This window comes from Orcinus orca, chromosome 12 (genome assembly GCF_937001465.1).
Source record: "Orcinus orca chromosome 12, mOrcOrc1.1, whole genome shotgun sequence".
In the NCBI taxonomy this organism is placed as follows: Eukaryota; Metazoa; Chordata; class Mammalia; order Artiodactyla; family Delphinidae; genus Orcinus; species Orcinus orca.
The window spans coordinates 3,040,992-4,194,424 of NC_064570.1; the positions used below are offsets into that span (position 1 = coordinate 3,040,992).

Sequence of the window (1,153,433 nt, forward strand, 5' to 3'; positions counted from 1 at the left end):
CCGCTCCAGACTGCTGCTGCTGCTGACGTCTTTGCTCCCTGATTTGCATTCATAGCTGGTGTTCTGTTTTGTGTCAATAACACACCCACACAAAATAAGCCGGGTAGGAGAAGCTACCGACTCTGCACCAACAGCTCCCACCGACACGACGTTTAGCAGCGGTTTGGACTAGTGGTCGGTGGGTCTGAGCCCCCCATTTGCCTGCAAATCCTGTTTTTACTCTGTTCTTGTGTGTGTGGTACACGCAGGACCCACAGCCCTGCAAAGGCTCTTCCACTGATGGCGAGGGCCGGCTCCACCGCGGTCCCTGGCACCCCAGCCGTGCTGGGTGCAGAGCTGCGGTCCTCACCACGCACAGATGAAATATTTAAAGCTTTTTCTATAAAGGAGGAAAGGCAGCTCCGCCCCTCTTTGCGCGGGGGGCGGAGGAGGGGCGCTAAGCACGTGCCAGGCGTGATGGTCCCAGCGGTTTGATTTATGAGTCTGATAATAAAAATCCCATTAGGCTCCTCTCATTGAGAAAAAGGAGCAGGAGAAAAAAAAGCTGTGTGTGTCACCAAGCGGCATTGACGCAGGCAGCTTTGACGGCAGCAGCCGCGAGCGGGGGACGCGGGGATGGGGGCTCAGGGGGCCCGCGAGGGGCGCGCGAGGGCCGGCTTCCTGGGCGCCGCGGCCCGGCTGCCCCGGGTCCGCGGCCGACCCCCCCTGGCGCTCCCCCGTGCGCCGCTGCTCCCCCGCGTCCCCTGCAGCACGCCCCCGCCTTCTCTGCTGCGCCTCCCCTTATGTAGACCTGCATCTCCTGCGGGCCCTTCCCCTCTGTGCCCCCCGCGCCCGCCTCTGCCGCACCACCCCGAGATCTGCCAACCGCCCCATATCCGCACCTGCTCTGCAGCCCCCCAAGCCACGCTGCCGACCCCCGAGCCTCCCCAGCGCCGTCCCCCCTTGCCTGGGAGAGTGCTGGATGGAGAGGGAGGGGTACGGGCCTGGAGGCCGCAGGTCGCAGCCCTCAGGGGAAGGGAGCTAAGGTTGGAGACAGGGAGGCACCGCATTTCCCATGTGATCCAACGGGATGCCTAAGCCCGGGGGTTCCTGCCGCCGGAAGCCCCTGCAGACCCGCACACCCCCAGACATCGCCTCCAGCCCCTCTCCGGCAAGCCCATTGGGCATGGCCTGAAACCTACTGGGGTCAGGGTTATTTATTTTTTTTAACCTCTTTATTGGAGTATAATTGCTTTACAATGGTGTGTTAATTTCTACTGTATAACAAAGTGAATCAGCTATACATATACATATATCCCCATATCCCCTCCCTCTTGCGTCTCCCTCCTACCCTCCCTATCCCACCCCTCTAGATGGACACAAAGCACTGAGCTGATCTCCCTGTGCTATGAGTCAGGGTTATTTTTATGTTAAAAAAAATTCTTCAGGATAAGAAAAAAGATGAGTGATGCTGTGCTCTGAGTGTGCCTGTTGGATCCAGGGCCCTGCTATCATTCAGGCGTGTTTCTTGTGCAAAGCTCTGGGGCCGAGCCTCCTCTGCTGGGGCCACGTGGGGACAGCCCAGAAGAAGGGTGTTGGTAGGGAAGGGTCAGATGCAGCCGTTGTGGCCTGCAGGTAAACATCGCTTCTCTATTACAAGGAGCAAAGTTCTGACTGAAGGGAAACATCTAAATTTCCAAATCAATGGGTTTCCGTACACTCTCCACAACAGAATGGCTGGCCAGGTTTACCCTTCTCACAGTGTGCTAGAAAGTCCATCATCTACGACTGACCTCGGCAGCTACAAGTTAGCCTCAGCCGTAAATTCTGACATCTCTCCTCTCATATCCGTTTGGTGTGGTAGATATATTACTCGTGATGTCCTCGTGGCATGGAACTTTCCAACTCAACTGTAGCAGGCAGTAGCCTCGCTGGTGGAGAGAGATTCTGAGAAGCCCTCTTGTTAGAATTCCCTTCTCATCCCCAGCAAATCCTAAGTTATACCTTAGAATTCAATACACGAAAGTCTGATACTTGTACACCAATATTCAAAGCAGTGTTATACACAACAGCCAAAGGGTGGAAACAGCCCAAATGTTCATCTGTTGATGAACTGAAAAACAAAATGTGGCCTGTCCGTGCAGTGGAATGTCATTCAGCCATAAAAAGGAACAAATTTCCAACACGTGCTACAACATGGATGAACTTGAGGACAATATGGTTAAGTGAAGTAAGCCAGGCATAAAAGGACAAATACTGTATACGTCCACTTATATGAGGTCCCTAGAGTAGGCGGATTCATGGAGACAGAAAGTAGAAGGGTGGGTGCCAAGGGCTGGGAAGCGGGGGATGGGGACTTATTGTCTAATGGGGACAGAGCTGCTGCTTGGGAGGATGAAAAAGTTGGGATAATGGTGACGGTTGCACAACATTGTGAAAGTGACCAATGTCACCCAACTGTGCACTTACAGACTGCTATGTTATGTACATATTTCACCATAATAAACAAACAAGCAAACACCAGCGTCTTCTAGAGATGCTACTTCCCCCGGGTTTCCTCCTCAAACTGTCGATTCTAAGGACGGCACCCCTCAGGCAGGGCACCCGAGTTGCAAACACCGGCTTTAAATGTAACTTCTGTTGCCTTAGAACCCACATGAGGTAAGACACTAAAAGTCACTAAGGGCTTTCTAGACCTTTTATATCGATTTGAGAATGTTCCAGAGTGGACTAAATCCTTACACCCTCTGGATCTTCCCTGTGATAGTGCCCCGCCCCCAAGGCTACTGCAGACATACATTAACGGAATGCATCCGGGGGAAGAAAAGTAATTTCCACTTTTTTGGTTACTGCTAACCTAAGTGCACTAGTGTCATACGGCTACGGTAAGATTACTGCTAACCTAAGTGCACTAGTGTCATACGGCTACGGTAAGATGGACTCAAATCTGGTGGCTTAAAGCAACATAAATTGACCATCTTCCGATACTGGAGGCCAGAAATCCAACCCCGGTCTCACTGGGCTAAATCAAGGTGTGGGCAGGGCTGCGTTCTTCCTGGAGCTTCCAGGGCAGAATCCGGTCCTTGCCTCCCCCGCATTCCTCTGCTCCTGGCCCCTTGCGCTGTCTTCACTGGCAGCAACGCTCCATTTGCTCCATCCCCCTCTGCCCACGGCTGCGAAAGGTGATGAAATTGAGCTGGGACCACCTGGGTGATCTGTTATTCTCCCCGTCTCAAGGTCCACGCCCCAATCACACAGCAGAGTCTTCTTTGCCATGTCAGGTGCCACAGTCCCAGGTTCTGGGATCTAGGGTATGGACGTCTTTGGGGCCGTGGTTCTGCCCGACACACCAAGGCTCCTGTGAGGGCTCCTGATTCTATATTAAGGAATATTGCTCTAGGTGAACTCAGCAGCACCAAGCAGTTTGCTCAATACTCAGGAGAGAAATTAAGTGAAGCTCTCCTGCGTGCTTCATTTTTCAGTGGCTTTGTTCCTGTTTTAGAGCCCTGGGAGTCCTCCTGGCGCAATTGTGGTACCCTGGAATGAGTGGTAGGTGTTGACTGGGAGCTCATCTTTGCAGCTGAGACCCCAGGCGACAGTCACCCACCCTGTGTTCAGCTTGCTGGGGGGTTGGGCAACACAGGTCCCCAGGCGTGGACTCCGTGGAGAGGGAAGGTGGATGCAGGGCACCACCGGTGACTTGCGTCTCAAGTCACCGAGGGTCTTGCATCGGTGGGGCTCAGGCTTGTTTATTACTGGCCTGTCACCTTCTTAAAGCTCTTAGTGTTTTTGAACAAGAATCCCCGCATCTTCATTTTGCGCGGGGCCCAGCAAATTGTGTAGCCAGCAGTGGGTGGCTGGGACACGCTGCCCGCTGGGGGTCCCACGGCCGGTCCTTCTAGCTGAGCCCCGCTCGTCACCCTGAGCACTGCGCTGCCCTTGCTGCCCTGAGCGCAGTCGTGCCTGGATATTGACGAGGCTGGCTGTCCGGTTCCTGCCGTGGGTGCCGCATGGGGTCCAGGATGGGGCAGGCCTGCTGCCCTTCGGCACTTAGTAGTCAGAGAGAAGCGCTCTGTTGCTGTAACGGGTGACCTGACCATGAAGCCACTCGAGGCTGAGACGAGGGTCAGGGTCCTGAGGCTGGCAGCTCGTGGCCTCCAAGGTTGCGCAGATATTCGGGCCACAAGGAAAGGAAAGCCCGGAGCAGACACGCCCACCGGGTCCCTCCTGGGCTTCCGCTTGGACGGGCGGCACCTCGGCTTCTACCCCAACTACTCAACAGAACTCAGCGCGGCGGCCTCATTGAAGGGCAGGCGAGGACTGGGAAATATGTCGCCCCGTGTTGGGCTGTATTTCTGTTCCTGGGGCAGCAGGGGAGGGTGGGGTTTGCGGGGGGTTTCAGCTACGCCCTCTGCTTCCCCGTTGGTCCCCCACTGCTGCTCTGGGCCTGCACTTTTGGACCGAACCCCACGGTCGGTCCTGCCCTGCGTTTCCCATCTCCCCTGTTGGCTTTGCTTCTCGGAGGATGCTGACAGTCTCTGCCTCTGAGTGCAGCCATAATTAAATTATTTTTAAAAAAATTCATCTTCTAGCTTTTGGTGCAAGGCAGGGAGACTCTAATGCATTTTGTTTGCTCTCTAAAAACTTTGCAGAGATCATCTTGCATGGTTACATGGGTAAGAGGGAGGGGAAACAGCTGGACCTTGGAGAAAAGAAAGCTCATCTGAGCCTGTCACCTTACTGAAAACACTTGATGCCCACCTGTTGCCTTAGGATAAACCTAATTCTGAATACTCTTTCCTTTCCAGCTTCTCTTTACTTTCCTCCTGCTGGATGAGGGATTTCTTTTTTTTAAAATTAATTTATTTTATTTTTTGGCTGCATTGGGTCTTCGTTGCTGCACGTGGGCTTTCTCTAGTTGCAGCAAGGGGTAGCTACTCTTTGTTTCGGTGCACGGGCTTCTCATTGCAGTGGCTTCTCTTGTTGCAGAGCACGGGCTATAGGTGAGCAGGCTTCAGTAGTTATGGTGCGGGCTCAGTAGTTGTGGCTCATGGGCTCTAGAGCACAGGCTCAGTAGTTGTGGCACACGGACTTAGTTGCTCCACAGCAAGTGGGATCTTCCCGGACCAGGGCTTGAACCCACGTGTCCCCTGCATTGGCAGGCGGATTCTTTCTTTCTTTTTTATTTTTTTTACAGTCTTCCTTTGTTAGCCAACTAAGCTCAAAATAATTATCCTAGACCTTAGGGAAAGACAAGGGATAAGAACCTAAGTACTTTCCACTGGATCAAAGGTGGCTGGTCCTGCACTTTCTGGTAGAAAAATGATCTTAGACCTTCAGGAACTGTATCGGCCTCTTTGTTAAAAGTTCCATTTCAAATAACTTATTTCTTGGTGAAGATCTTTAAAGAGGGGGCGTGGCATTCTTCTCAAGCCTCTGGGTCCTCTCACTGCTGGCTTAACACAGCCTCCTTGAGGAATCTGCATGCTTTGGGACCGGAAAGAATATTACAGGCGAAGAGGTCAACCCTTTTATTGTATAAAGATGGAAGATACAGTCCGGAAAGATGGAATAGCATTTCTAGATTCAAACGGTGTGTTAACTGCAGTGGGGATGAAAATGAACAAAAAATGCAAATTTCTTAAATTTCAGTTAAATGTTCTTTCCCCTCATTCTCTTAGAAGTGAGACGTTTCAAAGACTGTGGACGTATAGAAACGATAGATAGATAAACAGATGGCACTTTGTCATTTATGTCTATAAATGACACACACATTTGATCCTTAAACCAAACTATTATGTAGTCGGGGAACATATTGTTTTATCCCCATTTTACAGATAAGGAAATAGAGTCTTAGTGACATCAAGTGACTTCCCCAAATTCACAGAGCAAGAACTTGACAGAATTGAGAACACAAATCATGCCTGGTTTCAAGTGATTTTTTCCAGTATATTTGTTACATAATATAGAGGGATACAAGGTTCAAAATGTATGTGCTCCTAACAATGAAATATCAGAAAGAGAAATTAAGGAAACAATCCCATTTACCATTGCATTGAAAAGAATAAAATACTTAGGAATAAATCTACCTAGGGCAGCAGAAGACTTGTACTCCAAACACTATAAGACACTGATGAAAAAAATTGAAGATGACACAAACAGATGGAAAACTATACCATGTTCTTGGATTGGAAGAATCAAAAAATATTGTTAAAATGACCGTATTACCCAAGGAAGTCTACACATTCAAGGCAATCCCTATCAAATTACCAATAGCAGTTTTCACAGAACTAGAACAAAAAATTTTTAAATTTGCATGGAAACACAAAAGACCTGGAATAGCCAGAACAATTTTGAGAAAGAAGAATGGAGCTGGGGGAATCATGCTCCCTAACTTCAGACTATGCCACAAAGCTATAGTAATCAAAACAGTGTGGTACTGGCACAAAAACAGAAATATATATCAATAGAACAGGATAGAAATACCAGAAATAAACCCACACACTATAGTCAATTAATCTATGACAAAGGAGGAAAGAATATACAATGGAGAAAAGGCAGTCTCTTCAATAAGTTGTGCTAGGAAAACTGGACAGCTACATGTAAAAGAATGAAATTAGAACATTCTCTAACACCATATACAAAAATAAACTCAAAATGGATTAAAGACCTAAGTGTAAGACAGGATACTATAAAGCTCCTGGAGGAAAACATAGGCAGAATACTTTTTTTTTTTTTTCAGTACGCAGTCCTCTCACTGTTGTGGCCTCTCCCATTGTGGAGCACAGGCTCCGGACACGCAGGCTCAGCGGCCATGGCTCATGGGCCCAGCCACTCCGTGGCATGTGGGATCTTCCCGGACCGGGGCACGAACCCGTGTCCCCTGCATCAGCAGGTGGACTCTCAACCACTGCGCCACCAGAGAAGCCCAGCAGAATACTTTTTGACATACATCGCAGCAATATTTTTTGAATCCATCTCCTAGAATAATAGAAATAAAAACAAAAAATAAACAACTAGAACCTAATCAAACTTAAAAGTTTTTGCACAGCAAAGGAAAACCATAAACAAAACAAAAATACAACTTATGGAATGGGAGAAAATATTTGCAATTGATGCTACTGACAAGGGATTAATTTCCAAAATATACAAACAGCTCATACAGCTTAAAAAACAAACAAAAAAACCACAACTCAATCAAAAAATGGGCAGACCTAAATAGACATTTCTCCAAAGAAGACATACAGAGTGTCAGCAAGCACATGAAAAGACGCCCAACATGGCTAGTTATTAGAGAAACGCAAATCAGAAATACCATGATGTGTCACCTCACACCAGTCAGAATGGCCATCATTAAGAAGTCTATAAATAATAAATGCTAGAGAGGGTGTGGAGAAAAGGGGACCCTCCTGCACTGTTGGTGGGAATGTAAATTGGTGCAGCCACTATGGAGAACACTATGGATGTTCCTTAAAAACATAAAAATAGAGTTACCATATGATCCATCAATCCCACTCCTGGGCATATATCCATAGAAAACTCTAATTCAAAAAGATACATGAGACCCAATATTCATAGCAGCACTATATACAATAGCCAAGACATGGAAGCAACCTAAATGTCCATCAACAGGTGAATGGATAAAGATGTGGTACATATATTCAATGGAATATTACTCAGCCATAAAAAAGAATGAAATAATGCCATTTGCAGCAACATGGAAGGACCTAGAGATTATCATACTAAGTGAAGTAAGTCAGTTAGAGAAAGACAAATGTCACATATCACTAATATGTGGAATCTAAAAAAATGATACAAAAGAACTTATTTACAAAACAGAAATAGATTCACAGACATAGAAAACAAACTTATGGTTACCAATGGGGAAAGCAGGGGGTGGTGGAGACAAATTAGGAGTTTGGGATTAACATATACACACTACTATATATAAAGCAGATAAACGACAAAGACGTCCTGTATAACTCAGGGAACCCAATATCTTGTAATAACCTATATGGGAAAAGAATCTGAAAAAGAATATATATATGTGTATAACTGAATCACTCTGCTGTACACCTGAAACTAACACAACATTGTAAATTAACTATACTTCAATTTAAAAAATGGTTAAAAATGTATGTGCTCAGTTTAGTAGACGAGTCATAGAAAAATATGTTTATATTATATCCTGATAAGTTCATCACACCCCAAGTTGCCTGAGGATAAAGCAGTCCCTAGACCCTAATCTTTCCAGTTCAGTGAACAAAATTACTTCCTTAAAACATTTTTTTTCATTAATATAGATCTGTTTACACTTGGGAAATTTTATTTGTTTTTCTTTTAAAAAGAATATAACTGGTGGATTGTAAACTGATGTAAACCCTTTGAAGAGAGTTCGACAATATCTAACAAGACTATGTATTTCTTTTTCTTTAATTAATTAATTTTATTTTTGGCTGCGTTGGGTCTTCGTTGCTGCGCATGGGTTTTCTCTAGTTGCAGCAAGTTGGGGCTACTCTTCTTTGCGGTGCATGGGCTTCTCATTGCAGTGGTTTCTCTTGTTGCAGAGCAAAGGCTCTAGGCATGCAGGCTTCAGTAGTTGTGGCACGTGGGCTCAGTAGTTGTGGCTCATGGGCTCTAGAGTGCAAGCTCAGTAGTTGCAGCGCACTGGCTTAGCTGCTCCGCAGCACGTGGGCTCTTCCTGGACCAGGGCTCAAACCCATGTCCCCTGCATTGGCAGGCGGATTCTTAACCACTGCACCACCAGGGAAGCCCCTAACAAGACTATGTTTAAATTTACTTTGCAGCCCAGCAATTCCACTTCAAGGAATTTACCCTGAAGTTATACCTTCCATAGTATGAAAATGTAAAAACAGAAAGTAATTTATTGCACTTATTTGTAATTGTAAAGTATTGGAGATTGCCTAATTGTCCAAGCATAGGACATGCACACAGTAGAGCTGCTGTTAAAAACTGAGGAAGATACTGAAAAACAATAGGGAGTGATTTCCAGGAGATGTTACTAATCCCAAAGAGGAAATTGCAAAAGAGCATATAGAGTATAAGTTCTGTGGAGAAAATAAGAAAACAAACACATCTGCCACCTTTACAAAAGGAAACAGAGTTGAGACAAACCAGAAAACAGTGAAATTGGTTTCTAGTCAGGCCTGGGGGTGGTGAGGGGAGATGGAATGGAAAGAATTTAGAAGGAGGGGCCTCTCTCTGTGCATTTAAAGTAGAGTTTTGACTTTCAGAAGCATATTCAAAAATGCATGCTCAGAGAATAAAATTAAATTGATACGAACAGGAAGGGGAAACCCCTGAACCTGAAAGGGCAACACAACAAAGGAATCCTGTCATCCTTCAAAGGAAAGGAAACGGAAAGTAAATACAGAAGACAGAACAAACTGAGAACTGGGCAAAGTGTAGTTTATAGATCACCTGGATTTTGTACGATGTGGTGAGAGGTGCTGGGGCGAGAATGCAAAACTAATCTTGACCTCCTTTAGTTGTTTTTGTTGCAGGGGTGAGGGCAAAGCAATTATGAAACTTTCAGACACATTATGGCATTGAGCAAGTAACGAAATATGTTGATGTGGTTAGAGTGGGGTCAGGAGGGCTCTCACTGTGCTAAAGGGACATACACAGCTGCCATGAGAAGGCAAGAAAGACTCCTGAAATATGTAAATGCATGTATATGTGCACACATATGTTTGTCTATGTATGTGTGCATGTGCATATATTTGTGTGTGTGTGTGTGTGTGTGTGCGCTCACTAATTGCCTAGATCTGTCTGTTGCAAGGGTCAAGAAGAAAGGACACCCCACTAGCAGTGAGCAACCTTGGTACCCAGATCTTGGTCTCTAATACCACTACAAGGACCAGCGTTCCTTGGAGGAATGGCTGATTCCAGGCTGGGGCAAGGAAGGTACAAGATGGGTCTGTAACATTTTACTGTGCCAAAAGCAGGGAAAAGCTCAGAAAATGACAGGGCATTTCGTGTGGGCAGGAGCCAGCTTACGGGGCTCTCACTGGTCCTTTTTTTTTTTTTTTTTTTGCGATACGCGGGCCTCTCACTGTTGCGGCCTCTCCCGTTGCGCAGCACAGGCTCTGGACGCTTAGGCTCAGCGGCCATGGCTCACGGGCCCAGCCGCTCCGCGGCACGTGGGATCCTCCCGGACGGGGGCACGAACCCGTGTCCCCTGCATCGGCAGGCGGACTCTCAACCACTGCGCCACCAGGGAAGCCCTCACTGGTCCTTTTATGGACCAAATATGAGGAAACTAAGTGCATGCAAAGATGAATTATAAATCATCAGGCCTAGGACTCTGTGTCCTGAACACTTTAATACTTGCAACATCACTAATACGCAGATACATAAAGTAGTGAATGAGGGAAGAGGGAGGGTTCTTTCCCACCCCACGGCTGATGAGTGAAAGTGGAGGGTGGGCTGGGTTCCAACGCTAAAGAAGCAGGAGTGGACCAAGTTGAAATCCTCAGCTGAAGCCGATTTGGGGCGGAGTATTAGCCAGATCTTCACGTGTCTCTGCACAGACTACTTATTAGTTGCAAGTGAAACAAAAAGAGTGATTACACAGTGGAGACATCAAACAAAAACCTCATCAGGATTCAGACACCCAGTGAGAACTGGGTGGACGTCAGAGCCTCCGACATGCTATTCTGAAAAAGACACAGCCTCCTCTCTGTAGTGTTCCAGCTGAGAACGCATAATCTGAATCCAGTCCTGATGAAACATCTAACTGACCCACACTGAGAAATGGTTTATTCAGAAATGGGGGGAGGGGATATCTATAGTCTTCCAAAATGTCTGTGTCATAAAAGACAAAGAACGGTTCAGGAAAGTTCCAGATTGAGAGCATCTGAGAATAGAGCAATTAAATGAAATCCTTGCCCCTAGACTGCATTCTGCTCTGAAGGGGAGGACGTGTCTAAAAGACATTGGATCAATGGAAAAAACTGGAATATGGATGGAGATGAGATAAAAGTACTTTATCAGTAATGTTCATTGACTGAAGTTGACTACAGTGCTGTGTTTATATAAGAAAATATTCTTATTTTTAGGAAATACACACTGAAGTATTTGGGTGGTAAAGGACCAAGAGGTACAACTCACTCTTAACAGATTAGAAAAGTAGAGAGCATGCAAGTGACAAGGAACGTGGAGGTAAGAGTTCACAGGAGGAGAGTCTAAGTAACAGGTGCATGGAGGTGCCTTGTACCATTTTTATTCTTGCACGTTTTCTGTAAATTTGAAGTTATTTCCAAGTAAAAGTCTAAAAAACGTGAATGATGAAATTTAAATAGTTGAAATATTTAGGATGATTAAGTCACGCTACTTATGGAACAGATATGACATAACTAAAATTTCTGCATTTATATGCTCGGTTTCAACATCTGAACACAATCCACAGCTATACTGTCCTTCCTTTAAAAAAAAAGAGCCTACTCAGAGCTCCACTACTATCTGGCTGTGTTACATTATTTACCCTCATTTTCCTCATTTACAGCACAGCATTTTGGGGCTAGGGGATTAGTCTCATTAGTTAATTGAACGTTCCTTCCAGCTCTGCAAATCAGTGATTAGACTCTATTTAACCCATTCACAGTGTTAAATAAGCTACTTTCAGACTTTCTACATCTGCAATACCCGTTTGAAAATCATTTCCAACAACTTAGAAATTCTTCCAGGCACAGAGATGCTTGTGGTCAGCTGGTTGGTCCAGAGATCCCACCCGTGTGTGCCAAGCAGGCCACTTTGTCAGGAAGCCTACTCTGATTTTGCTTGTCTTCCCCAGACTGTCCTTGGAGGTGGTGAGAAATAACGCTCCATTATCCAAAGATCTCACTTCTTCTCAGAATGAGAAGAACCTGGAAATGCTCTTCCAAGAACCAGGGGAATGGAAAGTCTCCGTGGGACGCAGCTCCACTTGCAAGCTGAGCCTCACAGGGGTCAGGAGAAGCCCCAGGCTCCCTCAGAGCCTTTTATTCTCATGGCTCTCCTCAAGGTTTCCGGAGGAGAACAGTCATTTTGGAAGCAGAAATGTGGAGGGCGCCCCGAGGAAGCCAGGTCACCGTTGGGACGTCCTGACGGCAGTCTCGACGGGACTCCCCCTCAGAGCCCATGTGACTTTCGCTGGCCGGCACCACCGGTTCATCACCCCTTTCCACAGCTTAGACGAAGTGGCCTTGAAGCCCATAGAGTGTCCTGTAATCTGATGTGTTCGTGGGAAGGGGTGGCCGGGGTAAAGGAAGAGGGAAGCCCAGACCTCACAGACTCACCTCCCTGGGATGAACGAGGTGGCCTGGCTTATACACCCGTGTCCCGTGAGTCTTCACCCGAGAGCCTCCAACCCCCATCTGCTCCGGCTGGCAGGTAACGTGGAGTTTCCAGGTGTGCAAGGTGGGTGACAGATGTTAAAGGGAACTTATCTGTAGCATCCAGTGGAGCCAACCTGTCTGCCCCTTGCCGTTGATCTCCCTGGACTCCTCAGCACAGTTGGGCTGAATTTTCAGATCCTACTTCAGGAGATGGGCCACCACGTATGCATCCTAGAACCACTTCCGTCTTCCTCACCTCCTACATCCTCTCACGCACGCTGCCAGCTCTGCCCACTCCTTCAACTCCGGATCTGTGAAACAGCCTCTCAGCTTCTCTCCCTGTCTCTGGTCCCAGCCCCTCTCCACCGCTCCCCAGTTGTCTTCCTGACACAAATAGGACTTTATTTCATTCCTTTCTGAAAACCCATCCAGGCCTTCAGAATACACCTCCAGCTCCTCAGCGGGGCCTGAGCCTGGGGCACTGGACCTTCTGAACCACCGCTGGCTCCTGCCTCTGGCCCCCGCCGGCCTCCTGGGTGGGGCTCCGCCTGCAAGGGCACCTCCTGCACAGCACACAGCCCGGGGCCCCTTCTGCGCCCCTTCCCCTCCCCCATCAGAGAGCCTGCGGGGAGATCTGGGCCTTCAAGCTTTGGCCCCTAGAGCTCACTGGCTGCTGAATGAATATGATGTTTGGCACATAGAGTGGATGTTCTACAGTTTCAGGATATTTACTTGCTGGACGAGAAGGGGTGTGAACACTAAAACAGGGCTGAAGGGGCTTCCCTGGTGGCGCAGTGGTTGAGAGTCGATGCAGGGGGCACGGGTTCGTGCCCCGGTCCGGGAGGATCCCACATGCCGCGAAGCGGCTGGGCCCGTGAGCCATGGCCGCTGAGCCTGAGCGTCGGGAGCCTGTGCTCCGCAATGGGAGAGGCCACAACAGTGAGAGGCCCGCGTACCGCAAACAAACAAACAAACAAAAAACAACAACAAAAAAACAGGGCTGAAGGGAAGGATTGTGGTCTCTGAGGACCCAGGGCAGCTCAGCTCCCCTTTACCTCCTTGTGGCCCATGGCAGGCTTAAGGCTTGGACAGGAAAGAAAAGGCCAACAGGGAGAAAAAAAAAGAGAAAGAAGCAATGGAATAAGAAAGTGAGTGGGGAGAGAATGGAGTCACCCAGAGGTCTAACAGTGGCCTCGGGCAGGGCTCCCACACTCTCAGGTGGAGAGTTTACTTGGGGACCACTGTGGTGGAGAAATGCCCCCGGACAGTCTCTACGCTCACCTGCTTCTATTTGTCACCAAACAAATCCAGCATCTCCTGAATGTGTGGTGAGGTGAGGAACTTCGTGACGCTAAGTCTAGTTTTTAATGCAATTCTAAGCCAAAGCGAAACTCCGTGTCCTCGTGAAGCTAGCATTTCAGTGGGGAGATAGAATAAACAAGGCAAACGAGTAAGCCAGAAGGAACACCAAGAGGAAAGTGAAGCAAGGATGCGGGACAGGAAGAGAGTTGAAGCTTTAAGTGAGGTGTCCTCTGGAGGCTTCTCCGAGGAGGCCCCAGAGTAAGTGTGAGAAAGAGGAAGAGAGCTAGTCCTGTGTATCTTTAGCAGAAGAAGGTCTGGAGAGGATCCGCGGACGCAGAGTTCTGAACGGGTTCTATAAACGGCCAGTGGGGCTGGGGACCAGGGAGTGGGGCTGAAATGTCTGTTGACAGAGGTGGGAAAAGCTGTGGGCAGAGCAGGTTTGGGGTGAGGGTAAAATCAAGAACCCACTTTGCCCTTCTGAGTTTCGGATGCTTTCTAGACACCCAGGTGGAGGTGCTAGTGAGACATGAGTAACATTTAGGGGAGAGGTCTGAGCTGAATATATAAATGCAAAGTCTTCAGCGCTGAGACAGGACTTAAAACCAGGAGGCAGAGTGAGACCACCAAGGGGGCAGGTGGTGAGAGAAGATAAGGGGGCCGTGGGCCACTCCAACGTCAAGAAGTTGGGGGGATGCAGATTCATCAAAGGTAACCCAGAGGGAATGGCCAGAAAGGTAGGATGGAAACCAGGGAGTGTGCTGTCTTGAAAGCCAAGTGAAGGGTGTGTCCCTTGGAGGAGGGAACCGTAGACTCTGACCCACTTGGCTGGGAAGTCAGGCGAGGGGAAGGCTAAGAACTGACCTTTGCACTGAGCAGCCGGGGGTGGCCGCTGACCTGGGGGAGCTGAGTCGCTGAGCCAGAACATCTAAGAACATCTAAGACGGTCTTGTAGGCCTAGGTTCAAGAGCCAATGAGACGAGAGAAACCAGAGACAAGAGTCTAGGGCAACTGCTGGGAGCTGTTTGTTGTAAAGGGGAGAGAAAGCGGTGGGAACAGCAGAGGAGATGTGGTCACCTCTAGCAGCGAGAGGGGCTGCGGCCAGGGCCCAGGTGGGGGGGGTGGCCTTTACGGGGGTGGGGTGCAGGCGCACGGGGAGAAGGCCCCCTGAGCGGCAGCTTCTCAAACAGCCTGGGCCAAACCGGGCTCTGAAGGGCTCTGCGGGTCGGTCTCCACACTCCTGGGCTTCTGCTGTCACCCAGACCGCGCGCGCGGGTCCTGGGGTAGCAAAGGCGCTCTCGGATTCCCTCGGCCACACTGTGCTCTGGGTCCCATGGAAGCTTTCGTGCGCGTCCATCAAGCTCCAGCGGGGAGCAGGGCGCCTCAGAACTCCATCCTGCGGGATCCTGAGCGAGAAACGGGGGCAGCGCCCAAACGGGGGCGCCGCGTCCCGCTCCGGGCCGGCGCGGGCCTCGCCATCCCTCAGCTCCCAGCAGCAGCACGCGGGAGACGCGCGCCCACGACCCCTGCGAGCGGGGCTCTGGTGGGGCACCCGCCCTGCGATATTCCGCAACCCCACGCCGCGCCATGGGGTTCGGGAGCGGAGAGCGCGCCGGCTTGTGCAGCCAAGGGTGCGCACAGCGAGGTGACACCCTCGGCCCCAGCCACTGCCCTGCGCCACATGGCCGCTCCCCGGGACCGCCGCCGCGTGGCCCAGGCTGCGTCCGCGTCCCGGCTCTCCATGGTGCTGGGGCCGAGCGCAGCTCGATTCTGCGGTTTGCGTTCCAGCAGGGGCAGAAAAGAACTCCGGGGCTGGAGGAGCCAGAGGGGGCAGGCCCTGGGTCTCTTAAGGATGGTCGTTTGGGGTCCTCCCACCCGCCCCTAGGCGAGGGAGCAAGTTCCCGCGTGGGAGGAGCGCCTCCCGCGAGGGCGACACCCTGCCCACCCAGTGGTCCCCGCGCGCGGTCGTCCATCCATTCACTGCGGCTCCTGGAGCCGAGCGGCGGCCCCAAGACTCAAACCGAATCTATGAATGGGAAGAGGGAAGAGAAGCAACGTCCGTTTCCACTCCCTGCTTCCCCGCCCCCTCTGCGCCTCCCTCCCGACCGAGCGAGTCCAGCGCGAAGTGACAGGGGCAGGGACGGGGGCACCGCGGGGGCTGCAGCGGAGGGGTCGAGTCTGGCTGGAGACAGCGCTATTTATAAACTCTGGAGCTCCAGGATAAAGAGGGCAGAGCGGAGTCCCCTCCTCCTCGAGCCCCGGAGCCTCGCCGGGCCCCTCCCCAGCGACTTTGATTTCATTACTCCCCCTCCTCCCCCCGCGGGCTGGCTGGCAGGTGCGGGGGTGGGAGCCGTCTCCGCCCGAGCAGCTTTGCCAAAGGTCCGGCTGCTGACGTCGGAGCGCCCGCTCCTGTCAATGAACGGCAGCGGCAGCCTGGGGACTGTCTGGCAACGAGGCTACAGACGTCATCGCCTCCTGTTGGACGCGGGAGGGGGGGAGGGGGGGTGTCCGAGCAGCAGCTCCGGCTTAAAGGAAAACTCTCCAAGTTCCAGGCAGCCAGGGAGAGTCGTTCCCGAGAGCACATGCGCCCCAAAGCCCGGTGCGCGCGGGCAGACAGGCTGGCACACTCACGCGCACACACTCAAACACACACGCACACTCGCACTTAGGTTCTCTGTAGGTGTGTGGGTCCAAAGTTGCGGCCGCGGGAGGATGAGCTGAAATGGACCGGTCTTCCTTGGCGCCTAGAGCGCTCAGCGCGGCTTTCCCGGAGACCCTCAGATGGACAAGAGGGATAGAGGAATGCCACACACCGCTTAGAGTTGTCTGCTCCTTTTCAGGGGAGATCAGCGCGAAAGGCAGACTGCCCCACGCCTCTGGAATATGCCTGCCCAGTGGAGCAGAAGCGAGTGTTCTTGGAGAGGTCATGAACTTGGGCCACCTGGGCTCACTGGCAACTTGTTGTGCGCAGTTCTCAATGGAGCCCTGGACTCACGGGGCTCCGGGCCCGCCCGCTTTTTTTTTTTCCTCTTTGCTTTTTCTCTCTTTTTCCAGTGTGTGAACTTGAAGCGGAAAGCAGACAGGCGCTTCGCATACTTCGGCGGTGAGTGGACTGTTCCTTGTACCTGTTATTTAACCCTTGAGAGTCCAGAAAGACTCCAATCCAACCATTTAAAAAGTTACCATCGTTTCCCTCCATCCTTTTCGGCAATAAGAAAGTGTGTGTGTGTGTGTGTGTGTGTGTGTGTGTGTGTGTGTGTGTGTGTGTGTTGTTTGGGGACATGACTGTTTTGGAAGAGGGGTGATGAGTGGAGGTGAGAAAAAAGAGACCTGAGTGGATAAAACCAGAAGACTCAGGGGTGGCAGAGGAGGTGAGAGGGAGGGCAGCCGAGCCCAGCGCCTGAGCGATTGCCTCCGGCTACTGCTTCTTGGACCGAGTTTCCAGCTCCAAGTTCCCTGCAAGGCTGCCCTCCAGCTGCAAACGGCCGCCTCCGCAAGGCTAGACCCAAGGGGGCCTTGGGAGGAGGCCGCCACCCTCCTGCCTCCTTTCTGGGCCTCCTTCCTCAGTTCTGAATGGGGACAAGACCCCTCCCCCTCCCCTTTCTGCCTCGGGCCTCTGTTGCCTCTCTCCTTGGTCCTCCCTGCACCTCCCCCAACCCCTTTTGCAAAAGCTCAAATGATGTCACAGAGGAGGAGGGGGTCCTGTGCCCCTAGCACCTGAAGGCATCACTATATTGCATCCTGCAGCATTTTGTTTTCTTCATTCTACCCAATTTTCCTTGTAATCCACTGAAAATATTCCCTTCCAAACACCATTAACACCCTCCCCCCTCCCAACACCTCCCTTCCCAGGACACCAGTCCTTTACAGACAGGGCTAGAAGTCCCCATACCCAGCACCCACGCTATCCCCCTCCTAAATTAGAAAGAAATCAGCTGAGCACCCAAAGAGCCTCTCCTCCCTGGTGTTTTGGTCTCTTTTTCCCTCTGGGCTTACCCTTCTAGTGGAAGGAAAAAGAGGAAGGAGGAAGGAGAGAGGGAGAGAGAGAGAGCAGAGAGCCCCCTAGACGGAGGACTGCTGCTGAACTGATTGTAGGCTCTCTGCGCCGCCTGCCCGCCTGGTTCCTGCTTCCCCAAAGTGCCTTCCCTCCTTCAGCAGCAATTCCTCTCCAGCCATCTCCCTCCCCGGCCTCTCCTCCCCACCTCTTTTGCCCGTCTCTCTCCCCTCCACCTAACCCCACCTTCACTCTCCTCTCCGAGGGGGGAGGCTGGGGGTGCGGAAAGAACACCCCAAAGCCCCAGCCCCGGCAGAGATGTCGAAGAAACGCAAAGCCCTGGAGGGTGGAGGACAGTCGGGGCTCCCAGAGGAGGAGCCCACTGCCTGCTTTGAGGGCGGCAGCCAGGAGGAAGGTAGGGAGAGCCGGGCTGGAGGAAAGGAAAGGAGCCTGCAGGGAAGGTCTGGGAGTTGAGATGCTCTGCAGGAATGCTCCAGCCGGTGCTCGGCAGCTCCCTGTGTCAAGGCAACTTGAGTAGACTTTTCTCCCCACAAATGGGATTTTACATGTGCCTCCAGGAAATGGGGGGCGGGGGAGTGGGAATGTGCTGATTAGGCTGGCATTGAAGACCCAAATTTGGGTGAACTTGAAACTCTGTGTGGAGAAGGGGAGGGTGGGGTGGAGTGGGAGAGGAGGCTGGAAGAGGCTGGGTATGGATTGGGGATGGCTGGCCATTTCCCATCCTCTGCCTTGCTGTCACATACATGGGGGTGTCGAGCTGTCCTGTGGTTCTGTGGCCTGTACTGACGTGTGTGCAGGACGCCTGGGTCTGCAGAGTGGGTGCTGGTGCTGTCCCCTCATGTGTGTTGCTGGCAAGGGGCGTCAGGAGGGCTGCTGCTTCTCCCAGGCTTCTCCAGTCCAGGGATGCTCAGGGTTGCGTCATGTTGAATCCCCATCTGCTCAGGCAGCCCTTTGCATCCTCCCGAAGTTGGAGGTGAGGCTTGAGGCAGATCTAATGGTGGACTGATCTCGAGGGGAGATGCTGTGCTGCAAGCATCTGGGGACTCCTTTCCCTAGAATCAAACCAACGAAAAAGTGAAGATGGGAAATTTCCTATGGAAGCAAAAGTAATTCTTGGATATCTGATTGCCACATAAGAGCAACCCAGTCAGACACCTTTTATTTCACTTACAGTATTCTGAATTTGGTTGAAAGTAGGCCCCAATGGACTAGTCAAGTTCTTTTCTGGACTGTAGTTTAAACACAAAGGAAATATGAACCAGATGCAAATGTTTTGTTATCGGTTAAGCTGTGGAAGGGGAGGTGAAAGGGCCTGTGGGGGAAAGGTCTGAACCCAGGCAGGGAGAGGAGCTGTGTTTTGGGGTTGCTCTTCTTTTCAGAGGGGAGCCGTGTGGCCTGGTCGGTGGCAGGGGCTGGTCGGAGCACCAGGGGATTGGGCGTGTACCTCCAAAATGGAGTCCATGGCTTTTCTCCTTTGACGTCATAAGAAATACGAAGTCACCAAAGTCCTTCCTGCTCATAAGACATGAATCTCTGTGTCCCCTTGCAACCCTTTGCATGGCTTGTGTGCGTTTTAAAGCAAAGGGTCTGGTTTTGGTTCTCCCTGGTCAGTGGGATTTAATAGAAGCAGGTGAGAGCAATGTCTCCCACTCACCTCAGAAGCGGTTGTATTTCAGTGTCTGCCCATGTTTGGACTTTCTTTGCTCAGTTGTGATCTTAGAGCAAAAGTTAGTACAGCTCTTCAATTAATTTTACTGAAAAAAAATGGCATTTGGTAAGACATTCAAATATGGCAATGATTCTATCTGAATGGTATTTTGGTATTTTTCCATCTTTGGGGAGAATAATTCGGTATCACCATGGGTGTCTGACAAATTCATCGGCTCTATACTCAGCATTCAGTTTTGACCCGAGGTTACTCTCAAAGGTGCATACTATCTATGTTCTTTTGGTTAAGCAACTAGTGAAGTCTACGGGAACTGACATGATTATCCTGGTATATAACAGCCTGGATACATTTTATGCCATTTTCTAATAATTAGTGAATGCATGGCTGGCATTTATAAAAGCAATAAGAATTGTATTTTAACAAACATTTATCGTCCTTTTGGTGGAAATGTGTGGTATTAGAATTTAAAAAGCTATGTTCTGGAGGTCCTGTACTAACAGTAGTAGCAAAATTCCCACATTCCCTAGTGTGATAGGACCCGGCCGAGAATATTTTGTAAGTCATAACAGGCCATATTAAGTATTTGTATCTATGTTATTCAGAGATTATCATAATTTTGAAGTGACTTATGGTACAGATTGGTTTTGTTAGAGCTGAAAAATGTCTACTGATTTTACTGTATCCTTTGCATTTGGCAAATAAAAATGCTACTAGATAATTGCCTATGAATATGTAACTGTAGAAACGATTAAGTGTGTGAATACTCAAGTACCATAGGATTGTGAATGCATTTCCTTGAGAAATGGTAGTCATGGCACTCACCAGACGTGATGGAAACACATCTCTACATATGTGGGAAGGTGTATGGCTGTGGGTACTTTGACCATGGAAGATGGGGAGGCCAGGTGTAAACCAGTGTTTGAGTGACGGGTGGTGATGCACCTGCAACAAAATATACAAGGACACTTACACGTGGTTAAGGACCTGGATCTTATCACCTCTCCAACTCAAGGCTGTGTCTTTCCTTTGAGTCTCTCAGCCAAACTTTACAATATGCACACACTGAACAGGAGAGAAAAGCATTTACATCAGTCTCGCTGACCTTGTATATCAGAAGGGGTTTCTTTTGAGCTCCAGCAACTTGGAAGGCCGACGTGTTTGTTCATTTCAACCACTGAAAGCACATTATAGCATCTATTAGATCAAGGCAATTGGAAATTAAGTTTCATTGGGAGTCATTGATTTTAAGACCGTCTGTCAGCAGGTTGTCTTGGTCTAAAGTTTTAAACAGCCAGTAAGCATGCAGGCTGCCTGGAGGGAGTGGAGTGGGAACTTTGAACAGAAGAACGGAAACCATTGCCCCTATTCATGCCCTCACTCGCCACCAATCTGTGCCCCAGTCACGAGGGTAGGTGTCCACTCAGGCCCTAGGTGGCTATTTCCTGTAACGGCTCCTGTCCTGTTAATCATTTCTCTTTAGGAGATTCCTTATGAGATGAAGGTAAGACGGTGAACGGTTGTTGTGAACACACACGGATGGTTCCTTTTTCTCCCTGACTTATTTGCTCAGCTGTGGCAAGGGGACAGTGAAGTGTCCTGTCCTACAGCGGACGTTTATTTGAAGGGTCCGCTGAAGTTATCTGACGTGTGTGCGTATGTGTAAAGTCACGATCGGGACCAGGATATGGTCCTTTTGTGGGCCCCAGCTGGCTCTGTGTCCACCGTGTGTTCAGACTCTACTGATGGGAGATATTTGCATAAAATGTTAAACATACAAAGATTTTGTCTTTACAACTTAGAGAGATCTGGTGTGCAAACGGACAATGCCGGCCACAATTTTCGCTTTGCTTTGCATCTACTGTCTTTCATGGCTTTGAACTTAGACATGAGAGTGTGTTACAGCATTCATCTGGCTGTGAAGGTGATGGGTATGTATGTCGAAGACCATGTGGGAAGAGGCTCTGATGGAAACACTGAATAATTATAATTATTGATCTTATCCCATAGGAAGATACTTCTATTTTTTCATTCTCTTCACATTCCCTTCATATTGGTCCCTTTTCAAGGAATTGTTATCTACTTAGATACTTTGGTCTAATCACATGATGTTGCATTAGTTACTCTACACTGAAATATAACATTAAAGCCTATTTTCCAACACTTACCCTCTAGTTAGAAACCTGTTCTCTCAGCCCCTGTGGGCTCTTCCTAGGCTCTCGGAAACCCATTTCTGTTCTCCCCCTTCCCCACCCACACCCTAACAGTTCTGTATTGTTTTGTCTTCTGACTTTAATTCTCATTTCTTTTAAGATGATTTTTGGATATAAAATGATGTCAAATGTTTATTATTACATTCAGTTAATCTCATGAGTGTTTTAAAAGTAAGTAGTTTCTATCTTTGATGAGCTTGGTTAAGATCCTATCCAGCCCAGTCTTCTGGTTTCCTGTCACTCTGGGGTGTAAAGTCACCCGAAGGGGGCCTCTGCAGTGAAGGAGTTCAGGGGAGGTTTGAACAGAACGCATGACCTACTCATGTTTTATGCTCCTCAGGTTTCCTGAGCCACAGTGAGACTGTCTATGGGTAGCTATTCCTTCATCTGACGAGGTAATGACTGAAGTAAACATTGGTTTCTTAAAATTGTGTTCCTGTTTGATGTCACACTGGCTTTTGGGTTTTGTGGCTTCCCTGTATTATCCACAGGCCATTGGCTTTGGGGGCATCCGGAAACAGGGGCAGGGGAAGTCTTAGCAACTCCGTACCTCTAAAACCAGTTAAAGCTGAACATCTAGATTGTTGACTGCCCTACGTCTACATGACCCCCTAAAACCAGTTGAAATGATTTTTTCCGAACAGATTAATTGTTTTAGAATAGTTGATCAGATTTTTAATTATTATAAGAAAAATCTCTTAAAGGGTTATTTATAATCATTAATATGAAAGAGTGGGCTTGACCCCTGGAAGAAAATCTTGACCCCTGAAGAAAATCTCACAAGCGCACGTTCCATAGAAGCTTGATGGCGAAGAGCGTTGCAGTTCAGATGTTCTTCAGTTCTCACCTTAGTTTCTCTGGCTCCCACCAGGAAGGCCATTTTGCCCTCCAGTGTGCCAAAGCTGGTTGGCGGGGAGAGGAGAGTTTCGGGGAAAAGAAGCACAAAAATACAGAGTAGCATCCGGGGGTGAGTCCTCACATGTGGACCAGAAAGGAAGTCCCATTAGTCTAAAAAGACATGCCTGTTGCCGGGTTCCTCATCTGTAACATCAGAAGGTTGAATCAGATGACCTGGATGGTGACGTTTTTAAGACTTTGAATAGGATTGTGTGAAGAAGCAGGTAAACCATAACCGACTCCAAACGAAATGGTAACTCGCAAAGGAAGTAGATAAGCAGCAGTTCTTGCTGACGTGAAAGGCTGGGGAAGTCACTTAACATCTGCACAATTTGGACAGGCTGGTGGCTGGGGCAATGCTTTCTCTCCATTCTTTCCAGAACTACCAGACACTCTGAGCATGGTGGGGTGTTAACTGAGGGTACCTTCTGATCTATGGTTTAGAAGCAACTTTTTAGGTTGAAAGCAGTTTTGTTTATACTCTGATTTGCTAGCCCCTTCCCTGCCCCCCCCGCCACAAACACCCACCTTCCCCCTTCCCACCAGTGCAGAAACAGGATTGCAAATAAACAGAGGTAAGAGCTCTGTGGAGATGTTTCCTTCAAGTGCTTCCGTGACGGAACTTAACCGTGCAAATGGAATCTTGTCTTCTTAGGTAAGCTGAAGTTATCTTCACTGTCTTGGCTGGAGGAGCAACATTGTTTAGTATAAGAACGGCTCAACTGGGATATGAGATTCTTGTTAAAAGCTCTTTAACTTTCTGTCCTCTTCCTTGATGAATACAATGTGGCAATCACAATGATCAACATCATCATATTATATATATATACACACACACACATATATTATACACATACACGCACATATACACACATGCACATGGTAAAAAGTGTAAATATCACGGCAGGACTTACAGAAAAGATGCAAAATATGTCCCCCTCCAACCCCATTCACCTTTCCCAAAGGTCACCCACGTTACAAGGTTCTTATGACACCAACCAGAAATGTTCTGTGTGTATACAGTCGTCCCTCAAAATCCTCAAGGGATTGGTTCCAGGACCCACTGTGGATACAAAAACCCAAGGATTCTCAAGTCCCATGGTCAGCCCTCCCTATCTTTGGTTCCACATATGCAGATTCACCCAACTGTGGATCGTGTAGCACTATATGTATTTATTGAAAAAAAATCTGTGTAGAAGTGAACTTGTGCGGTCGCACAAGGGTCACCTGTGCAGGAGTGCATACGTGATATCCCTTTCTTACACAAACACGAGCATCCTCCACCTACTTTTCTGCTGCACCTTTCTTTATTCACTTACTTATGTATTGGAAATTTACCAGCATATATAGATCTACTTGATTTTTATTGTCTGTATAGTATTCCACGGCACAATGTAACATAACTGATAATTCTTATGGAATTAATCTTTTTATACATAGTGCTATAATAAGCAACCACGCAGTAGTTTTTTGAGCACGTGTATAAATCTATCTGTTGGTGAATTTCCAGATACAGAAGTTGAATCAAAAAAGATGACAACAATCGAAACTCCACCAAAGGCCTATTTGCCCACACCTGCCCCAATTTTCTTTTGCAGTGATCTACTAGCCCTATGGACACTACACTTTGGGGACCTAAAAATGGAGTGATTAGCAAATGTAAGCAAACTCCTCAAATCAGTGGGATAGCATATTTGAAGTCTCAGAAGTACTAGATGTAGGGCAACCGTAGCACCATGCACTTTAGGATTTATGGGACAGTTTTTCTTCTCCAACTCTCTGTTTAGAGCAGATGTGGATACGATATTGCATTCTGTCCACGTCAGTTACTATAAATAGGCACAGGTTTGTGATTTTGCTATAAATTTATGTAATAACAGGGAAAGAATTATGTTATTTAACATATGCATTATTATAAAATAGGATACGAATACACCTTCTGGGGAGCCCATGAAAATTATGATTGGTATAAGTATGACTCTTAAATTCTCACGTAACTGTAATGGTATGTCTGGGTTGTGTGACTTTTATACATTTTATATACTTAGATTCTTAAATATTGACAGAATATAAACTCACAAAGGGCAGAGGGGAATGTCTTAACTGGTGTGTTAAGACACTGAGCTTCATCTAGAACTGATAATTCCTGTCTTAGTCTGTTTCATCCCTGTTTTATCTGTTTTATCCCTGCCCCTAATACAATGCCTGTACATATTCTGCGCTCAATAATTTCTTCTTGAGTGAAATGACCAATGTTTCTGTAACTAAGACATCTTAAAGTATTGAGTATTCCATTTAATAGTGACCATAATAATTATACTTGTAAATGGATAGAGATAAGAAGGAATATTTATATTGAGCCGTAAAAATCTTTCATTTGTGAAAGAACACTGGCTTTGAGATTAAGCGTGCACAGATGATTAAAACATAGCATCACGTATTTACAAAAATAGTTTTCCTTAGGACTAAATAGATTTTAAGGTATTAGTGCCTGGTACTCATGTGAGAGGACAGTAGGCTCATCTTCCCTCCTCCCACTTTTTATTTTGAAAAGTATTCCATCTACAGAAAAGCTACAGGATGTGTACAGTGCGTGCTGAGGTCCTCTTCACCTAAATCGCCAATGTGACAATGTGATACAGAATCTGACTCCATTTCTGATGGTGGGCTGCTGACAGCTTTCAGATCCCACCACCCAGCTTCCTGTCTGCTCCAAACCTGGGCAGGCTGATGCGACAGCCCACGTGGTCCTTCCATTGGTGCCAGTGGGAACTCAGTCCACGTGAGCCCTGACTCCTACGTGAGAATCTCCCAGAACCACCTGTAACCACAGTGAAACCTGCACCTGTTGGCTCTCAAGCCATTTCCAGACATGCTTGGGAGTCTGCACTTCTCCCCTAGCAAAGCCTCGTTATGAAGCAATAAACTTTCCCACACCCTCTTGGTGCATGTGTGGGACCACCAGTCTCGACATTCGAACCAAATTTTGGGTTGAGGTGGGTCCATCTCACTCCAAGTGATGGGGACAAACGTTTGGCTACGTTTTCTCCTCTTCCTCCCCCTCCTCCTCCTCTTCTTTCTCTCACAACAATTATTATTTTTGGCTGAACCACTTGAGAGTTATCTGTAGACATTATGATGATCTAAGAGTTCAGATTTATTTTCTAAGAGCAAGACGTTCTCCTAAAGGACCACAGTCCAGCAACCACACCAAGAACACTTAATGTTGATATAATATTATCTAGTGGGAGCACATGTTCACATTTCCCCAGTAATAGCCCGTTTTTTCCCCCTCAATCTAGGATCCAATCAAGAACCACACATGGCATTTAGTTGTCACATTTCCTTTAATCTAGAAATGCTCCCTGATGTTGACATGTTTGAAGGGTCCAGGTCAATAATCTTTTAGAAATTCCCTGTTTGGATTCATCTGATGTTCCCGAATGATCAGATTCAGGTTAAACATTTTGGACAAGGATACTATCCAGGTGACATTGGGTCACATCAGAGGACACATGATGTCATTAGCGATGTTAAGCTTCATCACTTGGTTAAGGTTGTGTCTGCCAGACTTCTTGCTCTATTGCAAAGACAGGTAGATTCTCATGGCGGTGGCTTCTCTGGTTGCAGAGCATGGGCTCCAGGCCCGCAAGCTCAGTAGTTGCGGCACGCGGCCTTCAGCAGTTGTGGCTCGCGGGCTCCAGAGCGCAGGCTCAGTAGTTGTGGCACACGGGCTTAGTTGCTCCGCGGCATGTGGACCAGGACCAGGGCTCGAACCCGTGTCCCCTGCATAGGCAGGCGGATTCTTAACCACTGTGCCACCAGGGACGCCCTGATTCTTGTTCATTTAAGAAGTATATTGTGCTTGCTTTGCTGGCTCTGAAGGAGGAGGTATTGAGAAGGAAGATGAAATATCCACCAGGTATAGAATCTTGAGGTGAAGTTGCTCATAAGGAAGATCCTTTTACTTCTGTTTGGGAAAAGCTTACCCAACTTAGGAATCTCTGCCTAGGAAGGTCCATAACTTCGTTTCAAGAAGGGAAGTATAATCAGGAGGCTTAGCTTTCTTTTCCGGACTATCCTTGAGCGCTGCCATGATGTTGATTTTTTTCCTCTTTCTATTTTTCTACATCAAGACAGTCACTTGCCTGTCTTATCTGGGGCTTCCCTGGGCTAACTGTGAAGGAGAAGGAAAAAGGGACAGATGTGACTTTATGCCACCCCCTGACCTGCAATAATAAAACCCATGTTTACATAACAGGTGCTGTAGCTGGTGGAGGACTTGCAATCATCCTAACATTTAGCTCCAGAATATCTCTCAGGAAGGGAACGATCTTGGTTTGGAAAAATGCTTTGGTGCACACCAACTGTAGAAGGTGAGACCCTGGGGCCTCAGGGGCAAGGGCTTTGGTTGCTCCAGCAAAAGGGAGAGTCCCTGAGTGTAAAGAAAAAGAGAATGTGAGAGAGAACAGAAAGGAGGAGCTGTGGGGGCCAACTCAGAGGAGGACCCCTACTAGTGGTGCGGTTGACAGGGAATCAGAACCCAGGAGTGACGGATGGTGACTGCACGTTAATTTGGTAGGTGGTGCAGGCTGTGCTCCTCTGTGTGTCCTGAATTCTTTGATAAGCCTACCAACTTCTTCAACATCTCATTTGTAAGTGGAAACCAGTGCAAGGCCTGAGTCTCATGTCTGGGTTGACGTGGAGCAGACCTGAGTGTGTGGAAGTAGCAGCCAGACACAGGTGAGCCCATGGGGTCTTAAGTCCTAGAATATTTTTAGGGCTGTTGGTAGGGCTTTGAGTATCTCCAGGCTATAACACGCTATTCAGGGCAAATCTCTCAATCCCAAGCCCTGACTTTGAGCTGTATTTGGCCACATGTTCCCTCTAACTTGAAGTTAATTGGAACATTTTGGTTGTTGTTACAGCTTAGTCTCCTGTTCTTAATACAGTATCACCTCTGGCTTGACATCCAGCAAAAGATTGCACGGCATTGTTAAAACCCTGGTTTCACTTAGACCCAGTGGATTTTGATGACCCAGTTTAAAATCACTGGGATTGGATAAAACCCAGCTGCCTATTGTAAGTGATTAAAAGGATAACTAACACATACAAATAACAATAACTTGTAGAGCAGTAGGAGTTTCATTTAACTTCGTTATGAATGTCCAAAGTAAATATAGGGAAAAATAATTTGTTGTAACATACAAGAAAAATCCATTATCAACTGATAGCATGTTAATTTAATCCATCCCTCTCTCTACCTAATATTAAGCTCTTTTCCTGCCCATTCCCTTTAGTTTTTGTTGTTCAGTCTCTCTGATTGTCAGATTTGAGGTCATTGTCATTTGACGGTCTCAAGTGCAAAAGGATCGCAAAGTGGAACTGAAATGCTGCAGTGACAGGATTTTGTGAAATCCGTGAGAGTGATGTTGGGAACAGCTCCATTTCTGTGCTAAGTCATTGAACATGAGTTAGACTTTCATCTGAAGAAAGAAAACCGGCAAGGATTACTCAGTGTCCCCACTACAATATATTTCTATCCCATTCTGTTTTCTTTCATCAAACATCTTCTGGGTAAGCGCTTGACCTGTGCTCTCTGCTGGCCACACAGGGTCCTGGAACCTTGGGTCACTGTGGGGATGTGATGTTTCACTCGTAGGACAAAAATGTTATCTGAGATTTTCTTATTGTGCTTACTTTTTTATAGTCTGCCTCTCCCTGTGAGAATGTGTTCTCCATAAAGACAGAAACCTCTTTGGCCATTTTTTTCCAGTTAGAGTAAAGCCTGGCAAATATTAAGTGCTCTGTAAATATTGTTGAATAAATGTATGAATGAACAATGGAATTCCCTTTTTAGTAGAACTTTTCTGTAGACTTAGGATGCCCAGAAGGTAGTGTAGAAAAGGGCTAAGGGGGACTTTTAGAAGAGCCTCCTAGAGGGACTCTCTGCCCCCAGCTCTCCTGCTTCAGCCCATCCGTGCCGAGGTCCCTGTCAGTTACAAGCGGCAAAATCCAAAGAGAACAAATCTCAGTGGAAGCCAGTTTTCAGGGAGTCCCTGGGGGGGAGTCAAAGGTGGAGCAGTGGGACCTCCAGGGCTCCTTTGCCTGCATGCCCACCCCCAAGGTAACAAGGCAAATGGCAGCTCCAGGTCAGACCTTAGGACCCCAGAGCAGAGAGGAAAGAAAACCTTGACCCTGCTGGCCTGGCCCAAGTATCTCAAAGACAGAATTTCTCGTTCTGACAGACGGGGCAGAGTCCACTTCTCAAAGAAAGTATGTGCATCAGACACAGCAACGCTACCCCTCCAACAAGTGCAGGCAGCCTATCACTGGCCCTTCTCCTACAGGGAAGTCTCCAGCTCTCCTTTTATGCTCTTGTAAAGTACTAACGCTCTCCTTGGGCGTAAGGGTCTGTCGCACTGTAGTCCTGAAGAGATGGCACTGAGATAATGGATGTGCCAATGCGTGGTCAACTAAAAGTAGCCACACAAAGGGAAAGCCCTAACATCTTGTGTGCTTCTCCCACCCCTCCCCTTACAGGACCCTCCCGTTCAGCTAAACTGATACTTACTTTCTAGGAGCGCTTATGAAGTTTCCTCTTCCCAGGACTCTGCTCACCACTCAGTCTCTCTTCGTAGAACCCTTCTGCATCCTTGGAGGCCCCTCGGGACGTCTACCCTCTCCGTGAGGCCGTGGTCATCTCCACGAGAAGGATGGGGGTGTCTTTCCTCCTGGGTCTGGGGCTCTGGGTGGCCTTAGGCGCTCACCACATTCTGTGTGGCATGAGGGTCATTTCCATAGTTCTGGGATCCCCGTTGGCCTGAAAGATTCTAGAGAAAAGGGGCTGTTTCATATGCATTCGTGTAGTCATTCCAATAAAAGTTATTACTCCATGCGTAAAAGTAGAGGGAAGAGATGAAGAAAGAAAACCACATATATTGGCCTTGATAAGCTCTGCATTAATTACTAGTGATAGTCTATATATGGTGTGGGAAAGCAATTTTTAAATTACTACAAACTTTTTTTTTAACATCTTTATTGGAGTATAATTGCTTTACAATGGTGTGTTAGTTTCTGCTTTATAACAAAGTGAATCAGCTATACGTGCACATATATCCCCATATCTCCTCCCTCTTGCGTTTCCCTCCCACCCTCCCTATCCCACCCCTCTAGGTGGTCACAAAGCACTGAGCTGATCTCCCTGTGCTATGCAGCTGCTTCCCACTAGCTATCTATTTTACGATTGGTAGTGTATATATGTCCATGCCACTCTCTCACTTTGTGCCAGCTTACCCTTCCCCCTCCCTGTGTCCTCAAGTCCATTCTCTACGTTTGCATCTTTATTCCTGTCCTGCCCCTAGGTTCTTCAGAACCATTTATTTTAGATTCCATATATATGTGTTAGCATATGGTATTTGTTTTTCTCTTTCTGACTTACTTCACTCTGTATGACAGACACGCACATATAGTCACCTTATCTTTGATAAAGGAGGCAAGAATATACAGTGGAGAAAAGACAGCCTCTTCAGTAAGTGGTGCTGGGAAAACTGGACAGCTACATGTAAAAGAATGAAATTAGAACACTCCCTTACATCATACACAAAAGTAAACTCAAAATGGATTAAAGACCTAAATGTAAGGCCAGACACTATCAAACTCTTAGAGCAAAACATAGGCAGGACACTCCATGACATAAATCACAGCAAGATCCTTTCTGACCCACCTCCTAGAGAAATGGAAATAAAAACAAAAATAAACAAATGGGACCTAATGAAACTTAAAAGCTTTTGCACAGCAAAGGAAACCATAAACAAGACGAAAAGACAACCCTCAGAATGGGAGAAAATATTTGCAAATGAAGCAACTGACAAAGGATTAATCTCCAAAGTATACAAGCAGCTCATGCAGCTCAATATCAAAATAACAAACGACCCAATCCAAACATGGGTGGGAGACCTAAATAGACATTTCTCCAAAGAAGATATAAAATTACTACAAACTTTTGTAGCATTATTCAATAATGTAGTGGACTGATTCAAGTGGTATTTTTCAGACAGTAGAAAGTCTAAGGGTAAAACTTCTTTGCTCCAGTGACTTTGCTCCAATGACTGGGTGGCTAATTTCATAAGCAAAAATGCTTAAGTTTTGACAAGAAATTCTGTCATGTTATTGAAGAAGGAAATTGCCCAGATATCCAAGAAGCTTAATTGTGATAAAGAAAAATAAAAAGAAACTTACCTGGAGAACGGTTACTCTATTTATAAATTAAGACTCGTAATGCCCAGTCATTCCACATTTATTTCGATATTTTTGTAAAGGTCCTGCCTTCACCCATCCTTGGATGGTGGTCTCGACAAGCTAATGATGTTGTTAGTTCATCTTTATCTTCCAAGGGCACCTTACTGTACCACGTACATCTTTATTTATTTATTTATTTTTGCGGTACGCGGGCCTCTCACTATTGTGGCCTCTCCCGTTGCGGAGCACAGGCTCCGGACGCGCAGGCTCAGTGGCCATGGCTCACGGGCCCAGCCGCTCTGCGGCATGTGGGATCTTCCCGGACCGGGGCACGAACCTGTGTCCCCCGCATCGGCAGGCGGACTCTCAACCACTGCGCCACCAGGGAAGACCCCACGTACATCTTTAGACTGCCAAGGACTGTTGGATGTTTCTTCAGTACGTTTGTTTTTTAAAAAGACTTCAAGCTTTTGTTAACATAATGCCCTTCTTAGTCAGCTTCAACTAACCTCAATAAACCCTCCTCGTATCTTTTACTCACAAACCATAGGCGGGGATCCTCAGAGCCCTAGATTCCATAACATTTTGGAATGGTCTCAACCAGTGCTTTTTGGATTGTGGGTAGCAACCTCTTTGTGAGTCATGAAATCTATTTTTAGTAAACCCAAATTGTATTTCTAAAAACTGAATAGAATGGGGGAAAGGGGGAAGGGGATGGGAGAAGGGCGGAGGGGAAAGGATGGGGGAAGAGAGGGGAGGAAAAGGGAGGGGGGAGGGAAGGGGATAAGGGGGAAGACAAGGGGTGGAGAGCGTGAGGGTGAGTCCCACAAGCGGCAATTATTATTTAGTGACTTGTGTGTGTGCTCATTTGGTCCTATTGTAAAAATAAATTTCATATTGTGAGTTGAAAAAGTAACAAAACCCTGGTCTAGACCACATTTGACAGATATCTTCATGACAACGGACAGCCCACAACACCAGAATTTTTATGGCCCCTTGGTGAAAAATAATAAATACTTTAAATGAATTCATGCAAATTTCTTTGGATTCAGGACCATCTGAAGAGGGCTCTGAACTGCCTGTGTTAACTGGAAGTGAAACCCATTAACATAGTGGCACCTACGGGGTGCCCAGGTGGTTTATCACATCCCTGCTGTGGTAGCTGCAGTCCTGTCTCTGCTTTACTGTCAGCTAACACTCCTGTGTGAGCCTTGCCTCCCCAGCTAGATTGGAGACATTGTCAAGTCATGATCAACTCTTCATTCCAGTTCTTCTTCCAGTAATGAACACGGAGTAGCTGTTCAACAAATGATTTTATGTTAATGACTGAGAACCTGGAACACACCTGAGAAGTGTGTCCCCACGAAGAGGCGGAAGGTGAGAGGGAAGGAGAACAGGAGGACAGGGGAGAAGGTCCATATTTGGGTGCTCCTGTCGGGGCAGATAAGAGGGCAGAGCAGGGAGCCTGGGACCAGCTTGGAGGAAACAATGCGAACCCCTCCGGGTCTTTGCTTTGTGGGGTGGCAATCCCCACCAGGAACTCGAATCCTTGTTTCCCAGTGACTCCACCTAGTGGGTAGAACAAAATGTGCTCCACCTTCCACGATAGAATGAAAGGCACACTTTCCTTTCTAAAATCATTTTCCCGTTCTTGAAAACTTTTCATGCCTAATTCGCCATCTTTATGTGCTTGGGAGTAGTTATCTGCCTGTGCTTTTTAAAGTTACGTTCTTCTAGGCTTGTTTGATAGAACGTACCTTTTCACCTCACGCCCTCACAGGGGGTGGACTTAGCCTCTGTTATTTATGCCTTGACTGCTACTTTGTCTAGTCTCACTTGTTATTTTATACTTTAAAATGTTTAAAGTTACATCAGAGTCAACGTGATGGGTACATATACTTCTTTAGTTTTCTTCTTTCAGTGTGAAATCTTTCTACTCTAGATTTGATAGGTAAAGAGGTAAAATAATGAGATAAATAAATAAAAGCTCTGTGGCTGCCTACATGCCAATTTGCAAAAATTAATGCCAAATTGTCTCTGGAAACGTCTGGAGCAGCTGTGGTTGTCAGTATTGCTTCACCCCCCCAGGTCTGATGATTTAAACTTTCCATTTCTCTTTGTAAAAATTAGAGAAAATAACTGACTATAGTTTTACTCCCCTTCCTCCCATCATCAGTAAAATATATGTAAAACTTGGTTCTTAATTGGTGAAACACCATTTACAGTTTGGGTCTGAGTTGGGGTCAAGGGAGAAAGAAAAGAAAAGGAAAACTTCACAGTCACACAATCACATGTTTACGATGTGCAAAGCAGCGGAGAATTGCAATGAGCGATGGATCAGAGTTTATTTTCTCAGCCCTAAGGAATTTTCAATCTTTATGGAAGACAAGCCTGTGTTACAAGAGCCATTAAGTGAGCGACTTCATGGAAGTCATTCAAAGGGTTACAGAGGTTTCTGAGAGGGAGTGATCCATTTCTCCCAGCCTTGGGTGAGTTGAATCATGGACGGCCTTGATGTGCTCATTGGGTAGTGAGGAACCATTCCTCGTGTTTAAGCACATTGGATCTTACAACCAGAGTCTATTTCTGTGCAATTTCTTTCTTTATTTAAAAGCGATTTCTTTTTTAACAGCTTGCAGTAGATTCAGTAAGGGGTCAATGCATGTTTTCCTCAATGCATTGTCTTTGCTGTAAATTTCATTCACTTATTCTTGAATAAAAACAAATGCATTGGTAAAAATTCAAAAGGTACAAAAGCCGTATAATGAAAAATGTCTTTTCTGTGTTACTTAGTCCTGCTTCAAAGTTTTCTTCATATAGATATTGCCAATTCCTCTAAGTTCATTCTTAGGTATGTTTATCCTTTGTTCTGAATTGCCCTTATAAATGTAATCATTTCTTGCACTAAATATTTTGGAGTAGTTCCTTATATATGGTGAATGCTATGGATATTTTTATAAACTGATTTTTAAATTTTGAAATAAACTTACAGAAAAGTTTCAAGCCCAATAGGAAGATCTTTTATTCCCTGAACCATTACCCTGTGCAAGTTCTACAAACTAGGACATTGTCTTACATGAACACTGATACATCTCTACCTTCTAATCTTCCACTCCTTCATGTTTTGTCAGTTGTTCTAATAACGTCCTTAATTATGAAAGGATCGGGTCCAGAGCCACACATGGCATTTGTCACTTTGGTCTCCTTCAGTCTGGAGCAATTTCTCAGTCTTTCATGGACTTTCATGACCTTTGTGGTTTTGAAAATTATGAGCAAGTTATTTCGTAGCAAGTATCTTGGGGGCGGGGGAGAATGTCTTAGAAATGATGCTGTGCTCTTCTTATGCAACTTAACAGGTGGCCCACGAATTGAATTTGTCCCATTAGTGAAGATGTCCACTTTGACCACTCAATGAACTGATTATGGGAGTGTCCTCCAATTTTCTCCATTGTAAGTTACATTTTTCCCCCTCGTGAGTTAGTAAGGAATTTGTGGGAAGGTACTTTGATCCATGTAAATGTTCTTTTCCTTTTCAAACTTTCAGTTATTAATTTGCTGATTTACATAAGTTTGTTTTTTTACTAATAAGTTGTATGAGCTGTTTGTGTATTTTGGAAATTAAGCCCTTGTCAGTCGCATCATTTGCAAATATTTTCTCACAGTCTGTAGGTTGTCTTTTTGTTTTGTTGATGGTTTCCTTTGCTGTGCAAAAGCTTATAAGTTTGAGTAAGTTCCATTTGTTTATTTTTGCTTTTATTTCTATTCCCTTGGGAGACTGACCTAAGAAAACAGGTACAATTTGTGGATTTACATGAGTTTGGACTCTTGCTTTCCTGTTTTATTCAGTGGGTTACAATACATTACTACCACTGTTCGTTTTGAAGCTCAAGTAGTCCCAGATTTGGCCGGTGGGAGCCCCTTCAAGGTGGCTTCTGTATCTTTTGACATATTTATCTCTACCTCAGTCTTGATCTCTATATCTATCTATGCTGAGAGACCAAGGGATGCACACATATATAAACGCACTTACATCTGTACTTTTTCTATACTTGTCTATATTCAAAATATGGAGTTCATGCCAACATCTTCATTCCAATCCAGTGTCACAAGGTTCATTCTAAGTTTGCTCCTTTTCCATATTTGCATCTTTCTTCTCTGATAAAGGGAAGGAACCTGGCTATATCTGCACCTGTAGCCAGTGCCCCATAACTGTGGCTGCCCCTCCCCTGTGTGGCACTCCCCTCATCCATCCAGCCCTGACTCCCAGATCTTGGCGCCACAACTTCTGCCCACCCTTGGCCTTGGCGAGGCTGCTTGTCTTGTTGGCCCCTGTCTCATAGCTTTGGGACTGAATTGTTCAGGAAAGTATAGGGTAGAGGAAGCAGAAGAGAAAGAGGAGGAGGGGTGAAGGACATTTGAATGCTGTCTTTGTACTCATCTACTTTACTGACTCTTACGTCCTTTATATTTGTCCTTCAGATTAGTTTTCCAAGTACCTCAGGTGGTCAGTTACAAGAAACGGTAATTTTACTTCCCCTTTCCAAACTGTGTACCTCCTTCTTCTCAGCTGATTGTACGGCTTAACACTTCCAGGATGTCATTAACATGAACGATGATAAAGACGCTATGGGAATGCTTCTTTCATTTCCCCACTTATCATAGTACTTACTGGCTTTTGGGTAGAGACAGGTAAATCCATCAGGGTGATCTTTCTTAAATGCAAACCTGATCACATCACACCCCTGTATCAAACCTTCAGACACATTGACAGATGAATAAAGAAGATGTGGTACATATATGCAATGGAATATTACTGAGCCATGAAGAGAATGAAATAATGCCATTTGCAGCAACATGGATGGACCTGGGCATTGTACTAAGTGAAGTAAGTCAGACAGAGAAAGACACATGTCATATGGTAGCACTTGTATGTGGAGTCTAAAAACAAATGATACAAATGAACTTATTTACAAAGCAGAGATAGACTCAAAGAGGTAGAAAACAAGCTTATGGTTACCAAACGGGAAGGGGGAGGGATAAATTAGGAGTTTGGGATTAACATATACATTCTAATGTACACAAAATAGATAACCAACAAGGTCCTACTGTACAGCACAGGGAACTATACTCAATATCTTGTAATAACCTATAAGGGAAAAGAACCTAAAAAAGAATATATATATATGAATCATTTTGATGTACATCTGAAACTAACACAACATTGTTATTCAACTATATTTCAATAAACATTTTAAAAGACAAACAAAAAACTATTTAGACAGATTCCCATTGATCTTAAAACTCCCAATGAGGTCAGATGCGCTGCGTCTCCAGCCTTGCCTCTGGTCTTTTATTTTCCTGTTAAGATATTTATTTATTTATTTATTTTTGGCTGTGTCGGGTCTTACTTGTTGCATGCGGGATCTTTTGTTGTGGTGCGCGGGTTCCCGACCAGGGATCAAACTCGTGTTCCCTGCATTGGAAGGTGGATTCTTAACCACTGGACCACTAGGGAAATCCCCCGTCTTTTATCAATAGCTTTCTTTTTAGTAACTTTCTTTTTAAAAGAGTGGACATTGAATATAGAATTTTTTTATCAAACTACTTTCTAGCTCCTATAGGGATAATCATATGTTTTTTCACTTTTGATCTATTAATTATTTTCAGAACATTTTAAACTCCTCATTCATAAGAAAACTCCCGATTAGATACAACTGAGGTTTCCCATGTCATTTGGTCAGGATAGGTGACAAAGAATGCCATGGGACTGAGTATATTTCCTTCTCCTCCCTTCTCTCTCTCTGTCTCTCTCTGTCTCTCTCTCAGTCGTGACAACTCACCATGGTTAACATCTTAGAGGCATGCCCGATTCTGCTCCTTCTTGACTAAAACATAATCAATGTCTTATGTCTTTGGCCCATTTTCTAGAAATGCATTTGGGTACGGGACTCCCATGGTGACAGTGGGTCACCGTGATGGGCCTTACTGAGTGGTTTGGCATGTTGCTAAGGCTTTCTGCTTGTGCTTCACCAGTGTGGATGACCCCACACCGCACAGCCCAATAGGCTTGGATCCGGGTGCCGTACAAAATACAACCATGGCTGTGCATTTGTTGTATTGAAACCTGACTTTATGCAGGTGCACCCTGTACCCCCCACTAATATCGAGCTTCTTGGTGAGTCATCTTCGCTCGCCTTCTTCTCCGATACCTTCCTCAGAGCTGACACCCACTGTCCCTCCTCCATCGTTTCCACTGGGACAAGGACATTGCTGCAGATCAACTCCCTGGATTTCAACCTTTTGTGTCACTTTCCTATAATTTTTGAATGACTATCAACATCTTTTACCTGCATTGTCTCCTAATCTTGGATTTCTCTGTTGGATGCTGTAGCTGATATCCGCCTGCACCGGGATTCCTGTATGTATATTTAATATTGACATCTACATTCCGTGTTTGAGAAAGGTTAGCAAGAGTATAATTTTGAGGAACACTGTTGTGAAACCTAGGAGGAGACGGAGTTTGTGGGGAAAACAGCTACCCACCTACTCACACATTTAATGAAGCAGGGGAATCACACCATCTCTGTACAAACGCATAAAAAAAAGATTAGAGCCTGGGAAGATAATACCTGAGCAATCGCTGGGCTGTCTCTCAGGCAAAGTTGGAATTCAGTCCGAGAATTAAAGATAGACATGTAGGGGACTTCTCTGGTGGAGCAGTGGTTAAGAACTCGCCTGCCAATGCAGGGGACATGGGTTCGAGCCCTGGTCCGGGAAGATTCCACATGCCGCGGAGCAACTAAGCCCATGCACCACAACTACTGAGCCTGCACTCTAGAGCCTGCGAGTCACAACTACTAAGCCCGCGCGCCACAACTACTGAGCCCGTGCGCCTAGAGCCCGTGCTCCGCAACGAGAAGCCACCGCAATGAGGAGACCGTGCAGCGCAACAAAGAGTAACCCCCGCTTGCCGCCACTAGAGAAACCCCGTGCGCAGCAGTGAAGACCCAACACAGCCAAAAATAAGTAAATTAAATTAATTAATTAAAAGAAAAAAGATAGACATGTTACATCCAGGAAAATGCCCCGGACATTTCTTTCTTCTGCCCTCCGTCTCATGTACAGATGTCATTTCTTAATTTAAATGACCTTTTTCCTCATATTTGTTTTAAACATTTTTTCAATCATTCAGGAAAGAAGATTAGTAGTGATGGAGTTCAAAACTTATGGCAGCAAAATAATTTCTTTTTGTCTGTTTGAGTCAACATTCCTTTTCTCTCCATCCTGCAGCTTGTGACACAGCCATCGGAGTGAGATTCGAAGTCCAGAGCGTCTCTGAGCCTCAGCCAGGCCCTCAGTGATTAGTGAGCCCTTTATGATCCTGACTGTGTCCCTCTGCTCGTTCAGTTCTAGGAACCATGGGCCCATTTCTTATCTCCTCTGAAGACTATACAGGGTTTTACGGCGACTCTTTAGTGCACGGGCCTCACCGCCTTTCTCCTCTTCTCCTTCCTCCTCATTCTCTGCCGTTCCGTCTTTCTCATCTATTTATTTTATTTTATTTTGCTCTGGTGGTTGGGTGTATATTTGTAAGCTGTGTGAAATCCCTTTTGGCATAAAATCAGGAGAACGTGAGTAACTATAATGAAACAAATAGATACATTCTTATGTAGCACCTGGCACACACTTTACCTAATTCCTGCACCGTGAGGCCAGGGACATGACTGTTATCCTCCCATCTTCCCCTGGCTACAGTGCCTTGCGAAATCGTACCAAAGACTTAATAAATGTCTGGTAAGTTGTAGAGAATTGTTTCTGAGTCCATGTGGCAAAGCAGGGGACTTCCTGCCGCGTGACGGCAGAAAAAGTGAGTGGGATTCCAATACCAGTTACGTTTGAGCATCTTCGGTGTGCTGGCCTGTGTGTGCGTGTGGTGGGGGGGCAGTGTGCCAGCCCCCGGGGGCCCAAAGCCCCGTGGTGTCCCAGACACAGGGAAGTATGCAGACGGCAACGGGAAACACAGCGAGGGCACAAAATGCAAAGGAGACGATGGCCGGGGCAGGTGATGTTAACTCCCACGGGTCTCCCGCCTCCGTCTGAATGCCGTCTCCGTGAAAAACACAGGAAACCAGGGTCCACAGCCGAGTGAATATAACCCACAGCGACGCCGACTTTCTCAAGCCTCCACGTTGCAGCACACAGAAGAGGGAACTCTTCGGCTCTTCCTGCGGATGGTGTAATTCCCCATCCCCTACCTCTTCCCCACCGGACACACATCTGGTTCTGAGAAGTGAGGTGTCATAGAAGTTCAAATGTCTTAGATCTCTTGGAAGATAAAGACCCATCTTTGTAGCTCTCTGGTCTGATGGACTAAGCCGTGACGTCAGTGTTCAACCATGTTTTCGGAGGACCTCTATCTCCCTAAACTCACATATCCGATGGCATGAAGCAGGGTTGGTGAGTCGTAACAGATAATATGGTTTCCTGAACATTTGGTGTAGTTAAGGCCAAACCCCAGGGACTCAGGGGCCACGGCAGCATCCTCTTCCTCGGCCCGTCCTGAGCGGCTTAGGCGGCTTCTCGGCCCCGACACTGACCCCACCGCCTTCCGAGGGAGCCCCAGCTGCACGCTGGACTGTGGACCACATCACAGAGTCAGCCCGGGGCTCCAGACTAGAGTCCAAGGCCAAGCTCAGACTGGCCCTGGCCCAGACACTTCTCTGTGGAGACGCACACCTGGGAGTCAAGAGCACAAACACTAGTCCGCACCAGGTTCTATTTTCTAAGCGGCATGACGTGCAGCCGTGTGTTAAGTGACGGAGAAATAGGCAGGTGAGGCCTTGCTAGCGAAGTCCTGGGTGGGAGCGCAGTGTCCCGGTGGTCACACCCCAGGGAAAGGTTAGGGTCTAGACTGCAAAACCCTCCTGTCCTTTTCGGACAGGGCTGTGGGTTCTGCCTCCAGAGCTCCTCGCGCCCCATAGTCCCAAGTACAATGCCATGCTGCGTCCATACCTGGGTTTACACTCCAGACTCAGGCGAAGTCTGGTTTATCTTGTGTGTGCTCAGATCAGCTTTTCCTACCGAGCTCTCCACGAGGGCACGGCCACACCCTTCACCGTGTCACCCACCAAAAACCTGGGCCGTCCCTTTCCTTGACAGTTGTGTGGGCCCTGCCCCTATATCATCTCTCTCCTCTGGGTGCTGACATCTTCCCCGTGCCCGGGCCCCAGCTCGGTCCCTCACCGTGTCACTCGGAAGGCTGGTTTCCCAGCTCAGGCTCACGTGCTTCCCATACCATCTCTGCGCTTCTGCTAGAGAGCTTTCTAAAATAGAACACGTCCACAGGATGCCCTGCTAAACACCAGTGGGGGGTCTTCGGGGTCAAGTTTGGCAAAGGGGTCCTTCATTTGCACTCCCCCCACTCCACCCTCTTGGGCCCACTCGTGCTTCCCACCTCTGGGCCCTGGTGCCACCCTCCCCTGCACTTTCCATCTCCTCATCTGCGCGGTGAGCTCTTCTTAGTAACCGCGGTGGCTTCTCCTTGTGAAGTGCTCCCTGATTTTCTCGCAGAGCTGCCTCACCCTTTTCACCATCATCACTATACCTGACACTCTTCTAATGATTGCCTGCGTTGACCTGTGTGCCCAGAACAAAGTGTTTAAGAAGTACTTTAGCTGTTACTGCGTTCACACATCTACCTAGTAATTACTTGTTTCCATGGCTGTGTCCCCTTCAAGTCTGGGCACTGCTCGGTAACAGGGGCTGGGCCTTACAAAGTTGGATATCCCGTGGGCCTTGTGCCGCAGCCGGCGTGTCGCCAGGGCTCTGTACATTTTTGATGATGACGGGAGAGGAATCACAACTAGTCTCGTGGTAAGTTCCATTAGCGTCACTCAACTGAAATTGGTTGGGTGTTTTTAAAAATTACGAATATTTCAGAGGTATTATGTCCAGATCTTCTCTCTGCCTTTCAAAGAGGAAAGTGGTAAACTGGTAACGATACAAAAAGAATAGAAAAACCAGTGATTAGAGGCTAGAGAATTTTGGTCCCACGAGAAAAGAAAGAAGTAGCTCAGCTGTGTGTTCCTTGCCCTCCTGGACTTTACCTCTTTTCTCTCTGAAACAAGGAGTTGTGTGCTGTCTGGGCCACTCCCAGGTCGGAGGGACCCTGATTCTAAGCGCAGCCGGCGGCTTCCGGAGGACAGGACACAGGAGTTTCTGTGGGTGAACTTGGACAGGTTGCTCCCTGTCGCTGCAGGTCTGATAATGAGGAAGTGGGTTACATTTACAGGGAGGGTTTATAGATAAAAGGAAGCATTTCTTGGCAATAACAGAGAGAAAATAATGAGATAGCTTTGCCTGTAGATTTCAAAGAGGTGACTTCCTTGGATTGCTTGGGTTTTCACCTGCTGGGAACCCAAGTAACTACAGTGTGGCCGACACCTTGGCTGTCCCTGCTCTGCCTTCCTTCCAACTCGGTGACCTGCTGTGACCCAGGGGTTCGAATCCAGAGTTAAACGCACAGCACCTGCCCTCAGAGTGCAGCCTGTGAGGTGCCCGCACGGCCCTTGCTGAGAGAGGGCAGAGGGGCTTTACTGTGGCCCTGGTGGGCGAGGAGGTGAAGTCTGGACTGGGTGAGGAAGTGCAGGGCAGTCACCACGTTTGGAAAATGAGGAAGGGATATCTAGACCGAGAGGGAAGCCTGGAAGCAGGAGAGCAGGTTGGACGCGCCTTCCAGCGAGGCGGAGGGACATCTCTGCGCTTGTCACCCAGGGCTCTGGCTCCGTCACTGATGCTCCCTGGGCCGCTTTCTTTCTCGGTAAAACCACTAGTCCGTTTTCATGCTGGATGCTTTCAATGAAACGTTCACCACAGTCGCTGGGGCTGGATTTATCCTCCCATTTTAGACGAGGAAATTGTGACCCAGAGATGTTAGGTCATAGTGAGAGGTCACACAGCAAAGAGGACGTAGAGCCGGGCTTTGAACCCGGAACCGTTTGGCTCTTGCTATTTTTTAAAGCACTGACTCGTCCTCCGTGAACATGATGACCATACACACTAGGCCTGCGTGTGTACCAAGGAGAGGTTGTCTGGGGAAGTATCTGGAAACCTGTGAGGCACTTTTCAAATGTAAGGTCTTAGGAACGGAGGCAGATTTACTTTACAGCCAGAGATTTTGTGCTGCCCTGGACTCTAGTATTAAGAATACTTTCCCTCTTTCCTTGTGTGAGTGTGTATGTCAGCATGTGTGTGAGTTCGTGTGTGTGTGTGTGTGTGTGTGTGTGAAAGAGAGAGAGGGAGGGGGAGTAGGAAACCACGCAAATCTTGATCAATTACTTCAGAACGTTCATTTAAAAGGCGGAAAGGTTGGTTGCATTCTTGTCAGCAGCTGAAAAATTTCCATTCCTGGCGCTTCTCTGTATTTGTCAGATCGGGTGGCTGGAGTAGCAATCACAGCTTGGTTGTATGTGTGTGTGTATGTGCGTGCACGGGGCCACATATGCTTATTTTATATTTTAACTCACGAAATAATCAGGTTCAATGTACAGAACCAGCAATGCTACGGGGCACAGTGGGCAGCTATTGCTGGTCACACACGTGCCTCTGGTACACGTGCAAAGGCTTGTCCACAAGCAGATGGACTTTGTTCCCCCAGGGAGGGTGACTGTGGTGCCGATAGTCAGTGACTGGGGCATCTTGCTCTAGTCTCATGACCCTGAATTCATACAGATGATAACGAAGACAGTTGATCTTTTGCCTTTACTGGCTAGTGTAGGACTAGTTGTGATAGCACCCACTGCCCATCTGGGAGCCCACGCTCTGACCGTTGTCTTCCAGACACTTTGCAAACCACTTGCGGCTGACATCCCGTAGCAGGTGGCCAGAGTCGGGAACAACTTGGACCTCATCACATCTTGCTTTAGGGCCCAATGGAAAACATCTTCCTTCGTGATGTTGTTGGACTGTTCCTTCCCACCTGAATTGTAGGGCGCAGCAAAGCCGAACGTAGCCAAGCAATGAAGAGTGAGTCGGGGTGGGCGTCCACGCTCCCGCCTGCGGATGTGACGAGCGGGAACGCAGCCCGGATGCCCGGGAGCCTCTCGCCTGTTGGTGGCCCCTGTCCGAGCAGACGCCCGGCTGGCCGGTGGTGTGGCTCCTGACATCTTTCATCGCAGGTTAAAGGTCTTCCCCGAGGGATACACCAACTCCTGATCAGTTTTCCTTGTGATGGTTGGCGTTGGCACAGGTGGTCTTGCCCAGTGGACAGGCTGGGGGTGAATGAACTGGGTTCAGATCTCCAGTGCCTCCCATCCACTATGAAACCTCGGGCAACATAAGTTCTGAGCCTCGGTTTCCTCCTGTTTCTGTATCTCCAGGGCTGTTGTGGGAACGATCCTGGAGCACGGGGTCATTGTAAGGATTTGCAATCACATGTGTGAAATGCCTCGGGTAGGGCTTGGTAGCGGCAGTCAGATGACATAAAGTGACAGTACGGTAATGTCCAAGGGTCCAGGCATGAATGTTGGCTGACATCTTGGGCCAACGTCCTTCCTTCACTGCCCACAAACGACCTGTTCACCACAGATAGAGAAGGTGCAGGGGGATTTCTGGAAAGGGCCTCGTGGGACTCTGTGCTCTGCAGGAGGGCACGTCTTGCTTGAGGACCTGCTGAAACCTTGGGTTTGGTGGAACCTGAGCCCAAGCCTTGCCATCCGGGCCAAGGAGCCTGTGCAGAGCCCGGGAAGCCCACTGGAGCGAGGGCTCTTGTGGACAGACTGCCTTCTAGCAGCTCCCAGGCAGGTCCAAGGGCCTCTCCAACCAGACCCGGGGGAGTGGAGGGCTGTTGACCAGGCCCTGGCATCCGCCCAGCCCGCAGGTAAGGCTCTGATACCGTGGGAAGCCAGCCACGTCCTGCCCGCCTTGCCCCGTTTGTTCGTTGTGATGAGGTGCCCCCTCATGTTCGTGTAGCCCGTTGGGGTGTGCACAGCTTTCTCCTGACTCTGCAAGGTGGGCCTCGCCCCTTGTCAACCAGGGCGGGAGCCCATCTTACAAAGAAGGCAGGCAGCAGGCCGGCCTGCAGTCACCCGGCTTGTGACCTGGTGCTCAGGACCCAGGGCGGGGCCGCCTCCATGCCCAGCTTAGCGCTCTCTCCGGGCACTCACGTTCCGTGGGTGTCAATGTTTGAATGAGAACTTTTTTTTTTTTGGCCGAACTGCAAGGCTTGTAGGATCTTAGTTCCCCAATCAGGGATCGAACCCGGGCCCTCAGCAGTGAAAGCGTGGAGTCCTAACCACAGGACTGCCAGGGAATTCCCAGTGATAACTTTTAGATGAGTAAACTTTGGTGGCTCTCAGCAAATGCGTCCACACGGATCTCCGCTGCCCCTAGCCTGGACCCCCCCACCCCGCCCCGTCCCCAGACACTGGCCCCCGGCTGGCACTGGCTCTGGCCCAGCCCAGCTCTTCCGTTGCCACCCCCTGGCAGTGCCTCTTCTGTCTTCCTCCTTCTACCCCACAGACACATTGAAAGCAAGGGGGCAAATTCCAAAGACTCATACCTCATGCCCGCCCGTCTTCACGCTGAGCCTTCCCCTCCTGGGGCATCAGACATGAGCTTCTGTCTCGTCTTCTGCTGTCACTGTGTCCTCCTTCTTCCCTCCCTGCCTGGACTCCACCTGTCCTCTGCACGCACCTCTGCCTTCCCAGCATCCAGGGGCCACTGGTTGCTCCTTTTCACTCAGATCTTCATTTTCACCTCATCTGCTGACTCACTCCCCCTCGTGTAGAAAGCTGCTGGATCGTCACCTTGTTCTGAACAGCCTCACTGGATTTCCAGCTACTCCCCACCTCTCCTTTCATGACAACTAGCTTCTCTTGGTCCTTAATGTTCTGGAATTGAGTGACGGCATGTCTCGGTGTGGGCTTAACATTTGATCCGGGATGCAATTCAGTGGAAAATAACCTTCGAATTCGAGGGCTTTCCTTTCTCAGCTCTAGACGGTGTATCGCTATTTGTTTGCACGCTGTGTCTCTCCCATTCTCTGTCTTCTCCTCCTGGAACTCCTTCCTGCTGGTCCTCTGCATCCCTCACGTGTATGTATTCTTCCCATTTCTTTATGGTGTGTTTTTGGAACACATTGCACTTTGCTCTGGGAGAGCTGCTTTGCAATAACTCCCACCACATTATTTCGGGCTTTGTATGCTATTAAGCCCCTATGAATTTTTGTCATCTGAAGAACTCTATTTTCCTCTCCCAGAGTCTTCGTGGATTCCTGTTTCTTTCACCTGTCCTCGTTCGATTACCCCTTTTCGTGGCTTTGGAGGCGCAGTCCTTGCCCTCTAAGCATTCATGCTTACAGAGCAGCCCGGTTTTAGCTTTGGGTGGTGTTCACTCTACCCTGTGTGTTGGGCTCGTTGCCGCTCTCTCATCTCAAGGGCTGTGCTTTCTTGCTAGACTGTCCCTTGCTTCTGTACATGGCAGGCTGACTGCTGGGGGGTGGGCTGAGGTAGCAGGAGTGACCTCACGAACATATACCCTTGCTGATTTCAGGAGCTCTGCTGCCTTGTAGGGAACCTTGGCTGCCAAACTTTTGGGGTCACTGCTTCCGGTTGTCCCCTTGGTTGTCCATCCCTGGGCCTGGCCTGTCTTCCAGGAGGCCGACAGCTGGGGAGGGAGGGAGCTGGGGAGAAGGGGCCCCCCGAGCAGCACGAGTTACTTCCAGGGAGTCCTCTTCTCTCACAGCTTTCATTACCCTCTTCGTGTTCTTTTCTCTAAAAAATAGAGGATCTGGATGAAATATTACCCAGGGAATCAATTTTCTAGGCTGATTGCCATAAATCTTCCAAAGATAGCCAGTCTCGCAATGTGAATGAGGAAACTAGACATAAATTATCGTGTTTCTTTCTAGAATGGTATGTAATATGTTTCATAGGGACGGCAGTGGATAAATGGCTCATTACATTTTTATGGCAAAACACTGTTTTTTCTTCACAAAATTATTAGAGACAGAGGGCAAAGCCAAGCACTTTGAAATGGCCCCTCTCCCATCCTCCCATCCGCACTCCTCCCCGCTCGAGGGAAGACGGTTTCTTGCTCGGCAATACGGAAACCATTGGTTGGAGGAACATTTTTTAGGAATGTCCTCACCTTGGCTTCCCACCCCACGGAGCATACTGCAAATTTACACTCTGTTCTCCACGGGCCATGCCTGCCAAGAGCAGCCTGCTAGAGGTGTTGAGCTTGAAGCTCTGCGATGCTTCCAGAAGTAACTCTGACACGTCACCACTCCACATGTGGCCCGACCCGGCTGCTGGTCTAACTCGCCGAGCCTGGTCCAAGAGTGCCTGTGGCTGAAGACTGCGTTTCTACCTTTTCCTTTCAGCCCTCCCGTGAATGCTATCACCTCTCATTTCTCCAGAAAAAGTGACGAGAGAGGCATCAGGAAACAAAGCCCTATTAATATGTGTAGGGAGCTGAAACTTTTTCAATCATAGGCCAAAGGGATAATTATCGGTCAATATTTCTTTCCGCAGAACAAAAGTTTCTTTCGGCTTTTCCCGTTCACTCTGGGCCACTTTGTCCTTCGCTTGTGTGCACGTGAATGTCCAGCCCTTCCGCTCTGGGCAGGTCCTGCTGTCTTTGGTGACGTGAGGCCGAGGGATGAGATGCTGGGAGATCCTGGCTTGAAGACGCACATGCAGCCTATGGTCCTGGGGGGGCCGGGTCTCTGTTCATTAAACCAGCGAATCCTCCTTTTTGCTTCTCTTGCAAGTGAGAAACTCTCCATGTGAGTTCTGATCTGGGAAGGGTCAGAAATACAAGTTTCAATGCTTTTCTACTGAGCTGCCCCAAAGCTGACTCTAGGCTAACATGAGCTGAGTCGGGCCTGTGGTGCCAGACTTGGACTCCGGTCCCCTGCCTGGCCCTGAGCACTGCAGTGCCTCCAGGGTGATGTGGGCCTGGACTCCTTCAAACAAAACTATTTCAAACCAAGATAGAACCAATCTGTTTAAAAGACGGTTCCTGCTTTTGTGTTATTATCTGTGTCTGAACATGTTTTCCTCCTTCAAAAGCCTTTAAGCTCTGGGCCGGGGGCTGTATCTTGCGCACGTTCCTCATTTTATCCTCCCAAAGCCCAAGCACAGCGCCCTGGGCACCGGAAGCCCTTAACTAATAGGGGGTCCTAGACCCCACTGGGCTCTGGAGTCCAATTGCCTGAACGTCATTCATGTGAAGAGCTTAGCACAGTGACGGCCAGAGGGGGCACCTGGAAAATGTTAGTTTCCATTATTAGTAGGGACGGATGTTCCTTGAATGAGTCCTTAAGCAGTTTTTCAGGGAAAGGTGTTAGAGAGAACGCTCCCACCCCCGACATCTGACAGCCTCCTGAGTGCATCCTGCCCACTGCACGATGTCTGCACCTCGAGCTGTTTTGGCAAATGCCCCCCTCCTGCACGGCAGGGCTGGGCAGCTGTGGGACTTGCTCCCGGTCCAGCCGCATGGCTGATGCTGGCTTATCATCAACCTCCGGGCTGCCCATCACTCCATCAAATGCTCCGAGAGGGCAGAGGTTGAATCATGACGTAGGCAGTTAATCCCTCTTGAGGAAAAGATACGTTTGAAAACGCACCACCCTATGTCTACGGCAGAATCTTAAGATCCCTCTCACCCTTTGATTCTATGACACGGTTGAATTCTGAACCACAGCAGACATGACTTCTCTTGTGCTCAGTGGACAGAGAACGATGTAAAGAGAAAATCCTATAATTCACTGCTTTCTTGTACGAACAGTTATGTTTTGAAAATCAAGTGAGAACCGCGAGAAGATGTGGAATCTGGTGAACTGGGCCACGGTTTAAATAGAAAGTTTTAAAATATTCCTCACATGTGGATGAAGGGTTAGTTTCTCCACTCACAGAAACAAAAAGGATCCTGCAAGTGAGCATCATAGGATTTGCAGTTCTGCACATGCTGACACTCCACAAAAACTGCTTTTCTTGTACGACTTTCATCATTCTTGTTAGGTTTGTAGAGACATCAGTAAAATTTGGAGCTGGGTAGAACCACTTGACAGAATTAAATCACAGGAAACCACAGAATTAAGTCACCCAAACAGAGGTTTTAGAAAAGGACTAAGTGAAATGGAAAGAAGCTGCCAGGGGTATTGAGTCCTTCTCTTGACTCTTAAAAACAAATGTGGAGAGGGCTTCCCTGGTGGCGCAGTGGTTGGGAGTCCGCCTGCTGACGCAGGGGATGCGGGTTCGTGCCCTGGTCCGGGAAGATCACACATGCTGCGGAGCGGCTGGGCCCGTGAGCCATGGCCGCTGAGCCTGCGTGTCTGGAGCCTGTGCTCCGCAACGGGAGAGTCCACAACAGGGAGAGGCCCATGTACCGCCAAAAAAAAAAAAAAAGTGGAGAAACAATAGCAATTTAGGTATTTCTCATGCTAATGCAGTATTGCTCCCTCCAGACTAGATTACCTGTGTATTAGTCCTGTGCTTACACAACTTAAGGAGAGATTGCTGGAAATAAGAGGCTACTATTGTGAAACAATTAAATAAATACCTAATAGTATTGGACATTTTAAAGCTGGAAAGACCTCCGACAATTTTTTTAAGTCTCTCTCCCTATCTTCTGTTCAGTTTATGAATATGCCCATTTTATAAATGTGACAGTTGAGGCCCAAAAGATTAAGGAATATGCTCAGAAATCGTAACAAAGGAGTATAAACAATACGCACTTGTCTATGTAGCTTTAAAATTTTTCATATGAATGAACGCGTGTACTGTTATGTAAGCTACCAACATACAGCTCAGGGATTGGCAGCTTCCATCTTTATTTGTTGTCGTACCTTGTTTGCACTACACGTTATTACTCTACCAGGTTATTGAGGTTTTTTAAGGATACAGAGTCTTTAAATTCTCTGGTCTTCTGTAGTTCTTTTTCCTTGTCCATATTTTAAAAACACGTCTATACTGAGAAATGACTCTTGAACTCACATTTAAAATGCTTTAATATGTGTCTTATATTAGAGTTTTCTAATGTGGATTAGTGTTTGGTTTTCTATGCTTTGTGCATTGAAATCCTGGATTTTTATGAGAAGAAGAACACAGTACAGGCAGAGGGAACAGCATGAGTGGAGACTCAGGGGCAGGGCGCGTAGCCAGACTGGGGATGGAGAGATGGAGACAGATTGTAAAGATGCTGGACGTCAGGCCAGGGCATCAGGACTGCACCTAGCAGGCGGTGGGGAGGCAGCAAAGGTGTGTGAGCAGGTGAGGGACCGATTTGTTTTGTTTCAGGAAAGCTCTGCTCGAAACCCTGGGAGAAATGAATTGAATGTGGGGGGACTGGCAGAGGGAGACAATTCTGAAGTCATCACAAAGATCTAAGGGAGGGATAACGACGCCTAAATCAAAGCAATGGAAGCAGCAAATAAATGAGAAATGCCATGAAAGTGAACTTTTTGCCTCTTCTATGCTCTCTGTGCTTCCAGCCCTACGTTCAGAGACTGATCTTCAACATCAGAAGGTGGGAAACTTGGGTCTTGTACACGCCAAGCGACTAGTCAAACAGGAGGTTGGTTTGTCCTGGCATGTTCAGTGCACGTATTGCTGAGCAGTGATGGAAAACGGGACTGTGGTAGCCACCAGGAGATGTCATGGAGCACGGCAGCCCGTCTGAGCATCTCTTTCCAACCAGGTCTCCCCACGAGCATCAGGGAGATCCTTGGGGGCTGCGAGGTGCTTAGACGGAGCCCAGCTGGAGCTGTGTTGAGTGTGTTTGCAGCTGTTGTTGGCTATTTATTCACCTGTGGGGTTAGCCAATCTGATAACCAGTCCCCTTGTCCTTCCCCCTGATCTCCTCTACCACAGAGCTGTGAAGAACTGAATGCTTGCCTCGGAGCCTCCCCTGGGTCCAAAAGTGGCCATGGGACGCTGCCTGGCCAGTGAGATGCAAACCAAAGAAACCCACGTAGAAGCTGCAGGGACACCGAGTGCTTCCTTGTAAAGGCCATGCTGGCGCCGCCCCTTCCTGTCTGCCCAGCTTGAATGCTGCCGCACCCACCCCGCAACCATGAGCTGACAGGGACGAAGGTGGCAGAGATGGTGTCAACACTGACGGTGGGAGGGAGGATATGGGGAGACCAGGGGTCTGAGGACAGCACCGGCGGCTGCCGCCCTCCCCTCCTCTTATCTCAGAGAAACAAAGCCCCGTTGTGCAGGCTCTGAGAGCTGGGTTTTCTGTTGCTTCAGAGTGTGCTCCTACCTGATGCACAGTGGCTTTTCTCCTTCCTTGGGAGCCAAAGGCTTCCTAACAGGTAGATGTTAAGCCCTGAATATCTAGAAGCAAATCAAGGGTCCCTGTGGATGTGGACGTTCTATAAAATATGCTTCAACTGTTAAATTACCACTGCTTTTGGCTCCAGGTTTGCCAACACAATCTTAATAACATCAGTAATCACAATAGTAGTAATGTCAGACGCGGCATCTGCTGTAATACTTTTATTTTTAAAAATTTAACTCAAAAATTTCCTTCTCTCCATACAAAAACCTGCACATGGGTGTTTTTAGTGGTTTTATTTACAACAGCCAGAAACACTACAGAAGCAACCGGGATGTCCTTCAGTAGGGGATGGATAAATAAACTGTGTTGCATCCAGACAGTAGAATATTATTCAGCACTAAAAATAGATGAGCCCTCAAGTCAGGAGAAGACGTGGAGGAACATTAAATGCATATGACTCAGTGAAAGAAGCCAAGACGAAAAGACTACATACTGTATGCCATCAACCGTATGACACTGCGGAAAAGGCGAAACTATGGAGGCAGCACAAAGATCAGTGGTTGCCAGGGGTTAAGAGGGAGGGAGGGATGGACAGAGGGAACATAGGATTTTGAGGGCAGTAAAACCACTCTGTAAGTGGTTTTACTATATATGATACTGTAATGGTGGATACGTGACATACGCATTGGATAAAGCCCATAGAATGTTCAACGCCAAGAGTGACCCCCAATGGACCTAAGTTAATAATAATATATTAATATTGGTTCAGCAACTGTAACACATGTGCCACATCAATGCCAAGTGTTAATAATAGGGAACCCAAGTCCAGGGCAGGAGGGGATGTATGGGAACTCTCTGCACTTCCTGCCCAATCTTCTGTAAACCTAAAACTGCTCCGAAAAAAGTGTATTAATTTAAGAAAATAATAAACTGCTAACAAAGAAACAAATTTCCTTTTCCTACCTCTTGAAGAAGTATTTTAGAAATTAATATTTCATCATTGAAAGTTGTAAGGGATAAGTTGGGAGAGCTATGAAGTAAGTGGTTTAAAAGCACTTCTGTGAGAACAGAGAGAAGAAAGGCTCAAAGTCACAGAGCAAAGCCATGGAGTCAAGCCTAGCATGTAAAGTTCAGTTAGACGGCTTCCCTGGTGGCACAGTGGTTCGGAGTCTGCCTGCCGATGCAGGGGACGCGGGTTCGTGCCCTGGTCCGGGAGGATCTCGCGTACCGCGGAGCGGCTTGGCCGGTGAGCCATGGCCACTGAGCCTGCGTGTCTGGAGCCTGTGCTCCGCAACGGGAGAGGCCACAACAATGAGAGGCCGGCGTACTGAAAAAAAAAAAAAAAGTTCAGTTAGAAAGTTTCAGTGAACGGCAAAATGGTAGCTCAGCAGCAACTTCAAAAAAATAGATTTTTCATTTTTCAGGTCTCTCTGTTTCGGTTCATAATTTCCCCTAATGCTGGATTTGAAATGTAATATTGAGGCGGCCAGGAGAGAGGCTGCTCGGCTGTTTCAAAGTTAGGAGAGGTGTTGGGAAACACACAACTCTGGGTTAGGAATGTGGCCACTTTTTGCTCTTATAAAAATAAGTGGCCAAGGAAACACACAGAAAAGTTTTCCTTAGCAAAGCGAGTGGAGCCGCGTTTTCGGGCCTCGTGGCCTTGGGAGACCCGGGTGAGATAGTTCAAGGCAGCCGCAGACCCAAGTGCACACTGCGCTGTCCTGCTGGGGTGGGGTTAGAGGGGTGTGGCTTCCTGCCGCTCCCAAAGCCCTTAGGCTTCCGGTGACTTTTCCGTATTTCTTTAAGAAGACAGAATGAAAATCTAAGGCAAAAATGTCGCAGGTTTTATTGTCATAATAATATTGAAGGACAAGCTCGATGGAGGTGGCAAGTTTCAGGGGAGGTGGGAAGTGTAGGTGAAACTGAGGAGCTGTATGATTTCCCAGTGTTTTCCCCACATACTATAAAACATAAGCAGTTCATGTCATACACTTATTACCATGATTCCAACATGGAATTCCCGCAAAATCTCATCATGATTGGGTGAACCCGGCTGCCCTAGATGCTGTGCTGTTGTGCTCATTGAGAGACACGGAATTTATTAAAGTTGGGGAGACAGGATATGCACAAGCGAAACACTAAAAATGGTGCCAGGAAGCCCATGGCAGGGGCAGTGATGGCCAAGTGGGGAGAGACCAAGCGGGATAGTGGCTGAGAGGGGGGTTCCGGAGCCGGAAAGCCAACTGTGAATCCCGGCTGGGAAAATCATTCAATTTCTCTGAGCCTCACTGCTTCGTCTAAGAAATGGAGGATACCAGTCCTCACTTCAGAAGGTTACTGGGAAAAGGAAATAATACACGTCGGGAAGTACTTGACACACTGCTGGGAGCAGTACATTGCTGATGAAGGTTAACTCTTTATTATAAATTATTAGAGCAAGTGTGTGATAAAATGCCAATTGAGGAGTTTTGACTCTCTGGCTAGAACAGTGCCTGGCACATTGTAGCTCTGCGATAAAAGTTTGTTGAATGAGTAAATGGATCAAGCATCCTTTATTAAAGGAAAGCAAGGTCCCCACTTGCATGGAGAAGGCAATGGCTTGATCTGGATCTGAAAGACTCAGAGTTGTGGAGAGCTGGAAATTAAACCAGAAGAAATAGCAGGTGGAGGACACTGCTGAAGGGGGTGATCAGACCTCTGTAAATGGAAGAAGTGGTGTTGGGAGGAGACCAAACCAAAAAGAAGGATCGGAGCCATTGAAGAGGACCTTGAACCTGAGGGTGAGGAGTTGGAATTTCACATCATGCACATGTGGGTGAGGTTCCAGGAAGAGTAATCTAGCATCGCTCATGGAACCAACTGGAAGGGCAGCCAACTGCTGGTGGGAACCAAGCAAGCAGAGGTACTTCAGCGGTGAGATACCGAAGATGTGAACCAGGGCGGCAGCCAATAGCTCAGAGAGTGTCCTGAGGAGGGGGTCTCAGTCTGGACAGGACCAAGTTTGATCTAGCTATTCATCCTAAATTGAAGTTCTGCGAAGCCTCAAAGGGAAAAAGAGTACAAAGGTAATACCCTACTAGAAGACATAAAATAAATTCAGAAACAGAGTCGGCATATTGACGTTTGTTCCGTTGCTTGTGATCTAATTTGTTACTTTACAGAGCTGGTGAGTCTAGTATGATTCTGTGTCAGTTCAGAAGTGGTTTTTCAGACCCTTCGCCAGCTGATGGGACACCACGAAACAGTGAGTGTCGCTTATGTCGGTCTCAAGAAAGGCCTGTAGGGCTTTGGTCCCTCCCCTAAACTGACCTTTAGAGCTTGAAGGCATATACAATGATGTGACATGTTCGAGCCAGAGATAACCCACATCTTACATCATTCGAACTTATGTGAGCAAATAATGTACAAAGAAATCAGTAACTTTCCAAAAAGGACACAAATACTTTCTCAAATCTGGATAAGAGACCAGATCTCCCAACTTGTACTCCAGTTTTACATTATTTCATTGAATTTTTGCCATTGGTTTCGTTTACTGTGTGGTCTGCTTCACGTCTGAGGATTTAACTAGATCAGGCTGTGAATCACCCTTTAATACGGATTTCCCGTTTTGCAGTGCTTTGGACTTCCCAGGTTCAGCTGAAGACTGGTACGGTTTAAATTTGTTCTCATGACCACTTCCAGGCTGGCTGCCGTCTTCCTGACTCAAAAGGCCCCTTTTTGCATTCCAGATGGATCTGCTCTTCCTAGGTATTGGGAGTCTTCATGAATGCCCACTTGCAGAAAGAGCTCTCTCTGCGTGCAAAAAAAGAAGGCGCTAAGCAGAAGGAACCACCCATGGGAAGGCTTTGAAGAACCACAGCTTTTGCCAGGATGTCCTTTCTAGGGCAGTAACAAATGCAAAACAGGTAGGCGATGCTCCCACCTTAAGACAAAATTGCCAGAAAGCAAGCTCATCTCTCCTCCTCTCGACAGAAAGCATAAGATAAAGGCTGCAGAAGCGCTCGCTGTGCAAACTGAAAATGGTAAAAAGACTATAAACCACGTGACTGTGAGTGAATCATGTTGGATTAAAAACTTAACATCAAACCACATAAGCCTGTTAAAACAGTTAGCGAAGATTGGACTTTTGTGTACGTAAGGATAACTGTTGAAGCATTCTCTGGGCTCTCCTACTCAGATCATAGAGCACGTTTTAAATTCTGGAAATTGGCCATATTTTATAAGTCAGTCTAACTTCACTTTTTAGGGGAGATAATATAACAATAAGGAAGTCCAGCTTAACAGCGATAAAGGAAAAACAAGAGATTGGACTAGATTCATGCAAAATAATATTTTTTAAAGAAATCTCTTACACCAACATTCTTATTCTTCCTCATATTTTAGCCCTTATTATTATTCTATGATTATATAATATTTTATATTTTTATTTTCCCATTTTTTTCCCCTAAGTCATTTTTACTTCCTATCAACAACAAAAAAACAGCCAGAATGATGTTGGAACTCAACAGATAACTACAAAAAAGAGAAATTTTATAACATCCGACTTTCTCAGCATTCATATAGGGTTATTTTGGTAAAAATAGTTTTTTTATCAATTTTCTTAAGGACTGGACTGTTCATCATACTTTGATATTCAAATCATGTTGTTTGAGGACCCTACCCCATCGTCGTCCTTGTTGATTCTCTCTTCCCCCATCTGGTCTGACTGTCAGCTTCCACCCTGTCCATGGAGCGTATGGTTAGGGCACATCTCTCACATGACTCACAGGCTTCCTGAAATCTTCCAGCTCTTGAAAGAATTGCAGTTTCGTTTTGCAGTCCATTGGCATTGAATTCTGTCTTAACGTATCCATTAGCAAAAGTAGCAAAGACTGACAAGCAAAGGTATTGATGAGATGGTCTGGGATACACGTTCCTGTGGAGTGGGGAAGGCTTGAGTGAGGACTCAATTCCTTAGGTATTCAATTCCTTCGGGAAAATGTGTTACAAGGACTTCTGCTTTCCTACCCAACCTTGTAACTAGGGGATCAGATACCAATTTATTTTCACAACAATACTTCAAGCAAGGTATTATTATCCCCACTCTACAGATGAAAAAACTTGAAGCTGGGAAAGTTCATTGACCTGCACGAGGTCCCGCAGCTCATAAGCTGGTGGCCTGTGGAGCGTGGATGTGGATCCAAACGGAGATGACTCCCAGGCCAGCTCGCCAAGGCCAGGGAGAAGGGGAGGAGCACTGCTCCCTATCCGGGAGCAGAGGAGTGCGGCCCAGTCTTCGCAGGCGGTGAATCCATCAGTGTAGACACCACAGACGGGGCTTCCACTGGGCCTTCCTCAATTCCTCTCACCCTGTGAGGGTAGAAGGAGGGCAGGGGCGGTGTGGCTCCCAGCTCCCGCAAAGGAGAGGCACAGGGGGGTCTGACCCTCAGGCAGTGGTCCTCGAAGTCTGCCCCAGCAGCATCAGTGTCGCCTGGGAATGATAGAGATGTAAATTCTGAGTCCCACGCCCCAAACACACTCCCACTGGTGGGTTTCAGTTACCACTGGGACGTCACTAATGCAGAGTTGGGGAGAGATATACACACACAACCAGCTCTTCCAAGGGGAGTGGGCAGTTACTTCTGCTATCACGTGATGTCTGCATTCCTCAGATGCAACCCATTGGCAAAATTGTGCATTAAAAACCACGGGACTTAGAGTAAAATGCAGTCAGGGCCACAACACTCAAGAATCTGTAGTGACACTTAATAGAAAGATAGTAACTCAATAAAAATGGCAGCACAGTTTGCCCATGCTAACTGGTTAAGAAATGTGTGGAGACTGATAAATGTGTCACTTCGGAAAGGTCACCTTGATAAAGTCTGAAGTTTGCTTGTGGAAGTGAGTGCTTACAGTGCTGGGGCCGCCATGCCCAGCACCCTGTCTGCAAGGGGAAGAGAATAAGAGAGGGGGAGAGAGAAAAAAGATCCCAAGAGCAAAAGAACAGGAAACAGAGGGAAAAATACAAAATAGGGGAGAGTACAGGGGAAATTGAGAACAGGGAGGACCGAGGGGGAAGGAGTGCGGCTGATGTTACACAGAAGTAACATCAGGAGGGTCTTCTGAAACCAGACAGAAAGGGTCCCACCAGCTGCGGTGGGGGTGGCTCGTCGTCCTGGTGACCCGAGCGCGTGTGCCATTTGTGTGCTCCTGCTTTTGTCACCTGGGTTCTCAGGGATGAAACGCACGTGAGCAAACTGAAATTCACGTTTCGCTCAAGTTGTTTCCTAATATATCAATCATGCTGGGACAAATCCTCAAGCGTCAGAGCAAGCACCCGAGCAGAACTGGCTGCATTTACACCCTGGAAATGGGCAAATCCTTCAAGTCAGGGCTGCCCCCCCCACGCCTGCCCCACCCCGTGCACCTGTTAAATCCTTACCAGCACACTGCTGGTTGTAAAACACTGAATGGAATAGTTGGTATGTACTAAGTGCCTAATAAGTGCCTAAGAATGAATGTACTTTTCCCCAGGTGGAAGGCAAGTGGGATTCACGAAACAAACTGAAACTAGAAAGTAGACAAGGCAAAGCAGGAGCCCCAGAACTGGAGCAGAGCAGCCAGCACAGATGTGTGGGGTCCCACTGCAGACAGAGAGGAAAATAGTAACTTCCAGAACACATCTACTCTACCATCCCCTGCGGATGCAAAGAGACACTAAAGAAAATGTGTCACAAATTTTTAGCATCTTTTGTAATTATTTTCAAGGTGGAAACAAAACAGGGAATGATAATAAGCTCCAGTGAGACTTTAATTATTTTGTGAAGATTTTTTTTATCATAAATTGGCATTTTAAACTCTCCTGCCAACTCCCAGTGCATACATGGTTTACTACGCTTGCTTGTTGGCAAGCCCAAGTGGGATATTTAATAAATGACTCAGCAGCATACATTTATCGAACAAGATTTTATGAGGAAAAACAAAATGTACGTGTTTTTAGGGTGCTTGCCATCAAGCATGAGCAGTAACATCTAACTCATAAATCATCGTGCAAACAGCATGGCAAGATGAATGCTACATGGATGCAGAAGAGAACAAAGACCACGTAAGTTGGAAGAGAATCCCTCTGCCTGGCGTCTCCAAGAAGTCATCACATATGGTGCGGTATTTGAGTCTGGCCTCGAGAAGAGGGGAAATTGCAGGTGGAAGACAGACCCTGTGTGGAAGGGCAGCAAAGCCTGGAGCGTTTTCAAAGGACTGGAATAAGTTTGGTTTGGGTAGACAGTTTATGAAGGGGTATCTCTGTACCTCTTGCAAGACAGTACCTTCATGGCTGTAGAAATGGAGAGACTTCTGTTGGTTTCAGGCAGACTTGTCACACTTTCCTTATTACAGGTTTACTGTTAATGAATTATTAATAGCTCTCATTTACCGATCATCATTCTGAGTGATCATTTTCTCACTCAATCTTTACAACAGCCCTATGAAGTCAGTAATATTACTATCCCTCTTTTAGATGAGGAAACTGAGGCAGGAAGAGTTTAAGTAACTTGCCAGAAATCACACAGCTACTGAGTTTCAGATTTGGGTGCAAATCCCAGTCGGGGCTCCTAACCTTCCCACTCTACTGCCTGCAGGCAGTCCTCAAGTTGATGTTGGATGATGTTTCTTGAAAAGACACTATGAAGATGAAGCAATTTAAGTTCTGTGCTTTTCATAGAACACATGTTTTCATAGAAAAAAACGAGCTATTATTGCATCAAAATTTGGAGAAAATTAGCTTTATTCCTTCATTTCATCAATGACAAAGGTTATGGAATTGTGCACATCGTTAGCTCATTCCCAGTAACTAATCACGTTTCACTTCATTCAAGAACTTTTAAAAAATGGAAGCTATGGGCTGAGGGTGGAATGGCTCAGAGCTCTAGGGAGAACCCGCAGGGAGGCACAGGCCAGAGAAGGGTCCTCAAGAAAGAGGATCAGAGCCTGGAAAGGAATGCTCTGTGGGCCATGTCTGCAGAAAGTGACGAAGTGAATCCTGGAACCATACACCCAAATGTATCAGTGCTGTAAGTGAGAGTGGGACCACCAGTCCTGCAGATTCATCACGATGGAAAACTGCACCAGAGCCTCACATGAACTTTCCAAGAGCAAATGTATAAGAGGCAGGGCTGCTCTTTCCAGTTGGTTCCACCTTCCAATAGGAAATGGATTTGGTCACTTTTCCCTGATTATGCTTTCTCCTTGGCCTGGTTGTAGGCAAGCAGCTGCCAGTACGTCTGTGTGCTCCCTGGATTAGCTTCCACTGCATGTGTTTTAATACAGTCTTCCTTTTTCCACATTGATTCAGGCCAACCCTGTCTGCAAAGACTCAGTCTAATAAAAGCTTGAGTCTGGGTGCTACAGACTGGAAATGTGCTAAAGATGCCATAATATATGGCTGAAAGAGCCTTTATTCTGAATGTGAAGGAGACACCTGGTAAATCCTCTTGAATAAAATAACAGCTGGCGCCCATGTGCTCAGCTTCAGGGGTCTCCAGCTTAAAGGTGGGTTGTCATCGCTGTGAGGTTTACCAGTTGCCTCCACTGTGCAGATGTGGGATTGTTGAGAGCTGAGGATCCTATGACCTCCTCACTCCCAGGGCCTCAGTCCCAGGGCCCAAGAACTGGAGGTGGTTGGTACTTGGAGTAATCAACATATTCAGTGGCAAAGGATGCTTCCATTGTTGGAGCTGATTCTGTCTGATTCTCCATGGAGGTCTTATGGCTCCTGTGAGGAGTAAAGAGGGTTTTGGAGCTAGGCAGACTTGGGCTACCATCCGGTCCTGAGTTATGTGAGCTTAAGCAAGTGACTTAACTTCAAGGAGGACCATTTTTCTCACCTAGTCTCCCTCTGAAGATTATTATGAAGACAAGATAATACGTGTAATATTTCAAACATTATCTACACAAAGTATAGATAGAATTTATTTTACAGGAATGAAATACCAGAAGAAAACAAATGATAAAATCTAAACAATTCATCTGTTTCATTTCTTCTTTTTAAAAATTGAACATAGAAATTTATTATATGTATTTACACAGATATTTTTATACATGCAAAAATATGGGATCTCGGGCTTCCCTGGTGGCGCAGTGATTCAGAGTCCGCCTGCCGATGCAGGGGAAACGGGTTCGTGTCCCGGTCCAGGAAGATCCCACATGCTTGGGTACTGCAAAAAAAAAAAAAAAAAAAAAAGGGATTACATAATGCTGTTTGTTGATTTATAGATGTAAATATATACACATATACATGTACAGGTATCCTTCACTATATGAAATCTCATTATCTGAACTTGTTATCTGAACTCAAGAAGAGGATTTGGAAAGAAAGGGATATTCGTGTACAGTACACACAGCTTTTAGGTTATACATGTTTTGTATGCCTTGGCTCAAGTGACAGTACTTCCTAGAAATATCACTAAGTAAACTGATATACTCTAATTAATTCTTCATACTGGCTGCATAATACTCTGTAGATGTACTATATTCTATTCATTTTCCTATCAATGGTCATTTACTTTGCTTCCAGTTATCTGAGGCTGTATGCAATGCTGCAATTAATATTCTTGTATATACATCCAATGTGCTGAAGATTTTACTTCTCCAAATAAAATTTCATTTCCAATCTCTAAACAGAATTTTCTCTCCCATTTTATCCAATGTGCCCTTCCACACACATGCAGATCAGTTAACCTGTTATTGTTATACCCTGATTACTTCCAGACTTTATTTCTTGAGTACATGCTTTCAAGGGATTCAGAGACAAGTGTTTTGGAAAACATCAGGGCTCCCCACCCTGAAGAAAGCCCCGGGCAGGTTCCCTGAACTGAAATAGTAGCCCAGGGAGGAGGGCTCCATTATCCCATGAGCACTAGGGCCCAGGCTGTCCTCACCTCAAACTCTTCCAAGCTTAGTAACATTTTAGCCTAAAGTCATCTTTCTGGCATGGTTTCATTCAAAAATATATAGCATTTCAATAAAATAGCTAAATTATATACAGAATAGCTATTTTAATGAAAACAGCAAGAGATATGAGTTGATGTCCTCTCTGTTGGAGTTGAAGACTTAACCATATTTCTGCAATTTATTCAGGGGTGCCCATAACTGCTAATAAATTCTATACTATAGTTTTATGAAACCGTGTTAGCTTTTGATGACCAGCTGTTCTGGTTATGGCATCAGGTTGTTCTGATTTTGAGCTGGTTTCATCTGGGTGTTTTACCTCGAGTTACCGACGTGTTCATGGTTGTGCTTCAAGGGTGCCAAAGCTCTTGACTCAGTTTGCAAATCTTCTTGACTTACTGGGGAGGCGAGAATGCGGTATATTTAGACTTTTGATATTTATAGACCAGTGTTTGACTTCTAAAGTCTTTATGGAGAGAGACTAAGAGGGAAAGAATGACTTGTGATCCATCTATGGCATAGGATTTGTGCATATGTCTGGATTTTTAAACATTTATTATCTGACGTCATACAGCAGAAGCTGGTTTACAGGGTCCTGAATTTAAGACTTGAGAGGTAAGAATCTCTGAAATTGTCAAGACTATTGTTATTAGCACTTATGAAAAGGCCAGTTTGGCTTAGTGCAAGTAAATTATTAGTTATATCCTGTTTAGACAACTTGGGTAATTTTATGTTTAAATTGTGAATTGCTGCTCTTGACGACAAGCTTTGTGTAACTGACAGCAGCTTATTCTCAGCTGGTTTTTACCTGTTTGTCAAAATGACTATTCACTATTCTTTCACTGAATAATTACTGTTGACTCTCCGTTCATTCAACAAATATTTATCGAATCCTACTATGTGCCAAGCACTGTAGAACCTGTAACAACGTCTTAACATATACTCTTCCAATAAATAAACTCTTCCAATAGATAAATAAATAAATTCCAATAGATATTTCTTTCATAAGTTGTAAAGAATTGCTCAAAACTAAATGTATTACCTTCTCTTCCCAATTCCTCCTCTTCACTCCCTGCCCCATCTGCTTTTTTTTTCTTCTTAAAATTATTACCATCCTCCAAAATTTATGAGCTGAAAACCTCAAATCTTTCCTGATTTCTTTCACTCACTACCTATATCCAAATAATTACGAGACCCTCTATTTTTCCGCCCTAGAAAGATCTCTCAAAAATATCCCCTATAGTAAAAATTTTTAAATCTTCCTAAAAATTAAAAAAATATATATCCCTTCTCCTCAAGTTCCATGATCCTTGCCTTAGTTTAGACCAGAATCATATCCTGCCTGGGCTTTCTTGCCAACAATCTCCTCCCTCAGAAGTCCATCTCCTCTTGGGACTTCCCTGGTGGTCCAGTGATAAAGAATCTGCTTTCCAATACAGGGAACACGGGTTTGATCCCTGGTCGGGGAACTAAGATCCTACATGCCGCAGAGCAACTAAGCCTGCGTGGCACAACTACAGAGCCCACGTGTCCTGGAGCCTGCGTGTCACAACTAGAGAGAGAAAACCCGCACACCACAACTAGAGAGAAGCCCAAGTGCTGCAACGAAGAGACTGCGTGCCGTAACGAAAGATCCCTGTGCCACAACTAAGAACCGACACAGCCAAAAAAATAAGGAAAATAAGTAAATATTAAAAAAAAAGAAGTTCATCTCCTCTCTACTGTCAAAATAGTTCCAAATTCAAATTTGATCCTGTCTTTCTCCTGGTTAAAACCAACAGTGGCTGCCCATTGGCTGTAAGATAAAGTCAGATCTCCTCTGGGTGCACGCGATGGCCTTTGTCGCCTAGCCCCGCTTTTCCAGAAACCTTCTACATCCTTCACACGCACACATACCTTCAGTGCTTTGGTGTCTCTGGAACTTTGCCCACACTTCTTCTTCCTTTGGAACCACTTCCTCCCATCCTTCCCCTCTTCCCTGCTCTACCTATAATCTTCTCATTCTTCAAGGAAGCAACCCAAACGTGGCTTCACTGGCCAAGTCTTCCCTGCCCTCTCTTGCTGGTGGTGGGCTTCTCCTTTCTGGAGTGACCACCTTCGTATCTCTGGGGCCCTTTTCACGTGTTGGTTTACACCTCTGCATCCACCACCAGATCGTGTACTTCTTCAGGGAAGGAGCGACATCTTATCCATGTTTGTAGCTTCATGGAAGCAGTGTCTCACACATAGGAATCTTTCTGGGCCCTGAATTTGCCACCTTCTGCATGCTTTACGTTGGGGAAGTCACTTGGTTACATGTTTTCCCCTTTAATGTAATGGAAGTATACTGCCTGTTATATATCACATGGGGTTATATGAAACGTGATAAATGCAATAATTTGTATAAAAGTGTTGCTCAAACTGAAGTTTTTATCCAAAAGCAAGGTATTATTATTATTGCTGTTGTTGGCGTTTTATCCTATTTACGGTTTTGTTACTGAAAGTCGGGTCCAGCTGCTGGCCACTCGAAAACCAATACTTGAGAGGCAAGATTGGGAAGTTTGCTTTATTCCGGAGGCTGGCAGCTGGGGCAGAGGGTGGACTCGTGTCCAAAGGCTGACTCCCCACTGACCATCAGTGGGCAAGAGCTTTTAAAGGGAAATTTGAGGGGTGTATAGGAGGGGGGAGGGGGCTCCATGCAGAAACAGCACAGTCAGCTCTGACAGTCATTTTGAAATTGTCATGCTCATCTTGATTGTATTAAGTACAGTTAGTCTTCAGTTCCAGGATTGGTTTTTTCCCATTTCTTTGAGGCCGGTTCTCAGAATTGTGGCAGTTTTTGTCATGGCTACCGTCTGCTCATCATGTAGTTAACTTCTTCCACCTGGTGGGGGTTTCAATATCTGTAAGACAGCTCACAGGATGGGGCTCAGAATATTATCTATAGCCCTCGAGGAGGAGCTCAAGGTCCTTGACTTTGCTTAATGACTCAACTATTATTATTTTGTGTTCTTTGACTGCTTTACTTTGCTTCTGTATTTTCCCACTTCTCTGATTAAACTTATTCTTTGACTAGAGTTTTTCTACAGACAAAAGGCGGGTGGAGGACATGGGGGGAGAAGTACCATAAGGTTCTGCTCCTTTCAATATTTTTTCATGATTTTCTTTAAAAACTTTTCTATTTTATTTTTTATTGAAGTATAGTTTATTTACAATGTGTTAATTTCTGCTGTACAGCAAAGTGATTCAGTTATATATATATTCTTTTTTCATATTTTTTTCCATTATGGTTTATCCCAGGATATTGAATATAGTTCCCTGTGCTGTACAGTAGGACCTTGTTGTTTATCCATCATGATTTTCTAATAGCAAACTCAAGGCATGCGCCCACCTCCCTGCTTACAGGAGGGCTGCTACATTGAGGGCGTGTCAAGGTCACTCCTATTGGAATGCTTCTGATGGTACCTCACAGGAATGTCCTCACAGGAATGTTCCACAAGAAATGTGGAACTTATCCCGAATAGCAGGGCAAGTGCAATAGTATTCCCTGGATCAATACCAACTCTGCCCTTCCCAGAAACAAGCAAACGTGAGGTGGGAGGAGGCATTTGCCCCATCCTTCATCCTTCCTGGTTTCCACGCACTTTCCAGCCACCATGCAATGTAATCTACAGATGAGGAAGCTTTACAAACGTCTCATTTTCTTTCATTTTGTTCCCTACACCAATCCCTACACTAATAGTCAGTTATTGGATGCCTACAAACAGCAAGGCTGTGGCTGGAATTAATTTCTTGGTGAGCAACTACTGTGTGCATGGACTTAATGCACAGGGTTTAAGGCCATCCTCCCAACAGCCCTAAGGAGGGAGGGATTATTTCCCTGGTAGGCAAGAAATCAGGAGCTCAAAGAGGCAGTCCCTTGCGGAAGGACACAGCTCTCATGGGAGAAGTTTGGCAGCACGTAGAGCTCTGTGGCTTCCCGTGCCCTCTCCCCACTGTTTAATTCCTCTTCTGTCATCGCAGCAGACAGGAGGGAAGCTTCTCAGTCACAAGGTCCAAAGCTCTCACTTTTCCAACCCCCAATACCGCTTTTGGGCGTTTGGTGTTCAGCGTCTGAGTACTTGCTTATCCCTCTTTTTAAAAAACAAAACAAAATTGAAGTGTAGTTGATTTACAATGTCACATTAGTTTCAGGTGTACAGCACAGTGATTCAGTTATATGTGTATATATATATATATATTTTTTTTCAAATTATTTTCCCTTATAGGTTATTACAAAACATTGGCTCTAGTTCTCTGTGCTGTATAGTAAGTAGGCCATTGTTGGTTAGAAAACAGTTATGGTTCCCAAAGGGGAAAGGGGGGTGGGATAAATTAGGATGTTGGGATTAACATATACACACATACGCATTCCTCTTTGAGGTCACAGCATCTACCATAGTCCCTAACACTTAGAAGAAGGTGCCCGACAAATGTCTGTTACTGCGAATGTAGGGGAGCCAGCGACACCGGGACCTCAAGGCCAACCCTGGGTGCCGGCACCACTAGCTTTCAAAGATGAAGACAGCTCGCCTCCTTTCCCTGCAGAGTGAGTGCCCAGCAAGAGATTTCCCCCTTGGCTCCATCATTGTCACTCTTAAGACACTTCTTTCCTTTAGTTCTAGCAAGGCTTAAGGGCCCCTCTAGATCAAGAGTGAGGGGTTGAGCAGTCCACGGCCCTGTGCTCTGCAGTTAGATGGAGGGTGTCCGAGCACTTGCTGGCCTGACTGCTCGCTAATTCTGCAGAGGCTTCCAGAAGGTTCTGTGGCAACCACATACAAGCCCACTCTTCTCGTGGGCTCTGTTTGGTTCCTCAAACCCTATTTTAGTCTCATCCTTCAATAAATCTGCTCATAGGGTAAATAAAAATGATTCTCCTGCAGAGAACTTTGAGATCTCATTTCTGACTCAGATGAAGACCCTTGAACATGTGTCTGTGAGATGCCCACAAAGGTCCAGTGCTTTTCCCCTTTTCTACCTAAGTCTGAGCCTTAATATACTTACTTTCGATATATAATGTATACAATATATATAATTATGTATTAATATTATATATAAATATTAACTATATAGTGTACCTTTTAAATATTACATATAATTTGTGTATATATATATTTATTACTTAAAATACAATTAATTTATATTGTTCTCCTTAATAATATGAATGAAAGAAAAGTCAGAAAATACAGACATAACTAATAGAAGATGCAAGGCCTCTTGAATTCCACCCACAGACCAACACATAGAATAACTGTGTACATTCTTCGAACTTTTTACATATAGTCATTTACACATTTATATTTTTTCCAAAAATAATGTTTTATTGTGGTTACTATTTATAAACTGCCTTTAAAAAACTTACTGTATTATAATTATCTTTCCATATCACTAACATATTTTTATGTTATCATTTTAATATATACATGTGAATAATTTAACCAATCTTCTGTTGTTGGCTTTTAGGCCATTTGTAACAATAATTGTCATAGCCCAATCTTTAACTGCATCCTTAATTACTTTCTTTGGCTGAATTACTGGTAGTTTAAGAGCTGGCCTAAACTTTTTGAAGGATCTTAGTATCCTTCCAATAAGTTTGTTCTATAGCTATAGTAGCTGGAGGAAAATCCAGCAACCTTTCTCCCTCCCTGAGCAGGCCCTGGTGTGCAACTGCAAAATCTGTAGAAGTGCGACCTATTTCTATTAGAAAATTAAATCCTTTTTGACGTGAAGTAGAATATCCTTATTGGGAAAACAATGATTTGCAGTAGCTCTGAGGTTTAAAGAGTTCGCAGTGACCTGTGAAGTCATCTGAGGATAAGGACAGCCGAGTCTGCCTGAGGGTCCTGGATGTTTGGCGCTAGGTGGGCTGACGTGTAACGTCTGACCCTCCTCGGGTGGGACGCTGTGCTCTAATGATCCAGGGCTGGAAGCCTGGCTTGTTTTGTCTCTCCTGTTGTCCAGTGCAGGGACCTGCAGGGGGAGTGTGAACACAGGTGTGTCCAATCTCACAATCAGGATTGCTCAGTTAACTGCAAGCTGGGATTTTTAAACGTCAACTGAATGTTTTTGACTTTTCCATTTAAACTGGAACATTTGCGTTGGAGAAGAATTTAGACATTGATACAAACACTATGAAAGAAATCAAAATAGCAGTGCTTTCTCAATACTAAAGGACACAAGCACATTTAATTCTAGGTGAATGTGGTTAAAGGGTGTCTTTTGCTAGATTAGAAGGGATGGATTTAGTGCCAAGCAAGAACTACATGACTTCTAAGCATAACTGGCTCTGTCAAAACCTCTGGTCTTGCCTTGCCCTCGAGCCTCACCTGCATGTGAAATCAAGGACCACACGTCAGCAAGTGTAGCTGATCCTTCACTCCCCTCACTCTGCGGGGGGCGCTTCAGGTGGAAACCTCAGGCAGAATGCATCTGCGAAACTAATGTCCCGGGATCGTCTCTGCACACTGGCCAAGAAATCATATTTTTAAAACCTTTTATTTCGAGATAAATGTGGATTTTCATGCATTTGTAAAAATTAATACAGAGAGGTCCCCTATACCCCTTATCCAGTCTTTCCAGTGGTAGAAATTTGCATAACTGTGGAACAGTATCACAGCAGAAATCAACATTGTATAAGCAAACCATCTTACTCAGCTTTCACAGGTTTTACTTTCACTTGTTTGCGTATTTAGTTCCATGCGATTTTAACCTATGAGTAGAATTGTTTGACCACCATCATAATCAGTGTGCACAGCAGCTCCGTCACAAGGATCTCCCCCTTTAAGAGAGACAGCTCCCTCCCTTTCTCGCTCTGACAACTGCTAATCTGTTCTCTATCTCTATAGCTTCGTCATTTCGAGAGCGTTATATAAATGGAATCTTATCCTACACAGTCTTCTGAAACTAGCTCTTTTCGCTCAGCACAGTATCTGGAGACTCATCCACGTGTGTCTGTTGCTGCGTAGTGTCCGTGGCAGGGAGGGACCACAGTTTGTCTCACCCACTGGAGGACATCTGAGTTCTTTCCAGTATTTTTATTGGACATCTGAGCACAGGTTTTTGTATGAACATAAGTCTTTGTTTTGTTGGGATAAATATTCAGGAGCAACATTGCTGGGTCATATGATAAATGAATGTTTAGCTTTGAAAGAAACCGCCGAACTATTTTCTAGAGTGGCTGCACCGTTTTGCATTCCCACCAGCAATGTAACAATGATTAGTTTCTCTGCATCCATGCCAGCATGGATTGGTGTTATCACTAGTTTCTAAGATCTTACTCATCTGATAGGTGTGTCATGATAGCTCGTGGTGGTTTTCATTTGCATTTCCCTCATCGTTAATGATGCTGACGATCTTTTCATGGGATTATAAACTCCATTATCAGCACACATTGCACTTTCGTGCAATGCTTCTTTCCCAGCAATATAAAAAGAAGCAGCTAGTTTGTGGCGTCATAATTAGGGTAGAAGCAGTTTTTGCTCGTGTAATTCGTGTCTGCTACCACCTCCCCAAGCCTTGAGGTAACATCCTGTTTTTTTTTTTTCTCCTTTTTGGGGAGATGTTCCCTGTTTCAGTGGGTTAGGGTATTTTCACATTTTGCTCCCTGTGAATTGTCTGCTGTACCTGTGTAGACATGAGGGCTTGTGCATAAAGTCCGGCCCCAGAGTTTGCACTACAGGCCTCTGGGATGCTGGTTTCCCGCCTGGGGCTGTGAGACGTGACTCGTGGGGGAGGGAGGCTGGTTCTGATGTCCTCCAGGCGAAGGCCTCCACTCTTGGCACAGAACCAGTGACTCAACCTTTTGCTACCCATTCACAAGACTGGACCCAACGTTTCCAAGGTGGAGAACACTTCTGTGGACCCATCTACCTCCCCCTTGGCAATGCCGCGTCGGCACACTTACCTTCCTGACTCTGAATCAATGCGGGGCTCACGGGAGGGGTCAGAGTCGGTTCAGCTTAACCCTCACATTCTCATAAACTCTCCCGTGCTTTTTCACAAGGCCACCCGAGGGGGTTTGGCTATTCTTGAAAATTGGTGTCATTGCTTGATCAGTTGGAGAGCACGTATATTGTCCTAGTTTAAAAAAAAGAGAGAAAAATGGGTCACTCCCAATCTGCATATCTAACTATCAAATATTGAAGACACCCTTCCTTTACTGTTTTACTTTTTAATTTTAAGACACGCAGACTCAGCTGAGTAGCCCTGGCGGGACTCATGTACTCTGCCCCTCACCTGTGTTTGCACCACGTGGTTTAAGAGGGGCTGGTGACAAGGGAAGGTCTGACCACTCATCAGCCATCGGGAGGCTGGATCACATTGTTCCTGCTGCTTTGGAATCAGGATGGAGATTTCCTAACGGTAGAAAGTCTGTTTCTGCGATAACACTGATTTCATCTTCCATGTGTATGTTTTTTCTGGTTGGCAATCAGGCTTTTGCCCTCACAAGAGTAGGATTAGAACATAGCATTTGCTTTCATTGTTACAAAGGTGATGTCATAGAAAATTGAGAAATGATAGTTTCATTATCTGTATCTTCGTGGGTTTATATATTCCAAGGGCAGAAAGTAAATATCAGTGATATTTTTGTGTAGATGATGTGACTCTCACCTCAGACAAATTGAGGGCATAAACACTCCAAGGTTTAATTCTTCTTTCTATACGTGTAAATATACAAATGGAAAATAATACAGTTGTTCCAACTTCATGGCATCAAACGCTTAGCACAATTAAGCAAAATTCTCCACCATTTTGAAAGAAATTCTTTTAACAGCAACTTTTCTCACCCTGGCTCCCTCTTTCTAGCTACCCCAACTCCAACAGCCCAGTTCCCGGCACCACTGTTGCTTGTGCTGACTCCACACTGCTACTCACCAGCTCAGATCCCCGTGTCCATCACTGTGTCACGCCCTCACTCGCACCCTTGACCTCCCTGCCCCCCTCCTGCCTCACTTTAGCAGGACATTGAGCGTGTTGAAGTCCATCTCTCTGTCTCCACCCGAACAGCTGAAGGTGGCTGGAGAAAACACACACACACGCACCACACAACTACACACACCACACACACCACACAGCCACACACACACCCAACACACAATCACACACACACAACAGACACACAAGCACACTACACACACAACACACACCTGCACTCTACACACACCCAACACACAATCACACCACACACATAACACACACACCACACACAATACACACACAACCCACACTCTACACACACCCAACACACAATCACACCACACACATAACACACACACAACACACAACATACAATCGCACAGCACATCATGCACACAACTCCTGGGGCAGAGGAGGAGCCAGCAAGGAGCCTGAGGAGACCACTGAGTTTGCAGAAAACCCAGCAGAGTGTGGTGCCCTGGGACCAGGGGAAGAAAACATCCTGCGACGGGAAGGAGGACCGAGGGCTGGTCAGCTGGCACATGCGCCGGTGGACCAGGGAGTCTGAGGACCGGGAATTCACCACCAGGGCCAGCAACACAGGGTCGGTGCTGCCTCTGACAGAGCCGGTCCATGAGGAGGTGGGCTGAGCGTCTGATGGGAGCGGAGCCCGAGAGGGAAGCGATGGGGAGAGACTCAGGCACAGACAAGTCATCAAAGGAGTTTGCGTAAGAAGAGAATAGACGGTCCGGGGGCATGGGGATCTTACCCAGACTCCTGGCATTCCGTTATGTCTGCTACCAACAATGGCCAGAATCATGTCTCTAGTCCTGACTTCTCTGTCCCAATGTCCAGACTGTCCACCTGCCCGATGTCTCCACCTGGATGTCCAGCAGAGACCTCAGACCTAAGTCCGAGCCCCTGATGCCTCCCCAGACTCCCTTACCCTTCTGCCTCTCTTATTTCAGCAATTCCGTGCTTTCTCTTGCTCAGGCCCAAACCCTTGACATTATCTTCGATTCCTTTCTTTGTCTCACATCCCACACCCGATCCCCTCAGAAAATCCTGGGGACTCAGCCTTCAGAAGCATCTGGAATCCTGCCCCTCCCTACTCACTGCTGCTTCCCGCCCCGCCCACTGCCTCTGGTACCTGACCTGCTGCCCCTAAGGCTGCCTCTCTTCTTCCACCTTGCTTCTCTACTATCTAATCTCAAGCCTGTGCCAACCTACGTCTGTCTCAGGCCTCAGCTCCAAGCTTGCCAATCCTCCCAATCGCACTTAAAGTAGAAGCCCAAGTCCTCGGAAAGGCCAACAAGGCCGGCCTTGGCCTGGCCTGGCCTCCCCTCTCTGAACTAACCCCCGGCTCACTCTGTTACGGCCAACTGGTCTGCAAGCTGACCTTTGGGCACACCGAGCCCTCTCTTGTCTTAGGGCCATTGCACTGGATATTCCCTCCGCCTGGAGCATTCTTTCCCCAGGAATCCCAAGTATCGTTCCCTCGCCCCCTTCAGACCTGTGCTCAAACGTTACCTTTCTTTATGAGACTTAGGCCAACCGCACTGTTCATATTTCAGCTGAGCCGCAGCCCCCTGGTCTTCCTCACCGGCTCTTCCATCCACAGCACTGTCACCTTCTAACACAGCCAGTGAGGTTTAAATTTACTGTGTTATTCCTGTCATCTGACCTCACCCTCAGCTTCTAGAATGTAAGCTCCCTGAGGGCAGGGATCACGTGGTCTCTGTTCCTTGGTTTATCCCTATGTGCTTAGTAAATGAACCACCCCCAGGGCCAGGTAGCTCTCTCTCTGCTCTGTAAATGGACCATTTAAAGAGCAACATGCATCCAGCTTTAAGTCTGTTTTCACGCACAGCCCGTTGGCAGCTTAGACCTGCTTACCTTGGCTCTTACCTCTCAGCTGTTGGCGATGTTCCAGAATGGTAGCGAGGTGTATGGGCAGGAGCTGGGGAAGCCTACCTGGGGACCCGTGATCCCAAGAATGCGATCTCCGTCCTTGTGGAGAGATGGCTGCCCAGGCAGCACCCCTTAGCACCAACAGGCCCCCACTTGCCCCCTGCCCGCGGGAGCTGGTTTCCAGTGCCTGACAGCCCACGTCAGAAGGTACAGACCTTCGCTCAAGGCCAAGGGTGGTGACAAAACGAGCCTTCGGGTTATTCTGTGAGCATATATATACGGGTTCTTTCTCCAAGCAGACTTGGCTCACATAGAGGTTGGAGAAGATGCTGTGGTGTCTTGAAAATGAATTTATTTTACTAATATTGGTTGAGCACGGACTGGCACTCCCCAAATGATGGGGATGCGGTAGTGTAAGGTAGAACCCCTGACCCGTGGGATGGAACATTCTAGTGGGTTATGCCATGTGAAACAAGTCAACAAACACAATAATAACCTTTTAGAAAATGAGAGAGAGGGAGGCGAGGGAGCGCCCAGGGGTTACGGGCACAGAAAGAAAGGCTGGAAACATCCAAAACAGGTTTTCAGTCAGTTTCAAAAGATAACAAAGGCTGATCGTGCCCACTGCTGGCTTTGATTTTTGTCCTGGGATTTATAGTAAGCAGGTATAGGAGAGTGTGTGTGCGTGTGTGTGCGTGTGTGTGTGTGTGTGTGAGAGAGAGAGAGAGGGAGAGGGAGAGGGAGAGCCTACACTTAGAAGATAAGCATTCGATAGTCAATCAGTCTAATTACACCAGGGTTAGAAGACCAGTGGCGTTGTTCTTAAAGATCAGAGTCCTTGTACAATCTCCCTCCAGATCCACAGAGTGCCGTGCGCATAGAAGGTTGTCAGTAAGAATTTGGAAGGAAGGAATAGGTGCAAGAATGCATGGGGGCAGGTAGGTAACAAAGCATTTACTGCGGAGCAGAAAGTAGATGTATGAATGTGCTTGAGCTGCTTTAGTGTAGATCAGGAAACTTTCTCTGTAAAAGGCCAGCAGTCAATATTTTAGGTTTTATGGGCCATATGGTCTCCATTGCAGCTACTCAACTCTGCCGTTGTAGCCTGAAAGCCGCCGCAGACAACTGTAACCAGTGAGTGTGGCTGCGCCCCTGAAAAACTGTTCACCGAACAGGCAGAGTGCGAGCAGCAGTGTGTTTAGATTACTGTCGTTTTCTAGGGTGATTAAAGCGTATCTAATGATGCGTGATGTTAGAAGCCAGACCTGTAGAGACTCAGAGACTCCAAGGCATGCAGAGAACGGGTCCAGAGAAGTATCTTTTCTACCACGAGCTTTCTGAAAGTTACCAATAGCTGGGTTTCTGCCTTGGTCAGACTTTGATTGGAGCATTGGATTTGCTTTCATCTGCACAATAAAGTGCAAGGACCAGATTGAAGAGCCACTGAGTGATCAGAGTTGTAAAAATAGGATTGTAAGGATAGCTTTGGATGGGTGACCTGGGCTAGCAAACTGCAGTCGGTGGTCAGCCAATCCAGCCAGTGGCCTGTTTCTGTCGAGCCCCCAAACGAAGAACGGCTTCTACATTCTCAAAGGGTTGTAAATCGGAGGAGAAAGAGAAAGACGAGGAAGGGGTGGGGGAGGACGAGGAATAAGAGGAAGAGAACACGGAGTGAGAGACTCTCGGTGTCGCTGGAAGCCTAAACTTGCTCTTTGGCCCTTGCAGAGGAAGCTGGCCACCCTCTGACTAGAGAGTAGGAAGACCATGTTGGCAGAAGACACTTGGTCTGTGGAAGGACCAAGCACCGTCTGTTAACAGGAAATGCCAAGGGGTGCCTGGGTGGGCAGGGCTCTGAGCAGCTTCACCCCTATCGGAGCACGTGCCCCCGAGATGCCTGCACTCCCCATGCCCGGGTATAGCATCCAGTGCGGCTGCCCGGCTGCCCTGCCCGAGGGATGGTGCGTGTTCACATGCTGGGTGGACAGACGTCACTGTTGGAAAGGGAACGGGCACAGGGACAAAACTCTGGCTCTGATTTCCTCTCTAAAGAACTTGGTCAATCAGAGATGGCAGGCGTCAGGTCTCTGTGCTTCCTGACAGAGCATAAGGAAGAGAAAGTTTTCAGCATTAAGATGGGCTTCTAGGGAGGGAACTCCCTTATTTTCCCATGTTTATTCAAGAATAGAGTCAGGTTTTTAAACCTCGACAATTTGCCATGTCTGTGGGTACAAAGCACTTCCCAGAAGAATGCGGTTTACATTCATGCTTCTGCTGTTTGGTAGGAGCCAGAGCTTCTGTCATCTGTCGTTGAAAACAGCTCTCTGTAACTTATCACGAGGTTGCAAACACGTCCCTGGAGAGAATTTGAGTCCGTGTCACTTGTATTATTCCTTCCCAGGTGCCCTCACTGCCACCCCTGAGGGAGGCTTCGCGTGGGAAAGCCTGGGAGGAGGCGTGGTCTTGGCTCAGGGGTGCCTCTGGAAACAAGAGCGTAGCCAACTAGGTTTGAAAAGTGTACGCTAACATGCTTTATTGTAGGTAACATATTCAAATGGGATATTTAAATCCATTTTCAAATGCAGGTAGTTCAAGTGCAAAAATCAGTTTGTCACTCAAGCAATTCTGTGAGGAGAAGTTGTACATCTCAGCTGAACTGTTGGCAAGTGAAATAGTTATTGTTTGGAAAGAAGAATTTCTGGCCTTCCTTCTGGAGTCGGGTAATGGGGTTTACAATCAGTTAAGTATCAGTGACATTAAACCTCAATTCAACAGAGGTTGACTGTGGTCCGAGGTCTATTTCTGAATGAAAACAAGCCAAAGCATTCGATTCACTTGTTTTAAACCTGGAAATGCATATGGCATTTTAATTATCCATGTTTTCCAACACTATTTGTAACTTGAGAGGATACAGCCCATGGGCAGGGGCAGGGCGTATGTGGGAACTCTGTACTTCTTGCTCAAGTTTTCTGTGAACTTAAATCTCTCATTTAAAAAAGTTTACTGAAGAAAAACTACATACGTGTTTGATCCCACCTTCAAAGAGTTCTGTATGAGACCATCGTGGTTAAAAATTCCTACAGCTTCTAGTATGTGGAATTCAAATTTACTTTATTCAGTCTATATTTTCTTACATCACCCTGGGATTGTTGGATTACAAAGTTATTTTCCTTTTTGGAGCATTAAGTGAATTAATTTCAGTGGGCTTTCTGTATTTACTGAGCATTTATTGGGGGATGGTGAGAATGAGGCCCAACCCCCAGAGGGATAGGGAGCCGGGTCCCTCACTCGGAAGCAGATGGTTGGGTGCCTCAGTGAGAAAACACAAGCTGGAAGGCACAGCGTACTAAGATACAGATCACAGACTTCAGACCATGTAGTTTCCCCTTCAGGTGGAAATTAAATGTACACATAGATTTATAACAGTGGAAGCCAAAATCTTATTCCTAAATTTGCTCCGATTCTGCCTTAGAACTAAGCGTTAGATTTCAGCATCTCCCAGGTACGGAGATTGTGCCAGGATGTGTAGCAGACACTCTTTGCAGCCATTCTCTCTCCCTACTTCTTTGCGGCTGGCAGAATCTCCCTTTGTCCCTGTTTTTACCTCCCGAGTGTCCTGGGATTGTGGCCGCCTCCTAGTCCAGGGCTGAATTGTAATTGACTTAAGACAATCATGGTAATTCAGTTACCCCTGTTAGTGGTAGTTTAGCATGGGCCATGTAACCCAGTCCTACCCTCTGTGGCAGGAGATAGTTGCCGGGAAAATGGTTTTTTCCTAGAATAAAATGAAGTTTGGGGTGCGAGCCACGACCCTCTTCTTCCCTGGGATGAGTGCAGGGATGGGAGTTACTGCTGCCATCTTGCTGCAGTGGAAGGAAATCCAAACAGATTTCAACAAAGCTTTGACTTTGAGCTGCTGAGTTAGCCAACCTCGGAACCACCCAACCCTGAGACTTATGTGAAATACTAAATTCCAACTATTTAAACTATTTTTCATGCAATATTCTGCTCCCTGTAACTGAGAATATCTTATCAACACCAAACTTGGACAAGAGAGATGACTCTTTGAAGATCCCCATATGGTAAAGACAGAAGTGGTGGTGTCAGTTAACAGAGGACATTGTTTTAATTTATTATAACGACAGTACGGTTGGTCCACATCCCACAGAGCAAGTTAATATTTAATTTGTCTGACAACCACTCAGAAGAGACAGAATTGTTAATAATTGAAGACCAAAAGGAATCCATTTTTTGTTTTGTTTTCTTGTTTCTACAATCTTTTTACCCAGAGCCACACAGCGTCACTCTCAATATAGACGAGTTTAGTGCACATACAGATCTAACACAAAGCAGGAGAAAGAGGCAGCAGAAGGAAAGCACTGGTGTCTTGTTTTCTTTTCTCTTTGTCATTAGCTTTGGCTGTTCTGTTGTCTTGTAAGATGAAGCCAACAAGAAGGCTTGGCCTTAAATTCCAGTTTTGAATCTGAGTACTTACTGACCCAGTTATAGCAAAAAAAACATGTGGAAATCAAACTTGGAATTAGGTCATGGAGCCTCATGACGCTTGACAGATATTTTATGTTTTTGTTACTGGCAGATTTTGCAGAAACATGTTTAGATCAACAGATTGCAAAGTAGAAACTGGCATTAATTCCCACAATTGCTGACAATATATTTTTAAAGAATATTTAAAGCAGAATCATTATACATTCCCAAATTAATGTTCCCATAGCAATGCCACCTTGTGCAAAAGTCATTACGCATTGATTGTTATAGTTTACATCTTAAACTGGACTAAGCATTACCTTCACACCAAAATGTCTTTTACTTGTGGACTCATACATTTTAATTCCAGGATCGTCTCAGACTTTGGATTGTTTCAGAAGTACAATAAAAAAATAGGAACTAAAAACAACGGTCATCAGCATGTCAAAGGTGCTCCGATCTTTGAGCCGCGGTGTTTGAGCAGACTGAGTGATGTACTGAAGAAACAAGCTGGAGAAGCTTTGAAGTATGTGCGTGGCCATGACCTAGGCTTGTAGCAATAATCTTGGCTTTTAGGAAAGCAAAATCAGAGCACATTGGACCATGGGGTCCACTGATGCAGCATTGTGCTATCTGATTTGATGTGCAATGCCCTGGGGCCTCACCGTGCAGGAGCCTTTGAGGGCTGGCCAGGTCACTGGAAACAGGAATCGCCAAAGACGTAGCAGTGCTCTGTCGTAGGCAGGGGAAGTGTCTTATACCTTCCTCGGTTCTGTTGTCTTGCTGCTTCTCTGCTGTAGAGAAAACATGGCCTGAAGTGTGACAAGCTGCAGCTGGGGCGGGAAGGCCTACCCTCCTTCTTTAGCCTGCTGTGATCTGTAACTCTTCACTCTAGCCTTCACATGGAATATATGGTCTATATCAGGTTTTAGGATTTCATTATATTTTCTTGTCTTATTCTCAAGTTATTTCTCATTCTATTTTATAATTTTCTTAAAATTCACTGTTTTTTTTTTTTCTTCTAATCATTACAATTTGAGAGAAGAGACCCTGTCTTCTCTCTCAGCCTCAGCCTTACACTTGTCAAACCTAATGTTTGGCTGGCCTGAGAGGCTGGGCCTCATCCTCTAAGCCTGGTTCTCACACTTCTGGTTGAACATGAGCAGTTAGAGCACACATTTTCCTTTTGCAAAAGAAAGTTGGCTTTGGACGTACTCTGCAATTGTACATTTTCAACTTAGAGCTCCATGCTGATGGTTAAAAGCCCCCTTTGGGTGAATTATAAAGTGCTGAAATTATATTTGATTATTTTGGAAGAAGAATATGCAACAGGACAGTGTTTCTGTGCCTTGAAATCAGGACTGACATTCTGTTCTCTAAATTTCACTTTTTCTCTAGAAGCATCCTGACCACATCTGTCATTCAAACAAACCAGTTGTGAGACGAATTGGAAAAGAACATGGAATCCTTTTCCAAGTCTAGGTTTCTGGTCCTAAATGCACTTTGAAATACTCCCCACTCGTATAACTATCTCTTCCACACATGTGCGTGTAGGATAACTTCCTGTATGAGATTACATACTCATGGAACTATTAATAGAATGAAACCAAGATGGGTGTATCTTCCTACATGTTGGCTAATATCACTTGGTTTGAGAAAGGAGAAACTGGCCTTGGGTGGTTCACGTATCTCATCAACTTTTTCCAGAGTGGCTCCTACTGCCTGAGTTGGTGACAGTATCACTGGACATCTTCCATTTCACCCTCTCCCTTATGCCTTTGTGCAGCTGCAGCATATTCCCCCAAGATGCTGTGCCTTCATTCTGGCATCTGTTCTGCAGCTGGGAGAAATCTCCATGGGATAACATGAAGGACAACTTGCTTAGTGTTGTAAACCCCTTGAAGATGAAAGATGCTTTAACAGGTCAAATCCTGGAATCATGTTTATGAAATTGTCCTCATAACTCTTCACGAAGCTGCACTTGGTACGTTGACCGTCTAAGGCTTGGAGGCAACTTTGAGATGTGGGGACACTCAGGAGGAAATGTCTGTTTGTTTTCCAAGTTAGTTTAGCTCACTGGTGACATCATAAGATCACTGTCACCTAGGCAATGGAACATGTTGCTATGGGAACCTCAAAACTGATAACACTGCTTTAAAATGTTGACAGTTGGAAAAGCCTCCTTTTTTTTCTATGCTCACGTCAATAGAGATGCATGTATTGGGGGGGTGTTTTGTTTAAAACATTAACATTTAAAGTTTGTTAATATAAACTATTTGGAGACAAATAATTTGTGACACTTAAAATATTTAGAATATTGAAAATTTGAGAAAAGTATTATCATCTAGCTGCATTAAAAGTAGCTCTTGTGGGCTTCCCTGGTGGCGCAGTGGTTGAGAGTCCGCCTGCCGATGCAGGGGACACGGGTTCGTGACCCGGTCCGGGAAGATCCCACATGCCGCGGAGCGGCTGGGCCCGTGAGCCGTGGCCACTGGGCCTGCGCGTCCAGAGCCTGTGCTCCGCAACGGGAGAGGCCGCAGCAGTGAGAGGCCCGCGTACCGCAAAAATCAAACAAACGAACACACAAAAAAGAAGCTCTTGTGTGCTGGAACTGTCACAGGCTTGATGAAGTTAGAGTTGTTATAAGGAAGATATAAAATCTCCCTGCAAAGCTAAGAGAAACACAGACATGGTACTTCTCACTCACGTCTTACCCTGGATTTGGGCCACCAATGAGTGATTTATGCACAGACTCCTGATGCATTTCTTTTAGATTTCACTTCCCATCTCCTGAGATTTCCAGGTTTCACAATATAGTTTATTGAATCATGACAGTCTCCTTTCATGAAACCATGGCCATGCATGCCATATCTTCCCATGCATGTTTATGTAGTCACATGTACATGCATATGTGCATATCTATGTATGAGTGCATGTATATGTACATACATACAGTCAATTCTCCTTGTCATGGTAGGTCTGTTCTGTAGTCACCACAAACATGGAAGCAGTGAACACTGAGCCATTGCTCCCAGGGGAAATACAGGTTTAGGTTCCTGCCAGCCTCTGGTCACACATTTATGTTCACTTATAAATACAAAACCTTATTTCATGTGTGTTTTTGTTTAAAGACACCTTATTTAATATACACTGCTGTTTCGTTGACACTGAACTCATAGTCAAATGCAGTGTAACTCATGCCTGAACAGTTTATCTAACAAATGTATTTTCCCCATAAATCACTACACAGCACTTCAGCATTGGACTTGGGAGCCGTTCTAAACAGTGAAATTGCACACACACACACAAAACACAAAAATATGGAAAATGTGGCACTAAACAGACTCCAGAAGGGGTACTTATTTACAGTACGAGCTGAAACAAGAAGGCAGAGTGTGGCCTCGTTCAACCTCAGCTGGGAAAGCATGCATCAATCAGGAGACTCAAATTTCTCTCCTCTCTGCATGTGTCCACAAATGAGCAAAAGCACCACAAGTGCTGACTTGGGTAACAAATAAATTCTAGCGAGTAGGTGAATTCACTCGCAGATATGGAATCCGTGACTGATGAGGACCGACTGTGTGTGAATAGATATAACGTCTTCACACCCGCTGGAAGATCCAGTGGTGAACCATGTGGAAGCAAGGGCAGACCTCTCCCAGAGAGAAGATACTGCTCACTTCCTGTCCCTTGAGAGCTTCCTCTAAGCACCTGGAAATGATCCCCGCTCCCCCCGCCCCGGGCTCTTCAAACACTGGCTTTTACCCTCCTCACGTGGCCCTGACCATGCACGTTGGTGTGATGCTTTCTCCAGGTGTGTGACCTGCCATCCCTTCTAGGCTGTGCAGATTTGGAGGGTGAGCCAGGGTCCCATGTCCCATGCAGTTCCCTGCTCCTGGTGGAGAACGTTTGCAATAGAGGAATGCTGGTGCCAGGGCACCAGAGGTGGGCGAGGCCTCATTTGAAAGGATGTTATAGGCCTGGACTCTCCTTTCCATGGTTTATTCATCTCTTTACTGGCTGCCCCGGTCACAGTGCCGATGACAGCGTCATGACTTAGTCCGGAGACTATGCCAGGTCTTGCTTGTACAAGCAGATGGGAGCTGGTCTTCAAGTCCTCATCTGTAGAACAAGATCATTTGTTTAGGGAAAGTCTATGATTCTAAAGTCCTTTTTGGGGAAAAAACCCTTAAATTATGTAATTTTGAGAAACTCAGAGTTATGTAACAAGGTCCTTGCATGCCATTTTAGGAGCCCTGTTCTTTGCGAAAGTGTTCAGGGAATAATGCAACAGGTACCTTTTATGTTTTCCATGAGTAAGTTGACTCATTTGAATAAAAAAGACGGATTTGTTGATGGCTTTTGTTGATGTTTTGGGTTTCTAGAGTTATGAGAATTTTTGAGTTGTAATAGCATCACAATTCTTAAAAATCCTTTAATAGCATCAAGATGAGATAGGCTGTTCTGTTTTGTTTTTTAGTGATTGACTGGTAGCACCACTCTGGAGCATGTGCTGCACGCAGGGCTCTCTGACGGTTACTGTAATTATACCGGTTCTAGTCCTTACAGTAGGCCTGCAAGGTGCACATCAGGATTCCCATTTTTCAGATGATGAAACCAAGGCTCTGAATAGCTAGGATGTCTTATCAGCAATTCAAATCCAAGTGTCCTTATCCCAAAATCTACATTCTTTTTCTTGGGCTTTCCAAAGTGTAACACTGTAAATGCATGTTAGGTTTTATTTGCAAAATTTGGAAATTATTTTTTGCAATTTTTAACTGCAGTGTAGTTATAGGATCTTCTAGTATATGCGAATAAAGAAATTGAGGAAGTAAATTCATTTTACTAGGAACTAAAGCTTTATCTCTTTTGAAGAACCAAACTAGACTTTTTAAAAAACCCAAGATGTTATTAAAAGAAAATTTCAAATACAGTTTTAATTCTGGCAGTATTGTCTTAAGCTGGTAGACACTACGTACGTCAGTTGCTTTGTGAATCTTCCAAATAGAAAGCACTGTACTTAGCAAATTTGTCAGCAATTTATTTAGATGCCATCTGACTATCTGATGAGCAATCAAAATATTCCCATCTGTTCGTCCGGGAGAGTCTGAATGTAAACATGTCATCCCTTCAGCTCCCGGGCACTGTCTCTGACTTCCTGAGTCTTCTGCCCAAGTAGATTACCTTGTCACCAACACCCCACTCATTAAAGGTTCAGCACATCCTTGAGTAATGCCCACTCTTGGTCACCTTGGATTGGGTCTCAATCCAAGATGGGATTGTCCTATCACGTCACATCACATCACATCACATCACTTCATATCACATCACATCATATCATATCACTCCACATCACATCACACTGCATCACTTCACATCACATCACATCTTTCACTCAACATGTGTTTGTGGAGCATCTAGCCCATGCCAGACACTATTCAAGACACTGGGGACACAATAAAGAGAAAACTAGAGTAAAATCCCTGCCTGAGGCTTACATTCTAGTGGAGAAAAGAGAAAATAAACAAGTACATTTTTAAAACAGTGATCAGTACCAAGAAAAAAATAAAGCAGGGAAAGGAGCTATTAAGTGCATGTGTCTGGGGTAGTATGGGGGAGCAAGTGTTCAAAGTTGGGTCTGGCGGGAGCAAGCTGTGTGGACCCCTAGCCGAGGAATGCTGCAGCGGGGAGCAGCCAGTGAGGGGAGAGTCCTGAGAGGTGAGCTGGGGACGCCTGGAAGGCTTCTGTGAGGCTCCTGACTCTGTGGAGGTGACGCCTCCCTCAGAGCAGCAACGGCCGTGGTGGGGGGGTGTCTGGGGCACTGGGCACACCGTGAAGCCATCAGGCACCAGGACTGCAGGGGGCTCGTGTGGTGGTGAGAGGGGGCGGGTCAGGAGGACTCCGGGATTGAAGTCCTGGGCAACGAGGAGAAAGGATCTCCCATTGACAACATGGGAAGCCTGGAGGAAGTGTGTCAGGGGTGCAGGTTTGAGCACAGCTGGGCTTGCAGTGGGATGTCTGGGTCTGGGGTTCAGGGTTGAGGCTCAGGTGGAAAATTAAACATGGAGTCACCGGCACCGATGCTATTTGAAGCCAGGGGACAGGGAGGGGTCAAGACAGGAAAGGGAAGCGGTTCCAGGGTCAGGGCCCTGAGTTTACGAGCTCTGATGACAGGGGGGCAGCAGGAAGGGATTAGGACAGGGGTGGACGCAGGGGAGAAGGAATAACAGGAGAGCAGCCCGTCCCGGACTTCGAGTGAGCAAAGCCCTTCAACCGCGTGTGCTGAGCTGTGCCCACTGCTGCTGGACCCTGGTGGGATGGGGACCGGGTGTCCATGGTGGACCTGGCAGTGTGGGGACGTGGGAGGGACTAGAGGGAAGAGAGGATGCCTGAGAGGCCGAGGCCCTGAGGGCACAGGAAGCCCGGCGACCAGTGAGGGAGGCCACGCACGCTGGAGGGAGGAGAGGACGGGATGGAGGAGGTCTGGAGGAGGGCAGAAGTGTGGGGCGCTGTGAGCAGTGGGAGCCCCCCTCCCCCTGGGGCTGGTGACCCACAGTGAGGCCCGTCCAGCAGCACCACACATAAGCCGTGACCACTGAGAGCAGAGCCAGGGATGGGCCCGGGGAGCTGGACACGGGCGGCTGCCAGCCGTGGTCAGTCACAGGGACCGGGTGGAAGTGTCGCGTTACCTGACACTTTCCAGTCAGGCCCCAACCAGGGTCCTCCTGCCTGGCGTCGCTTGCGCCAATGGGAGATGGAGTCCGGTTCCGAAGGAAAGGAGAGCTTTAACCTTTGATCAAACAAGAGAGAGGCACCAGCTCTAGAGCACAGGCTTCCCGCTTCCCGACAGGCCCGGGGCAGGGCCGCTTTATAGGGACCCAGTCAGCGGGGAGGGGCGGGGCGGGGCTCTCGAGGGGCGGGGCCGCCGCCCGCCCCCAGATCCAGTGCGCAGCCTCTCTGCACACTGCCCGCCGCCATCTTGAGTTGCCGTGTTGGCCGCCTCTGCGCGCCCTTCGGGGCTGAGGGGCGGCGTCCCGGGAGGAGCTCACGTCTGAAGGGCCCGGAGAGAGGCCTCTCACAGTGCGCGGTGCCCTGTGAGCAAGTGACAGAAGACTAAGCACAAAGGAAAAAAAAAAAAAAAGGTTAGATTCTATTTTATTATCCAGATTCTGGTTTTATTTCCCGGGACGTGTTAATGGGCTTCTCCGGGGACGGTTGGGCGGCTGAGGAGAGGAACGCAGCCCGAGGTGGACAGAGGAGACCCTGGTGTCGGGAGCGCGGCGGGCAGGGGGTGGCGCCGGCGGGAGTCGGGGCGGGGGGACCGGCGGTGAGGTGTTGCGGACGGCGGGGGGCGGGGGGGGATGGTCGTGAGGGCCGCAAGGCGGCGGGAGGAGAAGGCGCGGACTGAGCAGCCCTCGCTGAGAGGCCCGTCGTCACAGCGCAGGGATCTGGACAGGGGTCGTGTTTGAAGGAGGAAACCCTTCAGGAGCGCGGGGGGACTACCTGGGGGTCGTTGGGAGAGACCTAGCGTTGGCTTGAAGAAGGGGGTCGGCGCTGCTATGTATAAAGGAGGTAAACGGCAGGGACCTGCTGAATGGCGCAGGGAGCTCAGTGTCCTGTAGGGACCGGTGTTGGGGGAGAATCTGAAGAAGAATATGTATGTGTATCGCTGAATCCCTTTGCGGTGCACCTGGAACTAACACAGCATGGCAGATCAAGTAGAGTCCAATTAAAAAAAAAAGTTATTCAGGGGAGGACAGGAGCGGAGCGATCCGTGCATTGACCGTGCTGTGGTGACAGTCGCCGACTTCCAGCTCCCTGTGCGCTGGGCTCTGCTTTCCTCCCGTCCATGACGTGAATGCATCTGACCCTCCACCCCGAGGTGACTGGTCGATGCTACAGTGCGCAGATGCAAGAGGCTGTGACTCCCTTTAACCGGGAGTCTCCCCGCGCGGGGTCCCCAGGGTCTCAGCCCTGGGATGCCAAGAGCAGCCAGCCACGGGGGGACCGACTCTCCCAGAAGCCCTGGCGTGAGAGGAGCTGGGGCATCCAACCCCTTCCTGACTCCCCCGGGGCGGGGCGGAACCCCAGGTGGATGGTGGGGCCCCCCAGATGGGAGTTTCATCCCAAGGTCCAGCAGCAGAGGAGAGAGAGGAGACACAGGGGGGCTTCTAAGAGGAGGCACTCGGGGCTGTGCCCGCTGGAGGGTTCCCTCTGCCTGGAGCACCACCACCTGCACCCACTTGCACTTCATAGAGCAGGTGGGACCCCCGTCCTGGAGAATGCTGGTCGGGGGCAAAGCATCGGCGTCTTCCTTTGGCCTCTTCCCATTAACCTTGGGGGGCTTGTTGGCCAGCCTGTGGCCAGGTGTGGGCTTGGCTGGCCTTCTCAAGTGAGGTCTTGGAATGGCAGGAGAGTTGCACCACGAGCTCCTGGGTGGATTCCATCCTTCAGGACCAAGGCCCAGCCTTGGGAGCCTGGTGCAGGCCCAGAGGAGCAATTGGTGGGCTTCTCGGGTTGGCCTGCACCAGCTTCCACCTGGAACCAAGGAGGTGGCCAGGTATAGATGCCTTTTCAATGTTGCTCCCGACACCTCTGTAAAGTATCAAGCCACCGCTTCAGTTAATTTTATCTTGAAGCCATTTTCTGTTTTATTTCCTATTTGCCCGAAGGGATGGTATCCTTGCCCAGCAGACAGCAGCCGACAAGGTGAGCAATCGTAAAAATTTATTATAACTTTGTAAAATTTCTCATTCAACTGCCTCCCATCGTCAACTCAAGACCTATTCACGGAGTAATTAAAATCCTACAATAACTGAAAAGCATCTTTCCTCCTGTCCTCTTTCTCTCTGTGTGGCTGGTCCTGACCAGAGGGCCTTAGTGAGAGTGCCTTCTGGTAAAGTCAGGACCTTCTTCAGAACCTGCAACAAAATTCGTTTTCCCTGAAACAGATGTGGATCCTTCTGCTGCTTCCAAATTCCAACACAACTCTGTGACTTTTGTGTTCCATTTTCTTGACACTCCAATGAATTATCGAGATAAAGCTTTGTATCAAGATAGAGAAGCCAGCTTTCTCCAGACCCTCATTTCTGCATGGAAACCACGACCCCAAATCCCAAATGCATCTATTTGGTCAGCTTACAATCCAAACAGCTATTGTCCTAAGGAAGTGCAGAGTTTGCAGGATCTGGTAACTCTCCTACAGTTTACACCTGCTCTGTTGTCACCAGTTACAGATTACAGCAGATGGCCTGTGGTATGTAGAGGAAGGTGGTAGAGGGGGAATCAGAAGAGAGAAAAGAGCAGCGTTCTGGTTCAGTTTCACCAAGCTGCTGTTAAAAGCGTACAGTTTATCAAGACTCTAGCTTGGAAAATCCCTGCTCAATTCAAAGCCATCTCCTGTCAGTAGATTGTGACACTGGAGTTTCCAGGTACTCGGATAACATCTTCTGTCTACCCTTAGGCAGACTGCCTTTCACCGTGAAAAATTGCATCTTAAACCCCACTGTCAGCTAACAAATGTGTAACGTGCATTGGCAGCACCTCCAAGTTTCACTGGAATTTCTCATCTGTTTATCATGTGCAGGCTGTGCGTCAAAACTTCCTAATTCCCCTTGCCTGTTTGCAAGGGTTTCTGGACCCCAGCTGGCAATGGAATCCACATTTGTAATAAGCAATTCCCAAGGAAAATTAAGCGCTCTGCTTTCCTTATGATCATTGCTCTTTTCCCTGTATTTCTTCAAAATGGCCCAAGACATTTTAAGTCTGCCATGTGGCTGCTGTCTTTGACTTCTGCTCAGAAAACAGTGCCTCCTGGTTTCCTCATCTGCTGCAAATGGAGAATCTACCTTTTCCCCTCCCAGTTCTTAACCCGAGCTGTGAAGCTGTTGCTAACAGTGATTTGTTAGTCCGTGCTCTCTGGGGTCCAGGGAGAGCCCTGCAGGTGCTAAATGCTCCACCTGAGAAAGGCCAAACCAAACCAAACACCATGGCTTTACCCAGTTTTTCAAGTCCGGTGGCAGAATAGCTCCCACAGGAAACAGAACCTCCCATCAACAGCGTCAGTCTATCCGCCTTGTCTTCTCCCAGTAATTTTCATGAAGATTGCCTGGGCCTGCAAACATCATCTTACTTTTCACATGGTTCTTGTTCCTCCTCTCCCAGGTATTTAAGAGGCTTCCTCCTCTTGTTAGAACAAAACTTGTGGGAAAGTTGACCCTAGTCTTCTGAGGGTTCCTCGTGCTGTCCCCAAACCTGACAGGTACTTTTGTTAGTTTGTTAGTTTAAGTGGCAGAACTGAAGACTTTCCTCTAACCAGCCGACTGGTTTTCCCTCTGCCTCTGAGCGAGCTTCATTCTGGAGTCCGAGATTTCCAGGCACAGCCTGGTAGTTCACTAACCTCTTGATTTAGAACCCTTCACCAGGCTTTTCCTTCACCTCCGCCAGAAGATGAGCCTTAGCCGTGGATGAGGACGTCTGCGCCTCGCTGGTAGCACCACTGTTTTCCTGGGCTGGAGCCTCCATCCTGGACCCATGACCGCGCTTACTGTCCAGGCTTAATAGCAAACGTGTGTTACTGGTTGAGAAACGGGATGAAGAAGAAGGAAAGAAGCGGAGGTAAGGAACCGAGTCTCACTGACAATCCGTAAGCCACAACGTCAGAGCTGTGTGGTGGAAGTTTAGTAGAACAAATATTTGGATGGTTGGCTGAGGAATCATAAAATACCTCTGGTGCATCAGGACTTTACCAGCACTAGTTTCCAGACCCTTCTTTGCTAAATAAAGTAAATGTGTTTACTTGCACTCTAAGCTACTGTGTGACTTGGTCAAATCACTTCACCTCTTCCAGCCATAGTTTCTTCACTGTAAACTGAGAGGATGGGGGTACCCGAGTGGTTCCTGGAGCATCCTGGTCCTGAGGGAGGAAATCTAATATTTGTGGAGCATAAATACTCTTCTTTACCAATCACGGAGCATGTTTGCAGGGGCTGCAAGACAGTGTTGCTGCCTTTCAGGACCCTCTTGTCTGATGGGAAATGTGTGATGGGCTCTTTCTGAACCCCCTGACCAACCCCTCCCCGTGATTAAATAAATTCCAAAACTATTTTAAGAGATCTCAAAAAGACTGAGATGAAAGTATTTGTACTTTAGATGTCCCCAAAATGATTCATTTATTGGTTGATGAATTAAAAAAATGTGTGACTGGATTTATTCTGAGATCACAATTCCTTTCTTATGAAATGTTTGCGCAGCTAGAACCCATCTCTTCATTATCCTCTGGGACTTGGGTAAGAATCTCATTTGGAAGTCATTGCCAGTGCGGTGTGTGCCTGGGTCTAAGGATTGCAGACAATGGGGATTGTTCCGGGTGCATGTGGCCTGAGCTTGGCCAAGTGTCTGAGTCCTTCTGGTCCTGGTTCATACAACTCAACTTGATTACCCACCGTCACATAGTCTACTGAAATGTTTCACCTACATACAGTGTGTCGGCAGCAGTCCAGTGGGGCCTGGGACAGCTCACGACGGAGTGGGGAGGGGTGGGAGAGGAGGCGGAGGGGTCCAGAACAGGCCTCTTTAGGGGAGCACAAGGAAGGTATCTCTCTCACCACTGACCACCTCACAGCACTGTCGGACTTTTTGAGGGAGGGAGGGGGTGGTATGGAAAAATAGCAAACTCAGGATGTGATATACACGTTTATGTTTTAGACTTTTTACACGTATAGCCATGACATTGACAATTGATAAAATGTGTTAATAAAATTAATAAGTATTGGCAAGATTCATATGTTTCTTAAAGAGAGATTAACACATGTAACTGTTAAGGACTGAGTTGCTTGGGAATAACAATTTAATTCTGTCTAGTACTTAAAACAGCCTCTCTGTGTAGATTTTATAGACATGAGTACAAAGTAATATCATTTCTTTACAAATATTCTAAAATTTAGTCTTTTCAACATTTCAAATGATTCTCCTCTATTGGTTGAAATTAGTAAGGTTTTATTATGAAATTATTATTACTCTCGAAAAGTAAAAGAATTTTGTAGTGAAAACATTCAGCTTTGGGTAAAAGGCACAACATTCCTCACAAACATCAACATCATGGTAGTTTGGAAATTGGGTGGTGGTGGCGTTTCCTTTTATACAGTAAGTAGACACATTCTATTACACAAAAGCTCATAAGGATGGTGAATAAAATAATGAAAGATGTGAAACATTTGTATCTAAAGAGGATGAAAGAATTTAGCCACATATGTGAAAGAAGAGCTAAAATAGCATACAAAACCACAAACCCATTAATTAATTAGTGACATAAATTATTCTATGGTGGTCATCATTCCGTGGAAGTCTTTGAATGGGACAGATTTCGTGCTGATGGAAAAGGGGGAAAAGATAGTACATGACTCGTGGGGTTAAATTCTTTTGGGGTGAGATTCCATGGTTATGCACAAATGAAGTACTAAGTGAAAAAAAGTAAGTGAAATTAATGGAAATTTAAACACTCTTATTTAGAGAAAAGGTAAAGTAAAAAAATAACACCTCTTTTACTTACATTTACATTTGTTTGTTTAATAATCTAGAGTATAGGAGGTCCTTGCCATCCAAGGAAACTTGGAACCTGAGAAAGTCCCCTTAGAGAGATTCTCCAAAATCAGGGACCAAAATGATGTCATAAATAGGTAAAAATATTGAGTGGAATTATATTTTGAAAAATTAAAGCAAGTCATTATATCTTACATCATTAGGTATTAATTTCAATTATGAGTTACTTCTTAGTTTTCCTTACTCTTGGCCAGTGACCTCCCTTCATAGTTTACTGCAAAAATAGAATCCACCTTAGAGACTTCCTTATCTTTTTCCTGACTTGCGTACATCCACACCCGTAGAGGTCCCTTTGTTCCCTTCTGTTAAGACAGGTGAGATCCCCTTGCCCCTCCTCTGGTGTTCAGGACCCCACCCCCCTCTCTCTTCTCAAGACTTTGTCTTGCAATTCCTCTCTTCTTTACCACCAGTGATTCCCTGGACTTGATCATTGCCTTCAGCATAGAACATGCTCTTGTATCTTTCATCTTTAATAAAACAACCCTCCTGAATCCCATAATCACCTCCAGCTACTTACTTCCTCCTTTTCTGCTCCCCCTTGGAAGCAGATGTTTCCGTCCCCACTTTCTCAGCCTGGATTGTCTCCTAGCCTGTTACATCAGCTTTCATCTCTGGACTCCGAGGAGACTGTCCTTATTAAGCTCCCTAGTGACTGCATCTTCTAAGTCCAGGGCTCACACCTCTGTCCTCTTGACTCCTCAACAGCATTTCAACATCGTTGACCACTTCCTCTTCTTTGAAGTGTGCTCTTCTCTTGGCTTCTGTGACATCTCACCTCCTATTTTCTAGCTGTTGTTCTCAGTCTTCTCTCTTTGCCAGGTGTTGGAGTACCCAGCCTTTATCTGTATCTACACTCTCTCCCTAAGTGATCTCATCCAAAACGACGGTTTTAAATATTATCTTTATGAAAGTAATTTCCAAAATTTTACCTGCACCTTTCATCTTTTCAGTGAGTATCAGACTATAACATGCAAAGTTTTCTGGGCCTCTCCACGTGGATGTCTAATTGAAATCTCACACTTAACATGTCCAAAGGAGAATTCTCACTTTGTACTCCAATTGCTTTTTTCTCTTCCAGGCTTATACATCTCAATAAATGTCATGAACCTCCAACCAAAGCTAGTAGCCATCTTTGATCTCTCTCCTTCCTTTACCTGTGACATTCAAACCTTAAAGAAGTCCTAATGTCTTTACTGCCAGAATCAATCCTAAATCCACCCACTTCTCCCCAGCTCCACTACTAAAAGCCTTGTCCAACTTCTGTCTGAAGTAGCCTTCCTTCTGGTTTCTGTCCTTTTCTCTTGTCCTACCACAGTGTAGTCAGAGCAGTCAATTTTTGGAAACGGAAACCATATAAAACTCAATTGATTAATATTCTCCAATGGGATCCCAATGCACAAGAATGAATATTCAAACTCTTTACCTTACTACTTCTTATAAAATTCTATAAAAGCTAGACCCCATCTAGTTCATCAACATCCTATGACTCTCCTTCACCCTACCTCAATTTTACTTAGGAAGTAAAGCAGCAGGACTTGGTAATGAATTAAATATAGGACATGAGGAAAGAGTGTCAAAATGACCTATGTTTCTGCTTTGCTCAATTCGATAGGGTACTAGTGACCTTGACACTTGTTGCTGTAAGAAATAGGCCACCAAAAAAAGGCTGAAATACAAAAGAATTTTATTTCTCGTTCACATGACAGTGTGTTCCTGATACAGGCAGGTTTCTGCCACTCAGAGATTCAGGGACCTAGGCCCCCTTCATCCCAGCCTGCCACCCCCAGGAACCCATATATCTGCACTCAGACTGTGTAAGGAGAAAAAGTGTGGAGAAAGCACATCTGTTTGTACGTTTTGGTCCAGAAAGGACACTTGGTGCTTCCACTCACCTGCCATTGGCAAGGACCGTCCGTGAGGCCGTCTCTGGATGCAGAGTAAGGCTGGGAAATATCCCTGGTGGGAAGCCACTTTCTAGAACTCTCTTCTGTGGATGGAGGACACAAATTCCAGTGGTCATGTAGCCAACTCTGCCACAGATAACTGTCTCTGACAGGGAACACAGACCACCGCAGAGAGCAAGTTCTGTGAGGGAGCATCACGCTTTCACATGATATCAAGCAAAGTACAAGAAAAAGAACATACTTCAAGGTGAGCTATCTATGCATATGATGCCAAAACCCACCAATCAGTTTGGATAAAAATCAGTTAGTCAACTGATAGTTTGAGACTTTGAAGCCAGAAACACAAATCTAAGGAAAATATTCATTTCCCAGAAGCTGTTTTACTTCTTACGTATTTCAGCATCACATACGTTCAGCCACTGAAGCCCAGATTCAAATCATGACATACATTCTGTGGATCTCTGATGAGATGGGGTGGGTTTCCCTGAACAAAGATTCTGGAAAGACCATGAGCTTATGAGACAGAAGTGTAACCTGCATATGTGGCCAATGCACTTACTGAAAAAAAAAAAGACTCATCTTTGTTTTATTCAATTTGGAAATAAATATTGACGACTGTTTTCTACAGCTCACACAAATGATGTAAGAAGAAGGATGACCGATTGTTAATAACAGACTGAGACTGTTTGGAAAGCAACTTTGACTACAGAATGTACAAATATCTGTAAATACTCAGACTTCAACAATGAATATCAGATCAGCTAAACCTTTGCACAATTTTTTTTTTTTTTTCGGTACGCGGGCCTCTCACTGTTGTGGCCTCTCCCGTTGCGGAGCACAGGCTCCAGATGCGCAGACTCAGTGGCCATGGCTCACGGGCCCAGCCGCTCCGCGGCATGTGGGATCCTCCCGGACCGGGGCACGAACCTGTGTCCCCTGCATCGGCAGGTGGACTCTCAACCACTGCGCCACCAGGGAAGCCCCCTTTGCACAATTTTATGTGACAGGACTGTGCTTGGCCTTGGGAACAAAGAAACAAGAGAAACACGTCCCCTCTGGGGAGTCACACCATATGGCAGAGAGGTAGCAAGAAAAGTTGATTATCTTAATGCCCTCTGATTATTTCTAAGGCTGAGTAGGAAAACTCGAGCAGGGCACCACAGTGCAGAAAGGGGAGGACCCCTGGCAGAGGGGGTTTCTAGGTTGAGTCTTAAAGGAACAGCTGAGAGAGTCAGGAGGCCGTTCAAGCAGAGAAGAGAGCCAAAATCAGGACACAGCTGCACAAATCAGTGTGCAGGGCCATTCTGCACTGGTGGAGGGTGGACAGCAAAGGGTGTGGTGTGGGGAGGGGTGAGGGGGGTGGAGGTAGGCTGTGCAGGCCCGTAGTTTTGCTGAGGACCTTGGGCTTTTACTCTGTGTGCATGGGAGCCACTGGATGTCGTACAACAGAGGAGGATATGATCATTTATTATATTTTAGATGAATTGCTCTGCAAAGTGAATTTGAAGAGATACCTGGTATGGAGTCAGGAATAACAGGAAAGAAAGCCCGTCCTTTCCTGTTTGGTGTGGAGGTCCATTCGTTCATGCATGCATCAGTGCATCCAACTAGTATTTAGGGAACATCAGTGTCATGATGGGCACCTGGCTAGGTGCTGGAGATGTGACAGAAAATGATAACAGGTCCCCATCCCTATGTAGAAGGTGCTTCCAACTGGGCGAATGTTTCCCTTGTGGAATCACCAAAACCTGTCCATCATGAATTAGATTGACAGTTCAGTATGTGTGCAGGTGTGGACCACACTGGGGCTTTAACCCTCTAGATCTCACACTCCCACTCTGGGCTTCCCACTGTGTTGTCAACCACGCCCAATGACAGTGATCTGAAACACGATCTCTCTGCCAAGTAAGAGAGGGCCTGTGTCTGGCTTTAATCATTAGCTTGCTCAAAACTTTAACCAGACTCTGTTGCCAATATTGTGGTTAGTCCAGGGAATATCGAATATTTATTCCATGTAATATTTGCTGTGCTATCTGGTAACCAACTGTGTGTATGAAAAGTGCTGAAGAAAGGTGAAGTTTGCAGTTTTGCTTTGCAGATCAGTGACTGAATTGGCCTTGAGAATGGAGTTTGGAAGGAGGGTTAAACTTTTTCACTCATTTGTCCTGTACTCTTTTTTCTGTTACTAATCAGTTCTCACCGGGCTTGTAAGGTCTTCAGCTTCAGTCCCTCGTCCTTTCCTATTAGGTGTGTGTGTGCAGGAGAGAGAGGTGACTTCATGCTCCGTGGTTGGATGTCTTTACTCTTGAGTGCTACCTGGAAAGACCCCCATGTGCCTCTGAAAACCTCCCTGTGGCTCCCTCCAGCCTGAGGCTGGGGTGGCAGGCCCCCGGGTTTGGCCCAGGTGGTCAGTCGGCATCTGCAGCAGGCCTGTAGGAGTCCTGCTTCCCTCCCTCATGGCATCACAGTCCCCTTTGCTCTCGCCAGCATGACTCATCAGATTGTTCTGACCAATCAGCCCTTCCAGATTAATTACCCAAGGGGCCAATGAAAAATTAGTGTATGGGGAGATTCAAAAAGAAATAGGAAAAAACCAGGTTGCTGAGCAACCCGACTCCGTAAGCAGAGGGAGATGCTATTTTTACACGGAGAAGGTGGCTGCAGTTGATTTTGTAGCAAACTCCTGGACTCAGCCAGTAGATCGACCTCCTGAAGACCTTGGAATGAGCTGCACAGCCTGGCAAACATGCACTGGTGTCCTCCTGTAGGTCTCTGTTGAAGTGGGGCCTCTTCAGAAAGGTCTCCACGTTAATTACATCCCTCAGAGTGCCCTGTGCCTTTTCTGCGTGGCACGTGTCGAAATTTGTAACCACAAAGGTATTTTTCTGTTTTTATAAAACATCTCTCTATGCACTGGACTGGAAGCTGGCCCAGGGCAGGTGCAGGGCCTACTTCTGTTTCACACTGTTTATCTCCAGCACATATTACATCGGCTGGTTCACAGTGGGTCTCAATCTTTGTAGAATGAACTAATGGACAAGTGAAAATTAAACTGATATTAGTGTATTGGATCTGATCACCATTAAATGTCATCTCTAGTCAAAAAGTGGGGGAGGATCAAGACCTCAGAGGTTTTTTTCAAGTTGCTAACAGAAGTATTTTTCAGCAATAAAATACCGAAATTCTGGCAGCTGAGTGCTGCCCCCTAAGTTAGCCAGCATGCTTGCACTCATGGCACAGATCTGTGGGTCCCCGTGCTACGTGACCGTGCCTGCAGGCCGCCCGCACAGAACAGCAGGGCAGTGACGGCCCAGGGGTGCCCACCACTGCGGGGGAGTAGCAGTGTGGGCCAGGGAGCCCTCTGGATCAGTTGACTTCAGAGAGGAGACCTAAGAAGTGATGGAGTGCTGGGTGTGGCAGACACAGCCAACCACGCTCGCCTCCTGGATCTCCTTCTCCTTTCCCAGCACCAAATGCTGCAAGGCCCCCTCCCAGCCCTGTCCTCTCGTGGATCTTTTCTCTCTCCGCCTCTCTTCACACACCTGTCTCTCCAGGTGGTTTCACTCAGGCTCACGTTTTTAAATCCGATCCACACACAAATATCTCCCAAATGTATATCATCCTCTGGAACTCTCCTCAGAACTTTGGCTTATAAATTCAACTGCCAGAAGCCCTGACCAAACATTAACTCTTTCTGCCTTATGCTTCCAAACCCAGAGGGCTCATCCTTTCTCTAGGCGGTTTGTTTAATTCTTGGACACTCGGGGTTGCGAGGAGGTTCATTTTGCTTCTCTGAGTTCCTTTCAGTTCTGGAACCACAAAAATAAAAAAATGCCCACATTCGTGCCCAACTGATGGTTAAACATCTCAAGGTAGCTATTATGTGTCTTTTTCGTCGTCTCCTCTGTACACATTCTCGTATGTTTCCAGGTTTTTAATAAATATTTGCTACATGTGTGTTATGTGTAAAGCACGGTACCGGGTGCTTTGGTTACTGAAACGATGGTCATGGAGTCCGTCCTCTGCATCTCACGGTTCTGTAGGGACAACTGGGTGTGTCCTATATCAGCTAGGACATGGCGAGTGTGCTGCAGCAGAGACCCCAAATGCAAGGGCTCCGATCTGATGAGGTGCTGCTTTTGGGGGGTCTGGGCGGTGGTGTCTGTGTGGCTTTATGGAGGAAGCACATGGGAGCAGGAGTGTGGAAGGTCAGCAGGACTCAGACACGTGGGGCTGGGGAGGCTGAGAGACCGTGTGGGCGAAGCCAGGAGGGACTGGCAGGACCTGTGCAGGGGCCAGGAGGAGCTCGCTTTTGTGGGGTGAGGACCCTACACAGAGGGGTGTCTTAGTTCCCTGGCCGCTGTAATGAAGTGTCACAAACCGGGCAGCGTAAACAACAGAATTTTATTGTCTCACAGCCCTGGAAGCCAGAAGTCTTAAGATTCAGGTGTGGGCAGAGCCCTGCTGCCTCTGAAGACTCTCGGGGAGGATCCTTCCTCACCTCTTGCAGCTGCCAGTGGTTCCAGGCGTCCCTGGGCTCCTGGCAGCATCACTCTGATCCCTGCCTCTGTCTTCACACAGCCACCTTCCCTCTGTGCTTGTGTGTCTCTGTTTTCTCCTCTTCTAAGGACACCAGTCATGTTGGATTGGGCCCGCCCTAGTGGAGAATGACCTTATTTTAACTTGATTGCATCTGCGAAGACCCTATTTCCAAATGAAGTCGCATTCATCCATGGGAACTGAGGGGTAGGATAGGACTCCAACATGTCTTTTAGGAGGACACAGTTCAACCCACAACAAGTGGAGAGTGGAAGTTAGGTAGGAGGGTGGTCTCGAACCTATACTTCTCTGAAATCCAAGCTAAGGAGTTCAGACTTTATTCCTTAGGTCAGTGACTCTAAGTCCGAGCTATTCATCAGAAACAGCTGGAAATCTTTTTAACATGCAGATGTCTAGATTCTGCGTCAGAATCCCCCAGATATGAAACTTTTAAAGCTCCCCGGGTGTTTTTGATACTTAACCAGGCTTAGAGCCACTCATCTGGCTGATGAGGACCAGTTGAAGGGTTTTTCCTTCTTACGATGTCGGTTTTAGGACACTTCAAAGTCTGGAACAGCCACGTATAAGTGTTTTCTAGTGTTTCCATCTTAAAATGTGGCCCTCCAAATTGAACATAATCCTCCCGCTGTTGTGTGGCCAGCCTGAGCACAGTGGAACCATCACTTATTTTGTTCTGTTTATTCTTCCTCTGGATGTGGTACTGATGGTGGTCCCTTTCACAGTAGACCGATCTGCACTTGGCTGCATGTAGAGTTTGTGGTCTGTTGAGACTCTTCCCATGTCTTTTCCACATGAACAGCTATAAATCTAGGTTTTCCCTATCCAGTACTTGTGCAATTGATTTTTGGATCCTAGATGCAGGCCTTGACATGTATCTCTGTTTAATTTCATCTTGTGGTTTCAGTCAAGTGTTCTAGCCTGTTGGGGTCTTTGTAGTTCGAGTCTGTCATTTATCATGTGAGCCACATCTCATAAGTCTGTCATCTGCAGATTTGATAAACATGTCTTTTCTGGCCTGGCCCAAATTGCTACAAAACAGGTTAAACATGTCACAGAGAGAGAGACATATGATATTCCTCCAGAGACGGACCTCCACTGGCAAATACCCTTTCGGTACATAGTTCCTAAATCAGCTGTCGTATTGAACCAACTCTTAGTTAGTCAAGTCATATTTTATTCTCAGAGAATTCTTTGAAACTTCTGTCATCCAGGAGGTGCTGCAAATGTATAATTAGTCCCTGAAGTACAAGTCAAGAAGACGAAAGAGTGGCAGGCAAGGTTGACCAGGGCCATGCATACATCAGTTGGGCTCCACCGAGAAAACTCAAGCCACAAAGAATTTTTATTGTCACCTTTGAACCGAAAGCAATCAATGAGTCAACCAAGCACCAAGTGGCTATATGCTGAGAAACAAATTCAGAGTCCATATAGCACAACTTTTTTTTTTTTTTTTTTTTTTTTTTTTGCGGTACGCAGGCCTCTCACTGTTGTGGCCTCTCCCGTTGCGGAGCACAGGCTCCGGACGCGCAGGCTCAGCTGCCACGGCTCATGGGCCCAGCCGCTCCGCGCCATGTGGGATCTTCCCGGACCGGGGCACGAACCCGTGTCCCCTGCATCGGCAGGCGGACTCTCAACCACTGCGCCACCAGGAAAGCCCTAGCACAACTTTTGAAGCTAGAAGCTAGAGCATGGTATTCAGGTTGCTGCAATTCCAAACCCTATTTAAGTTAGAAAAAAATACTTGGATTGTGCAACTGCACGTGGAGATCCTTTACTGAACTCCTACTGTACAGTTGTTACGGTGCTGCATGCTCTGGAGTATATTAACATGTGGATTCCTGGGACAAGAGAAAGACATGAAGGAAGGCGGGATGGGGCTGTTACCTGTGATCTGGCTGCCCAGCTGTATGGACACATAAAGTGAGGAGTTCAGGCTCCTGAGAAGGATGGATCTGGTTCAAACACTAGCACCGCAGTTGATTGCTGTGTGACCTCTGTCAAGATCTTTAACTTCTCTGAGTCTCATTCTGGCCATCAGTTAAGTGTTGACCATAACAGAAGCCAAACTAACAAGATTGTGAAGATGAAATGAGATGTGTGGAAAGAGTCTGACTTAGGAGCAGGCCCAGCACTTAGTGGTCAAAAACGTCGACTTCTATGAAGGCTTGACAAGTAAAGGTAATACGTGATCCTGAGCCGGTAAAAGGACATTAGTGGGGGGAACTGGCAAATTTTGAATAGTGACTCAGGAGTTAAGGTAGTTGTATCAGTGTTGACTTCCTGATCTTGATCATTGTACTGTGGCTGTGTAAGATTTGGGGAGGCGGAAGGACTTTATGTTCTTTCTGCAACCCTTTGCAAGTGAGTGGCTATTTCAAAATGAAGTTAAAGAAATGTAAACGTCAACCCTTTTAACATGTGTGTCTCCTCTACTCTATAAGCGTCTTCTACTTAAGTGGAGAGACTGGTATAAAATGAGACCATTATAGAACAACACATGGTTGTTACAGATGATTCATTGCAGGTAAAAAAGAGAGTATAACTCACAAGCAAGAGCCCTGTGTTGTGTGTCTGGAGATTCTTCCCAAGTTCATGGTCAGCCTTCCCTTGGACAGAATCATTGCCCTGCAGTGGGGACAGGTCTTCAGTTTGGACAGGGTGGAGACACAGTGCAATTCCCCTGGATTATTTCTGGGAAGGGTGAGGCTGGACACTCACAAAAGGGTGCCCTGTGAGCGGCTAGAGGTGCCGGGCAGGGCTGCACCTCTCAAAGGCCTCACCTCCTGACACCATCAGGGGGACACAGAGCTGAGTGACGACAAACACCTGCATCCTTTGATGCCTTTGAGCCCCCAGATCCATCCACACCTGAAGCTCTGATATGAACTTATCATTGACATGAGCCTGTACATCTCAAAAGAGGTACAAAGACAGAACATAGAAAAAGAAAACTACTTTAAATGTTGAACTGCCATAATGTAATGCTACTCTCATATTGTTTGCAAGAGTCCTTCCAAACATTCTTAAAATGAGACAGAAAATCAAAACCCATTACGGAACACAATGGATGACACATTTTCAGAACATTAAAAGGGGCTGAAAATACTATCCATGGCTGTCAGCCACTAGTCTTAGAACATGTTCAAGGTTTGCTACTTTAAAAAACCAATCTACTAGAAAGAAAATGGTGGTGGAGGGGAGGAGAGTTTCCTGTTTTCTTCTAAAATTCAAAGGGGTTAAGATAGTCTGGGACAGGGGATGGTGAATAAAACTGAAACATTGTTTAGACCTGCCTGCTGGTACCAGATGCAGATCCCTTCAGAAATATACAAATTAGTTCCCTTGTTTCTTTCTCAATTTGAAAATAAGGACAGCTCTTAAGCTTTTTTTTTTAAATAAATTTATTTTATTTATTTATTTTTGGCTGCATTGGGTCTTCGTTGTTGCCTGTGGGCTTTCTCTAGTTGTGGTGAGCGGGGACTACTCTTCGTTGTGGTGCGTGGGCTTCTCATTGCGGTGGCTTCCTCTTGTTGTGGACCACGGGCTCTAGGTGCGTGGGCTTCAGTAGTTGTGGCTCGTGGGCTCTAGAGCACAGGCTCAGCAGTTGTGGCACATGGGCTTAGTTGCTCCGCAGCATGTGAGATCTTCCTGGATCAGGGCTCGAACCCATGTCCCCTGCATTGGCAGGTGGATTCTTAACCACTGCACCACCAGGGGAGCCCAGCTCTTCAACTTTAGATGGCGTTATTTCTAAAATAACAGGGATCTAATGTCATTACGTCATGACTCACACCCCATGTATCCTTTTACTGTCTCACGGGTAGGGGGAGGGGTGCTATCTCATCCTCTGACTTTCTAGCTGCTTCTCAGAGCATGGCAGGAAGGTTCCCTCTACACCCAGGGACACTCTGGAGACCATGGCAGTATATATAGAGGAAAAGGAGTAACCTGTTATTGTGTTTGTTCTTAAAGCAATTCATAAGCTTGTTTTTGAGGGCAGTTTCAGGTTCACAGCAAAACTGAGCAGAAGGTAGAGAGTTCCCGTTGAACCCACACACACACAGCCTCCTCCACTGCCTGTTGTATTTGGTACAATCAGTGAACATGCACGACACGTCATTAATGGTGGTTTTAATGTTTTTGTATAAGGAGAGTGAAGAAAAGTGGTTCCTGACAAAACTCATTAACTTCTCATGAGGTCTAAACATAGTACAGTCAAAAATTGAGGATTTAAAACATGACTTAGATAGCTGAAGCCATCATCACGAGGCCATTGATCTGTTATTGGTCATTTCTCACTCCCTCCCCCATCTGTCTATCTACAGTTTTCCTGCCTGAAAAGTAAGTGTCATCGACAAGCAGCCAGGCCACCTTCCTGTCTTATTTTCCTGAGGGGTCATGTTTTCCAGGGTTTGCTGCCGTCCACTGGAAACAAGAAATAGCAATCTCTGTACTCTGCTGGGTTAAAAGTCCGTGAGATGATTTTTTATTTGCAAAATAACACAGAGCCCCTCTTGTTTCCTTGTAAATGATTCCTTAAATTACATTTAGCTAAGGTCACTGCGAGACCGTGGTTTGAACTTGCCGTCTGAAGGAGTCATCACCCTGCGTTGGGCTGGCCACCATCTCTTAGGGTATCCATGGTCCCCAGCACCCAGTGATCTCAGAGAGACAGCAGTGAGCGGTCCTGAAGAAAGATCTCAGTTCCCTGCCCAGGAATTGGACCTGGGTAGCCTGGATGAAAACCAGGAATCCTAGCTGCTAGACCACCAGGGGCTAGAGGCTAGAGGCAAAGTTTCCCTGGCTCTTGCTCTGTTTGAAAGGAAGAATGTTTCAAGGAGGCAAAAACTGTAAAAACAAGTACAGAGTTTATTATTAGAGACACAGTGCAACGTATGGGAGAGCACACAGAGAAGCAGTTTATTGATTTAAGTCAGAAGCTAGCCAGAAATACACAACCAGAGAGAAAGGGTGTGGGCATCCTCTCTAATGAGGAGCACAGTGAAGAGGTGATTGAAATCACTTATGTAGGACGGTCCTTCCGGGCTTTGTTTACCTTTGGCCAATTATCTTGTTTCATTTTTCACACCTGATTGGTCCAAGGACCCTCCCCAAGATGTGTGTGCAACTTTTTGCTAAGATGGATCCCACTGCAGAGGCCTTTGGGGTGCATGTCCACACTGATTATGGGGTGGTGCCCCATCCGTTTTTGACCCCCAAGGAGCCTTCCTGCACATGTGCAGATGGGGAAGTTTTCCTTGACCTCAGGAGTGGTCATCTTATCTCTTTACTTCAGCACAGCTCAGCTTCTGCCACTAGCTTTGTCTTTGGAGTGTCTGAGTGAGAATGAAGCTTCAATTTTAGTCCACTTGACAAACACCAGCTGTCCAGCCCAAGGGCCCATCTATCTCCTACCTCATCAGCACACAGCAAGTGCTCAGGAAATGCTGGTAGGGGCCCATCTCTTAGGGTGTCCTTGGATTCTCAGCACCCAGCACAGAGCCAGCGCTTGGGAGTGCCTGTGGGGAGGGAGAGAATGATTAAATGAGTGAAAGAAATCATAAGCCTCCGGGTCCCCTGTGAGGAAAGGTTCCTGGGCCATTGGTCTGGGTGGTCCGTAGAGTTTCTCGATACCAGATAGTGTTCTGATTGGAGGACGCTGAGTGGGGAAAGCAAGAGAATTTCTGAGATCCTCTCCTGCACTGAGAACAGGAGAAGCCCAGGGAAGTGCCGGTTTTATCCGGGTCTCCTAGTGTGTGCCTTGATGGGTTAGCAACTCAAAAGGTACCTCGTGAACTAGGCCTCTCCCTCCAGGCTTGCTGGCCCCCCAGTCCCCACAGAAGAGGCAAACCAGGGTATCCACAACTGTTTGTTTTTCTTCTGTGGCGACCAGTATATTAATATTTTACCAAGAAATGGGAATGTCCCTGCTCAGGGATGTGCTGCACATGACCGAACACATTAAGAGACAACTACCAAGAGTGTGCTTTTGGATAAATAGCAGTTTGTGCAAACAATTAATTATCTGGGACTTCTCTCTGGTCCCTGTAACCCGTACTTCTCAGTAAGCAGTGTTGCCCAGTGACATGCATCATGGATCATGCGTTCTCTGCAGGGGTGATGTCAATCCCAAAGGGACAAGAGCTACTAGATATTACCATGGCTTGTGGAACCCTTCCCCACAAAATCTCATTCCTTACCATTTCACCTCTCTTGTTGGGTTTTCTTGGGTATCACACAGGCAGCATTGACTCTGACTTCATGGAAGATACATAAAATGTATGCAAGGTCAGGGTTCTGAAACTGTGGTAAGACGAGTTGTCTGTGATGGGAGGACTTTGCTTTATTGCTTGATCTCTGCCATGTTTATACTGTGGATGTTGTAATCATATATTCTACCTGAGGTTTTTTGTATTTCCTAAACCTGAGGATTGATGCCTTTCAAGTACTCAACTAGTTTGTCTTTACATAGTGTTCCTCTCCTTCGGGAACTCCAATTAAATGTATGTTAGCGCTTGCTTTCTATCCTGCACAACTTTATTTTCCATATTGCAGTCCTTTTAATTACCTTATCTGTAATATAATTCATAGGTGACTGTGCAGAGATCAAGGCACCTTCAAAGAGAAGGAGAAACTTGCTTGAAACTTCATATGAAACTTGCTCTTTTGAATCGGTCCAGGACTCCATTGAAGCCTTGTGATAATTTCATATAAATCCTGGTGTTCCATATCTGTATCTTTGAACCTGTATGTACCATTAACACACTACATTTCAGAGACATCAGAGGCTCATCTAATTTGTATCACCGAATTATAATCATCAGCAGCGCATCATACTGATTTTTAAAAATTCCAATGGAAGCTTGTCATAAAGACATTCACAGAGTTCTCATGTAGTCATCTCAAAAGGGCTATGATGGGGGCAAAAAACCACATTCCTGAGTTAAAACCTTCTGGTTTCTTGCAGTCAGATCCCGCTATGGATATTTAGGTTTTGAAACTGCCTTTTGGCAGGATTCGGCAGTCTTGTAGCGTCTTGAGTTGCCCTACCATGGACATTAACAATCACAGCTCGTCACCGTTTGAAGAGCCAATGTATTTGTTTACAGATTCTCCTTTGTTTAATTTGGGCAAATAAAATAGTTCTACAAATTTTGATTTCATAAATATTACTATTCTTCTCATTGGTACAGTCATGGGCTTTCCTAGTCATTCATTCACTACTGTTGTGTTTGGTGCTGTAAAAAGTGAGCCAGAGGGGCCTTTATCCTCACACTGCTTCTAAGAGAGGAAATTGTGATGTGGTTAGAGAGAGGATTAATACAGCCGTGAAGGAGACACACAGCCTCCCATTCCTGTGAGATTAACTGTGGTCATGCCCACGTGGGGGCTACAGACTCTAGTCTTCTTCTGACTGGCTTGGAGGTTGCGCGGGGTTGAAAGTCAGGAACTAGTAACTCTTTCTTGATGTGTGGGTGCCCTGGGGCATCTGTAACAAAGCACCACAACTTGGTAACTTACAAATCAGACGTTTATGCACTCACAGCCCTGGAGGCCACAAGTCCAAAATCAAGGTGTCATAGGGCCACACTCCCTCCGAAGGCTGCAGGGGATGATCCTTCCTGCCTCTTCCAGGTCCTGGTGGCGCCGGGTGTTCCTGGGCTTGTGGCTGCATCCCTCCACTCTCTTCCTCCGTCCTCACACAGCCCCCTTTCCTGTGTGTCTGACACTCAGGTCCCCCTCCATAACTTTGAAGTTGCCTTGTAATGGTCTTCAGCTGATTGTTGGTGCTACCAATCTGGCAATGCTTTAAAACAATTTTCTTTTTATTGGAGTGTAGTTGCTTTACAATGTTGTGTTAGTTTCTGCTGTACAATGAAGTGAATCAGTTATATGTATACATATATCCCCTCGTTTTGTGTCTCCCTCCCACCCCCCCATCCCACCCATCTAGGTCATCACGGAGCATCGAGCTGAGTTCCCTGTGCTATGCCGCAGGTTCCCCCTCGCTATCTGTTTTACACGTGGTAGTGTATTTATGTCAAACCTAATTTCCCAATTCATGCCACCCTCCCCTTACCCTGCTGTGTCCACATGTCCATTCTCTATGTCTACGTCTCTCTTCTTGCCCTGAAACTAGGTTCATCTGTACCATTTTTCTAGATTCCACATACATGCATTAATATACAATATTTGTAAAACAATTTTCTTGTTTAGCTTGTGCTCATAGCGTAAATTTGAACCCCACACCAGGTCAGCCCATGATTACAGAGTTTCACTGGATGCGTATCTTCCCCTCAAGGAACCGAGGCCACCACGAAGTGTTCCCATTTGTGATCATTTGCGGGTCTGATTTTCATCTTGTTCAGCCTCACTGAGCATCTTCTGGGCTCTGGGTTTATGTGGGGGCCTCGTACCTCCACTCACTTCGCATGGGTGAGCCCAAGGCCTGTCTCCGGACTTCCTGGGCGGTCACTAAACCCTCAGCAGTAGCAGACACCGTTAGGGCTGCTCCAGCTCCGGGGCTCCAGGGGCAGCTGGGGTCCACACTCCCGCCTAGGATTTCACTCGTGAACTCAGCTATGCACATACAAGGATTTTAAAAACATTTTATCTAACACTTTTAGTTTGTGACAAGAGTGTTTTCAGGCTGTCTACACTATAATTCTTGACAGAGATGAACGCGATTTTATTGTCTTTACAGTTTCCTTGGCACAGTGTATATAGCTCATCATAGGCTTCCAATAAATATGTGAGGAGATGATTAAACACACACGTAAAGTTACATGAAATACATAAAATCTCGTAGTTAAACTTAGTAATTTCTATCATTCCTCTATATAGGTACAGATACATTTGTGCCCCCTTATCCGTGGTTTCACTTTTTGAGGTTTCAGTTACCCATGGTCAACCTTGATGCAGACATATTAAATGGAAAATTCCAGAAATAAACGATTCATAAGTTTTGAATCATCTCTTCTGAGGAGCCTGATGAAACGTTTTCTCTCCATACCCCTCGGGACGTGACTCATCCCTTCGTCTGGCGCGTCCTGCCTGTTAGTCACTCAGCAGCCCTCAGTCATCAGGTGGACTGTTGAGATATCACAGTGCTGGTGTTCAGGTGACCCTGTTTACTTAATAATGGCCCCAAAGTGCCAGAGGAGTGATGCTGGCAATTCAGAAGTAAAGTGCTTCCTTTAAAAAGCGTAAAGGTAAAAAGTTCTTCACTTCATAAGGAAAGAAAAATAATCATATGTGGAGGTTGCTAAGATCTATTGTAAAAATGAATCTTCTATCTGTGAAATTGTGAAGAAGGGAAAAGAAATCTGTACCAGTTTTGCTGTCACACCTCAAACTGCAAAAGTTATGGTGACAGTCCATGATAAGTGCTTAGTTAAGATGAAAAAGGCATTAAATTTGTATAGCAAGATATTTTGAAAGAGAGACCACATTCACGTAACTTTCATTACAGCATATTGTAATAGTTGTTCTATTTTATTATTAGTTGTTGTTAATCTCTTACTGTGCCTAATTTATAAATTAGATAGGTATGTATGTACAGGAAAAGACCTTGTATATATGGGGTCCGGTACTACCTTGGGTTTCAAGGATCCACTGGGGTCTTGGAACGTATCTGTATAGATGTAGATGTAGACGTAGAAACAGGTAGACATCAGACCAAAGGACATGATAGGTTAGTTTGCTTAGTCCTTCTGTCCTCCCTCTCAGCACACACACGCATCCGTGTATCTGCATACGCAGCACACGCCAGGGCTAAGAGCTCAGCAGAACACAACCACTCATCTGGCATTTCCCTGGGCTGCAGGCACACGATGTGAGAGAAGGGCGAATTGGAACAACCCAAGGAGGCTGTCACCAACCACCCCATGCGACCCACGGATCCTACCTCCACAATTTGAAGCTAGTCTCCAGTCCCTCCAAGGGGCTTCCAGGCGATTCCGAGAGGCCACCCTCCCCCAAAGCCCACCGTCAAAACCACCACACACACAGGTTTGCACCTGTTATTTGTGGGCCCCGGTTCTTAATAACCAGACTGAGATCTTTACCTTTCTTTGCTGCAGCTCCCACCTTATGTTCACCTACGTTCACCTATGGATTTTTAAAAGAGATATTAACATGCAATTTGGAATCTTAGTAAGTCTGGAAAATCACAACATACACACCTAAAACTTCCAGTTCTCAGGCTGGCTTGGCTTCTTTATTTGGTATACACTTCCATCTAGTGGTGAGCCATTGCGTAGACGTGCAGCTTACAGCCCCTGTTGTGTAGTCCCCGCAGAGCTGTGTGATTATACCCCACACAACGGCATGTATATACCTTGTAATTTCGACGCCGTATCTGGCACCGTCTTCCCTCCCTCTGTGTGTGTATCCTTCTCCTGTGTTCTTCGCTGTGTTCTTTCCAGTTATCCCCAGAGACCCCACCGCTGAACACGTTTGCAGTAATTTTCTTAAACAAAACCTTGCACGTTGTCTTGTTCAGTTAATCTGATCCGTTAATGTGGTTGTGATCAGAGGGAGACCAGCCACGCTTGATGGGGGTTAATTCCTCTGCTCCTCTCAGCTGTGTGAAAGGGCATTTTACATGAAATCCATTACAGCAACATTAAGACTAAGTAGTTTGTATCAACTTTAGGTTTCTTTGTGAGATTCAGACAAACCCGTGTGATTCAAATTGAGTTAGGTGTGTGGTGTATTTTCAAAAAATAGTATAGTTGAAAATTTCAGAGACATCATGTGAAAGGTGGAAAATGAAGGATGCCTGGCTCTGGGCTCTAACTGTGCCGCCAGCCAACTCTGTGCTGAGCAGACCACTTAGACTGCGGGGTCTCTCAAACAGGTTGTGACTGAATGGTCCCCAGAACCCAGACCTCATTCCTGTGGTCCCCCGAGTGGTGACTAAGTGGGAGTCAAATTTGGGAGTCAAAAATTTGATGAAAGAGGCTTTTTTCAATCAAAGTTTTTTGAAACTTTGGGGAAGAAACACAATTTTTAAATGCACACCCCCAAGTCCTTCTCCCCCCACCCCGCTCCCCCAGAAGGCGGATGCCCTGGTGCAGTGCAGCACAGTTGCCTGTTCTGGGGAAAGCACTGTCTCTGCGTGGGCGCCTCCATGATCTCCAGCAGCCTCAGCGCCGATGCCAGGTCTGCAGGTCGTGTTTGCACACTGCTCCCTTCCCTCCTCTCACCTGCGGGACCACTGTGTTTGGGGGGAAGGAGGGATTCGTTCAGGCACACAGATGCTCTGGGTTCTGGTTACCTTTCTCTCCGCGGTCTATACTGCTAGTTTATCTTGCAGCCTCCCCTCGGGACTAAGAAGTTCAGTCAGGGAGACCCGGGATTGGAGCGGGTCCGGCAACGCAGGGGGCGCGGCCTCTCTTTGGGGTCTGGACCGTTCAGCCCGCGTCACACATCCTGAGTGTGGATCGGGGATGAAGCGCCAGGTCTGCTATTTAACTTCCCACCTAGATTAACCCTTGCCACGTGCTGAACGCACTGAACACTGCACTCACCTGCCCCACGTTCCACCAGGGCCCCCAGAGGGTCGATGGCAACACGGAACGTTCCAAACCACAGCCCCGTGGCTCTAGGTCCCACCCACCTTTCCTTCCTCTCGGCCAGTTGACCTCTGGGTGAGGGAGGTGGAGGCTCCCAGCAGCCCCTCCCAAGCCGCCTGGCCCTGCGTTGGTCTCCGCTGTTACCCAAACCTAAATGGACTCGCGGGTGGACTCAGCAGTGGGACTTGCTAGGCACGAGCACTTGACATGTGCCTGTCCCAGGCCCGAATGCTCTTCACTTCGACCTACTAGTAGCTACCTGGATGCTTGGTTCTGCAGTTCACCTGGCATTCGTGATTGATGTCACGGGCTCGTTCAACCAAGACTAACGTTGTGCTGTTATATGCTGCATATGGTGGGGGCACCTGGTCGGGGTGAGGGGCACGGATGTACCTTAGCACAGCCGTAGTCTAGCGGACGAGTCAGACACGTCCGCAAATACGCGTAATAAAACCGGAGACGCTCTGTGAGAGATCTCTCAGGGGACCATTGGAATCAGGGTTCCTTCTCTGACACGGTCAGCGATATAGCAGGGGCAGAAGTCGGCCACGTATGCCAGTTTATTCAGTGCTGGAGTCGTGTCGCCAAGATCAGTGGTGTTTTGGCCGAAGAGCTTGTTCCTACCTGAGGGGTCTCAGGAATCAGGGGACGAGATGGAGCCAAGAGGTGAGTGTGGGAACGGGTGCTGGGGGCGTGGCCCTGCTGCAGATCCACCGCAAGCCGTGCGGCAGCCCTTCTGCCCGGGAGCTGTATTTTGCATGTGGTACAGATAATATCACTGGGCAGCATTTTTCCACATGACTTGTATTTTTGCAACAATGAGGAAAATTGTGAAGATGTGTGATGGAGTCGGGGGCAGTTGAATAGTCAGGGAGAGAAAAAAGAATAATTCACTACGGCTGTTTGGACTAATATGATCGTTTTTTCCCCCACGATGTATATTTAGTCAGGTGCATTTCCCCAAACCTGGAAATTGCTTGTTGCCCTGTCCTCAGCTAGGAAACTATTTCTAAAAGGTGCGATTTGTTTGTATTTAGAGAGTGTTTTACCGTCTTGCCGGATGGAGTTTAGATGTTATTTATTTAAACATTTCTGGTTTGGAAGTGTTGATTTTTTTTGAAATTAGTTGCGATTTTTCCATTCCTAGTAGCCAGAGCATTGCTCAACATTCTGGTTGAGAAGTGAAGAAGGTACAGTGCCCTGGACAAGCCTAGAAGCCATCCAGGCATCTTGGCATTTTCTTAATGTACAACCGATTTTAAGTCTTTTAAAACTCTGGTTGTTTGCTCTTTTTCTTTTTTGTTTAAAAAAATGTGGCTTACATGGTTTAAAGAACAAAAAGAAAGGCTTATGAAACTACACAGAAGGCTTTTTGAACCTCAAAAGCTCTTACGAAATGACAAAATGATGAGTTAAGTGTGAATGGATGAGGAACACACGGATTAAATTTCCCTTGAGATGCACATGGATTTAAGAATTAGAAGGAAAAATTTCCTGGCAAAAAGTGCTTGGCCCAGAAAGTTCGATAAATGACTTGTAGTATTTTGCTGAACCTACCCACCTGCTAGCTGAGCCTGTTCCCAATGAAAAGTCTTCACGTGGTATGATTTTATGATTGGAAACTGAAACACTTAATACCAGAGAAAGATGGCATCACTACCCATCAGCAGGCCTTGGCCCAGCTGCGACAGAGAAGCTTGAGGTAGGAGCAGAGGAACATAGGAGACTTTCAGAAATGTCAGAGGACTCAATGGGTAGAAATACGCGTGGTCAGGAAAACGTTAGGAATCTTGTTGGAAATGGAGGTGTCCAGGATGAGCTGAGAAGACAGTTCTCTGCATCCAGCAGAGACCCCAACACCTTCTCATTTTGAACTCTAAAAAACAGATACATCCTTCCAGGAGCAGGGGCATCTGTCCACATAGACTAAAACCCCACTTCTGGTACCAGTTCTGTATCAGTCTGGGTCTAATCAGGCAAGAGAAACCACACAGTAGATTGAGCAGGGGAAATTTAGGCCAGAGCAACACTTTCAAAGATCTAATTCAGTTCATTGTTGAGCTGGAACTGTGAAGAAAATACATTGTATTGATCCTACACTTACTTCCAAAGGAGGAGTCCCAGGGGTTTAGTGGCCCAAGGATGCCGTATGGCATACGGTGCTTAGGGGCTGCCCCCACAGTCATCAGTCACTAGAATAAGGCCTTTGGATGTTACCTCCCTTCTGTCTGAGTGTAAAATGGGACTAATGATCATACCCCCTTGACTGCAGTGTTGTGACAGTGTATTTGAAGTGCTCAGAAGGGTGCCTGGTACCGTAACTGCTTAGTAAATGTCACTACTACTACTTTTTCTCAGTTTCTAGCATGTTTCTGACTGAACCAGGAACCTGCCTCCTTGAGGATGGGACCAGCCAGGGCTGACTTTATCTGCACACAGGGTCCCTGCTTCCCGCCTTATATAACCTGCGATGACAGAAGGATTTAAAAGTGTTTTCCCCACCCTCCTGCCCACCATTAAAATTTCTTTACTCTTTACTTTTAAGTCTTGCCTTTTTCACTGTGTTTTTCAGAGGCAAATACTAAAAATATTTTAAAAATAGAAATGATTTTATTCTTTAAAATGAAAATAAAATGCAAACACCCTTCTGGGGAGCACACCTCGAGTTACTTGTTCCACACTTACTCCTCGGTGTGGATTATTATGTTTGAAAGCCTTCCACTGCATTGTGAAGCAAAACATGGGCTCAGACATTTGTGTGGAGAGGGTGGTGGTGGAGGAGGGGGCTTATAAAGACAGGTATGGAGGATACGCACGAGTAGTAATATATATATATATTTTTTTAAATTTTTATTTATTTAATTTTATTTTTGACTGTGTTGGGTCTTCGTTTCTGTGCGAGGGCTTTCTCTAGTTGCGGCGAGCAGGGTCCACTCTTCATCGTGGTACGCGGGCCTCTCACTGTCGCGGCCTCTCTTGTTGCGGAGCACAAGCTCCAGACGCGCTGGCTCAGTAGTTGTGGCTCACGGGCTCTAGAGCACAGGCTCAGTAGTTGTGGCGCACGGGCTTAGTTGCTCCGCGGCATGTGGGATCCTCCCAGACCAGGGCTCGAACCTGTGTCCCCTGCATTGGCAGGCAGATTCTCAACCACTGCGCCACCAGGGAAGCCCCATGAGTAGTAATATTAATTCACAGTTTTGTTAAGGATTGGCTCTGGGAAAGCCGCTCAAGCGATGATAATATTGTTTAGCTGTTTGAGTGGAGAAGGCACACAGAGTATGTCAGCATTTTACTTTGTTTCCTCAAATAATATCACTAGGAAAGGTAAAGAATTCCGAAGATTCAGCACTATTGTTATTTTCAAAAGAACAATTGAAAAAAAAAACCAATAACTATCTACAGCAAAGGACGTGACTTGGGTTTTGTCCTTACTGCCTGTTCACATGGGCGTGAGTCTGAATGAATCAATATGGTGCCCAAACTGACCTGCGAAGGGCCCAGAGAAGACCTCAGACTGGACACCAAACTGGAAGCAGCCTCAGATTTGAACATTGAACTTGGTTTGGGAAATTACTGATCATGACAGATTTCCTGTAGAACTGAGGCACATTTACATGGAACACATGGAGTTTCTTTGCCTGAGGTTTTTGGGGTTTTAAACAATTCTGCCCTTCTGTGTAGGATTCATTTTATATATAATTCAGGTATTACTTAGATTTCTCTGCCTATTGAGTTCAGAACCCAAGTGAAGGTCCTGACCTACCCTCCCGTTTCCTTCACCCTCCCCACAGTGATCGCCCCCACCCCCCATTCTTGGGTCTTTGCAAAAACTGGGCTGGTAATGCTGCAGCCACATGCACACCTGGCTCTCACCTGCCACTTTCTGTAGAAATCCAGTCACACGTGCATCTCCAAATAGACCACCTTCCACCTGCTGGAAAGGCAACCACAGCTCCATCCACATGGCCCCTCAGGAGGTGAGTCCAGCCCCCTCCCCTTCTTGGTGTAAAGCAACCCCACCGGCCCCTCCTCCCCACCCAGTCTTGCATGTTGGAAACCTTGTGAACCAAACTGTCTTCACCTCATATACACATAATCCATAAGTTTGGAAGTAAAACTAGCTATAGTATCAGATCACATCAGTTAATGTAAACCAAGGATAAGCAGTGCAGTGAATATTTTCAAACATGATTTCTTCCCATCCTTTTCCCCAGAGAAGGGAGAAGGAAACCATGCAGAGTGTCACATGACTTAAAGAAAAACGGATAGACGTTTATTCGAACTCTGGCTTCACCTCCTGCAACCTCTTAGCCTGGGCCTGGGTTACTTAAGCCTGAATTACTTAACTTGTCTGACCTTAAATTTTCTCATCTGTAAATGGGGGACACATTTCTACCTCATAAGTTTATTGTTAGGATTAAACAATATGCTATGTGCCACGTATTCAGCTCATAAGTCAAAACACCATAGATAACAGTAGAAATACTAGTATCCTTTTTGCCTGAGGGATTTCTCCAAAGATGACTCTTGATCCAGCTGTTTTTGTAAAGATCTGTTCCTTCCTGTGGTCAGGCCTCACAGGAACCCACAGTGTGTGCCAAAAGCCGTCTAGGAGACGAGGATGCCAACAGGCTGAGACCCGCCCATACACTGGGCGGGGCTGCGTCCCCTGCCTTCTCAGGGACAGCTGAAAACAACAGCTCTAATGTTGCACTGGGTCTGCTCTGCCTCTGAGAGGCATCTGGGAGAGTTTGGGAGGTTTGCTTGACGTTTCAGAAACACACACTGTGGGTCCAGCGTGTGGCCAAGTGGCCTCCTGCTGCAGTGTCCATGCAGCTGCTCCACTCAGCCCCTAAGGCCTCCTGATTCTCACCTGGTTTGATACTTACAACCTCCATGGTGTGGGGAAAATATTGGTCTATGTTTCCTACACCTGCCATAACCAAAGACCGCTCATTGGGTGGCGTAAAACAACAGAAATCTGTTCTCCCCAAGTTCTGGAGGCTGGAAGTCTGAAATCAAAGTGTGGGCCGGGCCATGCTCCCTCTGAAGGGGAGGGTCTTTCCTCGTCCTTCTACCTTCTGGGGTTGCTGGCAGGCCTTTAGCTTGCAGCTGCATCACTCCGATCTCTGCCTCTGTCTTCACGTGGCCTTCCTGTAAGGACACTAGTTATCGTGGGATGTAGGACTCATTCGAATCCAATATGACCTCAGTTTAATTATATATGTAAAGTCTCTATTTCCAAATAAGGTCCCATTCACAGGTTCTGGGTGGACGTGAATTTTGAGGGGACTCTATCCAGCCCAGTCCGGTTGGGAAATACATCACAGCACGATTATCTCTGTTATGATCCACGAATCCCATAAGTATCAACAGATGGAGAAAGAAAGTATTACTTTCTGGAAAAATGAAAATAGTTCCACTGTATGATCCAACAGTCCCACTTCTGGGTATTTATCCAAAAGAATTAAAATCAGTATCTCAAGGAGGTATCTGCACTCCTATGTTCACTGCAGCATCATCCACAACAGTGAAGGAAAGAACCCAAGTGTCCACTGACAGATGAATGGATAAAGTGTGGTATATACATACAGTGGGATATTATTCAGCCCTAAACAAGAAGGCAGTTCTGCCATTTGCAGCAACATGTATGGACCTAGAGGACGTTATGTTAAGTGAATAAGCACAGAGTGAAATAAGTCACTAAAGACAAATACTGCATGATTCCACTTATATAAAGTATCTAAAACAGTCAAACTCATGGAAGCAGAGAGCAGAATGGTGGGTGCTGGTGGCTGGGGGAGGGGATGTGGAGAGTTGTGGTCCAGTGGGTATAAATTTCAGTTATGCCAGATGGAAGATTTCTAGAGATCTGCTGTGCAGCAAAGTGCCTATAGTTAAAGTACTGTGCTGTACACTTCAGAATGTGTTGGGGGTAGATCTAATGTCGTGTTCCTACCACACACACCCCCACACACACACAACAACAGAGACACAAGGAAACTCTGGGAGGTATTGGTTCTGTTACCTTGGTTGTAAGGATGGTATCACAGGTGTTTGCATTTGTCCAAATTATACTTATTAAAAATGTGTAGTTCTTGGCATATCAGTTACACCTCAATAAAGCAGTTTTTTTAAAAAAAGAAAAGCTCCAGAATTAGGAATGATTTCTAGAAGTTTCCGTAGGAGGATTTCCTTCCTTTTCCTCGTGGGAGGAGGATGGCCCAGGACTTTTGCTGCCAGGGGTGATGTGCCCCCTGCAAGGCATGGATGCTGTGAGCTGTGTGGGACTTGAAACAACTCCAGTGAATCAACAAATACGGCTCAGGGATGTGTGAATCCCAAGTCCTGTTAACGCTTGAAAACTTTTTAGACCTTCCACCTAAAAATCACATTCATAATTAAAAATAAATTGCTCAACCCAAATAGACCCAAGGTTCATCTCTCAGTCTCTAAGTTGTCAAATAATCTGACAAAGATAGGCAGAGATGGTTCCTAAAGTTGACAAAAGGATTAGGACGAAGGATGGATGAGCTTCATCACCCTGTTATTTAATTCCAAGCCTTCCAGGGTTAAGCAGAAACTTACCCACTTAGAAAACCCTCGGTATCTGAAATACTTGAGCTGACAAGGGGGTCCATCCCAGTGAGCTACTGTGCATCTTGGCCAGAGTTTTGACCAGGACTTGAACCCCAGAATGACCAGCACTCCTTACAGCAAACATGACCTTTCAGCCACCTGCCCAGCCAGCCAACGTTTCATTAAGGTTTCCATTCCTCCCACAATCCCCGGACTCTCCTAAGGGGGCAGGGAGGAGAAGAATACCTCTTGTGAGGCTTTTAACTATTGCACAACCTTTCGTTCCAGCCTTGTCTCCCTGAGCGCATACCAAGTGCAGGGAAAGGTGAGTCCTTTTCTAGTAACTGGTCCCCACCGTGAAAGCTGCATCCCATGGAGTCTGTGGAGGGGACCCTAGTGGGGAGGGGAAGTGATCAAAGGGCCACTGACGACAAGGAACCCTGAGAGGAAATTGCTTATTTGCAGCCCCATTCTTGCCTGTGCAGTGTGGTTTCAACAGCTTTGCGTGCGTGTGTGTGTGTGTGTGTGTGTGTGTGTGTGTGTGAAGAATGATCGTGTTTCTCAGAGCAACAAAACCAGATTAGGACAATCCATTCTGCGGACCTCTTGCCAAGTTGGAGAGGGTCAGTCTGTGTCACTGGAGTGGGGTCTGAGGCGCCGCCTGCTTTGTGCCTGAAAAGACAAGCGCATGGCAGGTCTGTAAGGTGGGTGGGGCCGACAGCCCCACAACTTCCACAGATGCTGCTTTTTCGAGCTGCATTTCTCCTGTATACACACAAACCTATTTGTACTGTTTTTTGGAAGCAGGGATGGAGAAAGAAAATAGAATGGAAGGCATCTTTGTCGTAAGCCTCTTGCTCAATATTTTAAAAATGTCTATGAATACTGTTGTGTAATTGAGGTGCTGTGGCTTTGAAATTAGTAAGGCACAATGCAGCCTTCTCATGCTCAGGATGCTAGACTTGGGGGCCTTTAAACATTTTGGTAAATTATACATAATAAAAATTTACCATTAATAACACACATCACTGTGCAGCCATCGCCACCATCCATCTCCAGGACTGGATTTGGCCTAGACTTTGATGGTAGAGGTTCCAGACTTCCCAGCAATAGGAACTCCGAGTGTATTCTCTCTGGATGGATATTCCATAGACAGGTGAGAGAAGAATTCACATATGAAAGGACTGAAAGGGAAGCTCGGTTGCTGGCAGCTGCCTTCCTTCCACCTGTGATTCCTGCCCTTCTTAGTGGAGACACTTCGCTTTCCCAGGAGGCTCCTGAAGTTCGCAGTGATGCCCCTCGGTCTATGCGGCCAAGTCTCCCGGTGGCAGCCACTATGGTGAAAGCAAAAGGCCTGCTGGTTACTGCTCCAGTTCTCGAGTTCTTGCGAAAGGAGGCATGTGTGATAACTGAATAGAGAGAGTTACCAAATAAACATGCTGTTTTTATGAGCTTAGACACATGATTTCACATTAGTAAAACATTGCCTGCACTGCAGTGGTCCCCAGCCTTTTTGGCACCAGGGATGGGTTTCATGGAAGACAGTTCTTCCACGGGCAGGGTTGGGGCTCATGGTTCAGGCGGTGATGCGAGCGATGGGGAAGCAGCAGGTGAAGCTTTGCTCGCTCGCCGCTCACCTCCTGCCGTAAGGCCCGGTCCCTAAAAGGCTGCAGACCGATGCTGGTCCTCGGCGTGGGGGTCAGGGACCCCTGGCCTACAGTATTTAAAAACGGTCCCTCGATTTCCCTCCACTTCCCTTGTAAGTTTTAAGTGTTGAAACAGCTCAAACTCACAGGCAGCATAAACCGGGGGAGGACCCCTGGATGCGCCCATTCAAGGTGGAGAGAGGAAGGCTTTAGCAATCTTGGTAAGGCTGGTTCTTACTGGATCTGCAGTCCAAACTGAGGACTGGCTTACAGGTTAGGGATCTGTGGATGCCCCCCTGCATTACCAGATAAACATGGATGGCCACTCCACCACCCCTAACAAACCAAAGGGTGACGATGAAGTTTAAGCCACAGCAGTTTATAATGAGGAAGCCAGGAGTATGGTGAGCAAAAAAGCCTGCTGAACTCACGACAACACCAAGGAATGCACTGATGACAAAGTGTCCTGCTAGAAAATGCGCAGGTGCTGCTTCCCGTGTGCACAGAGCGCTGGCTCCAGGAATCCTGAATCAGCCTCAACAAATTCAGTCGCACACACAACTTAATTCACAAATCCCACATTTTCATAACCCCTTAATAATGGCTAAAATGCTTTTAGCAGCATGCAAACGGAAACCCCATGACTTGCGTGCCAGGGGGTCATAACAGACTGAGTTTGGGAGCCGTTTGTGTCCCCTCCAGAGGAGCTGCGGGCCTCACTTTGAGGAGTCTTGCTCCAGGGGTCCAGGGTCTTTGCTGCGTCTGTTGTCTTTTGGGTTTTCATGACTTAGCTTTCATCAGAGGACAACACTCAGAAGCTTACCCTGAGTTTGCTCACAGCAGTGGAGCACACGCTTTATTGCTCAGGAAGCCTGATGGCTCAGTGAAGCCCAGTGAAAATTTACTTTGGGGGCAAAACACTAGAAAACAGGCTTCAGGTCCCTGGGACGAAGGGGCACTGAGTCCCTTTGGACAATATATAAACCAGATAAATGCCTCCATCTACCTGTTAACATTGGCACAAAGCTCAGAGCTTAACCTGAGGTGAAATACACCAGCTGCCTGATGTGACACAATTTAGCACATTTATTTCCTTTCTCTTCTTGTCTTGGCATTTTCTTATTTATAGTTCCTCTGCTGCTGACTTCTAAATTTTTAAATATTTATATTTTACAATTACTTCATTGTATGGGAGTTAGTCATAAATCACCCAACCACCATTAATAAATAAAATGAACACATATATACTATAGTAGCTCTGAAAACAAAATACAGGGACTTCCCTGGTGGCGCAGTGGGTAAGAATCTGCCTGCCAATGCAGGGGACACGGGTTCGAGCCCTGGTCCAGGAAGATCCCACATGCCGCGGAGCAACCAAGCCCGTGTGCCACAACTACTGAGCCTGCGCTCTAGAGCCCGGGAGCCACAACTACTGAAGCCTGCGCACCTAGAGCCCGTGCTCAGCAACAAGAGAAGCCACCGTAATGAGAAGCCTGCGCACCGCAACAAAGAGTAGCCCCCGCTCACCACAACTAGAGAAAGCCCGCACGCAGCTATGAAGACCCAATGCAGCCAAAAAAAAAAAAAAAAAAAAAAAAAACCTGCTTAAAAAACAAAATACGGATACCAACACGCTATAAATATGCAGTAGTTTAGGGAAAGGTACTTCCAGAGTCCAGAAATAAAGGGAACCTTTGTGAATGCAGTTACTGAAGATACACTTGAAGTGTGAATGAAGAGGTGACCTAAGGACCCCAACCAAGAGGTCAGGACGTGAGCGGACTGGACGTATGGTTGTGTGAGGCTACAGAGGGTCATGAAGCAAGGATGCTGCGTGTCTGAAGGGAAGCGTTTCCACCAGGGGCTGGGCTGTGGGCAGGCAGAGGGCTGGGTGCCCACTCTGTTGCCATAAAGTGGCCTGTCACTGTGGACCCCAAACTACACCTTCACTTCTCCAAACCATCCCCTGCACAGCAGCTGGAGTGACCCTTTGCAGAAGAAAACCTAATCTTGGGCACCTGCTTCAAAGACTTCAAAGACTTCCTCTTGCCCTTAAGGTTTGTCATCAGAAGTTGCGAAAGACTTTGACAGAATCACATGCTATTGTATTATACAAGGGAAAATCCTCAACAGAATTAAAAGGCGAAGAACCAACTAGGGAAATGTGTTCACTATAAACAGAACAAAGGGTTTATGTGGAAGAGCTCTTACACTGTGATCTCTCCACCCCCTCCCCTCAGGAATGGACAAAGGACAGGAACAGAGCCAGGAGATGAAATATTGACTAAAACAACCAATAAGGGTTCAGCATCATTAGTCAAGGACTGAAACGTGAAAGAACCAGCTTTCCCACCCAGCAAATTAGTGATTCAGACTGAGATGTGAACTTTCTTATGCTGCTGGTGGGGATAAAACTTTCACCTTCCTTGGCAAGTATCGAGAGCCTTAAGGATATTTATTCATTTCAATCCACTAATTCTATTTCTGGGAATCTAGCCAAAAAATAGGAATGTGGACAAATATTTAAGTCTAAATTTGTTCATGCAGTATTATATTATAATAGCAAAAAATTAAACATCCAAAAACTGGGAAATAAAGTATGATAGAATATTATGTGACCATAAAATGCCAAATGAAGGAATCTCAGTAAAAGAAAAATGTTCATAAAAGAATGTTGTGCGGAGGAAAAAAACTCAGCCCACACCACCATCTGTACAGCATGGTCCAAGTAAAACCGTTAATGGGGATCATCTAGCAGTTGTGACATAGATTTATCATTTTACTTTTAAACTATATGTTGGTATGTTTTTAGTGTTCTTTAACATGTGTGCTTTGCTTTTTAAACTGGAACAAAAATCAGTAAAAGCTGCAAATATTTTGAACGTAAAAGGATGCTGTGGGGATGTAGATAGCAGTGCCCTGAGTGGTGCTGAGGCAGCAGAGCTGACATTGCCTGGTCACGTGAACATAGGGAGATGAGAGGGTCGGTGTCAGGTGGAGAGAAACTCAAGCTCCTCACATGGCTGATTGGGTGACACCAACAACCCAGAGAAACAACCATTCAGCAGATGTCTTGAGGGGACTGAATAGAGTAAGATCAGTTTGGGAAATGCTGGATTTGAGGCCCCCAGTGAGGCATGGGCAGGTGGTGGCAGGTGTGAACGCATCTCCCAGGTATGACGCACACCTGGAAGAGAACGCAGAGGCGTGGGGTGACGAGGACCCAGGGCTGCAGCCCCTAGAGAAGGCTGCCTGGAGGGAGTGGAATTTGATCCTAGTTGCAGGCTGGAGAAAGGGGAGCCTTCCAGGGAGGAATGAGGGACATAGTCAAAGGAGGAGATCAAGGTGTTTCCACAAAATATCAAGGTCGGGTGAAGGTCTCATTAGAGAGTAGAAAATATGGAAAATTCACCTGCGTCAAGATTTCAGAGGGCTCGAATATCAGAAGTGACTGACAGCCTGGCACTCATTAGGAGCTCTGTTCAGTGCCGTGCACTCCTGCCCTTGCAAAGTCTCGACAGGGCAGCCACAAAGCAGGCTAGATGATGCCCTTATGAAGTGACTTAGTGCATGCTTCTGCTCGTGCTATTATTCCCTTATCAGTCTTATACCTGAAACATGTACATTTGTAATAGTCTATTTTCATTTATGTCTAATGAATGAAAGCAAATAAAACATCTTTTTCCATTTTTAAAACTATTAACTAGAAAACCTATTGAGAAGTCCTGCTTTCATTAACTTTGCAGCAAGGAGACCCCTCTCCTTTACATGCTGGAAGGGTTTGGACCTGGATTGATGTGTCACCGTGGGGTTTTGCAGGGTATCGGTGCCGCAAGCTTCACTGAGCGTATAGTAAGGGCCAGGGACCTGCGCTGCCTGCCTCTTCTGCGTGATCCCCGCCTCCCTCCTAGAGAGGACCCGCCTTTCCCGCCTGCACAGTGAGGGCTGACACTGCTCTCACCTGGGCTCCAGGAGTGAGCCCCTCCCCCCTTATCTAAAGCCCACCAGTGCCCTTCATTTCTTTGACCACAGCGATTGGCTCAGGTGGGCGGGAAAGTCACCGAGATGGGAGGGAACGATGAGGGACGACTGTGTTTTCCTTCACAACAAGCGGGGGTACTTTAGGTGATGTGCGAGACGTCACTAGGATAAGAGGAATGCATTTAAACCCACACAGGTTCAGTAGTGGCCTCCAGTGGGACAAAGGCTGTCCTCAGACCACACAGCCAAGGGGACCAGGGACCATCACCACTGCTCACAGAGCTGGAACCCAAACCCCGGGCGTTCAGTCGAGACGGGGCCGGGAGCCAGACCTCTGCCCTGGGTCTGGGTCTCAGCATCAAAGGAGAAATTGCGTTTGCTGAGGGAAACTCCCAGTGCAGGAAGCAAATGAGGTCAAATCCTTCGTAGGCTGGAAAATGGAGAGTTTTCCACCATTACTGGGCAAGGTTGCTCCTTGGCCTTAGGCCTGCCTGAGGGGGAAGCAGAGGCCCTTGGGGGAGGGGGAGTGTCCTCCAGGGATGCCCGCGGGGGTGTTTCTGCCTTCAGATTAAGGCCTCACTTTGAACTGCATGCTCAGGAAAGATTACATCAAAATGATCTCTTTTGCTTGAAGTCTCTTCAACGACCAATTCTTTGAACTCCTTAAATGGTGAGTTCTCAACACATCCCCAAACAAGAATAATATTCCTGGAGTGTTTCTGGGAATGAGAAGAAAGCCCTGACAGCAGAGAGGAGGCTTGGGCTAGCTTGCTTTCTGGCTCGCACCGTCACTTGCTCTCCAGGGAGGGTCAGTTAACCTCTGTCTCTGTTCTGTTGAACATCTGCAAAATGGTGATAATTTATCGCTTCGTATTATAAATTCAGAGCTTGAAAGGCAGTAGTTTTCTTAAATTCATCCCTCCCCTCAAGAGAGAGCAAACATCTGCTGATCTCATTTTTAAAACACAATTGTTTTAACAGCTAGCGTTTACTTTAGGTTTTAAAAGAACTTTCCTTAACTTAGAAAACCCCCCACCAATTTGGGATTAAACTAATGAATATTCTTGCTATCAAGAGACCATCTTGATAGTTGTATGTTTAGAGGAGATGTGATGGATGTGTTTTAAAACTTAGATGCAAAAATAACTGTCCCCCTTAATTTGGATGATGAAAATAAGGTGGGCTTTTCTCTTTTTATTTTGCTCATCAATCCACTGAAACATATACTATGAAGTGAAAGGGTAAATACCTAAAAATAATCCAGTATTCTTCACTACTGGATTTTTCTTTTTAAAAATGATCATTTAAGAATTCAAAGTGTGTGCGTGTTTTGACTGTTAAGTATTATGATGAAAATTCTGCTTCCATAAATGGAAAACATAATACAAATATAGGTTCCTATTATTACCAGCCTTCCCCAAGGGACTGAGGCTGAAACTTTGTTCTCTGAGCCCCAGCAAACAGCATTTTGTGAGAAAATGAGGCATAAATGGTATCATTGCAACAGCAAACTGGTCAGAAAATATAAACAGCCGGAGCTGCTCACTGGGCAGGGGACAGTGGGGAGGATTACTAAAAGATTGATAAAAATTGCAGCAATAATCATACCTCACATATAAGACTTCAGATTTTATAGCTCACATAGTGTTGGCATTTTCTCATTTTGTCTTCATCCCAACCCTGAGTTACAAATGCGGAGAATGAGATTCAAAGTTGGGAGCTATAGCTAATGAACCTACTTGCTTTTGGGGAAACTGCACAGTCTTTTCCTTGGTAGCAAACTTACCCACATAGTGAAAGAATTTATTTTGCATTAGGAAAAGTGACCAGGGTGCCTTACCTTGGTTCTCAGATCTGAGGTTCAATTCCTGAGACACTCTAACTATGGTGTGAATTTGTTCTGTGAATTCATTTCTTCTTTTGTGCAAGATAAGGAAGATGTTATTACTAGGTTTGTTCAAATTAATGTTATCAATGGTCATTCGCTGACTACAAAATAATTTTTTTTTTTTTTTTTTGCGGTACGTGGGCCTCTCACTGTTGTGGCCTCTCCCGTTGCGGAGCACAGGCTCCGGACACGCAGGCTCAGTGGCCATGGCTCACGGACCCAGCCGCTCCGCGGCATGTGGGATCTTCCCAGACCGGGACACGAACCCGTGTCCCCTGCATCGGCAGGTGGACTCTCAACCACTGCGCCACCAAGGAAGCCCACAAAATAATTTTAAAATCAATGTACTTTATGTGAATTATGGTGCCGAATGTTTAAAAGCATGTGTATTTATGTGTTCTCTTAATATTATTTTGCAAAAGTCTGCACAATTCACAGTATTAGCAATTGAAATTAGGAAGTAGAGGGAAAACTTAAAACATATCTCCAATCCACTAAAAAAATTCCATCAGACTCTCAGCGGTGTATCTGTGGGTCAGTATGACGCACTTCGTCCCCACTGGGACATTCAAACTTCTTCCCAGTAGCAGACCCCAAATTCCCAAAGGCAACTTATAACCCTGTTTGCTTCCTCACCTCCCCAGAGCTCAAAAGTAGATAAGTAATTTAGCCCAAGAAAGGACACTGGTCAGGGTCAGTAGGGACATTGGTTATTATTAAACTGGTAATCAGTTTCCTAGAGAGGAACAGGAAGTGGAAAAAAATGTATTTGAAACAAAGAACTGTGCACAGTTTTTAAGAGTAATACAAAAAGACAAGCGATGCAATCATTAAGAAATGCTTAGGGGACCGACAGTTGGTGTAGGTTGGGATCGGCTGCCATGGGTCCAGACCTCACACTTTATTTAGTAGATAAATCAGTATCTTCTCTAATTCTTCCAAAATGATTGGTTTCTGACATCCTCGTGTATGGATCTCAGTATTATGAGGGTAACGTTAGGAGAAGAGGTAGTTACCCTCTGTCTTTTCTCCCTGGGTCAATGGCAGAGTTACAACAATTGGACTACAGTACAAGCAACCAGCTTGTTTAACTAAAGCCTGTAATAACTGAGAACACCACATGGGTTACAGTTCTCTGTCATCTGTCACGACCAGTTCTGTTGGGTGGTAGACTTAATGCCTGGTATACAGTAGGTGTCCAGTAGTTTATATTATTGCTCAGCTTCATGCAGGGATATTTGGTAGCCATTAGGGGTGATCTAAGTACTTCACAGGGCTGATTTAAGTACTCATGGGGGTGATTTAAGTACTTCACCTTACTAGCCTCCAAAGAATTAAAATCGTAAATACCCGTTGATCAACACAGGCTGAAGCCATTTACATTAGAAGTTTACTCAGGAAAACACTCAAGTCCTAGAAACTGGCACAAACCCTAATTTTCAGTCCTTCCTGAGAATACACATTTTGTTCTTTTCTTCTGTCATCACTAGAACCAAGATAATTCCCTGTGATTTGGCAGGGGGTTGATTTCTGATGTTTTCTTCTGCTGTTTTCTTTTGTTTTAACTCAGAGATATTTAAGCCTACCAAATGTTTTATAACTGCTCAGACTGCTTCCTTTATTGGCTTTTAAGAGCAGGGTTTGGACTTCGGAGAAATTAAGTGACTGGTTTACGGTCAAATAGCTGTAAAGGGCAGGGCGGGAATTGGAACAGGATATTCCTGATAACTAGCCCCGGACTCTTTCTACAACAACATACTTGCATAAAGTGGCTTTTGAAGAAGCTTTTATGGATAACGTGAGATGGGCCTTTGGGTTTGGCAGCCACAGTCAGAATTTTAAATGACTCTCATATATTTGAAAGTTGTTGAGGAACTCTTGAGGTAATTAATGCCACAAACATTTATTATGTGTCTGATACATGCTGAGCACTAACTAGGAGATGCACTGGGGCTTCCAGGCAAACTAAACACAGCGCCTCCCCCAGGGTCAGGAGACCAGCACACAGAGGGGCAGGGAGGGGGTCTGCCTAGGAATAAATACGTATGTTCAATAAAAAGGCAAAAACAACCTGTGATGAACCCACTAGCTCATCGTAGATATTGTCAAATGAGGAAGGAAAGGAATATCTAAACATTACTTATTTCAGATGCTGGTATGTTTAAAATAAGCGAGCATGTCATTCTCATTTGAAGACTAGTTCATCTCTATTTATTAAACGAAAACCTAATGTAATGAATTAAGCACTTAAACTAAAACTTCAAACGGGCCAACTCTTAGGCACTTGAGAAGACAAACAAAAATGGGGGAAAGAGTTTTTGGAATGTCTTTTCATTCTGACTAATTCTATCTGAAAACTGAAAAACACAGAAATTGGGATAGCAAAGTAAGTGAAGCTGTCGTTCCCAAATATTTCCTGTTAGATTTTTTCTCTCCCCAAAGTTACAGCCACCTCTGCACGAGATACTACTTATTTGGGATCCTCAATAGTTAAGAACCAACCGCCTCCCAGTTCTAAGAGCGGCTGCCAAACCTCTGTGCGTCACGGAGCAGAAAGGCTGCGAATGATCATAACGTCCCAGGGAGAAGAGTTCGGAGACTCAACTCAGAGCTGCGATCTCTCTGCCGGCCTTGCAGAATTCAGTTTGAGTTTGCTTTGCTGTGAGGTTCGGCTGCAGTCCCAGGCCAGGAAGAGGGCCAAGGGGGCACAGTTGTAAGAAAGAAGAGAATTCTAAAACTCCCCATCCGCGCACTCTCTGACCAGTGCACGCTGACCGTCAATTTGGCGTATATAATCTAATCCTGCCGATTTGACATTTAGAGTTGAAGTACCAGCATTTAGAGTGAGGGTGGCCTGGATTCTCTAGTAAGCACGCCTGATGTTTTCAGTTCAAGGAAAATAATTTTTAAGTGATTACTTTCATTTCTTCCTCAAGGCACTCTGCTTTCAAAATGAATAACTGTTCTGACCTACACGTGGCTCTTAAAATCTAGGACTGGTTGACAAGCCCCGTCGTTTAGGCTCCTTTCAGAAACGATGCGTTTCTGCCTGATCTGCTTTTGCCCTCACTGTGAATTCCAGGACCTGTTCGCTGAGGGTGCCCCCACCTTCCCTCACTCCCCAGTCCCTCTGAGCGTGGCGGCTGCGGTCACATATTCTCTCAGTCGGCCTCCTCCAGGCCTTGGTACACCACGCCCTACTCGTGCGGTCACTCTTGCAGATTAGTGACCAGGCCCAGAGGCTACTTCGCCATCAGTTGCCCCTGCAGTCCTCTTCTCACCTCCAAATTATCCTAATGTGATTCTTTAAAGAAAATCACTTTTGAAATTAGAATCCTTTCAATGAAAGGATTGAAAGTTCTATCCACCCTGTCTTTTCACACTAAGATTAATAAAGTTAACTATAATAATATTTCACACAACATTGTAAATCAACTTAACAATAAAAAAATAATATTTCACATTCTCCGAGAGTTTTCTGTTTGCCAGGCACTGAGCTAAATCCTTCACACAGGATCACGTTTGGTCTTCACACAGCAACCTTCTGTGGAAGGCAGGGTTATCATCCCTATTTCATGGAAGCAGGGCAGCTAAAGCTCAGAGAAACCAAATCATTTGCCTGAAAGCACACACTTAGTAAGTGGTAGAGCCAGGCTTCAGAACTCTTTCCACAGAAAAGGTTCTACTGCACCTTCTCTTGCACAGAGGGAACCTGGTTGATAACGGGAAGATGCCATCAGTTACTGTTCCCCTGTTTACTGCACAATAAACCTGCTAAATGTTTTAGAATGAGAGTAGAAACCAAACCAGAGATGCCCCCATTCAGACGTGTACAGCAGGAATCCACAGCCTAGTGTCTGTCTTTGGTGAGATTTTCCTGCTGTGATCACCGGACTTCAGGAGTCATCCGTGGTCATAAAGCCACGTTCAATGGAAGAGTCAGATCATCCGAAAGCAAGCTATTGCCAAGGGATTTTTTTGGGGAAACTGCTATTGGTAAGGTCAGCAAATAAGCAAAGCCAATTCAGGAGCAGCAGCCACTTCCTGTCACCCAGTTGGTCACCCCATCGCTCAGGATGACATTCCTAAAATACTGAGGTGCTTCCAGGGTAAAGGACAAGGAACACATGTAACATATTCAGAAATCTTGAATAAATGGTGAGACTTGTTTTTTCCTAGTTTAAAAACATGTTGCGGTAGACAGAGTAATGGCTTCCCAAGACATTCTCGTCCTAATCCCCTGAACCTGTGCATGTGGTACCTTACACGGCAACAGGGAGGCTGCAGACGTGGTCCTAGATGATCCACGTGGGTCCAGTGTAGTCACAAGGGACCTTGTAAGAGGGAGGAGGGCCAGAGTCGCAGAAGGCAATGTGATGACAGAGACAGAGGTTGGAGTCACATGCTTTGAAGATGGAGAAAGGGGCCGTGGGCCAAGGAGTGAGGGCGCCTCCAGAAGGTGGAAAAGGCCTGGAAACAGATTCTCCCCTAGAGACTCCAGAGGGAATGCAGGCCGGCAACACGTTGATTTTAGACCCCCTACTACACAGTTTGAATTTCTCACCTCCAGAACTATGAAGATAATAAATGTGTGTTGTTTTAAGCTACCAGTAATCTGTTAGAGCAGCAGTAGGAAGCTCATATGACGTCAGCTTGTAATTTAGGGGTGAGATCGACCTGGGCACCACGCCTCTCAGTCGTGTACAGGTGTGGAGGCACCTGGGTAATCAGGAACATAGAAGTGCATTGTATACAATTAGACTCAGACATACGGTTATCATGCTAGGTACTTAAAGGTATTATTTATTCATCCAAGGTTACAAATGTATTAATTTAATTTTATCTTTAAAATGGCGAATTTTTTGAAAATTGCTAATGGAGCACAAGCCGCCGAAGTTTCAAGCCTTAGCTTCGCTGTGGTTGGAGCAGCCCTGGAGGGTCAGCAAGACCCCTGGCGGCAGAGGAAGCCTCCACCCCAGGGTGGGACCGAGGGTCCCGGCTGGCTGTCCACCCAAGCCCAGCTCGGGCTCCAGACGTGTCCCGGGCATGCTGGGGGCTCCCCAGGCCCCTTCAGCAGCTGGGACTCCCCGCGGCCCTGCTGGTCTAAGCCCACCTCAGTCTCTCTGTTGGCCGGATTTCCATTGAATGCTGGGGCGTCTCAGGGCCTTCAAGACACCTGCCTTCCTACCCTCTTTCTCACCACAATCTTACCTCCCCTTCAAGGCCCAGGTCAAGCGCTACCACCTCCCGAAAGCTCTCCGGACCCTCCAGTGAGGCGGGGGGTCCCAGCCACCCACGATGTCTCCTTTGGCCCCTCTTTCTTCTAGTTCGTTGTTTTATACTCGACTTGCCCTGCCCACTGGTGGCAGAGCCCTGGCGGCCAGTGGGCCTGTCCCCTTACCTTCGTTTCCCCCGGTGCACGCGGCCTCCCACGAGACACCTGAAGAAGGTGTTTGACGGAGGGACTCGCAGCTCCTGAAGTGGCTGCAGGAAGCCTGGCGCGCAGGTCGCACACGACAGGCGCCACACCGTGAGATGTACGCCTGACGCCGCCTCGCCGTGCACTTACCTTCAAGTCCGCGTCCCGCAGACGGGCTGCCCCCTGGCACGCACAAGCCCCCAGAGGAGCCTGCACCCGAGGGCAAGGGGCCAGCAGAGGGGCGCCCAGTGGTGCTTTGCCGGGGCTTCCCGCAGTAACTTGTGCGATGCCCCCTTTTCATGGCTTCTCCTCCTTCCCTTTTCCGCACGTCCCGATCCACACCCCTGCTCCCTGGGCTCTCTTTCCAAGTAAACAAGCAGCACCAAGTCGCCGGGTCGGGCACTCCTGTCATCTGAGGCCAAACCGAGGCAGTCCTCCGCACGACTTCAGCTGGACCTCCAGGCAGGTGGCAGGTTCTCAGCCCAGTCTTCCTGCCTGCGTCCCTGCCGCCCACTCACCGGTTGCCCCGGTGACCCTGACTCCACGGCACACAGAGCGAAGTGCTGCAGTCCTCAGGCTGGGAAGGACCTCACAGCTCTGAGGGCATTCGGACCTCTGCGCGTCCATCTGCACGTCTGCCCTCCACACAATCTGTCTCCTTATTCACGGCTTCTTCTTGCTCAGCCTCAAGACCTAGACTCGCCTCGGGCCCCAGCTTGTCCTGAGAGCGTGTTTCCAAATTAGCGCTTCCTGAGTGTGGGGTCTGTGAGTCATTTGCGGTCTCTGGCCTTCTTCCAAGTGGCTCGGTGGTTTCAGAACACAGGTAGTAAAGCTTCCGGGGTCACAGACATTTTACAATTTGAAATGTAAGGCTGATTATCTTATTCACAGGAATCCAGTTACATTCTGAATTATTGTTGCATTTCTAAAGTTATAGGAGTGCAACAAGAATTACATTCATTGGTTTGATAAAACATGGCTGACAAAGTGAAGTTTTTTACATCATTTCTTTTCTATGTTCTATCACTTATTATGTCATTGGCATTGCTCTTTCTTTGTACATTGCTAATTCACAAAAAATGAATTATGGCACAAACTTGATATGTTGCCACAATGTAAGCAGTCTTAACATCTATGTGAACACTGCAGTTCCAAGTAATTTCCTGAGTGGAAATAATGGAGTGAGTATGACTCCAATGTGAAAATGGACGGAATCTGCACACAGGATGGTTTTGGACAAGTAGGTAAAAACAGACATGTTTGGAGAGCAAATATAATAGTAAATTTCCGAACTTGGGCTTTCTTCATGACTCATTAATTCCTAGTCCTTAATATATTTCTATCATGAAATTTTATCAGCTCTGTGACACCATCAAACACTTTATGTCATTTTCATCCAAACACGGTGCTTCTTCAGATAAAGTAAATGAGCACTCAGAGAACGATGCTTTGTGAAATGATCATTTTTACACTAGAGGAAAAGAAGTTGCTAGAACTACAGAGGTGTCACTCAGAGTCATACTAGGCAGGGGCTACAGGTGGCAGTACTGCAGACGACTTAGTGACAGCAGCCGCCACCGTAATGACAGGGCTATATTCAGAGGAGAAGCAAAACAAGCTACTGGAAGAAATCTTTGTCAGACGGCACCGTGGGTGTCGCACAACATCAAGGGCAGGGAAAGTGGAAAAGGAGGTGTCGTCGTGGGGCGTCTGGTGGAGTCACTGATGTGCAGAGAATAAGCCGGCTCACACCCAAGGACAGTGTGCGCCGCCACCCCTGTTCTTTTGTAGTTGCATGCCTGCGTCTCAGGAAAAAAGGTTTTGAAGTTAATTCATGAGCCGCGAGCTGTGCTGTAACGTGGAAAAAGTGCATGACCAAAGGCCCAGCTCTGGTGCAGAGAGGATTTGCCACAGAATCAGCAGCTGCACCTGCATCCCCCCGCCTACTTCGCACAGAGCAGGGTTGGGGGGCAGGGGGAATAGCTGGAGTTCATCCAGGTGATTCCCTCCCTGGCCAGCCTGCAGAGGGAACAAGCACAGATGTCAGACGTGGTCAGGTAATAGCCCGGAGAGGGCACCTCCTCAGCACTGTCGGTGAGGAAGGGCGGCCAGGCTCCCCACACTGATGTGTGCAGACCGTCAGTGGGAGGCAGAGCCTAGGAGCACTTTAAAGGGGAAGAGGTTTAAATATTGTTTTCATGACACAGGTAATGTGCACTTCTGTGATTTCAAGTGGTTTATCTCAGTAATATATTCAGTATCTTGAGTGGCTTAAACCTGCTAAGGATGAAACAACATGGCTTTTCACGTTGGGGCCCAGGCATCAGAGCTTTTTAAGAAGGCCAGCCACCAGAGAGGAGGTGATTTCCTTCCTCATCAAAACAGGGCAAAGTGAGTATCTTTTTTTTTTCTTTTTTTGCGGTACGCGGGCCTCTCACTGTTGTGGCCTCTCCCGTTGCGGAGCACAGGCTCCGGATGCGCAGGCCCAGCGGCCATGGCTCACGGGCCCAGCCGCTCCGCGGCATGTGGGATCCTCCCAGACCGGGGCACGAACCCACGTCCCCTGCATCGGCAGGCGGACTCTCAACCACTGCGCCACCAGGGAAGCCCAAAGTGAGTATCTTTTTAAACCATATCCACATGCTGTAATAAGCTGCAGGTACACTCTGCAAAGTCAGATGAGGAATCACTTGGCCAGTTTCCGAGCTGAATCACCCAACTTCCAGTTCTCAGTCATGATCTGCTCCTTTAGCACAAGAAGATGCATAGTCCTGGTCCAAGCTCGCCATCTGCAACCATCCTAGAGCACTTTCCAGCACTGCTGCCACTACCAGACCACTACCAGTGAGGCCTGACTTTCCATTTCAGTAGAAGTCGGGGAAGAGAAAAGGGGTCATGGTGAGGACTGGTCTGCGGCTGGCGTCACCCACCGCCGGGCTGCCTGTGGACGCTCTGGGGAAATGTCTCATCATTACTTTTATCAGTAGGAAACCACTATTCCTCAAGTGGGGTTATAGATGTATTTTAAATGTGAGGCTTTATTATTCTTGTTTCCAGAATACAATCAGAACATCTCTGATTTAAGGCTTTTGTTCATGTGATTTGTCAAAGTGGAATACACCAGCCTCCCATCTGTGCCTGATAGAATCACAACAATTCCGTGAAGCCAACTCAGATTCTGCCTCCTGACTGATAATGCCCCCGACCCTCAGCACCCAGAGGGTCCACAACGGCCCGCCTAGTGCTGGCACTGCTGGGCATTACTGGGCTGTGAAGTTCCAGCAGGGCTGGAAATGCACCTTATTAACCTTTGACCTTTCCCAAAGGCTGGCACAGTGTCCAGCACATCGCAAGTGCTCAGTTAACGTATGACATAAGTCCATTTATAAGAGTATATGGTGGGTAACTGATCAGGAATGGCCAGCGAGCCTTTATCAAGTGGGCAGAACCCCTGGGGGACATTCAGAACCATACATCTGACGGAACCAAGCTGATTCTTGCTAAATAAAAAATAGTTCAGTTGCTTTTCTCTGTTTTGTGACGGATTGTCAATGTAAATTTATCCCAAATCTGAATAACGCTTAGAAGAGTTTTAATACTCACAAGGCATGATCATAACCCCCCTTGAATGTGTGATAATGGTAATTATTAGGGTAAAGATATAGGTAGAAAACTGTCTTTTATGTGTAAATTGAAAGTTTTCTTTCCATAGTCTGTTTTCTCTTACTTGAATCTACCTGTTCACTTTCTTTCTCTCCCTTTACACACATACACACACACACACACACACAGCTCCCAAGAGCCGTAGACTGACTAATCAAAATATTTGCTTAATCCAAATCACAATGGCTCACGAAGATAAACAAGTAGACGACTTTTGGTTTATGCTTACAAGTTACCTAATGAGGTGCCTGGATGTCACCAAATATTTTTAATCATTTGAATTCTGACATCATAACCTTGACCTAATAAACATTTTAATTATTGAAAAGTAAATTATTAAAAGTAAATAAAGTATGTAGTTGATAAAACTTGAATACCTTGAACCTGCTGCTTACTTGACAGAAGGAGCCTGGACCATTAGAGAACTGCTAGGTCAGTCATTTCCCAGGCTGACCAGCAGAGGGCACCCACCCCCAGGCGCCGGCGTTTCCAGGCTCCACCAAACCCAACGAAGAGGAGAACTGATTCCACTATGAGTCAGTTTTATTTTGAGAACACATCGTATTTACAGGAAGAATACAACTAAAGTTAATTGATTTTACTATGGTTTTACAGTATGTGAGGCGTATAACAGACTTCTCAGCTATTAACGATAAGAAACTGACTAATTCCTGGGGACTAAGAGGCATATTCTGCTCTGCAGATGTGACCCATGGACTACCCACCCACCCCCCGCCGGGGGTCCCAACACACTTTCGGGGGCGGAGGTCAACGTCTTCTCCTGACAATGCGAAGACATTATTCGACCTTTTAGTAGGTTGACATTTGCTCTGATAGGTGGATGGAGCTGCTGCTGCCCGGCATGAATCAGGGTCTTCACCACTCTGCTCTCATTGTAAAAAATAGAAAACCGAAAGCTTCACTTAAGAATACCCTTGAGGGGCTTCCCTGGTGGTGCAGTGGTTGGGAGTCCGCCTGCCGATGCAGGAGACACGGGTTCGTGCCCCGGTCCGGGAGGATCCCACATGCCGCGGAGCGGCTGGGCCCGTGGGCCATGGCCGCTGGGCCTGTGCGTCTGGAGCCTGTGCTCCGCAGCGGGAGAGGCCACAACAGTGAGAGGCCAGCGTACCGCAAAAAAAAAAAAAAAAAAAAAAAAAAGAATGCCCTTGAGGAAGCAGAAAAAATAATTAGTTTTGTTAAACTTTGATGCTTACTGAGGACTCCAGAGAACTTTTGTGTGAATTTTATCTATTGATACTAATGTATAACCACAGTCGAAATTAATGCTGTGAAAACCATATACGAACTTATTTAAAAGAACAGAATAAACCCATTATATGTAGTATAAACAACAACATATTGCCATGAAAAACAACTGTTTTCAAAAACAGAAAAAAATTAGAGTGGCATTGGTTTACACTTTGCAAATCTCTTTAATGGCTGGCTTAATAGAAGACAGTGGATCTTCAGAAATGCCTCTGCATTCAGTCTGCTGAGATGCTGCTTGGATTGAGGTATATATGAAAGAGGTCCCAAACCAGAGAGCCTGAGAACAGCTGGTGTGGACCACAGTAAGGCGGGTGGAGTGGAAGGAGAGGATGGCCCGCTCTACCTGAAGACACAGGAAAGCTGGGACTCGAGAGATGATGTGAGCTTGTTACTGGGTGTTGGCACCAAAGGGAGTGAGTGGATGGGAATCCCGAGTCAGAACTGAAACAAACGATGGAAATCCAGACCCCCAAACCCCACAGGGGCTGGGAGAAGAACAAGCCTAGCTAGGAAGCTGAGCAGGTAGGGGCCACAGGGGTCAACCACCAACAGGGAAACAAGGCCTGCAGCAGTTTGCTGGGGTCATGACAAAATACTACTGACGGGGCTTAAGCAGCATGGATTCATTCTCTCACAGTCTGGAGACTGGAAGTTCGAGATCCAGGTGTCGGCCCAGGTGGTTCCTTCTGGGGCTGTGAGAACCTTTCCCAGGTGCTCTCCCGGCCTCTGGTGGCTGCTGGTAATACTGGGTGTTGTTGGCTCCTAGAAACATCACCACCATCTCTGCCGTCATCTTCACATGGCATTCTTTCTGTGTGTGTGCTGTGTCCAAATTTCAGTTTTTTATAAGGACAGAAGTGACATTGCATTAGGGTCCACTCACCTCGAGTTAGACCTCATCTTAACTAATTACACCTGCAATGACTCCTTTTCAAATAAGGCCACATTCTAGGAACTGGGAGTCAGAACTTCAGTATATGGATGTGGGAACACAGTTCACCGCACCACAAGGCCTGAAGGAGTCTTCTGACCCGAGTTGTTGCCTAATTCCGTGTGCTTGGCCATTGGTGTGGATGTGCAAGGAGCAGTTGGAGAGACTTAACCGGAGCAAAATCGAGGAAGGAATCATTTCCGAGGTCTCCACACAGCACGCGGCAGAGGCGTCCCACCCCTTCGTCCACCACTCCTGCCCTCACGTGATGCACTGGACCGTCCACGACCTTCACCTAGAAGTGCGTTCGGCAGGTCTGAGCAGAGGGCGTGGCTGCGTGGGAGCTGGGAGAACCCGGCGGACGCAGGTGGACGCTGCCGCTGGTTTTCTTTCCTCGTCAGAGAAAAGTCCCGCCGCTGAAGTAGTGGGGAGTGATGTTCCCATCAGACCACTGCCACACCTGGGCACATCTGGCCCAATCACTCGGGGCTGAGCAGTTTTAAAACCCAGGTGACTCTTGAACAGGGAGGGGTTAGGGGCGCCCACCTTCCTCGCAACTGAAAATCCAGGCATAACTCATGTGGCCCCTGCCTCCGTATGCGCGGTTCTGCATCCGCAGATGCAACAACCGGGCCCACGTAGGACTGCAGCAGTTACACTGAAAAAGCCCATGTATGAGTGGACTGGAGAAGTTCAAACGCGGCTTACTCAAGGGTCAACTGTATTTTAATTAGTTGTCAGTAGTTCCAAGCCAAGAGGTTTTATGTAAGTATCTAGACTTCCTGACTGAAAAATCGGGAGCTCTGGCTGCAACTAGCTTGACTCATCCAGAGGTTGGGGGCCCCTGACTCTCACAGCCCCCCTTCTTCTTGGTTCTCTGGCTCTAAGGTCGTGTGAGGTGGCTTCTCCCACAGTGGAATGTGAAAGACCTGGTGTTGGGTTGGGCGGGGGTGGACGGGGCATGTTTGTGTCAAAATTGGAAAATGCTGGGCCGGGAGGCTCACGGGTTCGAGAACAGGGAGAGAACAGGTCTCTGTGAAGGAACTGTTACCTTGGGGTGGCTCCTGACCTGCTCCCCTCGTCCTCAGGGGAAAAGCCAAGGTCCTACAGAGGCCCTCGCGGTGGATCCCACCCCCCCTGCATCCCTCTGGGCTCATCTCCTGCCCCCTCCAGCACCCAGCCTGCTTGCTGTCCCTGGGCACACCACCTGCTTCTTGGCAGCCCCACCCCGAGTCCTTAGGGTCTCTGTTCATAGGTCACCTTCTCTAGAAGACCTTCCCCCATGACCCAATTTCACGTTCTCCTCCTCAGCCCACAGACAGGCCTGATGTCCTAACACCCCCGGGGGACACACCCTCCCAGTTATCCCACATGGAAGCTGGTCAGGAACAGGGCATGTGGCCCAAGTTGTTGGCTGTCATAGTGCCAAAGCACGAACCGTTCCGGCAGGTAGGAGGTGCTCAGTAAATACACATCAAACGAATCAGTCTGGGCAGGAGTGAGCTGTCCTGCAGGTTGCTTTGTCTCTGTGGTGCATTTATGTCCCAAACTTGCACTTGAGAAAGAAGGAATAAAATGTCATACGGACATTTAATCAGCAGGTCTGGATGACACTCAAGAGGCAATGTGTTGTTGACTGGTGGAATAAACAAAAATCAAGAGAAATGCTTCAGTAACTGGTACCTCATCTCTTCTGAAAGGTCCACAAGACTTTAACAAACTTGACCTACACCACTGAAAAACAAATTTGGATTGAATATAATTTGTCACCAGAAGACCCAGGGAAATGAAATGAAGATTGAGATTCAGGCAAGTTAGTTTAGGTTCAGAGAAATATGACAATTCACACCTCAATGCTTCAGGTTTAAGTTAACTTTGTTCTCTCGATAAATGAAAAAAATCATCTTTTCTCCCTTAACTGCTGCCAGCTGACCCCCCGCCCCCGCCCAAACTAAACCAAAAACCCGTGGGCTTACAGTATGGGAGTCAGCTTGCTTCAAAGCAAGACTCTCTATCAGAAGTGTTGTCAAGGCAGGTCTGTGTTTCTGAAGAAGTCAGCTAATTTGCATTTGAGTGTTCTCAAACTTTTAAGATTCCTGCCCCTTTGTTTGGTCGCAATTTATCTTCTTACTGATTTTTCATATGCCTTACTAACTTGTTCATGATCTTCCATCAGATTGTTTTTATATAAGGCAGGGACTTTGCCATACTTTTGTGCTGTCCTAAGTGGTGTTTGTATTGTGTATTGTAACGATGCCAGAGAAACGTTCTTAACGGTGATAAAAATCTAGCTAATAAATCAGAAGCCATCGACCTCTGATAATTTATAGCCACTTGCGTCAGCTTAATTACACCTACTGTGTCAGTGTAAAGAACAGCTATGCTGGGCTTCCCTGGTGGCGCAGTAGTTGAGAGTCCGCCTGCCGATGCAGGGGACGCGGGTTCGTGCCCCGGTCCGGGAAGATCTTACATGCTGCGGAGCGGCTGGACCCGTGAGCCATGGCCGCTGAGCCTGCGCATACGGAGCCTGTGCTGCGCGGCGGGAGGGGCCACAGCAGTGAGAGGCCCGGGTACCGCAAAAAAAAAAAAAAAAGAACAACTATGTTCTCATATAGTGATCCCAACTATCACTGCATGTACTGAGGGCTTCAGCAGTGGGGTGCGGCGTTTCTCGAGTTCCTTGCTCATGCGTTGCCGTTGTGTTTTGTGTAAATCCTAAAGGGCAGGAAGTTGAATGTTAGCATATCTGGCTTTACCTGCAGTGATTAGATTTATATGTAGAATAAGAAACTAATTACTTATTTGGGAAGATGCTGTCAAAACAAGGAGTACTGCCATTGGATGCACCTATTCCAAATGCCATGGTATGTCCAACCCGTACCTGGTTGGGAAAGTCATTCAGAAAGAGCAACACCACTACTAACTGGAGGAGCCGCAGGCCTGCTCTCGAAGCCTAAGTACTAGTTTTTAATAGGACAGAGTGTTCAGGCTGCAGGATTTTCTTCCCAGGGACAGGAAGAAAGGAAGGAATGCATAGTTTTGCTTTACTCCCGCAGGGCTTGTGGCATTCACTTCTCATCCAATTTTGCTTTTATTTGGTTTCCAAATTGTCCATCTAGATTGCTCGTTTCCTCCTTCCACAAACTGCTTAAAGGAGAAACAGCTCTCTTTTTTGGAGTTCCTCAGGGAACTGTCTGTCCCTAGGGTTTGAACTGAAACTAGGCTCAGCCCTAGTTGGGGCTTGACAGTGGATTGACAGAGATGGTGAGAGGCGCGGGGGAGGGGGCACCAGGAAGGAGGAGCCCCTGGCGCCTGAAGGAATGAAGCAGTTATTGACATCCACCTTGTCCCCTGGGCCGCTTCGCACCTGCCCTGACGCCAGGTGATGGGTTGTCAGAGCCGTCTGGGTAATTTGCCACTCGGGAGGATTTGTAACTGCATCAGTCCTCAGTGCTTCAGACAGAGGCGGATGGAATGATAGTTCTGGGCTTCTGTCAAAATTTGGTCGAGCTTCCTAATCTACAAACCGTGGGGCATGGCTCTGGACCCTAGTTCCGCAGGGCACGGCTCTCCCTGAGCTTCTGCAGCGATGATAGCATTTACTGTAAGTCCCATCTGCTCGGGGCACCAACAGCTCATGGCCAGAAAGGCACAAAGTGCCCATTCTCTGTTAGATGCCGAAAGATGACAAAGATTGACTACGAGCTAGCATGTGTTCTGGAAATTGCCCTGAAGGATCTACCCTCCCCCAGATTTACTTTCCCAATTCAGACACCTCTTTGTGTTTCTTTACTCACTGTTAGAATCACTGCATTCTACAGACAGCCATAGTAGGGAATTTTTTTTTTTTGCATTGAGATATTCCTGTTTAACTAATTAATGAAAGTCTGGCGTTCTCATACCTAGTCTTTGGTCAGATTTACTGTCTTCTTATCAAACACACCAAAGAGAATAAAATAAATCACTTACATATTTAGCAGACGTTGGCAGATTCATGCACCTTCGGAAGTTGTATGTCAAACGGTACAATTTAATCTTGTTTCGTATGTTTGGTTGATTCCAGAGAGCTTTAAAATTTCCCTTATGAGGTTTAAGAGCACATAAATAATGACCACCAGCAGGCTTTAAGTTTTAGAGAGAAACACACCCCTTGTTGAACTGACCATAGTTGTCTGAACCTACTTATTAGATCCTGACCGTTCTGATCAGCTCTAGCAGTATTTTTCCAAATAAGTGGGTTAAATGTTTTGTTCCAGCAATGATGTGCATGAGCCCGGTAAGAGATACGTCATTCCTGATACGTGTCTCTGCTTTCTTCATGGGTAAGGTCAACCACACGGGTGTCGGGGGGATGGTTCCGATGCCTGGTGTTAAACACCGACTTCCCACATTTCATCGCCCTTGGTTTTCAGTATCTCAACTTTATTTCTTCCCAATCCTTTCTCATGGTCACTCAAATTTTCTCTTTTCTTTTTTCATGAGTCTGTGGTTTGCCAAGGTCCCTCCCATAAGGTGCCCTCTTTTAGAATTCCATTAATATAGCCATCATAACCTTGACTTTTGTCATTTTGGTATAATTTGTAGAAAAACATATAAAATGCTATCTTTTCTGTCAGTTTAGACTGGACTGCCTTCTGTGATAAATTTCAAATATAAAAAAAAATTGTTACTAAGTCTACATCACATCAGGTATTTAAGTTTGTACCTCCAGCTTTTGTATCTCAAGTTCACTGGAACCTTTGAATCAGACCCTGTGATATTTAAACCATTTCTCGTCACATGCTTTATCTCAGAAGGTTTGTTTGCAGCATCACACAGTGACTCTCAGTACAGCCCACCAACTGGGTTACAAGAATGCTTTAAATCGGCAGAAGTTGTTAGGTTCAGCATGATATTGTCTGTTCATGTTTCATTAACTCTTAAGCTGTTCCGATATAAAAAAAAAACATAACAGTTGATACTTCCATAAATGTTAAGGTAAGAAAATACAGCACACTGTCCAAAAAGTGCATCCAGGGTGAATTGATGAGAATCACCTCTTGTGTTTTTTTTGTTTTGATAAAGAAGTGTGTTGGCCACAATCCAGGCACATCCCCTGGGGAGTGGGACCCACGAGTCCTCATTTTAACAAGATCCTAGGCAGTTTTCATAGTGTCGTTTCAGGCTCCCTACTCTACCCAATGACGCTGGTCTTATTATACTGTTATTGCTTTAATATAATTCTTTCAACCTCCTTAAATTATGACTAAAGAGTAAAAACAAGAATTGGGCATATTCCTGGAAGATAGAATGAAATTTATTAGGTCAAATGAACAGGGTTTAAAAGCTATCTCTATCCTGCCCTATGGTTTTTAAACATATTGAACTTTTAAGTTAACTTTTATGTAAAGAACTTCAAATTCTAGCCTTATGATAACTCATAAGACATTTCCAAGCTCAGGTTCAATTAGAGGGTGTTAGATATCACAGGTTCATTTTAGAAAATGGATAACGGAGTGACTTGGAGCACCTTAGTTGCTCCCTGTTAAATCTCACTGGGGAGCAATTTGCATATTATGCAACACGCTCCTCTGAGAGTCTTCACGATGAGCTTTTCACAAGAGAGGCTGTGCCTAGAGCTGCTCACAGAACCTCAGTCTGGACCCAGGACGCGTCAGCTTTCCTCCATCCTCCCCGCTGTGCTTTCTGTGTTCTGAGGCCCTTTGACCTCGGTATGAATGACCTTCAACTCCACAGCTCGAACTCGGCCCCTCCCACGTTCCAGGCCCTGGTACATATGACTATTTTCCGCAGGAATGACCTAGTTGGTGAAAATCAAAGTCACACTAAAACGAAGCTCTGCTCTTGTCCCCTCCTGTGCTGTGACCCCCACAAGCCTCCCCTCCTGACCTGACGCTCCCGTTTCAGGACCTTCTAGGCAGCTCGCCCTGGAGGCCTGGGGGCGTCCGCTTGTGGTGTTCAGAGCTGCCTCTGACCCGCATCCTCTGCCCTCCGAGGGTGGGGCAGGCCCCCATCTCTCCTATCTCTCTCTTTGGTGTCTCTTTATGGATTTAGCTCAGTGCTGCCAGGACAGGTCTCTTTAAGCGGTTTGACCGTCCACTCTCCTCCTAAGACTGTCAGTGAGCACCCTGCCCTGCAGGGATAAAGCTCAGGTGTTTATTCTGCTCCCTCCCCCCGCCCCCCGCCCCCCCCACGCCTGCCACACTGGCATCCCCATCCCTGAAGAGAATCCTCTCCGTGCGTCGCTTTGCCTTCTCTGGATGCCAGTCTTGGCACTTACACCTCGGGCAGATGCTACCCTGGGCTGGGCTTCCATCCTGTCCGGGATCTTCTCCATCTTCCCAGGGCCTCCTCTTGTGCCCACAGTGGTCTCTTCGTGCCACAAATTCCTTTAGCTTATCCTGTCCACCTGCCTCATTTAGCACGGGTTTTTTTTAAAAGTCTGTGCGGGAGCCTGTCTTTTCACCCGAGCTCAAAGGGGTGCTTCTACGGGGTGGGCCCTGACCCATCTTGTCTCCCACACAGGTCAGGTGCAGTGGGGACTTATGTTTTTGTGTGTGTGTGTACACGTGCCACGCCTTATCCCACGCCATATATCCACATGTTAAAGGCACTGCAGAGTGCCTTGCGTGGGACGGAGCAGTAAACAGTAAACAGCTCTGAATAAATGAGTGACTTAGCTCTCCCAGGCTGGTAACCAGCCACTTCATCTTAGTGTTTCAGTGGCCATAGCAGAGCAGGGCTTCAGTTCACGTTTGTCGAGGGAAGACGAACACGTCTCTGCTTTCAAAGATCTCACCCATCTTCACAGCAACCTTTCAGGTAGACAAGCAGACGTGACCCAGCTTCACTGGGGAAGCAGCCCAGCGTCAGAGAAGTGGAATGAACTGTGGGAGGTTAGCCAGTGGCCAATAAATGTCACAGTGAGAACGAGAGAAGGTGGGCATTCTAACTGCGTGATATCATGTCCGACCTCGGAGGCTGAATCTTGCCTCTTCCACCGCTAGCTTGCTGTGCGACCCTGGTTACTTCACCTCTCTGTGCTGTGTGAGAGAATGATGAGGATAAAAAGAAATGATCCTGCAGGGTGCTTTGTGTAGGCCTTGGTGCCCAGTACATGCTGGATGCAGTTGAGTTAACCTCAGTAAAGTTAAAATCAAAATCATCAACTGTCCCATATCGTCTACCAGGAGAAGGCCTTGATGAATTTCCAAAGTAAACTTGCATTCACTCTGTTGTTCATTTTAACTCACTTGGAGAGTTAAAGTAGGTGGAGGCAAGGGAGTTGGATTTAAATATGAATGCCTACGTTTCTTCAGCATGTGCAAAGATTTAACCACCAAGCTCCTCGCAGTAGTAATTACAGAACTGTGGAGGGATTCTAATGGGTACATTTGTGGCACTAAGTGGCTCATTTAATGGAAGTCATGCAGTTACATCACCAGGCTGGGTGAAAATAGAGAGATCAACGTTGTCATCTCTGCCTCTGAATTACCCGGCTTTGTCTGGCTGATTGATTGTGACAATCTTAACATTTTTTAAAATGTGTAACGTTATCTTTCAAGTTTTTAATATGTCAAAGGCAAGCACATTAAGATTTTGGTTAGATTAAGTTATCAAGTGCATATCATTTCAAGAGGAATAGGGCCATTGTTATACTGCGGTGGCCAAAAAGTTCGTTTGGGTTTTTTTGGTAACATCTTACTTTTTAAAGCACATCTATAAAATCTTTTGCAAATTGTTCATATATTTTTTTCTTTCTTTCCCCCTGTCCTATCACTTTTTCTAATGTATCTACATGAAAGTGAGAAATACTGTGAAGCTGCAATAGAATCGTGTAGCAATTCAGGTTGAGCAAAAGTCACAGCAAAGATGCAGGACTCTGGGCATAACTTACATCATATTCATAATTAAAATATTTTTTGTTTTCCATTCCAGTTACTTTCACATTAAAGTAAGCAAGGATGTAGTTACCTCTTCCTTCGACAAATATGAACTGAAGCCCTGCTCTGCTGTGGCCACTGAAACACTAAGATGAAGCGGTTGGTTATCGGCCTGTGAGAGCTAAGTCACTCGTTTATTCACAGCTCTTTACTGTTTACTGCTCCGTCCCATGCAAGGCACTCTGCAGATGTCTCTCTCCCTCTGGGCCATTCTCCCTCTGCACCAGAGGGAGGAGGACCCCAGCAAGTGCCCAGCAACCACAGGGACAGCTCAGATCACCGGGTGCCCAGAGTGGAGGTGTAGGCCTACTCACCGCACTGTCGTGTGGTTCAAAGGGCAGGTAGCTGGGGTCACCTTCTGCAGTGAATACTCTAGTACATTCTGCTCGGAAGCAGCAAAGAGATGTCCACATGCTCAGGCTGGGCTGAGGTCCACCAAGGACTCTCAGAAGTCAGCAGTAACAATAACCAGCCCTGGCCAGCATTGGCCGAGCCCTCTGGGGCAGTGGGTGAGGACGGTTGAGCATCAGGGGCTCTTTGGAGGGTCTGCCTTGTTCCCTGCTCTGCACTTAGTCAATGTAGAGGTTTTCACTAGAGAGCCAGAAAACAAAGGGAGACTGGGTCTTGCAGTGGTGACAAGCTAAAAGGAAATTGAGATCCAAAAGTAAATGAGAGAAACGGCTATTCAAAATCCTGAAATTAATTGCTGGACACCTACTGTTTGCAAAATACCAAGCTGAGATGCTAAGTCTACAAATGCGAATAAAACCTGGTGGTTTTAAATACAGTCAAATATAACTGAATTTTGAATACCCTGGTGAGGAAGAGTATAGACAGAGATTATCCAAATTAAGTTCTAGAAAGGCGGTCTCTCAAATAGGGTGCTCTTGTTGAATTTTGTATTTTAGTGTATACTTTATAATGCACATGGTATGTTAGTGTATTGATCCTTTCCTCTGTGTATAATTTGGTAAAAAGTAGACCAGAAATAGGAGTGTATTAAACTTCTTTTGCTGATAGGAATGGGCAATCAAAGTCATTAGAGTACTCTGCCTTAGAATATACTAGAAACACAAATGGGCACCCTTAAGACTCACAGACCCTCCTTTGTGTCTTCCCACATCCATCTCCTGCAGTTTCAGTAACTTGTGAGAATGTGTAATTAATGAAGTGAGCCAGCACCTTCATCTGGCTCAGTCGTGCTCAACTGCTGTACTTCTGTGGACATCTGCTTTTCTGATATGTTAATGACTACAAGTGATTGTTGAGGGAAGGGTAAGCAAATAGTATTTCAGGGAAAGAAGGATCAGCTCTAGAATGGTGCCAAAGGAAATTCCTGCTAAGTAAGATAAAAAAAACCATGCCTTTCAATGCTCCTTTGTTGCTGAAAGGTGGTTCTTAGGCTACAGACAACACAACCAAGGATGCCCAGTCTGACTGGAGGCATCTGTGAGAGGTTGCTGGGAGATGAGGATGGAGATGAGGGAGGAGATGAGGAGGGAGAGGAGGATGAAGGAGAGAAAGGAAAGAATGGAGAGGAGGATGGAGAGAAGGATGAAGGTGAGGATGGAGAGAATGGAGAGGAGGGTGGAGAGGAGGATGGATAGGAAAAGGGAGAAGCTTGGAGAAGCAGAGGCTGAGAGCCCATATGGATCTGCACTGTGGACTTAGCAGGGAGGACCTTCTCAACTTTGCAGAATCGTTCAACCCTATGAATTGGAGATTGGAAGTACCCCGGAGTCATAGAGATCTTGCGTTGTTAGTCGACCTATTGAGAACAGGGCTGGAATAAAAGAAATCTAATTTACATTTTTATGTAAGTTTCTCTCTCTCTCTTTTTTTTTTTTGCAGTTTCTTATACTCAAAAAGTCTTGACCACTTCTTGAAGGGAAAATTGGCAATTGTAGTCGATTTCTCATTAAAAGTTTGAGATAAATATGATAGTTCTTAAAAAACCTCTTTAGAATTTATTGCACAGCTATGGTGATTATAATTCTTTGAGATCCTCTGCTGAAAGGCACTATTTAAAGCATAAAGTACTTTTGAATATTAACTCATTAATCCTAACGACACCCTTGTGGGGAAGGTAGGTGGCAAAATGACTCACCAATAAGTCAGTGGTAGAGTTTGGCATGTGGAAGAAGAGTTTCTAGACTTTTTAGAAGGGCTTTTTTTCACCAAATTAGTCCTGTCAACTCAGAAGGAGTTCGCAGGTGGGAAACCCGCGGACAGCCCCGGATGTCACATATTTTCATTCAGTCCGCGTACTAGTCAGGGCTCTCGTTTGCACAAACCAGCTCAGAATCAGGGAAGGAACCTATTGGAAGGACATCCCCTGGCTCAGAGTATCATGAGGCGTCTCAGGAACCAGGCCCAGGTCATGGACAGAGGCAGGACCAGTCTGGACCATGGGCACCTTGGATGGTGTGCAGTAAATCCCAGACCCTTGGCTTTTCTGCATCAGTCATCCAAAGTCCTAGAAGAAACATCCAATTGACTGAGTTTACATAATACTGGGTTCTGGATAACAAAAAAGCAAAGCAACAAAAGATATTTGAAAAGGGTTAACCACCCCCCATGTGCTGGGAGAAGATCAGAGCCTGTGGTTACAAGGTCCATAACAGGAGTGAGAGACAGAATGCTGGGTTGGGAGGGGTCAAGGTGGGCTTCCTGGAGGAGGTGAGATCTTACATGGATCTTGAAGGACACGTGACCATTTACCATGCAGGAGAGGAGGGAGATGCTGAAGGAATTCCTTCAGGCCCAAGAAATGGCAAGGTCAATGGCACAGATATAAAGGAGAACAGGTGAGCTTTGCTTTGTGACTGATTTGTGATTCATAGAATAGGTGGCAGGAGAAGGTGGAAGAGGCGAGCTGTGCTGGAGACCTTGGACTTTTCCTGGGAATTAACGGAGTATGGCAGTAAGAATTTGATGGCATTTCTTAATGAGGACCACATGGGGAAGCCTGGGGTACTGGTCGACCACTGCTTCTTCAGGTTCATCATGTTCTGGCTGGGTTTTGAGCCTTTGCATGTGCTGTTCCTTCCTGCTGAGACACCCTTCCCTCATTGTGCCTGGCTTCTCTACAACTGCTCTGCAGGAGGGGAGGGGATAGAGCAGCCTTATGGCTAGACATCAAGCCATGAGTTTGGAAGCTGTGGACAAGAATGTACATCTTCCTTCTGCCCAGTATAATGCTGAGCTACTAGCACAAACTTAATGAATGTTCTTCAAATGAAGGAATGAATATTCCCACAATATGATGTTGAAAGAAAGAGGAGAACCATCATTTTAAGAGCAAATTCACAGTCTCTTTACTGAACTTAATAACTGAATTTTGAACGCCGGCGGCTCTTTTCTTTAACCTTGACTTGAGCAAAATATCAACATTAAATCTCAAGTGTTTTGTCAACTAAATATTCAACCCTGCAGTGACTTGCATTCCCTGCTTTGGGGTACATAACCGGAAGCGAAATTACTGGTTCATGTCGTAATTTTATGTTTAATTTCTTAAGGAACCACCATACTATTTTCCACTGTGGCTGCACCAGTTTACATTCCCACCAGCTACACACAGAGGTTCCAATTTCTCCATGTTCTCAGCAACACGGTTTTCTTTTCTTTTTTTAAAAAAACAGTGGCCCTCCTAATGGGTGTGAAGTGTTATCTCATTGTGTTGTTTAACCTCCTAAATGCTTCTCAGCTCCATCCCGTCTCTCCATTCTCCTCCGCGTCATCTGGTTCACTTGGATTGTTACAGCTGTTCCCTGCAGGATACTTTGCCTGCAGTCTTATCCCCTCCCCAGCGCTGACGTCTGCACAGTGGCGGGATGCTGGCCCTGGGGATGGGGTGGGGCGTGCACAACCTGCCGGCCTCTGCTGCCCTGCCCCCCACGCTGCAGCCTCCAAGCCTCAGCTGCCCATAGCAGTCTGGGCTCGCCTGGATCCTTACACCGACCAAGTCACCATCTTAACGATCGCTTGTCAGTGACTCATGGGCCACAGAGGTGTGAGGCAACAAATAGGTTTTGTCACTTTTCTGTCCCCCGAGGCTCACACAGTCCCAGGCACTAAGTAAATGCTTCGCAGGTGTTTGTTGATTCACCGAGAGAAAGAGTGAGTTCACTGCTCTTCCTGACTCCATAAAGCGCGTCCCTGTCGTCGCTGGTCCCCTCTCATAGAAGGCTCTCCTCTCTCATCCCTTTGACTTTCTCTCAAGCTGCACCTCCTCCCCAGAGCCTGGCCTTCTCTGCTCCAAGTTCATCTCCTCCTCCTTTGAAGAGCATCGAATCCACTCTACAGTTCACAGAGAAGAGCACAGAGGCCAGAGCACTTGTGTGAAAGGCCCATGTCCACTCACTGGCGCCATCTGGTCTGGCACCAAGTCCGCCAGCCCAGAGCTGGTCCTCAGCATCTCCCCTGCCCCGTTCTCCTCCTGCCTTGGAATTTCACCGCCTGGAACCTGGCCCTAGCACTGTTCTGCCCAATGCCGGCGGAGGTCTTTGTCATATGCTAATGCTCCAGCCCCAATCTGGGCAGCTGGTAGTTTGGTATCTGATGGATTTACACAGCACTTATTTAGTGGAGTCGGGGAGATGCTGATTCTCTATAAATAAATACAGTGTATCCCTTTATTCAGATCGAATTTTGAGCTTCACTCCATGGAAGTATGTTTCATGAGCATTTTTCTGTCACTCATGATAGGACAGTGTTAAATCACTTATATTCATTTACTCATTCCTTGGACAGACCATTACGGAGCACTTCTACGCCATGTCCCACCCATGCAGGAGCTTGGGTTCCTCTGCGCGCAAAAGCAACCGCAGCTCCTGCCTGTGGGGCAGGGGGAAGGGTGCAAATAAGCATCTCACCAGTGAGTGTGCAGAGGGGGCTGACGCGAGGTCAGGGAAGGCTTCCCTGAGGAGGGGCGCCCAAGTGAGCCCTGGCGGTGGTGGTGGTGTGGCTCGTGTGGCAGCTGACGGGGCCGGGGCGGCCGGGGCACAGGTGGGGGACCGTGGGACGAGACCTCAGGCCTCGGCACTTAGGACATTAATCCTGAGCAGAAAAGCCAAGGGGAACCCTGGACAGCATTTTCAGCCCGGGGGGCCGTGACAGGGCCAGGTCTCCCTTCCAGCTGCAGCTCAGAGAGCAGCTTGGAGGGAATTAGTGGCCCTGGAGACGTCTGGAAAAGAGGTGACAGTGATTGGACCAGGCTAGTGCCGGGGGTCAGAAGGATCTGAGACATTTATGGGGTGGAACCAATAGAAGTCAGCGTGGGGGGCCGGGTGACACAGAGAAGGTCCAGCTTGTCCAAGTGGACGGTGGCCCGTGGGAGAGGGGACATTGGAGGGTGCGCGGTGGGCACTGGGCTTGGTCTCCTTGAACCTGAGGCGCCTTTGGGACGTCCTGGGGAGACACCAGGTGCACATGAGGTGAGGGATGGCCTTCAGAGGAGGGGTCTGGACTCCGCCGGAATGAGGCTGGGAGGAGCTGGGACTGAGCGCAGAGGTGACCCAGCGGCCCTGGGAAGAGGATGGAGAACAGGCGACCTGGGAGTAGCGGCGGGGGGGGGGGTGTTCACGAGGCTGCGGGGGGTCACCTGAGAGGCCTGCTGAGAGGAGGACTTGACATGTCCCTTACATTTAGGAGCAAGAGCTGAGTCCGTGGAGGGAGGGGGCAGAGCCAGACGACTGTGGGTCAGATCATGCGTGGGGAGTGGGGGAGTGGCCAGTGGCTGGGACACATCTCTGTGGACTCAGGGTGACAGGGAAGAGCGACTAGGGGGCAGGCTGGAGGGAGAGCCAGGTTCCAGGAGGCTCCCGCTGGCGTGTACGAAAGAGCTTGAACAAATCCAGAGCTCTCATCAGGAAGAGCCACTGCAGAAGGCGCTGTCTGTAGGTCAGAGGCAGGGCAACTGCTGGGGTCGGGTTCGGGGCAGGTAAGAAGCAGGAGGGCCAGGCCACAGAGATTAGCCTGAAATAAGACAAACGCTCTATCCTCTAATTTAATAGAAGGGAGGAAAAAAGATGGGGATAGACATGCAAGGTGGCATGACCTAGTAGACCGAGAGGGAAGATGTGAGAAGGATGGAGAAAGTTGGATTTGCAGACAGTGAACCAGCAGGCCAGAAACTGCAGTTAAATGCCAGGTGGTTTGCGGGCCTGTTTGAAGTCGTGATCGTAAGTAAGGGCTGACACCAGGGTCCCATTGTGTGTCTTGAAATCAGCCCCAAGCAGCCCCCCATGATGATCCAGAGAAAGAAGATATTGGGCTTTTTTTTTGAGTAGAGGTTTTTCCAGATGATGTGCAGAAATGGGGAGGGGTGGAGTTGAATGTCCCCGTCATGGATCCAACCTGAGTAAGAAGGAACGTAAGGAAGAGGGAGGGTCTATGGAGTATGACAAAGTGAGAAAATAGACCAACTCCCATGGTTCCTGGGGAGATGACACTGCACAGGGGCTGGTGTTGGGGCCAGAGTCTTAGCTGACCAACCCCTGATGACAGAGCTCAAGCAACACTTCTCCACAGCTACCTCAGTTCTTCTGCGCAGACCTGTCCCAGGCTTTGCTGACCAAATGGCTGCAGAAGCTCCAGCCCTCACAGCCACTAGTGCAGAGTCTGGTGCCCATCATCAAACCAAGTCCAGAGCCCAGGACGCTGTCATGTTCCTCCTAATACAGCTGCCCCCCAGGAAGCAGCCCCCCACCAGTGTGCACAGCCCCGCGGGGTCCTGTCTCACAGGAGGTGGCTTTCCCTGGAGGACAGGGGCACGTTGTGAGTATCTACTGTGCGCCGGGGCCTGTGGCACAGCTGGCATTGTGGCCCACTTGACTAGCAGTATGATCCCTGATGTGCAGATGAGGAGACAGAGGACAGAGTCAGGAGACCTGCCTGACCTCACACAGGTGGCAGAAACATCACTGGAATCAGGACTCAGCCCTTCTAAAGCCATCGAGTGCACACTCCTGGTGCCACATGTCACCCAAAGCAGCCACAGATTCCTGAGAAACACTGACTGGATGAAAACCAACTGCCCAGGGCTGGGGGAGGAGAAACTGGGGAGTGACGGCAGCTGGGCTTGGGGTTTCTTTGGGGCTGATGGAAGCATGCTGCAATCAGTGGTGACAGTTGCACAATCTCGTGACTATCCTAAAACCACGGAATTGTACACTTTAAAGTGGTGAATTCTTGGTGTGTGAATTATATCTCAATAAAAAAGTGGAAAAGTACTATGTCAAAAATTATCTTACATAAAGAATAGAAAGGTCAAAAAACATCTTAGAAAACCCTTGTTTATATCCATGATTTCATGGCTTAGCTTCCCTTCATCCAATAGGCATTCCATTAATGTGGGCTTTTTAGTAACTATAGAAAACGATGAATGGGAAGGTATGGTTTTAAAGTTATTCCCCCAAAGGGTTTCAGCGAGGTCATAAATCATGGGAAGGGAACAGAATGGTTTTATGGTGTTTCTCGAACCCCACGATTACAGGAGGGTGAGGTCATCCACTCACTCCTGCAGTCCTCGGGCACAGGAAGGCACCTCAGCTTCCACTCAGAGCTCCTGGCTCTGCTAAGCTTTTACAAATGAAGAGGTGTAAGCCACACCCAAATCAGCAGATTTCTTAGGGGGACCTCAGGACTCCTTGAGTTAAACATTATTCACGACCGGTGAGGTAACTGGGTGGGTCTGTTTTCTAAAATAACCTCTGGCAGCAAATGTTTACTTACATTTTCAAAGGAAAAACTTGAGCAAAAGATGAAACATGGAACCCACATAGTAGGAAGTAGGGAAAATAATAAAAAGGGAAAAGATTACCAGGTAAGAAAACAGACCACCACTTTAACTCTGTGGCCGTACGTGACTCTGCAGATAACAGCGTTTCAGAATTGCAGCGTGAAGTGTGTTGGTTATATTCTTAGTAAGCATTAAAATCTCATCCGTCCGTCCAGTATTTCATTTCTCCAGGCCTTCAGATTCCTTGTTTGGAGCTTTCATTACTCTGAAGCTCTGGGAGGATGAGTTTCCATGCTCCTCTCTGGCCTTCCCAAGCCCCACTCTCTAGACGCTCCCAGGAGGCAGTGGCTTCCTAAGGATCCAGCAACTCTGAAGACCCCACTTTTCCTCTTAGGCCTGGGCTATGGATGACGGTAGACAGTCACCATCCTGTGGCATGATTCTCTCAATGACCCATCTGGAAATAAACCTAGTCCGAAGGGTGCTGTCCGCACGGGATCCACTTTAAACTGATACAAAGAATGACCAGCAGCAGAAAGACACCGTTGCAGAAGCGCAACAACGTAGCGTGAGCATCTGTCCGCAGTCATAGAGATCGAAGGGCTGATTGTATATTTCCAGCAGCTATGAAAGACCCTGGAGAGGCGATAAACCAACCTCACGACTGGTCAGAACTTTATGAAATGAATACAGTGGGTGTGAGATGCTTGACATTTGGAAGACAGCGCTCTAAAGTTCCTCAGAAACTAGTGAGACCTGGAGTGGGGATACGGTCTAGTGGGATCCTGGTTAATCCACTGCAGTATGACCCCCGGCTCAGAATCGGAAGGCCTGGGCAGGCAGCAAAGAGGGGAAGACATTTAGACTGGGCAAATGGTTTGAGCGATGTCACAGAGCTGATGCTTTCCCTGATAGGGACAAGATCACGATTCAGAAGAGAAAAATTTTGGGGTGTGAGAGTCACTTGTCCAGACCCTGGGGATGGCACGGCCTTAGGCTGAACCACATGGAATCACTAATATTTGACTATTTTTTGACCTACAAAAATGGCAATTTCATATTCAGTTCAAATGATTATGTCCAACGGGCCAAAGAGTTGGGTTTTATTTATTTATTTGTTTTCTTTCGGTGAGGAGGGAGCTATTGAAGGTTTTCATTCTTTGGAGTCATCAAGGAGTTTTTGCCCTTGGGAAGTTACCTTAGGAAAATCTCTCTCTACCTGGTCTACCCTTCCTTCTTCCTGTTCATTCCTGCTCTTACCTGCGGACACTCTCCTCCTCCTTCTCTTCCCCTTCCCCTCCTGTACACACCTGCCTGCTGCCATTCTCCTCCTGAGCAGACAGGTGTCTCCCCAGGTGCTCTCTGCTCCAGGTGCATGGGCTGATGCACCCAGGTGGCTGCAGCCTTGCAGAGACCTCTCACACTGGTTCAGTAAGCTGAGAGCAAAGAAGTCCTCACTGGAAGCCTGGTGGGAGGCCAGCCCCAGATTCCTTACCTAGTAAGGCTTCTCCAAGGCTCTACGGTGTCCAAGCGCTTAGACCAGCGGGGGAAGAAGAAAGGTGATCTCAGTGGAATCCCAGCTACCCTGTCTTTGCCTTTGCTGCAGGAGCGGATGTGCCTTTGAGGCACAATGTCTTAGAGAGAAAGGAGATCAGGATACAAAGGGAAATTGCCGGATGGTGACCGGTGGAGTGGGACCAGGGCATCCTAGACTAGGCACATCTGCAAGGCTCTGTCCTTATAAAGGGATATCCTGGGGCATCCGGGAAAGGAAGCACAGAGAAAAATGAGAGTCAAAAAATAGTTTCAGCCGCATGATTTGCTAAAATATAGCTTGAGGTCTCGGGATGGCGGTGGAGTCATCTACCAGCCCGTTACGTTGAAACGACCTGCTTAACTGCTGACACATGCTAGAAGCTTTGAGGCTGAGGACATTCCTCCCCGACCCTGGGGCTCACTCCATTTCCTGCCTACCCACCCCTGCCCCCTGGAATTCTGTCTGCAGCCCATACGTATGGTTCTGGCATCCGTGTGCCCTCTTGGCTCGTGTGCTTTGAGCCCTGGATCCACCGTCATAGCCCTGACCTTGCACGTGGGTTCAAAAGGGACCGAAGTATTAGTGCTTCCTGCCTCCCGGGCACTGGGTTGGAGTTTGCACTGGTCAGGGTCAGACCCCACTCCAGGCGACGCTTCCCTGCCGGGAGGGAGCCTGGCTGGCAGGGCTCCTCTCCACACTCCGTGGACCTCGACACACCCACCCTCTCTGCACACGAGTCCTGGGGGACAGCAGCTGGATTTCTCTCCCCTGCAGCCTCCAGGGCAGGGCCAGGGTCAGGCCAGGCGGTGTTCAGGGAGTAAGGGGTGCTGTGCTCTCAGGAGCGGTTCTGAGGCTCAGCGGGGAGCCACCTGCCCATGGCGGCGGCGTAGTTTGTGGAAAGTAGCAGAGCTGGACTCGGGATGTGTGACGGCGAGGTCCCTGCCCACCGAGAGGCTCCCTCTCCACCGTTCTCGCGTTTGTTCCCTGAACTGGCCAGATGGGGCTCTGACTGCAGCGGCAGCCGGGAAGGATGACGAGGCACCCGACCCACCCAGGCACTCGACCACCAGGCAGTGGGGCTTCCAGAGCTGCGGGACTTTGGCGCATCTTCTGCAGCGCATCTTCTGCAGCGCCTGGGGCCGCTGGGAGCTGCTCGGGGAGGAGCCGTAACCCTCGGTTAGGAGGTCTGGCCTCCGCCCTGGCGGGGAACCGAGAGCTGCGCGTTTGTTGAGCTTCTCCCCGTGTCTGGGCAGGAGCTCCCACCCCACCGGCGACAGGGCCTGGGTTTCACCTGCGTGCCAGGCCCACGCTGCTGCTGTGGCCCCGCAGGTCAGGTGCTCTGTGGAGTCACACGGGGGCTCACACGGGCATCCGGAGCCCCTGGAAAGTGGGCCCACTGCCTACGGTGCTCTGCATCCAGTGGTGTGTTTCCTGCTCTCTCTCCAGCCACTCCGGGGCAAAACTGCCCGCTCTGATCCCTCTCCAGACTGGGCCCCTGGTGCTTGCAGGACGTGTGTCTCTACAGGTTGTCTGCCCCTTAGGTTGCACTAAACAGCATGATCTTGGCAGGACAGCCTCAGCATCTTACGTCCAGTTTAAGCCCTTGGGCTAATTGCGCACCCATCTGTGAGCCCTCAGCTCCCAGTTGGGGGCCCCGCCTGTGTCTACATCTTTCCTGGGATAATGAACTGTTAGCTTGGCTCCCTGGGATCTGACACCTGACCTTCACCGGCTCTTACCTGGAATGGAAATCAGAACCTCCACAGGGCTGGCCTTTTTGTCCATTGCCAGTTGATACCTGTGCCATGAAAGGAGATGAAGAATGCTTCTAGGACTCTGGCCGGCACAGGTCAACAGCCAGGGCAGCTGTTCCCTTGGCACCTCTGCCCCCCACATGCCAGGTGACCAAGTCGACACATGAGGCAGAGCGCTGCCTGCCCTCTAGCCTAGGGGTCCCCGCAGTTGGGCAGCTCTGCTTGTCTTGGGCAAACCTCATCAAGTGAAAGCCCCTCAGGTCCCAGTAGGAAGTAGCAGTGGGGCAGCTCCCGCCCTTCCTGCAGCCCCTCCTCCTGGCTCCCGCCCCCTCCTCTCTGTCCAACGGAAGGAACGTGTGATTATCTGTGACAGGAACCAAGGATTTCCCATTTGGCTTAAGAAATACATGTACATCTCTTTTAAAAGAAAATCATACACTTTCCTAGTGTGGAAGTTGAAGGTCCTCGAAAACACCTTCACTTTCTTAAAGTTCCATGGTTTTCCATCATAAAACAAAACAAGCATGGTTCTGTGATGTGTCTTCTGATGTCCTGTTGGCCTGGCATTAGATGTCTTTGTGTGTTTTTTTAATTGTTTCCTAGCTTTTTTCTTTAAGCAAAAAACAACAACAACAACAACAACAACAAAAAAACCCAGAACAAAACAATGTGGTATCTTGACAAGTGGAAGAGATAGAGAAATTTGTGAGGTACAAAAGAAGCACAGAGTACAAAGTGCCAATAAGTATCTTAGAAACCAGTAAAAAAAAAAACAAAGATTTTTAGTAAAAAAAAAGATTCCTGCAATTTTTAAATACACAGAAACTTATAAAATAGTAAAGGTAAATTTAAGTTAGAATTCCTATCCTGGGCAATTGTTTCTTACCAGAAGGGACTGACTTCTCGCTTGAGAGATATGAATCTGTTTTTAAAAAGTTACATAGGCTATTTATGTAGATAAAATGTCGTCTGGTTGCCAGTTAGGATCAGTGAGTGGACATTCTCAGAGAAAAGGAAAGGTGCTTTTCTATGACTCCTTCTCGAAGTTCAGAGTTGGTTATTTAGGTTTGAATAGAAAAGTGGATGTTAAAGATCTGACAGCTTCATCCTGCTAAGAATGAACACTTTAAAGTTAGCGTCTGGATTTCGTGAGGATCAGCCATTTGTATCAGTTTGGCCCTGTAGGAATGGGTATATTATTGGCACAAGGAACGGAGAACTGAAGTTTTATCAGCTCTTCATTTGCTTTAATGGTCTCAGCTGCTCAGACCATGCTTCACAGAGGGGACTGGACGTCTCTGTTTTATCGTCCGCACAGAAGGATGGGTCATTAGAAGCTGGTCTGACTCCCTAGGACACTGAGTTCCAGTATCACAGGGACAATTCGTGGGCTGCACAGAGGGAGGCCCCCTTCCACTCCTGAGCATGTGGAGAAGCCACATGTGACGGTTACATGGCTTACCATGGCTTCGTAACGTGGTGTGTGGAGAGATCTGTGCTGACGTCCACCTGAATTATTTTTGGAAAGGACCAGAAGGCTGGCTTTTGAGTGTGTTCTAGATGAGGGCTTTGCTCATTATTTACTGTGGAGGGCTGTTACTATTTTTGCTTGTTTTTCCAATGTTTAGGTAGCATGGCTCCCACTCCAGGGAGAGGGGTGGGTGGCAGGGTGAGATTCTGTCTGGAGACCAAGTTAGAGCCGGAGGAGCCTTCACAGAGGAGTCCCCAAAGCATTTCCTACCGAAAACAGTACAAGCAAGGCGACAAAGTGATGATTCTGTTTTCATTATAACTTGTCAGTAAATTGTACTTCTAGACCTCCAGTTTGAAAAAGCATTTCTGACCCACAAAATGCTCACCAGTTTTCCAGCTCTATGCAAGATACTGAATCTCCGTGTCTCATCAACTTAGCTGTTAAGTAAGATTTCCAGAATATTTGCAGGGGTGGGGTCTGGAGTTTCAGCTTACTACCAGGTCTGCCAGGGAAGCAGACCCTACATTTAAATTTTTGTGTTTCCCTTCACCTCTGCAGAATTTCTTCCATGAGCGTAGTTACCTGTTAATGGAGCAAGGATTGCTTTTTGCTTTTTTTTTAATGCTGTTGCCCTGAGCCCTGGGACGAAGAGTAAGGGTTTCTGCTCACTCTGGCTGAGAGGTTGCAGCACCCACAAAGGCCCAATGAGGGTGACCTTTCTTTTGCTGGAGAAAAAGGAAACACCTCCTACATGGTAGATACCAACATAAAAAGGGATCAGGTCTGCCAACAAAGGCAGCATTTGGGAAAAATAAATGTTCAGAAGCCTTACAGTAGGATCTCTCTCCATCAGATGAAACTCATAGTTCAGCTTTGATTTTGATCACAATCCTGACTGGGGAAGAAAAGTGAATATTCTGCTCTCACAGAGTAAGCAAGCCGGGCTGCTTTGTGAGTTCTGGAGCTGATTGCAGGGATCAAATTTCACACTCCGTGTTTCTGACAGTGAAAACACGCCCCTGCCTGGGACAGTAGGACTCTTAGGAAATCATCACAGAAGGGAGCCTGTGAGTGTTTCAAGCAGGAAGGACAAGACAGGCAGCCAAGGTTGGAACCAATTAACGCCCACTCGAGGATATCATTTCACTTAGAGAGTAAATGCAGCCTAGGAGCGCCTAACTTTGCACGCTGGAGCATAGTACTCGCTTTTACAGCGGGACTGCCTGTCTGACAAAACCACCAGCCCCTCAAGGGGGCTTGACTGGGAGAGCAGTGATACCAGGGGGCCGCTGTGCCCTGTGAGCGGGCTCTTGACGGCGCCGCAGAGCTTCCACGGGCCTGTCCCAGCCACAAGGACGGTGGGCTTGCCTCAGCATCCTGGGAATGACAGGACGCTTTTCCTGCCCCATTTCTCCTTCTGGCCTTTTCTCTTCAGGTGAGGGCCTCACCACTTCATCTTCCTTCCTTCCTCATCCCTGGCCCCCCGCCCAGACCAGTGCTAACCCAGTTAAAATCCATCAGAGGCAGGGTCTTCAGTATCTGCTGTTTTTACAATACCTCCTAGACTGGCTAACTTGAACTCATTAACATTGATGCGTTGCCCTAAATAAGCCTTTGCCTCCTTAAGAGTGAAAGCATTTTTCTTTGTTAAACAAATGTCAGGTATTACTAAGTAAGGAGATGCTTGTGGGAGGGAGCTGGACTCCTTACCCAGCCCTGAATAGGAAACTGACCCAGCGTTAAGGCTGTGGGCACTCCCTGCCCCCACCGCCAGCCTCCTTCCCTTAGGACATTGGTTGTTGCTGCTGAAGGGTTAGTTCCAGCTTTGACAAGTCTGGTTAAAAGATGCAGCTCTAAGGAACAGACAAAACTGCATTCAGATTCTCAAACTGAAGTATTTCTGGCTGTGCAATCTTGTACATTTTACCTCAGAGCTTCAATCTCTTTATAAAATGGGAGTATTAACATTATATATAATTATAATTATATATGTAATTATGTGTGCACATACTTATAAATGTCAGATACATATATATATATATATATTTTTTTACCTGTTTCACATTTTTTTAAACCTTCCTTAATAGTCCCCAGATAGCATACTTATTTTTCAGACCTAACTTGCTCTCACGTTCGTATGGAATGATTTTCATGCCCTAGGCTTTGAAATTCTTCCCCACAAGTTTACCTGTTTATATTCCATACCTACTGCAGAGTCCAGCCCATAATAGTAGGTATTCAATAAATTAAATAATGATGCTGCTTCTAATTACATTTCTAAGGAAGGAGTATGCCTTAGAACAAATCATTTTCTCTAGATAGAATTGTTTCTTTCTTGTTAGAGTTCCACTTCTTAAGCCTGATTTTGATCTTTTCTCTTCTGCAGAAGGTTGGTTCCAGCAGGCTCTGAGTCACTGGGGGAGTTTTCTGGCATTGAAATAAGATCTGTATCTTCCTGTGTTAGTCTGGACCAGATTCCTTACTTTTGGGAGTTAATGGGCAATCATTTTTTCTCATTAACCTTTAAAATGCATTAGAAAGAAAAATAGGCTTAAAGCCATGTATCAAAATAAGTAATGTGTGTTTAATAATATCATCTCAATTTTTAGCAACCACTGAAATACTGTTGTAATTTGGATCCACTTAGTGACGGAAAATCCGTTCCTAAATTTAAATGTTCCTGTGGGTTGTTGGCTTAAGTGGTCGTTGCGTCTTGGGGGAGGTGGCATGGGAAGCGCGGCCGAGCGTTTCCGTGGGTTGGAGAGAAATGTTCACCGTTCGCGTGGAGCGTGGGGTGCAGGTCCGACGTCACTAGCAAAGCCCCCGCCGCTGCTCTGTGTGTTTTGACTGCCTGACGAGTGCGGGGCTGAGACATGGGCGCGGCCATTGCCGTCATTCCTGCGTTTGTCCTGGCCGGTCCGGCCTGGCGCGGGGACGCGGTGACCTTGGCCGCGGTGGAACGTGCGCGCCCAGCCTGCCCTGCGCCTGTGGGACGCGCCGGTCCGGTCTGGACGCACGCAGTCCCTGCGCCCTCCCGGGCCGGGCCGCCTAGGGCTCTGTCCGGCCCGGCCGTCGGGCCACCTCCTGGGCAGGCAGACGACCCGGAGGCAGGTGGCGCCGCCCCAGGCGGGACGGGCGGCCCCCTCCCGGCCCCTCCGACGCCCAGACTCCCCCCCCCCCCCCCCCCCCGTCCTTCCCCACTCTGTGTCCTCTCTGTCCGCGCTCCCTGCCTTTCCCCTCCCAGTCACTTCCCGCTGCGCGCCCCCTCGGTGCCCCCGACCCCCACCTCCCCGACAGGGTTTACTCGCGACCTTCGCTCCCTGCGGAGCCCACTCAGCACGTGACGTCGCGCCGGCGCTCACCCCGCAGGCCGGTGCGCTGGACCGAGGAGCACCATCCGTCCTGCGCCTGCGTGCAGCTCTGGGCTTGGTACCTGGGGGTCTACAGCAGCGTGTTTGTTTTGGAAGAAGAGAGAAGGCCAGGACATTTCATCAGCTCTGTGAATAAAGAAATCCAATTTCGGGAAAACACTGGGAGGAAGACCTGAAACTTCAAAGGCTGACACAAAGGAAAACCATTCTTTTGTAATTTTGTGATAATAGGGAGTTAGGTGTGTGGGGTTCATTTCTAAGAAGCTTGAGAATTCTTTTTCTTTTGAAACTGCATTTTGATCAAAATTATGGCTGTAATATTTTAGAATTTCTGAGGAAACAGGGAGTTTCTTGATACTAATTTTTAAGGCCTGGCCTCATGAGAAAATCATGAAGGCGGTGAGGTATGATAAAAAGAGGGTTGGAGTGGCTGGGGCTGCCGTCTCTCGGGGTTTGAGGTTTAACTCGGGCGATTGGCCCCCCAGCCCCAGAGTCAGGGCAGCCACTCCTGCGGGGTCCTGAGAGCAGGCACCGTCGTGGAGGCTTCCCAGGCACGGGGACCACGGGCCAGAGATCCCAGCTGGAGGCCAGCTAACCAGCGGGAGGTCGACCAGGGCAGATCCCGGGTCTTGCTGTTTTCCTTGTGGGCCTCGGCCGGCTTTCCGGCAGTTTGTGTTTTTCTGTCTTGACTCTGTGGCCGACCAGAGGGCCTGAGGAACCCAGGTGGAATCTTCTTTAGACTGCATGTAAGGGCTGGGCTCCAGAGTCCCCGGCTTCAGGTGTTCCTTCCTCAAGTGTCAGGGAGCTGCAGTGTGGCTGGACTGTTCTCAGTTGGCCTCAGTTGGGGTTTGGGGACCCCACAGCTTGAGGCCCATGGCATGATGGGCGGTGGCCCATGCCCGCAGATCACTTGTCCTCCTTGTGTTGCTAAGAACCACTTCGCCTGAGACAGGGGAAAGGGCTCCTAGGTCTCCAGGGATCTGTCTCCGTGCTGGCCATCCATGCCCCCCACGGCAGTGACGGGGAAGTCAGTTCACACGCTGCGACAGCGGTTCTACCTGGGGTGGGGTCGCCCATCTCCCACCACCTGGTGGAGCCACCTCGGGCTAGTGACTCCAGGCTGACCCTGGTTTCAGGCGAACAAGTGGGTGTCTGACACCTGCTGGCGCACAGGGCCTGTGCTGGGTTCCTTCTTCCTCCTATGCCCAGTAGCCACGCCACTGGGGCAGACGGGCGTCAGGACACGGCCCAGCTATCTGCTGTGCGGCCCTGGGACGATGGCGGGCAACCGGAGCTGCCCTGAGTCGCCCCCAAACGGGCCTGGCCTCCCAGTGTCGGTGGGCGCGAATCCGGAGCTCTGTGAATTGACGAGAGCAGGCGTCGATAAGAAGGCTGCTTCAGCGTCCTCGCCGATACTGTTTCACTCAGTACGGTCAAGAGGAACGTTTCTCCATCGGGCCCAGCTGCCTTCCTAAGACGTCAGAAACTTAAGGAGAAGCTTCCGCGTCTGATTGGCTGACCCAGCTGCCCGCACACAGGCGCTGAGCCCTGCTCTGTGAACACGTGGGGTTTTAGGGGTGCGGCGATAAACACAGGAAACAAGGCCCCTGCTCTCCGGAGCTCACAGCGAGGGAGACAAGCAGTAGAACTCAGAACAAGTAACTACGTGGTGTACTGTCAGTGCTAATCGGTGTTGACAGAAACCAGGAGTGAAGGGCGGGGGAGGGATGGGGTGTGTGTGTGAGCTGGGGTTGTTTGTGAGGAGTGTTTTCGGTAGGGGACCCTGGAACAGAGATCTGCACAGTCCTGGCACCGCCTGGAGGAAGACTGTCGGGGCAGAAGGAACAGCAAATACAAAGGCTCCGAGCCGGAAGCAAGGACGCCACTGTGTCCGAGTGTCGCGGGGTCAGGAGGCCTGGGCTGCCTGTTGGGCTGAGGCGGGTAGAGCAGGGAGGAGCCCCTGCAGCGGTCTGGACTGGAGGAGGTGGGCCTGGCCCAGGCTGGGGGGACGTGATGAGAGTTGCTCAGACTGGAGCCGTGTTTTTAAAGTGGTTTTAGTTTGTCACAGGAACGTGCATGTTAGCACATAGACACCGTCTCCAGGCATCGACATGCACCTTCTGGCAGTGACGTGAACAGCTGAGAGCTGGAATGGTATTACTTTGCCTTTGTAAAGAGTGGAGCTGCCGCATAAAAATGTGACCTGCCCAGGTCTCCATGGTTTTCCCTCCTCGTACAAGGCTCTCTCATTTCCGTGAGCCTGACAGATTGACCCAGATATGTCATTGTTCTGAGAGCATCCATCGAGGGGTGAATTTGAAGGAATGTCTAAATAATGCAGTAAACAACTCTGTGATTCAATAGATTTAAGATAAATAGTTTAAGACAAATGAATGCAACTGTTCAAACAATTCAGTGGGTGAGAATGAAATGGAAATCAATTTTTTGCAAGAAATAAAAGATAATAGATTGTCCTGAAAAAAAAATCAAGACATAAAGCTGCTGAAAAACTCCTTCCAAGAAACATAAAGAAGGCACCAAATACTTTGTGATGTTGACGTGTTAAAAAAGGTCTTTTAACCAGGTTATGATCTGCAAATACAAATAGCAGTACGTCCTTTGTTCTGAGGTGAGGATTGAGGTAAAGTGACTTGCATGAAGTCGGGAGCCTAGGTATTTGGTAAATAAGATGAATAAGCCCTTGCAAGATCCGGACAAGAAGATTATGATGAGATAAACATAGATTGTGAGGAAAGTGCATTTTCAATGGTTGTCCATATGAATTACATAACAATTATGTAATTTTGCCCAAAGCAAAAGCTTCTCAAATCCATATTACCCCCATCAAAAGCTCATTCATAATTTGGTCATGCTATCTGATATTTTGATATTGATTTTTTTTTGCAAGCAATTTTTTTCTTTTGGTTTCATCTGTCACCCCCCTGGGGAAAGACTCAGACTTTTTGAAAATTAAATAACTATCAAAACTTAAATTTTACTGAAAATAATTAGTCATAGGAGAGGAGGGCTACGATTTCCAAATACCCGCTGTGTGCCAGGCCCTCTCTGTCTTCTCAAGTAGCCTCCCAGACATCCTATAAGGAAGCACTTGAGTCACCAGGAGATTAGATAACTTTCTAAGGATTGCAAGGCACTTAAACAGCAGAAACATAGATTTACCCAGGCATTTCTAAATTCAAAATCCACGGGACTTTGAAACAGCAAAAAACTTTCAGGCAGCAGTAAAAAGGATCGCCATCAGTGAATTAGGGCATATTGGAACGTGTACATGTCATTTAAGCATATATATTTAAGTTTGAGGATGTGAGATTAAAAGGGAAAGTTTTTGCCAAGTTCAGACGCTTCAAACTCAGAACACCATCGGACTTGCTTAGGCTTAAAGTTGACCTTTCTGAAGTCATCTCTTTGCGTGAACAGTGATTTCCTAACCCTACCTCCCATCCTTCAGGGCTAGAATGTCATCACTTCTAATCACAAGGTGAAGACAGTCCAGTAGCTCACTCAAGTCAGGTAGCTGACTCCGATCTTTCTATTCTGTCAAAAAAAATATATATATATAGACAAGCTGGAACACATTAGCATAACTTAAACTTGTCTTCTATATTTAAATAATGCCATCTCCTATGTTCTTTTGCAATATCATAATTATCAGTAATTAAAATGTTAAATGCTTCATCATCAAAGTGGTTTCCATTTTTTTCTCCAGGCTGTCAAGACAATGATTTTTCACTTTAGTTCTGGAAGGGGAACAGGGAAGGAAAGGGCTTGTTGAGGAGAAGCAGGTAGGGAAATTGAATGTGAGGGCGGAGCTCTGAGAGGCTACTTCAACATCACTGAAGCACTGTTAGCCTGGGTCAGGAATCCGGCTCAGGATCTGCTGTTAGAATCTAAAGCTTATGCGTCTGAAATTAGTTGCTTCTGCTCTGTGTCCTTCCTTTCAATTCTGGGAATGCATCGAGCAGGGAGCAGCCACTCAATCTTTTATTTGCTGAATAGCACTAACTATGAGCGACCACCTGCCCCATCACAGCTGACTCCCAACTGTTTCGTTCTTTCTATCACTAGTAATTTACATTTTTGAGGAAGAGAGAGGATTGGGAAGTTTTTTATGAGTTTGGAAGACAGATCATAGATCAAGCTGTCTAAGTCCACACTAACCACTCACTCTTTCACCAAGTATTTATTGAGCACTTACTATCTGCCAGGCTCTCTTCTAGGTCTTTCCACTGAGCATATAAGTGGTTTGTGCCATGCTATAAATAGTGCACTTAGAATGTGTAATACTGAGCTCCTGATTTATTTTTTTGAGAACAAATTGGGAAGCATGACAATAGCCTTCCTTGGGGTTTTCATTTTGTTTTTGGTTTCTGCAATGGAAAAGGAGTGCTTGCCTTCATTCCAGGTATACATCTGCTTCTCTGCTAGAACAGACTTATTGCAAACTCATTAAAAAGGAAGAAGTCCTGCTCTGTAGTGGAGTGATGGGAAAGCCGATGAACAAAAAGTTATTCTGGATGGTTTACATATTCACAAGTTGGTGAAGGCTGAATGAGACATTGGATCTCTAAAAAAAAAAAAAATAGTTTTCAATGCTACATTTATTTATTCGACAATTATTGATCACCTACTCTGTGCCTTGCACTTTGCATGTTGTTCCTGCTATGCTGTCAAATAAGACCCCCTTCCTGAGGGGGCTTACATTTGGGGGTGAGGGTTGGACAAATAGAAAAGAAGCACTAATCCAGAGGAAGAATATTACAGGTCACCATCCCTGGTACCACCTTGGTTACTAATTAAAGTTCAATAGACTCGATGGAACAAGAAGTTCCGTTTCAAATTATCTCACTGTAGTTTTGTTAAATGTGGTCAAATACTTGTGTCTTGTATGAGTATGTTTACAGTCATCTTGGGGCAGCTGGCTTTGTTGCAGAAACTAATAATTTAATAAGCCTCCTGGAAGTTGAGCGAAAGATTTAGGAATTACTGTAAGACTGAGATTTATTTTCTGGGTGTTGATTTCTAATATGCATAGTTATAAATTAATTTTCTCTTCAATACTAAAGTATTCTTTCCCCTTTAAAAAGCTGATTCTAAGATTCTGTTCTATATAAAATCCACTTATACGATATTTTCTTGAGCTATAAGTTTTGAGCATAATGCTATCTTCAGGCATTGTATAGTCTTAGCTACTTTTCAATTATCAAAAGCATGAATAGATTTGTCATGCCATATGTGATTAATATTTGGTTTTAATTGGTTGAGTTGATTAGCACTTAATAAATAGCTTTTAGCCATCATCGAAGTTAAAATGTTGACAGTGCCATTAATTTGATTTACGTCTAATGGAATAATATTCTAATGTGTATTGATTCCAGATTACCAAATAGCCTGTCAAATTTATTTTCTCCACTCACCATATCATAGTATTTTCCCCAATTTTAAAGCCATTGAATGTTACTGCAATGAATATGCAGTATATTATGACTAGTAAAGAGATTGCTTTGGACAATACGCAGTGTAGTTATGAAAGTATGTTTTCAGGGAGAGTTCATCTGAAAGTGTGATTGATTAGTGAAAGAACTGAGGTCCATTAATATGTCATTTTGCTTCCTTTATGTTAAATAGTAATTTACGTTTTGCTTTTACTGAAGTAAGCTCTTGTGCAAATGCAACAGTCCATGAATTTCAGCCTGCAGGAGGGAAGTGTCCTGGGAGCCCTGTGGTTCTGATGGGGCCCCTGTTGGGTGGTGTCTTCTCTCCGGGATGCTCTGAGCCACAGGACTGTTTTTTTTTTTGCAGTACGCGGGCCTCTCACTGTTGTGGCCTCTCTCGTTGCGGAGCACAGGCTCCGGACGCGCAGGCCCAGCGGCCACGGCCCACGGGCCCAACCGCTCCGCAGCACGTGGGATCTTCCCGGACCGGGGCATGAACCCGTGTCCCCTGCATCGGCAGGCGGACCCTCAACCACTGCGCCACCAGGGAAGCCTGCACAGGACTGTTTTTTATACTCCTTTAAATAAACTAGAGATCAAGGTTCACATTTAATTATAGAGCTGATAACACTCACTTGTTAGAGAAATATAGACCTCAGGAAGTATGGGGAGAGAGGAGAGGAAACAACTGATTATTTATGATGAACTTTTGAAGTGATCCTGGTGATTTGTGGCAAAAGCTTACAAAAGATTTCCTGTAATAATGAATATGCACTATAGGAGATTTTTGAAGTAAAAATTAAAATAAAAATTCCTAATCCTACATCAGTGATAATAATCCTGTTAGAACCTTTTGCTACAGATTTTTGTGGTATATATATATATATATATATATATATATATATATATATATAAAAAACAAAAATAAATCATACATGCCCTTATAATCTATTTTTTATTTAATATAGCAAACATTCTTCTACACCATTTTTAATGGTTGTATTTGTAATAATAGACATATATTTTGCCAAATATAATTTGTAAGATTTAAAAGATACTTTATTTAAAAAATTCCCTCCTGAATTTTATATTATTAACTTGTGTTTGGGGAGTTACAAAAAAGATTTTTTAAAATAGTGCCTTGGGTTACTGAATAAAGTATTAACCAAATAGGTTGAATAACACTGAGACAACCTAGCAAACATCTCTGAAATTATTCCAGCCTATCATCTGTCCATCTATTCACTTAAAGAAACTTTTCTTTTTTTTGTTTTTTAAATTGAAGTATAGTTGATTTACAGTGTGTTCATTTCAGGTGTACAACAAAGTGATTCATATATATATACATATATATATGTGTGTGTGTGTGTGTGTGCATATATATATATATATATATATATATATTTTTTTTTTTTTTCTTTTTCAGGTTCTTTTCCATTACAGGTTATTACAAGATATTGAATGTGGTTCCCTGTGCTATACAGTAGATCCTTGTTGTTTATCTGTTTTATATATAGTAGTATGTATCTCTTAATCCCAAACTCCTAATTTATCCCTCTCCCCATCCTTTCTTCTTTGGTATAACCGTAAGTTTGTTTTCTATGTCTGTGAGTCAATTTCTGTTTTGTAAATAAATTCATTTTTATCATTTTATTAGATTCCACATATAAGTGATATAATATGACACTTGTCTTTCTCTGTCTGACTTACTTCACTTAGTGTGATCATCTCTAAGTCCATCAATGTTGCTGCAAATGGCATTATTTCATTCTTTTTTATGGCTGAGTAATATTGCATTGGATATATGTGTGTATATATATATATATATATATATATATATATATATACCACATCTTCTTTATTCATTCCTCTGTTGATGGACACTTAGGTTCCTTCCATGTTTTTGCTATTGTAAATAGTGCTGCTATGAACATTGAGGTCCATATATCTTTTTGAATTACAGTTTTCATCTTTTTCTGGATATATGCCCAGGAGTGGGGTTGCTGGATCATATGGTAATTCTATTTTTAGTTTTTTAAGGAACCTCCTTACTGTTCTCCATAGTGGCTGTATCTAATTTACATTCCCACCAGCAGTGTAGGAGGGTTCCCTTTTCTCCACACTGCCTCCAGTGTTTATTGTTTGTAGACTTTTTGATGATGACCATTCTGACTGATGTGAGGTGATATCTCATTGTGGTTTTGATTTTCATTTCTCTAAAAATTAGAGATGTTGAGCATCTTTTCATGTGCCTCTTGGCATGTTTATGTCTTCTTTGGAGAAATGTCTATCTAGGTCTTTTGCCCATTTTTTGATTAGGTTGTTGTTTTTTTTATATTAAGCTCTATGAGCTGTTTGTATATTTTGGAAATTAATCCCTTGTTGGTAGTATTGTTTGCAAATATCTTCTCCTATTCCGTAGGTTGTCTTCTCATTTTGTTCATGGTTTCCTTTGCTGTGCAAAAGCTTTTGAGTTTAACTAGGTCCCGTTTGTTTATTTTTGCTTTTATTTCAATTACTCTGGGAGACAAACACAAAAAATATATTGCTATGATTTACATCAGAGTGTTCTGCCTACATTTTCCTCTAGGAGTTTTATAGTATCCAGCCTTACCTTTAGGTCTCTAATCCATTTTGAGTTTATTTTTGTGTGTGGTGTTAGAAAATGTTCTAATTTCATTCTTTTACATGTGGCTGTCCAGTTTTCCCAGGACTACTTATTGAAGAGACTGTCCTTTCACCATTGTATATTCTTGCCTCCTTTGTTGTAGATTGATTCACTGTAAGTGGGTGGGTTTATTTCTGGGCTCTCTATCCTGTTACATTGATCTTTGTATCTGTTTTTATGCCAGTACCATACTGTTTTGATTACTGTAGCTTTGTAGTATAGTCTGGAGTCAGGGAGCGTGATTCCTTCAGCTCCATTCTTCTTTCTCAAGATTGTTTTGGCTGTTCAGGGTCTTTCATGTTTCCATACAAATTTTAAAATTATTTGTTCTTGTTCAGTGAAAAATGCCATTGGTAATTTGATGGGGATTGCATTGAATTTGTGGATTGCCTTTGGTAGTATGGTTATTTAACAATAATGATTATTCCAATCCAAGAACACAGTATATTAAAAGAAACCTTTCTTAAACTCCACCTGTGTGGCAGAATGTGTGTCAGGTACTGGGGATGTGGGAAGGGCGATTTGAGAGGCTTACCTGGATAAGCCCTCAGCTGGGGCAAAAAGCCTATATTGCAAAGCCACTGAAATGCAATATAGTAAGAGTGTCAGTAAAGGTTTGGGCCAAATGCTATGAAAACCAGAGGAGGAGCAGTGGGATCTGCCTGATGGGGTTCAGGACAAACTGGAGTGGGGATCAAGGCACTGGATGAGGCCTGGAGGATGAGTGGATGACTACTCTTTGGAGAACTAAGGAGAATAACTGCAACCTACAGTCAGATGGGGATGTGCACAAGATGTAAGAATGTCTCTGAGAGGAGCTCTGCTTGTGGCAGTGTTGAGGGTGGATGCAGGTGATGGAAACAAGAGGCAAGAGAAACACGGATGGTGCCACTGATGAGGAGCTGAATTTCACAGCAGAAGTGGCATTTTTAAAGAAGCAAGAAGTGCTTAGGATAGAAAAACTGAGACCGGCAACTGACAAAATGTGGGCGGTGAGAGGAGGAGTTGAAAAATCGCAGCAAGGTGTGCAGATGGGGTGCACACAGGGTGAAAAGGAGTACAGGTGATGGAACAGGTTTAGGAAAGAAGATGAACTTGGCTTTGGAAATGTTGAGTTCGAGTTGCCTGCAGGACATCACACAGCCAGTGGAGAGGCAGAGCTCAAGCTTAGATGGAAGCTTCATAAATGTACTTAGGGAAATGCATATATTTTTCAGCTATACATTAAGCTTCTTGTTCAGCCCCTTACATTTCATATATATTTAATTGACATTTTAAAACCTAGAAGTAAAGAAATCATGAAAAGTTTCAAGAGTTTAGATGGATTTGAAACTCAACATCTGCTAAACATAAGTTAATACTGTCCAACAGAACTGACGTAAAAACAGGAATTTGTCTTCTATTTATCACTTTGAAAGACGTTTTCACCATTAGTATCCAAATAAATTATTGAGAACATTTAGCAACCATTTTTGGAAGCCCTTCAGATTTTGCTGCTCATTATTAAGAGAACAGGCTCATATGAAATCTGCTCTGAGTCTGAAACAATCATTCATACAATAATATGATTCTTTCTTTAAAGTCTATGAATCTCATTTTTACATTTCCCATAGGCAAACTGATTTGATAGGACCACATCACACCTCTAAACTAAAGGCTAACCATAGTTAACAAATTTATACATTTTTTCTTCATAAATTAGCTTACATCCTGCTTTTAGTGTTGTGTTTGGCCACCCTTACCCAGGGATTGAAAAATACTTGAACTTAAAGACTTTAACTGACTTTCTTTACAATTCCCCAAAGACATGCATTTTTCTTTCATTGCCATTACATCCAAGGAGCACAAAGGAAACAAACCTAGGCAGCCTAGACTAGCAAATGAGTAACGTTATTTTAAGTTTCTTTTGCTCTTTCTCCTTCTTCATCATTTCCCCCTTTTGGTTCTTATTTAGAGAGGACTCTGGGAGAAAAGGTGGTTGTATATGGGAGGAGGCAATGGAATGAGGGTGGGGATGGGGAAGAAGTGACAGCTGAGTGCGCCGACAAAAGCTTACAAATGAGTGAGAGAGACCACAAAAGGCAGAGTCTCATCCCTCCATTAGCCAGTGACGGCCTCTTTGCAACTGAGTTTCCCGTCTGTAAAATGGGCTAAGAATGCCTACCTCTGAGAGCAGGTGTGAGAAACGAATGCCGTTTATGTGTGATGTGTTCGTGTCAGTACCTGGCGAATGATCAACAGCAGGGAAGCATTATCCTAGGAAGTGGAACAAATAGGATTGGATAGGCTTCCTCTACTCTTCATTCTGCAAACGTTGGAATTCTATGGCACGTTTTAATTTCATGTGTACAGTCTCATTTGCCACCAGATCCCTGTGAGATAAACAGCAGAGCATATATTATTTTACAGATCAGGAAATTAAAGCTGAGTTTAAGCTGTGTTTTTCTAAACTCACTGGCAAAGTCAAAACTTGAACCCAGTTATCCTATTTCCAAATCCAGTGTTCCTTGCTCTGATCTCTGTCTCCTCTCTCCATTCCTGTGAGATGGCAGGGACTGGGGAGGGTTCTGTAGAAGAGTAGCTCTTGTTTGCTTGATTCCCTTTACACCTATGGCCCCCATACATGATACTGCGTGTCCGCTGCTCGACCTGACATTCAAGACCATCTTCAATCTGACCTTAATATTCAGCGTATCATAAGCATATCTCTAGCTTATCACATCCATGGGTGGGGGGCAGTATCTGTGGACTGGCTGCCCCCTCCAGTTGTCTCTTCTTCTGGGGAGCATCCTCCCCCATCCCACTGCCTTTCCCTCACTGCAGAGCAGCAGGCTGCAGTCCACACATGACCCTGCCATTCCCCGTGCCTCAGTCCAGGGGTGAGGCCCTGACCCACTGGGCCAGTGAATAACCTCTTCAGTGGCTGGAGCAGTGAGATCTGATCTCTATAGCTGCCAGTAGCCCTGTTCTCTTCCATATGAAACACTCCGGTCTGCTGTGGGAAGCAGAGTGCAAACATTGAGCAGAGCAAAGAGAAGCAAGAGGTGGGAAGAGCATCTTGAGAGTTTTTGAGTTCTGATTTCCAGGTATTTGCCCTTCCTGTAGCTTGGGTATTGAGTTTTCCCTCTAGGTTTCTTGTCTTCTTTTTTTCTGTGACACTGGCTTATGCTGTGTTCCTACCATTTGCAACCAGAACTATCTTAACTGCTCCAGCATCGCTTCTCTCCAGCTTCTCACCACCCTGTAATACCCCATGTCCATCATTCCTTCTTAGGGGCTTCCTCCTATCTGCACTCTGCTTCCTATGCCCCACGCCGAGTGCATCTCCACCAGGAAGAAAGCTTGCCATCCCGTTTCCTCTGTGAATTCTTCCCCGGGGCTGTGCTTCCCTCTCTTTCTGTCTCTCTGCTTGCGGAACACCCACGGCGCCCTGCACCATAGTTTGGTGTTGGCTTCTGGTCAAAGCCTCATCAATAGATTTTGTGCTGCTTGCAATTATTTGACTGTTTTGTGTGTATCTATTTAATAAACACTTACATAGTACCTAATACTTACCAGGCAGTGTTCTAAGAACTTTTCAAACATGAATTCATTTAACCCTCATGACATTCCTACTACTGTCCCCATTGTACAGAGAAAACCCTGAAGCAGAGCCCGAGTTCCCATGGCCAGCGAGTGGAACCATGCATGTCAAGCAGGCTCTCCCCCGAGCGCCTGCTCCTGACCACTTCTGAGCTGCTTCTCTCTCACCAGCTGGAAGCCTTCATAAGCTTCGTGACTGTATCAGCTCATTTAATAATATCCCCTATGGGAACTAGCAGAGGGAGGATGTAGGAAATGATTGATCGATAAATATTAAACTGAAGCCTTCCTCATGTTTCTTTATCAGGGGCTGACTCTCCTCTGGGAACAGGCAGCTTTGGGAGGGCTGAACCTGGAGGGACGAGGCAGGGAGGGGAGTGTGGTGTATGAGGCAACTCAGCTGAATGAGCCATGGATGGGGTGTCTGATGCCTCAGCTGGACCATCCTTCATACCCTGTGGACCAGAGCTACCCCCTTCCCCACCACACCAGGTCTACGGTGAAAGGGAACAGAATGGGCTAGTAGGAACAACTATATATATACACTTTTTAAAGTACAATATTTCTATCGTTCTGTGAGCAAAGGAAATAAAACTGGAAGTTGGAAAGCCAAATATAGTCCTCAAAGACGACCAATCTCTAGATGACATCACACAGCCAGGACCTCAGCACCTTTCTTGAGCTTTGCCCTCTTCCCGGTACCCCTCCCCAAGCCTATGCACATCTGCCTCTTCACTCAAGTTCAACACTGTCATGATATCCATGCCCCAAGCTGGGTGACTCAGCTCTTGACTTCTCCCTCCCACCGATCCCTCTCCCATCAGACATGATTGATCTTGCATTCTTTCCTCTCTGGGCATTTTCCTTAACAGCAGTGTCACTGATGAGTTAATTGATTGCTAAACTATTCTCCTTGACCTCTGCCAAATGTGAGGTCTAGATTTTCCTAACAAGAGTTCAAAACCCAGCTAAAATGCCTACCCCCTTAAGAATAAAGACACCCTGCCCTGCATGACTTGGGGCAAAACAGCAGGGAAGGGATTCTTTTGCTGTTGTCAAGTGACGGACTCACTCAGCCACTGATATTTATGGAGCACATTCATTGTTGAAGGAGCTGGGCACTGGAGTGTACAGTGACGAGAAAGATTCATTCCCTGCCTGTTTTATCTGTTTCTGCATGTAACGTTGACCTTGACCGTGTTTATTCTTTTGTTTGAACAGGAAACTGGAGATAAAATCATATGCATTTTTTTTACTCTTAATCTCCTTTCAGAATCATAGGTGCACACAGAGAGTCCATTTTCACTGTATGATTCTTTCATCTTTCTGGTGCCAAGGATCATCTGCAGAAATAGCTCAATGAACCTCAATATTTGATTTGTCAGTTGCCCTATAATACCAGGCTTACTGGGCACAGCAGAGGAGCACAACTGATGCCTACCTAGCCTTGCACATGCAACAGAAGGAATTAAAGATCCTTGTATACTTTCTGTTTGTCATGGGCCGTCTTATTGTTTGCCCAGCTATAATCATTTTCCACATGGGTTTGGCTCTTTTCTTAGGGTTTTTTTGTTTTTGTTCTTTGGTTATAGCAAAAGAACACCAAGCTGAGGAATATGACTATATGAACAGTTTTCTAGAAATTCTATATTTTGATTTCTACTGTATTGTATTCCTACGTACATAAGGAAGTAGGAATTTTTAAATCATATTAAGTGAATCAGAATTTAAAGAATATGGAAATCATGGAGGAAACTGTTGTAAAATACTTTATCAAAAATAAATATGCTCCCTGTTTTTCTCCATTGGTCCAATAATTTAACATTAGGATGAAATCTTTTCAAAAATGTATGAATCATTTTATAGGCTTTTATCTATTATTTCATTTGATATAATAATCCTGCCTGGAAGACAAGGCTGGGGTCATTTCGTCCCATTACATGGTCAGTGGAGGGGGGTTTGAAGCTGCTGGGTGGCCTGAGAAGCCGGGTGGGTAACAAGCAGTACAGTGAGAACCCTGGTAGCCTGACCACCCATGTGGTGTTCTTTCCAACCCTGGATCAGGTTCCCAGTGCTGCAAGCCCACAATCCCATACCCAAAACCCTCAGGGTCCAATGTAGTTCCAAATTCAGAATTTTTTAGATTTTTAAAAGGCAATAAATATACCACATCTTTCGTAACACCCTTGGCACCCTCGTATCAATTTAGGTCAATTTGCTAGAGCCACCCACCTCAGAGAGCATGTGGTCGTTTCAGATTGCCTTCTTTCACTTTAGAAATAGGCATCTGAGGTTCCTCCATGTCCTTTCTTGGCTTGATAGCCTATTTCTTTTTAGAGCTAAATAATATTCCTTTTGTCTGGATGTATCACAGTTTATTTATCCATTTACCTACTGAAGGACATCTTGGCTGCTTCCAAATTTTGTCAATTATGAATAAAGCTGCTATAAAAGTGCAGGTTTTTGTGTGAACATAAATTTTCAACTCATTTGGGTAAATACCAAAGAGTGTGATTGCCACAGTGTATAGTAAGCTTATGTTTAGTTTTGTAAGAAACTGTCACACTGTTTTCCAAAGCAGCTGTACCGTTTTGCATGCCCACCAGCAGTGAATGAGAGTTCCTGTTGCTCCACGTCTTCGCCGGCATTTGGTGTTGTCAGTGTTCTTGATTTTGCTTATTCTAATAGACGTGTAGTGACATACTTATCATCTTATTGCATTAATTTGTGTTTTCGTAATGACATGTAATATTGAACAAGTTTTTATATGCTTATTTTCAATCTGTATATCTTCCCTGGCGAGTTGTCTGTTCAATTCTTTTGTCTATTTTTAAATTGGCTTCTTTGTTTTCTTATTGCCGAGTTTTAAGTGCTCTTTGTATATTTTGGGAAAAGTCCTTTATCAGATATGTGTTCTGTGAATATTTTCTCCCATTCCGTGACTTGTCTTCTCATTCTCTTGACATTGTCTTTCACAGAGCAGAAGTTTTTAATTTTAATGAAATCCAGCCTTTCAGTTATTTGTCTCATGGAACGTGTCTTTGGTGTTGCATCTAAAAAGTCATCCTCAAACTGTAGGTCACGTAGGTTTTCTCCTAGGTTTATCTTCTAGAATTTTTACGTTTTGCATTTTACCTTTAGGTCTGTCACCCATTTTGAGTTAATTTTTGTGAAGGGTGTAAGGTCTCTAAGTTTGTTTGTTGTTATTTTTGCATGTGAATTTCCAGGTGTTCTACCACCATTTATTGAAAAGAATATTTTTGCTCCATTGTGCTGCCTTTACTTCTTTGTCAAAGATCAGTTGACTGTAGTTATGTGAGTCTATTTCTGGGCTCTCAGTTCTGTTCCATTAATCAATTTGTCTATTATTTCACCAATACCTCACTGTCTTAATTACTGTAGATTTATAATGTCTTGAATTCAGGTTGTGTCAGTTCTCCAACTTTGTTCTTCTTCAGTATTATGTTGGGTCTTTTGCCTCTCTATTATAGAGTCAATTTGCTGGTATCCGTAAAATAACTTGATGGAATTTTTATTGGGATTGTATGGAATCTGTAGATCAATTTGGGAAGAATTGATATCTTGACAATATTGAGTCTTCTTATTCATGAACATGGAATATCTCTCTTTATTTTTTCTTTGATTTCATTCATCAGTTTTGTAGCTTTCCTCATATAGATCTTGTACATATTTTGTCAGATATACCTAAGTATTTCATGTGGGCATCAATTTAAAGTTACGTTTATATAGGATATCCTTAGAGCAAGCTTATCCTTCCTTGTAGCGTATTTGTGAACTAATCTTAGTAAAAACTTATTTAACCTCTGTCAGATTCGATTTCTTCTTTGCAAGGCAAAACTCATCGTGCCGTCTTTGCAGGTTGTTGTGTACAGAGTAGAAATGAATATAAAGACTCGCTAAGTGATCAATACATTGTACCATAATAGGTAGCAATATTTGGAGAAAATATGTAGTTTCAAACATTCCTGTTTTTAACTTCTGATCTCCAACTTATATTTCACTAATCATTAGTTATGATACTGTTATCTTAAACTTTATTAAAGCAACTTGAAACTTTTGAAAAAGCCCCTGTTCACATGAAAAGTAGCTCGGCTGATCGGTCAGCTGTAATCTTGCACGCCGTGAACAGTACTGGTGGCGTGAAGAAAAGCCAGTTTTCTTATTTCATGTAGAGCTGTAGGAGGACACTTTCTTTTTCTTTTTTTTTCTTCAGGATCCTCAATGTTTCTTGCTTGACTACTAATCAATTGTGTTGAACTTATTAAAAATATTTTTTTCTTTAAAACACTGAACCTGGCAATTAGAAATAGCATACTTTGTGTGCACAATATATTATTATCGTCTGAAAAATATTTGTCTGCTACCTACCGCATACATAATACAATATCTGAGTGGATAGAAAGTAAGTAGATGACAGAAAATGTGTTTGCAGCTTTCCTGTCTCCCAGAAGAACTTGAGGTTGTTTACAATAAAAACGTTGTCTCATTAAGATCAAAGACCGGGGAGTTCCCTGGTGATCCAGTGGGAAAGAATCTGCCTTCCAGCGCAGGCGAGGAGGTGATCCCTGGTCAGGAACTAAGATCCCAGATGCCGAGGGGCAACTCAGCCTGCATGCCACAACTATTGAGCCCGGTTGCCTCACCTAGAGAGCCCGCAGCCACAAACTACAGAACCCACGCTCTCTGGAGCCCACGCACCACAACTAGAGAAGACAAAACCCACAGGCCGCAACTAGAAAGGAGCCCACGTGCCACAAGAAGAGCCTGTGCGCCGCAACAAAAAAAAAGATCCCACATGCCACAACGAAGATCCCGGGCGCTGCAACTAAGACCTGACGCAGCCAAAAAAAAAAAACCAAGAAACAAAAAAACATCGAAGACCATGAGCATAAGACAAAATTAAATGAACAACTCCATGGAAGTGGTAAAGGGAGCAGTTTGTCAACACATTTCAATTCGGAACGGATGTTGCCTCTGAGCGCACACTGACCCGAAGGTCCCAGCAGCTGAGCAGAGAGCTAAGTGCAATGAACGTCAACTCCCTGCTGTTGTCAGCAGGCAGCCTGTGAGAAGGCAGGAGACACTTCATGCCCTGGGGAGTCAGACTCCAGCCTACTGCGTACACCGGACCCAGACGGGAGACGGAAACGGCCAAGGAGAGGGAGACCACAGAGATGGAGCCCAGGAAATGAACCGGGTTGGGAGATTTCATTAAGCAGCCCTTCTAGAATGACTTGTTTATTTAGGTGAGGGCCTGGGGACAGAAAACGTACTTCCTGGGATTCTAGACAGGCCAGCTTGGCCTCAGTGGAGATTAATGACGAAGTGAAAGGAAGGGTTGAAAAGACAATTTGAGTGCGATTGTCAGTGACCCCTGAGTCTAGTCTAAGCAGCTTGGACTATAGCTTCTGGGCCGTTCTGTGCTGGCTTTTTCTCCTTTTAACCAGAAAAATGTTAAATGAAAATATCTTAAAAAGATTAATCTAGGAGTAGTTCCAGGATGGTGTTAGGAAAGGCACTGGGCCAGACAGCCTGGCTATGGTCGGACAGAGAGAAGGAGGTGAGCCGTGAGAGACATTTCAGAGGAAAGAAGCCGTGGGGGGACAGTTACGGGGCAGAAGAAGCCAGAAAGGTGAGGGGCACACAGCAGGCTGTACTTCTGCCAAACAAGTTTTTTGAGGAAGGGAAAGAGTTTTGTTTTAAAGAGGTTGACTTTGAAAGGAGGGTGGTCAACCCTCCAGCAGACAGAGGCAGAACGCAGGTGTTCAGGGCCACGCACAGCGATGGATGGTATAGTTTAGGAATTATCCACGTGGACATGATAGTTGGTCAATGACAGTTAAGCATTCTGAAGAAGTAACTCTGGACTGAATAAAAGGGCAAACGCAAGACTTTGGGGCACAAGTAGCCATCAAGACCACCAGGAGAAGATGCCCGTAAGGGAAGGGGGAAACCTCATCCCCACGTCCCCCAGTAAAAGAAAGGCAATGGTCATAAAACAGTCAATGAGTTATCACACCTCAAAATACTTAATCAGATCCGAATAAACTTTGGGCATTTTTCTTGGACAAAGTTGAAAGAAGGAATGTCAGTGGACAGTCAGATGCTGGTTGCAGAGCAAGGCTGTGCTCTCTGCTAGTCTGTCAGAATTTAACGTTTTCTTGTAGGTCAAGAGGGAGTAATTCCTGTTCACCTCTCCTGAACCACCTGCTCTGCCGAATGTGAGGCCAGAAAGTGTGGATGTAGAAATCCTCATCCTCGGGGCAGGCTGCTAGATGCGCCTTTGGTCCAGAGGGGAGTCTTCAGAGAGACATGGGAAGGCTGCCTGCCAAGCCTCTTACAGGTCCCGCCAGCAGATTCCATCACGTTGCACAGACAGTGAATTTATTTATCATCTAGGGGGGAAAATCAAGTCTGTTTTCTGCGGGGAGGTATGTTTGTGTTTTCGGCTGACTTGGGGAATTCATTTCACAGGTTGCATCAGTAGTTCTTTCTGTGGAGTCCCCTGCTCCCTGCACCCCATTACAGGCTTGATCCCAGCATGCATGCTAGCATTTCGCCTGCTGAGAGAGCCCTGTAGAAAACAAGTGGTTCAGCCTTGTCTTGTACAAATATTAAAAAGTAGACCCTAGGCATCATTGTTTACTTTTTAGGTTTGTCCACTAAGTACCCAGCATGCTTGCTGGGAGCCAGACGTGGCGCTGGGCCAGTCAGAAAACTCAAGAGTGCTTGCTGGTCTGTGAAGACGGAGTGATTGAATTCCTCCTGCAGTGTGAGTGTGAGGGGCCTTTGGGAGAATCGCTAAGGGGAGAGCAGGCAAGTGGTCTGGGGTGGTGGGTGGGTGTTGCTACGGAGATGCTCCTGCAGGGGGCTCGGCAGCAGCTCAGAGCTCAGGGGCGTGGGCTGTGACGTCAGTAGGAGATGGAGAAGGTCAAAGGCCGGTGAAGGAAGAGCCTTGCTTCCTAAAGGAGGGCAGTTGAACTTGACCCTGAAAGCTACAGGGAATTACAAAAGGGGGCTAAGTGGGAGAGCAGCAGGTTGGGGGTGGGTTGGATGGGGTGGGGCTAGGGCACAGCAGAGGCACTTAGGGCCGCGCCGTAAGCCCAGGGCTGCAGGGGATAAAGGGTCCCTGACATTTCAGATTGCCTCTTCCGGGAGGAGCAAAGCCTCGCTTTCTCAGTGGAACGGCACATCTTAGAGCCTCCCGGTTCAGAGCATGTGGTTCTCTGCTACATGAACTGTGTACACTTACACTTTAGTCCTGTGGCAAATAATACTTAGGGTGAAATAATTTGTTTCAAAAGTCTGTAGCGTGCTAAAACTGAGGATGATTTGCTGACAGGAGTTATTTACCTCCTTAACTGTGCCCGGTGTTGGCAAAACGTTTGATGTAGAATGCTCTAATTATATTTAATGTCCACATTGCCAGTATTATGTCAGAGGATATTAGCAAGCAACGATGCCTTTTACTTCACATGAAAGAAAATCACAGCCTGTCCTTTTAATACACAGCCTCCATCATTTTAAATGGAGAAGAGTGCTTTCAACTCAGCTGGATTTAAAGGATACTTTCCACGTTGACACGTGCAAAGGCCATAGTGTAAATCAATTGACATAGTGATGGCTTCATGTTTTGATTGCCCTCGGCAAGTAAATATGAAAGGGAGCTTTGCCAGGAAATTTGAGTACCTGTATTTATCTAGACTCGTACATAACAGCCAGAACAAGAAACAAGGTAATCTATGAGAAGTAACAGAGATAAATGCTTCCTGAGAGTGAGCTAGAAAGGGAACCTGGAGTAATTTGGCAACACAACTACAGAGCAAGAGATGAAAAAGTAAACAAAGGCAGTGAAGGTGAGGCAATCGAAATTTGGCTGTGCACAGAAGGCTCCCTCGGCCTTCATTGAAGGGCTTCACAGATGGCTTTCAAAAATATGAATCCTTTTCTTTATGTTGTGACCTTCTTCCTCTCTTAGTCCTGAAGAAATTCTCAGTTCTCTACATACTGGCACATTGGAGTTAGTGGCAGGAAAAAATGTGAATGTGGTTTTGCAGACGCACGTGGAAACTGGCACCAGGCACACCTAACTCCAAAAACAGTCGAACTCAAGCCATGCTGAAAATGTGCCCATCACCGACTCCCACTGACCGGGGCGGGGGGAGACCTCCTGTGCGACGAGCCATCCGCCAGCAGTGCAATAGCTTTTGTGTCTTCAGCTCGAATCTGAATTTCTAAGAGGATTTTGGGAACTTAACGCACGATCTTTTCAAATTTCTAAAAGCTCTGAATAACTAGAGGTTGACGTTGAACTTGCCTCTTCTTCTTTCCAACTTAATGGTCAACGTTTCCATGACCATACCACTCATTTGACCTCATGCCATCGTGGTCCCCAGTCTCCCTCAAGTCTTGGGCCCAGGTCTGCTCTGCAAACTTCCTTTTCTACTGTACGCCCGATCGATCTGCTGTTGTCACTGCTTTCCTGCCAAGAGAACAGGTTGTAATCCAGGCCTGCTGTGCTGTGTGCAGGGCAGGAAGGCAGCTGATGGGAGTGAAATAAGGAGGGATGTGTGGAACTCAGGACTTAACACTAATTTTGTACAAATGGGGAGAGGCTCAGGGAGAGGCAGAAAGTGATTGCCTCTGTTTACTAAGTGAAGATCCCAACAGATGAATCAACTTCCTGTACTGTCAACACACATCCTACTAGTATCAAAAAAGGGCAATATGCATGCATGTCCCACATCTGTATATTTAACTTATGAATAATGCGGACTTTTTTTCTTTTTGAGAGAGAGGATCAAACACACACGTTAATAGCCGACTGAAGGACTGTCTTTCCCCTTCCTCATCTCAAGTTTTCTCTTACATTCGGACAGGCGTACGACTGAAGCTGCAAGAGTATACCCTGGTCCTAAAGAACTCTTTGTGATGGAAAGACTGGAAACTTGCAAAGTATATTGGAAAATGGGCCTCACTGTGGTATATGGTAGACCATGCAGCGTGTAGTTATTAAGTGCAAAGAAATAAGGTTGTAAGGGGACAGTTTAAGCACTTCAGTTATAAGGATTTCTGTTGTTTTATCATCAACACGCCTTTTAAATTTACTAAATAAAACCCAATATGTAAAGCAGTTGATTCTGGTTCTGAAGGTGCATTTGCCGTCAGCGCATGAGGTCCTAGCAGGCTGAGGCTCCCAGTTTCTAAAGGAAGGCCCTGGAGACAGGGAGCCCCACTGAGGAGAGTCCCCACTACGTAAACAGTGGAGTCTGGGTTGTGTCGGGAAGCACGTAGAAGAGTACATCTCAGGATGGAGACAAGTTTGTAAGCAGGAAGTGAGCCGTAGGGTAATGAAGACCCCCAGTTCCAGGAGGACCTGGAGCAGGCTGGGTGGCAGAGTGTGAAACAGGTAAGGACGAGTGGGTACTGGGCGCCGAGACCCACATTCATGTGCCGCATGGGCAAGAAGGGCGGGGCCCTTGGACACAGGTGCTCCTCTAACATCAAGTGACACCCAGATCCTATGTAGGAATCCCTCATCATTTGTGGTTTTGCCATAGTTATGCACCCAAGACTAGAAACTCGTCTTCTACAAAAGAAGACAATATTTACTGCTCCTGACTCCAGTAGACTTATGGGTATGTCTGTGAGGTCGTTTACAGAATTGCCTGTTTAAACTCTGGTGCTGGAATATGCAGAGAGGAGGGCAAGCCCAGAAAAAGACGTTCTTATTCATCTGATCCTTTTGTAAGAGGCCAAGCAGTTACACAATCATTTTGACAAGCCTTTAACTCTTTAACAGGGGATCATGGAAATGCTCAAGACATTAAATTTCAATCCAACAGTGGCTGAATCAAATGCAGTCTCTGCTTAATAAACAATCTGGGAGGAAAATCAGCCTCAGTCAGAACACCTCAACCATGTTTCAGGAGAGAGGTCACTTACTGGGGTCAGCTTTTAGTCATTGAAAAGTCTGTTTTATTTTGGAAGTAGGTGCCTCTGGAAATCTGATTTGCTTTTCATAAAAATATCCTCGATGCTATTTTTATTATTTATCTCTGACCCATTATTTTTTATGACCCTCTGTGTCGAGTGGCCTGGGTTTTGCCGGCCGTGGAACATTTCAAAAAGTAACCCCTGGGGGTGGCGAAGGATGGCCATCTGTAGATGATGTGCAAAGTCTGCAGCCTGGCAGAAATTGACTAATTAATTAGGCCCACACTGACGTTTATATTCTAAAACCAAAAATGTTTATTTTAGTAATATTTGCTGACCACTGAAGAGATTTGAAGACCTAAAAAAAATCCTAAAATTTATTTTCAGGTCAAAAGAATGAACACAAGTATGCTGCTCGAATTTCCAAGTTTACTAAACATGGTTCCCAAATCCAGCGGCGCTGGGTGAGAAGGGTCACTAGGCTGCTGGACTGACGGTGGACGTGCTGACATCAGCACACGCTAATCTCCCAGTATGTGCCTACGATGAAGGGTGGCCTCCGAGATTAAGGGTGGGCACAGAGCCGCAGAAGAGCCTCCGTGTGGGCATCGAGAAGAGCAGGGCCCTGGGGAGATGAACCATACCTCTCCTTATACATTGCTGTCCCCTTTCTCTGCCCGTGGCCCTGGGAAGGGATCAGACAGCCCCAGGAGACACCCTGACAGTGGAACGGGCAGACAGGCTTATCCTTTCACAGACCTTTGGATGTGTTAATGCAACGGCCCCATCAGATGAACAAAAACAACTGCAATGACTGAAGAGGGGTCAGGGCTTCCACGCTGGACAGACCAAAGCAGTCGGTGCTTTGCTCCGGAGAGGACAAGCGGGCGGGGGAATTAGCAAGATTGTAAAGCAACCCAGGCTGTAAGAGGTGGATCGTGGGTTTTCTTTTTCATCACATCCCAGCATTCTGGAAGTAGGCTGACACCTCTTAAGTTGGAAACAATTTCATTCATTTTTTTCCGATGGTAAATGTATGGGGCCAGTTGTTGCATGGATTCCAGAAGAAGTCGAGGAATGTGGATATTTGAGATTTCCTGCTGTTTAAGGGACCTCTTTGTCAGGCTGTCAGCCAGGGCCCCACAGAATGCCTTGGGGTTGAAGGGAGCAGAGGAAGAGGTAACACTACTGATCATGATACGTATTACTGGAGATACGCTTTTCCACTTGACCCTTACAAGAAGCCTAAACTATACAAGATTATTATTTTTCTTTGGTTAAGGGACTAGGCTAAGAGAGATTAAATCATGGAGCATTCTGTGCAGAGCTCAGGAACTGGGGCCAGCATCCTGACCCAGAGTGGTGACTGTGAGCCCAGCCTCTCCGCTGTCTGGTCCCTACAGAAAGCTGGGTCCCAGGTCCTTACTTCCTGTGTGTTGCTTTGCAGACTCTCCCAAGTTTCAATCAATTCTTTAAATGTTTAATGATGATAAAGGTGGCACATTCCAAAAAGGACAAAATTAACTTTGCCGAGTAACACCTAACTCAATAGGAATAATATAAAGACATATTGGTCACTTGCCCTGAGAGGAGACAGCCAGAAGGGGAGGGCCCTGATGCGATTTCTGTTTCAGACCATCTAGGACCCCTTCTCTTCCCTCCTGTCACCTTAAAAAGTAGCTAAATATACTTGTAAATAGAGTTAAAAGAGATTCAGGGCTGGGGAGGTGGTTGGTGTGAGGACTGGGGAGGAAGGGACCGGGTTTGGAAATGGGGAGCGAACCCTTAGGAAAGGGGGTGACCCAGATACCCAAGGACAGGACCTACCCCTCTGATACCTTCCATGGGGTGGGGGAGTGCGTCTCTCACCCCCCACTGGGAGCCTTCCCGCTTGCAAACATCCATTTACGAGCACGGGCCAAGGAGATGCCCTCGCGGAGGGTGGCTCGGGCTGAGTCTGGTCCCTGGGGCCCTGCACCAGGTGAAGGTGGCCCAGGCCATCACAGTCGCTGCGCCATGCGCTTCCGCTTGGAACTTTCTCCTCTGGGACAGATGGGTCTTCCTCGCCCTGGGACCTGGGCGCACTGGAGGTGCTCTGCGGTTCGAAGCTCTCTCCCGCTTTAAAAGGCAAGACAGGTTTCCACACCTGGCCCTCAGCTGTCTCTGCAGCCAGAGCCCCCAGCCCTTGGCTGCACGCCCTGCCCTCGTCCAGCACCCTCAGTGCAGGGCTGTTCCCCTAACGCCGCTGCACTGGGACTGCTCGGATCTCACCTGACATCTCTCCTACGAGCGCCCCGCAGTGCTCAGGGCTCCCTCCTCCCTCACCCTCCTGCCCCTCACTTAGGCACCCCGCCCCACACCCCCAGCTGCACACCCCAAGTTCTCAGTAGCTTCTTGGCCATTCAGAGGAAATCGACCTTGGCCACATGGCCAAGGACCCCATCTTCCCCGGCACGCTTCCTTGTGCTGGGCTCTGTCGTTTGATTCCCCTTCTGCCGGGTGCATCAGCCCTCACCACCACCCAGCCTTTGATAAAACAACGTGAACATTCCTGTCTTCTTTGTCAGCATAGGGACCAAAAACCAAACAAAACAAAATAACTGAAAGCAAATGAATGACTGAAAGTGGGAAAATTATAATATCAGGATGGAATTTGAAGCACATTCCTGTAGCAGCTGTCAACATTTTAACGTGGATTTAGAAGAAAATATTACAGTGTGAGGATGTTTGAATATAGAATGAGTCATTGTTTTGATAAAATATTTTCCGTTTAATATTCCCTATCAATCTGCCCTATCAACTCACCCTCCAAACACACCTATTTCCTGAGTTTTTAGTATTTCATTTTTTAAACCAATGTGTTTACTCATAAAGTAAAATTCAGTTGAAGGATACTTCAGTTGGTTAAACATAGGCTTGTTTTCTGTGTTTCATTTTTTTAATTGAAGTACAGTTGATTTACAATGTTGTGTTAATTTCAGGTGTACAGCAAAGTGACTCAGTTATATATATATGTATATATGTATATGCATCTATATATGTATTCTTTTTCAAATTCTTTTCCCTTATAGGTTATCACAAAATATTGAGTCTATTTCCCTGTGCTATACAGTAGGTCCTTGTTGGTTGTGTATCTTATACATAGTGGTCTGTTTGTTAACCCCGAACTCCTAATTTATCCCTCCCCTCCCCCCGCCCCCCGCCTTTCCTCACTGGTAACCATAAGTTTGTTCCCTATTTCATTTATTTATTTATTTGGCTGTGTCGGGTCCTAGATGTGGCTTGCGGGATCCTCGTTGCAGCACGCGGGAACTTTCGTTATGGCGCACGGGCTTCTCTCTAATTCTGGCACGTGGGCTTAGTTGCCCTGCGGCAGGTGGGATCCTAGTTCCCTGACCAGGAATGGAACCCACGTCCCTTGCATTGGAAGGCAGATTTTTTTTTTTTTTTTTTTGCAGTACGCTCACTGCTGTGGCCTCTCCCTTGCGGAGCACAGGCTCCGGACGTGCAGGCTCAGCGGCCATGGCTCACAGGCCCAGCCGCTCTGCGGCATGTGGGATCTTCCCGGACCGGGGCACGAACCCATGTCTTCTGCATCGGCAGGGTGTCTCCTGCATCGGCAGGCGGACTCTCAACCACTGCGCCACCAGGGAAGCCCCTGGAAGGCAGATTCTTAACCACTGGACCACCAGGGAAGTCCCTCCTATTTCATTTTTTTAAGTTCTTCTTCAAAGTCGTCTACTGTTGCATTCTTGGTGTCAAAAACAATGGTTCTTTCATTTAGAAAAGGAGAGAAAAGCAGAGGCCACGGGTGTCACACGTGAGGCAGATGGGGTGCGCTTAGACGGCCCAGCTCATTCCTGTGCCAGTGTAGGGGGTGTAGGGGAGGGAAGTTCAAGTTGCCTCCTCCTGCCTAGGCCGGGTAGGAAGGGGAGTCCCCTCAGGCTAATAACTGCACCTGCATGCATGGAGCAGTGTGTGGAGGCAGGGAGATGATAAACACCCCGTCCAAAGGCATCTTGTGAATGGAATGTGCAGCACAGGCAGCCCATGAAGACGTCCTGTGAACATTTTATATACAATGTCCATTTTTAGCGATTCACCGCATGAACTCTCTCATAATTTTGCACATTATTTACTCTTTCAAAGATTTATTAAATTCTTACTTTGTTCCAGCATAGGTTGCGTGCTGAGCATTTAAAGGTGAACAAGACTCATTTCTACCTTCATAAAGCTTCTTGTCTAGTACAGAGACATAGACATGAAAATAGTTTTAAAGATATTTTTAATTTTTTTCTTTCTCACAGCCGCCCTCCTGTATTTAGTTGTGGATGTGATTAGTACTGGTTCCGTAGGGACACAGAGACATGATGGTGAAGTTAGATATATGACTTTGGAGCTGGGCCAGAAATACATGTCTGAAGGCCCTTACACGTAAGAAAGAGTTGAAATCATGGGAGGAGTTGAGATGACCCAGCGAGAATATGTGTAATGACAAGAGAACAGAGCAAGGGTGTAATTTCAGAGATGTTAAGTGCCTGAATGATGAATTTTGGGAGGTTACCAGTTATATTGAGATGACTCATCTGGTAAGACGGGCTGCACTATAAAAAATATGCCCCTTGGTGCCACTAACTGTTGGTTTCAAAAGGTGGAATATTATCAAGTTCAATCATTCCTTCCATCTATGACTCAAGCAAGTTGTAAGTATCTGTCATATCTTCAATGTCATGCCAGACACAGTGGTTATCTCCACCATAAAACCAAGCCCTGCCCTCTTGAGATTTATAATTTATTTGCCAAAATAAATCTAACCTGAAACAACTGAAAAATTCTATGGGATGCTGTAACGAGGGTCGCCGTAAGCAGGTGGATGATACGCTGAACAGAATTAACTGAAAACCGTGAAATCAAGAATGGCTTTACAGAGAAATTGGGATGAACGGGGTCAGGTCAAGTAGGTAGAACTTGGACAGGGAGAGGGGATTCCAGGTAGAACATGCTGGATCAAATCCCTTTTTAAATTGTATTGAGGTAACATTGATTTATAACATTATATAAGTTCCATGTGTGTGGCATTATATTTCTACTTCTGTATACAACACAGCATGCTCACCAACAGGCTCCACCATCACCATACAGTTAATCCCCTTTACCTGTTTCACCCTCCCCTCCTCTTCTGCCCCTCTGGTAACCACTACTCTGTTCTCTGTATCTGCGTGTCTATGTTTTGTTTGTTCACTTTGGTTTGTCCACTTATTTTGTTTCTGTTTGTTTATTAGTTTGTATATTCCACGTACAAGTGTACAGTATTTGTCTTTCTCCATCTGACTTAAATAACTTAGCACAATACCCTCATGGTACATCCATGTTGTCACAAGTGGCAAGATTTCATCTTTGCTGAGTAGTATTCCATTGCATATATATGTACCACATCTTCTTTATCCATTCATCTGTTGATGCGCGCTTAGGTTGTTTCCCTGTCTTGGCTGTTGTAAATAGAGCTGCAGTGAACATGGGGGTGCATGTATCTTTTCAGATTAGTACTTTTGTATTCTTCGAATAAATACCCAAAAGTGGGGTACCTGGATCATATGGTAGTTCTATTCTTAAATTTTTGAGGAGTCTCCATAGTGTGGATTAAACTCTTGAGCCAAAGCACAAGGATGGTGGTGGAGGGTAAAGACACCTGCCTTGCAGTCTCACACACATGAAACATACCTGAAAGCCGGTGTCTTTGAAGCTAAGCTTTAGGGCATAGGCCTCATCCACACAGGCCCCTTCTAAGGCTTGTTACCTAATTTTGGAGTCATAATTCTGTAATGTTTTTCTTAAGGACTATCCCCATGATTTTCTAAGCTCCAGGCCTGACCAACCTGGATAGGTCCCTGGTCACACCTTTGTGGGAGCCCTTCCCAAGGCTCCCAATTCAGATTGTCCTTTATGTGTTTCCATGCCAGCCTCTCCTAGCAGGAAAGCTTTTCACTTCATCATCTGAGTATCACTGTAGGGGCCTGGTAGAAAGTTCACTTAATAGGTATTTCAGTCCAGATGACCCTAGAGCCAGGTCCAAGTTGTGAAGTGTTGAAAGTGATGGTGGCTATATTAGTACCTCCTCAGCTTGGGGATCAGAGCTGATGGAGTAGGCAGGGGGGAACCATTTTGAATTGCTGGGTGTGGAGTGGAAGTCGTGTGGGAAGAAAATGAACCCCACAGCAGGATGCAGATGGCAGGGCGATGAGAGAATCAAGGGCAGGGGAGGAGAGGCTCAACCTGAACACTGGCAGAGGTTGTCCCGTGGTATCTGGCACTGTTTATAACTTTTGGACTCTGGTAGTACAGATCTTTTTGTTCAGCATAATTATCAGTGATCATGAGACTCACCTTCATCCGTCCCTTCTCTGCATGCCCTTTTCCACTGTTGGTACCGTAACTGCCCACTTTAGTGCCTACTGGGTCACCTGTAGGAGAGGCTGTCTTATTCAAGACCCTAAAAGACCATTGATAGAATGCCGAAACCAGAAATAACTGTCCTTTAGACAGGCTTTCATTTTGATCTTTAACGGGGGAACATGAAAGGCTTAAAGATTCAACCCTAGAAACATTTTTCCTATGGCTCTATGACAAAATATATATCAAGAATTATCTAGTAGAAACATAGTGTTGATCTGGCTTGAAAATGAGTTTAAACTTGTGACTGCTTGAATCTTTGAATCAGGACAATTAATATGTCCTAGTAATTTAGCAATTTCTTTATATCCAAACAAAATATCGCCTTAGAGTTCCTTAGCCACGCCAAAGTGAAACGATGAATGTAAAAAGAGGGGAGGGGGATGCTGTTGAAATGCCATTCACTTTGATGAAGCTGATGTGCTCAGACTCCACTCTAGCCCCCTGCATGAGGAAGGTCTCTGCAGAAAGAGACAGCAGGTTTAAGGATTCCAGAGGACAGTTCAGGAAGCAGTGATGATGCAGAGATCTGAGCTGACCAGCTGACTGCTAAAAGCTCCTGCCTTTACAATGAGCCCCTGATCTGGTGTGATGGCTGTAGTTCTAGACCAGGATCCAGGACAGGGAGACTCATCCCAGCTCTGTCACGAGAGCCACTTCACCTCTCAGTAGCCGGTTGACTCATCATTGCCGTAAGAGCAGTGGTGACTCCCCTCTCTGCGTCCTCTCAGGCTGCTGCTGCCACACAAGTGGATTTAACTTGGTGCTGCAATCTGCAGATGTGGAGGACCCGCAATACTAACCACTGCACCCATTGCTCTGGGGCTACCGGATGGGACATGTGTTTCAGCTGTGCCTTGATCACTAATTGACAGTTTGACCAGGGACAAGTCCCTGCGCTTCCCTGAAGCACATCAAGCTACCACCAGGTACACAGACCATAACCCGCATCTTAAGTGGCAGGTGGAGTTGCAGCACACAGGTCACTCCTCGCTGCCGGGATTCTGGCAGAGGCTCCGAGGCCCTGCTGGCCACACTGTGCGGGGTTTCCTTTGTGGCCAGAGGGGCTTTCACTCCAGAACCCTGCGGGCAGCACGGCTGCTTCCTGTAGGTGCCCCCAGATTTTTGGTCCCCGCCTGTCTGTATCCACCTCCCATGGCAGGGTTTCCAACCCACAGGGTGCAATTCCCCAGTTTCCTTACACCTTTACCAGCAGACCGTCTCCAGGCTCCTGTGACATGACGCAGTCCATTATGAGAAGATGGAGCCTGGCTTAGGCAGGTCTCAGCCCCTGACAAGTCGCAGAAAAGAGTCTAAGCTTTCTTTTCTCCTGCTCTCGTTCACGGCTCCCAGGATGATACCATCCTGCCTGGGGAATCGCGTGAGTAACTTGCGTTTAAAAATGTTCCTTAGCCTAGTTTTACAGAGCTATTAATCCTGGATTCTGAGTACATCTGCTCAGAAAGAAAGCCCCAGGGATCTCACTCTCACACAAGGAACGACTGAAATCTGCTCCTGGAAAAGCATAAATTCCAAGACCTCCCTCCGCCTTTGTCTTTAATACGTGCTCTCACAAGAACTAAGGCGAGTAGCCCGACGGACGGCTCAGGGCAGCTGCAGGCCACACCACCAGCGAGGCGACCTGGTTACCGAAAGGAGGCATGGGCTGCAGGCCAGGAACAAAGGCCTGCGCTTCGGAGGGTCCACACTTGAGGGTTCAGTACTGATGCTCCCAAGTTAGGACCTGTTTAGTAAGGACAGTAATATCCGTGGAAGAGGGACAGAGACATCAGGGTTAGGCCAGTGCTAACCTCATCTGACACAAGTCTAAAAAGAAAATCACCATCAATTTTTGAAGATCGTTAAAGATTAAGTGGAAAAATCTCCTAGTTAAGAAGACCGTAGGGAAAAGTAAAATGTGGTGTGAACTGTGCACACTGATGCTCACCGCACACCTACTGAATGGATGAACTAATTGACAGAGGGGTGCAACACTGCTTTGTGGACTGAAATCCAAAACAGAAAGCGTGTTTCCAAGCCGCTTCTAGGGAAGAACATAGCTGCTATCTGCCTCTTCAGTGAGAGGAGGAAAATGAGGTGACGTAAGCTGTCACCAAGAAGCAGGACAGAGATTTGCCCTTAAAAATATATTTAAAAAATTTTAAAATAAAAGGGGGAGAGATAATTAGGAGTTCGAGATTAACATATATACACTACTGTATATAAAATAGGTAAACAACAACAGGGAACGACATTCAATATCTTGTAATAACCTATAATAGTGACGAATATGAAAAAGAATATATATATATATAATATATATTTATAAATATATAAAACTGAATCGGGGAATTCACTGGCAGTCCAGTGGTTAGGACTGCTGTGCTTCCGCTGCAGTGGGCATGGGTTCTATCCCTGGTCAGGGAACAAAGATCCCATATGCCACACCGCAAGGCCAAAGGAAAACAAAAACTAAAACTAAAACAAAAAAACTGAATCACTTTGCTTTATACCCCAAACCAACAACATTGTAAATTAACTATACTTCAATTTTTTAAAATGGTTAAAAAAATGTTTTGAAAAGGAACAGTTATCTCTAACCTCTGCTCTTCTGTGTAGGTTAGAAATCCTACCCAGGTAGTCATGAGTTTTGTAAGATTTTAAACCCACCAAAACATATAAACAAAAAGCCCTGGAAGCTGGCAGAGGTGGGGTGACCGGTGAAAGCACAGATCTACCCTGATTTTCTGTCCACGGCATCTTCTCTTTCACAGATTTTCATTCACCGCAGAAGCTAGATTAGAGCTCTAAATCGGAGACAGGGTTTGCAGGCTGCCAAGGGAATTCCACTTTTGCGGTCTTTTTTTTTTTTTTTTTGCCAAAATTTAAATTGGACCATTAATGTTCCCATGGAGCCTCTTTTCGCTAATTTTTATCATTAATAATCATATCCTCACTGAAATTAATTCAGCAACTCTTAGATGCTACTGGTTTAAATATAACTTTGATGATTAATGTCATTAAAATATTATATTTCCATGTGAGGATTTTCAGCTTTTCCCATGAATGATGAGGCAGCTTCACATGTGGTGGTGGATCCCAGGCTCCTCTTTCCCAGCCACAGGCCCGCTCTGAGCCACCACTTAAAGAGATGACTGCTATTTGCAGACTCTGGACAGTGGTGTGGGTTCTGCAAACACATGAGTGGAATCTGTCTTCTTGTGAGGTCGGGGAGCGGCCAAAATGGCCAAGTTCTGACACACGTGGGACAGAATGCCTTAACTCTGGGACCCACTGGATCAAACATCAAACATTCAAAAGTCTCTACTGACTTTGTACCTTGTTTCCCCATAATTTCTCTGTTATAGTTTTTATCCTGAGTTTTCTGTTACAAGGACCTGATTTCACAAAATCTACCTTATTCACTTTTCATTAGCAAATAGGCAGAACACAGTCAGGAACTTTACTGTGTATTTACAATTGTTCACGAAGATTATATTTTTGAGAAATGTAATGTTAATAAAATCTGAAACTTTAAAGCTACCTAAGCACGGACATTTAAAAATTTTCCAGCTAAGCACGGACATTTTAAAATTGTATATATATATTTTTTGCGGTACGCGGGCCTCTCACTGCTGTGGCCCCTCCCGTTGCGGAGCACAGGCTCCAGACGCACAGGCTCAGCGGCCATGGCTCACGGGCCCAGCCGCTCCGCGGCATGTGGGATCTTCCCAGACCGGGGCACGAACCCGTGTCCCCTGCATCGGCAGGCGGACTCTCAACCACTGCGCCACCAGGGAAGCCCCTAAAATTGTATATTTTTGAGTATGTATGAAAGAGTAGCGGGATGTCTGCCCCACTGCAGGGCTTCAAGAGCTATTTCTTCAACTGGATGGACGCAAAAGACAAAAATACTAACTCTATAAGCATCTCACTTCAAGCTTTGCCCAGTAATGGAATCCGACCTGAATTTACTGACACCCTCACCTACCTAGTCTGCTGTATTCTCAGAATAATTAGATTATATAGTATCACATAAAGTAGAGAAAACAGAATACACAGAAAACCATAACGAGTGAGCAAACTGCTCCACTCTGCTCGAAACCAAAAGCATTTGGTGTGTAAACGTCATGTTTGTCTTTCAAGGTCAAAGATTAAGAATATCTTCCAAATATACATATTGTCATTTTAAAACTGACTGCAATGCTTTAGTCATTTGCTAAATTTTCAGACTGTAATACTCCTGAACTTACTATCATATTAAAATTTGCTTACCATAAAAAAGAATAATTACTATGAATGATTGTAAAATATTGAGTAAATAAAACATCTTCAAACGATGGTAATACTTAGAAGAAAGAGAGAATATACACTGCTCCCCCTTTGGATGTGACTGTCACCCCCAAGTCGTCATTCTGACCATTGTAAATTACAGGGAAAGGATTTACCCTGTCTTTATAGGAGGGACTGTAGTTTACCCTGGATAACGAGGAAAAGCTCTCTATTATGAAAAATGCAAGCTCTTATAAATGTAGGATAAACGATAGATTTAGAAAATAACTATTTCGCAACCCCCAAGGAAGTAATAAATCTAACAAGGATCAAAAATGGGTTCAGAACAATTAGATGAAAGCTGCTGAAGGACAAGATATTCTCTAGGCACACCATAAAATAATCACTCCACAAATTACTTATTAATTGCAAATAGTAAAACCAAACCCATACAATGGGGGATCCCACGATCACGACTTAACCAGGTCATGAGACAGAGCATCGTGACAGTGTGAAGTGGACAGTATCACCTAGGAGGTGTCCTTGCCTGAACAGTTCACTCGATCAAGCCTTCGGACCAAGGTCACCGCTCACCTATTTGCACCTATTTCCTATTTCCTGCCTGGTATCCAGGTACAATTATTAATAAGGGCCCTTTTTACTCTCATAGGTATTCCAGTTAGGAGGATAAGTTATATGGTTACCCTGTTTAAATCTAACTTCTAGTAAACAGGAAATACAAGTTAAAGAAGAAGCAGTTAAATGACACTATGAGGAAACGATCAGTAAAATCCAGAAAGTGGAACATTCTACAAAAGAATTGGCCTGGTTTCTTCACAGCTTCAATGTTGTGAAAATGAGGGGAGTGTAGGGAACCAGGGCACGAGGCTTTATTGATTAAAGGCACTCAGGACTCATAACAACCAAAATGCAATGCATGAACCTTGATTGGATCTGGGTTTGGAATAACAAAAAATAAAAGTTGCTATAGAAGACATTAAGGAATAATTGGGGAGATTTGATTTTAGATATTCGAGAATAATAATTATTATTATTTTGTGAAATTTATGTGAAAGGGAGATAGTATTGGCTACTATGTTGGAAACTCACTAGTTGATTCTCACACATAACCGTATGGCTGTATATATACCACTCAGGACTGCTGGACATACTACTACTTGGCTGTACCATTCTGGGGAAAACTCCATTGGCCCAGATGGGTAGGCAAATGGCTAACGAGACTGACAAAATCTCCTCTCCAATTTTTGGATGAGTTGAGAGGTATTTCAATGCAATCTAGTTATAGAATATTCCTGGTCAAGAGTTCTCTTTTGACTGTGTTGAATTCACCAACTTTTTATGAGCAAGGGCTCCAGATGAACATTGAGAACGTAAAAGCTAAGGAACACCAAAACCCAAAAAACGAAATACATAGTGTAGCTGCAGGGCCGATCCAGAGGACAATGTGAATGAGTGTCGGGAGCGGAGGACTACAAGACAGTATTCTTTTTGACCTCAGTTGTGTACCCAGGTCACTATAAGTAAGGACATTCCCCACACAGGAGAGGAATGAATGTCAGAGATGCAGTCTGCTGAACTCAGCTGACTGCATCGGTCCATTTTCACCCCTGGAAGCCCCCCGCCCCCTGCGATGTTCCATGAAGACCCCTGAGTGGCCAGCACAGCCCATACTGGGCGCCGCTGTATGGCAGCCGATGAGGGTCATGGGCAGTAAAATCACTGCTGGAAATGCATTTCTTTAGACAGCTTAATGGCCAAGTGAATGTGCAAAGGACAGAAGGGTTAGAGAATTTCCAGAGGGAAGAACAAAAGAAAAGTGGAGGGGAGCAAACAGAGAGACGAGGGCGTCGGCAGCCACCCTCCAGAGGGGGTGCCTTGCGTCAGGCTCTTCAGAACCACCTCCAGGAAAGTCAGTTCAGGCACCTCGAGATGACAGGAACAATAGCTGGCAGAGTGGGGTACGGAGATGCAGAAAAATTAACTCCCTTTTTGACATCGAAATGACAGTTCTGTTTTGACAGAGCTCTAAAATAAGCTCATGTCACATAAGGTTTTCTTTTATAATAGAGTATCTATATAACTTTAATTTTTTCTATTATAGGATTGTGTGTGGCTCAAAACAATAGGCAAATTCATGTTTATTCATTAATAATTTTGTAGACCATTTTCATTAGCACTGTAAGTTCCTTATTCCAGAAAGTTTCACTTACTCCCAATTATTTATGCAATTCAATGATAAAACCATTACTTCACTTTAGACCTGCCCTTTAAAGTGCAATGATGTCTGGCAGAAATCAATTCTCAGAGGATCTTATTGTTTCAGTATTAGGTTGCCTTTTGGCTAAATGAGAAATTCATTCTTGTGAGTGCTTGAGTGTGTGTGTGAGCAAGTGTGAATGTGCACGAGTGTGGGTGCGTGTGCATGTTTGAAGGTGAGGGTGAGTTGTGGGTGTGAGTGTGCAGAGTGGAATTGCATTAACATAAGCGAGACCCTGGGTTGTGGAGGCAGCTCAGGCTTGGGATCCTGACTCTGCCACTTACCAGCTTTGAGTCACTGGGCAGGTTTTAATTTTTGTGAGGCTCTGTTTTTGGATCTGTAAAACAAAAATTATACCTATTTTACACACGATTTTTTGGAGGTAAAATGGGGTGATATGAGTAAGATGTCAATTCCAGTACCTGGCCCATAATAAACACTTAATAAATTCAAATTACTGTTATTTTGTGCATATTTCCTTTTCATTAGATGTAGAAATCTTTCGAACAGGTCTTTATTCTCTTTTAACATTGGAGAGCTATAACAGAAGTTAAAATGCAAAATGCCAGCCTTTGGCCCACGTATCTAAATGCCTATCCTTAGCTCTGTTTGCAAGTTGGTGGAGCCATTGGCTAGCTCAGAAACAGCTGCCCACTTTCCTTAAAATCACGAGTAATGGGGTGTGTATCCCTGATGGGGTGGGTAGGCAGGGACACCCAAGGAGGAGATCCAGCAGCAGGCCTGATGAGAGCAGCTTTCACGTGGTACTAATGATCTGTAGTTGCTTAAACTGCTGTGAGTCTCAGTCTTCTCATTGGTAAAGCTCATCAGGCAGAATGGTGGGGATCCCCTCAGCTGATGGAGAGCAGTCCCTGGTGCTGGGTGAACTCCAGGGCACCATGGCTGATCTCACCCCCATGCTATAGTGAGCTGTAGCTGAGAGGAATAGCAAGGGGAAAAAACTGTCCTCTTGTCAAAAAACCTTGCATTACATTTTTATTTCTGATGACGGGATTTTTGAGTCTGTAAAGTGGAATTTTATCGTCTTCATAGTGAATGATTCCTTTTCTTATAAGGCCTGTGCCTTGTGATAGTTCTTAGTCATTAACTTATTGTAAGAAGATGACATTGATTTTTTGAACTATCAGCCATGTAGGCCCAGCCCTAAAATAGATTATTCCTGTTGGTGCCCCTACTTTTTGTATAGATTTTATTTTTTAGGGTAGTTAATAGGTTTACGGAAAAGGTGAGCAGAAAGAACAGAGCATTCCTTATATCCCCTCTTCTTCTGTTCTACTCCTTCCCTGCAAAGGTTTCCCTTATTACTAACATCTTGCTTTAGTGGGGCATATGTGTTACAATTGATGAGCCAATATTGATACATTATTACTAGTTGAAGTCTATAGTTTACGTTAGGGGGGGTCACTCTTGATGTTGTACATTCTATGGGTTTTGCCAAATGCAAATGGTAGGTAATGCCATGTACCTACCATTACGATATAAAAGAGCATAGTTTTACTGCCCTAAAAATCCTCTGTGGCCCACCTACTCACCCCTTGCTCCTCCCTGGCAGCCATGATCTTCGCATTGTCTCCACAGTTTTGCCTTTCCCAGATCGTCTTGTAGTTGGAATCATACAGTATGTAGCTTTTATAGGTTGGCTTCTTTCACTCAGTAATACGCACTTAAAGTTTCTCCCTGTCGTTTTATAGTTTGATAGCTCATTTCTTTTTAGCGCTGAATAATATTCCATTGTCTGCATGTACTAGTTTACATCCTGGTTGGTTCGTGGTTTTGGCAATTATTAATAAAGCTGCTATAAATATCCGTATGCAGGTTTTTGTGTGAACCTAAGTTTTCAGCTCATTTGGGTAAATACCAAAGAGTTAGATTGCTAGATCTTATAGTAAGATTATGTTTAATTTTGTAAGAAACTGTCAAAATGTCTACCAAAATAGCTGCACCATTTTGCATTCCCAATGTGATGAATGAGAGTTCCTGTTGCTCCACATCCTTGCCAGCATTTGGTATTGTCAGTGTTCTGGATTTTGGTTATTCTAATAGATGTGTAGCGACACAGTTATCATCTCATTGTTTTAATTTGCTTTTCCCTAATGACATACGATATTGAACATGTTTCACATGTTTATTTTCAATCTGTATATATTTTTTATTGAGGTATATTTGATTTACCATATTATATTAGTTTCAGGTGTATAACATAGCAATTCAAAAGTTTTATAGATTATACTCCATTAACAGTTATTATAAAATATTGGCTGTATTTACTATGCTGTATGATATATCCTTGTAGCTTATTTATTTGATACATAATAGTTTGTACCTCTTAATTCTCTTACTAATCTTTCCCCTCCCCTTTTCCCTCTCCCCACTGGTAACCACTAGTTTGTTCTCTATATCTGTGAGTTCTGTTTCTTTTTTGTTATATTTGGTAGTTTTATTTTTTAGATTCCACATTTAAGTGATAACATAGAGTATCTGTCTTTCTCTCTCTGACTTATTTTACTAGTCCTAATAACCTCCAGGTCCATCCATGTTGTTACAAAGACCAAATTTTCATTCATTTTATGGCTGAGTAGTAGTCCATTGTATATCTATACCACATCTTCTTTATCCATTCATCTGTTAGAGGACACTTAGATTGCTTCCATATCTTGACTATTGTAAATAATGTTGCTATGAACATGAGGTACATGTGTCCTTTCAAACTGGTGTTCTCATTTTCTTTGAATTTACACCCAGGAGTGGAATTGCTGGATCATATGGTAGTTCTATTTATAGTTTTTTTTTTTTTTTTTAATTTTTGGAGGAAACTCCATGCTGTTTTCCACAGTGGCTGTACCAATTTACATTCCCACCAACAGTGTATGAGGGTTCCCTTTTCTCCACATCCTCGCCAACATTTATTATTTTTGGTCTTTTTGACAATAGGCATTCTGACTGGTGTGAGCTGACATCTCATTGTAGTTTTGACTTGCAGTTCTCTGATGATTAGCAACGTTGAGCATCTTTTCCTGGTCCTGTTGATCATCTGTATGTCTTCTTTGGAAAAATGTCTATTCAAGTTTTCTGCCCATTTTTCAATCAGCTTGTATGTTTTTTAGATATTGACTTGTATGAGCAATTTATATATTTTGGATATTAACCCCTTATCAGTCATGTCATTTCCAAATATTGTCTCCCATTCACTAGGTTGTATTTTCTTTTTTTGATGGTTCCCTTTTCTGTGCAAAAGTTTTTGAGTTTAATTAGGTCCCATTTATTGATTGTTGCTTTTATTTCCTTTACTTTAGGAGATGGATCAAAAAAGTATTGCTTCCATTTATGTCAAAGAGTGTTCTGCCTATGTTTCCCTCTAGGAGTTTTATAGTATCTGGTCTTATATTTAGGTCTTTAGTCCATTTTGAGTTTATTTTGGTATATGGTGTGAGAAAATGTTCTAATTTCATTCTTTTACATGTAGCTGTTCAGTTTTCCCAGCACCACTTATTGAAGAAACTGTGTTTTTTCCATTGTATATTCTTGCCTCCTTTGCTGTAGAGTAATTGATCATTAGTGTGTGGGTTTATTTCTGGACTCTCTATCCTGTTCCATTGATCTATGTGTTTTTGTGCCAGTACCATACTGTTTTGATCACTGTAGCTTTGTAGTATAGTCTGAAGTCAGGGAGCGTGTTTCAGCTCTGTTTTTCTTTCTCAAGATTGTTTTGGCTATTCAGGGTTTTTTGTATTTCCATATAAATTTTAGAATTATTTGTTTTAGTTCTATGAAGAATACCTTTGGTATTTTGATAAAGATTGAATTGAATCTGCCTTGGGTAGTATGGTTATTTTAACAATATTAATTTCTCTAATCCATGAACACAGTTTATCTTTCCACCTGTTTGTGTCATCTTCAGTTTCTTTCATTAGTGGCTTATAGTTTCCTGAGTACAGGTCTTTTATCTCCTTAGGTAGGTTTATTGCTAGCTATGTTATTCTTTTCAATGTGATTGTAAATGGGATTGTTTCCTTAATTTGTCTTTCTGATAGTTCATTGTTAGGGTATAGAAGTGCAACAGATTTATGTATATTAATTTTGTATGCTGCAATGTTACTGAATTCATGGATGAGCTCTAGCAGTCTTTTGCTGGCATCTTTAGGATTTTTTATAGGTAGTATCATGTCATCTGCAAACAGTGACAGTTTTATTTCTTTCTTTCCAATTTGAACTCCTTTTATTTCTTTTTCTTGTCTTGTTGCTGTGGCTAGGACTTACAATATTATGATGAATAAAAGTGTTGAGAGTGGACATTGTTATCTTGCTCATGATCTTAGAGGAGAAGCTTTCAGCTTTTCACCACTGAATATGATATTTGTGGGCTTATCATATATGGTCTTTATTTTGTTGAGGTATCCCTCTATACCCACTCTCTGGAGAGCTTTTTATCACAAATGGATGTTGAATTTTGTCAAAAGCTTTTTTTGCATCTTTGGAGATGGTCATATGTTTTATATTCTGCAGTTTGTTACTGTGGTGTATCGCATTGGTTGATTTGCAGTTACTCAACTATCCTGGCATCCCTGGGATAAATCTCACTTGATCATGGTGTGTAATCCTTTTAATATATTGTTAGATTTGGTTTGCTAATATTTTGTTGAGGATTTTTGCATCTATGTTCATCAGTGATATTGGCCTGTAGTTTTCTTTATTTGTGATATCTTCGTCTGGTTTTGCCTCATAGAATGAGTTCAGAAGCATTCCTTCCTCTGCAATTTTTTGGAGTAGTTTGAAAAGGACAGGTGTTAACTCTTCTCTAAATGTTTGGTAGAATTCACCTGTGAAGCCATCTGGTCCTGGACTTTTGCTTGTTCAATTTTATTACTTATAATATGTCTATTCATACTTTTTTATTTCTCACTGGTCAGTCCTGGGAGATTGTACATTTCTAGGAATTTGTCCATTTTTTCTAGGCTGTCCATTTTACTGTCATAAAGCTGTTCATAGTAATCTCTTATGATCCTTTGCATTTATGTGGCATCTGTTGCACTTCTCTTTTTTTCATTTCTGACTTTATGGGGTTTGGCCCTCTCTCTTTTTTTCTTGATGAGTCTGGCTAAAGGTTTATCAAGTTTGTTTATCTTTCCAAAGAACCAGCTCTTAGTTTCATTGATATTTTCTATTTTATTTAGTCTTTATTTTATTTCTGCTCTGATCTTTATGATTTCTTTCCTTCAACTACCTTTGGGTTTTGTTTGTTCTTATTTTTATAGTTCCATTAGGTGTAAGTTTAGGTTGTTTATTTGAGGTTTTTCTTGTTTCCTGATGTAAGCTTGTATTGCTATAAATTTCCCTCTTAGAACTGCTTTTGCTGTGTCCCATAGATTTTAGATTATTATGTTTTTGTTTTCATTTGTCTCAAGGTATTTTCTGATTTCCTGGTGGGTGGGGCTGTGTTAGTTAGTTAGTTGCTAGTTAGTTGCTTGGCCTGAGGAATTTCAGTATGGTGCCTATGGGTTGTTGGGCCAGGGTGGGGCTGGGTCCTGAAGCTCATAAGCTAGAAGGAGGATTCCACAATGGTGCCCACCAGCACCAGTGTCCGCGTGGTAGAAGGAGCTCCCCAAATGGCTGCCACTAGTGTCTGTGTCCCCTGGGTGAGCTGCAGTTGTCTCTTGCTTCTCTGGGAAACTCTCCAAAGTCAGCAGATAGGTCTGACCAAAGATTCTTTCAAATTACTGATTCTGCCCTGGGTTCCAGAGCATGTGAGATTTTGTGTGTGCCCTTTAGGAGTGGAGTCTCTATTTCCTGCAGCCCTCTGGGACTCCCAAAGTAAGCCTCACTGACCTTCAAATACAAAGGTTCTGGGGACTTGTCTTCCCAGGGCAGTACTCCCAGGCTGGGGAGCCTGATGTGGGGTTCAGACCCCTCACTCCTTGGGGAGAACCTCTGCAATTGTAATTATTCTCCCGTTTGTGGGTCACCCACCTGGGGTAATGGGTCTTCACTATAGTGTGACTCCACCCCTCCTACCTGTCTTGTTGTGGTTCCTTCTTTGTATCTTCTGTTGTAGAAGATCTTTTCTGGGAGATTCTGTTTTTTTCATGGATAGTTTTCTGTAAATGGTTGTAATTTTGGTGTGCCCATGAAAGGAGGTGAGCTCAGAGCCTCCCTACTCTGCCATTTTGGGAGCGTCCACAACTCCGTCTGTACACCTTGTCTGGTGAGTTGTCTGTTCAGTCCTTCTGCCTATCTTTAAACTGTGTTGTCTGTTTTCTTATTGTTGAATTTTAAGTGTTCTCTGTATATTTTGGACAGATATGTATGTTAATATTTTTTCTCAGTCTGTGACTTGTCTTCTCTTTGTCTTTACATTGTCTTTCACAGAGCAGAAGTTTTTAGTTTTAATGAAGTTCAGCCTATTAGTTATTCCTTTCATGGATCATGTCTTTGGTATTGTATCTAAAAAATCATCCTCAAACCACAGGCCACCTAGATTTTCTCCAATGTTATCTTCTAGAAGTTTTCTAGTTTTGCATTTTAACTTTAGTTCTGTGATCCGTTTTGAGTTAATTTTTGTGAAGGAGATAAGGTCAACATCTAGATTCATATTTTTGCATGTGGAAATCCACTTATTCCAGCCCCATTTTTGAAAAGACCGTCCTTTCCCCGTTGAACTGCCTTTATTCCTTTGTCAAAGATCAATCAACTCTATTTGTGTGGGTCTGTTTCTGGGCTCTCTATTCTGCTCCACTGATCTATATTTGTCTGTTCTTTTGCCAATACCACACCATCTTGATTATTGGATCTTTATAGTGGGTCTTGAAGTTGGCTAGCCACTGTTCTTTGTTCTTCTTCATCAATATTGTATTGGTCCTTAGGCTCATCACTCTTACACAGCTCTTGTCCCCCTGGATTCTTAGTTAGTTCTACCTCTGTCTGTTTGGCTTAGCCTTAATCCAAGCCCTAATTAATAAGGGATACCCCACTTCCTGTCCAAAGCCAATCCCTTCCCCTACGTGCCTGAGTATTTCTCTTCCGGTTCTGGAAGGATGTTGTTTTGACACCGGTGTCTTTTTCCAATCATATCAAGCCCCCTACGCTATGGATGCCTTTGCATATAGATGGGTCTCCATTGTCTAAAAGGAAACACATTTTCATTGATTTTACTTCTCTGTCTGTGCCTATGAACAAGCAAGGTCCCTGAGCTCAAGGAACCAACATTCTAGTTAGGGATTGGAGTCAGTAAACAAAAAACTAACAACATGCATCTGGAAGTAGTAAGTATCAGGAAGCAACATTACCATGGAAGGGCTATGCTCCTGTACAGAGAGTAGTCAGGGAAAGCACCATTTGAAGAGACAGTCAGGTCAACGAGGAAGTAAGCCCAGTGGACATCTGGGGGCAAGTGCTCCAGGCAGAAGGAGCAGCAAGTACAAGAGAACGTGCTGTGTGTACCCGGAGGTGAGCATGGAGGCCAGAGTGGCTGGAGTGCAGCGAGCAAGAGAAGTGTGGAGGGGGCAGCAGGGAGCCAGACGGGACAGGACCCTGTCGACCAGAACCAAGGCTTGGACTGTATTCTGGGTGTTGGAGAAAAGCCATTGCAGGGTTAGTGCAGAGGGGCGACATGATAAAACCTGTGTTTTAAAAATATTATTAAAGATATTGTTTAGATAATAGCACACAGGAAGGCAAGGAAAAAGCAGGGAGACCTCTAAGGAGGTTATTATAAAGATTCAGGTGATAGAGGATGCATTTTTAATCCATTTTGCAGGCAGAGCCAATCAGATCTGTCGCTAGATCAGAAGGGTGAATGAGGGGAGAAGAGTCAAGGCTGACCTGAAGGTTCTGGCCTGAGCCACTGGAAGGATGGAGTTTCCATCTACTGAAATGGAGCAGAGGAGGAGGTTTGCCTGGGATCGTCAGGAGGTCATTTTGGATGGTGTTAATCTCATATGAATGTTTCATCAAAGTGGAAAAGGTGTGAGAGGTTGGATACTTGAGCCTGCAGTTCAAGGAGAAGTCTGGGCTGGAGATGTAAACTCGGGTGTGGTCAGCATGGAGACAGCATTTAAGGCCGAATGCCAGTGGGGTCCCTGAGATAGAGAATCAAGTAGAGAAGAGCAGTGGCCCCAGGACTGAACCCTGTGGAATTTGGGGCAATGAAAGGAATCCAGCAGTGGAGACTGGGGGGAAAGGTGCCAGTTCCTAAGAAGAGCCAGGGAGAGTGGCATCCTGGAAGCAAACAAACATCTCAGGGAGAGGGTATGCCACTACCAGGGGCTCCTGAGTGGCGCAGGATGAGCGCTGATGACTTGCTATTGGAAGGGGCTACAAGGGAGACCTGGACAAGGGTGTTTCACCGCGGTGGGGGCAGTGCCGATGCACGTGTGCTCCTCTCTGCACCCTTTTAGGAGATGCCCTCTCTCCCCTTGATCCAGCAAGAGGCAGAACACAAGGGGCAACTTCAGTGACATCTTTCTGTCTGACTGAGGAATTCATATTAGAGGTTGGAACCCTGCTCTGAACGGTTGGTGATTCCTAAAAGTGGTCACATTTGTCTTCAGTGGATTAGGGCAGGTGGGGAGGGGACAGCATTCCAGGCCTGAGAAACACCGCATGCCGGGTCTGGGCACATGGAGGAAGGCGGCTCTTCTGTGGCACTGACGGCGGTGTTGGAGGGCAGGAGACGAGCCCACCTTCAGCAGACAGGCAGGGCTACATGGTGAGGGCTATGTTGTCAGGCCTGTAACAGCAGGAAATCATTGAGGGTTTGTACCCCATGATGGGAGTGTTAGACCTATGCCCCGCAGAGCTGGCTGCAGAACCCCACGCGGGGGGGAGAGTGAGAGTTAGATGAGCTCCAAAGTACGAAGTCTCTGAAAACACATATTTCACTGGAGTGTGGTTGAAGAGATTCTGCTCACCATGTCCCTGCAAGGGAGAGAAGAAAGGGTACCTTTCCTAAACTTTGAGTGTGGACTGGGGAGAAAACACTGTCATGTCACAGTCAAGAGACCCTCAGGATGACAGTGTGAACTGGAGCAAAGCTGGGAGGGATGCGGGCCTGCAGAGCTGTAGAACTGCTCATCCTTAGGTAGAGGTTAGCGGTGTGGGGAACTTGTGACATCACAGCCCCAGTGGGTGCATTTAATGTAAACAGCCTCCCTCAGCTCTCACAAGGTATCATAGGACCATTTAACAGATGGGGAGACTGGGGTTGTGACAACTGCACAAGGTGTTTAGCGCCACATAACTTGTAGAAAACAAAGCAGAGTCTCTTTGAACAAGGAAGTTGAATTATCCCACTAAGTTTTAAGTCTTGGATTTTAAATGGATGGTAATCCATCCTTCTTCTTCTGGCATTAGGGCTTATTATAATAGAAGACCTGTGAGACTTTCGGAGGTTAAAGGGTAACATTTGCTTCAGGTCTTCCCACAGGTACCAATCCACCAGGAATTCTCCCTGATACTGAAAAGTCCCAGCCCCAACTCTACCTGACCTCGTTTGAACTTGTCCAAATGGGACTAAAGCAATTATATACCAACAGTCACCTTTACTTATCTTCATCCCATCTTGTCTGTACAGTTTCCACCTAAATCCTGTTACAGTCATCGCCACTCAAACCCAATCTACCTTGTCTATCCCAATATCCATCATTTTCCCACCCTCTGACCAGCTAACTTGGTCTGTGTGAGAAAAAAACAAAAAGAAAATTACTGGGGACATTGGAACTTCACTAGAAGGTTGCTATTTGGATGGTGATTTTCAAGTGCACATTTAAATAAGAGATTTAGCATCACTTGCTATTTTTTACATTTAACTCCTATTAAAAATAGAAACAATACCTTTCATTTCATCTTTTGTTCTATATTATTCCATATTGGAAGATGAAAGTTTGAATTATTTAATTTTATTCAATTTATATCAATTCTTAATTTCCTTACCTTTGTAGAAAGGGCTAAAAATTGAAAAGAAAAGAAAGGATTTAATTGTCAAATAGAAAGACCAGTAGAGTAAGCACACAAGCAGGAAGTTAATGAAGAAAAGTAGAAAGGAGAGGGCAAACACCCACAAGGTGGACATGGGAGTGGGTTGTTTGATAAACAGTCCTGAGAGCCAATAAAGTTAGTTTTACACCACACTGAAGTAGGCGCATTACTAGTCAGATGAGCTACAGACACACTTTCGTACCTGCATTGCCTTCTCTCACTTTCTCCTGACACCAGTTCATTCACTTCATATCATCAACCTGGGTTGCTCCTGGCTTTCAAGTTAACTAGCAGGTGGAACTTGACAAGTCGCTTAACTCTTCTGTTCCAATTCCCTCTTCTCTAAAATGAGTGGGGTGTAATTAGATGGACTCTCTTCCATCACTCCTGGTGCTCAAACAGTGTTTTTTCAGACTCTTTAAACTGACCTAGCAACAGCCAGTTAAAGGTTTGTAGAGCAACGATTCTATGACACTTTAGTACTGAGTGTGAGAGTTCTCTAAACCAATAGTCTTGCCATGCCCTGATGCTTTCCTTCTGTGCTTCTGGGAAAGAAATCTTCCTTCTTGAATCTTCTTCTTCTCTTCTATGATCAATGCCCATCACTCCTCTAGAAGCCAGGCTTAAAAAAGAATTATCAAACTACTAAAAAGCCTCAGTCTGAAAAGGTGACCTCTTTCTATTGTACACATAGCTGTTTCTTAATATTATTCATTCATTCTGTAGAAATGGTATGAATGAGTAAAACTGTGCCACATTACATGCTATGGTAGAGGATAAAAATCTAAACTATCTGTTCCTGACCTTTAAAAAGAATATACCCTAGTAGGACTGATAGGACACACATTAAAAAATCATAGTAAAGTTATGACTGTGATAGTAACTTACATTATATTCTGTAACAGCCCCCTGGGTCTGTGCAGCTGGACGGTTATGATAAGATGCTCTCCTGTAGAGTTTTCTTATCTCCAGTTAAGCAGATACTCACCAAGCCCTTGCTAACTGAATACTTTATTTCAGATTGCCAGGTAGCCATAAAATGGTTACTGCCTTCAAGGACTACATAATTTTTTAGAGTATATAAGTCATTTACTCATCAATTTATAAGGCAAGAAAGTGTGTGTGAAACATCAAAGAGTATTACAAAGTAGGTGTTTAAAACCTGCAGTAATATGAAAATAACATACTAAAATCTATATTTATATAGGTCATTTTGTTCTTTTCTTTGTATTCAGCAGCATTTAAAAATTGTACATAATTTACTTTGGAAATTTGACTACATGATTTACTGTTCCACACAACGGGTATCAATTAGGTCATGAGGCATCTGTAGAGGCAGTAAAGATGTCACTGGGCACACAGTAAGATGTGGTTCTCGATGTTCTTCTGAATAGGCGTCTTAGTTTCAGAATTAGTTTATGATGGATACTACGTTATATGTGGACCCAGGGGAAATATGATGGATTGAGTTAGCAGAGTTCCAAGTTCCACAGGAAATGACAGGGGAGGGTTGGGTAATTGAGTCCAGTGTTCATCTCTGAAAGGTCAAATGAAACACAGTGAAACCATATTGATCTTTAACTTTGAGTGTAATGCTTGGACACGTCAGAGCTGCCACTGGACTCAATCTATTTTTTGGGCAGTTTGTAATCCACTTAATCAGATTTCCCACACCCGGTCCCCACTCTAGACCCTCTGACTAGGTTATAGAGTGATTTTCAGTTAGGGTGACCGAATCAATTTCTGTGACTTGAGATGAGATAAGGTGGTGTGTCTATGGCGATGCCTGGGAGGCAGACTTAAATTAGTAATATGATTTCTCTGAAGCAATAAATCAAATTCACGGGGAGGATGACAGTGAAATCCCGGAGGCCAATTAACTTGTCAGTGATTCACATGACTTTAGTCCTTTTACTGAGCTATATGCTAACTTCGTGATTAAATTTTGAATTATTAAGAAACTTTTGATTTAAGGACTTCAAGGTGAACATACTTTAATTAGAACTTTCAGATTACACTTAGTTTAGACAGCAGATCAACTACCTTTATTCCCACATTCCTGCATATTTCTCCCTTCTGTGGACTTTTTTGCTCTTAATTTGGGACAATGTATTATTTGCTATGGCTGATGTAACAGATAACCAAAAATATAGTGGACTAAGACGACGAGAACTTATTATCTTACAGTTCTGTGAGTTAACCAGCTCAGCGCCGGCCCCACTGGGCTAAATCAAGGTGTTCGTAGGCCTCTTCCTCCATCTTCAAAGCCCACAACATCTGGTCGAGTTTTTCTCATGGAATATCACCCTGACCTCCTCTTCCATAGTCAAGTCTCCCACTGTCTCTCCTTCTGTCTTTGCCTTCCACTTTTAAGGTCCCCTGTGATTACATTGCGCCCACCTGATAAATCCAGGAGGATGTCCCCATCTCAAGATCTGTAACTTAATTACATCTTCAGAGGCCCTTTTGCAACATAAGGTAACATTCACAGTTTCCAGAAATTAGGACATGGACTTCATTTGGGAGGGGTCCTTATCCTGCTGACCATAAGCTCTCACCTTAATGTGATGGTTAGTGTGTGTGTACTTCATCTTCTCTACTACATAAACCCCTGAAAGGATGATAATATTATTGTCTTTGCACCTCTGTGAATTCTTTTTGGTTCATTCTGCACTGATACCCAGTCTTGGGGCTGAATGCACCAAATAAGGAATAGCAAAGCATCACCCAGAGTTGTACCTGCCCATGGTCAGACACCAAACAAATACAGAAAGTTCAACAACAAGCAAATGCTAAGTAGAGCACAGTCAGTATCAGATATTACAGCAGAAGAGTTGAGAGTCAGAGACCTCCGGCAAATTCAGACCAACAGACGACACCAATGCGGGAAGGTGAAGCTCGGTACTGTGCCTTGTGCACGTAACCTCAGTCGTTATTTATTATGAGGATTTGGTGACTATGAAGAGCTCAGAGATGGTCCGAATAAATCCTCATAGATGATGCTGTCCTCTGGCGTGGACGTTGTTAACCAGGGATCTGCCTTCCTGGGCTTGTCAATTTGCTCTCCATCCTCCTGAGAACCCAGCGTCAGATGGTATTTGCTGGGCATCTGCAGAACTGTGCTATTTTACTTTACCATTTTCCATTTATAACTTTCACAGAATTTCTTTTTTTTTTTTTCTGTAACGCAGGCTCTAATGTATTATCTGGAAAGTGCAGCATTTCAAATTAATCACATTAGGGGGTTATTAACTGTTCTCTTATGATTTACCCGTTTTGGTTTGGTATGAAGATAATTGTTACAAACTCATTTTTGTCACTTTACTAGATTCAGCATCTCTGTTATTTTCCATATTGGGATTCATTAAGCATGAAACTTCAATTACGTTTTGAAAGAAAATGACTGGCCTTTCTGAATATTAAAGACTATTTTATTGCATTTTCAGCCTGAATGTTGAGGCAAAAAAAAGTTACTAGGCATTATTATTTTTATTATTTGTCATCGTTTTTGCTTTCTTTACAAGGCTTTTTTTTTCTCCTTTGAGATTATAGTGAACATGGTCACACCACAAGTAAAGTGAGAAGTAGGACAGAGAACGCTCTGAAGGCTGGTTTGGTAATCTGAGAGCATTAAAACTGGAATGCTCGGAATAAGATTGTTTTTCTGTTTTTGTATTTTTATTATTTGTCAAGTTTCAGTTTCCTTAGACAAACTCAAGGCACTTTGCAATTGAATTCAAACTTGTACCACTTAGAGATACAAATGTGAATAATCTGAGAAGGGAAAAATTGAATATAAGGAGAGGACATAAAAGGCAATAAAATTCAGACTTGAGGCAAGACAGGCATCTGTCCTGAGAAAGGGAACTTATTCCAAGTAGCATGGACTCTCTTATACAAGATAAATTTAAAATTCCAAATCCTTTCTGTGTAACAGCTGCTTTGATGTATTTGAATAGCAACATCTGTGTTCTCTTTGCTTTGGCGTTGGTTTATTGATTGTCTTTCCCGATGCAAAAAGGGAGATTTTCCTGGTTTTTGAGTGCCGAGTAATTTTGGATTGTATCCTGCATAATGCTTCCCATGTCTTGGGCCAATGGGAGGATAGAAAGAGAAAAGGGCAGTGGTAGTCTCTGCCCCACTCTCGGATCACAGCTCCATGGTGGGTAGAGGTGGTGAGCAGCTGTAGAGGACTTTCCCCTGAGCTGACGGCAGGGTTGAGGGAGGATCATTTAGAAGAATGGAGACCTAAAAAGTCTTGTAGACTGAAAAGAATGAGCCAGAGGAAGAGAGGTGTTGACGTGAGAGGGAGAGGATTATGGAAGGAGCAGTTTCAGAAGAGGTGGTAGAGAAGTTCTGGAATAATTTGAAGTTCCACACATTCACCATGATATGTTTCTCTTATTTCCTTATTTCCTTTGCTCGTGTTTTTCCTTCTCTATAAAATAGACTCTTCCTCTTTGCTCTGCCAGATCCCACTCACCTCCAGGAAGTTGTCACTGAGCACCTCCTCCCCCAGCCCTGAAGAGGGTAGGTGTCCTTCCCAGGTGTGCCCTTTAATAGAATGCTTCTCTGTCTTTGAACTCACCAGAGCAGTTTATAGTTGTCTGTCTGTGTTCCTGCATGCCCCACTTACTGTGAGCCCCCTGTGGGCAAGAATCATGTCTTATTCAGTTGTATGTCAACATCACTCTCTCTCTCTCTCTCCATATATATATATATATATATATATATACACACACACACACACACACACACACACACACACACACACACATATGTAGAGCACACATTTAAATTTTTCCGAAGTATAAAAAGGCTAAAAATTAGGAAAATTTGAGAATATCCATACTAAGTCTCTCTGCTTCTGTCTTCTCCTGGTGAATTACAGCGACATCCAAATAGATCCAACAAGTTCAGAAGTTGGTACAGTCATTGGCCATTTTTGCTCATTTCTGTGAAGTCAAGCTACTGCAGTAAAATGTACAAGGCAAATGAACGTTTATAAATATAATAGAATTGCTTTCACTCTAACTCCTTACAAAACACAGAATTTTTTACGTACATATAATAATTATTAGCAGTAATTGACCTTAACAATGGCATTACTCACTTTAAATTAACTTTTGTGAACTCTCTCAAGTTCACATATATATATGTTTGTTGACTGAATACAAGAGCAGATTTTGTAGGTGTGAGACTATATGAAGTAGCAGGTGAGATGGTTGTGGTGAATTGAGAATGTGGTGAGTTCTGAATGCTGGGGTTGAAGTTTCCTCAAGTGCTTATAAGGTCTTCCAAGGCAGTATATTGCAGGATCAAGATGAAGGTCACATGAGTTCTTAAAAATCATTTATTCAGAGTTAGAGCATATGATGATTCATTAATGGGTAAGTGAAATGATGCTGAGGGCCAGAAAGATGTCAGCAAAAAGGGTGGAGTGGAAAAGTGCAAGGAGGGCCCTGACCTCATCCTGGAGGTCGGTGGGAACATGGCAGGACATTGTGGGGCGCGTCACAGATGATGAAGAGAATGGAAGAGGTGTGGTGAGATCAGAATGCTATATGAGAGGTTATGTGGAGTGAGGGTGGTGTGGAACGGCCCTGTTAAGCTTTTCATCCTTTAAGAGACAAGCAGGGCATGATGTATGCTCTGTGACTGTGTGTGGACTGGTGCAGGGCATAGGCAGCAGTGAATTGGAAGGTGGCAAATGGTCCTTTCTCAGCAAATCAGAGAAGGAGGGGGAAGTGGGAGAAGCAGCTTGCTGTGGCCACGTGGGAAGGTAGGAGGTGAAAGACAGCTGCAAGACAGGAACCCATACTGCATCATGACAGTTGAAAGTGAATTCAGATCTGCTAGGGGTCCAGGGATGTGTCCAGTGGCTTTAGAGGCAGCCCGAAAGTCCATCAACAGGAGGATGGAGGAATGAAAATTGTTTTATTCGCAAAGTGGAACGTTAGACAAAAGTGAAAATGGCTATGTCATCTACACTCTATAAAGTGGATGAATCTTAGAAACAGAATGCTAAGTGAAAACTAGCATATTATGAATATGGTGACATTGTTTGTTGAAACCCCAAACCAAGCAAAGCTAAACAATGGATCATTCAAGAAGTACATATATATGTGATAAAAATGGTTTCTTTTAAAAAAATATTTATTTATTTATTTATTTTGGCTGTGCCAAGTCTTAGTTGTGGCATGTGGGATCTAGTTCCCCGACTAGGGATCGAACCCAGGTCCCCTGCATTGGGAGTGTGGAGTCTTACCTACTGGACCACCAGTGGAGTCCCAAAATGCTTTCTTTAAAAGGAGGTAATGATTAACCCAAATTTCAGAAAATGAGGCCCTCTGGGGAGAAGTTGGAGATGGAGCAGGGAGGAGCAGGCTAGCGCGGCAATGAGAAACCTTGTTCCCGTTCTGCGTTTGATGACTGACTCACAGTGGTCCATTTATTCTCATGCTTCATAACTTACTGCTGTGCTTTATACAGATATTCTTTTGTGTGCATTAAATATTAAATAACAATAAATGCAGATGTCCCGGGGGAAGAGACCCTTTCCATCTTATCCATCTTCTGAGTGGTTTTGCACGTCTGGTACTTTCCCTAGACTAGGGATGGTAACAGGAGAGCACCTGCCTGTATTTAACAGAAAGTTCACCAGATTTACGTTCCTGCTTAGAATGACTCAGAATCATAGTTTATCCTTCCTAGAGGTACACTGCCGTTGATCGCAAAGATGAGGCTCTGGCTGTATTCTCATGGGTTAAATCAGGGGTTCCCAACCCCTGTTAGGGACTGGGCCGCACAGCAGGAGGTGAGCGGTGGACGAGGGAGCGAAGCTTCATCTGTCGCTCCCCATGGCTCGCATGACCACCTGAACCATCGCCTCCAATCTGTGGAAAATTGTTTTCCACGAAATGGGTCCCTGGTGCCAAAAAAGTGTGGGGGCCACTGGGTTAAATCATCAGTGCCTTGGTCACAACCATTCCTTAGAAAAGGGTCATATGTGAAAACTATGATAGTAGCAGAGAGAAACCGCTCATTTCTCAGGAGAAAAATCAGTCCACTGCCTCCCTTGAAGACCCATGATGTTTGTCCCGTCTCCCTCTATGCCTCCTCAAATAAATTACATTCTAGGAAAGCAGCTTTTCTGCTACTCCAACGCAACCTTGAGTCCGCTCTCCGACCCGGTGGCCGCCCCATCTGCAGTGCCAGCCTGCCTCCATCCCACCCGCACACGCCAGTCCTAGGGAGGGAAGCCGAGGTTCAGCTGCAACTAACACTGGACCCAACACTGCTCTTCAGGAAACTGGAGAGCACCAGATACCAACATTGATTCGTGTTTTGAAGATAACAGGGGAGCAGGATCCAGACTCTCTTTCCCTTACCTCCCTACATCATACCCACTGCTCCTTATTTTTAATTTTTTTTAACAAGAGAAAAAACTTATTTGTATGCACTTGGAGCTTGCAAAAGAAGTAGCTCTTTTTTTTCACACACACACACACACACACACACACACACACACACACTGTATTTTATTTTTATTTATTTATTTATTTTTTTGCAGTACGCGGGCGTCTCACTGTTGTGGCCTCTCCCGTTGCGGAGCACAGGCTCCAGACGCGCAGGCTCAGCGGCCATGGCTCACGGGCCCAGCTGCTCCGCGGCATGTGGGATCTTCCCGGACCGGGGCACGAACCCGTGTCCGCTGCATCGGCAGACGGACTCTCAACCACTGCACCACCAGGGAAGCCCTGTATTTTATTTTTACAAGAGGTAAATAAACTGACACCAAGCACTGTAAATGGATGACCACAACAAAAGCAACGATTGCAATTACCAAACACGAAACACACTCACACTATGTCATAATATTGACATTCAGTCCAGGAATCCTCCACTGCAGCAGCTCCTTTACTTTGCTGTGAAAATTGATTTGTATGCTTTTTTGCCTCTGAGTCCTTGTGGGATTTTTTTTTTATTCAAACAGAAAGTCACAAAAATTATAATCATCCTCATCAGTTCACTCAGTCCCATTCCTTATTTTTAAAGTGGAGAGAATGAGAGGAAAAAACCCACACATACATATGATTAATTTTGTTATATGCATCCTTACGTGGAGGGAAAAATCTTGCTGGAAAAACAGCCAGGAGACTTAAGTCCTGCTGCTGATTTGAACAAACCTTAGGTAGTTGTTCACCCTCTCTGAACCTCAGTTTCCCTGTCTCTAAATGGAATGATACGTGCCCTGCTAACCCCCCTCCACTCTGCTGACTTGCCTGTGAGTTTCTCAGGGATCAGGGACACGGCCTCCTAAACGTTTTCAGAGCTGAATACAAGGCCCTCGTGGGATGGAAAGGAAGGAGGGAGGGAAGGAGAGGGAAGGGGAAGGAGGGAGGAGGGCAGTTCAACCACAGACCGTGAAGAATAGTGCATGGAAAGGCTTTGTGAACTTGAGAGAGTTCACAAAAGTTAATTTAAAGTAAGTAATGCCATTGTTAAGGTCAATTACTGCTAATAATTATATGTATATAAAAAATTCCCTGTTCTGTAAGGAGTTAGAGTGAAAACAATTCTTTTATATTTATAAACATTCATTTGCCTTGTATATTTTACTGCAGTCTTTTGAATTCATAGAAATGAGCAGAAATGACCAGTGACTGTACCAACTTCTGAACTTGTTGGATCTATTTGGACGTCACTATAATCCACCAGGAGAAGAGGGAAGCAGAGAGACTTCGTATGTTTGGTCTCAAATTTTCTTACTTTTTAGCCATTTTATACTTTAGAAAAATTTAAATGTGTGTTATTATATATATGCATAATTAGTAAGAAAAAGCTACTTGGTTTATAAAATTAACAGGACTCATTCTGAAAATGAGTTTATTTTAATTAGTGTGGATTTCACAGCTACAAAACTTTGATGAGAAACAGTTTGAGTATTTTCTTCTCATCAAGTAGAAGGTTTTGAAAATAGTTAATAAATAAAAGCACCTCAATACTATTGGCAAATCTCTCTGATTTCTTCTCAAATATACCAATGTGGTAAAATTATTTGAAGACATTGGCAATGTGAAAGCTGATTAAATTTATTATTCAAGTGAATTTTTAAGAATATGAAACCATCCCTTTCTGGAAGAAATACTAATATTGGCCATTTTTTTCTAGCTGAAAATTAAGTATAAGTCTTAAAATCTAATACTAGTTGAAAGTTGAATATGAATTAATTTTATATTTTTGCTAACTATGAGCTTTACAGGCATGCTTTAATAACTAACCTTAAAAGGTAAACCAAAATGCTTAAAATTGCTTCGACAAAATGATTTGTTTTCAATCAGTTTCATTCTTTCTATTAATCAGTAGCAGAGTAATAAAATATGGGCAGTCAACATTAGGACTTTTTTCTAGTATCCCCAAAGTAAGATTTTATTTTCCCATTAAAGGTGCAAACAGTATGTTATTTTTTCCTCAAGGAATTAAGTTTTACGTCCTCAGAGTAGTGGGTACGTTTCATGAATAGGGGAGGTGGTGAGTCACAGGAAGCAGGCTTGTTTTCAGCTGATGATCTTTTAAAAGTTCATAAACAGCAAATATTCTTCCTGTTGCCAAAATAATGGATGATTTAAAAGTCAGGGTGTTAAATGGTTGCCAAGGAAGTGTTAAGGATGGATGGTATTGTGCCGCCAAAGTGGTCGTTATGGCCACTCTACATGTTAGGAAAACGTCAGCTGTTCTGAAGAGGTTGGAGTTCTACCTGGCATCCTCTCCACGGCAGTGATTACCATTCTTGTTGTAGCAACAAGCCAATTCTGAAATGGTTTTGAATGGTTTGCTCTTGTTTTCCCCATTGACTGTGTTGTTGATAATATTACTGAGATAAACTAGAAAAAACTTTCCACTTGGCCTGCTGGAAGTATCCACATTTGTCTTTAGTAGAATGTGGATTTTTTCCAAAGACCACCAATAAGCAGCATCAGCTTCCACATCACTCAGCCTAACACCATTTCCCAGGCTGCTTGTGGTTTGTCTTAACTTTTCTTTTCTAAATAATGATACGGAAAGGTGCCGAAAGTAAAGTAAAGTACCTAGCCCCTGACTGTCCTCAAAATCATGGCCATTCTGTGTCATGCCCAGAGAGGGTTCTTTCATGCTTATTTTTTTAGAACAATTAAAGCAACAAAAAACTAAAATAAGAAAATTAAAGAAAGTAATAAAACAGAGCTGTATTTCAGCCATCCAGAATTGTGTTATAATTTTGTCACAATAGTTCCAAGTAATGATCTTTTCCTTTCAAATAAAGAAAAAAGAAACAATCTTTTTCTTTCAAGTAAAGGAAAGATTATCAGTAACATTGGAATTTCTTTCTTTTTAAAAAATTTATTTATTTATTTATTTATTTTATTTTTGGCTGCGTTGGGTCTTCGTTGCTGTGCACGGGCTTGTCTCTCGTTGCACCGAGCGGGGGCTACTCTTCGTTGTGGTGCACGGGCTTCTCATTGAGGTGGCTTCTTTTGTTGCGGAGCACGGGCTCTAGGTGCTCAGGCTTCAGTAGTTGTGGCATGCGGGCTCAGTAGTTGTGGCTCATGGGCTTAGTTGCTCCGTGGCATGTGGGATCTTCCTGGACCACGACTTGAACCCGTGTCCCCTGCATTGGCAGGCGGCTTCTCAACCACTGTGCCACCAGGGAAGCCCGGAATTTCTTTCTGATCCTGAGGCCCAGCCCTCTCCTGACTCTCCAGAGCAATGACTATTAGGAATTTGGTCTGTTATTTTCCAGGCCATTCTATCAAACTGTTACATACATATTCAAGAACATATATTATGTAGTCGTTCTACGTGTGTTTTAAAAATACACCAAAAAACGCATATTTATTTCTATATGTCCCTGCAATTTGCTTTCTCCCCTCAGCATTCTCTTAAAAGAGATATTTCTAATTTCTAGTGTTGCAAATCTATTCCTAAGAACCTTGCTATTTAATAGTTATTTTTAGAGTGAAATTGAGATGAAAAGAAAGCACAAAATTAAAGATAATCGCGTCCATGTCACATCCATCTACCTTCACACTTGAAGTTCTTTCACTTTACATTGACTTCTTACTTTACTTTTTTCTTTCTATCTGGCTTTCAGAGGGAGAGAGTGTTTAAATTTAAAAGGTCTCCATTTATTGGGGGTTCTTGAAGAGACTGGTTACATGTAAGTGAATTTCTCAGACAATTGAAATGCCAGATCTTTTTTTGATGGTAGTCTTTCTGAAATAATGTCTTAAACAATCTCAGCCTTAAAAATAAAAACAAAAACCAAACATAAAACCCCTGAAACATGTTGAACATGCTTGTTGAATCATATGATTTAAGATTTTCCAGGGTTGGGCTTCCCTGGTGGCGCAGTGGTTGAGAGTCCGCCTGCCGATGCTAGGGCACATGGGTTCGTGCCCCGGTCCGGGAAGATCCCACATGCCGCGGAGCAGCTGGGCCCGTGGCCATGGCCGCTGAGCCTGTGCGTCCGGAGCCTGTGCTCCGCAACGGGAGAGGCCACAACAGTGAGAGGGCCGCGTACAGAAAAAAAAAAAAAAAAAAAAAAAAAAAATTTCCAGGGTTGATAGCTGTTTTTCCCTGTTGCGCTGATGGCCCCATGTGATTTTTTTTCTTATATCTAGATTTTATGGTGTTTCTGTCTGTTTACTTATTGTCACACTGACAAAGTCACTTTTTGCTCTCATCTTTGGTTAAGATTCTGGAAACCCTCTCCTTCCTTCTCTTTCCTGCTTCTTAATAGGCCGTTACTTGGAAATTTTGACCATAAACTATTAAACCGAAACTAGCCTTCTATCAGTGGGGAACTCATTTAATGCCTAAATTTGAGTCAGTGGCCTCTTTTCTGTCTTATTTTTGGTTCTTGGCTGTGTCCTGGTCAAAGTTACTAAAGTTGAAGATCTGAACTTTTCTCTGTAGGAAGAAAAAATAAATATTTGAAAATTAGAAGTGTTTTCTGTTTTTTAAGCTAATACTTCTATTTGAGAATATGAAAAAAGTAATGAAGCGATAGGGAACAAGTTGTCATTGCAAAATATAAGAACAGCTTTTCAAATATTGTCTCTCCTAGCAACGCGAGGCAAACTTTATGCTGAACATTATTTCGATGTGGAAACTTCTAAGAGGACCCGTAATGTCAACATGGATTTCTCAAATAAGTAAAAAAGAAATATTTTCAAGAAAAAAAGTGATTATTTCTTCTGCCAAGGATGGAAGAGACCAGTTATGCATGTGCATATTTTAAAAATAATAATTTGTGCTATTTGAATAGAAATAAGTAAAAGCTCATTAACTTGAACCTGAAGTAATAAAAAAACAAAAATTCAGAGGGATGCGTGCTTTCACAGATCATTTTGCCTATTAAAAAGTGATTTGGCCCAGGGAAATGATAAAAATGAGTTTGTTGAAAGAATCAGGTTTCTAGGGATGAAGAACTCGCTTTACTGATTTCTGTGAAAATGATGGTTGGTTCACAGGCAAGTCAGGGAATGTGTGTGCTTTGCAGGGCTGGGGGCTGTGCGTCCATGTCACAGTGCATGCCTCCGAATATCCCAGCATTGCTGCTTCTGAAATAGACTGTCCTTCAGACTTTTCACTCTGTCCAAGTCTTTGCTCCCCGTCAAAATCAACAAGCACAATCTTTCCTCAGTTATTATAGGAAAAAAAGGGAGTCAGAGCCCTTGCGCCCCTCTCCTCCTACCCCCCCCATTTGTTTTCCCAACTAGACTCATTTGGAGAGTAAAGTACTAATTAATATTGCAATAAGAAGTGGTCATAATCACTAGATCATAGAGTTAGAAAGGGAACCTAGAGGTCACCCAGCCTCCCATGTTTATAGATGAGGTGATGAGACCCGGTGAAGGAAAGCAGCCCTGCGAGGTCCAGCTGCTCACCACGCAAAGCGGGTCCCCCTAAGGCAAGGACCAGCGTTTCAGAAGGACTGAATGGAAATTGGCAGAGGAGGGTCCCGGATGCCGCAGTGAGAACTTTGGATGTGATGCGATGTGATGTTAAAATAGATACTAGGAAGCAGCAGGGTTTTGAAAGAGGAGTTAAAGGTTAAAGGTTGGGTTTCTTCCTTCTCTTTCTTAGGGCTTTACTATAGGTGAAAGGTGGATCTGAAAATGTTGAGGAACCTTAAAGGAGCATTTAGTCTAATTATGCTGCATAATAACCGAAGTGCATCCTATTTGAACATGAAAAATAATCCCTGTAAAATAGTTGGTAGTTTCCTTGTCAGACTTTTTCAAATCACACAATGCTTTATTCTTTGTCTTGCCAATGGGACTAAAAGCAGTTTGTATTTGTTTAAATAAGATATTATCAGAGTTAAACATCGTTTCAATTTCCCAGAAATATTTAAGGTGGATCTTTTAAAGAAATATTTTCAAACACAATAGAATATATATGGTGGCGTGAATGTTAAACTTCTGGTGGGGGAGCAAGGCGACTTCTGAAAATAAACCCAGCAGCCCTGGGTTTAGTGTGTAGTCAGAACCCACCAGCTACACGTTCCCAGCGGGTGCACCAGCCCCAGTACCTCAGCCAGTCAGATGGACGCAGTCCACAGTCCAGTTCCACTACAATTGACCAAGTGTGGCTGTCGTTAGGCCCCTCGTGCTGTTCTAGTGCAGGCAAGGTTACACAGTCCACGAACTCCCCAGGACTGCCACCAGCTTACAACCTAGGGCCTAATGAGGTAGGAGAGAGAAGCAGGGCTTTAAAATTTTTCCTTTTGCTTTGTTTGCTTCCTTTCTTTCTTTCTTTCTTTCTTTCTTTCTTTCTTTCTTTCTTCCTTCCTTCCTTCCTTCCTTCCTTCCTTCCTTCCTTCCTTTCTTTCTTTCTTTCTTTCTTTCTTTCTTCCTTCCTTCCTTCCTTTCTTCCTTCCTTCCTTCCTTCCTTCCTTCCTTTTTTTTTAAGTGGAGATTTGGTAGAGGTGAGATCAGGATCTTGAAATTATATTATTTGCCATTGTCACAAATGTATTATTTGTTTTATTTACAGAATTCTTGAGGAACATAAGCTTTGAGGGAGTAAGTTTTATTTCCTGTTTATTTCATGGGAGTGAGCAGAAATCTCTCTCTGGTCGCTTCACCCGTATCGGAATCTGGTTGTTGGATCTGTGACATCGGGCTTATGCTGATGAGCCTGGAAGCATTAAAAGTGCGGGTTATACTGGAACCACTCACAAGCCTGTGGGGCTAATAGCAAAATGGAGCTGTGCGAACACTAACAGCTGTGAGAGGCTTTGCAGTGTGGTTTAGCAGTCGGTGTCCTGTGTGATGAGATGCAGCCCTGCCAGAACTGGTTCCTGGGCCCCCGGGGCTCTGCAGACACAACACAATGAAGCTGGTTCAGCTCCCGCAGATTTTTATTCTCGCTTATTCCATAGCGACCCCCTAGAGGCTCTCGGGCTCTCCTCACCATTTAATAAATACAGAGGCTGCAAGTATCTGGGGTCCTGTCATTCAGCCACAGATTGTACTGGGCACGACAGGTAAAAATATTAACAAAACAGGAGCCCTGCCCTGGAAAACTCAATCTATCAATCAAATTCTACCAACTGCAGTGGGTCACGTTAGGAGCATGAATGAGGGTGTGCCTGGCAGGGAACGGGGACTGCAGGCCAGAGGGACCGACAGCAGGATGAATGGGGAGGAAATTCGAGGCAGAGGCATGGACTGGGCACATTTGCAGCAGCGATGGGTGCGCCTGGGAAGGATCAGCCAGGGGTCCCAGTGCTGTGCTCCTGAACTTTGCATTTTCTCCTGCAGGTGATGTCATGACATCACATGGTTAGAGAATGAAGTGACACACCTGTGTTTTAGAGCCCTCACTGTGCGGGGACATGGAGGATGGTGTAGAGTCCAGCTTGAAGGCTAATAAATATTTTTAGAGCAGAGGTGATGAAACCCAAGCCTGAGATGACACCCCTCTTGCCCACTCCCGGGAGCATGGGCTGTGTGTTGTATGAACAGGAGGGGAAGTAGGAGTCCAAAGTGACTCCATTGTTTCTAGGGTGGAAATTCAGAGCACATCTTCAAGCTTGTGAAACTTACCTAACTTCTTGAAATAAAAGACTGCCTATTGTATATGACTATCTGCACAGAGAACATTCTGGAAGGATAAAGGGGGAAATTTTTTTTTTTAATAAGCAACTATTTTATTTTTTAATTTATTTATTTTATTTTTATTTTTGGCTGTGTTGGGTCTTCATTTCTGTGCGAGGGCTTTCTCTAGTTGCAGCAAGTGGGGGCCACTCTTCATTGCGGTGCGCGGGCCTCTCACTGTCATGGCTTCTCGTTGCAGAGCACAGGCTACAGACGCGCAGGCTCAGTAGTTGTGGCTTACGGGCCTAGTAGCTCCGCAGCATGTGGGACCTTCCCAGACCAGGGCTCGAACCCAAATCCCCTGCATTGGCAGGCAGATTCTCAACCAACTGTGCCACCAGGGAAGCCTGGAAATATTGTTTTATCTAGGCAGTGGATATGGTGATTGGGGGTTGGCAGGGAGACTGGCATTTCCCATTTAACACCTTTCTGCATGTTTGCTTTCTACATTTCAGAGCATATTATTTGGCAGTTCTTAAGTCCCTGAGCACTGCCTGTGGACCCTCACCAGACTCTGTTCTAGTCCTGAGAAGAAAGGACCTACCTTTTTTTTTTTTTCAATGCTTCTGCATTAGGTTGCCTTTGTTTGTTTGTTTTCATTTGGTAATATTTCTATTGCAATGTTCACTCCTCTGTGTGTTACTCAGGAATAGAAATGGAGACTAGGGCCGCCTGGAGGGGTGGGATAGGGAGGGTGGGAGGGAGGGAGACGCAAGAGGGAAGAGATATGGGAACATATGTATATGTATAACTGATTCACTTTGTTATAAAGCAGAAACTAACACACCATTGTAAAGCAATTATACTCCAATAAAGATGTAAACAAACAAAAAAAGAAATGGAGACTAGGATCTTACCAGGACTCTTCTTTTAAAAAATTGACATATAATTCACACATAACATATTAGTTTCAGACATATAATTTACATATAACATATTAGTTTCAGACATATAATTTACATATAACATATTGGTTCAATAGCCAGGACTCCTTTTTGAGTAAAGAAATTGTTTTCTCTAGATGTTAATATATCTGTCAATATTTTCTGGAATTACATTATAAGAAAAAAGCAACATCACATAGTAGATTAAGGATGATCTCTTTATCTACAAGGAATTATGTCTATAGAGTTCTTTCCAATTCTCAAGATAGTATGTTGCATAAGTAATTTATTTTTGTATTATACACACAAACTCATGAAGACTAAAGTGTTAAGTAAGTGAGCAAGATAGTTTTTAGAACAGAGCACTGAGGCCCCTTTCTCTTCTCCGGTCCATGTTATAAAATGCTTTATACTCTTTGTCTAGATATCAGACACTGTACTGTTTCTTTGCTCACAGACAAACTTGCTAATGTTCTACATTTCTATCTGAATGTGATTATGTGCTTTCCAAGATTTTCACAGGGTATAAAAAAAAACTATTAGCAATTAAACTTTTGCTTAATTTTAGTTACATGCTTGGCAGCGTATAGGATATATTCAGCCAGAAGTCTGCATATATTCTTTTCTTTGGCAGAGAGAGAGGAAATGAGTCTTGAGAGATGCATCACTATTTAAATTAACCAATACAGATTACCACAGGAGCTAGATCTCAACTTTTTCCTTTTTCTGAAATAGCTTACAATTTCAGTAGACAGCCTCATCTACTCTAAAATGTATTTGTTTTTTTAAGCAGATTATAGCTACCAGATGATAAAGGTGTGGCATCGGCAGGGCAGCCACAAACTACCTGTGGTTATTTAAATTTAACTTAACTCAAATTAGATAACATTAAACATTTAATTCCTCAGCCAGCCTAGCCACACTTCAAGCACTGAATAGCCACAGACGACCACCGTGTGGGACAGCACAGATATAGAATATTCCAGCATCTCCGAAAGTTCTATTGGACAGCACTAATCTAGAGTAAGCATATGTCATAAACAGAGTCAAAAATGGAAAAGTTTCTGTAATGATTTGTGTAACGGAGGAAAAGATGCGGTTTCATGTATATTCTTTTTTTTTTTAACTTTTAAAATTTTATTTTTGGCTGCATTGGGTTTTTTGTTGCTGCGCTCGGGCTTTCTCTAATTGCTCTTCGTTGCGCTGCGCGGGCTTCTCATTGTGGTGGCTTCTGTTGCGGAGCACGGGCTCTAGGCATGCAGGCTTCAGTAGTTGCAGCACACAGGCTCAGTAGTTGTGGCTCGTGGGCTCTAGAGCGCAGGCTTAGTAATTGTGGCGCATGGGCTTAATTGCTCTGCGGCATGTGGGATCTTCCCGGACCAGGATTCAAACCCGTGTCCCCTGCATTGGCAGGCAGATTCTTAACCACTGCACCACCAGGGAAGTCCTTCATGTATATTCTTTACAGAGCGGAATATAAAGTGCACATCAGTACTTCACAGTTTATTGTGTTCTGTTTTCACTTAGCGTGTAACATGTTTGAGTTTGTGGAGCTCCATGCTTGGTGTGTTTTATTTGCCTTTTTAGACAAAAGGAGGAAAGTATGAGAATAATAAGGTTAATGATGGTCACAGTGTTTCTCTGGTTTAATACAGCAAGATCTGATTCAAGTTCAGACACAGCGCTCCTTTGGGTGGAGTTAGGACATTAACTGACTTTAACTGCCATTGAAGGAAAAATGATTTAAGAGGCCAATCTTGATTTCCTACCTTTTCTTCCTAGTATTCTTTGGATTTCTAACCCTAGGTTATCATAATTTTTATATGTATCATATATATGTATATATATATTTGACCCTTGAATGACACAAGTTTGAACTGGGTGGTTCCGCTTGTGTGTGGATTTTTTTCAGTAGTAAATACTACAGCACTATGTGATCTGCAGTTGGTTGAATCCACGGATGCAGAACTGTGGATACGGAGGAACCACATATTGAGAGGGCTGATGATAAGTTATACTCAGATTTTCAACTATGTAGAGGGTCAGTACCCCTATCACCAGAGTTGTTCAAGGGTCAGTTCTTTCTCTCTCTATAGGATATGTTGAGCTTCCAAAGCGCTTAGAAATGTTACAGGATAGGATTCTTTCTATAGGTGTTCTAATGCTATTAATGATGTTGGATAATTTTCTGTTTCCCTGTAAATACGGAAAAGTTTAAGAGCAACGTGAGGGACATTTAAAGTAAATTACTACCTTACACCATATACAAAAATTAACTCAAAAGAGATCAAAGGACTATATGTAAAAGCTAAAACTATAAAACTCTTAGAAGAAAACATAAATGTAAATCGTTATGATCTTAGATAGGCAATGGTTTCTTACATATGACACTTAAAGCACAAGCAACAAAAGAAAAAAATAAATTGTACTTCATCAAAATGAAAAACTTTTGTGCTTCAGAGAACACTATCAAGAAAGTGAACAGACCAACCTGCAGGATGGGTGAACATGTTTGCAAATCTTGTACCTGGTAAGGATCTAGTGTTCAGAGTATATAAAGAACTTTTGCAACTCAACAAATAACCCAATTTTAAAATGGGTAAAGGATTTGAATAGATATGACTCTAAAGAAGATATACAAATGGTCAGATAGCACATGGAAACATGCTCAACATCATTAGTCACGGGGAAATGCAAATCAAAATCACAATGAGATACCCCTTCACTACCACTACAATGACTAAAATAAAAAACAAAAACATCAACTGTAGACAAGGACAGGGGGAATTAGAACCCTGTGCATTGCTGGTGGGAATCTTAAAATGGTGCAGCCACTGTGGAAGAGAGTTTGGCAGCTCCTCGAAAAGTGAAACGTAGAGATATTATACAACCCAGCAATTCTACTACTAAATATATACCCAAGATAATTGAAAGTGTATAGTCACACAAAAACTTGTATTTGAATGTTCAAAGGAGCAATATAATAATAGCCCCAAATGGAAACAACCCAAATGTCCATCAACTGATGGATAGAAAAACAAAATAAGGCATATCTCTACCATGGAATATTATTCAACCATGAAAAGAATGAAGTACTAATACACAATCACAGAGGACCACATATTGTATGATTCCATGTATATGAAATATCCAGCGTAAGCAAATCCACAGAGATGGAAAGAAGGCTAGTGTTTGCCAGGAGCTGGGGCACGGAAGGAGTGGGGGTGACTTCTAGAGGGGATGGAGTTTCCCTTGGGGGTTATGAAATGTTCTTTAATTAGATGGTGGTGATGGTTGTGGAGGCTTGCTAATATTCTACAAGCCATTGAATTGTGCATTTCTTCTTTTGCCGCACTACGTGGCTTGTGGGATCTTGTTTCCCCAACCAGGGATCAAACCTGCGCCCCCGGCAGTGAAAACATGGCGTCCTAACCACTGGACCACCAGGGAATTCCCGAACTGTGCCCTTTTAAAGGATAAATTTTATCGTATATGTATTATATCTCAAGAAAATTTTTTTAAATAAGTGTGTAATTCTTGGTTTCTCTTTTTAACACTTAGTCTGATAATGTGTAAGTTTTTTCAGTGCCCTCTGACCCCGTCTTTCAGGGAACGTGAGTGGGGGGAAAAACTCGATAAGAGCAAGTGTCAGAGTGAATGATAATAGCAAAATCAAGTCCATGTTTTTATGTAGAAACATAAGAAAGCAGCTCTTTTCACTTTAGCTAAAAGTATAAATTATGAGTGGAGTGTGTTATTTGTAAGCGAGAAAATTTAATTATAAAACAATGAAGAGTTTGAAAGACTCAAGTAGTTAGCATCTTTTTTAGTCAAAATTGCATGTTATGTAATCTTTCAACGGCTATATAAAAAGAGCTCTGAACCACATAGGATTTTCACACGTCTCTAAAGTTTTAAATAAATGGAATGATTCTGAGTGCACTGGCAAACTATTAAACACATTTATTTCCACTTATTTGTCACTGTCTTTGCATTTATATTTAAATCTCTGAAGCGCCTGCTTCTCTCAGGAAGGGGGAGCAGAATCGTTGCAGAGCTGCAGGTCTGGCGGCTCTATTTCCTGGGTTATATAAAATCCCAGCCTGGACAAACTGCCTGCAGGAAGTGTTTGCCACGTGACAAATGAACAATAAAAGTAAGGGCATAAAAAGTTTTAAAATTCAGCTAGTTTACAGAAGAAAACGATTGCATGGAGAATTGACCTTAATCTGCAAAAGACTTCAGACTATCTGCTAAGGTTTCCAGTTCATTCTCTAAACTTTATACAGAGTTTTTCAACTGGGCACTGAACCGCGGTCTCCGTGCCAAATTGTGAGGACAAGACGAATTGAACATTAAACTTCTTGCTAAGGCCTTATAAACAATGTGTAACTAAATAATATAATCATATGTAAGAACGAATCTTCCCAAACTGAAAAAAGCTAGCTCTTTGTAGGCTAAAGGTTTTATTTCAAGGAAGTATTGGTGACTGTCCTACCACACATGGGGTGTGCAAAAGCAGCCAGAAATACACCCCTTTCTCCTGGGTCCTGTCATTGTAAGCTGTCAAGGACTGCTACTCACTGCTTTCACGAGCACACATCTCTCTACGTTTCTCTCAGTATTATTCTGGAGACAGTTGCCCAGAGGACAGTGGAAGTGGAGTGAGTTAGGTGGGGGAAAGGCGGCAGTATGTATGGTGACATAAGAAAAAAGATGTAGCAAAATTTTTGTGGAGGTATACTTACTTGATTCGTAATCATTATGTATTTGTGTTCTCACTCACTTAATTTGTAAAGATCTGCTGTATGAGTGTAAGATATAATTACAGAACAAGTCTACAAAATTAGAAATTACCCCCCTTTTCTCTTCCCCACTCTCACCATCATTTTTTTTTTCCTTAATGTCTCTGAAATCTGAAGATCTGGTGACCACTGACAGAGTAAGTTGTAATGAACCTTTAAAAAGGCATTACTTAAAAAGACCATTCAGTGGATTTCCATTAAAAGTAACTAGAGAGAGGATCACTTACTAGGCATACAGTTACTTCTTATTGTAGAAGGTAGTTCTAGCCACACGATAGGATGTACTTTAAACTATTTATTTTATAATTTACATCTCAGTTTCCCTAGAAAGGGATGTTTCTTTAACTACTATATATTAATTATAGCAGATATAATAAATACTCATTTAAAAGATTGTAATATATTTTAATTATTTGCGTCAAAACACTAAGCGTTTTGTATTTCTAATAACCGAGACTGCTTTTTCTAATCTGCTGTTTTTAAGCATCTGTTGGTGACCTGATGTCTTAACCTCATGTAGATCATCTTAAATTTAAAGAAAAAGCCATGCTCATATATTAAGCAAAACTGAGGGGCAATTTAAAAGGTCTTTGCAAAATTGTGATGGATCCAGCAGAGAGATTGCAGATGACCAGGTGATAGAACTTTCAAGGGAAACTGAGATGTAAATGATAAAATAATTATGTCTTGTGTGGCTAAGAGGGAAAAGCAAAGCTTTTTCTCTCTGTCCTTGAGAGAAAAGCAAAGCTCCACGTCCTAGGCGCCACGGGGTGATGATTTGGATCCCCAAACGGGCAGGTCCTGGCTTTACCGATCCTGTGTCTGGACAGGAACTTGAATACTATGGGAATCAGCCTTCTGTGCTCAGGTCCTGAGAGTAAGTGGCAGAAGGACAATTGTTGGGGACGTGCTCCAGGCACCTCAGCGCCCACGTTTTTGCTACTGCGCTGGGCTTGTTCAGAACCACTGAGTGAGCAGTCTCACTGTGAGTCGTGTGACCAGGTGAGGTGATCGCTGGGCTCTCTGCCGTGACCCCAGGGAGCTGCACCTGGCGTGAGACAGAGGTCTTCTGTCCTGCCTCTTCCAAATGCGGTGTGCTTTCCTCTTTCCTGTCTCTTCTTCCACAAACCTCCCTCACCCCAATTTTTTCCCTTTACTGTCTTTTGAAATATTAAACCCTATCGTTCCTCGGTTTAAATCACTGTTTATCAGCCATTCTTCCAAATTACTAGGTGAAGAACACCTTTGAAGCTTATTTGATAATGAAGACTAGACACCCTGCTTTTTTTTGGGGGGGGGGCTCTCACTGTTGTGGCCTCTCCCGCTGCGGAGCACAGGCTCGGGACGCGCAGGCTCAGCGGCCATGGCTCACGGGCCCAGCCGCTCCACGGCATGTGGGATCTTCCCGGACCGGGGCACGAACCCTTGTCCCCTGCATCGGCAGGCGGACTCTCAACCACTGCGCCACCAGGGAAGCCCGACACCCTGCTTTTTGTGCTATATTTTAAGGAAAAGAGTGATTCTAACAGCAATGTCTTTGAGTGATGGTAGAGTGACATTTATAGAGAGAAGTCTGATGAGAAAGACTTGTTTAAACACATAGAGCTTTTTCTTCAGATGCCCGGCCGTGTGATCGTTTCCAAGGCCTTACTTCCCCAGGGCAACTGTTTATTTTACAAGTCTTATAAGTAAGTTTAATTAAGCACTTTAAAGTTGATAACTTGTAATTATTATTTCACAACATGGTGAGAGTCAGGCCCCTGTTATCATGAAATAATAATTGCTACTAAGTGATTTCATTAAGAGTGCTGTTTTTCATGAGAATGCATACACAGAAAGATTCAGGACTCTGACTCTCCTGCCAATCACAGGTCCATGTCACGTCAATGCCATTTGGTTTACTGTGAATGCAGGACACAAGCACCTCTTCAGAGAAGTTCAATAGAAAAAGAGAAGTATTTTTAGGAATTTATTTCTGCTTTGCCCTGTCCTCAATGGAATCACATCCAGAGTGGAGGGTGGGGAGGTCAGGGGATGGCTGTGTCTTTTTGCTTGTTGTTTAATATATAAGATAGACGCAGAACACTTCCAAGACATAGATTTGGACTTTTTCTTCTAACACTCCTAACTTACGGATTAACATTAAAACTGACAAAAACCACACAAGTATTTTCAAGTGAGAGTTTTGTGTGTGTGTATAGGTCTTTATTTTTTTAATTTTTAGCTTTATTGTAATACAATTGATAAGCAAAATCGTAAAATATTTAAAGTGTACATCATGGTACACATATTAGAAAATGATTTGTAAGAAAAAATCAGGAGAATTTTTTTTAACTAAGTGGCTATTGATACATACTGTTTTATTGAAACACATAGTACAGCTCCCACATCCCTCACTGACTTAGAAATAGAAACACTGACACTGATTGTCAGATGCCCACTGTTCTCAAAGACCAAAGACACTGACACTCATGGCTCTCTGCCACAGTGCAGCTTGGATGTATAATTTACGTCGCTTTCAAAACCTTTTTTTCTCTCCTGAAACTGGTTCTCATTAATAATGGCTCTAAGGAAACAAGCCTTCTAATATGGCTGTGAATTTCAATTGCCTATAATACTGGTCACAAACTGCCCAATGGTTTTATTTGGACATGGTTAGTCTTTATGGAACTTCAAATATTGTTCACATATTCGAAGAACTAAAGCAGGTCTGTCTATATAAACTCTTTTACTACTTGGGGTTTTTGTTCAATTTTAAACATGAACATTCATTACTGAAACAAAAATTGACTTTTTGTAATATTTCTAGATGAAATTCAAGATACAGGCCATCTGAGAGAAGCTTGTTTGTTGTGCCACAGAAATCCTAATTCTAGATTGATTAAATGATTTGATGTAAGATAGGAGTTCAGATGGGAGTGATATATTTCTATTTTTGACCCCAAAAGGGTGACCAGCTATGTGCTTTCCATGTTTTATCTAATTAATTCTTAAAACAACACAATGAAGAAGGTCTCATTGTTATTGCCATTCTGCAGATGAAGAAACTGAAGCTTTAGGAGGTTAACTGACTTGTGCAAGTCCACATTGTAAGTGGTGTGGAGTTGCAGCTCTCTGAATCCAAAATCCATGTGCTTAGCCACCAAAGATAGTAATAAAAAGACACACACAACATATGTATATAAAGTATGTTTTGGTTGTCCATACCTATAAGAACTGTTATGTTAAAATTAAAATTTTTTTTTTTTCCAAAAACTACTTCTAAATCAGTGTTTGTCTCCAATAGCACACTGATTAGTATTAGTAGTATTAGTATCCCTAGTACTAGGTCTTCATTCCTCCATACCAGGAAAATGATTTGTTCTAGTTTGCTCTCTGGGGAGATGTCTCCAATCTGTTTTTCAAAAACATTGGAGGTTCAGTTGCACAGTCACTTATCAAGCGCTATGTTCCTGGCACTGCATTACAAGTGAGCAAGCTCTAGTGCCTTTGGCAGCCTGGCATGTACCTTAATTATGTCTCTCACTAGTTGGACGTGTTTGAACTTTACTAAATGATGAAAATGAAGCAAATGATTGTAGAAGAATTATTGTCTATGTTTTCTTATATCTAGTTAATTGTAACTATGCTTACTTATCTCAACATGGAAAAAACTGTGTAACCATTAACATTTCAAAGTACCACAGCATTGTAAACGCTGAGGAATTCTTTACTACTGTGAACTAGATGAGATTCTGTCACTGAAAGGAAGTTATCCAAAACTTTAATAAGCTTATAATAAATTATTGAAATTCATTTAGCTTAAATTTAAGCAAATTTGCATCCGTGGTGGGGCAAAAAACTAAACACTAAGATTAAAATTATGACTATCCTTTAAGAAATAAAACCTGTGAGTTCTGACACTGTTATTTAAAACGAAAACAAAGTTGTACACTTGGCCTAGGTAAAGGAAAGCTGTTCATGTGAGCCTTCTGTATGTGAAATAAAATTCCTCTTTTAGAAGTTGTCTGATGTGAGCCTTCTGTATGTGAAATAAAATTCCTCTTTTAGAAGTTGTCTGATGAGATACCATCAGGTGCCCCTCCCATCAGGAGTTTGGCCCTCTCACCTTGTTAGTGGCTAAACTACCTGAATAGAGTCCGAAGGTGGACACTGCCCATCTGCCTACCCTAGACGGTGGTGAAGTGCGTTCCTTCACCTTAACCTACCAACTCCCAGGGAATTGATGCCTAAATTTGACTTGTTAAAGATGCAATATAAGATAGCACTGACTTACTGAATACATTTCCGACAACTCTGATTTGTTTCGGTTACCTAAAATTCAGGTAATCTAGTTTCATGTCTTGCTCACAAAAACATTTCATTGATAATCAATTTAAAGGCTATGAAAATGTCTCTCAAATGCTAACAATATACTGTAATAATGCTGACCTAGTTTAGTAAAATATGAGTTACATGTTTCAAATAGTTCTTAGTTATACATGGATACACACATTTAATGTGCGTATGTGTTATATAGGAAATGAACAGGCATTTCCTAATGTGATATAATTTTGGTATTGACTTTCTCACAAGAATGAAAGAAAAGGGCTTCCCTGGTGGTGCAGTGGTTGAGAATCTGCCTGCCAATGCAGGGGACACGGGTTCGAGCCCTGGTCTGGGAAGATCCCACGTGCCGCGGAGCTACTAGGCCCGTAAGCAACAACTACTGAGCCTGCGCCTCTGGAGCCTGTGCTCCGCAACGAGAGGCCGCGACAAGTGAGAGGCCTACGCACCGCGATGAAGAGTGGCCGCCGCTTGCTGCAACTAGAGAAAGCCCTCGCACAGAAATGAAGACCCAACACAGCCAAAAAAAAAAAAAAAAAGTGAAAGAAAAGCATCAGAGGATACATAACTCTAGATAATGTACTTCATATTTTAAGTAGCATCTCTTCAAAGGCCATTTCCTTACAGATATTGACATTAGAACTGATATGCTCAGAGGCCCTTCAGTGTTCTAACCTGAAGGGACAAGTATTTGAGAATTTTAAATACTCTTGCCGGATTGATGTGTTAATTATGACTCTTTTGGGTACAAACGACAGAGCCAGTTACACTGGTTATCCGTTGCTGTGTAACAAAAGTGCCCAAGTCCTGGTAGTTTAAGGGGCACACACTTCCTGTCTCTGGGCTCCAGCAGGGGAGGAGTTGGGGTGCAGCTCAGCGGGTCCCTCTGGCTCTGGGCCTCTTGCACCTCTCATCCCACCGTTCACTGCCAGGCTGGCCTCTCCCCAGGGCAGTGCCCAGTGCAGAAGCTCGTGCAGAGCCGCAAGGAGACGGGAGGACAGGCTGAACTCAGCCCCCAGCAGCCATCCATCCCTCTGCTGTGTTCCAGCCATCAGAAGCGAGTCACGGGTCCAGCCCACCCTCGAGGGGAGGGGCGACACAAGTGTGACCCCCAGGAGGCGGGCACCACTGGAGCCACCATGGGAATGTGTTAAGCAGATAGAGGGCCCCTCATGGTATCTGGGCCTGAAAGCAACACCACCTTCCTGGGTGGAGAGCCCGGGAAGAGTGGCTTCCTGTGAGCGAGCACCCAGTGCCCTGTGGACAAAGACTGCGCCCACCAGGCACCCCCGTGGGCGGCGGCCCGCCCCCCGGTGGGGGCGCCTCAGGCCATGTGACACCTGAAGGGGGGGTCAGCTCAGAGCCCCAGTTTGGTTTCCAGCAGCAGCTGGACAGAGCACGATGTCTGTGTGCTCCTGGGAGTTTGTGTACCGGGAGACATTTGCGAAATAAAACGAACATCTGCGCCTGAAACAGGAGCCGAAAGACGCGCCTGAAACGGAACCGAAGGAAGCCGGAAGCCCTTACCCACGCCGGGCAGGCCCGACCGGAAGCGGAAGGCAAGGTGAGCCCCCGTCCCTCCGCCCTGTCTGCCTGTCGGCCGAGCCGAGGGCTGAGTCAGCCACCTGGGACGCAGTGCGCGGAGAGGGAACCGCCGGCGGCCACCTCGGGCCCAGGGGCGGACACGGAGCCTCGCGAGGCCGCCCGCAGCCCCTCCGAGCTCCTTGCACCCTCTCCTCCAGCCGGCCTCCTCCTCCCCCGACTGTGGCCCCTAAGAGTCCAGGAAGGTTCCTCGGTACTCCAGTCCTTTCTTGCTTTTCACTTGACAGTGTTTTACCACTTTGATTTGGGGAATTGAATTCAGATAATTCCCACTAATCGTTCCAGCGCGCTCACCGCTCCTCCGTATCTCTGTGACCTGCGGCTCTCATCCAGCACCTCCTCACGTCAGCATCTTTCTCTCCAGTGAACAAGAGCCGGTTCCGTCCCCTTCCTCCTCTGCACGGTCCCCATGCAGCCCCCCGCCCACCCTGGGCCTTCGTCGTGTCAAGGCTTCTCTCCCTTCAGATGGCAGCTGGAGAAACCTGTCAGTCAGCCAGGACCAGGAAGCGGCACGCCAGCAACCCCACGTCTCGGCTTCTGCCCCTAAACACGGCCCATGAGTTATTCCAGGACACTTCAGGAAATGTGAGTGCCTAATAAATGCCAATCCTGAGTAAGTCAGGGTTTGAGTTGGAAGCCTGAGACATTTCGGATTCAGTAGGTGGCGTTTCTCTCTGCCCACTTAGTAACAGAAAAGGTAAATGCAGGTAAATGCAGAAATCTGAAGAGCAGATGTTTTTCACACACCGGGAAAAGTGTAAAGAAACTAAATCTGATAGGTGGCCGGAATTAGTTTGTAAGTGTACCAGTAGGGAAGTGGGTAAAAAGGTGCACCCAGCTGGAAAGATTTGAGGTCTGACCAATACTTTAGGAGCTCTTAGTTGCCTACTTTGGATTTGTTGTTTCTTAATAATTTAATGATTTCTTTACTGGAAGAAATAGTCCATGGATGATGATGATGGTGATACCGTCGATAAAGGTCATGGTGATGATGATGATGAGGGTGGTGGTGACGGTGGTGATGGTGAAGATGGTAGCAATGGTGTTTGGTGATGGTGACAATGATAGCTATGTCTAAACTGAGCACTTGGTATGTGCCAGATTCAGTTCTCATGTGCATTAACTCTAATGTGCATTAACTCAATTCTCATAGCAGCTTTACAAGATTGGTACTAATATTATCCTCACTTTACCTATGAGGAAACTGAGGCAGAGAGGGGCTAAGTAACTTGCCCAAAGCACACAGTGGTAATGGCATATATTAGAAGTCCTAACCTGAAGTCTATGAATTGAGCTACACTCTGCTGCCTCTCCAGCGGGTCCCTTAGGATAATGTAATTCTGTTTCCTAATCATAGTGCCTCTTCACAGATGGATCTAGTCTCACACACACACACACACCCATCCCAGAAGTGCAGTGGGCACTCAGATTTCAACACTGGGCTTCTGGAACCTCTGTGCAGACTTCCATGGCGGTCCAGTGGTTAAGACTCTGCGCTTCCACTGGGAACTAAGATCCTGCCTGCTGCACTGGCCCCCCCCGCAAAAAAGTCATCTTCACTTGAACCTCTGTGCACTTCTGTACATCTGTTTTCTGCTGTGAGGTTTGCCTCTTTCCAGATAACTGCCCCTCATCTTTGCCTTTGTAGAACTGTTGGTAGTTGTTACTGTGAACAGTTTGCTCCTACAACCCACATATTTAACTACTTCCTTTGGCACAGGCAAGAAAACATAAATATTTCTGTCATGTCCTTGACTTTGAAATAACAGCGGTGGTATTAGCGGAACCAGAGGCTGAAATACACTGGAAGGAAAATATTTGAAAGGGGAAAAAATACAATCCTTACAGTTCCAGCAGGGAGAGAGTATGCATTCATGCTACAAAGTTAGAAACCACATGATGAAGTAAGAGTACCAGAACCCACACTGCACTCTCCTTTTTCTTTAAAGCCTTAGGTAGCTTAGCACTTAATATTTTCTAATGGTTTGTGTATCCATTTTCAGGGCAAGAGCCATCGCAACACTTCTGTGTTCCAAGTACCTAACCACTATAAATAGTAAAAGTGGAATTGACAACTGAATGCTAGTGGGCCTTTTTGGAGCCAAAAGATCCATGTTTAAGAACGAGGCCCTAGAGTATTTTCCCTGGGTGTCTGGCATTTCTTTTGCTCATTTTCCATTGGGTTTTTGATGTCTTCCCTAACAGATTTCTGGTTCTTTAATATTGCTGGATACTTGTCCTTTCCTATTTATATTTATATTCATAAGTATCTTCTTGCTGTTTATGTCTATTTTGTTTTAATTATTTATTGTTCCTTTTGATGAATGGTAGTTTTTAATTTTAAAGTTCTCACTTTTGTAACCATTCTTTTTATGATTTGTTCTTATAGAACCTAGAGGTACCCTCCCAAATTTTCTTCTAAGCGTTTTGAAGTTGTCTTTTTATATTAAGGGCTTTTTCCCATCTGAACTGTTTTTTGTATGGGGTGCAAGGTAGGAAGCTGATTTTATTCAATATGAAAAACCAGTTGTCCAAGCACTGTTTATTTTAAAATGTATTGTACATTTGTCATATTTTAATTTTCATTGATGTATGAGTCCGTTTCTAGGTTCTGTCTCTTATTCCTTGGTCTGTTTGTCATTTCTGCACAATTATCTTATTGTCTGATTCACCATAGATTAAAATAAATCTTGATGTCTGGTATGGCAAGTGCCCCAACTTTTCCTTCCTCAAAATGATCTTGGCTGGTTTTGACCGTTTGTTCTTCCACAGTAATTTTAGAACATCTTCTCGAAAAGCCCAGTTGAGAATCAGGTTGCATGGAACTTTCAGATTAGCTTGGGAAGAACTGATGTCTTTCTAATGATGAGCTCTCCCATTGCATGACTGTGCTATCACTCCATATATTTAGGCCTTTCAAAAATGTTTTTGAATAATGTGATCATAGTTTTCAGCTTAAAGATAATTAACACCTTTTATTAGATTTAGTACAGTTACTCTGTAGCTGTAGTTGCTATCAAAACAGCATATTATTTAAGTTACATTTTCTAAATAGTTGTTACTAGCTATAGGGAAGCATTTGGTCTTTTATTCAACACACTTGAATTCATCCTAACAATTTGTCTTTCTGTTTCCTGAGGCTCTATATAGTTAGCAGTATGATCTGTAAATATGACAGTTTTATGTCTCTCTTTCCAGTAATTCAAATGACTTCTTTTGCTTCTGTCCGTGACTGTATTGAGTATTGACAGTGCTAGTGGCCGTCTGTGTGGTGTTTCTGAGATTAAATGAAATGCCAGGAAAGGACATAGGAAAAAAATTGTAAACCAGTCCCTCCTGTGAATATATAAGCAATAATTCTTTTAAAAAAATAGCATATTGAACCTGACTGAAGTTTTAAAAAATTATGACCAAGTTGAATGGACAGTTTCACATTGTTAAGCTGACGAATGTTGATGTAATCTATCACACCCATCGAGTGAAGGAGAAAAGCCCTGTGATCATCTTAATGGCTGCAAGAAAGGATTCAGCAAATTTTATTTACTGCTTATTAAAAAAAAAAAAAAACCTTAGAAAATCTAATTTTTCACAACCACTTCAAGCAGTCACGATCATGCCTTAGTTCTTATGCATAGTTATTTTCAACATATTAACTATTCTAAATATTGTCCTGAAATCAAGCTAAATGGTCAGAAAGTTGGCTTTCTGACCCCCGTGTAACTTTGTTTCTTTTATGGATTTGCACTCTTGAGTTGTGTGATCGCTGTGCTTTGGGAGGATGCTTGTCATCCTGTGTGCTTTAGAGATGTTACTGAGTATAAGTTTGAGTTTTGAGCACAACTCTCCGGGCCTATCCATTTTCTTCTAGCAAATGGTCTTTTTTCAATCATGTGCACGCTGTGAGCTTGGTGTACATTTTCCTCATGACCTCATTTGCCTGGGAGCTCAAACATATGCTGGTCCTATAGCCACTTTCTTAGAAAGTAGAGCAAATAATTTGATGTTGTGGGCCCTGGATTTTATTTAATGTTCTTAAATTTACTTCCTGAGGTCTCAGTTTCTTCTCTATTAATTTATCCTGACCTCTTTTACCGGGTACTTTTTAAAAGGCGTGTTTATAAAACAACATTTAGAAAATAAATCTGAGGCGAGTCACCTAATTAGTACGTTCATCCTGTTCTTGTCCTTCTCTCAACCAGATGTTTAGTGTCTGGATCACTCCTTTTGTGCTTATGACTTTCTGCCTTGACTTTCAATGTTTCCTGGCCTCCTAAACAAATTGCAAAATACTTGAGTGCAAGGTTCAGTTCTAATATGTCTTTCCCACCCCTTGGAGCCAAGAGGCATGTACCAAGCACTGAGCTAGAAGCGTATGAGTGCATGCCCTGATCTTATGCTAGACTGTGTAGAAGTGATTGCAAAGAGGTTTACGTGTAATAAGACAATAGCTTCAAAGTTGTACAAGTATTTATTAGCAATTAGAGAAAGGTAAGGTCAATGTTGGCTGTAATCAATAAGCCACGCCTGAGTTTTAACATTATTTGACTAAATTTTATGTGATGCATTAAACACATTTATGGTGAAGTAGTGGTTTACTGGGAATGAACTAAGTTTTCTAATCATATTTGGGTCAGGAGTTTATTTTTAAGTCAAGAAAATTGTAAAAATATTATTTTGATTAGTTTTAAAAGGATATGTGTTAACTCTTCAAAACTGTAAATTTTCTGCTAATGGAAGCACTTTAAGGGATTAAAAATTAAAAGCTCAAAGACCTGAATTTTGTACCATGAAAACCAGTACAACTAAAGTACAACTAAAAGTGAAGAAAAAATCATGGACAAACATCTGTAATAAATGTGATGGTCAAGGGTCAATATATACAGCACATTATACAAGTAGCAGAAAGTAAAGAGTGTGTGTAAATAAAGTTCAAAGACACTTTATGTAAAGAAACCGTGACATGAACTTTCCCACAACTCTAAGTGCCTGATGTCAAGAGATTATTTTCATTGAACTCACTGGGAAAAATGATTAAATTAGCTTGTATCTAAATAAAAGGGAATTAAAATACCAATGAGCTACAATTTTAATCCTGTAAAACTAGCAAAAGCTATTCTAAAAATGAAATTGAATGTGGGAGAGTCTGCAAGGAAATAGGTATCCTGAAAAATTACCAATAATATTGTAAATCAGAATAATACTTTTAAGTAAAAACATTTGTACACTTTAGGCCAGGAATCTCACTACTAGAAACTTATCAAAAATAAATAACTATTAAAAAGGCAATACTGGTCCACAATCCCTTATCCAAACCCTGGGCCAGATGTGTTTCACAATTCAGGCTAATTTTTTTTTTTTTTAAAAGATGATATGATACATCTACTGTCATGACACCACAAGGGTCTGAGGTGACACCTTATATTGAAACACACTGATATCTCACCTGTGGAACATGTAAGCAAGATAATGACTCGCAATGAATTTTGAGTTTAAACTTAAGGGAAAATAATAAATTTTGCTTTCAAACTTGTTAAAAAAATTTAGGTTTTAGTGCTTTTTTATTTCATAAATATGTGTAAGACTTCGTCTCAAAAAGATATTAATACCAGTATTATTTCTTTCACAAACAATATAAACAAACTACGAAACAATTTAAAATGAATATTATGGAAAGTCTTAAGCAAATGTTGGTGGCGTAACTCAGTGAAAAACTAGGAAGACTAAAATTAAAATTAAGGTAACTATGTACCAATATGCAAAACTGGTTTAAAAATGTTTAAAAATTGGCTCCGTCTTTACTATGAGATCTTTAATTATTGTAGACATGAAAATGCAAGCTTGCCTGCGTCATCTGTTCCAATGTGTTTGCTCCATAAGGATTGGATGAATTTGGAATTCTTTTTTCCGTAGACATCACTACTTATAAACATGGATTATGTCAGAAATTTGTAAAGAATCTAGGGTCTTATATTATTTCTGCTGTTTACCTAGAGGGACTTATTTAAAATATGCGTTTCAAATAGATTAGCCTGAACCCTCCATTTTACCCTAAAGGCAATATTGGGAGGCGATAAATCACCATCCAAAAGTCACAATCAACTCTCTGGTTGTACATTCCCCGTGCATTCCATTTTCCCGTGTGTGGATAAACATAGGTGATACCGCCTATTCAGTTTGTCCATGTCCTAGATGGAATGTTCATTAAAATAAAAATAAAGTTGGCCTGATCACATGGAACCTCTATTTTCTCATCTCTAAAATGAGGATAGTACCACTCACTAATGTTCTTGTTGAAGATTAAATCGGGAGCCAGAACATCTCCTTTAGAATCCTGGCTTTTCACTTGCTTAGCTCTGTGATGGATGCCGATTTAGTAAGTGGCCTGTGTTGTGCTGTTTACTGTATTGAAACAATACAGTAAACTGGAGGGTCTGCAGTATGACAATGTCTACACTACCTGCAGGAGCACATTGATCCGGTTTATGAAGTCAGAAATCGAGACTCATGAACACTGACTGAAATAACTCAGATCTCTCCTAGAGCTCCTTCCTTGACGCTGCAGGCAGAGGGTAGAAGTATGGACAGCCTTGTATGAAAATTAAAGACGAGCAGGAGAGGTACTTTCAAAGTAGTCCTCAGAGTAGAACTTGAGAAATGTGGTCTAGTTAGTAGGATCGTGCCAAAGCTAACTTCTTAATTTTGATAAAGGTGCCGTGGTAACGTGAGGTGTTAACAGCAGAGGCTACAGGTGACAGCATAGGGTAACACTGGGTGCTATTTTTGCAGTTCTTCTATATGTCTAGAATTACTGCAAAATGAAAAAAGTTTTAAAAAGTGACATATCCGGGAACATTTATGAAATAGGTCCACTAGAATATCGTGGACTTTAGTCCTGGTGCCTAGGTAGTAATTAGCACATCATAGGCACACAGTTACTATTAAAAGAATGAATGACTCACTCATTCCAGTAATAATGAATGACAGCTAAGATACAGGCTCATCATTAGGCTCTGAAACAGCTTACTGGCAGCTTTTTTTTCCTCTATAAAAAGATAAGGGAACATCAGGGCAGGCATTAATTGAACACCTCCTTGCAAGTGTTGGTTACAGGGTAAATTATCTAGTTCATTCTTGGTTAACCCAAGCAGGCAGTGGCTGAGTTTCAGTTTTCTGTCCGTGAACTAGGAAGGTAAGCCTGTACTTCCATGGTGGGTCATGGTATGTGTGTCAGGAGGTGGGACAGCACAGAGAAGAGGGACAGACAGTGCTGGAAACAGGATATCTAGGAGCCAGTCATCCGCACGAGGGTTCCTGTCCAGAGCACTGTCTTGCTGACCTGATTGCAGGCCAGTGGCCGGAGATCGAAGTCTAGTCTGCTGTGGTCATCATTGTTAGATACATATCAATCTCATTTTCTCATAAGTGTGTCTAAACATCGTAGTCCACAGCCAGAGGCAGGGTGCAGTGGTCTTGCTGCTGTGTGGGGGCCCCTTGACGTGGCCTATGGATGGGGCTGTGGAGGGCGCGTTCTGGAGTCCAACGGGCTGGGTTTGGCTTGGGCTGCCTCTCTCATGGGCAAATTGCTTAATTTTGCACTTCATTCTCCACCAGTGACAGCGGGTAAATGCTAGTGCCCCATCTGAGTGATTGCTGTCGTAATGATGAAGAGATTTTGGAGATGGAAAGGACTGGAACGGAGAGGCACTTGATATCATCTGTCATTAGGGGGACCGTCTTCAGTTCTGATGGGGAGACCGAGGGGAGGTGCAGTAGCACAGAGTTTGAAGGCATGCAGGCTGGTCTAAAGTTAGGTTTTGACATTTCTCTGAGCCTTTGTTTTATCTTCTCTAAAACGGAAGGAAATGATATTTACAAGGTCAGTGTGGCAGTTAAATAAGGTAGTGCATAAGGGGTCCTCAGGCATCACTAGATGCTCCTTGCCATGACGACTGCCCTGACCTGTACCAAACACACGTGGCTTAGTTTAATCCCTCTGCTCTTTCACACCTTGCTGCCAACACTTAACTGCAGTATGCATTTTATGGTCTCAATATGTCATCTTTGCAAATGAAATATCAGAAAAATGGAAGTAAAATCTCTAGAGAAAACCCTTTTGCCTATAGTTTGTGGTCTTGTAAATTTAGAAATCATGCTCTGCAGATTTTCTTTTAAAAGTAAATCATGAAAGATATAAATAAATCTTCCCGTGTACCCATAATCAATCCCATTTCCTTCCTACCCTCTCCGTAAGAATCCACTCACCTAAATTTAGCAGCTTTTGTTCACGTGCGCATTTTAAAACTTCTACTGCATGTAAGTAGATTCCTATATAATACATAGTATTGCTGTGCTTACTTTTAATGTTATAAAATGACATCCTTTTCAAAAAAAATGTATTGTCCATGGGGTAAAGTTGCTAGGTAGTAAGATACGCCTATACTCAACTTTACTACTTACTGTCAAATCCCTCTTGAAATTAACTGTGTCAGTATTAAACTTCCATCAACAGTTTTGGATGATCTAGATCTCTGTCAGCATTTGGACTTGTAGCATTTTTTAGTTGTTACCCATCTAGGAAATGTAGAATGCTACATAAGCGTAGAATGGTTTTGTTTTAACCACTGCCAGCAATAATAATAATGGCAATGACAGTGAAGCTGGGTCACGGCCTCTTTCTCAGACGCGCCTGTGTGTCTGCCGTCTCCCTTGGATTTGCTCACACAGTTGCTGCTGTCATTCTGGCCACCACGTCCTTCTGAGTGCAGTTTCCACCTCCTGAGAGACATTCTGAGCTCGAAGCTGCAAACTCCCTTAGTCCTTGTATTCCTGGAGTGGTCTTTATTTTGCCCATACTCTAATAGATTGAGTAAAAAATTCCTGTTAATGTTTATTTTTCATCAGCAGTTTGAAGATACTATTTAAATGTTTTCTGATCTGTGAAGAAGTCCCTGTAGCCCCATTTCATTCCTTCACAGGTCAAATGACTTTCTTCTCTGGCTATTTTAATTTTTTTCCATTGTCTTGTGGTGTTGTGTAACTTCACTATTAAGAAATACGGGATGGTTAATTTTATGTGTCAACTTGACGGGACCATGGGATGCCCAGATATTTGGTCAAAGATGATTCTGAGTGTTTCTGTCAGGGTACTTTTGGATGGGATTAGCCTTTAACTTGGTAGACTGAGTAAACCAGCTTGCCCTTCATAATATGGCTGGGGCTCATCATCCAGTTGGCTGAAGCCCTGACTTGAACGAAAGACTGACCCTCCCTGAGTAAGAGAGCATTCTGCCAGGTGGCCTCGGAGCTGGAACGTCAGCTCCTCCCACTTCTACAGCAGCTTCCAGCCCTCACATGCAAACTGGGACAGACCATAATTACGAGAGCCAATTCCATATAATAAATCTCTTTATATGTATTATTGGTTCTGTTTCTCTGGAGATCCGTTGCTAGTACAGAATGAAGTTAAATATCAAGCACGTGGGTATTGGTCCTACCCAGAACTGTCGTACTTCTCGTCTGAGGGTTCTTGACTTTGAACACTCTTGAGAATTCTCTACCGTTATCTCTGAGAACATCTTCTCTGTCATCTTCTTTATTTTCTCCTTCTGGTGCTCCGACTAGGAACGTGCTGGAAGTTTTCCTTCTATGTGCCTGGTCTCTTACGGTTCCTTTCATGTTTCCTAGCTCTTTAGTCCAGCTTTCTAGGTAATCCTCAGTTCCACCTTCTGGTTCACCAGTTCTCTCTCATTAACTTCATCCAATATGCTGTTTATTTCTTTTTTTTGTTTTCAGTGACTATGTTTTTATTTCCAGAGGCTATGATTTGGTTCTTTTTCAAATCTGCCTCTTTCTTCAGAACACATTTTTCTTTGTAGTTCTCAATCCTTTTCTGTCTAAGAATTTCAAGTAGACCTATAATTTTTTTCTTGTTCTAGTTTCTGAAATTTTGGGAATGCCTGTCTTTGCGTTTGCTGTATGTGCAAAACCTCTCCTGTGTGTATTTTCCCTCCCGTTTCGACATCTTTTTCTGTGGGAAGCATGTGTGCCTTAGGTGGTAGCCACGTCCCTCCAGATGGATTTTATTGTGTTTTGGGCAGGTGGCCAAGGAGTATCACCCCCCTCCCTGTGAACCGTCCTTAGGCTTTTTTTACCCCAGGGGTGGGTTCCCACACACACGCAGACACAGAATAAGTCTAGATTCTGACTCCCTGCAGCTATCACGTTTTATTCCTCAGAGACCTTTCTTTTCACCGAGACCAGGGAGATATGTGCTCTTTGTAGCCTCTCCCTTCCAGTGAATAGATCTTTCTTGTTTCCTTTTTCCATGGCGATATAGCCTCTGAAGAGTCCCACTTCTAAGCTGATGTCTCAGCTTCATTTCCCCAACTTGCATGGACCCCAAGCCTCATGCCGTATCCATGAGCAAGAAGTGAAAGTTGCCTGTGCACTTGGGTGTTGCATTTTGGATCCTCCATATAACCCGTGACTGTAGGTGCTGTGATTGACAACAAGGCATCGCTTCGTTCCCCTCCTGACCAGATTGTCATTTTACGGTGCATCTGTACAACAATTTTTCATATGCGGAGCTTTCTTGACTTCACTGAAAGCTCTGTGCAGGAAGAAGAGATTGTGAAGTACAGAAAGTAACGAGAAAGTGGCATTCTATCTTTTGAGATAGGAGAACAGCTTAATTTTCTCCTGTCAAACAACTGGGTGTTTTAATAATCCCAGCCTTTTAAAGTCTCAGACTTTTAAGTTTCCTTACATCTTTGACATGATTTCTCTTTGCAATTCCACCCACACCTTATGAGCATAATAATGTGCTAACGCTCTATTCTTCTACTGTGCTTTTTATTCAGAGAATTCCAAGCACTTTATAGACGTTGCCATTTATCCTGACAACACCTTTGCACGCTGTGGAAGCTAGTTGGTTAGTAGAAAAGTCTGTTGAGTGGAAAATGAGGACCAGGTAGCCCAAGTGCGACAACATTGAAAACAAAATATCATATTATCCCATGAATAAGTTCACACAGGTGCAACTAGAAACATAGGAAGAGTCTTCCCCCACTTTCCCAGCTCAAGGAAGCTGTTATTAACCTAAAACAATGTACAAGAAAATACATCACCCTCCTGGATACTCTTCAAAGAAGAGGTTTAATATGATAGCTTCTTGCTCGCTTACGTTTTATGTCTCGGGTCTTTATGGGACATATGCCTGGTGAGGTTTTTCAGCAAGACGAGAGCAGGGCTTACTAGGATAATTGTAGCGGGAAAGAAACCAGCACATCTGTAGCACTGACTGACAAGCTGAAAGGCACAGAGGGCGTGCTATTTCTGGAACAGTGCAGGCTTCATTGGCAATAAGAACCCATGGAACTTGGAGCAGGTGGTAGTCAGTCATCCAGACAGTCAACTGGCATCCCAGAGAACTGTCACTGGGAACCAGGGACCTAAGAACTAAAATACCAACGGACTCCTGTAAGACAGTTGTCAAAAGATGAAAGGCTGCCAGGATATCATTTGGAGTTGGCTTAAAACTGTGAAAAACCTGTGGAGTAAAGTAGGGGTTAGGGGCACGAAATAATAGAAGGGCTAAGGCTTTTGCTGTCAGAAAGCTGGTCTTGTTGCTTCAACTGAGTAAACTCTTATCTTCATGTTTCCTGAAAGCTACAGCAAAAAGAGAACAGGATGAGTTAATTCATTCAAAATGAGAGGGTACTCACTATGCGGTCCATCCTGCAGTAGGGCTGGTGCAGCTGTAACTGTCTAATAAAAAAACACTAATTTCCCTGCCAGAAAAGTTAATTTTGTGAGCTTCACATAAAGGGATCTGAAAACCATGGGCGTGTCTTCAGTAGTGGTTTTACCCAATGTATAGAGATATCTTTATTGTCTACTTCTTACCTTGACCCCTGATACCAGGTGAAAACAAAATACTGAGTTTTCTGCAGATCTAATTTCTTGTAAAGGTGATAACTCTTTTTGAGCACTTACTACATACTAGGCACAGTGCTAAGTGTTTTAATGCCTGAACTCATACAGTCCTCACAATAACACAGTGTAGTGTGTCCATCTTGCAGATAAAGAAACTGAGGCACAGGAAGGTTAGATAACTCACCCATTGCCACACTATTGAAAGTGGCAGAGTTAGGGTTCAGACCGAAGTCTTGGCTTTAGAGGGTGGGCGTTTTAGTGCTCTGCAGTGTTTCCTGGACCAGTAAAGCTTGCATAGAGCTTAGAGAATTATCCCTGAGACACACTCAAACTTTGATCCCACGTGACATTTTTATTGGTTTGCTGTTACTGTTTTAAACTATTAGGTTTTCTCTTTATAAAATTAATACTTATTGATGGGAGCAGTTCATTTTTCCACTCTTCCAGTTACTGATGCAAACCCTGGAGTCATTCTTCTCTCTGCTAATTCCCCTCCAGCCAGGCTGGTCTTTGCTATTCCTCCAACACCCAGGCAGACTCTGGCCTCAGGACCTTACACCTGATATTCTGCCCTGCACCCTCCTCCACAAATATTCACAAACCTCCCTCCTTCAATCCCTTCATCTCTGCTCAAATGCCCACCTGGCGAAGGAGGGTCCAGATCCCTCCCCTAAGCTGCAGGCCCCTTCCCAGCATGGCTCTCCTCCATAGCACCTGCCACCATATCACACCCTGCCTGCCTGGCTCTGTTCCTCTACTGTCTGTCTCTCCCAGGGGCTGAGTTTTGCCTGTCATGTTCTCTGTCACGTCTCCAGGATCCACAGGACCATGGTTCCATCTGGGGATGCGGGGCCATAAGGAGGGGACCCCAGCAGTTTCTGGAGTGTGGTGGTATTGTGTCGCTGGCTTGAGTACATGAGTTCTGAATTATTTGCTCACGTTTTTGTGTGCATGCTATAGTTCGGATAATGCAGAAGACACTCTGGGGTCAGAGGAAGTGATGTATTTGACAGGGGGACCTGAGAATACAGAAGGACTTCAGAGCAAATGTGGTTTTTGGGTTTAGCCTTGTAGAATAAGTGGAACACTCTGGTAGAAATAGAGGAGGGCTGTGCAGGTGCTAAAAAGGAGTGATTTCCATTCAGCTTTGTCTTTGCTTGGTCTCAGGATTCCCTACCCTTTTCTTTTTTTTTTTTTTTAACCCAGTCTTGAGTTTTGAGTGGGCTTGGGGTTGTTTTTTTTTTTTTTTTGGTCATCTTTTAATTGGAGTGCATCTTCTAATAATTTTTTCAAAAAACGTATACAGGTGTCATATTTATTGAAAATATACACACATAATAAGATATATATATATATATATATATATATGTCTATCAGTTGCCTTCAAAACACAGCTTGACTGTATAGATCATTCTATCACAAACAACAGAAATTGCCCCACAGTCTCCAGCTTGTGATGTTATCTAGAAGTCTGAAGCTGGTCTAGTTTGCCCTTAAAATAACTGTAGACTTTTTTCTGCCTGGTAATCCACTGCAGGTATGGTTATCTGAGAACAGATATGAACACTTTCAATATTTGCTCTCCCCTTTACAATTTCTTCAAAATGCCCACCTCTGAGATACTCACCACTGTAGACCTTGCTGAGCATATGGTTTTGAACTGCTTAAATCAGAGGTTTATTAAGACTCTGATTCCGTTAATACAGTGATCACCAGGAACTTTGGACCCATGTGGCTGGGCGCCACGGCTATCCATTGAGTACCCCCATTAGGTGAGTATTGGGTTACTGCCCCCCAGTGGTAGGAGCAGGTGGTGATTATTTATTATTTTGTTATTATCTTTGTCTCCTAACACAATCCTTTTTTAAAAATAGATTTCCAACTCTCCATATTTGAAAAGCCTGCTTTAAGTAATTTATACAAATATTATACTGTTTTATCTCTTCATGTCTGTAAGTTAGAAGGTAAAATCAGGATGGAAAAAATCGGTTATATTTTGGGTATTTTCCATCTGAAGAAGGTTGATATTCAGTTTTACTGAAATTAAATTTTCACTGGAAAGCTTTAAATACATCCATTTGTTCCTGATCTCTCTTTAATTAGCTTCATTCCAAATGACAGGTCTTCATCTTTTATGATAAATGTTTATAACTCTTACATAATATAAATTAGGCAATAAAGAAAGCAGAGTGTCAAAAACTAAGGAGTCAGAGACCAGTCACGCCCCACAGATGTTGATCTGTTTGGTCTAAGAAGTGGTCTAAGTCTCCTTCGGGGATGTCATTGCCTTTAGATGTTGCACACAGTCTCTCCCAGGTCAAGGCCACCGTTCTCTGTTTTTATTCCAGGGTATTTTACAGTTTTATGTATCTTACCTTCACTCTGGATGGCTTAAAATGCATTTTTGCCTAAATATGTTGTCCTTGCAGCATCCCTCTTTTTTTACCGTTCCAGCTTTTCCAGCGTTCTCACAGTCATTAGCGTATTACATGTTGGGGGCAGTTTTTCTGCGTGGTGAAAACTGGTGTGTTGGAATTGTGAATGGATTCTTTGTCTTCAAACCATCACATTTCTCAGAATGCGTATTGTTTCTGGCAAACTCCAAGTGGAAGCAGGAAAGCTAATCTTTGTGCTGGGTCAGTGCCATGCACCCACACATCACCTCTGAAGGGAGGAGTGAACCCAGCTTACGTTTGTGCCCTCTTCTCCCGGCACGTGTGTAGATCTGTGAGTTTCTTCTTGTGCCCCAGAAGCTGCTCCAAAGGTGCTTAGAAGAATAGCTGGATAAAGTGCAAGTGGTGGTGTGGACTCTGGTGGGAAGCAAGCACGAAAGAGTGCCGGCTGCTCTGAGGGCTCCCGCTGGGGGATGACCTTTATTTCTGGGTGCTGGGCGTCAGAAGAAACCCTGCCCAAGCAGTGTTCCTGGGAACTGCCCTATCTCGTCACTGTCTTATCCCCTGAAAAATGTATGTGTTAGGGGTAGGCGGGGATTCCTTGAACTGTTGGATTTTTGCCTAGTTTTCTGCTGAAGACTAAGGCCTAGTTGTCTGAGAAGAAAAAAATGTAAAATCCCTTTCGGTTTTTTCTCCCCCCTCATCTCATTTTTGCAAACGTACAAAGCAGCTTTGAATTTTGGTCTTTTCAGCAGCATAAGATGAAAAGCAGCTGGACAAAATAAAATGTCTTCATTTTTCTTTGGAAACATGGATTATTCAGGTTATGTTTCATTAAATAAACAAACAGACTAAGATTTTTCCTTGCAGTGATCAAGTGACTGGACAAGAAAGCAAATGATTTATTCATTTCTTTTATAATTTTCGATCTCCTGGCCCTCTTCCTCCTATCTGTTCCCTTCAAATTTCCATAAACATTTTGAATTCTTGAGTGTACCACTGTGGCTTCAGCCTTAGGAAAATAACCAGTGAGCTGGCCCACTCAGGAGACACTCCCAGGGCTATCTGTCAGTTAGGGGCCGGCTTTCTGGTAGTGATTCCCTCCTGGACCCTGAACTCGGTTCAGGGAGAGGAAGGAAGAGGAATATAGGCGTGGAGAATTGTCTTTTTAGAACATCCCTGGGCCCCTGGAAAGGCCCCTCGTCTTCAGCAGGCATGCGTTGCACACGATTCACGGGGGTGGTCTGGGTTCTCTGACAAGCTCTGTGTGCTGACCTCTGATGTGAGCTCCTGAGATGGAATCATGACACAAAGGTAAGTAAAATTCGGCTGCGCCGTTAGTACGTGGTTTGGAGGAGGAAACTAGTGTCAATTCTCAAGAACTCTCCTCCGTATTAGTCACTGGTCTCCTGTGGTCAGTGCTTGTGTCTGAGGTCAGCCCTCAGCTCATGCACGGTGGGGTCCAGTGTGTCGTCATCACAGCTGGGGAAGCGTTTCCTGTCCAGCACGGGGCCCACAGTGCAGACTCTGGCACGGAGGCAGGGTGGATGGAAGGGCAGACATGCCTCAGCGCTCTCTCCTCCTGTGCCCTCAGAAGAACCCTTTCCCTTGGGCTATCTATTGACACAGTGGTGTATCACATTTTATTCTCACTAGACTTGCCCATCTGTCCTTGGGGTGCTTTCTGTTTTGTTGGTTTGGAGCACGTTTGGGCTTCTCTGTAATCTCCAGTTTGGTCACGAATGAAGTGGAGCGCTTTTCCCAAAGGGGAGTTTCAGCTTGTTTTCCTTTCATAGGCAACTGTGCTTATAAAATACTGTGCTGTGTGTTCAGCTCAGCAGGGGACGTCCTGTGCTAGCCTATGTCCTGATGTCGGGAGGGCCGGGTTTGCCCAGGGAAGCTGATTCTCAGGCTGTGTGGGATCTAACCACTGGATACCCCCAGCCCCGCTCTTACAAGCAAATCAGCAAAGATTACTGGCCCAGAGTCCTTCTAACTTGCAACCACTGGGCTTTTGCAACACCCTGCCCGCCACCTCTCTCCCCATGCTTAGCTCCGTGGTCATCGCTTCAAGTTTTTGCTGACAATGCTTAACTTATATTATCTGAGAACTCATTTATCTTGCTTATCACCAATGTAAAATTTTGAATATTTTCATCTAACTGTTGAGGATAATTCTTTTCCCCAGGAAAAAATTTCTTTGTTTCCTCATTTTTTTTTCCCAACATGATAGTGTTTTCCAGTTCTATAAAATATTTATCAATTTATATATTTGATTGCTTCAGGGAATAGAGGATTGCTGGACTTCCTTTATCTTCCTCCCTCTTTCCCTCCAAGGGCTGGAACGTTGCAGGGCGTGAACATTCTTGTGGGATGAGTTGCCTTTGTTCATTGAAACCCTGGAAATTTGTCCTGTAAATGATGTGACTCCTTGGTTCTTCCTTCCCCTGCCTTGCATGTGTACTGAAGCACAATATATTATATACTTGGGGCTTCCCTGGTGGCACAGAGGTTAAGAATCCGCCTGCCAGTGCAGGGGACACGGGTTCAAGCCCTGGTCTGGGAAGATCCCACATGCCGCGGAGCAACTAAGCCCATGCGCCACAACTACTGAGCCTGCGCTCTAGAGCCTGCAGGCCACAACTACTGAGCCCACGTGCCACAACTCCTGAAGCCAGCACGCCTAGAACCTGTGCTCCACAACAAGAGAAGCCAACAAAAACACAACACAACCAAAAATAAAATAAATAAATAAATTTTAAAAATTCTCTTAAAAAAAAATATATATATATATTATATACTTGTTCATATTAAATCAAGTAGAAATAGAGCTGTTATTCGTAAGAGCATATTCTCTTAGCAGGGAGTGTGAGCCTCTGAAGAAGACAGAGTGTGCTGATGTAACTCAACTTCTGTAGCTTGTACCAGGTAGACAGGATCCTTCAAAACGATTGCGCTCACAGCCAGGTCCTTCACCAGACAGACAGAGAAACTGCCACATTGAATTTTGCAGACGATGACATGGAGCTGCAGATGACACATCAGACACATGTTGATGGTCAATTGTGGCAGAAAGAGTGTGTCTGTATGGGAAGCAACAAAAGAAGAGCATGGAGGCAGAAAGGTGGTGGCAGGGGATGCCTTCAGTCAAACACTAAGAGGAAGGGATAAGTAAACATGGTTGGTTTTTCCAGTAACTACTGAAAAGCAATGGCAACGTTAAGAAGAATGAGCGTCGAGAAGCAGCCGCACACTTTAGGGTAAACTGTAACCAGTTCCTCACGCCACACCTGACTGCACGAGTCTCGTGGATACCACAGGAAATGATCTTAAATGAACAACCTACAACGGCTCGGTCTTCTCCGTCCCTGAAGAGGGAACCTGCATCTGCCGTGTTGAGAAAGGCGCCACTGGAATCTGACGTTGTCCCCGTGACTGACCAGCAGTCTCCTGACTTCCAGGTGTTTAACCTGCTTACTGCGCCTTGTTGTTTTCACTCTGCATTTCCTTCTACCTAATCGCTGGTAATACAAGTAAACCTCATTTGATTATAGCCGTTTCCCAGTAAATGTGGAAATTTGAACAGACTTCCGTTAATTTCCCTTGTAAGTATAGCTTAGAGGAATTATAAGGACCTGGTAGGCGTGATAAAAGAAACTTTGAAATTACACTTGGCATATTCAAAGGCTAAATGACTAGATGGATCTCATGAAGATATCAAAAAGAAACACTACTATATCAGGTTTGTAAAGACAAGATTACAAGCCTGATTTTTAGCTAGTCTTTTTCTAACAGTCTAGTTGTTTACCTATTTGTCTATCAGAATGATGGTAATAGGAGTAATAATTTAATTTTGCATTTGTATAGCTCTTCTAATTTTCTCGCCATACTTTTCACATCTGTGACACTCTTGGTCTCAAAATGGCCCTGAGGAGAGCAGGAAAGATTTCATTAGCTCATTTTATAGATGAAAAATCTGAGCCCCTGGGATATTAGACTTAGAGACTTCTAGTGTCTTTTTCAATTCCAACATCATAATGCTATGAGTTTAAATAAAACTCCAATTTTGCATAGTGAGTATATGGGGAAGTCTGCCAGCATCTTCCTAGTGTGACCCTGTGTATGCACACAATAAAGGTCATTTTATATGTAGTGGTTTGCTGAATAATCTTCAAAGTTTTATTTTTGATGAACTAACTACATGCTACAAACTTTAAGCCTGTAGCATACACGGAGAAGCCTGAATAGTCCTGATTCTGGAATAGCTTTTACATAGTTCACGGCATGCATTTCTCAGTGAAATAAAGTTTCTTTTTTTTTCAGCATCTCTCAGAGGAATTTTATTATCTGAATAAAAGTCACAGACTGACCTCCAAGGGAAAATAAAAAAATAATCAGGCCCTTATTTTATTCCTTGTTTGTTCATATACCTTCAAAACTGGCTTAAAAATGTTTAAGTAATTTGAGGCAGCTAATCAGAAACAGCATTTGTGTTGTAAACAAAGCTCAAAGTGAGATAGTTAAAATTCAGGTCTTCTCTGGAAGAGGCTTGAAGTCATGTACTCATTTCCCTGCTGTTTCTAAAATATAGAATCTAACGTATGGAATTGTTAACAACTATAGCAAAATATGCGGTCTTTTGATCACTGGGAGATTCAGAATCTGCACAGCCCACCAGGGGCTTTGGAGGGCGATGGACACAACTTGGATTTCCAGCTGCACTGTTTCCACCTGTGCCCTTGTGAGCACATGCCTCCGCTGAGTGTGAGCACGTGGAATTTCATGGGGAAGGGGACAACGAATGCTCACTCTTTTTGCAGGATATGTCGTGTCATAAATGAAAGGACTCACAGATCTTTCCATACTAGATAGTAAGCACTCACCCCCATCTCCTGAGAAAGCAAAGGAGAGAGAAAGCAAGGGGAGAGGTGGACAGAGGAGAAATTGGGGTTTGTCTAGAGTGAATCTCGGGAATTGTGATTGCCGTCCAGGTCAGAGTTCCACAGCCTCGCTTGCTGGGGACACTCACCTCCGCTGAACCGCCACAGCCCATGCGATGGTGGCTCTGGCCACATCTGCTCTGAAGTCATAGCTGTGTATTACCCCCTGCCCTGGCTGGATTGTATGTAACTGCAGATAGGAGGCGGACGGCTAAGCATTCACGTTATTGTCTGAAGCAGAGGGTGACGGGGCTGTGTTCATGTTTTGTTTATATTGGATTGAGAGGAATTACTGTGTCGAGGTCAAGCAAAAATGCTGTCCAAATTAAGCTTCTAGGTGGAAAATATAGATTTATTTATTTGGGAACAAATTTCATGAAAGGATTCATAAGGTCAGTGGGCCACATTGTTTTACCTGTGGAGGGGTGACATGATGTGAACTGATTTATCAGCTCAGCAGAAGTAGAGACCCTGAACTTTGTATATACCAGACTTTGCAGGTGTCTTACCTTACCTGGTATTGAATATGAGTAAAAATGAACCCTCTAACACTTGTGTCATAGTTATAAACCAGTGGGGCAGGAGTAGGTCGAAGGGAGCCACAGATAATGGTAAATGGGTAAATGTAGCAAGGAACCCATCATATTTGCTTTATATCACAGCACTGGACATGCCTTGGAAATAGATTTCCATAAAGTTCATCCAATCTCAAGATGAGGTTAATCTGGTAGAATTACCTGACGTAATCACGTAAATAATTCCTTACCACTCAAAAAATTGCGGGGAAATATATTTGATGAAATATGTAAGTTTGTGGTTTAACGCCCATGTAAGAAATCACCTTGGAATCCCTAGGTTTAGAAGGAGTGTAATGCCATGAGAACTGTAATTTAAGCACCAACAATTTGTAGCTTGACGTGACAAGATTGTACTCAGTAGTCCTCAGAGGAAATTTTTAACGGCTTTGGTAATTTTATTAGTCTCAGCCTCCGTAATTTATATATTAGTATCTTTTTGTATAGACTCTACTCGCTGTATGTTATTTAAAACACTCGTGAATTAATTAAAAGAAGGAGTGCAAACATGCATGAGATGGGTGATATTTGTGGACCAGTGAGTCTACAGATGGGGCTCGCACGCTTACTGGGTGTGAAGTGTGGGAGTGAATGTGGTAGAGGAGGTCAGTGAATGTCCTTCTTGTTCTGTTTATTTTTCCTGCAAAGAAGCTGTTTACCGGCAAAAGCATCTGGATTCTGTGGCTTGTTAATTCACTGTGGACCCCTGACGGTGTCTGGAACCACTTATGATGTCAGTGTGTAAGTGGCATTTAGAGTAAGGGCAGGAATGAAGGGTGACAGAGGAGCCTCCCCAGAGCAGCTGAGAAGTTCAGATCTACCATTCTTAGAAGATTCTCTTGGGTGTTAATTCATGCCCCAAAGTATCATTTACTTGGAAGCACATAAAAAGCAATACAGTGTTTTCAAGTTAAGAAGTAATGAATTGGATTGGGGATGAAATCATTTCTCACCAACCACTTAAATCAAATATTTTTGAAGTGTACTTTCTAGCTCAAGGTTCAGAGGAAGTGATAAAATGCATTAAATCATAAACCCTTCACACTAGAACTTGGTCTCAGCCAACAGGGCAGAAAAGCCATGTGACTTTGCCCCCCTGTTCCCCCCGACAGGGGCCCACTTCTAATCCCAACAGTGCAAGGCAACCCATTTTATTTTGGAATATCTCAATTTGAATTAGAAAGTCCTTTATAATGAGTCAGTCTCTCTCTCCATTTAACTTTTTTTAATCCTCTACATTTAAAAATGTCTAATGTATTGCTGTTCTGTATGATGTTCTAAATTTTTTTTTTTTTTGCGGTACGCGGGCCTCTCACTGCTGTGGCCTCTCCCGCTGCGGAGCACAGGCTCCGGACGCGCAGGCTCAGCGGCCATGGCTCACGGGCTTAGGTGCTCCATGGCATGTGGGATCCTCCCGGACCGGGGCAAGAACCCGTGTCCCCTGCATCGGCAGGCGGACTCTCAACCGCTGCGCCACCAGGGAAGCCCCTGTTCTAAATTTTTAAGACTACAGACAGTCCCCACATTATGATGGTTTGGCTTAGCATTTTTCAACTTTACAGTCATGTGAAAGCAATACGCATTCAGTAGAAACAGTACTCCGAATTTTGAATTTTCATCTTTTCCAGGCTAGTGACATGGGGTATCATCTTCTCTCATGATGCTGGGCAGTGTCAGTGAGCTGCAGCTCCCAGTCAGCCCCGAGATCATGAGGGTAAACAACCAGGACACTTAACAACCATTCTGTTCTTCACTTTACAGTATTCAATAAATTACATGAGATATTCAACACTTACTATAAAACAGGCTTTGTGTTAGGTGATTTTGTCCGACTGCAGGCTAATGTAGGTGTTCTGAGTACATTTAAGGCAGGCCTGGCTAAGCCACAATGTTCAGTGGGTTAGGTGTATTAAATATATTCTCGACTTCATGGTACTGTCAGATGATGATGGGCTTATCAGGTCGTGGCCCCTTCGTAAGTTAAGGAAGGTCTGTGGTTACAGATACCCATACTCTCCATGTGATTGCTCTTTGCCAGTTTCAAGACTCTGCATAAACACAACCAGTGACCTCCTTAGACCTTGGAACTGAGAACGATACTGCATACGTGGCCTGGCCAGAGCAGAGGGTTGGTTGTGACAGTCTTCCGTTTCTTGAGACTGGACTTGCATTTATTCATCCTAAAATTGTATTACAACTCCCTACCTCTAACCAGTCACATCACATCACCTACTGATTTTCTGTGATGGAAGTGAGGACTAACTCTCCTGACACTCACTCCCGCCATGCACCCTCATGAGCTCAGTGTGTTGAGATCTCAGTTATTGGCTAACGTGGTGGCATTTGCGTTATTTGGTCCATGTAAATATTCCTCATGCCTGAGCCCAATAGGGTACCTGGATTCCGTTTCTTCTCTTGCATCACTTTTATTTTCCCTTCAATTAGTATTAACCTTGTTTTATGGGTGCTTTGTGTTTTAGCTATATCTTAGTTTGGATTTTTTTTTTTTTCCAGATGCTCTAACAGATTTGTCACAGCTAACAATACAGTTTCCAAATTTATTCCAAACATGTTTAAAGCACGGTACTAGCTCGGTGGTCTTTTCCCTTGGAGCACTCCCCCACCACCTTTAGCTCTGACCCACCGGAAGGGCTACATGTGTTGCACGCCTGCTGCCCTGGGAGCCCCTATCATCGTCAACCTGGGACAGACCTTGGGAGCTCCCACTGTCTCGTGTTTCTCTTTTCCTTGGTGTGCTCCCTCACTTTGTCAGATCCCATCGTCTAGTGACTTTCTGACCAAGGGTACCTGGGAGAGAAACGTTTTGAGACTGTGTATGTCTAAAGATACCTTTTTTCCTCCCTCCATGATATTTTCAACGGATACAGAATTCCAGGTTGAAACTCCTTTTTCATCTGAGCTCTGGACACTTCACTCCACTGTCTTCTAGTGTTCTTGAGGAAGAGAACACCATTCTCCTTCCCTTTCCTTTGTTTGTGGCCCCTTTCCTTCTCTGGGAGCTCTTGGGCTCTGTTCTGGATCTCCACTGATAATAAATTTCACAATGATGTGTCTTGGTCTCTTTAAATTTATTGTTCCAGGCATGTGATGTACCATACAGTACAGAGACTTGGATGCTTCAGCCCTCGGTTATTTTCCTGTGTTATTTCTTTGATAATTTCTTCTGTTGTTGTTCTTTCTGTGTTGAATGAATCCTTATATTTTCTTATCTTTCCTCTTCTTTCGCTATTTTTGTATTTTTGCTCTACTTTCTGAGAGAGTTCTTCAGTTTTATCCCTGAAATTCTCCACTGATTTGTACCATTTTTAATATTCTATTTTTAAAAACTCCCTTCTCTAGTTGTTCCTTTTATAGCATTCTTTTTACCATGAATGTAATATATTTTCTTCTCTCTCTGAGAATATTATAGTGTTAAGAACTATTTTCCTCCCTGTGTGGTCTCTTTCCAAGGTTCTTTAAACTGTTTATTATTTTAGCCTCAGTCTTCTGTGTTGGAAGCTTTCCTTGATTATCATATTATCCTTCATCATCCTTTCCTACTGAAGAGTGAGGCGCTGAAAGCCAACAGGGAGCTCCAGCGAAGTGGGGAGGAAGTCAGCGATTTTGGTCTGGTGAGCTTGCTGTAGAGTGACTGCCTAGGGACACCCTCACAAACGTCAGAACGTGTAGGTCTTTTCCTTGGTACTGTTCGGTTTCTTCAGGGAAAAGTGTTCCCGTGTCTTGTCGGGGCAGGGGTGGGGCAGGAGGATACCCCTGGAAGCGTGCACTCCAGCAGCAGGATGGGGGGAGGCAGTTGGGGCAGTGGTGGGCACCTTAGAGTCTGAAACACTGAAATGCTGACTCTCCCTGTGTTCCTGTCGGTCTAGAGCTTCAGCTCTGCCCTCCTGCATGTACAGTGTTCTGAGTCCTCTATCCAGTCAGTGTGTCTGAGTTTAGAGTCTCTCTGGTTTAGTTTGTCCCAAGAATAAATCCTCTGTTTCTTCTAGGGATAGGGGAAAGTACCTGAGGGGCTAGACTCTCAATGTAAGGCTTTCAGTCCAACCCCCCCTTGTTTAAATCAGTGTCTCAATTCTTAGAAATATGTCCTTATCACAGCTTCCATCTGAAAATTATGGAAAATTCACAGCAGGACCTAAAAATCTTGCTGTGACCCCGCTGGCTTGGCATTGGGAGTGGGAAAGATGCTGGCCACGCACGGAGAATGATTATAGAATGTGTGAGAGTCAAGGTGAGAACCTTAAGGAAGAGCTTCACTGAGCACGCGGGAGGCGGAGCTGGGCCTGAGCAGTGGCAGTTAAAGCATCTGGCGGACCCGGGATAAATATGCTGAATCCCCAGGACAGAGAGCGAGAACACTTATTACTGTAAGTGTAACACAGACAGGTTTACTTTCATACATTTGTGTTGAGGAATTTCCTCCAAGGGTTTATTTACTTTCGGTGCTTGGTTTGTCAGGACATGTACTAAGCTTGGAACTATACAGAGAAGGTGAGCATGGCCCGTGTGCAAGGGTGACAAGTAAATTTGTGCCATATTTTCCATTTTCAAAGAAATTAACTCAAAGTTGACCAAATACCTAAACATATGAGCTAAAACTATAAAACTCTTAAGAAAAAATAAAGGAGAAGAGCTCTATGACATTGGATTTACAGTGATTTCCTGGGCATGACACCAAAAGCATGGACAACAATGACAAAAAGAAAGGGATAGCTTGGACTTCATCAAAATTTAAAACTTTTAATTTGGGGCACAATAAAAAAGAGTGAAAAGGCAGCCCACAGAATGGGACAAAATATTTGCAAATCATATATCTGATAACGGATTGATATCCAAATTGTGAAAAGCACTCCTACAACTCAACAACAACAACAAAAAACAACCTGATTAAAAAATGGGCAAAAGACTTGTATAGACATTTCTCCAGAGAAGATATACAGATGTCCAGTAAGCACATGAAAAGGTGCTTAACATCACTGAGCATTAGAGAAATGCAAATCAAGACCACAATGAGATACCACTTCACAATCTTAGGATGGCTGTTATTAAAAAAAAGGGGTGGGGGAAACAAAGTAACAAGTGCTGGTGAGGATATGGAAATATTGGACCCTTGTGCATTGTTGATGGGAATGTAAAAATGATGCAGAAGCTGTGGAAAATAGTATAGTGATTCCTCAAAAAATTAAATATATAATTATCATATGATCCAGCCATTTCACTTCTGGAAATATACCCAAAAGACATGAAAGCAGGAGTTCAAAAAGATCGTTGTACATCCATATTCACAGTAGCATTATTCACAATTGCCAAAAGGTGGAAGCAACCCAAGTGTCCATCCAGAGATGAATGGATAACAGAATTTGGTATATCCACATAGTGGAATATTATTCAGCCTTAAGGAGGTAGGGAGTTCTGACACATAACTACAACATGGATGAACCCTGGGCATTATGTTAAGTGAAATAAACAAGTTACAAAAAGACAAATACTGTGTGATTCCCCTTATATAAAGTGCCTAAAGTAGTCAGATTCACAGAGACGGAAAGTGGAATGGGGGTTTCCAGGGCTCGGGGTGGAAAGAATGGGGAAATAGTTTTTAATGGGCACAGAGTTTTAGTTTGGGAAGTGAAAAGACTTGGAGATGGATTGTGGTAATGTCTGCACAACAGTGCGAATGTACTTAATGCCACAGAACCAAACACTTTAAAAAGGTTGAAATGGTAAAATTTTATGGCAAAATGTTATGCATATGTACCACGATATAAAAACATTTTAAATCAGGAATAGCCATTAAAAAGAAAAGATTTGTGTTCACAGAAATTTCATCTTACTCAAACGTTCAAAACCATCCTTTTTTTGTTTTCTTTTGGCTGCTTTGGGTCTTCATTGTTTCGCACGGGCTTTCTTTAGTTGCTGCGAGCGGGGGCTGCTCTCCGTTGCAGTGCACAGGCTTCTTTTTAAATTTTATTTATAATTATTTTTTAAACATCTTTATTGGTGTATAATTGCTTTACAATGGTGTGTTAGTTTCAGACGTAGAGAATTGACTTGAGGACACGGGGAGGGGGAAGGGTAAGCTGGGACAAAGTGAGAGAGTGGCATGGACTTATACGTACTACCAAATGTAAAATAGATAGCTAGTGGGAATCAGGTGCGCAGGCTTCTCATTGCGGTGGCTTCTTTTGTGGAGCACGGGCTCTAGGTGTGTGGGCTTCAGTAGTTGCAGCACGCGGGCTCAGAAGTTGTAGTGCACAGGCTTAGTTGCTCTGCGGCATGTGGGATCTTTCCGGACCGGGGATTGAACCCGTGTCCCCTGCATTGGCAGGTGGATTCTTAACCACTGCACCACCAAAACCATCGTAGTGCTTCCTCTCTCTTACTTTTCTTCATGACAGAATTCTCTTTGTCTTCACCCATTGTCCCCTTTTTCCTAAATGCAAGGAAAAGAACTGTCTTCCCTCCTTCCCTGAGGAAGGAAAAGAACTGTCTTCCCTCCTTCCCTCCTTCTTACTCCTTCATCCAGTTCCCTCACACAGCGACCAGCCTCTGAACCCTGGTTGCTTGTCCATAAACGTGAGGCCCTGTCACCATCAGCTTCTTATTCCCTCACTAAAGCCGAGCTCATTAGCCTAAGAGAATGTCCTCCTGCAGCACGCTCTCCATGCCGGCCACCACCCTGTGCCCTCAGCTCCACGTCTCCAAGTGTTGCACTCTTCTCAAGACAGTTCTCCACCACACCTCCACTCCCTGCCGGAGCACCACTGAAACGGTTCCTCAGGCCTAATCCTCTGAAACCTGCTTACAGCAAATGATAGCATTGCCTCCACGATCCTCCTAAAAGGTCAGGTGCTCACTCGATATCAGATCCTGCGCACGAGAACTGCCCCTCGGCGGTCCCTGTGGCTCACGCTCTATCCTGAAGCACCCTCTCTCTCTGCTTTGCCCTGCAGTGTGCATGAGCTCATTGAGAAAATAAAAGAAAATGAAGGAGCCGCTATAAAAAAAAAAAACATACTGTGAATTTCACAAACTGAATCAATTGTAAAGAATTTGTGAATTTTACAGTTGTGGAAACTTACAACCCAGGCCTTGGTGCCCAACTGTCAGAAGGGCTCCCTGACTCTTGGTAAGTGCAGGACACAGGGCTGGCACCGGGGCACCTGGGGCTTCATCAGTCTGAACGAGAGAACACATAGTGTTCTCTTTCTGTGGTCTTCCTGTTAGAACTGCTGTTCGTGCTGTTTGTCCTCAGTGGGTGAAGTTACTCTGTGGCCTAGGGCCTAAGCGGGAGGCCTTGTGTGGTCAAGGAGCCTGCATTTCACGTTACATTGACTCCCAGGAATGGTTTATAGAAGAAAGGGAATCCCGACTGCTCTGGTGGAACAGAATAAGGCTGGGGAGAAAGCGGTTTGCCGTAGTAACCTGAGTGGATCCGTAGCGGAGGACACAGATGCTGGGAAATGAGGTTTGAGCCTCACACTTTTGAGAACGCAGTTAGAGCTATTTGGTCACCCTCTGTTTTCTGTCAGGCAGCTTCATCTCGTCTTCTTTCCTGGACCTTGGTCCACCTGATTGGTCCTCCATACCGCCAACCCCTCACACTCTGAAAGAGGCTTAGTGTGTGTACGAGAGTGTGCATACGTGTGCACGTGTGTGCATGTGTGTGTGTGTGTGTGTGTGTCCCCTCTTTTCACCTCTCCCCCTCCTTCCTTCCTTCACTCCCTTGGAATCTGTTACTCGCCGACAAGTCCCTTCCTTCAGGAAAACGTGGTCTCCTCGGTGGCCCCGAAAGACAGCATTCCTGGAATCTGCTGAACGGTTTCTTTGGGGAGAAAATGTCTAAACTCGAGATTGGCTCAGACTCAGATGATGTTTCTCAGCGCGTGTGCGGCTTCTGCTGGCTGAATTTCCAGTCTGTGTGCAGCATATCGTCTAGGATTAATGTTTTTCAGCTTATTATTAAAAATCGTGAAATCCTGGTTTTCATCTGTGTAAAGATGTGGTTGTTTATCTCAGAAACGTTTGTAATTTGTATGTCCCCAAGCCTCACCAGTTTTGAGTGTGAACAAGGGCACAGTACCGGTTATGGCTCGTGAGTGCACATGGGTGTCACCAGCTCCCAGCCCCAGCGCTTGCCGAGGTGCCGTTTTACTCCGTCTCATTCTCTCCCTGGTGCCCGCTGTCCTCAGGGCTGCCAGCCTCTGCTGCGCGTGTGCGCCTGGGCTCCTGCCAAGGGCCCATCATCCTGCTGGTCCGGCCCCAGAGCTCCCAGTTCACACAGGTCTCTGCTCAGCTGAGCTGTGCAGGGAAGAGCAGTCGCCCCTGGTGTTCTGCTGGCCTACTTGCTGGGCCGGGGAGTCCCTGGACCCCCAGCGTGGCTCCCTGGGTGTTCACACACACACTTTCTTCTTTGTGCATCACTTTGTACGCAGAACAGTGACTCCCTACAGCCTTAGATCCTGGGCTCAATCCAGCTAGACACAGCGGATCCTATTTCATTAATGTGTGAATTAGTGGAGTTCTCTCAGGGCCCCCGGAGGTCCCCTTTGTGATTCAATTCCTGTTTTCCCTGGTGTGACAACCAGCCTGTTTGTGCCGGTAACGCAGTGCTGGACATGATCTCAGTTCCACGCAGGGAGGGTCCAGGTCAGTGCAGGGAGGTGTCACCTGCCCCACCTGCCCCGGCTTTTCAGGGGGAGCGACCCTCCTACCGACCTTTAATGTCTGTCCTTCTTCTGCAGTCTTCATGGTTGAGTTTCAATCCGTATCTATTCCTCTTATTTTAGAAAGAAACTTTGGCCCTGGTCTTTTAGACACAGTTATCATTAGAATGTCCTAAAATTTTAAAGGAATATGTGATCTGCCGCACAGGGCTGGAGGCTAGAGGGGTCAGGAAAAGCAAACCTGTGGCTGCCTCCACCTCCAGCCCCGCCCGGCCTGGTGGTTCCTGGCACTCCTGCCTCAAGGACTCTTGGCACATTGGGGGTGGCCTGAAGTAGGCAATATCCGTGGCCCGCCATCAAGCCCATATGAGGCACGTCATGTGACTGGACCGATACTGCACGGGAAATATCGAAACCGAGACGAGACTACTAGTCATCCAACTCCAGCATTCTCCGTGTTGTGCTTTTGTTTCCACACAACTCTAATTACTCAAAATGTTATGCCGATGGTTTCACGGGTGCATACGTAGATCACAATTTATCCGAGTGCTCTGTTTAAATATGGGCAGTTTAGGTGTCAATTATACCTTCGTTAAGCTGTCTTAAAATAATTCATATGTTATGGGACATTTTAATCCGAAATATTTATTACATATCAAAAGTCATCCTCTCACCAATAAAGCATCCTAGAATCTGTACATAGGACTTAGAAATTATTTGTAATCGGTTGTTGTATGATTTTTCACTTCAGACATGTGACCTCAGCTTTCTTGTTAGTTATTTACACATCAAAGGTAAGAATAGCAACACAGAGACCCATGAACACTAGTTAATAGTTGCACGCACACAGATGTACCTGGCAGTCCTGGTTCTACCCCACTGCCCCACCCTGCTGTTACTGGCGTGGAGAGGGCTGGATTAAACTTTTCAAAGCACTGATGTTTGGCGTGGTTCTGGTCTTATTTGCTCTGATGCCCTTTGTCTTCAGCCGCCTCTGCTCCTTTCCTCAGTCCTTGCCTTTTTTCCCGACACACAGTGCCCAGCTCTTCTGCCCATGATGTTCGGTGGTCCCCACCCCAAGAGTCTTCCTTAATGACAGCAAACCTCATGACCCTGTGGAAAGAGACCAGGCTGAGCCCGACATCGCCCCGTGACACACTTCTGAATCGAACCCCCTGTGTCTATAGCACCCCAGCACACTGCCATTCTCCCAGTGAGAACAAGTGCACCACACGCTGCACGTGTGTTCAGTAACTGGGAAGCTTCTCCCAGCCGTGGCCCCTCAGCTGGCCAGATCAGCCCTGCCGGTGTGAAGCAGCATCTGGGTGCTTTAGGCGCAGGAGCTGTGCTAGGAAGGTGTGGTCCCCCAGAATCGGGACACAGAGGGCGCTCTTCATTGCTCCCTCGTGGTTTTACTGCAGCACTGGGCCCTTGAGGGCGAGGCTCCAGGAAAGTGGTCTCCAGCCCTTGTTAACCACGATGGCGTTCACTGGCACAGCTCTGTCCTTTGGAAGGGTATCCAAGGCCCTGGGCAATTCCCACTGGATCATGGGAACTCTGTCCCCGTCCCTTCCTCTCTAGAAAGCTCTTCAGATCGCACACGAGAGAGATGAATCTACTCATTCTAATTTATTTTCAAGAAAAAGTGAAACCTTTATTATTAAAAATCACATTTACTGTTACAAGTTACTTTCAAGAGCAGAAGAGCTGAAGTTGCAAACTGACCCAAGCCACTTAGGTATTTTCGAAACCAGGTTCTTAATGGAAGATGCCCGTGGGCCCCAGTAGTTAGAGCTGGGTGAAGGGTACAAGGTGCCTTTCCTATCTCCCCACTCCCCAGGTATCTTGTGGATGAAGTAAATCTCAGACCAAATCCTGCAACTGAGATGAACCTTTGTCAGGGAATGGGCACAGGGACACACAAAGGCAAACCATTTACCTGTGATTGGAGACTTCCCAGGAGAGCCCCACTCCTGGTGGTCAGTGCTCTGCCCACTGTCATCTTGGGCATTCTGCTGGTCTCTCAGGAGATGTTCACTCAGGAAAGGTCGGTACTGTTCTAGCAGCAGCATTCAGCTAACCTTTGAGTCCCACCAGATGTTAGATCCCTCCACTTGCAGCTCCCAGAACTGGAAAGAATTGCTGGAGTCTTTTACCTTCTTCATATCACCGTGCAGAACCCCACATCTTCTAACCAGTTCGTCCTTCTTGAATTCCCCTCATTTCACCACTGAAATGCCCATTATTCTGATGACAAACCCTCCAGTATGACCAGCAATAAAGACAGTTGAAGAATCTATAGCGGCCACCTGCGGAGTGTGAGATTTCGATGCTGCTTTCACATGTGAAACGCTTCTGAAGTGCGTCATTGATCAGGTGCTCAGATGCTAACTGCCTACCCCAAGGACGTAGATTAAAACTGGCTAACGACGCAACATCACGCTGTCTATACTAAAGGCTGTTAGAGTGAATTACAGATAATATACCACCAACATCACTGTGTCACGAGAATGCGTCTGAGACCCAGGCCTGAGGAAGGAACAACACAATTCCTGGGTTCTTAAAGAGGTTTGTGGCTAAGCTGAACATAGGTCGGCGCTGCACTGAACAAGCATGTTAGTCTAGCCCTTCACCCTCCACCTTCCCTCTCGCCCTCATCTCATCTCCTGACGCACCAAGACGCACATACACTCACATTCGCTGCATTTCGGGTCCTGCCGGAGGTGCTAGACAGTGCAGGCTGACCTGATATCCCCTTAGGAAAACCTGCCAAACTGAGTCTAACTCTTAAAGCCACCTGCAAATAGCTAACTCTCAGAGTCCACTGTACATGGCCAGAAGCAGGATGTTCTAGCCAGTGTAAGTTTCTGACCACAACAGCTCTGAAGCCACAGTTTGGCGCTTGTGTGTGTGTGTGTGTGTGTGTGTGTGTGTGTGTGTGTGCGCGTGCGCATGCGCTCCTGTATTGAGGGGCAGTTGCAGCCCTGGTCACACTGTGTAAATGACCTTCCTGGGATTGGAGACTTCCTAGGAGAGCCCCACTCCTGATTGTGACAGTACATTTCACTAGTAGTTGACATTAACACCATACCCTGTTGTTCTCTCCAGCCAGCTGCCTCCCCTTCACACTTAAAAGTGGGAGCAAAGGACCCGCTTTGCTGACACTGAGAAGCAGGCCAGACACCCAGGAGCAGATGAGCAATGACCCAGCAGAAGGCAGCCTGGACTCTTGTGATGCAACAGGTACAAGGAAAGCCCCGCTGTGACGTTCCCCCTCCCTTAAGACTGTCTCCACCTTCCCTGATGATCCCTCTTCATCTGAGCAGGGGCTTCGTGGACAGTGGCCAAAAAAACTGTCTGTGATCGGGAAAGATATGGGGATTCTCCACGTTAGAATAGTTGCCAGGAACACAGAGGCAGTCTTGCATGAGTTTTCTAAAACACCTGTATGGCTTTTTTCTCTTTCACTTATTTCTCCCATGTTTGAAGATTTATTTGACCAGTACACTTGCTCTTTACCTCTCTTTTTTGCGAGTCGGATCAGGCATCTTCTTGGTTGAGTAGACAGTGAGATGTCTGATGCTGGTGCTAAGGGGACCAACAACAGTCATGAGAAGGTGCACGGCATGTGGGCTTACTGAGATAGTCGCACTCTCTTAGAGAGATGCCAGTAAACAGCTGAGAAATGAGCCCAGCAGCCTCCGGAATACGGGAAGAGGAGATGCCACCAACAGTGGCTGAGAGGAACAGGAAGGCCAGGCATATGGTGGCCCAGAGGCCAAGAGGAGGAAGCATTTCAAGGAGAAAGCAAGCAACGGTGACAGAGGCCCCAGGAAGTTAATGGTGGACTTGGCAGTGTGGATTCCAGGCGGACCTTGGGGAGAGCTGTTCTGTGCAGGGACAGGAGGAAGGCCTGAAGTCCCAGGGCAGAACGGGGGGAGCGGGACGCGAGGCAGCCAGTGTGGGAAGCTCTTACAATGGGTTTTGTTTTATAGAACAAGGAAGTAGGATGATAAGCTGGCAGGGGAGGTAGGGATCAAAAAGATTTGTTTATTTTGTGTTTTTTTTTTTTTTTTTAAACATGGGGCAGGGCAGATTGATTGAACACTATCAGTAGCAAATGTGATCATCCTACAGCCAGGTGGAGACTTTCTCCTACCTGTAGAAGTCTCCAAAGCAAAATCAGTACCTTTTCAGCCTTATCGTAAGAAAAAGGCTGCTTATCCCTCCAGTCAAGAGACCTTAAAGCAAAAACAATGCCAGGAAGCTGTAGATAGACAGACAGACAGACAGACAGGCACACACACACACACACACACACACACACACACACACACACACGCAAATTCAATTCCAATGTCAAATTCAGTTCCAGTGGGGAAACCAATAACAGCATCTTTACATTTTTGGGTAGCCACTTGCCCTATGTGGCTACTGTAATTTAAATTCGTCAAAATTCAGTGAAATTAAAAACTCAGTTTCTCAGTCAAACCACCACATTTCAAGGGCTCAATAGCCGTATGTGGTGAGTGGCTACTTAGGGAAGAGCATAGAAGTGGACTATTTCCTAGTCACATTCTGTTGGATAGGCTGCTGCGAATCCTAAGGGAAAGAATGTTCTTAAAGAAAGACTGGCCTAGAAGAAGAGGAAATATTTGTTGGAGAAGGGAGCAAAGCAAACTGAGAAGGGATTTGTCAATCCTGAATAAAATGTAAGAAAAACATAATGAAAGCAAGGCCATGCATTTGAAGAATTAGGAGACATGAAATCATAGGTTGCTCATGAGAACTGAAGAGGGAGCACCAAGTCGACAGCTACTAATCAGAGTTTATTGTAAGAGAAAGAAATCGAATGCAAAATCATCAGTAAAAATATAGTAAAGGCAGCTCCAATAATTATATTTCAGTGTTTTATTTGTAATTCAATTTTTTGCAACTCAGAACAGGATTCCCTTGAAACTGAGATAGTTTAATAATTCACAGAGGAGGTTTCTGCCCCCCGCCCACCACGGTGTCCTTGAACGCTGGGCTTCTTAGCACATTCAGGTGTGACTTCTGAGGCTTAGAGAGGCTAGTTTCCTAAAAGATGGAAGGACACGTAGAAGGTGGACCTTTGAGTCCTGGCTCAGTGCTGTCTCTGGGATCTCGGTGGGCAGGGGCCCTGACTAGAGTCTGGGCACCCTGAGGCTTGGTTCTGAGCAGAGATGAGGGGTTCATGGCAGCCCCGTTTTGGAGCAGAATCAGGGCTGGGGGAGCCACTGTGCAGCCTGGAGCAACCTGGCTCAAGGTCCAGGGACCAAAACGTGGTGTCTGATCATGATTGCTATTAGCACCATTTCAGCTACATTTGGGGTCAAATAGGATTTCCTGGGCTTCCCCCTAGTAATTCCCATAATTTTAAGACTACTATTTTCATGGAGAAATATTTTGTGTTTTAAACAACTGACTTGAAATAAACTTCTGGCTCTCAACTTTTATATGTTAACATTCCTAGTTAGGAATACAGCATTAGCATTTTTCAAAGACTTAAGCAAATTCTGAACTACTTACTTGATAGGGATAGCGCTGGGGTTGAGGCTAAGAATAGTGTTTCATCTTTTGAAAAATCTGCTTTCCTTGAATGAAATCATGTAAAACTGTTACTCATAAGTCTTTTTCTCCCTACAGTCTAAATGGTAGATGAAAATAGGATTTTAATATCTCTTAATATTGGTTTCCAAAGGATCCTTTTATCGGGTAATGAGAACTAATTATCCGCCAAAGTTTCTTGCCCTTTTTGTCTTGGCTACCAGGAAGCTCCTAGAAAAACGAATTGATTTAATCACAGTCTTTGAAGTTTTCATGAGGAAGGTTTAACACTGAGGCCAAAGAGAGTTATTGGAATTGAGTGAGAGAACAGGATGGGGGAAAGGAACAGTGACTCTGGAGTCTGACTCTGGTTCAAGCTCTGTCCTTAGCTAAGAAGGACCAGAAACTCAACTTTATCAGTTACCCTACATAAATAAGTATTTCTGTTGGGTAATTGACTATTATCATAAGTATTTATCAGAACACTAATTTATTTTATTTATTTATTTTTGGCTGCATTGGGTCTTTGTTGCTGCATGTGGGCTTTTCTCTAGTTGCAGTGAGCGGGGACTACTCTTCTTTGTGGTGCGTAGGCTTCTCATTGCGGTGGCTTCTCTTGTTGTGGAGCACGGGCTCTAGGCGTGTGGGCTTCAGGAGTTGTAGCACGCGGGCTCAGTATTTGTGGCTCATGGGCTCTAGAGCGCAGGCCCAGTAGTTGTGGCGCACGGGCTTAGTTGCTCTGCGGCATGTGGGATCTTCCTGGACCAGGGCTCAAACCCGTGTCCCCTGCATTGGCAGGTGGATTCTTAACCGCTGTGCCACCTGGGAAGCCAAGAACACTAATTTATTGACTTATAATGTCAATGATCTCTTTGTGGTAACCAGTATGTTCCTGTTTGTAATCCATGGAAACCTCTTTCCTGATATTGAGATATCTAGGAAGCCAAAATACTAATTAGCAGTTTGCTTAGGATTAAGGCAAAGGGAAATAATATCTTGAGGGATGTTTCATCCAAACCATAGTAATATCATTGCAGTACTGTTGCTGCCTAGTTGAGAACATTTTTCTGGTGACAGGGATGCTTTTGCCTCTCAGACTTTATCTTTTCCCTTCTCTACAAAGCTAAGCACTACTAAAATGTGCTTTTCTGACACCACTACACCATGTCAGCTGTCCCTCTACATTTTTCTGATGCGTTTCTATCGCCAGTGTTGTTAGAGTGCTGTACTAGGAGGATGGCTGTCCCACTGGGAAGACGATCATTCCCAATACCTCCATGTTCCTGGAGGGGCGTGGCCCTGTCCACGCTTCCTTCTCTCTGGCAGTGCCTGTGTCATTATTGTAATCAATCGGACCTCCTTTTTCTGGGGGGGGCGGAATTCACATTTTACATGCAAATAAATAAAATTTTCAATATTTAAATGAAGTGTTCATCATTAGCAAATGATTGCTTTAGTTATTGTCTTAATAACCCATAGGCAATTGTAATATTTTTAACGTTATGGCATCTTTTTAAAAAACAGACTCCGTATTTCACCTTTTATCAAAATTATCTAGTACCTAAAATTATAATAGCCATGTTATATATCAAAAATCGGTAACCAAAAGCTGTGTATGAATAATTTTCCCGCTGAAGGTCTGCTTATTGTCAGTCGTCTTTGAGGCCACGCGAGTCTGTAACAACAGAGACCATCTGCACAAATGCTTGAATTCCTGGCATCTTCCTTGCCACCCCAAGAAGTAGTTTTTAAAGACTATTCTGGCTTCGGCACCATGCTAGGTGCTATGGGGAACATAGCCTAAAACAATCTCTGTACTTTAAAAGGTTTTACGTTACAAATCCTTACAAGAATTCCTGAGTCCGGTCTTCATGGAACTATCCCAGGAATCTGGGTGGTTGACAGGTAGGTGGAGCATTGAGAACTGGAGTGCTGGGTGCCGGTGATGCAGGAGAAGCCACCAGCTATAGCATCAAGGTTTGTTGTGCTTTGCCCATGAGGACAGTAAGTTCTGCAGTGAAAAGGGGATGACCGCTGAAAGGAGATGATGTAAAGGGCAGAGACAGGAAAGAGGAGAATGAGGGGAAGTCACGGATGTATGCTATAATTGTATATTTGGTTACGGGCTATTATCAATTGATGATGGAATTCATTTGTTATATCTTTCTATACTATGGCTTTTTTTTCCCCTTGACCAAAAGCATGAGATGATCAAATGTATAACAGGAAAGATGTGTTGGTTTATCTGTTTGGTTTTGCATCTCTTCGTGTGTTTATTTTAATCTCTCACTGTTCTCCAGATCTACAAAAAGGGATGTTTTCTGTTCAGTGAAGCCTGTTCACAAAATCTAATCATCAGGGCTTTTTGCTGTTGATCAAATCCCATTGATTTTTTCCCCCTCTTAATGGTCAGTACATTGGTGTGATGCAGGTGTGATGGTAAGGACAGAAATGCCTCTGAGGAGTGTTAGTGGCGACAGATAGGACGTATGTAAACTCTGTGTGAACTCTTCTTGGAAAGGACACTGTGCAGAGAAAGCCAAGGTTGCAGGGAAGTTTTAGCATCCCTAGCGTTTCTGCTGTCAGCTCTCCTCGAAGTTATCTCAGCCACACCCCGTCCCCTGGCAGGCAGGCAACGGTGGTGCTGGTCGACTCATAGTTTAAGTGGGTACTCCGAGGTCTCTCCTCCCTTTCTTTCCTGATCTCCATGCTACTCTCCCTTTCCTTGAAGGAGCACACGCAGGTCCCTCCAGAGCTGTTGGCACTGTGCGCATCTGTTCGTCTGGTGGTAGGTATTGTTCAACACCCACAGCGTTGGCTGGCCCAGAGCCTGAGAACTCGAGCCCGTTCCCAAACGTATATAGAATCAGGACAACATATTGTGTGTGACACTGCTGCAGCTGAGTTTACTCCCTCCTTGGTGAACATGTGTGAATATGTTTGGGTGTATGTGCAGCAGCCTTGAAAAATGTGTGGGGAAAGAAAAGGCTAGAAGCTGTTTTTTCCATGACTTGTTCCACCCCTTCTTCCTGGTGATCTGACTTTGTGACTCGCGAAGTCACATCCTTACTGCCGAGGGACTAGCTACCTCCACTCCTTCTTAGAGAATCTCAGGGGATGTGAAAACAGGAGAGACAGGCTGGCTGGTCCCTGGTTGGCTTCTCAGCCCCGCACCATCCCGTAGCCATTGGTGAGGGTCGGAGGCGAGGGGCATCCGCTGTTGGGAAGGAGTGATGGTTAGGAGGTGCCGAAGAGGCAGGATGGAGACGGGGGGCTAGGAGGTCCCAAAGAAGGTCAGGTCACATTTTCTTGCTTTTGGCCTAAGCCCAGGATTTACAGAGCTGAAGAGTAAGGTACACAGTCGTTGGAGTAATTCAGCAAATTGGACAGAGTTTCTGAGCTTTAAGATGCATAATGTTTCTCATCTTTGTTCTCAAAAGAGAGCATCAGATCAATCTCCATGTTCCTTTAACTTCACATCTACAACAACTTTTGAACTTACTTTTGAAAGCCTTGAGCTGGTAGTCTCTGCTCTGCTTTGTGTTTCTTTGGAACTCACGGAGGGGGAATGTGAATTCACGGCAAGAGTGAGCACAGAAGGAACCCAGTTGTGTCTTATCCTTGTGCTCTCTGTATGGCTTTGTCCACAAAACCCTCTTATGGCTCTAAAACTTGGCAAAGTGACACCCGTGTTTTTGTCCCACTTGCCATCCCTGGATGAGGCTAAGCAACAGCTGCATCAGCTCAACATCCCAACCACAGAACTCCTCCGCGACGTCACTTCTTAAGAGGCTTGGAACGCACACCGGTATCAGACAATGTGACTGCAGGGTCTGCCACTCTAACAGAAGTAGGGAGTGCCTGCAGTTTTGTCTTATTAAAAATAATTGTTTGCAAGTTTACAAACAACTCCAGAATCTGACCTTTGCAACACAACACAGTCTTCCCTTCTCCAAAGTGAGTTGTTTTTGAGTTAGTGAGATGTGTGCACTTTACCTCTAAGAGACACTCTCTAGTTCTTGTTCAGACGTATTTCAGATTGCATAGCAAGGTGGAGAGCGTTCTGGTGGCCAGAGATCGCTGCAGTGGGTTCTCGTTGGTCTGCTCATTTTCAGTATGTGACCTTTCCCAGAGCACGTCCTGGTTCTGAGAGGTTTAATCTTGTGTAATAAGAATATCAGAGACCCTGTGTGCATTTGGTTCCAGCAGATTAGATAGTGAGGGCGCATTATTGTAATGAGCCGCGCTCCCCCCTCAGATGACGTGGGAAGTCCAGCGATCGCGGGCCAAAGGCCAGCTGCCAGCTCGGCTTACTCAGTGCAGAACCGAGCCTGCCCTTGTCCTCTTCTGCTTCTCGCTCCTTTGAATTGTGTAACGCTTGTCAGCTTAGCACATTTGTGAGTGTGCCACGTGCTGTCACTCTCCCGCGGTGGGTTGGTTGATCTTAACGGTCTACTTCTTGACACTCAAATAGGTTTCTGAACGTTTCCTGTACGTGCGTGTGTGCCCCAGATGGCAGCGTTGGCCCATTTCAGTGTGTGATTGCTGCTCTCCAGGTTGTGGAGGGATGCTGCTGGCCCATGTGCCCGAGATTAGAATCAAGCCCTTAGGGTCGGCTGTGAGGTCCTTACTCAGGCAAAAAGCCCATTGACGTCAGCAACCGGGGAACGTGGTCTGGTTTCATTATAAGTTAAAAGTGTTCGCCGTCAGAAGGAAATAGAGAAAGGGCAGGGTGTTTTTAGAAAATTAGTTTTAAAAAATGAACCTGTTCTCTGCTTTGTGTGGTTTTTCCTTTGCAATTTACTGCACACGGAGTTTATCCTTAAGCAGACTCTCTGTCTCAGGGCATGTTCTGAACTCACACAACCCTGACCCTGGCTGTGAGGTGGCTCCATCCATCAAGGGCTCAAACATTGTTTGCCTCTTGAAGGAAGGATAGACATACTCTAACATAGCTGGGGTGGCCCTGCCTACCTCCTGACCGCCCCTCTGACACCCGAGGCTGCAGCACCCAGGCCCGGACTGCCCGAGGGTTCCCTTGCACATCTCCTTTGTAGCACGTGAGGGTCCCTCCACATGTCTAATTTCTCCTCCCTCAGTTTATCAGACAGTCATTCCTCAGGACTCATCTCAAGCCCATGAAGTCTTCCCCCACCCCTACCCCCACTCCACACACACACATTCTCCAGGAGGACGAAAGCTGATGTCTTCCCCTCCGGGTACCAGCACATCTTTTTCTTATATCTTTTGGTATTGTGCAAATACGTCCATCAGCCCCCTCTCCAGACTGACTTTCCTGATGGCGGAAACCATCTTATTTACTTCTGTATCCCCAGCACCTACTGCAGTGTTGGAACATGTTAGAAATTCAGCAAAACAATTTTTGTGGAATCAAAGAAAGCGGCATAATCCAAGCTGGGATTGGCACAGAGCTGCCAAGTGGTCAGACCCCTCCTGAAAGAGTACAGAGGACAGCAACGGTGGCCCATTCTGCTTGTGGTTTTTCGGTTCTGAACACAACCAGAGGACAAAGGAAACGCGCCTGTGGAAGGCGTGGAGTCACTGGAGACCAAGTTGGGGCATTTGCCTGAGCAGTGCTGGACAGGTGGCCCTTCTGTAAGCTTTCCTTTTTCCCAGGAATTCACGCCCAGGCATCTGAAGTCAGGGCATTTTATTTGAACAAAATATCTCTCTTTCTGTCTATCAGTAGAGCCATGGGGTGTTTTGTAACTGATTTGTTTATTCTAAATATGCAAGGCATTTAACTGAGGTACTATTACCTATGAGGCACAAAAGAATCTGATATTACAAATAGGACCTCTGTCTTTGTTCTCCTAATTATTATACTGACAGAATGCAGGTATCAGACATAAGTTGAATATCCTACAATTTCCCAACCAGTGCGGCCAACGAACCTGCGTAAATAAACCCTTCAAATGTCTCACTTTTTCTCATTGGTGCTACCTATAAAATCATCTGCATGATAGCTTTATCCTCTAGGAGAAAAAAATCATGTGAACATTAAATTGTACCTTTTTCTTCAGAGGTTCTCCTAAGGATACAAGAAACCTAGTAAGTTGCATAATGTATATGTGGTTTTGACATCAGAGATAAGCTGATGGTGAAATACTTCCAGTGACGGTATACTTGGCAAATACTCTTACCACTGGCACTTAGAAGATGAGATTTCATTCCAATCATGGTAAACTCTGAGCATTATCTTTATAAATAAAGTAGGTATAAAACTGCTTAGGATAAACCATGTAATCTGCAGCAAAAGTTAATTTAAATTCAAATCTGACTTTCTAATTTTCTTCAGTCTCCAATCTACACAATATATTGGGTAATGAATGACATTTTAATTCCCCCCCCCCCGCCCAGTTCTCTAACATCTGTATGATGTTACCTGCAAAGAATAAAGGAAAAGGACATGCTGTGTATGTGCTAATGTTGGGAGATGCTAAGAGAGGTGATATTTAAAAATAAAAAAGCTTTCTTGAGGTATAATTTGCCCATTTGAAGCGTGCAGTTAGATGGTTTGGGGCATATTCATAGATATGTGCGACCGTCACCACAGTCAATTTTGGAACATCTTCATTACTTCAGAAGGAAACTGCATGCCCTTTAGCTCTCACTCCCTAACCCTGGCCCCATCACCCCCACACGTCCAGAAGCAGCCGCAGGTCCCCTGTCTGTCTCCGTAGATCATCCTGTGCTGGACTTTCAAAGGAAAGGAAGCACATAGTATATGGTCTTTTGCAACTGGCTTCTTTCACTCAGTGTAATGTTTTCGAGCTTTATCCATGTTGTAGCATGTGTCAGTGCTTCACTCCTTTTTATGGACAAATAATATTCTGTTTGATGGATATACCACATTTTGTCTCTCCACTCATCAATTGATGGACATTTGGGTTATTTTCACCTTTTGGCTATTGTAAATAATGCTGTTATAAACATTTGAGCTTTGTTGATTTTCTCTGTTGGTTTTCTGTTCTTCGTTTCATTGATTTCCACTCTAATCTTTATAATTTCCTTCCTTCTGCTTGCTTTACGTTTAGTTTGCTCTTTCCAGTGTCTTAAGATTGGAAGGGTAGGTTACTGATTCGCAGTCTTTCTGCTTTATTGATTGTAGGCGTTTGCAGCTATACATTTCCACCTAAGCACTGCTTTAGCTGCATCCCATAAGTTTTTTTTTTTTTTCTTTTTTCTTTTGCGGTACGCGGGCCTCTCACTGTTGTGGTCTCTCCCGTTGCGGAGCACAGGCTCTGGACGCACAGGCTCAGCGGCCATGGCCCATGGGCCCAACCGCTCTGCGGCATGTGGAATCCCCCCCAGACCGGGGCAGGAACCCATGTCCACTGCATCAGCAGGCGGACCCTCAACCACTGTGCCACCAGGGAAGCCCATCCCATAAGTTTTGATATGTTATGTCTTCATTTCATTTATCTCAGAGTATTTTCTGATTTCCTTTTTCGTTCTTCTTTGACCCCTTGGTTGTGTAAGAGTGTTGCTTAATTTTCATCTATTTGTGAGTTCTCCAAACTTCTCCATGTTGTTGATTTAAAATTTTATTCCATTGTGGCCAGAGAACATACTTTCTATTATTTTTATCTTTTTAAATTTGTTCTTTTATGGTCTAGCATATGGTCTATCCTGGAGAATGTTCTATGTGCTCTTGAGAAGAATGTGTTCTGCTGTTAGGTGGAGTGTTCTGTAGATTGAGTTGGTTTATGGTGTTATTCATGTCTTATGTTTCCTTGTTGATGCTCTGTCTCATTATATCCATTATTGAAATTGGGGTATTGAAGTCTCTAACTATTATTGTTGAATTGTCCTTTTCTCTCTTCAGTTCCATCAGTTTTTGCTTCATATATTTTGGTGCTATGTTATTAGGTGCATATATCTTTGTAATTGTTATATCTTCCTGATGGATTAACCTTTCTATCATTATGAAATATCACTATTTATCTCTAGTAACATTTTTTTTTGTTTTAAAGCCTATTTTGTTTGGATATTAGTCTAATCACTGTGCCTTTCCTGTGGGTGCTTTTTGCCTTATATATCTTTTTCATCCTTTTACTTTAAACCTATTTATATCTTTGACTTTAAAGTGTATCTTCAGTAGACAACAAATAGTTTTCTTAATCCATTTTGACAGTCTCTGCCTTTTAATTGGATTGTTTAATCCATTTACATTTAATGTTATTATTAATATAGTTGGATTTAAAAAATTATTTTATATTGGAGTACAGTTGATTAACAGTGTTGTGTTAGTTATAGTTGGATTTAATTCCGCCATTCTACTTTTGTTTCTATGTAGCTCATGTCTCTTTTGTTTCTCTATTTTTCCTTGACTGCTTTCTTTGACATTGCATAATATTTTCTGAAGCAGCATTTTAATTTCATTAATAATTTTTTCATTCTATTTTTCTTTTCTGATTTCAAACCCCTCACTCTTTCTACTATATCAAGCCACTTCTCACATTTATGATTACAAGTAGTGTTCCCTCCATATGGCCCCAGTTCAGGTTGCCTGCCTTCTCCTTAGGTAGTAGCCCTTACTAGGGTTATTTATCCCAGTTTTCATTTTTTATAACACTGGGGAAAGGACTAGAATTTAAGGATTAACCTAAGTGTTTCAGTCGAGACAGGAGATTGCTAGCTAGAGCCAAGGGGCCTCCTGCTGTGACTGTTCAACCAAAGGTGCCTTAAGCAACTAGTAATTGTTACTGAATGATCTCCCTGGTGTTTAGGTGAGGCATTCATAACACCTAAAATTCAGTTAGGGGGAATTCCCTGGCAGTCCAGTGGTTAGGACTCCACATTTCCACTGCAGGAGGCACAGGTTTGATCCCTGATCAGTGAAGTAAGATCCCTCAAACTGTGTGGTGTGGCCAGAAAAAAAAAAAAAAAAAAAAAAGGTTAAAATTTAGTTAGGTACTAAGGAAATATTGGATTTTTTTTTTTTTTAATAATAGGAAATTGGGATGTTTAAGGAAAAGGAAGGATTCACTTCATGAGTTTAATTCTACAAAGCCAAGCCTGAGGAATAAAATAATTCTCCGAGGTGCTTATTATTATGAAGGTTGATAGGAACCAATACTCACTACTCTCAGCAGGAATGGTAACTGAGTAAGACTGGAATGTTTTCTTTTTATCTTTACCCTGTAGTCACAATTAATTTTTTTTATTATGGTAAAATATCCATAACATAAAAGTTACCATTTTAATCATCTGAATATTATTCCATTGTATGTATATACCACAATTTGTTGATCCATTCATCCACCAGCAAACATTTGGTTGCTTCCACCTTTTGGCTGTTGTGAATAATACTGCTAGGAATATGAGAGCACAAGTATGTTTCAGTCCCTGCTTTCACTTCTTTTGGGTATAAACACAGAGGTAGAACTGCTTAAAGTTTTGAGAAGTTGCCATGCCATTTTGCATAGTAGCTGCATCATTTTACATTTCCATCAGCCATTAACAAAGGTTCCAGTTTCTCCACATCCTTGTCATATAACATTTGTTATTTTCTTTTTGTTGTTGTTTACTTTAGTTTTTTGATAATAGCCATCCTAGTGGCTGTGTAAATTGGTCACTGTATTTTTGAGTTACTTTTTAGTGGTTGCTCTAAGGCTTACCATATACATCTTATTAGAAGCAGCTTCAAATTTATACTAGCTTAAGTCCAGTGATATATAGAAATGTTACTCCTATATAGCTCTATTCCTTCCCCCCTTTTGATGGTATTATTATTATACATATTAGATTTATTATAATACAAGCCCAACAATATGTTCTTATAATTATTAATTTACGATCTGTCATCATTTCCTTAGCAATTATAGCTTTGCCCCCACCCACTTCCTTTGTGCTGTATTGGCAAGTACATTATAGTTCTGTCACATTTTTTATGTTACAGGACCCAAAATATATATCTATTATTTTATATAATTATTTTATATAGTTGCTATTTTAGTGAGTTAAGAATCAGAAAAAATATGCATTTATAGTGTCTTTTATAATTATTTCTACTGGTCGTCCTTACCTGGATTAGAATTATAGTCTTTAGGCTGAAGAATTCCTTTAGTATTTCTCATAAAGCAGGTCTGCGAGCAACGAATTATCTCAGTTTTTGCTTTGGGAAAATTCTTGATTTACCCTTTGCTTTTGAAGTCTATTTTTGCTGGGTATAGAATTCTTTGTTGACAGGTTTCTTCCCCTTTGAGCACTTTGAGTGTGTTATTTGGCTGCCTTCTGGACTCCATTGTTCCTTCTGAGAAGTCAGCTTTTAATCTTTCGGTGTTCCCTTTTATGCACTTCATTTTTCTCTTGCTTTTTTCAAGGTTTTCTCCTGTCTTTGACATTCGGTATTTTTACTGTGATGTGTCTATTTGTGGGTCTTTTTGAGCTCATCAGATTTGAAGTTCATCAAGCTTCCTAGGTGTGTAGGTTATGGTTATAGTTTTTCGGTAAATTGGAGGCATTTTGGCCATTATTTATTTGAATATTTTTTCTTCTCTTTTCTCTCCATCCTTCTGGTACTTACATTATGTGTGTTGGTGTGCTTAATGGTACCCCACTTTTCTATGAGGCTCTGTTCGTTTTTCCTTTTCTTTTTTCTCTCTGTTCTTCAGCTTGCATAATCTCTATCAGACTATCTTCAAGTTTGCTAATTCTTTCTTCTGCCAGTTTATATCTACTGTTGAGCTCCTCTAGTTGATGGTTTTATTGTACTTTTTGACTCCACAATTTCTACCTGGTTCTTTTTCATAAATTTCTCTCTCTTTTCTGACATTGTGTATTTGATGTGACATTGTCATTATGCCTTCCTTTACGTCTTTAATCATGGTTTTCTTTAGTTCTGTGAACAAATTTATAATGACTACTTTGATATCTCCTATTAAATCTGACATCTGGTTGCTCTCACAGGCAGTTTCTGTTATCTGTTTATTTTTTACTTTCCCTTCCTCCCCCACCCACTTCCCCAGTGTGTGGGTCATGCCTTCCTGTTTCTTTACGTGTCTCATAATTTTTTGTTGGAAACTGGACATTTCAGATAATATATTGCAGCCACTCTGGCTACTGGTCCTCCCTCTGCCCAGGGCTTGCTGTTGTATTTGTTTGCTTATTTGTTTAGTTATTGCTGGATTATTTTAGTGAAGCCTATTCTCTCTGTCACACACACACACACGCACACATGCGACACATGTAGCATAACCCTATGACTTGCTCCTCAGCACACACACACGCAACACACACACGTGCACACACACAGCATAACCCCCTGACATTGCTCCTTAGCACACACACGCACACACACACACACACACACGCACACACGCAGCATAACCCTCTGACATTGCGCCTCCACTGGAGGCACAGCTCTTCTGGTGTGCCCACAGTCGCGCTGGGTGACAGTGGTACTGGTGGGGCTCTCTTCCTGCTTTCCTTGACTAAACAGTTGTTTAACTCCACTAATTGCGTTGCTGGCTGATTGCTCAGTAGCTTTCAACAATGCCTAGGGATAGATTGATTTACGAACTGATCTAATCAAATTCTGGCTCCTTTGAAGGAAAAGTTTCTGAGGTCATGTTTGATATTCTAACCCTAGGAGGGCTCCCACCAGCGATCTTATCCCCCAGTTCTTGAAAGCAGGCAAGCCAGCCTACAGCCTAGACTGTCTCTTCCTTAAAACCACAAATCTCCTCGCAGTTGCCTTTTGCCACACCTCCGTTGTTCTAGAGAGCGCCCTCAATCTTAAACTTCTCCAGTGAAAGCAGTTCCTTCCTCTTCCCAAGAGATGGGAGCTGTTTTACCCCCTGCTTCTGCCCCCAGGCCAAATCTCTGAACCAGGGCTCTGGGGCTGAGAGTGGGGACATTGGCTAGCTTCTCTGTGTGTGACACTTCTGCTCTAGGGGCTGAGTGCTTGTAGGGGAGGAGAGGTAGACAGCAGCCTGGGGTCTTCTTAGCTCACCTCTCCTGGCTTGGAACCTCCACCTCGCAGCTGGAGGAAGGGTGACTGAGGCCCAGTATTCTGAGCATGCCATGTCCAAGGGAGAGCCTCCATTCCATGAATGGAGTCTGGGCTGAAGAAGGAAGCCTCACCTTTCCACTGTACTCACCGGGACTTTGCCTTAGCCACAGGGAGCTGGGGCAGGATAGGAAACACTGAAGTCGTCTCCCCTCCACCCCTGGGCCCCTGGGAGCTGGGGGAGAGGGAGCCCTGCTGCCTTGACTGCAGCTCTCTGAAATGGAGTCTCCACCTTGCTGAGCTGGAGGGAGAGAGTGAAGATGCAGTCTAGTTCAAGTATCACAGACTCTCTCCGTTCTTAACAAATTTCTGTAGATTTTCTTGAATAGATGTTTCTTCATTTGTTGTATGCTCTTAGGATCATTTGTAGAGGCTTTAAGTATATGCTTTTTGGGTTTTTTTTTTTTTCACAGTTTTCCCCAGTTTCATTGGGGAGGGAGCCCACAGAGCTCTTCACACCGCCAAGCCGAAAGTTGATCTCTAAATGATGCACCCTTAGTATTATGCATACTGTTTTTCTTAGGGGAAAAAACCCTCATTTGTATCTCTATATAGAAACATTGTTCACTTCAGGGGAAAATGTGTTACAGAAATGGGGCTGAAAAATAAACATCACTTTCCACTGACTTCATTTTCAAATAAGAGATTTATTCCTAGGGAGAAAAACGTCCCATAATTAATTGAATGAAACGCTATGGCAAATACAGGGGAAAGCTACCAACTGGTTAAAATTGTGTTTTTAGGGAGTTAACATTCTCCACGAGTAGGTTTTTGTTTCATTTTGGAGCCTGATTTTGTTCTGATTTTGTGTCTTGTCTTTACTGTCAGTGCTCCCTTCTCATCCACCCTGTGTCCCAGATAGTTAAAAAGCAACAAAGCAAAACCTTACTGGGTGATATTTTGACTCAGAGAAGCTTCTAGTTCAACAGGCACTTACAGACCGTGGACTGCACTCTCCTCTTTTCTCATAAGTGAGGAAATGCAGTCCTCAGGGGTAAGAAGCCCCTTGCAGCCATCATCCCAGCATCCAGAGCCCTGGTCTCCCAGACCCCCTGCTGCTTGCTACCCCACCTGTTGCTGTTACAGGACACTCTGGGGGTAGCGTCGAAGGGCGGTGAATCCCAACCTCCAGCATTACGTGACTCACCAGGTTTGTTTATAGATCTGACCTCCACTCCATGTGATAGCAGATTACTCCTGGCTTCTCCCACTGCCGCTCTGACCCCTTCATTCCCAGCATGCTGATGGAGGGGGCTCCATCACATGGCCTTGTAGCCGCTACAGTGAAACATGGTGCACAGTGACCTGAAAAGTGATTAGGTATAAGGCTGAGGCTAATGTCAAAAAGTTAAAGAATTTCCTACTTCCCTGATTTTGTAAGTTTGTCTCTGTATTTAATTAACTTGTAATGAGATATACCTGTGCACTGCCCACAAAGGCAGGAAGCCTGTTACGTGATGAGCCACCTTTCCTTCTGGTTTATGTTACATTTACAGTGCCTTGAATTATGTACACATTATCTAATATTGTTGTGCACAGATGTTGTGTGGTTTTGTGAGATGTTTCAACCTGGATCCATTAAAAGTAAAATATTTACTTCAAACTAGATTTATGAAATTCAGAATACATTTTAGAAAAATAATAAGTTGATTTCACATAACTGTATTAGCTAGCAGGAAAGAAAAACTTTAAAAAACTTTTATGAGCATTATGGGAACAGCAAGCATTATTTGAAACCCGAAAATTGCTCAGCAAGGCCCTGTGAATGTATTAGTTTGCCTTCTTGCCTGAAGTTAATTGGCTCCACAAAAAAATTAATTCCTGAGATCAATTTTGTTGGTGCCAACATGTGGGGAATACAAGGCTGTCCTTTCAGATTGGTGAGAATGATTCAAACAAATCAGGTTCTTAAAACCAATACTATGTGACTTAGAGAACTTACAGGTTTTTAAATAATAGTCAGAAGAGAAGCCACGATGGTGATGTGGAGTATTATACTTGGCTGCTGTGTATATTCTAAAAACGTCGCTGTGATTTTAAATGTTTCACTTAACTCACGATTTCACACAATATTCTCCAGAATGAAAATCTGAACTAACTGTTGCATAGATGCCCAGAGTGAAGCTCAACTCACTAAAGCCAGTGTTTCTAAATCCCCGATTCATAGATTCAACACTTAAAACAAATGAGGGGGCGTAATGATTTTGTTTAAAAATTAAAATGTGACACCTAGAACTGGTACATCTTTTAGGCCATTGATGGTTATCTAGACCTATTCCATCCTCTCTGTGACGTTAACAAGATAAGAGAGGAACCAGTTTCCTGCAAACTATAAATATACTGCAGGCTTATCTCTGCAGCACAGCCACTATGGATTTAGTTGGAACTTAGAAATAAAACGCAGTACTCCACCACTTCTGGTTGCATTAGACAACACTTTTTTATTCTGTTAGAAAAGGGAAGATTGAAAGTATGTGATCAAAAGTGCTCTGGTAATTTCTAAATATGAATTTTCTCCCAAATGCAAAATCTGTTTAAGATTTGCAGGATTTGTTTGTGTGCTGTATGTGTTACTGCGAAGAAAATGCTTTCTGGACTAAGGGTTTAAAGAAAAACGCTTCTCTAGATATGCTTAACTCCTGGAAGTTTTAGCCAAAAGGCAGAGGGAAGGACATGCAGAAGAGAGAGGGCAGCGGGATCCTGTTGATAGTGGTCATGAAGTGTGCCCCCTGGGGACAGACAGGATTCCCGAGCCAGAGACCCAGAAGCCTGAGCCCATCACTGCCCGAGGGAGCAGTGGTCTTTGTAATGCGAAATTAGAGGGAGCAGTGGTCTTTGTAATGCGAAATTATCATGATACAGGGCACGCCAAAGGCCCAGTCATAATCTTGTCCTCATTCACAGATGCCCAAAAGAGGTGGGAGTGCCTTTTCCTCTTCAAAGCACAATGGTCTGCTACAAAGTTCTGCCCTAAAATACAGGCTAGGTAAGCCCTTTGTCCCACCCGCTTTCAGCATAACTGTGGATCGGAATATAAGGAGAACTTGGTAGGTGCTCTCCCAGCATCAAGCACCTTTACGATCTCACAACACTCTATGAGGCTGGGATTCATGATCAGCTGTCCGTAAAGGCAGATAGATCTGGGGTTGGAGCTGGGTATGAACCTGCGTCGAAATCCCCCTCGCTGTCACAACTCATCACCTCCCTGCACTTTTGCATGAGTGGAGTCTGGTGAACACAGCACTATACTGCTCTAGACTATACTGGTCTATATTTGAGGGTTAGTCCTGCCACTAGTGAGGTACTTTTAACAATTATATCTTTTAACTTATAATTGCCGAGCAAAGGGCACCTATTCAAGGGATGGTTCATTGTAAGGTGGTTCATTTCTTTACTTAAAGAAAGGGATGATGTAAGCTGCCTGCTTGTCAGTTCATTCGGTGTACAGTCAAAAAGTGTAAGGGATATAATCAAAATCCATTAGTTCAGTAAGCACTTAATGAGTGCTTATTTCAAAAGTGTAAGATAAAATGGTAATAAACAGGACCAATGCAGAGTTGGAGCCCAGTGTTGGCAAGATGAAGAGCTGGGAGCTTGGGCTCCTTGGGGAGCTGAGCTGCGCAGCTCAGGGAGGGGAGACAGCCCCCGCTGGGACTCCTGATGGGCGCTTGGGGGCTCGGGGAGGCCTCCTGAGCACACCTGGGCTGCGGCAGCAGGAGCTGGTCCTAAGGAAAGGAGGAGGCTTGAGGAAGGGCACCCAGGGAGCTGGAGGCTGTTCTGTACCTTCAAGCATCTGTAGGTGGTGGCAGACGAGGCCGGAAAGCCCCGTGAAGACCCCACGGGCACGCCAACAAGTTTGGACTCGTCTTCAAGGACCAAGGGGGTGGCCAGATCAGATTCGCCATTTCTGGAGCTCACTCTGGCTTTATAAGGAAATGAATTGAGGAGGGCAGAGCCAGGAAGACCAGAAAGCAGGCGGGCTGGAGTGATGGCAATCTGTACAAACATTTGATGTGAGAACTTGTGGAGAAGCATGCCAGAAGAACAGCGGCTGAGCAGCCCAAAGCCAGAGACTGTTCATTTTCTATTGGGATGAGACCATGTACAAGATTGGAAACTGTCGACTGAAAAAAAAATGCACAACCTAAAAGTTGAGAATCATCTTTTATTTGGCAAACAAAACTGAGGATTTAAGCCCGGAAGACAGCCTCTCCGATAGCTCTGAGGGACTGCTCCAAAGAGCTATGGGGGGAGCCAGGATATATAGGAGTTTTGCAACAAAGACCAGGTAGTCAGAACATCAAGAGAGTACTGTTAAGTAAAGAAAATCAGACATCTCAAGGTAAGGAATTTAGCGCTTTTCTGTATATGGGAAGATGCAAGAGTCTGGGCTTCTTGAAATCATTCCTTTGACACGCACCTTAGCTCTCTAGGGCCGGCATCCTGTTCTCTCCCATCCCGGTCCCCTCAGGGTGCACCCTTGGGGGCTGATGCCGTGGCGGAGGGCTTGGCAGAGGGCAGATCGTTTGTCTCCATCCTGAGCTCCCGCAGGGCTCATCTTGGGCTGCGGCAGTGGCTGAGGGCTTGATGGCCTCAGCATCCTTTGTTTGTTGATAGGCAGGGAACAGTTTTCATTAACAAAGCCTTAGGATGAGGTTTAAACCAGCTGGGAAATTCGTAGTGGTCCCTGCAGAGCAGCCCCGGGGGTCTTGGGCTGAGACTATTTGACACTGAATTGAAATAGGAGGTGGCCTGTGGAGGAAGAAGCGTGAGCTTTGGCTTGAGACGGAACTGGATTCAAATTTGAACTCGTGCAGTTCTGCTGTGAGACCAACAGAGAGCCACAGGGTCTCCCAAGTGCAGGCACTCAACATTCCATAGTTAACATGCTCAGCAAATGAGACCACGCACGGCGTATAAAGTACCTGGTTGGCAAAAAAAAAAGCAAAATAAGTTCTATTACTTACTAGGGAAAGACACAGCTGCCCGTGATGCCTGCCGAAGACCTGTGTTTACCCACATGTTGGCGAAGCCCGAACTCGCACCAGAGAGCGGCGTTCTGTGATCAGTCACCGTTTGTCGGGGATACGCTGGTGCCGGGCTCTCTAGAGACAGGGCCTCGTTTAACCTTCGCAGCAGCACTGGGGCTCCTGTTGCTCCATCTGTCTTGAAGGCACTCGAGCTGAACTGCCCCACAGGCTGTGTGGGTTTTGTCCACATTTAAACCCAGGTCTGAGAGATTCTAATGCTTAGATTAATTCTACATGAATTCCATGCATAAGTTTTCTGTACTTCTGCTTACATCCCATACACATCCTGCATAAGCAGTGCCAGTAGGGGATGTTCTTTTGGTCTTCATTTCTGGTCTTTTGTTTAACGCATGACAGATTTTTTAAAAATTAATTTTATGACTTTAAATAAAAAACATAAAAAGGGGTATTTGGGGAAGTCTCACTCTTAACCCTGCTCCCTTTCACCACTCCCATCTGTTCCTAAACCCATGCGTGTGCACACATGTGCACACGCACAGTGCTAAGGGTGGGGGGAGAGAGGGAGAGAGGGAGAAGGAGAGGAGAGAACTACTTCTATTCATTTCTGCAGTAGCTTTCCAGAGTTTCTTTAAACAATACGTGCAAATATGATTATATATTATTTTTCTCTCTTATACAAAAGATAGCATTCCGTATTCACTGATCTTCATCATGTTTTCTTTAATGTGTCCTGGAGATCTTTCTAGATCAGTATATATTCCATTCCCCTGCTTGGCTGCACCAGTGGTTATCTGATTAGAATATTACTATTTAAGAGCATTCAGACGATGCCCTGCCGGCCCACAGAGGCTGCTCTTAGCTGGGCTTCCTGCCTTAATTTCTAGTTGAGGGAAATCCCGCTAGTTGCCAGCTACCTATTCTGAGGCTTCGTCAACTGTGCCATTAAACCACTCAATACTGGTCCATATTAGAGGGGGCTGAGATAAACCTGTGGATTTGAGATCCATTGGAATTAATGCTCAGGTTAATTCCTCAGTTTGCATTTTCTTTCCCTTGACATTTCTTCAAAGGCATGTAAACCTATTCTGTTTAGGTTTTTCAAGTGCATCACTAGGGGAGAGATGCAGGAGCTAGACATAAGTTCCACTCTTGTGAGAAGATGTATACCCATACATGGTACCTGCTGTGTGTTGTCAGAGTCTCAGGTGAAACCACACCAGCAGTCTACATTTGTGGGACCCGCTAGCTGGCCCGGGCTGGTGGCTCAGGGCGGGATCTGTGGACTCGGTCAGTCCCAGCTCAAATCTCCGCTCTGCCACTTACCGGCTGTGACTGCGGTGAGCTCGTCACCTCTGTCCACCTCAGCCTGCTAGTCTTCACCTCATGAGGCTGCTGAATTGTGAAGAGTGACTATTTGGGAAACACTTAATGTCTGGCAAGAGTGAATCCTGCCTATAGCATTTGCTTAAATAATAAAAACCTCTCAGGGAACCTCAACCTCTGTATCTAAGGCTGCCCATCTGAGTGTGGAGCCAGCAACAGTGTTTCATGGAAGCACTGTGAGACAAAATATAAAGGAATGACTTAGAAAAGACAAAGCCTGCCACGTTATACAAATGTTAGTGCATCTCTGCAGTTTATACTTGGAGACAGAATCGTTTTAACGTCGGCCCCTCGGAATCACTACCAAACTAATGAACATTATTGAAAACTGCATCCTGCTAATGGAACTAGTGGGAAAGTTAAGGTGGTCGATGATATTTAAAGTAGTCTCACTGAGTGAAAACTTTTATTTCATGAACTTCTCGATTTTGCAGTTCTTCTCTTCTTAAGAGAGTGAAATACAAGGTATTGATGCTCATCTTTAATTTAAAGAACCGCTTTAGGCTCCCCTAGTTTGGCAACTTTGATCCGTAGTTAAGACATCTTCATAAGTGACGTGGAAATACAGCTTCCTCACAAAGAGCATGGCTTGGCCGGAGCAGCAGCCTGCCTGTGGGCATCGTGTGGGAACTTGCAGGGCGGGATAGGTGCTTTAAAGTGGCTGCAGGATGGGGTAGAGTGTAGGCGCGCTGGGGGGTGGACAGAAAGGAAGGCAGGTGCTGGGGAACAGCCATGCTCTGACTTGTTTTTGCTAAAACTTTGAATAGAGAGAATTTTGAAAGTCATTTAAAGAACTGTTGTTTTTGTTCTAGTGTTATTTATGTCACTCTCCTTAACATCAGACTGTTGTACATTTTCCAAAACGTTCCTGAAGCACGCATGACAGCATTCAGTGGAGAAGGTGGCTCTGCAGAGCGTTTAGGTAAGAGCTCACGCCTGGCTGGGCTGCGGAGGTCCCGTCCCATGAGAATGCTAATGCCCACAAGAGCCAGCAGACGAGTGGGTGATGCCCGTGCTCATATCTGTGCCCTGGTCTGAATGGCAAGCCTCCATTCAGACACTGCGTCCACCGCGTCTCTAAGGGTTTTCTAAAAAGCACTTACAGAAATGTGTTGGAAACAAAAGGACAGATACAAATACAGCTTACGATTTGATTGGAAAAAAGGCTATTGTTCTTCCTACCACATGCATATATTACAGACCTTCGTGTTAGACATTGTTGTACTCTGCCCTCTCTATGTGTCATTCTAAATGCTGACGCTGCAAGAATTCAGTACTCACCCTAATGTTTAAAATAGGGCCAATAAGCCAGAGTCTGGGAGTAGAGCGTGGCCACGGCTCTGCCCTGAGCAGCAACAAAATGAGGGGCTCACCTGAAGGTAGGAGAGGCCTCATGTAGCAAGCATGGCGGCCAAGATGGGAAAGAGCAGACATGCAAGGAGAGCCAGACTCATGGGGAAATCAGATCCGGAAACGTTGCTGTCATCGTTCCCCAGGCACCGTGCCCAACATGAAAGACCCAAGAGTTTGCGGCTTGAGACTCTAAACACATCTTACTTTGGGACCCCCGAGGGCTCCTCGTGGGACGATGAGTGGTGCCTCATCAGACAAGTGTGACTGCAAAGCTAGTTCACAGGGGCCTTAGTAGGCAACGTGTGTGTGTGCGCGTGTGCGCGTGTGCACTTTTTGTTGTTTTTTTAATCTTTACCTGACTTTTCCTTTGGGATGCCTGCTGTCTGGGCTGTTTCCTAGAAGGCTGTGTTGGTGATGCCCCACCCGAAGGTCTTCAGTGTGTCCTGAATCACATTCTGTCTTGTTCATGCTGCATCTGTCCACCTGTCACCTGAGATCTGCGTCACTACTCAGTAATCAGTCCCTTTCAGAAAACTACCCCCCTCATCCCGAGTTATTGTCTATACATCTTCCTGTCATCCATTCATTCAGCACATGTTTTAGTGAATACGTGCTGTGTGCCAGGAGCTGTGCTAAGTGTCAGATACAGTGATCCACACAGACCTGGTCCCTGCCCAACGTTTGCATTCTAGCGGGGGTAGGTGAGGGGTGAGGAGAGACCCAGATCAGAGGGCTCCCCGCCCAGACCTGAAGGTGCAGGTGCAGCTCGCCAGAAGCAGGGACGCACCAGCTGACATTAGCCAGATTCTGGACTGTCGCTGTTGATCTTCATGTTCCCAGGTGATGGTAAATACGGTGTCTACATGAATTGGGCTGTTTTAATAATTGGGGGAAAATCAGCCAGTCAAAAACTAGATCAAGGACAACTTAGCACGACTTCATCATGGCCATTGGAAACAGATTTTCCAGAAGGACACCCACCGTTCTGTGAGTGATTATACACTCCTCTGATGGCAATAAATGATTTCAGAAAAATTAAACTCCTTATCATTAATACACATGGACGGGTCATCAAGTTGGTTTAGGCGGTCGCTTACTTATCTACGCTTCTCACCCCCTCCAGTGGCTCTGTTAGGGCAGAGCACGTAGTGGCGGCCAGTGCCTTTGTCAAACCCACCCATTTGGTCTACAGCTGCTGTTGACTCTGCAAAGGTCACACCTTTGCTAAGCTGATGCAGCTCAGAGTTGATTCTGAGTAAACGACAAATGTATTTCAAAACACTCATAGATGTTGCCTATATCCGTCCACAGTTTGCTGTTTTTAGAAGAAGGAGAGAAGTATATGTAATCACCATAGATTCCTTTATAGTTTTAAGGAAGTAGTAGTGGTATGCTGGCCCAGCATCCTCAGTGTCACCTGGGGACTTATTAGAAATGCATATCCTCAGCCCCACGCCAGACCTGAAGCAGAAGCTCTGGGGCAGGGCAGTCTGTTTTGCAGAGATCCTCCAGATGATTCTCAACCTCTGCTTTAAGGGAAAACACACACATACACACACATTTCCAAAACAATTATTATTATTGTTATTTTTTGTGGTACGCGGGCCTCTCACTGCTGTGGCCTCTCCCGCTGTGGAGCACAGGCTCTGGGCGCGCAGGCTCAGCGGCCATGGCTCATGGGCCCAGCCGCTCCGCGGAATGTCGGATCCTCCCGGACTGGGGCACGAACCCGTGTCCCCTGTAGCAGCAGGTGGACTCTCAACCACTGCGCCACCAGGGAAGCCCTAAATTGGCTTTTAAATAGAGCTAAAATACCACACCCCTCTTCTCTTCTCCCTTCACCTGGCGTGCATTTTGGTCTCCCGACCTGTTGCGGTTGTTGCGGAATTCAGCTGAGATGATTGATAGGACAGCCCCTTATTCTGAACACCCCAGGCCACGGTTACCTGACGTGACCACATGCCACACACTTAAAAAATACTATCAAAATACCCTTGGGAAAATTCAGGAGTCCCAAACTGATCCTTTCAATGGGATTTTTTCCTGGACAACCTCCCATCTTCTTTCATCTTCTAATGTCCTCCTTAACATAAAAGAATCTGGAAAAGTCTGGCTGACTGCTTTAAAAGCTGACTGCTTTCTTCTCTTTCTAGAAGAAAACAGACCAGATCCTTGGGGATGACAGTTGATTTGGTGGCTGTTGCTAGGGTAAAATTTCTGCCACGTGTAAATAAGAATGTGATGCTAATTTATCATTCAAAGAGAATTTTTTTCTCTTTTGGTAAGGGCTAATGTGCAAAACCTGTTAGTACAAAGGGAGAAAGAGACAGAGAAGCTGAGTGTTGGCGGAGGAGGGTTGTGATCTAGTGAGTTGGCAGCGAAAGGGTTTGAGATTAAAGCAGCAAAGGACGCTGGCGGGGGCTGGGGGCTGGGGTTTGGCACCGAACACGTAGCACGAGAGAAAACTGTTGCCATGAGGCAAGCAGAATAGGAAAGGGAGACAATTTTTACTAACTTTATTTTGGAATCCAAATAAAATGGTTATGAGGATTTGCGCTTTCACACTTCCAGTTTAAATTTAAAAAAGAAATCCCAAAAGGTTATTGCTACGTAAGAGATAATACAGATGCATTTCCCAGAAATACAGAAGACCAAGGTCTGAATACAGGCTTAACAACAGGGAAGGAATCACGGGGAAGTGTTCTCCAGAGAAACAGAACCAAAAGCGTTGGATGGGGGGGAGGGGAGAGACAGAGACAGACAGACAGACAGGGAGGAGAGCCAAAGTCTACCTGTGTAAATGTTAATCTCATCTAAAAGATGCCTTCCCTGCACATGCAGACCAAACATGGGCACTATGGCGAGGAGAATTGATGTATAAAGTGAACCATTGCAGGAAGGAAGAGCGTCAATAATTTAAGCAAGATTTTGTACTTTTTCTCTGAAAGTTGTTATCAAAACAGTTCCATTTCTTGGGAGTAAGTTAGTGCCCGTCCTGTGGGAGGAGATGGCCCTTGGGGCCGCCAGTCACCTTCAGCGCTCTTTGAACGTCTTCTTTCACCCACTCCTGAGGTTACAGGCCCATCCTGACACACAGGGAAGGAAGCACAAATGTGGACTGTCACCTTGTCAGGCTCCTAGCACCTCCATCCTTCCAGAGCAATTCAGGAAAAAAAAATACATGAAATGTGGATGATTTTTTTAAAAACAAAAGTCAGATCATGTGAGTCCACCAGTTCCCCCATTTCAGGAAGGAGGAAAACCAAGGTCAGTGGCCTAAACAGCTCGCACGAGTGGGTCACCATTCCCTTTCTGCCTCCTGGCCATGGCCGCCCCTCCCCCCTCAGATCTGCTCCAGGCTCCTTTTTGAGAAGCCACACACGGGTCCTCATGGGGCCTTCACACAGACTGTCCCCTGGAGCACTCTTCCTCCCACACGCCACAGGGTCACCCTCATGTCCTCAGGTCTTGGCTCACACACCAGCTTCTTAGTGAGCCCCGCCCAGCCACTGCTGGAAATCTGCCAGCACCTCGACCCACCTCACTGTACCCACCACACCTGCCACATTACACAGTCGCCTTATTCGTGTTATTTGTGGCTCTGTATTCTCCATTCTGGAGTATAGGCTTCATAAGGGCAGCGGTTTGTATCTGTTTGGTCCACTCATGTATCCCAAGTGCCTGGAATAAGGCCTGGCACGTAGCAGACACCCAGTTAATTTTTGTTGACTGAACACGTGAGTGATTTCCTAGTGAGCCGCAACAGTTGGTGGTCAGCTGCCGCTAAATGCCTCACTCAGCATTTCTGGGTTTTCCTCATTGGCCTGATTGAGGCAATCTTGGGAAGGGATGGGAGTCCTTTCCACTTTGCGAATATCCTCTGGGGGCATCCGTGCATATGGGCACGCCAAGAGTATGTGTACATCTGATTTTAAATGGTCTTATTTCAGCTAAATATAGAATGTAAATCATCCAAGGAAAATTTGAATTAAATATATTAAAGACTTCTCTCTCCTTCTCAGTACACAGAAAATACTTAGAGAATTATGTACTTTACTCTTACCAAATAAAAATAAATCCTTACTTTAGACCCAGGCATAGGTAAGCACTGGTAATGACTTGCCAGCATGCAGTCTCATATTTTTTTTTTTTGCGGTACGCCAGCCTCAGTGTTGTGGCCTCTCCCGTCGCGGAGCACAGGCTCCGGACGCGCAGGCTCAGCGGCCATGGCTCACGGGCCCAGCCGCTCCGCGGCATGTGGGATCCTCCCGGACCGGGGCACGAACCCGCGTCCCCTGCATCGGCAGGCGGACTCCCAACCACCGCGCCACCAGGGAAGCCCCATGCAGTCTAATTTTATTTACACTTTCCAGTGACTCAATGTGAAGTTCTGTGGTTTGGTCTCTTGGCTTCAGAAGTGTCTTCCAAAACAAAAACAAGCAAACAAAGCAGATACTTAAATCTCAAGCTTTCAAACGCATATAAAAAATGGCCTATTTGCCGAAGAGCAAATTCACATTAAAAATATAGCCATCATTTCAGAGCAGGCAGAGATGTAGAGAAAACCCTGGACTATCCGATTATCTTGATGTCTTCACCTCTCTTCTTATCACCATGATGGCTTATTCTAAAAACTCCAGCTTGAAAACTTTGCTCCCTTTTTCCAGAAGAAAAGGCCCTGGTTGCAGGGATTTGCTGTGTGCTGTGGGCATCTGAATGGAGAGCGCTGAAACTCAGAGAGGAGGCCGAGGGCTGAGTGGGTAAGGAAAAGGCACTTGGAATGGAACCACCTTTCTCCGAGCTTCGAGAATTGGCGATGGGAGATGCCCACAAAACACATGAAGCATGCGTACCTGGAAGCCGGTGTTGAAAGTTAGTGTTACAGTGTTCACAGACTGTTGGCTGCACTCTGCTCTGTGGTCTCGTTTGGAAGAGCAATCTCTGGGCACTTTGAGTCCCGGTGGCTTCTGCCCTTCTTTTATGAGAGGGTCAGTGGTTTTCTTTGGCCTGGTTAGGCCCTCAAGAATCATCAGTTAGGCTAGCTCATTAGCTAAAAACACAGTTCAGTCTGAGTTGTCTCATTTTATGGCCCTAAGTAGCAGGCCCCAGGCATGGGGCACTGGCTCTGTGTCAGGCATCCGTCTAACAGCCTCCATGCACTTTCTCTCTCAGTCCCCACAGTTACGTCTAAAATGACTTGAAAGAGCTGCCAGGGTGTGGCAGACCCAGGATTCAGAACCAGGCTGCTCTGACTTCACAGACCCATTTCTTTTTTCCCTTCTTTTTCCTTAGTAGTATTTCTGTCTGTTGAGTGCTTAGGACATGCCAGGCACCATGTGAGGCATTTCACACACATAGTCTTCCATAATTCTCACAGCAACTTTAGGAGGTGAATGCTATTATTGTTCCCACTTTCAGGATAGAAAACGACGCTCAGAGAAGTTCTGTATTTTGTCCAGAGACACACACCTGGAAGGCGGAGTAAGCAAAGTTTGAACCTGGGCAATTTGTCTCCTCAACAAAGACACGAGTCTGCAAAGCTCAGATTCTCCTTCCCCACCAGACCTTTATAAAGGTTAAGTATATACATGGACACAAGAACACTTTAATTTAAATGTAAAATTAGAGATTTTACAGGCCACATACTTTCACTATAGCCAAAAAAAGATTAAAAATGATAATAATGTGACTGAACATATTCTTCACTACTTGGAAATTGATAAGCATACTCCTGTATAACCCGTCTATCAAAGAGGATATTAGAACTGAAATTAGGAATCTAGAAACATACGAAAGGGGGAATATTTTATTTTGAAGACTGTGGGATCCCCAGAAGTTCAATGTATGGAAGGAAATGCCTTCAATATGAAAGAAGAAAGACTAAAAGGAGCTGAGAACACATCATAACAAAGTAGAAAACAGACAAAAAATGAAAGCGCAAAGAGAGAATTCAGAACAGCCGAAACTAATAACATATAAGAGAAAGTTCAAGTAAATACGGAAGCTGAGTCTTTGAAGCTGGAAGTGGCTGAGGTGGCCTGAGTTGTGGGCGGGGCCTCAGCATCTCTGAGGGGCCCTCTTGCCGCCATAGTATGGGAGCTCCTGCTCTTTGAGGACCTTAGCCCCCGTCTTTCCAGAACTGACAAAGAAGCTGCATTGGTCTAATAGAGCCAAACCTGCTACGGCATGAAAGGAAACAATTAAAAGTATTTGACGGCTCTGCTTTTCTTAGTTTGGAATAGTGCGCCTCACAGTGGGGTTACAGGTTCCTGACATGTGATGCTGGCTTTTGTAAATCAGATTCCACTTAAATGCACTTGGGAAGCTTGCACACAATAGGGAATCTGCGTTCTGTTCACCTGTAATGGTGCATGTCCTCTTCCCTTCCCTCAGTCTCCTTTGTCTACTGATAAAGTTACATGTTCTTCAGAGTTGTGCTGTGCTTGCTGACTGCTTATTCGGCAGATAGGCCATGATTTATAGACCCTCTTTAAATTCTTTGCCACTCAAAGCTCATGTATCACCACTGATTTGGCCTTTTGGGAGGCAAGCTTTTGGATTTGTCTGTTATTACAAACTTTCTATTTGTATTTTGTGATTGTGAATCTGCACGTTTACTTTCCAGTTAAGATCTGCCCTACCAGATAGACTTCACAAACGGTTCCCCCATCTAGCCTGTACTACCACAATAACAATGTCACAGTGCAATTACCATCACAGGAGTTGTGATGGTAATTCTTCTACCCTATTATGTTTTAAAATAAGATGTGACTTATAAAACAAATGAAAGATTTGAAAATTAAATTCTTTTCACTAATTATGCTTTCTTCAGAGTTATACTGTGTTCAGTAACTGTATTCTGGATGAATTCACCTAGAAATGACAGTTCTGGGACATGTGAAGTGTTTGGTTCCAGATTTAATTGCCGTGAGCAGTGTGGGCCCACTGCTGTTACCCTATTTTAATCTGCTGTAGAAGGAAGTGGAGAAGGACTCTTTTATACCCAACAAAGACTGGCAACTCCAGTAGCCACAGTGAAGTGCTGGAGTTATGTTAAAAGGCTTTGGTCGAGCTAGAAGCCATTGCTTTGTAGGACCATTGACCCAGGAGATGTATATGAGTAATGCATACTTGTATGCAGTTAATGAGTTTCTGATAAACTTTGTGGAAGTACTCTTTTTAAAAAAATTTTTTAACATCTTTATTGGAGTATAATTGCTTTACGATGGCGTGTTAGTTTCTGCTTTACAACAAAGTGAATCAGCTATACGTATACATATATCCCCATATCTCTTCCCTCTTGCGTCTCCCTCCCTCCCACCCTCCCTATCCCACCCCTCTAGGTGGTCACAAAGCATCAAGCTGACCACTACCAAATGTAAAACCGAAAGCTAGTGGGAAGCAGCCGCATAGCACAGGAAGATCAGCTTGGAAATATTCTTTTTTATAATTAGAATCAAGTTCTAAATGCACGATTCAAAGGGGGTACTTTGAATCATAGATCTATCACTTTGTATTGCTCTCTCTTCTGAAAACTTATTTATATTGGATTTGTTTAAATCAGAGTTCAAAACACAAAATCAGACTTCACCTGTATTTTATGGTTACTTAAGAAATAAGATTTGACTGCAAACAGATGGATCGATTTTCATAGCATGTGTACTAACCCAGCTATAAAGTCGGCCTATTTAATGCTAAGCTTGCTTTTATATCAGAAGAGCATTTTAATTGAGCCCTCTTGAAAGTGATCTCACCTTAATATATACAAAAGTTTGGAAATACTGAATGCAGACATCCTGCCTTGGAGAATAAAGCACACATTACATACCTAAAGGGGAAATCAAAAGGCCTAATTTGCTTTCTGTAGCTACTTTTCATCAGGTTTATAATTCGTGTGCAAAATCTACAAATGGACCTAAATCCCAGCCCGTAAAAGCCACCTCTGAGGACTGTTACGTGCAGTTATGGGAGGTAAATTAACTGTCTTTGAGGGCAGTCACAGTGAACACACTCATGGAGAGACACAGAAAATAGTCACGTCAAGGGGGCAGAATGAGCAACCTGTTCTCTCCTGGGCTGACTTAACTCACAAGTGCTGTGTGGATGGCACATGATCAGTTCCTGAGTTAAGTGGGCGGGAGTACCTGGGCTGCGTCCACGCTCTTCAGGGTTAGACATACTCTGTGATCACTCCTGGGGTATCATGCTCATTGTCTCCCGAAAAAATTAAATTACCAAGTTTGCCAGGCTTGGGAAACGAGGGTCGGGGAAATTTAATCAACATAGTTAAAAAACAAAGCAAAACAAAACAAAAAACAAAACAAAAGCCAGAAGAGGGTTTCACTGTAGCCTATCATTGGGTGATATTCACGAAAACAAATAGACTTTGGGAATTTATAGCAAAGATCATCTGCTCTTTATTCTTTAAAAATAGTGAACTTCTTTTTGCCCAAAAGGGTGATTTAACATTGATACATTGAAAACCTATGAAATCCATCTCTTTACTATTGTAGCGTAATGTGAAAGGTAGGCCATGGGTATACAGTATCCGCGTGTTAAGACTCCAGCAGTTAGCAAGAAGGCAGGGGAACACGGTCAACAGAGACACCACGCCGCTATCAGATAATATGATCAAGGTCTCCTTCAACGGGTGGGACCCTACCGTAATTCATCTAAAGGGGCCCTGCCGCATGAAACTTCTCCGTTTGTTTGCATACATTTGTCTCCGTTCTTGTTCCTCATGTAAGGCGTGTATAGTGTCGGCAGTTTGGGGTATGCTAAGACCCCAGGGATTGTAGGCCCTCTCTATCACCTGTAACCTGGGCAGCTTCCCCAGAAATGTTGCCACCGTTTTTAGGTAACTCCAGAAACAAGGAATAAGGCAGTCATAGGAAACACTCATGTTTAAATTAAGGTGACTGTATCACCATTTATTTGTCAGTTATATAAGATTGTCAGGTAAAAGTCACAGTCATTTAAAACTTGGTTTTAATTGTTCAGTTTCATTTTTTTAACCAAGTAGAATTTTTCAGAATGCACGTTAACATTTCTAAATGTTTGTTATCAAATGAGTTGAATCTGGGTTAATGATGTTCCACTATCTTTCTCAGTGCACCTGTGGTAAGGACTTTACACTATGGATGGGAAAACAGCAGCTGAATGGTAACTATGGTATAAATGCCTTAAAGCCACCCTTTGTTTTCTGTATTTCACTCAAACGCATTTTTTGCTGACTCATATTAAGAAGTGTATTAGGTCTGCACACCGTATATGTCAGCCTGTACACCATCCGTGGCTCACGAGGCTCATGTCCGGACCAGAGGTCCACCCTCACACCCTTTGGAAGGAGAAGATGGGCAAAGTCTACACAGCACGTGCCACGTTACTCGCCCCTCTGAAGCTCTCTGTGTCTGATTCCCCACGAGCCACCCGAACCATCCGTGTGTGGCAGGATTGTCTTCCTGGCCCCTGCCAGGTGGTGCAGCTTTAGCAAATGCAGCTTCCAGATGTTCCCTTCCTGCCCTGTTCAACCACAAGTGTACAGACTTGGGCTTGGGCCAGCTGGGTCCTTTAAAAAAAGGACCAGCGTAACATGGAAAGCAAAGCTAACAAATTATTTAACGCCACTTAACCTTGGTGTGTTCTTCTGTAAAGATGGCATTTGCCTTGTGGGCCATAGTCATGTCGCTCAGCTGGAAGCTCTCAGGGCACAGCAAACTGAAGAAAAGTAAAACGGAGATTTATTACGGAGATTTCCAGTCAGGAGGATACGTGGCTTTTTAGTATATTTTTTCAGCTAGGGTTGATACGCTAAATAGTTGAGTTTTGTTGCTGATAGCAGTGATGGTGGGTTATGTGAGTAGGGCAAGCGTCCTTACAAAGGACTGTTTTTTAAAATACTTATTTATATGGCCGAGCCGGGTCCTAGTTGCGGCACGCGGAATCTTCATTGTGGCATGCAGGGTCTTTAGTTGTGGCATGTGAGATCTAATTCCCTGACCAGGGATCGAGCCCAGACCCCCGCATTGGGAGCACGGAGTCTTAGCCACTGGACCGCCAGCGAAGTCCCCCGTAGGACTATTTTGAACACCAGTAGGCAGAGCATGGATTAACGTGCCAGGAGCACGAGACTCCTGGGTGGAGACTTCTGGAAATTCCCTGTGGAAATCTCTTCCTGTGGAAATTTCTCCCTCTCCTGGAGGGAGAAAGAGGGAATTTTCACACACACCGTTGCAGAAATCTAACTGGAGACCCCGGGGATCAGTGAAGGGGCAGATTTGAACTCAGGGGACCTCCAGGTGCTTGGCCAGCACTCTCCTGTCCTCTGTCTGAAACAAGGAAATCCTACCACGTCACTGCTCACAGGTCAGGAGTTAATGGGAATGCGGATGAGCTCCCTGGGGAGGAAAGCCCACTTTTTGACATTGCTTTTGTTGATGACTGCAGTACGAATTAGTGCAGAAGATATAACAAAGTTACTAACCCGCCCCCCCACTCTCAACCAAACAAAAGGGATGTGTCCAGAGGTTATGGAAGATACATTGTCTCAGCTTCCCCTTTCTTCTGCCACAGGTCTCTGGCTTTGGGTCAAGTCACACAGACAGCAAGTGTGGCTGAAAGACCAAGGCTGCTTACCTTTTGGCTTCTGTTTGTTTTTTTCTGTGATAAGAGTCCTTTCAAAATTCTAGTGATCGTTCACAACGTGTCGCTTTTCCAGACTCCGGATGGTGTGTGTGTCAACAAGGAGGGATGGCTTAGTCTGGACAAGGACCGTCTGTATCATAAAACCCGAATCCTGAGAACAGTCTGGGCGCCGTGTGTCTAACGTGCGTAGCGCGCGTCAGCAGCCCAGGGCGCTGGACGGCCGCATGAACCTCTCGCTCCATCTCCTTTTTCCTTTGGGCACTTTTGTAAGAGGAGCTCCGGGAAAAACCCGTCTTTGTAATAAGTCAAGGCCTGACGTCAGAACAACTCACCCGTGTGAATGAACGTGGCCTCTGCTGCATGCCCTTAAATGCCCATCCGATACTGGTCCAGATCAGAACACTTGTGCCCCAGGCCATGCCGTGGTTTCTCTTGTTTTGTTTTGAGATGAACAGAAAGGAATCACATTCTCTGGATTAAGTGAGCCATTTTGATCCTAATTTTTGAGACAAATCCGTAAGAGTCAACAGTTTTGCTTTTTCCCATAACTGCATCATAAACCCCTTGTATAAATGTCAAGGCACATTGTAAGAATATGGCTATTAAAATAATGTTTGCAAGGAAAGGATTCCCAAACCACAGATGAAGACCTGCTTATTTCAAATGACTTTAACAATACACAGTTCAAATATCACATGATAATTTGTGTGGGCGCTAAGGTACTCATCATGGGGGGACAGACTGAGTAGGAATTTTGACAACCTTTTATGAAACTCTCTGCTCGTTGTATGTCAGGTGGTCGTAGGGGTCAGAGAATCTAAGCCATTCCCTAGCTCATCCTTTTTATCCCTGATGCCCCCATGGTCACGTTCTACTTAAGTGCTTTAAATTGACTTGGCTCTCTTAAAGAAGTATTTCTTTCGTTTAGGCCTTTTATGTATATAATTATATATAAATATATGTAATCTCTCATTCAGCTTCTGTGTGACTCTTAAGACAGCCTCAAAGGAAATTGATTATCGGACTTGTGAAAGTTTGGTGATAGTGTTGATTATTTAACCAGAACTCACTGTTGTGTTCTACTTTGTGTGTTTTTGAGAAGTGAAAAACTGCTTCAGCATTCTACAAATCTCAATGGGTTTCTAAAGTGATTCAATATTTTTTTAAATGGCAACATTTTCAAAATTTAGTTCTGTGTCATAACACAGTAGTGCTATATAAGAAAGTAAATGCTCACAGGGTTATCACAGGAACTTTGTATTGATTATATAACTTAAGCAGGCCTTTTAACTGCAGTCTCCTAGGGTCTAGATATTCACAGCCATTAAGCGGAGCTTATTTTCATGAGGGAATTAAGTGTTTGCTCTTGATTAATGAAAATGTCTACTTGATCTTGTTATTCATCAAGAGACACACTTACCCCCTTTTCAGAAGGTATGGATACCTAAGGAGATTTATTTGGAATATTAATGTTTTAACAATTGGCCTGTTATCAAAAATATTCCCTCATTGAAAATTAAACACTATTTTGGCGTTTTTTAATGAAAAATAATATAGTGTTGTTTAATAACATAAAGCAGTACTAAAATTGTAGTTTTCTAGTTAATTTGTTTGGATTCATAAAAATAATTCAATCAAAACTGCAGATTTAGGAATATTAGGGCTGAAGAAGTTGTTTTCATCAACTCTGGTCTATTTTCAAGGCAGTCCCATTCAGTGTCTTGACTTTATGATAATATTTTTCTTACTAAAATTATAATGCCCTTTTTAAAAAATAAGCCTGACTACAACAGTACTGTAAGAATGGACCTGTCACTTTAGTCAAGATTTGTTAACAATGATGCTAATAGAAACTTGTAATCAGTTGGCATGCAGGTGACAGGTAGGGGAGCGAACACTGAGTGCCTCTTGTGTGCTGGCCTTTATGAAAGGTTATGAGTGGCAAGAGAAGCGTGACTTCCAATATCAGGCTGTTTAAAATAAAATTGTCAGTGCAGATTATACGTGCATTAAATTTCTTAAGAGGTTTAGTGCAACACGTTCATATATGCAGATAAAATGCATTAGTTCTAGGAGTCTGGACAGCAAAGCTATGATGGATTGCGGATGAGAAAAATTAAAGGAGGCTTTGAGAAAGAAAAACGTAGAACTAGTAGTGAGGGATTTGGGGGACTGGGGAGGGCATGGATTAGTCCCTGGCAGCTGAACTCCACTTCTAACATGCCAGACAAGGAATAAGTTATCTTATTAGAATGCAGAGAGTTTGTGTGATATGATATATGTTGATAATTGACTAGCAATTAAATGGAAAAGTCTGACACATGTTTCTATTGAGCTCGGGAGCAAAGGCATTTGCTTATGAATTATTTTGCTCTGATAGCTGTGTATTTTAAATAAGTCACAAAAATTAAAATCAAAGTAAAAAGAATGTGTCTTTTTATAGACCTTATCTATATAAATAGAGGAGTTTAATGTTTAATCAATCTTTGTCTTATATCTTTATAAAGGTTACTAGCATTTTAAAAGTGAAAACAGATTATTCAAAAATCAGTTAGCACTGTAAAATTTACAGCTGTAAGCACTAATGTTAAAAGTTGTAAACTAAAATCAATTAAGACGCAGGCCCACATGTTGACCAAAGAGTTCATAAAATATTAATTATATTTATTGTAAACCTAACTCTTAGGCTATTAAAAGGGGTTCATGGTTCAATTATCATAAATAAATTTTATAATTTTATGAGAAAAGCAACATTTTAACATTTCTTATTCTCTTCCTTGACCCATATTGTAAAATGTTTTTAAGAACATATCTTTCAAATTAGATAATAATCAGGCAGATATTGTTTCCTCTATATATGAATTATTATGCATAAAATACTAAAATTAATATAGAATTAAAGTAATTGAAAAATAACAGCATATGGAAGAATACTTCGAGAATTTAAATATACTTATAGTTGCATAGGTCACTAATATAAGGTTTCATTACCGATATCAATTTCTTCCTTGATCATTTTCCTTGCTAAAGGGCAGAGACAGATGCTTTACATTCTTTTGAAATGCTGAACTACTAGTAATGATCATCATAATTTTGGCACCTTTCCTGGTGTTAGCCTCCCTCTTAATATTCTTTTAGTTTTTATTCTTTGCAGTGCGGGCTGGCGTTTCTTCAACTGAGAATGAGGAAGATTGTTCATTTCACAGAGGGTGCACAGTCGTGGTGTGACCTTCTGCCATTGCTCTTCTTTTGCTGGAGTTACAGCTAATAATTTCAGTTGTGCTTAAGCTGTGTTGTAATCTGATAACATTTTGACATATAGCTAAATTGCTAATTTTATGGGGGCTATCAGAATGCAGAGTGCACTTTACTGTGAGCCAGCGTGTTTATTCCTAAAAGGCTTGGAGTAACAAATGTTTAGTGACAGTCTTCTTCTGACATATCACTAAGGAAGCTCAAAGCGAAGGAAAAGAATCCCCAAGAAACACATTCTACAGGTGTTGGCAACACCTGAACACAGGGGTGAGTGACAGCGCCTTTATGTCTATGTGTTTGTAATCTTGACTACATCTTGACTACACAATATTTCATGAAGAAAGGAACTGTGGCTGGGCGCCTGTTAGACTTATATTAACAGAAGTGGACTCCAGCATTAAGTAGGGAGAACACTTAACAGATAGATGTAACCGATAATCAGTAAACTCCTCATCGTGTTTCTTTTCCGTTGTCAGGCTTTGTCGTTTTTAATCTGTCCAGGAAATGTGTGCCTTCCAGCAATCATTTGGAGAAAAGAAGGAAGAAAAATAGAAAGAGGTTTCAGTAACCCAAAAAAGGGTTACTGAAAATTCTAAAGTTTGCGTCCTGGTTTAACAAAGAACCGGAGAACAAATATTTGATGTTTTCCATCCCGCGCCCTGCACCCTGCGCTCCTACGGCTTAATTCAAGTTAAAGGCAAATTTTCTTGTAACAGGAAAGTCACTTTAATGACTCCAGAAAGGCAACTAAAGAAACTTAAACGACAAGTAGAAACATTTTGCCTGTAAAAGAACGAACGGTAAACACTCCAAGGAGAAACACGTCCTCCCCAAACCTGCGGGCAGCCCAGGACACCCTCCCCGCGGGGCCGAGTGCTTAGCCCGCGCGAATTGCCAACTCTCAGGAAAGTAACAGGTGTCAGAGCTGCGCGGCCCAGAAACGTCAGCTTGGAGGCTGCAGCAGCAGACCAGGCAGCACGGCTCGGTCGCTGTCGTTTCTTCTTCGCCGGAAAAAAATTGCAAATGCCACGGGCAAAATCCCCCCTCAGTAAGGTAAGAACCACCAGAATCTTTTGCTTCTTCCGCAAAGTTACGAATTCCGATCCAGTGAGTGCCAGGGTCGGCGCGCGTTAACAAGCGACGGTCCAAGTCCGCCCCGCAGTCGCGGAAACGCCCGGGTACTTTGGAGAGGGAGGGGAGCCGCACAGCCTCCCAGGCGCCCCACCGGCCCAGTTTGGTGCAAATACCAGTATGCCCTTTTCCACTGTGGGTGACTGGATGGGAGTGGGGAAAAGCAGGGAAGAATCTGGAGTACGTTTCAAAATAAAAACACCAGACTACTGGACGGAGGGAAGAAAAAGTTGAGGGCGAGAAAAGACCCCCCAGGCCAAGCGCACACTGGGGGCCCCGGGCCCTGCGTCACCGGAGCGGCTGCACCGCCGCGCACGCCTAGCGCTCAGGTGACCGCCTTGACCTTCGCGGAAGCTGGGCATCGGCGCGCGTGCTGCAGTCCTGGGAAGGTGACCTAGTCCAGGGAGTCTGGACAGCCCGTCCCACCGTGGGTCAGCAGGCCCGCCGCCCCGGCTCAGACCCGGAGCGCTGCGGGGGCCCCGCTGCGCGCGCCTGCGGGACACCGACACCAGCGCATCCGTGCGTGCAGCGCTCCAACTTTCCTAACTTCTGGCAGCCGCTCCTGGTTCTGAGCTTCCATTGGGCGGCACAGTTCTCTTCAGTAGCAACCGTGTGGATTGGGGCTGGGGAAGGAGAGACGGGCCGTTGTCCAAGAAAGCCAAAGGTGAGGACGCGGTCCTGAAGGCTTTGGAGTGATGGTCTCCTAGTTTTTAACCAAGGGCAGCCATAGTTTGCCCTTTCCATTCTCTAACGTGGCCGGGGCAAACTGGGTTGTGCACACAAAGTTCCCTATAAAGGGAGTACTGGGGACGAACCAGGTTTCTAAACCTTAGCTTATTGGAAACAGTATGCCTTGAAGGGAACTCCAACCAAATGTCTTGAGTTTGCACTCTCCTGGGAGCTCTGAGCACAGCTCAGTTGGAGCTGCTGGCCCGCCATCAGTAGGGCTCCCGGGCTCGGGCACGGAACAGGCCGACGTGGCTCGCCCAGCAGTGCACAGCTGGAGCGGCTGCAGGGCGGCGGGTACCGAATGCGGAACACTAGGATTTGAGAACGCCTCGCAGAGACGCAGCGTTTCTCGGTCCTCCCTCCCGGGCCTGGGGCGCACTGTTAGCAGAGAGCCGCCGGGGTGCGGGGCCCGGCGCGTTGAGGCCGAGAAGCTGCGGGGCGCGCTACGTGGGCGCGGGCGGTGGCGGCGTGGGGAGCGCCAGCTCCGCCAGTGGGCGTCTTCTGCAGCCGCTGCCGCCTCCACGGGCAGCGGCACTGCGGCGCTTCTCTCCGCTGCTTTCGAGCAGTCGCGGAGGCTCCGCCAGCGGAGCGCGCACACACCACGCCACGCTTGCTCGGCAGCCCCTCGCCCCGGCCCGGAGCACGCCTCAGGTCCTCCCACACCCAGGGCGGAACACGACGTGAAGACCGGGCCGAGAGGGAGAGAAGGGCTAGATTGACTGTCGGGCCGAGTGGCCTCGGAGGGCTGGTTCTGAGGGGGCGGAGCCCGCCGAGTCCCGGCCCGCCGCGCGCCCCTCCTGCCCGCGGCCGGCCCTCACCGGCGGCCCGAGGAGGAGGGCCATGGTCGGCCCCGTGGAGCCGCTCGTTCCCCGCCCCCAGGCCCCCCTGCCCGCGGCCGGGGACGAGCCCGGCCCCGGCAAACTCCGCCCGGATCCCGGGGGCAGCGCAGCCGGTGGGGGGAGCGCAGCGGTCCAGGGCCCGGCCCCCGAGTAGCCTGGTCGCGGCCGGGCCGAGCGCGCCGTGTCCCCGCGCCCTCCCCCCTCTTCCGCAGGCCGCGCCAGCCCCGCGGGGGGCCCCGGCGCCCTGCCTGCGCGCGGCGGCTGGGTCGCAGCCCGCGCTCCCTCCGCGCCAGCCTTCTCCTCCCCTGTCCGCTCCTCCACTCCATCTTCCTTTTACTTCTGGCCGCCGCCCCCTCCGCCCCCTCCTTCTCTTCTCCCCTCCTCATCTGCCTTTCACTTCCCCGTGCGTCTCCCAGGAAGGGAGGGCGCGGCGGCGGCGGCGGCGGCGATGCTGGCGGCGGCGGAGGAGGAGGACAAGAGGCAGCTCCCTTGAGCGTCCCCCCCGGCAGCAGTCACCGCGGCGGCGAGCGGCGGCGGCTCTTCCTCTCCCCTGCGCTCCAGGGCTTGCTGCTGCCAGCTCACGCCGGGCCCCGGCCGCCGCCGCCGCCGCCCCGGCTCCCGCTCGGCCCGGCGGTCCTCCGCGCGGGCTCCCACGGCTTCCCGGGCGCCGGCGGGGGCTGCCCCGGCCCCGGCCCCGGTCCCAGCCTCGGCGGCGGCGGCCGAACTCCGCGGTGGCCGCGAGGCGCCGGCGCCGCCCTCGCCGCCGCGTCCCCGCTGCTTTTCGGTTCCGACATGGAAGATGGACCTTCTAATAATGCGAGCTGCTTCCGAAGGCTGACGGAGTGTTTCCTGAGCCCCAGTAAGTGCCTGGCTCCACCTTTCCCGCGGTGGGCGGCCGGCAGGGTGCGTGTGCCCGGAGAGTTTGGCGGCCCGCGGGCTTCTCTGGAGGGGCGGGGGGCTCGGCCAGCGGCGGGACACCGGGGTTTCCCAGGCTCCGCGTGCGTGCGGGAGAAGGGTGACCGGGAGAGCGGCGGGAGCCGAGCGTTTACAACAGGACGTGCTGCCCGCCTCGGGGTCCCGGTGCTGTTTCTGGCCACGCTTGCCCTGCACGTCTTTATACTCTCAACTCTGTGGCCACTGACGCCAGGCTCCTCTCTTTAGCCTGCGGCCACTAGGCTGGAGTCGAGGCGCTTCTTTCCGCTTGGGGTCCCGCCCGCTGCGTCCCCAGGATAGGGGAGGGCAGGCCAGGGCCCCGGGACCCCGCGCTCCCAAACGTGAAGGCACTCGCGGTTCCCCGGGCTGGGTGTCGGCGCCTGGCCGCTCTACCCCCGGTCCCCTCAGTGACCCTGTTCCAGAGCGTGGACTAGCCGCGTGGAAGTGGGTGCGCCTCCGCCGAGAGTCCACTTTCTCTAGATCCTGGGGGTTAGCTGGTGGTCGGGATGGTAAGGGGAAGGACAATGGGGCGTGAGGGTGGAGGCGAAAGGTGCCGCCGGTTCGGATCCCGGCCCCCCCCAGCCCCCACCCCGGGATCACGGCCACTCCGCCTCCCCAGCCCCGGGATCGGGGCTGAGAGCGCGCTGGAGCAGGGGTGGCAGAAGGCGTGTCACGGGGGAGGGGGACAAGACTGAGCAGAATCGTCAAGGCAGATATTTGCTAGAAGGCAGGAGGCGGGAGATGTTAAGGGAAGAGGCGCCGGGTGCACAGAGGAGGGGGTCGCCGTTGTCTTGGATGGAGGGCGAGCGAGGTGAGGACCGGAGACCTGGGGCGGGGCGGGGAGGGAGGTCGCGCCCGCGGAACACCGGGCGACTCCGGCGCCAGCCGGGGCGGGCGCGGCCCCTCGAGGCCCTAGGCGCGGGGCTCCGGCGCCACCGTCCACCGCGTGCGCACCCGAGCCTTTGTCTGCTTCTCGCCGGGGAACCGCGTTTCCGCGGCGCCTTCTCCAGGCAGACTCTTCCAGGGTTGCTGTTGCGGCTTCCGTCTCCCATCTGCCGCTCACTCCCCAGTCCCGGCCGGCCCGCGCCTCCTGGGTACCCGGGGTCTAACCCCTCCTCGCGGCCGGAACTTGTCTGGGCTCACCGCCCGTAGGGCGCCTTTGGGGTGCAGCCCCTGGGCGTGCGAGCGTGTACTGTGCTGCCTGGCACCCCCACCCCCTCCCCGCCCAGCCCCGCCCCGCCCCGAGATCCCGCCTCCCTGGCGAGGTTCAGTCCGAGGGGGCCGCGTGGTCCAGCGGCCTCTCGCTTGCTGGCTGTGTGGAGCCGCTGGCGGCTGTCTCTGCTCATATCTGCCGGTGGACCCGATAGGACATCGGGGCGTGGGCCCTGGACTCGCAGCTGACTCCGCCATCCTGTAGCCTCCCGTAGTCTGACCCGCACAGCAGCTCCCAGGGGTCTGCCTCCCTTGGGCCCCACCTGCGGGTGTTGATTAATTCAGAGATGTTGCGGTTCAGGGAGGACATGGACTGGGCAGGAGTGGCCTCGCCAGCTGCCCTTGGATGTGTTAGGAATGGACATTTTTATTTGCTGAAACAGAGCCTAGTGGCCGTGAACTGAATGAAGGTTGCGGGAGAGGACGGAGCTCCCAACCAGCTCTGACTTGTGTTGGGTTAGTCTGGGGCCTGGAATTGGGGCTCCTGTCTTCCCCCCTTCTCCTGCACTAGTGATTTCCTTCTGTAAAAAATAAACATCTACTCTTTACAGTTGGCAGCTGGTGGGGTAGGAGGAGTGAGGGTGTGCGGGTCAGAGGCTGCCGCATCTTGCATATGAACGTTTTGGTAAGAAGGCTGTGCTAGGGAGACCAGCTGTGCAGGGGTTTTCCTAAAACGAAGTTTCTGTTTGTATGTTGTTACTGCTGTTTGTCTAGGGTGGGGCAGGTTGTGAGGGATACTGGGGAGAAGAATAAAGATGAACAGCTCAGGTGGGATGGAGATGTCCTAGGGGAATCCCTAGCAGGCTTTCCTTTTGGAGAGACAGAGGACCCGGAGAAGAGGGCCATCTGACCCCATTTCCCACGCCCCTCACCTCTGTGGGGAGTTCCCACAGGGAGAAGCCCAGTGAATATAGACTCAGGAGTTGTTGGGTTTTTTTGTTTGTCTTTTTCTCTAACCAAGTCACAGAGAGGTAGCTTGGGGTTTGAATAGGAACCAGAGGTTATAAAAATCTTCTTTGGGATGTTACTAAGGTAGTAAATACTAAGGTTCTTTTAAGTAAAATCTATTATTAGACCCACCTCACTGCAAAAGTGGAAAAAGGCTAGATGGCGACTTTAAGGACCATTGCCAGTTTCTGCTCTGACCCTGTATCCTTCACGTTGGGGGACTCTGTTTCTGTCTGTTGCTGAGTGACAAGCCACATTTGTGTGAATGACTGAAGTACCTGAAGCTTGGCAGACTTTTTTGATATTTGTCAATAAAAGTGAGTCTTTTTGAGAAAACTTCGGAATTCTGGAAGAATGGAAGAATGCCCAAGCGTATACAGATGTGTCGTGATTGGCGCATGTTTATTTCTTTTTTTTCCCTTTCAGTTTGATCTCCTCTAGGTCTAACAAGCAAGTTGTCATGTAAAGGCTGCTGGGTCCAACTGTTGTTTGTAGGAATGCCTGCTTTTTATCAGCATCAAAGAGCAAATTGTGTTTTAAAAGTATAATATCCTAGTTCCATTCCTGTCCATTTTGGCTCACACAGATTCACTGGTTCGCTCAGTAACGCACGGAGCAAACACTTACTAAGAGCTACTGCCACTTGCCAGGCGCTGCCCTAGCCGGGCTGAGGTCTAAGAGGACGTCACCCACCAGGAGAAGAGAGCTCCTAGAAGCAGGTGCAGCATTGATGCCCAGTGCTAGAAGGGTCAGTGGTCACTCTACATCCCTATCAGGGTGTTGCTGACTTCACCTCATCTGCCGTCTACCTTTCTTTGCTGACCTCTGAGCTTGTCCTCAGGCACTGGGCTCGAGCACTTTACTGCTCTGAGAGTTGTTGCTGGTTGGAATAGAAAGCAAGCCTCGTGCAGGGAGAGCCCAAATCCTCCCAGAGCGAACTGAGAAGTCCACTTGGCAGCGGGGTGTGTGTGTGTGTGTGTGTGTGTGTGTGTGTGTGTGTGTGTGTGTGTGTGTACGCATGCACATACACACAGGAAAGGAAATCCAAGAAGTTGTGCTTCGATAGGCCAGTAGGAGCTGCATTCAGTCTTCCGGAGGAAAGAGCTTACCTTGAGTACACTTGGTGCCGTGGCGGGAAGTGCAGGAAATATACCTGGCGGGCAAGGACTTTACCAGTCGAGTTGGGAACCCTGCCTTAAGGACTTCCAGAAGTTAACGGAAGGTCATTGTCTTTCTGTCCCTCTCACGCATGCTCCCACCGCTCTGCTACTGTGTGTTTCACCAGTTGGCTGCTCCGAATGATGCAGAGTGCTGTAGAAAAGAAAACTGTTGGTCAGTGAGAGATCAGAGACAGCAAGCAAAACGAGCTAGGAGAGATTTGTTAGTGCAGGTGGGAAATACTCAATACTTCTTCACACAATTTGTATATTTCTCAAATATTCCGAAGAGAAAATGTGTATGTGTCTAGGAATCCTAGACTTTAAATATACTCCGCATCCATCACCGACCACTGTTGCTCTGTTTCTTGAGACTTAAGATACTGTGTGGCCAACACTTGAGCAAATCGAGATAAGTATGATCCCTTTTAAGAGCAAATGTGTCTACCGCATGGAAGCTGCCCTGGACTTCACGTTGAACCTGTTTTTATGGACCTGTTGAGACTGGGACTGCAGAGGGGTGCAAGGCCAACAACACAGCAACCAAACTGGGTATAATTCAATTAATAGCCAACTAACAGGTAATTATTGAGGACCTATTCAGTGCAAATCATTTTAGGGAGATGCAGATAATAAGAACTAGTCCCTCAAAGGACCTGAAATATAGATGGGATACCTACCAAGATAACCAGCAAAGGAAGGCTCTGAACTCTTCCTGCCAGGCCAGGGTGCAGGTCAGGAAATGACCAGGCATAGTGGAGGTGCCTACGTGTGTTTTGGCTGGAGTGATCAGGGCTTACATCCAAAGGGCAAACTGTTTAAAGTGGGTGGAACTATTTAGATTCATTAATTTTAATTTCATGAAATTCCTCTTCTAATTTCAAAAAGCTTCCACGAACAAAGATAATCCCTAAAAATTTAAATGAGCAATGGTGGAAACAGTAGAAGATGGTGCCTTCTACAGTGTCAACCTGATATATTAACTTTAGGTAATTTCTGCATCTAAAACTTTTTCTACCCCATTAAGAAAAATGAATGCAGTGCGATAGATAAATAAGTGATGGTAACGTAGCGTGGTGACTGTAGTTACTAAGACTGTACTGCATATTTGAAAGTGGCTAAGAGAGTAGATCTTAAAAGTCCTCATCACACACACACACACACACACACACACACACACACACACAAAATGCAGCGTGCTAGATGATTACGAGAGTTCGTTTACGATAAAGCAGGTTAAACTGGTGTGGTGAACATTTTACCAGTTAATACACTGTTAGTTTTTGTTTGTTTAAAAGCAGCTCATGAGGTCCCAGGAGGAAAGAAACTATAATTTTCATGAGAAAGGAATATTTCTGTCTTAAAAGGAGAACTCTTAGTTTTAATTCAAAACATTTTAATTTCCTTTTAAAATGTAAATCACGTTCCTTCAGCTGATCTATGTCTGTCTAAGGGAAAACTCCACAGTGATAGAATCACTCAACTCTTACAAAGGAGGCAGAGGACACCTAGCACTCTGTTTTTATTTGTAGCATTTACCACTTTCTGGAGTTCTCCTGCTCATTTACTGGCCCACTTGTTTATCTGCCTGTCTTCCCTGTGCAGAAGGCAAGCTTGGTGCCAGCCTGAGGGCAGTGGCTTGTCTTCCTTGGTTACATCCCTGAGCCTGTAAAGGTGGCGGACACATATATGGAGGGAGCTCAGATATTTGTGTTGAAAATTCAAAGATGAGCGGAAATGAATGACAGCATGGTGTCTGCCTTCAAGGAGCTCAGAAGTTGAAGCCACTCATCGCAAGCGTCCTTGGTCTTGGCCCCTGTCCTGAGGAGCCAGAATTCCACCGTGGGTGAGAAAGAGCCAGTATGGTAAGGGCGCACGGCCGAGCACAGAGACAGGCCAGCTGACAAGCAGGTTCCCGGTGGAGGCGGTGCAGACGCTCCAGGACCCGGAGCTGAGCCCCGTCTCCTCTGAGGGCTCCAGAAAGGTTCCAGAGGAGATGCGCTGGGTCTTGCGGTGGAGGGTGCTTCCAGCCAGGGCTGGGGGGAGCCGGGTTCTGGGGAAAGCCTTTCTGGCCAGGGGAGGCACATCGGAGGCTGCTCTCAGGAGGCAGGTGGGGCGAGGCCTGGGGAGGGAGGCTGGCGAGGCTGAGAGGATTCTTCTGGACTCACACCGAGGGCCTCACAGTTACCCTTTGAAGGACTCTACAGAAGAGGTAAGGTAGGAAGGCAGGAAGCCCACCTTCCGTGGGGGAGCTGGGCTCGTGGGCGACGGAGACAGAGGGCTCGGGCCTGTGGCGGACACCCCCAGGCGAGAAGAGGTGGGCCTGCGCCAGCCAGCCAGCACGCGGAAGGCGGCCCGAGGCAGGGAGGACGGCGGGCGGCCGGGTGAGGTGAGGGCAGAGGGCCGCTCGGTTCCTGACGGGGGGCTTGGGCTGCGTGCGGTGGCTGGGTCCTGAGAAAAGAGGGGTCGGCGCTGAGCCCCTACCCTGGGCGGAGCGTCGTCGGTGCCTACGTGCCATGGTGGAGACGCTGAGCGATCAGGCGTACAGCCGTCAGGAGGATCCAGTGCCGTGAGAGTGGGCGGGTTTGAGCGGTCGTGAGGGTCTCTCTGGGTAGAGGAGGTTAAACTGCAGGTGTTAGAGAAGGAACGCCCCGGGCCGAGGGAGACCCAAGGCAGCGAGCGACGGCCTTGATGCTGGGGCTCTGACCCAGGGGAACACCGTACCTGTGGAACGAAGACCACGAGTGCCTCGGGCCAGGTCAGCGCTTTGTAAAATGTGCACTTTACTCCCCACGCAAGGGGCAGGTCCTGGAAGGTTCTAAGCAGGTGGCTGATATGTGATTTGTGATCTCAGAAGTTCATTCTGGTGCAGTGTGGTGAGTGAATCTAGGGTCTGAGGTGGAAACGGAGGACCCGAAGGCCACCACGGTAGCCAGGACAAGAGACACTGGTGGCTTGGACTAGGGCGATGGTGACGGAAGTGGAATCCGTCGAACCCCGTACCTTCGGGAGGCGTTAGAACATGTCAGACGAGCGGGCGGGTCAGCTGCTTGGAATAAGGGGGATCAAGGACCAGGAATAGGGCCCAGGCTTTAGCTGGAGCACAGGCCGCAAGGTGGAACTGTGCCCAGCGCGGGGAGCTGGCAAGGGGGCCGCCAGGGACCAGGCGTCCCGCTCGGCTGTGGCAAGTCTGAGATGCCTGCTGCACGGTTTAGTGGAGGTGGTAGAAGGCGGTTGGGTAAGTCAGTCTGGAAATCAGAGGGTTGATAGACCAAGACCGGAGAATAAAGACTATAGTCATGGTGTCTAAAACCCTGGGGCTGTGTCCCCCACTGAGAGTCTGCAGACACTCTACGTGACCGGGAGGGCTTCGATGGAGTCGGCTAAGAAGCAGTCGTGTGGTGCGGTGTAGGTGCTCCCCAAGTCTGATGAGTGACAGGAGGGAACCCTGCAGAGGGAGCTGATGAGCTTTGTGACTCTCCAGGTGGGCGTTGGAGCCATGGTTCTGAATGGGAACCTGAAGTAAACGGGGAGTGAGAGAAGGGCAGGAGTCAGAGCTGGCAGAAGAGAAGGAGCCGTGGAAGCCCTGAGAAGGAGTGCAAGAGCACGGAGGTGAAACGGGCCAGGATGAACGTGCCGTGCAATTTGGAAGAAGAACCTCGGGACAGAGGCAGCCAGGGTGCCACCAGTGACCTCTGTCCAGGGCTTCCGAGTGGAGTGGCGGAGGCGGAGAGCCATCTTCAGGGGCCGAGGAGCCGGCGGGGACGCATCTGTGTGGCACTGTAGTCCTCAGAGAAGGAAAGGGGAGACGTCACCCCGTATCTACAGGGAGAGAAGAGCTGGCTTTTCCCTACGTAGGACTGGCTGGAGAGTGTTTATTTGTTGAGGAAAAGGAGTTTGAAGAGTAGGAAAAAAGAGAACAGAATAGAACCTTAGAGAAGCTGGGAGGAATGGAATGTAGTGGGCACGAGAAGGCTTAGCACAGCAAGGGGACCTTGTCCTCAGAGAGAACGGTGGGAAGAGCAGGTGTGGGTGCTGAGAAGGGTTTGGGTGGAGAGAGGGAACGGGGAGAATTACAGCACCTTCACAGGATGCTCTCTTCCCACTTCCCTGACTGGACAACCTTGTGGGCATCTGGGAGTGAGTGGAGTGGGAGGGCCAGCCCCGAGGGGGACGAGCTGCCCGGGGCCACGCAGGAGTCGAGAGCACGACCGAGGGTCCTGTCCAGGCTGGGCTAGTGACTGGATGGTTAGCTGGGGGATGGGAATGAGTGAGAACTTTTTGTTTTCTTTGCAGTACGCGGGCCTCTCACTGTTGTGGCCTCTCCCGTTTTGGAGCACAGGCTCCGGACGTGCAGGCTCAGCGGCCGTGGCTCACGGGCCCAGCCGCTCCGCGGCATGTGGGATCTTCCTGGACTGGGGCACGAACCCGTGTCCCCTGCATCAGCAGGCGGACTTTCAACCACTGTGCCACCAGGGAAGCCCGATTGAGAACTTTTTAGAAGGGACCTGATCTAATTGAAGGAACAGTTGAGGAAGACTTATCCATCAGTGGTGTGTAGAGAGGCTTGCGTGAGAGGGGACTGGCACAGAGCCTGTGCACACACAGAGTACGCTGAACACTTGTAAGCTCTCAGTACACATCTTGGTGAAAAGGGCCCAGTGGGATGAAATCTGAGAGGTGTCTTGAGGGAGAGAGAGTGTTTGGTATGTGGAGCTGAGCAAGGCCCTGGACAGAGGCAGGAGGGTAGGAACTTACAGTCCGAATCCAGGAAACAGGAAGTGGGATGATTTGATGGTGGTGAGGGCTTCACGCAGAAGAGAAGCGAAGGTAAAGCTGGTAGGATGGAGCAAGGAAAGACTGTCAGGTCCTCCCCGGAGGTCATTCGAATGTGTCACCGGGGAAGGGGTGGGAAGTGCCGAGGAGCACAGTGTTATCAGATGGTGTAGCACACAGATGTTTATCGCGTGTCTGCTGTGTACCACTTGCTGTCGTAATCACCAGTAGTGGATATGTCCAGACCCATCCTTGCCTTCAAGGAGGGATGCGGACAAGATAAAAGGCCATCACGGACAGCGGATGGAGGAGTGCGTAGGTGTGAAGAACACTCTTTAATGGCATCCACCGCCCACTGTCCACAGGGCCATTTGCTTGACATCCTGAGCTTCGGGCCCAGGTCATGACGTCTCCTGCAACAGGGCTTCCTCCCCGATGCCAGCTGCGGGGACCCCTGGAGTCCCGCCCCGCCCCCCAGCTTGCTCGCCGGCCCCGTCCGTGTCTCCCTAATGCCCGGCGCTTGTACTCATCCACGCTTGCGGGTGCTCCTTGGGGGCAGGCAGCATGTTTTATTCTTTTTCTTAACCTCAGTGCCTAGCACAGTGCAAAGCACAGCAAGTCTAATGTACGAGTAAGTGAAGGTGTTTAAACGGGAGAAAACGATCAAAGCGGTCCTTTAAAAATGTTAGTTTTTGCGAAGGAAGGGAATAATAAAATAAGTCATGTGGTTGATACATTTTGCTAGCATAACTTGAAATTCCACTTGATTTCTTTTTTCTTTTTCATGTGATCCAAGTACACTGTTTGGCACCAATGACCAGGGCTTCCGGGTTACTGAGAGCACAGCGTGTTTGTCCGCCTGAGCTGCTGGATGGGGAGCTCCAGGGGCGGCACCAGGAGACGATGGGAGGAGTGGGGCATAAGTGTGTAGAGCATTTTGGATGCCTCAGCTTTAGTTCCTGAGGCGGTGATAAAGAGCTTTTTACTTTGACGAAAACATTTTCTACACTAGGAACAAGAAAGTGTTGCTTGTGAAGTGCTGAAGCATATTTGAACTTGTAAGTTGGTAAGTACTCTGTAAGGAGCAATTTTGCATGAAGAGCAGGTGACTGCTGGAGCAAAGCACCATGAGTGTGTGGTGTTCAAGTTTACTTCTCTGTGCGTGACGCAACTGTGTGCTTCTGTATTGGAGTTTTAGCAGCTTCCAAAATAAACATCTAAAATGATATCCAGAAGGGCTTGATTACTATGGTTTTCTAGATTTGGTAATTATATATTTATCTTTGCTATTAGGATTACATACATTTTCACATTTTCTTTTTCTCCCAGGACTAGAAGTTTACTTTGAAAAACATTCTTGTGTCCTCAGTCATCACGCCTTTTTAGGATAATACTCTTTGTGTCTCATGATTAAATATGTCATCTAATTATTTTTTTAATAAAACTGCAGTGATTAAAACAATGTGGTACTGGCGTGTGAATAGACAGACCAGTACAACAGAATAGAAAGGCCTTAGAACAGAGCCAGACTCATAAAGGAATTTAATATATTTTAAAAGTGTCATCTCATATAGGAGGAGTAGACATAGACTACTGAATAAATGATTTGGGGACAACTAGGTAGTCATCTGGAAAAAAAATAAAATTAGAGCATACCTTTTACTATACCTCCAGGATAAATTCCATATGGATCATACATTTAAATATATATTTAAAGATATACCATAGATGCTGGCACAAAAACAGAAAGATAGATCAATGGAACAGGATAGAAAGCCCAGAGATAAACCCATGCACATATGGTCACCTTATCTTTGATAAAGGAGGCAGGAATGTACAGTGGAGAAAGGACAGCCTCTTCAATAAGTGGTGCTGGGAAAACTGGACAGGTACATATAAAAGAATGAGATTAGAACACTCCCTCACACCATACACAAAAATAAACTCAAAATGGATTAAAGACCTAAATGTAAGGCCAGACACTATCAAACTCTTAGAGGAAAACATAGGCAGAACACTCTATGACATAAATCACAGCAAGATCCTTTTTGACCCACCGCCTAGAGTAATGGAAATAAAAACAAAAATAAACAAATGGGACCTAATGAAACTTCAAAGCTTTTGCACAGCAAAGGAAACCATAAACAAGACGAAAAGACAACCCTCAGAATGGGAGAAAATATTTGCAAATGAAGCAACTGACAAAGGTTTAATCTCCAAAATTTACAAGCAGCTCATGCATCGCAATATCAAAAAAACAACCCAGTCCAAAAATGGGCAGAAGACCTAAATAGACATTTCTCCAAAGAAGACATACAGATGGCCAACAAACACATGAAAGAATGCTCAACATCATTAGTCATTAGAGAAATGCAAATCAAAACTACAATGAGATATCATCTCACACCGGTCAGAATAGCCATCATCAAAAAATCTAGAAACAATAAATGCTGGAGAGAGTGTGGAGAAAAGGGAACCCTCTTGCACTGTTGGTGGGAACGTAAATTGATACCGCCACTATGGAGAACAGTATGGAGGTTCCTTAAAAAACTAAAAATAGAACTACCATACGACTCAGCAATCCCACTACAGGGCATATATCCTGAGAAAACCATAATTCAAAAAGAGTCATGTACCACAATGTTCATTGCAGCTCTATTTACAATAGCCAGGACATGGAAGCAACCTACGTGTCCATCAACAGATGAACGGATAAAGAAGATGTGGCACATATATACAATGGAATATTACTCAGCCATAAAAAGAAACGAAATTGAGTTATTTGTAATGAGGTGGATGGGCCTAGAGTCTGTCATACAGAGTGAAGTAAGTCCAAAAGAGAAAAACAAATACCGTAGGCTAACACATATATATGGAATCTAAGAAAAAAAAAGTCATGAAGAACCTAGGGGTAAGACGGGAATAAAGACACAGACCTACTAGAGAATGGACTTGAGGATACAGGGAGGGGGAAGGGTAAGCTGGGACGAAGTGAGAAAGTGGCATGGACATATATACACTACCAAGTGTAAAATAGATAGCTAGTGGGAAGCAGCCGCATAGCACAGGGAGATCAGCTCGGTGGTTTGTGACCACCTAGAGGGGTGGGATAAGGAGGGTGGGAGGGAGGGAGACACAAGAGGGAAGAGATATGGGAACATATGTATAACTGATTCACTTTGTTATAAAGCAGAAACTAACACACCATTGTAAAGCAATTATACTCCAATAAAGATGTAAAAAAAAATTAAAAAAAATAATGTACCATAGAAGGAAGAAAAATGAGGAAATTCCTTTGTAGCCTTGGAGTAGGAAGAGCCTTTAAATGTGACTCAAAATCTGGAACTAAATAAAGAAAAGATGGAGAAGTGAGTCTACATTAGCAAAAACACCTTGATGGCCCTAAATACCATAAGCAAAAATCACAATATATTCCTGCACATCTCCCATGCGGTGACGCCCTCTGACTTCCTGTGCTGTCTCTATCCTGCTTCCTACAGGACAGCTAGGGCTCCAGCAGCACCAAACTGTTCTTAACCGTCAGCTCTAGAAAAAAACTAATATCCCACATCACAGCATAGGGCCAACCTTCCTAACATATGAAGAGCTCCTAGAAATGCTTAAGGAAAAGAACAACCCAATTAAAAATTAGTCGAAGGATATGAACAAAAAGATGCTCAACCTCATTCATGATAAGATAAATGCCATTTAAAATCACACTGAGGTACCGTTTTCTCCTGTCGGGTTTGCAGAAATTAATAAATTTTATAACACACTATTGGCAATTTTATGAGGAAGCAGGTACTGCCATGCATTCCTGGTGGGAGCATCCACTGGTACAGCCCCGGAAGTGGGCAATTTGGCCGCATCGATCGGTATTAAAGAGGCATGTACCCATTGAATCAATAATTCTACTTCTGGGAATTTATCATTCAGATAGACTTACACTTGGGCAAGATGGTTTAACAAGGTATTAATATATTGCAGCATTGGTTGAAGAGAACGTTTGAAGAAAGCACCTGAAGACCTACCTGTAGGGGCCTGGCTAAATAAAATCTGTAGCAGTGAAACAAAGGTACTAAAGCTCGTCCAGATACATTGCTACATGAAAAAAGCAAAGTGTAAAGCAATGCACACATGTACGCACACACTTTTGTGTTAGAAAGGACAATAAAAGTGTATACCTGTGTGTGTCTGTGTTGCATAAAGAAACGGGGCAGAAACTCAGGGAAGTGCGCACAGCACTTTCTCTGCAGGACTGGTGGAGATGGCGGGAGTGGGAACTGAGGGGCTGGGAACAGGATTTGTAGGGAGACTTCAGTGTATACCTTTTATATGTTTCGATTTTTGAATAACAATTTATTACCCATTCAAAAATTAAATTTAAAAATAAGTACGATTTTACTGCGATGCCGTTTAACTAATTGTATTCGTCCTACTTTGTGGTTGACGTTATCCTTTTTTTATTGTCCTCCTATTGAGATCATAGTTGATTTTTCAGCCCCTGAAGTTTGTGCACTTGATTTCTGCCTTTCTCTAGCCTCCCACTTACTTCTCCTACACAAGATCTCAAAATGTCAAACCATGAATATTAAAAAAAAAGTCACATGCATCAATACCTCTCATACTTACCAACTCCTTTTCTACGTCATGCACAGATTTGAAAATGGAAAAAAAAAATCACTTCTATTTTAATGTAATTTCTGACTCTGATAGAGTCTATGGATTCACATTTAAGATATGAACTATTGTTTACACCGTTGGAGAGCTGCCCAGCCAGCTTCATCTGGTAGAAATCACTACATTTTGGCAAGAAACTGAACGTCTTCCCTGTGAAAACGTGGGTTTTACATCTTAGCGCTTCTTAAGTGAGTGGAAATGTAGCTTCGAGTTGTCTTGCAACTTAATAATACCCCTCAACAGGGGCCACAGCAGTTCATTGTAATTTATTCTCGTTACAGTGATTGGATTTTTCCTTTTGAGCAGGGACAGTGTGAACTCATGCATTCATTCCTCAGCAGACATGTATGTGCTGAGCCGCTGTGGGAGCTGTCTGGCGGGACCCAATGGAAGCCTGCCCTTGACCTCAGAGACCTCGCTGACCAGCAAGGGTAGAGCCCTCCTTCTGGCTGTGCCTTTGTGGTGGAAACATTCTTTAGATTCTCACGTTTGATCTATTCTCTGATTTTATTTTGGGTTTAAAGTTAATATTCGCCATTTCTCTCAGTATCTAAGTGGGTTTCTTTCTAACCTCCTTAGTTATCAACGCTGCTGATTTTCCTGTGTTCTGCGTATAATGTTGACATTTTTCTTTGTCTTATCGCTTAGTATTATTTCCTCCTGTAGTCCACCCATTGGTTTTATTTTAGCTGCTACTTCCTTCCTAGTTACTGGATTTTGTGCAAACCCTTTTCTAACCTTAAATGTCAGCCTTCCACTACCCTAACCAAGTTCTCTGACCCACATATTCATGCTTCCGGGGTCTTGACACAGTTAATCCATGCTACACACCCTAGCCTTGGGGATGCAGACATTGTCAGCTTGCTCAGACTTAAGCCTCTTTCTTGAAGGCACGGTTTTCCCATAGTAGCCAGGTTTTCAGGGAAAGCCCTGATGATTATTGCTCTTTTTTCCTGGAGTGAAGCATGTGCATCAGGTGTGTGTGTGTGTGTTTGGAGGGGGGTGGAATCCTAGTCCTTTGCTGAGCACTGCAGATACTTTCAGAGGATTTTCAGGTCGCTGGGAATGCCTCTATGTTAAAGGTTATTATTATTATTTTTTTTCTTTGCGGTACCCCTTTCACTGTTGTGGCCCCTCCCGTTGCGGAGCACAGGCTCCGGATGCGCAGGCTCAGCGGCCATGGCTCACGGGCCCAGCCGCTCCACGGCATGTGGGATCTTCCCGGACCAGGGCACGAACCCATGTCCCCTGCATCGGCAGGCGGACTCTCAACCACTGTGCCACCAGGGAAGCCCTAAAGGTTATTTATTAACGTTAACGCTCTAGTTTAATTGCGTTTCTCCTAAGATCCTACCATAGCTGTAGAGTTTTGGCACCTATGTGTCTTGTAACTGTTCTGTTCTTTTTGTCAAATGGGCCATCATTAGGAAATTTGTCATTTTTTTTCCTAAGTGATTTTTGGACTCTTTTTGTTCTGTGTTGGCACTTTTTTTTTAATATATCCTGGCCAGATTTTCAAGATTCCAGATTATTACGGCTTCTTGTATCTGGGTTATGGTCTTGTGAGAAGTACCCCATATTGCTATTACAGCAAGGTACCAGGGTGTGGGACGACACAGTCTTTTTGCAGATGTCATTATGAGACAGAGATCTGCCCTGGGGAGGGGGTGTGTGTGGAGAGAGATACGAACAGTTCATACTCTTGTTCATTTTTTCTTTCTTTGTTGATACACTGCTGGCCCTGGTCAGTATTTCCTAGCACGGTGGGACTGGCGACTTCTCAGGAAGGAAAAGCAGAGAGTCTGGGGTGTTGAGAAATGGGTCTGTGTCGCTGTTTGTTAAGCAGATGCCGAGGACACAGCATAACATGGTGCTTGTGGAGTTAGGCAAGCCCACGTTGGAGCGAAGATGAAATGAGATGATGTGTGTCCATTGTTGGCAATAGCGCCTTGAACAGAGTTAGTGCCAGAGTACACTCGCTGTCCTGACGTCCCTGGGCTCTGAGCTAACCCTGTGAGACAGGCTTTGCTGGGAGGGAAGCACGGCAGCCCTGCGAGGGCATCATTTGGCCAGGGAGATGGTCAAGTGGCAAAGGGAAATGAAGAAAAAGGCTGCCTAAAGCATCCGATTGGCTGGGAAAGGTGTTTCTTTGTCGTTACAGGAAGTACAGCTTCTGGAAACACTGATACCAGGAAATGGCTGGAGCCTTAGAGCAATTCCAGTTTCTTGGCAAGGAGTTAAAGGAAAGTGTGTTGAAAATAAAAGGGAAGAATTTTTGGAAAGAGAAAGAACTGAAAAACAGTGATTGTCATTAGAATTCTTGCATTTAGGGGAATCTATTATTTGAACGGCTAATCTAATCATTTTCCCCGTTTGTGGAGCCTCTGCAGTTGCAACATCTTTGACCTCCATTTTCTCGTGTCCCTGAACTGTTCACTCTCACTTGGCCTGACTAAAGAGGGACATTTCTGTGGGGCCTCCCTGCTGCTTCAGTTGAGCGGGAAAGTGCAGCAGCCCCGGATGCAGGGACAGGCCTCACGTGAGGCGTGTGCCGGCCCAGGATGCAGCTCCCACGTCTGGGCCTGTATCCAGAGGACAGGATAGATTAGATTTGGTTTGTACGTATACTGTTTACTTTGCACCTGGCTCTTTATACGCTTCAGACTTCTGTAGAGTTTTGGTCTATATTCTTAGTTAAGTACGTGAATGGTCTTAGTTAGTCCTATGTCTGTGTTACATTTTTCTTCTGTAATTTAATAGGCTCTGACTTGGAGAAAGGTGAGAATGTGCCCATGAACAGTTACCTCCTTAAGGGTGAATTTTGAGGCTACACTTGGAACTATTTTAAAAAAACATTCTACACCTGGTTTACATTTATCTGAAACAAAACTATCAACGAGTTATCTCATTTTCATTGAAAACTTTACAAATAATTTGAGGAATTACACTTTTATCTGTTATGATCTTTTGGAATTCTTTAATGCTATGTAGTAGACATGTATATTAAAAAAAATACTGAATTGGCTTCTGCTTTACCGCAGAGAATAGTTCATAAAAATTAAAAGAAATTCCAGACGGGCATTCAGCGGTGCGGCCGTGGCAAAGGCTCCTTCCCCATCATTCTGGTCTTTGTATGGAGACCTGGGTGATTACTGTCATGATGCCGAAATTGCTCACCTGTTCATCTGTCTTTCCTTGACACTGTGAGCTTGAAGTTTGCTGTCTTTATGTCTCAGATGACCAGCGGAGTCTTCAGTAGGAATCATTCACTAAGTGTGTATTGAATGAGTGAAGGATTTCCGAGAAGCAGGAGGGTGCACTGGAAACATGTACTTTGGAAAAAGAGTTGGGTTCAGATCTCAGCTCTGCTTAACTTCTGAGCTAAGCTCTGCTTATCTGTAAAATGGGTGGTCAATACATGTTAGCTTCCCTTCAGTACTTTTCCCCAAAGAAGAAAGAGCAGACCTAAGCCATAACACTTTGGAATTTTCTTGAATTGTAACAAGTTTAGGTTTGTAATGTTTTCATTTTGATTTTATGTTAAGTATCAGAGGCTCAGCTTTGTTCTTTTGCATTAAGAGAGACAAGAAAATGCAGAGCCGTTTTCAGAATTCCTTAAAATATTGCCTCTGATTCTTAAAAGAGTCTGTGACTTAGCGGAAAGGTCTGTAAGGAAGCGTCAGGGCTGGGGCTGCAGGGCCTCCACCTGCCGCAGAGCTGGTCCTGGGGGCCCGTGTGGCCTCTCCCTGAGAAGACTGACGCAGGGTTCAGGATTTGACCTGAAAACCCAGTGGTTTCCATTGCTGGGTGATCTTGCCTCCTTTATTCTCCTTTCTTACCTTATGTAAGGCTATCGTCCTCAAGTGGAAGAGTCTGTGAAACCATTTGTGGTTGGTTTGGTAGCAGCTTCGGGTGGAGTCCAGTGATTGGCTGAAGCCGGTGGGAGGTTGAGGGGCTCCCAGCTGGCCACTCCTGTAGGTTTTCCAGAGTAGAGTGTGGTTGCATTGCTGTGAAATCACCCTGCACTCACACCTCTGACTCCAGTGGTTCTCTTAATTACTACGTTTCCCTTGAAGAAAGATTTCGAAGAGCTCTAGTTTTTTTTTTTTTTTTTTAACATCTTTATTGGAGTATAATTGCTTTACAATGGTGTGTTAGTTTCTGCTTTATAACAAAGTGAATCAGTTATCCATATACATATGTTCCCATATCTCTTCCCTCTTGCGTCTCCCTCCCTCCCACCCTCCTTATCCCACCCATCTAGGTGGTCACTAAGCACCCAGCTGATCTCCCTGTGCCACGCGGCTGCTTCCCACTAGCTATCTATTTTACGTTTGGTAGTGTATATATGTCCATGCCACTCTCTCGCTTTGTCCCAGCTTACCCTTTCCCCTCCCCAGATGGGAATAAAGACACAGACCTACTAGAGCATGGACTTGAAGAGGTCTAGTTTCTTTTTTTTTTACATCTTTATTGGCGTATAATTGCTTTACAATGGTGTGTTAGTTTTTGCTTTATAACAAAGTGAATCAGCTATATACGTATACATATATCCCCATATCCCCTCCCTCTTGCGTCTCCCTCCTACCCTCCCTATCCCACCCCTCTAGGTGGTCACAAAGCACCAAGCTATCTCCCTGTTCTATGCGGCTGCTTCCCACTAGCTACACAGACCTACTAGAGCATGGACTTGAGGATATGGGGTATGCGTAATTTCTTTTGGCAGAATGCTTTAAATTTTTTGTACAGTTGAACTGGCTTGGAGAGATGATATTGATATATCCTTTTTTGGGGATAACTAGATTAATTTACACAGAGGCCAATGACCTAGTACTCAGAATGGCCAATTTGTCAAGAAACCCCTGTTGTCACATACATACATGCCCGTCTTTCTTTTTTTCTTAATGTATTGATTACGGATCCTAGGGAAGATTTGGATATGCAGCCTGACTTATTATTTAGATATGTTAGGGAAATTTTTCCAGGGTTTACATACTGAATGCATGATAAATATATTTGTATAATAATATATATACATTACATGTGATAAACTGTTATTATTATTACAGTGCATGTGTAATAGTGATGAATGAATTATGTAATGGCTACATTAAAGGAGAAGCCTGAGGGGAAACCACTGGGCCTGTCTTCACATGTGTGATGCCCAGGGGTAAAGGCAGCCTGTAGGGATGCTGGAAATGCCCTCGCTCAGGGGAGATGACAGGAGGACCCCAGGGCTCTCTCGAAATGGTGGGAATTCCTCATCAGCTGTCTTCAAACTGGTGTACCCACTTCCAAGAGGGGACTTGGGCAAAGGTTTTAAGAACTTAAGGATTTAAAGAAATCAATTGCTATGTCCTCAGTGTTCATATAGACTCTTGAAAAATGAATTTGCTTCCCTTGCACGATTGCGCTTCTCCCACTTGCAAAAGAAGAAAGGCTTCGCACTTTCCTATCCAGAGTCTCACCATGGCTTGTTGCCCCGGGGTGTAGACGTGGGTCCTGAACCATCTGAGAAGGCTCTGCTCTGAGGGAGAAGGCTCTGCTCTGAGGGAGGAGGCTCAGCTCTGAGGGATAAGGCTCTGCTCTGAGAGAGGGTCCGGGGAGAGTGAAGGGAGCAGAGCTCCTGTGGACGTGGAGACTCTGCTTCTCACGTTAACTGATCACTACCGAGCTCCTTGTGTGTCTCCATCCGTCCTTCATCTTCGAATTCTAACACAGAAGTGAGATGCAAGTTAGAATGTGTATCTAGATTATAAAATAATTCTTTCAGACCGAAATTAGGTCTGACGTAGTTATTTCTTGGCATGGCTTTCCAGTACGGCTGTGTGGTGGACAGACTCCATAGACTGAGTGAACTATTCCTCAGCTCCAAGGTTTTGATAGAAATACATGTAAGACATATTTGTTGTAAAAAAAAAAAAAAAGAAACATGTATCATTCACATCTATTTAAACCTGTGGTAAAAATTCTTATGTGTCAACCTAAGAATGCGTGAGAGGGTACAGTTTCTTCTGGAAGTAAAATACGCCACAGAGGAGTGAGTAGATGTGAAAGGTGCCCTTGACCTGAACTGACGTGCTGCACGTGGGTGAATTACCTGGGCCGTGGTGTCCCCTACCTAAGAGTACCTGAAAGCCCTAAAAGGTGGAGGGAAAGCCAAAAGGGTAAAGATGACAGGTGGGGATTATGCTTGAGGTTTGGCTGACGGATGTCTTCAAGACCAGAGAGGACCCCAGAATTGTCTTCCTACTGTCAACCAGCTCCTACCCCTGGTGTCATGACCAGGGGGACTGTTTGGGATTGCTTTGCAGAGCTCGCACTCTGGATATCTCTGTGGTGCACTAAGTTTATTTGAAATTCCATGTGGATGCACTTCAGTCCAGTGAGTGTCTTTTGAGGGCTGCATGTTGTCGATACAGAGGTGAGCAAAGCTGGCAGCGTCCACAGCCCCGTGGCCCGTGGTCCAGCAGTCCAGGCAGACCTACACCAGCATGCTGGACCCGTGTGCTCAGGGGCTGAGCTAGACTGCGCCTTTGACCCCCTGGGGAAGAGACAGAGAGAAGGAGGAGGCTGATTAGCCGGTGTGGATGCTCTGAGGAGGAGGGAGGGGAGTGCAGGTGCCCTGCAGGAGGAGCAGTGGGTGCAGAGACCTGGGGAGAGGGCGCTTGTCGCCCAGGTGCACGTGTCTGGAGCTGGTGTCTTGGGGCCGTCTCGTCACCGTCACAGCGACACGCTGCAGTCCCCACAGAGTGAACAGATGGATCACACGTGCGTTTGTGACAGCACCTCCCTGATGGATGAGGAAACCAAATTCACGGGAGGCCACGCCCTTAAAATGGGGGTTGACGGCCGGAGGGCAGATGCGGCCAGCAGTGCTGCCACAGCCGCCTGTGGAGGCCTCCAGTGACCTGGAGAGTTCCAGGGATAACAGCGCTTTACAGACCTGGAGGCGTTTTCAGTTTGTTCAATCGTTTTATATTCATGATCTCACATGGTTTTTTTTTTTGTTTTTATTTTTTTGAAGTATAATTGACTTACAATATTATGTTAGTTTCAGGTGTATAACAGTGATTCGATATTTTTATACATTATGAAATGATCAACTCAATAAGTCTAGTTACCATCTGTCACCCTACAACGTCATTACAGTATTATTGACTATATTCCCTAGGCTGTACATTTTGTCCTGGTGACTTACTTATTTTATAACTGGAAGTTTGCTCTTTTGGTTCTTAAAATAGTCCCAAGAGGACAAATTGTAAGCAAAGAGAGGCTCAGAGGCACAGACCTGGGCCCCAGCGCGCTGTAGACACAGCGAGCCTTGCTGCATGCTGGCTTCTGTACCTGGATGTACTTTTGCATGGTGACCTCCTTGTGCGTTACCACCCTGAAATGGGCTGCCTCTGCCTCCGTGATCCAGCCTTTCTGGGAGGGGAAGCTTTCTCAGATTACTCATGTGTAACTTTTAAAGCATTTACTTTTCATAACTTATTTTACATAGAAATCTTCCCAAAATGTGTGATGCCTTTCTTACCTTATTAGATGTATGTTGTTAATCTAATATTTTCCCTTTTATCCTGTGAGCATCAATTACTGTTCTTTTATACTACAGGAGTGCCTTAAAGAACTCTTAAGGTTTATGGGTCTATAGGCTGCTTTAATTAATAATCTCAGACAAGTGTGCATTTTTATTTATCTTTCTTGCAACTTTTAAGGCTTTTCTTCCCCTTTTTTTTCTCTGTGGATCCACGGGCATCAGCCATAGAGGCTCTCCTGTCCTCCCGTCCCTAGGCAGCTTGCTTTCCATCTCCTCTGGTCAGGAAAAGCAGGCACCACATTTGTGTGCAGGTTACTAGCCCTAAATATGGGAACTGCAGGCCTGCCCGTGGATGGAGTGCACCCACTGCTTGGTGATGTCACTCCTGACTGCGTGGAGAATGGTCACTGGAGTAGTGACCTTGGATGAGTGACACTGACTGTGTGTGCATTTTCAGTATTTCCCGAGAGCCTGCTGGGCAAAGTAACAATCAGGATAAAGTTATTGTACTTATTGGGTGAATTATGTCGTTCTCTGCCAAACTTATAAACTATTTTTAGTAAGTAATTTTTATTAAAAATGTATAGACCATTATTTACACAATCCAGGTTTGATCTAAATTTGGATCTTACAGAAATAGCATTGCATAGTTTATCAAAACTTTATTTTATACATCTGACATCCAGATGAGAATCTGGTGTAGTTTCAGTCCTTTGTGACAAGAACTTTTGGAAGAGAGGAAGAGGGAGAGCCTCACAGCAGTTACTGATAGTTAATAGTAATGTATAGGTTATTACATGGAAGTTCTCCTTAATTTTTACTAGTTTTTGTGTTCTTTACATTTTCTTTGTGCTAAAGTAATTAACCGCTTTTCTCGCCATTTTGGAATCAAGTGAGTAAGCTTGTTTAAATTTCACAGTACAATTTGTTGATAAGTAACGTGAAATTTTTACTTTTAAACCTTTACAAACCAAGAATAGTATAGTTGTACTTGTTTAATATGTGTTTACTGAGTAAATGATGTATTATGGTTGGTGATTTGAAAAAGGTGTAAAATCTTAATATTACATATAAAATAATACAGAAACAGAAAAGCATGTGACTTTTAAAAGATTTAAAAGAAAGTGGTATATAAAAGCCATCAGAACTTTTATGATTTGAAATGTCTTAGCCGTTTAAAAGCATTTTCAACATCTAGAAATTTCACATTGTCTGCATGTCTTGTATCCTAATGGAAAAGAGTGACATGCATGCAATTTAAAGAACTTTGCTCCATTTGATGTTACATAGGTTATTTTTTGTCTCCCTTCATTGTTTATCTTTTATTAATCGCAGTTGAGAATTGTAATCGGTATGACTTCCTATAAGAAATAAAATTAGTTTCTGAGTTTTCAGTTGTACAAACTAAGGTAATGAATGAAAAGTCATAACAGCAGCAAGTTAATAAAATACAGGTATCAGAGTGTAATGTAAAGAATGCATGCCTTGGAATCAAATGGCCGGAGTTTGAATACGGAATAGTTTAAACACTGGTCCCTCCACCTGCTGGTTATGGATGGCTGGGCAAACCACTTCATTTCCGAGGGTTTTCCCCAATCTGGAAAATGGTGGCAATCTTACTATCTGCCCCTCCGTCTCCTTCCTCCCTTTTTGGTCAGGATAAAGATGAAATAACGTGAAAGTGCTTTGTAAACTGTAAAATTCACCACAAATGCGATGCACCCTTAGGGTATTGTTACAAAACCTGGGGGACAGAGAATATATAGTTAATAGTTCTCACTGTCATATAGTGGTTGAGTGGCAGTTTTGTGCTCTAGGCCCTCAGAGACCAGCCCCCCCTCAGTACAGTAGTTAATTTGCCATTGTTGTTCACAGGCTCTATTTTAGATTGCTAGGCGGGCAACTAAATACATACCTTGTACAGTGTGGGTGACTTAACCTTGGGATGATGAACTTAACTTTTACCAGTATGACTAGTATATATTTAAATGATCAAGTTTTAAGATTTTATAGTATATGCTTTTTAAAAATCTTACTCTCTTTGCATTTATCTGTGTAGTTATGTTAACAGCATAGAATATACAGTGTAAGTGTTCTATCCCAAACGCCAGTGCAGATGAGGTGATCTGAGCAGAGGAATAGGATTATGTGTATCCTTTCAGAATGCAACACAACAGTGCAGTAATTGGTAAACGAAAATTAAATTATTTTTCTTTTAATGATAGGTTTTCTTTGATATCAAAATAACTGAGCCCTTCCTTCCTTCCTTCCTTCTACCCTCCCTCCTTCCCTCCCTCCTTCCCTCCCTCCTTCCCTCCTTTCCTTCCTTCCTTTTTGTTAAAATTTCTTTGCATTTAGTTTTGACTCCTACTGTGCTTACTCTGAATTGTAAAGTGGAAATAAAAGGGAAGGGTGGATGTGCTGCATATTAGAATCATTTCCAAATGGAAAAGGTTAAAATAATTTCCTTTCTTTCGTCCTTCCTTCCTTCCTTCCTTCCTTCCTTCCTTCCTTCCTTCCTTTCTTTCTTTTGGCAAAAAGTAGGAGGCTTTACTCTGAGGCATTTCACAAAAGGCATGATCTTAGAATCTGATTAGATATCCATTTTGAGTTGGACCTTTTCCCTCAGCATAAAGAAATCCTGACCCATTTTTAGAAGCGAAGTTATTGACAGCATTTACTAACAGCAAGTACTGGATGGAGGAAATGAGGACCTATGGGAAAGTGGGATTATGGAGAATAATTGCTAAAAAGCATTTCCTTACTTCAAGAGGTAGAAAAGGCACGTTTTTAGAAATTATTTTTTGGCTGTAGGGAATTCAAGCCAGAGTTTGCCGTCTGCTTTGGCACCCTGCCTTTACTGTAAATATCATTGCCCAGGGAATTCAGTGAGAACTCTCGAAAGGCTTTACTGCGAATCTGGGAGGATCTCCCGCCTGTGCCCGGGAGCTGCACACTCAGGTCTGGGGGTGCCTGGCCCTTGCTCTTCTTCTCCGCATGTTTGGATAAGAAGAAATAAGAAGAAGTTTGTAGTACTGGGGCAAAGCCTCTTACACACCATTAAAAATGCGGCCTTTGTGTTTGTGGTCCTGTGATGCTGCTTGACACACAGCAGGTGCTCCAAAGAGTACTTACTGAATATTGACTGGAGGTAGCATCTGTTTTCTCATGGCAGATACGGGTACTTTTCCAAAGCCTGTGTGTGTACGTCACTGCCATCCACCATAAAGCTTACTTTTGGGGACGGAGCAGATTGCACCCAGTCTTTCATGGTCAAGTACAGTCGGTGCGTGTCAGAGATAGATTTATCTGGTCATAAACACACCTCGAAGCCCGGGCGGGACTGGGTGGGTGGAAGATGTGGGCAGTGGCTGGAGGAGTGGAAGCCTGGGGGAGGCAGGGGGCCACTCTTTTGCCGGTTCTCTCTGTGTCAGCCGTGTTCCTGCCCTTGGCGTTCGTACTTGCACTTTGGTTCAGGTGGGGAAGTGCCTCAGCCCTGACCTGTCACTTACTGTCTGTGAGCAGTTAGTTGTATAACTTCTTTTTGCCCCATTTATCTCATTTATAATATCGAATGCAAAGAAGTACCTTGTTCTTAAATTGAACTACTTAAATAATTGGAGTCAGGGCAATGCACTGAATACATATCAGCTATTATTTCCTTTATTGAGGATTTTCAGGTTAATTATCTCAAGTGTGATCATAGCCATCTTGCTAGAGAGGCAAGCTATTGTTTTGCAGATCATAAAATTGGTTTTGAGGTGTCAAGTGGCTTGGTGACAGTCACTCAGTCTGAGTGGAGGTTTTGACTTTGCCACGCCCTCCCCGTAGCCTGCCCTGCCTTCCTCCCGGGGTGAAGGGTGTCTGGGCCCAGGGCTGGTTTGGGAAGCAGGGCTTTTGTACACTAGATGGAATCATGCCTGATTAAAGCAAGCGAATGGGTGGCATCAGAAGGAAGCTGATTTCTATACCTCCAGTTAATTTTTCACATCTATTTTCATGTGGGTGCATAAACAGCCCATCCAGTTTTTGTAGAATAATTGCTTGTGTAGCAGATTTCTCTGCTTGAATAGTGAGTGTTGCATTTACTGTGGGAAGTAGACGGGAACAGACAGCTGCCTTTCCTGGGATTCACTTGAGCCCACGGTACGTCTGGAATGTGAGGTTTCCTGTCAGGGCTGCTTTTGCCTGCATTCTTCCTGTGAAGATTTACCAAAAAGCTGTAAATTGTAATCAGATTAGGGTGCTTCTTTTTGACGATGGATTTTTTTTTTAACATCTTTATTGGAGTATAATTGTTTTCAATGTTCGACGATGGATGTTTAATCCTCAAAGTTATATATCAATGGAAAGACTATAGATACATAAATGTAACTTATCAAATTATATTCCCATAGTTTCACCCTCAATTTTGCCCCTCAAAATAATTGTTAGAACTTTGTTTTGAGGTGTGTGTGTGTGTTTGTGTAGTGTGTCAAAATTTTCTTTGTACGGAGCCAATGAACTGGCTTGTATGTTTGTTAATACGACAAGATATATGGGGGCAAGCATATGGGATTTATTTCCCAGGATTCTAACCCACGGATAGAAATATGGGATTCTTTTGATGATATGCATCACATGTCCCAGGTGAACAAGAGATTTTTTATTTACCACATGAATGTAAATGTCTACCTATAGATAGAATTATGCATTTGAAATTTGTAGAAAAAATAAAGGACAAACACTAAGGGACTTCCTAGAGGGCATGGGAACAGCTTGCATTACATCGAGACTCTTAACAATAATGATAAGCCTTAGCTTGTGATATTTGCAGTTATTGCGAACGTTACTGTTTGAAACACTGCAGCCAGGCAGATTACTGTAATTATATAGCATTTAATATTTTTCTGTTAAGAAAGTAGAATCTTTGGTTCTTATTAAAATATGATATTCCTGTCTCTTTGTTTTTTGTTCCTAATTACTCCTCAGATGGTTATTAAAAGTTATCTTCTTTGTTGAATGCTTCAAATTATATATCTCTGCAAAGACTATGGTCTTTAACATTTTTTATTTGAACAGACCTATGCATTTATTTGAACGTAATTTAAACTGTTCGCTCTGAGAAGTATTTCCAAATCTCTGAAAAAATTTTACAAAATGCATACATAGGAAAATGTTTAGACTTGTCACAAATCCCTTTTAAAGTAAGTTAAAATAGATATAAATGTACTCTAACTAAAGCATCCACTTGTTTTATTGTATGGCATAATTCTGAATCTGGTATGATACTTGCCATGGACAGTGGTTTCCTAAGTTAATTGTCTATAAATACAGACCTAAGACGTTTTGCAAGTTTCTTTACCCACTAACTGATTTAATGGACTGACTGTGATTGTACACTCAGAAAGAAGCTGTATATTATTGAACTCCCCGGCTTCCCAAAGACAACGAACACACACACACACAGGCGCCATTTGACTTGGTACCGATCTGTGATGGTGTGCTTATGCCAGGACTAAACTCGTGCCTACGTTCAGCCTTGTAACCTGATAAATAATAACCCCTACTCCTCACAAATGATAATAGCAAGTAAGATCCCTTTGTGGATATTCCCTATTCTGACGCCTTTTATAAACCCGTTCCCTGTGCTCGGCACGTGCCCACAACACTCGTTTCTCCTGGGGTCTTCCTTGCCTGTTTGTCCCTCTGATGCTGCCACCAGCTGGGGGTGGGGCCGCGGCTGCTTCTCGGTAACTGTGAGGTGGCCTCTGTGAGGAGTGCGGCGTGGCTGCTCCATTTTAGTAAAAATATCCCCTCTCCCCTCTCAGCCCTTAATGAGGTACATGAGTCTTCGTTTCGCAGACCACAGCCTGGAGGAGCTGTAGTCCAGCCACTTCTCGGGAAATGCAGTAGGTCAGCGATTGTCACATAAAAGCTGGAGTTAGGACAGGCCGGAGGCCTGTGCTGCATGTGGACTCTGGACCGTGTCCCATCGGACCCGTCAGTGTGAACACGGCTCTGTAGGGGGACGTTATACTGAGGTTGTGTCTACAGAAAGTTTGCTGCGAAAGACCGGCCGCTGGGGGACGTGTTCATTCTTTTAGGACCGGGAATATTGTTCTGTTTTTCCAGAACAAGTGGTCTGCTTCTATTCTGTGGATGCCGAGTTGTGTAAACGAGCAGTTTGCGTTCTCACCTTGACTGCTGAAAGTTTGCAGGCAAATGTGTGGCTTATCTTATCTGTAGTGTGTGTCGCTTTCTGCGGGATGTGTTTTGTCTTATCCACATTTGTGCTATTTTATTTCCCTATTTTTGCTTTCTTTTTCATTTTTGCTTAATGTATGTTATCTTGTTTTTTTGCTACTCTTGGTGTATACTTTCAATACCTACTCTGGAACAAGGCGAGGTAAATAATCTTCATTTATTCATTATTTAGTACAGTCTTGAGATGGTAGGGTGTATTATCTTTGTTTTACATAAGAGGAACCAGCAGTTTTAAGGTCACACAGCTAATAACGTGAGTGGCAGGATTCAGGTTCAGCTGTAGGCCCCTTTCCTGGAAAAGCCAAGCTCATTCCACCAACCATGCTGTGTTCTCTCTCAGGAAAACCGACAACTACAATGTGACAACTCGTGACACTCCACAAACACAAATGAACTTTGCCTGGGGAGCTGCAAACACATCCACGCCCCAAGCCAAGCACATCCAGATTGTCCAGGCTGACCCCATAGGGTTCTCAAAGCGCGTGGGCCCTACCCCACACCTGCATCGGAAGCTCAGACAGAGCAGGGGGCCCAGCACCAGCTGTTGCACTCTTTACTTCGAAAACCACTCAGTATTATTTTTTAGAGAAAAAAAATTGTTTCCTTAAATAACGGGCGCTTCAAGTCCATGTACATTTGAATTCAATTTTTAAGGATTCAGTTTTTAGACACCGCTTCCATAACATATATGTTGGGTGAAAAGAGTAAGTTTTAGAAATAAAAATGATCTGTACTATTCCTGTTCCTCAATACTCCTCCAAACTACCGGTCCCTGTTTCCTTTGGAGAAGAGAACGCAGGGTTTTGTTTTTTTTTTTTTTTTTTTCGGTACGTGAGTCTCTCACTGTGTGGCCTCTCCCGTTGCGGAGCACAGGCTCCGGACGCGCAGGCTCAGCGGCCATGGCTCACGGGCCCAGCCGCTCTGCGGCATGTGGGATCTTCCCGGACCGGGGCAAGAACCCGTGTCCCCTGCATCGGCAGGCGGGCTCTCAACCACTGCGCCACCAGGGAAGCCCGAACGCAGGGTTTTTAAATGTTTACTTGTTGTTTTCTTTTCTTAATGATTCCATCCTTTCTCTTTTCCAAGGGGAGTTTTTCAGTGTTTTTTCCAGCCTGCCATTCTGTAACTATAGAGAAAAAGCTAACCTATCAGTAAAGATTTTATACTATGTTTACAAAGGACATCCCACCTGAAGATATTGAGGAGAATCCTTTGCACTCAGCCCTTTGGTTGCAATGCTCACTGACATCAGTACGTGCTCTCGTGGGCTCTTTCCTTCCCCTGCCACGAGGAGCCCCACAGCTTTAATTTTCTTGTACATCACTCTGATCCCCTTTCTGCACAAAGGAAACCGGGCCCCCATGTTCCCCCATGTTCCTGAAGCGTGTGCTCCTGTGAGCGTGCGACGCCCTCATCGTGGAGAGGCAGCTTCTGAGCTAGATTTCAGGGGCGTTAACTTAATGGAGGGTGTGCCTTATTATTCATTATTACGGGCCTTATGATTACTTTCTCCCTGGCGTTTTGTTTGGATGTAGAGAAGTAACCCTACGCCTCACAAGTGCATAAACCATGGGCATTGACTTCAATGTGCAGTGTTAACATCAGACCGAGATAAAAAGCTGCGTTTTTCTGTACAATGACTTTCTTTATTCTCTGAAGTGAGCATGGTACCCTCTTTACAGAAATTGTGAAATAATCTCTTCTGCATTGATTGACTGAAAAACGCACAAGGTGATGGTGATGTTTTAGTCATGCAGCCCCCGGATCTCGGATGGAAGGAAGCCCTGTGCCTTCAAGCTACAGCTGGGAGCCCATCTTGGCAAATCTGAGTAATTCCTGGGTGTGTAACACTAAAGGGCAAAACAGATGTTACAGGAGCATGTCAGTCAAGCTGTCCTGGAGCTGGTGTCCTGTAAGCCCTCCAGGTCTCTTTCTAGTTGGAGTTTATGTGCCTGAAGGAACCCTCATTCCCATATTTGTGACTGAAGTTATTGCATGCAGCCAGCCTCTTAGGCTCTGGTGTGTCTGACTTGTGCAAGGACAGCCTTCCCCACGCCACTTCATCCCCAAGGGTTGTAGAATCTGGGCAGAAATTCTCCCCCCACCCCCGAGATATACCGGGATACTGGGACCCAAGTCATAGGAAGTCCATCTTGTTTTGTTCTTAATTTGAAATCACAAGATACGGGGATTGTGATGAACCCTTATCTCACAGCTTCTTGGAGCTGATAAGAATCAGTTTTCTTTAGGAGTCGTCTTATCAAAACAGTGCATTTCATGATGGTTCCCTGAAGTGTTAGAAGTTCCTTCAAATTACAGTGTAAGAAATTTCTCAGGGGAGAGAGGGAGCCCACTGTTCTCTGTCCTCAGGGGCCTTCTGTGTAGCTGTTATCTGACATTTTGCCATCAGTCTCCTATCTGAGCTTTCTTATGAGCTTTAAACTCAAACATAGCTTCTGTGGCTTCCTGCTTAGCGAGGGATGGCATTCACCCCCAGGCCTCTGTAATCTCAGTCTCTTAATATCCTTTTTTATTTTTAAAAATCTTTAGTTGTGTCACTATCCCCTTGAGTATTAGGTACTGTCTTTTAGTGGTGGCTGTTTATAGTCTAAGGGTATAAGGATATTTTTGTTAAACTGAGGTTTTATGTAAGATATAATTTCTTTTTTTTTTTTTTGTGGTACGAGGGCCTCTCACTGTTGTGGCCTCTCCCGTTGCGGAGCACAGGCTCCGGACGCGCAGGCTCAGTGGCCATGGTTCACGGGACCAGCCGCTCCGTGGCATGTGGGATCTTCCCGGACCGGGGCACGAACCCGTGTCCTCTGCATCGGCAGGCGGACTCTCAACCACTGCGCCACCAGGGAAGCCCATAAGATATAATTTCTGAATGACATTTGTAAGACATTTGCAACCTCCATAGGCTACTGGTTTGGGGGATGGTGTTCCTTTCTCCCCTCTTTACTCTTGGTAATTACTAACAGTTCTTATTTCTACGTATAATGTTTTGTTTATCCATGGTTTTGTAACAGTAAATTTAATCTTGTAATAAAAAACATGGAGAAAGGTATTTAAGACACATAATTAATGGCATACTGTAATTAATAAATCTGTAGCGATACAGATAACGCAGCATTCATTTTTGGAAGGAAATTATTGATGACAGTTTACTTTTGTCCAAATTGTCTCATTCAAACAGTCCTAAGGGGACTGACTTTTTTTCCCCCACCCCTGCTCCCAGGTCGCTAAGGATGATGTGTACATTTATGACACGTCAGATGGTTAAGTTGAAATTAAACCCTCCTTTATTCCATCAAAAGAGAATAGTTAGGTGGCCTCATACATACTGCACAGGAAAACAGTAATTCCAGTTATTTTGACACTTATTTTATTGTTAAAACAAAATTCATTGCACTGGGGCAGTTTGCAGGAGAGCTAGACAGAGCTTTAGGCTTGGATCAGTGAGAACTCCACCCAGCTGATTCTGCAGGAGCTGTCCCTTGGGTTCTGTCTCTCCAAGATTTCCTTCATTCTTCACACTTTCTACTCAGAAAACTTAATGTGTGTACAGAGTCTCAGACTTAGGTCTTTTTCTAGGCTGTCAGCATCATACTTTCTGTGAGATTGCTTCAGCTTTTCCCCATCTGTATGTAAAACATCAAGGTTGTCAAGTGTACATTTCTCTAATAATTTACAGTAGAAATATTCTTGTTTCCAAATATGCTCTGAAATGTGTCCTACCAGTGTTAATTGTGGTGGTCAGAATCCAAATGTTCTAGTGTGTAATGCAGAGTAAGAAATAGGACAAAGAATGAAAAGGAAAAACTTCCTTCAAAAACAATCTATATGGGAAATGGATTCTAGATATGACACCAAAAGTACAAGCAACGGGGCTTCCCTGGTGGCGCAGTGGTTGAGAGTCCGCCTGCCGATGCAGGGGACACGGGTTCGTGCCCCGGTCCGGGAAGATCCCACATGCCACGGAGTGTCTAGTCCCGTGAGCCATGGCCGCTGGGTCTGCGCGTCCGGAGCCTGTGCTCCGCAACGGGAGAGGCCACAACAGTGAGAGGCCCGCGTGCTGCAAAAAAAAAAAGTACAAGCAATGTAATAAAAAATAGATAAATTGGACTTCCTCAAAATTTATAACTTTGGGGTATTAGGGGACACTGTCAAGAAAGTGAAAAGACAGTTGATGGAGTGAGAGAAAATATTTTGAAATCATGTGTTCGATAAAGGTTTAATAGCCAGAATATATAAAGAACTCCTACAACTGAAGGATAAAAGATAACTCAGCTAAAAGATGGTCAAGGGACTTCCCTGGTGGCGCAGTGGTTGGGAGTCCACCTGCCGATGCAGGGGACACGGGTTCCATCCCTGATGCGGAGGAACTAAGCCCGTGTGCCACAACTACTGAGCCCACGAGCCACAACTACTGAGCCCACGTGCCACAACTACTGAAGCCTGTGTGCTAGGGCTTGTGCTCCGCAACAAGAGAAGCCACCGCCATGAGAAGCCCGTGTACTGCAACAAAGAGTAGCCCCCGCTCGCCACAACTAGAGAAAGCCCGCACGCAGCAACGAAGACCCAACACAGCCAAAAATAAATAAAAGTAAAAAAAAAGATGGCCAAAGGACTTGAGTAGATATTTCTCCAAAGAAGATATACAGATGGCCAGTAAGCATATGAAAAGATGTTGAGCATCATTAGCCATTAGGAAAATGCAAATAGGGGTGGGATAAGGAGGGTGTGAGGGAGACGCAAGAGGGAGGGGATATGGGGATATACATATGCATATGGCTGATTCACTTTGTTATACAGCAGCAACTAACACAACACTGTAAAGCGATTATGCTCCAATAAAGATGTTAAAAAAATGCAATGAAATACCATTTCACTCCTAATATTGTACAATAGGTGTAATTTAAAAATGGAAAGTTATTGTTGGTGAGCATGTGGTGACATGTGGACCCTCCTGCACTGCTGATGGGAATGTAAGACGGGGCAGCCACGAGGGAACAGTGTGGTGGTTCCTCGGAAAGCTAAGCACAGAATTACCGTATGACCCAGCGAGTCCGCTCTTAGGTATACGTCCAAAGGAACTGTAATCAGGGACGCAAACAAATACTTGTATGACAATGTTCATTGCAGCACTATTCACAACAGCCAAAGGATGGAAACATCCCAGATGTCCATCGACAGATGAATGGATAAACAAAATGTGGTACATACATACAATGGAATGTTATTCAGTCTTCGGAAGAAAGGAAAGTCTGACACATGCTGCAACATCGATAACTATTTATTTATTTTACTTTTTATCTTTTTTGCAACATGGATAAATCTTGAAGACATTATGTCAGATACAAAAGGATAAACGTTGTGTGGTTCCACTTATATGAACTATCTAGCATAGGCAAACTTATCAAGACAGAAAGTAAAATGGAGGTACCAGGGGCTGGGGGGAGCAGAGAATGGGAATTTATTGCTTAATGGTTACAGAGTTTCTGTTTGGGGTGTTAACAATTTTTGGAACTAGATAATGGTGATGGTTGTGTAACATTGTGAATGTCATTACTACCATTGAATTGTACTCTTAAGGCTAAAGTGGCAAATTTTATGCTGCATATTTAATAGTAGTGTGTATATTTAATAGTGTGTGTATATCCTAATTTATCTTCCCCACCCCATCCCCCCATCATCCCCTCTGGTAACCATAAGTTTGTTTTCCACGTCTCATATGATATTTGTCTTTCTCTGTCTGACTTACTTCACTTAGTATGATAATTTCTAGGTCCATTCATGTTGCTGCAACTGGCATTATTTCATTTTTTTATGGCTGAGTAATATTCCTCTGTGTATATATACCACGTCTTCTTTATCCTTTATTTAAAACATGGAAGCTACCTAAGTGCCCAGTGACAGATGAATGGATAAAGAATATGTTCGCATATTTTTTTTAACCACAATTTAAAAAATGTTATGTACCAAAACCATTGAATTGAACACTTTAAATGGGTTAATTGTATGTTATGTGAATTATATCTCAAGATAGCTGTTAAAAAAAACCCCAAATAATACTAATATTTCAAGGGACCTAGTTGACTTTGTGACATTTAACGGTGAAGGAAAATTCCCCGTATCCTGATGTCTGTCATGGAAAGCTTGACCCCATTGGTCCTACTTCTCTGCTTCCACGCTCAGCCCTGCTTCCTGGGCCGTACAAGTGGAGGGAACTTTTGCTAAATGTTCATGCAGACACATGAAGGGCCGCAAACGTCTACCTGGAGAAATTTCAATTCCATTCAAACATGCCTCCCTTAGTAGTTTATTTAAGAGAGAGCGGGAGGGAGGGAGGGTAAAAGAGAGAGAGAGAGAGGAGTCTGTGTCACTATACATTAAATTTCATGGAATAATCACAGTCCATTTTCCACATAACTACAGTCCTTACATACATTTAAATCGGTGTCGAAATAACCCTGCTTGGATTCTCTGGTTTTGTACTGAAGTTAAGAAGATTTCAAGGAACTTGAAGTGTTGTTTGATGAGCGTTTCACGTTTGATTTTTCCGAATTGTGGATGAGTTCTTTATATTGACGATGGTGTTTAATTGGAACCAAAATGAAATCAGTACAGTAAAAATGCTTTCATATGATAATTTATTCTTGTTCGTTTTTAAATTGAAAGCAGTTGCTAATCCTGAGCTGGTTAAAATTCTCTAGTGAGCATTAATTTAAAAAAATCTCGTAACTCAAACTAGGCAACTTGAAAGTAGTTTTTAATATTAACGTATACACGCTACTTATATAAAAAAATAACCAACAAAAACCTACTATATAGCACAGGGAACTATACTCAATATATTTTTTTTTTTTTTTTTTTTTTTTTTTTTTTTGGGGTACGCGGGCCTCTCACCGCTGTGGCCTCTCCCGCTGCGGAGCACAGGCTCCGGACGCGCAGGCTCAGCGGCCATGGCCCACGGACCCAGCCGCTCCGCGGCACGCGGGATCCTCCCAGACCGGGGCACGAACCCGCGTCTCCTGCATCGGCAGGCGGACTCTCAACCACTGCGCCACCAGGGAAGCCCTATACTCAATATTTTGTAATAACGTGTAAGGGAAAAGAATCTGAAAAAACAGATATATAAATATAACTGAATCACTTTGCTGTACACCTGAAATTAACACAACAGTGTAAATCCACTGTACGTCAATAAAAAAAATTATTCATGCTTTACTTAGAAAGTTTATAAACTAATTTATAGCTAATTAAGAAAATACAAAGTTTGGATTTGAAAATGTCATTCAAGTGACTTGTTTTCTGGCTTTCTGAATTCAGTATTATGATATTTAAAGACTCCAGGTCAGGGCAAACGGTTTTCTATGGGACCTTAGCTGTATGCTGTTAGGATCACACCTCACTGTGGCACACAGCCTTCGGGGATTCTCCTTTCTGGAGGCATCTAAGGAGAACGTAGGATTCATTCCGTAACTGCTTGCTGGAAGTCCGGTAGACTTGGTGCCCTGCCTTGGAGTTCGCTGCTGCTTAGCCTACAGCTCTGTCTTATCTGCTCATGCACTCACTGCACAGCTTAACTTCTCCAACTCTTAGGAACCCTTCAGAAGTTTTCTTTCAACGCTTAGTCATCACATCCTCCCACACTATCTGCCCACTTGCACATCAGAAATACTGAAACAGTGTCAAGTCATTCATCTCTGTATTAAAAAAACAACCAGCACCGCGAAAATCTGGGTATCAGGGATTCTGACAACTGTGATGAAAGTCTGGGCTTTTTAAACACATACGTCCGCTGCCCTTAGTTAAGTAAGGGGCCTTTTCACTTTCTAGATTTTTTTTTTTCAATCCAGCACTTGGATTATTCAGAGCATTACAGTGCTTTTTACTGTGAGGGAAACATGCAATAGTGAAATCCTGGTTATCAGTCATTCTGGAGGTTTAGACCAGCTTAGTGAATTTCACCACCCCTTGAAGCACCCCACTTGAAAAACTTACCGTTTTGGATGGGAATGTTTTAAATTTTGCTTAGAAGTTCTGCGTGCTATTCTGACTTCCAAATCAGAGCAAACTGATATCACTGAGCGTTTTCTTGATAGAAATAATAGAAATAACAGAAATCAGTGCATCCTTACTCTGTGTCAGGCACTGTGCTTAGCGTTTTGCCTGGATTGTTTTATTTGCACCTCAGTCCGTCCCTGTGAGGTAGTGGTGATATCCTCATTGAATATATAAGGAAAATAAATGTCAGAGGGATTAGGTAACTTGGCCTGTGAGCACAGAGAGTTTCAAAACCCAGGCAGGCTGATCCCAGAGTGGCACTGTTCTCTTAATTTTTTCATGCTTGAACACTATCACTTCACACTAGTCTCTTAAATTCCGATGGTTTAAGATTTTTATCATTTACAGCTGTTTGTGTTTGTTACGCTGATGTACCGTGGCACTGGTTTATAATCCACATAAGCAAGGTTTAAGATTATGTATAAAGCAAGAATAAACCACTTTCAAGTAAAAGATTGAGAGGAAACCTTATTAGTAAATTGCAGTCATTGAAATCTGGAGAATTTGTCTTCCCAAGCTACCATTCCTTTTTCCTTTAAGTAACTTTAAAATATATTAATACGTGTGTACCATTAAAAAAGTTTCTGTTTCAAACGTGCTTCCCTTGATGACATTTCTGGCAGCTCCTGTTTGAGGGTGTTTAGGTTGCTCTGGTTTCTTTTCTTTCCCTCTTCCCATTTCCCTGCTTTCTTCCCTCCCTCTTGGTCTTCCTGCAGTTCTTGTTTCATAGGTTAAAAGGCGTAGGACGTGATAGAGTCCCTTGGCATCTAAGTTGATTGTAAAGAATTTTTTTTTTTTTTCCCCCGTGCCCTGCGTCTTGTTCGGCAGTGAAAGCGCAGAGTCCTAACCACTGGACCGCCAGGGGATTCCCCAAATTTCTTCCGTTTACCGGGTTTCTTTCTCACATGAACTTTTCAACGGAAGGTGTTTTCTGTTGGCTCCACTGTGTGTGTGTGTGTGTGTGTGCATGTGTGTGTGTGTGCGTGCGCACACGCACATGTGCATGTTTTACCATAAGGCTTTTATTAGGTATTTTAGGGTGAAGAGAAAGTGTATTAGTCATGGTTTTCCAGGAAAACAGAACCAATCCCAATTAGAACCAGTTGCAGCTGACCTAAAACGAATGCTATTCCTGACCTCTCACTTGTGTTAGAAAATTCCACTTAAAACTATGAGCAATCTTAGAGGCTCTTATTCTTCGGAATAGTCTAAAACAAAAAACCAAACCAAACCAAAGTATCCACCCACCAAATCACAGAAGTGGTACCCGCAACAAACAAGCAAACAAAAAAAGAACCAGTTGTGTGTGTGTGTTTGTGTGTGTGTGTGCGAGTGTGGAGAGAGAGATTGATTGATTGATTTTAAGGAGCTGGCTCACATAATTATGGAGGCTGCAACTCTGAAATCTGTATGGCAGGCTGGAAGTTCAGGTGAGAGTTGGTGTTGCAGTCTTGAGTCTGAATTCTTCAGGGCAGCAGGCTGGAAATTCAGGTTGGGTTTCTGTGTTGCAGTCTTGAGGAGAATTCCTTCTTCTTAGGAGAAACCTCAGTCTTTGCTCTTAAGGCCTTCGACTGATTGAGTGAGGCCCACCACGCTATGGAGGGTGACCTGCTTTACTCATAGGGGCCTGATTTAATCACATCTGAAAAAAGACTTCCATAGCGACATCGAGTCTGGTTTGACCAAACACTTGGGTACCATGGCCTAGCCAAGTTAACATATAAAATGAACCATCACAGGAAGAAAGGAAACAGTTTTGGACAATTATCTATGTGTTAGAAGCCTTAGGTATGATAGAAAATGAGGGGAGAAACCTCTTGGTATCAGGGATTTTGTCTTCTGTATCGGTCTCTTATAATCCTTTACTGACAATTTAGATCTTATGCAACCTGTTAGAGACCCTGATCTGAGAGGTAAAAGGCCTTTTCAGTCCCAGAAAGAGTCAGTTTTGACTTTCCGAATTTTATATTGTGAGCGTTATAGGCAAGTCATACTGTAAGAAGCGTAGTCATTTTTAAGCTTAAATTTGGTATGTGATGCTTTCCTGAACGTCAGTTCCAGTTTTTAAATTTTTTAGTTCTCTAAATGTTATGAATGATATCTTTAAAACATGCAGTTTGCTTCACCGTGTAGTTTTCATCACAACATTTGATCAGGGTCTTCAAATTTTTTTTTCCTCAAATTGTTTCAGGACGATACATGGAATAAGAATTGGAGGTAAGAATCAAAGTGTGAGCAGTTGTACCTTTCTCTGCCCTTCTTGTCCTGATATAGCATCTGCTCTGGAACCAAAAATTGAGTCCGAGAGGTCTGGGCTCTTCCATGAAACTCGCCAGCATGTGAGGTGGCGTTCTTCCTTCCTCATCCTTTGCCTTTGGCCACCCCGCTTCACACCTTATCCATTCCTTTACTTGGACATTTGCTCTCTTCCTTTGGCCTTAAGTAGCTCTGCTCAGCATTTCGCCAGGTCCTGGGCTGCTGCTAGCCTAGGGAACAGTCAGGTTTTCCACAGCTACCTGGTTACAGACCCTCAGGGATGCTCTGTGGCATCAGTAAGCACAAAGCTAGTAGGCAGCTGCTCTAGCTTCGACATGTCACAAGGTATTTCATTTGGACACTGACGAGACGCATCCGCTCTTCCATTTCTACTGCCTTTCGTCACCTCCCCACGTTTAGGCACTGCTGGGATGGGGTGGCGGCAGGAGCGGAGACATGAAAGAAAACAAAAAACCCTGCTTTACTTGGTGTCTTTATTCTGTGAGCACAGAGATTGGTCCTTGGTATAAAAAAAAGTAACATGACCCAGAGTATTGAGTGGCCTGTCGATTTTTTTATTAGATGGAGGGTAGGAATTGGTAGGAAAATAATACAATTAATGGAGGCGAGTAAAGGGATACGAGTAGGGAAAGATTAAAATGTATTCTCAGCTTCTTTGGAACAGATTCTTCAGTTTAGAAATTATTAGAATTCTGCCTTACTGTTGGTTGAGACCTTGAAAGTTAGCGCAAGGGTAGCTAAGAGTCAGTTATTACAAGCTCAGAGTGGCTGGGCGCTTATGAAATGTATCATCTCATGTAATCTCCACTGCTGCCCTGCACATAATCCAGGGATTACAGATACCGCAGCATGCTCAGGGAGTTTAGGTAACTTATTTAGGTGCTCTGTGGTGAGTTAGAACCCGGTTGATCTGGCTCTCAGGATGACACCCTTGATCATTACCCTGCATGTCTTTCTCACGCTGGCCAGGGGATGAGCCAGGCCATACTCTTAGGGCTCTTTGGTTACCTACTAACACTGCTTTTTTCTTTTTTAATGCTCACCCAACACACTTCATCCTCCACATCGTGTTGGAGGGTTTTGTGCTTTTTGCTGTGAGCTCTCATGTGAACATGGCTATGACAGGAGGAGGGGAAGCCGGTACAGGTCATCACCGTCTGGCCCAGGGGGCGTCAGGTGATGGGTGAGGGGCAGAGCTGACATTTTTGTGTATCAGTACAAACTGCCCTTGCTGGAGGCCTGAAAAAAAATCGGAGGGGGCATCAGAACCCCCTCTTTGTGACTGTGCGGAAAAGGACCATGTAATTCTTGGATTCTCTAGTTCAAGTGACTGTTTTCTCCCTCTGTGTCTTTGGTCCTTCCTTCACATAGACCACTTTCTCCTGGAGGATGTGAGCCATGTGCATGCGAATTGCAGCCAGCTTTATGCTTGATGTTGAGATGGGCCCGCTGTGGTGTGAGGAGACCAGGACTGACATAGGCGGCCAACACAGGCCACCTCTGGAAAATCCTCACATGCCTTTTCTGTGTTTGCAGAATGGGTGGATTTCATGTGTGATGTAGTGTCCAGGTTTCAGGGTTTCAGATCCAAGAATTGCTATCAGAGTGAATTTTGCTCCTGTTTCTCTTTGGCTTCTGCAATCTGCAAGTTAAAGGTCAGTTATACTAACGTAAAGTAAAGAAAAAAACCCAATTACTAGACAATTATATTAGTCCAAGTGATTTACCAAGTAAAACAGTAGCAAATACACATTTAAACAATACGTATTATGTATCTATACTTATATATCTATACCTGTACACAATACATATTATATAGCTATACTTACATACCTATACCTGTACACAATACATATTATATAGCTATACTTACATATCTATACCTGGACACAATACATATTATATAGCTATACTTACATATCTATACCTGGACACAATACATATTATATAGCTATACTTACATATCTATACCTGGACACAATACATATTATATAGCTATACCTACATATCTATACCTGGACACAATACATATTATATAGCTATACCTACATATCTATACCTGGACACAATACATATTATATAGCTATACCTACATATCTATACCTGGACACAATACATATTATATAGCTATACCTACATATCTATACCTGGACACAATACATATTATATAGCTATACTTACATATCTATACCTGGACACAATACATATTATATAGCTATACCTACATATCTATACCTGTACACAGTACATATTATATAGCTATACTTACATATCTATACCTGTACACAGTACATATTATATAGCTATACTTACACATCTATACCTGTACACAACACATATTATATATCTATACTTACATATCTATACCTGTACACAACACATATATCTATACTTACATATCTATACCTGTACACAACACATATATCTATACTTACATATCTATACCTGTACACAACACATATATCTATACTTACATATCTATACCTGTACACAACACATATTATATATCTGTACTTACATATCTATACCTGTACACAACACATATTATATATCTGTCCTTACATATCTATACCTGTACACAACACATATTATATCTATACTTACATATCTATACCTGTACACAACACATATTATATAGCTATACTTACATATCTATACCTGTACACAACACATATTATATAGCTATACTTACACATCTATACCTGTACACAACACATATTATATATCTATACTTACATATCTAAACCTGTACTCAACACATATATCTATACTTACATATCTATACCTGTACACAACACATATTATATATCTGTACTTACATATCTATACCTGTACACAACACATATATCTATACTTACATATCTATACCTGTACACAACACATATTATATATCTGTACTTACATATCTATACCTGTACACAACACATATTATATATCTATACTTACATATCTATACCTGTACACAACACATATTATATATCTGTACTTACATATCTATACCTGTACACAACACATATTATATATCTATACTTACATATCTATACCTGTACACAACACATATTATATATCTGTACTTACATATCTATACCTGTACACAACACATATTATATAGCTATACTTACATATCTATACCTGTACACAACACATATTATATAGCTATACTTACATATCTATACCTGTACACAACACATATTATATAGCTATACTTACATATCTATACCTGTACACAACACATATTATATAGCTATACTTACATATCTATACCTGTACACAGCACATATTATATAGCTATACTTACATATCTATACCTGTACACAACACATATTATATAGCTATACTTACATATCTATACCTGTACACAACACATATTATATAGCTATGCTTACATATCTATACCTGTACACAACACATATTATATAGCTATACTTACATATCTATACCTGTACACAACACATATTATATAGCTATACTTACATATCTATACCTGTACACAACACATATTATATAGCTATACTTACATATCTATACCTGTACACAACACATATTATATATCTATACTTACATATCTATACCTGTACACAGCACATATTATATATCTATACTTACATATCTATACCTGTACACAACACATATTATATAGCTATACTTACATATCTATACCTGTACACAACACATATTATATATCTATACTTACATATCTATACCTGTACACAACACATATTATATATCTATACTTACATATCTATACCTGTACACAACACATATTATATATCTATACTTACATATCTATACCTGTACACAGATTATTTTTGCTCTCAGAAAAGTAGGGTCACTATATTCTTCTCTGAGGATGTCATTGGTCAGTTTTCTAATCTTTAATGCGTGCAATTTATTTTGGAGGAAAAGCAGCCTTAGTTGCTGTGTGATTATTCCTCTGTGCTTCACTACTGAGAATTGTGTGAATAGCATGGATCCTTAAAGCTGAAGCCCAGTGGGCTTTATTCTGCTCATGAGATTGATTTTGTGTTTGCTTGACCTTTATTTTGGCTAAATCTCACGCTGCAGTTGCAACTGTGCCCGTTAGGCCGGTCTGCTGCCTGGTCCTGCTTGGCCTGGGAGTTTCCCGGTTTCAGTACAAAATGTCTCATGTCCTGGGAAACCCCTCAGTCCCAGGCAAGCCGAGAGGGTTGCTTACCCTAGGGCCAGACTTTCCGAGGAGCACATTGCTGCAAACGCCTGGCCACCTCCTGGCCCTACCTTAGTGCTGACAGTTGGTAGCTGATCACCTGTAACAGCTCATTTTAAGTTGTTCGTGCAGAGTTGAAAGGTGTGGCCCTGCTGTAGATATTGTAACCCCTAAAGCTGACCCCTTCCTGATTTCTAGGCACTGCTTTGTTGGGCATTTTGCCTTTGCAAGGGGTCAGCTTGCCTACGTCGGAGTCAGAGGACAGGAAGGAACCCTGCCCCCTTTAGAAATGGGCTTCACCCTTTTAGGCTTGCCCTGCTTGTTTTCCCAGAGGTTCTCCTGACATTTCAGGACTTAAGGATGTAAACGTAACCACACTCGAGAAAGCCTCTTGCACTTGAGAGAATGTCAATCCTATGTCCTTACGAGTATCTCTCGTACCAAGATATATTTTCTTGAAGTTGTGCTCTTAGTTTTGATTCTAGGCATCTAACACAGGAATAGTATTGACTAATTCTGCAAAGATTCAGGAGATGTCTGCCAGTATAATTAAATAAAATATTTATTTTAAATAAAATTTATTGAAAAAATGGTCTGTTGCATATTTGTATTGCTTTCAATTTTTGTGTGTGTGTGAAGATGCTGGAGATGTACAATATGTGTGCCTTTTTCTCTTCCGTTTAGAAATCAACTCTTTTATTTGTGTAGGAAACTGTAGTGCACAGTAACTTGTTGGATTCAGGAGAAACTGATTGTAATAAGTTGTCTATTAACAAAATAATTCATTGTGCTAGAAGGAAGCTAGTCTTTTTGAAATTCAGGGGCTGTGTAATAATTTGCTAATAGGATATTAATTTGACATCCAAATGCACGTAATAATGATATTGGCTTTGCCTGTATATGGTAATATCTTGTTATAATATCTTGTTATGTATCTCATTACATATATATATGTGTATATATATGTTATATATATGTATGTGTGTGTGTGTATATATATATATGACATACACATCATGAAAATATCACAAAGAAACTTTAGAAAAGGCCACAAAAGATCTATCCCCTTTAGGCTGTCTGCCTAAAGAAAACGTTTCCCTAAAGGAGTGAAAGCTACTTGGGGAAAAACTGGAATTATTCTTTAAAAAGTGTTTACTACGGCTGCCAACGATCAGTTACTTCATGAACTCATGGGATGTGTGCTGAAGGTTGCTCCCCGGGACCTTGTGCTGTTTCCTTGCTAAATATGGTTTGGGATGTTTGCCCCTTCAAACTAGGCTTTGTGCTAAAGAGAGCACTTATTTTCAGAGTAATTTGATAAATTGGTTCCTGAGAGGTTTCTGGGTGAGGAAAGTAGAAAATACCGCAGCCACTGCTTACCTGGATTTCTGGTAACTTGCGTTCCTGTCACGTGGGTAAGGCCAAACGGGGGACTAAAACACATCTGACCTGGGAAATGTCTTCTCTTCAGTTGGAAAGAATAACAGAGGAAATTAAGTTTAAGTAACTTACTAGAAAGTCAGTATTTTCAAACTGCAAATCAGGTATAAAAGAAAAGGAAGAAAACTCAAGTTTGTGGACAAAAATCAGGGTTTTAAAATATCTAATGTGAATCAATGAAAATAGATTTTGCTTTATTTCCCTCCGTTTTGGTCTTCAGGGTGTGATTCATGCATTCCCCTGCAATGCTGCAAACACAGCAAGGACGCAGGGTTAGATCACAGGAACCGGAAAATGAAAGTGACCATAAACGGGTAACGGTGTGTAAGTGGGTCCTGAATGAGGCGCTGAGAGAAAGTAGCATAACTGTGAAAAGACATTTGAATTTTATTAAAATCAACTGAGTAGTAACCTAATAAAATGAATCAAAGCTGAATGAGTAAGCGTTATTATGCATAAAGTATTTCTTTGCAAAAAGGAGTTTTAAGATAGAACTTTTGATATCCATCATATTTAAAGGAACCTCAGACTCACACATCTAATGCTTTATCATTGTTTTGTTTTAAATATTTCTTTTAAGAAAGCAGCAAAGCAATACTATCTCATTGCTTTCATCATAGCCTCATAATCTTCACCTTTCGCTTCTGTTTGTCACTCGTGGAAGAAATCCAGGCTTACCTTTATCACTTTGGTATCAGAAACATTCCAGAGTTTGTTGAGAGTATCTGAATAAAAAGCTTTTTTGGAAGCCTGACATTTAAAATGATAGGTTTTACATAATTATTATGACTTTAATTAGCTACCTTATCAAATTTGTTTTATCTTAACATAATGAAGGGAATTTATTTATTTTATATGCGTGTTTGTAAGTTCGGTGCAATGAGTTTATACCACTTTGCTTAGATTCTTATTTTGTCACACCCCTTACAGTGAACAGTTCCCTCATCCAGTCCTTATTTCTGTTTGATCAGTCACTGCACCTGCATAGGGATTTTAACATATTTTCTCTGTTTTACTTCATTTAATCAGTTATTCAGATGTTTACTGGCTGCCTCTTGTGCAACAAGAACTCTGCTAGGTGCTGGGAATACATCAGTGAACAAAATAAAAAGTAGTCCCCGTTTCGAAAGAGGCCCAGGGGAGAACAGCTACCGCAGGCTGGGCGCACTGGGAAGCTTCACTGGAACCAGGCACATCCTGATACGTGGGCTTAAAAGATGCGTGGGCCTTAGGCAGATGGGGGTGGAGGTGGGGGGTGCGTTCGGCGTGGGGGGGAGCTAGTTTACAGCCAGGCCACAGGTCAGGCTCCTGTGGTATGTCCCAGTGTCCTGGGGTCGCTGTCCCTGCGCTTACAGTAGGGAGGTGGGTGGATGAGGGGAAGCGGAAGAGGTGATTTGGGGTGGGATTTGGGGAGGCTTTCTGAGCTGCAACCACAGTTTTGATTTTATCTTCAAGGCACGAGGACTGGCTGAAGACTCTTAAGGAGGGAGTGTGAGGAATAAGGTCGAATGAACATCGACAAGGACGACTTTGGCATTTTTGGCCACTGGTTTGGAGGGGCACGAGTTAAAGCAGAGAGGAGGCAGCAGAGTGTTTAAGACCCAGTCACTGGCAAAAGGGGTGGAAATAATGGAAATATCTGCGAGGTGTCTGATGGCATCAGCACAGCTTGGAGCTGTGGTGTCCTGTGGCAGAGAGGGGAGGATGGCGGGGGCCCCGGCGGACCTCCAGGTGTCAGATCTGGGTGGCGAGGAAGGGGTCCCGGGAGGAGGGCTGGCTTGGGGAGTGAGAGGAAGAGCTTCGCTTTGGCCAGCTGAGTCTCAGGTACCTGTTGGCGGGACAAGTGGAGAGTGCGGGCTGGTGTTAGCAGTTCGAGCACGGGTCTGAGGCTGAAGAGAGAGCAGTCAGTTGTGAGTGAGAATATTGCTGTATCTTTAACTTTTATGCTGCCTTTGGAAGAGGAGCTCTGCAACAGATTGACTCAGGTAATTGCACACTGAGTTGTGACTAATAAGTTCCACGACCTCTGCTTTACAGTTCTGTGGGCTTCCTCAGTATCCACGACTAGGCAATTTATTGACTGCAATCAAATAAGTATTTGGTTCATCGTCTGCTGGGTTATGGAGTGAGACATGTTAAGAAAAATATCGAGACACACACAAGGAATGTATAACATCACTCTTCAAAAGGCAGCGTCTATTGGGAAAATAACATTACCGGCTATTACACCACCTGATGCAAGGAACAGAAACAAAGGGGGACATTTGGGTTTCAATTTAAGGTATGAACGTAGGAAAGAACTCTAGTAAATATAAAAGAGGAGCTATCTCCTAAATAAAAATATTCTTTTCTGTTGGAGTTTTAAAACATTTTATGTGTCAAGTTTGAATGCGGTTTCCTCTTTACACATGGCTTCTGGTTACAGGTGTAATAAAGGATTTTGCTAGTTTCCACGTCATTCTGTTTGAATTTCTGCCCTGTTGATTAAAATGGTTTTTGATGTGTGGAAGCCTAGATATTTTTATGGTTATTCACGAAAGAAGTGTAGTGAGGTGAGAGTCTCTTGCTGGAAAGGATGTTTCTGGGCTATTTTAGTACCGTTTCTCACAGTCTACTTCAGTTTGCATTCTTGCCATTAGATAAAACCATATAGGTTTGTTTCTCACACCACTTTCTAATGTGAAGACTGTTTCAAAAGTGTGTGCAGATAAGGAGAGTGTACCTGATGTTTGCTTACATGTGTTGGGTTGGGGAGAGGAATGAAAAGACCCTTCCCTAGGATTGCCCTACTTTGGAGCAATACAAGAATAACAAATGCTTCCCATCAGAAAATTACTGTCTGTTCTCTGAGCGACATAAATCTCATTTGGTCTACCTTTAGATTTATAATAGGTAATTTAGCATGCATATTCTTGTGTTGATATTTTTTCATAATGATGTTGTTCAGTATATGATGTTTCGAAACCCTAAATGAGATGAGTCGTCTTCTGCGTGTGGACAATGTATGTTTTCAGTACCAAGGAGAAGAGGACACACGGGTGCGTGAAAGAAGTGGGGGAAGGTTGTGTCCCATCTTGGCGACCGGCGGAAGTTGTCTGCAGTAGTTACTGATGACAGTGTTAATTTTCAAATGGAATTTGGCAGGTCTCCATAGGCTGGGAAAGAGAGCTGATTTTTGAATGAAGGACACAAAATACGCTAAACAGTACACAATCTTTGTTTTACTTATGGTTGCATAAAACAAACACAACTTGTTTAATCCAAACATTGTGGCCGGCTTTCTTAGAGAAAATTATATTAATATTTATGGGGAATTTTCTGCCTGTTGCTTTCAAGGGAATGAAAATGTGTGACGGCTGCACTGATAAAGAGATAGGTTTGCAGGTAATTGCTCAGAGAGTAGGTAAGTTTTAGAGAGAGTATTCCGTGGACAGTAGTAACTATGGCTCACCTGTCAGCTTTCGGTCACAGCCCCTGCACGCCTGCTGGGTTAGAAGGCATGCGTCTCGGGGCTGGACCTCACAGCGTCCCGTCATCCGGTGCAGGGACTCGACCACGGCAAGGCTCATCAGAGACCTTCCTCGGGTCTGGGAGGGGCCGCTGGGGGGAGGGCTTCTCTTATTCTGCTGAGGCTGGTAAGCAGGGGTGGATTTGCGTGCACTCGTGTGGAGGAAGCTTGTGCTTCAGTCAGGATGGGCTAGGTTAAAACGCAGTAACAAGTGGCCTGGAAACCTCAGTGGCTCCACAGAATGGTAGCGTATTTCTTTTTCACACACAGTTTTCCGCAGGCCCAGATGACAGCTTCAGAGCTCCGTGCTCTTTGCTTGCTTGCTTGTTTGCTGAGCTAGTATGAACTGGGATTTCGTCTCTTGCAGTTGAAAGGGTCTTTTGAGAAACATACTGGGATTTTGTCCAGTGGAAAGGAACACCACCTTAGGAGAGAGAGATAAGCGGAGCCAATGGTTAGGAATGGCGTTAGGATTCACTGTAACATGGGTACGGGCCCTCAGCTGCTTCCACTGGAAGACTCTTAAGTTAAAACTTAGACTAATAGTTTTCCTTATTTTATGAAGGGAAAGCTGAGGTGAAGTGACTTGGGCCTCCTGTTAAAGGTCAAATAGGAATGTAAGGACTGGGGCTTAAACCAGAAAAAGGGTTTCCGACTCCACATGCAGTGATTTGTCTATGCTTTACAATCTCTGTCTCACAAATAAAGGTAGAGAAGTTTTGAGGGCCTCGCTCATAAAGTATCTAAAGAAAAGGCAAGTGTATATGAGGTTAGCACACACAGTAGGCGCGTTGCCCACAGGTTGGGAATTGTATTTAAAAATCCTGTAAGTCATCACTGATGGCAGCAGAAGCACCGCTTGAACTGGAAGAACTTTTTCTAGAATAACAGAGGGTGACTCTTTGCCGGGACAAGCGTTTTGGCATCATCTCATAACACAGAGTTCATGTTGGGGTCTGTGCTCTGTAAACTCAGCTGACACCAGAGACCCTGGAACTCAATTGCGGTGAGTTCCACATGCCTGAGCTCCCTTCACTCCGCACCCGCCCAGCTCCAGTCTGAGTCGGCATTTGAATAATTACATTAGAGCTTTGCCGTCCACACCCCATCAAAGCCTGGGACGGGCGGTGCCAACTTCGCCTCGTTCTTCCAGCGAGGGGAAGCCGCTCCTCGTGGAGATGGCTGTGCACTGTAGGTCTTTCAGGTCCTGTGGTTCATGAATTTCCGAATTTCACTTTCTTTCTCCATCTAAGTGGGGAAAATACTTTGAAAAAGTTGTTTTTCTGTTTCCAAGTTGTGAAGCAAGAAAACAGATAAAACATGAGTATAATCATGACGAGGTACCAACAGAATAAATATACTTCCTCTTGGAATATGAAGAGCCCTAGGTTGATCACATTCAGTTGCAGATACTATCATGCCAGTCTCCTCAGTTCCCACCACTCGTATGACCACTAACAGCGTAGAAGCCCTTTGCAGTCTGACTCAACCTGCCTTCCTCAGCCCAGGCTCCCGCAGGGTCTCCACACACTCCGTGTTCCAGCCACACCACGTGGCAGGCGCTTGTCTCCCAGCCTGACTTACTGTCTGCTCTCTGCCGACCTTTGTACGTTCTTGTCCTGGTGCCTCCCCTGAGCCTTTCTCCCACTTGCTGTACCTGGTACGCTTACTGCTCCAAGAAACGCTTTTCTGTTCCCACTGTAGTCACTGGTGATGTGGGGTTTCTGGGTTTGCCCCTGGTTATGAGGTAAGATTGCATTTCCCCATCCCCTTCAACCGTGTAATCGTGAGACTTGCCATGGCCAATAAAATGTGGAAGGAAGCGAGCTGTGTTACTTAACAGTGGACGTCTTTGATAGCCAGTGCACAGTTTACCATGTTGCCTTTCCCCGCCAGGGTAGGTAGGGATGTTCTAGACGCTCATTTTGAGTGGCTGAGTGAGAACAAAGTAGGGGTAAATCCCCAGAACTTCAGTGGGCAAGTATAGTGAGTGAAAAGAAATCCTTGGTGTTTTCAGTTACCAAGATTCTGGAAGAGTTTGTTACTTCAGTGAAGTTTAGCTCTTACTGACTGATGCATGCCCCCTGTAACGAGCTTCCCTTTCCTCAAGGTTATTGTAACTGCTGATGGCATTTTTTGAGAATTTACTGTGTCTCGTGCTCTGTGCAAGGTACTTCATTTGTGTTGTCTCATTGAATCTTCTCAGTAGCCCTACAGGAAGTTCTTTTTATCACTATTGCACTTTTAGGGAAACTGAGGCTTGGAGATGTAATATAATTTGTTCAGGGTCATGCCGTGTGTCCCTGGAGCCTGTGCTTACAATGACTGCTCTCCCTGACCCCCTGGGCCGCAGTATCCTGCAAGTATCCCTGAGCTCCTGTTGTGGGCCCAGCTCTGTACTAGGTCTGAGGATGAAAATGTGAATCAGAAATAGTCTCTGGGGCTTCCCTGGTGGCGCAGTGGTTGGGAGTCCGCCTGCCGATGCAGGGGACACGGGTTCGTGCCCCGGTCTGGGAAGATCCCACATGCCACGGAGCGGCTGGGCCCGTGAGCCATGGCTGCTGAGCCTGCGCGTCCGGAGCCTGTGCTCCGCAACGGGAGAGGCCACAGCAGTGAGAGGCCCACGTACCACAAAACAAAACAAAACAAAACAAAAAAAGTCTGTGTCCATGAGAAGATTAGGATCGTACAGGGAGAGAGGGACCTGTAAGTACCATGAAGTCTTAAAAGTAATGCAGCATAGTGGGTACTCAAAGATTTGGAATCAAAACCTGTCCGCTGCTGTATGGTCTTGGGCAAGTCCTCATCCTCACCCCCACCCTCACTTCCTGACTTCTATTCTGTCATTCCTAAAATGGGGGAAGTTTCAAAATTTTATAAGCTATAAAATTCAGAAGCCCATCTACCTCAAAAATAGCATTCGCATGAACAGATCAAATATTTAAAGTCCCTGGCACTTGGCAGCCTACAATACCTGGTAGTTCCCAGTTGATCTTGTTGTTTCAGTAGAAGATTCAGGAGAACATGAGGAAGGAGCCCTCCATCTGAGAGAAAAGGAGCCGGAGAGTTTCATGGAGGAGGTGACGCTGGGCTTGAGCTCTTGAACAGAAGTGCACGTTACTTACAGGAGGTGGGAAAGGGAAGCACGTTCCAGGCTAAGTGGAATAGCATGAACTAAGTCATGAAACATTCAGGGAACTGCAAGAAATGTATTATTAGAAAAATGCAGAGCACAGTGGAGGAAATGGCGAGAGATGACGTTCTGGCAGGTGTCCTGGGCCGACCGAGTTGCTTCAGCTCTGTTGCTCAGGCCTTAAGGAACCATTGGGAGGGATAAATCTGCGCTGTGGCTTTTTTTTGTTTTTCAAAGTGTGGATTCAGGAAGTGTGGAAGCAACGTCAGAGATGGATTGGAGGGGGTCACAGATGAAGGAAAGGAAGCCAATTAGTAGACTGCTGGAGAGGGAGAGATGATAAAGTCTTAAATTAAGGCAGAGGGGATGGAATGGAGAGATTAGATACAAAGCAACATTAAAGAATGAAAGTTGAGAGACATATTCCTTTATACAATTTCAGGAGTGAGGGCAAGAAAGGAGCCCAGGAGAGCTCCCGAGTTTCGGATTTGGTGACTTAGATGTTTGTAATAAAGACTGGGAATGCAGAAAGAGTTCTGTTTTTTAACTAGCAAATTTTCTTTTTTGTATGGGGATTATTCACTTTAAAAAATAAAACTACGTGAAAAATGTTCAAAGTAAAGGAGGAATTCTACACCCCATACGTGATGACCCTGTTAGTTTTCCCCATTTGTTTAAAACCACGTGTCTGTGTAATGATCATCTTAAAAATAGTACCTTTTGCAGGTTTCTTTTGTCATTTAATAGCACGGGATGAGCAGCTTTCCACTTAAGTACATAGAGATGGATCTATTTTATTTACTAGTGTAAAAGGATAAGTTGTATTTCATTCCATTTATAATGTTTCTGTTTACTTCTTTATATTTGCTTTTACAAGTAATGCTATAAAGGATACTCGTGTATCTATCTAAAAATTGTGATAAAGTTTACAAAAAAGAAGATGTCCCCTGCATCGGCTGGTAGGAGGGACTCTAACTCTTAAATTCAGCGGTAGGGAAAACCCCCCCTGTTTGTCATATATTCTTTTTTTTGCTAATCTCAATAATATTTTCTTTATGTGCGTGTCTTGATTGTTGTGCTTTCCATGTATCCTAGAAGGAGCACGTGGTGTAAAAATTGGCTTAAACAGGTAGAAATACTCTCAGTTTGGATGATAATTTGTGTGTTTTTATTACCCGCTTTAGCTAATTGGGGGATAGTATTCCATTGTTTGCTTATACCACCTTTTGTTTTTTTCATTCCACAGTGTATAAACATTTAGGTTATTACCAACTCTTTGTTATTTATTTATTTATTTAAAAAAAAAGCTATTTCGGGAACAACACATCCAACACTGAACTTGCCCTGTTTCACTAGTTAGTTTAGTACTAGTTCTCTTTGCAGGTGTCAATGTGCCAATGACTTCTCCTTGCTTGGAGGCGTGCTTCCCACCTGACCCCATCCTTACTGGTACACTGTCCTACCGGACCCTCTGCAAAGGCCTTTCCTCTGAACAGTGTAGGAGGGGCTTAGCGTCCGAATGCATAAGAAGAGGACACTATGTCTTCAGGACTGTGTGCTGGCAGGAAGACCTCTCTCTCTTACCCGAAAGCCTTCCTACTGTGGACACAACATGGGGTATTAGAAGTGTCATTTTTGCTACTGTTACTTCTCTGATTCCGTTTTAACTGTTTCCTGCTAACAACATGTGGGTTACAACTGCCTTGGGTCTTATGTCACTAAAGTACAATGCTAAATTATCGTAAATGTCAGTGAGTTTTTAAAGGGTTGCCATGGAGTATAATCCCATGAACCTTTTGGTGCATTAATTTTCCCTCAGTCTGATTGCACAGCAGAATCCTGTGGGAGAGTCAACGTTCCTGTCCTAGACTTGTCTTCAGACAACGCAATTTTTTTTTTTTTTTTTTTGTGGTACGCGGGCCTCTCACCGCTGTGGCCTCTCCCGTTGTGGAGCACAGGCTCTGGACGCGCAGTCCCAGTGGCCATGGCTCACGGGCCCAGCCGCTCCGCGGCATGTGGGATCTTCCCAGACTGGGGCACAAACCCATGTCCCCTGCATCGGCAGGTGGACTCTCAACCACTGCGCCACCAGGGAAGCCCCAGACAACACATTTTTTAAAAAGATTCTCATGTGTTACCAAAGCTGGTTCATGGGAGATCTGAAAAGGAGGCATATCATTAGTAACTATCATATATATATATATATATGTGTGTGTGTATATATATATATATATATATATATATTTTAACATAATTCTTCCGTCATTTTGTTTGTTTATTTTTGGCTGTGTTGGGTCTTCGTTTCTGTGCGAGGGCTTTCTCTAGCTGTGGCGAGCAGGGGCCACTCTTCATCGTGGTGCGCAGGCCTCTCACTATCGCGGCCTCTCTTGTTGCGGAGCACAGGCTCCAGACGCGCAGGCTCAGTAGTTGTGGCTCACGGGCCTAGCTGCTCCGCGGCATGTGGGATCTTCCCAGACCAGGGCTCGAACCCCTGTCCCCTGCATTGGCAGGCAGATTCTCAACCACTGCGCCACCATGGAAGCCCAGTAACTATCATATTATATAAATATTTTTTCTAACATGAAATTTGTTTTTAAATTATTTCCCTTCTTTTGAAAGTTAACCTAATTTTGTTTTCATATTGGAGAAAAAACGACTTGCAATGCCACATAAATAAATATAATATGAACTAGTTTAGACTTCATATTATCTTTTAATTAGCGCCTCATACCTGTATAAGACATAATTCAGGAGCACTGGATTTTTGTGAGGTTGAACTTTATACCGTATGGGTGCCTATTTATGAAGAAGAACACAAATGTCTCACTTTTGCAAATTTCACAAAAATATGTGATCATGTGAAATTTTGCAAATTTCACAAAACCTGATCATTAGGGTCTTTCCCGGGAACCTGGAGGGGCCTGTCCAAGTGCTAGGCCTTGAAACTTAGCTTTTCAGTAACTCATCCTCTACCCCAAAATATTGTTCCTGGTCAGTTTCCACAGTGGCTGAAGTTGCATGTCTGGGGGGGCACTCCAGTGGTACATTGCTTTTTCTGGAGCCACAGAGACCACTAGGTTTATTCTCCAGGCCCGACTCCCATGGGCCGTAGCCAAATCCTGGAGTGTTTTGTTGAGGAAGGGTGTGATATAGATTTGGGGTGGTGGGAGGGGGAGGGGGAGTTGTCTGTAGGATGGGGGGAGGGGGAGGGAGACCCGGGGTGGGTCAGCAGGACTTGTTTTCTGTCCCTGCAGTTTGTTACCATTGCCTGACACCTTAGCATGAGTTACTTTATGGATTTATGATATTACTTTTCCCTGTCCTTGTAAAAGCCTGTGGAGAATGCTGGGGCCTAGAGAGTAGTGAAGAAGGAAGAGGGCAGTGGATCTGGAGGAAAAGGGCTGGATGAAAAGTGAAAACTCAGACCCAGAGACAAACTTGTTTTATCAACCTGTTTAGCTCGGTAGATGGTAGATCCTGATCTCAAGTGTTTGTTTGTAAAAATATTGATTAGAAAAACAATTTTCTCCTTTGTTTCTGACATCTATCATATAACAATAATTATTGCAACCAGGATAGAGTTGGGTTAAATGCTGTAGTAGTAGGTATGGGACCCTTTATATTTGAAGACTTTGAGAAGAGACAGTATAATCATAAACTCTCAATAACTCAGACAGACGTGAGAGACCCTACCTATTATTTAACTCAACTAAGAGCAAATAAGTAAAAATATCAGGAAATAGCCTGCCTGACTACTCTCTGAAAAATTTTAGAAGGACTAAGAAGTTGTCTGTTCGCAAGTTCCTTTTTCTTTTTAATATTTATTTATTTATTTATTATTTATTTATTTTTGGCTGCGTTGGGTGTTCATGGCTGCGCACGGGCTTTCTCTAGTTGCGGCGAGTGGTGACTACTCTTCATTGCGGTGGCTTCTCTTGTTGCGGAACACGGGCTCTAGGCGCGCGGGCTTCAGTAGTTGTGGCGCATGGGCTCAGTAGTTGTGACACTCAGGCTCAGTAGTTGTGGCGCACGGGCTTAGTTGCTCCACGGCATGTGGGATCTTCCTGGACCAGGGCTCGAACCCGTGTTCCCTGCATTGGCAGGCAGGTTCTTAACCACTGTGCCACCAGGGAAGTCCCTGTTAGCAAGTTCTTAATGTAAAAATGTCAGGGGATGAGGCATCCAGAGACTAGGAAGTGTTGAAAGCAGGTACTCTTGTGAAGTGAATTTGAAGGATGGGGCAACTGGATGTAAGTATTGGAGTCTATCAACTTTTGTGTATTGGTGTCTTCATCTCTACCTCCTAGAGAAGTTGTAACCATGACATGTTGTAATGCCACTAGTCACATGAAACATTACATAGAACGTAGCAGGCACTCAATAAATGTTAGCACATCGTGTGTAATAAATTATGTGTGATAAGAACTGTTTGCAAAGCAGAATGCTAGGGGGAGGGATAAATTGGGAGATTGGGCTTAACACACACACACTACTATATATAAAATATGTAACTAATAAGAGCCTACTGTATAGCACAGGGAACTCTATGCAATGCCTTGTGATGACCTACATGGGAAAAGAATCTAAAAACGAGTGGATATGTGTATATGTATGACTGATTCACTTTGCTGTACACCTGAAACTAACACAATATTGTAAATCAACTATACGCGCATAAAAAAATTAAGAAAAAATAATGCATTTGACTAGGTAGAGAAAAAAATATTGAAGTCATACTTAATCTAAATCTTTGAGCACTAGATTCGGCTAATATTGCTTTCAGCAGCAGGTATGTTTTAAGAATTAATTCCTTATTTGTGAGGCCAGACTGGAGCAGACAGAGAAGGAACAATGTTGCAAGTACCAATTTGTGATTGCGCTTGCTGTAATCCTGGCAGAGAAGTTAAAGGCAGTTAATAGGCCCTGTGGGAATGTCTGTGGGCAAATGCTGTCTGTGTCCTTGCTTAAATAGCCTCAAGACCTTGATGGAGTACACCCTGTGGGAGTGAAAGGTGTGGTGACGGAAGATATGGATATAAATCTGCCAGCGACAGCTAGAAAACCCAGTGAGGAAAAAGCTAATACAAGGGGAGGTGCACCAGCTGAGCTGGCGTGCAAGGCAGAGGGGAGGGAGGGGCCTCCGTGACAGGAGCCCAGGAAGCGGGACTTGCTACGCTGTCCCCGGAAGGGCACAGTAGAGCAGTTTAGCTGGACCCGTGTATCCACACACACACGCACTCGCACAGTTTGGTTCCTTGAACAGAAGCACAGACCCTCAAAAGGCAACCAACCCACTTTCCCATCAGAGTAAGTTTTACACTGATCTGAAAACTGTTAATGACCAGGGCTCTTGGCCTCCTTAGTCAATAGAAATCAATCAGAGGCCAGACAAGAAATCCAGGCAAGGCTTTACTGGGGCCCCTGCTGCAGCAGGGGGCAGTGAGAACGAAAAACACGTTCCCTGGCTTGCTCGCTTGCCGAGGGCAGGGGCGGTGAGCTGGGGGTAGGGGGGGTCCGGGGCTCGGCAGGAGGGGTGGCTTAGGTGCTTCGCCCACCCCTTTGGTGGTGGTGTGTCCAGGGGGCGTGCGCAGTGCCCTGCTTCTGTTCCCAGCTCTTCAGAAGTGACAGTTGGGCTTTTTGGTCTCTTTGTATCTTGTGGTCCATAATTTGCCCCGACTGCGCAGGGACGCAGTTGTTGTTAGTCCCTTATAGTTTTTTTTGGGTTTTTTTTTGTATTTTGTTGCTGGAGGAGACGTTTGTCCGGGTGCAGGCACTGCAGCAAAGGGGCCCAGGTCCTAGGTCCTAGCCTGTCTCAAAGCCAACTTTCCCAAGAACTCATTCCCTGCCATTTCCTACCAATCGGCCTTTAGAACTGTGTGCTGGCTAGCCTCGCGCTCCCTACCAAGTGGTGAGCACCTCGGAAAAGCTCAGGGCCCCTTGGCCATTCGTCGCCATCCTGGAGTGCTGAAAACCCCACGAGGCTTCCCTGGAACCCCCTGAGAAGTGAAGATGATCGATTGTAAGGTGTCAGATTCTCCCTGGGGTGGGAAGTGTTGGTGGAGAGAGACTCAAGCCCCTGGCTGGGGAGAGGTAAGTGAGGTGTGGTGAGGTGAAGGTTCCGGGCTTGAACTGTGATGTCAGCGGCCCCGGAGGGAAGAAGCTTGTACTCAGCCCACGGCAGTTGGAATCTGTTGGAGGGCGGTTGGCCAATCCTTGGCCTGAGAGACTTGGGCAGCAGGAGACCCCGGCGGTGCATCGACTTTCACTCCAGGTGCAGAGGAAGTAATCTGAGGACTCGTGCAAGTCCCTCTTCCCAGGACGGCCTGCAAGCCTGATTCCAACCCCAGGAGTCAGGCTGCCCCAGAGGCCGGAGAGGCCAGCTTAGCAGCTCTGTGCTGTTGGCCAGAGAAGCACTCCTGCGCCCGCCTCCGCCCCCCAGTGGCTGATGGCTAACTGGGTGATGGCAAGATTCTATGGTGAGGTGGAGCCTTGTTCAGCCCTTACTGTGTACCGGTGTGCCGAGCCTGTTTAGAAACCCTTGGGTTCTCTTAAGTAGCTGTTTTGTGGTATCATAATGTAATGGGGACACCTAGCATTTTCCTAATTAATGTAGGTTAAGTGATAGGAGCAGTGGCTTCAAGGGTTCCTCTGACTTTTCATTATTCTAAAAGGCCAGGAGAGAGACAGATGAGAAAACAAAACCAAAAACTGATATTAACACAGTTTATCAGAGAGAAGCTTGGAAAGAGGTAGAGCGGAAAAAAGGGGAAAACTGTAGAGGCACTGTGCATTTGTGGAACAGAGAGAAATTCAACCCCGTTGCAAGGGAGTGAGTGAAACTGAGCAAGGGCTGCACATAAAGACTTGTTTGCCTTACGAACGCGAGGGCTGACATTTTGCAACTGCTTCTTTCCGTTTGCTTGTTTTAGTATGCTTTTGTTTTCAGCAGAGCATTTATTACTCGGCAGAAACACCGGCAGGAAGGCAGGAGCTGGCATAAAATTCATTATGATGATGTGTATTCTTTACAATTCATCCATAATTGTCCTATAATATGGCATTTCTAAGATTACCAGAGTGAAATAGAGATTAGAATGTCTGGATTAGAGTTCGGGTTAATCTGGACGTACTTTATGGTAGGGCTGTTTCTCACCTCTTTTGAAGTGTTGGAGAGGCGCATTTGGGTAGGGTAGAACATGCATGGGAAGGAGAACATTCCGTAAGAGACAGCTGGAGAGCTCTTCCAGAGCCAAGAGGGGATGGGGTGATGCGAAGGTTGTTGTGATGTACTGATCTGGTCACTTTATTTTACATAAGCTAAGGTCCAAAGCCACACTCCTAGCTGAGAGCGAAAGCAAGTTTCTAACTCCTAATCCAGGGTAAGTAGTTTAAAGTTCTCCTAATTTATTTGACAAAGGATATAGGGATAAGGATTTTTTTCCTTTGAAAATTGATTTGTGATTCTACTCACTGTATGAGCTTAATAGAAAATAGAAGAACCTCAGGAACCATTTATTGAGCAGTTATGTTCTAGGCAGTATATTGAGAATTTTACCTGCATTATTTTTATTAGTCTTTACAGTAATTCTTATAAGACTGGTACTGTTATTATCACCGTTGTACAGATATGAACCTTAGGGTAAGTCCATTGTCCTACATCACACAGTAGGGACCATACCATCTGTACCCTGATTATAAATGAAGGGAAGGACTTCCTTTTTCGTGATGTGGAACAACTTCTGTACCAATGACTTAAGTGTGGAAGACTTGCCAAAAAGTTTTTTTTTCATTTATTTTTTCTGTTTCAAAAGATAATTTGACAATAAGTTGCCACTGCATTTGCATGTAACTCTTAAAAGTTATATTTTTAAGGTCTCTTTCATATCGTTAGTCTTCTGGGGCTCTCTCCAAGATCTGGAAATAAGGAGAACAGAAATTAAATATCAGTAGTAAAGTTTACTTTCAAACTGTTACAACAACTAATTTTACCATTCTCAGATGCAGTGAAAGAACTGCCAAGATGTACGTCGGTATTTTCAGATCTAACCAGCAAATGGACAGGCTTGGAGGTTCTCCTCAACACAAAATAAGTGGGAAAAAAGTCTTGTTAAATTAGACTATGAGTGGTTTGTTGGTCTGATTCATGGCCTTGAGTAAGCCGGGAGGCCAGGGACCAAACTGTTACTTATGCTGGTGAAGTTCTTGTTGTCATAAGTGTTTGGTTCATAGGAGACATCTATTTCACTCTTCCATGTGGGTTGCACACAGCAGATCTTAGTTGCCTTTTCTCTTCTTTTCCATTATACTAGCCTTGCAGTCTTTTTTCTGTTAGCTTCTAATTACATTCCATTATATATAAAAATAGGACTTCAAGGCATATGAGGGACACAACTAGACTGTAAGTAAACCTACTGTCATTTAATTTTTTCCTTGTCTACTTTAGTTTGACATTGCTAAGATCCGTCCACAGCTACTAAGCAATCTGGAAAATAATTAACTGGAACAAGTAATACAGACATTCTGTTTCTAAAGTGGATTTGTTTCTGTCCTACAAAACTTTCCCAAGTCTTTGTTTATGCGCTACATTTGGACTTGATGGACTTCCTCTTCCTATTAATTACAGTAGTCACATTAAATATCATATACTGTTCTGTAGTCAACACAGATAACCTAAGGGAGAAAACTTTTTTGTGGCTAAAACTTGAGTTCTGTGTAGGAAAATGCTTGGGTAAAAATACAACCAAAAGCTCATTGGCTTACTTTTCTACATATAGTTTGTTTTGAGAATTAAGATAACTTCATGATTAGTTCAACATTAAAAACTGATTAGAAGAAAGTGGCTTAAAAAAAACACAACCCACAAGGGTAATTTTCTTTTTTTTTTTTTTAGTTATTTCTGAGATATACATTTTAAAGTAATAACTAGAATTATGACTTATAACATTATACCAGAACATATAAGATTTTTAGAAATTTCATGTAATGTCTGAAACATTTATATTAACATATTTCCATACAAATAACCCAAAGAAAGTTTAGTATTAGTTGTTTTGTTTGTTTGTTTTTTTATACTGCAGGTTCTTATTAGTCATCAATTTTATACACAACAGTGTATACATGTCAATCCCAATCGCCCAATTCAGCACACCACCATCCCCATCCCACTGTGGTTTCCCCCCCTCAGTGTCCATATGTTTGTTCTCTACATCTGTGTCTCAACTTCTGCCCTGAAAACCGGTTCATCTGTACCATTTTTCTAGGTTCCACATACATGCATTAATATACGATATTTGTTTTTCTCTTTCTGACTTACTTCACTCTGTATGACAGTCTCTAGATCCATCCACATCTCAACAAATGACTCAATTTCATTCCTTTTTATGGCTGAGTAGTATTCCATTGTATATATGTACCACAACTTCTTTATCCATTCGTCTGTCGATGGGCATTTAGGTTGCTTCCATGACCTGGCTATTGTAAATAGTGCTGCAATGAACATTGGGGTGCATGTGTCTTTTTGAATTATGCTTTTCCCTGGGTATATGCCCAGTAGTGGGATTGCTGGATCATATGGTAATTCTATTTTTAGTTTTTTAAGGAACCTCCATACTGTTCTCCATAGTGGCTGTACCAATTTACATTCCCACCAACAGTGCAAGAGGGTTCCCCTTTACTCCACACCCACTCCAGCATTTGTTGTTTGTCGATTTTCTGATGATGCCCATTCTAACTGGTGTGAGGTGATACCTCATTGTAGTTTTGATTTGCATTTCTCTACTAATTAGTGATGTTGAGCAGCTTTTCATGTGCTTCTTGGCCATCTGTATGTCTTCTTTGGAGAAATGTCTATTTAGGTCTTCTGCCCATTTTTGGATTAGGTTGTTTATTTATTTAATATTGAGCTGCATGAGCTGTTTATATAGTTTGGAGATTAATCCTTTGCCCGTTGATTCTTTTGCAAATATTTTCTCCCATACTGAGGGTTGTCTTTTGGTCTTGTTTATGGTTTCCTTTGCTGTGCAAAAGCTTTGAAGTTTCATTAGGTCCCATTTGTTTATTTTTGTTTTTATTTCCATTACTCTAGGAGGTGGGTCAAAAAGGAACTTGCTGTGATTTATGTCAACGAGTGTTCATCCTATGTTTTCCTCTAAGAGTTTTATAGTGTCCGGTCTTACATTTAGGTCTCAAATCCATTTTGAGTTTATTTTTGTGTATGGTGTTAGGGAGTGTTCTAATTTCATTCTTTTACACGTAGCTGTCCAGTTTTCCCAGCACCACTTATTGAAGAGACTGTCTTTTCTCCGTTGTATATCCTTGCCTCCTTTATCATAGATTAGTTGATCATAGGTGCGTGGGTTTACCTCTGGCCTTTCTATCTTGTTCCATTGATCTATGTTTCTGTTTTTGTGCCAGTACCATATTGTCTCGATTATACTGTGGCTTTGTAGTATAGTCTGAAGTCAGGGAGTCTGATTCCTCCAGCTCCGGTTTTTTCCCTCAAGACTGTTTTGGCTATTCGGGGTCTTTGGTGTCTCCATACAAATTTTAAGATGATTTGTTCTAGTTCCATAAAAAATGCCATTGATAATTTGATAGGGATTGTATTGAATCTGTAGATTGCTTTGGGTAGTATAGTCATTTTCACAATGTTGATTCTTCCAATCCAAGAACATGGTATATCTCTCCATCTGTTGGTATCATCTTTAATTTCTTTCATCAGTGTCTTATAGTTTTCTGCATACAGGTCTTTTGTCTCCCTAGGTAGGTTTATTCCTGGGTATTTTATTCTTTTTGTTGCAATGGTAAATGGGGGTGTTTCCATAATTTCTCTTTCAGATTTTTCATCATTAGTGTATAGGAATGCAAGAGATTTCTGTGCATTAATTTTGTATCCTGCAACTTTACCAAACTCACTGATTAGCTCTAGTAGTTTTCTGGTGGCTTTTTTAGGATTCTCTATGTATAGTATCATGTCATCTGCCGACAGTGACAGTTTTACTTCTTCTTTTCCAATTCGTATTCCTTTTATTTCTTTTTCTTCTCTGATTGCCGTGGCTAGGACTTCCAAAACTACGTTGAATAATCGTGGTGAGAGTGGTCATCCTTGTCCCGTTCCTGATCTTAGAGGAAATGCTTTCAGTTTTTCACCATTGAGAAGGATGTTTACTGTGGGTTTGTCATATATGGCCTTTATTATGTTGAGGTAGGTTCCCTCTATGGCCACTTTCTGGAGAGTTTTTATCATAAATGGGTGTTGAATTTTGTCAAAAGTGTTTTCTGCATCTATTGAGATGATCATATGGTTTTTATTCTTCAACTTATTAATATGGTGTATCACATTGATTGATTTGCGTGTATTGAAGAATCCTTGCATCCCTGGGATAAATCCCACTTGATCATGTTGTATGATCCTTTTAATGTGTTGTTTGATTCTGTTTGCTCGTATTTTGTTGAGGAGTTTTGCATCTGTATTCATCAGTGATATTCGTCTGTAATTCTCTTTTTTTGTAGTATCTTTGTCTGGTTTTGGTATCAGGGTGATGGTGGCCTCATAGAATGAGTTTGGGAGTGTTCCTTCCTCTGCAGTTTTTTGGAAGAGTTTGAGAAGGATGGGTGTTAGCTCTTCTCTAAATGTTTGATAGAATTCACCTGTGAAGCCATCTGGTCCTAGGCTTTTGTTTGTTGGAAGATTTTTAATCACAGTTTCAATTTCATTACTTGTGATTGGTCTGTTCATATCTACTGTTTCTTCCTGGTTCAGTCTTGGAACATTATACTTTTCTAAGAATTTGTCCATTTCTTCCAGGTTGTCCATTTTATTGGCATACAGTTGCTTGTAGTAGTCTCTTAGGATGCTTTGTATTTCTGCAGTGTCTGTTGTAACTTCTCCTTTTTCATTTCTAAATTTATTGATTTGAGTCCTCTCCCTCTTTTTCTTGATGAGTCTGGCTAATGGTTTATCAATTTTGATTATCTTCTCAAAGAACCAGCTTTTAGTTTTATTGATCTTTGCTATTGTTTTCTTTGTTTCTATTTCATTTATTTCTGCTCTGACCTTTATGATTTCTTTCCTTCTGCTAACTTTGGGTTTTGTTTGTTCTTCTTTCTCTAGTGCCTTTAGGTGTAAGGTTAGATTGTTTACTTGAGATTTTTCTTGTTTCTTGAGGTAGGTTTGTATAGCTATAAACTTTCCTCTTAGGACTGCTTTTGCTGCATCCCATAGGCTTTGGATTGTCGTGTTTTCATTGTCATTTGTCTCTAGGTATTTTTTGATTTCCTCTTTGATTTCTTCAGTGATCTCTTGGTTATTTAGTAACATATTGTTTAGCCTCCATGTGTTTGTGTTTTTTACGTTTTTTTCCCTGTAATTCATTTCTAATCTCATAGCATTGTGGTCAGAGAAGATGCTTGATATGATTTCAATTTTCTTAAATTTACTGAGGCTTGATTTGTGACCCAAGATGTGATCTATCCTGGAGAATGTTCTGTGCGCACTTGAGAAGAAAGTGTAATCTGCTGTTTTTAGATGGAATGTCCTATAAATATCAATTAAATCTATCTGGTCTATTATGTCATTTAAAGCTTCTGTTTCCTTATTTATTTTCATTTCGATGATCTGTCCATTGGTGTAAGTGAGGTGTTAAAGTCCCCCACTATTTTTGTGTTACTGTCAGTTTCCTCTTTTATAGCTGTTAGCAGTTGCCTCATGTATTGAGGTGCTCCTATGTTGCATGCATATATATTTACAGTTGTTATATCTTCTTGGATTGATGCCTTGATCATTATGTAGTGTCCTTCCTTGTCTCTTGTAACATTCTTTATTTTAAAGTCTATTTTATCTGATATGAGTATTGCTACTCCAGCTTTCTTTTGATTTCCATTTGCGTGCACTATCTTTTTCCATCCCCTCACTTTCAGTCTGTATGTGTCCCTAGGTCTGAAGTGGGTCTCTTGTAGACAGCATATGTATGGGTCTTGTTTTTGTATCCATTCAGCAAGCCTGTGTCTTTTGGTTGGAGCATTTAATCTATTCACGTTTAAGGTAATTATTGATATGTATGTTCCTATGACCATTTTCTTAATTGTTTCGGGTTTGTTTTTGTAGGTCCTTTTCTTCTCTTGTGTTTCCCACTTAGAGAAGTTCCTTTAGCATTTGTTGTAGAGCTGGTTTGATGGTGCTGAATTCTCTTAGCTTTTGCTTGACTGTAAAGCTTTTGATTTCTCCATTGAATCTGAATGAGATCCTTGCCAGGTAGAGTAATCTTGGTTGTAGGTTCTTCCCTTTCATCACTTTAAGTATATCATGACACTTCCTTCTGGCTTGTAGAGTTTCTGCTGAGAAATCAGCTGTTAACCTTATGGGAGCTCCGTTGTATGTCATTCGTCATTTTTCCCGTGCTGCTTTCAATAATTTTTCTTTGTCTTTAATTTTTGCCAGTTTGATTACTATGTGTCTCGGCATGTTTCTCCTTGGGTTTATCCTGTATGAGACTTGCTGCGCTTCCTGGACTTCGGTGGCTATTTCCTTTCCCACGTTAGGGAAGTTTTCGACTATAATCTCTTGAAATATTTTCTCGGGTTCTTTCTCTCTCTCTTCTCCTTCTGGGACCCCTATAATGCGAATGCTGTTGCCTTTAATGTTGTCCCAGAGGCCTCGTAGGCTGTCTTCATTTCTTTTCATTCTTTTTTCTTTATTCTGTTCTGCAGCAGTGCATTCCACCATTCTGTCTTCCAGGTCACTTATCCGTTCTTCTGCCTCAGTTGTTCTGCTGTTGATTCCTTCTAGTGTAGTTTCCATTTCAGTTATTGTATTGTTCATCTCTGTTTGTTTGTTCTTTAGTTCTTCTAGGTCTTTGTTAAACATTCCTTGCATCTTCTCGATCTTTGCCTCCATTCTTTTTCCAAGGTCCTGGATCATCTTCAGTATCATTATTCTGAATTCTTTTTCTGGAAGGTTGCCTATCTCCACTTCATTCAGTTGTTTTTCTGGGGTTTTATCTTGTTCCTACATCTGGTACATAGCCCTGTGCCTTTTCATCTTGTCTATCTTCCTATGAATGTGGTTTTAGTTCCACAGGCTGCAGGATTGTAGTTCTTCTTGCTTCTGCTGTCTGCCCTCTGGTGGATGAGGCTATCTAAGAGTCTTGATGGGAGGGACTGGTGGTGGGTAGAGCTGACTGTTGCTCTCAAGGATAATTTTCTTAATCCATGATTGTATGTATGGGTTTGTCATATATTTATCTATTTGATATTCATTTACACAACAGATATTAGGAGCCTACTGTTTTAGGAATTGGGAATATAGCAGTGAACAGATTAAAAAAAAAACCTCTGTGCTCCTGGATACCTACATGATGGGGGTGGGCGGGTAGACAGAAATAAACAAGTGAAATATATAGAGTGTCCGGTTGGTGATAAGCGCTACAGAGAAAAATACAGCAGTGAGGGGGGATATAGAGTGTGGTTATAATTTTAGCTGATATAAGCAGGGAAGGCTGCACCAAGAAGGTAAGATCTCAGCAAAGATTTCAAGCAGGTGAGCCCAGCAGATTGCTGGTGACAAGGTTTTCAAGCAGAGGGAACAACCAGCAAGGCACAACCCTGATCGGAGAGCATGGCTGGCATATTTAAAGGCTTTGCAGGGAGGCCAGTGTGAGTAGAGGAGAAAAGCAAAGATGGTGGAGGGTGCGCAGGCCCCCATTAAGGGTTTTGTCTGTTCTTTGCGTAAGATAGGGAGCCATTAAAGGATTTTAAGCAGAGGAGTGATCGGACTTACTAAAATCACCCTGGTTGCTGCTTTGGGAACAGGCTCTAAGGAGAAGAAGGGTGGAGCCAGGGAGACAGGTTAGGAAGCCAGTGAGCGATCCAGGCAAAGGATGATGGTGGCCGGGCCACAGCAGAGGCAGTCGACTGGATGAAAAATGGCAGGTTGTGGATACTTTAAAGGTACAGCTAACAGGATTTCCCAATGGATTTGGACGTGGGGTGGGAGGGAAAGGCATGAATGATGGTGTCAAAGTTTTGGCCAAGTTTCTTGGCCAAAGTTTTGGAAGAATGGGGGATCAGATTGGTGGGAAAATCAGGTGTTTGGTTTCGGACATGTTAAGTAGAGCTATTGAGTAGGCTTTTGGCTAAGTTATGACAGAAGTCTGGGTGTTAAAACTTGATTAATTAAAATGGGCATTGATTTTCATTTGAGGCTGTTGTAATGGACCACAGGCAAGCATTTCATGGATATTTCTCATGGTTAATTTTATTCAGTCATTTAAATTGACTAGAACAATAAAATAATAATAATCTTTTAATTTTGGTTGTTCCATGGGCTCATCTTTATTAACTTTGCAGGCATCCATCCCTGTAATAATTGTAATAATTTTCTTGACTATAATACAGCCAAAGACATCTAGCCATCTTTACTGTAACCGTGCTGTGACACAGCTTTGGTGGTGGTGGGGTATTCTAGCTTGAATTTCATAAGGACTAACATAGAGACAAGTAGGTTAGGAAGAGGAAGGACTGAGGCTGGGGCAGGTAGGCTCCAGGGCTGGCCCTGAAGGGGTGGGCTGCTATTTAAGGGAGCAGTCTGCAATCGGCTGCACGTAGACTTTAGAACCAGTGGTGGTTGAGGTTGCCTGGCTCCTGTACTCAGAATAATCTGGGTTTGAGAATCAGGTGCACTTGGTTTAAATTTCAGCTTTGGCAATCACTAGATACTTGACTTTGAGAAAGGTATCAAATTTCTCCGAATTACGGTTTCTTTATCAGCGGATTGGAGATAACCCTAATTGCGTGATCTGGATCTTGTTTACCATACCAGCTTTATCTCCTGCCACCCCTGTATGTGTGACTTCTCTTTCAAATTATGCAGGAGAGTATATGGTTCTCTGGCTTAGCACAAATTCTTATTGCATCCCATAATGTCAGTTCTATTTTTGGAGATCCTAAATTTGCTCACTAGGTTCAGATGGTGTCCACCAGATGTCTCTACTATAAAGGTATCTTTTCTCCTTTGTAATGAGTAATCTGTGGAATGATACTTTGAGATGGTGTGAATATCATGTTTCTAACACCCTTTCATTCAGTGGTTTTAGCATTCATTGATTATCTTTGCTTGAATTATTACTTTGGGGCTTACAGAATGATGATTTTGAAGAATTCTATTTGTTGTACATTTAAACCTTGAATTATCCTTGTAGGCTAGGTGAGCTCCCCTCACCACCCACCCCCAATCCCCTGCTCTCTCTCTCTCTTTTTTTTTTTCTTGTTGTTGTTTTCCTTTGCTTTGTGTATCATCATGGATTCCTTTTGTACTCAGTGTTATAATACATTCCAACATTTATTCTTTTTATATTTAATATGTTGCAATACATTGCTGTATTTATTATTTCTGATCCTCAAATTGCCCCGTATTTGGGCAGTATCAATTCTCTCAAAACTTTTCCTCAGCCCATTTAACATGTCTCCATTAGCCTTAGACACTTACTTGCCCTTCTAGCACAAAATTTTCCATAATTATTTTATACTTTCCTATCTCAGACCTGGCATTAGCCGTTTCTCCAAGGAACCCCAGTCCTGTTTAATGGGGAATGGTAGTTAGTAGCCAAGCCCTGAGCACCGAGTGTGCTCACTGCAACTTGGCTGTTATTCATTCTAGGCCCTTTCAGTGGGTAAAGCTAGAAGTTTATACTGTGAGCTCCAATGCAAATCCAATACCACAGGGTTCTTCCTCACTACGAAAGGCAGTTAAAAAAATTATATCAACTAATCAGCATAGAAAGCAATTATTAGAACGTCGATGTATTACAGGTTAGTGTGACTCAATAAGAATCTCATCTTATGGTACAAGTATTAATATTGATGATTTAGCTCACTTAGAATAATATCTTTTGTGGGCTATGGTAGAACAAGAAATCCGAGGAAAATTTTTGTTGTCTTTGGAATCTTGACTTGATAACTCTTTGCATCCCTAACTTATTCAGAATGACTACATGATGCATAATATTAGTGTCTTTACAAGTTGGATAGTTTAGGAGTACATTTACCGTTTTAATATTTCTTAAATTATAGCATAAATATATTTATTAAAACATAAATGTTTACTAATAAGACTTTGAAGAAATTGAAATGTGACTAATGTAATGTCTTAATATTCTCTGTAGATTTTGTTGATGTGATAGGCAACATATGAATTTTGACTTTTCAAGTTTCGTACCCCATATTTGTGCTGCTTTTGTTCATTTTAGAATATAGAATCATATCATCAACTCTCCTAATTAGAATATTTTTAAAAATTAATTTAAAAAATAGAGGTAGTATTGGTTTATAACATTATGTAAATTCCATGTGTGCAACATTGTATTTAGACTTCCATATACCCTACAGCATGCTCACCACCACAAGGTTAGTTTCCATCCATCACATACAGTTGACCCCCTTTATCTGTTTCACCCTCCTCCCTGCCCCTTTCCCTCTGGTAACCACTGCTGTATTCTCTGTATGTGTTTGTTTTTGTTTGATTTGTTCATTTATTTTGTTTGTTTTTTATATTCCACATGAGTGAAATCATACAATATGTGTCTTTCTCCATCTGACTTATTTCACTTAGCATAATACCCTCAAGGTCCATCCATGTTGTTGCAAATGGCAAGATTGCATCTTTTTTATGGCAGACTAGTATTCTAGTGTATTTATATATATGTATCATAACTTTTTAATCCATTTATTCATTGATGGGCACTTAGGTTGTTTCCATACTTGGCTATTGTAAATAATGCTGAGATGAACATAGGTGTGTGTATATCTTTTTAAATGAGTGTCTTCATATTCTTTTTTTTTTTTTTTGGATATTCTTTGGATAAATACCCAAAAAGTAGGGTTGCTGGATCATATGATAGTTTTATTATTAATTTTTTGAGGAATCTCGATGCTGTTTCCATAGTGGCTGTACAAGTTTACATTCCCACCAACAGCATATAAGGGTTCCCTTTTCACCACATTCTTGCCAACACTTGATATTTCTTGCCTTTTTAATAATAGCCATTCTAACAGTTGTGAATTGCTATCTCATTATGGTTTGGATTTGCATTTCCTTAATAATTAGTGACATTGAACATCTTTTCATGTGTCTGTTGGCCATCTGTATGTCTTCCTTGGGAAAATGTTTCTTCAGCTCCTCTGCCCATTTTAAATTGGATTGTTTGTTATTTTGTTGTTGAGCTGTATGAGTTCTTTATATATTTTGGATATGAATCCCTTATCAGATATATCATTTGCAACTATCTTCTCCCATTCTTGGTTGTCTTTTCATTTTGTTGATGGTTTCCTTTGCTGTACAGAAGCTTTTTAGTTTGATGTAGTCCCTTTTGTTTATTTTTGCTTTTGTTTCCCTTGCCTGAGGAGTCATATCTGGAAAGATATTGCCAAGACTGAAGTCAAAGAGTGCATGTCTTATGTGTTCTTCTAGGAATTTAAAGGTTTCAGGTTTTCCATTCAAGTGTTTAATCAATTTTGGGTTGACTTTTGTATATAGTGTGAGATGGTGGTCTAGCTTCATTTTTTTGCATGTGGCTATCCATTTTTCCGAATACCATTTATTGAACAAACTGTCCTTTACCCATTATATGTACTTTGCTCCTTTGTTGACTTGTAATTGTCCACGTATGTGTGGGTTTATTTCTGCACTCTCAATTCTGTTTCATTGATTTATGTATCTTTTTCTGCTAGTACCATGCTGTTTTGATTTGTAATATAGTTTGAAGTCAGGAAGTGTGATATCTCCAGCTTTGTAAAACTTTTTTCTCAGGATTGCTTTGACTATTCAGTGTCTTTTGTGGTTCCATATAAATTTTAGAATTTTTTGTTCTATTTCTATAAAAAATGTCCTTGAGATTTTGATCAGAGCTGCATTGAATCTGTAGATCGCTTTAGGTAATATGGACATTTTAACAATGCTAATTCTTCCAATATCTGAGCACAGATCCTTACATTTATTTGTGACTTCTTCAATTTCTGTCAACAGTGTCTTATAGTTTTCAGTATACAGACCATTCACCTCTTTGGTTAAATTTATTCCTAGGTATTCTTTTTGTTTTGATTGTAAATGGGATTGTTTTCTTAATTGCTAGCTCATTGTTAGCATATAGAAATGCAACAGAATTTTGTATGTTGATTTTGTACCTTGAAACTTTACTGCATTAATTTGTTATCTCTAATAGTTTTTTGGTGGAGTGTTTAGGGTTGTCTATATATAAACATGTCATCTGCAGATAGTGACAGTTTTACTCCCTCCTTTCTAATTTGGATACCTTTTATTTCTTTTTCTTGCCTAATTGCTCTGGTTAGGACTTCTAATACTGTGTTTAATAAGAGTGGCAAGTGGGCCTCCTTGTCTTGTTCCTGACTTTAGAGGAATAGCTTTCAGTTTTTCATCATTGAGTATGATGTTAGCTGTGGGTCTATCACATATGACCTTTGTACATTCCTTCTATACCCACTTTATTGAGAATTTTTTAAAAAAATCATAAACGGGTGTTGAATCTTGTCAAATGCTTTTTCTGCATCGATTGAGATGATTGTATAGTTCTTAGCCTTCATTTCGTTAATGTGATGTATCATGTTGATTGGCTTGTGGATGTCAAACCATCCTTTCATCCCTGGCATAAATCCTGCTGATCTTGGCGTATGATCACTTTAAAGTATTGGTCTATCTGATTTGTTGAGGATTTTTGTGTCTATATTCATCAGAGATACTGATCTTTAATTTTCTTTTTTTGCATTGTCCTTGTCTGATTTTGGTGTCAGGGTGATGTTGGCCTTGTAAAATGAGTTAGGAAATGTTCCCTCCTCTTTAATTTCTTGGAAGAGTTTGAGAAGGGCAAGTATTAAATCTTCTTTGATTTAATGTTTGGTAGAATTCACCTGTGAAGCCATCTGGTCGTGGACATTTTTGTTTTGGGGAGCTTTTTGATTACTGTTTCAATCTCTGTACTAGTGATTAGTCTGTTTAGAGTTTCTCTGTCTTCATAATTCAGTCATGGGAGGCTGTATGATTCTAAGAATTTGTCCATATCTTCTGGGTTGTACAATTTGTTGGCGTATGGTGGTTCATAAGATTTTCTTATAATCCTTTGTATTTCTGTAGTATCTGTTGTTAGTTCTCCTCTTTCATTTTTGATTTTATTTAGTAGAGCCTTCTCACTTAGTGAGCCTAGCTAAAACTTTGTTAATTTTATCTTTTCAAAGAACCCAGCTCTTAGTTTTTTTTATTGGTTTTCCCTGTTGTCTTTATAGTCTCTATTTCACTTATCTACATTCTGATATTTATTATTTCCTTCCTTCTACTAACTTTGGGCTTCACTTCTTCTTTTTCTGGTTCCTTTAGGTGTAAGGTTAGATTGTTTATTTGAGATTTTTCTTGTTTCTTGAAATAGGCTTGTATTGCTATAAATTTCCCTCTTAGTATCACTTTTGCTAATTAGAACATTTTAAACTATATATATATATATATATACACACATATATATAAAAGAACATTTTAAACTATATATGAATATGAAACGATTTGAATTAAAACTGATCATGTTGCAATGAGTGTTTATTATGCTAGTATGGCATTTTGTCTACTTATATTTTGAAATATTTGATATTTTTGTTATGAACACATAATACCATCTTTTAAATGAAAAACATTGCCGAATGACTGGGTCAGCTTTGTGGATTAAGTTCTTTTCTTTCTTCTGGCAAATAGCATCAAATCCATTGAAGGCAATCTCAGGTAGGTTATATTCTTAATTTATGTCATGCTAATATATATTCAGCTGCCACTTAACGATTTTTGATCTTTCGAAGAGCCATTTAAGCTCTTTGTTTGCATGTCCCAAGTGTGAGGTGAACTTGACATTGCATTTTGACCAGGATCGAGGAGCAGGGCAGGACTAGGTGAGTAATACTTATAACGGTTCAAATTTCTGGGAACCCATTCCATGCTGCCGCAGTTCTTGCTGTTGGAAAACCTGGTCTTTGAATGAGAGGCAGCAGCCAGAACTGACAGGTTTACTGTGGTAGAGTAGAGCAAAGAAAAATAAAACAATAAACAAATAACTTCTATATTGACACCAACTACAGTTGCACCAGTTGTATTTCTTTTTTTTTAATGTTTTATTTATTTATTTCCTTTATTTTTTTGGCTACATTGGGTCTTAGTTGTGGCACGCGGGATCTTTATTGAGGCATGCGGGATTTTTCACTGTGGCGCACAGGCTCCTCGTTGTGGTGTGCAGTCTTCTCTCTAGTCGTGGCACGCAGGTTTTCTCTCTCTGGTTGTGGTGTGCGGGCTCCAGGGCATGTGGGCTCTGTGGTTTGAGGCACGCAGGCTCTCTTGTTGAGGTGTGCGAGTTCAGTTAGTTGCGGTGCGCGGGCTTAGTTGCCCCGTGGCGTATGGGATCTTAGTTCCCTGACCAGGGATCAAACCCACATCCTCTGCATTGGAAGGTGGATTGTTTACCTTTGGACCACCAGGGAAGGCCCTGCACCAGTTGTATTTCAAGTGCAAAACTTAAACTTCATCCCAGGTTCTGCCTTCAAAGAATAACAAACAAAGGTTGACTGAAAATACTTGTCAGGGAAAATGCTTGAAATCTATTCAGCTGTTTTGGGGGTTATGAAAGAAAAACCTCCTTTTTGTTGGCTGTCAGGACTCACAGACAGGAAGGTTGCAATGTGATTCCCTTTTTGACCATGCTATCTAATTTACAGTGAATTATGCACAGTTAAAACCTTTCCCCTTTCACTCCACCCTCTGCTCTTACTTCTCTTCCCAATGAAAATACCTCTTTTGTTGCTTTACTGCTTTTGTAATCCAGATGACTAATAAGATTCAATGGGAAAGTATCCAGGAAAAACAACTCTGTCTCATCTTCTTACTTAGTTTGGTCTAAACAATTTGTTAATTGAAGGGAAATAACTCTACAAATTTATAATTTCATCCTGATTGTTGTAATTTTGAGTTAAATGTCTACACTATTTAAAATTATATTTCTTTAACTTAAGTCATTTTTCAGCATCTGTCCAAACACTGAAATGTATGCATTAAAAGAAGAAAAAAGGGCTTCCCTGGTGGCACAGTGGTTGAGAGTCCGCCTGCCGATGCAGGGGACGCGGGTTCGTGCCCCGGTCTGGGAAGATCCCACATGCCACGGAGTGGCTGGGCCCGTGAGCCCTGGCCGCTGAGCCTGCGCGTCCGGAGCCTGTGCTCTGCAACGGGAGAGGCCACAACAGTGAGAGGCCCACGTACCGCAAAAAAAAAAAAAAAAAAAAAAAAAAAAAAAGAAGGGAAAAGAAGGCTGCAGTATTGCAACTGGTGCATCGTAAGCCCTCAAAAGGTGTTTGGGTAAATATTAAAAGCATAGAAAACTCTATATGTTTGACATATGTTTGCATTATAGTTCAGTTTAATTCAAGAAGTGTTTCTGCCCTTGGAATTAAGAGTGTGACTCTGGAGGCAGACCCCTGGATTTTAACCCCAGCTTTGCCACTGACTCGCTGTGTGACCAGCTCTTCAGCCTTCCTCTGCTTCCGTTTCCTCTGCTTCTGTTTTCTCATCTGTAAAATGGAGGGAATAGCAATTCTCATCTGAAAGAATTGTTGTGAAGAATAAATGAGTTAATATGTGTAAAACAATACAGTGCTTAGTCCATGGTTAATACTTAATAAATGTCAGCCATTATCATTATTATGACTACTTTCCTGTAAATCACTATTACCTGACTCTTAATTAGTAAACTTGCGGGAAAAAAAGCCCAATCCAAGATTTTCTTAAAATAAATACTGGTGTTATTTTATATGAAAACCAATTATTAAAGATTATTTAGTCATTATTCTTCTATCTGAACCTCTTCTAGTCTTTATAAACATCCCTGAAACATATTCACTAATAATCCAAAAATTTATCTTATCCTCAGATATATACAACTGAAAATCCAAATTCTTCAATTAACTTTCAGAAGAAACTTTATACTTTTTTATTTTTGTCTTAAAAAAAGAAATAATACAGTATGCATATTTAAGCTAAACATTTTGCCTCTTGAAGTGTTTTTCTTTAACTTAACACTCTTTAAATTTTCTTTAAAGTAAACTTAACACTTTTAAATTTTAAATAAAACTCAAATTTTTTAATATACTGTACGGATGGACGTTTTGAAAACCTATTCCCTCAATTTCTAGTTTGTTATTGAACTTTCAAGTCATACCACATTGCAGATAAGTTAGTTAGCCTGAGCATATAGCCTAAGACTTTCTTTTTCCAAATTTACAGTTTTTCTCATCCATCCACTTGGCTTTCCATCGGTCCATTCATCCATCCATACATTCTCCATCCATCCAGTAACAAAAATTTTCTGTGTTCGGCACTTTTGTGTGTCTGTGGATAAATGTAATTAGTTTAGAACATGAGAATAAAATGAACACCCATGCAGTAACAAACCACAGTAAGAGATACTAACTCTATTTCTAAAGTTAAAAGGTTGTAATGTTCACTTTTTACAGTTTTTGATTGTCTGTTTTACTTACAACTAAGATAAGGAAATAAAACATTTTTCTTAATTATAAACCAATGTATTTAATTAATTTATTTATAGTTACATACTTTTATAGTTTTTTCTTTTTGTAAACAAATTATTTTTATACAATTTTTAATTAATTTTTCTTGGAGTATAGTTGCTTTACAATGTTATGTTACTTTCTACTGTACAGCAAAGTGAATCAGCTATACGTATACATATATTCCGTCTTTTTTTGATATCCTTCCCATTTAGGTCACCAGAGAGCACTGAGTAAAGTCCCCTGAGCTATACAGTAGGTTCTCACTAGTTATCTATTTTATACATAGTATCAATAGTGTATATATGTCAATCCCAATCTCCCAGTTCCTCCTATCCCCCTTCCCCCTTGGTGTCCATACATTTGTTCTCTGTGTCTGTCTCTATTTCTGCTTTGCAAGTAAGATCGCCTATACCATTTTTCTAGATTCCACATATATACGTTAATCTACGATATTTGGTTTTTTCTTTCTGACTTACTTCATGCTGTATGAGTCTGTAGGTCCATCCATGTCTGTACATATGACCCAGTTCTGTTCCTTTTTATGGCTAATATTCCATTGTGTGTATATATATATATATATACCACATCTTCTTTATCCATTCCTCTGTCGATGGACATTTAGGTTGCTTCCATGTCCTGGCTATTGTAAATAGTGCTGCAGTGAACACTGGGGTGCATGTGTCTTTTTGAATTATGGTTTTCTCAGGGTATATGCCCAGTAGTGGGATTGCTGAGTCGTATGGTAGTTCTATTTTTAGTTTTTTAAGGAACCTCCATACTGTTCTCCATAGTGGCTGTATCAATTTACATTCCCACCAACAGTGCAAGAGGGTTCCCTTTTCTCCACACCCTCTCCAGGATTTATTGTTTGTAGATTTTTTGATGATGGCCATTCTGACGGGTGTGAGGTGATACCTCATTGTAGTTTTGATTTGAATTTCCCTAATAATTAGTGACATTGATCATCTTTTCATGTGTTTGTTGGCCATCTGTATGTCTTCTTTGGAGAAATGTCTATTTAGGTCTTCCACCTATTTTTTGATTGGGTTGGGTTTTTTTTGATATTGGGCTGCATGAACTGTTTGTATATCTTAGACATTAATCCTCTGTCAGTTGCTTCATTTGCAAATATTTTCTCCCATTCTGAGGGTTGTCTTATTGCCTTGTTTATGGTTCTTTGCTGTGCAAAAGCTTTTAAGTTTCATTAGGTCCCATTTGTTTATTTTTGTTTTTATTCTCATTACTCTAGGAGGTGGGTCAAAAAGGACCTTGCTGCAATTTATGTCAAAGAGTGTTCTGCCTATGTTTTCCTCTAAGAGTTTTATAGTGTCTGGCCTTACATTCAGGACTTTAATTCATTTTGAGTTTATTTTTGTGTATGGTGTTAGGGAATGTTCTAATTTCATTCTTTTATATGTAGCTGTCCTGTTTTCCCAGCACCACATATTGAAGAGGCTGTCTTTTCTCTATTGTGTATTCTTGCCTCCTTTTTCATAGATTGGGTGATCATAGGTGCATGGGTTTATCTCTGGGATTTCTATCCTGTTCGTTGATCTATAGTTCTGTTTTTATGCCAGTACCATACTGTCTTGATTACTGTAGCTTTGTAGTATATTCTGAAGTCAGGGAGCCTGATTCCTTCAGCTCCGTTTTTCTTAAGATTGCTTTGTGATGGTGGGAAGTCTTTGTTGTTTCAGGGTTAGTGGAAGCCTAAGCATATTAGAAATTGATAGAAGGGGATAAAGAGAGTTTGAAGACAGGAGATGTAGAAGGGAGATACTTGAGTGAGCAAGGCAAAGGAGTAATGAAGAACCAAGAGGGATACCTAGCTGAGTTAAGAACAGAAGGTAGAGAGAAATGTTGAATAGGAAAAGTGAAGGATGCTCTCAGGAGGAAGAAAAAAAGGTCAAGTCACATGTCAGGGAGATAATTATGTGTCTGGATGTTAAGAGTAATGTAGCAGTCTTGGTTCAGCTGCTTTGGGATCAAGATAGGGAGTCATCTTGGGGGAGATACAAAGTATTGGCATGACTGTGCATTTTTCTCTAAACAATTAGAAATACCAGTGAAAGGAATTGGATGGTGGGTTTGCCTAGTGTTGGGGATATGCAAGGGATTCTGTGGTGGTAGTTAAGCCATCATTGCAGTAATTGGCAAAGGATTCCAGACTCAATAGTGAGACAAAATTAATTCTAATGGCAGAGAAACCAGGTGAACAGGAGCCAAAGTGTACAGTTGAGGGCAAAGACCAGGCTCAACAGGAATGAAAGAACAAGGCATAAGGATAGGAAAAGGTGGATCAGTCTGCTAGGGCTGCTATAACAGATTACTATAGACTGTGTGGCTTAAACCGCAGACATTTATTTCTCACTGTTCTGGAGGCTGAGAAGTCCAAGATCCAGGTGCTGGCTTGTTCAGTTCCTGGTGAGAGCTCTTTTCCTGGCTTGCAGATGGCCCTCTTCTTGCTGCATCCTCACAGCAAGAGAGACTTGGCATCTCTTAAGGACACTAATCCCGTCAGGAGGGCCCCACTCCCATAACCTAATTACTTCCCAAAGGCTCCAGCTCCAAATACCATCACACTGGGGGTTTAAACTTCAGTGTAGAATTTTGCGGGGTTACAGTTCAGTCTGTAACAGAAGGTGTGGTCGGACAGGAATTTTGTCATGGGGGAGCGAGAACAATTTTTCAATCCATGATTTATGACCTCCAACCCATATAGAGGAGTATTTGGGTGCAAATTAATTATTTATTCTAATTTAACCAGTAAGCTTGAAGGAATAATAAGCAGTGGGTTTACTGTCATTTTATGTCTATAGTTTTATCAGCTGTATAACCCGGATGACAACGTAGTTTGTGATGTGTAGTATTTTGAGATATAAATCATCATGTAAAGGTACTATCATTTTTTTATAGAGAACCATTTAACGTATAAGCCGAGCTGAGAATAGTAAATAAAAATTTGTTTTGGACATTCAAAATACAAGTGTTTATTACATTGACAGAATTAATTTTTACTTAGCAGGTATGATCTTTCCCAAATATTTAAAATTTGTTTTAAAGTGATTTTAAAATAAATTACAGTTTTTTAAAATATTAATTTTTAGGTAGTTTTTATAAGTCAGTTTATCTCTGCAGGAGACTCTCAGTCCTGGTTTGAGTGACGTGACTGAGCTGCACCCGGGTGGTTGAGTGTATCTCTCTGCCTCTCAGATCTTGTGTTTAAGAGTTGCGAACATTGGCGAACACTTGAAAACAGTTTAAATCTCAGTCCCAACCCCCAAATGACTGTTTTAATGGAACTAGTATAAGAGTTACATGTACATTTTCTAACAAATTGCTTTTTCTTTAACTCTTCTAAGTGGAATATAACAGAATCATTCTTCTGGAACTGTAACTTTGACATACATTTGCGTAAGTAGGAGGAGAGGTGGTCGTCATATAGCTAGAGAGCCTTTTTAAAAGAACTCTCTTTCTCTTAAGGTTGAGTTTGAGGGCAGAAACTTTCATTATAACTAACGTATCACGTTGGACTGTTTTTTTTTTGTTGTTGTTAATAAGTGGCTAAAACCTGCTTAGCTCACAACTGTAACCTATACCCTCACAGTTATACACCTTCCCTCCCCCCAGGTTCGCACAGTAATGGTGGAAGTGCCAGACACTGTAAACTGATAAGATAAGCAGCACATGGTCCACTGCCATGAGCCAGGGGTCCCTGCTGGGCTGGCTGACGCACACAGCCCTCCCCTGATGTCAGACAGCTGATAAGTAGCGCCTTGGCTCCTTTCCCGCATTTTGTGCCAGAGGGAGAAAAGGCTCTTTGTCTGAAAAATCAGCTCTATTGAAGTTTTTTGTTTTTTTTTTTTTAACATGTTATTGCTTTGCTTGACTGTAGGCCAGATTCCTGTCTGTTTAAACCATTTAATATGATTTCTGAGTTGTTTGGCAGAAATGTTGGTCAGCAAAAATATGTTTAACTCATTATGCATGATTTCTGTGATATATTTGTTACCACTTACAAGGCGTCGCATTTGTTTTTGTATTTTTTTGTGAAAAAATAAGTGTGGCAAATTAGATGATACCTGGGTATCACCCCAGGTATCTTAATAAATCTATGAGGAGGGGGAAAAAAAACAAGTATTGACTAGGATCAATTCAGCAGCCCTTAACATCTGACAGGCCATTCGTCTCAACACACTTATTGGTGTTTATACTGAAATAGGAGAAATATTAGTTTCATGGGATTGAACCGTTAAAACTGGTGATAATCTACTGGTGTGTACACCAAACATATTCTCTCTCCTGATTAAAAACATCCAGATATCAGACCACAATCTCGAGCCAAATTATCATCACAGTGATGAGGTCTGAGCTTTATATTATCCAGTAAAATGTCTGCTTGACTATATTAATGGCTCATTATGAAATCCTTGAGAATAAAGAGAGCTTCAAATCTGTAATTTTATGACTGCCTTGTTAAAAAGGGGAGCCCAAGGTGCCTACAGCAAATTGAACGGATGGTCTGCAAACCTAAACATCCTAGCACATTTTATATCAAAATTATTAATTATTAATTCAGAGATCAGCTCAGGTTAGTGAAATTCAGATTTTTCATTATCATCTAGATTTTCTATTTCAGAATACATGCTTTTGAATAAAGTTAGCGTGAGAACACTAGATTACATTGGTAAGCATGTACATCCAATTGGAATAATGGAGAAGGGTAAAATATGTTGAAAATGAAGAAGCTGTGAAGAATGACTGTTTAATGTCTATGTTTTTGTCACTCAGGAAGGTGAAAAAAAGTGTTTTGGGAATGTATAAATGCCACTGAATTCCTAAAGTTTTATTTTGAAGCTGTGATATTCTACTGCGGCCACTTTTCTGATGACATAGTGTTGTGTCTTCTGCTAATTAATACATAAACTAATGTTTTATATGTATGTGCTAGCAGTAGCTAACAATTTCTGAGCACAATTTTAAAACATTTTCATCTCATATCCTCCCTTAATCCTTAAAACAATCCTATGAGGTATAGATACTATTTTTGTCTCCATTTTACAGATGAGGAAATTGAGGCACAAAAAGGCTAAATAACTTGTCAGTAACTCAGTAAGTGGGAGAGCTCAGAGAAGGACGCTGATAGTCTTTCTTTAACACACAGATTAAACGGTGTCACAGTGACCAGAAAAATAATGCACCTTTTCTTTGGCTGCCAACTTAACTATCATCATAAGTGATTAAGTATTGAGGAAGGGAACTGGAGCTTTAGAGATAATAGGTGACATTTATGAAACTTTCAAGAAAACAGATATGTTTGCATTGGGTTGCCCAAAAAATTCATTCAGGTTTTTCCACCAGATGTTACAGAAAAACCCGAACGAACTTTGGGCCAACCCAATATTTAAATTTTTCTCTAATATAAATGAACACAGTTCTCTTACTTCTGTGCAGCAAGTTTAAATTAGTGTGCAGAACTTAGATGTTTATATTCCTAATTGTGGCATTTCTTAGTCACCAGGGAGAAACTGGGTCATTAATTATTATTATTACTTTTTAATTTCTTAAATTATTTTGTAATCATTTTTTAAATTGAAGTATAGTTAATTTACAATGTTGTGTTAGTTTCAGGTGTACAGCAAAGTGATTCGATTATACATATACATGTATCCACTCTTTTTTAGATTCGTTTCCCATAAAAGATTGTGACTTACTTCACTTAGTGTGATAATGTTTAGGTCCATCCATGTTGCTGCAAATGGCATTCTTTCTGGCTTTTTTTATGGCTAATATTCCATCGTGTGTGTGTGTGTGTCTGTGTGTGTGTGCGTGCGTGCATGCACACATACATACCACATCTTCTTTATCTGTTCATCTGTTGATGGACACTTAGGTTGTTGTAAATAGTGCTTCTATGAACATTGGGGTGCATGTATCTTTTCTAATTAAAGTTTTCTCAGGGTATATGCCCAGGAGTGGGATTGCAGGATCACATGGTAGCTCTGTTTTTAGTTTTGAAGGAACCTCCATACTGTTCTCCATAGTGGCTGTCTCAATTTACATTCCCACCAACAGTGCAGGAGGGTTCCTTTTTCTCCACATCCTCTCCAGCATTTATTTATTTATTATTATTATTTTTTGCGGTACGCGGGCCTCTCATTGTTGTGGCCTCTCCTGTTGCAGAGCACAGGCTCTGGACGTGCAGGCTCAGCGGCCATGGCTCACGGGCCTAGCCACTCCGCGGCATGTGGGATCTTCCCGGACAGGGGCACGAACCCATGTCCCCTGCATCGACAGGCGAACTCTCAACCACTGCACCACGAGGGAAGCCCTCCAGCATTTATTATTTGTAGACTTTTTAATGATAGCCATTCTTACTGGTATGAGGTGATAGCTCATTGTACTGTTGATTTGCATTTCTCTAATTATTAGCAGTATTAAGCATCTTTCCATGTGCCTGTTGGCCATCTGCATGTCTTCTTTGGAGAAATGTCTGTTTAGATCTTCTGCCCATTTTTTGATTGGGTTGCTTGTTTATATATATATATATATATATATATATATATATATATAAAATATATATATATATAATATGTATATAAATATATATTTATATATATGTGTATATATACATATATATGTATATATATATTAAGCTGTATGAGCAGTTTGTATATTTTGGAAATTAATCCCTTGTCAGTAGCATCATTTGCAAATAGTTTCTCCCAGTCTGTAGGTTGACTTTTCATTTTGTTTATGGTTTCCTTTGCTGTGCAAAAGCTTTTACGTTGCATTAGGTCCCATTTGTTTATTTTTGTTTTTATTTCCTTTACACTAGGAGACAAATCCAAAAAAATGTTGCTGCGATTTATGTCAAAGGGTGTTCTGCCTATGTTTTCCTCTAGGAGTTTTACAGTGTCCAGTCTTACATTTAGGTTTTTAACCCTTTTTGAGTTAATTTTTATATATGGTGTTAGAGAATGTTCTAATTTTCTTTATTTTACATGTAGCTGTCCAGTTTCCCCAGCACCACTTATTGAAGAGACTGTTTTTCTCCATTGTGTATTCTTGCCTCCTTTGTTGTGGATTAATTGACCATAGGTGTGTGGGTTTATCTCTGGGCTGTCTATCCCATTACATTGATCTATAAGTCTGTATTCGTGCCAGTACCATACTGTTTTGATTACTGTAGCTTTTTAGTGTAGTCTGAAGTCAGGGAGCATGATTCCTTCAACTTTGTTTTGGCCTTACTTTCCCTCAGACATAACATTATCCACAGCAGTGATATTGACTCTTAAACATAGGAAGTTTTTAATATCTCAGTGCCAATTATAAATAGTGTGTGATTTCTTGTTCCATTCTATTGGCAGGACTTGATTCCTTAGATTTCCCAACATAATTTCATGGCATGTGCTGTTTCAGTATATTCATATTTATCAGCAAAAAGCTAGTAGAATAAACAAAGAAGGTAACCTGCTTGCTAGGTGGGCAAGGCAGAGGGCTTAGTTCCCACAGACTCAGGTTGTTAGCTTGATGGCTAACAAACAGCCTGGGTCATGACATGCACAGCTTTTCCTGCCCTGGTGGATTCAGTGTCATATGGGTATGTTTTAGATGGGATCAAAATAATGAAATTACTAGAAGTAAAGGGAACATCTCATTATGATAGTGATTTCATTCATTTATTCCTTCAATTCTAAGACATTTATCAAATGGCTACAATGTGAAAATGAGTTGAATCTCTTTATTTGTGGATTCTGCATTTGCAAATTTGCCTACTCACTAAAATTTATTTGTAGCTCCAAAATCAGTACTCACAGTGCTTTCATGTTACTCATGGGCATGTGTACACATAGAGCAGTGGAAAATACGAGTCATCCTACACACACGTTCCCAGCTGAGGTCAAACAGTGCCATACTCTACCTTACTGTTTCAGCTCTCACCCTGTAAACAAAAGTCCTTTCCGTGGTATATTTAGTGCCACGTTTTCCCCATTTTTGTGCTTTTTATTGGTGACTTCACTGTTAAAAATGGCTTCCGACTAGAGCACTGAAGTGCTGTTTAGGCTTCTTAGGCACAAGCCGGCTGTGATGGGCCTTATTATGGAGAAAATACAGGTGTCAGATAAGCTTCATTCAGGAATGAGTTACCGTGCTGTTGGCTGTAAGTTCAATGTTAACTAATCAACAGTATATGCTAAATGAGGCATACTTATTATATATTTAAGGTATCTTTAAATAGAAACACACATAAAACAAGGCTATATATTGATCGGTTGGTGAAAATGTTGTGACAGAAGTTTCTAGGAACCAAACCCTCTATTTCTCCAAGGGCAGTGTCTCAGTATTCACTAATTTAGTGTTTGCTTTGGATTTATAGCATATAACTACTGCTACTAACAAGAGTCAACAGTAGTTACAGGCTCTGGGAATAAGAAGATAAATAAGTTATGGTTTCTGTCTTCAAAGATCATGCTAATGGTGGAGAGGGTCTTAAGTTAAAGTTTAGAAAATTGATGTACTGAAGATCCCATATAGCATTGGTCTTTTCAGCGAAGACTTTGAAGACTTTTGGGGGATGGGATGCTAGTTTATTAACTTTATTAAAGGGAATTGAGTTATTCCTGTTTTAAAATGAAGTAGTACTTGAGTATATTGGTTTTGACTTGGAAAACATTTATCTTGAAATATAATTTTTTGATATTAAAATAATGAATAATAAATAATGAATTAATAAAGTAAAATAATGAATTGCTGTAATTTCAAATATGTATTGTTTGCAAGTGTATAGTAAATCACATTATTATATGCATTGTGTTAGTTCTTAGTCGGAACTCTCCCATTTATCTTGATTGTTCTCCTAGTGAATGCAACTAAATTTAAGCATTAGGAAGACTGTAGTTATGCATTTGCATGGCTCAGATATCAGATCAGATTAATAGTCTTTTTTTGCATGTTTATTATTGGACACAATATTTATGCATTTATTAGAAAGATTCATTCTGCCTTTAAAAACAGTTTTAGAAATAAGATTATCAGAAAGGAGAATGTATTGGTTTGCGAGGGCTGCCATAAGGACATCAGTCACATTGGATTCTCCATCTGTCCTTCTACATTTTATTACTTTCCATTGTTTTTCAGCATGTAAAATGCAGGTCTGAGTTAGTGACTGTCCATTTTATTTCTTGAGCCAAACTGCCTCTGAGAATACTCTCCCGGTGGTACTTCTCTCTGCTCTATTTAACATTAATTCTGTAAGGAAATGTGGGCCAAAAAATATGAAACCAATAGTAAAGCAATTACACTCCATTAAAGATGTTAAGAAAAACAAATAGATAACAAGCAAGGAACTGCCGTATAGCACAGGGAACTCTACTCAACACTCTGTAATGACCTATATGGGAAAAGAATCTAAGAAAGAGTGGATATATGTGTATGTATAACTGATTCTCTTTGCTGTACAGCAGAAACTAACACAGCATTGTAAATCAACTGTACTCCAATAAAAATGAATTAAAAAAAAAGACCAATAGTATCTCCAGGGACGAGTCAGCATCAGCAATAAAGATTGCCCACAAATGAGTGCAGTTTAGTTCAGCTCTTAGAAGAAAACTACTTGCACTTGTGTTTCAAGTTTGTGCTTCCAGCTTGGCAAGTCTAAGTGTACTCTTTCTTTCATGGGGCACCACTATAGTAGGAAACAAGGTTTTGGTAAGAGACTGCAAATTTGCCTCGCTTTATGCCGATGTGTTCTTTTCCATAAAACAGTTATTAAGCATAAACCATATGCAGAGCGAGCCAACCTTTTAACACAGATTTGCAGATTTGATTTGGTATTTAAGGTAAACGTAGAAGTTGAATTCTCTTGTAAAGCAAAGGAACCTTTTGTGAAGCGCATAATAACTCATCCTTTTAGGAAATTTAGATGTTTTACACCCTGGATTTACTTAAGGTTGTGCATGATAGGTGTGTGTAGGTTTTCTAAAGATCCTTCACTCTGTAAGGTAAACCCAGATATTGTTTGACTGAAGGCATAAATCTGAAAAAGAAGGTGGGGCAAGGTAGCCTAGGTGATGTTACACAGTGCTGACGGTTTACTTTTTTTAAGAAAATGCAATGATCATAAAACCGCATAAGGCAGGTGTTATTACTTCTATCAGACAGAAGATAAAACTGAGGTCCAGGGAGATTAAATAATTTATCCAAAGTCACACAGTTAACCAATGTTAGAGCCACTTTTGGGGTCCATGTCTGCCTGACTCCAAATCCTTACTTTTTCCCTAATCAATCATCGGTGTTTTATTTTTACTGCTCCTGGGAACAAAAGCCAGGACATGTGAACTGGAACATAGAGCCAAGCTACTGTACAGAGCAGTGGCTCTGGGGGGCTGCAGGAGAGCATGGTGGGTTGAATGGTCCCTCCCCCCGACCCCCACAGAACCTGTGAACGTTACCTTATTTGGAAAAAGAGTCTTGCAGATGTAACTAAACTAAGGATCTTGAGATGTGTTCGTCCTGGATTACTTGGATGGGCACTGAATCCAATGACAAGTGTCTTTACAGGAGAGACGGGGAGGGAGATCACACAGCCAAAGAGGAAGCGGGAGCCTGCCCAGGAGGCCTCAGGGCATAGTCACTGTCCCTCGTCCCTCGGCCACAGTGAGGTCCGCCCGCCCCGCCCCGCCCCCAGAACTGTGAGAAAATGAATTTCTGTTGCTTTAAGTCGCCCGGTTTGGTTTGTGGTGATTTGTTATAGTAGCCACAGAAAACTAATGCAAAGAGTAATCTCTTATTCTGAGACACCCCTGAGATGGGTGTGAAAGCCTGGCTTGAGTCTCCACTCTGCTAATGGTCAGTCAGTCGTATATTCTTGGGCAGATTACTTAGCCTTGTTTCCAGTTTTGCATCATAAAAGGGGATGAGAATAATAGCCCTAGCTCCCTCAAGCCTTTTGTTAGAATCACATGAGACAATGTACTAGGTGATCTATAAAGGTTTAAAGAAATTATGATGATGTACATCACTTTATAGAAATCAAAAGCGTTATTTGTCTTACATGTCAATCACTTAAAAATAGTAATGTCAAAATCAATTTTTAAGTAGGTTGGCAAAGTTGGAGCATGTCTTTTGAATACTAATACAGTCTAAGAACACCCTTGCAAGAGAAGAAAACACAATAAATTTACCTCTCTATGTGGAACCCAGGACAGAGGATGGCAACTGAATGGACTGTCAGTTAGTTTCTGCTGTGCATTTTAATAGCCTAAATTAAGGGAGAGAGATCTTGAATAAGCAGGAAAACAAAAAGTCCTCAGAGCAGTGCTGTCCAATAGAAATGTAATGCAAACCACATATGTAAGTTAAAATTTCCTAGTGGCCACTTAAAACACATGCACCCCAATGTTCATCGCAGCACCATTTACAATAGACAGGACATGGAAGCAACCTAAATGTCTATCAACAGAGGAATGGATAAAGATTTGGTACATATATACAGTGGAATATTACTCAGCCATAAAAAGGAATGAAATTGGGTCATTTGTAGAGACGTGGATGGACCTAGAGAGTGTCAGACAGAGGGAAATAAGTCAGACAGAGAAAAACAAATGTCGTATAATAACGCATATATATGTGGAATCTAGAAAAATGGTATAGGTGGTCTTAGTTGCAAAGCAGAAATAGAGACACAGATGTAGGGAACAAAAATGTATGGACACCAAGGGGAAAGGGGTGGGGTGGGAGGAAGTGGGAGACTGGGATTGACACATATACACTACTGATACTCTGTATAAAATGGACAACTGATGGGAACGCACTGTGTAGCACAGGGAACTCACCCGATGCACTGTGGTAACCTAAATGGGAGGGAAGTCCCAAAGGGAGGGGATATCTGTATGTGTAGGGCTGATTCATTTTGTTGTGCAGTGGAGGCTAACACAACATTGTAAAACAGCCATACTCCAATAAAAATTAATTAAAACAAATTTCCTAGTGACCCCTTTAATAAAGTAAACAGCTGAAATTAATTTTAATAATATATCTCATCTAACCCAGTAAGTCATCCAGTTATTTAATATTTTTCACTGTTACAGTCTCACTGTTGGCTTTGAAATCCATATATATTCTACACTTACAGCACATCTCCCTTTTGGAGAAGCAGCTTTTCAGGCGCTCAGTAGCCACACGTGGCTAATAGCTACTGTGTTGGACAAGCACAGCCCTATAGACTTTGTGACAGAAGAATGTGTTTCTAATTCTTACCCCAGAAAATGTCAAGTTTCTGGGGGTGTAGGAGGAACTTGGTGAATGTTTGTTGAGTGATCTAATAAGCACCTGTGTATTCTTATAGAGCCTTTATTTTTTATCTTCAGAGGAAATTATACCTATTAATTACTTAGTTCTTTTACTAACCCTAACCTTTAATGAGCTCCTGTTATGTGGTAGGCATTCTACTTAGAGCAGAGGATCCAAAGGTAATATAAGTTAGAGTGTCTTGACTTTCAGAGAGATTAGAATCTTGAGGTCAAAACAGATAAATCGATCATTAACAAGGTAAAGTGAAAGATGGAAGCTGATGTCGTAGAACTTTGGATTTGGATTCAGCAAGACTTGGATTTGGATCTTAGTTTTGGTGCTTTTTAGCCTTGTGACCCCAGATTATTTATCTCTTGAACCCCCTCTATTCTTATTGAGAAAAGGCTGATAAATGCCAGGCACTTATTAGTAAGCCCTTAATAAATGATACTTTTTAAAAAAGTATTTTAAAAGTAACTTTCAAGCCAGCTAGTTTCCTGATCTGTTGAGGGTGTAGGGAGAGATTGGGGCAGGTTTCACTTAGGAGAGGCGCGGACGCTCGTGTGGAGATGGAAAGGCAGTGCTCGCAATGCGGTCAGCCACCTGAAGGCCTGAGGAGAACTGGTTAAAGACATGACAGTTTTTCTAAGTAGCTTTTAACCCCGGGCTGCATAGTTTTCATAGTTTTGTAAACCCGGGTTCGAATGTCATTTCTACCACTTGCTAGTTCGCAGTAATTTAACCTCTCTGAATTTTGGCTTCCTTGACTGAAAAATGAGGATAATCTTACCAAAGCCCTTACCGTGCCCCCTTCCAGTTACTACGCCTTAGGATACCCACCTTTCCGACTTCTTACAGATGGTAATTGAAAAACAGTTTATAAATGGAATCACGCAGTATTTACGCTTTTGTCTTTCGCTGCTTTTGTTCAGCGTTCTGTCTGTGCACTTCACCCACACCGTTGCGTGCAGCTGTAACAAGTTCTTATTGTTATATGGTATTCCGTTGTGTGAATATACAGCTTTCTTTTCTATTCCGTTGACGAACGTTTTGGTCTTTCCAGGTTTGGGCTCTCAGAAAGAGTGCTTCCTTGAATATTCTAGTACTGTGTGTGGCTTTTTTTTTTTTAATTTATTTTTTTTTTGCGGTACGCGGGCCTCTCACTGTTGCGGCCTCTCCCGTTGCGGAGCACAGGCTCCGGATGCGCAGGCCCAGCGGCCATGGCTCACGGGCCCAGCTGCTCCGCGGCACGTGGGATCTTCCCGAACCGGGGCACGAACCCGTGTCCCCTGAATCGGCAGGCGGACTCTCAACCACTGCGCCGCCAAGGAAGCCACCTGTGTGTGGCTTTGATGGTCAGAAGTATGCAGTGCTGTCAAGGGGGATTGCTGGGACATAGGAGCTGCATATGTTCAGTTTCACTAGATGCTGCCCAACACTTTTCCAGCGTGATCACGCCGATTTATCCTCCCGCCAGCAGCATATGGGAATGAGGGTGGAATTTTGACTTGCTCGTTTTGCCAGCGCTTACTCACTAAAGCTGGGATTGTTTTTTACAAGTGTGATTAGGATCCTGTCACTCCCATGCTTCAGTAAGCCCTTTAGTAGCTGTCTTTGCCTTCAGGACAAAACAGTTTATGGCTTACCAGGCCTGTTGTTATCTGACCCTGGCTTTGCTCTACACATTTATCTCTAGAATCTTCTCTTGGCATTGTACTTCTCAGCCGGAGTTAGTTGCAATATCCCCCCCCACACCCGCCACCCCGCCACCCCACTCCCAAACACACACACTCATTTCCGGACTTTGACCCATGCTGTTCCCTTTGCCAGAAGGCCTTCCCTCTCCCCCTTGGCTAACCCTCGTTAGTCCTTCAGTGCCCAATTTAGATATCACCTCTGGTCCCCCTGTCAACGGACTTTTCATATAGATGTTTGTGACTCCCTCACTAAATTTGGAAATGACAAGCGAAAAAAAGCAAAAACAGAAACAAAACAGCAAAAAAAAAAAAAAAAGGAGACTGTACTATTGTTTGATTTCAAGACAGACCCACTGGGTTTTAATTCTGCCTTTGCCCTTTACTAATTAGACCTTGGACAAATATTTTATTCTGACTCTCAGTTTTCTGATGTGTGATATGGAGGAGAAAGAGGGGGAAGAGGAAGGGGAAAGAGGACAGAGTGGGGAAGATGGGAGAGAGGGAGGACCGAGGGGAGGACGAGGTTTAGATGTTGGGAAGTTTGCAGTAGGGAAGAGCACTTAGAACCTGGCGCCTCGAAAGTGCTACGTAAATGTTAACTATTATCATTTGCTAACACTGAAGTGCTTTTGCACTTTTACTCGCTGATACAGGCGGTTCCAGACCGTACAGTTTATTTTTTGAGATCATGATCTGCTCTGCTTCCTCTGGAGCTAGGGACCAGGTTCCAACACTGAGAATGTGGCTGCTGTCTTCAATACCACTGCCCAGCAAGGGAGTGGATGGGACAATGGCAAGTAGAAATGCACAAAGCCCTTCTGTTTTTAAGTTGCATTTTTCTGGATTTAATGTATTTTGGTTGCTGTAAACATCTGACTATTTTCCAAAATTCTGACAAAGTTGATTCTGACAGTTTTTGCTCTATGGAGGGTCAGGCCTTTTGAACTCCCTACTTTGCCATTTTTGTTAAGGTCACTCCATCTATAAAAAACTTACAGCTAATATTATACTTTATGATGAGAAAGTTGTTATTTTATAACTAAGATGAGGTACAAGGCAAGGATGTCCCGTTTTGCTGAAACCATGCACCTCATATTGGGACTTGAACCCACACAGCGGGGACTCGAACCCGGCCAAAACCCATGGTCTTCCAACTGAGGTCACATACCTGGTTTGAGGACTTCATGAAGCTCAGGTTCTTGATGTCTAATTGCAGAAAGAATTCAGTGAGAGTCAAGGTGATATGTAAGAAGTGGATTTGTTTAGAGAGAAACACACTCCACAGACAGAGTGTGGGCCATCTCAGAAGGTGAGAGAGGCACCAAGGTATGGGGGTTGTCAGTTTATATAGGGCTGGGTAATTTCACAGGCTAATGAGGGGGAGGAGTATTCCCGCTATTTCTGGAAGGGGCGGGGATTTCCAGGAACTGGACCACCGCCCACTCTTTGATGCTTACTGTCGGCCTTGGAACTGTCATGGAGCCTGTGGCTGTGTCATTTAGCTTGCTGGTGTGTTACAGGGAGCGTATACTGGGGCTCAAGGTTTAGTGGAACGCAACTTGGACCCATTTGGTTCTAATCAGTTTATGTCATGTCCTCAGGCTGTGTCATTCTTTCAAAGGTTGTGCCCTGCCCCCTTCCCTCCTGTTTGATCACCAATCCTTTTCAACCTTGTAGTGAAAGACCTAGTTAATGCAATAAGACAAGAAAAGGAAAACAAGGTATCCAGACTGGGAGGGAAAAAAATAAGTCTTTTTTCACAGATGTTGTGATTGTCAGTGTAGAAAATCTGAAAGAATCAACAACAAAAAAACTCCTGGAACTAATAAGCGATTATAGCAAGGCTTCAGGATATAAAGTTAATATGCAAAAGTTAGTTGCTTTCCTCCGTACCAGCCATGAACAAGTGGAAATTGAAATTAAAAACACAATACCATTTACATTAGCACCTCCAAAAATGGAATACGTAGATACCAACCTAAGAAGATGTACACAAAATGTATCTGAGGAAAACTGCAAAACTGAGTGAAATCAAAGGAGAACTAAATAAACAGGATGTTCCATATTCATACATAACAAGACTCAATATTGGCAAGATGTCATTTCTTTCCAACTTTATCTATAGGTTCAGTGCAGTCCTAATCAAAATTTCAGCAAGTTACTTTGTGGATATCAACAAACTGATTTTAAATTTACATGGTGTGGCAAAAGACTCGGAATAGCCAACACAAAATTGAAGGAGAAGAACAGAGTTGGAGGATTGTCATCAACTGACACCTTGACTTAACTATAAAAGTACCGTAATCAAGAGAGTGAGGTACTGGTGAAAAAAATAGACAAATAGATCCGCGGAACAATACAGAGCCCAGAAATAGACTCACGTAAATATAATCAACTCATATCTGACGAAGGAGCAAAGGCACTACAGTGGAGCAAAGATAGTCTCTTCAGCAGAGGGTGCGTGAACAATTGGACATCCACAAGCAGAAAAAGAAATCTATTCACAGACCATAAACCTTTCACCAAAAAGTAACTGAAACTGAATAGTAGACCTACATGTGAAATGCAGAACTATAAAACTCCTAGAAGATAACATAGAAAAAGTCTAGATGACCTTGGGTGTGGGCGATAATTTTCTAGATACAGCCTCAAAGGCACAATCCATTAAAGAAAAATTGAGAAGGTGGGCATCACTAAAACTAAACATTTTTGTTCTGTAAAAGACAATGTCAGGATAATGAGAAGGCAAGCTACAGACCGGTAGAAAATATTTGCAAAACACACATCTGATGCAGCACTATTATCCATAATATACAAAAAGCTTTTAAACCTCAACAGTAAGAAAACAAATAACCTGATGGCCAGCAACCTTAACAAGCACCTCACAAGAGAAGATATGTATATATATGGGTAGCAAATAAACATATGAAAAGATGTTTCAAATCATTTGTCGTCAGGAAAATACAAATGCAAACAACAGTGAGTTACCACTACACACCTATTAGAATAACCAAAATCTAGGGCACTGACAATACCAACTGCTGGTGAAGATGCGGAGCAACGGGAGCTCTCATTCACTGCTGTTGGGAATGCAAAGTGCTGCAGCTACTTTGGAAGACGGTTTGGTGACATTTTACAAAATGAAACATCTTACCACACAGCCCAGCAGTTGTGTTCTTTTACCCAAATGAGTTGAAAACTTATGTCCACCCCAAAACTTACACATGTATGTTTATAGCAGGTTTATGTATAATTTTCAATCCTGGAAGCAACCAAGATGTCCTTTGGTAGGTGAATGGATACATAAACTGTGGTAAATCCACATAGTGGAGTATTATCCATTACCGGGAAGAAGTGAGCTACCAAGCCATGGTAAGACATGGAGGAACGTTACATGCATCTTACTAAGTAAAAGAAGCCCGTCTGGAAAGGTTAGATACTGTATGATTTTTAACTACATGACGTTCTGGAAAAGGCAAAACTATGGAGACAGTAAAAAAAATGAGGGGTTGCCAGGGGTTGAGGTGGGGGAGGGATGAACAGGCTGAGCACGGTGCGGGGGATTGTTAGGGCAGTGGAAGTACTGTGTATGGTACAGTAATGGTGGACACATGTCATGTCACATTTGTCCAAACCCACGGAAAGTACACCGAGTGAAGCCTAATGTCAACTGTGGACTCTGGGTGATTCCGACGTGTCAGTGTAGGTTTATAGACTGTAACAAATGAACCACTCTGGTGGGGATGTTGGTAGTGGGGGAGATCACACGCACGTGGGGGGCAGGTGACATATAGAAATCCTTGTACCTTCCTCTCAATTTTGCCGTGAAACCTAAAACTGTTCTAAGAAGTTGTCTTTAAAAATTGCATTGAGTGTTTTGAGCTTATTCTCTTAGACTTGAATATATTGCAATAAGCGTCACTGTAATTATTTTCCCCTAAGCACTCATATTAGCTAAGGGATGTGAAAATGTACTATTTTTAAAGACACCCTTGACCCTGTTAAAAATATTTCCTCTGCAATTTTTTGGACTAAAAATTTGTAAGAACCTAGCAGCGTGTTATAGTGTCAGAGACAGGAAACGTCTTTTATCACCAATAACAGTTTGGAATTCAGCATGCCATTTGAAAGCCACTGAAAGATTTTAAAAGGGCCAGGGGGATTTTTTTTTTCTTTTTAATGAAAAAAAGCAGAGACTTAGAATTCTTTGGGAGAGATGGGATTGGGTTGGCCAAAACGTTCTTTCGGTTTTTTCCGTAAGACGGCTCTAGCAGCACTTAGCTGTCTTTAACTTCATTTGAAACAGTTTTGTTAGATTGTATGTGACAGCTGTCACATCAGCATGCATTTAAAAAAGACTTACCAAAATTGGTGAATTTTTGTGTAGCCATTTTAAAATTGAAGGTGGAAGAAAAAAAGCAACATTTTCGGCGTATTATGTTTTATCATTCCAAGAATGGTAAAAATGCAACCAAACGAGCTTTGTGCAGCATTTGGAGAAGGTGCTGTGACTGATCAAACGTGTCAAAAGTGGTTTGTGAAGTTTCGTGCTGGAGATTTCTCACTGGATGATGCTCCACAGTCGGGGAGACCAGTTGAAGTTGACAGTGATCAAATAGAGACGTTAATTGAGAGCAATCAACTAACGTTGATTGTGGTATAACTACCACACGGGAGATAGCCGACATACTCAAAATACCCAAATCAAGCGTTGGAAATCATTTGCACCAGCTTGGTTATGATGCTTTGACGTCTGGGTTCCACCTAAATTAAGCGAAAAAAACCTCGACCGTATTTCCACATGCGATTCTCTACTTAAACGTAATGAAAACATTCCGTTCTTAAAACACCTTGTGACGGGCGATGAAAAGTGGATACTGTACAATAATGTGGAACAGAAGAGGTCATGGGGCAAGTGAGATGAAGCACCACCAACCACACCAAAGGCCGGTCTTCATCCTACGAAGGTGATGTTGTGTATATGGTGGGATTGGAAGGGAGTCCTCTATAATGAGCTCCTTCCGGAAAACCAAACAAACAGTTCATTCCAACCAGTACTGTTCCCAATTAGACCAACTGAAAGCAGCACTTGACGAAAAGCGTCCAGAATTAGTCAACAGAAAATGCATAATCTTCCATCAGGATAAAGCAAGACCCCATGTTTCTTTGATGACTAGGCAAAAACTGTTACAGCCTGGCTGGGAAGTTCTGATTCACCCGCCATATTCACCAGACATTGCACCTTCAAATTTCCATTTATTTAGGTCTTTACAAACTTCTCATAATGGAAAAAGTTTCAGTTCCCTGGAAGACTGTAAAAGGCACCTGGAACAGTTCTTTGCTAAAAAAGATAAAAAATTTCGGGAAGATGGAATTATGAAGTTGCCTGAAAAATGGCAGGAGGTAGTGGAACAAAGGGGTGAAGATGTTGTTCAAGAAAGTTCTTGGTGAACATGAAAAATGTGTCTTTTATTTTTACTTAAAAACCGAAGGCACCTTTTGGCCAACCCAGTATTACAGTAAGATGTGGGACATTTTACTATTCTAGCGCACCTGTTTGGTCATGTAGCTTGGCCTTCCCCTTATTGGTGATCTCCCAAATTCCTTCCAGTTCTAAGACTTCAGTTTTATATTCCATGTTGATTCTTAGCAGTAATACTTTTATGTCTTATTGAGAAGTGGAATTATGCTAATAAAATATTCTCAGAATTTTTAAATATATTTTCCTTTTTAAAACTTGGAAATATCACATGGTTGGTTCTCCTGGGAACCAGCCCTCACCCTTGGGTGGGACCCAAAGGCCACCTTCCCTGAAGCCTTCTCAGGAACTGAGGACAAGAGACTGAATATTATTACATTGCTCTTATCACTCAGGAAATTCCAAGGGTTTTGGGAGCTGTGAGCCAGGAACTGTGGATGAAGACCAAGTATATATTTTTTCTATAAATTGAAGTATAACACTAAGTTTTTGGACTAGGCAAGGAGAAAAATCTGTCTATAGTAGGTCTGTCTAGCCCACATGGGTGTGGAATATGCCAGGGCAGGTGGCCACCGGTGATGTTTTCTATGATTACGTCTGAATGAGTTTGAGGAAAGATTTTTGAAATAAATTTATTTGAGTGATCTCTGTTTTTCAGGAAGATGTTCCTAGTCCAAACATTTTATTGTTGTTTGGTCAGGAGTGTCGAGGGGTCTTGTCTGTCCTTGTTCGCCCTCTCGCGTTTATGTGCGCTTGAGGATGAGAAGCAGGCCTGCAGAGCCTTGGCGGCCTTGCTTCACTCAGCTGCCAGCTCTTTGTGTGGTCAGAGGCACAAACACCAGCCCTGTGCTTCTTGCTTCTCTCCACAGCCCTGCTTTGGAGAACAATCTTGGACTTCCCAGGAAACCTTTGCTCAAAAATCCACTATTTAACAGTCTTCACTGTAAATACTTGTTCTGAAGTATAGGGGTTTGAGTTGAGGATTTTATGTTCTGGGATTTTGGGGGAGAAAAATTTCAGACCGAGGGTTTGGTGGCTAAGAGATTTTAAAATTTCTTCTGCAGAATCTCAAAGAATAGTCCCTTCCCTTTGAATGCTGTGTGTTTCTGGAGAGAAAGCTGGCCTATGTGGTTGAGGGGGAGGGAGAAGAATGGGGGGAAGAGGACGGGAAGGTATATATGTGTATATTCCTTCATCTGTCCCATCATCACAACTACCGTTTCTTTGAGCCAAGTTTTATGTCTTTTCCATACGTCAATTTGAACTCTCATCAGAGCCATGAGATGGGTGTATAATTATTACTCATAGATCAGAAAACAGGTCAGAAAGCCTCCCTAACTTGCTAAGTCATTCTGCCTATTAGTGGCAGAATCAAAAGTTTGAAATGATTTTTGTCTGATAAACATGCACATATATACCTTTTAAAGATATTTATGTAGTTATGTATATATTTATATGTACACAGATATAAAATTAGTATATTAGATATAAAATTAGTATACACTACTGGCATACTCATTTGAACTTTTTGGAATAAGAAAAGCACCTTCTGGCAAGCCCCCTTTTATTCTCCCCCATCCCCCAAAGTAAGGCATATTACTTTTTGTAAAAAACAGTATCACATTTTAACTGATGTATTTTGAATTATTGGCAACGGCTGCACCTTTAGTATTATATTTCCTGTGATAACAGACTTGCACTGATTTGTAAATACTAGCATTCATTGGCAAGGTGGTTTGCAAATGTAGACTATCTCCTCCATCTTGGGTTAGATTGAAGATAAACTGGCCCAACTGGGGAAGAGACCTTGGTCTATTGTACAGTGGTACAGCTGAGAAATGAGAACTGCATCATAATGGTATAATTTACTCAAAACATAGAGGACAGTAGTTTCATTATTTTATTATCATGTCTTTAATGTGGTCTGAATTGTGGTTTCTTACGAGGTTTCTACCCAAGTGCTCCTAATGTCAGAGGAAAGGTGAAAGCATACCTGCTTGGGCTCTGTGTCTGTAGTTTGGTTACTTCCTTACTTCCCCAACTCCCAACCCCAAATAGATGTTGGCACCCGGAATTCCTCATCTTTACCTTTTGTATCCCCACCCAGAACACCTTCTTCTGCCCCGCCGGAGACTCTTGTATCCTATTTTGAGAATCACAGACTTCTCCAGTTTCTGAATGTGAAACAAAACCAATTTGCCTGTTGAAGTTTGGGTTGGATTCTTTAGGCTTAAGGCTGCTTCTTATTATTAGTTAAAAGAAATGACGGACAATCAGCTTGTAAGGTATTTTAGCTGAAACGGGGGATCCATTCATTCAGCAAACATTTGAGCACCTCTCTTTTTACACGCCACATACCGTTCCAGGGTTGTATATAGAAGTGAGCCAAACCCACAAAATGTCTGTTCTCCTGAAGCGGATGTTACAGTCGGGGTTGACAGAGAACAGATAATCCTGTAAATAATTCAGACAGTTTCCAGCAGCGTCAAGGGCTAGAAAGGATGTAAAAGCAGCTAGAGTATCGAGAATGACTGTGGAGTGTGGTGGGACCTGCCTCAGCGGGTAGGCAGGTCAGGCTGCTCTGAGAAGCACACTTGAGCGGAGACCTGAGAATTGGAAAGGAAGTTGTTAAATCTAGAGAAAGGGAGTGGAAGGAAAAGAGAGCAGAAAGCTCACAGGCCCTCAGGTGTGAACCGCCTGCCTGGACTTGGGTACCTGAAGAGCAGGGGGAGGGGTAGGTAAGCTGACCAATTTAACAGAGCTCGTATGCATACACTAGAATGAATAACTACGTAATAAGAAAATACGTTCTTATGCACTTTTTAGCCTCTTCAGATCTTAAAGGAAATGTTTGATGAATGTAGTGATCATAAATAAACTTTATAATTTCAAAACCGTCTGGACGATAAGAATTCGTACATGAATATATTATTGATTCTTTGGTACAGAGATCCTGTTTAATTTCCTCCCAAGAGAGTTCTGCATACAGTTAAGTACTGAATCTTTCCTATAGAAAGTATAGTTTTTTAGTTTCCTAGGCAACACACAAGGATCTACAGTATTATAGCGTAGTGATTGGGAAGTGAACACTGTGGGATCAGGGTAAACCACCTAGTAGCTATGTGACTTAACCTCTCTCTGCCTCAGTCTTCCTATCTGTAGAATGGGAATAAGTAGAAGTAGTTATGCCTGTAATGATTGCATAAAGTGCAGAGTACCGTGCCTTCACATTGGAACAGTCAACAAAAGTTTTCATTGTAATTTTAGGATGGGATATAGTTGACCCTAAAATAATTTACACAGAGGCTGTAAGTTGGCTGGCTTATTACTCTCTCCGACTCTTAGATATTTATCCTGCTCCTTATCTGTCTCCCTTTTAATTTTGTTCCTTCCCTGCCCCTCCTCTTTGCTATTTGTTAAGACTTCATTAGGGATTAAATAAACTTGGTTCAGTGCTGTTCAGCTTGGGGTCCTAATAATCTGCATTTACACTGCAACTCGGTGCAGTTTTTCCTAGTCAGCAGTACGTTCTGAATTAGAGCTGGGGTGGCAGGGGTGGCACGTTTTCTCTCATTCATCTTCTCTTTGCTGTGGTTATTGGGCATCCCCTCTCATCTGGAGGTGGGCGCCCACTCGGGGGTGAGTTGATGCTTCCGGGGAATGTGAGGGTTTTGCTGATGGGGAGCAAATCCCGGCAGTGGTCAGAGCAGCTGTTTACCGCGCAGGAGATGAAAGTGGACATCTGTACTCATTTCTCCTTGTTCATGCTGACATGGATACTTTTGGGTGCCCCTTGTTCCCTAACATACTTGGGAAATAAAAGCACATTGCTTGTGTTTGTTTATCTACAGTGCCACAGGAAATTAGCGTCTAGATCTCATTACTAAATACACATATATCGTATTAGTAGACTTCCCTTTTATTTTGTTTTGGGATATTTAATTTCCGTACACCATGCTTTTAAGTACTGAAATGATCCTGATTGGAGTATTTTATACACTTGTCTTTATAAAGTCCAAATTATATGAGGAGAGACACCGTATTTTGATGAATTAAAAGTAAAGTCCTGGATTTCTGAAATGTACCTTAACATGCATTTCAAATTTACTTCCTTCCCCAGTGTGTGGTTTACAGATGCAGAGAGATGGAGATAACATCAAACCATTTTCATACAATGAAAGAAAATAGACGTCTTTCAAAGAACTTTCAGCTAATACAATGTTCAAATGTTTAAAAAAATTAAAAAGACAAATCAGTCTTCCGTGAGGATGTGCTTTAATTTACTTTTCCTGGTTTGGTGATTGCATTGCACAGAAAATGGTTTCCTTGGTTAAACAAGTCAATCTAAAAATCTCAGCTCAGTGGAGAAACCAAATATGGTGTATGAACTTTAGGACATTATTGAAGCAAAAGGATTAGATTCTACTTTAGATGATGGGACCACAGAACTCCTTGAGAATCTGAGGAAAGCATGTTGAGCCTTCCCCAGGAAAATGTACATATGTTCAGGAACGCAAAATGCCACAGTTAACCTCAGGGAGGTATCTGGATATATGAATATGTGAATTTGGGGGACTACAATTCAACGTATAACGTTCCCTAAGTGATTTTTAATTGCCATAATTTCAAAGGCCTTCTGTTTCAGATGGTTACTAGAAGTCCTAAAGTCCAGATGCCAAGATACTTAAATCAGTGTTATATCAACATCTTCAGCTACACTTAGCACATCTCCATCAGTTATCCAGACTGTACTTTTCAGAATCTCAGTGTTCTCCATCTTCTTAATTTTTTTCCCTCCCTTCCTTTCTTTCTTTTGCTTACATTCTTCTTAAACTTCCACATGTGGGAAAGCTTCTAGTATCAATTCAGGAGACACTTATTGAAACCAGGATTTCTCAGCCTCAACACTATTGATACTTTGTGCGGGGGGGTTCTTTGTTATGGGGCTGTCCTGGGCACTGCAGGCTGTTTAACAACATCCCTGGCCTCTACCCACTAGATGCCAGTACAACTCCTCTTTCTTCCCCCTCCCCCCCAACTGTGACAGAACGTCTCCAGACACATTGCTAAATGTCCTCCTGGGGACAAGGTTGCCTCCTGCTGAGAACCGCTGATTTACACTTTACTATGTGCCAGGCCAAGCACCGGGGAATCCGAAGATTTGACTCTGACAACTCCCGTCCTCAGGTGACTCAGGTCACCGACACTGGTTACACACGTAGGCCGTGCAGGGCCGCAGAGAACAGCGTATCAAGGAAACTCATAGTCAGATTGTGCCAGGGGTGAGGAGGGAGTAGAACAATCTGGGAATCTAGAAGCTAAATTAAAAAATCAGCAGCTTTTTCACACGTATCTTGAAGAAATCTTAGCTGTTGTTTCTAATCGTTAGGAATTATCTCTGATATTCTCCAGACGTTTTTCATCTTTTGTCTTAAATTGCACTTTAAAAAATATTTATCTGAAAGCTATGTTGAAGAAGAGCTAATACCAGTGCCTGTGCTTTCATGTAAGATAGTTGGAGAATTGAGACCTTTCATTGATTTAAGAAGATCAAATCATTCCTTTTCTTCATGGATATAAACTTAATAACTGACTATATTCTGTTTCTTTGTGATAGTACACCCTACATTTGAATGTAAATGTACATTTTGTTTCTAGCTTTTGAAATATTTTAAACATTATAATTGTTTCGATTATTAAAATCATAAAGAGCTATAGTGAGTTTAGTGAAATAATGATGGCCACGTGCTGACTTAGTCATTTCTACGGCCAAGGAGCAGCTTTGAGAGAGCACAGTTGCTTTTCCTGACAGTCCAAAGAGGGAGGTCATGTCACCGTTGTTTTGTTGTATTTTTTAGTGCAATTACATTAGGAAATCAATTTTAATTTTGGAGATCATTTTATCTGATATTATTCAATTGCATTATAATATTTAAATCATTTAAATTTCCAATGGAATTTTGAAACAATACACAGTGGCACTAAAAAGTAACAAAAATGACTTCATACATGACTCATGAAAACTAATTTTAATACTTCATAAAATTTCGTATGTTGAGGGAGGGATTTTCTGGGTTTAAATATAGAATTGAAGTTAATATGGTTAATCTTTTATGAGTTCATGTTGGTGATTATTGGCCTAATTTCTTCTATCAGTGGTCAACATAATGTTTTAGGGGAATCAAGACCTTACTATTCGAAGGTATTAAAAGCTCTTTCAGCATTGCAAGTCAGAGGCATTTTGACCTTAATTGCCCTAAATGGTCCTACCGAGTTTTGCTTGCTCTGTTCTTGAAAATAGGGAAGGTATCAAAATATTTATATAAGCAACCTACAGAACATAGGGGCATGGTGTCATATGTGTTTGTAGACGTGCTCAAAATTTTGTTATTTGGATAAAGTCTGGTTGAGCAACGAAGCCAGGATTTGGAGACAGAGGATAAAGAAATAATCTTTTCAAAACTGTAGTCTTGGGTGAACTCCTTTGTTGTATGATGCCTCTTAGATTTTTAAAAAATGGTCCTTCTGGAAGACAAAAACTGAGAGCTTTTATTTCTTACAGAGTTTTTGGCTTTGTTTTTCTTTTAACTTCCTGGAAGAAAAATTGCTCACGGTTTCTCCCTCCATGAAGGATATGAATCTTTTTTCTATTTTAAGAGATATCATAAAGACCGTATCGTGCAGTAGAGTAAGGTGTATTTTTAGTATTTCTTTCCTCCAAATGCATTTCTCTAACTTGTCAAAGAGCAACTTGTCAGCTTTTTAGATTTCATTTTTATCCCCAGAAATATTCGTTGTTTGGAGGTCAAATTTATTTCTCAAATAAAAATGCACTGGCTTAAAAAAAAATGTTTCATTTATCTCTCTGACAGGATTTGGTAAATAATGGTTATAATTTGGTAACTATTAAAAAATAATGCTAACATTCTATGACTCCATAGTTCTTTAGATTATGCAAAAATGTCATTTTCTTACGAATAAAATACATAAGTTAAATGAAATTTGATGATCTGCAGCAATTGCAGTTATTTCAATTTATAGTTAAAGATATGTGTCATAATTCTTCTTCTCAGAGATTTACTTCTAAAACACCTGAAACACATTAATTTAGTATGCCTGAAAAAAGCACAGTGCCACTCTTTTACAGCAATAAATGGTATGCTTTTGTTATCATTTTCTTTTTCAGATGTTTTCTTTCAGACTCTTCTGCCCAAATTCCAGACTCTTATGGGATTTTAAACAAGTCTTTATTTGAACTGTACACTTATTGATATAAAAATCAGCTTACTGGGTTTTTTTAATGAGGAGTTGTCAAAAGACATACACATTCATTCTTTCAACAGATAATTTGTTGGGTATTTATTATATGCCTGGCACCATTCTAGGCTAGGAATAAAGTAGTGAAGAAAAGAAAACTGGTCTATAAACTATATATACCAAAGGGAAAAATAAAGTAGAGAAGAGGCTCTTTATGTGTTTGTTTTGAATGGCAGAATTGGCAGTTTCAGAAAAGATACCAGGGAACCCTCACTGAGAAAATGACAACTTGAGTGGGTTAAAGCCTGGAGGAGGTGAGGGACCGGTCCTTGGGAAAACTGCGTTAAGAGCGTCCCACAGGTCAGAGACCTTCAAGACGGTGGAGGAGTAAGACATGGAGATCACCTTCCTCCCCACAGATACATCAGAAATACATCTACATGTGGAAAAACTCCTACAGAACACCTATTGAACGCTGGCAGAAGACCTCAGACTTCCCAAAAGGCAAGAAACTCCCCAGGTACCTGGCCGTGTGGCTGACAAGGTCTTGGTGCTCCGGCCAGGTGTCAGGCCTGTGCCTCTGAGGTGGGACAGCTGAGTTCAGGACATTGGTCCACCAGAGACCTCCCGGCCCCATGTAATATCAAATGGCGAAAGCTCTCCCAGAGATCTCCATGTAAACGCTAAGACCCAGCTCCAGCCAACAACCAGCAAGCTACAGTGCTGTACACCCTATGCCAAACAACTAGCAAGACAGGAACACAACCCCACCTGTTAGCAGAGAGGCTGCCTAAAATCATAATAAGGCCACAGACACCCCAAAACACACCCCTGGACACGGTCCTGCCCACCAGACAAGATCCAGCCTCATCCACCAAAACACAGGCACCAGTCCCCTCCACCAGGAAGCCTACATGACACACTGAACCAACCTTAGCCACTGTGGGCAGACACCAAAAACAACGGGAAGTACGAAGCTGTGGCCTGCGAAAAGGAGACCCCCAAACCCAGTAAGGTAAGCCAAATAAGAAGACAGAGAAACACTGCAGATGAGGGAGCAAAGTGAAAACCCATCAGACCAAACAAATGAAGAGGAAATAGGCAGTCTCCTTGAAAAAGAATTCAGAGTACTGATAGTAAAGATGATCCAAAATCTTGGAAATAGAAAGGAGAAAATAAAGAAACGTTTAACAAGGACCTAGAAGAACTAAAGAACAAACAAACAATGATGAACAACACAATAAATGAAATTTAAAATTCTCTGGAAGGAATCAATAGCAGAATAACTGAGGCAGAAGAATGGATAAGTGAACTGGAAGATAAAATAGTGGAAATAGGTACCGCAGAGCAGAATAAAGAAAAAAGAATGAAAAGAATTGAGGACAGTCTCAGACACTCTGGGACAGCATTAACGGCACCAACATTCAAGTTATAGGGGTCCCAGAAGAAGAAGAGAAAAAGAAAGGGACTGAGAAAATATGTGAAGAGATTATAGTTGAAAACTTCCCTAATATGGGAAAGGAAATAGTCAATCAAGTCCAGGAAGCACAGAGAGTCCCATACAGGATAAATCCAAAGAGAAACACACCAAGACACATATTAATCAAACTATCAAAAATTAAATACAAAGAAAAAACATTAAAAGAAGCAAGGGAAAAACAACAAATAACATACAAGGGAATCCCCATAGGGTTAACAGCTGATCTTCTAGGAGAAACTCTGCAAATCAGAAGGGATTAGCAGGACATATTTAAAGTGATGAAAGGGAAAAACCTACAACCAAGATTACTCTACCCAGCAAGAATCCCATTCAGATTTGATGGAGAAATTAAAATCTTTACAGACAAGCAAAAGCTAAGAGAATTCAGCAACACCAGACCAGCTCTACAACAAATGCTAGAGGAACTTCTCTAGGCAGGAAACACAAGAGAAGGAAAAGACCTACAATAACAAACCCAAAACAATTAAGAAAATGGTAATAGGAACACACATATCGATAACTACCTTAAATGTAAATGGATTAAATGCTCCAACCAAAAGACATAGACTGGCTGAATGGATACGAAAACCAGACCCCTATATATGCTGTCTGCAAGAGACCCGCTTCAGACCTAGGGACACATACAGAATGAAAGTGAGTGGATGCAAAAAGATATTCTATGCAAATGGAAATCAAAAGAAAGCTGGAGTAGCAATTCTCATATCAGACTAAAAGGTGGTTCATTGAGAAGATAATCAAAATTGGTAAACCATTAGCCAGACTCATCAAGAGAAAAAGGGAGAAGACTCAAATCAAAAGAATTGGAAATGAAAAAGAAGTAAAAACTGACCCTGCAGAAATACAAAGGATCATGAGAGACGACTACAAGCAACTGTATGCCAATAAAATGGACAACCTGGAAGAAATGGACAAATCCTTAGAAAAGCACAACCTTCCAAGGCTGAACTAGGAAGAAACAGAAAATATAAACAGACCAATCACAGGCACTGAAATTGAGACTGTGATTAAAAATCTCCCAGCAAACAAAACCCCAGGACCAGATGGCTTCACCGGCAAATTCTATCAAACATTTAGAGAAGAGCTAACACCCATCCTTCTCAAACTCTTCCAAAATATAGTAGAGGGAGGAACGCTCCCAAACTCATTCTATAAGGCCACCCTCGCCCTGATACCAAAACCAGACAAAGATGTCACAAAGAAAGAAAACTACAGGCCAATATCACTGATGAACGTAGATGCAAAAATCCTGAACAAAATACCAGCAAACAGTATCCAACAGCACATTAAAAGGATCATACACCATGATCAAGTGGGGTTTATCCCAGGAATGCAAGGATTCTTCAATATACACAAATCAATCAATGTGATAAACCATATTAACAAACTGAAGGAGAAAAACCATATGATCATTTCAATAGATGAAGGAAAAGCTTTTGACAAAATTCAACACCCATTTATGATAAAAACCCTGCAGAAAGTAGGCATAGAGGGAACTTTCCTCAACATAATAAAGGCCAAATATGACAAACCTACATCCAACATCATTCTCAATGGTGAAAAACTGAAACCATTTCCTCTAAGATCAGGAACAAGACAAGGTTGTCCACTCTCACCACTGTTATTCAACATAGTTTTGGAAGTTTTAGCCACAGCAATCAGAGAAGAAAAGGAAATAAAAGGAATCCAAATCGGGAAAGAAGAAGTAAAGCTGTCACTGTTTGCAGATGACATGATACTGTACATAGAGAATTCTAAAGATGCTACTGGAAGACTACTAGAGCTAATCAATGAATTTGGTAAAGTAGCAGGATACAAAATTAATGCACTGAAATCTCTTGCATTTCTATACACTAATGATGAAAAATCTGAAAGAGAAATTAAGGAAACAATCCCATTTACCACTGCAACAAGAAGAATAAAATACCTAGGAATAAAGCTACCTAAGGAGACAAAAGACCTGTATGCAGAAAACTATAAGACACTGATGAAAGAAATTAAGGATGATACCAACAGATGGAGAGATATACCATGTTCTTGGATTGGAAGAATCAACATTGTGAAAATGACTCTCCTACCCAAAGCAATCTACAGATTCAATGCAATCCCTATCAAACTACCAATGGAATTTTTCACAGAATTAGAATAAAAAATTCCACAATCTGTATGGAAACACAAAAGTCCCCGAATAGCCAAAGCAATCCTGAGAAAGCAAAATGGAGCTGGAGGAATCAGGCTCCCTGACTTCAGACTATACTACAAAGCTACAGTAATCAAGACAGTATGATACTGGTACAAAAACAGAAATATAGATCAATGGAACAGGATAGAAAGCCCAGAGATTAACCCACGCACATATGGTCACCTTATCTTTGATAAAGGAGGCAAGAATATACAATGGAGAAAAGACAGCCTCTTCAATAAGTGGTGCTGGGAAAACTGGTCAGCTACATGTAAAAGAAGGAAATTAGGACACTCCCTAACACCATACACAAAAATAAACTCAAAATGGATTAAAGACCTAAATGTAAGGCCAGACACTATAAAACTCTTAGAGGAAAATGTAGGAAGAACACTCTGTGACATCCATCACAGCAAGATCCTTTTTGACCCACCTCCTACAGAAATGGAAATAAAAACAAAATAAACAAATGGGACCTAATGAAACTTCAAAGCTTTTGTACAGCAAAGGAAACCATAAACAAGACGAAAAGACAACCCTCAGAATGGGAGAAAATAGTTGCAAACGAAGCAACTGATGAAGGATTAATCTCCAAAATTTACAAGCAGCTCAATGTCAAAAAAACAAACAACCCAATCCAAAAATGGGCAGAAGACCTAAATAGACATTTCTCCAAAGAAGATATACATATTGCCAACAAACACATGAAAGCATGCTCAACATCACTAATCATTAGAGAACTGCAAATCAAAACTACAATAAGGTATCACCTCACACAGGTCAGAATGGCCATCATCAAAAAATCTGCAAACAATAAATGCTGGAGAGGGTGTGGAGAAAAGGGAACCCTCTTTCACTGTTGGTGGGAATGTACATCGATACAGCCACTATGGAGAACAGTATGGAAGTTCCTTAAAAAATTAAAAATAGAACTACCATACGAGCCAGCAATCCCACTACTGGGCATATACCCTAATAAAACTATAATTCAAAAAGAATCATGTACTACAGTGTTCACTGCAGCACTATTTACAATAGCCAGGTCATGGAAGCAACCTAAGTGTCCATCGACAGATGAATGGATAAAGAAGATGTGGCACATATATACAATGGAATATTACTCAGCCACAAAAAGAAATGAAATTGAGTTATGTGTAGTCAGGTGGATGGACCTAGAGCCTGTCATACAGAGTGCAGTAAGTCTGAAAGAGAAAAACAAATTCCGTATGCTAACACATATATATGGAATATAACAAAAAAAAAAAAAAAAGGAAAGAAAAAAATGGTTCTGAAGAACCTAGGGCCAGGACAGGAATAAAGATACAGATATAGAGAATGGACTTGAGGACACAGGGAGGGGGAAGGGGAAGCTGGGACGAAGTAAGAGAACCTAGGGCCAGGACAGGAATAAAGATACAGATATAGAGAATGGACTTGAGGACACAGGGAGGGGGAAGGGGAAGCTGGGACGAAGTAAGAGAGTGGCACGGACATATATACACTATCAAATTTAAAATAGATAGCTAGTGGGAAGCAGCTGCATAGCACAGGGAGATCAGCTCAGTGCTTTGTGACCACCTAGAGGGGTGAGATAGGGAGGGTGGGAGGGAGACACAAGAGGGAGGAGATGTGGGGATATATGTGTATGTATATGTATATGTATAGGTGATTCACTTTGTTATATAGCAGAAACTAACACATTTTAAAGCAATTTTACTCCAATAAAGATGTTTTAAGAAAAGAGCTTCGCAGGCAAGGACCCAACATGCAAATGCCCTGAGGCAGCGTTCTTAGTACCTCTGACCAAGTGCCTGGAGTGAAGTAAACAAGAGGGAAAATAGAGAAGTGACGGGTCAAGGGGGTCATTTGGGGGAGGGACTATTATTTTGAAGATACGGGAAGCCATTTGAGCCAAGTGACGTGATCTGACTTGTATCAGTATTTTCACAGCATTGCTTTGTTGCTGTGTGTAGAATAGAAAGAAGGAAGGCAAGGGTAATAGCAGGGAAACCATTTAGGTTTCAGGAAGCTACTGAAATGTGTGGGTGAGGGAGCTTGTGGCTAGAACCTGGACAGCAAGAGCGAAGGTACTGAGTGGTTGGCTTCTCAAGTTAGAGCCCGCTGGACTCAGTGACCGAGAGGGGAGTTAAGGCTGACTAGAGAGACTTTGGCCTGAGAAAGTCAGAGAGTGGGGTTTTCGTTTGTAGAGACAATGGAAACCGTCAAGGAGAAGGTTTTGGAAAAGTCTTATTTTGGAAATGTGTGGATTAAACAATTTTAGGTAGAATGTTGTAACATGAGTGTCTTATTAATTTGTTTTTAAGACATACTATTGTAACTTTATAGTCAGTGTCACACTTAGGTATGTAAGTCTTATCTTTTTTCCATTTTCAAGATTGTTCTGGTTATTCTAGGTCTTTTGCATCCATAGCAATTTCTTATAAAAAGCTGTAGATCAGTTTGGAGAGAATAAATACCTTAATGATACCAAGGCTTGTAATCAGTATATATAGTATATCTCTCTATTTAAGTGTTCTTTAATTTGTAGTTGCTGTGTTTCTAGTTTTCAATGTATGGATCTTAAATTTATTTTGTTAAAGTTGTTTCTACATGTTTTATTCTTTATGATGCTATTGTTTTAGTTCATTTTTCAATTACTTCCTACTAGTGTTTAGAAAAATAATTGACTTTTACATATTTATTTGTATCCTGTGACCCTGCTAAATATGCTTATTTGTTCTAGTAGTTTCTTGTAGATACTTGAGGATTTTCTACCTACAAGGTTATGTGTGTTGTTTGTGAATAAAGACAGCTTTCCCTCTTCCTTTCTAATCTGTATGCTTATACTTTTTTTCTTGAGTCATTACATTTTTTTCTTGCGTTAGTATACTGACTGGAAACTTCAGTACAATGTTGAATAGAAGTGGTGAGAGCAGACATCTTTGCCTTGTTCCTTGTCTTAGGAAAGCATTCAGTTTTTTACCATGAACTATGGCTTTTGCTATAGGTTTTTTATAGGTGCCTTTTATCTGGTTGAGGAAATCTCCTTCTGTTTCTATATCATGAGTGGATGTTGGATTTTGTCATGTAACTTCACCTGTATCGATTTAGGTGATTGTATGATTTTTGTATCATAACTTTATTGTTATGAGTATTAACTTGCTATGCTATGTTAATTTATTTTTGGATGTTATACAAACCTTACATTCCTAGGATAAGACCCTCTTGATTGTATATTCCTTTATATATATTGTTGGGTTTAATTTGCTAATATATGTATTTTAAAATTTATTTATTTTATTTATTATTTATTTTGGCTGCGTTGGGTCTTCGTTGCTGCACGCAGGCTTTCTCTAGTTGCGGCGAGTGGGGGCTGCTCTTCATTGCAGTGCACGGGCTTCTCATTGCTGTGGCTTCCCTTGTAGCGGAGCATGGGCTCTAGGCGTGTGGGCTTCAGTAGTTGTGGCTTGCAGGCTCTAGAGCGCAGGATCAGTAGTTGTGGCACACGGGCTTAGTTGCTCCACGGCATGTGGGATCTTCCCGGATCAGGGCTCGAACCCGTGTCCCTTGCATTGGCAGGTGGATTCTTAACCACTGCGCCATCAGGGAAGCCCTAATTTGCTAATATTTTATTAAGGATTTTTGCTCTGCATTCATGAGGCATATTTATGTTTGGTATGAGGGTAAAATAAAATGCCTCATAACAGGAGTTGGGAAATCTTCCCTCTTGGCTTTGTGTGGGACTGGTATTATTTTCTTCTTAAATATTTTAGATAGTTCACCAGTGGAACCATATGCTTTTTAAAAAAATTTATTCTCAGTAATTTCTTAACTGTTTAACTTTTCACAGGGTTATCCTCCCGTGGGCTATTCCTTATGTACCTGCTGTGTCTGCTAATTGAGCCTTTGATATGAACACCTTTTAACCACTTATCCTCACTCAGTTAGGTATTTAACTCCCTTTCTAACTTAAATTTATGATATTTGCCCACTTTTTGCATTCATTGTTATTTTAAAATTCAAGAAAATTTAAGAAACCTTTTTGAATAATATTATACCACAAATTGAACTAATTTAAGATACTTGGATTGGGAATCTCTGCTGCTGTGGACTGAATTATGTTTCCCCAAAATTCATATGTTGAAGCCCTAATCTTTACGGGGACTGTATTTACAGTAAGGACATAATTCAGGTTAAATGAGGTTATAAGAGTGGGCCCCTAATTCCATGGGATTAGTGTCCCTATAAGAGGAGATACCAGATAACTACTGTTCTCTCTCCACCATGTGAGGGCGGCCTCTCCAGAAACCAAACTCTGATGGAACCTTGACCTTGGGCTCCCCAGTCTCTAGAACCGTGAGAAAATAAACTTCTGTATTTAAGCTGCCCAGTCTGTGATATTTTGTTATGACAGCCCAAGCTGACTAATACATCTCCTTTATGCTGTTACTTTTGGAATGTGTTTTCCTAATTGTGCTGTCATGTAACTGAATACCTGATAGGGTCTTCTGCATGGGCTTTTCAAGAATCCTGGATCGAATGCTTGTTATGGTCTGCTGGGAGTGTTACAGTAGCTAGTTTTGTGAATGCTAGTTTTCACAAACTATAACCTGTCAGGAATGTTCCACCACCTGTTGGTGTGTTCCCTCAGAATCATGTACATATTCCTCAGAACTGTTAGTGTCTTTCAGTGCTAACGTGAGCTTGGGAAAGTAGAGATTTACTTTTCCAAGTTTGAACTTCCATTAAACAAAAAATTTTTTAAACTTTAACAACAGTTGGCAGTTATGCTTTTTGTTAAACTGTATACGGGTCCCGTAGTTTGGGAACTGTATTATATTCCTTTTTACTTTAAAGTGGATTCATGTTAAAAATAATCCAACTTTCAAAGGAGTATTTACTATTTTTGCATAACAAATGCCACAAATTTAGTGATTTAAAACAATGCCCATTTATCAGCTCACGGTTCTGTGGACCAACAGTCTGGTGTTGTGTGACTTTTTTTTTTTTTGCTTAGGGTATCACAAGGCTAAAATTAAGGTGTTCACCTTACTGAGTTCTCATCTGGAGGCTCTGGGGAAAGTTTAGCTTCCTAAACTGGATCTCGTCATTGGCAGAAGGCAGTTCCTGTGGCAGTAGGACCAAGGTCCCCTTTCCTTGCTGGGCCCCCAGAGTTTGACTGCATTCCTTGACGCATGGCCCTCTGTCTTCAGGGCGGCAGTGGAGCTCTGAATCTTTCTTGTGCTTGAATCTAGAACTGCCCTTTCTGCCACCAGCAGAGAAAATTATTTGTTCTTCAAGGGTTCGTGTGATTAGGTCAGACCCAACTGGATAATCTTCCTATTTTAAGGCCAATCTACAATGTAACATAATCTAATCATGAGAGTAAAATCCATCATTTTCAGTCCTGCAAATTATGCAGGGTGTGTACACCAGAGGAAAATCTTATGGGCATCTTAGAATTGTGCCTGTCACAAAAGGGTTTTCTGTAAGTGAATATGTCTGTGATTTTGAATCTTGATGATTTGAATAAAGAGGGACTGATCAAAGTATTTACTATGCAATCCAACTGACAAAAACCTATACATACGTGTTTTACGTTTTTCTAGAATGACTTAATCTTTCTAATGAGACAGTGTATAATACAATTTCCCTCCATGAGTTAAAAAATAGTATAGGGATGGGAATGAGCATTTTCTTTTGCTATGTATGACGCAGTGCAGTATTCCTGAGAAATCTAGTCCATTTGTAAATCTGTCGTCAATATGAGTGACTTCCAAAGTGTACACCTCTTAGCTTCTACTTCCTTCTTCTGAGCTGCAGATTTATATTTCCTGCTGCTTACTGGAAATCACCACATAGGTAATCTGATAGGCAACTGCATTTCAGCAGATCTCAAACCAAAACCATTTTCTTTTCCACGCATCTTTCACTAACTCCTGTATCTCCTATGACTGTCCGTTACCTAAGCTAGAAATGGTGGAGTCACCTTTGATGTATCCTACTGCTTCATTGTCTTTTTAATTTGTCACTAGTTCGTGTTGGCTGGCCTTACCCAGGATTAAAGAGAATTTTAAAACTTTATAAGGGTAAGGATATTGTTTGTTTATTGTATATCAACCACATAGATATGCTGGCTCATAATAGGCTCTCAATGAACACTTATTGAGTGAATAAATGAATCTCAGTGTTTAGAACTAATCATGTCATCCAAACTCTGTGTTCAGTTAATGTACCTTACCAGCCTTGCAGCGTGGTTATCTGTCTGACTACCCCTCTTTCTACTCCTTTCTGAAGTCCCTCAGAGTTCACTTAGAGATTTGTCTTCAGCTGACTTTACCCCCTCCGCACGCTGTGAGCTGTGCTTATAGACTTGCCCATGGCCTCCACACCGCTCTGGCTCTCTCCAGTATCTAATTGGCTTAACCCGGGCTTTGGCATCCATCCCTGTGTGGTCCTGCCTTCCTGGAAGCTCTCGAATTAGACCTGCTTTGGTCCCTTTGAGTTTAGTGTTCAAATACACATTCTGGTTAATACGGTGGTTAGCGAGACAATTTATGGATTTGATAGTTCTCAGTTTAAGCACTCATGGGTATGTATAAAATGTGTTACTATTCTGAAACACACCTAGATGAAATGGTCTTTAGGTAAATAAAGGTTTTGTGAAGTCAAATTACATTTAAACAGTAGCATGATTAGATACCTGTAAAAATCTTAAATCTCATAATATTTCTTGATATAAAGGTGCCCACTGTTTTGATGAAGGTGGATAATTATTCATTAATCACTTATTATGTGTTCAGATCTTTGCATGTATTGTGTCCTTGTGGAGTAGGTACTGTTATTGGGCTCATCTTTCGTTTGTGAGGCCAACAAGGCTTAGCAGTTTAAGTGGCTTTTGCTTAAGGAACATAAGCCTGTGCTTCAGCGTACATCTGGTGACTCAGAACCTGGAGGACCAAGGTATGCTGCCTCCCACAGGTTACTGTACGTTTACAGGTGAACCTGAGTTAAACGGGTGAGCGTCTTAAACCCTTTGTGCTACAAGGTGTGTGCCTGAATGGCTGCCTCTGTTGTAGGCTTCTCTTTGCTGGTGTTGTTTTCTGAGTCAGGAGAAGGGTAAAGGTTGGTGTCTTAAGCCTTCCTTGTGGTTCTACTCCAAAATCATTGTTTTCCTCTATGTCTTATCACTTAGAGCAGCTGAAGTTTTTATTTGGCTTTCTCAGTTAAAGAAACTTTCATCGATATCCTCAGCCAAGGGAAAACATAATTTCCTTTTGGTTTAGAAATACAGCAGTGTGGGATTTGCCTTCTGATAAATGCAAATTACGAACAATGAAAACGATGTCTTCTTTGCAGCCAAGGCACCCTTCAGGCTGTTAATTCACTTGAAATGAGCAATCAATTAGGTAGGTCAAAATCCCAGCAGTATGTTCAATTAAGGTTCATTAATTGACTCCTTTTTAGGGCATAGGCAAATCTTCTTTCAGTAAGAAGGTACTTGGGTAGGAAGGAATTATTTAGGTTATATAGATAGATAGAAGGCAAGAATAATGATTACAAGGCATTTAAATTTTTTTTAGCTTTATTGAACTATTATTGACTTACATGTATCTGTAAGGTATACAACGTGATGACTTCAGATATGTATTTATTGAGAAATGATTACCACGATAAGGTTAGTTAACACCTCTATCCCCTCACATAATTACCTTTTTGTGTGTGTGTGATAACTTTTAAGATCTACTCTCAACAACTTTTAAGTATATGATACGGTGTTGTTAATTACAGTCACAACACTGTATATTGGATCCCCAGAATTTATTCACTAACTCATCTTATAGTTGGACCCTGTTGACCAATATCTCCCATATCCCCGACCCGCGAGCTCTTAGCAACAACCAATACTCTCTCTTTGAGTCTGGCTTTTTTAGATTTCACATACAAATGAAATCATACAGTATTTGTCTTTCTCTGTCTTATTTAACTTAGCATAATGCCTTCAAGGTCCATCCATGTTGTCACAAAAGGCAGGATTTCTTTCCTTTTTATGGCTGAATAATATTCCTCTGTGTGTGTGTGTGTGTGTGTGTGTGTGTGTGTGTGTATCACATCTTCTTTATCCATTCATCTGTTGATGGACACTTAAGGTCGTTTCCATGACTTGGCTATTACGAATAGTGCTGCAAAGAAGATGGTGGTACAGATAGATCTCTTCAAGATAGCATTTATTTCCTTCAGATATATACCCAGAAGTAGGACTGCTGGATCATATATTAGTTCTATTTTTAATTTTTTGAGGAAACTTCACACTGTTTTCTGTAATGGCTGCACCAATTTACATTCCCACCAACAGTTCACGAGTGTTCCCTTTTCGCCAACACTTTTCATCTCTTGTCATTTTGATGATAGCTATACTAACAGGTGTGAGGTGATACTTCACTGTAGTTTTCATTTTCATTTCCCTGATGATTAGTGATATTTAGTACCTTTTTATGTACTCATCTACTGACCATTTGTATGTTTCCCTTGGAAAAATGACTATTCAAGTCCTTTGCTCATTTTTTAATTGGATTTGTTTCTGCTATTGAGTTGTATGAATTTCTTATATATTTTGGATATTAACCATTTATCAGAGAGTTTACAAATATTTTCTCCAATTCTCCAATTTCTCCAATTCTGTGGGTTACCTTTTTGTTTTGCTGATTGTTTCTGCTGTGCAGAAGCTTTTCAGTTGGATGTAGTCCCACTATTTTATTTTTGCCTCTATTGCTTGTGCTTTTGGTGTCATATCCAGAATAACTTTGCCAACAACAATGTCAAGAAGCTTTCTTTTCCCTATGTGTTCTTCTAGATGTTTTATGGTTTCAGGTCTTACATTTAAGTCTTTAATGTATTTTGATGAGTTAATTTTTGTGGGTGGTGTAAGTTAGGGGTCCACTTTCATTCTTCTGTGTGTGGTCATCCAGTTTTCCCAACCCTGTTTATTGAAGAGACTGTCTTTTCCCCATTGAGTCTTCTAGACTCCCTTGTCAAATATTAGCTGACTATATTTGAAGGTTTATATCTGGGCTGTCAATTCTGTTCCATTGGTCCGTGTATGTGTTTTTATGTCAGTACCATACTGTTTTGATTAGTATAACTTTGTAATAAAGTTTGAAATCAGGGATAGTGGTGTCTCTAGCTTTGCTGTTCTTTCTCAGGATTGCTTTGGCTCATTGGGAGTGGGTCCTATGAATTTTAGAGTTTTCTTTTATTTCTGTGAAAAATGACATGGCATTTGCTTTTATTTTCCTCCTTGGTTAAAAAAAGAATGATATCACTGGCTATGGGGTTTGACAGAACTCCAAAAAAGCATCTCATCTATTTGTTTTTATTATAACTTTGGAGCTATTTTAATGATATTGAAAACCATTTACATCTCTCACATTTTAACCTTTATTCATTGCATATAAAGGACTTTGCCTTTCTAAATAAAGAAGCCAAAATGGAAATTAACTTTAGAGCCCAGTAAACCCTTCCTTTATTTGATAAATGGCAAGAAGGAACTGCTGTATAAATCCTTATGTTTATAAACTCACGTACACCAGCCCATTGTGGGGTAGAACTTTGATGTAAAGATTTCATACTATAGTATACACAGGGATCTGTTTCCAGAATTGGAGCTACATTATAGGTGGATTGAAGGGTGTCAGAATTAGAAAAGCATATTCAAGAAGTAAAGAAATTCTTGTTTTTCAGAAAACTTCATATAGACATTCAAACCGTTTGGCTGGAAAAATAAACGTGAAAGTAGTGTAAAAGAAAGCAACGAATCTCATCTGGTCTCAGGGAGGATTGGGAGCTTGAGTGGGAGCTGTGGGCTACTGAGGGGTGGGGTCCATTGCTTGGACACTTGCTTTCCGGCCTGGGTGCATCTGTGATCTTGCAGGGCTGGGCACAGTTTGCAGCAGCACATCTGCACATCTGTGAAATCACGTGAGAAAAATGATGACTCATGGATTAGTTCACTAATTGATGATGGTCCCTGTGTTGGGGATTCCCAAGACTACTTCTGAGTTTGGTGATTTGCTAGGAGGACTCCAGAACACATAGTCATGCTTATGGTTAAGGTTTCTTATAGCAAAAGTGCCAAATCAGCAAAGGGGAATGGTGCACAGGGTGAAGACGGGGGTGGGGGGGATCGGGCGCGAGCTTTCAAGAATACTCTCCCAGGGGGGCCACACAGGACTCGGATAATTCTTCCAGCAACGACTGTCACAACACGTATGACGTGCTGTCTACTAGGGAAACTCATTAGAGACTCAGTACCCAGAGTTCCTGCTGGGGGCTCCTCACATAGGCACCCTCTGCCTGTCACTGTCCAGAATTGCAGCCTCCCAGAAGGAGAGCAGGTGTTTGGCATAAATCATACTGTTTGCACAAGCAGGCTAGGCCCAGCGGCTGCTGGAAACACTCTCAGGGCCGAGTTCCCAGGTGCCAGCCTTGCAAGCAGCCTCTCAGAACAGTTTCAGGCCCGCTGTCAAGTCTCTTCTGCACGGAGCCAGGGACTGTGCTCCGTGGACAGTGGAGAATGAGACAGATCAGCTGTCCTCATGGAGCTTATAGTCTACCAGGAGAGGCTGACGTTTAATAAGAGAACAATAGGGCTTCCCTGGTGGCGCAGTGGTTGAGAGTCCGCCTGCCGATGCAGCGGACGTGGGTTCGTGCCCCTGTCCGGGAAGATCCCACATGCCGCGGAGTGGCTGGGCCCGTGAGCCATGGCCGCTGAGCCTGCGCGTCCGGAGCCTGTGCTTTGCAACGGGAGAGGCCACAACAGTGAGAGGCCCGTGTACCCAAAAAAAAATAAAGGGAACAATAAATAAATAGGGACTTCAGCTTGGGGTGAGTGATTTGGAGTATGAGAGAATCACGGAAAGGGCAGTGAATGTAGAGTGTGTGGTCAGGGAAGTTGCCTCTGAGGAAGTTACTTTGAAATTGGTGAGACGTCTCGCTTAGCCAGGTGAAGAGTGGGCAGACATCAGCAGAGACCACAGATGGGGAAGGGCTTGGCGCATTTGAGGAAACAGAGGAAGCATGGGGGAAAGTGGGATCTCAAATTAGACTTATTTTCAGGGCTAGCCTGTGGTTCCAGGTGGTTTCTGCTCCACAGATTTCTTCCTGCCTTCTTATCAAAGTCTGAGGTTTAGCAGTCAGATTTCTCAGTTTATAATTTGAAGTAACATGTGTAATATCACTCCAGACTGGGAGGCAGCACTGATCAGTAGCAATCCCGTTAAGGTATGATAAGCTCAGATGGAGAAAGTGTCAAAAACAAGAGGCAGTTTGCCTTTAAGAGGTAAGCTCTTGGGCTTGTATCTTTGTTCCAACCTTAATTACTGCTTTTGCGGTGAAGAGAAAACTAATTCAATTACTTCTCTGTGCTCATTTTCCCTTTTTATACTTTGAAGATTAGGATTTATTTTTCAACCAATATTTATTGATCATTTACTATGTGCCAGATACATGATGCTCTGGGGCTTCAGTGAACTAATACATGCCACCGTTGTAGCATAGAATCATATGCAGAGAGAGCGTTGAAGTGAGGCCAGCCGTGATTAACGAAGGCTCTTAGCTGGTTTATCCTTTTGTGAGGGAAGGAGATTAAGTGGTTGGAGCAGAGGTGAAGCGAGATCAATAACCAGTAGGGAGAAGGTGTACAAAGTTTGTGTTGGGAAATAAACACAGAAGGTCATGCTTAGAAGCATACACATGCAACCCAGGAGAACGCTTACCTGCAACTTGTGTGAACACACACACACACACACACACACACACGCACAGACAACTTCGCAAAGCGTTGCCGTTGAGCACCGTGACTGTCCTCCCCTGCTTAGTATGACATGACATATCTTGTTTTAACTTGACAGATTTTGTTATTAAGGCACGAAAATGATTACTGTACATTTAGAATATTTGCTCTTTAAGACATGTATTTTGGAATTGTCTTTTGAAGCTAATAGAATTATTTTTGCAGTAAATTGTTATATACGCCTCTCTCCTGGATAGTGTGAGAATGTGATGACACCTCAGACTGTAAGGTGGAGTCCACTGGATTCCCCTCTCCTGAACCTCCAGATCCAGTTACAGAAGCTTTTATATCCTAACAATTTCTGCCTGATATTGAAGTACAATTTGGTTTCCTAAAATGTTAATTTTAGTTTTGTCCCCTGGGTTCATACATGGAAAACAAAAAACAGAAAAGAAAAACCAATCCAAATTTCTTAACCTTTTTTACTTAACAGCATTCAGATTAAGCAGTAATAGTGTCCACCAGGGATCTTGTGTTCTCCCAACTAAGCATTTGTAGTCATTCCCTGACTCCTCACGTGACATGCATTTCAGCCCCCTCACAGTTCAGGTTATTCTTTGACAATTGAGCTAGTATAGCACAATATTTAATAGCATGAGAGGTTTTGTTTTGTTTTGGTTTTTTTTTGGTTGTTGTTTTTTTTTTTTTTTGGTGGTATGTGGGCCTCTCACTGCTGTGGCCTCTCCCATTGCGGAGCACAGGCTCCGGACGTGCAGGCTCAGCGGCCATGGCTCACGGGCCCAGCTGCTCCGCGACATGTGGGATCTTCCCGGACCGGGGCACGAACCCATGTCCCCTGCATCGGCAGGCGGACTCCCAACCACTGCGCCACCAGGGAAGCCCTGGTTGTTTATTTTTAATCAAATGCTATCTTACGGTTGAATTATGACTTTAAGAATCTGAAAATTATTTACTTATTCTTCACGCCTGGAGTAAACATAGGGAAATTATAAAATTGAGACAATTATTGTGATCAATCAGAGAAAGCACTATTAGTAATGTATACCTTAGAATTTTAAAGTATATGGTTTCTTCTAGTCTAGCCGAGATGAGCTACAGTGAGATAATGGGGCAGGAGAAGACTTGATGATAAGACCCCTAATCTGAGAGGAAAGAATTCTTTTAAGATTGAGAAGACCTGAGTTAGGGTAACATAAGGGCACTGTGGAATGGGGCTCAGGAACCACAGCCCAGGAACAGGGGTGGGCGGTGGGAGGGTGCTGGGCTCCTGCCATATGGTTCTGACTGCTTTTTAAGAAAAGAATACAGACATGTATTGGGATTTTTCTCCACAAATTAAGATAGCAGAATTAATACTTGAAAAATTGTGCTTTTTCTTATTTCGAGCAACAGATCCTTTAGTACTTATAATTAATTTAAAAGTATCCCTCTGAGTGAGAAAAACAATAGTTCTTTAGCCTCTGATTTGAAAGGGATTTTCTAATTTTTTATGAATATAAAGATGGTAAGATTTCAGAAATAAAAAGTTCTTCAGCATGTAGATACCCACTTTTAGAATAATAATTTGTTCTAAAGACACATTTACAGGTATATCTGGTGAACCTAAATGTGTATCCAGTTGGTGACAAAATCAGAGAGAAGAATATTCCAAGTGACTTTAAAATATAGTAATTTGTACATTTCTAGTGAGATATATACTAAAGGAGAAAAAAACCCACCTTATCTGTTTACAGCACTCATACTGTTACATGTGTATTGTATGATAAAACAGATGAGTAGTTATGTAATCTAGTCCGTCATTCCTGGAACTGAAACACCACTGCCCACCAAAAGGAACCAGAGATCCTAAGGAAAATTGTCGGTATCCATATCTGGGGCAGAAAATGTACGAGCTGAACCTGAAACACCCTATCCTCGCAGATTGTAAGGAAGCCGTCAAGAGCTACTAGATTCTTGTCACAGTGACTTGGGAAGCAGCTTGAAGAGGCTCCTTCCACTGGCCAAAAGGTGGGACAGTTTGAGCACCAGCAAGGAAAATAATTACAATGGAAGAAACAGATCAAATTTGTTCAAATCTATGGGTTCATAGTAGTAATATTTTTAGTTCCTCACCTACAGGAGAATGCTACTGAACCAACTCATTGTGAAAACTGGTAAATAAAGTGGAACAAATTTATCCTGTCTTATCTCAATGAACTAACCAAATACTAGATGAGGTGAAGTTTCTCTTTGTATTATTTCAGCTAGTACATGGAAAAGGCATTATAGAATTAGGAAACCACCATTTTCAAGGCATAATGAATCAACAGCTCGTAGATCATCAGTGCTGCTAATGTCACAAAGAGAGACAGCCAGATGGTGTCAACCTTTTGACAGAAGAATACAATGCCGCTTATAAAAATTGACTACTCACCTCCATGTTGAACCTCAATCTGCTGAGGTCTCTAGATCTAATTTCAGTTTTCAGGAAATGCAGAGGGAAGATGAACATGCTAAACAACACAACAGGGGTACGGTCAGAAAACTCCAAACTCTAGAAAACCATAGAACAAAAGTTCTGTTTTCTTCAGTAATAAATATATGGGGAAAACAAAAAAGATAGAGGGGGAACCTATAGGATAAAGAAACCTATGAAAATACTGAACAACTATAACTGCAGCATGTAGACCTACCAGGGTCGAGGTTTATGCAAACAACCTGGTCAAAAAATATCTAGAAAAATGGTACAGGTGAACCTATTTGCAGGGCAGGAATAGAGAGGCAGGCATAGAGAATGGATGTGTGGATGTGGGGCGGGGAAGAGAGGGTGGGATGAACTGGTAGATTGGGATTGACATATGTGCACTGCCATGTATAAAACAGATAGCTAGGGGGAGCCTGCTGTATAGCACGGGGAGCTCAGCTCGGTGCTCTGTGGTGACCTAGATGGGTGGGATGCGGGGGAGGGGTGAGAGGGACCTACAGGAGGGAGGGGATGTATACAGCTGATTCACTTCGTTATGCAACAGAAACTAACACAACATTGTAAAGCAACTATACCCCAATTAAAAAAATACATTGAGAATTAGAAACTCAAACACTTGGATATTTGATGGTTTTAAAAATGATTATTAATTTGTCTTTATATGTGATAATAGCATCTTATAATCTGTATGCAGGCAAACTATTGCATAGATGAGAGAATGTAGTTCATTAGTGGAAATGAAGTATTTTTAAATATATTGGTTCAAATGTTCATGTTACCTTGGAATAGACATTAGTATCTATCTGTGTGATTCACTGTGTGGATTATTGGTGGCAAAGTTTTAATCACTGGATGCTAGTGTGTGCTAATGACAGCTGTGGTCTGAGCCCACTGCTCTCATTAGGTTTGTTTCAAAGAAACACTAACCAAGTCTTTTATGGACATAAACAAAATGTACAGGCCATGGGAAGCTATGGAAACATTAAACCAAAGTCAGACAAAAACAAAAGAAGAATGATTTCATCATCCATACACCTGCCGTTTTCCAGGAGTGTGGATAATTATTTCAGTGTCTTCTATTCTGGGTTGGTCCTGTGTTGGCCCAAAGGTCCTTTGCAAAATTGCATGTTAATAGGAAGTAAAAATGGATAAAATATTAGAAAAAAGTGCTTTTGTTGGCTAAGAAAGTTGAGCATACTTTAAACGATAAAACGAAAAATGGACATTTTAGAAAGTTTGGAGTTTTAATGCTAAAGAAATGAAAAGTTACAAACCTGTGATTTGATTCTGTGGAAAATCCAAGAATTGGCTTTCATACAGGTGAAAAATGACTTTTTGGTACTATCGATACTAGTAAATGTACTCAGCAAAAATGCTGTATGTGGATTCGCTCATTGAATTATTATGACACTGTGAGATAGATATTATTGTTCTCATTCCTATTCAAATCCCATTCCCATACAAATAAGAAGCCAGGCTGAGAGAGTTTAGGTGCTTTGGCCAGGCTCAGGCCCAGGTGAATAGGTGAAATGAGGAAACTAACTTTTGCTTTTTATCACTTTTAATCACCAAGACATAATGACTCCCCCTGCCATTCTCATGTTGAAGGCGGTAGTTATTTTCATGAAATGTGAATGGTAACTTGGGGAGAAAAATTGTAATTAGGTATTTTGAGACATTTGAGATATCAAGCTATGTAATAACATTTGCACTCTAAAAGGATTTTACAACCAAAATGGTCTATTTTCCATCCCATTCTCTCCTACGTACTTAAATCCAGGATTTGATTAATTTCTTTAGAAGTTTACTTAGACATCACAGCTCATTTATGACTCAATTGATCTTTAAAAAATATTTTGGGTAATTTATACAAAATAAGTGTCACGGAGTGGGGAGTAATGCTGCACCTTCTTGAGGGCAGAGTATCTGCATAAATTATTTGGAATTCTTCTGTGTGGAAGATTTGTCTACTCTCCTCTGTTTGTTCATTTATTTATTCAGTCATTTATTTATATCAGTATGAACTCATGGATTCTCTTAGTCCATTCAGGCTGCTATAACAGAATACCACAGACTGGGTGGCTTACAAACAACAGAAATCTGTTTTTCACAGTTCTGGAGGCTGGGAAGTCCAAGGCCATGGTGCACCTTGGTTGAGTGAGGACCCTCTTCCGAATCACAGAGTTTCTATGTTCCCGCATGGTGGAAAGGGGCTTGGGATCTCTTCGGATCCACTTCTATAAGGCACTAATGCCATTCATGAGGGTTCCACCCTTTGCCTCTCACACCTGGCAACCAGTGATCTTTTTACTATCTTTTTCTATAATTTTGCCTTTTCCAGAATGTTGCATCATTAGAATTATACAACATGCAGCCTTTTCAGACTAGCTTTTTGTACTTGGTAATATGCATTTAAGGCTAATCCATGTCTTTTCATGGCTTGCTAGCTCATTTCTCCTCGTTGCTAAATAATATTTAATTATATGGTTATGGCACAACTGATGTATCCAACTTGCCTTTTTTAAACCTTTTTAATTGTTTTAAATTTTATTTATTTAAAAAATTTTATTGGGGTATAGTTGATTTACAATGTTGTATTGGTTTCTGTTGTACAGCAAAGTGAATCAGTTATACATACACATATATCCACTCTTTTTTAGATTCTTTTCCCATACAGGTCCTTACAGAGTATTGAGTAGAGTTCCCTGTGCTCTACAGCAGGTTCTTATTAGTTATCTATTTTCTGTATAGTAGTATAGTGTGTTTATGTCAATCCCAGTCTCTCAATTTATCCCTCCCCCCCTTCCCCCCTGGTAACCACTTTTGCAGGACATCTTAGGTATTTCCAATTTTGGTTGATTATGAGTAAAGCTGCTGTAAACATTCACATGCAGGTTTTGTGTGGGTTAATCAGTTGGGTAAATACTTGGTAGTGTGACTGCTGGATCATATGGTAAGATTATATTTAGCTTGGTAAGAGACTGCCAGTCTTCCAAAGTGACCACCATTTTGCATTCGTACCAGCACTGAAGGAGAATTTTTGTTACTCCTCATTCTTGCTGAAACTGATAGTAGGTTTTTTGGATTTTAACCATTCTCATAGGTATGTAGTGGAATCTCATTTTTGTTTAACTTCAACTCACAAATGATCATCTTTGCATATTCTTATTTGCCATATCTATAGCTTCTTTTGCAAAGTGTCTATTCAGCTCTTTGACTCATTTTTAATTGCGTTTTTTTCTTGTTGAGTTTTTTTTTTTTTTTTTGCGGTACGCGGGCCTCTCGCTGCTGTGGCCTCTCCCGCTGCGAAGCACAGGCTCCGGACGCGCAGGCTCAGCGGCCATGGCTCACGGGCCCAGCCGCTCCGCGGCATGTGGGATCTTCCCGGACCGGGGCATGAACCCGCGTCCCCTGTATCGGCAGGCGGACTCTCAACCACTGCGCCACCTGGGAAGCCCTCTTGTTGAGTTTTAAGCATTCTTTGTATATTTTAGATACGGTTCCTTTATCTGATATGTAATATGGCAAATAGGACTTGTATAATATGCACTAAGATGAAATGAAATGACAGTGAGTCAATTATGCCTTTATATTTTCAGCCTGGGTTTCTGGAAAAAACGGAGAGTAATAGTAACAGAAAACAGAAAGTTGAGAGTTAAAAATCACTTTGGGAATAAGTGGGAAGGAGATGACTCATGTAGTTTTGAGTCAAGATGGAGCTTGAGGTGATGGAAGAATTTCCAAACTAGAGATTAAAAATATAATAAGATGTTGCTGTCATCATCATAGATTATTGTAGAGAAAGCAGAAGTAAAGAGCAAACAGAAGTTAGGATAAGAACCATATTGTGTCACAAAAGTGATAGAAGGAAGTTTTAAGAAGGAATCAAACGTTGAATATGTACCACTATGATGGACATAATGAAAGTATGAAAATTGCTCTGTCTTCTTGAGGTCAAGTCAGCTGTCAGCTTACTTCTATATTCTGTGCCTTTTGTATCTGGGGACCTGAACTTGCTTTGTCAAGAGAGCTCTCTTTCTTACTTTAATGAGTCTCTTATCTTTAGCACCTTGTAGAATTTCTCAAATTGAATTTTACGTCACTGAGGCTCTTTTGCAGTGTGAACATGGGCTGGATCTTGTTTTGTTTTTTTTTTTTTTTATCTAATACAACTACATAATTATATATATATTATATATATATGAGAGATCTGTATATCTATATAGTTTAAATTGATTTTTTACATACTGAATTCATTGAAATAAATCAGTTGCCTTCTCAATAATACCAATCTGTTGTAGAATCATACAGTTGTGGCTTTAGTCCCCAGCAGAATTAATTAATATGTATAAATTCTGTGCCTTATCTGTGCTAGAAACATGCAGCCTATTCCCTGAAGTCATAAAGATATACTTGCTTTTTCTCTTTTCTGCATCTAAAAGTACAACTTTCCATTGTCTTTTTCACCTAACCATCCTTAAGGATGGTAATTTATTGAATAATTCACAGTGTACAGTAGTACAAATAATTACAGTCACTGAGTAATAATTATTGATAGCCTATTTGTGATTTTGAGTTGTTTAGTGAAATGGCATACCAACATGAAGCATCAATTTGAAAACATGTAATTTTATATTTTTTTAAGTGAAGATATGTAAAAGTTCTTTGCTTGAAAATTCTGTGTATATTCAGCCGTTATTATTAGACTATGCAAATTATTTCAGTGAAACTGACTACATATATTGAATATCAATGAAAAAATGTCGAGTATTTTGAACTGAACATTAGTTTTATCATTGGATTTAGTGACCCTGAGAAAAAGGAGAATTTGTGTTGTAAACAGTAAACGATAAGAACTTATTCATTAAGCATGTTTTTTAGCACCTAAATTGTACCAGTGCTTTATTCTCCCATTTGATACTGTTGCTAGAGCTTCACTTACCTTAAGTCTTAAATCTATGATAATTACTTACAAAAAAGTGGAAGCACTTTGCAAGGCTTAACCGAACAGCAGTGGAATACAGCATCAGTTCAAATATGACACTGAAATTTACTGTTGCAAAACAGCTGTGTAACATGATGCAATATCTATAGTTTAAAATTGCTAAAGTTCTAACTTTACTTTTTTCCCCCTACTTTTTCATAGTGGTAAAATATAAATAACACACAATTTGCCATTTTAACCATATCAAGGATATAATCCAATGGCACTAATTATACTCACTATGTGTGCAACCATCACTCCTGTCTACTTCTCAAACTTTGTCTTTACCCAAAGCAGAAATTCTGTACCCGTTAAGCAAATAATTCCTCATTCTCCTCTCCCTCGGCCCCTGGATGCCCCTAGTCTACTTTGTCTCTATGAATTTACCTGTTCTAGATATTTCATGTAAGTGGAATCATATAATGTTTGCCCTTTGTGTCTAGCTTATTTTATTTACTATATCATTCTTAAGGTTCCTCCCTGTTGTAACAGAACTTCATTCCTTCTTATGGATGAATAATAGTCCATTGTATGTATATACATCTTTTAAAAATATTTCTATGCTAAATCAATCTGCATAAATGTCATTTTTCTATATCTTTGATGTAAATGAAGATTTCGTATTGATTAATTTTATTCTTTTCAATTCTTTTACAGGTTTGACAGATGAAAAAGTGAAGGCATATCTTTCTCTTCACCCCCAGGTATTAGATGAATTTGTATCTGAAAGTGTTAGTGCAGAGACTGTAGAAAAATGGCTGAAGAGGAAAAACAACAAACCAGAAGGTAAGATCTCATTCAGATTGAATGTGGATTGTTTTCTATTTTATAGTGACAAAAAAGGTATTTAATACATGCTAGAAAGTAAAATATTAGTAGTTTAATTCTGTAAGAATTTTATTCTGTTTAAAAAGATAACTTAAAATAAGTTAGAATGAGGGGAAACAAATACAAAAGGATGATCTTTAAGAAAATGCCTGGCAAAGAATTGAAAATTTATTTAGATATGACCACATTGAAAAATGCAAAAGTCAATATTAGACTTGATTTTATTTAATGGTTATTATTGATTATAAAAATATTCTTTATATATTTCAAAAATAGAGTTATATTATTATATTTTGCAAAATGAATTATTCAAACAATTTTTGTATGTGCACGGTAGGAAAAGAACTCTTGACTTGCATTAGACATTTTATTTACACTCATAAACTTAAGATGTGGTTATATTTATGGAAAAAAGAAAGGTGGACTCAAAAGGAATGTGAAATCACATAAATTTCCCCCCAAATTGAATCTATGTTAATATATTGGATTTGGTTATTCTGGTATAATTTTAATTTTGGATTTAAATGAATTTATATTTGGCCAATCATGACTTCTCATTTCTGTGAATGTTGCTTTTATAGTGGAAATTAAAATTTATATATGGTTCTAACTACATGGAGAAGTTTTATATTAAAAAAACCAAAATATTTACTATTTTTCTGGAAATTTTTTTTGTGTAAAAAAATGCTACATTTAAAGTTCAAAAATGACCATTATTAAAATATTATGCTGTAAGACCTATGCTAATAGTGTGCTGCCTGGAGCTGATTTTCCTCACTCTACATATGAAAGTTTCTATAATTTTCTTACATAATTTTTATAATAAAAAAGAGGTGGATGTTTTTAAAAAGAGAGTTTTTGGTATTGAAACACAAAATTGTTTTTAAAGTGTCCATGGGTAGGTGTGAATGTGTATGCATGTATGTGTGGATTGAGAGGGAGGGAAAAAGGGAGAGAGGGAGAGAGAGAGAGAGAGAGAGAGAGAGAGAGAGAGAGAGAAATATACCTACATCAGAGACGCATATTCTTTTCAAAAGGATCATGGCATTAATAGTAAGAACAAAGCTTGACATGGCATGCATGTTTCATCTATTACAAACCTTACACATTTCGAAACAGTTCTAGATGTCTGAAACTTTCAGAAGTGTGACTGAGTTATACTTACAGCAACCTGCTGTATAATGGTGGACAGTAATATAATGCAAACATATATGCTGCCAACATTGTTAATCAACTACACTCCCATATAAAATGAAAAGTTAAGAATATATATTATGTCTCTGAGATATGAAATTGAGCGTAGGTCTTAGAAAATGAAAAGAATTGCATGCTGTTTTAGTGTTACAGTGATAGTTAACTTTTAAAGTTTTATAAATATTTGAATGTCATTCCACATCTCCCGAATCTGTCTTCTATATTAGTTAACCAAATAATACTTTAAACCTCTTAATACATATACTCAAGAGTTAAATGATTATTAAGAATAGCAATGTGTAACTGAAACAATACTCAGTTATGCTGGAAGAAAAACTTGTCCTTATAAGGAGACGGTTTTGACAGTGACCCTGTGCCGGGCTAGAGACTGTTGATGCCACTGAGAATGTGAATGAATCGTCCACTCGGGGCTCACTGTCTAGTGGTGGGGAAAGGCATAGAAGTAACCACAGCGCAGAATGCATCAGAAGTAAAAAAGGGTGCAAGCAGTTTGCAGTGGAAGGGCATTAAAAGGAATCTTTAATTCTACTGCTGCGGTCCAGTAAGACCCTTTTTACCTCCTCTTCCAAGGAGTTTATCACAAAAATGTATCTCATTACATCTGCTTTATATCCAGTGAGATTCTGTAGCATGGCCCCTGCAGACAGCTTAAAGGCAAGGTTTAGCACTAAACTTGTGTGAGTAGCATGGAAAAAGCATTGCCCAGTCTTCTTTGCGATGTAGAAAGCCAGTTAAATATGTTTATTTCATTTATATAGTCATGGATTAACGTAGTGGTTCTTTGAACCATCTCCTTTCTTTTCCCTCACCCCGCCCTTCTCATTATTATCCCTTCATTGAAAATGTTTTGAGGAAGAAAATTTTTGTCAGGAGGATTTTTTTTTTTTTTTTTGTGGTACACGGGCCTGTCACTGTTGTGGTCTCTCCCGTTGCGGAGCACAGGCTCCGGACGCGCAGGCTCAGCGGCCATGGCTCACGGGTGCAGCTGCTCCACGGCATGTGAGATCTTCCCGGACCGGGGCACGAACCCTTGTCCCCTGCATCGGCAGGCGGACTCTCAACCACTGCACCACCAGGGAAGCCCAAGGTCAGGAGGATTTTTAGGGAGTGTTTCTATTTCCAATGTGTGGACCCAGGAACAGAAAGTGTGACAGCTAGAAGGTCTTGGAGAATATTTTGTTGAAAATGAGAAAAGCCCATCCAAATTATTTCATTTTGTGTCAGTTTAGTCAAAGAAAATGAAGTAAGGAAAACTGCCGGAATAAGTAATTTGCACAACACTTTGTACATTATAAGTACTCAATAAATATTTATTTAATTTATTTTTTTAAACACTGATAAACCAGCCTCGTATGGAAATGACCTACATTATGGGGACAGAAAATCGTGTAAAGGCATATTCTGCTTAGAGAAAGATCCTATATGAAAATTCAAATTTTTAAACAAATGAATAAAGGGGTGATTATTTAAATTACAAAATTATATTTGCCTTTAAAACGGTCAGCTTTCAGACTGCTTGCACGTGTTTCTTGATGACTGTGCTATCCAAAAAGCTAGTTTTTCTTCAATCATTTAGCATTTTATTCAGCACCTACTGTTTGCTTGGTGCTCAGAAGGCAAAACTTAAAAAATAGAGAATGCATGACATTTTATTTAAACTATGGTAATATTTATAACGGACTAATATTGTGTGACCATAGAGCAGTTGTAATTTTCAAGACAGCTCACATATATTGACCCTTTACATCTGGTTGAATTAATGAAGGTTAAGTAAGCTCATGTTCATTTGGCAGATGTTGGAACTGTGCAAGAGAAGCTAAAGGGTCACTAACGGTCCAGCGTTTATCACAAGACTGTGTCTCATTACATCTGCTTTATATTCAGTGAGATTCTGTAGCATAGCCCCTGCAGACTGTTTAAAGGCAAGGGTTAGCACTAAACTTATGTGAGTGGCATGGAAAAAGCATTGCCCAGTCTATCACGTGTACCTGTAAATGTCAAGTAATTAACAATGAAAATGTTAGTGCTGTCAGCTGCCTTCAGTGTTTACAAGAATGGTTTCTTTTTTTACCCAAAGAATATAGTTACATTTTTTCACCTCTCCATGATTCTGGAGATGGGATTTAATTTTCATTCAAATAAAACTGTTAGATATTTCATACTGAGAATTAGTTGGGTTTAATTTATGCCCTCCAAACCTATTGTATACAACCTAATATGTGGATTAAGTAGCATTTGCCCTACTTGGTATCTAACATACAGTTTCTATGCTAGTGTATATAATGTAGCAGGATATGAAGTTAACAGAGCATGAATTTGCCAAAGCACACAATGTTAGAAGACTTCAGTTAGTAAGACTAATCAGTGATGTGTTAACTATTAGGACATACCAGGAATAAGAAAAAACACATAATTGAAATAGTTTACTTGGTACTTCATTTGGGGCACTTTCTCTCTTTTCCTTAAAATTACGTTGTCTCAAATGGTGAAATTACATTTTCACATAGAACTTTCATATTCTTTTTCATAATGGAAAACAGAAAATGTGTTGAATGCCTTAATCTAAATTACAAATAAACGTGAGTTCACCATCTGGTAACTAGAAGGGGGATAAAGTTAATATTAATTCATTTGTAAAGAGTTGCTTGATGTATTTCGTTAATTCTGTTACTTGTACATCTTACTGTTAAAGGTGTATCTTTAATATATTCTTTTTGAGAGTGTTTGGGCTCCTTAGCAATCCAATCAAGTTGATTGGGATTTTGATAATTTCAAAAGATTAAGTCAGGGCTTCCCTGGTGGCGCAGTGGTTGAGAGTCCGCCTGCCGATGCAGGGGACACGGGTTCGTGCCCCAGTCCGGGAGGATCCCACATGCCGTGGAGCGGCTGGGCCTGTGAGCCATGGCCGCTGAGCCTGCGAATCCAGAGCCTGTGCTCCGCAACAGGAGAGGCCACAGCAGTGAGAGGCCTGCGCACCGCAAAAAAAAAAAAAAAAAGATTAAGTCAGATCATCACAAATATTTTTAGTGATTATGAAACTAATTCAAATAAATATAATAGCTTTGTTATAGACTAGATTGATTTCTGAAGCAATTTTTATATTATCTGTAAAGATCCTATCGGTGGTAGCTATTATTCTTTCATTCAACATTGTTAACTACATTTCCTAAATAAAAATTTTGTTTGCAAGGGATTCTAACTAATGAAAATGTTATGAGCTAATGGAGTTTTGAAAATACTTTGTTTTTGTTTCTTTTTATAAAAATTGTATTTGTTAATTGCACATATTATAGATAAAGATGTGTAATAGAAGTCATTGCATGTATTTAATATAATTTTTTCGGCATTTAAAATTTTGTTTCATATAACACAGATTTTTAAAAATAAAATAAAAAGCCTGTGAAAGATAAGTGATATAACCATTTCTGTGTGTGTGTGTGTGTGTGTGTTTTAATCTACCCCTTAAAAGCTTCCTGAAGATTTAACATTGGTCTGGATTATTTGACCAAAGGTTGAATAATCATTTTTAGAAACATTCATTTGAGTGGTGAGTTGTAGCTGGAATGTGACCAGGTACTACTCATTTCTCTAGCTACTTATTCAGCATGCCAGTTGACAAAGATCTGTGTAGTACCTACTATGGGAGTGTAGTTGGAAAACAAGGAATATAAATTTGATTCCCTCAAGGTCACTTTCTGATAGAGGAAAACAGATAATAAACACATAATCTAAGAATAAGATTTATTTCAGTATTTGTTGACTGTGTATATTTGAAATCATCTAGCATAAGGTCTAGCAAATAGAAATTTTTAGGAGAATTAGATTTGTTTGAGATTTTAAAATCCACATTGTTTGCTTTTGGATAGACAGAGCCTAAGTTTTATATTAAGCATGTGTGCCTGTCCATCTGTCCTGTCCTGGGCTCTTTGTAAGTCACAGGAGCACTACTTCTCTGTTTACTGCCCTTAAGGGACTCATAATCTTGTGGTGTGGAAAGAAGATATGAAACTATGAGGGTATAGCAACTGAGGGTGTATAATCAAGTGTTCAATTGTGTGGTATAGTTTATCAAGGCAACACTTGTGAGAATTGGGGTCATTAAAAGGTATGAAAATTGAGAAGGCTTTTTGTAGGAATTGGTTTTTGATTTAGGCAACTTGTTCCCCAGATCACCGCCAACATCACTTGGGAACTAGTTAGGAATGCCATAGGTTGGGTCTTAGCCCAGACCTCCTGAATCAGAAACTCCTGTGGTTGGACCAGCAATCTGTGTTTTAACAAGTGCCCACCGTGGTCCCCGGCCCCAGCCCTGGCCCTGGCCCCAGCCCCCATCCCCGGCCCCCGGCCCGGTAATTCTGATGCAAGCTAACACTTGAGAACCACAGCGTTGGGCACTGGGGTGGGGGCCTGTGGAGGAGTAAGTGTTGTGCTGCTGGCGAGCAACAGGAGAAAAGGCAGGGCTGCAGGACTTGCTGGGATTTCCTTCTGGGAGAGGCTGAAGAGGGAGGATTTATCACAAAATTCTGGGTAGAAGCAAGTTGATAGAAAGCAGTAGGGTGGTCGAAAGCAAGTTGTCTAAAACAGCTCAAATAGAAGTTTGGTTAAAGAGAATACGTTCAGTCACTCTTCTTTTCTTTTTAGAAAAGTTTCTGGATTTTTGTTTGTTTGTTTGTTTGCTTTTGTAGTGCTGGCAGTTTTGATATGCTGTGGAGTCACTTGGTATAGATTTTACATCTGGAAAATATTTTTTCTTATTCTAAGAATGGGAGAAGTTGCTGTTAAAATTTTTGTCTTTCTACTCTCATTTTATTTTAGCTATTTATTCATGTCCTGCATTGACTGTAATAGGAAAAGCAGAAACAATGTAAAAATCCAAAACAGGTGTTTAATTGATAGCTTTGCTGAAGTATGGTGAGTTGCAGAGCTACATATATTATCACATTTTTGCAAGATAATAATCACACATAAATGCATAGACAAAGGGCTAGTAAAATATATGTCATTGTGGTTGTTTTTGGGGATTTATAGGTGTGTTTATATCCTTATATGTGTTGCTGTTATAATAAGAAATAATTAGAAGAAATATTAAAAGAAAGTTTTTAGAGTTTTTCTTATATGGAGGGTTTTGCCCCAAATTTCAGTACTTCTAATTCAGTTTAAACCAGTTATCCACTGCTTGTTTGGCTACTTTTCTGTTGCAAGGGATAATAAACATTTATTCTATATTTACTAATCCCTTTATTATTGGCTTTTCCTCCCCCTCCCCCATGTGTTATCTTCGGTGACATAGATTATCACATAGGAAGTTGGTGGCTGAAATGGGGTCTAGCAAAGCACACAGCTTAGTTTTTTCCCAGAGTCATCATTTTGGGTTTACAAATTATTTTACTCAAATTTACCAAATATCTTCTGTATGTTTAGCATTTGCTAATAAGCATCAGACATGAATTCAGTTGTAATGGGATTTGCTGTCTAAAGGGGGCAAAAAATATTAAGTAATTTGACCATAATTATTTATATCAGTTATATAAGTTTTTTCCTTGTGATGAGAACTTTTAGGATCTACTCTCTTAGCTTTCAAATACCATGCAGCCGTGGTAACTCTAGTCATCATGCTGTACGTTGAATCCTCAGTATTTACTTATCACATAACTTGAAGTTTGTACCTTTTGATCACTTTCACTCAATCTCCTCATCCTAAATCAGTTTACAAAGTGTTAAGGTTGAAAGCTTTTTCTTGAAGGTCAGGCACAAGACAAGCTTGTCCACTGTCACCACTTCTATTCAACATGGTACTGGAAGTCCTGGACAGAACAATAAGGCAAGAAAAAGATATAAAAAGCATCAGAATTGGAAAGGAGGATGTAAAAGGGTCTCTATTTGCAGATTACATGATTTTATATAGAGAAAATACTAAAGACACTGCCAAAAAGTTGTTAGATCTAATCAGCTAATTCAGGAAAATTGAAGAACACAAAAATCAGTAGTGTTTCTATACACTAACAATGTATTATTTGAAAAAGAATAAAACAATCTCATTTACAATAGCATCAAAAACAATAAAATTCTTAGGAATACATTTCACCAAGGAGGTGAAATACCTCTACTCTGCAAGACACTGATGAAAGAAATCAAAGAAGACACAAATAAATTGAAAGGTGTACTGTGTTCATGGATTGGAAGAATTAATATTGTTAAAATGTCCATACTACCCAAAACCATCTGTAGATTTAACGCAATCCCTATCAAGATCCAGCGGCAATTTTTTTATAGAAGTAGAAAAAAAAATCCTAAAATTTACATGAAACCATAGAAGACCCTAAATAGCCAAAGAATACTGAGAAAGAACAAAGTGGTAGGTATCACACTTTATGATTTCAAGGTATAGTACTTAAAACAGTATGGTGCTATATGAAAAAGACAAATAGATCAATGGAATAGAATCAAGAGCCCAGAAATACACCCAAACATATGTCAACTAATACTTGACCATGGAGCCAAGAATACTAAAAGGAGAAAAGACAGTCTTCAGTAAATGGTGCTGGGAAGATTGAATTTTCACATGTAGAAGAATGAAACTTAGACCCCTATCTTATACCATTCACAAAGATTAACATAAAATGGATCAAAGACTTAAATGTAAGACCTGAAACCATGAAACTCCTAGACAACAACAAAGGAAAAATAGCTTCTTGACATTGGTGTTGGCAATGATGTTTTAGATATGACATCTCCAAACACAAGCAGCAAAAACAAAACTAAGCAAGTGAGACTACATGGAGCTAAAAGCTTCTGCACAACAAAAGAAACAATGAATAAAATGAAAAGCCATCCTATATAGAATGGGGAAAAATTTGCAAACAATCTCATAAGAAATTAATACATCAAAATAAGTAAGGAACCCATTCAATTCAATAGCAACAACAGTAAAAGAAAAAAAATAATCCAATTTAAAAATGGGCAAAGGACCTGAATAGACATTTTTCCAAAAGAGATAATGGGAATAGCCAACAGGTACATGAAAAGATGTTCAACTTCTGGAATCATTAGGGAAATGCAAATCAAAACCACTTCACCCCTGTTAGAGTGGCCATCATCAAAAACACAAGAGCTTTGGGACTTCCTGGTGGTCCAGTGATTAAGACTTCATGCTTCCACTGCAGGGGCATGGGTTCGATACCTGGCCAGGGAACTAAGATCCCGCATGCCACGTGGTGTGGGCGAAAAAAAAAAGACCAAGAGCTAACAAATACTGGCAAGGATGTGGAGAAAAGGGTATCCTAGTGCACTGTTGGTAGGAGTCCAAATTGGTCCAGTCACTGTGGAAAACAGTATGGAGTTCCTTAAAAAAATAAAAATACTATTATCATAGGGTCCAGCAATTGCACTCTTGGGAATATATCTGAAGGAAATGAAAACACTCTGTCAAAGAGATATCTGCACCCCAATGTTTTCCTGCAGCATTATTTACAATAGCCAAGACATGGAAGCAACCTAAGTGTCCACTGATGAAAAAATAAAGAAGTTGTGGTATATATATTACAACGGAATATTATTCAGTTATTTAAAAAAAGGGGAAATCCTGCCACTTGTGACAACATGGATGGACTTTGAGGGTATTTTGCTAAGTCAGAGAAAGACAAATGATGTAAGATCTCACTTTTTTTTAACGTTGAATAAAAAAAAAATAACTGAAAAGGAGACCAGATTTGTGGTTACTAGAGGTTGGGGGTGGGGTGATGGGAGGGGGGATTTGGATGAAGGTGGTTAAAAGGCACACATTTCCAATTATAAGATAATTAATACTAGGAATGTAATGTAAAACATGATGACTATAGTTAACCCTGGTATGTGATACACCAGCTGTTAAGAGAGTAGACTGTAATGTAAGAGTTCTCATCACAAGGAAAAATTTTTTTTCTTTTTTTCTTTTTTAAAATTTGTATCTATATAAGATGATGGATAGAAACTAAACTTACTGTGGTAACCATTTCACAATATATGTAAGTCAAATCTTTATGCTGTATACCCTGAACTTGTATAGTGCTGTATGTCAATTATATCTCGGTAAAACTAGAAAAAAATCTTTTAAAAATGTGCTAAAAAGGAAGGTTGGTGTTTAAGCTCAGGCCTGAAGGATGAATTTGCTATTTTTTTGGCTGCACTGGGTCTTCGTTGCTGCGTGCGGGCTTTCTCTAGTTGCGGCGAGCGGGGGCTACTCTTCGTTGCAGTGCGCGGCCTTCTCGTTGCAGTGGCTTCTCTTGTTGCGGAGCACGGGCTCTAGGCACGTGGACTTCAGTAGTTGTGGCACGTGGGCTTCAGTAGTTGTGGCTCGCGGCTTTAGAGAGCAGGCTCAGTAGTTCCGGCACAGGGGCTTAGTTGCTCCGCGGCACGTGGGAATCTTCCCGGACCAGGGCTCGAACCCGTGTCACCTGCATTGGCAGGCAGATTCTTAACCACTGTGCCACCAGGGAAGTCCAGAATTTGCAATTCTATTAGAGGAGAGGGAGAAAGAGTTGGAGGACTCCAAAGGTGGAAAGGGTTTTGTTGGAGAATTGTGGAGGAGGAGGATGCGGATGTGAGCAGAGAATGATCCTACAAGACTGTTCAGGTCATATTTAAGGGCTTTGGATTTTATCTTGAGAGTAACATGAAGGTATCAAAAGATTTGAAGGAAGTCTGATAAGACATATTTTGAATGGATTCTCACAATCTATAATATCTTGTTTGGTATGAAAAAAAATCAATGCAGTGAAGTTTCAGCCTCTGGTCAGTTGTCATCTTCCCAGAACTCATCAGCACATCTGTCTGATGGTTTGTTGTGTCAGTATCAGTTCATAACTTACTTGCAGATATCTTAATGCAGTAGCTCAGTATTTTGAAATGGAAGCCAAAAGTGTGTATCTCTAACGTTTATGAAATATCAAGGAATAAAGTTTTGCTGGGAACTTTTTATAGAACCTGTATGACTAATATTTTCAAGTGGAGTAAATAAATGTTCACGTTGGTTTTGGCACGATTTAAAACCTAATGGTAAAACATTGAATGTATTTGGGGAAAAGTGAACATTGAGTGAACAAGATTCAGGAAGAGAGAAAGCACTCATTTCTTTAATCTGTATAAATCACGAAACATTATCAAGAATGACTCATAAAGCACAGAACATTGAGAAGAGACACAACAAAACAAGAATGGTTCTCAAACTTCCAAAACAATTGAACAGAAAATGATAAAAATGATGAAAGGAATGATTTATCTTGGAGTAATTTTATAAACAAATATAATCAACAAATGAACCATTAATACTAGGGATGTTTTAGAAATTAATCTCAGACTAAGGATTTTAAAAGTCAAGGGTCCTTAGAGTAATCAGAGTTGAAACTCCTTATTTTGGAATTTATGTGATGTTCTTCACTTAAAGAGTTTACCTAAAATATATATAAACAAGCGTATTTATTTTCCTAATTATATATGTATGAGATTTATTTGAGATGGACTTATTAGTAATATTTCTCACAGCCTTGAAATTGTTTTTAGACATCAATGGAGGCACTCAGATTTCAGTGTGGCTTATAATGGTCCTTATACTGTAGTGCCTATTCAGCTTTCTATACATTCTTTTACTGTGGGGCTAAGAAAATTAAGTTCTAGACTGAGTCCTATTAGAACTTTCTTCATAAATTTTTTATATGAAAGTATAATACAAAGAAACTTAAAATGTGTTAATTTATTGGCGATTTCTAAGATACGTGACTTCAGTTCTTTTTCTGTGTTTGATACTCTGAGGAGGAAATTAGAAGTGACTTTAGAAGCAAATACTTTTTCTGATATTTTTTCACATAAAAAGACTCATGCATTCCCCATACACATTTAAAAATGGAACATGTAGCATATATTTAAATTATTTTTGTTTTAAGAGTTGCAAATCCATTTCTTAGAACAGTATCCTGTTATGCAGAATTCTTGCTCTAAATATTCATTGAAGGAAGGAATTCACTTAAGTTAAATATGGACATGCAAAGTTTCAGTAAAACTGGGGATTACTAATATAAATCAATCAAAGCTTTATGAAATGAAATTAGTGCCTGGCTAGTAAACACTTATAGAAAGAATGAATAAGTGAATGTAGTGAAGCCCATAAGATTACAGAAATTCCCTATACTGTTTTGTAAAAAGAAAATTTTAAAAACTGGTTTTTATGTTATTAAGGAAAAACAACAATAACAATACTCTAACAGGAAAGAGCAGGTATAGGAGATGCTCCTATGGATAAAAAATATATATATTAACTTACTCAAATAGTAAAAACAAGCAGAGATCTCAGTAAAGTTATAAATTGTGTAAAAAATGATTTTTTTCAAATGATAATGGCAAATAATAATGTGGTACTTATTTGCCAACTACTATTTTAAGTGCTTTAGATAAATTAATTCAGCTAATCCTTACAACAATATTATGAGAAGGATATTAGCACCATCTCCAACTTACAGATGAGGAAACTGAAATAGATCTGTAAAGCATCAGAGCTAGGATATGAAAACAAGTATTGAAAGCAGGGCCTGGGGCTTCCCTGGTGGCACAGTGGTTAAGAATCCACCTGCCAGTGCAGGGGACATGGGTTCAATCCCCGGTCTGGGAAGATCCCACCTGCCACGGAGCAACTGAGCCCGTGCACCACAACTACTGAGACTGCACTCTAGAGCCCATGAGCCCCAACTACTGAAGCCCGCGTGCCACAACTACTGAAGCCCGCGTGTCACAACTACTGATGTTCACGCACCTAGAGCCCGTGCTCTGCAACAAGAGAAGTCACCGCAATGAGAAGCCCGCGCATTGCAAAGAAGAGTAGCCCCCGCTCACTGCAACTAGAGAAAGCCTGAGTGCAGCAACGCAGCCATAAATAAATTTATAAAAAAAAGAAAGAAAGAAAGCAGGGCTTGGAACATATATTTATACACGTATGTGCATCATAACATGATTAGCAATGGCCAATGGTGGAAGCAGCCCTAGTGTCCATTGATGGATGAGTGGATAAGCAAAATGTGGTCTATCCATACAGTGGAATATCATTCAGCCTTAAAAAGGAAGGGAATTCTGACACATGCTACAACATAGATGCACCTTGAGGACATGGTCCCATCACAAAAGGACAAATACTGTGTGTTTCTACTAATACGAGGCACCCAGAGTAGACAGCTTCTTAGAGACAGAAAGTAGAATGGTGGTTGCCAGGGGCTGGGGGAGGGAGGGATGGGGAATCAGTGTTTAATGGGTACAGAGTTTCAGTTTTGCAAGATGAAAAAGTTCTGGAGATTGATTGCACAATAACGTAAATATAGTAAACACCACTGAACTGCATGCTTGGAAGTGGTTAAAATGGTAAATTTTATGTTGTGTATTTTATCAAAAAGTTTTTACTTAAAAATTAAAAAAAATTCCAATCAACTATCACATCATGTAGGAAGCCTTTGGGGGACACTCCCAGGTTGATTTAGATGGGCCAATTGCTTCCCATGGCACCCCGGCTTGCTCTCCTGGCTCTGGGACACTGTGCATAAGAGTAAGTCCATGGTTTGTGAGGCTTGAGAGAGAGACCCTCTTGAAGAAAATTTGGTATAAAAGCAAGTATTTCTTTTCTTTCTTTAATTTTAATTTTATTGGAGTATAGTTGATTTACAATGTAGTGTTAGTTTCAGGTGTACATCAAAGTGATTCAGTTATGCATATACATATATTCATTCTTTTTTAGATTCTTTTCCCATATAGGTTATCACAGAATATTGAGTAGAATTCCCTATGCTATACAGTAGGTCCTTGTTAGTTATCTACTTTATATATAGTAGTGTGTATATGTTAATCCCAAACTCCTGATTTATCCCTCCCCATTCCATGTTTCCCCTTTTGTAACCATTAGTTTGTTTCTGATATCTGTAAGTCTGTTTCTGTTTTGTAAATACGTTTATTTGTATCATTTAAAAAAATTAGATTCCACATATTCATATGATATTTTTCTTTGTCTGACTTACTTACTATGGTAATCTCTAGGTTCATCCGAAAGTGAATATTTCTTTGGACTGGGAAAATAAATGACCTTAAATTAAGAATTTTTAAAAGCTGAAAAATCTACGAACATTACACAAATCCAGAAAATTAACATAATACTGTATTAACTTTAGTTATTTCCACTTTTGAGGAATTGTGAATAATACTAATGCAATTTTAAATAACTCCCTAGAAGAACAGTTTCATGGGAAATGCTGGGTCATGTTGCTTTCACTGGAGTGTTTTTATTTGTTGACTTATGTTTTGGTCTTTCTGATGAGAGTTTAATCTTATCTCTTGGATAGGGATCTTTGAGTCTTCTGAGTCCATTTAAGACATCGTAAGATGTGTTTAGATGTGCAAAAAATATCATCTGTTTCATACTTATCCTACTTAGCTTCGATTTCTTAGAGATTTATTTTATTTACTAGGTTTCTAATTGTAAGAAGGAATCATTTGGTGGTAGAGCTTTCCAGGATTGGCTAAACCTCTAATCTCTTATGCAATGTTTGACATAATGGGCAATATTAAATGTTCACTTAATGAATAAGAGATTGAATAAGTGAATGAATAATTCACAAGCACTCTAATGTATACAATGAAATTCGTTTTGATTCATGGTAAGATAGTGATATAAGGTTATTATCTTAGCTCATATATTAAAAATCAGCATTTTGTATTACTTTGAACTGGAATCTTTAGAGTAATTTATATATTGCTTACCACAGAAAATGAGTCACTTGTTAGTGCCCAAGGACACATTGTCTAAAGGTAGCTGTTATTTTATTCTACTATGTCCTTGTAGTTGTCGAACATGGTAAAAAGGGAGTAATTATATATGCAATTCAAAGCGAAATATGATATTTATGATTATTTTAAATATTTTTCAATTGCTGTTTTCCTTTAATGATTTAATTTGGATACATGATGGGGGGGTGTGTGACCAATTTATTCTGAAGCCCCAGAAGCTCTCATAGGTCTCATGTTAACCTCACTTTTCCATTCGTTAATGAAAAATTACTTTTGGAAATGTAAAAGTTGCTTATAATTTGTTCTTGCTTTTTTTTTTTTTTTTTTTTTTTTTGCGGTACATGGGCCTCTCACTGTTGTGGCCTCTCCCGTTGCGGAGCACAGGCTCCGGATGCGCAGGCTCAGTGGCCATGGCTCACGGGCCCAGCCACTCCGTGGCATGTGGGATCTTCCCGGACCGGGGCACGAACCCGTGTCCCCTGCATCGGCAGGCGGACTCTCAACCACTGCGCCACCAGGGAAGCCCTGTTCTTGCATTCTTAACATGCAAAGTGGTGTCAGACTACTAAGTGCTTTTATACTGTCATCAGAAATAGTGCCAGCAAGTAAGGTTTCATGTATGATGTGGTAGTAGAAGGTTCTTTGGATCAATAAAAACAGGTGAGGGACAGCCTGTTTTGGATGTTTGTAGATCTTTGGGAATAATGTAACTCAATAAAGCAATCATTAATTTGACAGTTTAGGAGTTTTATATTTTTGAATATCAGGGTTAGAATAGGGAAGCAGTATGGTGGTTATAGGTAATTACGGTCAGAAAATATAATTAAAATTGCAGTATTCAGACAGTTTGCTGTAATTCTGCTGTTCCTCTGGACTGTTTGTAACATTAGAATGATCCTATATTTACCTTCTGATTCTTACTATGCTTTCATGCTTCCTGAGACAGTAAATTGAGTTGTAAAAAGTTAATTTGCCTGAACGTATACATCTGTGATGCTGCTGGGAGTATATTTTAAAAAGAAAACCTAATAGGGATACCATCATTTGGTTGTTAACTCTATAACTTATTTCTGGAGAAGTTCGAGAATTAACTTAATTTCAATATTATTGTAATTACACTGTAATTATACTCTTATTTCTTGGTAATAGCACACAGGTAGACTCAGTTTCACATACAAAAATACTAATCTGTTACTTCCTGACTGCCACTCCAGCATGGTGGGCTTCAACAAGTATTTGTCGCACCATCTGCAGGAGGTGTAGCTTAGGTTAGCTATCAGTTTATACAGTTACGTGGTTATTGTATTTGTTATCCACTCATTTATTTGTTCACTCATATGTTTACTACATGCTAGTCAAAGCGGTTCTAACCAAATCAAGTGATTCGGTGTATGATTAGGCCGTCTGGTCTGCCAGCCCAACAATGTTAGATGAAAAGTTGGAGAATATTACCTTTTGTAATTTATTGTCATTTAAAATATATTTATCCTTTCCTTATTTTCTTAGCAAAAAAAAAACACACACAGGCGGGTTCTCCTCATTCTAGTAGATGTTCTACTGCAACCAAATTTTGGAAATGCATATTTGTTAATGAAATTAAATTTGTTTCACTTTTAAAGTCAAGTGCTGAAATTAATTTCATAATATTTTCCTCTCTTTTTGATAGATGCAGTTGAGGTTATGTTACATTTAATTATCAAATAAGATTTAAATCCTGGGATATATTTATTTAACATAGGTTAAATTAGCTTTGCCCAAGAAGAACCTGATTTCTACTACCAGATAATTAAAAAAACTGGAAACAATAGTTTCCATAAGTTTAGAAGGGTGGCTTAAACTGATGTTGAGGATTCCCATTTCATTGTGTTTGAATTTATGTACACAAGTACTTCATGACTTAATGGACATGTAATTCCTTCATAGCAAACTTAATGGACATGTAATTACTTTGTAGCAACAGATGTGCTGGGCCTATTTTAACAGGAATTTTTAACTTGAAAGCATCTGTTTAATCCTAACTTTAGAAATAGGGAGAATTTTGAAGATGAGAGGAATACGGGTAGAGCACAATTTTGGGGGGGCAGTGGATATTGGGAGTCCAGTTATGGACATGTTAAGTTTGAGATGTTTATTAGACATAAAAATATAGGGTCAGATAGGCAGTTGGATATTTGAGTCTGAAATTCAGAGTGCGCTTAGGGCTGAAGAAATGAATTTGAAATCATGAGCATATAGACAGCATTTAGAGCCACGAGACTATATGAGTAAGTGTAGACAGAGGTTCAAGGACTAGGCGCCCTGTAGAATTTCAACATAGGAGTTTGAGGAAAAGGACCTAGCAAGAGAAACAGAAGGGAAGTAAGTGTTCAGTGAGCTAGGAAGACAACTGAGAGAGTGTGGTGTACTGGGAGCCAAGGGCAGAAAACCTATGGGATGGAGTGAACAGCCGTGTCAGACGCTGCTGGTGAATCAAGTGAGATGAGGATGAAGAAATGATCGTTTACTTTAGCAATGAGGAAGTATTAGTGATTTGGCTAAGCGCGGTTTTGGTGGAGTGGTACAGTTGATTGGGGTGGGATTAAGAGAGAGTGGGAGGAGAGGGCTTGGAGGTGAAGTGTATATACAAGTCTTTTTTCTTTAACATCTTTATTGGAGTATAATTGCTTTACAGTGTTGTGTCAGTTTCAGCTGTATAACAAAGTGAATCAGCTATACATATACATATATCCCCATATCCCCTCCCTCTTTCATCTCCCTCCCACCCTCCCTATTTCCACCCCTCTAGATGGTCACAGAGCACCGAGCTGATCTCCCTGTGCTATGCGGCTGCTTCCCACTAGCTATCTATTTTACATTTGGTAGTGTATATATGTCAATGTTACTCTCTCACTTCGTCCCAGTTTACCCTTCCCACTCCCCGTGTCCTCAGGTCCATTCTCTATGTCTGCATCTTTATTCCTGTCCTGCCCCTAGGTTCATCAGAACCATTTCTTTTTTTTTTAGATTCCATATATATGTGTTAGCATACGGTATTTGTTTTGCTTTTTTTACTTACTTCGCTCTGTATGACAGTCTCTAGGTCCATCCACCTCACTACAGATAACTCCATTTCTTTCTATGGCTGAGTAATATTCCATTGTATATATGTGCCACATCTTCTTTATCCATTCATCTGTCGATGGACCACTTAGGTTGCTTCTGTGTCCTGGCTATTGTAAATAGAGCTGCAATGAACAGGCTGTTCATTGTGGTACATGTCTCTATTTTAATTATGATTTTCTCAGGGTGTATGCCCAGTAATGGGATTGCTGGGTCATATAGTAGTCCTAGTTTTAGTTTTTTAAGGAAGTTCCTTACTTTTCTCCATATTGGCTGTATCAATTTACATTCCCACCAACAGTGAAAGAGGGTTCCCTTTTCTCCACACCCTCTCCAGCATTTATTGTTTGTAGATTTTTTGATGATGGCCATTCTGACCAGTGTGAGGTGACACCTTATTGTAGTTTTGATTTGCATTTCTCTATTTATTAGTGATGTTGAGCATCCTTTCACGTGGTTGTTGACAATCTGTATATCTCCTTTGGAGAAGTGTCTATTTAGATCTTCTGCCCATTTATTGGATTGGTTTGTTTGTTTTTTTTTGATATTGAGCTGCATGAGCTGCTTGTAAATTTTGGAGATTAATCCTTTGTCAGTTGCTTCGTTTGAAAATATTTTCTCCCATTCTGAGGGCTGTCTTTTCATCTTTTTATGGTTTCCTTAGCTGTGCAAAAGCTTTGAAGTTTCATTAGGTCCCATTTGTTTATTTTTGTTTTTATCTCCATTTCTCCAGGAGGTGGGTCAAAAAGGATCTCGCTGTGATTTATGTCAAAGAGTGTTCTTCCTATGTTTTCCTCTAAGAGTTTTATAGTGTCTGGGCTTACATTTAGGTCTTTAATCCATTTGGAATTTGTTTTTATGTATGGTGTTAGGAAGTGTTCTAATTTCATTCTTTTACATGTAGCTGTCCAGTTTTCCCAGCACCACTTATTGAAGAGACTGTCTTTTCTCCGTTGTATATTCTTGCCTCCTTTATCAAAGATAAGGTGACCATATGTGCGTGGGTTTATCTCTGGGCTTTCTATCCTGTTCCATTGATCTATTTTTCTGTTTTTGTGTCAGTACCATACTGTCTTGATTACTGTAGCTTTGTAGTATAGTCTGAAGTCAGGGAGCCTGATTCCTCCAGTTCCGTTTTTGTTTCTCAAGATTACTTTGGCCATTCGGGTTCTTTTGTGCTTCCAAACAAATAGTGAAATTTTTTGTTCTAGTTCTGTGAAAAATGCCATTGGTAGTTTGATAGGGATTGCATTGAATCTGTAGGTTACATTGGGAGTATAGTCATTTTCACAATGTTGATTCTTCCAATCCAAGAACATGGTATATTTCTCCATCTGTTTGTATCATCTTTAATTTCTTTCATCAGTGTCTTATCGTTTTCTGCATACCGGTCTTTTGTCTCCTTAGGTTTATTCCTAGGTATTTTATTCTTTTTGTTGCAATGGTAAATGAGAGTGTTTCCTTAATTTCTCTTTCTGATTTTTCATCCTTAGTATATAGGAATGCGAGAGATTTCTGTGCATTAACTTGGTATCCTGCTATTTTACCAATTCACTGATTAGCTCTTGTAGTTTTCTGGTAGCATCTTTAGGATTCTCTCTATATATAGTATCATGTCACCTGCAAGCAGTGACAGTTTTACTTCTTCTTTTCTGATTTGAATTCCTTTTATTTCTTTTTCTTCTCTATTGCTGTGGCTAAAACTTCCAAAACTATGTTGAATACTAGTGGTGAGAGTGGGCAACCTTGTCTTGTTCATGATCTTAGTGGAAATGTTTTCAGTTTTTCACCATTGAGAATGTTGTGGGCTGTGTGTTTGTCATATATTACCTTTATTATGTTGAGATAAGTTCCCTCTATCCCTACTTTCTGGAGAGTTTTTATCATAAGTCCGTGCTGAAAGCTTTTTCTGCATCTATTGAGATTATCATTTGGTTTTATCTTTCAGATTGTTAATATGGTGTATCTAATTGATTGATTTGCATATGTTGAAGAATCCTTGCATTCCTGGGGTAAACCCCACTTGATCATGGTCTGTGATCCTTTTAATGTGCTGTTGGATTCTGTTTGCTAGTATTTTGTTGAGGATTTTTGCATCTATGTTCATCAGTGATATTGGCCTGTAATTTTCTTTTTTTGTGACATCTTTGTCTTGTTTTGGTATCAGGGTGATGGTGGCCTCATAGAACGAGTTTGAGAGTGTTCCTCCCTCTGCTATATTTTGGAAGAGTTTGAGAAGAATAGGTGTTAGCTCTTCTCTAAATGTTTGATGGAATTCGCCTGTGAAGCCATCTGGTGGTCCTGGGCTTTTGTTTGTTGGAAGATTTTTAATCACAGTTTCAATTTCAGTGCTTGTGATTGGTCTGTTTATATTTTCTATTTCTTCCTGGTTCAGTCTCGAAAGGTTCTGCTTTTCTAAGAATTTGTCTATTTCTTCCAGGTTGTCCATTTTATTGGGATATAGTTGCTTGTAGTAATCCCTCATGATTCTTTGTATTTCTATATTGTCAGCTGTTCCTTCTCCATTTTCGTTTCTAATTCTATTGATTTGAGTCTTCTCCCTTTTTTTCTTGATGAGTCTGGCTAGTGGTTTTTCAATTTTGTTTATCTTCTCAATGAACCGGCTTTCAGTTTTATTGATCTTTGCTATTGTTTCCTTCATTTCTTTTTCATTTATTTCTGCTCTGACCTTTATGATTTCTTTCCTTCTGCTACCATTGGGGTTTTTTGTTCTTCTTTCTCTAATTGCTTTAGGGTTAAGGTTAGGTTGTTTATTTGAGATGTTTCTTGTTTCTTGAAGTAGGATTGCATTGCTATAATCTTCCTTCCTAGAACTGCTTTTGCTGCATCCCATAGGTTTTGGGTCATCGTGTTTTCACTGTCATGTGTTTCTATATTTTTTGATTTCCTCTTTGATTTCTTCAGTGATGTCTTGGGTATTTAGCCTCCACGTGTTTGTATTTTTTTACAGTTTTTTTCCTGTAATTGCTATCTAGTCTCATAGTGTTGTGGTTGAAAAGGATACTTGATATGATTTCAATTTTCTTAAATTTACCAAGGTTTGATTTGTGACCCAAGATATGATTTATCCTGGAGAATGTTCCATGAACACTTGAGAAGAAAGTGTATTCTGTTATTTTTGGCTGGAATGTCCTATAAATATCAATTAAGTCCATCTTGTTTAACATATTGTTTACAGCTTGTGTTTCCTTATTTATTTTCATTTTGGATGACCTGTCAATTGATGAAAGTGGGGTGTTACAGTCCCATTCTATTATTGTGTTACTGTTGATTTCCCCTTTATGGCTGTTTGCATTTGCCTTATATCTTGAGGTTCTCCTATGTTGGGTGCATAAACATTTTCAGTTGTTATATCTTCTTCTTGGATTGATCCCTTGATCACTATGTAGTGTCCTTCTTTGTCTCTTGTAATACTCTTTATTTTAAAGTCTTTTTTGTCTGATATGAGAATTGCTACTCCAGCTTTCTTTTGATTTCCATTTGCATGGAATATCTTTTTCCATCCCCTCACTGTCAGTCCGTATGTGTCCCTAGGTCTGAAGTGGGTCTCTTGCCGACAGCATATATACTGGTCTTGCTTTTGTATCCATTCATCCAGTCTATGTCTTTTGGTTGGAGCATTTAATCCTTTTACATTGAAGGAGTTATCGATATGTGTGTTTCTATTACCATTTTCTGAATTGTTTTGGGTTTGTTGTTGTAGGTCTTTTCCTTCTCTTGTGTTTCCTGCCTGGAGAAGTTCCTTTAGCATTTGTTGTAGAGCTGGTTTGGTAGTCCTGAATTCTCTTAGCTTTTGCTTCTCTGTAAAGGTTTTAATTTCTCCATCAAATCTGAATGAGATCCTTGCTGGGTAGAGTAATCTTGGTTATAGATTTTTCTCCTTCATTACTTTAAATATGTCCTGCCAATCCCTTCTGGCTTGCAGAGTTTCTGCTGAAAGATGAGCTGTTAACCTTATGGGGATTCCCTTGTATGTTATTTGTTGCTTTTCCCTTGCTGCTTTTAATATTTTTTCTTTGTATTCAATTTTTGATAGTTTGATTAATACGTGTGTTGGTGTGTTTCTCCTTGGATTTATCCTGTATGGGGCTCTCTGTGCCTCCTGGACTTGATTATTTTCTTTCCCATATTAGGGAAGTTTTCATCTATAATCTCTTCAAATATTTTCTCAGTCCCTTCCTTTTTCTCTTCTTCTTCTTCTAATTGGAATGTTCGTGTGTTTAATGTTGTCCCAGAGGTCTCTGAGACTGTCCTCAATTCTTTTCATTCTTTTTTCTTTATTCTGCTATGTGGTAGTTATTTCCACTATTTTATCTTCCAGGTCACTTATCCATTCTTCTGCCTCAGTTATTCTACTATTGATTCCTTTTAGAGAATTTTTAATTTCATTTATTTTGTTGTTTATCATTATTTGTTTGCTCTGTAGTTCTTCTAGTTTCTTGTTAAAAGTTTCTTGTATTTTCTCCATTCTACTTCCAAGATTTTGGATCATCTTTACTATTAGTACTCTGAATACTTTTTCAGGTAGACTGCCTACTTCGTCTTCATTTGTTTGGTCTGGTGGGTTTTGACCCTGCTCTTTTATCTGCTGTGTGTTTCTTTGCCATCTCATTTTGCTTAACTTACTGTGTTTGGGGTCTCCTTTTTGCAGGCTGCAGGTCTGTAGTTCCCGTTGCTTATGGTGTCTGCCCCCAGTAGCTAAGGTTGGTTCAGTGCATTGTGTAGGCTTCCTGGTGGCGGGGATTGGCGCCTGTATTCTGGTGGGTGGGGCTGGATCTTGTCTTTCTGGTGGGCAGGGCTACATCTGATGGTGTGTTTTGGGGTGTCTGTGAACTTAGTATAATTTTAGGCAGTCTCTGTGCTAATGGGTGGGGTTGTGTTCCTGTCGTGCTCGTTGTTTGGCTTGGGGCGTCCAGCCCTGGAGCTTGCTGGCCGTTGGGGGGAGCTGGGTCTTAGCATTTAGATGGAGAACTCTGGGAGAGCTGTTGGCCAACTGATATTACATGGGGCGGTGAGGTCTCTGGTGGTCCAGTGTCTGCAGTTGGCCCTCCCATCTCTGAGGCTCAGGCCTGACACCAGGCCAGAGTACCGAGACCCTGTCAGCCACACGGCTCAGAAGAAAAGGGAGAAAAAAGAAAGAAAAACAAACAAATTAATTAAATAATTCATATAAAATATTAAAATAAAAAATAATAAAAAAGAGAGCAAGCAAACCAATAAAGAAATCCACCAATGATAAGAAGTGCTAAAACTGTACTAAGATATATATAAAAATCAGAAACAAATCAGTCACAGACAGCAAACCTCAAGTCTACAGTTGCTCTCAACATCCCCCACCTCAGTTTTGCATTGATTCGTTGTCTCTTCAGGTATTCCACAGACGCAGTGTTCTTCACGTTGACTGTGGGGATTTAATCCACTGCTCCTGAAGCTGAACAGAGAAATTTCCCTTTCTCTTCTTTGTTCTTCCCTTTCTCTTCTTTGTTCGCACCGCTCCTTCAGTTTTGGATTTGGGCCTGCCTCTGGGTGTAGGTCGCCTGAGGATGTCTGTTCTTCACCAAGACAGGATGGGGTTAAAGCAGCAGCTGATTAGGGAGCTTGGCTCATTCAGGCCGGGTGGAGGGAGGGGCACGGTAGTCATAATTGGAATGCAGGGTGAGCCTGCGTTGGCAGAGGCCAGCATGACATTGCAACAGGCTGAGGTGTGCCGTGTGTTCTCCCAGGGAACTTGTCCGTGATTCACGGGACCCTGGCAGTGGCAGGCTGCACAGGTTCCTGTGGAGGTGTGGATAGTGATCTGTGCTTGCATACAGGATTCTTGGTGGCTGCAACAGCTGCATTAGCGTTTAATGCCCGTCTCTGTTGTCTGAGCTGATAGCCGTGGCTTGTGCCCTTCTCTGGAGCTCGTTTAGGCGGTGCTCTGAATCCCCTCTCATCATGCACCCCAAAACAATGGTCTCTTGCCTCTTAGGCAGGTTCAGACTTTTTTCCAGACTCCCTCCCAGCTAGCTGTGGCACACTAGCCCCCTACAGGCTGTGTTCATGCAGCCAACCCCAGTCCTCTCCCTGGGGTCTGACCTCTGAAGGCCAAGCCTCAGCTTCCAGCCCCGCCCGCCCCGGCAGGTGAGCAGACAAGGCTCTCAGGCTGGTGAGTGCGGGTCAGCACCGATCCTCTGTGCGGGAATCTCCCCGCTTTGCCCTCCGCACCCCTGTGGCTGTGCTGTCCTCCGTGGCTCCGAAGCTCCCCCCTCCGCCACCCGCAGTCTCCGCCCGCGAAGGGGCTCCTAGTGTGTGGAAACCTTTCCTCCTTCACAGCTCCCTCCCACTGGTGCAGGTCCTGTCCCTATTCTTTTGTCTCTGCTTTTCCTTTTTTCTTTTGCCCTACCCAGGTATGTGGGGAGTTTCTTGCTTTTGGGGAAGTCTGAGGTCTTCTGCCAGCGTTCAGTAGCTGTTCTGTAGGAGTTGTTCCACATGTAGATGTATTTTTGACGTATTTGTGGGGAGGAAGGTGATCGCCACGTCTTACTCCTCCACTGTCTTGAAGGCCCACCCTGTATATACAAGTCTTAAGGCTTGTTGTGAAGGAGAAGAGAGAGGGCATGGTATCTGAAGGGTGTGAGGGCCTTTCTTTTTTTTTTTTTTAACATGGGTGCATGGGTTTTGTACTGACAGTATTCCCAGGGCAGGTAAGTTCATTACCCACTGGGTAGGATACATCGCAGTATCTACCACAGAAACCAAGTGCAAGAAGGTCAGAATGGTTTAGAATTCACATTTCAACCCGTCTGTAAGAAACTATTATATGCCAAGTGGTGGTTTCATTTCAAAGCAGAATATGTACAGTTTTCTGAAAAGTCTATGAAATACTCCTCCCTTCTCTAACTACATACGTATCTTTATGAGTTCAGATTTTCTTTGATTACTTCAACCATAATAACATGCCACAAAAAATTAGGTTCAAGAGACATATTAACATATTAACTAGCATATTTAGATTTTACATATTAGAAGCAAATCTAGAGTGTGGAAGTAAAGGGAGAAGGAACTTTTGGGACAAGTATTGTACTTAGAAGCATATAAGTTCTAGCATTTGTTTTCATAAAACATAAAAAAAATCACTGTGCAATCACTATACAATTAGTATCAGTCATGTAACTGGAAGTGTTGTATACTTACTGCCTTTTAATGAAAATATTCTAGTCTATAAAATACTTAATATGCTTCTTAAAAGTCTTGTGCTAATAAATGACCTGCCTCTCATGTAATCTTTTTTTCCAATTTTTAAAATAGTGGTAAAATACATATAAAATTTACCATCTGAACCATTTTTAAAAATTTTTTATTTTTGCGGTACGTGGGCCTCTCACTGCTGTGGCCTCTCCTGTTGCGGAGCACAGGCTCCGGACGTGCAGGCTCAGCGGCCATGGCTCACGGACGCAGCCGCTCCGCGGCATGTGGGATCTTCCCAGACCGGGGCACGAACCTGTGTCCCCTGCATCGGCAGGTGGACTCTCAACCACTGTGCCACCAGGGAAGCCCATCTGAACCATTTTTAAGTATACAGATCATTGATATTAAATGCATTCATAATGTTACGCTACCATCACCACCATCCATCTCCAGAACTCTTTTCTATACCCATTAAACAATAACTCCCATTCCCCACTTCCCTGTTGCTCCCAGAAATCACCATTCTACTTTCTATCATTTTGACTAAGTATCTCATATAAGTGGAATCATACAGCATTTTATTTGTGACTGGCTTATTTGATTTAGCATAATCTTCTGAAGGTTCATCCATGTTTTAACATATATCAGAATTTCCTCCCTTATTAAAGTTGAAAAATGTTCCTGTATGTATACACTACATTTTGCTTATCCGTTCATATGTTGATGAACACTTGGATTGCTTCCATGTTTAGCTATTGTGAATAAGGCTGCTATGAACATGGTTATATAGATATCTCTTCAAGCTCCTGCTTTCGATTCTTTGGGGAATATACTCAGAAGTGGAATTGCTGGATCGTATAGCAATTCTATTTTTAATTGAGGAACCACCATATAGTTTTTCATAGTAACAACACCATTTTACATTTTCACCAGCAGTGCACAAGGTGCCAGTTTCCACATCCTCACTGACACTTTTTTTAATATTTTTGATAATAACCATCCTAATGGGTGTGAGGTGGTATCTTGTAATTTTGATTTGCATTTCCCTAATAATTACTGATGTTGAGCATCTTTTCATGTGTTCATTCACCAGTTTCCTATCTTCTTTGGAGAAGTGTCTATTCAAGTCCTTTGCTCATTTTTAAATCTGGTTGCTTATTTGTTTCTGAGTTTTAGGAGTTCTTTATATATTCTGGATGTTAATCCCTTATCAGATGTGTTATTCAAAAATATTTTCTTCAGTTCTGTAGGTTGCCTTTATAATCTGTTGATAGTGTCTTTTGATGAACAAATTTTTATGCAGTCCAATATTTCAATTTTTTCTTTTGTTGTCTATGCCTTTGGTGTTGTGTCCAAGAAATCACTGATAAATCTAATATCATGAAGATTTTGCCCATTATTTTCTTTTAAGAGTTTCATAGTTTTAGCTCTTACATTAAGGTCTTTGATCCATATTGAGTTAATTTTTCTATATGATGGTATGTAAGGCTCCAACTTCATTATTTTGCATGTGGATATTCAGTTCTCCCAGCACCATTTGTTGAAAAGGCTGTCCTTGCATCATGGAATGGTCTTAGCACCCTTGTCAAATTATTTGACCGTATATGTAAAAGTTTATTTCTGAGTTCTCTATTTTATTCCACTGACCTACATGTCTGTCTTTATGCCAGCACCACACTGGTTTAATTACTGTAGTTGTAAAAGCAGAAAGTGTGAATCCTCCAGCTTTGTTCTTTTTGAAGATTGTTTTGGATTTTCGGGGTCCCTGGAAATTTCATATGAACTTTAGGATAGGTTTTCCTGTTTGTTCACAAGTCATCTTTGGGATTTTGATATGGACTGTATTGAATCTGTAGATTGCTTTTGGTAGTATTGACATTGTAGCAATTTTAAGTCTTCCAATCCATGAAAGTGAAATGTGTTTCCATTTATGTCTGCTTTAATTTATTTCATCAATGTTGTGTAGTTTTTATGTACAAGTCTTTCACTTCCTTTGTTAAATTACTTCCTAAGTATTTTATTCTTTTTGATGCTAGTGTAAATGGAATTGTTTTCTTAGTTTCATTTTTGGATTGTTCATTGTTAGTGCATAGAAATTCAGTTGATTTTTGTGTGTTGACTTTGTATCCTGCTACTTTACATTTATTAATTCTAATAGTGTGTGTGTGTGTGTGTGTGTGTGTGTGTGTAATCTTTAGGGTTTTTTGCATATGAGATCATGTACAAACAGAGATCTTTTTACTACTTCTTTCCAACTTGGATGCCTTTTATTTCTTTTTCTTGCCAAATTTTGCTGGCTAGAACTTCCTGTACTATGTTGAATAAAAGTGTTGAAAGTTGGCATTCTTAAATTTTTTTTTTAATTTATGGCTGTGTTGGGTCTTCGTTTCTGTGCGAGGGCTTTCTCTAGTTGTGGCAAGCAGGATCCACTCTTCATTGCCATGCGCGGGCCTCTCACTATGGCTGCCTCTCTCTTTCTCCGTGGAGCACAGGCTCCAGACGTGCAGGCTCAGTAATTGTGGCTCACGGGCCCAGTTGCTCTGCGGCATGTGGGATATTCCCAGACCAGGGCTCGAACCCGTGTCCCCTGCATTGGCAGGCAGATTCTCAACCACTGCGCCACCAGGGAAGCCTGAAATTTGGCATTCTTAAAGGAAAGGCGTCTCTTTTTTATTATTGAGCATAATGTTTGCTGTGGGTTTTTCATATATGGGGTTTCATTTTGTTGAGGTAGTTTCTTTCTGTTCTAGTTTGTTGAGTGTTTTTATCATGAAAGGGTGTTGAATTTTGTTAAATGCATTTTTTTGATTCAATTGACATGATCGTGTTTTTTTTTTCCTTCTTTCTATTAATTTGGCGTATTACAGTGATAGATTTTTGTATGTTGATCCATTCTTGCATTTCAGGAATAAATCTCACTTGATCATGGTGTATAATCCTTTTAATATGATACTAAATTGAGTTTGCTGGTATTTTTTGAGGATTTTTGCATCAGTATTCATAGGAGATATTGTTCTGCAGTTTTCTTTTCTTGTAGCTTCTTTGTCTGGCGTTGGTGTCAGGGTAATGCTGGCCACAAGCAGAAAGTTAGGAAATGTTTTCTCCTCTTCAGCGTTTTGGAAAATTTTGAAAAGGATTGGTGTTAACTCTTCTTTAAATGTTTGGTAGAATCCACTAGTGAAGCCATTAGGTCCAGGGCTTTTCTTGGTCAGGAGTTTTTTTATTATTATTATTGATTCAATCTCCTACTAGTTACAGGTCTCTTCAGATTTTCTTTTTCTTCACAATTTAGTCTTGGTGTGTTTTGTGTTTCTAGGAATTTTCCATTTCATCCAGTTCATTCAGTTCGTTGGTGTGCAGTTGTTCATAGTACTCTCTTATAGTCCTTTTTATTTCTGTAGAATCAGTAGTAATATCCCTGGTTTTGTTTTAGTAATTGGAGTCTTCTTTTTTTTTTCCTTAGTCCATCTATGTAGGGTTTGTCAATTTTGTTGACCCTTTCAAAGAATCAACTTCTGATTTCACTGATTTTCTATATTGTTCTCTAGTCTTTATTTCATTTAGCTCTGCTCTAATCTTTTTTTATATCCTGCCTTCTGCTGGATTGGGGCTTATTCTTTTCCTAGTTGCTTTAGTTCTAAAATTAAGTTGTTGTTCTGAGATCTTCCTTATTTTTTAAATAAGCATTTATAGTTATAAATTTTCTCCTTAGCAGTACTTTAACTGTGTCCCATACATAAGGTTTGGTATGTTGTGGGGTTTTTTTTCATGCATCTTTAAGTGTTTTATAATTTCTATTGTGATTTCTTTTATGAGCCATTAGTGTTTAAGAATGTGTTGTTTAATTTCCATAACTTTGTGAACTATCCAGCTTCTCTTTTGTTATTGATTTCTAACTTCATCTCATTGTGGTTGGAGAATATGCTTTGTATCTATCTTTTTGGTATATTGAGACTTAATCTGTAGACCATCGTATGGTCTGTCCTGTGAAATGTCCCATGTGCACTTGAGAAGAATGTGTATACTGTTATTGTTGGGTAGAGCGTTCTGTATATATCTGTTACATTTAGTTGGTTTATTATGTTATTCAAATCCCCTATTTCCTTGCTTATCTTCTGTCTGATTGGTTTGTCCACTATTGGGAGTGGGGTATTAAAGTTTTGAACTATTATTGTGGAACTGCCTATTTCCCTCTTTGATTCTGTTAATTTTTGCTTCATATGTTTTCATGGCCTTTTATTAGGTGTGTAAATGTTTGTAATTGTTATATCTTGTTGCTGTATTAAACATTTTATTAACATATAATGCTCTTCTTTGTTTTTTATAAACTTTTTTGACTTAAAGTCTATTTTATCTGATATTAGTATAACCACCCTTGCTTTCTTTTGGTTTTTTGCATGGAATATATCTTTCTGACCTTTTATTTTCAATTTATGTGTCTTTGGATCTAAAGTGAGTTTCTTATAGATAGCATGTATTTGTATCATGTTTTTTTTTAACCTATCCTTTAAATCTCTGTCTTTTGATTAGAGAATTAAAATCATTTACATGTAAAATAATAACTGATAAGGAAGAACTTACTTCTGTTTTGCTATTTGTTTTTCCACGTCATATATATTTTTCCCTTATCTCCTGCTTTATTGTTGTCTTTTGTGTTTGTTTAATTTCTTTTTTAATTTCTTTTTGTGACCCCTCTCATTTCCTTTTGTGTATATTCTTTAGATATTTTCTTTCTAGCTATTACTACGCAGATTACATTTCACATTCTAGAGTTATAACACTTGAATTTATACCAGCTAAACTTAAATACAATGCACAGACTTTACTCCATTAAGCTCTATCTCCACCCCTTCTAGTTGTTTGTCATAAAATTACTTCTTTATACATTGTGTACTCCAAAACATATGCTAATAATTATCTTAAATGCATCAGTCTCTCAAATTATGTAAAAAACAAAATGTGGAGTTACAAACAAAAGTTACACTAATACTAACTTGTAAACTAGTTTTAAAAAAATATTTTAGCCTCAAATCATGTAGAAAACAAAAAGTGGAGTTTCAAACAGTTAAAATAATACCAGCTTTTATAGTTTCATGCCTGTTTTACTGAGATATTCATTTTTTTCATGTGACTTTGAGTTACTATATGATGTCTTTTAATTTCAACTTGCAGAACTCCCTTTCTTGAAGAGCAGGGCTAAGGGTCATAAATTCCCTTTTGTATCTGAGAATGTCTTAATCTCTCTTTCATTTTTGAAGTATAATTTTTACTGATATAGGATTCTTGGTTGATAATTTTTTTTTTTCAGAACTTTAAATATGTTGGCCCACTGCCTTCTGGCCTCCAAATTTTCTGATGAGAAATCTGTGGATAATCTTACTGAAGATCCCTTGTGTGTGAAGAATTGCTTCCCTTTGGCTGCTTTCAAGTTTCTTTGTTTTTTAAAAGTTTGATTATAATACATCTTGTATGGGTCTCTTTGAGTACACCTTACTTGGAATTTGTTAACCTTCTTGGATGTTTATATTTATGTCTTTCATTAACTTTGGGAAGTTTTCAGAGATTTCTTTAAATATTCTCTACACCTTGTTTTCCTCTTCCAGGACTCCCGCAATGCATGTGTTTGTTCGTTTAGTGGTGTTCCATAGGTCCCTTAGGCTCTGTTTACTTTGAGTATGTTTAAACAGTCTTTTAAAGTCTTTGTCTATTGATCTTCCATTAGTTCATTTTTAGGGAGAGTTTGTGTTGATCTGTTTTTTCCTTTGAATGGACCATACTTTACTGTTTCTGTGTGTGCCTTGATTTTTTTTTTTGTTTAAAATTGTATGTTTGAATGCAATACATAACTCTGGAAGCCAGATTCTCCCCCTTCTCTAGGATTTGTGATTTTTGTTAGTTTGTTTTTCAGTTGCTGCAAGCTATCTCTGTTCTGAGGATCAGCCTAAGGTGTAAGCTCAAAATGTTCTTGGGTCTTTTCTGAGCCTCTTTCTTTACCTGAGCATGCATGGTATATGCAGTTGTTTTTGAATGTTTTTAATGTCTTTAATGCTTGGCTCCCAAGGGGAGGGGAAAAAGAGAACTGGCCTTTTAAGTCCCCTGATAGTCTCTTTAGCCAGAAGAAAGGGCCTTGCAACAGTTGGGGGAAGTATAACAACAATGGATGCCCACTGTTTTGCCAGCACCTCTGAAATCAGAAACAGCAATCAATGACCAGATTGTAGGCCCTTGATATCTGGAGGAGAAGGTCATTTTTGCTCACCCTGACTCCCACAAGCTGTGTGCAAACTGCTACAGGAACACTGCACAGCTGCCTGCCATGGGAGTAGGGGGAAGGTAGCTGGTACTGTGCTAAGAGCCAAAATCGACCAAAATTAATTTACTAACCAAGCTTTCCCCAGAAGTTACAAACCTTCAATAGACTCCAGACTTTCAAAATAATTACATCCAACAGACTCTGCCAGTGCAGTTGTTGTCTAGAGGGGGAGACTAATTTTCAGAATTCTCTCTCTCCCTTCATGCAAATCTTGTAATATGATGTATTTTTCCCATTAGTTTGTATTTCCTTGTTTTTAAGATATAATTTTTACCCCAACTCCTCATTCATTAAAAATCCTTTGACACAATAAAATGAAGTAGCATCAGTTGTATTGTATATTCTAAATTTAAAAATTTTATCCATAGTGTTAATTTTTATTGCTTTGAAAGACAGTTTACAACAAAACTAGATCTTTAATACTTTGCTACCTAATCTGATTTTATATATATAAGTAAGTAGTGCTTACTTTTCCTTTAAGTGAGCTGTTCCCCTCAATTAAAATTCTGATGTTTGGACCCTTATGAACTGTACCACCATTTCCCAAACCCCTTCAAAGTAAATCTGTGAAACAGATTTTTTAGAAAATAATTGTGAAGTGTTTCATACATGTAGCTTTAGGTCCATACAAATTACAGAAATAACTTACTGACCATTTACATAATGTGTTGAAAAATCAAAGTTTTACATGACAACAAAATTAATGACAGATATAAATGAAAGAACCAGCAGTATGTTGGAGTGGCTTGTATTGGCTCAGCCAGTTGATACATTTTCAGGAATTTTATGATCCAGATGATATCAAAGTTGGTAGCTTGAACTCAGCCATGGTGGAAGTATTCACACCACAGCAATCAACAAATGCTATCAATACAAATCAGAGTTTTGCTTCTTTTCCTTTGATAGAGCTGGTAAACGTTTACTTACAGAGCAGTGAATTCCTCCCATCCTAGTCCATGGCAAGCTACCAACGTGAGGCCACCAAACAGGGAATTAAGAAGAGAGAAGCAGTAGCACAACATTATATAGTATTTCTATCATACAGATACAGTAGATCTCAAGGGTATAGATAACAGTAAAATGTCATAAAATAATTAGAGAATGATGAGTTTTCAATATTTATTACCTTTAAAATATATTCTGTTTAATTTTAAGTTTATATAATTAAGTTTTTAATAATGGCTATTTTAACAACCATCTTGACAAATTCTTGAAAGTTTAATAATTGATTCTTTCGAGCCCATGCAAGCTGGTTTCAGCACATGATAGGACTATTTATACCACAGAGACTGGAAAATGCTACAAATCAAAGCATACTTTCCCCAAGGAGTGATTTGTTAAACACTTACCAGCTCACCACTGGAGATAAACCCTACAGTGATTCAGAGGTCTGCCTAAAATCAGCAAAAATTTTTAGGGGTTCGGTGATCCTGGGTCATTGCCTGCAAAGTAATATGGAAATTACTACATCTTGCACCTCCCATTACAAAACAGTTAGCATACTCCTGGTAGTCTGTTCAGGTCTGGAGGAAGCATATTCCACACCTGAGAACACTCTCCACCCTATATGCTGGATAGCACAAAAGGCTGGGCTTCGACTGGGACCCAGAACAAGCTCAGTCTGCCTGTAACAGATCCAGGCCATGATGCAAATGACTCTGTTTCTGGTGCCATATGACCCAGCGTATCCTGTGATGTAAGATGTATCAGTGACGAGACGGACTGGGTTACACAAAGGGGTATGCAGGTTATGCTTGGTCCTGAGGTCATTCACTTGGGTACCTATTTGTGACACTTGCCTTCTAGTGATGTTAGATGGGCAGGTTCCACAGCAGTGGCCTGCTTCATTAAGAACATCCCTAGGACTTCCCTGGTGGCGCAGTGATTGAGAATCTGCCTGCCAATGCAGGGGACACGGGTTCGAGCCCTGGTCTGGGAGGATCCCACATGCCGTGAAGTAACTGGGCCCCATGAGCCACAGCTACTGAGCCTGCGCGTCTGGAGCCTGTGCTCTCCAACACAGAGGCCGCGATAGTGAGAGGCTCGCGCACCGCGATGAAGAGTGGCCCCCGCTTGCCACAACTAGAGAAAGCCCTCACACAGAAACGAAGACCCACCACAGCCATAAATAAATAAATAAATTTTAAAGTAAGCTCTCTAGGACTAGTTTCTCTAAAAAAAAAAAAAAAGAACATCCTTAAATTAAACTGACGTTTTTTCTATGAGTGTGGGAGAGCCTTAAAAAAGTTATTCAACACTTAGCATATTTTGTTACCATTTGTGCTTGTTGCCTAATATTACACAAAATACTTATTTTTTTGCTACTGTATGGCATAGAAAAAAATTACAGTGACTACTAGCACAACTTGGAGTCATTGCCATGATTTGTGCTATAGCCACAGGCTGTTTTAGCAGAACAAATGTCAACACAGTTGTTCCAGGATAAACTGTGATACTTGAAAAAGTTACACAGCTCTTTGAATATTTCAGCACCGCTTGTATTTGTTATCCAATATTCATATAAAAGGTCTTTGATGATTCTTACGTTCTGATTTTAGACAAATGTAAGGAAAACAATGACACCAGCCACATCTATAGGTTCATTCATTGTAAGGCAAAATTACAGCTTCGAAGATACTAATTCAATCTTTATGTTTGCAACTAAGTCTTTAATGAGTTACCTTATCACTGGAAACATGACAACACTGTGGATTCTTTTGCTGACTTTTCATGCAGCAGGCATTCAGCAGTGTCAGCTGTGCATTTGTTTGTGCCTCTCTGGTCAATACAATAACAGTAACTTACCCTGAAGCCAGTGGCTTTGACATTTCTAGTTTGAAAAGCTATTCCAAACAATTTTGGGCTTTTAAAGAGTGCATCATGTCTACATTTAAAGTGTTCAGTTCTATTTTCTTTATACACTGAATGATTGGTCTCAAAATAACCTTGCAACTTAACTGGTACCGCAGTACTATTTGAAAATGTTCTGTTGCATAAGACAGGATAAGGTAAATCTTTAAAGCCAGGATAAGGTAAATTATTAAAGCCAAGAGAGTGATCTTTTATCATATTTTTGTTTCTTATTTATGGTTTCACCCTGTTTCTTTGGAGTAGATTACTCCCTTCCATGAGTCAGAGAATCTTCTGATAGGTCCGTTTCATCTTTTTCAATATCTTTAGACATAAATAGTGCAGCTGTAGGTTGAGAAAATGAGTTTACTATGCCCTCCTTTTAAAGCCAATGATCTATCCTTAAATATAAGAAAATATACTATATATGAATTTTATATTTAAGATAAAATAATTAAAATATTAAATTATAAATAATAATAGTTTTGGATGAAGTGTACTTTTTCTGTGTGTGTGTAGATACAAAGAAAACTTGGGAATTCAAATAACTATTTATTCGATGTTAATGAAGTTGCAGAGACTGTAGCAGGTGTGACCAAAGGTAGCAAATAAAAGCACTGTGAAAGGATTGAGAACATGAATTAGCCTCTGAATACTGATATGCTAAAGCTATGACCTTAAAACATTGTAGAAAATATTAGGGTACAGAGGATGCATTCCACGAATCACGAGAGGACATATAGCCTCTGAAAAGTACAATGTACGCTTGTGAGAAAAAGGTGAATAACATTTTAGTGTGATTATGAAAATATCAATAGTTTTTACCTGTGAACCCTCTGAATTTTCTTGGGAGGCCAGAGGTCTCTGAAGTACATGTTGATAATTGCTGCCACTCAGTGAAGATGATGAATTTGAATGCAAAGCTAGACTTCCAGCTATGGCTGAGTGAAGAAAGCAGCAAATTCTCTTCTCAAAACGCAATTATAAAATGGACAGTCATGGACAAAGCCAGACATTTTAGTCTCTGGATATCAGTCAAAGGCATACGACAATTCGAGAGGCATTCATGATGTGCGAACTGTGACATTCAGGTAAGAACTGTGGGTATTCGTCATGTTATGGCCTGGAGCTTCTTCCATTACTCCCTGTCCCCTTGGTTGGAGCAGAGGTTCTGACAACTTCTCTGCCACAGGTGAAAGGGCTCACTCAACTTGGAGGCCATCCCGTCTCCCCCACTCACTGGAATTTTGGGGGCCAGTGAGTGACGGAGGGTTGGCAAACAGCCGTGAGACTTCAGTCAAGATTGAGGCAAACATGCTCCTGGCTGAGGACATGCACACGTTCCTGGAGAAGCCACTTGTCTCTTCACAGCTTCTGCTGGTACCCTTGGAAAGGACCCAAACAACATAAAACTCAAGCAGACCTGAAAACGGTTTGAATTTTGGATTTGATCCCCTTCTGATGAACAGACCCATCAGCAGTTGATGGAGGAGGAAAAACTTCATGTCAGAAATTAGACGACTTGAATGAAACAGATTCCTGGAAAAATCAAATCACCAAAACTGAGGCAACAACAAATAGAAAATCTGAACAGGTCTTCAGTGATTAAACATATTCCCACAACCAAAAGCTTGTTTCCAGATCACTGTACTGATGAGTTGTATCAAATATTTTAAATGGAGTCATACCAATCCTTCACAAACTCGTTCAGAAAATAGAGGAGGGGGAAAAGCTTCCCAACTCATTCTATGAGTGACATATTAACCTGATATGAAAACCAGACTAAAACAGCACAAGAAAAGTATAGATCAAGTCCCTCCTGAACCTAGATGCAATAATCCCTAAATAAAATTAGGGAACCGAATCCAGTAAGATATAAAAAAGATGGTATAGTATGACCCAGTACAAATACCAGTGGGTTTAATATCAGTAAATCAATTATTTAAATTTATTAAAGTTAAAAAAATGATCAGCTTAATACAGAAAAAGCATTTGACAGAATCCAACATCCATTCATGATAAAAACTCTCAGAGAAGTAGGAGAAGGGAACTGTTAACTTGAGCAATGAGAAACAAAAAGTATCCAGATTTAAGTGGAAAAACTAAATCTGTCTTTTTTCCACAGATACATGGTTCTGTATGTAGAAAATTTCAAATATTCCACAAAAAACTACTAAAACTAATGAATGAGTGAGCAAGGTCTTGGGATTCAAGGGCCAATATACAAAAAAAAGTCAGTATACAAAAATCAATTCCATTTCTATCTACTAGAAAGGAACAATTGTAGATAAATTAAGAAAATAATTTCATTCATAATAGAATCAAAAATGAAAAGCTTGGAATAAATTTAGCAAAAGAAATGCAGAATTCATATACTGAAATCTATAAATCATTCTGAGAGAAATGAAAGAAAAGTCTAAATAAATGGAGACAGATTTTATGTTCATGGGTTGGAAGATTCAATATTGTCAGGATGACAGTTCTCTCCAAATTGATCTATAAATTCAATGTAATACCTATCAAAATCCAGGAGGTCTTTTTTGCACAAATTGAGCAGCTGATTATAAAATGTAAAGGACCTACAAAGAGCCATAATCATTTTGAAAGTGAAGTTTAGTATTGAGGAGTCACATTACTTGATTTCAAGACTTACTACACAAATGATATTTCAGACCCTTTGTTACTGCCATAAAGATAGGCATATACATCAATGCAACAGAATTCAGAGTCCAGAAAAAAATCCCTACATGGTCAAATGATTTTCAACAAAGGTGGCAAAACAATTCATTGGGAGAAAGGATAGTTTTTATTGAACAATTGGGTATCCACATGCAAAATAAAAAAATACCCTTTCCTCATATTGTAAACTACAATTAATTTAATATTGATATTGTATCTATTTGTAAGAGCTAAAATTCTGAAATTTCTGGGAAAAAATATTCATGATGTTGGGTGAGGCAAAGAGTTATTTTATACAATACCTAAAGCATGATCTGTAAAATAAAAAAAATTTTTTTGAAAACTAGACTTCATTAAAGACTAGTATCTAGAATATATAAAGAATTCTTAAACTCAATAAGAAAATAAATAACGCAATTTAAAAATAGACAACAAATTTGAATATGCATTATCCCAGAGGAGATATGCAAATGACCAGTAAAGGCTGCTCAACATCATTAATTATTAGGGAAATGCAATGAGATACTGTTCTACGCTCACTAAATACATTAAAACAGGCAGACAATGTCCAGTGTTGATGAGCATATGGATAAACTGGAATCTGTACGATTCACTTTTGGAAAAATAAAATGGTAATAGCGCTTTGGAAAACCGTTGGTCAGTTTCTTAAAAGGTTTAATTTACCTCATTACTCATCAAATCCACTCCTAAGTGTCTATCCAAGAGAAAGGAAAGTGTGTCCATGCAAAAGATACGTATACAATTGCTCATAGGCGCATTGTTCAGAATAGCTCCAAACTGAAAACAATTAAAATGTCCATCAGCTAGGTAAGTGGATAAAAACAAATGTGATATATCCATGTAATGGAATACTATTTGATGATAAAGAGAAATGAAGTACTGATGCATATTCTAACATCGATGAACCTCAAAATATCGTGCTAAGTGAAAGAAGCCGAATGCAACTAGCTCCATTTTATGTGATTCCATTTATATGAAATATCCAGAAAAGGCAAATCTGTGAAGACAGAAAGCACATCACTAATGTGGCTGGGCTACGGATGGGAGCAGAGATTAAATGTAAATGGGCATAAGGGAACTTTCTGGGGGATGGAGTGTTCTAACCTGGATTGTTGAGGGTTTCACGCCTCTCTAAATCGACTGGAATCACTGAATTGTATACTTACATTGGGTGAATTTTATGGTATGTAAATTCGACTTCAATAAAACTGCTAATGAAAAAACAATATCAATGCACACTTCTTAAGAGTGGCTACAATTAAACACACCGACCGTATTGTTACAAACATTTCTTAGAGAAAATGTGGGCTAAATTCTCTCACAAAGCTACATTTTAAGATGTAGCTTTACAGCACGACCACTTTAGGCGTGTTGGGAGGAAAGGTGAGGTCAGCTGTGCCACACCTGCGTCAGAGTCTTACCAGCTCTGGCAGCCTGGCTCCCACTCAGCTCCATCCTTCGTCTTCCAGAAGATCCACCTAGTTCTCTCAGTGTGTCTGTACCCTGTCCCCAGCCCATGTGAATAGATTCAGTGGGGTTAAACACCTGTGCTTGTCCTATGGGGAGAGCAGAAGTTTGGGTCCATTCAGAGGCTCTCTCTGGTGGCAGCAGCCTCAGCGGTTTATCCTCTTGCACAGGTGGTCATATCCTGCCTCATTCAACCTGCTGGCTTCCTTGACGCCTTCAAAGACGTTAGATCCTTGGCTCTCCAGCCTTGTACTTCCCTACTAAACCGCCTGTGGTTGCAGCCCTGCCAGAACCCCGTTTCTTCAGGGCTTGTCACTACCCTGCATCCCTTGCTTGTTCAAATCCTTGAAATGACATTGCCTTTTATTGGGAACTCTCACTGTCTTTCCCCTTTGAAACGTGAGTCCACTCCAGAGTTTCCCTGGATCTGATCCCCTTTTGATTCCTGAACACTGTCTGTGAACTGGGCTGAATCTAGAACTGTTACGATTAGACTGTCCCACTCCTCTCCACTGTGTTCACACATACCCAGAGATAAATGCAGGTGTCTGGAATATCCTAATCACTTGCCAAGAGATGGCCTCTTTTTGGTAGTTGGAACACGTAGCTACGGAGTCTGGTGACCCAGATGACAGTCTAGACCGGCAGTAATAGGAGAGACTCTAGTATTGATTGATTTCAGTCAACAGATAGATAAGGAACAACTAGTCCACGTGCAGGCAGGAAACTAGGCACGGGAGGTACAGCACTGAATAGAGTAGAGACAGCTGTTTGTGTCATGGAACTTAGTTTATTTTAGCAAGGAAAGGGATGATTTAACATGCAGACAGATGGAGTAATGGAGAGGGAGGAGGGTCGTGATGGGGAACTCTGGATGGGCACTGGGGTCAGGGCAGTCTTTCAGCAGGTAGGGAGGCTCTGGTTTCATAAGATTGGACTACATGCTCTCCAAGGTACTGTTTAGCCACAAAATTTTACATTTTGTGAATTTTTAAAAGGAAAATGTCTAGCTAGGTATTCAAATACTGTTGATTTAAACCAACCATCCTACTGAGGAAAGGCTTTACTTTTAAAACACTTAAAAAACCAGCAATGATGCCATTTGAAACCAAAGATTTAGGTCTTAAATTTATTAGCACGAAAAATATACACATATACACACAGGAGTGCATGCAAGATTGTTTCCTTTAGTATTGTATATGCTACTGGGAACCTTTCTGTGTGTGTGTGTGTGTGTGTGTGTGTGTGTGTGTGTGTGTGTGTGTGTATGATTAGTTCAATCAAATAATATCATTTGGCCAATTGACTTCTACGTAGTTATATGCAATGTAGCATATACTCTGTGGAGCAAAACTGCACAGCATGGTCATAACGTGTTGGTTATATGTATATTTACTTACATATAAAGATTTTAATAATGTAATTTGGCCAACTGACTTCTACTTAGTTATATACAATGTAGCATACGCTGTGGAGCCTAATACTGTGTAGCATAGTCATAATGTGATGTTATACCTATATTTACGTACATATAAAATGTTAATATTATATATTATAGTTTATAAAAGCATTTTAAATATAGTTTAGGTAGAATGACACTATTTTATGAAATGTGAATTATATTTACAGTGTATTTAGGCATAGAAAAAATACAGGAGACACCTACAATTTTAATGATGTTTAATTCTGATTTTTGTATGGTATTAAGTGATTTAAATATTGTTTTCATTTATTCATATTTTGTAGTCTTTCTCTGCCCTTTACATATTTATATAGTAAAAATGAAATAATAAAATTTACATTTATGAACATGACTGGAAGCCATTGTAATATTATGATTTGATTTCTTCAGATATTTGCAATGTACTCATCACAATCTTACAGACATAAAAATAATATATACGCCTAGGAAAAGTTGTTTGAACCATTCCAAATAGATGTTGAACTATTGGACTATAGAAACATAATTTTACCCATTGACTTTTTTATTTTGTTTTTTTTCTTTTTTTGTTGTCTTTTTTCTTTTTTCATTTTTTTCTCCTTTTTACCCATTAACTTTTTCTTTTACTTTGTTTAATTTATAATGTTTTCTTTTGTCGTATTTCTTATTTTCAGAAATAATTTATGTATTTAGACATTTTTGCTGCGAACATTCAGGTTACTGAATCTCTTAGCATTATAATGACAGATCAATAAGGAGATATAATTTATTTTTACAAGGATCATAAAAGTAAAAATAATTGAAACAATTTTTGAAAAGTTTTATCCAGCATGTATTAGGTAGGCAAGTTAGAAATGATAAAAGAAAGGGTGTTTCTGGGGAGGAGGACATTTGTTTCTCTAGAGATCACATGAAGAACTGGGGTGTATGAGAGAAGGAACAATAGGCTGTGAGAATTCCTGGTTTCCTTTTTTTTTTTTTTTTTTTACATCTTTATTGGAATATAATTGCTTTACAATGGTGTGTTAGTTTCTGCTTTATAGCAAAGTGAATCAGCTATACATATACATATATCCCCATATCCCCTCCCTCTTGCATCTCCCTCCCTCCCACCCTCCCTATCCCACCCCTCTAGGTGGTCACAAAGCACCGAGCTGATCTCCCTATGCTATGCGGCTGCTTCCCACTAGCTATCTATTTTACGTTTGGTAGTGTATATGTGTCCATGCCACTTTCTCACTTTGTCCCAGCTTACCCTTCCCCCTCCCCATATCCTCAAGTCCATTCTCTAGTAGGTCTGTGTCTTTAGAGAATTCCTGGTTTCTTATCTTAAATGTGTTTAAAGGGTCCGGGCTGGCCTTGCTGACGATTGTCCATGGGTTTCTCACTGCCTTTGCCATTATGATGATGGTCTTTTTTAGAAGAGTTTGTGCTTCCATAGTCTGTTATTTCTCCCATTGCCCCTTTGTCCTCCAAACCACTGCAGGCCACACACTTATTTTTCTGCATTCATTCAGTAGCCACTTTTAAGTATCTACCATTATCTGGGAGATGGGGTGACCTTCCCGCCAGGGATGGTCAAGTCCCACGTTATCTTTTAAGAAGCTTTAGGTGCTATAGATCACTCTAAAGTAAAATAAGGTAGACTGAAACTGTCTAAATTGTCACCTCAAAGAAATTTAGAAATAGGAGATAGTTTTGTTAAAAGCATAGTTTAGTCTACTGATCTATATTTAGTTTCTCCTCCTTTGTCTAAGGATTTAATGATTGAAGACAACTAGAAGATTTAAAGAAATGATTGTGCTGCTAGCCATTCATTCACTCATGGAGGATAACAATGGAATAAAAAAGAATAATAATCTAACAGGAAAAAAAATCTTTTCATTTCCTCATAAGATCCTGGGGAGATGTTGTTTTATATGTATTTGATATACTTGTCTACAAATATCAGGGTTTAGTATTTTACTATCTCACAGTATTAAAATAAAACCACCTATCGAAACCTTTTGTGATTTTTTTCTTCTTCCTATAACATTAGTGAACATCGTATTTTCTTTCTAAGGTGGTAAGAAGAAAATTATCATAATATTAGTTGCCATTTTGGCCTCAAACCTCCAGGTTATTTTTATATTAATATCTGTGTTCCCATTTCCACAGCCTTGAACCTTCTGAAGCGTATGGTTAGGTGGGTTTATATTTTGAAATGTTCATTTGATTTGTTTACTCATTTTAAACTATTATCAACATTTTATGAAAATAGTTTCTGGTAAATTAGAAGAGCTCATGATGTCACATATGAATGAATTCTTTGACCTATATCAGACAGTTGTTTAAATTTTTTTTAATTTATTATTTATTTATTTATTTATTTATTTTTTGCGGTACGCGGGCCTCTCACTGTTGTGGCCTCTCGCGTTGCGGAGCACAGGCTCCGGACGTGCAGGCTCCGGACACACAGGCTCAGAGGCCGTGGCTCACGGGCCTAGCCGCTCCGCGGCATGTGGGATCTTCCCGGACCAGGGCACGAACCCGTGTCCCCTGCATCGGCAGGCGGGCTCTCAACCACTGCGCCACCAGGGAAGCCCTAAATTTTATATTCAGTATAATAGTGGCTTCAGGTCTATTATACGAGGTATTGATGTTATTTACACTTTTGGTGCTGTGGTAGATATGAAATTATTAAATCTGTTCATTCACGGAAGAAATTATATCTTTTGATATTTTCAGGCTGAGAACATAGTGGGCATTGAATAAATATTTATTCATAATCATCACTAATAAATGTATTTACTGTATACTCATGGATAAATATGATCAAGTATGGATCAAATATGATCCAATCATTCATTTAACAGATATTTACTGAATTGTCTACTTCGTGTCAGAAATAGTTCTAGGCACTGAAAATATAGAATTCTACAAGAGATATATTTGCCCTCATTAAACGTTCACTGTAGTGTGAGTAGAGGGAAGACAGACAATAAAATAGTAAATTAGCACTTTTTATATTATGTTTGAGGTATGAAGAAAACAAAAGCCAGGGTAAGGGACAGATGAGAGGCTGTAATCTCTATCGGGTATTCACAGACATAGAGCTCACTTTGTTGACTAAGGTGGAAATGCCTAGGCACGTGGGACTTCTGTATAATGGGAAATCCCAATGAACATTATTTTAGAACTAAAATAGAAACACATTTAAGTGTATGCAATAAGAAATGAAAGAGATAAAATGCTAAAATTTCAACCCAAGGGAAATATTTGGGGAGTTGAAGCTTGTGTACCCAGAATTTATGTAAATCTTGTTGTGTACCTGAAATTAGATTTAAAGCATGATTATCTAGGCCAAGTGCCTCATACCTGAACCCCCTATGCCTATTTTATTTGAATATATTTCTTTTTATAGATCATTCTCAGACCTATGATTAGGAATCTTCTTTTTTCTTTTTAATTGTGGCATAAAACAAAAAGGAAATAACAGGAAAGAGAATCACATAAATAGTGGTTTTCATGCTGTGTTCCTTAGAATTATATACTTCTACAGAAGTGCTTCAGAGGCTCCAGAAATGTTTCATTCAAATTTATTTTAATATTTAAAACTATAATAAAATAGTAGGGATGTTTAAATGTACCAAGTTTTAATCTATTGGAGACCACCAGGAGAATAACTTTGTGTTGTTGGTTCAACTTATTTTTAAGAAGAACTCAGATAAAACTTATAGCAACCTATCTGTATATTTGTTTGAACTTCATATAAATGTGTCATATTAGTCAAGTTTTGGCTCTGTGCTCTCAGCTTTTTAAAAAAAAATAGTTCTGTGCATATTTAATCACAAGAACATATACAGGAGTTGGCTTATTGTGTGTTTGGGTGTTTCTTGTTATAAGAAATTTGTATTTGTGTTTGTTATATTTTTAGTGATTTAACATTGAAAGAAAAATTTGTAAATATATCTCTTTTAAGCTTCTGAGTCTTTTTTTTTGTTTTCTTAGATTTAAAAAAAAATTTTTGGCTGCGTTGGGTCTTCGTTGCTGCGTGCAGGCTTTTCTCTAGTTGCGGAGAGCAGGGGGGCTACTCTTCGTTGCGGCGTGCGGGCTTCTCATTGCAGTGGCTTCTCTTGTTACAGAGCACAGGCTCTAGGCACGTGGGCTTCAGTAGTTGTGGCTCGCTGGCTCTAGAGTGCAGGCTCAGTAGTTGTGGCTCACGGGCTTAGTTGCTCCGTAGCATGTGGGATCTTCCCAGACCAGGGATCGAACCTGTGTCCCCTGCATTGGCAGGCGGATTCTTAACCACTGCGCCACCAGGGAAGTCCCCTGAGTCATTTTAATCAAGAGACTTTTGAATTTGTAAAGCAGTCTATAAAACAAACAAGCAAACAACAAATGCCCTAAAGCAATATCTTTTATATCTTGTTACTTATGTGAACTGTTATGGGTCTCCAACAAAATTCAGAAATGAATCTGATCCCCAGACTGATGAAGACTACAGATGTCCTTTTTTTCTGAACTGGTTTTAACATTTTTCTCCATAACTGTTTGAAAGCAATTGAACTAAGATTTTCCCCAGGAATGGGAAATAATAATTTTAATACTACCATGAGAAGAAATAATGATTCCGGGGCACCAACCAGTAAGGCCAGCATCCCTATAAACCTGCTACAAGAGGGAAATTCATTTAAATGAGTGTCTTCTGGGAAAACGGGCAGAATCATTCTAAAATACTCTTAACATGAGAAATAACATATACTTGTTAATTTCCTAGTTACCAAAGGGCCAGATTAAAAAGATTTGTTGCAGTCAAGGGATTTTTCAGGGTTATAATATCGCCCATCAAACATCAAAACATGAGATGCCCAAGACTCTGAAAAAATTTGATAACTTTCAGTTTTACATGCAGTAGTGAGTCCCTGGGAAGTCAGTAGATGTCCTTGACACTGTGCTATGGTTGATTTCTGCTGCTCCAGGCATTTTGCTGAACACTGTTTTTACCTTTATCGGCATGCAGTCATAAACAGTGCCAGGGAATGTTGAAATAAGTACGTGAACTTATTTGGTCTTGTTTACAGTAAGAATTCAGAAAACATGGGACTCATGAATAGAATGAATGCTTATTGTTTTTATGTGTTTAAATAATTGAATATGGTTGTTTTAAAAATTAGAGTAGAATAAATTTGGAGCAAAAACCAAAAATAAAAAAAAGACTACAGATGTCCTCCATGAACGTCTGTTTCAAAATTTTAGGTTAATCAAATAGCTTCTTTGTTCTCATTTGTTGACCTTGTAATGTGATATATAATAATTTTTAACTCTGACAATAAATTTTTACTAACAAAATACATGTCAATTAAGGTTGGGTTATAGATAATAGAAACCAATCTAACTTAGCTTAAAGAGAAAGAAATGTATTGGGCAACTTAAAAAGCATTGGAAGGGCAGGAGGGGTCAACTCTAGGTGGAGTTAGCAAGACTGCCAGTCCCAGAATTTCACTTCCTCAGCTGGGACAGGAAAAATTGCTCCCTTGGCTCCAGGAAGCCCAGAGAGGCAGGAATCTGGTGGCTGTGGATCCACGCTGTCCCTGCTTTCATGCTCCCACTTCACCCCATTCTGAACTCAGTCTCCCATTAGCAGTACATCTGATTAGATGCAAGGAAATCTGACAATGTGCTTTTTCACTTTCCAGCCTGTGCAAAACAGGAAGGAGCTTTCAATGGAGGTTGGAATTATATCTGCCGCTATATTTCTTTTAATTTATTTAATGTATTGGGTTATTCCATATAAGACTTGATTTGGAAATAAAAACCTGCCCTGTTAGAAAAAGTTTGGAAACTAGTGATACAAGCACCAAAATTTAGATTGTGATATTCAGTACCAAACACTGTAGATCTTCTGATAACAAGTGGATGGCTCTGCCTGTCTGTAAGCACGTTGATTTGAAGCCCCTAGAATCTGCTGTCATGGCTGCACCTGTGCTCCAGAACCATAGCCAGTGTGTTTAGAGACCTCAAGTTTATTGGGATCATAGTAGAGATGAAGAATATTAATCATTTATCTCAAATAATGCTGTAGTTTGTTTTTAAATTCTAGGTATTTAATACTATAGCTATGTTTGGTTATTTTTTATAGTGTTAATAGAAAGTCATCGGGCTTCCCTAATGGTGCAGTGGTTAAGAATCCGCCTGCCAATGCACAGGTTCTTCCCAGGTCCGGGAAGATCCCATGTGCCACGGAGCAACTAAGCCCGTGCGCCACAACTACTGAGCCTGTGCTCTAGAGCCCACGAGCCACAACTACTGAAACCCACATGCCACAACTACTGAAGCCCGCGCACCTAGAGCCCGCGCTTCACAACAGAAGAAGCCACCGCGATAAGAAGGCCACGCATCGCATCAAAGAGTAGCCCCTGCTCACCGCAACTGGAGAAAGCCCGCACGCAGCAACGAAGACCCAACGCAGCCAAAAATAAAAATAAATAAAATAATAAATAAATTTATTTTAAAAAAAGACATCATAGTGTTGGTCTCTAATGCATTTTTCTATTTTGTGGTTTTTTATTGAAGTATAGTTGCTGTACAATATTGTATCAGTTGCAGGTGTTCAATATAGTGATTCACAATTTTTAAAGGTTATACTCCATTTATAGTTATAAAATACTGGCTCTATTCCCCGTGTTGCACAGTATATCCTTCTGGCTTATTTTATACCTAATAGTTTCTCCCTCTAATGCATTTTAATTTAGGAATGTGACCTCTTGTCTCTGCTTAGTGGTTATCTTCTCGAACTTCCAAAATAATATTCTAAAAACTTATTTCTCCCTGGGCTATACTTGTTCTACTGATCTCTACTCCATAGGATTCTGGAATTATTCTGTTATCAGTTCTTTTATCAATTTCCAGAGAACTACAGACACAGCATTTTTTAATTCAACAGTCTTTTCTGCAAATAAATGTTTGATTCACTTTTATAATTGATTATTATTAATGGATGCTGAAGAATAATGAATTTCATAACAATATTTTAGCCTTCCTTGTAGAAGTACAGCAGCAAGATTGCTTTGGATGAGCAGAAGAAAATGTAATTTTGTTTTCTTTATCTGATTTTATGCTGCTTATGGATGACATTTCCTACTGGTAGAAAACATATAATCTAAGTGATTGAAGGTCTCAGTTACTTCTGCTCTAAAGCCTACTTTTTTGCATTAACTTGGTCTCTTTTGGAACTTGGTATTCTCCATACTTAGTCTTAGCTAAGTACCTAGGACTAGCATTATTAGAAGGTGTCAGACTGTTGTCCGAAGTGGCTGTGTGAGAGTTCCAGTTTGGGACAGCTTCTTCCTAAATTTTCTTTCTTCTCTCTGACAGTTGGGCACGTAGGGAAATTAGGAAACGAGGCAGTGATGGTGAGCAGCCTTTGACCCTTTAACACCGTCCTCCTGGGCTCTGTTGAGCTCACTGCTCAGGCTAACATGATGCAGGGCCTGTTAATTCCTGGGGAAGCGGGATAGGGCTTCAGCCGCCTGCCAGCCCTCCGCGTGGACTCCTGCTGCTGCCGTCAGGCCCCGAAACCCACACCGAGTTCCCAGCGACCCATGGCTGGAGCGGCTTTGCCCTCCCCGTGGGAGTCCCTCGGCTTGCTGCCTGTGCCCTCGCGGTCTCCAGTGCAGCTGCTGAACGCCTGCAGGGTGCTTTGAGGCGGGCTTGAGGGAAAGGAATGATGCGGGTCAGGTTGCGAGGTTCGCAGTCAATATGGAGGAGTAACTTGGAGGCTGGGGACGGTGGGAGAATGGAGGGAATGCAGGACACGTTAACGTTCCCTCCCCGCCCCCAGTGCCCCCAGCCAGCACTGAAGTGTAGGGCCGGAAGATGTGCTAGACAAGACGGTATCCTGGATGGTCCTGGCGCCCGCTGCACGAGGAGCTAAAGCCTAGGGCGAGTCATGCTTTCCTGTTCAATCAGCTTTAGTAAGGCAGGATTACATACAATAAATCTGACCAATTTTAAGTATGCAGGTCAGTGAGTTTTCGGGAATGTATTGTGTCATGTAACCATCAGCACATCAGCATTGCTGTCACCCCAGAAAGTCCCATGTGCCTCTTTGCAGCCGAGCTCCCCTGCCTCATCCCTCTCTAGTCTCTGGCAGCCTCTCAGCTGCCTTTGTCCTGTTTACGGAGTTTCACGTGCATGGAATCATACAATAGGCAGTATTCGCGTCTGGTTTCTCTCACTTGGCGTAATGCTTTTCAGACTCGTGTCTGTGGTGTGTATCAGTGCTCTGTTCATTTCCGCTGCTCAGTAATATTCCTTTATTTGGATGTATGACACTTTTAGCAATTTATAAATTTCCAGTTACTTCACATTCTTTCCTTTTAACTTTACCAACCTAATGGGTATGTGATGGTATCTCATTGTAGTTGTAGTTTGCATTTCCCAAACAACTAAAGATGGTGAGCATTTTTCTTTTTCAGTGAGCTTACTTGCCATTTCTATGTCTTCTTTTGTGAAGCATCTATTCAAATATTTTGCCCATTTTAAAATTGGGGATATTTGTCATCTTAATATTGAGTTGTAATATTACTTTGTGTACTCTGAACACAAGTCCTTTATTAGATATATAATATTATGTATCTCCCAGACTGTGGCTGTTCTTTTTTTTTTCCCAACAGTGTCTTTTGAAGAGCCAACGTGTTTAATTCTGATTAAGTCTGTTTTATCAATTTTTTCTTTTATGATTTTTTTCCCTAATCCAAGAAATAAATTAACTCAAGATTTTCTTTCATGTTTTATAGTTTTCACTCTTTTGTATATGTTATTTCAAATTCGTTCATTTCAAGTTAATTTTCCTATGTGGTGTGAGATAAGGGTCAAGAGTTTTTGTTTTGTTTTTCTATATGAATATCCATTTATTACAGCAACATTTGTTAAAAAAGATTATTTTTTCTCCAGTGAATAAAACTTTGGAAGCTTTGTTGAAAAATCGCATATATCCGTATGTTTATTTCTGGATTCTCTATTTTGGTTCATTATCTACATATCTGTCATTAGGTTGTTTCCATCACACTATTTTATTTTTGTTTCCAGCTTTATTGAGGTATAATTGACAAAACTGTACGTACTTAAAGGGCACAACATCAACATCACTAATCTTCAGGGAAGTACAAATAGAAACCTATTAGGGAGTCTGTTACCAAAAGACAAGAGATAAATGCCAGTGAGGATGTGGAGGAAAGCACTATGCAGTTGTGATTAATACAGCTTTATGGGAAGCCTTAGAACGCAGTGTAGCTTCTACAACTTCCTTATTTTTCAAATTGACTTGGCTTCTCTGGGTCATTTGCCTTATCATGTAACAGGGTATCTTTCTCTATTTAGGAGTTAAATTTCTCCGATCTTGCATCTTGTGACCTTACTGAATTCACGTATTTATTCTAGTAGTGGTTTTTTGGTGTGTTTTGTTTTGTTTTGCAGATTCCTTAGGACTGTCTACCTAGGTTATCATGTCATCTGTGAATAAAGACTTTTTTTTCCTTTCAGATCTGTATACCATATATAATATTTATATTATATGTAATATAAATTATATAACACACACTTTTTTGTCTTATTTTTCTGGCTAGAACCTTCAGTACAATGCCTAATAGGGGTGGTGAGAGAAGATATTCTTGCCTTCCTCCCCATCTTAAGGAGGAAGCATTTGGTCTTTCACCATTAGGTACGATGGTACCTGTAGATTTTTCACAGGTGCTCTTTATCAGGTTAAAGAAATCCGCTTAAATTCCTAATCTGCAGTGAGCTTTTATCCTGAAAGAGCACTGATTTTTTTTCAAATATTTTATCTCTGAGATCACAGTCTTTTCGCTGCCTAGTGGCCGCTGTCTAAAAACCTTCGTTTCATGCATTTTGTCTGTTTTTCTAGTTGTTGATGATTGGAAGGCCATTTCTGTTTCAGTTAATCCTTCATGAGCAAACGTGGAATATTATTTTAATACTATAACTAATGTCACCCATATCAAACTTCAGACAAAGTGAAAATGAATGTTCAGTGATTCATTGCTATAAACTGCTGTTACTTTTAAATTAAGTAAAAAGTCTTAATACGGAATTATTGACAAGTCATTACTTCTTAACTGATACCAGAAATGTTGAAGAAATAGGGTTGTGGTAACAAGAAAGAGTCAATATGCTAAAAATTGTAGACAATTAAATTCTTTGTTCAGTTCTAGTATTTTTTTGTTAGTGTCTCAAAAACATGAAGTATTTGCCTTGTTTCTTTGTTTTATTCCTTTGGTTGGTATCAATAATAAATAAAATGTATGTCCAATATAAACGTACATATTCCTAGAGAATAAGCAATTTTCAGACAGAGCTGTACTTCGTATAGGGCCATCCTCACCCCCATGGTTCAGCTGCCCACTCCTCTGCTAAGACCCCTTTGCTCCCACTGGCCTGAGCAGACTCTGTCCCTGAGGGTGTTTCCCTTCTTGGCCTGTCAGCTGGTCTGAAGCAGAAAGAGAACTGCTCACAAACGTCAGCTTTCTGCAGATTTTTTTTTTTTTTTTTTTTTTTTAGCAAAATGAGACTCTTTAAAAGTTTTACCGTTTTCAGTGTCACAGAAACAAAAAGGAGAGCCAGGGTCCTAAACTTTGTCTATCGCACACTTGAAATATACTGCAGAATAAATAGAGTGAATATGAAGTAACTTCAGAGAAAAATAATAAAGCCCTTACTTTAATTTTTCCTCTGAACAGTTTTAGATTAGAACTTCCAAGATGTACAGATTAAGTTAGCAGTAATTAGGCTATAACAGACAATAGTAACAAAAACATCTTCAATCAAAAGCAAAGTAAAAGATTTGCACAGACTAAAGACTTTTGCATCACAATTTCCAATTTATTTTATTTATCTTATTCATCTTGTTACAATTCAAAATGATATGATTGAGTCAGTAAAATTTAAACCTTTTACTGAGTTCTTAATGTTTATCATCTATTTAGGCCCAGGATCATCTCCTGTTTTCATATCGGTTAAGACCTCTGGCTAGAGGCTCTTCAGTGGGGCTAATGGCAGACTCTGGGAGGGCTCACGCCAAGGAGTACTTCCCAGAACTTCTGCTCCCAGTGTCCTTGTCCCCATGGTGAGACACAGCCATCCCCCGCCTCTATAGGAGACCCTCCAGCACTAGCAGCCATGTTGCTGACAGGATTTCGGTGCTCCAGCTGGGTGTCAGGCCTGAACCTCTGAGGTGGGAGAGCCAAGTTCAGGACATTGGACCACCAGAGACCTCCCGGTCTCATGTAATATCAATGGGCCAGAGCTCTTCCAAGGATCTCCATCTCAACGCTAAGACCCAGCTCCACTCAACGACCAGCAAGCTACAGTGCTGGACACCCTATGCCAAACAACTAGCAAGACAGGAACACAACCCCACCTGTTAGCAGAGAGGCTGCCTGAAATCATAATAAGTTCACAGACAGCCCAAAACACACCACTGGATGCGGTCTTGCCCACCAGAAAGACAAGATCCAGCCTCATCCACCAGAACACAGGCAATAGTCCCCTCCACCAGGAAGGCTACACAATGCACTTAACCAACCTTAGCCACTGGGGGCAGACACCAAAAACAACGGGAACTATGAACCAGCAGCCTGCGAAAAGGAGACCCCAAACAGTAAGTTAAGCAAAATGAGAAACAGAGAAACACACAGCAGATGAAGGAGCAAGGTAAAAACCCACCAGATGAAACAAATGAAGAGGAAATAGGCAGTCTACCTGAAAAAGAATTCAGAGTACTCATAGTAAAGATGATCCAAAATCTTGGAAATAGAAAGGAGAAAATACAAGAAACATTTAACAAGGACCCAGAAGAACTAAAGAACAAACAAATAATGATGAACAACACAATAAATGAAATTAAATTATTCTCTGGAAGGAATCAATAGCAGAATAACTGAGGCAGAAGAATAGATAAGTGACCTGGAAGATAAAATAGTGGAAATAAGTACTGCAGAGCAGAATAAAGAAAAAAGAATGAAAAGAATTGAGGACAATCTCAGAGACCTCTGGGACAACATTAACCTCACCAACATTCCAATTATAGGGGTTCCAGAAGAAGAAGAGAAAAACAAAGGGACTGAGAAAATATTTGAAGAGATTATAGATGAAAACTTCCCTAATATGGAAAAGGAAATAGTCAATCAAGTCCGGGAAGCACAGAGAGCCCCATACAGGATAAATCCAAGGAGAAACACACCAACACACATATTAATCAAACTATCAAAAATTAAATACAAAGAAAAAACATTAAAAGAAGCAAGGGAAAAGCAACAAATAACATACAAGGGAATCCCCATAAGGTTAACAGCTGATCTTTCAGCAGAAACTCTGCAAGCCAGAAGGGAGTGGCAGGACATATTTAAAGTGATGAAAGGGAAAAACCTACAACCAATATTACTCTACCCAGCAAGGATCTCATTCAGATTCAACAGAGAAATTAAAACCTTTATAGACAAGCAAAAGCTAAGAGAATTCAGGACTACCAAACCAGCTCTACAACAAATGCTAAAGGAACTTCTCTAGGCAGGAAACACAAGAGAAGGAAAAAAACTACAATAACAAATCCCAAACAATTAAGAAAATGGTAATAGGAACACACATATTGATAACTACCTTAAATGTAAATGGATTAAATGCTCCAACCAAAAGACATAGACTGGCTGAATGGATACAAAAACAAGACCTGTATATATGCTGTCTACAAGAGACCCACTTCAGACCTAGGGACACACACAGACTGAAAGTGAGGGGATGAAAAAAGATATTCCGTGCAAATGGAAATCAAAAGAAAGCTGGAGTAGCAATTCTCATATCAGACAAAAAAGACTTTAAAATAAAGAGTATTACAAGAGACAAAGAAGGACACTACATAGTGATCAAGGGATCAATCCAAGAAGAAGATATAACAATTGTAAATATTTATTCACCTAACATAGGAACACCTCAATACATAAGGCAAAACCTAACAGCCATAAAAGGGGAAATTGACAGTAACACAATCTTAGTAGGGGACGTTAACACCCCACTTTCACCAATGAACAGATCATCCAAAATGAAAATAAATAAGGAAACACAAGCTGTAAACAGTGTGTTAAACAAGATGGACTTAATTGATATTTATAGGACATTCCAGCCAAAAACAACAGAATACACTTTCTTCTCAAGTGCTCATGGAACATTCTCCAGGATAGATCATACCTTGGGTCACAAATCAAGCCTCGGTAAATTTAGGAAAATTGAAATTGTATCATGTATCTTTTCTGACCACAATGCTATGAGACAAGATATCAGTTACAGGAAAAAATCTGTAAGAAATAAAAACACATGGAGCCTAAACAATTCACTACTAAATGACCAAGAGATCAGTGAAGATATCAAAGAGGAAATCAAACAACTACCTAGAAACAAATGACAATGAAAACGCGATGACCCAAAACCTATGGGATGCAGCAAAAGCAGTTCTAAGAAGGAAGATTATAGCAATGCAATCCTACCTCAAGAAACAAGAAAAATCTCAAACAAACAACCTAACTTTACACCTAAAGCAATTAGAGAAAGAAGAACAAAAATACCCCATGGTCAGCTGAAGGGAAGAAATCATAAAGATCAGATCAGAAATAAATGAAAAAGAAATGAAGGAAAAGATAGCAAAGATCAATAAAACTAAAAGCTGGATCTTTGAGAAGACAAACAAAATTGATAAACCATTAGCCAGATTCATCAAGAGAAAAAGGAGAAGACTCAAATCAATAGAATTAGAAACAAAAACGGAGAAGTAACAAATGACACTGCAGAAATACAAAGGATCATGAGATATTACTACAAGCAACTATGTGCCAATAAAATTGACAACCTGGAAGAAATGGACAAATTCTTAGAAAAGCACAACCTTCCGAGACTGAACCAGGGAGAAATAGAAAATATAAACAGACCAATCACAAGCACTGAAATTGAAGCAGTGATTAAAAATCTTCCAACAAACAAAAGCCCGGGACCAGACGGCTTCACAGGCGAATTCTATCAAACATTTAAAGAGCTAATACCTTTCCTTCTCAAACTCTTCCAAAATATAGCAGAGGGAGGAACACTCCCAAACTCATTCTACGAGGCCACAATCACCCTAATACCAAAACCAGACAAAGATGTCACAGAAAACAGAAAACTACAGGCCAATATCACTGATGAACACAGATGCAAAAATCCTCAACAAAATACTAGCAAACAGGATCCAACAGCACATTAAAAGGATCATAAAGCATGATAGTGGGGTTTATCCCAGGAATGCAAGGATTCTTCAATATACGCAAATCAATCAATGTGATAAACCATATTAACAAATTGAAGGACAAAAACCATATGATCATCTCAATAGATGAAGAAAAAGCTTTTGACAAAATTCAACACCCATTTATGATAAAAACCCTCCAGAAAGTAGGCATAGAGGGAACTTACCTCAACATAATAAAGGCCATATATGACAAACCCACAGCCCACGTTATTCTCAATGGTGAAAAACTGAAACCATTTCCACTAAGATCAGGAACAAGGCAAGGTTGCCCACTCTCACTACTATTATTCAACATAGTTTTGGAAGTTTTAACCACAGCAATCAGGGAAGAAAAAGAAATAAAAGGAATCCAAATCAGAAAAGAAGCAGTAAAACTGTCACCGTTTGAAGATGACATGATACTATACATAGAGAATCCTAAAGATGCTACCAAAAAACTAGAGCTAATCAATGAATTTGGTAAAGTAGCAGGATACAAAGTTAATGCACAGAAATCTCTTGCATTCCTATACACTAATGATGAAAAACCTGAAAGAGAAATTAAGGAAACACTCTCATTTACCATTGCGAAAAAAAGAGTAAAATACCTAGGAATAAAGCTACCTAAGGAGACAAAAGACCTGTATGCAGAAAACTATAAGACACTGATGAAAGAAATTAAGGATGATACCAACAGATGGAGAGATACACCATGTTCTTGGATTGGAAGAATCGACACTGTGAAAATGACTCTACTACCCAAAGCAATCTACAGATTCAGTGCAAGTCCTATCAAACTACAAATGGTATTTTTCACAGAACTAGAACAAAAATTTTCACTATCTGTATGGTAACACAAAAGACCCCAAATAGCCAAAGCAATCTTGAGAAATTAAAATGGAGCTGGAGGAATCAGGCTCCCTGACCTCAGACTATACTACAAAATGACAGTAATAAAGACAGTATGGTACTGGCACAAAAACAGAAATATAGATCAATGGAACAGGATAGAAAGCCCAGAGATAAACCACACACATATGGTCACCTTATCTTTGATAAAGGAGGCAAGAGTATGCAATGGAGAAAAGACAGCCTCTTCAATAAGTGGTTCAGGGAAAACTGGACAGCTACATGTAAAAGAATGAAATTAGAACACTTCCTAACACCATACACAAAAATAAACTCAAAATGGATTAACGGCCTAAATGTAAGGCCAGGCACTATAAAACTCTTAGAGGAAAACATAGGAAGAACACTCTATGACATAAATCACAGCAAGATCCTTTTTGACCCACTTCCTATAGAAATGGAAATAAAAACAAAAATAAACAAATGGGACCTAATGAAACTTCAAAGCTTTTGCACAGCAAAGGAAACCATAAACAAGACGAATAGAAAACTCTGAGAATGGGGGAAAATATTTGCAAACGAAGCAACTGACGAAGGATTAATCTCCAAAATTTACAAGCAGCTCATGCAGTTCAATATCAAGAAAACAAACAACTGAATCCAAAAATGGGCTGAAAACCTATATAGACATTTCTCCAAAGACGATATACAGATGGCCAAGAAGCACATGAAAAGCTACTCAACATCACTAATCATTAGAGAAATGCTAATCAAAACTAAAATGAGGTATCACCTCACACCCATCAGAATGGCCATCATCAAAAAATCTACAAACAATAAATGCTGGAGAGGGTGTGGAGAAAAGGGAACACTCTTGCACCATTGGTGGGAATGTAAATTGATACAGCCACTATGGAGAACAGTATGGAGGTTCCTTAAAAAACTACAAATAGAGCTACCATATGACCCAGCAATCCCACTACTGGGCATATACCCTGAGAAAACCATAATTCAAAAAGAGTCATGTACCAAAATGTTCATTGCAGCTGTATTTACAATAGCCAGGACATGGAAGCCACCTAGGTGTCCATCGACAGATGAATGGATAAAGAAGATGTGGCACATATATACAATGGAATATTACTCAGCCATAAAAAGAAACTAAATTGAACTATTTGTAGTGAGGCAGATGGACCTAGAGACTGTCATACAGAGTGAAGTAAGTCAGAAAGAGAAAAACAAATACCATATGTTAACACATATATATGGAACCTAAAAAAAAAAGAAAACTGGTTTTGAAGAACCTAGGGGCAGGACAGGAATAAAGATGCATACGTAGAGAATGAGCTTGAGGACACAGGGAGGGGGAAGGGTAAGCTGGGACGAAGTGAGAGAGTGGCATGGACATATATACACTACCAAACGTAAGGTAGATAGCTAGTGGGCAGCAGCCGCATAGCACAGGGAGATCAGCTCGGTGGTTTGTGACCACCTAGAGGGGTGGGATAGGGAAGGTGGGAGGGAGGGAGACGCAAGAGGGAAGAGATATGGGGATATATGTATATGTATAGCTGATTCACTTTGTTATACAGCATAAACTAACACACCATTGTAAAGCAATTATACTCCAATAAAGATGTTAAAAGGAAAAAAAGATCTCTGTTGACATAGCAGTGTGTGATGTCCAAATTTCACGGAATTTTGTATGCTCCAGAGAATTTGTGAAATCTAGAGGTGATCAATACATTCTGGGATTTTTTTCCCCATCCTCAGAAAACTCCTAGACCATGAAGACTTTGATGCTAAGCCCTTTTTTGTTGATTATTTTTATAAATATGATAGGAAAGCTTTGGATTTCTCATATCCCCACATCCTCAATATTGAAGCATCGTTATAAAGATATGTTTTAAAAGGCATAAAATATTGTAAGAGTTTTAGGAAGCCTCAATAATTTTTTTATTTATAATTTTTACCTATCTATTATAATAAATTTTTAAGTTCCTTAGCTGTTTCTAAATAGTTACTTGAAACTATGAATTTTGGAAGACATTATTGAATGTAGAACTTCCCATGCTAAAAGGTGACTAATTCTCCAAATGTTAACAGAGTTTACATTTAATTACTTTGGTTTCTTCTGTCAGAATGATAGAATTGCTTCTCTGTTTCAACAGCTCACATGTTATCAATTGAGAAACTAAGATCAGCTCTGCCATTTGCCTCTGGGAGAGATGTTGCTCAGGTTGCTAATGGTGAACCTTACAGTGAGTTACAGTTGTCACGAACATGATACCAAAGCAGAGTTCAAAGACACAGAATCCACACAGCTCCAGGACATTTAGAGATAGCTAAGTTCTATAACGCAATATATAGAAATGGAGAGAAACATAGTAAGTGAATGTTTAATGATACCTAATGATTGTTTAATGATAACTTTGCTTCCCTCTCTCTCTCTCTCTCTCTCTCTCTCTCTCTCTCTCTCTATATATATATATATATATATATATATACACACATATATTTATAGGTATAAGGAAGGTACTTTGTAAGTTATTACATTATATACAGAAGACCACCTGCAATTCACACAATGCCTTTTTAAGCCATCACTTTTCATTTGTAGAATTGGAAAGCTTCATGGACTAACTCTCACTAAGAATGGTCTCCTTCTGATTATATAGAAATAAATGCAAAGAATAGACTACGATGGGGTGTGCTAGAAAATGTGATTCTGTAAGTTACTGAAAATCATTACAGTCCTTCAGGGAAAAAAAATAATTTTTCCTGTTTTGTGATATAGCTTGTAAGCTTATTATTTCCTCCCCCCGCTTTTTGACCAAGACTACAATAAGTATATAGTTCTTTATACTGTCCAGTTATTTAGTGATTTGTAGATTATTTCATGTTTCCTCATCAGTAACTGCAAAATAGAGGGTTTATTGGCAAAAATCAATCCATCTGGTACTTCAGGTCTTGATTACATGGCTCATATTCTTCCATAAATTCCTGGTTTTTAGCGTTAGAAAATTGAAGTAAGAAGCATAACAAAAGTGAAGTGATTTGAGCACTATGTTTAATAGTTAGGCCACGAGATTTTAAACCGTTGGCAAAGGTAACAATCTCCTAATGTTTTACCACAACGTTGCTGTCTGTATGCAAAAGAATCATTATATCTTAATCATTTAAGAATCATTTTTTGAGATGCCTCCACCCCCCAGTAATGTAAAAGAAATATTAGATGTGGCCTCTTGTCTCCAAGAACTTGTATTCAGTGAAGAAGTAAGTCATTCGTATGTATATAGTTATCCACACAAAGCAGAATGTAGTCAATGCCAGGTTGAATGCAGAGAAAGAAAAGTGCAATTTATTGAGAGCCCGCTCTGTGCAAAAGCTTTATGTACATTATCTCCCCTGATCCCAGCACCTCCTGAAGTGACCTCATTTTATACATGTGAGATTACCAAGTTTGGAAGGTCAAGGAGCCCATGTATGGTTTGTAAGTGAAGCTGAGAGTTGAAAACAGATCTCTTTGGACTCTGAGCCTATCTTCTTTTTTAATGTAGCAGTCTGCTCTCCTCGCAGGAAAGGAGTGTGTGAGAATTCTGAGGGAAGACATATAGTGGGCCTATGTGCTTTTGAGAGGGCCTCAGAGACAAGATACAAATTGAGCTGAGTCTTGAAAGACTTCAATGTGTGGGAAGAGGGAGGAATCAACTTTGAGGAAACAGCAGGCACCCTCATGCCTCAGTGTCTTTGCTCAGGCCGGTCCCTCTGCATGGAATGCTTTTCCCTTTTCCTCAGCTGCTTTTATAGCCCATCCCCTGGAGGAGGTCTTCTCTAACCACACTTTCATCTGCAGCCTGCCCCCAGCCACTCCCCCCTTGCTTTCTGATCCTTCTTAACCTGGTCTACTTTGTTACCACTTCCAGCTTGCTGTATAATTTAGTTATTTATCATGTTTATGGACCATCTCCTGCCTTTAGAATAAAGCTTCAGGAGGACAGGGATTACTGTCTTTTTTTGTTCTCAGATATATTGTAGGCACCGAGGATAGTGCCAGGAACTTAGTTATTGAGTAGGTGCTCAAAAAATACTTGTTGTTGGAAGGTATGAAGATTTTGGGTTAAGAGTGAGCAAAGCATATTTGGGGCTCTAGTAAGACCAGTTGAGTCCTGTTGTTACAGATTCCAGTTGGAAAAATAGAACCAAATTGTGAAGACTTGAATCCTAAGCAAAGGGATTAGTTTATTTTTGGTAGGAATCGGAGAGCTTTCTGAAGATTTTATTTTAAATAATGATGTATTGATTTAATGATATAAAAGTAATATCCTATTAACATTTTATTACATTTCCTTCATTTCCTTTCCTCATTTCCTTTTGAGGGCTTTCTGTTTCACTTGGTAAAATTGGCTTAATCAATAGGGAAATAAACTGTCTCACATATGAAGAAGCTTTTAGGTAAGGCAGTCTTCAAGGCTGGCTGATTAAATTGGCTAGAAATGTCTCCAGAGATCCAGCTTTTCTCTCTTTCCTCTCCCCCAGCTGCCCTCTCCTTCTGCCCAATGCTCTGTGCCCGCCTCCCCTTCTCCTCTGTTGCCCTTGCTGGGTTATCGTTTGGGGTTGACTCCTCTCATGACTACAAGGTGTCTCCTGCCACCAACTAGGGCCAAAGGCTGCCTTTTTGTTTGCTCTCAAAGCCATGGAATTTAAGTCCTCCCCTTTGGTATGATTGAGCCAACTGAGACATTCATTCAGTATCTGGCACGTATTAAACATCTGATAGATATTTGTGGATTGAGTCGTTAAGATTGCATTGTTAGAAGACACATAGCTGTCTCTAGACAAGCTCCATAGCTGTGCCAGAAATGGCTGGAGGAGGCTGAATGGAGCCGCACCAGCTCCTAAGAGGTGGAGGTTTGTATAAACGATGGCTGGTTTATTCATTTTCATGGGAAATACGTATTTCCCACAAGGAGAAGACAGGTATGCTCCATTTACATTATCTGCAGAGACTGCAAGGCAAAGTGAGATGGATAATCTTGAAGGACTGAGGTGCAGTGACATCTTTGCAATGATCCCCAAGTTCTCTATCTCCTGGTCCCTGTTTCTCCTCTCTGGATACATAGTATCGATGCGTGACTTCTTAGACTTCTTTTCTTATACTACAGGATGAGCACTGAAAGCCGAGAACTTAACCGTGGAAGATTTAGTCAAAATAACTTATATTGTACTTCAAGGAAATGATAATCGATCTAAAAAGTTTTCTTTTTAACAATATTAAAACACATGTATACGTGTATAAATTATACACGACCATAATTGTTTCCATTTCAGACTTGTAACATGATATACTGAAGAAAACATAATTTGTAATTGAAACCAATTTGTGTGTCTATGTATATAATTTATAAAATGTGTATGTGTTTACATACACTTATAGATTAAATACATATACATATATTTTCACTTAACCAAATCATGGACAATTTTTCATGTCAATAAATAAACATAAACATTCATCATCATTTTTAGCAGCTGCAGTCTTGGATTATGTTGAATCTGTTTTCTTTATTGTAAAAAAATATATATTCTTTTTCAGTAGGAAGATTTTAAAAGATCAACAAAGAATAAAATTACTTAAGGATCATAAGACTCAATCAAAACTCTTTAATGCTTGGTTTTAAGTGGATCTTTTTTAGATCTATAATAATTTATTAAACTTATTTTGTTATTCTATTTGTTATTTTTCTTTATCACATTTTGTTTTTCTTTAATGGTATTCACTTTTGTCTATAGTTTTTATGCCTCAAATAGTAAGGAAATTTAATAATTTCTTATTGATTCTAAAGAATATGAGTTTCAGTGGAATTTTTGTCTACTCTGTATTTCTGGAGCTCTTACTTCAAGGCTAAACCCCAGAGTAAAGACGAATATTAGAAGCAGACACAGAACTTTAAATCAGTCATCATAATGTAAATCCCTTTAAGTTCTGCTTATAAATTTGGATTCATTCCTGAAATCCCATTTCATATTAAGAAATATCAAAATTGATCACAAAAAACAACGTACAAATGTGTGCACAGTTATAAGGATTTATAAAATTTTCCAAATTAAGTACTTGCTGAAAGGTGTACTTACTAAGAAATCCTCCAGGGGATTTTTTGTTGCATGAGCTATTCTTCCTAAGGCTTTAAAAAATTATTAAAATGATGCTTACATTGAAGACGGTTTCTTTTTTTTTTACAAAAATAAATTTCTCTTTAACAAGCATCAATATTCCCTTTCTGAAATTATCTAAAATTTTTTCTTGTTTATTCTTCCCACTAGAATTTAAGCTTCTTGAGAACAGGGTTAATTAAATGCCTGGCACATAATGGATCCGTAGTACACATTTCTTGAATAAACAAATGTTTACAGAACCCTAAAGCCACATAAAAATTAGTGTCTGCTGTTGCTAACATTTTTGTTGCTAATCTGATGCTCATGAAGGACTCAAAATCTCCCACCCATGGCAGTTTCCTTCTTTTCCATGATTGCCTGTCCCTTCACTTTTAAGTGAGCTTCATTCCTGAACCATGTGAAATGCCACTCAGACAGTTTAGCTGGGGGTACGTGTTGGAAGTGTACAGAGACGTTCCAGAGTTGTGGGTTCTTAGGAATCATTCTAAGTTGTGGTCTCTTAACCTTACATTGCAAATGTTTTTGTGGAAAAGAATATTTTTCAGTATCAAATTATATTGATAGGATGTTGTCTCACTTCAGGCTTATAAGGTGGCAAAAGAAGTCAGACACCTTGCCAAAAAGTAAGACAGCAAGTGACAGGCCATGTGGGCTTCTGACCACAGTGCATGCTCTGAGCCACTAGCTGTGCCACCTCTGCCATGCGGTCATCCTGTCCTCTCCATTGTGGACGAGAAAGTGAATGGGTTGTCTGCAACTTGCTGAAACTTGCTTTGGGCAAGAGAGTTCGACAAAATGAAAATTCCAAGTATAGGAAATAGGAAGGAAGCTTCCCTTATCCTAACAAATTCACTGGACCCATTAATTTCCTCAGCGAAAAGACCATGTTCCCTAAGTGTAATGGACTTGACATTCATTTAACAAAAATTGTTTGGCTTCTAAGTTGGAGGAAGAGATAGATGATTTATTTCTAAATCTGTACATAAGGTGAAGAATCCAGAAATAAGTTATAGGTAGCATTTTTCTTTCAAATACTTTGTCCATAAAGCAAGAAAAAAATTGGTTTTTATAAATACTTATCAGTAGAGTTTCTTATGCACACTCAAGTTTGAGAAGCACTAAGCAAAACTAGAGGAAAAAACAAAGGGGACGTTTATGTACAGATGTCTGGACATTCGAGCTCTTCTTCCTTTGAACTAACTTTCAGATCGTACTGATGACTGGAGAGTGGAAGGTGCCAGAGGGTCACAGCTTGAAAACTCCATTCAGTCCCACAGTAAACTTGTTCACACAGCTGCTGCTTTCCTTTGCATGTTTTAATCAACCTTGAATTTTCAACCCTGTTCATTGAATTTCTTAGATAAAAATTAAAAAGAATTTAAAACATATGTGCCTCTACAACTTTATAATCTGTTAATAAATTTGTCGTGATGATTAAATAAAAAGTCCCATCTTCAGAGAGGTTTAGAAAAGAATAAGAGGTTAGGAGTTAAAGAATAAATGAAAATGTTTCTATGATGTGACTTCAGTGTATAAGATAAAATAAATGTTTTTCCTATAACATGGTTACATTCTTAGGGAAATCAGATGCAATGCTCAAACCGTTATGGAACAATTATAAGAAAAATATATAAGCAAGTATGTATTAATACAGTAATACAAAAAAATAGGAACTGCTTATTGAACGCTTACTATCTGATAGTCCCAAGCTTGCTAATTTTGAAAAGGTTCCCAGGTAAAGGCAACATGCAGCAAGTTTTGAAGTCTAATTTACTTTAAATTATGAAGCGTCCAAGAGGCATGATAGATGGGATATTTTTGAAAGATAAACTGGGTGGGTGAGTGTGTGTGTGTGTGTGTGTGTGTGTGTGTGTGTGTGTGTGTGTAGGCATGATTGCCAGGGCAGATATTGGATTCAGGGATCAGCTTAAAGGTTACTGGTTGATAGGTGATTTGGAACTAGACTTAATGTTATTTGTGGAAATGGATGGTAAGCAGTAAATCTGAGAAAGATAAGAAAAAAGAGGAAAACAAAAGGACTCAGTGGTTTAGTTAATAAGAATATTGAAGGAGAAAGAAGAATCACAACCCTGTCTGGGCTTGTGAACTTTGTCAGTGTTGAGATAGGTTAGGCTGTGCTTTTATGTAGAATACATTAGAAATCTGCTGTGTTAAGTGTGTGCTGGTGGTGGTAGTTAGAGAGGGTTTGGTTGCTAAACAAGACACAAGACAGCAACAGCATGAAATTAAAGGCTGCCTCCCTGTGAGCGGTCTGCAGAGACCCAGCTCCAGTCACCCTTCCTCTGGAAGGGCCATATCAACACCTTTTCTCTGGGTCAGAGCCAGTTACTGGGCATGGGATACTCTTAACCAGTGGACCTAAAGTGGAGTCTTGGACAGTTTGTTTCTTGTACCCTGCTGGTGGACACAGGCATATTCTTGCCCTGTAGCCAGATTCGTGGGGAGAGCCCTTCAGAGGGCCTCAACTAGACCAGGTCAGTCCCTGAGTCTGATTTTACTAGTGAAGAATGCTGACGTGCTGGTACAACCCCCCCGCCCCCGCCAACTCCTGGGATCCGTGGTACAAAGCAGCACTATTAATAGGTGTGTTTCACGCCTTAACCAGGGAGCCATGCAGGCACATGTCTTATTTCAGCAAATCAGAAATGCTGGAAATAACCCTCACAGCACAAGTGTCAATGACCATTTGAGATATTCATGTGGGTTGTGTCATTTAGAATATTGCAAATATTACAAACCCTTTCTAGGTACGTGTATTTGATAAACCACAGTGTAGCCATATTTGCAGGTACTACCATTTTAGAATCTCTAAAAAGGTCATCTTGAAAATGACTGGCAAACTGTTGTGTTATTTCATTTCCCTCCAAAATTAATACATACATCTAGCTCTAAACTTACTGTTTAACTTTTATAGAGTTTTAAAACCAAATTCCTAGATTTCACAAGCAGAGGCATTGCAAATAGCCTTCTAGTTTATTGAGCGTGAATGACATGTTCTGTATTTCAGAAACTACTCAGACTTTCTAATTGTATTTTTTCTCCCTTCCTTCTCCATCCCCCAGATGAATCATCTCCTAAGGAAGTCAGCAGGGTAAGTAACGTGAATATCATTTTTGGTACCACAATATAGGAAATAAATTATTTTGTATATTTTCAGTGCGCTAACGTGTTTTAAGTGTTAGAAGAATAATTACAAAAAGTGAGTGCCCTCTCCAGCGTATCACTCATCAGTATGGAGTAAAGCCAGTGAGGAGAGAGGTGTGAAATTGGAGGCCTCAAACTGAATACAGCTAACAGATGCGTTCCATTTGGCCTGCCCATGCTTATGGAGTTTTCTGAATTTTTTGCCAACATTTAGATGTTGAGAGAGTGCATATTAGGATTGGATTTCTGGCTTTCTTGAAAAACCATAAGACAATGCAGCACTGACACCGAGTTCCCATGTGGCGACGGTCTGCTCAGGCCGCTTCCTCACCGTCCCCTGCTCAGTGGCTTTGCACGTGTGCTACCGGGCTAACCCTGCCTTTAAGTTCATGCACCTTCTTTCTGGGAGAACAAAAGGTGACTACTCGTGAGCTGAAGACGTGATGTTCTTCGGTACTTTTAGAAATACTAAATGCGTCGTCCTCACGTTCAAGAGAAATACTTAGTGTTAAAGTTATGAGACTTAAATTTAAAAGCTTATGGGAAATGAGTATCAAGAGCATTTTAGCATGCCATGTTTAATGCTACAAAATTATAATTCTGTAATTACATATGAAAAAGAATCTTAACTGTATATCCTGTTTACAGATAAAGATCTTAAAATGTGGATTCAATGTTGAAAATAATCAGAATTGTATCTGATGCAACCTTATGTAAGAGATCACTCTTTATCATAAGATATAAACTGAAGTATTGTTATCAGGATCACATATATAGATCTATTCCTTTATTTTTAATTATCTGTAGAAAGGAATCTTTAGAGTGACAAGGACCATTGTTGGAGACTGGGCAGAATTTCTTCTGTCCCTAGCAACCTAACAGACTCTTAAGGGTTCTGTAAGTCTCAGGGTTTTCCTGGGTACATGCACTATTAACTTCACATTTACAGGATTCACACCTGGAAAGTTCCCAAGACTGAGTGCTTCGAGGTATATCAGGGGACAGAGGGATCAGCCTGGAATTTTACAGCTACTGAGAGCAGCAGAAATGGCTGAAAAGCCATGTTTGAGGATAAAAGAATATTCTCACAAGTGGACCTGGGCCGTCATAAGATACTGGGGTGTCGATATTGGCAAAGCTGCTATCTCAGATCTCTGAGATAGTACCAGGTGTCTATAAAACCAGGACAGTAGGGAAAAAAACTACAACTTACTCATCAATATTCTTGTTTTAGAATAACTTTAGTTTATAGGGAACCCCTGACCTCAATTTAACCTTTATAGCCTTCAGAAGATTTTAGACATTGTTGTTGTTTTTGAGAGAAGTGGGAAAAGAGATGCCCAGAAAGGTGGTTTCAACCCACCCCGTGTTTTCCTTACACCCTGTTCTGCTCACAGCAAAGACCAGAGCTGCCCTTCTGATACCTTGCTTATTTCAGTATATTAAATCTATCCACCTGTTTGGTGGAACTCGCCCTTCGCCTCCAGGGTCCCCCAGTTTAAAGATTTTGTACCATACTGTCTGTCATAACTGATTTTGTTACTGCAGCTCACTCTTTCAATTATAAGCCAGGTTCTATTTGGGGAGAACAGCTATATAGACAAGGAGTAGACTTTTTAATTGAATGCATCTCTATATATTTTAGTTATGCAAAATATCGCCACAAGACATCTTGGATTCAGATTGCCACCTACTTCTTACTATGCCAGTGCCTTCTTCCGGGTGAAGAGAGAAGAGATGCAGACAATACCACACACTATCTTTAAGCCCATTAGAAATGATGATAAACTATACATAGTCATTTTATCTTTGCTATTATTTTATAAAATTCTTTTACTTTATACCAAATTTGGAGAAAATGCAATTCCAGGTGAGAAATGATAATTATATGAACAGATAACCTAGAATAGTATCAGTTGCCAGGATCTTTAAAAGTTGGGTTTTTTTGTTTTTTTTTTTCTGAATATACCCCAGACCTTGGTCAGTTCTGATACATAGAATTTGCATTATAAAATAGTATACCAATGTTTTAAGTTAAAATTAAGATTTAGAAATCCTAGTGCAAACTTTTGGTAACTGGTGACTGGCCACAGGGCACATCCATTGTCAAAAGCATGCTCTTGAGTGACGCAGATTCTTACCCCTCCAGGCAGTTCCGGTTATTGTGACATACTTTCTCACCTAGCGCCAAACAACCTCTCTTTAATTGCCATCTACTAGTATTGTTTTGACTTTTGTAGCAGCTCAAAAAAGGCTATACCCCCTACTCCATACAGAGCTCTTTAATTAGAGGGATTGTGTTCTGTCTTTCCCAGTGAGACACACTCACTTAAAATAATTTTTTTTCCCGTGGGCCTCCTTAGGGTCTGGGTTGACATTCTCTGGACAGAGTATGCATTGTTAATATATTTTTTAGAAGGTTGAGGCAATGCCATGACGTTATAGACCAATTGTGGCTTGACCCTGATAAGACGAGGTAGGCCAGGTAGCCCTCGGACACTATGTATCTGTAATAGGGTTTAGGGAGAATTAGCTTTTCCAAGAAACTATAGGACATTTCTGGTTATTGATCCAGAAATGGAAGATGTTTTTTCCATGAAGTCAAGTCAGATCTATAAGTCTGAAGCCCTTTCTCCGTCCCCTCTTTCTTCCTCTCTTTCTCCTTCCATCCCTCCCTCTCTCCGTGCCTTCCTCCTTACCTGCCATTCCATAGACAAATATTTCTTGGGCATTTATATGCCAAGCACTGTTCTAGGTTTTAGGGATACAGTGCAGAACAGTATTCCAGTTATCATAGTATGGAAGGTGGTGGTGGAGACAGTTGCAAGTTTTGTTTTTAATTTTTATATATCAGGCAGTGATAAATATTATGATAAGTACATAGAAGAATAAAGCAGAATGAGCTGATAGAGAGTGATGGTGGATTAGGAGTGGTCTTAACTGTAGAGACAAAGCCAGGACAGAGGATGTGGTGCTAGGGGTGTGAGTGTGCAGCCAGGGATGGCTTACCAGGGTAATTGAGGAAATATTATGGGAGATGAAGGAGGGAACCATGCTGAGAACTGCGGGAAGAGCACTCCAGGCAGATGGCACAGCAAGTACAAGGGCCCAGAGGCAGGAAGGTTCACGTTACAGAAGGAGGTCATCTGGGCCAGAACTGAATGAGTGCAGGAAAGAGCCCTAGTCAGAGAGGTTGAGGCAGGAGGGGATCTAGAGGGATGTGGTAACTGTCATATCTGTGTCATTCGTTTTCATCTAGTCAGCGAAGTTAATCTTTTATTTTACTATTATTGTTGTTGTTGTTGTTAAGTGGTTCCAGCTTCTGACAGGAAAAGAGAGAGAAAACAAGATAAGAAGAGTATTTGGGTCCTGAGTGCTAGAATATGAGAAGTTTAGCCAGGTCTAGAATTCGTGGGTACTGTCTTTGTCACTCAAAATGCTGTAGATATGTTTCCTTATATTCTAATTTTTATATAGCAGTTTTAGTCTTATGAAATATGTCCTGAGGAAAAACACTGATTCAAGGCTACTTGGTCAAAGGACACAAATATTTTATGACAATTAATATACATTGTTAAGTTGGTTTATCAAATTATTGTTCTAATTTAAGGTTTCATTTTAACCCAATTTGATTAGCAATTATATCTCTTCTTGTGTAAATGGCATGCCATTATTTTAATATTTTTTAAAGCAAATAAACATATTGCCATATGTTAACTATGTTTCTTTTTGTGTGAATTGCATTTCTATGTCTTTTGCGTGTGATACATTCAAAAGAACTTCTCTGGTATAGTGTAAATCACACTTAGATTTGAATTTCTACTTTGCCACTCTTCATCTGGGTGACCTTTTAAAAAAATAACTTTTAAAAGGCTCAAATGTAAAATGGGGACAAAATCTACCAAACCTAAGGTGTGCAATAGGATGAAAATTTATATTCTTATATTCATTTCTAGAACACCAAAAATAAACTTTTTAAAAGCAGAGGGAATTAATGAAAAGAAATTAATGGCCCACAATTTAAAATACAGGCTTGATTAATAATGAAAAAGATATTTTCTTAAATAGATCAATAAAATAGACTGTGTTTGGCAATCTATTCAAGAAATAAGAAAATAACAAATATTAAGGAATGCGAAAGGAAAGATAACTATAGTACAGGCAACAGGGCGATTATTACTAATTTAATAAGGAATAGTAGATACTAATGCATTTGAAAAATTAGATGTAATGGGAAATTTTAAGGAAATTATAAATTATTAAAATTGATTGAAAAAGAGTTAAGAAACCTAAATATATTGTTAACCAACGAAAAAAAACTGAAAAGTTATTAAAAGACCCCCCTAAAATGGCACCATACCCAAAAGCTTTTACTGGATAATTCCACCAAACATAAAAAAGGAGAAAATTCCTACATAATATAAAGTATGTATTTCCAAAGTTAAGAAAATAACTTATCTCACTCAAGACCGAATTTTATTCCTAAAACAAAAATTAGAGCATTATACAAAATAGAAAAAGTATTGACCAGTTTTACTAGCGCAAACATAAGTGCAGAAATCTTAATAAATTCGGCAGGACTTTCATTGCCAAGGGTGGTGGCAGGTAGAGGCTAGTGCGGTCATCGTGGTGAGAGATGAAGATGGCTTGTCCCCGGCTGATGAGGATGGAGGTGGGGAGAAGTGTTTGGATTTGGTAGACTGAATTCTACGTATATTTGGAAAGTAGAGTGAACAAGAACTGCCGATTAATCAGACGTCTGGTATAAAAAGAGACAAAAAAGAGCAATGATCGCATCGAGGTTTTGCCTGAGCAGATGGAAGGGTGAGTTGCTATTACTTAGATGGGAGTGTTTGCCAGAGGGGCAGGTCAAGGTGTGTGTGGAGGAGGGGTAAACAGAGGCCACTCCTGGGTGCTTAGTCTTAGATGTGCTAAGTCTGAGATACTAGTAGATTTCTAAATAGAGATGTTAAGTAGTTGGCTGGATATATGTAAGTCTGGAGTATAGGGAAATGATCTGGATTAGAGATAGAACTCTGAGAAGTCTTAGTAACATGGACGAGTTGAGAATCATCAGCATGTAGGGTGGTATGTGGAGTGGTGAGGCTAGATGAGATCACCTAGGAAGTGCCTGTGGTTTGAGAAGAGGATAAAAACCAAAGGCCAGCCCCGGCACAGAACATTTAGAAGCCTGAGATGGGAGGAGGACCTACAGAGACTGAAGAGAGGTGTCCAAGGGGCAAGAGGAGGACCAGGGGTGTGTGCATCCTGGCAAGGAGGAGAAATTATGTCAAGACAGAGAGAATGATCACCGGTGTGTTAAATGCTGCCTGTATTTCAAGGGTAATGAAGCCTGAGAGTTGACAACTGGATTTGGCAATGTGGAGTCATTGGTGACTTAAGTAAGAGCTGTTTCACTGGAGATATTAGGTTGAGTTTGAGAGAGAGAGAAAGAGGGAGAGGGAGAAGGAGAGGGAGGGAGAGGGAGAGGAAGAAGAGAAATTGTAGGCAGCAAATATAGACAATTGTTTTACGGAGTCTTGCCTTAAAAGAGAGAAGAGAAATAGGGTGGTAGCTAAATAGGGAGCTGAGATATTTTTCTTGAGATACAATTGACACAATCTTTCGTTAGTTTCAGGTATACAACATAATGATTCAATATATGTGCATAGTGTGAAATTATCCTCACAATAGGTCTAGTTAACATCCACCACCACACATAGTTACAAATGTCTTTTTCCTTGCGGTGAGAACTGTAAGATTTACTCCCTTTAGCAAGATTCAAATATCCAATACAGTCTTATTAATTATAGTCACGATGCTGTGCATTATATCCCCAGAACTTACTTATTTTATAACTGAATGTTTGTATCTTTTGACCACTTTCCACTCTCCACCCCTGAGATATTTTCTTTTTAAAATGTTTGGTTTGTCTTTTTAAAAATGGGCTAAATGACAACAGAAATATACTAACGGAAATAATACAGTAGAGAGAGAAAGCGTGATGATCTGGGACAGGGGGCAAGTTGGCTGCTGCACAGCCCTTGAGTGCTCAAGGGGCCTCACCCACCTTCGGCAGCCTCCCCAGGACACATCAAGTCTGTTCCTTCGCAACTAATTCCCATCTACTCACTTTCAATTTCTTTTTATACCATATCAGTCTTAAAAAGAATTTTTAATTGGTTATCAGAAAACAAATATAACCAAAGAAACAAAATAGGGGAAGAAACAGAAGAGGAGAAATAAAAATTGGAATAGTCAGTACTTTTCTATGAATAAGCAGGCTGTTAACTTCCAGTTATGTGAAACTGAACCAAAGTAGGTTGCTTCACTTGTGTAAAGTTGACCTTAAAAATAAAAGACAGTTATTTTACCAGCAAGGTATGTTTTTTTCAGGAGTAGCAGAGAATTGCAATTTGGGATAAGAATGTTATAGCAAAGACTGTAAGCAAGTCCAGACAAAGAAGAGGAATGGTCTTTTACAGAGGAAAAGGGGAGGTTTGGAGGGGCTCTTAATAAGCAAGGAGTCCACTGGAGGAAACTGGGAGTTCAGAGTGTAGTGTCTTTTCATTGGCTGAGTTGTGACAGTCTCTTGTTGGCTGGGCTGTGCCTGGGCGGGGTGAAGATTTTCTTTTCTTCTACTGGGTAGTTAGGTTAGTAAGCAGCCTTCTCCCAGTTGGAGATGCAAGGTAGTCTCTTCCTGTTTGGAGTCTGCATGAGAGTTCCCCCTTCTGCCCTTAACTGATTCCAATTTAAATAAGGTTTCCTTTATTTATTTTTACATGTCTTAGGGAAGGATACCAATCAATTATTCTTAAGGACAAAGTTTTTATTATCATTACTAAATTTCATAAAAATACAAATCTGTTTATATAATCTGACATCCATCTTTAGTAAGTTTCAAAGACATACTATTAAAATGTGGTTCGCTGTTCAGTAAGTGAAGGTGATATACAAACAGCGAGAGTAGGTAGACACATGGCAGAATTATCTGGAGTAATGTTTCATGTTACCTATACCCCGCCTCCAGGTGATAATCACAGGGCTCATGTGCTGTGGCCCAAGGACAGAAGTTAGAATGTGTGGAGAAGCAGACAGAAAGCATGTCTTCTAAAATCTCCCTATATATAATTTACTTTAATCAGGATTTGGCTAAGAGGTTTGGACAGTTGAATATGATACTTAGAAACAAGGCCCTAGAGGACAGGCAGGTCACCGTCCCATTGATTATCAGCATATCTGTAGGACGGAGAAGCCAGAGCGGGCAGAGATGTAGCATTCCTATCAGGTAAAGTGAAATTCTGGCATTCTGAATTTTAAATATCAAAGAGCGCAACAAGTATTTCTCACCCTGATGGAAAATCACCCACTTTCCTGAGGAATACTGGCTGGAAGCCTGCAAGCAGGGTCTGTGTTTTCCATATCACACAGGTCAAAATAGCTTCAGGCACTCCAACTTGAGTTTTGTGGAAACCCAAAAGAAAATGTCTCATAAAGCATGGCATTGTTTGTTTTAGCTAAATTTCATTTCACAGGTTTTGCCGCTAGTTATTAACTATAGCCATAGAAACCCGTGTGGAGTATCAGTTCTAAGCACCTCGGTTTCCTGAGAGAACTAGTTGCAAAATATTTCCCTATGTAACTGAATGCATCCATCTGCTCTACGAAAATATTTCATTCTATTTACATACTGGAAAACGGTGGTCAAAGATGGTGATTTTTGTTTGCTTGTACTAAGGATGAAACCCATAATCTTAACAATAAATTAAACATACCAATCATCTGTCTATTAAAGTTTGTTCCTGATCAATGATAATAAAATGATATGAGTGATGTATAGAATAATACAGATCCTATTAATCATGATGGTGGTGATTAAAAACAATATCAAACCATTATGATAATTCCTTTAAAAAATGGAAACTGAACACATTCTTCTTTCACAAGATTTTAAATTATTACCTGTTTTTTAAGACCCTTCTTGGCAACCACAACTTTATTTTAGAATATAGATGCTGAAAAGTGTTAACAATGGAGAAACAGTATTAAGCTGTTTGGTCTTAGTAGAGTTTGGTCTTGGCCACAGAACCAAAGACTAATTAAAGGCCATTGTTTTGTGCACATTTCCTTATTGAATGAAAAACGAAAATAGTAATGATCCAGCCAAAGAGTAGTTGTGCATAAAATCCAGTTTTTCCTAGATCGCAGTTTATTACATTAAAGGTGGCAACAAAGTCATAAATATGTCTCATTTTTGCCATAGATGTTATCACAAGCTGATATTTTCTTGTTTATCACTTTCTCCTCACTGGGATTTAAATTCCGTGAGCGTTAGAGCCTTATCTGATACTTACAATAGTGCTTGACACGTTGGTGAATAAATATTTGTTTAAAAAGACTTATTGACTTACTGACATTCAGAAGTATACCTACTAGGTAAAGCCCTTAGATACATCTTTTGTTTCTCTAACCTTCTCTTTATTCATCTTCTCCTGATAACTTAATTTGTTTTCTATTAGCAGTCTTAAGTGATTTGAATCTATTTTACTTGAGTGATTTGAAACTATTTTATCTTGAGTGATTTGAAACTATTTTATCTCCTGGAGTCATTCTTCCTAAATTAAATTTTTATTATGAAAAGGCCTTTCATCTCATGGACCTTTTTGCCCTAAATTAAATTAGTTAATAATAGTCCTTTGAAAACTTAAGTGTTCTTTAGGAATATTAGTTTTTATTATTTCTGTCCTTGTGTTGAGCTGATGATGTGTTTTCAAAAGAATGCCTCACTCATTTATAGACTCTCAGCCTGCTTGCTTTCGCCGCTTTTAACGTGAATTTACTGTCTTTCGTAAGTGTAAGCTGTGATCATTCTGTCCTCATGTCCTGCTCATTGCTCTCCTGCCTTCCTCCTGTTTTCTCCATCCTTTGCAGCTTTTCGTAAGATGCTTCCTCTGAACTAGCGCCACGTGTAGCCTTCCCTCAGTAGCACCCTCTTTCCTAGCCCTGTTCTCTTTTTCTCCCACGATGCCTTTGAGGCCACAGGTTTTCTCAACTGTTCATTGCAATTGCTCATCCTTAGAGTAGTTAGAATTCTTCTGCCTATGGTGTTTGTGTGAAGTAAATGACCTATATTTATAACTTATTTTCCTCTAAAATACTCAAATCATTTTGATAACTTGATCTTTAATATATAACATTGAAAAATGTTTGCCACTTTCTTGTCAAGTTAAACATGCATTTACTTTTTGACCCAGGAATATCCCTGTCATGTATTTGCCTAGTATAATTTTGTTTCTGTTTTTTTCTGAGAATTAAGTATTACTTTTTAAAAAATTTATTTTTTATTGAAGTATAGTTGCTATGCAATATTATATAAGTTACAGGTATACAGTTTAGTGATTAACAATTTTTAAAGGTGATACTTCATTTATAGTTATTATAAAATATTGGCTATATTCTCCATGTTGTACAACATATTCTTGTAGCCTATTTTATATGTAATATAATAGCTTGTACCTCTTAATCCTCTACCCCTGTATTGCCCTTCCCCACTTCCCTCTCCCCACTGGTGACCATTAATTTGTACTCTATATCTGTGAGGCTGCTTCTTTTTCATTTTATTCACTAGTTGTATCTTTTATATTCCACATATGATATCATACAGCATTTGTCTTTCTATTTCTTATTTCACTTAACATAATGCTCTCCAAGTCCATCCATGTTGCTGCAAATTGGAAAATTCACTTCTTTTTTACCGCTGAGTAGTACTCCATTGTATATATATAACACATCTTCTTTGTCCATTCATCTGTTGATGGACACTTAGGTTGCTTCGATATCTTGGCAATTGTAAATAATGCTGCTATGAACACTGGAGTACATGTATCTTTTTGAATTAGTGTTTTTGGGTTTTTTTGGATATATACCCAGGAATGGAATTGCTGAGTCATAAGGTAGTTTTATTTTTAGTTTTTTGAGAAACCTCCATACTGTTTTCCACAGTGGCTGCACCAATTTACATTCCCACCAGCAGTGCACAAGAGTTCGCTTTTCAACAACATGTGTTATTTGTGATTTTTGATGATAGCCATTCTGATAAGTGTGAGGTAATATCTCACTGTGGTTTTGATTTGCATTTTCCTGATGATTAGTGATGTTGAGCATCTTTTCATGTGCCTCTTGGCCATCTGCATTTCCTCTTTAGAAAAGTGTCTATTCACTTCTTCTGCCCAATTTTTAATCAGTTGTTTTTTTTCATGTTGAGTTGTATGAGCTGTTTATGTATGTTGGATGTTAACCCCTTATCAGTCATATCATTTGAAAATATCTTCTCCCATTCAGTAAGTTGTCTTTTTGTTCTGTCAATGATATCCTTTGCTGTGCAAAGGCTTTTAAGTTTAATTAGGTCCCGTTTATTTATTTTTGCCTTTGTTTCCTTTGCTCTAAGAGATCCAAAAAATATTGCTGTGATTTATGTAAGAGTGTTCTGCCTATGTTTTCCTCTAGGTGTTTTCTGGTATCTGGTCTTACATTTAGGTCTTTAATCCATTTTGAGTTTATTTTTGTGTATAGTGTTAGAGAATGTTCTGATTTCATCCTTTTACATGTAGCTGTCCAGTTTTCCCGACACCACTTACTGAAGAGACTGTCTTTGCTCCATTGTATATTCTTGCCTCCTTTGTCATAGATTAATTACCCATATAAGTGTGGGTTCATTTCTGGGCTCTCTATTCTGTTTCATTGATCTTTGTGTCTGTTTTTGTGCCAGTATCATACTGTTTTGATTACTGTGGCTTTGTAGTATAGTCTGAAGTGGGGAAACATTACTCCTCCAGCCCTGTTCTTTTTCTCAAGATTGTTTTGTCTATTCGAGGTCTTTTGTGTTTCCGTACAAATTTTTAAACTATTTGTTCTAGTTCTGTGAAAAATGCCATTGGTATTTTGATAGGGATTGCACTGAATCTGTAGATTGCCTTGGGACGTATGTCATTTTAACATTATTGATTCTTCCAATCCAAGAACACTGTTTATCTTTCCAAATGTCTGTGTCTTCTTAAATTTCTTTCGTCAGTGTCTTATAGTTTTCCAAGTACAGGTCTTTTGCCTTCTTAGATAGGTTTATTCCTAGGTATTTTATTCTTTTTGATGTGGTGGTAAATGAGATTGTTTCCTTAATTTCTCTTTCTGATAGTTCATTGTTAGTGTATAGAAATGCAACAGATTTCTGTATGTTAATTTTGTATCCTGCAACTTTACCAAATTCATCGATGAGCTCTAGTACTTTTCTGATGGTGTCTTTAGGGTTTTCTATGTATAGTATCATGTCATCTGCAAACAGTGACAGTTTTACTTTTTCGTTTTCAATTTGTATTCCTTTTATTTCTTTTTCTTCTCTGACTGCTGTGGTTAGGACTTCCAAAAGCATGTTGAATAAAAGTGGCGAGAGTGGACATCCTTGTCTTGTTCCTGATCTTAGAGGAAATGCTTTCAGCTTTTCATCATTGAGTATGATGTTAGCTGTTGGTTTGTTACATGTGGCCTTTATTCTAATATAATTGAAAACCTGTGTTCACAAAATGACTTCTGCAAGAATGTTCATAACAGCTTTATTCCCAACATTCCAAAGCTGGAAACAAAAACATCCCAGATATCCAACAATAGTAGAACAGATAAACAATTTGTGGTATATTTATACCACAGATGCTACCAGAAATAGAAAGGAACAAGCTACCAGAACACACACCAACATGGATGAATATCAATAATACTATGTTGAACAAATAAAACAAGATTCAAAATAGTTCATGTTGTGTGATTCCATTTCCATAAAATTCTTAAAACAGGCACCACTCTAGTGGGAAGATGGTTAATTAAGAAGGACCATGGGAGGGACTTTATAGAAAGATGAAATGTTCTATACCTTTATTATTATTGCTGAGATGTTTATTATTTATTTTAAAAATTACATTTATTTAAAAAATTATTTTCCTTTTCTTTTTTTGACAAATAATAATTGTATATGTCTAAAGTATACAGGGTGATGATTTGATATATGTTGTAACATGATTACCACAATAAAGTTAATTAATACAGTCATCACTCACATAATTACTTTTTTCTTTTTTTGTGTGTGGTGAGAATGCTGAAGATCTACTCTTAGCATATTTCAGATATGCAATACAGTATTCAGGTCTTACATTTAAGTCTTTATTTCTAGTTGATTTTTGTGTATGGCATATGATAAGGGTCCGATTTCATTCTCTTGTATGTGAATATCCAGTTTTCCCATCAACATTTATTGAAGTGACTGTCCTTTCAATGCTGTGTATTCTTGTTGCCCTTGTTAAAGAGTAGTTGACCTTATATGCATGGGTTTATTTCTGGGCTCTCTATTCTGTTCCATTTGGTAAGTGTCTGTTTTTATGACAGTACCATACTGTTTTGATTACTATAGCTTTATAATATAGTTTGAAACCAGGACGTGTGATGCTTCCACCTTTTTTCTTCTTTCTCAAGATTGCTTTTGCTATTCAGGGCCTCTTATGGTTCCATACAATCTCAGGATTGTTTATTCTATTTCTAGGAAAAATGCCACTGGAATTTTGATAAGGATTGCATTGAATCTGTAGATCACTTTGGATACCACTGACATTTTAACAATATTAATTCTTCAAATTCATGAGTATGGGGGTATCTTTTCATTTATTTGTGCTTTCTTGTATTTCATTCATCAGTGTTTTATAATTTTTAGCATACAGATCTTTTACCACCTTGGTTAAATTTATTCTTAAGTATTTTATTCTTTTTCATGCTATTGTAAATGAGATTGTTATTTTAATTGCTTTTTCAGATAGTCTGTGAATAGAAATGCAACTAATTCCTGTATGGTGATTTTGTGTGTCTTATTTAGTGTATATGTTACAAGAATGTATCTGTTTGTCAAAACTTAATGAATTGAACATTTCATTTTTGTATATTTTAGTATTTCTTACATTTACCTAAAAATCTAAAACATATTGACAACTAGTTAGTAGGTTTGCTATTTTCAGTGACATGGCTTAACAATTCCGAAACTACTTCCATATGTTCTAGGCTTGAGAAAATATGTAAATATGTTATAGTCATTGGCAGTAAGATATTTCATTGTTGGGTAAGGGATTACAGATATAGAAATGGGGAATATTAGAATGTGTACACTGTGGTGTTTGGTTGAAATTGAAAGTATCAGTAAGAACTCATAGTTTTTAATCTTTTACTCTACATGTATTTATAAATAAATAAGTAAAGAATTACATATTTGTATATATGTATATATATATTTACATAAGGCCCTCTCATATATATATATTATATTTGTGTTGATAAGAAGCCTAGAAGCAATGACAGCAGTGGGCACATATAGCTCCAGCTCTTAGATTTTAAATGTCATTTGCCACTAAAAGGATCTAGGACTTCTTTTAAGAAACAGAAATGGCTGGTTCAAGCGCTAGCAAAATATTTGATGAGAAAGTAAGAAAGTCTTGAAAGCATCATGAAAATTTGTCAAAAGGGCATAGGAGATATCTTAAAGGGCTTCCCATTGGTCAAATCTGGGACAATTTGAGCATTAAAATGCATGTATAACAGTATTAATTAATATTAATTACATATGTTGAATAAAATAAGCATCTGTGAGTCCAGGCTCATGTAAATGAATGAATGAGGGAAAACAGAAAGCTCTTCTCCCCAGTAGAATGCCAAATAGCAAATGTAGGATGGTTGATAGTATTCTAGCTTCATCACCTCATTGTATTATTGCCAAAAACACAGAACCTGAATCTAATCTTGAGAAAATATCAGACAAATCAAAATTGGCCCATATTCTTCAAAAACATCAAGTTCAAGAAAGGCTTGAACACAGAAAGGCTGTGGAATTGTTCCACATTAAAGTATACCAAAAAGACACGACAGCTAGATGCCATACATGATCTGGAGTTCAAACCTGGACCACTGAGCGGGGGATAATTATAAAGACATTATTGGGACAAGGTATGAAATTTGAATGTGAATTTTTTAAATTTTAATTTAATTAATTAATTTTTTATACAGCAGGTTCTTATTAGTCATCTATTTTATACATATTAGTGTATACACGTCAATCCAAATCTCCCAGTTCATCCCCCCCCCCAATTTCCCCCCTTGGTGTCCACATGTTTGTTCTCTATGAATGTGAATTTTTAATTAGCTAATATTGTTGTAGCAATGTTAATTTTTCTGATTATGATAACTGCATTGTAACTATGTCTCTCACATTCAGTGTACAAATTCAGTGTATTCTCTTAATATTCTTTTTCTTAGGAAGTATATACTGAAGGTTTGGGTAAAAGGAGCATACCAACTTGTTCTCAAATATTCAGAAAAAAATATTTATTACTGTTGTGTGTATATATGTGTGTGTGTATAGATAGATAGAAAAGACGGAGCAAGAGAGAGAAAGAAGAAGGAGAAGGAGAAAAAGAAGGAGGAGAAGGAGAAGGAAGGAGGGAGGAAGGAAGGAAGGGAAAGAATTTACCAAGAGGATAAGGCAAATATGACAAAATGTAAATAATTGTTGGTATGCAGGACTTTCATGTACTAGTCTTGTAGTTTTCTGTAGGTTTGAAATTACATCAAAACAAAAAGTTATTTTTTTAAAAAAAAAAGGTAAATTTAAAAAGAAACAGGAAAAATCTAAAGAATGATGATGAGAAGATATTATTCAAACATTGAGCTTCATACTGGAAACTAAGAGTTCATCTTCCATGCTTTTAAGTATTTATCCAACTTAACACCCATGTCACTCTGTTTCCTAGTGTGTTTGTTACAGTGCTTCGAGATACGTCAGTAACCCCTCACGGAGTCATGGGCTCTTGGGGCCAGCAGGCATCACAGACTTCATCTTGTTCTCTCTCCCATTCCATTCTTGAATTGCCTCTAAACTCTTGTGGTGGTCTTCCAATCTGTGTTTAAACGCCTAATTCACTTTAGCAAGTCTGAGGACATTTACTCTTCTGGTGAGACCAGGTCTCAGCTTTCTTTCTGAACCAAGATTTAATACTTCTCCATTCATTACCACTGTGTCTCATAAAATACTATTTCCCTCTGGGTGAAAGAGTGGCCGTTCCCCTGCTTCCCAAACTGTGTCCCAAATGCCGTTAGGCACCACAACAAACCCACAGGGATGATTTAGGACATACTAATGGGATTTAGGACATCGCATTGTTTCATGGGAAACAATACCGTCTGTCAGAGCTTGCTGGAGCTCACAGTTTCAGTAGTAACCTGACATAGTTCCCAGTTTTAATGTTAGGTCACTACAGTCCTGTCAATGAAGTCATATCTCTGCAAATCCATTGTTTTAGTGGTTGCTCTAATGAAAAGCAAGTACTGCATGAAAACCAGCGTGGAACAGAAAATGAGGTTGGCCATGTCCAGTTTGATTCTAAGGTTTATACCGCCCAACTCATTGTACCTTAGAGTTCTAACTCAGCTTGATTGAGGAATGTCTCAGTGATACTCAGTATATACTTTATATGGGTTCTTTTAATAAAGGCAGTGGTGAAAGGACTTTGTGAAGTTAAAAATGCTGTGCCAACACAAGTTCTTAACAACTTCATGAATATACTATCGTAATTTTCTATTAGTCAAGACATGGAATTGAAAGTTTATTCAACTGAATGGAATTGATCCCTTAGTAAACCTTCTTCATCATGTTGTTTCCGTAAGAGAAGTGCGTTTTTGGATGTTCATCTCCACTTGTTGCGTCTTCCTTCCCTCTCGTGTTAGGGCTCATGACCAGCAAGATGGCCATAAGGCTAAGAACCAAATAATAATTATTCCTGTTATTCACATTTATATATAATTTAAAATTTTCAGTATATTATGGTTTGAATGATCCACTAACTATGGAGGTACGTCTTTAATATTTTAGAGGTAATATTACATTTGTATAGTTTAGTAATCATAATTAAACATTTTTCTCTTATAAGATTTATGTGATTGTCATTGCTTATCAAAGCAAACAGCGTGTACTAACCCATCTGTTAGGTTCAAGATTAGAATTTGAAGTTTAATATAAACAACAACAAAATCGAGGTCATAGATCATCACAGAAGGTTACTGTTGAAAGGTATTTTAAAGACAATATATTTCAATCTTCTTGTTACACAAAAGAAGAAAATGAAGCCCAGAGACTTGAAAGGAAATCTCATGATAAACTGTCCATAACCCCAAATGTCTTCTTGTTCTCACTTGTGTGTGACAACCCATTTCCTGTCCAAAAGAGATGGAGAACAGCTGGTCATTAATGTCAGCGCTGCATTCTGGTCATTTTAAAGGGCCTATTCTCAGAATTACATTGTCAGAGAAAAGGGCCAGTCTGTATATCATTTTTATAGGGACTCCTCTATTGAGTGACTAAACACCCACCTTAAAACTAGCTAAAGTATCCCTTCCCCACCAAAAAGAGGGTATATTCGAAGAATGGATTGATTCATGAAAAAGAAATGCCTAGGGATAGAATTTTAGGCTTGAAGGCTTTTGCATGGCTGGGTCTAGGGGTTCAAAGTCTGTCATTATGACTCAGTCTCTATCTCTTGGCTTCAGTCTCAGATAAGCTCTTTCCCAGGACTTTGGGGTGGGGGGGTTATAGAATGAGTGGTTCTGAGGAGCAGTAAGGAAGAAAGGGTATATTAGAGTAGAATATTTTCTCTGGAGTTCTTCAGAACTTGGAATAGCTCAAAAAGGATCCTTTTACAGATGATAAGAAACAACAAAAGCTTTTGCGACCCCACACAATGCCGTCACGTTTTGTAGGCATTGGAATTTCAAGTGTTCTTGATTCTTATGCACCTTTTCACTATCACTCTGCTAATTTCCCCTTCGCCCAGTGCACAGTTACCCAGCTTAAAGACAGCAGACCTCTTTGGGGAATGTAGGGAGAAGCACTGTAAAGTTGGGGCTGTGAATCAAAATCCTTCCTCAAGGGGACCTGGTCTCCCCTGGCTTTATTCAAGAAGTTCTGTGAAGTGGCTCAAGTCTGGAATTCATTGAGGTACCTGACTTCCTGCTGTGGTAATTAAGTCAGATTTTTGTTCGCTTAACCCAGAACTTCTCTCTCCAGACAAATGGAAAAATAGTAGGTCGCCCTACCTATTTCAGTTCCAGGAACACTGATCGAGTGCTTGATCCAATGTCTAAGAGCTCTGCTGGCCAGGTCATTCTGATAGCAGCTTCAGTTTTGTCCATTTTGCTAACAATACCTTATCTCTGGAGATTATGTGCTGCCTCTTTTCCCCTCGACGCCAAGATCCCATCTTCTCAGTGAAGCAGGGGACCCTGTTGGAGGGCGGTGGTGCCCCTAGTCATCCGAGGCCCACACCGCAGAGCTCTTCACACAGGCCAGGCGGGTGTGGCCTCTGGATGCATTTTTCATGGCCTTGATGAAGGGATGCCCGTGGGATATAGCTAGGGGATGGGTAAACGGGTCGTGCAGGACAAATCCCCTCTAGCATTCCAGTGTTGCCAAGGTTGGAATATATACCAGGGAAGTTCTGGTTTTCAGCCTCATTTAATGTCAGCCATTTGGGGGAATAGCTTTTAGCCAAGCAAGCGCCGGCGCACTGAAGCCAGTACTTCTGCCTTTTGCACCCATATAAATTTGCCTTCCACCGTCGTCTTTATTCTAGCGTGTTCCAGCACCTGCGAATAGCACCAGCCTATGCCATTCTCCTTTGTTTCCGAGGTTTCTATACCTCAGCTAAATCTAATCCATTCCCTTCGGTGTGTATTCATCTCTTGACAAGTCATCCCTGATACCTGATTTTCTGGGTAATAGGTCAGAAGCCAAGAGAGGTGGTGGATGATGGGCAGACTTCAGCCCTTACGGGTTCTAAGTTTCATTGGAGTCTGTCCCCATATCTCATGTCACTGAACCTTCCCTTCCCTGACCATCCTATTTAAAAGGTAGCCCTCTCCCTCCAAAGGCATTCATTTACTGTCAGCCGTCCCAGCTCTCCTTTCTGCACCGTGACCACTGCCTTCCTTCACACCGTGTAGATTACTTATTCTCTTCCAACGGGAATGTAAGTTCCTTGAGGACTGGAACTTTATTTTGTTCATGCTCTAGCATCTTTTGTTTCTAGAAGTGTTCCTACGTATAGTAGGTTGTCAGGATTGGCTGCGCATGTCTGTGGAATGATTGACTGACTGGTTCAGCCATTCTTTATTCATTTCACAGGTGTTTACTGAGTACAGTGCTCAACAGTAACAGGAAGCAATAGGCCTGCTGAGAGGGAGAGAGAGAGAGAGAGGGCGAGAGAGACAGAGACAGAGACAGAGAGAGAGAGAGAGACAGAGAGAGACAGAGAGAGAGACAAAGAGAGAGAGAGAGAGGAAGAGAAAGAGAGAGAGAGAGAAAGAGAGAGAGAGAGAGAGAAAGAGGGGTGGGGGAGAGAGAGAGACAGAGAGAGACAGAGAGAGGTGGCTTGAGACGGATTCCAAGGCAGAAAATAACCACATCTGGCAGTGCGAAGGCCACGCTGGGAGGAGGCTGTTGTTCTAAGTACAGTGGGAAAAACCCCAAGAGTGTTTTGAGCCACAGAATTTTATTTTATTTTAAAGTTCGCCACGGTTGATGTTAGAAGAGGCTTAGGAAGGCAAGCTGTGTAGCAGGGAAGCTCCCTAGAAGACTGTTTTCAGCCCTTTGAAGAAGACACAGTGCTGGTTATAGCAGTTTCGCTTCCACCTTCTTCCCAGACCTTTGTCCACCTGCTGTTGTTCCTGCACCGCGGTGCAGCCTAGGGCCACGGGCTTGCAGCGGGGCTGCTGCTACTACGGCGGCGGCTCCTGAGCTCGTTCTAGTGACAGAATTGAGGTCAGACTAGAGTGGTCGCCACGTGGACCCAAGTGAGTGGAGAGTAATAAACTTTGTTTCACCCGGTGCGATGCACGGGGGGGCTTTTCTAGCATATTAGGATGTTTCATTCAGTTAGCAAACTTTCGAACTGTTTCTACTGATCTAGTTGCCTGATACATCATATATCAATATAAAACTTCAGAAACAAAATTGTAATTTGTAACATTCGATGTTTTAGCATAAATAAGCATGCATGGAGTCTATAGATAATTCTGAGTAAGTTGTAGCAATTTTAATTTTCAATCTGTGTTTATAGTAGATCATAATATTTAAATCATGCTCTATAAAAGCATAATGAATAGCTATTACATAACATAAAGCCATATATATTAATAGTATGTTTTACAAACTAAGGAATTTTTATTTTATTATATTTAATTATGTCTTTTCTTTTATTCATAGTATCAAGATACAAATATGCAGGGAGTTGTATACGAACTAAACAGCTATATAGAACAACGGTTGGATACAGGAGGAGACAACCAACTACTCCTCTATGAATTGAGTAGCATCATTAAAATTGGTAAGAAACGTTTTATATTCCTCCTAGTAGAAAAATTAAACCGAAGATAAAGTTAAATTATGTTCTCTTCACTGATGATATATAAGCATATGTACATCGTTCTTTCCGGTTGATGCCTATATTATTGGTTATCCAGTATTATGAATATCACTTTGTCTGTTTTTAAATACTTTAAAAATTAAATGTAAGTCTCAAATTTAAAAAGTATTTTCTAATAGTTCTGATATGCACATTTTGACAGATGTATTATTACATAGTACATTGCTGTATGCATTTGAGGGTGTCACATCTTAAAAATTGCAATAGCTAATATTCTCATTGTGATTCAGTAAAGCCATAAATTATTTTGTTCAGTTTACTGCATGACCGTTAATTTTGCTAACAAATCCATTCAAAAGACTCATATTTGAGGTCTCACCTTAGAGAATTCACGCATGTTATATTCTTCCATTGAGATTAGTTTCTTCCTTTTTTATTACTTTGGCAGCCACAAAAGCTGATGGATTTGCACTGTATTTCCTTGGAGAGTGTAATAATGTAAGTATCTAAATTTAGATATAGGTGCTCTAGATAAGAGAATGTTATAAGCTTCTTTAAAAAGATAAACTATTATGTTACAAACAACTTAATAGATGTATCATAATTAAGTACCGTAAAGCTCATTTTGTATTTTGTTTCTATATGTGGTTATTACCAGTTGGGAATATTGCCAACATGGTGACATTTAGGCATAAAATCATATAATTTAATTGTTTTGGTTTTGGTTTGTGGCATCCTATTTTCTGAATGGCGTTTCTAGACTTACTGTTTGGTATAGAAGGTCTTTCCTCACTGTGGGCTGGGATGTCAGGGACAGTCTATGCCTTTTTCACACACAATCTGCAGTAGAAGAAAATGAGAGCAGAAGTTTTATGTGAATATTTTAGATAGTTTTTAAGATGACTCTCAAAGTGCAGGGATGGAGTTGCTAGGTATAGATTCCTGAGCTGTGGCGGCCATGGCTCAGACTGTTTGGTGGCATGGGGCTGCCCAGGGGTGCCTGGTCCAGCCTTTGGTGTGCCAGACAGACCCTGTGTTTCTGGTTTGACTCACTGCAAGCACAGTCCACTGTCAAGTGCAGCTTGCATAGGCACTTTCAAAAGTATTTCGAGGCATTCCATTACTGGCATCTGAGTTTTATTATGGTATTAACACATATGTAACATTTTAGAAAAATGCTCTGAACCAATAACACCTATATTCATAGCCGAAATATATAAGACTCCGTTACAAGGTTATTTTGCAAACTTTTACTGTGTATTTCTTGTGCGTTTGGTATTGTTATTTGAGATTTGGGATGTATTTTTGCAATGTGATATTTGTTTTTGTGAGTAATCAAAACTCACAAAATATATAGTATAATATTATATAATATTTATATTATATAAAATGTTAGTAGGAATAGAGACACAGTAGTCTGAGATTTTTAATAGTATTCATGTGCAAAGCACAGCAGTAGTTGCACAAAAAGTATTTATTGGCTGAACGACTTAGTTCATAACTGATCCTCTCCATTTGCACGGCCCTCGTTTCCCCTTGCGTTGTGATAATCTATGTTACAAGATTAAAAGCTCTTTAGGACAAGGACCTTTTCTTATTCACTTCTGTATTCACCTAGCATCTCTCCTAGTGCCTTTCGCATAAACAGTCAACAAGAGGGTTTAGTAAATTGAATTATTCATAATTACTCCCACTTGTAAATACTTTATGTTTTACATACCGATAGTATTTTAGAATGGCTAAGCTACTGAAATAGCAAACAGATCTCTTTCCTCTTCATTCCAAAAATTGTTTCTAAAATTTGAGATTTTTACTTAAAAATCAAAACTTCCTTTCAGAAAATTATTATATAATTTGCCATAATTTTTATGATATCTGGTATGTTTATTATCATGTAACTGCGATAGTCCGCATCTCATTCCTCCTTCCCCGACATCTCCAGACAAACCCACAGGGGTTGGCCATGGCAGCCGTGTTTGTTTCATGTGACCCCTGACCTTCAGTCACAGCTCTTTGTGGCCCAAACGGGGACCAGTCAGATTCTCTACTGAAACCTGGATCGTGGACTCAGCATTCTAGCTGTTTACCTGAAAAGAAATGATATGAACCCTAGGCCGAGGCTGCCACGGTGGGTCGGCCCTTTTCTGCTCCACTTGAAGGAGAATGGGGAGAATGGGGAGACCTTGTTTGCAGAGGTCGAAGAGCGGCGGGCGCCTCGAGGCCTGGGTCTGCAGTGTGGGCATCTCCAACGGTGCTTGACTCTTGGAGCCTGGATTTAGACTCCCAAACCCCATGCTGTTAATCACTTGGCTATACTTTTCACTTCATTGTTTGCATACTTCTGCGTGATTATGATTTAGAAAACACTTCTGTATCAATGTATCAATGTATTGATCAATCAATTGATACATTGTATCAATCAATGTATCGATCAAACACTTCTGTCAATCACCTAAGGCAGTATCAATTCAGGACAATTTTAATCAAATGATCTAGTTGAGATTTTTTTTCAGACTACTGAGTGGTACAGATGCAAGCCTCAAATCCACATGATGTGCAGTTATTATTTTTCAGAGGAGATTTTTATTTTCCCTCCAGCAATAAATCCAAGATAATCTGGTTTCCTTGTAATCCCCTTGCAGCTGTAAGTATATTCACCCTTCAAACTAAGATGAGCCCATAGCCCTTTGCTGGTCCTGGCCCCATCCATGCAGCTGAAAATCCACATGAAACTTTACAGTCGGCCCTCAGTATCCACGGGTCCACATCTGCAGACTCAAATCAGCCGCAGATGGGTAGTACTACCACGGCATTTACTGAAATAAATTAACGGATCCACACAGTTCAAACCCATGTTGTTCAAGCGTCAACTCTATATCTAGGCTTTCGTTGATGCTCTCAAGAAAAAGACAGTTTGGGATTTGCTTACCTCACAGGGTTCCTTTATCTGCTTCCTTTTAGATTTCTGTGGATTCCTGCATTCTTCTCAGCCCAGCAATGCATTATAAAATATTTGTGAAATATACTTTATCCAGCTTTTAAATAATTTTAAAATTGTTTTTTTCAGGAATGTCAAATTATCTAATCTGCCATATTGCTTGCAACAGATGTTGACATACTTCTAAAATGTAAGCTAACCATATTAAATAAAATAAAACATTTTTTTTAACAATGAGCAGATACATGTATATTTTCTTATATTTCTTCCTTTGTACGTGAAAGGTAGCATATTATAGATATTTATCAATGTTTTTAAAAATTGTCTCTGGATTTGGAATCATAGTTAGAAAGTGTTTCTTAATAACTCACTTTCAAAACAAAATATATATACTTTAGTGACAAAATTATAATAATGCAACCCAAATGGACTGAGATAAAATTTTTAGTCTATATGAATAAATACCAAGGATTAAGACAGACATGGCAGGGACTATAACATTCTTATACTTATAAAAGTATTAATTTCTTTTTTCGTAAATGAGAATCAGTAGAAAAAATTTAATTTCTGAAATTGATGCATTGAGGAATGTAATTTAAATAATATTTAAATACATCAAAAGTTATACTAGGAGAATTTAAAAGCCACATTCATATTACCAGAGAGGAAAAATGTAAAGAAAACATAGAAAGTTTAGGAGATGACAGAAAACAACCTAAGTGGTATTAAAGCACTAAAAATAAAGCATAAAATATGATTATCACAATCATTTTGAAGATAATTTAAAAGATAGTAAAACAATAGAGTGAAAATGACAAATTATGAGAGGATACTTATATTAATAAATGTGAAAATCTAGCTAAAATGGACAGTTTTTGAGGAAAATATAAATTGCTCCATTTAATGCAAATGATGATAGAAAAGTAATAGACCAGTAAATGGAAGAAATTGAAAGCAGTGTTGAAATAATGTGTTTTAAAAAGCTGGTAGGACATTTATTGAACACTGTTTCTTGAGCCCCAGCCTTGGTCAGGCAGTTGCTAGCCGTGGGGCACATTGATGAACCAGAATCGTTTCCTGTACTTCTGTACTCACACTCCACTGGGGACAGCCCTTCAGGAGAGAGAATTCCTGTGCTGTCTACACTGTCTCAGAGCTTGGGAAGAGAAGGCAAGTTTCCCAGTTAGCAGCTTAGTTTTCCAAAGAATTTTGATTCTGGAGTTGGATTGTGTGAGTTCCAATTCACCACTTTGGGACTTTGACAAGAGTCTTAAACTTTCTAAGTCTGAATTTAACCTCCATTGGTTAAATGTTACATCATGCATGTTATTTAACAGACCATTTCAGACACCTGCCATATACCAAAAACTGTGCCAAATTGCTGAGCATACAAAGATAAATAAAAAATCATTCCTGTCCTCAAAGAAGGTACAACCAGTAGGAGAAATCAAGAAATCCACAGTTAATCACAGCACAGGACCTTACGTGCGAGCAGAGAGGAACCAAGGTGTTGATGGGGCTGGCAGGGGTGCTGGGGTTGGTGACCCTGAAAAGAGCTTGGACGATGAGCCCTCTGGTGGAGCAGGACTTAGGAGGCCTCTTCCTTAATAGACAAGAAGGGACAGTAAAGGAAGAAGCAATTTGTGAGAAATCTGGAGCTGGGAAAGGAAGCCTTTTGTGTTCTGACCAATACCAGTGTCTGACACATAACATATACAAGGTGCTCTTGAAATGTTTGTTGGGCAAAACTGATTTTTCCATGATTAAGATTTTGCTTAATTCACTTTTTAATGTTTCTACAGGTTTTCTCTTTCACACCTAGTCACATACTCCACTTACTATGTAACATTTTTTATAATGTCATTACTATAGTTTTTCTTGTGTTACCCGTAATTAGTGGTTTGTGAAAGCTGGAAACCTAGTGATCTCTAATTATACGTCAAACTTTATAATTCATAAAGTAAGTTCATAGATAGCGTTTGTGTATTAGCTTAGAAACCAGTTTACAGCCAGTAGTTTAGAGTAACTGTGTGGCTTTGTTCAATGCACAATGACTTTAGTAGGCTTATTTCTAAGAATTATGCTAACGAAGTTAGGCATGTGGTTCAAGGTCCAGTGTACGTGGGGTTCCTGGCTCACGCCCTCTGCCCGGATCTACATTCATCTACTCTCCAGTGCCATCTAGTGTCTATAAGAAAAATAACTTAATGGTAAGCCTAAATAATGTTTTTTCTTCTTAAAAAGTGGTTCCAAAATTTAACTGGTTGTGAGTTGAAGCCTTAACATGCAAATGAAGTTTCACGAATCAAGTGATCTTTGAATCGTTCATGGAAAGAAAGATGAGAGCAACTGTTTACCAAGTGAAGTAGACTTCTCTCTTTAGTTGATGTCAGTGAATCAGAGTTTCCCAACTCATCAAAAAATCCTGTTTTTTAAGAAATAATGTGTGATAATCTATTCTATGGCTCTTTACCCACCAAATCTATTTCTCAAAATCAGATTTTTTAACTAATTTGAATGCTTTTTAATCCTTCGTTGAGCCAACTTATTCATTATGACTACCGTTACCAATCTTCTCTAGTTTAAATTATTTAACTTTAGAAATACTTATGAAAATGTACTGTTATCACAAAAATATTGGGTAGTTCATAATGAGTTTCTTTGAAATATTGAAAGAGCTAATTCATCCCCTACTACTGCACGACCTCGCCTCTGGATTGATTTCTAGCTCTTAGGCCAGTCTCCTTGCTTGTGTCGGAGGGGAAAGGCCTAACAACAGTCAAGCCACCTGCAGAGCTGTCAGGTGGGAATGAAGGTGCAGAGCATCAGTGGGCAGGTGCACGCCCTGAATGCAGTGATGCTCTTCTCTGGAAAGGGTAGAGGTGGTTGAGGTTTGAAACTTTGAACCTTTTCCTTGTTTTTAGTTTTCGTGTAGTTCTCATCTCTAGCCTCTAAAAAATGTTTGTGTTAATAAAAGTTTTCATAGATTCATACAACATTAAAGCAGAAATTAATTTTAGAGACTCATTTCAATGCTGGATGTTATAGATTGTAAAGGTATGCATAATAGTCTTAATACTTTTAAAATGTTATGTAGTGAGGTTTGATGAAAGTTTTCATTCATCCACCTATGAAAATAAATAGTGAGTATAATCTTTTTCATCTTATTAATCTGAACATCCCAGTCAAATTCTTATGTCAAAATTCATAATGATTGGCATGGAGGAGTGGAAGGTACAGAGCACTGGGTGTAAGATAGGCTTCCGAGGATGTATTCTACAATACAGGAAATATAGCCAATATTTTGTAATAACTTTAAATGGAACGTAACCTTTAAGCATTGTGTTAAAAAATTTTTTAATATGTCTTTAAAAATTCATCATGATTGATATTGAAAAATAAAGCCCTTACTTCATTTTTAAGTTTCTTTAGAACTTATTTACACCCATCAGTTGTTAATGCATTAATGCAGGCCCTTCACCAATGAAAAATGCAAAATATGTCTTATAAATTACGATTATTTTGAAACATGAAGAACCCAAGCAAGACTCGCCTTGCCAGATCACAACATGTACTGTAAACTTACGGTAATTAAAATAGTGTGCCAGGCAAACAAACCAAGTGGTACAAGATTGAGAGTTCAGAAGCAGACCCAAGTGTACTTGGGGATTTAGTATATGATGAAAGTGTCAGTTCAGCCAGTGCGAAAAAGAAGACTGTTCGATACACAACTATCTGTTCGATTATTTCTGTGGAGTAAATAAAGGTATATTTAATAAACTTTTCTCCATTCCTGAATACATGTAAAATTTAGCCTCCAATTTGGAGGTTCGTTATCGACATTGTCTGTTTGCAGTAATAGCTGCCCGTCGGCCTGTTCCACTACAAAGATCATACAGAATATGCTGTTGCAGAGCACACAGTTCAAACCAGTGATAGATCTTTAATCAGAAATGGAGGTCACGGACGGAGCTGTTGCACAGGTGAATCGTGTGGAGTTAAAAAAAATGCCACCCAAAAAGAGTAGGAAACTACTAAGTGCACAGAGGAGAGAAATTGAAGCTGTAAAAACATCAAAAAACAGGTGTCTGTCTAGGTTGGTCCTCATTTTCCCTTCCTATCTGAGCCTTTGGCCTTCATATGACAACTTATTCAAAATTTTGTTAGCACTTGCCCTCAGCTCTCATTTGTAAACATTTCTGTTTGGTAAGTATGAACAAAAATCATAACCTAATTAGTAAAACAAGTATAAAGTTCCCACTGTAAAAAATTATTTAGTTTTTTGATAATTATTTTCCACAAGGAGTTTTCTACATCAATCAAGTAATTGAAAGATTTCTAAATCATTTATTTTCAGCAAATCTAGTATGTAAAATAGCTTTCCATATACCCAAGGTGCAGTATTTGCTTGTCTGTTTCTTGTGCATCATATAGAAAGCCTACACAGAGGCAATAAATGTTTTCTATTAAATAAATGACCTAATAACCTAGGAATGTGTGTGTGTAAGCTATTTTGTCATATTGAATTATGAAGCTAAATGAAGATATTATTATGAAGATATTATGAAGAGACTATTAAATCCAGCCTTAAAGGGCATATAGCAAAGGCATCCAAAAGAGATATCTGTTGTATATCTTCAAACAACAAACAAATAAAGTCAACAACTATTCTTAAAAAATCCAAAGCTTCTGTCGGGAGCTTGCCTTAGAGTTTACTTTCTATTGCTGTCATGGGAAGTTCTTTAAGACTTAACTGAACGATTCAGGTCAATTTAAGTTCATTTCCTGCAGTTCTGACTCTGGTTGAGTAAAGAAACATTACTCAGCATCCTTCTTACGATTAACTTTGTCATAGTTTGGAAAAATCATTGTCAATTCTGACTTTTATTCAGGCTAAATATACCATGTCCTTTAACATTTTTTCTTGCAGTCATCTCTCTTCCTGTTCTTGGATCATTTCGCTACTCTCTCTCAATCTCTCTCAATACTCTCTCTCAAGAAGGGGTGACACACTGCATTGTATTGCCACATAGATACTAAATCTAATGAAAGTCTTACTTCGTTTATGTCATATGTGTATTGGTGCATTATAGTAACTATAAAAACTGACTTCTTTCTAGCCTCTTTAAAAATAAAGTGCATTTGTCATTTATCATCTTACGTGTAGCTGAATTGTAAAAATCTTTTTAAAGTGTGTAACTTGTATGTAAACATTTTAAGCTTAATCCTTTTTAAAAGATGCATTCAAAAAGCATTTTTCACAGGCATAATAGTAAATTGCTGCTTAAACACAATCCTAACTAATGTAGATATATTAATGAATAAAAATATTTTGAACTTAACTTGTAATCTTTAGATAATGATGACTTACTTACAGCAGATGGGGTGAGAGCCAAAGCTCTTTTCCTCCTCTCTGCTCCCAGTGACTGAAGTAGCTCAAGTTTATAGGGTTCACTCTCTTGTGACTGTAAGGTTTTACTTGAAGAAAGGGCTCTTCGACATTACGAAGCTTGAAAACCACGTTGTCTAAAAAGTAATAACCACATCCAACTCATTGTCCTCAGCTGGACCTAGCTTAGTGCTAGCAAAGCATTAATAGGAGCATCTTTAGCTTCAGAGGATTGCCTAATACTCACTGCTTCAAAAGGGCATCATCCTTAAGTCACAGCACTCCAATTAAAAATAAAATAAAAGTATAGTGTTGGGGGCTTCCCTGGTGGCGCAGTGGTTGAGAGTCCACCTGCTGATGCAGGGGACACGGGTTCGTGCCCCGGTCCGGGAAGATCCTACATGCTGCGGAGCGGCTGGGCCCGTGAGCCATGGCCGCTGAGCCTGCGCGTCCGGAGCCTGTGCTCCACGATGGGAGAGGCCACAACAGTGAGAGGCCCGCGTACGGCAAAAAAAAAAGTATAGCGTTGGGAGAATTTAGCAGAACTTTAATACTTTTCAAATTGAGTAGATAATCATAATACAGTTATGTCAAAATATTGCTCCCCATGCCCAGATGACTTGTTTGGATGAGCAATTCTTATTTAGTAGAAATTTATTTTAAAATATAATTTGGTTTAGTCAAAATAACAGATCATATTTTTAAAAACATTTCTTTTAAAATAGTTTCAAATGTTACTCTCCCACATAGTCTTTTGAGACGGAAAGATACACCCAGCTTTGTCCTTTCTTTTTTTTTTTGGTGTGTGTGTGCAGAGAAGAGCAAAAATTTTACCAAGAGTATTCTGAATCTGTAATTTTATGGGCAGGTCAGTTTTAGGAATGGAGTGGTTGAGTATTAAAAATAGAAATAATGTTCTGAAAAAGATTTTTAATGAAAATGAAAAAATATAACCAAATCACGTTGACCTGTAGTTACAGAGCCATGTGGCAAGTCTTTAGGGTGGTGAGGTGCAGTGTGTGTTTCTTGTGTGATAGTTTCTTGAGCCCAAGGACAGCTTACATTTTTTTTCATTTTATTATTTTCTGTGGATAAAAATCGGAGGCTATTTTAAGAGATTTTCTGCACCTAGACATTTGTGTGAGTCCTGTATCTAGCCTGTGTGTTGTGTGCGAAGGACATATGAAAGAGAATTTCACCTCAGATGCTCAGTGTGGTCACGCAAAGCACCTTTCCTCATCTTATGTCTCTACTTTTCCTTGGCTCACAGATTTCTTGCGATTGTTAAGTAATCTTTTCGCCCTGTGCCAAAGACTTTCCTAAGTCTATAAAACATATTCCTTTTTTCTTCCTAGAGCCTTTGTGTGTTTACCCCACCTGGAATCAAGGAAGGAAAACCCAGGCTCATCCCTGCTGGGCCCATCGCCCAAGGAACCACCACCTCTGCCTATGTGGCCAAGTCCAGAAAAACGTTGCTAGTAGAAGACATCCTTGGGGTAAGTGGCTTTTTACCCTTTGTGACATTCGTAACCTGAAGTATTTAATTAAGAAAGATAACATATACTCTTGATGTTTTAATTTAAGCCATTTTATAACAGGTTTAAAGCAAGATACAGATCAATAAATGCATTTGTATGTAAACTAATTCTTTGTACTCCAAGAATTATATCTTACGTACCCCTAAGATGTTGATTTGAGTAGTTGTTCTTTCAACATTTGCCAGTATAGTTAAGCATAAAGTGTATACTCATAGTCATATAGACTAGATGATTACTGTTTTATGTTTCATATCCTAGCGGGATATATGTGAATGAGTCAGCTATTGCTGTGTGACGAACTACCCCAGATTTTAATGGGGTCATACAGCCACCACTCACTGTCTCTGGATTGGGCCATTCTGCTGATCTGGGCTATCTTTGACTGGGCTTGCTTATGTGTCTGAGATCAACTGACCATCACTTAGGAGCTGGCCAGTCTTAGGTGGCCTTCGATCTCTGTGTGTGTCTCACCACCCCATCCAGTAAGGCTAGCGTCATGTTCTTATGATGGTGGCAGGTGTCAGAGAGAAGAAGTGGACACACGCAAGTGACTTTTCAAGCCTCTGCTTACATCAAATTCACTGCCCTCAGGTTAGCCAAGCAAATCTCATGGGAGGCCCAGACTGAGTGTAGGAGGGTCTGACCAAGGCCATGGGTACAGAGAACAGGACAAAACAGAGCCCTCAGAGCAGTCTGCCACAGTGCACGTGCACACTGTGATGAAATGTCACTGCATGAGCTCAGACTTTGAAACTGACAAGCATACAAACAAGTGTATAGGTGTCATGAATTTGCTCTGAAAAAGTACTAAATTGGAGTCACAAAATCTAGATACTAATTTTGTTTTTGCCACTAGTTATCTGTATAGCCTTGAACAAATCAGGTTACTAGTTACTTTATCAAAAATAAGAAAAGAAAAAGTGCTAAAAATAAATGTTTCACAGTATAATGTATATAGACAACAATACTGTATTATAATCATCAAACTTGCTAAGAGACTAGATCTTAATTATTCTCACCACAAAAAAGAAGAGATAATTATGTGGCTTGATAGAGGTATTAACAACGCTACAGTGGCAACCATATTACAATATACAAACGTATCAACATGTTGTATACCTTAAACTTCCACAGTGTTGTATGCCAAATATACTTCATTTCTAAGAAGTAAACGTAAAAAGTAGATACTGTATAAGTTGTCATTTCAAAATGTTCTATTGTATGTATATGCAAGCTTTCAAAATATCTGTAAATTACAAAGTATAGATTTATACCAGTCTATTCATGAAAAGCTTCCTGTAGACCACAGAAATTGAATACACAGAATTGACGTTTTGATATTAATTCATTTGAGTTTCTTGTGTTCCTTTGAGTGATTTTGCTAAGCTAGAAAGTTAAGTCAAAGAACCGATTCATTTCTTATGATAGGTAATTGGTAATTATTGGATGATTTGAATATCTAATATGGGCCTTTGAGGTTCAGTTACAATGACTTTCATTAACATATGCTTTTGTGTTATTCTAACCTTAAAAACAGAAGGGAAGAAATTTTATACATGTAATTTCCTTCCTATGGCCTTTACATTTGGAGTAATTTTCACTTGTGACCTTATACCTGTAAATCCCTTAGTTCTGGTACACACCAGGTGAGGAATAAATGAATGTTATCCATCATAATTACTTTTATTATTGCATGAAGTTATGTATATTCATTCACTAATTAAATTCTACTGTACAATGATAAAGAAACATTAAATCCATATTTGGGTATAAGTTCCTCGTTGCTAAAGATAAGCATTTTCTTAAGCAGTGTTTATAGTGGCCATGATCATTTGGTTTTCCTTTGAAAAGGACTGCTCATTACTGATGACGAGTATAAGGAATTTTCTGATCGAATCATAACTTGATGATTCCATTACTTTCACTGAGTTTATATCTTCTACCCTTCTGTTTTTTTAGGATGAACGATTTCCAAGAGGTACCGGACTGGAATCAGGGACGCGTATCCAGTCAGTTCTTTGTTTGCCAATTGTCACGGCGATCGGGGATTTGATCGGCATCCTTGAGCTGTACCGGCACTGGGGCAAGGAAGCCTTCTGTCTGAGTCATCAGGAGGTGAGGCCTGGACACTGCCTGTGAGGACTTTTAGTTGCACCTAGTTCACTGAAGGTGCTTATTAATATTGTTCCGTTAATAAATGATGAATATTTCATGAGGGAATATTTAAAACCGTAATTTGCTTAATAATATTTTGATACTACTACTAACGATTTTTTAAAACATTTTTTTTGTCTTGCAGTTGTTTAGAGAGGAAACTCACTCAGTATAGCGATATAGAAATTTATAGTAAGTTATTTTAGTAAGGATCCATTTTAACAATAAAAATAAAATACATATTGTGAATCAAATGAAGTAGTAGGATGGCTTTGGAGAGTTTTCACATTCTAGTTGACCCCTTAAAAATGTCCTCTTCCTAGAGTATGTCCTGAATAGAAGTAACAGCATCAAATCCATTTGGGAAACAATAACTTCCGTTCACTGTTCCCTGAACCGGAACGGCTCAGTCCTACTAAAACCAAATAGTACATGATCTATCTGTCAGACGAGGTGTTCACCCAGGTCCCTCCGTGGCCACTTACCAAGATGACCCATCTTCTGCTGCTCCAGCCCCTTCCCTGCCTGCAGCCATGCTGGGCCCTCTCGTGCACACAGCCTGCGCCTCTGTTCTCCGTCCCCTTGCACTGCGCTTGTCCTGTACCCAGCCCCAGCTGCCTCCTTTAGGAATGTGCTCTAAGGTCACCCTCTCTGATCAGGCTTCGCCGAACACCGCACACAGACGTGAGCGGCTCCTGTCCCTCTGTCGTGCCTCTTTTCCGCTATAGCCGCGTCACCAGCCAGTATAACGTGCGCTTCGCTTTATTTTCTTTCTCGCCCTTCTCTCTTCCTGCGCAGCAGCTGTGAGCTGTTCTGTTGTTCATGCTGTCTCTCCAGCATCTAGAACAGCGCCTGGTACCTAGTAGGCACCCAATAAATATCTGTTAGATGGTTGAAAAATCAAAGAAGCGGAATAGCTAGACGTTTGAGCGCTTGTCAGTGAAGTCTGGGAAACACTTCCTCATTCTAAAGTGGTCATTAGAGGCCTTTTTAGTAGTATTTTGGTTGAACTGAAAAATAATTATGTTAAAATCATTGGATGACAGCTCTCTTAATCAATTTATCTTCCTTTTTAACCCGAAGTAGGAGGGACAAGAGAGCATTAAACTCAATAATAAAGAAGTGGGAAATATAAAAGAGAAACTTTATATATACTTGACTATTCACATTTGGCAAAATATTCAAAAATGCAATGATCTTACGAAATTGTTCATATATGTTTATGCTAGAGTCCTTCGCTGGGATGTCTGCATGTGACTGATAAAAACTTGCTTCATACTCTCTTTTTTTTTTTTTTTTTTTAGGTTGCAACAGCAAATCTTGCCTGGGCTTCAGTAGCCATACATCAGGTTCAGGTGTGTCTTTGGGATGTTTTCACAGGGGCTTCCTAGGAGAAAAGGGTGTTTGGAGTGCAGCATTGGGGAACGGAATGGAGGTTAACAAGTAACCCAGTGCTTTGTTTTTGGATATTAGGTATTTTGTTGTTTCTAAAATGTTTGATCTATTCGCTTATATTTACTTACTCCCTGCCTTAAATATTTTCCAATTAATTATTTTTATATATTTACATATAATGTTAAATTATTTATGTTCCCTATCATGGTTTTTGTTTTCCACTGAAAGCCCAGGAATGACCTCCTCCTGGCAGTAAGACTGATATTTTTATGACTCCATTTCCTAAATTAAAACATCCACTAAACTAAGTGTTATATGAAAACATTAATCTTAAACATTAATTGTTATTTAAGATACCTGATTCTCTTGAAAATGTGATCTAATTTAAAAGATCACAAACTGCATGGAGTTTTCCCGAGAACTAGAACTAGAACTAGGAACATGGCAGCAATAGAATTCTATTTTGTATCTTCCACTTTTTCTCGTTTTGTTCCTTTAAGTCCATTTCAGCAAACTCAGGTTGATGAGGAACTGTCTGATAGGGAGAAAATGTATATATATTTCAGGATAATGGTATGAGAAGCAAGGGCTTCCTGGACCTGACAGTATTGAATGTAGGTAGGATATGCACCCAAGTACAATTTTAAAAGCATTGAAGTAGTGATTGTGTTATGCCTTTTTAAATAAATAAGGTAAATAGTATTCTGGAATTTTTATTCTTAAATAAGCAGAACTCCCTTAAAATTAATAGCCATTATTTTGTATGGCAGGTATGCAGAGGTCTTGCCAAACAGACTGAATTGAATGACTTTCTACTCGACGTATCAAAGTAAGTGTTCATTTCTAGGGATGTGGTAGCTCTTATTGATCAACAGTTTAGATTAAGTGCAGGCTCTGACAGTGATAGATTACTGTCTAGTGCAGTCAGTAACAGAAGACCAATCTTTATTAGGCGAGTGGTAAGGTAAGTATGGTCGTTCGTATTTTGGATCATAGAGTTACATCCTCATCCACGTTCACTTTACAAGTGAAGGATCGCAGATGTATATGTGATGATTTTAATTTACAAGTTGGTATATATTTTCTAAACAGACTCACTAGAAGATGTTAGAGACTATCTAGAGAGATGCACTAAGTATTGATATTTCTATTTTCATAGGAGAAAACTGACAGCAGTAGAAGGAGAGGAAATGTCCTAGTTTATTATTTTCCAAATAGTCCTCTCTGGCCTTTTCAACAAATGTCAGTACATTAAAACAGACTCTTAATATTATCATTTTAATTATCTCATGTATAGTAGCTCAGATATCATTCTCCGGAAAATGCTCCATTTCCCTGAAGTTTGACCTAGAAAAACTCCCTTGAGCTGGCAGTGGAAGCAATTACAGATATTTATTAAATTTCAGGTTCATAGTGGGTTTGCTTGCTACAGGGAAGATCTCGTATCTATCTGACCCATCTGCTTAATTGTTGAAATCTAAAACGCCCCAGGACATGGTAACTTCAGGTCCCATCCTCTGACAAGTTAACTCAAGGTGTGATGTACCTGTGCCTCCAAGGCCTCCAACACAACTCTGACTGTGTTCTCACTCACATGTCACCATGGCACACTTCATAACCAACTCATCACCCAGTCTAGTAATCCTCATCACTCATGATTCTGAAGTTGCTGCTTTGTGCTTTGGAATATAAAATTAGAGAGGTATGGGACTGAGGGAGTGCTCTATTGATCCCCTAGGCCAACTATCTTCTTTGAGTTGGAATTAAACAGTATCTCTGGGACACATGATATTACGACTTCAGAAACACCTAGGAAGGGAAGCTGTGCACGTTCTCGTACTAATGTATTTGAATACTTTGCAGGTCTCCCAAAGTCCAATTAAAACCCTCATGTGACACCTTAAATCTGTTCCCCAGTGGGAAACCCATTTGCTTCCCCCTGTTGCTTGCAGGATATTCCTCAGTGGATGGTGTAACGAAGCGTATTAGTAGCTTCAAGCCAGATGATTTCTCTTCTAAGAAAAAGGCATTGTTTACTGCTATAACTTATCTTAATCCTGAATACATTACTAAATTCTCACAAAACTAAACTGAAAGCGGTACCTTGCCAATCGGGTCTATATTAAGAGTATTTCTTTATAGATTCCCTGTAACACGTGCCTGTTGATTCCTCTGTTTCTCTGGTCTGCATTTTAATGTATGTACCGTATGCCTCCCAAATATTTACTTGCAGTTCAAAATGATGAATATATATTTTACTTGTGTAAAGTGGTCAGGTCCTTGCCATTATTTGTATTCTGATACCTCTTCTCAAATGAATTGCCTTGCTTTCTTAGTACAGTTAAACTACATTTTAACTTTTGAGTTTTTCCAGTGGTAATTTACATTTTTAGCATATTAATGAGATTTAGCAAATTTAAATATTTTTATTTTAGATCAAAGTAATTTATGAGGTATTAAGTTTGATGAAACCAATTTTATTTCTTCATAGTTTAAGTTAAATGCCCCAAACTTTCTCCCTACCTTGAATACTTACTGATAAAATAATTACTGAATGCAGCCTCCGGAATTAGAGTCCTTATACTAAAGTCAATGATAAACTTTCATTTCTCTCTTTACAATAATATTATTGGTTGTTTCCACAAAAGGACAAAAATCAAACAACATATACCTTTATGTTTTTTATTTAAATGTAGACAAAATTGGGAAATGTATTCAAAGTTTAACATGTTCTTTGTTCTAATCACATTACTTAAAGGTTTTATCTTCCTTTTTTTCAGAACGTATTTTGATAACATAGTTGCAATAGATTCTCTACTTGAACACATAATGGTAGGTTGCCTTCTGTTTGGAAAATGACTTGATTTCATCCTGAGATTCATGTCCTAATATGTGGTGGAACATTTTATTGCACGGGGCATACGTGCTCTTTTAAATATGATGACAGGGTGGTGCTTAGTGACCTGGAGGGGTCACCTTGATTTATTTGTCACTTCTGTTAATTTTGGAGGGGTTTTGAATAGTGTTTTGAAAAATACCTCAGAGTTTTTGATTATTTAGTGGAGAGCGAATTTGGAAAAACCTTTAGTTTCTTTCTATGATTTCTTCAGAATACCTTTTGCATATAGGTTATATTAGGAATTTCCAGTGGATTCTTCCTGATCTTGAGGTTCATTCTACTTAGTTTTAGTCTTAATTATTTCTCTCTTCTAGAAGACTCACAGGCAACTGTGGTTGAAAGCCACATGAAATAGAATTTTTTTCCGCCACGTGTAGTGTTGCTGCTTTAGTGCTCTGGAGAGACTCCACTGAGGAAGTGGCTTCTAGTAGTCAAAGTGATGTGCATGTGTACCCGTGGGTGCCAGGCTGGCTTGCTCGGTGCTGTTCGTGCCCTGTTGTCTATTTTGATAAATATTCTTTCTCCTTCCCATCTTCCTGGTCTTTCTCAAAATATAGTAATCCTGTGCAACAAGGGTTTTTCACCTCCAGGTTTCTGATGTGCACTGATCAATTTCTCTTTGATACCATGGCAGGCCAGGTATGGAGTGTGATATGCTCAGTGTCTTGTAGAAACAGACAGTTTACTGAGGGTAATATTAGGGGTTATTACTTTTACACATTCTTTCTGTTATTAATTACATTGATGATTTTACAGTTGACCCTTGAACTGCATGGGTTTGAATGGGTCCACTTAGGCATGGACTTTTGTCAGTACTAAATACTATAGTTCTACATGATCTGCAGTTGTGGAATTTGCAGATGTGGAACCGTGGATACGGAGGAACTGCGTATGTGGAGGGCGATGTAAGTTATATAGGGGTTTTTCACTGTGTAGAGGGTCGGTGCCCCAACCCCTGCCATGTTCAAGGTTCAGCTGTATTTGGACAAAAAAAGAGAAAAATTGATTGCACAGTAAAAAAAAATAACTCTTTGGTTGTGACACAATTTAAGGAATCTGTAAAGCAATGAAAAGTATTAAGAAGAATATGAAAATATGTAGATATAATATGGATCAACATAGAGCTTGTACAAGGAGTATTGACCAGTTCTTGTATTATTAATATTATACTTTAAGAAACAGTTTTATTGAGATATAATTCCTGTATGATACAATTAATCCATTTAAAGTGTTTAAATCAGTGGTTTTTAGTATATTCACAGACATTTGCAACCATCACCAGTCAATTTTAGGACATTTTCATTACTTCAGAAGGAAACTTCATACCATGTTAGCTGTCGCCTCTCTATCACCACATTTTGACTAATGCAGATAGTGCTCTTTTGAACATTTGGGTACAATTTTCAGTTCTGATACCTGTTTTCAGTTGTTTTAGGTAAGAGTGGATTTGCTAGGTCATATGGTTACTCTATGGTTAACTTTTTGAGGAACAGCCAAACTGTTTCCATGGCACTTGTATCATTTTACGTTCCTGCCAGCACACGGGTTCCAGTTTCTCCACGTTCTCACTAGCACTGGTTATTATCTTACTTTTTGATTATTGCCATCATAGTAGATGTGAAGTGCTATCTCAATGTGTTTTTTGTTTTTGTTTTTGTTTTGCGGTTCGCGGGCCTCTCACTGTTGTGGCCTCTCCCGTTGCGGAGCACAGGCTCCGGACGCGCAGGCTCAGCGGCCATGGCTCACGGGCCCAGCCGCTCCGCGGCACGTGGGATCTTCCCGGACCGGGCGCGAACCCGCATCCCCTGCATCGACAGGCAGACTCCCAACCACTGCGCCACCAGGGAAGCCCCTCAATGCGGTTTTGACTATAGCATTTCCCTGGTAACTAATGATGTTGAACATCTTGTCATGTGATGAAAGATTCAGATTCATTGGCTGCTTTTGACTTTAATTTTAATGTTATGTTCTAAGATTTCATCAAGTATTATAGATACCATTCCCTTATGTGATGTATCATTGGCAGACATTTTCTCCCATCTGTGTATTATCTTTTCACTTTCTTGATAGTATCTTTTGAAGCACAAAAGGTTTTAACTTTGATGAGGTCTAATTTATCTTTTGTTGCTCAGGCTTATGGTGTCATAGCTAAGAATTCATTGCCAAATCAGATATTATGAAAATTGACTCCAATATTTTCTTCTAAGAGTTTTATAGCTTTAGCTTTTAAGGTTTTGACTTATGTTAGTTAATTTTTGTTTATGGGGTAAGGGTCCAACTTCATTTTTTTTGCATGTAGCTCTCCAGTTTTACCAGTACCATTTGTTGAAAAGACTATTATTTCCCCTTTGAATGTGGTCTTGTTAGAATCAGGTGAGCGTAGACACATGGGTTTCTTTTTAGGGTCTCGGTCCTATTCAGTTGATCTATATGTCTAGCTTAATGACAGTACCACCATGTCTTGATTACTGCTGCTTTATACAAAGTTTTGAAATCAGGACGTGTGAGTCCTACACATTTGTTCTCCATGTTCAGTTATTTTGTTGGCTGTTTTGGGCCCCTCGCAATTCCATATAAATTTTAGAAACCAACTTGTCAGTTTCTACAAATAATTCAGATGGGATTCTGGTAGGGATTTTGTTGACTCTGTAGATCAATTTGGGGAGTATTGCCATCTTAATAATATTAAGACTTCCAGTACATCAGCATGAGATGTTTTCCATTTATTTAGCTCTTCTTAATCTTTTCAACACTGTTCTGTATTTTCAGAGTACAAGCATTGCTCTTCTTTTGGTAAAGTTATTCCTAGGTATTTTATCTTTTAGTGATATTAGAAATGAAATCGTGTTCTTAATTTTATTTTCACATTTTTCATTGAAAATATATAGAAATGAAATTGGTTTTTATATTTTGATCCTGTATCCTGCAACCTTGATGAAGTCATTACTTCCATTAGTTTCCTAGTGGATTATTCAGGGTTTTCTATCTGCAAGATCATGTCATCCGTAATGAGTTATAGTTTTAGTTCCTCCTTTCTAATCTGTATACCTTTTTTTTTTCCCTTGCATAATTGTTCTGGCTAGATCCTCCAGTACAATATTGAATTAGGGGATGGTGAGTGTGGGCATCCTTGTCTTATTCCTGATCTTAGAGGAGAAGCATTCATTCTCCAGTCTTTCACCATTAAGTAGATGGATTAGTTGTGGACTGTTCATAGGTGGCCTTGATCAGGGTGAGGAAGTTCCCTTGTATTCCTAGGTTTTTGAGTATTGTAAATATTAATTGGACGTTGGATTTTGTCAACATCCATTTTCTCTGCATTTATTAAGATGATCATGTGTTTTTAAATTTTTAGTCTATTGCATTCCTGTGATGTATCCCTCTTCATCATGGTGTATGATTTATATTGGAACTACCTTAGTTTAATAAAATCTTAAGTAGAGTTGATACCTTTAGCATATGTAGTCTTCTTATACAAAAACATTGTCTTATTTTCAATTAAAAATCTCTCTAGATTGAATGTGTTGACTTTAATTCCCCATATTTGCTAAGCTGTTTTTTTTCAGTTTACAGTCTTAGATTTTCAAGAAAGAAAATCGTTTATAATGATATAATGAGAGCAGTGGTTCTACTTTTCCAATGCTTACACTATTTCTTTTTTGTTTTTTAATGTATTCGCTAGGACCTAAGAACACTGTTGAAAGGAACCAGTGAGAGTGGATATAGTTTTCCTAATGTGCATACTGTTCCTCAGTGGGGGGTGATATTGACATTCTAGGCAGACCCTCTCCTCCTCACACAGTACTGGCCTGAGCATTGCAGGTGTTCAGCATCTTTAACCTCTGAGAACTAAATGCCAAGAGCTGCTCATCACCAGCCGGTCCACCAGAAATAGAAATGCCTTCACCGTTTTCACATTCTCCGTGGAGAGGTGGTTCATCGGCTAGTTGAAAATTAATGAATGAGACTTTCCAATTAATTTTCATAAATTTATGGACACTTTAAATATTCTTTTGATCTGTACTTAAATTCCCTTCCTCATCTGTAATTCAATTAATGAATATTTTCTCCCACCCTCCCTCTCTCTCTCTCAAATCAGACTCGCCTTCATCTTGTTTGTTAATTTGGACTCTTTGGTGTAAAAGTCAAAAGACGTCAACTACCTAACTCAGATTAGTTTGAGAGAATAAAAGGAGGGATTTCTTGGCCCTTATCACTGAAAACCTTGAAATTTCAGACTTCTGTAATTGCCGGACCTGGGGCCTCAAATTATGTTTTCAGGAATATGTCCTTCTCTGTCTGTCCAGCTCACGTATGTGTGGTCCATGATAAAACACAGCAGAATTTTACTTCTTCCTTTTTTGCATTTTAATCTTATATATTTGGGGGGCGCAACCAGATATTTTAAGTCTTTTTCTAATTCGCTTTTTTATGTTACACCTGTAACTCCTTACATATCATTTCCTAGTGAATTTTACAGCTTCATTATAGTTTTAGTGGGTTCTTTGCTCATCACCTTTTCTTGTACCCCAAGTCTTCCCATGCTTTCTTGAATTTATCTATTTGTTTATTTTTGCTCAAGCTCATCTGTGTGCTTGAGAAATGTCTTTATTTTGCCTTATGACTGAATGCTAGTTTGACTTGGTAAAGAATTTTAAGTTTAAGACAAGTTTTCCTCAGAAATTTGAAGATATATTTCCACTGAATTTTAAATCCTCTGTTGCTGTCAAAAATTATCTTCCGCTTGTAAGTAAACCTGTGTGCGTGTGTATGTGTGCATGTGTGTGCATGTGTGTGTCTGTGCGTGTGTGAGAGAGAATGTATGTAGGAGCGGGGATGGCTTTTAGAATGACCTTCTGAGGCTTGGAGTTCATCAGTATTACCAAAATATGCCTAGGATTTCTTTATTAACTCTTTTCCAGTATGTGAGTGTCATTTCAAACTGGAAGTTTAATATTCGGGGAGAATGAAGAAGTAAACGTGCTTAGAGTCACTCATCTTAAAACAGAAGTCTTTCTTATTGCATGTAATTGTTTTCAGTTGATTATCTTGACTTTTCAACATACTCAGTAACATTGTCACCTAACAGTAAAACTTTTGTCTCTTCAAATATGTATACTCATGCGTTTTTTACCTAATTGTGTGTTAATACTTATAACATGTCTTTGTCTTGTTCATAACTTTAATGTCTTAATTGGTTAATTCTGGTATTTTATCATTTTGTACGATGAGGACTGATATTGTCACATATTATCAGGATGTGTATACATACTGATATATACACATGTACATATATATTTTGTCTTCTCTTCCCATTTCACTAAAACTTTATCATGAATAATTACTGAATTTCATTACATATATTTTTTGACAGCCATAAAGACAATCATATGATTTTTCTCCTTTGTTTTATTGCTTTATGAGCTATAACAATAGACTTTACAATACTGGACAGTTATGAATAGAGTGTAATTTTAAAATATGGAAATTTTAAAATATTTATTCCTGTTTGACTTGCTAATATGTGTATTTATAATTTTCCTTCTGTTTGCAAGGTAAATTGGTCTGTGATTTTCTTTTTTATAGTATCTTTGTCAATTTTTAGTATCAGTGACATAGCAGGGGTTGTAAAAATAACTGGAGAAGTTTTGTTCTGTCTGAACTTACAACGATTTAAATTAGATGGGACTTTATTCGTGAAGACTCTTAAGTAATTCGTATTTGAAATCATTTGGGCCTGCTGCCTTTTATGGGAATAAATTATTTTTACAGTATTTCAATTGTCTTTATGATTCTGATTCCATTCAGATTTTTCAACTCCTTCTAAATTCATTTCCTTTTTCTAGAAAATTGTCCATTTCATCCAGATTTTTATAACTATTGACCTAAATATGTGCCCAAGTATCAAGCAGCCAGCATGCCCACTAAGGATGCAGATGTCACTGTAGATAGTTTATTATGACTTAATAACTCAAGATCGCGTGAGTGTGCAGAATAAACGGGTGATGGTTCTGGGATCGCCAGCAGTGACACCCATAGCTCCCTTCCCACCGTCACGTTGTCCCTCCTCCTCAAGTATTTATTGAGAGCTCTTATATGTTCTAACCTAAGGGCTGGCAAATTCTTTTAAGGGCCAGTAGTAAAGTTTTATGCTTCGTGGGCCGTACTGTGTTGCAACTACTCAACGCTGCTGTTGTAGCAACTGTGAACCATGCCTAAAGGAATGCACGTGGCTCCGTCCCAGTGAAACTTTATTTACAAACACAGGCAATGGGGTGGATTTAAATGGTCTGTGGACTTTAGCCGTCCTCTGCTCTAGGCCTGGTTCTGGGCGTTTGGGATACCGTGGGGGAAAGGAAGCAGTTTTCACTGATGAGGTCCTCATCAGTCAGCTTGTGGCCAAGACAGGTCACCTGGAAATTCTGACACTCATAATGCCCCGTATTTGGTCCACGGCGTATAAGGCACAGCCAGTGTTTGCTGAGTGAACGAGTACAGCTTATAATAGCAGGAAAGACAAAGATACAATATGAGAATGAACCGGGGTACCTAACCCACTCTGATTTCTTTTTATTTAATCTATAAGGTATTTTTACATGAGGTTATATGTTTTCCTCTGACCACAAGGTGGCCTATGTCCCTTTTGCGTAGACTTTGTGATGGCTCTTTTTCTCTGAGAAGTAATTCTTTTTCTCTGAGCAATAATTTCACGTCTATCATCTTGACGTTGCCAGAATTCTGAATATGGGTAAATACAATTTTTTGTGACATAACTGTAATCCCAGCCCACTGGAGACAGGGAGAAATGTTAGGCATTAAAGACATACTTGTTGAAGGGAATTGATGAACAAATGCATGACAATATGAATCCACAATTTTCCATTCAGAAATGGTAAGTCATGTTTGATAATAAGAGCATAGGCCATGGAAACAGCTAGTATGAGTTCCAATACCAGATCCGTTTACTAGCCACGTGATAGCGGACAAGTTAAGTGACCTCTCTGTGCCTCAGTTTTTCTAATGTGTAGAAAGGAGGTTAAGTTTCCCCTGAATTAATATTGTTATTGTGAGGATGAAGTGAATTAATGCACATGAGTCTATAAAAACTATCTGGTACATAGTAAACACTTACTAATTGTTACACATTATTGTTAGTGCAGCAAATAAAATGCAGCTGATGTAAATATGAACACTGTGTGTCTTATTGGACACACATTTCATACGTTTTACAACTGGTATGTTGTAAACGCCAGCCAGTCAGAATGGATGCTGGCCTGAGAGCTAACAGAGGCTCGGACTAGGGCATCAGGGAGCCCTGAGAAGCTCTGGAAAAGTAGCCAGAGTGGCAGACAGGCTCTCAGGGAGAAAGGCCAGTAGCTGCTTTCCAGCCCACCCAGGAGTGTTGTAACATTCCAACATCTGCCCCCACAGCATGGGTGGAGAGCGGCTCCCAGTGTCGGCACCTTGACAGTGACAGAGAGTATTATTTTTTGTATTTATATGCCTATGTCTATTTAATTATAATGCTAATTTCCTACCCAGTTACAGTATAGACTAGCTGAAATTAATATTTATTTCTGATAAAGTTTACCTGTAAACTCTGTGAATCTCTCATCGGCTTACTCTTGTTTTCTCGTTTCCCTTTAGATATATGCAAAAAACCTGGTGAATGCCGATCGTTGTGCGCTTTTCCAGGTAGACCATAAGAGCAAGGAGTTATATTCGGACCTTTTTGATATCGGAGAGGAAAAGGAAGGAAAACCTGTCTTCAAGAAGACCAAAGAAATAAGGTACAGCTGGAAGTAGCGTGTCGGTCGCTGTGCTGGCGGCTGTGCAGGTGCTCTGTTACCCACTTGTCTGTGCCTATTCACAGGTGTGCTGACAGTACTTGTCATACTGTGATATCATTCCCACCAGGACCCGCCTCCTGAAGGTAGTGCTTCTGGGAATGACCTTGCAGTGCCAACGAAACCGCGCCTAGGAAGCTTTAGCGTCACTCCTGGAAATGCCGTCTTCCGGAGGCGGTCCTTTTGGAAATCATGTTGGAAAAACTTACTAGTGCTGCCAGGTAGGTAAAGGTGCACCCCACCTGGAGTCTGCAAGGTTTCCTGTGTCTAGGAGCAGGTGTACTTAAACAATCCGGACCCCACCCTTCCCAGCTCATAGCGCTGTCTCAGAGTCCAGACCATAGTGGAAATTGACCTGGTATACTTGGTAACTTCAGCACATTATTCTATACCCAACAGTTGGCTTAATCGATCACAGAGAACACTTTTGTTGCATCTTGAAACTGCAGCCTTCTTCGTTCTTTAAGTGGCAGCTGTTGTCAGTTAGGTGAACAGAATGGAGTTTGGCTGGTAGAGGTGCGGTGGCTCAGTCCTATGACAGTCTGGGCACCTACAAGGGGTACTGTCACAGAACCGCTAAGAATCAAGCATAACATTCAGAAATGGTATTTTTTTTTAGATATTTGCATTTCTTTTGCTTTATATTGATATATATCATTTAACTACTTTTCCGCATAGTACTCTAAAGTACCTTGGTAGTTACAACTTGCTAGTAAAATGCTGTTCCTTATTAATAAGAATTGCTATTCACTTGGGCCGTCTGTCATACAAGGAAACATGGAATGTGGTCTGCACTGGGCCTCACTACTGCCCACCACTGGGTGCTTCCCATTCTATCGTCCTGGGGTAATAGAACCTATATTCCATACTCACATAACTCTGACTTACAGGCACCATTTAGGTTTTTTAAGAAGTGTTTTAGTTTTAGTTTGTTTGTTTAGAGCTCAGTAGATCAGTCTGGATATAGTCATTTAGGTAAAATCATTTCTCTTGCTGAAGGTTTGAGTGTTCCATAACAGTGCTGGCATCGATCTCATTTTGAAGACATTAACTTGGGAGCCTGTATTTACAAGTGTGGGAAAAACAAGTGAGGGGGATATGGTTGGCTGTAGCTCTCTCGGCTGACCAAGCGATGCCAGCCATTTATGTGAGGACTGGCCCCTCAGTTATGGCTTCCACTGACCCGAGATAGCAAACCACACCGAGCTACTCCTAGACCAAGAAAATAAACATAAACCATGAAGTGGATTCTGCTGCTCTGCTCAAGGCACTCTAATTTGTTGTGGTCATGTTGTTCAAAGCATAAGAAAACCGGGGCGAAAACAACCTCGCATTTTATGCTGTGCAAGGTTGGGTTCACTTTTTGGTGTTTTAAGAAAGTTAGTTCTCTTTGGTGTCAATTCTCCTTTGAATTTTCCTTAGGGAAATCCTTAGGGTGGAGCTTTATTTCAATAATGATTATTTTCTATAATGCTGAAAATGTAATATTATGGAAGTAATTTTTGAGCTATTGAAATATGTAGATATTGTGATTGTAATCATCTTAACTAAATTTTGAATGAATCCATGTTTGATTATAATATCGTAATGAGAAAACTATAAATATAGGAATATTTTTTAACATCTTTATTGGAGTATAATTGCTTTACAGTGTTGTCTTAGAGTATATTTATGTATAAAAATGCTGATATTAGATATCAAAACATTTAAGTGTAGTGAGATAATGCCTGTATTCTGGCTGTTTTTAAATTTAACAAATTAGAGGAGTAAAAATACTACAAGTTGCAAATTGTGTTATTTTGGTATAGTACTTGTATTGCAAATGCCTTAAAATTTAAGTCCTGTATCTCAAAGATCACAGATAACCTGTGGTTTTGGTTACATGGGTGGTGGAACGTACCCTGGCGTTGACCTGCATTCTTGTTTTTATTGTGTCACTAATATTTTAAGAGTGTTGGCAAGTTATCGAACCCATATGGATCTCAGTTCACAGTGAGAATTAATTAAGAAAATTTATGTTGAAGCATCTTGTAAATTATAAGGTATTTTGCAAATATAAAAGATTATTATTGGTCAGTGCAGGAGAATGCCAGTTAATTTTTCAATTTCAGCTTGTGATTCAGTATAATTTAATACATCGTGAATTATATCTTAAAACAAGGTTCTCAAGTGGTTACTCTGCAATGTTTTTATGCTTTACCTTTATGTATTTTATAATAATATGATTTAGAGTGTGTAAATGTAAAACTAATACAAGCATTTAAAGTAAAACAATCTGTTTTATTCAGTATTTGGTGGTACTGAAATGTCTTAAATCATTTTACATCTGTATTTTAATTAGCATGTTCCTCTTTTTTGTATGTGCAGATTTTCAATTGAGAAAGGAATTGCTGGTCAAGTAGCAAGAACAGGGGAAGTCTTGAACATTCCAGATGCCTATGCTGACCCACGCTTTAACAGGTAAGAAGGAGTTTGTGTCCTCCGTCGGTTTCTCCTTTCGGGTCCCGCTTGGCCGAAGCCTCTGAGGTAGAGCCCTAGTTCTTCGTGTCCCAACTCAATTTTTTTTTCCCCACTTGGTGCTGTAATACTGTCTTTGAACCAGCTTATTATCAGTAGTCAGTGTTTTCGGGTATTTATCAATATAAAATGATGGATTCTAAACCATTAATTATCTCCAGCTTCAGGGGTTTGAAATGTTATAAAAATAACTAAAAAGCAAGAGTTTAAATTTATAAAGTTACTTTTCTTCATTGTAGTGTCATCATTTTGTCCTGAGCATATTCTTTATCAAACAATACCTTCAAAGGCTGTAACACATAGTGATAAAAGTACTTGTTTTGAATCCCGGTTCTGTCCTTTATTGGCTCTAGAATGACCTGGAGTAAGTTACTTAATCTGGAGCCTCAGTTGTTTTCTCATCTTTAAAATGGGCACAGTAATACCTATTTTGTAGGTTTTTTTTTTTTAAGATTAAGATTTTTAAAATATTCATAAAAGGTCTGGCAACTTTATATGACCCAAAGTAGGAACTCAATAAGTTGCAGCCTTTGTTGGATATTATTGAAGTGGATATTAGGATTGCTTATAAAGATTTTTTATTTTGTTCTGAGTGTCTTTGGAGAACTAGAAACCAGTTTATATAGTTCAATTTTAATAAATGTCTCAAAATTGAAATCCCAAGGTTGACGCCCTGACCACTGAAAGTAATGGCTCACATGTCTTGGCAGCAGTGCTCTGTGCATTCAGACACTGGGCTTCCTTCAAGAGACAATTAAATACCGTAGGCAACAGGAGGCTTTTCAGGCGTCTGATTGATTAATGTCAGATATTCATGACTCGCGTATAAACACAGCTGTATCCCCGTAATAGATTTTATCAATACGTGAAGAGTATGCTGAAAATCTCAGGTTTTTTCTGAAAGGAACAAACTTGCTATTAAAGTACTTAAATATTGAAAATATTTACATATCCTTATATAAAGCCTTTATATAAAAATGTATGGATCAACTATTAAGAACCTGAAAAGGCAAGCGACAGATTGTGAGAAAATATTTGCAAAATATATACGACTGTTCTGAAAAACTCTCTTGAAAACGGAACAAGTTCATTAGAATATTTTTGAGAAGGTTTTAATAAAACACTTGCAGATGTCACGTTGTCTTTGAATGTAGACGCTAACAGTTCCATTACAGTTAGTTGTAAGAGAAGCAAAACTGAGTTGAGATTTACGATAGAACGTGTGGTTTATTTTCTTCTGCCTGTTCTTTCTTTTGTCGTCTTGCTCCTTGGCTCTCGCGCAGAGAGGTGGACCTGTACACAGGCTACACGACCCGGAACATCCTGTGCATGCCCATCGTGAGTCGGGGCAGCGTGATAGGCGTGGTGCAGATGGTGAACAAAATCAGCGGTAGTGCCTTCTCTAAGACGGACGAAAACAACTTCAAAATGTTTGCTGTCTTTTGTGCTTTAGCCTTACACTGTGCCAATGTAAGTAATACTTTTTAAACACCTTTTTTACTACTCAATATTAAATGTTATAACCTTTTAAATAAAGGTTGGTTTTTTTTTCCCCCACGTCTTTTAGAAACCCCAAACAGCGATTCCTGGTTGTGCATGTTTTAGGAAATACCTTAAAATGCCTTGGAAGAAAAAAAATCTCCTAATTTTTACACTTATTTCAGCGTGTGAATTTGTTAAAAAGAAAAATGAAGTTAACCTAAGGGTAAAACGTTCGAATGTAAGGTTTACATTTCCTGATAATCTACTGATGTGCCTGAGAGGGTTATCCAAACCCTTAGCGTTTGTCACTTGTACCGCACTTGAGACTCTTGTACACAAAAAGAGAGTAATGACTCATGTCTTAACACGAGCCCGGAAAGTTTCCTTTGTGAGGAAAAGTGAGGCAGCCACTCAGCACATTTGTCAGATGCCTTGTAGATGTGAACTCATTTAATCCTCACAACAGCCCAACCCTGTTTACTGAATAATAAGATGAGGTCCCATTTATTTTATGAAGTCTCACTTTAAAACAGTTGAACGTATCATCTTTCTTTTAAATTTTTATATTTTAAATGAATTAAACATTTAGTATTCTATAAACTCTAGTAATCCTCTAATGACATCACTGGAATTTTGAAGTTAAGGAAAATTTTAGTAACCTTTTATAAAGCCAAATCAACATAAATGGGAATCAACATAAATTTTAGTAACCTTTTATAAAGCCAAATCAACATCAATGGGAATTATCACCTTAGTAGTTTAGAGAAACTGTCTTTTTGGAAATAGGACGGAATTCCATAGGAACAAGCACATAACTAATGGAAACAGTTAAAAGAGAAACAAAAATGGCAAAAAAAAAAAAATACTCTGGTGACTAGAGATAACTGTTTACAATGCGATTAGTGCTGTTTAGTAAGAGCACCCGTCTCCTCTCTGCATCACCCGGGCCCTCGCGTGGGGATGTTTATTGTTACTCGGCCCATCGGAAATAAACTAGTGCAGTTGTCAGATACTTCTTACTTCAAACATTTTCTGTACCTATGTGTCTCCTCGTAAATAAAATATTGACAGTATACTTTTTTTTTTTTTTTTTTTTTTTGCTGCACCACTCAACTTTTGGGATGTTAGTTTCCTGACCAGAGATTGAACCCGGGCCCTTGGCAGTGAATACGTGGAGTCCTAACCACTGGACTGCCAGGGAATTCCCTACATTTGTTCTGTTTAGTTTAAAAGTTTCAGAGAATGTAATTTCCAGTATATTCTAAATATTGATTTTCATCACTTTTAAATGTATTCGATGGACTCTATGTATTAGAACAACTTGACATTTATTATATTTTTTAAGTCCACTTAAAAAACAGAATGACTAGCTCTTACGACTGAAAAATTTAGCATCATTCTTTCTCTTTGAACATGTGTTTCTATTATGCCACAAAAGTTTATTCTAATCTAATATATTTTATGCTTTATTTTGTTAATTACCATAGGATAATAGTCTAAAACAAACATGTATAAGAAGGATTACAAATTAATTTTGACCTATAGTATTGTCATTATTACTATATATGTGATCAAAGCAACCATGTTATTAAATTTTGATAATTATCAAAAATGAAAAGTACGCATTATTGGAAACTGTTGTTTCTTAATGAGATGGCTGTGGCTTAGAACAAAAATAGTTAATGTACCCATTCTTAAATTTTACCTATCATTAGAACGAAACTAGGCTTGCCATAAATTTTTTACACTTGTTATTTTGAAATAATCTCAGACAGAAAGCAAAGTTACAAAAATAATACAAAGGATTTCCTTATACCTTTACCCACGTTCCCCCAAATGTTAATATATTAAATGTTAATATATTAGCATTTTTGCTTTGATATTCTTTCTTTCTCCTTCGCTCTCCTTCATTCATAGGTATCATTTTTTCTCTGATACATTTGAGAGTATGTTTCAGACAATATGTCTCATAACCCCTAAATGCTTCAGTTTGTATTTTTTACAAACAAGGACATCTTCTTTTTCTACTGCATAATTAAAAATAAAGAAATTCACCTCGGTACTGTATTAGTTTGTTAGGGCCGCCATAACAAATACCACAGACTGGGTGGCTCAAAGGACAGAACATTATTTGTCCACAGTTCAGGGGACGGGAAGGTAAAGGCGAGGGTGCTGGCAGGTTCGGTTTCTTTGGAGGCCTCTCTCCGTGGCTTATGGACGCCTTCCTCATCCTTGTGTCTTCACGTGGTCTTTTCCCTGTGCAAGTCTCTGTTCCACTCTCCTCTTCTTACAAGAACACAAGTCATGTTGGGTTAGGGCCCACCCTAGCGACCTCATTTTACCTTAATCACTGCTTTAAAGTCCCCATCTCTAAGCACAGTCACATCGAAGGTACTGGGGAGTAGGGTTGCAGCATATGAATTTGGGGGGACACAATTCAGCCCCTGACAGGTACTGTACTGTTGTCTAATCTGCAGACCCCTTTAATCTCCTTTAATCTGGAGCCCTACCTTACTCTGTCTTTCATGAGTTGGGCATTTTTGAAGTGTATGGGCTGGTGTTTTGCAGAGTGTTTCTTCTTGCGGTTTTGTCTGGCATTTCCTCACGACTGCATCAAGGTTACCATTTGACAGGACTATCGCAGATACTGTGTTCTCGTGGCAGCCGCTGCGGGAAGGCTCGTGGCCCATTGCTGGTGGTGTTGACCTTTACTACTCTGTTACGGAGGCATCTGCCTGGTTTCTCCACTGAAACGTCCTTGCCCCTCTTTTCACTATTTTAGAAGAGAGTTTACACATAAGCCTCGATATCCTTTGTGCTCTCTCTCCCTGTCTGCATATCAATACCTCCGTGAAACGCCACGGAATTCCTTGCAGCCGTTTCATTTCCATCTTTGGAACTTTGTTCTTTGACGTTCTTTCACTACTCAGCATCAGTTTTATTTGTCCTTGTCGCTTTTATTTTTAGGGAAGCCGTAAGAATTGTGTTCGTTTTGGGTAGATGGGGACAGGAGGAGTTTTATTATGCCAATTACTCTTAATCTGAACACCACCTGAGCTGAGAGGCCGAAAAGTACTGACAATTCTATCATCAAAAATTATTTTCAATGATTTATCAGCTGAAAATTTATTTAGGTCCACCTTCAGTGTCTTATGAAAGCTTTAGAAACCACTTTTAGACCTTATTAACACCAGTATTTTAAATTTTAAATGATCTCTTTGCTTTAAGAGGTTTTTGTATTAGTGCAATTTGAGAAAGGGGTGATTGGAAATGGAACGTGGGAAAAGGTCATTTTTAGGTAAATGTAAGTGTGAAAGTTAAGGCGGTGGAAATTGATCCTCTTATAATCTATCCGTGTCTTCATGTATCCCTTGAAGAATTACTGTGCACTTCCCAGAATACATAAGTGTCAGTTTCAGTACTATGGAATTGATTCAGCTGTGCTGTGAGACGAGCTAGCCCAGTGGGTTCAAAGCTCTTCTGAACGCTGATTGTTACATCATGAAACCTGGACTCAGTCACGATTAAATGATTATACCAAGCTGAATACCAAACTGAATCAAGAAAAATAACACTCCTTCTGGAAAGTCATGAATAAGTTAACAGGCGTTCTATTTTTACATTGATTATTTAGGGTAAAGTTCGTGGAGTTCGTCTGTAGTGAAACAGACTTGTAATTTTTTTTTTTTTTTTTTTTGCGATACCCGGGCCTCTCACTGTTGTGGCCTCTCCCGTTGCAGAGCGCAGGCTCCGGACGTGCAGGCTCAGCGGCCATGGCTCACGGGCCCAGCCGCTCCGCGGCATGTGGGATCCTCCCGGACCGGGGCACGAACCCGTGTCCCCTGCATCGGCAGGCGGACTCTCAACCACTGCGCCACCAGGGAAGCCCTGTAATCTTTATAAACACTTTGAAACTCACCAAAATTATTTCTGTTCTCCAACAATGACAGGTAGTGTATGTGCCACGGTTGTAGTAAGTCTTCGCCCGCTGGCAGGCTCCGGATGTAAAACTCTCCCAGGTTGAGCAGACCCAGGGCTGGTTGCCTTGAAGGTGCATGTTGAAATCCAAGTAATGCAGCTTCAGCTCTCTGTGGAGTTAATTACCACTTCTTTTAACTGCAATATTTCTTCTCCTCATGAAAGCTTAAAAAAATTCTGTAGTTTTTGACAGTTTCTCCAACTCAAAAAGAGTTAACAGCCTCTGATGCTGCAGCTTCAGGGTACCTCTTCTTGTCCGCTTCCCTTCCCTGGCCTTCCAGTCTGGGGTTATTTCTGTTCCAATTCAGAAAAAAGACCAATTTACATACGTTCTTTAAAGTAATACTTGCTTTGTTGAAGCAAGCATCCTTCTACTAAAGAAGAAAGAAAAAGCAAACAGCTCCCAATTTATGTCAGTTTCAATAAGCCAGCAGTTGGTTTCCTTACAAGAGTTTCTCAGCGCTTTCTTCAGCTGAGGATGTCAGATCGTAGACCTCTAGGGTAAAGGCCAAGACCTGGATTCCTGTCCTCACTCGGGCGCTTACAGGATGTTTCTTTGAGCAAGTCTGCTTCGCAGTTTTGAACATTTTTTTCCCCAAGCATCTTATGAAGCTTCGTTAAAAACAACAACTTGTATTAGCATTGTCCCAAGCAATTAATCGTATCCATGGCTCCCTGCTTTCCCTCAATGCTCTACCCGTTTCTAGAGAATGTACATGAATATTTGTTTAGATCGCAAATACGAAGAAGCGTTGTGCAGTGTGAAGGGTCTTGTAATCGCTGGCTACTGAGTCAGACTAAACAGGTTGGTCCTGGGAAATTCAAAATATTTCTGCTCCCGCACAGATTATTATATCCTTAACAGGAGCATTTTACCACATGTAAAAGGCTTCTAATACTGAATGTGATCATGTGAGAGCATCTCTTACTGTTCAGCTCAGTGGTCTTGTTTGAGTGAAAGGCCTGTCCTGGAGGCATATGTCTTTATTCTTCTTTAGTTCATCTGTAGATCTCTTAGGTTACACCCCTTTTATTGGATTAAAGGGGCACGTCTCTGACTGGCAACATCTCCATTTTATTTTTGACAGATAATTGATAGTACTGTCAATGGAATGGTAACCTTTAAAAAGAGTGAAAGAGATTTTTAAAACTAAAAGAGCCAATTAATTTACTCATACATGTGATTTTAAAGAAATAATTTGATATGATGCAAAAAGCTAACAGGATAGTAAATACCTGTTATATCTTTTGCCTAGAAAAAAGGAGTCCTTTAAAAGCAGATTAGCTGTGTACATTTTGAATCGAGAGACATTTAACATTAAAGGAAGGTGGAAAAAATCGTTATTAAGATGAAACCAATTGGCTAGGAACAGATTTAATAAATGGTCCAAACTTTATTCATTCCTGAATTCAACCACCAAGTACTGCGTGTCTTTTCTCTACCAGAAGGTGACTGTTAAGGTGACTGTAATATAAGAAGTCCTCTTAATCGATGTAACACTGACTCTGGGACAGGCACTGTTGTGGACACTTGACGTATAAAAACTCGCTTCATTAGTCCCCCAGCAATCCTGAGTGAGTATCATTAGCTCCACTTGACAGGAGGAAGAATGGACACGTAGCGTTTAAGTGAGTTGTGGAAGGTCTCACAGCAAGTGTGTGACAGAGCCAGGCTCTGAAGGTGTGTAAGCCTGGCTCTGCAGCCCTGGCTATGCTCTCCTTCACTTGTCTTTAAGAAAGACAGCATTGTAAACACTTCTACCTAGGATTTGGTCAAGGAAGAAATATCATTTGCATTTGGTGCTGTGGTTTCCATAAACTAGAATAACCACGCAGGCAAAGGAAGTCACACATCAAATGGTGTATTTTTTCAACAGGATACTTTTAATCACTCAATTCTTTTTTTATCAACTCAGTTCTTAGGGGGCGTAAATCTGTTGATTTTTCCTTGTGTTGGTCTCTTCTTTCTTGGATTCATTCATTCATTCATTCATTTACTTATTTACTTGATCTTTACTTATTTACTCAAATTGATCCGGAATTACTTGCCCTGCGGGAGACTTACGTGACCTTCTCTCTTCACAGAGTCCTCAGTTCAGTAACTGGCCTCAGCAGCCACAGCGAGGTCTCTCGTCCCACACAGGCCTTCAAGTCCCGGACCACGAAGCACAGCCTGTGCTGGGTCTGGTGTTTCTCTCACCCACTGCAGCACTGTTTTATGCCGCTAAATACATAGCACAGGGTTTCTTGCTCATGCCCGTGTGGAGTGTGCCTTTCATTTTAGGTTTATTTAGGGGACCAAATTAATTTTATTAACGATATCATTTAATGCTGTTGACAAACATCATATTGAAAATTTGTACTCTAGCAAATATTATGTCAATTAGGTTGGAAATGTGAATTGTGTAGAAAGGGGAAAAGAGTGCACAGTTTATAACAGCAGAAGTTAAGTTACTTTTATCTTGTGGATTGCCCATACCCAGTGGTATGCTGGTAAAGCCTGCTCTCTACCCAAGAAGAGGCCTTATTTGTAGCGTTCCCCAGTTTCTGTGGAGTGCGGGCTCCCACTACGGACTCTCTCAAGCTCCCACATAACGTACTGAGTGCAGACTTGCGTGGCGATGTGCACAGTCGGCACTTGCAAGACAGCACAGATGCCCCTGCCACTCAAGAATCCTTCACCAGACTAACATCAAGGAGCCAAATGGAGTGGCAGCAGTGCTGGTGTCATCAGAGATGAGCAGATGGTAGCTGCCAACAGCACTGAGAGCTTAACGGCACTTGACCGAGTTTGTTCTCAGTTCCTTAAGTGTGTTACTGCACTGAACCCTCACATTCTTCCTGGCTTGGGTACTGCAGTGTCCACAGTCTGTACCTGGGAGACTGAGGCACAGAGAATTAGGTAACTTACTTAAAGGTGTACCGTTAGTGAAAGTTGGAGAGGAGATTCAACCCAGGCAGCTGATCCGGAGTCTGGTTCTTAGTTGCTTTACCTTTAAGTGATTCCAGGCCTGTCATGACGTGAATAATATTAGGGCATCCTCCAGACACCACCATGTCTACTCAGAGTGATGATGATTGTAGAAATAGGCACAAGAGAAACATTCTGAAGCATCAGTAAGTATTCTTGGATGCCAATATTTATAAAATTATAAGTGGTGGCATTTTTACCATGTGGTAGAAATATGCTAGGTTACACTCCTGTTTCCAGGTCCTCTTTCTTCTGTCTTTTGTGACTTTTCCATATCCTAGAGCCTAAGATTGAAGCACCATCAGAATAAACGGCAGCCACCTCTCCTTGCGGTCTCTTCCGGCTGGACAGGGAGCCCAAGATTAACTACTCAGCTGTCGTAGGCAGTTCATGCAAAATCAGCTTAGGCAGCATGGTTTTCTACTTCATTCATAATTTTCAGTAGGCGGCTTCCCTGGTGGCGCAGTGGTCGAGAGTCCGCCTGCCGATGCAGGGGACGCGGGTTCGTGGCCCGGTCCGGGAAGATCCCACATGCCGCGGGGTGGCTGGGCCCGTGAGCCATGGCCGCTGAGCCTGCGCGGCCGGAGCCTGTGCTCCGCAACGGGAGAGGCCGCAACAGTGAGAGGCCCGCGTACTGCAAAAAAATAAAAAAAAAAAGAAAGAAAGAAAAGTAATTTGCAGTAGGATGAATACGGTAAAATCATTTACTAATAATATTACATTATATTATTTTCTACTATTCATATCGAAGGTCATGTAGAAAATGGGGACCAAAGTATATAAAATTTGCCAAAAAGAATTATTTTTTGCCGTAAAGTTAAAATTCACGTTACTTCCCTACACTGACTACAAAATAGAATTAAAATAAATAAATAAATCTAAATTGAATAATTTATATATTTGTAAACATTATAAGTTTATTGAAACTATAAACATACGTTTATAAATAAAAATATAGCTTATTCTAATTGGAGGTCATAAGCTTGTAAAATGATAAATGACAGTATTTTTGTGAGAGTTACGTGAAGTAGTGCATGCAAAGCACTTAGAACGCTGCCTGCCACAGAGTTAGTGCCCACTAGTATTCATGACTGTAACAGCAGTATTATTTTGCTGCCTAACGTATAATAGCTACTTTTACTAGCACCCCCCCCATAGAATTACACTGAATAACCGGTAATACCGAATCACGGTAAATACTGAGTAACTCCTGTTGACTGTTCACCCTCCTACAAGAACCTACAGTATCATCTCGAGTGGAAGGCAAGTGACAGTCCATTGAGGGGTAGGAGGGAAATGTGAGAACTTCTTTTAGGTAAATGGTATTAAAGAAACTACAGTTTCTTGATTGGTCATACACGGATGTAGCTTTCATCCAGTTCATGCGTCAGGTGGTTGTGTCTTGTCCAGGGTGTGGAGTCCCCTGTGACAGAGTGGGCCTTCTACAAGGAGGAAGAGGTGACAGTGGTGTCCAGCCTGCACTTTGAAGCCCCATCCTGGCTTTTCCTCAACCATATCAGGAGGACAGCTTTGCAATGTACATTCATTTCCATTGTACTACCAAGGATTTGCTGCTATGAGGCAAAGTACTTGGAATAGTTATTAAATTCACTGATTATTTACACATATTTCTTTCACAAAAAGGTAACTCCAAATTGCTGATCTTTTCTGATGACAAATGGCAATGTTTTGTTACTTAGAAGACATATTCAAAGAAATAAGCATTTAATCGGAACTTTCAAATCGCAAGTAACATTAACACTGAAAAAGAAGATAATTGCTTTTCCAAATAAACTCATGCCATAGAGTACTTTGAAAACGGATGTTTTCATCACCATCATGTGACTTTTTTGCTGAAATTTATGTGTCACATATACAAATTATCACATACCTTTGCAAAGACTGGGAGCAAACTTTTTTCAAAAACTTTACTGGGGTTTATAAATATACAGTGAACTGCATGCGTTTAGAGCATACGGTTTGACAGGTGTATCTGCACACAGCCCAGTGCAAGCGTCACCACATCAAGATGGCAGATGTACCCATCACCCCCTCAAGCTTCTGGTGCCCCTTTGTGATCCCTCCCATGGGACCCTCCCCATCTTCATCCCCCAGTTTCAAGCAACCACTGACCTACGTTCTATAACTTACTTTGCATTTTCAGAACTGTGTTTTATAATTGGAATCATAAAATCTGTTCCTTTTTACCTGGCTTCTTTCACTTAGCACAGATTCATCCATGACATTGTGTGTGTACGTAGTTCATTCTTTTTCATTACCGAGTATTCCATTGAATGGATATGAGCTGTTTATGTAGTCACCTGTTGATGGGCATTTGAGCTATTTCATTTTTGGCTGTTACAAATAAAGTTGCAGATGTCTTTGCGTGGGCGTACGCTTTAATTTCCCTTGAGTAAATCCCTAGAACGGTGGGGTCATCCGGCGAGGGGATGTGTAAGAGACTGCCAAACCGTTTTCCAAAGTGGTTGTACATTCCCAATATCGTTGTGTGTGTTCCACTTTCTCCACATTTGCCATCTCCATGTCTTCTTTGGTGAAGTGTCTTCTCAAATCGTTTGCCTATTTTTTGTTTGTGATTGTTTTTTATTGAGCTTTAATAGTTCTTTTATATATTCTAGATACAACTCATCTATCACGTTGCTTATTTGCTCCCAGCATTTGGCTTGTCATTCTCTTAACAGTTTCTTTCTTATTTTGAAGAAGTCTAATTTATGATTTGTTCTTTTTATGATCATGCTTTCAGCATTGTATCAAAGAAATATTTGCCTAACCTAAGCCCACAAAGATTTTCTCCTATGGTGTCTTCTAGAAGTTCTATAGTTTTACATTTTGAGTAAATTTTTGTGTATGGTACAAGGGAAGGATCAACATTTGTTTGTTTATTTGGCCCACCGGTGCCCACTGATCCAGATCCCTTTGTTGTGTAGACTTCTTTCTCCACTAACTCGCCTCTGCACCCTCGTTGACAACCAACCGACCATATACGCTTAGGAGTATGAGGTTCTCCTGATGAACTGACCCCTTTATCATTTTGAAATGACCTTCTTTATCCCTGGTAATAGTCTTTCTCTGAAATCTACTTTATTTGATACAAGTACAGCCATTCCCACTTTCTCTAGACTGGTGTTAAATATCTTTTTCAGCCTTTTACTTTTACCCTATTTGAGTCTTTATATTTAAAGTAGGATTCCTGTAAACAGCGTGAGTTGGGGTTTTGCAGTTCTGTTCAATCAGATAACCTTTTCTTTTTAATGGGGATATTTAGACCAGGCGCATTTTATGTTTAGGTATAAGGCCATCAACTTGTTATTTGTTTTGTTTGTTCCATCTGTTTTTTATTTCCTTTTCCCTCTCTGTCTTCAAAAGTTGAATTTTTAAAAAAAATTTATTTTATGAAACAGCTTTTAATTTATTAAAATCTTCACCATGAATGATTTCATTGAGTGTCATTGGTTTTGAACCTGATTGATAATATATAAAGACGCAACTGATTAGTTTGCAAGATTAACTGATTTACATCAGGGAAAATGGAAATTTGTCTGAATTTCAGTCAAAAGTGTTAGTCATTAGGGAGCAAAACTGTAAGTGTGATATTTAAGAACAGTCAATACTACCTTTATTCCATCTGGATCCGCATACTTTTTGGCATATTCTTCTCCAACAGTACAACTGTTTCTAAGTATTAAACTTGACGCCACCATCTCACAAAGTAGTAAAGAAAAAACTTGACAGTTGATAACATACAATTACAGTGCTTCATTTCAAAATATATAATTGTTTAGTATGAACAAAAAGAGTCTTGTTTACTAAGTAAATAAAATAAAATATTTTAAAAATATGTACTTTTTATTTTTATCTTTTTAAATTTCTATTTTAGCTTGTTTCATAATATAAACAATATATTAGCACAGTGCATGTGCATATAATTGCTGAAGGAGTATACGTTTATTACGCATGCATCTTTAAATTTATCTTACCAGTAAAGAACTTTACAATCGAACATTTTTCAGACTCCCTGGACTAGAGGACCTTGAGATCACCAAGAATTAAGCTAAATATTTTTAAAAGGAGACACAGAAAAAAATATATTAACTCTTGTCTCATTTAGTCTCTGTCTCAGTCCGTTTGTGCTGCTGTAACAAAATACATGGACCAGGTGGCTTATAAACAGCAGACATTTACTTCTCTCCATTCTGGAGGCTGGGAGTCCGAGAATAAGGTACCAGGTAATCTCTCTACCCAGAGATAACGTCCGGCAAAAAGCCATTTGTTAGGGAATTTAATAAGTCTTTTAAAAAGGAGATATAATTTTTTTGAAAACTATTTGTATCTTCAAAGTCACATGTGTCATGGATATCTTCAGTGTACATGGAAATATATATATAGCAATAGTAGTCAATGGAAAGTAATAGTGAATCCAATTATAGTTCTGATTTTTTTATACCAAATTCTGAACTTTAATGACAAAACTACTTTAAACATTCTTTATTTTTTCTCTGTTGGATTTGCTTTCCAGATGTATCATAGAATTCGTCATTCGGAGTGCATTTACCGGGTCACCATGGAGAAGCTGTCCTATCATAGCATTTGTACTTCAGAGGAATGGCAAGGCCTCATGCATTTCAACCTTCCCGCCCGTCTTTGCAAAGAAATTGAACTGTGAGAGTTTTGTCTTGTCAGTTTCTTCAGGAACAGATTTTTAATTTGATTGAATTTAAAGTGAAATGGGTTCTAGAATTAGAATCATAAATATCATATTACATGTGTGGTTTCTTGTGTTGCCATTTTCCCCTTGGAAGGAAGGAAAGGCCAGATCTCTTTATCTTTTAAAAAAAAAAAAGTCTGAACACCATTTTGAAATGATTTAACCTAAATGTTAGCTTTTGTCTTTAGTCTTTTGCACACTTTACACTATGTAATATTTAATATTCAAAATGACATTTAATATCAGATAGCTGAAAGTTTTCATTTCCATATAATTTTAAATTTACAAATTAAATCTGAGAATTTAGTAATAAATAGTTCAACTTTCACACTTTGTTTCTAATCCTATGCTAATGTATTTGATACTGGTGGTAGGACCTGCCCATTAGAAGTACAAGCCAACACTACTATATAACTACATAAAAAACCTTCAGAAGTGATCCAGAGCTGATATTTGTTTATACTTGGAAACAGAGTATTCTTAAATTAATTAAACAAGGAGGCCGTTAGACTGATGTGACTTTAATGCCCTGGCGGCCTAGTAAACGAACCTGTAAATCTAAACCTGTAAATGCCTCAAGGTAACGAGATGGAAATGCTAAGGATAGCCAGTTCTGAACAGCCAACTAGGCTTTAAGCTGTAGCCAATCAAATACTTTCTTTTCTTTGCATCTTCTCTTTAGATGTGTTTCCATGGCTCCTGTCACCAAAGCACTCAGCCGCTTTAAGTTGGTGGTGCTCTATTCAAATGGGTTTTTGCTCAAATAAACTCTTAAGATTTTTAATATGCCTCAGTTTATCTTTTAACAGTATATGTATTATATAGTGTGTGTGCGTGTGTGCGTGTGTATATATATATATATGTATATATATGTATATATATGTAGCTAGTTCCTGGCACAGAGCTCCTTTTACTCTTATAATTCCCTGAGTGATCTGGGTGAGAGAGGCATCTTTTGTTACTCATATGAAACCTCTTTCAGCCACCCTGAGTTTTTGAGTGGCTCTCGGAGGATGACGGCCAGTTGCCAGAGAAACCAGCCTATGATTAGAGGGTTGGAAGTCAGCCTTACCCTTGGACTCCTTTCCAGGGAGAACTGGGGATTAAGCTAATCACCAGGGATCCGTGATTTAGTCAACCGTACCCATGTACTGGAACCTCCAAAAAACCCTAACCAAGGGGTTCGGCGAGTTTCCAGGTTGGTGAAGGCATCAGGTGCTATAAAGGGGGTGCCCCCAGAGAGGCATGGGAGCTCTGCAGCCCTCCCCCTACCTTACCCTCCCCCACCTTACCCTCCCCCTACCTTATCCTCCCCCCTACCTTGCCCTCCCCCCTACCTTACCCTCCCCCCTACCTTGCCCTCCCCCCTACCTTACCCTCCCCCCTACCTTGCCCTCCCCCCTACCTTACCCTCCCCCTACCTTACCCTCCCCCCACCTTACCCTGTGCCTCTCTTTCGCTTGGCTCTTGCTGCGTTGTATCCCTCATAGTAAACCGGTGAGAGTAAACACAGTGTCTCCCTGAGTTCTGGAACTGTCCTAGCGCATCATCTGACCTGAGGAGGGGTCGTGGGAACAGCCGATGCATTAGAAGTGTGGGTGGCCTGGGCTTGTGATTGACGTTTCAAGTGGGGGCAGCCTGTGGGCCTGCGCCCCTAACCTCTGGGGTCTGCGTTAACTCCAGGTAATGACAGAATTGAACTGAGTTGCAGGAAGTCAGCCGGCGTCTGCAGAGAACCGGAGAATTGCTTGGTGTGGAAAACTCACACATTTGGTGTCAGAAGTGCTGTAACGAGAGGAAAATGGTCTCTTTTAATACTTTCCCGTTCTGCTTATTTGGGTTAAATGTTTGTAACCAAATTAGCACATGAAAGATAGGTAATAACTTCGGATGTTAATATTTATGAAACTTTTCTCTGGATTAAAATAGGAAATAGACTAATTTTCATCTCAGAAGATTTCAGATGAGCTCCTCCCCCGTATCTGTGAGCTGTGCAATGTATGTGTAGGGCTCATAATATAATTATTTTGGACTTTGTCATTGCTCTGATAACAAACACAACGTTCCTTTTTTACATTTTGCTTAATAAAGAATTAAGCAATGGCTTAGATCTTGGACTAAGTTCCTGAGGGAATGTGTGGAATTTCCTCCTGGAAACCTTTGAATACAACAGAGATGTGACTGAGAGAGGCAGGAAGAGGGGGCCGAACTCCTAGTATTTTTTTTAGTCTCTTGATAGGCAAAAAGTTAAATTACTCCCTTTACTTGTTATTATGTTTATCCTAATTAATTACATTTACTCATGACCTGTGCTTTCTGTTTATTTCAGGTTCCACTTTGACATCGGTCCCTTTGAAAACATGTGGCCTGGAATTTTCGTCTACATGGTCCACCAGTCCTGTGGGACAGCCTGGTACGTGTGACCCACACACCTGCTTTAAAATCCTCCTCCCCTACCTAAATGCCTCGCCACTTTTTTGGTTGATAATTACCTTAAATATGCCATATAGAAATTGTTTTTCTAGATATTTAAATTAAAAAAGGCTAAGATTATTGGACAAATGTGCAGCCTTTTTAGATTCCCTCAGAGGCTGCCCCTTGGTTAACAACCAGGTCTAACCAGGTGATCAGAAGGATATAGGTGGAGCTAAAAGAGACAGAGGTTACTTCTCAACATAACTGCATACTGTTTTTAGGTGTGTTTTGGAATGTACATACACATTTAACATCGACTTTCACCTTTAACTTCGATATATCAGTTAAAACAAGTGTGAAAGAAACAGGTCTCCTAATTCAAAGTCTAGTCCTTTGTTAGTAATGAAGTTATGTTGCCCTTTCCTTGCAAATCTCTCTCCTCTCCTTGTGGCCTGTCCCAGAGGCCTTTCATGACTTTGTATCTGTTGTTTTTTTTTTTTTTTTTTTTTACAGCTTAAACACATACTTAAAATGCAAGAAATAATTTTCTTTTTCTCTTTTTTTACTAATTTAGTCATTAAGTGGCTTATAGAGGCTCTTAGCGTCTCTAGAACTAAATTGTCACTTGTTTCCTATTGAATTCTGTGTTTTCTCTTATTTCCATCAGCGACTTTTATAAATTATTGTCTCAAAAGGATGCACACAGGGTAACTAATGCCACTTATTTCTTAGATAGCAGTTGAGAGTTTGACCAGTTGAAACTCTTAAAATCACATACCTCACACTTCAGGGACATTTGAACATTTTCAGTGGAGAAAGATAAAGGTTATATGTATTTAGAGGTTTTATGGACTCTCGTCTCTTTGGTATTTCGGGGACCCCTGTTTCATATTGATATGCCTTTGTCTTAAGCTGCCTTAAATCCACTGAGAGAGTTGCTGGGGCTTTAAATACGTGTAAACACATGATACACATAAAAATTTATAACCATACTGTATGATAAAATACATCATATTCTTTCATGGACTGCGTCAAGATTTGGATATAGCCATCTGCTACCACCGCTTAATAATTTGAGTGTCCCATGGTAATTTGGATTCCTCTTGAAAGGATAATCACTCACCTAGGAAATTCTTATAGTATGCATGGTTGCAGCTTGTGAATCTGAACATGCTTTCTGGAAAAACTTAGCTAAAAATACCCTTGAACAGGATGATGATATGCTGTTGTCTGCTGAGCACGATGGGATGCAGGAGGTGCTTGAAAGCTAAGGAAGAGGTGGCGGGTGTTCATGATGGGTAACGGCAAGCTGATTCTGGGATTTGCTCCCCCGTGGGCCCGTTACCGTGTCAGAGCACGAGCCACCAAAGAGTCTGCCTCTCTCACCCGGCTGGAGAAGCAGTGAGGAGGTTGGTGAGTGAGGCCCCCGTGCTCCTGCATCCCGTCCCCGCGGAAGTGTTCACCCGTGCAAGCGCATACAGGACAGACGTGCACATCTAGTGGTCTCCTGGAACGTACTGGTTCTTTCCCAGTTTCTGTCATGACAGTTTCTTTTCCACACAGCTTTGAGCTTGAAAAGTTGTGTCGTTTTATCATGTCTGTGAAGAAAAACTATCGTCGGGTCCCTTACCACAACTGGAAGCACGCCGTCACGGTGGCACACTGCATGTACGCCATACTCCAGAACAACCACGGGCTCTTCACCGAACTCGAGGTGGGTGTGCACACGCTTTCTCTCTCCCGCTTCAAATAACCTGAGTGGGTTGAAGTACTCTATGTCTGGAGTACGTTTATGAAATAGTTAGGCGACTCTATGTCATTCCAGGACAAATTTTGGTTCCGTAACTCACAGAAGCACACTTTTTAAATTGTTGTACCCAAGGATTTTCCCTATTATTTTGTATAAGGAATGTAGATACAGAAATTCCAACTTCATCAAAATATCCCTCAAGGAAACACTCATTTTTGTAGTCTTTCTTCCCTGTTAAAGCTGAATTCTTCTGAAAGGATGTAAACAAAGTGAATTGTTCTCTTTGCCCTAATGCCCTGGATAATGGAGACATATCCTACCCATCTGAGAACCCAGAGCATTAAATACAATTAAAACATAAATGCTTATTTGACCTTCTCTAGCATAAGGGAACAGGGGCTCGGCAATGTTCCACTGATTCACCGGACTTTACGGACTTGGAGTTGGTGATGCGCTCAGAGAAGACTTGGGGACACCTAGTCCATTCATGCACTGCTGTCGAGCCCCTTCCTTGAATGCCCAGCCCACGTTTGGTGATGGGGCGCCTTCGCCCCAGCTGTGCTCCTCCCAGGCGGGACCTTCCTGATGGCCTCGCTGCCCTCTCTCCACAAGGTCCCAGCAGCCCTATGAAAGCCCTAACTCGAATCCACCCTTCTCTCCTCCTGCTTCAGGACACGTGAAGAAAGGGAGCTGTGTCTCTGTGATAAAGAAATTGTGCTTCTCCCAAGGTCATGTCCACCAACATTAGAACCCTGAGGTCCAGTCCTGTCCTTTCCATCCTGTCAGACCAAATTCACAATTTGGATGGGAAACTTGAAAGACGCATTTTAGAAAAAAAATGCTATTGTAAAGAGTCAAAACGTTCCTTTTTTTATTAATAATCTTTAGATTATTTAGATGGGGCTTTAGACGGGGCTTAGCCTAATAAATTATTTATCACACACACACGATGAAATTTTTTCTTTTTTAATATAAATTTTTCTAAACAATTTTCCATTTCATTGAACCCCATATTTTTGAAAATTTCAGTGTTTCTCCATTCACTTCCTTTTAAGAAAGCAATTTTATTATCTTTTCTGCCAAAAGTTAGCCTGTAAGCTTGAGAATTATAGAAATTATTCTTTTGGATTATATTAAAATTTATATTCAAAAATGGGAAAATTTTAAGACGAATGAGATGTTTTGTTACTACATATTGACTTCCATTTAAGTTTCTAGAATTATATCATTCTGTTTCTCCAGAAACTTCAGGTCTTTTAGCTAAAAATAACCCCCAAATAACATACATAAGTATTTAAAATATATTTTGTAAGGTGCATGTGTAATCTCTAGTAGAGCTTTAGAAATGATCCTTTGATGTTTTTAAAGGAAAAGTTAACAAAGGTAGTTCTTCGTAAGTTATTTTCAGATGCTTGATTCTGGCATGCACTTGACAAGGCTATTGAACATCAATAAAATAAAATAGGTTAAAAGGAATTAGAAAGCTTTTATCTATTGTGCCAGGTTTTACAACCTTGACATTTCTTACCAGATTCATTATGGCTGACGTTGCAGCATAAAATATGGGAACAGCCCCCAAATCAAACGACCCCCAGAACATACACAGTTCAGTGTCTTAAGACCTCCGAACACTTAGGGTTGGTCCCCTGCCTACCGCATAGTTTAGGGGTGCGGGTGCCCGGGGCGACCTCCCCGCCCATTAGATGGCAGGAGAAACCAGCGCGGCTCGGCGAGACTAAGGCAGCAGCAGGGCGCAGGCGCAGTGCTCCGGTGGGGCTTTGTGCAGGCGCCGGCCCCGCGGCCGGTGGCGCCGCGCACTCCAGCATCACGCCTTCCTCGATGCTGCCCGGGCTCCTGTCCAGAGCCGCCCTGCCAGTTGCCCTGGTCTCAGAGGTCCCTGCCTTCGCGGTTCTTTCCTCCCCCGCCCCCCGCTCCGTTAACTCGCTCCCTCCACGCTGGGTCCTCCGCAGGCTTTGCATCCCGTGCAGGTCGCAGGCTGTGACCTCCACCTCACTGCACCCTCTGCCTCTGCCTCTCCGCTCGGCTCCCTCCGGATTTCTAGGCTCTTCTTTGCCGCCGGCCCCTGGTGGAGCCCTTGTGCTGGCCGCCTGCAATTCCTCTCCTCCCCTTTTCTCTGAAACCAGCTCCGTCACCCTCCAGAAAATGCTCTGGTCCAGGGGACGTGCGGGTCCAAGGGTCTGAGCTCAGTTCCCCTCTTTGCGTCGCTGTTCTCACGTGGCTTCCAGGACCCCCAGCACCCTCGGTTCCCGAGCGCTCCTCCAGCCCGCTCCCCTTTCAACTTTCCCTTCTCAGTGAAGACCCCGTCCATCAGCGTCTAAGGCTGATGACCTGGCCCTCAGGCTTGGCTTCCCCTCCCCCGCTCGCCGTCCTGCCCTCCTTTCTTCTCATGCCCAGCCTGCCAGAAAGTTCTGTTGATTCTGCCTGCAGAATCTTCCAGACTTTAGTCATGTCTCCTAAGCCTGCGTTGCTAGCGTCCCGGTCTCAGCTTCTGTTATGTTTTGCCTGAGTCACGACGAAAGCCTCCCCCAGGTCTCTCCCACCCTCCTGGAGTCTGTTCTCAATACAGTGGCCAGCGTGGGGATCTTTAAAGAGCGTCAGCTAGATGATGTCACTGCTCTGCTGAAAACCCCGCCATCGGTCCCTGGATCACAGATAATACAAGATCTTTACCCTCCCCTCCCCTGCCCTGCCCTCAGGTTCCTCTCTGTCCTCCTCTCCCCGCAGCCCCTGCAGTGGTCAGTCCTGGTCATGTGACTCTGGTCCTGTGACTCGCAGGCAGGCTCCCCTGCCAGGATGTGCGCTGGCTGAGAGCCCCGCCCCCGCCCCCACCCCCACCCCCGGGAGCCACCTGCGTCTCCCCTTCACCTGCACCTCTGCCTGTCTGAGGCCCATCCTAACTGCTGTACATCACAGCCACCCGCCTCTCACCTGTCCCCTTCAGCCTGCTCTTCCTTTTATCTTTTTGTATACAATTTGCCATTTTTCACATGCTGTATGATTTACTTGCTATATTCCTCATTTATGATAGCAGTAACACCGTTAGAATTTAATATTGAATGGATTTTTAAGTGAAGAACTGATACTGTCCTCTCCTTTTGCAGACTTGCTTTATCTGTGATTCTTTGGGACATTTGCTTTAATTTGATACCACCTACCCTTTTTACCAGAGTCGATCAGGAAAACTCAAGGATAATTTGATTGTTAAGTTCCTAAGCAGAAAGACAAAGAAACTGGTTAAAAAAGAAGTTAGATTATCTGTTACTTCAGGCATTCATGAGCATGTTGGCTGCATCAGTGACAGAAGTCAGTGTGATAAGAATACTAACCGTAACTTTCCTCATGTCCCATTTCTTTGTTTTCAACATCTGTGCACTGTGGTTTCTCCTTAAGCGCAAGGGACTGCTAATTGCGTGTCTGTGCCACGACCTGGACCACAGGGGCTTCAGTAACAGCTACCTGCAGAAATTCGACCACCCCCTGGCGGCACTGTACTCCACGTCGACCATGGAACAGCATCACTTCTCCCAGACCGTTTCCATCCTTCAGGTGAGGCGCCCAGGGCCACGTGCCTGACCGCTGCCCCGTGTGTGCGTCGTCTTGTCAGAGAGACCCACGGTTTATACATAAAAGAGGGGTATGCTTCTGGCTTTCTTTAGAAACAGCAGCTACATTTTATCGTAAAACCTTTTTTAAAAGATTTATATATATTTTGCAATCACATTTGATTTTTAAGTACGTTATACCCTAAGGCAAAGTTTGTTTCACGTAGTTAATTTAATCTACATGGCTCATCATGTTCTTGAACCAGAATGTGTAGAACAACGAATCTTGAACGTTAGGCAAACAAGATTTTAAGTGCATTGAAGTTCTTTTATTTTTTCTTTTGTGTGTTTTTAAATCGAGTTTTCTTGCTTTTAAGATGTCCTTAGTGACTGAGCTGGATGCTGACTGGTCTCCCTTCCCTGTGAGATACGTACGCTCCTTCTTCACTTCAAACCTTTTTCTCAAAGTCATCTTAACTACATAACTATCGCCTCGTAATGCTTTGACTCCTCTCACAGACAATTTTTAAAATGTGATCTCTGTTTGACTTAAGAATAGTGGACCCCGTTTCTTCCTCTCACTGTCAGCACCTCAAAATAGGAAGAGAAATCTTATTAGATCTTTTGATTACGTGTCTACGGGAAGGATTTGGAATTTTCAAGGTTGTGACGCAAAGCCCCGGCAGGACCTCAGCAGCGCCTGGCTGTGGGCGACTTGCGAAGCAGAAAGGTGTCTGCCACTTGGTGCAGTTTTCCTGTCTTGTGTAGCCCAGCCCTCCCCTGACCACCCAGGGCTCTTTTCCTCTCCGTCGCTTCTCCTAGTGGTGCCTCATGGTCCCAGCTGTCCCAGTGATTGGTAGTACTGCACACTCAGATCTTTTCAAAACCCAGCAACATGTACATGGGCAGGCCCCTTTTCCTCAGGGCTGAGAAGGTAAATGGTGAGCTTACTGAAGTGCAGGTGCTCTTCTGATGACCTGCGGGGTAGAGTGAGAGGTCTGTCAGATACGGAGTCATATCCGGCAGGTGGCTGAATGTCCCCCTTGCTCCCGGGCTGGTTCTATCCCTGAAAGCGATAGGTAGTCACCATTCCCGATGTTCCCTTGGCACCAATACTTTATTTTTTAAATGATGTATGTTATGTATGTTTGGCTGATAGATACATACATACCTAGAAATTTAGGCAGGATAAAAGATGTGTGTGGATATATGTATATGTGTTTGTATGTGTGTATGATATAGATGCATGTCCCTATATATGTGTGTGTATAATAGGTGTATATACACACACATGTATATTAACACACACATGCATTAGAACATGCTTTTTGTAAATAGACATTTATAAAACTTCATGACAGTTTATATCTACTTTCCCCTTAGGCTATTTATTTGCCCAGGAAGAAGGGTCTATGCCAGAAAGGACATCAGGACGCCTTCATTTAGGAATAATTAGGCCTCCTGGGCCCCATGTGCATCCTGTGTCCTAAATGAATTCATACATATGACTGTGACAGCATTTCTGGCAACTTAATCTGCAAATGAATTTTAATAGCCTTCCTGAAGTTCCCTCAGAAAACCTATTTTAAATATAAGAGAATTTACAGAGGCCAGGATTGCAAGGTACATCGCTGCTGGATGGAATAAGATATAAACTGTGTGATACAGCAGTGATACAAAGCAGAAGGGGTGGAGAGGGTCTGACCCAGCCAAGGAAGACTTCTGGCAGGAAGACTTACTCTGTTTGCCGCCGTTGACAGTGGAGGTGGCACAGAGCAGTTTGTCGCATTTTCAGCAAACCCTCAGCCACGTGGGGGCTCTGTGTTACATGATACGGTGTTCCTAGAATGATCAGAGCATCATCACGGGGACTCAGGCAGTGAATTAAGTTCAGGCACGCTGCTGGCATCCACAGAGTTGTTGGAGGGTAGTTAGATTCCGAGTATTAGAGAAGGCATTTCAGTCACTGGTGGGGGGAACATAAGGGCACCTTTGTTCTTGTGTCTTTAGAGAGGTGAGGTTCTCAGCAGACGAATGGGATGGGAAGCCGGCTAGAAGAACCGTCATGGCCACAGGTTCAGCCCACCAGTTAAAATCTGAATCTGTATCCTGCCTTGACCAACACCTCCTGTGTGAGCTGTGACAGGGAGAAACATAGGGGGCATAAACTCATGGCCCCATCTTCACGGGCAGGAGAATGGCGGAGGGCTCCTTCATTTTCTGGAGATCTCTAGAATCTGCTGATTGTACATGCTCACGATAACTCCTCTGAGTTTTGCTTCTCAGATCCCTCTAACTGCCTCTTGAAATTCGTTTCAATAGCGAACATATTTATTCACTGCCTGGCAGCTGCCAGCACATGTTTCAGGCCCGGGGGGACAGTGATAGCAAAAGCACAGATGCCTGTTGTGTCCACAGCTCCGCCCTCAAGCGGACCTTCTTGCCGCTCCACCTGGCCGGCCTCCTGGGGTCCCAGCCATCCTAACAGGCTGTGGCTCTCACGCCTGTGTGTCAGCCTGGGGCACCGTAAGGTTCTGTTTCCAAACGCTTGAACTGTGTTTGGTGTTCAGTGTGGCCACAATCGTGCTGAGTTACTTTACAGCTCCCGTGAAGGTGCCTCACTCACCCCACGGGCCAGTGACCCTGTTAGAGTCCTTCCCCCTCACCCTGCCCCCAGCTCCAGTCACCAAGCCCTGCCAGTTTGAAGTTTTGTCAGGACACCTCCAGACTTGACCAATTAAGGTGATATCCTTGGCCGAGAGTAAAATTTAATTTCAACATCCAGTCACTGAATTATCAGACAGAACAATATGTCATTACATCACACGGAGCCCTCTGATAGGTCTGTCCGCCCAGTGGTCAGGGTAGGGAAGGGCTTCTCCTTCGGTGTCCTCATCTCCGCAGGCAGCCTTCAGCGCTCTGGCTGCACAGAGGATCGCAGTCCCGAACTATTCATCCTTTGGCAACGTGGCCAAAGAGGAGATAAAAAAATTCACCACGATGGTTAGAGATGGTTCCCCATGAGGCCTCCTCAAAGCTGTGTGTGTGTCTACAGGCCACAGTCTCGTTAACCCGAATGCTGACTTTCAGTGTTGTTGCCACAATTACTTATGGGATAATCTGGGCGACTGGGGAAGCGTGGGGAAGAGGCCCCCTGTGTGACCACAGCAACCTCAGCAAACAGAAAGGGGAAGTATATTTAAAAGCTAACCTCAGTCCTTCACACACTAGCACAGAACTATTCACGGTACAGCACGGCAGGAGGGGTGTATGTTCGTTCACACTTGCCTTCACTTCCGTCACAGGGAGAAAGATGCAGTGGGCAGTTCCCACCCTCCCCCCCGCCCCCACCCCGAGTGGGCAGTGGGAGGAGATTAAGTCAGGAATGAAGTAAGGAGAAGTGTGAAAGCATCTAGAGGAAAGATAGGTTCAGATTCTTAACTTTTGCTGAGCTGCCCCTTGTCTCAACATTGGGTCTCAGGACTGTTTTCCCGGTGACTGGGGCCAGGGGCTGTGTACAGGCCGTGAGGGGCATTCATGGGAGACAGAGTTCCCATTTGGCGCCTGTAGTGGATGCTGAACTGGCCCCTCTGAGCGTACAGTCTCCTATATGTCCATCAAGGACCTTTCCCGAGTGACATCCCAAATTCCGCCTTCATTAGACGTTGTCTGTTTGACTGACTTTTCCCCCAGTTTTTTGTTTTTTTTTTTTTCTTTTGCGGTACGCGGGCCTCTCACTGTTGGGGCCTCTCCCGTTGCGGAGCACAGGCTCCGGACGCGCAGGCTCAGCGGCCATGGCTCACGGGCCCAGCCGCTCCGCGGCATGTGGGATCTTCCCGGACCGGGGCACGAACCCGTGTCCCCTGCATCAGCAGGCGGACTCTCAACCACTGCGCCACCAGGGACGCCCTATTCTCCTTTTTAAAAGCCACCAGTGGGTCCCATGGCCTCAAGAATAAATTTTGTTTCTTAATTGATATACAAGTCTTTTATGAATGGCCTCTGCCTGTTCCAGGACTATTGTATGTGTATTTTTGCAGTTCTGGACCATTTCTTAACTCTGCATTGTCTAGAGTTTTCTCCTTTGGTGGCCAGCTTCTCCTTATCTTTAAGACTCAGCTCAGGCAGTACCTCCTCCGGTGAAAGTATTTTATGACGTCTCCACATAACTGGGGCACAGTTGTGTGCCTTTTCCACATGGCCCCTGCGTCCCTTAAACATTCACGTATTCTAGAGTTCTCACGTGGTATAAAAATGTTCTGTTTGTGAGTTTAGCCTTCCTCTCCTCTGAATTGTAAGCCCGGTGAGGACAGTCGCTGCCCCTCGTTCATCTCCATCCGGCAGGCCTGCTGCCGGGTCTGTTGATGTGGGTGGTGGTGGTCACGTGAAGATAAGAATGTGGACCTAAGAGTCAGAGAAGGCAAAACAATGTGTGCAACGTTTGGCGACTGGTAACTGCCAGGTTCTATTTAGGGGAAACTGAGTAGATATGTCTCCTTAGGACAAAGCGTGTAGGTGCCTCAGTGGTGGAGGGTAAGTGGAATGACTTCAGGTAAGGAGACTGTTCTATGTGGACAGTGACAAGAGAGTGGGCAAGCTTTGTGTTCTGACCTAAAACTTACCCATCCATGCATTTTTATTTAGCAACGGTGATAGAACCATTAGCGTTAGAATATTAAATCCATTTTAATGTTCATTGAACATTCCTTTATTTAATATTCACAATTAATGTTCATTTTAATAGTCAAATTATATTTCATAATAAGATATTAATGATTATTTTGAATATTGAAGCTACCCTTTTTCTGTCTTTTGCCTTCTGTGAATACCCTACGTTAGGTACGCAGAAGTCAAAATTTTAGAAAACAGACCAATTAGGAAGGTTATTCTCATTATTAAGAAAAATTTCTCATCATCCCATTAATCTTAAATCATCTAGTGCTTTTGAAATATGTTTACATTTTTAAAAAGTTATCTTTATCCCAACATTTTGGGATCCCATGACATTTTCATTATGTTTTATAGCAGTAGCATTTCTATGACACAGCCAAGTCCATCTGCAGTGGGTAGAATTTACTGTTGTCTGTTGCAGTTATAGCAAAATAGTTGTACTTACACTCAACACTGTCCTTACTTCTAGACTAAAATGGATTAGTTTATTACAGAGGTTAGCCTAAATCTGTCCTTTTCTACAGATGTATTCTAAATAGATAGACGTGTTCTCTGGCGGTCCAGTTCAGTTCTGGGCGTATCGGTTTGTGTGCTTGTTTCTCCTTCTCTCTCTCCCTGTTTCAACTCTGACTGCAGAAGTTCTACTGGTAGGTTTTATCATCATCACCACCATCATCATGGTAATCATCTCATCATTTATTAGGTACTTCCTATATACCAGAAACTTAAGAATTATACACGGATCAGTACATTTGATTTTTACGGTATCCTATGAGACAAGTATTATTATTCATTTCCGTTTTACAAATAAGAGTAATGTGCATCAGAGAGGTTCAGTAACTGGCTCATTGTCACACAGCTAGTAGGGGGCAGAGGATATTAAAACTCAGAGTTGTTTGACTCCAAAACTTGTGTTCTTAATTACAGTACTCTCATGTTTCCTAGTATATGGTTTGATGCAGTGGACAATTAAATGTCAAAATAAGTATTATGTATCTTTTAAAGGCATCACTGTTGTGAATGCTTGAAGCAATTAGTTGTGTCATTGACTTTGTTCATCCTGAAGCCCCAGAATGATTCAGCCTCCGCCTGTTGCTCCTGTGACAGTGATTCACAGCCCAGTAGGGGCAGGGCTGCTGGGGAGAGAGGCCTGGACTGGCTGGCATGCAGATACTGAAATCTGAGCTCCAAAGCCCTTCCGGGAGAGTCTCTGTTGTAGAGCTCAGCACAGTAGGGCTTCGGGGAGAATTACATATGATTCATGGTAATATTTTAAAAGCGTGCTGAGGACAGATTGACCATCCGCCCTTCTGCCTCTGTTCTGACCCACCTCCACGCGCGCTGTCGCCAGAGGGACTGCTCCAAAAGCCACCTCCGTAATCCTCAGTGGCTCCTTATTACTTTCCATATCGTATTTCAGTTCTGCATCCAGGCCTTTTTTTTTTTTTTTTTTTTTTGCGGTACGCGGGCCTCGCACTGTTGTGGCCTCTCGCGTTGCGGAGCACAGGCTCCGGACGCGCAGGCTCAGCGGCCGCGGTTCAAGGGCCCAGCTGCTCCGCGGCATGTGGGATCCTCCTGGACCGGGGCACGAACCCGTGTACCCTGCATCGGCAGGCAGACTCTCAACCACTGCACCACCAGGGAAGCCCTGCATCCCGGCCTTTTAAAAAAACTTTTACTTTAGTTCTTACCATTTCTGTATTAAATTTGCCTCAGCTGCACGGAAGTGTCTGTGCTTCCAGCGAACGCTCAGGGTCTCATGCCTCCTCTATTCCTCCACCGGTCCTTCAGAATTCATGTCGCCACCGAGAAGAGGGTCCCATGTGCTCCCATGGTCTTCACTTACCTCATTCGTGGGGACCATGCTACTCTATTTTTTGTGTACCACTGAACAGCGAACGCCTTAAAAAAAATGAACTTACGTTGTTTAGGACCTTGGATATAGTAGCTACTAATATCCTTACCCAAAGTGAGACGCTACAGACTGAATATCTGCTCAATGAGACACACATTCCTCATTTTGTGGTGGGAAAGATACAGCTGTGGCAAGAAAGCAGTGCTCTAACAGTGAATCAGAACGCTGAGAATCCTTAGACCCATCATGTTTGAGAGTTAGGAGGGACCTTAAGGACCATCCGCCTTAAAGACCTTAAAGTGTGTCCCCGATAAGTCTCTCAGCATCAGGACCGTTTCAGCGTTGTTTCTATTCTCTCGTACATATCTCACAAATCTCAGCTACTTAAGCAGCTGAGCCTTTACAAACAGAGCCCACTCGTAAGCTTTCACAGAGGTAAGAATTATATGCTCCTTACCTATTTTGGGACTTTAGAAACATTGCTGGGTATAAAATGCTTGTTATTTTATGCTTGATTGATACAACATGGGATCAACTGCCTTGAATTAATATAAACTTTAAACAGCGTAACCTGGAATATTAGTTATAATAAACTAATCAGTTGGTATATAAAAGCATCTTATTATTTTGTGAGGTTTTATTAGGTTGTTAACGAATGTGAAATTGGAGCTTTCAAAGCATTTTCAGCGTTTATCTGCTGTGCTTGGTTGCTGTATCTCCCTTATTGTCTTTTGTTTTGGTAGGAGCAAAGTGTTGATAAATATATACTATATTCTCTTGAAAGGAAGGGGCCATTTATTGTTTTTTTTATCACTTATTCCCTTTACTCTTGTAAAATGTTGAAGGAAGTAGTCCAGCTGTTCATTATAAAGGTTCACTGCTGAACTTTTCGACCTAGTTTCCCTTTAATATCAAAAAGTAAAGAAAAAAGAAATAATGAATCTGAAATAGCCAGCAGAATATACAGATCCTTTAAAACGGGTCTTACTTTGTCTTAGGTCGTGGACACTTTTGAGAATCTGATGAAAACATGTGTTTATGGATGCCACACTCAACGTACTATATACAGTTGTAGTGAGTTCATTGCTCTGTGGTCCCCAAGAGAATTTATAGAACCCAGGCTAAGAAGTCCCTATTTTAGAGAGGTTAAAACGTAAAATCCAACAGTATGTGAGAATATTTTATGTGCTATAATTTAATAGTTTGTTGGTGATAGAGTAAATCATATAAATATATATCACACGTGATTCCTCTTCAGACGACCTGCCAAGAGCAGATGTGTGCGTGAGTACCAGCCAAACACATCCAATGTGGAACATGTGTATGAGGGGGGAGCCCAGGTCACAGAGCATTAAGTGCTGAAGCAGAGGCCAGCTGCTTCACTTGAGTTATGATCAAAGCAAAGCAGCTTTCTTAGCACAAGTCAGAGTCAAGATTTCTTTCTTGTAACTTTGTACAATACAAGTTTAGAGTTGAGGTTGAAAGGGGCTTGGAAGTTAATTACCTTCCCAGTGACTAAATCCCCACCCCTTGTCTCCCATCAGTTACAAACCAGCCTGTGTTTTGAATGTTTCCACAAACAGCATCCCATGCATAGTTCACCTGGTAACTCTGAACATTTAGCTGGTTCTTCCTTGTGTTGAGCTGAAGTCCTGTCCTTATCATGTCCACCTCTTTGGCCGTATTGTATTTATGAAGGCTGCTTCAAGTGAGATTACATTACTAAAAATTACTGAAATAACCAGTTTATATAAGTACTGCAGTTTTTCTTTAGTCAAATAAAAATGTTGTTAATGCTTCAGCAAATACTTCATTTCAATTAGATATCAAAGATTCATTTAAATTTTATAATTTGAAAGTGCAATCGTGTGTTTGAAAGTGCTTTATAACCTTAGAGCATTCTACAAACATGTCCTTACTATTATCATTGTCTGAAAAAGAACCAACTAGAACTAACTCCATTTATCATAGGATAATTTAAATATAAATATAATACCTTAAAAGTAAATAATACAGGAAGATTCTGATAACTGAAAATAAATGTGGCACATTCAACCTTATTTCAGAGTAATAGGAAGCAGACAATATCTTAGTGAGATGTCTGATTTTGTAAAGAAATGTATTTTAATAATTTCAAGTGTGTCATGTAATTTATCAGTCAATATATGTAGCTTAAGACAAGCGGGAACAATTAAAAATCAGTTTATAGTACAACTGTGTTGACTAATGAATCATTAAAAGATAATTGATGAACCCACAAATTGAATATCTACCTTTTTTTGTTTGAACAAAAATGACCCGTTTTAACCTCAACTACAAATAAAACTTAAAATCCTGAGGAAGAAATTATTGTAAAAAGTTTTTAAAAGATTCATATACAGAAGAATAATTATGAGAAAACAGAATTCAAATGACCAGTGTTTGGTCTTGTTTAGGGTGATGATCTGCTGGGTCCATCTCCCATGAGGACAGAAGACAGGATGGCCTTACAGTTTTTGCACCTCAGGGATTTGTGCTTTATGTAAAAGCATTCTTGCCTGTAGGGAGAGTTTTTAATATGCCTAAATTTTATGTTCAGGTCCTGGGACATTTTCTTCTATGATACAGAGAAAATAGTTTATTAATCATGAGGCTTGCGGAAGTGGACAAATATATAGATGACTTTTTAAGCCCATTAATTTCCAGTATAATGTGAAACTTACCGAAGTTCTTAATTAGTTTAAAAGGAAAAGTCTTTTACTTAAATATTTTGCATATTCCAGTCCTTTAATTCCTTACTAGAAATATCCCAAAACTAGGTGTATATTTAAATCACTGGGATTTTATGGTGGGAAATGTTACGTAGTTTAAATAGTTCATTGAAGTGGTAGCTTCATTGTTGTATCGTGAAGAGAAACCAAAACATTAATTTCATTAGTCATTTCAAACTATCCTTTTGTTCCCCCAAAACCTGTCCTGACCAAATGCCATTGACTGACTGTTGTTTCAAGTAACTGAAAATGTCATTAGATTGGAGCTTGTGCTTGTTATTGGTGGTGTTTATTTGTATTTTTTCCCTAGTTGGAGGGGCACAATATCTTCTCCACCCTGAGCTCCAGCGAATATGAACAGGTGCTTGAGATCATCCGCAAAGCCATCATTGCCACAGACCTTGCGTTATACTTTGGAAACAGGAAACAGTTGGAAGAGATGTACCAGACCGGATCGCTAAACCTTAATAATCAATCACATAGGTAAAAATAATTTTTGAAAGTTTATTAGCCCAGGAAGTGTCATTTGGAATAAATTTATATTTAAAAACAAAAATGTAATTTGGCATAAATTTATATTTGAAAAAAGAAATGTAAAAAGAATTTATGTGGGTTTTTTTGTTTGTTTTATGTGCACTTTATATTTACTTTGGATATTTCGTTTTGACAAGATTGCTGACAATGTATTGTGAAGGTCACTAAAACATGAATTAGAATTGAAACTGGTCACATAGGAATGGGTACTTTTAAAGGGAAGTCATTTTCCAAGAGGCCTCTCCTTGAATTTATCACAGTCCAGCGTTTGGTCATTGACCTCACAGACTCAAAAGCAAATGAAAATGGATTCATCAGAATCCAGATCTTATTAACCAAGCCAATGCGATTGATCTATAAAACCTGAATTCCATTTTATTGATCTGCAAGCATACATTCTAGTTATAAGCATCAGAATATTGGCATTCAGCGTGGTCACAATCCTTCAGGAAGCCAAGTGGCAATCCAAGGTTGGTTTGAACATGAGGTCAGAACAGAGAGAATGAGATTCCTTAAATGTTCTAATGCATCAGGCTAAGGTAGTTTGATTCCTTTTTTTCTGAGAAGGCGTGACTTGCCCGCTGGTTTCAGAAATGTATCACGTGTTTTCATCGTGCACCTGTCCACCCATCTGTCCATTAGAGCTCAGTCCACTGGCTAAAACCCCTCTTGGCCTTGCCGGTGTGTAGGTGGTTACCACCAGCTTTTCTTTGTAGGACTTTCCTTTTGCTGTTTCCACGTCTGACTAGGTCCATCTTAAGTGATGCCGTCTTTATCTTTAGATTTGGGGACGCTTGTTTATTGGTTCATCCTAGTCTTGGTGAAGTTGAATCTGTTCTTTTTTGCTCGGATGCTTTGAGTACCTCCTCTGTGATCCATTAAGGTACTGATCATAACATTTCTTTCTAGAGAAATCTGCTTTCAGTTCTTAGAAGCAGTTCACTCAGGTACCCCAAACACAACACATGAGGTCTACAAATGACTAGAGACAGATACATAATAAATAAAGTTGACCTCGTCAAGAATATGATCATCAGAGTTTTTATGGGGAACCTTCTTTGAGGAAAAAAATAGACATCTTAATTTTACAGAGGGCAGTCTGGACACATTGCCAGCACCCTCCCAGGGTTGGCAGAAGGGTCAGTGTCATGCAGGACAACACACCCTCTTCTGCCTGCAGCCCAAGGGATGCGTGTGATTTAAAGTCTTCATGTCTGTAGAAATGGGAGTTTGTCCACGGTTCTCTTTCTTATGGCAATGGTAAGACTGGAGAAATATGCGCTGGGTTAAGGTATCCTTTGGCTTGCTGAAAACTATGTGTATACATTGTTTTTAAGTTATAAATTAAGAGTCATGTAAGTAGTAACAAGTTTCTTGCATATGATTTTAGCAAAATGATTACAATAATGATATTCTTATAAAATAGAAAATTTAAAAATCTAATTGCAAGTAATATTATACTTGGTGCTTAATGCATATGTACATGTTAGTGGTGTATACTGTATAGTTATGATGATTAAATAACTTTAAAGGTGTTGCATATTTGTTTTAAGAATTCAAAGAGTGCAGGTATATACAAGAAAAACAATAATAGAGTCGTCCGTAGGTGTTCGTTCCCAGAGCCCCTGCAGGTACCAGAATATGGGTATTACGTCCCTTGTATAAAATGGCCCTGGACGATGAATAGGGTCACTCTTCCGTCGGCACAGAGCGGATGAGAGACCCGGGGGTCCGCTGGGTCCTGTTCTGCAGAACCAATAGAACCATGCATTCTCCTCTGTTTATTCTAAGCTGTTTATATGCACAAACATACATCTTTAAACAAAAACATGATTACAGGCCTTCCTCGGTATCCACAGAGAATGTGTTCCAGGACACCACCCGCATAACAAAATCAGGGGATGTTCAAGTCCCTAAATCCCTTCGTCGGCCCTCGGCCCTCGTGTCCGTAGGTTCCGCCTGTACAGATTCAAGCAACATAGTACAGGATCCGAGGTCGGTTGACTCTGCGGATGCAGGACCCACAGATGAGCAGGGCCGACGGTATACCAGATGCTTGCCTGTTCTTAAGAGTTATGTGGCATCACGTAGTATGGAGGACTAGCTAAAGGCTCACCAAACCTTCCTCCTGTTGATAAGATGTTTCTAGAATTTTGCACCATAAATAATTCTGCAGTAAACTCTTACAAAGTCATCTACTGTCCTTTAAAAATATATATCACATTGCATACGGTGCTAGAAATGTAGATACATGTTAAATTTTCTAAAAGGACGGTAGAAATTCACACTTCTCCTCACATAGGGTGAAAACTGTTTCTCTTTAAGTATGCCATGCTCTGACAACTCCCTGCATTAAAGATCTTTTCATGTTTGTTGACTTTGTTCCTACTTCTGTTTGTTCACAACTTTTGTGTAATTTTTGTTGAATTCTTTACTTTTTTTATAAATCAGTTTGCATTCTATATTTTTGTTAAGGATGTTAACATTTTCTCTGTTGTATGTTACAAACATTTTCTTAGGTGCTTTTCAAAAGTTTTATTTAGATTTTATTTTAAATACAAAGAAATTTAATTTTATGAAGCCAAATCTTTCATTTGTTTTTATCAAATCTGGTTTCCCGTCTTGCTTATGAAGCCCTCCCCTATCCTCAAAGTAATATAAATTGTACTTAAAATTTTCTTTGCATATTAATGCTTCTGGAGTTATACTTTTATGAACATAACTTTATTTCTTCCTGATGGGTTGAATCAATACCATTTAATTAACAATCTATTTTCTTCCGCTGAATTGAAGTTTCATATAAACTCAAATACTTCTTTGGACTCCTTAAGCCATGTAATTGTTAATTATCTAATCCTCGACTGTGATCATACTGTTTTGATTATTGTAACTATGTTGAAATTTATCATACATACCTGGTAAAATAATCTTCATCTTTCATTTACTTTCCGAAAACTTCATGGAAATTGTTACTTAGTAAATGCATTTTTTACATTTTTATAAGGAAAATTTCAAACTTAAGAAAAGTAGAAATTATACTAAAATGTATACTCATACCCACATTCAAGAATTATTAACATTTTAACGTATTTTTTGCCTTTATTTTTTGACTGTGCCACTTCCTTGTAGATTATAGACATCATGACCCTTTATTTCCTTCATAGTGAATACTTAAAAAAGAAAAAGAATATTTTATCGTGTTTGTTTTCAATTAAAAATATCCACATTGGGATTTTGATTGCGGTTATATCGCATTTATTTCTTCACTTGTAAATGAGAGTATATTGGCTTCTCATCCAAAAGCATTGACATGACTTTTTAGTTTTGGATAACATTTTATATAGTTTATTTACACAGATCCTATCTTTTTTTAGTTAAATTATACTGGTCACGTTATAAATGTTATCACTTGTGAATGTGTTTTTTCCAGTTTTTAATGGAAATACAATTTCCAGTATAAAAAAGTTATGAATTTTTATATATTTCTCAATTTTGCTTCATGTTTTTAGAAACTTTGTTATTAGGTGCTTATACATTTGTGTATTTGTTATGTCTTCTCTATGATTTATCCTCTTGTCACTATGAAATTCTCTTTTTATTCTGTTAATACTTCTTGCCTTAAAGTTTTCTGTGTCTAATAGCCACACCAGCTTTCTAATGCTTACTTATTGGCATGTCATATTCTTCTCCAATCCTTTACTGTTACCCTATCTGCATCCTTATATTTTAAATGTGTCTTGTAATCAGCAGTAGTTGAGACGTTCAGTGGCTGCTTCCTTTAGGACTGTCAGTTCGTTTGCCTTTATTTTTATAATAATTATAATTTATTTATATTATGTTTTTTATGTTATATTATGTAATTATATTTATGTTTGTCTCATTATCTTGTTTGTTTTCTCTTTAACCCTTTGTTCTTTGTCCTTCCTTTCCTGTCTTCACTGGAGTTAATGAAATGTTTCCTTTGTTGCTGTGTTCTATATCTTCTATTGGTTTTTATTGTTACGCTTGTATGTTTTCAAGTGGTTGCTCTTGAGTTTACATGAATCTGCATTTTTCAGTCCACCTTGAATTAATATTACTCCATTTCTGTACAATGTAACAACCTTAAAAAGACAGAATCCAGTTATGCCCAGTTTTGTCTTTTATGCTGTTGTTGTTAAATATTATACTGCTACATATGTTGTATACACCACCAAGGTTGCTAATACTTTAAATTAAATAGTTAATAGATCATTAAAGAATTTTTTACAAAGAAAAAGATAATCTGTCATATTTTCTCATATATATACCATTTCCAATGCTTTGCATTCATTTGTGTAGATCCAGATTTTCGTCTGGTAATTATTTTACCTCAGTCCAGACAGCAGATTCTTTCAGCCTTAGTTTATCGCCTTTATTTTGGTTTCACTTTTCCAAGATATTTTTGCTGGATTTAGGATTTTGAGTTGACAGGCTTTCTTTCAGCATTTTTAAAATGTTATTCGGTTGTCTTCTGACCTCCATCTTTTTCTTTTTTCCCTGATGAGAAGTCAGCAGTCATGCTTATTGTTATTCTCCTGTATGTAGCATGTCTTTTTATTTAAGATGTTCTCTATATCCTTCGTTTTTCAGCACTCTGTTTATAATGTGCCTCAGTGTCCCCTTGTACTTGTCCTTCTTGAGTTCCTCTGAGGTTTCTGGGTCTCTGGGCTGCTGATTACAGGAAAACGTAGTAAAGTTTTAACCATTTTTCTTCAAATATTTTTTTCTGTCAACCCGTCATTTTTCTTCTGCAACTCTAATTACGCATGTGATAGATCACTTAATACTGTCTTACAGGTTATTAGGGCTCTGAACTGTTTTTTCAGTCATTTTTCCTCCCTGGGCCTCCCTGGGTAATTTGGTATGATTCGCCTTTAATTTCAATGATCCTTTCTAATGTTCTCTCCAATCTGTTGTCCATTCCATCCAGTGATTTATTTTATATATTGCGTTTGTCAGTTCTGAGATTTATTTGGGGTTCATTTTTATAGCTTCTATGTCTCTTTTAAAATTCCTGTCTCTTCACCCATTGTATCCAAGTATATATTTTCCTGAGGTTCTTTAGTATATCTATCAGTTACTTAACAATGCTTGTCTTCATTTCCACTAACTGAGTCCTCTGTGGGTCTTTTTTTGTTGACTTTTTTTTTTTTCTGAGTCATGGAACACATTTTTCTTTTTCTTTAGATGTCTAGTAATTTTTTAATTTATATGCTACGTTGTGGATAATATGTATTCTCTGTTATCTTTCTGGATCCTGTTATCCTTCTCTGAAGATAATTGACTTTTATTCTAGTGGCCAGTTAAATTTCTCATGGATTATCCTAAATTTATGGATATGTGCCTTAAGCATTTTTTGTGTGGTTCTGTTTCTGTTTTGGCCTTGGTCCTTAGGTCCAGCCAAGGATTTGAGGAGAATATGAATGCATATTTGGGGACTATCGCCTTTGTGGCTCTCTCCTGTCCAGGATTTTTCTCCTCAAATTCCATGTGCTCTGACAGCCCAGATGCTAACCTCTCCACCATACTGTGACTTTTTGGGGGCCTCTAAATGTCTCATACCCCAACTGAGCCATAACCTTAGCAGAAAAGCTAATAAATGTGGATTATGCCCAAAGGTTTTGAACTCCTTTCAGTTTCTGCCTACTATTACGTACTCAATTGCCTTCAATGAGTTGTTTTTAAATTTTGTTCAGAATTTATTCCGTCATGACTAGAACTCTAAAAATGTGTTTTCTAGCAATTTTATTATGTTTTCTGTGTCAGTTGAAAATATTAATCTCTTGGATTTTCTAGGCATACTTTCACATCATCTACAGTTAAATATCATTCGTTCCACTTTTCTGATATTGATACCTATTTTGCTTTCTCATCTGACTGTATAATTAGAACCTACAAAACAGTATTGGATTATGGTGAAAAAGCAAGTATATCTAATATGTGTTTGATTTTAATTGTAGTGATTTTAGATTTTAATTTTTTATGTGATTTTTTTGGAAAATTATTTTCATCTGGTATGAGTTTTTTTCTTCATTTCTTGTTTATATTACTTTTTATTAGGAATTTTATCAAATTCATATTCAGATTTCAGTGATAATATGATTTTCCTAATTTCTCTGTTATTGATGTCTTATTTTATTAATAGATTTTTAAATTTCCTAATTTTGTGCTACCACTGAGTTCCTTGTACTCTAGTTTCCCATGGAATTACTTTTTTAATATACTAAGGAAATCAATTTTTGCTTTTTTTTTTTTTTTAGCAAGTTTATGTCGAATCCATTAATTGACATGTAGTTGTTTTTCTGTATGGTATCATAATTTGCTATTAAGATTATGATAGTTATGAAATTAAATTTCTCTCTGGTCTAGAAGGGTTTAAATAACTAAAGATATCCATTTGAGGAAGCTTAAATTATATTTATTTGTAAAACCATTACAGTCTGGCACATTTTTTTAATGGAAGATCTTTAACAAACTTTTTAATGTCTTTTGTGGTTTGAGGTAATTGTTTTGGTTTTTCCATTTTATTTCACCTCTTGGTCAACTTATTTTGCTAGAAAATCATTTTTCCTTTAGACTTTCAAATTCACATAAAATATTTACACAAATTATTCTCACTTAAAATTTATTTATCTTACTATATCTGTAGTTATCTAATTTTCAATATTTTTATTTCTCCCTTTGTTTCTTAATCAAATTTGTCCTTTCATTTTAATTATTCCTTTTTTACAAACTTTTTAAAAATTTATCATTTCTTTCTTGTGTGTTTGCTCTTTCATTAATTTTTTTTTTTTTTTTTCGGTACACGGGCCTCTCCCTGCTGCAGCCCCTCCCGCCACGGAGCACAGGCTCCGGACGCTCAGGCCCAGTGGCCACGGCCCACGGGCCCAGCCTGTCCGCAGCATGCGGGATCCTCCCAGACCGGGGCACGAACCCGCGTCCCCTGCATCGGCAGGCGGACTCCCAACCACTGCGCCACCAGGGAAGCCCTCTTTCATTCATTTTAACTTTTATTTTTATACCTTCTTTGTACCTTAGTTGTTCCTTTTCTTATTTCTCAAATTTCATAACAAAACATATATATGTATTATTATCTGACTACTAATTGAACTGTACCCTGCAAGTTTTTGATGAAGCATTCTTCTTTTTCTTAGTTTTTAGATAATTTTCATTTCTGTTTCCATTTCCTCATTGATGTAGAGGTTAATTTAAAGGAGTTTCCTAATTTCCAAGTACTTCGGGTATTTGCTTACTTTTTGTTTTGTTTCTAAGGGTGCTACTTTGGATCCTTAGAAAAGGATCCAAAAGAGAATATGACGTATGAATTCTCATATATATCTTCTAATTTTTTATAAGATAAACGAGTGATTAAAGCAAAAATAATAATTGTACTAAGGTGAGGTTTATAGCATATGTAGAGATTAAATATATGAAAACAATCGCACAAAGAATGAGGGGTACCTAGAATTATAGCGTTATAAGGTTCTTATGTTTGTGAAGGGTGAGAGTGAAGTGCTAAGTGGAACAATATTAAATTTATGTGTGTGTTATAAGTATGTATATTGTAATGTATAGAAACCATGAAAAAATAAAAGTATAGCTTTTTTTAAAGAAAGGAAAAACGAATAATAAAAAGTACATTTTATTAGCCCACAATGCAGCCAACGGAAAGCAAATATGAAGACAGTAGACTTGAACCCAATCAAACTAACAATTAAATGTAAATGGATTAATACCTCAATTGAAAACCAAAAATTATCAGACTTGATAAAATAACAAGACTTAATTATATGTTATATAAGAAATACACACTCTAAATAGGAAGACTCAGATAGGTTGAAAGTAAAATGATGAGAGAAGATATACCATGCAGACACCTTAAAAAAGCTGCGTGGCTGTAGTAGTATCAAACGAAGTCGTTTTGAAGGCAGAATACTGTGAGCCAGTAAGAGGGATAATTCACCATGACAGAAGGGTCAACGCATAGAGAGAAATAACACTGCAAAATGTGCGCACGCACCTAATTAACAGAGCTGCAAAACACATGAAGGAAAATCTCACAGAACAGAAAAGGAAACTAAACAAAACCATAGTTCAAGAGTTTTACATTTTTCTTTAAGTAATTTATAGAGCAAGTACATAAAAATCTAAGGCAAAGGAAAAATCAGCACTGTCAACATAACCTATTTTATATACGCTGAACACTAAAAAATGACTACACATTCTTTTCAACTGCACATGGAATATTTATAAGCTAGACTGTGTGCTGGTACCTAAAATAAATCTCAATAAATTTCAAAAGATCGGATTCATAGAATATTTTTTATTGTGATGGAAATAAAAATCACAATAACCTATGTAGAAAAGCCCTACGTATGTGGAAATTAAACAACACACCTCTAAATAACTCATGTATCAAAGAAGAAATAACAAAGGAAATAAGAGAATATTTCAAACTGAATGATAGGGAAAACAAACTATCACAATTTGTAGGATTCAGCTAGAAGTTTATTTTTAAATGCCTGTGTTAGTCAGTGTTTTAAGATGACACCTTAAGCAGCTAGAAAAAGAAGAGTAAATTAAACCCTAACTTGAAATGAATAATCAAGAGAGGAGCAGAGCAATAAAACGGAGAGCAGCAAACAACAGAGAAAACCAATGATGCCAGTAGTCGGTGCCATGAAAATATTACTAAAATGTATAAACCCCCAGCAGGACTAAGTAAGGAAAAAGGAGAAAATACCGATCACCAATACTAAGAGTAACAGAGAGGATATTGTTACAGAATATGGGCAAAAAGAGGCAGTAAGAGATTATTATAAGTAATTTTATGCTAATTTGAAACAGTTAAAAATGGAATAATTCCTTGAAAATTACAACTTACTGTACATGAACCAAGATGAAACAGAAAATCTGAATATCCCCTTAAAGAAATTCTATCCTTAAACAGAAAATTCTCCAGGACCTCATAGTTTCACTTGTGAATTCTATCAGACGTTTATGGAAGAAATAATATCAATCTTACACAAAATGTTACTGAAAATGAGACTACTACTTACCACTTTATTTTATGAAGCCTGAATAGTACTGATACCAAAAGCTGACGAACACATTACAAAAACAGTAAATTAAAGATCTATATTGATTGACATGTATGCACTGCTATACTTAAAAGAAAATGCCTTTCCATGAAAAAATAAAGATCTGTATTCCTTATGGACATAGATCCAATTCATAACAAAGTATAACAAATTCAGTCACATATTCAAAAGACAATATAACGAATGGATTTTATCTCAGGGATAGAAAAGTGGTTTAACCATTTGCTAATTAATATAATTCACAGTAATGGAACAAAAAAGAAACACCATATGATCATAGCCAGTGCATTATACTGAAAATAAGTAAATAAATCAACAAATAAAGTTAGAAAGGAAAAAGTAAATCTGTCTTTATTTTTAAATCACATGCCATCTACTAAAAAATCCCTCAGGAATCTCCAAAAAAATCTACTAGAATTAATAAGTGACTTTAGCAAGTTCACAGGATACATTTAAAAATTAATTTAGTTTATATATGAATATTAATTGGAAATTCAAATTAAAGCAATTCCATTTGCAATGTCATTTAAGAAATAAATTTAACAAATGATATAAAGTCTCTTAAAAAATAAATTTAACAAATGATATAAAATCATTTAAAAATAAATTTAGCAAATGATAAAATACATAGCATTTCCTGAGAGAAATAAAGAATACTAAACGACTGGAGAGATGTTTCTGATTATGAATTGCAACACTCAATATTGCTATCGATTCTCTACAAACATTCCTCCAAAACTGCAATTCTAGTCAGAATATCCACAGGCTACTTTTTGTAGAAAGTGACACACTGACCTCAAATTTATCTAGAAATACAAAAGACCTAGAATAGTCAAGGCAATTTTGACAAAGCAGAGACAAATTGGAGGACTTATACTATCTGATTTCAAGACTTACTATAAAGTAACAGTAATCAAGACTGGGTGTATTGGTGTTAGGGTAGACAAATGGGGACAGATTACAGAAGACCCATTCTATGTAGCCTGTTGATTTTCAGCCAAGGGGCCGAGATAATTCAACTAGGGAAAGGATAGTCATTTCAACATTGCTTTTTAATTACGGAGGTTTCAGATGGATGATAGACTTAAATGTAGAAGCTAAAATTATAACATTTTTAGAACAAAACACAGGAGAAAGTCTTCATGACCTTGCATAGGCAAAGATTCCTTAGCACACAAAAAGCATTAACCTTCAGAGATGTCCATCAAAGGGTACAAACTCTCAGTTATGAGATTAATAAGTTCTGGGGATCTAAGGTACAGCATGGTGATTACAGTTAGTAACACTGTACTGTACCCTTGAAATTTGCTAAGTGAGTGGATCCTAAGTGTTCTCACACCACACACACACACACACACACACACACACACACACACACAAAAGGTAACTGTGTAAGGTAATGGATGTGTTAATTAACTTAATTGTGGTAATCATTTAACAATATATACATATATCAAATAACCACGTGTACAACCTAAATATATACAACTGTTTTTGGTCAGTCATGCCTCAATAAAGCTGGAAAAAACAAAACAGAAAAGCACTAACCTTCAAAGAGACAAACAAATGATAGATCGTCTTCATCATATTAAAAACTTATGATTTTCAAAACAGCTTTTAAGGAAATGAAAAGACAAGCCACAGAATGTGAGAAAATATTCTCAATATTTGTGTTTGATAGCAGTCTTATATAACTCTTACAACTCAATAATAAGACAAATAATCCAAGTAGAAATTACATGAAAAAATTTCCTTTTCAATTTATTTAAGAAAAATTTGACTTACTTTAAAGGAGATTAAGTATGTTAGTACAGATGCTATCAAGTGAAATACAGTATGTGAAGTGTACTGTCTGACATGTGAGTGTGTTGTGTCGGAGGCTCTTGAGGGATCGGCCAGTAAGTAATGGGAGAAGGGAGCAGAGACACCAAGGGAGACACCCAATTCCACAGCTACAGATTCGGTACCTTTCAGTGCCAAGCCTAGGGCGAGTGCTGGGTGTGCAGCAAAGAGCCAGACATCCCCTGGCCCTGCTGTCCTGGTCCTTCCAGTCTAACAGGGAGGTGGATGCGTCAACTAAATAACTCTACAACACATTAAAATAAACTTGTGTTCTAGAAAACTCTTATGGGATGAATTGTGTCGCCCCACAGATTCGTATGTTGAAGTCCAGGTTCCCAGAATGCGACAGTATTTGGAGATAGGGCCTTTATAGAGGTGATTAAGGTAAAATTAGGCCATGTGGGTGGGCCGTAACCCAACATGACTGATATCCTTGGAAGAAATTTGGACAGAGATGTGTCAGTGGGGAGACCATGTGAAGACACAGGGAGAAGATGGCCATCTGCCAGCCAACAAGAGGAGCCTGGAAAAGATCCTTCCCTCATGGCCCTCAGAAGGAACCAACCCTGCCAACACCTTGATTTGGACTTCTGGCCTCTAAAACCGTGAGACAATAAATTTCTGTCATTTAAGCCACCCAGTTTGTGGTACTTTGTTACGGCAACCCTAGCAAACTAATACAGAAGCTTAAGTGAGTTTTTGTCTTCTGCAATCAAAAGAGCCCAACTGACCCCGGGAGCAAATAGTCTTGAGTTTGGGAAGGCAAGAGCCTGGCCAGGCCTAGAGACTTCACGGGGCTTCCTGGGGGTGGGGTGGCCCCCGCTGTGCGCCTGTTTGGCTTCACTGTCACGCCCATCCCCACTGCTTCCTCACCCCGGCCCACAATCCCTCCGACCCCAGACACTCATCTCCCGCCCTGGGTGGGGAGTAAGCGGGTAAGGAGACTCCTGCCTCACCCCTGCCCGGTCCTGGCCTCCCTGATGTTCTAACCCTGATCAGCCGTCACAGTCCTGCGGGAAGGGCTGGGTTCACTGCCAGGAAGAGAAACTCCAGGGATCCCACTTTCTGCTTCTGGGGATGAACGGGTGGAGTGAGATTCTCCAGCCCTGAATAACGCGAGGTCTCATGGAGAAGGGAAGTTGAGAGAGTCACAATGACCGTACTGAAGAGCAGTTGAGCTCTTCCACTGCAGCATTACCCGGAATCAAAACCTGCATGATTTGATCCTGTTTGCGGTCGCAGCTGCCGTGAACTAACACCCAAGCCATCGGAGCAGGGTGAGTTCAGTTTGTTTGGTAGGATATGCTGTCTGAACCCATCTGGGCCTGGTGATTTCTGTTTTGGAAGGTTATTAATTATTGACTAAATTTCTTAAATAGATACAGACCCGTTTGGATTGTCTATTTCTTCTTGTGTAAGTTTTGGAAGATTGCATCCTTTAAGAAATTGATTCATATTATCTAGGTGACCAAAGTTGTGGGCGTAGAGTTGTTTATAGTACTCCTTCATTATCCTTTGAATGTCCATGAGATCTGTAGTGACGTCCCCTTTTTCATTTCTGACATTAGTAATTTGTATTCTCTTTTTTCCTTAGTTAGACTGGCAACAGGCTTATTGCTTTTACGGATCTTTTCAAAGAGCCAGCTTTTAGTTTGGTTTATTTTCTCTGTTGATTTGCTGTTTTCAATTTCATTGATTTCTGCTCTAATTCTTACCGTTTCTTTTCGTCTGCATATTTGGATTTAACGTGTTCTTCTTTTTCTAGTTTCCTGACGTGGAACCTTAGATTTTTAATTTTACATCTTTCTTCTTTTCTCTTATATGCATTTAATGCTGTAAATTTCCTTCTAAACACTGCTTTCACTACATCCCACAGATTTTGTTAAGCTGTGTCCTCATTTATGTTTAGTTACAAATATTTTAAAATTTCTCTTGTTTCTTCTATGGCCCATGTGTTATTCAGAAGTGTTTTTTAATCTCTAAGTATTTGAGGGTTTTCCAGCTATTTTTCTGTTATTGATATCTAGTTAATTTCACTGTTATCTAAGAACATACATTGTATGGTTTCTGTTCTTTTAAGTTTGTTAAAAAGTGTATTTTATGGTCTGGAACATGGTCTGTCTTGGTGAATGTTCCATTTGAGTTTGGAAAGAATGTGTCTTCTGCTGTTGCTGGATGAAGCAACCTACAGATGTCAGTTGTATCATTGATGAAATTATTGGATTCAAATATGGCCTGATTTTCTGCCTGCTGGATCTATCCAGTTCTCATAGAGGTGTGTTGAAGTCTGCAACTATAGTAGTGGAGCTGATATACTTTTCCTTGAACTTTGATCAGTTTTTGCTTCACCTATTTTGATGCTCTGTCGCTAGGGGAATACAGGTTGAGGACAATTATACCTTCCTGGAGAATTGATCCCTTTATTCTTATGAGATGTTCCTCTTTATTGCGGATACCTATCCTTGCTCTGAAGTCTGTTCTGTCTGAAATTAATCTGGCTGCTCCCATTTTCTTGTGAATAATGTTAGCCTGGTATATCATTCTCCACCCATTTACTTTTAGTCTATATGTCTGTTTATAGTTAAAGCGTGTTTCTTATAAGCAACAAATATTCAGGCCTTATTTTCTGATCCACTCTGATAATCTCTTTTAATTGGTGTATTTAGATCATTGACATTTAAAGTGATTTTTGATATAGTTGCATTAATATCTGCCATACCTGTTACTGTTTTCTATCCTTCGCACTTGTTCTTTGTTCCCAGTTTTGTCTTCCACTTTTTTTCTGCCTTTCGCACAAAGGCTTGGACGCAGATATTCACGGCAGCATTATTCATCATATATCTAAACCAGAAGCAGCCCAAAGGTCCAACAGCAGTGAATGGATAGACAGTTTCTGGCACTTACTCAGTGGAATACTGTACTGTTCAGCAATAAAAGAAATTAGAAACTACAGATTCATGCAACATCATGAAGAAATCACACAGTCATTATGTTGAACAAAACAGTGCCTACTCTATGGAAACATTTTTACCAAATTCTAGAATAGGCCAAACAAATCAATAGTGATTGCGGTAGAATTCAGGCTGGCAGGTGTTGGTGTTGGATAAGGGATATTGAACGGGAAAGGGCAGAAGGTGTGTCTGGGTCATGAAAATGTTCCCTGTCATCACTGGTCTGGTGGTTGGACTGTATACATTTTCATACTCATTGAACTATATCTTTCAAATTCATGCATTTAATTCCATGTAAGTTACACCTAAGTTAAAGTATGAGCAACAAAAATGTACAATGTAGAAGTATGATTCTGTGATAAAATATGATACACTTTTGTTTCAAGTGTTTTGTTCTTAAACAAGGTAGAGTATGTCAATTATATCAGTAGGCCTTTAAATGAAATCTTTAAAAAAAATTAAATAGAATGGTCCTTAATTCACCAAATGAGAGCAAATCTCATTTCTGTGAGGTGATTAGGAGTTGATGAGCTCATAGAAGCAGTTCACAGAATTCTGCATGGTACTGAGCAGCTTTTAATCTATTTTAGTATTATTAGTGAATTCAGTATTCATGCATTTGACACGGTTTTGTTGGCCTTTCATAGATTTTCTTGTGAGGATTCCATAATGATGTATGTAAGAAATTGCGTAATTTGAGCCATTCTGTGTTGTCCTAGGAAATGGTAGACATGGAGTTCAGCCACGGGGGCATTTTACAAAGGCTCAGGGCTGCCCTCGCTGTGGGAAATGTTTATCTTCTGCTTTCTATTTTCTAGAACCTTTACTACACTTGAGTTAACACAGACATCATTTCCCCTGTGACTAGGGTACGTATTCCACCACCTCTGTCATAGACACAGGTTTGCTCCAGATGTTCTGTACATGGCATCGTCTATAACTTGACAGCTGTTTCTCCAGTGAGAGCTGCAGTTTGCGGAAATAGCTCCACTGAGCACTGTACGAAGTGGACAGATATCGTCTCCAAATTAGGCTAGTTTTTACATCTAGCTCCTTGTTTTCTTGCTCTAGCAATTTCTGCTCGAAAGAAACATGACAAGGGCTCTCTTTCCTGACTCTGCTGGTGCATTCACGGAGCAGGTGCCTCCAGGGCTGGCTGGTCCACATTCACGGTGGCCGGGGGTTCTCTGCATATGGTTTGAAAAGGATGCTTCTCCAAAGCTGTTTTCTATCTGTTAGTTAATGTGCAGTCTATAAGCTGGAAATATACTTTTGAATAAAGTTTATTATGTTATTTTACTGTCTATCTTTGCTTAACAGTGTGGTACCCTTCTTTGATTGTGAATTCTTGTTCTCTTTCGGGACCCTGTTCCAGCAGCACTTTCTGGTGCAGGCGTTTACTTCAGCCCACTGATGTTCTTCTCCTCTTACATGAATATCCAACTTAGTTTAGTTTGTTTTATACCTTTAATTAATTATTTATCTGGTATTCGACTTTTTGTAGTTTAATATATGATTATATTTCTTAGAAGAAAATTGTTAGAGACAGTAATTGTAATTGCTCCAATAGATAGTTAATAAATGACAGACATGGCCTCTCCCTTTATACCTGGAATTAATGCTAAAACACAAAAGATGCTACCATTGGTCTGAGGACATCAATGGCAGACTTTGGCCAAGAGTGAAGTAACCTAATATCTAGAGAAGTGCAGCCTTTATTTAAATTAAGAATCACTGTATTTCTAAACCATAAGCAGAGAGGTTAACAGTACTTACAAGAGCGTTTTATTTAGTTACATGTGCATATCCATGTTAAGCCTAAAAATGTTTAGATGGATATTTTTTCTTCCCTACCAATTATTTGGTAAAAATTAATATTTAAGATTAATATTTTTCATAACAATTCTCAAAGTACTGATATTATCTTTATTTATTTTGTGATATTTTTGTGTTAAAATCAGGGTGACCAGACTCCCTAGTTGGTCTGGCTCATTCTCAATTAATACCTGTTGTCCTGATATAATTAATATTAGTGCTCACTTTCACTCTCAAAACTCTCTTGTCTCAGACATAAATTATCATGGCATAATGTCCTGTTGAGCATAATCAGAGGACAGAATGTCACGTGATGGAAGTAATTACATTCCAGGCTTTTGTCCACTTGTTGGGCCCGGAGCTACGGGTAACTGTGACGCCGCTGAGCATGTAGGAGGGTTCAGTATTGGTCGAGCAAACAAATAATCCAAAATGACAAAAAATGAAGAGTGTAGGTTTCATAATGTGATCTTATATTCTTATTATATCTTCAGTAGCATTTTGCGTCCTGGTAATTTACCAATATTTTACATGTCCTGATGAAGCTGGAAATCTGCCCTTCCTGGCATCCAGTCCTTTCTGAAAAAGGACAGTATCATGTCAGATATCTCAACTCTCTGGGTTTTTTTTCCACAAGTATTCTCTAGAGCATGACAGATAATCATTTTATATCAAAAGATATAGTGTATTCTGAATGAAGCCAGACGGCCGCATGTGCATTAAGTGTTTTATCAGTTAGGAAGGCGTTTAGTTTACAAAAGATAGATCCTAATGACTAGTGTCTCAAAATATAAGGTTTTATTTTTTATCCTATTGTAAAGAGTCTGAAGATAGGTAGTTGCTGGCTTAAGTTCAGCTGCCCAGTGATGCTTTCAGGAACCCAAGCTCTTTGTGATTTTCTGCTCCCTCGTCCTTGGCGTGTTGGCCTCTTATTGGTCTCTTACTTTTGGGTCAGCTGGACTTTACACAGATCATTCTCTCATTTTATGGCTCTCTCAGTCTTTGTTCCACTCGGTCTGGAGCTGAATGTCACGTGATCTCTTCATCATTGCTGGGAGTCCTAATATTCTGACACTTCTTCCCTACCTTTTGTCCTTACCACTGGTCCTTGCCACCTGCCCTTGACATTTACTATTATGACTATTTTAAATTAAATTTTTACTTTATATTGGAGTATAGTTGATTTACAATGTTATGCTAGTTTCAGGTGTGCAGCAAAGTGATTCAGTTAGACATATACACATATCCATTCTTTTTCAGATTCTTTTTCTCATATAGCTTATCACAGAGTATTATATTGAGTATAGCTCCCTGTGCTATACAGTAAGTCCTTGTTGATTATTTTATATATAGTAGTGTATATATGTTAACCCCAAATTCCTAATTTATCCCTCTCCCCCTTAACTTGACATTCCCTTAACATTGACTATTATGTCTTGTATGAACTTGACATTGTAGCCACAACTGTGCTTGAAAATATTAGGTAATTTTCTTATTTTCTATTTTGAAAATGAAGCAACCAGAGACCAGATATGTATGAAAGTCATCGCCATGTGTCTTTCAAAATCAGTTGAGTGACTCACTTTTATATTAGACATACATACAGTTTTATTTTCACAAATATCTCACACTTAGTAATGAGTATGTTCTTTAAACTTTTTAAATAACAGAGCCTGCCAAGTGATTTTAGGGCCCCAGAAATGAATTATTAGATCAGTTTAAATCTAATTTATAAAAGGGGACTTGCTAGTGACATAAAAGATGGAGAGGAGGAGAAATAAAGTGCACCAAGAAGAGAAACAGAAATTGTAAACTAATTTATTCCTTCACTGAAAATGTCCTTCAATACTCTTTCCCTAACCACAGTCAAACCACAGTTAACCACAACTAAAATGAATGTCACATTCGGAAACCAGCTCTGGACTCAAGGCAAAGGGTAGCTTAGTTTTTCCCTGAAACAGCTAGCTGTCCCCTTTTGACAAAAACTGAAGAGAACATCCATAGAAATCAGAGCACTATTCTTGAATTACAGCATCTTTCTTAATGGAGGAAAACATACAGTCTTACCTAAGGACCACTTAACAAACATTATAAAAGATCAAATGTTTTTTAAGTTATGAAATCAAGTTAAAGTATCCTTTTAAATGTTAAATGACAAATATATGAGTTAGTAGTAGCTTTTATAATTTTTATTTCCATGTATTTCATGTTGGAATTGCCTTCCTCAAACATGTATTTTAAAAATCGACTAAGTGCAGAATTTCATCCTTAAAAGCTTTCGGAAATATATGAATGAAAATGCTTATTCTCTTAATCTCAGGGAATATTTGTACCCTTCAAAGACATTCCTTTGCCACCATTCTTCCGAAGTCTTTCCTTAATTTAGATTTAGGTGCACATCAAAGAAAGGGTACGTTAAACACCTGACCAATTCTTTAAACAATTCAGAAACAGAGCTAGAAAAGATGTACACTTTCACACGGCTACTGCTCTGTACTTTGTTCGTGTGGTTTCCTTTATTCTTAGACCGTAATGCAGTTTCCTGTAGCATTTTGCCAGCGTGACACCAGTGATGTGTCTTTACCTGCAGTAGTAAATGTACGAGGGCCTCGTTCTGCTAGGTGTGTGTTTATGTTTCAGCCGAAGAACTTGAAATGTAGGGAAACTACTTTCTAGCGTGAAATCACTGATGTCTTCACTTGATTTAAAGTTATACAGAGTTGCCCGTGTTAGGAGGTCAGAGTCATCAACTCTGGGACTAACACAAGCATTCTGTTAGGCAAAGAAATTTTAAGTTAGAATAAGTTTTTAATAACGGCAAATCCCTCTGTGAGACACATTTGCTCAAGACCGATTCTGCATTGACAGATAATTTCGTTTTCTCTCTTCTTAATGGTGTTTTTCAAAAAGCAACACAGGGTTCAACAAAAATAAGAATTGAGAACTTAAAGTTTACTGAGTGAGATCATCACTATATCATGCTGATGTTTATATTAAAGAGTTATTGTTTGTGTCTTTGGAAGCAGTAAGATTCTGAAATCTTACCTATGATTTTGGTTCTGCACCTGTTCAAATAATATTCTCAGAATCTACAACATCCTTAGTCCAGTTCAATGTCTAATAAATTAACAAAATAGGTCATATTATGAGAGAAGTACAGTAGTTTTTATAGACATGATTTAAGTTAGTACAGTGATTTAAAAGTCCTTGAGGATAAGTTTTAAAACAAGAAAAAAAATCATTAAAATGATAATTTAAGGGAAAACGGATTTAACCTAGTCTCTTTTCCCATGCTATGTATGACCTAATTTTAAAATAAAGGGATTAAAATAAGGCTAGATGACAGTTTCTAAGGAAAACATCCACTTGTATACCCCCAAGCACTTGCTTTTTTTTTTTTTAACATCTTTATTGGAGTATAATTGCTTTACAATGGTGTGTTAGTTTCTGCTTTATAACAAAGTGAATCAGTTATACATATACATATGTTCCCATATCTCTTCCCTCTTGCGTCTCCCTCCCTCCCACCCTCCCTATCCCACCTCTCCAGGCGGTCACAAAGCACCGAGCTGATCTCCCTGTGCCACGCGGCTGCTTCCCACTAGCTATCTACCTTAGGTTTGGTAGTGGATATATGTCCATGCCTCTCTCTCGCTTTGTCACAGCTTACCCTTCCCCCTCCCCATATCCTCAAGTCCGTTCTCTAGTAGGTCTGTGTCTTTATTCCTGTCTTACCCCTAGGTTCTTCATGACATTATTTTTTCTTAAATTCCATATATATGTGTTAGCATACGGTATTTGTCTTTCTCTTTCTGACTTACTTCACTCTGTATGACAGACTCTAGGCCCATCCACCTCATTACAAATAGTTCAATTTCGTTTCTTTTTATGGCTGAGTAATATTCCATTGTATATATGTGCCACGTCTTCTTTATCCATTCATCCGATGATGGACATTTAGGTTGTTTCCATCCCCGGGCTATTGTAAATAGAGCTGCAATGAACATTTTGGTACATGACTCTTTTTGAATTATGGTTTTCTCAGGTTATATGCCCAGTAGTGGGATTGCTGGGTCATATGGTAGTTCTATTTGTAGTTTTTTAAGGAACCTCCATACTGTTCTCCACAGTGGCTGTATCAATTTACATTCCCACCAACAGTGCAAGAGGGTTCCCTTTTCTCCACACCCTCTCCAGCATTTATTGTTTCTAGATTTTTTGATGATGGCCATTCTGACTGGTGTGAGATGATATCTCATTGTAGTTTTGATTTGCATTTCTCTAATGATGAATGAAGTTGAACATTCTTTCGTGTGTCTGTTGGCAATCTGTATATCTTCTTTGGAGAAATGTCTATTTAGGTCTTCTGCCCATTTTTGGATTGGGTTGTTTGTTTTTTTGTTATTGAGCTGCATGAGCTGCTTGTAAATCTTGGAGATTGATCCTTTGTCAGTTGCTTCATTTGTACATATTTTCTCCCGTTATGCGGGTTGTCTTTGGTCTTGTTTATGGTTTCCTTTTTATTTAACCACTTGTTGCCACTTTACTGACCTGCTCTAACAGTTACAATTAAGACGCCTCCTGATAGAAGTCTGGTCTTTGATCAGCTCTTTCCATATGCACACTCTAAGATAAGCAGGACGTGCATTTGTTTTCTTTTTTTTTCTGTTGTTTTGGTGACAATCTTGTGCTGGGTCCCCAAAGCCTAATGGCACAGATTTTCTTAGATTAGTAGAAATGTTGGCTTTAAATTCATTTTTCTATTTCTGTGCAATTTAATACTTAAATGGTTCAAATTTCAAATGTATTTTTCCGTGTGAACAACAGCTTTTTAGCTCCCCCTCTGGGCTACTCCCATGTGCTGGGCGGCCTCCTCCTGGCCCCCAGATCCACTAAGCTTGTCTTCCACTTTGACCCCCAGGGGCAAGTCCCTCAGCTCCCTTGCCCTCCCTCCAGCTTCCATCTGGATTCAGCCACGGGTGGGATTGACCAGAGATCAGAGGGCAGGAGGAGAGAAGAGTTGGCGTGTTCATTCCCCTCGCTTCTTTCTTGTGGGTCCCCGCGTCTGGGGGCAAGACCTCAGGCCCTTGCTAGCTGTCCTTCGTCCCTCCAGGCCCAGGGTGGGAACCTGCCCACTCTCACTGGCCCTCAGTGCCTTACTATTCCTTGGTTTCCCTCCAGGCCATGTGAATAGTCCCTTCAGTCAATCCTCCAATTCTCCTGGGTGTGTCATCTGTTTCAGGTCAGGGTCCTGGCTGATATAACCTTGTGTTGAAGTAGGTATTAAAGTTACTGTGTTTTACAACTGGACTATGTTTCTAAATTTTTCTCCCACTTAAAGACTTAGTTGGTATGTGGGAGGTTGCAATGAGGTCAGAGCCTAGTAAACAGTGAGGGTAGAGAATCAGAGGTACTGAGTATTACATTTCCAGCTCACTGTGGAAATCCAGCCAGCCTTTCAGTCTTTTTGAATTCCAGTTATTCACACAGTGAGTAATTGTAATAATAATCGTATGAGAATTCATTCTTTGTTTATCTTCACAGTGCTACCTGAAATCTTTTATAAAGTTGCTTATATGTTTCATCTGCATGGTTCTACTTCTTTTCAAATAGGACATCGTATCCTCGGCTAACTAACTTTACAGAGTCTGTGGCATGGGATGAGGGGGCAGTGGGGGAGAGCTGGGGCTTCCTTTTTGGCCACCAGTAACTCCCCTGAAATCCTGCAGGCTGTGTGGTTTCTTTTCTCTCCCTTTTGTAAAGTTCAGTGATTCTGTGATCGTGGGATGTGGGAAGAGAATTTTAAAATAGGCTGGCACTGGGAAGGTGGACGTACGCACTGGCGAGAGGCGCTCACTTTCAGGTCGGAACCTCTGCTCACCTGTGACAGGTCCTGTGTTTTAAGTTGCTCGACCCGGTCTGGGATGATGCTGGGGGGAAAGACAGGGAGAGAGATGTCTCTTATTGTAACTCCTGTGGATGTTAACGTATTTCAACTCGGCTCTGCCTCTAACGACTAGAACCCTCCTACTTTCTTTGTCTCCACTACTGTCACCTTAATTCAAGCTGCCGTCCTTGCGCATCTGGACTGCTGTGTGTTCTCCTAAACAGCCTCCTAGCAACCTTCCTCCCCCTACAATGCTACAGTTCATCCTCCTCTGGGCAGAGCTGAGGGATCTTTTTAAAAGTGTGTCATGTCGCTCTTCTACTCCCAGCTGCCAGCATCTCACCGTCAGACTTGGTCCTGTCTTGTCTGGAGACTTAGCAACGGCCTGGCACCTCCTCACTCCTGCGTTTCTGCCAGACTGGCTTTCTCACTGTTCCTCCAGCACACCTCACCTATTCCCATGTTAGGACTTGTATGCACACTGCCGCCTCTACTGGACTCTCTCTCTCATCTTCATATTTTTGCCTCTCTTAAAATATTTATTTATTTATTTGTTTGTCTGTTTGCACTGGGCCTTAGTTGCGGCACGTGGGCTCCTTAGATGCGGCATGTGAACTCTTAGTTGTGGCATGCATGTGGAATCTAGTTCCCTGACCAGGGATCAAACCCGGGCCCGCTGTATTGGGAGCGTGGAGTCTTATGTTCCCTGCACCACCAGGGAAGTCCCCTAAAATATTTTTTATATAGACTTGTTGAGTGAAAATCTTTACCTTATTTTTTACTTCTCCCCGTTGGAACATTAGTTCTACAAGAGCAGTGCGTATTTTGTTTACTATTTTCGCCGTGCCTGATACATACAGGCATTCAAAACTTTTTGGAATAAATGAATGTAGTCAACCCACCCCACCCCCCCCGCCCCAGAAATTACCCCCGTAGGAACCATCTGTGATAGAGGCGTTGTGCTGTGCTCTTACTGCGGTGCTCTTAGTCAGGGGACTTTGCAAGATCATACCAAGAGCACAGTTGGCATAAACTCCATCCCTTTCACAGTTGGTTATTGGAATGCATTATGAATTCGGTCTCTATACCATTAGGTCTATATTCCACTCAGAGAAAGAAATAAAACAATTCCAATTCAGGTTAATATTTCTGGAAAACCATGACCATCTAGCTGATTTGTCATGGAGAGTAAAAAATGAGTAATTTTTATTTACTAAAGGCATTTGGTACAAATTTTCTTATCTGTCTTATTTTTTACTTGTTTGGCTCACAGTAAAATACTCTTAAATTGTTTTGTCTAAGTAATTTTGATAGCGAAATCTAAAGGATGACTAGATTATAAACTTTTCAACCCTAGCAGTAGCAATGCTGCCACAGAATCATATCCAGTGAGAAAGTTGGCTCCTCATGCTTTCCAGTTCTATTAACATTTTTTCATAGATTTATGAGATAAGAAATCTCTTTTGAGATAAAGCTTATTACAATATTTAGCCAAAGGAAATAAATGCTGATTTTTTTGTGTGAATGTAGATTGAATGAGATTGAATTATTTCTATCTCATGAAATAATTATTTGTTAACAAAATAATAGGTTTTTTTTCATGTTCTATTTCTATTTAAATGAATTTATCTGTTGAGCAAACAGATAATATACTTGTTGCTTTAGAAGCCCAAATCCAGAAATAAATCTTCTTTTAAACCACAAAGTGCTTAGGAAACTACCTCATCAAGAAACCATGGGGTTTCCTGATCATTTTAAGGGATTTGCATCTTCACATGGCATCTGTTTTGGGGTCACAGGATGGGTACATGTAAGTCTCATTGATGTTTTTAAAGTTATCTAGGCTTCCCTGGTAGAGACACGATACCCTTTTGACATGTGTCCTTAATGAATAGTAAAGTTGTAGAAGATACCATTTAATTAGGCTAATGGGCTAAACGAAATTGGCTGATGGGAAATGAAAGAACCTTAAGAGTGATTGGCATCAAAGGAACCTGCTTTAGGGAACACCACTAAATCAGAGACTCTGCCCACGCGACAGACAGATGCTCTTACTAGGCTGTGGGCCTGGTGGGCAGGCTCAGGACCCAGGGAGTACTGTGCCCACAGATGGGGATTGTCTGTGCACCTCCAGGAAATAAGGCGGCCTTGAGTAGCAGTGGAGTCCTCAGACGCATTAGAATTTAGGTAGGAGCTGGAATTATGACACCTTCTCACTTGTTATGTGGTTTTGTGTCTTTCTCGATAATTTTCCTTTTATTATTATGTAATTTGCTTTGTAAAAGTTACTGTCAGTAATATTAAAAGCTCTTAATAACTTGTACTTAGTGCCACCGTTAAGTGTAGACTTCATTTAGGGTGACCTCATGTCACTAGACCAGATGCGTTAAAATTATAGGGGATATGTCTGTTTGAATTCTTTTAAGCAATTTTTATCTTTCTCCAAGAGGAAATATTAAGCCAAACCATATTTAGAATAAAAAATCAGACCTAGAACACATAGTTGTGAGTGCAAAGCAATTGAAAAGAAAACTCCTTTCAGTTGGAAAGTTGGAGCTTGTAAAGTGTTTGGAGACATCACATTTCTCTGCAGGTGGGGAGATGGGAGAGAATTCTGGGAATCTACATCTACTCTGGCCTTGTCTTGAGCCAGTTATACCTTGAAGAAATCATTTCATTTATTTGCACCTCAGATTTTCCTTATATAAAATGAAAGGATTGGGACTTTTTTCTTCACGGTTTCTTCTCACTCTAAATTTCCAGAATTCCACAGAAGTCAAAATCTGGTTTGTGGCAGTAAAATACAGCAGGGGATTTAGATGGTATCAGGGCCATGCCCACATAATATTTTATTTCAACAGTAACAACCAGGCAGCAGGAACATAGGATATACTCTTCGTGGAACTAGGGACAGAGTGACTGATGTTCTTACAATTAAAGCTACACTGTTCTTTCATTCTTTATTTTCTTGCCTGTTAGCTGTATCTGCTCTGTAACGCTATCGTTCCCCCATCATGAAGCGATGCCCACTTTAGGCCTCACTCACTCCTGAAAATACAGAAGTCTTTCCAGTTGTTCTTATAAATTTGCAAATGCTGCAGTGACCAGTTTTATATTATTGTGTTCTAGAGACCGTGTCATTGGTTTGATGATGACTGCCTGTGATCTTTGTTCTGTGACAAAGCTGTGGCCAGTAACAAAATTGACGGCAAATGATATATACGCAGAATTCTGGGCTGAGGTACGTCCTTGATTTTTATATGAACATAGATAATATCAAGAAATGAGAAACAATTGGGAAGAAATTAAATATAAGGATAATTTAGTCACAGTATCTTAGTTGCTCATGTTTATGTTTACTTAAAAAACTATTGTTTAGCATTTATACAGGTATGAAGGAAGAACAGTCATTCTGTTACATCTGACTTGAATATGTGTGTAAACTCTCTGATCTCCACTGAAATAGTTCAGGAACTGATGCCCTGAACAGTAGTGCAACAGTTTTCCTTATTTAATAGCCAATCTTTTGTCATCCATCCAATAAACTGTATTAGGCCATCTCCTTTATGACAGCCACTGGAAAACGTACTAAGAGGGACCCACGATATCACGGGCTGTATGTGCCTACAGCTAGAAATTCGAGAGACTAATCACGTTGTACCGTAGAAACTGAGATGATGTAAATGTACCAAATGGTCAATTCAGCTGAAATTATGAGTTCTGTAGAATATGTGGGATGTTAATCCATGAATTCCTGACATGAGAAACAACCATGTGAATTACTTTCATGAATACCTTTTCTAGACTGAATTATCCAAATTATCAGAAACATGTGTTTACTCCTTGATTTGCCATGAGTAAGTAGAATATAATTCTCTTATTCAAATGAATCCACAAATACTTAGATCCCTGCATGTTCAAAGATTATGGAAAAAAACTAAAGTATTTGTACACCTCATTTGTTCTGAAGAAGTAAAAGTAAATTTGGAGGACAAAAAGTTTGGTAGTTGATGGTTCAGACCATAAATCTCATCCATGTAGAAGAGTGGATGTAAAAAGTAAAAAACAGTAAATCGTTCAGCTAACGATTAGTAGAAATAGTCTATAATGTTGATCTGTCTTATAATTGTAAAGCCAAAGAATTTTTGTTGGGTGAAGACCACGGGCCTTGAGTTGAATATACTCATGGTGTTATTTCTCAAATACACAATGCATACATTGTGTAGGCATCCTCTTGCACGGTTTTTTTTTTTTCTTTATTTTATTGTGTGTGTGTCAAAATCTAGTTACTATCAGACTCAGGAAGATTGTTTTTAGATGTACATGTCTGAGCTGTAATGTTTGACTTTATTATCACAGTCAACTTAATTTGCATGTGTGTCTAAAAGTAGTAACCTAGAATTAATTCTATAAACACCGCATAAGAAAACTTGTCTGAAGCTAGCTTATTGTTTTGCAAATACTTTTATTTATTTAACTATGACATACTTCATACCATAACAACTATATCTGTATTCTAAAATACGAATCGAAATGTGAGAGACATGTAGGCTTTTTCCCTTTCTATTCCCCGTTGGTTAAACAGTTCACAGGGAGCGATTAGCTGCCAGTATCCTCATAGATGACGTCTGCAGGGAGCTCCCGGGGTGGAAACAGAAACGTAATCACCCAGTCTTGCCAGTTGATCTCCTAGACGTTCATAAAGTCCACGCTTCTCACCTCAGCCCCGCACTCTCTCCCACTTCTTCAGAGCTTCACCAGATCCCGCCTGGGTTACTGCAACATCTAACTGGGTTCCTTGCCTTTATCTTTTAAAATCAGTGTATCAGTGATTAAGAGTATAGCCTCTGGTGTCATGTTGCTTGAGATGAAATCCTTGCCTTAGTACTGAGACTGAGCCCTCAGGCCAGTTCTCTGACTCATCTCTGTGCTTCGGTGACCACGCTTGCTGGTTCAGGATGACTTTAATTCTGTTTATGTCAGTACCACACCTCCCGTCTTCCGTCTCTCCACACTGATATGATAAAGATGAAAATCACACACTTGATGCAGCAAGCCCTCTGCCTCTCCAGGCTCTCCCACATTTCAGCCCCTCTGTCCTCTGGGTCCCTGACCGTGCTGTGCAGTTTCATCTGCCTGGGGCTCCCTCCCTCACCCCTGCAGCCCCTCACCCCTGAGCCCCAGACACCCCTGTGCTCCTGCACACACGGTCCATGGTGTCCCGTTGTTTTCCTCGTCAGCATCAATCCTTATTCGGGTACATATTCAAATCACTGCTTATTTTAAATCTTTTTATATGTTGGGCTTGTGAAATCCTTGAGCAAGGGGCCTAGTTATTTTCATTCACTTAGGACATAAAAGAAAAAAAGCTTGAGAACTACTGCTGTTCATATTTAAAGCAACAACACCAGAGCAAACTCTATACTTCAAGTGCCTTTAGTAGTCAAGGCAAGTGTCTTTGTCCTGTACGCAAACATTCTTAACGAGGGTTATAGTAATTTGTCTTTAAACCTTATCATAGCACATTCAGGGTGGTTTTAGTTGTTCTGTGCTTTGGATTTCTGAAAACAAGCATAATTAAAATAAAATAATAAAATAATTAAGAAATGTGAGGGAAGAGTGTGAGGTATTCAGGAAAAATTTTAACAATCTTTAACCTTAAAAAATAAATAAAAACAGTAAGATAATTTTTAAAATCTATAAAACGGGGATAATAATATCTAACTCATAGTATTTCATGAAGATTAAGTGAAATAATAGTACAAGTTGCTTAGCCCAGAGCCTGCGATATCGTACATCTTTAATAAACATCTATAATTTTTAACCTCTGTGCTGATGTCTAGCCAGTTATACTGTATCTTTACTGACATGTTTTAGTAGACTACTGTTTATTATTGATGTATCAATATTCCTCTTTAAAGCCTAGCTCCACCCGGTGCATTGCATGTGAAAAATCATCTGAAGAAGTGAGATAAAGACCTTGCGGTTATCTCACATTTTGTTCTTGTGTTCCACCTCACACATTTATCTCCTCTTATTACTAACTTTCACTAACTTCTACAAAATGAAACCAGAAGAGATGGCTAGGTTTCTGGTAATTCAGTACAGGAGAGGAATATCAGGATAAAATCCTGCAATAATACATTACATTTTTTATTATTCTGACATTTGTTTGGGTCATTAAGCAGCAACATTATTCATTTTGAAGAGAATTAATGAAAAAAGGGAACCGCTCATTAATACCAAAGTTTTATACCAGTTTATAAAATTGAGAGAGCCTCGTTTTCCCCTGTTTCTCCCAGGGTGATGAAATGAAGAAGCTGGGAATACAGCCTATTCCCATGATGGACAGAGACAAGAAGGACGAAGTCCCACAAGGCCAGGTATGAATTGTGTTGTAAAGTCCAATCATTTACAGTGGCCATAACAGCGGATATGAATAAAAAGCATATGCAGTCTTATAGGACCTGGAACCACCTGAAATCTCCATTTAGACGGACTTGGAGGATAGTAAGACCACGAATGGGAAATCCTAGTTGCATTTAAAGGATTCACAGCTAGCCTTGTCATCATCACCTCTTCTACGGATGAAATTGCAGACCGTTGCAGGCTTTCTTTTCTTACTTGAAATAGAGGGGATGGATGAATTTGAATTGTTGATATTTTTAACAAGCAGAAAATATTTTGTCATCAAATGTACAAAGATATTTTTTGGAGAATAACATTATAGATTTTGATTAGGTCCACTTTTCCTAACAAATAATGCATATATTTTAGTACATTTTGAGTTTTGTCTTACCATAAACTGGCACTAATTTTTCTCTTTTCAGGTCTTACTACATAATTTATGTTAATTTTTTATGTTTCGAGAGCTCTTGTGCCTTGTTAGTTTTGCATGTGTGCATGCGTGGTGTGATATATTCCTTTTATTATGGTCCTTTTAAACTCTCAATCTTCTAACATCATAATAAGGATGTTAGTTATGGACAAATAATATAAAATTCAGTTTAGAAAACATTTCAGAAAATTCACAAGATGAAGGTTTTGGATAAGTTCTCAAATTTTCCTACTTTATTTATTTAAAGTTAAGTTATTAACTCTTAATACAAAAGTTTAAGCTTGTCCACAGCTCTTGGACAGCTTGTCCACAGCCCAGCAAGAGGTGGCGTAATTTTCTCGCCATCATTGCCTCTGGGGAGCAGTTTACTTGTTCATATCCTTAACCAGTTTTTCTAGCAGGAGGCCCACTTTCCATCTCTGCTGACTGTGTACTGACATACCTACCACGCATGTTGCAGTTTAGTTTTATTTTAACATTGTTTGTGGAACTTTCCCGTGCAGGTAATCACAGTGATTATCCTTTCCTGTCTTGTGCCTGCTTTTCATGTCACGTTGTAAAAGTCCTGTCCCACCCTGAGATTATATAAACATTTGCCTATATTTTCTTCAGTTATTTTTTTTATTTCATCACTTTATATTTAATTTGTTAATTCGTTTGGAATTTATCTTGTTATATGGATAAGATAGGGAGTTGATGACGTTAGCTTTTCCTTGTAAATAGTTGAGCACTCATCCCAATAGGGTGCATAAGAGAACTGAAGATGTCGCCAGGGAATGAACTTTGTTCTCATGTTACTTCATTAAGGGTAGTATGTTTCTGCCAAAATCCCAGATCCATTTATAGTATTAGAGAATTTTAAATACAATATTTCTGTGATCAGCTAGTATTTTACCAAATATATTGCTTCCGACTTGAGATTACTATGAAATGATTCTTTGCCATAAAAATAAAAGACTCTCCTTCCCAATAATTAGTCTCTCTCTCGAGACCTTCTGCACCATGGCATCTGCTAAATATTGACATAAGAAAGTCTGTGCATGAACTGTGAAGTTAAAAATGGAAATGCATTTATTCTAGCAAGATGACTCTGATGATAGACTTTACACCAGGAGAAAGCAGAAAGGAACCAAGTGTATTTGACTCTTCTATATTCCCTGGTGTGTCTCACCGAAATTCAGTTAAGAAACTGGTAAGCCATGGTTTGCCGGTCACTTTATCTAAGGAGCCAGTTTTATCTTGTACATGTTGTCAACCATTAGGGCAGTTATTTGTAGCCAGACAGTCTGTGTTGTCTGGTTAATCATCCAGCAGCTCTTTTCCATGTGGCCTTCAAAGGCCAGTTGGGGCCCTCATCACTTATGTGCACAGTGGCCCAGAATAATTCCTAATAAAATCTTTAATATATTTTTAAAAGCATCACAGATTAAAAACTTTAACTTCCGACATACTGAGAGAGCTGTTACCTGAGAGGGCTATGATAAAGTCAGTGAGATTTGTCGTAGGTCAAAAAAAGGGAGGGAGGAGATGAAGAAAATTTCAGTAAATCCAGTGAGGTACCAAAGCTAAGAGTAACAAATGAGACACCCAACAGTGGGTGATGCCTGAGTGTTAAGTTGGTGACGAGTCACCCGTGTAGAGGAATAGCAGATTTGACTTTGAAATGCTTAACACTTAAGGTACTCAATTTGACCAGAGATAAAAATAGGACCTGAATTATAACTGATCTATAAAGAGAATCCCATTGAATATCGTACTTGGGTTTTAGATTAACTTCTTTTTATGTTTTAAATTTTTTTGTTTTACTTTGTGAATGTATTTCAATGAATTTTTAACCGTAGTCTGCAGTAGTGTTCCTTGAGCCAAAGATTACTTAGCAAAACCAGAACATTTCGTTTTTTAGGTAGGCTTGAGAAGTAGAAAATTCACTTGAGGAATATAGCGCTACTAGAATTGCTAACGCGCAGTTGTGTTTCTTGTCCGTGATTTGTGCACTGAGGCAGCTTGGATTCTACAATGCCGTGGCCATTCCCTGCTACACCACTCTCACCCAGATCCTCCCGCCCACAGAGCCTCTCCTGAAAGCCTGCAGGTATGCACAGTAGTTCAACCTGGGATGCTATTTTTTAAAAGATAAGAATGTATAGGATTTTATCTCCAAGTATATATGTGTCTTCACTACACTTTACAATAAATGGGCTGTGTGTTTGCCTATGTAACAAGGATACATCAAGAGTATTTATTCATAAAAAGTTTTCAAGTTTTGTTTGTTCGTTTTTATGACTCAGAGGTCCCCGCCCAATGCTGTTTTGAAGGAGACAATAATGTCTTTTCTGGGCTGCTGGTTTGGAAAGGGACCCAGTTTAAATCACACAGTTTATCATTTGAATGGAAGAGATGGAATCTTGAATGGCATCTTCTTTAAGTTTCATTTTCTTCCCAAAAGAAATGCAAGCCATCAACAGTTGATCAGAACAGATTTCTCTGTGTCCTCTCATCATCTTTTTGGAGGGCTAAACTCAGCTAAGAACGTTGGAAATTTTTTAAGATTTTCATCTTACTTTGAAAGGAAATTCCTTTGGGGAGGGCGAACGGTGATGAACATTGGCTGTGTGAGTTGATTCTCTGCAGGGGAATTGGTTTCAACACGATTTTTCTAACCACTCAGCCAGTACCACACTGAGGGGCTGGAGTGGATGCACCGTTGAGGGGAGGAGAACAGACATGTGACGAGATATTTGTAAACAAATCCGAGGATTTAGTGTGCTCCCATTCTCTGCTGTGGAAACGTATCTGATGAACTCATTCTTTAAGGAAAACAAACTAACAAGCAAGAAAATTTTTAAAAGATCCTGCTTTTTCCTTTTTAAGTGATTCTCTTTCTTCTCTGCTCCTGTGGAGATGAACAGAACATCCCAGTGTATTTTGTTGCACCATCACTGACCTTAATCAGTAGCTAGTTTCTGAAAATATTATCTTATTGCCTAAGGGCTCAGCCATGTGGACAGTTTGGAGTGTGAGTGAGTATTCATCCTTGATGGAGTCAGGTTGGAAAAATGTATGTCCCACCAAAGCGAAAAGAGCGTATCAATTGAAATCCAAGCAGCATGTTGTAAAAAAAAAAAAAAAAATAGATGCAGGCATTACTCAGAAGTTCTTTCTGTCCAAAAATTCTCTGTATTTGCGCTAAATATTTAGAACCAGCAGAATGAACGCTTGCTATTATTATCAAGCTCTGGGATTGTTATTCAGCTGTCTCAGCAGTTTTCATGCCTTCTTGCTACTGTGGACTTGGCTAAACCGCATAATCCCTTAAAGGCCATTTCAATACGATTAAAACTTGAAAAATTCATCATGTATCATTGTATCCAAGGAAACACAACAAAGTTAGTGGGTGTTTTTTTCCCAATATATAAAAAAATCTCTTCAGGTTCTGGGAAAATGATACCTGATGACATAGGACAAAAGCTAAAGTTACATTTTTCAGGTTATATTTTAGGGGTTTCTTTTGTCCAAAGGTATCTTAGCAGGTCTTCTTTGCATGAATTTTGTGTTTGCTAATGATAAGGTTCCCTTCTGATTTTGACTTTGCGTGTGAGAAAGCAAGGTGCAAGGTGGGGAAATGTCAAGGAGGCCTCTGCGAGGTTAGCCGGGCCAGCAGGGTGGTGGTCAGGCAGCGGGAGTTCTCACACCATCGGAGGAGAGGAAGATGCTGCAACCCTTGAGCTGCAGATACTGAGACGGGAAGATAGGAGGTGGGGGAGTGAGGCTGTGTTTGAGACTAGAGGCCACCGGGGCACAAATACAACCTCGTAACGAGGAACTTTCAAAAGTTTGTAGCAGGTGTAACTTATGGTACCTTTCTAATACATGACACACATGTGGGGTGAAGGGGATGGAGCCGGCCCAGGGGAACACACGCTTCCCCCCATGGGGTGGGAAGGCCTGGCCGGAGGTGTCGTTGGTGGATGAACTTGCGGCTCCGGGCCCCCTTCCACCCTTTCCTCCCATCCCGCGTGTCCTCGGTGGTCACCCGTTGGCTCAGTCCCCTTTCCAGTGAATCGCAACTAAGAAACGAGCTGGTGGGACGGGGCTTTGGTGGTTGAGGCTCCTCTGAGGAGACTGAGCAGTGGTGCCGAGTCGGGGGACGGGCTGGGAGCCTGCAAGCTGGTTATAGTCAAGGTCACCAGAGTCAAAACGACACCCAAAAGCCGTCAGGCTGGGTTATGCCACAGGATGGTGTGGATGATTGTTGGGACAGAGTCCAGAAATCCTTTCTGAAACAGCCCCTGTCGCTGCGTCTCTTATTCCAGGAATAACCTGAGCCAGTGGGAGAAGGTGATTCGAGGGGAGGAGAGTGCCGTGTGGATCTCGAACCCGCCGGCGGCCCAGGGGACCTCGGAGAAGCTGCCCGTGAAGATCGATGACTGATGGCCACCCCTGAGCCCTCCCACCTGAAGATGTTCATCTTGCTTCTTTGACTTTTCTTCCTTTTATTTTTGTGGGGGGAACCTACACCTGGTAACTGGGATGCAGACCTCTTCAAGAAGGTACCATCAAGTAAACACATCCAGCAGACGGCTCCCTGCCAGGCTCCTCTGTACTGCGTCACAGACGGTGATCAGCCAGGACCAGAAATCCGCAGCCCCAGTGACTCCTTGTGAACTGGCCTTTTCTAATGGGCTAATATAGCTGAGGCCTTAATGGAAACGGACAATTGTTCGGAAGGGGGTACTTTTCCACTGTATCTTTCCAGTGAGGGTTAAAACGGTACTATTAGGATATTGTACTTTGGCTTTAACACCAGTGTTGCTTTGATGTTGTTGGTTATAAATAGGAACTTTTACGTGTTACTCTTGTGGATGTTCATGTGTGACCTACTTGTAATTAGCGTGAATCATAGCAGACAGCCTCAGACACGTGGCATGGAGGTTACAGAGTAAGAAGCGCCTTTCTGCAATCAGTGACGGAAAATCCATCCTTCTTCAGAGCCTCATGAACTAGAAGTTAGGTGGACTTAAAGCGTGTTCTGTAAGCTTATACTACAGGGCTTAGATGAATACATTTAACGCTAAGGGAAGCAGACTTTCTATCCCCTTGAGACGAGATGCAGGTATACATCATACTAAATCTCAGAAATCCAAGTATCAATTCCAAAAATGTCAGAGAATATTTTTTCTTTATTTTTTTCTTTATTGTAGTCTTGGCAAATTTCCTAAACCCTTTACATAAAGAACAAAATAAAAGCAAGGCATACAATTTTTTTTCAACGGACAAGTCTTATGGATGTCAAATGTGAATTTTTAACAATGATTCTTTGATGTTTTCACTCGATGTCATTGCAAAATCTTAAACTCACATTCCAAGTGAAAGGGTTGTTCTACAAATTATTTAATGACAAGACCATACATTTCTCCTAAAATCAATTAAACCATAACATCTAAGCCTCCTGGAGTCTCCACTGCGAGCCGCACATTCAGCTCCTGTTCGTACTCCCCTCGTGCTCGTGCGCTCTCGACGGTCTTTCGTAAGCTCTCTGCCCTCGGCGGCTGCCTCGGGGCCCATCTCTGTTCTCTTTGCTCTGCTCAAGGTCAGATATCTACAGAGACACCTGCGTCTGCAGAGTCTCTCCTGTATCAGTTTTGGTAGGCTCATATTACTCTACAATGTAAATGTTTTGAAAAAATATACAAAAGTAATAGTCTGGACCCCCTCCTACAAGGATTATAAACCAGTCACTTCTGGTGCATAGTTAATGCTTTAAAGATTTTTAGCACAATGACATGGTAACCTCCGAAGCTGTGCAAGTCCTGACCTGAAGGAATTAGAGTCTCAGAAGCGCTAGGCTGAGCCATAACAAATGGCTTATCCGCGATCCTCGAAGCAGGAAGCTGGAATATTACTTTCAACAAAATAAATTTTTAAAAATATTCTTTTCCATATCCAATACTATACACATTGTTGTTCATATGAGCTTGGTTTTTGCAAAAATGATGAAATCAGGTGTTTCTATAATATGGTTTATTTGTGTTGCAGCAGAGTTAGCTATACATAAACATAGTTCTTATTTTAAAATTAACACTGTGTGTTCAGTTTCCTTATGGGCTTCTGAAAGTTGCCATCTTCCTTACATGGAGCTCCATTTGCTATTATAATTATACAATACGAGGTAAAATGAAATAACAAAAGAGAGAGAATACCACTGTGGCTAGATAAACACACACACACACACACACACGGATGTATGTAGCTGTGCACACAGACATTCATGTAGGTACACACATGTATGTAGACACACACACATATATGTGTGAGAGAGAGAGGGAGAGAGAGGCAAACACATCTTTGAAAAGTAAAAATCAGCCCCATTCTTCAAAAAGTGATTTTTCATGTTGGAATATGTATGTGGTTTGATATAGGGCTGACTAGAAAGAGTCCTTTCTCATGTTAATGTATTCACAGAACCGAATTCTAAAAAGTTGCATACATCCAAACTTTCTACAGCCAAATGTATGAAACTGGACCCATGAGATTCAACTTTAATCCCAAAAGTTACTTAGGTCATCTAACTGAACCTGGAGACTGAATTGCAAGGAGAAAGGAAATATCATTGAAGACTATTGTTTCATTAAAAGGATTTTAAAAGAGTGCATGAATTCTGCTTCTTGAAACAGACAACAGTCACGGGGGAGGAAATGCTATGGCTGTTTGCATTTTTAAGGTTGCCGTTCTGACATGATTATTAGAGAAAAGTATCTTATTTTGGCATACCCAGGTGTATTGCATTGTGTGACCTGTACTTTGAACAGTAGTTTCCCAAAGAAACGTGTATGGAGTTATTGGTTGGTTGATTTCTTGTGAAATAGTCATAATAGAAGCAAAGTTTGAACAAAGGACTGTATTCTAATGTAAACTGTTACTATTACTTTTACCATGTGTAAGATTGACTTAGGAATCATAGATTTACCTAAAATGAAAGGGCCTCAGATGCAGTGATATTTAGTTGACAATCTGTTTTGGAAAACACACAGTTAGGAGTATTTTGTATCTCGGCGGATTTATTTAGCAGACACGCTTTTGAGTTCTGTTTCGTCTTTTCCCCAGATTTTTTCTTTAAAGGGCAGATGGTTTTTATGGCCAAAAGTTTTGATGAGTTTCTCATTAAAGTGGTATTTTATATTGGGCCACAGTTTCCCTGTTCAGTATAAATTTGGTAATCAGCTGTGAGTATATGTAGAATATTTGATTTGCAAAATTTTTTATTGGTTGTGCTGATTTATAATAGATACAGTTTTATCATCAAATGCAATTATTCCATTCAGAGATAGTGAATATATTTTTTAACTAGAAATTTTCTTGGAAATGCATGCTAACAACGTGAACTATTGAACTTGGGCAGCGGAATAAAATTCTAAAAAATGCAAGTATCTGATTAATTACTAGTTGTGATTTAATTAAATAGAAAATCTTAAATGCAATTAATGTGGAAAGGAATTCTAAAAAATGACCCTTTTTTTTTTTTTTTTTTTTTGCGGTTTGCGGGCCTCTCACTGCTGCAGCCTCTCCCGCCGCGGAGCACAGGCTCCGGACGCGCAGGCCCAGTGGCCACGGCTCACGAGCCCAGCTGCTCCGTGGCATGTGGGATCTTCCCGGACCGGGGCACGAACCCATGTTCCCCGCATCGGCAGGCGGACTCTCAACCACTGCGCCACCAGGGAAGCCCACAAATGACCCTTTTACTAGGGCAGGAATTGTGATCCATTTCCCAGCTTTAGTTATTTCTGAGAAGCACGTGAGAAACCAATGTTGGAAGAGAGACCAGGTTTGGAATTAGTCACACACCGTTGTCCTCCAGCCTGACTCTTCTTTCAATGGAAAAGCATCTGTGCAGACAATCACGGTACTGCTCGGGGTGACTTGTTCTCACAGCAGCAGAAACAGAGCTAATTCAGAACTAGATCCGCTCAGTGTAGGTTTCCTCTCTTTAGCATGCTTTTATGCAGTCACCCGCAGTGAGTTTTGCTTTCTTGGTATATTCAAGCACAGTAGCTATGTTTGTACATGATACACATAGATGCATAAATCCTTAGCTTCCTGGATTGCTTAATAGATTTAGTTTTGAGTATTATGTTGCTGGTCTTTTAACCCAGAGTAGGGTTTGAGTTTTAATAGGACTAAGTGATTCACCACGCCTCGGCCTGTGCCTTTATTTTAAACTCTGTAATCTTACCTCTTCATTCATATATTCATTGTTTTGCTTTCTTGCTTAACTATAATTAACAACATTTCAAGGGACACATCCATGGTTAATTTTATCAAGTGGAATGAGTTAGGATCATTCTCTCCTTATCAGATTTCTATCCCTTATTTTATTTCATTCAGTCACCCTTGTGACCATAACCAATGAACTGTTCAGATTCAGTCTTTTTTGCAAGAACTTCCAAGAACTGTGACACTGATTATGATGTAATTTTGTTGGGTTTTTCAGGTACATATGCATGATTTAGATTTTGAAAATCACTTCTATCTTTGTATATTTCAAATGTATTTGCTTTCTACACTTGGCTGATTTTATTGAGGATTTAATTCTTTAAAAACATATTCATTTAGTCACCTTAGTGTATCCCTTCTATTGCAAGTATTAATCTGATTTTAAAATCACTGTAAAATGTAAATTAGCCGAGTATGCTGTCAGTGATGGTTTCCCCAGGCTTGTCTGTAGTGCATGGCTAGTATATTTTTACCTTTGCATTAAGTATTTATCCTGATACACATTTTGCCAATTTCTTTAAGCACTTAAGTTTAAATTAGTGATACCCAATGCAGTGCTTACACTTTTTGTTTTTCGTCTTTTTTTTTTTTTTTTTTTTTTACTGGATATTTTGGTTGTCTGAAGCACTAGATACATTTATGTGATGATAAGAATAGAAAAAAAGGAAGAAAACAGTTTTGATGCTGTTCTGGTTCTAAATTGAAAAGATGGGACAAAGTGAAAGACAAGAAACACGTTTGAAATCCAAAGAAGTATTACTACCTTCACCCGAACTCTAAGCTTTTCCCTTCTCTGACTGACAGTGGAAGATCCTGCAGAGCTGACCGCCCTGAGAGGGTGCAGACCTGCGTGTACCTCTGCTGGGCACGGGTTAGCGTTACCCCAGGACCCAGGCCGAAACTTCCAGCCAGATCACGCTTGCCAATTAGGGTAGTCGGTTTCCACACGTCAAGTTTCAGCCAGTACTTTTGAGGAACGTACATTCACTGAAGCTTAAGTGGAAAGGTTTTATTCCTATTGCAGGATAAGTTTTAAAAGTGTGTTATCCAGTACCCTAGTCCACCTAAAATATCACCCTATCCTGGGCATTGCAGCTTTTGTTTTTTCTTTAGTTCCCAGTCCTGTGCCGTATCGCAAATATACTGTGTAAACGACATATGGGAACACTCTTCTCCATATGACCTGTTGTCTGGTGTATGCCCTTTATATTCACTTAGTGTGCACACTGAGAGTAGATGTCGTTGTAGAAGGTGTTTCTATACCACACCCCCCACCTGTTCACCAGAACCCACCCAGTGACCCACCGGAAAAAGTGTGCGTGCCCAGAACACTGTGAAACAGTTACCAAAATTTGTAGAAATGCAGCATCTTGACTCTTTCTGAAAAGAAGGGGTGACTTTTTTTTTTTTACAAGTCTTTATGAACAAAGGAGATCCTCTATCCCTGCCTAGCCAAGGCAACTAAGAGTTTGCTGGTGATAATCTCCTTGCTGACCAGAAGCTGCTGGAGTGGAATACAGGTTACAAGCTGTCAAAAATACAACGCTCATAATAAGCTGATTCGTAGAGTCAATGGATCTGTATCCAAAGTTTTAATGGGCTCACTTTTGGAAGGAGAAGGAATTTTGAGTTAACAATGTCCAACTTCATTACAGTTAATAAGTTATAAATTTAAAAATATTTTATATGTATGACATATAAAAACTTTGTAAAATGCACAAGTGCAATAATTTAAAGAGGTCTTAATTTTGCATTTATAAATTATAAATATTGTACATGTGTGTAATTTTTTCATGTATTCATTTGCAGTCTTTGTATTTAAAAGAAACCTTTACTGTCATGTTTGTATAATATAACAATAATCACTGATTATAACCTAGGCAAGTTGTAAATAAATTCATAATTCAAACAGCCAGTATATATGCATATATGGGTGTTACTTTGCAAAATCTTTGTTTTACTTACATGCTTAGAGCAGCAAGAAACCTTTGTTGATATGTAATTATACATTTAAAGTATATATATATGTATGATACATGAAATATATGTAGAGATGTTCATAATTTTAATGGCTATCCTTCGGTGTGAATAATTGAATACAAGAGTTTTTAAAATATCACCTTTCACGTTTATCATTTGTTCTCACGTGTGGGGAAGGTAAGAGATATTTGCAGCTTCATAAAAGTTCATGTGCAAACACTCCAAGCCTTGTCTGCAGAGGAGAGACCAAGTTCACACTGGAGCAACGTGGTATGTTTGCTTCAGCCATTTTCTAGCAGAAAGGATGAGACAACATAAAACGTTAAAGTTTACACGATGATTTGTATTAACTCCACTGTGTCATTTGAAAAGTGAAAAGACTCTTTGGGAAAAGTGTGGTCTTTTAGAAAGACTGCTTCATGTTACAAAACTCATGAGCCCCAGTGCCAAGACTGGTTCCTGAAACAGCTTCCCCACTGGCAGGGCTCCCAGGACCAGTCCAAGCCCACACGGCTTAAGAGTGGGAAGGACTCCACGGGGCGGGCGTGTTTACACTAAGCGCTGGGATTCTCTCTGCTAGGAAAAAAAGATGTTCTCAGCTCAACTCACAGTATCCTCATGGCTTCATCTTTAAAACTCCGCTTAAAGTAATGGTGTTTATTTGGCAGTCTCTGCTTGCCATCAGGTGGGCAGGGAAATGATAAATATTTAGGACCAGAATGTTAAAGCTGAATGGCATCCCAAGACCCTCTCTAACCAAAAACATATTAGAGCTACATTTGGGAGTGAATGAAATAAATGTTTCCTGGAATAAAGACTTGTTGCATTGTTAAACATAGGTGTCCACGGCCTTGTTCCTTGTGAAGCAGACGAACGTAGAAAGACCTTAAAATGGAATTCTGCACGCCAAACTCTTACTGATGGACTGCTCTCCAAGTGCACAGCACTGTGCATGTTGTAGACAAGATTTTTGTTAAATATTCATTTCCTGTGAAACTGTATCAAATGTTTACTGTGTTAAAAATAAATTTCATGAGCTAATATCTCCAGAAACTTATTTGGTAATCGAGCGTGCAGATTGGTTCTCTGTCAAGCTGATCTGAATTTGAACTCCTATCTTTATTACACAGGTTTGACTTTTCCATCAGACTCACAATAACCAAGAGCTATTTCCACACCAAAGGAACCCTAAAAACACAACACTATTAAGCAAACATTTATTCAGCAAGTGTGTCGGGCGCCTGATGTTCCAGGAAGTGCAGGGAGGGGCGGCTGGGAGTCAAGGGCAGGACGCAAGTCTTCCTTCCCCGAGGCCTTCTGTCACCTTACTGTGACTTGCTGTGCCCTTGTCCCCTCCTGTGATGACTGTTTTCAGAGGCCCAGTTCTGGGAGAGACAAAAGGGAAACGACATATTTTTTGACCTGAGAATCTCACGTATTTAACAAGACAGTTTTTTAAATCTTCCAGATAATACACGAATGATGCGGTTTGCAACAGGACACGGAGCCTGATGAAACAGAAACCTCTCCACCCTCCCCACGGCCCCCTCCCACCGTCACGTGAAAGGGAGCCGTTGAGATTTGTCCTCGGTTGATGTTGAGGGGAGAAAGGAAAGGGACTAGAAAATAAAACCAGGCATTTATTTGAAACACCAACTTCCAAATGCTTATTTGGTAACGGTATACATTTCGATAATGTCGGCCTTGTTGATGTCCGTGTCATTAATTAGGTAGAATTCTTGCTCAGAATGATATTTTTAGAATAGGGTAAATGCTCAGTCATCAACAAAAAAGTCAAACATTTTAACACCCAGAATGACTAAGATACATTATTATATTAATGTAGGTTAAGAAAATAACACTTACCTGCTTACTTGGCAGTAACTAAAGAAGCCATGCATCAAAATACCTGTTTCCTAAGCCTTCCTGGTAAGCTGAATTCTGTCCTTGTGAAACTATGACTGTCAGAGTTTGGACTTGAGGGTCACTGGTTTGACCTTCCACCAGCAACTCGAGGTCACTTACTCGCCGCCTCTGGTAGATGGTCCTCCAAGTGGACACCGCTTCAGGGGTGGAGAACACGTTCCCATAATGCAAACCAGACATTGCCTGACAGCTCTGGCTGCCAGAGAGCTTTTGCTAAAGTTGTCCTGAAATCTGTAGCTTTGATGATTTTTCTTCCGAGACGCTAGTTCTGTACTTGCAGCGACACAGATACCTCCACTTCCTCTTTCATCGGACCGCCTTTCAGTTAGCTATCGGGACGCTATCTGGCCTCCTGCGCTTAAGCTAGTCTCGTTTAAAACAGTGTAACTTGGCTCAGGGGCCCGTGCAATCCTCGACATCCTCCCCATAGAAATCTGCCGGTGGCCTTCCGCTGGGCCTGTACTTACTAGAGAACCAACTGTCGGGGTCATCAGCTGGCACTCTGGGTGCATCTCCTACCCCTCCCGTCTCCGTGGCTCTGTCATCCCAAGGCGCACCTGTTCTTGGCTCTTCCCACGTGTCCTTTCACGAACACGCCCCATAACGATCTCTCTCTCGGGATAACCTCCGTCTGGCTTCTGCTGAGTGCATACTGAGAGGCACGAGTGTTCCCTCGTCTGTTCAAGAATCTCTGTTCCTCTCGCTCAGTGATCTGCTCCCTCCTGACTGTGCTCACTCGGGACAGGGACGCACCCCAAGCCCGGACGGAAATAACAGAGGTTAACATATATTGAGCACTTACTATGTGTCTGGCCCTCTAGGTACTACTTGGATCAACTGAGTATTTGACAATTCTATAAATTATGCATGCTGCTGCCCCCATTTAAAGGTGAGGAAAATGAAACCCAAGGAAGTTAAGTAGCTGGTGAAAGAGAAAGCAGGCTGGGCTCGTCCAGGGCCAGAGACCCACCCGCAAGCACCCTGCCGTCCTGGGTGAGCCTGGCTTCACTGCCTGCCGGTAAAGGGCGCCTCTTGACTAACGTAGACACGTGGAACCTTGGAGGCGCCCGTGAAGACCGGCCCCAGAGCACGTGGTGCTTTATAAGCAAGCCTCCTTCCCTGCCCTCCCTCGGTGAGGACCTGAACGGGGACTCAAAGGCGAGAAACCGCACTCAGCTGTCGATCTGCAAAATCACACGGGGAAACTCAGATGAAGTCTTAAGAGAAACGCTTCTATTGGTGTTTATAAGCTGACAGTCCGGCTGAAAAGAGTTGTCCCCAGACCGTTCTGTCCTGGTACTGAGGGTCGCATGGACCCGGGCAGGACGGACTGTGGAGAAGAAAGCTGTCGAGCTGTCAGCGTGCCGTCTCCACCAGGTGAGAACCGTGCAGGGGGGGATTCACCCCAGACCTGTTCTGTGGAATCTGGTCAACTGGATCCTGGCGCCCACTTTTTTCCTAGAGCTTGGAGAGTGGGTGCAGGTCGCAGCTGAAGCCTCAATCAGCCTGCGGGGCGGGCTGCCTGGGCCGCCGGGTGAACACAGCCCACGCCCTGCTCTGGGGGTCACAGCCCTGCTCTGGTGAGGGGGGTCACGGCCCCGCTCTGGGGGGGGTCACAGCCCCGCTCTGGGGGGAGGGTCACAGCCCCACTCTGGGGGTAGGGTCACAGCCCCGCTCTGGGGGGGGTCACAGCCCCGCTCTGAGGGTCACAGCCCCGCTCTGCGGAGGTCATACCCCTGCTCTGGGGGTCACGGCCCCACTCTGGGCGGTCACGGCCCCGCTCTGGGGAGAGGGTCACAGCCCCGCTCTAGGGGGTCATGGCCCCGCTCTGGGGGGAGGATCACGGCCCCGCTCTGGGGGGGGGTCACAGCCCCGCTCTGGGGGTCACAGCCCTGCTCTGGGGGTGTCACAGCCCTGTGGACCTCTTTCCTGTGACGGCAGCACGTGCTGAGTGGTTAGGGGGTAAAGGGGAGGGACACTGCCTCCGAGAAACCAGCCAGAGGAGCACAGACTGGCTCAGGGGACATCACTGAGCACTGATGGGCAAGGACCAGGCAGGAGAGAGCAGCCATAGCTCCCCCCTCGCCCCCCAACCAGGCTACAACCCAGCACAGCCCGCTCCTGAGCCCGCATGACAGCACCCACCCCGTTACCCTGGCCCCCCTGCAGCCACACCCAGAATGCAGGTGGAATGGAGCAGGGAGACAGGCTTTTAATTTGACTGATTTAAAACCCAAGGGACTTCAGGACACAGTAAGTTTACTACAACTGACCCCATCATGCCTGAACTCAGTTTCCACATTGGACAAATTAGGAAATCAAGGCACGTTAAATACAGTTCTAGAAAACTAGTTACATTTTTTTTTTCCACTGAATTCAGGGCCAGTGAAATGTGTCTTTGCTTTCTTGATATAGCTTATTCTGGGTTTCAAATTCTTCGTTCCAATAGTTTAGAGATTTGTTTAACTTCTACTTTGCCAGCATTGGCCTGAGAGTGACGTGGAATTTACTAGAGTGAACACGTGCGTCTGTGCGTCACAGTGTTGACGAATCGTAATGCGGTGCTGTCGCCAAGGCGGAGTTTCCTCACTAGGGGAAGTGTTAAAATTCCCTTTGTAAAAGTTGCTTCTCTTTCAGAATAAAAGTGCTACTTTTATTCAATATCCTATTAACATTCACGGTCCAACTGAGTCAGCCCAGGAGGATGAGTCAGGGTTCCCCAGAGAAGCAGAGCCAATGGGCTATACACCTGCACGTGTCTGTACGTACGTACGAATGTCTCTATATATCCCGCTGGCTCTGTTTCTGTGTAGGACCCTAACACACACACACACACACACACACACACACACACAGGCATTTATTACGAAGGATTTGCTCACGCAATTACGGAGGCTGACAAGCCCCACCATCTGCCGCCTGCAAGCTGGGGACCCAGGGGAGCTGGTGGCTTAGCTTCTAAATTCTAGTCTGAGTCCTACGACCTCAGAGCCAGGAGCAGCGATGGTGTCAGTCTCATTGCAGGGGCAGGAGAAGACCAGCGTCCGGGCTCAGGGTCAGGCAGAGGGAGCAGCCCCACCACCCCTGCCTTCTGTCTATTCCGGCCCCCAGCAGCTTGGATGGGGCCACCCCCACTAGGGAAGGTGATCCGCTTCATGCTGCACCGATTCCAATGCTCACCTGATCCAGCGACAGCCTCCCAGATGCGCTGAGACTTCCTTTCAGCCGAATATCTGGTCCCCGCAGCTCAGGCGTTGACACGTAACATGGACCCTCACATGGACCCTCACAGCACGACGGTGCTTTCTTCTATCAATCAGGGCGCTGACTGTTATTTGTAAATCGTTCTCCAGCTCACAAAGTCCTCCTCGGATCTCTGCTCTTTATGTGTGTGCTGCCTTTTGTTTTGGCCCTTTTGCCTCCTTCCAATGTGCGCTGCAGAATCCAGCTGCACACTGCCCTGCTCCGGAGGCTTTGGCCAGTGGTACTGCCACTCGGGTGCTCGAACAGCTCTGCTGTCATTTCCCCGGCTGCGGTGAATTCTGACCGCGAGTCTGGCTCTGTTCCAGGCACTGGGCATCCAGCCACGAATGAAAACAAGAGAAACACTGCTTTCAAGGAGTGTACATGCAAGTGTGGAAAGACGGATGAGAAGCGAGCAAGCCAGACAGTACATAACGTGTCAAATGGGGACAGCTGTGAGGAAGAAAAGCAGGGCGGGGGGGTGAGGGACGGGGGGGATATCTCTAATGAGGTGGCATTTTAGCAGATTCCTGATCAAGCGACCTTGGGGTAGGTAACAGTTGCTTGGATATGACACAAAAACTATCAGCGATAAAACAAATAGATCAACCAGACTTCACTAACATTAAAAATATTTGTGCTTCAAAGGACAAAAAGTGAACAAAGTGAAAAGACAATCCCCTAAAATGGAAGAAAATATTTACACATCATAGATGCGATAAGGGACTTGTGTCCAAAATATATAAAAAACTCTTTCAACAATAAAACAACAATCCAATTTCAAAATAGAAAAGGATTTGAATAGATGTTTCTCCAAAGAAGATATATAAATGGCCGATAAGCACGTACAAAGTTGTTCTACGTCATTCGTTGTTCGGGAAATACAAACCAAAGCACAATAGTGTACCAGGTCACTGCTACTGCAATGGCTAAAACCAGAAAGACAGACAGTAACAAGTGTTTGGCAAAGATGTAGAGAAACTACAGCTATCACACGTTGCTTGTGGGATTGTAAGATGGTGTGGCCACTTCAGAAAACAGTTTGGCCATTCCTCAACATGTTCAACTTAGAGTTTCCATATAACCCAGCTATTCCCCCCCTAGTTACATATTCAAGAAAAATAAAAACTTCTTCATACAATACCTTGCACACAAATGTTCACAGCAGCATTACTCATAATATTGAAAAAGTGGAAACAAACCCAATGTCTGTTGACTGGTGAGTGTATACTCAAAGGTGGTCCATCCACCCAATGGAAAATTATTGAGTCATGAAAAGGGATGAAGCACTGAGACCTGCTAAAACGTGGGTGAAACCTTGAAAACATTATGTTCAGTGAATGAAGCCAGTCATAAAAGACCACACGCAGTATGATTTCATTTATATAAAATGTTCAGAGGAGGTGAATTCATAGAGACAGAAAACTAGATCAGTGGTTACCAGGGGCTGGGGGACATGAAGATGAGGAATGATGCCAGTGTGTAGAGGGTTCCTTTCTGTGATGATGAAAAAAACTGTCCTCAAAATAGACAGTGGTGATGGCCGCACGATTTTGTGAACAAACTGTAAACCACTGAAATGTGAATGTAGCACTGACCACTGAATAGATGCTTCAAAAGAGTGAATCTTATGGTATGTTAATTATATTTCAATAAAACTTATGAAAAAGAATGTGTAATTGATTATGTTACGTTGGATACATTACAAAGAAAAACCTACAAGTCCAGAATGCTCCTCAAAACAAAAAGAAGGAATAAACCCAATAGGCAGTTTTGGACGTGACCACAATACCAACTCCTTTCTTGAAAAGAGGCAATTAAAGGTAAGAATAAAATACTTCCCTCTTTAGGAGATGAGATTCCAAACTGATGAGGGAAAGCCCTTTTTACAGAATTGCATCTCCTCAGTGTGGATGACATGAAAGTGGAAATAACCATTTGCAACCCCTCGGAGCTAATTGATTTGGGCGAGGAATATCCCCGGATGCGAAAGATTCTTGGAAACCGGGCGGCTTCATGACCTCAGAGCATTACCTCGCAGCATCCCTGCTGATCACAAAGGGAAAACGCATCACCACAGTAACAAGATACTGTGTTCGCCCCCTCCAGAGGCAGCGATCAGATTTTACTTTACTAATAGTGGAAAGTACAGATCACCACCCGTGAAGGACTCTTACTTACCAAGATGTTTTGACTTAAATATACTTGGGCCTTAGACTCACTTCCACTTTGTAGGTGATATAAGGCAGGCAGCACAAAACAACCACAGCACAAAAGAAATAACCAGGCACACCTCAAAGTAGACAGTGCATGAGACAACTGGCCTGGTCTTCTCAAAGGGCCACTGTCATTAAAAAAATGGAAAAGTGTGACTGTTTTAGGTGAAAAAAGCACAACTCTGCGACTATATTAGAAAGCATCAAATTGTAAACATTAAATGGGTGAATTGTACACTATGTAAATTATATATCAAAGCTGTTTAAAGAAAGAGGCAGCAACTAAATGTATGGGTTCTTGTTTGAAAATACAGCTAGGAATGATATTTTGTGGATGATTAAGAAAGACCTGAATACCGGGCTAGGTATCAGCAGACAGAAAGCAAAGACTTACTCTTCTTCAGTGTGATAGTGTCCTGTGGTTATGGAGGAGAAGGCGGGTGCCGTAGTATTTAGGGCTAAAGACTTGTGATGTCTACCACCGATTCTCAAAACTGTCAGCAAAAAGGATGGAGGGAGAGATAAAGTGAATAAGTCAAAATGTTAGTATTTGAATCCGGGTGGTTGTTTAGTCTACTGTTGTTTTTTTGAAAGAATAGTACATGGTACATTTAGTGGGCATGAGTTTTACTCTACAGTATAGGTGTATAAAAGTGATAATTTTCAAAACTCAGATCTGACTGATCATTCCCCTTCCCGCCAGCTGCTGGGAACATCACCCCATTTATCACGGGCGACCTCCTCAACGTCGTGTGAGAGCCCCCAGCTCTGGGTGCAGGGTGCCTCTCTGCTGGGCTCCACACTGGGTCCCGAGGACGTGCCCTTGTCCAGGGCAGCTGGAGAGCAGGATTGGTGCAAGGCCCTTCTGAGATGGGGTCCACCCTGGATATCTGGGGGTCCACTCTGATGTCCTGCTCTTCGGACGCTATGAGAGACGAGTGCCGCTGGAGGAGCCCCACCTTCTTCTCCTCTCGAGGCCTTGGACCCTCCTCTCTCTGTTCTACTACCCGCTCCATCCCCACCCCACAAAGGCTCTTTTCTTTTCTTTTTGCCTGAGCACACTTCCTCCAATGAAATGAGGTTTCCAAAACACACACTAAAAACAAGAAAGGAGAGTCACTCCATACAAGGTCAGCTCTCTGCCTGCATCATAAACCTCTCCAAGAACTGAGAAATCTGGAGGACAGAGCACAGATTCTATGGCTGTAAATTCCCCTGCAAGGCCCCCAATCCCACCACCAAAACCAGAGAAACAGCTGTGGGTGCCACTCCGTTTAAGGAAAAAGATGTTTTACGAAGGAAGTTCATTTAGCATTTCTCAAAGCATGTTGCACAGAGTGGAACCTTGAAGAAAAAAAGGTCTGTGATGAAATAACTTTGGGGGCTGCTGGAAGGATAGAATGGGTGAAGACACTCCCACTCCCGCAGACGCTGAGTGTAAACCCTTCTCAGCATTGGCTCAGACTATCCGTCAGGGGCATCTTGCGCAGGATGGAGAAGGTGGCAAACAGGCACAGGGTGGTCCAGGGCCCCATCACTTGGCCAGGAGCCGGGAGCTCTGTGCCCTGCCAGGCGGGCTGGTGACAGCCTGGATTCCTGGCTGCAGAGTCGCACCTGGAACCAGACTCCATCTCAACTTTAAAATATCACTTAGACGTATTTTTCTTATATTGATGTAAACTCTGGCTTGATTTCTTATGAGAGTAACAGCGTTCCCCCACTTTTCTCTGCCACATTGCTGGGAAAAGGCCCATTGGACGAACAGAAGGAAGAGCCCTCCTCTTCTGCACCCTATCTGCCTTCCCCAGGAGACCTTCTCACTCGCTCTCAAAACCCAGGAGACTCTGATAGCTTCCTAAGGCTTGTCAACCGGGCAAGAGCAGCCGGTTGCCAGCGGTGCAATCACCACCGTCTCTGGGATTGTTTGGGGGAACCCACAGGCCGCCATGATTATTTTTAAAGGTGAGCAACTCTTTATACCGATGAAAAACCAGCGATGCAAAGGATGAGTCAGAAACAGGCCGTGTAGGGAAACATCCGGATGGTTTGTTTCCTGTAGCGACAGGGACTGTCTTCCTCCGGCTCTGCCTGCGTCCCTTGGGAGGGTCCTTGTACCTTTCAGACATGTACCGGATGGTGGAATTGAATGCCCCCCGTCAAGGTTCTCAACCTTCCCTTCTCCACGTCTCTTTCCTTAGCCATGCTCACATCTCTCCAGTCGTACAACATCAAACAAACAAAGCCCATCACACCCCAGGGCAGCACCATCTACAGCGCCTGCTCTGGCTCCCACCATCCCTCTGCTGTCCCGACAGAGACGGGTTGGGAGCCTGGGTTTCACCTCTACCTGGATGGAGCCTCACCTCCCGTTCCGCCTCCGACGCCAGAAGCCTCTTCCTCTGGCTCTGGGTGTGGCAGGCGGGGTCTCAGGCCAAGCGTCACCTCCTCTGGGGGCAGATTCCTTGGCCAAGAGGAAGTGAGGCTGCAGGTGGAAGGAAGACTGCTGGGCAGCTGACCTTAGCCAGAGGTCATGGCCTGCGCTGTCCCCTGAGCCCAGGATCACAACGGTCCTTCTAAGGGGGAGGGGGAGGCAGGGATCTCTGATGTGATGTGAGGAAGACTCGACCAGCCTTTGACCATCAGGCACTTTTTTTTTTTTTGCGGTACGCGAGCCTCTCACTGTTGTGGCCTCTCCCGTTGCGGAGCAGAGGCTCTGGACGCGCAGGCTCAGCGGCCATGGCTCACGGGCTCAGCCGCTCCGCGGCATGTGGGATCTTCCCGGACCGGGGCACGAGCCCGCATCCCCTGCATCGGCAGGCGGACTCTCAACCACTGCGCCACCAGGGAAGCCCCATCAGGCACTTTTAAAAATAATTTTCCTTCAGCTATACTGAGATATAATGGACATTTAGCACTGTGTACGTTTAAGGTGTACAGCACATTTCCAACCTTTTGGGGTCTTGTAGTGACTTTGCCCTCAAATACCACTTAAAAATAAAGTGATGCTGCAGAAAAGCACTGTTAGGGCAGAGTCAAGGCTGCACGTGAGAAGGTGTGAGCTGCGTGGAGACAGGACCGTTATGGGTCACCCGGGCGGCTGCCCCGCTGCATCTTCCCACCTCAGCAGGTAGTCCACTGCGCTCCCTGCGATGTTCTCTGACTACCACCTGTCCCGTCAACAGTAGCTATAAAAAGAAGCGCAACTGAGTTATTTGTAGTGAGGTGGATGGACCTAGATAGAGTCTGTCATACAGAGTGAAGTGAGTCAGAAAGAGAAAAATACCATATGCTAACACGTATATACAGAATCTAAAAAAAAGGGTTCTGAAGAAGGGGCAGGACAGGAATAAAGACACAGACGTAGAGAATGCACTTGAGGACAAGGGGAGGGGGAAGGGTAAGCTGGGACGAAGTGAGAGAGTGGCATGGACATATACACACTACCAAATGTAAAATAGGTAGCTAGTGGGAAGCAGCCGCATAGCACAGCGAGATCAGCTCAGTGCTTTGTGACCACCTAGAGGGGTGGGATAGGGAGGGAGGGAGGGAGATGCAAGAGGGAGGGGATATGGAGATATATGTATATGTATAGCTGATTCACTTTGTTATACAGCAGAAACTAACACACCATTGTAAAGCAATTATACTCCAATAAAGAGGTTAAAAAGTAATAATAAATGCGAGGGCGCCTTTGCCTTAGAAAGAAGTGGAGTCACAGCAAAGGTTTGCTTTTATATATATTTAAGATTGGAAAAAACGAGAGCACATTTGTTTTCCCGATGGAAATGTTCCATCAGGTGGAGGGAGGGAGGGAGGGAGAAGGAGAGAAGGGCAGGGGCAGAGGGGAAGACCCACAGGTGGGGTGCGGACCCCGAAAAGGCAAGCGGGCAAGGCAGCGCAAAACCCCGCTGTGGGCCTTTGATGGGCGAGACTTTCTTTCCTCCACGTCCGGAGGGGGTGGGATCGGGGTGGACTTGCAGCCAGCCCTCCTTTCAGTGTGTGGACCTGGAAATGCCAGTCTTGACTCTTACTACTGCCCTGTCACCGTCTACAATACAGCACCAGAGTTATGCTTCTCAAACGGAAACCTGTGCTCACCTCTCTACTGTGTAAACTCTTCCAACAACTCCTTGCCATCTACGGGACCAAACTGAATTTCCCTCGTGACGCTGCCCCGTGCACCCGGCAGCTCTCAGCATCCCTACATTTCCGCATCTTCCCCACTCGGGCTGGCATGTAATTTCCGTCTCACCTCAGGTTCCCTCTACGCATCTCTGTTTCACGCCTCCAGAGCTGAGGTCACAAAGATGTTTAAAAAGTCGGTTCAACTTTGCCCATTTCTGCTCAATGAATTCTAATAACGGAAAGTGTTTACTTTTTCCAAGCCATTGGCTGTTCTGACCCACCCGAGGCTCTCCTCCCGCCCCCGGCGCTTCAGTCTGGGGTCCTCGACCACTTCCTCCTCTGCGCCTTTTCCTCTGGTCTCCGCAACGCTCAGATCGCCGCGTCCGTCCCCTAAGCTGTCTGTCTCTTCTCCACTCTGCATCTTCAGGGAATAAATCGTGCATCTCTGCAGTCTTGGCAAAGTGACAAGAGCAGACAATATTCTTTTTCTTTCTGGACGCGGAGTAGGATGGAGGATGCGGGGACACGAACTGGGACGGCTGCATCTCACCTGCGTTCCGTCGTGTTTTAAGATGTGCTCCAGCGCCACCTAGAGCTGAAACACAAAATAGACCATCCATCGCGGTAGAAATAACTCCAAGGTGAGCCATTGTTGATTCCTACACAGACGTCTGGCCTCCAGGAAGACGCCTGTGGTTCTGGCAGATCCGTTCGTCGCGCCCAGAACGTACTACTTAAATACATTGCTGCTTCAGACACTTCGTTGAAATATTTAGCAATCGGAGAGCCGCAGGTGGGCTTCTAAGCCTTGCTATTGATTTGACCAGCGGCTCCCTGAACTGCAGTGTGTAAGGGGGAGGTTAATTTACTTTATGTGTGTCCATAAGACTTGACTTGGGAGACACTTAGGTCTTGGGGACAAATGTATCATTTTCTTTCTGATCTAAACCAAGACTGTGCTGTCCACGAAGAACGAGCCCTGGCTGAACCTGGAGGCCGCCCACCAGCCGGGGCTGACACCCCCCAGCTGTCTCTACCACGGCCTCGGAGCCCTGTTGCTTCAGCCTGCCTGTGGGGCGGAGTGGGGACACCTCTGCCACCTGACTGCCTGCCCCTACAGGGTGGAAAAGGTGGGGTGCTCTGTCTACAAAAATAATCGGCCATTTTACTAAACCACTAAGCGGTTCTGAGCAGAAGAGCTCACTGTTTCATCTCCAGTAGTTGGTAACATGGCAACCTGGATTGCCACACGTTTGCTCTTAATTTATAATTAACTGAAGGCGGGAACTTTCCTCTCCTGGGTCAATGCTTAGCTAGCCTCGTGTAATGTGGGCCTTCCCTGCCAGCATTTCTCATTATGGTTGGATGCCTAAATACTGTGAACGTTGGAGAGAGAAGATCAGTAAACATTTTCGTTACCTTTTTCCAGGTTAAATTCAAATACACCTGATTAGGGAGCCGTCTGAGCCTGCTAGGGTCATGACAACTTCATGGTTTCAGAAAGGCTCACATTTAAAGTGTCCGGCCAGCATCAGTGGAAAGAAAAGAAAACTACGATGTGCCCTGAATCTTTCACAGGCACTGACTTCATCCTCCCAATTCTGTAAGGTCAGATGTGTCACCTTTGTCATCTGGAGCTGGTGAGTCCTGAGGGCTGCTCAGCGTGACGTCTCCCGAGAATAGAGGAGGCAGCATTCCACTGCACTGAATTCCCTCTGCCTGGAAGAAATTTAAATCGAATACCTTTAAAGATAAGAATCTTAAGAGGGTTTTAGAGTTTCCTCCCTTGACATATGGGGTAGCCTGAGGAAAAAGCACTGACTTTGCAGCCAAACGTGAATTTACATGCTTTTGTTCCCTGCTAACCGATCAACGGCAGGTTACTTCACCTCACGTGATCTCAATTCCCTACTAGGAGCTTCGGGATAACAACACTAAAATGACTAACTGATCATTTAGAGACTGGCACCTACTATGCACTAGAACTCCAGGTACAGTTGGATGGGTCGTGCACTGTACAATCTGTACATCTCCATAGAAGATGCCCAACGAAAGGCCACTTACCTTTGGCTTCCTGGGCTTTGGAAAGGAATTAAAGGGTGCAAGGACATTTTGATGTTTTTCAAATCACAAAAAGGAAATTTTAAAAAGGAATTTTAAAAAGGAAAACAGGCAAGCAAACCTAGTACTCCCTGTTCAAGAAGGCCAGAGGCATATGAGGAGGTCAGAGGAGAGATCCCTTGGCAGGGAGCTGTGTACCCTGGTTGCCCGGCAACAGAGGAGCCCTGGGGGAGGGACTTGGAATGTTTGTCTGTCTCCAGGGCAACTCCCAGCCTCAGCAGCTGCAGTGGGAAGGTGGTGATGATGGCTGAGGATTCGAAGCCTGAATGTAAGTGGACATTGAGTGTTTCGTGTTTGGTGTTTGATGTTTGATTGCCTAGGAACCCAGCTTCTCTAACCCAGTGTGAAGAATCAAAACCTTTCTTGTGGCTGCAACTCAGCTCCTGGATCACCAGGGTTTAGGATTGGATTTGGGGATTGGAAACTTCTCAGAAAATCCAATGATAAAAGGCAGAGAAAGAGGTCGGATGTGTGTGTGTGTGTGTGTGTGTGTGTGTGTGTGTGTGTGTGTGTGTGTGTGAGTGTCTTCTGGGAGGAGGGAGGATGGGGGACATTAGATGCTGTTAGTATGTTCTTTTTTAAAAAACAACATTTCAGGATTTTTTTTAGCACACGGCCCTTCCACAGTCTCGCTAGACAACCACAAACCACAGGAGCTCCACACCGCTGCGTGCAAAGTGCTTCCCCATCTCTGATTTAGATTCATCCCTCTGGAGGCTGGGTTATTGTGATTTTACAAATGGGGGCAGACTTCGCCCTGGGTCTTCGGACTCTGAAGCCCTCGCTTTCTCATCACACAGCGTGCATGAAAATGCTGATGATTCAGATGAATTTGGGACAGAGAGAAAACTTGTTGGATTGAAGCAGTCTAAATTATAAAATATTTTAATGGGATTTTATTACTTCCAAGTATGTTTGTACTGGCCTCTGTGCATTGGTTAGTGGGCAGGTGAGACCATGGGCTGTGGAAGCAGCTTTCCGGGAGCCGTGCACACTTGATTAACCACCTGTGTCTCAGTGTCCACATCTGCAAAAGGGGATGGTAAGAGCACCTATCTCCTGGGGCCGTGGTGAGGACTAAATGAGCTAGTGCACGTAAAGTGCTTAGGAAACCAAATGCTAGTACTCGTTAAATTTGCTATTACTATTACTGTTTCTTCAACAAGGTAATGAGTCTAGTTCAAGGGTGGCTGGACCATATTTCTTTTTTTAAATTAATTCATTATTTATATTTTAATTTTTTTAACATCTTTATTGGAGTATAACTGCTTTACAATGGTGCGCCAGTTTCTGCTTTATAACCAAGTGAATCAGCTATACATATACATATATCCCCATATCTCCTCCCTCTTGCGTCTCCCTCCCACCTTCCCTATCCCACCCCTCTAGGTGGTTACAAAGCACCGAGCTGATCTCCCTTTGCTATGCGGCTGCTTCCCAGTAGCTCTCTCTTTTACGTTTGGTAGTGTATATATGTCCATGCCACTCTCTCACTTCATCCCAGCTTACCCTTCCCCCTCCCCATATCCTCAAGTCCATTCTCTACGTCTGCGTCTTTATACCTGTCCTGCCCCTAAGTTCTTCAGAAGTGGGCCATATTTCTGAACGTCTTCAAATGTCTCATGGAGACTTTCAGCCAGAACGAGAGCTTCCCTCACATGCACACTGGGATTGGTCTCAGGGATATGGCCCAGTCAACGCACTGCAGGAATCGCCCAACTTAACAAATAAAGGCGAACAGCAGCTGGTGTGAGTACAAAAGAGTCTTGGAAATGTTCGCTGCTTAAAACGTGATTTTGTAAGTTCTTTGACTATTTCTTCTGCGTGCAATTACTCAACATACTAATTGCGTTTAAGAAAAACCCTCTTCTTTATAAAGAATATAAATGATCGTGTCAGTCCCCTCCCTGGGCAAGTGTTCTCAACACTAGGAGTGAGAAGAATTTCTAATTGTCCTACTTTAGCTCTTGTCAAGCTCCTGTCTGCTTCCAGGTGTGTTGCCTCCGTCGTACCGATCATTCAGACAGTTCTGCACAAAATACCTGTTTCTTTGTGTCCCGTGAGGGTGTCAATGTTGTTCCCGGGAGGGGTGGGCGGGAAGGAGGTGGGCGCCCAGAGTAGAGCTCATGAGGTTGAGACAGAACATCCAAGCCCACTTTGCCGGAACATCCGTGTTAACGTCCCTGACTCTCAGGAACTGCCCTACAGAATTAAGTTCATAAAGTAACTTCATTTAATGTGTAAAAGTACAACTCGGTGGTTGGACGTAGAAAAGCATCTCACCTAATTTTTGTATTTCTTAATAAGTACATAATCTGTAAATTAAAAGTAGGAAGAAAAATTAGTTGCCAGGAAAACCCCTACCAGGTAAAGTGGGTAGAAGGCCAGAGTCGGTGTTCAGTGCCAGTGAGGCTGAGATGCCCGCATTCCAGCCGTGGGAAGTGCAATGGACAGCGGTGGCAATTCTTCGGTCGGTCAGCCCTGGCGGTCATCCTTTCTTTAATGGGCAAGTAAAGAAACTGAAGTCGCTCTTCTCCATAAGGTTGGGAGGTGTCACTGCTTTATTCCGTTTGGGGTCCCTGGGGCACGGAGATGGTGGGCTCTGGGTGGTCACCCTTCACCTCTTCTCGCAATGCCTGCTGTCCTTGAAATGCCAGTTCTGTCTAGGGATTTTGCTGCCCCTTCTGCTGGCCGCTAGCTTCCGCCACCCTGTCATCACTGTCCCACCCTTCCTATCACAGATCAACTAAGCCTACATTCCTCTCACTGTCCCAATGTATTAGTTTTCTGCTGCTCCTATAACGGATTACCACAGCTTAAAGCAACACAAATTTATTATCTCCGTTCTGTAGGGCAGAAACCTGGGTGAGCTCAGGTGGCCTCTGTCCAGGGTCTCACTGGGCTGAAATCAAGGTGCAGGCTGGGCTGCCTTCCTTTCTGGAGGCTCCAGGGCACAAACTCCTTCCAGGATCATCAGGTCATTGGCAGAATCCTGCTCCTTGAGGTTGTAGGACTGAAGTCCCATTCCCTTGCCGGCTGTCAGCAGGGTCCACTCTCAGCTCCTAGGGGCCTCTCTCTAGTCCCTGCATCTGGACCCTCCACCTCACAGCTCCCAATGGTCCTGAATCCTTCTCAGGCTTAGAATCACAGAACTCTGCCCCCTCCTTCTGCCACCTCTCTTTTCTGACTTCAGCCAGGGAAAGTTCTCTGCTTTGAGGGATTTATTAGACTGGACCCAGATAATTCAGAAAAATCTCTTTATTTTAAGGTTATAACTTTAATTAAATCTGCAAAGTCCTTTTGTCAGGAGCATGGCTTAGGAGGTGGACATCTTTGAGGCACCATTACTCTGCCTTCCACTCTCAACCAACTTAAGAAAGATAATTGACATAAGATCTCTTTTTCCTTTCTCAGTCAACACTGTAATGTGTGCTTCTTCCACAGCACCTGTATTCTCCCTTATCACAGGTGTTCATATCTTCTTCCTTATCGGACTTTAAGATTCCTGGTGGGACATTTGCTTTATCCCCTAAGAGAGAGCGCACAGTGTGCAGTACAGAATAAAATTTTAAATTATTATTTAAAATTCTGAAAACATTACTTCTTTTCCACATTTATTCATTAAACTAAACAATTACCCCTGATCTTTTCCCAAAGCTGCTAGTGTGAATACAACATTGTTATTTCCCTTGAGGAAATTTAAGAGTCATAGCAGAAGTGTATGGGAACAGTCCCAATGCCGTCTGCTGGGTTCAGGAAAGAAAGATGACAATCTTGAGAGGAGTTTTTAAATATCCTCCAGGTAGATAAGATGGGGCAGAGCAAAATAGCCAGAAGGAGAGGGTCCACATGGATGGAAAGATGCCCCTTGTAGGCTCTGTTAGGAGTTGGTAGGGGCCACAGAGCACAGGGAGGGACCGGGTTGTCTGAAGCCTGGCACCCCACCTGGCCTGGCCTGTTCTCTGAATTCTTGCTAATAACACATTCCAGGATATTTGCTGACTTCAGGATGGAAGTGGGGGAGACAGAGCACAGAAAACACAGGTGGTGTAGGATGTTCTGGAAAGAGACCAACGAGATTTCCATGGGATGCCAGGGTTCCCAGAGTTCAGATAACACAGGGCAGTGATTTCTAATAATTTTGATGTTAAAGACCTGTTGCTTCTCTTCTGAAAAAGGTGAGTTACTGAAAAACAACACCCCGTGTTGAAAAATATCAAATGCTAATAATGGTTGAAATATCTGTTAATTCAAATCTAGTCCCCCAAACCTATTACTGTATCTGCCTTATCAGTATCTATTCAAAAAGTTGGTTTGGTTTTACTTAAAGCAAATTTATTCCTTGATCATTTTGTAGAGAATCACATTTTCCATGAACCCTTGCAATTTTTTTTCCCTGGTTGTCAGCTTGAGATGGCAGGATACGCAAATCACAATGTTTACAGTTAGAAAAATCATTAAAATATTCACTGCTGAGATGGGACCCTTGGTACTTATCATAAGATCTTGGCAGAGAGAAACGGAATCTGGATTCTCCAAGTCTAGTGACACAAGTCTTCCTGCAAACTAAGGAAAACAAATTCTAAGTAGGAAACTGATTTTACTAAGTAATTTGCTGGTGGCTCTAACTCATTTTTGGAAATAGAATAAACAAAGGAAAACACAATTAAGTCATCTCCTCCCATTTTCCAAAATGAGTGGGTCTAATGTGTGTGATGGTGAATTTTAGGCGTCAGCTTAGGTGGGGCTACAGGGCTGGATATTTGGTCAAACATGCTGGATGTTTCTGTTGAAGGTGTTTTTGGATGAGATGAACGTTTAAGTAAGGAGCCTTTGAATAAAACAAATTCACCTCCATAGTGTGGGTGGGCCTCATCTAATCAGTTGAAGATCTTAATATACCAAACACTGACCTCCCGCAAGCAAGAGAAAATCCTCCAGCAGAAGGTATTTGGATGTGTACTCTGTCTCCAGCCTGCTACCTCCCCTGCAGATTTTGGACTCTCCAGACTGCATAACTGTGTGAGCCAATTCCTTACAATGAATCTCTGTCTCTATATATTCATCCTGCTGGTTCTGTTTCTCTGGAGAAGCCCAACTGATGCAATGTTTTTTTAGTGCTTTCTTTGCGTGTTGGTGCGCTTGATGAATTATGATTATCTGTCTTGAAAACTTGTTCTATTAATGTTTTAATATTTCCTTGATACAAATGAACTTATTTACAAAACAGAACAGGCTTGGATTGACATGTACACACTGCTATCTTTAAAGTGGATAACTGTGTAGCTCAGGGAACTCGGCTCAATATTATGTAACCTAAATGGGAAAAGAATTTGAAAAAGAATAGATACATGTATATGTATACCTGAATCACTTTGCTGTACACCTGAAACTGTCACAACATTGTTAATCAACTATATTCCAATATAAAATAAAAGGTTAAAAAGAAAAAAGGAATTCTGGCTGAAAAAAAATTTTTTAACATTTCTTAATTGGTTTCTTTGAAGTACTAAACTACTTAGCAAGGAAATTCTCAAGTATCCCATTGCTAGAAGTGTTTGCTCCAGGATCCAACCGCACAGGAGGGAAAGGATGATTCTTTTCCACCTGGGATAGTGCAGAGGGAGCCTGGGCTCTGGGCTTGGGGTGGGCAGAGCCCTGGGGTGGCCTGAGTTCCCTGCCCCCTGCTGTACGTGCCCAGCACAGATCCCAGGACCGAACATGAGGCAAGTGCTCTGGTTGCACTGCGTCCCATGGCACCAATGACCTCACGGCAGGGAGAGTGCAGGGTGGGCCTGACCTGATCACATGAGGTCAGTCACAGGGGAGGAGTCAGAGGGTGAGGCCTTGGGAAGTATGCAGAGTGCCCTTGCTGGCTCAGGGATGAAGGTGGCCCGTGTGGCCAGGAAGGTGGGTGGCCCCAGGAGCCAAGAGTGACCCCCGCCAAAGGCCAACTAGGAGGTGGGGACCTCTGTCCAACACCTGCAAGAAACTGGCTTCTGTCACAACAGGACTGAGCCCAGGGTCAGATTTCCCCTCAAAGCCTCCAAGGACCCAGCTAGGCCCGCACCCTGATATCCTCGTTGTGATCCTGGAGTGGAGAGCTCAGCCCGCGGGCTGAAGTGCTGACCATGGAGTAGTGAGCTAGTCTGGGGGTGTGAAGCTTCTGGACGTAGGGGGCTTCGCCACGCAGCATGAGACGCTGTTACCCCTCCTCATACCCTCTGGGCCCTCATTTCTTCTCTCAGGTGGCAATGGAGACAATGACATGTCCTGATTTATGGTCCTGCTTTCAGACGTGGATTGGCCAGAGGAAGGGGTTTGGTGTGGGTCCCAGAAAGCCCTGCCCTGGCCCCCTTTGCTCGAGCCCTTGTGGAATGAGGGAAGAACCCAACAGTTAGGGTAAATTTGCTGCATTCAGAAATCAACGCTGCCACGTGTCAGGTGCCGGGACTTGAGTTGATCACAAAACTCCCCTCGGCTTCCCTGTCACCAAAGGGGCCTAGTTACAGGCGGGCCTGTCGTGTGGATTGAGCGGGTGTGGCAGGTGTGGATGTAGGTGAATCCTGGGCCTCTGAAAGCTCAGGCCGGGCCCTCGAGGGCCCCGATGGGCCTGGTTCACTGCCTTGTTCCTAGGGCCTTTCCCAGTTCGGGTAACAAGGCAGTGATACGATGATGTCTGCTGGCTGATTCCTCCAGCGTTGTCTGGGAAGGTCGTGCACCAGGCCTGCCGCTCCATGAGCATCTCAGCGACAGCCCAGGAAGAAAGCCCTCGCCCGTGTCTCACTGGAGTCTGGGCCCACCCCTGTCCTACCAGAAGCGTTGAGAAGGTGCTCCCTGGACTGCAGTCCTTTGATAAAACTAGGTGGCCTTTACGGAGTGTCTACTCCATCCATGTGCTCGTTTGCCAAAAGCAGCTCCATTTGGTTGGCAGGCGGCCCTTCAGAGGAGGACGGCTCTCCTCATCGTGCAGAGGACGGGGCTGCTTCAGAGAGGTTATGTGAGATCTTTGCGCTCACACAGTTAGGGAACCGATTCAGAAGGCCGGCGTTTCCCAGTGCCCAGACGGCCTCCTACCTCCGGGACCCTCTGTGGAGGGAGCTGGGGCCCTGTCAACACAGCCACAGGTTTCACTCTGTGGCTCGTTTCCTTCCTACGCGGGGCGGGGGATGTGTGAACGCCTCATCAGTCACGGACCCGTTTGCTCAGGGACTCCTGAGATGTTCAGTTTTAAGGGAGGAAGAGAAACACCTTTGCTCATTCCCTAGCATAGCTGTCTTCCAGCGTCGTTAAGAATTGTGACCATGCCTTTAGGTTTTTCTCCTAGAGCCTTTGCTAAGAGAGTGAGAAATGCCCCGTCGGATCAGAATCCCCTTTTCCTTCCTCCTGGCTTTGCGGGTCCTGGGCTTTCTGAGGGCGGCTGCCCATCCCGTGCCCTGGTTCACCCTTCGTCTGCAGTCGGACTGGCCTGTACTCTCTCCTCTCTGTATGTGTGGGTCCTGCTCTGGGAGAGGTATATGCCCACTCAGCCAATGCACACAGCCCTCTTACAGCCTCTTTGTGGAGCTACAGTGGTATTTAACGTTCTTCTCGTCTTTCCTGACCAGTTTACCTAAGGTGGAAACACTGTGAGACACCAGGTATTAAGACTCTGTGCAGTCTAAGGACACTTCTGAACAAACTCCAGAAAGACCACAGAGATGATGTCTACAGGTACACCTCCGGACACCTGAACCCCAGCAAGCTCTACAGGCCTCTGGAGACAATGCTGCATCACTGGCCCAATGCCAACAGGCCCCAGGAGGCAAACGTCTTTGGAGGAGAAAAGCCATCTGACAAGAAGACGAAAAAGATGAAAGGTGCTTTAGCTTATTTTGCCATCAACACAGCTGTGGGCCCAAACAATGCCGAGAACACACCGCTCTTCAGGTATTTGAACCCTCTGACACGTGGTTCCCACGCTTCGGAGGAGGATTTGATTCCAAAGAAGGGTTTGAGAGAGGAAGGTGCCCCCGAACAGCCAGAGAGAGAAGAGCTCAGATGGCCCAAGATGAAGGTTCTGAAGTACAAAGAAGTGAAGTCCAGCCGTGAGTGTGCGATGTGGCCCCCAGGCAGGGACGAGTTCCAGTACCTCAGCTCACACTTGGCTGGCATAACAAAAGCAGACAAGTACAGGAAGTTCTTGAGTTTCCAAAAACAAGTTATTGCAAAGCAAGATGTCTTGAAGAGTGACTTCACTGGGAGCAAGGTGGCGACGTGCCATGAAAAGAAGTTGGAGCAGGTAAGGAGGGCAGTTCTGCGATGCTATCAGTACCGGTGCCAGTCCTGGGAGTCTAAAGAGTGTGGGCGGGGCTTCCCTGGTGGCGCAGTGGTTGAGAATCTGCCTGCCAATTCAAGGGACACGGGTCCGTGCCCTCGTCTGGGAGGATCCCACATGTCGCGGAGCAACTAAGCCCGTGAGCCGCAGCTACTGAGCCTGCGCGCCTGGAGCCTGCGCTCCGCAACAAGAGAGGCCGCGGCAGTGAGAGGCCCGCGCACCGCGATGAAGAGGGGCCCCCGCTCGCCGCAACTAGAGAAAGCCCTCGCACAGAAACGAAGACCCAACACAGCCAAAAATAAATAAATAAATAAATAAAGATTGTGGGCGGAGGCTGGCTCTCCGACACCTCACTTACTTTCCCAGGTAGGCTGGAAAAGGGCTGAGAATATCCCACGCGATGTAGATGGTAACAGGGTGAAATCAAAGAAGGTTAAGTTTGGAAAGTGGTGCCTTGGAGGTGATGTCGTAATGGATAACAATGGATGCTGCAGAGCAGCTACAGTCAAGCAAGTGCCCCTGCGACAGCAGAAGCACCTGAGGAAGAGGTTGGCCTAACTCACTAGAGAAGAGTGTGAAGAGAGGGCGAGGAGAGGGTTGAGGATGCAGGTGAAATCCACGTAGGAGCCAAGCGGTCTTTAGAAGGTAGTTTGGCATCGTGGGACATGCTGCCGTGAGCGACCGAGGGCTGAGAGTGGAACTTAGTGATGGGAAGGGTGAGGATGCAGGGAAGAGTCTACATATGAAATAACCAGTGATGAGATGTTTGGCTGAGAGGACTGATAGAAAGAGAAGGACCTTGAGGACCCTGCAGAGGCAGAGAGTGAATCCCTGATTCACAGGATGCAAGGGAATAAATGAAGAAAAATCGGGCAAACATAGGTTCTCAGCCCCAGGTGGTTTGGCACTCAGCTCTGCTGAGACCCAACGCTGGGGGGCGGGACCTGTGCCCCCTGATAGAAAGCCCCGTGGGGTGTCTGATTCCTCAACCTGAGAAAGTAATCAGAAAGGAAAACGAAGTCATCCTGAAACGGGCTGGTTCTCTTTTTCCTCCAGAAGCTCCAGAAAATATGTGTCTGTGACCCTGAAGAGTTCAACAGACTACAGGTCTTTGGAGAAGTCTTTGAAGATATTTGCAATAGTTCTTTGATATTTGGTGATATCTTGAAAGAAATTAAGGTAAGAGAAACATGCTTTTCCCAGATAACAGTTGAGAGCCATGCATGAGTTTTTGCACACGTGAGCTCAAGCCTCACAGAAGTTCTGCCGAGTATCATGGTGTCCATCCTACACATGAGGAAAATCATTCACGGAGCCTTGAAGGAATCTGCCTACAGACACATGAGTCCTAAATGGGTCACGTGAGATAAACACCCAGCTAGCTCACTCCTGAAGCCCATATATATATACTAAAGCTTCCTAATTGTAGATAAACTCTTATAAACTGCACATATGTAACACAGGAACTTCTATGGTTATGCATATATAATTTTATATGAATCTTTAAGGAGTTTTAAGTTTGTTGTGATTTCATGGTGAAAGTGACCATCATATCATAGCTGAGTTGGAATTAGGTTGCTTGTGGAATCTGCTATTGTCCAAGTCCCCAAAACAGGCAAGGCTTAAAAGCAGGGTGTGGTGGTCTGCCCTCCAGAGAACATCTCCATCTCTGGAAGGTCAGTAGGACCCAAATCCACGGAGCATCCTAGTGGCAGGAGGTCATATGTTGTACATGTGTCAAGGTATTTTGTGATTCTATCCTGAAGTCCTCAATAGTTAATATTCAAATATGCTTTAAAGATGGTGAGATTTTGTACATTTTAGTATGTATACTATTTAATATACTGCGGGAGCATTCTTACATTTTTTTTTTTTTTTTTTTTTTTTTTGCGGTACGCAGGCCTCTCACTGTTGTGGCCTCTCCTGCTGCGGAGCACAGGCTCCAGACGCACAGGCTCAGCGGCCATGGCTCACGGGCGCAGCCGCTCCGCGGCATGTGGGATCCTCCCGGACCAGGGCACGAACCTGTGTCCCCTGCATCGGCAGGCAGACTCTCAACCACTGCGCCACCAGGGAAGCCCCTTACATTTTTTAAAATGATCTGAACTGACATCCTTAGCCTCCATTTTACTTACATATGCAAAGAATATTACATTGTGCTGTAATCTCATAACGCATTTCCAATGGATCTTTCTTTCTTCTCTCCTTTCTCCCTTGCTTCCTTTCTTCCTTCTTTCTTTTTTTCTCTTTTTTGCTCTCTATAGGATGAATATGAACTCTACATGTTATTACTTCTGAAGACCCAGCCCACAGAACAGTATAAGGTAACAGTCAATCATGCAAGTCTTAAGTAGAACCTATTTCTTCCTATTTCCTGAGCACTGGAAACCTGTCTGAATCAAAGAAGCCCCATTTGTGTCTCCATAATTTAGAACAGCTGACACTTTTAATAGGCATTGGCTTTATACTCATGAAGGACACTCCAGGTAAAGGCAACAGTGAGGGATGGGCGGGGTAGGCACACACGTTTCTTGTTTTTTGCAGTACCTCTGGCCACCAGTTCTCCGTGATCTCTGCAGGCCTGTCCTTCTGTAACCCAGTCCTCGCGTGTCTGCTTCTCTCAGAATCGGCCCTCTCTCTCTCCTCACTCTCTGCTGGTAGATGAGATCCCTTACACGGATGGCTCCTGGCTTTGTATGCATCTCCCCAATCTTTCCTGTGAGTTCCAGATTACAGTGTATCCAGCCAGTGTCCCCTGGAGGCTGACACTTACGTGTCTGAGTCGGCAGGTTACAGACCTTAGAATTGGGAGATTATCTTGAATTAACTGGGTGGGCCCAATCTAATCACACAAGCCCTTAAAAGCAGAGAACTTTCCCTGGCTGAAGTCAGAAGGGAGAGGTGGCAGAAGGGGAAGTCAGAGTTCTGTGATTCTAAGCCTGAGAAGAATTCAGGACCGTTGGGAGCTGTGAGGTGGAGGGTCCAGATGCAGGGACTAGAGAGAGGCCCCTAGGAGCTGAGAGTGGACCCTGCTGACAGCCGGCAAGGGAATGGGACTTCAGTCCTATAACCTCGAGGCACCGGATTCTGCCAATGACCTGAATGATCATGGAAAGAGTTTGTGCTCTGGAGCTCCAGAAAGGAAGGCAGTGAAGCCTGTACCTTGATTTCAGCCCAGTGAGACCCTGAGCAGAGTCCAAAAGCCACTCAGGTTTCTGCCCTACAGAACAGAGATAATAAATTTGTGTTATGACACTAAGTTTGTGGTAATTTGTTATGACAGCAAAATGAAAGTAAGAATACATCCCACAAACATCTCCAGTTTCCAACACTGTTGTTAAGCTGCTCTTTACTGAATATTTGCTGCCATAGTTCGTGTGTGGTCCCTGTCTCCTGATGCCTCCCCAGCTCCTTCCAAACTGCACATTCTGCATTTTCCCAATGAGGTGGAGTAGTGTCTACCTGGAAGCTGGGTGACCTCTTGGCAAATAAGGTTTGTGCAGATGTAATCAAGTTCAGATGTGGTCGTTAGGGTGGGTCCTAATCCAATGACTGGTGTTCTTAGAGGAAGAGGGAAGTTTGGACACAGACACAGCATGGAAGTTGGAAGCAGAGATGGGACTCTCTGGAGTCCCAAACCGTGGAGTAGCTATAGATGTTAATGGCTTGGGAATATAGAGGGTGCTACGTTAGTAGTTACTGGAAAGCATGGACAGTTGTTACCCTCAGGGGAGAGCGAACAGCCCACATAAACTGTGGCTACCTCCTCTCACTGTACCAACTTCCAGGGGTTCCCTCTAGGCTTAAGCCACACCTGTGGGTGCTTAATAAGGAAGATGGGCTACAGGAATGATGTTCTTACTTACAAAACTAAGAGAATATAGCACTGTAGCTAGGATGACTTTTGACATTTTCAATAAAGTTTAAAAATTCTATCTTATAAATTGGGAAGAAGAATGTCTTACTTTGTCTATGAAAAAAAAAATCACAGCCTCATAAAGAAGTCTGTTCTAACTTAGCTCTTAATCGAAAATCACATGTTTGCATGGTGTTCTTTGTTTTGAGCTTTTCGTGCTTCAGAAAAAAGCTTTCATTTGGCAGGAATAAGCAATGGCTCCAGCTGGGGGTCTACCCTGTTCTTTACTTATTGAGGTTAAGTCACAAAGGAACATATATGCCTATATCCCAATCAAACACCAGAATGAAAAATTCCCCAGGGCATCAAGGCACTAGATCCTTCTTTCTGCTTCTGGAAACTTGGCAGCCCGTCACTTAAGAAGGCAGAGACCTTTGTTTCACCACATTTGAGAAGCATCACTTTATATCCATATATAGCCATCGAGTTAATATCGTTTCTCACTAATTAGAAAAACAATTGCAGTGCTGATAATAATGTGCTCGAAGCACTTTATTCAGCACTTTCCTTCCCCCACACAAACCAACAGTGAAACCCCTCCACTCTAAATTTCTTAGGAAGATAAAAACTTAAAATTAAAAAATATATACCTTACTCAGATCTTCACGTGGCTATCTATCCCTCCTCTGATATTCCTCCCTCCCTTCTGTCCTCCCTATTTACCTATTTTGACTAGAATTTGTATTTTGACTCAGGTCTTCTTGAACACACTGTATTAACAGAAAAAGGAAAATCCTCACCCTTGCTTTGTGTTTGTCTCACCTGTTACGGCCTCATTCTGCCCAGACTTTGCTGACTCACATCCAGGGGCTGGAGACGAGGAGGGTGAGGACCGCAGATGTCGGCCAGGCCAGGGAGGAGCTGAGGGCGCTCGTGATGGCCATCAAAGCAGCCCTGGACCGTAATGACAAGTGAGGGTTGATCTATGCTGGGATTACACTTATTTTACAATGTCTTAAAACCATGTGACAAGCATATTTTACACTTTTTCCTGCCTTGTTGGATGTGGCACCCTGCCTTTATCAACACCAAGCTGGTCGCCGGGTGTCTTGCACAAACCGTCACACACGTGACTAGGATGTTCTACTAAATCTGGTGTTTCTATGAGGGGAGTTTGGGGAGGTTTTGGAAGGAATCTCAGGCCATCTTCAGTTGTCCGCTGAGGATTTATTGTGGGCTGAGTATGCTGCAAATTCGAGACAGCTTTTAAGAATGCCCTAGTTATTTTTCTAACTTAGAAAATCTTTTAACCTCTGTGATTAGTCTTTCAGGGTGAAACCACAATCTGATAGGGTATAATTTTTTAAAGAATTAAAAAAAAGATGAAAGTAAATCTGACACACTCATAGTATGCTCAAGCAAACAAAACAAGAAACAAAAACCAAAAATCAAAACTCTGCCTTCAGTGTAACTAAAAGACAGAAAGTGTCCTAATTTCAAAATACCTGAAAATAGAAAATAAACATTCTGTGCCAGTGAAACATTATCTACTCTCTCTGCAAAACTTGGTGAAAGCAAGGTCAGTCTGGGGCAGAGAGAAGAATGGAGTTAGTAGAAATCCTAAAATTGTCTTAAAAGCACTGTGTGAGAGAGAGTGAACCACCCAAAGTGAGAATACTGCACCGGTTACTGGTAGGTCCACCAGAGCACTGACTCAAAAGAAGGGGACATAAAAGTGAGTGTGGAAGCAAGGAAACAATTCTGAGATGATGATATGGGTGAGAAGAGGGTTAAGACGAAGTGATCAGCATACTTGGAAGAGAAAAATTAGCAAGGGAGAGAAATTTAAAACCCCTTAAGAGAAGAAAATCAAAGGGCACACAACCCCTCCCACTACTGTTTTTCTGTCTCTTCAAAAAAAAAAAAAAAAAGGAAACAAAACAAAACAAAATAAAACCCAAACAACAAAAACAACAGTATAATTTGCTCTGACAGAAAAGTGTCTTCTTGAATTAAGAATCTCACAAATTAGGAGCCCTAACCATAAAAATGCAGAGTCTGTGTCCACACAGCTGACTCTAAAAAGAAAACAGAAAATAAGGACCCATATGATTTAGCTGATGAAAATCCCTAACATCTGACAACAACAACAAACAGCTGGAGAAGAAAACTGTGCCACAGCCCTGCAAACTAAACCAAATATTCTCAAAAGAGCATTTCAGGGTATAAAAACAACCTTGCGTCATAAATTTAAAACCTAAACACAGAAATCAACAGCAGCAAAAGAGGAGGCCATGAAACAAGATTTGACAACTGAGGAAAGACAGTGAAAAAGTCAAAATTATATTATAGATCAAGACTAAACTAGGACATGTCCAGGGAGGAATTGTTTTGAATGAAAATGTAAAAAGGGGCATTAGAAAAAAGCAAGAAACAATCAAGAGAATTAAAACGTGATAAATAAAGTAAAAGAGTTGGAGAAAATGTGGTTGAAATAAAAGACAGGCAAAGAAGATCCAACTTATATGTAATGGAAGTCCCCAGGAAGAAAAACAAAGCAGTGAAATAGAAACATAAGTAAATTTAGAACTGTAACACATTAAAAGTTTTTCTTTTTTAATTTATTTTTGGCTTCATTGTGTCTTCGTTGCTGTGTGCACGCTTTCTCTAGTTGTGGTGAGCGGGGGCTACTCTTCATTGCAGTGCATGGACTTCTCATTCCGGTGGCTTCTCTTGTTGTGGAGCACTGGGTCTAGGCATGCGGGCTTTAGTAGTTGTGGCATGCAGGCTCAGTAGTTGCGGCACATGGGCCCTAGAGCACATGGGCTCAGTAGTTGTGGTGCGTGGGCTTAGTTGCTCTGCAGCATGTGGGATCTTCCCGGACCAGGGATCGAACCTGTGCCCCCTGCATTGGCAGGCAGATTCTTAAACACTGCATCACCAGGGAAGTCTCATATAACACAGCACATCAAAAGTTTGTGGAGACTGAACCCTCTGAAATACATATTGAAAAGGTTTTCACCATTATTATTAACCCACTTAACCTTAATTTCTTAAACTTGGAGTCATAATACTTTTCTGTTTCTTTTAGTCTGTCATAAAATGAGTTAATGCGTATGAAAATCTTAAACCATCAAGCCCCTTGTAGACAAGGCAGTGTTAAAACATTTGTGGTGCTGATGTTTTTCACCAAATCACAGGGTTTCCCTCAGTATGTGCAAGACTTACTTGATTCCTTTTTCTCTCTAAATCTATTAGAGATAGTCAGTGTAGTTTATTTTGAACGAGGAAGAAGATACAAAGAGATAACAAAGGTTTTATTTCCTCTTTTTAAAATTTCTTGTGTTTTATTTTTAGTGGATTTAATATAGTGGAATTTGTAAATTGTATCTATGGGATACAATCATAATTAACAGGGAAAATGCAACATGTATTCCAATATCAGTAGGATTTTTCCACTATTGGACTCATTGTTTCATTATTGGCTTCAGAGTGTAAAATGCTAGGTTTTTTACCCCCTTGCTTCTTAAAAATTCAAGTCACAAAGTAATATCAATAAATGCTGTAAGACCAGCTCCTTTACCAGTGGCTTAGGCAATCTTGGTAAGAAAGTATTCTTCTGTTTATTGAACTTGACTGATCCAGGCGCTCATACATCTTCAAATCACCTTTTTTGTTAGAAACTAAGAAGATCTGTTCTTATTTCTCAATTTTAGGACTGTTGTATAAAATAGACAAAAGGAAAATGGTACAAACAGGGTTCTAATACATCACTATGTTTTCTCACCAAACCGTAGACTCAGAAGTGAATTGGAGCTGGAACGCATGTTGCTGCAATCCACTAAGAAGAGATCAGGTGAGTGACCGTGTGATTGATCTTCTGACGTGACTTTTGCTGTGACCTTCGGGTGAGGAATCTTCAAACCTTGTCCACTGTTCATGGTCTCTTCTGTTAGTTGTTTGAAAGGGTTTTTCAGAGAGATTATTACGTTTTATTCCCTTTTTCCCCCATCAAGTTCTTTAGAAATTCAGTAAGTTTTCATTTTATCTGAAGTGGTTTAAATGAAATACTTTAAAGACACAAGGAAGCAGTTGATTTCTTTAAGAGATTATGTCACGGCCAAGATCATTATCCCAGTTTCTGCTGCTTTGGGCACTTTGGGTTATTGAGTTTCTCTGTAACAAGAGACGACTTGTGTGCATTTCATTTTCCTCCAGGATCTTTGTGGGTTTTAGTGGAACATTGAATGAATTCAGGACCTTATGTAGCAAGAATTAGGTCAAGCTTTGACCAAGATATTTGGAATAGATTCTAGGAAAATTGACCAAATGATATAAATATGAGAGTCAGCTCCCTCGAGGAAGTGCTGAAGGACTAAACGCTGTTGATTTTAGAGAAAGTGTCTTGAAATATATAATAGTTTTTAGGGGCGGGGGGCAGACAGTGAACACTTCAGCGCAACCAAGTGAGATGGAAATAGAGGAAGTGGGGCCATGGCCTGTGGTTTCCAGGGTAACAGCAAGGAAGACAGCCCAGCCTGGTTTTCACAACCTTTACATCTTTATTCCTGGATCAGAGGAGTTAGCTTTTCCAGACAACAATGAGTTTCTGTCCAGGTCTGGGGTGCCCTCTCTTGCAGATGGTCCTCAACCTGCCCATCACAGCGACCCACTCACATGGCTGTCATTTGAACTGCTTTCATCTCAGCTGCTGCCTGTTCACTGGGGACAGTGACAGTGCTTCCCTCAGTCATTAGGAGGATTCAGCCTGATGACCTGTGTGAGGCAAGAGCACAGGGCCAGGGCCTGGCACAGCGGAGTTGCTCTGCCTGTCAGCTCCTTCTTGTATCATTATTACATGTGAACAGGAATACACAGTTCACAGGAAATTAATTACATTTTGTGAACATTTATGAAGTAACATAAAATAATTTAAAAATATTAAAAAATTTTAAAGATATTTAAACATAAAATATTTTAAAGATATTAAAAATTATCTCAAAATTAGATACACAACTTAGAGTTTGATTAAATAACCAAAATAAGTTCAATTAAGTATGCCGCTCATTAATCTTTACTGTTTACATTTATAATTCACTCAAATGTCATTTTTCCTCCAGGTTTGTTCCACACTAACTCATCCTGGAATCACTTTTCTCCTCTCGGCGTCTCTGAGGCTGTTCTCACAAGTCTAACCTGTTTTGAGACTGGTTTTGAGAAGAAATCTGGTGTCCTGTATTCTTCCTCCTTTATTCTTTTTCTAAAGTTTTCTCATTCGCAAGCCTTCTCCAACCATACACATTTTCTGTGGCATTCCCCCCATTTTGACACGACAGTCTTGCTCTTTAGGTAAAAAAGAGGAACAGTTGGGTCACACTCCTTTTGGCTTCTTTGCTGACAGTTAATTGTTTCAGGTGAAACCCTCAGGTTAGATCAAGGTGGGGATCAAAGACTTTATTTTGTAGTATCCCTCAGAGTTCGTGTAGAGGCTTAATGACTGTTTCTGCTCTGTTAGCTCATCATGTATCAAAACTTACCTTCCCACTTTTCCCTTCTTCCAAATTTGGCAAGTTTGAGTGATGGCAATGACTTGGGTCCTGCTTACCTATGTATAAGTAGGCATGATCGCTCTTTCTGCCTTTTTTCCTGTCAAAAAGGAGTAGTCATTCTTTCTCAAAAAATTAAAACCTCCCACTCATCAGAATCTAGCTGTGCTGCTTGAAAACAAAGCAGCCTTAGCAGTGAGTTACTCTCTGTCTCCACCGCCTCTCTGTACTCCTTGAATACTGATATTGATTGAAGCCCAGCATGTTTTTGGTTCAATCCACATGTCTTTGATTCTAAATCTCTTCCCTGCTAAAATACATTTTTAGGCTTAAGATCTGTATATGCCACTGCCTACTGGACATGGCACGTGAGTGTCAACTCAACAAGTCCAAGGTTGGGTTCGCTCTCTCTGAATCTTCATGTCCTTGGAAATTTCAATGAATGGCATCTCCAAACGCATGGCAGCTCAAGTCAGAACACCACTGGCAGGCGTCTTCACTCTCCTCCCTACAACCATGTCAACAGGGCTTGTAGTAAGTGGCCGTGGCCAAGTTGGGTTTAAACCCAGCTCTTTCTTTAAAAGCCTTCAAGTCAGCTTTGACTGATTTCTTCACGCAGGTTAGAAGACCTTTCCTGATCTGCCCGCTGTTCCTTTCTAGTGTCATTTCTTCATGTCTCTCACCGGTCCTGCAGTGCCCCCAGCCTACTGTGTAACTTTCCTTTTACTGAATGTGCCAAATTCTGCCCTTCTGCCTCCTCCCCACACCCTCCCGCTTGTCTGACTGCTGTTCATCCTCCTGGTCTCAACTTAGTCACACGTCTCTGGTAAAGTCATCCATCCACGCATCTTCCCCACACTGTGTTAGGCACTCAATAAATACTCATCAATTACATAAATGAATTAAAGGAGTAATCCCCCCATTCTTGGATCAGATAATTTTTTCCTTTTATCTCAGTTGCTATGCCTTTACTGTTTATATTTTTAATAGGAAAAGATTCACAACATAGAAAAATATATAGATACCAAGGCAATGAAATACATATACTTAACTTGGATCAGATAATTTTTATGGATGTGCTTGAAGTTTCAGTTACATTATAGTTTATAACTATATGCAACATACATAATATTGTTAATACATAATGTTGTTAATAAGGACTAAGGTATTAAACATAGAATACTTTGCTTTTATAAAATATTCCAGAATCACCTGAGAAAAATGTAATGAAGGAGGAGTGCCTTACTCTTATTGAGAAGGTTGAAAAAAAGAGGTGTGAAGTGCTTAATAAATGGGATGAAATTCAAGCTCTTGAAAGAGAAATTAAAACAACTTTGGTTCATACCGGAATTTTGCATATCACCGAGAAAAAGATTAAAAGCTTAGAGGTATGCAAATTGTTTATTTGAATGTTTACATTGTTCTTTTGCTGGAAGACCTTGGCAAACACATGAAGCATTTTGATTTTGCAATAGGGAAAAAATAAATAACATAACATTTGGTCCAAACATATTTTCCTTTCAAAACACTTATAGCAAATGATTAGAATAATTAAGACATACAGCTAAAACAACAAAAATGAAGGTGATAAAAATTCTGTACAGCTCTGTTAAGGGTCAAATTGGATCTCTTTCAGGTCAGTTGACATCTCTTAAAACTTAACAATTTTGTATAGAAAATGTTTATCATAAAAATTACTCCCATAATTCAATGTCTAATATATACTATGTAGTTTAATCTGAAGCCCAGAGAGGCTAAGTGACCTGCCCAACTTGACACAGAATACAGGTGGCAAAGCTGGGATTCAGTTTAATTCTTCTGGGCCCCAAAGTCCTTATACTTACTATTGAGCCACGTAGACTCCATACAAGTTGTACAGTTATGCTGGAAGATAGGATTAGTTACTGCCATTGAGGGTCTACTATATTAGACTTTATCAATTGTTGCTAACCATTTTCTTGATAAACAATAAAATATAAATTATGATCTATGTTTTGAAATGCTACGATGCCCAAATTTTTAATGTTATGACCTAATTTTTATTTGTGCAGAATCTGACTCAATACAACTTCTACTTAAGAATTTATAAGTGATATTTGAATATTCTTTTCTTCCTGGTTATAGAGTTACATATATTTTTCCAGTACTACCTTTTTTTCTTTTTAAGTCAAATTATAAAGTGTATAGGAAGGTGGGGGTGGTCTAAACCTGTTTTGATTTCTCTCTCTCTATTTTAAAATAATCTGGTCAGATTTCCTTCTGTGTTTTCATTTAGAGTCTGCCCCTTCCTTTTTAAACTAAAACTGTCTTGAGAAGAAACACTAATTTATAGTTGAATTTTTAAACAGTGAAAACGAGTTGTAGCTTTATGTATTGTGAGCATGTTATAATGCAAAATCATGTAAACTTTTCTTTCATAATTAAGACCCCTTTTAAATGGATTGAACCTAGGAAATAGAAGATTCCCTATAATTATTCCATATCAGTAATTTATAATACTTTAAATATTTATTATTTATATTTGGCTCCTTAATTCAGATACTGGAGGGTACCATAGAATTGCATTTATTATCCTATTAAGTAACTGGTATCTGGATCTGGATTCGAAATGTTATTTCTAACCAGAAGAAAAAATAACTAAACATATCACGGATTTACAATGCACAGATATTGCTGTAAACAATACAAAAATACTATTTCATTTAGTTCCCAACAAACCTAAGAGATAGATGCTGTTAGTAACCCTCTTTTTCAGATAGGGAAACCAAGGCACAGGTATACTAAGTAACTTGATTAAGCTCACGGCATCAAGTAGTAGAATTAGGATTTAAAGTCAGCCCGACTTCTTAATTTACATTGTCCAGCCTCATGATGCAATTGTGAATCCTTTTCAATATGGTGGATATCTGGAAGAGCAGATATCCTTTCTTCATCATTATTTTGCTCACAGTTATCTTGGATATTGTCATTTACAGTATTAACTGATTTTTCAGTTTCAGTAATAATACTCTTGGTATTTTTATTGTGCTTCTAATGAATTAGAAATTCATTAGGGAAGAAGTGACAGCTTTACAATGTGAGCACTCCATCTAGGATCATTTTGTATTTGTTTATTTTAATGCATTGGTCTTAAATATGTTTTATTACTTTTGTTCTTGTGACGTTTTGGTATCTGTTACTATTGTGAATGGCAACTCAAAATTTTTTTCTTAACATTACAGTTTATAATCAGTTAACACTGATATTATGTGACTTATTGCTGTTTGTATTTTTATACTGTATCTGGCTATCTTAAAAATTCCATTATTAGCTCTGATAGATGAGTAACTCTTCTACTCCGGAACTTCCCTAAGCTTCTCCAGTTTTTTGCAACATCAGCTTCCACCTTCTCTAGTTTTTGACCCAGAGGGCCAGGATCTTTCTGTTTTAATAAATGTCCTCAAGTCATGCTTTGTTTATTCATTGTTTTTAAGTGGTGTGCTGCTGAATACTTTTGAAATTAGAATAACAGCATTCACGTAATACTTTTTGTTCCATAAATGGGGAAAAATATTTAACAAATATTCTTAACCAAGTATCTTTCTTTTCAAACCATTTTTCCTTCAGACTGAAACTATAAAGTTGGAGACAGAAAATAAAATTTTAAAGAAGAAAATACAAGTAAGTTTGTGCAAATCTATGTTTTTCAATAAAAATATTCCCCCTAGTGGCTTCTCGTACTACGTCATAAACCAAATATGAAAGTATATGCATAATCTTTCTAAACGATAACTTTCTCTCATGCCAGGAATATCTCGCTATGCAGACATTAGCTTAAAACTGGACAGGTGTAAACTAATGTATTAATGGAAAGAAAAGCATTCTTTTTTTAATAGTTGAATGTGTCAATCAGAATTGACCATTTCTCTAACCCCTCTGCACATAAAAATTAATTGTAATAAGTTTATTTGGTGACAAGGAATGTAATGAACTGGCTCCCTTAATGACTTTCCAGGATAGCCCTCCGAAATGCATGGTAACAATTTGTTGTTTCGTAGATGGTAGTGCTGCCTTAATTACATATGTATTATATATAGTATGAAGTGGTATGCTATGCCTGATCTAGAAGTGGTAATGCATTTGGATGTAATCGGCAACGTCACCGCCATTACCCATGAGCAGTATCATGCATTATACATGACCAAGTGATTTCTGATTCTTGGTAGTTTATTGAAAACCATGTGAAGCGGATCATGGGGAAGAGCAAGCTGAGTGAGGGGGAGCAACAGTGAGTACTGATGCCCTGGGAAAGGAACTGTCATAATAATCTGATGTTGAAACTATCAAGATCGTCCATTTACAACTAGATTACACTGGACGGTACTTTTGAAGTGTTTGCATTCCTGAGTGTTCACTTCACACATGCATGTCACACATCCTTTCCAGTGCTTAAGAATGCTTAGTCCAAGATTTCAAGCTCCACTGTATATATTATTCAGCAATCTAGAAATAAATTCTTTGGACAAAGCTGATGGATTGAGGGTGAATCCTCATGGACAGGGATCAGGAAGGTGGGGAGGCGTGGGGCTCCGAGTGGCTTCTTTTCTCAAATTATATGGCTTTCAGTGATACTGAATCTTTGAAACAACCTATACAGGTATGATTCTGAAAATTTTAATTTAAAAATAAAATGCTGATTTGTATTATCTGTTACACACGTTTAGATTTTATAGAGTTAATTTTTGTTTGAGTTGGTACCATAGTTTAAATCTCAGGATTTGGAAAGCCTGGGAAAACCATTGATGGTTTAAATATGGAAAGAGCTTATTGTATCAACAAGTAAAAAGACGTTTAGTTGTTGGTGGCGTAGATTCAATGAAATCATCAAGGAACCAGGGTTCTTCTCTCTTCCTTCCCTGCTTTCCTTAAGGATGGTTTTCCTCCTCAGGGCCTCAGCGTGGCTGTCTTCAGGCACTGGGTCCGTGTCCCATGTGGGAAGAAAGGGGAAAGTACAGGACAGGTGGTAAAGAGCTTCTCATTATGGGCTTATTCTATTGTATTTAGGAAGGAAAGCCCCTCCCAGGGACTTCCACCATATCTCACTGGCCAGCACCACATCCCAAGGCCACCCTTAGCTGCAAAGGAGTCAGAAAACAGAACCATTCCACTTGCCAGTTTACATGGCAGAGAGAGGAGAAAAGGTGTTAGTATGGGTGTTGACTGAGCCACACAGGTAGATCCAGGCTCTGTGAGGCCTTGTATTATCCCCAAAGGAAAAGAATACAGAAGTACAAATACAAAAGAGGGAAGATTCCTTCCATAGTCTTGGCAGTGAGAATGAACTGACCTGACGTTTAAACATCATTATCGTCAAGGTAAATCTACCTCTGCTGCCACACCCTACTTAGCCTGGAAAATGTTGCAGGGGACTGTGCCCATATGTAGAGAGAGAAACTTTGCTACATTCAAGGCCAAAAGTCTACTACAAATATCCTTTGAAAGAAAGTGGAGGGTTGCAAAGTCTTACTCTAAGTTTTTGAGTAAATGTGTCCTGAATAGATGTTTATTTTGAAATTTTCTTTTATGCTTAATGTACTTTTTTCTAACCCATTGTACTCGTTTGTTTTGTATTTTAAGGAACCTTTGGGAATTTATTAATGAATTTGTAAAATTAAAACAGACAGATAACTCTTAAGTGACTGGAAGAATGACCCAGGAAAACTCACAGCCACCATCTACATAGTGTGGCTGTTTGCAGAGGTATAAATTAATGAAGATACATTTCATTTTGTCAGTTTTAATCTCCAATAAAATTAATGTGGTATATGTATCCTACTCAAGATATTGAAATAAGGACATGTATTCATGTGATTAGTTTTACTTTGTATACATATTCATAAAAATAGTAGTTCTTAGAGTATTTTCTGCTTCCATTCAATAACTTTCTCCAGGAAAAAATACTTTCAATTGTTTGATAGGGATAGGAAATTCAGCACTGCTGCAATACAGATTAAACTTATTTCTTATTTGCCAATGCAAGTTTATGTATAAGCATTTAATAAAATGTAGTAGTCATTGAATAAATATCCGTTTAATGAAATGACACAGTGCTCTACTGCCGTTACGAAACTACCATGGGGCTTTGCACTGCACATGACAGCCTTTGCATCCGCACTTTGCCTATAACATGGTCTGAACACTCAGAGTAAATGCAAGTTCAGTTACTTTGGACAACTGTATATAGGGCTGCAGTGAAGATCAAATGTCAGTGATAGGTATAAACATGAGGGTTTTAACCCTAACTTGGAACTGTAGGGTTTGAGGTTAGAGAGAGAGAAAGAGATAAGCAAGGTTTACTTTCTATGGACTGGAAGGTGTGTTCATCACAGGTGTCCTTAAGGTGTCCATCTCTTCCTAGGGCCTGATTCCCTCTGCTTTCAGAGACACACGGGTGGCAACTGAAACAGAAACATTTTACCATGTATAGAAATAAATGAGACTTTATTAATGTTTGTTGAGTTCTCTATGTACAAGTTGCTTTCTATGGGTTATTTATGTTCTTTGGAATCTCATTGAGTAGGCACCTGATATCCCATTACACAGGGGAGAGAATGAAAATGTAAAATGGTGAGTTGGTTTGCTTAAAGTTCACTTAAATAATAGAACTGGGATCCAAACGCAGGTGTGGCTTTTGCTCAGTTCCTAAACTCTTATCACTGTAACGTGCCATGTCATTTTGACACATGACCAGTCAAGATATAGGGAAATGAATTTCTGCAATGTCAAAGAGTGACATAAAGACCACTAGAACTAAAAACAGACCAACACACAAAGCTGCATTTATTTGCTTGTCAAGAAAGGGAGAGTTATTCACTCAAGAGACGGGGTCAGGGAAGATCTACTTTGGAGGCAGAGAAGCTGGATGTAGAGGCAAAGGGATGTGTTATGAGGGCTACTGGATTTAGAGACCAAATGGATTTGTGGGGGAGGAGTGGAGGGGCAGGAAAATCCTTCTTTTAATTGGCCATTATTCTGGCTAATGCCACAGAAACACTGTTTTTGAAGAGATATGAGATAAACTATAACAAACCTTTGTCAAGATCAAAGTCTTGCAGCAGTCACTTTGGTATGTATATCCTTGGGACTGGTTAATTTTTCTTTTAAAAAGTCATCCTACTGTTCATCCTACTATTCATTCATTTATTCAAACAACATTCATTGCTTGTCATCCTATTATTCATTCATTTATTCAAGCAACATTCATTACATCAACATTCAGGTACATTTCAGACAATATGCTAGTTGCTGGAAGTATGGGAAAGAAGTCACAGTCCCAATCCTTAGGGAGTTTACCGTTTGCTGCACAGATTTCTGAACAGAATAACAACAAAAAAGAAAGTCTGCTAAACCTAAGTGCACACAAGGACATGGATAAGCTAAGTCTTACCCACTGCTGAAGTGAGTGTAAATTGATACGAACAGGTTAGAATGTAATTAGGCCACAAGTTGTGCTGGTCAGCGAATATCTGTGTTCCTAATGTGTCCCAACCCCCCTTGCAGGAAGACCAGGTAACACGTTTGGGCCAATGTGGGAGGGTTGTGATAACATATTACAAGAAAGGTGAGCACCGGAAAGATCAACTTATTTGTAAAAATAAATAAAAAGGAATAATACAAAAGAGTCAGAAATTTGGACTTCTCACTATGAAAAAAAATGACTGCTTTGAGTCCAAAGATGTAAGAGATGAGATTATAAAATCTCTGTAACTTGATTGACCATGTGAAAATAAAGAGTAAATTACAGGTGTGGCCTTTCCACCAAAGCCCCATTGTCTCCAGGAAACTGTCCTTGAATTGCAGATTAGAGCTGGGCAGTGGGAATGAGAAAGCAAAGAAAAAGATCTGAGAGCATCTCTAAGCAAACAGTGGTCACCTGGAAGTGACTGGAAGCAAATGGAGTGGACATCTAATGAGTTTTGAGGGAAGTTTTACTGCCAAGGAAATTGGAAACCTAAGGCAAGGAAGTCCATTGCTGTTCAAAATCGTGAACCATCCTTGGACCCTGAACTTCAATGAAGAGGTGAAGGAAGGAAGCTGAGAAAACGTGTATCTCCCAAGGAAGCATGTTCCAGGAAGCCCACTTCAAACGTGTCCAAGTGGGGAACAAAGGAGGGCCAAGCCAGTGATAAGGACAATGAACACGATGGCTCCATTCAGATGCAGAATCAGTACTTAAACCGAGCACTTCACCCCATGCTTCCTAGGGACCCTTACAGTATCTCTCTGCAGGCCTTCAAAACGCTGCACAGCAAAGGCCGCTATGTGTATGTTCTATTCTCACCTTTTTTTAAAAAAAATTATGTATTTTATTTATTTTTGGCTGCGTTTTGTCTTTGTTGCTGCACTCGGGCTTTCTCTGGTTGCAACGAGCGGGGGCTACGCTTCCTTGTGGTGTGCAGGCTTCTCATTACGGTGGCTTCTCTTGTTGTGAAGCACGGGCTCTAGGCATGTGGGCTTCAGTAGTTGTGGCTCGCAGGCTCAGTAGTTGTGGCGCAGGGGCTTAGTTGCTCCGCGGCATGTGGGATCTTCCGTGACCAGGGCTCGAACCCGTGTCCCCTGCGCTGGCAGGCGGATTCTTAACCACTGCGTCACCAGGGAAGCCCTATTCTCACCTTTTCTGTATGAAAACACACTTGTACATTTATTGCAATTATTTCTGGTTATCAGCGGATGGAGGGACTACAGGGTATCCCCCAGTGATCGTGGACTTTGAGCTGGATGCAGTGACTGGATGGGAAGTTGTCTCCCTTAGAGAGTTTGGGAGGCGCTCCATGCCAGGAAGGAAGTGAGCACAAAGATGCTGTTACTCAGAGTGTGGATTGTGACATAAACATTTCCCTGTTGCAACATCAGTAAGATGTAAGCTTTATTACAGCTATATATATTATACATGTCAATAGGTATTAGGATTAACTTGTTACTGCAGCATAACCTATCCTGATCTACCATGAAGGTTGACCCTAGGGAGGTCCCTGGCGGTCCAGTGGTTAGTACTCCACACTTTCACTGCCGAGAGCCCGGGTTTGATCCCTGGTCAGGGCACTAAGATCCCATTATCTGTGTGGCTGGCCAAAAAAAAAAAAAAAGTCTGACCCTAAAGAAGAAACTCATGTACATGTACCCAAGAAGATTTCTCTCTCTCATTTGGTCTGTCTATTATCTATCTATCTATCTATCTATCACCGATCTATCTATCTATCTATCTAATCTATCTATCTATCTATCATCTACCTATCTCTACCTATCTGTCTATCATCTGAATACCTATCTATCAATGGTCACTGTATAACTGTGATAGTGGAAAATGGAAGCACCTTAATGGTTCCTGAGGAGGGTAGTAATGGTCCTGGTGATGAAATCTTTCAATGGAACACTATAGAACAGTTAAAAGAAATAGAGCTACATATGTTAACGTTGCTAAATATCAAAAATATAATGCTAGGTGAAAAAGCAAGTTTCAAGAGGATACATATAGCGTGGCATCATTAATTAAATACAAAATTAAACAAACATATAATTAAACACACATTGGTACGAAGCTCACTAATTCTAGGATGTCGATTGCTGTAGGGAAGAAAAGAGAAGGCATAGCTAGCTTTAATGGTTTAGTATATCTGTAATGCTTCATTTCTTTTAAAAAAGAAAAATTTGAAGCAGATATTCCTAGATACATTCCTAATGTATGTTTAATATTGATAGTGGATTCACAAGTATTGATTATATTATTTTCTATACATTGCTGTACAACTATTACGCTAGCACCTAACGTGTATTCAACACTCACCGTATACGAGACGCTAGTCTGTGCGCTTTACGTGCGTTCATTTAATTCTCACATGACCCCATGTGGTAGATTACAGTTATCATTCTCATTTTATAGATGGGGAATTGCTTATTTAAAATGTTTCACAATTTAAATATATTTTATAAAACGATGAGTGGAATAGCCCCGTTATGGGGCTGTGGTGTAAGTATTTGTAAATGGTATAAGGAGAGTAAAAAGATGGACCCAAAGGATTCATGAGCACTACCCGTGGGAGAGAAGGGTCAGAAAGGCCTGATGGCCTTTTTGAGCCCTTTGTTACCATGAAGTTACCAGGAACAGTACCGCCCTCCCAGCCTCTTCCTGCGCCCAGTCCTGCAGCCACGATCTGGTACTCGGGATGGAGTGAGAGAGAAGTGGCCCTCACAGGCTCACACCTTCCCCCGTGGAAGATCATGAGCTGTCTTGGCCCTCAGCTGGGCTGCCCTGGGAGAAGGATGATGTGGTAAAGTCAAACTTCTCCTCTTACCCACGCGAGTGCATCCAAACTTGTGTTTTTTTCTCCAAAGTTGTGCAGGACCTTCTCCTCTGGAAACCTGGACTTCACAGGCTCCCTTGACTGTAGGTGATTGTCTAAGACAGCATTTTTCAAGGGCTCCCATGGCTGAGAGGGGCTGGTGCTGGTTCGTGGGCCCCAGCAGGGTGCACACCTGGGACCAAGATCTGCCTGCCTATCACCAGGTGCATGCGTGGGCGAGGCTGTCCCTGGGTCCCTTGACATATGGTGCTGGATCCCACAGCTTCCACAGAGGCACCTTTGTCTGTGGATGAACCATGAATTGTTGTTGTGGAGTCGGGGTGGGGGAAGAATGAGGGACATATTATTCAACAATGATGTTGACATCACTCCCTGAAGACTGGGTTGTATCGCAAATCTCACAGCATTTTGGAAAGAGTCTACTGGGTGACATAGATTTATTTATTTTTTAATTTTTTATTGGAGTATAATTGCTTTACAATGTTGTGTTAGTTTCTGCTGCACAGTGAAGTGAATCAGCCCTACGCATACACACATCCCCTCCCTCTTAGACCTCCCTCCCCGCCTCCCACCCCACCCATCTAGGCCATCACAGAGCACCGAGCTGAGCTCCCTGTGCTATACAGCAGGTTCCCACTAGCTGTCTGTTTTACACACAGTAGTGTATTTATGACATAGATTTATTTAGATAAACATTTAACTGTTCAAGTCCCAACTGTTAGGATATAGGAAGCAAGTGCAAGGTCTCCAGGGGCTTGGTGGTGCCAGGAGGGTCCATCAGAGATGCTGCAGGAATGCTTGGCTTTGAAAGGGAATGAGAATCATAGTAGAGAGAAGCCGGAGTCATAACAGAGATGTCTTAAGCATTAAGTTTGAAGTGAGGAAGGAACAGGAGAATCAGTTGCTTTCTGTGATGAAAGTGGCCACTGGAGTCCAAGGGAGTGGGTGGGGGGTATCCCAAGGGTGAGCAGGGCGTGCTGGCATTCGTGAATGGGGACCATGGGCCACGCTTTCTCTTCTACACACGAAAGCCACGTTCCCCAGTCCTCTGTCTCCTACAGGTCACCCAACAGGCAAGCTTCAATTTCCTGCGGGTGGCTTCTGCTTATAGACAGGGCATCTCAGCCTGTAGCACTCTCCACTTGTTTCTGGGCACAGGAGAAGGTGTCTCACATCTGTTTCTGAGAGGGTCCCTTTCTGGTAGGCCCTTCACCAGGCGCTGTGTCTCCCCCTGAGCTCTCCTTTCCCCCGCAGCCAGCACACCACAGCCCTCATGCAACGCGAGTTTGCGTGAGTTTGCACGGCCGAAGGGAGCTAGGAAGAACATCTCCAGCATGCTTTATATCCTGTGCAATGGAAACATCCACACAGGATTGTTTTCATGCCTTCACCACGTAAGGTGGTAAAACCTTCTAGGCAAAACATATTCACTATTTACTTTTCCATGAAAGGCAAAATTCTAGACCACAGTCTGCTCATGGGTCTAACTTGCGTATTGGAATTGACATGAATCTTGGCTTTTAATCTTGTCTGTGTAGTTGTAAGCCTTTATCTTGATTGTAGAGATAATACTACACATGCTATCATCCCAGGGATCTATCTCCCAAAGATACTCATAATATTGACTCAAGGGATGACCTTCTGGATGGCCTTCTATGTAATTGGTGCATATACATATCTCTATAATAGGCTTGTGCACTTATATTAATAATTAATGATAAATTAATTGCAACTATAAATTAATAAGTGCATACATATTTTAACAAAACTGGATCAACTTATAATAGCTTTGAAACTTGTCCTTATTTGACATTATACTAGCATCATCTTTTAAAATAAGAACATGAAAATCTGCTTTTTTGTTGAATGGCTACATCGTATTCTATGGTGTGGCTATATTTTAATTGATTTAACCATTCTCTCATGGATTACTGACTCTTAGCTTGTTCTCAAAATCTTTTTGCAATGAAATGGACGTTTGCAACTGCCATGAGCAACCTTTATTTGAGACGGTAGTGTTTTAAGATAAACTATTCAAAGTAGGATTTCTACGTAAAATGGTACATGCATTAATTTTTTTCTAGCTTTGTTAAAATTGGTCCAAATTGTGAAACTGTAATTTGGTTGTACCAAAATTAAACCCTCATCAACCATAGAACACCCATTTCACCTCTTTGTAACTAGCAGCTATTGGAGTTATTCTTTCTAATTCAATCATTACTCACAATTATTTATTGAGGACATACTGTGTGCTGGGTGTTATCCTACTTGATGGAGACACAGCTGTAGATGCCAAATACAAAGCCCCAGGAATCCTGGGCTCAGGAACCCCAGTTCCTGACCAGTTCCTGACCAGTTCCTCACCAGTAAACTGGTGAATAAATCAGATGGCAATTAGTGCTATGAGTGAAAGTAAAGCAGAGGAAAGGAGACAGGGTGTGTGGAAGCGAGTGAGGACGATGCCATTCCACATAGAGTGGTGAGGGAAGCTCTCCCTTCTATCATTATATTGGAGCAGACACCCTAAAGAAGAGAGGTGAAATCATACAAGGGTCTGGTGAAAGAGAGCACGTGCAAAGGCCCTGGAAACAGGCAGAAAGAGAGCACGTGCAAAGGCCCTGGAAACAGAAGGACGTGGGACTTCAAGGCACAGCAGGGGTGTCCATCCAGTACTGCTCGTGCTATCATCCCAAGAATAGGCTCAGCAAGGAGAGAAACGCAGCAGAAAGGAGGGAGCAAGGGAGAATGAGCAGGGAGAGATGCCCGGAGTTAGGGCAGGGCTTCTACTGTGAGGGCGACGGGCAGTCACTGGGGGTGAGAGTAGAGGAGAGAGGACCAGTCTGTCTCCTGCGTAAGGGGCTTGGATGGTGAGTTTTATGGGTCAGACTCTGCGGGCCACAGTGCCCAGGGATTTAATCAAATACTGTTGCGGTGTTGGTGCAAAGCTATGTGGTAGGTGGGGTTAACATCTGCCATCAGTTGGCTTTAAGTAAAGGTGATCACCTTCCCTAATGCCGGTGGGCCTCACCCAATCAGTTGAAGGCCTTAAGGGCAAAAACAGGATTCCCTGTAAAAAAGTTCTGCCTCAAGATGGCAGCATCTACTCCCACCTGTTTCCAATCTGCTGGCCTGTCCTATAGATTTCAAGCTTGCCAGCCACCACATGGCATGAGCCCATTCCTTTAAAAATTCATTGTAACATGTATAGCCTACGGGTACCTTTCCCTGGAGAACCATGGCTGATACAGGCCCCAGGGCAGAAACCTTCTACACAGGTACCCCACGAGGAGAATTTTCCAGGAATACAGGCAGGAGGTGATGCTGAGCCAGCCAGGAAACTTGGGAGTGGCGAGAAGTGGTCAGATGTGCTAGAAACTGGGGGTAGAGGAAAGCAGATCTGAAGGGGAAATGGCAGGATTTGCTCATGGTTTGGCTCTAACGCTGGAGGGAGAGCAAGGAATCTAAGGCCACTTTAAGGCTTTTTGTCTGAGCAACAGGCAGGAGCTGACTGTGGAAAGCATGGGTTTTGGGGAAATGGAGAGAGTGGAGTGGGAGGGAATTATGAGTTTTTAGTTAATTTAAGATTCTTGAGCTTTTAAAAATAAATTTGATCTGGCCATTTAATGTCTTCTTATTAAGAAGATCAAGCATCTTAACATATGCATGTTAGCTATTCTTTTCCCCCTTCTCTGTATTTTTTGCATGTGGGAGATACTCAATAACTATTTTTCATTGCTTATGGGCTACTCATTTATGTCGTGCCCAAGTGTTTTATGGGTTTTTCATCTGAATTCTGTGTGACTTGGCACACGGACCTTGTGTAGCATTCAGCAAGTACAAAGCATTGATTTCTGTTTGGAATAACAGCAATTGAGACAATTGGACTTCAGTTGTTAAGTAATCATGAATTTATTCACCTGTCAATTGTACACAGAGTGTATTCTAACATTTTTTTTTTTTTTTTTTTTTTTTTTTTTTGCAGTACGTGGGCCTCTCACTGTTGTGGCCTCTCCCGTTGCAGAGCACAGGCTCCGGACGCGCAGGCTCAGCGGCCATGGCTCACCGGCCCAGCCGCTCCGCGGCATGTGGGATCTTCCCGGACTGGGGCACGAACCCGTGTCCCCTGCATCGGCAGGTGGACTCTCAACCACTGCGCCACCAGGAAAGCCCCAGAGTGTATTCTATTAGTACTACTTTATTTAATTAAAACCGCAAGAAAGTTGAAATTATTTTTTTAAGGCGTGTACCTGCTTGAGTGGGGTTCTGAAGTGTGTGGATGTGTATGTTTTCACTGTAAGGGGTCAGGCTGGTTGCCCCACATGGCTGGTTGGAGCACAGCCAGCTCCATCTGGAATTTGGGGGGCCAACCTGTAAATAGGTAACAGCATTCTGAAGGAGGAGGGGGCAACGTGCAAAGTTCTCATGGTTCTCAGAGCTGATTAGAACCTCTCGAAAGCATCTGGAGAGCCCTTCTTTCAGGAAAATCACATTTTGTTCCCATTTTGCAGATGAGAATACTGAGTCTCAGCTGTAGGTGGCTGGGGGCCCAGGCACCAAGATGGTCCATCTAGGTGAATCCACGTCCTTACCTGCTTGTGGAAATCAGGTCAGATGTATCACCGTGGAGGTCCACACTGTGCCTTTCGTGGACAACAGATCTCGGCTTGGCCCAGTGACTAAGAGACCTTTCCCTCTGTCCTGAGCCACAGGACACCTCCATAGCCCCCACTTCTTCCATGCAGCTTCAATTTCTGCTACTGGCCTTCATTCCAGCTTGGCAGAAAACAATTTTTAAAATGATACAAATGAACTTATTTACAAAACAAAAGCAGACTTACAGATATTGAAAACAGACTTACAGTTACTGAAGGGGAAAAGTGGGGGGGAGAATATATCAGGAGTTTGGGATTAACATATACACACTACTATATATAAAATAGATAACCAACAAGGACCTACTGCAGAGCACAGAAAACTCTACTCAATATCTTGTAATAACCTATATGGGAAAATCATCTGAAAAAGAATGGATATATGTAAATATATGTCTAACTGAGTCACTTTGTTGTACTCCTGAAACTGAAACAACGTTGTAAATCAACTATACTCTAATAAAATTTTTTAAAAAACAAAGAAAACAGCTAAGACCGGAAGCCATCTGAGCAGAGCCATCTTTATGTCCTGCTCTTTGCTGACAAAATCATCCATGTTCACGTCCATCGTTGCCGCCTTCCTCAAATTTACCAAGTGTCGTGATCACAGTAAGAGCCCAGTGCCGGGCTCGCTGTTCTAAACAGAAGAAGGGGCTGTTATTATCCCAGCCCCGCAGATGAGGAAACCGCGGCACAGGAGGTGAAGGACTCGCCCAAGTCCACAGAACCTTGCGGCCAAGCCGTGCTGTCTGGCCCGGGGGCCCTGCTCCTAAGTGCTGCTGTGTAGCCTCTGGAGTCCAAGCTCATTCCACATGGGAGACTTTTCTGCCCACATCCTCATCCTGCTCTTTCCTTCCCTGGCCCCTCGACTCAGTGGTGTCTTATTTCCTTATATTGTCAGATCGCCCTTTTCCATCGGTTCCTTCGCATCAGGGTAAAAATGTCTAAATCTCTCCTATTAAAAACAAAAAGAACCAGAACTTCTTGACTCGATAGTCTTCTTAGGGGAAAATCTTTGTTTCAGAGTCGAGCTTCTTAACAGACCGTTTGCCTGCACTTTGTGGGTTTGTGAGCAGACATCCTGCCCTGTGTGCCAGGGACTGCAGTTGGCTGCACACACATGAGTCAAACAGAGGGTCACTGCCTGAGCCCATGGAGCCTGAGGGTCTGCGTGGCATGACAAGGTGGCAGGTGAGCACGAGCGTGCAATTTGCTCCTAACACACATGGAATGCCAAGTTGCTTTATTTCTAAGTCGAATTAAATTTGGCTCTGAAACCCTTATCCACCTGGTAGAAAGATAGCTCATATCAATTATTAGAGTTCCTCTCTCCAGCTACTCTTCGGTGGGTATAAAAATCTTGGGGGTAATTTCTTTTCTAAACCTTGAAAAGACAATTTAAAAATTTATTTGGAAAAGTGAAGGACCAAGAATCAAGGACATACTTTACCTGACATCAAAACTTACTATAAAGTTGATCAAGAGAGTATGGTATTGGTAAAATGACAAAAAGTAGAGACCAGAAATAGACTCGCTCATACATGGTCAGTGTTTTTGAAAAGGATGCTAGAGCAATCCCACGGCGAAGGAAAAATATCTTCAACAAATGGTGTTAGAATAACTGAGTATACGTAAGGGGAAAGTGCTTTCTCAAGTTCTACTTCACACCATCCAGGAAAATCAGTTAGAGATGGGCCTACACGTGGCAATAATGCTAAACAATAAGCCACCAGAGGGAACAAAAGAGAATATGTTCATGAGCTTGGGCAGCAAAGACATTCTTTTTAAGTGAGGGCACAGGAAGCGTGGGAAAAAAAAGTAAAAGGCAATGTGGAATTCTGGATTGGATCCCGGAACAGGACAAAGACAGTAGTGGAAAAACTGGTGAAACCCAATCAAAGCTGGTAGTTTAGATACCAGTTGTGGACCAGTGTTAATTTCATAGTTTTCACAAATGCACTGTAGTCACATGTTAAGATATTAACATTAGGGGAATCTGGGTGAAGGTTCTTAGGAACTCTCTGCACTTTTTTATACCTTTTAAGTAAATCTAAGAATGTATTATTTTAAATGTCAGAAAGCCCAGAGGCAGGCAGTTTAGAGCTGATCCAGTGGCTCCAGTGTCCTCGGTATCCAGGTTCTGTCCATGGTTCTGCTGTCCTAGTATTTTGGTTTAATATTTAGATTTCTTCCCTCATGGTAAATTTGCCAAAGAAGAGAGGCATTTCATGTTATTCCTCGTTTTTGTATCAGGAGGAAAATCCTCCTGATTAGAGGATAATCTAATGGACCTATGTTGTATTTAGGATAATCGATGGACCTATGTTGACACATCCTCACCTTAGGGGTTCACTCTTGGTGTTGTTCATTCCATGGGTATAATGACATGCGTCTACCATTATAGTATCATGTAGAGAAGTTTAACTCGCTGTCCCCCAAATCCTCTGTACTCTGCCTATTCATCCACTCGCTAACCCCTGGCAACCACTGACCTTTCTACTGCTCCATAGTTTTGCCTTTTCCAAAACGTCATATAGCGGGAATCACGCAGTATGTGGCTTTTTCAGATTGGCTTGTTTCAATTAGTTGTATGCGTTTACGTTTCCTCTATGTCTTTTCATGGCTTGATAGCTCATTTCTTTCTTTCTTTTTTTTTGGAAAATTTTTTATGTAGTGCATATTTTTCTTCTGGTTTTATTTTTTTTTAATTTTAATCTTTTATTTACTTTTATTTATTTATTGTTTGGCTGCATTGGGTCTTCTTTGCTGTGCGCAGGCTTTCTCTAGTTGCAGCGAGCAAGGGCTACTCTTCGTTAGAGTGCACAGGCTTCTCGTTGCGGTGGCTTCTCTTGTTGCGGAGCACGGGCTCTAGGACACACGGGCTTCAGTAGTTGTGGCATGTGAGCTCAGTAGTTATGGCTCACGGGCTCTAGAGAGCAGGCTCAGTAGTTGTGGTGCACGGGCTTAGTTGCTCCACAGCATGTGGGACCTTCCCAGACCAGGGATCGAACCCATGTCCCCTGCAGTGGCAGGCGGATTCTTAACCACTGTGACACCAGGGAAGTCCAGCTCATTTCTTTTTAATGCTGAATAATATTCCATTATCTGGAGGTATCACAGATTATTTATCCATCACCTAGTGAAGGAAATCTTGGTTGCTTCCAACTTTTGGAAATTATGAATCAAGTTGTTATAAACATTCATATGCACATTTGGGTCATTTGGGAAGAGTATATTTAGTTTTGTCAGAAACTGCAAGACTCCTTCCAAAGTTGTTGCACAATTTTGCATTCCCACCAGCAAGAAATGAGAGTTCCTGTTGCTACACATCCTCATCAGCATTTGGTGTTGTCAGTGTTCTGGATTTTGGCCATTCTCACATGTGTGTAGTGGTACCTCATTGTCATTTTAATTTGCATTTCCCTGATGATAAATGATGTAGAGCATCTGTTCGTATGCTATTTCCCATCTCTATATCTTCTTCGATGAGGTATCTATTAAGATCTTTTGCCATTTTTTATTTGGATTGTTCATTTTCTTATTGTTTAGTTTTAAAAGTTCTTTGCATATTTTGAATAATAGTCTTCAAACTTGAATTAAAAACATTGACCAAATAAGCAGAATGAGTGAAATAGCAATAACTTTAATCAAACACCATAGTCTTTTTTTTGTGAACTATTTTTATAAACTTCATTAATTTGCACTTGCAGTTAGTGAGCTCATTTAAAACCGATTTATAATATGTCTTTATCTTTATAATGTTGAATAAAGCATTCTGTTCAGAATGCTGAACCTCCTAACTAGAATCTGGTCCCATATTTTAATTTGCTCCAGGTCCATTCATAAATGTAAAAATAAATTGTTAAGAGGAACATTTTTGCAAGAGTAAACTACGATTTTTCAGTCTCCATTGATTGTTATCGTGGAGACTTGATCTAAAATTATCACTTTATCATCCGAATTTGCTTAGCTTTGGCTCTCAGCTGAGCCTTCTTGTTATAATATTTAAATGGATATTATGTTTTATGTTAAATATATACAAAATCCCTTGGATCTAATTGATTCAAAATTTATGACCTTAAGAACTATTTAATTTGGTCTATGGATGTGCCATTTCTCCCATGTTTTCTTCTCGCAACGCTTAACAGCACTTTAATTCCAGGATGAGTTTTTAAATTCTGCTATCAGTGTGTGTTGTGGATCTGTTCTTGTACCTTTCTTGCCTGGAATAGTAAGAGTCAGGGCACTCTGAAGGGTTTTCCAATGTCCTAAGGATGCAAAACTGTTCTGAGCTGCAAACAGAAAGTGAAAGAGCACTGCCTTCCAGGAAGGGGGGAAATAACTATTGATTTTAAGAGTGTCCTCATAGAGCACTCTCCAAGACTCACTCCCTCTTTACTTATAACTTCCAGTTGCTAAGCAGCGGCTCTTTTTGGATCTCAGAGTCTACTCTTATTTGCAAGGGACTCAAAGGTGTGTTAACAGCGCTTCTCTGAGCATTTAACTTGTGTGCGCTCTAAGCCTCTGGAGATACCCATTTCTGACTCTTCAATAACCTTGCCCCATCAGTCAGACTCTCTGTCCTTTATCTTTAATCGCTCCTTTCCTGGGTCTTTTCCCTTAACTTGTAAACATGGCCAAGTTATCCATGTTACAAACAAACATACAGCAAGGAAAAAGAACAAACTTCCCTTGATTTTACTCTGCTGTAGTGTGGGCTGCCTACCTAGCATCTGTTACCCACTCTGCCTGCCTAAAAGAATCCGTGTTTTTCAATTGTTTTATACTTTTAATTTTTTTCCACCGTACCCACACCTCCTCCACCACAGCCCTTGTAATGTGGCAGACCAGACCTTCCTTCTACATTCAAGAGTGGATCCCAAATTCGACCGTGCCAATGGGTCTCAATTTTATCTGAACATTAGACTCCTCCGTGGGAAATTAAGAAAAAATAGATGCCTGAGCTTCAACCTGGACTAATTAAATCGAGAGATTGGTGAGACTTGGGTATTAGAAATTTGTATAAGTTCCCCTGGTTCTTCTGACGGCTGAGCTGGTGCTTTTGACTTTATCCCTCCCCAGTATCTGGGCAGGAACTCAGGCTGAAGCCTGGTATAGGGGACTCTTACTGTCTAGGGGTCCAAGACCTACATTGGACCAATCAGATGAAAGCCAAGGATGCTACTGTGTGGTCGGGAGCAGTGTCCTCTGGCCCCCGAAGGTCAACAAGGAGGCAAGTTGCTCAGTTGCTGCTGACAACTGTCTGGCAATGATGAAGAAGGACATCAAGAGAGTAGCATAGACACACAGAGGTTGGCACAGGGAGGGGAGGGGCATGCGGACTGTGAACTGATCTGACCACAGTCTCCGGGAGGCCACCCTCCTCTGCCTTCTCAGTGAGTTTTCTTACTTGAGCCACATTGACTCAGGCTCTACTTCTTGGGGCCTTCTTCGCGTCATCGCTTTCCTCTCCAAAGGGTTTAGAGCCGCTGTCTTCTGACCTCCTCACATCCAGTTGAAGGGCTGGCATCAGGCATTGATCCAGGACACCTGACACTGTTCTTTGTCCTTTTCATTGGTTCCCTGTTCATCCTGATTCATGCTCTCTGTCACAAGCACCCATTCCTGGCCACACAGAGCATCACACCATCTCTGCTTTGATGTCACAGGGAAGGTTTCTCAGCCTAGAACAGTATTCCCAACCTTCCTGCTACAGTAAGTAGGATCCGTCTTTAAGAATCAGATGTTCACTTTGTCTAGGAAACCGTCCTAGGGGCACAAAGCCCCTCCTGTGTACACATTGTCACAGACGTGGTGATTTCCTGTTTGTGGGTCTGTGTCCCCCCACAAGAGGGGTGGCTTCTTGAGGCAAGAGCCACAAGTCATACCTGTTGCCTTCAGTATCCTCATAACACGTCATGTGTTTTGGTGACGTTATGGGTTGAACTGTGTTCTCCCCAAAGATGTTGAATCTTTAATCCCCTGTCCCTCAGAATGTGAACTTATTTGGAACTAGGGTCTTTGCAGGTTATTAAGTTTAGATTAGGTCATAGGGTGGGCCCTAATCCAGTATGACTGTGTCCTTATGCAAAGGGGAATATTGGACCCAGACCCGCACACAGGGAGAGCAAAGCCAAGAAACCGCCAGGAGCTAGGAGAGCGGCCTGGAACAGAGCCTGGCTCTGCCGACACCCGGATTTTGGCTTCTGGCCTCCAGAACTGTGAGAGCATCATACACTTCTGGTGTTTAAGCCACTCAGTCTGTGGCACTTTGTGACAGCAGTCACAGGAAGCAAAGACAGAGAGGAATCCCTGCATGTCTGCTGGGTGACTGAGGGAACGAGTGAACAGGGAAGCTAACCTTGACCACAGGAGCCAAGCTTTGACCCCCAACGCAGGTAGAGCTTTTACTGAACGCGAGTTCTTATGCCTGACGCAGAGTGAGGCCAAACAAACCGAAGTGTGGAGTTTGAAGCAGAGAAAGGTTTATTGCAGGACCATTCAAGAACAGGGGGCCCATCCCCCCCCCAAACCCCTAACTCTCCAACGGGTTTCAGCAAAGCGTCTTTAAAGGCCAGGTGAGGGAGGGGAGTGGTTGGTAGTTGCAAACTTCTTGAGCAGGAATCCTTTGTTTTTGCAGCTGTCCATGTAGGTCAGGTCACGCGTTCCTGTAAACCTCCAAGAAGACAAATGTTCTCTGTTCTGCAACTTTTTATCTCTGTATGAGTGAAAAGGTGTGTTATCCTTAAAGATCAGAGCCTTGAGAATGAGCTATTCTGTATATTTCAGGCTATAGGCAACATTCTTAAAGCAAAGCGAAAGCAATAGAATACAAAGGTTAAAGTAAAAGACAGATCTAATATGGAGTCAGATTTGTTCTTCCCTATTACAGAGTCAAAGGGTGGGGGAGGCATGCTTAGTGCAGGGCTATGTTCTGGGGCTCAAACCTAGACGGGCCCTGCTCAAAATGGTGTAAATATTGGATGTGACTTTTTACTTGTGAATTCACACTCCTCATTTTTAGTTAAGAAAATTATCTTTTAACCTAAATTTTGTCTAGATTTCTTATTCTCTGGTCTTTTAAGAATTTATGTTAGACTTTTCTGAAACGCAAGCATCGTATAAGCAATTGCATATTTAAAATTTATTTCCAGGTAATTATTTGCTTCACTGTATCTTCCATTTCAAATTCTCTCGGTTCATTGAAAGTAATTCAGGTCTTCCCTCTCTACAGACAATGCTTTGCTAGACATTTTCCTACACTTTCAAAACAGACTGAACTCAGAGTCCTTGGCAGAAATGAGAAAATAGTGGTGAACTTCTCTTCAGGTAGTAAAGTGAAACCGACCTATTTGATTTTTCAAATCTCAAGGAATTTACACACAAAGAAAGTTGATTTACACTCTTGTAAAATGGCTGAACAGGTATTATCTAGTTGTTTCAGAAATGCCAGTATTAGCTTATTCTTTCTGAGAACATTACTCTTCACAGTTGTACAATAAGAAGCCTATTTGGCTACTGTATTTCCTTTTCCCCTGTAAGGCTTAGGGCATGAACGTTCATGTCCCTTAGTCTAAATCCCATGCTTTCAAGTTTCCTTGGCTTGCGCAGAACAATGGCTTTTGGAGCTAAGTTAACTCTCATTGGCATGTTATCCAGAATATGACAAAGAAGAACCCCGAGTATTTGGTGGGCCCTTCCTATCCCTGAACAGAGGCTAATACAGGTGACCTTTCCGTCTCTGCCCTGGCAGGGCCGGGGAGGCCAGGTGGAAGGTTACCCTTGTGTTAGTGCCTTAATGTCTTCCAGTTTCCCTCTTTCAAAACGGGAGGTGATAATAATAACTCATGATAACTACTGTGAAGGTCAAGTCCCAGATAATTGCTTTGGCAATAGCAGTAATTGTGGTGAGATCCCCTTCAGAGGGAATCCCACACCCGCCCCTGAGTGGGCAGCAGGTTACTGGGCACCAGTCCTCAGTGTCACAGGAGGGACACCTGAGCCCCAGGAATGCCTAACTGAAAGCATATTGCATGTCTGCTGTGGGCAGCTGGGATGCTCAGGGAGCCTGTACCCAGCCCTGAATGATCCCACCCAGGAGGGCGGAAGCTGGGGTATTTATCGCCAACTTCCATCTTGCGTGGGTTGAGAGTTGCTTCTGGGGGTGCATCATGACCCTGGTGCTCCTGAAGGAGCCAGCAGGCCTCTGTGGACAGAGAGAGATCTCAGGAGAGGGGCCCAGGGGTGCGTGGGAACTTCCCGCCAAGCCGCAGGTGACATCCAGTGTGGGGTGAGGGGCTCTGGGAGGGCAGGGACCGTACATGATGCTACAGGGAAGGGAGAAAGGCCAGGGGAAGCCGGACAGAGAGGACACGGTGCGTAACTGCAGACACGCTGAGGTGAGACATGCCAGGTAGCCCCTGGGGACTGAGAGACGCTTCAACGCCAGACTTGTGTGTCTGAGCTCTGGCCTGTAGGGTCCTCATAAAACCTCTCCTCTGGCAGTTCGAATAGATTTCCGTCACTTGCACCCAATAGCCTGAACAGAGCCCCTTTATGATTTCACAAATTCAAGCATTGATTCATACGACTTGATTGAGTGCTATGTGGCCCCCTCTGCGGAAACAAATATTCACGAAATACGGGAATTGCCTGGAATTGCTTCCATTGTGTAGAGCTGTTTAAACTAAAACCAGTTACGATTCTTGAAAAAAGGACGAGGAGATGTTAATATGCAACGACATGTCTTAACATATGTGTGGAATTCAGGTTTATGTATTAGCGTCCTTGGAAAGGAGCGCCCCTAGAGAAAAGTGTATTGTCTGGATCTGGTGTGCCGGCCTGACCTTGTCACCTGCTTGTCACAGGCTGGACGTTCTGCACTGCCTCGGTCACCCTATATGGAGGGTTCCTGGTGACATGTCCTCCTCCCTCTGTCAGCAAAGTTATCTTTCTGTATCCTGGGGGGGGGGGTCAGCCTTGAAACTATGCAAGAGGCTTCTTCTGCTTTTGGAATGGTTATTCCCCCTGTAGACACCTCCAGAAATTCTTAAATTTCTCCGAGAAAGATGACTCTTTTTTGCAGATATGATTACCTCTCTAAAGAAACATTGTTCCACATGTCTAACCTAAAGCATATTTACTGCAGTTTAAGTGAATTTTTGCTGCAGGCAGCAGGGAGAGTTAGCAATTTTGATACTATTGCTAACTTTGAAGCCGCTCCCATTTCTGTACATTTCACAGAAAATATGAAGCCCTGAACTGGAAACAAAATGAAACTTCGTGACTAACGACACAGTCCTACACATCACACATTGCAGTTTCTGGGTAGATTTCGCTTCAGTTATGGGTGCTTGCTAACAAGAATTCAGGGCTGACCCTTACAGACTCACGCTCACGTCTGCGGGTGTTTTCAGCCTGCTCATCCAAGAAGAACTTTTATCTTCAGACTTGGTGCACATGCCTAAGCCCCTCTACTCTCAGAAAACAGGAATACTTTGCAATCTATATAAATATGCTAATTAAACGTTGACTGAACTTCACTTATATATTGTAGATGTTGTAATGTTGTCAAGCGCAGACATGCAGATCGTCCACCTCTGCAGAATCAGAGATCGAACATCTGGGTTGGCAAAATATTGGAAAGACAGGGATAACAAACATTTCCGTTTCTAGCTGTCTGTGTCCCACCACCTTTCCTCATCTGCTGTGACAAGAACTCCTCAAGAGAGCAGTGACAGACACCGAATGTCACGGGCCCTGTTGAAAATACCGCCGCTTGTTTTGCCCTCAGAGTAGATCCAGAGTCACACTGCTATCGCTTGCCAATACCACCTGGGCACCACCTTGCACTTGGCCCGGGTTATATTTTTCTGGGATTATAGTGATTGCCTCCCGCTGGTCCCCCTGCTTCTCTCCTTGGTGCCCCCAGCTCAACACCCAGAGGGATGCTTCCGAAACGTGAGGCAAGCACTTACTCTGCTCACGGGCCCCCTGGCACCCAGTCCTGAAGAGTAAATTCCCAAGTGTTTAGGTGCCTGTCTGGCTCTCATGGCTCTGCCCACCATTGTTTGGCGACCCCCTCCTCCCAGTTGGTTCCAACCAGAACACTCTGGCCTCTCCCTGTGGACTGAGCCTCTGCTCAGGGTGCCCTGGTGGGGCCGTCCATGACTACCTTACTCAAAATTACAGCCCTCCATCTCCCATCCTTCATACCTGCTTAATTCTTCCCCCAGACATATCATGTAACACCCCAATTAATTTACTTATTGACTCTGTTTATTGCCTGCTTCCTCCCAGCCTGAATGTCAGCTCCAAAAGTTGTAGATTTAAGTTGGTTTTGTCCACTCTGTCCTCCAAGCCTAGAAAAGTGATGGGCACAACGAATTTGTGACACTTTTTCTGATGCTTTATGTGTCTTGTGTACATCAGTTCCTCTAATCCTCCTTCCACCCGTAAGAGTAGGTACCCTGTTATTATCCTCACTTTATAAAGAGAAAGCTGAAGCGAGCCCTGCAGGGCCTAACAACTGACTGAGATCCTGGGGTCTGTAAGCAGCGGAGGTGCCCTGGCTCCAGAGTATGTATTCTTTTTTAATTTTTTTTTTTAACTGTTTATTTTATATTGGAGTGTAGTTGACTAACGATGTTGTTTTAGTTTCAGGTATACAGCAAAGTGATTCGGTGATACATATATATGTTCTTAAGTCTTTAATCACCACTCAGGAGCCAGGGCGGTCCACACCTCCTCAAGTTGAGTGTTTTCCCTTCAGAGCTGGGGCCCCGGCCTGGGCTCAGTTCATTGCTTTGGGTGTGTTTCGGCATCTCCATTGGTGGACAGTGGTTAGTTTGCTCCAGGCACACAGATATTTAGAGATATTTAAAATAAGATTTATTTTATCTATACATATCTTAACTCCCTTCTTAACAGGAGGCTCTAAGAAGCTCTAAGTCCTGCTCTTATATCCTCTTCATGTCCTTTACTTCTCAGAAGACTTCATTGTAAGAAAACTTGACTCCTGCTTTGCCATCTGCTTTTTGTCCCATTTCTGTACCCAAACCCCAGTTTTCTCTTTTTCTAATTATCCCCAGGGGGAGACAGTGGAATTCCATATATCCTAGAGTTGTAATCCTTGCTGCTGTTGGGAAGATATTCATAAATAAATGTATGCATACTAGAATTTTGCATAAGTGCAAATATTTGGTTGTGGATAGATACTGAATATGATAGTTGAGGCATAAAGTAAGCATACATTGTGAGTACAGTGGATAATCATTAGAAAACAATAAATAGATGAAATAGTCATATTTTCACAGGAAGATTTCTAACTATGGATTATTAATTTGATCTGTTGATTGTGTTTCTCCAACAAATTCCACACTTTTTCTCTACCTTATTCTTCCATGTGCCTCATACAATGTGACCCACTTCTGCTACCTTCCTTTGCTCCTGCTTCACTTTTTCCCCCCAGAGTATTTATCACCTTCCAACATGCTATATTATTTACTTACTTATCTTTCAACCTCCTTTGCCAAAATTTAAGCTCCTTGAAGGCATGGGTATTTTTGTCTTGTTTTGTTTTGTTCACCAGTGTATCTTAAATGCCTTGAAGAGTACCTGGCATGTAGTAAGAAATTAGTAAACATTTGATGAATGATTGAATTCGTTGTTAAAGGGTGCTCGATCTTTATTTATCATAACATTTTAATTTAAATTAAAGTCCTTTCTTAACCTTGACCAAACCGAAAAGATATAGACTCTGACTTATCAACCACTGTTCCTCTAACACATGGACTCAAGACTGTGCCAAAATACAGACGCTTCACATAAGATTTTCTGAAAGGGCTTGTTATTATTATTTTTTTAACCTAGCATAACTTAATTATAAACTCTTCTTGCAAAACACCATAATTGAATAAAATATACTGAAATGTGCAACTTGATTTTTCCTAGTAAAGCTATCAATCAAAGCAAAAGTTTTTACTGATTAAAAAATTGTATAATGTTTGCAAACTCATTGCAGAATTTTTTAGATTACTTCTTTCTGCAAGTGAAAATGAACACATATAGGATATGATTAGATAGCTATGAAAAGATTGAATAAAGAAGGGAAAAGTATAATATAAAATACAAGACAATGATATAATACAAGAACAATTTCAATTTCACTTCCAAACTGATCGATTGATGCCTCCTATGTGAGAAGCACCGTTTTAGTGCCTATGGAGAACATAAAGCAGAACGAGATAGTTTTTTCTTTCGGCCGCTTGAATCTTGGGGGTTGAAGTGGCAAACGCATCTTATTTGAAGGGCCAAGAGAGAAAGAGCATAAATTCAATTCTCAATATTCAATGGTTTAAGGAATTTACAGATACTTGGAAGATAATCTGGGAGCAACAATGACAATTACAGGTAATTGAAATAAGGGTAATATGGCAAAAAAAAACCCTCTATCATATTTAACGTTGCATATTTTCTGACAAGAGGTCTTCTGTAATCTCCTGTATTGTTACTCTGTGTGTCATGTATTTTTATCTCTGGTAGCCTTCAAGAATTTATTTTGACTTTTGACTTTTAGCAGTTTGAAGATGATATGTCAGAGTTTCTGCGTGTCTAATAATTTCTGAGTGCTGAGTATTGTAGACTTGTAGAGACTGAGCTCGTCTATGGGTCCACGTTTCATCTATAATGCTTTGAGTATGGCACGTGAAGTCAGTCCAGTCAATATCTGAGTTGGATTTAGGTTTTATTGTTGCCCTGGTTCCACTCACTGCACCCCTAGCTTCAAATTCTGTTAGTATTGCTTTGTGTTGAAGGTGGTGGCTGGTATCCTGAGGGCTTTTCTCAGGTTCATCCTCCATCTTCAGCTCTTAATCTTTGCTGTGCTCCTGTGCCTGGGGGGCTGGGTATTAGTTTCCCAGGCCTGCTGTAACAAATTACCACAAACTTGATGGCTTTCAGCAACAGGAATGTATTCTCTCACAGTTCTTGAGGCCAGAGGGCTGAAATCAAGGTGCCAGCAGGGCCATGTTCCTTGCAGTCTTCCAGGGGAGGATCCTTCCTTGCCTCTTGCAGCTTCTGGTGGCCCCAGGTGTTCATTAGCTTGTGGCAGCATCTCTGCAATCGCTGCCTCTGTTACAGAGTTCAAGCTCATACTGCTTACCGCACGACAGGCCAATAAATTGAGAGACAAATTGCTGGGGCAAGGAATAACGACTTTATTCAGAAGGCCAGCAGACTGAGAAGATGGTGGACTCGTGTCCTAAAGAACCATCTTGCCTGGGTTTGGGTGTTCATTTCTTATATAGAACCAAGAGGGGTAGGTGAGGAGGTAAAGTAATAAAGGTGATAAGTTGTTACAAATATTTCCTGGTTCCAGCCAGACTCTGGAAGGGATGGGTTAATTTCTTCCTTCCTGCAGCCATTCACAGGTGGGCCTGGTCAGGATGTTTCTTGCAGCTAAACAAAGGTATTTTAGCTTAACTTCAGGCATGGGAGGCAGGGTTCCTGGTGATGGGCCATTATGTGTAATTTAAGTTATAGGCAACATCCCTTTAGTGATTAACTTGTAGCAAAATCAATAGACTACGAAGGTTAAAGGAAAAGAAACAGATCCAATATGGAGCCAGATTTGTTCTTCCCTGTTACACCTCTGTCTTCGTATGGCCATCTTCTGTCTGTGAATGTCTCTGCCTCACAAGGCCTTTTCCACTCTGTATGTCTGTGTTCAAATTCCTTTTATAAAGACACCAGTCATTGGATTAGAGCCAACCTGATCCAATAACCTCATTTTAACTTGATAACAAATCCAAAGATTCCATTTCCAAATGAGGTCACATTCACAGGTACTAGGTGTTTGGACTGACATAGAGTTTGGGGGGACACAATTCAACCCAATGCTCTCACCCCCCTCCCAGTGGTAGACTGTTGTCACTTGTTCCTCGGTGCTTGCTAGCCTGGTGGGGGGCACTGGGAGGGAGCATTTCTCTGTTTCCCAGTGTAGCCTCAGTCTTAGGCTCTATGTACCTGAGTCATGATTTTTTTTTTTTTCAGTGATTCTGGGAGGTCTTTCTTTTCTTCCCACAGTGGTAAAAGACCTCACTGAATTGATTTAGGATCCTGGGTCCAGGAGTTTTCCTTCACCTTCCCCAGGACAGAAGGCTTTTGTTCCTTTTACTCTTTCCCCAGCTGCAATGGGTCATCACGTGAGCACTGGGATTGGCCGGGTTCTAGTAGTGGCTTAAAGCTTAATTTTCAGAGGGGAGGAGTCCTTTTATCTTGTGCCTTTTCTACACTAGTAAACCATCGCCTCCCCCAGGCTGCACCAGAGCCCATAGCTCTCTCTGCCCTGCCTTTCTGGGAGGACCCAGCAGAAGTATGTAAGGATCCAGCGAGAGGGTGTGACCTCCTCTTGTGTCTCTGGCGTCCAGAAGTTCTGTATTCTCAGGCTTGCCCACACAAGCCTTTAGGAACTTCTACAATCTTTGGATCGATTCTTGGTGGCTACTGTTTCTTCCCGTGCTCCGCTACAAGTGAGCTGGGTCCATCACCTCTTTCCTTGGATGGTTATGCTTTTCCGTAGATTTTAGGTTATTTGCTCTGTGACCTTAGCTCTCTGTGGGGATACCATTATTATGTTTTTGAAATTATCTAGCTTTTTCTCGTGGCTGGAGTAGGAGGAATGTTCTTCCCAGCTTTCTGACTCCCAGGCACAAGGAGAACACCTTCCTTCCATTGTGTTTCCAATTGCAAATCTCTACTAATAGCTTCGGACATATTTTGTCAATAGAGTAATTTGTTTTTACAAACATAATCCTCATGTGTTAGAAAATCTTGACAGGCCTTTTGAGTCATGTGAGAGTCTAATGATTATCTAGCACTGCTTTGGGATCCTATTTACTTAGAGATCTAATTTGTTGAAACTTGGTTGTACTTGCAGAATGTAGCCACGATGAACATCAAGACTCCAGACCCACTTCTCAGCTTTGTGCAACAGCCCTTGGGAATTGAGAGGGAGGGAGATGTTACCATGGAAGCAGTCAGGCAAGGGGTCCCAGGTAACAGATCGCACTGATCTGCTCCTGAAAATCATCACTGTTGAGAACTGTAGCTTGGAGGTGCTGCTGCAGTGGCATTTTGGCGCTTATTTGTCTGTTACCAGGTCATTATCATACCCATCCCACACCCACCCTGCCCCATGCTGCCTACTCCCCACTTCCAGCTTGATATTTTTATTCTCAAACCAAGTCATTTAAAATAGTTAAAAGTATTTTCCATTTTGCATTCCATTTACACTTATCATTTTTACCCAAGACTTTCTATGGAGACACTTGAAAACATAAAGAAACGTTTATAGTGAAAGGATGAAATATTCCTTTCCCATCTCACTTTCTCTCCAGGAGTGTATGGGATACGTTTGTGATTGCCAGCTGGAGTGCCACCAGTGGAATGAATGGGTAATAGGGGTAACTATGCAGGAGAGAATAGAATAGAGGATTTCTAAAAAATTGGGTATCTGGAGGTGTTATTGAAACGTTTTTGAGCTACATGAAATATTTTATCAAAGTTTTCCCTGGAGTAATTGCTTACTTTTGAAAAGCAATGTTATTTTATTTAAATTGACTTGAGTCTCATGGGTAAATGAAATATAGTATGCAGACATATGAAGGAATAAGGAAATTTACTGCTATTTAATTCTGTCAGGTTAGGAGTTAGAGAATTCAGCAGAAAGAAAGAATAGATTTCACTCAGCAACTCATTTCAAAATTCATGGGTTCTTTACATTATTTATTTTGTAATAATAATAAAACACTTATATTAAAAGCTTTCTATTCTATTCCAGGAAAACATAAGTCTATTCCTATGGAGTTGTTCAAATATTTATTCAGCCCCTTCTGTATGTTACACACTGTGATGAATAGAGCTTAGCCCCTGTCATCAAGTGGTTTACATTTCTCATGTAACTGACAAGGGTCCAAGCTAGACTTACACACATTTTTCATTTCCTTCAGTGGATAAAAGAAAGAGTTCTTATGGCACTGTGTATTAAGTCTTAGAAATGTCTTTGTGTTTTTATAATATTTTACCTGTTCAAATGGAAACTTTAGGAGTCACCAGGGTTTTTCTTTTAACCAGTTTGACTTTTGAATTCATTTGGATTGATTGGATTGACTGGTGGTTTTGGCTCTGAGAACACATAGACAAAAATCATTTTCTAGCTGATCTTTAGCTAAAAATGTCAGTCACGTAAACTTCCATGTAGTTATTATTCTCTAGCTTTTTAAAATATCATTATAGACCACTTAAATTTTCTTGCCCCTATTTCCTATTGATCCATGGGATACTGAAATAGTTTCAAGGTCAATTTACTAAATTAAGTATGTTGTGCATTTCATTTGTGTCCTCTTTTTAAAGCCATTAGAAAAATGTGAAAATATTTGCTGTGAAGTCACTGATCAGGATATGTTTGAGGGGCAACTTTAGAGTTTCATCAGTAGGGAAGGTAGGACCACGTTCACTTTTAGGGAACACCTGTAGCCTAAAGATGGAACTTGGCACCAGGAGAGTCCAAGAGGACTTTGATCCTAGTGCTACCTCATTCATAAGGCATAAGTGAATTCATAAGTGCAAAAACCTTCAGATGTGGCCAGTGGCTTTCTATTATGATCGGCTTGCTAGAGGTCAAGATTTAGAGAAGGAAAGGATCCATTTCAGCGAATAAATCAGGTGATAATATTACAAGGGTCATGGCTCTTTGAGTCTAATAAAAGTAGCAGACTCTAGGAGAACTGATGCTGAAATTGCAGGCTTAATCATCTGTCCACTCTGATGGTGTATTCTGTTCCTTTGGCTTGTGGACATTCTTATACACCTTATTTCCTGGCTAGGTGAGGGCCCTTTGAATGCTCTTTCTCAGTGTGGTCCAATGACCACCTGCATCAGAATCTTCTCAGATTTTGGAAAATTTGGATTCCCTGCTCCTATTCCAACTCAGAGTCTCTAAGGGTGAGGTCTGGGAATCTGTATATTTCCTCTGCTTCTTGAGTGAAAATGTCTCCTTCATTTTGGGGGGCCTCATTTTCCAGAGTTTTAAATCAGGGGATTAGACTGGAATGTGGTTCTGAAGACCTTTCCCGTGGGATGCAGGCACAAGTCAAGGAACGCTGACAGCCCCCAGAAGCTAGAAGAGACAAAGAATGGATCTTCTCCTAAAGCCCCTGTGGGGAATATAGCCTTACCAATACCTTGATTTCAGATGCTGGCTTCCAGAACTGTGAGAGGATAACTCTCCATCATTTTAAACTACCAAGTCTGTGATAATTTGTTATGGAAGCCACAGGGAGCTAATACACACATTCAGTTTTCACTGAATATCAAAAGATGACTTCCTGGGAATTTTCACTTTTATCACTTGTTGGATTATCTGGGATTAGATTTGCCTTCTTACTCTAAAAATCTAGAAACTGAGTAAAATAATGAAAGAACTGCTTACAGACATTGGGCAACAGGCGATGTAGTACTGTGTTCCCTGAGAGAAGAGAACAAATGAGGGGGCCTTAGAGCAGGAGGGAGGTCACCAGTGAGTGTTGGTAGTTGGAGAGACAAAAAGGCTGGAATCTGCAGGACAGTGGACAGAAGAGTTGTGAGCTGTGCAGAGAAAACATTCCAGAAGTCTGCTTATGTGATTCTTTGAATCTTTGTTAAGTACTTATCTGAACATCTGTACCTGCTCATGTGTACTGTACACTTGTAGTGTGTTGATGAAAAATTAATCAGTTGATCTAAGAAACCATTGGAAAATTTTATTCAAACCAAATTTGAGGATTGTAATCTGGAAAGAGCATCTCAGAGAGCTCTGAGAACTGTTCCACCCATTAGAAGTCAAGACACGGTTTATATAAGTTTTTTGAGACAGAGAGCTGTGCATCAACGGATGTACGTATTATTGACAGTTCACACAATCCAGAGCTAAGCGCCACATGGCCCCTTACGAGATCAAGAAGGAAGGTTACTTTTAAGGAGTCGTCGTGTTGACGTTGGGAGAATGCTGCTGTTTATGGTTGAGCAGGTGTTCCTGCTGATGGGGGAGGTCTGGTTGATGCATAATGCAGATACACAACGTGCAGTGGAGGGAGAGGAGAGGCCAAAGGGCAGAGAAGAATTTTTATGTTTAAATTTTTCTTGTCTTGCCATAAAATATGAATCTTATTTCACAGGTGTGATGCGTATCATTAGTAAACAGGACAACGCATCCTGAAACCGTAGAGAGATATTCCAGGATACTTGCTCTGTCAGCTAAAGCGAGGTGTCCACTGTCGGCATGGATGTGGTGCAACAGGTACAGTCATACACTGCTGGTTGGAAGATAAAATGATATAACCACCTTGGAGCAAGTTCAGGCAGCTTCTTATAAAGTTATTATACACTCACGATATGACCTTGTGAATTTGCTCCAAGGCATTTCAAGAGAAATGAAAAGACTTGTGTACAAATGTTGACTGACTTATTTATAATTACCCCAAACTGAAACTACCTAGACATCCACCAGGTAAAGAACGAATAAACAAAATATGGTATATCCATACAATGGAATACTACTCAGCAAGAAAAAAGATTAAGTTCATGGTACATGCAACATGGGTAAATCTCCAAATCATTATGGTGAGTTAAAGAAGTCAGGAAGCAAAGCAAATATATTGTATGTTTCAATTTATCAAAAATTTGAAACCTGGCATAATATAAAAGAAAGCGTATCCGTGGTTAGGGCTGGTATGGGGGGGCAGCGTGGCAAACAGGCACGAGGGAAATTTGGGGGGTAATGGAACATTTTATTTGTGGTGGTGGTGGTAGCGACAGTTTTGGTTGCATTTGTCAAAATCCATTGAACTGTACACTCAAAATAAGTGAATCAATAAATTTGATGAGTAACATGTTTCTCATGAATTTTTATTGAGAGTTCCAAGTAAGTGTTGAAGAGCCCATGGGGATGGTTGAAGTTGGGCTAAGTTGAAGACCCCTGCCACCCCCTCTTCTTAGTTCAGTTCTCTGGAGCATTCCTTCTTGGAATACGGACACCATCCTCTCAAGAAATAAAGATCAAGTTTTGTGTGTCAATTTTGAACAGAAGATTTTCTTTGCATAATATCAACCACAAGATGGCAGAGCAGCCTGCTTTACAACATTTTAAAACGCTCCATCCAAATTCAGTTATGTTTGCCTTATTGTTATGATCCTAACAACGATTATTTGGCGTTTTGGTTGGCAAACGTCCCTCCGAGGCTGAGAGAGAGGGCTATCCTTTCAACCAGGGACTCCCAGCCATACCTGGTTCATTTGAAGAGCTGTGCACAGACAGCTTCTGTTACCCTTACATTTCTATTCCCCTCCAATGCTCAGGGAGCACCAGTGTAGAGAGAGGCAAACCTTATCATGGCCATGCACCACTTAGCAGGCACGCCTGCTTGTTTGTGACGTCAGAGGTTTTGAGATGCATGTCATAATAATTTGATTCAATACACACTGTTATGACAAGGTCTTCAGCAGCCGGGTCAAGAGGCTGCAGTATTATTGAAACTCTGACTTGGAATGCTTCCGTCACTGGCTTGCTGTGCCCAGAGCGCCTTCTTTCACACCTGCTGCCACCGTGTAGGGGGAGGAGGGGCAGGGAAGGGAGGGAGGACGACCACAGAAGCACATTACTCTTTGGTGGGCACAGGAATAGACGCTGTCTTCTTCTTTTTTAATTTTATCCAAGTATGGCTGACTTACAAGGTTGTGGTAATTTCTGCTGTACAGCAAAGTGACTCAGTTATACATATATACATATATATATTTTCCCATTATGGTTTATCCCTGGATATTGAATAGAGTTCCCTGTGCTCGACAGGAGGACCTTGTTGTTTATCCATTCTAGATACAATAGTTTGCATCTGCCGACCCCAACCTCCCAATCCATCCCTCCCTCACCCCCGCCCCCTTCCTTGGCAACCACAAGTCTGCTCTCCAGGTCTGTGCAGACTCTCTTCTGTTGGCCCCTGCTGCCCAGGTGCTGGGCAGGCTACGGGCGGGGATGACCTCTAACTTAAGACCTGAGTGAGAGAAGTTCTCTTTAATCTTCAGCGTAATTTTGAACTCTTTGGACTAATTTAGTCTTTGGCCTAATTTTCAAAATATACTTGGACACTTTTCTTCTTTTATCCTCCCATGGACTCTTCGTTTCCACCTCTTTAAACGCTTTCTTGGCTTTCTGACACCTTATTTACTTTTCATCATTTTCTCTGATTCCCCTCTTCACCTCTCCCCTCGTGTTCCCTGCCTCAGTGCTTTCCTGGAAAGACTTCTTTTTTTTTTCATTTTTGAACAATTCATTTCTCTACTTTGCCGTAAAACTTTACATTACTACAATGAAAGTATTTAGCTATAGTCAGTGAAGAATCTTAAAGACTTCACAATACACTCACATATTTAAACAGTATCATCAGATGAGAGAAATAACAGCTGATTGATGAGCATACAAAAGGCATATTGCAGAAATGTGACTCTTTATTGCTTGTTTTATTATTGTTGTAACTGGGATGTTTTGCAATTATGAATGTTTATTTGACCTTTTATATGGCTGGGAAAATATATTTATTGTTATTATTTCGATGTAGTTTACTAGTAGAGGATACCAAATGTGTAAAGTCTCACTTACTGGATTTACATGTTTACAATAATATTTTTGAAAGGAAATATAGCTTGTTCTTTATTTCTCTTTCTCTCACATATTCAAACACATGTATACATGGGGGATATGTGTTCAATTATTCAGCCACTGGAACTTATTTATCCTCACACTGATAAAATCAGCCTTGGGAAACTTAGAAATGACTAAGAATAGAAAGAATGGAGCATTTAAATGTTGTAAAGGTAGTAGCTATGGTGAGACAAAGCATAAATATCGGCAGAAAAGTATTTTAAAAATCTTTATGAAAAACCTTTGAACTTAGAAATTATACCCAAGAAAATTAGGTATAAATTTAGGTGCAGTGTAAGAGTTGTTCAAGCCTTCTTCCAAATGATTTAAAACTAATGTTTATTGCATTTAGGTTGACTTTAATGAGAAAATATATTTCTTAAGTGAGAGCACATTTTTCTCTCTGATAAAGCAATATATGGAAAGTTTATTTCTCAAATGAATTTGAATATAAAACTCTAAAATTTTATTTTGGTTCATTTTTACCTAGAAGAGTTGTCTTGCAACTAATGGACAATGGATATTATACTGTGTGTTCCACAGTAAATAATAGAGGTTGGAAGAAAACTACACCTTGAGCATCTATGCAAAATAAATGACAACTTGTGATAGTAAAGCCAAAAAGTTATTAGTGGTTGACTATAAGATCAATCGATGAGAGAAGTCAATGAAACCATTGGAAAGAAGCTCATGAAGACATGCTTAAAGCTACTAGGTTTAAGGGAACTGAAAATTAAAACCACTGTGAGACATACCTTATAGACTATCTTACATGAAAATGAATGACCATGCAAGTGCTGACAAGGTTGTGGAGGACCTGAAACCCTCATACAGCACTGGTGTGACTGTAAAATGGTACAATCACTTTGCAAAAGGATTCAGCAGCTTCTCAAAAACTTGAACATACACCTCCCACATAACCCAGGCATCCTACTCTTAGGTATTCAGAGAAATGAAAGAACACGTCCTTGCAAACATTTGTACACACGTTCATAGCAGTTTTATTTGCAAGAGCCTCAAACTGAAGAAAACCTAAATGTCTATCCATAGATGGATGGATAGATATATCCATACCATGGAATATTATCCAACAATAAAAAGGAATACACTATTGATATGGGCCACAAATGGATGAATCCCAAAACACGATGCTGAATGAAAGAAGCAGGAAGGATATATGGCATGGTTTCACTTTAAGATGCAAACTCACCTATAATGACTGAAAGTGGGTTACTGGTTCTTGGGGATGGAGGTGAAATGAAAGGGGCAGGAGGGAAGGATTTCAAAGGGGCAGAAAGAAACTTTGCACATGGTTTTTATTTCATAACATTGATTACAGGATATAAACTTGTGAAAATTCTTAAATTGTACCCTTTAAATATGCACAGTGTACTCTATATTAGATATCAACAAAGCTGTTAGAAATATAAAAAAAAAATAAAGAAATAATCTACTAGAGAATATGTTCTAACCACCTCCAAATCAAATAACAATTACTTTAGAAATTTTATGGCATGATGCCTGATTTTGTTAACCTAAAGTGATTTGCTTCCTGGACGTTAGATCCACAGCCCGTTCAGTCTTAGGCTCCAGTGGCTCTGTTGCCTGCCTGTTGTTTGTGACGCATTGTCCTGACCAGCGATTCCTCATGGACCGTGTATGTCCTGGTTGACTGCTTGTATTACTTTGTTCCTAGAACCAAGTCGGTAATTCCGAATTCTTTGCTCCTCCCTGTGTGTGCACGTGACCTTCATGGTTCTTCTATTTTCTTTATCCAGTACGCACAGCTAATTTTGTTTATAGTGAATCTCAGTGATTATGTATTGTATTAATGCTCTGAGCAGCCTTGGTCACTCAGGGCAATGTTCTTCCTCTGCCACACCGTGTCCAGGGCAGCCAGCAGGCCGCCTGCAGTCTCCTGAGCCGGAGGATGACAGCCTCTTACCTGCCGTGTGATTCCAGACCAGCACTAACCACATCTCCTAGGCTCTGGTCTCATGGTGCCACACCCTGGAAATCCTTGCATATATAATGGAATATTACTTGGCCATAAAGGAGAAGGAAATGATGCCATTCGCAGCAACCTGGATGGACCTGGAGATTATCATGCTAAGTAAGCCAGACAGAGAAAGACAAATATTATATGACTCATTTACATATATATATGTAATATATATAACTGATTCACTTTACTGTGCACCTAAAACTAACACAACTTTGTAAATCAACTCTACTTCAATTAAAAAAAATACTTAATCTCAAAAATAAAAAAACAGCATTTGCTGTGTGGGCAGGGATATGGGGTATGGGAGTGACCGCTCTGCAGTCCGTCCCGCTGGGGGTGAGGGAGCGGCGTCCTGTCTCGGCATCCAAAGTCCCCTGGAGCAGGTCTCATGGCAACGCGTGCTTGGGTCTGCGTCCCGTGGGCTCCGAGAAGCCTTGGGGATGAGGTCCGCTGCTGGCACCTGTCAGGTGTGAGCGGCGTGGGCTGCACTGCCTGTCCCTCTAGGGCCGGGGCTGCCCTGGGCTCTGAATCCGTGCGCCAACGTGAGCTACTCTGTCGCTTTGCGCTCCCCCGTTGGGGGCGGGGGACGTGGCAGCCCGGGGAAGCCAGGGACCCGCAGTGGAGCCTCTGCCCGTGGTCTGCGCACCGAGTCGGGCTGAAATCGCGTGGAGGGCAAGACACGATCTCTGAAGTACAGGGGGCTCCTGACCTCTGCCTCGGGGCCCCACGAGGCTGCCACCTGGGCCGCCTGCCGACGCAGAGCCTGGGGTCCCGGACACAGAGGGGCTCTGTCTGCAGTGCTGGTGGGAGATACCTAGGGGGAATGAGCACATTTATTTTCTCTTGGGAATTAAAACAAAATCACCAAGCAGATCCTGTTATACTTGCTGACTTCTATTCAGATTCTATATTCAGACACTAGTATTTAACTTGCCACCCTGGCTGGCCTGTTCGTACCTGTGGAGGAGAGCCAGGCCCTGCGACAGACAGGCCGTGAACACCTGGCGGTACCTGACCAAGGCAGAGCTCATTGGAGATCCTCCACGCTGTGCCCTTCCGGCGGCTTCCAGGGGGCAGGCACTCCAGCCTGTGGCCTCACCAGAAGGCCAGCTGACCCCTCAGAAGGAGACCAGCTCTCCCCAAGCCAGATTTTAGGCAGGAAAGGCAGATGGAGCAGAAAGGTTGAAAGGTAGAGGAGAGAAAGTAACAGGATGGATCCAGTTATATTTTAAACCGGCGTCTAAATATTTCAGAATCTTAAGTGATATGAAAGTGACATAGATTTCTATTCAGCGTGTAGCCTCTTGGGTACCTAGACGGAGAGGACCTGGATGTGGTGGGGAATTTTATGTCAGCTTGGCTGGGCTGTGATGCTGGTTGTTACATCACATACCATCTAGGTGGTGCTCTGAGGTTACCCCATAGATGTGATGAACATTTGCAATCACTCTGCGTTTGGTGTAGGTAAAGCCCATTACCCTCCATCATGTGGGTGGGCCTCATCCAATCAGTTGAAGGCCTGAAGAGGTCTCCTGCAGAAGAAGGAATTTAGCCTCAGGATCCCAACATCAGCTCTGCCTGCGTGCCCAGCCTGCCCTCCTGCCCTGTAGATTCTGGACCTGCCAGCCTCCACGATCTCCCAAGCCAATTCCTTAAAATAAGTCTCTCTCCCTCTCTCTCTCTCTCATTGGTTCTGTTTCTCTAGAGATACCTGACTGATACGGCATGGGAGAAAAAGGGTTTGAAGACAAAAGAGGATGTTTTCATAATTTGCTGGTATAAAATTGGCTTTTTGAGCATGAAGAGACACTTGCATCCTTTATGCTGACTCCAGGGGAAGAGACCCAGGTTGGGTCTCCACCGCCCCACTTGCCAGCCTCTGAGCGGCTTGTGTGGGATTGCCTGTTTTTTCTGGAACTCGTGGACTCCCCTGTCGTGGCCCCAAGGCTGGTGAACCGTGGCACGTGATCCCGCAAAACATGTGTCTTTGGGGCACACTCCTCCAATATTTAAAGAGTTTTCCTCACAATCCTTGGGATTAGGATCTGCAGCAATCCCAGCTCTCACTGCAGGAGTGGATTTGCATCTTTTGGGAAACATTCCCCCCGTCGGCTGGCGGGGTCTGTTCCAAGCGTTTGTTTTGGAGGCGTGTGTGTTGAAGCTTTTCTCAAAAGGATCCAATATCATACTGACTTTTCCTGGAGGCAGGACATGGCACCAAAGGGACTCTTCTTCTGATTCCACATTAAATACAGACTTATTTCTGTTTTCTCACCGCCTGGAAAGAGCTACTCTGGGTAGTCCTGAAGCCTTCAGATTTGGCGGTATTTAGTCGTGCTGGGTCAATGTTCCTCAAGTTTGATCTTTCCAGTTTCAATGTGAATTTTACATCCTCTTTTCAGCATACTTTGTTTTTCTCACAAAGGGCTAGGATTCAGCCTTTGATAAATTCTCAGCTGCAGAAGGGGAGTCAAAGGAGAAAAAGAGCACTTGGACCCTTATAACAAATAAGGTTTTACCGTGCGATGGTTTTGAAGTTTGAAGGGTAACGCGCGCGCGTGCGCACACACACACGTGCACTTCAAACATGAAAAGAATTTGAAATAAATCAGGCACCATGCAAAGGGATGGAACTCAGAGAAGAGGATTCTGTAAAGGCTGTGACAAGCCTTTTCTTTACTCTCTTGAGCTGATTGTTTGTGCCCCTTGACACACTGGCATCAGGAGTAGTGAAATTCTGACAGGCTAATTCGAGCTGGTGGTTCCAATGAAATGTACATAAGGCACTAGTTATATTTAATGACAATCAGGGCCATTTTTCTGTTTAAAAGCAATGCATTTATTTGGTCGCCTGTGAGTGCAGTAGCCCTTTGGAGGGACCTAGAGACTTAGACCCAGTAGGACAATGAGGGGGGAGAGACCAGAGGGCAGAGAGAAGGCCCTGGCTATTGGCTGCTTCGGGTCACCCTGCGGGCAGGGCCTGAGAAAACGCAGGATGGTGACACACGCTTGCATTTGACAGTAAAAATGGGCTTACACCTTGCCTGGGTGATTTCAGCCCTATTTCGCAAGATCTTACAGATTTTGACTAGCAGAGATTCAGATGGTGATTTTATTTGGTTATAAGTTCAGCCTGTGGCTTTAGGTAGAAAGTTAAAAGCTAATTCCACATGGATTCCAGGAAGCACTAAGTGTCAGCCCAGAAAAAAATCAATAAAATGAGAAGGGGGGGCGGAATATATTTTGCCAGTAGGTGGCAGTATCGAACCAGGCAGAGCACAGCTTCCTGCTGGGCTGAGGCAGGGAGATTAGAGCTGTATGAAATTTCCCGTTAGCATAGAAGGTGAAGTCAAGGGTTGTAATAAAGACCACTTTGAGTCTTTGAAAATGCCGCGTGTCAGCAGCAACCAAGACCGACCCTTTGAAAGAAAAGGCCAGGGACCGGCTCACCGAAGAGTGTACTGAAACAGTGTCCTAGTTGAAATAATGTCTGATGTCATGCGTGAAAATAGACAGATCGCGGCTGTTTATTTCGACCATAAAGTGGTCACGTTTCTTAGGCGTCTGGAAGTTATTTCATTTTAAAAGAGAGAGGCATATTAAAATAACTTTTATACAGCTTATTTTTCAGAAAGATAAAGAAGATATTCTAAATAATATATATCTCCTAAATCTTGCGTTCCTTCTCAGGAACCCTAGTGCTAGAACAGCAAGGTCAAGGTAGTATGTAATTACAGTGCCAGATGGGAGACTATTTCTGCCATCCAAAATTCTAATTTAGTCCTTCTCTTCATCCAGCACTAAACTGACTCAACCTAATAGAACCACACACGGCCAACACCACCACTGCTGTGTAGCATTCTGATTTGTGCCTATCTTGTAACATTTCAGAAAAGCCACATTTTTAGATTGAATGAACATGAAATAGGAATGTTACAAGAATAACTAAGTTCCAAAGAGACTGCAGAAGATTTAAACACAGTATAAACTAGCCTGGAATGGTACTCTGACCCTATAAAACCTTACCTGGGGGAGGTGAGGTGATGTCCTGATTGGTGAGCTGTCATCCTAAGCTGCTATTTCCTTAACGTTGAGACCGGACTGTCGTAGCAAGATTTTTGTTTGTTTCTTTTGCTCAAAAATCTTTATTGAGCCAATTTATTTCCCCCTTACTGAAAGCGATCATCAGCTAAAGCTGTAGTAAAACCCCTTTCCCCCCAAATCTCTATCGTTTCTGGGCAATGAAATGGAATCAAGTCAGAGGTGTGCTGTCTTCTAAAACAGTGGTCCAGCCATGAGGACTTGGGGATCTCGCTTCCTTCCAGAGACATGTGTTAGTGCCATTTTATTAGGGAAGAGTAAAGTTATGGGCAGAAATGTAAGAAATAGGGCTGAAAAATTGGTGGGAGAGAGAGCTCGGAAGAATCCAAGTGTGGTCAAGTGAAACAGTTCTGCACTGGGCGGCCCGATTTCGGGAGCCCCATATTTTGTTTGGCTTATTTTTTTCTTGCCAGAGTGAACAACTATTGATACGAACCAAGTCAGAGTCCTGCAGAGGCAACTATGGCAATTTTCCAAATGGAATTTAGGCTTGGTCAATTTCATAAACTCCGGTAGCTAAATTCTTCATTATTACTCATTTGGCCTCTCAAATTAATGCTGCTTTATTGCAGACCTCCAAATTCACTCAATCCCAATGCATACAATTACTGCTCCAGGCAAATCTTTTACCCTAATGTTCTCCTTGTGAAAAGAGTCTGGATTTGGAGTTACAATCTCTGACTTCATTCCAGGTCTATAATTTGCTAGTTTGGGCTCCACTTCTGATCCAGACCTGGCCAGGCCATGATGATTCACTTCAGGACTGTCCTTCCCATATTTCTGGACACACTGGGAAGGAGAGGGGTTGTCAGGCTCTCTGCTCTCCTCTGTGCTTCGAGAGGGTTATCCTATCATGATTCCTTAACAAATGCTTCCTTTTTTCAATCGTCACCATCTGATTACATTGTCCTTTTCAAGCCCTCATTGGTCCTGGTCCACTGACATTTAGCCTATCCGGACACCTTCTTTGGAGCCACAGCGAGGCTCTCTACCTTGTCATGGTAGGGACAGAGTAAAGGGACAAAGTAGGTGATTAAATAGTTAATCCCACTAACGGATCCTAAGTAAAGGAAACAGTATGGGAGACCCCTGTAACTTGATGATCACTCAAGAAAGCAGGTTTGCTTAACCACAAAACCAAGCAGGCTTGTTTAGCAACAAGACCATGCAACAGAAGCATGAGACATGCCCCCAAACAATACAACAATGGTGGCCTGAGACCCACATCCTGCCCAGTGAGCTCAGTAAGCTAATGATTCCTAGGACATGCTCTTCTGGGCACACTAAAAACAAAAATATAAGGAAAAGGTGACTTTACACTGAAATCTGAGAAGATTTACCATATTTTAGCATATGTTACCAACTTTTTGCTCATTTCCACGGCACCATGACAGTCCCAGTTTGACCATGTAGGGACAAGAAAACTCCCCCGCCCAACGTGGACGAGGGGCACGGGCTGATGATGGAAGCTCGACATCTACTCAAAAATGAGGAAGAAGGTGGTCTTCTCCCCCTCCCCACTTTCCTTTTGATTATAAAACTGTAGCCCACTAAGTTCTCAATGTGGCACTCTCTTGCCTGCCAGCTTGTATTTCTCACAAGCCTCCTATTCTAATAAACTCTTCCTTACCTGTCACTCTGTCCCTTACTGAATTCTTTCTGCATCGAGACAGAAGAACCTATGCTCTACTAAGTACCGAGATGCGTTCTACCAGTTTTAGTCACAGGGCCAGTCGAGTGTCGGTTAAAAAATGGGTGGATGTCCTGGAACACAGCAGTTGTGACGTTCTGCTTGTGGATGTACCACAAACTCATGCTTTCTCTCCGTAGCCAGCTATCTGTCTTCCTTTCCAACCATCTTAGAGTAAGAAGGATCTCATTTCCAAGGCTAACCCTTCCAGTTGGCGTCTCTGTGTCCTTCAGGATTGTATTCTTTTAATATTCCCTTTTGTCCCTCTTTTATCTCAATGTCCTCCCTCCCCACTGCATCTCCTCTGTGCCTGCAGACATGGGTATTTCCCACAAGAATAAAAATGGGTAAACATTTCCCTGGAATACTGTCAAGGATCCCCTCTCATACCCAAATCATGGCCTTTTCTCTGGAAACCACCTCCAGGAGTCAGCATCCTACCTCTGGAGTCACGTAACTGGTATCCTGATTTCTGCTTACATCCCCTCCATTCCATTCCACACATCAGCATGCGTGATTTCTTTTAAGCATAAATTCATTATGCCAATTAATGGCTTAACATACTCCAGAGTGTGCCAGTTACTCTTAGAATAAACACCAAGCTCCTTACCGCATTGCCCTGGACCCATTTGCCATGGAAGGCTTGGGTTGTGACAAGCACTGTGACCTCACTTTGTGTTGCTTCATCTTGTCTGTACCCCTGCGGTCACCCCAGTCTGCTTCTACTGTCACAACGCGTTGAGTTCTTCACACCACAGAGGTTTCCCATTTGCTGTTCCCTCTCCTGGAATGTTCTCCCCCAACTCTCCTCAATCTTATAGAAACCTGCTTCTTTCTTTTCTGGCACCTAACATAATATTTAATTAGTGAACTTGTTTAGCTTCTGTCTCTTCTAGTAAAATGTAAGCCCCATGAGGGCAGGGATTATTTCTGTTTGGTTCACTCTTGTATTCCCTGCACCCACTCAGCAGGGCCTCTGGTATATTAAACGCACTCAGTAAACAATTTATTGATATCGGGAATTAACAAAGGGACGGATGAAGTAATTAACCCTGTGACCTCAACCAGCCATCTGCCATGTGGACATTTGTCCACTGAGCCCTATTACCTCTGCTGCTTTCTGTGAATACTCATGCTTCTCCACGCCATTGATTTAATGAGAGCTAATTCTGAAGATGCAGACCTCATTTCACCTACTCAAATTATTCCACTCTTAATCAGCTTAACCTAAGCTCAACTTTCCCTTTTCTCTGAGTCATAGTATATGTATATATATATACACATATATTATATATATAGTATATATATAATATATGGTATATTACCTTGTACTATTCACAATATAATTTTTTCATGAAAACATGCTTTGTTCTTTTAACTGGATTATGGGCCTTGACAACAAAAAACGTGTTTAATATCTTTTCAATTTCCTAGAGTTTTTAGCACTATAATGACTGACTGCTAGACTTGAAAAGGAGGATGATGAAAGACACTTACTGAATGTTTAAGCTTTCATCAAGATGGAATAAGTCATATAAGAGTGACTTTGCTAATCTTCATATCCTTTGCTCTGAGATTTCCTTCCACTGTGATGAAAAAAAATAGAATATTTTAAAAATACTAAATAATCTGTAATATACTTCAGTGGATATGACAAATATGGCTCAATGTAGCAGATGAAAATATAGTGTCAGCAATCCTTGTACCTTATCTTTTGAGGAGAAATTCTTCTCCTTTTCTTTTAATCTCTCAGGTAGGGTTGGAAACTACTTACCCAAGAAAATCAATGGAGGGAAGTCATTTGGGAGCCAGACTGCTGCCAGTTTTGGATCAGAAGAGGTTTTCAAGTGTTTTCAGACAGTAAGGTAGAGCATGGTCTACACACGGTGGCTGTGGTGCTTGTTTGTGTGAATATAGCAATGCTGCTACAAAATGAGTTCATTATATTGCACTCATGTAATGATGTGGATTTGGTGAGACGTGCTTAAAATCAGTTCAGTGTCACCCACTGTTGGAGAAAAAAAATTCTGAAATTGATTCAAACAGCTTTGTTGTTTGGCTCTGATTCAATGGGGTAGAGTGATCTAAACCACTTGTTACCACTCTAGTACCCAGGAGGCTGTACAGTGTCTTCTAAACAATATGTACTTGAACAAGGTATCAAAGGCCAGTGCCATAAACTGAGGATTAAAAGGTAATACAGAAGGAGACATTTGGGACAAGTTAGAAATTGAAGGATAAGTACAGAAACGCTACTTGAAAAATGCCACATGATTGATTGTCACTCGGATATAAAAAAATAGCAAACAGATTCCTGGGAAAGACTTAGGTTAAAGCCAATTAATCAAATTAGAATTGGAAGCAAAGATTAAATCAGAAGTCAGAGGAAAGTCTCAAGTGCTCATGGAACATTCTCCAGGATAGATCATATATTGGGTCACAAATCAAGCCTTGGTAAATTTAAGAAAATTGAAGTGATATCAAGTATCTTTTCTGACCACAATGCTAAGAGACTAGATATCAATTATAGGAAAAAAAATCTGTGAAAAATACAAACACATGGAGGCAAAACAATACACTACTGAATAACGAAGAGACCACTGATGAAATCAAAGAGGAAATCAAAAAATACCTCAAACAAATGACAATGAAAACATGATGACCCAAAACCTATGGGATGCAGCAAAAGCAGTTCTAAGAGGGAAGTTTATAGCAATACAATCCTACCTCAGGAAACAAGAAACATCTCAAATAAACAACCTAACCTGACACCTAAAGCAATTAGAGAAAGAAGAAGAAGAAAAACAACCCCCCCCACAAAGTTAGCAAAAAGAAAGAAATCATAAAGGTTAGATCAGAAATAAATGAAGGAAATGAGAGCAAAGATCAATAAAACTAAAAGCTGGTTCTTTGAGAAGATAAACAAAATTGATAAACATTAGACAGACTCATCAAGAATAAAAGGGAGAAGACTAAAATCAATATAATTAGAAATGAAAAAGGATAAGTAACAACTGACACTGCAGAAATACAAAGGATCATGAGAGAATACTACAAGCAACTTTATGCCAATAAAATGGAAAACCTGTAAGAAATGGACAAAGTCTTAGAAAAGCACAACTTTCTGAGACTGAACCAGGAAAAAATAGAAAATATAAACAGACTAATCATAAGCACTGAAATTGAAACTCTGATTAAAAATCTTCCAACAAACAAAAGCCCAGGACCAGATGGATTCAAGGACAAATTCTATCAAACATTTAGAGAAGAGCTAACATCTACCTTTCTCAAACTCTTCCAAAATATACCAGAGGGAGGAATACTCCCAAACTAATTCTACAAGGCCACCATCACCTTGGTACCAAAACCAGACAAAGATGTCACAAAAAAAGAAAACAGCAGGTCAATATCCCTGATGAACATAGATGCAAAAATCCTTAAAAAAAACACTAGCAGACAGAATCCAACAGCACATTAAAAGGATCATACACTGTGATCAAGTGGGGTTTATCCCAGGAATGCAAGGATTCTTCAATATACACAAATCAATCAATGTGATAAACCATATTAACAAATTGAAGGAGAAAAACCATATGATCATTTCAATAGATGCAGAAAAAGCTATCAACAAAATTCAACACCCATTTATGATAAAAAACCCTCCAGAAAGTAGGCATAAAGGGAACTTACCTCAACCTAATAAAGGCCATATATGATAAACCCACAGCCAACATCATTCTCGATGGTGAAAAACTGAAACCATTTCCTCTAAGATCAGGAACAAGACAAGGTTGCCCCCTCTCACCACTATTATTCAACATCGTTTTGGAAATTTTAACCACAGCAATCAGAGGAGAAAAATAAATAAAAGGAATTCAAATCAGAAAAACAGAAGTAAAACTGTCACTGTTTGCAGATGAAATGATACTATACGTAGACAATCCTAAAGATGCTACCAGAAAACTACTAGAGCTAAACAATGAATTTGGTAAAGTAGCAGGATACAAAATTAATGCACAGAAATCTCTGGCATTCCTATACACTAATGATGAAAAATCTGAAAGAGGAATTGAGGAAACACTCCCATTTACCATTGCAACAAAAATAATAAAATACCTAGGAATAAACCTACCTAAGGAGAAAACAGACCTATAAGCAGAAAACTATAAGACACTGTGAAAGAAATTAAAGATGATACAAATAGATGGAGAGATATACCATGTTCTTGGATTGGAAGAATCAACATTGTGAAAATGACTATACTACCCAAAGCAATCTACAGATTCAATGCAATCCCTATCAAACTACCAATGGCATTTTTCACAGAACAAGAACAAAAAATTTCACTATTTGTTAGGAAACACAAAAGACCCCAAATAGCCAAAGCAATCTTGAGAAAGCAAAACAGAGCTGGAGGAATCAGGCTCCCAGACTTCAGACTATACTACAAAGCTACAGTAATCAAGACAGTATGGTACTGGCACAAAAACAGAAATATAGATCAATGGAACAGGATAGAAAGCCCAGAGAAAAACCCACAGACATATAGTCATCTTATCTTTGATAAAGGAGGCAAGAATATACAATGGAGAAAAGACAGCCTCTTCAATAAGTGGTGCTAGGAAAACTGGACAGCTACATGTAAAAGAATGAAATTAGAACACTCCCTGACACCATACACAAAAATAAACTCAAAATGGATTAAAGACCTAACTGTAACACCAGACACTATAAAACTCTTAGAGGAAAACATAGGCAGAACAATCTATGACATAAATCACAGCAAGATCCTTTTTGACCCACCTCCTAGAGAAATGGAAATAAACCCAAAAATAAACAAATGGGGGCTTCCCTGGTGGCGCAGTGGTTGAGAGTCCGCCTGCCGATGCAGGGGACACGGGTTCGTGCCCCGGTCTGGGAAGATCCCACATGCCGCGGAGCGCCTGGGCCCGTGAGCCATGGCCACTGAGCCTGCGCGTCCGGAGCCTGTGCTCCGCAACGGGAGAGGCCACAACAGTGAGAGGCCCGCGTAATGCAAAAAACAAAACAAAACAAAACAAACAAACAAACAAACAAAATAAACAAATGAGACCTAATGAAACTTAAAAGCTTTTGCACAGCAAAGGAAACCATAAACAAGATGAAAAGACAACCCTCAGAATGGGAGAAAATATTTGCAAATGAAACAACTGACAAAGGATTAATCTCCAAAATATACAAGAAGCTCATGCAGCTCAATATCCAAAAAACAAACAACCCAATCCCAAAATGGGCAGAAGACCTAAACAGACATTTCTCCAAAGAAGATATACAGACTGCCAACAAACACATGAAAGGATGTTCAACATCACAAATCATTAGAGAAATGCAAATCAAAACTACAATGAGGTATCACCTCACAAAGGTCAGAATGGCCATCATCAAAAAATCTACAAACAATAAATGCTGGAGAGGGTGTGGAGAAAAGGGAACCCTCTTGTGCTGTTGATGGGAATGTAAATTGATACAGCCACTATGGAGAACAGTATGGAGGTTCCTTAAAAAACTACAAATAGAACTACCATATGACCTAGCAATCCCACTACTGGGCATATACCCTGAGAAGACCATAATTCAAAAAGAGTCATGTACCACAATGTTCATTGCAGCTCTATTTACAATAGCCAGGACATGAAAGCAACCTAAGTGTTCATCGACAGATGAATGGATAAAGAAGATGTGGCACATATATACAATGGAGTATTACTCAGCTGTAAAAAGAAATGAAATTGAATTATTTGTAGTGAGGTGGATGGACCTAGAGACTGTCATATGAGTGAAGTAAGTCAGAGAAAAACAAATACCATATGCTAACACATATATATGGAATCTAAGGGAAAAAAAATGGTTCTGAAGAACCTAGGGGCAGGACAGGAATAAAGACACAGACGTAGAGAATGGACTTGAGGACACAGGGAAGGGGAAGGGTAAGCTGGGACGAAGTGAGAGAGTAACATTGACCTATATATACTACCAAATGTAAAATAGATAGCTAGTGGGAAGCAGCTGCATAGCACAGGGAGATCAGCTTGGTGTTTTGTGTCCACCTAGAGGGGAGGGATAGGGAGGGTGGGAGAGAGATGCAAGAGGGAAGAGATATGGGGATATACGTATATGTGAATGTATAGCTGATTCACTTTGTTATAAAGCAGAAACTAACACACCATTGTAAAGCAGTTATACTCCAATAAAGGTGTTTTAAAAAAAAAAGTCAGAAGAAAGAGCAAGGCAAGGAAGCATGTAGGAGAAGTTCCTGGGCCACTTGCTTCTCTCTAAGAGAAAAGAGAATATAGGAGATTGGATTGGACTCTTTTGTTGCTCTCTGACAAAACTGTTTGCCTATTGGGAAAAATCCAATTCATTCACTTGATAGAGACTGTCTAGAGCACCAGTTGGGTTCCTGGTGGTTGAGATTCATCAGTGAACAAAAAAAAAGATTATTGTCCTTCTGGAGTTTATATTCTAATGGAGGTGGTGGGAATGTGAAGACAGAAAGTAACAAAGACATATTTGAATATTTAATTTGTCACTTGTTAGAAGATGAGTGCTATGAGAGAAGACACATACGGGGGCTTCCCTGGTGGTACAGAGGTTAAGACTTTGCGCTTCCACTGCAGGGGGCGCAGGTTCGATCCCTGGTGAGGGAACTGAGATCCCTCAAGCTGCAGGGTGCCACCAATAAATAAATAAATAAATAAAACAGTTTTTAAAAAGAAAAAATACATACAAAGTAGGGTCAGGTGGATTTGATGTGGGAAATGAGATAGGAGTCAGGGTGATGAATGCTTTTGTTATGAACAACTCAGCAAAATGTGCATGTGAAACTAATGTATTTTTCTCACTGTTTTTCCTTTTCAGGGTGTCAACTAGTTTGGCATGGAACATGGGCTAACGTTAGCATGATTATCAGTCTGCAGCTAATATGGGCATCTAATATGGAGAAAAAACTCTATAGCCTAAATCCATCTAGTGAAACCATGAGTTGAGCACAAAAAAAAGTGGGCAAGAAGTATGGATTAAGTGGCAAACATCATCATCAGATGGAAATAAGTATATTATTGATTCTCCAAGTTCGTCTCCCTGGTGGGAAGCCTGGCAAAGTTGGCCTGGTGGTTGTATGTCCCAGGGGACCTGGATGGGTAGGAGGAAACACCTTTGACTCTCAGCCTTATATTTATGACCTGAGGGACGTTTAATTTGGGTTAAGCTTAATGTTTGCTGACATTAATCACTTGGGGGCCTATTTCCAAATGGATTGTCAAGCAAGCTGAGTCTGAGCCTCAGCAGTGAAACTAGAGGGTAGAAAGCCAAGAACTCTCACAGGCGTGATGAGAGCAAGAGAAACAGGTGGACAGAAGGGAAACCTTGTTAACCTCAAAGACAGAGTGCATGCTCAGATTATGATGGTATAATCGTAAAAGCTTCAGGTAGCGTAGACCCGAAGGAGAGTCTATAGCCTTCTCTGATTTATTCTGGAAGGTATATTTTTAGATACCATTGTCCATGTAATAGCTACGAACTGGCACATTTACCTGAGTAGAAGCATTTGTTTCTGATGTTACATGTAGGTGAAGAGGCTTGTGTAATTATAATACGACCTCAATATTTGGGATGGAGCAGTAATCAAGAATGGAGGTTGGATGGGTCCTAAGCAGTGACTTTACTCTGACATTGTCCTGTCCCTGGATCCTACATGGTGGAGCTCTCAGCCAGCTGTATGAAATGCTAAGTACAAGAGAGAGAGATTATTCTACAAGGCAAGGCTCCTGGGCTTGTTCTTTTCCAGTTTTCTCTTTTTCTTCCATGACACCTGTGATGGCTAATCTTATGAGTTAACTTGACTGGGCCATGAAGTGCTAGGATATTTTGTCAAACATTATTCTGGTGGTGTCTGTGAGGACCTTTCTGGATGAGATTAACATTTGAATCTGGAGACTGAGCAAAGCATATCACCATCCCTTATGTGGGCAGCTTCATCCAATTAGCTGAATACCCGAATACAGCAAAGCACTAACTGTCCAGCCAGTAAGATGGAATTCCTCCTGCCTGACTGTCTTCAAGCTGGAACATTGTTTTTTCCTTGCCTTTAGACTTGAACTGTATGATGGGGGGAAAAAAAAACTCAGTTTTTTCCTTCCCATGTAGGGAATAACCCAGTTCTTCCCTACCGTGTGTCTCCAGAAAACACTTCACTTCTGACACTTCTGTTTACAAAATGTATGGAGGTTTTCCCCACACCAAGCAATTCTCTGCGACACCAGCTCTGTGTCCTATAATTTAACTCAATTCTGACACTACTGACTTGGACAGAGCATCAGATCCCCCAGGTTAAGGGCTCAGTCCCACAAGACTGTCTCCCCTCCTCCACCTCCTCCCCCCCACTTCAGATGCTTGTCACCAGCATCTAGGTTATCATCTGTGGTTCTGACCAATTGGCTACAGATCAGAGGTTCCAATGATTCCCCTCCCTGGGTTTGATTAATTTGCTAGAGCAGCTCACAGAACTCAGGGAAACACTTATTTACATTTACCCATTTATTAAAGGATATAATAAAGGATACAAATGAACTGCCAGATGAAGAAATAAATAGGGTGAGGTCTGGGAGGGCCCTGAGCACAAGAACTTCTGTCTTCATGGAGTTGGGGTACATCACCTCCCAATGCGTGGATGTATTTGCCAGCCTGGAGGCTCACCCAAGCCCATACTATTGGGGTGTTATAGAGGCTTTCCAATGCAGGCATGGTGAATTATTATCTTCATTTCCAGCCCCTTTTCCCTCTATGGAGGATGGAGGTGGGGTTGGAGCTGAAAATGCCAAGCTTCTAATTCGGACTTGGTCTTTCTGGTGACCAGCCCCCATCTAGGAGCCTACCCAGACTCACCCCATTAGTACAAAAGATGCTCCTAGTTTTCTTACCATTGAGGAACTTACAAAGATTTTTATAAGCCCCGTGTCAGGGACTGAGGGGCAGAGATTAATATATATATTTTTTCTATTATCTCACAAACTGAAACATTGGGTTTTTCCGGGTGTTGACTCTGCCAGCCCCTGGACTCGAACTACGTCATCAGGATTACCGGGAACTCCATAGTGACAAACCCTGTGGTCACCTCTCTTTTCACAGTACATTTGACTTAGTATTATCTGATGCAATTGACATCATTTTTTTTCCCCCTAGATCAGAGGTTCTCAACTGGGGGTGACTTTTATAACCCATTTGTTAGTTGGGAATGTCTAGAGACATGTTTTGTTGTCCTGATGGAGAGGTACTACTGGCATCTAGTGGGGAGAGAACAGGAAGCCCTCATAACAAAGAATTATCCAGCCCAGCATGTCAATATGAAGTGCCAAGGTGCTGAGGTTATCTTTTATTTGTAACTACCTGATGGTTTCAAGGGATGCTCCTGTCTCATTTGCTCTTATCGTCTTCCAGATAACCTCTAAATGTTAGAATTTTATAAGATTTGGTCCTGTACTTCATTTTCCATTTATGTTCTCTCCATGGGTAATCGAATACATTTTCCTGTTTTAAAATACTATTGGTATGCTGATTGTTCTAGCTTTAAACACCCAATGGCCTCTAGACTCACATATCTAATTGCTTACTTGACATTGCCATTTGAATGAATAATGGGATCACAAACTTCATATGTACAAAATATAATTTGAATTGCTTCACCAAACCTGTTTCTTCTCCACTTTTCCACTTCTCTGTAAAGAGTCCCACAACTTACCCAGTGCATAAAGCTCTAGCCATCATGCTTGGTTCCTCTCTTTCCATAGCCCTCTATAGTTTGTACATTAGCAAGTCATATCAGCTTTATTTATATTTCCTGATTTAATTGAATTTTTTCCAGCATCTCATCTAAGACATCATTAAATATTGCCTGTATTTCTTCAATTACTTCTAAATGATCACTCTGCTTCTGCTCTTGCAACTTATTACCTATGTAGGGTCCCTAAGTAATATTTCAAAACCATAAATCACCTAGCTTCTAGTGAGTTATACTGTATTTAGTAAAAAGACTACATCTCCTTACTTGGCCCACATGTCCTGAATCATTTGACTGCTGCCCATCTCTCTCATTGCACTAATTGCATCAGCAGTCGTGGTATAGATGGCAAAACAGCCCAAATATTACCCTCCCCAGATTCATGACTTACTGAAGCTTATCCCATCAAAAGATGAAGTCTATTTCTCTCCCCCATGAATCTGTGTTGGCCTTGTGATTGCCTTGATTAAATGAGTGCAGCAGAAGTGATGGTGCATCCGTTCTGAGTCCTGGCATCAGAAGGCCTACTGTGCTTCTGCTAGCATCTCGAGTCACTATCCAGACATCATGACAGCTGCCTGCTGGAGGATGAGAGACCACGTGGAGCAGAGACTTGCTATCGCCTTTGAGGCAGTCCAAGATCAAGAAGCCCCCAACAGACCAAACAACTGACCACAGATCCAGCATGAGTGAGCCCCACTGAGACCAGAAACAGTCTATCTCAACTTGCCCAAATTGCTGACTCATGGAAAAGTGAGCCACATTAATAGTTTCAGTTTTAAAGCATTAAAGTGTTTTTGGGTAATTCGATATAGAGCAACACCAGCTTTCATTCTATTCCTCTAACCAGAAAAAACGGTTCCCTCATCTGGATGGCTCTGCACTTGCTCTTCCTTCTGCCTGGAATACTCTTCTCTTAGCTCATTTTAGTCATAGTTCTTCTGAGTCTTTGTGATCAGGAAGAAACTATTTAAAAATTTTGCATGGGTTATCTTATTTAATGCCGATGACATTATTATTTACATGTTTCCCAATAAGAAGACTGAAGTACCACAAGTAGCCTGTTAGTTTTCTCAGTGAACCAGTTGGGGAACTGGGACTCAAGTCAGGAGAATTATGATTCCAAGAGCCCATGCCATTTATTCTCCCTTTATGCATACACAGTAAGATACTAATAAATATTTGTTAAATAAAAAAAATGTGTAAGTGAATGCATAAGGCAAATGTGTGGCAGAAACACAAGAGTAGCAACCTTCTTTTGGAGACTGTGCTGGGGGACAAAATGTTTCTTAAGAACTTTTCCAATCATACATTTTTAGTATTTAAACATAAAGGGAGGGAAACTATATTAAGGAAACATTGAACATTAATGATCATAATAGGTTTATTGAATGATCTGAGCTCTGAGTACTGAATAAAGAAGCAACTTCTGTTTTGACTGCACTGCACAGCTTGCAGGATCTCAGTACCCCGACCAGGGATTGAACCCTGGCTGCAGCAGTGAAAGCCCGGAATCCTAACCTCTAGGCCACCAGGGAACTCCCCATGGCAACTTTTTCTGACTCATGTCAGAGGGCCCTCTCCCTAAGAACAAAGACTCTGGCAAACTCTCAGTCAATTTCAGATACTGATAAAGTTTCATGCACAGAAAAGACCTAAATCGAAGCTTCGGTTTCTCATTTAATTTAAACTCTCTCTTCCACAGGTCTTCTGGCCTAACCCAGAAGCTTATGTAGGAAGAAGGTGTGGTTTGCGTTTTCCTCTTTCCTCCTTTTCTTCTCTTAGCCCTGGTTCTTCTGGCGCCTCCAGGGTGAGCAGAGAGAGGAGTTGTAGTAATGTAAAGGTCTTGCTTGACTGGTGTCATTGCAATCTGGTATAGTACTGATGTTTCTGCTGTGAAAATGCAGACACTTCAGTCTTGGGGTAAAGCTCACACAGCTTATTTCCATTGGTGTCGCTTCTCCCTGACAAGCCATTTTTGGGACGGGCTCTTTCATGGAAGTTCATGGGCTACTTTCCATGGTGACTACTCTGGCCCGTGGAAAGCACTTGGCAGGTCACTCTCCATGTAGCTACAATTTCTCACTCATCTATCTCAGATACCTACAGCCAAACTTGCTTTTGGATTTTTCTAGATAAAGGTCAATTACTCAGTCTCTATGCCTCAAACTTTATATGGTGGATGTAATGCTTCCTTTTACCTGACTTGAATTAGAGGAAATATACCCTTTCCTGGATGGGGGTATAGGACACACAGTACTCTTCAAACATTTTCCAAGGAAATCCTCCTGGTCAGTCTTCTCCCTTACTGATCAGTCTCCTGTAAGTACCTGGCCTGGGGGAGAGCTCCAAAGAGCTTTCATCGTCTTGTGTGTGACTTGTTTGTACTGGCTGGTGTATCTCTTTCGAACATGGGGATACTTGAAACCTAGAGTCCTTAGCAGCAATTCTGACTGGAAAAGCCTAATTTAGCATGTTTAATAACTTGGTTCCCTAAAAGGTAGCTTAGATCTGATCACTGAGCAAATCAGTGTTAGGAGAGTTTGACAGAATGGGCTGAACATGGCAGGGTTAGGCAGGGTCCTAATGAAGGACCCAGTATGTTCCCAGTAAGTTCCCAGCATGTGGGAAGAAGACTGTATGCTGGTGGAGGCAAGGCAAAGAAAGCTTCTCACAGGGCACCAAGTGCGTGCCCAGAATAAATATCATTGGTCTAGTCCTCACGACAATGTCCTGCAATATCGTTATTCTCATTTTACAGATGAAGAAACTCAATGCTAGTTATATTATTTTTACTGTTTTCTAGACAAAGGAGAGAACAAATACTTAGATTGGTAACCGATGAAAATATTATCACCCAGTAAATAGGCATTTTGCTTTCTGTGTTCAGTTTGATAAATAATTTTAATTACACTGCTTTGTTCATTATCTGCACTCTAATGAGTAAAATGATCGTTAACTTTAATGTTCCATACGTTGCTTACTTTAACTTTCATGTTTCATCTCACATTGAATTCTCATCTACCAGGTGACAGATAAAGGTTTTCAGTATTGACAGGAATTGACCACTCGAGTTAATTCCCATGCTGATGTAGTTAAAAATTTTACCAGGGCTTCCCTGGTGGCGCAGTGGTTGAGAGTCTGCCTGCAGATGTGGGGGACGCGGGTTCGTGCCCCGGTCCGGGAGGATCCCACGTGCCGCGGAGCGGCTGGGCCCGTGAGCCATGGCCGCTGAGCCTGTGCGTCCGGAGCCTGTGCTCCGCAACGGGAGAGGCCACAACAGTGAGAGGCCCGCGTACCGCAAAAAAAAAAAAAAAAAAAAAAAATTTTACCAGTCTGGGCCATTTAAAATAAGAATGCATAGGAACATACGAATATGCTCTCTTTTTGTCCCAATCCTCCCCCAGGTTCTTCTAAAATGACCCCACTCTTGCCAACTCTACTATCTTCTGTATTCATCTATTTCTATGGTGTTTATCTGTGGTATCTAGACTCTGAACAAATATTCATTCAGACTGAGGCAAAAACACTCAGTGTAAGATTCCAAGGGAAACCAGTCATGCACTCTTTATCTGGACACATACAGAGAATGTAAAAATAGTTGTCAAGTCCTTTTTTGTCTATGTAAGAGATAAGACACTTTTTTCTCACCTTCCAATTTATCATTGCCCGTTGGAATGTTTATCCAGTGTCAGGAAAACAACCCAAGCATCTATTTTCTACTTTAATAGCCTGCCAGACAAAGGTGCCCAAATAGCTTTTATTTTGAACGATATCCTCATTTTTATTACATTTACTGTTTGTTGATCATATATCACTTGACATAACAAACTTGACTGTGTTCTTAAAATATATGACAAGACATGATAAGGGTTTAGGTTTCAGATAATTTTGACTGAGTGGTGTTGGATTCTAGCACTGCTGAACCAGACTGAGACTTTTCCTGATGGGAGAAATGTGAATACATTAGAATCAAATGTTCAGCCTTTCGTATCCGAACTAATGGGATGCAGAATTTAAACAAAAAATAATCACAGCAGCACTGTCAGCATTCCTATCGGAGAAGCAGCTGTGCTAACACACTGCCGCCCCTCTCGTCCAAAACCTGTCTACATGTAAGATGTCAAAGGGTCACATTTGCTTACAGCTGTGATTCCCTGAGATCTTTCATCAAGATAACCAGCTTCTGGGGAATGCGATCAGTGTTCATTTATCTCTGCAGAATGTTCAGTTTAGAAAAATGAAATGCCTGTATGAATTAAGATTTAAGGATACTTAAAACCAAGCTGAAATCTCTATTAATTAATTTTTTTCCACACCATTGTCTCATCTGCTATAATAACATAAACATTAAATGCACACTAATACAGTAACACTGAAAGATAAAGGCACAGGAAATTGTTTAGGTTTAGGAATAAGATAGAAATGAATTTTTATGGGGCAATTATTAATATTTCCCATGTGTATGACTTGAAGAAAAAGAAGATGATGTGTCTTGACTAAACTGTCATTGTTTGCCAGCTGCAGTTACAAAGGTCGCCATGTCAAGGTAGGGAGTGTGAAAGCCAGTTGATGTCGGCGGTGTGACACAGCTGTCTGTTAAGACTTTTCCTCAAGCGGAAGATGCCAAGGGTGAATGCTAAAATTGAAATGGCATCAAGAATATTAGGGCCACAGAATAGAATTACTTGAACTGAAAACTGACCTGATCATGAGGACAAATGCTCCCTATCTTATGAAAGTGTTTTAGGAGCTCTCCAAAAGAATTTTCTATCACGTGTGCTGACTCAAGCAGCAGCAACTTTCACCAGCTACAAAGCTCTCCTCGTCCTGAGCTGTTCTTACTGCACATAAGAATTTTGACTCAGTACCTTCATATCTTGTTTGCTTACCACCACAACCTCCATTGTTTTCAAGAACACCTTTAGGATTGAATTTCCCCATGTTTTGTTCCAAATAAAGTTAGTTCAACTGGGGAGAGCTTTGGGCGCTATCTGTAATTATGCCTTTCCTCTTCCTCTGGACAACAATCTCTGTACGACTGCTCTGGAGCTGGGCCAAGCACAGTACCACACTTCTCTGAAACACCCTGCTTCACAAGCATGGTGCTGGGCTCGGGGGAGAGCAACTGGGGCCCTGGTATTCTCCACCTGCCGTGCTTAAGGCCGAGCTTCTGCATTATGAGTGAGAATTGGGTAGATAAAAGAGTCTCAGATCCCTCTGTTGCCATTGTCTGGAAGAAAGTCCTCTACAACATGGACCTGGGGCTTTGGTGAAAAAACACTGGTAGCTTTCCCCTCCTGGGGAGATACCATAGCCAACCACTGGGAGCTGGGGGGAGAGGAAGCTGTGTGTCCTCTCCTGTCCCCATACATGTGGTGCTTCTGTCACTATGGGTGAAGGAAAGAGGAGGGAAGGAGGGGATCATGGCTCAAATACTACAGACTGTTTCTATTCTTATTTAGATTTCATAGATTTTCTTGACAAAATGTTTATTTGTTTGCTATATACACTTAGGACAATTTCTAGAGACTTAAAATTTTTTTTTTTAAAGAAAAGTTTCACCAATCATGCTCATTTCACAAGAGAGTGAGTCCTTGCTTATGCTACCAAACCAGAAGTCATCCTCATGTATGGTTTTTAAAATTAACGTTATTAATGTATAATTTTCTTACAATAAAAGCACCCATTTTCAGTGCATCTTTTGATGAGGTTGATAAATTGATACACCTGTGTATCTACCAATGCAATCAGTAGGTAGAGCATTTCTGTCACAACAAAATAGTCCCTGTGCCTCTTCCCAGGCGACTCCCCAGCAGTGACCCCAGGCAGCCACTCATCTGCTTTCTGTCTCTACAGGTTTTTCTTTTCTAGAGTTTTAAGTACATGGAGTTATATAGTATGTACACTTTTATGTCTGCATTCTTTTACTCATCACTATAAATTTGAGGTTTATTCACGATATACCTTGTAGTAACAGTTCATTCCTTTTTATTCCTAAATTGTATTCCATGGTAGCAACATGCCACAATTTGTTTATACATTCACTTGATGGACATTTGAGTTGTTTTGATTTTTGGTTAATTCAAATAAAGCTCTTATGAACATTCTTTGTGCAGACACATGTTAAATACCCAAGATTGACATTGTTTTCCAAAGTGACTGTACCATATTGCATTCTTGGAAGGAGTGGATCAATTTTCCTATTGGTCCACATCTTAACTGTCTGCATTGTTTTAAAAATTTGAGTCATTCTTGCAAGTTTATAGTAGTGTTAAATTGTAGTTTTAAGTTAGATTTACATAATAGCTAATGATGTTGAGCATCTTTTCATGTGCTATTTGCTGTCTTTATATAGCTCTTCTTTGGTGAAGTGTCTGTTCAAACCTTTAGCTTTTTTTTTTTTTTTTTTTTTCGGTACGTGGGCCTCTCACTATTGTGGCCTCTCCCGTTGTGGAGCACAGGCTCCAGACGCGCAGGCTCAGCGGCCATGGCTCATGGGCCTAGCTGCTCCGCGGCATGTGGAATCTTCCCGGACCAGGGCACGAACCCGTGTCCCCTGCATCGGCAGGCAGACTCTCAACCACTGCACCACCAGGGAAGCCCTAGCTTATCTTTTTAACTGGGTTTTAAAATTTTTTATTATAGAATTGAAAGACAAAAATATTTTGGTTGTAAGTTCTTTATTAGATACATGCTTTGGAAATATTTTCTCCCAGCTTCTCTGTTTATTTTCTTAAAAGTGTTTATTGTTATGTCTTCTGGGAAAATTGATCCCTTTATCATTGTGGAATGTGCTTCCTTGTTCCTGATAAATTTCCTTGCTTTGAAGTCTGCTCTGTCTGAAATTAATATAGCTACTCCTGCTTCCTTTGGATCAGTGTTATCATGGTATAATTTTTTTCAACCATTTACTTTTAATCTATATATGTCTAATATTTAATTATATTATTTTTATAGGCAACATATATTTGGGTTTTATTTTTTGATTCATTCAGATAATCTTTTAATTGGTACTTTTAGATATTTGATGTTAAGTTGATTACTGATATAGTTGAATTAATATCTACCATACTTGTTACTGTTTTCTATTTGTTGTCTTGTTATTTGTTCCTATTTTGGTCTTCCACTTTTTATGCCTTTTGAGGTTTTAATAAACATTTTATATATGGTTCCATTTTCTCTCCTTAGCATATCTGTTATACTTTTATTTATTTATTTATTTTTAGTGGTTACTCTAGTGTTGGTAAAATACATTTACAACTAATTCAAGTTCACTTGCAAATAAAACTATATGGCCCTACAGGTAATGTGAGTATCTTATTTTTTTCTTTTTTCTTTTTAATTCTTTTTGTTATTTTGAGTATCTTATAATAACAAAATAATTGTAATTTCTCTGTACTGTCCCTTGTATCATTCCTTTCATTCATTTCAATTATACATAAGATATATACATAAGCATACATAATGGAATACAGTGTTATTATTTTGAACAAATTGTTATTGGTTAGATCAGTTAATAAGAAAAATAAAAATTTTATTTTACCCCCATTTACTCCTTCATTGATATTCTTCCTCTCTTTATGTAGATCAGAGTTTCTAAGCTGTATTATATTCCCTCTCTTTAAAGAACTTATTTTAACATCCTTTCAGTTTCTGTTTCTGAGAAAGTCTTCATTTCTCCTTCACTTTTAAAAAATTTTTATTTATTTATTTATTTATGGCTGCATTGGGTCTTCGTTGCTGCGTGTGGGCTTTCTCTAGTTGCGGTGAGCGGGAGCTACTTTTCGTTGTGGTGCGTGGGCTTCTCATTGCGGTAGCTTCTCTTGCTGCAGAGCATGGGCTCTAGGCACAGAGGCTCGGTAGTTGTGGCACGTGGGCATAGTTGCTCCATGGCATGTGGGATCTTCCTGGAGCAGGGATTGAACCCCTGTCCCCTGCATAGGCAGGTAGCTTCTTAACCACTGCACCACCAGGGAAGTCCTTTTCTTTCACTTTTGAAGGATAATTTTGAAGGGTACAGAATTTTAGGCTGGTGATTTTTTTCTCTTAGCACTTTAAATATTTCACTCCACTCCTAGCTTGCATGGTTTCTGTGAAAAGTTGATATAATTCTTATCTTTTTTCCCCTTTAGGTAAATTGTTTTTTATCCCCTCTGGCTTCTTTCAGGATTTTTTTTTCTTTACCTTTGATTTTCTGTACTTTGAATATAATATGCCTAGGTAGATTTTTTTGGGACATTTGTTCTGCTTGGTGTTCTCTGAGCTTCCTGGCTCTGTGGTGTGGTATCTGACATTAATTTTGGGGAACTTCTCAGTCACTACTGTTTCAAATATTTTTTTCTGTTCCTTTCTCTCTTTCTTCTCATGCTATTCCCATTATGCATATGTTGCATAGTTTTTAGTCATCCCGCAGTCCTTGGATATTCTGTTTTATTTTTTTCAGTCTTTGCTCTCTTCACTCTTCAGTTTTCGAGGATTCTCTTGATATATCATCTAGCTCAGAGATTCTTTCCTCCGCTGTGTCCAGTCTGCTAATAAGCCCATGAAAGGCATGTTTTATTTCTGTGACAGTGTTTTCACCTCTAGCATTTCTTTTGGGCTCTGTCTTAGGGTTTCCATCTCTGTGTTTATATTCCGTTAGAGTCCTTGGCATGTTGATGACAGTTGTTTGGAATTCCGTATCCGATAATTCCTTTATCTTTGTCATGCCTGGTTCTGATACTTTCTCTGTCTCTTCCAACTGTATTTTCTGTCTTGTAATTTTTCCTTCATAGCTGGATATGATGCACAGGGTAAATAGGCCTTTAGTAATGTGGTGTTGAGCTTTGGGGCTGGGGAAGCATTCTATAGTCCCAGGTTATGTTGATAAAACCATGTTTACTTATGCTTATTTATGGCATTTAGAGGTGGGGATCATGAAGATTCTGGAATGATGCCCACATTTTTTGGGTGGTGCACGGCAGGGTACTTCCGTGATCATTGAAAAGGGAATTTTACAGGGAGATGCTTGTAAGAAAGGCTGTCACTTCAGTTGAGGAGGTGCTGTCTTTGAGATGCCCAGGTGCAAAAGCCTTGTAGGTATTTGGTACCCCAATAGATATCTGAGCTGGAGAAATATATTTAAAACTTATGCACCTTGGGAATGGAGAGAGAGAGAGTGATGGCTTTTGTGGAATGATGATTCCAATGAGGAAAGAAAAGTTCAGTGTTTTGCTTTGATTTTGACAGAAAATCAGCACTCCTAAGGTGAAATTCATCTTATGGTATGTAGAAAATGCTCTTTTGTTGAATCATTTGTCAGGGTAGAGCTGCTTTTTGAGGCAAACCCAATATTTATTTATTTTGTACCTTGCCTTGTTACTAAAAGCATTTCAAGTGGCTTTCAAGGGTGGATGATATGTGACAATATTAAGTGACTCGATTACAACACGAAGAGGAAGGAGGAGGAGGGAGGGAAGGATGATGAGAACAAACTGCAGACAAGGATCACGTTAAACATGTGTTACTAAGGCCTGCATGTATTCTCTGATTGAGTCCTAAGGCATTCTGGTAGTGCATGTGGCCAAGACTATTTGTATGTATTCTATACTTAGAATAGGAACTGCTCTGGGGCTAATGTCAGGTGGGAATTCAGAGAGCGTGGTAAAGAATTACACTCTATGTAACACAACGTACAAAATCCTCAGTAATGTCTTTATGGTAGTTACTGAGTTTTATTACTGGGGGATGCTTGTCCCCCACTCGTGATGTTTCCCTCCAAGTGGAGAATGCTTCATTATAGAAGCACGTCTGGCCTCTCTCCATCCTCTCATTCCCTTTGTGAGCTGGTGCAAAGCAAACCTTGGCATGAAGAGTACAGTGGCTTCACCCTCTCCTTGGGAGTAAGGTATCTGCTGGGATACAGACTTCCCTCTACTCTGAGTTATCACCTGTTACAAGGGAATCCCTACAGCCATCAAAAATAATGGGAAATGATGCCAGCCCGCTACTGCCTATGACTGGATCTGTGAATAAATCCGAGTAATCCCACTGACTGAAAATTCTTTAATATTCGTTTATCAGTCAAAAAATAGTATGTTGGATTTCCACCTATTTGCTTATTTTCTATTTCTCGATTGGCTCAGCTCTCACATGGGGAAGAGATGTTTGTTTACTTACTGAAACCCTTAGAAATGCAATAATTTTCACAGTTATTTATTTTAAAGATAATCAATGTAAGCTGACATCATAAAAAGAAAATGCAACTTAGTAAGTGATTCCACAAGTGTGCAAATTTGATGTTGGTACCGTATTTTGCTGGATTTTCTAGATCTTGAAATGTATTGTAGAATATCTAGAAAACAGTAGATGGTCTGCATGACCTTGAGTTTGCTTTGTTTGCTGGAAAATAGTCAGAAGAGCAACTTGTTTGGGAATCAGGAGACCTTTATTGCAGTTTTACCTCTGCTTCTGGATTAACGGTTTTGGTAAGTCAAATGACATCTTGGGAACTCATGCTTCTGATTCTCTAAGGCTCTGCTTCCTAAACCTGCAGTTCATCACACTTTCTTGAGAGCTTATCCTGTGTTGTGACCCGAAGACTCTGGGCCATAAATTCTTGTGTGCACTACTTGAATCTGGATTTGATCAGCAGCTCAGGAAGAGAGGTTTTTCCCACTCTGAGAATCCCTGATTCCCTGAACTTTCCAACTGATGGATGACATTTTCTGTCTCATCCTTAGTATGTCACCCATCACACCATTCCCAACATCATCTTCACATGTACGTTTTTATGTAAAATATATTCTCAGTTGAGTGGTGATATGGTACCTGTAGCAGGTTGCATACAGCGGAGTGTGGCATCGTGTTCTTACAATCACCCCGAATCTGAAGACTCCAGAGGAAGCAGGGCCGGGAGACTCATCCATTTTGAGTGGTGCTGGGAGTGACGCACAGCCCACGGTTTTAGTGGCTAGTTGACAGGACCTGGTTGCTGTGAACGGGGCCCCCCTTGGTTCCCTTCAGATCACTCATCACTCATCTGTGCCCGGTGCTTCATGAAGGAACAAATGCTGTCCTCAGCTCCGAGCCTGGGGCCACCCAGTGGAACTCCCACAACGCATCCTGTCAGCCGGGTGCTCCTAGACATGAATAAGGAATCTTTTAGATAAACTATCTTGTCAATCTGCAGTTTGCAAATTTGCATAAATAGGATTTTTGATGGGATGCCTTGGAGCAGCCCCACGTATGCTTTGTCAGTGTGCTGTGCTAACCCACAGAGAACTGTTAGGATATTAATAATGTTGCGGTGTGCCAAGCTTATTTCTAAACCAATGAGGCAGATCTTATGGAAATGGCAGGGTACAAGGTGGGGAGCACTACAAAGATAGAAGAAAAGGGATTCACTGGTTTTTTTTTGTCTATAAAAGGACAAGAGATAGATTATTAATCGTTTGTTGTCAGCTTTCAGACCCCTCCACAAGGTACTGTTTGAATCACACATGATTTAGAGAGGAAATGAATTGGACAGTTTATCTAGTCAAATCTCTTCACTGCAAAAATGAGGAATATGGTCTTTAGAGATGTGAAGTGATTTTTCCAAAATACCACAACTAATTGATAATAGATCCAAAAGTATAGGATCACTTACCTTGTGAAAATAGTAACGAGATGTATTCTTCCTGTCAATTTCTGACCCTCTCTGTGGAAGTACTATTTTTTCATTTCTCAACTGTCATATCAGACGTATATATTATCTGATGGTTTCCTAATTTAAGCAACAAATGCATTACCTTCTTGTAAATCTTTTCCCCAGCAACTTATCAAAAGTGATACTCATGCCATTGACTCAGTGGGTTTCAGAGACAGAGCAAAGATTGGTGACATGTAACCGCAAGGGACTCAAAGACAAGAAAAGTCATAATATTAAGGAGCAGCCCATAGATCATTCAAATACGCATTTCTGGAAGGAAACTGGGATTATCCACTTTTAAACAGGGAACATTAGAGAAAAAAAGACTGTGAAATGCTGATTGAGATTGAGTCTGGAAAGCTTGCTTTGTGCAACAAGTAGCACAATATTTAATTGTTTCAAAATAGGTAATACATAGTAAGGTTCCAACATATTATTTAGACATTGCTAATTAAAGATGGAGGCTCTGGAGTTCAAATTAGTAGTCATTATAGAAAACAGTAGTGCCCAGAAATACATGTTCTTGTTACTCTTTTTTTCTCTTAAGGAGGTTAAATGGGTTGAAATTGGCCACAGTGTAACAGGTCATGTTACCATCTTACAATTCACATTTCATGTGTTTTCACTCATGGAGGAAGAAATAGGATATTGGTTTGGGACAGAATTTGAATAAAACTTGTGATCCTCAAACGTTCAGTGTTAGCCCTTGGTTACAAATTGGCGGGAAAGGGGATGTTTATAAAGCTCAGTGTCAGAGCAGGTGCACGTTGGTGCTGCACCTGAGATGAGGTAGAATGTAGCACAGTTACCTCTCCAGGTAGCAAGTGGGATGATGACTTTTTTGTGACATTTTCAGAGGGAAAGTATTTTTTCCTTCATAGACCTTTGGTATTTACCTTTTGAATCATGCATTAAATCATCAGTATTATAGTTTTGAGAGTAACAGGGCAGGACTTCAACAAGAAAAATATTCCCTCACCCTCAAATGCATGGGCTCATTAACCCATTCATCACGTTTCTTGCACACCTGCCATTACAAGGAGCTCTGTCAGGAGCTACGGGGACTGTGAAAGTGAATAAGGTATGAATGGGCTCTACACCCAAGATCAGAATAAGAGGTGTAGATCTCTTGTTACTTTCTCTACTCCATGTGTTTAAACATTTAGATAATGTCATAATATGCAGAAAATGTATTTTCTTCCATCACACCATGGGGATTCACCTCGTAGGGTTTGTTTTTCAAATTTAACAGCTCCAGAACTTGTGAAAAAACGATGACTCCCCCCACCCAACACCCCCCTTCCCAAACGGGACACTCCTGTATGTTGTTTAGGTCACTACCTCATACAATTTCTGAGGGTCAGCGTTCTGGGAATGGCTTAGCTGGGTGCTTCTGGCTCGTAGTTTCTTGTGAGGTTGCAGCCAGTCTGTTGGCTGGGGCTTCAATCATCTGAAGACCCGATGGGGCTGGGAGATCACTGGCATGGCTGTTGGCAGGAGGCCTCGGTTGTTACCATGTGGTTTCTTTGTGGGGCTGTTCAGGACTTGGCGACTGGCTTCCTGTAGAGTGAGCAATCTGAGAGAGAAAGAGAGAGAGAGAGAGAGAGAGGAAGTGGAAGATGGAAGCACAGCACCTTTTACACTATCATCCCAGAGGTGACTCACCATTACTTCTGCCATTTCTATTGGTCGAATGGACCAACCCTAGCACAATGGGAGATGTGAGGTCTGGGGCCATCTTAGAGCGACCATGACTGGGAATGGACTGAATAGGGTTGAAGATCCCTTTAGTCCTCCGACTATCTGATCTTTGAATTTATTTAGAGAATGAGACTCTTTTCTATTTGGCCCTATTAGATGAAAGTAAGAAAGGTTCTAATACACTTCTCCTTTGTAATAAATGGTGGATGCCAAAAATGCCTTATAATAGTCCTAATGAAATAGAACATACTTTTGTAAACTTTGGTCTCTTAGTCTATGGCCCTTATAGCCCACTGAATATGCTGGAGCTTGGTAGAACTAGAGGTATTCCTCTAAGCTGGAGGCTAGGACCAGAACACCTGTGCAGAGAGGCTATGGGAGATCAGAACCCTAGTAACAACTAGACACTCACTGGGTGGTGCTGAGTCCTGGACAGTACAGACGGTGGGCAAAGCAAGTGGGAAGTCCAAGCAGGTGAGGACAGAAAGAAACTTGGACAGAGATTTACAAGTGAGTCAAGGAGCAAGTGGGTCTAAATCATGTTCCTCAGAAAACTGACTTTGACTTGTGTGGATAAGTCTGGGTGAAAATCATGGGGGTTGTTCTTTCTGTTGTTTTCCCAAAGCACCTTTTCACCTGTTCAAATAATTCCAGCCCCAGCTGGCATCCAGGCATGGTGCAAGGTTCTGTCGTGTCGCCAATATAGGGCAATTGCATCTAATGAGATGGAGGCCCATTGTAGGATAAGGTTAGTGATTATGTAAGGTTATATTCCATCCTGAGGCTGTAAGAGGCTTACACAGCGGTGGAGATCTGCATAAATGTGATTAGCTTCAGCTAATTAGGCTCCTTCTAAAGCTGAGAAATCTGGATTCCAGAAGCAGAGATGAGAACATTTGGACCACTTTACTGAATTACAAAGCAGCTTACATTTGCCTGTGGCCGGTGCTTGTTTAAATCCTCAAATAGTAAAGGCTTTAGCTGAGGATATTCAGTCTGGCCTGAACAGAGCAGCTGTCTACAAAAACCTTGGATTTATCCGATGAGGTCTCTAAGGTTTTGATTGTTGGACTATAATTGTTCAGATGGAGTCCGCCCCATCCAAACCATGTAAAAAAGGCGAGAAGGCCCACTTTCTCTTAGAACATTGAAGAAAGAAGAGCATTTATTAAGATGCAACCTGCTTTCTGGATTAAGAATGGCAGAGGTGCTTCTTTCCAGGTGTTAGATTTGCCTAGAAACCACGGCTGTCCATAACAAGTGGAGAGGTCCTGCTTTTCTCCAGGTTCTTCCTGCCTTGAGGGTGATACTTACGTAGCACCAGACAATCGTCTCTTCTCATCAAGTTCAGTCGCTTTGGGGTTCTGCTGAGCTTTCCGCCATCCCTTGGTTTTGCCCGATGAGCTGAAGAGCTGCGTGTTTCAGGCCCTCACACGCTTGCAGAATATCCTCAGCTTTTGCTTAGGTACGTGTTCAAAATCCCTCTGATATGCAGCCTTAGTAACTGTTTCTGGTCTCTGTGTATTGGAATATGTGCTAGAAAGGAGAGCTGCATATCACCCCAAGAATAGCTCCTGTAGGCATGTGTCTGAAGGCCCCTCTCCGCACTGAGTTCTCTGCGGCTAAGGTGTGGACAGGACTCTTGTGCTGATTGGGCATATGGACTGAAAAATGGGCCTTTGCTTTGAAGCACTGTGATGCTGCCTAGGTAACCCCAGTAAATACTTCCCTCCAGAAATTCTGACCCCTCCTCCAACTAGTGCAAGCAAATGTCTGCACCATGGGCACACACACCATAGATTCAGGGTTAACTATATCCAACTTTGTTGTGTCTTAGACTACTATTAGCTTATTTGCTTAGAAGTGTAGAATAGTGGTTAAGGACTCCAGCTCTGGGGTCTCACTTCAGCTCCTGGTGTCTGAAGCTTGATTCTCCTCAATGTTTGACTTTGAGTGAATTACTTAACTTCTCTGAATGTCAGTTTCCTCATCGTCAGATATCTATCTATCTATCTATCTATCTATCTATCTATCTATCTATCTAATGTATCCTCTGTCTATCATCTTTCTCTGTCTGTCTCTCTCATATCTGTGTATCTCTATTGACTGTCTATCACTACATCTATCAATCCTCTGTCTCTCTCGTATCTCTGTATCTATCTGTCATCTATCTATCTGTCATCAATCTATCAGTCTTCTATCTATCATCCACATCTATCCATACCTCACAGGTTGTTGTCAGGATTAAACAAGTTGCTTTATGCAAAGTGATTCAAACAGTGCCTGGCCCATAGGAAATATTTAATAAATGTTAGCTTTTAAAATTGTCTAGTGGCATCCTTAAAATCACCCATTTTATAACAGCCAAGTTTTTCCTTCTCCATTTTCTCACTTGCATACATGCCCTGCTGTGTTGCTTTTATCTTTAACTGTTGTGTATGTGTTCATCCCTATCTGAAGGGCATGAAAGGAAATTGGAAATGCTGTTAATTTTGACTAATAAGTAGATCTACATATTTGACAAATTTCCAACCAAAATCGTAATGCCTTTCCTTTCATAACTAGACAGCACTTTTTCTGAAGTTCCTAATGAAGAAGTGCATGAAAATAAAGATATTTTTGTAAATTAGTAAGAGGGCTGCTTGCCATACAGGTGAGACATTGCATTGATGACCCAGGGTGAGGGATTGAAAGGACTCACAGACTCCACAGGGTACACAGGACACATAAGTGAAGACAAAGGATGCAGCAAACAGGAGAAACTGCTGAAGGTCACGGTCACAGAGGGGTTCCGAATGTCCAGGTGCAGCTACTTTCCCTCCATCCCCCTGGTCCCTTCTCACCTTCATGGATGTACTTTATGAACCACTGAGAAATATAGCTCAACATCAGAGGAAATCAGTGAGGAAAGGGTAAAGTAGTCAATAAATTATAACAGTGTGTTCTAGGCATTTGTTGTTTTTCTGGAGTCATCATTTCTATTTTATGATATAAGTGACCTTTAATTTTACTTCCTGGTAGCCCAGGGACTCTTCTGATGGTCATATTGCAGTAAGATACCAAGAATACATAAATTTCAGGGAAAATACATTATTACAGTTCTCTGTCAAATTTTCAAAACTATGCTGTCCTACATGACTTCGGTGCTATAGGTATTGGAAGTAAGACCAAAAAAATGAGAGAGAGAAAAACACCATATTTTCTGTTTTATCCTAATTTTTACTGGAAGTCTATGAAGTTTACTAAAGAATCTCTTTTTATTTTATTTTTAGATATTTTCTTTCTTTTTTTTTTTTTGCGGTACGCGGGCCTCTCACTGTTGTGGCCTCTCCCATTGCGGAGCACAGGCTCTGGACGCGCAGGCTCAGCGGCCATGGCTCACGGGCCCAGCCGCTCTGCAGCATGCGGGATCTTCCCGGAGCAGGGCACGAACCCGTGTCCCCTGCATTGCCAGGCGGACTCTGAGCCACTGCACCACCAGGGAAGCCCTAGATATTTTCTATTTTAATACAAGGCAGATGTCTATCTTATCATGAACTTTAACACCAGTATTATTCCAGTTTCTTTTTTTATACAGCAAAGTTTTGATAGGCATACTTAAAAATGTCCTTTAAAGATATACATTTAAATGTATTTATCATCTTCAAAACCTTTGTTACTATTACTTGTGCTTGTTGAGTAAGGCACTCAATTTTGTCTTCCAAGCTTGTTTCTAGGACAGGAGTTTCCTTGGAGACCGAGCATAGGTATGCTGTTCATTGGAAAATTGTCTATTTTCTCATTATTATAAAATAATATATTGGCATTCTGTGTTGCAATCTGCTGGTCTGGCCTCTGGGAGCCAGGTTCTTTTAATCAGTTCCCTAGGGCTTTAGTTAAATGCTCTTTGTCCTCCAGAATTGAGAATAAAAGGAGCATTTTACAGCAGATGTCAGAGACAAGCTCATACCACACAGTGAATAGGGTGCAGTGCATATGAAGGTTGCAATGAACAGCTTTTTACTTCTTTGGTCAGAAAACTCTAAGATTCCACAATAACTTTGTTTCTAATGTTATCATTATATCTCTGTTTATTAGTATTCTAATGACCAGTTCTCAGCCAAATACACTTGCATATTTCAACAGTCAAGATACGTTTGCAACAGAAAAAGTGGGTTTTTTTGGTGGATAAAGGCAAATGAGGACTGGAGAAGATGTCGTCAGCACAAATGTGCTCTCTTTCTGCTCTTTATGAATTAGAAAGCTTCGTCAGTGATTTCCTTTAAATTATAGGCTCCTAATCTTACCACCTAGCAGTCACATAATTACCAAGTCCTTATCTGTTGCCACTAATTTTCCATTTGTAACGTGTCCATTTTGGGATGAGAGAAGAATGGCACAAGGGATTCTCAAATAAGAAAGATAATGATAAAAACTTCAAATGTTCTGCCAAACAAGAATAAATCCACTCTCATTTCATTTCCACACCATCTTCTTTTCTATATCACAGTCTGTCCTAAAGACTCCTGCAACGGCTGAGATATTAACAAAATATGGCTGATGTTTCAAAGTCAAGTTCAAGTTTGGCAGCAACACTGAACTTGATATAATAAAATAAAAGAATGAAGCTATTCAGTCTTAAATATTAATGGAAAGATCTGTTGGCTTCCTTCTTTTCTTGATGGTAACTTATAAGCACCTCTTGCTAATATGAATAAAACTCTTTAATTTTGCATGTATATGTAAAGTATTATTGATGTATATTTAATTATATTAATTGAGTTTTATAGATGTTTTATATGTTAATTTCACAAAGCAAAACAGGATAACTGGAGAAGGAAAGTCATGTGATATTTAAAATATAACAAACATGGAAAAAACACTTAAGAATATTGAGACTTTAAGATGAGTTATTGTTCTGAGCCAGCCTGATGAGAGGTAGTGTAGGGTGACGGAAAAACACTGGGAAGGAAGTCAGGAGACCTGGGCTTATTGTGATGTTTTTTCTGACAATTTTTTAACTGTCTCATTTTCTGCATTGGGAAAATGACTGTGTTGGGTTATTAGGTCTGATGATGTCAAAACTCTCAGAGTTCAAACATTACCTGATATTTTCATTCCTCGTGTTGTCACTAAAGTATAGGGATTTTAAAAGCTTGATGAACTAAAGGTGAAGAATCACACAGAACCATTGTTTAATTTTGTCTGATGACATACTTCAGAGTAAATCATAGTCTGCTTCAGGAACTGTGCTAGGCACTTCCATTAGCTATTCTCCTAAAATAACTCTCCATTTAACAGCTGAAGAAACTAAGAGAATTTAATTGAGTTTGTCAAGGTCGCACAGGCAGTGAAGGGCAGGCAGAGTTGGGATATGACCTGATCTGCTGTCTCTGAGTACAAAGCTGTTTCCCTAAATCTCTGACTTGGCATAATATTTATATCTAGATTATGACAATATTAATTAATGTTACACTGATGTTTTTTACTCGTAAAATAGAAAGTGATGTGTAGTACAATTTGAAGAAATGCTGATGGAACGACTGACACTGATATTGAAATTACCTTTTATGAAATGATTATTTTGGAAACACGTTTCATTTAAATCTTGCCTAAATTTGCCTGCATTATTAACTTCTCACAATACATTAGTATAACTGATAACAGAAATAAAACGGTTTTCCAAGTTCCCCGCTCACTGGTCAGTATTTACTGACATGGCCATTATCCCAGTATAACTAATAGATGGGTTCAGAGATGAGCAACAGTCCATAGAAAAGGGAAGTGGAAGTTTTATATGGGGAACTAGACTAGGGATGTCTTCCCATCCACTGATCACTGATACAGTGGATTCTTGTGACAAAATAAATTTTGTGGTTTTAAAGTGAAAAAAAAAAAAGATTTTATTACTAGCAAGAAAGGAAAATAGACACTGGGAAAGAAATTGAAGTCCCAACATATATCAAATAAGGTTCCAGAAAGACATAATAAAGTAATAGGGAAGGAAGTTTTCTGGAATTGAAAAAAAAAAGACATGAAACTTCAGTATGAAAAAGCACAATGTCTCAATAACAACAAATAAAAACACGTTTATTCATAGGCACATTGTAGGAAAACTATTATGGGCCATCAAATATGAAAATAAATATCTAAACAGCTATCAAAGAGAAAAGACAGAATGTCTACCAAAAATGACTATTGAAAAGTCTACTCTGCAGGAGAAATGAACATCGCAGGACAATAAAATGCGTCAGCTATAGTGTTAGGGGGATAATGGTAACGACCTGAATAGAAATCAGAAGAACTATGAAGAAAAAGACAAAAAACATGTCAGAAGTGAAAAAAAAATTATTGGGTGGCTTAGAGTGAATCAATTGAAATATACTAAGAAACTTTGAAGAAAGGCAGAAAAACAATGAAGAAGATGAAAATGTAATAAAAGTGAAATGTTCAGAGGAAAAGAGTTTGTAATTGAATGCAGGAAAAATGGCCCCAAGTAGATATAATTGGAGTTACTGAAGAAGTAAAACAAAATAAAGGAAGAGAACCAATATTTAAAATAACAATCTAGGTAAATTTTCTGGGAAAGACTGAAGTTTATTTCTTGAAAATTGCCATTGTTTTCCCAGGAAATTGAACTGAAATCACTAAACCTGAGAGAAAGCCTATTAAAAGTATTCATTGGACCTCCTGAAAAAAAAAAAAGTTACTGATGTGGTTAAATGAATTAGGCAAACTTGAGACCAAGTAGTCCTCCAAGTATAGGCTTTGGGAAAACAGCACTGAAGGTGCGGGAACTCAGGGGACTGAGTGGACACATGGGCTGCGTGAAACATCACCAAAAAATGTCCATCATCAAGTGGGGAAGCCTTAGCAAAGAATCGATGCTGATAACTTAATCCAGTTAACTGATGAGCTAAGATTAAAACAAGAATATGTTCTGACAATGTAGAAAGAAACACGTAAATAATGGCAATTAGAGGAAGAGACAAAGGGAAATTAGAGTAAGATCATTGAAAATAGAAAATCACCGAAAATTGGTGTGAGTCAAACAATACAATTTAAGCCTCACAGACCTAATAGTGGTGGTTATGTAAGAAAACAAAAAGAGGACTCTGCGTTGTAAAAGGTATAAACATACATTTAACAGCTAGAACAAGTTTAAGCCTTTGAAAAATACCAAAGGAATTTAAAAAGTAATAACAGAGGTGACTCCCCATATAAAGAAACAATAAATATGACATAATACATACAGGTATTATAACAAAAAATTATGTGACAGATCTGAGACCAATATATCAGTCATATCAGTAAAAGGTGAATGGGCTTGACTCATCTATTAAAGCTAAAATGGGACTTCCCTGGCAGTCTGGTCCAGTGGTTAAGACTCCACACAACCAATGCAGGAGGCATGGGTTCAATCCCTGATCAGGGAAGTTCCACAAGCCATGTAATGCACCCCCCGCACCCCCAAAAAAGCAAAACCATCTTCACAGCGGCAGATAAAATAAAACCCCGCTCTATGCTGTAAATAAAGACACACCCAAGGCACATTGATTCAAAAAGCTAAGAATAAAGGGATGAGGGACTGTATACCAGGCATGGAAACAATAAGAAGATTGGTGCTGCAATTCTGATTTGGGATGAAGGAGAATTCAGGCAAAAGAGCATCATATGAGGTTACTTTAAAATGCTAAGAGTAAAAATTCATAACCAAGAAATGATTATCTATGCCCCAAACAGCCACTACCTGCACAAAGCAGAAACTACAGGAGATGCAATGGGAGATACACATAAACACACTAATAGTAGAAAATTTTAACATACCACATGGTGAAAGACAGGTCAAGTGCACAGGTAAGTAAGAATATAAAGGATCTAAAAAACATCTAGAATAAAGTAGTTCTTATGTATATGTATATATACCTATATCTGTCTATATCTTTATCTATGTATCACTATATATAAAAATATATCCTGAAAATAGAGAATATACCTTCTTCACAACTGCACATAGATCATGTACAAAAAGTATGTAATTTTGATCATATATCAGATCATCAAGAAAGCATTCGTAAGTTCTATGTAGTAAATGTATTTCAAACAAAACTCTTTAATCAAAAAAAAAAAAAAAACTCTCCAAAATCCTAGAAATTTGAAAAGGAATTAAAAACTCCTCAAATTCCTTCTATTTGGAAATTTAAAGCCTTCTATTAAACAACTATGGGAAGAAGGGAAATATGAATTGAAATTTCAGAATTTCTGGAAAAAATAATAGGAACTTATATTACATGTCAGAATCAATGGGATACATTTAAAGCAGTGACTAGAGGAAAATATATAGCCTCAAATGGCTCTAGCAATGAAAGCAAGAGTGAAATAAATGTATTTACAATTTAAAAAGTTATTCAAAATACAAGGTAAACAGAACAAAAGCACAATAAGAAAATAATAAAGAAAAATTAATGAGGTTTGGAACAGAAAAATATTGGATAAATCTAATATTCCAAAATATTGGTTCTTTGCAGATATCAAAAAAAAAAGAAAGAAAAGAAGAAAATCCACTGAACAATTTCATCAAGGAAAATGGGAGAAAGCACATATATACAAAATATTTATTGATACAGAGGAATTTGAAACAACATAAAACACTTTTACACCGCTATGGAAATAGATTTGAAAATCTCAGTGAAATGAACAGTTTCTTAGGAAAATAAAATTTATCCAAGTTAATCCCAGTAGAGACAAAAACTTCTATTCATTCCTATAGAAGAAATAGGAAAGTTATCAAGGCCACAAAAAGCACCAGGCCCAGATGCTATCACAGGGGACTTCCACCAAATCATTATATGACCAGATAATCTCAAAGTTAAAAAAGAATCGTAGAAAATGAATGAAAACTTCTAAATTCATTTTATGAAACAAGATTAACATTGACACAGATATGCCAAAAATAAAATATAGATCAATGTTGCTTATGAATATAGTGCAAAAATACTAGTTACAATATTAGTAAACAGGTTGAAAACCACGTTAAAAGTAAGTACACCATGACTAAGTGAAATGTATACTATGAATGCAAATCTGATTTAGTATTAGGAAATCTTTCTTTTTTTTTAATTTTATTTTTGGCTACGTTGGGTCTTTGTTGCTGTGCACAGGTTTTCTCTAGTTGCAGCAAGCGGGGGTTACTCTTCAATGCAGTGTGAGGGCTTCTCATTGCGGTGGCTTCTCTTGTTGCGGAGCACGGGCTCTAGGTGCGCGGGCTTCAGTAGCTGTGGCTTGCGGTCTCTAGAGCGCAGGCTCAGTAGTTATGGCACACGGGCCTAGTTGCTCCGTGGCATGTGGGATCTTCCTGGACCAGGGCTCGAACCCGTGTCCCCTGCATTGACAAGCAGATTCCTAACCACTGTCCCATCAGGGAAGCCCAGGAAATCTATTAATATAACTCCCCATACTAATGAATCTAAGAGGAAAAATCATGTAATTATATCCAAACGTGGTTTAAAAACTTTGAATTTGGCAAAATTCAACACCTGTCCTATTAAAGACTTTCAAGAAAATAAGTACGGATAGGTACTTTCTTAACATCATAAGATATAAATACCTCAGTCTTAATATCAGACTATTAACGGGGAGGAAAGAGGCATTCCCTTCGTGGTCAGGAACAAAGCAAGAACATTTAGCACGTCATGGGAAGCCAATGCAATTAAGAAAGAGAGAACAATTAGGGACACAAGACTTAGAAGAAGAGTAAAACAACTATTAATAGCTGATATGGAAGCATGCTTGGAAAGCCCTAGAGAAACAATAACAAAACTAACTCAAACCATGAAAGGATTTATCAGGTTAGTAGAATATAAACTTTGCACACAAAAATCAATAGTCTCCATATACAGAAAAAAATAACCAATTAATGGAGGAGAAACCCCATTTATAACAGCAACAAAAAAGATAACATACTTAGGAATAAATTTAATAATTTAAATGGATTACATCCATCTAGTAAAAGACAAGTATTCTCAGAATGGATTAAAGAAAGTCTAGGTACATGCGGTTTAGAAGAGTTATCTATGTACCTAAAATACAAGGATATAGAAGGGTCGAAAATGTAGAAAGGGAAAAAGATAAACCATGGAGTTATTATCTTAAAGAAAGCTAGATTAGCTATATCAGAAAAAAAGCTGTGGGGAAAAGAATTAAGGAGAATAAAGAAGGAGATTTCTTAATAATAAAAGCAATATTTCCTCAAGAAGATATAAAAATCATGTCCCTTATTCACCTAACCTCAGGGTTCCCTGTGCTCTACAGTAGGTCCTTATTAGTTATCCATTTTATATATAGTTGTGTGTATATGTCAATCCCAATCTCCCAATTCATCACTTCCCCCTGCATTTCCCCCTTGGTAGCCGTAAGTCTGATTTCGAGATCTGTGACTCAGTTTCTGTTTTGTAAAGAGGTTCAACCGTATCAATTTTTATTAGATTCCACATATAAGTGGTATCATATGATATTTGTCTTTCTCTGTCCCACGCCCAGCTTCTTTTTGAACAGGCTCAGAGACGCAGCTGGGGACACTCCCCTAGAATGCAGGGTGGCTCAAGGGGCTCACATTCTTGGGATTCTCCTGCTCTGAGTTCCCCAGATTGGCCAAGAAAGCAGGCACCTCATCCTGGGGAGGTTTCTGGAATTTCCACACTGCCTTCAAGTCCCAGCTCACCACAAGACTTGAAATTATCCCCACAGGTAATCAAGCCTGACAGTGGTCCCCAAGGAGCTGAAAGCACAGCCGGACTTGGGATGGGTTTGGAGGCTGCCAAAGGCAATCCTAAACTAAACTCCTGGCGGGACCCACAGTGGGGTAAGACACCTCAGGGACAGTGCGGTGGACATTGTTTTTATTCCCTGCTCTGAAGTTTTCTTGTTTTCTCCATGTCCTGTATCGTAAATGACGCTTTCAAGTGTTTTCTCCTGTCTCCTTTACAGATGATTTTTGTGTGTGATTCCCACATCACACAGAGCACAGTGCCTCGCAAGAGACGCACACTCGGTAAGGACTGATGGATTGACTGGATTGCCACTCCATGAGTTTTCTCATATTGTCGCTTGATCGTTCCCCTCGTATTTTAGCAAAGAAGATTACAAAAAAGAGTACAAGAGATTCCAAAGCAAAGAACGTAATTGCAGCCTAGTGTGGGCAGATCTGCCACAGCTGACTAACAGGTACAGCTGTTCAGGCTTCTCTGTAGCTGGGCAGCTATGGCATATTTTCAAACTCAAATTATATTTGCATTTTCTTGGGTTGACATCCCAAGTTCGCCGTGTAAGGTTCACACTTAGGATAATAAAGAAAAAGAAAAAGCGAAACTTTTATACCTTGCATTGTTTTTTAGGTCAACATCAGCAATTAGGAGGCAAAAAGGAGGTGGGGAGGAGGGAGAAATAAGAAGAAAATCCTCAGCCCTGCTTTATAGAAATTTATCGTACATCTCTGCTGGAATATTTGACCAGAGCTGAAATGCAGCTTTTGGATTTAGCAGGAAGTTCTGCTGTCTAACCGGCAGGCAACTGGCAGCCCAGAGTCCAGAGCAGTTGCTCCTGGAGCTTCTGCTCCACAGCAGCTGGCCCCGGCTGTAACAGACATTCTCCTATCAGCTGAGAAGTGGGATTAGAGAGCAGTTAGGGTCTAGCGGAATCTAATCCAATATACTTCAAAATTTTATTTAAAATAGATATTTTATAAAAAATCATCTACTTAATTCACAACCCAGTGGTGTAGATTTCAAATTTCCAAATCCACTTGAAATCTATTTAATTCAATAAATAAGCAATTAAATAAGCCAATCGCTGTACTAGGTATGGAGGTTGCTCTGGACATGCGGCGGGTTATGCCCTCCAGGAGCACGTGATCTAGCGATTCTTCAGAAAATGTTTTCCACTGTTGATTTACATGCTGGCCTATCTGAAGATGAGAAGCCATACGGTTCTTGGAAAAGGCCTTATTTCTATGCATCCTGGATGAGTTCACCACTGAGCTTATCCAGCACATATGGATTTTTCTTGGAGGGTCTTCAGTAGATACTTTTCAGAGGTGCTGAGAAGGTCATTGACGCTCTTCAGCACTTATCTTCCAGGTCTTCGTCATAGTTTGAATTCCAGGTATTAAGGGCGACGAGCCCTTTAGAATTTCTCCTTGTGCTGTTCTTACCAGTGTTTGGCCTCCCATCTCATGGCACACACTGGAGCCATTGGGACTTCTGTCCGGTATGTTGTAATTTCACCATAGCAGTCGCTCTAATGCTGATGTCATGTGGCTAAATGTACTTCACTAAGTACCTTCTGATGGCATCCGAGCACTAAAATGCCACTCTGTGGTGTGTTCTCTTTACTTATGATATCGGTCTCAATGCTTTTGTTTTTGTAAGAAGAAAAATATTCTCCACATTTTTTTAAGAGGGAGAAAGAAAATCTCCCAGAGCAAAGACATCCCTCTCTTGAAATGCTGAGGGGCGGAAGATAGTGGTCAGAAAGCTGTCTGAGCTTTTCTCTTATAGATGGATCCCTGACTTTTCAGTATCTAAAATGCCACTCTCACGTGACAACTTTTATAAGAGGAGAGGCTATACCTTGGCAGATTACAACATGTTTTCATTCATTCACAGTGAATCTTCTGGACTCATTATTGATAAAAATGAGCTGGCCTTCCTTTAAAGAATGACTAAGTGCTTTTCATACAGATAGGATCTTTGATCCTTTCTATTTTAGAAAAGCACATAGATAAGAGTTTCGATATTTTCTCTGGTCCTGAATGCCTTCCACAGACTGCAAAGGCTACCAGTAGCCATGAAGCAGCACAGAGGATGCCGGTCGGAGCGGTGTCCGCTGCCCGGCCTCCCTGTGCTGTAGGACCTGCTAAGGCCAGTGATGCGGGGTTTCTGCACCTGGCACTGGGGACTCCCACCTCCTTCTACAGGACCTGCTGCCACCTCTTGTTACACAAGGCAAGGCCGCAAGGGAAACTCTTCCCCTCAGTTTGTGTCACACCCTGGTGTTTTGGGCTCCTGACCTGTCATTCATTCATGCAGCAAGTATTTATTTATGCACTTGCTATGGCCTGGAAACCCTGCAAAGTCTTGGGATGATGCATCAGTGAAGAAATAGACAGTGATCCCTACCCTGACGGAGGTTCATATTAAAGTGGGACCAAAGCATCCCGTGTGTGGAGCAGAGTCTGGAGAAGCTGATTTGGGTGAGAAATCAAAGGAAGGAAAGGGGCGAGGGACCAGCAAGTCCTGGTGGAGAGCAGGGGCTGTCATTGCTGTGGCTAGAGGGGGACCACAGCCGGCCTTCCTCCCTGGCTGCCCGTCCTGCCCAGGGCTCCTTTGGTGTCACATGAACCAGGAGTAAGGACCAGAATCACTCACAGGAGGGTGAGGCAAGAAGTCAAGTGTGGACGAGGAAACCATGAGCCTTTCTCCAGAGCTGTGTGAGCAGACCTCCAGAGGAGCCTCTCAGTGTCTGTCGGAAGCCCTTATCCAATGCTTGGGGCTTTCTTTTCCCTTGTTGCTTAGAGTCACTTTGTACTTTATGAGTTCTCTACTCCAAAAAAGAGGGTGAATTAGTGAACTGTTAATGTTTCTTATGGCTTCAGCAAATATAAAGTCTGTATATAATATTTCAGAGCATAAGGTATCAGGTGGATTACAAATACGGACCTTTCTAATCCATGGTCCAAATCTAGTCCGATGGTTTCTGGCCCTGGCGAAAATGTATTCTTCTGGAAAAATGTAACAGGGAAACTGGATCAAACCTGTCCGATTCCACTCTGGGCAAGTGTCTGACACACATTCAAGCTGGGTTGCCCACAATGCTCTTGTGGGCTGAACTAAAGGCCACGTCTTACAGTGTGAAATACAGGGAGGACTGTCTGAAAGAGGGGAAATCTCCGAGAGACCTAGTGAAAATACTTGCAGGGGCTTCCCTGGTGGTGTAGTGGTTGAGAGTCCGCCTGCCGATGCAGGGGACACGGGTTCATGCCCCGGTCAGGGAGGATCCCACATGCCGCGGAGCGGCTGGGCCCGTGAGCCATGGCCGCTGAGCCTGCGCGTCCGGAGCCTGAGCTCCGCAACGGGAGAGGCCATAACAGTGAGAGGCCCGCATACCGCAAAAAAACAAAAAACAAAACCCAAAAAACTTCCAGTTCCCATCCTGGCCAGAACATCTTCCATCAACTATTATTTGGGGAAGAAAAGTAACTAGACCAAGGAAGATTAAACTCATGCTCATTTGTTCTGAACTTCTTTTCAGAAGCAATTAAAAATTCAGAATCAAAATCTTCCTCTGATTACAGGACAATAAGTAGTGTATCCCTTTGTCTCCCTATCCCTTTCTATTTTTCTCTCTCTAACATCATGGAATTGACTGATGACATTTTAAACTTAGGTGGTGATGATTCAAATTCCTTATGATGGAAGAGATAGACAAATATGCCATAGCTGGATTTTGAAGGCAAAACTGTGTGTAATTGAATATTTGCTTTCAATACATGTAACTTGAGGATCTAAAATAATTAAGTAATAATTTATTCAACACATATTCAGTCAGCGCTTATCAAATTCTTACCATGGGGGAGGTGTCCTCTGTCAGGCCCTAGGGGTTAATAAGATGACCAAGAATCTGTCCTTTTTCTTTAGAATCTTAACATCCAATCAGGGAGCCAGGCATGTCTGTAGACGATTTTATTCCAATGCAGATATAGAATAAGTAAGACACAATATAATACTGAGGGTAAAGGAAGGGAGAGGTCAGTTTTATCTGTGAATACTTTAAAAAAAATCTGTGTAATAGCTTCTTAAAGAATCTAGAACTGGAGAGGTCATTTAAAAGATGCCTGGAATTCAGAAGGGCCATTCATGCAGAGGAAACAACTTGAAGAAAGACAAAGGACTGATTATATTAGGGGGAATAGAACTTCATCAATTTAGGGAGCTTTTAAATACCAGAATGAAAAGTTTGAAATAGAAAGCAACTGACTATTTTATAACAAAGGGGTGACATTCTCTGCTCTGTATTTATGGAAACAAACCTGATGATGGTAGCTGTAAAGAGCACAGACTTGGAAGAAGCAAGATGGTAGGAGGAGAGCTATCAATTCCAGTCATGAACCTGGGCAGTGGCTGCAATAAGGTAAAGGTGGATGCGAGGAAGTGGATTTAATGGTTGTTCAGAGTGGAATTAGAGAGGCATTGACGATGTATCTGAGTAGGAGTAGTTTGCCATGCGTCTGTGGGGATTCTGTGATAGATTCTGTTTAGAAAATGTTGTTTCAAAGGTTTGGGAATCTTGTGTCAAGATGTTAATCAGGCAAATCAAAATGTGTTTTGGGGGCTTCCCTGGTGGTGCAGTGGTTGAGAGTCCGCCTGCTGATGCAGGGGACACATGTTTGTGCCCTGGTCCAGGAAGATCCCACATGCTGCAGAGCGGCTGGGCCCGTGAGCCATGGCCGCTGAGCCTGCGCGTCCGGAGCCTGTGCTCCGCAACGGGAGAGGCCACAACAGTGAGAGGCCCGCATACCGCAAAAAAAAAAAAAAAAATGTGGTTTTGGAGCTCATAAGATAGATCAAAGCTGCAGACAGGGTTTTGTATTCCATCAGCTTAGTATTGCTAGTGGAAGCCATCAGAGTAGAACATATTGCCAAAGGAGAATCTGTGGAGTGAAAGGGAAAGAGAATGAATATTAAGGTAGGTAGCAGCTATAACAATGGTGACAGCCACAGAAGCAACTAAATCCCTAAGTCAACGGCTGTGGCAGTGAACTTCCCAGACGGCCCCGAATGATTCTCAGCTCCTGGTGTCATGTCTGTTTTGGTCAAATAATGTCCCCCTGCAAAATCCTGTCCCCCTGGAACCTCAGAATGTGATATTTTCTAGAAATAAGGTTTTTGCATATGTAATCAGGTTAAGGTGAGGTCATACTGGCTTGGGTGGGTCTGTAAATCCAATGACTGGTGTCCCTATAAGAAAAGGGAGATCTGTAGACACAGAGTGTAGAACCCCATGGGAAAATGCACACAGAGACTGGGTGATATATCTTAAGCCAACGACAGCCAAGGATTGCCAGCAACCACCAGAAGCTAAGAGAGAGGCAAGGAAGAGATTCTCCCTTCCAGAAAGAAGCAGCTCTGATGACATCTCGATTTTGGACTTCTTGCCTCCAGAGCTGTGAGAGAATGCTAGTTTAAGCCACCTGATTTGTGGTACTTCGCTACAGCAGCCCCAGGAACTAATACAAGGTCCTGTGCTGTCCTCTCTCACATTGGACAGGGCTGGGCTGCCTGACCCATGGGATATTGCTGGCATGACGTGTTGCTTCCACCTTGCTCTCTCTTGGAGCGCCCTCTGCGGGGAGCCGGCTGCTGTGTCTGAGGACACATAAGCAGCCCAGTGGAGAGGTCTTGGGGGGAGGAACCGCAGCCTCGGCCAGCCACCAGCACTGACTTGCTGGGTCAGATGTCGGGCCACACTGGAAGAGATGCCCCAGCCCAGTCAAGCCTTCCGACGATTGCAGCCCAGCCAGCATCTTGCCCGCAGCCTCCCAAGGGAGCCTGAGACAGACCACCTGACGAAGCTGACTGCAGATCCCTGACCCACGGAAATTGGGCAAGCTTATAAAGGCTTGTGTTTTGAGCTGTTAACTTTGCAAAATGACTTTTACACACTGAAACAAAATGGATTCTCATTTGGAAGGGTTTTCCTTTTCCCTTCTCCATGGCTACACCTAAGGCAGGTTATGGGGAGTACGCTCTCCTTAATGACTGAACATGCAGTTTGCTTTGGGCTTGTGCAACGTCTAGCTCCTCAAGGCTTTTTCAAGGCTCACCTAACAATCATTTTTTTTTTTCATACCAGAATCATGGTTTCCTGGGCAACACCCTCCCCTTAGAAACCATCATGCTTCTGGCCTGTTTCTGGTCAGTTGTGTGCGGGAGAACCGTACCCAAGTTCATTCCTGGACGTGTCTTTCATCTTTTCTTCCTCCTTCCATGCTTCTTTAACCATATAAGCATCTTAAATAACAGGCTTAGGGGTGGAGCCTGGTATTTACCGCAGCTCCAGGTCACTCTGTCCAACTGAGGAGTCTTATTAGCCTTTGTTGCCCAAAGCTCTAATCAATCTTATTCTCTTCTATTTGGGGCCAGAAGCACTTGGTTTTTCTTTATTTTCAGAAGTTCTGTATTTCCTTTAATTTCAGCTTGAAAACCATCGATGTTTTGCCTAAGCTTATTTCATATGTTGCTAAAGGCAGCCCAAAGCAGCGCAACACATGATGTTCTGACTCTGCTTTATTTATTTCCTGCTTATCTAACCAGAGCATATGGGTCAACTTCAGAGTTTCTAGATGTAGGGGATTCTGTTCCTTACATTTTATCCAGGGACTCAGGCTGCCAAAGCATTGCCATCTTGACATTGCCCTCCAATGTTCAGCCAGCACACATGTAAAGAAGATGTGGGATTATGCAGAGAATATTTTTATGGGTCTGACTTGGGACATATATAGATCATTCCCACTGGCTGTGTGTGAAGCTGGGAAATGTAGCCTGACTGTAGCTTAAAATACAAGAAAATAGGATTGATGGTCAGCTAGCAGTCTCTGACACAGATATGGAATCTTGTAAAATACTCTCACTTAAGGAATAATTATCAGAAGAAAGAAAAGATGAAATTGAAGATGAAGCTCTTAGAGTGGGATGAGATGCAACAGAATCCAGTGACAAATACATACATACATACATACATACATAAACAAAACAAAAAGAAACAAGGAAAGCGATAATTCTAAGGACTGAGGGTCAGGTTTTGTGTTTAAGTCTGTAAATCTCCCTTGTCACCACTTATATCTTCAGAAAAATACACTATGCACATTACATATGTGTATGTACGTATATTTAGAAATGGGTTGAGATTAAATGTTGGGTTTATGCAGTAAATTATAGATCAGATTGCTAGTTACACATACCTAGACCATCTTTGATCTTAAAACTACATTGGAAATATCGGGTGAAATAAAGCATACTCATATTAAAATTATGTCCACACTGGTTTCAGAACAAGTTGATTTAGTTAAATTGACCAGTTCACCAGGCTATGTGGTGGAGATGTGAAGAACGAAGGCTCTGGGTTCAGACAGATTTGGACTAGAATTCCAGCTCTGCCTCTCTCCAGCTGTGAGGCCCCCTGGGAGCCTCAGCCTCCCATCTTTAAAATGGGAGTAGCAACCATAGTGCTTATTTTGTACAGGCTTTGATAGGATTGATTAAAATAATACATGGAAATCAATAAGCATCGTTCCTAGAACAAAACAAAATATACAATAATGGTCATTTTATTCATTTTTAAAGAAAGGGTCCAAGCAGTGGGTGATTGTAGCTGGAGCACAGCCTCTAGGGGGTTGCAAAATTTCCCACCTTCCTTCTCCCATAAGGAAGTGGCATGTAAAGGAATATGGTGGAAAAATTAACCCTACTATGACTAGGACTTTTATACGTTCATAAGTAAAGTATAGAGCTTTTGAGTGGAAAATCCAAGTGGTTCAAAGAGGTCTTTTCCATGTCCCTTTTTGATTTCTTTACCATTTAGATTTTCATCTTTTATTGTATTCCTTTTCCATGGGAGTAGTGATGAAATGTGATCCAGGATTTCCTCCAACCTGGGAGAAAATACTTCTCTCATCCCTCTTTCTACTAACTCTGAGTTATAAAGGCAGGTAGTTGCAACCCAGTGGGACCCAGGAGACAATAAGCATGAGAGAAACCTCGTAAGGTCACATTTTGTCCGGGCTTCAATCTGGAGGTAAAATCAAGATTTCTTAATCTGACTCATGTTACCACATGAGGAGCATTTACAGAGATATGTGGCTGAATTTCTAGTAATCACCGATGTGTGAATTTTTGTGGAGTGCCTTTTGTGACATGTGCCCATAGAAGACTAGCAGAGAATGAATTTTCAGAAATTCTGATTCCTGGCTCTCTTCACAGAAGAGAGAGAATAATAGTGATAAGTGAGCAAATAAAATGAGTAAATAAGGCTTCCACCTTGAACTGTATTTTGTTCCCTTTCTTGTGCTATTTTAAAAATGTCTACATCCTATCTATCTATCTATCATCATCATTTATTCACCATCTATGTATCTTTTATTTTAGTAACTGTTGGGAAACATTAATCATTTCTAACCCATACATTGGAGATTGCTTGATAAAGTACTTCTTTAAGTACTATAAATGGTCCCAGAATGTCTTCTGTACATTTATTCATTTCATATTGAGTACATTTGCTTAGGGCAGTTTCTAAATATGATTTGCTGTTGGAGTAAAGCAATTGTTGTACCCCTTTCCTATCATTATTCAGGCTGCCCTTATGTTAACGGGTAATATGGTTATGTCTAATTCTGTGCTTTGCACTCAATAATGTTTTGAGGTCTAAGTCACAATTAAAAGTGAGCCCAAAATACCAATTGTATATCAGAGCATTAATTCATTAGCTTCTTTCTCAGTAATATTTTTATGATGTTACTTGTTTCTATCCTAATTTTAAAAGAAGATTGATTTCGTAGTAGTGTCTATTAGAAATAGAACAAATAAGGAAAAATTTATAAATTGTTACATAAAACAATTATTAATACATTTTATATTTCTAGTTGTTTTCTTCCATGTAAATACACATATATAAACTTATGCTTATATGGTGAAAAAATTTGCTTATACAAATATATATGTGGAGGGCAAAATTGGAATAACTCTGTACATGATGTATTGTTCATAATAGGGTCATGAATCTTTTTTTGACTTAACATGACATAATGAGCATTCTTAAATGTTATTAAGTAATTTAAAAACATTTTCTAATAGAATTACACTTTAGATTTACAATTTAATCATTTTCTGTTATTGCTGCTTTGGTTTTCTGTTATAAATAGTGCTGTGAATGATATTTATTATTATAGTTTCTTTATAACAAATGCCAGGAAGTAACATTACTGATTTAAAGAGTACAATCTTTAAAAAAAGTCTGCACTGTCTCGCACTCTCACCAATGATACATATTCACAAAATAACTCTTTATACTAAGTATTTACTAAGATTAGAGGTGAATATAATGCATCAGTGTTTCAACTTGTATTTCTGTAATTACTCATAAGATGGAATTTTCCCCATATTTTTATCAGGCATTTGTATTTCTTTCATGAACTGTCTTTACTTGGCCTTTGCCCAATGCATATTATGGATCTCAGAGAGATTAGATTAATAGCATCAAGAAAACAGAACGGTTCCATTATTTTCATGTATTGATTATTGGCACAGAGTGATCTTCCTCCCTTCCCTACTGTGTTCTCTTCTCTATCATCTCTTTTGAAATATCATACTCATAGAAAACAAAAAGTAGAAAGTAGGTGGGGTGAAGGGGGGGACTGTCGGCAGAACATTGGTCACAAGTCAGGGACCACGAGGAGTGGGGTGAGGGGGAGAGCTCTGGAGCTGTGCATGCTGGGATTCATGGTGGGCTGTGTGTTTCATTGGTTGGGAGTATTGGGAGGTCCTGCTCTGGTCCAGCAGAACCCACCTGGATGAATGTCTACTGAACATGAGGATAGAGGGAAAGAAACTATGTCCATCAACTTATTCTGCACCTGAATATCCTACGAGGAATTTTGATTGTCATCCAAGTGGATGGGGAATGAGTCAAAAGCAATGCACATGCCCCTCCTGTTGGTAAAGAATGGTTCTGTTGAGAACCTGCCTTACTTTAACACAAATAAACAAGGGTTCTATGGAAGACCAAAGGGGCAAGTGAATAACATCTTGAGTCATAGAGGGAACTTAACATTCTTTTCAATTGTTTTATTACATGGATAAGAAGAAAAATGTAGAAAACTGCTAAACATTCTTAATAGGTTGTACGATAGAATGAACTCTCAAGACACAGGGGCTGCTATACATTGGAAGAGAAGAAAGAGGATAAAAACTGAACAGGGGTGAATAAACATGGAGATGCATGAGTTAAGAAAGGACTGCAGTGAAATTTTTAAAAATGTAATAGTACCTTTAAGTCAATACGAAGGGTTCATTTACAAAATGATAACTGTATTTTGGAGTAATCTCTTCTCAATCTCTCTGAGAAGAGATTCATTCCTAAATCCACTAGGTATTTTTCTTTTCCTTTTTTTAAAAAAATAGACTTTATTTCTTAGACCAGTTTTAGGTTCATAGAAAAATTGAACAGAAAGTACAGAGAGGTCCCATATGCTCCCTTCCACCACACACGCATAGCCTTCCCTCTATGGTGTTTTTCTTTTTAGTTATGAGAACTTAGAAAGATTCTGGAAGTATTGAAGAAGTATGAATCTTTTACATTCAAAGGTGCAAAAGCTTAAGTTGGCTTCCTTCTTTTCCTCTGCACCTAGTTTCAGAAGAAAACTGTGCCGTAGTCAACATTGATGAGATAAATTCTTGCTACCCAAGAAGCACATGACCAAAGAAGTTGTTTTTTACTCAGGAACGCATTAAAGACAGTTACAGATGTACAAGAACTAGGAAAATACACTGTAAATTTGTTATTTTTATGGTAAAAAGAAACCTTGGAAACATACCAAGATGCATTGAAGCTATGACTTTAAAAGTAACATATTTGGGGCCTCCCTGGTGGCGCAGTGGTTAGGAATCCGCCTGCCAATGCAGGGGACACAGGTTCGAGCCCTGGTCCAGGAAGATCCCACAGGCCACGGAACAACTACACCCGTGCGCCAAAACTACTGAGCCTGAGCTCTAGAGCCCACGAAACACGACTACTGGGGCCTGTGTGCCTAGAGCCCGTGCTCTGTGGCAGGAGAAACCACCGCAATGAGAAGCCCATGTACCCCAACAAGGAGCAGCCCCCACTCGCTGCAACTAGACCGGGCCTGCGCGCAGCCACGGAGACCCAACACAGCCAAAATAAATAAATAAATTTATTAAAAAAAAAAAAAAGTAACATATTCATGGCTCAAAAGGGCTTGCAAGTCTTCCCTTCTGGATTTCACCAGAGACTCTGGAATTTAGCTGAGCTGTGTATTCTGACCGGTACTGCAGGTGGGCCCATGCTGGATTTTCCTCACTGGTTACACACCTGACTACTCTTCTCACGACGATCCCTTTTCTCAGCCATGTTCTTCCCCCCATACATGGAAACAGAATCTAACGCTCAACTTTGTGTCCACTTCTTATGATTACTCCTTTTTCTCTTTCACTACTCACCAATTTTGGTAAAATATTTCTCTAATTTGAACTCTGAGATTGGAAAATTACTTATTTAAAAAAATCTAATCTTAACTCCTGTTCAAACAATGTTGTGAAAGGCAACAAAATGGCCATTTATAAAAGAATTTGAATGGTAATTTTATTTTTTTAAACCTCCTTTTGATTGATTTATACACTGCATATGTTAAAGTTAGGAAATACAGATAAACTACTTATTAATAGATATTATTTGTTTCCAAATTGTCTTCTGTTTCTTTTCTGTCTGTAACCTATGCCTACAGCAATGCTATCATTCTAAATATATTTAAGCAAGCATTCCTGGCAAAAATTCTGGAAGGAAATATTAGAAGTAATTATCTATTTAAAGCCCTAGAGGCGTTCCTTCTTTTCTTCTACACTGTGTGTTTCAAATTCACTTAGTTGTCCTGAATTTTTAATTTGGAAGAAAACAATTATTTTATTGATAAAATAAAAGTTATAAAAATACAATTTTAAAATGGCTTCCATACTTTAAAAAGAAAAAGAATTGACATTTTGAACCTGCGATGCAAGATATTGAGCAAGATATAGATTCAAAAGTATCATAGGGCTTCCCTGGTGGCGCAGTGGCTGAGAGTCTGCCTGCCGATGCAGGGGACGTGGGTTCGTGCCCCGGTCCGGGAAGATTCCACATGCCGCGGAGCGGCTGGGCCCGTGAGCCATGGCCGCTGAGCCTGCACGTCCGGGGCCTGTTCTCCACAATGGGAGAGGCCACAGCAGTGAGAGGCCCGCGTACCACAAAAAAAAAAAAAAAAAAAAAGACAAAAGTATCATAGAGAACTTAAGTTTGCCCAACATTTCTGTCTACTCTTTTAATAGTAAAAAATAGGCAAATATTTTGAGTGAATATTTTTAAAAATTATATGTTTAAACTGTGGTACTTTACAAATTTACAATATTTTTAAATTAAAAACTCAACAACAGAATTTATTTTGAAGTGTAAATTAATATTTTAAAATTCAAGTTTGGGAAGTTTTCAGACTTTTAAAAAATATTCGATCCGCCCCTTTCTTTCTCTCTTCTCTTTCTGGGATTCTCATTATGTGTATGTCGGTACCATCAAAGTGCCGTAAGTCTCTGAGACCCTGTTCATTTTTTTAATTCATTTTTAATTTCTGTGATTTGGAGTGGACCGTATTCATTGACTTATCTTAAAGTGTACTGACTGTTTCTTCTGCCAGCTCGTCTACTGTAAGCCCCTCCAATGAACTCTTCAGTTCTTTCATTTTTCAACTCCTATTTAGACTTGGTAGCTTTTTCTAATTTGTATCTCTTTTTTGATATTTTCTATTTGTTTTCATATTTCCTCTAATTCTTTAGACATGGCTTCTTTCATTTTTGAACATATTTATAATAGTTCATTTAACATCTTTGTCTAGTAAGTCCAACAGGTGGGCTACCTGAGAATTTTTATTGACTTACTTTTTCCTGCACAGGGGCCATACCTTATAGCTCCTTTAAATGTCTTGTAATTTTTTTTTTGTTGTTATTGAAAACTGGAATTTTAAATAACACAATGTGGCACCTCTGGAAATGATATTCTCCACCTGCAGTTTTCAGAGTTTGTTATTGTTGATTTTCTTTTCCTGTTTGTTGCTTTTCTTTAATTACTTTCTTGAACTAATTCTGTAAAGTCTGTATTCTTTCTCATGTACAGCCACTGAAGCTCCTGACCTGCTTATCTTAGTGGTCAGGTAATGGTTGTACAGAGATTTATTCAAATACTTTGACATAATACTCCAGTGTTTGCTACTGAGCTCTGTGTTTGTGTTGGGGATCTGTCTACAATGGGTCTAGAGTTTACAACTCTGCCTCTGTCTTCCCTTCATACTTGCACAAAGTTTCAAGGTTCACCGAGATAAGTGTTTATGATCTTCTAAGGTCTTTGCTGGGAATGCATACAGCCTTGCATATGCATGTTGACTTCTAGATTTCCAGGAATATGTTGGCATTTTTCACAGCTTCTCTGGATATTTCATCCCTCAGATTTTCTTTTTATTTTGTGAGCCTCTTGTTTTATCCAGATATTATCCCTTCCTCAGGCAGCTATGATGTTAAACAGTCACCATTGGTTATTTTCAAAATATGTCTGGAGGAAAAGAGTTCAGAGTCTGTGACTTCTGAGTGAGGTTCAATAAAGAGAAGTCCTGAAAGTGGGGGGTTTCCAGGGAGCTTCCAGACAGGTCAGATTGTGACAATTCACTGAGGATGGAGCTTTGGGAGTTCCAACCCAGTTCTCTCCCATCCAGAGGTGCCTAGACTGCTGGTCTTCAGATCTCCTGCAGTCGTGAGACTGTTGATTCTCAAGGCCCCACGAAGATGGGGTGAGGAAGATGGCAACAGAGCAGGTTAAAACACCCAAAACCTCACTGTTTTTACTGAAGTCCTGTCATTTTCCTTGAATAAACTGGATTGTTGCAAGCCTTTGTTTAATTTCCAGAGTTCTGAAAAAGATGATTTGCCATTTTTGCTAGTGTTGTCGTTGATGTTGTGGAGGAACACATTCTCATAAAGTGGTCCTTACTATTGTAAGTGGTCCTTACTCTATTATTCTGGATGTTGTATACCCCTCTCCTTATTCTTCTCACCAGGAACATGGAAGACATGTCTGGGGGTGAACAGAATCTTGTTATTATGAACATAACTGTCCCACAGTAAGGATAGCAGAGCAAGAAGATAAATGGGGTCTAAGTCTTTCATGTTGTTGAACCATTGAATCAATCCTGCACTGGGATTCCATTTGTGGAAGAGGAAAAAATCCCTTATTTTTAAAATCATTGTTTGATGTCTGTTATTTTTGTTGCCATTACTAATAACTGAATGCAAGCGCAGCCTGGCTTATGGCATAGAACACTTGTTTAATGAATCATTTTTGAAAAGCATTAGTTGATTGATAATCCCTAAGCGTAGGTTCACTAGGGAATGCTACCTGGATGGCAGTTTATGATAATTTACTGAATAGATTCATTAGATATAAATCTATTAGAGACGTTCCTTGAAGGAATTCAGTAGGCAGAGCAGACCTGGAGGAGGAAAGTGTCAAAGCATGGCATGAAGAATGGCATCGAGGCAGAGAAGTGGGAGATACAAAAGGGGATGTTGGGGAAAGGCAGGTTCCATGGTGGGAGCTGAATTAAGAAAGTTATGCTGAAGTCAGTTGTCAGAAGGCCTTCAATGGTGTGCTAAGAAGGTGGTTTGGTCCTTCTAACATATGCAGATTTGGTGGTGGAGTCTGTCTTTTCCCAGACGTTAAGAAACATTTCCTTACAGCTATCTTCAGTCTTTGCTTTAAAAGAATGAGAGTTACACACCACAGTTTCCTGCCTGCCAGGTCTCAGCGGGCATGGAGAGATAGGACCAGTCCAATTTCAATGTCATTGTCTCTTCTATAAACACATTAGCGCATGATCAGCAGTAAACATGGAAAACTCATCCCACAGCTCGATAAATACCTGTTGAGAAATGCCAGCCTTCCTAGGGCAGCTTCATCTCATAAATGATGGGAGCCCTAATGATAAGGACCACTCCATAAGTGCGAATTGATGGGAAAGAAAATGCATAAAATATTTAATTTAAATTCTTCCCAATCACATATTATTGTTTCACAGAATTTCTCCACAATAATAATCTTCCGTGTCACTTTGAAGCAAAGCAACTGCATTAAAACTGTTTAACAATTTTTAGTAAAATCTCTAACATATAGAAATGGAAAATATGGGCTTGGTTAGTCTTTCTGTCATAACTTTGGAAAACAGATCTTATGAAAAAATGACATTAACATGAAAATATCACTGCATATTAAGTTTGCTTATGATATATATGGCAGTAGCTAGTAGAAGACCCCAAAACAGAGATTATTATCAATTAACTAAGCCTGATTCTATGTTTAAGCCATGGAAGGTCCTTATGAAATATTATTTTTATGCTATTAACATTCCTACCTGTAAACTTAATGAAATTGAGAATCAGTCAGGACACATTCTTTCTGGTGGGAGCGTACCAAACCTCTTAGTTATATATTTAAAAAGAGAAAATAATGGTTGAGAGGAATTAATCTTTTGCCTATGTGGACAGTAAGTGTTGATGTTTGCGGTTCCTTCAAAACTTGCTTTTACATCAGCTTTCACATGTCTTCTTCAATATTTAATCAGCTCACAGCTTCACAGACCTTCATTTGCAAGGTCTAGTTGGATTGCATGACAGAAACACTTAGTTCCCATGATAATCTGCCTTGTGTTCTAACCAAGAACCTTCTGAAATAATCATTTCTCTCACTAAAAAATAAAATGTTGAAAGCTCTAAGTTTCCGTCACCTAGCCTCCACACTTGCTGTTTCTAAGTACTTCTACTGTATTCAAAAGAGGTCTGGAAAGAATGAAGAATTAATATCTTTTTTCCATTTCAATCTGAAAAATAGTGTTTTCCTTGTGAGTAATTTTAGATAGTGCTGTCCAGTAGAACTATCTGCAGTGACCATTGAACACTTGACATGTTGTTAGTGCAACTGAGGAATTCTTACTTTTTTTTTTTTTTTTTTTTTGCGGTACGCGGGCCTCTCACTGTTGTGGCCTCTCCCGTTGCGGAGCGCAGGCTCTGGACGCGCAGGCTCAGCGGCCATGGCTCACGGGCCCAGCCGCTCCGCGGCATGTGGGATCTTCCCGGACCGGGGCACGAACCCGTGTTCCCTGCATCGGCAGGCGGACTCTCAACCACTGTGCCACCAGGGAAGTCCTGGACATACTTTTAAAAAATATTTGCCTCCAGCAGGTGGATTGACTTATAAATTTTTAAGCGCCTCTGAAAGAGAAAAAAAATTAATTTTGAGGAAGTTCAATTTTTAATTTTTGTTTTGTGGTTTGTGAATTTGTGTATTATCTTAGAAATTTTAAAAAAAATTTTAAATTAAAGTTTTATTAAATATACACATTAAATATGGAGAAATTGACAAAGATTTATAGGAATCATAAATCTGTATCCATTAAACAAAAGAACTTCCAAGTAAACTTATAAAGGTTTATAACTTAAAAAAATTATTTTATGGTTTTAACCATTTCTCTAAATTGAAGTATAGTTAATTTACAATGTTGTGTTAGTTTCAGGTGTATAGCAAAGTGATTCAGTTATATTTATGTATTCTTTTTCAGATTCTTTTCCATTATAGGTTATTGCAAGATATTGAATATAGTTCCCTGTGCTTTAGAAATTTTTTTTTTTTTGTGGTACGCTGGCCTCTCACCGTTGTGGCCTCTCCCGTTGCAGAGCACAGGCTCCGGACGCGCAGGCTCAGTGGCCATGGCTCACGGGCCCAGCCGCTCCGCGGAATGTGGGATCTTCCCAGACTGGGGCACGAACCTGTGTCCCCTGCATCGGCAAGCGGACTCTCAACCAATGCGCCACCAGGGAAGCCCTAGAAATGTATTTTTAACCCACAGTAATAAATTATTTTCATCTGTTTAGTTCTCAGAATATTATAGATTTAGCTCTGACATTTAGTGCTATGCTCTGTTTGAAATTTACTTTTGTTTGCAGTGTAAGGTGAGAATTTAAGTTTATATCTTCCCCTTTTCCTTCCTCCCTCTCTCCTTCCTTCCCTTCCTTCTGTCTTTCCTTCCTTTTTCCGCATCTATGTATCTAGATGTTTCAACACCAGCTGTTGAAAAGTTCTTCTTTTACCCATTGGATTACCTTGGCAACATTGTAAAATATTTATTGACTGTACATGTATGACCTGTTTCTGGACTCTCTATTCTGTGTTGTTAGCTTGCATGGCCACCTCTGTATCGTGCAAAAGCTCCTCCTAAAATCAGCTGGGTGAATTATGCTGTGTGCAGCTAAGAATGATGACTAGGAGGTACACTTTCCATCTAACTTAATTATAAAATTTTGCTCTGAAAAAAGTGTTCATTTTGGTTTTTGAAAAGGCCGTATGACAGTATATAACTCTTGAGATATTAGAGATGCTTAATGAAAAAGCTGGTTATAGGAAAGGAATTTTTTTTTTCCACACTACACGATTTTGGAGGTGCTTATTCAGCAGCAAGGCAGGACAGTCTTTTGATTGTCCTTAGTCAAGTGGCTTACTTCCCTGCTGAGGGAGCCTCATGAGTCACTGTTCAGTTCTACCAAATGTAAGAAATGAGATACCCCCTTGTGAATCAGAGGAAATCTGGTGTCTGCCCCCTGAAGTGGATTTGAAGCTAGTTAAACCCACATAAAAGCTTAGAAAAATAATCTTTAGATTTTTTTCACATCCTTAATTTCATTTTTACTTTAGAAAAAAACAGTAATTCTTTTGGGAGAGATGAAATTTTAGGCTAAAATTAACTAGTTAAAAACAGGCAGGAAATTATGATGGCTTTTGCAGAGGACGTATACATCGTACAGCTCTTAATTCCTTCTTTGTTTTCAGAAAACACCATGAAGCACCTGTCTCTTGGTTTCTCCAGCTCTTAGATTATTCCACGTTTCATCTCTTACCCAGATAATTCAAATCTAGCATCCCCTAATCTCACTGTAAAGTTTCACAACACCTAGTAATTTTGGCCCTAGGGTTTAGGTAGAATCTACTATCTGGAATTTATTTTACCTGTTGACAATCTTTTATTCAGGGATACACAATATACATTTGCCTACCACATCCATCCCATTAATGTTTACACATTCATGAATGAAGAGAAAGTGGTGGGCACTTTAAAACTTAGATATGGAAGAAGGCACACATTCTGAAATTGACTTGCCTCTTATCTTGCATTTGTTTTACAAGCATATCAATCTTATCTTTCTAGCTAAATCAAAACTATTAGCAGTTCGGGCCCTGGGTCTTAACCCATTTTTCTCTTTTTTACCATTTAAGCATAGCTTTGAGCATTCAGTTGTACTGAGTAAATAACTGTTGATTGATAAGTGGAAGACATTGACGATTGTTGTAGGCTTTTATAGAGAGTGGGAGGCTCATGTTCACAGAGATTGATGGAAATGGATCTGACTGGTGGCATGGGAAAAGACTGAGGGGTGAGGATCTGTGACACCAACAATGGGGTGATGGATACCACCTCCTACTGGGAAGTTTGCAGGGAGAACAATACACTCCCAAGGGGTTGAGATAAATATTCTTGTAATGAGGGCTAACTGGAGGTTGGTGAAGTTGCTAATGGAATTGTACTCTAAGGGAAGTTAGAGGAATCCAAGATATTATAATAAGGCCAAAGCCTTGAAGAGATCGTAATGTTAACGATGTGTTTGGGCTCGATTCATTTTGATCCCCTCGGAAGCACCGTGAACTGTGTTATCAGCTACAGGATGGACAAGTTACCTGTTCTCTCTATGTTTCAGTGTCATCTCAACTTGTTTCCTCAGCTGTAAAGCCAGGTTGAAGGTCATAGCAGTACTGACATAACAGGACTATTTTGAGGATTAAAAGGGTGGTTCATGCTAAGTGCTTAGCCTAGTGCCTGGTACCAGGTTAAGTGTTCAAACTATTTTAGCAATTTTGTTTTCCTGTGATGGTATCTAAACAGCTTCCATGACTCCAATCTCTGCTCCTTGCCTCTGAACAGACTTGATTTTACTATTCCCAGCTCTAAAATCTTCCATGCTATCTTCTTATGTGATAAAATATAATTCTCTTATCTGGATTTCTTTCACTGTCTTTTACAATCTGGAATCTGCTGTTTCATTCCTTATTAAAACCCTCATTCACAGACCCTAGTTTCTGAACACTTTCAGAAGATGGAATATTTCATGGCAAAAATTATAGAGAGTAGATAAAACATGACCTGAAGTTTTGCTTTTTCTGGCTTTTTATCTGTAATTTCCATTTCTTCTTTCTACCTGAGCTTGAAGATCTAGCTCACTTTTAAAATCCTCCAGGAAACCTTTTTTAATTCCCTTGTCACAGCGAATCTGCCTGGATTAACCCTTACAGAATGCCTAGGATATAATTCTCTCTGCCTTTGTACTGTTAGAATTTTCATGCACTTCCACTATCACACACATTACATTTGCTGTATACTGTAGTAATTTGTAAAAATCTCCCTGAGGGAAGGGATCTAATTTTTATATGAATTTTTCTTGAAGCCCTTAGTACAGTAAAGCATGTAGCAGATCTTTATCAAATCTTTGATGAGTAGGCTTAAGAAAGGATAAACAAAGCATCAAGATTTCAGAATAGAGTGATGAACCAAGAATAATAAAAATTATGTGAATTTTCCTGTTACTGTACTCTCACCCACTTCGTGTAGATGGTTCAAAGTTGTCCATTTCCTAATGTATATAGTTTGCTTAAACAATAGGTCTCATCTTCATCCTTCTCTCATTCGCATCTATCAGTAGAAAGAATATATTTCTTTACACATTTTACACATATTACATTTCTTATTACATGTAAAACTCAACTACTGTTTAAATGTGCTAATGCCTCTTATTAGGAAATAAAATCTTAAGGAAATTCACCTTGAGATAAACCCACAAATGACAAATAAATCAAAATTTCTTAATAGGTCTTTCCTACACAATATTTGGTTATTGTCTGTAACATAAATTCAGTTGCATACATATCTTTGTACATTTAGAGTATTTTGGTCTTATAGCTACATGTGTATGCACACTCACACATGCACACACACACAGCCAATTCACCCAAATGTATTTATGTTGTGTCTTTATGTTGAGTGTCATTACTTTTCTTTAAAGATATTTAGGGTTTTTTTTGTTTTGTTTTGTTTTTTTTACAAAAGCTTTAACTGGAGTTAGTTTCTCCAGGCGTTCCTCATGTTTTATGTTACTGGACTTTAATCTAGGACTAGGATTTTGTTGCCAGTCTTTTAGATTTAATCATTAGTTAAGACATCTAAGAATTAGACTTCCCATGGTCCAAGAGCATATTGAGTGATGTAACTTATAGTTAAAAGAAACAAGAAAAAAGATAGTGCTGAGTAGAGCTATACCAAAGAAATGATCCATTTATTACCAACAATTAAAATAATTTAATACATTCATTTTCTTAAGAAAAGGGACAAATTAAATCCTGAGTAAAATTTGAATGTTTGACTAGAAATCCATTTTGTTAAGGAAAACAATTCCTGTGCCTTAAAATGATACTTTGTTAAATCCACAGTATTAAGTTGTTGTTGGTGGGAATGTGGTGAGGACCCGGGGGTTTGTGGGTTGCGCTGAAGAAGGTAACTAGAAGAAAGCACCAAATGAGCTGAAAAATAAACCATTCCACAAATATTGAAGCAAAGGTTGGGTGACCACTGGGAGATAAACTATAAATACTTTGTTATATAGAATGTGCTTTGACTGGAGAGTGGGTATATAAGGAATTGGCATTGGGAACACAATCTGACCTGCTAGTGGGACATTAGTCCATAGGTTCACACTGTCAATTTACTTTATTGATGTTTTCTATCTTGATGATATTTGCAAATTTTATGCTTTTATAGAGCAAATGCATCTCACAACTTACAGAACTGAGTTAATTAATATATAATGTCATATTTTATGTTCTGTCATATTTTTAATAAATGCTTATAATTTTTCCACATGTATTGGGATTTTAACTTGTTATGGTGGAAATTTGGGGATTGGAGATAATATTGTGTCCTTGGTGTTTCCCTCATTCTATCCCCCATATATAATCAGGACCATGGACAGCACACTAATGGTGATAGTTGATTCTAAGCTTTCTGTTAACTTGGATATTTTAATGATTTAATGATTTTAATCTCCCTCTTCCCTAGGGAGGTTAGATCTTAGTGTATCGAACACCATGGTTTTTATGCACAAATTTCTAAAGAAATAAACTAGAAGTTTTACTTGATTAATGAAGAAAGAGTTGAATTAAGAACTTTATTTTACCACATTTCAACTGTAAGTAAGATTGTCTCTGTTTTTACTATTACCTTAGTTTATATCATTGCTCTCTTACACCTTTTATTATTGCATTCTTGAAATTCATTTTCCATGGGTACACAGAGTTTTGAGTATTTTATAAATTAATCAGGGATAGGTTTCTTAGGGTTTTCCAATTTAATTATGTTTTAAAATTTATCTAGTTACTGAAAGTCATTTGACATCATATTAAACTACTTGACTCTGAAAATTGTGTTTTGGAAAAATTGAAATATTGAACGTGCAAATCTTCAAATGATCTGTAGATTTAATTCTACATTGACATTCATAAAATTAAAAAATGACAGATTTTAATCTGACTTTATTGGGTTTGACACTTCCATCCATATTCAGAGCACCCTTACCTCCAGATTCAGGAACTTAAATACCATTCCACACTGAAAAGAAGAAGGACCACTTAAATAAATGGCTGCTTCTAGGTCTGGGGAGCAGTATAAATTTTGGACATTTTGTCATTTCAGAAAGCAAGTAAATCATCAAAGATGACTAGAGGAGTCTTCTTTGAAGTTTTTCCATTGTTAGAATTAGGCTCCATGCTTGATCTTTAGCTCCATTTGCCTTTGGATTACAAAATATGAAAATTCATTCAAATGTTTTCAAAGGAGTTCACTGACCTTCACATTATGCTCTAAATTGTGCTGAATAGATCTGTGGCTGCCATTTTCTCTCTTCAAGGAATCTATGGCCCTTAGCCATGTTCATCCAAGTCTATAGACCTTAAAATTACCAAGTTCCCCATGTTTTTCAAATGACAGAGGTATTGCAAGAGCTAGTGTGTTTCCTTTTATGTTTATCCAGATCCCGTTTATCAGAGGTAGATGCCTTAGCAATCACACATCTATTTGCTAAGTTCTAGCAATACTCCACCCATCACCAATCATAAAAACCTCATTGCCTTCAGGTCTGCCAGGGATCTGATTCCAGAACCCCATACCAAGATTCTGTTTCTAGAGAAGTTCACTGTCACCAACCAACTTAAACTGAGTTCTCTAAAAGCCATCCCCAATCCAGTGTTCAGAGCATGTGATTTACAGTATTGAGTGAATGCTCTTTGGGAAAAATCTGTAGGTTGTGAAGCAAGAGGGAGCAGGGGGAAAAGCTGAGCAAGCTGCTCTCAGGTCAAGCCTAGTGTTGGCCTGACCCACAAAGGGAGCATAATCCACACCAGGGAGTTGCTTCCCTCTGCCCACCTTAGGCTAGTGAGCCAGGCTTTCATGTCCCTATGTAGCTTGGTCATTGGCTTTAGGCCATCAGGTGTGAGATGGTGGGAGCAATTTCCCAGGCAAGGTGGCTCTGTCAGTTGTAGGTAGTTGTCCAGAGAAGGGGGACAGCTATAAGCCATCAGCATCCTTCACCCACAGTTACTGGGGGATGTTTGCTGGACCAGTAGCGGTGACCAGGGCAGGCCAGCACAGCGTCATCCACAACCAGGTAACCAAAAGTATGTGACAGAGAGAGAAATGTGTTAAATCCAGAATGTGGGTGTATTAATTTGCTAGGGCTACATCACAAATACCCCAGGACAGCTTAAACCACAGAATTTTATTTCCTCACCGTTTTGGAGCCTGAAAGTCCGAGATCAAGGTGAGGTATCAGCCAACTTGGTTTCTTCCGTGGCCTCTCTCCTAGGTTGTAGATGGCTGTCTTCTTCCTGTGTCCTCATGTGATCTTCCTTCTGTGCACCTGTGTCCCAATCTCCTCTTCTTATAAAGACACCAGTCAGATTGGTTTATGAACCTCCCTTCCCCCAAGGACCTCCTTTTAACTTAACTACCTCTTTAAAGGTTTTATCTCCAAATACAGTGACATTGTGAGGTATAGGGGATTAGAGCTTCAATACATGAATTTTGGGGGAACACAATTCAGTCCAAACAGTGGAAAATTCATCAGGACAAATAACCTAATCTCTTCAAATAGTCCAAAAAAGAAGGGGGGAAGGGAACTTGTTATAGATTAAAAGACATCAACAAAATGTAGGATATGGGTTTTCCTGGAATCTAATTCAAATAAATCAACAATAAAAAGACATTTTTGAGTGAATTAGGGAAAATCATATTCAGATTGGGTATTAAAAGATATCAACAAATAATTTTTAATTTTATTAAGTGCACTAATGGTGGTTCTGTTTTTATAAAAACGTTCTTATATGAAAACAGGTACTGAGCATATGTGGGTGAAATGATACACTGTCTGGGATTTGCTTTAAAATAGTCTGGATGTGCTCCCTCCACAAAAGAAAAGCTGAAGGTGTATTAATGAAAGAATAAAGGTAAACATTACGATATTTTTGAAACTGGGTGATTAAGCGTTCATTATACCATGTTTTCTATTTTTTTTTGCATTTAAAAATGTTCATTAAAATGTTAATTAAAAATAAATTAAAAATCATGTTCAAATTGTTCCATGAAAGAGACCTATTCCTTGCATGTTTAGGTCAGTAAGGTTTTCTGTTACTCTGCTAAACAGGATCCTCACCCATCTATGCTGTCAGGACACTCCTTCAGGGCAGCAGTTATATATCCTTGGGTTTTCTTTTTGCCACTATTGGACCTGTATCAGGCCTGCCCATAGCATTCCAAGTCTTGATTTTAAATATTCTTCAGACTCTGCTTCTAACTCAGCTTCCCACTTGCACTCACCACATGCTGACCATACTCCTTTCTCTCACTATATTCTCCCATGTGTTAGGGTTATCAATATATTTGCTTTATCTTCCCTATTAAAAAGGGGGTTCTCTGAGGGCAGGGAGCATGTTTTGTTTATCTTTTATATCTACAATATTTTCACAGGCTCTTGCATAAAGTAAATGCTCAATAAATATGTGAATTAGCTACAAATTAAAATGTTAAGTTCTTCTTCTTCTTCTGCTTCTTCTTCTTATTATTTTAGTTCCTGTTAAATGTTATACATTAAAATATTTTTTTGCATGTAATTTTTTTGTCTCACTTAATTTGGATACTTTCCCCAGGATATTTTTTTTCCGAATAATTTTGACTTCTAAATTTCTCATATTATATTTGTCAATATAGATATTAAATAGATTTAGATATAGCTATCATACAAATTTAACAGGCATAGGAAAAAAGATGGCACAAATGACAATAGAAATTCCATCTGAATACTCTAAAAAACTCTATTATTATAAAGAGTTGTGATCTCCACACTGGTTGATGGCCAGTGTGTGAAGGGCTCATAAACATTTACAGGTTGAATTAACATCTACTCAAGGTCTGTACTTTAAAAAGGGCCTTCCCCACTTGACCTATTTAAAAAAAAATTTTTTTTGATGTGGATCATTTTTAAAGTCTTTATAGAATTTGTTACAATATTGTTTCTGTTTTTTTTTTTTTAATATTTTTGGTGTTTTGGCCCTGAGGCATGTGGTCTCTTAGCTCCCCGACCAGGGATCAAACCCACACAGCCTGCATTGGAAGGCGAAGTATTAACTAGGCTCTATAGAAGGTAACAATCCAAAGCTTTAAATTTCCTACAGACTGAAAGCCAGTGAAATGCTTGGGTCTCTCTCTGTCTCTCTTTGTCTCTCGATCTCTGTCTTTCCCTCTCTGTCTTTAAATCTAGTCACAGGCAGGAGGCTTGGAACCTCAGAAGCAGGTGCTGGTGACAATTGCTCAAATATTGGCACATTGGTCTGGCTTTTAATTCAGAAATGTTCTTTTCATCCCTATCATCTGCCAGATGACAGCAAACTGCCTTGCCTACAGGTTCCTGGCACCTGCAGCCATAGGGTAAGAGGCTCACAGCAGCCACTCACTGAAGTCAGCAATGGAATACTTCAGCCACTTAAGGGCAGAATGCATGGTCCTGCTTGTTTGACCCTTCTCGCACACAAAAGAAAGGAGCAAACCTAGAGGCTAAAATGTCTTGATATAGTTTACGATTTCACTTTGGAGCTTGGGTTCCTTCCCCTGCAGATTTTTGGTTTTCTTCTGCTTCCAGAATCTCTCTGTTGGCAGCCTGAATATTGCTGAGCTTTCTGATAAAATTCGGTTTACAAAACTAAGTCCCAGCTGGAAGACAGACCCTTTGGCTTTTGGAGATTCCTTATTGTGACGCAGGTTTGCTTCTTTTCATGTTTTCTGTACTTGCTCTGTTTTGACCCTTGTTTTATTTCTTTGGTGGTAGCCTGGAAAATCTAGCATGGCTAAGAAGTGTCATATTCTAGAAAGATTAATTCATAAAATAACTTGTATTGATAGGCAACCTATTGGAATTTTAAGAATCCTTAGTAAAGAAAGAATCCTGGGGATTGTTTCTGAAGTTTCAGCTGAGGAGCCCAGGATTTATATCAATGCCACTTTATTCTTATGATTTCAGCTATTTTTTTCCTTTTAATGAAACAGGCAAACAAACCAACAATAATGCCAGCTTGGAAAAAGGGCTTAAAAATGTCATCCCATAAAATGAACTTCCAGTTACCTTTGACTTGCATTTCCTTTTTTGCCGTCTAGTTTCTATTTGGATCCAATTATGCTAAAACAGCAACAAAAAAAAAAAACAAAATAAAACAAAAGCAGCTTCATTATTTCCCAGCCCAGGAAACACGTGAACCATATGGATCCCACACTGAAGTTCTGATACTAAATCTATGGCAGGGCATTCACTTTTTATGTCCAGAAGATCAAGCAGATGGAGAAGCCATCTTACGTGGGTGGGAGACTCCTATTTGAAGCACCGATAGCTGAAATAATAACTAAATAAATTCAACAAAGAGGTAAACTATTTTCAGGTGCAATTTTTCTTTCCTTTTATAACTTTACCAAGTATGAAAATTCACAGAAGTAAAGACACAACAGAGAAGAAAAGCAAAAAATATAAAGTTTCTATGGAAAGTGGTGAGAAAACAGCCATGGATCAGCGGGCTATAGAAATCACAATGATTCTGGTGTGTCCATCAGAAAATGCCACAAGAAATATCCTACATTTATTCTTTCTGTTTGGTTCCAAAGGTAGAACAAGGTATTAAGAATATTATTAAAAATGTATGTATATAGTTTGTTTTTTCCAGATTAAAAGAGGAAAGATTCATTTTCTCTTCTTCTAAAATGTAATTAAGCATACACACACACGCACATAACATCAGAGACGTGCACATACATGCACACACCTCCACATGAGTACACGTGTATGCATGCACATAAGCACACACACAGATCACCAAACAAGTGCTGATTGCAACAGCTCTCAAATGGCAGTAATGGATTGTACCAGATGGCGCAAGGTGGGAACAACTCTGCCAGTGAGTGATTTGTGTTTTTTGTTGCTATTTCAGAAAGTAGAAAGTATATCAAGTGGAATGTAATTTGTTTCTATAAGAGGAATGGGTAATTCTTTTGCAGGGTCACTGATGTATGATGAAAATCGCTATACTTCTTTAGACTAGCTTGTCATACACTGTTTAGTGGAAATACCTTTTCAGCTCTTTTGTCAGTTATCCTGACAGACCAGAGAGACCTCAATTTTTCAGGAAATATTCCATTTTACAATGGAAAAGGGAGTTGTAGAGTGAGAGGGAGTGAGGCATAAACACATGTGGAAAATATGTCTTCACAAGTTTCATTGGAGTATATTTCAAAATGCCTCAAAATGAAATTTAAGGCAATGTTTTCCAGAATATGATAATTCAGAAAACCCTCAAGTCTTTGGATTCTACAAGAAGGCTACACTGACCTGTTAACGTTAGAACAGTATTATTTTTATCTAACTCACTACTAATATCTGATGCTGTTGTAGTTTATTGAGGGTTACACCAGGGTAGATTGTGTATTAGCTTATAGGTTAGCCTTTTCTCAACACATTATTATTTTGCTGTTTTTGTATTTTAATTCTGGCATAGATAAGAGTAGCCATATCCCCTAGAATTAAAATGCAAACATCTATTTTTATGCAAATTTTCTCATCTAAGAGAAATTTCCCCTTGACAATGCTGGCTCATTATATATGTGGCTAATAAATAGCAATTTATGCCTGGTATTATGGAAAGGAAGTCACAAAAAGTCTTTGACCTCTGGGGACCAAAGTAGATAAAACAGGATACTGCAATTAGCAACTAATGTAAGCCCTGGAGAGGCATAAATAATGAAAAGAGGTGTACACATTTTTCTTTGGAAGGATTTTAAGAGAACTAAAGCAAAGAAGGATATAAAAGTGGTGAGATAATGGTTTCTTTTATATGTCTACCAAGATAACAATGTCCATTGTTATCTGTGTAAAAAAACATTCATTAAACGTCTAATGACACACCAAAGGATAATAATACTAATTCAATATTTTAGCCCAGAAATCATTTACAAAAGTTGTTAGCACCATAAAATTCACCTTGGAAAGTTAGACTCCATCAATATTTGCTAGGACAAGGATTCCAATCATTTAAAGCAGGGCATTCCACTGTTTTAGGAGATGGAAGTCAAATTCTTTGTGGACTTTTGTGATATTCTCATTGTCTCTTCAAACTATAATATTGTTTATTTTTTGAATTTCAAAGAAATTAATTTAATTTAATTTTGAGGATCTTTGAAATACACAAACATGCTCTTGAAACACCTGGCAAGAGTAGCAATGTCATAAAACCAGGCTTGGAACTGCTGGCCTATGGGAAGAAATTACACAAAGAGTTAATGGGATAAATTTCTAAGACTATGAATTTAAAGTAATAATGTTATAATTTTTCACTGCCAGATAACCAAACCCCAAAATAGTGACAAATCGTAAACATACAGAATGTCTGACCACATGGGAACAAACCTAGGTGTTCATTATCCAGGGCTTGAAAGTGAACATTATACATGCCTCAGACCCCTTCACGCTGTATAGTAATCACTACCTCCCATTCTTTTCTTCCCCATGGGTAACCATGGTAACCATGACATGGGTAACCATGACATGGGTAACCACGACAACCATGACGTTGACTTCTAACATGATGGACTAGTACTACTTTTTGTTTAATCTAACACAAAAGGAATCACATACATGTATTCTTTGTATCTCATTTCTTTCCCTTACTATGATGTTTCTAGGTTTCAGTCTGGTTGTTGTGTGTCCAGGTAGTTTGTTCATTTTCATTGCTTTGTAATACTCCATTGTATTTCACAATTTCTTACTACATCTCACAATTTATTTATCATGAGAAAATAAACCACATAAACCCAGATTGAAGAACATTCCACATGTCTTTTCCAAGACTTTTGGTGCCCATCTATATGCATTTATGTTGGGCATACCCATTAGAGTGGAGTTGCTCTTTCTACAGTACATATGCATTCAAATTTAGAAGATAATGCCTTAACTGTTTTCCAGAGTGGGTTCCAATTTACCGCTTGCAGAGTGTGAATGTTCCCGTTGCTCCAAATCGTTGCCTCTTGTTCCGTGAGTCTTTAATTTTAGCTATTCTGGCGAGTGTATAGAAAAATCCCATTGTGATTTTAATCAAAATTCCTTAATGACTCATGACATAAGTATGATTTCTATTTTGGGGAGGTAATTTTCTCATTGATTTATGGGAGGTGTTTTCAGATTCTGGAGACTTGTTACTACGTGGGCTACAACAGTTTCTCCAATTTTCCAGCTTATTGTTTTACCCTCTGGAAGATGTTGTTTGATGAATATAAGTTCTTAATTAAAATGTAGTCTCACTTATCAGTCTTTTTCATTATGGGGGAACTTTCTGTGTTCTATTAAGAAGTAGCTGCCTACTCCATATTTAAATTTAAATTAAGTAAAATAAAGTAAAAATAAAAATTAAGTGATCCAGTTACAAGAGTCACATTTCAGGTGCTCAAAAGTGGCTAGTGGCTACCATGTTGAACGGTGCAGGTAGTAAAGCATGTCCATCAGCACAGAAATTTCTATTGGATGACACACTTCAAGGAGTGCTGTTTTTTTACCTTTCACGTTTAGAACTCCAATCCATAAGGTATAATTTTTTCGCTGTGGTATGAGGCAGATGTCATTTTACTTTTTTGCCATATTGGTATCCAATTGACCCAGTACAATTTTTTTGAAAAGACGGTTCTTTCTCCACTGCTCTGTGGTACAAACTTTGTCATAAAAAAGCGTCCACTTATGGGAGGTTCTGTTGGTAGACTCTTACTATTTTATTTCTATTTATGGATCCTTACATCAATAACACACTCCTTTAATTACCATGGCTTTATGTAATTCTCAACATCCAGTAGCTTGTCTTGAAATAATCTTGGCTTTTCCCTTCTGTACAAATTTTAGAAATGTCTTCTGAATTTCTACCAAAATGTTAATTTTCTAGGGATTTTGTTAGGATTTCATGAAGTCTGTATAACCTTCTTGAGGAGTGGGATGAGGCATTCAACATGCTGAAAGAAAAAGGATTGACAGTCAAGAATTCTATATCCAGTGAAACAATAAGAAATTAAGACAATTTCAGATAAAGAAAAACTGAGAAAATTTATTACTAGCAAGGTTTCCCTATAAGAAATGCTAAAGTGAGTTCTTTAGTCTGAAATTACAGGACACTAGACAATAACTCAAATCCACATGAAGTGATAAACAACACCAGTAATTGTACATACACATACATCATAGGTGTATATAAAAGTATATACATAAAAGACTGTAAACATGATTTTTTTGTTTTAAAATATTTCTTCTCCAGTAAGACTGACAAACTTGAGCTAGACTTATCAAGAAAATAAGAGAAAAAATTCAAATGACTAAAATCACTAATAAAAGATGGGACATCACCACTGACCTCACAGAAATAAAAAGGATTATAAGAAAATAGTATGAACAAAGCATGCTGACAAATCAGGTAACTTAGGTGAAATGTATAGATTCTTAGAAAGGCAAAGATTACTGAAACTGGTCAAAAGAAAGAGATAATTGAAAGAGACTGATTACAAACAAAGAGATTGAGTTAGTAAGTAAAAATCTACAACAACAACAAAAAAACCAAGCCCAGATGACTTCATTGGTGATTTCACCAAACATTTAAAGACTTAATGCCTATCTTTCACAAACTTTACCAAAAAAGTAAACAAAGAGAGAACACTTCCCATCTCATTCTGTGAGGCTAGTATTATCCTGGTGTCAAATACAGACGAATAATACAATAAAAGAAAACAACAGATCAATAACACCTATAAATATAGATACAACATTCCTGAACAATATAACGCAAACAAAATCAATCAGCATATAAAATGATTATACATGATGACCAAGTGGGACTTACCATTGGATAAGAAGGTTGCTTCAACATCTGAAAATCAATGTAATAGAACAATGGACAAAACCACATGAACAACTCAATAGATACAAGAAAATCATTTGACAAGAACCTAATCTATTTTTATGATAAAAGCACTCAACGAACTAGGAATAGAGGAAACTTCCTTAACCTGGTAAAGGACATCAGGGCCAGTCCCAAAGCTAATATACTCAATTGAGAAAAACTGAATGCTTTCCCCCTAAGATCAGGAACAAGACAAGTGTGCCTGCTATCACCACTTCTATTCAACATTGCATTGAAGGTTCTATCTGGTGCAATTAGGCAAGAAAAAGAAATAGGAGGTATCAAGTTTGGAAAGGAAGATGTATGACTATCTCTATTTGCTGATTATATAATCTTGTATATGGAAAATTCTAAGGGTTATACAATGGGAGAATGCAAGTTAAAATCACAATGTGATTGTTACCACTTCATACACACTAGGATGGCTACAGTAAAAAAAGTTAAGCAATAACACCTGTCGGCTAGGATTGAAAGAAATTCAAGCCCTCATACATTGCTGGTGGGGATGTAAAACAGTGTAGCACTTTGGAAAGCAACTTTTCAAAAGGATACATATAGAGTTACCATATGACCCTGAAATTCCATTAGTAGGTGTTGTGAAAGAAGCCCAGTCACAAAAGACAACATATCTCATGATTCCACTTATGTGAAATGTCTAGAAAAGGTAAATACATAGAGAGAGAAAATAAATTGGTGGTTTCCAGGGACTGGGGCAGGAAAAGAATTGCAGAGTTACTGGTAATGGGGAAAGAGGTTTTTGAGGTGATGAAAATGCTCTAAAATTAGTTATGGTGATGATTGTGCAACTTTGTGAATGTACTGAAAACCCACTAAACTCTGTATTTTAAATGGGTGCATTTTGTGATATATATAAACTATATCTCAATAAACCTGCTAAAATTAAAAAAAAGTAGAGCCTCTGGATTATGCCGTCTTCCTTCCTTTCTTTTTGATAACATATATGGAGTGTAAGTAATCACTTAAATTCTGATGAGACTTGTTTCTAGCTTTGTTTATCTCAATTTTGCTGGTCAATTTCAGTTTTGCCCTTATTCTGAGAAGGTGGCCCTTCTGGTGTTTATCAGGACTGCTGTACCTTGGCCTGAACGCCAACATCTGTTAGCATTCTTGTGGCATTCTATTCCTCTACATCAAAAATGGCAAATGTTGTCAGTAGAAGTGCCAAGATGAATGTGAAACACCCCTCTTTGTGTTTCCCTTCGTAGAGAATCAGAGTCTCTCAATTCTTGCCTGTGTTGGCTACTCTTCAAAGTTTTTTAAAGTGTTTTTTTTCTCCAATTCTCCAGATTTTATGTTTCTTTTTTCCAGCAGGAGAGATAGTAACAAACTGTTGCTCTATGATGAGAACTGAATATCCCCCTATAATGACTGATTTTAGCCTAGAGAATTGCAAGACCCCCTGTAGTAGATGCCCTTTGTTTTGACACAGGAATAGCATGGACTCCCTCCGCCTAGAGGAATGTATGTTTCAGAGACTACTTGGACCTCGACTCCAACCAGGTGACTTGAGTGGGAGCTGCCAATCAGAGCACTCCACTCCTCAGGCCAGCCAATCAGAATCGTTCCCAAGTTGTAAGCCCTGTAACTAGAGAGAAGAATATTTTCCTCTCTGTGCAGCTCTTTGAAAGAAGAATATTTTCCTCTCTGTGCAACTCTTTGAGAGTGTGAGTCCCGGAGGGAAAAGTTCCAGCCTTTGGGGAAAGGAAACTTGTAAAAGGAAAAGGTGGAGTTGCTGTACAGAGAAGGTAAACCATGAATGAAAGAATCAGAGAAATCTCTGGTTCTTAATCTTCACTAGTTACACTCTTTCCTGTGTAGTTAAACAAATACATTTATCTTATTGCTGAAGTTAGTTCATTTTTTTTCCTGTCCTAAGAAATGAGCCATTTGATCTTTGGACCACATGGTGATTTTTGTGCTTCTTTTACACAATGATTTAGGAAATTTATATGAATGTTGCTTTTCTTCCCACAGTTTGGGAATCGTCAATATAGGCGTTAGGAAGAAATAGAGTATCCTTTATCGAAAGAAACGCATTCCTGGATTTATGTCTTAGAGAGCTGAATTTGATCACACTTCAATAGGTGAAATAAGGAAGAGTCAGAAGTCAGCAAAAGGAATTGAAAAGCTCAAGGTAAATTAAAGGAATAACAAACTATGGAAATTGCAAAAGATATGGAAAATGAAAGAACACTGGATAAAGAAGAATTTTGGAAAGAGAGCTGAAAGGACCTGTATACAGATGCAAAAAGAAAAATAGAATTCAAATTTTAGAAAATGCTAAGAATTGTGATAGGAAGAGTAAGATAAAGGAAGAAATCTTTTGCATGTGTTTTCTTGGGTATCAGTCATTGAAAATATTGGTGAAAATCACATTTCACCCTATTTTTACAAGATCTAAATATGGACTTAAGACACCAGAAAAATTAGAATTCATTTATTCTTTACTCTCTCCCCATTCTCATTTTTTTGATCAGTCTACTGTATTGCTTTATTTCACTATAGGTTTTGAGATATGGGGAATGTTATAGCCCCAAGCTTATCTGTAACTACAATGGATTGTTACTGGGTTGCAAGCACTTCTGAAATAATACTGTTCCTCATGATGTGATTTTCCTTCCTCCATTTGGAAAGAGGTAGCACCTCATATTTCTGCACATCTCGGAATGAACAAATTTCATTTTTCTAATCATGGCTTAGATGATAAAAGAAAACACAATAGCATGTACCAAAGAACAAATGAAACACTTTCCTGACTGGCTCAGTGTTAGAACAATGACAAAGCTTTGACTGAAAAATAACCTAGTTTCTTATCTGTTTAACAGTACGCAACACATTCGATTCTAATTTTGTTGTTTCTCTGTCGTCTTATCTATGTTCTAGGAAATTATATCCTAAAGTTTTATTACAATGAGAAGAAATATATCCAGGATGCATACAGTGGTACTCTTGAACATGTGACATTTAAAGGGCAATAGAATGCTAATGTGGCTAATAAAATAGAAAAATGGCTTTATAACAGGCCATGTGAGGATCCTAGCTTCTCCTTAACTTATAGACTGACTAAATTTGACAACTTAGTTTGTAAAGATCGAAATAGAGAAGCACCATGGGTTCAAAATGAAGTAACAGTAAAACAAAGACGTTTCTTACATTTCAATAAACAGGTTGTCAAGTTCTTCTTTTTTTGTAAGGCAAAATCTATTGGGAAAGGGCGGAAGAGTGTTCTTCTGTGAATGTGGTGGTCTATAATGATTTTTGAATTATTCTGGAAGGCAAGCAGTTGCAATACAAAAATAATCCTTCTTTGGTAATTGATTGCTGTACTTTCTTTTGAAAGCACAAAATTGGCTCCAGGGCTGGCATGTTACCACATGTCAGTGAGTGAGAATATTGATAACTATAGTCTATGAACTCAGCAAGCTATCCATTGCCATTTTGCCCTCGGTGCTTACATTTAGCATACTAAAACTAGGTCTCAGCAGCTGGTACGCCTGTGCTCAGAGCTGAAGATCAGGGAACTGGGTCTGTCAAATGTCAGTGTACTTACATGGGAACATTGAGCGAGAATATTTGAAATACGGATGCTCCAGAAGTTCTAGGACATAGAGTTACTCTAGCTAAAGCCTGTTTTAAGGAGAAAAAAACGTGTTCATTCACTCACTTATTTATTAACTCAAGAAGCATTTTTACCCAGCAATCCCACTAGTGGGCATATACTCAGAGAAAACCATAATTCAAAGAGTCATGTACCACAATGTTCATTGCAGCATTATTTACAATAGCCAGGCCATGGGAGCAACCTAAGTGCCCATCGACAGACGAATGGATAAAGAAGATGTGGTACATATATACAATGGAATATTACTCAGCCATAAAAAGAAACGAAATTGGGTCATCTGTAGAGGCGTGGATGGATCTAGAGACTGTCATACAGAGTGAAGTAAGTCAGAAAGAGAAAAACAAATATCGTATATTAACGCATATACGTGGAACCTAGGAAAATGGTACAGATGAACCAGTTTGCAGGGAAGAAATAGAGACACAGATGTAGAGAACAAACTTATGGACACCAAGGGGGGAAATTGGCAGGTGGGTGGTGGTGGTCTGATGAATTGGGAGATTGGGATTGACATATATACACTAATATGTATAAAATGGATAACTAATAAGAACCTGCTGTATAAAAAATAAATAAAATAAAATTCTTTTTAAAAAGAAGCATTTTATGCCATTTAATTGTCACCAAACACCAGAAAAAGGAGTTGGGAATGAAGCCATGAACAAGAACCAGTCTCTAGAAGCTCACAGTGACTCTTAAAGGAGCAACGAGAATCAGGAGACCCTGCTGACCTGGACCTTTTGTCCCCACTGGTTCTTCCATCTGAGGAGGACATCTGAGCATGGTCATTTGGTATGGAAGCCAGGGTCCATTGTGAAAGGTTGTAAGTGAGCCAGTGAACCTTCCGGCTTGGCAGAGCAGGGCAGGAAGAATCAAAGCCTTTCATGCAATGGCTGCCCTGGCAAAATGTCTGTTTGCTCCTGTCAGGCACTATTGCTCCCTCTCTAACCTGCTTGCGCCTCAGGAGGCTGCCCTGCATGAGCTGAGTCAATGGCGCCCTGACTGGGCCCTCTGGCTGTTGAGACTCACCAGGAGGAGACTGGAGCTCAGCCCCTGGACTCCCCTGCTGTTGGCTGCATCACTGTCTGTCTGGACAGCTGTGTCGTACAGCTGCATTGGCCCTCTCCAGGTTTTGGTAGCCACTTCCTCCCTTCAGGTCCAGCTGTGTCAGCCCCAGGATGCCTCACTATCTCTTGTTGATTTCTTAAAACTCCACACAGTTTTACAAATTGTCCCATTCTGGAACTTTTCTCAGTTATCCTGCTTGGATAGACCCTCTGTCTCCTACCTGGCCCTGACTGATACATAATGGTGGATTCAGCAACAAACCAAGAGTGATGAGACACACCCAGTGTGGCACTGGCTAATGAGGGGTCCTGTGTAGTCTCCAGGGCGTTACAGAGGCAGAGGCTTGGGGCGGAGTTTGGATGCAGGCTCTAGTTGGTTGCATTTCTTTTTCTTTTCTTCTTTCTTTCTTTCATTCTAATAATTGGGTTGGAAAGGTCCTTTTTTAAAAAATGTTTAAATTTTTATACAACTTTTAAAGGTTACTCTCCATTTACACTTATTACAAAATATTGGCTACATTCCCTGTGTTACACAATGTATCCTTGAGGCTAATAGTTTGTACATCCCACTCTCCCACCTTTATATTGCCCCTCCCCCTCACTGGCAACCACTAATTAGTTCTCTATATCTGTGAGTCTGCTTCTTTTTTGTTATATTCACTAGTGTGTTGTGGTTTTTAGATTCCACATACAGATGAGGTCACACAGTACTTGACTTTCTCTGTCTGACTTATTTCACTTAGCATAGCACCTTTCAAACCCATCCACATTGCTGCAAATTTCATTCTTTTTTATGACTGAATAGTATTCCATTGTATGCATGTTAGTTGGTCTCATTTCTACATTCATTAGGAAAAGGTGATATATAATTGATAATCCACTAAATTTTAAATTAGGAGAAAAATCATGTTAATAAAGTTTTTGCAACTAGAGGGAGCCCTTGATGTTGACTCTCTGTGAAGCCTATTGAAGACCCTCTGATAAATCAAGAGTAAAAAATCTAACCGTGTGACTGTTAGAAAAACCCAGAAGTCCACTACTCTATGTTCAGTTTGAAAGTAACTTTTCTACGTTCAATGAAATTTGAAAGGATGATGTAACAATTCAAACGGGTGTGTCCAGGCCAATTTTTTTCTATTACCTCTGCAATAGGAAGTAAGTCTCTCCACAAAAAAGAGGTTTAAAGTGCTTCTCCCATCACTGTGGAGTACAGGAGACTGATACTGGCAGAGGAAAGCTGCTAGTTTGGCAGAAAACACTGGCACAAGGCAGAGAACTACATCCGCACACAATCATTTCTGTTAAGCAAAGCAGGCAGCCAGAGCTCTGCAAATCTTGATGGTGGGAAGCAGAGTCTTTAACAACTGTTCTTTGAGTACATAGATAAAGTGAGGTTAACAGCTTGGGGCAATAAGTAATAAGAATCCTTAAGTAAGGAACAGACGTGCCAGTGTAAAGAGTTCGTAGAGTGGATATGCTAGCAAGGAAAGAAGAGTCGTTCACATCTCTGTTCTCTTGGAAAAACTGGTCAAGGATTAGTGAAAATGATCACAAGAAATCCCTGTATAGTATACGACTTTACATGAGTACAAGCCTGCAGTTCACATTTCTTTTTTTTTTTTTTTAATTTATTTTTGGCAGCGTTGGGTCTTCATAGCTGCGCAAGGGCTTTCTCTGGTTGCGGCAAGCGGGGGCTACTCTTCGTTGCGGTGCGCGGGCTGAGTGAGCTGAGTACTTGTGGCTCACAGGCTTAGTTGCTCCGCGGCATGTGAGATCTTCCCAGACCAGGGCTCAAACCTGTATCCCCTGCATTGGCGGGAGGATTCTTAATCACTGCGCCACCAGGGAAGCCCCTGGCATCTCACATTGCTAATTTCGTTTTCAACTCTTCTCAATAAGTCATTTTTTTCATCTTCAGAAACTTTCAAGAACTTGTCTGGATATTGTTACATACACGTTTGTACTTTTCCTCTCACACCCACACCTGTGTCTAAGTTTAGAAAGGAAATGTAATAAAGCACTGCTAAGGCATCTGCTGGTTGCCTAGGTATCTAGAATTGCATCCCCTACTACGGACTGTGGTCCGTACATGACTCTCTCCCCCTTGTTCCAGCTGCGTGGACGAGGTGTGGACAAGAACTCCATCTGGGATCATAACTTTCCTCTCTGGGGATTTAGAATTGTGACCCAGGACCATTTGCTCTGTCTCTGAGTGTGGCTGAAATTGAAAGGAGTGTGGCTAAGTGGTGATGGCATGGTGCTTCCAGGGTTGAGGGGGCCACAGTCCTGCCTCTGACTCTTTCTGCCAGAGCATTAAATTGTGGTCGCCTAAGAGCCACCAAATGCAGTGTTTTGTCCTCCTTCCCCACAACCACTGGCTGTCACATCAGCCAAGGAGAAATGGCACATTCTTGACAACGGGAGACCGGGGGGTGTGGGTGGAGAGTTGTTGTGGAGACTGTGCACAAAGGAGAAGAGGATTTTCCCTCTACACCCTGGGTAGTAAATAAACTCCAGGCTGTGGAAAGAAAACAGCTTTGGAGGACAGAGTTTGGAGAAGAAAGGAGAACTGGGAATCACTCCACCTACCTAAGTCCCTTAGATTTCCCAGAGAAAAGGAGGCAAGATACAGCATCCATTAATTTAGTGAGAATATGAGAGGAGGCATATCAGTCAGGATTAGGTTTGGCAAAAAGTAACAGGAAAAGATAATAGTGAATTAAATCGAGCAGAACTTTATTTTGTTTCATATAAAAAGTCTGGAGGTAGACTGCCTGGGGTTAGTTGGGCAGGTTTATAGTGTCAGAATCCAGGCTCCCTCTATGTGGCTGTGATGCTTAATTTCATTTGTCAACTTGGCTGGGCTATGGGAACCAGTTGTTTGGTCAAACACCAGTTAGATGTTGCTGTGAAGGTATTTTTTTAGATGTGATTGATGTTTTCAATCAGTTAACTTTAAGTAAACTGTAAGTCAATTATCACCCTCCATAATGTGATTAGGACTCATCCTGTCAGATGAAGGCCTTAGGAGCAAAGACTGAGGTTTGCCAAAGAAGAAGGAATTCTGTTTCCAGACTGCAACATAGAAATTCTGCCTGAATTTCCAGCCTTCAGACTCAAGACTGCACCATCAACACTTACCTGATTCTCCAGACTGCCAACTTGCACTATGGATGTTGGACTTGCCAACCCCACAATGGCATGAGCCAATTCCTTAGATGCTAATCCACTATTGAGAGCAGCTGATGTAAAACCTTTCCTGCACCACTGGGGGTGAAGGCAGACATATGGTAATGGAAAGGTGCCTCCAAGGTTGGGAGGGGCACAGCTGTGCTGCTGACCCTTTCTCCCAGCTGGAGAGTGGCACATACAATAGCCAGGTGTCCCTCACAGTCTGTGAAGTAAGGGGCTCCTCCCAGCATGAAAATGGAGGTACACATTCTCTGCAACCTCACAGAAATGGGTAATGAAAATGCAAACCTGGCCCATCACCACCGTCCAAAGGAATATCCAAACATTGTCCAAGCTGGGAGAACATGTAACTCATGATTTCAACAACACACAATATTGGGAGATTCCCGGGTGGGGGGAAGAAAACCTATCCCCACTGTCCTCCCAGCCCCCTGCCTTCCATATTGTATCATGAGGATTATTCCAAAGAAGGCAAAAGGGGGTCACTCACTGAAGGATTATGGTTTAGACGAAGAGTAACTTGAAATCTTAAAGAACTTATTTGCCAAACTACACTGAGTTTTAAATCAGAAATGGCTGTTGAGTGTATCTAATGTTTTCACTGTCAAGTGGAAATGGAGACTCAGATCAGTAGTAGAAATGAGGAAAATTGTATGTTATTTTCTTTCTTTCTTTCTTTATTGGCATGAGATGACATAACCTAAAACTAACCATTTTAAAGTGAATGGTTCAGTGGCATTCGGTACATTTACAATGTTATACAACCACCACCTCTATCTAACTCCAAAACTGACTTGCTTTTCATCACCTCACAAGGAAGCCCTGTACCCGTGAATCAGTTGCTCTTCATTTCTCCCTTCCCCTAGCCCTGATCACCATCCACCTGCATTCTCTCTGTGGATTTATCTATTCTGGATATTTCAAATAAACCTATTCATACAATATGTGAATTCTGTGTTACTTGTCCTTAAAATATTATTTTGAAATTTCATCCGCATTGTACCCTGTATCAGAACTTCTTTCCTTTTTATGGCTAGTATTTCATGGTATATATTTAGCACTATTTGTTTATTTATTCATCCATTGATGGGTATTTGAGTTTTTCCATCTTTTGGTTCTGGTAATAGTGCTGCTATGAACATGCATATACATCGATTTGTTTGAGTACCTGTTTTCAATTTTGGGGGATACTTCCCATGGAGTAGAATTTCTAGGTCATAGGGTAAGTCTATGTTTAATCTTTTGAGGAAGCACCAAACTTTTTTCCACATTGCTGAACCATTTTCCATTGTCAGCAGCAATATATGAGGGTTCTATTTTTTCCACATCCTCACCAACATTTGTTATTTTCCATTTTATAAATTATAGCCATTATCGTGGGTGTGAAATGGTACTTCTTTGTATGTTTGATTTACATTACCTTAATGCCTAATGATTTTGAACATCTTTTCATGTGTGCATTAGCCATTTGTATCTTTTCTTTGATGGGATGTCTATTCAAGTCCTTTGCTCATGTTTAAATTGAGTTGTTTGTCCTTTTGTACTTTGGTTGTAAGAGTTCTTTATATATTCTGGACATGAGACCCTTATCAAGTAGAAGATTTGTAAATATTTTCTCCCATTCTGTAGGTGCTCTTTTGTTTTATTGATCATGTCCTTTGATGCATGAAAGTTTTTGACCAGTGAAGTTCAGCTCATCTATTTTTCCTTTTGTTGCTCATGCTTTTGGTGTCATATCAAAGAATCCATTACTGATTCACTCCTATGTTTTCTTCTAAGAATTTAATGGTTTCAGTTATTATATTTAGGTTGTTGATCCATTTTATGTTAATTATTGTATATGGTATGAAGTGTCCAACCTCATTCTTTCGAATGTAGAAATTCAGTTGTGCTGACATCACTTAGTGAAAAGACTATTCTTCCCCAGTTGAATAGTCTTGACACCTTGTGTAAAATTCATTGGCAGGAAAATTGTATATTTTTGATACACTCAGGGTGTGATTAAAATCTATTTATCTTTTACATTAAACCCAGGGGCTCTGAGTAAACAATATCTTAATTCTGGAGCATGAGGAGGAAGCTAGTCTGGTGTGAGAGGAGATTGAGACAAAAATACAAAAGAAAGAGATGTAAGAGATGCAGAGTGCCTGTCACTCCCCAGTTTCTGCTTCCAGTCTCTCCCTGAGGTACAATGCTGTTCCTGCCCTGGGCTTCCTGGTCACACATCTATCCTTATCATAAGTTCCACTTAACTTGCAACTAACAAGATTTCCTTTTATGTAGAATTAATAAGTCTAATCAAGAAGAATCAATTTTTTCATTGTACCCAAGAAAAATGAAAAGATAACTATGTGGGAATTACTGTATTTAATCCTACCTTGGGGAGATATTTATATACAATTACATGAATATTAGAAAGGAAGAATGGCCAAAACATAATATGCCAACAATGTTAAGGCTAGAAGTGCTCTTATGAGGCCATGGAGACTCCCTCTGAGCAAACTAATCCCTATGCTCTCAGACAGGGGCTCCTAGACTCTTACTGACAGTGGACATACCTTGATCAGAACTGGCACTTGTCACAGACATTTGATGTGGAGTTGCCAGGAATCTTTGATTCCCAGGCAACCTCTCCACCTGCTGATTTTGTCCAGAATTTTTATATCCCATTTCCATCCTTTCAATTATACAGGCTTTGTTTTTGACTGAGGAGCGGTCATTAAACAATGAGTCAGACTCCATAAGTCTTATATTAAAACATTTTTTTTACTTTATTCATATTACATAGTCCTTAAAATTTTTATTCCACAAAAATTTCTCCTTTCCTTTTAATTTTTCCAACATGACACCCTTTCCTCAAGTTTTAATATAAACATTTTATTTTGATATGAATTTGCAGTGTAAAATAATTCAAAACCTACAGAAAAGTTGTAAGAATAGGTAAATAAAACCTGTATATTCTTTATCCTTTATCCTGATTTACTAATTGTTTACATTTTACCCCATTTGTTTCAGTGTCAACTCTCCCTCCTTCAAAAAGAGGGAGCAAGAGAGGGATAGAGAGAAATTATATATAATAATAATAAAGTTATAATTACATGTTAAATATATTATATATATATGTATATCTTTATCTTATTTTTCTGAACCATTAGAGAGTAAACGGAAAACTTAATGCCCCTTTAAATGCGTTAGAATGTATCTCCTAAGGAAAAGGACATTCTCTTAAATAACCATAGTACAATTATTATAATCAGGATACTTAATATTGATGTAATACTACTATATAATTCATGGGCTAGATTGCAATTTTGTCAATTGTCCCAGTAATGTCTTCAACTTTTATTCCTTGAGGAATTTTTCAAGGAATATAAACAAAACATTCTTAAAAGGTTTAATTATTTTATTTTATTTATTTATTTACTTTTGGCTGCGTTGGGTCTTCATTGCTGCATACAGGCTTTCTCTAGTTGTGGCAAATGGGGGCTACTCTTCCTTGTGGTGCGCGGGCTTCTCACTGTGGTGGCTTCTCTTGTTGCGGAGCATGGGCTCTAGGCACGTGGGCTCAGTAGTTGTGGCTCGCAGGCTCTAGAAGGCAGGCTCAGTAGTTGTGGCTCACGGGCCCAGCTGCTCCGCAGCATGTGGGATCTTCCCAGACTAGTGCTCGAACCCGTGTCCCCTGCATTGGCAGGCGGATTCTTAACCACTGTGCCACCAGGGAAGTCCTCAAAGATTTAATTTTTAAAATTTGCCTTCTCTGGCTCTTTTTCCCTCCAACTTTATGAACTCTCCTCTGTTTTTTCTGTTGATTTTCATGGCATTCAGCTTCTGCCTTTGTGGCAATGAGTTCCCAGTCAATACATCTCCCCTGATTTCCAGAGACATATATCTCTATCTGCATTTTCCAAATGTGACTTTCATCATGTAGACCCATAGGAATTACCAAGTATTTGGCAAGAGAAGGGATGAATGAATGAATGTATTAATTCTTGTATCGGGCTCATCGGCTTCTCCACAAACCTACCCAACTCAGAAACCTGGACAGTCATTTTGTCTCATTTCTTCCGCAAATAGTCAGTCACTCCCTATTCTCCATGATCTGTCTGAAGTATTTTTCATTTCTACGCTATGGTCTAAACGATATTCTTAACTCCTATGCTCACGTCCACTTTCTTTGGTAAGAGCAGAGTTCCCATTGGTCTCCCTGGTTCCAGCCTCATCCGTTCCACACCACTGACAGAATGGTCTCCATCACTTACAAATCTGATTCTTTTACTCCTTCCCTCAGTGTTTTTCATAGAGAATATTTCTCAGTAGAAAATGCATTCTCTCTATCATGGTAGAAAAGTCCTATGACTAAGTTTCTGTACTTGGCCAACTTCATCTCCATCCACCACATCTGCTCTGAGCTTTATGCCTCTGGGCCCTTGAGTCTGTAATTATTTTGTCCTGGAATGTCCTCTTTACTGTCTTGTAGAAACGTCTCTTCACACACGATTACTTATTATATTAATTTTTAAAACACAATTGCAATTTGAGTAATTACTTGCTGTAATTTGCTGCTGTTTGCCAGTTGAATTTGTATTTAGACGTCAAAATTTTTGTAAAGCTGATATTACATTGAACCTGGTCTGGTTGTTATTAAAATAAATTAGACTGAGAAAGATTCATACCAAGAGAAATTTGATCCCTACTATGGCCATCTGAAGGGACTATTGAGGTCCATTCCAAAACAAAGTCATGTAAATCAAAGAATCTGACAAGTGATGATGGAAAATTCAGCCAGAAAGCTAGTGTGGTGGTCTAATGTGAGGTAGGGGGAGGTCTATCTGCAGGCAGCATGAGGCAGTGAGGAATCTCAGCTGAGTGAAAAGTAGAAGTTTAGGTAGGTAGACAGATGGCCTAGCAATGTATGTCCTCAAACACTGGAGCTCTATCTCAGGGCAGGGGCCACGGGCAGGTGGATACCAGCTAGATGCAGGAAGAGCTGTGGGTGTAGATGCTCAAAGCAAGGCGGAATCCTAGTCCCACAGGACCACATGTACTGGGAGGCTGGAGTACTGAATAAGGCTTTAGGCGTAAGGAAAAAGGCAGAAGCTCAGGTAGCTCAAGTGCTACCAGATCTGAGCAGGATTTAGAGGTGAGCATGATTTGGTGCTGATGCTGGACTGTTAAGCTCCTTGAATTTCTCTGAGTCAGGGATGGTGTAGAGACTGAGCTGTCTTGATCCTTCTATGCAGGACCAATGCCTGGAGTCTGATAGAGCAGGGAGTAGCCTGAGAGCATCAGGTTATGTTGACAAGTATAGATGTTTCATGAAAGCACCTACTCCTCTACCAATGAAGTCATTTGTTATTTCCCTTTCCAGTCTTAAAATCTCACCTGTACTCCAGTAGTTATTGAAATAATTGTTTGTGACTCAGTTTTATCAAATTCTTTTCAAAGCAGATTGAGTCAGTATCCTGCTGAATGAAAATGAAGGCTTTTAAAATAATCTTTGAAGAGGTTTTTAATTAAGCATGTAGTAGAGAACAAATAAGTGAAAATCTAGTGTTTCAACCAAATCTTACTGGTGTTTGTTGTTAAAATGAGACATCTCAAAGTAGCACATTTCAGAGACCTGCAGTTCTTTTAGTATCTTTAATCATTCTTTTAAAAATACTGGAAAAAGAAGAAACATGTTCCAGAAAATTAGAAAATAATGAAGACTTTGTAAAAATAGCTGCTGTTGAAATTCAGGTAAAGGCACACTTGGATAATTTAAACAAAATAAAATTAGTGGTTCCAGATGGCATTGAATGCAGTGCTGCAGCTGAACTAACTAAGAAACAAATTCAAGTACTAAAGAGTATTTTTAGAGTACAAAAATAGAGACCCAGGAAGGTATCAGAAGATCAGAAGATAGGAAGTAGTATACGTCTTTTAAGAAGAGAAAGAATAAGTGTGGTAATTATCCTAAATGTATAATTCTTGTTAATTTTATAGGAAATAGTAAGATAAAATAGCTCAGAAATCCAGAGTCTAATGGCGTTTTTAAAAATAAGGTTCATGGGCTTCCCTGGTGGCGCAGTGGTTGAGAATCTGCCTGCTAATGCAGGGGACATGGGTTCGAGCCCTGGTTTGGGAGGATACCACATGCCGTGGAGCAACTAGGCCCGTGAGCCACAACTACTGAGCCTGCGCATCTGGAGCCTGTGCTCCGCGACAAGAGAGGCCGTGATAGTGAGAGGCCTGTGCACCGCGATGAAGAGTGAGCCCCCCTTGCCACAACTAGAGAAAGCCCTCGCACAGAAACGAAGACCCAACACAGCAAAAATAAATAAATAAACTAATAAACTCCTACCCCCAACATCCTCTTTAAAAAATAAGAAAAAATAAGTTTCATCAGTTTGGAAATGTTGATGATAATTCTTTTGGCGGAAGTTCTGTTTCCCTTTCTCATTGGGTTGTGCTCTTATGCCCACATTGGACTACCTTTCTATTCCCACTTCCTGCTTCACAATTTCTGTTCCTTTGAATGTTGGTTGCTCAGGGCTTTTTTCCTCTCTTATTGACCTCTGTCTTGCTCCTTATGTGAGATCATTCACTCCCCTGCCATAGGACACCATCAGGATTAAGTGAGACCAGGTGTGGGGTAGCCACCCATGATGCTCCATTGTGTGTTCACTCTCCTCCCTCTCAGCATCTTCCCTTCCCTTCCCAGCCTCACATTCTACTTCTCGGCGGTACTTACTTTGTCTACTCACTGCCCTCTGATTACGAATTCCAGTTTCCTAATTCTGTGAATTAAGTTAAGCAAACATATATCGAGCGTCTGCTCTAGTGAAGACACCAGGGTGGGATGCGATTAACCTGAGGGTACCTGCTTGGCTTACTTCCACCTTCCCAGAGTCCATAGTCTCTGCTTCAACATTCCACCTACTCGTGATCCCACACTTGGAAAGCCGCTTTCCTCCTTTTCTCTGATCTTTCCCATCACTCCACCTCGGGAACCCTCCAGGGTCCTCATCACAGGACCTTTGCTTTACCTTGAGCCTCCAGAGCAGCATTTCCTGAACATGGCCTGAAAAACACTATTTCTTTGGACCTCTGATCTTTTTTTTTTTCTCATTAAAACAGGGTTATGTGGTCAGACACCTTGGGGAGTTGCTGATTTAAATGAAGTTAATCGAGTTTCTTTGCCACAGTATTTCTCAGAGCTTTGAATATCCTAATCTGCATTTGGAATCCTCAAGTAGGGGTTACACGGTGTGTACAGTTGACTTTTATATTTGAGTACAAACCTGATTTCAAGGAATGACAAATGGGACTTGTGTTCCACAAAACACACCTTGGAAAAAAACCGTATATCATCCATTCACCATACTTTAAAGCATTTGTTTCTATTAGGTTTATAAGTCCATTTCTGCAATTAAATTGACAGTTTCAAATTTTTGAAGACAGTGCTTTATGCTTCTTGGTGCCTCACAAAACGTGGCACACTGTGGCTTGTCTGCTTTACACAAGGGACAACTTCCAACAAAAAACAAACTACTGCTAATCAAGAATTTATCATCTGCAAGGCCAGGGCAATGCATCATGGGGACTGTGAAGTTATGACTCATCTTGCACTTCCTTGCTTTCATAATTAACATTTTGCTTGTTTGACGCTTTAGAATTTACCTTGTACTTTTAAAGGAAGTGTTTTATTTGAGCTTTTCAACAATCCCATGATGTTGGATAAGTGTTACTCTTCCAACTTAGTGAGTAAACTGAGTTCCAGAAAAGTTCACCAACTGGAGTGATTCTTCATTAATGACCAGAGCAGCCCTGGGTGCCAGTGCCTCTGCTTTGCATGCAGGAAGCTGTCCACAGCATCAGGGAGTCCTGCGAGAGTGTTCACTGTAGGGGGTCAAGAAGTTACCCCAAACACACATAACACTAATAACTACAATATTGGCGTTTGCTGGAGGGTAGATCATGGAGGGCAACAGGCTTGCAAAAAGCTTCACACAACTTTGCATAACTTTGCACAACTAACAAGTTCGATGTGGTGTGATGAGCAATTAGACAAACAGACCTTTGCCAACTATAAGTTGTGTGATCTGGGGGCAAGTTGCCATCTTTACCGGGACCTTCGTGCACCAGGTAGAACCCAGTACGCTGTATGCAAATCAAGGCGTTTATTTTGTCTCTGTTGCCATGAAAACACGACCACACTTACCTGAATCACCACTTGCACTTTTTAAAGGCACCCAAATAAGGAATGCCCCTTATTTTTAAGAAGAATCAAGTTTTCTGTCCTAGAAAGAAGTCAGAAATGTTGATGAAATTATACAAAGTTATTGGAAGGGCGTGAACTGAAGAATGTGGGTTGGGAGTGGTACTCATAATTCACATTTGGCAAATGATGATAAAAATACAATAAAAATTAAATCCACACATATGGGAGGAGGTGGCAAACTTAATATAGAAATACTATAATTAAGTAGGGGCAGTACATAAATTCAAGAAAAAGAAAGGATTATATTTACAAATGGATTAAAGCTGTGAAAAGCAAGTAACAGACTATAAAAAGTTTTGTATTTATTGAGGTAAGAATAGGTATTTTGAATTATAGAGTTTTATAAACTTTAATAACTCACTTTCATCTACTTTTATATTTTGATTTGAAAGTTTTATGAATAATACTTATAAAATTATATTTTTAAATTTTAGGTGGGAGGTATGAAATTGTCTTTACTTTCTAAAAATTATTAGCTTTCTCAATTAGTAATGCAGAAATAATGTAGTTTTCCTGGGTAAAAGGGATATTAATGCTTAAAAATTCCAGCAAGGATCAAGATTTTAAATAGATACAAGGAAGTTTGCACATATGAAGAAAATTTTAGGTTCTTTCAATATCTTCATATTTTTGCTATCTTTGTTTAAATCATTGTGAACATAAAATTGTGTTGAAAGGAATTTTCCTCAGTTTGATAGCCTTTTCAATTTGGGGTTTATCACTATTTTCTATAGTAATTGTTCATTAGTGGGCATCCTGTTTACTGATAATGTTTGCAGGAGAACTTTGAATTGGCTTTTAAAACAACATATGAATGACGTATTACTAAAAAACATTTGGCAGTCTGTGTAGCAGACAGTGACAGCCATGCCCATTGCCGCTGGGTGTGGTTCCTGTTGATGACGTAGAAAAGGGGTTAGCAAACTACAGCCTGCAGACCAATTGGGCCTGCTGCCGATTTTTGTAAATAAAGGTGTTTTGGAACACAGCCATGCTCATCTGTTTACACATTGTCTATGACGGCTTTTTCACTGTACTGGCAGAATTGAGTCATTGTGACAGCTGCCTCACGGCCCACAAAAACCTTTTACTCTCTGGCCCTTAACAGAAAGTTTGCTTCTCTGACATAGAGGAGGTGTGGTAGAAATTTACTATTTTTCCCTGTCCAGTACCCAAGTTTCCCTTTTCTGGTAGCAGCTCATGATTTCCCTTTGGGGAACTGACCTCCTATACTTTCGACCCTTATTCTTTGATGGGTCCAATCCTGCTCCAACTCCAGGAAGGGGCACCTGGCCCATCCTTGGCCAACCAAAGTCAGGGTGATCGGTTCAAGGAAGGGTGCTTTATGTGCTTTGGGCCAACTCAGAACCTTTGATAAAGGTATTTTCTGTTAGGCAAGAGGGCTTTTTTATTCCTAAAAATTTGCTAAATTTATGGGCGATAACTCAATTTCCATGTTGAGAGAGGCTGCCTCAGAATGAGGCTAGCCAAAGTACAGCTGCCAGCACGGAAGAGGAAAAGATAGGGACAGAAATAAAATTATAATGAACTATATCTGTATGTATACATGTCTATCTATTATCTATCGACCAAATTCAGATAACATGGCTTGTTGCCTGGAATCTAGCTGTACTGGGCCTCCCTGCAAATTTAGACCGCACTTTAAGTTGTGTTTTGGTCTCTCCCAAATAAAGCATCCCAGTGAACACAGTGTATTCTCAAGTTGGGGTGGGGAGCAGGGAGTGGATAGTGCACTGAAGAAAGAATCTTCCAAAATCATGACAATAAAAGCTGTAGAAAACAGTCAAAAAGTCACTATCTGGCAGAGGAAAAATGATGTCAAGGCAGAGAGAAAATCACTTAGAGCCAGATGCTTATTTGCCTTCCCTGATGCAAAACAATTGACGTGGGAATCGCTGGTTCATAGGAACTGGGGCGTTGGGCTCCTCTCTGAGAATGTGACAGACACGGTGAGGTTGCCAGTTGAATTCAAAAGGCCTTGAAGTAAGATTTTTAAAACAAAGCCCTCCTCAAAAGCATTCCACTAAGTGACAGAGTGACCACATATTGCAGGATTCCATTTGTATGATTTGTCCTGAAAAGGCAAATTTATGGAGACAGAGGGTGGACCAGTGATTGCCTGCTGTTGGAAAAGGGAATGGGAATTAGCTGGAAATGGGCATAAGAGATTTTACTGGGGAGATGGAAATGTTCTAAAACTGATTTGTGGTGATGGTTGTATCACTCAGTAAAGTTAATAAAAATCATTTGAAATGGGTGAATTTTATGATATGTAAAATATACTTCAATACAGTTGTTAAAAAATAAAGAGGTACAACAGATAAAACTAAGATGAAAGTGAGATAAGTAGCAATGCTTAAAACAGAGTTTTATTTAAAAATATTGTTCCTGCTAAGTTGGTACATGGTGTTGATAATATCACTTACAGCCAAATGCAGTATATATACCTTGGTTGAATCTGGTGAAGAAAGAAAAACAATTATACGAGACATTCTTGGGACAATTGGAGACATTTAAATATGGATTGGATATGATAGTATTATGGAAGTATTTATTTATTTATTTATTTTGGGGGGCTGCACCGTGCAGCTCTCGGGATCTCAGTTCCAGGACCAGAAATTGAACCTGGGCCACAGTAGTAAAAGCCTGGAATCCCAACCACTAGGCCACCAGGGAATGCCCTAGAAATATTTTTACTTTTTTAAAATCTGAGATGTGATCATTATACCCTAATTTTATGGGAGAATATTCTTTTATTTTTTTAAACATCTTTATTGGAGTAATTGCTTTACAATGTTGTGTTAGTTTCTGCTGTATAACAAAATGAATCAGCTATATGCATACGTATATCTCCATATCCCCTCCCTCTTGCATCTTCCTCCCACCATCCCTATCCCACCCCTCTAGGTGGTCACAAAGCACTGAGCTGATCTCCCTGTGCTATACAGCTGCTTCCCACTAGCTATCTATTTTACATTTGGTAGTATATATATGTCAATGTTACCCTCTCACTTCGCCCCAGCTTCCCCTTCCCTTCCCCGTGTCTTCAAGTCCATTCTCTACATCTGTGTCTTTATTCCTGTCCGGCCCCTAGGTTCATCAGAACCATTTTTTTTTTTTAGATTCCATATATATGTGTTAACATACAGTATTTGTTTTTCTCTTTCTGGCTTACTTCACTCTATATGACAGTCTCTGGGTCCATCCATCTCACTACAAATAACTCAATTTCATTTCTTTTTATGGCTGAATAATATTCCATTGTATATATGTGCCACATCTTCTTTATCCATTCATCTGTAGGTGGACACTTAGGTTGCTTCCATGCCCTGGCTATTGTAAATAGTGCTATAAGGAACATTGTGGTACATGACTCTTTTTGAATTATGGTTTTCTCAGGGTATATGCCCAGTAGTTGGATTACTGGATTGTATGGTAGTTCTATTTTTAGTTTTTTAAGGAACCTCCATACTGTTCTCCATAGTGGCTGTATCAATTTACATTCCCACCAACAGTGCAAGAGGGTTCCCTTTTCTCCACACCTTCTCCAGCATTTATTGTTTGTAGATTTTTTGATGATGGCCATTCTGACCAGTGTGAGGTGATACCTTATTGTAGTTTTGATTTGCATTTCTCTAATGATTAGTGATGTTGAGCATCTTTTCATATATTTGTTGGCAACCTGTATATCTTCTTTGGAAGAATGTCTATTTAGGTCTTCTGTCCATTTTTGGGTGGGGTTGTTTGTGGTTTTTTTGGTATTGAGCTCCATGAGCTACTTGTATATTTTGGAGATTAATCCTCTGTCAGTTGCTTCATTTGCAAATATTTTCTATGGGAGAATATTCTTATTCTTAAGAGAGCACGCCTACATATTCAGGGTAGCAGTATAATAATAATTTTAAAAGCCTGACATTTACAGTATTTCTTTGTATCTAATACTCCAACTATTGTAAGATACATGATTATTATTTATACCAGGAAAAGAGAAAAATATTTCCAGTAAAAATGATACAACACCTTCACACTAAAACAAAAGCAATCAACCAAATAAGCAAAGACAAAAAAACAATCTTCTGGACTAAAACAAGGTTTTGGAGCCACAAACCACAGGTGCCTGAAAAACCACTGGGAAGATGCAATCTGAATCCTCCTACTTCTTTATCCATCGTGAATGAAGTAAAATAAATGGAAAGCACTCTAATGTGGACCACACTAATGAGGAAGATACCCAGGCAAGCGAGAAAGGAGAGGGATGCCATGCAGCTGAATCTTTCAGGGTCCTACTTTCACTGCCACTTAAAAAGAAGGTTAGGTTAAATATAGGCAGTGAATGAATTAATACAGAAGTCAACAGAAAGTTGAAAATAATGGAAGGGGAAGACGTATTAGGAAGTTGTAAAGAGAGAAACAACAGTCAGGAAAGGGATGTGTATGTCTGTGTGGGGAAGTTGTTAGCTGAAGAGTGCATATTTTTAAATCTTGGAGATAAGTAAATGAAGCTACAAACAGTTTATTGATCCTGAGGAATATGTGTATATATATATATATATATATATATATATATATATATATAATACACACACATTCTTTACCTGGAAAACTGAACAAGGCAAAAATGAAATATGTCTGACTTTTTTGACTAAAGACAAAAAATGATATAACGTAGAAGTAGTTTGTTGTTTCTCTTCCTATTACCGATAACAATTTTAATTGAATAATTATTTATGTAATTATTGGTCTACAGTCTATTGCTCTACCAGACTACAAACTATGTGAGAACCAAACTGTGTCTATCCCCTGTATGGTCATTTCCTTAACTCTAGCTTGTTAGATTGCTCATGCTGATTCAAAAATTTCTTAATGAATGAATGGATGTAGTTTCTATCAGGTCAAAATATTTCAGAAGAATAAATGCTCCATAAAATATTAATGTAAAGACGTAAGCGAACAAAATGTAGTAGAGAAGCTAACACAGTAAATATTTTTTTTGTCGAAAGAATAAATGAGCTGGTCTGTGTGACAGGAACTAAAAAAGAAATGTAGGAAAAAGTTATTTAAAAATGTGAGTCCTCTAGAGGCTGATGGTCAGATAGTTTTTATAGAAGTGAGTTTTGGGGGATGAAGAGGATTTTGCCAGGGACTAAGGAGTGAAGTTTAACCCAGTGAAATTACTTAGATACGATCATTTCTTGAGGTTTGGAATATCATTGTGTTGGTTGACTAGAAGCAATGGCAAGTGGTTTTGCATGGGTGGGATGTGGGAAGCATGGGGGTGGGCAGGAGGTGGAAGACAGCCTGAGAAAGGGGTTATCTGGAGACCAAAGAGAGGGAGGGGAGTGGCCCCTGAGGAAGGGTCAGGCAGAGTGCAATTACCAAGACATATTTTACCTGCCAAAATTTCTCTGAAAGTGATGGAGGGCCTTTGGAGGGTTTGAAGTAAGAAGAAATATTATTAGTTTTGTTATTTAGAAAGATGAGTGTTTTAGTAATGTGGAGAATGGGTTACATTGGAGACCAATAATCCTTTTATGAAGCAAAGTTATAAGAACTTCATATAGGACATTGGTAATAGCAATAGAAGGAACAACTCGAATAGATCTTAAAGTGAATTTATAACCTATTGAGTATGGAGTTTGAAGGAGAAGTGAGTGTCTCAGATAATAATTCTTGCCTTTTTAGAGTTCATGGGCTTTTGAGAACTAGATTAAATGTTGACTTGGAAAATGTTATCAGCACACAAACACACACATTTTTACTGAGAGATTTGGGGGAGGATTTCAATGAACTACAATACATCCCTCTCAACACAGCCTTGCTCCACCCCTGAGGTTCATTTAAATTTAATCTCTGTTAAGAACCCCTGGTTTAGGAAAACTAGCTGAAGTGAGCCTGAGGTAGACTGCTGCACAAAAGAGTCATTACCTGACATAGGAAACAGAAACGAAAGTGAAGTTTGGAGGGGAAAGATGACATCAGTTAAAGAAATGTTGAAACTAATAGATACTACTATTAATGTAGCTAAAAACACAGGGTGTAAGCTAGGAGGACTATTTTGTCTGAAATAATCAGTTAATAGGTGGTATTCAAACATCAGAAATAAATAAGGAAGTCTGGGAAGAGCACCGAGAGAAAAGAGAAGTGAACAAAGGATAGAATCTTGAGGGACATAAGAGAGTTCCTTAAAATATACTGAGAATTGGGCAGATAATCAGCAATCCATGCTACTGATCTCAGAGAGGCAGCAGTGAGCAGTGGCATGAAGCAAGATCTTAATTCCTTGCCCAGGAATTGAAACTGGGTAGCCTGGATGAAAACCGGGAATCCTAGCCACTAGACCAACAGGGGCTAGAGGCTAGAAGGTATTTTTCCCTGGCTCTTCCCCCCATTGAAAAATGCATTTCTCAAGGAGGCAAAAACTGTAAAAACAGGTACAAGTTTATTATTAGAGACACAGCACAACAACAAGTGGGAGAGCACACAGAGAAATAGTTTGTTTAGTTAAGACAGAAGCAGGGCAGAGATGCACCCCTGGAGAGAAAGGGTGTGGGTGAGTGCAGTGAAGAGGAGGTTAAGTCATTTACAGGACAGTTCTTCCAGGTCTTTGTTTACCTTTGGCCAATTATCTGGTTTCTTTCTCCACACCTGACCTCCCCTAGGACCCTCCCTACCATGCTTACACAACATTTTTCCAAGATGGATTCCAGCCCAGAGGCCTATGGGGGGGATGCTTGGCATCACATATCATGGGGTGGTGCCCCCCAAGGAGCCTTTCTCCGTATGTGCAGTGTCTCCCTTGCCCCAAGGATGGGAGATACGAGACTGTGGATCTATTACTCAAACAAGGGTTAGCTCCTCTCTCTTCCTGCCATGACTGTTATCCTAAAGTGTCCTCAGGAGAAAAAAGTCCAGCTATTTACCCTGTTTCTCTTGTAATTTCTATTTCAAAGTGCAAACAGGAGGCTGGTTGTAAATATCTAGCCTGGAGCCCACCTATCTCCTGTCTTGGGAAATGCAAACAGGAGGCTGGTTGTAAGTGTCCGGCCTGAAGCCCATCTTTCTCTCTCCCCAAGAAATGTAAACAGGAGGCCAGTTGTAAATGCCTAGCCTGGAGCCCATCTATCTCCTGCCTCACTACTTAAAGCAAGATAATTTTGAGAAGAATGGGTGATCTTTTAAAAATGCCTCAAAGAGACCAAGAAGTTGAGAACTACACAGTCTCTTGGGCCTGACAAGTGGAGGCCATTGGTGGTGGTTAGTTACTAAAAGTTGTGTCATTGGTGTGGGTGGAGCTGAGCTAAGACCCAGACTGCAGTGACTTGAGGTGTGAATGGGCACAGAAAACAAGGGAAGACAACAAGCGCAGAGTCTTTTCTTTTGAAGAACTCATTTGTGAAAGGGAAGGCCAGGAGAGGTGTACTTAAAGAGAGACACAATCATTGTGGATTCGTTACTAAGGTAAATTAAGATGTTCAAGGTGCATTCACTGCTTCCTGCCATGGACCCTGCCTTCAGAAGACTGGCACATGCCCCACTTCCAGACAGACCAGTAGCTGCGTAGACTCTTGAGTTGACCCAACTGACAACCACTGAAGTAAAGAGTCATACTGGATTGCATTTTGTGAGGCTTTCTACTACTGAATGTGTGCTAGCAAAAGCAGAACTTCCTCTTAAATAGAATTAGTACCATGAATTCCTAAAACAAGGGGGTTATTCCTTACAACATCATCCTGCATTCTTTATCCATTTTTCCCTCATAAATAACACATATGAGTGTTTCAGCTATGTAGTCAAAACGGCAAAAATGCTCCTTTGAAGTGGAATAATCTTTGAATTTTTTTTGTCTCACTCAGTGTGTTTAGAATGCAGTCCAAACAGAAAAGAGGTAAGATCTAAAGTTATTAGTTCTTCATTTTAATTAACATGACTTTATATGTTTTCATCTATATGAAAAATAGACCCTCAACAACTTCTTTACATATATTTTAGGAGCAAATGATAGGTTACTTTTACTATCTATATATTCTATACTAAAATTTAAAAACTGTAGTTTTGAGTAATGCACTTAAGTTCATAACATATAAGAACCTCACAACTCATACTGCTATTTGTTTCTCCAGGCTACTCAACATTTGTGTATTTCAATTATGTCTTCCTTTAATTGTCATAATAGCAGAACACTAGGCATAACTTCTTATTCCTCAATTCTTGTCTCAGGATGTGTGCTTATTCTCTTATTAATTAATTAATTTATTCCTTATGTTGAAGCCAAATCTGGCCTCTGTACCCCGACACCGAATTAAATCTCAGAGACAAGAGTTTTGGGTGAAGTAGAAAAAAATAGCTTTATTGCTTTTACAGGCAAAGAGGGGCCACAGCGGGCTAATGTCCTCAAGACTGTGTGTCTCCACCTGGAAGGGGTAGTGAGGAGTCTTACAGTAATGGTTCAAAGAGGACGTGATCAGCTAGTGGACATTCTTCTGATTGTTTGGTGGGGAGGTAAGTGGGAGTCGGCATCATCAACCTTCTTGTTCCAACTTGTCTGAGTTCTATGTGCTTGTGGGCAGCATACATTTAACTTCTCCCACGGGGTGAGGGTTTCTTTATCTGCAAAACAGCTCAAAGATATTGTTATGTGTATCCATTGAGGGGGAGCCAGGACCCTGCCCCAAGGTTGCACTATTGTTTCTATTCCCTTGTTTCCATATCTGCTCCCTTCCCTAAATAGCAAATGTTTGAACCTGCTCTGGGAACTCAGGGAAGGTCATGGAGGCTGAATGAAGCCTATTTCCTGTAATCAAGAAATGGACACAGAAAGGCTTTTGTTCCCAGGACCCCCACAGGGTCCTGCTCGGGTTTCAAGGTCAGAGTTTATTATGTGCGAGGGTACTAGAGAAATAAAGAAGGAAAAGGGAGACATGGACTCTGCTTGCATGTAGTAGCTAACCATTTTACAAATAAGTAAGTGGTGGCAGGCATAAGAGAAGAAAAGTGCAAGGTGTTTAAAAAAATTTTTTTTATGGAAGTATAATTGATTTGCAATATGTTAATTTCTGCTCTATATCATACATAAATACACATACACACACACACATATCCTTTTTTATATTCTTTTCCGTTATGGTTTCTCATAGGATATTGAATGTAGTTCCCTAGTGCAAGGTGTTTTGACAGTGTGAGGTGGGGAGGGTCTTCTCTAGTTCTGGAGGTTTAAAGAAAGCCTTCATGAGGAAGCAGCACTGATGCCAGTACTTGAATGAAGAGCAGGGCTTGGCCAAATGAAAAAGTGATGGAGAATATTTTAGATAGAGATGGTAGTGGTTATAGAGAACCTTGGAACATTTAGGGGACGAAAGGAAGGCAACTGTGTCAGGGGATTAAAAACATCATGGATGAAATGAAGGTGAATGTAGTCAGGGACCGGAACATTCAGGACTTCGATACAGACAAGATGACAGGGTGTCTGGGAATGATGTCAGATTTGCCTTAAATGATCCCTTTGACTTCCAAATGGGGAAGAGAATTGGGAGTGCAGGAGTGGCTGCAGAAAACTGTTTGGGGACCATTGCAGGTATCCAAGAGAGATGATTAGGAGGTGGAACAGAGCTGTGCAAGGGGATGATGAGAAGCTGACAGAGTGGGACAGGAAATTCTTTTGGTTATGGTGAGAGGCAGACAGTTGGTAGTGGCTGCCTGGCTTCTGGCATAAGCCCCTGGGTGGATGGAGATTCCTCTACTCAGGTGAGGGGCACTGAGGGAGCAGGGGAGGGTGAGTGGGAGCCTGAGTTGTGAGAGGATAAGGTGAGAATTAATAATAATTTAAACCAGTTTTGGTTTGTATCAGAAAGCAACAGTATTATTTTATCTAATTAACAGTAATAGTTGAGCCTATGATATTATTTCCTTGATGACATTTCAGATAGCTTCAGGGTCTACTGACATGAAGTAGATGCTGCAAACTGTACTGTGTTTTTAAAAGACACATTTAAGACAAAAGGGGGTTATTTTCCTCTTTGGTTCTTTTTTTCCTCTATGGTATGAGATGACCTGAACTGAGAGAATAAGCAGATAAATTCAGTGATGATGATTTCTTGCTGTTCAAATGGCTCTCTGACCTGTGCCAGGGGAACACTTAGCAGTTTCACCACAGCTCCCTCCACGGCAGTGGTCCCCAACATTTTTGGCACCAGGGACCGGTTTCATGGAAGACTATTTTTCCACGGATGGGGGGATGATGGTTCATGCAGGAATGCCAGCGATGGGGAGATGCAGATGAAGCTTTGCTCACTTGCCTGCCACTCGCCTCCTGCTGTGGGGCTGGGTTCCTAACAGGCTGCGGACCTTACTGGTCTTCAGCCCTGGGGTTGGGGACCATTGCTCCATGGCATCCGTGATGTCAGTGAAATCCTCTCCTTAAAAAACTATTTCAAAAATGTCCACCTGTTTCAAGGATTCCTCAGCAGAGAATATCACAATGAGGACATTCTAGGGTTAGGATAGCAATAGAGGGTGTGGGAAATTCATAGAGAATAAACACAGTATTTCTACTCAAAACCAGGAAACAAGCTAAAAAATAAGAGAATTTATTGTAAAAGAAATCTTGGAGGAAGTTTTCAGGATTAGTGAAAATATAATCTGGACTCCCATGGCTTCTAAAGTGGAGACGTTCATGTTTTTAGGGATACCAGGGATGTCCTGCAAGAGCCAGAAATGCCTTCAGAGATGCTTAGGAGGGAGCCCCTCATTCACTGCTCCAGTGCAGCATATGAACCCACGGGAGGCGTACCCAGCGCCTCTGCTCCCCTGCACACAATTTGATGCAACTCTCGGCAACTCCCACTGTTGTCAAAAAGTGGAATCCCATGTTAGAGCGTATTGGCTTATATTTTCATAATTTGGAAATTGTTAAAGGTGACCCTCAGTTGATTTAAATAACAAGAAAATGCCATTTCTTAAATGTTTGTGTGCACTCCTCTGCATATTGGGTCAACCTCACTACTACCGCTATGCTCCTATGTGTGAAAAAGTTCTGTTTCTGGTTGTACAGCAGCTGGCTTTAATCCAGTTAACAAAAGATACAGGAGATGTGGGCTGGCAAAGAAAAATACCTTCAAATATCTGCCAATTTTTGTGCCTTTACTTCTTTCAGAATGGGGTGCTGATTGCCTTACATCAACATAGTGCCATTAGCCAGTTGTGTCTTTTCCTTAAAACCTAATATATCTTATCCTTTCCTAGTAAAGAAAACCCTTTTTCTTTTCTTTACCAGATCAGTAAGAGTTAATACTATTATTATTTTTTTAAAAGTCTGAAAATGAAATATGATCCTTAATGCTGCCTACATAAAGCTACAGCTATTTCAAAATCAGGTTTATTATCTTTCCGAAGGAGAAGAATACATTGTTTCTGCTTGGCTTGTCCAGGGAACATCTTAGACTGGGTTCTAAATTGTGCTGTTTTCTGAGTTTCCTGGTAAAAAGAGATTTAAAATGAACATGACACTGATGAACTTCTGGCATTGAAATTCGTGCTCCTATACAAGGGATTTAAACATTTTGAAGATTTATGAAAGTTCATTAGGAAAAAAATGTTTTGCATGGCTCAATAAAGATTTCTAAGATCTCTTAAAATCTTTAGATTAGCACGTATAGCTACATCATTCAGAAATTTATTTGAGGCCATTACTTACCTTCAAAAAGGGAATAGGTTTGGATGGACCAATATCTGTGACAATCAAGCAGCGAATTGCATCAGGCAGCATACTGTAGTGATTTCATTCACTCGTCCATCCATCCATCCATCCATCCATCCATTTCTTATTTTGCATATTCCACAAATATTTATTGAGAGATTTCTAAGCACTTTTTTTTTGTTAGTTTCTGGGTGCAAAGAAAAATAAAGTACGTGTTTTACTCATAGTGTTGTGGGAAGACAAACATACAAACAAACAAGTATAATGTAGTTTAATTCTAGAAAATGATGGGAAGTGCCCAAATCAGCAACATATGATCTTGAGAAGACCTTACTCTCCCTCTAGTCCTTTCTGAAAAATGACTAGAAGAAATGATCTTTTGTCCCCCTCCAAAAGTATTAAGTATCTGTTTAGGACACACCCACTTCTGTGATTCCAGGGGTAGGGGGCATTTTGTGTACACCAAACATGAAGACTGCAGCGACTTGAGGGCTTTAAATCAAATTTTAGGTCACTACTATTATCATAAATGAAAATAATAACTAAGTCGTAAAGCACTTTATGGATTTAGAAAGAGATTTAACATTTAGCCTTGTAAACTCAGACCTTGTACAAAATCTATTTGTAATGGCTTATTCATGGTAATTGACATTTTCAGGCAGTGGTTTAAATTGAAGATGCATGGTGTTAGGAAACAAAACTGTCAATCTTGCCATCATAAAAGAATAAGACATTCAAAGATATGCCATTAGGAAAGAAATTATATCCCTAAAGCAAAAATCTGCAACTGTGAAATATGTTCAATCTTAGAAAACACGCTATAAAAGAAAGCAACATATTTCAAGCAGCATATTGTAACTGATGACTGTTAAAAGTGAAATGCACAGGAAAAATTTTTTTTAGGATAAACGTATGTTATTTTTCCAGGGCAAATCATCCAGTCTTTACTGCTTCGCAGACAGTTCTGCCATTTCAGAGGCTTTGGGAAAGGATCTCATAAAAATTGATTATAAAATGGCAGTTCCATTCTAAGCCTCAAGTCTTTAGTGTTTTGTTATAAATATTTATGGTGAAGCACAATTGATTATGCTTCATAAAACAGTAATAGTTATCTACATAAAATTCAGTCTCTGTGATTTTGTTTAACCATTGCTGATACATAAACATTGCTGGTCTATAGTAAGGCTTTATTCTTCCGGCTACAAAAATTACCCAAATTTGGAACTATAGTCAAAAGTACATTCACCTAGGAAGTCACCTGAAAGAACTATGCCTTAAGTTGACAATTCAGTTGTCACATGTGAATTCTTGTAACACAAATGTCACAATTTTTTCATTTGTTTCTACATCAGATACCTCCCCCAAGGAGAGAAATATAACTCAGTTACCTTGTATTTTCTACTGCAGGAAAACTTTAATTAGGTGTAAATGAGTTTAATAAATGAATAATTAACTTCTATTGAAGTTTAAGGAGATTGCCTGATCTGGCCATTCTATTATGAATTTAACCTGGAAAAGGCTGGATAATTAGTGTTCAAGGAATTAATGCCAGAGGCTGTCCTTCTCAGTGTTCACAATGAACAAGGTTGAGTCAGCCAAAAATTTAATTCTAGAGTCAACTTCTCAGGGCTCAACAGACCATAGTGTACAATTTTACCATGAAATATAACCCAGAAGAGTTTGATTGTTCTCTTTGCTTTGGGAGGTTATCATTATGGAGTCTTGGTCATCCTTTGTGGAGCCTATTGAATACCTGCTGGTCCATGTTTCTTGGATCTATGATTTTAGAGCACACTTTCAAGTTTCATTAACAACCATTCATGCATTTCTTCATCTGTTTATTTGCCTTTTATTTCATACCTACGATGGCTTCATAATGTGCTAGCTGCTGGGGATAAAAAGTTAAACCAAACCCAGTCCCAAGTCTTAGAGAACTTACAGAGAGAGAGCCAGAAAAGTACATGAACAGTTTAAATGCATTGTGACAAGTGCTGTATTAAGAGTTCTAAGTGCTAAGAAACATTGAGGATGCAAGCCCTAACTATACCTGATGAATAGTAATGAACAATCTGAGCCTTTATGAATACTTTTTCTGGCAATACTCAATCACATGGAAGGAAGAAGAGTGGGATTAAGGTTGGGGACATGCAGGGCAGTGCTGTGAATCATTGTAGAGGAGACCTGTACTTGAGATGTGCATATGGATGCAGCACTTAGAAAATTTCACTTCTCACCTACATATTTGATCTTTTGCTCTACTTAGTTAATGTATATTAAAAATTGAGAAATTACAAGGTACAAGTTGATATAGAGGGTAAAGGTAAAAATAAAATAAGACATAGATCCTTCTTTTTTATAGTGTATAGTTTACTGTTAATAACAGAAAAATTCTATTTTGGAGCTATTGAAGTATAGAATTTCTAAAAGCCCTGACTTCTAGGTACTTCAGTAGTACAGCTATATGAAGCAGGTACTGTTATCCCATATCAATGTCAGGAAACTGAGCCGGGGATGGGGGAGGTATCACTTAGGGAGCTGTGTCAGAACCAGGTGTGGTTTTCAAACTGGATATGCTCTGTGGAGATTCTGATTATCCACCTCCCTGCCCAGTGTGGAAGTGAAACTGAGCAGGACTCTACGGGGCCCACCCGGGTACAAATCCTTTCTGTGCCCCCCATTTCCTGTTTGTAGGAAATATGCCTCATTCAACCTCCTAGACCTTCCCTGAGTTCCAAAGGGCAGATTCAAACAGTAGCTAATCAGGGAAGTGAGGGAATGCAGAAACAAAGGAGGAGCAGTCAAGAAACAATAGTGTAGCGATTAAATCAAGATTTTGGTTCCTCCACAAGGGATATACATAACAATATTTTTGAGTTCTTCTGCAGGAACTAAAGCCTCCACCCAGGTGGAAAGGGGTAACTACTTGCTGAGACCCCAGACTGGCTGAAACCAGAAGGCTGACTATTGAGAGTCCTGGAGCCCCGCCCTGTTACCTCCCCACCAACCAATCAGAAGAAAGTCATTCACCCTCAGCCCTTTACCCCAAATTTTACCTGTAAAAACTTTTCCCCCTAAACCAGCAGGAGTTCAAGGTTTTTAAGCACAAGCCACCTGTCCTCCTTACTTGGCCCTGCAATAAAATCTTTCTGCTCCAAACTCTGACGTTTCGGTTTGTTTGGCCTCACTGTGCCTTGGGCCCACCAACTTGCATTTGGTAACAGAAGAATCATTAATAAGTCACTGCTGCTGATGAAGGAAGTCCCCCCCCTAAGATATGATGTGTAGGGAAAAAATGTTGAGAACTGCTGGTTGAATCACTTTGGAATGAAACTGCTTTTGTGAAGAGTACTGTTTTATGAAAGCCACTGCCATAACTTAAATAATTGTTTTATGGAGATTAGCTGACTGTAGAAACTTAATGAAATAAAAGATATCTTAACTTTGTTCAACAATTGATTCATCTTGGGGAAATAAGACTATATTGCATTCTTCCCCTTTGAACCCTTATGAAAGGAAATATAAACATAATTGTAATGTATATAGGTGGCAGAGGGTAAGGATATGGGAAAGACAAAAACATTGAAATACTTGGGAAAAATCTCCACGTGAATTAAAGATTAACTTAGATTATTATGTAGGCTATGTTTCAAATAATGCTCTAGTTACACAAAAAGTAGGAATTAAATTGAAACAGATCAAAATCACAAATTATCACAGAATCTATGAAAGTTAAAGCTGGTCTAGCTCAAACAGGAGCTTTGTTAAAGATATATAATCTTTCACATAATCATAAAGTTGCAGCAACTGGACAAGACTTTATTTAATATAACAATTGTGCCACCGGCAAAGGGTGTTTCTTGTGGCCCCAGGGGGGCGAGACTTCTGGCCATGCCATTTTGGGAGTCAGGACCTTGCGTCTGTGTGCATCGCTGGGGACCCCATGGCTGTGGGCTCCCACATGAGCAGGGAGGGCCTGCAGGTGGGGGCGTTCACCTCTGGTCCTTTTTGGGGCTGGGATCAGGGTGGGGCTGTGCCAGTGGGAATCTTCATTGCCCCTCCTTACGGAGTCAGAGGCCAGCATGACAATGATGACCCTGGGCCAGGTCAGTGGCCTCTGAGGATGGGCTGTGATCTTCATCTGGGAGGAGTGGGCATAGCCAGCCCGACCCAGAGAGAGGACCTGTGCAGGGAGGTGATGCTGCACACCCACTGGATCACCAGAAGGAGCTGTGCATGGGAAAATAGGTGCATCTCCTAAAGCACTAGTCCAGGACTTGTATCTCCCAGGTCCTGCATCAGTGCCTACCTGGAGTTGCAGGGGGCCCCGCATGTCTGATGGAGTGGACAGGATGCCAGCCATGGCCATCAGCAGTCCTAGGGGCCTGGCCCTGTTGCAGTTGGACTTCCTGGACCTGGACATATCTTTTTGTTTAGCCCTCTGGTTACCAGCAGCCAAAGCTCTGCTGAGAGATGTTTACAGAAATTTGGCTACAAACGGAGGGGTGCGGGGCGGGGGTGGACTAGGAAGGGAAAGGCTTATGCTTCAGGGCAAACCTTCACCAGCGACAGATGCAGCATATAGAAGGAAAACCCATCAGAGGTGACAAGGACAGGCTGATTTGTGAAGAGCTGTGGAAATCACACATCAGAGAAGCCTCTTGCATGGAAAGGACTTCCTTGCCAGCTTTTCCAGCACCTGGTGAGGGAGTCATATGGGAGACCCACTGTGTGGTGGTCTTCCGCACTGTGCGGATGCACTGCCAGTCCAGTGAATATGTGAAAGATTCAGCTAAGTCTTCACATGTTCAGCACCAGAGGATCCACACTGGAGAAAGACCTTATGAATGGCCAAGGCAGAGAAATCTTTAGCTGCAACTCCAGGCTTGTTGAATACTGGAGAACTCACACTAGAGAAAGGCCTTAGTTTTGCAATGAATGTGGGAAAGCCTTCATGTACAAATCCAGGCCAAGAAAATCTACACTGGAGAACAGCCTTATGACTGCAGCAAGTGTGGGAAATTCTTTAGCAGCTGGTCTGGCCTCCTTCAGCTGCAGAGATCACACTGGAGAAAGGCTTTATGACTGCCACAAATTTGAGAAATTCTTTAACTGCATCTGGGTCTCATTCAACATGAGAGAATCCATGCTGGAGTAATGAGTACTTATGAATACAACAAATGTGGGAAGTTCCTCGAACGTCTCATTAAACATTGAAGGGTTCATACACGTGAATGGCCTTGTAAGTGCTGGGAATATGGGGAAGCCTTCAGTACTGGGTTCCTCTTCCTATACCACCAAGTTCACACCAGATGAAACCTGTATGAGTACAGTGAATGTGGGATAGCCTGCAGTCAAAGTTCTAGTCTGATTAGCACCAGAAATTTCACAAACTAGATAGTCCTTCCTTCCTTCCTTCCTTCTTCCTTCCTTCTTCCTTCCTTCCTTCCTTCTTTCCTCCCTCCCTCCCTGCCCCCCTTCCTCCCTTCCTTCCTTTCTTCCTTTTTTAAGGCAGTAAATGTGGGAAAACTTTTAGACCAAGATCTAAACTCTTTCAGCACCAGGAAGTTCACACAGGAGAGGGGTCTTAGTATTACAGAGAATGTGCCTTCTCCTTTCTCAAGGTAACAGTTTACAACAGAGAGCAGCTTTGAGAGTAGCCTTTATTATGGAGCTGTCAGCCAGATGTTGAACCCCATTCACCCAATCCTCCACATGGAAACGGTCCCTATGAGTGCCGGGCATGTCAGAGGCTTTCTGGAGCTGTGGTGCAGTTTTTGGCCTGTTCATGGAGTTTACTAGTTTTGTCACTATTAGCTCCTGTGGCAGAAGTCACCTTAGCTCTACCAGATGGCAGGTTTCCAGGTTGCACTGGCCACTTCAGTGTTCTAGAGAAGACAGACTGTCCTCTCTCTCCAGTCTCTGGAGAGGATCGTGAGTAACCTGGGCTCATTCGTTGCAAGGCCTACAGGCTCAGGTAGGAATTGTATATTATATAGGAGCCCTGGGAGTGTTAATAGGGAGTGCATTAGGCTATACAAACTAGAAGGAAGGCACCTAGTGTGAAGGTGCATCTACAGATGCTTCCATGACCATGGCTCTGCAGGGTGAGGGTCTGCAGAAATTCCCAGGACCTGTAGACCGGTGTCTCTCCTGTGCTCAGTGTTACTGGAAGCACAAATAATCTAAAGCTTTTGTGGATTACGGTAGGCTCTATGGACTAATCATCTAAAGGCCATTGCTGTATAGGCCAGAACGTGGGGATTCATGGAAGGTAGAACCAATAGCCCAGCGATGTGACATTTGTGACACAGCATTCTTGACGACCCAAATGGAAAGGGCTCTCATTGCTTACTTGTCTTTGTAGCCAAGGTTGAGGACAGAGATGGTGGAGTGAACATGGGGTTACCCAATCTTCTGTTATGCTAAAATAAGGGGTAAATCCAGATTTTCCTGTGTAATAATTTTTTAAAACATTTTATTGAGATATAGTTGATACACAATAAACTGTACATACCTGATGTATGTGCAGTTTTATAAGTTTTGAAATACACATTCATGGAAGAGATCGTCATCATAATTGCAATGAACATATCCATCACCTCCAAAGTTACCTCATGTCCCCTTACAATCTGTCTTTTCCTTCTCTCTCAAGCTTCACATCTCTAGAAAACCCTTGATTTATTTTCTTTTATTGAATTGTTTGCTTCTTCTAGACTTATAAAGTGTTTATTCTTTCTTGTCTGATTTCTTTCATACAGCATAATTGTTTTGAGATTCTCCCTTGCAGTGTGTATGAATGGTTCATTCAATCTATTGCTGAGTAGAATTCTATAAGATGAATGTACCACAGTTAATCTATTTTTGTTAATTGACATACGAGTTTTTAGCTTTTACAAATAAACATGCTATGACCATGAACATATAAACCTTTATAAGAAAATATACCTTTATTACTCCTGAGTTAATGCCCTTGTCAGAGAGAACATGAACGTTTAACTTTTTAAGAAACTGCCAAACTGTGTTTTAAAATGTTTGTAACATTTTTTTTCTTTTTTTTTTGTTTGTACCATTTTATTGGTATATTTCCAAGAGCAGTGTGGATCAGTGGCAGTTCTTAAATGTCCTAACTTAAAATTTCCATGGTAGGTGTTTTTAACTTTTTCTATTCTAGTAGGTGTGTATTAGTACCTCATTGTGGTTTTAACTAGTATTTCTCTAATGACCCATGATTTTGAGCAACTTTTCATGTATTTATTTGCAACCCACATCACTTCTTCGGTGAAATGTAAATTCAGATCTTTTGTTTATTTTTAAATGCATGTTGGTTAATAGTTCTGTTTTTATTAGGAAGAAAACAGTGAAACAGCAAAGAAATGTTGAAACTTCATTTATCGATGATGTCAGTGACTTCTTTTCTGAAGGGGTAATATTTTTTGAATAGTAAATGAATATTTCATCAACTTTTTGTTCTATTCACAATGTAAAGCTACAGATGTGGTGTAATTTTAACTTTCATCTGCCTTATTAATATATTCTCTACCACTTTAAGTCTACACAGTTAATTAAGCAATAAATCAAACTCTGAAAATAATTTAAAATAAAAATTAATAAATAACATTCCACTCCAGGCATTTAACATGTATAAGTATGCAAAGATGCATATTTGAGGATGCTTACTCTGGCATTTTTATAATGAAAATGTGGGTTTGTATGTGCTGCTATGAAAGGTTTCCAAGATACATTGTGGGAAATGCTATGCAGAGTATGTTCATATTTGTGTTAAAAAGCACCACCTCTAGAAATGGAACTAGGTGTCACTAGGGTCAGTGAGGGTACTTTCAGTTTACATTTATACCTTCCTTTAGTAATTTACTATGGCTGGGCATTAATTTATGTTGAAAACTAAATATTTATATATGGAAATTAGTTAAGAGAAAAGAATGTATAATTTAGAACAAGGAGTGAGATTGAAATGTAGTCATGCATGTAATTCCAAATCAACAAAGTCGATATTTTAGTGACTCATTAGACATGTTATAATAGTATGATTTAAAAAAAAAAAAAGATTTACTGTACTGTTAGTGAAATCACTAACTTGTATAGTTCTATGGAAAAGCTAAGACCTAGGAAGTCAGGAGCCCTGAACTCTAAGCGTGGCCTGGCTAGCTGAGGCGCCATTCACACATCAGGTTTAGTTTAAAAGTGCTTGGGGTGTGAGAGCAGATAAGGCCTCAAAGTTTAAAAGTGGAGCCAATTGAAGAGCAGTTAAATATGAAGACATCTCCTAAAAATTATCTACCAATCAGAATCTTTCAGGCCTTCGTGTAGGTCATTTTGTTGTGTGCTTTTGTGTTTTTGGGGGGTTTCAGGGTTTGTTGTTTTGTTTTTTCTTTTTGTCCTATGGAGGGGAAAAGGATCATGTTACACCTGAGAAAGCATCAGCCCTACTTATGAAAGTCCCAGAAAACAGTGAAGATTCCTGATGTCGTTCGATGTTGCATCGAACGACAATTTACTGCTCTAGTAGGCTTTTATTCAGTTATTATTGAATTGGGCAGCATCCAATCTAACAGATAGAAAGTTGCTATGGAAGAGCTGTACAAAGAGGGATTTTTACAGACCAAGGTGAGCAGGAACAAGGAAGTTATACTGGGCATTTGCTGATTGGATTACTGGATTACTCTCCTTACGTGGAGCAAAAGGAATTCTTGGAGTGGGTCAGGTAAGCTGTGCTGAGCAGGAAAGCACTTAGTTGATTTGTTGCTGTTTTGTATGTTGCTGATTTGTTGCCCTTCCTTTTCTGGGAGAGCAAGCATAGAAAACCGCTGATGTGAGGTTTAGCATGAGTGACTCCATCTTGGGCTTAACCTGGTTACTTTAAAAGGTGTGAGCCACAGGGTTCCCTGTCTATGAGTTTCCACTCTGAGTTTTCAAACAATCCTCTCTTCATCTAAATTCAGACTTTCCAAATATACATGTCAATGATCATGTGATCCTTTGTCATGTTTTATCACAATGTGTGTGTGCCAACACGTGCATTTGTGCAGTTTCTGTTTTGTTGCACCTTAAGTGGCTTTAGATCTTTCATTTATTTGGTACTTGCTTGATTTCACTTCCAATTTCACTTAAAGATAAGATCCAGTGGAACAGTGAAGAGGTCATTTCATGCCTTGGATAATAGCGGCAGATTGCCTTCTCTTATCTTGCGGTCGGTCGGGCTCTGTTGGTTCATTCTGGGCTTGAAACCAGACCTGTGATGCTCGTGCTTGATGAGGCACCAGGTCCTAGAATCAGTCCTAGAATCACCAAAAGCTGATAGCCCTTTTGGTCTCTAAAATACAGTCAACCTGGTCACTCATGGTCATAAGAGGTCTAATTTTACCAAAGGAAGAGTGACCAGACTGTGTTCAGCCAAAGCTCGAAGGCTTACTGGCTCATAAATTGAAAGGCAAAATAGGACTTTATTTACCCAAACTTTGTTTCTCTGAAACATTTTAGGATCTCATCTAGTTTACGATAACGCACATTTATTGGAAAAATACCAGTGTAAACAACTTAGTCTCTACTCTACAAAGTAGATTTCTTGGTAGGTTTTTTTCCCCCAGTTATGTGCTTCCATGATGTAAACTTCAAAAATGAGCAGGAACGTGGGTTTCCCTGGTGGCGCAGTGGTTGAGAATCCGCCTGCCGATGCAGGGGACACGGGCTCGTGTCCCGGTCTGGGAAGATCCCACATGCCGCGAAGCGGCTGGACCCGTGAACCATGCCACTGAGCCTGCGCATCCAGAGCCTGTGCTCCGCAATGGGAGAGGCCACAACAGTGAGAGGCCCACGTACCGCAAAAAAAAAAAAAAAAAAAAAAAAAAGACAAGGAACAAAAATATTTACATCTCTTACCCTAAACCTCATCTTTACAATCATCTTTTTATATACTTAATATTTAAAAACTTTACAAATTTAAACTCAGTTTCAAAATAAATTTTACTTGCTAAATAATTTTCACAATTTCTTTTTGCAATTGTTTTAACTACAAATCTCAATTATATTCGTTACTTTCTGTTAAAAAGCCATGACAATTTTCTAAGAGAAAACATTAAGAATGAACTCCACACGGTACATAAAGTACATTTTCAAAATCCTGTGGGGCAGTTGTTGAACTTACTGTTTTACAGATTATAACACTGAGCTTTCCAGAAGTTAAGTGATGTGAAGGTCATGGGGACTTGGGAAGCGTACCTGAATGTTTTCCACTAAATCCCACATCATTTTTCACTCTAACACTTTGGGAAATATTCCAACTGAGAAAGTTAAGAGGCAATTCTCCTGTATAACGATGTGGTTTCAGTGAAGACATATGGACTCTCAGAAACTCTAGTGAGGATCAACATTGTATTGGTTAATTATGTTACCTACGCAACTAAGGTATCATTTCCTATAGAATGGGAATGTTGCGACCACTCACAGATCGTTGTATAAAGGCCTAGTTCTTTTAAAAAGGAAAGATTGAGGCAGTTTCTGCGAAAACTGCAAGAAGTAACTGAGAAGAAAAGAGAAATTATGGAATATATTAAGGTAATAATGTCCAGTGATTAGAAGGAAAATTAAGATATTGGTACAAGCAACAAAAGGGAAAGCAGAGGATGAAGAAAACCTGGTACTCAACATCACTGATCATCAGAAAAATGCATATCAAAACCACAGTGAGGTATCACGTCACCTCGCACCTGTTAAGAGTGGCTATTATAAAAAAAAGACAAAAGAAGTATTGGAGGAATGGAGAAGAGGGAACCCTTGTGCCCTGTTGGTGGGAATGTAAATTGGTGCAGCAACTATGGAAAACAGTATGGAGGCCCTTCAGAAAATTAAAGATAGAACTATGATCCAGCAATTTCACTTCTGGGCATATATCCAAAGGAAATGAAAACAGGGTATTGAACAGATATTGAACACTCCCATGTTCATTGCTATATTATTCACAATAGCCAAGGTATGGAAACAGCCGAAATGTCTGTCAATGGATGAATGGATGAAGAAGAGTTATATATATATTCAGCCATATTGGAATATGGAATATTATTCTGCCATAAGAAACAGAAAATCCTGCCATTTGCTACAACATGGCTAGACCCTGAGGGCATCTTTCTGTGTGAAATAAGCCAGACCAGAAAGACACATGCTGCACAGCATCATTGACATGTGGAATCTAGGAAACAAACACGTGAACAAAAAGTCAAACTTGCAGAAATAGAGTAGAAAAGGGGTTGCCAATGTCTGGGTGGTGGGTGGGAGAAATAGGGAGAGGTTGGTAAAAGGTTACAAACTTTTAGCTATAAAATGAATAAGGTCTGATGATCTAATGTATAACATGGTAACTATAGTCATAACACTGCATTGTATAATTGAAATTTGCTAAGAGTAGAACTTAAATGTCTCACCAAAACAACATCAACAAAAACAAATATGTGAGGTGCTGGGTGTGTTAAAAAAAAAAAAGAAAGAAAAGAAAAGAGAAGAAAGCTTGATGCAGAAGGTATAGAATTAAAAGGAGTGAAGAACTAAGGAAAGTGCATAGATGAAGGAATTAGGGAAGGTCAGAAATGATCACAGCAACGCTGATACTTATAGTAATATGTGCTATAAGCCCAGTGCACAAGGGGAGAAAATAAATGGTAGCACTGAGGAGAGACAAATACCATACACCATTGGGGCAGAGTAGTCAAAGTTCATTCTAGATAAATGTTTTACCTTAACTCTGTGGGATGTCAGCTCTCATGGTTTATCTGATGAATGAGGTTTGGGGAGCATAAAAGGATATGATTCATTAGGGAGCAAGCAAGTACGTAAACATGAATTTGGGGATTTTGCACACTGTTGGTAGTAAGTCCTACACTCTATGATTTAGTTATATATTAAATCATTGTGTGTGTATATATATGTTTCACAATAGCCAAGATATATAGATATAGATACAGATACAGAAATATGCATACACATGTAATGAAACATTTGAGTAGTGAACTTTTTATAATGAAGTGCTTTAGGCATGGACATGTCTCTAAAAACAATGATATCTTTTCTCCAGTAAACATGGTTAAGAAATATATGTATTTCATCTTTCCAGAGTAAAAATACAAGTGGAGTGTATTCTAGACTTTTGGGGAATTATACTCATATATAAAACATTATTCCTTAAAAATGAGGTCTCACTATGGGAGAGGGAAAGGGGGGAGGCTAAATAAGGTCAGAAGAGTGAAATTACAATAGCGCAGGTAAATGAGGTTGTAGCAGAGGAGTAACAAAGAAGCATGAGGGGAAAATTGAATTAATGAACATAAATAAAAGGGATAAGGGCAGATTTGGAAATGTAGGAAGCAAAAACACAGTGGTTTCATAAAGCCCATGAGGTCAGTAAACAGGCAAAGAAAATGTATAAGAAAAGAATGGATGAAACTTCAGAACAATCCAGGAGGAATGACATACATAAATAGGAAATAAAGTTTAGATGGGGAAACTCACACTAAACAACACTTTACCTGGAAGCATGACACATCACAGTGCACAGAGAATGATGGGGTAAAATAATATTAATAACATTAAGACCATGAAATCTACGGACAGAGACTGTGTGACTTTGAAAACAGTAAAGGATCTATATTGTTTTCCTGTCCAGATTCAACCCAAAGCCTGAGGGAATGATGTGTAAAGCCAGAATGAGTAGGACTGAGTGAATTTCACTGAAGTTTTTCTATGAGGAATTTATATGTGGCTGCCACTAACTGGATGCATGGTTTTTATATTGCTTTTTGGAACAATATTATTTAGAATCACTTCTTGACTTTCATCATCTTCAAGCTTATGTACTCACTATGCTTTATATAATTTTGATAAATTGTTCTGTAATTGTTCTGTCATTTCATGTTACGTCTCCCTGAAAATATTTTAAGTTCTATGAGGTTAGGGACTTTGTCCTCTATTTTTTTTTTTTGGTATGCGGGCCTCTCACTGCTGCGGCCTCTCCCGTTGCGGAGCACAGGCTCCGGACACGCAGGCTCAGCGGCCATGGCTCACGGGCCCAGCCGCTCCGCGGCATGTGGAATCTTCCCAGACCGGGACTCGAACCCATGTCCCCTGCATTGGCAGGTGGACTCTCAACCACTGCGCCACCAGGGAAGCCCCAGCCTTACATTTATGAGATAAAACACACTTTGTCATGAAGTATTGTCCTTTTTATATATTTGTGGATTTGATTTGTTCATACTTGTTAAGCTTATTTTTGTGAAATTTCATCAGGGATATTAGTGCATAGTTTTCATTTCTTATAATGCCTTTATCTGGTTTGCTTTGGTTATAAAAAATGAATTGCTGTTTTTTTTGCCTCCTCTAATTTCTGAAATAATGGCAGTATTTATTTTTTAGTCTTTGAATTAATTACTTGTGATACCAGCTAAGCCTAGAATTTCCATCCTGGAAAGTTCTCAATAATGAGTTCAATTTTTTAATATGTAAAAGGCTATTAAGATTTTCTATTCATCTTCAGTCAACTTTTTAAAAGTTGTATTTTCCAAAAAGTGTGACAGTTTGACTATGTCATTAAATTTATTGGCAGAAAGCTGTTCATTTTGTTCCCACATTTACCTTTTAATGCTTGTAAGATTTGTAATGATATCTCATTTTTCATTATGATTTTAGTAGTTTATGGGCTTAAAACAACTTTTTATTTTTAATCTCTCTAGCACTGTGATTTGTTATATTTTCCAGTTGTCTGTATTCCATTTCATTCTTTCTGATCTTATTTTTATAGCTTCTTTTCTACTATTTACTTTGGATTTAATGTGTGCATCTTTCTCTAGCTTATTAAAGTGAAAACTTGAATTCTTGATTCTAAATGTTTGTTTTCTAATACAAATATTTAGAGTTTTGACTTTCTCTTTAAACATTGCTCTAGAGGCATTTCACAAATAGCATGACTTTATTTGTTTTCTAATACAAATATTTAGAGCTATGACTTTCCCTCTAAACATTGCTCTAGAGGCATTTCACAAATATGACATGTTGTATTTTTTATTATTGTTTAGTTCAAAACATATTCTAATATCCTTCATGATTTCTTTGTTGATCCATAGATAATTTAGAAGTACGGTGCTAAATTTTCAAATGTTTGGCAATTTTTTAGGTATTTTTATTAATGGATCCCTAGTTTAATTTCACTCTTATCAGAAAATGTACTCTGTATGATTTCAATCATATGAATTTTATTGAGACTCTTTTTTCCTAGCTAAATATATATTCTATCTTGGTGACCCTTTCATGCAAATTTGAAAAAAGAAATTGCTTCAGTTGTTTGGTTTAGGGATTGTTACAGAAAGACTTAAGCTTACCTCCAAGCTTTTGCCTACTGGTATTTATGCTTTAATGTAATTCCTTATCCTTGAGGTTGGGTGGGACCTGTGACTTGCTTTTAACTAATAGAATATGACAAAGGAGAGGGTTGTTACTCTTGTGATTATGTGATTATATTATATAAGACTCTGTCTTGCAGACTCATCTTAGAGTCATTCTCTCTCTGTCTCTGTCTCTCTCGGTCTCTGTATATCTCTCTCCTTGCTGGATTTAGTAAAGCAAGCTGTCATGAATTCTTTAGCTGTCAGGGAAAGAATTCTGCCAATAACTGGAGGAAGTTTTGAGGTTGGTACTTCCCCAGGCTAGCCTCTGATGAGACTGCAGCCCTGTCAACACCTACACTGCAGCCTGATGGGACTCTGAAGCCAAGGACTCAGCTAAACCATGCGCAGGACCCTGACCCACAGAAGCCACAAGATGATAAAAGTGTGTTGTTTTAAGCCAGTAAATTTCTGGTAATATGTTACGTAGCATGCACATGTTTGCCCTACATTACAGTATTTTATCTTTAAATGTGACTTAAGATAGTTAATGCTGCTCAGATATTCCTTTCCCTTATTAATTCTTTATCTTGTCCTTTTTTCTATTACTGAGAGAGAGGTATGAAAATCTCCAACTATTACTGTGGGTTTGTCTATATCTTCCTGAATGTCTGTCATATTTTTCTTTGTGTATTTTGAAGTTCTGTGCTTAGTGTGATATTCAGTTTTATATGCCAACTTGGTTAGCCTATAGTTCCAGTTATTTAATTAATACTTATCTAGGTGTTGCCTTGAAGTCTAGTTTGTCTGATATTAATAGAGGCATTCCAGTTTCATTATGCCCCCTGTTTGCATCATATAACTTTTTTTTTTATCATTTTGCTTCCCAGCTATCTCTAAAGGGTGTTTCTTATAAATAGCATCTAGTTGGATTTTATATTTTTATGCACTGTAATAATTTCAGCTTCTTATTGAAGTGTTTTGTTATACATAGTTTGTCTATGTTATACATAGACAGCAAATCTCTCCCACTGTGACAGCAGACAGGTAGCTAGGTGTGAGCAGAGACATGGGGACAGGGGACAGGTGGCAGGAAACCACTCATCTTGTAAACAGCGCGGGTCCATAGGCAGGCAAAGAAAAGCAGGAACCTCCAGACTGACAGGAAACCACACATTCTGGGAGATAAGTGCGGGAGGAACGGACAAAGAAAAGCGGGGAAAGGCGGGAATCCCCTGCGCTTGAATGTAACCTGTTGCCCATTATTCTCTCATTACAAGAAAAGTAGCCTTACAACTAAGACATACCCATCATGTACCGACACCATGACACGTCTGATCTAAGCTAAATAAGGACAAAAATCCCTCCTCCCCTCGGGAAAATGGAGCTGGGATGAAAATCAGGGAATACGACCCCCAAACTCCTTCCCCAGTGAACGTTCCACCCCTTCATTTGCATATGCCCCTCATCACCAGCTGGCGCAAGAAACCCAGGGCGGCAGCTCCTGACCCATTCTGCCTGCTCTCCCTCTGAGAGCATATCCTTGCTTAAATAAACTCTCACTTTGCTTTCCTAACCTCTCTGCTTCTTCTTCGAATTCTTTCGCGATGAAGAAAGAATCTTAAATTCACCGGGAACTGACATTTGCTATGCAGCATAGTTGCATCAATTGTTATCCTCCTACCTTTCTGAAGATACGAATGGTGCTTTAAAAATTCCATTTATGGTGCTTTTTATTTGTCTTTGGTGCCTTTCTTTCTCTGTTCATATCCAAGAGTAAATCCCTAAAAAGCCCACTGAAAGCTCGGTGTGCCAGGCAAGCCTTGTTGAGGGGATGGCGCGCATTTAGAGTCATCAAGTGGCAAAGCAGATGTCTTGCTGGGTGGGCAGGGTGCGGAACACACGCTGTATGTGGGAGGGATTTGTCTGTGGCTATTAAGCTTCTCCAAAGAGGATCCTACAATATCCTGTCAGTGGGTGACATGAAACAGGCAGCTAGCCTTCTGGGAGTTTGTCAGGGAAAGATTTCTAAGTCAACACAGTCCAATTACAGAATTTAATCTCCCTGTTTTCAACCTCTCACCTCAGCCCAGGTCTCTGCCGTATCTCATTTCTCAAATCCATGTTCCGCCCCAGGTCGAGTCTTTACAGAAAAGAAACTTTCAGTCTCGTGGATTGGAGGTTGGTGGTGCTGGTGTGTGTAGAAGGAGCCGGGGTCCATCACCTCTGTGTGGACACCTTTGCCCTCCTCTGCGCTGCAGCCCACCCCCAGCTCCCTCACACCAGGGCCTTGTGCTTTCTCTGAGACATCCTGGAAGTCTCTGGAAGTTTCAGCCAGCTGCTGGTCTCCAGCCCCTCACCTGCAGACCGCCTTGTGAAAATCCAGTAGCCACTTTGTTTGTTTCTTTGTTGCTTGGGTTCACACCTCTTTTACTCTGTTACTGTAATATTTGTAAAGCTTAGGAGGGAGAGGGGCAAATATGTGTGTTCCATCCATTATTTTAAACTGAAGCCTAATATTTAATTCCCACCAGTGCTTTGCAGTCTTTCCCCCCCCCCCCCCGCCCCCGCCCCCGTCCTCCTGATCAACATCATTACCAAAAGCACGTTGTGGCTTTACATCATGCACTGCATTGTGCTCTAAATAGTGCTTGTCTTATACACACTCCTAAACTGTTCTTCGGGTAGCCAGGGACCATATTTTGTAGTTTTAACTCTGCATAGAGCCTTCACTTAGCAGAGGAGCAGTAAAAAATTTGTAAACAAAGATAGTAACTTTGGTACTCTGAGTAACAACTTTGGATGACTCTGAGTGTATGCTGCCGTTCTACTGAGAATGTTGCCTTTTGAATCAAGTGCTTAAGTTCCTGTATGTTAATTGTTATATGATATACATGAGTGTACACACTCAGTTGTGTAGGTATAGATATAGAAATAGATACACACATGCATACAAATATGTATACGTGAGTGTGGATGTGTGTGTGTGTGAGAGAGAGAGAGAGAGAGAAAGAGAGGGAAAGAGACTGAGAAAAAGAGAGAGATACTAGTACGGGTAATATTCTAGTGATATTCTGGTTTATTCTGACTCAGTTAAATTGACTTTGATTTTAAAGCCATAGAGTACTTACATAGATCATATGCGTGCACAATCTTATTCTTGAATATTTGAATATGACTTCATCAGAAGTTCATAAAGTTTAAAGTTTCGTTTAAGAGTGCTGGGAATGGGAGGGTTTTCTATGAATAAAATTTCATGTTTCCAAATCTCACATGGGCAGTGGGAACTTTTTTCATTGAATATATATCATCATTTTCAGTTTACTTTTCGGGAGAGGTTTTCTCCTCCTCCTTCCCTCCAGGACAATGTCTCTAGAGTTCTACAGATAGAAATCTCTTATAAAATGGTTCTTACTAGGGGTAATTTTAATTTATCCTTTTTTGCTAAGTACGCAGTATTTGATCAGTACAATATAGCACAGTTAGAATATGCACAAATATCTCTTTGTGTTTATTTTCATCCAATTTGATTTCTCAAACTTCTTATGGTAAATTTATTGAAAACCTGGTCACACACAATACCTATTTCTAAATTTGTAATACCCTAAATATCATATGACACTTAATATTTTTTGCAAGACTAAATTTTTCAGTTTTTAATATAGTAACCCATTTGAGAAGTGTTCCGAATGCAGAAACTCTCAGCCTCTCTCTGATGCTAAATGCTGTGAGACATTTTTCTGTAATCTCAACATCAGAGGTACAATTCAAACTTGCAGAGAGGTTAATAATTATAGGGCTCTTGGGCCATGGAACCGACAGCTTCTCGTGCCCTTGAATTCTGATTTTTCTTCACCAGGACCCTACATTTTCATTAACAGCTGATGCATATTTTAAAGATGTAAGTGAGTAGCTTCAGGCAGTTGCAGAGAAAAATGTTCTTTTCTGATTTCATCTTGTCTTCCCGTTCATTTCTACAAGGTTTCCCCTTCAGTCTAAGCATAATTCTGCCACAGAGAAAAGCAGAGTGCAATGTGAAGTCCAACAATCATGTTCTTTTTCTAAGATGGCATAGAAGCTATATTGGATTGGTTAAAAGTTTTTAGAGAAAGGTCGTTCTCAGCTGAATTATTTCACCAGTTTATGTGGACAACAAAAACTATAATTCAATGTAAAGATGGGGAACCATTCCTATAGCATTATATGTAATCCTGTACAAACACACCCAACTTACATTCCTATCCTCAGACCCCCTTTTGCTGTATCAATTTATTCCATTTCCCTTCTGACTCACTGTTAAAATACTTTACATCTTTATTCTTTTTTTTCAGATTTTGACTTAAAGTATATAGTATTTTTCCACTTTCACTGAGAAATAATTGACATACATTAATTACAGCATAAATTTAACATTTATGGCATGATGGTTTGATTTACATATATTATGAAGTGATTACCACAGTAGGCCCAGGTAATATCCATATCCTCACATAGATACAATAAAAAGAAAAGAAAAAAAAAGGAAAAAATCTCTCTTGTGATGAGAACTCATAGGATTTACTCTCTCCACAGCTTTGCTAAAGATCACAGAGCAGTGTTAACTATTGTCATCATGTTGTCCATGACATCCCTAGTACTTATTTATCTTATAACTGGAGCTTTGTGCCTTTTGACCACCTTTCTCCAATTTCCCCTCCCTCCACCCTGTGCCAGTGGTAACCACAAGTCTGAGCTCTTTTTCTATGAGTTTGTTTTCTTAAATTTTTTCTGTTTGTTTTAGCTCCCACGTGTAAATGAGATCGTGCACTATTTGTCTTTCTGTGACTTCTTTCACTGTGCATAATGCTTTCAAGGTCTGTCCATCTGTCACAATGCTAAGAATTCCTCATTTTTCTATGGCTGAATAACATTCCATTGTACCTACGTACCACAACTTCTTCATTCATCCGTTGATGGGTACTTAGATTGTTTCCATGTCTTGGCTATCGTAAATAATCCTGGGGGTGCAGATATCTTTTCAAGTTAGTGTTTTTGTTTCTTTGGGGTATTTTCCCAGAAATGGAATTTTTGGTAGTTCTAATTTTTTGAAGATTCTCAATACTGATTTCCATAGTGGCTGTACCAATATACAATCCCACCAACAGTGTAGAAGGGTTCCCTTTTCTCCACATCCAAGCCAACATTTGTTATCTCTCATCTTTTTGATAATGGCCATTCTAACAGGTGTGAGATGATATCTCATTTTGGCTTTACTTGGCATTTCCCTGATGACTATTGATGTTGAACCTTGTTTATGTACCTTTGGGCCTTCCTATATCTTTGAAGGAATACCTGTTCAGGTCCTTTGCCCATGTTTAATTAGGTTATTTGGTGGTTTTGTTTGCTATTGAGTTGTATGGGGTTTTAAAAATATATTTGGGATATTAACCTCTTATCAGATATATAGTTTGAAAATATTTTTTCCCAGGCTGTAGGTTGTCTTTTCACTTTACTGATGTATTCTTTTGTTGTGCAGAAGCTTTCTAGTTTGATATTGTCCCACTTGTCTACTTTTGATTTTGTTGCTTGTTCTTTAGGTGTCATGTCCAAAAAAATTATAACCAAGGCCTATGTCTGGTAATTAATCATCTGAGAACACTAAATTTAACAAAAGGTCACGGCTGCAATTTGACTGGGCATGGAGTTCTGTATAAATCAGAGAGGTAACAGAGTCTAGATTACAGAGACTTGTTGAGTGACATTGTTATTAGCGTTGCTATATTTAGCAAATAAAAATAGAGGATACCTAGGTAAATTTGAATTTCAGACAAATAACAAGTAGTTGTTGAGTCCAAGTTATCCAATTTAGTATTTGGAATACTGTTACCAAAATTCAGCCTCTGTGCACTGGGGCTGGATTAAATCTTGGAGACAGAGTTTTGAGCGAAGTAGAAAGAAATAGCTTTATTGCTTTGCCAGGCAAAGGGGGCCACAGCAGGCTAATGCCCTCAAAATTCTGCGTGCTGTCCTGGAGTGGGTAGTGAGGAGTCTTACAGTGTCAAGGAGCAGGGCCTGATCAGCTCATGAGCATTCTTCTGATTGGTTGGAGGTGAGGTAATTGCAAGTCAGCATCATCAACCTTCTAGTTCCAACCAGTCTGGGGTCTACGTGCTTGTGGGCAGCACAGAGTTAATTTCTTCCACCTGGTGCGGGTTTCAGTATCTGCAAAACACCTCAAAGATCATGGCTCAGAATATTATCTATAGCCCTTGAGGAGGAATTAAAGGTCCTTGACTTTGTTTAATGGCTAAAGTATTATTATTCTGTCTTGCTTGCTTGTTTTCCTTTCTTTCTGCCTTTTCTGATTAAATTTATTCTTTGACTAAAGTTTTTGTATAGACAAAAGGCAGGTGGAGGATATGGGTGGAGGTCTATTCTGGGAAGGCCTCACAGGGTCCTGCTCAGTTATAATACTTACACTAAAAATATGAATGCTAAACATATATAATTTATGTACTCTTATACTTATCCCCTTGACTGTGACTGCTTCTTATGATGATATTTTTGATGACCTTAACAGTTTTGAATAGTACTGGTCAAATATTTTGCAGAATGTCCCCCGACTGGGCTTTGTCTCATGTTTTTCTCATGATTAGACTGGAGTTTCATGTCTTTGGAAGGAAGACGCCAGAGGCAAAGCCTCATTCTCATCACAACGTATTAGCATGCCATCACTATTGCTGTTGACCTTGATAACTTAATTGAGGTAAATTTTCTTTTAAAAGTTATAATCTATTTTGATATATATATATATATTTTTTTTTTTTGCGGTACGCAGGCCTCTCACTGTTGTGGCCTCTCCTGCCGCGGAGCACAGGCTCCGGCCGCGCAGGCTCAGCGGCCATGGCTCACGGGCCCAGCCGCTCCGCGGCCTGTGGGATCTTCCCGGGCCGCGGCACGAACCCGTGTCCCCTGCATCGGCAGGCGGACTCCCAACCACTGCGCCACCAGGGAAGCCCTATTTTGATAATTTTTAAAACAAAAATTGTCCTGGCATACTGCTTTTCAAATTAATTAACATACATATTGCTTAATACCATTTATCAAAGGAGCTAGAGGCTAAAAGATCCAGAGACAGGGCAATATCCCCTGTCAGACAGATGGGAAGTCAGCCAAGAATTCAGTACCTTGGCTTCTTTTCTGCTACTCTGGGAAAAATGAAGTAACTGAGTAAAGGCCCTAGGCTGCCAGGTCCACTAGACAGGAAATGAGGGACATGACACAAAAAGGGAGTTGGATACATATTTCTTTGGATCAGAAGGTGATCCTTGTTTATATAACCAATCAATCGTATAGATGCAGGGAGATGAGACCAAGAGATACTTCCGCTCAGCAGCAGGGGTGTGTAACTAACCATTTCTGCCTCTTTCTTACCCAGGGTAATAGATAGTCATAAAAGCTTGTGCTTATCCAGTACTACTACATGTGATTGAGAATAGACAAATGGTAACACTGGCCAGACTCTTACAGGTGCCAGTTCTATGAGTTGGTCCTCTTTCTAAATCTGAGGTCTTATATCAGGTTGTACCTTGGCTCTGTGTAAAAAAAAAAATTATGGCTAATGGAAAGAAAGGGGAGTGGTTAGTCACGGAAATGGAGTCAAGGAAATGGAGCCAATAAATGGATAATGGATAATGCAAAAAAAAAAAAAAAAAAAGAAAAGAAAAGAAAGAAAAAAGAATATCTAATAGTAACCAGTACTTACTGAGAGTCTGAGAGCAAAAAACTGAACATATTGTTTAGCTGTATTACAGATGTCCTTAAGAGAGAAGCCAGCTGTTTGTCTGCAGAATTCCTCCTTTGTTTGAAGATGAAGGCCCAGGATGGAGTCCAGCACATTTAGGGGATGTTTCATCCAGATATGCCTTGATGATGCCAGGAACACCTTGTAGATGAACACTTACTTGGTATAATTATAACGTTACTTTGTCTTTTCATTCCTCTTCTAAAGCTGCATCTCTTATAGAGGACCCGTCCCAGATTTAGCCATGCCTGGTGTCTCTCTGTCTCTCTCACACATACACACACACACACACACACACACACACACACACACACACACACACATGCATTACTGAAATATTTTAAAGCAAATTTCCAGTTTATTTATAATTTTGCTGCTATATGATTAGTACGTACCTCTTAAAAATATGAGCATTTTCTTACTGAGCCATAATACTTTTATCACACTTATCAAAAATAACAATAATTCCTGGTAACATTTAGTATTCGTTTCACACTTGAGTTTCTCTGATTATCTCAGATATAGGATTTTACAATTGGTTTATTTGAAGCAGAATTCAGAAAGTTCATCCGTTACATGTGTTTATTCAATCTCTTAGGTCTTTTTAAATACAATACAATCACCCCATCATTTTTGTTTTCACGCCATTGACTTGAAGTAACTGGGTCAATTACCTTGTAGAAAGTAACAGTTTCTTGATTTATTGATAACTTCATGTAGTCATTTAACTTGATCCTCCATCTTCTGGATTGCCTGTAAACTTAAAGCAAGCTCTAAGGGATTTGTTAGATTAAAAGTAAACTTATCAGAGGACAGACTCCCTCTTGGGTGGTGCTGTATACTTTGATAGCATCACAGCCTGCCTGGTGTCCCACTCCGACTGATGCCAAGATGAACAACTGTGTTCGGTGGTGGCAGCCTAAACCTTCCATGGGAAAGTTTGCCTTCTTTTATCAGGTGATCATCTTTGCCTGAATTAATTATTTTATTTAAATGTTGCAAAATGGTTAATTTTTTTAACTTTTTATTTGATACTGGAGTATAGTTGATTAACAATGTTGTGATAGTTTCAGGTGCACAGGAAAGTGACTCAGCCATACATATAGATGTATCCATTCTCTCCCAAACTCCCCTCCCATCCAGGCTGCCACATAACATTGAGCAGAGTTCCCTGTGCTGTACAGTAGGTCCTTGTTGGTTATCCAACAAAATGGTTATTTCTTTACTCTCTCATTTCTGTAGTTATTAGTTGGAATTTTTCTCTAAAAATATCTCTCATGAGCTAGAATTCTTTGATTACATTGAAGTACATTTCATACAAGAATGACAGAAATATGTTTAATTCAATTCCTTTATCTGGCAACTTTCAGAGTGAGAAGCTGGTGCCTCTAGCAGCACTGTGATTCCCTGCCCACATTCCCGTCGGGTTAGCATTTCAGCACAAGCTCCTCTCAGCTCCTACCAACAGAAACTGCAGCTCTTTGCCTGACAACTTTCTCTGGTGACCAGACCTCACTTTGCCTGTAACCATAGCAGACCAGAGGGAATTAATGCTGCCAACCCCCTTCCTCCTTTCTGCTTTAACCAATACCTGACAGGAATAGGTGAAAAAAGACCCAAGATCCTTCTCTCCCAGGTGAGATATCTCTGACATGTTTGTTCTACACTGGCTTCCAGAATCCTCCATGAGGATCAAGCCCCAGTCCAGCACTGTGACAATTAGCTAATAACAAGCACTCTACACATTTTCTCAACCTTCCCTCTTTCTCCATCTTACATCCCCACGCTTTTGCTGGTGTTTCCAGGATTATTTTCCAAATCAACTGCATACACACAAATTCTTGTTCCAGGGTCTCTTTTGTGCAAGACCGAAACTAGAATGATGTCCTACTTTCTGTCAAAGGCAGACAGTGCCTTTGGTGCTTCCTCCACTGGTTCCCTTTTTTCTTCTCTCTAGCTTTTTCTCTCTTACTCCCCTTTAAGTAATAACATGCCATTTATGGATTTTATATATTCTTTGTGTTTCAGTATATTACAGTCATTTTGAAAATACTCAAATTGTCACATTTTCAGTCATTGGCAGCCTTTTCCATGTTATGTCTTTAGTCCTTTCCTTGCACTTTTTTTTTTTTTTTCAGATTTTATTTTCTATAGAAATTTTAGGTTCATAGCAAACTTGAGTGCAAAGTACAGGGAGTTCCCTGTCCCACCCCAGGACACACACGAACCTCCCCTGCCATCCCCAAATGGTATGTTTGTCACAAAAAATGACTCAGCATGGACACATAGTTATCACCCAAAGTCTCTGCTTTACATTAGAGCTCATTCCTTGTTTTGTACATTCTATGGGCTTGGACAAAGGTATAACAGCATGTATTTACCATGATTGTATCATACAGAATAGTTTCACTGCCTTAAAACTCCTCTGTGCTCCACCTATTCATCCCCTCCTTCTTAGCCCCTGACAACCACTGATCGTTTACTGTCTCCATAGTTTTGCCTTTTTCAGAACATCATGTAGTTGGAATCATATAGTAGCTAACTTTTCCGGACTGGCTTCTTTCACTTAGTCATATACATTTAAGTCTCCTCCACATCTTTTCATGGTTTCACGGCTCATTTCTCTTAGTGTTGAAGAATATTCCACTGTCTGGATGGACCATAATTTTTTATCCATTTACCCCCTGAAAAATGTTTTGGTTGCTCCAAGTTTGGGCAATTATGAATAAAGTTGTTCTAAGCATTTGTGTGCAGGTTTTTGGGTGGACACAAGTTTTCAGTTCGTGAGTAAATACCAAGCAGCATGACTGTTGGATCGTTCGGGAAAAGTAGGCTTGGTTTTGTAAGAACTGGTAGACCATCTTCCAAAGTGGCTGCACACTCCTACCATCAATGGATGATAGTTTTTATCACTCCACATCGTCTTCAACTCTTGGTGTTGTCAGTGTTCCAGATTTTGGCCCTTCTAATAGGTGTGTTGTATTATCTCATTATGTTTCAATTTGCATTTCCCTGATGGGGAGGTGTCGTTCAGGTGTTTCACTCATTTTCAATCCAGTAGTTGTATTTTTTATTGATGAGTTTAAAATGAGTTGGAACAACTCATTTTGTCCTAACTGATGAGTTGGGACAACAGTCCTTTATCAAATGTTTCTTTTGCAAATATTTTTTCCAGTTTCTGGTTTAATCTTCTCATTCATTTTACTCACACTTTTCTCAAAGTTTTTTTTGGCAGGTTAACATACACTAAGGAAAGTGCACAGATCATAAAAATACAGCTAAATAAATGATTACTTGGTGAATGTAGTCTTGTGGCCAACACCTCAGGAGTTCTCATGGTGCCCTGTCCAAGCAACACTCTAGATAAACTCTATGCTGGGTTCTGTTACCATAAATTATTTTTTGCCTCTTTTAAAACTTCATAGAAATGGATTCATTCTGTGTCTGGCTTCTTCGGTTCAAGGGTATACTTATGAGCTTTATTTATTTTTGATGAATAGTGGTAATTCATTTATTTATTTCCATTGTTGTATTTCATTGTATTAATGTAGCACATGTTGCTTCCCATTTTTCTGCTGTACATTTAGGTTGTTTCCAGGGTTTAATTATTATGAATAAAATTGTGATGAATGATATTGGACAAAGTTTTGAGGGTATAAATAAAATTTCTTGGGTAGATACCTAAGAATGATATTACTGATAAGTCAGTAGGTATATGTTTAACTGCGAAATTGCAGTGGTGTTTTCAATTCCTGCTAGCAATGTATGAAAGTTTCTGCTTCTATATAGTAGTTTTCTTTTTTAGCCATTCTAGTGGGGTTGACATTATTCTAGACATAGTTTTTATACAGTGGGCATGGTTTGCATTTCTTTGATGACTAATGATGTTGTGTACCCTTTTATTTGCTTACTGGCAACTCATATTTCTTCTTTTGTTAAGTATTTGTTCAAATCATTTGCCAACTTTTAATTGAGTTTTTTTGGTTTTTTATTGTTGAGTTATAGAAGTTATTAATATTCTAGATGTAGGTCATTTGTCAGATACATGGAATAAAAATATTTTCTTACAGCGGATGTCCTTCCTGTTAATTATTTACCAGTGGCTTTTATTGAGCAGATGTGTTTTAATTCTCTTTTTTCTTTTTAATGTTGTTGAAGTCCAATTTACAAATTTTGTTTTATGGCTATTCCTTTTTCTGTGTTTTCTAAGAAGTCTTTATCCCAAGGTACCTACCTACTACCTACCTAACTAGCTAAACTAGCAATATACATAATGGACATGCTTATTTACATATTTGTATATATTACACTTAACAGTTAATATATTAAATATTTTAAAGAACTCAGTGTACAGTTTATGTACCATAGATTTATTTATTTTAAATGTATTTAGTTATTTTTAGTGCCTCCATCACCACAATCCAGTTCTAGAACATTTCCATCACCCCAAGACCGCCTCTCAGGCCATTTTGCAGTCATTCCTACTTCCAGCACCGTGTAACTACTAATCTGCTTTCTATATCTGTGGATTTGCATTTTTGGACATTCATATAAAGAGAATCATACAATATTGTGATAAGTAGAATTTAAAGCTCTTTTCGTGACCTCTCTCCCCTGATATTATAATGATGGACGCTGGTACTTTATATGACAAAAGAGAGATTATTCATGGGGGCCTAATCATATTAGCGTTTAAACACAGAGAGTTTTCTCTGGTTGGGAACAGAGGGAAAGACAGAGAAGAGATTCAAAGCCCTAAGAGAATCTGATGAGCCTTTGCTGGCTTTGGAAATGGAGGAGGCCCCATGCGGGGACAGAACAGCAGCCTCTGGGAGCTGACAGCCAGCAAGGAAAGGAGGAGCTCTGTGTTACAGCAGCAAGGAGCTGGGTCCTGCCAGCAACTTGAATGAGTTTGAAACCAGATTCTGCCCCAGAGTCTCCAGATTAGTGCTCAGTCTGGCTGACACCTTGACTTCTGAGCAGAAGATCCAGCTAGCTGTGTCCAGACCCCTAGCCCACAAGTGGAGGAGGAGTGTTGTGTCAGCTGCTGAGTGTGTGGTCACTTGTCATGTAAGAACAGAGAATGCATTCGCATATATAGTCCTTTGTGTCTGGTTTCTTTCACTTACATTGAGGTTCATCTATGTTGTAGCAGGTATCAACGTTTTATTCATTTTTATTTATTTTATTTTTTTAAATTTTTTTAATTTTTTGCATTACACGGGCCTCTCACTGTTGTGGCCTCTCTCGTTGCAGATCACAGACTCTGGACATGCAGGGCCAGTGGCCATGGCTCACGGGCCTAGCCGCTCTGCAGCATGTGGGATCTTCCCAGACCAGGGCACGAACCCGCGTCCCCTGCATCGGCAGGCAGACTCAACCACTGTGCCACCAGGGAAGCTCTGTTTTATTCATTTTTAATTGCTGAGTAGTATTTAGTGCAGTTTTAAATAATTTTAATAATACTTACGTTTAAGCAGTTCAAAATAGACATAGGAAAACACTTCAGTGTATATATATTTGTAGTGTTAACACATTCTGTAAATGTTCAGAGGGGTAATATGGGTAAATTCATATTCAACAGAGTTAAATTTAGTTAGCTTTTACGTACGTAGTTTTATAGCTTTTACACTTAAATCTATGATCAAGCTCAATTTTTCTCATATATCAAAAATTATCATTTACTGGTAAATTCCTACCCCCCCCAAAAAAAAATCACATTTAGAGGCAGTGACTGTGGCCTCTGACTTTGAAAAGTATGGGAGAATTCATTGTTAGAAATACCTATTTTACTTGACAGACTTGAATCAGGTTGACGAAATAAGATTTACTTTGTATTTTAAGGCTTCATATTTTTACATCCTTTTAATAGAAAATTTAGTTTGTTCTACAACTGTAGAGAATACAACCTAATTGTACATAAAAAAGGCACATCACTGCTCTCCACATCATGTTTATCAAACTAGTCCCTGAGACTAAAATGAAAGGATATACAGTTTGCAGATAGAATAAGAAAATGTCTCTGAAGCCATAGTGAAAAATACTGTAAGTGGTGCAAAAAAATAGGAATGTTGTTGATGTGTGGTCTATGGTCACATAAGGGTCTTGCCTGTGGTCACGACACTTTGTCTCTTTCTGCAAATGTACTTATTTCGATTATTTACACTGAGAGAAAAAATAGTGTAAATTAGAATTTGAGGCATGCTTCCCCAATTTGGACATAAAGTTGTTTCACTGCCTTTTGTTGAAGAAATGTTTCTTTCCCTATTAATTGTTTGATTTTTTTAATTGAAAATCCGTTTTCCATTTAAATGTTAGTATAGTTGTTGACTGTTGATTCTGTTTCATAATATATTTGTCTATCCTCATTCAAATCCCACACTGTCTTGGTACCTGTCACTTTATAATGTCTTGAAATCAGTTAGTGCAAATCATTCCCTATATTGACTTCTCTAACCTATAATCATAGTACATATCTCTCTTTTTTTTTTTTTTTTTTTGCGATACGCGGGCCCCTCACTGTTGCTGCCTTTCCCGCTGCGGAGCACAGGCTCCGGACGCGCAGGCTCAGCGGCCATGGCTCACGGGCCCAGCCGCTCCGTGGCATGTGGGATCCTCCCAGACCGGGGCACGAACCCGTCTCCCCTGCATTGGCAGGCGGACTCCCAACCACTGCGCCACCAGGGAAACCCATACATATCTCTCTTGATTTAGGATTTCCTTAATTTTGCTCAACAAAATTCTGTAAGTTTTTCGAAGAGATCTTGAATATCTTTTGATGGATTTATTCTTAATCATTTTAAGTGTTTGGTATTATTATAAATAGTATTGCTTTTAAATTTTATTTTCCAATTGTTCACTGCTTACGTGTAAAATTACAACTGACTTTTGTATATTGATCTCGTATTTTGTTACCTTGAAAAATTCACTTACGAGTTTTGTTTTTGTTTTTTTTTGTAAATTCCTTTGGATATTCTACTTATACATACACATTATCTGTGAATAAAGCCCATTTTACTTTTTCCTTTCCAATCTCTATATATTCACGATCAAGATTATCCAAAAGTGGTATGTTTGTGTATTGGGAATAGTAATGCTGTTTGGGTTTGCCCAGAGTGGTTCTACCTCTGTCTCGGAAACTTTACAACTTTGTTTTCCCCATCCAGGACCCCTTCTATGTAAGAAGAGATATTTCAGTTTTCTATGCGACTATGCTGTCGAAGGGAGAGATTAAGTAAAATGACCAGGTCACGTGGTTATTAAATTTCTGAGCTAGGATTGGGAGATCTTTCTAATTTCAAGGCCATTTTGCTTTAGAACCATTATGAATGGTTCTAAAATCACTGAACTTGTGATTTGTCTAATAACCGTTTTATAAGTTGCCTGCATAACACGCACATTTGTTGTCTTCTATATCATTGATAAAAGTTGAGAAAACAGAAAGACCTCCTATCCCACAAAGTAATACATGATGTTCAACCAGCTGTAAATCCACAAATCCACCCAAGCAAATATCAACATTCCTTCATGGGTCTCATCTTTAAAAATTACTAGTAAAAGCCCTCTGACATGGATGTATAATTAATGAAGGCGATACTGTATAATAAGCACTAGAGGGACCCTTAAGTTCCGATTTACAGTGTCAGAGCTGTGCAGGTTATGGGGCATGGAGCAATGATGTCCCCATGAGTCTGATAGGCTGTTGAGCAATCTTTGTCCCCCGATTTATTTTTTGATTTATGAAAGGGCATTTATCAAATGCCCTTTGGGTATCCACTCAGCAGTGAGCATAAATTTAAAATACAATAAATGCTTCTTCTCTGTAACTTTTTTCTAACATACTGAGAAAAGAAAATGCTACAGGGAAACAATTTAACAGAGGAAATCATATGAGCATTAGACAGTCATTAAAAGTTGTGTACTGGGAAATATAACTGGGTTTCACTGAATATTTAATCAAAATTAATTTAAAAAAAATCTCTCACAGACTCTTATTGACTCTCTCTGTGTATATCTAAATAGTGTTAGATACTGTGGCAAAACAAGACTTCACTGGTATCTATAAATAATGTCTGCCTCACTATTGATATTATACATTTTGTTTCTGAAATATGGGGTTGAATCATATATGCATATAAAATTATAGCTGATGATATAAACTCTGTGTTGTCATGAGACATGCAAATATAAAAATGTTCTTTGTGATTTTGCTTTTACATTTTTAAATTTCCATAGCAGTGACCTATAAATAGCTCTGTACTTCTGAGGTTGCACTTGACGGGGAGGGACTGGGGGATGAGAAGGGAGGGGAGAAGGATCATGAAAACATTGGCTGGACCACTGTCACTCTTCAAGGCCACAAAGAGAGTATGGTGAACCAGTGACCAGTGAGATGTTGGAAAGTGAAACGAAGTAAGAAGAGGTGTGTTAGGAGAGCTCTTGAGTGCCAAGGCTAATGCTTGGTTTCATTTATATCCAGGGTTTCCCTAAATGTAATATAAGCAATATAAATAGAGGTAGAGATGACACTGATGTAGAGAGATAGAGCTAACTAAATAATATTGTGGGTTTTCTTTTACATCTTCCAATGTCATTGACTCATAAACATTGTTTTCAGTGGCTCAGATCTAGTGAATGTACTATAATTTACTTAACCACGTTTGTGTGAATGGATTTCCACAAATAGAACTGATGTCAGAGCTTCAGCTAGAGACTCTTTATTATGGAAGCGGTAAGAATTTTTTAGAGGTCTAATGAGGGAATTGGGAAATAATCATTTGTTCATCAATTCCTAGCAAAAATAAATCATGTTTGAAGGCAGTAGCTGGTGGCCTCTGCCTCTGGAAAGTACATGAGAATTTATTGTTAGAAATATGCATTTTATTGAAAAGAATTGGATCAGGTTGATAAGACTTATTTTATATATTAAGACTTTACATTTTTATATCATTTGAGGAAGAAATTTAGGTTTGCTCTAAGATTGTAGGCAAAAAGACACAGCACTGCTTTTTACTATCATGTTTACCAATTTAGTCCCTTGAGGCTAAAAAATAGATATACAGCTTGCAGTAAAGAGAAAATATAATTATAAAATCATTATGAAAAAGTACTGGGAGTGAGGCAGAAAAAAAAAAAAGGAATGCAGTTGATGTTTAGTCTAGATTCATACAAGAGTCCTATCTGTGGTCACAACACTGTGTCTCTTTCTGAAAATGTATTTGTTTCAATTGCTTACACTGAAAGAAAAAAAATAAATTTATTTAAGAACAGTGGTGTCTGGAGACAATTTTTGGTTTTTGTAATTGGAGAAGGCTACTAATAGCATTTAGTAGGTAGGGACCAGGGATGCTGATAACAGCCTACAATGCATAGGACAGCCCACTGCAAACTGTCCCCCCCAACAAAGACATATCTCATCTGCAGTGTCCGAAGGGCTGAGGTGAGAAGCCCTGATCCAGAGGAAAATGAGCCTTTCCCTAATTTGCCTAAAGTTCTATATGGACCAGCAGTGGGCCTCTGGGTCTGGTACTGCCAACTTCATAAATAGAGTCTGAAGGATGTGTAGCACAGCTCTAACAATTTTAACTGTACATCAGTACTTCGGAGCATCCTCCGATGCATAGGCCCTTTGAGCGCTTCCACGACAGGCAGTAACAGGGATAAAGGAGATCTTATTTAGGCCTGCATGCAGGGAAGTGCTCTTCCTTACTGGTTCTTACTGAGACTGCTTTAAAATACTTGGACAACTAGCACTTAACCACATAGTGTTTACTAGTCAGGTCATTTTAAGGGTAACATTTTCTTGCTGATGAGATTACCGAGAAACAGCTCCATGGAGCCCATCTGCCCCTGGAAAGCATCTTGCTAAGCATAAACTCCCACCTGAAGGAGATGAGTCAGTGTCTCTGTGTGAAAACAGAAATCTCTCCTGAAAATAACAGTTTGCATGGGAATGGAAATATTTCATCTCTTTGAGAGAGAAATGTTAGAAAATCAAGAAAATTTACCACACATTTCTTCAATATACTTTATAAACTGAGGTTTGCCTTCCAGTTGAAGGACGAATTAATTCTAAGTTCACAGTGTGTCCAGGGACAGGAGATTCATTTCCACAAGGATTCAGTAGCCAGGTGTGAATGTGTGAGTGTATGTGTGTGTGTGTGTGTGTGTGTGTGAGAGAGAGAGAGGGCACCTTTTTGTGGTTGCCTGTGTGCACACACGTGAGTGTGTAGTGTAAGAGGGTGCATCAATGTGTGTGCACACACGTGTGAACACGTGCCTGCGTAGTGTTATAGACTTCTTCAGAGGGAGCAATCCTTGTATACTAAAACTGAATGCTTTGTAAACGCACACGTGGAGAAAATGACAGTTCGCTGACAGCAACTTCTCTGTGAGGGAGCATTTCCTTCCTTTGATACAGTGCTCTATCATCTCTAGGAATTAGGACGGAACAGAATAGGTCATTGTAAAAGAGAGCACATAGACCTCTTTGATTATGATGCTTTTCCGATGGTCTTACATCTGAAGATCACTTATTAATTGTGTAGCGCTAGGTAGCTGGTAAGCTGTGTGAAAGCAAGGACCCTTCCTTTACATGTCTTTTCTTCTCTGTTTTTTCTTCCTTTGGCACCTAATACAAAAACCAGCACACAAGGGACACTTGAAATGAACTCAGCCCATATTTATTGTCTACTGTACACCAGTCGGTATGCTAAGGACTGGAGTCCCAGTGATGAAAAAGGCTGAACTGCTCTATGGCATGAGGGCCCGTAAATAAAACATGCAATATGATAACTGCTGCTACTGGTATGGACAAAGTCCTGCAGAAAAAGTTAAGGTAGTTTAGAGTTAAATTTTGAGATGCAATTGGAATTTTTCTTGGAAGGGAAAGAAAGCTAAAGAGGAATTTAAGATAAGAAAGATCATAAGGTAGTTTATAGTGACAAAAGATAATTTGCTTGTTTTGGAAGAATTTGCTTATTGTTTTGTACATATGTGTCATCAAGAAATGTTTCTTTCTTTCTCTCTATCTTTCTTCCTCTCTGTCTTAGACTGCTTGAGCTGCCATAACAAAATATCATGGGCTGGGTGGCTTAACCAACAGAAATTTATTTCTCACAGCTCTGGAAACTGATGAGAGCTCTCTTCCTGGTGTGCAGACAGCCCCCTTCTCACTGTCTTCACATGGAAAATGAGAGAGAGAGAGAGAGAGAGAGAGAGAGAGAGAGAGAGCGCTCTGGTCTCTCTCCCTCTTCTTAAAAGGGCATGAATCCATCATGGGGGCACCACCCTCATGACCTCACCTAATCCTAATTATATCCTAAAATCACCACCTCCAATTACTACCGCTGGGGAATAGGGCTTTAACATACAAATTTTAAAGGGGCATGATGTTCAGTCCATAACCTTATCTGTCTATCATTTACCAGTTTATGAATTAGCTATACATATTAGGCTGTTTGTGAGCTCATTCTGAAAACGGTAGGGAACAATTTCAGATTTTTATACAGAAAGAGGAAGAATTATATGAACAGACCTGTATTTTATAAAAGATATTCTGGCGGTAGTTTGGGAGGATGGGTTGGAAGGACAGAGTTGCTCATGTAATGTGCAGGAGATGATGAGGGTCTGAATGGCAGAGCAGCAGAGATCTGGAGGGGAGAGGATGAATAAAGGGAAAATACAGAGATAAGATGAATAAGAGCCACTGATTAAATGAATGTGGAGTGTAGAGGGAGATTGAAAAGTCATGGATATTTCTAGATATGGTAACTGTGCATCTGGTGATGTCACAACGAGACAGTGAACACAGAAGGAATGTAAAATATTTACAGGCAGAAAAAAGACATAGCCATGGACATTACACTGTGAAAACTGAGCTCGTGAAAGAGCACGGGATGTGAAGTCAGGCAAATTTATGTGCAAACACAAGATTTCTCATCATTGGGTGAGTCACTTGCCTCTTCACTCCTCTGTAAAATTGGGATAATTGGGCATTTTTCTGACCCTGTTGTAAGAATTACAATATATAGCTTATATTGTCCCTGAGTCATTTTCCTTGAAGACCCTGCAGCTGTTCCTGGAACATAATAAACAAGCAATTAATGTTATCTGTTATTACATAACTTTTTTTTCACTCATCATGATAAATACATTAATAAGGAACAGGTATATTGCTCTTGCTCTATGAAAGGCAAGTTCTCATATCTTTCCAGAGAGCAATACACTGAGTTTTCAAGCAACATCCTCTGAATAAAATATTACTATTATTTTTATTTTAGAGATGAAGAAAGTGAGACAGAAAATCCAGTAAATAAGGCAGAAGAGGGGAAATCACTAAATGAGTGATTTTCACTAAGGAGTGAAATAGGAGATCAGGCAGAAGCAAAGGAGGAAGCATCAGGAAAACATGTGTCAAGTGCCTTGACAGGTGGAGGATGAAGACAGAGAAGATACCGGGCTGTGTGCTGAGAGAGGGAGTCCCATAGGGGTTGGGAAGGAAAGGCAGGCAGCGATGGGACTGAAACACTGATGGAAAGCTGGGTGAAGACCAGCTTAGTAAAGAAATAAAGGAGAGAGAAAAATGAGAGCCAGACACAGAGAATGAATGTGGAGGAAATAACAAATTTTCATTTTCCTGTTTAATATCTAAGGTGATCCTGTGATGAATTCTCTTCAGTTATCTTCATTTTATAAATGAGAAAAATGAAACAAATGAGAGACAGCATCTTGCTTAGGACAACACTGCAAATCCATTTATGGTGGAGTTTCCATTAATATACAGACATTGAGATTTCTCAGGCCACCCCGCTGAGCTCCACATTTTACCACTCTGTCTTTAACTGAAGTAAAAAATAAAAACTTCACAATTTAAGGCAATTATCGCTCATTTAATGTCTGCAGAACCACTTTGTTAGCAAGGAATAGCACAGTATGTGGGCTCCGCATTCCAAAGCTATTGCTTTCAAAATATTTTCTGGATTATATCTCTACACAAACCGCTTATATTTTATTTATAGATATTTCAGTTACCTCTTATTCTCTATACATTTAAACTGAAATATCGTAGAATGGTAGGACTTTGATCGTTAAATTATGACCCTTTCTGTCTTGGCGTGTACGAAGCCGCCAACATGGAAAAGCAATGTGAGGACTGCCGGCTGTTTATTTTATTTTTATTTGAGGACTGGTATTTGACTCTTGCCTGAGAAGACTAAATATGAGACACTACGACTGGCCAGCTGTAGTGGGAAGGTTGAATAAGGAGGGTTGCGCTGTGAGAGAGCTGCCCTTCCACCAAAGAGACATGTTTTTCAGGGCTTATATAGAGACCCTATGGAAAAATCCTGCTTGTTTGTACCACCTGAGAGGCAAGAGGGTGCAAAAATTGAAGCCTGGGACAGGAGAGTCTTCAGCAGGAAAGAGCCGTCACTGAAGCTGCAGAAAGAAGGAACCTCAGGTGAACCACACAAGCTTGAAAACCAGGTTACTTCCACGCCCAGTGCGCCAGCATCAGACTACATCTGTCCTAGACAAAGAGCACGTTGCCTTCCCTCCAGCCCAGGGGTGTGATGGTGCTCAGAAAAGCTGCCCGTGTACATCTCTACTCATCTCTGTGCTCAGTGATGCGTATGCTGGTAGCATCAAATCAGCTCTCACAGGAGCCTTTCTACCAAGGACATCAGCAAGCACTATGGATCAAGATCTCTCTTATTCTTTGGAGAACTGGCTGTTGAACATTTACCAGCACCACTGCTTTAACCTCCTCTTTCCTTCACCCTGGCCATGAAGGGGTCCCTAAAAACCACAAGGTGGAAGGGGAAAGGGAAAAGGAGGGATTCTCCACACACGACTTTCAAGCCCAAAGTAGACCCAAGTTGGGGAAGGCAGAGAAACTGAACAATCAATGAACTTGGAGTTATAGACTGATTGTTGGCTAGTGAACTTAATGAAAACTAGGAGGGATCCTCAAAGACTAAGAGACCTGCCAGAATTTCTTCAGGGGCTAGAAAGTAGGAAACTGTCAGGGGGTGTATAGTGAGTACAGTAAGTGGAAAATAAGTATAGTTCATATTTTTATATATTAAATGCATCTTTTTAAACTGGTTACAACTTGATGATACTTTCCCATGGCAATTGAGTCAGCGTAGTGTGGTATTTTTGTGACTTAGAAATGACATGATTAAATAGCATTTTATATATCAGGGGACTACTCTTCTCCCTAGTTACTATGAAATAAATGCTCCCTGTAGCTCTCATCTGAAGTTTCGAAACAACCATTTTTCTAGGAGTCTGTGGTTTAAGAACCTTAAAATTAGAAGAAACCTTAAAATAGTAATATCCATGTAGGGACTAAGGCTTCTGTGTTTCATCGCTGAAAATAGCTAGAATGAGGACAAAACAGATGAGGGGTTGTGTTTCCACCCTGTATGTCAAAAGCTTCAAGGGAATGCCACTTCAATACTAACACTGAGAAAAGGTCAGAAAATCTCTAGAAGATAACCTTCCTTGAACCCATCAGAGAGCAGCCAAGTGTTCCGAAAGGTGAAGGCTGCTCAGACTGTCCAAGGAAATTAAGGGCACACGAACTGTTCTGCCTTTAGCGGAGTGTGGGAGAAGTGGGTGGCCCTTGTAAGAGAGGGTAAGAAGAAAGCAGCTAAAAAGTTTTAACAAATTCTTAAAAGCCAAGTGTTGGCCCGACAACAGCCTAAAATAACTGGGAGCTGGGATGTGAGAGGAGTCTACACTCACTTTCGCTCTTTCTTATGCTTCCACCAGGTGCTCCGGAGGAGGACAGGGCAAGGGGCTGGGGAGACTCCTCCCTGGATGGTGCAGGCATCCCAGTGATGATCAGTTGCTGCTGGGGCCAGCTAAGAAATATCACCCACCTCCTCAGATCCTTCTCTATGTGAAGTCAAAGCCTATGGTAAAGGGAGATGACCCTCCAGCTTCCAGCGCATGCGAAGACTACTGCTTCTGGAAGAGGGGTGTAAGCAAAAGGCATCTGAGGATGCTTGGTTCCTACCCCCTGAGTGCACAGGGCTTTCCAAGAATGAGAGCAGATCAGAAATGGCTTCTGAAAGCTGATGATGGAGTGGAAACACTGAGAAAATCCCTCTGTCACCTGAGCCCAACACCAAGGACAAAGAGCAGCAGTCCCCTGCTGCAGAAACTTGAAGCCTGGGTGCAGTGCCAGTGAGGAAAGTAACCACAGAACCAAGCTCAGCTCAACCAACCAGATTGAATCAACCTTCCACATGAATGGTCTTAGAGAAGAGGTGGGCCAGTTTGGGGGTATAAACAAAATTTACCTCAGTCTCTACCATTTTATTCTATACAATGTCCTATATTCAATTAAAAAGTGAGAAGCACAATAAAAACGAAGATAAAAAATAAAGTGTGAGTTAAAGAAATCAACAGAACAAAATTTAGAGAAATCCAAAATGTTGGAGCCATCCAACAGGGACTTTAAAATAACTATGCTTATTATGTTAAAAGACAGAGTGGAAAGTATATAGTTCAACATGTATGACTAGATAGGGAATTTCAGTGAAAAGTTGGAGACTAAAAAATAATTAAACAGAAATACTATAAATTAAAAAATAAACAGGGGCTTCCCTGGTGGCACAGTGCTTGAGAGTCTGCCTGCCAATGCAGGGGACACGGGTTCGTGCCCCGGTCCGGGAAGATCCCACATGCCGCGGAGTGGCTGTGCCCGTGAGCCATGGCCACTGAGCCTGCGCGTCCGGAGCCTGTGCTCCACAACACGAGAGGCCACAACAGTGAGAGGCCCACGTACCACAAAAAAAAACAAAAATAAAACAGTATCAGAGAAGAAATCTTATTCCGTGTACTTATCAGCAGGTTGGGCACAAAAATGGAATTAGTGAATTTGAATTAGTAACAGAAATTTTCACTCTGGATTATAGGAAAAAATAATATGAAAACATAGAGCATTCAAAGGCTGTGGGACATCAGATTGTCTAACATAATTGGAAGTGGAATTTTAGAAGGAGAGGAAAACGAGAAGTGAAGAGATAGTGAAAGTTAATGAAGAAACTAAACCACAGATCAAAGAAACTCAGAAACATCCCACATCCCCTGCAAAAAAAAAAAAAAAAAAAAAAACCTCCACAACTAGTCACAACGTAGGAAAACTCCAGGAAACCAAAGATAAAAAGACAAAGCACTGAGGAACTTCACCTACACAAGAACAAGGAAAACTTACAGAAGTTTTCTAATGGGAAACTGTGGATAAACAAGCAGACTTGCACTACAAGAAACATTAAGAAAATTCCTCAGGTAAAGGATCGTGATAGTGGATGGAAATTTGGATCCAAACAGAAATGAAAATCACTGGAAACAGTAAAAATGAGGATAAAGATAAAATATAGTTTGTGTCATTTTTAATTGCTTCAAAAGAAAATTGTTTAAAGAAAAAGAGTAACAATGTATTGCACAGTTCATGACAAGCATAGAAGTAAAACAATTAAAGCAATAGCATAAAGCAAGAGATGGGAAATATGGACGTAAAATGGTATAAAGTTCTTATGACTATATGTGAAGTGGTGTAGTATTATTTGAAGTTAGATTACGATAAATTAAGAGGTTTCTTTTAAGCCCTATATCAGCCAGTAGAGATAAAATAAAATCATAAAAATATTTGTTAACCAAAAATAAGTTAAGTAACGAGGAAAAAGTAACAAAGAATCGTGGGGAAATAGAAATAGCAAAATGGTGTGTTAGATTCCAACCATGTTAATGATTACATTAGATTTAACTGATCCCTCAATTTTACTTCTAAGTATTTACCCAGGAGAAATGAAAACTTATATCTACACAAGGCTTGTACATGAACGTTCACAGGGTGATTGAGAAGTTCTTTATCTTAATTATAGTGTTTGTCACACAAATGTGAACACTTGTCAATTGTGTACATTTTAAACTGTAACACTTTAAAGGGGAATATTTTACTAAGTATAAAATATACTACATTAACACTCACTTAAAAATCTAGAATAGGTAAAAATATTATTTCAAAAGCTATAAAATAAAACATATCACAATTATATCAAAAATTTCAAAAAGTATTTTTAATCATTAAAATATAATTTTATTTTACTTTGGGTATCATTTATTCATGATCATGATTTGTGTATACTTGTCTATGTGTATGAGGAAATGGTGTAAATTTTAAAACAAACAATTTAATAATAGCAATATTGACTATTCCCTAGAAGTTACATATTCATCATTAAACAATCAATGCTCCTATTAGGACATATGCAGGAATAAAAAAATTTGTCACAATATTGTGACAATCTAAAATATTTTTCGTATTTTCTCAAATTTCACCATTTTTTCTTTAAAATAAATGAAATGTACTTTTCCTCCTTCCCTCATAAAGCTGTTATTAAATCAATGCATTTTATAATTTATAGCATTTTAGAAATAAAGAAACTAGCTAGTAGTTCAAGAATAAAATGCTGCATATTGTATCTTTTAAGTGCACTTTGAATTAATTGACCAGTCTAGGAAATGCAGAATAACTTTAAAAATACGTTGCTATATCCATTGAGGTTTGTCCTTTTATGACCAAATTGCTATGTGATGCATCTTCTTTTTTTGTCTCAAAACGTTTATTTGGATTAATTTCCCCCTCTCCTCCAATACAGTAAGCCCCTAAGATCTATAAATTGAGTTTACTTGACTTAGCTTTTACCAAACATCTGGACCACATTCTAAATATGCAGGTAAGGGATCCCAATTGGTGGGTCATGACCAGTCCCAGATCAGATTAATATTGAGTTGTCCTGACTGTATATACAGTTGTTACATTTCAGAAAATAAACTGTCACTGACATCAGAAAGCTCAATGAAACAACTCTGGAAACAGAGAAGAGATAGTTTCAGTATTTTTGCTTTTGGAGATTGAAATTGCCCCTGTTTTTATCATTATTAGCAGACCACATTTTCCTCCTTAGGGTTGGAGTATAATAGCAGGTTCCTTCTCTCATGAAGCCTGTCACAATGGCAGTGCAATTCTATACCACAAGATACTTGCTTCTCCTTTAAAACATCCACAGATTTTATATTGCATCTTGAAAAAGTAATCAGGCTTCCCTGGTGGCGCAGTAGTTGGGAGTTCGCCTGCTGATGCAGGGGACACGGGTTCATGCCCTGGTCTGGGAGGATCCCACGTGCCGCGGAGCGGCTGGGCCCGTGAGCCATGGCTGCTGGGCCTGCGTGTCCGGAGCCTGTGCTCCGCGACAGGAGAGGCCGCAGTGGCGAGAGGCCCGCGTACCGCAAAAAAAAAAAAAAAGTAATAAAACATGAGATACAGGTTTATTTTACTGGATGAAATGAGATACTTTACTCTTAGCAGTAGAAAATGACACTGATTGTAGAGGACAGATAATGTGGTAATCATCTCACCAAAAAGTGCCATTGTTCCTGGAATTTAGACTTTGAGAATCCACCCTCAGGAGGTAAGCATAACTGTTCACTCCTTAAAGCAGGCTATGCAATGATTTCCTTCCAAAAAGGACAGTATGAAAAGGAGGAAAAGAGTAACCTTACAGTGGAGTAACCTAACAAACAGTACCTCAGCCAGGTGGTCAAGGTCAACATTAACAGTGATGATAGCAGGTACCCTTGATGTGATATGGTGAGCATGACTTTTATCTTTGTGATCTTCCTCCTCCAAACCCATGAGCCCAGTCTGGTGTTGAGAGAAACATCAGAGAAATCCCAGTTGAGGGACCTTCTAAAAACAGTTGATTAGGACTCTTCAAAACTGTGAAGAATATAAAAAACAAGGAAGTCTGAGAAACTGGCATAACCAAGAGTAGCCTAAGGAAAGAGGTTGACTAATTGTAATGTGGTATTCTGGATGGGATCCTGGAACAGGAAAAGGACATTGTATATAAGACTAAGGAAATCTAAATAAAGCATGGATTTTAGTTAATAATAATGTGTCAATGCTGGTTCATTGTGACAAATATACAATATTAATGTTAGATATCAATAATAGCAGAAACTGGGCGTGGGGTATATGAAGATTCTCTACACGTTTTCATAATTTTCTGTAAATCTAAAATTGTTCTGAGTTAAATTTTTTTTTAAAACCTTGGGGAATGCAGCTATGAAGTGTGTTACTCCTTCATTCTATTTCAGTTAATGTTGCTCTATTTGAGCATTCGGTGATGTCATTTACTAAACGGAGAATTTTATTTTATGTGTTTTAACCTAATTTGACATTTACTTGCTCAGATTCACTGTTTCCCATTAGTTGTTGGCAGGGGTTGTGCTCTCATCCATCTCACCAAATGCCTTATTTTCAGCACAATATTTAGTATGAGGAGTGAGTACCACTAATGCTTTTATTGGTTAATTTGACCTATTTAGAATCATGTCCTGTGTCAAAATGAGTCTTGGAGAAGACTGAGTAAAACTCCTTGTCACATCAAGTTGGTGACAGTTCCAGGATTAGAAGCCCTGCTTGCTGAAATTTGGATTTATTGAACTTTTCATTACAACCTAACTCACAAAGTAATAAACCCACTGGATCACATATAGTAATATACAGTTTACAATTAATACAGTTTTTCAGATAACAACAATTTGTTTCCCTGTCGATATTAACATTATCGGCTTGCTTCTAAAATAGGATTCGATCTTCTCAAAAGGAACAAATAGTCACCAAAGGAATACGGTTCTTGAATTACTGAACACCATTGAGAAATTGTCATTGCCTGGAATGTCTTCTTCTTGTTCTTTTACTTTTTAATATGGAACATCTCTTACTAAGCTTAAAATAATTTTAGTAATTATAAATTCAATGTAAATTTGAACATTTTTTGATAATATTTGACATGCAGAAATTATTTAGAGCAGAAAACCACTGGCTTGTTCTTCCTGAGTGTCAAGAATCTTTTATCTCCTGTTTGGAGATAAGTTCCTTTGCCTCAGACTTCAGAGCACTATTTGGTGAACTGGGACATTCTGTTAACATATGGTGTCCACATTTCTTAAAGGAATACGTTTAATATTAAAAAAAGAAACAGGACTTCCCTTGTGGCACTGTGGTTAAGAATCCGCTTGTCAATGCAGGGGACATGGGTTTGAGCCCTGGTCTGGGAAGATCCCACACGCTGCAGAGCAAAAAAGCACGTGTGCCACAACTACTGAGCCTGTGAGCCACAGCTACTGAAGCCCACATGCCTAGAGCCCGTGGTTCACAACAAGAGAAGCCACTGCAACGAGACGCCCCCACACCACAACAAAGAGTAGACCCTGGTCGCCACAACTAAAGAAAAGCCCATGAGCAACAACAAAGACACAATGCAGCCAAAAATAAATAAATAAATAATTTAAAAAATTTAAAAAGAAATAATTTTCTCTTCACACAATGATCAGAATAAGGTAGCAATTTTCTATTATAATTAGATATAAGCAGTTTAATGACAGTTGTTATCAAATGAGCCATTAACAGTGTAGTTCCAAACATCACAAAATAGGTTCTGCTCTCAGTTGAATCTGTGGGGTAGCTATAATTTGATAAGAAACTCCAAATTAAAAAAAATATATATCCCTTTCTTCTATTTTGTATTAATTATTTTTTGTATTAATTATTAATAATTATTAATTAATTATTAATTATGGAGGCTTGAAAGAGTGTAAGTTCAGTGTGGCTGAAGCATCTCATCAGAGTTGTTGGGCATCTAGAGATTTAATTAGATCTAGCCTGGAGTGGATGTTAAAATCAAAATGTTTACGGAGGACCTTCAAGATGGCGGAGGAGTAAGATGTTGAGATCACCTTCCTCCCCGCAAACACATCAAAAATACAACTACATGTGGAACAATTCCTACAAACACCTACTGAATGCTGGCAGAAGACCTCAGACTTCCCAAAAGACGCCTGAGTGTGACCTACATGCAGAGGCGGGGCCAGATCCAAAGCTGAACCCTGGGAGCTGTGTGAGCAAAGAAGAGAAAGGGAAATCCCTCCCAGCAGCCTCAGGGGCAGCAGATTAAATCCCCAAACTCAACTTGAGGTACCCTGCATCTGTGGAATACATGAATAGACAATGGATCATCCCAAAATTGAGGCAGTGGAATGTGGGAGCCACTGTAGACTTGGGATTTCCTGTAGGTGACTGACTAGTTTCTGATTTTTATGTTTATCTTAGTATAGATTTTAGTGCTTGTTATCATTGGTGGATCTGGTTATTGGTTTGGTTGCTCTTTTCTTTTTTTTTATTATTACTTTCTTTATTTTTTTATTTTAATAAAATATTTTTTATTTGAACAACTTTATTTTATTTTTTTCTTTCTTTTTTTTTCTCCCTTTTATCCTGAGCCATGTGGCTGGCAGGGTCTTGGTGCTCTGGCTGGGTGTCAGGCCTTAGCCTCTGAGTTGAGAGAGCCTAGTTCAGGACATTGGATCACCATAGACCACCTGGGCCCATGTAATATCAATTGGTGAGAGCTATCCCACAGATCTCAGTCTCAACGCTAAGACCCAGCTCCACTCAAAACCCAGCAAGCTCCAGTGCTGTACACCGCATGCCAAACAACTAGCAAGACAGGAGCACAACCCCACCCATTAGGAGAGAGGCTGCCCAAAATCATAATAAGTTCACAGACACCCCAAATCACAGCACTGCACATGATCTTGCCCACCAGAAAGAAAAGATCCAGTCTCATCCATCAGAACACAGCCACCAGTCCCCTTCACCAGCCTATACAACGCACTAAACCAACCTTACCCACTGGGGGCAGACACCAAAAACCATGGGAACTGCGAACATGCAGGCTGTGAAAAGGAGACCCCAAACACACTAAGTTAAGCAAAATGAGAAGACAGAGATATATGCAGCAGATGAAGGATCAAAGTAAAAACCCACCAGACCAAACAAATGAAGAGAAAATGGCAGTCTACTTGAAAAAGAATTCAGAGTAATGATAGTAAAGATGATCCAAAATCTTGGAAACAGAAGAGAAAATACAAGAAACATTTAACAAGGACCTAGAAGAACTAAAGAGCAAACAAACAATGATGAACAATACAATAAATGAAATCAAAAATTCTCTAGAAGGAATCAATAGCAGAATAACTGAGGCAGAAGAATGGATAAGTGACCTGGAAGATAAAATAGTGGAAATAAGTACTGCAGAGCAGAATAAAGAAAAAAGAATGAAAAGAATTGAGGACAGTCTCAGAGAGCTCGGGGACAATATTAAATGCACCAAGATTCGAATTATAGGGGTCCCAGAAGAAGAAGAGGAAAAGAAAGGGTCTGGGAAAATATTTGAAGAGATTAAAGTTGAAAAATACCCTAACATGGGAAAGGAAATAGTCAATCAAGTCCAGGAAGTGCAGAGAGTCCCATACAGGATTAATCCAAGGAGAAACATGTCAAGACAGATATTAATCAAACTATCAAAAATTAAATACAAGAAAAAATATTAAAAGCAGCAAGGGAAAAGCAACAAATAACATACAAGGGAATCTCCATAAGGTTAACAGCTGATCTTTCAGCAGAAACTCTGTAAGCCAGAAGGGAGTGGCAGGACATATTTAAAATGATGAGAGGGAAAAACCTACAACCAAGATTACTCTATCCAGCAAGGATAACATTCAGATTTGACAGAGAAATTAAAACCTTTACAAATAAGCAAAAGTTAAGGAATTCAGCAGCACTAAACCAGCTTTATAACAAATGCTAAAGGAACTTCTCTAGAAGGGAAACACAAGAGAAGGAAAAGATCTACAATAACAAACCTAAAACAATTAAGAAAATGGTAATAGAAACATACATATTGATAATTACCTTAAATGTAAATGGATTAAATGCTTCAACCAAAAGATATAGACAAACTGAATGGATACAAATACAAGACCCAAATATATGCTGTCTAAAAGAGAGCCACTTCAGACCTAGGGACACATACAGACTGAAAATGGAAGGATGGAAAAAGATATTCCATGCAAATGGAAATCAAAAGAAAACTGGAGTAGCAATTCTCATATCAGACAAAATAGACTTCAAAATAAAGACTACTACAATAAAGACTTTAAAATAAAGACAAAGAAAGACACTACATAATGATCAAGGGATTAATCCAAGAAGAAGATAGAACAATTGTAAATATTTATGCATCCAACAAAGGAGCACCTCAATACATAAGGCAAATGCTAACAGTCATAAAAGGGGAAATAAAAAGTAACACAGTAATACTAGGGGACGTTAACACTCCACTTTCACCAATGGACAGATCATTTGAAATGAAAATAAATAAGGAAACACAAGCTTTAAATGACACATTAGACCAGATGGACTTAATTGATATTTATAGGACATTCCATCCAAAAATAACAGAATACACTTTCTTCTCAACTGCTCATGGAACATTCTCCAAGACAGATTATATCCTGTGTTACAAATCAAGCCTTGGTAAATTTAAGAAAATTGAAATTTTATCAAGTATCTCTTCCGACCACAACACTAAGAACACTAGATATTAATTACAGGAAAAAACAACTGTAAAAAATACAAACGCATGGATGCTAAACAATACACTACTAAATAACCAAGAGATCACTTAAGAAATCAAAGAGGAAATCAAAAAATATCTAGAAACAAATGACAAGGAAAACACGATGACCCAAAACCTATGGGATGCAGCAAAAGCAATTCTAAGAGGGCATTTTATAGCAATAAAATTCTACCTTAAGAAACTAGAAAAATCTCAAATAAATAACCTAAACTTACACCTAAAGCAATTAGAGAAAGAAGAACAAAAAAACCCTCAAAATTAGCAGAAGGAAAGAGATAAAAATCAGATCAGAAATAAATGAAAAAGAAATGAAGGAAAAAATAGCAAAGATCAATAAAACTAAAAGCTGGTTCTTTGAGAAGATAAACAAAATTGATAAACCTTTAGCCAGACTCATGAAGGAAAAAAGGGAAAAGACTCAAATCAACAGAATTAGAAAGGAAAAAGGAGAGGGAACAACTGACACTGCAGACATACAAAGGATCATGAGAGATTACTACAAGCAACTATATGTCAATAGAATGGACAACCTAGAAGAAATGGACAAATTCTTAGAAAAGCACAACTTTCTGAGACTCAACCAGGAAGAAATAGAAAATATAAATAGAGCAATCACAAGCACTGAAATTGAGACTGTGATTAAAAATCATCCAACAAACAAAAGCCCAGGACCAGATGGCTTCACAGGCAAATTCTATCAAACATTTAGAGAATAGCTAATACCTATCCTTCTCAAACTCTTCAAAAATATAGCAGAGGGAGGAACATTCCCAAATTCATTCTACGAGGCCACCATCACCCTGATACCAAAACCAGACAAAGATGTCACAAAGGAAGAAAACTACAGGCCAATATCATTGATGAACATAGATGCAAAAGTCCTCAACAAAATACTAGCAAACACAATCCAAGAGCACATTAAAAGGATCATACACCATGATCAAGTGGGGTTTATCCCAGGAATGCAAGGATTCTTCAATATATGCAAATCAATCAATGTGATAAAACATATTAACAAATTGAAGAATAAAAAACATATGATAATTTCAATAGATGCAGAAAAAGCTTTCAACAAAATTCAACACCCATTTATGATAAAAACCCTCTAGAAAGTAGGCATAGAGGGAACTTACCTCAACATTATAAAGGCCATATATGACAAACCCACAGCCAACATCATTCTCAGTGGTGAAAAACTGAAACCATTTCCACCAAGATCAGGAACAAGGCAATGTTGCCCACTCTCACCACTATTATTCAACATAGTTTTGGAAGTTTTAGCCACAGCAATTAGAGACTAAAAAGAAGTAAAAGGAATATAAATTGGAAAAGAAATAAAACTGTCACTGTTTGCAGATGACATGATACTATACATAGAGAATCCTAATGATAATACCAGAAAACTACTAGAGCTAATCAATGAATTTGGTAAAGTAGCAGGATACAAAATTAATGCACAGAAATCTCTTGCATTCCTATACACTAATGATGAAAAATATGAAAGAGGAATTGAGGAAACACTCCCATTTACCAGTGCAACAAAAAGAATAAAATACCTAGGAATAAACCTACACCTGGTGATGGGAGAATATGTGTTAGCCCCACCTTTAACCCTGGCTGAGCAGGGAGACCCAAACCACATGGAGGGCAAAATTCCATCCAACCAACCCTTTACTATGTTTGCGCAGACCCCTCACCCCCAGCTCTAAAAGCCTGGCATAAGGAAAGATGTGCTCATGTCCAAGAACTAAACAAAAATGCCTTCGTAGCTGCTGTCCTATACAACATATCCATATCACAACAGAATATCTGAGGTATGACAGAAGTCAAGAAAATACTCACTCTGAAGAGACAAAGCAGTCCTTGGATTATCAGAACCAAATATGGAATTTAAGATAACTATTATTAATATATTACAGCCATTAATGGAAAAGGTAGACAATATGCAAGAAGGGACAGATAATTTCAGGTGACTCACAACTGTAAAAAATAATCACATGAAAATGTTATAAATGAAAAAAAAAGCAGCAGAGATGAAGAATTCTTTTGTCAGTCTCAATGCAGACTCTACAAATCTAAATAAAGAACAATGATCTTATACATAAGTCAATAGAAATTACTCAAACTAAAACATACAGAGAAAAAAAGAATTAAAGAACAGAGCAGAGAGTTCTAAACCTACTGAAAATTTTCAGGAGGCCTAATATATGTATAATTGGAATTCCAGAAGAGAGAATAGGCATAAACAAATATTAGAAGAAATAACAGACAAGGACTTGCAAAATTATTTACAGACACAAAACCAGATAGCCAAGAACACCAACTGGAAAAATACCACACAAACAAAAAAAAAAAAACCGAACAAAACCAAACAAAAGTTAAAAATAAACAAAAACCAAAACTCCAAACTAAACAATAGAAAAGCTAAAGTAGCTATATTAATTTCCAATGAAAATGTTTACAGAATGAGTAATATTTTCAGGGGTAAAGACATACATTTTATAGTGATAAAGAGGCCAACTATCCAAGATGCCATAACAATTATATAACAAATACATATATTGGTAATTTAGACAGCATTTTTATGTAATGCTTGCATAGAGCACACGTGTTTGAGTCCACATGTTGCACTCAACTCAAGCATTCTCTCATCTCTGTTCCTCAGTGTCTCTATCACTGTCACCACCAAGTTGCTGTTATCTACATCAAACTGTTATGGAAATATTTTCAACTTTATTAATTCATAAGCTACAAATTTTCTTTAGTTATTTATTCATGGTTAATTCCCATATATCTCACAATATCTTCCATTTCTTCCTGGGGTATTTTGCTCTGAGTGTTTATAGAGAGGGTGTTTTTATTTCATGCTAATATCTAAATGATATTTAACTGGATATAAAATTCTAGTTTGCTTCACACAATATGTTTCCTTCATCTCTTTGAAAGTACCATTTAATTGTCTTCCTTTAATTACTATTTCTATCGAGAAGGCTAATAAGACTTCCTTTTCAGGTGTTCAAGTGTTGAAACCTTGAAAGCCTTGACATTCTCGTCTTTGATGTTTCAAAATTTCATTCTCATAGGTCTAGTGTGGATTTTTTTTAATTTTTTAATTTTTTTTTTGCAGTATGCGGGCCTCTCACTGTTGTGGCCTCTCCCGCTGCGGAGCACAGGCTCCGGATGCGCAGGCTCAGCGGCCATGGCTCACGGGCCCAGCCGCTCTGCAACATGTGGGATCTTCCCGGACCGGGGCACGAACCCGTGTCCCCTGCATCAGCAGGCGGACTCTCAACCACTGCGCCACCAGGGAAGCCCTAGTGTGGATTTTTAAAACCTGTATCTCCTATACAGCTCTCTGTGCCCTCCTGTAATTTGTGGATTTTCATCTCTCTTTCATTGGGGTTTGATAAACTTTCTCATTTATCCTTTGTACTAGTATCCTATTGCTGCTGTAACACATAACAACAAACATAGTGGCTTCAAACACAGACACACACACATACACAGACTTATTCTCTTATAGTTCTGGAGGGCAGAGTCTAAAATCAAGGTGCTACAAGTACTGTGTTCCCTCTGGAGACTTCAGGGCTTTTCCAACTTCATTCCTTGGTGTGTGGTTCCTTCTCCACCTAACTCCAACCTCTTGCTTTCATCATCATACCTACTGCTCTATACCCAGACCTCCTCAGCTTCCTTCTTGTAAGGGCATATGTGATTACATTTAGGGCATAGCCAGATAATCCAGGGTCATGACCCCATCTCAGGATCTTTAGTTTAATCACGTCTGTGAGTCTTGTCTGCCATGGAGGGTCACATTCTCAGGTTCTGGGGATTTGGACACAGCTACCTTTTGAGGGACGGTTATTCAGCCTCAACATCACTACTTTGAATAGTCGCTCCACTTAGGTCTTGTTTGTTATTTTTCCTCTACTTCTACGACACATTTTGCTAACGCTTCTCTGTTTATCCATATCTTTAAACCCAAAGTATTGGCACCCAAAAACCTCTAGGTTTCTCTTACATCCTATCCTCCCAGTCTCAGGAAAATCTCTTTTTTTCTCCTCCACCTGCTTTCTAAGGAGTCCCTGAGCTCTTCTCTCAGGGATACACAGAATCATCTCTTTAAGGGGCTTGGGTTTTACAGAAAGAAAAGAAAGAATAAGGAAAGAAGGAAGGAAGGAAGGGAGGAAGAAAGCCTTGCTTCCAACTACATTGTCTTTCCTTCTTGCCATAAATATTCCCTGAGAAAGAAGCATATTGTCTGACCATCTGCTTGAAATGGAGGGAAGGAAAATAGGGAGAAAACACACAAACAACTCACTGCAGTTGGAAGTAAAAGAGCTGAGTTTAAATCTAGGTTTGGAGCTTAATGTGTAAAGCAGAGATAGTGATGCCTACCTCACAAGCTGTTAAAAAATAATCATTGAGCCTGAAAGTGCTATGCAAATATATGTTGTTATTGTTTTATACTGTTAGGGGCAAAACAATGATTCAGTTCCTCATTCATTTTTGTTGTCTTTTTTTTTTCTGGTTGTTTTTGACTCGTGATAAAGACAACTGTGGCTGAGTGAGTGGAAAATATATTTGTTCTTTTAAAATTGAGGGAAACACGGTTCAAAAGCCATTTTTTAATTTTCATGAAATAGCAGTGGATTGACCTCCACTAGATTATTTTGCTGCAAAGCTATGTGAGACTAACCTCAATGAGGCAATTGATTTTCTCATAGTTCCTTATGAAGCTTGTTAGGCAGGTTTCACAGTAGAGTCCATTACTGCATGGAGAGCCATTGGCCCTTTTTATGACTGGCAATATAAAAGGTTCATTAGCTTCCCGCACTTACACCATTCAGAGAGCCAGGGCCCAGAGACCAGGGCAGGCACTGGGCAGAGGCTTTTTTCTTTCTGCTTAGTAGCACATTTTAATGGACAGTAAATCACCACCTTCACTTGTCTGCCAAGGAATCCTTTGCCAAGGAACAAACACACACACAGAGGACATTAGTGACCTGTTCGTTCCCTCCTTGGTGTGGTTATTAAAATTTCACAGTGGCAAAGGCAAGAGATGTTTAAAGAGATGTGGAGGTCATCTATCTTCCCTCCCCCACTTCATGGACATATAGCATGAACTGATCAGTGAAATTTTGCTCATTGATTTAGTGTAAATATTTTCCAACTTAAGTGTACATGTTTCTTATATTTTAAACTAGCTTTTCCTAAATAAAATAAAACTGGGGAGATATATATATATACACACACACGTATATATTATATAGAAGCATTACCAGGAAGAAAAATTTAAGAGCTGAGAAGCTCTTTTTCTTCTTAACTTGCCAACCAAATATTTGGGGGAAGTATATTTTTATTTTTTTTACATCTTTATTGGAGTATAATTGTTTTACAATATTGTGTTATTTTATGCTGCATGGAAGTATAGTTTAAATTCACTAGAGACATGGAACTCTGGTCTTCCTAAATAAGAAAGTTCACAAAACACTCAGATAGATTTCAGATGGCCTGAAAATCCCAGGGACTTTGATTCCTTAACCGTTGCACTGCAGTTCAACATTTGATTCACTTTTAAAATTTAATATATAAGAAATAAATATATATTCCTTGGAAAAAATAAAACATGCAGGGTAATAAGAAACTATAAAATTTTCTAAACTATACTGTGTAAAATTTGAAACATTTCTATGCCTATACTTACTTGTATATAGAAGTTTTGTTTAAGGACTTCCCTGGTGGTGCAGTGGTTAAGAATCCACCTGCCAGTGCAGGGGACACAGGTTCGATCCCTGGTCCGGGAAGATCCCACATACCACAGAGCAACTAAACCAGTGCACCACAACTACTGAACGCGCGTGCCACAATACTGAAGCCCACACCCCTAGAGCCTATGCTCTACAACAAGAGAAGCCACTGCAAGGAGAAGCCCACACATGGCAACAAAGACCCAATGCAGCCAAAAATAAATAAATAAATTTATTTTTAAAAAGTTTTGTTTATTGTTCCATGTATACCAGGAACAGCATTTCTGATTAACGAATTTAATCTAATCATCATTCTTAATGTGCATTATTATATATTATTATTATATATAAATATAAATTTTATATATAAAATTACATTAATTCACAAGACATTTTAATAAATGTCCTGTTATGTTCAGCTTAATTTTTTCCATCTCCTCTTCCTTTTCTTCTTCCATATAATTTTGCTATTTTAAATACGAGTAGAATAAACATCCATAAAGAAGGTATTATGGTGGAGTATGCAAGCACACGATGTGTGTAGACTGGGTTTGATTCCTGGCTTCATTCTGTAGATAGCTGTGAGAACTTGGACATGTTTCAAAACTGCTCTGAGCCTTTAGTTTCTTCATGTGCAAACGGGGATACTACCCACAGGGCTTTGTGACAATGAACTTAAATACAACTTGTGAGGTGTTTAGCACTGTTCTTCTAATGTAGTAAAAGTATTGTAAGTGGTAGCCATTATGCATTAATTCAATGCATAATTGGGCGTTTCTCTAACTACTTCTTTGGAATAAATCCCTAGAAGTAGAACTGCTGCTTTCCTAGTAGGATTCTTACTTACGAAAATCATTTGATGTACACTTAAGTGGTCGGCCAGAAACCTTGTGCCAATTTGCACCCTAAACAGTGTGCTTACATGTAAATTTTCACTTATTCCCACAAATATTAGGTATTTTCATTGATTAAAACATTTAGTAAAAGATTGTCCCATTATTAATTTCCATTTCTTTGGTTGCTAGTGAGATTGCATTTTTTAACAACACTTATGTGTGTTCTCAGCATCTGTATTTCTTCTTTAGTGGTTTGTTTATTCATGAATCAGCCTGTTTTTCTAGTGATAACAATTTCTGTAAGTAGTAAGAATTGTAACCCTTTTTGTGACATAAGTTGTCATTTTTTTTTTCCAAATTTTCGTTTACTTTTCATCCTTACTTATGTTTGTTTTTTCAGGGCTATACAGGTTTTTCAATTATTTACGTTATCAAATCTCTTAGTCTTTCTCTCTAAGATTTCTGCCTTTGGGGTCATAGTTGGAAAGTATTTCTCCATCCTCTAGTTGAAATCAGAATGCCCTCAGATTTGCTGGGTTGTTGCTTTGTTTTTATTTAGAATTGCCAGGGAACACCTGCTTTTCTGAGAAGATTCCAGAAATGTTATACACTTAAACCAACTGTGCTAAATATTGATGTGGGTCACCAAAGGTTGGAGTGGTTTTAGGGGTCAAGAATTAGTGAGAAAATGCCCAAATATCAGTGTGAATTATTGTGATTGTGACTTTTACATAGAGGCCAACGATCTCCATTATGGATGGTGTTAACGCAAACATTTCCTAGAATCTGGCTGCATATATTCCATACCAGATTTTACCTAGCTGTTAATAGAACAAAAAGAGCAGGAACATTTCTTTAACCCCAAGATTATATAAATATTAATCTATATTATCTTCTAAAATGTGGTTTTTAGTATGCAATTCAATCTTTAATCATATAAATATTGTCGTGATAAAGCTAACAAGAAAAATCTATAATTTTATACATTTTTAGTTGGCTAATTGGCTCAAAATGCATTTTAAAAATATTAACCATTTATCATTGATTGAGATAGCATTTACTTGCCGTTTTGTTGAATATTAAATTTTGCTTTTGTAATTGGACTTAGTGTTATTAATTAGATTTTATTTTAAATTAGGTGGTCCTTAAATAAAGGAAAATACAATATTTTCCTTAGGTCAGTACTTTCTAACTTAAACTCCTCCACATATTTCAACATTTTGCTTTTTTCCTGCAAAACGCTGTTTAATTATATGAAACTATGGATTTATGACCCCATGACTATGGAAAAACAACTTGTCTTTCTACTACAGTAGCTCGTGGAGCAATATTAAAACATTAGCACAAATAGCCACAAGGCACATTCAATTGCAAAATTATGTTAGGAAAAGTGCATTCATGTCTCCAGTTCTCTACCTCCCTCCCTCCTCCTCTCTCTTTATACGGAACTGATATGATTACAGTATAGGACTCTGTAACTTCATATTCATAGTAATTGCCAGGCACTGTTCCTCAGCCTCTATGGTCATATTGTTGTTATACCTGGGGCCACCTGATATATATTTATAGGACGAGTCTCACCTCCGTTTCAAGGATTAATTTTAACCATATGTGGAAGACATTTATTATATCTAGCCCAACAGCATACAAGTTACTTTGAGTGGAGCTGTGCCTATTCACCCAATTCTGAGAATTTCACTTCTACTTTCTTCAGCTGAATTAGAAATTTTCCTGATTGCTAAGTGCTTCTATGATTTGGCTCTACCTCATTATAAGTAAATGCTTTCCTTCTTACTACTACCCTTCTCCCCACCCCAGACTAAATTCTGTACGAGAACCTAACCCAGCATAGGGTCCTCTGGCCAGACTTCCCTGATGCTATTGGTAGAGTCATCTGCTGCCTAACATTTATTCACTAAATATTAAATTATGTTGGAATCTTTGACACTGAGCTGGCTCCCATTACTATTTAGTTGGACTCTTTGGATAGCTGTGTTCTCAATATGACCTAGTTCCTTTCTCTTCAACTTGTGTTGTACATCAATAAATACCTCTAGTCCCTTGCTTTTGTCCCTCTTGATCTTATTGTCCTGCCATAGTTAACATTGTTCTGCCTGATTCTACATTATGATATGTCCATTTTTAACATGCATCTTTAAATCTAGTTTTCAGTTTTGTAGATAATGTTTTTATTTCCCCCAATACAGACTAATATAATAAAAATAAAATTGCATTCCTACTGTCAGAAGGAAAGGTAAAATCTTTTAGGTTTTAGGTAAAATCTTCTCAGAAAGTGAAGTTATGTGATATTATGGTGTATATTTCTTTGTGATAGCATTAACTAGTGAATTTAGAATGGGCTGCAGAGCATGGTAAAATTAGAGCTAATTTCTAGATTAAAAGTGGGATTACCTGGAACTTTTTCTTTCATCCCTGACATGTAAAGAGCTTAAAAGTTGTCACTCCTATCCTTATAAAGTGAAAAATCTGAACAAACTGAATATCAAGTACTTTTCTTGGATTCCTCAGAGAACTGACGTCACAAGGCAAAGTACCACCCCAAAATCCAGAGAGATAGGAAAATCCAGAGTTATAGCTGAAATATACTTACTTTTCTGGAGCAGAAGCCTCTGGAGATTTGAAGTCGTAGAATATTTAAGGGGGGTTGGAACTAAGAAACACTCCTGGAGTTAACAGCCCAGAGACACAAACCCAGTGAGAATCTGAGATTTATTCATAATATTATGAAATGTTTCTCCTCTCCCACACACTATTACCACACCAACAGAGCTCCAGTTACAGCTGAAAGAGCTGCAAGGTGCAGACTGTCTCTGAGGAGAAGTATTTAGGGAACCTCCAAATTAACAAGGAGACAAAAGCAGGGACACCAGAGGAATTTGAGGACTTTGGCACCTACAACTGCAGCAAAGATGAAATAGCCAAACTCCCAGCAAGAACACAAAACTTCACCCTAATGTCCATTTACATCAGATCCTATTACCTGGTACATTGTGTCTGAATTTCAATGAAAAATTACAAAAGGTAAGGAAATATACAGTTAAGAGACAAAACACACACCAGAAGCACACACGGATATTGGAATTATTAGATAAAAAATTTAAAATAACTACTATGATTAATACATTAAGGGCTCTAATGGAAAAAGCAGACAACATGTAAGAATAACTGAGTAATATTAGCAGAAAGACAGTCTAAGGAAAAAATCAAAAGTAAATGTTAGAAAGAAAAAGTAAAAGATGGGCTCATAAGTAGATTGGTTATGGCTGAGAGAAGAATTAGTGAATTTGAAGATAAGTCAATAAAAATTTTTCAAGCAATAATGCAAATAGAGAAAATTAATAATAAAAAAAAAGAGAACAGAATATCTCCAAATCTGTGGGACAACTTCAAAGTGTATAACTGGTATACCAGAAGAAGAAGGGAGAATAGAGTAGAAAAAACTCTTTGAAGTAATGATGGACAAACTTTTTCCAAAATTAATAACAGACAACAAGCTATAGAACAAGGAAACTGAGAGAACAACACATAAGATAAAAATTTAATAAATTATACCTAGGCATAGCATATTCAAACTTCAGAAAACCAAAGACAAGGAAACAATATTTAAAAAGCCAGGGAAAATAAAACACCTTAAATATAAAAGAAAAAGAGTTGTCATCAGAAACTGAACAAGCAAGAAGAGACTGGAGTAAAGTATTTAGAATGTTGAAAGAAGAAAACCCCTCAACAACTCTTAATTATCTATCCAGCAAAAATTTTCTTCAGAAGTGAGAGAGAAATGAAGACTTTCCTGGATAAAAATAATTTGAAAGAGTTCATCACCAGAGGACCTACAATGAAAGAAATGTTAAAATAATATTTTCAGGGAGAAGGAAAATAATTTCGATCATACACTTGGCTCTACATAAGGAAAGGAAAAGCATCAGGGTAGGAATAAGTAGCAGTAAAAATCTTTTATTTTTCTTATTCTTAATGATCTAATTCTAATGATCCCAAACTGTTTGTTTAAGGTAATAATAGTAACAATTTATTGGGTGATTATATTATACAAAGTAGGTGAAAGATTTGTACACTGAAAACTATAAAACACTGATAAACAAATTGAAGACGTCATAAACAAATAGAAAGATTTCCAATGTTCATGGATTAAAAGAATTAATATTGTCAAAATGTCCATACTACTCAAGGTGATTTATAGATTCAATGCAATCCTTATTAAAATTCCAATAGCATTTTTCTCAGAAATAGAAAAAAATCTAAAATTCATAAGGAATCACAAAAACAACATAAATAGCCAAAACAGTCTTGAGAAAGACGAACAAAGCTGGAACATCACACATTTATTTCAAAATATACTACAACAGTATAGTAATCAGACAGCATGGTACTGGTGTAACAAACATATAGGACAATGGAACAGACTACAGAGCCCAGATATAAGTCCATGCATTTACAGTGAATTGATTTTGGACAAAGGTGTCCAGAACACATAATGGGGAAAGACAGTCTCTTCGGTAAATTGTGTTGGGAAAACTGATTTTCCACATGCAGGAGAATGAAATTGGACCCTATTCAATCCATATACAAAATCAACTAAAGATAGATGAAATAATTTAAAACCTGACACTGTAAAACTATTAGAAGAAAACATAGGAACGAATTTTCATGACCTTGGCTTGGTTTTTTTTTTGAATATGACTCCAAAAGAAGAGGGAACAAAAGCAAAAATAGAATTACATCAAACTGAAAATCTTCTGCACATCAAAGAACACAGCCAACAGAGTGTAGAGATAACCTACAAAAGGGGAGAAAATATTTTCAAACCATACATATGATAAGAGATTAATATTCAAAATATATGAGGAACTCATACAACTCAATAGCAAAGAAACCCTATTAAAAGGTGGGTAAAGGACCCGAATAGGCATTTCTCAGAAGGAATACACACAGATGGCCAAGAGATACATGAAAAGATGCTCAACATCATTAATCATCGGAGAAATGCAAATCAAAATCACAGTGAGATATGACCATACATTATTAGAATGGCTATTTTCAAAAGGACAAAAGATAGCAAACGTTGACAAGGATGTGGAGAAATGGGAACTCTTATGCACTGTAGATGAGAATGTAAATTGGTTCTGACTCTGGATAACAGTATGGAGTTTCCTCAGAAAAATTAAAAATAGAGCTACCATATGATCCAGCAGTCCCTCTTCTGGGTATATATCCAAAAGAAATAAAATTACTATGTCAAAGAGATATCTGCATCACTATGCTCATTGCAGCATTGTTCACCATAGACAAAATATGGAAACAACTTGATCTATAGATTCAATGCCATCCTAATCAAAATCCCAACAAGTGATTTTGTAGGTATCAATAAACTCATTCTAAGATATATATGGAAAGACAAAAGACATAGAATAGACAATGCAGTACTAACGAAGAACAAAGTTGGAGGATTGACACTAAGCTGATTTCAAATCTTATTATAAAGCTATAATAGTCAAGAGAGAATAGAATGGTAAACAAATAGACATATAGTTCAGTGAAATAGCATCCAGAAGTTGACAAAAATATTGCCAAGGATCAAAGGCAATTCAATGTAGAGAGGATAAACTTTTCAACAAATGGGGGTAGAACTGTATATAGGCAAAAGCATGGACCTAGACTGCAAACCTTACAACTTTCACAGAACTAAAATGGACCCTAGGCCAAAATGGAAAATGGAAAAATATAAAAGTTCTAAAAAAAAAATAGGAAAAAATGTAAGAGACCTAGGTTTGGCAATGAGTTTAAGATAGAACATCAAAAGCACAATCCATGAAAGAAAAAAATGAATAGGTTGTACCCAATTACAATGAAAAGTTTACTCTTTTTGAAAGACACTCTTAAGAGAACGATACAACAAACACCGGACTGTAGAAAAAATTTGGGAAACACATATCTGATAAAGGAATTGTATTCAAATTATGCAAAGAATTCTTAAAAGGTAATGTCAAAAAACCAGAAAGATGTGAACAAAACCTCACCAAAGAATATATGAGGTAGAAGAGAAGAATGTGAAAAGATGCTCAACATCATTTATAATTAGGGAAGTGCAAATTAAAAGAAAAAATTACAAGCCATTACACATGTTTAGAATGGCTAAAATCTAAATCGCTGACATTATCGAATGCTAATGAGGATGCAGAGCATCAGGAACTCTCATATACTGCTGGTAGGAATGAAAATTTTACCACCTCTTTGGAAGATAGTTTGATAGTTTCTACATAGCTACATGTAGCTTTATCATACAATCCAACTTTCACACTCTTAGTTACTTAACCAACAGAGTTGAAAATGTATCTCTACACTGAGAGGTACACATGGATGTTTATATCAGCATTTTTTCGTAATCACCAAAAACTGAAAGCAAACAAAATGTCCTTCAATAGAAGAATTCATAAGCAAACTGTGGTGCATCCATACAATAAAATATTATTCAGTAATTTAAAAAAATAAGCTATCAAGCTATGAATAGACATGAGTGGAGCTTAATACATATTTCTAAGTGAAAAAAGCCAGTCTGAAAAGGCTACTCACAGTGTGATTCCACTTCTATGAAATTCTGGAAAAGACAAAACCATAATGATGGTAAAAAGATCAGTGGGTGCCAGGGACTTGGGGGCCAGTGGAAGGGTGTTAAAGAGATGAAGCGCAGGGGATCTCTTTATGATATTGTAAGGATAGACACACACAACTATAAATTACATTGAACTTTACAGCACAAAGAGTGAAATTAATGTATGTAAAATTTAAAAGAATCCTTTATGAGGTGGGAAGATTCTAGGACGGAATGCAGACAAATGAATGTGACAAAACAATCTAACTGTATTATGAATGTATCATATAACATCTCTGAAGGGGTGAGTGAAAGGGTGCTGACCTGAGTTCTGTTAGAAATGAGAAGGGTCTGTAAGGTTAAAAACAAAAGCAACTACACATAGGGACTGCATACCAGATAATAAAACTGTTTCCCACAGGTTAACAATTCTGATACAGTTATACAGGTACAATGAATTAGATAATTAACTAGGTGGCAGAAGGTGAGAGCCAGGAAGGAGGTTACAGATAAGCAAGGGACCTCACATTTCTGGATTTCAAAACATATTACAAAGCTACAGTAATCAAAAGAGCATGGTGCTGACATAAAGACAGATGTATTGACCAATGCAACAGAATAAAGAACCCAGAAATAAATCCTTGTGGATAAGGTCAAATGATCTTTGACAAGAGTGCCAAGACTACACAATAGAGAAAGGGTAGTCTCTTCAACAAATGTGTTTTTAAAACTGGACATGCAAGTGTAAAAGCATGAAGTTAGATCTTTATCTATGTAAAAATATTAACTCAAAATTAATTAAAGACAAATGCAAGTCTTGAAACTAAAATTGCTAGAAGAAAACATCATGATATTAGATTTGGCAATGATTTCTTAGAAATGATACTAAAGCACAGAAAATAAAAGGAGATATAGACTAATGGGACTACCTCAAACTTCATGGCAAAGAAGAAAATAGAGTAAAACGGCAACCTATGGAATAGGAAAGAATATTTGTAAACTATATAGCTGATAAGAGGTAATATCCAAAATATATAAGAACTTCTACAACTCAACAAGAAAAGTAATGTGATTAAAAAATGGGCAAATGACTTGAATAGCTATTTCTCTAAATATGACATACAAATATCCAAAAGACAAGTGAAAATATTCTTAACATCACTAATCATTAGAGAAATGCAAATCAAAACCACGAGATATCACCTCATGCCCATTAGAATGGCTACTGAACAAAAAAGAAAAAAAGAAGTAACAAATATTGGCAACAATGTGCAGAAATTGGAATCTACTCCCTGTGTACTCTTGCAAGCAATGTAAACTGGTGCAGCCACTAAGGAAATAGTATGGAGATTCCTCAGAAAATTGAAAAATAAAACCATCATGTGACCCAACAAACCACTGCTGGATATATATCCAAAATAGTTGAAATGAGGATCTTGAAGAGATATTTTCACAAATATATTTATTGCCTCATTATTTAAAATTACCAAGAGGTAGGAGAAACCCAGATGTTCACTGATGAATGAATGAATAAACAGAGTGTAGTATATACATAAAGTGGAATATTAAAAAAAACGAAATCCCATGATATGCTACAAAATGGATGAAACTTGAGGAAATTATGTTAAGTAAAATAAACTAGTCACAAAAGATGAATATTGCATGATTCCATTTACATCTGGTATCTGGTCAAGTTAGAAACCAGAAGTAGAATGCTGGGTGCTCAGGGGAGGGGGAGGAAGAGAAGAGTCATTCAATGGTTACAGTTTCAGTTTTGCAAGATAAAGAAAGTTCTAGAGTTCTATTACACAGCAATACACATATAGTTAACACTACTGTGCTGTACACTTAAATATTGTTAAGATGGTAAATTTGATGTTGCAGGCATTTAACAATAAAAGAAACTACAAAAGAATTTACATTTGTTTAAAGCTTGTTATTACAGCAAACTTTGTTATTATGGTAATTCTTTCTCTGTTGAGATTTTATCTTTGCAATAAAATATCTTATAAAAATACATTTTTAATAAAGTATTGGGAAATTAAACCTCATTTTCTTTATTTGATCAACAAACTGTGATGTGTTCCAAACATATTATTTTTAAAAATATCAATACTATATTGCCTAGAAGAAACTCATTGTAGGAAAAATAATATTTTGAAAAGTTGAAAATTAGAGATGAAAAAGATATGATAGGAAAATAGTAAGCAAAAGAAAGTTATTATAGCAATATTACTATTATAAAGAATATTACTTAATGCAAAACTACCCTGAACAAGGATAGAGGCACTTCATACTGGTAACAATAAATTCTCAACCAAGTACAGATATCATCATGAAGTTGTATACATTAATCAAAAGAATTTTAAATACATAAAACAAATAATTACATTAAAAAAACCTTACAAACCAGGGACCTAATAACTTATTTATTAACTTTCTCTCAATAACTCATAGTTTGAGTTTTCAAGTCAGCTGTGGAGGAATAAGTTTCTTGTAGCAGCGACTGTCCAGCGATGGAAGCATTGAGGGTGATTGGTTGGCAGCTGGTTCCTCACTCAGGGGTCAGTGATATTTTGGTGGTTTCATGGTGTTGACCAAGCCCAGTTTGCCAAGTTTCCTGTTAATTTTGGAAGATACCTGGTGTTTCTCAATAGACTCTTTTATTGCCTGAGATAAATCAACAAATAAACAAAAGGCATAAGTGGATAGATATGTGAATAGACATAAAATAGTAGACTAACAATAATCATGGATAAAGAATATTTGAACAAATAAACATACTTTATCATATATCTATATAAATACATTTACAGATTTACCATTTACACAAAAATTAAGAATATGCATTATGTTTAAGAGCACATGGAATATCTAGCAAGAATAAATGTGAAAAGACCCATAATCCCAATATGAGGAACATGAAGAGGATATAATTACAGATTCTATAGACATCAAAAAGATCTTAAGATGATATCATGTGCAATTATGTCAATAAATTTGAAAGCTTAAAAGAGATGGACAAATACATAGATTTGGTTGGCTTTACTGGTAAATGCTTATCCTCTCTGACTCAATAGTTATTGGTTAAATGGATGCTAATCGCATTAAAATAGCCTCTGCACTATATCTTCTCAGCACTGTGAGTTATTAGAAGCCTTCTTGTGCTTTATTAGATTTGTAGGAATTTCTCTAAATTTTTTGTTGTAGTTTTCTTTTTTAATGTGGAAATCTATTTTCTACATGTAAGAAGTTGATTATTATTCACATGAAATACTTTTGTGTATCAATTGATATTATTACTTGGAATCAATGTGTTTGATTACAAAAAATTAGCACCTAATACATAAAATAAAAATTTTAATGTACACAGATATAAACCGTTTAAGGACAAATTTCTTCTCTGTGGGGAAATACCACGTATCCTTTTCCTCATGGATGCTGGCTCATGTATCTCTCAGTATGGCGCCACTGCAGCAGTTAAAATGTGTACTCACAGATGTGCCTAATAAGAGAGGTTGTCATCCACAGGCACTTTGTAAAGTCGGTTATGGAAACAATGGGGAGTAACTACTCTGGAACTTGGGAAGCAGCAGGTTTTGATTTTCAGCTGAACTACTGTCTTCTTTTCTAGGGTTTTCTTTTCCTCTTCCTCCTGTGATTCAATTATGCTTTTCATCTGTGTTGCATGCAATGTGATTGTACCCTTCTAGATTATTGAGTTTTATGAGATGGAGTAAGTTGCATGGTGCCCTTTGGACCCCACACTGGATTTACGTTGCTTTCTTATTTGAGAACTGCTGCTGTATGGCATTTCCATTCATTCCCTGGAATTGTAAGTCAGGCAAGCTCAGGTGCGTGGGGCTGTGGATCACTGCTACCCTGTGTGCTAACAGATCGAAAAAGGCACAAGGGCTGTCTTTTACAAATGAAAATGAAATGCAGAATTCTTAGCTTATGAATGCTTTCCTAATACTTTTCTGATCAACAAAATTGGACTTTTCATGGGAAGTCATGGTTGTTTCCAAAAGTTTTTGGCAAATATTACCAAAGCAATTTAACAGTTTCCCATGAAACTTGAGAAAAGTGGATGATTCCCTTACTTCTTCTCCAGTATCTTCAACATCAACTCCTGTCCTTTCGGGAAACAATGGGAACTAACTTATTAAAATAATGTTTTAAATTCTCATTTCTACTATTCTTTCTCTGAATCCACAAATACACGCATGCACATCCTGTGTGTGTGTGTGTAAGAATATGTATAGGTAAAAAAATAACAAAATGAACACCAAAATGTGAAATATTCCATAAATTGGCGTCATCCTTGAGCATAGGCCTTATTAATTTTCTCTGTGTGGCTACAATTTCAGTGGCCCACATCACATATTATGAAATAGTATCTTTCTGAAGGATACTTGATGGTCTTTAACTCTTTTACTATTATAAACTATAATTTAAATAAATCAATATTCATAGAATATGCTGCACGTTTAGAATATTATGAAGAGGATACATCTATTATAGAATCCTTGTGTTGCAGAGTGCCTGAAATGTATGTTTTGGTTGATATTGCCAAATTGTGTGCTCTAAGGTTTGTCCCAATTTAATCTCTCACCCATCCATTTATGGGAGTGTCCACTCTGTAATGATAAATATTCAGATAAGTTCGGGCATTTAAAAAATAAACTGGTGGCACTTATTTGAGATGCCATTGACTCTACATTTATTGGTGAATAAATATTGTTATGATATTATACAATCTACATACTTGAGTTTTTAAATATTTATTTCAACATCATTTGGGGGGTTTTAATAAATTTTCTAACTGGTTATTGCTGGTATTTAGAAAAATGATCATTGAAATATAATTGTAGACTTTGACACCTTTCTGCTGCCATCCGCTGCATAAATGTTTATGTGTGAAACCTCATTGGATACTGTGACCTTCATTATTAAATGATGCGTCCCTTGATCTCATTTAACACATTCTCCCTGTGGAAAGTCTTCTCAGCTTTCTTTTTGTGAACATTTTTCCTGGAGATTTCCTGCTCATTTTTTGGGGGGGGGAGGACAGGGTTCAACTTTTTGTGTTTGACATGTAATAAAATTGCATTTCTTAACTAAGTCTTTGAGTTACTTTATTTTGATAAATGGATTTATTCTGTATTTATTGATTGATATTGAATGGATATTTGGACTTAATTCTGAGATCCTGAATTTGTTGTGTTTTTTTATTACCTTATATTTAATCAGATTGTATATTTAATAAGATTCAACACACTCCACAAATGAACCCTGGTTTTCCGCATAAGGTCTTGGTGAATTAGAAATATTAATGCTAGCATTTGAAAAACTGATTCTCTACTTTCCTGCAGTAGTACCCATGTTATGTGTCTAGTAAACTTGGAAATTCAAGAAGCAATAATTCAACCCCCTAAAATATGGGTAGCACCTGGCTTTGTCAAATAAGCACTGCTTGCGTTTATTTGATTTTAGTATTAGGTCCTTATCTATTAAATTTAAAACTTGGGAAGAAAAAGAGGTCAGTTGAGTGGCTTGACTGTTCTTTCCACATCAAAGTATGTTACTAGGCCTACATTAAAAGTGGAAAATCACATTCTGAAATCCATTTCCAAGATTGTTAATTTTATATGCTGCTAATCACGCTGCAAACTCCAAAGGAACAATTATGAATAACAGCCAAATATTAGTTACTGAGACTAGAACAGAAATGCAAAAAAAGTCTGTTTATTCCATCAGTAATTTGTGGTGCTTCTGGCAACCGATAGAAATTTCTTGTTATGAAACACTAATTAGTTTGTCAGCTAGTTTACTTTATGGACTGGCTAGATGTTCTTTTTTTTCTCATAAATATTTTATTACTTCGGTTAAGTAAATAAGGGTTCTTAAATAGCTTGTGTTTTGCTGTGTAGCTTATCTATGAATTTCAATGAACTTGGCGTGGCTCTCTTGCTGGGAATCCACTTGTGAAAACCCCAGGCTGCACTTGGGAGATGGCTTATGGGTCTCCAAAGCCCCTTGTACCTCTGTCATCCCAAGTGCCTGCCAGTGAAGCTTGAAACCCCAGGAAGTCGGGCCTCCTGTGGATGCAGCTGGAATGAGAGCCTGTGATCTGATGGAACCACCCTGGAAACTGTGTGCAGAGGAAGCTTTCTCAATGTTCCAGGCATGGAAACAGACCTTGGGAAGAGCTCCTGTTGCCAAGGAGCCACATAGCTCATCATCCCTCGTTGTAGAGATATCAGCACATGCCCCATGCCCCATGCTGAGTCCCCTCAGTACTCGCTTTTGATTAACCTCCCCTTCTCTTATTTAAATTTGGTGATTGAATTTGAGAGAATTAAAATGGATTCTACAGATAAATATCACTACTGGAACAGAGTACGTGGAGGAAAAAGACCTCATGTTACTGAAAAGACACATTTGAGACAGGGCAAAAATGCTAGGCTTGACCATGAAGAGCAAAACCTTCTTGTAGATTATTGTACCTGTAACTGGAAAAACAAGCATTTTGAAGTCTTATTTGTATTTGTGTATGTATGTATGCATGTTTGGGTATATGTGGATATGTATGTGTTACTTTTATTCATCCCCTTCAGAGTGGCTTCATTTTCTCCCTCAATATTTCTTTTCTTTTGGAAAATTTACAACATTTACAGTGCTATGATAACTGTACCATCATTCCCTATAGCTCCAGCTTAAAAGGTACACAGGGTCAGTTCATTTGTAATTGAATCACCAGAGTGGTATTTTGTTGTTGTTGTTATATTAAATTTGCAATCAGAATAAAAACTCTACATCTGGTTTTCACATACAACAGCTCTATTGAATGGCATGCACTTGAATTTTATGTAGCAAGGGTATTTGAACAGTTAATTTTCAAGTGTATCTTCTGTTGAATGTTTTGTTTCAAGAAAGAGTGCTTAAAGCTTTTTGGACTTCAGTTTTTGATGTAACTGTAGCCTTCTTTATGGGAAACCATAAGCAACATGGTAGGAGCAGGTTCCCCAGTGGGGTCTCTCGCCACCTGCAGATGGCTGCTTTATCACATTAAAGGCTTGGATGTAGGACTCTCGTGTTCTCAGATATATTGCATGGGCAGCATTTTCTAGAGCACTGTACAGTAGAAACTAGAAAAGGCAGTATATTTCCCTAATGTCTATCTGGTTATATCACTTCTGTATTATTGTTGAAAGTTTTTTATTTTTATGATGTATGAAGCTCATAATATTTATAGATAAATTAGTACAGTTATATTATTGTTGTGGTAATGCCTATTTTCATTTGGAAATATCAATAGTTAAGTATGCACATGAGGGAAGACTTCTGGTTTACTGCAGTGTTCAGTCCTAGTTTTTACTTTTATTCTTAAAACATTAGGATTTGATCTCAATTTTATGGACCTAAGCTCTGAGATTTGCAGAAGTGGACAGATAGTTTATATTTATATATTGCAAATTCTTACACAATTCAGCATTGATGTCATATTATATTTTATAAATGATAAAAGCTCTGTACAAAGGCGGAAAAACAGTGGGCTTGGATTGCCCTTTCCATTACTGAGCCATGTCATGCTGGTTTCTTCCCTTTCTCTGGATTTATTTCCTCATCCTAGAATAACGGCCTCTGAGTAGATGTCTTATCAGCTTCATTGTTAGTTATCTGCACCCTTCATTTTTGTGAATAGAGATCCATCTCATTTTTTACATTAGACATCTAATAACAAATATGAAATTATAAAATACTAAAATATAGTTAACACCACAATGACATTAAATATATTTTAAAACTTCTTTCAAAATTCTAATAAAGGTGGCCCATAGGCAATAGGAATCCAATAACTGAGGTCGACCAACTTATAAGAGATCATTCCCAGTAAAAAAAAGTTGAACATGTGTATTAATACAACTGACCTATTTATATACACACATTTCTATTTTTATTGATGTATGTGAATACTTAAAGTGAAAAATGTTCTACATTTGGGATGAAATTTTTGAAAAATGTCACTGTTTTTAACCATAGCCAGTTGGAAAACTCACTCCTGTGAATAATTGTAAACCTTGCATATGTGTTTATCCTGAGACTTTTTTTTTTTTTTTTTTGCGGTACGCGAGCCTCTCACTGCCGTGGCCTCTCCTGTTGCGGAGCACAGGCTCCGGACGCGCAGGCTCAGCGGCCATGGCTCACGGGCCCAGCGGCTCCGCGGCATGTGGGATCTTCCCAGACAGGGGCACGAACCTGTGTCCCCTGCATCGGCAGGCGGACTCTCAACCACTGCGCCACCAGGGAAGCCCTATCCTGAGACTATTTTTAGTTTCTCTCTCGTTATACCTTTGTTAAAATTTTGTAGGCAATTTTTTATTGAATTATAACAATGGTAGTGGCACTCTTCTGAGTTTATATTTTTGCTATGCATTTTCAAACATCTGGGCAGTGAGTCGCTATTTATTTTGTTTCCCACTGATTCACTGAATAAATATTCAATAAAGAATAATTTTATTTACCAGCTATGGTACTATTTATTCTACAGCAACATTTTTCTTTGGTTTTTACCTAATTTTCATCTTGTAAAAATCTGACTTCTGACGTTTTTTGGCACCCATTTTTTCATAATCATTTAGGAAAACCTGAAAATTCCTTTAAAATACCAAAGCTCTAATCCAGAAGGAATGAATGAATTCCCAGGTGAACTGATATCCTGTTGCCTCAACTTATTAAAACAGATGGATTTTTAAATACACATGAGAAATTGTTAAACAGTTGTTGCCTTCTACATATGCAATCGCTATATTGTTATTTAAGGATGCTATGTGCATCCACTCACGTTACTGCCATTGTTTAGGCCATGTGTATAACACCTCCAAAATTTTCTTTGGAGACTGGAGCATAGGCTTCTGAATATTTTAAGTGGTAGTAAACTTTTGTCTTGCATGTGTATGTATGTGTGTGTGTGCGTGTGTGTTAACTCTTGTTATCCAGAGTAAAAAAGTGCTTGGTGCTCAACCTGTAAAATGCTATTTGGGATTGGAAATGAGATGTGCTTATAAAATAATGAACTTTATTTCATCTGTGTCTTGTAAACTGTTTCTTAAGTCAGGTCTCTGAGAAATGTAATAAGACCTCTTTGAACAATAGCAGCTTCATTGTAACAAGTGCATAGCCTTTTGTAAGGAATGGTTTACGTGGAGTTGTAAATGATAAAACATCGATTCAGGTTGGCTTAAATAAAAACAAAATCCGTTAGATTAAATGACCAAAGGGACTGTCTCCAGGCATGGCTTGACCCAGAGATTCCAATGTTACCTGCTCTTGTTTCTACCTCCTGGCCTACCTCAATTATATTGACTTTGGTTTCTGACTCCGTTTAAGCCCCCCAGCCAAAAGTTCAAGTTGGACGAAATAGAGTTTGCTTCTTCCTGCCTGCTTTAAAAAAAATCCCGAGATTTACTCTTTGAGGATCAAATTGGATTGATGGGGGGTAGAATTGCACTATTTGATACTCTCTGGTCCATGTATCTATCACTAAATCTACTGGACGAGAGGAGTTTGACATGTTATTGGCTAGACCTGGACTACATTTTCCATCCCTAGGCTGGTGTTGGAGCCCTAATCCAGTGCCTGCAGTAGGCGAACAGGACTCTTACTTGGTCCCTCTAAGCACAATCACTGTTAACCTAATTAAGGAAAATAGATGTTGGCTTGGTTGGAACAAACGAATAGCCAGAAGGTGATGCATCTGAAGCCAAATGTTTGGACTTCTATTGCCAGGGAATGGCTTTCCAGTATTGTACAGTTAACTAATAATATAAAAATTTACATATGAAGGTCTGTAAGAAAAAGTTAGATTTAAAATTAGTTTTATTAAAAGTAATAAAGAAATACATGGATTCAAATTCATGCTTATATTAAATTTTATTATTTCCTCTCCATTCATCATACCCTGCAGAAAAACTACAGGTAAGGGGCTGGCCTTATTATTTTTTTTTTTTTCAGGAAAACTGTACATACCTACTTAGGCACAGCTGAGTGTTTAGAGATTTTTCCCAGAATGATTTGAAAATTAAATAGTCTAATTTCTTTATTATCATTAATTTAGTTAAAATCTGTAGGTTATCCATATATTATCATGCATTTATCTTGAAGTTTTCACTCTTTTGGACTTTCTCTTATAATCAACTTGCTCTTGTCCTTTTATCTGATAAAAGATAGGTTAATACTCAGAAAGTTTTTCACTATTATATAAGTGACAATTTAGTGTCCATTTCCTTTTTCCATACTGTACATTTAGATTAATTCACAAAACATCCCTTTTCTGAGGGATAAGAGCTACTCACTATTTCTCTCTTTCCATTATAAAGTAATATAATACTACTTATTTTCTAATTTCCTGTTTCGTCATTACATTCAACCCATTATCTCATGAAGGTGCTCTGAGAGGATAGAGAGAATGGAATAGTAGGGATAAAAGAGGAAAACTTGGCCTTGCTTACCAGCGAAGTTTTGGGAGGACTGATTGATGGAGTTTTGCATTATTGGTACTTGTATTTTGCAGCACTGGTGCTGTTTTTTGTGACCTAGACATACAACACTTACGCAAATTGAAAGTCAGTTTTAGAGGGAAAAGAAAAATAATAGAGAAAGGGATATACATTTTTAAATTGAATTGAAGACATGTCATTTGTTGCCTAATTTAGGATTCACAAAGATACTTAAAAAATCCCTGAAAATGCTCATATCCGATAGTCCTTGGTCTTCCAGTGTCTTGCCTCCAAACCTAGCAAGTCTTCATTGTTTATGCCTTAACTTTTCTTAGTGTTATCTTTGGTTGCAGCATTTGCCTCATTGCATCTGACTTATATAGTCATACATGTGCCCTGTTTGACTCTGAGCTCCATGACAGCAGGCATTCGGTATCACTGATTTTATATACCAAATTTCAGCTACTCAGGGTAGCCATTCAAAAGTGTACAGAATTTCTTATCAGTGTGCCATTTCCAGAATCACTGTTTTTCTATGCTTCCAGCCACCCACGTATCCTCCTGAAAAACAGTGAGTAAGTAAGATGCTTCCTAAATCAGTGGAAAATTAAAGTCAAGTTACAAAGGGCATTATATGTAACATGAAGAGTTCTTTCACTTATTTTTCAAAGGAATTAACAACCATCTATAGTGTTTATAATGGTAAAAAATTAGAAACACACAAAAGCAGAGAGAAAGTTACTGCATACTTATCACACAGCTTCAAAACCTATCAACTCATGATTAACCTTGTTTTATCTACACAGAACAGCACACACACACATTTTTTCCATCTCTAAGATTATTTAAGGCAAAGGCAAAATGTAAATTTATTTCATCCATAAATATTTCAGTGTGTACCTCTAAAAAATAAGGATTCTGAAAGAATATAACAATACCATTATCTCACTAAAACAATGAAAGTAAATTTTAATATTAATAACAATCTAGTCTGCGTTCACTTGCCTCATAATTTTAAAATTTATTTTTGGAATTGGCATCAAAATAACATTCACACATTGACATTAGTGGATGTGATTCTTTGTGGCTTTTTTTCTTTTTTTTTTTCAGTACACAGGCCTCTCACTGTTGTGGCCTCTCCCATAGCGGAGCACAGGCTCCGGACGCACAGGCTCAGCGGCCGTGGCTCACGGGCCCAGCTGCTCCGCGGCATGTGGGATCTTCCCAGACCAGGGCACGAACCCGTGTCCCCTGCATTGGCAGGCGGACTCTCAACCACTGCGCCACCAGAGAAGCCCTGGATGTGATTCTTAAGCCTCTTTTAATCTACATGTACACCTTAACATTCTGTTAATCCAATCATTATTTATTTATTCATTCTTCATTAATTAGCTGGGACACTATCAGGAAAACATTCTCATCATATTTGGTTATGCTGAGATAAAGCCCACAAAAGAAAGACAAGGTAAAGGCTTGACTTTTTTTTTTTTAACTGAAGTCTAGTTGATTTACAATGCTGTGTCAATCTCTGCTGTACAGCAGAGTTACTCAGTTATATATATATATGTATTCTCTTTTTATTCTTTTCCATTATGGTTTATCACAGGATATTGAGTATAGTTCTCTGTGCTATACATCAAGACCTTGTTGTTTATCTAAGGGTTTGACTTTTTTCAGCTTTTTAAAAATTTAGTTTTCAAAATAATGGATATGTTCTCTAGCATCCTTAAAAGGTAACCAAAAAGCTTATTTGTTCATTTATTTCAGTATTTTTAAGAATGAAGAGATTTAAACATTGTTGTATTAAATCCACTGTGGTTTATTATACTTATTGATATTCAGATTTTGATCATTTTTTTGGCCAGTAAGAGCCTCTTCAATTTGGCTACTGGGTCCTTTTATAAAATTTTATTTTATGGAAATATAAAATTCATCTATCATTCAGTGTATAGCTCACTGAATTTTCACAAATTTAGAACACCCAGATCAGGGACTAGATGGTTACCAGAAATTAAGTGGGGAGGGTGGCTGGAGATACTATTTCTGCTGATTTTACAAAACCGTTTCCATTCATCACAAAGGGGGAATATGCAAAAAATCTCTTGAGAACAAACTGGTTAACTCTGCTTGGTAGAATTGGGAGTCCAGCGTCTTCCGTCCATCAGAACAATCTGGTACTGGAATGTGTTGACAGATTCTTAAAAGAATTCCAGGACCTGAGACAGTTAATATTTGCAGATGATGAGCAATTTTTATGGAAGAAGTTCTTTCACAACTTATTTTTATTAGAAGAGTCTCCCCTTACATAATCTATTCTTGACAAAATTTATCTTCTTATATATGGGTCATATCTCTGTATTCTAATCTGCACATGATTTTCCAGTTATGTATTTCAGGGAATGAATCTTCATTTACCTAATCAGCTAAGGAATTTTCAAACAGGAGTGTAAGTTGAGGTAAAAAGTGGGAAATCAATATTTATGAAATACTACCATGTGTCAGGTACTGCCTTTGGTACTTTATATAAGTATCACAACTAATCTTTACCAGAAGCCCCTAGGGAAGTAATAGTCTACATTTTATAAATAAAAAAACGGAGGCTTTAAAAAAAGTAAAGTGGGACTTCCCTGGTGGCGCAGTGGTTAGGAGTCCTCCTGCCAATGCGGGGGACATGGGTTCAATCCCTGATCTGGGAAGATCCCACATGCTGTGGAGCAACTAAGCCCATGCGCCACAACTACTGAGCCTGCGCTCTAGAGCCAGTGAGCCACAACTACTGAGCCCGCGAGCCACAACTACTGAAGCCTGCAGGCTTAGAGCCCGTGCTTGGCAGCAAGAGAAGCCACCGCGATGAGAAGCCCACGCACCGCAACGAAGAGTAGCCTCCGCTCGCCACAACTAGAGAAAGCCCGCGAGCAGAAAGACAACAAGAACAACAACAACAAAACACAGCCAAAAATAAATAAAAATAAATACATTAAAAAAAAAAGTAAAGTGACTCATTCAAGAGCACACAATTGGCAAGTGGTTGATCCTAGAACTAAAATCCTTTCTTCTATAACACACTTTTTCCTCTTCAATCTCAGGCTGCAAGGGGAGACACTGTAGTAATAACCTTTTAAAGTGGACTGGAAACTTGCTCCAAAGTGTTCTGGTATATCTCATTGGTAAAAATCAATGTGTCCACAAGAGTCAATTCTATTAAAGTTATGATGGTAAATTTACTTTATTGGTATTAATTATGGTACTAAATTTACAATACCCTATCCCAAGGAATCAGTGCTTGCCTGTATCTACACAGAGTCCTGAAGATGTAGGAGAGACACAGAGGTACCCTGTACAATGCTTAGTCTACACTTACTCTGCCTACAGGGTAATCATCACAAAGGGCTGTGAGGCTCATCCCATTAAAAGTGAAGTCACAGAACCAATGCCAAGAAAGGTCCAGGAGGATGTTCCCATGTGGCATGGACAACTGGTCTGCGGGAAGGCTGTTTCTCCTGGGGTTACTTGGCAAGAGAATCATTGGAAACATTTTCTCATGTGTAATCTGGCTTTGAATTTTGACTCTACCCCGGGAGTTTCACTGAGGATATATGGGGAAGTGAGTAACAATTACTCTCTATTTTTGTTGTGGGACCACCTGTTACCCCCATCCAGAGGCAGCTCTATCAGATAATAGTAAAATTATCAATGGAGGATATACACTGGTGGTTGAGATAACTGTCAGAAGACAAGCATATTATGTATGCCAAAGGCGACTGTAATTCTATGTTCTTTGTGCCATCAGTTCATGCGTGTAGTTTGCATCCCACAGTGATTTTGCCAGGACTGCTTTTCATATTAGTAAAGCACTGTTAGGTTGAGGATTTTATCATCCATTGATAATTTTATTGTTAACCAATAAAATGTAGTTTTTAATAATTAAGACTGAGAGTTCCGGGAAGATGGCGGAAGAGTAAGACGCGGAGATCACCTTCCTCCCCACAGATACACCAGAAATACATCTACGCGTGGAACAACTCCTACGGAGCACCTACTGAACGCTGGCAGAAGACCTCAGACCTCCCAAAAGGCAAGGAACCCCCCACGTACCTGGTTAGGGCAAAAGAAAAAACTAAACAGAGACAAAAGGATAGGGACGGGTCCTGCACCAGCGGGAGAGAGCTGTGAAGGAGGAAAAGTGTCCACACACTAGGAAGCCCCTTCGCGGGTGGAGACTTCGGGAGGCGGAGTGGGGGAGCTTGGGAGCCGCGGAGGAGAGCACAGCAACAGGGGTGCGGAGGGCAAAGCGGACAGATTCCAGCGCAGAGGATCGGGCCGGCCGGAGCTCACCAGCCGAGAGGCTTTTCTGCTCGCCCGCCGGGGCGGGCGGGACTGGGAGCTGAGGCTCCGGCTTTTGTCGGAGCGCCGGGAGAGGACTGAGGTTGGCGGCGTGAGCACAGCCTGCAGGGCGTTGGTGCGCCGCGGCTAGCCGGGAGAGAGTCCGGGGAAGGGTCTGGACCTGCCGAGGAGGCAAGAGACTTTTGCGTCCCTCTTTGTTTCCTGGTGCACGAGGAGAGGGGATTAAGAACGCTGCTTGAGAGAGCTCCAGGGACGGGCGCGAGCCGCGGCTAAAAGTGCGGAGCCCAGAGACAGACATGAGACGCTAAGGCCGCTGCTGCCGCCACCGGGAGGCCTGTGTGCGAACGCGGGTCACTGGCCGCACGCCCTTCCGGGGAGCCTGTGCAGCCCGCCACTGCCAGGGTCCCGGGATCCAGGGACAGCTCGCCCGGGAGATCGCGCGGCGCGCCTCAGGCTGCGGCGTCGCGCCGGCCTCTGCCGCTGCAGGCCCGCCCCGCGCTCCGTGACCCTCCCTGCCCCCCGGCCTGGGTGGGCCGGAGCCTCCGAGTCAGCGGCTCCTTTGGCCCCGTCCTGTCTGAGCGAAGAACAGACGCCCTCCGGCGACCTACACGCACAGGCGGGGCCAAGTCCAAAGCTGAGCCCCTGGGAGCTGTGAGAACAAAGAAGAGAAAGGGAAATCTCTCCCAGCAGCCTCAGAAGCAGCGGATTAAAGCTCCACAATCAACTTGATATACCCTGCATCTGTGGAATACCTGAATAGTCAACGAATCATCCCAAATTAAGGAGCCCTGTGGATGAAAGGCTCTTGGTGCTGCAGCCAGGAGTCAGTGCTGTGCCTCTGAGGTGGGAGAGCCAACTTCAGGACACTGGTCCACAAGAGACCTCCCAGCTGCACATAATATCAAACAGCAAAAATCTCCGAGAGATCTCCATCTCAACGCCAGCACCCAGCTTCACTCAACGACCAGCAAGCTACAGTGCTGGACATCCTATGCCAAACAACTAGCAAGACACGAACACAACCCCACCCATTAGCAGAGAGGCTGCCCAAAATCATAATAAGTCTACAGACACCCCAAAACACACCACCAGACGTGGACCTGCCCACCAGAAAGACAAGATCCAGCCTCATCCACCAGAACACAGGCACTAGTCCCCTCCACCAGGAAGCCGACACAACCCACTGAACCAACCTTAGCCACTGGGGACAGACACAAAAAACAACAGGAACTACGAACCTTCAGCCTGCAAAAAAGGAGACCACAAACACAGTAAGATAAGCAAAATGAAAAGACAGAAAAACACACAGCAGATGAAGGAGCAAGATAAAAACCCACCAGACCTAACAAATGAAGAGGAAATAGGCAGTCTACCGGAAAAAGAATTCAGAATAATGATAGTAAGGTTGATCCGAAATCTTGGAGATAGAATGGACAATAGAATGGACAAAATGCAAGAATCAGTTAACAAGGACCTAGAAGAACTAAAGATGAAACAGGCAACGATGAACAACACAATAAATGAAATTAAAAGTACTCTAGATGGGATCAATAGCAGAATAACTGAGGCAGAAGAACGGATAAGTGACCTGGAAGATAAAATAGTGGAAATAACTACTGCAGAGCAGAATAAAGAAAAAAGAATGAAAAGAACTGAGGACAGTCTCAGAGACCTCTGGGACAACATTAAACGCACCAACATTCGAACTATAGGGGTTCCAGAAGAAGAAGAGAAAAGGAAAGGGACTGAGAAAATATTTGAAGAGATTATAGTTGAAAACTTCCCTAATATGGGAAAGGAAATAGTTAATCAAGTCCAGGAAGCACAGAGAGTCCCATACAGGATAAATCCAAGGAGAAATACACCAAGACACATATTAATCAAAATGTCAAAAATTAAATACAAAGAAAACATATTAAAAGCAGCAAGGGAAAAACAACAAATAACACACAAGGGAATCCCCATAAGGTTAACAGCTGATCTTTCAGCAGAAACTCTGCAAGCCAGAAGGGAGTGGCAGGACATATTGAAAGTGTTGAAGGAGAAAAACCTGCAACCAAGATTACTCTACCCAGCAAGGATCTCATTCAGATTTGATGGAGAAATTAAAACCTTTACAGACAAGCAAAAGCTGAGAGAGTTCAGCACCACCAAACCAGCTCTACAACAACTGCTAAAGGAACTTCTCTAGGCAAGAAACACAAAAGAAGGAAAAGACCTACAATAACAAACCCCAAACAATTAAGAAAATGGGAATGGGAACACACATATCGATAATTACCTTAAATGTAAATGGACTAAATGCTCCCACCAAAAGACACAGATTGGCTGAATGGATACAAAAACAAGACCCATATATTTGCTGTCTACAAGAGACCCACTTCAGACCTAGAGACACATACAGACTGAAAGTAAGGGGATGGAAAAAGGTATTTCATGCAAATGGAAACCAAAAGAAAGCTGGAGTAGCAATTCTCATATAAGTTATATATATATATATATATATATATATATGTAGTTTGCTTGAGTGCAGTGTTTTTTGTTTTCTGTACTGAATTCATTAGCATGGGTCGGTATAAAATTTAGCATAGGTCAATATGTAATTTGTAAACTAATAAGGTCTTAAAAGTGAGGAATTAAGTCTTTTAAATTTAATTATTTATTGTAAAGAGCAGAATAGCATACATAAACAGGTGCCTAAGGAAAACTTGTATTCTAATATGGAACTCTCATGAACACCTTTTTTTTTTTTTTTTCTAACGGTATGATAGTAGGCCATTTGATTATTTTTATGGCTTTAACTTTACAACAATGAAATATTCGTAAATTTTAAAAAGTATTTTTCTTTATTTGATGCGGGTGGGATACTGGAGAAATGAAAGGTCAAACATCTATTGAGGAAACCATACTTGTCTATATATTGTGTACTTTTATTTCAAGAACTGATTTAAAATTCCTAAAAGGATGCTATAATAAGTTATTATGCCATTTTACAGACAGAATTAAGTGAATTTCAGGGAGGTATGAAACTTGCCTAAGGCTATCCAGCTACCAAGCAGTAGAAGTGAGAATTAAATCCAGGTATACCTATAAAAAAAAAAAAAAAAAGAAGGCGAGGGCAGCACCAGGGTATGGGGTTGTTAGTTTTATAGGGGTGAGTAATTTCATACGCTGATGAGTGGGAGGAGTATTCCAGCTATTTTGGGGAAGGGGTGGGGATTTCTAGGAATTGAGCCACCGCCCACTTTTTGACCTTTATGGTCATCCTTGGAACTGTCATGGCACCTGTGGGTGTGTCGCTTAGCTTGCTGATGTGTTACAATGAGTGTATACAGAGGCTCAAGGTCTAGTGGAAGTAGACTCGTCCGCCATCTTGGACCTATTTTGTTCTAATCAGTTTATGTTGTGTCCTCGGGCTATGTAATTCTTTTAAAGGTTGTGCCCTGCCCCCTTTCCTCCTGTTTCATATTGAATATATAATATTTACCAGAGTATGTTTTAATAATTAATACATGATATATTGTATAATTAATTTATATATCATATATATAATGATATCTATAGGTATTTGTTCTAATAAGTCATTAAAAATAAATGAATATTCAAAAAAAAAATAATTAAGACTAAGAAATCGGTCAGAAACAAAATTTTGAACTGAGTGTCTGTTCCATGAGGTTAATTCATGGGTTCTTGTCTACCCAAAATCAGAATGTAACAGAGAAGTCCTTTGAAGCACGTGACAGAAAGAGAGCTTCTCTTCTCAGTTTTAACAGTTGAAGAAAACTTCTCCAGAACACACACCAGCCTAAATGTAGCTCAGGCGTCTGGCTACTTCCTAAGAGAACAGTTGCTGCTGTGTCTCACTCTCCAGGGACAGAGAGCTAATACCTCGCTCACTCCTTCTGGTCTGTTGTAATTCGGTAACTGAAAATCAGTTCATCCACGAGGAAATGAAATTGATGGAACATTATCTCTTAGATCCAAATGATCTTCTTGTTTTCATCCTTTAAAGATAATCTCTGTCATCATTGCATATCCTTGCAGAGTATGTTCAAAGTAAGAGATGGTACCAGATAATCTAGGCAATTTGTAGTTGGATTATCATAGGTTTAGCAGACAGTACAGCAGTACAAAACAGTTTCACTGGGCTTGAATGCATGATACAGACTTTGACAACTTTATCTTTCATTTATTCCCATAGGAAAGCTAGAATTTGGGCATTTGAACAGGGAAGAGTCTATAAACTCACCACCCTCTGTCTCTTCTGAGTGCCAGTTGACCTTTCAGGAAATGAGGAGACGGATTATCCCCTTTCTTCACTCTATATCAAAACTTTGTCTCAAGAAAGAGTTGTAGATTAATTGAGAGGTGCGAATGACTGAAAGTTATATTACACTTTCGAAAACTGTTTTCCTTTTGGTAGGTAAAATAACTTTAACCTAAAAATAAATATTTCCTGAAGAACTTTAGGAAAAGCCTGTTCTGCCAAGGACATAATTTAGTAAATAAGCCCACTCACAATAACATATGCTCATTCTGGTATCGGTCTATGCAAGATAAACTTTACCAATGTTTTTGACTTTTGTGATGGATTTTCTATTTCCCTGTAACCTTGGTTTAACTCTAGGAAAATATAGATCATTCTCTACTGATTTATGAATAGGAATGATAGTTCCAGGTATGGGTCATTAATTTTGGTCACTCAGTCAGTAACAAAACAATCATATTGAATAATGATCTCAAATCAAAACACAAGTGTTTGGTTCTTGGTATCCTTGTTTTAGGTTTTTCCATATTGCTAATTTAATGATTGACATCAACCTACCAGTATTCATTTAACAAGCCTCAGACTTAAATCATGTGATTGGGAAGACAGCCCCCAAATAGGAAACTTGGTTCCCTTGTGATGTGATAGATATGAAATATTATATTATTGGAGGCATAGAGAAAGGTGTATATCTTTACCTTACCCGTTTCCCTGTGTCATCAAATGACTTCAAAAGCTCTTTGGTCGTTTTTAGTTTGAAACAATAATTGGCCCATTGCATCTGTGATTCCTCCTCTTAAAACACACTCTCTCCTTCTTGTCTGACAGGATTCTCTTCTGTCCTTCTGGTCTTAGCTAAAAATACCATTCTCTCCCTAATATAGGCACTTTTCACCATATTTTTTGTTTTCATTTATTCATAACAGTATAGTCCTATCTGAATTTATGTTATTTTTGTTTTCTTGTTTATTGTCTGTATAGCCCCATTTGAATGCAAACTCCATGAGAATAGGGTTCTCTTCTCCCTTATTCACTGAGGTGTGCACGGGGTCTAGATGAGATCAGGCACATAGCTGGTATTCCACAAATATATGGACGGAAGGATGGATAGATGGATGGGCGTGGTTGGGTTCCTATTACCTTATGTGCCTGGATTAAAAAAAATACACTTTATTCATTTTTTTTTTACAGCAGCTTTAGGTTTACAGAAAAATTGGACAGAAAGAATAGCGTTCCCATATACTCCCTTTCCCCCTGCCCTCAGGTTCCTATTATTAACATCTTGCACGTCTGTTATGATTGATGAACCAACACTGATACATTATTATTAACTAAAGTCCATAGTTGGCATTAGGGTTGACTCTTTGTGTTGTGCAGGTCTATGGGTTTCTCCAAATGCACAGTGCCATGTATGCACCATTACAGCATCGTACAGAATACTTTCACTGCCTTAAAAAGTCTGTGCTCCATCTCTCCATCCCTCGCTCCCCTCCCTCAACTTTTGGCAACCAATGGTATTTTTATCGCCTCCATAGCTTTAACTTTTCCAGAATGTCATATAATTGGAATCATAGTTATACAGCCTTTATTAGATATGGTTTTTGCTAATATTGTCTCCTAATCTGTGGCTTGTCTTTTCATTCTCTTAGCAATATATTTTGCAGGACAGAAGTTTTAAATTTTAATGAAGTCCAATTTATCAATATTTCTTTTGTAGATCATGCTTTTGGTGTTGTATATAAAAACTCACTGTCAAACTCAAAGCCATCAATATTTTTCGATGTTATTTTCCAGGAGTGTTATATTTTTATGTTTTACATTTAAGTCTATGATCCTTTCTGAGTCAATTTTTGTGAAAAGTGTAAAGTCAGGGTCTAGATTCATTTTTTTTCCATGTGGATGCCCTGTTGTTTCAACACTATTTGTTGAAAGACTGTCCTTTCTCCAGAGAATTTCTATTGCTCCTTAGTCAGAGAGCAGTTGACTATATTTATGTAGAACTATTTCTTTGTTTCTTTTTTTGACTTCCACTCTTTTTCTGCCTTCTCTGATTTTAACTGAGTATTTTATATGATTTATTTTTCTCTGTTCTATTAGCATGTCAGTTATACTTCCTTTATAACTTTTTTAGTGGTCACCTTAGTGTTTGTAATATACAGTTACAACTAATCCAAGTCACTTTCAAATAACACTATATTACTTCATGTTTAGTGCAAGTACCTTATAACAGAGCTCTCCTAATTCCTCCCTCCCACTCCATATTATATTTCATTTCGCTTATCCACAAGCTACAGTCACTGAATACATTGTTGCTATTATTATTAGAAAAAACTGTTCTGTTCAATAAATTAAGAATAAGAAATAAAATATTTTATTTTCATTTATTCCTTATCTAATGCTCTTTCTTTTTAAATGTAGATCTGAGTTTTGAACCTGTAATTTTTTTTTCTCTAAAAAACTTCTTTTCACTTTTCTTACAAGGTAGGTCTACTGGAGGTATATTCCCTCAATTTTTGTTTTCCTGAGAAAGTCTTTATTTCTCCTTCACTTTTAAATTATAATTACTGGATACAGTGAAATTTTGGTTTTTTTCTTTCAACATTTAAAATATTACACTCAACTCCCTTCTTGCTTGCATGGTTTCTGAAGAGGACTCCAATGTAATTCTTATCCTTGTTCTTCTACAGATAAAGTTTTTTTTTTTCCCTCTGCCTTCTTTCAGAATTTTTCTCCTTGTCTTAATTTTTGGCAGTTGGAATATGATATGTCTAGGTGTAGGTTTTTGGTATTCATCTTGCTAGGTGTTCTATGAGCTTCCTAGAACTGTGGGTTGGTGTCTGTCATTAATTTTCCAAAATCCTTAGCCATTATTACTTCAAATATTTCTTCTTTTCCTTTCTTGCTTTCTTTTTTTGGTATTCTTATTATGTGTTACATCTTTTGTAATTGGCTCACACTTCTTGGATATTCTGTTCCATATTTCTCATTCTTTTATCCCTTTGCATTTCAGTTGGGAGGTTTCTACTGACACATCTTCAAGGTCACACATCTTCAAGGATTCTTTGGCCACGCCCAGTCTATTAATAAGGCCGTCAAAGGCAATCTTCATTTCTGTTACATTGTTTTTCATTTCTAGCATTCCCTTTTGTTTCTCTCTAGAGTTTCCATCTCCTTGCTTGTATTGCCCATATGTTCTTTCATGTTGTTAACTTTTCCATTAGAAGCCTTAGCATATTAATCATAGTTATTTTGAATTCCATGTCTGATCATTCCCAAATCTTTGTGATATCTGAGTATGGTTCTAATTCTTGGTTTGTCTCTTCATACTTTGTTTTTTCCTTTTTGGCATGCCTTGTGACTTTTTTGTTGAAGGAGGACAAATACATTAGGCAAAAGAACCAAGGAAGACAGTCCTTTGGTGTGAGGTTTTATGTTTATCTGGTTGGAAGTTAGGCTGTGTTTAATGTTTGCATTAGCTGTGGGTTCCTCTCTGAGGTTAAAATTTCCTGTAGTGTCCTTGCTTTGTTTCCCCTATTTTCTCTAGGTGTCCCTAGAACCTGTGAAGTAGGATCTGGGGCTTGCAGTTCTTTTAGCAGCAATCTCCTGTTACTATGTTGAAGCTTTATTGATGCAGAGGTAAAAGGTTGGCAGAGGAAGAATTCTATGGTCCTAAGATTAAGTCCCGGTCTCTTAGTGGGCCTGAGTTGGGTATTTCCCTTCCCCCAGATCAGATAGTTTTCAGAAAAACCCCAATAAGCTAGGTTCTAGTAAAATCATCTCCCTTGAGGGCAGACCTTGTGAAGGAAAACAGACAGCTCTGAACTTATTCCAAAGCTGTCACTTTTCCTCACCCTCTGTAGGAAGTACTAGGGACTTTTCCTCAGATCTTCACTCTGAGACCATTGGAAGCTCCTGGTAAAACTCAAGAATGTGTGAGGATCTTCAAGTCTGAGGTCTTTAACTGTCAGGCTGCTTTACACGAAGGCTCCAGCATTTCATCAATTACAGTTTAAAGTATTTCTACTTTAAATGTTTAAGCAGCTTCAGCTATGGGTTTCTGTCCAGGGAAACCATAATTCTCTGTATTTGCCTGTCTGTCCCTCCTGTTTTCAAGGCAGTGATGACTGCAATTCTCTGATGAATATGTAAAAAGTTGTTGATTTTCATTTTCTTCAGCTTTTTTTCTTGTTATGGGGATGGGAATGATGACTTCCAAGCTCTGTACATGTCAGACCAGAAACCACTCAAACACTCGGCAAGGATTTTTTATGAGAATTAGTTAAGTACCAGGAATAATTGTCATTTCATTTTATTATGGTAGATGGATGGAAGGAATCAGGGTGAGTATAGAAGTAATATCTATGTATGGATTGAAGCCATATCTCATGTTTTCCTTTGACATGTTTAACTTGTGCTGAAAATTATGAACTACAGATCTGGAAATATGACTGTTTAATTTTCAGTTACATGTCTAAATTCATGAATTGAAATTAGATTGTATTTATATATATGTAATATAGACATATGCTATATTCCTATATATTAATATTTATATATTTAATGTATTTTATTTATTTATATTTAATTTCATATATATTTATGTATACAATATTTACCACCTTCTGTAAGAGAAAAAGGAATTAAAGGAGCTATAAGTCGACAAACCTATTAAATATACTGGGTTGAACAAGACAAGTCTGAAGCTCAGTTTCAGCCCCTCAATCCAACATCTTTATTAGTCAATGACCATTTTGTAGAAGTGGCCTAACTTGATGGATAAGAGCACATGCTTTGGATTCAGACAAACCGGGAGCAAGTTTCACAACCACACCTGTGAACTGAGCTTTGGGCCTCAGTTCCTCATTTATTCAATAGTAATATTAATAGCATTTACCACATATGATTCATTATTGTGAATAAGTGCACACGGGTAACCTGGAGCCTAATATGTTGTGAATACATGTTTTTATTATTGATGTTTTGTCATCAATGGCATTATAGCCATTACCATGCGTATTGTTTTTACTGCTCCTTGACAGTTTTGTCACTTTTTGTTCAACTTTAAAGGAATTAAAAAACACAGTTGAACACATAACTTAGGTGTGCATCCCACAACCTCCTGGTTTCAACACTCTTCTGTTTCCCAAAAACTCTAAGATGAATATCTCCAGCCCAGAACTTTTTTCCAGGCTCTGGAGCCATATTCCCAACTTTCTGTTGTTTTTCTCTATCTAGGAAATTAGAGAAAACAAACTCAATAGCTCATTTTCCCCACAAATCATTTTTGACACATTAAATTAGCAAAGATTTTAAAATATAGTGAAGGTGGATAAAGAACAATGAGTTAGTACTTCTATATATTGCTATGAGAGTTCAAATTCCGTTGTGAGAGCATTTTAGCTGTGTGTAACAAGATGATTTAGATATTCTTAACTTTTATGTCAATATTTCTACTGCTGGGAGTCTAGCCTAGAAGGATACTTTAAAATGTGACAAATATTGCTCTAAATTTTAATTATTTTACCTCTATTTATAATGGAAAAATTGGGAAGAATCTGTAGGTCTAATTATTGGGTAATGGTTATATATATTTTCATAGTATAGGAAATAGCTAGACAATGGTAAATGAAAAGTAGTCAACATAATCCATCTATATTAATGTTTCAAAATAAATGTATGTATGCACAGTCAACGCATTCATGAGGAAAAACCTGAAGTAAAGACTTAAGTTGTTAACTACGTTATAGCTTGAAATGAGGATGTTGTCAACTGTGATTTTCTTCTTTATGGGTTTCTCTAATTTCACATTTTATAATTCTGATAAATTAAATATTCTTAGAATACTATAGAAGAAGGGATAGCCTCATAGTTTGGAACCACTCTGTTTTATAAAGACCGTCTGCTCTCTTGATACTTTTGTTCAGACGTGAACAGCTGGAGGCTCAAGCAGTGTACCTTGTGATTTGTCTGTGGTATATTTTTAGGGTTATTATTTTAATGCTTATTTAGTGTCTCCCATACCTCAGGCAGAATAGTACAAATTATAGCTCTCATTTCTAGTGAGAAGAGTGAAAAATGGTCTGAGAAAAATGAGAGGGAAAGAGGATAGTGTGGGCTGAGCTCCTGGGTGGCTATGCCCAGTTTTCTTGTAGGCTTCTTCTCTGGGGCTCTTATACCGCAGTTGGAATGTGCATGGAGATGGTCGTTCTCCCGCCATGCCTCTGCAGTTCCTGGAGTTTTCCTAGAAAAGCAAGAAGGAGCAGAGCAGGGTGCTCTGGCGTTGAGCAGGATGGGGGTGTGCCCGATGCTGCCAGGAGCTCATGAAGAGAGGGAAAGGGCAGAGGGGACCCAGACCGGCATTTTATTTGCATTGCTCTCTCTGGATCTAGACACATCGCTGTTTTTCTTTTGCCAGTGAGGAAAGGAGGCTCTGAGAAGCTGACCAGTAGGTGGCATGCTCTGCTTTGTCGGGATAATACAGGGATCTTGTCTCCACTCACCCCACGCTCATTAGAGTGAGTGTGGGCTGCACCCGGGAACTCACAGGGGGTCAGCTGGTCTCGGAGGGAGAGAACTCAGGAGGCCTGTGGATCAGTCTTCTTTTCCTGCAATACCACAAGTCATGGGCTTCTTGCAGCTGTGATATCCACTGGCTGGTCCCCTCCTTTCCCTGCAGTTGGGGTCTCTACACTGTTGCCAGAAAGCAGCCCTGAGCCTGCTTTTACCTTGCACAAAAAAACACCAGTGGCTGAGAGTCTGAAATCTAACCCAGCCTGGCGTTCACATCTCTCCACATCTGTCCTCAAGCAGCCTTTCTGACTTTCTTTCTCACTGTGCTCCCGCGAGCACCCTCGAGACCAGTCCAGGGACACCAGCATCACCCTCCTCTTCCCGAAGTCACTTGGGCCCCTACCTCCGGGGACCCTGCTCCGGTTCTGCCTGGATGCTCACCCATACGTGGCACATCTTTCAGGAAATAGCAGCAGTGTCGTTTCTCCCCAGCTGGGAAATAGTTTTTCCATTACTTATGCTCTCAAAACATCTAATTTACATGCTTTTGACTGCGCTAGTCCCTTTCTTTATGGTGGTGCGATGGGGACAGCTTGACGAAGCACAGTGGTTTCTGAGCCCTCCGTCTGCTTGTCGACCTTGTCACCCATCCCATATGAACCTAAGCCGAGCCCTTCAACTGCCCTCAGCCTCTGATTCCTCATCTGCAAAATGGGGAGATCCCTGGATGGGTGTTAGGAACACAGTGATACAGACTTGTACCTGCCACGTGGCAGGTGCTCCCAAATGTAAGTTAAGGAACTGCTACAATGTTGATCAGCTGCACTATTAAGTGCTTTCTGTGTATTAGATCATCTCATCTTTATAACTGTCCCATGAGAGGGCGTATCGTCATCAAGATGATGAAACTGGGGCACAGAGAGATTAAAGGACTCACCCACGCTCACGTGGCAATGAGGGCAGGGCAGCACCCATTCCCTCATGGTTGGTGGTGGAAACTGCACTTCTAACCTTGCCCGAATGGGGCCCTCTTGCATCCCTGCCTGCCCCAAGCCACCTTTAACCAGGTAGCCCCAGGACAAGGGAGGGGCCAGAGATTCGTTTCATCCCTTTAGGCAGCAACGCTGGGGACATAAAGAAAAGTGAGCCTGTTATCTTCAGAATGTGGAGACAGCATGGTGGAGTTTTTCTGCAGCCAAAATGGTCCATATCTGAGTAGAGATGGGGAACGGGGCCATTGCCAGCCTCTCCCTGTCTGTTTGCAAACAGATCAAAGCCACGTAGCACTGTGACCCTCCACCTTCATCACAGCGTCCACTCCACAAATGTGCAGCTGTGTTAGTCGCCGCATTGTTCTATCACAAGAGGGTAGCATGGTGACTAAGTCCTGGCCCTTTAACCAAATTTTTCTCTTTAACTCTTCAGCTGGGATGAAGCTCAGTGAGTCCATCATATCCGTAATTCATTCTACACAGCACTGCCTTGGTGGGCTGCTCTGGCCACCTGGATCTCCTCCGTGTTTTCCCATCCTCGCTAATGACCAGGCATCTCCATGAGTCTTGTTACTCAGCCCCATGGGATGTTTAATAATCAGGTCTTATCCCTTTTCTTATGCAGAAGACATATCACCAATGTAACATTTTTATGACATTTATTTTAGAAATGAATTTATTTTGCTATGTTTTATTTAATTCATTTTATCAGGATGACAGGAAAGAATACATTTATTCTGTTCTAATATAAATATTCATTGGCCAGTAATCCAGGGAATTACACACCAAGACAGAGAAACAGGATAAAGAAGTGTGCCTGCTAAATATATTACTGGAGTTGTGCATAACTGGAAAGGAGAAAGATGTACCTCCAGGTATTTATAAACTTTTAAAACATTATTTCCCAGAGGAGCCCTTACTGCCAGCTTCTCTTTTACACAGAGAAAAGCAGTGTTGTATCACAGAGCCCTTTAGGGTTAGTTTTCTCAGCTCTCCCCATTGGGTGGTAACATTAAAATATCTAGGTGCTCCACTGAAAGACCTCAAATATATCCTTTCCCCCTCCTACCACAGCTGAGAATGCAGCTCGGGAAACTGTAGGAATTGCAGCTTCCCCCCATTGTAATTAGTCTGCTGCGCTCCAACCTTCCCGAGGTTTTCCATGCTCTTTACAGATGCCTTGTTTCCATTTCTCACGCAGTGAGGTCAAGCAACACGCCCCCAAAGGGCTGTGATCCCAGCTCCTGGTCTCAGCATCCTGGGCGTTCCACCAGGGATCTCACCTAAGGCAGTGAAATTGCTCAAGGCAGCGCTAATTAATTTCTCCCTGCTTATCCTGCACTCCCCTCTCAGGATATGTGGTCTCGGAATCGACTTCCTGGTCTTGTACTTTGTCACAATCCAAATTAGCTTAATGCATGACAGAAATCTCATCTCGACCTGACCTAGAGGTAGCAGCCAGACTCTAGGGAGAAATCAAATACCGAGTCAGTTTGAAAAAAAAAAAGAAAAGAAAAGAAATACTGCATCGAATTTATTTTCAGCACCTTTGAGACTGGAAAGGGAGAGAGAGAAGTAGCGCTTCACTGCTGGATGAAGGTATGTGAGCATGCTCACAGAGTTATTGAATGTATTTTTTGGACTTTAACCAAAATTTGGCAAAATGCAAAGTGTTCATTGGTTGACTGCATGGGGGCAGAGAATATCATAAAGTAACAACTTAAGTCATTACATCAAATTTATCTCCAGTTCGCTCTTTTAGTTCTACCTTGTTCTCATGTGTATATTATTTAAATTTATTAAATGAAGCGCCAGGAGACATTCAACACATCACACACCCGTTGGGTTCAGAATGTCTTCCCCAGCGTTTCTGCCGGTCTTTGGCATGCCTGTTTCCGGAAATGAATCAGAACACCGAGAGAGGGCTTGTTGACAGTCTGCGAGGCTGAAGGTGAGCTGTGACCTGCAAGGAGAGCTGCTCTCTTAATGAGAAAACGGCCAAACGATCCTGTGCGGACGCGCGGGCTCGGGTCTCCTCGACGCCAGCAGGTGGCAGCAGAGCCTGGGCGTCCGCCTGGCCCTGGGCTGTGGCTGCTGTAAACGCCCTCCTCCGTTTCCATTCATCTTCACTTGTCAGATTCTTCATAAGTGCTTTCTGTAGGCCGACCCTGAAATTGCATCATTTAATCCATAATCTTATATTGACAACATTTCTCCCTTTTACCGCTTATCAATGACATTAATTCAGAAAAAGCAGGGACCACCGATAGCTTTGGGCAGCCCTCTGCAAAAAGGAGATATTCATTAAAGGCAGACGCAGCGCAGGGACTGCCAACTTGCTTGAGATAAAGAAGTGGATTGGAAGGGAAAAGGGGAAGCACGCCGGAAAAATAATAGGCACTTTGTACTTCTTCCCTTCCTTTGCTTTTCTCTAATGCGTTTTAGTTGGCATTCAAAACATAGATTTTCGGTTGAAGATGCATTTGCTTAGATGTCCAGCTGAATATTTTCCTACGTTTAATAAAACCCTATCTGATGTAATGTTTTAATATGCCTTTCCCCAGGATATACAATCAGAAATCGGTGTCTAGGACTGAGCCTCATATGGTAAAAATAAGCCCTGAAATACCCCAGTCCCTTTTAGTGAAGTCTTCGTGGTCTCATGATTGCACAGAAGAGACGTTTCTCAGAAGAGACAAGATGTTATCAAAGTGAAGGCTACTGGCATACCATGGGTTTAATTATCAGCATTAAACTGATGAGTGGAAGGAGGGGGGAAAAAGACAGGTTTATTATTTTTTTCCTCAAACTCTCTAAATTTCCAGAAGCATAAAATAATGTTTTGATTATTAGGAAGATTGTCATGCTCTCCCGAGACTCTAGATGGTGCTGCAGAATCACCCTGTACCTTCTGCACACCGTTTATTACAGTTCTTCTTTTTATCCACTTTTTTTGGGCGTCCAGGGGTACTTAGGTCAGAAAATATACTGAAAAGAGCACATATTTTTTTTAAAAAAAGGCAATGTTGTAAAATAAATCACTGAGAAATCTGCAGCATTGGAGGTGATGAACTAGATGTGCATACATATGTTTAATTCCAGGCCCCATAGTTAGAATAATTTTCATCTGAGTCAAAACATTTTAGAAGTATTTACTGGTATTATGATGCAGCATTAATGAATTATGCTAAATTGAAATGAGTTTTTCATGAAACTTACCAGCAAGTAAAAGGAGGCAGAGTTTGTGGTGATGTAGGTGCCATGTGCCTTTTTGCTCTGAGCTAACCCTCTGGGTGAGGGTGTCGTGTAGTTATACATCTGCACGTGTGCTGTAATTTCCTTTTAGTGAAGAAGCAGGTCTTTGCACAGGGCAATGCCTGTGGTTCAAACACAGGCGCGCACACACAAGCCTACACACACCTGGACCAGGTTTCCTCAAACAGCAATGCCATATGTACTGTTTAGAAAGCATACTGTTGCCTTTACAGAGAACAAAGTAGTTACTTTTGCCTTGTTGAGAACAAAGTAGTTACTGTTATCTTTACAAAGTAGTTAAAAACATCTTTCTTCGTGTTGAGGTATGGCGAGCCGAGGAAAAAGAAAGCAGGACAAAACTAAAAAGAGAGTAAGGCATGACTATTTACAGAAAATTTCATGTGACTATTTACAGAGATATTCAGGCAGAAAGCAGTTCCTTGCCTTAAATTACGTGGCAGTGGCCCCTGGGAGAGGGTCTTCCTTCTTCAATCCTGTGTTTGCTGTTGGGTAAGCTGTTGCCATTAACCTCTTCAGGGTATCCTGAGCAGGTCTTTGAGATGCACTGTGTAAATTCATTTTCCACGCTCTTGATTTCATTATTTCTAACCCACCTCCCTTCCGTTCACCCTCCACCAACAGCAAGTTTTACCTTCATTATCTCCAACACTTTCTTTAAATTCAGTCCCCCACTTTCCTATCATGGAATAATCCTCTTCTTTTCAAAACACACACACAACACAAACGGTCACTGAACGTACACTGTGTACCAGATCGTGTCATGTAAACTCTTCATCCCATGACCTAACTTTAATCCGTACATCATTCTTCCCCAGGAGGTATCATCCCCACTTTATCAATGAAGATAGTGAGTTTCTGAAAGGCTAAGCAACTTGCCAAGGACTCCAAGTCTCACTTCCTCACAATAGCAAGCGTTTATCTCCTGCTCACATGGTACACGTGGCAGCTGTGGATCAGCTACAAACACAGACGCCCTCTCAGTGCTGCTCCAGGTCCCTCATCCTGGGGACCAGTCTGGACATCGGGGCTGCTGGTGCCCGCGAAGCTCCTGTCAGATGTGGCACATGTCCTGTCCACTCACGTCCCATTCGCTGACCGAAGCCTGTGTCCCGCAGTCCCAGAACTGAGGAAGAGGGCGTATAGCGAGTGATGGCGAAACACGAGGAGGCTTGATTGAGAACAATAAGACAACCTACCCCATGCGTGTGATTGCTTTGCAGTGCTGCCTGTCACATGAGTCCCGCTTGGGCCGGACGCCCTCTGAGACCAGCCTCTGCAACTTTATCAGACAGAGCAATGCCCTGCTCATAGGAAACATTGTTCAAGTGCTTATTGAACTGAACAGAACCGAACGAGATATATATATATATATATATATATATATATATATATATATATATAAAATAAATTTATTTTTTTTGGGATGCGCTGGGTCTTCGTTGCTGCACACGGGTTTTCTCTGGTTGTGGCGAGTGGGGGCTGCTCTTCGTTGCGGTGAGCAGGCTTCTCATTGCGGTGGCTTCTCCTATTGCAGAGCACGGGCTCTAGGCGCGCGGGCTTCAGTAGCTGTAGCTCGCGGGCTCAGTAGTTGTGGCTCGCGGGCTTAGTTGCTCCGCGGCACGTGGGATCTTCCCGGACCAGGGCTCGAGCCCGTGTCCCCTGCTTTGGCAGGCGGATTCTTAACCATTGCACCACCAGGGAAGCCCCCCGAACGATATTTAATTAAGGAAAGTATACAATGAGAGAAGCCAATGGTCATGGAGATGACATAAAGATCCAGCTCAGCTTCTCCACTCAGCAGCCCTGTGTTTTGTGGATGCTGCTTAATACATGCACCTCACTCTCCTTGTCTGGTAAAAAAAAGTAGCAAAGCCTGTCTTCGAGAGTCGGTGCAAAGATGAAAAGCAATGCCTACAATGCCCTGTGTACTTAGGAAGCCTTGAGCACATTTTGCTAGGCTATCATGTTCCGTCCATCGAGAAGAATGTGATGGGCAGCTCGGTACAGGGTGGCTGCTTTGAAAATCCAAGTCTTCACCTCTGTGAATGTATCACTGCCATTGGCTCTAAAGTTAGGAAGCACAGAGTTCGGTATATGGAATGTCACCTATCAGATTATATGGCTGCAACGTACATGCAGACTATGTATATATCCATGTATCAGAGAACTTATAGAAAAGATTGTCCCAAATGAAGAAAAATGTGTATTTCTTTTCATCCTGTAATAGAACATTAATGGAACACTAACATAAACACAAGGCGTTTGGGAAAAGATGGGTAGGATCTCCTAGAAATAACAACACCCAATAGTTACAATGTGGTAAGAGCGCCATCAAAAGGGAAAATGAAGCCATTTGCCATGAATGCTTCTTTTTCCTCCTGGAAACCTGGTTTTCTTCCATGGAGCAATGCATGTTCCAAGCCTGTGCAGCCTACTGTAACAGATTGCTTTGCATTCATGTATGTTACCAGTTGTCAAGAGACCTGTGTTTGGTTTGAGATAAAGTTTCTTTCATTATTTTAAAAATTTTATTGTAAGACATATATACAGAACAATGCACAGAATAATAGAATACTACCTTCAGAAATTAAATATTATCAGTATGACCAAAATCCCCTTCCCCAAGTATATACCTTTCCAATGATACTCTCCAATCTCTTGTTCCTGAGAAAAATAACTTTGAATTTGGTGTTTATCATACCTACACTTTTATAGTTTTATTTTAAAAATGCATGTATCATTAAACAGTGTAAGATATAGTCGTATATTTTATGTATTACATAATTGATATTATTAGGTCAGATAAATCCACGTTGATGTACGAGGCTGTCGTTCTTATATTTTCACTGTGGTGTAGTATTCCATTTTGTGAAAATATTATGAAATGTGTACTCATTCTTTTGGTAGTGGATATTTTTGTCATTTCCATGGGAAAAATATAGACAATGAGCATTCATTGTGTATGCCCATTTGTGAATATGTATTTCTCTGTAGTATTAAGATTAAGGAATAGATTTGCTGAGCTATATGGTATTTGTTTCTTCAGCTTAATATTGCCAATTAATTTCCAGTGTAATTGTATAAAGTTGTATGTTGCTTTCCATTCTTGATAACATTTAACATTTTAATTTGTGAGAAATGAATTATTGTATTTAAAAATACTTTTGATATTGACATTTTTTGTAGGTTTACTTCATATTTGGGTTGGTTTCCTTTCCTATGGTCTGCCTGTTTATCTTTTCTACCCAGTTTTTATTGTGTTGTTTATCTTTTCTTATTGGCCTGTTATGCTGCTGTTTACAATGTAGAATCCAGTGTGTTTTGTCAGTTACATGCATTGTAAATGTCTTCTCCAAAAATGAATGCCATCTTTTCACTTTCTTATGGTGTATTTTGATACAAAACTTTATAGTATTCATGAAGCTGAATTTATCAGTCTCTGTTGTGTCATATTTAACAAATAATTCCCGAAATTATAAAGACATCTTCTATAGTTCCTTCCAATGTTTTAAAGGTTTTTTTTTTAAGTATTTAATCTTTTGTGTAGGGTGTTATATACAAATCCATTTTACTCTTTCCCACTGTACAATAGACAATTATCTTAGCATTGTAATGGACACATTTGCATACCGATCTGTAATTCTATTTCTGTGTGAATTTTTAACGTTCATAACTTTATAGAATCTTGATATCTGGTAGGGCAAAATCTCTCACATTTTTCTTCTTGAGAATATTTTTGACTATTCTGAACTATTTTTTGTTCTGTGTACCTTTCAGACTCTGCTTGATAAGATCCATGATATGTTTGTAGATATTTTTCATTTTCTATGTAAAAATTATAAAATCAGGGAATGTGACAGTCCCTATAACTCTTGTTTCTTTTTCTTGCTTTTGTGTGCCAAATAGGACTTCAGTAAAATGTTGAATAAAATTGGTGCTAGCATATACTATTGTCCTCTCCCTGGTCTTAGAGGAATTGTTTCAGACTTTTCACAGCCATGCATCTTCTTTACTGGAGGCTGTTTGTATTTTTGTAGTTAGTTTTCTTAATGTTAAAGGATATGGATTCACTTCTAGCTTGCTAAGGTAATTATTACGAGTGAATGATGAATTTTATCCAATGCTATTCATTTATGAATTACATTAATTGACTTTCTAATTAGAAACAAACATTGAATTTCTGAATTTTCTAATTTGAGCATAATACATTTTTTCATATATTCCTAAATTAGATTATATAACATTATATTAGGAGTTTTGCATTTATTATAATGATTCTGGTTATGATTTAATTTCCCACATCTTTCTCTCCATACTAGATTTAGTATTATAGTTTTTCTAACCTCACAAATTGGAAATTATTTTCTCATTTTTTTTCCCTAGAAGGGCTTGTATACATCAGAATCAATTTTGTCTTGAATGTTTAGTAAATTCTGTTAAACAGTATGGGTTTGGCGTTTCATTTGTGAGAAGAATTTAAATTATTTAATTGAAATTGCTTAGGGTTATAGGACTATTTGGTTTTCTATATCTTCTTGAATAATTTTGGAAAGTTGTATTACTGCAGAAATTTGCTCCTTTCACCTAAGCTTTCAAATTCATTGATATAAACTTGTGAATGATATGCTCTATTAGCATTTTAATGTCTACAACACCTATTGGATTGACCTCTTTTTATTCCTTAATGTTATTTTTTTTTCTCTCTCTCTCTCTGTCCTTCATATCTTAGAGACATATTGGTTCAAATGCCACTTTATAACTTTGTTGATCATTTCTACTCAATACTTATTTTTCTCTTATTAATAATCTCCTTTTATCCTTATTATTTTCTTCCTTTAATTTTTAAAAATTTATTTCATTGGTTACTTCCCATTCTGACTTCTTAAGCAGATTAATTTTCAGTCATGACTGCAGCTAAAACAGTAATCTGAGGTAAATCTCTAGCCTTAAGTATGTATGTGTATATATTTATTTTAACCTAATGTACATCTTTAATCTATGAGTTATACAAATTGTTTATCAGTTGCCAGAGGTTTGTTTCTTTCTCTAGTTAGGTTTTTAGATTTTGATCTACCTTAATTGCACTCGGGTTGAAGACTGAATTTTTAGTATGTTATTCCTTTGAAATCAGTTGTCACTTGGCTCATAGATTTTTATATGGTTAATTTTCTAAAATTCTCAGTGTGGCTTTTAAAAAATATGGTTCTTGCTGTTCTTAGTTCAAGCTTGTTCATTGCTTAATCTTATTTTTTCACCCTTATCTATTTTAGAATAAGATGCTAAATTATCTCATGTTATGGAGGACTTACCAATTTCTCCTTGGAGCCCTATTCATTTCTCCATTATTTATTTTGAAGTATGTTAAGGAGTGAATTCATGCTTAGAAATTTTTGTTTTTCCTGGTGAATTAACTATTTATATCATTATATAATTATCCTTTCTTGTAGAGTTGAATGTCATTCCTTAACATTTCTATTAACTTCAGAACTTTACAAGGTAAAGTTCTTGACCAATGCATACTGTTTCATACTTTTACTTTAATATTGTCTAGTTCCTTATGTTTTAGATCTGTCTCTTACAAACAGCATAGAATTTTAGAACTGTAAAATTTGATTACATAACTTCTATCTCCTAACTGGAGTACTCAGTCCCTTTTTCGTTGTGTTTAGTCAGTTATTTGGATTTACTTTACTGTTTTGTGTTTTCTATTCACCCTCTTCACCTTCCCTGTGATACTTTTCCTCGTACATAGGCAGTTTGTGGAAGCGAGATGCAGCTCAACAATGTTGTGCTTAGCATCTGGCTGTGGTGTGGGACCCAGGTCACTGGCATGGTAGCCCTATGAGTTTTAGTAATGTGTGTGGCTTCTCTGTGCCCACGTTTCTTCATCTGCTAAATGTGAGTGTGACTATCTCGGAGGGTGGTTACGAGTACTAAACAAAATACATTGTGGAAACTGGCTCATACAGTTCCAGTCAGACAGCAGATGTCCTTTGATGAAATTCACCTCTTCCACTCCATCCGTGGTGACTTGGAAGGCATGTCGGCAGAGCGAACAATAAAACTATGTTGTGGCCGAACAAACAATCCTGTTCTGCATAGATCCTACTCTTCCTAATGATAACAATACTAATAATAATATGAGGAAGTTAAGTGAGCACTTAGTATGTGACACTTGTGCATTTAATTCTTGCAAGAAGACCTTTTTATTTTCACCTATATTTTCTTTTTCAAAAATCTCTTCTGCTGAAACCTTAGAATCACGTGATTGGTTTTGTCTGGAAGCCCAGGCCCTTAGGAAGATTTAGTACCTTCATGTAATCTGATTACCCACATCCAAAGTCACAGCCCATTGGTGAGCTGGGGAGCAGGATTCAGTGTCCTTGTGCAGCAGCTGGAAGTCGCTGGAGTAATTCACATGCACTTGCCTTGGGATTAGGTGATTATCCGCCAAGGATGTTTTTCCCTGAACCTGCCATGGCGTCATAATGCTCCCCTGGGAAGTGCGGAGTCAATCATAGTGCATTAGGACTGCTGTTTCTCCTCCCCCGGCTACGGTTAACGCCTTTCTTCAGCCAGGGAACTGCTAAGTGGAGAAAGTACAGCATTTCTGTTTTCAGACTTCAGACCAACTAGAGCCCCTGATGTGTGTGGAAATGAAAGAGGCTATCATTTGACACCTCCAGGATGCACTGATCACCTGTGCTGTGAACAGAGCCAGCATGTCTTTCCGCTCTTGGCTAAAGACATGAAATAGCATGTGAAGATTTGTACAAGTAATAGAATTCACTTGTAGTCGCTCTTCTGAGCAGTAATTTCCTCAATCAGATCTCCTTTGTGGGATTAAAAAATGAAATAAATACGGACTGATTTGTCTGATGTCAGTGAAGAAAGTCTAAAACCGGTAACTAGTCTGCAGATATGAGAGAGAAATCTCAACAGCCCAATAAATTCTGTGCTTCATTATTTGTTATTCATCACATGAAAAAACACAAATGAAAAGACCTGACCTTTTCCAGGCAGTAGCACTGCTCTGACAATAGTCAATAATAACAGCTAATAGATGTGCAATTTAAGATCTGCCGTATGATGATACATTTGTAAACACATTTTTTTTTCCTACAGCGATGTGAGGAACAATCTACTGTCAGCAGATATAAAAATAAAATATCTCCTTCCTGCGGTTGTTATCCCTCTCCTATAATCAGAATTCGTGGGAGATTCATTCAGGGAGAGTGGAGGCCCAGGATTGGTGAGGAGGGAGCAGGGAGAGGGGATGGAATACAGGCACTTTGCACTCTCGGTGCCCAAGCCTTTTGGCAACGGAAAGTCTGTGCTTCCAAAAACGTTATATTGACTTCTCCTTGGAAAGCGGTATCTATGTTTGCCAGGAAGGAGATGTAAAAAAATACATGCAAATTGGGAGAAAGGGCATAGGTGATGGTGATGTAGTTAGAAATCTAGTCTGTAGACAGTCACTTTCAAGTCAAAGACATTATATCTCAGTTTATAATAATTATTCGTTATGTGTCCTACTTTTAAGCAATTCTTCACTGTCCCTTCAGATAGACACATGCATTGAAAATACCCGATAAGAAATAAAGTACCAATTTTTGTCGTTCGAAAGATGTGAATTTTTTCAGCTCACTAATTTCTCCCTGGATATAAACTGGCAGTCCCTGTTCTGGTACCTGCACATCTGGTACTTCATCAGGAAACTTGCCAAAACCATCAGAAATGCTTAACACAGGGTTTAGGCCAAATGCATGCTATCAATTCAGATAGCAACATGGAAAAATAAAAGGGAAAGAATGGTGCTAAACTGAATCACCTACAATTATCCTTCTGTACATCTACACACACACACATACACACACACCTCACTAGAAGCTTTAAAATGAAATAAAATCAAATGGTGCTCATCTCCACTCCTGAGCTCCACACCATGCCCCACTCCTATGCTCCCAAACACACAGATGTGATGCAGACACTGGCAGGGCCCGGGCTGTAGATCAAGATGAATCCACCCTGGCCCTTCACTGAAAGAATCACTGCCTAGTGGGAGAGACAGACAAACAAATAGAAAAGTATCCTAACTCGTCAAGTAGACATCTCTAGGATCTGTGGATGAAGAAAGTATTACAAACAAGGCATCTATTGAGCTGAGCCTTGTCTGCATTCTGCCAGAGAAGATGTTATAGTCTGAAAAGACACACGGGCTTGGAGAAGCAGCCAGGGTAGGTGAGGAAACCGGAAATCATCCACTACGTCTGAGCTCACACAAGGCACTGGATGTAGCAGCAGAGGGGCGCAGCAGGTAAATCCAGGAGCTCCAGATACCCACGTGAGGCACTTGGTCTTTATTCCACAGTGAAAGGCTTTTGACTTGCTTGGTTTTTCTGGTTTTTTTGGAGTAACCTCCATTTACTGACAATGGCGATATACCGGAGAATGTATGATTTATCAGTTCCCTTTCCTTGCTGCCTCCTTCTTCCTCTCCCCTCCTGGCTTGATTGGGATGATCTCCAAAATAAAGCGTCTACTCTGAAATGCTTCTCTTAGTGTCTCCCTCGGGGAACTGAATCTATAACAGTAAAGAAGGCAGTGAGGGAACTTCTAAGATAAATTTTAAAGAGAAAGAATCCTGGGGACACAGCTGACGCTTGGCTTCATAGATTAAAGTCAAATGGAGGGATTATGATGAAATCTAGGCTTCTGGTTTGGGTCACTGGGGAAATGGCATTGCCAGACATCAAGAATGGCCCATCAGAGGAACAACAAGGTTGAAAAGGAAAGCTAGCCATTTAATTTTGGGATTTGTGGAATCTGAGGAGCCCTGGAGATATCCACAGTTGACATTCATAGCTAGCTGTAAAAAACCAAGGCTTAAAGGGAATTCTGAACTAAAAGTTGATATTTCTGAGCCATTAGTATGAAGCTGAAGCCATGGAGGAGAGGCTTCCGGGGTCATGGAAGAGAACCGGGGGTACTGGTGTTAAACGGAGAAAAACAATGTTCCCCACAGCAAGAAAGAGGAGAAACGCCACTGTGGGTGAGTAACTTGGACATAACCACACCACAGAAGCCTAATGCAAAGGGACTGAAAGAGGAAGGGGGGAGACTGTGTTCAAAATGTCCTTGGTAGTCAATGAAAATGAGGAGGAAAGGACTGTGGCCCCGAGGTAGACCTGGAGGATGCTGACAGCAGCTTTATTGGAGTGAGGAGGTAGAAGTGAAGATTTAGCCAGTGGTGTAGCTGCGGCGGCAGTGCTCGGGTGTGGGCACTTGCACATATTTTACACCAGGAGGGCACAGGTTCAGACAAATCCCAATAGGTGCCGGCGGTGACTCTGGAGCAGGATTCTAGAGAAAAGACACCGGACCAAGAGCTTCCTTTCCTATTGCTGGATTGTGGAGCAATCTGTCTTCAGGAAGAGGAAGGCCAGGGTGGCAGGAAAGGTGAGGGCTCAGGGCAACAATTATTTATCATTGGAACCATACCAAATCATACCTGCTGACTCTCAGTCCTGTATGTCCTTGCACTTACATGGGAACCTTACATGTACATAATTAAAAAAATAATCTGGACCACACAGCAGCAGAACTGCCTGGGTGCAGGCGGCTGTTCCGTCCTGGGAGTGTGGTTGCTTGTGCAGCCTTGAGAAGAGTTGCTGATGGCAGGTTTATAGAGTCAGGGCAGGGCTGTTGATGGGGTCTCCAGAGAAGGAAAACTTGCAGAAAAGGGAAAGGAAGGCTAGGATACAAAGGTACACTTGGCAGAGACACAAATGAGTCAATGCTCATACAAATGAGGCAAGTCCTAGTATGAAATCAGACCACTCTTGGGAATCAGGATATCTATGTACTGTGTACCATGTACCTGACACGAAGGACTTGGTGAAACTTAGGTTCTTCTAGGCTCTTTTCTGGGGATGGAGGAGATATTTGACACCTCCTCCACCCCCGGCCTATACCTTAAATTCTAGAAAAAGGTATGGATGCAAACCTTTGGTCAGTTGTCCATTGTTCTGGCCTTGATGAAGTGAGCAAACTCAGTCTCCCTGAGTCACGGTGGTTGGCTAGGCCATCGTGGTCCCTGTAGAGAGGCTGCGTTCCCAGGTGGGCTGTGGTTTGTCTCTTCTAGTCAGGGAGAGTCTTGGCTGGCAATTCAGCTCTCAGGAAGGTTAGTGGGTACAGGACGGATTGCCTGTTCCAAGGTGCACAGACAAATATTGGGAATACTTGAGATCCACAGGAAAATTCTAGGTGCTCAAATTTTCTGGGGGCATTTACGAAATTCACTTGTCCTTCTGGGAAATGGATTGAGCAGCTGCCATGTTCTTCTCCAGGAAAGGGCATTTGTACCCTGGAACGGAAGCACTGACATTTTTCCAGCTCACAGCCACATTTGGCAGCAATATTAATTTCTGTTCTTACAGTTGCAGCTGTGAACAACTAAAAAAGGTCATTTTTCTATACTTGAAATATAGAACACATCTTAATTTTCCAGTAGATTAACTTAATGATCAAAACTGGAAAAGAAAAGAAAACACTTTTTTGGGAGGCGAGTAGGAAGACAGCCATTTCCTTACTCTGAATCTTCTTATTTGACACAGTTTTCACCCTGCAGACATTCCATGGTCCTCACTTGATATCTATATTTAGACTTTGTATTTTACTACCTGTCTGAGATGATTTAGAATCACTTTGCAGTTGCCTACCCCAGTGAGCAGGTAGAGAGGGCTGCAGAACACAGCGCTTGTGACAAGGACAGAAACACTGGGTCCACAACACGTCTAGAAGTGTATACTATATACATACACTATGGAGTATATCCCTAAGTATATCCCATATACACTCTAGATGTAGGAGTATATCCCTAAACATAGTCCCTAACACTTGTCACTTTTGCCTTTAAATCACTAGAGGCCTTATTTCCTTGATAGTCATACCACAGTCTGGGCTACTTGAATTACTTGAAACACTTTTGCTGACCTCTTTCACTTCAGTAAACTCCTTCAGTTTTCTGAGGTGCTCATAACATATACCCCATTCCCAATCACGATTCTGAGAATGATGAAAAATTATGTAACTATTTTGCTCAAGTTCACCACAAAATATCCTTATTTAACTTCAGCTGAATAATCTAATCACTTGGCAAAACTGTTACTCATTTGGGGAGCTCAACCCAATGGTTGAAAATATTTATTGAGTACCTAGGTTATCTCAGCTACTGCAGATTAAAATAAACAGTAAAAATAAGAATAAAAGAGGTGGCATAAGGATAGTGTCTATAAAAGAGGCAGTGGCATGAATGGGATCTTTGATCATGATATTGAAAAGTTAGGCAAAAAGAGCAGTGGTTTGGAAAACAAGGAGATAGTCATGTGAAGGAGGACAGTAGCTACTGTCCTTTGAAAACCCTTTCTTGCACCTGCATTCTGTCTGAACTACTCCTATCTTCCTTATTTTAGGTTCCTTTTGACTTATAACATGACTGGCACGAGGCTGATATCATGACACCTGCATTTAGTTTACCTGATTCTTTATTAAGATCACAGAGAGAATGGAGAAAAAAAAAAGACTTTCTATCAAAGCCAAAAATGAAGAGTAATCACTGGGTTTACGTATGGGTTCCCTTTTTCATGTACAGATATTTTGTGTTTGTTCTTCTTTTTGGCTTTCTAAATACTTACCACTTTTTCTCTCTCTCACCTTTCCCCAAATGCTGGCGTTACATTAGGAAATTTTTTTCTTCATTAAGATTGCCTCATTTATTACTATACTTTACATGCCACTCAACTTTCTGTAACTAAGATGTGCATATTCTCTTCAGTTTACAACAGAGCTCCACAAAGAAAATAAATCAAGCGCTAAAATTGCCTTCTTTGTGACTGCAGGTACGCCAGCATTTGGATTCTAAATTCTTTTACAGTTCTTTTGTTTGTTTGCCAGTTTTGACAGAAAAAATCCGTGTGGGATTCTGACTGAGTTTGCATTGATTCTGTTCATCATTTTGGGAAGAACTGACATCTTAACAATACGGAGTCTTCCAGACCACAGACATGGAATATTTTATTTAGGTCTTTTAGAGATTTCTCTCAGCCAGGTTTTATAGTTTCCAGTGTTCAGGCCTTTCATGTTTTTTTAGTTAAAATTATTGCTTATTATTTTATATGTTCATACAATATTTTATTTATTTAAATTTCCATTTGCTAATTGCTAGTCTATAGAAATACATTGATTTTTATGTGAATTTTCTACTCTGCCACTTAGTAAACTCACTTACTAGATCCAGTACTTTCTTTGTAGATTCTATCAGATTGCCTGTGTGGTGGTCTTGTCATCTATGAATGAAGATTGTTCTTCTTTTCTGCTGTGAAGCCCTTTACTTCTTTTTCTTGCCTGATTGCAGTGACCAGAACCTCAGCACAACATGGAAAGGAAGTTACCAGAGAAACCCCTTGTCGGTCTTTCAACACTGAGTATGATTAGCTCAGGCTTTTTGTTGATATCCTTTATCAGGTTGAGGAAGTTCCCTTCTTTCCTATTCTGCTGAGAGTACTTACCAGGAAAGGATGCTGTATTTTCATCATATACCTTTACTGTACCTACTGAAGGATCGTGTGATTTTTCTTTCTTAGTTTTTTAATATGTTGATATATTAATTGATTTCTGAATATTAAAGCACCTGCATTCTTGTGATGAACGCTGCTTAGGTAAGATGTATTTTTCGTTTTACATACCATTGGGTTCATTTACTAAAGATGTGTTAAGAATTGTTGTTTCTGTTCTGAGGGATATTTGACTGCAGTTGTCTTGTCTTGATGTCTTTTGCTGGTTTTGGTGTTAGGTATCTGTTTTTGGCCTCAAGGATTTGGGAAGAATTTCTTCCCCTTTAATTTTCCTGAATAGTTCATGTGGAATATATTCTCTTATTAGGTGCATAAATATTTAGGACTGTCATATCTTTTTTCATAATTGACTCCCTTATTGTTATAAAATGACCTTCCATCTTCCTGGTAATAGTCTTTAATCTGAAATACTTGTCTGGTATTAATATAGCCAGTCAGATTTCTTTTTGACTGGGGTTAGCCTGACATGTCTTCTTCCATCCTTCCCTTTTAACTAGTTTTTATTTATATTTAAAATGCATTTATTGTAAGCAACATATCATTGGGTCTTAATTTTTCATCCAATGTGATACTCTCTGCTTCGTAATTGGAATACTTATACCATTATATTTTTTGTGACTATTATATAGTAACAGTTAATCCTATCATTTTTCTGCTTTTAATTTATCCTATCTTTTTTTCATTTTCTTCCTTTCTCTCTTCTTTTGGTTTGAGTATGTCTTTATGATTCCGCTTTATCTCTTTGCTGGTGTAATAGCTAAGAGTCTTTGTTTTCTTATTTTACTCATCACTATAGTGTTTATAACATGTCTGAAAATATCTTGATTTTCACTTTGTTTTCTCTAGGTTTCTGGGGTGACAGATTTCTCTTCCAGTACTGCAGAGGTGCCGCCCTATTCTCTTCTCACTTGCATTGTTTCCAGTGAGAAATTGCCTGTAATCCTTAATTTTGTTGCTCTCCACAAATATCTCCTTTAATATTTTATCTGTTCATTTTAATCATTTTGGATGATTCTTTCCTCACCGTGAGACAGTTTTTCATGCACGTGCACTGATTACACTCAGTCAAATATTTGGGGGGAACCCCGGGGGATCTCCAGGTGTCTTTCTCTCTCTTTGCCCCTCTCCCTGATCTCTCCATGGCTCTGTGCTCTCTGTCTCTGTCTGTCTCGCTCTTTCTCACTCTCTCTGTCCCTCTTAGTCTCCCGTCTCTAATATTTAGTCCATTAAACTCCAGCGCTTGCCTCCCAAAGCTTCTGCTCTGTCACTTCATTGTGGAATCCATTGGATTCTGCTTGGGTGCCCTTCCCTGTGTTGTGCCCTGCAAACATTTTAAGGCATTAAACTGTGGTGGTTATAGGGTTCACCTCATTTGTTTCCCATATATTTCGGATATATATATCTCACCAGTAATATCTGTGGTGAAAAACTACTGGAATTCTATTCATTTGGTAATTTTACTCACATTATTTGCTGGATTATTGACACTTGTACAATTGAGAAGTATATCATAAAGACTTGCCTGGCAGAATGTCAGCTCCCGAAGACCAGGGATAGTACTTCAAACACCTCTCTGTTTTATGTGGTCCCTGGCATAGAGTAGTGGTCCAATGCATTTAAGTTAAGTGAATGAGTAAACACGTATGTAAGAGTTTGTTGGTCATTCTCACTGCCAAGGTACCTATCTGGATTGCCCCTAGAATCCACCTTGTATTTTGTGATGGGCCCTCAGTTATCTCAAATCATGTTGTAAACAATGGCATGAGTTTTACTGGAGCAAAGCTGAAACTGTCTTATAGCCAAGACAACACCCTAAAGTTTGTTAGGCACAAACTTTACCAAACTTTGGACCTACCATAATAAACTGGGAATGAAAAAAAATTTTTTAAGTGTAAAAATACTTTCTGTATATACAGCAAGCAAAATATTAATATCTTTAATATTTTAAACAGCTCATAAATCAATGAGAAAACTAAATACACATTGATAGAAACAGTGGCTTAAGGATATAAATAATCATTTCCCTGTAGAAGAAATAGAAAAACTGTTGAGCGTATGCAAACATTGTTGATGTTCACTACCATATGGATGACAAGTAAAATTGAGAATGATAACAAAAATGATAATACACATTATTGATGACGGTGAAGTGAAAAATGCAATGTTACAAATTTCTAGGAAGAGAGCAAATTGATGTAAACTTTCTGGAGAATAATTTGGTAATATTGATTAACATTTTCTACCAGGCAACTCTATATAATGACAGCCTGAAGAAATAGTTAGATATATTTTTAGATTTTGAATGTTATTTATTATACCAGAATATTGACATAACCGTAGTGTCTATTAAGAGGAATTAAAAAAAATAACAGCACACTTACTCATGGAATATTATGTGGTGAGTTAAACTGTTGTAGAGTAGTATTTCATAACCTGCACTTTTTCTAAATAAAAGGCACATTGCAAAACATTGTATACTGTAGGATCTCTTTCTAAAAAAAAATCAAATAATAAATAGGAAAAGGACTTGGCATATTATAATAAATTGCAGAGGAAAAGTCTTGTTGTTGGAATTGTGGGTGGTTTTTATTTTCTTACTATTGTCTTTCTGTATGTTCTCATTTTTATGGTGTAAGTGAATTAATTTTGTATTGGGAAAACAATCACAAGTAAAAACAAATAAAGACTGGAACAGGATAGAGCTTGAGGCTATAATATCTTCTTTGATAGTGGTCTCACCAACTGAAATAGCAGGAAAGCCACCTGGAGCTGTGAATTTGAAAACATATGCACTAAAAACTTAAATCTTTTTCAAGCTCTCTTCAGTTTCACTTGATAACTTATTGCTATCTAAGTTAGATAACTAAGGAATTTCTCCCCAGTTATGGGTTAAATAATTTGCTTATTTCAATCAGAATGTAAACGATTAACTCATTCATTCAACATATAACTAATGATCATTGAGTTTCTGCTATTGTATTAGGCATCTGGGACATTTGTGATAAATATAACTGGATGCCTGCCTTCCGAATGCTTGGCATTTGTATATCATCACAAATCATTTTCATGTGTCTTGACTACCCATCAAAACCATGGTTTAAATCGTGATTAATTTAGCAAGTTAACCTCAAAATTGTCCTAATAATTAGCTGCATTATTGCATTCAATGTACTGTTTCTTACCTTGGTAACAACATTTTAAGGTAGATCTTCTAAAAGACTATTGATGAATGGGTATCCATGATACGTGTAATTAAACTATTATAGATCTTCCTACCTAATGCAGAGGAAACTTTACAGGACACCTGCATTACCCTTAATTCTTTCCTCTTATATACTGCTTGGAATGATCTTCACATTTTCCATGATTATAATTGGGAGTAAATTTTCAAAAATTATAGAATAAGAATAATCAATATTGAAGAAATGACATTGAAGCTATTGTTTTTATATAGAAGGGGTCACATTATTCATAAACAGATCACAGGAGATATAATACATCACCTGGGTAATGTGCAGGAGGGAAAAATTACATGAGACATTGATGGAAACACAGGAATTACACTATTAGCCAAACTCCTTCCTGGGTAGGAAATATAAAGTTCCTCTTATACTCCCTGTTATCTTTCTGCATCTCCAAAAACCTCCTCTCTGGTTTACATAGTGACGTGAAAATGTCTGTAATATACCCAGAAGTCTGATGCAAGTATACGAGATCAAAGATTTACTTTCCAAAGCCAAGAAATAAAACGAGAGGAATATTTCTGAATTTCCTGCTTAACCAAAGCAGCTAAGCGTGATTATGGCCAAAGGCTGTCTTCCTCTCTTTTCATATTTAAGAGATTTAAGTCACCGTCTCTCTCATCACAGCACTGAGTACTGCAATAGACTTTTCTGAAAGAGGATAAAAAAATTTTCCCTATATTTTTTCTGATAAAAATTTAGTGCAAAATAGAACTAGAAGTGTTTTTCAAGCTTCCTGGAGAAGTTCATGCTCTGCAAAAGGGAAGTAATTTGACATGACAGTGACATATTCTCGTAGAGAAAATTATTAAATCCTACTGTCTTCTGCATTGGAGACAGTCTGTAGATCTACTAGTCTTTATCTAAATGCAGTCCACCAAATACGCTAATGAATTCTTGATGCTAATTTAACATTAAGAAACCCACTGTTTGACTTCATATGATCACAACTTCTGAACTAGTTTGAGACAAACCTCTCTAACATTATTGTCTTTTGGGTATGAAGGAAAACTTTACTGACCACTCTGAGTTTGTTGAAAAGGTGGTTCAGATTTGAGAAACAGATATACTGGGCTTCTTAATTAGAAATGAAATGAACAGTAGACGTCTTGCTTCCACTCTTCATGCCTCCACTATAATCTGTACGTGCCATTCGGTTACTTCTCGTTATAAACTCTTTGTCGTGTGACTTCCTTGCTGAGAAATATGTTCAAGGTTCTCCATTTGTCAGTACCATGGCTAAACGTGGGTTGCAAGGACAAGATGCTTGACAGGGGGATGAGGCCAATGTTGGAGACAGATTGGGCAGAGATGGAAGAAGCTGATAGCCAAATCAGGGTGTAGACAATTAGGAGTCCTTGAGCTTTGAAAGCGATGAAGTCAAAGTAAAGGAGAGCAATGAGTCAAAAGCAAGGCCAGCAACCAAGAGGCAATTAAACAGCACAAGCCATGGAGCCAAAGTCCGGAAGCACACAGTCCTCAGAGCCATAGCTTAGATAGAGAAGAAAGAGCACCTGAGAATTACATTGACAGTCAAGGACCAAAGAGTCTGGAAGCACCTGGGACAACACAGAGCAGTGAATTGAATGTCCAGGGAAGTAATTCTACCATCCCTGGGGTCGGACGAATTGTGAGATTAGTGAACAAAATTGTATCCCATCTCATCTTAGTCTTATGTCATTTTCCTAAAGGAGAGATAAAAATGTCCAGTTACATCAGGAATTCAGTATAGTGTTATGTCCACCCGGGTTCAGTAAAGTGATTATGATAATCATCACGAACCTAAGGAGAGGGAAGACCAGTTTTTCACACTAATGGTATCCCATATCATATTCATCTGACATGGAAAGGGTATTAGACACTTCAATATAAGATACTGTATATGATATTGTATTGTATGCATTGTATATCTTATATCTTATTGATATAAGATATTGTATAAGATATTGTATTTGTACTATAAGCCTAAAGCCTTTTAATATATGAAATAAATATATAGAGACATATCAAATTAAAATGTTTGCATTTAAACAAGGAGTCATTTATGAGAGTCGGGAGAGAAATTTAAGAGACATAATTGGGTAATAATGCCTATACAGTCTGGGCATGGAGAGATAAGAGAAACATTCTTACACAGATGAGATCCATTCAATTTATTTTCCTTAAGACATTTTCTTTTCTTTTCTAATGAATAATTTTCCCACTTGTTATAGCTGCCAGTTTCAAGAGGAACGAATACTGGTTTATAAAGAAAAGTGGCCACCACATGTTTCTCTCTGTAAAAATTGTTTCGAAGAAGTATTTATGGGTAAAAACTGCATGTTAAGCTAAATAAAATGTGTTTTCTCTTGTACGGTAAACTTGTTTCATATTAACTATTGTTTAAACTGACTGGAGGTTGGAAATAAATTTGTCCTCCATAAGATGGTCTAACAGCAGTGTTTAAATTATTACTCTTAGCTTACTCTCCTAAGCAGCTTTTGTTTCCAAGGGATACATCAAGTATTGTAGCTGGAGGGGTCAATGGCTCCTATCATCTCTTCTCCACTTTGCTGTTCGGAGCAGAGTTTCAGGTGCACATGGCAGAATTTATTTTCATTTGCATCATGGTTAGTTGTATAGGTTGCCTGAAGTTTTCACCCAAGTCAATCTTTAAAGCAATCAAATGTGGTAAGATCCAGATGTGTCTGATAGGACCACCCAAGATTCCAAAAGCACAACTGGTTTCTCTCAGTGGACAAAAAATGTTTGCCTTGAAGCTGTTTCAGTTTTTCTGGTGAGCATCAGTGATGAAGATTAAAAGGAGCAATGAATTTTTGAGTGAGAGGAGAGAAGAGCACAAGTGTGCTTACTGATCTCTTCATACAGCAATTCAATCTTGCTTTGCTCTCTTGTAAATTCGCCTAAGCTGTCTCATAGATGTTCACTGTGACAGAAAATTTAACCTCTTTATTTTTTTAGACAGCAAAGACAGCAGCTCTACCCTTGTTGATCTTAGATTATAAACTTCTCAAGGGCATGGCTCTGTTACTTTAATTCACCTCACATCAAGCGTAGCGCTGTTATGGAGAAAACGCGACTCTCCATCCTTTCTCTGGGTGACTTTTTAACCACTGTTACTCATTACGCATACATTCCTTTTCTTGTTTGAGGTTCAGACTGGGGTGATACCTCTTTTATTCCTTGGAATACCACCACCAAGATGGTTGCTTCTCTAAGTAGCTGTGTATATAACCGATTTCCCAACATACTATATTCTTGCATTTCTAGAAGATTGTCTCAGAACTTTCTCCTGAATGCATGACCCTCTTACCACCTAATGGTCTTTACACTTGAAGTTGAATTAATTCAAACAGGCTAGTACGATCCTGGGATGTCTTATATACCTGTGCCTTTGTATTCAAAGGTGCTAACAATGACGTCATCTGGATCAGGATTCTTAGGAACTTGATGGAGGGGCTTCCGTGTTGCCCTTGGATTGTCATAGAACAGGTTGTTGGGTAGCACCATCCCAGTTTGCAACTCAGCCTTTAGATTTATTGATCCATCTGAAGGCTTTTCTTTAAAAGAGCAATTTTCCCGTTAAATCTGCTAACCAGAATGCTTTGAGTTCTGGGACAGCTTCCTAGCCCTCCACAGCCTTGCCGCTCAGAGTCTGGTCCTGGTGTAGCATCATCAGCATCACCTGGGAGATTGTTTGATACGCAGAAATCCAGGCCTCCAGGATCACTCCAGACCTACCACATCGGAATCCGCATTACAAGATCCGCAGGGGTATCTATGCATGTTAAATTGAGAAGCACGACTTGATACTCGGTCATATTTTCTGGGACTGTGACTTAGTGACTCCTTTTGGTTTTGCTCCTAGGGATCGGCTACCCTGCTTCAACAGGGCCCTGCCGAGGTGGCTATTGGGATCCACTTTGTGCTGCTGAAAGGTCCAGTAAGAATACTTTGTGGAAAACATGTCTTCAGCACCAGAGGACTTCCCACATCTCAGAGCTTTGCTAAGGGTGATTTTGTCCTGTAGCTACTTTATATCAACTGCCACTGCTTTTCTATTTATCTAGTTCCTAACACAGTATGATAGATAAGAGGCTTTATTCACCTAAATTCTTCATATAACTACCAGTGATGAAAGAGACCTAAGATGTGTGTGCCTGAGCACGAGTCTACTGCTTTGACATCTCCATGTCCTGATGCTTTAAATTAATGTGATGTTGCTTTAAACTTCGGAGTAGGGCGTTAAAAAACTTTTATTCAAAATTAGTATATACACTATTAAAAATGGCAGACAAATGTGCTGAGCATTAAAGTGACTTTATAATTAAGTGGGCTCTTGGGGAAACATCTGGATGAAGGTGAGAGGGTAACACTGTACCCTTGATCTCCCCTTGTTCTACCCATATGAAGTACTTACCCATATGGAATATTAAGCCTTCCTAGAGTAGAGTAGAATACCCCTGTTAGGCAAGAATGACAATTACTCATCCACTATTAACACTGCACACTATTTTCATTCAAACAATGGTTTTGCAATGTCCCAACCACAGGTTCCTAAATGCTCCATTTTCAGGATCATGTGTGCATAGAACAGAGTATAATCACATTGATCCCACCAGGGAATGCACTTGTCAGCTTTACCTTGGAATAATCTCTAAGCAATAGTACACAATTACCAAAAAAAGCATCAAAATATTAAGTCTGGTGTGTTGACAAGTCTGTCCAGAAGTCTGTCACATAGGATAATCTTTAACTTGCTTTGTTTGGAGTCTAGTTGGATGGTCTGGTGATTTCTCTCCTTCCCAAAGATAGATGATCTAATTTCCTATCTTTTATTTTTGAACAGTTTGGCTTTATGCAAAGACCTGCCTAAGATACAGAGGTTTAAGACATCTTGCAGTGTCATTTAATCCATGAGTGCAGTCTCAAGCCCTTTCACACAATCATCATGAGCTCTCAAATGATCTTAAGCCACTCGTTGTTAGTGGGTATTTTCTCATATGTTCTGTGACACGATGATCATTTAACCATGGCTATTCCTGGATGACTCTCTTCCATATTGTTGGTACTGCCTGTAGAACTGTACACTGATAGCTTTTCTCAGATGTCTGAACATGTGCTCTGACATCTGGTTCTGGGTTTCTTGCTTCATCATGGGCATGGAGAGCTGACAAGAAAAACACTGATTTACACAGTAGCATTTTTTAATCTTGGGTACCTATGGCCTGCAGCCAGGTGTATATATATATCTGAACATAGATTGGATTTTTTTTTAATTGGAGTATAATTGCTTTACAATGTTGTTCAGTTTCTGCTGTATAATGAAATGAATCAGCTGTATGTATACATATATCCCCTCCCTCTTGGACCTCCTCCATCCCCCATCCCACCCATCTAGGTCACCACAGAGCACTGAGCTGAGCTCCCTGTGCTATTCAGCAGGTTCCCACTAGCTATCTCTTTTACACATGGTAGTGTATGGGGAATAGCATTTTTGCATTTCAGGTAGGAAATAGCACAGGTGACCGTTCTGGGAAAGAGAGAGAGAGAGAGAGAGAGAGAGAGAATATGAGAAGCATCAGAAGAGGTTGACCAGGTTGTAAGGACTTAGATTATATAAAGCCTTGTAGATGTTAGTAGGATTTCAGATTGTATTCTAAGTGTTGTTTTAGGCTGAAGAAATTTTAAGTTACACTTGTTATGATTTGCCAGTTATAGGGATCATTCTGACTGCTTCACAGAGAATGGATTAGTCAGGAACAAGGATGGAATAGGGGGCCAGTTAAATGACTATTGCATTAGTCCATCAAGGAGTTGATTCTGTCTTGTTAGCTGTTATAAAGCCATGAGGATAGATTCCAGTTACATTTTAGAGGTAGTCATGAAAGACTTGCCTTGAGAGGGAGAGTGAGGGAGACAGAGGTTCCAGTAATGATTTCTGCTGGAAATACTATTAAAGTAGCAGATTAGCAATTGATAGTTAAATTGTGAGGATTTGGTTGCTTTTTATGATACCTGTGACATCGCTGGAAACATGTAAGCAAGTTGGTAGATTTGGAGATGTGAGGGGGAGGTGCCTGTTTAGATTCATCAGGGTGCAAGATATCATGCCACATAAGATGATGTATCAGGACTGAGCTCAAATTCCAGAATCTAGATACAAGCCAGAGGAAGAGGGACGTTGAAAAGAGAATGAAAGTGAGTTAGCACTAAAGACTGAAAAAGAGTGGCTGCAGAGGAATAAGGAACACCTGTTCTGTGGCATCCTAAGTGTCAAGAGAAAAGAGTGTTTCCAGAAAGAAGTAGTGGCAGTCAGATAAGTACTGAAAACTGTCCACTGGATTCATCCACATAAAGTCACTAGAGGCTTTACCCAGAGTAGTTTCTGTTGGGTGCATGTCCACTGAAGTGGGTGGAAAAGCCACCGGACTTTGAAGAGCAAAGGCAGGATTTCACACATGCATTTTTATTTTCTAAATATTAATAACTTGGACTGGTGCAATTATTCAAGGCTCTAGTTGTTGTGGCTTGCATAGGAATTTCCAGTTCCTTATTTGAAAATTTCAGCAGATGTTCCTTAAACTCTAGCATTTCTGGTGAAACTCTTTTTTAATATAAATTTATTATTTTATTTTATTCATTTTTGGCTGCATAGGGTCTTCGTTGCTGCCCGCGGGCTTTCTCTAGTTGCAGTGAGTAGGGGCTACTCTTCGTTACAGTGCGCGAGCTTCTCATTGTGGTGACTTCTGTTGTTGCGGAGCACAGGCTCTAGGCGCGTGGGCTCAGTAGTTGTGGCTCGCGGACTCTAGAGCGCAGGCTCAGTAGTTGTGGCGCGTGGGCTTAGTTGCTCTGCAGCATGTGGGATCTTTCCCGACCAGGGCTCGAACCCATGTCCCCTGCATTGGTGGGCGGATTCTTAACCACCGCACCACCAGGAAAACCCAGGGAAGCCCTCTGGTGAAACTCTTAACAGTAATAACATCATTAGAAAGGGGGCAGAGGTCTGTTTGCTGCACCCCTGACAGACAGCGTTTGCAGGATGTCTTCATTGAAACCTCCCAGGGATGTGGCTATTGGTCTCCTGAGCCTTGGGTCTCACGGAGCATGCTGTTAGTTTGAGCTGGGAAGCCCAGTATAATTTTTGCTAACAAAGAACATCAAGATATTAAACTGACATTCCTTTCTTCTCTTCATTTAACTCTCAATCTCAACCTCAAATGCAAATTATCAGGTACAGCTTAATAATGCTAAATGTGTTAATCATTGTCTAATTGGCAATAGTCATTGAGTAAAATAATACATTTAAATTGCCTGGCACATGGTTGTTGTTTAATAAATAGAATCCCTTAGTGATATTACTACTGGAAAATGAGGTAAAAATAAAGCCCTCATTTAATTATATGCAGAAAAGAAGATAAACTTGTTTTTTCTGCTTATCATTTGTGCGAGTAGTTTTATAAAATTTGAAAGAATAAACTTGTCCCATGCCTGTTCTCTTATATCATTGAACAAGGCTGATCCATGATCCTAGCAGAGATGCATCTACACCTGTAAGCCCCTCACCAGTGACAGAGGTAGTGCAGAACAGATTCAAGGAGTTTTGGGTGATATTTGGAAATAACCAGAACTGACCTATGTGCTACTTGTGTTAACATTCTCAGGTCAAAGCTTTGAAAACACCTTTGAGGTTGCTCTGCAGTGATTATGTCCTCTCCTCTCTACCCAACACAACAGTGAATGTTAGAAGTTTATTTAGTTTCTGGAATGTTTGGACTCAAGAACTCAGTATTTACAGAATTCAGTACAACTATTCCTTCTTGATTCCAAGTATGTTTGAAGCAGTTGTATTATTGCAAATATGGCACATTTACCTTCTCAGCTACTAAGCTAAGGCTTTAAGCCAATTTAGAAAACAGAGCACACAGAAAATTAAATCAGCTAAATCAATTTATCCTTAGATGCATTCTATAAGAAGCATTTTAAACTCTCAAAGGGAATCTCATGTTAAATAAAAAACGTGGGAACCCAGGTCAAATTTGGGAATCACAGCACATTTCACAAAGGACATCATTTTATTTAATAATGAATACTGTAATTATATTTATTGAGTGCTTATTCCATGCATGGCTTTTTATTAAATGATAATATGTACTGTATTATTTATTTTGTCCAACGATCCTATAAGGCAAAACTATGTTTATGTCCAATGCACATATGAGAAAAAATAAAATGCAGCCTGCCCACTTTCACAGAACAGGTAAATAGCATAACTAGAGTTTCAATCATGTCTGCCTACTCCAGGGACTATACCCTACTCTCTGCATTACATTGCCATTCAAATATTTATTCTTAAAATTTTTTATATCCCATAATTTTAACTTCTAGGTGTTAATACTATGGAAATAGCTAGAGATGCATTCCAGTAATTATCTTTAAGCATGTTTGGTCTCACTTTTTAAAATAACAAAATATTAAAAGTCATTCAAGCATATGAAAAAAAGATAATTGATTAAATAAATAATAAAGAGCCATATTATTTTATTTTATGGAGCCAATATAAATTAACTTTTAAAATTTTGTCAAAAATACTTCAATAAAATGCCAGTGAAGCCATGAAGAATATAACTACTACCTGTTATACAAAGCACATACAAATTTTGATACATGTGCACACAAAATTATTTCAACACAAATAAAATGTAAACATTGATTGTTATTAGATTGGGGCATTATGACATTTTTTTCCCTTGTCTCCTTTTACTTTTTGTAGTTTCAAATTTTCTACAATGATTATATATTGCTTTGAAAAGGAAACCAGCATTAAACTAAAAAATAGATGTGATCTTTTTTTTGTATCTATTGCTTAAAGTTAATGAAAGAATCATTATACAAGTTTTTCCTTTAGGACAGAAATATAGTCACTCATTCAAATAGGGCCCGAAGGTCCCTGGATTTTATCAAACTGAAACTCCTTCCTGGTTTCATCCGAGTCCAGTTTGACCCAATATGGCTCTGCCTTCCCCTCGGTGCTCCTGAACCTCTGGGCTAGACTGTCATGAAGGGTCAGTAAACTCACGTGGTCTGGGCTTGCACTTCTAACTTCTTAATTCCGGCATCTGATTTCTTTATTTTTAACAAGTGCCGTAGCAACTACTGCCTTTGTAAGAGTGTCTCAGGGTACAAATCAAATTCAATAACTTTTAAGTCAAGCAAGGTGAAATGTTCTGTCAGACTCGACCACTGTGAACTTTCAAAGACCCAACACTAGTAAGGGAAAGAGAGGGATATTGATTACATCCTCCTTACTTGGGAGATTGGTCTTCGTGAAGCAAACACAGGAAGGAACCAGTGAAAATTTAGCTGAGGTTCCTGACCAGTATCAGATTCTTGGCAACTAATAGGTTCTTTGGGGACATCCTTTGCTTCCCTTGCTCCTGTAGCATATTTGTCCCAATTTTAAGTGCTGTAAGCTGTCTTAGTTTGGTTCAGTGTAAATACTGAGCTTTATTTAACCAAACACAGAAATGACACACATAAGAACCTATATAAAAAAGACCTGAGGAAGTCGACTTTGGGGAAAACTCAAAGAAAACCTGCTTGCCAGGGACAAGAGCAGAGCACTTCACCTGCGTTCTCCTGGTTGATTATAAATCAACCTCATTGATCTCTATTTACTATTTACCATGGACCAGGCACCATACCAGCAGCTGCAGGAACAAAATGCTGCCTTCAAGGAGCCCTTAGACACTTCCTTTCCATGAACTGGAGTCTGGTAGCTATTTTTCCAAAATTTTAAAGTGTCAAACAGTCATCAAGAGTTGTGCCTCTCAAGGTGGTATATACATGCTTGCAGGCATACGAAATATATAGACACCCAGCAATGTCCATCTGTGGTGATGTAGACAACGCCGCTTTCTCATTTGATTCCTTTTCTGTTTCTGCCATCTCCATTCCCCTAGTGCCTTAGTTCACACCCTTCCCCTCAAAAAAAAGAAAAAGAACAAGAAAAAAAGCTGGTCTACTCAGTAATGTCCTAATTACTCTCCTTTCTCCAGCTGTGTTTCCTCTAATAAATGCTTCATCACGATGTCAGATTTTTTGCTAATACATTGGATCTTGACTATTCCTACATGAAAACATCAGATGATTTCCCACTGTCCAGAGCATGGACAAACTAACTTCCATACTTCTTTAAATACATGCATGTAATTGTGTGTGTGTGTGTGTGTGTATGCACATTCACATATGCACACTTGAATAGTGTTCATTCTATATGTAAAATTTTGATCATAAGTTAATATTTTGAATTTCCCATGTAATTTAATAATCTTTAAATATATAAGATTTTTGAACCAATGTGTGATATTCTACGTATAACTGTATTATGATATATTTACTCAACCTACTATCATTGGGCAACTAGTTTATTGATTTTAAATATGGTAAATAATGAGAAATAAATGTCATTATATTAAAACATAGAAATAATATAGAAATCTTACTTTAAATCTCTTGTCATTTACCAGGATAGAATCAATGGAACAAGTGAAATAATTATTTTGGGTTGACTCTGAGTTTGTCAGTATACATCTTTTCTAAGTCAACGTTTAATGATAAATGTGTAGCTCTTTTCCCTTGGAAGCTCTGACTCTGGAAATCAACAGAGAAGCAATTACTTTCAAGTATAAAAACACATGCCTTTGACAATGGGTGGGGGAAGAATCCTGCAGATTTTAGCATTTCATACAAAATCTTGAGGTGATATTAAATGTTCATTTGTCTACCTGTAGCGGATAATGTGATAAATTCTCAAATTGCTTTTAAAAGGGAAATCACAGAATAAGAATTTTGAGTATGTTGTATCCTCAAATTATTTCTTTTTAGGGAAACCACAAAATAAGCATTTTTGGTGTAGGAAGGGTCTTCATAATACTTACATAATACTCACTTTTGCTACCTATGAAAACAGTATGCTAGAACTACTGCAGTGTTGCAAGTATCCATTGAAACGGCATATCTGGAAGGAGCTGGTATGGAGTAGAGCACGGTACACAGTAAATGCATACTGAATTTCCATTTTCTCTCTCCTTTCTCTTTTTTCCTCCCCAGTCCACTAAGGGAAAGATTCAGAGAATTGTGTCTTTAGCTTCTAGATTCTAGTCTAGTCTATCTTCCAGATGAACCACAAAAAGATAATAAATGAAATCCTGAGAGGGAATTAATGATAAAAATTCATTTCTATCTGTATGCATCAACTTGGTCTTGTATTTTCTACTGTACACTGCAGCAAAAGAAAATTCATTGAGTAGCTGCTGCATTGTAGAAGACTCTGAGGCTAAGTCTAAGCTTTTTAATATAATCTAGTATCAGTCAAGTAAGTGGAACAGAACATACGATTCTAAAGTATATTCTTCCTGAGAAGTTAGTTGCACACCTGCCACCTGCTTGCTGATGAAAGTGGGGACTATATTCTGTGCCAAGTGCAGCATATTGAACAGGCACAGGAGTAAGGACAGATTTGCTGAGACGGAGCTGTTGACACATGAATCCTTGGGAAAGGAGAGTTAGCAAGTGCCCTGTGTGAATGGTTAAACATAGTTATTTCTTTAGTTAGTTGCAGGAAAGAAATGATAATATGCTTATTTTTGTGGGTTTCTAGATATTGGAAAATTTACATATTGCATTGAACTTATTTTACTAAGTTTTTTGCTTTAAAGTTTAGCTTTGCAATAAGGAAAAATGTGTCCACTACAAATCTTGAAAATCTCTCTTGCTTTTGTAATTTATCTTAAGCACTTTACTTTTGGGGGCTTATTTTTTGCTTTTTCATAAGAGTAAAAATTCTAAAAAAATGACTCAAAACCTTGTTCTCCTGGAAGGAAAAATAAAAATGAACAGCAGAGGCACAGATTAGATTTTTATCCCATTTGTCCATGGTAAACAGAGACCATAAATGAGATAACTTTTCAAATATGTGTGGCTTTTCTCAGTGACATATTTGTTCTCCACAATGTACAGACTCCTAGACAATGGACTTCAAAAAATGATACACTTTTCTAAGCATGCTGTGTACACGCTTGGCAGTAAAAATCATTTGGTATTTTTTACTACATTTCATTTCACATGTGCATCAGCACATTAACACGTACATAAATATAGCTCTATATTCTAGCTCATAAAGATGAAATCATTACCTGGGATTGTGTTTACAGCTCCATTGTCAACTAAGGCATCTGTTGCTAAATGGTGGTGCCTTTAATTATAGTCATTACTGCCTGTCAATGAAAATTCAGGTACTTAAATTTAACAAGGAAGTTAACTACAGACTTTAGTAAATTTTCTAGTAGGGGGCCAAACTCAGTAAACACTTTTGTGTTTACTGGCAGCTTTTTGTGATATGGCAGCTCTGGAAAATATACATGTTGCCAATAGCCTGTGTCCTGTGGGTGTGAACAGTGATCTTGGTCAACAGGTGGGAGCAGAGTCTCGACAGCCACAAACTTGTCCCTGTTTGACACCCTCAGTACTGCCCAGCAAGTTACTGTGTCCCTTAGTTGTCCACGAGATGACTCTGACACTCTCTCCTCCTAGGACTTTAACCCTAAGCTTCTTCAGGCCACCACCTGGAAGGTGATCACACCTCATTCTTCAAAAGGAAAGTAGAGACAAGTACACCCAAACTCCCCTTAACACAAATCTACCAGCTTCAGTGTATCTGCTCTCCATCCTCTGCCTTCACTCCTGTCACAAAAGAAAGAGCATCTTCATGTTTCTGTGAAGCAGTGTTTCTCATTTATTCAAGTACCCTTTTTAGACCAGTTTTCCTAATTGTAACACAACAAACACACTGTATATCTGCCTATAAACTGCACAGTATCTATGCTTTAGGCAAAAAGAATAAGATATTTTGCCCCCTTGGGAGCATTTTTCAGCCTATTGGTGATAATATTGATTGACAATGCATGTTCTAAAGCACAACCATCTATATGTGCTGTAACAGCACACAGCGTGTGTGTGAGTGTGTGTGTGTGTGTGTGTGTGTGTGTGTGTGTGTGTGTGTGTGTGTGTGTGTAGGGGAAAGGGTAAGTAATTGAACAACCAGATAAAGTCATCTCAAATCTAAAAGAGAGGGCTTCCCTGGTGGCGCAGTGGTTGAGAGTCTGCCTGCTGATGTAGGGGACACGGGTTCGTGCCCTGGTCCGGGAAGATCCCACATGCCGCAGAGCGGCTGGGCCCGTGAGCCATGGCCGCTGAGCCTGCGCATCTGGAGCCTGTGCTCCGCAACGGGAGAGGCCACAGCAGTGAAAGGCCCGCGTACCGCAAAAAAAAAAAATATCTAAAAGAGAATTTATCATTGACTCATATCTTCAAAATTCAAGTGAGAACAAATTTCATGAAAGGTGTGATCTGAGCTTCTGCTCCATTTCTTTGTGAGTTCCTTGAGTCAGCGCTCCTCTCTTAAACTCTGACTTTGGTTGCCTCATCCTAGGAAGGCTTCCTTCATGACTACAAAGTGGCTGTCTATAGCAATGTGGGATACCCACTTCTTTGCTCACTTTCAAGTTTTGTGCCTTCCCCATTAATCATTCAAACCTGACTGATTAACTTTGGGATTATTATGTAGCTCTTGAATCAATGAATGTTATCAGAAAAATGCCAGTGTTTAGGCCTGGGCTTCCTGAAATATCACCATGAAATTGGTCAATGGGCTTCTTCTACATAGCTTAGACTCTAAAGCTCCATCTTGAATCAGGAAGTAAGGCCAATGCCAAGCAAACTCCATTGTTCCTCTGCAACGGGCCAGGGAAAAAGTAATCTTTTGAGAGATTATTAATGTCCATTTCATGATTCCATGATGTCAGTTGGTCCAGGGTTTTACTACTGCAGTTATTTCTTCAGTCTTATAATCATCAATTATTCCTCTCTAGTATATCAATCAAATGAAAATGCAAATAAATATAACCCAGTATCTCCCACTTTCAAATAAATCTTTTGATAAAATGTATCCTCCAGCCACAGTCCTATTGCTTCTCTTCCAGATGATAAAACTTAGTGAGTGTATTATTTCTGCTCACTGTCATCATTCCCATAATTACATTTCTCATTAATCCATTATAGTTGAGTATCTTTTAAAGTATGAAAATTGTTATTGTCAATGCCTTTAATGCCATCTATTGTGAGTTTATGTGTCAACTTGACTGGGTCGTGGGGTGCCCAGATTAAGTATTATTTCTGGATGTGGCTGTGAGGGTGTTTCTGGATGAGATTAGCATTTGAATCAGTGGATTTAGTATTAGATTGCCCTCCTCAGTGTGGGTGGTAACCATCCACTCTGTTGAGAGCCTAAATTGAACAAAAAGCAGAGGAAGGGAGGATTCTTCCTTTCCTGCCACCCTACCTTCCTGCCATCCTACCTTCCTGCCTGCCTGTTGAGCTGGGATATCTGTCTTCTGCTCTTGGACTGGGATTTACACCACTGACTCCTTGGTTCTCAGGCATTTTGACTCAGACTGGAATTACACCACCAGCTTTGTTGAGTTTACTGCTTGTTGACGGCAGATCATGGCACTTCTCAGACTCCATAATCCATGAACCAATTCCTCATAGTAGAGGGAAAGAGAAGAGAGCAAGAGTGAGAATAAGAGAGAGAGAGAGAGAGAGAGAGACGGGGAGAAGGGAGAGAGAGAGGAAGAGTCTGTTGTTTCTGTTTCTCTGGGGAAATCTGATGAATACATACATTTTGCAAAATCCAATTTTCACTTCACTCTCTATCTCACATGATTTCTCAGCAGCATTTGAACTGGTTGATTCATCCTTTCCTCTTGAAACACATCACCTCTCTTGACCTTACACATTTTTTGTTTTCCACCTACTAAGTAAAACATTTTGCATTCCCATTGGCAATGCATTAGACTTTTATTTGCTTTTATCGGTACTTGGTTTAATCAGTTTTTTATTTGTCATTCTATTAGATATTTAGTGGTTTCTTATTGTTTTAATTTGCATTTCCATAATAACTAAAGATGTAGGACACTTTTTAATGTATTTATTATGCATCCATCTGTCATCTTTGTTGACGTGTCTATTCAAATATTTGGGGCACTTTTTAAATTGAGTTGTTTGCTCATTATTATGTTTTGATAGATATATATATATATATTTGGTGTCATGCTTAAGAAATCTTTGCTTAACCAAATGTCATAAAGATTTTCTTCTATACTTTCTTCTAGAAAAGTTTGACATTTAGATTTGTGATTCATTTTGAGTTAATTTTTGTAGAATGTAAGATATGGGGCAAGGATTTTTCTTTTCCTTATAGATATCCAATCAATGTAGCACCATTTTTGAAAGGAACTATCCTTTTTCCATTGAATTGCCTTAGCACCTTTGTCTAACATCAACTGGCGCTCCACATGGTTCTATTTCTGGACTTTCTCTCCTGTCCCATTGAACCCACATGTAAATACTTTCTTCAGATATACTGTGTGTTACATATTTTAGCTTTATAATATTTAAATCGGATGGTGTAAGTAATCAAACTTTCTTCTTCTTTTACAGAATTGGCTATTCTAGTTTCTTTTTACTTCTGTATAAATATTAGAATATTTTTGGTAATTTCTATAAAAATTTCTACTAATATTTGTCTCAAAACGAGTTGAATCTGTAGATAAGTTTTTGAAGAATTGATAGTTATAATACTGGATCTTTTGATCAATTACTGTGATATATCTCTCCACTTATTTAGATCTTCTTTGATTTATTTCGCCAGTGTTTCGTAGTTTTCAGTATATAAATTTTTCATACATGTTGAAAGATTTATACAAAATGATGTTTGGACTGTTTTAAATGACAATTTACAATTTTTAATTTGAAATTGCTTGTTGCTACTATGATTTTTGAAAATTTGCCTTATGATCTGTGTGATCCTAAACTCACTTCTTAAGTTTAGTAGTTTCTTTGTGATTCCTTGTGAATATTAACAATCACTTTGTCTGCAAGTAAGACATTTTTACTTCTTTCTTTCCAATCAGCATGCCCTTTGCTCCTTCTTTTTGACGTATCGCACTGCCTAGCACTTCCAATAATTTGTTAAATAGGGTTTGTAAGTGGACAGCCTTGCTTGTTCCACATCTTAGGGGTAAAGCATTCAGTCTTTACCATCTTACACATAGTGTATCTGTAGGATGTTTATAGATTACTCTTATAAGGTTGAGAAATTCCCTTCCTATTCCTAGTTTGCTGAGAATTTTAATCATTAATATAAAAGAACAGAGGAAAATGGCTAAGATGGAGCTGAGAGGTACTCCAAGAGTGAGAGGCAGGGAGAAGAAGATGCAACAAAGGTATCTGCAGGATGCAGAAGCAGCATCTGAAGTAAATGTTGTTAGTGAATCCCAAAGAAATGTGTTAAAAGAGGTTGAGTGAGATGAAAAGTGGCACTGAATTTTGCAACATGGAGGTTATTTTTAACCTTGGAAAGAGCAATTTTAGTGGAGTGGTAGGAATGGGAGGAAGTTTCAAGTGTTACAAGAGTGAATGAAAGGTGTAAAGTAGACAACTACAGGCTCCTTTCATCTTCTTTTCGGTAAAGGGGGTAGAGCAGTGGGGAGATTTCTTTTGAGAGAAAAGAACATAAGAGCAGATTTCTTATGTTAACATACTACACATGCTTTTTGGCCAAAGGACATGATCTGAGAAAGAATGTGAAATCGATGATAAAAGAAGGAATAGTTAATAACTTTAGATGCAAATTCATGAATAAAGAGACAGTGAATGGGGTTCAAATCAAAGTTAGGAGGACTTGGTCTTTAAAAAAAGCAGGAACAATACTTCTCGTTCAATATATGTGACAAAGCATTGCTCCTTTTTTTAAAAAAATTAATTAATTTATTTTTGGCTGCGTTGGGTCTTCATTGCTGCACGTGGGCTTTCCATGGGCTTCTCATTGTGGTGGCTTCTCTTGCTGTGGAGCATGGGCTCTAGGAGCACAGGCTTCAGTAGTTGTGGCACACGGGCTCAATAGTTGTGGCTCATGGGCTCTAGAGTGCAGGCTCAGTAGTTGTGGCGCATGGGCTTAGTGGCTCTGCGGCATGTGGGATCTTCCTGGACCACGGATTGAACCTGTGTCCCCTGCATTGGCAGGCAGATTCTTAACCACTGCACCACCAGGGAAGTCCCAATTAACTCTCTAATTATACTAAAGAGTGCAAAAATGTGTACTTTGAAGTGAAATGCTGCGTAATAGAAATGATCTTAGTTGTCAGAAGGAAGACCGTGAGGAAACCCATATGGTCTAGAAAGAGGGGACCTTTTATATACTGTGGAAAAACACGGTAAAATGTTGCCTATGAAAACTTGAAAAGCAACCTACATGCCTACTGTAGTGTAGTCTAGGGGAATGATTGGCAAGAATCAAAATATTGTAAAATTTAATTTTACTTTCTGCTTTTAGCAAGACATCAAAAGAAAGAGCTGAACTTAGGCGAAAATTGCTTGAGAGAATAAGTAAAATAAAGTTAACCCCAAATATTGAGATTTTGAAGGGTTTGAAAATTCAGCTGCTTCCTGATCCCTTATGAGAAGAGACAAAAATGAAAGAAAAAAACTTAGGGACAACAAATGTTCATTAAGATTTATAACTTATTCATAGAGATTCATCCCTGAGGGTTTTCCCCTGTTTTATGCCTAATTTTCAGATAGTCTCATGATAATTGATATCAAATTAAGAGAGAAAGTCTTGGGACCACGGGAAAAAAAAAGTCAGGCTTGAAAGTTATGTCTAGCTGGGGAAAAAATGTTGTGATTACTGGCACATGTAGCTGACTGGAGGCAAGTAAATCAGGAACCTATTAAATTTTAAAATAAATTATAGTGTTGAGAAGTGTAAAGCAATGCTTGGGCCTCCAAAGTACATCAAGGTAAGGCCTGTGGAGGATTTGTAGTACCAAGAAAGGCCATAATCAAAAGTGCCCATCAGATTTGCCATGGAGAATGAAGAGAAGATAGAATCCCTGGAATGAGTTGAACAGCAGAGGAAAATGCACGAAGAACATAGTAGAAAGTGGGTGGCTGGACAATTGGTTTTCGGTGACTAACCATCTTGATTTGCCTGGCACTTTCTTAGTTCCACGGAAACCAGAATGGTTGGTCACCCTATGATTGTTCTACAAATGAATTTTTCCAGGTGAATCATATGGTAAAATAATGGGACAAAGTAGTTGGTGATAGAAGTGAAAGTATGGTTGGTGATTCCAAGCCAGCTGGGGAGGGAAGGATGGTAAGCAGGGGGACGGTAGAAAGAATAAGGGACCAGAGGTCAAGATGAAGCCTGGGCTTAGCCACAGAGGAAGTAAAATGGAAATATGATGGCAGAAGAGGTTGCCATCTAAAGCCAGGATGTCTTCACCCACGTAGGGCATGCAAATTAAGTTATTTTAACTGATACCAGAATTTCTCTTAGCAAGACAACTGAATTCAATTGTGAAAATACTTTGATAAGCCACATTGTGTGTGAAAGTGATAATTATTGTTATGTGTGCATTTATGTATTAGCCTTACTGTATTATTTATGTTTTTCTTAGTTTTTTGGATATCATATGGTAATTTGACTCATAAAAGGCAATACATTTCATTTTTATACCACTTAAGTGGTGACTCGAAATTTATAGCTACAAGTAAAGGATATTCCAAATAATCATTCACTGAAGTAGAAGTAATGTTCGCTAATTTAGTGGCAAATGTTCAAGAGTAAAGAGCACACACACCTGTTTTTACACACTCTGTATTGATGCAAAAAGCTTTAAAGCACAGTATAAGAAGTCATGAATAAGTACGTTGAGGAAAGATGCCAAGTTCTTATAAATCACTTATTTGTTTAACTCCAGGGTCTAATTTATATTGAGACCCTAATGCGGCAAAAGCCTTGGTGGGACAGTGTACGAAAAAGTATGAATTTCATCCTGGTTAATATCCTGGCTTCAGTCCCGCCATCACTCTCCATTGATACTAAACTAGAAGACACCAAATGGGTTTTATTTACAAGAGCTGTTCTTTCCTAAACAATGTGGGTGGGTTGGGAAGAGTTAGCACGGAAAGATAGAAGAGAAAGCAGAAGTGATTTGGTTTCATTTTACTGTATTTATTTACTGTATAACTGATCTTGATAAGTTTGGATGAAGGCATGAGAATATGGAGGGTGAAGTTTAATTCAATTCAAGGTGTATAAAGTGCAAGAGTACAAATAATGTCTTACTGGTGGGATGAGGGGACGAACTTGGAGCTAAATTGCATGCTTTAGGCTCCTTCACATTTGTATAGGACAGAAATAATCAGTTCCTATTGACAAGAGACATTCCAGGCTGTTTACAAATGAGCACTCATCCACTCTCAGATTCGTGGTTATCTGTGTGGTGATGCAATTGTAAAACTTTTGTACAAACCACATTGCAAGCATTAAGTTTGAATTAAGGAATTTTTCTGATCGTTTGAATCTCAGTAAACAAAAAAAATCTAGCTAAACAAGTTACTTGTTTTGAGATACACTTTAATGAATTGTATAAAAATGATTTTGAGCAGTCAATTAAGAACAAGCTTAACTGGTACAACTCTCCTCATAGGAGAGAGAACAGCTGGAAGATAAAGTGCTATGGGATCGCAAATGGTTACTATACATCATGGATGCACCCTTGTGATGACTGAACGAACTCATAAAGAACACTCAAGGTACCATTTAACTGGCTCCTCGTCCCTTTTATTCATTGTTTAGAGGCACTGAAGTCCATCAAGGTAAATCCACGGCTGGCAGTTACCAGGAGAAAATAGCAGTGTTATGCATCAGGGTCTTGATTAAATGAATCAGCTAGCTTGAGACCCTGCAGAATCTGGAGGAATAGAGCAGAAGTCTCATTAAGCATAACAGGTGAGCCATCATGTTATTGTGGACTTCATTACCCTCCATCATTTGCCTGTATTTTCACAGAGGGCATAGGTTATTAGATGACTGTCAAGGGAAATAGGACTTACTAGGAAGGGGAATCTATCTTATTGCATATTATTATTATTTGGCTTTGATGAGCCCAATCTGAGTACCCACAATTACTAGAAATGCTACAGATGAACCTTAGTAGGGTACAAAATAGGAAGTTATGGGCAATATAATGGATGCTGTCTTCTGAATTCCTCACAAAGATCTGGGGAAGATGTCTCCCTTCAAACTAATGGAAAAAAATATTCTGTGGTTGTTGTTATTGTTGTTGCAGTGGTAGTTGTGTTGTTGTTAAAAGGACCCCATGAGGAATCAGATAACAAAATATCTTAGGCCCTGCTATGTCTGCAAACACCCACTCTTTATTTATTTATTTTATTTTACTTTCTTTATTGGAGTATAATTGATTTACAATGTTATGTTAGTTTCAGGTGTACAGCAAAGTGAAGCAGTTATATGTATACATATGTCCACACTTTTTTAGATTGTTTTCCCATGTAGGCCATTACAGAGTATTGAGTAGATTTCCCTGTGCTCTATGGTAGGTCTGTGTTGGTTATCTATTTTATATATAGTAGTAAAAACACCCCCTTTAGAATCTGTCCTTGTTTGCCTCTACACAGAAACCATTTGCCTTCCTGCTTTATAAAGAGGCAAGAGACTTTGGACTCAGAGCTCAACAGACATTAATTGGCTACCTCACAATACGTATAACAAGGCATTGGGAAACCTCTACAGACAAATGACAAGATCCTGCCTTAAAGAGATCAACAGTACACCAGGGGCTTCCCTGGTGGTGCAGTGGTTGAGAGTCCACCTGCCAATGCAGGGGACATGGGTTCGTGCCCTGGTCCGGGAAGATCACACATGCTGCAGAGCAGCTAGGCCAGTGAGCCATGGCCGCTGAGCCTGCGCATCCGGAACCTGTGCTCCACAACAGCGAGAGGCCTGAGTACCACAAAAAAACAAACAAACAAACAAACAAAAAACAGTACACCAGGTTTTGTGCAATTTCTGTCTAAAATAACAATAAATTTCCAATAGGTGTTTTGTTGCATTAGCTTTACCAGTCAGTTTATCCTTGTTTTTTCATTGCTTACCTCACCGGCTGAGATGACACCATCACCAAGGGCAGCTTATGAATATATGAGACACACAGATACAAGGTATAGCTTGGCTCACATGAAGAGAAAGGTCAAGAAGGCTGAGAAAGACACACCCACAAAGCCCAGGGACAAAAGACCTGTTGACGAGAGGCATGAGAGTAGATTATTTCACACACCCACCTCTACCACTGCCAAATGTGGATTTTATCATAACTATAATCGACCTGTGAATGGGTTCAGGATAAAACGTGGCCAGCCTATAAGAACAGATGGAGATTTAAGCAGACAGAAAGAAACTACAAGAAAGAGGTAAAAAAAATCAGAAATTAAAAACAATACAGTTAGAGAAATGAAGAATGCCTTAGATGGATACATCAGTCGACACAACACAGCTAAGCAAAAGTTCAGTGAATGTGAAGAGAGATCAAAAGAAATGACATAAATTGAAACACATCATGAATAAAAGAATAAAGTGAAAATAAAACAATGCAGGACTTCCCTGGTGGCGCAGTGGTTGAGGGTCCGCCTGCCGATGCAGGGGACGCGGGTTCGTGCCCCGGTCCGGGAGGATCCCACACGCCGCAGAGCGGCTGGGCCCGTGAGCCATGGCCGCTGAGCCTGCGCGTCCGGAGCCTGTGCTCCGCAACGGGAGAGGCCACAGCGGTGAGAGGCCCACGTACTGAAAAAAGAAAAAACAATGCAGAATATCCAAGGACTGTAGAACAATATCAAATGGTCTAACATATATGTAATTGCAATCCTAGAAAAAGAAGGGAAAGTATATGAAACAAGGGAAATTTTTGAAGAGATAATGGTTGTAGTTTTTGAAAAATAATGAAAGATAACAAAAAATGGAAATCTAATAAATTCACTGATATCCAAATAGGATAACTACCAATAAAAATAAACATATTCAAAACACAGAAAACTAATGAAAAAGAAAAAAAAATCTTGAATGCAGCCAGGTTGGTGTAATAAAACATTATGGAAAATCATTTGTTTGTGTGGGTTCCACAGCCATAGATTCAACCAACTGTGGATTGAAATGTAGAGCCCATAGATAGGAAGGCCAGCTGTACTGCACCATTTTCTATAAGGAACTTGAGTATGCGTGGATTTTGGTATCCATGGGGGTTCCTGGAACTAATTCCCTGTGGATTCCAAGGGAAGATTGTGCACACAAAAGAGCAAAGGTAAAGACTTTGCCCTGTCTCATCAAAAACTGTGCAAACCATATGACAATTGTTGTTAAAGAGGTAAAAGGAAAAAAAAAAACCCAACAAAACACCTCATAGCCCCTAATTCTATACCGAACGATTGTTTTCAAAAATAAATATGAAATAAAAAATTTTCAGGGACTTCCCTGGTGGCACAGTGGTTAAGAATCTGCCTGTCAATGCAGGGGACACAGGTTTGATCCCTGGTCCAGGAAGGTCCTTCATGCTGCAGAGCAACTAAGTCCGTGCGCCATAACTACTGAGCCTGCACTCTAGAGCCCGTGCTCCACAACAAGAGAACCCACTGCAATGAGAACCCTGCACACTGCAATGAAGAGTAGCCCCTGCTCACTGAAACTAGAGAAAGCCTGCACGCAGCAACAAAGACCCAATGCAGCCAAAAAAAAAAAAAAAAAAAAAAAAATTCAGATAAACTAAACAAACTTTTTTCAAAAATAAATGTGAAGGAAAGATTTTCAGATAAATGAAAAGTTAGGAACCCCATCTACTAAAAGAACTGTGAAAGGAAGTTCTTGTGGCAGAAGAAATACAATACCAGTCAGGAAGGGGGTATATGCAAAAATAAATGAAGACCTCTTGAAATGATAAATATGAAAGTAAATATAAACATTTTTTCTTATTTAAATGCTTAAATAATTGATTGTCTACAGCAAAAATATTAACAATAAACTTTGAAGTTACTAGCATTATAAAGGTAAAATGTATGACAAAAATAGCATAAATGAGAAAAGATAAGTATACTGCTTTAAGTTTCTTAAACTATATAAATTGGATAATGTTTTATGGATATAAACCATGATAACATAAAATATATTTTAAAACCTTATGACAACTCAAATAATATTAGAAAATGAGGCATAACTTATAAATAGATTATTAAGATACAATGGAAATAAAAACTATTCAACTGAACCAAAAGCAATCAGAAAAAGAGAAATAAATAAAAGAAAGGAACAGGGAGAAATAACTAATAAGATGGTAGATATAGATGTATTGATAATTATGTGCAAGCAGTCAGATTTTACAAAAACTAATGCTGAAGCAATTGGGCAAACTTACAAAAGAATAACCACCACCTTACACCATCTACAAAAATTAACTCAAAATAGATTATCGACCTAAATGTAAAACTTAAAGCATAAGAATTTTAGAAGAAGAAGAAGAAAAAAAAAAATAGTACCAAATCTTTGCAATACTGACTTAGGTAAAGATGTTTTTTAAGTAGTGTAAGCCATAAAATACAAGTTTTGAGTTTTATCAGAAAAGGGGCAACTTAATCATCTTATTTATCAATTTGGAATCTAATTTATAATCTCCATGAGGGCAGGCTGGGATGGTTCATTACTCATCAATATATCTCCCATTGTGTGTGCCATTTAGTATACTCCATTTGTCATTTTTTGAGGAATAAAAATGAAATCAGGAATCATGACTTCAGAATGTTCAAAATCTGTAGGTTTTGAAAGCTGTTCAAAATGAAGAATTCAAAGTGCTTTAATCATGTCTCATTGGAGCAGCATCTCATTTGGTAAGTTTCGAGCCTCCCAAGGGGATTCCTTGACCATTAGCGTGACCATTTGTCATGCTATGTATGTATAGCTCTGGTCAACTTTTTAAGCCATTTTTCTGTCATATGAATTATAATAGCTGACATTTATTGAGTGCTTATTTTTCACCAGGAAATCTTTGACATATGTCACCATTATATTCTCAATTAATGTTTACAATAATCCTATAAGTGACATCTTACTAGTGTCCTGATTTACAGATTAGGCAATGGAGGTAGAAATATATTAAGTAACTAGTCTAGGGTAATGGAAGCAGCAAGTAGTGGAACCAGTGACTCTACCATGCATCCTGAGATGATGCTAGACACAGTTCATGCCATTTGCAAGGTACCTGTGGGAAGAAAATCAAAACTCACAAACCCTGCAAAATAAGATTTCCACCTACTGACAGTGGCTTGCATACTAGATAATCTAGACACTGTTATCTTTCCAGTTATATTTTGCAAACAATTATATAGGGCAATATGAATCTGTGACGGTCATGTTTGTTGTTTTCAACTGGGGTAGGAAAATGGAAGGTTTAGAGATTCTAAAGTGGAAAGAGTAGAGTGTTGAGACCAGGAGAGCAATTTAAGATCAAACTGTCCTGCCATGGTCATCATGACCTCATGATCATGTACAGACCATTAGGGTTAAGTGTTGAGGGATGTGGTTACATCGTCAGGAGTGAGGATGCAGAGGAGAGTTCTGGAGGGCTTAGCTAACATGAAATCTCAGTTACCTCCCCAAGCCATCCTAAATAAACACACGATCTAAGAAACACACGCTATGCAGCTTCAAGAAAAGTTCTACCAACAAGGAATCCTCCACCAGGATCCCTTTACTTAGGAATTTAGGAGCCACTGATGAGCAATATGGAAAATGTGTGACAATATCCCTGTTTTTCACACCTCATCCATCCATCCCTTCGCCTCTCAATGCACGTGAATGTGTGCACACACACACACAGCACACCTTGTGCAGAGAACAGTGTGGTATCACCAGATAGAAGAACTAGGAATATATCAATATTTCTAGGGAACCTCAGTCTGTTCCAGCCCTTAGGAAAAATCTTGACTTGCAACCTGACAAATTTCACATGTGAAAAATTTACTTCAAAGCACACACAAATAGTATTTTATGATTGTTTTATATTTAATATTGCTGCTGCTCTATGAAGGCTGAGTTGGACTCACCCATGTTTTCATTTAACACACATACAATTACCATTACTAGAAACTTATATAGAAGCGACAATTCCTATCTGCCCCGGCCCCACATTTTTATACACACTGTTAAAATCTCTTACTTTGCCAATTATGTTCCTCTGAGCCTGGTTACTCTGGCATCATTTATGTCACATTAGTGCCTATGAAGGTCAGTCTCCATGCTGTCAGGTGGCATTAGAGTGACTCCCAATTTCATTTCTATATAGAGTCGTCCCGAGGTCCCTGTCATTAGACATATTTGCTAGTGGAGCTTCCAGTTGGGCACATCGGGATTTATGTCACCATGACAGGTCACTGAGACTTGCCGGTACCATGCTGACACTAGCCTTGCATTTTGCTTTTTACATTTGTTTTAACCTTAATGAAGCCTTGTGATGGAAGATAGACCGGCAATAGCAATGAAGAATGAGTCATTACTGTCCTCTGCATCCAGAAAGAAATGTCAGTTCTGCAGCTCAATCTTCATTGCTTTTTATATCAGAGTGCCAGGTGGATTTTAAATTTCTTTAAAATACTTTTACTTATCAAGGCTGCATTCCAGTATCCCTTCTTCCTCAAAATCCACCGTCATTTTCCTTTTCCTTCCCTTCTATTCAGATTAAAAAAAAGCCATCATTTCAAAAGTATTTGTGCTGAATTTTTGTTTTGTTTTCCCAGGAAATCAGAAAAAATGTAACTGTGCATACATGGAGACATTTTGACGTACAGTGATAGTTATGAGACTCATTATTCATCTTTATTCTTTAGGGGAAATACAGGAAATAATGTAGAAGAAATTAAAGCACATTGAGTTGTAAGAGTTTACATATTTCAGATGTATGCTTATTGACACAGGTGTTCTTTTAAAGAATTTCTTGGGAAAAAGAAAAACAGTTTCTATGGCAACCACATCACATTTAAGACCAAAAAGAATTGACTTCAACTTAAATTGGATAGTTTCAACTTGTGTTTAGATAATTCAGACAAATTGCAACAAATATAATCTGTGCCAACACTCTAATATTATTCAGTTCTTATCTTTGTTTTTTGTAACACATCTAAGTATGCCTCTCTGACTTAATGGAGGCTCAAAGTGTAGAATTCTAGATTGGCAGGGTTTTTCTTTTTTTTTTTCCCCTTTCAAGGACTACCTGAAATGACAGTCAACCATGAAGGCACAGGGATATACATTTCCTCACACTTGGCAACGATGGTATAAAACTGTAAATTTTACCAGTCTCGTCAGTGGAAATATTAACTCTGGTTTAGTTTGTATATTCTGCAATACCAGTCAAGTTCAATAACTTTTCTTTATTACAGCACACCTTGGAGATATTGTAGGTTCAGTTCCAAATTATAAAGTGAATATCACAACAAAGGGAGTCACACGATTTTTTTGGTTTCCCAGTGCATATAAAAGTTATGTTTACACTTCACTCTTCTCTACTAAGTGTGCAATAACATTGTGTCTTAAAAAATGTTCATACTTTAATTAAAAATACTTTATTTCTAAAAATGCTAACCGTCACCTGACAACACAGGGTTGCCACAAAACTTTAATTTGTAAAAAACACACTATCTATGAAGCACAAAAAAGTAAAGCACAATAAAACAAGTTATGCCTATATTATCAAGTATTTTATTTAATTATTGTTATATTCCTTCTTTTAAGGAAATGTTTAACAATGTGTTTTTTTAAATTTTTATTTTATATTAGAGTATAGTTGATTTACAATGTTGTGTTAGTTTCAGGTATACAGAAAAGTGGTTCATTTATACATATACATATGTTCATTCTTTTTCAGATTCTTTTCTCATATAGGTTATTACAGAATACTGAATAGAGTTCCCTGTGCTATACAGTAGGTCCTTGTTGATTATGTACTTTATATATAGTAGTGTGTATATGTTAATCCCAAGTTCTTTTTTTATTTAGGGGCATTGTTATTTTTTAAATTAATTCTTAATTATTTTTTACCATATTCTTCCTTTGTTATATACACAGAAAATATTTCTGCAGGTCTTTATCCTTTAACTTTGTTTTTAAGTACATATAGAATTATTTCCTTTTGCTGAAGCGCATCTATCAATGTTTGCTAGGCTTTGGTTTAGGGTTTTCTCTATGACCCCTTTCCTCCCTGTCTTAGTTCAGGCTGCTATAACAGAAAACCAAGACTGGGTGGCTTAAGAACAACAGAAATTTATTTCTCACAATTCTGGAGGCTGGACGTCCCAGATGGTGGTGCATGATCAGGTTCTGATGAAGACCCTCTTCTGGGTTGCAGACTTCTCATTCTCACATGGTGGAAGTTCTATGAGGTTAAGTTCTATGAGGTTTAAGTTCTATGAGGTTAGGGACTTTGTCCTCTATTTTTTTTTTTTTTGATACGCGGGCCTCTCACTGTTGCGGCCTCTCCCGTTGTGGAGCACAGGCTCCGGACGCGCAGGCTCAGCGGCCATGGCTCACGGGCCCAGCCGCTCCACGGCATGTGGGATCTTCCCAGACCGGGGCATGAACCCGTGTCCCCTGCATTAGGCAGGCGGACTCTCAACCACTGCGCCACCAGGGAAGCCCTAGATGACTTTTTTGCATCCTTTCGGTCTTTAAGTTTCAGCACTTCAGAGATATGCTCCCTAGTCAAAGCCCCACACTCAGTGCAAATTCGGTTTCTGTGTTGTATTTTTAATAGTACCCACGACCTCCCTTACAAGCCTCTAATGCTTCAAAGGCAGTTCTGTCTGGTGTTCTCACCATGGTAGAGTCTGGATGCAGTAGAAATGTGGACACTGGTTGCATTAAAGATGTGATTAGATTCATTCTTCTGCTCCTCTTCCCCTATGTCAGGAAATAACTTCTCCAGATCAGCATCAAGAAGGATACACATGAGGCACAGTCCTGCCACAAAATTTCTGTATGGTGCCCTAAGACCTCCTGATATATTTGATTATGAAGCTCTTTATCTGATGGAGTCTTTTTATATGACTATCCTCATAGCCTTGTCTACCCTTTAGCTCTGGCTGATCCAGATAAAGGATATTAGTAGGATGCTGTTATGATAGTTTTTTAAAAAATGTATTTTCCACATTGCATTACTTTTTCAGGAAGAATGTGAGTTGGAATTCAGTGTCATACTTCAGTGTTATTTAGCAAAAACAATTGCTCAAAGATAATGACCTGTGGATTCTATTTTCCAAGTTTTAAGTACTCAAGATATTGGAATTAGCAATGCAAGAGGTTAAAGTTCCACTACAGACTGAACTGTGTCCCCTTCAAATTCATGTGTTGAAGCCCTGAGCCCCAATATGACTCTATTTGGAGATGAGGCTTTTAGGGTGTAATTAAGGTTCAATGAGGTCATAAGGGAAAGGTCTTAAACTTATAAGATTGGTGACCTTGTAAGAAGAGGGAGAAAAAGAAATCTCTTTCTCTCTTTAAGAACATGCACCAAGAAAGGGCCATGTGAGGACACAGTGAAATCACAGCCATATTCAGGCCAGAAAAAAAGACATTCCTCACCAGAAACCAACCTTGAGTAATCCTGATGTGGGACTTCTGGCCTTCACAACTGTGAGGAATAAATTTTTTGTTATTTAAGCCACCTAGTCTACGGTAATTTGTTATGGCAGCCTGAGCTGACAAATACAGGTACGCATCTTAGCTATGCTCCATGAGTTAAAAGAAAACATACTTGAAATGAATAAAAGTAAAGAAAATCCCAGAAGAGAAATGACAACTATAAAAATGAGTCAAATAGAAAGGAGCCCAATATCAGAATAGAGATGGTGGAGAAAAGAGTCAGTGAGCTAAAGGTGCTTCAGTAGGAATTGTTCATTTGCGAGAGCAGAAAATGAATAGAATAAAAAGAATAAAATGAGCAAAATCCCAGGCATTCATCAAAAGTTCTGAGATATGTCTATCTGCAGTACCAGAAAGAGGGGATAGTGGGCAGACCAAATAAGAGTAAGATTCTCAACGGCCAAACATTTACCAAATTTGTTAAAAACATAAATTTAAGTAACTAAGCCCTGAACAGGTTAAATTCAAAGAAGCCCCCTCTAGGCATATCATAACCAAACTGCTGAAAAGCAAAGATAAAGAAAAATTATCTTGAAAGCAGTTAGAGAAATGATATATGTCACACAGAAGGACAATGATTTGAAGGCTGCAGATTTCTCAACAGGAAGTTCAGAGACTAGAAGATAGTGGGGAAAAAACGCACCTCAAAACAAACAAACAAATGAAAAAATAGGAATTGTCAGGCCACTAATTTCATATCCAGCAGAAATTAAGAGAAAAATTCAGATTAAGGAAAATTAATAGAATGTATTACCAGCAGTTTGTTTAACAAGAAAAGCTAAAAGAAGTTCTTTGGGGAATTAGTACTGATGGAAACTTGGACGAACATTCAGGAATGAAGAAAGTGCATCGGAAATGAAGATGACCTACTCAATACACTCACATGCACCCGCACACACACACGTGCATACATACACACACGTGCGTGCACACAAAATATGCACACAAGAAAAATAACTGCATGGACATTCCATCCACTTTTCACAAGCAAACCTACGTAACTACTGGACATTTTCCCCAAGGCATTTCCACCATGCCATAGTCGTTGCATCTTCAGAAGTGTCAGTATCTGCCATAAACAACTTTCTCAGCCTTATGCTCTGGGATTTACTCTCAGACACTAGTTCACACCCCACCCAAGTCCAGCAAATGTGTACAAATATCCATGATAAGGAGTCAAGATCCCACTTCCCTCCTTCCCAAATGTTCTTTGGCTTCCATATAAATGCAAATAGATGCAAATTATTAGAAGTCACATCTGTCTTCACCCACCGATTTCTTCTTAGACACCAAGCCTTAGACTAAGGGTTGCAAAGCAAATCTGCAGGCCAAAGCTCACCCACCACCTGTTTTTGTAAATAAAGTTTCACTGGAACACAGTCTCATTCTTTGATTTAAATATTGTCTATGGATGTTTTACTGTCCAACAGCAGAGTTGATTGTGACAGACACTATATGGTCCCCAAAGCCTGAAACATATTATTTGGTCCTCCTTTATTAAAATTTGGTCAACTGGTCAAAGAAAAATATATATTTGGTATTATCTTACAAAACCAAAAAGTAGATACCTTTTCTATATCTAGATATTAAAAGGAACATTGTAGTGATATCTCCAGGAAAATAAAAAAGTCATCCTTAATATAAATAAACCTATTAACCTTTACAAATGGAAAACTATTGGCAGTTTTCCTAACTCCAGATTAAAAAGGGAAACATTAGACCTGTTCTCAAGTCCATAAATTTTTGTTGGGCATTCCATTATAATCACATACATATGCACTTACACAAAACAATAAAGCACCCAAAAACAACAAACAAAAAATAAAGGTAAAATTTAGAAATTTATAAATAAATGAAAACTGAGAGAATTTGTTTAGTAGAAGTTGCAGCCGAAGAAATAATAAAAGAAATTCTTCAGGAAGAAATGGAACATGAAAATGCAGAAAGTAGTAACTAAGGAAAGGTTATACGTGGGGTAAATCTGTTAGGTAGTTAGTCAGACGTGAGCAGGTCCCGCCCCATCCTGGATGGGGTCATCTTTCTCTCTACCTTGCTCCCCCCAACACACTAGTGATCAGAACATGCCCAGAAATCTTCCGTTTTTGTGATCAAGGACTGCTAAGTTTCCAGCCTTATCAGGAGCAAACAAGATACAATCTGCCGGCACAGGCTGGCGCAGGCGCACGAAGACCTAAAAGGTGACCCAAAGTAACTCGGGGCTCATTATGCCATATTTGTAATAAATTAGCATTGCGGTTTTTGCCGCCCCCCACGCCCACCGTGGGTTTCCCTTGGGTGCTTATGGGTAAGTGCCTGCACATTAGGAGAAAAGTTATATAACCTAAAGCTGTCAATCAACTTGTCAATCAAATGACACAGGACACAGGAAGGGACTTTCTACCACCTTGAAAAACCAACCCTACCCCCATTGCGGGGCAGTTTCTGGTTTCCAAACAGCCCACTCCCCTTCTCTCTCTCGGGGGGTGTACTTTCGCTTTGCTTAATAAAACTCTTGCTACTATGTTTCTTGATTGCATTCTTTCGGGGGGACAAGGAACCAGGAAATTGCCGTTTTGGCGGTAATAAATATAAATGAATATTGGCTATATAAAACATTAGTAATAATTTTAGGTTGTATTTAAAATATATGGAATTAAAGACAAAATTAAAAGAACAGGAAACAGTTAAAATTTTTTAAAGTTCCTGCCCTGAAAGAATTTATACATGTTAGATGTTACTAACTGATGGATGCTAATAAGGTAACCAATGAAATAAATTAAAGGGTAGAATGAATGATAAAAATAAATATTTTATTATACAAAAGAAAGCAAGGAAGGAGAAAAATGAATATAAAAACAGAAGATACACATTTAAATGAAGTGGCAATAATGTAAATTTAGAAGCAAATGGATTAAGTACTTAAGTTAAAATGCAAAGATTATCAGACTCTATTAAAAACACCCTAATCAATATTGCCTACAAGAGATAGTCTTAAGTATACACATTACATAAAATCTGGCAGTAAGAAAAAATAAACAAATCAAACATTATCTCAAAGAAATCTGATATAGCTTAACAATATCAAAGTAGACATTAAGGTAAGAATTAGTAGAAGATAAAGAAGGACATTTTCTGATGTTATGTATCAACTTACTGAGAAAATACAGCAATTATGAATTTGGATGGACCTAAAAATATAGCTTTAAAATGTGATATAATGATTAATAGAACTGAGAGGAAAGGGAAAAAAAGAAAAACATAGCCAAATTCGAATCCTCTAATGTACCTTTCTTAGTTATCCAACAGAACAAAGAAATTAAACAAAACCAGTGAGGCATGAAAGATCCAAACAGGATCAATTCATTTGACCCAATCGGCATATAGATAACATTGGCATAGAGGTAATTATTTGCTGGGCTATACAACCTGTCTGTCATCCTAAGAGTGGAAATCATCCGGAGTATGCTATGAGATATGGAGAAGTTAATCTAGAAATCAATAAGAAGTAGGTAAGTAGAAAGTCTCTAAATCATAGAGAACTAATTGGTGTACTTTTAAATAACTCATGAGTCAAAAAAGAAGTGACAAAGGAAATGAGAAAGTATTTTGAACTGTAAGATGATTAAATATGACATATTCACATATAACATATACACTTCCATCTGTAAGTCTGTAATTTGTGGAAATTTTCCTGTGTATATTACACTTCAATCAAGAGGCTCATTTAAAACAAACATGACTATAGTAGATGTAAGACCAGTTAAGATGTTAAGATATTATTTTATTAGTCCAGGTCAGAAATGATGATGTTTCAAAACAAGGTGGTAACTCTGAAAGTGGTGATATACAGAAAGGATCTGAATAGGTATTCTTGAAACAAAGGACGTGTGTCCAAAATATACAAAGGACTCCTAAAAATTAGTCAAATAATGTGTTAAATGGGTGCATAATATTTTGTTAGTGAAGAATTTAAGAGATTCTGAAAAACTCCAGAAGGATGTAATAAGACTAGATAACTGGACAGCTTGGAGGCAAATTAAATGTAATATACACACTGGAGGATAGAATACATTTTAAGAAATATTTCAATATAAATCTACTCTCAATTTTGTAATGATAGTAGTTGCTGGGAAAAATAAATATTGAAGATATTCTTGTACTTAGTTCATTTACAACATCTCATTTAGAACATTATTGAGTACTCACTATGTTCTTTACATTCTATATACACCACCTCACATTCCAAAATTATATAGAAGGATCAAGGGCAACAATAACCAAGACACCCCTGAAGAAGAACAAGACGGGATTTATCTTATATGTTAAGTATATTATATATATTAAGTATACTATATATACTGGTTGTAAAGCTGTATTACATTTTTTGGATGGTACCGATTTAGGGATTGACAAGTACATCCACAGAAAAGAAAAAAGAAGTCCAGAAACAGATCCATATGTATATGAAAACCCAAAATAAAGCAGAGCTGTCATTTCCTATCCATGGGGAAAATCATCAATACATAGTCCAGGGAAAGCAGTCAGTTATCCACGTGAGAAACAAGAAACAGATCTCTATTTTAATTGATAAACAACACTTTATTCCATGTGACTACTGAAATTTGAATACAATGCTTACTTTAGTTATTAGGCTTGCGTTGACATCAATGTCCTGCTGTTTCTAATTATACTATGGATATGTAAGACAGTAACATTAGAAGAAGCTGGAAAAAGGCAGTGAATTTTCTGAACTATTTTCGTAACTGTTCTATATACCTACAATTCTTTCAAAATAAGAAATAAAAAAAAAGTACAAATAATATATGGTCAATAAACAACTGGATTCCATAGGAATCATCAATTTAAATGTGAATAACAGAACATAATATTTTTTAAAACAATGTAGGAGAAAATCTTTATGGTGGGGTGTACTTTCTTATTTATCTATCTGTCTATCTATCTATCTATCTATTTATTTATTTATGGCTGCGTTGGGCCTTTGTTGCTGTGCGCGGACTTTCTCTAGTTGCGGCGAGCAGGGGCTACTCTTTATTGCGGTGGTCAGGCTTCTCATTGCGGTGGCTTCTCTTGTTGCAGAGCATGGGCTCTAGGTGTGCAGGCTTCAGTAGTTGTGGCACGTGGGCTCAGTAGTTGTGGCACATGGGCTTAGTTGCTCCACAGCATGTGGGATCTTCCCGCACCAGGGATCGAATCTGTGTCCCCTGCATTGGCAGGCGGATTCTTAACCACTGCGCCACCAGGGAAGTTCCAGGATGGACTTTCTTAAATAAGACTTAATGAATGCAAACCATAAATGAATATACTGATAATTCCAACTACATTAAAACAAGAATTTCTACACATTGCAATTTTTTTCCTCATTGCCACAATAATTTTTTTTTTAATTAATTTATTTATTTTTGGCTGTGTTGGGTCTTCATTTCTGTGTGAGGGCTTTCTCTAGTTGCAGCAAGCGGGGGCCACTGTTCATTGCAGTGCGCGGGCCTCTCAGTTTCGCGGCCTCTCTTGTGGAGCACAGGCTCCAGACGCGCAGGCTCAGTAGTTGTGGCTCACGGGCCCAGCCGCTCCGCGGCACGTGGGGTCCTCCCAGACCAGGGCCCGAACCCGTGTCCCCTGCATTGGCAGGCAGACTCTCAACCACTGCGCCACCAGGGAAGCTCCCACCACAATAATTTTAAGGCAAAGAAAATCAGTAGGTCAATACCTGTTGATATCAGATTGTTACTAAGATTTGGAAATCAGATTTAATCTTAGGTCTGCCTAATTCCAAATTTCTTGCTATAATACTCTGTGTTATAATCTGTTCCTTCCCTAAAATGATTATGTTAAGCAATAATATAATCAGCCTGCCATCTTAAAAAATACATGGATAATATAATGTACATTCACACATGAGTAAACAGAAACCAAATATTCCATCTTTAAAATCAGTGAAAAATGAAAAGAATGTAATTTATAATAAAATTATATGTATTTTATTATGTAAATGATTAGAGGACAAATACAATAGATCATGACATAGTTGGATGCTTGCATCCACTTAAATTTATATTCAAGAGAGCACAAAAATTAATTAGTGTTACCCTTTCTCTTTATTTTTGACATTTTGAAATAAGGCAAAAATAAGACTCATATAATAAATTCATCATGCATATTACAGTTACAAATACAGATTGATACATGTGTTGGATGGGTGACATATACCACAAGAGGTGTGGCTGTTGGTATGTTGATTTTCTAGAGTTGGAAACAACTTTTTGGAAAATGTCTGAACAAAAGAGTACAAATTTCCTCATCTTACATAATAATTGTTTCTGGATAACTCCATGGATATTAAAGCTCAGAAATACTTTATGTTTCAAAAGAGTAGTAGCTTTAGGCTCAGACATTCATCGTCCTAAAGGGGTCTTAGTGGGGTACTTGATTGTCAAGTAGGAAGGACTTTGAACGACTTTTTAGTGTCCAGGGCTGTCCTATGAATTTTAGTATATCTAACCCATATGGGTCCAACCCACTAAAACTCAGTACATTGCTACACTTTTTGGCAACACGAAACAACTCACATATTTCCAAATAATTTTGAGAACCCTGTTGAGAGCTGATGTCTAACTTACACCAAACTTCAGGTTATTTTAATTAAGTCTGGCAATATTATATTTAATAGAAACAATCAAATAATAGTTCCTTATGTTTGTTTGCTCGCTCTTCCACTTTCAAAGGACTTTCTAACTCGTCTTCTCAAAAACTGTAAAAGGTAGCCATCTCTACTTTTCAGATACATTTAACTTAAAAGGGTTTAGTGATTTGTTCCAAGTCAAACAGCCAGTGGGTAGAAGTACGGGTCTCTATTCAGCTGCAAGTTCAACCCTCTAAGCCCTTGACTTGGAGTGGATCTTTACCACATTAGGACATATGCCATGCTCTTGGCTGAAGGCAGCAAGGGAAAGCACAGCAGTTTGCTCTGGGTCTTCGCTGCCACCTTCCCTGGATGCTGCCCCATGTTTCCCAGGGCAGCAATTTTTCTCCCCAGGCTGTGCTTCACTGTGCAGCCAGCCTGTCTCTGAGATGTGCACCCAGCATTTCTTGAAGCCCGTGTGGTATATTAAGAGACTGTGTTCACTGTTGAAGGCAGCCATCTGTTACAAAGTGCTGACACATTTGTTCTGATAGCAGCACTGGGAGGAAATCTAACAGAGCAGCAGTGGGGTGGTGAGGACAGAAGGCAGCTGACGGCCCCGAGTCCCAGAAGGACAGGATGGAGGTCTCTATGGAGACTGAGAAAGACCAAAAAACTCTCATGCCAACAATCCAGTTGTGACACCCGAGATACCAGCCAAAGCACAAAGTGTAAACAACTTTCTCCATCTCTCTCCTAAGGAGAGTATAGGGAATGCGATGCAAGCATTTGCAAACTCATCTGTCCCTTTTGGAATAAACAACTCTGATGTAAAAAGACTATGTGTATCAAATTCTTTGATTAGAGACCCACTTTCTTTTAGGCATAAGATAAGAACTAACTTGTTCTCTGCTTCTTGACAGCATGACGGTGCAGCAGGTGAGAATTTACACATTAGGGATACCCTGACAGGCTTTCATAGGCGGGAGCTCTAAGGCAGGCACATTAAGGGGGTGTGGTAGGCAGAATATGGCCCCCTTAAAAATGTCCCCATCTGAGTCCCTGGAACCTGTGAATTTGCTATGTTCTATGGTAAAGTGAGTTAAGATTGCAGATGAAATTTGATTTGCTAGTAACTTAACTTTGAAATGGGGAGATTATCCTGGATTATCTGGGTAGACCCAATGTAATCTCATAGGTCCTTATAAGTGAAAGAAGGAGGCGGAAGTGTGTCAGGATGATGCATTGGGAGACTCAACCAGCCCCTGGAGGCTTGGAAGTTGGAAGGGGGCCACACGGGATGCTGACAGCCTCTAGAAGCTGGAAAAAGCTAGAAAATAGATTCAGTCCTAGAGCATCCAGAAAGACATAGAGCCCTGCTGAGACCTTGGTTTTAGCCCAGTGAGAGCCATTTCAGTCTTCTGATCCCTAGAACAGTATGATAATAATATTGTGTGTGTTTTTTTTTTTTTTACCAGTCACTAAGAATAATTTATTACAGCAGCAACAGGAAACTCATATAGGGTCACATAGCTGCTGTTGCCTTTTACTTTTTTGCATGATGGCAGACTCAGAGCTGCAGGTTGATAAATTTAGCAGCAGTGACTTAGTGGTGAGAGAGAAAGATATTTCATGGCTGCATGTGTTTGCCTCATATGTTGAATTCTATCATAATTTGAGCTCTCCCAATTTAGAGGCAATAGGGAGTATAATCAAACAAGTTCCTCCTTGGGAATAGTTCCAGTGCTCTGGTGAGAGGAAATTACAGACGATGTCCAGGCAAATTAACTTTGGCTACAAGAAGAAGGGTTTTGCATCACACATTGTGCTACTCATTTGTCAAAGATATAGTCATTTTGAGAAGAGAAGATCAGAAGAATAATGCTTTAAAGAGACATATAGGTGAACCAAAGACAGCCAAGGCCAGCTAATGACCTTTGTTTTCTTCATATATTTAGCAAACATTTTAGGAGCTGTGCTGAGTGTGGAGATGATAAAAAGATGACCAAACTTAGCTTGTGTTCTCCAGAAGTTAACTGTCTAGTGAAGGAGGCGATTTTATGGATGATTAAAACACAGCCTGGCAAATGCCTCCCCGAGGCATGAATAGGATGCAGGGGAACGAGGAGCTGGAATTGGAGTGTAGCTGGGAGGGGATAAGCGGCAACACTTCACAATATGGTCTTCTTGCCTGTGTGCCCTCCTGGTGTCCATGAATACCCGATTCTTGCAAACAGTGGCATATTACTCTGCTTTAATTATTTGCTAGTCCTTGAGGAAAAGGGCTGTCTTTCTTTCTTGTTTGAATTCCTAGCAACTACTTCAGGCTGTGTCCATTCCGACAATGCTGAATTAAGTCACTCACTTGCTGGGTGAGTGAATGAATGACTGAGTGAATGAGACGGTGAAGGAGCGAATCAGGTGACATTTGACCTGATGGACCTTGAACTACAAGTGAACGATTGTTGGGCTGGGGCAAAATATCTTCTAGGTAAAACAAACAGTATTGTATTGTTTGGATTCAGATTCCAAAGACATACCTCAACACTGCATTATTCTTACATATAAATGCCACCTAAATCTAGGTGCTGTCAAACCTGGGAATAATAGACCAGCCCTGGTGTCCAAGGAGGTGACTGCTTTCTCCCAATAGATAGTCACAGTAGCTCGTTCAAATGACTTAGAAAGTGAACTTTGTTATCAAGCCTTCAGGAAATGGAATATGGAAAAGTATTCCTTTGTCCCTGGACTCAGAAAAGCCCTGTTACCTTCATCATCCTGCTGTCTCCCTTCAGCCACTCCCTGTTCTACATTTCCTGGATTTTTCCCTTTGCTCGCATTAACTCTGGCTAAAACCCAAATCCCTCCAAGGTCCAGAACGAAAGAGCTAAATTTATGTATTTGCCTGCTTCTAAAGAGCCAAGAGTCTCTAAAATAATTAGAACCAGGCTGACCACAAATTATTCTGATTACTTCCAGAATTCACATCCGTAGTGTGTTGCATGTTTGTTTAGTTTGTTTTATTCATTTGTTTGTTTTCCAATCTTTTCAAGGTACAAGGAAGGCTAAAAGGATCAAAGATTGGAGCGGGCATAGAGGTGAGGTGTTTATTACCCAGGTCTCATCAGAGAAGAAAAGTTTGGAGCCAGTTGGTTCTTGCAGAAAAAGTCATGACCAAACATATGAACCGTTTTCCCACTAATAACTGGAAGTTGAACGAAATTTTGTTAAAATATTTATAGAACGAAGTTATTTAGATTGCATTTTTGGTAGTAACATACTGTGGACACTAAATGAGATTTTATGATGATAGCTAAATATAAGAAGTGTTTCAGATGGTTTAACAAAGTAAATTTTGAAATTTTAATTAATAACTAGCATATATATATGGCTCTTAAATATGAGTTTTGCATATATTTTATTGGAGAACATTTCTGCAGTTTATGAATCTTATTAGGAACTTGAAATTGATCCTTGTTAGATTTGCATATAGCCAAACAACATACTTCACTTATCTCTTGGACTTCCTTATGTATAATATTAGTCACTGATTTACAAATTGGCAGAATCGTCAGTCCTAGAGTTATAAAAATGCAATTTTATGTCCTGCTAGTTATTTTCATATAAATACTTGAGTACATTTAGGTCTTACATCAGAGTCTCTCTATTGATAACACAATAGAATTTGCTAGAAACAACATTAAAATATATAAGATCTCAGTATTTACACCATATTGTATGAGTGCTTTTTCAGCCAAGTGGTAAATGTTGTGACATAAATTTGGAGCTGGTATTAATTTCTTTAATGTGTTATATCCATTATTATGGATGATTTTATAGAAATATATAAAGTAATGTATATATTTTAATAGGTTAATATTTTTTAAAAGACAATGCCAAAGTTTCAGGAGAGAGGGGTTATGGTATTAGTAGCTTAGCTTTACATATGAAAACACTGAGACTGGTTAAGCAAATAAGCTACCTGTTAAATAGAACAGAATGGAATCAAGCTTCAGATTTTCAACTATGCTATTTATGACATATGCACATCCAGTACAGACTGAATTAAACAAGGGAAAGTTACTCAGAATATCTTAATACAGTGTCCAAATATCCAAGAAGAAATACGAAAGTGTCAGAGGAAGAAACACTATAAATATTCCCATAAAACTCATGAAATTTACCATGCAAATTTTGAAATATACCAGCATTATATTTTTAAGCAATGTAAAAATTGTAAAGTTTTCTCTGAGATTGCAAATCAGAGATAAAATTATCTCATGGAAAATCTTGATGCTATTATGTTCATATTTTCCATGCTATACTTCCTCTCTCTCTCTCAGTATGAATGGGAGATTGGAGTCAATGACATAATTCTCCCAGTAATAAAGTTTTTTGATACTACGGTTTTAAAGCAGCTACAAAATTATGCTTCTATTTTTTTTTCTTTCAGACGTTTAACAAATGACCTAAGAAATTTAAAACATATTTCAAGGAAGCTCCAACAACTAACATTCTTGAGAAACCAGGCTTCAAGGTCCCATCAAGCTCAAGTTTCTAAAGGTAAGTGTCCCTTTTAACCTTTCTTTTTTTTACTACAGGACTTGAATATGTCTGGATGTGACCTTAAGTTTCTTGAGAAGTTCTATCAGAGTCACACATGAAGCTTAATAGCAAATGGCAACAGGAGATCAATAATGAGGAGGTCCTGAAGCAATGAAGCCAAGCATCCTGAAACAGGCTTGTCTTCAGGATGAATGACATGACAGCATGACATTTGAGCAGCTCCTGAGCATCTCAGATGAAGGAGGGTCACCTCAGGAAGCGTGAGTTGAAAGCAAGCACAGTGACATATGGAATCAAGTCTTCAGACAGAGTTGTAGCAGCAGGCATGAATCAGTGTGCCAGGCAGCAACATGAGATGGAATAATTCGTTTTGGGCAAGAAAGGTGGTCATCTAAGAAGCAGAATCCTAAAAAAATGACAGGTCTCACAGCTGAGGCTACCACTGTGCTCCAAAGAATATATGTCTGCTCTATTAAACAGCTGCTGTGCATGCTCTCAGTAGTGACATTTTTTAAAGCACTCAGTGAAGGACTAATCTTTGAGATGGCAGCTTCTGGGTAGTTGTCAATACAATGGACACAATGTCACTGCAACAATTTTGATAAGAATAATTTGTTTATTAAGGAATTTAAATTGCCCTTCCAGTATCTTAGCTCCTGTTGCTCTGTGGTAGGGTAAAAAATTAAGATAAGGAAAATGAAATTGTAGATGAGTATAAGCAAGGCCAAAAGACAAAGGTCTATGCACTTCACGATCCGAATAGGCCTTAAGATATAGGGTTGACCAGTAGTACCATGGAGATGTGACAAAATAAAATGTCGCTTATTATACAATATAATAGAAAATAGTTAACATTTCAGTGGATACAAGGTTTCAAATTCAAGGCCTCTTTGACACATCTTCACTACCATATATAACATTGGAAATATATCATGACTCAAAAAAAGTCCCTTGGGAAAAAGACTTCGATGGGAGAAAAACATTTTGAGTATAACATATCCATCAACATTTTCAAACTATTGGAAAATTCAACCAAAATCAGATTCATCTTTTAATGAAATATTTTTAAACACAGGTCATATGCAAGGACTGAGCTAAGTATTGTTGAAGTAATGATAGAAAATGTCTAAAATCCTGTCCCTAAGGAAAATGAGGCAGTGGCATCTTTCCATCCTATGGAGCAGATGGTCAAAAACAGCAATAATGAAAATACATTATAAATACTATTATTTAATGTATTAATAATGATATATAGAACCAGATAAGAGAAATGCCTTTTACTGTTTGGGAGAAGATAAGTCTTAGGGAACTTTCTACAAGAGAAGATGTAAGAGCTGAGTCTTGACTAACAGAAAATAGTTGGCCATTTGGAAAAAAATTGAGAAGAATTGATTAAGAAAAAGTCCTGGAAGAGATACTAACTTATTAATTTTCAGTTGGCTTGAGAAATGTGATGTTATTATTATTCTTTTCAAATATTTTAGTCTTAGTACTCCTTTACACTCTTAAAACTTATTGAGAACATTAAGAAGTTTCTGTTTATGTGGGTTAAATTTGTCAATATTTACTGAATTAGAAATTAAAACAGAAAATTTAAAATATATTTATTAATCAATTTAAGCATAATTTACTCATTGTCTTATAACATAAACAACATATTTTATACAAATTACTACATTTTTCAAAACAAAAACATGCAGTTAAGGAGTGGCATTAATTTACTGTTGGTATCTATTAATATCTGGCATAATAGAAGACAGATGGATTTATATCTGCTTCTGTACTCAATCCATTGCAATATGTAGTTTTAGTTGAAGTTTATAAGTAAAATTTCGTCTTGCACAGATATGTCGCTCAAAAAGGTAGGGGTATTTTAGTAGCGTTTCTGGATAATAGTGAATATTCCTCTTTGATATTATACCCAAATTCAACAAATGATAGTTTCTCAAAATTTAGTTGCAGTGTAAACTCTCAAACCACAACCTTTTGGTTTATTATTCTATGTTATACTGGTCTATATTGCACTTTCAATGGATCTTTTACCAAATGTGATTTTGGTCATCTAGAAAATACTGTTTTATTGAGTTATGCATATCTTTCAAATATTGGCTCATTTTAGTGTACAATATTTTTTTAAAAATCACATTTGTTAATATCACCACAAATCTTATCAGAAAACTCTACAGATACTTGGAAGTTTTTAAGTTCATGTTGCTGGATACTTGTTTTCCACAAATCTAAATTTCACTTGAAAGCTCTAAGATTATTTTATGTTTTAAAATATATAATGTATAAAATATTTTATATTTTAAATTTTTCTCTTTTTTTTTTTTTGATGAACACATCCAAACGTTTCTGTCTTAGCATATTTCCAATAGTCAATATGGTATTTTTAGCCATCATGATCTTGTGCATGAGCAGCAGTGAAGTTGGGTGCTCACTTCATTCTTCTTTCCCGACAGGGAGAGTATCTCCTTCCATGCATGGTGGACGGGTGGCAGCGGTAATGTGAAACTGAACTGCCTACCCTCTTCATTGTGTCTTTTCTTATTTCTGTGCCCCACCCAGGTGCTGCAGTCTCTCACCTGGAATCCTTAGCTCTTGTGAAGGTATTTTCCTGTGTAGATGTTCAAACTGATGTGTTGGTAAGGGGAAAAGCAGTAGAATCTCTTATCTTGCCATTTTGCTAATGTTATTCTCAAATTTTATTGTCAGCAATAACTACTGTCAGTTATTTGTCCTTTAAGCAATGGCTTTGATGCTAATTTCAAGAAATTGTCAATCAAATATCATATGATATTGCTTATATGCGGAATCTAAAAAAAAATGATACAAATGATCTTATTTACAAAACAGAAACAGACTCACAGACTTAGAGAACGAACTTGTCATTACCAGGGGGAAAGGGCGGGGAACGGGGAGGGATAGATTGGGAGTTTGGGGTTGACATGTACACACTGCTATATTTAAAATGGATAACCAACAAGGACCTACTGTATAGAACAAGGAACTTGGCTCAATATTCTATAATAACCTCAATGGGAAAAGAACTTGAAAAAGAATGGATACTTGTAATGGGTATAACTTTTCTTTATACCTGTAACTAACAAGTCATTGTTAATCAACTATACTTCATTATAAAATAAAAATTTTTTTTAAGTGATGTTAAAAAAAAGAAAAGTAAAATGGTATTTCATGAAAAAGCAGCTGGTTCAGCTTGCAGCTCAAACTATTCCATGTTTTTCCTAGAGATAGCCATCAGAAATCATTTATACATATCAATACTTCCCATTTCATTAAACTATGTTAAAAAGATGTGAACTCAAGGGTTGTGATTTTTATAAATTCATACATTTTTACCTTTTTATCAAGAATATTATTTAGATTATTTTTTCTCCCTCTCACTGTGGGTGTTTGGCCATGGAGAATCTACTGACTTGTTCAGTCCAGTTTGGGGCCACTGTCTTGATACAAAGGAGCCAGCAGATTTACATACAATTGCTTCTGCAACATGTTAGTATTATTATAAAAGTAGATTTAACTCATGGGCCCCTGAGCATGGTTTCCAAAATTCCACAGGATCTGTGAAAGAAGGTGATGAGCTATCACTCCCCAGACTGTTTTGTGTTGACCTTAAAGAAGGTAGATTATCTGGGTGTGGCTTGTCTGACCACAGGGGTCCTTAAAAGCATAGAATTTTCTCTGGCAGAAGAGGCTACTGGAAGTTAAAGAGCTTAGAAGTATTATACAAGAAAGATGTGACGCACTGCTGCCAGCTTGGAAGAAAGAGGTGACCGTGTGCCACAGAATACAGGCAGCAACTCGAAGCTGCTAGAACTAATTAGAAGCTGAGAACAATGCCTGCAAGGAAATGAGACTTCAGTCCTAAAACTGTGTGAAACTCAATTCTGACAACCACCTGAACAGGCCGAAAGTGGCTTTCCCCTGGAACCTCCAGGAAGGAACATCACCCTGCTGACACCTTGCTGGTGGCCTTGTGAGACCTGAAGAGAATCCAGTCACACGTCTGGACTCATGATCCAGGGAAATTGTGAGACAATAAAACTGCACTGTTTTAAGCCTGTAATGTTGTGGTATTTGTTCCACATGAATATAAAATTCAGAAACAGAAATTAATACACCATGAAAATCCTCAGGGACTCTCAGGGGACCATAGACTACATTTTGAGAATTACTGGTTTAAGAAATAGTTTGGTACACTTCAGTCGGAACCTATGCTGTTGATACATCTTATATATCCATACATTATCTTTTGACACCACAAACATCTTTCACAAGCTGAATTCAGGTTTTCCTGGATCCACTGAATGAAGTCTTGGCGTTTTGAGATCACAAACCTGTTATCCATAGTCAAATTAAGCCCACAGACATGTTTCGTTTGACCCACATGCATTAGACCACACAGTCCTTTAAATTAGGTGTCAGTATTTAAACATCAATGAATATAAAAATCCAGACTTCCGGCCTCTTTGCAAATTCACAAGGCGTGGTAAGGTAAGCCCTCATTGCTTCAAGGCGGCATCCAGCTGAAGTTCGTTTGAAGTTGTCCCTTTAGTTCGGGAATGTTCTTTTCAACTAATCCCAGGCCCCACCATTTAATTGGGTGTTCTCAATTCCCTCATCAAAGTCACCTTCCTGGTGCCTGAAGCCAGCAGCTCAGCGTAAGTAGTGGGACACAGACTGAGCCGAGTTCCAGCAGATTTTCTTTCCGGCTTCTCTCCCCCTTTTCTTTTTGCCTTCTATCTCCCTGGGGCATTGCTTGTTGGCCTTAGACCATGCTCCAGCAGGCTGGACAGCTGCTTCACTTAATGAGGGCTGATTTTCCCAGAGAGGGAAGGAGAAAAAGCAAGAGGAGCATCCCAGATGAGAGAGAAGGTTATCTTAACTCTGCTGCAGATTCTCCTGGCATTTTAATGCTGATGAAGCAGGTATGATTTGGGAAAGGATGCCTATAAGATTCACAATTACAGACTTTGTAATATATTGATATTTTACTCTTTTTGGAACAGAAAGCCATTTTCAGTGTATAAAACTATTGGGAGACTTGTGGACATTTCCAGGCATTAGGAATGACAGTGCGAGAGCGGGGCTCTTAGCTGTCCCTTGATCTCAGAGACCATCTTGTTTACAGGGGGCCTAGAGCTGTCAGCTTTTACCAGCAACATATCCTTGTGGTCAGTCAAGATCCAGCTGCTCTTTCCAAGGGAAAATTCATAAAATCATTTTCAGATAAACTTGTCAAACCAGACCTTTTTTTAAAAAAATTGTGTGTTTTAATTAAATTATATCAGGTAAACAGAAAGGTACACAAATCGTAATTATACAGTTCAATAATTATCCATGAATGGATACACCCATGAGCCATGATCCACTTCCTTGTAATTTTGACCAGCTTTAAAATATTTCTTCCTGAAATGTATTCTTTGGATTTGAATCCATGGTTATAATTCTATTCCTCATGTTGCAGAAACAGGATTTCCAGTGGATCAGAAAACAATTGTTTTTTTTCTCCCCACTGAGCATTCAAACCACTCTGTGGGAAAAGTTTTTCTCCTACACATAAATGAAATTTAGGCTAGGTAAAAAAATAACTTTCAATTAACTTTTTTTTTTTCCTGTGGTACACGGGCCTCTCACTGCTGTGGCCTCTCCCATTGCGGAGCACAGGCTCCGGACGCGCAGGCTCAGCGGCCATGGCTCACGGGCCCAGCCGCTCCACGGCATGTGGGATCTTCCCGGACCGGGGCATGAACCCGTGTCCCCTGCATCGGCAGGCAGACTCTCAACCACTGTGCCACCAGGGAAGTCCCCAATTGACTTTTTTAGTGATGAAAATTTTCCAATCATTTTCATTCTTCCACAAATGGTCTCAGTTCCATAATTTTCCATATTTAAAATATCTAATTTTAGGAGGAAAAAGGAAACATTCCAAATTATTTGGAAGTTAAATCTATTGGCTTGGGCTTGCTTGAAGGTAGGAATCTTGCTGTTAAGGAAGGGGTGACATGGCCTGCCTTCCCACCCAATTTATGACTGTTTTCTGATTCTTCTCAGTATACAGGCAGGGGATATTTTATTTTTGCTGGGACCATCCTGAGAACTCCAGGGACTTCGTTATTACTCAAAGGTGTCTCTGTCTACATTTGACATATGATCAACTACTCAAATTCTTGTAACGTATTAGTGAGTTTTTCAGGTGTCCTCCCCAGTGCCAACTAACTACATTATTCAATCAATGTCTCTTAGTTCACAATTATGTACCGTGAGTGGTTTGTTTTTCAAATGCTGTGTATAAATCCACAGATACTAAGTGCATTTTCAAAAGAAAGCCAATTCAAAAGAATATACAAGAAACAACAAAAATTTAGGTAATAAAAGGAAGACTTTACAAAAGTATTATTTGAGATTTCTTGGCATAAACTGAGGTGCCAGAAATTGAAAAAACTAAGCTTGAATATCATTAGAAAATTATCAGCTTGAATAAAAGGCAGATTACAAACTGGGAAAAATATTTATAACATGACAGGGAAAAGATTAATATTTTTATTATTTGAAAACCCCCAAGAAATCAGTAAGAAAAAGACAGTGGCTCCATTAAAACTGGCAAAAGATATGGACAAGTACCACATACATTACTATGATGAAGCCCAAACTTGTTAATTATCTAAGAAGTGCAAATATAAAAAAAATGGGCAGTCATTTTCTATCTTTCAAACTGGCAGTGGTAAATGGTAATGCATAGTGTTGGCAAAGGTTCAAGATAATCTCAGGCAAAGCTGATAGAAAGGATAAAAGGTCATACATCTGAATTTGGCAAAGTATATGAAAATGCTTAAATTATGCATACCCTTTCATCCATCAATCTCTAGACGGAAATTTAAATCAAGGCAAACAAAAGCTGTGTGCCAAGATTAGCTACAAGAATGAACAGCGTTGCTTCTAATAGTGACAACTTTGAAAACAAAATTAAATGTAAAACACCAGCTCAGAAGTTGAATAACTTCAAGCTTCCTTATAATGGTGTATCCTTTTATCCACTAAACCACACGTATCAAATTGAACAAAAAAATAGAATTCTTTCATAATTTATATTCATTCAACATCTGCTTTGTGTCAGGGTATTTCCTAGGTACCCATGGCAAAGCAATGACTAGACAGGTAAAGTCCTTAATCTCACAGAATTTATCTTCTAGTGAGGTCAAGATAATTTCAGGTAATAAATGCTTTGATTAAAGTAAAGCAGGTTAATGCAACAGAGCAAACAGATTAGGAAGCAGTATACACAGCAAGGTCCGATTTTAAGGGATAATTATACACACATAAAAACTTTACGCACATATAATAGATTCTTTACTTTTATTTTTTTGTTTCCTATAATTTAAAAATAAATATATATCCTTTTCTTTATAAGGCAAGTTTCTTAATTAAAATTTAATCTGAGCAGTAGAAATATTTTAAATCATTTTCATCTATTCCTTATTTATATCATTTTAATGTTCTATAACTATTATAATTTCATATATCTATTAATTATTATAAATTAAAACTCAGGTTTTATAATAAAAAGTGATCTAAATCATGTTTGGATAAGCTGTGTCTCTGTTCTCTTTTATCCAATTTAGGAAATATTTATTAGGACACTACGCACATTTTTATACCCACTCACAAAAATAATTTTGCAGCAATACATAAATGTGATTGTATGCATGTATGTGTGTTCCTTTCTTAATAAAGTCTATTTTCCTTCTTATTGTTGTTTTCTGTTTATTATGCAGGCATCTTCTATCTTCCTCTTTACTAGCACATGGTGACCATATATTAACAACCAGAATGCATCAGTCTATCTTTTCCTTTCTCTCAACACCAGGATCATAAAATACTGTAAAGATAAGCAAGCACCATGTGGAAGTGTAGGGTGACCCTTAAACACCTGGGACTGGAGATTCTAGAGGAATTCTTGAGCTTCCCGTTCTTCAGATTGGCAATTCTGAGAGACCTGCTCTATGATTTTCAGTGGTCCCAGCAGAAATATGCTGTTACCTACAGCAGTTATGGCTTCTTGATATTACAGCCCTGCACAGGTGTTCCTCATACTCTCTTTTCTCACTCCTACTTGGGCACCAACTCCCACAAAACTAAGTTCATCCAAGTCCTTGTCCCGGGCTCGGATTAAAGTAAGCCGCCTGATGTATATACATGGGGTTGTGGGTTTTGTTGTTGTTTGTTTTATAAAACTGAGCTATGGTACAGAAAATGTTGGCAGCATGATTCTCTCATTTATTATTTTTATGAAAATTCCTCCTAAAATGTTATTGCATATGCATGTATCTCTCTCATGTTTACCCTTTCCTTCCCTCCTTGCCTCCCTGCTTCAGGATGTGTGTACACATTACAGGATACATGTGTGTGTGTGTGTGTGTGTGTGTGTGTGTGTGTGTATAATTTTGTTTGTTTGCTTATCCTTTTCCCATTTCCAATAAAGCTGGAAGGAACCTCTGTATTTCTAGTACTTGATTTCTAGGGGTTAAACTGAAGAGTGAAATTTCTTTGTCCAAAGATATGTAAATATTCTTCTTTAAGATTTTAATAGATGTTGCCATATTTTCTTAAAAAATAGGTAGTATCAGTTTCCATTTTCATCAGAAATGCTATAAAGTATCCTTTACCACACATACCTTCTGGAAACAGGCTTCATATCTTACATGATGTTAGTGTACTATAAAGTGACATTATTGTTACTTTTATTTACATTTGTCTACTAGTGAATTTGATCACTTCATATGTTTCATAGCCTTTAAAGTTGCACCTCTGTTAATTATTATATTTAATTTTCTTTACATTATTTGTTCCCTCCTGCAAATACTTAGTATCTCATTTTATATTATAATCAGTTATGCATGACCATTTGCATAATAAAATTTTTCCACTCACATGTTTGTCTACTGGCATTTTTCGTGGTAACTTTTGCTACACAAAGTTTTGAACTTTTCTATAATCCAATATGCTATTTTTTATTTAAAAATATCTGGATTTTATCTGTAGTCTGCTAGGTTTTCTGTTGGCATTAGCACTTGGCCATCTAAAGTTTATTTTCATTCATCGTCCAAGATATGTGTGAGTGCAGAGTCCCTTATTTTTGTCTTCTAGATAGACAGTCAACTGTGGCAATACCATTTGTTAAAGGACCCATTGATTTTTTATTGGATTGTGCTAACACCTGTTTCTATGTTCTGATACCTACTTTTATTTCAGTGATTTACTTTTCTAATTTCATATTTCAGTGATGATCAGTTAGCTTATGGTGAGCTACAAACATCCCCCAAATGTCAATGTTTTAAACCAAAAAACATTTATCTCTTGTTCATTCTGCATGTCCAGTGCAGTTATTCCAAGATCCGTGATAAAGCAGCCGTCACTCACACACACTTCCATTATTTCACAGCAAAGACAAGGGAGATACGACCAAGCATTCACATGTAAGGCCCTGAAGAAAGAGGACTATTGGGGCTCACACTGGTCTCTGTAGGCAGTGAGGCAATCTATAAATATCCTTACTTCAGTGCAATTGCTATATTGTATCCTTTTCCTGAAGTAAACTTGATTCCTTGACTTTGTCATCTGGGGTCCCCTGAGTCTTCTTCAGCAAACAAAATCGAACACTATCTAACTGAAGCCATTAGTGTTTTATCTATCTCATTAAAAGATATATAAAGCAAAAATGGTAACACTTTTTTGTTCAGTTTATAATGTATATAGGTATAGCAAATACGACAATAAGTACTTAAGGCTGGAGTGTTAAATAAAAATACACTGGACAGAAGTTTCCTTAAATAATTAAATAATAATTCTAAGTCTACTGTGATAAATTAAAGATGTATACTGTAATCCCTAGAGAAACTACTAAAAATAATTCAAAAATAATTCAAGAAATATAGCTAAAAAGTCAGTAGAGGGAGTAAAACTGAATCATAAAAACATTTACTTGACAAAAAAGAATGAAGGAAAGGAGGGAAATAATGAAACAGAAGAGGAAAATAGTCAACAGTTAGTAAAATGGCATACTTAAATACAACCATATTAATAACAGTGTTAAATAGACTGAATAATCCAGTCAGGACAGAGATTATCAGGCTGTTTGAAAAAAAAAATGAATTCTATTCCACGAGAGAAACACTTAAAACACACAAACATAAATAGTTTTAAAATATAATATTAGAAAAATATACCCAGGAAACAAACAATGTGAGAAAGGAGGAGAGACTATAATAATAAAAGACAAAATAAACTTCGAGACAGGAGTATTACTAGAAGAAAAAAGAGAAGGAGAAAAGAGAGCTCAAAATGATAAATAATGATCAATAGACATAAGTATAATTATTATAGCAAAAACTGACAGAATTTAAAGGAGATATAGACAAATCCACAGGCATAGTTGGAAATATTAACAAATATAGTTGGAGATATTAATGCACCTTTGTCTGTAACTTATTGGATAATTAAAGAGAAATAGCGACTTCCTTGGTGGTCCAGTGGTTAACACTTCGGCTTCCAAATCAGGGGGCACGGGTTCAATCCCTGGTTGGGGAGCTAAGATCCCACATGCCTCATGGCCAAAAAACCAAAACATAAAAAAAAAAAAAAAAAAGAAAAAAAAAAGAAGCAATATTGTAATAGATTCAATAAAGACTTTAAAAATGGTCCACATCCAAAAAATCTTTGAGAAATAATTCGGAATATAGTAGTTCTGAAGGGGCACCTTAACCGAACTGACATTTCTGTAACTGCTCAGTCAACAACAGCAAAACACATTATTCTGTGTGTCACAGTGAAACCTCATCAGTGTATGAAAATGTTACTGCCATTCTTCTTGACGTTTCCTCTTCTGGGTTCACAAACCATTGTTATTTTTGCTCCATTGTTTGTTTTCATTTTTGCTTTTCTTGGCTAGCGTCTTCTTTCAAGCAGTTTTCTGTGAGCAATATACTCTAAAGTTTGCATACCCTTAAGTTAACTTTTGTCTTTCTATTCTGACAATTGCCCATGTGATCATTTATGCATATTTTTTTTCTCTTTGCTTCCAGTGTTGCAAAGGAAAAGTTTGATTTTTTTTTAATCCCGTAGGAAACTAGACTTTCAGTTAAAAACTTTCAACATTTTCCCTGTATCCTCAAAATGAAAGATTTTTACCCCTCCTTGGTTTGGTCTGCAGCTCCCTTTTTCAATCTTCTCTGGAGTTTGGTGCTCCGTTCCAACCTGCAGGCTCAGCTCATCTTTTCTATAACACCTTCCCTTCTCATCATCATTTGTCTAATTAACTATTATCGAGAATCAATTAATTATTACTGAGATTACTTAGTCTATAGTCTCCCTCTAAAGTTCCTATTATGAACGTTTTATTCATCCTAATCTACCTTCCACTGTTCTTATATTTCCTTCAGGATGTCCATTCTCTTCCATTTTTGCACTATGTTTTGAAAGTTCCTGTACTTGCTTTTGTGGACCATGATCTCAATAGTGACTATGTTTTTCTTCAGAGCAGCTAATGCATTTTATAGTAGAAAAGCTTGTGCCTTCTATATTACTGCAGAAAGACTTGCGTGTTTGTGAGTGGTACATTTCAAACCCCTAACATTCTCTCTCTCTCTCAATTTTGTGAGTCTCATCTGTGTCCTCTGCCAGGCCAGTATCCTGTTTTCTGCCAGGTCTCCCTCTCTCTAGATATTTGGCCACTCAGCCTACCCTAGATGGTTATGTGGGTTATTTGTTTTGCAGGGAGCTGGAAGGTTACATTGCCTCTCCCATCCTCTTTGTAACTATGGCACAGAGCTGAGAGAAGGCCAGTTGAATGCTGAGGATTCAGAGAAGCTGTTTTGTTTGTTCTCTGGCCCCAGTCTCTAGGGAATAGAAGACTCAACCCCTTTGTGAGCTCTCTCTTGGCTTTTGGGGAGTCAATGTAACATTAATCAGTACATGATGGAAGGGTGACTTTGACCATATCTTTAGGCTGTTTCTGAGCCCTTTCTTGGCCAATGTTTTGGGGTGTTTTTCCTCTGGTTTATCCAAGGGGATGAAAGCCTGGAGCACATACTTGTTCTCTCCGCAAAGACCCCCTGAATTAACCCCTGCTCACTTCCACCCAGTTGCAAGGCCGCTCCCTGTTCAGGAAGGACCTTCTCCAGACCCATGTTCCCACAGAGCCATTCCTCTAAGTGACATGCTCCACAGTCATGTGATTCACACGTCTTTCCACCCAGCCCTTTTGGACACTATGTCATCTTGAAATTGAGGTTACAATAGATTTATGAAAAATTCAGAACCATGAGAGGTGACCCCCCAGCACAAAGCCTATAGGTAATCCTTTAGAATCTTGTGACTCTTCAAAATACACATGAAAAAGATAAACCTTTTGTTTTTCTTGATCAGAAGTGAGAAGATAATGAGAGAGAAATGGAAGAGCTTTTTAGAGTCAACAAAACACAACTTCACAGTATGGCAAAACCATGGAACATGGGGAAATTGCAACACTCATTACATGAGCTGGGCAGGTAACTGCATTCAGAAATGTAGTTGCAGTTTTTTTAAGAAAAAGTGCCAGGACCACTTTGAAATGTACCGGTTACAGAGCCGCAGCCATTAAATTGTGAGTTTAATAAGAACCATAAATAAAAAAGGTATTGAAAGAAAAATTAATATATATTTTTGGTTTTAGAAATGATGGAATATATTTAAATAATAAATAAAATCAGCTAGCATTTTCTACAAGCTTTGCCAGTTAATTATACAATTCTATTGAACTAAAGAAAAATATGTATTTTCCATGTAAGATATTAAAATGACCTCAGACAATTTACCTATTGTAATGACTATTCTAATCAGGTTCCTCACCTGGAATATAACAGAATGTAATTCATTAGCAAGAAGTTACTTTCTCTTTATTCAAATTTTTATTTGTATCACTGACTATTGAAGTCTTTCTATAGAAACACCTCGCCTAAAGATTCATAGGGCACACACACACACACACACACACACACACACACACACACACACAAAGCCTACATTGTTGCTGCTCTTCCTGTAGAAAAATTTCTAGGGAAGTGCCAAGCTGACATGAGTGTAGAAAGAATTATAGCAGGTGTAATACAAGGCCATTTAAATAAATGGTATTGATCTCCACTTATCGTAAGCTGAAAAGCCCAAGAGTCGTTGACATTCTGGCTATTGGCTTTTTTTCTCTCAAAATCTGTTCTAGAAGATAGCAATTTGTTGTGACAACCTGCTCTATTCATCAGGACTGGAAAGAATCAGGCATTTGTCAATATGCATTCTGAGCAGTGTGTTCAACGCAGGTGGCATACCGTGGCTGAGGAATAGCCTGCAAAATCAACTACTTGATGCACCACGTACACTGCAGCATTTATACCTTTGTATAGAAAACGCAAAATGCAAGAAGAAGCTGTGCTTTTTCCTGAATGCATGTATCTCCATGTTCTTCAATACATTAAATGCTGTGTTGTACTTTAGGAAACATGAAATATAAATGGCAGTAGAATGCAGGCACATTAATTCAAACAATTTTACCTTAATTATAACGAGTTGCTGAATTTTATCTAGATACAAGTTCGATGAGTCCATATAGTCTATGTTATTCTGAAATAAACAATCTCAGTGAATTAACACAGAAAGAAGGGTTTCTCTCCCAGAAATAGTTTGCTCTAGGTCTGTGTAAATCTCCAAGGCAGTTGACACCGTGTGTTAGCTTGATATTCGAGGCCACTACAATTAGGACTTACTGATAGGCTCCCCCACGGCAGTAAGCGCTTCTACGATCACTGCCCCATGGGAAGACCCACCTGGAGAGGGCACAGCGGTTAGTAGGAATATGCAGCCGGGAGGGACGCAGAACACTTCTCATCTGCCAGGACAAGTCAGGTGATGAGGCTACTCGATATAAGTCATCAGTAGCTGCCTACTTTCTTTGCGTCTCATCTGAGTTGTTCCATCTCTCAAGTTCACCAACAGCCATGCCCCATGGCCTTCAACACCATAACAAATAATGTCAGCTTTTATTCTGGTTTTGCTAAGAACCTGGCACTGTGCTCACCACTCTGGGTACATCATCTTCCTTAGCCCTTAATAAACCTAAGAGCCAGTGTACTGCCCTGAGACAATCCCCATTATACAGAGAGAAGCTTTCAGATCACAGAATGCAGGCAGTCGGGAGTCAAACCCACTTCTTTTTCTGATCCTGAAGCTGATTTCCATGCTACTGTCTCACATTGGGACTTGCTTGCATTTGCCAATTCCTGTCCCATTTCTTTTTAATTTCAAAAGCTTCCATAATAAAGTGCTTACGAAATGATATTTTAAAATAAAGAGTGGGGAAGGAAGGGTTAGAAGCTGGTCTGAAACCCATCCTTTCTATCAGGGAACAAACAGGGTGAGAGGGAAAAAGAAAGTGACTAGGAGATCTCTTCTTAAACATGCTAATCTGAATTCCTGATAGTACTTACTAGTGACAGAAAAGGAAGAGTCCTCATCTATGGAATGCTTTTAGCAGGTTATATCAAGCCTACCTCTATTGGTTTCCTATAGTAAACCAATTTTATGGATTATGGATGGAATTTATGAGGCATGGCCCACCTAAAATATCAATGACAGTATGTATTTATGAGGGCAGAAAATGGAGATGTTTTATGCCCAAAGAGCACCTTTGTGTAGGTGACATCTCATCTAACATCATTTAGAGATCTCATGTCTTCAGTCTTGGTCAGGAACATCCTGATGCAGCAAGGCCTGACCTGGGAGCTGCTGAGAGACTGTGCTTCAGGGTATCTCAAGGCTGTTTCCATCCTTTGATTTATAGGGACGTCTGCACCACTTAAGATTTCCAGTTCTTGTGTGTCTCATTTGGCCATATGACATGTTCCGTTATCCGAATGTCTAACCAATTTTATAACCTGATATATATTATTAATGCTTAGGAAATGGGAGTTATTTCCCTGCTTGGGAACTACCTAAAGGTGAAAACCAAGCCTTTTTGGATTCCTGAACAGGGCAGCCCAGGAATCTGCGGGATGCCACCAGCCAGGACTCAGCTGCCCTATGAGGGACATAAAGCTTAAGGAAAGCTAAACATTGAATATCTGGATTCAGAAGATTTGCTTATGTTCTAGGTCAAGGCAATACATTAAAAAAAATATCACTTTTATTTCTGGTAAGTGGGAATAATAATACTTGCCTCACAGCGTTCAGATCTTTGAAACCTCTAAATGGTCCTGGGCTTGGGCTGTCTTCGGGTTCCCTTCTGTTCTCAGGCATGTGCAGGATATTGATTCCATTCGTGCGACGGACATAGTTGATAAAAGGAGTTCCAAAGAACAGGCCAAGCACTATTCCCACACCCATTGCCGGAGAGCCTTGTTCCTCAGCCGTGATGTGGGTGTGGGGTCGCCAGCCCCGCCCCCGCCCCCGACTCCCACACGCTCCTCATTGGCTGAGCCCACCTGTGGCTTCAGGCCCACCCACCTGGCCATTCACAGCCCCAGAGCACGCTGGGTGGCGCGCTGGGCTCATCACCAGCTCGCAGCGCTCTCTCTCCCCCGTCTCTTCCTCTTCAATTTTTCTGCATTCTCCGTCCCTGATACAGCCCTGACACGTAAAAGATACAAGGAGAGTATTACAATTGTTAGCAATATGTTCAACACATCAAAATGTTCCTTTAGGGACTTCCCTGGAGGTCCAGTGCTTATGACCTCGCCTCCCAATGCAAGGGATGACGGTTCAATCCCTAGTCAGGGAGCTAGGATCCCACATGCCTCGTGGCCAAAAACAACTGAAACAGAAAACAGGAGTGATATTGTAACAAATTCAATAAAGACTTTAAAAAATAAAATGGTCCACCTCAAAAAAATCTTAAAAAAAAAAAAAAGTCCATTTACTCATTCTGTGGATGAAGACAAGCCATTCTTAATTCTTAAAAACAAGATGCCTGTTTCCTCGTCCTGCAAGGAAGGACACAGCTTCTCCTCCGCCTTCTCCCCCATCCCACAGACTGTGTGCTAGCAAAAAATAATAAATCCGCATTTAGTTCTCGACCTCTCTCACCATTAGATAGCTCTTTGAGAGGTTGCCATTCTTCATTTACCCAAACAACAATACCACATTTTTCGAAATGATTTTAAACAACTAGCAGGCAGAAACAACAGTTTGCACGACCTAATTTTCTACCAATAGCTGTATGCAGGCCTTAAACATAGGAAATAATCTCCATGGTATCCCACTAGGTACAGAGAAAACTTCTAGTTGAATAACATATGCATCACACTTTACAGCAAATAGTTTTCTGTGCAGCCAAGACCTGGAAGGTATCGAAAGTTATGCCGGAAAGTAAGTTTTCCATGGTCAAATAGTTTGGAGAGGCTAAATATTTATAAAGTTACAGTTTCATTATAGTTGTAATACTAACAGGGCATTAAAGTGTTGGGGTTGCATGAAACACACCTTTTCAGTTTTAACCTACATTGTTCTACGTATTTGAATCTTGACCACTTTTTTTTTTTTTAATCAGGGACCAGTGAATGCTTTCCTTAAAGGACCAGAAAATAAATGTTTTAGGTTTTGCTGGGGAAAAAAAAAATGAGACTATGGTGTAGGTGCTTATTTAACATTTAAAATATAACCATTTGAAAATGTAAAAGGCATGTTTCACTCTTGAGTCCTAAAAAAAGAGGTGGCCAGCTAAACTGGGCCCACAGGCCATAGTTCTCCAGCCTCTAATGTGGAGACTGTGTGCTGATACAGTGTAGCAGTTTTGGGACATGCACACCAAGAGACTTGCAAAGTGTACCTTCAGTCATGAAACTTTAGGATTTAGTTCAAATATTGCTCAAGTGTTAGGAAAGTGCTTGCACATGTAATTGATTCTAATTTTTATGATTGTTCATTCAACCTATACTCAGAAAAAATGACATGAACATTTCTCTACTTTCTTAAAATTACCTACTGTTTTTCAAATTATAAAAGGATTACAAACAAAATAATAAAAAAGGAAGCAAATTCACAACTCAGAGATAAATATCCTTAACAATGTGTTATATTTCTTTTGAAGCTTTCTAGTTCATATCTTAAATGCTAATATAGATTCTTTTGACAGTGAGGGTACCTGAGGGTTTCGATGTTTGTAATAACTGGGAGAATGGTCTAAGTACAGCTTAGAAGGTACTGCAATTTAGATCCAGTAAGGTGGGCTTGCCCTGTAATGTACCAGTGATTTTCTTCTCAATTTAACTGATTGTTTCACAAGTTTTTATTTTTTTTCTCTAAATTTCTGTTAATCAAATAAGATGTGGGCCAGACAAACTAATGAGCAGACACTCGTGTTCAGGGTGAAATCTCTTTTGATGAAGCATAACAGTATCGGTTAAATTAAATACTCCCAGTGCAAGATGTCATAGCTTGTGCTCTGTGTGAACTGAAATATGCTCTCAACAGGAAGAATTCCCAGCAAAGCAGCTGGTCACCCAGTTACGATCATGCTTAGATTGTGAGGGAGAAGCCTTGTCTAGTTTCTTTTTCGTGAGTTAAAACTGAATTAAACAAACAATAGAGTTCACTGTCATGGTTACCTGTTGCTAAGATCTTTGTTTCAATGAATTTTGCATTTTGTTAAATGCACTTTGCTTCATCAGAGCCAACTCTTTCACGGTGAGATTCTGCACACTCACAGAAGTGCCTTCTGAAGGATTTTACTAATATGTTATGAAAATTGCTAGTATATACTGGGTTTCTCAGATTCATCATCTATTTGCATAGTCACTTCAGTGCCTGTTGACTACAGTAAAGACTGAATTCCTGGCTGCTTGACAGGACAGGGTCAGCTGGTGATTTTTATACCCGTTGGTCTAAACATGGACTATTTAAAAGCTCTCTACATAAATTTCCCTGAGCGCTCAAAAATGAGGGAATAGTGCCAAAGGGAAGAGAGACCAAATACTGCCAAGAAGCTAAAACAGATGAGGCTGCCAACAATATATTAAGCACAAATAACAAAGAAATATGGTGCCTTGCTCTGTCCTGCCAGCGTCAAGCCAGCTCCCAAATTTCTGTCAAATTCTAATGTTGGCAAAGAGGAAGAGGTACAAAGAACAGATTGAAAAGACCCTATTCACCAGTCTACATTTCAGTAAAACAAAGTGAAAGTTAAGTGGGTCTGACAGAAAATAGTTTAGAAGAAGAATTCCAGTTATAAACAAGGAATGGGAGAGAGAAAAAAAACAAGACAAGAACATTCAGAGAAGTCCAGAGGCATCTGGTGTGAGGTTCTTGGGTTTTCTGTTACCACATTTCCTAGCACTGACAGTTTAAATTCAGTGTCTAAGTAAGAGAGGATGTTGTACAAGGAAAGTTTAGTTTTTTAGCTCTAAGGAGCATAGGGCTGTCTCCATCAAATGGGATCAGCCTCAGAGGTGATTGGACGGGGAATAGTGATGCGGGGCCATAGGCTGCTGCAGACGCTGTTGCTTCCCGCAGCGAGAGGGTGCGTTACCAGTTCAATCAGACACGGCTTGAGTGCTCTCTGGCATATGGATCTTAACAAAATAACATGTCCAGGCTCTAGTTCATTTTCAGCTTTCATGCAGCATTCACATTAAAGGAAAATGACACGGCGTTTCTGTCAAAGCAGTGACTGAAGAACTGGAAAGAAAAGTGGCCTTATGTACTTTTAAAAGATGGGCTAATGGCTTAAGAGAGTAGCAGTTTGAAATTTCTCCGTGTTTCCTTTGAATACTGATAACTGTACTGAAACATTAACTTCCATTTGATGGCCAGTCACGAGGATACAGGTACGCCAAAATGGTCCTGGTGGTACTGGATGCGTCTCATGCATGTTCTATGGTGAGATTCTTAGGACCCAGGTCCTGGTTTCTGCATCCAGACTCAATATATCCAATATTTTGATAATTTGACCAAGATTGGCTAAGAAGACTGACCACTGCACAGAAAAAACATTTATAGGTTTAGATTGAAGTTGGTTAAGATTTCATGTATCATCCACTATTTACCTGTGCAATTTATAACTTCATTTAAGTTGTTTTTCTTTCAATGTCCTTGACTGTTACGGACGGAATGTTTGTGTTCCCCCAAATTCATATGTTAAAATATAACCCCCAATGTGATGATACTTGGAGATGGGGCCTGTAGGAGGTGCTTAGGTCATGAGGGTGGAGCCCTCATGAATGGGATTAGTGTCCTTATAAAAGAGACCCTGCACAGCCTCCTCACCCCTTCGGCCTTGTGAAGCCATGGAGAGAAAACTGCCACCTATGAACCAGAAAGCAGGCCCTCACCAGACAACAGATCTGCAGGTACCCTGGCCTTAGACTTCCAGCCCCCAGAACTTTGAAAAATAAATTTCTGTGGCTTATAAGCTGCCCAGTCTATGGTGTTTTGTTAGAGCAGCCCAAATGGACTAAGACATTGATTAAATATTTTTGAACTTCTCTGTTGCTATCCTTATGTTAAAGTTCTTGAATGTTTTAGGAAAAGAGACATTTGAGAACATGGAAAAAACACAAAGACCCTGAGCAAAACACTGAGGACATGTGAGATAATGTCAGCCAGTGACTGACAGACTGGAGACACCTGCTAGGTACCACTAAACTAACTCACTGAGAAAGTCGGGGCCACTCCATGTGAACACCTTCAACTTCTCAGGGCCCGAGAAACATCACTTAAGCCGCATCCACCCACGGCTACCCTTTTCCATGCCTGTGGTCTAGAATCGCCTATCCTCTCCCGATGTCTCCCTGGTCCTATATCACCTACTCTTCTTTGGGATGCTGCTCCGAGAAGCACGACCTCTCATGACATGTCTTTAGCTTCTTCCCATCACTGAACCATCCCATGTGGCTTAAGAACTTCTTTATTACCAATTCCAAGCATTCTCTTTAGTCTGCACTTCATCTGCTCTGTCTTTCGCATATGCCACAGCTGACCAATCCCCTTTACAGCCGTCTTGCCCCCGTGTCCCTTAGATTTTCTTCTACTCTGGCCAGTTTCCCTCCATCTGTCTCTTTTCCTCCTTGTCTTTTTCCTTTATTTCCTTCATCCTCATGAAGAAATGTTGTCTGCAGTCCTTTTCTTTTCATTCTATTCACTACCGATGCTGCTGCACCTGTATCTACAAAGCATAACGTTATAGACAGTCTTCAAGCTATGAAGGGTGAGACCAAAAGTGATCATAATGAGACTGTTGTGACCCAATTTTCCTGCCCATGAGAATTATGTAATAGAACTTTGTTCATTAGTTATATTGCTAAGGACATGGTGACAATGAAACATGCAACAGGACTGATACAATTGTCATATACAAAGATGGTTTACAGCTTAAAATACTATCTCTAAGTTACGTTATACAAGTATGAGTTATGTCAATATTATAACAGGTTTCAGTGTTGAAAATATATATACACAGCATATTAAAATGTTGTAAATCAGGCAATAACATAGCTATAATAAATATTAACCAAAATATGTAACATAGAATTGTTCTTAATTCTCAAAATTTAGATGATGTTTTAGGAAGATTGTAGTTAAATAACATCTAAATATAGGCAACATAACTTCAAATTCTGCTCACTTTTTATTTTGAAAATGTAACAAGTGGTCACACAATATTATTTATTGGAGAATATATGTACAATATATATGATAAAGTATTGGTAGTATTCATTTATAAAGGTTGCTTGCAAGTTAATTAATAAATAAAACCATAAGAAAACTTGCATAGGTAGTTCCTAGAAAAAGAAACATAGATAGTCAGTGAATGTAGAAAGAATCTCCATCACAGGGATAATTGAGGAGATGTCGTCTAAAAACAATGAGATTATTAGTATGTGAGCATGGAAAGATGCTTGAAAACAGTGATGGGTAAAGCAGCATATACAGTGTGGTGATGCACCAAAGAAATCTGGCCCTGCAATTATTCTTTTAAATATATTTCCTCAGGAAAATATAAGTGTGTGCAAAGATGCCTATACTAAGGATGCTTACTGCAGCATTATTTGAAATGTAAACAAAGTTGGCCTTCAATCATGATATTTTTTGAAACATTAGGCAGTTACTGAAAGTGTTGTAGGAGAATATGGTACGGAAACATGTTAATAATGAACACCTATGCGAAAAAGATGTTTCCAAGCTCTCTGCAATGGGCTTTTATTATTTATAAAATTAGAAAGTTATTTAATATTCCATCGATTTTAGAACTCTATCAAAATCTAGCATGTCCTCAACATACCGTTTTCACTAATGAACTAGGTATCGCATACAAAGTGCCTTCCTATAAGAATTTAGGCAATGAATTGTAGCTCATATGAATAGTAATAATATTCAAAATAATGGTTTGATCAACATTTCTTTTCTTATAAATTTAGTTTATTTTGTGCAAATGTTTGGAAAAAGAATGAGATTATCTTCACAGAGGAGTCTTGGATACTATTAAACACTATTTAATGTTGGCTATTTTTCTCAGTCAGTTACAAAGTTTTCTTAATCCAAGTAGCTATTTGAAATTTTACCTACTTTTAATGCTCTCAGCTTTTATTTGATTGGTAATTATTGGGATACTCTGCAATTCACTGAAAAAAATCCCACAACAATGATCATTTCATTCATTTGAACTTACTTGATGCTTTCTTTAGGTTGCATAGAATTACTGTGACAGGAAGAAGCATTGTCCTAATGAAACATGTGTGTTATGTTTTATATATTTGAATATTAATGGAATGGGAAGATATAATTAACAAGTCTGAAATATAAATACTAATAACCCTTTTAGTAAGTAAAATGTTAATTAAAGTTTGGATGGGTGAAATTAGACATGTGATACATATGTAAGAGATGGGATGTATAAAAAGATTAATAGATATAAATATATTTAAATATGAATATAATAATAAACAATGAATTAATAGTAATATCTTTAAAAGTAATAGTTCCATCATGTCAAAATGTGAAATAGGTAAATATAAGAACAATTCTGTTAAATCCAATTTGATATAACACATCAGGTGATTAGAAAGTGCTAATATAAATTAAAGTTCATAATAGGATCAGGACCAAGATGCACATGTATCTTTACCATGATTGACTATAGATTTATACACCTGTTATGCTTCAGGCTCTCTCTTCACACACACACACACACACACACACACACACACACACACACACACACACAAGCACGCTTCTTGTGAAAACTCTATTGTTTGTCCAGTAAACTGAGGCTTAGATTAAGGGACTGAACCAAAATCATACAGCAAGTAAAAGAGTTGCTACATAAACCTATTAATTACATAACACATTTATCTGTTATTTTGGAATTGTGCTGAGAATACAGAAGGCACTCAAGAAATATTTGTTGAAAGTATAAAAACAAGATTGTTAATTTTAATTTGCCCTTATTTGGCTTATTGGGGTTGTTGGAAAGCTATGTGTTTGCTTAAGATACTAGGAGCCTTAAGTACTAGTGAATAAAACTCTTTAAGGCTGAATGCTCTATACTTCATTTCTCATTTTCCCATCTGGCCCTGGGGAACTAAAACATTAATTATAAATATCCCTGATTTATGTACTTTTGGTTCCCAAAGATAGAATAATGACTCTTCCTTGTGAATCATGATTTGGGTTATAAATACAGTTCTCATACCTCCCTCCAAATTTACCAAAAAAAATCACTCAGAGATGGCAATTTCTTCCATAAATAATTTTGAATATTTAAGCAAAAATAAGCCCAAGATTGTATAAATATTATCAGTAGTTGAATTACATGAAAAGCATTTGACAAACCATTGATGCTTTCATTCTTAATTTTGAGAAAAAAATATCTTAACATTTGAAAAATAAAGAACCCAAGGAATATCAACAAGGCTCAATTTAGATTTTCTAAAGTTATAACATTTGCTCAGATTGACTGAAAGATAATTTGGGGAATGTAAAATGAGGATAGATATCCAGAAAGTATAGCATGCAGAATATTAAAAATGTTCTTTTTCTTGCTTGACCCAAGATCTAGTGTTGGCAATTGACATTGTGATTTAGAAATAACTCTGGTTCTGAGAGCTATCACTTCACAGATATATCACCAAGAGTATGCAATGCACACATGATTTGTTGTTTTCAGGTATCCATATAGAATAGTGAATAGAAAGATACCAGTCTACAATAGTTTAAGCTGATTGGTTTTGCTGGCAGATGTCAGAGAACATCATTGCTCTTTGTAAGGTTGGCTTAATTGGTTTTCTCCTGGAATACATAGGCAATATTCTCTTAATCTGTTCCACACAGGGTAGTTAAAATCAAAACCTCTAAATTATTGCCTAATTGTTAGTATTTTTAAAATAATGGTTATATTCTGGGATTGGTTTATGATAAAACACTTGTTTGTCCTTTGCATGGAGATTAATGGAGGCCTGAAAATGTCTTTTTTACTATTTTCAAGCATTAACCATTTGTTGTAGTGAGCGTTCACCGATCTGAAAAATCAAATACTGTAATAGGAAACAGCATTTAACGAGAATATTCTTCTCTTTGGAGAATCCTTTTGTTGTCATGTTATATATAGCAGAAAGGTCATATGTTGGATTTCAGTAAGTATTACAAATCTCAGTGATTTGTAAAGGGGATATCCCCAAAATACAATCAGTCAGATCTCAGTGAGATTTATTTTAGTTGCTTTGAGAAAACAGGGATCAAAATCTCTGTTTAATATAGCTTTAATATTTTGGTTCTGTAACTAGAAAATTAATAAACAATGTTTGCCAAAGGACTTTGAGCTGTGATTTTTGTGATTATGGTTTAAATAGTAAGAAAAATTTAGGTGAGAGAAGAACAAGTTAATATATTTTAAAATTGTGTTTGGAAAGCTTCAGTCCCTAAAATAGCCTCTCCTCAGTTCTCATTAAAATGTGGATGAAGATACAAAAACAAATGGGAACTCAGAACACTGCAAACATAGACCAACCATAACGTGTAACCAGAATCTAGGAGGAACTTCCTGTAACCTGAATAAAGCTAGGCTGTCTTGTAACCTGCCTCAAAACAGCAGCATATTCAAAAGAAAATCAGTATACACACAATAGTTGCATACACAATAAAAGAATTAAACAGCAACTTAACCGTTTATTGCTGCTCTACAAAGAAGGGACAAAACAAAATCGTAATTCATGACTTACAACAAAATGACATAAAAATCATCTTTCTTCAACTGAATCTCTCTGAATCCTGACAAAAGCTGCTCAAGACTTTCATCCTCAGAAAAACCTGCAGTCCACTCAGCCCAGGCAAACCCATACTCTCATTTTTGCCTTTCAGACATGGTCTCTGTGACTGCCATTAGACTGAAGGCTGATTCGGGGCCTTTAAGATGTAAACCAATCTAGCCTTTCTTGGTTATTTAAAGTTTGTTCCTTACCCTATAACCCACGTTCAAACAAGGATTATGGATTAAACAAATAAACATAATCATAGTTTCTAAGAAAGCAGGCAGAGAGAGATTTCTATCCTTATACAATTCCATTGGACGTTACTGGGTTGAAAAATTTCAGTGACTTACCCATGCGTAACCTTATGGAACAGATAAACCACACTCAACTTCAAGAAGAAAATATAGGTGAACAAAATATTGCATGATTTAGAAAGTAAACCACTGAAACTTTTTACTCCTTTTAGAATTTATTCATGGGAAATAATGAAGCATGTCTTACAATATACTACTCATATCATAATAAATCATCTATATTTGCCAAATGTATTACAGGCTTAAAAGATTAATTTTATGTGCCCTCATTACAGGTTGTCCTATTTACTGGTCATTCAGTATAGCAATGTCCTTTTAATCACACATGAGCAGAACACTAACATTTGTTTTTCTTGAGCATGATCATTTTTGAGACCTTTATAATTTAAGTCTTCATTGATAATCTAATTATGTATTTAGATAATTTTCTAAAAAGACATGTGCTTTTACCATTCCCTCAGTAAGAGCTTACTCATTTATTAGATTTCTCTTATGCAGTATGTAGTATTATGTTGACAGATCCTAAATTAAAATGTTATGATGTACAAGTTTTCTTCCATATATTTTTTTCATTTTTTCCTATTGTTTCATGTGTATGTATATGTAAGAATTATACATGTGTGTATATGTATGTATTTTTTTAATTTTGGAAATTGTTAACCATATATAAAAATAAAGAGGATAAGTAATTAATTTATATGTATCCAATACTTAAATTCAACAATTATCAACACTTTGCTCTTCTGTTTTTTAAACTACCCTCTAAATTTCTTTTTGCTAGAGTATTTTAAAGAAATTTAAAAGCTATGTAATTGCATTTTTGAGTACCATAGCATACATCTCTAATAGGTAAGATTTTTTTTTTTTTTTTGCGGTACACGGGCCTCTCACTGTTGTGGCCTCTCCCGTTGTGGAGCACAGGCTCTGGACGCGCAGGCTCAGCGGCCATGGCTCATGGGCCCAGCCGCTCCGCGGCATGTGGGATCTTCCCGGACCGGGGCACGAACCTGTGTCCCCTGCATTGGCAGGCGGACTCTCAACCACTGCGCCACCAGGGGAGCCCCGGAAAGATTTTTAATAGGCAAGATTTAATAGCTAAGATTTTTTAAAAACTCAAAATTATTATCATATCTAACAAATTTAAATTCTCTTTTATCAGAATCTACCATGTAAAACTATCCAATTGTCTCAAAATATAATTTTATAGTTGTTTCATTTGATCAGGATACAAGTAATTTTACTCACTGAGTTTGGATAATAGTTCTCTTAATGTTGCACACAAAACATGAAAGATTGGTGTTTTTTACTTAGTATTGCACTACAAATGTTTGACTTTCCTGCTTTTGATGATCTTAAATTACTCACAGATATATCAGTCAGATTTTGCTACATAACAAAATCAATATAACATTTATTTAAGTAATAATACTGCATGGCAAGTATAGGCCAGAAGTTCAGTAGGCGGCTCAGCTAGGGACTAATTGGTTCAAAGTGGTCTTACTCACATGTATGGCAATTTTATCTAGTGCAAGCATTGGCAACATTTATCTCCAAGGGGTAGTAAATATTTTATGTTTTGAGGACCATACAATCTATGGAAATTATTCAACTCTGTCATTGTAGCTCAAAAGCAGCCAGAAATAGTATGTAAGTAAATGAACATGGCTGTGTTCTGATAAAACTTCATCTATGAAAAGTGGCTGTGGTTTGCCAGCCCGTACTCAAGTGGAAAAGAAGGAAAACATGAACAGGTGCTAATTTGCAACAAAAACAGAGATGCAAACTATAATAAATAACCTGATAGAACACAGTAACGTACATTAAAAAATGCATTGCTTTGCTTAGTATTAAAGTTGATAAATGTAGCAAATAATTAGTAATTAGAAGATAAGGTGATAGAAATTACATAATTTTTTTTTTAACATCTTTATTGGGGTATAATTGCTTTACAATGGTGCATTAGTTTCTGCTTTATAACAAAGTGAATCAGTCATACATAAACATATGTTCCCATATGTCTTCCCTGTTGCGTCTCCCTCCCTCCCACCCTCCCCATCCCACCCCTCCAGGCTGTCACAAAGCACCGAGCCAATATCCCTGTGCCATGCGGCTGCTTCCCACTAGCTATCTACCTCACTGCGTTTGTTAGTGTGTATATGCCCATGACTCTCTCTCGCCCTGTCACAGCTCACCCTTCCCCCTCCGCATAACCTCAAGTCCGTTCTCTAAGAGGTCTGCGTCTTTATTCCTGCTTTACCCCTAGGTTCTTCATGACATTTTTTTCTTAAATTCCATATATATGTGTTAGCATACGGTATTTGTCTTTTTCTTTCTGACTTACTTCACTCTGTATGACAGACTCTAGGTCTATCCACCTCATTACAAATAGCTCAATTTCATTTCTTTTTATGGCTGAGTAATATTCCATTGTATATATGTGCCACATCTTCTTTATCCATTCATCCGATGACGGGCACTTAGGTTGTTTCCATCTCCGGGCTATTGTAAATAGAGCTGCAATGAACATTTTGGTACATGACTCTTTTTGAATTTTGGTTTTCTCAGGGTATATGCCCAGTAGTGGGATTGCTGGGTCATATGGTAGTTCTATTTGTAGTTTTTTAAGGAACTTCCATACTGTTTTCCATAGTGGCTGAACCAATTCACATTCCCACCAGCAGTGCAAGAGTGTTCCCTTTTCTCCACACCCTCTCCAGCATTTATTGTTTCTAGATTTTTTGATGATGGCCATTCTGACTGGTGTGAGATGATATCTCATCGTAGTTTTGATTTGCATTTCTCTAATGATTAATGATGTTGAGCATTCTTTCATGTGTTTGTTGGCAGTCTGTATATCTTCTTTGGAGAAATGTCTATTTAGGTCTTCTGCTCATTTTTGGATTGGGTTGTTTGTTTTCTTGTTATTGAGCTGCATGAGCTGCTTGTAAATTTTGGAGATTAATCCTTTGTCGGTTGCTTCATTTGCAAATATTTTCTCCCATTCTGAGGGTTGTCTTTTGGTCTTGTTTATGGTTTCCTTTGCTGTGCAAAAGCTTTGAAGTGAAATTACATAATTTAAAAGACAAAGAAAAAATAAACTAAAAATTAAAAGTAGAGAAGAGTATAGAAGATGTTTGGAATGATGCAGAAGAGAAATCCTAGAAGGAGAAATCCTAGAAGGATAAATCCCAGAGAGAATGAAGCAGAAGAAATATGTGAAGAAATAATTGCTGAGAAATTTTATCAAAATGAAAGATATCAAACCACACACCCAAGAATCTCACATAACACAAGCAGGAAAATAAAATAAAATATTCACATGTGTAAAATCTTAAAGGCAGCCAGTGAAAAGACACATTATATATAGAGTTAAAAGATGGGAATTACAGCAGACTTCTAATTAGAAACTATATAAGCCAGGGAACATGGAGTATCGTTTTTTAAATGCTGAAAGAAAAAACTTTCAATCCAGAATTCTATATCCAGGAAAAACATGTTTTAGAAATGAAGGGAGAATTAAAAATTCAAAAAATCAAAATCAGAGATAATTAATACTAGTGAACTTTTACTAGAAAAATTATTAAAGGAAGTTCTTCAGGTCAAAGGACTGTATCAGACAAACACATGAATTACAATAAGAATGAGCTGAAAAATACAAGTGCAGTTCACCCTTGAACAACATGGATTTGAACTGCATGGGTTCACTCGTAGGTGAAGTTGTCTTCAATAAATATGCACTACAGCACTATACAATCTGTCATTGGTTGAATCTGTGAATGTGAGACCTTGAAGATGGAAGGCCAACTGTAAAGTTGTACATGGACTTTTGACTCTGTGAAGGGTTGGAGCCCCTAACCCTCATGTTCAAGGGTCAATGTAATTATAAAACTCGCTTTCTATTGTTATTAATCAATCTAAATAATAAATGACTATAGAACAAAAATAATATTAACATATTGTTGGTTTTATACAAAATAAAATGTATGGACACAATAGCACAATACTTGAGAAGTTGGAATTACATTCTTATTTTCATACACTATATAGGAAGCAGTATAGTGTTACTTGAAGTCAGATTGTGATTACTTACAGATCTGTATTATAAACCCTAATATAATCACTAAAATTTTTTAAGAGCAGTGTAAGAAATAAGCCACAGTGATGATAAAATGGAATCATTTTTAAAAATTATATAATCCAAAAGGAAGTATGAAAGAAGAAAAGAACCAGTAGAAAATATTACCTAGCAACATGATAGATTTTAATCCAAGCATGCCAATGCTCACATTAAATATAAATTATCTAAACACACTAAATAAAAAGAAAGAAATCAGATTTTCTATAAAGTAAGACACAACTGTATATTTTTTATAAGAAATCTGCCTTAAATGAATAAGTAAATAAATATCCATTTAATTATAGATTCAGAATAAAAGAGTGGAGAAAGATATTCCACTTTTGGAATACCCCAAAGATATTGGGGTACATGTATCTTTTTGAATTAGTGTTTTTTGCTTTTTTTGGATACCAGGAGTGGTATATATCACCATAATTGATCTATAAGTTCCTTTAGTCTCAACCAAAATTGAAGAAAAATTTTTTAAAGAAATTGACATGATGATACTAAAATTGTTACAAAGATGGAAAAGCAATGTATTAGCAAGGATGGTCTTGAAGAATAAATCTGGAAAACATAAGACTCCAAAAATCAAGACCTATCATAAAGCTATGTGATTAATAGTGTACAGTGGGTAATGGGTGTTGCTTTTTAACTGTACTCTTTTGTGAAAAAAAGTATTTGGAATCTTATCTCAAACAATACACTATTTAATTCAAATTTAAATGTGATATTTAAAATAAAAAAATATTTTAGCAGAAAACATAAGAGAACATCATCATGACCTTGGAACCGGGGCAGATTTCTTAAAGGAATATGAAAAGCACTTACCATAAAAGGGAAAAAATAAACTGAGATATACTGAAAAATTATCAAAAGAAATTAAGATATTGAAAAGGCATCCATTACAGGGGAGAAAATATTTTCAATATGTACAAGCAACAAGGGACTCATTACTAGCATACATAAAGAATTGTTACAAATAAGTAAGGATAAGATGAAGAGTCCAATAGAAAGACAGGCAAATTATTTTCATAATAATATTAACATATTTTTCTTTTCTCTCTCATTTTCTTGTTACTGTACAGTGTACAAAGTTTATTGAAACTACTATTGACTTTAGGTTATATATCCATATCACAGTTATTTGGGGAGGAAACTAAAATATTCCTCCCTTTTCCCAAAACATATCTGTGTGAGGCAAGATTTTATTTAATATGTTTGTTAACCCAAGCAGTATATTACAATATACTGAATGCAGAAGCAGCTATGAGAACCCAGCTGTCTTCTTTCAAGAGAGAAATTAAAGACATTTTCAAAAATGTAAAACAATGCCCCCTTCTCAGTAATATTTTGTTTTGGGAAACAATTAGGTGTCAGAAAACATTATTTTTGTTAACATACAATGGATCTATTGTTATTTTTAAAAGACTAAATACATATTTAATTTTTTCAGTTTTAAATTTTGAAATGATAAAGTCAATTGATATTTCTTACATAAATGGAAGTTCTTAGTGGACTCAATACATTTTAATAACACTGTTCCAGAGATCAGAATTACTGAGAACTAATGATACAGGTTGTAACAACATAAGATATTTAGTAAAAACACAAACAAACTGTAAACTGCCCGGGCTTTGCAACTTCCGTAGTTGTGAGCAGGAAAAGTTAACTTCTCTGTGAATGTTTTCTTACCTTTTATGTGTGGAAAGTAATCATATCTATTTTGTTAGTTTGTCGTTATGATGAGATGAAGAAACATATTTGACCTTGGCATATCAAAAGCCCTCATTCTGTGTCTTTAATAATAATTAATTGTTTTAAGATTAGAAAATATTTAACATTCATTTTACTTTATATGTATGAAATAATATTTGTTAAAATAAGAATCATGAAAATACAGAGAGAGAGAGAAAGAGAGGGAAAGAAAGATAAAAGAGGAAAAGGTTAAACTCTTGATTTCTAATCTTAAAATGATCACTAAGAATATGCTATTTTATTTCAATTTGAATTGATTGCCTTAATCAAAACGTTTTGGTATCCGTAGAAGGAAGTCTCAGTAGGTTTACTCTATTGGTAATATGGAAATCCAACGTAGTTTTTCTTTTTTTTTTTTCTTTTTTTTTTTTTTGTGGTATGTGGGCCTCTCACTGTTGTGGCCTCTCCCGTTGCGGAGCACAGGTTCCGGACGCGCAGGCTCAGCGGCCATGGCTCACGGGCCCAGCTGCTCCGTGGCATGTGGGATCTTCCCGGACCGGGGCACGAACCTGTGTTCCCTGCATCGGCAGGCGGACTCTCAACCACTGCGCCACCAGGGAAGCCCCAACGTAGTTTTTCTTTAACCAAATCTCCTGGTCAAGTGACTACATTCAACGTCTAATATCATGTTACTAATATAAATATCATAGTCAAAATGCTGCAGATATTATGTAGGACAAAAGGATTCTCATATAAAATGCCATATAACAAATAAACTTAAATGCCTTGAGCAATAAAGCAATAAATATGTAACTGAGTATCATGTTTTTACCTTGATTTGAAAAGAGCTTTACTCAATATTCTGACTAAATGCAAGAATATCCTTTTCAGGTTCAAGTAGGAAATTAATCAGGCATCTAACTTTCATTTTACTTGGTGATGGTCTCTAAAAATCTGAAGTCTTTTTAAAAGGCTCCTCTTTTAAAAAAATTCTTCTATACTGGAAGGCTGTGCTAGGTAATTCTTTAATATTCCTAGTTTTCCAGATCTACGATTCTTCTGCCCTTTGTTTCCAGAAATAAATATAGATTTTTTTTTACCAAAACTCTTCTGACATCTTAGCTTTCATAAACTAATCCACTCAGCCAATATTCCTTTTCAATTATCCAATGGCTGCTAAAATGTCTTGTTCAATTTTTCATTTAATTTTGAAACTGCCATTGAATGTATGTTATAATTAAAATAAAACACAACGTTATTAAAATTGAGCTGGAATTGTGTTTCCCTTGATATACTCTGTGCAACAGTCTTTGAAACAGGCTGACTCAATAGCATGTTCAAAGACAGAGTTTGTCCAGTAAGCATCCTGTAAAAATGACAGGTCTAAAACATAAAAGTATTCAAGGTAAACCAAAAGAAAAGAAGACGAAAAATAAAAAAAAGAAGAGAGAGATAGAGAAGGAGAGAGAGAGAGTTGTGAAGAGGGTTTCCTGATAAATAATTCAAACGTATTCTGTCCAAATACTTTTGTGAAATGGAAATTGGTTTTGTGTGAGTGTTTTAAGTTTATTTGGTAAGGAAAATGATGAACTTTGAATTGCCTTTTTCATTATTAATTTGGCGGTTTATGTTAGTAGAGCACTTACAGGTTATGACAAGCTACTTTCTTGCTTTGAACTTCACAGCACCCCTGGGAGGGTCTTTGGACAGGAACTATTTGCACTTGAGGAAACAGGCAGAAAATTCTGTTAAATTACCCTAATTCGTCCACATGTTGAACTGAACCAGGTCTTTTTTCTCTGAGTATTGTTTCTTTCTTTCTCATTAGGATTCCTCTCTGTCTCCATAGGGAGAAAAAAATAAAGGAAACAAGGCACTATCCACCCATAAGCTTGCCTGGACATTCAGTAAGATACACTTGTTACAGGGTAGCGACCACATTATTTATATCTGCTCAAATATACACTCCAACAATGTCAGCATTACAACAAAGGTAGAAGTAGTTTTAGGGTCCTTCAACAAGATATTGTGTTAGATTGTGAAGTTTTCCTGGAAAACCCTGGTACTTATATAAATTGAGTAAAATTTATGTATGTAAGTATTTGTGGATATGATAATTTTAAGCTTTTAGTAATAATTATTTTTTCTCCTTTTTTAAAAAAATTATTTTATTGTATAGTTGATTTACAATGTGTTAATTTCTGCTGTACAGAAAAGTGATTCAGTTATACATATATATATATATTCTTTTCATTAATTTACAAATCCTCAAATGACATGCACCTGCTCTATAGTAAATACTTACAGATGCAGATAGATAACTAAGGTAGTGTTGTGCAGTGTTGTACATTTGTGTATTTGAGTGGTACATGTGGTATTTATTTCACTTTTGTGCTGTCATTGCAATAATATTTCCTGATTTCTATTATTTTTATGAATCCCTACCACAACCTGCTTCATAAGGTGTTCACTTCTGCTTATGTAAATACATATGACACAGGACAATGTTATAAAATTTAAATCTCGTGGATGGAGAGAGCAAGAAAGCAGGACTAAGGAACCGTGGAAGGAAGATTAATAGATAATCAACAAGGACCTACCGCATAGCACAGGGAACTCTGCTCAGTACTCTGTAATAACCTGAACAGGAAAAGAGTTTGAAAAACAATAGATATATGTATATGTGCAACTGAATCACTTCACTGTACACCAGAAACTAACACAACATTGTAAATCAACTGTAGTCCAATGTAAAATAAAATTTAAAAAAAAAAAAGGGAAGAAAAAGTCAGAGAAAATTTAAGCTGTTCATGACCTTTGTCTGCCCTGCTCCTGCAACCGCATTCTCTGCTCCAGGCTTTCGGAGGAGGGGGGCAGAAATTTGGTTTCAGATATTTATGGACTATCACCAAGTAATACGAAGATCAGACGCCTGGTAAATTGGGCTCATTGGCTAAATGCTCACGTGTGGACAGGAGAAAGCCCATCCTGTTTCGAAGGGATCAGAGTTCAGCCAGCACTTTGGGTGTCCACACCTCCTCCTATCCCTGGCAGGCTTTGGACATGGAGAGTGCACTAAAGACATTGTCCCGGCCCAGAATCAACACTTAAAATATTATTTCAGATGTCTATTCCCAAACACTCATCTGCTCTTCAAGTTTATGTCAGCCTGCGTGTCCATCAGTGGAGAAAGTGAGAAAAATAAACAAATAAACAGTAATAAAGGCAGCAACATGGAACGAACAAGCATCTGGTCAGCGTTTCCTGTTTCGGAGCTTTGCAGTCATTCATTTTTCTGTCACTCTTTTTATATCCAGAAGCCGAGGGACTGCTAAGTTTTAGAGCTTATTTTCCATCTGCTGCTGCTTCTGTTTCATGTACAACAGCTTATCAGTAGATGCGTGAGATTCTACCCAGTTCTGATATTAGTAAAGATGGGAGAGGAGTGAGGACAGAATGGCATCCCCGCCGTGACTCCCTCCCACCTCCCATCAGGGGCACTAAGTGAAATACCCTATGTTAACAAGAAAGGGTATTTCTTTCTATTCAACTTGAACAATTGTATTCAACCACTGACAAAAAATTTATTTTCATTTTAAAAGCATTAATAACCTGGAATTACCTGAAATAACCATGGTAACATGTTCTGAAGTAATATATGTTGTTTATATAACCATAGAAATGGTAGTAAAACATGGAAATTAACTTATCTCAGCGTCTTACCTTGACAGTAATATAATGTGTATTTTTCACAAAACACAACTTTGGCTATAGTGGCAATCGAGAAGTTATCCAAAAATAATTTAAAGCTTCCAAAAGGCATCGGTTATTATTTAATTGTTAAGGTAATTTCTTACCAATAATTTTCTGGATATGATGACACATGAACATGAGTTAAAATGTAAAATTTAATACCAACTACACACACCAAAAACATGGTAGCAAATTTTAAATGAAGGAAAACCAGATACTTCTGAAAGTTACTGGTACAAAGAGTGCTCTGATGAACCAAATTTGGAACAATTGCTTACATGAAATGAAATAGTTTCAGTTTTCTTCTTCTTTGAACAATATTCAGTATTTCTGTTTTTTATATATATTTATAAATCTGCAATTATGCCATATTTGTATTGTGTAAGCCATCAAATCAAAGCTGTCTTATCAGATCTCTGGTCACTTAAATTAACTCTGAGTGAGGTAGGCTGGGGTCAGGCCCATGTACCCTCCTACCCAGCACTGCCAGTGGACATTGGTGGGTCATTTGATTTCTCTAAGTCCACTGAGTCCTGAATAATACTCTGGGTCTGTGGAATACCTGACTCTACCACACTGTCAATTCCCAAATCACATCATAGAATTCACAGATATTCCCCATTTATTTTGACTGTTTAGATTCTCTGATTATTCATTTTTAGAGAAGTTTTTGGCAATGTCCTAGCACAAATAAAGGCCCACAACCTTTGATTCAATACCATTAAAAATGAAATCCATTCTTTTAATGCTTTTAGACCGTATTTAACAATTTTATTGCGGCATAATTCACATATCATAAAATTCACTCACTGAGTGTAGAATTCAGTGGGTTTTTTTTGGTTTTTTGTGTATTAGCAGAGTTGTGCAACCATGACAATATGTTAGTTCTAGTACATTTTTGTCCCCCCCACGAGTAAACCCTTACTCATTAGCAGTCACTTCCCATTCCCTTTTCTCCCCCGACAGGCTAGGCAACAACTAATCAGTTTTCTGCTATCCCAGTGAGGAAGCAAATATAGAAAAAATTTGCAATTGGAGAATTTAAATAAACGGCATATGGAAGCTCTTTAAACCATTCTTGCAAATTTTCTATAAGTTTTAAATTATTTCAACACAGCGAGAAGCCTTTTCTTCACCCTCCTTCTTTTCTTTTCTTCCTTTATCTGTTTAAAAATGATGCATTTCCAGGGACCTCTTATGCAATGGGGATTATTTTGAAAGTTTTATATATATATATATATATATATATATATATACATATAAAATATATTATGATATAATAGTACATGAAGTCCTTAATTGATACTGTAGATCAAATAAGGCCACAATGTTTTGCACCACTCCCTTTAAGAAGTAGGGTCCGTCACTGTCCATTAGATCTGGCCGGGCCTGGTGATTTACTCTGATGAACAGAATGTGGCAGAAGTTAAGTTTTGGAAGTTTCAGAGCCTAGGACTCAAGAGCCCTCGCAGCTTCTGTCTTCAATCTCTTAGAATGCTCCTGCTGCCACGTGGAGAAGCCCGGGCTTCACTGCTGAATAATAGCAAGAGAGAGAGAGAAAGAGAGGTCCAGGCAACAGCCAGCTCCAACAGCAGGCCTGTGAGGCTGTCATAGAACCGCAATCACAGCTGCTACCAGCTGACACAGCCCTGTCAGTGAGCCCAGCAAGGCCAGCAGAAAGCTCATTCTTGTTTGAGCCAATAGGTTTCAGGCTGGTTTCTCATTTAGCAGGAGGTCACAGTACACCATGGCTGTCTGCTTTCACATGTATATGTTGATTCCTCAGCTAGTCTTCTCCCTATTCATGCTTTTCTTGAACACTTTACATTTCTCTGTCCCTAAAACACAACCACTGATGGCCGTTTTCAAGCCCTCTTCCTGACCTCTCTAAGGAAGAAAGTGTGTCTTAGATGGCTTCTGTGACAAAAACTCTAGGGAAAAGCAATCCTATCTTTAATAAGATTTGAAAGTCTAGAAGAGGGAAGGCAGTGTGTCAGCAGGGCCGAGAGGATCGCTGGTTTCTCATATTGTAGTTGCTCCTTAGGGACAAGTTATTCCTGCAGATTTAGCCCTAAAATTCATTGACCCTTAACACCAAAACAGGCCCTGGCTTGCTGTAAGCTGTAAATAGATATTTGTTAAATGAATCAGTAAATGACCCCACAGTACTAGCTAAATCTTTGGATGGGTGAGGCCCTCAAAATCTGAAGTCTGATTCTGTGTCTCACGAAGACTCTGGATTTTGAGAACTGGCCCCTTTTGGCTACTTTTCCTATATTTATATTATACTGCACATACATATGCATATATATATTCAAATATTTAAAAGCTTTTGAGATTCAGGAATTTCACTGTATCTTTACCACTCTTCGGTTCAGTTCTTTACAAAAGCATAATGCATCTAACTTGGATATTAGACTGCCAACATGCCTAATTACCCAATACTGTGACAAACCTATAAATGCAGAGACAATATAATACTTTAAACTTTCATCTCAACATGGTTGAAAACTTTATCTACCACAAAAATAAAAACAAATGCAATGAAAATCTGGAGTTGGTGGTGCACTCTGTTTATGGATTATCTATGAAGGTAGTAGATAGAGACTATTATGAAAATAATTGGGGCAGGGGAACTGGTTTCCCAGTCAGCTGTTCTTTCCTGTTATTTTAGTATCTGTATGCATAGCACTTCTGCCTGCTAGTTGACTATGACAAATCCATGCTCAATAATGAACTGAATTGTCTGTTGCCTTATTTTATGAATCAATAATTTAAATCTTGCATTTTCCTTTTTCTACTTATCAGACTAAATATTATACAGTTGTTTTTTTTCAGTTGATTTAGGGTAAAAAATAAACAGAAAATAAATCCTTGTAACTGGCTCTTTCTAGTGGTTCCCCTGCTGCCCCACAGCAGTGGGCTGGGCTTACCAGCTGCCACAATGAAGCCTCTGACCACCCATGGGGATCAGGAAGCCCTCTGAGACTGTTATTTTTCAGGATAAATTCTATACAAAGATAGAGACAAAGAGAAGACTTACACTGCATGCATTTAATGCTCTTTATCTCCTTCACAGTCATAAACAAGAGCAAGAAACAGGTCCTACTAAAAGTAGAGAAGACAGATATTAAACAAAATTAGGCACAGGGCCAGTAGCCATGCTAAAAACAAAAGACTTTCTGTTTCTGGGCATAATTCGGAAATCATTATTATAAGATTACAAAGGTAACACAGTCCAAAAGCCTATTAACTATGTTAGTGTTTTTTCCTCTAATTTCCATACGCACCTTGGTTTCAGGGAAATAAGGTGACCTCGATATATACTTATTTATTGAATACATACAGACAGTTCAGAAACTTATTAAAATAATAGGTATTTAAAAGACAATACTGAATAACAATGATAGCCCCTCAAATAATTGGCTAATCAATCATATTTGTGTTAATCCTTTAACTGAAAAATTTTAGATAATTTCCAAAGATCTCAAACTCAAGACTTAGGCCCCAGGATTTTTTTTTTCTTAGATAAAGCCTGCTGCATAATAGCTGATATTTACATGATGAGTCTGCATTGCTTGTGAATTGTTTTCCTCACTACTTCAGGCTTATTCTTCATCAGTAACCATGTCCAGTGCCACCAATTGAAATAAAACACTCAACAGTAGTTTCAACAGCAGAATAAAGGGGTATCTTAGTCTGCTCAGGCTGTCAACACAAAATACTATATACTGGGTGGTTTAGACAACAGAAATTTATTTCTCACAGTTCTGGAGGTCAGAAGCCCAAGATCAAGATTTCGGTTGAGTTCCTATCTGGTAAGGCCTTTCTCCTCAGCTTGCAGAAAGCTGTCTTCTCACCAAGTTCTCACATGGCCTGTCCTCTGTGCATAAGCACAAGGATAGGGAGAAGAGAGAGGGTGAGAGAAGAGGGGGGGAAAGAGTGCTCTTTGGTGTCACTGCTTATAAGGACCCCAATCCCTTTGGATCAGGACCCCATCCTTATGACCTCATGAAACTTTAATTACTTCCTTAAAGACCCCATCTCCAAATACAACACATGGAGCTTAAGGTTTTAACATGAGAATTTTGAAGGGGCACACAGGAGCATACAACCTGTAACAAGGGGAGAGAGGAAAGAACCGATGAGCCTGAAGATAGAACATTAGGAATTATCCAGTCTGAGCAACTGAGAGAAAATAGCTAAAAAAGGAACACCACATTGAGGACCCATAGGACTATAACAAAACATACATACATGTCATCAAATTTACAGAAGTAGAAGAGAAAGTGGGAGGGGCTGAAAAATACTTTAAAAATAATGGCAGAAAACTTCTCAAATATAGTGAAAAACATAAAACTTCAGATTCATATTCAGATTCAAGAAGCTAAGTGAAACCCAAACAGGACAAGCCCAAAGAAATCCACACTGATGTTTATTATAGCCAAATATCTGAAACTAAAGACAAACATCTTGAAATCAGTGAGGGAGAAACACTTTATCTACAGGGGAAACAAATCAAATGACAGTGGACTTCTCACCAAAAACAATAAAGACCAAAAGAAAGCAGCATAATAGTTTTCAAATGCTGAGAGAAAAGAACTATTAATCCAGAGCTCTACACTTAGTAGAAATGTCCTTAAGGAATGAAGGGGAAATGAAGACATTGTCAGATGAAAGAACATAAAGAGAACTTTTTTTTTTGTCAGAAGAGCTGACGTAAAAGGAGAGCTAAAAGAAATTCCTAAATATAAGTAAAAGATTTAAAAAATACTTAGAACATCAGGAAGGAAAAAGAACACATTAAACCCAAAATATGGGGATATATGTTATCTAATGATGAAAGAGTCAATCAACCAAGAATATATAGTAATCCTAAACATGTATGCACCAGACAACAGAGCTGCAAAATATGTAAAGCAAAAACTGATTGTACTGCAAAAAAAAAAAAAGACAAATCCACAAATACCCGCTCATGATAAAAGCCCTTAGAAAAATAAGAAAAGAGGAAAATTCTTCAACTTAATAAAGATATTTGCAAAACCGATATAGTTGATATTATACTTAATTATAAAACCTTGAATTCTTTTCTCTTAAGATCTGGAAGAAGACACAGATGCCTGCTAGTACTACTATCATTCAAAATACTACCATTTTAGCCAGAAGTTCTAGCCAGTGCAAAACAGTAAGAAAAATAAGTAAAAGGCATAGCAGATCTTAAAGGAGGAAATAAAACTTCCTATTTTCAGATTACATGATTATCTTTGTTGAATAAACCCAATAAGTCTACAAAAATATTACTAGAACTAAAACAGACTTTAGCACAGTTGTGGGATACAATATAAGCATTCAAAATTCAGTTGTATTTTTATATACTAGCAATGAGCATGTAGACTTAAATTTAAAATATAATACCATTGATGATCGTTTATAAAATGAAATAATTAAGTGTAAATCTAATGAATGTATAGGACTTGTAGGCTAAATACTATACAACACTAATTAAATAAATCAAATATCTAAATAACTGGAGGGACACATTGTGCTCATTGGTTGGAAAACTCACATAATGAAGGTAACAATTTTCCTGAAATTGAAATATAGGTTTAACACATTTCTTTCAAAATACTAGCAAAATATTGTGTAGTTATAGACAAGATTATTCTAAAATTTATATAGAAAGTTGAAAAATCTAGAATATCTGTGGGACAATGTTAAAACAATGCTGAGAGGGAAATTTATGATATTAAATGCATATATTAGGAAAGAAGAAAAGTCTTAAATTAATAATCTAAGCTAAAACTATTAAAAAGAAGAATAAAAAGGAGGAATTACTCTACCTAATTTCAAGACTTATTATAAAGCCTCTATAGTCAAGCTGTGTGGTGTTGATGAAGGAATAGATACATAGACCAATGGAACAGAATAAAGGGTTTGGAAACAGAGCCACATAAATATGCCCTGCTGACTTTTTATAAAGGTACAAACATATTTCAATGGATGAAATACAGACTTCCAATAAATTACGTTGGATATCTATGGGTAAAACAACAAACAAACAAAAATAAATAAAACAGAACCTCAACCAAAATCTCACACCTCGTATAAAATATTAGTTCAAAAATAGATTTTGAGCTTCAGTGTAACAATATAATTAGAAATTAGACAAAAGACACAACCAGACATTTTACCCAGGAGGAGATACAGAAGGCAAATAAGCACATAAAAATTGTTCAATGTCATTAGCCATTAATGGAGTGCAAATTGAAACCATAATGAGGTGTTGCTCCACACCTATAAGAATGACTACAATAAAAAATAATGACAACACCAAATATTGGCATGGGTGTGAGGAAGTGGATTACTCAGATATTGGTGGTGGGAATGTAAATGATACAGTCACTGTGTGAACATCTGTTTACAATACTGCCTCACAATAACACTTCTGGGCATTAACCCTAAAAACACATTCACACAAAGCCTGTACATGAATGATATAGCAACTTTATTCATAGTAGCCCCAAACTGGAAACAACTGAGATGTCCTTCAATAGGTGAACTGTTAAATGAACTGTGATACAACCATATCATGGAATACTACTCAGCAATAAAAAGAAAAAAATAAGACTATTGATATACACAACAACATGGGTGAATCTCCTTGCTGAGTGAAAAAGCAAATCCCCAAGTCAGTATACATTATGATTCTGTTTATATAACATTCCTTAAACGACAGAATTATACAAAGAATATTCGTGGCTGCCAAGGGTAAAAGAGGAGACGGAAGGGTGGGAAAACGGTGGATGTAGCTACAAAAGGGCAACATGAAGCCTCCCTGAGGTGATGGAAATGTTCTGTGTCTTGACTTTAACAGTGTCAGTTTTCTGGTTGTGATATTGACCAGCCACCTCATGCTCAACAGGAGGGAGTCCTGCCGCCATGTCCACTCACTGGCTCTTGTCCTTAATGACCCTTTGCTGGAAACCTCAGTTTCTTCCCATGTGGGCTCTTCTCTGGCAGCCCACAAAGTAGGTGTTTCCTCCTAGAGCAAGTGAGAGAAAGAGTGATAAAGTTTACCAGAGATGGAAGCCACAGCCTCCTTGGAATCTAATCTTGAAGGGACTCCCATCACTTTCACTAATTTCTATTTGTTAGAAAAGAGTCATGAGGTCCACTCTACACTAAAGAAGGAGGAAATTACATAAGAGCATGAGTGCCAGTAGGCAGGTATCATCTGGAGCTATTTTTAGTGGCTGCCTTTCACAGTCAGCTCCAGGGGACTAATACTTCGTCTTGTGTGTTACTGAGTTCCCCGTCCCTAAATGGAGCCAAGCACAAGGGAGCCACTGAAGTATTCCTGGGATGGGTGAACAGACAAATGAATAGTTTGATAACCTGGAAAATTTACAGTATAATTATGTGTACTAAACCAACGACCTTGACATTATGATACAATGCCATCTCCATGAATAATCAGTAACTTGGGGCAATTAGTGGTACAAGTTTCTTCAGCAGACTTTACTTTTCAGAAACCAAGGGTTTCACTCCAGCTGAATTCATGAGTGGATGTGCTGAATTCTGTTCATTTCACTTTTTAAGTAATGAAATTAAATACATTTTTTTCATTAAATCATTACATGGCGGCTCATGCTTTTATGAGGAGAGGAACAACAGGAAGATTCCTTTCATAGTCTTGGAATGGGAGATTTAACTTTGATAATTCCTCCAGCATTTTATAAACTGCTCGTATTTATGTAGTAATGAAAATATATAAATCCACACATATTTCACTACGGGAGAAATAAATGAAGCCCAGTCCTGGGAGGCTTGTCTTTAATCATGAAATGTGCAACATTTGGCTGTAGTGAATTAGCCATTTGTCTCACTAATGTAAATCCTCAAGAGCACTGAGGGCCCAGCAGAAAAATCCACAGCGTATGTGCCCTCCAGGGTCCTGGGAATGAGTTACGTGTAGACACAAAAAGATCCCAGTGTGTCTGTCGATGCCAGATCATGTTTATGTCAGCAAAGTCCTAACTTACATGATTCTCTTTATCCCCCAAAGCCCCACGAATAAATCCATCAGAAACACTGCACATTTCAGCCATGGGACACCAAATAAGAGACAACAAGCTTTCATTGTCTTGTGATTTACCTTCAGGTTCTGTTACAGGCATTGTCGATGGAGACGTTTGTTCTGGTTTCAGAGACCCGTGTGGTTCTTAGCCTGTTTTCTGCATATGTGTCTAGTTTCCTCACATTGAGTTTTATTGTCTAAGGTGGCAAGAGAAAAAACAGTCAATATCAGAAAATTCAGAAATGCAAACAATTAAACAGCCCTTGGGGATTATTTCTATCATAAATGTGGCCATTTTGATTAACTTGGTCCATCTGTCATTACTGCAAACAATTCCTCAAAGCAGGCCAGTCCTACAAAAATGCCATCAGTAGTTGAGACAGCCTAGCTGAAGAGACAGCAGTAGCATTAATCTTTGCAGCTGTGCATTACTCATGCTAGTTTACTATTCTAATCTTGTAGGTTTTAAAAAAATCACATCCTCAACAGATAGGGTAATATTTTCAGATCAATTTAACCAGATTTACTCTCTGATCCCATCACTCAGCCAATACAGATAGGGGATGGTTACCAGCTGTATTAAATCTCGCTTTACCTTTAATTTTGTTACTCAAAAATTTTTCATCTATTTTTCTTACATTTCAAAATGATGCCATTATTTAAAATATCATCCCACTTAAAAAATAGTAAGAGTAGAGTTGTGTTTAAAGGAAGTCACTTAAGGATTTTAAGTACAATTACATAGAAATTTTGAGTACAATTACACAGAAATGAGAATGTGGATTCACTTTCTTTATTAATTTTGATATTATAAAAATGAAAACATGACCTTTAGGGCTTCACCTCAGAAGAAATGCTGAAATTCTAATACATTAAATATTTATATTAAAAAATGAAAACCAGAGATAAATATAAAACTATAGGAGATCATATATCTGATCTTGAAATCAAAGTCACTTTCCAAACCTGAATCAACAGGAAATACAAGAGAAGAAAATAAACTGTAAATGTGAATTTGAATTTGAAGATGTTAAAATAATCACAGACGTAATTTTAAAAGTGCAAATAAGAAAAATAATTACAACAAATATAAACGAGGAGGGTTACATTTACAGTACTAAATATTTACAATAATAAAGTATTGTAGAAAGAGTCCATATAAGTGATAAGAAAAATACTAAAATTTAGTAGAAAGATGATTACAACAGGACTATTAGAGAAGAGGAATTACAGATGATGAATAAAGTGATTTACATTGTTTAGCTTAATAATTAAAGTAAAATTAAAACAAAAATATCACTTTCTTGCTTGAGAGAGCAGTAAAATTTTTTAATGGTAATACCCAATTTCAGAAAGGTTGGAATAAAATGAGCCCTCTCATATACTTTTTGAAAAATCAGACATTTGGGGGATGTTCTCTCTTTTTCTTTCTTAAAATGTTTATTACCTCTTAGGAAGAAATCTAAGTAAAACTTGATGTAGGCAAAGATTTTGATTAAGGATGTTCATCCAAAATTATATATAATACTAAAAGTTTAGAAACAAAATAGAATACCCATGGACAGTCAAACTGTCAAATTATCAAATGTTCACTTCACAGCAAAATGATCAAATTATGAAATATTATTAATATCCTAACTCATATTTTCAAAGATAATTTAGACACATATGAAACTGATTGATACATGAAAAAGAACATGATAATCATATCCATATACAAATGTGTAAAAACTGTATAAAACTAAATTATGTATACATATAAATAATAAAATAGTATTTATATTATATAACAATGTAAATATATATAATGTCAGCATAATTATATATAATATATATTAATAACTTATTTTATATATATATAAATAATATATAATGGAAGGAAATGAGCTAAATGTTAACTGTGATTAATAAATTTGATAATACTTTTCCATCTTATTTGCTTATCTATCTTCAGTTGTTCTACAATTACATAATAGTTTTATGTAAAAAATTAAAGAAAAAGGTGTAAATTTAAAGAAAAACAAGTTTGCTTTATAAAGACACTGTTTTCCTATATTTCCTTTAATTTCCTATTTTATATATGCTTATGTGATGCCCTCTGACAACTGGGCAGGCACATCTCTAGCAATCAGGTCCAGGAGTCTGAGCCTAGAGCCTTGTATGATCACTTGATAAGACAAAAGAAACTAGGGAAAGGCTCTTTGCAAATGGTACTGGGTATGACTGGTCTCAGCTCTTCCTTAAATGTCATGCTTTTTTTAATGACATTTTGCACTCAGATACAACTCACCAACATACCTGTAGTACACCAGTATTTTTTCAGCTTGTAAGCCACTTTCAATATTCTTTGCCGCTGTCTGTCGCACGTTCCCTGTGAGATGACACATCAGGATCAGAGGGGGCCTTGTCTGCAGTGCACTTCACTGAATTCACCCTGGAATTGATCTGCACTCGGAAGGTTTGAATAATAACAAAAGCAGTGATGATTTTTCTGAATAAGTTCCAGTCGCCCAAGAAGGGCTGCACATTGCATTTAATTGGTTCCTGGCATATATTGCTTAGGGACAGAGAGTATTGTTTAAAAAGGTATCCATAAATCCTGTTGTGAGCTATTTATAATAGAATTTTGTTCTTTGCATTAAATATAAAATGTCCACCCCTTTAGTGAATGGCAGTGAGCAAAGGCACTCGGAACTGTCAGCAGTAGAAAATACGGTTGGATGCTTGAAGAAGTTCGAATTCTAGGAAGATAGACAAGTCAGAAGTACACCTCAATTTAAAGCTCCTTTCTCCTGGCTATGTAAACATATCCTGACAATAGAAAGGAGACAAACTGACACACTGGGCTGGAGTTTCCACAAGAGATGGTCAGGCTGCCGGGCCATTGGTGGCTGACCTACCCCTGTGACAGCCGGCTCCCGTGGTGTCCTGTCAATCTCTTTGTGTGTTTTAGGATGTTCCTGGTCGGGGTCTGGGGAGTGACACTCAACCAGCACCGACGGCACAAATGCACAGGCTCAGCTGTCCACGGAGAGATAAAGAAACATTGGAATATAGTCTCTGCCTTTGGGAGTTTATTATCTTATTGGAAGAACCTCAAAAGTAAAAAGATTTTGTAACTTTTACTTTATTTTCATTTCCAACTTGCTCTTACAAAGCAGGACATTGTGTGATGCTGGATTATTTACTGTTGCTCCTGGAAAGGAGTAACTATTAGTCGTTTTCTTATTTCATGACAGATTTCTTACTCTTATGAAGTTGCTAATATAAATATTTTGAGATTAAGAAGTTGACATTTAATTACACATTTACATACTGCTTGTACAACTAATTACATGAGATTAAGATGAGGCCAGGCTCAGACACCCAGATGACTTGTCACAGACTAAGAACCAGGAGGGAGGGCGGCAACCACGGTCTCAGGACGAGGACAGCAGTGGCAGGAGAGCAGTGGGCGAGAGAGATGCCCAGGCCGTTCAGGAGTCGGCAGGGTGTGGCCACTGTTCTCCTCCGATGGCTCATGGTCCTGCTTACTACACAATCCAGGTCTTAAGTCTTTCTTAGTATTCTGTAAGCCAGTCAACTCTTAAACGTTTATGCTAAATGACAGCATTATAATAACCTGATGTCATGTTTCTGGGACAGATCACAGTGAACCTGCCCCATTAAAGAGGCAGAAATAGCAGGGCCGGGGCAGTGAGGAAGTGACTCTTGGGGACCTTAACTCTAATTCGAGCACATTTTGCAAGAGCTTGCATATTCTCTTTAGTCCATTTCAATTTCAAAATAATAGGGTTCTAAAATTATAATTATATAAGTATAGCATGAGGCCTCAGTCAGAAATTTTAGCACAAACACTTCACCGACGGCCTCAGTATGGTAACATTGATCTCTTTCTTCTCTCAGCAGTGGTAACAGGTTGTTTTCAACCCTCACAAGGTAACATTCCTAGTTATGTTGTAGATCCTTTAACAGTAAAAATGGTATCCTATTTTGGTCATAGTTCCTTCAGGGTGTATATTGGTTTCCAAGGGCTGCTGAAACAACATGCCACAATCTGGATGGTTTAAAACAACAGAAATGTATTCCAGCACAGTTCTGGAGGCCAGGAGGCCCAGCTCAAGTTGCTGGCAGGGCCAGGCTCCCTCTAAGGCTCTGAGTGGAATGCTCTGTTGCCTCTTTCTAGCCACTGGTGGTGGCCATGGTCCCTGGTGTTTGCTTGGTGCTGTATCACTCTAATCTCTGCCACTGTGGTCACGTGACTCTCTACCTGTGTGTCTTTCTGTGTCGCTTCTCTTCTTGTAAGAACACCCATCCATCATATTGTATCAGGGCCCATTCACCCCCAGCATGATCTCATCCTAACTCAGCTACATCTTCAAAGACCCTGTCTTCCCATAAGGTCACCTTCCCTGGTACTAGGGATTAGGGGTTTAGCATATCTTTTGGGGGAAACAATTTAACCTATAAAAGTGCCTAACCCAGTGAAGATACATATACTGTTTTGAGTGCATATTAATTATGTTTCTTGTCTCCTAATTTCCCTCTGCTCACAAATAAATCAGCATCGTGGGATTTCTTCCCTCTCCTACCTTCTTCAGTTGTGTGCTTCCAACTCGGCATATTTAACTTGGGAATTCAAACACTTTCCCCACCTGAAATAACCCCTTCTTCTTCATACTCAAGAAAAAGCTAAAGATGTTTTTGCAACTAGTTGCATCTCCCTGTCCCCTCCACCACCAGGAAGAAACACTGCATCTCTACTCTTGGCATAATTTCTCGATTCATACCTCCTCCTCTTCACGGTCTAGAAATAGAACCGCACAAACAAGGGACCTGCATGTCGTGTCTTATGTCTCCTGGACCAGTTGATTCATTTCTTTCTCTCCTCTTCTAGCTCCTCTAAATCCATCACCTTCCCTCACCAGGCTAGAGAGAAAACTTCTGGAGAAGAGTTGAAATGAACACAGTGATGGGAAGAGAAAAAAATGATGCTTTAATTCTGCCAAGGAATCACTGTTCCTGTAATGAGTCCCCCTCTTAGTCAAGTGCTGATGTGAAGCTCCCAGAGGCAGGAGTTCACAGCAGCCCAACTCACAGGTCTGCCCCTCAGGCTGCAGACAGAGACGTGTTTGATTTGTGTGTTTGCTGAAGGTGAATAACAGGCAGGATCTTTTCTTTATCCTCTGAATAGACACCAAGGAATCCGCTCACTTGGAGAAGGAGAAAATTCCACCCTGTTAACAAGTTTCATTTTCCCTCATACCCCTCCTCTTTCTTCAGCCTCCGAGGTGCTATTTGGAAGGGCAAATAAATCATCATCTGGGAAGCTTTCCAAAAAAAGAAAGAAGGAAAAGATAATAAGCCATATTAGGCTAGCCACATTAACAAGCAAACTGCTTTTCCTCTCCTTAACCACACAGTGTCTGTGGTGAGGTGAGACTAAGCAGTATTTTCTAGTTTCTCATAGAGGATTAGGTCTCTAGTCTGTGCGTTTTCTTGCGTCTGATTTCCCGTGTGTTCCCACCACTGGCTGTGTGTGTAGCTAAAGATCTAATTCATTTGCTGCACTAACAGGGAGTGAACGTGAGCGATGGGAGGGTCTCCCCAGGTGCCATGCATTTCTGCCCCTTAGATTATTTTGCTCAAAGTAAAAACGGCGTGGTCATCTCCACTCCCCACGCTCAAGAGTAGCTAGTGACACATTTCATGGCTCAACTCCAGTCCTAAATGTGCTAATAAATAACTGTACAAGTAACTAAAAGTCTTTGGAAAAGTTTCAGAACAGAGTCCCTGTAAGACTTGTGACATTCCTATCACTCAGTGTTTACTCTGTGCCAGACACAGTACAAACAATTGACAGCTGCTACCCCCTTTGATCTTTAGCAAATGTCCATAAAAGTGGGACTGGAGAACGAATTATGAATTAGAAAGATTAATCAATTTGCTCAAAGAACACAGAGCTAAGACATGGGAAACTTGAGATTCAAAATTTGGCCTCAGACTCAAATATCCTGAAAAGAATCCCTTTGAGATATAGCAATAATTTGGACTTGGGTAGGTCATTCCATAATCTGTAGCGCTGGAGGTAATGGGGAGCCTGAGAATAGGAAAATACACTTATATTTGAGTGACAGCTTCACTTATCAGTTACAAATGGATGTTCAATGGGCTTTTGCTAATTGACATCCCTCAGAGCAAAAAGCGGAAGTAGAAAAAAATTGTCCATTACCTGAAATGGATCTTTTTTACTAGATGCAGGTGGAGAGTTTGGGATGACCTGAAGATCACTTATTTTGTGTGTATTTGAAAATAAAATGGCATCTTTGTCTAGAGCTGAGAGTGTGGGAATCATAGCATGTTGCCCGAAGAGTTGTTCTAAAATTTTAGGGCTGGAACGAGATAGGATGACAACTGAAACATGATCTGTGAGCTTGGAAAGTAGTTATGGGATACGAAACCTGTACTTTGAAAGCTTGACTGGTTTTATATTTCCTGTCTTTTCTTTGCTGTTTCCCCTTTATTCTCTCTCTCGGAGTTAGTTAAAAATCTTTTGGAAGATTCTACCTGTCTCAAATATTCTAAAGGGGACTGTTAAGAGGGTGTCTGGCTATATTTAGGAAGGAGTTTTTCTTTTTTAAAACAACTGTAGTACTGGTATTTTCTTGTTTGTTTGTTTGCTTTGTAAAATAACACCTATTTCCATACTAAAATGTAATTAATACATGTTTTTTCAGGCAAAAAAAATAAGATAAAAGTAATATATATAATCCTTCCATTTCTGAAGAGCCTTTGTGAATATTGTGATATATATTCTTCCAGGATCGTATGCATATAAGTCTGAGTGTCCATGTTTATGTAGATAGAATGGTAGCCTGACAACAGATTGAATCATACTGCACAAATTTTTGTGACCACTTTTTCCTAAATATATTTCAGAAAATTAATTTCAATAGCCACAGAGAGGTTAATCCTGTGGATATAATCTATTTTATTTACCTGCTTCATCACCTTTTCCAATCTAACTTTAAAAGTAACACTGTAAGGAACATAAATACATTTCTGAATATATTTCTTTTATATTTTAAATAGATTATTAAAAATTTTCCCTGAACCTCCTAGAATTCTCATTATTGTGATATCTAAGAAAACATCTTTTTAAAATGTGTGTAGGGCTTCCCTGGTGGCGCAGTGGTTGAGTCTGCCTGCTAATGCAGGGGACGCGGGTTCGGGCTCTGGTCTGGGAGGATCCCACATGCCGCGGAGCGGCTGGGCCCGTGGGCCACCGCTACTGAGCCTGCGCGTCTGGAACTCATGCTCCGCAACAAGAGAGGCTGCAGCAGTGAGAGGCCCGCGCACCGCAATGAAGAGTGGCCCCCGCTTGCCACAACTAGAGAAGGCCCTCGCGCAGAAACGAAGATGCAACACAGCCAACATAAATAAATAAATAAATTTATATTAAAAAAAAAAGTGTGTAATTTTGTCGTTATATTTTCAATGTTCCCCTTTCTCCATATAGAGAAGCACATTAACTCGTCTCATTATATGCCTTGTTTAGTGCAGTAATTAACACATCTGTTAACATGGTTAAGAGTTGAAGAAAATTGTTAGAGACTGTCGAAAAGTGTAGTCACTGTTAATAGTTACCAACTGTTCATAATGCATTTAGCTTAATTTGTATGGAAAAATGGTGTGTGCAACAGCACTTGCCAAGATGAAATTCTGCCAATAGTAATGATCTTTTCGGCTCAAGACCTGTGATTGATTTCCACCTTGGGTCAGCTAAGACTTCTCCCGGTGCTTTAGTTTTTGATGGTTAGCTCCATCATGGGGCCTTTCAGCTTTCCTCTGGAACATCTGGCACCAGCTACTGTCACATACAGAACTCCCGACTCAATGGACCATTAGTTTTTGTACAGAAATATGTGTGAATTTAGAAAAGGCGCTTATGAGTGTTTATAATGGAGGCCATGTGTTATCAACTGGAGAGCGGGGAGAAATTGGTTTTGTTCAGATCATTATCATTCCCCACATGGAAACCTCTGTCCTAAAATAAACCAAGCACACATATTGGGGCTGGGTGGCTAAGGGGTCATCAGAGATCTCTACCAGATTCCTCTGAAGTGGACACCATCACTAGGCATCATCAGGCGAGAATTCCCTATCCCTCAGGCATTCTAGACCCTGAGAGGAAACAGACTTCACCGACAGCAGAGAAAGAACCTGCTTCTTGGAACAAACTTACGAGTGCCGAGAAACTCCCTCTGACCCCAGTAATTCCTCCTTGCTCCCTTTAGCAACTCATTCTCAGCATCAAATTATTTTCCAACTTCAGCAGTCCTTTGCTCATGTGTTAAATAGTAATGCCCTTGGAAAAAGTCACTTCTAACTTAATGATGACGATTTATACTGAATAAAATTAGTTTATAAGATTTCTTGAGAAACGACAACTCTATGTGTGTGCAGTCAAATTTAGGAAAATGAGTGGAAATTCATTGCATTTTGATAGAATAGATTAAATAGGGGCAGAGCAGTTGCAACAGAGCACGAGTCCTACAGTCTGGGAAGCCGGAATGGGCTGGTCACGCAGCTGAGAGCCTAGGGGTCCGAAGAGCACTGGGGATCTGGTGTCAGAGTACCATGATTTCTGAAGAATAGCAGGGCCTACTTTATAATTATTTTCCTTTGGAAATTTGCTCCTATCCTCACCCTCCCTTGTTATCCTTTCCCTCCAATTTGTTCCTCAGCACATCCCTTTATTATAAGATATTACATCGTCCTAAGTTTCTTTTTTTTTTTTTTACTTCCATATCTAGGTTTCCTGCATTCTACTGCTCTTAAAGAAAAAAAAAACTGTGTATTTTTCTGTCTTCATATTCTCAGTGCCCTTAATAGTAATTAACACACGGCAGAAGCTTTTCAAAAAAAGGAAGAAAGGGTTTTTAAAGTAGCGTATGCTGGTTTGCTACTAAAAACATGGTCACATATCTTTTCATACACTGACACCTTTACAGCAAAGAGATAGTATAGGTGAACTGGCAGTAATGCATGTATTGTCTGGTGAAAGAAACGGATCCCTGGAATTTCAGAAGCATACAACAGAGATTCCTTGAACCTGTTGGCTGTTGTATGATGAACCCATAAATTAATAGAACAATGGGGATAAAAGAGAATGGTCTCTTTTGCTCCCTTCTATGGATAGAGGACTCAACAAGGCCGGGCATTGTTCTACCAATAGTCATTGAGTACATGGTACAAGCAGGAACCACTCTTCCCCATTCTGGGGTTACAGTACTGAACAAGACACAGTGTCAGCCTTCCTGGAGCTGCCATTCCCACAGAAGATAAGCAACCTTAAAGGTAAACTGTAGTCTGCACAGATCTCCCAAAGAGTGGACTCCCCAAAGCTCATCTCAGGTGTGGCCATGGAGAATAATGGATGAGGGAAAACATTCCAAAGGATGTAATCAGGAACTAAGAAAGACGAGGAAGAAGGGCTGCTGCTCTGAGAGAGCAGAGTAGGGACAAATTGAGACTCAAAGAACTGAATCCACTGTGAGGTAAGAGTTTGCATAATCTCTGGGCAGCAGGACCTGAAGCTGCTGTAGCCTAGGACTGACAAGGGTTCCATTGCCTGCCTTCTGAGTGCAGATTTTGCTGAGGTTACCTTTTCCTACTCCCCTTTTCTATTGGTATACATGACAGTTTACATACTTTTTATTATACAGACACTGGATCACAGGGATCCACACCCAGATCTGATGAAGATGACTGAGCATCTCTCAGACATCCTGAAACTTGAATAATATGCAAAGTCATTTGGTTGGCACCTTGGGCTTCTGTCTTTTGGGGAGACACTGTGTATAAGAGATATACACAGGGATGTTCCGGTGGCCAAGAGGAAGGCAGGTTGCAGTGAAATGGACTTGGTGCCACAAGAAACTATGGTTTCTTCTTCATTGGGAACAGAAGATCTAAATTTTAGCTGAACACAAGACCCCCTTGAAAACATGCCACATTCCTTAGGATTTCTTGCAGTGAAATGTGACCCCGCTCCTAAGATGAGGATAGTATCCTGTGTTAAAGATGAACGCTTAGACCCTTCTGGCTTTTAAGAGAAGAGATTTATCCAGAGCACTCTTCTGGCTTCTCTCTGTCTCCTTGAGAGGTGGGGAGGCATAACCCATCAGTACGTTTGGGCGGAATAACTGCACATGCTTGGCTTAACCCCACCATCCTTCCTGTTTGGAATAAGTTGCTCACACACAGGGATAATGACCACTGCTCCTCTGTGGGACTCTGCCTCTGGTCCAAGGTCAAGGTCCATGATCACCTGACCAACAGACATACAACCAGGTTTGTCCATGCCATCAAAGATATATTTGAGTTTCACTTTGTAGCTCCTTTAATTTTTTTCTCAAGTTATTCCAAACCTTAGTAGGGAATAATATATTAGGGTTTTCTCTGAGACCTTCAAAGCACGAGAAACTTCTGGCATGTGTCCCTAAAGACCAGGAGGGGAATTTGTACATTTCTCCATCTCTCCTTTCTTCAAAAGGCTAGAATGGATATTGAATGGCTGGGGTTGATTAAACTGTTTTGACCCATGAGACATTGGACAAGGCTGGAGCTTTGAAGGGCAGCAACATGGATAGTTAATAGGGAGCAATCATGCCGCCCTTACTCCTCGTGTTTTCATGAGGCAGAAGAACTTTTATTTTGTTTTAGTCAATGTTGTTTTGATTTTTCTCTCATTTAGAAATGAACCCAAGCCTTAAACAAGCAAAAAGTTTAGTGTTGGATACATTAATATTGAGATTACTATTATAAACCAAGAGGAGATATTGAGTAGAGAGCTGGAAATAGGAAATTCAAGGGAGAGTTCTGGACTGGAGTGTACCTTTGGGTTTTCCAGCACACAGATGGTATTTAAAACTGTGATAGTGAATGGTAGCATCTTGGGGGTGAGCACAGAGAGAGAAGAAGCCTGAAGACAGAGTCCTGAGGTAACCCAATGTTTAAGTATAGAGCAATGAGGAGAGCCTACAAAAGCAGATGAAGACATGACTCGTTTACATAAACAGTAAAAGCATGGCCTTTCACTTTTTTCAGAAATTCATTTTTAGCCACCCTCACTGCCTATAATATTTTGTTTTGTTTAACTTTACCTAATTTTTAAAAACTCTGATTTATGCCTATCCTTATTCCAAGAAGAACCAGGTAGTTGCTGTTTATCTATTAATAAATCCATCCTATGTTTGAAAAGTTTGTCAGTTTGTTGCTGAGATTTATATTATTTTGGCTTCTGAAGGCGACTGTAGAGAACAGGATGTACTTCATTAAGTTAAAGGCATATGGCTCAGAAAAATCAATTTTGTGTATGTTATCCCCTCCAAAGAAGTTCTCATAGGTTTGGAGATAGGCACATGAATGTGTATAGCAGCATTGTTTATGATGCAGAGGAATACCAGGCAATCTGTGTTTTCTGAACTGAGGAGGGGTATGTAAATGTGGGTGCATATTATGATGTACTAAGTGAGAGTTAACATCAAAAGACTAGATGTACGCAGTGCATCATGGATAGAAAATATGCTGTTCATGATAGTTACCAACCCGGAAAACTAACTGGTCCTCAAATATATAACTCAGCAGAACATAAGCTTATCTTTGCTCACATAATGCTGTTGAGTAGTACCAAGCCCAGGGATGGGGGAAGGAAAAGGGCAGGAAAATCTTTTTTCCAAACAGGCATTTTGAAATTCAGACACAGGGAAGCTCTGCCACCTTTGATATGTGGCTTCCAAGGCCAACGTCTTTTTCTCTTCTTTGTCTACAGGAAGAGCAAAGCATGAAACACTCCAATACAGAAAAGGTCCAGGTAGAAGAGGAAAAGGTTGTGATGCAAAGGTCTGCCACAACCTGTCAATTATTTATTGGGTATAGTACCAAAACCAAGGACAACAAAAGCAAACACAGACAACTGGGATTACACCAAAAGAAAAGGCTTCTGTACAGCCAAGGAAACAATCGACAAAATGAAAAGGCAGACTAAGAAATGGAGAAAAATCTTTGCAAGTCATATATCTGATAAAATGTGAATATCCGAACTATATGCGGAATTCCTATAATTCACTATCAAAAATCCAAATTAACCACATTAAATAATGGACAAAGTACTTGAACAGATATTTCTCCTAAAAAGACATACAAGTGACTAAAGGTACATGAAAAAATCCTCAACATCACTAATCATCAGGGAAATGCAAATCAAAACCACAAAGAGATATCACCCTATACCTAGAATGGCTTTTATCAAAAAGACAAAAGATAACAAGTGTTGATGAGAATGTGGAGAAAAGGGAATCTTTGTGCACTCTTGGTGGAAATGTAAATTGGCACAGTCATTATGGAGAATAGTATAGTGACTTCTCAAAAAATTAAAAATGGAACTACCGGGTGATCCAGCAATCCATCACTTCTCGGTACATACCCACCCAAATTGAAGTCAGGATCTCGAAGATATATCATTGCAGCATTATTTACAAGAGCCAAGGCATGGAAACAACATAAATGTCCCTCAACAAATGATCAGATAAAGAAAATGTGGTATATACACACAATAGAATATTATTCAGCCTGAAAAATAAAATCCTGCCATTTACTACAAACATGTTCAAACTTGGAAGACGTTGTGCTAAGTGAGATAAGGGAGCCACAGAAGAGCAAATACTACATGAACCCACTTACATCAGGAATCTGAAACCATCAAATTCACAGAAGCAGAATGTAGAATGGTGGTTACTAGGCACGGCAGGGGGTGGATACCAGGGATATGTTGGTCAAAGGCTGCATAGTTTCATGACGCAAGATGAATAAGTTCTAGAGACCGATATAGCATGGTGTACAAAGATGACAACACGGTACACTTAAAAATTTGGTAAGAGGGTATATCTTATGTTAAATGTGTTTTTTTTTAAAGAGTTTTGAAGGAAAATAATTTTACTTTGATAGAATCAAATTCCTGTGTTATTTTTTGTTGTGTTTTAAAATTTTTTTAAAGGAGGTGTAAGTGACATACACCAATATATTAGCTTCAGGTGTATAACACAGTGATTTAATATTGATGTTAAATGTTCTTATCAAAAAAAAGAAGGAGGAGGGGAACTCTTAGAGATGATGGTCAAGTTTAGATCATATTACATGGTGACTTTTTCAAGGGTATATATTCATCTCCAAATTCATCAAGATGTATACGTTAAATATGTAGAGGTTTTTGTCTGTCAATCATACCTTCATTAAAAAATTTCAAAACGGTAAAACATAAGCAGTCTATAGAATATTTTCATCAATCAGTGATTCCCTGGGAATCTTGGTGACCACTCTTAACTGTTTCAAAAAGTGACTGGACCACTTTGCATGCCTGTGAGAGAACACTTACTCCCCATCCTCCCCAGCCCTTGGTACTGTTTGTCTTTTCAATTTTAGCCATTGAATTCTACCCATTTTACCTAGATATCCATAGCAGTATCTGTAATGGTGGTTTTGGTTTGCATTTAATGGTTATTTGTTATTTTCATATTTCCAATTTGCTCATTTTATTTTGTGAAATATCTGCTCATATCTCTTGCCTAACTTTTAACTGGGTTGTAACTGTTCCAATTGTTCTTTATTTATTTTAGATACAAGGCTTTTCTCAGATGTTTGTTTTTAAAATACTTTTTTGCTAGTCTGCAGCAATTTTCAATTTTTTCAAACTTTTAACAATGTATTTTGAAGAGCAAATTTTTAACATTTTAATTCACTTAAACCTAACTTTTCTCTTATGAATCATACTATCTTGTTTATAATCTTTTGCTATGAAAAATAATGCTACAATAACAACATATGTATTTAGGTGTCAATAACTTTGTGTGTGTGTGTGTGTGTGTGTGTGTGTGTAATATCTGTAAGACAAATTCTAAGACGTTGGATTCCTAGAACAAAGCATAAAATACAATTTTGTTTGCCTTAATTGCCTTATATATTGTCAATTGACCTCCTTAGAGGTTAAGCAATTAGTGATCCCATTAGGACTGTATGAATGTATATTTTAACTTGATTAAAAAAAAACTATATTGTCAAGGTTTTGGAATTTTTGTTAATATGACAAGAGAGAAGTGGCGTCTCTGTGTAATTTTAAATTTACTTATCTCTTATTATGAGTGGCATTGATAATAAGAACTTCTTTCCTATGAACTTTTCATTCCCAAACCTTGTGTGTTTTTCTATTGTGCTATTCATCTTTTTCTATATTTAACTTTTATTTTTCTAATGTTTTGAGTTAGGTGTTTCAGTATTGTATTTTCCTTCTTTCTTATATATTGATATACCAATTTTAGGGTGGATTTTTCTTTGAAAAAATAATTTCTTATTTGTATCTCCATCTCTTTTGGTGCCATTTTATCACGCTCATTTTTTCCTGGAAGTTTAAAAATTTAGATTGTTGTTCTTGTTTTACCTGGAAGTTATTTTGGATATTTTTATTCTGTCTTTCTTAGTTGCCCTGTGCTCAGTAGACAGTGAAGATGTGATGGTCTAGAATATAAAGGAGAGAAATTCTGGAGTTCTGTCCTTGAATGCTTCTTAGAAGGTGTTGTTTCCTGAAATCTGCCTCCTTTGGCTTTCTGTTGAGTACTTTCTGTGGCATCTTTTTCTATTTCGCTCAGAAACCACTTCCTGTTTAAATGAGGTTCCCTCCTAGGGGTGAACATTTACTCCTGGCTTCTGGTATCTGACACAGCTACAGTCCCCCTGAACTTTCCCACCACACCAATATATACTGAAAATTTCTCCCACAGTTTCTGCTGGTCTCATGTAGGTGACACTTAAATAAAATTTGGAGCTTGTGTGTTTTCTCAAAATTTTCCTGAAGATTTGAGATTTCCGTTGTTGCTCAATTTATTTCTCTAAAAGTTTCCAAGAAAAGACAAGGAAAAATTCAGAAGTCAACTGCCATCATATTCCTATCAGAGATAGAAGATATGTAACTATATCTACATCTATATGTATACCTAGTCCTATCTATCTATCTATCATCTATCTGGTTTTATTCATTTATAAGCCATTTATGAGTGCACATGCCATACTACATTGCTCTCAAGTGTATTATGAAGCAGTTGAGAAGATGGATAGACAAATAAAGATATGCTTAGAGAAAAATGTGTTGAGAAATGTTGTTTGGAAAATTAAATTTGTAATAAGAGAATTATAAAACAGAAGAGGAACTTTAACAAAGTTGTTTTTTAGAGCTCCCCAAGATGATAAAGCTACACATATCCAGCTTTTTTTCCCCTTAAAACTGAGATATTTCTGAGGCAATTAAACATGAAGTTAATTCATGATTTGATAATAGAGAGGTTGAAGGCTAGTAACATTGCCTTTTGTTTTTACCAAGGAACAATTGCCACAAGAGGTTAATGTAACACTTAACAATCCCCTGGAACTAGGACTGAGGAGTTAGTAGGAGTCCAGGCCATCTCTTTCCTCACTGGTTCTCTCTCTCTGTCTCTCTCTGTCTCTCTGTCTCTCTATGGTTATCTATCTTCCTCTCAGTTAAGGAAGCAGCATCTGATGAAATCAGTTCATTGACCTCATGTGCCAAGCTTTGAACAAGTGATACCTAAGTACAACTTGAGGGACTGGCTTTAGATTAAGGAGCATGGAGTGTTTATTTACGGACACAGTCTAGGAAGCACACACATGAGTGGGTAGATATGGTGAATAAAGTTTATGGAAAGTCTCTTTTGATTCTTCCTCTTTGCCCAGGGAAATAGAAACTCATGTAACAGCTGAGAGTGAGGGTGAGGGGAAAGGTAACAAAGATGAAATTCCAGTAAATTTTCTCTATGCAGCTATAGCTCTAAGTGATCTATTGAGAATTTTAGAAATTGGAAGCATCAGCCATCTGACCTTGTCTCTAAGGTAAGCAGAATGTGCATCATCTTCTAAGCTATGAACTGAAGGCAGAGGCTGAGTTTCTTGACTATCAGTGGGTGGACAGTTCCCCAGCGTGTGTGTGTAGCTGTGCAGATTGCGAAGGTCTTGACTCCAGGGCTGCATTCTCACTGAGCCTATTTAGATCTTGTCCTCGCACGTTGTATGATCCAGTCTAGGACTCGCTGGGTGGCTCTGTATCCGAACTTCAGGTAGATTTAAGAAGTAGCAGAGAAGGGCTTGAGCTGAGGGCAGTCAGCAAATCTCTCCCAATTCTCCTCTCAGGTGAGTATGAAATGTTTCCTACTTCACTTTGGTTTTCAATCAGCTTTCCCTTTCCATCTAGAAAAGATGTCACACTCCAGGTTTTCTACATATTTGGAGTGCACAAAGCAAGATTTTAACTTTTGTGTTTTGATTTGTTTTCCTGATTTCTCTATTCTGGGTGGAAGACATCAGAGTGGGGAAGGAGGAGAGGTTGTCTGACTTAGACCTGTGTTGACGTCTGGCTCTACTAAGCATCTCTTCTATAGCCTTGAGCAAGGCATTTAACTGCCTGGTTCTTCACGTGTAAAATGGGTATGGAGTAAACACTCTGCAGAGATATTTTGAAGGTAGGATATAATGTACATAAACGATAGAAGTCCAGGATAAATGTGGTGCTAGATAAAATGTAGCTGAAAAAAGTTCTCATTTATTGAGTGCTTACTACATGGCAGATTCTGTGCTTAATAATTTACATATATTTACTCAATTATTCCTCACAATAACCCTCTCACACAGGTACCATTGTAATTGCCATTTTACAGAAGAAGAAATTGAGACTCAGAATAAATGTGACTTCATGTAACTATTCAACCAAGGTAGTGAAACTGGTTTTCAAACTCAGGCCGGGTGATCTCATAGTCCTTGAAATCTACACATACTGGCTAGTACTAGCAACCCTTTGGCTTCTATCAGCTGTGCTTAAGCTTGCATTGGTTTCAAATTGCAGTAATCTAAAAGTCAGCAAGAAGATAATGAGATGAACTTATGTTTTTCCTCAAGGAAAAAATCAAGAATGCCAATGTGTTTACGTAATATAAGAAATTCAATGAGATGAGGTATACTCATAGTTTGAAAACTGCAAGTTTTATTTTAAATTGTGAAACTGATAAATTTTAAAATTTCAAACTTGGAAAGTGAAGCTTTGAAACAGGAAAATTTTCTGGTGTACAGCGACAAAAAGAAATCAGGATGAGTTAAATACAGCCATGACAAATTAAAAATGCAATTCTTAAAGTTTGTGAGAGGAATCCTTAGCCTTCATGGTGTAAATACATGCACAAAAAGCAGATCAGAATTACAGAAGTACAAAAGAAATTATAGTAACTTTAGTAAAAAATGATCAGGAACTACGTAAGTTTCACAGGCCAACACAAAATTTCCGGAGAGTTCTTGAATTTTTAAAGATGCTTACAAAGTGGAGCTAAGAGGTCTAAAAATCTGTACTCTCTTAGTATTCCACTGACACTGTGGGTGCATGAAATAATGAGTTAGAAGCTTGCAGGAACCACTTTGTGGCAATTGCAAAGCATAAAACATATTTAATTAAATTAAGTAATCTCTATTTAGATGAAAGTAAATCATTTTAGTGCTAACTGTTTTTAATGATTCAAGCTGTCATTCAAAAAAAAAAAGATAGGAAGCTGGTAAAGTACTTAGAACTCCACTTATGGAGCTTTTATAGCAAAGCACTAATGGAATTTTTCTTGCCAAGGAAATGCCATATTTTATTAATAAATGATTCTGAAACTCTAACAATAATTACTAACTTATATCACAAAATTTGCCAAAAAGGTGGGAAAGAATACTTTAAAGATATAAGCATTTTTGAAAGGCTAAAAACAGCTTCAGAGTATTTTCTAAATTATGATTATTTAATGCACATATAGGTAAACTTCTATAAGAACATTGATAAGAAACAGAAGAGACCTTTACTAAAATCTCTCTTTTTATTTTGAAGTAACTAGCCCTGTCTTTTGGCTTTTCAACAGTATGAGCACCCATCACAAAGGATTTAGGGATGATGGCAGAGTAGGAAGCAGTAGGAATCAGCCTCCCCATCTAGACAGCAATTACACTGGCAGAATCTGTGTGATGTATCTACTTTGAAACTCTGGAGTCTATTGAAGGCTTGCAAACTCCAGAGGAAGACTTGAACATCAAATTGTAGTTAATTTGGTCAATTTTAGCTCTTAGCACAATAGCAGCTACTCATCCTCCACCCTACTCATTCTCATCCCCCACCCAGGTTGGGCAAATAGGACCCTGCCCTCTGAATATCATGGCTGTGTGCTCTGATCATTGATTGTTGCCTCTGCTCAAGGAAGTGCAGACAAAGGTAGGCAGCCCTTGTTGTTGCATCTCCCCGCTATTGTTGAGACCCTCTCCCACTCTGTCTAAAATGACTCCCAGGGGAGTTAAAGGGCCAGTGACCTTTATTTTCTCCCACAGTTTTTCTCTTTTGGGAGCCAGACATTAAAAACTAGGACATTCCAAAGCCATTGCATATATGAGGAAAATTAGAAAGTAATCATGCCTGAACAGGGAAAGGCACAAGCTTAGAAAAAACCTGAGAAGACCATAATTTTATACCTCAGTTTGATCCTTGACATATAGACAGCCCAAACAAATTTAAAAAGCAAAAACAGTAAACAAAAGCAATAAAAAAGACAGCAATCCCTGGGAAAGAGGGAGAATCTGATTTCCAGTTACCATGTTTTTATATTCAAATGTCTAGTTTTGAACAAAAAATCAGAAGTCAGACAAAGAAACAAGAAAGTATGGCCCATTCAAAGGAGACAAAAAGAATCAACAGAAAATAACCTCTGAAAATGACTGATGACAGACATACCAAAGACTGTAAAATAACTGTCATAAATGTTCAAAGAACTAAAGAAAATATGAAGAAAGTCAAGAAAACAATGTATGAATACAGTGGAAATATCAATAAAGAGACAGACAACCTAAAAAAGAAATTCTGGAACTGAGAAATACAATAACAAAAATGAAAAGTTCCCAGAGGGATTCAAAGCAGATCTGAGCAGAAATGAGAAAGAATTAGTGAACTTGAAGATTGGACAGTGGAAATTGAGTTTGAGGAGCAGAAAGAGGCAAAGATTATAGAAAAGTGACTGGTGCCTAAGGAACCTGTGGGACAGCATCAAACAGACCCACACACACATTGTGGGAGTCCCAGAAATAAAAGAGAGTGGAAAAGGGGCAGAGAGAATTATTAGAAGAAATGATGGCTGAAAATTTCCCAAATTTGATGAAAGATATGAATATAAACATCCAAGAAGCTTAAAGAAATCCAAGCAAAATGAACTCCCCTCTCTTAAGCTCAATGAAACCCTTAAAAACCTGTTTCCCACTGTCACAGTGAAAACCAGCAGCTTAGCAGCCCCTGGAAGGTGCAGAAAGTGGCTGGAACTCCTGGAAAATGCAGATTTTATATAACTGTCATTACTAGACCTCTCTACTATTCCCCTGGAAATCACACACACAAAGTTTGTCTTTATTTGACCTGACTTACAGCTCAGCCTATGGGAACAGCCTTTCCTCTTGGGTGTTTGTTGGAAAAAATCAGCAGGAACTAACTAATATTGCAGCTGCCTGTGTGGGTGATAACAACTGGGGAAAACAATGAGCTGGAAACAAATCTGAAAAGGAAACAGTGGAGAATTAGATGTCCATAGGGAGCTTTGGAAAGCTCTTAGATATTCCTGGGAATCTAGAAGGCCCTGCTCACTCAACAGGCTGTGCACATTCTGAGTAAAAGCCTAAGTCTTAAGCTATCACTTCTGGCTGCCCTTGAGGCTCTGTGCAAGGAGGAAGTGAAAGCGAAGGCAGAAGTGTAAACTACATACCTGAGAATGGAAGGTGGACCCCAGCAGGTACCCAGAACACCTCAACAATAGCTGGTTTCCAGCATGTAAGTAAATCTCTGGGTAATCAGATGATATGGATGATGCTATAAGCCACCAGTTGGCTTCACTGGTGAATTTTGCCAAATGAACTAACATTAATCTTTCAAAAACTTTCCAAAAATGTAAAAGAATTCAACTTATTTATGAGGCCACAATTAGTCTCATATCAAAACCAAATAAACACATCATAAGAAAAGAAACTACAGGTGGGAATACCTTCTGACTCACAAAATTCTTTAAAATAACACCAGTAATGTTGCTGGATCCAGCAACATTTAAAATGGAAATACCACAACTAGGTGGTATTTTCTTAGAAATGCAAAGTAGATTGAACATATGAAAGTCAATCAATGTAATTTTCCCTATTAATAACATAAAAGAGAAAAACTATATGATTATCTTAATAGATGCAAAAAATTAGACAAAACCTAACACCCATTCGTGATTTTTTAATAAAGATATTGTTATCATTATTTCAAACACACTGTTTTTGGTTAGATAAATATAAGAAGAAGAAAAATAAAAGACTTTGTTTAGTTTCTCCTATGTTCTTCCTTGAGGTAGATCTGATTTCCTGACCTACTTTGTATTCATTCTCCCTGAAGAACTCTTTTAATATTTCTTATAAGGCAAGTCTACTAACAACAAATTCCCTCAATTTTTGTTTTTCATGAGGGATAATTTCACTAGATACATAATTCTAGATTAGTGGTTTTATCTTTCAACACTTTATCAGTATTTTAAATATTTTATTTCACTCTTGCTTGCAAGTATATTAAAGAAAATTCTGACTTAATTCTTACACTTGATCTTTTATATATGAGGTATTTTTTTCCTCTGGATTCTTTCACTATTTTCTCTTTTTATTTGGTTTTCTGCAGTTTATATACAATATGGCTGGGTGTAAATTTTTAAATTTATTTATGCTGATTTGTGTTCTCTGAGTTCCCTGGATGTGTGGTTTGGCATCTGTCATTAATTTTGGATAATTCTCCATCATTATTTCAAGTATTTCTTCCATTTCTTTCTTTCTTCTCCTTATTTTATTTGCATTATGCATATGTTATATCTTTCGTAATTATCTCACAGTTCTTGGGTATTCTGTTCCATCTTTTAAATTACTTTCTATTTGCATTTCAGTTTTGGAAGTTTCTACCTGCATATTTTCAAGCACACTGATTCTTTCCTTGGCCGTGTCCAGTCAATTACTGAGTCCATCAAAGGCATTCTTCATTTTCTATTATAGTACTTCTTATTTCTAGAATTTCTTTTTAATTCTTTCTTACAGTTTCTATCATTTTTTTTCTTTTTTCTTTTTTTTTGCAGTACGTGGGCTTCTCACTGTTGTGGCCTCTCCCGTTGCAGAGCACAGGCTCCGGACATGCATGCTCAGTGGCCATGGCTCACGGACCTAGCCGTTCCGCAGCACGTGGGATCTTCCCGGACCGGGGCACGAACCCGTGTCCCCTGCATCGGCAGGCAGACTCTCAACCACTGCGCCACCAGGGAAGCCCAGTTTCTATCTTTTTGCTTACTTTTCCCAACTCTTCTTGTGTGTTTTTCAATTTTCCATTAGAGCCCTTGGCATGTTAATCATAATTTTTCTAAAATTCTTGGTCTGACAATTTCAAAATCTCTGCCCTATCTGGGTTTGGTAGTGAGGATTGATGTGTCTCTTTAAGTTGTAGTGTTTGTTTGTCTTTTAATATGCCTTGTAGTTTTTTGCTGAAAGCCAGACATGATGGTTGGACTAAAGGAACTGAAGTAACTAGACCTTTAATATGAGGTTTTTTGTTTACCTACTTACTACTTAAACTGTGCTTACTGTTCGCTATACTAAAATTTTCTTGTTTGTGTCTCTCCTGTCATCTTTGGGTTTCCCTAGAGACTTCTTATCTAAGACATGAGACATGCTGTTCTTTCCATTGTACCCCCCTGGCACCAGCTCTTGTCCAGTTTCTGCTTCTAGCTTCTGCTTCAGTGGTTTGTGATTCTCTGTCTGTCTGTCTGTCTGTCTCTCCATTTTGCAGGAAGCTGTTTTTCCTGTGACCTCAGTTCTCTGATAGGTCTAAAAAGAGTTGTTGATTTTCAGTTTGTTCAACTTTTTTGTTGTGAGGATGGAAGTGACAACATCCAAGATCCTTACCCACCGAATCAGGGTATAAATGGCTTTTGAGTTCTCTCCAGCAAAGAGGATCAATAATTTGTAAATCCTAAATTTGAACCATATCTAAAAATCTTAGAGTTAAATCACACTTTCTAAGTAGTGATTAAAACACCTTACCTTTTAATGTACATTCAATTATTTCAAGAGAGGAGAAACGTAATAATTTAATACTTGTCACTATAATTCAACTTCTCAATGTGTTCAGATCAGCTTTTCTTAATTTTTTATAGCATACTCATGTAGTCTGTTTCCATGTTATCATCATTGTAAAATCAGACTTCAAATAATTTTAGGAAAAACAGAACATGGGGTATAATTTGTTGAGTTAACATTTTTATGGAGAGGCCCATACTGTTGTTGTGCTTATAATTTTATGCTTATGTACTTTGAAATCCATAGTTAAATGACGTAAATAGTTAAAACATTCCAACAAAATATGCACAATAGCATATGTTTCTATTGCAAAATTGATAAAAATTGGAAGATGGCTGCTTTGATAGATGCTTAAACCTCAATCGTGTATATAATCTGCAAAGTATTAATAAATTCTTACCCATCTTAATATTTTAATATTCTAATTTTTCTAATAAAATTTAGCTCAGATATTATGTATCATTACTTTTTAATTTACTTTTTAAAATTGACAGTGGACTATAAATACTAAATCCCATTCTGATGCAGGTGGTTTCTGGTTAGAGTATTTCCATGTCTCAGTCAGTGGTCCTTTGGAGTAGGTTCAATTTGAGTGCACACATCATTGTGTTTATAATGAGATATTTGATAAGCAGTCACTTTACAGATAATATAAAGGCGGGGGAATTTGGCGTGGGTAAGGATGATCAATGAGAAGAAGGGAGAAACTACCAAAGACAAACCAAGTGGTGTTGCCGAGGACAGGCCCGGAAGTGATGGAACCACGTCTCCTACTGCCGGTGCTGCCGGTGATTCAATACGGTCATCATCCTTCTGGCACGCTGCTCCAGGCCAGCCCTGGGAATCGCACTGTCATTCACTGGGGAGTCAGAGCAGGGCAAGGGCATGCCGTCAGCAGTCTCACCTGCCCCCGTGTTGCCTCTAGTGCCCATAACGGTTGTCTGACCTCATTCACGCCCCTGTCCAGGCAGAACAGTGACAAAGAGGGGGATGCTAACAGTGGTTCCTACAGCAGCGTATTGGATGTTCTTAGGGAAAAGGAGAGATCAAGATCTGACAGTGGGGGCTTCCCTGGTGGTGCAGTGGTTGGGAGCCCACCTGCCGATGCAGGGGATGCGGGTTCGTGCCCCGGTCCAGGAGGATCCCACATGCCGCGGAGCGGCTGGGCCCGAGAGCCATGGCCGCTGAGCCTGCACACCCGGAGCCTGTGCTCCGCGACGGGAGAGGCCACAACAGTGAGGGGCCCGCGTACCGCAAAAAACAAAAGCAAGCAAACAAACAAAAAAGATCTGACGGTGGGTGAGATAAAGGGTCTTCCTTTGTTTTCTTCCTCAAATGGTACTTTCAGATAAGTGGAATTCATATACTAGCTTTTGTGCTTAGTAAATGGCGACCAGAGGAAAGCATTTAAAAAATAAAATTGGAGTATAGAAGCAAATCTGTATTGAAAAGGGTTATTTTTGTGGGTCCTCTTTCTGTGGTACTCAATTGTAAACTTCTGCTCTCCCACTCGAACTGTGGGTCAAAATGAATCACACACAAAAATCTGTTGCACAAATAGTTCATTTTAAAATTAATATTTAGATACAGCTAAGAAAAATAATATGCCTAGTAGATGAATTGGATTATGTTATTACACATATTATTTGTTATGATTGAACATTAAACTTGATACCAAATATCTAAATTAAATATTACAAATGTATAACCTGCTTATTTGCAATATTTATATAAAATACCTCTTTATAAAAAATATGTTTTTAACTTGTAGTTTATATTGCTCTGAGGAAAAAATTATGAAAGTAATTTTTCTGGAAATTATTCACATTTTACAGAAAATTGCCTACCTGAAATGCTAAAACTTTAGATTCTTTTAATTTTATTTACTACTTAAAAGTGAACTAAAATCTTGTTTTAATATTTCAAAATCCTGCCTATTGGGTACTGATAGAGAAGTTATTGTTTATCCTTTAACATAAAAATGTTATTGTTACTATAAAGCCTTGAAATACACACACACACACACACAAAGACAAGAAGACAGAGAGATAAAGAGAAACAGAGATAGTTTCTCAGTTATGGAGTTTTAGGGGAGATGTTAGCATAGAAATAATTAACTGATGACAGAGCTCTCCCTGCTCTTACAGACTGTTGGAGGTGGAGGCAACTTGTCACAAAAACTAGAGAAGTTAACAGCTAGAAAGGGAGACATTTGTAAAAGACATGTGAGGTCTAAATAACCGAGAGGACTAGAAATACTACAATTCCAGGTAGAAAGTCGTTCTTTCTCAGTAGACTGAATCACTGGAAACTTATTTTCTTGCAGAGAATTTCTTGAATCAGGAACAGGCTAAGAATCAGGCTTGCCATGGGCAGAAGATCACTAAAGAGACCAGCGAGGCTTTGAAGGCCATCTGGATGGACAGAATGGATTTAAATTAGAGGAACTCCAAACACAAGCCCTCTTTCCCTCATGGAAGGTTTGATGGGTGCTGAGACAAATGGGAGCCTTCAGAATGGATGGCACATGCAGATAAAATCATCTGTGGGTTCACAGTGCTTAGGTAACAAAGTCTCAATAAGGAGACTCACTTCAAGATATATGAAACGAGAAGTGCGCTGAAACTAATTAAAATGGAAATCCAACCTGGGCACAACAAAATACATGAATGTATTAAATTAATCAGCCCCTCATCTGATCTGTCTAATGAACAAATAAGAAAAACCATACCTGTGGAGAAATAACATTGATTTCTTCTCTACAGTCTATTTGAAACCTAAGGTCCCCTGTAAATAATTACAAGAAATGCAAAGATGTAGGAACACATAACACACACCTGAGCAAAAAAAAAGTAGTAGAAGCCAATCCATTGACTTAGACGCTAGCAGGCAAGGACTTTAAAATAGTTAATGTAGATTTGTTAAAATATGGAGACAGATGTAGAAAATAGGTTAAAAATAAGGAGTTTAACGAAGAGTTGGAATCTATAAAAAAAGGACCAAAAGAACACTGTAGAACTAAATAATAAAACATACAAAATTAAGAATTCATTGGGTGGTTTTAGAAGCATCCTGGACCCAACTTTAAACAAAATTAGTAAAATGAAAGACAGATCAATAGAAAATATACAAATTAAAGCACCAAAAGGAGAAATAAAATAAAAATAAAAGATAGAAGAAAGTATAAGAAATGGATAGGTATGGTTAAATGGTCTCACATACATACAATTGGAGGCTGAGAACTAGACTAAAACAAAAACAAAAACTAAATACCTAATGGTTGATTAGCTTCCAGTAATGGTCAAATGTATCGATGTTAAACACACACAGAATAGATACAATGAAAACCATATCTAGACACATCATAGTCAAACTGCTGAAGGTCAAGCAGTTGAAGACTACTTACTTCACATTAGAAAATTAAGCATTGCTCTGCTAATAAACTATTTAGGAGGCTGTAAAATTGCTGGTTAAAATTAGAACTGTGGTAAACTTTAAAAACAGAGGTTTGATGAACCCCAACATTTTGAGGTTATCATCCAAGGAATCCCAACCAAGGAGAATAAGAATGAGGAATCTGGATGATTGGGAAGAAAAGTCAGAAAATGCAGTGTCATGATGGTTAGCAAAGGAGTGTTTAAGAAGGAAAGGGATTCTAGAAGTGCTGAATTCTGGTGAGAGACAAACAAGATAAGCACAGGACAGGGACTACTGGATTTGAAATAATTGCCTGTTCTTTGTATCTTTGTGGACTTTGGGAGAAAAATATATGAGGAAATTGGAGAAAAATGAGAGGTGAGCATGTGAAAACCAAGTGCACTAATAACACTTTTTAGAAGTTATCTGTGCAGAGATACAGATAAGTGATACAGTACCAAGAGGGCATGAGAGATGGTGGAAGAAAAAAGCACAAATAATTTGAGAACAGGTAGATAATTTCTAGCAGTTAAAGCACTTGTGAAATCAGCACTCCTTATTAAGACATATACCACAACAAAAAAACCCCAGAAGCATCTTTCCAGGTTCTTTCCTGGTCATTGCCTCTTACAAAAAAGTCAGCTTTCCTCATTTCTATCACCACCAATAATTTAGGCATATTATTGAACCTTACATAAGCGAAATTGTACAGCATGTGTTTATTTATGTCTGGCTTCTTTCACTCCTTCCTGCGTTTGTGAAAGTTTTTCATGTCATTTAATAAAACACTTCATTCACTTTCATTGCTATACAGTATACATTTTTTCCAATATACCATATTTTACTGGTGCATTCTATTTTGATAGATATTAGGTTATTTCTGGTTTTGTTCAATTATAAATAAGATTCTCTAGTATTCTCTAACATCTTTCTTTTGTAGAAAAATGGTTTCATTTTTCTTTTTTGTAACTGTATTATAGACTATTTATTAACAGACAACACCCACATTTATTTCTTCTTGGACACACCCACCGTGTGGCCATGGCGGCCTGTGGTCTTGGTGTGCTGGCCTTGGATATGAAGTCCCCAGAAGTGGTGCAGCCCTCTGTGGGCCCGAATCTTCTTATTCTTGATTAAATAAGAAGGTACAGAATTACTGGTCAAAAGTTTGCATATGTCCAGTTTTAGTAGACACTGCCAAACTTTATTTCCAAAATAGTTGTACCTACCAAGTGTAGGAAGATTTCAACTGATGCACATTTTTGCTAAAACTTCTCCATATCTTTTTTCATTTTAATGATTCTAATAGACGTGTAGGAGTATTTTCTTATAGTTTTAAGTTGTATCTCCCTGATGAATTATGAAGTTGAGTATTCTATCATGCATTTATTGTCCATTTGGAGATCTTCTATTGTCTCATATCTTACTGAAGAGCCTGGTTTTTCCACCTGCTTTCAGGCCTTCCCACCATTGCTATAAATCCGGTGACCATGTTAAGGGTATGACTGTGTCTGCATGTCCTTCCATTCCTCTGTTCTATTTGTCTATCCACAGGATAAGTTACTCTCTTAGTGACTGTAGCTGTGTAAGTCTTCATTTCTAGTAGTGTAAGACCTCTAATTTTCTGTTTCTTATCTTGGACCTCTGCATTTCTATAAAAATGTTGGAATTGGCTGGTCAGTTTCCACACTTTTCTTGAAAAATGCTGCTGGAACTTTGTTCTGAATTGCTTTGAAATTATAAATCATTTTGAGAACAATTACATTTTTACAACGTTGAAACTTCAATGCATAAAATATATCAGTTCACATATTTAAGTCTTCTTGGGTTATCCTTAGTAATGTTTTGTAAATTTCAGAGTAAAACTTACATCATTTGTAGATTTATTGTGACATAGATTTTTGTGATACTGTCGATGGTAATGATTAAATTTTAAAATTTAATTTATTCACATTTGTTAATTTAAATTTGTATATTTCCTTATACCTAAATTTATTTGCTTATTGCTACCATATAGAATTATAATTAATTTTTATATTGAACTTGTATCCAGTGATATTGTTCAATTCACATATGAATTATTGTCATTTATCTACAGTCTTTTGATTTCTACCTACACAAATATTTCATATGCAAATAATGACATTTTTCTTTTTTCACTTTCTGTATCTTACCTTATTGTTATTCTCTCAGATATTGGGTTTAGTTTTCTTTCAGCTAGCAAAAATTAAGATGTTTTGAATTGGAGTTTCAGACTTTGTGAGTGCTGGTCTATTTTCACTTGGCCCTTTCTCTTGGGGAAAAGCCACTCAGAGGTCTCAACAGAAAACAGGATGTTTACAAGGCCCCTCCTCCTTCAATGGCTCTGAACACCTGTTTTTGTTTCTCTGGTGCTATGAGAATGCCAAAAGCTCTGCTTAGGTTTCTAACCTCTTAGCAGCATCTTTCTTCTTAGTTTTTCAACCTCTGACCCTTGAGCATTTTAGGATTTGGACATGACCTCAAGGGCAAAAGCCTTGGAGAATACACATTTTGCGTGTGTTGGTGGAGAGTGTTCTAATAGGAAGAAATAGCAGATGCTCTGCAAGCAGGCAGGTGTTTAGCTGTACTGGTGACAAACTAGATGGTTCTACTGAGTATCATATTTTCAGTAAAGGAAGGAAAAATCACCAACTGAGAGTGGAAGGGCAAAGTGGGTAGCAGATAAAGTAAGGGTTCAAGAGAGTTTGAACAGAAAGAATAAGGTTGAGAACCAGTAATCTTTAAAAGTCAGAAAGTGCACTTAATACAAAAGGCTGGTGAATTGCCAGGCAAGTTACGTAATTGTTTGTAAGGCACTTATCTCACCTGTTTTATTTACCCCGTCCATCTTGCAGGATTGATGCACTCTTAAAAACAGTATCTATAAAATATCTTTAAAAGCTACAAAGTGTTATAAAAATATTAAGGTGCAAATAAAAAAATCAAGATTAGTAAAAGAAAAAAAAAGGTTTGGGAAATGTCAAGAGAAGTAGAATAGTGAGTAACACCTAAATTCTTACAATCTGTGTCTTGGGAGATATATGGAGACCTGATCAAACATCTGTGTCTTGGGAGGTAACAAATCTCCTGTCTTCAGTGAGGAGGAAGGGAAGGTAGGGTGCTTACTGCAGGGGTCAAGTCAGAGAGTCCTGCTATGTATCAGGAGAGGAGTGTTTTTTTTGGTTTTTCTTTGGTTTTTTTTTTTTGTGGTACGCGGGCCTCTCACTGTTGTGGCCTCTCCCGTTGCGCAGCACAGGCTCTGGACGCGCAGGCTCAGCGGCCACGGCTCACGGGCCCAGCCGCTCCGCGGCATGTGGGATCTTCTCGGACCGGTGCACGAACCTACGTCCCCTGCATCGGCAGGCGGACTCTCAACCACTGCGCCACCAGGGAAGCCCCAGGAGAGGAGTTTTGAACCCTAAACACATAGGTGTAATTTTAAGAGATTGTCTGTTATTAGTTTATTTTTTGAAGTTAGAGCATCTGAATATTCTGCATCTCTGAAGCAAAGATAAGATGAAAAAACAAGAGTGAAGATTCATTGTTATTGTATGTTTTAATAAATGCAGCTCTCAAACTACAGTCCCCAAAGGGGTTCTGCAGTCACTAGGCATTCAGCCAAGCAGTCATGTATTACACACGAGGCTGGTTTGTTTGCTTAAAAAGAAATTTAAAAGCTGTTCCGACTGCATACTGCACCCAACCTCTGTAGAGCGTCCGTAAGCATTCAGTTCTACTTCGGTAGCCCTTTCATCTTTAAGGCTAAAGACATACGGTCTTTACCCTCACTAGGCTTTTGGATCCCTGCACCAGTGTATGTGTGTTCTCAGTGCAGTGTGTCATAATCAAAAATGTTAACAACCAGTTCAATGATGTTGAATTCCAACCTTGGGTCAAGTTCCCTGTGCATAACTCTACCACTTTATGAACCACAGTAGGTCTGTCTCTCCAAGTAGTGTCTTGAGGACAGGATCTATAGCTGGAGTCCTGGAAGGATTCAGGATTTTCTGAAAGTTACCAGTTATGTCCCAGCTATCCAAGCAATAGGATTTGTTAGTGCTTTCAACAGTGTACGTGGATGGGGAAGATTTGATTGACTGAATGACTGTTTAACCCATCTGCTAATGTAGGAACTGGCATGTGTTTAGACAGTATTTATTGAGCATCTACAACCTGTAATGTTTTGTGCTTCTATTATACTTCCGGTAAGTCAGTGGAGTATGAAGTATGGTTACTTACCATCAATAATTTTTAACTAGCTGAAGAAACAAACCATATGCACATAGAACAGTTTTAATAGTAAAAATTCACATTGCCTAGAACTTCATAGTTTACAAAGAACTTCAATCTCTTGGGAGCCTCATGCAGCTTTTGTAAGGTAAGTTAAAGCAAGTTCTATGATCTCTGCTTTAAGGGCATTAAGAAACCGAGTTTCAGAGATGCACATACATCTGGTAAATGGCAATCTGGGGGCCTTATTTCCATGTGAATGATACCCTTCCCCTGGATTTGTGTGACAGAGAAGGTCTGTCAGTGCATGTCCAAAGCAGCTCATGCAGACACACCTGTGGGCCTGAACTTGGTGTGGCTGAGGAATTACCGTGTCATGTGACTAGAAACAACAGAATCTTGTAAAATTAGTTTGGACCCGAACTCAGGAGAGGGTGTGGGTTTGGAAGAAAGAGCAAAGTTGGAGAGAATACTCTAATTCAGAATATTACAAGCTTGATGGAGCCCAGGGGTCTATCCCATGGAACATAGGTCTCCGTGTGGGGTGTAGTGGATACAAAATTGGGGAAGAAAATAGGGGGTGAATGGAGATAAGCAGACAATGAGAGTCATTGCTGGGTTTAATTAGGGAATTGACTCTGTCAGAAAGGTTTTAGTTCTACTCACTGAAAGCCTCATTTCATTTAAACCCTTGGCAAAAGTGTGGTTGATTTTACGGTGTCTTACACAGATCATGATACATTATTTTTATAAACTTAGAAAATATTTTTAACCATCACCTTAGTAGAGCTGTCATTTTACTCAAATCTAAAAAAAAAAAAATGAACCCCAATTTCTCTATACATTTAGATTAGAAAGATGCAGCTGGGCTTTAAAATTGGCCCCGTGCATTTTTCCCTCCTTAATTTGGCAAAACTATAGCAACCTACTGTCAAACATTGGCCTCTTTCCTTGTTTTAGCACAATGGAAGCTTTCACATTTCTTCCAAAAGGCTTATTCACAGTTATGCAACCTTTTATGGAAGCTTCCTACAGAAAGTCACACAGAGTGTTGCAGGCACCCTGTTTGTCTGGGCTCCTGCCGAGAGGTAGCAATTTAATGAAAACAAGGAAGCCAGACCACAACGTGAGTAAGATTTTAATGTGCGAGCCCAGCATACTAAAAAGTTACAACCCTGATCATATCCTTCACATTAGTGAAAACGCAGTTAGTCTAACGTTCTAAATGCACTTAATTTTAAAAGCGCTCCGCATTCCCATACCGACCAGATTGTGTACTATTTTTTATCTTTTTTTTTGAATCTAAGATGGTGGGTCAGAGAGAAATATGCTTCTTGTGTTTATATGAAATAAAGAAAGAGAATTCTTGCAAATAGCAATGGAATATCATATTTCCACGCTAAAAGCTTTAACATTATTTAGAGGACTGTATATAAACGAGACTAGCAATGAAGCATGAACTGTTTAGCTTCCTGATAGAGCAGCACGCACTCTCTCATTGTTTTGGTAACAACCTTCCAGACGTCACATTCAAATGAAAAGTTCAACCCCTTTAGATTTGCTGGCTGCTTAATATATTTCAATAATCATGTAATTAGCTCATCATCTCTTCCACATTCAGTATTTCCCTCCTAGCTACTTGCTTTCTTTACTTTAGGGACTTTCTGAAGTTCTGTGTACAGAATTAGTAAGTGGGATAATTTGTCTCTTTGCTGTTCGCAAAAAGCCGTTCTGACTCTGAACACCTCTATCCACTCTATAGTCCAGGACACCGAGGGTGCTGTGGGTCTTAGTCGTTACTGATTCCAGGAATCAATTTAAAATATAGTTCACTCTTTATTCTGTTATATTGTGATTTCTTAACCTAGAGATGTTGTATTTGAATTCATTTCTGAAGATACTTCCAGTCCAGAATATTACAGATCAAAGGATCATGATATGTGATATACAAAATTGGTGCAGATTTGAGACTGCAAAAAAACAAGAGGACGCTTTTGACATTCTTCTTGAAGTGATAAGGACAAAAGTAGGTAAAGAGTTCTATAAGTTTAAATGAAAATAGATGGCAGTTCTCTCTCTCTAGTGCTCTCTCATTCTCTCTCTTCTCCCTCTCCTCTTTTTCTTATTTTTTTTAAATTAATTTTTATTGGAGTAGAGCTGCTTTACAATATGTTAGTTTCTGCTGTACAGCAAAATGAATCAGCTATACATATATATATATATATATCTCCCCTCTGTTTTGGATTTCCTTCCCATTTAGGTCACCACAGTGCATTAAGTAGAGTTCCCTGTGCTATACAGTATGTTCTCATTAGTTATCTATTTTATACATAGTCTTCTTTTCTTCTCTTTTAAGTGTGTTTAGAGGCTGAGAAGTTAAGCAGGAATGGCTATCACAAATATTTTGCCAGATACACGCAAAGGAACGAGAAGCTCCTGCTGATTCAAAAAGATGGAAGAAGAGACAAGTGGATACTTCCTTTGGATGAGATGAAGGTCTCAACAGATAGACACAATTTCTTAGTGATGAGAGACGGGACCCAAGCAACTGTGCCCAGGATGGAGGGTACAGGCATTAAGATAACATTATGATTGAGTCATAAAATCTACTGAAGAATTTAGTGGGAAAAATGTATGTGAATTTTGGACTTCCCTGTTGGCACAGTAGTTTAGAATCTGCCTGCCAACACAGGGGACACGGGTTCGATCCCTGGTCCCGGAAGATCCCACAAGTCACAGAGCAATTAACCCCTTGCACCACAACTACTGAGCCTGTGCTCTAGAGCCCGTGAGCCACAACTACTGAAGCCTAAGCACCTAGAGCCCGTGCTCTGCAACAAGAGAAGCCACCGGAATGAGAAGCCCGCGTACCGTAACGAAGGGTAGCGACCGCTCGCCGCAACTAGAGGAAGCCCACGTCCAGCAACGAAGTCCCGACACAGCCCAAAATAAATAAATAAATATTTAAAAAATAATAATACTGGTTTACATCTATTACTATGTAGTACTTACTATGTAGAAGGCTTTGTGCTAAGTACCTTACAAGCATGGTCTCATTTAATCCTTTAAAAAAAAAATGTATGTAGATTTACTGGGATTTCCCCCAAATCTGAGAAGTCAAACTCAGGAAGCACCAAGTAGTAAAAAGGAAATTGAAATAAGTTTCAGGTTAATTAAAAGAAAAACTTCAAAACAATCAAAACTGTTCTAAAACTGTAATATTCTGCCCCAGCAATTACACACTTTTCATGAATTGAGATGTTCAAATACACTTTATCATCCTTTGCTGGTTTCATTTCAGAACAGACTCAGGCATTAGCTATGTGATTACACCAAATTACCTAACAGTTCTATTTTAATAATTCATCAGTGGTTCTAAGCTTTTTTCTATTTTGTTTACTTTTTAGCTGTTAAGGTAAACAGATCCTATCTTTGCAAGTTTTATAAGAAACATGAAAGAATGGTACCTGATTTCATTTCAGTGAAGCTCTTTGTAGCTTGGAACATGACAGATTTGGTGATGTTCGTCTGACTCAATAAAAAAAGTAAAGGAACCTCTTCTGAAACTTGCATTTAGACCCATTAGTATTGAAAATGCAGATATGACAACTTTGTCAACATTTAATTTCCAAATTTGAGTAGATAATATTAGCATATTTGTAATAGCTATAGTGAGTATATTCTGGTATGCTGGTAAAAATAGGGGAAAGGGGGCCTAAAATCAAGACAGGATCAAAATAGGCATACAAAATAACTGAGCAATTAAATGAGAGAGGTACATGAAATCCTGGTGCAATGACTAATATCTCGTTATTATTTTACATTAATTTGATTATGACCTCCCAAGTAGACAATCTCAAACTTCCTAATGTAAAGAAAAAGGGAAAATTCCAATTCATATATTGTTGTATTTTCATTTCTATTCAGTTGTGCATCCTGTTTTATTTTTTTCCCTGAGGCTTTCCCTTTGATCCAATGACTTATTTAGAAGTGTGTGTTTAATTTCCAAGTGTCTGGAGATTTTCATGTTGTCTTTTTATTATTGATTTCTAGTTTGAGTCCATTGTGGTAGGAGAGCATACTCTATGTGTCTTAATTGCTTTGAAATGTATTGATGTTTGTTTTATAAACCAGAATATGACCTATCTTGGTGAATGTTTCAGGGGTGTTTGAAAAGAATGTGTTTTCTGCTGTTGTTGGGTGCAGTATGTTAGAAAGGTCAATTAGAACCTATTGATTGATGGCCATTCATAGACTATTGAAAATGTCCTCTTTAGACCTTTTGTTATGCTTTATATCTTAGGCAGATATTTTAAATACACATTATTTAACTTTCCTTTAAAAAGGCAGGATACATTGCATTCTATATGTAAGTTTAATATAGTCTTAATTACAGTGTAGATTCTCACACAGGTCTCCCTCCAGTTTTTTCAAAGGATTTTAATAGTTGCTTAAATGATTCCGTTGCTGTGAACAAAGGATTCTATTATAAAATGGAAAAATAAATGTAGTATTAGGAGAGGCTAACACATTTCTTTCTAACTTTTCCAACCCATTAACACGCTAATATTAACATTAATATGAAGAGGTCCACCAAGGCTGTGTGTCTCCTTTTGTGGAGGTCACTGTAGGGTCAGTAACCTAGATCTCAGTTTGGAAAGGATATTCCCTATGTCCGGTCTAATAGGTACCTAGAAATGGCATTAATGGTCAGGCTCCTTGTTTTTTATGGAGGGAGATGGGGAGAGATCTGGAAGAGCAAACAGACGATGGTGTGTCCATGCCAGGTGAAGGATGCAGTCAACTTATGCCTGGTACTGCTTCTTTTTTTTTTTTTGCGGTATGCGGGCCTCTCACTGTTGTGGCCTCTCTCGTTGCGGAGCACAGGCTCCGGACGCGCAGGCTCAGCGGCCATGGCTCACGGGCCCAGCCGCTCCGCGGCACGCGGGATCCTCCCAGACCGGGGCACAAACCCGCGTCCCCTGCGTCGGCAGGCGGACTCTCAACCACTGCGCCACCAGGGAAGCCCCAGTACTGCTTCTTGATAAGAAAAGCTGCTGCAGTAAACTTGTGTGGATGCCGCCTCATGTCCGGGCACCTCTAGGAGCCATGGTGCCATCCAGGGTCTCTGGAATATGTCTTGCTCTTATCAGCCTATAACCTCCAGATGACCTCCTCCTGTCTTTGCATCCAGAGGGCTTTCCTTCCTTTGTCAATTGCCGTAGGTCAAGAGCCAAACAGAATGTAAGTTCTTTTTCCTTTCTTTTCTTTTTTGCTTCAGGTGTGAGAAATGGGACATTAGAATAACATCACTGAGGTCTCTCATTTAGGACTGTGAGAGTGGCAGCTGCCCTCCATAGACCTGTACTGTGTAAATCTTTTGACATTTTGAATGCATTTGATGCGTTTCACAATGTAAACGCCAGCAATTGCCACAGAAGTACCTCATAACAAAGCGTCTCCACACTCAATGACGTATAAATTAATCACTAATTCTCATGGTCATGAATATGCAGGTCGTTTGGCTGATCTAGGAAGTGCTCACCCAACTACGCCCTACCTCAGGTTATTGGTTTCCTACATTTGGTTCCAGCATTAATTAGCTCAGGTATGCTCTCCAAGTGTTTGTTACTGGGCCCACGTTAAAAATGCATCAGCTCCCTGGGATATATTTTCTCATCTTAAATCACGGTAGTACAAGAGCAAAGCCACACTGCACAGCATCTTAAGGCCTCTGCTCACCTCACATCCACTAACATTTCAATGACCAAAGCAAGTGACATGGCCAAGGACCATGTCACATGATTAAGAAGCATGATAGGTGGGGGAGAAGGGAGTGACCATCTGCTGAGCCATAATCCAAATTATTACATAAATTCAGAAGCCCCCTCTCTTTTCAATATACTTCTAAAACCTAACTTTTCTTATCAGATACAAACAATTTATTTAAGGGGGACCAAAGGGAAGGAGATCTTACACTTAAATACAGAGAGAAAAGGAATAACATAAGATTTCCTTGTGATGGATATTGATTTGAAGGAGAGACTATGAATTCAAGATAAATGATAGATGAAATAAGAAAAATAGTTGGGTAGAGAATTAGGACAAGGATAATGTTCTTCAAAAATAAGTAAACAAGAGAGAGTGGTTAACCTGTTTTTCCTTTGGTTTAACTTGTCTTTTGACTAGATTAGCTTAGTTGACAATAGGGAAACATAATGACATAGCAGTAAAAACATCTCTTATGTAAAACTCAGGTATGCCTATCTTGTTCTCCTCTGGAGTGTAATTTGATTTATTTTTTTAAAGTGCCTTTAGTTTATTTCTTAGACTGAAATTTGTTCCTTGTGTGTTCAGTATTTGATTGGATTTACTGCCTGAGGAAGAATAGATTATAAAAGAAATGTCTAGCTTGTAACATTTTTAAATTGTGGAAAGTAGTTAATTTTTTCTGTAAGAAGTAATATATGGATTGATCAGATGGATGACTGAGCCCCTGAATCTACAAGTCTCTCCCAGATATAATTTCTAGTGGGGGTGGAGGGGCATTTTTAGAAAGAAATAACAGGGAAAATAAACTGACGTTAGTAGACCCCAAATTATAAGTAATTTGTGAGAGATAAGAGGGAGGTAAAGAGGGTTGGAGGGGAAAGCTGGCGCAGAGTAGGGACATTCATGATCTGTGAGGCTGCTAGGTGGAGCTGCAGGAAACAGCACTGCTCCCCTGGGTGGGAACCAGGTAATGGACCAAATGAAAGTGAAGATGTGCGTGCATAAAACAATAGCTAATAAACACATTAATGATATATGTGATTTTTGGTTTCATAATTTTACATATACACTCAGATGAACGTGTCTAAGAAATTACGTGGAGACATGAAACTCAAATTTTAGAGCCATAAATGTAGTAGGAACGCCTTTATTTATTTATTTATTTTTTTAACATGGGATTAAACACTTTCATTTGAATATAAAAGTGAAGATAGATACACAGAGAAAATGTCTAGAAGAAAACATTCTGTGAACGAGTGGACACAGACTTGAGAAGTCTAGATTCAGGTAATAATTTCACTCTATCTATATCTTATGACTTGTTAACAATGAGATTGTCCTTGTATATATTTCATGTTATTAAGAATACATATAAAAGAGTGAAAACTAATGCAAATACAAATCAATAGAAACATATTTAGCAAATATAGAAAAAAGAAAATGAGCTTCTAAATATCTCTACTGATGGAAAAGGATACCATAAATATTTTGGTATGAATCTTTAATTATTTGCAGATTTTATATTATTTGGTTTGATATAAAGCAGAGGGTTGTTTTTTCTTCATTCTTTTTTTCCAATTTCCTCAACTACCATGCTCATTACTATTTTTTGCACCTGTTATTTACTCAAAACTTTCTGTTTGGCATGCCATTTCCTAAAATTTATGCCTAATTCTAAATTTTACCTATTAAAATTTTACATTTAAAACTTAATCCACAGTCTTTCTTGCAAACCAACCTATAATATATGGATTTGTATGTAATACAAATATATGGCTTGTCAGTAATTAATTCATGTACCAATTAACTTGTCATTTAATTCCATTCCCCTTGTTAAGTTTTGTGTATGTGGAGTGTGTGTGTGTGTGTGTGTGTGTGTGTGCGCGCGCGTGTACGTGCACTCTCTTCACATGGAGGGTGGGTACTCTTCTCAGGACTATTTTTTAAAGCTGTACAGAGTAGACCATTCTTGTTGAAAACATGGAAGGAAGGGAGCAGTAAATAAAGGAAAGAGAAATGAGGGAGAGAGGTCATTTGAAAAAAAAAAAAAAGTAGGTCCACATGGCTGTTCATGAAGGTCTGAGGACAGTGGGATCAAAATTACCTGCAGGATATTTTCAAGATGAGCCCTCCACACCTATTCATCAGGGAATCAAGGCCAAGGTAAGCTTGCACATTTGAAAAAAGCTCCAGAGGTTATTCCTACAGACACTCTCACTCCTCTTTCCACCTCCCCTACACTGAGGACCACTAATATAGTAAGGTAGTCAAGAAAGGTAGACCAGACATACAGTGGCTGAAAGGGCACTCTCAAGAGACAGGGTTGCCTTATTTCCTTTCTTTTTCCACTAGAACAAAAACCAAACACCTCCCCAGTGAGCTAATTGCCTGCAGGAATATTATCGATTTGATGCCTTCTCAATATCAAAGGACTGTATAAATGTGGGTCTATTTTTGAACTCACTATCCTATTCCATTGACCGGAACCAGATTGTCTTGATTAATTTAGTTTTAGAGGAAGTCTTAAGGACAGGTATGCAATTCTTCTGAGTTTATTATTTTCTAAGATTGTTTTGGATGTTCTAAGTCTTTGGAATTTCAATAGAAATTTTAGAATCAGCCTGTATATTTAAAGAAAAATCCTGGTGGGATTATTTTTGGGTTTATGTTGAATCTATAGGTCAATCTGAAGTAAAATGGTATCTTAAAAATATTGAGTTTTCCAATCCATGAACATGGTTCTTCTGGTCATTAATTTTTCTTAGTTTATATTTTATAATTTTCAAGACTTGAATATCTTTAAAAATTTTATTCATAAGTATTGAATTTTTGTTTTTTTGCGGTACATGGGCCTCTCACTGTTATGGCCTCTCCCGTTGCGGAGCACAGGCTCTGGTCACGCAGGCTCAGCAGCTATGGCTCATGGGCCTAGCCGCTCCGCGGCATGTGGGATCTTCCAGGAACCGGGGCACAAACCCGTGTCCCCTGCATTGGCAGGCGGACTCTCAACCACTGCGCCACCAGGGAAGCCCTTTTCATAAATTTATTTTATTTATTTATTTTTGGCTGCATTGGGTCTTAGCCCAGTATTGAATATTTTTGATACTATTGTAATAAAATATTTTGAAAATATCATTTTTAGTTGTGTGCTATTAGTATATAGAGTGCAATTGATTTCTGAGTTTTAATCTTATGCTTTGTAATGCAATTAAATTTGGTTACTGATTTTTGTTACTATTTTATTGATTCCTCAGGAATTTTTATGTAAAATTATATACATATATATTAATTACATTGTAGTGGGAGAACATACTGTGTATGACAGAAATCTATAAAATTTATTGAGACATACTTTATAGCCAGGGATATGATCTGTCTTGGTGAAAATACCACATGCATTTGAAAATAATATGTGTTCTGTAGTTGTTGGGTATTGGAGTTCTAACAATTAGGTCACATGTTTGACAGTATTGTTACAATAATATATGCCTTTCTTTTTATTTTGTCTAGTTTTCTATTAATATCTGAGACAGGGAAAATATTAACTTTTCACTGAAGAACATCTGCAATCTGTGACTATGTAACTATACTTACATCTTATTACATATTTTATCTCTCTCTCTAAATATACATATATACACATATGTATATATTTAAGAGACTATATATATATAAAATATATAAAACAATATATATAACACACATTTTATATATTTATTTAGTATATGTAATTTAGGTAATGTTAATTACAGAATTATTAAAAATACTTGTGCTTATTTTTTTCTTTCTCAGTTACATATTCTTCTTCTGGAAAATATAACTGGTTAGTCATGCGACCAGGGATTCCCAGCTAACTAGGTGGTAATCTCCTAAATTCCAGCCTCTCTCTACTAAGAACTGATCAACTTATATAAGATCAGCAGAGCAAAACCAAATCCAAGCAATGCTAACAAAAGATATTCTTTATTAAATTTTCTCTCAAATAGATAAGTTTACATGCTTTTTAACAAACAACTATTCCATACTGATGGTCTTCACTGTGGCTCAAATGTAATTGTCAATATGTGTATTACTCAGGAACTTTTAAAAATTGGTTTTAACAACTCAAGTCAAAACACTCTGGATATACTTTATGTGAGCTGATAGTTGCTATGCAGTTTAAAATGTTATATTTTATTATTAACACATGCGAGAAAATAAATTTAATGTTCTTATGACAACATAACATGACACGCCATCTCCTTTCAGATATTTATTTATATCGGTTAAATAAATAATTTATAAAAATGATAATTTAGGAGATCATTCTAATGCACTTATTTCTTTCTCTTTTACTTTTGATGCTGGAGGTAAAAGGATAGCTTTGAAATTCTGCCTGAAATCTGCTTTTGTTTTAGCCTTATTACAACATTGCTATATATTAGGTGTGTTTGTTTTATGTCTCTTTGGCAATGAAGTAGCTCAGCAGTGCTTGGCCTCTAGGTAAAAAGAGATTATTGAGTTAGCTTTGGCTATAAATTGGTACCACTGGGATGGACAACTACTTCTGTTATTGTATTATTTTTCACAAGATGCCATATTCTGAAATACTTCTCATTCATCAACCTAATAGCTCAGCAAGTATCTTCTGTAGACTTTATTGTCTGGGTCAGTTAGCTCTGGAGATTAGAGTGGTGATTATGAGACCAGGGTTGTGTTTTTAATCCCTGTTAGGTTCTCAGTTAAAAATAAAACCTCTGTACACAGCTACCACCTGCACTTCTCACCTTGCTGGCTTGTAGTTGCACATTAAGGGTTATAAAAGTGATATATCACAGGAATGTAGATGACACAGTGCAATTCATCATTACTATTAGGAAGAAAATTCAAGGTAAATATTCCCTTGACTAGAATTTTATTTCATTCTTAAACAGAGAAGCACATACATTGAATTGAAGCTATATATACTTGCATTTAAGTAAATTTTCTTGTGTGAAACTAAATATAAAGTCAATAACTTTTTTTAAAAATTTGGAATATTGAAGGATAAAGCAGATTAATGCTCGAACTTTGGAATCTTTTTAAAGCTCACCATATGCCATGTGCAAAGCACCAATAAATGCATGAGCCCAGAGGCTCAGAAATTCCTTTAGACTAATTTGAAACTATTATTTTTCCAGTCTTCCACAATTATATTTGGCCTTTTTCACCTAGGTGTATTTATTATCTATTTTTTTATCTGCCTAGGTGACTGAGACCTGGTGTATCCTAATGTTAACCTTCCACCTTTCTAGTAATTGCACCTTTGCTATAATGATCCATGCTTTTAGAACACTGCCTTTGCCAGCACTACCTTTTTACTCCATTAATAAGGGAAATAGATTAAGCTCTTACCAACATCTTTCTCCATCCTTTCAGTCAAAAATGTTTGCTGACCATCTGCTTTCTTCTGGATGCCTTTTATTTCTTTTTCTTGTCTGCTTTTTCTGGCTAGAACCTACAGTGCAATGCGGAATAGGAATGACAGTAAGGATCTCTGTCTTGTTCCTGATATGAGGAAAGGTTTTCAGACTTTTATCATTAAGTATGATGTCAGCTGTGGGCTTGTAATATTTGGCCTTTATTACGTTGAGAGGACTGAAGTTAGGAATGACCTCTGTCATTATCTTGATGGCATCAGGCCCCATAATTTGTTTTTATCATTTGCTGAAGTCCTCTGGTATTTTTCCCCATGCATAAAAAATCCATTTTTTCTTTCTCTTTGTTAAAAATAATAAGATGGAATCTGTTTTCCATTAATCTTACTTTCCTGCTACAACAATATATTTCAATTTATTTTAAAAATACATATTTCCAAGTACATCTGTGGTGTAAGCAGTTAAAAGTTTTAAAGAATAGCCGTTTGTTTTGACAGTTTTCCTCAAGACATTTTGAACAGTTAAATTTGGGTCATAAAGATAATTTAAAATGCCATTTTAAGAAGACAATAATGTGGCAGATGCAGTGTTTCAACCTTATTTATCCAACACATTAACGTGCATAAAAGAGCATCAGATTACTGCACGATGTGGAGAGATTGAGGAAGAGGGATCTCATCACACTCAATGGGAGCTGTGCCTCTCCATCCCTGTGTGCTTTTCTGAATACCACTCAGGACTATTTTGTCCCTTTAAGAGGGAAAAATCCATCCATTTTGTTCACTTTTCTCTTCCTCTTCTATGTCATTTTGATTCATGCTGAGACCCACCTGCATGTTTACTCTCTGTCACAGTCACTATACTTGGTTGTGTAACTGTTAAGGGCACAGCTTTGGACATTTTTCTATGAAAAAGGAGTATATATTAATTCACTGAGAGAAAGAAAATAAAACTATCTGTGATCCTGTGGGGTGTAATATAGTTTTTATTGCCTGGAATTGGGAATAATCACATTACTCATCTGTGTCGCAGTTATGAGTCAGCTATCAAATAGCTGTGAAAGCTATTCCACCCCATCTCAATTTTTATTTATGACAATTGTTAACTCCAATTTGTTTTGGATTTCCTCTTTATTCTTCCCTTTTTAAAGTTGGTGAATATTAGAATACGTATGCCTTCTCTTGATATGTGATAAAGAGTATATAATTAATTTGGAAGCCCAATACTTTGAGGTTGTTTCCTATGGTAAGAGCTTGCATAATATGATGGGAAATATGGGAGAGAAGTAGGAATCTTTAAGATGACAAGGATTGCCTGAATAATGGCCTTCTTATGATGATTAAGACATACCTGAAAGCACTGTAAATCCAACTAAATTTCCAACTTCACTACTATCAATTAGCATCCTACGTAGACTGTGTATTTTTGTTGGGTTATAAAGGGTATGAGGTCAGAAATGAATTATTGACAGGATGATTCTGAATCCTCAAGAAAGATGTGTAGGCAATAGAGGATTTTTTTAAAAAATAAAGATTAATGGAAAATAATGCCCTGATTCTACCAGATAGAGAAAATATGACAAAGTTAAAACGATTAAGAGAAGAATGCCATAAATTTTGCTTCAGGTCATGACAGAGTATCAGGGATTGGATTTAGACTCCTGTCTTAAACAAGTAAGATATCAAAAAATATATATATTAAAATTGTTTTCAGATATTGGAAATAGACCTCATAAGACAGTGATTGCTAAATGAAGGGAAGTGAATGAGGTGAGCCCTAGAGTCGATTCAGCTCACTCTCTGCAGAGAACTTCCAGGATGTAATACATGCATGACCTAGTTGTCTCTGTGAGTTGATGAACCAGAATTTATAATTCAGAGACACCAGGCAGCTACAAATCATGAAGCAAAGTACTACAGAAGGGGTAGCCATAGAGATCTGGAGATTTGAGGACGTGTTTTCTTGAGACTACCTAGGTACTGAACAGTACTCAAGGTTGGGAAAAGACAACTAGAAATGAGCATGAAGAACTATCCCCAGATCTCACACTGGGGTAAGAATAGTGTGTGTTCTCATCAGCCAGAGTAAGAAGATGTATGCTAATGCATGGTACATTGAATAGAGTGCTCAGAGGGTATTGCTTTAGTACTCTGGCCAAATTAGCTCTAGATTAGACACTACTTTGCTCCCAACTAAGAATGTTTAAAAGCAAGCCTAGAAAAGATCAGCCTATTTCAAGAAACTTAACTGAATCCTAGAACACAGCTCAAATATAGCAAAAGATATTTTGGGGGAATGTACTACCTAACAAAGTAAAATTCACAATGTACGTTGGGCATCTAATAAAAAATCAGGCATGCAATGAAGCAAGAAAAATGAGCCATAATGAGGAGAATAATCAATCAATAAAAGTAGACTGTGAAATGGCACAGAAAATGCAATTAGTAGGCAAAGACATTGAAGAAGTTATTTTGAATATATTCTACATATTGAAGAAAGTAGAGGAAATTATGAGCATGGTGAAGATAGATATGCATGCCAAAAATACTCAAATCAAAATTCTAGAGATTAAATACATAATGTATCATATAAAATATATATTGAGTGGGATTAACAGCATATTAAACATTGAAGACAAAAAGACAAATGAACTTAGGATGTAGCAGAAAAAAAAATCCAAAAAAAAAAAATACAGTGAGAAAAAAATGTATAGAGAATCAGTAAGATATGAGGCATCAAGAGGCCAAATACATGTATAATTGGAATCTTAGTAGAGGGCGATGCAGAAAAATACATGGAGAAATAAAGCCAATTTTTTCCCAAATTTAATAAAAGCTATGAATACACAGATCCAAAAAGTTCAATGAACCATAAGCAGCTGAAATATGAAGAAAAATACAAGGCTGATCATAATAAAATTGTTTAAAGCCTGGGAAAAATTATTTTTAAAAAATTGTCCAAAAAGACCTACGTACAGAAGAAAAAGGAAAGCACTACAGGAGACTTCTCATCAAAAACAATCTTAGTTAGAAAACTGTGGATGAGCACGTTCATAGTAAAATAAGAAGAAAAATAGAATTCTATACCCAGTTAATTTTTTTAATCAGGGTGAAATTATTTGTTTGACATACAAAAGATGAACAAATTCATCACCAGCAATCAAAGAAATATTAAAGGAAGTCATTCAGTAAAAAGAAAGAACACCAGATAAAAATGCGGATCTATAGAAAGGATTTAAAAGCACTAGAATTGGTAAGTGTGGGCAATAAGAAAGACATATCTTCTTATTTTCAAATTCATTTAAAAGACAATGGAAATGCTTCAAATTAATAATCTCAGCTTTCACTTCAAGAAACCAGAAAGTGGATAACAAAATAAACCTAAAACAAATAGAAGAAAGGAAATAATTAAGATAGAGCAGAAATCAATGAACTTAAAAACAAAAATAATAGGAAAATAAATCATAACAAAAGCTGCATTTTTGAAAATATCAATAAAATGGTAAACTTGTATCAAAACTGACAAGAAAAAAAGAGGAGACACAAATGGCTAATATCAGGAGGCATGTAGAAGGGTTATTAAAAGAGACCCCAGAGACTTTAGAAGAATCACAGAGGAATACTGCAAATACCCATCAGCACATGAATTTGACAACTTGGATAAAATGGATCAATTCCTTGACAACTACACATCACCAAACTCCCTCAAGAAGGTTTAATCCTACCAAACATAAAAGAAGAAGTAACAATTCTTTTACACAGTCTGTACCAGAGATAGAATAAGAATGAACATTTCTCAAGTAATTTTATGACACCGGCTTTGCCCTGATCTTAAAAACAGACAAAGAAAGTACAAAAAAGAAAACTACAGAATATTATCCTGCAAGAGCTTAGACATAAAAATCCTCAGCAAAACATTAGTAAATCAGGGCTTCCCTGGTGGCGCAGTGGTTGAGAGTCCGCCTGCCGACGCAGGGGACACGGGTTCGTGCCCCGGTCAGGGAAGATCCCACATGCCGCGGAGCGGCTGGGCCCGTGAGCCATGGCCGCTGAGCCTGAGCGTCCAAAGCCTGTGCTCCGCAAAGGAAGAGACCACAAAAGTGAGAGGCCCGCGTACCACAAAAATAAATAAATAAAAAAAAATAATAAATAAATAAATAACAAAACAAAAACCCCAAAACATTAGCAAATCAAATCCAGTTATATATGTATAGATAGACTGATATAGATTTATATTGGTATAAATTTAGATAGATAGATGGGTAGATAGATAGATACCTAAAGAATAATAGGCCATTAAAAAGTCAGGTTTCTTTCCAAAATGCTAAACTTTTCAACATTCAAAAATCAATTATATAACCCATTATATTACCAATCTAAGGAATAAAAACCCACATGATTGTATCAATAAATATAGAGAAAACATTTGACAAATTATGCCCTTTCTTAAAACTTTTCCATGGCTTCTGATTGCTCTTAGACTAAAGAATGAATTCTCCCAAGTGTCCCGCAACTCTGTGTCTGAATTGGCCTATGTGACCTCTCTGGTGCTACCCTCCCCAGCTCTCTTTACCAGCCCTGCGCACCATCTCAGGTGCATGCAATATGCTTAGCTCTTTGTTCTCAACCAAAATTGTCTTGGCTTTGAAAGGTCTTCTCTATGTGTAAAGAAAGACTCTAGATTTAAGTCTGCGTATAGCTTAATCAGGAAGACTTTCCTGGAAAGGCCAATTTAAATGAATTCTCACTCTGTTACAAATTTTTATCCCGAATTACATTTAGAATTGTATTCATATGATAATTAAAGTTGATATACACGCTTGTGTATGCCTACCACTTTATTTAGTTCCTCTAACTCATGCTAGGTGTTAGTAAATATTTATTGACTGAGTGAAAGACTCAACTTCATAATGATTTCAGCATTAAAATATTTCATTAATGGGTATATTGTCACTTCTTATCAGGCAGAGTAAACATTTGGAAGAAAATACATGCTAAAAGTAAGTATAATTTAATCTGTTAGACCTGTTATTTTAACTTCAATGTCATATTAAATATACTTATTCATTTTTGTTGTTTATTTATGAAGTGGACATTTATTGAGTTCCTAATATATACCAGGCACAAGGAACAGTGAATAAGACAGACAGAACCTTCCAAATCTATGAAGCAAACAGGCTTGTTGGTCTTATTATTGTTTGTTTTAAGAAAGAGAATACAATGAATGAATAGAAGTCCATAGATAACACTAGTTAACATAAAAGAGTACTACTCATATACAGTTAAAATATTTAAACCACTTACAAAGGAATGAAATTCAACGTGAAAGAAATAACCTTACCCCAACTCCCAGTTTATTTCCCTAAAGATGATCACTGTTTTCATTTTCTTATGACTTTTCCCTGAAAAAAATGAAAAAGAAAGAAGCCCTCATATTTTCTTGCTTACTTAGGGAAAAGGGATGATAGTTATTTATCTCTGCTTTTTCTGAAATCATGGCATGGAAACTTTCCATATTATCACATGGATATTTACCTCATTTTTAGGGCGATGCAATATTATGGATACAATATAATTAATATAACGGGTCTCCTATTGAGTAGTTCCAATTTTTTAATTTTTTCTATTATAAAAAGCATTTTGATAACTATGTAATATGCTGTAATAAATAACTGATCAGTGAAAAATGTCATAGAATATTTAATTTATTCCAAAAATTTTAATATTAAATATCATTCAGATCCTGTGATACCATGAAGCAGAGTCTAGTAGTTCAGTAAATATTACTTCTCTCTGTATTGAAGGACCAGAAAGTCAGTCAAAACAGGGAGTGAGGTAAGTATTCACAAAATCACACTTGGAAAGTAGTCAGTTTTTACTTATGTTCTCCTTTTTTTGGAGCAGACATAAGACATTTTCTGTAACAATGCCCCTGTAAAAAAAGAGACAATATTCCAAGAAGTATGTGTGTAGGGAAAAAGTCCTCCTCCCTGTTTTGCTGAACTGGCCTAGGAGCAATGGAAATTTCTTTTGACCATCAATTTAGGCTAAAACTCAGAATTTTCCATTGTCACATCTCTGATGATCACATTTCCTATGGACGGCAACTGATATAAACCAGAGCAGTGGCTTTGCTAAAGGTACCATCCCCTGCTTCCCCTGTTTCTCACAGGAGCTGTGAGAAACCAAGACAGTCCATGAAATGCATCACACATAGGAACATTGACAAGGAAATGAGAGCACTCATCTGAAACAACCCACCAGATGCTTCCATGATATCCTGTCAATGTGGTTCACTTAATTCCGTCAAAGTCTTTCTGACAGAGGGGCTGTTTTGTCTTGTAGCTGTCAAAGATGCTTTTGTATTGGCAGGCTCAGCAGGTATCTCTTTTGAGTCTCTTTCCTTTTTTTATTTCCTTCAAATTCACATGATCACACAGATGCAGTGAAGGACTAATCAATAAATCAGCATAAAGTTCTAATGAGGAAAATGCATGTGTGAGCTGACCAATTTCTTTGTTTTAAAAAATATCCTGGGGGGACAGTACACAAGAAATGCTCTATTGCTAAAACCCTGTTGCTCAGGCCACTTAATCTCTCCTTTTTTTATGGGGTTAAGTGTAGGAGTTACATATTTTCCTTTTTATTTGTCTCTGCTCCCAATCCTATACCCTGGCAACTATGGAATTTTCTCCATCATTATGATTTTGTCATTTACAGAATGTTATAAAAATTACATGCTAAAGTATATAAAGTGTTTTAAATGGCTTTTTTCTATATTTGATAAATATGTTTCCATTGATTTGTATTTACATTAGTTTTCACCCTTTTGTATGTGTTCTTAATAACATGAAATATGGTATTTCAAAGAAAGGACAGTTACATTTAAAAATATACTATCGTGAGTTTAGTCATATATCAGATATAACACCTTTCAAGATCTTTTCATCAGTAGACTAACCCTCACCTTCCTGAAAAACCAAAGTGGTTTTCCCCCGCTTTCTCCATGTTCCAAATGTTTAGAGTCCTGTTTTTCTGCTGCTCGTGGGATGGATGTGTGACGTGGCATCGTGAGTGATGGCTGAGACAAGTGTTTGGTGACTGCCACGCTGCTGTGACGGGTGAGTGGCTTAGACATGCACTTCAACTCAGACAGTTGCTAAAATCCCAGGAGGAAATCTTAAAACCAATTCTGCATTTGGATTGTGGTTATTGTATTCTCTCCTTTGTTCTATACTCAAATTATCCGCAGATTTCACTCAGAACAGAACCAAATCCTACCTGGGCCTCCTACAGAAAATGCATGGAGCCTCCAGAAACTCTCAGCAATCAAACAAAGCCCTCATTTGTACAACATTTTAAAGCAATTCTTTAAAATTTATCACTTGCCTTTTGTATTTCCCAGGGGCATCTTCTCGAATGTTTTTCCAAAGAAATGATGTTTCTGGGTTGAACATGGTGAATGTGTAACTAGAATGGATGTGAAATTCTTGACAAAAAGGTTTTCTCATGAGTGTTTCGCAAGTAATATAATGAATTCTCACCATAGTCTCCATAAAGAGTCAACTTCCTTATTATGGTAAGGTATTCTAATTCACTCAGAGTTAGAATAATCAGAGGAAGCACCACATTTAAATATGTATGATTATGTGTGTATATAAATATTCATATTATACAGATTATTAGTTACACCCTATGTCACTGAGCCCAGGGGGAGAGTAACATAATTTAAAATACACATTTCAATGTTTAAAACATTCTAAGTCATTATGAAATATATGTTAACTAGTAATGTTAACATAACTTTCTCTTGCAATAGTCGTGTGTGGGTACATATATATATATAATATAAAAAATATCTTGTTACATAAATATATTCTTATATGAGATAAAACTGCATTCTATTCCATAAATATCAAGAACATATTAGCTGTCAATGAATGGTAGATTAAATTCATTTCTAATGAGTTAAAATTTGAAGCAAAGATTTAAAGATTCTTGCATATAATATTCTGGTCAGAAAAATAAAAAATGTCATGAATCTACAGAGCAAAAATCCCTGGAGTCAACATTTCTCCAAGAGTATATGGCAATCTCTGTTGGCTTAAAACACAAATTTAAGGAGCCATTGCAGGAGGCAGATCCAAGTCCCTGAGTAGGGAGAGAAGCTGCATTGAAGGAAACCTTGTCTACATAAGGGCCTCTGATAGGTAGCTCATTCAGAAGATAAAAACAGGAAAAATCTAGAATTCACATGAGAACTACACATTTAGTTTATGTCAATTTTGGGTGTAGTAGTGCCTCCTAGCTCCCTGAAGAAGAAAAAAAAAGGTGAAAGAGATTCTGTGCACATACAGTACAAGGAGAGAGAAACACACACACATTCAGAAGAAACACATTTTACATCCAGGGCTCAAAGTTTCTTACTGAATAAAAATAAAATGCTCTCAAGCCAAATCTTTTAAATACAAAATGAAAGAAGCCACAATTATTTTGATTTATCAGGAAAAATCACAGATATAGACATACAATGACTATCAATATTAGAACTATCATATTTAATATATAAAATAAGCCTATTTGATGTACTTAAAGAAACAAAATTGACTAAAAATATAGTGAAGGAAAAGAGAATATAATACACAACAATAAATTTAAATACGAAATAAACAGAAACTCTAGAATGGAAATTATAATAGAAATTAAGTGGCTATGCACCAAAATAAACATAACTTAAGACAGAATTAGACATAAATCTGAAAAAATTATATAGATAGTTTGAAGAAATTATACAGGAATTGCTCTGTAGAAGAGAGGGGCTATATTTTTTTTCTTTTGGCCATGCCACGAGGCTTGCAAGATCTTAGTTCCCCCACCAGGGATCAAACCCGGACCCACGGCAATGAAAGCTCTGAGCCCTAACCACTGGACATCCAGGGAATTCCTTACCTTTTAAAGAGTTAAAAAGATACATAGGATAGTGTGAGACCTACTAGCACCATGTCAGAACTCCAGTTAGAATAATAGAGAGAAGAAGGGAGGAGGACAAATAGGAAGTTGTGATTCCCACCTTTCCAGATTTGTTTAAATATACCAATTTACATATTTAGGAAATTCAGTGAGACCCAGCCAGAATAACTGTATATATGTATACACACACACACACATATATACACACAAATTATGCATTATATATATACATAAGTATGTATTGTACGCTACACATTTTATCTCTCTATCTATCTATCTATACAAAATTAAAAAACAAACTTGGCTCACGTGATTATGAGGGCTGGCAAGTCTGTAACTTGCTGGGCAGCCCACAGGCTGGAAATTTAGGCAGAAGTTGGTGCTTCAGTCTTGAGGCAGAATTTCTTCTCGGGGAAACCTCAGCTGTTGCTCTTAGGGCCTCCAACTGATTGGATGAGGCCTACCTACCTTATTGAGGATAATCTCCTTTACTTAAGGCCAACTCATTGTAGATATAAACCATATCTACAAAATAGTAAAAACAATAGAGAAAATTAAGAAAACTATAATTTTAAAATACCAAAAAAATTGATGTCTTTAGCAAGAGTGACCAAGAGAAAAAGACGGAAGATTCAAATTATTAAAATCAGGAATGAAAAAGGGAAAATTACAACTGGCTTTACAGATATAAAGATCATAAGGAGCTACTCTGAACAAGTGTATATCAACAAATTATATAACACAGATGAAGTGGGTAAATTCCTAAAAAGATACCAAAATTGACTCAGAAGACATAGAAAAACTGAATAGATCCGTAGCAAGTATACAGATTGAGTATTCAAAACAATTTTCCCACGAAGAAAAATCCAAATCCACATGAGTTTGCTGGTGAAGTATAATGATTATTTAAAGAATTAACACTAATCCAAGAGGGAAAAAACACTTTCTAACTCATTTTATGAGACCAGTTTTATCTGACAGCAAAATATTACAAGAATATTGATGCAAAATACCTCAACAAATTTCTAGAGAAGTGAATCTAGCATATGAAAAGGATTATACATCATGACCAAATGGAATTCACCACAGGATTCTAAGGATGACTTAATATCCAAAACTTAATCAATATAATATAACATATTAATAAAAAAGAAACATAAACACACAATCATAACAGACACAGAAAAATCATTTGACAAAATCCAACACTTTTATGAAAAAAATGCTGAAAAAGCTAGGAGTAGAAGCAAACTTCCTCAACTCAATGAAAGGATCTACCCAAACAAAACAAAACAAAGCAAAACAAAAATTAATTAACATTATACTTAATGATGAAACTCTGAAAGCTTTTCTTCTATGACCAGAAATCAGAGAACGATGCTGTCTTGGTCCATCCGGAACATTATAATGAACTACCATAGACTGAGTGGCTTATAAACAATAGAAATTTGTTTCTCACAGTTCTAGGGTCAGAGGAAGTCTGAGATGAATATGCTGGCAGATTCAGTGTCTGGTGAGAACTGGCTTCCTGGTCGAGACAGCTGTCTTCTTGCTGTGTCTTCACAAAGCAGAAGGGTGAGGAATCTCCCTGGGGTCTCTTTTAAAAGGGTGCTAATCCCACTCATGAGGGCTCTGCCAGCATGACTTAAACACCTCTCAAAGACCACACCTCCAAAACCCACCACATTGGGGGTTAGAATTTCAAAATATGAGTATTGAAGGGACACAGATATTCAGTCTATAGCAAGTTCAAAAGAATTCCTGTCTTTAAAGTAGGTAAAAAATAAAAATAAGAAAAATGTTGATTGAATCTATAAGGATTTTACATTACTTCTCCCACAAAGGGAAAAGAGAGAGAAGATCTGGTTTACTGGTGAAGGGCTTAGAACTTGGAATTTAAGAGATTTTGGTTTGAAGCCTGGTTCTTCCACAAAGTCCCACCCCTACCATTTCTGAGGCCCCAAAAGTCCATGTGTAATATATCTAAGTATTAAAAATAAAGCTATCAGGATGTTAAATAAAATATCTTCTCTCCTCCTACCTTGACAAATATATTTTTATAACAATCTGGAAGGCTAGAACCACATTGAGACTCAGAGTTCTCCCCAAGTTTCTGACCTAACACTCCCTCTTCTTACTTCCAACTCTATGCAGCATCATGAGGAGTCTGATCTACATGGACACGGACACACCACCTGCACAACCAACCTGAGTCCTTTTGAACCTGGGGTAAAAATCCTGAGTGGTATGGCTTAACCTTGGGAGGAGAAAACATCCATACTGGTGATGGAAGTAAGCCGGGGCCATTTGGGTAGGGATTCAGGAGTCCAGGGTCCTTGAGCATGGTCTAAGAGGGGCGTAATAGCTCTCGTGGGCATGTCCCTTTGCTGCTCAGGACTCCCTGCCTGTGCACAGAGATGTGGTCAGAGAAGGACCACAGTGGAGCCTTCTGAGGCATGCTTCCTCTTTGTCTCCAAGGACAGTACCGTTTCCACCAATTACTTGTGTAACATTCGGCAAGTCTTGTTATCCTCAGGTGGAGAATGGAGGTAATGCTTCATTGGATTATGAGAGTTAAAGAAAATCAAAATTAAAGAAAAAATATTCTGCATTGCCTAATACATGGAATAATGAGTTAGTTATCTTTCTCTCTTCCTCCTTTCATTGTTGCTTTAATTTCTCCCAGATTACTCATTTATATAATAAGACTAATATTAGTGCTTAATTCTCAGGACTGACATAATGAATACATCACATAGTATGTGTCAATGAAAAAAATAAGAGGTCAATAAGTGGCATACATGATCGTCAATAGATAAGGCAGTGAATTGAAAAAGCAAATCTCCACTTGGGAAAACATAAGTGGAATATATAACTATGTGGGAGTTTCTGGTAGGACCATCTTGATACATTTACATACAAATTTTTTTCCATTAGTTGACTTAGAAACTAATTCTTCCTTTAGTTTTAGCCAAACCTGATAATATACAAACCCAATTTGGGAAACACACCAAAGACTTATCACATAATCTCCGGTAATATGTGTCACGGAGATTTCTGTTGGTGCCAGTCCTCAGATGTTCTGCTTTCCCCTTGGCCAGCATCAGCAGATGGCATCTTTCAGCGAAGTTGGCCTGGAGGTGTAATTGGGGAAGAAACTCTGTGTGCATGTAATCTGAAAGCTGTCTAGATCCTGATAAAACAGGAGTCAGGGTGGGATTTTGAAAGTTAGCAGGAATCATCAACAGAGTGAAATATTCTCCTTACGTGAGTCCTGAATAGTCTTTCTTATCCAGTCAGGTTCTCTATCTACATGCATGTATAACATTATGAAACCCTCTGATTTTTTCTTTTCTTACAGCAGCTTTATTCAACCACCACTTCTGCTGCTGTACTCACCACACACTCCCGACAGCCTCAGTGAAGGTACAAATTTATCAATAAGCAGTGTAGCCTCCAGAATAGTCTAGAAAGTTCAATGAACTCTGATTCATGGAAACCTCTCAGATACTGATGTTTTAACTGATATTTGGCATGAAGTAAAATAGAGTTAGAGGATTTTGCATTGTTAATTTAAGGCATCATATTAACTTTTGGAAAAGTCAGTGCATCTCATATAAAACTCATTTAGTTGGATCAATAAATTTTAATGAAGATCTTTCTGGATACAAACAGGAAGGGAATAAACTCAACAAAATTTTTAATCTGTCACCAGCCCAGCTTTCTCCAATCAATACACTTTTTGTCCTGATTCCTTTTTAATGAGAAAAGTTGATTTTCCACTGCTCCCGAGTTCCTTTATTGCGAGAATATATTCTAAAATAGTAAGAATATATGGCCATAGCCTACTTATTTTAAAAGGAATATGTTTAACATGTAATCCATTATTTTGTCTATGTGAAGAGAAATTCCACTGAGAGATAATTCAGTGTGTAATATTTTTTAATATTTCAAAAGAATAATCACTTAAACTGTAATGTAATGTTAAATTTAATAGACAAATGTACAGAGGTCTGTGTGAAAAAGTTATTTTACTTTCTCCATATAATATTCTTAAAACACATTAAAATTCAATTAATTCAGGAAAATCAATCAAAGCCCTCTGTTTTACAATGCATTGTGCTGTATGCATGTGTATGTACGTTTGTGTATATGTAGAGAAATAGGGCTAGAGAGAGGGATAGAAAGAGAGAGAGAGAGAGAGAGAGAGAGAGAGAGATACAAATAGAAGGAAACATATAAAAATAGAAGTGAAAAAGTTTTTTCTGTATTTTCAAACTTCAGGAAAGTTACCTAAGTCTTTCTTTTTCCACAAGGCAAAGGGAAGGTACATATTAATGAATCCAACAGTACTATTCTTCTTTTCAATCAACAAAGCAGAGTAGGTAAGTATAGTCACAAATGAATGCAGAAACTAGAGTCAAGGAATGATAAATTAGAAATGGAGGATACCTGATAATATTTTACACAAAATACCTGAGAAATTTACACATTTTTTTCTCCTTCTATTTTAAATGATCCTCACCCTTTCTATGTCAAGAATTCCCAGTTAAGGTTTAGGAAGAGAAGGAACTGAGGAAGCCAATAGTTGGTTGCATTAGCTTTTCTATTTCAAGCTGTCGCAGCTGCAAAACGGCTCAATGTAACTCCACAGGGAGCGCTACCCAGCTATGCAAATGAATTCCAAATGTGACAAGTGCCAGCATGGGCGGTGGTGACTGTGGAGGCTGAGTGACTGCCACCAGTCTGTCTGATGGATTGACTCAGACCACCAAGGAGCCAGCGCCATTGATTTCTGCTCAGCCATCTCATCTCTGTGACCTCTCCCTGGAAGGAAGGAAAGGAAAAGAGAAAGAGAGGTACAAAGAAAAAATAAAATGTTTCTTTATCTACTTGTCCCTCCTACTCTTAATTACTTTCATCATCATAGCATTTCCCTTCACCACATACTTTACTCATACCAGAACCAGATTAATAACTAGTCTTTATTTCTCCTCTATTCTAATTATGTGACTTGGTTTAGCATTGCTTAATTGATATTTGTGTCATATTCTTTAGAATTTACTAATTGAAGAATAGAGATAATGTAGAGTTGTTCTGGTATGATATAAATTCTAAACCATGTAGGCAGAAAATATAAAATATTGTTAGTACTCTTTCACAAAGAAGCTCCAGTGTTATGTTATTTTCCATTTCGTCAGGACTCCCTGGCTTTGGTGAAATAATCCCTTGTTCCTGCATTGAAACATTTTGGTGGATGAGAGGTTACAGGAGAGAGGAGAGATGTAGAGTGAGAATGTCAGAAAAGGAGATAGAATTAAGAACCAAAATGTCCCAAAGAGGTTCATGGAAACTCTAGAAAGCAGTCCAGAATGTATTTATTTCAAAGTGGTTTTGTTCTCTTAATCTTCATCTGAAGTGTTCTAAGTCATTCTCCTTTATGAAAGCAGATTTTTCATGGAGAAGAATTGTACCCTTTGTTTAAGAGTTTAAGAGCTATCCCTCTTGTTTAAAGAGTTACAGTGAAGGCAACGATGGGATGGTAAAAGCAGGGCAGATGTACAGACAAGTTTCTGCTTATTTTTTCCTTGGGGATTCACACTTCAATTCCCATGACCTCTTTGAAATTCCTAACTGTGTTTGTTTTAAAAATTCCTTTCTTCACTTGTGTTCAGTTTGTAAGCAGAATTTAGTGGCAATATAAAAGACGGGGTATATGGTTGAAGAATTATTTTCTTTTTAATGGGGTTTCATCCTTAAGAGAGTCTTTAAGCAATAAAAGACATCAGAGGATAGATAACATCAAGATGTGGCTATAAGATCCACTTTCAGGGCTTCCCTGGTGGCGCAGTGGTTGAGGGTCCGCCTGCTGATGCAGGGGACACGGGTTCGTGCCCCGGTCCAGGAAGATTCCACGTGCCGCGGAGCGGCTGGGCCCGTGAGCCATGGCCGCTGAGCCTGCGCGTCCGGAGCCTGTGCTCCGCAATGGGAGAGGCCACAACAGTGAGAGGCCTGAGTACCGCAAAAAAAAAAAAAAAAAAAGATTTATGGATGGTCCTTTTGGAGCATGGTATAAGTCCCTATTATATTCATAGGAAACCCAGAAAGGATTTAAGAAGCTGGTATGAAAGAAAACTCCACAAGTAGCTTGGACTAAAAGGACCAGAAACAGTTTGTAGTAAAAGGAGGGGTCCGAGGTTCCTAATTTCTAGGATGAGGAAGCAGAATGATAGCTATTCAAGAGCAAACTTAAATTATATTTTTTAGTTTTAATCAGCTTTATATAAAACCTATATATGTATAGTGATTGTATAGTTCACTGAAGTTTGAAAAATACATGTACCTATGTAACTGCCACCATAATCAAGATACAAAACATTTCCATTTTCCTAAAAAGTTTATTTTGCCAGTTAATCTCCATCTACTCCTGTGCTCCATGCAACTACTGTCCCTTTTATATCACTATTGATATAAAAACATAAGCTATCCAATAGCCTATTAAAGTCTGATATCTATTAATATGTAGCCCTATTTCTATTAAAATTGTATAAGTAATTTTTTTCCTACAAAATAAATTTCAGCCTAAGATGTCAGTGCTGGTGAATTATATCAAACATTTAGGGAGAAAAAAATGTCAGTCTATACAATCATTTTTTCAGAAAATGGAAGCAGAAGGGACACTTCTCAACACATTTTATAAGACAAGTATAACCTTGCTTCCAAAACCAGATAAAAGAATTGCAAAAAAAAATTTAAACCAACATCACTAATTATATAAAAGTAAAACTCCTTAACAAAATGTTAGAAAATAAAAACCGGTGATATATGAAATGGACAATATGTTATAATTAAGGAAGTTTATCATAGGAATGCAAGGTTTGTTCAATATATTTTTTAAAAACTCAATAAAGGCAATTCACCAAATTAAGAGCAAAAAGGAGAAAAATATGAGTGAATAGATTAAAAAAACCACATCTGACAAAATTTTAAATGAATTCATCATAAAAATTCTCAAAAAGGTAATAATATAAAGAAACACCCTTAACCTGATAAAAGCTATCTACCAAAATCCTATAACAACATTATACTTATGAGTGAAAGAATGTTTTCTTCTATATTAAGACAAGACATGAAGTCTCTCTTCACTACTTCTATTCATATTGTACTTGAGTTCTCAGTGCAATATGGGAAGAAAAATACCTCAAACTTTACCAAATACAAAGAAATAAATCAGTTTTCTTTATTCACTGGTGGTACGTATATATGTGTAGAATATCCTAATAAATACACAAAACAGCTATCAGAACTAAAACTGTGTATCTAGCAGAATCAGATATTACAAGTTCATTATATAAAAATCAATGTATTTTAGTATACTAACAATAAGCAGTGGGAAATATATCTCCCTTTACACTTCTAAGAATAATTCCATCCCAATTTTTCTCTCCTCTTTTTCTGGTCCTTTAATTATATGTATGATCAATAACCTGACATTTTTATATACTTCTGTACTCTGATCATGTTTTTTAAATGTTACCTATGGGTTTCAATTTTGATAATTTCCATTTACCTGTCTTCAAATTTACTAATCCTATCTTCTGTTGCATTAATTAAATCTATTTCATGATCATTTACTTTCTGATATTGTATTAATTATAGAATATCTGCTTTGTGTTTAAGAGATTGCAATTATCTGTTAACATTCTGCACTTTTTAAGATCCATGACTTCCTTGTCCTCTTCTTATTAAAAATATGTATTTTAGGTAAAGATATCATCTATTAATTTCAGCAATTAGATTGTCTGTGTATCTACTTCTATTTTACTCTTTTCCTCTTGACTATAGGTTTTATTTTCTTGCTGTTTTCTTTGTCTCAAAAGTTCTTCCTTTGTCTCATAATATCTAGTAATTGACATTGTCATTATTCTTCCCCAGATAGTGTGTATTTTTTTTCTGTTAGGCTGATAGGATGAGGAGCTGAATCTGTGAACAATTAGTAACACATCTTGTCTGCAATTAGGGTGAAGCTTTGCTTAAACTTGGTCTACCTCTAGTTTCAAGTGTCCTACAGGAAAGAACTGTAGAATGTTTATGGCAAACCACTTCACATAATGGAGTTTTTTCTTCTAAGCACCCAAAGTGTATGAGAGATTAGCTTGCTTTTCAGCTCTGCCTTATTCACAGGCATGGGACGCTCTGGTTTTTAGCAAAGAGCCTAGCAGGGCTCTGTCTTTTCTATCCTGATAGTGTTTTCCTTCAGAGTTTTTGAAGTTTGCTTTTTCTTCCTGCACCACACAAGTTCAAAATCTTGGGATTGTGTTAAAAGGCAGAATTTTTGTCTATAATATGGGAGTCTTCTAGTTTGTCTCTGACTCCTCAGTCTGAGTTTCTGGTCCAGTTTACAGATTCTTTATAGCCCCATCCTTCAGATAAAGTTCCTTTGAGATAAATGATGATGGCTTTGGGGATTCTCTAGATTTGAATCTGTCATTCCACTCATCCAGCCATCAAATACTATTATTGTTAATATAATATGAATGCTATTGTTTTCTTTAATTATTGTTTTTAATAATTGCATATATTGTTTTGGCATAAAACAATACATAATGCAGTGGAAAGGAGAAAAAGTGGAATTCAGACATGGATTATTTGAAGGATGACTTATCCAGGATTCTAAATTTTGCTAAATTTTGTATTCCATGAAAGCTCCCACATTTATTAAAAGAATACAGTCATCAATCTTGCCTATTCAAAACGCAGCATTCATTAGAACCATGACCACTGAGCCACAAAATAAATTTCACAGCTGTTCATTCCCTGGAAGATTTGCTTGTATTTTTCTTCAGGTTTCTTCACAAAATTCTACTGGGTTTGCACATCTGTTTGAAAGCTCAGAGTACAACTGAAGTTATAATTTAAATGTAGATAATGCCCATAGCAAGAATTGTAATAAGAACTACTAATTATTGTGCACCTACTGTGTACTAAGCTCACTACTTGTATTACTATCACCTAATTCTCTCCTGGAGTTTATGAAGTAGGAATATTTGAAAATGCAAAACTGAAACCTAAATGAGAAATAACTTGCCCAAGGATACATAATGATAGCTCTATGATCCTGACAGTAAAAGAAGGAACTGTGATCATGGACACAAAGCAAAGTACCTTCAATAATAGAGCAGAAACTTAAGGTCATTTGTTGTGACATAATAGCTCCCTCCAACTCTGTTGGGGTCCTGAATATCACAGCACAATAACTGTTGTTCATAACGATGTTCCTTACAATATCAAATGACAAGATAAAATAATAGTTATTGTTTAATAAATCGGGGAACAATGAAATGCACTTTAGAAATATGTAGCTATTTCCAGAGTAGTCAGTTATCATTATGTAGTACTTAATAACTATTTTAACTTATATGTGAAAAATGAAAATAAAAAGCAAATTCTGTAAGAAAACATACCAAAATATGTAGACATCAATAGGATTAGTATGGCTTTTTTTTTTTACATTTGTGTATTTTTTTTCAAATTTTCTATTTGAAGGCAGGAAATAAAATCCATAAAATAATTTTTTTTCAGTTAAAAAATAAAAGATGCATTTATGGACATTGTGGACATCTTGATCTATCACTAGAACACTTCTGGTAATACCCTCATGCTTTTCAAAACCTGTTATTTTGTCACAGGTAATTACAGCATGACTTTTCAAACACATAATTATTTCGTCATTATGGATTGTAAATAAAAATCATGAGATTCCTAATTGTGTTTTCAGACTCTGTAAGGATAGGCCAGGTTAAGCTACAGTAACAACACCTATATAATCTCAGTTAACTAAGAGAAAATGTACTTCTCACCACCACAGTCTGTGCAAGTTGGCTACTCTCCATGCATTTGTTAGCTCAGCCTTGCAGACTGCTTTGATGTTATGGTTCCTCAGGGCCAAAACCTGTTCCCACATGCAAAGGTAAGAATTTGCCAGAGAGTCCAGAACTAGCAGTTCAGTGACATTTCAGTTCTGCCCACTTTTCCTTGACCAGTAAAGTCACTTGGCCACGCCTAATCTTGAAATGGTGGTGAATTTCCACAACCTTGTGCTTGAAAGGAGAGGAACAGGAAATGCTGTTGAGCAACCTTAACATCTACCACCAAAACACATACATGAAAAACAAAACACAATATCCTGATGCTTAGTCAGCAATTATTTTAATCTGCTGAAATGGATTATGCTATGCCAAGAACAACTAAAGTTTCCTCCAAAAAATAAGATTTTACAAAGACCTTCAGAAATTTGTTATAGAGCTAAAGGTCTGAAAATTAAGAAATTAAATGTCAAATTTAATTTAGTATAGACTTGATATATTAGCATAATATTTAAATTTTTTTTATTGAAGTAAAATTGATTTACAATATCATGTTTATTTTAGGTGTACAGCATGGCAATTCAGTTATATATATATATTCTTTTTCATATTGTTTTTCCCTATAAGTTATTAATATAATATTAATAACTAAAATTAAAACAATGACTAATTTGATTCTTAATAGACTAAAATTTGTATAACTTTTTTGGATTAGGTTAGAATTAAGAGACATTTTCTCTCATCTGAATATTATAAAATATTCAGTAGCAAAGAATCTTTTAATAACATACTGACTGCTAATGTGATGGAGAGAAATAGTTATAGAACCCATTTCTATAACTAGAGAAATAGTTGTATAAACTATTTCTATAACTAGAGAAATAGTTATAGTTTAGCAAGGCAATTTGTCCCCATTTTTATGTGCATGCAATATTGAGAAATATTGCTCTAGTTATTTAAAACATAATAAGAATGACGATGTAATAATAATAAGCAGCAGTATCCACTACTTTAGGTAATAGTTCATTTCTTTTAACTATACTAACATAATTGATATGTTTCAAAATACTGTAAGAACCATAGATTATACAATCATACTAAAATTTTGGAAATCTTTATTTAACTTCAGATAAACATTCCCTGAAATGTAGAATAAATTTTAATTTGATGGTATTTTAAATTAATTGAAATATTCATTTCAATGAATTTAATGAAAAGTCATTACTAAATTAAATGAGAGGTTATTCTCCATTTTTAGATTATCAGAGAATTTTTAAAAGCAAAGCTTGCTGCAGAGATTGGGGAAAAAATGTTTACGATACACATATCTTTTAAAGAACTTACATTTAGAACACATAAACAACGCTCACTGCTCAATAACAGAAATAAAAATTTAATCAAAAATGGCAACAAATAGAAACTTCACGAAGATGATATAGAAATAACCAGTGAGCATATCAAAAGGTGCTCAATATCACTGGTCATTGGGAAAGAGAAACTAAAGCTATCATGAGATGCCATTTTCCAATCCAAAAGAATGTCAAAATTAAAATTAATGACTAAACAAAATGTTGGCAAGAATGTGAAGAAACTACAACCTGCATACATTACCGACGGGAGAGCAAAATGATACAGCAATCTGCAAAATTCTTACCAAGCTAAATATACACTGAGGTTATGACCCAACAATTTTAATTTTAAGTACTATCTGCCCAAGATAAATGAAAAATGCTTACGTAAAGACTCATGTAAAATTTTTCATAACAACGCTATTTTAACAACCCCAAACTGGAAAAAAAAACTAATTTTTATCAACAAAAAAATGATTTTTAAAAAGTCAAACATACAATGGAATGCCTACTCAGTAATTTTATTTTAAATGAGCTATTGGCATATGCAATAACATGGAGGAATCTAAAAAAATGTTAAATAAAGAAGTTAAATATTTACATAAAGTTGTAGAACAAACAAGACTAATTTATAGTAATAAAAATCTGAACAGTGAGTAGAAAAATACGGAAGAGGAGCACAAGGAAAACTTCTAAGGGGATGGACATATTCTCTTTCTTGTCTGGGTGATGCTAATGTGTATTTGTCAAAATTAATTAAATTGTACACTTAAGGTGTGTGCATTGCACTATTTATAAACTTTCCCTCAATTAAAAAAGTCCAGAATTACTGTTTACTTATATTTATTTTTATGTCTTTATATCTCTGGTAGCTATTGGTTTATCTAATGTGTTCTTCATTTCTGCAATTTAACATTACAGTGATAACAAAATGTTGAGGCCTGAGCATTTCAGCTATCAGAAACAGCAGGTAAAAAACTCAAGGGACTGGCAAAGGCCATATCCACAACATCAGAGAACACTGGGGTGAGTGGGCCATGATGAGTAAGGGGAAGAGGGGAGGATGAGGATGCGGGGCGGGCAGGCAGAGCCAGATATGCAAGGACCTTTAGGTTTAACAGCACATGTAAACACGTCCCAATGAGATCCATTACTTTTCTTTGCCTTGTCTTAACTTTAAACAAAAACTTGCACAAAATGAGTTGGAAATTATAATTACTATTTTGACACAGTTGGAAAAAGTCCCTGAAAGTAAAGGCTTGCTTCTAATATTCCCTGGCACAAGCCAACATAAACAGTACATTACCTTGTGGTTGAAACCGCAATGCCACATTAAAGGAGAGTCCTTTGAGGGATTCCATATGGTTTGTAAAAGTTTGATTATAGCAGCTATTTCTGAAGGTTAAAGTAAGATCTTCCTTTTTCAAAAGTTCATGCATGAACACATACAACCCCCCACCAAATAGACACACACATTTAGACTTATATACCACACTAAATCCTTGGTAGATATCCAACTATCACAAATTAAATAATGTTGTAAGCTTTGCTTGGAGAATGGAGGAGAAATTAAGGATGTATGTTTGTGTGTTTTAAATAATATATTTTATATTTATATAAAGGTAAATATATTTCTTTGCATGTGTGTGCCTCTCTGAGTCTATGTAATGACAGTTAACATTTACATTAGTGATTTCTTTGTGCCGGGAACTCTTCTATGCATTAACTAAAGCACACCATGGCCTTATGAAGTAAATATACTATAATGATTTCCAGTTTATAGTTGCAGGATGTCTGGTTTTCATGTTTTTTTGATCTTAGTAGTATTGCTCCCTAATTTCTATATCCTCAATTTATTGGGGATTGCAAAATAGTTATTATTTATAAATTTATTATACTTTTTGTTAGGTAATTTTCTAATGAGACTCTTCCCTTCATCTTTTTGGTTGCCCATTGGTACAGTTCATATAGGAAAGTCAAGATAAATGCCCAATTTTAATGCAAATGCATTGTTCCTCTAGCATCTTCAGAAGGTAATGAATTCATTTTACTATATAATTTATTTAAATATATTTAATGAGATAAAATCCTTTACACATATTATCATTATTACATTTATGATAGTCCCATATTTTTGGCACTAAGTGCTTTTTCAAGCTGGCTCCTTTCTCCTTTTGACATAAACCCAATAATCTTTGATAATTTCCTTGTTTCATGTTCTTGCACATTTCTTTCTCAAGATTTAAGTTAATCTGTTTCTTCAAGAAGCTCTGGTTTCTTTAAACAGAAAATTGTATTTAAAGACTCAAATCTAAAATCTCTGGGCATGAGATATGCCTGTGTCTTTGGAGTTTCATTAGTTCTAGGCTCTTGGACTGAGCTTCAGGGCAAAGCTTAGCTGGGTCTTCTATATAGGGTCTTACAAGATGCAGTTGAGGGTCACCTGGGCTGCATTCTCATCTGGAGGCTCAAATGGGAGAGCCTCTGCTTCCAAGAGCATCAGGTTGTCAGCACCATTTGGTCAACTGAACCATTCAGTTCCTTGAGTTGTAGGACTGAGATCCTTGACCTCTTGCTGGCTCTTGGATGAAGACTGCCCTCAGGTACAAGATATGCTCAGAGTCCCCTGCCATTGAGCTTCCCTATCTTTGTTGCTTACTTCAAGATACCAAGGACAGTTCTTAGAGCAAATCTACTGGCAAGAAGGAGTCTTACACAGTGCAATTTGAATTCTGGATGTGACATCCAATCTTATTTGTCATATTCTGATGGTCAAGAGCATAACATAGGTTCAACCCAAAATCAAGTAGTGGAAATTATACTAGGATGTGAACTCCAGGAGGTGGGGATGATCAGGAGTATTCTAGAGTCTGATCATCACATATTTAAATGTATTTATACACACAAACATTTATTTACTTAATACCTATTCCATATCTTGTCTGTTTATGCTTATACATCTAATTCCCAGGACAACACAGTTTCTATTTTAATCCTTCCACATCTGTGTCTCCTTTCATTTACACAGAGATTTCTAGTTGTCAGTGTCACAGATGATAGAACTGGAATATCTCATCATTGCACATACAAATGTTTCAGAATAATGATACCAATACTAATAACCGAAGTAGGTTATTTTTTATACTCTATCTTCATTCTCTCCCCAGTTTTATATTTGTACTCTATACTTTCAGATCAGAGAGTTTTACGTACTATAATCTCCCACTTTTTCTTCCATTGAATCTTAGTTCTATAAGCAATTCTCTATTTAATGCTATCCACAAGTCCTTATGTAGGTGACTCTTCAGCCACTTTAATTTCCTGATGCTCATTCTTCAGTAGACTGATTCCTCATGCAGAGTCTAATGTTGTATCTTTCACAGGAAACCTGAAATATATCTGGGAAATTGGCATAGTTTTTAACCAGGATGAGCCTAAGTGTGCATTTTTCTTATCAATTCAGTTTAGATTTAGGTGGGTCTTTTAAATTTACAGATGTAGATATTTCCTCAACTCATGGGCATTTTCCTCTGTTCTTTGTATAATTCTTGTTTATCTTCCACATATGTATTTTTATCTTCCTGGAACCTCAACTACTTACAACCTTTACATCTTCTAAGAATCTTACAGTTTTCATCACTTTATATTTTCACTCTGTACAATGAAATATTAATTTCATGTGATTATTCTAAAGGCTACTAACACAGGTATAAACAATGACCATCCCTGTCTATATTTCTTCTGTTGAATTTTACCTGATAAGTCATGTTTGTTTTTATCTCCATCATATCTTTTTTATGATCCTCCTGAATCTCCTTTTTTCTTTTTTCACCTGCTGAATGCATTGTTTCTGTTTTCATTTATTTTATATGTCAACTCGGCTGAACCATGGTGCCCAGATATGTAGTCAAACATTATTCTGAATGTTCCTGTGAGGGTATTTTGGATGAGATTAACATTTTAATTGGTGAACTTTTAGTAAGGCAGATTGTTCTTTATAACATGTGTGGTCTCATCCAATAACTTGAAGCCTTGGCTACAAAAAAAGACCGATGTCCCCCAAGCAAGAGGGAATTCTGCCAGCCTAATGGCCTCCAGACTAGAAAAACAATATCAGCTCTCCCCTGTGTCTCCAGCTATGGGTTCTGTTTCTCTGGAGAACCCTAACTAATATATACACTTTCCTCTAACAGCCATACTTTGCTGACTGTTGTGTTTGCTCCAATCTTTTTCTCTCTTGTTGCTATTGGATCCTCTTGGATGTATTGTCATTTTTCCTGGATGGTTCACTGGGGCTCACATCTGTTTGCTGGACTAATCAACTCACCTTAACAGTGGAAGTCTCACAAGTGGTGAAAGACAAAGAGAAAGACCCTTTTAGCTTGAAAGGGTTGAATGGGCAGGATGACAAACACTGCCGAGGCATTTGGAGAAAGTTTCACTCATTCCCCTCTTCTTTTCTTCTCTTGGTCTTAAAATGTCCAGCCCAGATGAATTGGAACTTCTTGGCTTTCCAAGGGCAATGTTTGGTCAGATTCAGGTGGTACCAATATAGACTCTGCACAGGGATTTCACATTTCTGTGAAACAAGCTTTTTCCAGAGTCACTGGTTTTGCACACCACATCTCAAGTCTGCCTTTGGTGTTATCCAAGTTCTGTAGATCCTAACATTCCTCAGAATCAGGATGAGCGTACAGTTCAAATTTGACAGAAGACAGGGAGGAAGCTTGTTCAAAATTTAACTTCAAAAGTATTTCTTACATTCTTTGAGGACATCCTTTGTTTTTTCCCCTCAAATGTTCTATTATAATAAAAGTATGTTCTAAAAATAGGATACATTTTAACATTATTCATTCATCTTTCATTCCACTATTAAGCAGCCATATGGGAATACTATGATTAACTAGATACTGCAGGAACACACAGCACAGAGTAAGAAACAAGTAAGTTAACTAAGAATTTTAAAACAGTGTCATAAATCCTCTCAGAACTGTAAGCTCACATTTCTAAGGAGAACCAAATGATCTTTCTAAAACTGATTTTTTTAATCTTTCAATTTTGTATTGTGTTCTTATTTTGATTTATAAAAATTGCTTTAAGTCATTTTGTTATTAAAGACAGCAATATTTTTTTATTTGGAAAATAGGAACGGAATATTTTTAAAGAGAAGCTACACAAAACACTGAAATTTAGACTAAATGTTAGTTTTGTTTTCTGGAAATGTCTTAAAAATAACATTAGGGAATGATAAGGGTCTTTTTAGCAGATCAGCACATGTCTAATATATTAACCATGAAATATCCCTTTCAGGTGAGGGTAAAATACGGACCTATAATAGAATGTTGGCTGAGAGAGTTGTGTTTGCTAAATTTCCTAAGTAAGTGGAGTAGAAATAATTGGAACTATATGGGAATTGATCTGGAAGGCATTAAATCCAGGAGGAGGAGATGGGAGCAAGAAAGACTTAATACCTCACTGAAGAGAAGCTTTTTAATTATGTAAAATGTTTCTGTGGAAAATTTATCCCTTAAGGAAGTAACATGAGTTCTGAAACTGTGTTCCTGACACAGGCAAGTAAGTTTCTATCAAAAATTCTATAACTAAAAGGGAACTAGTTTCTCAGGAGAACCTATTTACCAAGCTAGGAAGCTGTACTACAATAAGCAATATATTTAAGTAGATATTCTTTAGTTGAGTTTTTCAGATAGAAATTACCGAGAGGTATCTTTATCTATAAGGATGGCACAGAGACTCAAGGAGAAACCTGGATTTCTGTCTGCTGTAGTTCTGAACCAAACCATTTTCAAGACATGAATATATTACTTATAATGTAATAAAAATAAAGTTGTCAGAAGCTAAACATGATTGTTAAAAGTATATTTATAAGAAAACTAAATTTATATGAGGGCTTCCTATCAGTAATCAAGATGTTTGATGAGGTGGAAAATAGGAAAACTACTTTTCAGAACAAAATAGATTTTTCTCAAAATAATTTCACAAAAGAATACAGAATTCAAAGATTTTTTAAAAATTCTTAAGATTTTGTAAGTGATAAATGATTGTTTATGATAAATGAGAAATAATACATAGACAAACATTTAAAACATTTTTCTAGCACTTTTGAAGGAAAATGTAGTGTATAGTTGAGTTTTTGGTCTCCATTTAATTCAGTCCTCATCTGATCCTTCACATCCTGATTTTCTGACTCCAGTGACTATAATTATCTCTGCTGATAAAAGGCTGTGAAAACCCAATAATGACACAGAGCAGGACCTCAATAGATTAAAATACTCTCTCTCATGCTCTGAGTCTTTTGAGAAAGAGACTTAATGAAAACAGAGGTTTCTCCCTTTCTTTTCTCCACTATGGTAAAAATATCACAATTATTTTTTCTCATTTCACCAATATATTTAAATATGAACCACAAAACCGCTTTTTTCTAGCTTTGTCTTGGTTAAGTCATCTGCTCAGTGATTTTCCTCAATATCACAGGTATAAAAATCGCAAAAATGTTTCCTGATTTTACGACTGATTATGTAGATAGAGAACTAATAGACTGAAAATAAGGCAAAATGCATGTTGTGTGTGGTGTGTGAAGTGGCCTGCATGACACAGTCTGTTATTCAATTAAACCTCTGGACAGCCTAGTGAAGATGGAAGATGTGTTTAATCTGAAAATACCTATAATCCAGGAACAAAAGCAGAGTCCAGAGGGACAGTCCATCTCTGTCCAGAGGGAAACGTGTTCAATTTTTCAGTAGAGAGCAAATCATAACCATTTCTTCTTTAAGAGACCGAGATTGACCAGTTTGGAAAAGTTGAAGTACTTCCATTTATAAAAGACTGCTTTTTATTTTTATTATAGACCATGAGAAAATGCACGCATAGTATATATTTAAAGGTTTACATTTGTTCAATAATTTTGTTAATTTAAGTTTCTAGTTCTAAATTCTATGCTCTATCATATGAAGAAAAGTAATGGATTCCTTTTTACAATGTAGAGGCAAACAGTCATTTTGAGAAACTTTTCCTGTAACATTGCTATATGAGGTCTACTCTTTTAATTTCCATATTTTCAAGAAACATGAGAACGTCTCTCCTTACCTGAACTGGTCTGTGAGTCTTTTATTATAAACAGGGACATTAGCCTATATATCTGAGGAAGCAGGTTACACAGGACCACCTTAATCATGAACTATATTAGGACTTGTTTGTAGGGACATTTTTAGGTGCCAGATGATCAGAAAATTGAACTACTTTTACTAATCCTTCCTTCCAGATTAGTAAATGTCATTTAAAATGTGGAAATACACTTAATGTACTGGATGACTCATTTCAGCTGCACGGTTACTGTCGATGTTCTAGAATTTCATTGGCTTCTAATGTACTGCTGAGGAGGAAGTGAAAATCTGGGGGACTTCTTTTTAATTTATAGCTGGGGATTTTCTTAACTAAAGGGGAAACATTGGGAGGCCATGTTTGTGCTCAGTTTGGTGCACACACACACACACACACACACACACACACACAGCTTTGATTGCCTTGCACACTGAGCTGGGATCTTTCATTTCATTCTCATGCATCATTTACAAATTGCTGCCATGGTTCCACCAAGTCAGCATATCTCACCGAGTTAACACAAAGTGAATTCGAAGGGACAAAATACATTCTGTGGTATCTACGCATGTTTGCTTCCATCCATTGATTGCGTTTCAAACACAAGTCAGTCAGGAAGAAAGATGAATACCCTGGGTAGGTGTTGGAAAGTGCGCAGGTCTACACTCAGAGGGGATATTCACCGAGATCAGGTTACAGCAACAATGAGGCAGGAGGTGCTTTGTATTCTAAACTTGGAACCTCAGGAAACAGATTTTACAATCTTTACGTAAACACCTGTGAGTAAGAGCATACCTATGAAACAATTAGGTATAAAGAACTTTCATGACTAAAACACAAATGTTTTATTTGTGAAACTAAAACTAAAACACACATGCTCCACGGCATGCGGGACCTTCCTGGACCAGGGATTGAACCGGTGTCCCCTGCACTGGCAGGTGGATTCTTAACCACTGTGCCACCAGGGAAGTACCAAGGGATATTTTTTAATACTCCTTATTTTGTCCTTTTATCAATGGTAAAGATGGAAGTGAGGAATCCATATAAACAAAAAAGCCACCAAAATATTTTCCTAATATCTTGATGGCATTTACACTTAACACACACTAAAAGTTGCCTTAATCATTTCTGTTTATTCTTTAATCTTATCTCAGAAATTATTTTTTCCCAGTATCCATTTTTTTTCTCAGATCATCTTCCCACAATATAATATATAAACCTAGGTTTTAAAATCCAAAGCCATATGTGGAGGAGGTGAGTGTCCACACATGATCTTGACCAGCTGGAGGGATGTTGTCAGACTGCCATTCAGGCCAGATCATTTTTAGTAAATTTTTTAAACACAAAAATATATTAAAACCAATCAATGCTTTATATCGTTAAATGGAAAAAAAAATATTATCCTTCTCAAATAGTGTCTTTGTTCTGTGCTCAATTGAGTAAAATATTGAAATGCTCTAATGGATATTTTATAGAATATCTCATTGGAGAAAATTAGCTTGGCACTTAATTTTTGTTCAACAGTAAATGAGCAACTATATTACATATTGTAGGAGAAGAAGTACTGTATGTTGACTTTGCTTTCTGTCTACAGTATAATTGTTAACTGAATCTTTATTGAGTTTGTGTTTTTATTTGTTTTATTTACGTGAGTCACTGACAATTCCACAAAAATTTAAAAATCCATCTTAAATGGTCTTTGGCCCTCAGCATTTTAGCTGGTTACTACAAATGCCTAGGCAAGGCTGATCTGATATCTCTGCAAGATGCACGACTGAAATAGAGTTTTATAATAGATACCTACGGCCTGGCTAGCCAGTAGAGATACTTAGACCAGAGGCCAGGCTGCTCAGCAGGAAGCCACAGCACTGAGCCTAACTGCTGTCAGTCTCATCTCTGACACAGGGTGTTTGTCTCTAAAGAAAATCAGAAGAACAATTGTTGGTGGATGGCACTATTTCCTCTGAGATCTTTTTAACTAACACCATTTACAGTGGGTAACCACTTCTAGAATATGGAACATAAAAGCCACCAGGTGGAATAATAAACGCTGCCTCATTTCATTAGATTTTTCCAATTGAGTAAAGGTCTCAGAGTCGCATTCTTTTCACCACTTAGGAAAAAGTACAAGGAAGCTCTCTCGTAATACCCCTCCCCTCAAAAACAAAACAAAAAGAAGCATCAAACACACACACACACACACACAGATGCATCTACTAACCAGGGCCTGGTAGAGAAGCACATATCCTTGAGAATTTAGCTGCAGGGAGTGGTCTTTTCACCTCTTTTCCTTACTGACTTTTTCTTTAATAGATGTGATTCATTAATAATTCCATGGAGTGAGTGCTGGAATATTAAAAAAAAATCTTTCTATTATGAATCATAGATTCACAGAATTATAAGGTTGGAAATAATCCTAAAACTACACTTGTTCAGCTTGGATTTCTTCCACCATGAGTGTCTCATCTACATTTAATACCAGGAGTACTGGAAACAACACATTTTCTCACGAAATTCAGTCAGAGTGCATCTTCCTATGTGTAAATCCTAACCTGCAGTTAACGACCCTACCTCTTAGGACAATGCAAAAGGCTAATTCCCTTTTATGTGACAGTCTTTCATATTTCATATTCCCCCAAAGTGATCTTTTTTACAAACAAAACTTATTTCAACAGCTTCCTGTAGGACGAATGTGTTGCTTCATCATTCTGGTGTTGGTATTTAAAATATGTTCCAATTTTCCTATCTTCATCTTCAAGTGTGTCTGTAACAACAGTCGTTGGGGATGCCAGAATTTCCAGGAAAATATTCACAAGTTCTGTTTTAAATCTCCTCAATGATCTGATAATTGGTGGTTCATCTCCTAAGCTGCATTCCTATATAGAAAAAGCAGAGACAACTGAGATAAAGATTTTATTTTACAGAATAAGACATTGCATTCCCTTGGTGTATGTAACATTCCTGTGACTCCTTCACTCCTTTATAAGTTTATTTACTCATCAATATATTCATTCATTATAAATGTACAGGGCTATGTGCTAGGTTTATAAGATATATAAGAAAGAAGCAGTCATTGATCCTGGTACCAAGAGATCACATCATTAAAAAACATAAAATGCATTATGGAAATAAGAAATATGGTATAGAATGTAATTTGTGTAACCTGATTCCCTTAAGGTTGAGTGTCATGATGATTCAGATATTGGGAGATTATTTTTAGGTGGGAGTCAATTTTATTATTTTATGTTAAGATTGCTATCCAATTTAATATTTGAACCATTATATATATGTATGTATGTGGATATATATGTTTTTTTAAGTATTTAGCTGTCTTTGCTTTGGTAGTAAATTATTAAAGCTGGAAATTTTGTTGTAAAGGGGAAAACATATTTTAAAGTGTACTGTAGTGTACTGTGTATTGGCATTTTTATAATCATGATCTCCAAATATATATAAATCTAAATTTTAAATATATAAATATATTATATATAAATAAATATATAAATCTGAAATATTAAATTATAGTTTGTATAATACTTTCACTTCATCATTAATGAGATGTTATCAATGCTGGTATTTGTACTGGTCCTAACAAACCCTTGAAATTTATGTTCTACAATCCAAGCAAACAAAACCAAATTGTATTGAGGAGTTATCTGTGTATCCAGGCATCAAGATAGGTAGATTTACATTTATTCTTCTCAAAAAGCTTTCAAAGTGTTGTTATTAGTTCCAATATTCCAGAAAAAGTAGTCAAATTTTAGATGTGTTGAATCATTGACATTGACATACAGCTAGTAAATTTCAGGTCCTTTTCTGATGTTACTTCATACGGACATGGGTTAAATGTTTTACATTTTTCAGGCCTTCACTGGTGGCGCAGTGGTTGAGAGTCCGCCTGCCGATGCAGGGGACACGGGTTTGTGCCCCGGTCCACGAAGATCCCACATGCCGCGGAGCGACTGGGCCGTGAGCCATGGCTACTGAGCCTGCGCGTCCGGAGCCTGTGCTCCGCAACGGGAGAGACCACAACAGTGAGAGGCCCGCATACGGCAAAAAAAAAAAAAAAAAAAAAGTTTTACATTTTCAGACAGTATTTTCATTGTCATGCTTACCAAAATTGCTCATTTTGCCAAAATTACTAGGGAATTGTAGGATATGTGATCAGAGAAGGGACCATTTACAGGTGCTTCTCGATCACAGTGATTATGATGACCCGCATCTGTAATTATAAGAAGCTTAGAGAAGGCACAAGGAATGGACATTCCTCCTTCTCTGGTGTTTCTGTTGAGGGCATCATCCAAATTAGGCCATTTTTTTAAAGACATAAATGTGAAATTCACATAGCCATCAAAGTAAATTGGGGGACTTGATTCAGATTCTATCCTAAAGCAGTTCCAATGAAAACTTACTGTAAATCATCTAACAGCCAGATTTTTTTTTAATGTTAGTTGTGAAAATAGAAGCATGCATTTGATATAGCTTCAGTCTCTGCTTTCTTTAATGTATTAGGATAATGAGGTTAGTGTCTGTTTGTGGGAAATGGATGATGACATTCATTATTGATCTCTGGATAGGTTGAGAACAATATTATAATAATCCATACCAATCAGCTTGACCTTTTACTGATTTGACCTTTACCTTGAGTGGGAGGAAAAGGAAGAATAAAATAAAGGTGTCTCCATGAGTGACGTATAACATAGGGCTTGTCACATCCCTGGACTTTATTATTATTTATCATTAAAGCACAGTGATCTGTCAAGCCATTAATCTCATTAGAGACTGTAAATCCGGAGAACAGATCGTGATGAAGCTTCAGAGGATCTTCTCAGCAATAAATTATAAACATTTTTCAAGGTCTTTATAAGAAAATGGACCTTAAAAGCAATAAAGGAGCTGCAAGTATCTGTCACAGCTCAAATATCACCACTGTAAAGTTTTCTGGGATCTTCCCACTTATAATCGAATTCTCCTTCCTACATACTATGCCTCTATTATAGGTCATAGATTATAATCAGAGAATATGAGCCCTGTGAAGGCACTTAGAATTAAGTGATGGCTAATGACACAAAGCTCATTAGAGGGACAGGGACATTTTTTAGAACATCTGTCTCCCCCAGTAGAATATAGCTACTGGACATTAAACCTTGTCCTCCCAACTATGTCTGTAACCTGCGCTTCACATCACAGAATATTAGTGAATAAGATGGTCCAGGTGAGAAAAGCAGATCAGGGAAAGAACGGAGAAGTGTACAATTGTGGGCAACATTTCAGGCTCTGAAATGGGTAAAGAGGCTATTGAAGCAGGAGGAAGGAGTCTATGGACACACAGGTGAGGCAGCATAGAAATGAGAGAACCGGCAATCAGAGAAGGAGTGTTCATTTCGCATAAAAGCAGCTGTAGATCTTCAACACAGGCTCAGGATTATTTAATTACAAAATTTTAAATTAGCTTTATTTCCAAATTCATGAAAAGCATGGTTGTTCATTCTGCCGATCCCTAAACTGCACATCTTCATGATTACTGTCACTTTTGAGTCTCAAAGATGTCATAAGCATGCATAGAGCAGATCTATAATAAGCATTAAGCAGCACTGTGCAGTGTTTAACAGTGTGGAAGCTCGTGCCAGCAGGCGAGTTTCAAATCCTGGCTCCAATGACTCACTGTGTGATTTGGGACTGTCACATTATACCTTAGAGCAAAAGTTTCTATGAGAAAATTTTCAAGATTGTGCATTGGTCAAGAATTAGATATAACACCAAAAGCATGATCCATAAAAGAAAAACAAAGGCAAACTGGATTTCATGAATAGTTAAAACTGTAGCACTTCAAAAGACACTATTGAGAAAATGAAAAGACAAGTCACATACAGGAAGAAAACATTTACAAGACATTTCTCTGATAAATAACTTGTATCCACACTATATAATGTACTTAGACAAGTCAACAATAAAACAAGACAAATAATTCAATTAAAATGGGAAACAAATTTGAATGGATATTTCACTAGAGAAGATATAGTATCGGCTAATAATGCATGAGAATGGGTTCAAATGTGTTTGCAGGGAAATGCAAATCAAACAAAATACCACTTCATGTCTGTCCACTAGAAGGACCATAATCAAAAAGACAGAAAATGCCTACTGCTGCTGAGGATGAAAAGTGGAAACCCTTATATATTTCAGGTAGAAATATAAAATGTTACAGCAGCTTTGGAAACGGTGTGGCAGTTTCTTAAAAAGTTAAATATAAATCACCCAGAAACCAAGCCATTCCATTCCTAGGAATCTACCCAAGAGAAATGAAAATATATGTCTACACACAGAAATGTAGCAGCATTATTCATAATAACCCCAAACTGGAAAAATCTAAGTGTCCATCAACTAGTGAATAGACAGACAGAATACAGTAAGTTCATAAATTAGCATGTTATTCAGCCTCAGAAAGGAAAGAGCTATCAATAAATGCTACAACATGGATCAACCTCAAAAATATTATGAATGAAAGTGATAGAAACCAGAAGTAAAGCATATATATGGGAATGGCTTATATGAAGTATATGGAAAATATAAACTTATAGAGACAGAAAGCTGATGAATGGTTTCCTTGGGCTTAGATTGATAGCAGGTAACTGAAAACAGATTCAAGGGAGCTTTTGAAATGTTCTAAAACTCTTGTGGTAATGTTTGCACCCTTTATAGTTTTACTAAAATCATTTAATTCTACATGTAAAATGGGTGAATTTTATACTACGTAATTTATCCCTCAATAAAGCTCTAAAATATACATGAAAGAAAATAAAGTAAACAATACTTAAAAAAGCATTACTTACTCTTAAATGTCTATTCAAGTTCCTGAAAATAGGAATATATACATGGTATAACCTATAACAATAACAACAAAATACTACCGACTCCACGGAGATTTTACATTAACTAAGAGGATTCATGTAAACTGCACAGCTCCATTGCATGTTATATGGAAGGTATTTAATAAACGTTGGCTAGTAACTAGTTATTATTTTAAAGCTATGTTAATAATCATCTCATATGCATATACATACAAGCATGTTTATAACCATTTTACATATTTAAATATATTCCATTTGATTGAATTCTTTCTCTTACATCAAAACTAGATTTTTTATGTCACTCAAATGTAGTTCACAAAATTGCACACTTATTCATTTAAATGATCACATTATTTTATTTTTACATAAATTATTTTCTAATAAATCTCATTCTTCCTGAATTTTCTTTCCATTTTTTATTATGAAACATATGATTGAAATAGAACAGGGTAAAAATGTTTAAGCATGGTTTAAATAGTAGAAAAGTAATGAAATAATAAAATTAGAATATTATCAGTAACTTACTAGCTCCTGCTTGCCACTTGCAAATCCCAACTGATAAAGTTCTCCCCAGAAGTAAGTGCTATTCTGATTCTTGTGTTAATTATTCCCTTACTGTTCTCTACAGCTTTAATAGCTGAGTGTGTGTGTGTGTGTGTGCGTGTGTGTGATTAAAAGACATGTTGGTTAATTTTGGTTTTGAACTACATATAAATGGAACTGCACTATATGTATTGTTTTGACTTTTCACTCAGCACTGCATGTTTGAGATTAGTACATGTTTTAGGTACTCAATCTAATTTTATTTTCACTGATGAGAGAATTCTATTGAATGGATACTTTGCAATCATTTTTTCATTTGATAGACAATGTAGGATGCCCCAGGTTTTGTTCTTATAGATAATGCAGCAATGAACATTACTACATGCCTTGTTGGTACATATGTGAGATCATCTCTCTCTAGTTTACTGCTGAGTGGTAGCATATACACAAGTTCATATTTACATGTTAATGCCAAATAGTTTCCACTTCTCTTGTACCATTGACCCTCCAATTAGCAATGTCTGTGGGTTCTTATTGTTCCACAAGTCTCACTAACATTCAATATGTTTAATACAGCTTAAACGTTTTTCCAATCTGGAGAATGTGGAATGGAAATCCATTATGTTGTAGATTTGCACTCTTCTGAGCGTTAATGAATTTGAACATATTTTCCAATGTTGATTAACCATTGCGTTTCCTCTTCTGTTGAAGATTTATTTCAGGTAATTAATAAAGTGGCTACTAAAATAGTTTACTTAAATATTTTCTTGTTTATTGATACTTAGAAATATTCTTTTGAATTTTGATCTTACATCCAGAAATGGTGTTAATTTTCCGTATTAATTCTATTAACTTATTTGCAGATTCTTCAGGATGTTTTGTACAGACAAGCATATTGTCTTTAAAAGGAAAGTGTTGTATCAGTACTGATGTTTCCTTTCTATTCTTACAGTTTTCCTTCCCCTTGACTTACTGTGCTAACTAGAACATACAGGTTAATAAAAACAGAAGTGGTGGTACAGGCACTTAGTGTTGTCACAGACTTAAAGAAAATGCTATTTTATAAGTTTTTAATGGATATCATTCCAAATGTTTCTATAAAGGTGCCATATTGCCTCCTTCCTTCTTTCTTTGGATTTAGTTTGCCTTTTTATAACTATCTCCCTATGTCTGATGCTTAGCTTATTACATTTTACCATTTTCTCTTTGAAGGCTTAAGAGTGTAATTTTGCCAGTAGATAACACTATAAGTACATGCTGGAAGTTTTTCTGTGTAGTGTTTTTGCTAATGTCATGTTTTTGATATTTCTGATTATCATTATTATTTCTCCTTTAATTTGTGAGTTATTTAGAAGCATTTTCCTTAGTTTTACAACATATATGAATTTTGGATATGGAAATTGAGATAAAAGATCAGATCTACATGATACTTATCCTATGAAATTAGTTGCGATTTACTAAATTTACTAAATAATCCAAAATGCAGCAAATTGTATATAATGCACCATTTATGGTTGATAAAAATGTTCATAATATAGTTTTAAGGTTCAGTTATATATGTACATATGATTATTTCCTACAATATTTAAACATTTTATACCATTACTGATTTTTGTTTTCTTGATCTATTAGTTACTGAAAGAGGTCTCAATCTGTCAGATTTTGTCTTCTATATCTCTAGGCTGTGTTATTAAATGCACAATACAACTATAATTGTGCATTAATTGTATTCATATATTATAATTCTTAATTACAATGACATCTTCCAGCTATATTAAAATTTGTCATGATGAAATATGTAGCAATTTTTACCCTTAAACTCTATTTTTGTCCAGTAATAAAGAGTGATACCAGCTTTCTTTTGCTTGTTATTTTCTTGGTAAATTTTTTCCTAGCCATTTTCTTCCAACATTTTGGTACCATTATACTTTAGATGTGTTTTGTAAACAACATAGATGATTTTTTTTTCAGTTCTTTATATCAAATTGTGCCTTTTAACTGCATTATTAAGTCCATTTACATATGTCATAACTACCATCTTCTTTGTGCTATTTTTCCTATAAATATTTCTATTGTCTAATTTTTTGTGTTTTTTTTTTTTTTTTGCGGTACGCGGGCCTCTCACTGTTGCTGCCTTTCCCGTTGCTGAGCACAGGTTCCGGATGCGCAGGCTCAGCGGCCATGGCTCACGGGCCCAGCCGCTCCGCGGCATGTGGGATCTTCCCAGACTGGGGCACGAACCCGTGTCCCCTGCATCCGCAGGTGGACTCTCAACCACTGCGCCACCAGGGAAGCCCTATTGTCTAATTTTTTTAACCATCTTTCTTCCTTTTGAATTTAGAATTTTAGTTACTGCCATTGTTTTAATCTATTAATTTTCAAACTACACTTTTCATTTCTATTCCTGTGCTGGTCACTCTACAAGGTCTAATACTAGGCAGTGTCATCATCCTTTCCACCAAGTACCAAATTGGGACGTATTGTCCCAGGCATGCCCTCTGGGATCATGTGCTATGTTTTCATGTATTTTAAAACATTATTTAATTTTTAGCATCATGAAATATTTTCTTACCGAAGCTTTTTGTATTTACTTAGGATATATTATAAATTTTCTTCACATTTGATCTGTGATTTGTCTTTGTCCTCCAACTACTCTAAAGTTTGTTACCTGTCCTGTATTTTCAATGTAATATATTTTGTTATGTGTTGCATTGTATACATCCTAATTGGAATTATTTTGGCATTTTAAGTCTGAACTGGAGTATTTCATCAGTTCTGGAATATTCTGAGCTATTATCATTTCAAACTCTTCCTTGACTCATTTTCTATCTCCAAGCTTTCTGTTATTCCAATTAGATGAATATTTAAGTGTACCTTGAAGTTTTGATAGCATCCACTTGAGAAACTGAATGTACCTGGTTGTTGTTTGACACCTTGTAAATGTCTTAAACGGTAGCTGTTACTTTAGACTACTTTAAGCAGTCACATTTGTTAGGCTGTGTAACTCTAGAAAATTGTCTATTTCACCCAGCTTTTTAAATACATTTGGAGAAAACTGATGAAACTACTTAATATCTATATTTGAATCTCCTCTAATTCTGTGATTATTAATCCATTCTCAGTTACAAATTTATGAAATTACTTTTGATTAAGATAGCTGGTGCCTGCTCTATCTCAGTATTATTTTTCCACAGAAAAGCAGAAATTGCATTTATTTCTTTTCAGTTATTACATCCAATTTCTAATTAATTTGCCTCTGCTCTGCTCTTATCATTATTCTTTATCATTTCATTTATTTCTTAAAGTTTCTCCAACTTTCTAAATTGAATGTCTAATTCCTTTTGAAGTATCTGTAATATTTAAGTATTTAAATATTTATGGTTATGACACTCTCTATTAGTTTTACAGCACTGATTTTAAAAAGTATTTTGGAACATGGGTTTTGAATAAAAATTCTTTCCAGCATGCTCAATTTTCCTTTTAAAAGACATTTTTACACTGTTTATTATTTTTGTTTTTTATTTCTTTTTACAGAAATAAATATATCTATATTTCTTTTTTGGAATTTATTGATTATTTTCTTGTAGGTTTTTGTATTTTCATCTTTTTAATATGGTCTATACTTTTTGTGTTGTGTCACTCCCATGAGATATTAGAATATCATAGTTGAATTTTTGTTTTATGTTAATCTTTATATGTTATATATCATTTTACTTATATTTCTTCAAAAATATGCATTAATTTCCTACTTTGAAAAATGAAGAAAATCACCCAACTATTTTTCCTCATTTCTGATGCTTGATTTTGGTTGTTTATATTATCATTCAAGGGTTATTTTCAAAGTATGGCTCACCTCTTAACATGTGCTGTGTTCCTCTTAGCCAACTATCCATTAAAGAATAGGGGTGGGGGAGGGCAGATTTGCAGCACATACTGGTTAAGCTGTATGACTGAGTTAAGTCTCATGACTGAGTCCGGTGCTGCCTGCTGTCCACAGTCGGTGTGGTGTGAGTCCATCAGTCTTGCATCAAGCTTTATTTTTTCACTCTTGCATGAGAATAGTGACACAAATAATAAACAATCTGTAATAGGAACAGAAAAGAGTTTTCTTCAAGCCAGCTGAGGACTACAGCCCAGCGGCACAGATTCGAGAAGCATCTGAATTGTGTTTCACTGGACTACAAAATGGGGGAGGCTTATATGGGCAAAGACCATAAAGCTACAAAAGTTTTTCTCAAGAATTAGGATTGGAGGTGGCAAGAAGTAAGGGTGATCTTTAAGAAAGTATTGGTTGGGGTCTGAATGGTTGCATAGTTACAAGGAGGGATTTTGAGACCTTAAGGTTGCAGCTGGCAGCTGCTAGTAGATATTATTTTGAAAATGGCTGGTGGCGTCCTGGAATCTGAGTTCAAAAAATTCAGGTCCTCAGTGATGCAGGGACATGTCTGAAACCACATCCACAAAGGCCACCCAGCTCCATTTTGATTGTCTGAACCACAGTCAAACCACATTTTGATTCTTTTTTTTTTTTTTTTGCGGTACGAGGCCTCTCACTGTTGTGGCCTCTCCCGTTGCGGAGCACAGGCTCCGGACGCACAGGCTCAGCGGCCATGGCTCACGGGCCCAGCTGCTCCGCGGCATGTGGGATCTTCCCGAACCGGGGCACGAACCCGTGTCCCCTGCATCGGCAGGCGGACTCTCAACCACTGTGCCACCAGGGAAGCCCCACATTTTGATTCTTGAATGCATTCTTTTCTTTAATGGTTAAAGTAGATGTACAATGCATGTTTGACAGACCATTATAGGCTGTTCTAGTTAGTATAAAGTTCAAGCCAAGTCAGGTAGAAGCCAAGATGACTTCCCCATACGTCAATATGTGAAAATTTCTTCCATCAAGAAATATTATATAACCCTCTTGAAAATGAAAGCAGTGTTCCTATTCAGGTCACTTTCACATCCTGAAAGCCAAAACACTGGTGATTCAGTGGCTGTACACTCAGAGCAGGTGCAGCTCTGGGGGGATTCTCTGTGGAAGCGCTCGTGTGGTTTGGACAAGGTGTGGTCGATCATCTTTGCTCATGCTTCTCCACTGAGAGAGAAGAGGGGGTGATGCTGTGGAAACCTCTGCTTGAGGCGTCTGCTGTGCCCACTTCCCTGACCGGACCTATCCTGCTTTCTTCATTCTTTGATGATAGATGATGCCTGAGTCTTAAAACTCTCTGACCACAAAAGTAACCCCACCTATGCTGGCCTAATTCTCGGCCTCTGGGATCACGGTGTGACTGTGGACCTCTTCTTCATCCCTGAAGTATTCTGACCCTCCCAATAGCCAGGGCCCTTCTGGACCTTCAGGGGACATGGGGCCACTGTAGGAAGATGCCCGGGCAGAAGGGACACTTCTCGGGCTAGGATGGAGCTTGCGTTCCCCTGCATGATGAACTAGAGCGCCACAGCCATGGCTCTTGTCTGCTTTTTGATGTGTGGATCTGCATGTTCCTTTTGGTACCTCTCACCAAACACCAAACTGTACCAAACACCCTATTAGACTTTTCTGCCCTGGGAGACTTTATAAAAGTCAAACCCACCTTCTCACCCTCCTTTAGGCCATGGAAACCCCTCATAAGCAGCTTGCTCTGTTGCACAAAGATGTCCACCTGGGGGCTGACTGTGTCACATGCAAAATTATTTTTAGCTAAACAAATTAGTTAGGCTTACACTACTTTGTTTCAAGACATAATATAAGGCCATAATCATTAAGACAGTGTGGTCTTTGTATAAAGACACACATACCGATTCACAGAATCGCTTGTTACCCACAGAAATAGTCCCACACATGTTCTGGTTAATAAATTTTTGCCAAAATGTATTAAGCCAATTCAATAAGGAAAGATAGTGGGTTTTTAAGGTTTTGTTTATTTGTTTTTAAACAGATGCTGCTGGAGCAATTAGATATTCATATGAGGAGAAAAGAAATGGACTTTAACCATTACCTCATGCCATATGTTTGCCTTGAAATGGATCACAGACCTAAAAAAAAAAATAGCTAAAGTTATACAACTTCTAGAAAAAAACCCAGATGAAAATCTCAGCCCCTTTGGAGCAATTTGACTATGATGTGACTTGTGTTATTTTTGTTTATCTTGCTTGGATTTGTCAACCTTTTTGTATCTATGGTTTTCATCAAATTGGAAATATTTCAGTCACTATTCCTTCAAATACTTTTCCTGCTCCTTCCTGCCTCCTCTCCTCCAAAGAACACATTATGGTCCTTTTGATACTGTGCTGCTCGTCTCTAAGGACCTGCTTATTTCAGTCTCTTTCCCCAGTGTCCTTTACTTTGGATAACTTTGATTGCTGTGTTTTCAAATCTACTATTTTTGTTTCCTCTGCAGATTCTAATGTTCTATGAAGTCAATTCACTGACATTTTCATTTCAGCTATTATATTTTTCCTCCCTAAGAGTTCCACTTGTTTCTTTTTATATCATTTATATCTCTCCTTTAAATACTTGAATATAGCTATAATTGCTCTTTTAAAGTACTTGTCTCTCACTATATTATCTCTGAAATTTCTAGGTCTCTTATTACCTGATATTTTCTGTTTATGGGTCACATTTTTATAGATTCTGGATTTTTATAGATTCTGGATATTATGAATGTTACCATTCATATTATGAATGTTAAACATATTATGAACGTTTGCATTTTTGTTGTCTTTCTTCAAATTGCACTGCAGTTTGAGTTGGCAAGCAATTGAGTTGCTTGTAGGTTAGCTTGATCCATTTATTGAAGGCTTGTTTTTAAAGTTTGTTAGACTGAATCTTATGTAGGTTTTCTTCTAGGGATGTTTAGCTCTGCGACTGAATCCTGAACTTTGTGGGGTCTGCTGAATGCTCTGTCTAGTGAGCAAGACCCTCTGCTCTGGTTGGTAGGACCTCAAACATCTCTAGGTGAGTTCTAGGACTTACGCAGCTTATAAATTCCTGACAGTCATTCTTGGCCTGCAGTGTTTTAGAGTTTTGCCCTAGACGTGCTCAATGTAATAATCTGTCTTGGATCTGCAGAGATGCTTGTTGCAGACTCCTGGAGCCCTTTCTCAGTGCAACATCCTCCTTTCACCAGGTCAGACCGTGCCTTCCAGCTGCTTTGGTCCCCCAGCTCCTGTCTCCCTGCAAGTGGGAATCCACCTCGGTTCTCTCCTCTGTCTCATGACTGAGTCCGGTGCTGCCTGCTGTCCACAGTCGGTTCAGAGGATCTGCTCATTTCAGGTTTTCATCCCGTGTGAAGCTACAGTAATGGGAGAGACAAGCCCAGGACCAGATACTCTTTTTTTTTCAAATAAATTTATTTATTTTATTTACTTTTGGCTGAGTCTGGTCTTCGATGCTGCACGCAAGCCTTCTCTAGTTGTGGCGAGCAGGGGCTACTCTTCATTGCGGTGCACGGGCTTCTCATCGCGGTGGCTTCTCTTCTCGCAGAGCACGGGCTCTCGGCGCGTGGGCTCAGTAGTTGTGGCTCGCGGGCTCTAGAGTGCAGGCTCAGTAGTTGTGGCGCTTGGACTTAGCTACTCCACAGCACGTGAGATCTTCCCGGACCACGGCTCGAACCCGTGTCCCCTGCGTTGGCAGGTGGATTCTTAACCACTGCGCCACCAGGGGAGCCCCGGGACCAGATACTCTTTATTGTAGGTAGCAGAAGTTAAAAGTTAAAAGTTTTCAAGCTTCTTTTCATGTTCCGATAAGGCAGTTCTGGACTGGCCGTTATGTTAGAGCTGGTTGAGTCTGATGCTAAGGCGTGACCCTCCTGGGGTCTCCACAGAATGTTGAGGTAGTCCAGGAGGTCTCCCACCCTGGTTGAGGGAGAACTCAGACATCTCGGATCCCCATATGATTGCCTGATCTGTTTCAGCCTATGCTCATGGTATCTGTTCCTTGCTGTCTCATGAGTTCCACTCTACAAGTGCACACCTTAGTACTCAGCCAGGATTCACGGGGCCACTGTGCAGCTCTCCAGGTTCTTCCTTTGCACGGCACCCTCCTCTCTAGATCTCTGCCCCACAAATTCCAGCCATGGAAACTTCCCTGAACACCATTCTCTGTCTCCTCAAGTCAGCGAAAGCTCCAGTCTGTGCTTTGGCAACCACTCCCTGAAGCTCTGTCTTAAAGCATGTCTAGCAGAAAACTGGGGTGATGGTGAGGCACACCTCACTTGTTTCCCTTTTCTCAGGGTTGAATCCTTTCGCATCTGTGGTCCAATATCTGAAAGAGTCGTTTCCTATATTTTGTCCAGTTTTCTAGTTGTTGATGACAATTCAGGCACTGGTGATCCTGTCACAGCATATCCAAATTTGAGATACCTACAATGATTCTTTTCCTTTCCTATGGGCTTTGCAACTATAGTTAACATTTACTGAGCATTTACTCCTTACCTGATGCACTTTGCATAGAAAATAGGTATTCGCAGTTTTATCTTATTGATAAAGAACTGAGGCAAAAATAGTTTGGATAATATGTCTCAGGTCATACAGCTAAAAAGCCTTTGATCCAGGATTCAAATGTGTGAGAGTCTAACTCCAAAATAAGCTTGCTCTTGAGGTCTGTGATATAATAACCTAAAATGGAGTAGTGACTTATGCAAATGGCTTAAAAGGCAAAGTTCAGAAAAATACAATTTCACAATGAAAACTTTGCACACTGAAAAGTATTATGGAAATATAAAGAATGGTAATGCTCTCAAGGATAATGATGACTTGTGACAGAGGCTTTTTGATGGATTAAGCACTCATATTTATTGTACAGTCTGAGATACATTTACATAGAAAGAAGCATTTTCTAATCTGGAGTATTGTCCAGTGAACTTATTTATTTGCCATTGTTCATTTTGTACTTACTATGGTAGGCTCAGGAGAGAAAGAGAAAATAAAACACAGTCCCTACTCTGGAAGGGGGTGACGACTCACAGCATGTTACCTAGTTCCCCTTTAAACTTATCACCGTGATTCCCAAGTGGGTCCTTCTTATGGCCTGACAATCCTATAAATTTATATAAATTACACTCCTACTCTCTGACACATCTGTTTTACATCTCCTCTTTCCACCTCAACATTCCACCATTCCTGCTTCCACTTCACCATTAACTCATGACATCTCATCTAATTTTACTTAGAAATAATGAGCCACAGGAAAATAGTCCGTCTACCTTGGTGCCAACGTGATCTGCTTTCCTTCTTGTTAAAATGGATGAACTACTCAGGTGCATTTTAAACTATCTTATTTTTGCTCTGGATTCCATCCCTTCATGCTTTCCCTCGCCCTGTATTCCTGCAATTCTCCCTTCTCCCTTTTGCATCGTTATTTTGTCCCTCTCTACTAGATCTCATTTAGCAAACAAACATGTCCTTCTTAAAAAAACAAATGTATCATATGCAGACCTTCTTTGGTCTCATAATGTGCTTTAACTCCTATACCTGTTCTTCTTCACAGCACCACTCATTAGTAGGGTTTCCTTCAATGCCTGCTTCCCCTTCCTCAGCCCTCTTTACCTACCTCTCAAGCTTCCAGCTCTCCCACTCCATAAACTCATGTCAAAGGCACCAATACCCTGCATCCTTCCACATCCACTCAGCAATGTGTACCATTTTTTCATTATTCACTGTTTCTTGAAACACTTTATCCACAGACACAGTTCTCCACAGAGCACCACAATCATGGTTTTTCTTTTCTTTTCTCTATTCTCGATCTTCTTTACTGGGTCATCCTTTTCCTGGCCTCTAAATGTTAAGTTCCTTGGCATTTCTCTATTCTGCATACACATTTACCACCTGGGATAACTGTCAACTTTACATTTCCAGGTCAAAATCTACATGTCAAGTTCTTCAACCCAAGGCTCTCCTCTCTGAGTCTTGTAGGCCTATCCAAGTTAACCTGTCCACAAAAGAATTCTTCATTGCACCATCCTTTCCTCCATCTCGGAAATGTCTTAAACATCTTATCTAATTGCTGAGGCCTAAAACCTAGAAGTCATACCTCATTTGCTATCAATCCAGTGTTATCAGCTCTTCCTTCAGAATATTTCCTGGATCTGCTCATGTCCAGTCATCCTCATTACTGTAACTTTGCTGCACATCACCAAGACTCTCAACTCGGTCATTTCTCTCTTTGCTTCCAGTTCTGATTTTCTAAAAATCTCTTCTCCATGCAGGACACACTGTCATCTTTCCAAAAATCAAACCAAGCCATGTTTCATCACAGCTGAAAACACTCAAAATACGTCTATCACACATAAAATTAAATCCAAACTCTTCTGATCCTGGCCCTTGTCTATGATTTCATCTCCCATCACATTTGTCAGTGTGAGTTTCTCCAACCTGCAGCATCAACCTTGTTTGGAAATTGCCAAGCCTGTCCCTGCATTAGGGTTTTAGCATCGGCCCTTCCCTCTGCCTGGAAGGTCCTGTCCAAGATATTTTCATGGTTTCTGCTTTGCTCCTTTAGCAATCTGCTCCAACGTGATACCCCAGCTTGGTGATTTCTGATCACGTAGTTAAAACATTTCCATGTCCACACTTGCCATTCCCTCTCACGGTGCCCTGTTTTATATTTTCTTAGCATTTTTCACTACATGAAGTTATATTGTATATTTATTTGTTTAGTTTTTTACTGTTTCCATTCCATGAGGAAAAGAACATGGTTTTCTTGACTGCTGTTTAGAATCTGCTGCCACTAGCCCCGAGGACTGGACCCTAAGGTTTATCTTGACAATCCTCTTAGCACTAGAACTGCTACTTTCAGCCCTGCGAACACTGCTTTCTGCAGAAGTTTTTACAGCCCCATTAGCATCAGCAGAAAGGTCCTCACCACTCCCGCTTCTTTCAGTCACTGGCTCTAAAGCAATTATACTCCAATAAAGATGTAAAAAAAAAAAAAAGCTAGCGGGGCACATGCTGGTGGTGAAGAAGGCTAGAAAACAAGTTTCTGAAAGTTTTAGGTTCTACAGTGAAAGGCAGTCTCTGCCTATGAACAAGACCCATATAATAAAGAATTCCTGCAACCTCAGAAAACGGTTCGGATGCTCACCTGGCAATGTGTGGTGAAAACCCACTAAAATAGCCAAGGAGAGAATCCTGAACTTGAGTAACAATTAACTTAGAGATGGAGGAAGACGGATTAAGTCCAGAAAGACCAAGGAAGACAGAGAGAAGAGAGATTCTTAAAAATTATAAGAAGCAATTCATTTCAAGCACTATAAACAGAATAAGTAATATAAGAACCAAAAAAATGTTCACTGAATTAAGTGATCTGACCATTTACAATCTGGATAACAACAGTTGCCATAGAGTGGGCAGACCAGACACAAGATTGCAATGTGATAAGGGGGAAATGCAAGAAATGAGTATTGACTTTTATTTACAAAGCTTCGCTGAGGAGAGAGATTAAAAGGACAATAACTAGAGGAAGAGGAAGAGAGTCAGTGGAAGATTTTTACTTTATGACAGGAGAGATAAGACTGTTTATTACTGTGGGGAATGGGGTAAGAGCCAAAAGAGGTAGGCTTTAGGTCCTGGGGAGGAACTATTATACTATCTAATGTTTTAATAAGCCCCCAGAGGAATGATGAGGGGCTTATTTTAACACATGGAAAGATCAGGGCATGAATAGAAGAAATTGCATCTTCCACTGAAACTAGAAGAAAGAGAATAAAGATCGATCTCTATAGGATCTGGAGAAAGACTGGTTTTTGAAGTGATTCGGGAGAAAAATGGAATGTGATTTTCCCACTTCCTCCAGCTCTGGCCTCTGTTCTGTTTCCAGTAGGAGATATTCCCTCCTGACAGCTTTAGGAGAGAGAGAAATAAGCGATCAGGAACATATAAAAGAAGACGATTCAGTTTTAAGAAATCATCAGAGACTGAAGGCTACGAGTTCATAATGGTTCCATTCTGTGATTTTTCACTGTTAAGCAGCCTTGTTATAGGAGAGGAAAGATGGGTTTTTGTTTTTGTTTTTTTAAGATTCAGGGCTGGGATGTTGAGAGGCATTGGTAACACATGATAAGAGGATATCAGAAATAAAAATATTGATAATATGGTTGAAGTGCTTGACCCTGATGTCTAAATTGATTAGGGATCATGGTGAAGCCAGAATGGAACTAAGGGACTGAGTTGAAATAGAGAAAGGAAGATGTTGTGAATCTTCATGATGGAGAAGAATAGAGATCCCAGCAGAAGTGGAGCGAGATGACTGTTAGCAGAGGGTAGCACACACCTGACCTGAGACATTAACTCCTGCAGTTTGAGACTTCAGGGAAGCAGTAATTCTCAGTTAAGAGATGGTCAAGAATATGGTCACACCATCAGGTGACTGAAGTCGAATGATGTTTGACAGTTTAGAAAGTTGGGTGTTCTTTTGTTTAAGTATAGAATGGTGTCCAGTGGGCAGAGTTCAAAGGCCTGGAGGAAGTAAGAGGTAAGAAATTGAAACATGAAGGAAAAGGCCAGAGAAATTTAGAAATGGAAAGAAATGGAACAGGGAAGATGAGAGCTGACAAGGGATTGTTTTGAACTGATCCCCAAGATGACAGAGGAAGAGGAACAGTAAGATTCCCTAGCTTCTAGTTTCCAAGTGGAGATTCGGTGGAAATAATTTTAATGTTAGTATTAACTGTCTCCTGTAGTCATTGGGACTTGAAGGTTATTTCTTATTTTCCAGAAGAAAATTTGGATGAGCATCACAGAAACTTTCAACAGCATCAAAAGCAATAATATAGGGGTTTCCCAAGATGTAATACATTGTTTTAGAAACAGAATCTACCACAGTGGGTGAGAATGTTTCTCAAGGAACCGGCCATGATCTGAATTAGCCAGGTCAGCTCTGGTCTGGGAAATACAGCAGCTTCGTGAGGTTTTCATTTTGAGAGGTGTGTATGGGGGCAGGAATAAGTAATATTCCCTAGTCAACCCAGCATCCTGTCCAGATACAGCACTGAATTCTACACTACCTAACTGTGTGTACTTGTACTTACCTTGTTTGTCATTGCTACTTGAGAACTTGACAGATTTTTGCAGATCAGCTATCAAATAAGATCAGATGACTTTGGTTCTAAAATAAAAGTTCTACAACTTTTAAAATTTCCTTAGGATGTAAAGATTGATATTCAGAGATTTACTACCTAGTCAGCTAATATTCAAAAAATTAGATGTCAAAATATATTTGTTTAAAATCAGAAATACTGTTAATGCATGGAACTATGTCACTGAAATATAACCGAACACTAGTTTCCAGAGGATTTGCTATTTATAATCTATTATACACTTAACAGATTATACAGTGTTATTATACAGTGTTATACACTTAACTTATAATCTGTTATAATCTGAATACACTTAACATTGTTTAAAATTTTTAAGGATGGAGTACAGTTGAGTGTATAATAATATACTAGTCCAGTACAGATATTTGCAGTGAAATAATATTTCAATAAATCTGGGCCCAGAAAAGGAATCTGCCATATGAATAAGCAGAGGAAAGGGATAGTATTATGTTACCCAAGGGGGCTATTTTCCTTCTAACATGCAAATTATTTAAACATTCAGAGTCTGAGAAATGGAATTGCATTGGAATTGTGTTATTACGGAGATAAGTATAAATGACTTGGAGGACATTATCCAGAAAGATCACAAAATGCACCACTTAAGGATCTGTGGGTATCTTTGAATATTTTCACTGCCCAGGAAAATACAAGGTGTCTTAATCCATTCGGGCTGCTCTAACAGAATGCTATGGACTGGGTTGCTTATAAAAAACAGAAATTTATTTCTCACACTTAAGGAGGCAGGAAGACCAAGATCAGGGTGCCAGCATGGTGAGGTGAGAGCTTTCTTTTTTTTTTTTTTAACATCTTTATTAGAGTCTAATTGCTATACAATGTTGTGTTAGTTTCTTCTGTATAACAAAATGAATCAGTTATATGTATATATATATCCCCATATCCCCTCCCTCTTGCGTCTCTGTCCCACCCTCCCTATCCCACCCCTCTAGGTGGTCACAAAGCACAGAACTGATCTCCCTGTGCTATGCAGCTGCTTCCCACTAGCTATCTATTTTACATTTGGTAGTGTATATATGTCACTGCTACTCTTTCACTTCGTCCCAGCTTACCTTTCCCCCTCCCTGTGTCTGCAAGTCCATTCTCTACGTCTGCATATTTATACCTGTCTGGCCACTAGGTTCTTCAGAACCTTTTTTATTTTTAGATTCCATATATATGTGTTAGCATACAGTATTTGTTTTTCTCTTTCTGACTTACTTCACTCTGTATGACAGACTCTAGGTCCATCTGCCTCATTACAAATAACTCAATTTCGTTTCTTTTTATGGCCAAGTAATATTCAATTGTATATATGTGTCACAGCTTCTTTATCCATTCATCTCTCGATGGACACTTAGGTTGTTTCCATGTCCTGGCTATTGTAAATAGTGCTGCAATGAACATTGGGGTACATGACTCTTTTTGAATTATGGTTTTCTCAGGGTATATGCCCAGTAGTGGGATTGCTGGGTCATATGGTAATTCTATTTTTAGTTTCTTAAGGAACCTCTAAAATGTTCTCCATAGTCGCTGTAGCCATTTATATTCCCACCAACAGTGCAAGAGGGTTCCCATTTCTCCACACCCTCTCCAGCATTTATTGTTTGTAGATTTTTTAATGACGGCCATTCTGACCAGTGTGAGGTGATACCTCATTGCAGTTTTGATTTGCATTTCTCTAATGATTAGTGATGTTGAGCATCCTTTCATGTTTTTGTTGGCAACCCGTATATCTTCTTTGGAGAAATGTCTGTTTAGGTCTTCAGTCCATTTTTGGATTCGGTTGTTTGTTTTTTTGATATTGAGCTGCTTGAGCTGCTAGTGTATTTTGCAGATTCATCTTTTGTCAGTTGCTTTGTTTGCAAATATTTTCTCCCATTCTGAGGGTTGTCTTTTCATCTTGTTTATAGTTTCCTTTGCTGTGTGAAAGCTTTTAAGTTTCATTAGGTCCCTTTTTTGTGTTTGTTTTTATTTCCATTTCTCTAGGAGGAAGGTCAAAAATGATCCTGCTGCGAATGATGTCATAGAGTGTTCTCACTATGTTTTCCTCTAAGAGTTTTATACTATCTGGCCTTACATTTAGGTCTTTAATCCATTTTGAGTTTATTTTTGTGTATGGTGTTAGGAAGTGTTCTAATTTTATTCTTTTACATGTAGCTGTCCAGTTTTCTGAGCACCACTTATTGAAGAGGCTGCCTTTTCTCCATTGTATATTCTTGCCTCCTTCTGTCAAAGGTAAGGTGACCACATGTGTGTGAGTTTATCTCTGGGATTTCTACCCTGTTCCATTGATCTATATTTCTATTTCTGTGCCAGTACCATACTGTCTTGATTACTGTAGCTTTGTAGTGTAGTCTGAAGTCAAAGAGCCTTATTCCTGCAGCTCTGTTTTTCTTTCTCAAGATTGCTTTGGCTATTTGGGGTCTGTTGTGTTTCCATACAAATTGTAAAATTTTTTGTTCTACTTCTGTGAAAAATGTCATTGGGAGCTTGAAAGGGATTGCACTGAATCTGTATATTGCTTTGGGTAGTATAGTCACTTTTACGATGTTGATCCTTCCAATCCAACAACATGGTATATTTCTCCATCTGTTTGTATCATCTTTAATGTCTTTTATCAGTGTCTTATAGTTTTCTGCATACAGGTGTTTTGTCTCCTTAGGTAGATTTATTCCAAGGTATTTTATTCTTTTTGTTGCAATGGTAAATGGGAGTGTTTCCTTAATTTCTCTTTCAGATTTTTCAACATTAGTGTATAGGAATGCAAGAGATTTCTGTGCATTAATTTTGTATCCTGCTACTTTACCAGATTCATTGATTAGCTCTAGTAGTTTTCTGGTAGCGTCTTTAGGATTCTCTATGTATAATATCATGTCATCTGCAAACAGTGACAGTTTTACTTCTTTAATGATCTGGAGTCCTTTTATTTCGATTTCTTCTCTGACTGCTGTGGCTAAAACTTCCAAAACTGTGTTGAATAATAGCAGTGAGAATGGGCAACCTTGTCTTCTTCCTTATCTTAGAGGAAATGGTTTCAATTTTTCACCATTGAGAATGATTTTGGCTGTGGGTATAGCCTTTATTACGTTGAGATTGGTTCCATCTATGCCCACTTTCCAGAGGGGTTTTTTTTTTAATCATAAATGGGTGTTGAATTTTGTTAAGAGCTTCTTCTGCATCTATTGAAATTATCATATGATTTTTGTCCTTCAGTTTGTTAATATGGTGTATCACATTGGTTGATTTGCATATATTGAAGAATCCTTGCATTCCTGGGATAAACCCCACTTGATCATGGAGTATGATCCTTTTAATGTGCTGTTGGATTCTGTTTGCTACTATTTTGTTGAGGATTTTTGCATCTATGTTCATCAGTGATATTGACCTGTAATTTTCTTTTTTTGTGACATATTTGTCTGGTTTTGGTATCAGGGTAATGGTGGCCTCGTAAAATGATTTTGGGAGTGTTCTTCTCTCTGCTATATTTTGGAAGAGTTTGAGAAGGATAGGTGTTAGCTCTTCTCTAAATGTTTGATAGGATTCACCTGTGAAGCCATCTGGTCCTGGGCTTTTGTTTGTTGGAAGATTTTTAATCACAGTTTCAATTTTAGTGCTTGTGATTGGTCTGTTCATATTTTCTATTTCTTCCTGGTTCAATCTTGGAAGGTTGTATTTTTCTAAGAATTTGTCCACTTCTTCCAGGTTGTCCATTAATTAGCATATAGTTGCTTGTAGTAGTCCCTCATGAGCCTTTTCATTTCTGCAGTGTCAGTTGTTACTTCCTTTTCTTTTCTAATTCTGTTGATTTGAATCTTCTCCCTTTTTTTCTTGATGAGTCTGGCTAATGGTTTATCAACTTTGTTTATCTTCTCAAAAAACCACCTTTTAGTTATATTGATCTTTGCTACTGTTCCCCTCATTTCTTTTTCATTTATTTCTGATCTGATCTTTATGATTTCTTTCCTTCTGCTAACTTTTGAGGTTTTTTGTTCTTTCTCTAATTGCTTTAGGAGTAAGGTTAGGTTGTTTATTTGAGATGTTTCTTGAGGTAGGATTGTATTGCTATAAACACCCCTCTTAGAACTGCTTTTGCTGAAACCCATAGGTTTTGGGTCATTGTGTTTTCATTGTCATTTTTTTTAGGTACTTTTTTATTTTATTTTATTTTATTTTAGGTACTTATTTAGGTACTTTTTTATATCCTCTTTGATTTCTTCAGTGATCTCCTGGTTATTTAGTAGCATATTTTTTAGCCACCATGTGTTTGTAATTTGTGTGTGTGTGGGGGGGGTGGTTTGTTTGTTTGTTTGTAATTTTTACAGTTTTTTTCCCTGTAGTTGATATCTAGTCTCATAGCATTGTGGCCAGAAAAGATACTTGATATGATTTTAATTTTCTTAAATTTACCAAGGCTTAATTTGTGACCCAAGATATGATCTATCCTGGAGAATATTCCATAAGCACTAGAGAAGAAAGTGTATTCTGTTGTTTTTGGATGTAATGTCCTATAAATATCACTTAAGTCTATCTGGTCTAATCTGTCATTTAAAGCTTGTGTTTCCTTATTTATTTTCATTTTGGATGATCTGTCCATTGGTGAAAGTGGGGTGTTAAAGTCCCCTACTATGATTGTGTTACTGTCAATTTCCCATTTTATGGCTGTTAGCATTTGTCTTATGTATTGAGGTGCTCCTATGTTGGGTGCATAAATATTTACAATTGTTCTATCTTCTTTTTGGATTGATCCCTTGATCATTATGTAGTGTCCTTCCTTGTCTCTCTTTGTCTCTCATAATAGCCTTTATTTTAAAGTCTATTTTGCCTGAGTATTGCTTTTCTAGTTTGCCTGAGTATTGCTATTCTAGTTTTCTTTTGATTTCCATTTGCATGGAATATCTTTTTCTATCCCCTCACTTTCAGTCTGTATGAGTCCTTAGGTCTGAAGTGGGTCTCTTGTAAACAGCATATATTTGCATCTTGTTTTTGTGTCCATTCAGGCAGTCTGTGCCTTTTGGTTGGAGCATTTAATCCATTTACACTTAAGGTAATTATCGATATGTATGTTCCTATTACCATTTTCTTAATTGTTTTGTGTTTGTTATTGTAGGTTTTTCCTTCTCTTGTGTCTCCTGCCTAGAGAAGTTCCTTTAGCATTTGTTGTAAAGCTGGTTTGGTGGTGCTGAATTCTCTTAACTTTTGCCTATCTGTAGAGTTTTAAATTTCTCTGTCGAATCTGAATGAGATCCTTGCTATGTAGAGTAATGTTGGTTGTAGCTTTTTCCTTTTCATCACTTTAAATATGTCCTGCCACTCCCTGCTGGCTTACAGAGTTTCTGCTGAAAGGTCAAGTGTTAACCTTATGGGGTTTTCCTTTTATGTTATCTGTTGCTTTACCCTTGCTCCTTTTAATATTTTTTCTTTGAATTTAATTTTTGATAGTTTGATTAATATGTATCTTGGTATGTTTCTCCTTGGATTTATCCTGTATTGGAGTCTCTGCATTTCCTGGCCTTGACTGACTATTTCCTTTCCCATGTTAAGGAAGTTTTCAACTATAATTTCTTCTAATATTTTCCCAGACCCTTTTTTTTCTCTTCTTATTCTGGGACCCCTATAATTCGAATGTTGGTGCATTTAATTTAATTGTCCCAGAAGTCTCTGAGTACTGCATGGAGGGCATTAGGTAAAAAAGAAGAAAATGAAAGAGAAAGAGAGAAAGGAAGGAAGAAAGAAAGGAAGAAGGAAGGAAGGAAGGAAGGAAGGAAACTCAACAACAAAAAAAACAAACAACCCAATCAAGAATCGGGCAGAAGACCTTAATAGACATTTCTCCAAAGAAGACATACAGGTGGCCAGTAGACACATGAAAAGATGCTCAACATCACTAATTATTAGAGAAATGCAAATCAAAACTGCAATGAGGTACCACCTCACAGTGGTCAGAAAGGCCATCATTAAAAAGTCTACAAATAACAAATGCTAGAGAGGGTGTGGAGAATAGGAAACCCTTTTGCACTGTTGGTGGGTATGTAAGTTGGTGCGGCCACTATGGAAAACAGTATGGAGGTTCCTCAGAAAACTAAAAATAGAATTACCATATGATCCAGCAATCCCACTCCTGGGAATATACCCAGAAAAAACTATAATTCGAAAAGATACATGCATCCCTATGTTCATAGCAGCACTGTTTACAATAGCTAAAACATGGAAAGAAACTAAATGTCCATTGACAGAGGAATGGATAAAGAAGATGTGGTGCATATATACAATGGAATACTACTCAGCCATAAAAAATGATCAAAATAATGCCACCTGCAGCAAGATGAATGTGACTAGAGATTATCATCCTAAGTGAAGTAAGTCAGAAAGAGAAAGACAAGTATCATATGATATCACTTATGTGTGGAATCTAAAATATGGCATAAATGAACTTATCTACAAAACAGAAACAGGCTCACACACATAGAGAACAGACTTGTGTAAGGGGGAGGGTGTGGGGAGGGATGGACTGGGAGTTTGAGGTCGACAGATGCAAACTATTACATTTAGAATGGATAAACAGCAAGGTCCTAATGTACAGCACAAGGAACAATATTCAATACCCTGTGATAAACCATAGTGGAAAAGATTAGAAAAAAAAGAATGTATATATGTGTATAACTGAGTCACTTTGTTGCCGTACAGCAGAAATTAACACAAGATTGTAAATCAACTAGACTTCAATTTAAAAAAAAAAGCAGAGAGAAAGAAAGAAAGAAAGAAAGAAAGAAAGAAAGAAAGAAAGAAAGAAAGGAAGAAGGAAGGAAAATTCCAGTGGAAACAAGGAAAAACATCAGAAAAGTCTGACTGAAAGTCTCCTGCAGGGTTTTATCTCAATGTTCAACAGGAAAAGGACACTGCACTGTCACTCTTTCTGAAGAGTTTTCAGATTTTTTTCACCAAAACTCTTTAGCTATCGAGAAGAAAGTTTTCATAGCTGTGCCTCTAACATGGTATTTTGAACTAAGAAAGAAGCAGCCATGGGTCAGAGATAAATGTCCTGAATTGTGATGGAAAGAGCAACGTGGAAATCATTCTCCCACTCCCTTTCCTTTGTATCTAGGACCAGGGTGACCCAGACCAGGGCTGGGTCAGAACTGTCAAGCAAGAACCCTATCGTTGCCCTTTTCCAAACTTAATTGTTCCCTCTCCTAAATCCACTAGATACAGAAACACAGCCACAAATGAAGGAGTCAAAATAGCCTGTAACTGCTATTCCTGAAACAATGCAGTCTCTGAAAGAAAAATCCTGGGAGTTAATTAACAATTGTGGCAATGTCTTTATGGTGCTGGTGCCTCTGCACTTCAATGATGACTGCATTTCCAAAAGGGCTCAGGCACCAGAGATAATTGCTGGGTGGGCTATGAAAAGTCATTGGCTTTCTTTGCAAAAACACTTGCAGGAGCAAAGTTCACAAGTTTCATAGTGTCCGCATCAAGCCTAAAGAGATTTTGATCAGCTGTGTTGGTGTTATATTTCCCATTTGTTATCATTTTATTTTGATACTTAAAACTTTATAAAACAACATAAAGTTAAAAACAGAATTGCTATATACCTAGTGGGAAAAAAGTTTTCTAAACTTTTGAATACAATAAAATGTATTTCTTGACTCTGTCTTGAATTCAGATAAACTTGAAGAAATTTAATGCACTTGAACTGGGCAATGATGGCTTAACAAAACTTTGCTAACATTCAACCATACTGTCAGGACTAATAATATTTAAAATTAGTTCCATGATTCTCTTCCCTGGGCTACACATGGATTAGTACAGTTTGGTGAAAGGGCTCTAAATAAAGGGCATGAAGTCTGAGTCTGTGACCTTGAGGAAGGACACAGACCCTCAGGGCTCCAGTTTCTCCCTCATGAAGCTAGGACTTTGGAGCCACACGTTTCAGGCTGCCTTCAGTCCTAGTAGTCTCTGATTCCAGATTAGTGTTATAAAACTAGTCAGAGGAGACAAGTAACATTTTCTCATTTGGGAAATAATAAAGACTCAGTCATGTTTGGAACTAAAGATACCATTTAGCAAAAGACCATTTGTGACTTTGAAACTTTTTTCAGTATTTCATTTCTGATGTTTGGTCGGTGCAGAAGTTCGGGTTCTGTCACTGTACTTGATCTTCAACAGATACATCTATAAGGCCCTGAGTTTACTGGTACATAGAGGAAGGGGAGAAATTCCAGGCCTAGAATGTAGTACATGCATGTTTGTATTTTTTTTTTTATCTCTTTGAGATGCTTGCTGCATTTTTCTCTTTGACTTAGTTTTAGAAGATCCATCCACCCACCACTCTCAGGTGTCAGGGCTTAGACTGTATTTGAGCAGACAGACCCACAGGCCAACAATTACCTTCATCACTGAGACTGCCTTATAAAATCTTTACATACACAAGGAAGAACTTATTCAATACTGCTGCAATAAGGAGTGAGATTAAACTCAACTCTGCTGAAATAAAAAGCAGGAGGGTTCCTAATCTGGGGTAAGCTAGTGGAAAATTAAACACTGGAGGACCTTAGGGGAGATTGAATGCCAGGAGAAGTTTTACATCTCCAAGTGGCAGAGAAGTAACTTACGACTGCAAGTTTTCTAAAGTAAATGCTTGAAGAAAAGGGAGGCAAAGGGGCCTATCGTCAAGCTGAGGGGAACTTCAAGGCATCTTCGTCAAGATAAAAAGTGCTCTGAGAACACTCAGAAAGGAAAGAGTTCATTTACTTAGATGAAAATTCATGTCTTTAGAGAAAGACGTAGATTTCAACTGTCTGTCCCCCATCTCTTACCTCCGTCTCACATTAAATCATAATCGAAGTTTTAATGGGCAGTTTCTTATGAACAAGAGGAAAAGAAACTGTTGTGACTTGTGAAGGACTTGATTCATGATTGTGTAAGGTGGTGGCCTGACTACAACTAAATGTTTTTTCTAGTTCTCCCTCTCTCTGCATAGTCTATGTAATGATTTTCATGACTGTGAACTCCACATAAATGGTACGGTTGAGTAACAGAAAAGGAGGAAGATGATGGCAAGGAAAGGAGAAATGGAAACTGAGAAGAGAGAGACTTCTGACTGGTTAAAACCTCCACATCGTGGTCCAGCCTTACTGGGTGTTACATCTGCATAGACTCTAAGCAGAGCCATTGCATCAGGGGCGCCTGGGCACCTGGCTCAGGAGAGGGGGTAATGAACCCTAAGGGGTGTTGTTGGAGACAAGATTGTCCAGGAGGTTGGAAAAAAGAGGAGAACACGGCAACCTATGAAATGGGGATCCCTGTGGACCAGGGAAGCTGTTATCTTTGTGTCTCCTTGGTTTTTTTACAGCCTGACTGAAGGCTCAATGACTAAAGTATTTATAAAGGCTTGGCTAAGAATGCCATATTACTCTTAATTGCTAAAAGGCAGCTGCCGTTACAAAGACCACAAACCCACACATAAACATTTCCACATTCATATACCTGAGACTCATATTTAAACAAAATAATATTTATATTTTCTGTCCATTTCTCTCTCTTTTTTAAAGCACTTAACCTATGTAATACTAACATTGTAACACAAAATGAAAGGAAGATCCTGCTAGCAAAGCTATATTTAATTCAGGAAGATTGCACCAAAACATTCAATAAGTCAAATTCATTTCCCCTTAAAAAATAGTATTTTTTGGCCCACTCTTCATGTGGGTAGTAGGAAAGCTTTCATTTAAGGTTCAAAACTAAGTTTCAGAAAGGCTTCCTTATGAATTTAAACCTTTCTATGTACTTCTAAAACATAACTCTCTGTACCTGTCATACTTGTGAGGGTTATATGTGTGTGTGTGTGTGTGTGTGTGTGTCTGTGTGTGTGTGTGTGAGTTATGAAGATGGGTACACAGATTACATACCAGTTAATGAATTTAAAGCATATCAGTAAGGGAAAAATAAAACAGTGTAAAAGAAGATTAAAAATATGCTGTGAAAGTGAGTTAGAAGTGGAAATGAGGCAGGGGGAAGAGAGGGAGAGAGAAATAAATTAGGAAGAATTAGGTAAGAGGTAGTTAAAAATTTAGGAGAGAATTTCCTAGAAGTAGGAAAGACGGGAAAAGGAATATGAGAAGGCTTGGTGTCTCTGCACCCACCCTAACTATTCTTGACAGTGTTCCCAGGGCCACACCTCACTGAAGCAGGACACTTCACACTTGTTAAACTACATTGTACACAAGGTAAGGGAGTAGAAGAGTACAACCAGAACAAAAAGTAAAGAAAGTAGATATAATGAAGGAAACATACCTCAATTAGTGGCAATTGGGTTAAGGAATGTGATAAGCCAGTGATCTAAGGGGCTTTTACATATTTAGAATTGAGAGCTTAAAAATGACCAAGAAGAATGTCAAAGTTGCCCAACAAGTGACATTGCTATCAGCATAGGAATGGCTGATTAGATTTCCAATTGAATGTCAAAAAACATTCAAATTAAATTTCTCTTATTACTCTGCCACTAAAATCTAAAAACCCACCGAATACATTGGAAATGGCTGCTTTACCGTGGACTTGCACATGTTTTTGAACATTCCAGAATACTAAAGCAACATAGGTATCCATCAACTATTCTCCTCAGTTAGCCAAGACTTCATCAGTTCTTCAACAGTTCAGAGACTCCACAATACAGTGCTGTTGAGACAGCCTACATTTACCAATGTATTAGTATATTTATTTAAACAATGTGCATCAGGAAAACATCGGGGCATTGCTTTGTTTACCATGGACAAGGCACAGTGAGAGGGTCTCTTCATTATTGCTTTCTTGTCAACCAGGATTAATGCTACTTTCTAATGTGAGTGGCAGGACCCTAAGAGGAAAGTAACCTAAAAGTTGACTTGACATTCAATTGGATGTTCAACTATTTTGACTCCTAATATGTGACATCCACCTGGCGAATAATTTCACAGGTGTTTATTTTAATACTTACAAGAAAACTGTGGATAAGGTATTCTTGTTCAAGTGTCATATGTGAGTCAACCGTACCTCAGATAGGTTAGGATGACCACTCATATTCACACTTGACAAGAAGAAAACCTCACATTTGAATCCAAGTCTTCAGAGACCCAGTTTTTGTGTCCTATCAGTGTTTTTTCACAAATCTAGAGAAGTAACTGATTAGAAGGAGAAAGAACAAGCACGTCCTAGATGCCTTTAGCCTTATGGCCAAAATGGGCCTACCCTGATTTTTGTGTTTGCTTGAAGTTATGTCTTTCAAACAAACAACTTTCAGAATGTGCATTTTACTATATTATACAGCTGTTTTAATCTTTAATGTGAAGGATAACGTGGATTTTTCCAACTTTTACAGGAAAATAGATAATGCAAGAAGATACACAGCAGGTACCCTGTGTTCAAAGACTCTCTTCATCTCGTCATATACGAGGGATAGGGAGGTCCATGCACCTCATTTGAGACATTTCACCTGGTAATAATATCTTTGTTTTTAAATTTAAGAAGTTGATGTTTGGAGAAGAGAATCTTATCTAATATAACATATATTTTAATATGTACAGTTTCTGCAAAATAAAGTACATTATCAAGTAAATATCCATTCAGGAAGAGAAGTAATAAAACCTGTCCTTAGCAAGTATGCTTACCTTCCAGATTAATATTTCCAATGATATTAATAAGTAAAGAAAATGTCTTCACTTTAAGACTTCATAGGGCGCTCATAGAAATCAAAGATTTTTGCCTCAACCATTTGCCATTCATACATTAATTCATTTATTTAGTAAACATTTCTTGAACATTAAGTAGATGCTAGTTATAATGTTAAGCACTTAAAATATGGTAAATAAGGCCCCAACTTTCAAGAAGTTTACAGCAGGATATTTAAAACATGTTGAATTTCCTAATGGGCAGAAAAAACTCTGCTCATTATAACAATATCCAAATAAAGAGCCACGTGCCAGCGAATTCAATATGCCAACTATTACTTGCCTATTACTTGAATTTATACTTGGTTTTCTTTATCTAGCATGTTTAAGGCTCAGCAATGAAAATACGATAATATACAACACAGTAGTACTATGCAATAATTATAGAGTAATGAACAATATTAAAAATTCAGACCATTTATTCTAAGGAAGAAATAAGAATTACTCTCTAACACAGTTCTCCAGAATCATATTAATTCTGTTCTCCAGTGAATATATTTATTTGAATATATTTTTTAAAAGGCCACACATCTTCCAAGGGTTAGAGGACAATTACAAGAAAACCTCCTGCTTTGCTTGATTTCTCCATTATGATGTACTTAACACAGTTACCTCACTGGAGAAAAGGGATTTAATTGATAAAAATAACAATTGCAAAAGGTAAATTTTCTTGGGGGAATAGGTCCTCAGCTGATCAGTAAACAAAACCCCTCAACAACCAGAAGTGCTCAGTTGATATAAGATTCAAATTGCCTTGTGGTATTAGTTAATCTTCTTAGAAATGTATCATTCTGGTAAATATTTCCCCAAATGGCTCAACCTTACTATTTCGTCTGGTGGAACAGAGGAAATATCAAAATGTAGATTCTATATCCCATTTCACATTAAATAAATCTCGAGGTATGTCAGGATGAAAGAACGCTGAGTGCATTTCATATTTAATGGCAGCTGTGCTGCTTTCCAGTGAGCTGACCCGGCAGTGCAACTACAGAGCAAAATTACCCAGTATCTAGAACTCTGCAAAGAGAAGTACATGCTATCTCCCAGGTTGAGGCTTCAGGAAAATCCTATTATCTGATTATGCAACTAAGCAAAGCTAAACTACAAGATAAGCGTCATATCAGAAATATGAAACAGAACTGTGCCAGCGCTTAGGAGTGAAAAATGCCGAGTAAGAAAAACCCGGTATTTTTTTTTCAAGAATACAAATTTCACCAGAGAATGTGCCATATTTCTTTAATCTGAAGAGGGAGGTTGTGTTACTTATATCATTTTGACAAACCATTAAAATAAGCTTTGACAATGGGATGGCATGTGCCTTTAAAAGCCGACTGAGACAGTCCCTAAAAATAGTTTACAAAGCAACAGAGTCAAATTGTTGGGGACTTGCTCTTTAATGCATTAGAGAGTCTATTCCTATGACACTTAAACTAGCCAAAGTAATAAATATAAAATGGTAATTTTTCTCCAGGAGCTGTTCTTGCTGCTCCCACATGATTTCACTCCCACTCAGGAGTAATATAACACTGCCTGCTAGCAGGCTCCTGGATTCATGGAAGAAGGCAACGTGCTTCCACTACTTGGTTAAATGCACTCAAAAGAAGTCAACAATTACAATGAATCCCTCTGTTGCCTGGACACTGCCTGTCTCTATTTCCAGAGAGTGAGTATCCATGGGGTGTTTCCAGTGCATCGAAATTTTAGACTCCAACAATAGAGTGCTTGAATACCCTTTTATAACCACCCCAGGCCCTCCCTTTCCTTCCCTCACTTCTCAATCAAGGCAGGGAAAACGCTGACCAAAGGAGAATTTCTGTGTCAATCCTGCCTATTTAAATAACACAACCACTATTAAAAAGAAACACACATTACCAAATATGAGTCATACATGGGCAGGAACTTAATTGAGATAAAAGGTGCATCCCAATGAATGGAACTATTAAAAGATGTTTAAAAAATTAAGAAATAAGGGACATCATACAATTGGAGCCATTGTCACCTCTTTGCAGATAAATCATTTTCTGGAAATTCTCCAGAGTTGTTACTTAATGCAAACATGTACAATTGGCTGCTTTGTTTTTGTAATAGTGAAAAGTGGGTGGAAATAAGGTGTTGGCATTTTGTGTTATTGAACTTATAATAGACCCAGAGTTTGAAAATATGGATCTTTCTATCATCATCACTATTTTTTTTCTAGCATTTTTAACTTGTCCCTTACTAACCTCCTATGTGCATGTTGCTTTCTTACCGGTATTAAGAAATATAATCAGATGCTGATATTATATTAAAGGTGAAAAGATCATCCAAACACCTATTTATTAATTTAAATACAATTAATATGTAAATAAACATAAATCTCTATTTTTGTTCTCCAATATTTGTCCTGAATACTCTTAAAGAAAGGGATTCTGCTTCTGGATAGGATTAGTAAGGCTGGAAAGAATGTTCACCTAGCTGGGAAAAAAGATCCAGAAAAAATACAAAATCATAACATTTCCTGAACCCAAAAGAGACCCATGGTAGCAGAGCTTCCAAGGAAATCCAATGAAAGACAGGCCCCTCCAAGGAGATGGGATGGGATTGTTTACTTACTTGTGCTAGAGCATGAGAGGCATTGATGCCAGATCCCCTGTAAGTGAGTGATAAGAATTCAGCTGAAATTTTTAAAGAGTCGCTAAATGCCAAGATTGGGTGACTTAGTCTGGGCTGCTATAACTAAATACCATAGACTGAAAGGCTTACAAAGAATAACAATTTATCACAGATCTGGAGGCTGGAATTCTGAGATCAGGGTGCCAACATGGCTGGGTTCTGGTGAGAGCAGGATGCTGGATGGCAGACTGCTATCTTTTCATTGTATCCTTATATGGAGGAAGGGGAGTGGGGGCTTTTTCTCGTCTCATTTATAAGTGCATTAATCACATTCATGAGGTCTCTACCCCCAGGACCTAATTACCTCCCCAAGGCCCTACCTCCTAAACCCATCACATCAAGGGTTAGGATTTCAACCTATGAATTTTGAGGGACACAAACATTCAGTCTATTGGTCATTGCGGTGGGCTAGTGTGAGAATGTAGAAACCCTGGGAGCTTCAGACATAGCGGATCTGCTCTCAGAATCTTCTCCATGGATCTCTACTAGAAAGGCTGGTGGCAGTGATGGGATCCTAGACAAACCTCCACTGGAATTCAGGGACAAGAAGAATCGCGTGTGGCACTTGAGAACTTCATTTTGAGTTCAAGGTCTTTCTCGACATTTCCGAGGGCTGTTGGTTAAGTTCCTCTCAGTTGAGTTTCACTCTCTTTGTGTTCGAGCTCCTGCTGTAATTGGCTTTTCATACCACAATTCCCAGGTTTTTGAATGGAAAACCCCAGCTCTTGATTCCCAGATTCCCTGTTGTGCATTGCTGTAATTCCCCAATTCTTTGGAATCCTACCCCAGATTCCATGTTGGGATCTGTTGGTGGCATCTTTAGTTCTCCATTTGTTTGGAATCAGTCTGCAGTCCCCATTCTTTGAGGGTTGCTGGTTCAATCCTTTTCCCCAGTCCAAAGTTTCATGGGAATTGGTGGTGGTTATGGACCAGCATTGGACTGGGTCCAACGTAAGAACTGGAGTGGGTCCAGGATCAGATAGGGTCCAATTTGAAATCTGAAATGAGTTTAGGATCAGATCAGAATGGGTCCTATTTGAGCCAGATTGAGTCTCCTGGGAGGCCTCAGGTAGATACTAAATTAGGGGCAGTTGCTATTGGGAATCTCTGAAGAAAAATAGGTGGCAAACATTGGTGGACAGGAGTCAAGCACTTAAAGGCTATTAGAGTGATTTTACTATATTCCAACCCCAAGGCACACCCCATTTAGGTATTAGTTTGGCTCTGAGACAACTGAAAGCCTAGCTAAAAGAAACAAGATTCTTTACATCCACAGAGTTGTGTGAACCACCTTCCAGCACACCTCTTTATTTTATATTTAACAACTATCGTCCCAGAAATTGTGCATATCTAAGAAGATGGCAAGATTTTACTAAAAATAACTTAGAATTATAATAGCCATTATGAGGAACATTCCAAATATTTAAGCTCATTTAAAAAATGTACTTAAAAGCATGGACTGCCAAGTCAAGCGGAATGGAATACCTATTTTTAATTAGGAGAAGTTTCTCATCAGAAGAGGAAAAAAAGAGAGGAGGTTTTTAAAAAATTTGGACTAATGGTACATATTACATATCTTATCCACAGATATTAATAACTATAAAGTCTCTGTTTGTGTCTGTCTATATGTATGTGTGTGTGTGTCTATACATGTATGTTGTAGATCCATGATGTTTTTCTAAATACTTCTGGATAGGATTGCTAAAATTAATTTATAAAAGAGCTCTATTTAGTCGATTTGAAGGCAAGAGCTTTGTAAGGAATGGGTGTTAACAGAAACTAACCCAAATGCTTCTCAAGTTCCTGAGATCTGGGGTAATCTTTGGTAAATAAAAGCCAGTAGAAGTTGATTGGTTTAACTAAAACAGATATGTCTTATAGTTACCAACGTTGAATGTGAGGCAGTTAAAGGAATTTTATTCTGAGTTTATTAGTCAAATAAGTTTATGCTATCTCTGTCACAAAATTTGTCAGCAAAAATAACTCAGAATGACAGCTGATTTTATCAAATGTCTTGTGAAGTTTAGGGGAGGGGCAATTTAAACATAATTGTTACAAGCAAGTGATAGACGTAAAGAGAATAAGCATTTTTAGGTGAACGTTTTAGCTAATTATATTCTATGTTATGTAGACTTAAAGATAGCCTCCAAAACCTTTTTGGTAACTTGAAATGTCAGAGTTTTGCTAAGCTAAATTAAATGATAGAAATTTGTTAAATATCTAGATCATTTCCAAATAAGGATAAAATACTGAAGCATTAACGACTGAACATAGAAGTTCTCTACTTTTGACTTCTTATTAGAGAGGAACTGGGTATTTGGGCCTATGAGTATACATATTTGGCGCCATGCTGAGAAATTTTCTATGAAAGAGCACATATTTCTAAAAATTATAACACGTATTTATAAACTTGGCAAACTTCAGAATGCTAGCAGAAAAGATAGTTTATAACTGTTTACTTCTTTATTTTTGACTGGAAATTAAGGATTTTAGGTTAAAAATTCTAATATAGGTACTTAAAGCTACTAGAATAATAAGACAAACAACTCTGCATGCAGGAAAGGTAGGATGTGTTCTTGCTTATGAAAAGATATGAGCAATAAAGATGCATTTTTGTTAAGGAAAATGACAGTCATTTTGTCTAAACTAGAACTTCTGGTTATTTCAGAATGAGAAGGAAGAAAATTAAGGACAAACTAAATGTATATAAAAAGAAAGAGAGAGGAAAAGAGAGAATTTTATCTTGTGTAATCAGGACGGATAAAAGTGAATATATATTATAGGAATGTTAAAAATAACCTTTAATATCCAGAATGTACTTATGTAAAACTAAAACTTGATTTTCTTTTGTCTGCTAAATGGACGGTTTTCTTGGATTGTTGGTCTGCTCTTAGTAAGAAATTGTAAACAAAGTTTTTCTTTACCCTTTCAGTGGTTTGCCTAGAAAACAAAGGTTCTATGTTTTATGAAAATAATTTTCTGTGTTTGCTGTCTTCATTAGGTCTTTGATTACTTAGGAAAACTGAGTCCTTTTAATGTTAAAAGAGTTAAGTTTTGTTAATAGGTAGTTAAGTATTAAGTTTTATAATGATCTGTGATCTTATTTAGGCAAGTGTTTTAAAACTTAAAAAAAAAAAAAATTTTTGACAAACTTCCCAAAATTCCAAATGAAGTCTTTTTGACCACCAGCTAATGTTGACCTTTTTCAGAGGTCCTTAAAATATTTCAAAAGATTTGTTCTCTGTACTTATAAAAAGAAAACTATTAAACTAATTAGGCTTATTTGGTGTGTTGAATTACATGGGAAGCATTGTCAAATAAGTGATGCCAAATCTTCTTTGATTATATTTGTGCAGATATGTGTTACTAATACAGATATTCTAGAAATTGTGCAAAATTTCTAGAAATCTAATATGCCCTCGTACAATGTTCTCACTTGTAATTTTAGTTACTATCTTAAAATGTTGGGTGATGTCTTCTACCACACCAGTCAAAAGATGGACAAAAAGAAAATGATCTTCTTATTGTTCTACTCTTACCTTTTGAAACTGCTGTTATCAGAACTGAGGCTTACACTAAAAGGAATGAACTTGAGTATCAGGGAAATGCCTTAGTCGACCTTCATGCAAGGGCAGCAGCAACGGAGTGTATAAGGCTGGTTGGTACATGTGGGTGAAGTCTATTCTGCTTCTGCAAAAATAATTACCCTTCATTGCCAAGTTTTTGCCATTCTGATGTCCTTGTAACATGGCAACACTCTGTTCCTGAATCAGAGAAATTAAGATGGGTAAACAATGGCTATACATGAACCAAATAGTCAGGGAATGTATGGAAAATCCAAGATGGCCTCTGGTTCTTCCCCACTCCCCGTCAAATCCCCTTTATCAGATCTTACATTCCTTTACCCACCATAGTGCATTTTACTAATAAACTATTTTTGTTCCCAGATGCCTCAGACCTCCTTCCTCTGGACCCTTCGAACACCTGCAGCTGGACTTCATTCAACTGCTACTTGGTATAAATTACCAATATATTCTTGTGATTGTATGTATGTTTTCCAGACAGGTTGAAGACTTCCCCTGCTGCAAAGCCAGCATCCTCGCAGTGGAAAAGAAACTTAGAAAATATGCTTCCCATTTGGGGCATACTTCCCAAAATCTCCAGTGAACAAGGCACGCACTTCACTGGGAAAATCATACAAGCCTTAACAAAAACCTTGCAAATTTCTTGGAATTACCACTGCTCCTATCACCCTCAATCATCAGGCAAAGTTGAGAGAACTAATGGATAAACTGGATTCAAGGAGAACAAGAATTAATAACATGGGACTGAATAAACTGATGAGGATGATTATAATTGTTACGACTTTGTGTTTAAAATATTTCTGGTTCTTTAATGTTTTTTCCAAATTTAAAGACATCTTTTCTCTTAGGCTATCAACAATTTGGTAAGCTATAATCTTGTGAACAAATATGAAACGTTTACTTTGTCTCCCTACCTGGTTCTTCCAGAATTCAAATATTCTCAGTGAGTATTATTTTCATGTTGTTTGTAACAGGGCAAAATTGGAAACAGTGGCTATAGTACCAAGGCTTTGATTGAAATGGTATTGAGGATAAGGTCTGAGAGTACTTATGAAAAGCTTCAACAAAGCAACCTTAAAAAGAACTTATATGGTCATTTACTATTCTTGCCACATTTATATAAATAATTAGGCCAAGTTTAACACAAACAAATTAGTTTTACTGTGATTATCTTTGTTAAAAATTGGGGGTAAGAGTAGAGAGAAATATTATGTTTGCATATGTATATATATTAAGATTCTAGTCCTTTTACTTGTCTTTGAGGTTTTGTTATTTACCTGTACTCTGGACTGGATCCTGAATTCTTCTAGTTTCCTCAAATATCTGTCTATGACTATGCAATCAAACATTTCCAGTTTTCTCCCACCCTTCTGATTTGGAATCACTGAGGACAAAGACTGCCCTTAAATCTCCTTAGCAGAGACTGTATCAGGTCCTCCTGACTATCCAGATGGCAGCCACACTTCGGGGACTTAAACCTTGGATGCACTTCTCACAGTAGGGAAAGGTCACGCCTGAACCTGGTCCTGTACAAATGCTGGAGTCCTCCAAATCAAACTGATGAGGGAGAGAGTATCTAACATGGGTGTAGACTGCTTCCACCCCAGACGCTAGATTGAGACTTCCAACTTCAACTAAACATAAAACCCTTTCTTCTTTTTCTTCTTTCTTTATTCTGGCATTAGCCTGGAGAGATAACACATTTGTCTGTATCTCCCAGGCCATTGCAAAGGGGAATAGTCTTTGGAATTTGGAGTCACTTTATTTCAGGCTAGGGGATTCTCTTCCCACATGTGCTAAAACCCTGCCTGGCCCCTGGCTTGAACTAATGAATCCACTCACAGAACCTCCTTAACAGGAATGAATGGTACCCTGACAGGTCTTGTCTTTGTAGCGCTTGTCATTCTCCTTGGGCCTATGAATGCCAAGACGGCTGACACACGCCTCTTAAGTTAACTAACTCTGCCCTTAACTCTTCTAGAAAGGACCTACCAGGTCTCCTTTTATGATTCAGGTGTGATTCTTTTGGCAGGGCCCTTCTTCCCTGGTTAGGAGTAAATGTAACTGAGGCTATGATCAGAAACCTCTCCACAACTCATGAAGATATTGCAGTTTTTGTTGCTAAGACATTAGCAACAGTATCTTACACAACAATGTTTTGCCCAGCAAAAATATTTAAACTCTCTGGCCAAGATTCTTCTTGAAAATGACATAGCCCTTGATTATCTTTCTGCTGAGCAAGGAGGTATCTGTGCAGTGGCCAACACCACCTCACGTACCTGGATTGACACTTCTGGGGAAGTTGAAACTCAGTTACATAAGATCACTGAGAAAACACTTGACTTAAAAAGGTGACTCCAACAGGGTTTTTCTTTGACTGATTTGGGTCTTGAGGATTATGGTTGCAAAGTGTACTCTAAACATTGGGAATTATCCTGCGATAATTGTGATAATGTTCTCCCTGACATAGCATCCTCTCAGAAGCTTTAAATGCACATTCACAAATGCTGACCAGCAGGGAAATTATCTTTCTAAGACTGGAACTTCAGAAAAGAAATTACTCAAGTTAAGGATGATGAAGCTGGAACTGAGACTGTCACAGGGATTAAGCAAAAACATCATGACCTATGGATATCACACCAAAGACCAACAAAGCTGAAGGGCGACAGCTGAGAGTGGTGCTAATGCCTTAAATTTGATCACATCTCTAAGTTAGGGTGAGAGTCTGATCAATAGCGGGGATTGTTAAAGAGAAAAACTGCAGGCCTAAAATGATGTCACCTGTGCCGAAGACCATGCTACCAGATCTAGATTTAATACCGAACATAATTGTGGTTTCGACCTTACCCCAGAATATCACCTTAATCAACCAGTTTGGTATTTTCTGGTCAACACTGATGAGGTCATCTTCATGATAAAGACCCCTGATTTTCCATTCCTGCCATTTTCCATTTCTCCACAAAGAAGAGGCCTTGGCCCCAAATAACCATGTCTCATCTTTTACTAATGTCCCCTCCGCCTCACCGTCCTTCCTATAAAAACTTCCATTCTGTACAGCTCCTTGAAGTATGCTTCTAGTTCATGGGATGCTGCTTAATTCATGAATCATTGAATAAAGCCAATAATGTCTTCAGATTTACCTAACTGAATTTTGTTTTTTGAACATTAATGAAATACCACTATACTACACGCCTTTAGAATTCAGATCACAAAGAATGGTAAAACTGAGTGTTGGCAATAATACTGTGGAACAATTCACATACATTGCTGGTGGGAATGCAAAATATTAGAGTTTGGAAAAGAGTTTTGTAGTTTCTTATAAAGATAAATGTAGTCTTTCTACACCACCAGCAATTCCCCACTTCTAGATACTTACACAAGAGACATAAGAATATATATTCATACACAAATGTGTATATGAATGTTTTATAGTGGCTTTATTCATTTACCAAAAATTGGAAACAACACAAATGTCCCTTTGCTGATGAAGGGATAATCACCCAGGCAGAGAAACTCAAAAATAAAAAGGAGCAAACTATTGATACACACAACACAGCTGGATATCAAATATATTATGTTATGCACAGTCAGACTCAAAACATTTTATACTGTATGAATCTATGTATATGACATATCTGAAAGAGGCAAAACTATAGAGAAAGATGTGTCAGACAACAGAGTAGTGGTTGTTTGGGACTTGGGGTGGAGGAGGTATTGACTCCAAAGGAGCACAATGGAGCATTTTAGGTGATGGAAAGCTCTATACAGCTGGCCCTTCATATTCTCAGGTTCTGTATCCAGGAATTCAACCATCCACAGATCATGTACTATATTGGTTAAATCCATGGATAAAAGAGGGCATACTATGAGACCTGAGCATCCACAGGTTTTGGTACCCGAGGAGAGTCCTGGAACCAATCATCCACAGATAATGGCAATGAATGTATCTTGATGGTGGTGGTGGTTACATGGTTATGTATGTTTTCCAAAGTTCATAGAACTATACACTGAGGGACTTCGTGGTGGCGCAGCAGTTGAAAATCCACCTGCCAATGCAGGGGACATGGGTTTGAGCCCTGGTCCGAGAAGATTCCACATGCCGTGGAGCAACTAAGCCTGTGCACCACAACTACTGAGCCCACGTGCCACAACTACTGAAGCCCACGCACCTAGAGCCCGAGCTCTGCAACAAGAGAAGCCACTGCAATGAGGAACCCGTGCACCGCAACAAGGAGTGGCCCTCACTCGCTGCAACTGGAGAAAGTCCGCATGCAACAAAAAAGACCCAACGATGAAGACCCAACACAGCCAAAAATAAATAAATTCATATTAAAAAAAGAACTATATACTGAAAAAGATAAAATGTTACTGTTTGCAAAATTTGCCTCAATAAACCTGACTTTAAAAAGGAGTAAGGCTCCTGTGTTTTCTTAGAGAAAATAAAAGACAAGCCCAGAGTTCAGGGAGTAGACATAGCATTTCTGGCCTAAGGGGTACAAGCAAGCTCTCCTGTGGCCTTTGCCATGGCCCTTGAAGGGAATGTGAGATTTGGACAGTTGTCATTGGAAGAGGAGGGTTGGAAAACTAGGGGCCAGGGCATCAGCGTAATCAAAGGAACCTCCTCAAAAAATCGCAGCTATGCTCACAGAATAATTACTATTTGAAATTAATGGTACATGAAGTGAGATAGGAAGATCTATGTTAAAATCCTGGTTCTCCATGGAACTCGTTATATAGTCTTCAGAAACTCTAATTTTCTCACATAAAATGGCCACAATAACAGTATCTGTTATGAACTGAATTATCTCCCTCTAAAACCCGTAGGTTGAAGCCTTGACCTCCACTGGGACTGTATTTAGAGACAGGGCATGTAAAGCAGTAACTAAAGTTAAATGAAGTCACACGGGTAGGCTCTAATTTGACAGGACTGGTATTCTTAGAAAAGGAAGAACCCAAGCAATGCATGCGCACAGAAAAAGAGAAAAAAGGTGACAACGCGCTGAGAAGGGAGTTATCTACAGGTCAGAGACAGAGGCCTCAGGAGAAAGCAACTCTGCCAACACCTTGATCTTGGACCCCCAGCCTCCAGGACTGTGATCAATAAATTTCTGTTGATTCAGCCACCCATTCTGTGGGTATTTTATCATGGTAACCCTAGCAGACTAATACGTTATCTTTGCAATGGTATTCTGAGTATTCTAGTTCTATCTGTAAGGCCTGAAACCCAGTAAGTGCTATAATTTATTACCCAGTATTAGTAGGATCAGTATTATTGGGTTAGCTATTGATGCTGAAGTTTAGGAATATAGGCTTGATCAGGTTATCAAAGACCTTGAATATCACCTTTGAATTTATATTATATTTAGGGGTAAATACAGAATCATTGAAGACCCATGAGCCAGGAAAATGATGTAATCAGAATTGTATTTCAGAAAAATTAGTAATATCTAGGAGTTATATTATAAAAAGTCTTGCACCTGGGAAGCCAGTTTGATAGCGTAAGTGAGAAATGACAGAGAATGAGTGGGGATGAAAGGGAGGCTATGGTTCAGGTAGTGCTGCTTGGCTTGACACCTCAATGTTGACTGTAAAGGAAATGGAGTGCTGAGTTATCAAGACTGGTTTACAGGGATTGGAATGAGAATGACAGCCTATAAAGAAGTCAGTCACATGAGGAGTAAGCTAGGGTGATGTAAAAGCATATGTTCTAATTTATGGACTTAGTAAATTGCAGCTTGTTGCTGATATTGATTAACTGATTGATTATGAGTAAAACGGAAATGATAATACATTGCCTCCTTATGCCAAAGAGTTGTTTTGATAGCTAAATGGGATTACCTAAGAAACTTCTTTTCGTAAAGAATTATACAAACACTGTTAAAATTTCAAATATTAAAATATTAAAGCAGGATCCTTATTATTTTAAAAGGCATGGAAATCCTAAAGGGAGCGATGGTTTCATGATGTTGTGCACCTCTTATAATAGTTGTAAGATAAATATGACAAATATGATTAATTCTGTGCCGGGGGCCCCAAATAGAAAGGAAATCTCAGGCTTCATGACCTGACAATGTCAGGAGCTTTGAGGATGAACAAGCTGCATCTGACACTTAACTGTGCAGAGTTGAAGTAAAGAACTCAGAACAGAGCTGGTGGAACCAATAGCAAATACATGAGGGTGGTAACCATGGCTGGAAGCAGAGCAGGGATCTGCGCAGAGGAGCCTGGCCATGCGGAAGGAACCTCTATGCTCCCCCTGCTCTAAAGATCAGTTCTGCAGGAGGCGGGAGGGAGATGCTCCTTGGCAGAGAGAGACGGCAGTAACCTGGCCCTGGGTGCCCGGAGAGGCAGGCTGCTTCTACTGAGTGCTGAGTCCTCAGCCCTCCCCACAAGAAGCAGCAGCTGCTCTACTCACTCCCAGAAAGTCCCTTCTGCCATCACCGTGTGAGCAGAAGCACAAATGAAATGGCAATTTTCATCACCGTTCTGGAGGAAGAGATGTTTGAAAGGGTCCTTAGTGTCCAGCGGTCTCTTCTATCTCTGACACTTTGTGTGATAGGGCTCTGACGCTTTGTGTCTATTTCTGTGCTCTTTTGTCACAAGTGCCTTCCTGGTGTGACTAGAAGGGCTAAAGGGCCTCAGACCTGGGGGCCTGGAGCTGCACGCAGGCTGCGAGGGGACGGCCTTGCCTCCTGCGCTCATGTGGTGGGCAGTCCAGCATCCGCAGTGCAAGACTGTGAGGACGGACGCAGGGCTACCACGGGCAGTGGAACCCTAGGTGCTTTCCAACCCCAAACATCCACCAGGCTACTTACAGGAAGTTTTCACAAAGTGCAAAATATACCAGTTATCATCTCTCTCCCACTATGGAATGTGCTATCAGAGTGATGTCAAGATCCAGGCTCCCAGAAGAAAATGAAGGGACCTAATGGTGTAAAGAGTAGAAAATTAATTAGACCCTTAATGATAGAGAATCGACTTCTATTTGCGATATGCCCTGAGGCATTGGAATTAGAATACACGTATTCTCTAAAACATTTGCGTTTTCCAGATTGGTTTGGAAGGAACTCAGCCTCCTCTGGTATGCTCTTAGCCTTCTTTCTTACCTTAGCATAGAAAAAAGAAAAAAAAATTGAGGAAAATACTTCCTAATTACTCATTTTTATCATATTGCTTTATTATCTCACTAGTACTGTGGACTTGATTTGACTAGTTCATTTTGCCTTCCTTTGCATGAGACAGGTTAGAAGAGGGCATCAGAAGAATGGTAAACATTCATTAAAATCTTATTAAAGATTTTTAATATAACATTATGCAAATAAATGAAAATAAAATCTACTGATGACTTCCCCTGCTTAAACTTCACTAATCTCTGCTGCTTCCTCTGCTGCTTTCTACTTACCTGACTCCCCTTGACTTCCCTGGGCAGGAATGGACAGGCATGCTTTATCCCACCCACTGCCACTCTGGGATTTAATTTATAAACATCATTCAACAATCTCTATGCTTGTGAAATTCTTTCTTGCTTCAATCACCAAATTTCGACCAGAGCTCTCATTCACCTTCATCCATACCTTATCTCTCCGTCCACTCTATGCCCTCTCTCGTATTTGATGCTATTGAAAGCCTCAACACTCACCTATAACTGCAGGTGCTTGACAAGCTACTTAAGTGCTGGAGGCTCACTTTGCTCATCCCTAAAATGGGAAATGAGTATCATGCTTCTTACTTTCCAATATGACTATGACATAATGAATATCATTACTATCATCATGATTATTACTATTATTATTTTTCCGTTATCATCAACACTATCATTGTTTTCCTCCCTGGTCAATTTACATTCGTAATTCTAATCTTTCAAATATTATGGTCTAAAATGTTCTTTGTCTCCTTACTTTAATCATAAATTTGCTTCAACTAATCATTTATCTTAAAATGGGGATAATAAAAACAGTTATGTACATCTTACCAAGCTGTTTAGAAACTAAGAGGAGATAAATCATTTAAATTTGCCTGGTGTATTCTTAGATAATAGAGATTACCACAATTATTATTACTATAACTAAGTGTTATAAATACCTCTGTTTATCCAGGCCACTGCAGTCCTTTTTTTTTAATTGATGCATAATTGGCTTATTAGTTTCAGGTGTACACATAATGACGATTCTTGCATGCTTTGCAAAATGGTCACCACAGTAAGTCGTTACTATTCATTACACTACAAAGTACAAAGCTTTTATTTTTGCCTATGATGAGAGCCTTAAAGATCTGCTCTTTTAGCAACTTTCAAGCATGCAGTACAACATTTTTGACTGTAGTCATCACGCTGTACATTACATCCCCACGACATTCATTTAATAACTAGAAGTTTGTACTTTTGATCCCCTTCACCCATTTTGCCCAGCTCCTAGTTCCCCTTCCTTTATGCTAAGTGAAATAATTCAGACAAAGAAAAATCGTGTGTGAATTCACTTACATATGGAATCTAAAAAACAAATCTAATGAACAAACAAAAAGCAAAACAAAATTCACGGCAGTCTTAATAGAAACCATTACGATTTCATACTCCTAAAGGCTCATTTCGTGGAGCTCCAAACATTCATTCTTATCAGCATTCGTTACCATAAAAAAGAGAAAAACATGGATTTTATGGACAACTAGCAGTCTCTACCCCATAACAAATCTAGGTTAGTGAGAGCAGCAAAGATCCTCAGCCAGCATCCTTTCCACTTGACCACTGTCCAGGTGAAAAAGGTGCTTAACTGCTTAACATGAAACTATAAACCTACAACAGTCAAAATGTATCCTCTGTTAGCATGTCTTTCTTCCTTATGCCATATAAGAGATTAAAATACATGAAGTCATTTAGAAAGGCAGATGTGAGTAATATTTTTGGATAAGATAGTCTCACATTTTTTGAAAAAATGTTTCTTAATTTTTAACTGAAAATATTGATATAACAAAAAACCATTTAAAATAACAGATTTGTGGAAGAAAATATGTGCAGCCTAACAATATAAATACACGCAGCTTATGAATAATTAAAATGTGCTTTTCCTTCTTGACTTTCAGAAATTTGAATGTTCTGTTCTCTAAAATAGTAATGCCATTATCACCATTAACATTCAAACGATTATAAAAAGGTGCCTTTGGATTTCATTTACAATTCAAATAACTTTCTATCTTCACTGTTTAGGAAAAGAAATACTGTCAGGAATTACTCAACATTTCCAAATTTGATTGCTTTTGTATTGTGAACTGCCTCTATTCAGGGCATGGTTGCTTTTTGGAGGTAATAGCTGTGTATTACATATGCACAGTACTCCTTTTGGGAAAACATATGTGGACATTTCCTGCACTGTATAAGTAATATATAATGAATTTTGTATTTTCATCCAGTCAAAGGAAAAGAATGGATCTGTATCTCCCTTTTCACTCTTTATTTAATTAAAGTTTGTCTCTGTTGCCTATTTACTCTGTAATCTGAATGTCAATTCTGCCCCTAGAGGTAAAGATGAAAATCATATATGCCCATACTCTACACCTGGGAGCAAACCAATAGTATTCCTATAACTGTTTACATTTCCAGGTGCTTGACCTCTCCTGGTCACCTCTGGCTCTTGGCTCTAGTTTCCAGAGTGCAGTTTGTGGATTTCCTCAAGTGCTTTGGGCATTGACCCTGCTCTTATGTTAAAACAGATAGAATTCATCACTTTCCTTCATTCCCATATAAATAAACACAAATAAACAAACAAAACTTTCCTGTGTATGTGAAGAGAGCAGATTTATCTAAAAATTTTTTGGGGGGAGAGGGATCAGAGATCTTATACCACAGTCTACAAACAAATGAATAAATAAAAACTTCAATTAACTAGGGTTGGGAGACCAGAAGGAGGAACTCTCACTCCCTGTGATGGTTGATGGCAGAGCCCAACAGGAAGAGAAAGAGGCATCTTCTTCCCACAAGGACTCAGCCAGTGAAAAGCCATGGACACTTTGTTTACTGTAGCTCCCCACTCCCACTTCCTTTTCCCTCTGTAAAAGTGTTCTCCTTCCTCTGCTGTGCTGGGGCTTGCATGTGGCTCACACCATGGTTGCAGACCCTGAACATCAGTTCTCTGCTGGTCCCAAATAAACCCATCTTTGCTGGAGAAATATCTGGTCAACAACTTAATATTGCATATAACATTTTTGGTTTTAGCTTATTTTTTGGTTTTTGGTTTTTTTTTTTTTTTTTTTTTTTTTTTTTTTGCTTTTTTGTGCTAACGCTTTGCAGCCCTCTGTCAAGGGTTTTGAGTCCTCACCTCCTCCCCTTTGGCCTCTCCCTCTCCTCTTTTTCTGGACCCACCATCAAGTCCTCGTTCATTATTAAGGTGGAACACTTTCATTTCCTTTTTAAATTTTCAACCTTCCCTCTCCTTAAACTTGCAAATTGAATTCCCTAAAAATTGAGTCCATTAATTATACCTAAACAACCAATGGTTCCTCCTCTACCCAAACAAGAGCTAAAGGGAAAATAACTGTAAATCCTTGATTAAGCTTCTACAAGATGAAGTAGCCTCTCTCGTCTCCCTAGTGGGCAGGGGGTGTGAACATGGTGGCAGGCATTCTCACTACCACAAAGCTGGTGGGATAATTGTGGAATGAAGACCTCACTTGCTGTGACAGACTTTTTTAAAAAAGGATGTGAAAAGATCTTTCCCTTAAAAGATATCGATGGATCACAGGTGATTGGTCAGGCACTCTTCCAGGACAGGTACGTATCTGGAGGGAAAGTTTTCAGAAAGGGAGGACGGCAAATAGAAGTCAAGAGACAGGAGTGTGCCTGGTAAGCTGAGGCCCATAGACGTGTGGATGGAGCTGCATGAGGGCAGGAGAACAAAATAAGAATTAAGTCAGAATACTAATCATCTTGGACTTTCGTGGCAATATTAAACTAGGGGACTTAAACAACAGAAATTCATTTTCTCCCAGTCCTGGAGGCTAGAAATCCAACTGGATACCTTCAGGGTTGGTTTCTGAGGAGAGCTTTCTTCCTGGTACTGATGGCCATGTTTTCTCTGTGTCCTCATAGGACCTCTCCTCTGTGCAGCGAGAAAGTGAAAGCCCTGGTGTACCTTCCTCTTTTTATAAGGACAACACTCATATAGGATTAAGACCCCACCCTTGGGACCTCACTTATTTATTACCTTCTTTTAGGCCGTATCTCCAAGTATGGTCACATGAGGTATTAGGGCTTCAACAGATGAACTTTGGGGGAGCACAATTCAGTCCATATCAAGCAGACATATACTAGGACCAAATAATGCATGTCCCTTGACTTTTAATCCTAGGGAGATAGGAAGTCATTGAAGGGTTCTGAGCAGAGGATAAACACAAACTGATAACAGCATTATGGACCACTCTGGTTTTTCTGTGTAAAAAATAAACTATGTGTAAAGTGAAGGAAGCTGAGTTTCCACAAGCAACTATTGTAAGAGTTCAGGAGGAAGATGACTGACTTAGGGTGGTGACAGTAATATGATTCAAAGAAGAAGCTGAGAAGATTTGCTGATGGGTTGGATGTGGGATATGAGGCAAGAAAGGCAAGAGAGGAGTCAAGGAAGACTCTGAGTTTGGGATCTGGGTGCCTCAAATAAGGAATTTCTACATACTGATATGGGGAGTTATTTTAAGAGGATCAGGTTTGAAGGCAGAAGAACTTCTGGAGTTTGATTTTGAACATGCAAAGTAGTGTCATCTTCTCTAGATCTAAGTGGAAATGAAATATTCATAATTGGATATACAGGCCTGGAGCTCTGGGGAGATACTGAGAATAAAAGTATAAATTTTAGGTTTGTCAGTTTACAGATAATATTGAAACCATGGGATAAGAAGAGATCCTCAAGAGCTGAGGGTAAAGCGATGAATTAAGAGGTCCATCCTTCAAGATCTGGTACATTTTGGCCACAAGGAGGACAGGGCTCTTCTCAAAAAGACCTGTTTCAGTGGAGCAGTGGGGAGAAAGTCTGATTGGAGAGAATGACAAAAAAGATAATGGTGACTTACAGCAGGAGTACTGCTCTAAGGGAAATGGATAAATGAGGCAGTAGGTGGGAACGAACCTGAGATGGAGCAAGGGATTGTTTCTGTTTGTTTCTATAAGATGAGCAGTGACCATTGACAGTGAAGGACAGAGAGGCAGTGATTACCATGGTGAGGACTCCCTAACAAAGCAGAGGAATCACAGGAGGAAGGTTTGCTGTGGCTTCAGTTCATCCCAGTAACAGGAGTCAGAACAATGGACATGGGCAGGATGCTGATTGGTTGGAGTTAAGATGATATGAGATCATGGAAATTCTCTCCTAATCTCTCAGTGAAAAAGAAAAAGGTCACAAACTGAGAAGAGAATGAGGTTGTGTTGAAGGACTGAGGAGAAGGGAAAGGTATGAGGTAGTCAACTAGAAAAGTGGGAGAGTGACTGGAAAATTAGTAGACTTGACTGAGCTAAAAATGTTAGCTTCTCAAGGAATTCAAGAATCAAGTAATCCACATGCTACATAAACATTTCAAGGGGAAATAATTTAAATTTCTTGTATGATGTTAGTTTAAACCTGATGCAAAAGCCACCAAATATTTGTTAGTTCACTTTTTTTTTGCAAACTAAGCATATTGAGATAATAAAAGTAAAATCTTTAAGATAGAAGCAAACTGAATCCTGTATTATAAAGAGAAATATGCACTGTGGTCAGGCAGGCTTTATCTTATGAACACTATAATGTTAAAATGCTAGAAAATCTACTTCCATAAGTCAAAAATCAATGACTGTTTGTCAAAAGATAGATGTCAAAAGTTAGAAAAATATTGACATACTGTTAAAACTCTTATTTCCTAAATATACTAGGATTTTGGGGCTATCTTTTTATTATTGAATTTTAACTCAATTACCTAGTGATAAGAGAATGGATTCTGCATGTCATTAATATATTCATAGTAGAGTCCTTTGAGCCTACCAGTTGGCAAATTCCTTATCTATTTTTGAAAAAAAATGTAAACTCTCTAATCATTGGGTAAAGGATGGAAAATATCAATTACAAAAGGCTTGCTTATCACCTTATTTCACTCTTTTAAAATTTTTATTTTTTGCCAGCTTGATGGATCACTTTAACATTAATATGATATATTCTTTAATTATGATCCAAATTTGTCAATTTTACTTAAAATTTTAATATCTACTTTGGCTTTTTTGCTAGTCTGAAACAAGTGTAAAAGTTTTATATCTTCCCAATGAATTGCTCCTTTTATTAAGGGATGATTATACTTAACATCATTTTTGGCTTAAAACTATTCGGATTTTAATACTACTGCACTAGCTTTCTTTTGGTTACTACTTTTCTAGATTTTTTTCATTTACATACTTCCAAATTTTTTAATCATTTGGTCTTTTAAAAAAATAACCAAATTATGCTTAAATATATTTCTTACTAAAAGTATAATAATAGGGTATTTGAGTTTTTGAATTTATTACATAATACCATTTTTTTCCCAAAGCGTTTATACCAAATTCTATCCCCAGTATCAGTTTATAAATGTGCCTCTTGGTTTGAGACCTCATCAGCATTTTAGATTTCCAATTTTTAAGTTCTTATCTACTATGTAGATAGAAAATATTATGTCTCCATACTGAAATTGAATTTTTTTTTAACCAGTGAAGCTGGCCTTGTTTTCACATGTATATTTGCCAATGTTATATATTTCTTTGTGACATGCTTCTTCATTTTTTTGGCCCAGTTTTCTATGGTTACTTTGTTATTATCTGTTTATTAAATTAATAATATGTCTTTATGTATTCTGGATACAAATCAATTGTTATTAATTTTATCTGTGGCAAATACATTCTCCCTGTTTTTGAACGTTTCTTCACTTTTTAAAGTTCTCTTTTAATAAAGAAAAGTTCTAAATTTCAAGGCAATCAAGTTATTAATCTTCTCTGTTTTGGTTTCTGCTTGTTCTGTATTATTCAGCAAATTTCCCCTCACCCATAAGTAAAAGAGATATTCATTATTATTTTTAACAGGACTGTTTGCTTTCTATATTTAAATTTTAATTTACCTAGAAATATTTGTCCCTGATATAGTAAGGATCTAATTTAACTTTTCTCCCAATACAGATAACCAATGATTCAAGCACCTCTTACTAAATAGTTTCTCCTTTCTTCACTGACACCTGATGTGTAAATGTGATCTTTGTCAAAGATCAGATATGTATATATGCAAACAGAGATATGCTATCCTATATGATATTTTACACATATGTAACATTTGTACAGTATCTTCTGCATTTTTATGTTTGTGCTGGCAGAGGTTGGAGGTGAGACATTTGTTAACATTAGCTTAAATTGAACATGTTTCTGAAACTCTCAATAAAGTACATAATAACCTGGAGAGAGAAGTACATTTTCAAAATTTGACGAATATTCTTCTGAAATCAACTGCCCTCATTATTTATAATAGTAACTTTACCATTAAAGTAAAAAACAAGGTAGGGAATTCCCTGGTGGTCCAGTGGTTAGGACTCCACTCTCTCACTGCCAAGGGCCTGGGTTCAGTCCCTGATTGGGAAGCTAAGACCCCCCAATCCATACAGTGCGGCCAAAAAAAAAAAAAAGATAAATGTGCGTACTCACTACTATTATTGGTTTTGCTGCATTTCTTTAACTCTTCAAAGGTAATTATAGTTGACTTAGTGTGTTTTAAAGAAGTTCCCAAACTTGAAGGACAGAGATTCCGGGTTGCTAGGTGCTCTACTATTTGTTCTGCAATTTGCCAAACTCCTAGTTTAGGTACTTTTTGTAGCTTTTGGAGGAATTATAAATTTAAGTAGTTACAATAAAAATTTGTGGGGTCAGGAGAGAGGAGCTGTAGTTTGCGCTGCTCTCAGGCTATCAAGGGTAATTAATTCCATGGCTAGAAATGCCTGTGGGCACTCACCCGGGCCCCCTGAGATTTCCACAGACGTCTCCAAACTAGTGTTACCACGGGGCAACCCTCGCGGTTCTTATTATGACTGCAAGCCGTCTTTCAGCAATCACCATCAGAACACTTTGAAAAAGTAGTTTTATTACTTATAGGACCTGGAAATTACACAGCACACCAGGGGCCACACAAAGAGGTTGGGGAGAGAGAGAGAGAGAGAGAGAGAGGGAGAGAGGAAACACAGCCCTGGGGTTCTGCTTTCATTGGGGTCAAGGGTGAGGGTCTAGGGTTTCATGGGCTCACTCTTTATTGGTGACTTTAAAACAAAAAAGTGAGACTTTGAAGCCCAAGACAGAAAAAACAAGTGGCCCAAATAGTCAGTTATCAAAATCAACCTAGATCTCTAAAACAAAGAATTCTCAGTAGTATGGTGGTGTGGCTGGTAAGGTATTTATTTGAGATTGTTTTCTTCGAAGAGAATGCCTCTTTGAAGTGGATCCCTCATCAATCAAAGCTTAAGTCAGGCACTTGCATTACAGAAAGAAAAGCCAATTGTCAGGGCTCTCACTACAAGCTTGTTTGCTCTTATTTTTAAAGAATAGATGGTGGTTTAAATGTCTGAACCAAAGGACCAGATTTGGGACCAGTATTCCCAGAGCTCACAGCCAGTGGAGACATTTCCTCCTGTGTGTAATTCTGGGTCTATTTGTAAAGAGCAGGAATTCTCTGGGCCCAGTAATTTAGGGCATGCAGACAGTTCAGTAGGTTTCCTCCTCAGGAGGCTCTGTATGGCATGAACATGGCCAGGGATTGGGAGCCCTGGGCTTCCTTTCCGCCTCTGCTTCCATCCCTTTCACCCGTGACTGGTCCCTAGGGCATGCTGTCCAGCAATTCTAGATCTTGCTCTTTGTTCTTCCCATAGGTCCACGTTTCCACCTGGTATCCTGTCCCTTTAGCAGAAGGGCAAGCCCCATCATTTGTTTGTGTGCATATCTGCTAGCAAAGAAACCATTCAGCTTTCACTTATCTGAAACGGTCTTCTCACCCTCATTTTGAAGGGTGTATTTGGACATAGAATTCTGGGAAGGTAGTTCTTGTCGTTGTTTCTAGCACTTTAAAATGATATCACTGTTTTTCTAGATGCAGGGCTTCTTTTCTCTCTTGCTAGTTTCAAATTTCCACTTTGTTTTGGTTTTCAGCAGTTGGAGTAGGAAGGACGTAGGTGGTTTTCTCTTTCTCTCCCTGCTTGGGGTTCTGAAGTTTTGGAACTCTAGGAGAAATTTTTTTTTATCAGTTTTTGGAAATGTTCATCCTTTATACATTTAAATACTTTTTCTGCTCCACTCTCACCATCTTCTTCTGGACCTTGAATGGCATCTACACTAGAATGTTTGAGATTGCCCCACAAGCCTCTGAGGCTCTCTTCATTTTTTCTTGATCCTTTTTCTCTCATTTCTTTAGCTGAAAAAATGTCTATAGGTCAGTCTTCAAAGTACATGACTAATTCTTCAGCCATCTCCAGTCTAGTGTTAAGCCCATTCAGTGATTTTTCACTATACTTATTGACCTCTTAATTTTTAAATTTGGCATTTGATTCTTTGAAAATTTTTCATGGATCTGATGACATTTCTCATGTCCTCAAGACTATATCTTTCTTTAATTCTCTGAGTATATTCATAGTAGTTGCTTTATAATCTTTGCCTAACTCGTCTCATGGTTGCTTTTGATTCTGTCCTCTGCTTTCATTCTTCACTTGGAATATATCTGTATTATAAACAAACACACATATATGATATCTAGTAGTATCTTGTTGTTTGTCGGACATTGTGGATGATATTTTAAAGACCCTGGAGTTTGTTATCTTCCTCTGAAGAGTGCTGCTTTTTTGCCTTAGTGGGTAGTTCAGTTACTAACTGCTCTCCTTGAACTTGTGTGGGATTCCTTTTATACCTTGTGAGGGAGCGTCCATGGAAGACCCAGAGTACTGCTAACCCATTTAGTGTGGGAAGATTTCACCCCCTACTTCTCTCTTCCCTCTAGATCTTTACATTTATGAGGTGGGTCCAGAATAGGTCTTACTTCAGGTGAGGTTCTTGATCCTAAGACATGGCCTGAGTGGTGTTTCAGCTGGCATTTCACTCTGGTACTATTGAGGGGTTAGTGACTTCTGTCCACTGTGATGAGACCTGAAGGCCAACATTCTTTTATTTATTTATTTATTTATTTATTTATTTATTTATTTATGGTTGCACTGGATCTCTGTTGCTGCGCGCAGGCTTTCTCTAGCTGCGGTGAGCGGGGGCTACTCTTTGTTGCAGTGCACGGGCTTCTCATTGCGGTGGCTTCTCTTATCATGGAGCACGGGAGGCTCTAGGCGCGCGGGCTTTAGTAGTTGTGGCATGTGGCATGTGGGCTCAGTAGTTGTGGTGCACGGACTCAATTGCTCCGTGGCATGTGGGATCTTCCCGGACCAGGGCTCGAACCCATGTCCCCTGCATTGGCAGGTGGATTCTTAGCCACCGCACCACCAGGGAAGCCCCAGAAGACCAACATTCTTTAGTGCTGTCTGAACTCTGGTGTTTCTGTTCTATATCTGCCTGCAGCAGCCACGCTCTGGTAAGCCTCTGCTATGTTGTCCTGTACATGTGTAAGAAAAGATTTCGGAAGGACTCACACACAGCAAGAACTTGTGGGTCCCCAGTCTTTCCATTTCCCTCTTCTCAGACTCTGATCTGCCTCCTCAAGCCCTGTGGCTTTGCCTGGACTCCAGTTCATTGCATTATGTATGGGAAAGTGTCCTCAGGCAGAGAGATGGGCTAATGGGGAGGCTTGCCACAAGAGTTTCCCTTTATTTCATGGAATTTTGCTCGTATATTGCGTATGTTCAGTGATGGAAACGGTTGCCTCGTGTGTTTTGTACAGCTACAGTCTAATCTTTGGTGGGAGGCCTAGACCAATCTCTGTCCCATCCTCATTATTATTTTTGTATCCCATAAACCCATTATTTCAACCGGATAGTAAGTAGAAGTAAAAGGAATGATTATAAGAAGAAATTAATACAATTACTATTAATTTTGAATAGTAAGATTGTTTTGTCCATAAATCAAAAAAGTCTACTAAAATGCCAATAGAATATTTTTAATTGACTGATTACAAAATAAGTATACAAAATTAATAGGTTTCCCATATGCAAGCAAAGAACATGTGGAAATATAGTGTTAATTAAGATGAGCCATTCACAGTCACAATGGGAAGTCTAAATTGAATACCATCAAATCCCAGCCAGTGTGGAGTATTTGTTTACAAAAATAATATAAGCTTTTTCAGAGAAAATAGGAAAATAGTTGAGAAAATTGAATAAAGAAATCAATATTTTAGTCAGTCACCTTCTTGTGAGCAGCATCCTTCTGTGGATATTTCCAAACCCTCATGTATTTCTACTTATAAGTTCAATTAAATGAGAACAAAGCTCATATACAAACTGACAGTGCTTCATTCCTCCAACAGTATTTACTTTTATGTCAGTAAATTTTGATCACCTCACAGATGGTGAGTAGGATTCCAATGTGTGGATATACAATAATTTATTTAACCAACACTTGTTGATAATTGTTTTGAAAGTTGTCAGTTTTTAACAGAACAAGACAACTCAGGGATGCAAAGATGGTAATCAGTGATATTGTTCACCAAAATTATCTGAGTCTTCCTCATTCTAAGCACAGAGTAGAATGTCATTGCCTGGCTCCACTGGTAGGGTCAACAGGTGAGTCCTTAGTGGAAATGCTGTCACTTTTAGGCTACAGCATTTTAGGTTTTTACATTTACAGCCAGTTTGCATTTCTCAAGAGCAGACTTTTCTTCTGCTATGGAGACAAGGACATTTGAGATTAGGGTCTTGGAGTGTGAACATATGAAGCAGAGTCCCCATCTACCAGCAATGTTAATACAAAATGGCAAAGTGTAAACTTTGTCGTTTTTAAGACACTAAGATGTTTGCTGTCTGTTACTGCACCACAGTCTCTTCAACCAGGTCCATTCTAACTCATACAAACATCAATCCATATATTTGTTCACTAGGACAAATATCTCTTTAGAGTAAACATTTGGAATTGAATCCTGGATCAGAGACTATATTCCTTTTATATTTTGATACATGTTGTCAAATTATCTCTTTAAATGTATGCATGATAAAAGGTTATTTCTATATAAGCATCAATACTGGGAAGTCCCCAGGAAAAGAGATTTAAAAAAATAAAAAATGACTCACTCATGGGCTTCCCTGGTGGTGCAGTGGTTGAGAGTCTGCCTGCCAATGCAGGGGACACGGGTTCGTGCCCCGGTCCGGGAGGATCCCACATGCCACGGAGCAGCTGGGCCCATGAGCCATGACCGCTGAGCCTGCGTGTCCGGAGCCTGTGCTCCGCAACGGAAGAGGCCACTAACAGTGAGAGGCCCGTGTACCACAAAAACAAAAAAAGAAAAAAGAAAAAAAAGAGACTCATTCTTAAAAGTGATATTTTAGAAATGAAGGAACTTTTTTTCCAGCATCTGATATGTGGCGATGATGTAATCTAACAGGCTAAGACTGCTCTTGTTGGTAATTTCATGAAACAGACAGAGGGCTACAGGTCCCAATGGATGGGTGGAAAATACCCTCACTTGAGGGTTATTTCATGTTGAGAAAATCACCTAAGTTACATGGAACAAAGATCATTTACTATTGATGGGGAGATACTCCATAGGTATTGACTGAAACAAAAATGTGAACAAATGGCATCTCAACAGCAAGTGGATGACACCAAGTTTTTTCAGGAATAACCACCATTTCTTTCTTTGTCTGCAGGTATTCTTAAAGGAAATCTTGCTGGGAAATAATTTTTGCCACACTATTACCTGAATATAATTAAAGACTTTCATGTAAATAAAAATATTTGTATTTATTACTATTATATGATATATTTTTAAGTAAATGCATAAAGTTTATGTTCTAAGATTGGGACAAATATTATGGAAATGTATTCATTATGTTTACATCATTAAATATGTAATATTTACTGTTGTTCTCACTGGTAGGTCTACATGTATATTTTACTGTTACAAATTTTAATCCATTCTTTAATTAAACAATATGTCTGTAATAGAAAATTGTGCTCCCAAACATAAATGCTTATAAATTTATTTTTTCCCATTCCAAAAGTTTCATATTATTTATTATACCATAGGTACTAAGATATTTTTTTTCATCATTATTTTCGATTTTAGATATCTAAATTCGAGAAACATTGTTAATCAGGAGAAGATCGTGCCTGTTGGGGGTGATCATAATCTACTGAGTACGTGTGATCGACATCCACTTCCAGAAGGTTCTCAGGACACTTTGGCCTCCTGGAAGGCTCTGGCTCCTACTAGAGAGGCTGAATATGTGAAATACTAGACTTCTGGACTCTCTAGAAGCCAAGACATCAGCGTGTGACCTATTTCTGATCATTTAGACCTTTAACAGAGTTTTCTGGGGGCCTCTAGAAAAGTTCCCCCCGCCCTGCAAAAAAAAAAAAAAAAAAAAGTGTATTACTTTAGCTGGATATTTTGTTCCCACTGATGCCTGGAACTTAAAGAACAAGCACAAGCATGAATATAGTAAATCAAGGACAACATTGCAGAAATACACCAAGAGACTGAGTCTTTGATACCACAAGCATGAATATAGTAAATTAAGGACAACATTGCAGAAATATACCAAGAGACTGAGTCTTTGATACCATAATGGAACATTTGTACCAACTTTGAATCTACTGATCTCAGGGCTTTGTACTGGTTGAAATAATAAAAGGCCTTTATTGTCTAAACCCCTCTTAGTCAGGTAGCTGTCATTTGATAGCTTAAGTATCTTAACCGAGATCAGTCTGCGTAGTGTCTGTGTGTTTCATCTTTGGTAATCTGATAATCAAACAAATCTACCTAGTTTTTGCTTTTATTTGTAATTTTTAAATTACTAGTGGAGTACTTATATATATTATTAATGGAGTACATTATACACATGTGTAAATATAAATGGACTATATTTATTATATATAAGTCCAAATTTATTTAAATATATTTAAACATATAATTACTTCAGTAAATACCCAAATTATTTCTTTCCTCCTTCTTGCTTGTTTCTTTCTTTATCATCTTCTATTTTTACATTTAAATCTTTAATCCAGCAAGAATTGAGTTTGGTAAAAATAAATGAATAAGATACTTTCCTAGTTCTCTAATGTCTCTGGATAGCTTGCTAAGTGCCACGACAACACTTATCTAATATCCATGATTTCCAAAATTATTTGGAATTTCTTTCTTATCACCTTCCAAGATTTCTATATATGTGTGGGTAAATTTCTGTTTCTCTACTCTGATTTACCATCTATCTTTCCACTCAAGTACTTTAATATATAGTTTTAATTATTATATTTTATACTAAGATTTGATAAGTTGGCAGATAGAATATATATATAAAGGACTAGTAGATATATATTGTTCTATGATTATTTTAAACATATATTTAATATATAGTAATATATGTTATATGATATATGGGTATAATTATAATATATATTATTATATATAATCACATACATACATATATATTTTTATAAAATTTTAAATTAATCCTTATGAAAAATAAAAAAGTAAGGTGTGAGGGAGAATAAATAAATTCATAAAAAAATTGAAAAACCACACAAAAAAAGGAGTCATCAGATATAGTGGGTCGAATGGTGTCCCCCAAAGATGTCAGATCCTAACCCCTGCACCCTGTGACAGTTCCCTTATATGGTAAAAAACATGTATATGTAATTAAATTAAGGATTTTGAGATGATATTATTATGGGTTACCAGGGTGGGCCCTAAATACAATCTTAATTGTCCTCTTTAATCCCAGCTATATTAAAATATGATTGACAAGTAAAAATTATATATATTTCAGTTGTACAACATGTGTGTTTTTGAAGATGTATATGTATACATCATGAAATAATTATCACAATCAAGTTAACTGACACATCCATCACCTCACATAGTTAACTTCTTTTTTGTGTGCATAGTGAGAACATTTAAATTTCTTCTCTGAGAAAATTTCAAGTACACAGTACAGTATAATTAACTATACTCACCATGCTGTACATTAGATCCCCAGAATTTCTTCATCTTATTATATCTTTTGACCAACAGCTCTGCCTTATTCCTCACCTCCCAACCCAACCCCACCCCTGGCAGCCACCACTCTACTCTCTGGTTCTATTAGTTCAGCTTTTTAAAGACTCTACATATAGACAAGATAATGCAGTGTTTGTCTTTCTGTATCTGGCTTATTTTACTTAACATATTTATCCATGTTGTCACAAATGGCAGATTTGTTTTATGGATGAATAATATCCCAGTGACCTTATAAGTGATGAGTGAAGGTAGATTAGACAGACACAAAAGAGGATAAGGACACATGAAGATGGAGGGGATGTGGAGATGGGAGGCATGTGACCGGGACCCAAGGAATCCTTCATCCACAGATACTACAGGAGGTAAAGGAGGCTTCTCCCCTGGAACCTCCTGAGAGAGGGAGGTTCTGTTTTGGGGAAACCTCAGTTTTGACTCGGTGAAGCTGATTTCAGAATTCTGGTCTCCAGAAGTGTGAGACTATTAATTTCTGTTGTTTTAAGCTACCAAGTTCATGATAATTTCTTACTGCATTCCCAGGAAGCTAACACAGCAGGGAAATAGAAACAAAAATTCCTCTGATGCAGGTGCTAAGTGTATGTATTGATAGAAAAACAAGAGATCCATACTCAGACAGTGAGCAGGTCTGCGATGCTCTAGTTCAGAAAACTACATGCACAGTCAGGCTGAGAAACTGAGATACTCAACCCCTGCCCCTTTCTCTTAACCCCTTCACCAAGGCTGGGCCAAGCAATAGAAACAAAAGCAAATGAGGTGACAGGTTGTGGGTCTGAGTAGTGAGTGTGGGCGTTTGAGCAGGAAATCCACAGAAGATGAGGGGGCTCATCCCCATGTCCAGAAAACTAGCCACTAATGCCCCATCTGGCCACCTGTTCCCAGATCATAATCACGGGAACCAGGCTATACTATAGGATATAGAAACACTCACCAAGAATTGAAGAGAGGTTCCCATAGCCAAGATGAACACACAGCCAGAAATCCATAAATATTTGAAGATGAGAAACATGAAAAAAGAGAATCTTAAAAACTAGCTGACAGAGATAACAAAAAAATATTAGAAGATAAAGATTTAAAAAATGTAAAATTTATATCCTCTGATATCAAGAAGTGTAGAGGCAGTCTAGACTGATATTAACTAAAACAGAGCTATTATAGCATTAAAATACACTTTAATAATTGTAGGGAAAATTTTTCCATACTTCTCGGTTTTTTTTACAATTCCCTTATTTTACTGTTTAAATATACACTGCAAAATTAATTTATTAAGTTACCAAACATCTCCATTGAATTATCATCTGTTGCCATGTCTATTTTTTTTTCTTAAAATATTTTCAAGTTGCCATTTTCCACTACAATCTCTATTCCAAGTCTGCCCATATTGCTCTATTTCCTCTAGTATTACTTGGTCCTTTGCTGCTCCTCTCCCCAACATGTCCCAAAATGCAATGTATTCATTTACATGGTATCACTCAAACTTGTATGGTAACACTGCATGCAAGTTGATATAGAAACAGGTGACCAAAACTGCAGTAATTTACTGTCAGTTATTCAACATGAATATCCTGAAAACATGTGTAAACTAAAAGGCTGATATCAATATCATCCATACTCGATAATGTATTAAATATATTTTATTTATATTATATTTTATTATAATAGAAGCTGGTTCAGACTTAGAAGAAGGAAGAGAAGGGTGAAGAGGAAGGAGAAAGAAAAAGAGAAGGAGGAGAGAGGGCTTGGGAGGAGTGTCAATATGACAAAATTGATGTATTTTCACCAGGTCGCTGCATTCGAAAAGAAAGAAGTAGGGGGGCCTTCACCCTTTAAAAAGGCTAGCTAAACTGGCACTGTTCTTTACCAAAGGAACTTGTGACATTGAAGATAGCAAAAGCTAATCTAAGACAAATGGGACTTGGTAAAAACATTTTAAAAACTTCATGTTAGTCAGATATTTTTGGACAAATTTGTATCTGCAAACTTTGATGTAGGAAAAGCTTGATTTGATGAAGTAGTAGTTTTCAAAAACACATAGGCAGAAGTCATAACTGGTAAAAATTTAATAAGGTCAAAATTGGCAGGAGGGGAGACTAGTGAAGGCAATTGAAATTGGTCCAGAGAAAGATAATGGTAAATGAAGGTGTTGTTAGGAAGAGATAGAAAAACAATAAAAATAATTGAGAGATTTCTTTAAGGTAGAAACTCCAGGATTTCATGATGGAATAGATGCTGAAGATAAGGAAGGGAGAAGTACTGAGGTAGATGGTTGGTAGACGATGGTGCCACAGAAGAAACATCAGCATTAATGGTGTATAGTTTGCTATTTTATTTTTATTTTTGTTCCTTTTGTTTGGTGTCAGAGAAAAGGGTTCTAAAAACCTGTAACTACACTGTCAAGTGACTAGAAAGAGATGTATGATCTAATAAGTATTTCTGAGACAATTGCCTGATTATTTCATGATGGATAAAATAAGAACTCTACCATACATTTTACATAAAAATAAAGTTTTTAAATTGAAGAGTTAAATGTAAAAGGTGAAAATATAAAAGAGTGAAAATGCATTTTGTTACATAAACATGTAAAGGAGAAATTGAAAAAATAAACTTCATGAACATTAACGTTCTATACATTTAAAAAGAATACAAATGTAAAGCAAACATAAATTGTCAAAAATTATTATAATATGTAATATATATGTGTGTGCATATATACAATTTTTAACAGGGAAATATCAGGGCACAAACATATAATATAAAAGAAATATCACAATGGTTGAAAATATGTAAAAACATTTAACCAGATGGATAATTTTTAAAAGCAGAGAATAAAATTCCACTTTAGCATTTATCAGAATGTTTTCAATAATAATACCAAGCATATGGAAGGCATACAGAAAATACATATTTTTATAGTTTCTGGGGCAGATGGTGTGCAGTATAAATTGGTACAATTCCTTTGGAACAATTAATATTTACTGAAAGCTTTAAAATTATTAATATAAATTTCTATACCTTGAAATTTACCCTACGGAAATATTAAGGATCTGTGCAAATATTTTGCTACTCATAAGTTAACCATAATTTTATTTAAAATTTTTATAAAATGGAAACAAACATTCCAATAATGTTTAGTTACTCAATTTTATCTCTATGGTGGACTAGAAAATAGTCATTAAAAAATGTATTTGAGGGCTATATAACAAAATTGGGAAAGATTTCATAGGTTATAAGTTGTTTGTCGGCAAAAAACAAATCCATTTTCTGAAAAATAGTATATATATATGTGTTATACAAAGATACTAGAAGAGTCTGCCTTAAATTTTAAGGTGAGATGAGTATAAAACAAATAGTAACATGAAAAAAAAGAAAAGGGTGTTGTTTTTTCACGTGTAACTAAACCATGACTTGTAAATTTCTTCTTAATACTATGGTGGCCAAAATAATGTCATAATTTTCTTTCAGTTTCTTCTGAACTTGAGTGATGCCTAATACTCATTAGGTCCAGTCATTATTTGAAAAAATCTCTAAACATTACCTCAGTTAATGCTCACAACAATTCTGTGATGTAATTACTATTATTTTACCCAATTTTACCGATGAAGAAAATGAGAATGAAAACATAAGAAAGATAGGTGATGTGCCCACAGTCACACACCAAGGAAGAATCCTTGTTGCTGTGACATAAAGTACACAGTAATCCACCCTACAGGGGAAAGGCATTTAGGAAAGGTTTCACCAAGAAATCATCCTGCACTTGAGAATCAAAAGTGGAGAATATGGGCTTCCCTGGTGGTCCAGCTGTTAAGAATCTGCCTGCCAATGCAGAGGACATGGGTTCGAACCCTGGTCTGAGAAGATCCCACAGAGCAACTAAGCCTGCACGCCACAGCTACTGAGCCTGCCCGCAAGCCACAACTACTGAGCTCACATGCCACAACTACTGAAGCCCACGCCCCTAGAGCCTGTGTTCCACGACAAGAGAAGCCACCACAATGAAAGCCTGTGCACCACAACGAAGGGTAGCGCCCACTCGCCACAACTAGAGAAAGCCCACGAGCAGCGACAAAGACCCAATGCAGCCAAAAATTAATTAATTAATTAATTATTTTTTTTAGAAAGTGGAGGATATAGTTCCCCAGGTAGAGAGGTGGTCTGAGACAAACTAGTCACATGGAACATAATTATCATTAGGGAAAGGCACCCTTCTCTTTTTTCATACTACATTCTTTGTTCTAGTTTATCTTTTTCATGAACAAGTGTGAATGCATATATAATTTATTTCCAATTGTATCCATCTTCATATCTCAGAAGCACTTTAAATGCAGGATGTTGAAAATTACAATCATTATGAGGACCAGTGACCTTCCCTCCAAATCAGTCTCTTCCTGGGTTTCACTTCTCAGTGAAGGGCACGACCATCTACTGGCCTCCCCAAGCTGGAAAGTAAGTGGCATCATCCCCAACTTTTCTCCATCCTTCACCCTCTACATCCAATCAGTCACCAGGGTCCTGTTGATTCTACCTCCTAAATGCCTCTCAAGTCCATTCACTTTGATCAAGTTGCATGCCTTGTCTAATTGTTATAGATGGTGTTGCAGAGTGGCTTAGGCTCTTGCTGACCGAACTTGACGTCTTGCAATGAGCCAGCCTCTCACCTTGGAGGAAATGCTCTCTGTGCTGTTCCTAAGGCACAGATACTCCAATCACAGGCCCTGCTGAAATGTCTGTCTCGCTAGAAATAGAATGGTTCTAATTATTTCAAATGTTCATTTTTCACCTAAAAGATGTGAGATGGTCATTTCATTGCCTAAGCAGTTATACTTTTTATGCATTATGATGTCATAGGGATTCCTTTAGCTTTGGTCTCTGTAGATTGTACTGAATATTTCTTGAATAGTAGTTTATTTATAGCCAATTACTTCAAGAACAGCACAGGCCAACTTCTGTCTTTCTTGATCAACTTTGTTTCTAAAGAAGTTGGAGAGAAAAGTGCTTTCCACTTTGTTCAAAGCATCTTTGCTTAGAATATCCTGGCCTTACCTTGAAGATTACTGAGTAGTGCACTGTATCGTTGGTACACTCCACTGAGCCTCAGAGGGCAGCAAATCGATTTTTCAAGGCTCCTACTAGTTTGACTTGTTGGGGATATGCATGATGGTTCTTGTTTTTCTGAATCTTACCTGACAGCTCCGACCACCCAGTGATCCAAAAGGGAAGCATACTAGGAGGAGGTGTGAGCCAGGCTACCCCTGCTTCTGCATAAGGCACAGCTGCAGTTACAGGGCAGCCGTCTGACTATGCTTTCCATATACCCTGGCCATGGAGCTTCCCCTGGATCCATAATCAGGCTGATTAGCTCTGAATCCAAGTATTCTATTGTCCTGAATTGACGGCTGCGGTTTTCGTGATAAACCCGGGCTTAACGACGTGAATTCTGAAAAGAAACCCACTAGCCTACCCTTCTCTGACAATCAGACTGAATCTCCATCACTCCCAGGTACTGCTGTGGAGGGTTCTTCCATATCAGTGAATAACCCGAAATGAACTATTACAAGTTCTGCAGCACATTTATCTTAATGTTTTCCTTCCTCCCACTGCTGCAGCTGGCCTTTATTTGCATCCAAAATTTACCTTCCTTTCTCTTTCTTGAGTCTAGCCCTGCTTCTCTTTAAGGACTTGGTTGTTAAAAATTGAAATTGTCAGGTCGTATTTTAAATTTATATGAGAGCTCCTTAGGAAAATGCTTTCTGCTTGCCTGAGCACTAGGATAGAGCTCTCCCATGGCACCTTGTTCAGACCTTCTCCTTTGCTCCTGAGCTTTATGACAAGATCCCTGGTTTATGTGGGAGCTGAGAACATTCTGATGTAAATGCCATTGCCCAGGAGGTCTTCCTTAGTTATAAACCAGTCATATGAAGATGGAAACCCTCCTTGGCCAGTGCTGTGGCTACATGATAGATGGGCTCACACCACTTTAACCTTCCATTCCAGGGCTATTATCCCCTGCAAGAATAATAGCAGGTAAGGGCGGGAGTCTCAGCCTCACCTGGCTTGTGCCCATAAACAGTGGTCCCCTCCAAGGGAGGCATCAGATAGTAAGGTACCAAAAGGGGTGAGTGGGGACTGCAGTAGGGAATGGTGTTCACTCGGGATATTCAATGAAGAGCTTTGTGTCTTTTCAGCAGCACCTTTTCCATTGTGTCTATTTATAATAAGTCTTTCATTAACAAACGAAACAAAGCAAAACAAAAACCTAAATCACAATTAAAGATTATCTTCTCCTGTGCAGGTAGCCAGAAAATGAAATAGCTGGGCACTTCAGCTTCTCAATGAGAAGTATTTCCAATTGGAAACTGCCTTATTTAGTTACTGTTTACAGTGACCTCTCATTCCTCAACATTAATCTGAGTTAGTTCCATGTATGAGTCATTGGTGGGTTCAGGATACCACACAGATGCACGTGGTTTGTGGAATATCTACAAAGAAGCTCGTGCATGTTGCACAGTCTTAAAGACAGGCTGCTTTCCCCAACGAGCACAGAGTATTTAAAGCAGGCTGAAAAATTATCACAGTTTATAAATCAGTGAAATTAGTGTTGGAGCTCACTGAAACTATATGAAAGCAGCATCTGTAATTGACACACATATATTCTAGAAGGGACAATATGAAGTTATTTGTATGACCAAATGCTGTGCTGCAGCTTGATTCCAGCAACAATTCACTGTGTAAAGACCACTCAATTTTATATAAGTGCTTTAGCCAGAGAGCCAACGTTTTCAGAATTTAAATTAGAATTTACCCAGATGTGGAGCTGCAGGTACCTAAATGTATTAACTCTAATACAAAGAGATATAACCAAATTTAACATATTAAAAAGTGGATATAGTTTCCTTTTTTTCTTATTTGATTCTAAAGTTTCTTGATATTTTGTGACTTTGCCTTTAATTTGCTTCTCACTTACATCTGGTTTGATCAACATGTCATAAGGGGGGCCCTATACTCTTAAATTCTACCTATATTTAAAAATCCAGCTCAGATACTTAGACTCTTAAAAATGACAGTGTCTGGAGCAATAATGCAAGAAATCTTAGTAGAATCAAACTGTTGACAAAGAGGAATCACAGATGTTTAATTGGTTGTATATAATTGACTAAACCACAATAACGTCTAATATGTGCCTGCTTCTCTATACAGGATTGATTTAAGCTTAAAAATGTTATGTGTCTCTAAATTTTACATTGAATACTTCATTTTTTAGACTCACACAATATTAGAAATAGTCTTACCATAATTATTTTGTTTCCATAAAAGTCAAAATGCTTAAAAATAATGCTTCATAAAATATTTATTTTAAGAAAGTGGATGTTGTTATTTAAAAACTCTATTGATAATTAAAACACAGTATAAATTTAAATGTTGAGATGATCATTGTGTAAGGTGATAGAATAACAAGACATGAATCAATGTCTTATTGTTTTCAGCATAATTGTCAAGGAAGATGCAGATGTGGGTAACAGGAGATATATTTATGCATTTCTATTGCCTTCAAGTGTATCAACAAGAACTCTCTCTCTCCTTTTAAAGACATCGTTTCTAATTATCGTTCACCTTGTTTTGGTAAAATGTGCCTTAGCATATCATTGTTTATATACCTTATTACTGGTAAGTCGCTTACATGCTTACAGAGCTCATTTGTAATGAGGCCACAACAGTGAGAGGCCCGCATACCTCAAAAAAAAAATCCAGAAAATGAATCCACTTCTTGACTCTGCCTGCTATTCAGTATTTTCTCCTATCATTCATCCATCACTCCAGGTATAGCCCATCATATATGTGCAGACCTTTCCTATGATATTGAGTTCTAAAAATTAACAAGGGTTTTATGAAAATGTTTCAAGGTATTCTAGAATCAGCTTTTCTATATTTTGAATAGTCTTGACATTTTTTTACCCTAAACTACCTCTAGATTGTGACAAATATAAGTTGGAGGATTGTATACTTTATTAGGCAGAAGGAAATGTGCAAAGACCCAGAGTGAAAGTGTGCATTGTACTCGCTCAACAAACCCCAACCCACTTAAATGCAACTGCCTCCTGTGCCTGTACATGTGGAGATGATTGGGAACCCCTTACAGCCCTGATAAATTGCACCATTTTAAGTTAAGAAACAATGGAGAAAAGACAGCTTCTTCAAAAAGTGGTGATCAGAAAACTGGACAGCTACATGTAGAAGAATGAAATTAGAACACTCCCTAACACCATACACAAATATAAACTCAAAATGGATTAAAGACCTAAATGTAAGGCCAGCCACTATAAAAATCTTAGAGGAAAACATAGGCAGAACACTCTATGACATACATCACAGCAAGATATTTTTTGACCCACCTCCTAGAGAAATGGAAATTAAAAACAAAAATAAACAGATGGGACCTAATGAAACTTAAAAGCCTTTGCACAGCAAAGGAAAGCATAAACAAGACGAAAAGACAACCCTCAGAATGGGAGAAAATATTTGCAAATGAAGCAACTGACAAAGGATTAATCTCCAAAATATACAAGAAGCCCATGCATCTCAATATTAAAAAAACAAACAATCCAATCCAAAAATGGGCAGAAGACCTAAATAGACATTTCTCCAAAGAAGATATATGGATGGCCAACAAACACATGAAAGAATGCTCAACATCACTAATCATTATAGAAATGGAAATCAAAACTATAATGAGGTATCATCTCACTCTGGTCAGAATGGCCATCATCAAAAAATCTACAAACAATAAATGCTGGAGAGGGTGTGGAGAAAAGGGAACCCTCTTGCACTGTTGGTGGGAATGTAAATTGATACAGCCACTCTGGAGAACAGTGTGGAAGTTCCTTAAAAAACTACAAATAGAACTACCATACGACCCAGCAATCCCACTACTGGGCATATGCCCTGAGAAAACCATAATTCAAAAAGAGTCGTGTACCACAATGTTCATTGCAGCTCTGTTTACAATAGCCAGGACATGGAATCAACCTAAGTGCCCACTGACAGATGAATAGATAAAGAAGATGTGGCACATATATACAATGGAATATTACTCAGCCATAAAAGAAACAAAATTGAGTTACTTGTGGTGAGGGAACTAGAGACTATCATACAGAGTGAAGTAAGTCAGAAAGAGAAAAACAAATACCATATGCTAACACATATATGGAATCTAAAAAAAAAAAAAAAGATTCTGAAGAACCTTGGGGCAGGACAGAAATAAAGACGCAGACGTAGAGAATGGACTTGAGGACACGAGGAGGGGGAAGGGTAAGCTGGGACGAAGTGAGAGAGTGGCATGTACATATATACACTACCAAATGTAAAATAGATAGCTAGTGGGAAGCAGCCACATAGCACAGGGAGATCAGCTCGGTGCTTTGTGACCACCTAGAGGGATGGGATAGGGAGGGTGGGAGGGAGACGCAAGAGAGAGGAGATATGGGAACATATGTATACATATGTATATGTATAACTGATTTACTTTGTTATAAAGCAGAAACTAACACACCATTGTAAAGCAATTATACTCCAATATAGATGTTAAAAAAAAAAAAAGGGGGCCAAAGACCTTAACAGACACCTCACCAAAGAATATAGACAGATGGCAAATAAGCATATGAAAAGATGCTTCATGTCCTATGTCACCAGGGAAATGCAAATAAAACAACAATGGGATACCACTAATACCTATTTGGATGGATTACATCTGGAACATTGACACCACCAAATGATGGTGAAGATGTGTAGCAACAGGGGCTCCTCTTTCATTGCTGGTGAGAATACAAAATGGCACAGCCTCCCTGGAAGACAGTTTGGTGGTTTCTTACAAAACTAAACATACCCTCATTGTACAACCTGGCAATCATTCTCCTTGGTATTTATTTAAAGGAGTTGAATACTCATGTCCATACAAAAATCTGTACGTAGATGTTTATAACTGCCCAAATTTGAAGCAACTAAGATGTCCTTCCGCAGGTGAATTGGTACATCCAGACAATGGAATATTATTCAGCATTAAAAAGAAATGGGCCATCAAGTCATGAATAGACATGGAGATAACTTAAATGTATATTCCTAAGTAAAAGAAGCCAATCTGTAAAGGTTACATACTCTGTGATTCCAACTACATGACATTCTGGAAAAGGCAAAACTATATAGACAGTAAAAAGATCACTGGTCACCAGGAGCTGGAGGGTTGGGAGAAATGATGAATAGGCAGAACACAGAAGATTTTAGGACACTGAAAGTAGTTTTTATGACGTCATAATGATGGATGTCTATCATTATACATTTGTCCAAACCCATGTAATGTAAAACACCTAGAGTGAACCTTAATGTAAACTGTAGACTTTCAGTAATGATGATATGTCAATGCAGATTCATCAGTTGTAACAAATGTGTCACTCTGGTGGGTGGTGTTGATCATGGAGGAGTCTACGGATATATGGCAAATCTCTCCACTTTTCTCTTAATTTTGCTGTGAACTTTAAACTGCTCTAAAAAATTAATTTAAAACAGAAAACATACATTTAAGCATGGCATATGATGACTACTTAAAATCTACTATAGTTGTCCCATCTTATTCTACTTTATTTGAATTAAATAAAGATAAATCAGTTGCCCTAAAGTTGTCTATTTCCTACTTGCTGGAATTTGTGAATATGTTACTGTACATGGCAAAGGGACTTTGCAGATGTGATTAAGTTAAACATTTAGAAACCGGGAAGTTATCCCGGATGGCCTAGATGATCCTAACTTAATCACAAGGACCCTTCAGGCGGGAGGCAGCTGGAATCAGAGGAGGCTGTGTGACTACGGAAACAGATATCAGAGAGAGGTTTGAAGATGCTGTTATTGGCCTTGAAGATGGAAGAAGAGGCCTAGTGCCAAGGAATGCAGGCAGCCTCTGGAATCTGGAAAATGCAAGGAAATGGCTTCTTCCTTGGAACTTCCAGAAGAGACCCAGCCTGCTGAGGCCTTGAGATTTTATCCTAGTGAAACTGATTTTGGACTGCTGACTTTAGGATTGTGAGATAATCAATTTGTGTCCTTTTAGGCTGAAAGTTTGTCTTAACTTCTTCCAGCAGCAATAGGAAACTAACACAAATTATTTGTTGAAAAGACATAAACTTCAGTCAAATTTTGTGACTACGCCATTTAAAATTACAAGTGTTTCTTCTTACCTTCCGTGCCTTATTTTCATGCCTTATTTTTCTCTTATCACTCTCTGACATTTTGCTTATTCCCTTATTCCCTCATCCCACTAAAATTTATGTATCCATGAGAGCAGAAATGCTATTTAGTTATTGCTATTTTGTCAGCACCTAGGACAGTACCAGACTCACACTTGCCCAGACCATGCTTATTGTGTGAATGATGAATATGGAAGGAGAAAGAAATCGTGGACCATAAGGTCATCAAGTGGAGAGACAGCCTTCTTTGCTGTTCCCTCTCTTTATCACCACTGGTACCCTTCTGGGCTCTGCAACTTTCTATCTGTACTTTTATAATGGCACTTGGCACATCATTTTATATTTAGCTTTCTTTTTTTTTTTTTTTTTTTTTTTTGCGGTACGCAGGCCTCTCACTGTTGTGGCCTCTCCCGTTGCGGAGCACAGGCTCCGGACGTGCAGGCTCAGCGGCCATGGCTCACGGGCCCAGCCGCTCCGCGGCATGTGGGATCTTCCTGAACCGAGGCACGAACCCATGTCCCCTGCATCGGCAGGAGGACTCTCAACAACTGCGCCACCAGGGAAGCCCTATATTTAGCTTTGTATTCTCTTTTCACATTAATTCTGGAAGATTAGGGCCATGCTCATTTTTTAGTGCACAGCCAAGCACAATGCCAGGTACACAGTAGGGTCTCCAGGTGTGGCTAACTGGTATAAAAGTCAAGACTGTTAGGACTCTTACAGAAAAGGCAATGCAGTTTACTGGGAAGAGTCCTTCACCCTAAAAATCAACTATAGGTTCTACCAATTCCTAGTCATAATATCCTAGACAACTCACTAAATCTTTCTGGAACAACCTTGCACTTAACTATAACATGAATTCTACCTCACAAGGTTACTACAAGTCTCAATTGTAATAATTGTGAATATATATATACATATATATATAACTATTTCTCTGTGAATTATAAAACATTATAACATTATAAGCTTATAATATAATATCCCCAAATCAAGTAGGAAATAATTTGGTGTCTGGTGGTGAATGTCTCCTTTTAATAGAAATACTTCTAGATCCTTAACCAAACACACTCACTACCATGGCCTTACCTTCCACATTTAAACTGATGACAGTCAAATCCAGATCTCCATCCCTGAGTTTTCCCTTAAGTTCAGGAGTAGATATGTACTTTCATTACTAAATGAAGTTGTGAAAGTTGGCATGGTTGAAATCTATTTACATCAATCAGTTCAACACACTATTGTACAGATCTTTACTCTGTGACTGCATGTGTCAGGTAATCTGTTGTGGGCAATAACATGTCCTAACAATGGGGTGCCACGGCCACTTGTGCTACGAAAGATCACTCAATACCTTTGTGGAGGTTGAATTTAAGGGCCAAGCCAAAGGTGTGACGATCCATTAAATGGCTCACATAGCTATCCAAGGAAGGCATGATGGTCCAGCTAAGTAATGGCATCCTTAATATGGATTTAGTGGAGTTAACTGCACTTGGGAAACAGAAAATAAGATACACAGATTTATTGTTTAGTAATGTAGGTGAGGCAAAGGGTGAAATTAAAAGTCGCTCCCAAGATTCTAGTGTGGGTGATTAAGGGGTTAGTAATCCTAGCTATGACAGAAAAGCAGGAGAAAGCATTGGTTTAGAAGGTAGATCATTAGTTTAATATATAGCAAGCCACTTTGACAGGTTGACTTGAAGCATTTCAGGACCATGTACAATAATCCATGCATGTTTTGGCTGTGGATAAATGGTAAGGCTTTTATTATTATTATTTTCTGATGGACTGTTGGGCTAACTTGTATCAGCAAGTCCCTAGTTTTGATGAGTGGAGTAGATGTTTCCCTCTGTCATCACACTGAAACATCCAAGTGTTAGAGAATAAAATTGGAGAAGTGACCTTATCCTCTTGAGTGATTTGTTAAAATATGTTTACTGCCCAGTGGCAGATTTTCATCTTTCTAGTTAATGAAGAATCTTAAGCATTAACACTCCCAAAGGGCCTTTCCAACAAGTCTGATAAGCACTAAAATAACTGTCCTCCGTGAAACATTTCAAATAGAACCATCACAACACATCATAATGAATAAGTGTGTCATATATTGATTTTTTTTTTTTAGCTACCACTGGATCTTCATTAACACACATTGTAGATGCCTTTTCTGAAATCCCGTGCCATTTTCCTAGGTTAAATGTATTTTAGAGAGGAGCTGTGACAGATCTGATGTGACAAGCGCTGTTTTGCAATTACTGTGTGTCTCTGACAGTGACATTCTCTAATTCATGCTCATGACATTCTTGTGCATGGAGGATTATTAGCAATTATTTTTTAGATAAGAAAATTGAATCAATGAGTGAAGTGACAATCATGTAAGAGTATTGGCTGTGAAGCCAACAGACTTAAGTTAAAATCTAGGCTTAAGCAAGTTATTTAATATCTTTGAGCCATAATTTAGTCATTGATAAAGACTATCTGTAGACAGAAATATCTTTTAAAATATTATTTTTTAGCTAATGTTCTTAATTAATACTTAGTAACTGATATGTAACAGATGCTGGTCACCTTCTTTTCACAAACATACTATGCTGCTTTATTTCACTTAAAAACCATTAAAAACCAAAAATAAATTAAACAGGAAATTTCTGCTTCTGATTGTAAAAGAACAGAGAAAAGTAGATCAATACAGCTACTGAGAATAACAAAAAAAAGCTTGGAACATGCACACACACACACACACACACACACACTAATATATGCAGTTGATTTTCATTATTCATGGTAGTCAGGTTCTAGAAAGTCATCATGAGTGCTGAAATAGTGACTACTAAACCATTTCTCCTATGGGAAACACAGAGTTTGTTTCCTTCAAACCTCTGATCATAATATTTTGGTAGCTGATCAATGCATAACCTTGTTGTATGTATATTTCTGCTTAAATACACCTTATTTAATAGGTATTGTTGATGTATTAGCACTGAGCTCATGGTAAGCAGCATTTCAACTATAACTATAGCTCATTTCTGAAAGAAACTTCTCTAACATGTATTTTCTCTATAAGGCACACCACAGTCTTATTGTGCTTACTAGCCAGCACTCCAGCAGTATTTTAAACAATGAAATCATCAAAAAAGTGCACAAAATGCAAAAAAAAAAAAGGGACTAAATAGACCACAAAAAGGCCACTTGTTTACAGTATGTGAGCTAAAAACAAAAAAGTAGACCGTTGTCTTGTACATCTTCAGCTATGTATGCCAAGTGACTTGAAGTTTTTGCCATCCTACACGTGTTTGTGGGTGACCTTGAAAGCACCATATGTATTAATTTTGAGTTACAAACTTTAGCAAGTAGGTGAGTTTGTAAATATTGAATCTACAAATACTGAGGATCAATTGTATATGTAAATATTTTACATCCAGAGAAAGTATTTTTCAAAACTGAAAGAATAAAAGGCACTATCAGACAAACAAAAGCTGGAAGAATTTACTGATGGCAGAACTATGCTGCAATAAATACCAAAGGGAATTATTTAGGCTGAATAAAACGAATTACAATATGGAGTACATGAAGTATACAACCATAAGGATAAGGCTAAAAGGATTAATGTTTGTTGACTTTAAAATGGTAGAAAGAAAGACATGCTTGTGCATTAAAAAAAATTAATTTAATTATCATCTGTCATATACAACACGCTTAATTTTTAATAAGTTATTATGTGGAATACAAAAAAGTAATAGATCACAATCAGAAAAAAATAGTTACCAGAAGCGTGCTCAAAAGTGGCACAAAGGCTTCCCTGGTGGCGCAGTGGTTGAGAGTCCACCTGCTGATACAGGGGACACGGGTTCGTGCCCTGGTCCGGGAAGATCCCACATGCTGCGAAGCGGCTGGGCCCGTGAGCCATGGCTGCTGAGCCTGTGCATCCGAGGCCCGCGTACCACCCAAAAAAAAAAAAATAGTGGCACAAAGTTAGAAATAGAAATTTAAAAAATAATTATGATTGTTACATTAAAGACTAATGGAGAAAGTAGGCAAAATGCAGGATCAGGTGGGTAAGTTCAGCAGAGATAGAAACTAAAAATAAAATTAAATTGAAATTCTGGAGATCAAAACCAGAGGAGCAGAGATGAAGACTGTCCTCAGTTGGCTCTTCAGTAGATTCCACATGGCCTAGGAGAGCATGAGTGAACCTGAACACAGGCGAATAGAAATTACCTAAACTGAAATTCACAAAGAAAAAAAAAAGAAAAAGACATAACCTCTCAGGACTGTGAAGGAAAAACAGACTCATACACATGTACAGTTGACCCTTGAACAACAGGGGGTTAGGGGTACCGACCCCCCCACGCAGTTGAAAATTTGCATATAACTTTACCATTGGCCCTCCACATTCTCAGTTCTGGATCCACAGATTAACCAACCTCAGATCATATGCTGCAGTATGTGCATACTGAAAAAAAAATCCACAGATAAGTGGACCCATGTGGTTTAAACCCATGTTTTTCAAGGGTCAACTGTAATAAGAATCCAAGCAGAAGAAGAAAAAGGGAGAAAATATGTGAAGGTGTAATGGCCAGAGTTTTCTAAAGTTAGTGACAAACCACAAACCGTAGATCCAGGAAATTAAGGGAACACAAAGCAGGGTAAATAGCAAAAGACTCACAAATAGGCATAACATTCACACTGCTGAAAAGCAAGGAAAAGGAGACAACCTTCAAGACAGCCAGAGGGTTGGAGCAGCAGGAGGGGGCACACAATCTACGCAAGACAAGCAGACTTTTGGTGGAAACTACACAAGAAAGACACCTTGAAGGGCATCTTTCAAGTGCTAACAAACAAACAAACAAAAAACACTGTCAACTGAGAATTCTATGCCCAGAGAAGATATCCTTTAAAAATGGTGCAAGAGGGGCTTCCCTGGTGGCGAAGTGGCAGAGAGAACATTCACTGCACACATTTCTGCAGATTTGGCATGTTTCTAGGCATCAACCTAGACCAAGAACAGTGACTTCTAATGACATCCATGAAGTGTGGTGTTTTGGTTGTAAACATAGACTTGAAGTCACACTGTGGTTTGAATCCTGGTTCCATGTCTTACTAGTCAGGTGACTTTAGGCAACTTCCTTGATTTCTCTGCATTGTTTTGTCATGAGTAAAATGGGAACAATATAAGAATTGACTTCATAGTTATTATAAGGAATAAATAAGCTAATAGATGCAAAGGGCTTGTAAAAGTGTCCAGTATATATAGTAAGAACTTTATAAGGGATAGCTGAATATTGTAAAAGAATGTTAGTTTAGAAATTTACTTAATTTAGAAAGTAACTGAATTAACATAAAGAAACTCTAAAAATTTGAAGCTTAGCTGTTTAATGGGCTCTGTTAATCACAGGTCCTCTTCCACTCATTTCAAGAAAGTACTCATAGTTGAACCATCATCAAAACAAGCATTTGCAGGAAAGGAAAGCAGGTTTTTTGATGCTCAAAGCAAATAGACCACCTCAAGAAATCTGCTTGGTCTCTTATCATCACACTTGTTAAGGCTGCAGTTGTGCCCTGGGCTCCATAGTCAGGGCTTAGGGCTCTGCAGGCTGGGTTCACCTTTAGACACTGATCTACTCATGCTTTCATTCACTCCTTGGGCATGGACTGCTGAAAGCAGAACGTCCTGTGTGAGTCCCCTGGAAGCAAGTGATGGGATAGAAGATCAGATGTTAGAGCAGGTTTGACTAAGCAAAAAGAAAAAAAAAAGGTTAAATTTCTTGCAGGAAATTATAAAAAAGAGTGTGGAACTTTAACAAATAAAATAAATTCTTCTTGAAAGGAGAGATTTCTGCAGTAAATCCTGTAGCTATTTGCAAATCATTTTTAAAATTCATATTGTGTTAAAAATAGATATGTGTGTTATCCTGGGAAATTGTCTCTTCTAATAGAGCAATCTGTGACTTGCAGGCAGGCTATGCCCACACAGTTTACCAGGTTCTTGCATTAGTCAGTTAGTAAGGATCACAGAAGCTTGACTTGCTGTCAACACTTTAACATTTTAGTTCTCACAGATCCCAATTTCTAGGCATTTTCTTTGAAAAGTAAAAATGCTTTAAAATTTTATTTTAAATGTCTTTCTATTGTATTTGCATTAGTCACTATTTCATATGGCTGTTAAAAGTTTGAATTTAAAAAGACAAAAGCATTCATTTTAAAAACGTGAAACTACTTTAGAATGAAAAAAATCAATAATATTCAAGTCACAAATTCCTACAGCATTGGTCTGCCACCTGCCCCCCTCTTTGTTTATATGGTGCGCCCCTTCTTTGGGCTGTGACTCTCTACTTTATTGGAGACATAATCCCCATGCAGAATTAAACCCTTTGCTACAAATTCCTACTCAGTAATGAATACAATTTAGAATTAAAAAGGAAAGTATTTTTTACCTGTATGAACGAATCAGGGTAGTCCTGGGGTTTTGAAATTTAAAATGAAATACATGAAATACAAGGAGGGGGTGAGACAGTTAAATATATGTAGAAATGGTTCATGAGAGAACATGTTCTGAAAAGACCTCATCAGAGTCAAGGCAATATTAATACCTTTTCCTGTGAATTTTCTCTGTATTTTCCTGTTCCCTCTCAATCCAGCTAAACTGATGCTGAAACAATTTTTTTTTTTTTTTTTGCTTAGTTCAAGAGTCAGAACCCTATGAAGTTTTAAAATTGAGAAAATCTCGGGGGACAGAAAGTTAAAAATTGCTCATGTGTATACTTTCTAAAGAGTGTCTTTTTGAAAAGGTGTTTGAAAATCATAGGTTCAAAACACAAAATCAGAAGGCATCATCCTCAGACATGGGAAACAGGTGACAGTGACGGTGACCACTACCTCTCTCCAGCTTCGGCAGCAAGGTGAGTGGGTGGGAATTCTTACCCTCCGGGAGTCCAGGGTGGGTGGATCACCATCCAAACTCCCCACGGCCCTGAAGATTGGGAAACTCCATTTAGGCAATTCCCCTTTCCATTTGTCTGCCTGCTCAAAACCCTTTTCAGGGTTTCCAACAGAAAGCTGGCCAGCTCTATTCTGCAGCCCCCATGCAAAAAGCAATTGTTTCTGCCAGAAACAAAAGTGGAAGAAATGGTCTTTGTTGCTTCACAAACCCTGTTGAATGAGTGACAGCCCACTAGCATCTGTGATCTCCTGGGTGAGGCCCCTGAGGTGGGTGCTGTACATGGCACTGTTGGCTGCTCTGCCAGCCCCTTCCCCACTCCTCCAAGGAGGGCCTAAATGTTGGAGGGAGGGTAAGAAAGGATGTGGCCATGAATTGGGGGAAACCTCCTGCTAAGAGGTTATGCTGAGTAAGCACATCCCAGCACTACAGGGCTTCATCCTAGCCCCTCTGCAGTGGGTGGGATTTGGTGAAAGAGATGGGTAAACCTCACCAGTGTTTAGCTATAACCGGTTCTCCTTTTTTTTTACTGGGAAAAGAGAAGATTACCAGTTCCCTTGCATTTGGATGGGGGATGTTATTAACTCTTGCCAAGAATAATAAGTGGAGGTGATGTTGGCTGTTCTCTTCTGAGGCAGAAAAGGCTCAGTATGATTCCCTCACCTCTCTGTCCTCTGCCACAGCACACGGTGATGCTCTGGGTGATGGGGTGTCCATCGCGCTGGGTCCTGAATGACCACCTCCCATCTCCCCTTCTCCACAGCAACCTAGATTCCCAGAGTGAGAAATTAAGTGCTGTGGGGAAAGACACGGAACTGCGGGCTGTTCCCCACCATTGCATACACACAGCCTTTCCCGATGAACACAAGTGATGAGAATAAAGTCTTTCCTCCTACTGAGATGGGGGCCCATGGTACAAACACTCACAGACAAGCATGCCTGCTCTCTGGGGAACCCTGTCTTGGGCCCCTGGCTGATGGTTTCCACCAATCCAGTAGGATTACTTGAAATCATCATCAGTTAATGTGAAAGATCAAACTCAATCCATGAGAAAGGTTTACAATAATGTGAAAATACAACCTTGGAAACATTGAGTGTTGCCTGCACATTTATGTTGCAGCAATCACGGTGTGAACCTCAATGACTTAGAGGTTTGTTTTCTCAGCTTTACTACTGATGGGCCGGTAGACTGAGCTGGAAGCAGCTGAGATCACACAGGCAGACAGGGAGTTCCAATGCCTGGCAGAGCTTCCAGGGGCTGCTCAGGTGGTACCATGGGTGCCTTAGAAAAACACGAGGACAAAGGATCTGCAGGAACCAACACAAATTAAACCAGGTTGGCAAATATTTGCAGTGTGCAGAGCCTACTGCTGGCAGCAGAGAGAACAGGGGTCTCGCAAAGGGAGGAAAATGGCACTGAAAACAAACTCCACAGACTTGGACCTTCACTGATTATATCAGAAAGGGCCATAACTGTTTAATCGTTTTGCAAAGAGCAGCATGAGGTTCCTAGTGATGTGGTGAGAGGAGGGAAATGTTAATGAACATGCATTTTTTTTCAGAGACTTAGAATCAAGTCTTGCATGTGCATGGTGTTTTAACATGTATAAAGTGCTCTCAAGGTCACTATCATATTTGATGCTTACGACAGCCTGCAATACAGGCAAGAGAGATACTGTTGTTATTCCCATTCTATCAATGATGTCACTGAGATGCTTAGATGTGAAGTAACTTTTGACATCCACACACTGAACTGTTACTTTAGTTGGGGTTTTAAAATTTCTAAGTTTGTCGCTTCATTTAATAATTTATACCAACTTTTCCTAATTAAAGATATGCTTTGATTTTTTTAAAAGAATTGCTTGCCTGTAAGTGATCAAAATAATTGGAAACTACATCCCACAAATTTTTATTTACTGCCACATAGATGTAATGTTTAAGCTTAAAATATTAAATCGTTTTCCTTGAAGTAAGTATTATGCTGTCTGGATTGCCCAGGAGCAATTTTTAAGCATTTTATAGATGATAATGGGAGTTGGTATAAAATGCTGATTAAAGTGAAGGACAGAAACTTTTTCATGCATTACACATCTCCATAACATATGATGAAGCACATGTTGTATTAATTTATTATGGAAAGAGTAGTCACAATTACTCAGATATTATAAAGTGGGTTTCCTTAATCCATGCTGTGGTACTATGTTATTTTATGTAGCATTATTCATGCAAATGGTATAAATTGCCTTAGATAGTTAAACAATAGCTATAGACCATAATGACAAATAATAGGAGAGGAAAAAATTAATGAGTGGAAGGAAGTGAGAAAAGATACATTATCAAATGAGAAAGGAGAAGGGATTGAAAGTGTAATTTAAAGTTTTGCAGAAATGGATTGGTTGTTTCCAGGAAGAACTTTACATCATGCTCCCAGAACGTTTACCAACCAGCGGTCTGAATAATATTTCACTGTATTAAGAAAAACAAAGATTCAGCACAGAATGCAGCTATTTTAAAGGCAGACTTGAGAAAATTCAAATTCTAGTGAAGAGAAAGAAACTTCAAGTTATTTTTCTCATGGAAAAATATGTGAGGTCCTGAAGTTCTCTAGCACGTAGTAACCAACAAATCCCTTATCATCATATTAGCTAAAATCTCAGGATGTGTTTTTCTAAAACCAAAGGGGGTGATTATTAATTTTCTTGAGAGGTATTGTTTAGAAAATGTTGAGCCTAAGGATAAAATCCTATGAACACAGAGACTCCCTGAAAAGGGAACCATCACCACAGTCGATGTGTATTCCCTGATCTGTGTTGGGCTAACCATTCACTAGATGCAGAAGGATGTCATCAAGACACCTGGGCCATTGAGGGAGGAAACCCTGACACCAAAATTTATTTAAAGACCAAGACAAGGGGCTTCTATTTTACCAAAGGCAGGAATCAGAGCTTTCTCTTTCTCATAAAGAGAGGTGCTGGTGACAGTCTGGGTAAACTTGAGTAACGCTGACTCAAAAAATGATACAGATTTTCATGTACAACATTTGGAAAACTGTCATAATAATTTGTAGTCAGGATCAGCAAGGATGTGAACACTTGTAAATCCATAAATATTTCTAAAAACTTAAAGGACAATTTTACCTTATCAGTTTATTTTTGTCTTTACATTTAACCTGGAATATGACTGAATAATCAATGGTGAGCCAGTAGGAAAATAGTAACTACCACTACCTAAGAGTAACAAAGCAAAACAAAACAAAACAACAAAAATACAAACACAACATAAAAACGAACAACAGTTTAATTAAAATAAGAAAATAGGAGAAAATGTTTGCTGGAGATGCTCCCTTAGTCCAATAATCTCAAAAGTAGTTTTATAAATACTGCCTCACATAATATATGATTTCCTCCCTTATTCAATGAGTTCTGTTTTTGTGAACCTGTCAGCCAAACCGTGGCCTTTCCAGAACATTTTTCTGTTTCTTGACCTTGTTGCTGGACAGTTTCTCATTTCCCACAGGAAATAAAGATATTGTGGAATTCACTCAGGACAAGAAGTGTGGTTTCTGGGGAGCAGAAGTAGCCCTGAACCAAATCAGAAACTTTGTTGACGCTGGAGGAAATGATGTGGCAGATTAAGGGTCTGCAGAGCCCAAACTGAGACCAATTTTAGATAAATAAAATCAAGAAATTATATAGAAAAGAAATGACATTAGTTAAAAGCACTGAAGTGAGTTTGCGTTGTGCCACATTTCTGTATAACTGTTTTATTCCAGCAAAGATGTGGATGGGCATAGAGTTCACACGAAGATTTAATGATGTGCAAAATCTACTGTAGAAATTCAGGAGGGCAGATTGCTTGAGCAGTTTGTGCACTGGGAAGTTCAATAAGAATTAATAATCATGGATTGAAGGACAGCCTTAGAGAGGAAGTCAATTGCAATTTGACCTCAGAAACATATACGGTTACTGTCGCCTGGCATAGTAATCAGAATGCCAGAAAGATGCTCCAGCTGAGCATTGCACACTTGTGTACAATTCAGTGGTTTCCAGTTGCCCAGAGAATAACTTGCTGTTCTCTTGCTTCACAACCATTGCAGCCAGGAGTGAATTGCTTATATTTTTTAACAGCCAACACAAACCAAGATACAATCACATATTTCTAACACTTTGCATCACACCCTCATTAGTTACCTAAACTCCTTTTCCTTCCTAAGAGAACTCTGTTTTTTTCCATCTATCTACCTCTTTTCCTTCCCATGTGCCTCAGGAGAATCTGATCCACCCCCCTTCAGGAACTGACTGAATTGGTTTAAGGATAATCATATCCTTGATAGAAATTGGTTCACACAGTTATAGAGGACTAGATTCTAGGCAAGGATACCCGAGAAGAACTCTGCTGGGGAATTCTTGAAAAAGATTCTCCATGCCTAAGAGAGGTTTACAAGAAGAGATGGCCTTTGTGTTCTCTCTGTGCATATCACATCCAATGACCCCAGGCATGGATGCAGCCCTCCTGCTAACAGCCTGAAGACAAGCCCACCCTGAGGATGGCTCATTGGAGCAACGAAAAGAACTTGGGTCCTTGAGACACCATTGATCCTGCATCATCTCTGAGCTTCTTGGTTGGAAACATAAATCCTTTCCTCCTTCAACCAGTTGAGTGGCGTTTGTGTTCTTTCAGCCAAATACATTTTATTGAAGATTCAGGAAGAAAAAGTTGGACATGGAATAGACATGCCTCACTGTGTTTGGGTCAAAATGGTTTGACCCAAAATTCATTAAATTTTCACTAGTATTTTCACTTGAAACAAAATTGTCATGCAAACAAGGACAGATGTTTTAGTTTTACTCTTTGTGCATCTTGCACTTTTGAAGAGGAACATTATACAGGCAAACATGAGTGTATATAACTTACACAAATCTACATTTATTGATCCCCAGCTAGGTAGTACAGGGCGCTATGCTTAATGTAATATTGCAGAGGTAAAATCAGACAAAAGCATCTGTTCCAAAGTATACAAAATTTAAAGGCTAGCCCATGTTTTGTCCCCTTCTAGATCTGCCTTTTTCCTGAGCCCAGCTAAACTAATGATCGCTTGTTAACTGCCAGGATTGACCACTTCACGGGAGAGTCTGGGTGCACAGGGATGTGTATATCTTCTCCAGCTTTGCAGATTCATCCTCTAGTGAGTGTTCACCATACGATGAGTACTCAAAAACATTTGTGGTTAGTGAATAAATAATCACCACCCTCATTGGTTAAAGTCACCTCAAAACCTGGCCTCCAGCCCAGGTTTCCTTGTAGCAGATCACAAACAGACACATGGAGTCATGTGAATATCCAACAGCCCACTGGTATAAATACAGGTCTCACAGAAGGAGCACTAACTCCTGCAGAAGACCAACGTTCAGGTTCTTGGAAACTGCTTCTCACTAATGACCTGTTGCCTAATGTCTCTGGCAAAAATAAACCATTCATGCATGCCAGCATGCCTTTCCATAATTTATCACTTGTAAATAATTTAGTGGATTCTTTCTTAAACCAGCATATAACACATGTAATTAAAACCAAGTTTACAATCGCACTCTCTAAGGGTACACAAAGATTACTACTGGGCTTTCAAAAGGCCAGCCAACAAAAATCTGAATTAATTATCCGCTTCCCTCTATGCATGCAGTTTGTGGTTGGTATTGTGCTTTCTCTGTAACATTCAACTATTCTAGGCTGCATCAAGAAGCTCATTATCCTAGAATTGGAAATTTGTAAGATGATTTCCTTCTCCAAGGTGGTCAGTTTATATTGGGATTTCTACCAGCCATGGATCTTTTATTTAATTAGCACCTTAATTAGTTAATGATGGGAAAATATTTTATTTCATGGTAAGATGCCAGCCCTGATAACCAAACAGACACAGGGCATCAACATGAACTATGCCAATGACCAGGGAGTACACCCAGAGACCTGTGTTTGTCATACTCGGTTTTCTCCTTTCCAGCTTCCCCAAAAGGCTCTGTGTAGTATAGCGGTTCATAGTCATTGTCACACCCTGATTCAGACTGTGGGTTTCATGAGCCCAGGGCAGGGATCCTGGCTTTCCCTCTCACCCAGTGACCTTAGATCAGTCACTAAGTTTCTCTGAGTTTCAGTGTATCACCTGTGAAATGGGGATGGTGGTAATATTTCCATCACTAAGACAAGTATACAGAACATAGGAAGTACAACATAAGTGTTTCCTATTAGGAAGAGCAGAAGCTTGGGAGCCACAGAACTGATGAGTAGAATTAACATTTTCTGTCCACGTAATAGGAGAAAGTTACTTCATCTATTTAAGTTTCAGTCTTCATGTCAATGAAATGGAGTAACTACACATATTTCATGTTTTGAAGCTAGTTTAAATAATGTGTACAAAATAACTTGAATATACTTTACATTAAGTAAATGAAAACTGCTATTTGGGGATGTTAGTGCTTTGTATTCTTTTTATATGCACATGGTTAATGCTTCCTGCTTATTTGTTGTTAATTATTTCATCTTTCTCTACAGTGCTTCAAACTATTGGGATTTTACTAAATGGAAGCCAATGGCTCTATTATTACCTTTAAGCAATCTGTAAACTAGACTTCAGTGTAAAGAAAGGACCATAGGAACAATGGTATTATTTTCTACAAACCTGGCCAGTCTCCAAGGACTTTGCCTTCTTTTAGAAATGAACTTTCTCCTGACTGGAAATCTCTGGTGCTAAGATTAGCTGAGAGCCACCATTACACCAACTCTCCAGGAGTCAACAATTCGCTGCTCTGATCTTTCATCTCCCCTCCTGGAAAGAGTGGATAAGCAACTGGGAAATGTTCTTATTTCCACCAACCACTGACAGAGACATACACCAAGAAGAGTGTGCAAAATGCTGCCAGCTGCTTAGAAAAAAACATGCAAAAAAAAGCATTTGTCGGGCTTCCCTCGTGGCGCAGTGGTTGAGAGTCCGCCTGCCAATGCAGGGGACGTGGGTTCGTGCCCCGGTCCAGGAAGGTCCCATATGCTGCGGAGCAGCTGAGCCTGTGAGCCATGGCCGCTGAGCCTGCGTGTCCGGAGCCTGTGCTCCCCAACGGGAGAGGCCACAGCAGTGAGAGGCCCGTGTACCGCCAAAAAAAAAAAAAGCATTTGTTGTTTACTTCACATTTAGCTACATAAATTTTAGCCAGGCTGATTTTCTTAAATGATGTAAATTAAGACTTCTGTCGCTTTTTTTTTTTTAATTGTATCTCAGGTACACAGAATTTGAATAATCGTAACTCATACTTCACAGTACATTTTCATAATTCATCTGTGCATTAAACATTTTAAATTTGTCTTTAAAATATGCTCAACACTGATGAAATCACCACTAAAAACAGCTATTAAAATAATTGCCATCAACATTAAGGAAACTTTTAAAAGTATGCAGTAAATGTACCAAAAAGAAGAGGAATTTCTTTCAAAAGAATCCCTGACATCATGGAGCATGTCAGGTGGTTTAAAAAAAAAAAGCTTTCTATACTCCTCATTAGGGCATCAGTAAAATGAAACAGGAAATGACCACAAAACATACATAAGTTTGTTCTGAGAGGAAGATTGATGGCAAAATTGAAAAGAAAATTTCTCAGGTAAATGTAAACAAATGTTTCTGGAAACGTGGTCCACAGAACAACTGCAGTAGAAATGATCGAAAATACACATTAGAAGTGAGCATTGACCCACCCCTTAGTTACCAAATCAGAATCTTTGTTATAGAGCAAGTGAAATTGTGTTTGATTTTTGTTTGCTTCTTTGCTTGTTCTGTTTTATTTTTACTAAGCCCCAGGTGACTTTTATTCACTGTCAATTGAGAGAGGCACTGAAGACTCGGTGATCATCTAGATTGATTGCTGGTTAAAGTGGGACTACACGGATGCCTACAACTAAGGATATTTTAAGATATGTGAAGATCAGCTAATGGATGCCCTTTGATATTGATTGTCTTGAAAAAATCCAGAGTATGAGGTAATATTGAAAGATCACCAGTACCTAGGAATAGGACCAGGGTGTTGCTACATTTTCAAATGTTGAAGTTTATTGCTTAGTAAAAAAAAAAAGTCCATATAAAATATGATAATGTGTGTATGTTTTCAAATGATGTTTTACCTTTGAGTTGAGAGAAATGTATGACTTCTAAAAGAATGTACAGAGAAGTAACTTCTAGACTTGATTCACCTGAAAAGTAATTTTGTCATAATTTATCTAAATTTTTACAATTTATTATAAAAGACACTTTCTTGGGATACTGGAAGAGGATAAGTAATTTCTGGTGCTTTTAAAGACTTCTTCACTATAAAGGTAAATTCAGTTTAGAATATTACCAACATTCCCTTCTTTCCTGTTTAGAAACTTATTAGTGTTATGTAAAAATTATCAAAATAAAACAAATATACCACTAAAATTTGTAGAAATGAAGCAGATGAGTTATTTCACAGTGTGATTATACCCGAGCAGATTTTCTAGGGTGAAAGGAGTACTAAGAAGACATTGTCTTCCTGTTTTTCAGAAATGTTACATTTCTATCATTGACAAGGTACAAGAAGCCAACTTTTTTCATTAAATGAAAAACTTATAAAAGTCTGTGTTTATATGTTATAAAATGTATATTTTTTGACACATTTGACTGTATTACCTATTTTTGTTTTATAATTATCTGGTAGTTTGCTTTAATTTAGGAAAAAAAAGCATAACCAGCATCAAATTCTTGGCAGAAGTATCCATATTAAAAAAACATATGTGTATTTTAATATGACATATGACCTTCATATTGACATAACTTAAAAAACTTAAATTAGAAATGTTTACTTAGCATAATGCCCTCAAGTTTCATCCATGCTGTTACAAATGGCAAATTTGCCTCTTTCCCATGGCTGAATAATATTCTACTGTATATTTATATATACTGCATCTTCTTTATCTGAACTCAGGGAAACAGAGAATAGCACTGTGATTACCAGGGTCTGGGGCCTGTGGGAAATGGGGAGATGTAGTCAAAGGATACACACTTCCACTTATAAGATGAATAAGGTTTGAAAATCACATGAACAGCATGGTGACTGTAGATAATAATACTGTATTATACACTTGGAAGTTGCTAAGAGAATAAATAGATCTTAAGTGTCTTCACCACAAAAAAGAAAGTGTAATTATGTGACATGATGGAGGGGTTCGCTAACCTAAAGTGGTAATCATTTTACAATATGTAAGTGTATCAAATCAACAGGATGTACATCTTAAATTTACACAATGTTATATGCCAATTATATCTCAATAAAGCTGGGAAAAATAAATATTTTGAAATTATGTCTATATAATTATCCTTCAGAAGAATTAATTAAATAATTAATATAATTGTAAATGCCATTTTCTAAGATTAAAGTTTGAGCATAATAGATAAATTTTTATTTATCAAATGATTTCATTCTTAAAATTTTCAGGGATATGTATATTAAAATCAGGATACAATTGTAGTTGAAACAAAGATCTTGGTTTTTAAATTGTGGTGATGCTATAACATGTAAACAATTTAAGTGTTTTTAATTTTCTCACTAATTAGTATTTTTATTTATTTATTTATTTATTTATTTTTTGCTGTACGCGGGCCTCTTACTGTTGTGGCCTCTCCCGTTGCGGAGCACAGGCTCCGGACACGCAGACCCAGCGGCCATGGCTCACGGGCCCAGCCGCTCCACGGCATGCGGGATCTTCCCGGACCGGGGCACGAACCCGTGTCCCCTGCATCGGCAGGCGGACTCTCAACCACTGCGCCACCAGGGAAGCCCTCTCACTAATTATTAATGGAAACATTTATTCATTTTATTGGAACTGGAAAACAACTAGTTTGAACAGTTGACACAGTTGAGAAAGTTTTAATCTGTAGTAATAGGTGTTTTCAAATATATTCAGTTGTATTCTACGCATTTATCAAATTCTCTGTATGTAAAGTACACCACCATAGGAGTCACATAGATATATTACCATTCGTTAATGTGTAAAGACTCACTTGACAAATGCTAATTGAGCACATACTATTTACCAAGATTTGGGCTGGATTTTGGAGTAATGGTGACAAAGCAAATAAAATGAATGAACAATGAGAAAGTAGGTGGATAGATAGATAGAGATGTTCTAAATACTTTATGTATATGTATATACATGCATATAACTCATATTGTCCTCAAATAGCATGAGGAGGACAAAGTTATTTCTCTTTTTGCAGAAGATTAGAAAGAGAAGTAAATTGTTTAGTTAATATTTTTGTTATCACTTTGTGTCATGGCTGTCTAAAGACAGCCTTTTTCCTAGGATCCAATATTGCCAAATAATATTTAGTAAATAAATGAAAAAGTAGGAATGAATAGATGCATTCAGAGTGAATCTGCAGAAATGGACAGCAAAGGAAAGTCGAAATAAGAAATATTTCAGAGGTTAAGTGAGACGAAGAGAGATTTGAATGAGAGGATAATAAAGGATAGAGAGAATTGTTTTAAAATAGGAATAAAAGGTTAATATGAATAAGTGAATTTGTTTAGCAGAAACAGAGAACAGCAGTTGGAATGTAGCGAGAGAAGAGACCAGTTGACTACGGTAAAGTACAAAACTGTCCTGGGTCTTAATGTAAGAGGTTTCAATTTAATATAAGTGGCTATTGTGAGCTCTCAAGGGCTCTTACAGAGACAGTGATGATTAATCCAGGGCAGCGGAAGAGAATTCTTAATGTTAGTGTAGAATTGATCAAAGCAGGGTGGAGTGAGCACAGAGAGGCCAGGTAGGGACTAGTGGACGACGTGGGCCTTTCACACAGACCCTTCAACCTCCATTCAAGGCCCTTCCCCAGTGCCTGTGGTCGTGTCCATTTCACATGAAGTGTAAACAGACACATAGAGGAATTAAAGCCTCTGGAACTTTTGTAGGGGTAGGTGTTTATATCCAGTTGTCAGTACTTTTCAGCCAAATCAGCCATTCATCAGTGATCATAAAAAGTAAAACAATGTTTAAATACTGTGCAGATCCCACTAAAATACTAAAAAACATTTTACAGGGGAGCTTAGCAAAATGATACTAAATCTCATCTGAAAATTTTTGAAAATATATAGCATAACAGTGGTGGGCCAATACTTCCCAAGGTTAAACTTAGTATAAAGCTACAAAAATTAACATCGTTTGGTATGAAAAAAGAAACACATAGTTTATCAAATAATACAGAGCATATAAGCACAAAAAATGCAGAAATTCGTCTTATGGTGAAGTCTCATTTTGTATGAGAGAAGGAATTATGTTTCATAAATTAATTAGTTTGGGATAAGTCATTATTTGGAAAAAATAAAGCTAGATGTCTACCTTACCACTAAATCAAATAGCATTCCAGTTTGATTAAGAGTTTCAATGTAAACAATAAAACAGTGACAATTTAAGAAAAAAGCATGTGAATTTTTTATAATTGTAATGTGCAAAAGTATAAACAAAAGTCAAAAGCTATAGAGACGAATTGATAGGTTTGATTTTATAAATATTTAAAGTTACTGAATTTAAAATAAATGTGATAATTTAAGTTAACTATCCATTGGATAACTAAGAATATAGTTCATAACCTAAATGTGATAGCAAGCACCAGATTTCTCAATTTATAAAACGTCCATATATATCATGATTAGGTGATGTATTACTCAGTAGGAAAAGCTAATTATATGAATAGACAATTTACAGAAAAAAAACACAGGTCAAAAATAAATCGATTTTTGATCTTATCTTACTTGAAATAAAATAAATGCTGGTCAAAATGAAAAATATTTCACACTGAAAAAATATTAGGAATAATAATATTTTCAAATTAATGATAAATATTATGTCCCCCACACTGTAGCATTTTACATTATTAACTCATTTAATCAGCCCTATGAGATAAGGAACCTGGCCAGCTTCCCAAAGTGAATAAGCGTTAAGAGTCGTGGTTCAGATGCAAACAGGACTGGCTCCAGGGTCCACTCTTCACAAATATGCTGTGAAAATTAAGAGCATTTTTGATACTTCATACTTGGACACGAGGCGAGAAGCAGAAACTCTCAAAATATGCTGGTGGGAGTGTGAAGCTTTTTGGAGGTTATTTTCGTTGTATTTGGTTGTATTTATATAATTTTATCCCAGGGGTTTTATTGCCAAGAAATTATTCCTCAATAGTCACTTACATATATCTATATCTATATCTATATCTATCTATCTATCTATATATATTAATATGGAAGTTTCATTTAGTTTGTAAGAGCAAAATATAGGTCAACTGACCAATATGCCAACTGAAAAACTGGTTGAACAATAAATTGTAACAATCCTCAAAATTTTTAATCAGCTTATTTTATGAGAATGATAGAATCTTATTTCAAAACAGGTAAGAATAGTAGAAGAAAAAAATTACAGGTCTATTTAACTCACCTATGCAGATATATGTAAAATATTGTCTGTTCAAATCCAACAGTGTATGAAATTCATAAATCATGACCAAGTAATGTTTATCCAAGAATGGAAAAAGTTAAGCAATAAATAATCTATCAATGCAATTCACCAGATTTAAGGGAGAAAATTATAAATTATCTCAGTAGATTCTGAAAAAACATTTGATAATGTTCAATATCTATGACTTTCAAAAGCCCTCAGCACATTAGAAATAAAAGAGAATTTCCTTAACCTGCTAAATGTTGCATATCAAAAATCTACACCAAACATCATTCTTAATGGAAAAATTATAGACTCGTTTCCTCCAAAAGGCAGAACAAGACAGGCATGTGTATTTTCAACACTACTGTTCAACAGAGAATAGAGTTCCTAGCCAATGCTGTAAGAAAAAAAAAAGAAAGAAAAAAGGAATGAAACAAGAAGCAAGGTAGTGATTTTCAGGTAAGAGAAAAACAAATACTATGATTTGTCTTTGATTTTCTCATCTATGTATGCAACAAACGTAATCATCAGACTATGATAATTGAGAAAGTTCAACATATTTATTGAATAAATGAATAAATTACAAAATGCCTAACAATTTGCCTGTAGTGAAATAATAGAAAATAAAATATTTATGATGAACATACAAGAAAATGCCTAATAATGATTAAATATGCACTAAGACATAAAAGATGATCTGAGTAAAGGATCAGGAAAGATCTAAATAAATCAGTGAGATGACATATAAATATCGGTTTACTCCAAATTAATTTAGAAATTTGATGCTATGTTAGTTAAAATTTCAGCTGAATTTTTTTGAGGATCTCAAGAATCTTATTCTGAAATGTATACAGGAAAATAAAGATCCAAAGACAGCTAAAAAACATGGAACTTGTTAAAATATCAGTAATAACACTCATCATTAAAATGTCAGTTTTATGAAGGCGGTTTTTTTGCCTTTTTTGTTCACTGCTAAATCTCTATTATTTACAATCACGTCCATCAATAGCAGGCACATAACAGACAGTCAACAAATACTTGTTGCATGAGTGAAACAGCGAGCTGCTGGTGTAATGATAGATTGCACTAGGTCTTGGGAACATAGAAGTGACAATGAATAGTCCCTGACTCCATGGAGATTATAGACCACAAAGATATATCAACTTTACACAGCAAACGGTTAGATAAATTTAGTGAGTTCTATAGAAAGAGAAGTACAGAGTGCAATGAGTTCTCATAAAAGGAGAAATTAACCTGCTGCGTCCTCTGAGATTGGCACTTGTAAACAGTGGATGGGCACTATGAGTGAATCTTTCTTCCTTTACCATTTAGCATAGGGAAGGCTCTGGATGGGCATCATGGCATGAAACTCAGAGAAAAGTTATGGGTAAGGAAATGATATCTCCAGTTAAGCCACAAATCAGACTCTTTCCATGAGACATAGTCTTTAAAAAATTAAATGTGATTTTTAAAGAATATCCAGACCTCTTAGAACCCTAGGTTCCAAGTAGTAACTAAACAAATAAAAATAGAAAAATAACAAGCAGATATTTTTAATATCAAAATTTCTTTGGAATTCTACACAAATTTTGATATATGTATAATAATTAGTAAAATAGTTAAGAGAACACTGAAGTGACATATTCATATTATATTTCAGAACTGTCGATCTAAATATAAATAAGCTCTATGATTAGATTCCAGTTAATATAAAAGTTAGATTGACCTTGAGAGAAAAAATAAACTAAGAGACAAAGGCATACATACACTTTTTATTAAATCGTAGTTAGAAGTTATCTTTATTTTCCTAAGAAGAATATCTGCAGTGAGCTACAATATTAAACCCATGAGTCTGGGAACACAGTCTTTCCTAGACAAGATAATTTCACCAAGTAGCCACTTGAAGGATACTCCCAAAAGTGAGGACAGGACTCATCACGAGGCTTCCAGACATCTGGCTAATAATTTCTAGAGTAATCTACACTTCCTTAAAGTTTGATTATTCACACTGATGGAAGTAATATTTAGAAGAAAGTTTGGAACCTACTGCCTGTGGAAAATGCTAAGTAGAAAGCATCTATACTTGATGCTATCACTTTGTGGGGAAAAGTCTCAATATATCCATGTACCTATAGCCCAAGTTTTAAGTATTAAGAAAAAATGTTCATATATTCCTCTGCCCCCCAAATCAAGACACTGTGAACAATACTCAATATAAATTCATGCACCCTATCTCCTACAGTAGAGATAATTAAGATTTTAGGTTGACTTTTGGGTTTTTCAGTTAAGAACTTTCAAATGCACCTTTATTGAGAAGGTCTTTATATACTTTCTCCTAGCAAGTTTATAACAGGTTTTCCTTTATTATTTCATGTGTAATATTAATTACACAATAATAATTTTATCTGAAAAAGGAGAAAACTTCATATTTGAAGTGGCAGCCAAGTGCCTGCATGAAAGATAAAGTGAATAGTCAGCCCAGCTTGTTATGGCCATGCTATATTTAGAAGATATGGGTATTCTCATGCAGTCTCTTTATAACAATCACTGGGATGTACGGCATTTAAAGCATTATCTAAACGAGCAGACGAAACAAATAAAGTGAAAGTCTTTTACATGACTAACTGTAAAATATCATAAAACAAATAAATTAATTCAATTGCATGCTCCAAATGACATTTTCAGAGCATTGCTTTTGCTTAATGTCTTTTTGAAAGAAGAATTGCTAGGCTCTGTGGAAAGGAGTGCATTTTGAAAACTGTTCCTTGATAATTGTCACTGATATGTTTCCAATTTACAAAATGTTCTGCCTAGAAATGAAGAGCGCCCTTTGCTGTCCTATGGGTGGCAGAAAATGTTTTATTTGGGCTATAATTTCTGAAATAGTGAAAGTTTATCTGAATCATTTGTAATCACCAAGAAGGCAGAATGTGTGAAATAGGTAGGAAGGGGAGCAACTATACATGGGCAATTCCAAGAATGTTCAAATATTCTGATCTCAAAGAATAATCTCACATTTCAAATCAGCATAAGATGAATCAGCAGTATGTCACTCCATAGTCCACTACATACAAGAGCACATTATCAGATCAGGGGTGTTTTCAGGGGTTGTGAACCTCAAAATTGAGAGGTTGTATCAGAAAACCTAATATGCTTTCACCATGGTGTGTTTCAAACAGAGAATAGTACCGGGAGGAGAACTGTTTAGGTCAACAGGCTGAGGCATAATGAGGACTGGTGCCCATTGTCCTGGAACCAATGTCTGCCATCACAGCCTATAAAGAAGGGCATCCAAGTGTAAGAAAGGTGCAAACTTGTGTGCTGTGTGTGGGGCTTCTCACACTCTGGGGAATGACGGGCAATAACGCTGTGTTTTCTTAGAGCCAGACTAGAGAAACCTGGAAAAATCAAAGACACAGCACTCCTGATTTGAGTTAGCGTAGCCTGGGGACCTGCATTTTTTGCAATATTGAGATTACTAATAGGCAGGAATATTTTAGCAGTTTTCTTTTCTTTAAAATCTTCTAAGGAAACCTGCCCACTTAGATCATTAGCAGAATGGAAAGAGGAAAAAACTGTCAAAACATTAACTTATAACTTCAACAAATGTGTATTGAGCAGCTATTATGTGTCTGGCACTGTTCTGGATTTTGTGGCTATAACAGCGAAAAGAGCAGATGCAGAACCTGCTCTCCTGGAACTTATCTTTGAGTTGAGAATGACAGAAAATAATAATAGAAACTAGTAGGTAAAACATGATCCCAGATGGTGATAATGATGATGGTAAATGTGATGATGTGACTAGGTCAGGGAGGAAGAGGCTGGATTGGTGTGTGATACAGGTCATTCAGGGAGGGCTTTTCTGAGGAGGTGATATTACTCTAAGAGTTGAATGATGAGAGTGAACAAGCTGTGCCCAGGTGACAGAGAAGGGCATTCTGTGCAAAGAGAACGGCAAGGGCAGAAACATTGAGGCAGAAACAAGGTTGACTTGTTTGAGAGACATAAAGGCCAACATGAGTGTTGGATAGCAAGTTAGGGAGGAACAACTCGTAATTCTGCAGGATGTCTGGAGAGATGAGATGCTGCAGTAGAAGAGAGACAGCAGCGAACTTTATGTGAAAAATACCTTGTGAGCTGCGGTAAGGAGTTTGGACTTCATCCTCATATATTGGAGAGCTGAAGTGTCTTAAATACACCGTGATTGATTATTATCAAAGGAATGAATAAGTAAAGGGATTTACCATCTGTGGAAGAGACAAATTTAGGAACTTCTTAAGGACTAAGAGTGGTTCTCACTCATTTCTTTTTTTTTTTGCTGTGCGTGGGCCTCTCACTGTTGTGGCCTCTCCCACTGCAGAGCACAGGCTCCGGACGCGCAGGCTCAGCGGCCATGGCTCACGGGCTCAGCTGCTCCACGGCACGTGGGATCTTCCCGGACCGGGGCACGAATCTGTATCCCCTGCATCGGCAGGCGGACTCGCAACCACTGCACCACCAGGGAAGCCCCCATCTCGTTCATTTCTGAATTAACAATAACACAGTGTTGGTACACAGAACCTGTTCAAAATGTTTGTCTAAATTAAAAGAAGATATATGTGGATTTCTAAAATATCACGAACACCCAATTGTATTTTCTAGCCAAAAAAAGGATGATTTTTCACCAGAGAACAATAAAGAACTTAAGTGTAAACCTGTCTTGACTTGAACGTAATTGTGCATAGATAGAGATTTCCTATTTAGCCATAGCTATTCCCTTTCCATGACCATAACAGATAATCAGACTTTTAGCTATGACAGACACATAAATAAATGTTTGTAGAAACTTGTAATAAATTGATGCTTGTGTCAAGTTTCTAGGTTTTATTTTATTTTTGGAACTCAAATTTACATTAGTGTAATATCCCTGTGCAGGAATGACTGTAAGCAACCCTCACGTATATAACACTGAAGCTGCAATGTTCCTGAAGGGGGAGGGGCAATACCTAGTGTTAATGACTGATGTATAATTACTGTACCTACAAAAGATAGAGGGTTTCTTGGAGCTACCCTAGTAAAATGCCATATGAACTCTTCCTTTCTCTTCATGGAAACGTCAACCCCTGCCTGCCTGTTGCTCTGTCTGAAGCATCTCACTTAAGTGATCTCTGCTCACGTGTACCTGCAGTTCTGAGTTGAGCCTAAAAGGCACCTAAAAATCACTTCTCCGTGCAGGGTGTTTTTCTAATCTAAGCAAGGCAAACCAGCCATGAGTGGGACCCTTAGTCAAGATAACCTGTCATTGAAATATCAAGTTATTGTAGGGCAACATAAAAATAAATGAAGTTCCAGGTATACATTTCTTTGGGTAGTTTTGAATTTAGAGGTGAAGTAATTAATTCCCACATTAATTTGCATTTGTTCAACAACTACTACCAACTACTTACCAGAATTCTACATTTGCAAGAAAAAATTCTAGGGAAGGGAATAGGGTAATAAAACAAGCAAGGAAGCTGATCTTACGGGATAAGGGAGATATCTCAGTAATTGTGCAACGAATTATTTAATTATGCATGTGACTGGTGTTGCAAAAGAGAAATAAAGGACTCCATCAGAAAGCGAAACAGTGGAACTGGCCTGGTAGACTCCCCAGCCTGAGGATCTGAGCATAAGCTGAGCTATGACCCTCTAAAACTGTTAAAGTTACCTGCATACTTACCCAGGGCAGCAGGGGCACTCCTGGTAGAGGTAACTGCAGAGTGCCACCTACCTCTGTGGCCTCCGACCTTCACTTAAACCATTGTTACGACTCATTATTTTGCCAGACTTTGCCAGTGCTATTTGAAAACTGTTTCAAAATATTTATCCATTTGATTTTAAAGGGGTAGATTTATTCAAGTAAAACTTATCATATTGGCAGAAATAGAAGGCTATGTTCAGGGCAATAAACAGAACCCGTGTACCTTGGACAAGCTACCTCGAGAGGCAAGCACAGAGCTGCAGCTAAGTGATGTTGCATTCCCAAACCTGATGGGCAGGGTCTTACACCTACTTGAGAACTGTGATGTTTTTCCTGAGGGTTTCAGGGAGCCATTGATGGGTTCCATGCCCTTGAATGACAGAATCAGATTTGTGTTTTGAAAAGATCATCTTGGCTGTAATGTATCAATAGAAAATATATTGGAAAGGGGTAGAAGTGGCCTGGTCAAATCAGGAAGGAGAATCTTGCAGTTCGCAGTCTAGAGTAGATGCTGGCTTTGACTGAAATGGTGACAGTGCAGTAGGTGGGGAGGAATTTGATGTTTTAGATATGGAGAATTTTTAGGTGTCCTTAATATTTGCTATTTTTTCCATAGTATATTCTAGAGCCCAGAACAACTGTAAGGTTATTGGAGGACCTCATTTTTTTTTTGAGGTAAGACTTTTAATTATTTTCAACAATCTTCTTTTCTAAGAGTAACTAACATTACTCTATAATTTTAATTTAGTGGTTTGATCTTATAAGAGTTGTACTTTCACCATCCAAAATCCAGTTAAAATCAAATTCCTGAAGTCAGAAATAACAACAAAAATGTTACCTAAAATATTTTTGCTAGCTTAAGAAAAGGAGTGGATACATTTGAATTTCTTTGCCATCACATCTGGAGTTTCAACACCTGAAAACAAGATTGCCTTTTCAACATAAAAAGGATTACAATGTCTTCTATTTCAATTTTCTGCATGTTATTTTAATAATTTAAATTATACTAGACAGTTATCAAAAATACAGAAAATTAAACCTTACTAGCTTCTAATATAGAAAATAGATTCAGATAACTAAAATTTTAAATATTTAGGCATCTGATTGAAGGGTATATTTTATTAAGATATCATGTTTCAACATACTTTGACAACTTTCTATCCCAAATCTTCTGAAATAATTGAAAATATGTTGTAAACCTGGAAAAAAGAAAGCGTATAATTAGCAAACTAGAAATTCTGAGTAATGTCTCAAAGATGGAAAGCTAAATAACCAGGCTGGAGGAGAAATGGAAGCTGAGAAGCTACAGCTCCAAAAATTCTTGGGAAAATGCTACAATAAAGGCCAGGGGACCTAAGTGAAGGATGAATCAGTAAAAGCTCCAACGGGGGAGGGAAGCATTTGGGGAATTACCTGGGTTTACTTACTTTAAAAACCACATTTAGTTCAACAAGGACAGTGATCTTTGGCCTTGAACTTGCAAAGGGCAGCAGGCAGCAGAGCCATTTCCCCACATAGCTGTGTAAACCGAGTTAGGTGGTTGGCTGGAGAGAGATTAGAGCTTGGGAAAAAACGTAACAGAGTGAAGCTTGAAGTATTTCTAGATGCAGAAAAGAGAGCAGAGAAAGAAGAAAGGGAAGAGAGTATATAGCTGCGTATTAATATTCAGTTATTTATCCTTAGAGACAATAACAAATTATTGCCTCTAATTTAATAATAAATTGGGCAAAAATAAGCAAGAATGTGAGGTATTGGTATATACAATAAGTATCCTTGAGGTTATACACATACCCCGCCACACACACACACACACACACACACACACACACACACACACAAAACACAGGGTATTCAATAAACAGAGAATAAAAATATTTTACAAGAAACCTGGAAATTATAAAAAATGTATTGTATATTAGGCTGCAAGGAGTCTCAGTAATCAAAAAGTTATAAATAACACAATATAATAATATAATTCATTACAAATTAAAAAGAAAAATTTATAGTTTGACATACATTTATTATAAAATAAAATGTTTGAAAATAATCAAACTATATATTCAAATCATGAAGATAAAAACATAATAAATTTAATTATACAGTGAAGGAATTAATAAAAATCAAAGAAGTTAATTAAATGCAAAACACAGTAGTTAGCCTAATTAATGAATCTAAAAACTGGACCTTCGAAAATAATCAATAGAAAAAACTTAAGTGTGATAATATAGCTACACACATTGCATGAGGAATGAGAAAAAAAAGACACAAAAGTGACTGAAAATTGTAAGAAAATATCACATATTGTATAAAAAATTGAAAATGTTGAAAAATATAAATTATCAAAAATTATTCAAGAAAGAATAGGAAGTTTAAGCAAAAATATCATCTGTTACAAATATTTTTGTACATGTATATCTTAAAATATACTATAACTTATTACAATAATGGTGGTATTGACTCAAAATATTGGTCAATAACTTAGAAAAAATAAGTGTGGAAATAGATCCATATATATATGTATTTAATCTATGATAAAGGTGGCATTTCAAATCAGTAGAGAAAAGATAGTTCTCCACAACTTAAAAAAATTAGATGCTTTCTTTTATCATGTACAAAATTTAATTCTTATTGTTTAAAAGATATAAATGTTCTTTAAATTTATACATGTATCAGAAAAAAAATGAGACTATTTTTGTGACATTGTTATAGGAGTGTTTGGCTAAACCAATACAAAAGTATTACTCTCTGTAGCAATTTATTATACATAAGCATTAGGCATTTACAAATATAACTCTCTGTTATATTTGTTGAGAACTTTTGAGGTTGGTGATGCAAGTTTTTTGCTCTGCATCGATTTTGTTCTGTCGCAGGGCCAACGGTGGGGCCAGGTAAGAATCCCAAGATTGGAGGTGTACGAAATGTAGCCAAAATCCGATTCAGGAATTACTCAGTTTATTGCACACAATTAGCCCACAAGTTAGTCAAACTTGTAGAACCAGAATAGGAAGTAACAAACCACTCCAAGCAGTCCAGGAAGGAGACTTCTTAGCAGAAGCTGTATCTCTGGTCCAGCAACAGAGGTCTCAGGACAGGCATGAGCAGGAAGTAATCCTCTACTCCTACAGGGTCTCTGGCAGCATCCCTTCTGGAACAGCTCTTGCCAGCCTGGAGTTGGATCCTCCAGCAAGGCACCTCCAAGTCTCCTGGCTCAGTGGTCTCATTTCAAAGGAGGCTGTCAGTAAGATATAAGGGTTATGTCCCAGGGGTTCTTTCCTCTATCAATTGCTCTTTCAATTCCAGCAAAGTCTTTCCAAGGATGTTACCAAAACAAATTTCTTATCTAAAGTACCATTCTTGATTTATCATGCTGAGATTGGCCATCCTATATCCAACATTTCAAAACAACTAATATGGAAGTTCACATTGGCCACTGTGACTCCATCTTGAATTACTTGACATCCCTGAATGCCTATGAGCTTCACACAAGATGAGTAGAACTTGTAACACACAAAAAATTACATCATAACACCTTTGGAGAAAGTAACTCAGATAACTTTATTAAGAGCAATTATAGCAATCAAAGAGTGAGATGATCATTAATTGAAAAAATAACTCCATTGTATTACATTCAGACTAGCAACCCTAGTAGAATAATATATATTTCAAAATAGGACACAAATGGAAGACAGTTTGCGTGAATGTAACTCTCTTGGGCCATCTCCTGAAAATGTTATGACATGAGGCCAAGTCTGCTCATGTGAAATATAGAGGTATCTTCTGCATGACCCTCATCTTCAGAATCACTGTGAGCCATCTCCAAAGTCCCACACATCATGATAAATAGAGTTAATGAATAAAACTGAAATAAATAGATTGATGCCATTATGAGCTACTTTGCCTATGTATCCTAAGTATAGCCTAGGGTGAAGATGACTGACAAGAATAAAAAAGGACTGTGCAGTTATTGATGGCAAAGACTGGCAGCTATGGAATATTTTAATACTGTGGGAACTTGCCTAGCTCACACTAACAATTCATCCCCAGTAATTATGATGCATAACTTAAATTGATAGTATGCTAAATTTCCGATATATTTAATGAAGAAACACAATCAGTATTAAAATCTGCAACACACAGAGGGTGGAATCCAAAGAACTCTCAATTCAATGCCATGTAGTAAGTTGGAGACAGACCATGTTCCTACTTCAGTAAAACTTTCCTGTTCCCTTCCTAAGTACGCCACATTTAATTTTCTCTTCAGTCAGTCCATTTCTTATTGCAGAAAATAGAAGTTCAGAATCCATTTTTTATTTGACATAAGACTTTATATTTCTTGAAGTCAGGGCTCCATAATTGAAAAATGAGAATGCTAAAGTGTCAGACTACAGATTACATTTTTCTTTTTCAAGGGAAAATTCAAACTTTTTTTTTTCATAAAAACTAAGTGTTGGAATGAAGCTCAGATGTCATCTAATTGTGAAATCTGTGTTTAAATGTTCTTTGATAATAGCTATGCTTGAGCACTGCAAGGCTGGGTACCAGCACCCCCTGGAATACTTCACTGCATAAAGCAGTGCTGTTCTTAGGGCTTTGTAGACTCATTTGGGCTCGGAGTGTGGCTGATAGGTCTTTAATTAGGTTCTCAGTCATGTGAGAAAATGTCTCAATGAGGATTAGTTAATCAAATATGTAGGAAGATAGTTTTTTCTTTACATGTTCTGGAGAAAAACAAATGAACTATATGGCATGGCCCCTACCTACCAGCAATTTGAAATTCCATAAGTAGGTATGTTAGGTGCAATTCGTTGGTAGAAAATATAATATCATATAAATAAACACATATACTGTACCTGGTGCTGTCAATTTTCTAATGGAATAGCTACTCCTAACTCCACCTCCCCTGCTGCCTCCCATTATAGAGGCTGAAAAGTCATGCTTGCTTACCAGCCTTTATAAAGGGAAACATATTCTGGGGATTCAAGAAATGCTTTAACTTTTTTTTCAAGGAAAACAGATCTTAATGAATCTTTTTTCTTTTTCTTGAACTGACTACAGAAGCAATGTTTAGAGTTGAGGCAGCCATTTTGTGACCATGACTTGAGGTCAGGGGAGTGCAAAGAAAGTAACAAAAACGTGAACCCAGATTCCTGTGGTGACACCAAAAAGAAGTGAGGTGACCAAAATCTTTTGTTAAGTCACTGTTCATAGCTTTCTATTTTCTACATCTGAATGAACATGTAATTTTGAATGCCAGTAATTTTAAATGTTTCTGGTTTGATATAGACTCTACAAATGATCATTTGTGTTAATAATATTAAATATCTGTGGAATGTTCTATATACAAGCAATCAAATCAATGTCTAATGAGCACAAGTTTTTCTGCTATGAATTGTGTACTTCTTTTAATTCAATAATTTCCTAGCTTTATCTAATTTCAGGTTGCATTATAATTATATAAATTAGTTTTATTTTATATTGGTTATATTTTCCTAGTCAAATGACCATTGCATCATTTTGCAAGATCCTTTTTATTGCTAGTGAAGCTTCTTGCTTTAAAGTTTACTGTGACTGACATCAGGGTAACTGTCTAAACTTTGTTTAGTGTTTGCATAGTATATCTTTTATTTTCCATTTTTTAACTTTCAACGATTTTGTGTCCTTATATTTAAGGTTTATCTCTTAAAGCAGTATGAGGTTGAGCTCTAATTTTGTAAATCCAGTACATCATTTCTGTCTCCCTTTGGGTTCCCTCTTCTATATCACACCAGGAAGCTCTGGCCATCTCAGCCTCATTAAATGGAGGTCATTGTTGAGTACAAGTTCCAGTGAAGCATCTCCAGCTGAATGAAGTAATGTGACATGTCCAGAACATCCTGCAAGTGTGCCCACACCAATGAATACAGCCTTATCTAGTGTTATCTTCCTCCCCACTTAGCCTACCACCTGTACAATCCCAACACCTGCTAGGAGGCAGTGCTACTGGGTAGCATCCTCTTAAGTCACTTGCCCAAGGGAGGTGATCACAGGACTTTCAGATACAAAGGGCCAACTTCTTCCACCAACAAAAGAGACAGAGTGACTTGAAAATGCAGTGTTGTCCATTTAATCAGGTTCAGACATGTATTCCGAGTCTAAATTTCAGGATCCCATTCTTCCTCAAAGGTTTTTCACAGGAGAACATTGGCAAGACTGCATTCAACTGCTATTGCACTTCAGCCACCCACGTTATTAACTTTTGTGTTTGATTTTAGCAGCATCAACCATTTGGATAAAATAAATAAGAGATCCTTATAGGGCTGTGATGGGAACTCTGGCTCTCAGACCTTGACACAAGCTGGTACTTAGAAGTCTGAATTTGTCATATTCTATTTGTAATCGCCCAAGTGCACTCAAAAGAATCCATCCCACACTCTTTATAGTCACCACTACTGCCATAACAGTCAAGTATAACAGCCACTTGGAGTCCCAGGGCATTTTCTGCAGCTGTCACTTCACCACAATTAACCTTAGGTGATAACTTGATTAATTATGATGCCAGCGTGCACCATGAACTACTAGCTTCCAATTTCCCAAAGAGTTCAGCTCTGCATTCATCCTCGGAGCATGGCCAAACCAATTCTGAAATTCCATCTTTATGATCAATCTCACGGGACAGTCCCTGATGCCTATTCTGCATTAGTTAGGATCCAGTAAGGAGAGAAAAACCATAGAGTAATATGAATATGGAAATCTTAATATAAATAATTATTAACAGGAAACTAAAATAACAGGGGATTGCCCAATAAGGAATATAGGACTAGGAGGCATATGGATTAACCATGCCTAAGGCTGATAGAGCACTAGAAATGAGATGCTTCCACCAGGGCTGAGACCCAGAACTTACTGGGAGGGTGTGGCCATAGAGAATAGATACTGGAGAAGTTCTCTAGGTCCTACTCTGTTGGGACTGTGGACTTGCTTTCTGGAATCCTATGGACCCACCCACAGGAGGGTTCACACCCTGAAATTTACTGAAAACTGTCAAGGAAGTCCCTGGTGAGGCGTCCAAAGGAAGGCATGCAGACAGTGGCACAACACTGGAGAGGGGTTGCCAGGAAAATGAGTCATGAGGAAGTGTCCAATCCAGCACTTACTGCACAGGGACTTGAGGGCCGTGTGCTGAGAGTGGTCACAGGAGGTCCACTGAAAATGGCACACTGCTACCAGGCTGCCTGAGGGGATGCTGGCAGCAGCTGCAATGGGAAGAGACCAGGTGCTGCTGGCTTCCCAGTACAAAAGGAAACTCCACACATACTGCAGGAGTTGACAGAGGGGCAGCCCAGAACCAGGAGAAAAACCCTTCCTCCTTCAATGTCCCTGCTCTCGACTGACCAAGGATACCATCTGCAAACTAGCAAAGGAAAAATTTTTAAAGAATCCAGCTATATTTTCCCAAGGCAGTAATTGGGATGGATTTGGAGCTGAGAATTAATAAACTGATAATTGTCACAATGAAGAAGAAAAACTGAAAGAAAAATTTAAAAAACATTAGAAATTAAAGATAACATAAGGATAAGATTGAAAGAGCCTATTGAATAAGGAGTATAAAAAATAAGTCAAGGAACTACCTAAGTGAACACACACACACACACACACACACACACTTATACACAAATATGCCTAGACACACCACAGTAAAAAAATTTATGCATTAAATAATAAAAACAAAAAAACAAAAAAAACACAAAACCTTAAGGTCTCCAAAGATAAAAGTAGAGATCACCTATGAATAAATGTCAGCCAGATTGTCATCAGGCATCTTGTCAGTAAAAATACATATAAATATAGAAAGAGAAATATCTTTAAAATATAAAAGAAAATAAGCCTTATCTAGACTCCTATCCATGTCAAACTATCATTCAAGCATGAGAGTGATATAAGTTTTAGAAATGTAAAGATAATTTTGCTTTATGTATTTATGTAGATTCTTTTTCAAAAAATCTCTGGAGGATATATTTTTGCAAGAAAAAATAAATGAGTCAAAAAACAGGCATCAATAATGGGAAAGAAAATAATAAAATAAAAATTGAATAAAAATTAATAAATTATATTATTGATCAAAATTACAGATCATATCATCTCAGAAGTGAGGAGGGAAACTAGAAAGGTATAAATAAATATGTTAAGCTGTATCTCTTGATTAGCATCAGATATTGTTAGAAATTTAAAATAAAAGCTAAAGTTTTCAGAGTAACCACCAAAAAATTTAGGTAGATTGTACAATGATAAATATTTACTTAAAAAAATGGACCATAGAAATCTTGACACCTTCAACAAATATCAGATAAAAGAAAACAAAGTAAATGACTAGAAAGCATGGCCAATAGATCATAGGAAAACATATGGAAGGAAAAACTAGAAATATATATGTCACAACAATAAATATGAAAGGATTAAAGTCACTTATTAAAGACAGATTCTCAGAAGAATCTTCTTCAGTGAAGCACACCGAAATCTCAATGACATAAGAATCTGTAAATAAATATAGGAATAATATAATAAATAACTAAATAAATAAAGGAATGTAAATGATACGGGCTACATGCTAGCACATTGACAATGGTAATAAACAATAAAATAACATTCAAGGTGAAAATTGTGTAAAATGAGGGAAATTTACTTTGCTGAAAGGTATAATTCTTCAAGATTCAACAGTCATGAATTTTAGGCTCCTAAAATATAGCTTTGATTTATGTAAGATAAAAACTGATAGAATTCAAGGAGAAAATGAATCCTTTATTATGGTGTAAATTTACAACACAGATCTTTCAGAAATTAGAAGACCATGCAGGGAAAAAGGACACAAATGCAGAAGACTTTAATTTCATATTTGAGAATTCTTATTGTACATGTAATTGTAAAAGCATAAATGAGTAGAAACATCTCTACATGGCTGTTATCTCATAAATGTATCATATAAATAGTGTTGGTTACCTCAACAAGGGGGGCATATTTCATTGTGAAATTTCTAAATTCCACTGGTTACACATATTTAAAATTTTTACAACAAATACTGTCAAGAATAAAGTAAGCATGTATATAATAATTTATGTAAATATTTATTTATGATGATTTTCCAATATTTAAACATCTCTTCATGTTATCCATGTATGCATGTGTGTATGCATTTATGTGTATGTGTGTGTGTGCATGTGTGTGGATGTGTGTAACCCAAGCATGATTTAAAAACTCCCTGGTGACTTTACTACGCAATCAGGTTTGAGAACACCAGCAGAATGTTTGTTATCAAGTGTGGTATAGCTAAAACAAGCATACGCGCTGGTATAGACAGAGCCTTTCTTCAGCAAGAATCTCAAAATTTAAGTTCTAGTCACTGGTATGAAACTGAGTTAAAAATGAAATGGCTTGATTTCTCTCCTTCAGTGTCTACTTTTGCAGATCTGTGGTAACAATACCTGGCATACTTATCTTACAGACTTAACATGGGAATCAGATGCAATATTAGAGGTGAAAGTACCTGGAAGATTGTAAAGCAGACCAGCTTTATTGCATTGCTATTAAGTAATCCAATTTTATGGCCTGATTTAAACAAGGAAATTGCTTTAGAAAGAATTGTCTCCTAAATTGTTCAGAAATTTTAATACAAACAGCACAAGGACACAGAATGAATATTTCTCCTAATCATCTATTTGTAATTAAATTACAGATAAACTTAACATGATATGTTAATGAAATATTAAATAGTTGAAATTGCCAGTAAGAAATCAATTGAAAGATTGTTTCCAGATGGAAACTTTTTTCACATGCATAACAGAATATAACCCCTTAAGAAAAAGGATGGTAGCTTGACTTTCTTTAGAATTGTAGGGAGGAGTGTTTGCACACAGATTCCTGGAAATTACTTAGCATCCCAAGGCACTTTATTTATTTGTTTGTTTGTTTTTTGAGAGCATAAATTTATTTTTATTTTTTTATTAATTTTTATTGGAGTATGGTTGCTTTACAATGTTGTGTTAGCCTTCACTGAACAACAAAATGAATCAGCCATGCACATACAGATATCCCCTCCCTTTTGGACTTCCCTCCCATTTAGGTTACCACAGTGTGTTAGGTAGAGTTTCCTGTGCTATACCGTGTGTTCTCATCAGTTGTCTATTCTATACATAGTTGATACCATGTATAAACTTTTTTAATTGAGATAAAATTCTCATAACATAGAATTCACCAATTTAACCATTTAAAAGTGTACAATTAATTGTTTTTTAGTATATTCCCAATGTTAAGTGACCATCACCACCACCTAATTTCAAAATATTTTTATCACCCTGAAAAGAAAGTATATCCATTAAGCAGCCACTTCCCATTCCCTCATTTTTCCAGTCCCTGGAAGCCACTAATTTCCCTTCTGTCTCTGTGAATTTGCCTGTTCTGGACATTTAATTCAAATGGAATCATACAACTTGTGTCTGGCTTTTCACTTAGTGTTTTCAAGGTTTACCCATTTTGTAGCATGTATCAGTATTTCATTCCCTTTTATGGGGAATATTTATGGGGAATATAAGTAATATTTCACTGTATGGATTACCGTATTTTGTTTATGTATACATCAGTTGATAGACATTTTGGTATTTCCACTTTTATGAATAGTGAATAGCATTGCTATGATCATGTGTACAAGTTCTTGAGTGAACTTATGGTTTCAGTTTTCTTGGGTATATACACTGATTTGAATCCTGTGAGAACAGAAGTCTGGTGGTGCAGGGGAGAATGGAAGCACCCATATCAAACCCTTCATGGGTATAGGGAGAGTCTCCTACACCCTCCCCACTGCCTGGGGCTTCTCTCCCCAGGCACAGGAACTCTGCTCAGATGACAGTGTCAAATGATCACTCACTCCAGAAGGAGTTTGGAATTTCCAGCCTCAGTATCATTTGATGTAAACATCGTACAATCATGCATTCTTTAGAAGCCCAATTGAGATAAGTGGTCTGAGGTTTCTGAACTGTCATATTTTTGAGTAAAATAAGGAAAAAGATTTGCAAGCAAAACTTTTGTCCCTGTTGGCCTCCCACTAGCACACCCAGATGCTCCCTTGTGCCAGCTCGGCTTTAAATTTCTCCTGAGACTGAGTTCCGGGCAAGTGGCTATGCCACTTTTATTTCATGTTCTCAGTATGACCAGCATAGTTTACAATCACACACAATATATTTGGCAATATTATATTGAATTATGACTGAATATTGTCGAAACACACCGTTAAAAAATCACATTGATTTAATAATCACTTGAAGCACAGTCTGTAATGTACATATTTTTGTACCTGTCGTGTGGAAGTCCCATATCGAAGTCACCTTAAAATCTGCTGCAAAGCTGACCTTACTTTTTCTGAGTTTTACCTTATTTTCTATATAATGGGACTTTCATATTTTTATCTTAATATCATGAATCTATTTCAGTTGGCCTATTAATCTACTAAACTAAATTCCTCATCTTAGATGCACACATTGGCCATAATTTTATTTGAAAAAGCAAAATTGTTTTCTGTGGTGTGATATAAGGAGCACCTATACCATACTGGAAAGATATATTGAAGTTGTTTCTGCCTTACTATTCAGGGCTTTCTATAGAGCATTGCTTCCCAAGGGAGCAGAGAGGAGCAGTCACTCTATGGTATTAGCAGCCAGATGCATCAGACAGCTTTGAAATGTATGCATCAATATCGAACGCAACCCAAGTGAAATCACAGGCAAAACTCCTTATGATAGAATACAGCAACCCTTACAAGAACTCCTGTATATTTGTTACTTTCTATGAGCCAGGATTTGTGCAAAACATTTTAAGTGTAATATATATCTCATTTGACCTTGAGAGTAGATGTAAAGCCCATTCTACAGTTGGTAATCTGGACAGAGTGAGTTGATGCATTCAGCCAAAGTCACAGCAATGTAAGTCATGGGGTTGAGATTCAAAGCCTTGTTTTTAATCACTATTTTATATAACTTTTTAAAAAATTTTCAATTTATATTGGAGCACAGCTAACTAAAAACTTTGGGCTAATTTCAGGTATACAGCAAAGTGATCTAGTTATATATGTAACTTTTTAAATAGGAACAAATAACTTGAATTTTGCAGATGGAAAATAAAGACTCTCTAGTTTGCACCTTGAATTTCAGTTATTTATCACCCTTGAACCTAGGACATGGGTCAGTAGGGCATGAAGGCATGTGACAGGTATGTGAATGTTACACGGATAACAGAACGAGCTGGTCAAAGAAAACGGCAAGGAAAATGGCAACCTGGACTATACTTGTCTTGGTCACTTTTAGTTAAAAGAATACCAGTCTGGGGACTTCCCTGGTGGAGCAATGGTTGAGAATCCGCCTGCCGATGCAGGGGAAATGGGTTCGATCCCTGGTCGGGGGAAGATCCTACATGCCGCTGAGTAACTAAGCCCACGTGCCACAACTACTGAAGCCCGCGCGCCTAGAGCCCGTGCTCCGCAACAAGAGAAGCCACTGCAATGAGAAACCTGCGTACCGCAACGAAGAGTAGCCCCCACTCGCTGCAAATAGAGGAAGCCTGCGCACAGCAACAAAGACCCAATGCAACCAAACATAAATAAATAAAAATAAAATATTAAAAAAAGAAAGAATACCAGTCTGTCTTGTGGAATCATGATAGTTATATCTCTATATAAATTATGCTTCTTATTAATATTTTTAAACATGGTCTCAATTTGATAATTTCATTCTTCATCTCAGATTCTGATTATGTATGATCTATAATTCAACTTTTATATGCACGTACAGATGTTTACATGTCTAAATTAACTGTTTATTAAACTATAGGTAATCTTTGTGATGGATATAAAATTCTGTTTATTTTCGTAATTTCCATTCAAGTACTGTTAAAAATATCTATGTGAAATAAGTGAAGACTAAGAGGACCATCTTAACAGAACGTATAATACAAGATTCCTGTATTATTTGAACTCATAATCTGAATTACACTATAATAATGTACATTTTTCCCCAGGATTTACCATTTGAATTGAAAACCCATATGACAAATATGCATGCACAGATCAGGGGAACTTTCAGATGTGTACGAGCCTTGGTGGGAAGATATACAGTGAATCAAGTCATATCTCTGCATTTGTTTTGATTAAAATACAGTTAGTTCTCCTCATTTTTAGACATGTTCTGCATTACCTATAATGTATTCCCCACATTATTAAAAGAACATATCTTCTAAAATAGTGGCATGGTCTCTTAGGAAAGCAGGCAAGTTCATAGGCTTAGCAAAGGCTATGCATCAAAAGGATTTGAAAATGATAGAGTGATTGAAAGAGGTGAATGATGAAAAGTCATAGCCTTGCCGTGCATATTTCACCATAATTCATGTAGAGGATTTCTGAGGATCAAAAAAATTTAAGTGAATTATGTAAGTTTTGTGGATTCTGGAACGCTTCCAGAGGACATGTAACCTTTGAATAAATAGAGGAATACCTTCTACTGTGGAATGTTGGCTCCAATCAGCATGCATATCTTTGAGACCATAAGATACAATGGAAAGCACTGATCATTGTCAAAGGTCTGATGAAGATGCCGATGGAAAAAGAAGATGATTTGGTTAAAAAAATGTATTTTAAGCAAAGCCAGGGTATGTGGAGAAATCTTAAAACTGTGTAAAAATGAATAACTTGAAGATCACTTGTAATTAATTTGCAGCAGTCTTCCTTGGTGAGTTGCAATAGTCTATTGACAAAATGGTTTTACTGCAAGGCAAAACTTTAATCTGAATGAAGTTGGGTCTTTTTCTAAATAAGTGCTATATAGTACTTTCACTTTTAAAAAAAGAACCAGGATATAAGGCATTCAAGAGTCAGCTAATATTGTGTACAGATGGGCATTATGGGGATGATGTTTCTGTTGAATACTTTCTTGGTTTATCAAAGCCAGAAACCTAAAGTCGATGAGTGATCTTTGCACTCCTCAACCCCACCTCATTGCTGGTGCCCATATAACCAAAGATTTACCAATGACTTCCAGACATTGTGCAGTTGTTGGTGCAGTTAGACCCGCTTGGGGTGCTAAAGCAGATTGCACTCCTTTGATGATGGATTTACAGAAAATCTTTGACATCAAGAAATCATTTTCTTCATTACTCAGTTTTGAAAATAAAGTACTTTTTAAAAATTTGTTTGATGTGGACCATTTTTTAAAGTCTATTGAATTTGTTACAATGTTGCTTCTGTCTCATGTTTTGTTTTTTGTTTTGTGTTGTTTTGGTTTTTCTGGCCGCAAGGGATGTGGGATCTTAGCTCCCCGACCAGGGATCAAACCTCCACCTCCAGCACTGGGAGGCGAAGTCTTAATCCCTGGACCACCAGGGAAGTCCCTGAAAATAAAGTATTATAACAGTAAATAGAATGTGGAATAAACTGGACCTCCATTTTTGTCCTGACTTCCAAACTTCTGAGGAAGTGAATAATAAAACACAAACAGTATTGTAAGGGCAGCTCTCTTGAAGTGCACAGTAAAAATGAACAAATTTAAGCATTATACAGCAAAGAATATACTCTCAAGTAGCTCTTTAAACTTGGCATCTTATCATTGTTCAGAAAACAGGGAAAAATGAAGATCACAAATATTCATTGGATAATTATTACTCTAAATCCTTATATTTTATTTTTTATAAAGAAAGAAAAAACCATTTTAATTAACAATTATACACTCCTTGGAGAGTTTTAGATATTTTAGAAAAAAGGTTGTTTTTTATATTTTTGTGTGTGTTAGGAATGAATTACTGTTTTTCTATTTTAAATTAACCTATTGATAACTTCTACTATCTAAAGATTCACTATACAATAAATATTTGGGAAAATATTAGATTCAGGTAAGTGACTTTATTAGATCCTATTTTAATCATATTTAATCACTTCAATAATCATTCAGGCCAATTTCTCAAAAACAATCTTTGAATGTATAGAATTTACTGATGGTTGTGTTGGAAATGGAAGTTGAAAGCTAAATTCATTTTATTTCAGGTTTCTTATCATGGTTTCTCCAAAATCAGTTACTAAAGCAAAGGAATATTAAGTTTCTAATAAGTTTCTAATACAAGTCCATACATTTAAAAAGGACCAAGATAGAAATGGAATTCAGATTAGTTGATTTCTAACTCAGTGTTCTTAATAATCAGTCCTTAGGAACATTTTTATCTAATTGAAGGAAAATATATTACAACTAATAACAGTTATCGCTGTTCTTTGTAATTAATTGGTGGCCCTGTCAAAGTCAATGCCTCTAGAAGTCATTGAAATCCACAGTATAGTTATGTTAGAGTTTCAGAAGACTTAGGTAAGAAGACATTAAAAAATTTGTTATGCAAACCAAGAAAATAAGGTTATCCCAATCTCACAATTTAGTGCTCACTTGAGACCCAGGGAGACAAAGCATTTGTCACCAGGGATATTGGAGGAGTGTGCTTACAAATTAATGTTTTCACAATATTCATGTAAATAAGACAATGCCTCCTCAATATTTGGTTACATATATTGGGGTGAATTTATAGTTGTCTAGGACAGACTGTTTAATGAAGTTTACACAGACAAGTGGTAACACATAATCATTAATATTAAAGATTTTAAAGATATTTGCAATAACAGGGGATAAAAATTTTCCCTCATTCCAAAGTAATTGCTTTGAGCCTGTGCTCCTTTTGGGATAATTGTTGGTATGTTGCTTCTTACTAGAAGCCTATCACTTGTTTTTCTGATCTTTCTGACACATTTTATGACATTCAGGTAATGCTTGAAACAGATGTACACAAAAATATTTCCTTATGAAATTGACTTCCTTAGATTAAATATTTAAATTGTAGCTCCATTTTGGAATAAACAGTTTTAGAAAAGTAATGTGCAGACATTAATAATATTAAAAAACAGAAATGTGAAATAAAAATAATTACAGAAAAGTACCTCCCCACCTCATTAATCCCGCTTCACAGTAGTAATTACAGGTAAACACTTGGTGTATATCCTTCTAATTTCATGACAGTCTATCCATCCAACATTTTGTGCATCAATGAAATAGATTCTGTACTGCAACCTGTTGCATTTTGTTGTTTTGGGGGAGGAGGGTTGGTATGTGTGCTGCTTTTGTTTTTCCTTTCACCTCGAAGCTTCTTTTGGACATATATTAGTGTAGGTTCACATATAACTATTTGTATTTTCTTTAGAGATCGTTGCAACACATTTTGGCATACATTTCCTTCAGGTGTATGTCCTTTACTATTGATAATTTGCCCTTGGTTACTTTTATTTTGTTGTACTCTATTATCAGGATAGAAAATCTTCAAATTCAACTTGAGTAGATTTAAGGCTGCAATAATGTCAATACATAAAGTTGCAGAGCCACATATATTTTTTATTCCTGGTTTTTGGTGCAGTCATCATAGGAGGGTTACATGCATATCGGTCTACAGTGGTTTTCCAAGATGACTTGAAAGAAAAGACATCTGATCTGAAATGTAGAGGACTCAAATTCTTAGCCCTGTCATTAAATTATCTTTGTGAGCTTAGGCCTTGATTATCTCATGTGTAAATTAAGGGTATTAAACTAGATGATCTCTAAAATAATATTATTCTATGATTGTGTTTCATACAGCTAATCATTAATTTTCTCTTTTTTTAAAGTAATCCTTTTGCAGATGTGCTTCTGCAGTGCCAGATTGTATATAATTTTCTTTACTAAGGCACTCTGATTGTTGAGAAGAATATAATATTATGTATTCAAATAGATAAGCCTATTAAAATACATATGCAGTAGAGATTTAGATTCATTATCTTTAATTCAAAATGTTCTTTTATTTCTAAAGCAACAAAAGCTGTCTGGTTTACTAGAGCATATTCTATATATACCTAACTCTTCCTGAAAATAAGGTTAGCAAAGTTTATCAAAAATAGTATTTAATCGTGGCTTCCCTGGTGGCGCAGTGGTTGAGAGTCCGCCTGCCAATGCAAGGGACACAGGTTCGTGTTCCAGTCCGGGAAGATCCCACATGCCGCGGAGCAGCTGGGCCCGTGAGCCATGGCTGCTGAGCCTGCGCGTCCGGAGCCTGTGTTCCACAACGGGAGAGGCCACAACAGTGAGAGGCCTGCGTACCGAAAAAAAAAAAAAAAAAGTATTTAATCTAATCACAGTCAAAGGTTTCAGTGCCATCTTTACCATCTGTGATCATTCGGTGTGATGTCCAGGACTTCATTATGATCTGCTCTCAGGATGCTCGATTCAGCAGAATCTGCCTTGATCATAAGTCTGACACCTCACTGATTTTGGAAAGATTCTATGTTATATAAGTTGATCTTAAATCTGCAAGTGTTACTTAATCTTTCATTATTCATCTATATACCACAGATGTTTTTGAATGGGTTAAGCAGTAAGATACAAAAAGACAAATTCTCAATGGTTTTATTAGTTATAGAGAGTATTTCCAGGAATTCTTTTAAAATATGTTAGAATCTGGATAAATTCATAAAGGAAAATTATGAGGGTCTCCTTTGGGATGAGGCAGAGACAACTTTATCTGCTATAATTATTAGTTGCCCATTTATCTATGCCAACTGGTAACTCCCAAGAGTCAAGAATCAATGCATTACATCTATTCTGGATATCATGCCAGCTGCTCACAGGATGGAATGCATGACATATTAGCCAAGAAATGTTGTGTGAAAAAAGAATGATGAACACAACTGCTTAGAGAAAAGTGTTAGAACTGATTTTATCATGATGGTCCTAGTTGTCACACAAAATTAATAAAATCTAGGAAACCCAACTCAAGCATGTCCTATGTGCAAGGCCCTTTAGCAAGCAGTGTGGTTAGGAAAAAAATTGAATAGAGCATTATCCAGCCACAAAAGAGATTACAGTCAAGTAAGTCCAATAAAGCTTATACACACAGAAATATTAGACAGTACTTTGTAACCCTACATAAACAGCACTTAGAGAAATACTTGATAACTGAGAGAGGTGAAGCCTTTGAATGACACATTGTGTCAGATGTCTGTAATTTAACATACTATGTAAGGACATGCTCAAGTGTTTTTCAAATAATTCCCAGTGGTAAATATCCTCTGTGTTTATGCTATTGTGTGTTAGTTTTATTTATTTTGCAGCATGGTATCAGTAAATTTTCTGTCTTTGAATACTAGTACACTGAATAAAAGCACTGGAGAATGACTTTTTCCAAGAAAGCTGTCATTGAGAACCATTAATCCTAATTGTACCTCACCCTCAAACTGTGAAAGTAAGTGATAATCGGGGACGGTTATTTATAAGCAGTTGTTTTACCATAATATGAAATGCAGTGTGTTTTACCTGTACATTATCTTTCTCTTTCAAAAGAATTTCCAATTTCCTTTTTCCCTGTGAAGAATATTGTAAGGATATGCAAAAATATTAAAATGTATTTATCACCCAGATTCAGAATTATTATTTCTTTTATGCCTCAGACTTGACCCTTTGACGTGTACACTGTGGCCATTTTAGCAAGTACCCTTACTGTATCAAATATGTATTCTTTTAAAAACTAAAGAATACATCTATATCCATATCTAGAATTAGATCTAGATCCACATCTGTATCTAGAACTGGATCCATATTATTTAAAGGAAATACATACCCTAAAATTATATGAACCTAACTAAAAAGCTTCAAAACACATGTAGCAAAATCTCATAGACTTGAAAAGAGAAACAAATCCACAACTATATTTGGAAGCTGTCGGCACTTGTTCATAATTGATAAAACAAGCCCGTAAAAAAATCAGGAACTGTCTACAAGGTTTAGAGAAAATTATCAACAAATCTGACTTAATTGATATATGTAGAACTAGCCAAGGAACACAGAACGTTATAGTCATTCATTCCAAGGGTACATGGGACATTCACCAAGGTAGACTATATGCTGTACAACAAAACACCTTCAAGACATGTAAAATCTCAATATTATCCAAGCGTATTCTCTGACCACAACAGAATTTAGTCAGTTATCAGTAATATGAATACATTTGAAAGATCCTCAAATATTTGATAATTACAGTAAAAAAATAATAACCACTCTGAATAAGCCAGGAATTAAAAAGAAATAAGGAAAATTAGAACATTTTGGAATTGAATAAAAATAAAACATATCATACCAAAAACTTGAGATATGTTTTAAGGTTAATTTACTGCTTTACAAGCTTATATCAAGAATGAAAACATATATATATATATATATATATATATATATTTTTTTTTTTTTTTTTTTTTTTTTTTTTCTGTGTGTGTGTGTGTGGTATGCGGGCCTCTCACTGTTGTGGCCTCTCCCGCTGCGGAGCACAGGCTCCAGACGCGCAGGCCCAGCGGCCATGGCTCACGGGCCCAGCTACTCTGAAGCACATGGGTTCCTCCCGGACTGGGGCACAAACCTGTGTCCCCTGCATCGGCAGGTGGACTCTCAACCACTACACCACCAGGGAAGCCCGAAAACATATTTTAAAGCAACGATACAATCTTCCACAGTTAGAAGCTAAGAAAGAGCAGCAAATTGAACCTAAAGTAAATAGAAGTTTAGATATAACAGCTGAAAATATTGAAACAGTAAATAGATAATAACAGAGAAAATTAATGAAATGAAAAATGAATTCTTATAGAATACCAATATAGAAATAAAACTTTAGCAAGAACATTAAGAGCAAAAATTAGAAAAGAATTACCAATATTAGGGATAAGAGATGAATAGAATAATGCATTCATTAGAATAATAAGAGATATTAATAGAATAATAAGAATTAATGGAGTAATCAGAGAATATTATAGCCATTAATGGAGCAATAAAAGAATATTATTTAAAAAACTTCATGCAGCAAATTTGAAGACAGATGAAATGGGCAGATTCCTTAACAACAGTTTACCAGAACAACTTAAGAAGAAAAAGAAAAGTGGAATATCTTTATATATATTTAAAACATTAAAAATAATCAAAAACCTTGTGATAAAGAAAATTTCAGGGCCCATGGCTTCACTGTTTTTTTCTACCAAATGTTTAAAGGGAAAATAAAACGATAGCTACAGAAAATCTTTCAGAAAATAGGTTTTGAGGTCAATATTATTCTAAAACTATAAATTTACAGAGAGACTACAAATCTGAATTTTTATAAATGTAGACAAAAGATCCTTAGTAAGATATGAGCAAATTGATTCCTGTTATTTATTATAAGATCATACATCATTCCAAGTTCAGCTTGGGGCCATCTAACATTAACATTATCTATCCTAGATACATCAAAGGAAGTTGAATAGAGAACTAAAATTTACCTCAAGTGAAAATTAAATATTCAACCTCGAATTCATACTGCTAAATCTAATTGTTACTTAGCAAAACATTGTGGATTAGAAAACTGAATTTTGGTGAACTCCCTTAATTTTGTTTCCCCCCATCCATGACTGTTTCAGTCATTAGTATGGGCCCTCTATAACCCTTCAACACTGGGAGTTTGTTCAGGGAAAGGCCTTCACTTCCAGAGCCTTCATGATCTTAGCCCCCTCCTCCTGGATGTGAGCTGAACATAATTCTGTATGGGCTGAAGAGTACAAATACAAGAGGAGCAATCTCCACATGTTGTATTAATGTCCTTGGCAAGCACATGCATTAGCGGTTTTAACAGATCTGCTCACATCATTCAATATTAGTTTTAAAAGAACTTCTAGATTAGAGCCTATTAAATTTTATCCTGCTATATGAGAGTATTGTTATACTTGATCAATGTATTTTGCATTATAGCCTCATATCTGTAATAGCTATCCCTACCAACACTACACTGTTTATTCTATGCCAAGTTTGAGAAAAATGGAAGTGATTTCCTTCTAAGTTAGAAATGATTCATCAATCTACACACTTTGAATATAGCTGTTCAACCAGTTATATATATATATATTCAATTTGATATACAAATACATCATGAGGCACGGTGCTAAATGGCTTAGTACAATTAAGATAAACCATAATGGCCACAGTTGGGAACTGTATAAGCTACATAAACAATTCTTTCCAAAAATATGCATCTGCTAATAGTTATTTTGGTATTTCCATGGTGAATTTCATGTTATAAATAATAAGTGTATTTATCTTTGCCAGCTTCTGAAAAATTTGGGAAATTCCCCTCACTTGTTATGGACCATTCCAAAGGCACTAAAATTGTCTAATGATATAGCTTGGAATGAGTTGAAATTCACCAGTGTTCAGTTATATGCATGTTAGACAAATACAGAACGATTTTCTTTCCATTTTAATTTTGTTATGAAGTTGAAATAGCTGCCTTTAACACTTCTCAGGAAGATGTTAATTGCTGTGTGATCAACCTTTTAACTGGTTTCACCCTTGCTTTGCCTCTTGTTCCAAATTCTTGTTCTATTATTTCATATAGAGTCTGGGTCTCAAGTCATCATTCTTGGGGTTTACTGGAAAGTGTCAGCCAACTGGATTTCTGTGAAAATCAATGTCTCAGTCACAGCTGAGGCCAGGAAAAGAGTTGGGAAGAAGAGAGTGACCAAGGTCTAAAGATGGAAGCCATTCAAAGGAGACAAATTCCTGCAGACATCTCCTCCTCACCCCATGGACTCTCCACTGTGTCATCAGAGAATGTGTGACATGATTGGCATTTGCCCTAGATTCAACTATCGCTGAAAAATAGCTCTGGCACAAAGTAAAGAGTGTACAATAAAATGTGATATTTGCAGCTGGCATTTGACTTTGTTCTCTTGTTATTTTATGTGTCAGATTTAATCATTCTCTGGTACTTTGCAAGTGCAGTAACCAGAAGTGGTAGATCTTACCAGCCTTTAGGGTTGACATCATGTCGTATTAATACTGGGTTCTACCATCACATGAACAACTGTGTGTATTCCCAGAAACTTTTATATATACACAACTTTATTCTTTGGGCTTAAGTTTATTTTTAAGTGATAATCCAAAGTCATTTGCTTCAACTAAATTGTTCCAAATATTCCTGGGTACTAAGACTGATTTTTTTGTTAATTCATCAGCTATATCTTCATAATCTTAAGAATCTGGAACTGTGCTGTTCAATACAGTAGCCAGTATCTACCTGTGATATTTAAATTTAACTTAATTAGGATTAAATAAATTTTAAAGTTCAGTTTCCCAGTATCCACATGTGAATAGCAGCTATTTATTGAAAATAATATTTATATCACCATGGAAAGTTCTATTGTACAACACTGGTCCAGAATACTTCTTGGTATGTAGAAATTAATGGACCTTATTCCCATCTTATTATTTATTTTAATTGTAAAAAGAATGAATGGAATCCTTGCCATTGGAGATAGAGTTCTCTTTAGCTAAATCCTATCAACTGCATTATTCAGTGAAAAGGTATGGAAGCAGAAGAACAGGTTTCAAGTCAATATCTCCCACGTGAAAAAGTCCCTTAACTTGTCTGAGCCTCAATTCTGTCTAAGGAATTAATATTATCTGCCCTGCCTACTTCATAGGATTCTCAGGAAGACTTAAGTATACTTAAGTATCCTAAATGATAATCAGTGATGAAGAAGAGGAAGCTAGAAACAGGTAGCCATTACTCTAGCAAATTACAGGACTAGCTGGAGTATAGATTCCCAAGGTAGTTACCTGGCAATACAACTTCGCTTTCCAACTGGAAGCCACAAACTCTGCCTGATTTGTTACAGATTTACTCCTTAAGATGTCTGATCTTTTTCACTGAACAGGCATCTCAAGGTGGAAGAAAAATGGCATCTCCAAGTGATCTTAAGTCATCCATCTGTTTGGGTAGATCCCAGCCAGTACTAAATAAAAGGAGGAGAGTCAGACATGGAATGTTGGAGCCATGGTCAAGTGGACTCTACTGCAAAGCAGATCTCCTGGTTTGTGTCAGTAGGTATCAGTCAGAAATCTAGGCACACGGACATGCAGAGCAAAAACAAAGGTGGTGGAAGAGGAGAACACATTTCTGGAGACATGCAGTTCCAAAGATTACTCAGACACATCAGATATTTGTATGTAAGTATATATATATTTCACATACCTATGATCAGGCCACCCAAGATGGCTGTTCTCTGGCTTTCTGTACATCCCCTGCCCAACCAGTCCCTGCTTCACCTACACCTGCTCACATGATTGACCTTCCCTCTTAGTCATAGCACCTAATCAGTAACTGCCTACATAACTTGCTCCTGGCCCCATCTGTAATTATTCTGATTTTTAGACATGTAAAGGGTGTTGCTCCAGGAACTGGCTTCAGACGTTTAAGCTCCCCCATCCATTAAACCATTAGTGTCTCTGTTGCTGACTACAGCCTCTTTCTTAGGTCTTGAGGCTGGGCAAGTACAGGGCTTGCAGGCCTGTGGTGTGCAGTCTAACAACATGCAAGTGTGTGTGTGTGTGTGTGTGTGTGTGTGTGTGTGTGTGTGTGTGTGTATACACATATATTCACATACAAATATATATAAAGTAAAAAATCTTTTAGAATTCTAAATAAAGAGGTAATAATAATTTAATACAAGACTTTTTAGTGTTTGCAATATATTACTATGCTAATATGCTCTGTATATCTTCAAGAAAAGGAGAATATTTATAATGTTTCCCAAATACTTTTTGAACCTAGAATCCTTTTTTATCACAATGATCCATAACACATACCTTGCTACACACTTAGCACTTATTTAAAACAATAGACTAATTTTTTTATGAACTTCTGTTATTATTGAGGCTTTTCAAATAAACGTTCAATGACTCATTCATTAAGGGATAGACACGTAGACACATTATTAGAATAAAGGCCATAGGAGAAGCAGAATAAAGTGGTTCAAAACGGTGCAATAGACCAAACCAAGCAAATGAAAACCTAGTCACTTTACAGACTTTCAAAGAAGGAAATGATACATATTACCCCTTGAAGGTGGTAGAACAGAACAACATAAAACCAAATTAAATAAAGTAAAAACTACTTATTAATCTATAGTAGTAAAAAATGGAGGGGAGAGAGAGGAGATAGAAGGAAAACAGGGAAAACACTAGTAAGGAAGATATGAGGAAGTCAGAAAGAAAGACTTTTGTTTTATTAAAAACAGAGAAGGAACAGTCTTTATTAAAAAAAAAGACTTGTTTTATTAAAAATTTTTATTAAAAATTTATTAAAAACAAATTAAATAAAGTAAAAACTACTTATTAATCTATAGTAGTAAAAAATGGAGGGGAGAGAGAGGAGATAGAAGGAAAACAGGGAAAACACTAGTAAGGAAGATATGAGGAAGTCAGAAAGAAAGACTTTTGTTTTATTAAAAACAGAGAAGGGAAAGAAAGACATATGTACAAAAATTGAGGATAAATGCAGAGACACCTATATAAAATGTGTAGTTTTTTAAAAAATTATAAAACTGTAGAGTGGGCTATAAAAAGATAGAGATTAATATAATATGTTTAATTCTGAAGATAACAGTTTTGCTGCAATTTCAGTCAAAATCTCTATGAAGACTGTTTTGTTGTTTAGTTTTGGAACTTGATGAAAAATTTAAAGTTAATTGAAAAGAATAAAAAGTTAATAATAGCCTTTTCTTTCTCTTATTCTTTTTAATGAAGAACAAGGTATGGGGACATTTCTTTTCAGACAAAAATATTATTATAGTTTTGATTACATGCAAATAGTCTTGATAAAATAGTCAATAAATGTAACAGAAATCCAGTAACAGTTTAAGAATTTACAACATGATAAAGGTGTGATGATAAATCACTGGAAAAATAGAGGTCTTATTCAGTAAATACTTCAGTCAAAATTATGTTGTATCTGAAGTATAATTAATCCTTAAGTTGCAAAAGAGATAAAATGTGTTCAAAAACGATGTACTTAAAAAACACCTTATAACAATTGAAAGATATCAGTAATTTGTATTTAAGAATGGAGGGCTTTCTAATGATAAAAATTATGGAATAATATATTAAAAAGGAATACACAAAATTCTAAATGTTAAAATGCTTTTACCAATTTAAAGGACAAATAACTCACTGAAATTTTTTTCAAGACATTTCACAGTGAAATGATTCATTTCTTAATATGTAATACATGCATAGGAAAAGAGAACCAGAGAAAAACTTATATAGGACTCAGGAAAAGACACGTAGCTTAATGGAAAAATGAACAAATGACACAGACCAAAGAAGAGATACAGATGATTAATAAATGTGAAAATAGGTTCAGTATTACTTCTTAATAAAAATGTAAAACAAAACAATAAGGATCCAGGGAAATGTACAAAATTTATGAAGTATAATTTCCAAGTAGATTTCAAGAATTAGAAAAATCATCCTATACACTGACCCAGCCATCCTGCCACATGAGAGTCTGCTAATGGGTCTCAGGTCCACTGTCCCAACTCCCTTTTTATAGCAGAATCACCCACCAGCAGGGCCAGTTTCAACAGGGCACACGGCCACCACCCATAGACTGCATTCCCCAGCCTCACTTGGGTGGTGTGGCCATAAAACTAAATTCTGGCTCATTGGATGGAAACAGAAATGGCATATGAAAATTACGGGACACATTCTTAGGAAAGGAAGACCTGGGTCCTCCATGCCTGCTTACCATGTGATGTGATGACAAACGGAACAGCCAGTGAGGACACAGAACAGGAAAACTGTGCTGACAGATCCGCCTGCCACTCTAGAACCACCATCTCTGCACTCAGCTGAGAGAGAAGTAAACTTTTATCTCATTTAAGTCACTGTACTTTGGGGAGGTTTTTTACACAAGTTTAGTCAGTACCCTAATACAACATCCTAGAAGATATATTGTAAGGAAAAATAGAGTATTAATAAAAAATATTGACACAAACATTACTATAATAGAAAAAATGGTGGGGCAGGGAGAAACTGAGTCAAATTACAAGAGAATATTTAAAAATTGTTTTGTTTCCATAGAATAAAATTTAAGAAATTGAGATTTTTAATTTTTAAAAATAAGATAAAGGGTCAATATAATATTAAGGGAAAACTCCAAATAAAACGATATATTTCTTATAATCCTTACTTACTAGCAGAATTATACATACATATTACAAGCAATTTGTATGATTGGAAGACAACACACCAAAATAGTAAAAAGGATTGGGGGTAAGTGATAGGATTGTGGGAACTCTTTTTTTTTTTTTTTTTTTTTTTGCGGTACGCGGGCCTCTCGCTGTTGTGGCCTCTCGCTGTTGTGGCCTCTCCCGTTGCAGAGCCCAGCGTCTGGACGCGCAGGCTCAGCGGCCATGGCTCACGGGCCCAGCCGCTCCGCGGCATGGGAGATCTTACCAGACGGGGGCGCGAACCCGTGTTCCCTGCATCAGCAGGCGGACTCTCAACCACTGCGCCACCAGGGAAGCCCCAGGACTGTGGGAACTCTTGATCTTCCCGTTCACTCTTGCCTTTATTTTGTATATTTTCCCTAATGCACTTGTGCTTGTTTACTATCAGTGATGTAATTTTTATGGCCTTCCTCTGTGTCTTGTAGTTAATAAAATGCAGAAGCAGAAAAATAATGTGCTTAAGAGCGAGCCTCAGGGCACCTGCCAGGAGAGAGCAATGTCTCCCTTTAGTAAAGCACCTGATTCACCAAGAGCTGGATGGGCTGGAAGTGAGAGGAAGAGACAGTTAAACTGCTCCTGGTGGAAAATGGTAACCACGCTGGGGACTGGGGGTTTAGGGGTCTTGCAAACTAACAAGGGGAGGTCCAAGAAGGGAAAAATGAGAGCTTGGCAACATGGTGGCAGCCGGGCACGGTAGCAGGACAAGTGAGCAGCTCCTGGAGCGGCAAGCAAGAAAGGGCCACTGAGAGGCAGTGCCCCTGACGCAGGGCATGATTCTGCTGAGCTGCAAGGCCTGCGGCCCAACCCCCAGCCACCTCACCCCTCAAAATCAAGGTGGTGGCACTTGAGCGACCCCATAGGTGTTCAATGCCTGACGACTCATGTGAAATGGTCAGTACTTGCAGAAGATGAACTGCAAAAGGGGAAAATTCTGTAGAAGAAGATAAAGAGAAATACGACGGCTGGGAGAAACAAGTTTGCCCACTCCCACCTTGGCCCTCAGCCCCTGGCTGGAGTCCGACAAACGTCAGGAAGACTTCCCTCACCCCATCTGGGAACTCTGTGAGAACAGGCAGGGGATTTGCCTGCCTCTGTGTGAGCTGACACTTCAAATAGAGGACTTGGAGACTGTTGGAGATGATGTATGTAAATGCTTTACAGAAATATATCCCAGGCACCACTGCGCATTGGGCCCTGTGCCAGGGACTGCAGTGACAAAAGGAAGATGTAGATATTTCCTCTGAACAAGTTGCTCACAAGCAAGCAGAGACAATAACAATGAGATTCATAAAGCAATTAGCACATGTTTAAATGCTATGTTCCCACATGCCAAAAAAAAAAAAGAAAAAATCTTTTTAGTTACCTTGGTACACGGACACTGTAAGATACACCTTCAAACAACAGGGACAAGGTTATAGATGCCACAAGATATTGCCTCTCTGAGCTTATTTTAAAATGTGCCTTCCCCTACCTTTTATTAAGATCATCTCCCTCTTCCTCTCAGGTTAGATGTCTTTTTGCCTGATCTGGTAATTGGATCACATTAGGCCAGGGGTTGAGATTACTGCTAGAAATATGGGAGTCTGTTAGGTCAATTTTCTACTGGACAAGATGAACTTGGGGGCTCTTTTGCACATCCCCATAAGCTGCAGATGCAAATAGTGTCTTCATCTCCGCCAAGATCCTGCTGAGTCCTTCCCAGTGTGGGCACAGGGAGGCCCAGAGCTAAGGCACCCCAGGCTGACCTGGGCATCCAGTGCAGAGGACGCATCACCCCGGGGCCTCCTTGCAGAAGGAGCTTCTGAGCGCTCACGCGGCAGTAATATTTAGCCCATTTGACTGCAGCTGCCAACCCTGTGGCAGGTTTCAAACGGAGGGGGACCGATTGTGAGGGTAAGGAGGCCGACTTCAAATGGAAAGTCTCTTTTCATTAAAAAATAGTGCCGTATGCGGAGGTGTAAGGCAGGAAAGGATATTTCCCATCCCTTTTCTGTGTCATCCCCTCTTCCTCTGCCTTATTCACTCCTGGATGGTAATAGGAAAAGAAAAGGGCATAGAGGAAGCAATTCTTTGCCTGACAATAGAAATGAGATCTGGGAAATTGTTCTAAAATTAACATTCCTAATAAGAAATAATGAAGGCTAATTATGTTACTCCTGTTTTATTAAAATTGTGTAACTTTTGAACCTCTAGTAAAATTTTCAAGTTTAGAGAAAATGCTTGTTCTACATTAAATGTGCAGAGAAAGTGAGTTAATTAATATAATCAGGGAGAGAGGCCACTGCCAGCTCTTATTACTCATGGGCCAGTTAAGTCAGTGAAAAGATTTTGGAAAAAATTCAATCTAATATTGTATTCATTACTTGATTACCTAAAAATAGAGTTTCTAAGATTAAAAATGGGGCTGTTTCAATGACATGGGGCCTCCCACAGAGGGAAAAAATAAAGACTAAAAATAAAAGAATAAATAAGAAAGGGTTATTTTGCCTCAACATTTACTATGATAAAAACAGCTCAAGAGTTGCATCAAAACAGACTTGCTAAGGATTGCTGCACTGAGGTATTTATATGTTTTTAAAGTTAATACTCATAAGTTAAGATACTGATAACTCTGCTGGGTATTTTAAAAGATGGTTTCAGCCTCCACGTGTAGGTCTGCTGTGAAGTGTGTCACAAGTGATCTGTTGTCATAGACGCAGATATTTGGGAATGATTGATGCATGAAGTTATACATTAGAACAGATTCAGATTTTTAAGTGATCTCAAAAACAGTCTGATAAGCTTTCTGAAATGGGAGAAAATGGATAGTATTAGCACCAAGGTGGCCAGGAATTGCCCGCAGGGGAGGAGTGTCACCTGTACCAGGGAGACTTCCTCAGAGGTGCGGTTGATGGGAGATTAGGAGCTGTGGCTGCACTTGGTTGATTTACCTGGATATCAATTCTTCTCACATTATTCTCACTGCACTTATCTGTAGTGACTATATGGGAAACCCTCTGCCATGGGAAGCTCATATTGGACATCACACATGTTTTACATTGATCTAGGGAACAGAGAGGGCCCCTGAACGGGTAGTGTCTCGTTACTGACATCCACAGGACGCACACATATCCGTCGAGGGTCCAGTGTGTGTTATCCAATCTCCTAGGCACTGGACATGCGTCATTTTTAGGCAAAGAGATGTGTTCTTTGTTCACTGGAATCACCTTTGCTTTGTAATGGAGACAGACCAACATAAACAAAACGAACAATCAGACCCCCTAAGAATAGTGCCCAGAATGTATGAGAACTGCTGGTAAAGCATAATAAAGAAACACCAGGGGCCTGGAGACAGAGAGAAATATACACACAGTTTCGTAGTTTTGGCAGCTTCTCTGAGAGACAGCACTTCGTAAAGTGTGAGTTGTCAGTGACACGGTCAAGGGGGGGATGTCAAGTAGACAACTGAATATACAAATCTGGAATCACCAGCATACAAATGCTAATAAAGTCCTATGAACCCATAAGTATCCTCCAAGAGATTAAATATAAAAATAGCAGAGAAATGGGTCCATAATTAAACTCCAAGAAATGCCATCATTTGAAGGATAAGAATTGGCAGAAAAGGGTGAGAAGAAAATACCCAGAGAGGGAAGGAGAGGAAAATAGATGACTGTGATTTCTTATAAGCACGAAGGAAAGATTGGGTGTCAGGGCAGAAGAGGGCTCAGCTCAGTCCTGCCAAGAGAACAAAGTGAGACCAGTCAAAGTACCCTCTAGACCTGGTCCCACAGACAATGTTGTGATCTTGGCAGACGTGTGCTTGTGTGCGTGCCTGTGTTTGTATGTGTGTATGCATGTGTGTGGTGTGTGGTATATGTGTATTTGTGTGTGGATACTTGGCTGTGAAAGCAAGCAGAAAAATCGGTGGTGGCTGTACATGGATTGGAGCAGAGAAAGAATTTTATTTAAGATGCGGCATAACCGTAACATTTTGCATAATGACAATAGGATCCTCCAGAGATGTAGAAACTGCTGGTGTCATAAATATGGGAGCCATTTAAAGGTGAGAAGAGGTTGGGGAGGATGGGGGATGGGGCGTACTTGAAGGGTTTGATCTTTCCAGGAGGAGCGATGCTCCATTTAACAAGAAGCAGAAAGGAGCTTCTTGGTGTATGTGCAGGGGGAGTGTGTGTTTGTGGGTGGAAACATATGGGTGTTGGCTGCTATCCTCTGGTGGCTGCTATTCCTATTTCTCTGCTGAGCATGTTGGGCTGTGTTGAGTGTAAACTCTGAGGCTTGAGGAGTCCTTGCAGCCTGTGGGAGCACAAAATAATTGAAACATACTGAAAGTTTGCCAAGCAGAGTTGAGTTCCCATTTCAGATGTAAATCATAAATTACAGCCCCATTCATGTGCATAAATGTGTAGTTTTCTCTGCAATGCTGCAGATCCCAAGAAAGTGAATAGTTTGGTCTTACCAAGAAGAGAGAATCTTGAAAAAAAAAAAAAGTTGTGATAGAAATCCTGTGATTTCCTGAAAAATTAAAGTGCACATTTTGCAGAAACGAATAAAATCGAGATTTCACTAAGTCTTTTGTGGAGGATCCTACATCTGTGAGTGGCGGATGTGAAGCTAGAGCCCGGCTTGTTATCCTGCTTCCGGGGCAGTGCTCATGGGGGGTGGTGTGGCAGTGTCTTATCTGTAAAGGAAGTATCACAGAGACAGGGGTAGAACATGCTTCCCGTCAAGTTGTTGATGGAAAACAAAATATTCAAAATTGGATGAGGACACTGAGAGGGGAAAAGAATAGAAAACTTGAGGCATTTTCTCATCAGACAACGTCAGGTCAAAAAAGTCGTTGTTTCCTAATGTGATGGAAGTAGGGTAAAAAAAGGGGCCTTCCTTATGGACTGGACTAGCGCTTAGCTGCAAGTTTGATTTTCTTTTTTCCTGACAGGTCTCATGTAAATTCATCTTTCTCCTCATAAATTGAGCTGAAATAGCAATAGCTGGAATAGCAGTGAGGTGCTAAGTTTGATAGTTTCTTTCCACTGGGTGAACAGAAGAGATGTGGTGAGATTTTACGCACCGTGTTTATTCTGAATGATCTCTGGAGCTGAAGTCTCCCCTGCTCTTCATGCCTCTAAATTCTACTTCAAGGAAAGGAAGAGGAAGTCTGTGGCTTTTAGATATGAGACCTAAAGGTAACTGATTAGGAATGTCTGCAGTGACTGATTTGACCCACTGACTAATCAGCAGGGACCAGGGACTTGAATAATTCCTTGTACTGTGCCGTGAACTGAGAAGAAATTCTTCAAATGTGTGAGAGTTGAATCCACTCCAGTCAAACCTTACATATGCCTAATGGCCCTTTCCACTTAAGTGCGTTGCTCTCACCTCAAGAATGAATCTAAAACCAAATGATGTGCTCCCTCCACACCTTCTTCCAGTCACTTCTTCCTGATTTCACATTTACTGTCATCGGTACCACCTTTCTCCAAGCCTCCCAAAGGCACAACTTTCAGATATTAGAATTATGCCCGGCACTGCTCTCCCAGAAGATCACTCCAACATTGCAGTAATTCTTTCTGTCTTTCTTTTTTTTTTTTTCAAATTCACCATTTTTTTCACTCCTATTGCCAGATTTTTAATTCATGTCTCCTAACAATTCCGTTGTTTCCATATTATCCTCTCTACCCACACTGGCATTATTTCTCAAACTTGAATTTCATCAGGTGACTCCTGTGTCTCAGAAACCTTCAGGATATCTCTAACTGTCCACAGGGGAGAGTCAAATCTTTTTAGACTAGAAAAGCAGGTCTGTCCTATTCTCATTTTCAAACTGTTGGCCTGTGAGTTCCACAAAGAACTCTCAGATCTGCTCAGGCCTGCTTTCCTATCCACAGAGCATGCTCTATGTTTTGCTTTGTTTTTTCACCTCTGCTTGCATGCTTTCCACCAGCAGAATGACCTCTCTGGGTCTCTTCCCTATTGACGCAAACCTTTTTTTGTTTTGTTTTGTTTTTTGCGGTACGCGGGCCTCTCACTGTTGTGATCTCTCCTGCTGCGGAGCACAGCCTCCGGACGCGCAGGCTCAGTGGCCATGGCTCACGGGCCCAGCAACTCCGCGGCATGTGGGATCCTCCCGGACGGGGGCACGAACCCGTGTCCCCTGCATCGGCAGGCGGACTCTCAACCACTGCACCACCAGGGAAGCCCCTTGAAACCTTTTTTGAATACTCCAGTCAAGAGGGTCTCCTCTGCCTCTGATTTCTTTCAAATATGGTATGTTTCTTTTATATAATACTGCCTCATCTAATATTTTTATTAATTTTCATCATATGTACATCTTTTTTTAAACCCAGGTTTTAAACTTCATAATATTAGTGACTGCATCTTTTGAGTTCCACAGTATTTAGTACCCATAAGAGTTTAAAATATGTGGTCATATTTTTATAAGCCAATGAACTCTCCTTTTGTAATATACAATTGAGACTGAAATTTAAGTCTCCATAAAAAAAAAAGAAAAAAAAAAGATTTTAGCAAAACATGTGGTCACTTGCAACTGGAAATTTCAGGGAAAACCATCCTCAGACCTTGGGTGAGATACCAACATTTAAGTCGTTTCTCAGTGTTGGCATTCCTACAAACTCTTGCTTTTCAGATTTACCCTTTCATTGTGTCGTATCAGAGGACAAGGTCATTTTGTTTTTCCCTGGTAGATCTGAAAAAAAACTTATATAAAATCTGACTGAGACTCTATGAATTCTCATAAAGGTTGCGAAAATGAGTTCGCCTGATCTCCCTCAACCAACACCGTGACTAAAAACAGCATATGCTGTAAAGGAAGACCTGGTAAACTTTGGCCAAAGTTCAACAGCTGTCACACAAAGAATATAAGAAAGAATAAAAGTGAGAAAATTGAGAGGATGAATCCAATCATCCTGGACCTTCTGTTCCATGTTAATAATCAGAATGTTTAGCAGAGCTCTGTTTTCCTAAGTTAATGGAATGGCTTACTGTGATTGTGATGAAAATTACTATATCCACGAGTCTTAATTGTACTACACTAGAACTGAATAAATGCCCTGTGTAATGTTATACTTGAAATGTTATGCACATAGGCTTTATTTATGGAATGTGAACATCTTACTGAACTAAATCTTATGCAAAAGAGTGTAAAACAAACACAAAAACCTCAGGCAGTGCGTTAATAAAGTTGGAAAAATTCGTTCCACAGCGAAGTATAGAGTTTGCTGTAATTAATATTTATGACCCTCAATAACTAAAATTTTTATTTCCTTTTATTTTCTTATGCACTATAATTTAAAAATTATATCATTCTAATTATTATTCCCCTGCTAATTGACATTCTATGGGCATGTGTTAATTTTCTTCAAATCTGCCTCTCAGATGGATTTCTTGACTGTGTCAGTTTGGTGGAGTGATGGCATAT

At 40.3% G+C, this 1,153,433-nt stretch overlaps 2 protein-coding genes, 2 long non-coding RNA genes, 2 other non-coding genes and 2 pseudogenes across 8 annotated transcripts; 5 read left to right on the plus strand and 3 right to left on the minus strand.

Moving 5' to 3' along the window:
• Positions 1-14,449: 14,449 nt before the first annotated feature.
• On the minus strand, positions 14,450-16,085 carry LOC105748465 (putative uncharacterized protein FLJ36797; annotated as a pseudogene).
• A 414-nt stretch (positions 16,086-16,499) lies between these two features.
• PDE10A (phosphodiesterase 10A) lies at positions 16,500-599,667 on the plus strand. 3 transcript variants are annotated; one of them, XM_033404002.2, is made up of 23 exons: positions 16,500-16,719; positions 258,073-258,207; positions 420,923-421,051; positions 484,582-484,610; positions 504,000-504,120; positions 504,608-504,657; positions 513,842-513,982; positions 515,984-516,139; positions 517,483-517,533; positions 518,344-518,402; positions 520,354-520,405; positions 528,120-528,262; positions 530,687-530,779; positions 532,120-532,306; positions 543,805-543,947; positions 546,323-546,406; positions 547,972-548,122; positions 551,570-551,725; positions 561,308-561,480; positions 586,278-586,389; positions 589,451-589,531; positions 591,990-592,078; positions 594,300-599,667. In XM_033404002.2, exons 1-23 carry the CDS (start codon positions 16,500-16,502, stop codon positions 594,415-594,417), a joined length of 2,673 nt encoding a protein of 890 aa, XP_033259893.1. In that variant the 3' UTR covers positions 594,418-599,667. The 3 variants fall into 3 exon arrangements, with proteins under 3 accessions (XP_033259893.1, XP_004278911.1, XP_049551170.1); XM_004278863.3 differs by lacking the exons at positions 16,500-16,719; positions 258,073-258,207 and adding an exon at positions 296,996-297,753; XM_049695213.1 differs by lacking the exons at positions 16,500-16,719; positions 258,073-258,207; positions 420,923-421,051; ... (1 more) ...; positions 504,000-504,120; positions 504,608-504,657 and adding an exon at positions 509,230-509,307.
• LOC105748466 (putative transcriptional regulator encoded by LINC00473) lies at positions 56,993-60,772 on the plus strand (annotated as a pseudogene).
• Positions 250,744-250,850, plus strand: LOC117196278 (U6 spliceosomal RNA). Its single transcript, XR_004476391.1, has one exon. It is a non-coding gene; the product is annotated as a U6 spliceosomal RNA (small nuclear RNA).
• A 14,333-nt stretch (positions 599,668-614,000) lies between the features above and the next one.
• On the plus strand, positions 614,001-637,318 carry C12H6orf118 (chromosome 12 C6orf118 homolog). The gene is made up of 10 exons (XM_033403929.2): positions 614,001-614,136; positions 621,476-622,149; positions 623,242-623,364; positions 624,450-624,509; positions 626,888-627,012; positions 629,839-629,897; positions 632,794-632,975; positions 635,194-635,247; positions 635,793-635,854; positions 637,204-637,318. Exons 1-10 carry the CDS (start codon positions 614,109-614,111, stop codon positions 637,259-637,261), a joined length of 1,425 nt encoding a protein of 474 aa, XP_033259820.2. The 5' UTR covers positions 614,001-614,108; the 3' UTR covers positions 637,262-637,318.
• Positions 637,319-830,912: 193,594 nt separating this feature from the next.
• LOC117196280 (U6 spliceosomal RNA) lies at positions 830,913-831,014 on the minus strand. Its single transcript, XR_004476393.1, has one exon. It is a non-coding gene; the product is annotated as a U6 spliceosomal RNA (small nuclear RNA).
• A 121,931-nt stretch (positions 831,015-952,945) lies between these two features.
• LOC125960680 (uncharacterized) lies at positions 952,946-956,927 on the minus strand. The gene is made up of 3 exons (XR_007470600.1): positions 956,799-956,927; positions 954,579-954,697; positions 952,946-953,465 (listed from the first exon to the last, which is right to left on the minus strand). It is a non-coding gene; the product is annotated as an uncharacterized LOC125960680 (long non-coding RNA).
• A 52,349-nt stretch (positions 956,928-1,009,276) lies between these two features.
• On the plus strand, positions 1,009,277-1,064,458 carry LOC125960660 (uncharacterized). Its single transcript, XR_007470549.1, has 2 exons — positions 1,009,277-1,009,427; positions 1,061,797-1,064,458. It is a non-coding gene; the product is annotated as an uncharacterized LOC125960660 (long non-coding RNA).
• The last annotated feature ends 88,975 nt before the right edge of the window (positions 1,064,459-1,153,433 follow it).

Excerpts from the sequence above, each read along its gene's own strand:
- PDE10A (XM_033404002.2), top strand. The coding sequence starts at position 16,500 with ATGCCTGCCCAGTGGAGCAGAAGCGAGTGTTCTTGGAGAGGTCATGAA. Across the intron at positions 16,720-258,072 it reads GCGCTTCGCATACTTCGGCG|CCAGCTGCCTCCCCTTCACA; the intron begins GTGAGTGGACTG and ends TGTTCTCTCCAG. Across the intron at positions 546,407-547,971 it reads CAGTCCTGTGGGACAGCCTG|CTTTGAGCTTGAAAAGTTGT; the intron begins GTACGTGTGACC and ends TTTTCCACACAG.
- C12H6orf118 (XM_033403929.2), top strand. The coding sequence starts at position 614,109 with ATGATGGCTGAGGATTCGAAGCCTGAAT. Across the intron at positions 627,013-629,838 it reads GCCCTGGACCGTAATGACAA|ACTCAGAAGTGAATTGGAGC; the intron begins GTGAGGGTTGAT and ends ACCAAACCGTAG. Across the intron at positions 632,976-635,193 it reads AAAAGATTAAAAGCTTAGAG|ACTGAAACTATAAAGTTGGA; the intron begins GTATGCAAATTG and ends TTTTTCCTTCAG.